The sequence below is a fragment of the Scyliorhinus torazame genome, chromosome 27 (assembly GCF_047496885.1).
Source record: "Scyliorhinus torazame isolate Kashiwa2021f chromosome 27, sScyTor2.1, whole genome shotgun sequence".
In the NCBI taxonomy this organism is placed as follows: Eukaryota; Metazoa; Chordata; class Chondrichthyes; order Carcharhiniformes; family Scyliorhinidae; genus Scyliorhinus; species Scyliorhinus torazame.
The window spans coordinates 31,411,460-32,393,400 of record NC_092733.1 but is presented as its reverse complement, the minus strand read 5'-3'; the positions used below and the strand labels follow the sequence as shown (position 1 = coordinate 32,393,400).

The 981,941-nt window shown below is 48.4% G+C and overlaps 4 protein-coding genes and 1 long non-coding RNA gene across 16 annotated transcripts; 2 read left to right on the top strand and 3 right to left on the bottom strand.

Annotated features, from left to right (window-relative positions):
- The first annotated feature begins 7,019 nt into the window (after positions 1 to 7,019).
- atp13a1 (ATPase 13A1) lies at positions 7,020 to 81,348 on the top strand. The gene is made up of 26 exons (XM_072491231.1): positions 7,020 to 7,139; positions 7,796 to 7,885; positions 9,647 to 9,834; positions 13,377 to 13,449; positions 16,400 to 16,555; positions 19,539 to 19,608; positions 21,020 to 21,126; positions 23,447 to 23,576; positions 24,570 to 24,625; positions 27,854 to 27,980; positions 32,328 to 32,465; positions 38,755 to 38,875; positions 46,317 to 46,474; positions 49,590 to 49,765; positions 50,299 to 50,409; positions 51,834 to 51,959; positions 55,796 to 55,904; positions 56,091 to 56,290; positions 57,095 to 57,191; positions 65,558 to 65,736; positions 67,085 to 67,199; positions 73,021 to 73,217; positions 76,678 to 76,820; positions 78,748 to 78,859; positions 79,717 to 79,860; positions 80,974 to 81,348. The coding sequence occupies exons 1-26, from the start codon at positions 7,035 to 7,037 to the stop codon at positions 81,082 to 81,084; spliced, it is 3,339 nt and encodes a 1,112-aa protein (XP_072347332.1). The 5' UTR covers positions 7,020 to 7,034; the 3' UTR covers positions 81,085 to 81,348.
- A 7,853-nt stretch (positions 81,349 to 89,201) lies between these two features.
- mvb12a (multivesicular body subunit 12A) lies at positions 89,202 to 209,529 on the bottom strand. Of its 3 annotated transcripts, none has more exons than XM_072491230.1 (10): positions 209,360 to 209,529; positions 176,360 to 176,455; positions 173,889 to 173,987; positions 170,979 to 171,075; positions 161,911 to 162,040; positions 160,940 to 161,062; positions 160,481 to 160,578; positions 104,288 to 104,340; positions 92,110 to 92,169; positions 89,202 to 90,214 (listed from the first exon to the last, which is right to left on the bottom strand). In XM_072491230.1, exons 2-10 carry the CDS (start codon positions 176,453 to 176,455, stop codon positions 90,152 to 90,154), a joined length of 819 nt encoding a protein of 272 aa, XP_072347331.1. In that variant the 5' UTR covers positions 209,360 to 209,529; the 3' UTR covers positions 89,202 to 90,151. The 3 variants fall into 3 exon arrangements, with proteins under 3 accessions (XP_072347331.1, XP_072347330.1, XP_072347329.1); XM_072491229.1 differs by having other exon boundaries at positions 176,360 to 176,518; positions 209,360 to 209,515; XM_072491228.1 differs by lacking the exon at positions 209,360 to 209,529 and adding an exon at positions 178,409 to 178,557.
- A 223-nt stretch (positions 209,530 to 209,752) lies between these two features.
- dsn1 (DSN1 component of MIS12 kinetochore complex) lies at positions 209,753 to 246,798 on the top strand. 3 transcript variants are annotated; one of them, XM_072491225.1, is made up of 12 exons: positions 209,753 to 209,856; positions 212,452 to 212,488; positions 214,227 to 214,278; positions 216,151 to 216,453; positions 232,525 to 232,598; positions 233,626 to 233,698; positions 236,879 to 236,966; positions 237,614 to 237,673; positions 242,643 to 242,711; positions 243,833 to 243,980; positions 245,023 to 245,110; positions 246,087 to 246,798. In XM_072491225.1, exons 1-12 carry the CDS (start codon positions 209,828 to 209,830, stop codon positions 246,152 to 246,154), a joined length of 1,089 nt encoding a protein of 362 aa, XP_072347326.1. In that variant the 5' UTR covers positions 209,753 to 209,827; the 3' UTR covers positions 246,155 to 246,798. The 3 variants fall into 3 exon arrangements, with proteins under 3 accessions (XP_072347326.1, XP_072347327.1, XP_072347325.1); XM_072491224.1 differs by having other exon boundaries at positions 209,762 to 209,856; positions 214,224 to 214,278; XM_072491226.1 differs by lacking the exon at positions 237,614 to 237,673 and having other exon boundaries at positions 214,224 to 214,278.
- A 5,012-nt stretch (positions 246,799 to 251,810) lies between these two features.
- pbx4 (pre-B-cell leukemia transcription factor 4) lies at positions 251,811 to 782,294 on the bottom strand. Of its 8 annotated transcripts, none has more exons than XM_072491215.1 (9): positions 781,848 to 782,294; positions 771,310 to 771,383; positions 366,365 to 366,609; positions 365,189 to 365,379; positions 348,932 to 349,178; positions 310,810 to 310,969; positions 269,919 to 270,031; positions 261,848 to 261,937; positions 251,811 to 253,192 (listed from the first exon to the last, which is right to left on the bottom strand). In XM_072491215.1, the coding sequence occupies exons 1-9, from the start codon at positions 782,024 to 782,026 to the stop codon at positions 253,100 to 253,102; spliced, it is 1,392 nt and encodes a 463-aa protein (XP_072347316.1). In that variant the 5' UTR covers positions 782,027 to 782,294; the 3' UTR covers positions 251,811 to 253,099. The 8 variants fall into 8 exon arrangements, with proteins under 8 accessions (XP_072347316.1, XP_072347318.1, XP_072347321.1 ...); XM_072491217.1 differs by having other exon boundaries at positions 349,043 to 349,178; positions 781,848 to 782,292; XM_072491220.1 differs by lacking the exon at positions 781,848 to 782,294 and adding an exon at positions 774,790 to 774,814.
- On the bottom strand, positions 750,440 to 762,882 carry LOC140403337 (uncharacterized). The gene is made up of 2 exons (XR_011938282.1): positions 760,135 to 762,882; positions 750,440 to 752,222 (listed from the first exon to the last, which is right to left on the bottom strand). It is a non-coding gene; the product is annotated as an uncharacterized lncRNA (long non-coding RNA).
- Positions 782,295 to 981,941: the final 199,647 nt, after the last annotated feature.

The window sequence follows — 981,941 nt, the reverse complement described above, 5'->3', positions numbered from 1 at the left end:
GGGGGAGAGGAGAGAGAAGGGGGGGAGAGGAGAGAGAGGGGGGGGGAGAGGAGAGAGAGGGGGGGGAGAGGAGAGAGAGGGGGGGGGAGGAGAGAGAGGGGGGGGGAGGAGAGAGAGGGGGGGGAGAGGAGAGAGAGGGGGGAGAGGAGAGAGAGGGGGGGAGAGGAGAGAGAGGGGGGGGAGAGGAGAGAGAGGGGGGGGGAGAGGAGAGAGAGGGGGGGGGAGAGGAGAGAGAGGGGGGGAGAGGAGGAGAGGAGAGGGGGGGGAGAGGAGAGAGAGAGGGGGGGAGAGGAGAGAGAGGGGGGGGAGAGGAGAGAGAGGGGGGGAGAGGAGAGAGAGGGGGGGGAGAGGGGGGAAGAGAGAGACTGGGGGGGGAAGAGGAAAGGGGGGAGAGAAGAGAGAGGAGGGGGGGAGAGACTGGGCGAACCTGGGGGAGGAGGAGGGGGGGGGAGAGAGGAGAGGGGAAGGGAGGGGGGGAAGAGACTCGGCGAACCTGGGGGGGAGGAGGAGGGGGGGGTTGGAGACTGGGAGAACCCGGGGTGGGGGCGGAGGAGACTGGAGAACCCGGGGGGGGGGGGGGCGGAGAGACTGGGCGAACCTGGGGGGGGGGGGAGACTGGGTGAACCTGGGGGGGGGGGGAAGAGAGACTGGCGAACCTGGAGGGGGGGGGGGGGAAGAGAGACTGGGCGAACCTGGAGGGGGGGGGAGAGGAGGAGGAGACTGGAGCAACCCGGAGGGGGGGTCTGGAGCAACCCTGAGGGGGGGGCAGTCTGGAGGAACCCGGGGGGGGGGGGGGGAGAGAAAGACTGGAGGAACCTGTGGGGGGGGGAGGGGAGAAAGACTGGAGGAACCTGTGGGGGGGGAGGGGAGAAAGACTGGAGGAACCCGGGGGGGGGGGGGGGGAGAAAGACTGGAGGAACCCGGGGGGGGGGGGGAAGACTGGAGGAACCCGGGGGGGGGGGGAAGACTGGAGGAACCCGGGGGGGGGGGGAGAAGACTGGAAGAACCCGGGGGGGGGGGGGAGACTGGAGGAACCCGGGGGGGGGGGGGGGGGAGAGAGACTGGAGGAACCCGGGGGGGGGGGAGAAAGACTGGAGGAACCCGGGGGGGAGGGGGAGAGAGACTGGAGGAACCGGGGGGGGGGGGGAGAAAGACTGGAGGAACCCGGGGGGGAGGGGAGAGAGACTGGAGGAACCCGGGGGGGGGGGAGAGACTGAAGGAACCCCGGGGGGGGGGGGGGGGGAGAAAGACTGGAGGAACCCGGGGGGGGGGGGGGAGACTGGAGGAACCTGGGGGGGGAGGAGAGAGAGACTGGAGGAACCCGGGGGGGGGGGGGGGAGAAAGACTGGAGGAACCCGGGGGAGGGGAGAGGGACTGGAGGAACCCGGGGGGGGGGGGGGGAAGAAAGACTGGAGGAACCCGGGGGGGAGAAAGACTGGAGGAACCCGGGGGGGAGGGGAGAGAGACTGGAGGAACCCGGGGGGGAGGGGAGAGAGACTGGAGGAACCCCGGGGGGGAGGGGGAGAGAGACTGGAGGAACCCCGGGGGGGGGGGGAGAGAGACTGGAGGAACCCGGGGGGGGGGGGGGGGGTGAGAGACTGGAGGAAACCTGGGGGGTGGGTGGGAGGAGGAGTGAAACTGGAGAAAGCGGGAGCTGGGGGGGGGGGTGAAACTGGAGGAACCTGGGGGGGCGCGGGAGAGTGAAACTGGAAGAACGGGGGGGGGGGGGGGGGGGGAAGAGAGTGAAACTGGAGAAAGGGGTGGGGTCAGGGCCCGGGTTCCTGGAGGGGGGGGGGTGGAGAATCAGGGACTGGGGGATCAGGCGGGGGGGGGGGGGGGCGCAGCAATTGGGAGTAGGTTTAGGGTTGGGTCAGGGGCTGGCAATGAGACTTAAGTTTGGACAGGGAATGAGACTCAGCCAGGGTGCCCAGGGGCAGGGTTTGGGGCTCGACAGTCCAGGTGCTCCTTGTGATGGTGATTCTGATCAGGACAACTGGGTACGGGTATTGAGAATAAACCAGCCTCTCTTGTCAAGTACAGGGGATTGAGACTAGACCAGCCCCTCTGTCCAGTACGGGAATTGCAATACATGTGCTGGGTATACCTGGGTACAGACACCGTGGATATATAGTCCCCGAAGAGAAAATGCTGGAAAATCTCAGCCGGTCTGGCAGCATCTGTAGGGAGAGAAAAGAGCTAACATTTCGAGTCCAGATGACACTTTATCCAGTGGATATATAGTAACTGGTTGCTGCTGCTTGTACCCACTACTACCATCAGGAGATTTTCTGCTATGGTATGCCACATGTATTTGTCTTGTGCCAAGTTCACACGTTCACTGCCTGTCTGCAGCTGCTCTGCAAAGATCATCATCGAACTATGCCGAGGGCGACTCTCTTTTCTGCTGCCCTCCAGTAGAGAGATCTCTCTAGCTTTCCCACTCTGGCCAAAATACTGACGTTTTCTTTTCTGGGTGTCACTTTCTAGAGTACTTTTTACACTCGCAATTTCATGTTTGTCTTCCGAACTGTATGTGGAGTTTTTAAGCATGCGTCTTAACATCCATACTCCAGAATCCTTTATTTTCTTCCACAGGTCTTTTCTGATTGTCCAGGTGGCATCTTTTCCTTGTTACGAGCTTCTCCCCTCCAATTGTCCAGTATTCTCTGAATATTTGTTCTCCTTGCGGATTGAGTAGTTTTGGCAACAGTACGCAACCTTGTCGTACTCCCCTCTTCATTTGAAGCGTGTCTGATTGTCCCGCTTCGAACCTGCTTCTCTCTATCTGGCCGCAATGTAGGCTTTGGATAAATCTCTCATCTTCGCTGTCGATGTCTATAATCGGTTACCGGGATTTTAATATTCATCATTGGTGGACATATGTACAGGACCCAGTATCAAGGATTTAAACAATCTTGCTCATTCACAGCAAAGTAAAATAGCACTGTAAGGATTTGTGCCACACAGGCTATTGCCAAAAGGAAGAATGTAAGTGAGCAGCTGTACATGGGGAATCTGTTGCTTCTATTCAGCAATGAAAGGCTTTTTGTTCCAATAATGCTCCAAGTTGTTGAAAAGCTTTAAACAAAACATAAGTGCCATTTTTTGCACAATTTCAGTTCAAATTGTCTGATCCTTTGAATTCAGCAGCTTGACAGGAGGGAAGTAGATTATTCTATCACCTACACCCAGGGCGAGTATGTAGGTTTGGACTGGTGACCACTATTCCTGTAATTGCAGTGTGTGTGCGCGCTCTGCCTACATCAGCTGACTAAATAGGGATGGTTAGTGAATGGTGTTTCATGTTTAGCATGTGAAATATTAAATGGCCCCTGGCCATGCTGAGATTTAAGTGTTACTCTCTGTACTTCTGCACACAGGTTTTTCTTTTAGCTGGATTACCCGATGAAAAGATGGCCTGCTTTTTTTGGCTTTTGTTCATTTGACTTCTCTCCTCTTCCTGAAACAGATATAGAACTTCCAATATGTAGTTTGACTGTACTCCAGAGTTCCCCTGCATCACAGATGCCGGCCTTCAGCCACTTCGATTCACCCCACTTGATATCAAGAAAGGGCTTACTGCACTGGGTACAGCAAAAGCTATGGGCCCTGCCTGTATCCTTGCCCCTAGCCAAGCTCTTCCAGTACAGCTACAACACTGGTATCCGCTTGGCAATGTTGAAAACTGCCCAGATGTGTCCTGTACACAAGAAGCAGGACAAATCCAACCCGGCCAATTAACACCCTATCGGTCTCTCAATCATCAGTAAAGTGCTGGAAGGGATCATCAATAGAGGGCTGGTTTAGCTCAGTGGGCTAGACAGCTGGTTTGTGATGCAGAACAAGGCCAGCAGCGCGGGTTCAATTCCTGTATCAGTTTAACCGAACAGGCGCCAGAATGTGGTGAATGGGGCTTTTCACAGTAACTTCCTACTTGTGACAATAAAAGGTTATTATTATCAAGCGGCACTTACTCAGCAATAACCTGCTCATAGACACTCAGTTTGGGTTCCGTCTGGATCATTCCGCTGCTCACCTCATTACAGCCATCGCTCAAACATGGACAGAAGAGCTGAATGCCAGAGGTGAGGGTGTGTACCCTTGACATCAAGACAGCATTTGATTGGGAATGGCATCAAGGATCCCTCGCAAAACTGGAGTCAATGGGAATCGGGGAAAACTCTCGGTGACTGGAATCATTTGTGACACAAAGGAACTTGGCTCTATTTGTTGGTGGCCAGTCATCTCAGTCCTGGGATATCACAGCAGGAGTTCCTCTGGATAGTGCCCTAGGCCCAACCATCTTCAGTGGCTTCATCAACGACCTTTCTTCCAGCGTAAGCTCAGGATGTTCAGCATTATTTGCGACTCAGACACTGAGACAGTCCACGTGCAAATGCGGCAATATCCAGGATTGGGCTGACAAGTGGCAAGTTACATTCATGCCACACAAGTGCCAGGCAATGGCCATCTCCAACAAGAGAGAATCAAGCCAACACCCCTTGACATTCAATGTCATTACCGGAGACGTAGGGGCTGGTTTAGCACACTGGGCTAAATCGCTGGCTTTTAAAGCAGGCCAGCAGCACGGTTCAATTCCCGTACCAGCCTCCCCGAACAGGCGCCGGAATGTGGCGACTAGGGGCTTTTCACAGTAACTTCATTGAAGCCTACTCGTGACAATAAGCAATTTTCATTTTCTTTTTTTTTCACTATTAACATCCTTGGGGTTACCATTGACCAGAAGCTGAACTGGACTAGTGATACATGCATAGAAGATAGGAGCACGAGGAGGCCTTTTGGCCCTTCGAGCCTGCTCCGCCATTCATCACGATCTTGGCTGATCATCTAACTATATATATAAATATAAATAAATAAATACTGGGACTATCAGAGCAGGTCAGAGGCCAGGAATCCTGCAGCGAGTAACTCCCGAATGTTTGTCCACCACCTACAAGTCAGGAGTGTGATGGAATACTCTCCACTTGCCTGGAGAGTATTTAGCTGGGGGGTGCAGTGAGGAGAATGCAGGACAGTGGGATTTGCTTTGAATTATTCTAGTAAAGTGCCAGCAAAACCCTGATGGCCTGAATAGGCTTTTCCTGTCCTGGAGACTTCTATGTTTCTATCATCGTTATTCTGGTCAGGATCTCCCAGCCCACTTGTCTGTGTTTTTATATCTGGTTCATGTTTGAACAATCTTGGTCCCTGTGTGTGGTGTTGTTTGAATCACTTTTGCAAGCAGTGGAGACGGTAGTGGCTAGGTTCTTGGATGAGTAATCCAGAGGCTTGGGTTAACACCCCGTAGACGTAGTTTCAAATCCCACCACAGCAGCTGGGGCAATTTAAATTTGATGAATAAAGTGCCAGTCTCATTGCTGCTGATCAAAAGACTGCCGGATTGCCGTGGAATCCCATCTGGTTCTCCAATGCCCCTCTAGAGAAAGAAGTCTCTCGTGCTTACCTGGTCGGAATCTACATGTGACTCCAGACCCCACAGCAATGTGGTTGACTCTTAGCTGCCTCTCTGAAAGTGGTCGTGCAAGCCCCTGCATTCAAGGGCCAGCACAGCCAGCGACGTCCACATCCCAAGACCACCTTAAGACAAAATAAAAAACACCTTGCGGCTGCAGTTTACTGCACGCCTGATCTTGTCTCAACAAATTCGGCATTCCCGTTCTTGACCTCGCGTCCACTCTGAAACTGTGATGTTGATCGCCTGATCCAAACAGTTACTGCCCTGGCCAAAATGGATACATATTGGCTTTGGGCATGAGATGTCGCACAGTTTTGTGTTCTGTTGCAGGCGCCTCATGGGAGGATGAGCTCCTGTGTTGCATCAGTCAGTGATATTGATGCAATAACTGGGTGTGGAGCCTGAGGTGATTTCATGTTTCTTAAATATGCTTGGTAGGGAGAGCGATCTATATCGGCAGATAATATTGACCATTTGTCATTAACCTAGCGGTCAATTACAAAAGGTGAAGACTATTTTGGTTCTTTGTGTTTCATAAGATCTGCTTATTTCTAGCAACATCGGGCCTTCAAGCCACTTCAGTGAGATGTAACTACATAGAAATATAAAATATACAGCACAGAAACAGGCCATTCAGCCCTAGTCTGTACCAGTGTTTATACTCCACCCCGATCATCTTCCAATTCATCTATCTCACCACCTTTCAGCGTGTCCGCCTATTCCCCTTTCTCTCCTATACTTGTCTCCTTTCCTTTTGTAAACATTCTCGCCTCAGTCGGTCCCTGTGGAAGAAAATCTCTCGGAAGTCTTTCGGGTCTCCTTTCTGACTCTTGCCTTTTTCTCGTGGGGGAGTCCAAATCTTTCCAGATAGCGGAAACGAGAGCTTGCAGCTATCGTCCTTGCCGTTCTCTTCTGCGCCTCCTCCCATGCTGTGTGTTCGTGGTGTGGAAATCCGATCTGTGCGGGATCATAGAGTCGTTACAGCACAGGAGGAGGCCATTCAGCCCATTGAGTCCGTGGGCAGTCCCTCAAGGGCTCATCCGAATTCCTTTTCAAATCATTGATTGTCTCTGCTTCCACCATGCCCAGAAACAGCCAGTTCCAGGCGTAAAAAGCAACCTTCCTTTATCACCCCTGCATTTCTGGCCCCAAAACTTTAAAACCATGTTCCTTATCCTTGTACACTTGGGTTTTCCTTGTCTAACTTATCGTATCTTGTCGTAATCTTGTACACTTCTATCAAAACTCCTTTGCTTCAATGTCAATGTTCCCAATCTAACCTTGTAGCTCAAATCTCTCATCGTAGTTCAAATCTCTCAGGCCTGAAACCATTCGGGTCCTATACCAGTTAACATCACTGCATTATGTTTGAATTCTACACCCTCAGCAATAAATCCAGTGCCTTGTTTGTATTTTGTCTTTTTGAATTATTTTGATGTTCTGCTTTCATTGATTTGGTGTTCTATCCTATTCCATTTTTAAATTATTTTCTCGGGTTTACATAATGTTTGTTTTCCCCAATAGGGTTGCTACAGCCTGTTATGGGTTTATCATCCCCATGCATAGTACAAGAATCAAATTAGCACGGTGTACCTGCTCCGTGGATAGGACTGTACAAAATTGTACAGTTAGCAGAAACGAGAGAGTGCAGCTATCGTCACAGGTGAGCTAGATGCCCAACTGGCTGAGCACTCCTCTACCCTGAGGAGTTTAATGCTGTCGTATAGGGCAGTCCTCTCTCGAGGGGATTGCCTGCTTCATAAAAGTTTCTTGGGTCCTGTGGTAGATCCAGTGGCGATGATGGGCCCAGCGCAGGAATAGCATGGCTTGACTTGGCGTCACTATGTGCGGTGTCCACAGTGCGATAACTCTCTGCTATACATTGACTTTGCAAGGGAATGGGTGCATTCTGTTTCCCCTACTCCTCTTTGTCCCAGTTTATCTTTCCATTGAGACTATGGACGATAGCTATTCCATCTCGTGCATCTGTAATGATCACTGCATCTCAATCTCCTGTGGCCATTTTGCATTGTGATAGGTGCAGACACAATGGGCCAAATGGCTGCTTCCTGCACCATAACAATTCTATGATGTTGTGGGTGTTATCAGGGTGGAGGGGACGGAATCAGCAGCTGGATGTGAGCGGAATGGGCAGATCCAAGATTGTAACAAAAATACTTCTTTTTTAGATTACTGTTCAGAACATGCGTGAATCCCTGAACTTTCCGTGGGATTTGTGGTGCCTCCCCAGACTTGTGAAAATGTGACCTTGCTCGCGTGTACCTGGATTATAACCTGTTTTGTTTCCATGTGCTGCAGGAGCCCAACCCTTTCAAAGCTGCCTGGGCCAAGGTTGTTCCCACGCCCAACAATGGGTCCCCCGAGCTCGTGGTGCTCCAGCATGACAAGGTACGCAGCAGGTCCCCGCCAGCGGGAGTGCTTCGATCACGCACAAGGCCGAAGGTGTTCTCGGTTTCCAGGAAACCCAACTTATTTATAAGTTGCGAAAGCAAAATGCCGCGGAGGCTGGAAATCTGAAGTAAAAACAGAAAATGCTGGAAACGCTCAGCAGGTTAGGCAGCACCTGTGCAGAGAGAAACATTTCGGGTCGCTGACCTTTCACCAGAGCTGGAAGATGTTGGAGCTGAACGGCTTTTTAGCAAATGGGTGGGGGGGAAAATGAAAGGAGATGGGATGAAGGGGAGGAGCGATTGAAGGACAAGTTGTTATGAGGGATGACAGCAGTGAGTGATCCTGGGCCAGTGAGGAGGAGTAGTAGTGTGTGTATGTGTGTGTATAATATATATATATATGGGCATCCCACAAATTCGCCATAAATCGGAGCACAAATAACGCATTAAAATGAAACCCGTGCAAAATATCGCAGATGCTGGAAATCTGAAATAAAAAGAAAGCGGCGGAAATGTTCGGCAGGTCTGGAAGCATCTGGATGAGAGAAACAGCTGTTTCAGGTTGTAGCCTTTCATCCGCACTCTCCACAAATGCTGCCGGATCGGCTGAGAATTTCCAGCATTTTATTTCCATTGAAACAAAAACATTTAGTTCAACAAAAATGGTTCAGGTTTTCTCATTCTGCTGATTAACTGATGATTCTAATGCCTGTACGCCTTGCAAGTAACTTTAAAACATGTTTAAATTGTGACGGTATCCATTTTAATAATTTAATCGAAGATTTGAAGATTAAGTATGCAAATGACTAGTGCAATATTATTCTACTGTGAACTACATCCCTTTTATGACCATTAAGCTCAATTGTTACTTGACCCGTAGGCTCGGTCAGTCGGTGCAATAGTTTGCATATCGACCAGGAATCTAAGCAGCAAAAAGGGTGGCACAGTGGTTAGCACAGCTGCCTCACAGCTCCAGGGGCCCGGGTTCAATTCCGGCCTTGGGTCACTGTCTGTAGGGAGTCTGCACGTCCTCCCCGTGTGTGCGTGGGTTTCCTCCGGGTGCTCCGGTGTCCTCCCACAGTCCAAAGATGTACAGGTTAGGTGGATTAACCATGCTAAATTGCCCTTTAGTGTCCAAGAAGGTTAGGTGGGGTTACGGGGATGGGGCTCAAGTAGGGTGCTCTTTCCAAGGGCCGGTGCAGACTCGATGGGCCAAATGGCCTCCTTCTGCACTGTAAATTCTATGAAAAAGAACATTGGGAAGAACGGTCTAGATGGGGAATCGAATGTAGAGGTTACACTGATGCTTTACGTTGCACTGTAGTCGTTGCTTACGTGCTGTTTTCTGTCAGGGTGCAGAGAGCAACACAAGATGCAAGGGTGTGAACTATGTGAGCATTTGGGGGGAGCTTCAGCTTTTGCAGCCAGTCAAGCAGGCACACAGTGTGAAAGGTGATTAATGGTACATAGCTACGATAAGGAGGCAAGCCAATGGGACAGCAGAGTCTTAACGAAAATTAGATGTTAAAGGATATTAAATGGAATAATCTACCAAGCAAAGTTGTTGAATCGAAGCACATTAGGGAATTTGTGTTAGGTTGGGGGTGGGTAGGTGCCAGTTAGGTTCCTGGTGGTTGGTTAGCATCCCAGCTCGACGGAATCGCCCTTTCTTCCCCCTGACATTCTGACCCTTGCTGCAGCTCTGTAATCCCATTAATCCATGACCTGGTGCTTTAAGCCGATTTCTCTCTCTCTGTAGGATGCCAACCTCCAGAAAACCATCTGTTTTGAGTTTCAGAAGATTAGATACTGGTTTGACGAAAATACAAAAGCGTTCCACCCAATTGCTTTCCCAGTGACTTACCGAATCCAGTTCTACCAGGCAGCTAAGGGGTTCCTGGATGAGAAGGAGGTAGAAGCTGCAGAAAGGAAATATGGCTCAAACAAGTATGTACTGCAGCTCGGGAACTCTTTTTAAAAACTTTTTTTTAATTCTCCTTTTTCACGTTTTCTCCCACATTTACACCCATAAACAATAATCAACAAGATATGTCAATCCCCATAATAACAACGATCCCATCCGCCCACCAACCCCCGAACCTCAACCCGCCTGACAAAAAGGAATCGGGGATTACACTTAGTCACCCTTAATCTACACGGCTCTCCACCCCAACCAACGCCATCCAGCCTCTAAGAGAGTACCGTACATGATACCCCAAAGTTGTACCCCCCCCGCCCCAAGTCTCCAGCTCCTCCCGTCCAATGCCTCTTGTAAAACTCCTCCTCCCAACCTCGGTTCCCTCCCCCAACTTTCCACCCCGGCTAGACCACTCGGACCCTGTTCTGCCAGGCTCCGATGGCCGCAGCCCCTCCCCCCAACTCACTCCCGTTCACTGGCCGGCTTAAACCGGCCAGCGTGGAGGCCCCCGCCCGGGTCCCTTTCCCCCTTGCCCGGCCCTAGGAAAGCCCAAAGATCCCCCTTTAGCACACAAACCCCGCATATCCACCTACACCCCAAAGAGCCCTCCTTTCGAGTGGAAGTCCCGTCCCTTCCCTTGTCCAAATATATGCAGCATTGGCTCCTTTAGCCTCTACGCCCTCGCGCAGTGAGACAAAAAAAAAGAAGAAAATACAGTCATGAGGTTACATCAGCACATGGCCATTCCTCAATTTGCCAGTTCTGCCACAGTCCTTCTGCCTTCGCAAACTCCTCCGCTGCTTCCGCCGTTCCAAAATAAAAGTCCTTGAGCTTGTAAGTCACCCTCAGCTTCGCTGGATATACAATGCCGCACTGCACCTTGCCAATGTACAGTGCCCTCTTCACCCGGTTGAACGCAGCCCGCCTCTTCGCCAGCTCCACCGTAAAGTCCTGGTATACACGTATACCAGCTCCAGCCCACTGCACCACCCGCTTCTGCTTGGCCCAGCTCAGGACCTTCTCCTTCACACTGTACCTACGGAAGCACAGAGTCACTGCCCTTGGCGGCTCACTCGCCTTTGGTACAGGCCTCCACGACCGATGAGCCTGATCCAGTTCATATCGGGAGGGGTCCTCCCCCTCCCCCAGTAGTTTTGCCAGCATCGCGGCAAAATACTCAGTCGGCTTCGGTCCTTCAACTCCTTCGGGCAGCCCCACGACCCTCCAATACTGTCGCCTGGATCTGTTTTCCAGATCTTCCATTTTTCCCCTCAGATTCTTGTTCGTGTCCATCACCTTCCGCATCTCCTTCCCCATCGAGGCAAGTTGATCACCGTGCTGCAATACCGTCTCCTCCACTTCCTTCAGCGCCTCCCCTTGCTCCCGCACCTCCGCCACTGCGCTCGCCACCTCCGTCCTCACCGGGGAAACCGCCTCCTCCACCAGCACATTCAAAACCTCCCTCATCTCCTTCCTCACCGTCTCCATACATTTCTCAATCTGCGCCAACTGCTTTTGGAATTCCGCAGCCATCACCTTAGTTAGTTCTTCAGCCGTAAGCAGTGCAGCCTTCCCTGGTGCTCCAGCCTCCGTTTTCCTTGGTGACCCCGCGGTGACCTTTCCACTCTCCAACGGACTTTCAGCCGCTTTTTTCACGGCCGTTTTTTTGGTGATTTACGACATCCTTCGTCTCCTTGCGCTATCCCCCGACTTTTACTGCCGTCGCTGGCCCTAGGTCCGGGCGTTACTCCGCGAAAATGCCGTTCCCGAACGGGAGCCCTCCAATGTGCGGCTGCCTCCCGCCCGCCGTCACCAGAAGTCCCCAGCTCGGGAACTCTTGAGGAAGGGTTGGTGCCATTCTTCTTGCGCCATCCCTGTAATCACCGGTACACATTCCCTCACCTCTAAAACAATAACTAACGATTTTGCCAGCTTGTGCGGGTTAATTTTACTTTCCACACCGGCATTTTTCTTATTGTGAACAGCATTGATGCTGGAAGGCAACGATACTGGAAATCAATTGAACAAAGACATGACTGAGCCAATTTTCTGATGGCATTTCCTTGCGTCGGATGCAGAATCGATACCACAAGACAAGTTATCTTCCTGATGATGAGACTTGTGAAGAGTCTTGTCATGGCACAGAAAGCTTTCGCTCGGCGTTGAATTTTACGGCACTAAGTTATTCACCCCATTGGGCTCTATCCAATTATCCCCACTCCCTTTAAAAGACATTCCAATTCCTTCTGTTCGACCCCCCTTCCCCAAACACCACCTAACCCTTGACTCCGTTGTCTATTAACAACCTGTCTATCTCGGTCTTAAATACATTCAAGTCACCCAGCCACCACTGCTCTCTGGAGAAGAAAGTTCCGCACACTCCAACGACCCATGAGAAAAATTTGTCCTCGTCTCCATCTTAAACAGGAGACCCCTTACTAAGATTTGTCGCCTTGTTCTAGTCTCTCCCAGAAGTGGAAACATCCTCCTGTTGTCCACCCTATTCATATTCCCTTCGGATCTTTTATGTTTCATTAAGATCGTCCCTCATTCTTCTAAACTCCAATGGGTGTCAGCCCAAGCTGAGCCCCTCAGCCCCAGGAATGAGTTAAGCAAGTCTTCTCTCTCAGCTGCTTCTAATGCAGTTATATCTTTTTGCTGTACATAATAACTCTCAGGTGTGGCCTCGCCAAGAGCCCTGTACAGCAGCAGTAAAACCTCCCTATTCCATTCCCCTTGTAATAAATGTCAACATTCTGTTTGCCTCCTGTACAGGGAGCAAACACCTGCATACCAACATTTTGTGACTCCTGTACAAGGACACCTGTAACCCAGTTCTGCAACCACCCTCTTTTTAAATAGTATAGTGCTTTTAAATAGTATAGTGCTTTTCTATTCTTCTGTCAAAGTGGACAAGTTCACATTTTCCCCACACTATACTCCCACCTGCCAATTTTTACCCACTCGCCTAACCTGTCCATATCCCTGCCCAGATTCTTGACAATTTACTTTTCTACTTATCTTGGGTGTCATTGGCCAATTTAGCTCCCATGCACCCGGCCCCTTTATCCAAATCGTTGATGTCGATTGTAAATGTTTGAGGGCCCAGTACTGATCCCTGTGAAAGTTACTACCCTGTCTTCCGCCACTCCATTTCAGTGCAATCCAGATCAACGTTCTGCAAAAGAATCCCGTCCCCTCCTTCCCTTGGATCCCCCTGGATTGCAGGTGTTTCGGAAAATTCGGGCAAGTGGCAACCTGTGGGATTTGTTAGAACAGCGATTCCCTTAACATACTTTCCTGCTGCTTCCAACCCGGCAGGGCAGCTTGGGCATGTTTCAAAGCTGCTAGGTGCCACTGGGTTAGTTTCCCAGTCCGCCTGGGAGTCTTTCAAATTGCCGAAAGGATGGTGGAGAATTTGCAACAGAGGGTTATTTAAAAATATTCTTGAAAAACCGATTACAAATAACTTGCCTCTCCGAATGTTAAAATGTTTAGTTTACATCCTTTGTATCTTGATGATGAAGCATCTCTGTCTCTAATGGGAGTGTGTTTTGCTTTTGTTTGTCAGGGCTGAAATGGTGGTTCCTGAATTCATGCAACTCTTCAAAGAGAGAGCCACTGCCCCTTTCTTTGTCTTTCAGGTAAGTGCCCTATCTCTCCCCACTCTTCTCTCCTCCTCCCCCTGCCCCCCACCCCCAAGCGTTTCAAGTGCAGTTACAAAAGCAAATTGCTGCAGATGCTGAAATCTGAATTAGAAACTGGAAATCACAGAATTGTTACATGCAGAAGGAGGCCATTCGGCCTGTCGTGTCGGCGCCGGCTCTGAGGATAGCACAGTGGTTAGCACTGTTGCTTCACAACACCAGGGTCCCAGGTTTGATTCCCACTTGGGTCACTGTCTGTGCGGAGCCTGCACGTTCTCCCCGTGTCTGCGTGGGTTTCCTCCGGGTGCTCCGGTTTCCTCCCACAAGTCCTGAAAGACGGGCTGTTAGGGTGAATTGGACATTCCGAATTCTCCCTCGGTGTACCCGAACAGGCGCCGGAGTGTGGCGACTAGGGGCTTTTCACAGTAACTTCATTGCAGTATTAATGTAAGCCTACTTGTGACACTAATAAAGATAAATAAGACCTGTCTTTTCCCCGTACCATAGCACATCTAATGCTCTCTTGAATGCCTCGATTGAACCTGCCTCTGTCACATTTGCAGTCAATTCCAGAAATTAAAAAAATGTTTTTCCTGACATCACATTTGCTTCTTTTGAAAATCACTTTTAAACCTGCACGCGCTCATTCTTGATCCTTTCACAAGTGGGGGCAGCTTCTCCCTAAATGCTCCGTCCAGCTCCCATGGTGATTTTGAACATCTCCATCAAATCTCCCCTCAGCCTTCGAGCCCATAGAATCCCTACAGTGCAGAAGGAGGGCATTTGGCCCATCCAGCCTGCGCCGACCCTACCTCGGCCCCGCCCTAATCCCATACCCCTACCTAGCCTGCACATCCCTGGACATTAAGGGGCAGCTCTAGCATGGCCAATCCACCTAATCTGCACACCTTTGGGCTGTGGGGGAGGGGGCAACAGACCCAACTGCTCCAATTTATCTTCTTAACTGAAGGTTCTCATTCCTGTAGCCATTTTTATAAACCTCTTCTACACTCTCCAATCTGAGGACAATAAGACTTATGGCAGCTATTTCTATTTCCGTCTCGATATCTACCATCCAGTGGTATCTGGTTTGGGATGTCCTTCCACCTCGTGTCTATTCTGAACCTGGACCATTTCCTCTTCAAAGTCCTCGCACTATTCAATGACTTTTTTGATTCCAATCCACCTGCGTCAACTCCTTGAAGTTGGCCCTGCTCCCGTTAGGTTCCTGTCTAATCTCTCCTCATTCTGAATGCTCGTGCTCTTTGTTGCTTTTGGTCCTCGGTGTGCACCTTGTTTCTCCTCACGAGTGTTTCGTCCTGCCTAACCCCCTGCCAAATTAGTTAAAACCCTCCCCCATAATATCAGCTAACTTGCTGCAGTGGTATTGAACCCAGCCCTGAGGTGCAATTCGTCCACCTTAATGTTGAATGATAATCTTTATTAGTATGACAAGTAGGCTTACATTAACACTGCGATGAAGTTACTGTGAAAATCCCCGAGTCGCCTGTTCGGGTACACAGAGGGAGAATTCAATGTCCAATTCACCCAACAGCTCGTCTTTTGGGACTTGTGGGAGGAAACCGGAGCACCCGGAGGAAACCCACGCAGACACGGGGAGAACGTGCAGACTCCACATAAACAATGACCCAATGGTCCCTGCCGCTGTGAAACAACAGTGCTAACCACTGCTACTGTGCAGGGAATATGTGCAGCGTTCAACTGTTATTGATAGGAATCATAGATGTGTCTCAATTGTCACTAATTTACCCAAAGCTAGCAACACTGCATGAATTCTGGTGTAAATCAGCCAGCGGTAGTTTATGCAGCATTTGGTTAAAATGCATGTTATTTATAGTGAAAGAAGCTTGATCTATACAGTGCACAGACAGCGCTGACATTCTGTCTGGGGGCATACATGTATGAAAGAGAAATGTCCCGATTGAAGCTGTGCACAGCGAACATATATCCTCAGCCTCAAGTGAAATCTGGAAGCAGTTAAAACGATTCTGTATCAGGAGGTGCGTAGCCCCCCTACAAAAAGACACTTTAATGTATGCGATTGATTTCTGGTCTGACGGTACCTGCCCCATCTGCACCAAGTTTCGAGTCCCATTGCACGGAGCAGAACGCCGAAAGGGAGACAGTCTATCCAAATTCTTGGGATGAGTCCAATAATCCTCCCCACTGCTGGCAACTGTTCCCCTCTCGTTCTGATAAAGTGGAATTTTGTTTGTGAAATAAATATGTACGAACCTTTTTGCTAACTCTTAAAGGAGCGTAAAGCATGATTTCTGTTCGACTACCTCCTACCGCTCTTGAGGGGCTTGACGGTAAATGCTGAGACGATGTTTCCTCTAGTGGGGGGAGTCGAGAACCAGAGGGCTCAGGATAAAGGGGTGCCAATTTCAGACTGGGATGAGGAGGAATTTCTTCCCTCGAGGGCTGTGAGTCTTTCGAACTCCTTGGCACACAGAGCTGTGGGGGCAGAGTCCTTGTGTATATTTAAGGCCGAGACAGATTCTTGATCAGTAAGGGAATCGAGGGTTGGGGGGGGGAAAGGGCAGGAACGTGGACGTGGGGAATGTGGGATCAGCCACGATCCGAATGAATGGCGGAGCAGGCTCAAGGGACCGACTCCTCTTCCTAGTTCTTCCGGCCTCGTGGGTTACCCAGGTGCGAGGGGGAAACCCGGAGGCCCCGCCACCGGCTAATGATTTGTGCTGAAAATCCCGCCCTTCCTCATGTTGGGCCGTGGAGATGTGTCCAGACGCATGTCTCTTTGAGTTTGGTGGGAGAGTGGTGATGGCAGAGGTGAATGTCTGACTCGACCTCTGTACTCGCTGCCACCCGTCTCCAGGGCACTTTGATTCCCTTTTAACGCACTGACATTTATTTCTTGAGTTTGCTTTGACTAGTATTAAACTGCACCCATCTGTTTTTGCAGGTGTTCTGCGTGGGTCTCTGGTGCCTGGATGAGTATTGGTATTACAGTGTCTTTACCCTCTTCATGCTGGTAGCCTTCGAGGCCTCCCTGGTGCAGCAGCAAATGAGAAACATGTCGGAGATTCGGAAAATGGGCAACAAACCCTACATGATCCAGGTAAGGAGTTTATAAAGGTAAATGTTGGTGGGCGCCCAACTCAATGATACAAGATCGGGAAGGTAGCCTGGGATGGAAGTCTTTTGCCTGTTTGCATTAAGGGTCTTGTGTAAAATGAGTTTGGACAGTGGCAGCCCAGCTGTTTTTGCTGTAATTTGGCACCAATTTAGCTCTTGGGATGCCTGGTGTAAGAATAATATTGGATTGGTATGCGTTTCTATTTTGTGATCCCCATGTCACCGTCAAATAGTTCCAGGGCAGGCACAGCACGGGTTATGTACAATGTTCCCTCTGCAGTATTTTGAAAGCATCACCGTTCCAATCTAACTACTTTGTACTGCAACACGCCTTTTTACAATGACACTCCTATTTCCTTTCAGCTGCCAATTGGTGTTGGGAACAAAGTGTGTTGGCCCATACCCAATGGGGACTATGTTTGGACACCCACTCGCATCGCAGAGGATTATTATAGCCAATTAACTGAGGAGCCCTTCATCCATTATGGGTAGACAAGCGGCAGATGACAGTTCATGTAGAGAGGTGCAAAGTTGATTGATTTTGGTTGGGAGAATAGGGGCAGGCAATATAAAATAAAGGGTCCAATTCTAGAAGGGACGCAGGAGCAGAGGTACTGGGGGGTATGTGCATAAACCATTGAAGGTGGCAGGGCAGGATGCGAGAGCAGTTACTAGATTTGTAGGCTTTATAAGGCCTAGTACAAAAACGAGGTTATGATTGCATCACTGTTTGGCCCTCAATCAGACGTCTGGAGCAACATACTATAGGAAAGATGTGGAGGCATGAGAGAGAGTGCAGAAATATTTCACGAGGATGGCTCCAGGGATGAGGAATTCCAGTTATTTGGGTACGCAGGAGAGGTTGGGGCTATTCTCCCTCAGAACAGAAGTTTGCGAGAAGGTCTTCGAGTCCAGCTCTGTCAAAATGAGCGTAACCCGATATACAATGGATTGGAGGTGTATCTTTCTGAAGGTCATGTACATACTTGCACTCCAGGAATTACCAAAGCAATTGGATACTGGACAGGCCTCGATTTTTAAAAGATTCTTTTTTTAAATCCTCGTGTACTGGATCCGTGGCTAATTGTGGATCAGCGCGTTTACTACCTTGAGCATTGTGTTCTAAACATCTGAGCTGTTTGTGTCCCCTGGTTGTATTCTGGAGATTGCATCTCCCCATGAAGCTGGCTGCAATGTTCCCTCCGATGTGCGATACAATCCACTCCCGTTACGGTCTCTCTGAGACAGCCACGGTGTAATCCAGACCCAGATTGTTTCATCTACCAAGTTAAATGTGCCTGCCCGTCAGTATAGCCTGTCCGATTAAGAACAAGTATTCCACGACTTGGTCGTTGAGCCTACGCTAATCCAGCATCTTGGAATTTTTGAAGATAATTGGGGAAGCTTTGAAAAGCTGCTCAGCGTCTACTCCCGATAGGGACATTCCCTGTTCTGATAACCCTCTGAGCGAAAGATTTCCTCTAACTCCCAGCCTGTTTATCAACTGATTAGTCCTCCGTCCGCGCTCTCTTATAACCGATGGACCAACCCGTGGAAATTATGTTTTATTTTTTTAACCCCCCCCCCCACCCGCCTCAAAATGCTTTGAAACATTCTAAATAACGTGCCCAATCTCGCATCGGAGTACAGCTGCCATGTCCAGAGTGAGACTCTAATTATGTTGCATGAACCGAGAGAGAAGAAAATTGATCTTTCAACAAGGAATCACCCTGCTGCGAGAGCACCCAGCAGCAACTTCATTAAACTACCTGCTGTAGTCCTATGTGCTGAGTTTAGCACCAGTCACCTTACAACTAAGGCAAGTGCTGCGGTTGATTAAACCCCTTGATCTATAGAATGATATATAGTGGGTTCTATTACACAGTTGCTGCTGATCCCCTGTAGGTTTGGACAGAATACTAAAGAACACCAGACCGCGAGATACGACAAGTTGGCACCTACGCGGCGGGTTTCATTCCGAATCGGGGCCTGCCTCTCTGGCACACTCCCCTTTCCTGGCCTCGTATCATAGAATTTTAGTGCAGAAGGAGGCAATTCGGCCCATTGAGTCTGCATCGGCCCTTGGAAAGAGCACCCCATGCAACCTTTTTGGAAACTCGGAGCAATTTAGCGTGGCCAATCCACCTAACCTGCACATCTTTGGACTGTGGGAAGAAGCCAGAGCACACCCGGAGGAAACCCACGCAGACACGGGGAGAACATGCAGACTCCGCACAGACAGTGGCCCAGCCGGAAACCGACCCTGGGACCCCGGAGCTATGAAGCAACTGTGCTAACTACTGTGCTGCCTCATGGTAGTAGTTTAACGCTCGTTGCTATTCGGGTTCTGATGCATTTTTTCAAAGCAAAATATGCAGAAACGCACGTTTTGCCCCGTTATATGGATAATGTGTCACTGACCAGCCATTTCTGCTCTCACGTGTGACTGACACAGCTATGAGGCCGGGACGTTGAGTGTCTTTAAGACAGAAGTTGATAAATTCTTGATTTCTCGAGGAATTAAGGGCTATGGAGAGAGAGCGGGTAAATGGAGTTGAAATCAGCCATGATTGAATGGTGGAGTGGACTCGATGGGCCGGATGGCCTTACGTCCGCTCCTATGTCTTATGGTCTTCTGGCTATCCAGAGCAATCATGTGGTGATCGAAGTGTGGTGTGGTTTAGGTATCAACAGAAGCACCTAATATTTAAAATAGCAATCTGCCACTTGATAGCGCAGGATATTGCAGAAACAATTGGAAACAGTCAGGGAGCAAATAAATAAGCTAAATAGTCAAAATGAAGGGTATTCTGGCAGGGCTGTTACAGCTTTACTGGGATGCAGCACAACAGCAGGTTAATATGTGGGTCTTCCTGCACATAGCCAGTGGAGTGAGTGTGTGTACATCATGCAGGGTGATTTGGTTGCCACTAAATGAGTTCTACTTTGCTCCTTGATTTTTCTAGGTCTTCAGGAACAGGAAGTGGAGGCAAATCTCAAGTGATGAGCTCCTCCCTGGTGACATAGTTTCAATAGGTAAATATTTATTTATGCCATTAAAGGAGGTGGCAGGTCTGTGTGGATGGTGGTTAGAGGGGGGGGTGGGGTGGAATGACTACTCTTAACACATTCTAAAGGGAAACTCATGTTTAAAATATTCCCACTTCTCCGCATTATTTCTGGTGTGACACAGACACTGTGTGTGGGGGCGCGTCCCTCCCAGTCACCTCAGTGATGTAGATTGTGGGGATTGACTTTGAGGACCAGTGGTTTGGGCTGTTCACAAGTGTCCCCTCCCAAAACTATTGAACATGTGATTGTTCAAATCATGTGCAGTATCTATTGAATGCCGACTAGCCATATGATTGAAGAACTCCCCCTCCCATATCTGGCTCTTTATAGTTCATGAAATGATGGAAAAGTGTGCTGGATCTTTGCAGTTGTACCATTTGGGCAATTAGCTTAATGTTATAGGGCAGCAATACATGTATTGGCTTAGCCAACAGCAACTTGCATTAGCTTAGAAAAGTCATCCCATAGTGCTTCTAAGAATGGAAACTCAATGCCAAGCTAAAAGCGATATTAGGAAAGAGGGCCTAAAATGACAGAGAGGCTTATTGAGACAACTGGAGAGGACCGGACCTAAACAGTTGAAGACATGTCCACCAATGGCCATGACAACCTAAACCAGAGGTCTTTCTCTCTATTCCATTGCATGTCGCAAGTTCTACACACACTTCTACACAACAGGCGAGCTCTTGTCAGTGTCCTGGCTAGAAATCGTCCCTCAGCCAACAGTATCACATTTCTGTTTGTGGGTCTTTTCATTGGCATTGCAGGCTGTGCCAGCATTTATTGTCCATCCCCAATTGCCCTTGTGGGGCAGTTAAGAGACAACCACATTGCTTTGGGTCTGGAGTCACATGTAGGCAAGACCAGGTAAGGACGGCAGATTTCCTTCCCTAAAGGACATTAATGAACCAGATGGGTTTTTACGACAATCATAGAACATAGAACAATACAGCGCAGTACAGGTCCTTCGGCCCACGATGTTGCACCGAAACAAAAGCCATCCAACCTACACTATGCCATTATCATCCATATGTTTATCCAATAAACTTTTAAATGCCCTCAACAATCAACAATGCGCTCGTGGTCACCTTTAGAATTTTAATTCTAGATTTTTATTGCATTCAAATTTCACCATCTGCCGTGGCGGGATTTGAACCCGGGTCCCCAGAACATTATTCTGGGTTTCTAATTAACTAGTCCTGTGACAATACCACTATGGCACTGTCTCCCCTGTGCTATGCATAATGGACTGCTAAGTTCTGACTTTGTGGACTTTTATGTCCTGGGTTGTGAAAGGCATTATATAAACACAAGTTTTTTTTTCTCTCGTGTTGAGTGCCGCGTGTCTTCATGTTCCTCCTTTGTTTCTGGCTAGGCCGGTCACCTCATGAGAATCTTGTTCCCTGTGATGTCCTGCTGCTCAGAGGGCGCTGCATTGTAGATGAAGCTATGCTGACTGGAGAGTCTGTCCCACAGATGAAGGTATGGCATAGTCACAGTGTTAGGAAGAGTAATTGTTTGGGAACAATATCTTGTTGTCTGGACACAAAAAAAGTATTTTAGACTTCCTGATATAAGCAGTAATTAATATTTTCAAATTACAAATTTTATATATTTAGCTTCTTGCTATTAGTTTCATTTCTCTGTATTTGTTTTTTTTTAAATAACCAAGCCATGTTTAATTTGTAATGTGGTAGCTGTCTACTGTACAACTTTATTCTATTTGAACCAAAGTTGAACTTCAAAACCAAAATCCGCTCCGTCACCTCCTTCGAACTACTTTGTCAAATGTCCTGCCTAAACTCCTCATCTACATTTATTGTCTCTATTGTTAAGGATTAAACCGAAAGAAAAAAAACATACAATGCGGCAAAGATTAGTGGTAAGCCAGAGGATTGGGATTTTTTTAAAAACCCAACAAAAGATGACCACATAAATAATGAGGGGAGAAGATAAGCTGTGGGTAAACTGTCATGTAACGTAAAAACCTAGTAAGAGCTTCTTTAAATATGTAAAAAGGAAGAGTGAGGCCAAAATGACCATAGACCCCTTAGCGAATGAGACTGGGGAAATAATGGGGAAACCAGGAAACGGCAAAGGAGTTAAACAAATACTTTGCATCTTCACAGTTGAAGACCCCAAAATTCCAAAAAATACTAAATAATCAAGGAGCAAAAGGAGGGGAGGAAATAAGTATAATAACTATCATTGGAGAAAAAGTACTCTGTGTAACTGGATATTAAAGGAAGTAGCTACAGAGATGGTGGATGCACTAATAGTAATCTTCCAAGAATCTTTAAATTCTGGAAAAGTCCTAGAGGATTGGAAACTTCCAATGTAACATCTTTATTCAAAAAATGAGGGAGACAAAAAATCAAGTAGCTAGAGGCCAGTTAGCATAATGTCTGTCATTAGGAAAATGTCAGGGTCCATTATGAAGGATGTAATAGCAGAGCATTTAGAAATACACAATATAATCAAGCAGAGTCCGCATGGTTCATGAACGGGAGATTATGCTTGACAAACATATTAGAATTCTGGCAGGAGGTAACAAGCAGGATAGATAAAGGGGAACCAGTAGTTGTAATATACTTGGATTTCCAAAAAGCATTTGATAAGTTATCCCACAAAAGGCTACTTAATAAGATAAGAGCCCATGGTGTTGGGGGTCGAATATTAGGATTAGTCAGGATCGGCTAACTGATCGAAGACAGGGTTGGGATATGAAGGGCATTTTCAGGATGGCAACCTAAGTGTCTCCGGGATCAGTGCTGGGGCCACAATATATATTAATGATTTGAACAAGGGAAGTGAATGTACTATTGCCAAATTTGCAGATAACACAAAAATGGGTGGGATGGTGTTGAGGATGACACAAAAGAGTTTATAGAGGGATCTAGACAGGTGAGGGCAAAACCTTGTCAGATGGAATATAATGTAGGAAAATGTGAAGTTGTGTGCTTTGGTAGGAAGAATAAATGAGCTGAATATTTTTTAAATAGAGAAAGTTGCAGCTCAGAGGCTCGTGCACTAATCACAAGTGAGTTGCGAGTTCAGGCCATGGGGAAGGCAAATGAAATGTTGGCCTTCATTTCAAAGGGAACAGAGTATAAAAATAGGGAAGTCTTGCTAAAACTATACAAGGCACTAGTTAGACCACACCTGGAATACTGGGAACAGATTTGGGCTCCTTGTCTAAGTAAAGATGTGCTGGCGTTGGAGGCAGTCCGGAGAAGATTAGTGAGGTTGATCCTGAGTATGGAGGAATGTTCTTACATAGAGGGGTTGAGTAGATTGGGCCTGTACTCTTTGGAATTTAGAAGAATGCGAGGTGACTTTATTAAGACATATAGGATTGACAGGGAGCTCGACAGGGTAGATGCTCAGAGGTTGTTTCCCCGATGCTCAGAGGTTGTTTCCCCTTGTGTGAGAAAGTCTCGGACCAGAGGGTGTGATCTCAGTAAGGGGTACTCCCATTTCAGCAGAGATGAGGAGGAATTTCTTTGAGGGTAGTGAATCTGTGGAATTCTTTACCGCAGAGAGCTGTAGAGGCTGGGTCATTAAGTATGTTCAAGGCTGAGAGAGACAGATTTTTAATCAGTGAGGGAATCGAGGGTTATGGGGATAAGGCGGGAAAGTGGAGTTGAGGATTATATCAGATTAGTCATGATCTCACTGAATGGCCGAGCAGACTCGAATACCGAATGGCCTTTTTTATGGGTCCCCCCCCCCATCTCCGTTTCCATTTTGGGAAGTCCAGGCTATTGACAAATTAATATTTTCACTGTGTTGGTTCTTGCAGGAGCCAGTAGAAGAAGTTAACCCAAAGCACGTACTAGACCTACAGGCAGATTCAAAGCTAAATGTAATATTTGGAGGAACCAAAGTCGTTCAACATACTCCGCCTCAAAAAACCAGTGCGGGACTCAAACGTAAGTAGAGAAAGGACATTGTACGGCCATTGAGGTCCCATTGTACGGCCATTGAGGTCCCATTGTACGGCCATTGAGGTCCCATTGTACGGCCATTGAGGTCCCATTGTACGGCCATTGAGGTCCCATTGTACGGCCGCGGAGGTCCCATTGTACGGCCATTGCGGTCCCATTGTCCGGCCGCGGAGGTCCCATTGTACGGCCATTGAGGTGCCATTGTACAGCCAAAACTGTCAGTAATTTTAATATGTTCTTGCCTTGGGTAGAATTAATGGAAATTTTGAGCTTGTAATAATCCCAAGCAAGTGATTTAGGGTGCCTCAAAGCATCGCCAGAATTGACAGGAAGCAGGGTGGCGCAGTGGTTAGCACTGCAGCCGCACGGCACCAAGGATCCGTGTTTGATCCCCGCCCGGGTCACTGTCTGGGATTCTCCCCGTGTCTGCGTGGGTCTCACCCTCACAACCCACATATGTGCAGGGTCGATGGATTGGCCACGCTAAGTTGCCCCTCATTTGGAAAAGAATAATTGGGTAATCTAAATTCATTTAAAAGCTGAAACTAAAGCCAACAGTACAGCCCTTTACAATGCATTTATGAAAGAGGGATGCAGCTTAATCTGCTGGTGTCTTTTAATGGGAAACCGACCCAGAACTCTAGCAGAGTAATCTGGAGGGAGAGCCAGGCAATGAGGTGGCGCTGAACCTGTTCACAATGTTGCAGTTCTCAATTTAGCCCAGTTAATTCCGAATTGTTGCATATAAAAATGCTTGTACCTATGTAGTCCGAATATGATGCAGTTTCAGCAATTGAGCAACTTAGAAAGCAGTTGTTGCCTGAAGAACTTCAATATTGTGTGTTGCACTTTGTGTGATAATTTATTCTTTTTTTATGTTTATCTTTTTGACTTTATATTTTAACTGCCTTGTGCTTACTGAACCCAAAATGCCATCCCCGCCACTAACATTGCTGCAATTCTAATTAATTTCCCCAGCTGTAGATAACGGTTGTGTTGCCTATGTCCTCAGAACTGGTTTCAACACTTCTCAGGTGAGTAGACCATCATGTACCGTGAGACATGAAAACTGGTTACCAGGGTAAGGGGTGAACATTATGGCTGAGAGTTGTAATGGACCAAATGTGCCAGACACACACCGCCAGTCTTTGGTGGGTGAAATCGCACCCAGGTTTCAGTGCAGACCCATCAGTATATGCCCCAGCTCCAAATGTCCCGTGAGTTAGCAATGTAATTGAAACTATATCCGGACTGATGGGATCGTCAGGATACTATAAAAGGGAATGAGGAAAATTATCCCCTTTCGAGTGAGACTCAAGACTATAAACATTTCTGTTTCAAAATTGATGTTAGCAGCAGGGCAGACCAGACCTATGGCTCCCATAGGCTGCTGGTCAATTGCTTAGCGCTAGATTACTAAGACACAGGCACCCGAGAATCTAAGTACATTTTAATGAGCCACCCCGATTGAGCGCAACGGGCAGAAACTTCTTTCTGCCATTTTGTGGGTGGGGACTAGCTTGGGCAAAGGCACTATTAGACTCGTGCAAAAGAGGCAGCGTGGTGGCACAGTGGTGAGCACTGCTGCCTCACATCTCCAGGGATCCGGGTTCAATTCTGATCTTGGGTGATTGTCTGTGGAGTTTGCACGTTCTCCCCGTGTCTGCGTGGGTTTCCTCCGGGTGCTCCAGTTTCCTCCTAGTCCAAAGATGTGCAGGTTAGGTCGATTGGCCATGAACAATTGCTCCTTAGTGTCCAAAAGGTTAGGTTAGGTGGGGTGACTGGGTTAAGGTGATAGGGTGATAGGATAGGGCCTGAGCCTAGGTAGGGTACCCTTTCAGAGGGTTGGCGCAGACTCGATGGGCCGAATGGTCTCCTTCTGCACTGTAGTAATGCTATGATTTCTAGTGATTCTAAAAGATCACATGCTTGATGGTGAAGTAGCTGTGGGTAAAACTCGCTTGCACGTAAAATTCCAAGATCGTTTGTCCTATTTGATTTGACGGGGATTGCACTGTTTTCTGGGAGGCAGATCCAGGCTTAAATTCCTTCAACGATAAAGCCTCCAATCGAACCCCATTGCAACGCAAAGTGAGGCACTACTTAATCATGCTGCTTCAATATGTTGATGGAAATGGAGCCACTGCCTTTAACCCCAGCAGAGAAAAATATCTGTAGCAACAGCGGTAAATTAATGCATGACGAGTGAGAGCGGGTTATTTTGTTGTTGAGTTATTTGTGTTTATTGAAATACTCGCCCTACCTTCTCTACATGCCTGCAAAGTGTTTGGAACAATATTATCTGGGTGTAGAGGTTGTGGATTCAAGTCGCACTCCAGCTTATTGGAGTGTCAACAATAATCCTGTACACTCCCGAGGGTGTCCATGTTTCCGACGGCATTTCAAAACTAGAGCCTCATCTGCTTGCCTGGGTGGATATAAAGGATCCCCAAGGTGAAGAAGACTGGGGTTTGCTTTAGCCAATAATTCCCTTAAAAAACGCCAAAATATCTCTCTTAATTCCTTCATGGGCTGTTCAGCGTGGTTGCCCGTGCTGAATTGCCCTCGAACTGAGGGGTTTGCTCGGCCGTTTCAGAGGGAAATTAAGAGTCGACCACGTTTCTGTGAGCCCCAGGAGGCAGATCCCCTTTAAAGGCATAAACGAACCAGGCAGGTTTTTACAACAAACGTCACGATTAGACTTTTAATTCCAGATTTTGCATTCAAACTCCACATCTGCCATGGTGAGATTTGAACCCAGAACCCTCGAGCAGTACCCAGGGTTGCTGGCTACTAGTTCAGTGGCAATACCACTACGCCACCTCCTCCCATTCATCTCGCTTCTATTTTGCAAGAGCCTATTCTATGCAAACCGGCTGCTGCATATACCTAACAAAAATAATGGATTGGATCTTAAGCGTCTTGAGATCCTAGATATGAAATGAAATGCAATGTCTGATCAGACATCCTTGCCTTTCTCCTCCGAGATACTTGCTTATTTTGTATTCCGTTCCCAATGTAGCACCAGCAGCCAACGGCCTTTCTGCACAAGTCTGAAAATTTACGTCCATTCCCTGTCACCATTTTGGTTATAAATTCTGTCTACGTTTGAAATGAAAAAAATGAAATGATAATCGCTTCTCGTCACAAGTAGGCTACAAATGAAGTTGCTGTGAAAAGCCCCTAGTTGCCAGGTTCCGACGCCTGTTCGGGGAGGCTGGTACGGGAATTGAACCGTGCTGCTGGCCTGCCTTGGTCTGCTTTCAAAGCCAGCGATTTAACCCTGTGCTAAACCAGCCCCTGCTTTATAATAGGAATTCCCAATGTTGGGATGTGATGCTCCAGTAGAGGAACACAGTGCCACCCACTGGTGGGAAGGTTTGATTACAGCGCAACACGTTTGCAGCCCAAATTCCCTACATACTATGGGGGTAGAAATTTTGAACATCAAAGTAGGGAGAGAATAAATTCTTTAAAATGAGAGCTGAATTGATCCAGTTATCCAATACACCCCCAAGCCTGATTCACCAGAATATTACACTTGCTTTGAGTCCTTGTGCACAGTCACCTGGGGAATTCATTATCATTATTAATGAATGTATCAACAACTGTAGGATTAGTTTTTCTAGTTTGTTATGCGCAAATAACTGGATATGCGTTGGAAATCTAACTCCGCTAGAATTCCATTCTCTGTCCCATTCCCTGGACGAAATGTTAAACCGAATCGCCTTCTGCCACATCCAGTGGTTCACCTGGATGTTGACGGGCAGGGACTTCTTTTAATAATAATAATCGTTATTGTCACAAGTAGGCTTACATTAACACTGCAACGAAGTTACTGTGAAAAGCCCCCAGTCGCAACATTCCGACGCCTGTTGGGGTTCACAGCGCCAGGGTCGCAGGTTCGATTCCCGGCTTCGGTCACTGCCTGTGCGGAGTCTGTACGTTCTCCCTGTGGCTGCGTGGGTTTCCACCGGGTGCTCCGGTTTCCTCCCACAAGTCCCGAAAGACGTGCTGTTGGGTAATTTGGACATTCTGAATTCTCCCTCCGTATACCCAAACAGGTGCCGGAATGTAGCGACTAGGGGCTTTTCACAGTAACTTCATTGCAGTGTTAATGTAACCCTACTTGTGACAATAAAGATTATTAATATAAGTAGGTTGCTAGCTCCATTAGCACAGGAAAGAGGAAGAGAATGTGAGGAAAAGATAAGACCATTCACACAAGTTGTATGAATTTTATTTTGCGTTCCAACTCCCAGGGCAAGTTGCTGCGAACAATCCTATTTGGAGTCAAACGAGTTACTGCCAACAACTTGGAGACATTTATCTTCATCCTCTTCCTTCTTGTCTTTGCTGTTGCTGCAGCTGTATATGTCTGGGTTGAAGGTAAGCCCCAAGTGAACTCCATTTGTTACCTTCAATATGTGTGTTTCAGCTTCAGGAAGGCATGAGTTCAACGCCAGGCTGCTGAGTTCACCGTTGCCATTCTTATTGGGGGCTGGGAACCAAATGCTGCTTCGATTTGTCGGGGGATGTTGTGGGGAGAAAACATCCCTCCGATAAAGGTGAAGGGGCAGAATGGACCTCAGCTGTATCCCATCACAGCCTTCAGGAGGAGGGGGAGGGCTTCTAGCGTGATCTAAAATAATCTCAATCACTGGATTGTTACAATGCAGGAGGCGGCCATTTGGCCCATCCTGTCTGCACTGGCTCTCCAAACGAACGCCATGACTTGGTGTCATTCCCCGGCACATCCTTTCTATTCAAATAATCATCAAAACCCTCTCGAATGCCTCTATTGAATCTGCCTCCACCTCGCTTCCAGACAGTGCCTTCCAGACCCCTGCTGGGTGAAAAGGTTTTTTCTCACATCACATTTATTTCTTTTGCAAATCACCTTGAATCTGTGCCCTCTCTTTCTCCATCCTTTTGTGAGCGGGAACAGTTTCTCCCTCTCTTTGAACATCTCTAGCAAATCGCCTCTTGGCCTTCTCATCTCCAAGGAGAACAGTCCCAACCTTGCCAATCTACCCTCATAACTGAAGTTTCTCATCCCTGGAGCCATTCTTGTAAACCTCTTCTGTGCTCTCTCCAATGCGTTCACATCCTCCCGACAGTATGGCGCCCAGAACCGTGTACACAATATTCCAGCTGAGGTCCTACTAGTGTCTTGTATAAGTTCAGCACAACCTCTGCGGAAAAAAATCCCAGATTACCGTGGGCTGAATTCTCCAATGGTGGGATCCTCCGCTTTGCCAGCAGCGCACCCGTGCCCGCGGATTTCCTGACGGCGTGGGAGTGCCCACAATGGGGAACCCCCATTAGCTGGCTGCCTGGACGGAGGATCCCGTTGCCGGCGGGGACGCGACGCACCAGAAAAAAGGGTGCGGCGGGACGGAGAATCCTGCCCTCTACGTTTTAGTAACTGCTCCCTCCACATGTCTTGCCACCTCCGTGATCTTATGCACATGTGCCCCCAGCTGTCTCTGCTCCTGCACCCGCTGAAGAATTTTAATCCTTATTTTATATTGTCTCCCATGTTCTCCTTGCCAAAATGCATTGAACTCCATCTGCCGCCTGTCTTCCCAAAGCACCAACTTGTTTTCTGCCTTTTTGAAGTTCCGCTCTGTCCTCTTCACAATTTACAATTTGTTTTGTATCATTCACAAACTTCGAAGTTGTCCCTTTTACACCGAGATCTAAATCATTAATATAGGGAAAGCAAGGTAAGGGTCTCACTAGCAAACCCTGGGGGAACACCACTACAAACCACCTGGGGAACACCACTACAAAGCCACTACACCAGCCACCAGACTAAAGATTATCCATTGACCGTTACTCTGCTCCCTATTATTCATCAAACGTTGTATCCACGTTGCTACTGTCTACTTTTTAATACCAATCGAATTCCTGCAATGCAGAAGAAGGCCATTCGGCCCATCGAGTCTGCGCCCATCCTCCGAATGAGCACCCTATCCAGGCCCCCTCCCCCGTCCTATCCCAGTAATCCCACTTAACCTATACCTCTTTGGACACTACGGGGCAATTTAGCACGGCCAACCCATCTAACTTGCACACCTTTGGACTGGCGGGGGGGGGGGGAGAAACCGGAGCACCCGGAGGGAACCCACACAGACACTGGGAGAACGTCCAAACTCCATGCAGACAGTCGCCCGAGGCCGGAATTGAGCCCGGGTCCCTGGCGCTGTGTGGCTAACCCACGTGCCACCCCTTGGAAGGGAAGGGCCACAGACCTCTTACTTGACAGAAACGTCCATGATTTGATGTTTGATTTGAGTGTGATGACACACTCATCCCACGAGCAAGATACAAGAATGTTGTTACTGGTGATTCTCTTGGGGCAAAAAAAATTTTTTTTTTAAATTAAATCGTTTTTAAAAACAAAAACATTCAAAATCCCAGTTGCCAGAACACGGGATCATATCAAATGTGTGACCTGGCAGTTGGGTTTCGACAGAATGGCTCCTTTGAATATAAATCTCCCACTTTTCATCATCTTGCCTGCAGACAATAATTAAAGCAATGGCTCGAGCTCCCTGCTTTCATTGTGAATGTGTTCCAGCCAGGGGCCATCCACAAGAGTTATTTTCTGAAGCAATTTAAGCTCTTTTTGTAAGCATTTTGCATATCGCCTTTGTTTCTCCTCTTGGCCATTCCTTCATTCAAATTGGAGCCAGAGTGGGAAAAGGTGGCTTTTCAAGCGCTCGTCGACCATTAGCCGGCTAAATGGTGTTTCGTAGTGGCCAGTGTCGGGTTATCTAACTAAATGTCTACTTGTCTTGCTGAGGAGCTGTGACCTGCAGACCTTTGGGCCAAGTGCGTCGAGGTGGGATTGATAGGCTCGGTAGCTCTTCGCCCCTCGCACACATTTGATGAGCTAGACCTCCTCCTGCGTCATAAATTTCAAATGATTTCTGTGAGATGGCGTGTTAGTGATGGTCAGCGGAGGGTTTTAATGTGTTTGGTTTTAGCCGATGTGTAGAGGAATATTGATGTAACATAATATGTAACTGCTTTAGCGTTTTCACCACTGTCCCTCTCTTGTGTATTCTGCAAAACCTGCACTCTTGATATGAGACAGGCTACCCATTCATCTGAATTGAGATGTGACGGGCATGTTAGTTCTGTGTTCTAATCTACTGCACCACACCGTCTCCTACGCATGCTGATGCAGTGTGTGTGTAAGAGGTTATTTATTGAACAGCCTCCTTTCTTCCTGTATTCTTGTCAATGGCAGTTATTTTGTGATGAATGTCTTGCCAGTCTGAGATGGGGTGACCCGGTATGGCAGAGGAGGTGATCATTGCCAGAGTTTTGTAACTCCAGGATGTACTGTGTGAAGATCAGGGGGGGTTATAAAGAAATAAAACAGTGGCAGCACGGTGGTGCAGTGGTTAGCACTGCTGTCTCATGGCGCCGAGGTCCCGGGTTCAATTCTGGGTCACTGTCCGTGTGGAGTTTGCACATTCTCCCCGTGTTTGTGTGCGTTTTGTCCCCACAACCCAAAGATGTGCAGGGTAGGTGGATTGGCCACGCTAAATTGCCCCTTAATTGGAAAACATGAATTGGGTGCTCTAAATTTATTTTAAAAAAATAAATAAAACTAGCTGCGAGGGATGTAAACCGCATTTTTTGTTGGGTGAGAGATGAATCAATACAAAATGATTTTTTTTCCCGAATTGACTGGACATTTGGATGTTTTTGAGACACGCAAATTCCACATTTGGGCCGCCTGTCCCATACATTAGGACCTCAAAAATATAAACACCTCGGTAAATGGTGTTCATGTGCGCCAAAACTTCACAGATGGCACAGTGACCCAGTCACTGTCACAGTCAGCACTGCTTTCTCACAGCTCCAAGGACCCAGGCTCCATTCTGACCTCGGGTGACTGTCTTAAGTGTAGTTTGCACATTCTCCCGTGTCTGCGAGGGGTCCCTCCGGCTTCCTCCCACAGTCCAAAGATGTGCAGCTTAGGTGGATTGGCCACGATAAATTGTCCCTTAGCGTCCAAAGATTAGTTTGGGGGGGGGGGTAAATGAGGTTACTGAGATAGGGCAGAGATTGGGCCTAGGTTGTGTTCTTCCGGAGGGTTGGTGCAGACTTGATGGGCTGAATGGCCTGTGTTATAGGCATTCTTTAATGGTGATATTGGGTGGGATCACACACACGCGCTGTGTAGCGTGGAAGCGACCCACCACTGTTGACTGGTTGTCCCATTCACACCCTCCTCCAGAGGACACGTAGAGAGTGGGGGGCCGCCATCGCGGAGCAGCATGAAAATCCCGTTGTTTATCTCTCTGGAATTCTGTGTAACAGAGTTGTGTTGCTAAGGAGCCGTGCCTGACAACAGTAAAATACAATCCTAATGGCCTACAAATGCACAATTCTGTTAGAACTTTGAGGGTATTGTAGCTCATCTTAATTAAGATGCTACATGTTCAGAAGCCTTTTCTCCAATTAGATCCATTATAATGTTCAATAATGCTTTTATTTTCTCCAGCAAAGAGCTCTAAGGGATGAAATGGTCTATGATAATTAATCAGTGCTGCTTATGTTAGAAGGATGCCGTTTAAAGGCCATTAAAAAGCTAATATGCTCCCTGGGTCTCAAACTAGCGATTGTAAAAGTCACTACATCTCATGGCTGGGCACAAGTCAAAAGCACATTCATTTCAAAGAATTGTAATCACTTTTTCTTTCCTGCTCGCAGGTACAAAGGACCCAGACAGAAACCGCTACAAGTTGTTTTTGGAGTGTACACTAATCCTAACGTCCGTCGTCCCTCCGGAGCTCCCGATTGAATTGTCACTGGCAGTCAACACTTCTCTTATTGCACTGGCTAAACTGCGTAAGTACTGTGTGGAGCCCTAAAATGTTCAAACTGTGGTGGGGCGGGGCGGGGGGGGGGGGGGGGGGGGGGGGGGGGTGGTGGTGGTGGTGGTGGTGCAGTGCATGTACTGCTAGAAGGTGTTTGACATTCTGCCAATTTGCTGAAAACATTGAATGCTGGAAATCGCTGCGACCACAGCTAAGCAAATTATGAAGAAAAATGTTGGTTTGAAATAGGCGATGGCCGTTTTATATCCAGACAGAATCTGGGCCGTTCCAGAGTGTGGCTTGAACCCACTGAGGTAGAGGCCAAAGTGCTACCAACTGAGCGATGGCTGGCTGGTTGTCTCAGAAGCCCTCTTGCCGGTTGATAACTAGCCTCTGCATACTTGATTGAGGGAATAGATGATTGTCCGCCCACCCACCCCCAGCACTCTTGCTCGCTAACAACAAGCATTGCTGGGAGTTTGGATGTTGGGGTACAGCATGATGAAGCTCCACTGTGATGACTAGTTACTTGTGCCAACCATCACTACCGAGTCACCGAGAGGGAAATAGTGGCAACTTGGTCAATGCGTGGAAGGGTATCTGACGCCTGATCAATCAAATGAAAACAGCGGGGAGTCGACAACGAGAAAGGGGTAATTAAAAAATGCGCTGAGGCGTAACAGTCGGCGGACAATTGATCTTAAAGCTGTGAGTATCCTCGTGTTTAAAATAAAGCTATCAGAGTCACAAAACACCGCACAGCCCACGTGGAATGATGTGTCTGATCTCGAGAACCTCTGAAGAGATGTCCAGGCCTCCCAGAGGGCAGAGGCGAGATTGGCAAAGACGATACCCGAGATGGGAGGTCTGTTCTGATTGAGGAAAGAAGAGAGGAGCTTGTTTTGCTTTTGTTGCAGTCAGGAAGGTGAGGAGATGAGATTGAATCTCTCAAAAACATGAGGGAGTTTGATAAGTAACTTAGAGGTAAACTATTTGTGCCAGCGGTCTGGTGAGTTAACGAAGCTGAGGAGGACATCATTGTGGAGGTTAGCTGAATGTTATTTCACACACTGTCTGGCTAGGTATGGTGGGCGAAACAGAATCTATAGTTTGTATTCGAGCGGGGAAGATTCCTAAAAGGACAGGAGAAGGGCTGAGTCCTTCAGGGAGCTGTCATAATGAACCAACTGCTGTAAAACTCCATAACTACTGAACAGACATCCGGTTTGTACCCCCAACGCATAAAAACATTATTACAAATTGAGTAGTGTCAGTGAGCTTGTCCCGGTTAACGGTTTAATTCGGTTAATGGGTAAATATTCTGGTTGTAGGGACTGATACCAAATTAAACCCAAACGTCCTCGGTGATGGGTATGTGGTGGAGAAATTAGTTTTCCAGCGTACCTCATTGTTGTCTTAATTATTTTACTTGGTAATATTGTCTGTAAGAATTTATATCCTAATAAAATTGAGGCTGGCAATGTGAATGTTTTTGGGATGTTCGGAGCTAGGCCAAGTCAGAAATACGGCTTGGCAAACCACACATTAGACTGAAAATGTAGAAAGTCACTGTGTTCTCTGTCTATATGCGAGTTCTGAGCCAGGAATGCTTGTTGCACGTCGCAACAGCCACCTGACCATCAGCAAACAGCGATTTGATCGACTGGAGATCCAAGGGCTGAATTTGCAATCACAGAAAAACACTTGCTCACGTTGGGGGTGGGAAGAGAAGGGACTGAAATTGGCTGCAACTAGCCTGCATGAATGTGGTGCACATTCGTGTTCTCCTGTCGCTGTGCAGGCCCTTGATATTTCCAAGAACATGAGGTTTAACAGCAAATGTACAAAGATACAACAAAGGAGAGAGAGACTACAGCGCCCAGGCCAAAGGGCAAACGCGCGTCAACCTACCACGGTGTGCATTTCTGTAACGTCTTTAATGAAATCGAATATTTCAGGGTGATTCACAGGTGAGCTATCGGACAAAATCTGTTATGGCGAATGCTTCCTCATGTACTTGCCTAGTTTCTCCTTGAATATATCTGCCATTTGTCTCAACTGCTCCGAGTGCTAGCAGGGTCCACCGCTCTGAGCAAAGTGTAAGGACAGGCGGGAGAGGTAGGTCTTTCAGAAACATTTTGGGGAAGCGAGAGGTGAGGTTCAGAGAGAGAATTCCCGGGATTAGAGACTTGGTACCTGGCGGCATGGCCACCAGCAGTGGGGCGATAGACGAGGAGCCAGAACCTGAAAAGGGGAGCCCGGGGAGGAGCGGTCTTACCCATTCACAATATACCACCCGTGCTGCCTTAGCCTCTTTGTAACGTGTTCAAAGAGCATTGCAGACTCCCATGTGCTCTCCTAAAATCCGCCTCGTTGCCATGGATTTGGTCACCTGTCCCAATATCCCAGTGTGTGGCTCCATGTCAAACTTTGGTGCACCTGTGAAGCACCTTGGGATGTTTAACCAAGTTAAGGGTGCTATATAAATGCAAACTGTTGTTGGAAGTAGGGTGCTTTAGTCTTGGGCAGTATTACAAAATGGTGCTGCACCTGTGTCAGCAGCAGATGTTGGCCCTATCACATCTATCGCTATTTGTGCTGTTAAATCGGCGAGTTTGTTTTGTCTCCCTGTGGGATGTCTCCTGCCGTGGTAGGCCATTGAAATTGCTTTGGGGGGGGGTTGAGTAGGAAGATAAATCATTTACTTCTACTCTGCCCACAAGCACCCCCAGAACAAGACCCTCTGTCTGATTTCCCCAGCAAATCCATCAAGTGAATCATACTAATCAGAAGGGGGGGTGATTGAAACCCCGGCTTTGTGTTATTTGCTGGTCCCGGACAGGCATCTTTTGCTTGACTTCAGCTCCGATTCCAGAGGATAAACATCACTTGGCGCTTCCTACTCCAGAATTGTTACCCAATGACTCCTGTTGTGTGCTGCTGCCAATGGTTGAATAGCATGCGCTGGTCAGCTGTGATGGCTCACACGTGAAGAGGGGTGGCGGAGTGCGCCCAGGGACTCTGAAGCCCTCCCCTGGCCAGCAACAGCGCTTTCGGTGGGCTGAGGACAAGAAAGTGGAAAGCATATTGCTGCTCTACAGGCATAATCCATTCCAATTCTGACTCTGTTTCCCGGGAGTTGGTCCACCCTTCTTTGTGACATTGAAGAGAGAAGTATAATGCAAGCTTTTTATTTAGTGCTGATATTATTTCTCAATGGGAATCAATCTTGTGTTAAGATTTGACATGGGGCGCACTCTATCAGATGAACAAGTCCTCTGATGTGCAAATGTGGTGCCTGTGTTTGTTTAAGGTTGGCTCTAGGTGACTGTGGTGTCTGTGAAATGCAATCCATCACCGAGGGAAGAGTCCTTGTCTTGTAGTGCATGACAGTTAAATAACTCACCTGCATTATTTAAACTGAATTGTGACTTGACTTGCGGACAAATAGAACTCACAAACGAGTCTGCACTGCAGAAGCGTTTGATGTTTCTTTGGATGCGGTGTTACTGAAAGTGAAATTCCTGTGTGTTTACTGGGGCCAGTGTGGGGAATATGCAAAAGGGCTGAGACAAACCTTGTGGAGAAACGTGGTTGTGATCCAGTATCTTTTTTAGATGGTTTGAAGCTGCGATTTTGAGATCGATTGAAAATTGTCCGCTCGGTGGGGAGGGTTGGTGATGGTGGAAAGGATGATGTGGAAAGTTCGCTGCACCTTGCGATTGCGTGCGAGTGTGTTTGGATGTGTGCGGAATTTTCAAATGACTACGGCACATGCAGTAAACGTTTTGGTGAATTTAAAAAAGGCCTTCAATAAGGTGCCGCCTAAGAGACGAACGGCTGAGGTCAGAGATTATTGAGTCAGGATCAGTGGCAGAATGGATTGCTCGCGGGCTTCGAGGCAGAAAGCGGAGTGGGAGTTCTTGCCAATTGTGTCCGGTCATGCACTGAATCCTGTACTTCATCAGGGCAGTCCCCACCCATTCCCCATCTCACAACCTCCGCACACACCACAACTTATCACCCTGTTTTACTCTTCTTCTGTTTCTGGTCTTCTATTTGACCCCTCCTCGCTCCCATTTCAATTGAAAGATTTGAAATAAATCGGTAGAGTTTAGTTGGACAGAGGCATCAATATGATGTGGGTCAACTCTGACCTGAATAAATGGCAGAAGAGGCTCGAGAGGCCGCCTCCTGTTCCTACAAATCAGTCCTATCCTACCCCCTTGAGGTCTCTTCCATGGCCTCTCCAACTTTTTCTTTCTCCAACCTCAACCCCTCATCAGTCTCATCGCTCAGGCCAAGCCGTCTACGTTGGTTTTTGTCAATCGGTGAAATACATTTTGTTAATATTGAACAGCACAAAGCATATCCACGTTCTTGTATTGACTACACTAATCATCTCCGCTACCTCAGCATATTTCAAACAGAACATTAATTTTGTTTTAAGCGGGGGTTGTGGGGGAGAAATCCATTTTCTCCTCGCCATTCACATTTCACCCCCCCCCCCCCCCCCCTTCCCGGGTGTGGTCGTTTCCTTCATGGGGAGTGGTTACATGGGAGCCAGCTGCTCTCCCCAAGGCGGGGGGGGGGGGGTCTGTTTCGGTTCTTCCATGGGATGTGTGTCGTTGGCTGGGCCAGCATTTCTTGCCCATCCCTAATTACCCTTGAACTGAGGGTTTTTAAGAGTTGCCCTCGTTTGCTGTAGGTCTGGAGTCACATGTCGGCCAGACCGGGTAAGGGCGGCAGATTTCCTTAAAGGACGTTCGTGAACCAGGTGTTTTTTTTTTTTTTTAGAACAATCGCTGATAGAATCATAGAATTTACAGTGCAGAAGGAGACCATTCGGCCCATCAAGTCTGCCCTTGGAAAGAGAACCCAACCAAGCCCACACCTCTACCCTATCCCCAGCTAACCTTTTTTGGACACTAAGGGCAATTTAACATAGCCAATCCACCTAACCTGCACATCTTTGGACTGTGGGAGGAAACCGGAGCACCCGGAGGAAACCCACGCACACACGGGGAGGATGTGCAGACTCCGCACAGACAGTGACCCAGTGGGGAATCGAACCTGGGACCCTGGAGCTGTGATGCAACTGTGCCAACCACTGTGCTACCGTGATTCCCGGTCGTTATTGCCGAGACTAACTTTCAGTTCCAGACTTTTAAAAAATTAAGTTAAGCTGCCAGGGTGGGATTTGAATCTGTGTTCATTGGCCTGGTCCCCTGGATTACAAGTCCGGGCATTGGCCTGGTCCCCTGGATTACAAGTCCGGGCATTGGCCTGGTCCCCTGGATTACAAGTCCGGGCATTGGCCTGGTCCCCTGGATTACAAGTCCGGGCATTGGCCTGGTCCCCTGGATTACAAGTCCGGGCATTGGCCTGGTCCCCTGGATTACAAGTCCGGGCATTGGCCTGGTCCCCTGGATTACAAGTCCGGGCATTGGCCTGGTCCCCTGGATTACAAGTCCGGGCATTGGCCTGGTCCCCTGGATTACAAGTCCGGGCATTTGCGATTACCACTGTGCCAACATCCCCCATTTTCATGTACAAGACTGAGAGCATGGAGGGGTCGGGCAACCAGCAAGGGCATCTTGGCTAAGCCTGATTAATGCCCTTCCTGAAAAGATCAGGGTCTAATGATTGGGAGCAGAAACCCAGGCGATTTCTCCCTCCCAAGTCAGGGGCACTGAAGTCAGGTGAGGTTGCTGCTGCTCTTGCAAACTTTTCCCAACTTGGCACAGATGGAGATGAAAACTGGGTGAAGAGCCATGATCTTGGGCCTCCTGCTCCTCGATACTGTTGGCCAGCGAAAGTCTCATCGTTCTCGGGTTTAAAGTGATGAATTGAGCTAGTGTCTACTGCTTCTTGACTGAAAAAATGTTTTCTAGCTTCACTCCCCAGTAACGTGGCTCTGATTTTAAGGTTGTGTCCTCTTGTTCTAGTCCCCCACGCCAACAGACCGTGATCATCTCCCCATCAAATGGCCCTTTTAACCGTCTAGATTCCTAATTTATCCATCATTGCCCTGGTAACATTCTGCTGGAACCTTGCTGCGTTCCTTCCCAGGCCAAGCCTTCGGTAAAAGAACAGAGCCAACTTTCATTTCCGTAGCGCCTTTCCTGGTCTCATGGTGTTGTAAACTGCTTTCCCGCCCGTGGTACCGTCGCTGCTGCGGTAATTTGGGAACGCAGCGCTTGTAAGGCCTTCGTGTGAGACACTTTTTTTTTGTGTGCGTGTGTGTTTGTATCACCATCACAACGGTAACTTCTGTCGAGTAGGAGCAATAATGTTCTACCTGCTGCTTCCTCTTTCAGACGTTTACTGCACAGAACCTTTCCGAATCCCCTTTGCTGGGAAAGTGGAATTCTGCTGCTTCGATAAAACTGGCACTCTGACGAGTGACAACCTGGTTGTCAGAGGGGTCGCCGGACTCAGGTGAGCTTTCCTTCCTGGGGCACAGTTGCATGGGTGCTGGCCAAGCTTCGCTACTTCCCCTTTTCTTTTCCCCCCCCCCCCCATTCCTGCACACACCTTTTCCTTAAACTTCCTTCCCACTGGTGGTTTCCATTCTCATACCGCTTGAGGAAGTGCAAGCAGCTTGAAGATCTGGAGATTCCCTCCCCGTGACTGCCCGCTGTCTCTCTCTCTCTCTCTCTCTCTCGCTCTCTCTCCTTTTAAATGCTGCTTAAAACCTACCTCTGACGTAGCTTTTGGCCACCTTTGACTCAATGTCACGTCCTGTCGGTGCTCCTCTGAAATCCCTTGCGGTGGCTCACCATCAGTGGTGCTATATAAATGAAAGTTGCTGTTGCTTTTATGCTGCAAGTCATTTGTTGTGCAGCCTGCCGAGAATGCCTATTTCCAAACCTGCCCCCCCCCCCCATATTACTGGGCATTGCTGCTTCCCTGTACATGCACAGCTTCGCTGCCTTCCAATTCCCCCCCCCCCCCCCCCCCCCCCCCCCCCCCCTTCAAGAAAAGCTGCTGCCCATGATGCCTCGCTGAGATTGGGAGCTTGCTGTGCGTGCACCGTCGGGTGGGAGAGCCACACCCTGCCCTGCGTACAGTGTCACCTAATCACAATGCCTCATCTCAACAGTCGGCCATCTTTATATTGACACCGTCCCCTTGCTAACAGCACCAGAGGTACCTCGTGGACGGAAACGGTCCAAGAATGCGGCTCACCTCCACCGGGGATGGGCAACAAATAGTCGTAGAACTCTACAGCACAGAAAAGGCCCTTCGGCCCATCGTGTTTGCGCTGGTCAAATACAATCACCTAACTATTCTAATCCCATTTTCCAGCACTTGGAAAATCCCATTTTCCACCATAGCTTTGTCTGTCCTGGCATCGCAAGTACACATCTAAATGCTTCTTAAATGTTATGAGGGTCTCTGCCTCCACCACCCTTTCAGGCAGCGAGTTCCAGGTTCCCACCGCCCTCTGGTAGAAATGTTTTTCCTCACATCCCCTCTAAACCTCCTGCCCCTTAAATCTATGCCCCCTGGTCATTGATCCTGCCATCAAGGGGAAAAGTTTCTTCCTGTCTACTCTATCTGGACCCCTCATAATTTGATACATCTCAATCATGTCCCCCCTCACCCGTCTCCTCTGCTCCAAGGAAAACGACCCCAGTCTATCCATCTTTCTTCATAACTAACGTTCTCCAGCCCAGGCAACATCCTGGTAAATCCCACCTGCACCCTTTCCAGCGCTGTCACATCCCTCCTGTAATGGGATTAATGTTAGTCTCGTCAGTGATGCTTGCGTGCCATTAAAGAATAAAAATAAAAGTTGAAACTCCTGTGTGGGCGGTGGAGCTGTGTAATTAGATGCAAAAGCTTGTGTTCCGTTTCATTATGGAGTCAAAGCCCATCTCTCACTCGAGGGGGGGTGGGTTGATAATTTTTTAAAAAACTTAATTCATTCGTTGTGGGCGTGGCCAGCGTTAATTAATTGCCTTTGCGATGTTGCCGGTGACGCCACCTTGACAACTGGTTTGCTGAGTCGAGAGAGATTCGGAGCGGAAATCCGCCGCATTTGTGCTTCCCTGTACATGCACAGCTTCGCTGGTTCTGGAGTCGGAAAGACACCAATCCAGTAGTTAGAGGCTGACCATTCCTGATGCTAGCTTTTATTCAAGATTATTTACTTGATTCATAGATTATCATAGAATTTACAGTGCAGAAGGAGGCCATTCAGCCCATCGAGTCTGCACCAGCTCTTGGAAAGAGCACCCTACCCACGGTCAACACCTCCACCCTATCCCCATAACCCAGTAACCCCACCCAACACAAAGGGCAATTTTGGACACTAAGGGCAATTTATCATGGCCAATCCACCTAACCTGCACATCTTTGGACTGTGGGAGGAAACCAGAGCACCCGGAGGAAACCCACGCACACACGGGGAGGATGTGCAGACTCCGCACAGACAGTGGCCCAAGCCGGAGTCGAACCTGGGATCCTGGAGCTGTGAAGCAATTGTGCTATCCACAATGCTACCGTGCTGCCCCAGTTTAAATTCGACACCTGCCACAAGTACTCCAGACCTCTGAATTACTTGTCCAGTAACAGAATTGCTGTGCTGCTGAGCCCGGTTGGGAAACAGTAGTAGTGGGGGGGACGAGGATGGCACAGTGGGTAATGTCACTGGACTGGTAATGCAGAGGCCCCGGGCTAAGGCGCTGGGGCACCACGGTAGCTGGTGGCATTTAAATTCAATTCCTAAAAACCCTGGAATATAAAACCGGTACGGTGACCGTGAAACTTTAAAAACCCCGTCTGGTTCACTAATGTCCCCTCAGGGAAGGAAATCTGCCTTCCTGACCCGGTCTGACCTACATGTGACTCCAAGACCCCAGAGCGATGCGGCCCCTCTGAAATGGCCGACCAAACCATTCCATCCGAGGCATAAATGCTGCCCTCGTCCACAGGCTGACGGTGGCCACATCCTGTGAAAGAATTCAAACTAAAGTAAAATCAAAGACATTTTTTTGAGGCCCATGACCTGTTCTAGCTGGAATGCAGTTTGTTGTGGTGTTATAATTGAAATCGGATCGCCGATTTGGCCAAAGTTAGTTCCATCAACAACAACAAAAATCGTCACTCCACCTCCAATGACCGTGGGCGCTCCCAATCACCAGCAAAATATCCAATCTTGACTAAAGTGAGACACTGATGAGCGAGTCGTGCTGCCTCCCAAATCGATGTGGAAAGAGCCATTATGTTGGTAGCCGAGCCGGCTGTTGTATCTGCCAGTCATAGTCCCGCGACTCTGGCAATCAGACAAACTATTGTTTCAAAGCGGACAATAGAATTTAGTCCCGATTAAATGCAGAATTCACCTCCAGGGTCTTTAGAATTAGGATTTTTATTCTCTCACCCCCAAAACTTTCGGGTGGAAAAATGTCGAAACCAGGTGACCTGGAGGAGCAGGTGAATACAAGACTGGGCCCATTGTTGAAAAGACGCGGGTGCAGACAGCCCTCTCTGCATTAGGTCAGCTTCATAAAGAGATGAGATGAGCGAAGTCTGTCCTAGATCTCGATCTACATGCTCACCCACCTGATTCTGGGGTAGGTCTGTGCCATGGTCATTGTACAGGGTTTGACCAGCCGCAGTGTGGACCATTTTAATTACAGCTGTGATTTCTCGCAGCCGTATTCTCTTTAAAGATTCTGGGTGTCCAGTGTGACGTGGCCATTGATGTCCTTGCATTGGCCTTTGCCAGCTCACACTATGTGCTTAGACTACGGCCAATGTCATTGAACACTGTCTGCTATTCGCAATAGTTTGGACTATTGCCAGAGATCGTAAACTCAAAAAGCCAGTGTCAGGATGACGAGATCTTTTTTTAATGTGAATTTTGTGCACTAGGTGAGGGATGTTGGTGCTAGGGAATGGAGAGCTGCCCGATTGCTATTCTCTGGTACCCCCCAAGGTATAGAGTAAATAAAGTAAAGCTCCCTCTACACCATGCCCACCAAGCACTCCCAGGACAGGTACAGCACAGGGTTAGATACAGAGTAAAGCTCCCTCTACACCATGCCAACCAAGCACTCCCAGGACAGGTACAGCACGGGGTTAGATACAGAGTAAAGCTCCCTCTACACCATGCCCACCAAGCACTCCCAGGACAGGTACAGCACGGGGTTAGATACAGAGTAAAGCTCCCTCTACACTGTCCCTATCAAACACTCCCAGGACAGGTACAGCACGGGATTAGGTACAGAGTAAAGCTCCCTCTACACCATGCCCACCAAGCACTCCCAGGACAGGTACGGCACGGGGTTAGATACAGAGTAAAGCTCCCTCAACACTGTCCCCATCAAACACTCCCAGGACAGGTACAGCACGGGGTTAGATACAGAGTAAAGCTCCCTCTACACTGTCTCCGTCAAACATTCCCAGGACAGGTACAGCACGGGGTAAGATACAGATTAAAGCTCTCTTGCATCATTCAATCAAAAGCATGCCTTAGTGGGAAGGAGGTTTGTTCTAATCCTGCTGAAATATTGATTATCACATTGCTGTAAATAGGAAAGACTTTAAACATTTGAAGTTATTGAACAGAAATGGGATTTGATACGAGGGTTTAATCGAGGGGGCTGATTTCTCAGAGGAGAGTCTGTGGAGTTCTCTTCAGGGTGCTGTTGGGCAGAATATCTTTAGGGCAGATATCGATCAATTCTTGACAAGCAAGGGGGTGCAATGTTATCATGGGTAGACAAGAGTGAGAGGTTGAGGTTAAAATTCGATTGGCTGTAGTCTTGGAGGGTGGCGGAGCAGGCTCAGGGCCCCGAGTGGTTTACTCGGCCCAATTTATATGCAACTTTCCTCTGGCCTGCGCAGATGGACTGGAAAATGCTGGCAATCGGGTAGCCCCAAGACTGGCTGCATTGCCAGCTCTCCTCTCCCCCCCCCCCCCCCCCCCCCCCCCATAGCAATGACTTTAAAACTGATCCCATAGGGATTCCCATCTTGTCCGGAATAACCATTGACAATAATAGTCTATTCTCAGTTTGCGTTGTTTGCTGTGGTCTATAGTGACCTCTGGAGAGCTTTGTCGAAATTGCAGGCTGCACAGAAATGAGGTTTAGTAAAAGCTTTTCAAACCGTTATCTTTAACCTGTAAATGGAGCTTCTGGTAATTTTTTGTTTTTCTTCTTAAATTTGCATTCACTTTTCAAAGACCTGGGTGCTCACTACATTGTTTCCTTCTTCCTGGCCAGTCTGTAGCTAATTGGCATGGTTGGCCAGTCCAGCCTCCTCCCATAACCCTCCATCTGGGTGGGGCTGCATTAACCTTGTTCCATTCTTATTATCTAATTGTAGCCAGTGTATTAACTATTGTGTCAGCCTTGGCTCAGGCCGTACAGCCACGGGCCAGGGGTCTCCCCATGGGTCAGTGGGAATGTTTGGCCTCTTCACAGATGCTTTGAGGACATCCCTACTTATCCCTCAATCGACCTCACATAAACAGGCGATCTGGTCATCGTCACGTTGCTGTTTGTTGGGGGAGTGTGTCGCTAACCGGCTGGGTTAAACCCCACATCAGTTTTCATGTGTACACTGACTACACCCAATTCTACTTTGCCTGCCCTGCTCAATCCCTCCACCGTCTTAAACTGATTGGACTGCTTGTCTGACATCCCATACTGGGTGAGCAGAAATGTTCTCCCAATTAAACACTGGGAAGACTGAAGTCATTGTTGTTTACCGTGGTGCGAAGCTCTGTTTCCTAGCTACTGACTCCATTCTCTCTCCCTGGCAACTATCGGGCGGAACCAGGCTGGTTGTGACCTTGGTATTATATTTGGCCCGTGAGATGAGCTTCAGGCTTCATACCCGGACCATGACTAAGACTTCCTGTTTCCACCTCCACAAAATTGTCTGCCTCTCCCTCGATTCACCTTGTTGCTGAAACCCTCAACCAGCACCCCTTTGCTGACTTACTTTGGCTCCCGGTATCCCGGATTTTAGAATTCTCAAAGCTCGTTTCCAAATCTCTCTGTGGCCTTGCCCGTCCCAACCCCTCTAACCTCCCTTCAGCCCCACAGCCCGCGAATCTCTACGGACGCCTCATTCTGGGGCTGTTTAGCACAGGGCTAAATCGCTGGCTTTGAAAGCAGACCAAGGCAGGCCAGCAGCACGGTTCAATTCCCGTATCTGCCTCCCCGAACAGGTGCCGGAATGTGGCGACTAGGGGCTTTTCACAGTAACTTCATTTGAAGCCTACTTGTGACAATAAACGATTTTCATTTTTCATTTCATTTCGGGTATCTCGAGCGATTTTAATTGGAACAGTATTGGCTGCCTTAGCTCTGGAATTCCCCTCTCCTTTTAAAATCCTTCTTGAAAATCTACACCGATCAAGCTTTTAGACAACTGTCCTAAAATCACCGTGTGGCTCGACCAGTGCTCTTTGATTTGCAATTAATGGATGTGTGTGGTAATAGCCTGAGGTATGGGGCCGTGGTGGCATAGTGGTAATGTCACTGGGCTAGTAACCCAGAGACCCAGGGTAATATGAGAGGACCCGGCTTCCAATCCCACCTGGCGAAAATTAAATCCAATACAAATCTAGAATTAAAAGTCTAAATGAGACCCTTAGCGTAAAAACCCAGCTGGTTCACTGATGTCCTTTTAGGGAAGGGAATCTGCCTTCCTTACCCGGTCTGGCCTACGCGTGACACAAGACCCACAGCAATGTGGTTGACCCTTAACTGCCCGTCTGAAATGGCCGAGCAAGCCGCTCCGTTCAAGGAATGAACAATAAACGCCTTGCCAGTGATGTCCACTTTCGGTGAATTTTTAAAAAATTGGTAATGCTCTCTTTAGCCTCTGGCAGAGTTTGGGAACTGTGGTTACGGAGAGAATGAACTCTGTGCTGCAATGCTGCGTGTTTCACTGTCTCTACAGTATGCTCCAGGTGTGGGTCCACTGTTTTTGTTTTGTTGCCGCCTGTCGATTTTTGAATTCTTGTATCAGCACAATTACTGGGCCAGTAATCTAAAGATCTGGACTTGTGATCCAAGGAAGCATGTGTTCCAATCCCATTGTTTGAGTAACTTGAGAGTTTAATTCAAAGATCTGGATGTAAAATGCTGGTGACCCATGAAACTATCTAATTGTCACTTTTGAAAACCGGGCAGATTCATGAACATCCGATATGGAACAAAACCTGTGCCCTTGCCCTGTCTGCCTTTGTGATCCGGTCCTACGTCAATGTGGTTGACTATTGCCCTTTTGAGACATAATAAGACACTCCGTTGTATTAAACTACTAGCCTATTCTTCAAGAAGGTGGTAAACCGTCCGACCTCGCAGCGTGACTGAAGATAAGTCATTAAATACCAGGCCGGCAGAGATGGTCGTGTCCTGAGAAGGAACACTTCTTAACTTTCTCATAGCCAAATGATGCAAACATTAAAGCTCCTCATTCTCTGCACTGTCCGCTGTGCTCTATCGATCAGAAACTGTGCTGTAGAATCTGACAGAACTCTGTCCAAATTTAAGAAATGTTTGGCAAGGCGGCAATGTAAAATACAAAGCTCCCCATTCTCAAAAATCAGAAAAAAGTGGCAAGGAAGAAATACACGTGTGCGCACGCACGCGCGGATGAGTTGTGAGACTCTTGTTCCAGTTTGGATACTCCTGCAAGGCCTCTGCTGACTAGCGATTTAGCTCTTTGTCTAAATAAACATAATTCCAGTCGGTCATTTGGCTGCGGGATTTCTTTTTTTCCAAATTGGGACGAGTGAGTTGTTAAAATGCCGGGCTGGAAATCCCGCAGCCAAGCTATTTGTGAAGTTGCTACATTTAGAATGAAGCTCAACCTTTCCTGAAATCATAACCACCTCCTGACATTGCAGGGAGGGGAACGAGCTGGTCCCGGTGTCGGAGATTCCCCTGCAGACACACCGGGTGGTGGCAACGTGTCATTCGCTGGTGCAGATGGACGATGGGACATTGGTTGGCGATCCTCTTGAGAAGGCAATGCTAACTGCAGTTGACTGGGCCCTCACGAAAGGTGAAAAGTCTGTTTTGGTATTTCTGTTAATACGGTGCTGTGAATAGGGGAGCATTCTCCATTTTACTGAGCTGTGAATTCAAACCAAAGGTTCCAGAAATATATATTTTTCCGAAACAAATCATAAACGATTTCACTAATTGTGCTTTGGTATGTATAATTGAAGTTATTAGCTGCTGACATTACTGTGTGCGTAGGACTTGCTTTCTAGATTTCCTCTAAAGTTCCCTCTAAAGCTGTGTTTGTGTGCACTCAGTTCTGTCCCCCCCCCCCCCCCCCCCCCATGTTTTTCTCTCTCCTGTCACACCACCTCCGCTCTGAACTTCCTCCTTTTGTCTCTCTTTACCTACTTGCGTTGAAATTGAGACTTTTGCACTGTGTCCTACTTCTAAATTATTCATGAACACCATGCCCTCCCCCTCATATTTACGTCCAGATTTAGTTGGGTGGTCCCTCGCTAAGTTGTGCCTTAACTTGAAGTCCAAATAGTTTTTGCAGGCATACCATTAACTCTTGCCTTGGTGATTATACTAATTTGTTCTTGACCCAACACTACCAACGAATTATTGATGGGTCCGGCCACCTCTCGTGCATCACATCAGCACCATAGAATGGTTGCAGCAGGAAAGGTGGCCATTCAGCCCATGATGGCCAGGGCTGGCTGTGTCCAAGAGGAGATCAGCTAGTCCCACTCCCCTGCTGTTTTCCCGTAGCCCTGCGACTTTATTTCTCTTCAGGTGCTTATCCAGTTCCTTTTCGGAAGCCGGATTTGGATCCTCAACACTCACTGCGAGGGCGGGATTCCCCAGACCTCCAGCCGCGGGTTTCTCGGCGGCACGCCGTCCGCTGGCGGCGGGATTCTCTCCGCTGCCCGTCAGTGGGATTTCCCGATGAAGCCGCCCCCACACTGCCGGGATCCCCGCGGGCGGGAAAAGGGAATCCCAGCAGGCGGAGAATTCTGGCCGATTTCAGATCCTGACCACGTGCCCCGTAAAAACCGTTTTGCCTCGTGCCGCCTCGGTGGGTTCTTTTTTTGCCAATCACCTTTCATCGGCACCTTCCGGTTCTCAACCCAAGTCAATCCTGACTCGTGATCTGGAAAAACTCTTATCAAATCTCCTCCACCTTCCCTCCTTGAGGAGCACCACTCACTGTTTCGCCACTCTATCCGTGCAACTGAGGTCCCTCGATCTTTTCCCCACACACACACACATTCACTCTAAGCTTTCACATTCATCCTGCAGTGCGGTGCCCAGAATTGGACACTACTCCGGTGGAGGCCAGACGAGTGTATTTTTAAATGAAGGTTCACAATAACGTAGCTGTGCCGTCTGTTTATAAAGCTAGGATCCCATATACCTTTATTGGCAGCTTTCTCAACTTGCTTTGCCACCTTCAACGATTTGCACATACATACCCCTCGTGTCCCTCTGTCCCTGCACTTCCTAGAGTTGCCTCCCCGATTATATACCCTCGCCAGCCTCTGTGGAAGCATGTAAAATCTGAGTAGTAAAACCAGAGGTCAGTTCAGGGTAGGCGTGCGTGAAAACCCCCCTCCACAGGCAATCACAATTAGCCCAGATTACAGTGACCTTGATTTATATTAATGCGGCCTCCTCATGCAAGGTGACCTCCATGCATTTGGAAACAGGCCCAGTTCTCCCTTTAAGGGACTCAGCAATCATCAGAGGAACATTGACCTGTACCTCGTCTCCACTGTAAGAATTACCAAACCTCAAAACTAATTCGGTCCCCCAATACCTATTCAGCTGAAACATTTGAAACATAAGCACCTGCCAGTCCCTTCATTTTTCTGTAAACTTTATTCAAGTCGCTGTTGGGTCAACACTTTTGTTTTCTCTAGAGAGATCCAGCTCATTGAGCTTATCTGGGTAACTGAGGTGCTTTAGACTGGGAATTAACCTTGTGGCCCTCCTCTGCACCCTTTCCAGAATCTCAGTATCACCCACCATTTGAGGAGACCAAAACTGGACACAAGTGTTCTAACTGAGGCCCAACCCGAGGCCTTGTACAAGACAAACTATGGTATGCTTTGTTTTCTAGTGAATTGTCCTAGAACCCTGTTCGCTTTAGTTATAGCTTCACCGCATTGATCATGATCCTTTAGAGAATGATGGACTAAAACACCTCCTTTCACCACTGGCTTGAATTCTTTTCACCATACGTGCGTTTAGCATTTGACCAACCCTCGCACGTAACACTGCACTTTTCCAAGGCCACGTCATTTGCCAAACACTGTCCTTGTACCCAAGCACACACTAGTTACTAATGTGTTAGTTGAGCGTGCTCCGTAGTCCTGACTATACCTCATCACCTGCAAAACTCCTGAATTATTGCCCTAACACCTACGTCTAGATCAGTAACGGAAACCGTAAACAGTAAAGGTCCTAACACTGCGGGATACCATTGGGAACTGGTCTCCAGTAAGTCTATATCCATCGACAAAATGCTTTCTGCCTACAGATTCTCAAATTGCTGTGGTGCTTTAGTTAAAAGCTCCGAGTTACCATGTACGCCAGCTTCCCCTTGCTGAGCTCGTCAGCCAGTTTCTAGAAACCAGGTTGGGTGTTCCAATGAGGCTGTCTCTGTCTAAGCGGGCGTGGGGTGCATGTGTAATGATTCCCTGGAGCTTCTTGCCCGTGACTGACCACACGGGCTAGTTACCCTCTGGGTTGTTACCCAGTTGTAACACTTATCTCCCTTTTTAAAAGCTTGGAATTGCAACTCTGCTGACGTTCAGTGAGCTGTTGGAGGAGTGGGCGAGGGGCTTCTGATGTACCTCTTTCCCATTCCCTTAAAGGACGCCTGAGCGAACATGCCGAAAATGTTTTAAGGTCCCTCACGATTTCTAAAGCATTTTCCCGGTTTACATTAACATTTAACAGTTTTATAGTTGACTACCTCACTTACTGCTTCACTGTGGAGTGTCGCAAAAGCATTTCCAAACGAGCGGCATTGTTCCGACAATCCAGTCGTAGATGTTAAATGTTTTCCAGTTGGTTATTTTGCAGAAAAGTTGATCAAATTCAGCTGAACGTTTTTTTACAAATGAAAGTCCTTGTGGCCTTACTGTTCGTTCGCCTTTACTCCTTAGACGAGAAGGTTTTCTCCAAAAGTATCAAATCACCAGGTCTGAAAATCCACCAGCGGTTCCACTTTGCCAGCGCACTGAAGCGCATGTCGGTCCTTGGCTCTTATGAAACGATGGGCTCCACGGATCTCCAGTACTTCAGCACCGTGAAGGGAGCGCCTGAGACACTGCGCAGCATGGTAAGGAGCCTGCTCAGGCTTGGAGCATAAACTGGATACGGAGGGAGGAATGTTTATTTCACTGCATCGCACAGTGACGTCTTCGCTACTTTCCCCTCCTAGTTGCTCGCAGCACCTCAACCGATAATTGTAAACCACAGCTGCCGCTTACTAAGTGAGAGTGCATGCAATTAAACAAATGGGCGAAAAAAAAGAATGTAAACCGTGAATTGTTGTGACCTGCACTGTGCTGATTGTGAAGATGATGGAGGGAGGTTCTGTAGTGATTTGCAATGGAGGGCTATGGGGAAAGATCAGTGCTGCTCCATAGTTGGTTCACAAAGAGGAGCTCAGCGTGGCTCACCTGACCTGTGAGGAACAGGGGGTGGGGGGGGCTAGGGGTGTCCTCCACTTGTTGCCGGTCTCTGAGATCTTGGCCATGCGAGGGAGTTAACACAAAGCCATCTGACGCTACGATGCTTCTGGAGTCTTGTAGCTGAATCTATCATCAGTTTGGTTTCATGCAATGTATTGTACATGTGATTGATTTGTAGTTTTCTGAGTGCCCCAGCCACTATGATGCTGTCCACACTGCGATGTCACGGGAGGGAGCCCGAGTACTAGCCCTGGGATACAAGGAGATGGGACACCTCTCTCATCAGCAGGTAAAGATTTGCTTGAATATCTTCCCTTGGCTCCCACGCCAGCGAGGTGTGCAGGTAACCACGCTGAATTGTACTCCAGCTACAGATTATCGTAGTCATTCCAGAACAGAAGGGGATCATTTAACCCATTGAGTTCATGCCAGGTCTCTAGAGCGATCCAGTTCAACCTAATCCCCTTGTCAGTTTATTTTCCTCAAGTGCTGATCCAATTTCCTTTTGAAATTGGCGATCATTGTTTACCAGGGCACCCAGATAGATCCCTCTGCACTGCAGAGTTTGTCAATCTCCATTTAAATAATTTGCTGATTTGCTATTCTTCCTGCCAAAGTGGACAAGTTCACGTTCTCCTCTACTCCACCTGCCAAATTCTTACTCAGTCGCTTAGTACCGTTGCATCCCTTTGCAATCTCCTTGTGTCTTCACAACTTGCTCTCCTCCCTAGCAGTATATCATCAGCAATTTTTGCAATCATTTCGTCCCTTCATCCAAGATGTTGACATAGATTGCAAATAATTGATGCCCCAGATCTGATTCCGGTGGCACTCCACTAGTTGCATCTTGCCAACACAAAAATGACCCATCTATCCCTACTGTTAGCTAGCCAATCCTCAGTCCATGTTGCCCCTTGCACCATGAGCTCTTATTTTGCGTAGTAACATTTATTTCTCGTTCTTCTCTCCCACATCTCTACACTTGACATGCCACGTTGGTCGCTGGGTGAAGATGATCAGTTCTGAACAATGAAAGATGTACATTTTTCCATATTCTCCAAACTGGCCCGTTTGTCAGAATTGGGAACCTTGTATTGCATCTCGGAATCATAGACTCCCTAGAGTGCAGAAAGAGGCCATTGGGCCCATTAGGTCTGCACTGACCCTTGATAGAGCAACCCACTTAGGCCCTTTCCCCTGCTCCCTATAACACCCCGAACCTACATATCTTGGACACTAAGGGGCAATTTAGCATGGCCAATCCACCTAACCTGCACATCTTTGGACTGTGGGAGGAATCCGGAGCACCCGGAGGAAACCCACACAGACAAGGGGAGAGAGTGCGAAATTCACACAGTCACCCATGGCCAGAATTGAACCCGGGTCCCTGGTGCTGTGAGGCAGCAGTGCTAACTGCTGTGCAACTGTGCTGCCCCTTGTGTTAATATTGTGGATTCTGTCTACTCTGGTAGCTCTAACATGGAGAATTACTACCTTTCGTTAACCTGTCACATTAGTGCCATACCTAAGCATTTGTTTTTAACAAGACGTGAATTTGCTTTCCAGTGTTCCCTCATTGTCGGCAGGAGTCTGCGTTTCGGGGCTTTTGCAGGAAAAGCCTTGTTCATCTGGGAGTTAAAGTGTTGGTGCTGCCTCAGTAAGATTTCTTTATTCGTTAACCATAAGAGTTGTCTCTCTCTCTCTCTCTGTCAGGTACGGACGTTAACCCGCGCGCACTTGGAGTCGAACCTGAAATTTGCTGGCTTCATGGTCGTTTCTTGTCCCCTCAAGACTGATTCGAAAGCGGTCATCAAAGAAATCCAGAACGCATCACACCAGGTAGATAGAGATACTTTCCAATTAGACGGCTTTTCCTGCAGTGACCTCTGCTCAGTTCGCTTGTTGGCCAGGTCGGCCTCCACTGTGAAGAGTTGGTCAGGCCTGTCAGCAGGCAGTCGCCTCGCTTCAGTTCTTGTGTTGGTGCACCTCCAGCGAGTTGCGGCTTTGTGAAATGGGCTCTCAGAGGATCAAGTGCCAAATGTAAACATCCACCATGTTAGAAGTTGTTACCAAGTGACTGTAGCAATTTACTGACAGACTAAGACTAACAGAGCTTTGCCGATTTTGACTCTTTTCATTGGAAACTTTCAAATGTTTATAGTCATACATTCGGCCCATGTGCCCATGCAGACACTGCCAGAGTAACTAGCTAGTCCCATGCCACTGCCCTCCCCCTCCTGTGTTTCCCTGTAATCCTGAATTTTTTTCCCCATTCAGATCATTGTCCAATTCCCTTTTCAAATCCGCAATTGTAATTGTATCTGCCTCCACCACACACTCGAGCCGTTCATTCCAAATCCTTCCCACTTGTAGTTTTTTCCTCATGTCTTCGGTGATCACTCGTCCACCCAGGAAACCTGGTGTCACTTGGCATGGGTTCTGAGAGTCGGAGAATTAGTCCGAGGTTTACAGCATGTAAACAGGCCCAGTTTTTATTCATTGTGTCCCTTCAATCCCTCCAAGTGAATCTCTCCTGGGCAAGGGTCTCCCAGGCGTTGACGTCTATGTTGAATTTCTTGCGATAAGCCTTCAGGGTGTCTTTGAAGCACTTGTTTTGTCGTCCTCTTGTTTGGGAGCCTTCCTTGCGCTGGGTGAAGAAGATTTGCTTTGGCAGTCGGGACTCTGCCATCCTAAGCACGTGGCCGGCCCAGCAGAGTTGGTTTTGGATGATCATGGCTTCGATGCTAGTGCTCTTGGCTCCCTCAAGGACGCTGATGTTGGTACTCCTGTCCTCCCAGTTGATGCGGAGAATCAGTCGCAATCAGTGTTGACATAGTTGAGCTTTCTGAGCTATATAGAAGAGTTGGGAGGACGGCTGGCTTGTGCACGAGAATCTTGGTGTCCGCACAAATGTCGCGGTCATCAAAGACTCATACTTAGGCATTCGAAGGAGGCACTTGTAGATTGGTTATGATGTTGGATCTCTGCATCAATTTCAGCCTTAGATGAGAGGTGGCTCCCCAGAGGGGAAATGTTTCAAGTTTGGTAGGGTTTCTCTATTGATCTTGATGGCGGAAGAGACTGGATCTTTCCCTGGGGCGGTTTGGTAAAGGGCTCGAGTCTTCTTGAGGTTGAGGCGGAGACCGATTCTTCGGTATGCTTCCGCGAAGGTGTCAAGCATGGCTTGGAGTTTCTCTTCTGAGAGAGTGGCGATGGTGATGTCATCCACACACTGAAGTTCCACGATAGATGTCAGTGTTGTTTTCTTCTTGGATTTCAGTCGGTTGAGGTTTAAAAGTTTTCCATCCATCCTGTAGACTATGATCACTCCACTGGGAAGCGGACCAGGTAAAGGATGGTGGCGATGGAGAAAAGGTTGGGGGTGATGACTCATCCCCGCTTCACCTTTAAGGTTTCGGTCTTCCGTCGGTGAGGATTGTCGCCGATATCTTGCCATGGACGAGTATGAGGATGCTGATTAATTTCTCTGGACAGCCAGCCTTTGACAGGGTCTTCCATAGCACTTCCTGATTGACTTAAGCCAAAAGCCTTGGTCAGATTGATGACGGTCATGTAGAGTGGCTGATGTTGCGCCTGGCATTTCTCTTGGCGTTGTCGAGCAGTGAAAATCATGTCCGCTGTTCCGAGCTTTGGTTCGTGAAATGAAATGAAAATCACTTATTGTCACAAGTAGGCTTCAAATGAAGTTACTGTGAAACTGGTTTCCTGGAAGGATTTCTTCAGAGACTGGGAGAAGGCGGCTAGCGAGGATTTGGGCGATGATCTTCCTGGTGATGGAGAGTAGGCACATTCCTCGGTAGTTCCCACAGTCAGCTTTGCCTCCTTTCATGAAGATGATGACAAGACTGCACCCCTGAGGTCAGCAGGGATTTCTTCTCTGTCCCAGATTTTCAGGAGCAACTGATGGAGATGACGGGCGATCTCTTCTATTCTTATCCGAGTTTGAAAATCTCCGCTGGAATCCCATCCGTTCCTGTGACTTTCCCATTCCTCGTGTTGAATGGCAGCTTTGTCCACACTTGGTGGGAGCCCAAGATCATCTTCGGTGGGGAGTTGGGGGATTTTCTCAAACACGTCCTCATTTATGATTCTATCACAGTTTAGGAGTTTGTTGAAGTGTTCTCACCATCTAAGCTGATGTTTTCACCGTGTCTCAAGAGGCTTCCATCCTTACTCCGCACCCAGTTTGAGGCCTAGGGCATTGGGTCCATATATTGCCTTGGTGGCACTGAAGAACTCCCTGTTGTCATGCTTGTCGGCGAGAAGTTGCAGCTCCTTGGCTTCCTCAGTCCACCATTGGTTCTTTCTTTCCCTAGTTCTTCTTTCTATCTCCACCATTGCTGTTTGAGGAGTTTTCCTCTTTGCCTTGCTGGCTATGTTGTTTTGCCAGGCATGGAGAGCTTTCCTCCTCTTGTTGATGAGATCTTGGATGGTCGTTCTCATTGCACCAGTCTTGGTGTTTCCTGGTCTTGTAGCTGATGACTGTGTTAAACTCTTTCCAGTTTTTCTCCACTCCACTAGAATGGACTCTGGAGGTTTTGGTGAAGACATTGTTGGAAGTTCACGAGCATGTTTGGCTCTTGACGTCGCTCAATGCTGATCTTTTTTCTGAGCTGTTACTTCTTCTGCTTCAGTTGGAGTTTGATGGACTTTGAGGAGTGGATGAGCCGTGGTCTGTCCAGCAGGCGTCTGCATTGGTCATCGCTTTGGTGATGGGGACATCTTTTGAGTCTCGGGGTTAGGTGATGAGGAAGTTGATCATGTGCCGGTGATTTGATTGTGGACGTCTGCAGAAAGTCTTGAACTTGTCTTTTTGGCGGAACAGTGTGTTAGCGATGACAAGCTGGTGTTCCGTGCATTTGGTGAGCAAGAGAACAGCCCGGCTTCACCGACCTATCCGCTTAACTGAAGTCTATCATCCCTGTATCCCTCCGACAATGTGGTGTCCGGAACTGAACGATCCTGTATTGAGGCTGAACCGGTGGTTTATAAAGGTTCATTGTAACTTACTTTGTCCTGATTCTAAAGCCCTGCATTCCATCTGACTTTTATGAACTGGGTTTCTCAACTTGGCCTGCTACCTTTTTAATGATTTGTGCATGTATAGCCCATGGTCCCCTTGCTCTTTGATCCCATTCCACATTCTATCCTTTATTTGATATTGCCCTTCTTCTTGCTGCAAAAATGTATTGCTTCGCCCTTCTCCGTGTCTGCCACCTTCCTGCCCATTCCAGCTGCCTGTCGATGTCCTCCTGAGGTCCAGTACCATCCACCTCACAGCCCAAGTTTTGCCATCCGCAAATTTTGAAATCTCTTCCAAACGTCCGTGACATTGGGACAATATTAATCTTCGGCCAGAGAAACCAGGCTATAGAGTAGTTTCCCTCTTTTACATTGCAAACATTTAATTACGTTGAGGAATTGTTTTTGAGAGTTTGTTTTTTCTCTTCCCCCTCTCCCTCTTCACTCCACTCCCCCTCCCTCCCCGCCTCTATTCTCCCCATCCCGTTTCTTCCCCCCCCCCCCCACCCCCCCCAAACCTTTGCCGCCACCTCTCCCCCTCACTCACCCTCTCTCCATTGCGCCTGCATCTTGCCATGTTCCTGCCTGTGATCCCCTTTCCCTGCTGATCCTGTTTCTCAATCTCTCTACAGGTAGTCATGATCACTGGTGACAACCCTCTTACGGCCTGCCATGTGGCCCGAGAACTCCACTTCATCCAGAAAGAACACACTCTTGTCCTCCAAGCACCTCACACTAAAGGTAAAGCCTGATGTACTTTAAATTGAGGCTTAAAAGCAGCTGATTAAAATAGTCCCATTCACTAATAGAAATGTGTGTACTTAAGTCTTAATGTGCAACTAGTGACTAGCATTTTGTAATGGGATGTATGGAGGACTGTCCCATGTTCATAAAGCCTAATAGAATGTTATGTGCTTGTTGCTTCAGATGCTCAGTGGCTGTGGGAGTCCATTGATGGCACAGTTACCAGCCCCGCGATCCCATCTACCCTGAGTGACATGACCAAACAGTACGACCTGTGCATGACGGGGGAAGGGATCAATTATTTAAACATGGTAGACCGGTCCTTCCTGATGAAGCTGATGCCTCATGTCCACGTGTTTGCACGGGTCGCACCCAAACAGAAGGTTAGACTTTATTGCGATAACGTTGCACTCGTGTAGTGCCTTTAACGTAACAGTTTTATGTAAGACAGCATTTGACATCACACCATGCAATGCAGTAAGTGACCAGTGGAATGGCTGGTTTTAACAAACGTTTTTTTTTTTTTTTTTTGTTGCAATTTTCAGATCCTTCACTTAGAACCATAGAAGTTACAGTGCAGAAGACGTGTTGAAGACAGAGGGGTGGAGAAGTTTGAGGCGGGGGGGTTGGTGGTAGTGGAGAGATGCAATTCTAGAACTTGGGGCAAAGGCAGGGTCACCAATGGTGGGGCAATGGAAACTGGGGGGGTGGTTTCAGCAGTGAATTGAAGCCATTTAACCAATGGGGTCTTGCAGCGCAATGAATTATTCTAGTCTTCTACCCCTGCCCCTTTGATTATTTCTGTTCATTTAATTGCACCCTAAATGCAGCAATCAACTTGGCTTCAATTGTAACTTGTGGTGATGGATTCCCTATTTCAATAACCCATTATGTGGAAATATTTCTCCTGTATCCCACTAACACCCAGAGTGTGGTTGGAATAAACTTCTTAAGAGGGGGTTGGAGGCTGGTTCAATCGAGATCTTCAGAGGGGAATTGGATTGATATCTGAGAAGAGAGAATGTGCAGGGTTAGGGGGCTAAGGCAGGGGGGGGAATGGGACTAGGTCGGATGCTCTTGTCAGGGAGCCAGTGCAGACTGGATGGGCCGAGTGGCCGCCTCGTGCACAATGAAGGTTGTGGGATCCTGTGCGTTGTGACTGAATGCTCACCATCCTCTGTTTGCAGGAGTTTGTAATCACCAGTTTCAAGAGCCTCGGTTACACCACATTGATGTGTGGTGATGGGACCAATGACGTTGGGGCCTTAAAACATGCTGATGTTGGTAAGCATTAAAGGAGTGAATGTGTGACTCTGAGTAACTGGCTGCAGGAATACAAACACCACTGCCTCTGGCTCCAGTATTTAATCCTGCACTTTAACCCAAAACCAGGGATTAAAAGACCAACAAAATTGTAAGATGAAATTTTACGCCTGTTCTTGGCATATATCTAATATATGGACTTGGACTAGATTTCAAGTCCAAGCTATAATCAAAGGATGGTTACAGCACAGGAGGAGGGTATTTGACCCATCATGTCCATATCCAGCTCTTTGCAAAAGGCAACTCGGCTGGTCTCGCTTCCAGCCTTTTAAATTCCCCCTCTTCAGGTGCTCATCCCGTCCCCGTTTGAGAGCTCAAACTGTACAGCAAGATGGCGCCCGGAGCGAAGCGACTCTCTGCGTGCTCTCCCTAACAGATCCTCCCTCCATTTATCTCATAATCGTTCTGATCTTTTAAAATTTAATTCGATGACTACCTATTATGTATTTTCTTTTATTTCCTTTTCTTTTCATGTACTTAATGATCTGTTGAGCTGCTCGCAGAAAAATACTTTTCACTGTACCTCGGTACACGTGACAATAAACAAATCCAATTCCAACTGCTCCTCTCCCCCCCCCCCCCCCCCCCCCAATCTCACTGTGCATTCCAGATCCTAACCACTCACTGTAAAAAGTATTTCTTCATGCCGCCATTGTTTCTTTTACCAGGTGCCTTAATTTGGTATTCTCTGTCCCTCGGCCCATCTGCCAAGAACAAGGATATAACGTGCAATTATCCAGTCCGCTGGCACCAGCCCTGTATCTAAAGGGGATTGCTGGATTATGGGCAGTACCTCTGCCGTTTCTACCCCTTACTTCCCCAAGGATCTTTAGATGCGCCTGCACCAGTCCGGGTGACTCATCAACCTCGCGTACAGCCAACCCTTTTAATGCCCCCTCTTTTACCGTCCGTCTGCCTCTCACTGCCGCCTCTTTCACAATGACTTTTTCAGCATCTTCCTTGGTACAGGCAGATGAAAGCTACTCATTTTAGTATCCATACCAATTCTTCTCTCTGCGGAGGTCTCTTAGCCCTACTCAGTTATTAATTATATGCTGATAGAAGACTTCTGGATTCCCTGTAATTTTAGTTGCCAGTCTTTGCTCACTCTCTGCTTGTCTGGTTTCCTTTTTCACTTTTCCCCCCCCCCCCCTCTGTACTTTCTATATTCAGTCTGGTTCTCACCTGATGTCTTTTTCTGCTTCAGCGATTTCTCCATCTCTTGCCATCTGGGGAGCTTTGGCTTTGTTTGTCCTACATTTACCCCTTGTAGGGATGTACCTCGACTCGACCTGAACTGTCTCGTTAAAGGCAGTCCGTTGTTCTATTGCAGATCTGCCTGTCTATGTATCCAAGACGGGCCCATTCTCACCCCACTGAAATTAGCAGTCCTCCAATTTAATAATTTTACCCTGGATTGCTCCTGGTCCTTTCCCACAGTGAGAGTAACCCCTATGACCCTTTGATCATTGATTCCTAAAGTTACCTCGATAGAGACTTCATCCATTTTACACACTTTGTTGCCCAAAGCCAGACCTAATAATGCCTCCTTTCTCGACTGGACCAGAATCCTATTGATCAGGAAAATTCTCCTGAAGACATTTGATAAACCCATCCCCCCTCTTTTCCACTGTTACGATCCCAGCCTATATTTGGACAATTGAAGCTCCCATCCTTTTTTAACGACTTTTGCACCTCTCCGTTCCCTGCAAATGTGCTCTTCCAAGCCTTTCCAGTAATTGGTGACCTATGGACTACACCCAGCTTTGCAATGGTGCGTCTATTGTGTCTTAACCAGATAGATTGTGACCTGATGCCCCCAGGATATCCTATCCCTCCATCACTAATATTCTCCTTGCTCAGTACTACCATATTGGATTTGGTACTGGGAAATGAACCTGGACAGGTGTTAGATTTGGAGGTAGGTGAACACTTTGGTGATGGTGACCACAATTCGATTACGTTTACTTTAGCGATGGAAAAGGATAGATATATACCGCAGGGCAAGAGTTATAGCTGGGGGAAAGGCAATTATGATGCGATGAGGCAAGACTTAGGATGCATAGGATGGGGAGGGAAACTGCAGGGGATGGGCACAATTGAAATGTGGAGATGGTTCAAGGAACAGCTACTGCGTATCCTTGATAAGTCTGTCCCTGTCAGGCAGGGTGGAAGTGGTCGAGCGAGGGAACCATGGTTTACTAAAGTAATTGAATCACTTGTTAACAGGAAGAAGGAGGCTTATGTAAAGATGAGACATGAAGGTTCAGCTAAGGCACTTGAGAGTTACAAGTTAGCCAGGAAGGACCTAAAGAGAGAGTTAAGAAGAGCCAGGAGGGGACATGAGAAGTCTTTGGCAGGTAGGATCAAGGATAACCCTAAAGCTTTCTTTAGATATGTCAGGAATAAAAGAATGACTAGGGTAAGAGTGGGGCTAGTCAAGGACAGCAGTGGGAAGTTGTGCATGGAGTCCGAGGAGATAGGAGAGGTGCTAAATGAATATTGTTCGTCAGTATTCACACAGGAAAAAGACAATGTTGTCGAGGAGAATACTGAGATACAGGCTACTGGACTAGAAGGGCTTGAGGTTCTTAAGGAGGAGGTGTTAGCAATTCTGGAAAGTGTGAAAATAGATAAGTCCCCTGGGCCGGATGGGATTTATCCTAGGATTCTATGGGAAGCTAGGGAGGAGATTGCTGAACCTTTGGCTTTGATCTTTATGTCATCTTTGTCTACAGGAATAGTGCCAGAAGACTGGAGGATAGCAAATGTTGTCCCCTTGTTCAAGAAGGAGTAGAGACAACCCCGGTAACTATAGACCAGTGAGCCTTACTTCTGTTGTGGGCAAAGTCTTGGAAAGGTTGATAAGAGATAGGATGTATAATCATCTGGAAAGGAATAATTTAATTAGAGATAGTCAACACGGTTTTGTGAAGGGTAGGTCGTGCCTCACAAACCTTATTGAGTTCTTTGAGAAGGTGACCAAACAGGTGGATGAGGGTAAAGCAGTTGATGTGGTGTATATGGATTTCGGTAAAGCCTTTGATAAGGTTCCCCACGGTAGGCTATTGCAGAAAATACAGGGATTCAGGGTGATTTAGCAGTTTGGATCAGAAATTGGCTAGCTGGAAGAAGGCAAAGGATGGTGGTTGATGGGAAATGTTCAGCCTGGAGTCCAGTTACTAGTGGTGTACCACAAGGATCTGTTTTGGGGCCACTGCTGTTTGTCATTTTTATAAATGACCTGGAGGATGGTGTAGAAGGATGGGTGAGTAAATTTGCCGATGATACTAAAGTCGGTGGAGTTGTGGACAGTGCGGAAGGATGTAACCCGTTACAGAGGGACATAGATAAGCTGCTGGGCTGAGAGGTGGCAAATGGAGTTTAATGCAGGAAAATGTGAGGTAATTCATTTTGGAAGGAATAACATGAAGACAGAGTACTGGGCAAATGGTAAGATTCTTGGTAGTGTGGATGAGCAGAGAGATCGTGGTGTCCATGTACATGGATTCCAGAAAGTTGCCACCCAGGTTGTGAGTGTTGTTAAGAAGGCATACGGTGTGTTAGCTTTTATTGGTAGAGGGATTGAGTTTCGGAGCCGTGAGGTCATGTTGCAGCTATACAAAACTCTGGTGCGGCCGCATTTGGAGTATTGCGTGCAGTTCTGGTCGCCGCATTATAGGAAGGGTGTGGAAGCATTGGAAGGGGTGCATAGGAGATTTACCAGGATGTTGCCTGGTCTGGAGGGAAGATCTTATGAGGAAAGGCTGAGGGACTTGAGGTTATTTTCTTTAGAAAGAAGAAGGTTAAGAGGTGACTTAATTGAGGCATACAAGATGATCAGAGGATTGGATAGGGTGGACAGTGAGAGCCTTTTTCCTCGGATGGTGATGTTGAGCAAGAGGGGACATAGCTTTAAATTGAGGGGAGATAGATATAGGATCTATATAGATATAGTCAGAGGTAGACTCTTTACAAAGAGTAGTAAGGGCGTGGAATGCCCTGCCTGCAACAGTAGTGGACTCGCCAACACTAAGGGCATTCAAATGGTCATTGGATAAACATATGGACGATAAGGGAATAGTGTAGATGGGCTTTAGAATGGTTTCACAGGTCGGCGCAACAATCGAGGGCCGAAGGGCCTGTACTGCGCTGTAATGTTCTATGTTCTACCACCTTCTCCATTCTTTCCTGAACACCTTGTCTCCGGGAATGTTTAGCACCCAGTCCTGCAACAACAACACTCCCATGTGGCTACTTGCACCTGCAGCTCACCAACCTTATTTACCATTGCTTTGTGTATTTGCATACGTGTGCTTAAAACCTAATTTAAACTTTACTGTATTACCTCTTAGTCTGAAACCACCTTTGTTATTTATTACTCCAGTGCTATCTGCTCAATGATTTTAACCGTGTGATTATGGTCTCTGATGGTACACCTTTGTTCCCATCTCCCTGTCAGGTTGGCTTAAACCACCCCTAATATCAACGCCAAACTGCACAACGCGGATATTGGTGCCAGCTCTAAGTGCAGCTTATTTTCCCTGTACAGGTCCCTGGTCTCGCTAAATTGCTCCTTGGTGTCCAGAAGGTTTGGTTGGGTTATTGGGTTACGGGGATAGGATGGAAGCCTGGGCTTAAGTAACGTGCTCTCTCCAAGGGCCGGTGCAGACCCAATTGGGCGAATGGCCTCCTTCGCTGTAAATGCGATGATACTCTCCCAAAACTGATCACGTTATATCCGGAATCAAAAACCCTCCCTCCTGCACCATCTCTCCGCTCACATCAGTTATCTGCTTTATCCTCTTATTTCTATACACGCGTGTGGCACCGTCAGGAATCTGCAAGTTACTATCTTTGAGTCCTGCTTGCTAGTCTCCTTCATAACTCCTTAAAATCTGCTGCAACAGGGTGGCACAGTGGCGCTTCTTCACGGAGCTGAGGACTTGTCATTGGCAAATAGGGTTAAGGAAAATCCCAAGGCTTTTTACACGTACATAAAAAGCAAGAGGGTAGCCAGGGAAAGGGTTGGCCCACTGAAGTATAGGCAAGGGAATCTATGTGTGGAGCCAGAGGAAATGGGCGAGGTACTAAATGAATACTTTGCATCAGTATTCACCAAAGAGAAGGAATTGGTAGATGTTGAGTCTGGAGAAGGGGGTGTAGATAGCCTGGGTCACATTGTGATCCAAAAAGACGAGGTGTTGGGTGTCTTAAAAAATATTAAGGTAGATAAGTCCCCAGGGCCTGATGGGATCTACCCCAGAATACTGAAGGAGGCTGGAGAGGAAATTGCTGAGGCCTTGACAGAAATCTTTGGATCCTCGCTGTCTTCAGGGGATGTCCCGGAGGACTGGAGAATAGCCAATGTTGTTCCTCTGTTTAAGAAGGGTAGCAAGGATAATCCCGGGAACTACAGGCCGGTGAGCCTTACTTCAGTGGTAGGGAAATTACTGGAGAGAATTCTTCGAGACAGGATCTACTCCCATTTGGAAGCAAATGGACGTATTAGTGAGAGGCAGCACGGTTTTGTGAAGGGGAGGTCGTGTCTCACTAACTTGATAGAGTTTTTCGAGGAGGTCACTAAGATGATTGATGCAGGTAGGGCAGTAGATGTTGTCTATATGGACTTCAGTAAGGCCTTTGACAAGGTCCCTCATGGTAGACTAGTACAAAAGGTGAAGTCACACGGGATCAGGGGTGAGCAGGCAAGGTGGATACAGAACTGGCTAGGCCATAGAAGGCAGAGAGTAGCAATGGAGGGATGCTTTTCTAATTGGAGGGCTGTGACCAGTGGTGTTCCACAGGGATCAGTGCTGGGACCTTTGCTCTTTGTAGTATATATAAATGATTTGGAGGAAAATTTAACTGGTCTGATTAGTAAGTTTGCAGACAGCACAAAGGTTGGTGGAATTGCGGATAGCGATGAGGACTGTCAGAGGATACAGCAGGATTTAGATTGTTTGGAGACTTGGGTGGAGAGATGGCAGATGGAGTTTAATCCAGACAAATGCATTTTGGAAGGTCTAATGCAGGTAGGGAATATACAGTGAATGGTAGAACCCTCGAGTATTGAAAGTCAAAGAGATCTAGGAGTACAGGTCCACAGGTCACTGAAAGGGGCAACACAGGTGGAGAAGGTAGTCAAGAAGGCATACGGCATGCTTGCCTTCATTGGCCGGGGCATTGAGTATAAGAATTGGCAAGTCATGTTGCAGCTGTATAGAACCTTAGTTAGGCCACACTTGGAGTATAGTGTTCAATTCTGGTCGCCACACTACCAGAAGGATGTGGAGGCTTTAGAGAGGGTGCAGAAGAGATTTACCAGAATGTTGCCTGCTATGGAGGGCATTAGCTATGAGGAGCGATTGAATAAACTCGCTTTGTTCTCACTGGAACGAAGGAGGTTGAGGGGAGACCTGATAGAGGTATACAAAATTATGAGGGGCATAGACAGAGTGGATAGTCAGAGGCTTTTCCCCAGGGTAGAGGGGTCAATTACTAGGGGGCATAGGTTTAAGGTGAGAGGGGCAAGGTTTAGAGTAGATGTACGAGGCAAATTTTTTACGCAGAGGGTAGTGGGTGCCTGGAACTCGCTACCGGAGGAGGTGGTGGAAGCAGGGACGATAGGGACATTTAAGGGGCATCTTGACAAATATATGAATAGGATGGGAATAGAAGGATACGGACCCAGGAAGTGTAGAAGATTGTAGTTTAGTCGAGCAGCATGGTCGGCACGGGCTTGGAGGGCCGAAGGGCCTGTTCCTGTGCTGTACATTTCTTTGTTCTTTGTTGACCCGGATTCAATTCCAGCCCCTGGGTCACTGTCCGTGTGGAGTTTGCACATTCTCCCCGTGCCTGCGTGGGTCTCACCCCCACAACCCAAAAAGATGTGCAGGTTCGGTTGATTGGCCACGCTACATTGCCCCTTAATTAGAAAAAAATGATTTGGGTACTCTAAATTTATAAAAAAGTAAATACAACCTTTGCTGCAGGACCTAATCCATCTTTCTGCTTATGTTGTTTGTGTTGATGTGGACTATGATCTCTGGCTGTTTACTCTTCCCTCTTCCAGCACTTTGCAGCCGTTCGCTGACATCCTCTGCACCGGGTAGACATTAGGCCATCGTGAACTCAGTCTGCAGCCACAGAAATGCTCGGCTGTTCCCCTAACTATAGAATATCCCTTCACTATTGCTTCCCCGATCATCTTTCACCCCCCTTCCCCCCCCCCCCCCCCTCCTTGTCAGCTGAGCCAGACGTGGTGCTGTGGGCTTGACTCTGGCCCCCAAGAGGGACCATCAAACTTGCCTGCATTCGGAACTGAATTCTGATCAGGGAGCGCGATGTGCTAGGGCCCCTTGGGCTACCTGCTTTTTTCCTCCTCCTCCTCGACTGCCTGCCAGTCATCCATTTCCCCCTCTGCCTCCACACCTGTGAGGTGGCCACATCCAGGAACGGCTCGCCCACCACCTTCTCGAAGGTAGTTGGGAATGGATAATAAATACTGGCCGAGCCAGCGATCCCCGCAGCCCATTGAAAGAATAAATTAGCGACTAGGAAAATGTGCTACCCTTGTAGGTCTCGATGAGCTTCCGCTGACCGTGCTTCCTGCACGTTTGGCTGTTCAGTGCACTAGAGTTCCCACGTGGAACTGATGTGTATTTTATGTGACTGGGGTGCCCTGTCGTGGTTCCATTTATTAGACTAACTTAACCTTAATATAAATAAACTAAAGGCTTATTAAAAATTTAGCTAAACAAAAAAAAACCTGAACAATCGTAACCTTCCCTCACTTTTTAAAATTTCTTTTTAACTTCACTCTCTGATGTTTGTGCTCGCTCTGCTCTGCCCCAAGGTCGTCCATGCTCCAGACCACTGGAGTTCTCTGTACAGCGGATCAGCTGCCTCTTGTCCTGTGATCACTGCTTGATTTCCTTTTGTTGTTGAAGTGCTGTCACTTAAAAAGAAAGAGGTGATGGATAACCTCATACAGGCCATTCAAACAATGGAAAAGTTTGAGAGGGTTAGTTCTAGAGAAGATGTTCCATTTTTGTAAGACACTAATCTTGGAGCCATAAATGTACTATAATGGCCAATAAATCCAACGAGTTTAGGAGCTGGTACTTTACCCAAATAATGGCTGGAATATAGAACTTGCTATCACAGCGATGCACCCCCCTCCCCGCCCCCAGGGTTATTCCGGCTCACTGCTGCCCCTGGCATTGCTTTTTGGAGATTTCCCCATCTGCCCTCAGCAACCTTGGGCTGCACCGTCGGTGCTTCCCCACCGTTCAAGCGTTTCAGCGAGTGTCCTGTTGTTTCAGGAGTGGCTTTGCTGGCCAACGCTCCCGAACGGATTCCGGAGAAGAAGAGGAAGTCAAAGGACGGGATAACCGACGGGAGACCTTTCACTTCCAACTCCAGCAGCAACCTGAAACCAACCTCTCGGGCAGCGAGGCACCGGTTAATGTCACAGCGGGAGGAGCAGCTGGCCGTACAAAGGGTGGGTAACACTCGGGCATTTACTGGGTCATCTCGACTGGTTAGCCTGGACTCGCTCTTCTTGATATGTAAATGTATTGTGTTTAAAGCTAATTTAATTAAAGCGAAACACATCTGTTAAATAGTGATCTAAAGTTTGTGATCTCCCAGTGGTTGCACGGGGAGTGAGTTGCAATGAAGCACAGGAGGATCTCGGGCGCAGTTCCCAATCTGTGCTCAAGTTAACTGGTTCACTGGACTAGAACTTAATCACCAAGGGGAGAGCGAAAACAAATCAGCCAGGGTCCCGATACCTGATCTCTCTCTTGATGTGCACCCTCCCTACCCTTAAAAAAAAAAAAAAGGTGTTGGGGTGATGATGTCTCCGCAGGTGAATACCCTATTGTACATCACTGTCAAAGTACACGCTAAGACCTGGGTACCACCACATGTGAGGCTGATACTGCCCAGAAACTGGGTGTTGTGGCCCTGAGGTGGCAGCTCCCTGGGGGTTTTCCTCCCTGTTGGGCAGGCTCAGCTGCTGCTTGGTGACTGAGCAGGAGCTGGGAATGTGGAAGCTCTGAGGAATGCCCCCCCCCCCCCCCCCCCCCCCCCCCCGGGGCCCCGAATATCACCGCGTGCGCCACACAGCTGTAAGCTGAAGCATTCCACTTCCACTCCAGCCGGTGACGAATGATATGGAATATTGTGCGGCTCAATCTCCTGAGAGCGTCAACTATTCATTGCATCTCAGCCAGAGCTTTGCTGCCTGGGATCTCCCCGGAAGAAATAGCCAGTCAGCAGTTGGGATTTCCGAATAATTGATGCAACATCGGCGATCGTTGGGAGCGAGGGCTGGCGGCTGCGGCAGCAAGAGTAGAATAAAGAGGTGTACAGATCAGAGTGAAGAGGCCTCGGGATAAAGGAGGCTGCAGGTGGAGGGTGGAGCAAGGCTGCGGACTCGGCAATGACCAGCCGACAAATGGGCAAGTGATTAATATGAGATGGGAGGAAGGAGCAGAGCTGGAGTTTGGCAAAAGATGGGTAGCCTGAGGGTGCTGAAGCTGCTGCCGGGTGGGATGGAGTGACCTCGGTAACGCGATACAAGTGGCATTCCAAGCTCGACCTATGTGGTAAGTAATTCCGCACCCTGACCAATTTTCAGATAAACCTGTCCCACCACCTCTGGGTAGTCGAAGCCACGTTGCAGTGATTGGAATGATTCACGGGCCGTGCCTTTCACAGGCTGCCTGCAGTTGGCTGCGGTTCCTGGGGTTAACCCACTTACATTATTCTAAGGCCCAGTGATATCAGCAGCCTGTGTTTGCTCCGATTCATTTCTCCGCCCACCATGTGTTCTCTCCCTACAGGAGCGTCTTAACCAGGTGCTGAAGGACCTTGAGGAGGATCAGATGCCTGTAATAAAACTGGGAGATGCCAGCATTGCAGCTCCATTTACTTCCAAACTATCATCCATCATGTGCAGTGAGTATCTGTACATAACCCGCCTCCTCTCTGGTGTTCCTTAACCTACATACTGTATATTGTCATTCTTCCACAAATTATCCTTGCCTCAATTAAATGCTACCCCTTTCTTGCTCAGTCTCCCAGTATTATACAAAGCAGGTTTCAATACTGGGAGCCCAAGACCTGGGACCCGCGTTCTAGATGCAGCCAGCCTCAATAGACTGCTTTCTGGTTGCATCGTCACTTTTCGCTTTCCCCGCAGCCCTCACGACACACGTGCCGAAAATTTGATTGCTTCATCAATACGACCCCCAGGACCTTCTCCACCTCGGGGGCGTTGAGTGGCAATGACCTGTGAGTAGGAGTGGATTCTCCCAGCTCCAAACCCACCCGCTGCACTGGTCAACTTTGAGACACACCGACCATTCTCCAAAAACTTCTAGACCCACTTACGGATTGTTAGTTTCATTTAATTCCTGTGTATAATGCTGATGAGTTGTAATGGCTCTAACACCGATTGCTGTGGAACTCCACTAGTGTTTGGGCCCCACCGATGGTATCCACTCGGCTTTCTGCTGGTGTGAATACAATATTCAGTCCAAGCTGAAATCTCCCTACTCGTCCCACAATTGTTCCAAGATGGCGCCGGAGCGAGGCGACTCTCTGCGAGCTCTCCCAAACAGATCCACTTTTTACTTAACCTATACTCGTTCTCCTATTATGTATTTTCTTTTATTCCCTTTTCTTCTCATGTACTTAACCTGTTGAGCTGCTCGCAGAAAAATACTTTTCACTGTACCTCGGTACACGTGACAATAAACAAATCCAATCCAACAAGACACACTGCCTTGCTTAGCAGTTTTTTGTGCGATATTCAATCGATCTCAAGTTAAGCCGCATGCTAGCTGTAGGACCTCCATTGCCCATCGGGGTGGGTGGTGGTTAAGGGGCTCTTTTCTCTCCTCTCTCTCTCTCTCTCTCTCTCTCTCTTCTCCCCCCTCTCCTCCTGGTCAGATTTTCCTCTCATCCCTGTAAGGTGGGGTAGGGTGTTGGAGGCATTGAGAATGATGGTGGGGTTGGATTCTGACGTTACAGCTCGGAACAGAAAAGGCTGGCGAGTGGATACTGCCAGACCTAAGAAGCTGACTCAGTGTGGTGTTAATGAAGGATTTGGAGCAAGGGCATTTGATACACAAGTCATTATGGCACTGAAGGAGACCTTTCAGCCCATCAAATCCATACTGGCTCTTTGGAGCAGTCCAATCAGTCCCACTCCCACACTCTATTCCCGTAAACCTGCATGTTTATTCCCATTGTGTGCCTCCAATTTCCCTTTGAAATCATTGATCCATCTTACCTTCCACTGCACTCGGAGGCAGCAAGTTCCAGATCGTTACCACTTATTGGGTTTAAAAGAAAGGTTTACCTCCTCCTGCATCTTTTACCCAAGACCTTTAATCTGCCCACCTTCCACCCCCCCCCACCCCACCCCTCGCTCTTGTACCATCAGCAGATTTTCTCTGCCACCTTATCTTAACCTGTCTTAATCTTGTCCAGCTCTATCAGATTTCCCCTCCACTCTCCTCGATCCAGCGAGATCAACCGCAGCTTCTCCAACCTAAACTTGTGGTGGAATTCCTTCATCCCGGAACCATTCCAGTAAATCTCCTCTGCCAAGGCCGTCACATCCTTCCCAAAGATTGCAAGCAATGCATGATTCCGAGCAGCAGGCGATCAAATAAAATGCCAAGTTGGGTAGGACCGTTTTCCGTTAATCAGCCAGGCTGGCCAAGTGGGCAGGCCCAAGGCAGATACAGTTCGATGTACAGAAATGTGAAGTGACACAAAGAACAAAGAAAAGTACAGCACAGGAACAGGCCCTTCGGCCCTCCAAGCCCGTGCCGACCATGCTGCCCATCTAAACTAAAATCTTCTACACTTCCTGGGTCCGTGTCCCTCTATTCCCATCCTATTCCTATATTTGTCAAGATGCCCCTTAAATGTCACTATCGTCCCTGCTTCCACCACCTCCTCCGGCAGCGAGTTCCAGGCACCCACTACCCTCTGTGTATAATAAAAAAAAAAAAAACTTGCCTCGTACATCTCCTACATCTCCTCTAAACCTTGCCCCCACACCTTACACCTATGCCCCCTAGTAATTGACCCCTCTACCCTGGGAAAAAGCCTCTGACTATCCATTCTGTCTATGCCCCTCATAATTTTGTATATCTCTTATCAGGTCGCCTCTCAACCTCCGTCATTCCAGTGAGAACAAACCGAGTTTATTCAACCGCTCCTCATAGCTAATGCCCTCCATACCACGCAACATCCTGGTAAATCTCTTCTGCACCCTCTCTAAAGCCTCCACATCCTTCTCGTAGTGTGGCGACCAGCATTGAACATTATACTCCCAAGTGTGGCCTAACTAAGGTTCCATACAGCCGCAACATGACTTGCCAATTTTTATACTCAATGCCCCGGCCAATGAAGGCAAGCATGCCGTATGCCTTCTTGACTACCTTCTCCAACCTGTGTTGCCACTTTCAGTGACCTGTGGACCTGTACACCTAGATCTCTCTGACTGTCAATACCCTTGAGGGTTCTACTATTCACTGTATATTCCCTACCTGCATTAGACCTTCCAAAATGCATTACCTCACATTTGTCCGGATTAAACTCCCATCTGCCATCTCTCCGCCCAAGTCTCCAAACAATCTAAATCCTGCTGTATCCTCTGACAGTCCTCATCGCTATTTGCAATTCCACCAACCTTTGTGTCGTCTGCAAACTTACTAATCAGGCCAGTTACATTTTCCTCAATCATTTATATATATATATATATATATATATATATATTTTATATATATATATATATATATATATATATATATATATATATATACTACGAACAGCAAAGGTCCCAGCAATGATCCCTGCGGAACACCACTAGTCACAGCCCTCCAATCAGAAAAGCACTCTTCCATTGCTACTCTCTGCCTTCTATGACCTAGCCAGTTCTGTATCCATCTTTCCAGCTCACCCCTGATCCCGTGTGACTTCACCTTTTGTACCAGTCTGCCGTAAGGGACCTTGTCAAAGGCCTTACTGAAGTCCATATAGACAACAGCCACTGCCCTACCTGCATCAATCATCTTTGTGACCTCTTCGAAAAACACGTATCAAGTTCGTGAGACACGACCTTCCCTTCGCAAAACCGTGCTGCCTCTCGCTAATCCGTCCATTAGCTTCCAAATGGGATTAGATCCTGTCTCGAAGAATTCTCTCCAGTAATTTCTCTACCACTGACGTATGGCTCACCGGCCTGTAGTTCCCTGGATTATCCTTGCTACCCTTCTTAAACAAAGGAACTGGCTATTCTCCAGTCCACCGGGACATCACCTGAAGACAGTGAGGATCCAAAGATTTCTGTCAAGGCCTCAGCAATTTCCTCTCCAGCCTCCTTCAGTATTCTGGGGTAGATCTCATTAGGCCCTGGGGACTTATCTACCTTAATATTTTTCAAGACGCCCAACACCTCGTCTTTTTGGATCTCAATGTGACCCAGGCTATCTACACACCCTTCTCCAGACTCAACATCCACCAATTCCTTCTCTTTGGTGAATACTGATGCAAAGTATTCATTTAGTACCTCGCCCATTTCCTCTGGCTCCACACATAGATTCCCTTGCCTATCCTTCAGTGGGCCAACCCTTTCCCTGGCTACCCGCTTGCTTTTTATGTACGTGTAAAAAGCCTTGGGATTTCCTGAACCCTATTTGCCAATGGCTTTTCGTGACCCCTTCTAGCCCTCCTGACTCCTTGCTTAAGTTCCTTGCTACTTTCCTTATATTCCACACAGGCTTCGTCTGTTCCCAGCCTCCTAGCCCTGACAAATGCCTCCTTTTCCTTTTTGATGAGGCCTACAATATCTCTCGTTATCCAAGGTACCTGAAATTTGCCATATTTATCCTCCTTCCGCACAGGAACATGCCGGTCCTGAATTTGAAAGCCTCCCACATGTCAGACGTTGATTTACCCTCAAACATCCGCCTCCAATCTAGGTTCTTCAGTCCCCGCCTAATATTGTTGTAATTAGCTTCAGTTTGGAAGAATGAGGACAAGCGACATAGAACAAAGAAACTTACAGCACAGGAACAGGCCCTTCAGCCCTCCCAGCCTGTGCCGATCCAGATCCTTTATCTAATCCTTTCACCTATTTTCCAAGGATCTACTTCCCTCTGTTCCTCGCCTGTTCATATATCTGTCTAGATGCATCTTAAATGATGCTATCGTGCCCGCCTCTACCACCTCCGCTGGCAAAGCATTCCAGGCACCCATCACCCTCTGCGTAAAACAACTTTCCATGCACATCTCCCTTAAACTTTCCCCCTCTCACCTTGAAATCGTTACCCCTTGTAATTGACACCCCCACTCTTGGAAAAAGCTTGTTGCTATCCACCCTGTCCATACCTCTCATAATTTTGTAGACCGCAATCAGGTCCCCCCTCAACCTCCGTCTTTCCAACGAAAACAATCCTAATCTACTCAACCTTTCTTAATAGCTAGCACCCTCCATGCCAGGCAACATCCTGGTGAACCTCCTCTGCACCCTCTCTAAAGCATCCACATCCTTCTGGTAATGTGGCGACCAGAACTGCACGCAGTATTCCAAATGTGGCCTAACCAAAGTCCTGCCGACTCTTGTACTCAATACCCCATCCGATGAAGGCAAGCATGCTGTATGCCTTCTTGACCACTCTATTGACCTGCATTGCCACCTTCAGGGTACAGTGGATCTGAACTCCAGATCTCTCTATGCATCAATTTTCCCCAGGACTCTTCCATTTACCGTATAGTCCGCTCTTGAATTAGATCTTCCAAAATGCATCACCTCGCATTTGCCTGGATTGAACTCCATCTGCCATTTCTCTGCCCAACTCTCCAATCTATCTATATTTTGCTGTATTCTCTGACAGTCCTCCTCACTATCTGCAACTCCACCAATCTTGGTATCATCTGCAAAGTTGCTAATCAGACCACCAATAAAGTTGCTAATCAGACGACCTATACCTTCGTCCAGATCATTTATGTATATGACAAACAACAGTGGTCCGAGCACGGATTCCTGTGGAACACCACTAGTCACCTTTCTCCATTTTGAGACACTCCCTTCCACCACTACTCTGTCTCCTGTTGCCCAGCCAGTTCTTTATCCATCTAGCTAGTACACCCTGAACCCCATACGACTTCACTTTTTCCATCAACCTGCCATGGGAAACTTTATCAAACGCAAACATGAACTAAATGGTCCAATTGTAATGATGCAGTGCGTGAAAAGAAAGACCCGATGGTTTAGGTACACAACCCCTCGGAAGGAAAGGTTGGGAGTGCCATTTAAAATTGCATTGGAATCCCGGGCTAGGAAGTAGTCGCAGAGTACAAAAAGAAGGAAGCTGTGTCAAACCTTTATAAATCACTGCCTGGCCTGAGCCTGTGGCATTGTGTCCAACTCTGGGCACTACACTTTAGGAGGGAGGAGATTGTTCAGAACAATATCAGGGATACAAAAAGTGCTGGAAAAGCTCAGCAGGACTGGCATGGCAACCCCTCAACCAATCAACTCGACAACCAATCAGTACCCTTACCTCATGCAGTATAGATTGCTGCTCTCTTTGAAATTTGGTATTTTTGCACCTGACCTGATGAGTGCAAGATGCAAAGCTTTGATAGTGTGTCTCTTTTTTCAGGAATACTCAATTCTGAACTGCCAAGCATCTATATATTTCAGACTTATGAAGATTCTTTCCTCTCTCTCCCTCCTCCCCCTCTCTCTCCACAGTATGTTACGTGATCAAACAAGGCCGTTGCACATTGGTAACCACGCTGCAGATGTTTAAGATCCTGGCCCTGAATGCGCTGATCCTTGCTTACAGCCAGAGCGTGTTGTACCTGGAGGGAGTTAAGTTCAGCGACTTCCAGGCCACGTTGCAGGGGTTACTTCTCGCTGGCTGCTTCCTCTTCATCTCTAGATCCAAGGTAAAATAATGTGTATTTAACATTCATGAATGTGTGCTTCAGCCATTGCCTTCTGCATGGGCTATCTCTTGTAGACTCAGGATCTGGGCAGCACGGTAGCACAGTGGTTAGCACAGTTGCTTCACAGCTCCAGGGTCCTGGGTTCGATTCCCGGCTTGGGTCACTGTCTGTGCGGAGTCTGCACGTTCTCCCCGTGTCTGCGAGGGTTTCCTCCGGGTGCTCCGGCTTCCTCCCACAGTCCAAAGATGTGCAGGTTAGGTGGATTGGCCAGGCTTAACTTTCCTTGGTGTCCAAAAAGGTTAGGTGGGGTTACTGGGTTACGGGGATAGGGTAGAGGTATGGGCTTGGGTAGGGTGCACTTTCCAAGGGCCGGTGCAGACTCGATGGGCCGAATGGCACTTTAAATTCTATGATTTATTTCAATGATAACTTAAATGTGACCAGTTGTGGTGGCCACATAGCAGCCACCGTTACGCTGTATAATCTAAACACAGTACCTCGCCTTTTCTGGTTTGACAGAGGGGCAAGAGGGAATATGAATCATTTCTATTCAACTAATCAAATGGAGGGAAGTTTGCCTCCGAATAACCTGATGGCAGCAGTGCCCGAGACTCACCATGGGCTAATCTGCAACAGCCGAGTAACCCAGGAGAGATTAAGAGGCAGTGATCGAATCAACCGCTCAACAGAGTTTTATATCAGACCAGTAGATCCACGTTCCTCAGCAACATGTGTGTGTACAGTCAGAGGGCTTCCCTGACCTGTTGGGCTTGGTGTGGGCACTGGAAGCACTTTATAAAAGGAGACTGGCAATTGGCCAAAGAGGTTTGGGGCCCGCGAAGCTTGAGGTCAGACTGAAGATGCTTGTCAAACTCTGTGCTTCCGGAATGGTCAGGAAGTGTTTACCACTTGTAACTCATCGATGGTTTGTGGGCATGTCAAAGAAATGGTCTGTGGTTTCCTCACTGGCCCCAGTCACATTGTCATTCAATGTGTCTCTATCTCCTTGGGTGATTTGTGCCTCTGCCTCTTTGTCAGCCTATCTGTTTCTCTCTCCTACATGGCTCTCTTCTCTACCCATTCCGCCACCCAGCATCCCCTCTCTAATTTCACCCCTCTCTTGCTTTCTCCTCACTCAGGCTCTCTCTGTAAGATGGTAGTGGAAATGTTCGCCTTTTTGTTTTTGCAACAGTCTCTTCCTCTGCTCTGTATTGCTGGTCGGGGAGCTCAGGCCTTGGCTTGGTCAGGCTGCCTTGGTGAGTAAAGGCAGTGAACCCACAGATGCGGCTCTCCCCACTTGCCTGGACGGGAGCAGCTCCGACATCACTCGAGACGCTCAACGCCATCCAGGACAAAGCAGCCAACTTGCTCAGCGCCCCATCCAGCACCTTCCAATTTCATTTCCTCCACCACCGATGCACAGTGCCATCTACAAGATGCACTGCAGCCCTTCCACAGCATCTTCCAAACTCGCAATCTCTACCACTGAGGACTAGGACAGCAAATGTATTAAGAGTGCCACCTCGTGCAATTCTCCCCTCAGCCGCACACCAGCCTGACTCAGAACTATAGGAGCGATTCTACGGTCGTGTTGTGCCCAGGGCAAATCCCGCTATGTCGGGAGAATTCTGGAAGAGGCCTGAACCGGGATTTGTGCCGAGTGCCAGCAGTTTGCTCCCGGCCTGCTCCGGTTCACACCCTCGCTGGCCGTGCACCAGATTAGCATATCTAAATCCTCGGTTAAATATGCAGGATCGGTTTTTATGCCGGATTTTCCCGGCTCCTGCAATTCTCCCACCCGAGAATCGCGCGATGATCGCACTGGGAGCCTCCCAGTGCCTTGGCAGAGCCTGGATGGCAGGGGCCTGAAAGGGGTAAAAGCATTTGGCGACCCCATTGTGGGGTGCCACACACCGAGGGCACACACGTCTGTCAGCCCACTGAGATCACGGCGCCCGGATTGCTGAGGAGCTCGACTGTCTGGCGTCTTCAGATCCCGCGCACCTCATTAACAGAGCAGATCACCCCAACTGTCGAGCGTGGGTGGATTGTGATCTCGATCACATCACACCACTCGGCAGAAGTCGCACCTCGTTTCCCACCGGCGACCACCAGGAAATCTGGGAGAATTGGGCCCTATATCTTTTATATATTTTCTTACTTTATTGGAGGGAAACAGTGGCGTAGAGGTGATGTCAGCGGATTAGTAATCCAGAGGCCCAGGCTCTGGGCTTCAAATCCCACCACGGCAGCTAGCGGAATTGGACAATGTGGTTGACTCTTAACTTCCGCTCAGAAATGTCCTAACAAGTCACTCAGTTCAAGGGATGGCAACAAATGAGGGCCACATCCCATGACAGCAATTTTTAAAAAATAGTCGTTCCTTCACTGTCGCTGGCTCAAACTCCTGGAACTCTGTCCTTAATGGCATATATAATCATGGTTTCACAGCACAGAGGCCCTTCGGCCCATTGCGCCTGCACTCCGGCCACCGAGCTTCTGTCCATTCTAATCTTATCTTCCAGCCCTTGGTCTGTGGCCTTGTCTGCTTTGGCGTTTCAAGTGCTCATCTAAATATTTAAATGTTGTGAGGGTTCCCGCCTCTACCACTCTCTCAGGCAGCGAGTTCCAGATTCCACCACACTCCGGGTGAAAATTCTATCCTCAAATCTCCTGCCCTCACCTTAAATCTATGCTCCCTGGTCATTGACCCCTCGACAAAGGGGAAATGCTCCTTCCTATCTACACTGGGTGTATCTACACCACATGGACTGCAGCAGTTGAAAAAGGCAGCTCGCCACCACCCTCTCGGGCCATTAGGGAATGGGCAACACATGCCGGCCCAGCCAGCGACATCCCATCAATGAATAAAAAGAAAGATTGTCGCCCCAAAAGGTGTCAAAGCTGAGCCACTGTCCCCACACAACACAGACGACCATGGGCAACACACTCCCTGTATGTGCCATCACCACGTCAGACCTGATGGGTTAGCAACGACCGCTGCAAGTTTATCAAGTGACAATCTAGTCCGTGACCCATAAATAAATGAGAATCTGTGCAGCAGTAGTGTACGATCTGCAATGGCTGTCATGGCCAAGCAAATGGTGTTATGTTGATCAGGAAAGTCCTGGCTTTAATCCATGGCCTTGGTGTCCATTGGTTTTGGTTGGAGGGGGTGTTGCTGTGGTAGGGATGTATTGCTCCCACGTTCCTGCCTCCTAACCATTATCAACTCTAATCAAAAGACTTTGATGTGTTTGCCCAGCGGATGTAGTGTTGGACCCGGCAGTTTCCCACTCTCCGGCCCAGTTCAGATAGGGTGAGCGGCCGTTTGGGTGAGTGAACCGAGGGTATCTGGATGCCGCGGATCCAAACCCATTGAGGGAGGAATGGGGCAGTATGACATCTGGTCTTGGTCTTTTGATAACCCAATCTCCTCGTTCTCTTGACTTTCCTCCAGCCACTGAAGACCCTGTCGAAGGTGCGCCCACTGCCAAACATATTCAACCTGTACACGATTCTCACCGTGCTGCTTCAGTTTGCTGTCCATTTCGTCAGCTTAGTTTACCTGTACAGGGCGGCACAGGAATATTCCTCTTCCAGGTGAGATCCTCATTGTGTTTCTTCTCGTCTCCTGGTTCTACCCGGGGAACGGTGCAGAGCCCTCGCACAAATGTACTTCTATCGTTCCCCCTTGTGTCTGTAAAAGTGGGACACATTTCCCGTGTTGGACGCCACAACAATTTAGTCATCCCATTTCAGTGTTGATTAAAGAAAAGGCCTGCATTTGTGTAGTGCCTTCCACGACCGCCGTTATGGAGTGTAGTTCCCTGTAATGTACAGATCTGGGTTGAGGCTGTCCCAGGCTTGTGGAAAAACTCTAACCTTTCTCAGCACCCAGTTCTCGATAAGCAGCATAATCTAATTGATTTGGCGTGTTCTGTCCTTGTAATCACCCAGTAACTGTGATACCGCTGGGGCCAAGGCGCATGTCTGCTCCGTCATTTAATGAGATTATGATTGAGATGAGGAGAAATTACTTCACTGAAAAGATTGTGAATCTTTGGAATTCTCCACCCCAGGGGTTGTGAATGCTCCATCGTTGAATATATTTAAAACTGGGATAGACAGATTGTTGGTCTCTTGGGGAACTCGGGGATGTGGGGAGAGGGTGGGGAAATGGAGTTGAAACCCAAATCAGCCATTTGTATCGATTGGCGGAGCAGGCTCAATGGGCTGTGTGGTTTATGCCTCCTCCTTAGGTTCTTGTATTCATATCCTCATGTCGACTAGCACAAACTCGCTGGGCTGGACTTGTAGAGGTGGGGGGGGGGGGCGGTCAGGGAAGGTTGTGGGCATTTACAACCCCTGGGCCACAGAGGAAAGGGTTGTTGGGGCTCCAATTCAGTCTTTCCTCTTTAACATTTGTCCAGGTGGATACTGGGATCGGGGTCAGTTGTGATGCCTTCCATTGTCAACTTGCTCAACAACACTCCATAAAACATTGGAGCAGAAGTCGGCCATTCGGCCCATTCTGCTCCGTCATTCAATGAGATCATGACTGATCTGATAATCCTCAACCCCACTTCTCCTCTTTTCCCCCCCCCCCCCCCATCCCCATAACCCTCGATTGCCTTATTAATCTGCCTCTCTCAGCCTTGAACATGCTTAATGGCCCAGCCTCTACAGCTCTCTGCGGTAAAGACTTCCACAGATTCACTCCCCTCTGAGAGAAGAAATTCCTCCTCATCTCTGTCTGAAATGGGCGACCCCTCACTGGGATCACACCCTCTGGTCCCAGACTCTCCCACAAGGGGAAACAACCTCTCAGCATCGACCCTGTCAAACCCCCTGAGAATCCGATATGTCTCAATCAGGTCGCCTCTCATTCTTCTAAACTCCAACCAGTGCAGACTCAACCTCTCCTCATAAGAAAATCCCTCCAGACCGGGATCGACCTGGTCAACCTTCTCTGGACTGCCTTCAACGCTAGCATATCTTTCCTTGGATAAGGAAAACTGTTCACAATATTCCAGGTGTGGCCTTGTATTGTTTTAGCAGGATTTCCCTATTTTTAGACTCCATTCCCTTTGAAATAAAGGCCAACATTCCATTTGCCTTCCCAATGACCTTCTGAACTTGCACGCTAGCTTGTGATTGATGCAAGAGGAACCCCCAAATCCCTCCGAGCTGAGACTTTCTGCAGTCTTTCTCCATTTAAACAATATTCCGCTCCCCTGACAGGAGGGCGTCCACCACCTTGGGTGACCGTCTGTGTGGAGTTTGCACGTTCTCCCGATGAGGGTTTGCAGCATCCGGAGAGGAAGGTGTAACGTTTTGACGTTGCTGAGTAAATGGCTCACTATTCAGTTACACTGGGTATGTACTTACAGAACCAACACAGGTTGCAGCCAGTAAGTTACCTGTGAGCTGCTGAGGCACAGGCGGTTCTGGAATGTGATATTGGGATATTACGGCTCCCCTGGTAACCGTGTTTTGATTTTACCGCCCGCCTTGTTTCCTTTTCCAGCACAGAGGAGTTTGTGGATTTGTACAAAGAGTTTGAGCCCAACCTGGTGAACAGCACTGTGTACATCATGTCCATGTCAATGCAGATGGCCACTTTCGCCATTAATTACAAGGTGAGAGGAACGATTAGTGTACAGCAGCTGGGAGCTGATCGACCGATCAGCTTTGATTATGGGCGGCACAGTGGTTAGCACTGCTGCCTTGCAGCGCCAGGTTACCTGGGGCCAATTCCTGCCTTGGGTGACCGTCTGTGTGAAGTTCGCACGTTCTCCCCTGTCTGCGTGGGTTTTCTCCGGGTGCTCCAGTTTCCTCCCACAGTCCAAAGATGTGCAGGTTAGATGGATTGGCCATGATAAATTGCCTCTTAGTGTCCAGGGATGTATGGGTTAGGTTACTGGGTAAGAGAAGGATGCGCTGGGGAGTGGGCTTGGCATAGTGCTCTTTCAGGAGGGTGGGTACAGACTCCTTCTGCACTGCAGAGGGATTGTATTTGTATGTATAGGGCAGCGCTGTGGTTAGCACTGCTGCCTCACGGCGCCGAGGTCCCAGGTTCGATCCCGGCTCTGGGTCACTGTCCGTGTGGAGTTTTCACATTCTCCCCGTGTTTGCGTGGGTTTCGCCCCCACAACCCAAAGATGTGTAGGGTAGGTGGATTGGCCACGCTAAATTGTCCCTAAAAAAATGAATTGGGTACTCTATTAAAAAGTATTTGTATGTATGAGCCGGGTGGCATCATCACTAGCCTTTAATCAGTGATTGCTGTGCTGGTCACTACACTGCCTCCTAGCTGTGGTGCCAGTAAAGGCCTTTGAGTTACTGACGCAGATTCAATTCTAGATTCATGTTGGATCGTGAGACAGTTTAATTGCCACTTTAATCTTTTCACCCTATGCAGACGGTTTGGAGGGTATGAAATGCTGTTTTGAAACACCCCCTGGTTTCTAAGCTGGGCCTTGTGTTATGTTTTCAGGGTCATCCGTTTATGGAGAGCCTGCGGGAGAACAAGCCCCTGCTGTGGAGTATTGTGATTTCAGGACTCGCTATTTTGGGATTGCTGACTGGCTCATCCGCAGAGTTCAACGAACAGTTTGGGCTGGTGGAAATCCCAACAGAGGTACGGACCGGAAGGCAGTCACACCCCTGAGCCCTCCCTCGAGCTGACTCCGAATCTCTCTGATTCGGGAATGGTATCAGTGGCCGGGGAGGCAGCACTGTTTGACCTTGAACGCGGGGAGGGGGGCGCTGGGCAGGAAAGCTGATTTCCCCCCCCCCCCCCCCCCCCCCCCGCTGATTCTGAGGATGGAATTGTGATAAAAAATGGGTGAAGAGGGGCTGGTTTTGACTGGGGCAGCGATGCTGGAACCAAGAGGATTAATTCTGACTGTGAGAAGAGGTAGTGTGAACTAAAGTGGACATCGAGGGAGGGAAGGGATTTTCGGAGATTTTGAGCAATCTGCAAATGGTGTTATTGAGTAACGAGAACAGGGGCTCATTGTGAGTTGAGAAATAAACGGGATTGTTTTTCCCAGAAGGAACAGAGAATGTTTTCCCACAAGGAAGAATTAGTCTGCAGCATCATTTAAAAGCGAATTGGGTCAATATTTGAAAGGGAAATATAGTGTCACGGAAGCTGGGCTCAGCAGCAGTTTAGCGGCAGCACAGCGAGGTGGTCTGTGTAACCCCCCCCCCCCCGTGCTGCAGTTTCCTGGGTTTCTAACCTGCTGTGTGTTTCCAGCCCTCTCTGCCTTTAGCTCAGTCGTCCAACTTCCACGTTTTCTCTCTAGCCCTGCCTGGGATCTGCAGCAGCTCCCTTCAGACATGCTTTGTGCTTGAAAACCTTACAGCAGTTGTCAAACACATTGCGTTCAGGCAAACGGCACCAGGGACAGCAGAGTGGTCAACATTGCATTTGACCCCGTGTTGTCTGCGACCCAGCAGTCCTCGGTTGTGGCACACTGCAGTGGGTGAGGGGTGTAAATCAGCCAGCATGAACATCAAGCGGTGGGTCCCTGTTGGAAAGTTGCCAATCGAAGTTGATTGTGGTGCACACTGTAGTCGAATACCTGCAGGCACCTTGCTGTGGCTGACTGTATTCTGTGAAAGTACCCACTGGGATGGACTAGAAGGGCGATCAGCACAAGGAGAGACGTATAACCTTTAAGCCAGAGCTGTTGGGAAACAGATTGGACGCAAAGAGCCAAGATTAATTCTTCTTTCTCTGCTGCAGCTGAAAGTGGTGATTGGCGAGGTGCTCGCGGCCGACTTCCTGGTAGCACTTGGGCTGGACCGAATGCTTCAGGCGTTGCTGGGGAGCAGCAGACTTCACGTGCCTTCCTGATGGCGGAGCTGGCAGGCTGACCAGTCCTTTCTCCGCACCGCGCTAGCCCACAGCTGGCTCATTGCCCCAGTGAGAGATTTCAGGGTGGGGGGGCTCAGTGCCAAACCACTCCCCCCTCCACCCCAGCACCGATGGACTTTTAACTCGCCAACCGTTTTCGTAGATGGTTTTTGATATAAAAACAAAATCAACTGGTATTTTCGTACCCCCCCAAAAAAAAAGAATTCTGGATGAGGAAAAAATGAAATAAATCCATGTACAGTTTGAGTGTTTGTGAATTCAGCCACTCGCCCCCCCCCCCCCCCCCCCCACCCCCTGTCTCTTTGCTTATTATGGAATATGAAATCTTCATCACCGCCGGCTGATTTAGTTTTGTAAACATACCATCAAGACTTGTGTCTGCAATTGATTTAATTACCTCAGAGGTGAAGGTTTTCCTCATGTACTTCATCTGTTGGCCAGTCTCTGCTCTGCAGCAGGTGGGGTGGGCGAATTCTTGTTACCTGCAGTTAGCTGTGTTTCTCCAACTCTGGCCATTTGGGCATTCCCCCCCCCCCCCCCCCCCCCCGCCTTCAGCTGTGGAATTCTCTCCTCACTTGCACTCCTGAAAACTTGCCCCTTGCATCAACAATGTTGTGATGTCCGTTCGACCCTGGCACATCCTCGTTCTCTTGCACTCCCGATTATCCCCCTCACTGGCCCTCTGCCGTTGCTCCTGTAACACGGACCAGTGAGCGCAATGAACCAAATCCTTTCACGGTGGAGCGACGTCACTCCTCAACTTGGAGGGCTACAACTGCTGATGTATATCCACCAGCTGTGAGTGAGATTCTTCAAAATCAGCTGGACTGAAAAGATCAGTTCCGCGCCCCCCCCCCCCCCCCAAACACACACATCTGGACTCAGTGAAATTGTGTCTTATTTACTTTTGCTGAACCATTTCCATAGTTTCTTTGCACCACTTCAGAACCATCCTGATGTAATACAGGAAACAGGACTGCCAAATTACACATGGCAAGATCCTACAGACTGCAATGTGCTACTTGACCCGTTTTACTGGATGTTGGTTAAGGGAATCTTGCAAATCAAGTTTCATTTACGACTCCTGCACTTAAATGTCTCTAATCAAAGTCTCAAATCATATCCTTTGTCCTTCTCCACATTACTGCAACCTTTTGACAATAGTTAATCAGGTCATCTTCCGCCCCGAATATCTCTGCTCTGTTGCCCAACTGGATGGGAGCGCCCTCACCTGCTTCCGCTCTTGTCTATTTGACGGTAACCAGAGAATCGGGTACCCGTATCCTCCTCTGCCTGCTGCTCCTTCGCATCGAAAGATATGGTGTCAGGTTCCACATGTATGCTGCCAACATCCAACACACCCTCACCATCAACTTCCCTTGACTCCCCAGCCAGATTATTCAGTTCTGGATGAGTAACAATTCCCTCTTGAAAGGTGCTATATAAATAAATGTGAGTTTTATCAGAGTTATGACTATTTCATTGCCCTCCTAGCTAGATTCCTGTCCTCCACCTTCCATAAGCTTCACCTCATCTAAATCTTCACTCTGCATCCTCACCCATTCACCACTGACCTTTCATGCCTCTTGGCCCCCACTGAAGCCTCAAATGCAAATCCCATCAAGACTGGGCCACTTTCTCTCTCTCTAACCTCCAGCCCTCCAAGAACTCTGCTCCTCTGACACTGGCTTTGCCTACAACCCACATACCCCCTTCACCCCACCATGGGCAGCAGTGTCTTCCATGTGGTCTTGCCTATAAGCCCTGGAATTCCCTCCCCTTCTCTTCAAATTAGGGAATTGAGTCTTGTGTCTTACACTTGGAAAGGTGAGAAATGTAAAGAAAATAAAGGCTATGGACAAAATGCTTGGAAGCTGGAGGAACAATTTGGTGCTGGCGCTGGGATTTATGCCCGCTGTCCAGCTGTGGGCACGTCCATGCTGGCCTGTTGGGATTGTCTGCCATGTGCCCAGAAACCTTGCAGCTGCCAGATGATGGACTGGGAGATTGTTTTGGGGGGTGGGGTGGGGGGGGGGTACAAATGACATCTGAGGGCTCGCAGCCAAATTTTCCTGGTTTGAATTTGATTGTCATGTTTATATATTAAAGAATTGTGAATGGGGTGCAAACTTGCTGTTTGTGTGGAAGATGAAGACTGGATTCAGTCAATCAGGAGTTTGTGGTGCTGAAAGCGCCGTGGGTCATCACTGGACCTGAACTGAACCACATCCAAATTTCACGCGTCCTCTATTTCTTCAAAAGGGTCAGGTTGCTCAATGGAACCATGAAGCACCCACATTGGCTCTCCTATTCCTCCCCCTTGCTCCTCCGTCTTAATGAAAAGGTTAAATGGAAATCTAAAATTAAAATACCAAAGAGGGGAGTGAAAATCAAGAGATGAGAAGAATCGTTTTCAGTTTCAAGTTCTTGATGGTGGGCTTATGCCAAAAAGGGTGACATTCTATTTTGAAAGTTTTGCATATTCTTTGGTGACAAGTGGTGGAGTTTTTTGTACCAGTAAACGAAAGCACGAGCCTTTAACTTGAATGAATGAGTGAAGCGCCCAGGAGCACCTTATCGGAGAATAACTCTGCAAACGAGAAGATCGAGAGTCCTGCAACATACTGTGCCACCCTTCTTACAGAGCAGCATATCGAGAGGTGTTGAATTGAGAATACACAGTCTCTCTCTCCTTGGAGTAACAGAGGATGACTGCGCCAAACGTCACCAGGAACAGAGGAGGTCTGAGCAGGTACCCCACTTCGGAATCCTATCAGGACACAGAGAGTGGAGCAAAATCCTCATCTGAGTGGGACTACCTGCCTCGGCCATAGATCCCCAGAGGTGACTTGCCAGTCACTACATCACCGAGTTATTGTTCCTTGAATCTATTGTAAAACCAGTTTTGTAGGAGCACATTTATGAGACGAAGCTTTCCACACCAGTGTGTTCAGATTATTTTATTGAAGCAGCTCACCTCTTCACTCGCCCTCTGAATGTTAAATATTGCACCTCAGATCTTCATTTAGGTTTAGCCAACCTTCCACACTTTGAAGATTAGTTTCCAGGACGCTGGCAAGTAACTTGGGAACATTTATAAAAAATAAAAAAAAGTCTTTGCTGTTTAATGAGGGAGAGCAAAGTTTCCCCCTCACTTCCAAATCCTACCTGGTTGCTATGCCCACTTTATTGTGTACTACACGATCAATGGGAGTGGACCATTTTAACCAGAAGGAAATATACCAGTGCCACAGAACCGTCCGGTGGCCCTGACATCTATAATGAAGTGCTACGAGAGGTTAGTCACGAGACGCATCAAATCCAAACTTCCAGAATGCCTTGATCCGCTGTAATTCGCCTACCGCCATAAGCGGTCCATAGCAGATGCTATCTCCCTGGCCCTACACATCCCTGAAGTATCTCAAGTTCACCTATGTCAGACTCCTGTTCATTGACTATAGCTCCACTTTAAAACACCATAGTCCCAGCCAAGCTCAGCCAAACTATAAAATCTAGGACTTGGCTTCCGTCTGCAACTGAATCCTCGACTTCCTGACCCATAGACCGTAATTCAGTAAGGATAAACAACATCTCCATGATAGTCCTGCAAGGCTGCATGTTTAGAACCTGACTAAACTCTAGAGCCACACACACGACTGGCAAAATTCAGCTTCAACTCCATCTACAAGTTTGCAGACGACACAACTGTACTGGTTCGGATCTCAAACAACGACGAGTCAGTACAGGAGGGAGATAGAGAACCTAGTGGCATAGTGCAACGACATCAATCTCTCAATGTCAGCAAAACTAGGGAGCTGTTCATCGACTTCAGGGAGCAAAGTGTTGTACACGCCCCTGTCTGTCAAAATGGTGCTGAGGTGGAGATGGTTGACTAGGGGTAAACATCGCCAACAATCTGTCCTGGTCCACCCACGTTGACCCTACGGCCAAGAAAGCACAACACCTTTATTTCCTCAGTAATTTAAGGAAATTTGGCACGTCCACAATGACTCATCAATTTTTATAGATGTACCATAGAAAGCATCCTATCTGGCTGCATCACAGTCTGGTTTGGCAACTACCCGGCCAAAGTCGTGAATACAGCCCAGTTCATCTCACACAACCTGCCTCCCATCCATTCACTCTGTCTACACCTCCCACTGTCATGGGAAAGTGGGCAGCAGAGTCAAAACCCCTCCCACCAGGGTTATTTTCGTCCAACCTCTTCCATTGGGCAGAAGGTACAACAGATTCAAAAACGGCTGCTTCCCCGCTGTTACCAGATTCCTGCATGACCCTCTTTAAGGATTGAACTGAACTTTCTACCGTCTTCTCTACAGTTGTCACTACACTCCATGTGCTTCACCCGATGCCTATGTATTTACATTGTGTATTTATTGTATGTTCTATGTTTTCATGTATGGAGCGATCTACCTGGACTGTACGCAGAACAATGCTTTTCACTGTACCTCGGTACACATGAAACTAAATCTGTCAAAAGGGACTTACTTGGGAATCTTTGGACTGCTAGGCCAGCCAGCTTTCAGCCAACAGTGTGGCTGAAAGTACTGAGAACTCCTAGCTCGATCTCAAAAGTGACCACCAGCCCAGCCTCTGCATTGTCCCGGGCGGCGATTTATAAAAAAAAAAAAAAAAAAATTTAGAGTACCCAATTCATTTTTCCAATTAAGGGGCAATTTAGCGTGGCCAATCCACCTAACTTGCACATCTTTGGGTTGTGGGGGTGAAACCCATGCAGACACGGGGAGAATGTGCAAACTCCACATGGACAGTGACCCAGGGCCGAGATTCGATCCCGGGTCCTCAGCGGCGCAGTCCCAGTGGCGGGCAGCGATTGTTGCTTATTTGGAATGGGGGGGGGGGGGGGGGGGGGTTGCAAACATCCGAGTGCCAAGTTGGGATTGTGCACAAAAGTTAAGGAGGGGGAGAAATGGGTTGGAGGAAGATAGACCCTGCTCCTTTGGGGACTGTCCCCCGCCAAAAGCAAACCATGCAGGTGAGGGAACCAAAGTCAAATATACAAACAGGGAGCAGGAGTTAGGCCATTCAGCCCCTCAAGCCTGCTCTGCCATTTAACAAAATCATGGCTGATCTAATAATAACCTCAAATCTACATCTCACCCCCATTGCTTTATCAAGAATCTATCTGCAGCTGCCTCAACAATATTCAAAGCCAATTTTCCACCTATCTTTGTGTCATCAGCAAAGGTAACCATTCCTTTGTGTTATATTCTATGTTCATCCAAGTCATTTACGTAAATTGTAAACCATTGAGGTCCCAGATCCCTGTGGAACACATGGAGATTTACAGCATAGCAACAGGCCCTTCGGCCCAGCTTGTCCATGCCGCCTAGTTTTTACCACTAAGCTAGTGCCAGTTGCCCGCATTTGGCCCACATCTCTATAACCATCTTACCCATGTAACTGTCTAAATGCTTTTTAAAAGACAGAATTGTACCCACGTCTACTACTGTCTCTGGCAGCTCGTTCCAGACACTCACCACCCTGTGTGTGGAAAACGTAGCACCTCTGGACCCTTTTGTATCTCTCTCCTCTCACCTTAAACCTATGCCCTTCCCTACCTTGGGAAAAGATGTTTACTATCTACCTTATCTATGCCCCTCATTTTATAGACCCCTACAAGATCACCCCTAAGCCTCCTACGCTCCAGGGAAAAAAGTCCCAGTCTATCCAGCCTCTCCTTATAACTCAAACCATCAAGTCTCAGTAGCATCCTAGTAAATCATTCTGCACTATTTCTACCGTGGGGCAGTACAGTAGCACAGTGGATAGCACAGTTACTTCACAGCTCCAGGGTCCCAGGTTCGATTCCCGGCTTGGAGTCTGCACGTTCTCCCCGTGTCTGCATGGGTTTCCTCCGGGTGCTCCTGTTTCCTCACACAGTCCAACGATGTGCAGATTAGGTGGATTGGCCATGCTAAATTGACCTTAGGTTAGGTGGGGTTGCTGAGTTACAGGGATAGGGTGGAGGTGTGGGCTTAATAGGGTGACCAGAATTGTACACAATATTCCAAGTGTGGCCTTACAACTTGTACAACTTCAACAAGACATCCCAACTCCTGTATTCAATGTTCTGACCAATGAAACCAAGCATGCCGAATGCCGCCTTCACCACCCTGTCCACCTGTGACTCCACTTTCAAGGAGCTATGAACTTGTACTCCAAGATCTCTCTTTGTTCTAGAACTCTCCCCAACACCCTACCATTAACTGAGTAGGTTCGGCCCCGATTCGATCCACCAAAATGCATCACCTCACATTATCTAAATTAAACTCCCATCTGCTATTCATCAGCCCACCGGCCCAATTTATGCCTACTCTCTGCTTCCTGTTAGCGAACCAATCTTCAATCCATACCAATATGTGACTTCCTATAACATGACTTTTTATTTTCTGCATTCACCTTTGATGTGGCAATTTATCAAATGCCTTCTGGAAATCTAACCCGTACATCCACTGGTCCCCCTTTATCCACAGCACATGTTACTTCCTCAAAGTACTCCAGTAAGTTGGTTAAACATTTCCCTTTCAGAAAATTACATTGACTCTGCCTGATTGCCATGAAATTATCCAAGTACCCCGCTGTAAGGCATGTAATAAAAGCTAACATTTTCCTTATGACAGATGTTACGCTAACTGGCCTGTAGTTTCCCTTTGTCTCCCTCCCATTTTGAATAATGGAGTTACATTGTTATCTTCCAATCTAATGGGACCGTCCCCAAATCGTGGAAATTTTGGAAAATTAAAACCAATGGTTCAACTATCTCGCCAGACACTTCTTTTAAGATCCTCGGACGAAGTCCATCAGGACCCGGGCTCGTCAGCCCGCAGCTCCCAACAGTTTAACTCGGTACCACTTCTCTGGTGAAGGTAATCTTCCTGCATATCTCCCTCCCTTCCATTTCCTGGTTTATGGCTGCTTCTGGGACGTTATTTGTATTCTCCATAGTGAGGACTGATGAGAAGCGTTTGCAATTCATCTGCCATGTCGTTACTTTCTATTCTTAATTGTGCAGAGTCGTTCTTTATAGGATCAGAGCTCATTTTCTTAACCCTTATTGTTACAATATCTATCAGGGCTCATCTGGTTTTATATTTCTGGCTTGCTTTTCGTACTCTAATTTTTCTCTCCATATTAATCTTTCAGTCACCCTTTGCTGTTCCTTATATTCTGTCCAATCTTCTGACCTGCCACCTGTCCTTGCACAATTTTATTCTTTTTCGTTTGGTACTATCTTTAACCTTTCTAGTTAAGCACGGAGGGTGGGTCCGCCTCTCGGACTTCTTACTCGTTGGAATGTAGCTATTCTGTGCGTTCTGATACATCACCGTAAATGTTTGCCACTGCATCTCTCTTGACCGATCCCTTGACCGGATTTGCCAATCCGATTACAGCCAGGTCTGTGATTCCGACCCATTCTTCCAGTCAGCGCGTGCTTTGATAAACCAGTTAAGTTACTTACACTGGTTAATATGGGGGCTAATCCGTTCTACAAGAATGGCATCAACTGAAATTTAAAGTTGTGCGGTAGATTTTAAATGTCCATTCTGCAGTTTAATGTGAACAAGGGGAGGGCACGTTTACCCATTATGCCAGCAACTTCTAAGGTGCAAAATCACCTCGGCAGCTTCGCAACGACACTCAAACAGTGTCTCATACCGTAGCTTAAAACCTTCCCTCTGTCCCCTCCCTTTCCTGCCGGCTCATGATTCCCACACAAGTGTCTAATCTGCATAAGTGAAAGGAGACAGGATCAGTGACCTATCTGAGCAGCGGAGCTCAATCTGCTCCCTCGGCTGGCACCCAGCTGCATCCATTTTCTGGCTGAATGCACCGGATACAAAGATTAGGAATGGGAGTCATGAGTTTTTTTCCCTGACCCACCCCAGGAGGGGTGAGCTCTAATTGTCATCTGCCTGTTATTAGCTGATCTCAACCAAGATAGCAGGGCACAGAACGGTGTAGTCCTTCTGGTGCAGCCCAGGAACACAGTGCCACGTCGTCCCCGAGTTAGTAAGTGCCTGAAGGGGGATAGAATACGACAGGACATCGACTATTTTCAAGAACTGTTTAATAATTGTTAAAAATTGGTTTGTAGAAACCACAGGATAACGTTTCGAAATCAGACACAAAGAATGTGGGTGGTGTTGACTCGGAGTACAGATATATATGTCGAAGATTCACAAGTGAATTCATCTCACTTGTCACCCAAGGTGAAACATTGACCCTTTAACAAATTATAATCATATGAACAGACTTTGTAATGTAGACCACCCCCATCCTGTCTCCTGATCGGCTACAACACCAAACCTGAGCCAAGGGGATCAACAAACCAGAACGAACGATTTAAAAGATAAAGCGTACCACACACACTGAAGGAAGGTCGATGGGGGTCTCACGAGCTAGCTGGTGAACCAAGGAGTTCATCCCCTGCTGCACTGTGTGTAGAATTAATTCACTGGATAACTATTTTGCTGCTAATTAGGAGGGTTGCACAGAATGTTCTTCATACTCATTCAACTACATAAAACCGCTTCACATCCTGCCTGGTTACACCAGCCGGCTGGCAGTGACAGCAAGGTTTCAGATATTAAACCTCCCCAATAATGCGACCATCACTTTCCTGTCTCTCGTAGGTCCCATCATTCACACTAATCTCTATAACTGGCTTCCGCATTATGCTAGGGGTCACTTTGATACGGAGATATATTTTATAAAGGAATGCATCTTTGTGCATGATGCAGTGGGCTCCACTTGAGTATAGTACCTGCAGTAACAAACCAAATCTCAGCAGCAAGGGAGTGAGTTGACTGCACAGGGACGATCTCAAACTGAGCCCAGGCTACTTCTATGAAAAGGGTTTTGTTATAGCTCACAGTGATGCCCATGCACAACATCATGGCTTTTAGCTTCAAGGAATCAGAGGTAAGAATCGGCTGCAAGCCCGACGGGGTGAGGAGGCTTCATCCTGAGGTTCTGTCAGACTCGCTCTGGGATCTGTACTCTAGGAGGCTGTTGGAGGAAGTCTGGCAGCTGCGGTTTTCTCCGTCATGAAGCTGTAGTTGTACTGAAATGACAATAGTTACACAGGTTAGTAGCAACGTTCTGCCTCTTTGTCCTCGTCAGCTAGGAGTTTGGCTCAATGTCTGTGAGTGAATAACCCACCCCCCTGTGCTAAGGAACCGTACTGGTCATAAAGACTCAGGCTGGTGTCTTGGGTTGTGCTCAGATAGCCTCATTAATACAGAGGCAGGAGTGTCTATTACTGGCCTCGCATTAGGGGAGGAAAGGTGAAGTAGGAGTATTCTCCACACATACATGTGCAGAGGGCAGGATCAAGCTCAGCTACCTGTCCTTCACAGGCCCAACATCCGGCAAAAACCATCTCTGCTCTCACTAACCCAGGGCCATTTTGGTGAGGGGGGAAATAAATGTGGGCATTTACTCACAAATTATTATTGTGGCGAAAACCGAAGAGTCTTCAATTTCTTCAGCGACCTCTGGCACTCAGAATCTTCAGCTGTGGGTTTTTTCAAGGCCTTTACAATAACCGTGCGCTTAGCGCGGTTCAATGCCATCCTAAACCACCCCTCCCACCTGCTATCCCTTCACTAACCGTTCTCAATCGAATCAACCTTACTCCCTGACCAACGTGCTCACTTTATCCTTCAGTCTGACCCACCTGCCAGCTCCATGCAAGCGCAGCACTCCTCACTTAAAACGCAAAATAGCCCACTAGAATCGGGGAAAAAACACCCCCTCGCCCTCTTCCAGTCCGCGGCTATGCCAAGCAGGACGGGCCCCGAGGTAAAGGGCAGCACGGTAGCATTGTGGAGAGCACAATTGCTTCACAGCTCCAGGGTCCCAGGTTCGATTCCCGGCTTGGGTCACTGTCTGTGCGGAGTCTGCACATCCTCCCCGTGTGTGCGTGGGTTTCCTCCGGGTGCTCTGGTTTCCTCCCACAGTCCAAAGATGTGCAGGTTAGGTGGATTGGCCATGATAAATTGCCCTTAGTGTCCAAAATTGCCCTTAGTGTTGGGTGGGGTTACTGGGTTATGGGGATAGGGTGGAGGTGTTGACCTTGGGTAGGGTGCTCTTTCCAAGAGCCGGTGCAGACTCGATGGGCCGAATGGCCTCCTTTTGCACTGTAAATTCTATGATAAAGAGGGAGAAACAGGGACAGCACCAACATAGCTTTAAATTGAGGGGCGATAGATATAGGACCGATGTCAGAGGTAGGTTCTTTACTCAGAGAGTAGTAAGGGCGTGGTATGCCCTGCCTGCAACAGTAGCGGACTCGCCAACATTAAGGGCATTTAAATGGTCATTGGATAAACAAATGGATGATAAGGGAAGAGTGTAAATGGGCTTTAGATTGGTTTCACAGGTCGGCGCAACATCGAGGGCCGAAGGGCTTGTATTGCGCTGTAACGTTCTATGCTGGACGATACAATCCAGGGCAAACGTCGGGAGCCCAACCAGGGCGGAAGGAGCCAGAGACATGTAAATACTCAGAAGGTTCCTTCCTTGAATATGTATATTTTTTCTTTCTGTTTGTATGTCGCGCCTGGTTTCTCTGAAGGAGCTCTGTAAATATGCAAGCATTAACCGGTCAGTGATTGCTGAACCATGCATCATAAAAATATGAGAATCAATAAAAACATTTAAAAAAAATTAATGAGCACCACTCCGATGTGGGGCTCCTTCCTGTACTTTATTTGACTCTGTGATGCAGACAGGTCACAAGGACAAAAGGAGCAATCTCAGAAACTGGTTTCGTTCCGCAGGCGAATTGGCAAGAGTTGGTGCCAGGAGCTTAATGTCTGAACAAGAGCCGGAGTCCCACGTCCAATCAACGTGTGGTAGGGGGACAGGAAACAAGTACGTCACGTAAAAATTGTGTAAGGCCAGCACACAGTTTACCAGTGTAAAAAACAAGCATTGCCGGCACTTTGGACTTACCTCATTCTCTATCTCGGCGTGGCTTTTAATTTGAAAATTTCTGATGTTAGCATTGGGTACCTGCAGAGAGATCCAACAATGAGTTACAGCACTCAATATCATTGCAATGCAGCACAACACACCAACGTTTGAGAATTGAATAGGGTGATAAGGGTCGCAATGGATTGGAGCTCCCAGTTTGCCTTATGTTTGTCCTGGTGAGGCTGGTTAAACCACTGTGCCTGTGTGTGGTCAATGTATAATTACTGATAATTCACCAGTGCACTGTATTATGTTATGTTATATTATTAACCTGTGGGCTCTACCTGTGGGCCATTGTGTGGCTTCACCCACGGGGATATGTTGGGGCATCTACGGGCTCCGCCCATGGCTCCTCCCCTTTATAGGAAGTATAAGAGCAGCTGACCTGTGGGGCCGCCTTCAGTGTTGTACCGGTCACAGGCAGGCACAGTTCTAAGCTGATTAAAACCACGGTTTACTTCTCCACGTGTCTCTGAGTGAATTGATGGTCGCATCAATTTAATCAGCTTAAAATACTACTATGGAATCAGCCCTCAAACCTGACAGACTGGAACTCGATCCACAGGCCGCAGAGGTGAAAGAAATTTTTTCGCATTGTCTTTGATGCTTCAAGGCCTATCTCGCCACGTCGTCCACGCCATCCGTCACTGATGAACAGAAGCTGAGCCTCCTCCACGCACGGGTGAGCCATCGCATTTCTGTCCAGCTCGACGAAGCCGCTTCCCATACAGAGGCCCTCGCACTATTCGAACGCCTCTATGTGCGGCCTGTGAATGAGGTAGACGTGCGACACGTCTTCACCACTTGCCGCCAGCGCCCCAGGGAGTCGCTAGATGATTACCTACGCGACCTCAAAACCCTCGCGCACAACTGTAACCACCAGACCGTTACGGCCACTCAGCACATGGAGCTCGCCGTCCGAGACGTTTACGTGGCGGCGGGTCCGATCGAACTATGTGAGACAGCGCCTGCTCGAAAAAGGGGCCCAGGACCTGGACAACACGGTAAAACTGGCTACCTCGCTGGAGGTCGCTTTTCAGAGTCTTACACGTTCCCAGCCGACCATGCGACCCCCTCGTGGGCCCCCGACCCGAGACTACCCCAGGCCTGTGCCGCGCGGCCGCCACCCATCATGGGGGGCTACCCTGCTATTTTTGCAGCCAGTCCCAACACCCCCGCCCGGCCCACAACGCGAACTGCAGCAGCTGTGTGCGAAAAGGACACTTCGCCAAGGTCTGCCTGGCCAGGTCTAAGAACTCGAACCCACAGACCCGATCCGCAGACTCACAGACCCGCAGACCCCGCAATGTGGCAGCGTGTCTGCCGACTCCACCTCCGCACAACACATGCGACTCATGGGGGCCGCCATCTTGGCCATCCTCCCCCACGCGGCCGGCCATGTGCGATCCATGGGGGCCGCCATCTTGGCCATCCTCCCCCACGCGGCCGGCCATGTGCGATCCATGGGGGCCGCCATCTTCCTCAGCACCTGCCACGCTCGACCATCTTGGCTGCCATCTGCTACGCCGCTCGACGTGTACGACCTACATGGACAGCCATCGCGGGGCCGTCCCAGCACCTCCGATCACGCCTACGCGACCACAAAGCCACCGCCGGCTACCCACAACTCAGCGCGGTCACCCTGGACCAGTCGCGACCTAAGCACTGTAGCCAGTTAAAATGGCTAACTCCCGATTTAAAATGGCGAACGGCAAAGGCTGATGGGAAAGTCAGCCAACAAGACACAAACAAGCAGCTGCGGGTTGGCTGTGTATTTACCTCTGGAAAGGCCAGACAAGATCGATACCAGCAACTATCAGCATAACAAAACAACAGCCATCTGCATATTAATGAGCAATCCCCAGGAACAATAAGCAACATTTAGACACACAAAGCAAAACCAGACTCTTCGGCGCCAGCAGAAGCCGACACAAAAGGAGGTGAACGACCACCTCAGCACCACCCATCGATCAGGGAACCGCTCTAGCCTTGGAGAAAATCGAACCAAGTGATTGAGACAAAGTCCAATCACTTGGGACCAGGTACAGGGTCCGCCCCGAAAGGCGGGAAGCCCCTGGGGACTACAAGAATAGAGGCCAAGTTCAAATCGACCCTCTGCTTCTCTTCTTGACCGGGTCACTCAGCAACGCGAACCGACCCTTGACAGTGACCGGTCCAGCCTCGCTGAAATCGAGTAAGTCTTACTTCAACGCTCGCTACGAGATAGGCGCTCCTAGCTACCAATCTGTACCAACTTCGAATCCCGCAGGCTCAGAACCCGAAAGAAAGGCCATTCGTTTCCCTAACCCGGTGGGCCAGTTCCAAGTTAAGTATTGACCTGTTAGTCGTAGAAGTAGCTTAGACGTAGAATTTATGCATGAGTAGTGATTACTGTGTATAATAAATGTGCTTTGATTTAAATCTTACTAAGCGGTGTATTGGATTATTGATCATTACTCGGACTTGAATCACGTGGCGGTATCAGAAAGATACCTGGCGACTCGAGAGCAAAGGTGATAAAACGGAACAATTAAACTAAGGCAAAAGTTAGCAACAGCACCTCCGGAGCTCCATGATGGCCGTCCGGGTTAACGGGTACGAGACACCTTGCCTTTTCGACTCAGGGTGCACAGAGAGCTTCATTCACCCGGACATGGTAAGACGCTGCTCGCTCCCAATATTCCCGACGCAACAAACCATCCCCCTCGCCTCTGGGTCGCACTCAGTGCAAATCGAAGGGTGCACTACTGCAATCCTAGCGATACGGGGCGCTGAGTACGCTAATTTTCAACTATATGTGCTCCCAGACCTCTGCGCTCCTTGCCTTTTGGGACTCGACTTCCAGTGCAACCTCAGGAGCCTAACTCTTAAGTTCGGGGGGCCCTGCCCCCACTCACCATGTGCAGCCTCGCGACCCTAAAAATCGCCCCCCCCCTCCCCTCTTCGCAAACCTCACCGCCGATTGCAAGCCAGTAGCCACCAGAAGCAGGCGGTATAGCATGCAGGACAGGACGTTCATTAGGTCTGAGGTCCAGCGTCTCTAGCGGGAGGGGGGTCATAGAGGCCAGCAATAGCCCCTGGAGAGCTCAGGTGGTGGTCGTCAAGACCGGGGAAAAGTTCCGGATGGTGGTTGATTACAGCCAGACCATTAACCGGTTTACGCAACTCGATGCGACCCCCCTTCCCCCGATTGCAGACATGGTCAATCAGATCGCTCACTACCGCGTGTTCTCCACGGTGGATCTGAAGTCTGCATACCACCAGCTCCCAATCCGCCTGGAGGACAGCCACTACACGGCGTTTGAGGCAGACGGCCGCCTTTTCCATTTCCTCCGGGTCCCCTTTGGCGTCACAAACGGGGTTTCGGTGTTCCAATGAGCGTTGGACCGATCTGCGGCCATGATCAGTAGGACCACGACGCCAACCTCCACCGATTTCTCCAAACCGCCCAAAAACTCAACCTCACCTACAACAAGGAGAAATGAGTTTTCCGCACAACCAGGTTAGACATCCTCGGCTATGTTTTGAAAAACGGGGTCCTAGGGCCCGACCCTGACCATATGCGCCCCCTTCCTACAACTCCCTCTCCCTCACTGTCCCAAGGCCCTGAAGAGTGCCTTGGGTTTTTCTCCTATTACGCCCAGTGGGTCCCGCAGTATGCGGACAAAGCCCACCCACTATTTAAGGCCACCCTTTTCCCTCTGGCAGCCGAGGCCCGCCAGGCCTCCAACTGCATCAAGGCGGACATCGGCAAAGCCGCGATGCGCACAGTGGACGAGTCCGTCCCCTTCCAGGTGGAGAGCGACGCCTCAGAGATCACTCTCGCCGCCACCCTCAACCAAGCAGGCAGACCGGTAGCGTTCTTTTCACGCACCCTCACTGTGGTGGTATGTATTCGGGGTCATGTGGGACTGTGAAGCAGTGATGCTATTGGCTGACAGATCCCGGGTCCTGGTTGGCTGCTGACTCCTGGCTCCGCCCTGAAGGCGGAGTATAAGAACCCGAGCTTCTCCCTGCCGCTTCATTCTGTTGCTGAACTGCTGGGGACAAGTCTCGCTTAATAAAGCCTGAATCGACTTCATCACTTCTCGTCTCTCTCGTAAGTCATTGTGCGCTACAATTTATTGAGCGAGCTTAAAAGACTATGGAGCTCCGGATCGCCCCGGAATGCCTGCGGATCAGCCCCCACGCAGCGAACTCGGCAGCAGTATTTAAACACTGGCAAGCATGTTTTGAAGGCTACCTCCGAACGGCCCCCGGCCGGATCACAGAAGACCAGAAAATGCAGGTCCTGCATTCGAGGGTAAGCCCGGAAATTTACCCTCTCATAGAAGACGCAGAGGATTTCCCGACGGTGCTCGCATTACTGAAGGGCATCTACGTTCGGCCCGTTAACCAGGTCTATGCGCGCCACCAACTCGCAACGAGACGGCAAAGTCCCGGAGAATCGCTAGAAGAATTCTACACCGCGCTGCTAATTTTGGGACGGGGCTGCAGCTGCCCGCCGGTGAACGCGATCGAACACACGGACATGCTAATTCGCGATGCTTTTGTGGCAGGTATGAACAGTCCCCAAATCCGCCAAAGACTTTTAGAAAGAGAGTCGCTAGACTCTCAGAGGCACGGGCCCTTGCAGCTTCCCTAGATGTGGCCTCGCAAAACGCCCGCGCCTATGGCCCCGACCGCGCAGCAGCCCCTTGGGCTCCGTGGACCCCCGTCGCGACAAACCCCCCCCCCTCGCAGGCTTGCGCGGTTAAAGCGCCAGACCATCCCGGGGGGGCCCGCTGCTATTTCTGCGGGCAAGTGAAACACCCCCTGCAGCGCTGCCCGGCCCGCGCAGCTATTTGTAAAAGCTGCGGCAAGAAGGGCCATTACGCGGTCCCGGGGGGTCGCCGCAATCCCCGGAGAAGAACGAGCCCAGCATATCCCAAACGCTCCCCAACTCCCCCAGCGCCCCATGTGTGACCCGCGGGTGCCGCCATTTTGGGTCCCGGGCACCACGAGGGGAGGATGGGCGCCGCCATCTTGTGACCCCCCAGCCACGTGCGATTCATGGGGCGGCCATTTTGTCCACCCCCCGGCCGCATGCGATTCATGGACGCCACTATCTTGGTTGACAACAAAGGACCCCAGCATCGACGGCTCCATGGGGTCCGAAGAAAACGCCGCGACACTACTACCACGACTGGCTTCGGTGACTCTGGATCAATCACGGCCCCGGACGCTCCAGACGACGACAACAACTGTGCTGATCAACGGACACGAGACACCATGCCTGATCGACTCCGGGAGCACTGAAAGTTTTATTCACCCAGACACGGTAAGACGCTGTTTTCTGACCATCCATCCAAGCACGCAAAAGATTTCCCTAGCTGCAGGATCCCACTCCGTAGAGATCAAAGGGTTCTGCATCGCGAACCTAACAGTGCAAGGGAGGGAGTTTAAGAACTACAGGCTCTACATCCTTCCACAACTCTGCGCGCCCACATTACTGGGATTAGATTTCCAGTGTAACCTGCAGAGCCTAACATTTCAATTCGGCGGCCCAATACCCCCACTCACTATCTGCGGCCTCGCAATTCTCAAGGTTGAACCGCCGTCATCACCCCGGATTGCAAACCCGTCGCCGCTAGTAGACGGTACAGCGCCCAGGACCGGATATTTATTCGGTCTGAAGTCCAGCGGTTGCTGAAGGAAGGCATAATCCAGGCCAGCAATAGTCCCTGGAGAGCCCAGGTGGTAGTAGTAAAGACCGGGGAGAAGCAAAGGATGGTCGTAGACTATAGTCAGACCATCAACAGGTACACACAGCTAGATGCGTACCCTCTCCCCCCCATATCCGACATGGTAAATCGGATTGCCCAGCATAAGGTTTTCTCCACCGTGGACCTCAAGTCCGCCTACCACCAGCTCCCCATCCGCCCAGGTGACCGCAAGTACACAGCCTTCGAGGCAGACGGGCGTCTATACCACTTCCTAAGGGTCCCATTTGGTGTCACAAACGGGGTCTCGGTCTTCCAACGGGAGATGGACCGAATGGTTGACCAGCACGGGTTGCAGGCCACGTTCCCGTATCTCGACAACGTAACCATCTGCGGCCACAATCAGCAGGACCACGACGCCAACCTCCAAAAATTCCTCCAGACCGCTAACGCCCTGAACCTCACATACAACGAGGAAAAGTGCGTTTTTAGCACAAACCGGTTGGCCATCCTGGGATACGTAGTGCGCAATGGGATAATAGTCGCCGACCCCGAACGCATGCGCCCCCTTATGGAATTTCCCCTCCCCCACTGCTCCAAAGCCCTGAAACGTTGCCTGGGTTTCTTTTCATATTACGCCCAGTGGGTCCCCCAGTATACAGACAAGGCCCGCCTACTAATACAGTCCACTACCTTCCCCTTGTCGACAGAGGCTCGCCAGGCCTTCAGCCGCATCAAAGCGGATATCGCAAAGGCCACGATGCGCGCCATCGACGAGTCCCTCCCCTTCCAGGTCGAGAGCGACGCATCCGACGTAGCTCTGGCGGCCACCCTTAACCAAGCGGGCAGACCCGTGGCCTTTTTCTCTCGGACCCTCCACACCTCAGAAATCCGCCACTCCTCAGTGGAAAAGGAAGCCCAAACCATAGTGGAAGCTGTGCGACATTGGAGGCATTACCTGGCCGGCAGGAGATTCACTCTCCTCACCGACCAACGGTCGGTAGCCTTCATGTTCGATAATGCACAGCGGGGCAAAATTAAAAATGACAAGATCTTAAGGTGGAGGATCGAGCTCTCCACCTTCAACTATGAGATCTTGTACCGTCCCGGAAAGCTGAACGAGCCATCCGATGCCCTATCCCGCGGATGTGCCAAAGCACAAATAGACCGCCTCCAAGCCCTCCACGAGGACCTCTGCCACCCGGGGGTCACTCGATTCTACCATTTCGTAAAGTCCCGCAACCTCCCCTACTCTGTGGAGGAGGTCCGTACAGTCACCAGGAACTGCCACATCTGCACAGAGCGCAAACCGCACTTTTTCAGGCCGGATAGAGCGCACCTGATCAAGGCTTCCCGCCCCTTTGAACGCCTCAGTTTGGATTTCAAAGGGCCCCTCCCCTCCACTGACCGCAACGCATACTTCCTGAACGTGGACGAGTACTCTTGTTTCCCATTCGCCATCCCCTGCCCCGACATGACAGCGGCCACAGTCATTAAAGCCCTTGGCACCATATTCACACTGTTCGGTTGCCCCGTGTATATCCATAGCGACAGGGGGTCCTCCTTCATGAGTGACGAGCTGCGCCAGTTCCTGCTCAGCAAGGGCATAGCCTCGAGCAGGACGACCAGCTACAACCCCCGGGGGAACGGGCAAGTAGAGAGGGAGAACGGCACGGTCTGGAAGACCGTCCTGCTGGCCCTACGGTCCAGGGATCTCCCAGTTTCCCGGTGGCAGGAGGTACTCCCGGATGCTCTCCACTCCATCCGGTCGCTGCTGTGTACCACCACTAACCAAACGCCTCATGAGCGCCTCCTTGTCTTCCCCAGGAAGTCCTCCTCCGGAACATCGCTGCCGACCTGGCTGGCGGCCCCAGGACCCATCTTGCTCCGGAAACATGTGCGGGCACACAAGTCGGACCCGTTGGTCGAGAGGGTTCACCTTCTCCACGCGAACCCGCAGTACGCTTACGTGGCGTACCCCGACGGCCGACAGGACACGGTCTCCCTGCGGGACCTGGCGCCCGCCGGCAACACACACAAACCCCCCCGACACCGATCATCCCCTCCCTGCCACCGACGCACCCCGCGACCGCCCCCTTCCCGGGGGGATCGGTCCTCCTCCCATGCCCGCCCAGGAGTGAAACAGGAACAAACACCGAAATGCTCCCGGAGACGACAACGCCTGAACAAGCACCTGCACCACCACCGGGGCTGAGGCGATCGACGAGGAAGACCAGACCGCCCGCTCGACTCGTGGCATCCGCGTGACACCAAGAATGTTGTTGTATTGTAACAAAAAAAAAGTTTCACAAACTTGTACATAGCCCAGTGTAGGGCTAAAACTGTAGTAACATGTCCGAAATTTTCCTTCCAGGGCCAGCCTTGTAAACCCCTACCACCATGCGAACCACCACCCCGCCGGGTTCCTTTTTAACAAGGGGTGAATGTGGTGGTATGTATTAGGGGTCATGTGGGACTGTGAAGCCGTGATGCTATTGGCTGACAGATCCTGACTCCGCCCTGAAGGCGGAGTATAAGAACCCGAGCTTCTCCCCGCCGCTCCATTCTGTTGCTGAACTGCTGGGGACAAGTCTCGCTTAATAAAGCCTGAATCAACTTCATCACTTCTCGTCTCTCTCGTAAGTCATTGTGCGCTACACTCACCACCTCTGAAATTCGACACTCCTCAGTCGAAAAAGAAGCCCAGGCCATCGTGGAAGCCGTACGGCACTGGAGGCACTACCTCACTGGTAGGAGGTTCACCCTCGTCACCGACCAACAATCGGTTGCCTTCATGTTTGACAATACGCAGCGGGCCAAGATCAAGAATTTTTTAAAATATAAATATAGAGTACCCAATTCATTTTTTCCAATTAAGGGGCAATTTAGCATGTTCAATCCACCTAACCAGCACATCTTTGGGTTGTGGGGGTGAAACCCACGCAAACACGGGGATAATGTGCAAACTCCACACGGACAGTGACCCAGAGCCAGGATCAAACCTGGGACCTCGGAGCCGTGAGACAGCAGTGCTAACCACTGTGCTCCTGTGCTGCCCTCCCGGCAAGATCAAGAATGAATAGATCTTGAGGTGGAGGATCAAACTCTCCACCTATAACTACGATATAGTATATCGTCCTGGGAAGCTCAACGAGCCCCCAGATGCCCTGTCCCGCGGCACATGCGCCAGCACGCAAGATGACCGACTGCGGGCTATCCACAATGACCTCTGCCACCCGGGGGTCACCCGGCTCGCCCATTACATCAAGGCCCGCAAACTGTCCTACTCCACCGAGGAGGTCAGAGCGATAACCAGAGACTGCCAAATCTGTGCGGAGTGTAAACCGCACTTCTATCGACCGGATAAGGCCCACCTGGTAAAGGCATCCCGGCCCTTTGAACGCCTCAGTTTCGATTTCAGAGGGCCCCTCCCCTCCAATAACCGCAACACATACTTCCTCAACATCATAGATGAGTTCTCCCGCTTCCTGTTTGCCGTACCCTGCCCCGATATGACCACTCCCACAGTCAAAGCCCTGCATAGTGTCTTCACCCGGTTTGGTTTCCCCAATTATGTCCACAGTGAACGGGGCTCGTCGTTCATGAGCGACGAACTGCGTCAGTACCTGCTCAGTAAGGGCATCGCCTCGAGCAGGACTACCAGTTATAACCCCAGGGGAAACAGGCAGGTGGAGAGGGAGAACGCGACGGTCTGGAAGACCGTCCTACCGACCCTGCGGTCCAGTAATCTCCCAGTTTCTCACTGGCAGGAGGTCCTCCCCGATGCGCTCCACTCTATCAGGTCCCTCCTTTGCACAGCCACAAACCAGACTCCTCATGACCGCTTGTTTGTTTTCCCGAAGGGAGCTACCTCAGGGGCCTCGCTTCCGCCCTGGCTGATGACACCGGGTCCAGTCCTCCTCCGAAAACACGTTCGGAGCCGTAAGACCGACCCCCTGGTAGAGAGGGTCCAGCTCCTGCACTCCAACCCACACTATGCATACGTCGAACACCCCAATGGCCGGCAAGATACCGTCTCCCTCCAGGACCTGGCGCCCGCAGGCTCCAACACCACTCCCACTACTGCATCCCCCACACTATGTCCCGTCCAACCTCCCATGTTCAGCGCCACTACCCCTATATGGTTCCCGCGCTCCCTCCCACCCGCCGCACCGGTCCACAGGAATGAAGCTCCGGAAGAGCCGCTCCCGGAGTCCACGCCTGTGCCTGCTCCGGACCCACTTCCACAGCCACCCGAAGCGGCTGCAACACCAGTGCTTTGGCGGTCGCAATGTACGATCCGGGCACCGGACCGACTGAATCTATGAGCCCATCACCCCCACCGGACTTCATTTTTAAACAGGGGGTGAATGTATAATTACTGATAATTCACCAGTGCACTGTATTATGTTCTGTTAGGTTATTAACCCGGTGGGCTCCACCTATGGGCCATTGTGTGGCTTCACCCACAGGGGGATATGTTGGGGCATGTACGGGCTCCGTCCATGGCTCCACCCCCTTCACAGGAAGTATAAGAGCAGCTGACCTGCGGGGCCGCCTTCAGTATTGTCCCGGTCGCAGGCAGGCTCAGTTCTAAGCTGATTAAAACCACGGTTTACTTCTCCACGTGTCTTCGAGTGAATTGATGGTCGCATCACTGTGAATAGGAGATCCATCCAGCCTCAACAACTAATACTTACCTTTGTGACTACGTTTGCTGCCACAGCAGCTGCCGGGGGTGAATTTGTTCGGTATGTGGACACAGTGCACATGACACCACTGCCAACCACAGGTAGCTGCTTGCATCAAGGAATAGGGCCAGCCATAACATTGAGCAATGTGAAGATACTTAAACAAGTGCAGCATCAATAGAATGGGTTTTTCTTCCGCCATGGTTCAGAGTTCACCGAATCCCAAATCACCTGCCTGTGATTGGGATTTACTTACCATCTTGCTCGATGCCTACTCATGACCCCTCACCACCTCCCGCCACCCTGAAGACCCATCGTCTACAGGCAGTGGGGGGGGGGGGGGGGGGGGGGCAGCATTTACCGGGCCCCCAGCGGTGACGTCAGCAGCACTGCGTCTACGCCTGGGGCGGAGTGGCAGCTTACCTCCTGTTCCAGGCTTATATTGATGATCTCGGCCACCAACTTCCTGTTCCAGTGTGGTGACAGGAGATAGTGTATATTAGATATTTCTTGAGCACCTTTAATGTAATAAGGTTTTCCAAAGCACCTCAAAGTATGACACCAGCCACGTAAGGAGATATTAGATCAAGTGCTTTGTCAAAGAGATGGGTTATTAAGGAGCTCTTAAAGGGCGAAGGCAAGGTGGAGAGATAGAGGGCGGTTTAGGGAGGGTATTGCAGAACTTCGGGTCTCGCAGCTCAGGCACGGCCACCAATGGTGGAGCGATTAAAATCGGAGATACACAATAGCAGAGGTGTTAATTTGCGCTCTCTTAGGAGTCTCTGAAATTCCCCTCCCTGCTCCCTTTGGGGAGTGGGTGTGATGGGACCCAGTCCAAACACTCCTCCAATTGCGGACAGGGCCTTGCGCGATAGTTTCCCGTTTCTCCCCACCCATTTTCACAACAATGAGATCAACCAATTAAATGGGGAGGTGGTGGCGTATTGTCATTGGACAAGTAATCCAGAGACTCCGGGTAATCCTCTGGATGCCACCACGTGGCAATTAGGGATGGGCAACAAATACTGGCCTGACCAGTGATGCCCACATTTATGAATGAATAACAAAAGTAACCAGATGTGCCGAGAACATTATAACTGGCACTGATGTAAATTCAAAGGTCATTTGTCAACTCTCATTTTGAAGGAGTTGCTGCGTTTCACTGTCCCAGAGTTAACCGCCCCCGATCTCCACACACACACACTCTAGTCCTGGGATAGCAACCAGTAGCAGAGGGCTGGTCCCTGGCCATGGGCGAGCAGTGGGGGAGTGGCGGCGGGGGGAGATCTCCCTCGACTGCAGTCAGCAGCGGAAGGCTGGAAACTGGGCAGTAGTTGGTAGCGGGGGAATCTGGACATGGTCAGTAACACGGGGTGAACTGTGGGCTCGGGAGAGCAGTCAGTAGCAGGAGCCAAGCCGCGGACACAGGTGGGCTTTCTGGTCTGAAAAGGCCGAGAACCAATTCACAGCAGGTTGACACTACCCACCCTCTCGATCTCTCCTGTAAAGAGCTGACAGAAACTGGTGGATTGTACTAAATGACAAGAAGAAAACTCTTCACTAATTTCTTATTCTGTTCTGCAACTCCTGCAAACGTATCATTGCTGCATCAGCTGATTGCCCAGCAGACAGTAAGGAGTGTGGAAATTAAACCAAGCTCTTTCTAATATACGATTCAACAAAAACCTGGAGGAGAGGCAGATTTAGAACTCACTGCTGCTTCATTAAGACAAAGGCTACTGCGCTGGTTTGGGCTGTACTCACATTCACGTTGCTTTCGAATCTGGGATGCAGAACAAATGGGACACCATCCATCGCTGCCAAATAAGAGAAAAGAAACAGGGTGGGTTGTGAACAGGTCCATTATTTTAACTTACCACAGCTAGTCAAAACTACACTGCCACCTTTAGAAGCCAACTCCGACTCATGGTATGAGCAAAGAACAAAGAAAAGTACAGCACAGGAACAGGCCCTTCGGCCCTCCAAGCCCGTGCCGACAATGCTGCCCGACTAAACTAAAATCTTCTACACTTCCTGGGTCCGTATCCCTCTATTCCCATCCTATTCATGTATCTGTCAAGATGCCCCTTAAATGTCACTATCGTCCCTGCTTCCACTGTATGGTCCACTGGTGTCAGCCTCGCCGATGCCGCATCAGAGTACAAGCCTACCCTTGAAAGTCAATAGGCTATTTGACTTTGAGGTGCATCAATGCCAAGCCCCTTCTTGTTCCCATCCCAGCATCTGTATAGTCGTGCACTTTCCAGCAGGTTAAATCCCCTGGGCAGCATTCCCCTCCCTTCCTCCTAGGTGGGTGGGTGATTAGTGTGGATCAAGGAGGGTGTGATGCAATGTTCTGAGAGGTAGCAAGATTCACAGAGCAGTCAGCAGGGAGGGTTCCCTCTTGTGAGAGAGAGAGATCCATGAGCACTGCAGCAATCGCTTCCTCATCAAGTATTGCAGAGGCTAGGCTTCCCAGGGATTGTCACCATGAGGGGAGGTGGTGTGAAATGAACTTTTACTTAAGAGAAGAACGACTACAGGGCTGGGAAGCTTGGAGAGACGCGGGAGGAGGGCTATACGGTTAAGAGTACGGTTCTCATTTTTAAATTTGTGCTGCACAGAGAGCTGCTGAGTACAACTCGATCCATCGCTCCCAACACTGGCTCCTCATCCCAAACTTTTTTTTTTCCAGATTTTGTTTAAAATTTAGAGTACCCTATTTTTTTTTCCAATTAAGGGGCAATTTAGCTCTGAAAACTGGGCTAGCTGTGTGAATGGACTTATGTCTAACAGTGAAGAGTTTTGTATTTCAGCGAGTTATAATGGTGAGCATACCAAGATAACTTTCTGCGTCCTGTCTGGAAAACCCACAGAATTTCAGGACTTTCAAAGTGTGTCCAGAGAAGTGTGGTTAAAAGAGTGGATGGTGGCAGCGGAGAGCGGGAGGGGGGGGGGATGGTGGCAGCGGAGAGCGGACGGCGGCGGAGGAGAGTGGACGGCGGGGGAGGAGAGCGGGAGAGTGGACGGCGGGGGAGGAGAGCGGGAGAGTGGACGGCGGGGGAGGAGAGCGGGAGAGTGGACGGCGGGGGAGGAGAGCGGGAGAGTGGACGGCGGGGGAGGAGAGCGGGAGAGTGGACGGCGGGGGAGGAGAGCGGGAGAGTGGACGGCGGGGGAGGAGAGCGGGAGAGTGGACGGCGGGGGAGGAGAGCGGGAGAGTGGACGGCGGGGGAGGAGAGCGGGAGAGTGGACGGCGGGGGAGGAGAGTGGACGGCGGGGGAGGAGAGCGGGAGAGTGGACGGCGGGGGAGGAGAGCGGGAGAGTGGACGGCGGGGGAGGAGAGCGGGAGAGTGGACGGCGGGGGAGGAGAGCGGGAGAGTGGACGGCGGGGGAGGAGAGCGGGAGAGTGGACGGCGGGGGAGGAGAGCGGGAGAGTGGACGGCGGGGAGGAGAGCGGGAGAGTGGACGGCGGGGGAGGAGAGCGGGAGAGTGGACGGCGGTGGAGGAGAGCGGGAGAGTGGACGGCGGTGGAGGAGAGCGGGAGAGTGGACGGCGGTGGAGGAGAGCGGGAGAGTGGACGGCGGTGGAGGAGAGCGGGAGAGTGGACGGCGGTGGAGGAGAGCGGGAGAGTGGACGGCGGTGGAGGAGAGCGGGAGAGTGGATGGCGGGGGAGGAGAGCGGGAGAGTGGATGGCGGGGGAGGGGAGCGGGAGAGTGGATGGCGGGGAGGGGAGTGGATGGCGGGAGAAGGAGAGCGGGAGTGGATGGCGGGAGAGGAGAGCGGGAGAGAGGGTGGTGGTGGAGGAGAGTGGATGGCAGGGGAGGAGAGCGGGAGAGTGGATGGCGGGGGAGGAGAGCGGGAGAGTGGATGGCGGCGGAGGAGAGTGGGAGAGTGGATGGTGGGGGAGGAGAACGGGAGAGTGGATGGCGGTGGAGGAGAGTGGATGGTGGTGGAGGAGAGTGGATGGTGGGGGAGGAAACTGGGAGAGTGGATGGCGGTGGGGGAGAGTGGATGGCGGCGGAGGAGAGTGGGAGAGTGGATGGCGGTGGAGGAGAGTGGGAGAGTGGATGGTGGTGGAGGAGAGTAGATGGTGGTGGAGGAGAGCGGGAGAGTGGATGGCGGTGGAGGAGAGTGGGTGGCGGAGAGTGGGAGAGTAAATGGCGGTGGAGGGGAGTGGGAGAGTGGATGGTGGCAGAGGAGAGCGGGAGAGTGGATGGTGGTGGCAGAGAGCGGGAGAGTGGATGGCGGTGGGGGAGAGTGGATGGCGGTGGAGGAAAGCGGGAGAGCGGACGTCGGGGGAGGAGAGCGGACGTCGGGGGAGGAGAGCGGACGTCGGGGGAGGAGAGCGGACGTCGGGGGAGGAGAGCGGACGTCGGGGGAGGAGAGCGGACGTCGGGGGAGGAGAGCGGACGTCGGGGGAGGAGAGCGGACGTCGGGGGAGGAGAGCGGACGTCGGGGGAGGAGAGCGGACGTCGGGGGAGGAGAGCGGACGTCGGGGGAGGAGAGCGGACGTCGGGGGAGGAGAGCGGACGTCGGGGGAGGAGAGCGGACGTCGGGGGAGGAGAGCGGACGTCGGGGGAGGAGAGCGGACGTCGGGGGAGGAGAGCGGACGTCGGGGGAGGAGAGCGGACGTCGGGGGAGGAGAGCGGACGTCGGGGGAGGAGAGCGGACGTCGGGGGAGGAGAGCGGACGTCGGGGGAGGAGAGCGGACGTCGGGGGAGGAGAGCGGACGTCGGGGGAGGAGAGCGGACGTCGGGGGAGGAGAGCGGACGTCGGGGGAGGAGAGCGGACGTCGGGGGAGGAGAGCGGACGTCGGGGGAGGAGAGCGGACGTCGGGGGAGGAGAGCGGACGTCGGGGGAGGAGAGCGGACGTCGGGGGAGGAGAGCGGACGTCGGGGGAGGAGAGCGGACGTCGGGGGAGGAGAGCGGACGTCGGGGGAGGAGAGCGGACGTCGGGGGAGGAGAGCGGACGTCGGGGGAGGAGAGCGGACGTCGGGGAGGAGAGCGGACGTCGGGGGAGGAGAGCGGACGTCGGGGGAGGAGAGCGGACGTCGGGGGAGGAGAGCGGACGTCGGGGGAGGAGAGCGGACGTCGGGGGAGGAGAGCGGACGTCGGGGGAGGAGAGCGGACGTCGGGGGAGGAGAGCGGACGTCGGGGGAGGAGAGCGGACGTCGGGGGAGGAGAGCGGACGTCGGGGAGGAGAGCGGACGTCGGGGAGGAGAGCGGACGTCGGGGGAGGAGAGCGGGCGTCGGGGGAGGAGAGCGGACGTCGGGGGAGGAGAGCGGACGTCGGGGAGGAGAGCGGACGTCGGGGGAGGAGAGCGGACGTCGGGGGAGGAGAGCGGACGTCGGGGGAGGAGAGCGGACGTCGGGGGAGGAGAGCGGACGTCGGGGGAGGAGAGCGGACGTCGGGGGAGGAGAGCGGACGTCGGGGGAGGAGAGCGGACGTCGGGGGAGGAGAGCGGACGTCGGGGGAGGAGAGCGGACGGCGGGGGTGGAGAGCGGACGGCGGGGAGGAGAGCGGACGGCGGGGGAGGAGAGCGGGCGGCGGGGGAGGAGAGCGGACGGCGGGGGAGGAGAGCGGGAGAGTGGATGGCGGGGGAGGAGAGCGGGAGAGTGGATGGCGGCGGAGGAGAGTGGGAGAGTGGATGGTGGGGGAGGAGAACGGGAGAGTGGATGGCGGTGGAGGAGAGTGGATGGTGGTGGAGGAGAGTGGATGGTGGGGGAGGAAACTGGGAGAGTGGATGGCGGTGGGGGAGAGTGGGAGAGTGGATGGCGGCGGAGGAGAGTGGGAGAGTGGATGGCGGTGGAGGAGAGTGGGAGAGTGGATGGCGGTGGAGGAGAGTGGGTGGCGGAGAGTGGGAGAGTAAATGGCGGTGGAGGGGAGTGGGAGAGTGGATGGTGGCAGAGGAGAGCGGGAGAGTGGATGGTGGTGGCAGAGAGCGGGAGAGTGGATGGCGGTGGGGAGAGTGGATGGCGGTGGAGGAAAGCGGGAGAGTGGATGGCGGTGGGGGAGAGCGGACGTCGGGGGGGGAGAGCGGACGTCGGGGGAGGAGAGCGGACGTCGGGGGAGGAGAGCGGACGTCGGGGGAGGAGAGCGGACGTCGGGGGAGGAGAGCGGACGTCGGGGGAGGAGAGCGGACGTCGGGGAGGAGAGCGGACGTCGGGGGAGGAGAGCGGACGTCGGGGGAGGAGAGCGGACGTCGGGGGAGGAGAGCGGACGTCGGGGGAGGAGAGCGGACGTCGGGGGAGGAGAGCGGACGTCGGGGAGGAGAGCGGACGTCGGGGGAGGAGAGCGGACGTCGGGGGAGGAGAGCGGACGTCGGGGGAGGAGAGCGGACGTCGGGGGAGGAGAGCGGACGTCGGGGGAGGAGAGCGGACGTCGGGGGAGGAGAGCGGACGTCGGGGGAGGAGAGCGGACGTCGGGGGAGGAGAGCGGACGTCGGGGGAGGAGAGCGGACGTCGGGGAGGAGAGCGGACGTCGGGGGAGGAGAGCGGACGTCGGGGGAGGAGAGCGGACGTCGGGGGAGGAGAGCGGACGTCGGGGGAGGAGAGCGGACGGCGGTGGAGGAGAGCGGGAGAGTGGACGGCGGTGGAGGAGAGCGGGAGAGTGGACGGCGGTGGAGGAGAGCGGGAGAGTGGACGGCGGTGGAGGAGAGCGGGAGAGTGGACGGCGGGGGAGGAGAGCGGGAGAGTGGACGGCGGTGGAGGAGAGCGGGAGAGTGGACGGCGGGGAGGAGAGCGGGAGAGCGGACGGCGGTGGAGGAGAGCGGGAGAGCGGACGGCGGTGGAGGAGATCGGGAGAGCGGACGTCGGGGGAGGAGAGCGGACGTCGGGGGAGGAGAGCGGACGTCGGGGGAGGAGAGCGGACGTCGGGGGAGGAGAGCGGACGTCGGGGGAGGAGAGCGGACGTCGGGGGAGGAGAGCGGACGTCGGGGGAGGAGAGCGGACGTCGGGGGAGGAGAGCGGACGTCGGGGGAGGAGAGCGGACGTCGGGGGAGGAGAGCGGACGTCGGGGGAGGAGAGCGGACGTCGGGGGAGGAGAGCGGACGGCGGGGGTGGAGAGCGGACGGCGGGGAGGAGAGCGGACGGCGGGGGAGGAGAGCGGACGGCGGGGGAGGAGAGCGGACGGCGGGGGAGGAGAGCGGACGGCGGGGGAGGAGAGCGGACGGCGGGGGAGGAGAGCGGACGGCGGGGGAGGAGAGCGGACGGCGGGGGAGGAGAGCGGACGGCGGGGGAGGAGAGCGGACGGCGGGGGAGGAGAGCGGACGGCGGGGGAGGAGAGCGGACGGCGGGGGAGGAGAGCGGACGGCGGGGGAGGAGAGCGGACGGCGGGGGAGGAGAGCGGACGGCGGGGGAGGAGAGCGGACGGCGGGGGAGGAGAGCGGACGGCGGTGGAGGAGAGCGGACGGCGGTGGAGGAGAGCGGACGGCGGTGGAGGAGAGCGGGAGAGTGGACGGCGGTGGAGGAGAGCAGGAGAGTGGACGGCGGTGGAGGAGAGCGGGAGAGTGGACGGCGGTGGAGGAGAGCGGGAGAGTGGACGGCGGTGGAGGAGAGCGGGAGAGTGGGCGGCGGTGGAGGAGAGTGGATTGCGGCGGAGGAGAGTGGGAGAGTGGATGGCGGCGGAGGAGAGTGGGAGAGTGGATGGCGGCGGAGGAGAGTGGATGATAGTGGCGGAGACTGGCAGAGCGGATAGTGGCGGAGGAGAGTGGGAGAGTGGATGGCGGCGGAGGAGAGTGGGAGAGTGGATGGCGGTGGAGAAGAGCGGACGGCGGGGAGGAGAGCGGACGGCGGGGGAGGAGAGCGGGAGAGTGGATGGCGGCGGAGGAGAGTGGATGATAGTGGCGGAGACTGGCAGAGCGGATAGTGGCGGAGGAGAGTGGGAGAGTGGATGGCGGCGGAGGAGAGTGGGAGAGTGGATGGCGGCGGAGGAGAGTGGGAGAGCGGACGGCGGGGGAGGAGAGCGGACGGCGGGGGAGGAGAGCGGACGGCGGGGGAGGAGAGCGGACGGCGGGGGAGGAGAGCGGACGGCGGGGGAGGAGAGCGGACGGCGGGGGAGGAGAGCGGACGGCGGGGGAGGAGAGCGGACGGCGGGGGAGGAGAGCGGGAGAGTGGATGGCGGGGGAGGAGAGCGGGAGAGTGGATGGCGGCGGAGGAGAGTGGGAGAGTGGATGGCGGTGGAGGAGAGTGGATGGTGGTGGAGGAGAGTGGATGGTGGGGGAGGAAACTGGGAGAGTGGATGGCGGTGGGGGAGAGTGGGAAAGTGGATGGCGGCGGAGGAGAGTGGGAGAGTGGATGGCGGTGGAGGAGAGTGGGAGAGTGGATGGTGGTGGAGGAGAGTAGATGGTGGTGGAGGAGACTGGCAGAGCGGATAGTGGCGGAGGAGAGCGGGAGAGTGGATGGCGGTGGAGGAGAGTGGGTGGCGGAGAGTGGGAGAGTAAATGGCGGTGGAGGGGAGTGGGAGAGTGGATGGTGGCAGAGGAGAGCGGGAGAGTGGATGGTGGTGGCAGAGAGCGGGAGAGTGGATGGCGGTGGGGGAGAGTGGATGGCGGTGGAGGAAAGCGGGAGAGTGGATGGCGGTGGGGGAGAGTGGATGGCGGTGGCAGAGAGCGGGAGAGCGGACGTCGGGGGAGGAGAGCGGACGTCCGGGGAGGAGAGCGGGAGAGTGGATGGTGGGGAGGAGAGCGGACGTCGGGGGAGGAGAGCGGACGTCGGGGGAGGAGAGCGGGAGAGCGGACGTCGGGGGAGGAGAGCGGACGTCGGGGGAGGAGAGCGGACGTCGGGGGAGGAGAGCGGACGTCGGGGGAGGAGAGCGGACGTCGGGGGAGGAGAGCGGACGTCGGGGGAGGAGAGCGGACGTCGGGGGAGGAGAGCGGACGTCGGGGGAGGAGAGCGGACGTCGGGGGAGGAGAGCGGACGTCGGGGGAGGAGAGCGGACGTCGGGGAGGAGAGCGGACGTCGGGGGAGGAGAGCGGACGTCGGGGGAGGAGAGCGGACGTCGGGGGAGGAGAGCGGACGTCGGGGAGGAGAGCGGACGTCGGGGGAGGAGAGCGGACGTCGGGGGAGGAGAGCGGACGTCGGGGGAGGAGAGCGGACGTCGGGGGAGGAGAGCGGACGTCGGGGAGGAGAGCGGACGTCGGGGGAGGAGAGCGGACGTCGGGGGAGGAGAGCGGACGTCGGGGGAGGAGAGCTGACGTCGGGGAGGAGAGCTGACGTCGGGGAGGAGAGCGGACGTCGGGGGAGGAGAGCGGACGTCGGGGGAGGAGAGCGGACGTCGGGGGAGGAGAGCGGACGTCGGGGGAGGAGAGCGGACGTCGGGGGAGGAGAGCGGACGTCGGGGGAGGAGAGCGGACGTCGGGGGAGGAGAGCGGACGGCGGTGGAGGAGAGCGGGAGAGTGGATGGCGGTGGAGGAGAGCGGACGGCGGTGGAGGAGAGCGGGAGAGTGGACGGCGGGGAGGAGAGCGGGAGAGTGGACGGCGGTGGTGGAGAGCGGGAGAGTGGACGGCGGTGGAGGAGAGCGGGAGAGGGGACGGCGGTGGAGGAGAGCGGGAGAGTGGACGGCGGTGGAGGAGAGCGGACGGCGGTGGAGGAGAGCGGGAGAGTGGACGGCGGTGGAGGAGAGCGGACGGCGGTGGAGGAGAGCGGGAGAGTGGACGGCGGGGAGTAGAGCGGGAGAGTGGACGGCGGTGGTGGAGAGCGGGAGAGTGGACGGCGGTGGAGGAGAGCGGGAGAGGGGACGGCGGTGGAGGAGAGCGGGAGAGTGGACGGCGGTGGAGGAGAGCGGGAGAGTGGACGGCGGTGGAGGAGAGCGGGAGAGTGGACGGCGGTGGAGGAGAGCGGGAGAGTGGACGGCGGTGGAGGAGAGCGGGAGAGTGGACGGCGGGGGAGGAGAGTGGACGGCGGTGGAGGAGAGCGGGAGAGTGGACGGCGGTGGAGGAGAGCGGGAGAGTGGACGGCGGTGGAGGAGAGCGGGAGAGTGGACGGCGGTGGAGGAGAGCGGGAGAGTGGACGGCGGTGGAGGAGAGCGGGAGAGTGGACGGCGGGGGAGGAGAGCGGGAGAGTGGACGGCGGGGGAGGAGAGTGGACGGCGGTGGAGGAGAGCGGGAGAGTGGACGGCGGTGGAGGAGAGCGGGAGAGTGGACGGCGGTGGAGGAGAGCGGGAGAGTGGACGGCGGTGGAGGAGAGCGGGAGAGTGGACGGCGGTGGAGGAGAGCGGGAGAGTGGACGGCGGTGGAGGAGAGCGGGAGAGTGGACGGCGGTGGAGGAGAGCGGGAGAGTGGACGGCGGTGGAGGAGAGCGGACGGCGGTGGAGGAGAGCGGGAGAGTGGACGGCGGGGGAGGAGAGCGGGAGAGTGGACGGCGGGGAGGAGAGCGGGAGAGTGGACGGCGGGGGAGGAGAGCGGGAGAGTGGACGGCGGGGAGGAGAGCGGGAGAGTGGACGGCGGGGGAGGAGAGCGGGAGAGTGGACGGCGGGGGAGGAGAGCGGGAGAGTGGACGGCGGGGAGGAGAGCGGGAGAGTGGACGGCGGGGGAGGAGAGCGGGAGAGTGGACGGCGGGGGAGGAGAGCGGGAGAGTGGACGGCGGGGGAGGAGAGCGGGAGAGTGGACGGCGGGGGAGGAGAGCGGGAGAGTGGACGGCGGGGGAGGAGAGCGGGAGAGTGGACGGCGGGGGAGGGGAGCGGGAGAGTGGATGGCGGGGGAGGGGAGCGGGAGAGTGGATGGCGGGGAGGGGAGTGGATGGCGGGAGAAGGAGAGCGGGAGTGGATGGCGGGAGAGGAGAGCGGGAGAGAGGGTGGTGGTGGAGGAGAGTGGATGGCAGGGGAGGAGAGCGGGAGAGTGGATGGTGGGGGAGGAGAACGGGAGAGTGGATGGCGGTGGAGGAGAGTGGATGGTGGTGGAGGAGAGTGGATGGTGGGGGAGGAAACTGGGAGAGTGGATGGCGGTGGGGGAGAGTGGGAGAGTGGATGGCGGCGGAGGAGAGCGGGAGAGTGGACGGCGGTGGAGGAGAGCGGACGGCGGTGGAGGAGAGCGGGAGAGTGGACGGCGGGGAGGAGAGCGGGAGAGTGGACGGCGGTGGTGGAGAGCGGGAGAGTGGACGGCGGTGGAGGAGAGCGGGAGAGGGGACGGCGGTGGAGGAGAGCGGGAGAGTGGACGGCGGTGGAGGAGAGCGGGAGAGTGGACGGCGGTGGAGGAGAGCGGGAGAGTGGACGGCGGTGGAGGAGAGCGGGAGAGTGGACGGCGGGGGAGGAGAGTGGACGGCGGTGGAGGAGAGCGGGAGAGTGGACGGCGGTGGAGGAGAGCGGGAGAGTGGACGGCGGTGGAGGAGAGCGGGAGAGTGGACGGCGGTGGAGGAGAGCGGGAGAGTGGACGGCGGGGGAGGAGAGCGGGAGAGTGGACGGCGGGGGAGGAGAGCGGGAGAGTGGACGGCGGGGGAGGAGAGCGGGAGAGTGGACGGCGGGGGAGGAGAGTGGACGGCGGTGGAGGAGAGCGGGAGAGTGGACGGCGGTGGAGGAGAGCGGGAGAGTGGACGGCGGTGGAGGAGAGCGGGAGAGTGGACGGCGGTGGAGGAGAGCGGGAGAGTGGACGGCGGTGGAGGAGAGCGGGAGAGTGGACGGCGGTGGAGGAGAGCGGGAGAGTGGACGGCGGTGGAGGAGAGCGGGAGAGTGGACGGCGGTGGAGGAGAGCGGGAGAGTGGACGGCGGGGGAGGAGAGCGGGAGAGTGGACGGCGGGGGAGGAGAGCGGGAGAGTGGACGGCGGGGGAGGAGAGCGGGAGAGTGGACGGCGGGGGAGGAGAGTGGACGGCGGTGGAGGAGAGCGGGAGAGTGGACGGCGGTGGAGGAGAGCGGGAGAGTGGACGGCGGTGGAGGAGAGCGGGAGAGTGGACGGCGGTGGAGGAGAGCGGGAGAGTGGACGGCGGTGGAGGAGAGCGGGAGAGTGGACGGCGGTGGAGGAGAGCGGGAGAGTGGACGGCGGTGGAGGAGAGCGGGAGAGTGGACGGCGGTGGAGGAGAGCGGGAGAGTGGACGGCGGGGGAGGAGAGCGGGAGAGTGGACGGCGGGGGAGGAGAGCGGGAGAGTGGACGGCGGGGGAGGAGAGCGGGAGAGTGGACGGCGGGGGAGGAGAGTGGACGGCGGTGGAGGAGAGCGGGAGAGTGGACGGCGGTGGAGGAGAGCGGGAGAGTGGACGGCGGTGGAGGAGAGCGGGAGAGTGGACGGCGGTGGAGGAGAGCGGGAGAGTGGACGGCGGTGGAGGAGAGCGGGAGAGTGGACGGCGGTGGAGGAGAGCGGGAGAGTGGACGGCGGTGGAGGAGAGCGGGAGAGTGGACGGCGGTGGAGGAGAGCGGGAGAGTGGACGGCGGGGGAGGAGAGCGGGAGAGTGGACGGCGGGGGAGGAGAGCGGGAGAGTGGACGGCGGGGGAGGAGAGCGGGAGAGTGGACGGCGGGGGAGGAGAGCGGGAGAGTGGACGGCGGGGGAGGAGAGTGGACGGCGGGGGAGGAGAGCGGGAGAGTGGACGGCGGTGGAGGAGAGCGGGAGAGTGGACGGCGGTGGAGGAGAGCGGGAGAGTGGACGGCGGTGGAGGAGAGCGGGAGAGTGGACGGCGGTGGAGGAGAGCGGGAGAGTGGACGGCGGTGGAGGAGAGCGGGAGAGTGGACGGCGGTGGAGGAGAGCGGGAGAGTGGACGGCGGTGGAGGAGAGCGGACGGCGGTGGAGGAGAGCGGGAGAGTGGACGGCGGTGGAGGAGAGCGGGAGAGCGGACGGCGGTGGAGGAGAGCGGGAGAGCGGACGGCGGTGGAGGAGAGCGGGAGAGCGGACGGCGGTGGAGGAGAGCGGGAGAGTGGACGGCGGGGGAGGAGAGCGGGAGAGTGGACGGCGGGGGAGGAGAGCGGGAGAGTGGACGGCGGGGGAGGAGAGCGGGAGAGTGGACGGCGGGGGAGGAGAGCGGGAGAGTGGACGGCGGGGGAGGAGAGCGGGAGAGTGGACGGCGGGGGAGGAGAGCGGGAGAGTGGACGGCGGGGGAGGAGAGCGGGAGAGTGGACGGCGGGGGAGGAGAGCGGGAGAGTGGACGGCGGGGGAGGAGAGCGGGAGAGTGGACGGCGGGGGAGGAGAGCGGGAGAGTGGACGGCGGGGGAGGAGAGCGGGAGAGTGGACGGCGGGGGAGGAGAGCGGGAGAGTGGACGGCGGGGGAGGAGAGCGGGAGAGTGGACGGCGGGGGAGGAGAGCGGGAGAGTGGACGGCGGGGGAGGAGAGCGGGAGAGTGGACGGCGGGGAGGAGAGCGGGAGAGTGGACGGCGGGGGAGGAGAGCGGGAGAGTGGACGGCGGGGGAGGAGAGCGGGAGAGTGGACGGCGGTGGAGGAGAGCGGGAGAGTGGACGGCGGTGGAGGAGAGCGGGAGAGTGGACGGCGGTGGAGGAGAGCGGGAGAGTGGACGGCGGTGGAGGAGAGCGGGAGAGTGGACGGCGGTGGAGGAGAGCGGGAGAGTGGACGGCGGTGGAGGAGAGCGGGAGAGTGGACGGCGGTGGAGGAGAGCGGGAGAGTGGACGGCGGTGGAGGAGAGCGGGAGAGTGGACGGCGGTGGAGGAGAGCGGGAGAGTGGACGGCGGTGGAGGAGAGCGGGAGAGTGGACGGCGGTGGAGGAGAGCGGGAGAGTGGATGGCGGGGGAGGAGAGCGGGAGAGTGGATGGCGGGGGAGGGGAGCGGGAGAGTGGATGGCGGGGAGGGGAGTGGATGGCGGGAGAAGGAGAGCGGGAGTGGATGGCGGGAGAGGAGAGCGGGAGAGAGGGTGGTGGTGGAGGAGAGTGGATGGCAGGGGAGGAGAGCGGGAGAGTGGATGGCGGGGGAGGAGAGCGGGAGAGTGGATGGCGGCGGAGGAGAGTGGGAGAGTGGATGGTGGGGGAGGAGAACGGGAGAGTGGTTGGCGGTGGAGGAGAGTGGATGGTGGTGGAGGAGAGTGGATGGTGGGGGAGGAAACTGGGAGAGTGGATGGCGGTGGGGGAGAGTGGGAGAGTGGATGGCGGCGGAGGAGAGTGGGAGAGTGGATGGCGGTGGAGGAGAGTGGGAGAGTGGATGGTGGTGGAGGAGAGTAGATGGTGGTGGAGGAGAGCGGGAGAGTGGATGGCGGTGGAGGAGAGTGGGTGGCGGAGAGTGGGAGAGTAAATGGCGGTGGAGGGGAGTGGGAGAGTGGATGGTGGCAGAGGAGAGCGGGAGAGTGGATGGTGGTGGCAGAGAGCGGGAGAGTGGATGGTGGTGGCAGAGAGCGGGAGAGTGGATGGCGGTGGGGGAGAGTGGATGGCGGTGGAGGAAAGCGGGAGAGTGGATGGCGGTGGGGGATAGTGGATGGCGGTGGCAGAGAGCGGGAGAGCGGACGTCGGGGGAGGAGAGCGGACGTCGGGGGAGGAGAGCGGACGTCGGGGGAGGAGAGCGGACGTCGGGGGAGGAGAGCGGACGTCGGGGGAGGAGAGCGGACGTCGGGGGAGGAGAGCGGACGTCGGGGGAGGAGAGCGGACGGCGGGGGTGGAGAGCGGACGGCGGGGAGGAGAGCGGACGGCGGGGGAGGAGAGCGGACGGCGGGGGAGGAGAGCGGACGGCGGGGGAGGAGAGCGGGAGAGTGGATGGCGGGGGAGGAGAGCGGGAGAGTGGATGGCGGCGGAGGAGAGTGGGAGAGTGGATGGTGGGGGAGGAGAACGGGAGAGTGGATGGCGGTGGAGGAGAGTGGATGGTGGTGGAGGAGAGTGGATGGTGGGGGAGGAAACTGGGAGAGTGGATGGCGGTGGGGGAGAGTGGGAGAGTGGATGGCGGCGGAGGAGAGTGGGAGAGTGGATGGCGGTGGAGGAGAGTGGGAGAGTGGATGGTGGTGGAGGAGAGTAGATGGTGGTGGAGGAGACTGGCAGAGCGGATATTGGCGGAGGAGAGCGGGAGAGTGGATGGCGGTGGAGGAGAGTGGGTGGCGGAGAGTGGGAGAGTAAATGGCGGTGGAGGGGAGTGGGAGAGTGGATGGTGGCAGAGGAGAGCGGGAGAGTGGATGGTGGTGGCAGAGAGCGGGAGAGTGGATGGCGGTGGGGGAAGAGTGGATGGCGGTGGAGGAAAGCGGGAGAGCGGACGTCGGGGGAGGAGAGCGGACGTCGGGGGAGGAGAGCGGACGTCGGGGGAGGAGAGCGGACGTCGGGGGAGGAGAGCGGACGTCGGGGGAGGAGAGCGGACGTCGGGGGAGGAGAGCGGACGTCGGGGGAGGAGAGCGGACGTCGGGGGAGGAGAGCGGACGTCGGGGGAGGAGAGCGGACGTCGGGGGAGGAGAGCGGACGTCGGGGGAGGAGAGCGGACGTCGGGGGAGGAGAGCGGACGTCGGGGGAGGAGAGCGGACGTCGGGGGAGGAGAGCGGACGTCGGGGGAGGAGAGCGGACGTCGGGGGAGGAGAGCGGACGTCGGGGGAGGAGAGCGGACGTCGGGGGAGGAGAGCGGACGTCGGGGGAGGAGAGCGGACGTCGGGGAGGAGAGCGGACGTCGGGGAGGAGAGCGGACGTCGGGGGAGGAGAGCGGACGTCGGGGGAGGAGAGCGGACGTCGGGGGAGGAGAGCGGACGTCGGGGAGGAGAGCGGACGTCGGGGGAGGAGAGCGGACGTCGGGGGAGGAGAGCGGACGTCGGGGGAGGAGAGCGGACGTCGGGGGAGGAGAGCGGACGTCGGGGGAGGAGAGCGGACGTCGGGGGAGGAGAGCGGACGTCGGGGAGGAGAGCGGACGGCGGGGGTGGAGAGCGGACGGCGGGGAGGAGAGCGGACGGCGGGGAGGAGAGCGGACGGCGGGGGAGGAGAGCGGACGGCGGGGGAGGAGAGCGGACGGCGGGGGAGGAGAGCGGAGGGCGGGGAGGAGAGCGGACGGCGGGGGAGGAGAGCGGACGGCGGGGGAGGAGAGCGGACGGCGGGGGAGGAGAGCGGACGGCGGGGGAGGAGAGCGGACGGCGGGGGAGGAGAGCGGGAGAGTGGACGGCGGTGGAGGAGAGCGGGAGAGTGGACGGCGGTGGAGGAGAGCGGGAGAGTGGACGGCGGTGGAGGGGAGCGGGAGAGTGGACGGCGGTGGAGGAGAGCGGGAGAGTGGACGGCGGTGGAGGAGAGCGGGAGAGTGGACGGCGGGGGAGGAGAGCGGGAGAGTGGACGGCGGTGGAGGAGAGCGGGAGAGTGGACGGCGGGGGAGGAGAGCGGGAGAGTGGACGGCGGTGGAGGAGATCGGGAGAGCGGTCGTCGGGGGAGGAGAGCGGACGTCGGGGGAGGAGAGCGGACGTCGGGGGAGGAGAGCGGACGTCGGGGGAGGAGAGCGGACGTCGGGGGAGGAGAGCGGACGTCGGGGGAGGAGAGCGGACGTCGGGGGAGGAGAGCGGACGTCGGGGGAGGAGAGCGGACGTCGGGGGAGGAGAGCGGACGTCGGGGGAGGAGAGCGGACGGCGGGGGTGGAGAGCGGACGGCGGGGAGGAGAGCGGACGGCGGGGAGGATAGCGGACGGCGGGGGAGGAGAGCGGACGGCGGGGAGGAGAGCGGACGGCGGGGGAGGAGAGCGGACGGCGGGGGAGGAGAGCGGGAGAGTGTACGGCGGTGGAGGAGAGCGGGAGAGTGGACGGCGGTGGAGGAGAGCGGGAGAGTGGACGGCGGTGGAGGAGAGCGGGAGAGTGGACGGCGGTGGAGGAGAGCGGGAGAGTGGACGGCGGTGGAGGAGAGCGGGAGAGTGGACGGCGGTGGAGGAGAGCGGGAGAGTGGACGGCGGTGGAGGAGAGCGGGAGAGTGGATGGCGGGGGAGGAGAGCGGGAGAGTGGATGGCGGGGGAGGGGAGCGGGAGAGTGGATGGCGGGGAGGGGAGTGGATGGCGGGAGAAGGAGAGCGGGAGTGGATGGCGGGAGAGGAGAGCGGGAGAGAGGGTGGTGGTGGAGGAGAGTGGATGGCAGGGGAGGAGAGCGGGAGAGTGGATGGCGGGGGAGGAGAGCGGGAGAGTGGATGGCGGCGGAGGAGAGTGGGAGAGTGGATGGTGGGGGAGGAGAACGGGAGAGTGGATGGCGGTGGAGGAGAGTGGATGGTGGTGGAGGAGAGTGGATGGTGGGGGAGGAAACTGGGAGAGTGGATGGCGGTGGGGGAGAGTGGGAGAGTGGATGGCGGCGGAGGAGAGTGGGAGAGTGGATGGCGGTGGAGGAGAGTGGGAGAGTGGATGGTGGTGGAGGAGAGTAGATGGTGGTGGAGGAGACTGGCAGAGCGGATAGTGGCGGAGGAGAGCGGGAGAGTGGATGGCGGTGGAGGAGAGTGGGTGGCGGAGAGTGGGAGAGTAAATGGCGGTGGAGGGGAGTGGGAGAGTGGATGGTGGCAGAGGAGAGCGGGAGAGTGGATGGTGGTGGCAGAGAGTGGGAGAGTGGATGGCGGTGGGGGAGAGTGGATGGCGGTGGAGGAAAGCGGGAGAGTGGATGGCGGTGAGGGAGAGTGGATGGCGGTGGCAGAGAGCGGGAGAGCGGACGTCGGGGGAGGAGAGCGGACGTCGGGGGAGGAGAGCGGACGTCGGGGGAGGAGAGCGGACGTCGGGGAGGAGAGCGGACGTCGGGGGAGGAGAGCGGACGGCGGGGGTGGAGAGCGGACGGCGGGGAGGAGAGCGGACGGCGGGGGAGGAGAGCGGACGGCGGGGGAGGAGAGCGGACGGCGGGGGAGGAGAGCGGGAGAGTGGATGGCGGGGGAGGAGAGCGGGAGAGTGGATGGCGGCGGAGGAGAGTGGGAGAGTGGATGGTGGGGGAGGAGAACGGGAGAGTGGATGGCGGTGGAGGAGAGTGGATGGTGGTGGAGGAGAGTGGATGGTGGGGGAGGAAACTGGGAGAGTGGATGGCGGTGGGGGAGAGTGGGAGAGTGGATGGCGGCGGAGGAGAGTGGGAGAGTGGATGGCGGTGGAGGAGAGTGGGAGAGTGGATGGTGGTGGAGGAGAGTAGATGGTGGTGGAGGAGACTGGCAGCGGATAGTGGCGGAGGAGAGCGGGAGAGTGGATGGCGGTGGAGGAGAGTGGGTGGCGGAGAGTGGGAGAGTAAATGGCGGTGGAGGGGAGTGGGAGAGTGGATGGTGGCAGAGGAGAGCGGGAGAGTGGATGGTGGTGGCAGAGAGCGGGAGAGTGGATGGCGGTGGGGGAGAGCGGACGTCGGGGGAGGAGAGCGGACGTCGGGGGAGGAGAGCGGACGTCGGGGGAGGAGAGCGGACGTCGGGGAGGAGAGCGGACGTCGGGGGAGGAGAGCGGACGTCGGGGAGGAGAGCGGACGTCGGGGGAGGAGAGCGGACGTCGGGGGAGGAGAGCGGACGTCGGGGGAGGAGAGCGGACGTCGGGGGAGGAGAGCGGACGTCGGGGGAGGAGAGCGGACGTCGGGGGAGGAGAGCGGACGTCGGGGAGGAGAGCGGACGTCGGGGGAGGAGAGCGGACGTCGGGGGAGGAGAGCGGACGTCGGGGGAGGAGAGCGGACGTCGGGGAGGAGAGCGGACGTCGGGGGAGGAGAGCGGACGTCGGGGAGGAGAGCGGACGTCGGGGGAGGAGAGCGGACGTCGGGGGAGGAGAGCGGACGTCGGGGGAGGAGAGCGGACGTCGGGGGAGGAGAGCGGACGTCGGGGGAGGAGAGCGGACGTCGGGGGAGGAGAGCGGACGTCGGGGGAGGAGAGCGGACGTCGGGGGAGGAGAGCGGACGTCGGGGGAGGAGAGCGGACGTCGGGGGAGGAGAGCGGACGTCGGGGGAGGAGAGCGGACGTCGGGGGAGGAGAGCGGACGTCGGGGGAGGAGAGCGGACGTCGGGGGAGGAGAGCGGACGTCGGGGGAGGAGAGCGGACGGCGGGGGTGGAGAGCGGACGGCGGGGAGGAGAGCGGACGGCGGGGGAGGAGAGCGGACGGCGGGGGAGGAGAGCGGACGGCGGGGAGGAGAGCGGACGGCGGGGGAGGAGAGCGGACGGCGGGGGAGGAGAGCGGACGGCGGGGAGGAGAGCGGACGGCGGTGGAGGAGAGCGGGAGAGTGGACGGCGGTGGAGGAGAGTGGACGGCGGTGGAGGAGAGCGGGAGAGTGGACGGCGGTGGAGGAGAGCGGGAGAGTGGACGGCGGTAGAGGAGAGCGGGAGAGTGGACGGCGGTGGAGGAGAGCGGGAGAGTGGACGGCGGTGGAGGAGAGCGGGAGAGTGGACGGCGGGGGAGGAGAGCGGGAGAGTGGACGGCGGTGGAGGAGAGCGGGAGAGTGGACGGCGGGGGAGGAGAGCGGGAGAGTGGACGGCGGTGGAGGAGAGCGGGAGAGTGGACGGCGGTGGAGGAGATCGGGAGAGCGGTCGTCGGGGGAGGAGAGCGGACGTCGGGGGAGGAGAGCGGACGTCGGGGAGGAGAGCGGACGTCGGGGGAGGAGAGCGGACGTCGGGGGAGGAGAGCGGACGTCGGGGGAGGAGAGCGGACGTCGGGGGAGGAGAGCGGACGTCGGGGGAGGAGAGCGGACGGCGGGGGTGGAGAGCGGACGGCGGGGAGGAGAGCGGACGGCGGGGGAGGAGAGCGGACGGCGGGGAGGAGAGCGGACGGCGGGGAGGAGAGCGGACGGCGGGGGAGGAGAGCGGACGGCGGGGGAGGAGAGCGGACGGCGGGGAGGAGAGCGGACGGCGGTGGAGGAGAGCGGGAGAGTGGATGGCGGTGGAGGAGAGCGTGAGAGTGGACGGCGGTGGAGGAGAGCGGGAGAGTGGACGGCGGTGGAGGAGAGCGGGAGAGTGGACGGCGGTGGAGGAGAGCGGGAGAGTGGACGGCGGTGGAGGAGAGCGGGAGAGTGGACGGCGGTGGAGGAGAGCGGGAGAGTGGACGGCGGTGGAGGAGACCGGGAGAGTGGACGGCGGTGGAGGAGAGTGGGAGAGTGGATTGCGGCGGAGGAGAGTGGGAGAGTGGATGGCGGCGGAGGAGAGTGGGAGAGTGGATGGCGGCGGAGGAGAGTGGATGATAGTGGCGGAGACTGGCAGAGCGGATAGTGGCGGAGGAGAGTGGGAGAGTGGATGGCGGCGGAGGAGAGTGGGAGAGTGGATGGCGGTGGAGAAGAGCGGACGGCGGGGAGGAGAGCGGACGGCGGGGGAGGAGAGCGGGAGAGTGGATGGCGGCGGAGGAGAGTGGATGATAGTGGCGGAGACTGGCAGAGCGGATAGTGGCGGAGGAGAGTGGGAGAGTGGATGGCGGCGGAGGAGAGTGGGAGAGTGGATGGCGGCGGAGGAGAGTGGGAGAGTGGATGGCGGCGGAGGAGAGTGGGAGAGCGGACGGCGGGGGAGGAGAGCGGACGGCGGGGAGGAGAGCGGACGGCGGGGGAGGAGAGCGGACGGCGGGGGAGGAGAGCGGACGGCGGGGGAGGAGAGCGGGAGAGTGGATGGCGGGGGAGGAGAGCGGGAGAGTGGATGGCGGCGGAGGAGAGTGGGAGAGTGGATGGCGGCGGAGGAGAGTGGGAGAGTGGATGGCGGTGGAGGAGAGTGGATGGTGGTGGAGGAGAGTGGATGGTGGGGGAGGAAACTGGGAGAGTGGATGGCGGTGGGGGAGAGTGGGAGAGTGGATGGCGGCGGAGGAGAGTGGGAGAGTGGATGGCGGTGGAGTAGAGTGGGAGAGTGGATGGTGGTGGAGGAGACTGGCAGAGCGGATAGTGGCGGAGGAGAGCGGGACAGTGGATGGCGGTGGAGGAGAGTGGGTGGCGGAGAGTGGGAGAGTAAATGGCGGTGGAGGGGAGTGGGAGAGTGGATGGTGGCAGAGGAGAGCGGGAGAGTGGATGGTGGTGGCAGAGAGCGGGAGAGTGGACGTCGGGGGAGGAGAGCGGACGTCGGGGGAGGAGAGCGGACGTCGGGGGAGGAGAGCGGACGTCGGGGAGGAGAGCGGACGTCGGGGGAGGAGAGCGGACGTCGGGGGAGGAGAGCGGACGTCGGGGGAGGAGAGCGGACGTCGGGGGAGGAGAGCGGACGTCGGGGGAGGAGAGCGGACGGCGGGGGAGGAGAGCGGACGGCGGGGAGGAGAGCGGACGGCGGGGAGGAGAGCGGACGGCGGGGGAGGAGAGCGGGAGAGTGGACGGCGGGGGAGGAGAGCGGGAGAGTGGACGGCGGGGGAGGAGAGCGGGAGAGTGGACGGCGGGGGAGGAGAGCGGGAGAGTGGACGGCGGGGAGGAGAGCGGGAGAGTGGACGGCGGTGGAGGAGAGCGGGAGAGTGGACGGCGGTGGAGGAGAGCGGGAGAGTGGACGGCGGTGGAGGAGAGCGGGAGAGTGGACGGCGGTGGAGGAGAGCGGGAGAGTGGACGGCGGTGGAGGAGAGCGGGAGAGTGGACGGCGGTGGAGGAGAGCGGGAGAGTGGACGGCGGTGGAGGAGAGCGGGAGAGTGGACGGCGGTGGAGGAGAGCGGGAGAGTGGACGGCGGTGGAGGAGAGCGGGAGAGTGGACGGCGGTGGAGGAGAGCGGGAGAGTGGACGGCGGTGGAGGAGAGCGGGAGAGTGGACGGCGGTGGAGGAGAGCGGGAGAGTGGACGGCGGTGGAGGAGAGCGGGAGAGTGGACGGCGGTGGAGGAGAGCGGGAGAGTGGACGGCGGTGGAGGAGAGCGGGAGAGTGGATGGCGGGGGAGGGGAGCAGGAGAGTGGATGGCGGGGAGGAGAGCGGGAGAGTGGGTGGCGGGGAGGAGAGCGGGAGAGTGGATGGCGGGGAGTAGAGCGGGAGAGTGGATGGCGGGAGAGTGGATGGCGGGAGAGGAGAGCGGGAGAGAGGATGGTGGTGGAGGAGAGTGGATGGCAGGGGAGGAGAACGGGAGAGTGGATGGCGGGGGAGGAGAGTGGATGGCAGTGGAGGAGAGTGGGAGAGTGGATGGTGGGGGAGGAAACTGGGAGAGTGGATGGCGGCGGAGGAGAGTGGGAGAGTGGATGGCGGCGGAGGAGAGCGGACGGCGGTGGAGGAGAGCGGGAGAATGGACGGCGGGGGAGGAGAGCGGGAGAGTGGACGGCGGGGAGGAGAGCGGGAGAGTGGACGGCGGGGGAGGAGAGCGGGAGAGTGGACGGCGGTGGAGGAGAGCGGGAGAGTGGACGGCGGGGGAGGAGAGCGGGAGAGTGGGTGGCGGGGAGGAGAGCGGGAGAGTGGATGGCGGGAGAAGGAGAGCGGGAGAGTGGATGGCGGGAGAGGAGAGCGGGAGAGAGGATGGTGGTGGAGGAGAGTGGATGGCAGGGGAGGAGAACGGGAGAGTGGATGGCGGGGGAGGAGAGTGGATGGCAGTGGAGGAGAGCGGGAGAGCGGACGGCGGGGGAGGAGAGCGGGAGATCGGACGGCGGCGGAGGAGAGCGGGAGAGCGGACGGCGGCGGAGGAGAGCGGGAGAGCGGACGGCGGCGGAGGAGAGCGGGAGAGCGGACGGCGGCGGAGGAGAGCGGGAGAGCGGACGGCGGCGGAGGAGAGCGGGAGAGCGGACGGCGGCGGAGGAGAGCGGGAGAGCGGACGGCGGCGGAGGAGAGCGGGAGAGCGGACGGCGGGGGAGGAGAGCGGACGGCGGCGGAGGAGAGCGGACGGCGGGGGAGGAGAGCGGACGGCGGGGGGGGAGAGCGGACGGCGGGGGGGGAGAGCGGACGGCGGGGGGGGAGAGCGGACGGCGGGGGGGGAGAGCGGACGGCGGGGGGGGAGAGCGGACGGCGGGGGGGGAGAGCGGACGGCGGGGGGGGAGAGCGGACGGCGGGGGGGGAGAGCGGACGGCGGGGGGGGGAGAGCGGACGGCGGGGGGGGAGAGCGGACGGCGGGGGGGGAGAGCGGACGGCGGGGGGGGGAGAGCGGACGGCGGGGGGGGAGAGCGGACGGCGGGGGGGGAGAGCGGACGGCGGGGGGGGAGAGCGGACGGCGGGGGGGGAGAGCGGACGGCGTGGGGGGAGAGCGGACGGCGGGGGGGGAGAGCGGACGGCGGGGGGGGAGAGCGGACGGCGGGGGGGGAGAGCGGACGGCGGGGGGGGGAGAGCGGACGGCGGGGGGGGAGAGCGGACGGCGGGGGGGGAGAGCGGACGGCGGGGGGGGAGAGCGGACGGCGGGGGGGGGAGAGCGGACGGCGGGGGGGGAGAGCGGACGGCGGGGGGGGAGAGCGGACGGCGGGGGGGGAGAGCGGACGGCGGGGGGGGAGAGCGGACGGCGGGGGGGGAGAGCGGACGGCGGGGGTGGAGAGCGGACGGCGGGGGAGGAGAGCGGACGGCGGGGGAGGAGAGCGGACGGCGGGGGAGGAGAGCGGACGGCGGGGGAGGAGAGCGGACGGCGGGGGAGGAGAGCGGACGGCGGGGGAGGAGAGCGGACGGCGGGGGAGGAGAGCGGACGGCGGGGGAGGAGAGCGGACGGCGGGGGAGGAGAGCGGACGGCGGGGGAGGAGAGCGGACGGCGGGGGAGGAGAGCGGACGGCGGGGGAGGAGAGCGGACGGCGGGGGAGAGCGGACGGCGGGGGAGGAGAGCGGACGGCGGGGGAGGAGAGCGGGAGAGCGGACGGCGGGGGAGGAGAGCGGGAGAGCGGACGGCGGGGGAGGAGAGCGCGAGAGTGGACGGCGGGGGAGGAGAGCGCGAGAGTGGACGACGGGGAGGAGAGCGGGAGAGTGGACGGCGGGGGAGGAGAGCGGGAGAGTGGACGGCGGTGGAGGAGAGCGGGAGAGTGGACGGCGGTGGAGGAGAGCGGGAGAGTGGACGGCGGTGGAGGAGAGCGGGAGAGTGGACGGCGGTGGAGGAGAGCGGAAGAGTGGACGGCGGTGGAGGAGAGCGGGAGAGTGGACGGCGGTGGAGGAGAGCGGGAGAGTGGACGGCGGTGGAGGAGAGCGGGAGAGTGGACGGCGGTGGAGGAGAGCGGGAGAGTGGACGGCGGTGGAGGAGAGCGGGAGAGTGGACGGCGGTGGAGGAGAGCGGGAGAGTGGACGGCGGTGGAGGAGAGCGGGAGAGTGGACGGCGGTGGAGGAGAGCGGGAGAGTGGACGGCGGTGGAGGAGAGCGGGAGAGTGGACGGCGGTGGAGGAGAGCGGGAGAGTGGACGGCGGTGGAGGAGAGCGGGAGAGTGGACGGCGGTGGAGGAGAGCGGGAGAGTGGACGGCGGTGGAGGAGAGCGGGAGAGTGGACGGCGGTGGAGGAGAGCGGGAGAGTGGACGGCGGTGGAGGAGAGCGGGAGAGTGGACGGCGGTGGAGGAGAGCGGGAGAGTGGACGGCGGTGGAGGAGAGCGGGAGAGTGGACGGCGGTGGAGGAGAGCGGGAGAGTGGACGGCGGTGGAGGAGAGCGGGAGAGTGGACGGCGGTGGAGGAGAGCGGGAGAGTGGACGGCGGTGGAGGAGAGCGGGAGAGTGGACGGCGGTGGAGGAGAGCGGGAGAGTGGACGGCGGTGGAGGAGAGCGGGAGAGTGGACGGCGGTGGAGGAGAGCGGGAGAGTGGACGGCGGTGGAGGAGAGCGGGAGAGTGGACGGCGGGGGAGGAGAGCGGGAGAGTGGACGGCGGTGGAGGAGAGCGGGAGAGTGGACGGCGGGGAGGAGAGCGGGAGAGAGGACGGCGGTGGAGGAGAGCGGGAGAGTGGACGGCGGTGGAGGAGAGCGGGAGAGTGGACGGCGGTGGAGGAGAGCGGGAGAGTGGACGGCGGTGGAGGAGAGCGGGAGGCGGGGAGGAGAGCGGGAGAGTGGACGGCGGTGGAGGAGAGCGGGAGAGTGGACGGCGGTGGAGGAGAGCGGGAGAGTGGACGGCGGTGGAGGAGAGCGGGAGAGTGGACGGCGGTGGAGGAGAGCGGGAGAGTGGACGGCGGTGGAAGAGAGCGGGAGAGTGGACGGCGGTGGAGGAGAGCAGGAGAGTGGACGGCGGTGGAGGAGAGCGGGCGAGTGGAAGGCCGTGGAGCAGAGCGGGCCAGTGGAAGGCGGTGGAGGAGAGCGGGAGAGTGGACGGCGGGCGAGGGGAGCGGGAGAGTGGACGGCGGGGAGGAGAGCGGGAGAGTGGACGGCGGGGAGGGGAGCGGGAGAGTGGACGGCGGGGAGGGGAGCGGGAGAGTGGATGGCGGGGAGGGGAGCGGGAGAGTGGATGGCGGGGAGGAGAGCGGGAGAGTGGACGGCGGTGGAGGAGAGCGGGAGAGTGGATGGCGGGGGAGGGGAGCGGGAGAGTGGATGGCGGGGAGGGGAGCGGGAGAGTGGATGGCGGGGAGGGGAGCGGGTGAGTGGATGGCTGGGAGGGGAGCGGGAGTGTGGATGGCGGGGAGGGGAGCGGGAGAGTGGATGGTGGGGAGGAGAGCGGGAGAGTGGATGGCTGGGAGGAGAGCTGGAGAGGGGATCGCGGGGGAGGAGAGCGGGAGAGTGGTTGGCGGGGGAGAAGAGCGGGAGAGTGGATGGCGGGGGAGGGGAGCGGGAGAGTGGATGGCGGGGAGTAGAGCGGGAGAGTGGATGGTGGGGAGGAGAGCGTGAGAGTGGATGGCGGGGAGGAGAGTGGATGGCGGGAGAAAGAGTGCGGGAGAGTGGATGGCGGGAGAGGAGAGCGGGAGAGAGGATGGTGGTGGAGGAGAGTGGATGGCAGTGGAGGAGAGTGGGAGAGCGGATGGTGGCGGAGGAGAGCGGGAGAGTGGATGGCGGTGGAGGAGAGTGGATGGCGGTGGAGGAGAGTGGGAGAGTGGATGGCGGTGGAGGAGAGTGGGAGAGTGGATGGTGGGGGAGGAAACTGGGAGAGTGCATGGCGGCGGAGGAGAGTGGGAGAGTGGATGGCGGTGGAGGAGAGTGGATGGCGGTGGAGGAGAGTGGGAGAGTGGACGGCGGCGGAGGAGAGTGGGAGAGTGGATGGCGGAGGAGGAGAGTGGAAGAGTGGATGGCGGCGGAGGAGAGTGGGAGAGTGGATGGCGGCGGAGGAAACTGGGAGAGTGGATGGCGGCGGAGGAGAGTGGGAGAGTGGATGGCGGTGGAGGAGAGTGGGAGAGTGGATGGTGGGGGAGGAAACTGGGAGAGTGGATGGCGGCGGAGGAGAGTGGGAGAGTGGATGGCGTCGGAGGAGAGTGGGAGAGTGGATGGCGGAGGAGGAGAGTGGGAGAGTGGATGGCGGCGGAGGAGAGTGGGTGGCGGAGAGTGGGAGAGTAAATGGCGGTGGAGGAGAGTGGATGGTGGTGGCGGAGACTGGCAGAGCGGATAGTGGCGGAGGAGAGCGGGAGAGTGGATGGCGGTGGGGGAGAGTGGATGGCGGTGGAGGAGAGCGGGAGAGTGGACGGCGGTGGAGGAGCGCGGGAGAGTGGACGGCGATGGAGGAGCGCGGGAGAGTGGACGGCGGTGGAGGAGAGCGGGAGAGTGGACGGCGGTGGAGGAGAGCGGGAGAGTGGACGGCGGTGGAGGAGAGCGGGAGAGTGGACGGCGGTGGAGGAGAGCGGGAGAGTGGACGGCGGTGGAGGAGAGCGGGAGAGTGGACGGCGGTGGAGGAGAGCGGGAGAGTGGACGGCGGTGGAGGAGAGCGGGACAGTGGACGGCGGTGGAGGAGAGCGGGAGAGTGGACGGCGGTGGAGGAGAGCGGGAGAGTGGAAGGCGGTGGAGGAGAGCGGGAGAGTGGAAGGCGGTGGAGGAGAGCGGGAGAGTGGAAGGCGGGGGAGGAGAGCGGGAGAGTGGACGGCGGGGAGGGGAGCGGGAGAGTGGACGGCGGGGAGGTTGCGGGAGAGTGGACGGCGGGGAGGGGAGCGGGAGAGTGGACGGCGGTGGAGGAGAGCGGGAGAGTGGACGGCGGTGGAGGAGAGCGGGAGAGTGGACGGCGGTGGAGGAGAGCGGGAGAGTGGACGGCGGTGGAGGAGAGCGGGAGAGTGGACGGCGGTGGAGGAGAGCGGGAGAGTGGACGGCGGTGGAGGAGAGCGGGAGAGTGGACGGCGGTGGAGGAGAGCGGGAGAGTGGACGGCGGTGGAGGAGAGCGGGAGAGTGGACGGCGGTGGAGGAGAGCGGGAGAGTGGACGGCGGTGGAGGAGAGCGGGAGAGTGGACGGCGGTGGAGGAGAGCGGGAGAGTGGACGGCGGTGGAGGAGAGCGGGAGAGTGGACGGCGGTGGAGGAGAGCGGGAGAGTGGACGGCGGTGGAGGAGAGCGGGAGAGTGGACGGCGGTGGAGGAGAGCGGGAGAGTGGACGGCGGTGGAGGAGAGCGGGAGAGTGGACGGCGGTGGAGGAGAGCGGGAGAGTGGACGGCGGTGGAGGAGAGCGGGAGAGTGGACGGCGGTGGAGGAGAGCGGGAGAGTGGACGGCGGTGGAGGAGAGCGGGAGAGTGGACGGCGGTGGAGGAGAGCGGGAGAGTGGACGGCGGTGGAGGAGAGCGGGAGAGTGGACGGCGGTGGAGGAGAGCGGGAGAGTGGACGGCGGTGGAGGAGAGCGGACGGCGGGGAGGAGAGCGGACGGCGGGGAGGAGAGCGGACGGCGGGGGAGGAGAGCGGGAGAGTGGATGGCGGCGGAGGAAACTGGGAGAGTGGATGGCGGCGGAGGAGAGTGGGAGAGTGGATGGCGGTGGAGGAGAGTGGGAGAGTGGATGGTGGGGGAGGAAACTGGGAGAGTGGATGGCGTCGGAGGAGAGTGGGAGAGTGGATGGCGGCGGAGGAGAGTGGGTGGCGGAGAGTGGGAGAGTAAATGGCGGTGGAGGGGAGTGGGAGAGTGGATGGTGGTGGAGGAGAGTGGATGGTGGTGGCGGAGACTGGCAGAGCGGATAGTGGCGGAGGAGAGCGGGAGAGTGGATGGCGGTGGGGGAGAGTGGATGGCGGTGGAGGAGAGTGGATGGTGGCGGAGGAAAGCGGGAGAGTGGATAGTGGGGAGGAGAGCGGGAGAGTGGACGGCGGTGGAGGAGCGCGGGAGAGTGGATGGCGGCGGAGGAAACTGGGAGAGTGGATGGCGGCGGAGGAGAGTGGGAGAGTGGATGGCGGTGGAGGAGAGTGGGAGAGTGGATGGTGGGGGAGGAAACTGGGAGAGTGGATGGCGGAGGAGGAGAGTGGGAGAGTGGGTGGCGTCGGAGGATAGTGGGAGAGTGGATGGCGGAGGAGGAGAGTGGGAGAGTGGGTGGCGGAGGAGGAGAGTGGGAGAGTGGGTGGCGGAGAGTGGGAGAGTAAATGGCGGTGGAGGAGAGTGGATGGTGGTGGCGGAGACTGGCAGAGCGGATAGTGGCGGAGGAGAGCGGGAGAGTGGATGGCGGTGGGGGAGAGTGGATGGCGGTGGAGGAGAGTGGATGGTGGCGGAGGAAAGCGGGAGAGTGGATAGTGGGGAGGAGAGCGGGAGAGTGGACGGCGGTGGAGGAGCGCGGGAGAGTGGACGGCGGTGGAGGAGAGCGGGAGAGTGGACGGCGGTGGAGGAGAGCGGGAGAGTGGACGGCGGTGGAGGAGAGCGGGAGAGTGGACGGCGGTGGAGGAGAGCGGGAAAGTGGACGCCGGTGGAGGAGAGCGGGAGAGTGGACGGCGGGGAGGAGAGCGGGAGAGTGGACGGCGGTGGAGGAGAGCGGGAGAGTGGACGGCGGTGGAGGACAGCAGGAGAGTGGACGGCTGTGGAGGAGAGCGGGAGAGTGGACGGCGGTGGAGGAGAGCGGGAGAGTGGAAGGTGGTGGAGGAGAGCGGGAGAGGGGACAGCGGGGGAGGAGAGCGGGACAGTGGACGGCGGTGGAGGAGAGCGGGACAGTGGAAGGTGGTGGAGGAGAGCGGGAGAGGGGACAGCGGGGGAGGAGAGCGGGAGAGTGGATGGCGGGGAGGAGAGCGGGAGAGTGGATGTCGGGGAGGAGAGCGGGAGAGTGGTTGGCGTGGAGGAAAGCTGGAGAGGGGATGGCGGGGGAGGAGAGCGGGAGAGTGGATGGCGGGAGAGGAGAGCGGGAGAGAGGATGGTGGTGGAGGAGAGTGGATGGCAGGGGAGGAGAGCGTGAGAGTGGATGGCGGGGGAGAGAGCGGGAGAGTGGATGGCGGCGGAGGAGAGTGGATGGCGGTGGAGGAGAGTGGGAGAGTGGACGGCGGTGGAGGAGAGCGGGAGAGTGGACGGCGGTGGAGGAGAGCGGGAGAGTGGACGGCGGTGGAGGAGAGCGGGAGAGTGGACGGCGGTGGAGGAGAGCAGGAGAGTGGACGGCGGTGGAGGAGAGCGGGAGAGTGGACGGCGGTGGAGGAGAGCGGGAGAGTGGACGGCGGTGGAGGAGAGCGGGAGAGTGGACGGCGGTGGAGGAGAGCGGGAGAGTGGACGGCGGTGGAGGAGAGCGGGAGAGTGGAACACGGTGGAGGAGAGCGGAACAGTGGAAGGTGGTGGAGGAGAGCGGGACAGTGGAAGGTGGTGGAGGAGAGCGGGAGAGGGGACAGCGGGGGAGGAGAGCGGGAGAGTGGATGGCGGGAGAGGAGAGCGGGAGAGTGGATGGCGGGGAGGAGAGCGGGAGAGTGGATGGCGGGGAGGAGAGCGGTTGGCGTGGAGGAGAGCTGGAGAGGGGATGGTGGGGAGGAGAGCGGGAGAGTGGATGGCGGGAGAAGAGAGCGGGAGAGAGGATGGTGGTGGAGGAGAGTGGATGGCAGGGGAGGAGAGCGGGAGAGTGGATGGCGGGGGAGAGAGCGGGAGAGTGGATGGCGGTGGAGGAGAGTGGGAGAGTGGATGGCGGCGGAGGAGAGTGGGAGAGTGGATGGCGGAGGAGGAGAGTGGGAGAGTGGATGGCGGTGGAGGAGAGTGGGAGAGTGGATGGCGGCGGAGGAAACTGGGAGAGTGGATGGCGGCGGCGGAGAGTGGGAGAGTAGATGGCGGTGGAGGAGAGTGGGAGAGTGGATGGTGGAGGAGGAGAGTGGGAGAGTGGATGGCGGCGGAAGAGAGTGGATGGTGGTGGCGGAGACTGGCAGAGCGGATGGTGGCGGAGGAGAGCGGGAGAGAGGATGGCGGTGGAGGAGAGTGGGTGGCGGAGAGTGGGAGAGTAAATGGCGGTGGAGGGGAGTGGGAGAGTGGATGGTGGTGGCGGAGAGCGGGAGAGTGGACGGCGGTGGAGGAGAGCGGGAGAGTGGAAGGCGGTGGAGGAGAGCGGGAGAGTGGAAGGCGGTGGAGGAGAGCGGGAGAGTGGAAGGCGGGGGAGGAGAGCGGGAGAGTGGACGGCGGGGAGGGGAGCGGGAGAGTGGACGGCGGGGAGGTTGCGGGAGAGTGGACGGCGGGGAGGGGAGCGGGAGAGTGGACGGCGGTGGAGGAGAGCGGGAGAGTGGACGGCGGTGGAGGAGAGCGGGAGAGTGGACGGCGGTGGAGGAGAGCGGGAGAGTGGACGGCGGTGGAGGAGAGCGGGAGAGTGGACGGCGGTGGAGGAGAGCGGGAGAGTGGACGGCGGTGGAGGAGAGCGGGAGAGTGGACGGCGGTGGAGGAGAGCGGGAGAGTGGACGGCGGTGGAGGAGAGCGGGAGAGTGGACGGCGGTGGAGGAGAGCGGGAGAGTGGACGGCGGTGGAGGAGAGCGGGAGAGTGGACGGCGGTGGAGGAGAGCGGGAGAGTGGACGGCGGTGGAGGAGAGCGGGAGAGTGGACGGCGGTGGAGGAGAGCGGGAGAGTGGACGGCGGTGGAGGAGAGCGGGAGAGTGGACGGAGGTGGAGGAGAGCGGGAGAGTGGACGGCGGTGGAGGAGAGCGGGAGAGTGGACGGCGGTGGAGGAGAGCGGGAGAGTGGACGGCGGTGGAGGAGAGCGGGAGAGTGGACGGCGGTGGAGGAGAGCGGACGGCGGGGAGGAGAGCGGACGGCGGGGAGGAGAGCGGACGGCGGGGGAGGAGAGCGGGAGAGTGGATGGCGGCGGAGGAAACTGGGAGAGTGGATGGCGGCGGAGGAGAGTGGGAGAGTGGATGGCGGTGGAGGAGAGTGGGAGAGTGGATGGTGGGGGAGGAAACTGGGAGAGTGGATGGCGTCGGAGGAGAGTGGGAGAGTGGATGGCGGCGGAGGAGAGTGGGTGGCGGAGAGTGGGAGAGTAAATGGCGGTGGAGGGGAGTGGGAGAGTGGATGGTGGTGGAGGAGAGTGGATGGTGGTGGCGGAGACTGGCAGAGCGGATAGTGGCGGAGGAGAGCGGGAGAGTGGATGGCGGTGGGGGAGAGTGGATGGCGGTGGAGGAGAGTGGATGGTGGCGGAGGAAAGCGGGAGAGTGGATAGTGGGGAGGAGAGCGGGAGAGTGGACGGCGGTGGAGGAGCGCGGGAGAGTGGATGGCGGCGGAGGAAACTGGGAGAGTGGATGGCGGCGGAGGAGAGTGGGAGAGTGGATGGCGGTGGAGGAGAGTGGGAGAGTGGATGGTGGGGGAGGAAACTGGGAGAGTGGATGGCGGAGGAGGAGAGTGGGAGAGTGGGTGGCGTCGGAGGATAGTGGGAGAGTGGATGGCGGAGGAGGAGAGTGGGAGAGTGGGTGGCGGAGGAGGAGAGTGGGAGAGTGGGTGGCGGAGAGTGGGAGAGTAAATGGCGGTGGAGGAGAGTGGATGGTGGTGGCGGAGACTGGCAGAGCGGATAGTGGCGGAGGAGAGCGGGAGAGTGGATGGCGGTGGGGGAGAGTGGATGGCGGTGGAGGAGAGTGGATGGTGGCGGAGGAAAGCGGGAGAGTGGATAGTGGGGAGGAGAGCGGGAGAGTGGACGGCGGTGGAGGAGCGCGGGAGAGTGGACGGCGGTGGAGGAGAGCGGGAGAGTGGACGGCGGTGGAGGAGAGCGGGAGAGTGGACGGCGGTGGAGGAGAGCGGGAGAGTGGACGGCGGTGGAGGAGAGCGGGAAAGTGGACGCCGGTGGAGGAGAGCGGGAGAGTGGACGGCGGGGAGGAGAGCGGGAGAGTGGACGGCGGTGGAGGAGAGCGGGAGAGTGGACGGCGGTGGAGGACAGCAGGAGAGTGGACGGCTGTGGAGGAGAGCGGGAGAGTGGACGGCGGTGGAGGAGAGCGGGAGAGTGGAAGGTGGTGGAGGAGAGCGGGAGAGGGGACAGCGGGGGAGGAGAGCGGGACAGTGGACGGCGGTGGAGGAGAGCGGGACAGTGGAAGGTGGTGGAGGAGAGCGGGAGAGGGGACAGCGGGGGAGGAGAGCGGGAGAGTGGATGGCGGGGAGGAGAGCGGGAGAGTGGATGTCGGGGAGGAGAGCGGGAGAGTGGTTGGCGTGGAGGAAAGCTGGAGAGGGGATGGCGGGGGAGGAGAGCGGGAGAGTGGATGGCGGGGGAGAGAGCGGGAGAGTGGATGGCGGCGGAGGAGAGTGGATGGCGGTGGAGGAGAGTGGGAGAGTGGACGGCGGTGGAGGAGAGCGGGAGAGTGGACGGCGGTGGAGGAGAGCGGGAGAGTGGACGGCGGTGGAGGAGAGCGGGAGAGTGGACGGCGGTGGAGGAGAGCGGGAGAGTGGACGGCGGTGGAGGAGAGCGGGAGAGTGGACGGCGGTGGAGGAGAGCGGGAGAGTGGACGGCGGTGGAGGAGAGCGGGAGAGTGGACGGCGGTGGAGGAGAGCGGGAGAGTGGACGGCGGTGGAGGAGAGCGGGAGAGTGGACGGCGGTGGAGGAGAGCGGGAGAGTGGAACACGGTGGAGGAGAGCGGAACAGTGGAAGGTGGTGGAGGAGAGCGGGACAGTGGAAGGTGGTGGAGGAGAGCGGGAGAGGGGACAGCGGGGGAGGAGAGCGGGAGAGTGGATGGCGGGAGAGGAGAGCGGGAGAGTGGATGGCGGGGAGGAGAGCGGGAGAGTGGATGGCGGGGAGGAGAGCGGTTGGCGTGGAGGAGAGCTGGAGAGGGGATGGTGGGGAGGAGAGCGGGAGAGTGGATGGCGGGAGAAGAGAGCGGGAGAGAGGATGGTGGTGGAGGAGAGTGGATGGCAGGGGAGGAGAGCGGGAGAGTGGACGGCGGTGGAGGAGAGCGGGAGAGTGGACGGCGGTGGAGGAGAGCGGGAGAGTGGACGGCGGTGGAGGAGAGCGGGAGAGTGGACGGCGGTGGAGGAGAGCGGGAGAGTGGACGGCGGTGGAGGAGAGCGGGAGAGTGGACGGCGGTGGAGGAGAGCGGGAGAGTGGACGGCGGTGGAGGAGAGCGGGAGAGTGGACGGCGGTGGAGGAGAGCGGGAGAGTGGACGGCGGTGGAGGAGAGCGGGAGAGTGGACGGCGGTGGAGGAGAGCGGGAGAGTGGACGGCGGTGGAGGAGAGCGGGAGAGTGGACGGCGGTGGAGGAGAGCGGGAGAGTGGACGGCGGTGGAGGAGAGCGGGAGAGTGGACGGAGGTGGAGGAGAGCGGGAGAGTGGACGGCGGTGGAGGAGAGCGGGAGAGTGGACGGCGGTGGAGGAGAGCGGGAGAGTGGACGGCGGTGGAGGAGAGCGGGAGAGTGGACGGCGGTGGAGGAGAGCGGACGGCGGGGAGGAGAGCGGACGGCGGGGAGGAGAGCGGACGGCGGGGGAGGAGAGCGGGAGAGTGGATGGCGGCGGAGGAAACTGGGAGAGTGGATGGCGGCGGAGGAGAGTGGGAGAGTGGATGGCGGTGGAGGAGAGTGGGAGAGTGGATGGTGGGGGAGGAAACTGGGAGAGTGGATGGCGTCGGAGGAGAGTGGGAGAGTGGATGGCGGCGGAGGAGAGTGGGTGGCGGAGAGTGGGAGAGTAAATGGCGGTGGAGGGGAGTGGGAGAGTGGATGGTGGTGGAGGAGAGTGGATGGTGGTGGCGGAGACTGGCAGAGCGGATAGTGGCGGAGGAGAGCGGGAGAGTGGATGGCGGTGGGGGAGAGTGGATGGCGGTGGAGGAGAGTGGATGGTGGCGGAGGAAAGCGGGAGAGTGGATAGTGGGGAGGAGAGCGGGAGAGTGGACGGCGGTGGAGGAGCGCGGGAGAGTGGATGGCGGCGGAGGAAACTGGGAGAGTGGATGGCGGCGGAGGAGAGTGGGAGAGTGGATGGCGGTGGAGGAGAGTGGGAGAGTGGATGGTGGGGGAGGAAACTGGGAGAGTGGATGGCGGAGGAGGAGAGTGGGAGAGTGGGTGGCGTCGGAGGATAGTGGGAGAGTGGATGGCGGAGGAGGAGAGTGGGAGAGTGGGTGGCGGAGGAGGAGAGTGGGAGAGTGGGTGGCGGAGAGTGGGAGAGTAAATGGCGGTGGAGGAGAGTGGATGGTGGTGGCGGAGACTGGCAGAGCGGATAGTGGCGGAGGAGAGCGGGAGAGTGGATGGCGGTGGGGGAGAGTGGATGGCGGTGGAGGAGAGTGGATGGTGGCGGAGGAAAGCGGGAGAGTGGATAGTGGGGAGGAGAGCGGGAGAGTGGACGGCGGTGGAGGAGCGCGGGAGAGTGGACGGCGGTGGAGGAGAGCGGGAGAGTGGACGGCGGTGGAGGAGAGCGGGAGAGTGGACGGCGGTGGAGGAGAGCGGGAGAGTGGACGGCGGTGGAGGAGAGCGGGAAAGTGGACGCCGGTGGAGGAGAGCGGGAGAGTGGACGGCGGGGAGGAGAGCGGGAGAGTGGACGGCGGTGGAGGAGAGCGGGAGAGTGGACGGCGGTGGAGGACAGCAGGAGAGTGGACGGCTGTGGAGGAGAGCGGGAGAGTGGACGGCGGTGGAGGAGAGCGGGAGAGTGGAAGGTGGTGGAGGAGAGCGGGAGAGGGGACAGCGGGGGAGGAGAGCGGGACAGTGGACGGCGGTGGAGGAGAGCGGGACAGTGGAAGGTGGTGGAGGAGAGCGGGAGAGGGGACAGCGGGGGAGGAGAGCGGGAGAGTGGATGGCGGGGAGGAGAGCGGGAGAGTGGATGTCGGGGAGGAGAGCGGGAGAGTGGTTGGCGTGGAGGAAAGCTGGAGAGGGGATGGCGGGGGAGGAGAGCGGGAGAGTGGATGGCGGGGGAGAGAGCGGGAGAGTGGATGGCGGCGGAGGAGAGTGGATGGCGGTGGAGGAGAGTGGGAGAGTGGACGGCGGTGGAGGAGAGCGGGAGAGTGGACGGCGGTGGAGGAGAGCGGGAGAGTGGACGGCGGTGGAGGAGAGCGGGAGAGTGGACGGCGGTGGAGGAGAGCGGGAGAGTGGACGGCGGTGGAGGAGAGCGGGAGAGTGGACGGCGGTGGAGGAGAGCGGGAGAGTGGACGGCGGTGGAGGAGAGCGGGAGAGTGGACGGCGGTGGAGGAGAGCGGGAGAGTGGACGGCGGTGGAGGAGAGCGGGAGAGTGGACGGCGGTGGAGGAGAGCGGGAGAGTGGAACACGGTGGAGGAGAGCGGAACAGTGGAAGGTGGTGGAGGAGAGCGGGACAGTGGAAGGTGGTGGAGGAGAGCGGGAGAGGGGACAGCGGGGGAGGAGAGCGGGAGAGTGGATGGCGGGAGAGGAGAGCGGGAGAGTGGATGGCGGGGAGGAGAGCGGGAGAGTGGATGGCGGGGAGGAGAGCGGTTGGCGTGGAGGAGAGCTGGAGAGGGGATGGTGGGGAGGAGAGCGGGAGAGTGGATGGCGGGAGAAGAGAGCGGGAGAGAGGATGGTGGTGGAGGAGAGTGGATGGCAGGGGAGGAGAGCGGGAGAGTGGATGGCGGGGGAGAGAGCGGGAGAGTGGATGGCGGTGGAGGAGAGTGGGAGAGTGGATGGCGGCGGAGGAGAGTGGGAGAGTGGATGGCGGAGGAGGAGAGTGGGAGAGTGGATGGCGGTGGAGGAGAGTGGGAGAGTGGATGGCGGCGGAGGAAACTGGGAGAGTGGATGGCGGCAGCGGAGAGTGGGAGAGTAGATGGCGGTGGAGGAGAGTGGGAGAGTGGATGGTGGAGGAGGAGAGTGGGAGAGTGGATGGCGGCGGAAGAGAGTGGATGGTGGTGGCGGAGACTGGCAGAGCGGATGGTGGCGGAGGAGAGCGGGAGAGAGGATGGCGGTGGAGGAGAGTGGGTGGCGGAGAGTGGGAGAGTAAATGGCGGTGGAGGGGAGTGGGAGAGTGGATGGTGGTGGCGGAGAGTGGGAGAGTGGATGGCGGCGGAGGAGAGTGGATGGCGGGGAGGAGAGTGGGAGAGTGGATTGTGGTGGAGGAGAGTGGGAGAGTGGATGGCGGCGGAGGAGAGTGGATGGCGGGGAGGAGAGTGGGAGAGTGGATGGTGGTGGAGGAGAGTGGGAGAGTGGATGGCGGGGAGTAGAGCGGGAGAGTGGATGGTGGGGAGGAGAGCGGGAGAGTGGATGGCGGGAGAGGAGAGCGGGAGAGAGGATGGTGGTGGAGGAGAGTGGATGGCAGGGGAGGAGAGCGGGAGAGTGGATGGCGGGGGAGGAGAGTGGATGGCAGTGGAGGAGAGTGGGAGAGCGGATGGTGGCGGAGGAGAGCGGGAGAGTGGATGGCGGCGGAGGAGAGTGGATGGCGGGGAGGAGAGTGGGAGAGTGGATTGTGGTGGAGGAGAGTGGGAGAGTGGATGGCGGCGGAGGAGAGTGGATGGCGGGGAGGAGAGTGGGAGAGTGGATGGCGGTGGAGGAGAGTGGGAGAGTGGATGGCGGAGGAGGAGAGTGGGAGAGTGGATGGCGGTGGAGGAGAGTGGATGGCGGGGGAGGAAACTGGGAGAGTGGATGGCGGCGGAGGAGAGTGGGAGAGTGGATGGCGGCGGAGGAGAGTGGGAGAGTGGATGGTGGGGAGGAGAGCGGACGTCGGGGGAGGAGAGCGGACGTCGGGGGAGGAGAGCGGACGTCGGGGGAGGAGAGCGGACGTCGGGGGAGGAGAGCGGACGTCGGGGGAGGAGAGCGGACGTCGGGGGAGGAGAGCGGACGTCGGGGGAGGAGAGCGGACGTCGGGGGAGGAGAGCGGACGTCGGGGAGGAGAGCGGACGTCGGGGGAGGAGAGCGGACGTCGGGGGAGGAGAGCGGACGTCGGGGGAGGAGAGCGGACGTCGGGGGAGGAGAGCGGACGTCGGGGGAGGAGAGCGGACGTCGGGGGAGGAGAGCGGACGTCGGGGGAGGAGAGCGGACGTCGGGGGAGGAGAGCGGACGTCGGGGGAGGAGAGCGGACGTCGGGGGAGGAGAGCGGACGTCGGGGGAGGAGAGCGGACGTCGGGGAGGAGAGCGGACGTCGGGGGAGGAGAGCGGACGTCGGGGAGGAGAGCGGACGTCTGGGAGGAGAGCGGACGTCGGGGGAGGAGAGCGGACGTCGGGGGAGGTGAGCGGACGTCGGGGGAGGAGAGCGGACGTCGGGGGAGGAGAGCGGACGTCGGGGGAGGAGAGCGGACGTCGGGGGTGGAGAGCGGACGGCGGGGGTGGAGAGCGGACGGCGGGGGTGGAGAGCGGACGGCGGGGGTGGAGAGCGGACGGCGGGGGAGGAGAGCGGACGGCGGGGGAGGAGAGCGGACGGCGGGGGAGGAGAGCGGACGGCGGGGGAGGAGAGCGGACGGCGGGGGAGGAGAGCGGACGGCGGGGGAGGAGAGCGGACGGCGGGGGAGGAGAGCGGACGGCGGGGGAGGAGAGCGGACGGCGGGGAGGAGAGCGGACGGCGGGGGAGGAGAGCGGACGGCGGGGGAGGAGAGCGGACGGCGGGGGAGGAGAGCGGACGGCGGGGGAGGAGAGCGGACGGCGGGGGAGGAGAGCGGACGGCGGGGGAGGAGAGCGGACGGCGGGGGAGGAGAGCGGACGGCGGGGGAGGAGAGCGGACGGCGGGGGAGGAGAGCGGACGGCGGGGGAGGAGAGCGGACGGCGGGGGAGGAGAGCGGACGGCGGGGAGGAGAGCGGACGGCGGGGGAGGAGAGCGGACGGCGGGGGAGGAGAGCGGACGGCGGGGAGGAGAGCGGACGGCGGGGGAGGAGAGCGGACGGCGGGGGAGGAGAGCGGACGGCGGGGGAGGAGAGCGGACGGCGGGGGAGGAGAGCGGACGGCGGGGGAGGAGAGCGGACGGCGGGGGAGGAGAGCGGACGGCGGGGAGGAGAGCGGACGGCGGGGAGGAGAGCGGACGGCGGGGAGGAGAGCGGACGGCGGGGAGGAGAGCGGATGGCGGGGAGGAGAGCGGACGGCGGGGGAGGAGAGCGGACGGCGGGGGAGGAGAGCGGACGGCGGGGGAGGACAGCGGACGGCGGGGAGGAGAGCGGACGGCGGGGAGGAGAGTGGACGGCGGTGGAGGAGAGCGGACGGCGGGGGAGGACAGCGGACGGCGGGGAGGAGAGTGGACGGCGGTGGAGGAGAGCGGGAGAGTGGACGGCGGGTAGGAGAGCGGACGGCGGGGGAGGACAGCGGACGGCGGGGAGGAGAGTGGACGGCGGTGGAGGAGAGCGGGAGAGTGGACGGCGGTGGAGGAGAGCGGGAGAGTGGACGGCGCTGGAGGAGAGCGGGAGAGTGGACGGCGCTGGAGGAGAGCGGGAGAGTGGACGCCGGTGGAGGAGAGCGGGAGAGTGGACGGCGGTCGAGGAGAGCGGGAGAGTGGACGGCGGTGGAGGAGAGCGGGAGAGTGGACGGCGGTGGAGGAGAGCGGGAGAGTGGACGGCGGTGGAGGAGAGCGGGAGAGTGGACGGCGGTGGAGGAGAGCGGGAGAGTGGAAGGCGGTGGAGGAGAGCGGGACAGTGGAAGGTGGTGGAGGAGAGCGGGAGAGGGGACGGCGGGGGAGGAGAGCGGGAGAGTGGATGGCGGGGGAGGAGAGCGGGAGAGTGGATGGCGGGGAGGAGAGCTGGAGAGGGGATGGCGGGGGAGGAGAGCGGGAGAGGGGATGGCGGGAGAGGAGAGCGGGAGAGAGGATGTTGGTGGAGGAGAGTGGATGGCAGGGGAGGAGAGCGGGAGAGTGGATGGCGGGGGAGGAGAGCGGGAGAGTGGAAGGCGGTGGAGGAGAGCGGGACAGTGGAAGGTGGTGGAGGAGAGCGGGAGAGGGGACGGCGGGGGAGGAGAGCGGGAGAGTGGATGGCGGGGGAGGAGAGCGGGAGAGAGGATGTTGGTGGAGGAGAGTGGATGGCAGGGGAGGAGAGCGGGATAGTGGATGCGGGGGGAGGAGAGCGGGAGAGTGGATGGCGGCGGAGGAGAGTGGATGGCGGGGAGGAGAGTGGGAGAGCGGATGGCGGCTGAGGAGAGTGAGAGAGTGGATGGCGGCGGAGGAGAGTGGGAGAGTGGATGGCGGCGGAGCAGAGTGGGAGAGTGGATGGCAGCGGAGTAGAGTGGGAGAGTGGATGGTGGGGGAGGAAACTGGGAGAGTGGATGGCGGCGGAGGAGAGTGGGAGAGTAGATGGCGGCGGAGGAGAGTGGGAGAGTGGATGGCGGCGGAGGAGAGTGGGAGAGTGGGAGGCGGCGGAGGAGAGTGGGAGAGTGGGAGGCGGCGGAGGAGAGTGGGAGGCGGCGGAGGAGAGTGGGAGAGTGGATGGCGGTGGAGGAGAGTGGGAGAGTGGATGGCGGTGGAGGAGAGTGGATGATAGTGGCGGAGACTGGCAGAGACTGGAGACTGGTTTGCTAGTGTCACACGGGAGGGTTTAAACTAGTATGGCAGGGGGGTGGGTACGGGAGCAATAGGTCAGAAGGTGAGAGCATTGAGGGAGAACTAGGGAATAGGGACAGTGTGGCTCTGAGGCAGAGCAGACGGGGAAAAGTTGCTGAACACAGCGGGTCTGGTGGCCTGAAGTGCCTATGTTTTAATGCAAGGAGCATTACGGGTAAGGCAGATGAACTTAGAGCTTGGATTACTACTTGGAACTATGATGTTATTGCCATTACAGAGACCTGGTTGAGGGAAGGGCAGGATTGGCAGCTAAACGTTCCAGGATTTAGATGTTTCAGGCGGGATAGAGGGGGATGTAAAAGGGGAGGCGGAGTTGCGCTACTTGTTCGGGAGAATATCACAGCTATACTGCGAGAGGACACCTCAGAGGGCAGTGAGGCTATATGGGTAGAGATCAGGAATAAGAAGGGTGCAGTCACAATGTTGGGGGTATACTACAGGCCTCCCAACAGCCAGCGGGAGATAGAGGAGCAGATAGGTAGACAGATTTTGGAAAAGAGTAAAAACAACAGGGTTGTGGTGATGGGAGACTTCAACTTCCCCAATATTGACTGGGACTCACTTAGTGCCAGGGGCTTAGACGGGGCGGAGTTTGTAAGGAGCATCCAGGAGGGCTTCTTAAAACAATATGTAGACAGTCCAACTAGGGAAGGGGCGGTACTGGACCTGGTATTGGGGAATGAGCCCGGCCAGGTGGTAGATGTTTCAGTAGGGGAGCATTTCGGTAACAGTGACCACAATTCAGTAAGTTTTAAAGTACTGGTGGACAAGGATAAGAGTGGTCCGAGGATGAATGTGCTAAATTGGGGGAAGGCTAATTATGACAATATTAGGTGGGAACTGAAGAACATAGATTGGGGGCGGATGTTTGAGGGCAAATCAACATCTGACATGTGGGAGGCTTTCAAGTGTCAGTTGAAGGGAATACAGGACAGGCATGTTCCTGTGAGGAAGAAAGATAAATACGGCAATTTTCGGGAACCTTGGATGACGAGTGATATTGTAGGCCTCGTCAAAAAGAAAAAGGAGGCATTTGTCAGGGCTAAAAGGCTGGGAACAGACGAAGCCTGTGTGGCATATAAGGAAAGTAGGAAGGAACTTAAGCAAGGAGTCAGGAGGGCTAGAAGGGGTCATGAAAAGTCATTGGCAAATAGGGTTAAGGAAAATCCCAAGGCTTTTTACACGTACATAAAAAGCAAGAGGGTAGCCAGGGAAAGGGTTGGCCCACTGAAGGATAGGCAAGGGAATCTATGTGTGGAGCCAGAGGAAATGGGCGAGGTACTAAATGAATACTTTGCATCAGTATTCACCAAAGAGAAGGAATTGGTAGATGTTGAGTCTGGAGAAGGGGGTGTAGATAGCCTGGGTCACATTGTGATCCAAAAAGACGAGGTGTTGGGTGTCTTAAAAAATATTAAGGTAGATAAGTCCCCAGGGCCTGATGGGATCTACCCCAGAATACTGAAGGAGGCTGGAGAGGAAATTGCTGAGGCCTTGACAGAAATCTTTGGATCCTCGCTGTCTTCAGGGGATGTCCCGGAGGACTGGAGAATAGCCAATGTTGTTCCTCTGTTTAAGAAGGGTAGCAAGGATAATCCCGGGAACTACAGGCCGGTGAGCCTTACTTCAGTGGTAGGGAAATTACTGGAGAGAATTCTTCGAGACAGGATCTACTCCCATTTGGAAGCAAATGGACGTATTAGTGAGAGGCAGCACGGTTTTGTGAAGGGGAGGTCGTGTCTCACTAACTTGATAGAGTTTTTCGAGGAGGTCACTAAGATGATTGATGCAGGTAGGGCAGTGGATGTTGTCTACATGGACTTCAGTAAGGCCTTTGACAAGGTCCCTCATGGTAGACTAGTACAAAAGGTGAAGTCACACGGGATCAGGGGTGAGCTGGCAAGGTGGATTCAGAACTGGCTAGGCCATAGAAGGCAGAGGGTAGCAATGGAGGGATGCTTTTCTAATTGGAGGGCTGTGACCAGTGGTGTTCCACAGGGATCAGTGCTGGGACCTTTGCTGTTTGTAGTATATATAAATGATTTGGAGGAAAATGTAACTGGTCTGATTAGTAAGTTTGCAGACGACACAAAGGTTGGTGGAATTGCGGATAGCGATGAGGACTGTCTGAGGATACAGCAGGATTTAGATTGTCTGGAGACTTGGGCGGAGAGATGGCAGATGGAGTTTAATCCGGACAAATGTGAGGTAATGCATTTTGGAAGGGCTAATGCAGGTAGGGAATATACAGTAAATGGTAGAACCCTCAAGAGTATTGAAAGTCAAAGAGATCTAGGAGTACAGGTCCACAGGTCATTGAAAGGGGCAACACAGGTGGAGAAGGTAGTCAAGAAGGCATACGGCATGCTTGCCTTCATTGGACGGGGCATTGAGTATAAGAATTGGCAAGTCATGTTGCAGCTGTATAGAACCTTAGTTAGGCCACACTTGGAGTATAGTGTTCAATTCTGGTCGCCACACTACCAGAAGGATGTGGAGGCTTTAGAGAGGGTGCAGAAGAGATTTACCAGAATGTTGCCTGGTATGGAGGGCATAAGCTATGAGGAGCGATTGAATAAACTCGGTTTGTTCTCTCTGGAACGAAGGAGGTTGAGGGGCGACCTGATAGAGGTCTACAAAATTATGAGGGGCATAGACAGAGTGGATAGTCAGAGGCTTTTCCCCAGGGTAGAGGGGTCAATTACTAGGGGGCATAGGTTTAAGGTGAGAGGGGCAAGGTTTAGAGTAGATGTACGAGGCAAGTTTTTTACGCAGAGGGTAGTGGGTGCCTGGAACTCGCTACCGGAGGAGGTAGTGGAAGCAGGGACGATAGGGACATTTAAGGGGCATCTTGACAAATATATGAATAGGATGGGAATAGAAGGATACGGACCCAGGAAGTGTAGAAGATTGTAGTTTAGTCGGGCAGTATGGTCGGCGCGGGCTTGGAGGGCCGAAGGGCCTGTTCCTGTGCTGTACATTTCTTTGTTCTTTGTTGTTCTTTGAGCGGATAGTGGATGGTGGCAGAGTAGAGCGGGAGAGCGGACGGCGGGGGAGGAGAGCAGACGGCGGGGAGGAGAGCGGACGGCGGGGGAGGAGAGCGGACGGCGGGGAGGAGAGCGGACGGCGGGGAGGAGAGCGGACGGCGGGGGAGGAGAGCGGACGGCGGGGGAGGAGAGCGGACGGCGGGGGAGGAGAGCGGACGGCGGGGGAGGAGAGCGGACGGCGGGGGGGGAGAGCGGACGGCGGGGGGGGAGAGCGGACGGCGGGGGGGGGAGAGCGGACGGCGGGGGAGGGAGAGCGGACGGCGGGGGGGGGAGAACGGACGGCGGGGAGGAGAGCGGACGGCGGGGAGGAGAGCGGACGGCGGGGAGGAGAGCGGACGGCGGGGAGGAGAGCGGACGGCGGGGAGGAGAGCGGACGGCGGGGAGGAGAGCGGACGGCGGGAGGAGAGCGGACGGCGGGGAGGAGAGCGGACGGCGGGGAGGAGAGCGGACGGCGGGGAGGAGAGCGGGAGAGTGGACGGCGGTGGAGGAGAGCGGGAGAGTGGACGCCGGTGGAGGAGAGCGGGAGAGTGGACGGCGGTGGAGGAGAGCGGGAGAGTGGACGGCGGTGGAGGAGAGCGGGAGAGTGGACGGCGGGGGAGGAGAGCGGGAGAGTGGACGGCGGGGGAGGAGAGTGGGAGAGTGGATGGCGGGGGAGGGGAGCGGGAGAGTGGATGGCGGGGGAGGGGAGCGGGAGAGTGGATGGTGGGGAGGGGAGCGGGAGAGTGGATGGCGGGGAGGAGAGCGGGAGAGTGGATGGCGGGGAGGGGAGCGGGAGAGTGGATGGCGGGGAGGAGAGTGGGAGAGTGGATGGCTGGGGAGGAGAGCTGGAGAGGGGTTGGCGGGGAGGAGAGTGGATGGCGGGGGAGGAGAGCGGGAGAGTGGATGGCGGGGAGGGGAGCGGGAGAGTGGATGTCGGGGAGGAGAGCGGGAGAGTGGATGGCGGGGAGGAGAGCGGGAGAGTGGATGGCGGGGAGGAGAGCGTGAGAGTGGATGGCGGGGAGGAGAGTGGATGGCGGGAGAAGGAGAGCGGGAGAGTGGATGGCGGGAGAGGAGAGCGGGAGAGAGGATGGTGGTGGTGGAGAGTGGATGGCAGGGGAGGAGAGCGAGAGAGTGGATGGCGGGGGAGGAGAGTGGATGGCAGTGGAGGAGAGTGGGAGAGCGGATGGTGGCGGAGGAGAGTGGGAGAGTGGATGGCGGTGGAGGAGAGTGGATGGCGGCGGAGGAAACTGGGAGAGTGGATGGCGGCGGAGGAGAGTGGATGGCGGCGGAGGAAACTGGGAGAGTGGATGGCGGCGGAGGAGAGTGGGAGAGTGGATGGCGGCGGAGGAGAGTGGGAGAGTGGATGGCGGCGGAGGAGAGTGGGAGAGTGGATGGCGGCGGAGGAGAGTGGGAGAGTGGATGGCGGCGGAGGAGAGAGGGAGAGAGGATGGCGGCGGAGGAGAGTGGGAGAGTGGATGGCGGCGGAGGAGAGTGGGAGAGCGGATGGCGGCGGAGGAGAGTGGGAGAGAGGATGGCGGCGGAGGAGAGTGGGAGAGTGGATGGCGGCGGAGGAGAGTGGGAGAGTGGATGGTGGGGGAGGAAACTGGGAGAGTGGATGGTGGCGGAGGAGAGTGGATGGCAGCGGAGGAGAGTGGGAGAGCGGATGGCGGCGGAGGAGAGTGGGAGAGTGGATGGCGGTGGAGGAGAGTGGATGGCGGGGAGGAGAGTGGGAGAGTGGATGGCGGCGGAGGAGAGTGGGAGAGTGGATGGCGGCGGAGGAGAGTGGGAGAGTGGATGGCGGTGGAGGAGAGTGGATGGTGGTGGAGGAGAGTGGGAGAGTGGATGGTGGGGGAGGATTCTGGGAGAGTGGATGGCGGCGGAGGAGAGTGGGATAGTGGATGGCGGCGGAGGAGAGTGGGAGAGTGGATGGCGGAGGAGGAGAGTGGGAGAGTGGATGGCGGTGGAGGAGAGTGGGAGAGTGGATGGCGGTGGAGGAGAGTGGGAGAGTGGATGGTGGGGGAGGACTCTGGGAGAGTGGATGGCGGCGGAGGAGAGTGGATGGCGGGGAGGAGAGTGGGAGAGTGGATGGCGGTGGAGGAGAGTGGGAGAGTGGATGGTGGTGGAGGAGAGTGGGAGAGTGGATGGTGGGGGAGGACTCTGGGAGAGTGGACGGCGGTGGAGGAGAGCGGGAGAGTGGACGGCGGTGGAGGAGAGCGGGAGAGTGGACGGCGGGGGAGGAGAGCGGGAGAGTGAACGGCGGGGGAGGAGAGTGGGAGAGTGGATGGCGGGGGAGGGGAGCGGGAGAGTGGATGGTGGGGAGGGGAGCGGGAGAGTGGATGGCGGGGAGGAGAGCGGGAGAGTGGATGGCGGGGAGGAGAGCGGGAGAGTGGATGGCGGGGAGGAGAGCGTGAGAGTGGATGGCGGGGAGGAGAGTGGATGGCGGGAGAAGGAGAGTAGATGGCGGGGGAGGAGAGTGGATGGCAGTGGAGGAGAGTGGGAGAGCGGATGGTGGCGGAGGAGAGTGGGAGAGTGGATGGCGGTGGAGGAGAATGGGAGTGTGGATGGCGGTGGAGGAGAGTGGGAGAGTGGATGGTGGTGGAGGAGAGTGGGAGAGTGGATGGCGGCGGAGGAAACTGGGAGAGTGGATGGCGGCGGAGGAGAGTGGATGGCGGTGGAGGAAACTGGGAGAGTGGATGGCGGCGGAGGAGAGTGGGAGAGTGGATGGCGGCGGAGGAGAGTGGGAGAGAGGATGGCGGCGGAGGAGAGTGGGAGAGTGGATGGCGGAGGAGGAGAGTGGATGGCGGTGGAGGAAACTGGGAGAGTGGATGGCGGCGGAGGAGAGTGGGAGAGTGGATGGCGGCGGAGGAGAGTGGGAGAGAGGATGGCGGCGGAGGAGAGTGGGAGAGTGGATGGTGGTGGAGGAGAGTGGGAGAGTGGATGGCGGCGGAGGAGAGTGGATGGCGGGGAGGAGAGTGGGAGAGTGGATGGCGGGGAGGAGAGTGGGAGAGTGGATGGCGGTGGAGGAGAGTGGGAGAGTGGATGGTGGTGGAGGAGAGTGGGAGAGTGGATGGCGGTGGAGGAGAGTGGGAGAGTGGATGGCGGTGGAGGAGAGTGGATGGCGGGGAGGAGAGTGGGAGAGTGGATGGCGGCGGAGGAGAGTGGATGGCGGGGAGGAGAGTGGGAGAGTGGATGGTGGTGGAGGACTCTGGGAGAGTGGATGGCGGCGGAGGAGAGTGGGAGAGTGGATGGCGGCGGAGGAGAGTGGGAGAGTGGATGGCGGAGGAGGAGAGTGGGAGAGTGGATGGCGGTGGAGGAGAGTGGGAGAGTGGATGGTGGGGGAGGACTCTGGGAGAGTGGATGGCGGCGGAGGAGAGCGGGAGAGAGGATCGTGGTGGAGGAGAGTGGATGGCAGGGGAGGAGAGCGGGAGAGTGGATGGCGGCGGAGGAGAGTGGATGGCAGTGGAGGAGAGTGGGAGAGCGGATGGTGGCGGAGGAGAGTGGGAGAGTGGATGGCGGTGGAGGAGAATGGGAGTGTGGATGGCGGTGGAGGAGAGTGGGAGAGTGGATGGTGGTGGAGGAGAGTGGGAGAGTGGATGGCGGCGGAGGAAACTGGGAGAGTGGATGGCGGCGGAGGAGAGTGGATGGCGGTGGAGGAAACTGGGAAAGTGGATGGCGGCGGAGGAGAGTGGGAGAGTGGATGGCGGCGGAGGAGAGTGGGAGAGAGGATGGCGGTGGAGGAAACTGGGAGAGTGGATGGCGGCGGAGGAGAGTGGGAGAGTGGATGGTGGGGGAGGAGAGTGGGAGAGTGGATGGTGGGGGAGGAGAGTGGGAGAGTGGATGGTGGGGGAGGAGAGTGGGAGAGTGGATGGCGGCGGAGGAGAGTGGATGGCGGGGAGGAGAGTGGGAGAGTGGATGGCGGTGGAGGAGAGTGGGAGAGTGGATGGCGGTGGAGGAGAGTGGGAGAGTGGATGGTGGCGGAGGAGAGTGGGAGAGTGGATGGCGGTGGAGGAGAGTGGGAGAGTGGATGGTGGGGGAGGAGAGTGGGAGAGTGGATGGCGGCGGAGGAGAGTGGATGGCGGGGAGGAGAGTGGGAGAGTGGATGGCGGTGGAGGAGAGTGGGAGAGTGGGAGAGTGGATGGTGGTGGAGGAGAGTGGGAGAGTGGATGGTGGGGGAGGAGAGTGGGAGAGTGGATGGTGGGGGAGGAGAGTGGGAGAGTGGATGGTGGGGGAGGAGAGTGGGAGAGTGGATGGTGGGGGAGGAGAGTGGGAGAGTGGATGGCGGCGGAGGAGAGTGGATGGCGGGGAGGAGAGTGGGAGAGTGGATGGCGGTGGAGGAGAGTGGGAGAGTGGATGGCGGTGGAGGAGAGTGGGAGAGTGGATGGTGGTGGAGGAGAGTGGGAGAGTGGATGGTGGGGGAGGAGAGTGGGAGAGTGGATGGTGGGGGAGGAGAGTGGGAGAGTGGATGGTGGTGGAGGAGAGTGGGAGAGTGGATGGTGGGGGAGGAGAGTGGGAGAGTGGATGGCGGCGGAGGAGAGTGGGAGAGTGGATGGCGGTGGAGGAGAGTGGGAGAGTGGATGGTGGGGGAGGAGAGTGGGAGAGTGGATGGCGGCAGAGGAGAGTGGATGGCGGTGGAGGAGAGTGGGAGAGTGGATGGCGGCGGAGGAGAGTGGGAGAGTGGATGGCGGTGGAGGAGAGTGGGAGAGTGGATGGTGGTGGAGGAGAGTGGGAGAGTGGATGGTGGGGGAGGAGAGTGGGAGAGTGGATGGCGGCGGAGGAGAGTGGATGGCGGCGGAGGAGAGTGGGAGAGTGGATGGCGGTGGAGGAGAGTGGGAGAGTGGATGGCGGTGGAGGAGAGTGGGAGAGTGGATGGTGGCGGAGGAGAGTGGGAGAGTGGATGGCGGTGGAGGAGAGTGGGAGAGTGGATGGTGGTGGAGGAGAGTGGGAGAGTGGATGGTGGGGGAGGAGAGTGGGAGAGTGGATGGCGGCGGAGGAGAGTGGATGGCGGCGGAGGAGAGTGGGAGAGTGGATGGCGGCGGAGGAGAGTGGGAGAGTGGATGGCGGCGGAGGAGAGTGGATGGCGGTGGAGGAGAGTGGGAGAGTGGATGGCGGCGGAGGAGAGTGGGAGAGTGGATGGCGGCGGAGGAGAGTGGGAGAGAGGATGGCGGGGGAGGAGAGTGGGAGAGTGGATGGCGGTGGAGGAGAGTGGGAGAGAGGATGGCGGCGGAGGAGAGTGGGAGAGTGGATGGCGGTGGAGGAGAGTGGATGGCGGCGGAGGAGAGTGGGAGAGTGGATGGCGGTGGAGGAGAGTGGGAGAGTGGATGGCGGCGGAGGAGAGTGGGAGAGTGGATGGCGGTGGAGGAGAGTGGATGGCGGCGGAGGAGAGTGGGAGAGTGGATGGCGGTGGAGGAGAGTGGATGGTGGTGGAGGAGAGTGGGAGAGTGGATGGCGGTGGAGGAGAGTGGGAGAGTGGATGGTGGCGGAGGAGAGTGGGAGAGTGGATGGCGGTGGAGGAGAGTGGGAGAGTGGATGGCGGTGGAGGAGAGTGGATGGTGGTGGAGAAGAGTGGGAGAGTGGATGGCGGTGGAGGAGAGCGGGAGTGTGGATGGTGGTGGAGGAGAGTGGGAGAGTGGATGGTGGTGGAGGAGAGTGGGAGAGTGGATGGCGGGGGAGGAGAGTGGGAGAGTGGATGGCGGCGGAGGAGAGTGGGAGAGTGGATGGTGGTGGAGGAGAGTGGGAGAGTGGATGGTGGGGGAGGAGAGTGGGAGAGTGGATGGTGGGGGAGGAGAGTGGGAGAGTGGATGGCGGCGGAGGAGAGTGGATGGCGGGGAGGAGAGTGGGAGAGTGGATGGCGGTGGAGGAGAGTGGGAGAGTGGATGGTGGTGGAGGAGAGTGGGAGAGTGGATGGTGGGGGAGGAGAGTGGATGGCGGCGGAGGAGAGTGGGAGAGTGGATGGCGGCGGAGGAGAGTGGATGGCGGCGGAGGAGAGTGGGAGAGTGGATGGCGGCGGAGGAGAGTGGGAGAGTGGATGGCGGAGGAGGAGAGTGGGAGAGTGGATGGCGGTGGAGGAGAGTGGGAGAGTGGATGGTGGGGGAGGACTCTGGGAGAGTGGATGGCGGCGGAGGAGAGCGGGAGAGAGGATGGTGGTGGAGGAGAGTGGATGGCAGGGGAGGAGAGCGGGAGAGTGGATGGCGGCGGAGGAGAGTGGATGGCAGTGGAGGAGAGTGGGAGAGCGGATGGTGGCGGAGGAGAGTGGGAGAGTGGATGGCGGTGGAGGAGAATGGGAGTGTGGATGGCGGTGGAGGAGAGTGGGAGAGTGGATGGTGGTGGAGGAGAGTGGGAGAGTGGATGGCGGCGGAGGAAACTGGGAGAGTGGATGGCGGCGGAGGAGAGTGGATGGCGGTGGAGGAAACTGGGAAAGTGGATGGCGGCGGAGGAGAGTGGGAGAGTGGATGGCGGCGGAGGAGAGTGGGAGAGAGGATGGCGGTGGAGGAAACTGGGAGAGTGGATGGCGGCGGAGGAGAGTGGGAGAGTGGATGGTGGGGGAGGAGAGTGGGAGAGTGGATGGTGGGGGAGGAGAGTGGGAGAGTGGATGGCGGCGGAGGAGAGTGGGAGAGTGGATGGCGGCGGAGGAGAGTGGATGGCGGGGAGGAGAGTGGCAGAGTGGATGGCGGTGGAGGAGAGTGGGAGAGTGGATGGCGGTGGAGGAGAGTGGGAGAGTGGATGGTGGCGGAGGAGAGTGGGAGAGTGGATGGCGGTGGAGGAGAGTGGGAGAGTGGATGGTGGGGGAGGAAAGTGGGAGAGTGGATGGCGGCGGAGGAGAGTGGATGGCGGGGAGGAGAGTGGGAGAGTGGATGGCGGTGGAGGAGAGTGGGAGAGTGGATGGCGGTGGAGGAGAGTGGGAGAGTGGATGGTGGGGGAGGAGAGTGGGAGAGTGGATGGCGGCGGAGGAGAGAGGATGGCGGGGAGGAGAGTGGGAGAGTGGATGGCGGTGGAGGAGAGTGGGAGAGTGGATGGCGGTGGAGGAGAGTGGGAGAGTGGATGGTGGTGGAGGAGAGTGGGAGAGTGGATGGTGGGGGAGGAGAGTGGGAGAGTGGATGGTGGGGGAGGAGAGTGGGAGAGTGGATGGTGGTGGAGGAGAGTGGGAGAGTGGATGGTGGGGGAGGAGAGTGGGAGAGTGGATGGCGGCGGAGGAGAGTGGGAGAGTGGATGGCGGTGGAGGAGAGTGGGAGAGTGGATGGTGGGGGAGGAGAGTGGGAGAGTGGATGGCGGCGGAGGAGAGTGGATGGCGGGGAGGAGAGTGGGAGAGTGGATGGCGGTGGAGGAGAGTGGGAGAGTGGATGGCGGTGGAGGAGAGTGGGAGAGTGGATGGTGGCGGAGGAGAGTGGGAGAGTGGATGGCGGTGGAGGAGAGTGGGAGAGTGGATGGTGGTGGAGGAGAGTGGGAGAGTGGATGGTGGTGGAGGAGAGTGGGAGAGTGGATGGTGGGGGAGGAGAGTGGGAGAGTGGATGGCGGCGGAGGAGAGTGGATGGCGGCGGAGGAGAGTGGGAGAGTGGATGGCGGCGGAGGAGAGTGGATGGCGGTGGACGAGAGTGGGAGAGTGGATGGCGGCGGAGGAGAGTGGGAGAGTGGATGGCGGCGGAGGAGAGTGGGAGAGAGGATGGCGGCGGAGGAGAGTGGGAGAGTGGATGGCGGTGGAGGAGAGTGGATGGCGGCGGAGGAGAGTGGGAGAGTGGATGGCGGTGGAGGAGAGTGGGAGAGTGGATGGCGGCGGAGGAGAGTGGGAGAGTGGATGGCGGTGGAGGAGAGTGGATGGCGGCGGAGGAGAGTGGGAGAGTGGATGGCGGTGGAGGAGAGTGGGAGAGTGGATGGCGGTGGAGGAGAGTGGATGGTGGTGGAGGAGAGTGGGAGAGTGGATGGCGGTGGAGGAGAGTGGGAGAGTGGATGGTGGCGGAGGAGAGTGGGAGAGTGGATGGCGGTGGAGGAGAGTGGGAGAGTGGATGGCGGTGGAGGAGAGTGGGAGAGTGGATGGCGGTGGAGGAGAGTGGATGGTGGTGGAGAAGAGTGGGAGAGTGGATGGCGGTGGAGGAGAGCGGGAGTGTGGATGGTGGTGGAGGAGAGTGGGAGAGTGGATGGTGGTGGAGGAGAGTGGGAGAGTGGATGGCGGGGGAGGAGAGTGGGAGAGTGGATGGCGGCGGAGGAGAGTGGGAGAGTGGATGGTGGTGGAGGAGAGTGGGAGAGTGGATGGTGGGGGAGGAGAGTGGGAGAGTGGATGGTGGGGGAGGAGAGTGGGAGAGTGGATGGCGGCGGAGGAGAGTGGATGGCGGGGAGGAGAGTGGGAGAGTGGATGGCGGTGGAGGAGAGTGGGAGAGTGGATGGTGGTGGAGGAGAGTGGGAGAGTGGATGGTGGGGGAGGAGAGTGGATGGCGGCGGAGGAGAGTGGGAGAGTGGATGGCGGCGGAGGAGAGTGGATGGCGGCGGAGGAGAGTGGGAGAGTGGATGGCGGCGGAGGAGAGTGGGAGAGTGGATGGCGGTGGAGGAGAGTGGATGGCGGCGGAGGAGAGTGGGAGAGTGGATGGCGGTGGAGGAGAGTGGGAGAGTGGATGGCGGTGGAGGAGAGTGGATGGCGGTGGAGGAGAGTGGATGGTGGTGGAGGAGAGTGGGAGAGTGGATGGCGGAGGAGGAGAGTGGGAGAGTGGATGGCGGTGGAGGAGAGTGGATGGCGGTGGAGGAGAGTGGGAGAGTGTATGGTGGTGGCGGAGACTGGCAGAGCGGATGGTGGCTGAGGAGAGTGGGAGAGTAAATGGCGGTGGAGGGGAGTGGGAGAGTGGATGGCGGTGGAGGAGAGTGGGAGAGTGGATGGCGGGGGAGGAGAGTGGATGCTGGTGGCGGAGAGTGGGTGGCGGAGAGTGGGAGAGTAAATGGCGGTGCAGGGGAGTGGGAGAGTGGATGGTGGCAGAGGAGAGCGGGAGAGTGGATGGTGGTGGAGGAGAGTGGATGGTGGTGGCGGAGACTGGCAGAGCGGATAGTGGCGGAGGAGAGCGGGAGAGTGGATGGCGGTGGAGGAGAGTGGATGGTGGCGGAGGAAAGCGGGAGAGTGGATGGCGGTGGGGGAGAGTGGATGACGGTGGAGGAGAGTGGATGGTGGCGGAGGAAAGCGGGAGAGTAGATGGCGGTGGGGGAGAGTGGATGGCGGTAGAAGAGAGCGGGAGAGTGGATGGTGGGGAGGAGAGCGGGAGAGTGGATGGTGGGGGAGGAGAGCGGGAGAGTGCATGGTGGGGGAGGAGAGCGGGAGAGTGGATGGTGGGGGAGGAGAGCGGGAGAGTGGATGGTGGGGGAGGAGAGCGGGAGAGTGGATGGTGGGGAGGAGAGCGGACGTCGGGGGAGGAGAGCGGACGTCGGGGGAGGAGAGCGGACGTCGGGGGAGGAGAGCGGACGTCGGGGGAGGAGAGCGGACGTCGGGGGAGGAGAGCGGACGTCGGGGGAGGAGAGCGGACGTCGGGGGAGGAGAGCGGACGTCGGGGGAGGAGAGCGGACGTCGGGGGAGGAGAGCGGACGTCGGGGGGAGGAGAGCGGACGTCGGGGGAGGAGAGCGGACGTCGGGGGAGGAGAGCGGACGTCGGGGGAGGAGAGCGGACGTCGGGGGCGGAGAGCGGACGTCGGGGGCGGAGAGCGGTCGTCGGGGAGGAGAGCGGACGTCGGGGAGGAGAGCGGACGTCGGGGGAGGAGAGCGGACGTCGGGGGAGGAGAGCGGACGTCGGGGGAGGAGAGCGGACGTCGGGGGAGGAGAGCGGACGTCGGGGGAGGAGAGCGGACGTCGGGGGAGGAGAGCGGACGTCGGGGGAGGAGAGCGGACGTCGGGGGAGGAGAGCGGACGTCGGGGGAGGAGAGCGGACGTCGGGGGAGGAGAGCGGACGTCGGGGGAGGAGAGCGGACGTCGGGGGAGGAGAGCGGACGTCGGGGGAGGAGAGCGGACGTCGGGGGTGGAGAGCGGACGGCGGGGGTGGAGAGCGGACGGCGGGGGTGGAGAGCGGACGGCGGGGGTGGAGAGCGGACGGCGGGGAGGAGAGCGGACGGCGGGGGAGGAGAGCGGACGGCGGGGGAGGAGAGCGGACGGCGGGGGAGGAGAGCGGACGGCGGGGGAGGAGAGCGGACGGCGGGGGAGGAGAGCGGACGGCGGGGAGGAGAGCGGACGGCGGGGGCGGAGAGCGGACGGCGGGGGAGGAGAGCGGACGGCGGGGAGGAGAGCGGACGGCGGGGAGGAGAGCGGACGGCGGGGAGGAGAGCGGACGGCGGGGGAGGAGAGCGGACGGCGGGGGAGGAGAGTGGACGGCGGTGGAGGAGAGCGGGAGAGTGGACGGCGGTGGAGGAGAGCGGGAGAGTGGACGGCGGTGGAGGAGAGCGGGAGAGTGGACGGCGGTGGAGGAGAGCGGGAGAGTGGACGGCGGTGGAGGAGAGCGGGAGAGTGGACGGCGGTGGAGGAGAGCGGGAGAGTGGACGGCGGGGGAGGAGAGCGGGAGAGTGGACGGCGGTGGAGGAGAGCGGGAGAGTGGACGGCGGTGGTGGAGAGCGGGAGAGTGGACGGCGGTGGAGGAGAGCGGGAGAGTGGACGGCGGTGGAGGAGAGCGGGAGAGTGGACGCCGGTGGAGGAGAGCGGGAGAGTGGACGGCGGTGGAGGAGAGCGGGAGAGTGGACGGCGGTGGAGGAGAGCGGGAGAGTGGACGGCGGTGGAGGAGAGCAGGAGAGTGGACCGCGGTGGAGGAGAGCGGGAGAGTGGACGGCGGTGGAGGAGAGCGGGAGAGTGGATGGCGGGGGAGGAGAGCGGGAGAGTGGATGGCGGGGGAGGAGAGCGGGAGAGTGGATGGCAGGGGAGGAGAGCGGGAGAGTGGTTGGCGGGGAGGAGAGCTGGAGAGGGGATGGCGGGGGAGGAGAGCGGGAGAGTGGATGGCGGTGGAGGAGAGTGGATGGTGGTGGCGGAGACTGGCAGAGCGGATAGTGGCGGAGGAGAGCGGGAGAGTGGATGGCGGTGGAGGAGAGTGGATGGTGGCGGAGGAAAGCGGGAGAGTGGATGGTGGTGGGGGAGAGTGGATGGTGGTGGCAGAGAGCGGGAGAGTGGATGGCGGTGGGGGAGAGTGGATGGCGGTAGCAGAGAGCGGGAGAGTGGATGGTGGGGGAGGAGAGCGGGAGAGTGGATGGTGGGGGAGGAGAGCGGGAGAGTGGATGGTGGGGGAGGAGAGCGGGAGAGTGGATGGTGGGGAGGAGAGTGGATGGTGGGGAGGAGAGCGGACGTCGGGGGAGGAGAGCGGACGTCGGGGAGGAGAGCGGACGTCGGGGGAGGAGAGCGGACGTCGGGGGAGGAGAGCGGACGTCGGGGGAGGAGAGCGGACGTCGGGGGAGGAGAGCGGACGTCGGGGGAGGAGAGCGGACGTCGGGGGAGGAGAGCGGACGTCGGGGGAGGAGAGCGGACGTCGGGGGAGGAGAGCGGACGTCGGGGGAGGAGAGCGGACGTCGGGGGAGGAGAGCGGACGTCGGGGGAGGAGAGCGGACGTCGGGGAGGAGAGCGGACGTCGGGGAGGAGAGCGGACGTCGGGGGAGGAGAGCGGACGTCGGGGGAGGAGAGCGGAAGAGTGGACGGCGGGGGAGGAGAGCGGGAGAGTGGACGGCGGGGGAGGAGAGCGGGAGAGTGGACGGCGGGGGAGGAGAGCGTGAGAGTGGCTGGCGGGGGAGGGGAGCGGGTGAGTGGATGGTGGGGAGGGGAGCGGGAGAGTGGATGGCGGGGAGGAGAGCGGGAGAGTGGATGGCGGGGAGGGGAGCGGGAGAGTGGATGGCGGGGAGGAGAGTGGGAGAGGGGATGGCGGGGGAGGAGAGTGGATGGCGGGGAGGAGAGCGGGAGAGTGGATGGCGGGGAGGGGAGCGGGAGAGTGGATGGCGGGGAGGAGAGTGGGAGAGGGGATGGCGGGGAGGAGAGTGGATGGCGGGGGAGGAGAGCGGGAGAGTGGATGGCGGGGAGGGGAGCGGGAGAGTGGATGGCGGGGAGGGGAGCGGGAGAGTGGATAGCGTGGAGGAGAGCGGGAGAGTGGACGGCGGTGGAGGAGAGCGGGAGAGTGGACGGCGCTGGAGGAGAGCGGGAGAGTGGACGGCGGTGGAGGAGAGCGGGAGAGTGGACGGCGGTGGTGGAGAGCGGGAGAGTGGACGGCGGTGGAGGAGAGCGGGAGAGTGGACGGCGGTGGAGGAGAGCGGGAGAGTGGACGGCGGTGGAGGAGAGCGGGAGAGTGGAAGGCGGTGGAGGAGAGCGGGAGATTGGACGGCGGGGGAGGAGAGCGGGAGAGTGGACGGCGGGGAGGAGAGCGGGAGAGTGGCTGGCGGGGGAGGGGAGCGGGTGAGTGGATGGTGGGAGGGGAGCGGGAGAGTGGATGGCGGGGAGGAGAGCGGGAGAGTGGATGGCGGGGAGGGGAGCGGGAGAGTGGATGGCGGGGAGGGGAGCGGGAGAGTGGATGGCGGGGAGGGGAGCGGGAGAGTGGATGGCGGAGAGGAGAGCGGGAGAGTGGATGGCGGGGAGGAGAGCGGGAGAGTGGAAGGCGGGGAGTAGAGCGGGAGAGTGGATGTCGGGGAGGAGAGCGTGAGAGTGGATGGCGGGGAGGAGAGTGGATGGCGGGAGAAGGAGAGCGGGAGAGTGGATGGCGGGAGAGGAGTGCGGGAGAGAGGATGGTGGTGGAGGAGAGTGGATGGCAGGGGAGGAGAGCGGGAGAGTGGATGGCGGGGGAGGAGAGTGGATGGCAGTGGAGGAGAGTGGTAGAGCGGATGGTGGCGGAGGAGAGCGGGAGAGTGGATGGCGGTGGAGGTGAATGGGAGAGTGGATGGCGGTGGAGGAGAGTGGGAGAGTGGATGGTGGTGGAGGAGAGTGGGAGATTGGATGGCGGCGGAGGAGAGTGGATGGCGGGGAGGAGAGTGGGAGAGTGGATGGCGGTGGAGGAGAGTGGGAGAGTGGATCGTGGTGGAGGAGAGTGGATGGTGGGGGAGGAAACTGGGAGAGTGGATGGCGGCGGAGGAGAGTGGATGGCGGTGGAGGAGAGTGGATGGCGGTGGAGGAGAGTGGGAGAGTGGATGGCGGCGGGGGAGAGTGGGAGAGTGGATGGTGGGGGAGGAAACTGGGAGAGTGGATGGCGGCGGAGGAGAGTGGGAGAGTGGATGGTGGGGGAGGAAACTGGGAGAGTGGATGGTTCGCGGAGGAGAGTGGGAGAGCGGATGGCGGTGGAGGAGAGTGGGAGAGCGGATGGCGGTGGAGGAGAGTGGATGGCGGTGGAGGAGAGTGGGAGAGTGGATGGCGGCGGAGGAGAGTGGGAGAGTGGATGGCGGTGGAGGAGAGTGGATGGCGGTGGAGGAGAGTGGATGGCGGGGAGGAGAGTGGATGGTGGTGGCGGAGACTGGCAGAGCGGTTGGTGGCGGACAAGAGTGGGAGAGTGGATGGCGGTGGAGGAGAGTGGATGGCGGTGGAGGAGAGTGGATGGCGGGGGAGGAGAGTGGATGGTGGTGGCGGAGAGTGGGAGAGTGGATGGCGGTGGAGGGGAGTGGGAGAGTGGATGGTGGCGGAGGAGAGTGGGAGAGTGGATGGCGGTGGAGGAGAGTGGGTGGCGGAGAGTGGGAGAGTAGATGGCGGTGGAGGGGAGTGGGAGAGTGGATGGTGGCGGAGGAGAGTGGGAGAGTGGATGGTGGCGGAGGAGAGTGGGAGAGTAGATGGCGGCGGAGGAGAGTGGATGGCAGTGGAGGGGAGTGGGAGAGTGGATGGTGGCGGAGGAGAGTGGGAGAGTGGATGGCGGGGAGGAGAGTGGATGGCGGTGGAGGATAGTGGGAGAGTGGATGGCGGCGGAGGAGAGTGGGAGAGTGGATGGCGGCGGAGGAGAGTGGGAGAGTGGATGGCGGGGAGGAGAGTGGATGGCGGTGGAGGAGAGTGGATGGCGGCGGAGAATGAGAGAGTGGATGGTGGCGGAGGAGAGTGGGAGAGTGGATGGTGGCAGAGGAGAGTGGGAGAGTGGATGGCGGCGGAGGAGAATGAGAGAGTGGATGGTGGCGGAGGAGAGTGGGAGAGTGGATGGTGGCGGAGGAGAGTGGATGGTGGTGGCGGAGGAGGGTGGATGGCGGCGGCGGAGAGTGGGAGAGTGGATGGTGGCGGAGGAGAGTGGATGGTGGTGGCGGAGGAGGGTGGATGGCGGCGGAGGAGATTGGGAGAATGGATGGCGGCGGAGGAGAGTGGGAGAGTGGATGGTGGCGGAGGAGAGTGGGAGAGTGGATGGTGGCGGAGGAGAGTGGGAGAGTGGATGGCGGGGAGGAGAGCGGGAGTGTGGATGGTCGCGGAGGAGAGTGGATGGCGGGGAGGAGAGTGGGAGAGTGGATGGACGTGGCGGAGAGTGGGAGAGTGGATGGTGGCGGAGGAGAGTGGATGGTGGCGGAGGAGAGTGGGAGAGTGGATGGTGAGTTGGGATAACTCCACAGGATGAACAAAGAACATTACAAAAGATCGGTCACATGCAATGCTAATGTTCTGCTTCAAGTGTTAGGTGTTAGGACTGTTGCACATCAGATAGCCGGTGCCAGGGACTTGATTTTACTCAAAGATTTTGTTGCTCCTGTATTCATTAGAGAGAACATTAATGACCAGGCGTAAAGTTCCCTCGCCAAGGGAGAAATAGATCCATTCTGGACTTAAGCGAATCAAAAGTAACCGGTGGTAGAAAGTGTGGATTTGAGAGCACAACCAGATCAGCCATGACTTTGGATTTGGATTGGTTTATTGTCACGTGTACCGAGGTACAGTGAAAAGTATTTTTCTGCGAGCAGCTCAACAGATCATTAAGTACATGGGAAGAAAAGGAAATAAAAGAAAATACATAATAGGGTAACACAAGGTACACAATGTAACTACATAAGCACCGGCATCGGATGAAGCATACAGGGGTGTAGTGTTAATGAGGTCAGTCCATAAGAGGGTCGTTTAGGAGTCTGGTAACAGCGGGGAAGAAGCTGTTTTTGAATCTGTTCGTGTGTGTTCTCAGGCTTTTGTATTTCCTGCCCGATGGAAGAAGTTGGAAGAGTGAGTAAGCCGGGTGGGAGGGGTCTTAGATTATGCTGCCCGCTTTCCCTAGGCAACGGGGGTGTAGATGGAGTCAATAGATGGGAGGCAGGTTTGTGTGATGGACTGGGCGGTGTTCACGACTCTCTGAAGTTTCTTGCGGTCCTGGGCCAAGCAGTTGCCATACCAGGCTGTGATACAGCCCGATAGGATGCTTTCTATGGTGCATCTGTAAAAGTTGATCAGAGTCAATGTGGACATGCCGAATTTCCTTTGTTTCCTGAGGAAGTATAGGAGCTGTTGTGCTTTCTTAGTGGGAGTGTCGACGTGGGTGGACCAGGACAGATTTTTGGAGATGTGCACCCCGAGGAATTTGAAACTGCTGACCATCTCCAGACCCCGTTGATGCTGACAGGAGTGTGTACCTTATTGAATAGTGGAGCAGGCTCGAGGGGCTGAATGGCCTACTCCTGCTCCTAATTCGTATGTCTGCATGCTCTCCCTTTTGCTGGTTCTGCCGGTGACTTTGACTCACTCGGGGGTTTACAAGCAGGGTGAGGAATGAGAGAGTTGACTATGAGTGAAATCGATGAATGATTTGGGGTTGTCCCCCCTTACCCGAGATCCCATAGATGTTTTCCGCGCTGTAAATGGAATCTTTGTGCTCCAGGTTTGTGCGCCTTTTACTGATTCGAACCAGGGGTTCTTCCTTTATCCTACAATAAATAAAAGAGGTTCAATTGAAGTTTTTACAATGTACTCGTGTGCTCTTTATGCCAATGAGACTTTCATCTCAGTCCTGCAGTGCTGGGCCTGAATTTGCTCTTCCCGCAGCATAAATCTTTCTGAAATTTAAAAGCTTTTATTACATCCAAAAAGCTGAACTTTATTGTCATATAAAACAGATGGACTTTTGTAAAAGCATCCAGCACAGTGTCAAAGATTGGAACAAAATATTCTTTCAGTTAATCCTTGTTCTGTTCCATTATATCTTCCATCCATCTGTTGCTATGTCAAAATCCAGAGCCAAAATTCACCATATATTCTGTGAAGCACATTTACATTCGAGATAAGCACCTTGAGCTCTCATTCTCCAGCGACAGGCCTCTCATATCAAAACTGATGCTTCTTGGCTTGGGCAGTGGTTTCGGCTTGGCCACTTTCCCTTTCCGACACCAGATGACAAAACCACTCAGCTCTCTGCAAAACAAAGGACGAAAGCGAATAAAGACACATTCACGCATGCCAAACAGTCAGACACACACTAAATAGGAACAGATGCACAGAGAATCAATACGCAGACATTTGATAAATGCAGGCACGCAGTAAATGCGTGACCATGTAAATGAAAATATACACTCCTGAAAAGTGAAGACAATATCAAAGGTCTCTAACTATCGAGAGTCTCTTCAAATCCTGCAGATTAAGTAAATCAGACCAGTCACAGTGACCAACAATGAGATAATCTAACAATCCCCATTAGGTAGCAAGCTAAAGGTATTTGTTTAAATACACTTCCTGGTGACAAGACTGATGTGAATCAAATGGAGAACACAGCCAGGGGATATTGTTAATATGAAACGACTACACAGAAGCTCCATTTTTACAGGGTGAAATCTCTCAGTCGCACATAAAGCTTCCACTGATTTCAAAAGTGAACGATATCAGTGCAGAAGTCATGAAAATGAATCCCAAGCATTGCTCCGCTTTGAGGAATTGGTGGTGTTGGCCCAGGCTGCACTCCCCAGCCTGCTGGCCCAATGCCTGATATTACCACAATGTTCCTCGAAGGGTGGGATTGCAAGGTGTGTTTGCAATTAGCTTGAATGCTTGTGTGTTGGCTGCTAATCAGGTGGGGTAGTAGCGTTAGTTTACACTGCGGACTGGCTCGGTCTTTCTGATCTCAACCCAATAAATAAATCACAGGTGCCCTACACACTGGGTGGAAATTTACTTCAACAGTGTGAAAAGTACACCTGGTGGGCTTTGTCTTTTGTTACTTGTAACATGGCACTAATGTATCAGAAATGATGGTGAGCATTACTTACCCTATGCACGTGTATAAAGGCACAATCTGCTTGCTTTTCCCGGTCAGTTTGACATCAAACACAGCAGTGTCCGCCTCACTGAACGGGACCCTCTTAATACAAAGTCGTTTCTTTTTAGACACATTGACCTCTGGAGAAACAGCAGGTTAATTGTTACTTGAGACGAAAATCAGCAGAGATAGTGGGCTGGTGCGTGTGTGTGGTGGGGGGGGGGACAGCCAGCCAGCCAGTCAAGTGTACAGGAATCCACTCTGATACCACTGGGGAGTTGGACTGCATGCTGTTAATCTCAAACCACTCAGTCATACTCCGACTGCGTGCCATTTCTGTGCAGTGAACATAGAACATTACAGCGCAGTACAGGCCCTTCAGCCCTCGATGTTGCACCAACCTGTGAAACCATTCTAAAGCCCATCTACACTATTCCTTTATCGTCCATATGTCTATCCAATGACCATTTGAATGCCCTTAGTGCTGGCGAGTCCACTACTGTTGCAGGCAGGGCATTCCACGCCCTTACTACTCTCTGAGTAAAGAACCTACCTCTGACATCTGTCCTATATCTATCTCCCCTCAATTTAAAGCTATGTCCCCTCGTGCTAGACATCACCATCCGAGGAAAAAGGCTCTCACTGTCCACCCTATCCAATCCTCTGATCATCTTGTATGCCTCAATTAAGTCTCCTCTTAACCTTCTTCTCTCTAACGAAAACAGCCTCAAGTCCCTCAGCCTTTCCTCATAAGATCTTCCCTCCATATCAGGCAACATTCTGGTAAATCTCCTCTGGACCCTTTCCAACGCTTCCACATCCTTCCTATAATGCGGCGACCAGAAATGACCCTTCATGTATCTGCGCAGTGCCAGAGGTTGCAGCCCGCTTGAATGTTTTCAAGATTCCGGTTGCGCTTCTTCTCAAAGTCCCAGGGTGGCACAGTGGCGTGGTTAGCACTGCTGCCTCACTCCACCGAGGACTCGGGTTCAATCCTGGCCTGGGGGTCACTGTCCATGTGGAGTTTGCACATTCTCCCAGTGTTTGCGTGGGTCCCACCCCCACAACCCAAAAGATGTGCAGGGTAGGTGGATTGGCCACGCTAAATTGCCCCTTAATTGGAAAAAAGTAATTGGAAAAAATGTTTTACATTTTTAAAAATTCTTCCCAAAGACCCTCATCTTTAGCCACCCGGATAGTGGAGAAACAAGTCACAGGATCACCCAGTCGCTCTGTTCCTGGGCTTGGCAAAAACCGGCGGGCTGCACAAAATTACGGTGAATACGGGGATCCTCCGATTAATGCGGGTAATCTTAGACTGGGATCCCTCGGTGCCCACCAGTTCTCCAAGCGCTTTCTGATTGGCGAGAAGCACTGCACTCAGCGGGTGACTGTCAGAATACAATATCTGAAACTTGCCCATGCTTTCAATTTGTTGCGAGTTGCTCGTTTTATCGGTGTCCATATTTGTAGAAGAGAATACTGGTCTGAAAGAGGATTATTTTGTGGCAAATTCCACTTATTTAGAGCAGGGGATGAAGCTTCACCGTTATGCAGCTTCCAGGCATTAAGCGAAAGACATCTGGCTAATTATAAATCGCTACTGCATCAAGCTTGGTGTTTGAGTAAAGGATCACACAAACAGTCCTTGTGCCTGACAATCCAACCCACAGCGCCAGAGCAGCAAAGACTATTTTCACCTATTAGTCTTCCTTACTGCTTTCTCCCATGTAGGTTTCACGAGGCTGGAGGTTTGCAAACTGCTACTTCCAGCCCATTTGCTTCATAGCTCCTAAGGGGGAGACAGTGTAGAGGTGATGTCACTGGACCAGTGATCCTAACGGTCTGGGGGCATAGGTTCAAATCCCACCACGGAGCTGGTGGAATTTAAATTCAATTTATAAGGACTTCCGGGTGCGGTGATGACCAGCTAAGCTGCACGTTTCGGCAGCTCCCATTTGGAACGGACTTTTGGGCTCTTGATAAGAACCCCAACGGCAATTTTAAACGGCCAAAATCACTGTGCGGTGAAATAGAAGGGAATCCCCCCGGACGTTGATGGAAAAAGGAGAGGATAGCGGCCGGATTGCAGTGGATCCTTCGGAGCAGCGGCAAGGAAGGGAAGCTCGAAGCAAGATGGCGTCGGAAGGTGGCAGTTCGATATGGGGCCTGGAGCAACAAGAGTTCCTGTGGCGCTGTGTGGAAGAGCTGAAGATGAGGTGTTGGCCCCGATGCCACAGGCGATTGAAGGGCTAAAGGAGGCGCAGACGACCCAGGAGCTGGAGCTTCGGGTCGTGAAGGCAAAAGCTGCTGAAAATGAAGATGAAATTCAGGGCCTGGTGGTGAAGACAGAGATGCACGAGGCGCAGCACAAGAGGTTTGTGGAGAGGGTGGAAGCCCTGGAGAATAATTCGAGGAGGAAGAGTCTAAGAGTCTTAGGTCTTCCCGAGGGCGCAGAGGGGGCGGACGTCGGGGCATATGTGAGCACGATGCTTCACTCGCTAATGGGATCGGAGGCCCCGACGGGCCCTTTGGAGGTGGAGGGAGCTTATCGAGTTATGGCGCGAAGACCAAGGGCAGGAGAAATACCTCGAGCCATAGTGGTGCGGTTTCACCGCTATAATGACAGAGAGATGGTCCTAAGATGGGCGAAGAAAACTCGGAGCTGCAGGTGGGAGAACGCGGCGATCCGCGTATACCAGGATTGGAGTGCGGAGGTGGCGAGAAGGAGGGCAAGTTTCAATCGGGCTAAGGCGGTGCTTCACAAAAAGGTGAAATTTGGAATGCTGCAACCAGCGAGACTGTGGGTTACATACCAAGGGAAGCACCACTACTTTGAGACGGCAGTAGAGGCGTGGACATTCATAGTGGACGAGAAGCTGGAATAGTCTGGCGAGAGAAAGAGCTTCTGGGGCAAAGTGGTGGGGTGACTATGTGGGACGAGGAAGGGGGGGGGGGGGGATGATTTTTCAATTGTTAACTCTTTAATCCTGTAAATTTTCTCTCTTCCCCTCGTTTGGGGGGGGGGGGGGGGGGGAGTATGAGGAACTGTGGGCGCCGGTGGGTAGGAAAGCGGGGCTGAGTGGGAAACGCGGGCCTCGTTCCCGTGCTATGGTAATTAAGGCAGGAACAGGGACGCAGGAAGGTGGGGGCCTCGCACAGTGAGAGGCTGAGGGCAAACGGGGAAGCCGAGGTCAGCCAGAGTTCGCTGACTTCTGGGAGCAACATGGGGGGTGTAATTACACTAGAGGGGGATCTAGCAGAGGAGGGGGGGGGGAGGGAGCTAACTGGGTTGCTGCTGCTAAGGGGAAGGGGGAGCTGTTATGGGGCGGGGTGGTCGAGGCGGGAGGGCACCGTTGGTGGGATATACGGGCACGTGGGAACCGGGTGAGGAGCTGGGGTAAAAAAGGGGATGGCTAGTCGTCAAGGGGGTGGGGGGGGGGGTAAAGAGCCCCCCAACCCGGTTGATCACGTGGAACGTGAGAGGGCTGAATGGGCCGATTAAAAGGGCGCGGGTACTCGCACACCTAAAGAAATTAAAGGCAGATGTGGTTATGTTGCAGGAGACGCACCTGAAATTGACAGATCAGGTCAGACTACGTAAAGGATGGGTGGGACAGGTGTTTCATTCGGGTTTGGATGCGAAGAATAGGGGTGTGGCTATTTTAGTGGGGAAACGGGTACTGTTTGAGGCAAAGACCATAGCGGCGGACAGTGGGGGTAGATACGTGATGGTGAGTGGCAGACTGCAAGGGGAGGCGGTGGTCCTGGTGAACGTATACGCCCCGGACTGGGATGATGCAAACTTCATGAGGCCTATGTTGGGGCGTATCCCGGACCTGGAGGCGGGAAAGTTGGTAATGGGGGGAGATTTCAAAACAGTGCTTGATCCAGGGCTGGACCGGTTGAGGTCCAGGACCGGGAGGAGGCCGGCAGCAGCCAAGGTGCTTCAGGACTTCATGGAGCAGATGGGAGGAGTAGATCCTTGGAGATTTATCAGACCGAGGAGTAAGGAGTTCTCATTCTTCTCCCATGTTCACAAGGTATATTCACGGATAGACTTTTTTGTCCTGGGAAGGGCACTGATTCCGAAGGTGACAGGGACAGAGTACACGGCCATAGCCATCTCGGACCACGCTCCACACTGGGTAGATCTGGAGGTAGGAGAGGAAAAGGAACAGCACCCACTCTGGAGAATGGATATGGGCCTGTTGGCGGATGAGGGGATATGTCTAAGGGTGAGGGGGTGTATCGAAAGGTACTTGGAGCTTAATGACAATGGAGAGGTTCAGGTGGGAGTGGTCTGGGAGGCGTTGAAGGCGGTGGTCAGAGGGGAATTGATATCCATAAGGGCACATAAAGGGAAGCAAGAGAGTAAAGAAAGGGAGCGATTGCTGAGAGAACTTCGGAGGGTGGACAGGCAATATGCAGAGGCACCGGAGGAGGGACTGTACAGGGAAAGACAAAGGTTACATGTGGAATTTGACCTGCTAACCATGGGTAAGGCAGAGGCACAGTGGAGGAGGGCACAGGGAGTGCAGTATGAGTATGGAGAGAAGGCGAGTCGGTTACTGGCCCAACAATTGAGGAAGAGGGGAGCGGCGAGGGAGATAGGTGGGGTGAGGGATGAGGAGGGAGAGATGGAACGGGGAGCGGAGAGAGTGAATGGGGTGTTTAAGACATTCTATGAGAGGTTGTATAAGGCTCAGCCCCCGGAAGGGAAGGAGGGAATGATGCATTTCCTGGATCAGCTGGAATTCCCGAAGGTGGAGGAACAGGAGAGGGCGGGACTGGGAGCACAGATGGATGTGGAGGAGGTGGTAAAGGGGATTGGGAGCATGCAGGCGGGGAAGGCCCCGGGACCGGATGGGTTCCTGGTGGAATTTTATAGGAAATATATAGACCTACTGGCCCCGCTCTTGACGAGAACCTTTAATGAGGCCAGGGAAAGGGGGAAGTTGCCCCCGACTATGTCGGAGGCGACAATATTGTTACTTTTGAAGAAGGATAAAGACCCGCTGCAGTGTGGGTCCTACAGGCCCATTTCCCTTTTGAATGTAGATGCTAAGCTCTTGGCCAAGGTAATGGCGACGAGGATAGAGGATTGTGTCCCGGGGGTGGTCCATGAGGTTCAAACTGGGTTCGTTAAGGGGAGACAGCTGAACACGAACATATGGAGGCTGCTAGGGGTGATAATGATGCCCCCACCAGAGGGGGAGGCGGAGATAGTGGTGGCGATGGATGCCGAGAAAGCATTTGACAGGGTGGAGTGGGACTACCTGTGGGAAGTGTTGAGGAGATTTGGTTTTGGTGAAGGGTTCATTGGATGGGTACAGCTGCTATATAGGGCCCCGGTGGCAAGTGTGATCACGAACAGGCAGAGGTCTAACTACTTCCGTCTTTATAGAGGGACGAGGCAGTGGTGTCCCCTGTCTCCGTTACTGTTTGCATTGGTAATTGAGCCCCTGGCCATAGCACTGAGGGGCTCCAGGAAGTGGAGGGGAGTACTCAGGGGAGGAGAAGAACACCGGGTATCATTGTATGCAGATGATTTACTGTTGTATGTTGCGGACCCGGTGGAGGGGATGCCGGAGATAATGCAGACGCTTGGGGAGTTTGGGGAATTCTCGGGGTACAAATTGAACATGGGGAAGAGTGAGTCGTTTGTGGTACATCCGGGGGAGCGGAGCAGGGGAATAGAGAATTTACCGCTGAGGAGGGTAACAAGGGATTTCCGTTACTTGGGGATCCAGATAGCCAGGAGTTGGGGAACCTTACATAGGCTTAATTTAACACGATTGGTGGAACAGATGGAGGAGGATTTTAAGAGATGGGACATGGTGCCCCTGTCACTGGTGGGGAGGGTGCAGGCGGTCAAAATGGTAGTCCTCCCGAGATTCCTTTTTGTGTTTCAGTGCCTCCCGGTGATGGTCACGAAGGCTTTTTTCAAGAAGATCGAGAAAAGCGTCATGAGTTTTGTGTGGGCTGGGAAGACCCCGAGAGTGAGGAGGGGGTTCTTGCAGCGTAGCAGGGAGAGGGGGGGACTGGCACTACTGAGCTTAAGTGAGTACAATTGGGCCGCCAATATTTCAATGGTGTGTAAGTGGATGGGAGAAGGGGAGGGAGCGGCGTGGAAGAGATTGGAGATGGCGTCCTGCAAAGGAACCAGCCTACAAGCACTGGTGACGGCACCGCTGCCGTTCTCCCCGAAGAAATACACCACAAGTCCAGTGGTGGTGGCAACACTGATAATTTTGGGGCAGTGGAGACAGCATAGGGGAATGACGGGAGCCTCGGTGCGGTCCCCGATAAGAAATAATCATAGGTTTGTCCCGGGGAGAATAGATGGGGGATTTGGTGCATGGCAGAGAGCTGGGATTGTGCAACTAAGGGGTCTGTTCCTGGATGGGACGTTTGCGAGTCTGGGAGCGCTGACGGAAAAATATGGGTTGCCCCAAGGGAATGAATTTCGATACATGCAACTGAGGGCTTTTGCGAGGCAACAGGTGAGGGAATTCCCGCAGCTCCCAACGCAGGAGATTCAGGATAGAGTGATCTCAGGGACATGGGTGGGGGATGGTAGGGTGTCAGATATATACAAGGAAATGAGAGATGAGGGGGAGAACATGGTGGATGAGCTGAAGGGAAAATGGGAGGAAGAGCTGGGGGAAGAGATTGAAGAGGGGCTGTGGGCAGATGCCCTACGTAGGGTAAACTCTTCGGCCTCGTGCGCCAGGCTTAGCCTGATACAATTTAAGGTTTTGCACAGGGCACATATGACCAGAGCAAGGCTCAGTAAATTTTTCGGAGTAGAGGATAGGTGTGGGAGATGCTCGAGAAGCCCAGCAAACCACACCCACATGTTTTGGTCATGCCCGGCACTGCAGGGGTTCTGGGTGGGGGTGGCGAAGGTGCTTTCAAAGGTGGTGGGGGTCCGGGTCGAGCCAGGCTGGGGGCTGGCTATATTCGGGGTTGCAGAAGAGCCGGGAGTGCAGGAGGCGAGAGAGGCTGATGTTTTGGCCTTTGCGTCCCTAGTAGCCCGGCGAAGGATACTGCTTATGTGGAAGGAAGCCAAGCCTCCGGGCGTGGAGACCTGGATAAACGACATGGCAGGGTTTATAAAACTGGAACGGATAAAGTTTGCACTAAGGGGTTCGGCTCAGGGGTTCACCAGGCGGTGGCAACCGTTCATTAACTACCTCGCAGAACGATAAAGGAAATGGGAAGGTAACAGCAGCAACCCGGGGGGGGAGGGCCCAGGTGGGTCCTCAGGGGCGTTTTTGTAAAGATATTGGTACTTGGTTATGTATATTGAATTGCTGATTTTATTATTTGGGAGAGCTATTATTTTTGTTATGGCAGTTGCCATTTAGTTTATATGTTATTTATTTATTTGTTAAAATACGGTCACGGTTATTTATATTGTTTTGCTGTTGTAAAAAGGGGAAAAACCTTTGTACTGTTTTGTTTGGCCGAAAAAGTTGAATAAAATATATTATAATAAAAAATTTAAAAAATTCAATTTATAAAATCTGGAACATAAAGCTAGTCTAAGTGATGGTGACCACAAAATTATCGATTGTTGCAAAAACCCATCTGGTTCGCTCATGTGCTTCAGGGAAGGAAATCTGCCGTCCTTACCCGGTCTGGCCTACATGTGACTCCAGACCCACAGCAATGTGGTTGACTCCTAATCGTCATCTGAAATGATGTGGAGATGCCGGCGTTGGACTGGGGTGAGCACAGTAAGAAGTCTTACAACACCAGGTTAAAGTCCAACAGTTGGACTTTAACCTGGTGTTGTAAGACTTCTTACTGTCATCTGAAATGGCTGAGCGAGACACTCACTTGCAGGGCAATTAGGGATGGGGAATAAATGCCTTTTCAGTAAAGCCCACATCCTATGGGCAATTTAAAAAAAAAAAAAAAAATCAGAATATTTTGATCATGTAACATCTACAGCTCGGGATACGAGAACTATCACTGTGATCTCTGGGCCATGGTACACAAGGCATATGGCAAGTGACCATATAAACAGAGAACTTGGACAACCTCACTAATGGATCACACACACTAAAGCAGACAGTACACTCAGCATGACACTATAGCACCTCTATCATAGCAAAGCATTTCAAGCCACTTCACTAGTGACAAAATTAGACAGAAGAGAATAGAGAACGCACCATTTGTTCGTGAGAGCTTGAGAAAGTATTTAAACATCAAGTCATAGGAAGTGGTGACATTAAAGCTGGGACTGAAAGCTCAGCGTATTATTGTTATTTAAATAAATTTAGAGTACCCAATTCTTTTTTTCCAATTAAGGGACAATTTAGCATGGCCAATCTATCTACCCTGCACATCCTTTTTGGTTGTGGGGGTGAGACCTACGCAGACACGGGGAGAATGTGCAAACTCCACACGGACAGTGACCCGGGGCCGGGATCGAACCCGGGTCCTCGAGTGAGGCAGCAGTGCTAACCCGTGCCGCCGTGCTGTCCCTAAAACTCAGCATCTTAAAGGAGGAGAGAGAGGAGTTGAGGGAATTCCAGAGCTCAGTGCCAACACAGCTGTAGGCATGGTTACCAGTGGTAGGGCAAAGGAGAGACATCGTTGCACAAGCCGCCAGAATTGAAGGGAGGGAAGAGTTCTCGGTGGACTGTAAGGCTGGTGGAGGCCACAGATAGTAAGTGGAGAGAATTTAAACATCGGGGGGTTTGCTGGATATAGGTCAGTGACCCAAGGGGACTTGATACGATTTAGGCGATAGGGGACCAGAGTTCTGGATGAGCTCAAGTTTATGGAGTGTTTATAGTTTCCACGGAATCAGAGCTCTCGAGTAGCTGCAGTGAACTGGAAATTAAAACAACTTCATGAGATGCATTCATGTTATTATCTCTGATCCCACATGTACCAGAGGTGAGTGCAGATATTTATAAAGAACAGCAGGTTTCATGCCTGAGGGCTATTGCATTTGAATCACTATAGCCAGTGAATTAAAAAACTCTTAGCTTTAGATGATAAAGGTTCTGAGATCCATGACACTCCATCACTCCTATGACAGTAATCAGAAGTACTCACTTGGATCCAGGAATTCAGCAATGAATGCATACCCTGATGGCAGAGGGTTCTTATCAGGAAGCAATTGGATATCTGACACAATGTCCCCTTGAGGATTCTGCAAACAGGGCACAGCAGCAGTGTTAAATCATCATTGCCTCACGAAGACTTGCACTGAAGGCATTTCAAAAGCTGCCGATTCATCGACACCCCCGGCATCTTAACCACGAGTTACAGACAAGCCCATGGCCCACAGAGACTGGCAGAGTTGTCGTCTTTAGTTTTTAGTCTCTCCCCTGTGCCAATCTTCCAATGGTGTACTCTCAGAACACATTACCCCTCCCCGCCCCATTCCCACTGCACCACCTATTCCCCACCCCGCCCAAAACAAAAACACCATCACCACAGTGTGACTGTTCCCCACACATACTGACCAGGCCACCATCAATTGCAGCGAGGTTGCAAGTGACCCCAAAGTGGTTTGGAGTCCGACAAGTAATGTACTTCCCAGAAAGGATCAAAAAATGGGAATCTAGAGAACTTCCCCCCTCCTTAGCCTGGGAATGCAGAGGGCATTCTGGGACTGCATCCAAGACCTGAGCAACTAATCAGTGAACTCAAACCAGAACTTGAATGACCACAGTTTATGATTCTCTGTCCTTTCGTGGTAAATGTTGCCGCAAAAGTGTCCAAATCTTTGTGATGTAGGGTGTGCAGCATGGTGGGGGTGAGAGAGAGAGAGAGAGAGAGAGAGAGAGAGAGAGAGAGAGAGAGAGAACAAGATCAATGAGATTGGCGTAAGAAGGTGCCCGTTTATAAACTAATTTGAACGAATTTCAACTCTTGTACCATTTATAATCTTCTGAAGTACAGCATCCCTGTCTTCCGGACCAGGGACTGCTGACAGGTACAGCTTAGAGTGTTTATGAATGCGTTGGAGGGGGTTCAGAGGGGGTTTACTAGATTGATGCCTGGAATGAGCAGTTGTTTTATGAGGAGAGGATGGACAGAACGGGGCTGGTTTCCAACTGGAGTTCAGAAGAGTGAGGGGTGACTTGATTGTGTTCGGTACCCCAGAAGAAGTAAATTATATTTGTGTTTGTGGGCATTAGGGAAAAGTTTTAGCTTTTAAGTTGAAGTTTAATTTGTACTCTTTATTCGTGGGTTGGAAGGTAGGCGACTCCTTGCTACTGCGAAGCAGTGGTGTTCTGCTGGTATGGTGAATACCTGAGAATGTGCATGAAAGGCAAAGCTTGACAGCATGTAGTGATTCAAAGGGGAGGAACATTAGGGGAGACTGGAACCCTGGAAGTGGATCCTTGTTGAAGATGTCCAAATGAAAGCATATTTTGGGAGGAAATTCCAAGATAAATTCTTTGAGACTGGAGATTAAAAACCCAAGTTAAAAGACCAGTTGGCTCAGTGTGCCAGGCATCTGGGGGGAGTTGTCGAGAGATCCACAGCATCAGTTTGGGTGACATCTGTCACTTGATTCTAGAGTGTGCGGTGTCTGGCCATAGGTCACCTATTGGTTTACATGGACTGCGTGCTGACTGTGAATACTGGAGTATAAGCTAGATTTTACAGATCTGTATATGTAACAGTATAGTTGTGGGTGAAGGAGTATTGTAATACAGTTAACTTTTACTTGTTTAATAAATGTTTTATTCTTCTGTTTAAAGTTCACCAGCTGACCTTTGTTCAGTAGCATCCCTCCACTTTTCTAAAGAAAAAAATAAAAGTTATATCAAGCCGGGTACCACCTTACGATCTCACTTTTCCAGTGTACTTAGCTGAGGTCATAACAATTCAATTTTAGATCCTAAACGGTCTTGACAAAAATGAATATGGAAAAGATGTTTGCTTGTGTGGGTGAGTCCAGAACTGTTTTAAAATTAGGGGTCATCCTTATCGGACAAAGCTGGGGAGAATTGTTTTCTGTTAGAGGGTTGTTAGAGGAACTCTGGGCAGGATTCTCCACTCCCGCGCCGAAGTGCCCGCGCCGTCGTGAACGCCGTCGAGGTTCACGACGGCGCGAAACAGCCCCGATCCCGACCGATTCAGGCCCCGACAATGGGCTAGGATCGGGGCCGCGTCATCTACACGCGCCAGGGCTTGTCGCCGCGTAAAGGCGGCGCCGCATAGATGACGCGGCCGGCGCCGCATAACTGGCGTCACCCGCGCATGCGTGATTGCCGTCCTCTCTGAGTCCGCCCCGCAAGAAGATGGCGGACGGATCTTGCAGGGCCGCGGAAGGAAGGAGGTCTTCCTTCAGAGAGGACGGCCCGACGATCGGTGGGCACCGATCGCGGGCCATGCCACATTTGAGGTACCCCCCCCCCCCCCTTTTCTTTTAAGGCCGAGGTAGATTGATTCCCTTGCCTAACAAGAATCTACGGTTATCCGGGTAGATGGAAGTGCAGAATTTGAAACACAAACAAATCAGCTGTGATCGTACTGAATGGCGGAGCCATCACGGGCTGAATGAACTATTCCTGATCATATGTTCGTATCACACATAGAAACATACACAGAAAATAAGAGGAGGCCATTCGGCCCTTCGAGCCTGCTCCTCCATTCATTATGATCATGGCTGATCATCAAGTTCAATACCCTGATCCCACCTTCCCCCCATATCCCTTGATCCTTTAGCCCCAAGAGCTGTATCTAATTCCTTCTTGAAATCTCACAACGTTTTGGCCTCAACTACTTTCTGTGGTAGTGAATTCCACAGATTCACCGCTCTCTGGGTGAAGAAATTTCTCCTCACCTCAGTCCTAAAAGGTTTACCCCTGACCCTCAAACTATGACTCCCTAGTTCTGTTCTCCCCCACCATCGGGAACATTCTTTCTGAATCCACCCTTCTAATCCTGTTAGAATGTTGTAGTTTTCTGTGTGATCCCCTCTCACTCTTCTAAACAGCAACCTACCTCTTTATTCAGCAGGGAGCTGACACACAGAAAACAGCTGGATTTCTGGCCAAAGCCCTTTGCAAAGTTAGCGGAGGATCCGTCTGCAGTTGTATTGATCTAGAGTACAAAAAATACAGGTCAGATAATGGGGTAGGAAGTGAGGGTCAGGGGATGTGAAGAAGGGGTAAAAATGTCTAAGAGTTTTCATAATTTTGAGACAAGCTGCCGTTCGCGTGACCTAGCAGGTCATGGCCGCTACCGGAAGTCCTCCAAAGAACTTCTAAGTGTAGGCAATGCAGCGGCCAATTTGAATATAGCAAGTAGTTTTGTTTTTGTGATGCTGATTGAGGAATAAATATTGGCCAGGTCATTGGGGAGGACTCCCTTGCTCTTCCTCAGAGGTGCGGCGGGGTCTTTTCTATTTATCGGAGAGGTGTCCTTGGTTTAACCTGACTTCCAAAAAGACAGCGCTTCCAACAGTGCCACACTCCCGCAGAACAGCAAATGGGTGTTGGCCTTGATTTTAGAGCTTGGTTTCTGGAGTAAGACTTGAAGCCATGACCTTCGGACTCAACAGGCGAGGGCACTTCCAACTGAGCCACAGCTGGAAATCTGACTCCGCTATAATTTCCTGAATTATCCTGCCCTCTTTTCCCTTTCCCTCGCCACAGAATTTTGTAAGAATGTTGCTCCAGACACTGGTAGAACTCGCTCAATGTATTTTCTTTTTTGAAGAGTGCAACAGCGTGCACAGAAACGTTGGGCCAATTATCCTCCACATCAACAATTGGTGCTGAACAGATTGCGACAGATTTTAACACCCGACTAAATCATTAGGATAAACAGACAGAACCTCCAGTTTAATGTCTCATCTAGAGATTGCTCCTCCAACAATGCAACAACCCCTCAATGTTGCACTGAACCATCAGTCCAGATTATATGCTCAAGACCCATCATGTGGGCTCAGAACAGACACAGCAATAAGTGGGTATTTTTCCTAGATTGTACACAGACTATAAAAATCCTACATATTCATTAGAACTTCCTCCTCCTTCAGGCACCATGCTCTAAGGGGGTGTTACGATCAGGGACATCCACTGGATTGGTCCACGGTTATACCCGGCAAAGTACTGCAATAGTTTGTCATTGCTTTCTGCAATACGACTGACCAGGAAACTCTCCCACTTTTACTTTTTTATTTAAAACAACCATTTTATTAAGGAATTTATGGTTTTATAACAACAAAAGATTCACTAGGTTGATCCCAGAGTTGAGGGGATTAGATTATGACGAGAGGTTGAGTAGACTGGGACTGTACTCGTTGGAATTTAGAAGGATGCGGGGGGATCTTATTGAGACATACAATTATGAAGGGAATAGATAGGATAGATGCGGGCAGATTGTTTCCACTGGTCAGGGAAAGCAGAACTAGGGGGCATAGCCTCAAAATAAGGATAAGTAGATTTAGGACCGAGTTTAGGAGGAACTTCTTCACCCAAAGGGTTGTGAATCTCTGGAATTCCTTGCCCAGTGAAGCAGTTGAGGCTCCTTCATTAAATGTTTTTAAGAAAAAGATAGATACCTTTCTGAAGAATAAAGGGATTCAGGGATATGGTGTACGGGCCGGAGAGTGGAGCTGAGTCCACAAAGATCAGCCATGATCTCATTGAATGGTGGAGCAGGCTCGAGGGGCCAGATGGCCTACTCCTGCTCCTAGTTCTTATGTTCTAAATATAAATGTAAACATAATTCAGTACGTAACACCCCCACCAACCAACAACCATACCCAGCCAACATCCCTCCATCCCCTCGCTGTTCCTGCCTAAACTAAACTAACTCCCCCTAACCCCCTCCTTCCCTAACCCTCCCCCCCCCCTTTATTGTATCTGCTAACAGTCTAGTTTTCCCTGATGGAGTCAATGAGGCTGCCACCTCCGGGTGAACCCTAACGTTGATCTTCTCAGGGCAAACTTAATTTTCTCAAGTCGGAGAAGCCCGGCCATGTCACTAACCCATACCCCTGATTTTGGGGGCTCTCGAGTCTCTCCACACTAATAAGATCCGTCTCCGGGCTACCAAGGAGGCAAAAGCCAAAACACCAGCCTCTCTCGCCCCCTGGACTCCCGGGTCTCTCCCACCTTTACTGCCCGCCATCAGGCGTACTGGAAGGATTTACAGGCTGATAATCAACCTGTTTGGCCACGTTATGGACGCACTTCCTCTGGCCATCAGGTCCAGAAATGGGACTCGAATCCGGAGCTTCTGACCCCGAGGTGGGGGCACTATCCACTGTGCCACAAGACCTCCCTTTTCATTAGTACATTGTATTGAAATCTCAGTGATGATCCCAAATTTGAATTCCAGCCCCATATTCGGATTTCACTTACAAAGGCTCAGGGACCATTTCCTATTTATTCCCTCTAAACAGAAATGCCAGCGGAAAGGAGCACCTCAGAATCACTGTAATCTAGCCAAACGTGCAGACATACCAGCTGATATTCCTTCGGACAAGTGCTTGGGTTTGAGGACCAGCCCATTCCTGTTAGAGGGTAGCAACTCGGATCATTGGTTTCAGGTGCAGCCATCTGGAACAAGGCACAAGGTATAGTCTACACGTCAGCCACTGTTGCATCAACTCCGTTCCGTCGCTAACACCAAAGGAAAACAAAAGAATTAAATAAATTGGGGGGGGGGGGGTTGAGGGCAGTGGGGAGTACATTGCAGGATTTTTTTTTGGGGGGGTCACAAACAGATGTAGAAGCTGTTGTGTTCTGCTTCTTCATGTAGCATAAGCTGCTTCCTTGATGTCTGCTCTGACAAAGGAAGGTTCAGACTTGGAGATAGGTTTAACACATTTTTGAACAGTTAACAATTCTCCTACTTGAATTCGACTCTCCTGCTGATCTTGCTATAGTAACTCAGTCTAACTAACCAGTTTGCTCTAATCCATGCGGTGGGTGTGATGCTCTAATCTGCCCCTGTCTCTCGGAGTGTCGCCTGTGGAAAGAGAAAGAGCACGTGTGCCCTGTCTTTTTATACAGGTTGCCCCCTTGTGGTAGTGTCACCTCTGGGTGTGTCTTGACTGCCCATTGGTCGTGTCCTATCTTACTGACCTACTGGTTGAATGTCTGTGTGTCATGATGTCTCTGGTGCTCCCTCTAGTGTATCTACATTAACCCCTTGTGTATTGACAGTGATGCACATCACCACAGAAGCAGAGTCCAAAAAGTTATTTTCAAAAGGGTTGGTCGCATTTAAATAGCAACTTATCACATTAGACCATTCCAAAGCTCTTTACCATGTTGTTTCTGCTGTGTAGGCAAATGCAGTCATCAGTTTACACAGAAAAAAGTCCCTCAAATAAAATATCACGATTGTTTATCAGATAATCTGTGTTTTGTTTGATGGGAGTGGTGAAAGAAGGCATGCGGAGCTAGCAAGAGAACAGAATGAGGCTAGGTACAGATAAACGTGGCCCATTAACCTATTTCTCTGTACTAGAACTAGACCAACAATTTTAGCTATCATAATACTTGGGCAGAGCAGCGGGGTATTAAAGGTTTACATTCAGGGATAATAAAACAGCAGAATGGGTTCGGTCTTCAACATGTTGCATGGTACAGTGAAAGCTCATTGAGAATTTCACCATTCGTAAGAGGAATGTCGCTCTGGCAGTACTTGGTATTGGAGGCGGGTGGGACAGAGGGCCTGGATGTGGAAAGAGAAGTGTCCTTTTGAAGTTCTTCATTCTAACACATAGAAAGTACAGCACAGAAACAGGGCATTCAGCCCAATTCTATAGCTTCACATGAGCCTCTGTCTACCCTTATTTATCTCACCCTATTAGCATAACCCTCCATTCCTTTCTTACTCATGTACCTATCGAGTTTCACCTTAAATACCACTGGCTCCAACTACTCCATGTTTAGAAAGTGCAACATTCTAATCTTTACCCATTTTTGGGGTAAAGAGGTTTCTCCCGAATTCCATATTGGATTTTATTTTATATAGTTTGGGCTCAGTATCGCATCGGGCAGGACACTGACCGATCAATACCTGCATTGAAAACAGATAACAACTATAATCTCAGCAACAGCCTACAAAATGGCCTTACTAAGGGTCATCTGTCAAAAAAGGGCAAGATTTTTTTTTAAAGTTCCATTTATTAAAAGGAATAGTTCTAGCCTTACGGCGCACACAGTATTTTGTCATGGAGATATGGCCACACAAGTTCAAACAAAATGAAGCAGGGCTGAACACTCTGGGGATATGGGGAGTAAACAGTCCAAAACATTTGAATTTGTCAGTACACCCTTTGGAAGTGATAAACAAGCAGCCTGCGCTACTTCACCTTCATGTGGCGATACTCAAAATAATCTCTGCAGACACAACAATAGGAAGGGACGTATCCACAATTGTAGTGTTTGCTGTTTTTCCTTGGGTTAAAAGGACACAATGTAAAAATGTCACTGGCAAATTCTTGAATATTCCATCACATTCCCCAAGGGCTCAAGTCAGGAATGCAATGGAACGCTCACCATTAGTCTGGAGGGAAGCGGGCACAACACAAGAGGCTTGGCACCAGGACTGATCCAGTTTGCTCGTCTCCTGCTGCAGAACCTGAACTCAATGCCCACTCCCTTCAGTGGCTCAGTTGGTAGCACACTCTCTTCTGGAATCGTAAGGTAGCGGTTCAAATGTAACTCCCATGCAGCATTGGGGGAGCTCCAACTGTTGGATGAAGCATCAAATCAGGGTGGGCCCACCACACCCACACACAATCTGTCTGCTTGCGTGGATGTAAAGGACCACATGACATTATTTTGAATATACACACAGGCTTCCATTAGTAATGCACTCTGGTTGCAGCAGGCATCCTCTACAGGATGTACTGCAGCAACTCACCAAGGTAACTTCGATAGGACTTAAGCATGCAATTTCCCGCTGTTGGGCCAACGGCTTGAAATTCCCTGCCCTGCAGTGTCATAAAGACACAGGCCCCTCCTGCCAGTAGGATCTACTGTCCCGCCAAAGTCAGTGGACATTTGAATGGGTCACCGTATCTGCCACTGGAGAACGTGGGGTGGGTTGGGGCCAGAAAATTCCAGCCAATGTTTTCAGGCTGCAGTGTCAAGTAAACAAGAAAATGTAATTTTTTTCCCCCAGTAATATCATTGTCATATTTCTTATGCACTGGAACGCAGGCTGTTGGGGTCGTAAGTATGGCAATTATATAATAATCTTTATTGTCACAAGTAGACTTACATTAACACTGCAATGAAGTTACTGTGAAAAGCCCCTAGATGCCACATTCTACCACCTGTTCGAGTAATTGGGAGTAAGAGACAGGGTGACTGCAAGAGTCTAAACCAACAACAAGAGTTATTTTGACATGTTAATAAACCCAGAGGAACTTAAATCAGAATTTTATACAAGACAATAACAGGAATAGTTTTAAAGTGGGTTGTTTTAGTTCAACAGGGACTATTTACAGGTTGTGAAAAGTGAAGTAAATGTAAGTTTATTTGTATTTCAAGCCGAAGAGCTAAAGTAAAGAAATAAATTTAGTCAATTCAGGGAAGAAAGCATTTCTGAGGGGACAGGTTGAAAACAATAAAGAGATCAAGGGAAAGAACAAATTGAAGGAAATACTGAAGCTATGCAAGGGGGTTAGCTGCTCAGATCTCCTAGAAGACAACAAGATAGCTGGCCAGAACTCCCAGAAGGCTGTGTGAACAAGGCCAGACAGGCGAACCAGTTGCCATTGTGAACCGGTTTGATGCTGCCAAGACACACTCACAGGTGATGGCCCGTTACACCCTATCTAATCTATGTCTGGATCTGCAGAATGTGAATTGGCCAAATGGTTGACTGAGTTGCTACAACCAGTTGAGTGAATATTCCACCTCTATGGTGATTGCGGAAACTATTGCAGCCTGCAAATCAATGCCAAATGCCGTCTGTGTGTGTGTTCATTCAACATTGCAGGCCCATTCACTAACCATGTATTAGGGGTCATGTGGGACTGTGAAGCCGTGATGTCATTGGCTGACCGATCCCGGGTCCTGGTTGGCTGTTGACCTCTAGCTCCGCCCTGAAGGCGGAGTATAAGAACCTGGAGTTCTCCCCCGCAGGCCAGTTAGCTACTGAACTGCGGGGAACAAGTCACGCTTAATAAAGCCTCATCGACTTCATCTCTATTCGTCTCTCCTGAGTCTTTGTGCGCTACAATTTATTAAGCGTGCTTAAAAGAACTATGGAGCTCAGGATCATCCCGGAATGCCTGAGGATCAGCCCCAACGCAGTGAACTCAGCAGCAGTTTTCAAACACTGGCAGACTTGTTTCGAGGCCTACCTCAGAACGGCCCCCGGCCGGGTCACAGAAGACCAGAAACTACAGGTCCTGCACTCGAGGGTAAGCCCGGAAATTTTCCCTCTCATCGAAGACGCAGAGGATTACCAGACGGCGTTCGCAGCACTAAAAAGCATCTATGTTCGCCCAGTGAACCAGATCTACGCACGCTACCAACTCGCAACGAGACGGCAAAGTCCCGGAGAATCGATAGATGATTTCTACGCCGCGCTACTAATTTTGGGACGGGCCTGCAGCTGCCCGCCGGTAAACGCGATGGAACACATGGACATGTTGATGCTTTTGTGGCTGGTATGAACTCTTCCCAAATCCGCCAAAGACTTTTAGAAAAAGAGTCGCTAGGACTCTCAGAGGCACGGGCCCTTGCAGCCTCACTAGACGTGGCCGCGCGAAACACCCTGCGCCTACGGCCCCAACCGCGCGGCAGCCCCTTGGGCTCCGTGGACCCCCGTCGCGACAAACCCCCCCCACCCCACAGGCTTGCGCGGTTCAGACGCCAAGTCGTCCCGGGGTGGCCCGCTGCTATTTCTGCGGCCAGGCGAAACACCCCCGGCAGCGCTGCCCGGCCCGCGCAGCGACTTGTAAGAGCTGTGGGAAAAAGGGCCATTTCGCGGCTGTGTGCCGGTCCCGGGAGGTCGCCGCGGTCCCCGGCGAACAAGGATTCCTGCGCGCTTCTAACGCTCCCCAACCCCCCCAGCGCCCCATGTACGACCCGCAGGCGCAACCAGTTTGGGTCCCAGCCACCGCTGTCCAGCGCTCCATGTACGACCCGCAGGCGCAACCAGTTTGGGTCCCGACTACCGCTGTCCCCGGAGAACAAGGCGATTTGCGCGTTTCTGACGCTCCCCAACCCCCCCAGCGCCCCATGTGCGACCCGCAGGCGCCGCCATTTTGGGTCCCGGCCACCACAAAGGGAGGAGGGGCGCCGCCATCTTGGGATCCCCCAGACCTGTGCGACGCATGGGGGCGGCCATTTTGTCCACCCCGCCGCCATCTTGTGACCCCCCAGCCATGTGCGATGCATGGGGGCGGCCATTTTGTTCACCCCCGCCACCATCTTGGACGGCAACAACGGACCCCAGTGTCGACGGCTCCACGGGGCTCGAGGAAGACGCTCAAACACTACGATCACGTCTGGCCTCAATGACGCTGGACCAAGCATGGCCCTGGACGCTCCAGACGACGACAACAACGGTGCTGATAAACGGGCACGAGACACCATGCCTGGTCGACTCCGGGAGCACGGAAAGCTTCATCCACCCCGACACGGTAAGACGCTGTTTTTTGACCATCCGTCCCAGTGCGCAAAAGATTTCCCTAGCTGCAGGATCCCACTCCGTACAGATTAAAGGCTTCTGCATAGTGACCCTAACGGTGCAAGGGAGGGAGTTTAAAAACTACAGGCTCTACGTCCTTCCCCAACTCTGCGCGCCCACATTACTGGGATTAGATTTCCAGTGCAACCTGCAGAGCCTAACGTTTCAATTCGGCGGCCCAATACCCCCACTCACTATCTGCGGCCTCGCAAGCCTCAAGGTTGAGCCCCCATCCTTGTTTGCAAACCTCACCCCGGATTGCAAACCCGTCGCCACTAGGAGCAGACGGTACAGCGCCCAGGACCGGACATTCATTCGGTCCGAAGTCCAGCGGCTACTGAAGGAAGGCATAATCCAGGCCAGCAACAGTCCCTGGAGAGCACAAGTAGTAGTAGTAAAGACAGGCGAGAAGCAAAGGATGGTCATAGACTATAGCCAGACCATCAACAGGTACACACAACTAGATGCGTACCCTCTCCCCCGCATATCCGACATGGTCAATCGGATTTCCCAATATAAGGTCTTCTCCACCGTGGACCTCAAGTCCGCCTACCATCAGCTCCCCATCCGCCCAAGTGACCGCAAGTACACAGCCTTCGAGGCAGACGGGCGATTATACCACTTCCTAAGGGTCCCATTTGGCGTCACAAACGGGGTCTCGGTCTTCCAACGAGAGATGGACCGAATGGTTGACCAGCACGGGTTGCAGGCCACGTTCCCGTACCTCGACAACGTGACCATCTGCGGCCACGATCAGCAGGACCACGACGCCAACCTCCAAAAATTCCTCCAGACCGCTAAAGCCTTGAACCTCACATACAACGAGGACAAGTGCGTGTTTAGCACAAACCGGCTAGCCATCTTGGGATATGTAGTGCGCAATGGGATAATAGGCCCCGACCCTGAACGCATGCGCCCCCTCATGGAATTTCCCCTCCCGCACTGCTCAAAAGCCCTAAAACGCTGCCTGGGTTTTTTTTCATATTACGCCCAGTGGGTCCCCCAGTACGCAGACAAGGCCCGCCCCCTAATACAGACCACGACCTTCCCCCTGTCGACAGAGGCTTGCCAGGCTTTCAGCCGCTTCAAAGCGGATATCGCAAAGGCCACGATGCGCGCCATCGACGAGTCCCTCCCCTTCCAGGTCGAGAGCGACGCCTCCGATGTAGCTCTAGCGGCCACCCTTAACCAAGCGGGCAGGCCCGTGGCCTTTTTCTCCCGAACCCTCCACGCTTCAGAAATCCGCCACTCCTCAGTGGAAAAGGAAGCCCAAGCCATAGTGGAAGCTGTGCGACATTGGAGGCATTACCTGGCCGGCAGGAGATTCACTCTCCTCACGGACCAACGGTCGGTAGCCTTCATGTTCGATAATGCACAGCAGGGCAAAATTAAGAACGACCTTAAGATCTTAAGGTGGAGGATCGAGCTCTCCACCTTCAACTATGAGATCATGTACCGTCCCGGAAAGCTGAACGAGCCGTCCGACGCCCTATCCCGCGGCACATGTGCCAACGCACAAATTAACCGCCTCCAAACCCTCCACGAGGACCTCTGCCACCCGGGGGTCACTCGGTTCTACCACTTTATAAAGTCCCGCAACCTTCCCTACTCTGGAGGAGGTCCGTACAGTCACAAGGAACTGCCACATCTGCGCACAGTGCAAACCGCACTTTTTCAGGCCGGATGGTGCGCACCTGATCAAGGCTTCCCGTCCCTTTGAATGCCTTGGTCTGGATTTCAAAGGGCCCCTCCCCTCCACCGACCGCAACGTATACTTTCTGAACGTGGTGGACGAGTACTCCCGTTTCCCCTTCGCCATCCCCTGCCCTGACATGACAGCGGCCACAGTCATTAAAGCCCTTAACACCATATTCACACTGTTCGGTTGCCCCGCATACGTCCACAGCGACAGGGGTCCTCCTTTATGAGTGACGAGCTGCGCCAGTTCCTGCTCAGCAACGGTATAGCCTCGAGCAGGACGACCAGCTACAACCCCCGGGGGAACGGGCAAGTAGAGAGGGAGAACGGCACGGTCTGGAAGACCGTCCTACTGGCCCTACGGTCCAGGGACCTCCCAGTTTCACGGTGGCAGGAGGTCCTCCCGGACGCTCTCCACTCCATCCGGTCGCTACTGTGTACTAGCACTAACCAAACGCCTCATGAGCGCCTCCTTGTCTTCCCCAGGAAGTCCTCCTCTGGAACGTCGCTGCCGACCTGGCTGGCGGTCCCAGGACCCATCCTGCTCCGAAAACATGTGCGGGCGCACAAGTCGGACCCGTTGGTCGAGAGGGTTCGCCTCCTCCACGCGAACCCGCAGCACGCTTACGTGGAGTACCCCGACGGCCGACAGGACACGGTCTCCCTGCGAGATCTGGCGCCCGCCGGCAACACGCACACCCCCCCGACACCAATCACCCCCTCCCTGCCACCGGCGCACCCCGCGAGCGCCCCCTTCCCGGGGGGATCGGTCCTCCTCCCAGGTCCGACCAGAAGTGAAGCGGAAGCAGAAACCGTAAGGCTCCCGGAGACGACAACACGGGAACAAGCACCACCACCGGGGCCGAGGCGATCGACGAGGACGACCAGACCGCCCGACCGACTTGTGGCATCAATGTAACACTACTATATTGTGGACTGTAACGAGAACGTTTTCCTTTTCCCCCTTTTACTGTAAATAGTTCAAAACAAAAAAAAACATCTGTACATGCAAACGTTTTCCTCCCAGGACCAGCCTTGTAAACCCTTACCACCATACGAAGCACCACCCCGCCGGGTTCATTTTTAACAAGGGGTGAATGTGGTAGTCTGCATTAAGGGTCATGTGGGACTGTGAAGCCGTGATGTCATTGGCTGACAGATCCCGGGTCCTGGTTGGCTGTTGACCTCTAGCTCCGCCCTGAAGGCGGAGTATAAGAACCTGGAGTTCTCCCCCGCAGGCCAGTCAGCTACTGAACTGCGGGGAACAAGTCACGCTTAATAAAGCCTCATCGACTTCATCTCTATTCGTCTCTCGTGAGTCTTTGTGCGCTACACCATGTTACTCAAGGAAGACAGAAATTTGCTAATATAGTGATCTAGACTGGTCATCATTGTCCATAGATTATATGTTTGCTATATTTGAATCTTCAGCAGCATATAAGAATTTCCTTGCAAGCCTTACTGCACTCCTTCTCCTGCTCAAATTACCTTTGAAATGGAGCAGCTAAATTAACTCCTGTTCCTCGATGTGCTGGTTGAGAATCTGATGGGTTCTCTACTACTGCCCAACGTAAACCTACCTTCACTCTACATTTTGGGATTTCTACAGCTCCATGCACTTGCTCGAAGATTGGCCTTATTAGCAATCTAGTAAATAGGGCCAGAGTCACTTGCTCACCATGCAAATAGGACACATCACAGCGATCTTGCACAATAATAGCTACCGCGATCAGATCATTGTTTGCGGTGTGTGACACATACTCACAACTTGGGCTTAAGGCTGCCACTTTCTGATCTGAAAAGCACCCAGTCTAATTATACAATGACTTTGGTCCCAATGTTTGGTTGGAGGAAATTTCTGTTTGTCCAGTACTGGATGTTGGTCGGAGAAGCAGTCTGTCAATTCAGAGACAGTGGAGGGGTCGAGAGAGGTAGAGCTGCTTCAATATTGCGGCAGGGCAGAAACCTGACTGGAGGAAGTTCCGGGAAATATCGGCATGGATTTCGATGGTAACTTCAAGAACATTAGAGGAAAGGTTGGTGGAATTGCGGATAGTGATGAGGACTGTCAGAGGATACAGCAGGATTTAGATTGTTTGGAGACTTGGGCGGAGAGATGGCAGATGGAGTTTAATCCGGACAAATGTGAGGTAATGCATTTTGGAAGGTCTAATGCAGGTAGGGAATATACAGTGAATGGTAGAACCCTCAAGAGTATTAAAAGTCAGAGAGATCTAGGAGTACAGGTCCACAGGTCACTGAAAGGGGCAACACAGGTGGAGAAGGTAGTCAAGAAGGCATACGGCATGCTTGCCTTCATTGGCCGGGGCATTGAGTATAAGAATTGGCAAGTCATGTTGCAGCTGTATTTCCCACTGGCATGCTGCCCCCTATGGTAACACCTTAGTTAGGCCACACTTGGAGCATAGTGTTCAATTCTGGTCGCCACACTACCAGGAGGATGTGGAGGCTTTAGAGAGGGTGCAGAAGAGATTTACCAGAATGTTGCCTGGTATGGAGGGCATTAGCTATGAGGAGCGGTTGAATAAACTCGGTTTGTTCTCACTGGAACAAAGGAGGTTGACGGGCGACCTGATAGAGGTCTACAAAATTATGAGGGGCATAGACAGAGTGGATAGTCAGAGGCTTTTCCCCGGGGTAGAGGGGTCAATTACTAGGGGGCATAGGTTTAAGGTGAGAGGGGCAAGGTTTAGAGTAGATGTACGAGGCAAGTTTTTTTACACAGAGGGTAGTGGGTGCCTGGAACTCGCTACCGGAGGAGGTGGTGGAAGCAGGGACGATAGTGACATTTAAGGGGCATCTTGACAAATACATGAATAGGATGGGAATAGAGGGATACGGACCCAGGAAGTGTAGAAGATTGTAGTTTAGTCGGGCAGCTTGGTCGGCACGGGCTTGGAGGGCCGAAGGCCTGTTCCTGTGCTGTACATTTCTTTGTTCTTTGTTGTTTGTTGAAAGGGTGGTTTAAAAGTGAGGCAGTAATGTGCGAGGATAGAGGAGCCAAGTGTTTTTTTTTGAGAGGGGTGATGATATAGAATTGTGGAAATATAGGAGCACAAATGTAGGCCATTTGGCCCATCACGCCTGTGCTGTCTCTTTTGTAGTACTAACAGGTTTGAAGGAGATGGGGACAGTATCTAAGGAGAGAACCGTTACCAATATCAGTTTACTTCGGGGCTAGGAAGGAAAGTTGAGCGGTCAGCAGTTTAATGGGAATAAGGTCCCATTAGGAAACAGGACTTGGTTATCAGACAAGATGAGCTTCAAGAGGGCATATGTGATTAAGGAGAGAAAAATGATAGTTCAGGGCTCAGGTTTTAGAAGAAGGTTATCCCAGTGGTCTAGGAGGAAGGGAGGGACATGGCAGAGGCAGTTGATCAGATGGTCTGAAGTTGTTTTGGAGATGTTTCAGAGGAAGAAGTGGAATGAGAAAGATTACAGCTACTGTGTAGAAATCCTGCACACAGCCTGTGCATTTCTGGGAATAATGCCTCTAGTGTGGCTGGCCTCGACATCACACCTTATAACAGCAAACGATGAATACTAGACCGTCAAGAAAGATTTTTCTTTGAGGTGGTGAGATTCTTTGGGAATTTTAAAACACGAGCCAATAGCAGTGAAGTCATTCCTCCCAGAACACACTGCGATTCAGTAACCACAAATAAACAAAAGGCACAGAGATTGCAGCAACCGAAATATACTTCTCTCTCAGCAATGGCCTGGCTTGTGTGAGAGACAGAAGCTAAGGTGAATGCGTACTGTTGATTGTACCTTCCATTACTTTTAATGAAGAATAGATGTATTCAAATTACTTAAAGAGATAGAGGAAGGGAAAAGTAGGGGAGGGAATATTCTGATTGGCAGAATTCAGCTTGTGCAACTCGGAGATCACCTGCCTTGGATCTGAAAGTCAAATTGGAATAATTTGCAATGGCTTTTCTTCCTGCTCACGCACCGTTACCTCTGGTGTCCTCCAAGGATCGGTTCTTGCCCCCCGCCCCCTCACTATTTCCCACTGGCATGCTGCCCCCTATGGTAACACCATCTGAAGACACAGTGTTCGTTTTCCCATGTACACTGATGACATCCAGCTCTACCCTACCACCACCTCTCTTGACTCCTCCACTGTGACTAAATGGGGAAGAGTGAAGCTATTGTTTTGGACCCCGTTTCAAACTCCCATTTCCTAGCTACTGACTCCATACCTCTTCCTGGCAATACTCAGTCTGTTCTCAAGTTTGGGGTCACATTTGATCCCAAGATCAGCTTCCAACCTCACAACAGCACCATCAGTAAGATCTCCTTATTTTCTTTTTTTTTGTATTTTATTACAAAAATGTATCAAAACAGGTTACAGTGACTAAACACCCTGGGAAACATACTTCCTATCAATCAACTATACAGTCTGTCAGATTTTCCCCCTTTTTCACTCCCCCTCTCCCACGACGAAAACCCCTTAAACACGGTCACTAACATCCCCCACCTTTCCTCAAACCCCCCTGAAGAGCCCCTTAACTCGTACTTTATCTTCTCTAATCACAGGAAGGCATACAGGTCACCCAACCAAGCCACTACCCCCAGTGGCGATGCCGACCGCCACTCCAGCAAAATTCCCCGCTGTGCAATCAGAGAGGCGAAGGCCAAGACATCAGCCTTCCTCCTCTCCATGAGCTCCGGCTTCTCTAAGAGCCCAAATATCACCACCACAGGGTCCGAGTCCACCTCCTTCTCCACTATCCTGGCTAAGACCGCAAACGCTCCTGCCCAAAATCTTCCCAATTTTTTGCAACCCCAAAGCATCTGCACGTGATTCGCTGGCCCCCGCCCACACCTCTCACACTCATCTGCTACCCCCTGAAACGATCTCCGTATTTTCACCTACATAGCACAACCTGACTTTGCCCCTGCTGCTGAAACCCTCCTTCATTCCTTTGTTAACTTTCGACCCAACAATTCCAATGCACTCCTGGCTGGTCTCCCATAAACTGAGGTCATCCATGTCTTGACATGCTGCCCATGCCTTGACATGTAGCAAGCCCCATTGCCCTATCATCACCCCCTGTACTCACAGATTTACACTGGCTCTCAGTCAAGCAATGTCTTGATTTTAAATTTGTAATATTCGAATCGCTCCTTGGGCTTTTGCCCTTGCCCTTCTCCGTAACCTCCTCTAACTCCATAATCCTCCAAAGTTATCAGTACTCCTCTAATTCTTGTGGAACTATTAAAATTGAAGGTACACCACTGGTGGCCATACCTCCAGTTGTTTAGGCCCCCAGCTTGAATGTTCTCCCTTCCCTCTCCACCTCACCTTCAGGACACTCCTTAGAACGTATCTCTGTGACCAAACTTTTGGTCAGTCAAGATCACAAGAATTAGAAGGGGTAGACCATTCATCCCCTCAGAATGCGCCATCATTTGATAAGATCATGGCTGATCTGATTGTGGCCTCAACTCCACTCACCTTTCTGTCTCATAACTCTCAAACTCCCTTGTTGATCAGAAATCTGTCTAACTCAGTCTGGAATATATTCAATGACTCAGCTTCTATTGCTCTCTGAGAAAGCGAATTCCACTGACTAACGACCCTTTGCGAAAAAAACCATTCTCCTCCTCCTCACAGTCTTAAATGGGTGATCCCTCATTTTAAAAACCGTGCCCCTGAGTTCTAGATTTCCCCACATGGAGGAACGTCCTCTCACCATCCATCAATCAGGTTTCTTTATGTGGCTCAGTGTCATACTTTGTCTGAGGATGCTCCAGTGAAGCATCTTTCAATGGCTCAGTACATTAGAGAGGACATGAAAACACAAGTTGTTGTTATTGCAATTTCTTAATGGCGAGAGACTGGGAAGCTGTGGAGGAACAATGTGATTTTGATATCCAGGCCCACAGGCCACCAAAATCACGCAAATAGGTACAAATTATAATCGGACAGAAGAGCAGAGTGTTAATCTTGATCTCAAAGGGCACTGGAATACTGAACTAAGGAAGCGATCTATCAGTTGTACAGATCCTTGATCAAACACCATTTGGAAAACTGAGCTTGGTTTTGGAGATCAAACAGAAATGGGATATTATGTCCCTGGAGGAAGTACAATGCAATTTCACCAGTACGACATCAGGGCTTAAAGTTGAGTTAGTAAAGGAATCCATCTTGTACAAAAAAGGATTTATTTATACCAATTCCAGTTTTATGTTCACCTCTGTGGTTGTAAACTCAAGTCTAGAATGCTGCAAATGGCTAACTGCACAATTACAGTATAGAGATCATGCGCAGGTCAGTGTTATTTCCAATTCTGGATTAAGTTAACTGTAACAAATAAGAATATATTCCATTCCTGCCTAACCCTCAGCACCACTTTTAATCTTGGGACTATGGGATAGAGAAAGATAGATATTTAGAATGCCAGCAATTATTGCTTAATAATGGTGGTGAAAACTGGTGCAACTTTAAATAAAGTAGTTAGCAAAGATACCAAGGTGACTAAGTGGTAGGGGAGTATTAGCGTTGACCGTTGAGCTCTACTGACTGCAATGCATTTACCTTCCATTGCAAAGCATTCTTTATATTTTCATTGTTGACTACGCGCATGTCAAGATTGTACTTTCGACATGAAAGTGTTCTGACTCAGTTTCCAAAAGCTCATTCTTAACACATAGGGAAAACATTACAAAATTTACATTTGGGACAGGTGTATGAGGACATGTTGCAGAAGTTAGCTTGCATTCCCTTAAGTTTGGAGACTTGAGGAATGATCTATCCAAGGGGTATAAAATGATATAGATGGATATGATATAATTTCCTCTGATGGGAGTCTCCAGAACAAGGAGGCACAACCCTAAACATAGAACATACAGTGCAGAAGGAGGCCACTCGGCCCATCGAGTCTGCACCGACCCACTTAAGTCCTCACTTCCACCCCATCCCCGCAACCCAATAACCCCTCCTACCCTTTTGGATATTATGGGCAATTTAGCATGGCCAATCCACCTAACTTGCACGTCTTTGGACTGTGGGAGGAAACCGGAGCACCCGGAGGAAACCCACGCTGGAGGGTTTCTAAAACTAGAGTTAGGCCATTTAATCCAGAAATCAGGAGGCACTTCACACAAAGGTAGTGGAAGTCTGAAATTCTATTTCTTAATACCTGTCGATGTTGGGGGATAATTTTACTGCAGCTTTTAACTACAACTACAATATTTTTATCACAATCTCCATGGATAGCAACTATAGAATGCTGAAAATGCAGAAGGGGGCTATTCGGCCCATCGAGTCCGCACCGACCCTCTGAAAGAGCACCCTAACCAGGTGACCCACCTAACCCAAACAACCCTGGACACTAAGGGGAAATTTAGTGTGGCCAATCCACCTAACCTGCACATCTTTGGACGGTGGGAGGAAACCAGAGCACCCGGAGGGAACCCACGCAGACACGGGGAGAAAGTGCAAAATGCACCCAGTCACCCAAGGCTGGAATTGAACCCGGGTCCCTGGCGCTGTGAGGCAGCAGTGCTGCCCTAAGCAATGCTGCTTATTAAACGATTACATACAGAAAATACATCTTTGGGTGTAGCAACTACCAAGGCTCCTTCGACAGCACTTTCCAAACCTGCGACCTAAAAGGGCAAGGGCAGCAACCGTACGGTAACACCACCACTTGCAAGTTCCCCTCCAAGCCACCCATCATCCCGACTTGGAGATATATTGCCATTCCTTCACTGTCACTGGCTCGAATCCTGAACTCCCTCCCTAACAGCACTGTGGGTGTACTACCTACACCATATGGCCTGCAGCGGTTCAAGACAGCTCACCAGCAATGTCTCAATGGCATTTATGGATGGCCAATAAAAATGCTGGCCTTGCCAGTGATACCCACCATCCAGTGGAAGAATTTTAAAAATCTTGTCCTAGCAATAATACAGGTGATAAAATCATGCTGAAATAAGACACACACAACTGCATTTCTATGGAGCCTTTAAAGGCTACAGAATGAGCCAAAGTGCCTTACCGTCAATGAAGTACTTGAAATGCTCATCCAATTTCAAAAGCGAGCTTCGACAAACAGCACTTCATAATTTGTGTGAGATGTTGATTGAGGGATACATATTGAACGGGACACGGAAAACTCGCCTGTTCTTCTTCAAAGTTGTACCATGGCATCTTTTACACCCCCGCTGAGGGGGCAGACGGGACCTCGGTTTCAAGTCCCATCAGCCCTCCCTTAGTATTGTGCTCGAGTTTCACCCTTTGAATTTTGTGTTCCCGTACCAGCCTCCCCGAACAGGCGCCGGAATGTGGTGACTAGGGGCTTTTAGTAACTTCATTGAAGCCTACTCATGACAATAAGCGATTTTCATTTCATTTAATTTCCTGTCCTGGAATGCGACTTGAACTCACAACCTTCTGAGTTGGGTGAAAATATATCTGCTGAGCTACAGCGGACGTCTTCAGCCTTGAAATGAATGATACCTCTCAATGTCTTGAGAAGTGTGCATATTACAGAGGAGGAGGTGCTGGAAGTCTTAAAGCGCATCAAGGTAGATAAATCCCCGGGACCTGATGAAATGTATCCCAGGATGTTGTGGGAGGCTAGGGAGGAAATTGCGGGTCCCCTAACCGAGATATTTGAATCATCGGCAGCCACAGGTGAGGTGCCTGAAGATTGGAGAGTGGCGAATGTTGTGCCCTTGTTTAAGAAGGGCAGCAGGGAAAAGCCTGGGAACTACAGACCGGTGAGCCTAACGTCTGTAGTAGGTAAGTTGCTAGAAGGTATTCTGAGAGACAGGATCTACAAGCATTTAGAGAGGCAAGGACTGATTCGGGGCAGTCAGCATGGCTTTGTGCGTGGAAAATCATGTCTCACAAATTTGATTGAGTTTTTTGAGGGAGTGACCAAGAAGGTAGATGAGGGTAGTGCAGTAGACGTTGTCTACATGGACTTTAGCAAAGCCTTTGACAAGGTACCGCATGGTAGGTTGTTGCAGAAGGTTAAAGCTCACGGGATCCAGGGTGAGGTTGCCAATTGGATTCAAAATTGGCTGGACGACAGAAGGCAGAGGGTGGTTGTAGAGGGTTGTTTTTCAAACTGGAGGCCTGTGACCAGTGGTGTGCCTCAGGGATCGGTGCTGGGTCCACTGTTATTTGTGATTTATATTAATGATTTGGATGAGAATTTAGGAGGCATGGTTAGTAAGTTTGCAGATGACACCAAGATTGGTGGCACAGTGGATAGTGAAGAAGGTTATCTAGGATTGCAACGGGATCTTGATCAATTAGGCCAGTGGGCCGACGAATGGCAGATGGAGTTTAATTTAGATAAATGTGAGGTGATGCATTTTGGCAGATCGAATCAGGCCAGGACCTACTCAGTTAATGGTATGGCGTTGGGGAGAGTTATAGAACAAAGAGATCTAGGAGTACAGGTTCATAGCTCCTTGAAGGTGGAGTCGCAGGTGGACAGGGTGGTGAAGAAGGCATTCGGCATGCTTGGTTTCATTGGTCAGAACATTGAATATAGGAGTTGGGACGTCTTGTTGAAGTTGTACAAGACATTGGTACGGCCACACTTGGAATACTGTGTGCAGTTCTGGTCACCCTATTATAGAAAGGATATTATTAAACTAGAAAGAGTGCAGAAAAGATTTACTAGGATGTTGCCGGGACTTGATGGTTTCAGTTATAAGGAGAGGCTGGATAGACTGGGACTTTTTTCCCTGGAGCGTAGGAGGCTTAGGGGTGATCTTATTGAGGTCTATAAAATAATGAGGGGCATAGATAAGGTAGATAGTCAACATCTTTTCCCAAAGGTAGGGGAGTCTAAAACTAGAGGGCATAGGTTTAAGGTGAGAGGGGAGAGATTCAGAAGGGCCCAGAGGGGCAATTTCTTCACTCAGAGGGTAGTGAGTGTCTGGAATGGGCTGCCAGAGGTAGTAGTAGAAGCGGGTACAATTGTGTCTTTCAAAAAGCATTTAGATGGTTACATGGGTAAGATGGGTATAGAGGGTTATGGGCCAAGTGCGGGCAACTGGGACTAGCTTAATGGTAAAAAAACTGGGCGGCATGGACTGGTTGGGCCGAAGGGCCTGTTTCCATGCTGTAAACTTCTATGATTCTATGATTCTATGTGAAAGTGAAAACATCAGGACTTCCATTGCTAACTGGAAAACTGCACCTGCAGCACAGGAGACAGCAGACGCAGAACTCTGCACTAAAAAAGCCTGGATTATGTGCAAATTATGTGCCACTTTCTCATTATTCTTTCAAATATTCAAAATATGTGGCTTCATTAAAAATTTAATCTGGTGCAACATTTCAGTACTAAAATATTATGACACAGCACTGATCGAAACTTCGTCACGCAAGATATGAACAAACCGCATGAACCACAAATGTCTTCCTCTGGTACCTCCAGGGACGAGACTGCAGTCGGCAACGGTGAAGCAAATCTGAGACACTTTCGTTTGCACAGTGCCTCAGAAAGAGCATTTAATCGCAGAGGGTTGACAAAGCTTGTGGGAACCCGAGTTCTGAAGTACAGAAACGGGTCAGCCATCATTTCAATTGGGCATTTCATTAGATTAGATATCAGACAGGGGTTTACCACTGGACAAAGCGACCCATCTCTTTAGGACAGAGGGGTTGCAGTGCTCAGCTAGGGAGCCTTGGCAACCCTAATTTTGAAGCTAAATCAATTCAATCCCATCAGCTCGCCCACATTTCCTGTTCGAATTTCACAGAACTAAAAGTTTGGAAAGGGTTGTCTTTAGTGCTGGAAAGATCCACATCAAAGCATTTAAGGGGATTAAATACCAGGAACCCACGCAATTTCATGGGAATACTGATATTAGCTTTATTTCTGGCCCGAACATGCTGTGGAGGTGCTGAAGCAACCCATCGAGGCATCCTCACTTTCCAGAACTAAACAAGGAGACTTAAATTAAACAATTAAGGAGCTAATTGTTTTAATCTCCAAAACAAAGACTCTATGCAACCAAAGATGTCCTGAGCATTCTGCAAATAACTTGCAAGTTCAAATGACGTTTATGAGAGAAGGGAAGTCACCTGAACCCTGACATTAAATGACTAACAATGCAGCTACACCCACCTAGTCTCTTGCATTGCACAGGCTTTGTCATTCATCTGTAACATGCAGTGAAATGAAATGCCAGGGTCATTGGCCATTCAATCATCAGCTACTGCACCACTTATGGCCAAAATTGATGAAATGAAGTGAAATAAACAGAAATGATAATACTGTGGGTGCACAATGCACACAGAGCAGCTGCAGCAGGCTGTGGTTTCCAAGGTAATGAAACATCTCACAGTTGTGGGAATGTTGACAAGTCTTCTGGGCTCAATCCACTGGTTTATTAGTCATCACGGCCTCGCAACGGATTACTGGCTTGATAAAGACAGCGCTGATCGCATGAAAAAACTCCCACTGTAATAAAAGCAGTCAGAACTTCCGGGTGCGGCGATGACCAGCTGAGTCGCACGTTTCGGCAGCTCCCGGTGAAACGGACTTTTGGGCTCTTGATAGGAGCCCCAACGGCAATTTTGACGGCTAAAAACACTGTGCGGTAAACCAGAAGGGAATCCCCCCTGGATACGGATGAAAAAAGGAGAAAGTGGCCGGATTGCAGTGGATCCTTTAGAACAGCGGCAAGGAAGGCAAGCAAAAACCAAGATGGCGTCGGAAGGTGCCAGTTTAACATGGGGCCCTGAACAACAAGAGTTCTTGAAATGCTGTGTGGAAGAGCTCAAAAAGGAAATGAAGAAAGAGCTGTTGGCCCCGATACTACAGGCGATCGAAGGGCTAAAGGAGGAACAAAAGACCCAGGAGCGGGAGCTTCGGGTCGTGAAGGCAAAGGCAGCCGAGAATGAGGACGACATACAGGGCCTGGTGGTGAAGACGGAGATGCATGAGGCACATCAGAAACGATGTGTGGAAAGGTTGGAGGCACTGGAGAACAACGCAAGGAGGAACAACCTGAGGATTCTTGGTCTTCCTGAAGGTGCGGAGGAAGCGGACGTCGGGGCATATGTGAGCACGATGCTGCACTCGTTAATGGGAGCGGAGGCCCCGGCGGGTCCGTTGGAGGTGGAGGGAGCATACAGAGTGATGGCGCGAGGACCGAGAGCAGGAGAAATTCCCAGAGCCATAGTGGTGAGATTCCTCCGTTTTAACGATAGAGAAATGGTCCTTAGATGGGCAAAGAAAACTCGGAGCAGTAAATGGGAGAACGCGGTGATCCGCGTTTATCAAGACTGGAGTGCGGAGGTGGCGAGAAGGAGGGCGAGCTTTAATCGGGCCAAGGCGGTGTTTCATAAAAAGAAGATAAAATTTGGAATGCTGCAACCGGCAAGACTATGGGTCACATATCGAGGGAGGCACCACTACTTTGAGACGGCGGATGAAGCGTGTACTTTTATTGTGGAAGAAAAACTGGAATGAGCGGGTTATTAAAAAGAACGTTTGAACAAAGTGGTGGGGCGAATGTGGGGGGCGAAGAGGGGGGTGAAAAAGGGGGGAAAGAGGAGTTTTATGTACTAATCCTGCGATGTGGTAACTTTTCTCTCTTCCACAGGTGGTGATGGGGGGGGAGGAGGGGAGGTGGAGGAGATGGGGCGTTGGCCATTGGGGGCGGGGCCAAGGGAGAAGCGCGGGCTTGGTTCCCGCGCTATGATAATCATGGCGGGAATAGAGAAGCAGGAAGGAGGGGGCGTCGCACGGTGCAAGCCGAGGTCACGGGGGGAAGCCGAGGTCGGCCAGTTTGCTGACTTCTGGGAGCAACATGGGGGGAGTAATTACGCTAGCGGGGGATCTAGCGGGGGGGGGGTGGGAGGGGGGAATTACTGGGTTGCTGCTGCTGGGGAGAGGGGGGAGCTGGTATGGGAGGGGATGGGCGGGGGGGCACCGCCTGGGGGAGATACAGCTGCGTGGGAACCGGGTGAGGAGCTGGAAAAAGGGGATGGCTAATTGACAAGGGGGGGGGGGGCGGTAGGAAGCCCCCCAACCCGGCTTATCACGTGGAACGTGAGAGGGCTGAACGGGCCGATAAAGAGGGCACGGGTACTCGCACACCTCAAGAAACTTAAGGCAGATGTGGTTATGTTACAGGAAACGCACCTGAAACTGATAGACCAGGTTAGGCTACGCAAAGGATGGGTGGGGCAGGTGTTCCATTCGGGGCTAGATGCGAAAAACAGGGGGGTGGCTATATTAGTGGGGAAGCGGGTAATGTTCGAGGCAAAGACTATAGTGGCGGATAACGGGGGCAGATACGTGATGGTGAGTGGCAAACTACAGGGGGAGACGGTGGTTTTGGTAAACGTATATGCCCCGAACTGGGATGATGCCAATTTTATGAGGCGGATGCTAGGACGCATTCCGGACCTAGAGATGGGAAAGCTGATAATGGGGGGAGATTTTAATACGGTGTTGGAACCAGGGCTGGATAGGTCGAAGTCCAGGACTGGAAGGAGGCCGGCAGCAGCCAAGGTACTTAAAGATTTTATGGAGCAGATGGGAGGTGTAGACCCGTGGAGATTTAGCAGACCTAGGAGTAAGGAGTTCTCGTTTTTCTCCTATGACCATAAAGTCTACTCGCGAATAGACTTTTTTGTGCTGGGAAGGGCGTTGATCCCGAAGGTGAGGGGAACGGAATATACGGCTATAGCCATTTCGGATCACGCTCCACACTGGGTGGACTTGGAGATAGGGGAGGAAACAGGGGGGCGCCCACCCTGGAGAATGGACATGGGACTAATGGCAGATGAGGGGGTGTGTCTAAGGGTGAGGGGGTGCATTGAAAAGTACTTGGAACTCAATGATAATGGGGAGGTCCAGGTGGGAGTGGTCTGGGAGGCGCTGAAGGCGGTGGTTAGAGGGGAGCTGATATCAATAAGGGCACATAAAGGGAAGCAGGAGAGTAAGGAACGGGAGCGGTTGCTGCAAGAACTTTTGAGGGTGGACAGACAATATGCGGAAGCACCGGAGGAGGGACTGTACAGGGAAAGGCAAAGGCTACATGTAGAATTTGACTTGCTGACTACGGGCACTGCAGAGGCACAATGGAGGAAGGCACAGGGTGTACAGTACGAATATGGGGAGAAGGCGAGCAGGTTGCTGGCACACCAATTGAGGAAAAGGGGAGCAGCGAGGGAAATAGGGGGAGTGAGGGATGAGGAAGGAGAGATGGAGTGGGGAGCGGAGAGAGTGAATGGAGTGTTCAAGACATTTTATAAAAAATTATATGAAGCTCAACCCCCGGATGGGAGGGAGAGAATGATGGGCTTCTTGGATCGGCTGGAATTTCCCAAGGTGGAAGAGCAGGAAAGGGTGGGACTGGGAGCACAGATCGAGGTAGAAGAAGTGGTGAAAGGAATTAGGAGCATGCAGGCGGGAAAGGCCCCGGGACCAGATGGATTCCCAGTCGAATTCTATAGAAAATATGTGGACTTGCTCGCCCCGGTATTGACGAGGACCTTTAATGAGGCAAAGGAAAGGGGACAACTGCCCCCGACTATGTCTGAAGCAACGATATCGCTTCTCTTAAAGAAGGAAAAGGACCCACTACAATGCGGGTGCTATAGACCTATTTCCCTCCTAAATGTAGATGCCAAGATCCTGGCCAAGGTAATGGCAATGAGAATAGAGGAATGTGTCCCGGGGGTGGTCCACGAGGACCAAACTGGGTTTGTGAAGGGGAGACAGCTGAACACGAATATACGGAGGCTGTTAGGGGTAATGATGATGGTCCCACCAGAGGGGGAAACGGAGATAGTAGTGGCGATGGATGCCGAGAAAGCATTTGATAGAGTGGAGTGGGATTATTTGTGGGAGGTGTTGAGGAGATTTGGTTTTGGAGAGGGGTATGTTAGATGGGTGCAGTTGTTGTATAGGGCCCCGATGGCGAGCGTGGTCACGAATGGACGGGGATCTGCATATTTTCGGCTCCATAGAGGGACAAGGCAGGGATGCCCTCTGTCCCCATTATTGTTTGCACTGGCGATTGAGCCCCTGGCGATAGCGTTGAGGGGTTCCAAGAAGTGGAGGGGAGTACTTAGAGGAGGAGAAGAACACCGGGTATCTTTGTATGCGGACGATTTGCTACTATACGTGGCAGACCCGGCGGAGGGGATGCCAGAAATAATGCGGATACTTGGGGAGTTTGGGGATTTTTCAGGGGATAAATTGAACATGGGGAAAAGTGAGTTGTTTGTGGTGCATCCAGGGGAGCAGAGTAGAGAAATAGAGGACCTACCGTTGAGAAAGGTAACAAGGGACGTTCGTTACCTGGGGATCCAGATAGCCAAGAATTGGGGCACATTGCATAGGTTAAATTTAACACGGTTGGTGGAACAAATGGAGGAGGATTTCAAGAGATGGGATATGGTATCCCTGTCACTGGCAGGGAGGGTGCAGGCGGTTGAGATGGTGGTCCTCCCGAGATTCCTCTTTGTGTTTCAGTGCCTCCCGGTGGTGATCACGAAGGCTTTTTTTAAAAGGATTGAAAAGAGCATCATGGGTTTTGTGTGGGCCGGGCAGACCCCGAGAGTGAGGAAGGGATTCTTACAGCGTAGCAAGGATAGGGGGGGGGCTGGCACTACCGAGCCTAAGTGAGTATTATTGGGCCGCTAATATTTCAATGGTGAGTAAGTGGATGGGAGAGGAGGAGGGAGCGGCGTGGAAGAGATTAGAGAGGGCGTCCTGTAGGGGGACTAGCCTACAGGCTATGGTGACAGCCCCATTGCCGTTCTCACCGAGGAACTACACCACAAGCCCGGTGGTGGTGGCTACACTGAAGATTTGGGGACAGTGGAGACGGCATAGGGGAAAGACTGGAGCCTTGGGGGGGGGGGGGGGGGGGTCCCCGATAAGAAACAACCATAGGTTTGCCCCGGGGGGAATGGATGGGGGATATGGAATGTGGCAAAGAGCAGGAATAACGCAACTGAAAGATCTGTTTGTGGATGGGAAGTTCGCGAGTCTGGGAGCGCTGACCGAGAAATATGGGTTGCCCCAAGGGAATGCATTCAGGTATATGCAACTGAGGGCTTTTGCGAGGCAACAGGTGAGGGAATTCCCGCAGCTCCCGACACAAGAGGTGCAGGACAGAGTGATCTCAAAGACATGGGTGGGGGATGGTAAGGTGTCAGATATATATAGGGAAATGAGGGACGAGGGGGAGACTATGGTAGATGAACTAAAAGGGAAATGGGAAGAAGAGCAGGGGGAGGAGATCGAGGAGGGGCTGTGGGCAGATGCCCTAAGCAGGGTAAACTCGTTGTCCTCGTGTGCCAGGCTAAGCCTGATTCAGTTTAAGGCATTACACAGGGCGCATATGACTGGAGCACGGCTCAGTAAATTTTTTGGGGTGGAGGATAGGTGTGCGAGGTGCTCGAGAAGCCCAGCAAATCATACCCATATGTTTTGGTCATGCCCGGCCACTACAGGGGTTTTGGATGGGGGTGACAAAGGTGCTTTCAAAAGTAGTGGGGGTCCGGGTCGAACCAAGCTGGGGGTTGGCTATATTCGGGGTTGCACAAGAGCCGGGAGTGCAGGAGGCGAGAGAGGCCGATGTTTTGGCCTTTGCGTCCCTAGTAGCCCGGCGCAGGATATTGTTAATGTAGAAAGAAGCCACCCCCGGGGGTGGAGACCTGGATAAATGACATGGCAGGGTTTATAAAGCTAGAGCGGATTAAGTTAGTTCTAAGGGGGTCGGCTCAAGGGTTCACCAGGCGGTGGCAACCGTTCGTCGAATACCTCGCAGAAAGATAGATGGAATGGAAAAAAAGAGGGCAGCAGCAGCAGCCCAGGATGGGGTGGGAGGGGGGGGGGGGGGGGAGGAGGAGGAGGAACCAGAAGGACTCTCAGGGTTGTTAATATATACTGTATAATATGTATAGGTCGTTGCGACAGATAATTATATATTGGACTGTTAAATTATATTTTTGGAGAGTGTTACTTGTGATAAGGCAGTTGCCAATTAGGGTTAGTTTTCACTTTTGTTATTTATTATTTATTCATTTTTTGTTTATAAAATAGGTCATTGTTATTTGTGTTGTTATAATATTGTGTAAAGGATGCACAATGTACTGTGTTGGTTGACCAAAAATTTTCAATAAAATATTTATAAAAAAATAAATAAAAGCAGTCAGCAGTGGTGTTACCTTTGCAATGAAGTCACCCACTGGTATGAAACAGTTGCAGACTCCTCACACACACGCACAACCTGAACTGTTGGGAAAAGACACACCTAACCGAATTCAATTGGGAAATGCACTGCCCAGGTACAAATGTTCCCGGATCAATATCAGATCTACCTTAAAGTAGCCGAAACCAACTGGGGTGCTGGGAACAAGGCGCTGCCCCATAAAATTGGGGCTGAAAGGGAGATGTGGAGGTAAGGGGATGAAATTCAGCCACAGCCCTCGGTCCTAATTGCCAGCCAACTATCTTGGTTGGAAAGCACTAACTTCCTTTGGCCACACAGCATGCTGTAACGAGGCATTTCAAGCCATTATCGGAAAGAAAGCAGGTGATCCAGTGTGCTGGAACAGAAGCTCGCTTAATTATTTTGGCACAAAAGGAGGTTCTGACACCTGTTTCCTGCTTTTACAAAAACAGCCGGCTGGGCAAATTAAAACAAAGTCTGGAAGCAATCCTTCAACCTTTTGTTCCTTTTCGTTATCAGCGCTGGGTGCCGGCTGCAGCTCCACATCCTTCTGATCTCTCTCGCTCATCGCAAACGTGCCTTTGGTTATAAGCGACCGACAGGATTGTCTTAGTATTAGAATATCTACACCCAGAAGTAACAAGAAGGGAACTGGGATCTACTTGGGAGACCAACCAGTGTCTCTAGACTATTAGATATAGGAGCAAAGTTCGGCCACTCAGCCCATCGAGTCTGCTCCGCCAGTCAATCACGGCTGATAGGTTTCTCGTCCCCATTCTCCTTCCTACTCCCCGCAACCCCTAATCCCCTTATTAATCAAGAACCTATCAATCTGTCTTGAAGACACTCAGTGACTTGGCCTCCACAGCCTTCTGCGGCAAAGAGTTCCATCGATTCACCACACTCTGGCTGAAGAAATTCCTCATTTCAGTGGGACCAAGGACTCAAACAAAGGAAAACAATTCACAGAAGGGCAATTCATTTGGTTTCCTCATCAATATTCATCACTCATCCAACACCAGCAAAACCAGATTAACCGGTCATTAATTTGCCATTTGTTGCATTAGTCTGCAAAATAGACTTCATTTCAAAGTAGTTATTTGCTTGTAAAGTGCTTGGAAATATCCCGATGATTTGAACATTTCTTTGATGTATATATGCTCCCTGCCTGAATCCTGTTATTCACCGCAGAGTGCCACGGGACAACGGGACACAGCGCAGGGCAATGTGCACCCAGGAAGTGACATCCTCCATACTGACACTTTAGCAACAGCCGTGCTCTCATTCTTTAAACATAGTCATGCTGTCATGCCTCAGGTTACAGCTTTCGCATCTTCTGACAGCAGCAACAAAACTGGACAGACCTCTCTATCTAAAGACAAAAGGTGGGAAATGGCATTCTTTGGAAGCCAGAGGCGGATATCACAAAGTCTCTGGCTGCAGCTATCTGGTCTCAGTACTTAAGAGGATCAAAAGCTGTAGCAAATTCTGAGTGCGACAGTATAGTGGGTAATGAATAAAGTGTGCATATCCGCTTGAATGAAAACAACACTGAGTGGCTTTAAGGTGACAACAGAGATATATAAATAGTAAGCCATTCAGTCCATCTTTGTTCTTCACTATAGATTACATTCTACTCGACAGTACATGCTCTCCGGCCCCCTCCCACTCTCATCTCTTGAATGAATATCTAAAATTTTAACCACCATTAGCCCCTACCTGAAAACCTTGTGCCGATCATTCTTTCTGTGATGACAGCTGTCCTGAACCTTCCTTTTAATCGTTTTAACCCAAGACCACTTAGAACATAGCACAGTACAGGCCCTTCAGTCCACGATGTTGTGCCAACCATTTATCCTAATCTAAGATCAACCTAACCTACACCCCTTCAATTTACTGCTGTCCATGTGCCTGTCTAAGAGTCGCTTAAATGTCCCGAATGACTCTGACTCCACCACCTCCGCTGGCAGTGCATTCCACACACACACCACTCTCTGTGTAAAGAACCTACCTCTGACATCTCCCCTATACCTTCCTCCAATCACCTTAAAATGATGTCCCCTCGTGACAGCCAGTTCCACCCTGGGGAAAAGTCTCTGGCTATCCACTCTATCTATGCCTCTCATCACTCTGTACACCTCTATCAAGTCACCTCTCTGCCTTCTTCGCTCCAGTGAGAAAAGCCCTAGCTTCCTCAACCTTTCTTCATAAGACATGTTCCGGAATCTTGGCAAACTTTTAAATAATGCTCTTGATTAACATCTTACCTCAGTTAGATCATATGAGGTACACTTCTGTAAAGAATCCTCTCATTTGTCATCTCTCAGAAAGTTTTTCCAGTCGTTCCACATAGCCAGTTAAAAAAAAATGACAACTTCTAATTCATCGTCAGAATATTTTCTTTAAAAAAAAAAGGATAAAAACACGCATGGAAAATGAAACGGCTGTTCAATCTTTCCATGGACTGTTTCCAACCTTGCCCCCAACTCAAAAGTCGGAGCAGAGGTTTATGAATTAATCTGTCATGAATTGAACTCGAAGAAAATTTACAAAACCCAAACATGCAGCCAAATGCTACCAAACCTGGCTTTATTGCTTTGCATAATGTTTCTACTGACTAACAACACAGAGTTTCATGTGATACTCTGTTAACCTGCCTTCAATCTAGTCTTTAAACCACACGATTATGCAGCTCCTGACAAAGGATTGAATTAACGCTGAACTAAGTGAAATTTATTTTCCCGCACATCCACCAAATGACTTGCAGGAGTGGAAAGAATGACTCAATTCGCAGACTGACTCGAAGTTGAACCATTTTACAAACATCATATCTATATTTGCTTTGTCACTCAACATTGGAGAGCAGGATTACATCACCTCTCAAATTGTCTGATGCCCAATTACCAGAATTTCAGTTCGCTGTCAGTGAAGTTGAATGTGAACTGTCCAAGCTATACCTTCCTGAATCAGCCTCACTTCTTTTTGACCCCAAATTAATTTATCTTCAGATTTACACAGTAACTTCATTGCAGCGTTAATGTAAGCTTACTTGTGACAATAATAAAGATTATTAGATGCATCACAAAACTCAAGCCAGCACGCCAAACCATAGCTTCATAATAAAAAAGCAAAACACTGCGGATGATGGAAATCTGAAATAAAATCAGAAAATGCTGGAAAAATTCAGGCGGTTTGGCAGCAGCTGTAGAGGAAAAAACAGATATATCATTTTGAATCCGCAAGACACTTAGACCATAAGACATAGGAGCAGAACTAGGCCACTCTGGGGCTGGTTTAGCACACTGCGCTAAATCGCTGGCTTTTAGACGACCAAGGCAGGCCAGCAGCATGGTTCAATTCCTGTACCAACCTTCCCGAACAGGCGCCGGAATGTGGCGACTAGGGGCTTTTCACAGTAACTTCATTGAAGCCTACTCGTGACAATAAGCGATTTTCATTTCATTTCATTCACTCGGCCCATCGAGTCTGCTCCGCCATTCAATCATGGCTGATATTTTTCTCATCCCCAGTCTCCTGCCTTCTCCCCATAACCCCTGATCCCCTTATTAATCAAGAACCTATTTATCTCAGTGAATTGGCCGTCACAGCCTTCTGTGGCAAATAGTTCCACAGATTCACCACCCTCTGGCTGAAGAAATTCCTCCTCATCTGTTTTAAAGGAACGTCCCTTTAGTCTGAGATTGTGTCGTCTGCTTCTAGTTTTTCCTACAAGTGGAAACATTCTCTCCACGTCCACTCTATCCAGGACTCGCAGGATCCTGAAAGTCTCAATAAGACCCCCCCACCCCCATCCTTCTAAATTCCAATGAGTACAGACCCAGAGCCCTCAACCGTTTCTCATACAAGTTCTTCATTCCAGGGATCATTCTTGTGAACCTCCTCTGGACCATTTCCAAGGCCAGCACATCCTCCCTTAGATACAGGGTCCAAAACTGCTCCTAATACTCCAAATGGGATCTGTCCAGAGCCTTATATAGCCTCAGAAGTGCATCCCTGGTCTTCCAGCCCTCTCGACATGAATGCTAACACTGCATTTGCCATTCTAACTGCCGACTAACCTGCGCATTAACCTTAAGAGAATTGTGAACAAGGACTCCCAAGTACCTTTATGCTTCTGATTTCCTAAGCATCTCCCCATTTAGAAAATAGTCTATGCCTTCATTTCTCCTTCCAAAGTGCATAACCCCACACTTTTCCACATTGTATTCAATCTGCCAGTTCTTTGCCCACTCTCCTAGCCTGTCCAAGTCCTTCTGCAGCCCCGCCATGCTTCCTCAATACTATCTGCCCCTCTACAGATCTTCGTATCATCTGCAAATTTAGCAACAGTGGCTTCAGTTCTTTCTTCCAGATCTTTAACGACTTCTTCCTAATGAGTGACTTTCTGGCCAATCACGCACTTCAATAAACAATTAGTTAAATAGTCTGTATGGGAGGGAATTAAATAACTTGACAAATTCTTCAGGTTCGAAGGCCTGACGCTGAAAGAGGCTGTATATCACCATATGGGAATTAGAAATGTTGGGGCAGTAAGCAGAAACAGAAATTAGGATTAATTTAAACTCGGTATGGAGGGTGGCTTTATGATGAACGAAATTCAAAGAAAATATTGGAATGCTGGATATTTGCGACCAGACAGGGGAAAAGAGTGTATTAATATTTTCTTTTTTTTAAAAATATATTTATTAAGTTTTTTAACACAATATTTCTCCCTTACAAACAATACCACCTCTACCTCGCCCCCCCCCCCCCCCCCCGTAACAACACAAAACGAGAAATCGCGCAGAGCAAGATATATACATGGCAAAATGATATATTTACACAGCTTTGTACACTGGCCCTCACCCGTACGTGCCAGTTTCCCCAACCCTTCATGTTATCTCTTGCTCAATCACCCTCCCAGGCATTCCCCCCCCCCCCCCCCCCCCCCTCCCCCTCCCCAAGGTTGCTGCTGCTGCTGACCGACCTTCCTCTAATGCTCCGCGAGATAGTCTAGGAACGGTTGCCACCGCCTGTAGAACCCCTCCGCAGACCCTCTCAAGACAAACTTAATCCTCTCCAACTTTATGAACCCAGCCATATCATTTATCCAGGCTGGGGGGCTTCGCCTCCTTCCACATTAGCAAGATCCTTCGCCGGGCTACTAGGGACGCAAAGGCCATAATGCCGGCCTCTTTCGCCTCCTGCACTCCCGGTTCGTCCACTACTCCAAATATTGCTAGCCCCCAGCTTGGCTTGACCCGGCCTTTCACCACCTGAGATATTGCTCCCGCCACTCCTCTCCAGAACCCCTCCAGTGCCGGGCATGACCAAAACATATGGACATGGTTCGCCAGGCTCCCTGAGCACCTTCCACATCTGTCCGCTACCCCAAAGAACCTACTCAACCTCGCGCCCGTCAAGTGTGCGTATTCATATTTTCTAAAGACTGCCAGAGTGATTTGTTAAGTGTTTGTACAAATCTAAACTTTACTTTAAAAAACAGTGGCCTGTAAACAATTTGAATTTTGGCTAAATGATCTGTAGCTCTCTTACCTGTTAAAAAAAGAAATCAAGTTTAGGTGGGATTTTCCAGCACCCCCCCCCCCCCCCGCCGGCCAGTGGAAGGGCCGGAAAATCACGCCCCATATTTTCTACCCCCTGTGCTATTTGCAGAGAAATGTTAAGGGCAGCACGGTAGCGCAGTGGGTAGCGCTGTTGCTTCATAGCTCGGGGGTCCCAGGTTCGATTCCCGACTTGGGTCACTGTCTGTGTTGAGTCTGCACGCTCTCCCCGTGTCTGCGTGGGTTTCCTGCGGGTGCTCCGGTTTCCTCCCACAAGTCCCGAAAGGTGAATTGGACATTCTGAATTCTCCCTCTGTGTACCCGAACAGGCGCCGTATTGTGGCGACTATGGGCTTTTTTGCTTCATTGCTGTGTTAATGTAAACCTGCTTGTGGCAATATAGGTTTTTATAACCCAAAAAGGCCATTCGGCCCAAATGGTCCATGCTGCTGGTTATGCTCCACATAAGCTTCTGTCAAACCTATTTTCTCTCAGCCTATCAGCATAACTTTCTATTCCTTTGTCCCCAATCTAGCTTTCCTTTAAACGTATCTGCTATTTGCCTCAATCAGTGTTTGAGATAATAAGTTCTCATCAAGCAATGCCCTGTAGTTTTGCTTATTTACTCCTTTCTTTCCAGATACAAACATGAATTTCAATCTGATTGTAATCGGGAGTTTCAGTTTGCCCAATACATGTGGTTTCTGACCTCTGTGTTCCCAGCCTCCTCAACTAACTTCAATTCACAATTTTTACAATCTTTTTTGTCTGCTCTAACAAATTAACACACTCACCATTTTACTTCCAACCCCCCACCCCCACACACCATGCTTAGTGCATAGGAACAATTTCTAAATTAGTCCAGGTACTTCCTGGAACAATTCCCGAGCAATGCAGGGGTTTAAAACAAGAACTTCCTTTCATTACTACCCACTGTCAGTTTAGCAGGTAGGATCATTGCGGGGTGGCCCAGATTGCCCATATTCTTTCAAGTAACCCACCCCCAAAAGATGTCCAAAGTAGATCTGAGATAGTCAAGGCAGCTTTTTCAGAACAAAGGAACTGAACCTGAATCTTAGGAAAAGAATGCGGAGGTGCTACATTTTGTCAGCTATGTTAGATGCCTTGCAAATATGGGCAAAACAAACAAAGCAAATTATCAACTAGCTGAATGCATTTGAGATGTGGACGTTTAGAAGGATGTTTTGCATACGATACAGACAGACGAATGAGGAAGTGCTGAAAATCATAGGATTGATGCAGTACAGGAGGCCATTTGGCCCACCCAGCATGTCTGCACTGGCTCTCCAATGAGCAGTTCCCCTCATTCTGGCACCTTCTTCCCATAACCCTAGCACATTTTTCCTTTTTAGATTGAACCTGCCTCCGTCGCTCACAGGCAGTGCATTCAGGTTTTAACCCCTCGCTGCGTGAAAAAGGAGGCACAGAGCAGTAAATCAAAGGCAATTCAGAGGAGGTTCACTAGATTGTTTCCAGAGATGACGGACTTGTCTTATGAAGAGAGATTGAGCAGTTTAAGCCTATGCTCTCTCGGTTTTAAGAGACCTAATCGAGGTATACATGATGATAAAAGGTATTGACAAAGAAGACGTGGAGCGGATGCTTGATCTTCTGGGGCAATCTAGAACGAGACATCATGGTTTTAGGATAAGAGGTAGCAGATTTAAAACAGAGATGAGGAGAAATTACTTCTCTCAAAGGATCGTGAATCTGTGGAATTCACTCCCCCAGAGTGCGGTGGGTGCTGGGACATTGAGTAAATTTGAGGAGATAGACGATTATTAATTAGTAATGGGTTGAAGGGTTATTATGGGGAATGGTTAGGAACGTTGAGGCAGAGATCAGCCATGATTGTATTGGAATGGCGGAGCGGGCTTGAGGGACTGAACTGCCTACTCCTAGTTCTTATGTTTGAAGTGTTTTTTTGCTTCTTTTATCTATTATTTTTAATCTGTCCTCAATCCTTTCACGAGTGACAACAGTTTCTCCCTACCACTCTGTCCAGACACCTCGCGATTCTGAACACCTCCATCAAATCTCCTCTCAAGTCTTCTTTTTGCCGAGGAAAGCAGACTGGAGAAGATAGGACTACCTTCGTACCTGAAGCTCCTCATTCTCTGGAACCTTCCTAGTGATTATTTTCTGCACTCTCTCTCAATGCCTCCACATCCTTCCTAAAACGCAGCGCCCGTACTCCAGCTGAGGCTGAACTAGTATCTTGCACACAAGTTCAACATAACCTCCTCGTCCCTGCGCTCTGTGAATGAAGCAGAGGGGACTGAAAGCTTAGTCAGCCACTCCCCTCAAAACGCTGGAGGAAAAGAGGAAATGAGTGCGTAGCATCAAAGAGAGGCGGCACAGTGGCTCGCACTGCTGCCTCACGGCGCATAGGACCTGGGTTCGATCCTGGCCCGGGTCACCGTCCGTGTGAAGTTTGCACATTCTCCCCGTGTTTGTGTGGGTCTCACCCTCACAACCCAAAAAGATGTGCGGGTAGGTGGATTGGCCACGCTGAATTACCTCTTCATAGAATTTTTTACAGTGCAGAAGGAGGCCATTCGGCCCATCAAGTCTGCACCGGCTCTTGGAAAGAGCGCCCTACCCAAGGTCAACACCTCCACCCTATCCCCATACCCCAGTAACCCCACCCAACACTATGGGCAATTTTGGACACTAAGGGCAATTTATCACGGCCAATCCACCTAACCTGCACATCTTTGGACTGTGGGTTGGAGACCGGAGCACCCGGGGGAAACCCACGCACACACGGGGAGAACGTGCAGACTCTGCACAGACAGTGACCCAAGCCGGAATCGAACCTGGGACCCTGGAGCTGTGAAGCAACAGTGCTAACCACCGTGCTGCCGTCTTAGTTGGAAAAAGAATGAATTGGATGCTCTAAAATTTATTTTGGAAAAAAAAACAAAGAGGGAAAGGTGCAACCGATGAAGACTTGGGGGTTGGGGAGAGGCAAGAGGGGGATTTTTTTCCCCTCAAAAATAGGCTTAAAATGTCACTAACCAAAATAAACACTGAATAAATTGGGGAGTGAATCAGGGCGGGTTATGGGGTTATTAAGGTTGTTATTAAAGTGTTTGCGATGCTGGGGGTTTGCAGGGAGCCGGGGGGGGGCCGCACTGACCTTTACCTGTTCACTCAGGTGTCAGCTCCAACCTGACTGACTCACCTGGGCGCTGCCTGTCCGCAGGTGAGGGAGGGCCTCTCCCTCTCCCCCTCCCCTCACACACACACGGTGTGTCCCCCACCCCCAAATCTCCACACACCGCCCTGGGCACCGCCGGGGTATCTCACCTGGAAAGCTGTCCGCCTCCTCCTCCTCCTCCTCCTCGACGACGATCTCGCCTCTCCGCCGCGCTCCGAACTTTCGCCCAGCTGCCGTTCGGGTTTGTTCGGCTCTTTCCGGAAATCTGCCAACTCCAGTCGCCACCTCGGCAGGAGAGCGGCCGTTACTGGCGGTTGGATGGGGGCGGGGCGAAGGGAGTGATTGGGGGGGGGGGGGGGGGGGGGAGGGGGGGGAGAGGGAGAGCGGTGGAGGCGGGGCGGATGCAAAAGTGGGGCTGGACAGGGGGCGGGGCCCCGAGGGGAAGGGAGGCGTTTGCCAGGGGGCGTTCCCAATCCACGCCCCCGCACTCCGGCGTGCCCATCCGGGCGCGCACGCGCGATGCCGGGCGCACTCCAGTGGCCGGCCGGCCGGCGCGCATGCGCAGGGGGCTCGCCCCATGATCCCTCGCGCGCCTTTGAGCGGGGCGGCGGCAGAAAATGGAGGAGGGCGGATCGGTGAAGAAACGGTCAGTACCGTCCCATAAACAAACAGAAAAGGCCGGAAAAACTCAGCGGATCGGGCAGCTCTGTGGAGAGAGAGAGAGAGTGTTAATAAGTTTAGAGTACCCAGTTTATTTTTTCCAATTAAGGGGCAATTTAGCGCGGCCGATCCACCTACCCTGCACATCTTTGGGCTGTGCGGGTGAGACCCACACGGACAGGGGGAGAATGTGCAAACTCCACACGGACAGTGACCCAGAGCCGGGATCGAACCCGGGACCTCGGCGCCGTGAGGCAGCAGTGCTAACCCGCTGTACGGCCCAGAGAAACCGAGTTAATGCCTCCAGTCCGTGTGGCCTCTTCGGTAAACTTGCGACGTAAGGGGGGGCAGGAGCGATGGACATCAAACAATGGGGCTGTTAATGGTATCGTGAGGGACTGAGGAGTTTTAATAGTGGCAAAGGTGAATGGGCAATGTGTGGTTTGGTGACCAGGACCGAACAACAGGGGGGGGGAGTTGTTGAACAAGCCAGGGGTGCTGAATAACAACAAACTGGGGGGGCAAGATGGAGGGGGAAAGTTCACGGTCTAAACTCGGCGCATTCCATGTTGAGTCCAGACGGCTGTAACGCAATTGGAAGATGAGCTGTTGCTCTTGCACTTTGCGCAGGGGGCATCATTGGGGTTTCGCGGCAGCATGAGAGCAAGATGCTGAGTTGAAATGACGAGTGACCAGAGTAATGCTGTGACTCCGCGGGATAAATTAAGTTTTTGGTTGCTTTAAACAAACCCCCCTCCCATCACTGACACCCCCCCCCCCCCTTCATGATCACCAACCGCTCAATCGCTTCTCCGCCAGTCCCGCAATTGAAATGTCCCTTATTTTCTTTTTAAGATTTGGTCACCTCGAGTGGAGCATAAATACTAACGTGGAGTGGTTCAGCTGAATAGCGTGTTTCTGTGCCATCTATCTTATGCCGACCATTCGTCGATGCCTCGGGTCCCCCATTCCAGGGAATTATATGCAACATGTTGGTTGACACTGCAGTGCGGTACTGAGGGAGTTGAACCGGAACAGGTTGATTGGAAACACATTTTGGTGGATGAAACAGTGGGTGAAAAATGGGAGACTTTCAAACAAGAGATGAATAGGGTGCAAGCTAGGTTTGTACCCATGAGAAGTAAAGGCAGAGTACCCTAAGCTAGAGTACCCTGGATGACAAAGGTTATTGAGGAGAAAATAAGGACGAAAAAGGCATATAAAACTGCTGTAAAATTCTATGAGTCATTGGAACATCGCAGCGGTAGGCCGAGGACAGAAAGGTCAGAGTGGGAGCAATGTGGCAAAGTAAAATGACAGGTGACTGGAAGCTTGGGGTTCTGTTTGCAGACTGAATGGAGATGTTTCACAAAGCAATCACCCATAGTTGGTCTCCCCAGCGTATAGAGACTGCGTTGTGAGCAGATGAGTCTGCTTTTTGAAAGAAAAAAGCAGCAAATTGAGTCATTGGTTGTTTGGTAATGGTGAGATTTTCATACCATATCGATATGAATTATGAAAAAGTCCCGAATTAGTCCAGTTAATTATTACATTTCCAATCATGCTGAAATATTTTCAGATACGTCCTGAAGGGTGAAGTACTGATTCTTGGGGAATTGAGAAAGCGATAGGAGGTGATAAATTAATTGTATCGGCAGAACCGTTATGAGGAAGCGAAGTGGTTCACGACACTTCCCGGCTGAGTTGTAATGTTTCTGGAGAAATTGGGGTGAGCACAGATTTTGGAAGCCAATGTCTGTTTTGAGGAAGACTGTGCTTGCCGTCCAGTCCCTTGACCTGGACTGCTATTCAGCTCGTTCATGGTTGACTCCTGGGATGGCGGGACCGACGCACGAGTCGGTTAGGATTGTATTCGCTGGAGTTCGGAAGAATGTTTTCAAGAAGCAGTTAAATATAGCACTTAGGGCGAAGGGGATGAAAGGTTATGTGGGGAAAGTGGGATTCAGCTATTGAGTTGGATGAGCAGCCATGATCATAATGAATGGGGGAGCAGGTTTGAAGGGCCGAATGGCCTCTTCCTGCTTCTATTTTCTATGTTCACTCAATTCTGTTTATCCACTTTTCGCTTCAGTGTGTTTCATGCAACACCCTCATTTTCTGGGGTGAGGGTGTTGTCCGATGAGGCGCGATTAAGTCGACTAGGCCGATGACCCCATAGTTGGAAAAATGAGAGGTGATGACTTTGTAACATAAAATTCTAAAGGGGGTCGATGCTCGGAGGTTATTTCCCATGACTGGGCGATAGTCTCAAAATATCTGGAGTGGGACTTGAACCCGCAAACAATTTCAGACTGAAATGAGGAGAATTGCATTCCAACAGTGACTGCACTTTAAATGCAATTCATTGGCTAGGAAGCACTTTAGGAATCGCATGGTTGGAAATGGCGCTATATAAATTCAAGTTCTCTTTCTCAAAGTGATCAGCCTGGGGGTGGGGGGGGGTGGAGTGTATCAAACTTGCTTTTGGGAAATGTTCACTGATTTTAATTTCCTACCAACATATTTGCTGAAGTTCCGTTCTCTCTCTCTCTCTGACTTATTCTGAACTGTTTTGTTCCAGACTCCGGAATTCCAATCAAAATACATCATTAAGTCAGGTCAGTAATGTGTTCTTTAAAAAAAAAAATCTTTGTGAGTTAAGCAATGACAACATTTCTCCACCCTTTGCTTTGGGTCAGGGTTATAAACAAGAAGGATTATCTGGGCAGTGAATGGCATGGAAAGATCAGGGAGCGATTAAAAAGGGCCTCCTCCGGTGGCTCAGCAAGTTTACCCAATCAGTAGCTGAGGCTCGAGAGTAGGACAATTCCGGGTTTAATACTTGGTCCTGTCCGGGATAGCTTATCTTGGACGACCGGTTGATGCTAAGACCGGCTTCTTTGTCCCGAGGCTAGAGGGAAGATCCCCCTCTGATGCCTGCTGGGGAGTAAGTAAGATGTGTATGTTATAAAAATCATACACACTGATCTGGTTCACCTTTGACACCCTTCTCCCCATTCTGCCCTGCACAATCCAGTTTCAAAATTCAGCTTCAGCCACACAATGTTTCAACAAACCACTTCATTATGCTACACCGTGCATTATGCAGTGTCTCAAATCAGGCAGTCTGAAAACCGGACATTTTGCGTACACCGCTGTTCATCAGTTTTAATTGTTATCGAACGAGTAAAATAACTTCCAAAATAATTAAACTAAGTGCTACATTGGCTCACCAGTTGTCCGATTCGCACACCAGCCTTTTCCTGAGCCCCGAGTGGTTCCAAGCAATCCTTGACCCCCATCCGACCTGGCTTGCTCTAGTCCGCCCAGCCTGCATAGAACCACCTAACTCAGCCTCGGAGTTTGGGACGTGTCCTCAGGAATGGCGTACAGTGGCTCGTATAGTGCTCCCTCAGTTTTATTGGCCATAGACACTTTGGGGGGGGGGGGGGAGAAAGAGAGAGGGAAAGAAATGTTTTACTCGCTGCGCTATGGGGTTTCCAAAGAACGTTCTTAGTTAATTTCTTAAGTTACGTTTTAGCTAACACATGACAGAGATAAACCAGGCCAAGGGTTCTCTGTTTGACTACTGGCCAATGAGATCTACTCCATGCACTGCGCTTGAAATTGTTTGAAGTAGCTGATGGGTCGCTTTTCCACAAACACAGGAAGCTGCAGTTCTCTGGTAGCTTCACCCATGCTTTGAATCCGCCAAAGCCTGTAAGTTAGCCTTCCCCTGGGCAGCACGGTGGCACAGTGGGTTAGCCCTGATTCCTCACGGCGCCGAGGTCCCAGGTTCGATCCCGGCTCTGGGTCACTGTCCGTGTGGAGTTTGCACCTTCTCCCCGTGCTTGCGTGGGTTTCGCCCCCACAACCCAAAGATGTGCAGGGTAGGTGGATTGGCTACACTAAATTGCCCCTTAATTGGAAAAAATGAATTGGGTACTCTAAATTTATTTTTAAAAAGTTAGCCTTACCTCAATTTCTTTTCAAGCCTTAATTTTCCACAGTTGATGTACTTTTTATTCAAATTTTAATAAGAATAAACTTATTTGCTTAATTTCATGACTTTAATGATTGGATTCAGATTCTCATTTTATTCCTCCGAAACCTGGTAGACTTTGGTCTGCCGGTTTTGAGGCACCGTACCTGTACTCATTCTTCAAACTTGACAATCCATCTTTGATTCCCCCCATTATAACCTTTTCAAAACTTGATTCAAAAGATCGAAGTAGATAAGATGGCACCACAAGTAGTTCCTAAAAATAGTGATGCTGCTTGTCGAACAGCAGGGCGACTTTCATCCTGAACAAACTGTAATAAGCACTAAAATAAAGCATTTTCTTTTCCCAGCAGAGTTCCTCACCTAAAAGGAAATGCATCAAACAGCAGAAGCCTGGGAACCCCGGTAAGAATCCATTTGCTGCGCACACAGTGATATTGACAAACGTCCTGTGGAGACAAGCGAGACAGGTACCGCTCCTATCCACGTGCTGTAAAAAGTCAAACAGTGTTCCTGAAGAGGTTCAAAGGGAAAATCAAAACGGGAGGCAAGAGCTTGTAGAGAGAAGGTGATGTTGGACAAAGTACAGGGTGACACACGCCGTTCCGGTGGAAGGATTGTACTGAGGCTCATTATTAGCGAGCAATGCTCAATGTGGGCAAATGTAAAGTACTAGCAAAGTAAAAAAAAAATAGGACTCGTGTGTACTCAATAGATGGACAGACCTTGCCCAAGGCAAGCTGAAAGAGATCCAGCAGTATTAGTTAACTCATTGCTCGCTAAAGCCAGATATTGTGAGGAAATAGCAAAGAGAGCTGCTAGGAAGCAAGGTAACGTTCCTATCCCGCGAGATCACTGCTTTGCTGCTATTGCTTCATCATCGATAATAACTGGCCTGTCTACGAATGGTATTTTTTTTAAAAAGAGAAAAGGCATGCCCAAATCTTCAGACAAATCAGTGTAAAAGAAGCTTGCTTTCCCTCCCTTCTATGGCTACATGTCTTCATCCTGGGAGGTACTGCCTGGCAGAGAAAATGTCGAGGGTCAATCTTAAACTGTTTTAAGTTAACGCTTTTAGTGTTCAATAGCCTGCCACATGCACAATTGAAAGCCTCTGCAATTCTCGTGGACTAAAGTGTATAACTGCAACCAACAAGAGAATCACGCTGCGATGAGGGTAGCGCTTTATGCTGTTGCCGGCTTCCATTCCTCTGCCTCCTGCTCACGTGGTTTGACTAACTTTCTGTTCATGTGCTGCATAAACGCTCGGGCAATCTAACTGGTGGAATGTTCTCTGTGCGTGCTGTACGTTCTATAAAATCTATTCCGTCTCCTTTTAGTTGGGCTTGCTGTAAAATTACCGTAATGGTATCTGTCTTCACTGCCATTTGCATGATCCCCTTGTAGCGTTGGCTACGTGTAACTTTGATGCAGAACTTTAGTCGACTGCTTCACTCGCATCGCCATCAGGAGCCTTCCGGCTGGTGGTTCTTTCTCTCTAGTTGCAGTCACGGTGCATCTTCAGTAGGGAGTGGAGTTTTAACCCTTTTCCTTCCTCACTTAACTAGCACTCTGTATTTGCTAATTTCACATCACCTTTTAGACAGCACTTGTCCTTTCCTAACATTTTCTTGTATTACTGCTGGCAAGCTGTTAGTATTGTTCAGTCCTTGCCGACCTAACAACAGTGATCGCACTTTGGAAGTAGTGTGTCGCTGTGAAGAGCTTTGCTGAGAAGGCAAACGGTGCTTTGTAAAGGCACAACTGTCCAGAACCGTCTTTCCATCACCAGGTGACATGGGCAAACTGTATGAACAGCTGACAAAAAATACATACTGTGGAATCTCAGTCTGCTTCAGGGGGGTTAGCTCCGCACAGTAGCTACTCCTTGTGCAGATAGGGAAACCAATGCACTGTTGTTAATCTTAAATCATAGTTAATGGTCAATACTTCAATCATCCGCACTGTAAAGTTGGAAGTTAACAGTGGTTCTGGAGCAAGAACAGTGCACATTGAACCAAGAAGCGGAGTCCAGTAATGCACTCTGATGACATGACACATTTAGTTTGCAATAATCCCAAATGCAGTGACCAGCTCGAGTGGTCATCTTGATGCCTTTAATTCTTTACCATCTGCTACAATGTGGAAGAGTCGAGCAAGGAAGCTGCCACTTTATGAAGTAACGTTCGTTCTGTCAGGTGCAGCCCACATGGCGGAAGATCTCCTCTTTTGATTGTTGCTGAATGCTTTCTCCATCCTTTAATTTTTTTTTTCTAGAACATGTCGCCAAGCAGGAGGAGACGCCACCAAGCAGCAGCCCCCTGACCCGGCGCAGTGCCAGGCTAAACCCTGGTCGGTGCGCCGACGCCAGCCTGACCCCTCAAGAGCACGACCATGCAAATCCAACCTGCCACACCAAGATGTCCCCTGCCAGCCCCTCCAAAGAGCCTGAGGTCAGTAAGGCGCCTTCTCCCAACAAGCAGGCCAAGAAAAGCCTGCTGTCGCAATCGTGGCGACGGTCCAGCTTGAAGGGCGGTAAAGGGCGGAAATCCCTCCCTCCAATCCACCAAGACTCAACAGGTGAGGAAGAGGGTTGTCTTTTTTTTATCAAACTGGGTACTGGTTTGAAAGCTTTACTCCGTTATATCTGCAGCGAGAAATGGGCTCGATTCCTGTCTTTTTGTTTTGGAGTGTGGAACAATCAACCTAGCACCCTGGAGGAGACAACGTTTCCACTTGTTCAAAGCTCCTGCTATTGCGCCCCAGAAGATTATTTCCACTGAATTATTTGAAATGAATGGATTGTGAGTAATCCATCTTCTGGCTGGTGTAGTTTCCCATTACCTATAGAGAATTTTCGTCCATGTATTCCAGAGGCCCATGTTCGCACTTGTAAAGTTAACCATTGGATGTGCAAAGATTGCAGAATGCTCAGCTGCAGGTTGATATTTGCTGTCCCTAGCTGTGTGAGAGATGCCTTATGAAGAAGCTGTTACCGAGTGTTGTTATTTAAATCCATTACTGATAGCATCAGGAAGTGCTGAGACATCATTAGATGTTGTTACCTCTGTACATTCGTTTTTAACTTCCATTAGTTCTGATTCTATTCTGTCACTCTCAGTTTGATGTTTAGCTCCCGTTTTTGAGTCCATACTGTTACTTTTATATATTAAAGATGATTTACTTTCACCACATCTTTTCAACTACCTCTTTGTGGTCAAGTTACCACAGAGGCCTAAACGGTTCCCTAGCTTTGTGGTGTAGGAAAGGAGAGAACTGCGGTGATTGGTGTTGTATTCCTGCCAGAGGCTGCAGAGCAGCTTTGGGAGTGTCCTGGAGGTAGCTCTGCCACCCCGTGTGTAGAAGCCATGCAGTGGAAAGAAAGGGAGAGCTTTACTACCTCAGGGTCAATTCGCCTGTGTATCCACAGCTTTAGCATTGAACAAGTCTGGTGAACAAACTGTTCTCACATTGTAAAAATGTTCTTTGACTCTCTGTACATACAAGAACTCAAGTACTATGAGCAGAAGTTGGCCACTTGGCCCCTCGAGCTTGCTCCGCCATTCGATAAGATCATGGCTGATCTGATTGTGGCTTCAGCTCCAGTATCCTCCTCATAATCCTTCACTAATGTCCTTTAGGGAAGGAAATTTGCCGTCCTTACCAGGTCTGACCTATATGGTGACTCCAGACCCACAGCAATGTGGCTGACTCTTCAATGCCCTCTGAAATGGCCGAGCAAGACACTCAGTTCAAGGGAAATTAGGGATGGGCAATAAATGCTGACCCAGCCAGCGATGCCCATGTCCCCTGAACTAATACAAAGAAAACCCTTAATAACTGTATTGCTGATGAACAATTTAACTCCAACCTTAAAATTGTTCAATGAATCAGCCTCCAATGCTTGCTGGGGGATAAAGGTACCATCGGCTAACCACTCTGAGAGAAATAAATTCCCCTTATCTCAGTCATAAATTGGATACCCCTAATTTTAAATGGTGTCCCTGGTTCTAGACTCCCCTTCTTCTTAATGGGTTGTTCATCGGAGGCCCTGGAGCTCTCACGAGCATTACCGGAAGTTACAAAATGGAGGAATCTCTCTTGCGCCCAGAGCACGTGACCTGCTGTCTGCCGCCGCTTCTGGAGAGAAGACCCCATCGATTTTTTTAAATAATCAGCTCTTGGGTCAGCGTGCTGACGTCAGGAGGAAGCGGTCTGCCTCGCTGGGCTCCGGGCCTGCGCACTGCTGAGGGGGCACGCATTAGCGGGATAGTCGGCATTCCGTTGGGCACTTCTGCAATGATCTTTTCGTCCTCACTGTCAACAGGGGTGGTACCAGGGGATTGGAGAGTGGCGAATGTCGTGCCCCTGTTCAAAAAAGGAACTAGGGATAACCCTGGGAATTACAGGCCAGTTAGTCTTACTTCGGTGGTAGGCAAAGTAATGGAAAGGGTACTGAAGGATAGGATTTCTGAGCATCTGGAAAGACACTGCTTGATTAGGGATAGTCAGCACGGATTTGTGAGGGGTAGGTCTTGCCTTACAAATCTTATTGAATTCTTTGAGGAGGTGACCAAGCATGTGGATGAAGGTAAAGCAGTGGATGTAGTGTACATGGATTTTAGTAAGGCATTTGATAAAGTTCCCCATGGTAGGCTTATGCAGAAAATAAGGAGGCATGGGGTAGTGGGAAATTTGGCCAGTTGGATAACGAACTGGCTAACCGATAGAAGTCAGAGAGTGGTGGTGGATGGCAAATATTCAGCCTGGATCCCAGTTACCAGTGGTGTACCGCAGGGATCAGTTCTGGGTCCTCTGCTGTTTGTGATTTTCATTAATGACTTGGATGAGGGAGTTGAAGGGTGGGTCAGTAAATTTGCAGACGATACGAAGATTGGTGGAGTTGTGGATAGTAAGGAGGGCTGTTGTCGGCTGCAAAGAGACATAGATAGGATGCAGAGCTGGGCTGAGAAGTTGCAGGTGGAGTTTAACCCTGAAAAGTGTGAGGTTGTCCATTTTGGAAGGACAAATATGAATGCGGAATACAGGGTTAACGGTAGAGTTCTTGGCAATGTGGAGGAGCAGAGAGATCTTGGGGTCTATGTTCATACATCTTTGAAAGTTGACACTCAAGTGGATAGAGCTGTGAAGAAGGCCTATGGTGTGCTCGCGTTCATTAACAGAGGGATTGAATTTAAGAGCCGTGAGGTGATGATGCAGCTGTACAAAACTTTGGTAAGGCCACATTTGGAGTATTGTGTACAGTTTTGGTCGCCTCATTTTAGGAAGGATGTGGAAGCTTTGGAAAAGGTGCAAAGGAGATTTACCAGGATGTTGCCTGGAATGGAGAGTAGGTCTTACGAGGAAAGGTTGAGGGTGCTAGGCCTTTTCTCATTAGAACGGAGAAGGATGAGGGGCGACTTGATAGAGGTTTATAAGATGATCAGGGGAATAGATAGAGTAGACAGTCAGAGACTTTTTCCCCGGGTGGAACAAACCATTACAAGGGGACTTAAATTTAAGGTGGAAGATATAGGAGGGATATCAGAGGTAGGTTCTTTACCCAGAGAGTAGCGGGGGTGTGGAATGCACTGCCTGTGGAAGTAGTTGAGTCGGGAACATTAGGGACCTTCAAGCAGCTATTGGATAGGTACATGGATTAAGGTAAAATGATATAGTGTAGATTTATTTGTTCTCAAGGGCAGCACGGTAGCATTGTGGATAGCACAATTGCTTCACAGCTCCAGGGTCCCAGGTTCGATTCCAGCTTGGGTCACTGTCTGTGCGGAGTCTGCACGTCCTCCCCGTGTCTGCATGGGTTTCCTCCGGGTGCTCCGGTTTCCTCCCACAGTCCAAAGATGTGCGGGTTAGGTGAATTGGCCAATGATAAATTGCCCTTAATGTCCAAATTGCCCTTGGTGTTGGGTGGAGGTGTTGAGTTTGGGTAGGGTGCTCTTTCCAAGAGCCGGTGCAGACTCAAAGGGCCGAGTGGCCTCCTTCTGCACTGTAAATTCAATGATAATCTATGATTAATCTAGGACAAAGCTTCGGCACAACATCGTGGGCCGAAGGGCCTGTTCTGTGCTGTATTTTCTATGTTCTATGTTCTACACCATTAGCTCTTATTTTATGCAGTAACTTTTGATGAGGCGCCTTGTTGAATGTTTTTTGGAAATTCAAGTACATCACATCTATAGGTTCCCTTTATCCACATTGCTTGGTATTTCCTCAAAGAATTCTGATAAATTCATCTCCCATTCATAAAATCATTTTGACTTTGTCTTTTGGCTTTCAGATTTTCTAAATGTCCAGCTAATGCCTTCTTGATAATGGACACACTTCTCATGTTCTAATCTTATTCAAGTTGTAACATTTAATGCTTATTTCTTTACTGTGATTCGGTTTCCCATTACCTCCTGGAACATCTTGGAACAAGACCTAAACTATCAAATTAATACCTTTCCCTGTTTTCTTCTCGATGGCAACTCAAATCTTCCTTTCTTCGCGAGGTACTCACAGCGAGAGGTGCAGGAAGTATGGTTTTAGTGGGGAGGCACATTGCTACATGTCCTTTCAGCTTCAATAAGTTACACGCTATTGTTTCGACCACAACTGATTCCACGGGCGCATTTCTCTCCGACTGGACCAGTTATGCTCGGGCCAGTGTCTGGAACAGGCCGGGATCAGTCACAGCTTCAAACATCAGTGTCTTTCACTAAGAAACAGCAGAGCTGCAAACCGGTAGCCCACAGGATACGGAACGGGCAAAGAATGCCTGGGCATTGTTGGTCAGAATACTCGAGCCAACTGCACATGTTAGCAGGGGCAAAGGTGACTAGGCAGCTCTGGTGGATGCGTTTTGCGTAGAGGTCAGAGGACATTTGAATTCTGCTGTCGTGGAAGGTGATCAAGGCAGAAAGCACCTTTTATTAGAGGGAGTTGGCCAGGGACGTGGCTAGGGCGCCAATTGATGGACTTGTGTTGGTGAATCTGGGGTTGGCCGCATGGACCAAAATGGTTGTTTCCAGCCTGTGCATTCCTCTGTTCCCCATGTTCCTGCGCTGTCACTTGTGTTCCTGAGCACAATCCAGTGTCCCCCAACTGGAAAATGTGTGCATGTGCGTAACTGCCTAAAAGGGGGTCGGGCTGAAATGTGACGCACTCCACAGTTGAAGAGCTGATAGCACTCTCCTGGGTCACAACATGAGGAATTTCAGCCTGGGCAAGTTGCAGGAAGGTGGAGCGAAGGACAGTGACATCCTTGCCTGGTTTGTGGAAATTATATTGATGCCTCACCTTCAGCAGGGTGGGTTGGAGCACACACTCTACGAGCCAGAAGGGCAATCGCGGCCACAGGCAAAGACAAAGCAATTCAGGGACTGTGCCTAAAAGCCATCAGGACCTTTGGGCTATTTGAGGCTCACTGGAAAAATTGGATTGCTTGGAATACATTCTGTGCTGGGCCAACTGCACTCGTGTGCCAGGAAATGATCATCTCCAACAAGAGGGAAACTAACCATCTTCCCCATGATATTCAAAGGCATCACTATTACTAAAATCCCCCACTGTCAACATCCTGTGGGGCGGGGGGTGGTGGTTACCAATGACCAAAAACTTAACTTGGCCAGCTTTGGAGGAATATCGGGAAAGTAGGACAAATCTCAAACGAAATAAAGAGGGCTAAAAGGGGTCATGAAATATCTTTGGCTAACAGGGTTAAGGAAAATCCCAAAGCCTTTTATTCGTATATAAGGAGCAAGAGGGTGACTAGAGAAAGGATTGGCCCACTCAAAGACAAAAGAGGGAATTTATGCGTGGAGTCAGAGGAAATGGGTGAGATTCTTAATGAGTACTTTGCATCGGTATTCACCAAGGAGAGGGACATGACGGATGTTGAGGCTAGGGATGGATGTTTAAATACTCGAGGTCAAGTCGGCATAAGGAAGGGGGAAGTTTTGGGTATTCTAAAAGGCATTAAGGTGGACAAGTTCCCAGGTCCGGATGGGATCTATCCCAGGTTACTGGGGGAAGTGAGGGACGAAATAGCTGGGGCCTTAACAGATATCTTTGCAGCATCCTTGAGCACGGGTGAGGTCCCGGAAGACTGGAGAATTGCTAATGTTGTCCCTTTGTTTAAGAAGGGTAGCAGGATAATCCAGGGAATTATAGACCTGTGAGCTTGACGTCAGTGGTAGGCAAACTTGGGGGAAGATACTGAGGGATAGGATCTATTCACATTTTGAAGAAAATAGACTTATCAGTGATAGGCAGCATGGTTTTGTGCAGGGAAGGTCATGTCTTACAAACCTAATAGAATTATTTGAGGAAGTGACAAGGTTAATTGATGAGGGAAGGGCTGTAGATGTCATATACATGGACTTCAGTAAGGCGTTTGATAAAGTTTCCCATGGCAGGTTGATGGAAAAAATGAAGTCGTATGGGGATCAGGGTGTACTAGCTAGATGGATAAAGAACTGGCTGGGCAACAGGAGACAGTAGTGGTGGAAGGGAGTGTCTCAAAATGGAGAAAGGTGACTAGTGGTGTTCCACAGGGATCCGTGCTCGGACCACTGTTGTTTGTGATATACATAAATGATCTGGACGACGGTATAGGTCGACTGATTAGCAACTTTGCAGATGATACTAAGATTGGTGGAGTTGCAGATAGCGAGGAGGACTCAGAGAATGCAGCAAAATATAAATAGATTGGAGAGTTGGGCAGAGAAATGGCAGATGGAGTTCAATCCAGGCAAATGCGAGGTGATGCATTTTGGAAGATCTAATTCAATCGCTGGCTTTGAAAGCAGACCATGGCAGGCCAGCATCACGGTTCAATTCCCGTACCAGCCTCCCCGAACAGGTGCCAGAATGTGGCGACTAGGGGCTTTTCACAGTAACTTCATTTGAAGCCTACTTGTGACAAGTGATTTTCATTTTCAAGAGCGGACTATACGGTCAATGGAAGAGTCCTGGGGAAAATTGATGTACAGAGAGATCTGGGAGTTCAAGTCCATTGTACCCTGAAGGTGGCAATGCAGGTCAATAGAGTGGTCAAGAAGGCATACAGCATGCTTTCCTTCATCGGACGGGGTATTGAGTACAAGAGTCGGCAGGTCATGTTTGAGTTGTATAGGACTTTGGTTAGGCCACATTTGGAATACTGCGTGCAGTTCTGGTCGCCACATTACCAGAAGGATGTGGATGCTTTAGAGAGGGTGCAGATGAGGTTCACCAGGATGTTGCCTGGTATGGATGGTGCTAGCTATGAAGAAAGGTTGAGTAGATTAGGATTGTTTTCGTTGGAAAGACTGAGGTTGAGGGGGGACCTGATTGAGGTCTACAAAATTGAGAGGTATGGACAGGGTGGATAGCAACAAGCTTTTTCCAAGAGTGGGGGTGTCAATTACAAGGGGTCACGATTTCAAGGTGAGAGGGGGAAAGTTTAAGGGAGATGTACGTGGAAAGTTTTTTACGCAGAGGGTGATGGGTGCCTGGAACACTTTGCCAGCGGAGGTGGTAGAGGCGGTCACGATAGCATCATTTAAGATACATCTAGACAGATATATGAACGGGCGGGGAACAGAGGGAAGTAGATCCTTGGAAAATAGGCGACAGGTTTAGATAAAGGATCTGGATCGGCGCAGGCTGGGAGGGCCGAAGGGCCTGTTCCTGTGCTGTCATTTTCTTTGTTCTTGTTCTATAAAGATGCTGAACAGGTCAGAGGCTGGGAATTCTGCAACAAGTAACTCATCTATGTCTCCCTTGCAAAGCCTGTGCCATCTACAGGGTACAACGGAATATTCTTTATTGCTACAGTCTTAAAACTCATGGAGTTTGACGTCACCCAGGGTAAAGCAGCTTGCTTGACTGCACCCCATCTACCACTTTCGATATTCAGTCCCTCCACCACCGATGTACAATAGCAGCCGTGTGTACCATCTTGAATACCATAGCATTCGGAATAAGGTAAATGAGTTGATGGCGCAAATCATCGTGAATGACTATGATTTAGTGGCCATTACTGAAACATGGTTAAAGGATGGTCACGACTGGGAGTTAAATATCCAAAGGTATCAAACTATTCGGAAGGACAGAGTGGATGGTAAAGGAGGTGGTGTAGCTCGTGTTATTTAAGGATGACATCCGGGCAATAGTAAGGGATGACATTGGTGCTATGAATCCATTTGGGTGGAAATCAGGAATAGTAAGGTGAAAAAGTCACTGATCGGAGTAGTCTATAGGACACCAAATAGTAACATTATGGTGGGGCAGGCAATAAACAAAGAAATAACTGATGCATGTAGAAATGGTACAGCAGTTATCATGGGGGATTTTAATCAACATGTCGATTGGTTTAACCAGGTCGGTCAAGGCAACCTTGAGGAGTTTATAGAATGTATCCGCGATAGTTTCCTAGAACAGTATGTAATGGAACCTACGAGGGAACAAGCGGTCCTAGGTCTGGTCCTGTGTAATGAGACAGGATTGATTAACGATCTCATAGTTGGGGATCCTTTCGGAAGGAGCGATCACAATATGGTGGAATTTAAAATACAGATGGAGGGTGAGAAGGTAAAATCAAGCACTAGTGTTTTGTGCTTAAACAAAGGAGATTACAATGGGATGAGAGAAGAGCTAGCTAAGGTAGACTGGGTGCAAAGACTTTATGGTGAAACAGTTGAGGAACAGTGGAGAACCTTCCAAGCGATTTTTCACAGTGCTCAGCAAAGGTTTATACCAACAAAAAGGAAGGACGGTAGAAAAAGGGAAAATCGACCTTGGGTATCTAAGGAAATAAGGGAGAGTATCAAATTGAAGGAAAAAGCATACAAAGTGGCGAAGATTAGTGGGAGACTAGAGGACTGGGAAATCTTTAGGGGGCAATAGAAAGCTACTAAAACAGCTATAAAGAAGAGTAAGATAGATTATGAGAGTAAACTTGCTCAGAATATAAAAACAGATAGTAAAAGTTTCTACAAATATATAAAACAAAAAAGAGTGGCTAAGGTAAATATTGGTCCTTTAGAGGATGAGAAGGGAGATTTAATAATGGGGGATGAGGAATTGGCTGAGGAACTGAACAGGTTTTTTGGGTCGGTCTTCACAGTGGAAGACACAAATAACATGCCAGTGACTGATGGAAATGAGGCTATGACAGGTGAGGACCTTGAGAGGATTGTTATCACTAAGGAGGTAGTGATGGGCAAGCTAATGGGGCTAAAGGTAGACAAGTCTCCTGGCCCTGATGGAATGCATCGCAGAGTGCTAAAAGAGATGGCTAGGGAAATTGCAAATGCACTAGTGATAATTTACCAAAATTCACTAGACTCTGGGGTGGTCCCGGCGGATTGGAAATCGGCAAACGTGACACCACTGTTTAAAAAAGGAGTCGGCAGAAAGCGGGTAATTATAGGCCAGTGAGCTTAACTTCGGTAGTAGGGAAGATGCTGGAATCTATCATCAAGGAAGAAATAGCGAGGCATCTGGATGGAAATTGTCCCATTGGGCAGACGCAGCATGGGTCCATAAGGGGCAGGTCGTGCCTTACTAATTTAGTGGAATTTTTTGAGGACATTACCAGTGCGGTAGATAACGGGGAGCTAATGGGTGTGGTATATCTGGATTTCCAGAAAGCTTTTGACAAGGTGCCACACAAAAGGTTGCTGCATAAGATAAAGATGCATGGCATTAAGGGCAACATAGTAGCATGGATAGAGGATTGGTTAATTAATAGAAAGCAAAGAGTGGGGATTAATGGGTGTTTCTCTGGTTGGCAATCAGTAGCTAGTGGTGTCCCTCAGGGATCAGTGTTGGGCCCACAATTGTTCACAATTTACATAGATGATTTGGAGTTGGGGACCAAGGGCAATGTGTCCAAGTTTGCAGACGACACTAAGATGAGTGGTAAAGCAAAAAGTGCAGAGGATACCGGACGTCTGCAGAGGGATTTGGATAGGTTTAATGAATGGGCTCGGGTCTGGCAGATGGAATACAATGTTGACAAATGTGAAGTTATCCATTTTGTTCGGAATAACAGCAAAAGGGATTATTATTTAAATTATAAAATATTAAAACATGCTGCTGTGCAGAGAGACTTGGGTGTGCTCGTGCATGAGTCGCAAAAAGTTGATTTGCAGGTGCAACGGGTGATTAAGAAGGCAAATGGAATTTTGTCCTTCATTGCTTGAGGGATGGAGTTTAAGACGAGGGAGGTTATGCTGCAATTGTATAAGGTGTTAGTGAGGCCACACCTGGAGTATTGTGTTCAGAAGCAGTTGAAGCTCCTTCATTAAATGTTTTAAAGATAAAGATAGATAGTTCTTTGAAGAATAAAGGGATTAAGGGTTATGGTGTTCGGGCTGGAAAGTGGAGCTGAGTCCACAAAAGATCACCCATGATCTCATTGAATGACGGAGCAGGCTCGAGGGGCCAGATGGCCTACTCCTGCTCCTAGCTCTTATGTTCTTATCTCCAAGATGCACTGCAGGAGCCCACCAAGGCTCCTTCGACAGCACCTTCCAAACCTGCGACCTCCAGCACCTGGAAGTGTTGCATGGGAACACCACCACCTGGATATTCCCCTCCAAGTCACATGCTATCCTGGTGTGGGTATGTATCGGCCGTCCCTTCACTATCGCTGGTTCAAAACCCTGAAACTCCCTCAATAACAGCATCATGGGTGTACCTACACCACATGGACTGCAGGGGTTCAAGAAGGCAGCTCTTCTCAAGGACAACTAGTGATGGGCAACAAATGTTGGCATTGCCAGAGATCCCTACATGCCATGAATGAATAAAAAGTAAAGGCTTTGTAACGGGTAAGTGATTTCTAATGAAGGTTGTTGAAGTTTTTGAAGAGTTCATAGAATGGAGCGAGGGCAGCACGGCGGCGCAGTGGCTAGCACTGCGGCCTCACGGCACCGAGGTCCCAGGTTCGATCCCGGCTCTGGGTCACTGTCTGTGTGAAGTTTGCACATTCTCCCTGTGTTTGCTTGGGTTTCGCCCCCACAACCCAAAGATGTGCAGGGGAGGTGGATTGGCCACGCTAAATTGCCCCTGAATTGGAAAAAAATGAATTGGGTACTCTAAATTTAAAACAAAAAGAGAAGGGAGTGGGGCAGTCTGGCAAGTTCCAATCACTGGGAAACTGAGTAAATTGTTGAGCTGCGGGTTGACAGAGTCCCAGGTCCTGATGGACCTAATAATAATCTTTTTATTGTCACAAATAGGCTTACATTAACACCGCAATGAAGTTACTGTGAAAAGCTCCTAGTCGCCACGTTCAGGTGCTTGTTTGGGTACACAGAGGGAGATTTCGGAATTCTTAGCTTGTACGGGAATTGGCCTGGCCCACTGAGCTAAACCAGCCCCCAGGGCCTCATCCTGGGTCTGAAAAGAAGTGGCTAGTGAAATAGTTGGTGTGTTGATATTAGTTCAAATGGGTGGCTGTGATTAGCACTGCTGTCTCTCAGCGCCAGAGACCGAGGTTCGATTCCGACCTCAGGTCTGTGGCATAGAATAGATTGCAAAAGCAAGGAAGTCATGTCCGAGTTATATAAAGAATTGGTGAGGCCACAGCTGGAGCACTGTGTGCGTTTCTGGTCACCACATTATAGGAAGGATGTGATTGCACTGGAGGGGGTGCAGAGGCGATTCACCCGGATGTTGCCTGGGATGGAATATTTAAGTTATGAAGAGAGGTTGGATAGGCTTGGGGTGTTTTCGCTGGAGCAGAGAAGACTGAGGGGCGACCTGATTGAGGTGGACAAGATTCTGAGGGTCATGGTCAGGGTGGAGAGGGAGCAGCTGCTCCCCTTCGTTGAAGGGTCGGTTACGAGGGGGGACACAAGTTCAAGGTCAGGAGCAGGCGCTTTAGGGGGAATTTGAGGGAAAACCTTTTTACCCAGAGGGTGGTGATGGCCTGGAATGCACTGCCTGGAGGGGGGTAGAGGCGGGTTGCCTCACATCCTTTAAAAAGTGGATGAGCACTTGGCACGTCTTAACATTCGAGGCTATGAGCCAAGTGCTGGCAAATGGGATTAGAATTGACAGATCAAGTACCTTTCATGCAGCGGTGCAGACTCGATGGGCCAAAGGGCCTTTTCCGCACAGTATTTCTCTGTGACTGTCGTTCTCCCCGTGTCTGCGTGGGTTTCTTTTGGGTGCACCGGTTTCCTCCCACAGTCCAAAGAGATGCTGGTTCGGTGGATTGGCCACGCTAAATTGCCCCTAGGTGCGGTTTATTATGGGCCAGGGTTTAGAGAACCCCAAAGTGTATCATGGAGTTCACCTGACCCACAACTTTAATAGATTTTGGTTATGGGGAGCACAAGGGCCCACTCTGCAGGTGTGATGCAACAGAGAGCTAAAAGTAATTTTAAACAAACAATGTTTATTCTATGAATCCAGTTAACATTTTATAACCTTACAGTAAACAGTTTATCAACTACCAACACGCGTAACTCCACAGATACAATATCTGTAGATAACCCTTAATAACTTCCCAAACAACATCCATAAGTTAAACCCTTTTTAAATAAAGACAGCAGGTTTAAATTCTCTACAGAAACAGGTATTACTTTGAAATCATCAATAAGCTGAAGACATTCTTTAGCTTGTAGAGAGAGATCATTACACACATCTGCTTGGTTCACATGCAGCTCTCCAACTCTGAAAACGAAACTAAGCACACTGCAGCTGCCAGCTCAAAACAAAAGTAAAAGCCAGACAGACAGCCCAGCTCAACCCACACACTGACATCACTGCATCTATTTGATAAACACCCATTTCTTAAAGGTACATTCACCTGACAGGTTTCATAGATTATCATAGAATTTACAGTGCAGAAGGAAGCCATTCGGCCCATCGAGTCTGCACCAGCCCTTGGAAAGAGCACCCTACTTAAGCCCATGCCTCCACCCTATCCCAGTAACCCCACCCAACCTTTTTGGACATTAAGGGCAATTTATCATGGCCAATCCACCTAACCTGCACATCTTTGGACTGTGGGAGGAAACCGGAGCACCCGGAGGAAACCCACGCAGACACTGGGGAGAACTTGCAGACTCCGCACAGACAGTGACCCACGCTGGGAACCAAACCGGGGCCCTGGAGCTGTGAAGAAAACTGTGCTAACCACTGTGCTACCGTGCTGCCCCTGTTATGAGGATAGGGTGGGGGGATTGGGCTTGGGTAGGGTGCTCTTTCGGAGGGTTGGTGCAGACTCGATGGGCCAAATGGCCTCTTTTGCACTGTAGGAATTCTATTCTTCTGTGATTAATATTCCAAAATTCCCTAGATTTGGGGATGCTTCCATTAGATTGGAAAATAGCGAATGTAATTCCTTTATTCAAAAAGAGAGGGGGACAAAGCAGGAAGCTATACACTAGTTAGCTTAATATCCATCATAGGGAAAATGTTAGAAACTATTAAAGATGCAGGGCACTTAGAAACAATTAAGATAATCTGGCAGAGTCATGGTTTTGTGCAAGGGAAATCATGTTTAACCTGTTTATTGTGCTGTGGTTAAAGGGGAACTGGTAGATGTACTGTACATAGATTTCCAGAAGGTATTTGATAAGGTGTCACATTATTATGAAAAATAAAAGCTCGCACTGTAGGAGGGTGATATGTTGGCACGGAGAGAAGATTGGCTCCCTAATGGGAAACAGAGTAGGTAGAAACGGGTCTTTTACTGGTTGGCAGGCTGCGATGAGTGGTGTCCCACAGGGATCCGTGCTGGGACCTCTACTTTCTACAATTTATATAAATGACTTGGATGATGGGACCGAAGGGATGGTTGCTGAATTAGCTGATGACCCAAAGAGAGGTGGGAAAGTCAATTGGAAAGAGATTGCAAAGGGACATGGCTGGGTTAGGTGAGTGGGCTAAGATCTGGCAAATGGAGCATAATGTGGTCAAATGAGAAATTGCCCATCTTGGCAGAAAGAATAAAAATGCTTATTATCTTAATGGTGAGAGATTGCAGAGCTCTGAGATGCAGAGGGATCTGGGTGTCCTAGTGCATGAATCACAAGGCAAGTATACAAATACAGCCAGTAATTAGGAAAGCTAATAGAATGTTATTGTGACGGGGATTGATTACAAAAGTAGGGAGGTTATGCTTCAGCTGTACAGAGCATTGCTGAGACCACATCTGGAGTATCGTGAGCAGTATTGGTCTCCTTAAGGAAACATGTAAATGTGTTAGAAGCAGTTCAGAGAAGGTTTACTAGTTAATACCTGGAATGGGTAGGTTATGGATCCGCACAGTTCATTGAGTCTGCACCAACTCTTGGAAAGAGCACCCCACCTAGGCCCACTCCCCGTAACCCAGCAACCACACCTAACCTTTTGGACACTAAGGGACAATTTAGCACGGCCAATCCACCTAACCTGCACAAGTTTGAACTGTGGAAGGAAACCGGAGCACCCGAAGGAAACTCACCCAGACACGGGGAAGAACGTGTGAACACCACGACAGTTACCCAAGGCTGAAATTGAACCTGGGACCCTGGCGCTGTGAGACAGCAGTGCTAACCACTGTCACCGCGTTGCCCTCTTACGGTTGTCTTAAGGGGAAAGGGTGTATAGGCTAGACTTGTATCTACTGGAGTTTGGAAGAGTAAGAGACGACCTGATTGAAGGTCCTGAGGGGTATTGACGGGATGGATGTGGAGAGGATGTTTCCTCTTGTGGGAGAATCTAGAACAAGGGGTCAAATGTTTAAAAATGAAAGGTCGCTCATTTAAGACCGAGATGAGAAACTATTTCTCTCGTGGAGTCTCGGGAACTCTCCCTCGAAGGGCAATGGGAGCAGAATCTTTAAATATTTTTAAGGCCGAGCGAGAGAGATTCTTGATAAGCCGGTGGGTGAAAATGTGGAGTTGGGGTTACAACCAGATCAACTATGATCTTATTGAATGGGTAACCGGCTCGAGGGGCCTCCTAATACGTATGTTCATGGGGATCGAACGTGAATAAGGGAGAGTCGGAAGATTTTATTTGTATGGGGTTTTGTAAGTCTTCACATAAGAGACTTTACTAAAATTAGACTGCATGAAATTGGGCGGCAGTCTATTTGCTTAAATAAGGAATTGGTTTGGAGTTGGGCGAGACTCAAATCAGCAACTTGTGACTAATGGTGTCTCCCAGGGATGAATACTTGGGTCTCATCTTTTCAGTATATTTAGAAATGAATTGGATGAAGGATAGAGAAGTCGCATATCTTAACGCTGACACTAAACGCCACTAAATTAGGCAGCGCAGTAAATAATACAGATGGAACAGAAAATCCCAGAGGAACATTGACAGATTGAGTGAGTGGATAAAACCGCGACCAGTAAAGTTCAGTGTGGGGCCACCAACTTTAGAGCCACGGGGATAGTTCACTGTGTTTTCTCAATGGTGTGAAGCTCAGACCTTCGGATGAGCTGAGAGATTTGGGGGTTAAAATACCGAAATCACTAAAAGCTAGTGGTCAGACAGGCACTATTTTAAAGACAATTGGAATATTGGTTAAATCTCACTAAGGCTGAAATCCAATGGGGTGAAAGTTGCAACTGTTTGAGAGTTCTGGACGGACCCAATCTAGAATACCAGATCAGTTCAGGTCACTGAATCTCAGGAAAGGTGTACAGGCCTCTGAAGGTTTGGAATGCAAGTTGACCAGGGTGATCTCACGCTGAAAGGTTTAATTTTTGAGGACGAATTGCATCAGCCTGGTGTCCTGAGTTTAGAAGATTATAGGGTGGTCTAATGTAATTGTTTAAGATGATCAAATGGAAACTGTTTCCTTTGATGGGGGTATCTAGAACAGGGAAGGGGGGACGACCTTACACTTAGAGGTGAGATGCTCAGGGAAGGAACTGGAAAACCCTTCTTCACACACAGGGAAATTAAAATCTCTCCCCAAAAAGCTGGGAGTCAATTGAAGATTTCATAAACAAATTGATAGATTTATCTTGGACTGAGGTATTAAGGCCGGTAGGTTGAGTAAAGGTGCAGATTAACTATCATCTTGTTGAAGGCAGTACAGAGTTGTATCATCTTCTTGTCCCACATTCCTAATATTCTTTGGTCAAGAACATTGCTAAAATAAAGTATCTGGTTATTATCACATTGTGGTTTTTGAAGGGGTGGGTGAGGAGGTCTTGGCTACGATGGGCTTTGGGATGTATTGAAAGGTGCTGCATAAAGACCAGTATTTCTTTATGCTGCCGTGCCCAGTGTAATGAGTTGCGTTCGAAGTGGTTTAACCTGCTTCATACTGAGCCACAATCCAGTCTTCGCTAGTCCGGTGTTCTCCGGCTCCATCTACCTCTCCCCGGCCCGGACCTCGTCCCCTCCCCTTTCACAATGCAATATTGCGGCGTTAGTAAATATATGCGTCATGGATTTATAGTCGCCTGGTGCTGCTCAGCGAGATCACAGTGCTATCCGGTGCATTGAAAGCTGCCCATGTCAATTCTAACCGGATGCCTGTTCTTGAAAATAATTGAGCCTGGAGGCTTTTTACAGATTGGAATACTATAATGCATTATTTCAAATGATTACAACAGGAGTGTAAATATTTTCTAAGATTGGAAACTCTGACTCCGTTTTCTAATGAACTTTTAACCCCTATCTTTTCAACCATCTCCGTTTATTCAGAGATCTGCGAGGGTATCAGGATGGATTTGCCGGAAGATGAAAGACTGGCACTGCTCCTTCAGGCCTGTTTGGAGGTATGAAACTTTGGGGATTCATTTTGTTTCATTTAAGGATTTCAGCTTAAAAAAAAAATACTGGCGGCCTGGGGAAATTGTCATTTGCCCAACATGGACTGTTTTATGTCCAATTGTAGCTTCCAAATTTAAAGGGGTAAATAAATTGGTGTGTTTTTTTTCCCCCCTGTCGCTCACCACCTGACGGGTCGTAACCAAAGGAGAAGATGTTCTTATTCTGGGGCTACAGCACTGGCAGGGAGGGGTGGCGTCTGAACCCGGGGCTAGTCCCGTTTTTCTCGTTTTTTTTGTTGTTGTGGGAAAGATTTTAACTCTTGTCAATTTCTAACGCTGTAGCAGCAGCCACCTGTTACTCTGGAAGTCAGGTATGTGATGACTTCCATGTTTTTTGGATTTTGTTGACTGTGTGTCTGAAATCCCTCGGGGAACACAGTTTTGAAGTGGGCGGGTTGCTGACAAACCTCAGGATCAGTCTCTTGTTGCTCTTTGTGGTGTTATCAGCTACAGTTTTCCTGCTAATTGGTGTTTACCTCATGTTAATTCTGGATGTTAAAGTATGAGATAGATACAATTGGCTGTTTGCTTTGTTAACTCGTGTATAGTAACATTTCTTCGGTTTGTTAAAAACTGGATCCTTGTGGATGAGATTTCCGATTTCATCTACTTTAAAGTTACTTGTTCCTATCCAGATTCTAACAAAATTTGGGGGTCCATTTAGGATCACATTAGAGCTGGGGATCTGGGTTCGGAATCATAAGCTTGTGGCAAGCCACAATTCACTGGTTAGCTATAATGGGCAGGCCAGCAGCACGGTTCAATTCCCGTACCAGCCTCCCCGAACAGGCGCCGGAATGTGGCGACTAGGGGCTTTGCGCAGTAACTTCATTTGAAGCCTACTTGTGACAATAAGCGATTTTCATTTCATGGACCTTAGCATCTGTACATATTTGTGAAGAAATTTTCCTTTAAATGCCAGCGTTTATTTTTTGGCTGAATAGATGTAAAGCAGGTATTGTTTCTGTCTCAGTATACTCTGCAGAAGCTGCAGCGCACCCTGAAGACACGGGAGGACTTCAGTCTGGAAGCTTTTCAAACACATGGTGAGTTGGAAATATCATCAGATTGCCATCTCTAAATTTATCCTCCGCGCAAAGTTTTTCCTTCTTGGCTAAGTTGAGAACGCACGGATGTAGTTCCACTTTGTCTTGCCGTGCGCAGTACCTCGTCTGCAAGTGTTTGACGCTCCAGTTGACCAGGTTTATGCTGTCGTTTTCTGTTAAGCCTCTCGGTGTGTTATGTACCTGCGTGTATTATAATGTAAAGGTGCTCGGCAGGACTGGAGAATGGCACCGCCCATGGCACAGTGTCACATGGTAAGAGGCTTTGAGAACAGTAAAAGCAAGAGCGCCGTGCAGGACCGTACCTCAGAACTGTAAATAGTTGAAACCTACCAATAAAACATGCAAGTCTCAAGATCTCATCACTGCAGCAGAAAGAACCCACATATTACCAGATTCTGGTCTCCGGCCGAAACTGCTGAGCGGGTGAAGGTTAAATAAGCGGCTGTTTCTCGCTGACCTTGTGACACCATTAGGACCTGTTGCTCGTTTTAGCCTTAGTTTAATTGCTCTTGTTCTATCACCTTTGCTCTTGAGTCGCCAGGTATCTTTCTGATACCGCCACATGGTTCAAGTCCGAGTAATGATCAATAATCCAATACACCGCTTAGTAAGAGTTAAATCAACGCACATTTATTATATACAGTAATCAACACTTATACATTAATTCTACTTCTGAGCTACTTCCTACAACTAACAGGCCAATACTTAACTTTGGAAATGGCCCACCAGGTCAAGGAAACGAATGGCCTTTCGTATGGGTTCTGAGCCTGCGGGATTCAAAGCGGGTACAGGTCGATAGCCAGGAGTGTCTATCTCGTAGCGAGCGTTGGAGTAAGACTTACGATTCTAACGGCTGTTGTAGAAGGTCAGCAGAAGGGTCACGAAGGGTGGAGAGAGAGAAGAAGGGTTGATTCGAACTTGGCCCCTATTCTTATAGTCCCCAGGGGCTTCCCGCCTCTCGGGGCGGACCTTGTACCTGGTTCCAAGTGATTGGACTTGGTCCCAATCACTTGGTTCAATATTCTCCAATGCTGGAGCGATTCCTTGATCGATGGGCGGTTTCGAGGTGGTCATTCACCTCTCTTTGTGTAAGCTCCTGCTGGCGCCGAAAAGTCTGGGTTGGCTTTGTGTCTAATTTGTAGCATATTGTTCCCGGGCATTGCTAATTTGTATTCAGATGGCTGGTGTGTTATGTAGATGGCTGCAGGTATCGATTCTGTCTGGCCTCCCCAGAGGCGACTACCCTGTTTTACGTTTGAGCCCTGTTGGCAGATTTTCCCATCAGCCTCTTCCGTCCGTCATTTTAAATAGTAGCCTTGTGGATAGCCTTGTACCTAGCACGGTAGCCTTGTGGATAGCACAATTGCTTCACAGCTCCAGGGTCCCAGGTTCGATTCCGGCTTGGGTCACTGTCTGTGCGGAGTCTGCACATCCTCCCCGTGTGTGCGTGGGTTTCCTCCGGGTGCTCCGGTTTCCTCCCACAGTCCAAAGATGTGCAGGTTAGGTGGATTGGCCATGATAAATTGCCCTTAGTGTCCAAAATTGCCCTTAGTGTTGGGTGGGGTTACTGGGTTATGGGGATAGAATGGAGGTGTTGACATTGGGTAGGGTGCTCTTTCCAAGAGCCGGTGCAGACTCGATGGGCCGAATGGCCTCCTTCTGCACTGTAAATTCTATGTAAATCGGGGTTTGGCCATTCTAATCGGGAGTTAGCCATTTTAACCGTCTACAGACCATGAAGAAAATATTCCACGGACCCGACCAAATTGCAGCTCTGCAGCCCATGTGATTGAAGCCTTGAGCTGGTTGGTAAATGGAGCGAGGAAATGGTCACCTTTACCGTCCCACAGAATCTAGATTGCTGAGTTATACCATCGCTTTTGTAGCTTCACGAAAACGTCAGTGCAGTTGCCCAGCAAAAAAGATTCAGTGATGTGCCCCGTTGCTGTTTTACAAAAGCTTTCCCTCCTCTTCTGCTCCTGCTGACCTGACCTGAACGGTGAGTTTTCTGGCTTAAGGTTGTGGGACGAGGGCTTGATCTTCTCTTGCAGAGCTGTGTGTGTCTCAATTGTGTCTGCTGTTTCCAAATCCCTCCGCGGCCTCGCTCTTTAGCTAAAGGTGCTCATTTGGCTTACTCGCGAGTGCTGTGTGTACAGGCACTTGATCTCTTACTTCCAAACTCCGTTTTCCGTGGACAGGAAGGATCCCGTGAGCTTGTGTGGGGAATGTAGCACCTGTTTGTGTCCTGGATGCGTCGTGACGTTCTCTATAAACAACCCGCAAGACCTACATTCACAGCACCTTTCGCAATCACCAGAGAGGACTAACTTGCAAAGAGCAGTGCGACGTGCGTTTCCTCCCACCTCGCCTCAATCTGTCTATTCCAATCGTTTCTCCCACATGTTTATCCAGCTCCCTTGAAATGCATCTGCGACACTCACCTCAACTACTGGTAGCGAAGTCCACATTATACCTACTCTCTGGGTCTGTTTAATGCTGTGACTCGGACACTACAATCGACCACGGCCCCGTTGTGATGCTTTCTGCAGCTGTCAGATGAACCATCTGAAGGTGGAGTCGATCCCGTCAGGGGCAGTCTCCCCAAGAGTTGTGTGCCAGTCATCTGCTGCGGCCAGTTGTCAACTACAGCACGGACCCCCCCCCCCCCCCCCCCCCACCGTGGAAAAACTGCTGCAAAGCAACATAACCTGGATCAAAATTCTCTTGTGTTTTGTTTATTTTCCCCTTGGTGTTTACCACACTTGTCTGGCTGGGAGCATAGATGATCTCTCTCCCACCTTCCCTGGCCGTACTGAAATCAGCCTCTACCTCTTTCCCGACTGAAATTGGGCTCTTTGTAACTGCCAAGCAAATCTATTACACAGTAAAGCGAGTGGAGCAGTCATCAGTAAGCTCAATGTGAAGTGGAAAATAATGACTAGCTCACAGCTGCTGCTTCGAAGTGGATCAAAGCTCTTTGGAAATAGCAGTTCCTATCTTTATCACTGTCGAGAGAATTTACCCAGAGAACCGCCGGTCCTTTGGCTGCCTCCCCTCAGTGATATGGCCAGGATTAGGATGGTGACGTACAGCCTGTTCGATGGTGCTGTGTGTTTTTTCCCTTGCGCCGTTTGATCTTTTTATCCTTTTGACCCGCAGTGTCTGGTATTTCCAATGATGTCAAGCGTGTTGTAGAGACAATGAAAATAGACGGGACTCTGAAGAAATGCACAGAGAAACCGGATGAGTAAGTAACCTAAAAAAAGAGGCAAGCTTGAACCTTTAACCATGTGTGCTGTAGAGGCCGCAGTAACCATGTGTGCTGTAGAGGCCGCACTAACCATGCGTGCTGTAGAGGTCCCACTAACCATGCATGCTGTACAATCACACTAACCATGCGTGCTGTACAAGCCGCACTAACCATGCGTGCTGTAGAGGTCACACTAACCATGCATGCTGGGCCACAGCCTCTGCTGCTCCGTGACGAGTCGCTAGGGAGATTCCAGCATGGAGTTACTGACTGACGATGTGATTTTCCCAACTTCTCGCTGCGGGTATACTTGGGAAGATCGTACCGCCAGTCTTCATGCACTGCCGGTGCCTGAGATAACTGTGTCTCAGCATTGTGGTCAGGGTGTATCCTACAACACAATGCCTTCACGCTTCAATAAATACCTGGAGAAGGACAATTATTTCCAGCACTCCTCCCCAAAGGCACCATCAGATATCACTGGGCTATAAAACTCCTGACACTGCAGTTACTTGTTCTGTCTGGTAGAGCCTGTGTTTGTTCAAGTGTGTGATTTCCATAGCCCACTGCTGAGTGTGTATTATCCACGTCAGGAGCCCCCCCTGGTGCCAGTATTTGTGACCTCAGCGATGTTTATTTTACAGTGTTCTTCCCGCGCCTGAAACCGAGATTATGATGAAGCAGTTGAAGGACGACATTGCGAGGTATGACATCCTGACCTCATGTTTCACCTTCAAGCACAAAGCTGTAGTGCCAGTTCTTTAAAGTGACATTTCTGACCAGTAAACTGCTTTACAGGCCCAGAAGTTTTTAACTGGTGTCAGCCAAGGCTCTGTCCGTAGCGGTCTTGCTGCCCGAGAGTCTGAAGCTTGTGGGTTCTGGACCCACTCTTGGACCCGAATGTAAATGTCCAGGCTGCCACCCCAGTGTCGTACCCGGGAGTGCCGCACTGTCAGAGATGCCGTCTTTCGGGCCCCGAGTTCTCCCCCTGGCGGATGTAAAAGATGCCATAGCACTTTGTGAAAGAAGTGCATCCTTTAAAGAGGGGCATTTTTGCCTGATTTAATCCAAGTCGCCTCTTGGCCAAATCCGCGCCCAGGTCCTGATAAATGTGCAGCCCACAATTCTCCCACTTGCTACTCCGTTCCTGCTTGACCCACAGCAGAACGTGTTCCTTGTCCAGGAATCGGTGAATGCGTATCACCATCGCCCTCGGCGGCTCGTTCGCTTGGGGCTTCTTCGCGAGGGCTCTGTGCGCTCTATCCACTTCCAGGGGCCGAGGGAACGCCTCAGCCCCCATCAACTTATCCAATATGTCCATCACATAAGTCCTCGCATCCGATCTCTCACTGCCTTCAGGGAGGCCGACAATTCTAAGATTCTGCCTCCTGGACCTGTTCTAGGAGAACAGGGATAGGAATGGTTGTTGGAAGTTCCGGGGTATAGATGTTTCAGTAAGAGTAGGGAAGGTGGTAAAAGAGGTGGAGGAGTAGCATTGTTAAGGATAGTTTAACGGCTGCAGAAATGCAGTTCGAGGGGGATCTGCCTACTGATCTAATATGGGCTGAAGTTAGAAATAGGAAAGGAGCGGTCACGTTGTTAGGAGTTTTCTATAGGCCCCCAAATAGTAATAGGGATGTGGAGGAAGAAATTGCAAAACAGATTATGGATAGGTGTGGAGGTCTCAGGGTAGTTGTCATGGGTGACTTTAACTTTCCAAATATTGATTGGAACCTCTACAGGTCGAACAGTTCGGACGGGGCAGTTTTTGTACAGTGTGTGCAGGAGGGTTTCCTGACACAATATGTGGATAGGCCGACAAGAGGTGGGGCCAGGTTGGGTTTGGTACTGGGTAATGAACCGGGCCAAGTGTTAGATTTGTTTGTGGGAGAGCACTTTGGAGATAGTGACCACAATTAGGTGTCTTTCACTATTGCAATGGAGAAGGATAGGGCCATACGGCAGGGCAAGGTTTATAATTGGAGGGGTAATTATGATGCGATTAGGCAAGAATTAGGGAGCATAAGATGGGAACAGAAACTGTCAGGGAAAGGCACAAATGAAAAGTGGAGCTTGTTCAAGGAACAAATACTGCGTGTCCTTGATAGGCATGTCCCTGTCAAGCAGGGAGGAAATTGCTGTGTGAAGGAACCATGGTTCACAAAAGAGGTTGAATGTCTTGTCAAGACGAAAAAGGAAGCATATGTAAGGATGAGAAAACAAGGTTCAGTTGGGTCGCTTGAGGGTTACAAGGTAGCAAAGAATGAGTTAAAAAAGGGCTTAGGAGAGCTAGGAGGGGGCATGAGAAGTCCTTGGCGGGTCGGATCAAGGAAAACCCCAAGGCCTTTTACTCTTATGTGAGAAATAAAAGAATGACCAGGATGAGGTTGGGGCCGGTCAAGGACAGTAGTGGGAACTTGTGCATGGAGTCAGAAGAGATAGGAGAGGTATTGAATGAATACTTTTCTTCAGTGTTCACCAAGGAGAGGGGCCATGTTTTTGAGGATGAGAGTGTGATACAGGCAGGTAGGCTGGAGGAGGTAGATGTTCTGAGGAAGGATGTATTAGCCATTTTAAAAAACCTCAGGGTCAACAAGTCCCCAGGGCCAGATGGGATATATCCTAGGATTCTTTGGGAGGCTAGGGATGAGATTGCAGAGCCTTTGGCTTTGATCTTTGGGTCCTCATTGTCCACGTGGATAGTGCCAGAGGACTGGAGAGTGGCGAATGTTGTATCTCTGTTCAGGAAAGGGAATAGGAATGACCCTGGTAATTATAGGCCGGTTAGTCTTACTTCGGTGGTCGGTAAGTTAATGGAAAAGATCCTGAAGGATGTGGTTTATGACCATTTGGAAAGATGCAGCTTAATCCGGGATAGTCAACACAAATTTGTGAAGAGTAAGTGGATAGAGCCGTGAAGAAGGCCTATAGTATGTTAGCGTTTATTAACAGGGGCTTGAGTTTAAGAGCCGCGGGGTTATGCTGCAACTGTCCATGACCCTGGTGAGACCACATTTGGAGTATTGTGTGCAGTTCTGGTCACCTCATTATAGGAAGGATGTGGAAGCGTTGGAAAGGGTGCAAAGGAGATTTACCAGGATGCTGCCTGGTTTGCAGGATACGTCTTGTGAGGAAAGATTGAGGGAGCTACGGTTTTTCTCTTTGGAGCGGAGGAGGATGAGAGGCGACTTAATAGAAGTTTATAAGATAATGAGGGGGATAGATAGAGTGGACGTTCAGAGACTATTTCCTCGGGTGGATGTAGCTGTTACAAGGGGGCATAACTATAAAGTTCAGGGTGGGAGATATAGGAGGGATGTCCGAGGTAGGTTCTTTACTCAGAGAGTGGTTAGGGTGTGGAATGGACTGCCTGCTGTGATAGTGGAGTCGGACACTTTAGGAACTTTCAAGCGGTTATTGGATAGGCACATGGAGCTCACCAAAATGACAGGGAGTGGGATAGCTTGATCTTGGTTTCGTACAATGCTCGGCACAACATCGAGGGCCGAAGGGCCTGTTCTGTTCTGTTCTATGTTCTTCCAGCTTCTGCATTCTTCTCAGGCAGTTATTCATCATCTCCACCTTGGTCTCCAGCACGGTTATGTACTCCTCGTGCTCAGACACCTCTTTCTCCACCTCCTGGATCGCTCTCCCGTGGGTCTCTTGATTCTGCACAACTTGATCAATCGAAGCCTCAAGCGTGTTCTTCTTCAGCTTGGCGAAGCAATCTTCAAAAAACTCCACCAGCTGCTCCGTCGACCACTGCCGTCTCCCTGCGGCCCTGCTTCTCCGCCATGCTTTCCCACGTTGCTGGCTCTGCTCGCGCCTTCCTTATAGGACTTTGTCTTCTCACACGGCCCCTTCTGGTCCAATTCTCCATACACCGGAGGGGGATTTCTCCTCACCGTCTCACTCTTCACCGATTTATCCCATAAAATCTGGGAAAAACCAGGGGGCAAAGGTCCAAAAGTCCGTCACAGGCGAGAACTATCAAATGTGTGACCTACTCCTCTATGGTCGCCACCGGATGTCTTGTGTTATAAATTTTAACAAATTCAGCAACTACACACCAAACCAACAACAAAATCCAGCCAACGTGGCTTACATAAACTGTCCAATCCCAATTCCCCCCCAACCCCCCACCCCCCTCCACCTTGCCCAACTCCCCATGCCTCCCCTTTTAATCCCCTGAGCTTCAGACATGCCCAAAACATACATGGTTCGCAGGCCCACCCGCACACCGTCCACACCTACCCTCCACCCCTTACAGAACCTGCTCATCTGGACCACAGTCCTGTAGCCTCGCCATTCTCAGCAGACCAATGTCACTCACTCTGCTCTGGCACCTCTCAATACTGAGGAACACAACTGAAGCAGAGCCCTGAATCTGACAGCGGCCAGGTCTGTGTGGCTCGATCCCAGAACACATTTAACCATCCTCCAGCAGCTTGGTGTCAGCATCAAAAGTGAATCAGAGTGGAGTCAGGGCCAAGCTATTTTAGATTTTTTGATTAAGCGGCAATTTAGCGCGGCCAATCCACTTAACCTGCAGATCTTTGGGTTGTGGGGGTGAAACCCACGCAGACACGGGGAGAATGTGCAAACTCCACACAGACAGTGACCCAAGGCCGGGATCGAACCCGGGTCCTCAGCACCACAGGCAGCAGTGCTAACCACTGTGCCGCCCACCCCAAGCTATTTTAGATGTAGAGTGTTAATATTGGCTGCGACTAGATTTGCATTAGGAAAATTGGACAGTTATGGCGTTTTTGAATGTGTCTATATTTATAATTATAAGACTTGTGCTCCCTGGGCGGTGATCCATGGCTACAACATCAATTAATATTAGATATTCCAAAAATGTGGAAATTTAACTTGTGCGAGCAGTTTGTTTAGTCCTTCAATTGTTTGTGGTGTAATAATTGTCAAGAATTTTAATCTGGAGTCCTCAGTAATTCGGTGAGTAGCTGAGTCACAGGGTAACTCACTGATCGCAGTTTGCTGATGCCAGGTTAATCAGAGTTTTACAGCACCAGTCAACTAACACTTATCTATTCTTTTGTTAAAATTTAGAGTACCCAATTCATTTTTTCCAATTAAGGGGCAATTTAGCGCGGCCAATCCACCTACCCTGCACATCTTTGGGTTGTGGGGGTGAGACCCACGCAAACACTGGGAGAATGTGCAAACTCCACACCGACAGTGACCGAGGGGCGGGATCGAACCCGGGACCTCGGCGCCATGATGCAGCAGTGCTAACCACTGCACCGGCATGCTGCCCCCTATACCTATCTATTCTAACCCCAGCCTTGTATAGTATGGCATCTCGAGAGCTCATCTAAATGCTTCTTAAATGTTGAGGGTTCGAGCCTCCACCACCCTCTGGGTAAGAAAGCTTTTCCTCACATCTCTAAATCTCCTGCCCCTTAACCTAAATCTATGCCCCCTGGTTATTGACCTCTCACCTAAAGGGAAAAGTTTCTTCCTATCCACGTACTAGGACAAGGGAGATGGTGGTGACACCAAAACAAGAGGGCAAGGTGCGGCTGAGTTGAACGTAGTCTGAGCTGGTCAAGCTGTCCCTGGATTATGGTCTTTTTGTGAGAGGTTGCTCAGGAAGAGAAACAAGCATCAAATACAATCCTCCACCCGGTGTTGCTGTTTGTATTGCAGATTAAATGCTGAGTGCAAGGCTTGGGACCGACTGCTGGATGTCTATCAGCAAAACATAAATGCAGCCAGGTAAGTTACACTGATACACTGGAGCCTCCTCAATACGAGTGGCTCTCACGTAAACCGGTCCGAGTCTTCACGTAGAAGGTACGTACCCTCCTGTAGAGAGACATCACATAAGACATCTCCAGGCACAGTGCCTATGTAGTGGTATTGTCGCTGGACTAGTAATTCAGAGATCCAGGGTAATCCGAGAACTAGGTTCAAATCCCATCTCGGCAGATGGTGAAATTTGAATTCAATAAAAATCCGGAATGAAAGGTTGATGATGACCATGAAAGGTTGTTGTAAGAACCCGGCTGCCACCCTTACCCGCTCCGGCCTACAAGTGACTCCAGACCACAGCAATTTTTAAAAACTCTTTTGAAAAGAAATGCCATCTGAAATGGCCGAGCAAGTCCCTGTGTTCAGGGCACACAAACGCCCACACCCCATGAACAAATATTTTAAAAGGCCAAGCCCCCCTCCCCCTCCCTGTGTTCTGCAGCTCAGTCTGCCTTCCTCTCTTTGTCGACTTTCCTGTGATGTGCACTGAAGCAGTGGGTGAGGGGAGTGCCTGTGGCCCACTTCTCTCGCTGTGTCTGTGCAGGATTGTGGTCATGTGGCGACTCTCACTTAATTCCAAACCGACTTGCAGCTAGTTTGGCTGGGGAGGGCCCGGTCAGGCTGACCAACCAATTGCAATTGAGTCCACTGGTCCCATGTGACTGAGTGAGATTCGGGAGTGGATTGATAACCTGACCAGTCAGATCGAATGGACAGAGCAGTGGCAAAGAGATCAGGGACCTGATAAACCAGGACTTCCGCCTGATAGCCAAACGCTTTCTCCAAAAACTTTGGCAGTCCCTGGGGGAGGGGGATGGAGGACGGCGAGGGATGGAGGACGGCGAGGGATGGGGGGACGGCGAGGGATGGGGGGACGGCGGGGGACGGCGGGGGATGGGGGGGACGGCGGGGGACGGCGGGGACGGCGGGGGATGGGGGGGACGGCGGGGGATGGGGGGGACGGCGGGGGATGGGGGGGACGGCGGGGGATGGGGGGGACGGAGCTGGCATTCTCTGGTTGCACATGTTGAAGTCCAGTTTCCTGTTGTCGTTTGTTAAACAATCTTCTAATTTTACTCATTCAGTGATTTGGGGAAAGTAGCAGTGGCTGGCGAGACCCTGGAACCAGTCATGATGATGGAGAACTCTCAAATAGATGTGATCAAGACAAAGCCAGATTATCGGTGCTATTTTGATGAGGATGTGACCATTCTCCAGAATATGGAATGTATAGTGAGTACATTGTGCAGGGAGGGGCGGGGGCGCAGCACGTTGGAAGACTTTGGTCCGAGAGTCACAGGTTACCTAAAGTCTTTGTTGATTCTAAGATACTTTATGAAGAAGCTGCAGTTTTGATATGATACACAATCTAAACAGGCAGCAAAGACGTTGCCCCGTACTGGGTGAGAACGGTTTACTGGTCCCAGATCAGGGCGACAGTTCCCTGCTGGATGATTCTGATCTCCTGGGCGAAGGGTTACAGTCTCCTCTTTACACATTGGAAAAGTGAATTGGGTAGAAAGCGAATGCAGAGGCTAAAGAATTGAAGGCCAGATGCCTCTAACCAACACACCCAGCAGAGTGAGTGAGCTGACTATAACTTCCAGCTGTCAGTACACTGTCCCATCGGGGGGTACCTTACAACTCAGCCCCACCTTGCTCTCTTGTTTTGGTGGCACCACCATCCCCCATAAGTGGACCCCTCATCCCTTCTGTTCAGATGGTCTTCGGTGTCCGATGTTCAATCATTGTGGACACTCGAACCACATCTGTACCCCTCCCATAACCTTCCCATACCCCCCCCCCCGTACCTCTCCCATTCCCCCCTTACCTTCCCGCACCCCTCCCATTCCCCCCTTACCTTCCTGCACCCCTCCCATCCCCCCTGATACCTTCCCATATCCCTCCCGCATCCCTCCCCTTCCTATTCCACCCCCCTCCTACCTTCCTGCACCCCTCCCATTCCCCCCACTTACCTTCCCATATCCCTCCCGTACCCCTCCCATACCTCCTCTCGGGAAGGACAATTGGACGAACATCTCGATCAACTGGAGGCCGCGCACTGCTTTACTTTATATATAAAACACACCAAGGAATGTAATCAGGGACTTCTGGGCGGATGTAAATTAAGCAGCCAAGGGTTTGAATCAGTTGCTGTAGACTGTGTTGCGTTTCTGATCTAAAGTCCAATGTACCTTGCTGTCTTTGATGTTTTTTGAGATTTTGGTATTTGGTCGTCCATGAAAAGCTGGAGCTGAAATGTGACTTCTTGTAGATGGACCAGCTGCAACTCACCATGAACCTGATCACCAGAGACCGGCAAGAATGGGACTCGAGTCTACAAAGTATATCTGAAGAACTGGGTGAGTTTCTCCGTTTCCTCCTGTCCTGCCCAGACGGTGGAATTGGTTGCATCTGAAACCTGCTCTGACGCACAGCAGCTTTCGCCCAGTCGCCCTTTCTCACTCTTATGTCCCCCGGATTCCCTGACCAGGGAGGACTCAGGGTTGAGGGAACAAAATCATCCAAACTGTTTCTAATCATCTTCTCGCAAAACAGCTTCAGAACACCACCCACCGTCTGGGCTTTGACTGGAGTGGAGTTCAGCTCGAATTGTCCTGGGCTGCCTGAGGCCTTCGGGTGTCTTTTTTTTTAATTTAGAGTGCCCAATTCATTTTCCCTGCACATCTTTTGGGTTGTGGGGGCGAAACCCAGGCAGACACGGGGAGAATGTGCAAGCTCCACACCGACAGTGACCCAGAGCCGGGATCGAACCTGGGACCTCGGCGCCGTGAGGCAACAGGGCTAACCCACTGCGCCACCGTGCTGCCCACCCTTCAGATTTCTTGTCAATAATTTATATCCATATTATGAATGGAGAATCTGGGGTGTTACACTGATCATATAAATAAGATGTCCCTGCTTTTAAAAAGACTTGACTATTGCAATCCATCGTGAAGATGGTGTCCGAGTGTCCCGGTGTTCAGGGGTTTTTGTAAGAGTCTGGAACACTGCCGTTTGCTAACTGTGTTGAAATCCACACTCTGAGATGCAGCTTGAAGTGAGAGCTACTCTATTCCTATTCCAGGCCCATTGTGATATTATCTGGAGAAGCCACTTCAATGAGAGAGTGTCTTGCTGCAGCAGAAGAGAATGAGCTGATTTAACTCCTGCCCTAAAGGGAGCAGGGCTTACTCATCAACTGCAGTGAGGCCTCGAGTGAGTGGAGGTGAAGTGGGCAGATAGTGTGGGTGCCAATCTTGTAGATTGTTTGGCACACTCTAGTTGGTGAAGCAAAACAACCAATAAATCCTGATTGAGTTTCTCCTTTGTTTGCAGCATCCAGAACATTCAAAGGGCTGGAGGAATGTCCGCTCCAGAAATTTCTAACGGTCATGAAGGAGTGATGAAGAGTGGAGGCGGCTGTGGAATTGGACGTTTAATGCCTGTGACGCACCGTGTAGGAACCTGGACTGTGCTCGAGAGCTTAGCTGAGACTTTACTGCTGTCACACTTTGTACTGAGGTTGAAGAATCTGGTGATGCTCCCCCTCATCCTCCCACCCATCCTTCCCCCAGCTTAGAGCCTTAGTGGAAGGAATGATAAGATGCTGAACACACTACGAAAGAGCTGTGGGGCCTGAGGGTCAATACTTTCAGGGCTCAAGGAGGTCAGAAACCTGAGGGAATCAGGCCTCCAAAAGCAATCATTTTTTAAAACAATCTTGTCATGAGATTAAGGTTTATTAACTCAATCTCATTTTGGACTGAAATATTCAGAGTCTTGGTTTGAGCTCACATTGTAAAATTAGGAATTAATGGATGAAGCTTGCGAAAATCAGTATCTGCAGCATAAGGAATGAGAGATTCCACCCTCAAGTATTTAAAAGCCATGAATGTGTTGGTGGTAGTAGCAACATTTCTGTTCCCCCATCTCTATTGACAGGAAATTGTTGACCTACCAGATTCCATATGTTGGTTCCTTAACTGCTGTTAGCTTTTTGTATGTGGTTTGTAAATTGTACATTAAATAAAGTGTGTGATTTCCACAATATTACTCCTGCCTGCTGTTTTATCCAGCCTCCTAAAATAGTGTGGTTATTCCAGGACTAATAATCCAGAGAATGCACATTCAGATATCACTGGTCATTTCTGAATTTGAATCTCCTTTAATTTAAAGAAAAATCTAAATAGTGAGCCTTTTATCAGTAAAACTGACTGACCCAAGTTCAGTTGTTCCCAACTGGATCACAAAATGTTGCTTGGGGAGGGGATGCATCGTGTAAGGTGGGTGACTTCAGGCTCAATCCTAAGCGAGTCAGTTATATGAAAGTTCTGTCTGCAGCAGTTCAAGGTGGTTTGACATTACCACCATCTTTTCTATTCTTACACAGGATGTGGGTGTTGCTGGCAATCCAGCATTTTGACCCAGCAACTGATATATTTCCAAGTCAGGATGGTGCATGGCTTGCAGGCAGTGGTGTTCCCACGTGTCTTGCTGGTAGAGGTCACCGGCTTGGAAGCTGCTATTGAAGCAGCCTTGGTGAGTTGTGGTGCAACTATGGACAAGGCCTAGAAACTCAGATCCCTATGTCCCAAGAATGATTTTTTTTAAAACATTGTTTGTTTGTACAAGAATAAAGTTTATTTCCACTGCTGGATGATTCGTGCCAGTGGGAGTTCCAATTTATTAGTTATCGCACACACTCTCACTGTTTAAATCAGCACTCGGTGTCCATCGTTCCTGAGAAACTCCTCATCGTCCCCCAAACAACCTCAGCAAGTATTTAAACATAATACTGCTGCCAGCTATCTTTCATGTTAGCCTTTTGGGGAGGAATCTTACACTTTTGCATTTTAATTTTTTAAAAATCTGTTAGTGAATGATTTTATTTCCATGATTTAAAATGTGCAACACCTTTTCCATTCCATGGCTGGATTCAGCATATCTATTTAGATTTGAATGCTGCGTTGCCGCCATTAGCTGGTGCTTGGGAATCTGATCCAGGTTTCTGTCTATCCCAGTAAGAAAGTGATGGTGAACTGACTTAAAACCTGCATATTATTAATTTGCAAGTGCCGCGATTCTAATGCAGTCTTGGGTACTAATTGCTGTTTTCCATCTCCCCAGGGAAGTCCCTCTCTCTGTGCTTAGTCAGCAACAGAGAATGTCCTAGTTTAAAATCAGTAAACCTGTTGGTGCGCTATTAATAGGGACCGGCGCACAACTTTGATAAATCTTGCTGTTACCAGCTTTCCTTTACTTTCTATTTTTGTTGGCGAGTAACAATGAATGTATTAACCTGTTCAGATACAACTGAATGTATAAGTTTATTTCAGCCACTTTCCCAATGCAGCAAGATATTACAACCCAGCCAAAAAGAGGAAGAGAAAGAAGCAGGACACAAAATGCAATATCCTGTGAAATGGTTAAACAGAAGAAACTATGACAATACAAAAGGAGACATGAGAGAACATACAAATTAGGAGTAGGCCACTCGGCCCCTCTAGCCTGCTCCACCAGTCAATAGAATCATGGCTGATCTGATTAACGTCAATCCCACATCCTGCCCCCAACAACCTTTCACCCACTTGTTAATGGAAAAAATCTATCTCACCCTCGTAAAAACATTCAAAGATTCTGCTTCCACTGCCGCTTGAGAAAGAGTTCAGCCCTTCGGAAAACATTTCTCCTGCTAGCTGTTCTAAATGAGCCACCCATTATTTTTAAACAGTGACCCGAGTTCTAGATTCTTCCACATCCACCCTGTCAATACCCCTCAGCATCTTAAAGGTTTCAATCAAGTTGCCTCTTACTCTTCTAAACTCCAGTAGATACAATTCCAACCTTTTCTCATCAGACAACCCACCCATTCCTGGTATTTGGCTAATAAAGCTGCTCTGAACTGTTTCCAATACTTTTATATCCTTGGAGAAGGAGACCAATACTGTACATAATACTCCAGATGTGGTCTTAGCAATGTCCTGTCTAACTGAAGAATAACCTCCCTACTCTTGGATCCAATTCCCCTCACAATAAATGATAACATTTCATTAGCTTTCTTGTGATTCACGAAATCAGACACACACATCCCTCCATCTCAGAGCTCTGCAATCTCACCATTTAGATAAGCTTTTTTATTTATTTTTTCTGCCAAGATGGTCAGTTTCACATTTGACTACATTATACTTCATTTTCCAGATCTTTTCCCACTCAATCTATCTGTCACTTTGTAGCCTCCTTATGTCTCTTCCTACCTATCTGTGTTGTCAGCGAATTTAGTCACCTTTGGTCCCTTCATCCAGCACCGATCCTGTGGCACACCACACGATACACCCTGCCAACCAGAAAAAGGCCTATTTATGCCTACTCTCTATTTCATGTTAGAAATAAAAGGTGTACGAAATATGAAAGGTGAATTGGCAGAAAGTGAAACATGGGCAAGAGGAGCAGGCTCCAGTGGTGTTTGTTCCAATGAGGCTCCACTCCCAAATACCAATTGCTCCTTCCCCCTACCCCTGGAAACATGGCCCAAGGTCCAGAGCATGTGAAGTAGGTGATAGATAAAAAATTCTGCTGCATAAATCCACAACAGATTTGGTTTGTGGCAAAAGAAATGTTTTATTCTGTTTTGTGTTAATCATACAAATAAAAACGCAATACACCTCTTCCTTAACATGTTTTTTCAAAACTGCTATTAAGTCGTTTACACAGTATCGCGTTTTGAAAGAAAAGGTTTGACAAGGCATGAATCCCTCCCAGTAACTGAGTATAGGCCCACCACACCCACAGTTACTAAAAGATTTAAAAGCAAATTTTATACATTTTTCTTTTTTAGAGTTTTCTCTTTTATCCAAAAAAAGTTTAATACAATAACTTCTATTTAAACAGATGTACGATCCTCCCCGTTTGCAACTGTTTTACTCCCATTGAAAACACACGGGGTTTACTGAGAGTTCATGGAGCCTGATTCTTATTTTTTCAACAATGCTACTTTATTTCCTGTTACCAGCTGCTACCTCGTTTTGTTTCTCAACTTTCTTTTAAAAGAAAGCTTAATTTTAAATACTGGGATACTATGTTTTGGTGTCTACTAACCATAAATATAATTCATGACTTGCCTTGCCAGCACACTGATTTCTATTAACAATTTTTAAAATGTGACTTTGTAAAATTAATTATTCATGATCGATAGCTTACAGTATATTTTTACTGCTGGTACAAGTACCTCTGAGACTCCATGCGGAGAAAAACTTTTTAAAAATGATTTCTGGAGGGAAAAATTGCCAATTCAATTTTCAAATGGATAATTTGAGAATATCGTTAAGATTGGTATATTTAGAACATCTCTGGAAATATTGTTAACTTCCTCACCCCACATATCAAAAATGCAACTTGTAAGTGCTGGACGAAGAGGGGCATTGTACAGGGGCTAGAAATCTTACATGTGAAGAAGAAACTTCGACTGGACCAAGTGGAGTTAGCCTTCTGCCTTTAGAAAATGCCCCCTGCTAATTATTCCCTGCACAAAATAGCTTCAGTTGCAACCTCAATTTCTTTTTTTGTATTTTGTTGGTAGAAAAATGTCAAAGATTAAATGGTAGGATTTAAATCATTTTCTTTTTAAAAAATGTGAATTTTAAGTTCCATCTGAATAAACAGAAATCTCTTGTATTTCTCTTGAATTGAACTTTGATTCAGATTATAGGGGATTTACACTGCTTCACTCTTCCAGGGTGAAATAAAATGATCAGCACTGTAGGACCCTTTCCTTAACCGGCAGACAGTTCAGAAAGACCACGACTGATAGAAACATTGTAAACGTTAGGGTGTGGAACACATCCAGAATGATTGTAAGTTCAACTGTTATTTGAGTCTCAGTCATTCACTGGTGGTGGCTCAAAGGGTTAATGCAGCATCTTATGCCAAGATCTAAACTGATCAATGCTGTGATGGGAATTCATCACTCGAGGCTATAGCAGCTGCAACAGCAGCCTGTCCAACGGCTAATACATTTCAGACTCATCGGATTCATACAACTCTTCCACTTGCTGAAAATTATACGGATGCCAACGAATATCTTGCAATTAAAGAAAAAAACATTCATGAGACTATTTTTGTTTAAAGCTGGATATTTTTCATGGGGCGACTGACTTGTTTGTGTTCCTGGATTTGCCGATTCTCACTCAGCTGTCCTGTAGTTTAAGTTTTCCCCCACAGTGTGATCTTCAGCAGCCTGCGCCATAACTCCCAAATCCAAAATCTGCACAGATCACCTTGGACCAATGCACAGAAATGGCAGCCGAAAGCTTCATGGGGACTGAATACATTCATAGCAAAAGACAGAACATTTAGGGGGCAGGAAGGGTCGTGCAGCAAATGAAAAGCTCAGCTTCCACATATTTTTTTTAAAAAAGATTGGGAATCTGTCTGGGACAGAGTCCAGTTGAAACTTCAATCAGTCATATCTTTACATTTACAGTATCCGAGTCTGCGCACACAGAGTAAAAATTACCTTTGGGATTTAGAATCTTTACAATGACATCAAATTTCAAAATTTCAAACACCACGACCATCGAGACAGAACGGCAGAAACGGAAGATTAAAAAAGTTAGTAAAGCTGAACCATGTGTACTTTTTGTGTGAGCGTCTGTGTGTTATGGAGATTTTTGGTACAGGCAGTGTAGATTTGGATATACATTAATTGCACACAGAAGGCAACTACAAAAAGGACTGATTTTCAGGAATGTCACAACTCCAATCTTGCCTTTCAATATAAAGTTACTTTTGACAGTCTGTTGAATGATTTATAAAATCCGAAATGGAATCATTGGGAAATGCCAGTCCTGGGTACAGGCCATTCCTGCAGTCCGACATCACTTTACTAAAGTAAACTTTCTCAGCATTTCAAACTCAATTGAATTTCTTGTTACCACACGGGAAGACTTCCCCATCTCTACGGGATGAAATGCTTCTGTCTCGTACCGTCCACTCCATTGATACCATGGACTGTTTTACTCTATACTGTGATTCCAAGAGTTGTCCAATAATTATTCTCCCTCCCCCCCCCCCCCCATTTAAATCAATCCAGTAACTTGGCAATTTTGAAACACAGAAGGAGTTTACACAAAAAGGCTGTTACTAACGGGCTCACCAGAAAAGCAGGTTTCTGGTGAAGGGTGACTAAGGGATGGAACTACAGAGTACATAAGGTCACAATAACTAACAAAAACCTATTATCCATTATTCCTATTTTCCTTTACATAGTGAATTTCCGTTTTAAGAAAAAGTTAATAAAGGGCTTTGGCCATTGTTAACATTCACACTGCAGAACAGTGCAGTAAAGGATCAGCTGTCCCCAGCCACAGTGCTACCTCACTGCTCCAACATCAAAATCATACAGGGAAGCGTAGAGCAGATCTGAGTCAGCCCATTCACCAACAGAGAGTTTCCACAAGGGCGACCGGGGTCCCATTATCCTCGCACAATGAGATTTGGATCTTACAAAGGGTGCTTCATATTAACCAAGTGTCTTCATATTTTCCTGAAACACATGGTGTAAACACAGTGGTGCCGATCTTGTCCACCTGCAACCATGCTTGAAGAGGAAGCATGGTTTAAAGTCAGCCCTGAGAAAAATGTTGTTTTGATTGCTGGCCAGATTCAGAGCTGCTCTGTACATCCATAAAACCAATACTAACTTCTAGTCAGACACTAAAGACTAACACGTCATTAGCAAAATAAAAAGTCAGTCTGCATTAGTTGAGTAGATCTGGATACCCTACAACAATCACATGGTCAGTGTAGGATTCAATGTCTGTTTGTGCAGTCACTTCAACCTACACAAAACACAAACGTCTGCTCACCGAGGAGCAGGCACTTTAAAAGCAGGAATAACTTTGAGTTTTATTTTCATGCATCAGTCTATTGAACAGTTTTGCTAATACAGCTGATCTGTGGAGCGGAATTAAAACTTGCACATTGCAACACTGATAGAGGGTGAAGGGATGGGATAAAACTCACAAACATAAGGTGATGGCTAAACTATGAGAGTAAGTCTAGTGTATATTGCTCAGAGGTAGAGTGTAAGCACTGTGACCTAAACGGGAAGCATTCCTCTATTGGTTTTAGAAGGGTTTTACAGTGAGGTAATTGGCTGCACTCAATTGTGTGAAAAATGTATAAATACCTTTACTTGTCCTACTATATTTACAAATAGGTGGCAGGGAGCTTCTACCCAAAAAAGAATCCCAATGATCCTTCCAATGAAATCAGGTTGGAATCAAATTCTTCTCCTCCTATGGGTTGAATGAAATGAAAGCCAGTGGGCAGTGGATGGTTGCTGGCAGCTCTCAGTTGGAAGTGTCGGAGTTGACACTGCCAGGTCCTCCAGTGGGTGAAGTCACAGAAGATGGGGTAGTAGCATCCTGCCAGCTGCCATTAGCCTGTGAAAAAGAAGAGCAGTCAGGGTCACACCTGTCCATCCTTGGAGCCTTCTCCCTCTGGGTTGACATCGTTACAACAGCTTGCAATGCTTCCCTTTCACATTTCACATAAACTCTCAAATAGAATCGGCATTCCATCCATCCATTCAACTGAAAGCTTTTCGGTTTGAAACAGTTCTGCCCCTCTCCACAGTTCACCCCGAGGTTTCTGTTATTGGCTATACACAGGTACCACGTTTCCCCAGGGCTGCCTGGCCAGAGATATGCCTCTGCCGCTGGGCCATGGTGTGGATAAGCTGTCACACCACACAGCACCAACAAATCCTTAAATTGAACCAACCACAGCATAAAAAAAGAAAAATGTAAAAGAGAATCCCTTAAGCCCTGATAGAAAGAATGGACTCTTATCTATGTCTGACAGTGAGATAAACTCAGTCTACCAGCAGGATAAGAGCCTGCTCTATTGATGTTGAATTCTCCAATCAATCAACTGCTATGACAGTTGATTGATTGAGTTATAGAGATGCGGTCACACCCAAGGTGCAGGCAGGCTGACCGCTAGAAAGGGCAGGCAGTCAACGTAGGAATTCCCTGTGGCTGTCCCCCTCTCTAACAGGTATACTGTTTTGGATACTGTTGAGGGGATAACAACAGCAGCCAGAACAGTGGCACCACAACTGGCTCTGTTGCTCAGCAGGGGAGGGCAAAGTGCAGGAGAGCGATAGTTTTCTTCTTAGAACTTAGAACATGCAGTGCAGTAGTAGGCCATTCGGCCCATTGAGTTTGCACCGACCCACTTAAGCCCTCACTTCCACCCTATCCCCGTAACTCAATAACCCCTCCTAACCTTTTTTGGTTACTAAGGGCAATTTATCATGGCCAATCCACCTCACCTGCACGTTTTTGGACTGTGGGAGGAAACCGGAGCACCCGGAGGAAACCCACGCAGACACGGGGCGAACGTGCAGACTCCACACAGACAGTGACCCAGCGGGGAATCGAACCTGGGACCCTGGCGCTGTGAAGCCACAGTGCTAATCATTTGTGCTACCGTGCTGCCCTCCGCACGGTAGCACAGAGTTATAGGGGACTCTATAATAAAGGGCACAGATAGGTGCTTCTGTGGATGCGAAAGAGACTCCAGGGTGGTATGTTGCCTCCCTGGTGCCAGGGTCAAGGATGTCTCTGAACAAACAGGACGTCCTGAAGGAGGAGCGTGAACAGCCAGAGGTCGTAGTACACATAGGTACTAATCTCATACGCAGGAAGAGTGATGAGGTTCTGCAGAAGGAGTTCAGGGAGTTAGGCAGTAAGCTAAAAAGCAGGACCTCTAGGGTTGTAATCTCAGGATTACTCCCTGTGGCACGTGCCAGTGAGGCTAGAAATAAGAGGATAGTGCAGCTAAACACGTGGCTCAACTGGTGGTATGGGAGGAAGGGTTTTAGATTTTTGGACCATTGGGATCTCTTCCGGGGCAGGTGGGACCTGTACAAGGACAGGTTACATCTAAACTGGAGAGGCACTGATGTCCTGGCTGGGCTGTTTGCTCAATTCACTCGGGAGGATTTAAACTAGTATGGCAGGGGGGTGGGAACCAGAATGTGAGCTTAGAAGGTGTAATACCTGAAGGAAATAGAGAACCAAAATAAAAGAACAACATCACCCTCAGGCAGAGCAAAAAAGGTGACAAGTGTGAAAAGGGAGGTGGCCAATGCAGGACTGAGGGTGTTGTACCTAAATGCGCGCAGTATACGGAACAAGGTAAATGAGCTTGTTGCGCACATTCAAATTGGCCGGTACAATGTAGTGGGCATCACAGAGACGTGGCTGCAAGGGGATCAGGGCTGGGATCTAAATATACAAGGATATGTGTCCTATCGAAAGGACAGGCAGATGGTTGCATTGTTAGTGAGGAATGAAGTTAAATCGATAGCAAGGAGCGATATAGGATCAGAAGGCATAGATTCTTCTCAAAGTCCCAGGGTGGCACGGTGGCGTGGTGAGCACTGCTGCCTCACTCCACCGAGGACTCGGGTTCAATCCTGGCCTGGGGTCACTGTCCATGTGGAGTCCGCACACCTTTCCCGCGTCTGCGTGGGTCCCACCCCCACAACCCAAAAGATGTGCAGGGTAGGTGGATTGGCCACGCTAAATTGCCCCTTCATTGGAAAAAAGTAATTGGGTACTTTAAATTTACATTTAAAAAAATTCTTCCCAAAGACCCTCATCTTTAGCCACCCGGATAGTGGAGAAACAAGTCACAGGATCACCCAGTCGCTCTGTTCCTGGGCTTGGCAAAAAACCGGCGGGCTGCACAAAATTACGGTGAATACGGGGATCCTCCGATTAATGCGGGTAATCTTAGACTGGGATCCCTCGGTGCCCACCAGTTCTCCAAGCGCTTTCTGATTGGCGAGAAGCACTGCACTCAGCGGGTGACTGTCAGAATACAATATCTGAAACTTGCCCATGCTTTCAATTTGTTGCGAGTTGCTCGTTTTATCGGTGTCCATATTTGTAGAAGAGAATACTGGTCTGAAAGAGGATTATTTTGTGGCAAATTCCACTTATTTAGAGCAGGGGATGAAGCTTCACCGTTATGCAGCTTCCAGGCATTAAGCGAAAGACATCTGGCTAATTAAAAATCGCTACTGCATCAAGCTTGGTGTTTGAGTAAAGGATCACACAAACAGTCCTTGTGCCTGACAATCCAAGCCACAGCGCCAGAGCAGCAAAGACTATTTTCACCTATTAGTCTTCCTTACTGCTTTCTCCCATGTAGGTTTCACGAGGCTGGAGGTTTGCAAACTGCTACTTCCAGCCCATTTGCTTCATACCTCCTAAGGGGGAGACGGTGTAGAGGTGATGTCACTGGACCAGTGATCCTAACGGTCTGGGGGCATAGGTTCAAATCCCACCACATGGGGGACTTCAATATGCGGGTGGACTGGGAAAATCAGGTTGGTAGTGGATCCCAGGAAAAGGAATTTGTGGAATGTCTAAGAGATGTTTTTTGGAGCAGCTTGTGACAGAGCCGACTAGGGAACAGGCAATTCTGGATTTGGTGATGTGTGATGAGGCAGACTTGATTAGGGAACTTAAGGTGAAGGAACCCTGAGGGAGCAGTGACCACAATATGATTGAATTTACCCTGCAGTTTGAGAGGGAGAAGCTGCAATCAGATGTAATGATATTGCATGCACTGAATAGAGGAAATGGTTCCACATTGGAGGAAGACGAGAGGGATTTTGTATGTGAAGATTGGGGAGGTGGGTTTTCACATGCAGGTTTTGAGTTTCATTAACATGTGCACGCACACACACACACACAGCGCGCACGCACACACAGCGCGCACGCACACACAGCGCGCACGCACACACACACACACACACACAGCGCGCACGCACGCACACACAGCGCGCGCGCGCGCACACACAGCACGCACGCACGCACACAGCACGCACGCACACACAGCGCGCACGCACACACAGCGCGCACGCACAAACAGCGCGCACGCACACACAGCACGCACGCGCAAACACAGCACGCGCGCGCACACACAGCACGCGCGCGCACAGAGCACGCACGCGCACAGAGCGCGCACGCGCACACAGCGCGCGCGCGCGTACACAGCGCGCGCGTGCACACAGCGCGCAGGCACACACAGCGCGCAGGCACACACAGCCCGCACACAGCACGCGCACACACAGCGCGCACACAGCGCGCACACAGCGCGCACACAGCGCGCACGCACACACAGCACGCACGCACGCACGCGCACACACAGCACGCGCGCGCACACACAGCACGCACGCGAACACACAGCGCTCACGCACACACAGCACGCACGCACACACAGCGCGCGCAGGCACAGCACGCACGCACACACAGCACGCACGCACACACAGCACGCACGCACAGCACGCGCTCGCACACACACAGCACGCACGCACACACAGCACGCACGCACACACAGCACGCACGCACAGCACGCGCTCGCACACAGCACGCACGCGCACACACGCGCACACAGCACGCACGCGCACACAGCACGCACGCGCACACACGCACACACAGCACGCACGCGCACACACACAGCACGCACGCGCACACACAGCACGCACGCGCACACAGCGCGCACGCGCACACAGCACGCGCGCACACACAGCACGCACGCACACACAGCACGCGCGCACACACAGCACGCGCGCACACACAGCACGCGCGCACACACAGCACGCGCGCACACACAGCGCGCACGGACACACACACAGCACGCACGCACACACAGCACGCACGCACACACACACAGCACGCACGCGCACACACACAGCACGCACGCGCGCACAGCACGCAGCACGCACGCGCGCACAGCACGCACGCGCACACAGCACGCACGCGCACACAGCGCGCACGCACAGCACGCGCGCACGCACAGCACGCGCGCACGCACGCACAGCACACACAGCATGCACGCACACACAGCGCGCACACACAGCACGCGCGCACACACAGCACGCGCGCACTCAGCACGCACGCACACACAGCGCACACGCACACACAGCGCGCACGCACACACAGCGCGCACACACAGCACGCGCGCACACAGCGCGCAGGCACACACAGCGCGCAGGCACACACAGCGCGCAGGCACACACAGCGCGCAGGCACACACAGCGCGCAGGCACACACAGCGCGCAGGCACACACAGCGCGCAGGCACACAGCGCGCAGGCACACACAGCGCGCAGGCACACAGCGCGCAGGCACACACAGCGCGCACACAGCGCGCACGCACACACAGCGCGCACGCACACAGCACGCGCGCACACACACAGCACGCACGCGCACACAGCGCGCACGCACACACACAGCACGCGCACACAGCGCGCACGCACACACACAGCACGCGCACACAGCGCGCACGCACACACAGCACGCACGCACACACAGCACGCGCGCACACACAGCGCGCACGGACACACACACAGCACGCACGCACACACACGCACACACACAGCACGCACGCGCGCACACACTGCACGCACGCGCACACAGCATGCACGCGCACACAGCGTGCACACACAGCACGCGCGCACACACAGCACGCGCGCACGCACAGCACGCACAGCATGCACGCACACACAGCGCGCACACACAGCACGCGCGCACACACAGCACGCGCGCACTCAGCGCGCACGCACACACAGCGCGCACGCACACACAGCGCGCACGCACACACAGCGCGCAGGCACACACAGCGCGCAGGCACACACAGCGCGCAGGCACACACAGCGCGCAGGCACACACAGCGCGCAGGCACACAGCGCGCAGGCACACACAGCGCGCAGGCACACACAGCCCGCACGCACACACAGCGCGCACGCACACAGCACGCGCGCACACACACAGCACGCACGCGCACACAGCGCGCACGCACACACACAGCACGCACGCACACAGCGAGCACGCGCACACAGCGCGCACGCGCACACAGCACGCACGCACACACAGCACGCACGCACGCACACACACACAGCGCGCGCAGGCACAGCACGCACGAACACACAGCACGCACGCACACAGCACGCGCTCGCGCACACACACACAGCACACACAGCGCGCACGCAGCACGCACGCACGCACACACAGCACGCACGCACACACAGCACGCACGCACACACAGAGCGCGCACACAGCACGCACGCACACAGCACGCACGCACACAGCGCGCACGCACACAGCGCGCACGCACACAGCGCGCACGCACACACAGCACGCACGCACACACAGCACGCACGCACACACAGCACGCGCGCGCACACACAGCGCGCACGCACACACAGCACGCACGCACACACAGCACGCACGCACACACAGCACGCACGCACACACAGCACGCACGCACACACAGCACGCACGCACACACAGCACGCACGCACACACAGCGCGCACGCGCACACAACACGCACACACAGCACGCACGCACACACAGCACGCACGCACACACAGCACGCACGCACACACAGCGCGCGCAGGCACAGCACGCACACACAGCACGCACGCACACAGCACGCGCTCGCACACACAGCACGCACATGCACACAGCGTGCACGCGCACACAGCGCTCACGCGCACACAGCACACGCGCACACACACAGCACGCACGCACAGCGCACGCGCACACACAGCGCGCACGCGCACACACACAGCACGCACGCACACACAGCACGCACGCACACACACAGCGCGCACAGCACGCACGCACACACAGCGCGCACTCACACACAGCGCGCACTCACACACAGCGCGCGCGCACACACAGCGCGCGCGCACACACAGCGCGCACGCACACACAGCGCGCACGCACACACAGCACGCGCGAACACAGCACGCGCGCGCACACACAGCACGCACGCGCACAGAGCACACACGCGCACACAGCCCGCAGGCACACACAGCCCGCACAGCACGCGCACACACACAGCGCGCACGCACACACAGCGCGCACGCGCACGCACAGCACGCACAGCGCGCACGCACGCACAGCGCGCACGCACACACAGCGCGCGCGCACACACAGCGCGCGCGCACACACAGCGCGCACTCACACACAGCGCGCACTCACACACAGCGCGCACGCGCACAGCACGCGCGCACACACAGCGCGCGCGCACACACAGCGCGCGCGCACACACAGCGCGCGCGCACACACACAGCGCGCACAGCACGCACACACAGCCCGCAGGCACACACAGCCCGCACAGCACGCGCACACACACAGCGCGCACGCACACACAGCGCGCACGCGCACGCACAGCACGCACAGCGCGCACGCACGCACAGCGCGCACGCACGCACAGCACGCACGCACGCACACACACACAGCGCGCGCAGGCACAGCACGCACGAACACACAGCACGCACGCACACAGCACGCGCTCGCGCACACACACACAGCACACACAGCGCGCACGCAGCACGCACGCACGCACACACAGCACGCACGCACACACAGCACGCACGCACACACAGAGCGCGCACACAGCACGCACGCACACAGCGCGCACGCACACACAGCGCGCACGCACACACAGCACGCACGCACACACAGCACGCACGCACACACAGCACGCGCGCGCACACACAGCGCGCACGCACACACAGCACGCACGCACACACAGCACGCACGCACACACAGCACGCACGCACACACAGCACGCACGCACACACAGCACGCACGCACACACAGCACGCACGCACACACAGCGCGCACGCGCACACAACACGCACACACAGCGCGCGCGCACACACAGCGCGCACTCACACACAGCGCGCACGCGCACAGCACGCGCGCACACACAGCGCGCACACAGCGCGCGCGCACACACAGCGCGCGCGCGCACACAGCGCGCACAGCACGCACACACAGCGCGCACACACACCGCGCGCGCACACACACCGCGCGCGCATACACAGCGCGCGCACGCACACACACAGCGCGCACAGCGCGCACAGCGCGCACGCACACACAGCGCGCACTCACACACAGCGCGCGCGCACACACAGCGCGCGCATGCACGCACACACAGCACGCGCGCACACACAGCGCGCGCGCACACACAGCGCGCGCGCACACACAGCGCGCGCGCACACACAGCGCGCGCGCACACACAGCGCGCGCGCACACACAGCGCGCGCACACACACAGCGCGCGCACACACAGCGCGCGCACACACACAGCGCGCGCACACACACAGCGCGCGCACACACAGCGCGCGCACACACAGCGCGCGCACACACAGCGCGCGCACACACAGCGCGCGCACACACAGCGCGCGCACACACAGCGCTCACACACACAGCGTGCACACACACACAGCGTGCACACACACACACAGCGTGCACACACACACACAGCGTGCACACACACAGCGTGCACACACACAGCGTGCACACACACAGCGTGCACACACACACAGCGTGCACACACACACAGCGTGCACACACACACAGCGTGCACACACACACAGCGTGCACACACACACAGCGTGCACACACACACAGCGTGCACACACACACAGCGTGCACACACACACACACACACACACAGCGCGCACGCACACACACATGCACACAAGCCAAGTCATTACTGACACCACTGACTTTCACTCAAGCTATATCTGCTTGAGTGAGCTTATGCTTATTAGGACTGAGTTTAGGAGGAACTTCTTCACCCAAAGGGTTGTGAATCTATGGAATTCCTTGCCCAGTGAAGCAGTTGAGGCTCCTTCATTAAATGTTTTTAAGATAAAGATAGATAGTTTTTTGAAGAATAAAGTGTTCGGGCCAGAAAGTGGAGCTGAATCCACAAAAGATCAGCCATGATCTCATTGAATGGTGGAGCAGGCTCGAGGGGCCTGGTGGCCTACTCCTGCTCCTAGTTCTTATGTTCTTAAAGCAAAGCACTGGTGGCTGCAAGCTTCTGTTAGGGACACCCTGGTCATTCTCAGAAACATGCAAACAGGGTGACATTGAGGACTGAGAGGAGTCAACCTTAACTAGAAATGACCAGAAATGAAAAATGACAAGCAACTTTCAATTCATAAAAGGGGTAAAGCAACTTGGGTTTAAAATAAGGAAAGCTGACCCGTACATCTATACGTCTCGGGGTGTACATCTGGCTTACTGCCATCTCATCACTGTATCCGCCTGTCTGGTGTATAACATGGCGCAGGGAATCCACCTAAAGAACAAAAAGAGGTCACTTTAGAAGTTCCTTCACAGATGGCAGAGGGAAGATGCTGAGTTATCAGTTTCAACACCTCATCCTCCAGCCCCCAGTTTCACGGTGATAGATGATGAAAGGTGAACATTTGGATTTTACTTGTTGGTGGAAGCTGCTCCCCAGGCAACACTGTGAGCATCTCAAACCCATGACAACAACCCTGACCTCAAAGCAAATTTCCAACTTGGATTCAACGTCCACTCGCAGCTTCCTTTTCAAGTCTCTCCCTGCAGTTAATCTTAATATTGGAACGGTAATGGACTGTGGCACATTTTTAATTTACCTGATGTTGAACATTTTATTTTGTTCTTTTAGAGGGGGCCATTATGTTTGCAGCTATGGGGTGGCACAGCCGCAGGGTGGCAACCTTCTGTCTTTTAAGACAATAGTTTGCACCATGCTGGTAAACATTGTGTTAAACATTGTCTGGTGTGGCACAGGAGCCCCCCCCCCCACCCAAAACCTCATTCACCTCCAGCATTACTACTGGATTTGAAGTCTACCTTAAAAGGAGGCAGTCTTGATATAGAAAAGGCACTTTTGTAGAGGAATTGAGCTTATGGGTTTAGCAGTAATCTCTTCCTTTTTCTGCTCACCCCGAGTTATAAAATCTACAGACACCAGAGTATTCCAACATGAAACTCTGAATGTCGATGTGTTTGAGAATAACACTGCTTAAGAGAGTTTCCGAGATTGCATTTCAAGGCAGCTTCTTGTGGAAGTTAATTTGTATAAATGGGCTCATTTCAGACTTTGCTTCTGTTCAGTCCTGTTTTGAATTAAAATGCAAGGGTAAGTTTGAACATTGCTCCTACTGAAGAATTGACACTTTGTCCTGAAACGACACCATGTGATAAACTGCAAATGTTTGTCTGAAATTCCCATCTGTTATTTTGTGGAGGCATTTTTATCAGGTCAAATTAAAACAACGCTACTCCGGGGAATGGGATTAGATAAAATACCCGAGGGAGCAAGAAATAGAAAGATGCCCTGATGGGGTTAGATGAAATAGGGGAGGAGGCTCAGGTGGAACATAAGCAGCATAGGGTTAAATTGCTGCTGCTGTGCTGCACACACCATGTAATATTCGATGTAAACAGGGCAGTGCGCACACTCAACAGTAGAGACAGAATTCATGAAGCATTGCATGGCCATTTTGTGATTATTACTCAGCCAGAACTTTGCAAACAAGAGATGGACAATGATGCATGCAGAGAATAATGCTCTTTCAAAAAGAAATTCTTAAAAGCTGCTGTAATGGTACATGCTGTTTTACAAAGAAGAACATGAGGGGTAGGTCATTGGGACCTCTGTGCAATGGCTCCACTTTCCATATCCCTTAATTGTCTCAATATCCAAACTCCTATCAGTCTCTGCCTTAAAATATGCTCAACAACTGTGCATCCACATTCCTCTGGATGTGAGAATTCCAAAGATCTACAACCGTTTCTCCTCATCTTCGTCCTAAATGGTCAACCCCCTACTCTGATACTGTGACCATCAAATCCTAGACTCCCCAGCCAAGGGGAAAACCCCCCACCATCTATCCTGTCAAGCCCCGTAGGAATTTCAGATGTTTCTATGAGATGATTGATCATTCTACTAAATCCCAGGGTATATAAACCCAGTCTACTCAATCTCCATAATGCTCTCATCGCAGGAATCATTCTCGTGAACCTTTGTTGCACTCCCTCCAATGATAAGGTGGCCAAAGCTGTACACGATGCTCCGGGTTTAGTCATACCAAGGCTTTAGATACTTGCAGAAAAAAGTATTCACTCCTAATCTCCAAGACATTTGAAATAAAGGCCAACGTAAGTTTCCATAATTCTTGTACAAACATTTCCAACTCTATTCCCATTTAAAGATATTCTGCTTTTCTATTTTTTTATTCCATTGTGGATAACTTCATATTTCTACACATTATATTCCGTCTATCAGAATCTCGCCCACTCTGTCAGTCTACATCCCTCTGCATCCTCTGCGCATTCTCTAATAGCTTACTTTGCTCCATAACTTTGGATTTCCAACAATCTTGGATACTTTGTCTAAGGCATTGTTCCAGGTTGTAAGTAGCCGAGGCCCAGGAACTAAATCTTCCAGTACTCTATTAATGACATCCTGCCCAACAAAAATTACCCATTTATTTTATTCACCATTTTCTGTCTGTTAACCAATCCGGGTGAAAGCAGAACTAGGGGGCATAGCCTCAAAATAAGGGGAAGTAGATTTAGGACTGAGTTTAGGAGTAACTTCTTCACCCAAAGAGTTGGGAATCTATGGAATTCCTTGCCCACTGAAGCAGTAGAGGCTCCTTCATTAAATGTTTTTAAGATAAAGATAGATAGTTTTTTGAATAATAAAGGGATTAAGGGTCATGGTGTTCGGGCCGGAAAGTGGAGCTGAGTCCACAAAAGATCAGCCATGATCTCATTAAATGGCGGAGCAGGCTCGAGGGGCCAGATGGCCTACTCCTGCTCCTAGTTCTTATGTTCTTAATCCATGCCAATATATTGCTCCCATTCCTATGAACCCCAAAATTGTGTGGCGCCTAAACAGATGCTTTCAAAAATCCAAATAAACTACATTTACTGGTTTCCTCTTTATTTAACCTGCTAGTGACAACTTCAAACAAATCTCGAACAGCTTTGCCAAACACAATTTCCCTCAACTCTGCCGAATGTTGTCATTTTCTGCGAACATGCCTTTAATAATATTCGAGCACATCTGGCCTATAGCTGCCTGTTTTTGATTTCCTCCCTTTCTTGAATAACGGGGAGTTAATAGAAACTACCTTCCAACTTGTTCTGGAATCGAGGGAATTTGCAAGATCAAAACCAATACATCCACCATCTCAATCTGACCCTTCCTCACTGACCCACGACCTCTTCCCCACTGACCTACGACCTCTTCCCCACTGACCCACGACCTCTTCCCCACTGACCCACGACCTCTTCCCCACTGACCCACGACCTCTTCCCCACTGACCCACGACCTCTTCCCCACTGACCCACGACCTCTTCCCCACTGACCCACGACCTCTTCCCCACTGACCCACGACCTCTTCCCCACTGACCCACGACCTCTTCCCCACTGACCCACGACCTCTTCTTCAGTTCAGGAGAAAGCCAACGCCACAGTTAAGGGTTACAAACTGTTTCAGACAGTCTACTGCAGTCAAACCAAGGCACATGGTATTCTGTATTTAAGGCGGTTCAGAGAGGGAATTATTGACCAGTTAGTCCAACATCTGAGCTTGGGAAATTTCTAGAGTCTGTTCTAAAGACAGAGTGATTGAACACATCGAAACATGGCTGGTCAGCATGGATGTGTAAAAGTTAGCTCAGCACCACAAACCTGATTAAAAGTTTTGAAGTGGTGACTATAGTATTGGATAGGGGAATATCCAGCAATATTATTTATATAGGCTTCCAGAAGGCATTTGCTAAGTGTCTCAGAAGGGACTGTGAAAGACATGGGCAAATGCTGGTTCATGGAGTTAGATCACAAATCAATCGCAATCTCATTGAATGAGGAAACAGGTCCCAGCAAGGATTAAACGGCGCACTCCTTTTTAAAAATCATTTATGGGACGTGGGCGTCGCTGTTCAGGCCAGCATTTATTGTCAATCCCTAGTTGCCCTTCAGAAGGTGGTGGTGAGCTGCCTCCTTGAGCCGCTGCAGTCCTGGAGGTGCAGGTACACCCACTGTGCTGTTAGGGAGGGAGTTCCAGGATTTTACGCCAGCAACAGTGAAGGAACGGTGATATATTTCAAATCAGGATGGTGAGTGACTTGGAGGGGAACATCCAGGTGGTGGAGTTCCCAGGTATCTGCTGCTCTTGTCCTTCTAGATGGCAGTGGTTGTGAATTTGGAAGGTGCTGCCAAAGGAACCTTGGTGAGTTCCTGCAGTGCATCTTGTAGATGGTACACACGGCTGCCACTGTTCGTCGGTGGTGAATGTTGTGGAAGGGGGAGCAATCAAGTTTTGAATGCATCGGTAACCTGGAGACACAAATGCTGCTTTTTTCGCTGAAGTATTGAAACATTCACCTGTTTGTCTTTGATCCATGTTAGGAACTGTGAAATCTGTCATTTCAAACCCCTCCATAAACTTCTCCTGCCTACCTTGGAGGCCTTCTCAAGCCTACGAGGTCCCTGAGCTCTCCAAATTCTAATCTGTTGTGCAGTCCCAACTGCCATCGCTACAACTGCTCAGGAATTCCCTTCCTTTTCCTCTCTGCCTCCTTAACCCATATCTGTGATGATGCCCTCAAAACTCAAAGGCTCAATGTCAAACTTTGTTTGATAACATTCCAGTGAAGCACTTTGAATTTTTTTTAAATGTTAAAGGCACCATGTAAATCTAGGTTGTATTGGATTGGTTTATTGTCACGAGTACAGAGGTACAGTGAAAAGTATTCTGCGTGTTTTCGTGTGCACATGTGTGAGAGAAAGAAATAGTGCATGTGTGTATTCCTTTTCAAGTTATATTCATCTGTAACATCTCCAGTTCTGATAAAGGATTTACACTGAGTACTTTAACTGTTCACAGATACGGACAGATCTGCTGAGGATTGGCAGCATTTTGATTTGGTGCAGTATAGCAGGATTGTTCAGGCCACACCATAGAGATACATGTTCGACTATAGAAGGCTGAGTTCGGAGTTCCATACGCTAGACTGCAAATTGACAATAAAGTTTTGTTCTGTGAATCGCCAACCCCACGAAATAAACTCTGCCACTGGGTGAAATGAAAAATTTACATTGGTAATTGGAATTATAAATTTGGAAATAGGAACTTATAATGGAAATATGAATATTCGTACAGCATGTACGCTTTTAAAATGAGGCCAGAATTACATCTGCATCCTGGTACAATTATCTATCCCACTTCAGCTGAACACGGAGTGTTAACTCCGTGTGTGCAATCCCAAGGTCAATCGATTGGTTGAAACCTCTCCGATATTACGTTTACCTGCAATCTGTTGCTGTCACACTTTCAATGCCATGTGCCAATAAACCCATCCATTCTCAAGTACACTTAAGTGGACACATTCAACAGAAGGCATTTCAGTGTGACCATCACTGGGTATCAAAGAGAGATGGATGTCCTCATGCACAATTGGGCTGCATCTGAATTAGAGTGAAGGGTTTAATCTGTATTTTAAACCAATGTTAAAAAAAACAAGTGCATCATTCAATGGATAAACAAGGCAACAAATGTCAGTTCTGGAAATGTCAGAAGTGAGGAGAAAATAGGATTGTGGGGATGAAAATTGACACACTGATTTAGATTAGAATGGATATGTTGGCCTGCTTAACCCTGTCCCTTTCCCTTAGTAATTTATCTCCACTAGTAGTGTCCATTATGTTCCTGACATTGTTAAAAGGCTATAAAGCCTCAATTATAACTGTGCGCTGTCTAACGGGTCATTTCCAATGAATGTCAGTATCGTAACCAGTTAATGCATCTGATGTTACAGAATGGCATGTATTGCAACTAGCAGAAACCTAATCTGAAGCACTAGCTCACAGTGAGGTGGAGGGCAACTCACAATAGAAAGTAAAAGGTATAATGTAAAGTCGCCAGTCCCAGATGCTTTCCCTTTCGAGGGGGGAGAGCTGATATAGTGTAGGTTAGATGGCTTTTTGTTTCGGTGCAACATCGTGGGCCGAAGGGCCTGTACTGCGCTGTATTGTTCTATGTTCTATGTTCTGACTGATGGTGATTTAACCCGAGGATCACCAAACCCAGAGAAGGGTTTCACGAATAACCTCGGCCAGTACGGGAATTGAATCCGCGCTGCTGGCTTCGCTCTGCATCACAAACCAGCTGTCCAGCCAAGTGAGCTAAAGTGGCCCCAATAGAGAGTACACAATCCGTGAGCTCCTCTTCTTTCCATTGAGCCCAAGTAGGAATTCCTATGCAGCCAATCACATGAAAATGAAGTGATCCACTGGAAGGGGCCACTCAGTTCTCCATGGCTCAAGCCAGTAGCCAAACCACAGGCCAACCACACTGTCCTCTCCATTCTCACCCTGCGAGATCATTCCAGCCCATCCAACAGTCTCAGCATGTGCAGACCCGATGGGCCGCGTGGCCTCTTTCCCTGCAGTAAACATTCTCTGAGTCTATGAGGAGAGGTTTCACAGAATTTCACTGAGACATCAAAAATACTAGAGGGGGGAAAGAGGAAAGAAAGAACTTGCCATTCTATAGTACCTCTCACAAATTAGGATACCCCAAAGTACTTTATAGTCACTGAAGTACTTTGAAGGGTAGATACCATTATAATATAGGCAGCCAAACTCCCACCAACAGCAATGAAATAAATGGCCAGGTAATCAGTTATTTTCAAGAGTTGATTGAGGGATAAATAATTGACCAGGAAACTGTGGAGAACACTACGGCTCTTCTCTGAATAGGCAGATATGGTTCAATGTTTCATCTGAAAGCCATCACCTCTGGCAGTGCAGCACTCCCTCAGGATTATACCGAGGAAGTATAATTTTGATTACACGCCGAGGGGCGGTTTCACTGGGTCACCAAAGATCAACCATCCCAATGGAAAAACTTACATGACAGCGTCTATACGGCAATTCTCTCTTTAAACTTTAAACACTCAAGACTTACACCGAGAGTATAATATCCTTTGATTTCTATCAAATCATTGTCTCTTAATTGATCCATATCCAATTTTGACTAATTTTCGAAAATGAGGAACCAAGTGTTGGGGAAACTGCAGGAAGTAAAACCCCAAAATGCAGCGCTGTATTAAATAGTGGGTATGATTCAAGCTGCAATGGACCATGCACACTTTTCACAGGTCAAACAGCCGCAGCAATACACCATAGCAAAAGTAACAGTCACGTAACTAGGAGATTTTGGATTTTAAATGTACTTCCCAAAGCGCTATAATCCCACTTTCAGCCCTACCCTTCCAGTTTGTGCCCTCATATTAGTATTTCCTCTCAAGTTAGACCAATGGCACCTCACAACCCAGGGAGATGGTCTGTGTGGGCGTCTTGGTTAACCCACTACTTTCACTCAGCAGCTTCCACCTCCTGCCGAGTTGGGGAAGCTCAGTTTCAAAACGTCCACACCACACTGCTGCACAAAGCCAAAGGCTCTGCTCAAGAACACAGCTACTTTCCTCCTCCACTATTATTATTATTCTGCGATAGTTCCAGGGCAGCCAGCAGAGGTTCCACTTTCTTGTCAAGAGTTTCATTGTAGTGTAAATGTAAGCCTACCTGTGACAATAAAGATTATTATTATTATAAGTCTTTGCTTGTGAGTCCAGACAATTCAATCTTGTCCTCACACACCACTAGCACACAAATGTTTTAGCAGGGGGTCACTGGTCAGTAAACTGATTGGTGTATCTCTCAACAGCTCAGCAGCACCGAGGCCAATTATAACACTTGATATGACCAGCACACACCAGCATCAAACCTAACGCCCTCAAACTCATGTGGATCATCTGCATACTGTTTGCCGTTGATACATTCAGGCGAGGGAGTGCAATTATTCAGGAAAATGGCTCTTGGGCAAGTTCACCTGGATGATAATCCCAGTTCAATCAATCATAGCAAGTGGTGGATGGAACTAAATAGATTTGGACCAGCTAATGCCAAATTCAAAAGCATCTCCAACTGGAAGTTCCTATAATAAAACTGAGCACCTTGGTTTCTCAACAAAAAGTGTGGAGACATTAGCAGGGCCACATACTCAAGGATCTTCTGCACTGTAAATTCTATGATAATTCTATGATCTGCTGGCAGCTGCCATTACTCAGTTGGGTATTTGTAGACATTGACCCAAGTTATCAGTTAAGCTCTGGCCATCTTTAAAGCTTTCGCTTTTGTGGGTGGGGATTTATTATTCTCATCTCTTTCAAAGGTCCGCACTCCAAACAAATCAGCCTAGGCCTACCTGTGACTGCACGTTAGCTCCAACTTGAGAACTCTGGTAAGAATCCCCATTCAGTGACTGCATGTTCATGAATAAGTCTCCAGAGTTTGGCATGTTAAAAGAACCAGAAGAACCTGGAAAGGAAAGAGTCAGGCACCTGAATCACGCACAGATCGCACACAGTACGCGCCCCCCCCCCCCTCTTGAGCCAAGCACAGAGTCAAGCTGAAAGTGCCAACAGGAAGGAGTTAGTTGAGACACAAAGCTGCATGCAGTCAAAATGACCAGATTTAAACTTTCTGCATGCTCACCATATCAGTTAAATAGTTACATGCAAGGGTTCACCTTGGTTCACTTATTCATTAACTTAATTGATAGGAGGAAAAACAACTTTTCAGTTGAGAGCAATTAGTTTTTATTATTTTGACAGCACCGCTCCTCGTTTGAGGTGTACCTTGAAAAACATTTTAAGAGTCGAGACATCATGCAGAATTAGTGACTGGAGGACAAGAATGAAGTGATCAGACAATGCCCCTGAACCATGCGCCTCAGCACAAGATTGGTTCGAGTCCTCCAATCCACTGCTATATGCAGGTTGTGGAGAATGTCACTGGGTTTGTGACAAGAAGCCTGATCCATGGAAAAACACCCAAACCTGGATCAGCACATTCCCACTCGTTACAGGAACCTTGCAGCAAGCTTTTATGGTCTGTACATTATGAATGGTGCGCTTACTTTAATTTTTATCAAAACTCCTGAATGTTTCATCCCAAAGGCTCACCCACTGAAGCTGGTGTACCCATACGCTTTTGCTTACAGTCTGTGCCCATAACTAAAAAGGAAGCAGGAATGGACCTTTCACCTCGGCTGTGAGCTATACTCAAAGTTAAGCATCTCAAATAGAACTGATAGCCAGCGAAGCAAAGCTCGCTGATTGTGCCCAAACTGTCCTATTTGAGATGCATTAACTGCGAAAGGCTGGTCTAGTTGATTTAAGCTATAAGTCTATCCTTCAAGAAATACACACTTACAATGACTGATGATCACTTTATTGTTCATGGTGCAGCAGATAGGGGAGGAGTTTACTAAACATCAATTAGGCCCCACAGGCCTAGACAATGATAACGCGCATGCAAGCTCCTGGTAAAAGATTGGTTTAGGGAGCTTTAGCAGTTAGGTACAGTTAGCTGTCAATGAAGCAGCAACACACGAGTATCTCCAATAAGTTCCCAAGAAGCAGATGTAGTACATCAGAAAAAATTACCAAAGTAGCATTATTGCCAATTCAAAGCCAACACCATTCTTGCATATTGGAGGAGATAAATGGCCTGCATCGGATTTGAACATCATGCACGAGCTCCACACACAATGGCAACAGGTGGGATTGATGAATGGAGCATTAAAGTGTAGGACAAGGTGGTTTGGAATTCCAAAACTGTTTGAACCCTAACCATGTACACCCGATCTTCTATATTGCATTGGTGGTAGCACTCATCGACATTTTCACCTTCCTGGTTAACCATCCAGGTGATCAAAATTAATGCGGCTTAAGGTTTCTATTTAATGAATGCTGCTTGAGGCCTCGAAGATATGGAAAACTGGTCTGGAGGTGTAAGGGAGTTGCCCTAATCAATCCAATAGTATATTTGATCATTCCAGTTGTGACATGGTGAATAAGCCCACAACACAATCGTGAAATGAAGCACACTTATTTCCTCCGCGGTGATAGCACAGTGGTTAGCACTGTTGCTTCACAGCACCAGGGACCCGGGTTCGATTCCCGGCTTGGGTCACTGTCTGTGCGGAGTCTGCACGTTCTCCCCGTGTCTGCGTGGGTGTTGGAAATACAAAGTAAACTATTGGAATGCTTAGGTATGGTCGTTTTTTAGAAAGTAGGATATTGATGTCATTGTATAGGAAATCAGCAGGAAACATGCGGATATTCTCATGTCGTCGGCACCCCCCCTCCCCGCCGCCCTTCACACATTGGTTTCCATATTAGTTCTTCGCTAAGTAGAGCTAAGCAATTCCACAATGAATGTCTCTCCCGATATACCCCTCCCCCAATGTGACATCAAGACCACTGAAACATAACACTATATATGGGTGGCATGGTAGCATAGTGGTTAGCACTGGTGCTTCTCAGTGCCAGGGTCCCAGGTTCGATTCCCGGCTTGAGTCACTGTCTGTGCAGAGTCTGCACATTCTCCAGTGTCCGCGTGGGTTTCCTCCGGGTGCTCCAGTTTCCTCCCACAAGTCCTGAAAGACGTGCTGTTAGGTAATTTGGACATTCTGAATTCTCCCTCATTGTCCCTGAACAGGCGCCGGAATGTGGTGACTAGGGGCTTTTCACAGTAACTACATTGCAGTGTTCATGAAATGTAAGCCTACTGTGACAATAAAGATTATTATTATAAATAGGAGGAGTGGGTCATTTGGGCCTCCAAGCTGTTCCACCATTCAAGAAGATCATTGCTGATCTTCAACCCCAATTCACTTTGCCTGCACTGTCCACATATTGCTTAATTCCCTGAGTATCCAAAAACGTATTTACCTCTGTCTTCAACACTCAGCAGTTGAGCAGCACACCTCTCTGAAAAGAAGTGGGAATACTCATTTTACTGAGCCTGATGATGTCCCTTTCTGCCCGCAATTGACATCTAATCCTCAGTGTCCTGCTTGTGAAAGAAGAAACATTTGCCACACCGGTGCTCTGTTTCGTCCATGCTTGGCACATGGACACAATGAGCTATTAGTCCTAAACCCATGGCACACGGAATATTATATCCAGGAGCCTGACTGGCTGGCCAGCGAGGGAATGCTAATGCCCCTCCATCTTGCTGCCATGAGTAAATGAGTAATATTGCAGGTATCCCCTGTGGCAGCCCAGAAGCAGTCAGTACCTCAAGAATAGAGGGCCAAGGTCACCTTGTCAGCCACCTGCAGTCACATCCCTATGTTTAGGGTTAGCTGTAAGCCTCCCTGAAGCATGGCTCTGCAGCTGCCTTCCTTATAAACCTCATTGCGAGAAGGAGTGTTTCTCAGTCATTGTCCAGATAGCTGTGCCCGGACCTTAAGATGTTATGTGAGAAATAGCAATGTGTGTATATCAAGAACACTCTAGCTGCCTTCTCTGCTTATGCCTACCCTGCCTCTACTGGAAGAAACAGCAATTTCCAGACCTCCGGTTGTTAAAAAGGAAAACAAGCTCAACTTGGTGTATAAAGTTACCAAGCACAATGAGAATGCAACAAAAGTACGGTCACGGGAGTGTCCCTTTAAGAAATGTTTTTGTCTTATCACATGGCTTCAGTGATGTCATTGTGTGGGTGGAGCTGGGCTGTGGCTCTGAGATTTTTACTTTCGCTTTGGCTTTGGACTGCTTTGAACAGCACAGGTTGAAAAAAGTGTTTTCTCTATCTTCATTTTAAAAGCTGTATGGTAACTTAAAAGAGATAATTGCTTTTTGGAAGGAATTCAAATCTGAAGTTTGAAAATGGGAACAGAATATCAATAACAAATCCAGTGAGATGCAGTATGTTGGGCCACGCCGTTGAAAAGGGGTTTCTGGTTTTACTTGGATTTTGTTATTGAATTAGAACAGTTGAGGGGTGGGGGGAATTCATTCAGGGTTACACATAGATTACTGCAGCTATGAGCGGTCTTTATGTTTGTAATTGATAAAAATTTTTGCTGTGTGTGTTTATACAAATGTTAACTAAGTTCTTAGAATAAAGCATTCCCCATCGTTATCTGGTACTGAAGAAGATGCATTCACCATCTCGCTATGAAGCTGTGAAGAAAGGTTGAGTAGATTGGGATTGTTTTCGTTGGAAAGACGGAGGTTGAGGGGGGACCTGATTAAGGTCTACAAAATTATGAGAGGTATGGACAGGGTGGATAGCAACAAGCTTTTTCCAAGAGTGGGGGTGTCAATTACAAGGGGTCACGATTTAAGGTGAGGGGGGGAAAGTTTAAGGGAGATGTGCGTGGAAGGTTTTTTACGCAGAGGGTGGTGGGTGCCTGGAACGCTTTGCCAGCGGAGGTGGTAGAGGCGGGCACGATAGCATCATTTAAGATGCATCTAGACAGATATATGAACGGGCAGTGAACAGAGGGAAGTAGATCCTTGGAAAATAGGCGCCAGGTTTAGATAAAGGATCTGGATCGGCGCAGGCTGGGAGGGCTGAAGGGCCTGTTCCTGTGCTGTAATTTTCTTTGTTCTCTTTGTTCTATCAATATCTGGTATTGAAGAAGATGCATTTCCCATCAATATCTGGTGTTGAAGAAGATGCATTCCCCATCAATATCTGGTGTTGAAGAAGATGCATTCCCCATAAATATCTGGTGTCGGGGAAGATGCATTCCCCATCAATATCTGGTGTTGAAGATGCATTCCCCATCAATATCTGGTGTTGAAGAAGATGCATTCCCCATAAATATCTGGTGTCGGGGAAGATGCATTCACCATCAATATCTGGTGTTGAAGAAAATGCATTCCCCATCAATATCTGGTGTCGGGGAAGATGCATTCCCCATCAATATCTGGTGTCGGGGAAGATGCATTCACCTTCAATATCTGGTGTTGAAGAAGATGCATTCCCCATCAATATCTGGTATTGAAGATGCATTCCACATCAATATCTGGTGTCGGGGAAGATGCATTCACCATCAATATCTGATTTTGAAGAAGATGCATTCCCCATCGATATCTGGTGTTGAAGAAAATGCATTCACCATCAATATCTGGTGTTGAAAAAGATGCTTTCCCCATCAATATCTGGTATTGAAGAAGGTGCATTCCCCATCAATATCTGGTATTTAAGAAGATGCATTCCCCATCAATATCTGGTATTGAAGATGATGCAATCCCCATTAATATCTGGTATTGAGAGGATGCATTCCCCGTCAATATCTGGTACTGAAGATGTGTTCCACATAAATATCTGGTGTTGAAGAGGATGCGTTCCCCATCAATATCTGGTATTGAAGATGATGCATTCACCATCGATATCTGGTGTTAAAGATGCATTCCCCACCATATCTGGTATTGAAGATGCATTTCCCATCAATATCTGGTGTTGGAGAAAATGCATTCCCCATCAATGTCTGGTATTGAAGAAGATGCATTCACCATCAATATCTGGTGTTGAAGAAGATGCATTCACCATCAATATCTGGTGTTGGAGATGATGCATTCCCCATCAATATCTGGTGTTGGAGAAGATGCATTCCCCATGAATATCTGGTATTGAAGAAAATGCATTCCCCATCAATATCTGGTATTGAAGAAGATGCATTCCCCATCAATATCTGGTGTTGGAGAAGATGCATTCCCCATCAATATCTGGTGTTGAAGAAGATGCATTCACATTCGATATCTGGTGTTGAAGATGCATTCCCCATCAATATCTGGTGTTGAAGATGCATTCACCATCGATATCTGGTGTTGAAGAAGATGCATTTCCCATCAATATCTGGTATTGAAGATGCATTTCCCATCAATATCTGGTATTGAAGATGCATTCGCCATCAATATCTGGTGTTGAAGAAGATGCATTCCCCATCAATATCTGGTGTTGGAGGTGATGCATTCCCCATCGATATCTGGTGTCGGAGAAGATGCATTCCCCATCAATATCTGGTGTTGAAGAATATGCATTCCCCATCAATATATGGTGTCGGGGAAGATGCATTCCCCATCAATATCTGGTGTCGGGGAAGATGCATTCCCCATCAATATCTGGTGTTGGGGAAGATGCATTCACCATCAATATCTGGTGTTGAAGAAGATGCATTCCCCATCAATATCTGGTATTGACGATGCATTCCCCATCAATATCTGGTGTCGGGGAAGATGCATTCACCATCAATATCTGATTTTGAAGAAGATGCATTCCCCATCGATATCTGGTGTTGAAGAAAATGCATTCACCATCGATATCTGGTGTTGAACAAGATGCATTCCCCATCAATATCAGGTGTTGAAGAAGATGAATTCCCCATCAATATCTGGTGTTGAAAAAGATGCATTCCCCATCAATATCTGGTATTGAAGAAGGTGCATTCCCCATCAATATCTGGTATTTAAGAAGATGCATTCCCCATCAATATCTGGTTTTGAAGATGATGCATTCCCCATCAATATCTGGTATTGAGAGGATGCATTCCCCGTCAATATCTGGTTTTGAAGATGATGCAATCCCCATTAATATCTGGTATTGAGAGGATGCATTCCCCGTCAATATCTGGTATTGAAGATGTGTTCCACATCAATATCTGGTGTTGAAGAGGATGCGTTCCCCATCAATATCTGGTATTGAAGATGATGCATTCACCATCGATATCTGGTGTTCAAGATGCATTCCCCACCATATCTGGTATTGAAGATGCATTTCCCATCAATATCTGGTGTTGGAGAAGATGCATTCCCCATCAATATCTGGTATTGAAGAAGATGCATTCCCCATCAATATCTGGTGTTGAAGAAGATGCATTCCCCATCAATATCTGGTGTTGGAGAAGATGCATTCCCCATGAATATCTGGTATTGAAGAAAATGCATTCCCCATCAATATCTGGTGTTGGAGATGATGCATTCCCCATCAATATCTGGTATTGAAGAAAATGCATTCCCCATCAATATCTGGTGTTGGAGATGATGCATTCTCCACCAATATCTGGTATTGAAGAAGATGCATTCCCCATCAATATCTGGTGTTGAAGAAGATGCATTCCCCATCAATATCTGGTGTTGAAGAAGATGCATTCCCCATCAATATCTGGTGTTGAAGATGCATTCCCCATCGATATCTGGTGTTGAAGATGCATTCCCCATCAATATCTGGTGTTGGAGATGATGCATTCCCCACCATATCTGGTATTGAAGATGCATTTCCCATCAATATCTGGTGTTGGAGATGATGCATTCCCCATCAATATCTGGTATTGAAGAAGATGCATTCCCCATCAATATCTGGTGTTGAAGAAGATGCATTCCCCATCAATATCTGGTGTTGAAGAAGATGCATTCCCCATCAATATCTGGTGTTGAAGATGCATTCCCCATCGATATCTGGTGTTGAAGATGCATTCCCCATCAATATCTGGTGTTGAAGAAGATGCATTCCCCATCAATATCTGGTGTTGAAGATGCATTCCCCATCGATATCTGGTGTTGAAGATGCATTCCCCATCGATATCTGGTGTTGAAGAAGATGCATTTCCCATCAATATCTGGTATTGAAGATGCATTCCCCATCAATATCTGGTGTCGGGGAAGATGCATTCACCATCAATATCTGGTGTTGAAGAAGATGCATTCCCCATCAATATCTGGTGTCGGGGAAGATGCATTCACCATCAATATCTGGTGTTGAAGAAGATGCATTCCCCGTCAATATCTGGTGTTGAAGAAGATGCATTCCCCATCAATATCTGGTGTCGGGGAAGATGCATTCACCATCAGTATCTGGTATTGAAGAAAATGCATTCCCCATCAATATCTGGTATTGAAGAAGATGCATTCCCCATCAATATCTGGTATTGAAGATGATGCATTCCCCATCAATATCTGGTGTTGAAGAAGATGCATTCCCCATCAATATCTGGTGTTGAAGATGCATTCCCCATCGATATCTGGTGTTGAAGATGCATTCCCCATCAATATCTGGTGTTGAAGAAGATGCATTCCCCATCAATATCTGGCGTTGAAGAAGATGCATTCCCCATCAATATCTGGTGTTGAAGATGCATTCCCCATCAATATCTGGTGTTGAAGATGCATTCCCCATCAATATCTGGTGTTGAAGAAGATGCATTCACCATCGATATCTGGTGTTGAAGAAGATGCATTTCCCATCAATATCTGGTATTGAAGATGCATTCCCCATCAATATTTGGTGTCGGGGAAGATGCATTCACCATCAATATCTGGTGTTGAAGATGCATTTCCCATCGATATCTGGTGTTGAAGATGCATTCCCCATCAATATCTGGTGTTGAAGAAGATGCATTCCCCATCAATATCTGGTGTTGAAGAAGATGCATTCACCATCAATATCTGGTGTTGAAGAAGATGCATTCCCCATCAATATCTGGTACTGAAGATGCATTTCACATCAATATCTGGTATTGAAGAAGATGCATTCACCATCAATATCTGGTGTTGGAGAAGATGCATTCCCCATCAATATCTGGTGTCGGAGAAGATGCATTCCCCATCAATATCTGGTGTTGAAGAAGATGCATTCACCATCAATATCTGGTATTGAAGATGCATTCCCCATCAATATCTGGTGTTGGGGAAGATGCATTCCCCATCAATATCTGGTATTGAAGATGCATTCCCCATCAATATCTGGTGTCGGGGAAGATGCTTTCACCATCGATATCTGGTATTGAAGAAGATGCATTCACCATCAATATCTGGTATTGAAGATGCATTCCCCATCAATATCTGGTATTGAAGAAGATGTATTCACCATCAATATCTGGTGTTGGGGAAGATGCATTCCCCATCAATATCTGGTATTGAAGATGCATTCCCCATCAATATCTGGTGTCGGGGAAGATGCTTTCACCATCGATATCTGGTATTGAAGAAGATGCATTCACCATCAATATCTGGTATTGAAGATGCATTCCCCATCAATATCTGGTATTGAAGAAGATGCATTCCCCATCAATATCTGGTATTGAAGATGCATTCCCCATCGATATCTGGTGTTGAAGAAAATGCATTCACCATCGATATCTGGTGTTGAAGATGTGTTCCACATCAATATCTGGTATTGAAGATGTGTTCCACATCAATATCTGGTGTTGAAGAAGATGAATTCCCCATCAATATCTGGTGTTGAAAAAGATGCATTCCCCATCAATATCTGGTATTGAAGAAGGTGCATTCCCCATCAATATCTGGTATTTAAGAAGATGCATTCCCCATCAATATCTGGTATTGAAGATGATGCAATCCCCATTAATATCTGGTATTGAGAGGATGCATTCCCCGTCAATATCTGGTATTGAAGATGTGTTCCACATCAATATCTGGTGTTGAAGAAGATGCGTTCCCCATCAATATCTGGTATTGAAGATGATGCATTCACCATCGATATCTGGTGTTGAAGATGCATTCCCCACCATATCTGGTATTGAAGGTGCATTTCCCATCAATATCTGGTGTTGGAGAAAATGCATTCACCATCAATATCTGGTGTTGAAGAAGATGCATTCACCATCAATATCTGGTGTTGGAGATGATGCATTCCCCATCAATATCTGGTGTTGGAGAAGATGCATTCCCCATGAATATCTGGTATTGAAGAAAATGCATTCCCCATCAATATCTGGTATTGAAGATGCATTCCCCATCAATATCTGGTGTTGAAGAAGATGCATTCACCATCGATATCTGGTGTTGGGGAAGATGCATTCCCCATCAATATCTGGTATTGAAGATGCATTCCCCATCAATATCTGGTGTCGGGGAAGATGCTTTCACCATCGATATCTGGTATTGAAGAAGATGCATTCACCATCAATATCTGGTATTGAAGATGCATTCCCCATCAATATCTGGTATTGAAGAAGATGTATTCACCATCAATATCTGGTGTTGGGGAAGATGCATTCCCCATCAATATCTGGTATTGAAGATGCATTCCCCATCAATATCTGGTGTCGGGGAAGATGCTTTCACCATCGATATCTGGTATTGAAGAAGATGCATTCACCATCAATATCTGGTATTGAAGATGCATTCCCCATCAATATCTGGTATTGAAGAAGATGCATTCCCCATCAATATCTGGTATTGAAGATGCATTCCCCATCGATATCTGGTGTTGAAGAAAATGCATTCACCATCGATATCTGGTGTTGAAGATGTGTTCCACATCAATATCTGGTATTGAAGATGTGTTCCACATCAATATCTGGTGTTGAAGAAGATGAATTCCCCATCAATATCTGGTGTTGAAAAAGATGCATTCCCCATCAATATCTGGTATTGAAGAAGGTGCATTCCCCATCAATATCTGGTATTTAAGAAGATGCATTCCCCATCAATATCTGGTATTGAAGATGATGCAATCCCCATTAATATCTGGTATTGAGAGGATGCATTCCCCGTCAATATCTGGTATTGAAGATGTGTTCCACATCAATATCTGGTGTTGAAGAAGATGCGTTCCCCATCAATATCTGGTATTGAAGATGATGCATTCACCATCGATATCTGGTGTTGAAGATGCATTCCCCACCATATCTGGTATTGAAGGTGCATTTCCCATCAATATCTGGTGTTGGAGAAAATGCATTCACCATCAATATCTGGTGTTGAAGAAGATGCATTCACCATCAATATCTGGTGTTGGAGATGATGCATTCCCCATCAATATCTGGTGTTGGAGAAGATGCATTCCCCATGAATATCTGGTATTGAAGAAAATGCATTCCCCATCAATATCTGGTATTGAAGATGCATTCCCCATCAATATCTGGTGTTGAAGAAGATGCATTCACCATCGATATCTGGTGTTGAAGATGCATTCCCCATCAATATCTGGTGTTGAAGAAGATGCATTCCCCATCAATATCTGGTGTTGAAGAAGATGCATTCACCATCAATATCTGGTGTTGAAGAAGATGCATTCCCCATCAATATCTGGCATTGAAGATGCATTTCCCATCAATATCTGGTATTGAAGAAGATGCATTCACCATCAATATCTGGTGTCGGAGAAGATGCATTCCCCATCAATATCTGGTGTTGGGGAAGATGCATTCCCCATCAATATCTGGTGTTGAAGATGCATTCACCATCAATATCTGGTATTGAAGATGCATTCCCCATCAATATCTGGTGTTGGGGAAGATGCATTCCCCATCAATATCTGGTATTGAAGATGCATTCCCCATCAATATCTGGTGTCGGGGAAGATGCATTCACCATCAATATCTGGTATTGAAGAAGATGCATTCCCCATCGATATCTGGTGTTGAAGAAAATGCATTCACCATCGATATCTGGTGTTGAAGATGTGTTCCACATCAATATCTGGTATTGAAGATGTGTTCCACATCAATATCTGGTGTTGAAGAAGATGAATTCCCCATCAATATCTGGTGTTGAAAAAGATGCATTCCCCATCAATATCTGGTATTGAAGAAGGTGCATTCCCCATCAATATCTGGTATTTAAGAAGATGCATTCCCTATCAATTTCTGGTATTGAAGATGATGCAATCCCCATTAATATCTGGTATTGAGAGGATGCATTCCCCGTCAATATCTGGTATTGAAGAAGATGCATTCACCATCAATATCTGGTGTTGAAGAAGATGCATTCCCCATCAATATCTGGTATTGAAGATGCATTTCCCATCAATATCTGGTGTTGGAGAAAATGCATTCACCATCAATATCTGGTGTTGAAGAAGATGCATTCACCATCAATATCTGGTGTTGGAGATGATGCATTCCCCATCAATATCTGGTGTTGGAGGAGATGCATTCCCCATGAATATCTGGTATTGAAGAAAATGCATTCCCCATCAATATCTGGTATTGAAGATGCATTCCCCATCAATATCTGGTGTTGAAGAAGATGCATTCCCCATCAATATCTGGTATTGAAGATGCATTCCCCATCAATATCTGGTGTTGAAGAAAATGCATTCCCCATCAATATCTGGTGTTGAAGAAGATGCATTCACCATCGATATCTGGTGTTGAAGATGCATTCCCCATCGATATCTGGTGTTGAAGATGCATTCCCCATCAATATCTGGTGTTGAAGAAGATGCATTCACCATCAATATCAGGTATTGAAGATGCATTCCCCATCGATATCTGGTGTTGAAGATGCATTCCCCATCAATATCTGGTATTGAAGATGCATTCCCCATCAATATCTGGTGTTGAAGATGCATTCCCCATCAATATCTGGTGTTGAAGATGCATTCCCCATCAATATCTGGTGTTGAAGGAGATGCATTCACCATCGATATCTGGTGTTGAACAAGATGCATTCCCCATCAATATCTGGTGTTGAAGAAGATGAATTCCCCATCAATATCTGGTGTTGAAAAAGATGCTTTCCCCATCAATATCTGGTATTGAAGAAGGTGCAATCCCCATCAATATCTGGTATTTAAGAAGATGCATTCCCCATCAATATCTGGTATTGAAGATGATGCAATCCCCATTAATATCTGGTATTGAGAGGATGCATTCCCCGTCAATATCTGGTATTGAAGATGTGTTCCACATCAATATCTGGTGTTGAAGAGGATGCGTTCCCCATCAATATCTGGTATTGAAGATGATGCATTCACCATCGATATCTGGTGTTGAAGATGCATTCCCCACCATATCTGGTATTGAAGATGCATTTCCCATCAGTATCTGGTGTTGGAGAAAATGCATTCACCATCAATATCTGGTGTTGAAGAAGATGCATTCACCATCAATATCTGGTGTTGGAGATGATGCATTCCCCATCAATATCTGGTGTTGGAGAAGATGCATTCCCCATGAATATCTGGTATTGAAGAAGATGCATTCACCATCAATATCTGGTGTTGAAGAAGATGCATTCCCCATCAATATCTGGTATTGAAGAAGATGCATTTCCCATCAATATCTGGTGTTGGAGAAGATGCATTCCCCATCAATATCTGGTGTCGGAGAAGATGCATTCCCCATCAATATCTGGTGTTGGGGAAGATGCATTCCCCATCAATATCTGGTGTTGAAGATGCATTCACCATCAATATCTGGTATTGAAGATGCATTCCCCATCAATATCTGGTGTGTGGGAAGATGCATTCACCATCGATATCAGGTATTGAAGATGCATTCCCCATCGATATCTGGTGTTGAAGATGCATCCCCATCAAATCTGGTCTTGAAGAAGATGCATTCACCATCAATATCTGGTATTGAAGATGCATTCCCCATCAATATCTGGTGTTGGGGAAGATGCATTCCCCATCAATATCTTGTATTGAAGATGCATTCGCCATCAATATCTGGTGTTGAAGAAGATGCATTTCCCATCAATATCTGGTATTGAAGATGCATTCCCCATCGATATCTGGTGACGGGGAAGATGCATTCACCATCAATATTTGGTGTTGAAGAAGATGCATTTCCCATCAATATCTGGTATTGAAGATGCATTCGCCATCAATATCTGGTGTTGAAGAAGATGCATTTCCCATCAATATCTGGTATTGAAGATGCATTCCCCATCAATATCTGGTGTCGGGGAAGATGCATTCACCATCAATATCTGGTGTTGAAGAAGATGCATTCCCCATCAATATCTGGTGTTGAAGAAGATGCATTCCCCATCAATATCTGGTATTGAAGATGCATTCCCCATCAATATCTGGTATTGAAGATGCATTCCCAATCAATATTTGGTGTCGGGGAAGATGCATTCACCATCAATATCTGGTGTTGAAGATGCATTCCCCATCAATATCTGGTGTTGAAGAAGATGCATTCCCCATCAATATCTGGTGTTGAAGAAGATGCATTCCCCATCAATATCTGGTATTGAAGATGATGCATTCCCCATCAATATCTGGTATTGAGAGGATGCATTCCCCATCAACATCTGGTGTTGAAGAAGATGCATTCCCCATCAATATCTGGTGTTGAAGAAGATGCATTCCCCATCAATATCTGGTATTGAAGATGCATTCCCCATCAATATCTGGTATTGAAGATGCATTCCCCATCAATATTTGGTGTCGGGGAAGATGCATTCCCCATCAATATCTGGTATTGAAGAAGATGCATTCACCATCAATATCTGGTGTTGGAAAAGATGCATTCCCCATGAATATCTGGTATTGAAGAAAATGCATACCCCATCAATATCTGGTGTTGGAGATGATGCATTCCCCATCAATATCTGGTGTTGAAGAAGATGCATTCCCCATCAATATCTGGTGTTGAAGAAGATGCATTCCCCATCGATATCTGGTGTTGAAGAAAATGCATTCACCATCGATATCTGGTGTTGAACAAGATGCATTCCCCATCAATATCTGGTGTTGAAGAAGATGAATTCCCCATCAATATCTGGTGTTGAAAAAGATGCAGTCCCCATCAATATCTGGTATTTAAGAAGATGCATTCCCCATCAATATCTGGTATTGAAGATGTGCTCCACATCAATATCTGGTGTTGAAGAGGATGCGTTCCCCATCAATACCTGGTATTGAAGATGATGCATTCACCATCGATATCTGGTGTTGAAGATGCATTCCCCATCAATATCTGGTGTTGAAGATGCATTCCCCACCATATCTGGTATTGAAGATGATGCATTCACCATCGATATCTGGTGTTGAAGATGCATTCCCCACCATATCTGGTATTGAAGATGCATTTCCCATCAATATCTGGTATTGAAGATGATGCATTCACCATCGATATCTGGTGTTGAAGATGCATTCCCCACCATATCTGGTATTGAAGATGCATTTCCCATCAATATCTGGCGTTGAAGAAGATGCATTCACCATCAATATCTGGTGTTGGAGAAGATGCATTCCCCATCAATATCTGGTGTTGAAGAAGATGCATTCACCATCGATATCAGGTATTGAAGATGCATTCCCCATCGATATCTGGTGTTGAAGATGCATTCCCCATCAATATCTGGTGTTGAAGAAGATGCTTTCACCATCGATATCTGGTGTTGAAGATGCATTCCCCATCAATATCTGGTATTGAAGAAGATGCATTCCCCATCGATATCTGGTGTTGAAGAAGATGCATTCCCCATCAATATCTGGTATTGAAGATGCATTTCCCATCAATATCTGGTGTTGGAGAAGATGCATTCACCATCAATATCTGGTGTTGAAGAAGATGCATTCACCATCAATATCTGGTGTTGAAGAAGATGCATTCCCCATCAATATCTGGTATTGAAGATGCATTTCCCATCAATATCTGGTATTGAAGATGATGCATTCACCATCAATATCTGGTGTTGAAGAAGATGCATTCCCCATCAATATCTGGTATTGAAGATGCATTTCCCATCAATATCTGGTGTTGGAGAAGATGCATTCCCCATCAATATCTGGTATTGAAGATGATGCATTCACCATCAATATCTGGTGTTGAAGAAGATGCATTCCCCATCAATATCTGGTATTGAAGATGCATTTCCCATCAATATCTGGTGTTGGAGAAGATGCATTCCCCATCAATATCTGGTATTGAAGATGCATTTCCCATCAATATCTGGTATTGAAGATGATGCATTCACCATCAATATCTGGTGTTGAAGAAGATGCATTCACCATCAATATCTGGTGTTGGAGATGATGCATTCCCCATGAATATCTGGTGTTGGAGAACATGCATTCCCCATGAATATGTGGTATTGAAGAAAATGCATACCCCATCAATATCTGGTGTTGGAGATGATGCATTCCCCATCAAAATCTGGTATTGCAGATGCATTCCCCATCAATATCTGGTGTTGGAGATGATGCATTCCCCATCAATATCTGGTGTTGAAGAAGATGCATTCCCCATTAATATCTGGTGTTGAAGAAGATGCATTCCCCATCAATATCTGGTATTGAAGATGATGCATTCCCCATCAATATCTGGTGTTGAAGAAGATGCATTCCCCATCAATATCTGGTATTGAAGAAGATGCATTCACCATCAATATCTGGTGTTGGAGATGATGCATTCCCCATCAATATCTGGTGTTGAAGAAGATGCATTCACCATCGATATGTGGTGTTGAAGATGCATTCCCCATCGATATCTGGTGTTGAAGATGCATTCCCCATCAATATCTGGTGTTGAAGAAGATGCATTCCCCATCGATATCTGGTGTTGAAGATGCATTCCCCATCAATATCTGGTATTGAAGAAGATGCATTCACCATCGATATCTGGTGTTGAAGATGCATTCCCCATCAATATCTGGTATTGAACAAGATGCATTCACCATCGATATCTGGTGTTGAACAAGATGCATTCCCCATCAATATCTGGTGTTGAAGAAGATGAATTCCCCATCAATATCTGGTGTTGAAAAAGATGCTTTCCCCATCAATATCTGGTATTGAAGAAGGTGCAATCCCCATCAATATCTGGTATTTAAGAAGATGCATTCCCCATCAATATCTGGTATTGAAGATGATGCAATCCCCATTAATATCTGGTATTGAGAGGATGCATTCCCCGTCAATATCTGGTATTGAAGATGTGTTCCACATCAATATCTGGTGTTGAAGAGGATGCGTTCCCCATCAATATCTGGTATTGAAGATGATGCATTCACCATCGATATCTGGTGTTGAAGATGCATTCCCCACCATATCTGGTATTGAAGATGCATTTCCCATCAGTATCTGGTGTTGGAGAAAATGCATTCACCATCAATATCTGGTGTTGAAGAAGATGCATTCACCATCAATATCTGGTGTTGGAGATGATGCATTCCCCATCAATATCTGGTGTTGGAGAAGATGCATTCCCCATGAATATCTGGTATTGAAGAAGATGCATTCACCATCAATATCTGGTGTTGAAGAAGATGCATTCCCCATCAATATCTGGTATTGAAGATGCATTTCCCATCAATATCTGGTGTTGGAGAAGATGCATTCCCCATCAATATCTGGTGTCGGATAAGATGCATTCCCCATCAATATCTGGTGTTGGGGAAGATGCATTCCCCATCAATATCTGGTGTTGAAGATGCATTCACCATCAATATCTGGTATTGAAGATGCATTCCCCATCAATATCTGGTGTGTGGGAAGATGCATTCCCCATCAATATCTGGTATTGAAGATGCATTCCCCATCAATATCTGGTGTCGGGGAAGATGCATTCACCATCAATATCTGGTATTGAAGATGCATTCCCCATCAATATCTGGTGTGTGGGAAGATGCATTCCCCATCGATATCTGGTATTGAAGAAGGTGCATTCCCCATCAATATCTGGTATTTAAGAAGATGCATTCCCTATCAATATCTGGTATTGAAGATGATGCAATCCCCATTAATATCTGGTATTGAGAGGATGCATTCCCCGTCAATATCTGGTACTGAAGATGTGTTCCACATCAATATCTGGTGTTGAAGAGGATGCGTTCCCCATCAATATCTGGTATTGAAGATGATGCATTCACCATCGATATCTGGTGTTGAAGATGCATTCCCCACCATATCTGGTATTGAAGATGCATTTCCCATCAATATCTGGTGTTGGAGAAGATGCATTCCCCATCAATATCTGGTATTGAAGATGCATTCCCCATCAATATCTGGTATTGAAGATGCATTTCCCATCAATATCTGGTATTGAAGATGATGCATTCACCATCAATATCTGGTATTGAAGATGATGCATTCACCATCAATATCTGGTGTTGAAGAAGATGCATTCCCCATCAATATCTGGTATTGAAGATGCATTTCCCATCAATATCTGGTGTTGGAGAAGATGCATTCCCCATCAATATCTGGTATTGAAGATGCATTTCCCATCAATATCTGGTATTGAAGATGATGCATTCACCATCAATATCTGGTGTTGAAGAAGATGCATTCACCATCAATATCTGGTGTTGGAGATGATGCATTCCCCATGAATATCTGGTGTTGGAGAACATGCATTCCCCATGAATATGTGGTATTGAAGAAAATGCATACCCCATCAATATCTGGTGTTGGAGATGATGCATTCCCCATCAAAATCTGGTATTGCAGATGCATTCCCCATCAATATCTGGTGTTGGAGATGATGCATTCCCCATCAATATCTGGTGTTGAAGAAGATGCATTCCCCATTAATATCTGGTGTTGAAGAAGATGCATTCCCCATCAATATCTGGTATTGAAGATGATGCATTCCCCATCAATATCTGGTGTTGAAGAAGATGCATTCCCCATCAATATCTGGTATTGAAGAAGATGCATTCACCATCAATATCTGGTGTTGGAGATGATGCATTCCCCATCAATATCTGGTGTTGAAGAAGATGCATTCACCATCGATATGTGGTGTTGAAGATGCATTCCCCATCGATATCTGGTGTTGAAGATGCATTCCCCATCAATATCTGGTGTTGAAGAAGATGCATTCCCCATCGATATCTGGTGTTGAAGATGCATTCCCCATCAATATCTGGTATTGAAGAAGATGCATTCACCATCGATATCTGGTGTTGAAGATGCATTCCCCATCAATATCTGGTATTGAACAAGATGCATTCACCATCGATATCTGGTGTTGAACAAGATGCATTCCCCATCAATATCTGGTGTTGAAGAAGATGAATTCCCCATCAATATCTGGTGTTGAAAAAGATGCTTTCCCCATCAATATCTGGTATTGAAGAAGGTGCAATCCCCATCAATATCTGGTATTTAAGAAGATGCATTCCCCATCAATATCTGGTATTGAAGATGATGCAATCCCCATTAATATCTGGTATTGAGAGGATGCATTCCCCGTCAATATCTGGTATTGAAGATGTGTTCCACATCAATATCTGGTGTTGAAGAGGATGCGTTCCCCATCAATATCTGGTATTGAAGATGATGCATTCACCATCGATATCTGGTGTTGAAGATGCATTCCCCACCATATCTGGTATTGAAGATGCATTTCCCATCAGTATCTGGTGTTGGAGAAAATGCATTCACCATCAATATCTGGTGTTGAAGAAGATGCATTCACCATCAATATCTGGTGTTGGAGATGATGCATTCCCCATCAATATCTGGTGTTGGAGAAGATGCATTCCCCATGAATATCTGGTATTGAAGAAGATGCATTCACCATCAATATCTGGTGTTGAAGAAGATGCATTCCCCATCAATATCTGGTATTGAAGATGCATTTCCCATCAATATCTGGTGTTGGAGAAGATGCATTCCCCATCAATATCTGGTGTCGGATAAGATGCATTCCCCATCAATATCTGGTGTTGGGGAAGATGCATTCCCCATCAATATCTGGTGTTGAAGATGCATTCACCATCAATATCTGGTATTGAAGATGCATTCCCCATCAATATCTGGTGTGTGGGAAGATGCATTCCCCATCAATATCTGGTATTGAAGATGCATTCCCCATCAATATCTGGTGTCGGGGAAGATGCATTCACCATCAATATCTGGTATTGAAGATGCATTCCCCATCAATATCTGGTGTGTGGGAAGATGCATTCCCCATCGATATCTGGTATTGAAGAAGGTGCATTCCCCATCAATATCTGGTATTTAAGAAGATGCATTCCCTATCAATATCTGGTATTGAAGATGATGCAATCCCCATTAATATCTGGTATTGAGAGGATGCATTCCCCGTCAATATCTGGTACTGAAGATGTGTTCCACATCAATATCTGGTGTTGAAGAGGATGCGTTCCCCATCAATATCTGGTATTGAAGATGATGCATTCACCATCGATATCTGGTGTTGAAGATGCATTCCCCACCATATCTGGTATTGAAGATGCATTTCCCATCAATATCTGGTGTTGGAGAAAATGCATTCACCATCAATATCTGGTGTTGAAGAAGATGCATTCACCATCAATATCTGGTGTTGGAGATGATGCATTCCCCATCAATATCTGGTGTTGGAGGAGATGCATTCCCCATGAATATCTGGTATTGAAGAAAATGCATTCCCCATCAATATCTGGTATTGAAGATGCATTCCCCATCAATATCTGGTGTTGTTGAAGATGCATTCCCCATCAATATCTGGTATTGAACAAGATGCATTCACCATCGATATCTGGTGTTGAACAAGATGCATTCCCCATCAATATCTGGTGTTGAAGAAGATGAATTCCCCATCAATATCTGGTGTTGAAAAAGATGCTTCCCCCATCAATATCTGGTATTGAAGAAGGTGCAATCCCCATCAATATCTGGTATTTAAGAAGATGCATTCCCCATCAATATCTGGTATTGAAGATGATGCAATCCCCATTAATATCTGGTATTGAGAGGATGCATTCCCCGTCAATATCTGGTATTGAAGATGTGTTCCACATCAATATCTGGTGTTGAAGAGGATGCGTTCCCCATCAATATCTGGTATTGAAGATGATGCATTCACCATCGATATCTGGTGTTGAAGAAGATGCATTCACCATCAATATCTGGTGTTGGAGATGATGCATTCCCCATCAATATCTGGTGTTGGAGAAGATGCATTCACCATCAATATCTGGTGTTGAAGAAGATGCATTCCCCATCAATATCTGGTATTGAAGATGCATTTCCCATCAATATCTGGTGTTGGAGAAGATGCATTCCCCATCAATATCTGGTGTCGGATAAGATGCATTCCCCATCAATATCTGGTGTTGGGGAAGATGCATTCCCCATCAATATCTGGTGTTGAAGATGCATTCACCATCAATATCTGGTATTGAAGATGCATTCCCCATCAATATCTGGTGTGTGGGAAGATGCATTCCCCATCAATATCTGGTATTGAAGATGCATTCCCCATCAATATCTGGTGTCGGGGAAGATGCATTCACCATCAATATCTGGTATTGAAGAAGATGCATTCCCCATCGATATCTGGTGTTGAAGAAAATGCATTCACCATCGATATCTGGTGTTGAAGATGTGTTCCACATCAATATGTGGTATTGAAGATGTGTTCCACATCAATATCTGGTGTTGAAGAAGATGAATTCCCCATCAATATCTGGTGTTGAAAAAGATGCATTCCCCATCGATATCTGGTATTGAAGAAGGTGCATTCCCCATCAATATCTGGTATTTAAGAAGATGCATTCCCTATCAATATCTGGTATTGAAGATGATGCAATCCCCATTAATATCTGGTATTGAGAGGATGCATTCCCCGTCAATATCTGGTACTGAAGATGTGTTCCACATCAATATCTGGTGTTGAAGAGGATGCGTTCCCCATCAATATCTGGTATTGAAGATGATGCATTCACCATCGATATCTGGTGTTGAAGATGCATTCCCCACCATATCTGGTATTGAAGATGCATTTCCCATCAATATCTGGTGTTGGAGAAAATGCATTCACCATCAATATCTGGTGTTGAAGAAGATGCATTCACCATCAATATCTGGTGTTGGAGATGATGCATTCCCCATCAATATCTGGTATTGAAGATGCATTCCCCATCAATATCTGGTGTTGAAGAAGATGCATTCCCCATCAATATCTGGTGTTGGAGGAGATGCATTACCCATGAATATCTGGTATTGAAGAAAATGCATTCCCCATCAATATCTGGTATTGAAGATGCATTCCCCATCAATATCTGGTGTTGAAGAAGATGCATTCCCCATCAATATCTGGTGTTGAAGAGGATGCATTCACCATCGATATCTGGTGTTGAAGATGCATTCCCAATCGATATCTGGTGTTGAAGATGCATTCCCCATCAATATCTGGTGTTGAAGAAGATGCATTCACCATCAATATCAGGTATTGAAGATGCATTCCCCATCAATATCTGGTGTTGAAGAAGATGCAATCCCCATCGATATCTGGTGTTGAAGATGCATTCCCCATCAATATCTGGTATTGAAGAAGATGCATTCACCATCGATATCTGGTGTTGAAGATGCATTCCCCATCAATATCTGGTATTGAAGAAGATGCATTCACCATCGATATCTGGTGTTGAACAAGATGCATTCCCCATCAATATCTGGTGTTGAAGAAGATGAATTCCCCATCAATATCTGGTGTTGAAAAAGATGCTTTCCCCATAATATCTGGTATTGAAGAAGGTGCAATCCCCATCAATATCTGGTATTTAAGAAGATGCATTCCCCATCAATATCTGGTATTGAAGATGATGCAATCCCCATTAATATCTGGTATTGAGAGGATGCATTCCCCGTCAATATCTGGTATTGAAGATGTGTTCCACATCAATATCTGGTGTTGAAGAGGATGCGTTCCCCATCAATATCTGGTATTGAAGATGATGCATTCACCATCGATATCTGGTGTTGAAGATGCATTCCCCACCATATCTGGTATTGAAGATGCATTTCCCATCAGTATCTGGTGTTGGAGAAAATGCATTCACCATCAACATCTGGTGTTGAAGAAGATGCATTCACCATCAATATCTGGTGTTGGAGATGATGCATTCCCCATCAATATCTGGTGTTGGAGAAGATGCATTCCCCATGAATATCTGGTATTGAAGAAAATGCATTCCCCATCAATATCTGGTATTGAAGAAGATGCATTTCCCATCAATATCTGGTGTTGAAGAAGATGCATTCCCCATCAATATCTGGTGTTCAAGAAGATGCATTCCCCATCAATATCTGGTATTGAAGATGATGCATTCCCCATCAATATCTGGTGTTGAAGAAGATGCATTCCCCATCAATATCTGGTGTTGAAGAAGATGCATTCCCCATCAATATCTGGTGTTGGAGAAGATGCATTCCCCATGAATATCTGGTATTGAAGAAAATGCATTCCCCATCAATATCTGGTATTGAAGAAGATGCATTCCCCATCAATATCTGGTGTTGAAGAAGATGCATTCCCCATCAATATCTGGTATTGAAGAAGATGCATTCCCCATCAATATCTGGTGTTGAAGATGCATTCACCATCGATATCTGGTGTTGAAGATGCATTCCCCATCGATATCTGGTGTTGAAGATGCATTCCCCATCAATATCTGGTGTTGAAGATGCATCCCCATCAATATCTGGTCTTGAAGAAGATGCATTCACCATCAATATCTGGTATTGAAGATGCATTCCCCATCAATATCTGGTGTTGGGGAAGATGCATTCCCCATCAATATCTGGTATTGAAGATGCATTCGCCATCAATATCTGGTGTTGAAGGAGATGCATTTCCCATCAATATCTGGTATTGAAGATGCATTCCCCATCAATATCTGGTGTCGGGGAAGATGCATTCACCATCAATATTTGGTGTTGAAGAAGATGCATTTCCCATCAATATCTGGTATTGAAGATGCATTCGCCATCAAAATCTGGTGTTGAAGAAGATGCATTTCCCATCAATATCTGGTATTGAAGATGCATTCCCCATCAATATCTGGTGTCGGGGAAGATGCATTCACCATCAATATCTGGTGTTGAAGAAGATGCATTCCCCATCAATATCTGGTGTTGAAGAAGATGCATTCCCCATCAATATCTGGTATTGAAGATGCATTCCCCATCAATATCTGGTATTGAAGATGCATTCCCCATCAATATTTGGTGTCGGGGAAGATGCATTCACCATCAATATCTGGTGTTGAAGATGCATTCCCCATCAATATCTGGTATTGAAGAAGATGCATTCCCCATCAATATCTGGTGTCGGGGAAGATGCATTCCCCATGAATATCTGGTATTGAAGAAAATGCATACCCCATCAATATCTGGTGTTGGAGATGATGCATTCCCCATGAATATCTGGTGTTGAAGAAGATGCATTCCCCATTAATATCTGGTGTTGAAGAAGATGCATTCCCCATCAATATCTAGTGTTGAAGATGATGCATTCCCCATCGATATCTGGTGTTGAAGAAAATGCATTCACCATCGATATCTGGTGTTGAAGAAGATGCATTCACCATCAATAACTGGTGTTGGAAAAGATACATTCCCCATGAATATCTGGTATTGAAGAAAATGCATACCCCATCAATATCTGGTGTTGGAGATGATGAATTCCCCATCAATATCTGGTGTTGAACAAGATGCATTCCCCATCAATATCTGGTGTTGAAGAAGATGAATTCCCCATCAATATCTGGTGTTGAAAAAGATGCATTCCCCATCAATATCTGGTATTGAAGAAGGTGCATTCCCCATCAATATCTGGTATTTAAGAAGATGCATTCCCCATCAATATCTGGTATTTAAGAAGATGCATTCCCCATCAATATCTGGTATTGAAGATGTGCTCCACATCAATATCTGGTGTTGAAGAGGATGCGTTCCCCATCAATATCTGGTATTGAAGATGCATTCACCATCAATATCTGGCGTTGAAGAAGATGCATTCCCCATCAATATCTGGCGTTGAAGATGATGCATTCACCATCAATATCTGGTGTTGGAGAAGATGCATTCCCCATCAATATCTGGTGTTGAAGAAGATGCATTCACCATCGATATCAGGTATTGAAGATGCATTCCCCATCGATATCTGGTGTTGAAGATGCATTCCCCATCAATATCTGGTGTTGAAGAAGATGCTTTCACCATCGATATCTGGTGTTGAAGATGCATTCCCCATCAATATCTGGTATTGAAGAAGATGCATTCACCATCAATATCTGGTGTTGAAGAAGATGCATTCCCCATCAATATCTGGTATTGAAGATGCATTTCCCATCAATATCTGGTGTTGGAGAAGATGCATTCACCATCAATATCTGGTGTTGAAGAAGATGCATTCACCATCAATATCTGGTGTTGGAGATGATGCATTCCCCATGAATATCTGGTGTTGGAGAACATGCATTCCCCATGAATATCTGGTGTTGAAGAAGATGCATTCCCCATCAATATCTGGTGTTGAAGAAGATGCATTCCCCATCAATATCTGGTATTGAAGATGCATTCCCCATCAATATCTGGTGTTGAAGAAGATGCATTCCCCATCAATATCTGGTGTTGAAGAAGATGCATTCTCCACCAATATCTGGTATTGAAGATGCATTCCCCATCAATATCTGGTATTGAAGATGCATTCCCCATCAATATTTGGTGTTGGAGATGATGCATTCCCCATCAGTATCTGGTGTTGGAGAAGATGCATTCCCCATCAATATCTGGTATTGAAGATGATGCATTCCCCATCAATATCTGGTGTTGAAGAAGATGCATTCTCCACCAATATCTGGTATTGAAGATGCATTCCCCATCGATATCTGGTGTTGAAGATGCATTCCCCATCAATATCTGGTATTGAAGATGCATTCCCCATCAATATCTGGTGTTGAAGAAGATGCATTCCCCATCAATATCTGGTGTTGAAGAAGATGCATTCTCCACCAATATCTGGTATTGAAGATGCATTCCCCATCAATATCTGGTGTTGAAGATGCATTCCCCATCAATATCTGGTATTGAAGATGCATTCCCCATCAATATTTGGTGTTGGAGATGATGCATTCCCCATCAATATCTGGTGTTGAAGAAGATGCATTCCCCATCAATATCTGGTATTGAAGATGCATTCCCCATCAATATCTGGTGTTGGAGATGATGCATTCCCTATCAATATCTGGTATTGAAGATGCATTCCCCATCAATATCTGGTATTGAAGATGCATTCCCCATCAATATCTGGTGTTGGAGATGATGCATTCCCCATCAATATCTGGTATTGAAGATGATGCATTCCCCATCAATATCTGGTATTGAAGATGATGCATTCCCCATCAATATCTGGTGTTGAAGAAGATGCATTCACCATCAATATCTGGTGTTGGAGATGATGCATTCCCCATCAATATCTGGTGTTGGAGAAGATGCATTCCCCATGAATATCTGGTATTGAAGATGATGCATTCCCCATCAATATCTGGTATTGAAGATGATGCATTCCCCATCAATATCTGGTGTTGAGGAAGGTGCATTCCCCATCAATATCTGGTATTGAAGATGCATTCCCCATCAATATCTGGTATTGAAGATGCATTCCCCATCAATATCTGGTGTTGGAGATGATGCATTCCCCATCAATATCTGGTATTGAAGATGCATTCCCCATCAATATCTGGTGTTGAAGATGCATTCCCCATCAATATCTGGTGTTGAAGAAGATGCATTCTCCATCAATATCTGGTATTGATGATGCATTCCCCATCAATATCTGGTGTTGGAGATGGTGCATTCCCCATCAATATCTGGTGTTGAAGAAGATGCATTCCCCATCAATATCTGGTGTTGAAGAAGATGCATTCCCCATCAATATCTGGTATTGAAGATGCATTCCCCATCAATATCTGGTGTTGAAGAAGATGCATTCCCCATCAACATCTGGTGTTGAAGAAGATGCATTCCCCATCAACATCTGGTGTTGGAGATGATGCATTCCCCAACAATATCTGGTGTTGAAGATGATGCATTCCCCATCAATATCTGGTATTGAAGATGCATTCACCATCAATATCTGGTGTTGAAGAAGATGCATTCCCCATCAATAACTGGTGTTGAAGAAGATGCATTCCCCATCAATATCTGGTATTGAAGATGCATTCCCCATCAACATCTGGTGTTGAAGAAGATGCATTCTCCACCAATATCTGGTATTGAAGATACATTCCCCATCAATATCTGGTGTTGGAGATGATGCATTCCCTGTCAATATCTGGTATTGAAGATGCATTTCCCATCAATATCTGGTATTGAAGATGCATTCCCCATCAATATCTGGTGTTGGAGATGATGCATTCCCCATCAATATCTGATATTGAAGATGATGCATTCCCCATCAATATCTGGTATTGAAGATGATGCATTCCCCATCAATATCAGGTGTTGAAGAAGATGCATTCCCCATCAATATCTGGTATTGAAGATGCATTCCCCATCAATATCTGGTATTGAAGATGATGCATTCCCCATCAATATCTGGTATTGAAGAAGATGCATTCCCCATCAATATCTGGTATTGAAGATGATGCATTCCCCATCAATATCTGGTATTGAAGAAGATGCATTCCCCATCAATATCTGGTGTTGGAGATGCATTCCCCATCAATATCTGGTATTGAAGATGCATTCCCCATCAATATTTTCTGTTGAAGAAGATGCATTCCCCATCAATATCTGGTGTTGAAGAAGATGCATTCCCCATCAATATCTGGTATTGAAGATGCATTCCCCATCAATATCTGGTGTTGAAGATGCATTCCCCATCAATATCTGGTGTTGAAGAAGATGCATTCCCCATCAATATCTGGTATTGAAGATGCATTCCCCATCAACATCTGGTGTTGAAGAAGATGCATTCCCCATCAATATCTGGTGTTGAAGAAGATGCATTCCCCATCAATATCTGGTATTGAAGATGCATTCCCCATCAATATCTGGTATTGAAGATGCATTCCCCATCAACATCTGGTGTTGAAGAAGATGCATTCCCCATCAATATCTGGTATTGAAGATGCATTCCCCATCAATATCTGGTGTTGAAGAAGATGCATTCCCCATCAATATCTTGTGTTGAAGAAGATGCATTCCCCATCAATATCTGGTATTGAAGATGCATTCCCCATCAATATCTGGTGTTGAAGAAGATGCATTCCCCATCAACATCTGGTGTTGAAGAAGATGCATTCTCCACCAATATCTGGTATTGAAGATACATTCCCCATCAATATCTGGTGTTGGAGATGATGCATTCACCATCGATATCTGGTATTGAAGATACATTCCCTATCAATATCTGGTATTGAAGATGCATTCCCCATCAATATCTGGTATTGAAGATGCATTCCCCATCAATATCTGGTGTTGGAGATGATGCATTCCCCATCAATATCTGATATTGAAGATGATGCATTCCCCATCAATATCTGGTATTGAAGAAGATGCATTCCCCATCAACATCTGGTGTTGAAGAAGATGCATTCTCCACCAATATCTGGTATTGAAGATACATTCCCTATCAATATCTGGTATTGAAGATGCATTCCCCATCAATATCTGGTATTGAAGATGCATTCCCCATCAATATCTGGTGTTGGAGATGATGCATTCCCCATCAATATCTGATATTGAAGATGATGCATTCCCCATCAATATCTGGTATTGAAGATGATGAATTCCCCATCAATATCTGGTGTTGAAGAAGATGCATTCACCATCAATATCTGGTATTGAAGATGCATTCCCCATCAATATCTGGTGTTGGAGATGATGCATTCCCCATCAATATCTGATATTGAAGATGATGCATTCCCCATCAATATCTGGTATTGAAGATGCATTCCCCATCAATATCTGGTATTGAAGATGCATTCCCCATCAATATCTGGTGTTGGAGATGATGCATTCCCCATCAATATCTGGTATTGAAGATGCATTCCCCATCAATATCTGGTGTTGAAGATGCATTCCCCATCAATATCTGGTGTTGAAGAAGATGCATTCTCCATCAATATCTGGTATTGATGATGCATTCCCCATCAATATCTGGTGTTGGAGATGGTGCATTCCCCATCAATATCTGGTGTTGAAGAAGATGCATTCCCCATCAATATCTGGTGTCGGGGAAGATGCATTCCCCATGAATATCTGGTGTTGAAGAAGATGCATTCCCCATCAATATCTGGTGTTGAAGAAGATGCATTCCCCATCAATATCTGGTACTGAAGATGCATTCCCCATCAATATCTGGTATTGAAGGTGATGCATTCCCCATCAATATCTGGTATTGAAGAAGATGCATTCCCCATCAATATCTGGTATTGAAGATGCATTCCCCATCAATATCTGGTGTTGAAGAAGATGCATTCCCCATCAATATCTGGTATTGAAGATGCATTCCCCATCAATATCTGGTGTTGAAGAAGATGCATTCCCCATCAATATCTGGTATTGAAGATGCATTCCCCATCAATATCTGGTATTGAAGATGCATTCCCCATCAATATCTGGTGTTGGAGATGATGCATTCCCCATCAATATCTGGTATTGAAGAAGATGCATTCCCCATCAACATCTGGTGTTGAAGAAGATGCATTCTCCACCAATATCTGGTATTGAAGATACATTCCCTATCAATATCTGGTATTGAAGATGCATTCCCCATCAATATCTGGTATTGAAGATGCATTCCCCATCAATATCTGGTGTTGGAGATGATGCATTCCCCATCAATATCTGGTATTGAAGATGATGCATTCCCCATCAATATCTGGTGTTGAAGAAGATGCATTCTCCACCAATATCTGGTGTTGAAGATGCATTCCCCATCAATATCTGGTGTTGGAGATGATGCATTCCCCATCAATATCTGATATTGAAGATGATGCATTCCCCATCAATATCTGGTATTGAAGATGCATTCCCCATCAATATCTGGTATTGAAGATGCATTCCCCATCAATATCTGGTGTTGGAGATGATGCATTCCCCATCAATATCTGGTATTGAAGATGCATTCCCCATCAATATCTGGTGTTGAAGATGCATTCCCCATCAATATCTGGTGTTGAAGAAGATGCATTCTCCATCAATATTTGGTATTGATGATGCATTCCCCATCAATATCTGGTGTTGGAGATGGTGCATTCCCCATCAATATCTGGTGTTGGAGATGGTGCATTCCCCATCAATATCTGGTGTTGAAGAAGATGCATTCCCCATCAATATCTGGTGTCGGGGAAGATGCATTCCCCATGAATATCTGGTGTTGAAGAAGATGCATTCCCCATCAATATCTGGTATTGAAGATGCATTCCCCACCAATATCTGGTGTTGAAGAAGATGCATTCCCCATCAATATCTGGTATTGAAGATGATGCATTCCCCATCAATATCTGGTATTGAAGATGATGCATTCCCCATCAATATCTGGTATTGAAGGTGATGCATTCCCCATCAATATCTGGTATTGAAGAAGATGCATTTCCCATCAATATCTGGTATTGAAGAAGATGCATTCCCCATCAATATCTGGTATTGAAGGTGATGCATTCCCCATCAATATCTGGTATTGAAGAAGATGCATTCCCCATCAATATCTGGTATTGAAGATGATGCATTCCCCATCAATATCTGGTATTGAAGGTGATGCATTCCCCATCAATATCTGGTATTGAAGGTGATGCATTCCCCATCAATATCTGGTATTGAAGGTGATGCATTCCCCATCAATATCTGGTATTGAAGATGATGCATTCCCCATCAATATCTGGTATTGAAGGTGATGCATTCCCCATCAATATCTGGTATTGAAGAAGATGCATTCCCCATCAATATCTGGTATTGAAGATGATGCATTCCCCATCAATATCTGGTATTGAAGGTGATGCATTCCCCATCAATATCTGGTATTGAAGAAGATGCATTTCCCATCAATATCTGGTATTGAAGAAGATGCATTCCCCATCAATATCTGGTATTGAAGATGATGCATTCCCCATCAATATCTGGTATTGAAGGTGATGCATTCCCCATCAATATCTGGTGTTGAAGATGCATTCCCCATCAATATCTGGTGTTGAAGAAGATGCATTCCCCATCAATATCTGGTATTGAAGATGCATTCCCCATCAATATCTGGTATTGAAGATGATGCATTCCCCATCAATATCTGGTGTTGAAGAAGATGCATTCCCCATCAATATCTGGTATTGAAGATGCATTCCCCATCGATATCTGGTATTGAAGATGATGCATTCCCCATCAATATCTGGTGTTGAAGAAGATGCATTCCCCATCAATATCTGGTGTTGAAGAAGATGCATTCCCCATCAATATCTGGTGTTGAAGAAGATGCATTCCCCATCAATATCTGGTGTTGAAGAAGATGCATTCCCCATCAATATCTGGTATTGAAGATGCATTCCCCATCAATATCTGGTGTTGAAGAAGATGCATTCCCCATCAATATCTGGTGTTGAAGAAGATGCATTCCCCATCAACATCTGGTGTTGAAGAAGATGCATTCTCCACCAATATCTGGTATTGAAGATACATTCCCCATCAATATCTGGTGTTGGAGATGATGCATTCCCCATCAATATCTGGTATTGAAGATACATTCCCCATCAATATCTGGTATTGAAGATGCATTCCCCATCAATATCTGGTATTGAAGATGCATTCCCCATCAATATCTGGTGTTGGAGAAGATGCATTCCCCATCAATATCTGGTATTGAAGATGCATTCCCCATCAATATCTGGTGTTGGAGATGATGCATTCCCCATCAATATCTGGTATTGAAGATGCATTCCCCATCAATATCTGGTGTTGAAGATGCATTCCCCATCAATATCTGGTGTTGAAGAAGATGCATTCTCCATCAATATTTGGTATTGATGATGCATTCCCCATCAATATCTGGTGTTGGAGATGGTGCATTCCCCATCAATATCTGGTGTTGGAGATGGTGCATTCCCCATCAATATCTGGTGTTGAAGAAGATGCATTCCCCATCAATATCTGGTGTCGGGGAAGATGCATTCCCCATGAATATCTGGTGTTGAAGAAGATGCATTCCCCATCAATATCTGGTATTGAAGATGCATTCCCCATCAATATCTGGTGTTGAAGAAGATGCATTCCCCACCAATATCTGGTGTTGAAGAAGATGCATTCCCCATCAATATCTGGTATTGAAGATGATGCATTCCCCATCAATATCTGGTATTGAAGATGATGCATTCCCCATCAATATCTGGTATTGAAGGTGATGCATTCCCCATCAATATCTGGTATTGAAGAAGATGCATTTCCCATCAATATCTGGTATTGAAGAAGATGCATTCCCCATCAATATCTGGTATTGAAGGTGATGCATTCCCCATCAATATCTGGTATTGAAGAAGATGCATTCCCCATCAATATCTGGTATTGAAGATGATGCATTCCCCATCAATATCTGGTATTGAAGGTGATGCATTCCCCATCAATATCTGGTATTGAAGGTGATGCATTCCCCATCAATATCTGGTATTGAAGGTGATGCATTCCCCATCAATATCTGGTATTGAAGATGATGCATTCCCCATCAATATCTGGTATTGAAGGTGATGCATTCCCCATCAATATCTGGTATTGAAGAAGATGCATTCCCCATCAATATCTGGTATTGAAGATGATGCATTCCCCATCAATATCTGGTATTGAAGATGATGCATTCCCCATCAATATCTGGTATTGAAGAAGATGCATTTCCCATCAATATCTGGTATTGAAGAAGATGCATTCCCCATCAATATCTGGTATTGAAGATGATGCATTCCCCATCAATATCTGGTATTGAAGGTGATGCATTCCCCATCAATATCTGGTGTTGAAGATGCATTCCCCATCAATATCTGGTGTTGAAGAAGATGCATTCCCCATCAATATCTGGTATTGAAGATGCATTCCCCATCAATATCTGGTATTGAAGATGATGCATTCCCCATCAATATCTGGTGTTGAAGAAGATGCATTCCCCATCAATATCTGGTATTGAAGATGCATTCCCCATCGATATCTGGTATTGAAGATGATGCATTCCCCATCAATATCTGGTGTTGAAGAAGATGCATTCCCCATCAATATCTGGTGTTGAAGAAGATGCATTCCCCATCAATATCTGGTGTTGAAGAAGATGCATTCCCCATCAATATCTGGTGTTGAAGAAGATGCATTCCCCATCAATATCTGGTATTGAAGATGCATTCCCCATCAATATCTGGTGTTGAAGAAGATGCATTCCCCATCAATATCTGGTGTTGAAGAAGATGCATTCCCCATCAACATCTGGTGTTGAAGAAGATGCATTCTCCACCAATATCTGGTATTGAAGATACATTCCCCATCAATATCTGGTGTTGGAGATGATGCATTCCCCATCAATATCTGGTATTGAAGATACATTCCCCATCAATATCTGGTATTGAAGATGCATTCCCCATCAATATCTGGTATTGAAGATGCATTCCCCATCAATATCTGGTGTTGGAGATGATGCATTCCCCATCAATATCTGATATTGAAGATGATGCATTCCCCATCAATATCTGGTGTTGAAGATGCATTCCCCATCAACATCTGGTGTTGAAGAAGATGCATTCTCCACCAATATCTGGTATTGAAGATACATTCCCTATCAATATCTGGTATTGAAGATGCATTCCCCATCAATATCTGGTATTGAAGATGCATTCCCCATCAATATCTGGTGTTGGAGATGATGCATTCCCCATCAATATCTGATATTGAAGATGATGCATTCCCCATCAATATCTGGTATTGAAGATGATGCATTCCCCATCAATATCTGGTGTTGAAGAAGATGCATTCCCCATCAATATCTGGTGTTGGAGATGATGCATTCCCCATCAATATCTGGTATTGAAGATGCATTCCCCATCAATATCTGGTGTTGGAGATGATGCATTCCCCATCAATATCTGATATTGAAGATGATGCATTCCCCATCAATATCTGGTATTGAAGATGATGCATTCCCCATCAATATCTGGTGTTGGAGATGATGCATTCCCCATCAATATCTGGTATTGAAGATACATTCCCTATCAATATCTGGTATTGAAGATGCATTCCCCATCAATATCTGGTATTGAAGATGCATTCCCCATCAATATCTGGTGTTGGAGATGATGCATTCCCCATCAATCTCTGATATTGAAGATGATGCATTCCCCATCAATATCTGGTATTGAAGATGATGCATTCCCCATCAATATCTGGTGTTGAAGAAGATGCATTCCCCATCAATATCTGGTGTTGGAGATGATGCATTCCCCATCAATATCTGGTATTGAAGATGCATTCCCCATCAATATCTGGTGTTGGAGATGATGCATTCCCCATCAATATCTGATATTGAAGATGATGCATTCCCCATCAATATCTGGTATTGAAGATGATGCATTCCCCATCAATATCTGGTGTTGAAGAAGATGCATTCCCCATCAATATCTGGTATTGAAGATGCATTCCCCATCAATATCTGGTGTTGGAGATGATGCATTCCCCATCAATATCTGGTATTGAAGATGCATTCCCCATCAATATCTGGTGTTGGAGATGATGCATTCCCCATCAATATCTGATATTGAAGATGATGCATTCCCCATCAATATCTGGTATTGAAGATGATGCATTCCCCATCAATATCTGGTATTGAAGGTGATGCATTCCCCATCAATATCTGGTATTGAAGATGCATTCCCCAGCAATATCTGGTGTTGGAGATGATGCATTCCCCATCAATATCTGGTATTGAAGATGCATTCCCCATCAATATCTGGTATTGAAGATGCATTCCCCATCAATATCTCGTGTTGAGGAAGGTGCATTCCCCATCAATATCTAGTATTGAAGATGCATTCTCCATCAATATCTGGTGTTGAAGATGCATTCCCGATCAATATCTGGTGTTGAAGATGCATTCTCCATCAATATCTGGTATTGAACATGCATTCCCCATCAATATCTGGTGTTGGAGATGGTGCATTCCCCATCAATATCTGGTGTTGGAGAAGATGCATTCCCCATCGATATCTGGTGTTGAAGAAAATGCATTCACCATCGATATCTGGTGTTGAACAAGATGCATTCCCCATCAATATCTGGTATTTAAGAAGATGCATTCCCCATCAATATCTGGTATTGAAGATGTGCTCCACATCAATATCTGGTGTTGAAGGGGATGCGTTCCCCACCAATATCTGGTATTGAAGATGATGCATTCACCATCGATATCTGGTGTTGAAGATGCATTCCCCACCATATCTGGTATTGAAGATGCATTTCCCATCAATATCTGGTGTTGGAGAAAATGCATTCACCATCAATATCTGGCGTTGAAGAAGATGCATTCACCATCAATATCTGGTGTTGGAGAAGATGCATTCCCCATCAATATCTGGTGTTGAAGAAGATGCATTCACCATCGATATCAGGTATTGAAGATGCATTCCCCATCGATATCTGGTGTTGAAGATGCATTCCCCATCAATATCTGGTGTTGAAGATGCTTTCACCATCGATATCTGGTGTTGAAGATGCATTCCCCATCAATATCTGGTATTGAAGAAGATGCATTCACCATCAATATCTGGTGTTGAAGATGCATTCCCCATCAATATCTGGTATTGAAGATGCATTTCCCATCAATATCTGGTGTTGGAGAAGATGCATTCACCATCAATATCTGGTGTTGAAGAAGATGCATTCACCATCAATATCTGGTGTTGGAGATGATGCATTCCCCATGAATATCTGGTGTTGGAGAACATGCATTCCCCATGAATATCTGGTATTGAAGAAAATGCATACCCCATCAATATCTGGTGTTGGAGATGATGCATTCCCCATCAAAATCTGGTATTGCAGATGCATTCCCCATCAATATCTGGTGTTGGAGATGATGCATTCCCCATCAAAATCTGGTATTGCAGATGCATTCCCCATCAATATCTGGTGTTGGAGATGATGCATTCCCCATCAATATCTGGTGTTGAAGAAGATGCATTCCCCATCAATATCTGGTATTGAAGAAGATGCATTCCCCATCAACATCTGGTATTGAAGATGCATTCCCCATCAATATCTGGTATTGAAGAAGATGCATTCCCCATCAACATCTGGTATTGAAGATGCATTCCCCATCAATATCTGGTATTGAAGAAGATGCATTCCCCATCAATATCTGGTATTGAAGATGCATTCCCCATCAATATCTGGTATTGAAGAAGATGCATTCTCCATCAATATCTGGTGTTGAAGAAGATGCATTCCTCATCAATATCTGGTGTTGAAGAAGATGCATTCCCCATCAATATCTGGTATTGAAGATGCATTCCCCATCAATATCTGGTGTTGAAGAAGATGCATTCTCCACCAATATCTGGTGTTGAAGAAGATGCATTCCCCATCAATATCTGGTATTGAAGATGCATTCCCCATCAATATCTGGTGTTGGAGATGATGCATTCCCCATCAATATCTGGTGTTGAAGAAGATGCATTCCCCATCAATATCTGGTATTGAAGATGCATTCCCCATCAATATCTGGTGTTGAAGAAGATGCATTCCCCATCAATATCTGGTGTTGAAGAAGATGCATTCCCCATCAATATCTGGTGTTGAAGAAGATGCATTCCCCATCAATATCTGGTGTTGAAGAAGATGCATTCTCCACCAATATCTGGTATTGAAGATGCATTCCCCATCAATATGTGGTATTGAAGATGCATTCCCCATCAATATTTGGTGTTGGAGATGATGCATTCCCCATCATTATTTGGTGTTAGAGAAGATGCATTCCCCATCAATATCTGGTGTTGAAGAAGATGCATTCCCCATCAATATCTGGTATTGAAGATGCATTCCCCATCAATATCTGGTGTTGGAGATGATGCATTCCCTATCAATATCTGGTATTGAAGATGCATTCCCCATCAATATCTGGTGTTGGAGATGATGCATTCCCTATCAATATCTGGTATTGAAGATGCATTCCCCATCAATATCTGGTATTGAAGATGCATTCCCCATCAATATCTGGTGTTGGAGATGATGCATTCCCTATCAATATCTGGTATTGAAGATGCATTCCCCATCAATATCTGGTATTGAAGATGCATTCCCCATCAATATCTGGTGTTGGAGATGATGCATTCCCTATCAATATCTGGTATTGAAGATGCATTCCCCATCAATATCTGGTATTGAAGATGCATTCCCCATCAATATCTGGTGTTGGTGATGATGCATTCCCCATCAGTATCTGGTATTGAAGATGATGCATTCCCCATCAATATCTGGTATTGAAGATGATGCATTCCCCATCAATATCTGGTATTGAAGATGCATTCCCCATCAATATCTGGTGTTGGAGATGATGCATTCCCCATCAATATCTGGTATTGAAGATGCATTCCCCATCAATATCTGGTGTTGAAGAAGGTACATTCCCCATCAATATCTGGTATTGAAGATGCATTCCCCATCAATATCTGGTGTTGGAGATGATGCATTCCCCATCAATATCTGGTATTGAAGATGCATTCCCCATCAATATCTGGTGTTGAAGATGCATTCCCCATCAATATCTGGTGTTGAAGAAGATGCATTCTCCATCAATATCTGGTATTGAAGATGCATTCCCCATCAATATCTGGTGTTGGAGATGGTGCATTCCCCATCAATATCTGGTGTTGAAGAAGATGCATTCCCCATCAATATCTGGTGTCGGGGAAGATGCATTCCCCATGAATATCTGGTGTTGAAGAAGATGCATTCCCCATCAATATCTGGTATTGAAGATGCATTCCCCATTAATATCTGGTATTGAAGATGCATTCACCATCAATATCTGGTGAAGAAGAAGATGCATTCCCCATCAATATCTGGTGTTGAAGAAGATGCATTCCCCATCAATATCTGGTATTGAAGATGCATTCCCCATCAATATCTGGTGTTGGAGATGATGCATTCCCCATCAGTATCTGGTGTTGGAGAAGATGCATTCCCCATCAATATCTGGTATTGAAGATGCATTCCCCATCAATATCTGGTATTGAAGATGATGCATTCCCCATCAATATCTGGTATTGAAGATGCATTCCCCATCAATATCTGGTGTTGGAGATGATGCATTCCCCATCAATATCTGGTATTGAAGATGCATTCCCCATCAATATCTGGTGTTGAGGAAGGTGCATTTTCCATCAATATCTGGTGTTGGGGAAGATGCATTCCCCATCAATATCTGGTATTGAAGATGATGCATTCCCCATCAATATCTGGTATTGAAGATGATGCATTCCCCATCAATATCTGGTATTGAAGATGCATTCCCCATCAATATCTGGTATTGAAGATGCATTCCCCATCAATATCTGGTGTTGGAGATGATGCATTCCCCATCAATATCTGGTATTGAAGATGCATTCCCCATCAATACCTGGTGTTGAGGAAGGTGCATTCCCCATCAATATCTGGTATTGAAGATGCATTCCCCATCAATATCTGGTGTTGAAGATGCATTCCCCATCAATATCTGGTATTGAAGATGCATTCCCCATCAATATCTGGTGTTGAAGAAGATGCATTCTCCATCAATATCTGGTATTGAAGATGCATTCCCCATCAATATCTGGTGTTGAAGAAGGTACATTCCCCATCAATATCTGGTATTGAAGATGCATTCCCCATCAATATCTGGTGTTGGAGATGATGCATTCCCCATCAATATCTGGTATTGAAGATGCATTCCCCATCAATACCTGGTGTTGAGGAAGGTGCATTCCCCATCAATATCTGGTATTGAAGATGCATTCCCCAACAATATCTGGTGTTGAAGATGCATTCCCCATCAATATCTGGTATTGAAGATGCATTCCCCATCAATATCTGGTGTTGAAGAAGATGCATTCTCCATCAATATCTGGTATTGAAGATGCATTCCCCATCAATATCTGGTGTTGAAGAAGGTACATTCCCCATCAATATCTGGTATTGAAGATGCATTCCCCATTAATATCTGGTGTTGGAGATGGTGCATTCCCCATCAATATCTGGTGTTGAAGAAGATGCATTCCCCATCAATATCTGGTGTCGGGGAAGATGCATTCCCCATGAATATCTGGTATTGAAGAAAATGCATTCCCCATCAATATCTGGTGTTGGGAAGATGCCTTCCCCATCAATATCTGGTGTTGGGAAGATGCATTCCCCATCAATATCTGGTGTTGGGGAAGATGCATTCCCCATCGATATCTGGTGTTGGGGAAGATGAATTCCCCATCAATATCTGGTGTTGGGGAAGATACATTCCCCATCAATGTCTGGTGTTTTAGAAGATGCATTCCTCATCAATATCTGGTATTAAAGATGATGCATTCCCCATCAATATCTGGTGTCACACCGTTTTTTATAAATTTAGAGTACCCAATTTATTTTTTCCAATTAAGGGGCAATTTAGCGTGGCCAATCCACCCATCCTGCACATTTTTGGGTTGTGGGGGCGAAATCCACGCAAACACGTGGAGAGTGCGCAAACTCCACACGGACAGTGACCCAGAGCCGTGATCTGATGTCACACTGACCAAATTAAACACTGTCCACTCAGTAAGAAACAAGAGTGAACATGAAATCCCAGTTGGACCAACGGCAAAAGGCAACTGTTCCGCATTCCTGTGAGGTGCATGGCTTTTTATTGCTGGGCAAAAATAAAAATATTGATGTGCTGAACAGTATATGAAGCGTTGTAGAGATGTCGTGCACTATATTGTAACTTCTGGCTGCATTCCTCAGGAGAGGCATTATCTGGTGCAGATGCACCAAAGAGTACACACAGCAAGGGCCAACTTGAGGGAACTAAAATATGTCCTGCCTCCACTGTCATGTCGTTAAGACATTATTTGAATTGTGTGATAAAATCTTGAATATAGTGCACGGCTGGGTAAACCTATATCCAATTCAACTATTTGGTACATTCTGGAAGTTTGTGGGGTAGGGGTGGTAGGGATGGTTTTATTTTCTGCTTCCTACTCCTCTCCGACATTACAAACAATTACCATATTACTTGTGATATCATAGCATTGATTTCACGGATTACAGAACTAAATTTTGTACTTCATTTTCCTTTCAAAGCCAATTCAGTCAGAAGTTTAAGAGATGATTACACTTGTTCCAAGGCAGTTCTCAGACAGAAAATCCCCTCAACGTTCCCTTGCACTGCCCAGCCCAATTACCTCCCTTCTACCAGTCACTGAGTCAGTGGGAAAGGCTTCAAGGTCACCTCTAAATTTGAGTTTCAAAGTGAAATCAGAAATAAAAACAAAACAAAAACGTACTCAGATTCAGAGGAATGCATACTTCACGTGCTTGACTTTACATGAACATATGGTGACTCTATTTTTATACTGACCAGGCTTGTTGGTGTACATGATCATTTGTGGTCACCAGGCAGTGTAATGAATATACTCATTTCATAACCAGAAATTAAGCTAATGGCTTAATTTATAACAACTTTATTTCTGTGCCTACTATTGTGTGGGATAAATATAGCACACCAATCAAATCGGGAGCTGTGGATTAAGCAAATATCATTTTTCTCTAAATAAATTTAAAGTGCCCAATTCGGGGTTTTTTTCAATTAAGAGGCAATTTAGCGTGGTCAATCCACCTACCCTGCACATCTTTGGGCTGTGGGGGTGAGACCCACGCAGACATGGGGAGAATGTGCAAACTCCACACGGACAGTGACCCGGGGCCAGGATCAAACCCGGATCCTCGGTGCCTTGAGGCAGCAGTGCTAATCACTGCACCACCGTAAGCAAGTATAAATGTACTCATGAGTTACATGTAGTACGAGCCCAAACATCTTCACAATACCACACAATAAGTTCTTCTTGTATGCTTCGATTGGAAAATATTATTTTAAATGTGTTTTTGGAGGGGGGGGGCGGGCAGTAGTAGCTCTCAAGGTAGCAGGTTAGGTTAGGTGGATTGGCCATGCTAAATTGCTGCTTAGTGTCCAAAGATGTGCAAATTAGTTGGATTGGCCATGATCAATGCACCAGGTTACGGGGATAGAGCAGGGGAGTGGGCCTAGATAAGAGTGTTCTTTTAGAGGGTCGGTGCAGATTCGATGGGCCCAATGGCCTCCTTCTGTACTGTCGGGATTCCATTTTCTGGATTGTCAAGAGCTTTAATGTGGGGTAAATATCGGCTATTCTGTGGACCATCTCAGCAGATACCCCGAGGAACATTGCTCTCATTTGTAATGGTGTGCCACTGGACAGATGAAGATCAGTCTGCAAATTCTGATGACACCAACATTACGACATGTTATGAGGTATACGACATGTTAAGAGAAGCCAACCAATCGCCGAATTTAACAAGCAAATAATTTCATTTAGATCATGAATAACGTAACTCAAAAAACGAACAGGATTTAATTAGAATTATGCACTGTAATTAATACTTACTTCCAAATATAACTGTCCTTCAACGACAAATAAGATCATTTGAAATCTGACACTCCGTTTGAATGACATTCTTTGAACAAATGGTGTTTTTTCTTGTAACTGAATGTTGGAATATTTCAGCAGCTGATTCCACAAATAGCACTCTGCCTCTCTGCGTGTATACATGCAAGACTCAGGGAGGCTTACCTGAATTGGGTGTGGACGGGGAATTTGCCTGACTCCCTTGGTGGGCCACCACAGTTGTGGCGTCTGCTGCCGTTTTGGCCGCATAAAGGTTGGCCTCTTCCTGGAATTTGCCGATGTTTTTCTTATACCTGATTCGCTTATTACCAAACCAATTCGACACCTGTTGTTTGAAAGATGAGGTAAATTAATGAAAGACATTCAATGAATCAAATTAAAGGCAGAGCAAATTAGCAGGTAGCGCAACCCCAGATCTTACAATGAAAAGGAGGAGCTCTCCAAGATGGGGACAAAAGGGCAGTCTTCACATGCTTTCACCCAGTCACAGATTTTTTTGTTTTTGTTTTGGTAACAGTAAGGATTGAATTTACGCAACTTCATTCCAAATTACACCTGCGTGGACAGAAGGAGATCAGATATAAAGAGCAGAGTGATGGAAGTGAAATTCTGAAGCCATTTTGGGAAGTAAGCAAAGGCCCAAATAAAAGGATATTGAGATTTGAGGGTGAAAACGAATGCGTAAAGTTTAGCTCCCAATAGGGGATCTGAAGTAGCTGTGGAGGGGTAAGGACAAGGTGCAGTGCAGAGAAATAATCAACATTGCAAGACCTGCTTAAATGCAATAAATGCGTAATTGTCGTGCAAGTAGGGTGGAGACATCCATCAAGTTTCTCATGGGACCCACTGTCCAACTTATATAGCATCAAATGAGGCTCAACTTGGTACTAGATTCAAATAGATATCCAAATTCAAAGAACAGAAAAACAAATCTTGCCGTTGTATAGCACTTTTGAATCAATAGGTTATGGGATCCAGAGATTTGAGTACAAAATCAAAGCTATCGCTGCAGTGTAGTTCTGTGGGAGTGCTACATAGTACAATGCTTCAGGTGAGACATAAACCAAGGTCCCATCTAACTATTACGAAAATCTGGGCCGTTTTCTTGGTGACCTCTTCAGTACTTATCCCTCAACCAATATCACTAAACTAAATATCTATTCATTTACCTAATTTCTGCTTGTGGGATATTCCTGCGTGCAAATTGGCTGTTGTATTTCCTTATGTTGCAGCAGGGACCACATTTCAGGAAAATAATTCATGGCTGTAAAATGTTTTAAGATATCTTGAGAACATCAAAGGCAGTTTTTATCAATACCAATTATATATTATGACTGTGAACTGAATTTAGGGGGTTTAATTTCAAAGGTTGCAGATGACACAAGGCTTGGAAATGTAATAATTTTTAATAATAATCTTTATTGTCACAAGTAGGCTTACAATAATACAGCAATGAAATTACTGGGAAAAGCACCTGGTTGCCACACTCAGGCGCCTGTTCGGGTACACAGAGGGAGAATTCAGAATGTCCAATTCACTGAAGAGCACATCTTTCAGGACTTGTGGGAGGAAACTGGAACATCCAGAGGAAACCCACGCAGACACGGGGAGAATGTGCAGACTCCGCGCAGACAATGAACCAAGCCGGGAATCGAACCTGGGACCCTGGTGCTGTGAAGCAATAATGCTAACCACTATGCTGCCCAGGTAGTCCACTGAAGAGGATAATAACAATTTTCAGCTGGTATTGACTGGTGAAATGAGCAGATGCATGACAGATAACATTTCACGCACTGTCGTGACATTTTAAGAGTTAAAATGATGAGATGTAATCTAAACCAAATGGTACAATCATGAAGTGGGTGCATGAAAAGAGACTTTGCACACACAAAAGTGACAGGACAAGTTGATAATGCTGTTGAAAAAGTATAAAGAATCTGCGATAACCAAAATATGCCAGGCTGTGCTATATCTTCAAAAATCTTAGGCCTCGGCTAGATTATTGTATTATATGCTGGACACCACACTTTAGAAACAATGTCAAGGCCTTGGAGAGAATGCAGAAGTGGTTCACCAGATAGGTGCCAGGCATGAGGAACATCGAATATATGGGAAGACTAGAGAAGCTGGGGTAATTGCCCTTAAAGCAGGGCGGTTTAAGAGATATTTAACTGAGGTGTTCCAAATTATACTGGGTTTTGATAAGTGTCGCGGCAGTGGAGAGGAGAATTGTTTGCACTCAGTGAACTGTTATCATAGGAAATGCACAGCCTGAATAAGCAGGGTAATAAGCAACAACTTTTTAAAAGGGAATTGGATCTGTAGCATAGAAGGAAAACATTGCAGAGGTATGGGGAAGGAGCTGGGACGTGTTTAAATGGTAATTAGAGAGTTGCACATGTACAATGGGCTGAATGGCCTTTTTCTGTGCCATGTGAATCCATCTGAATTCATATTCTTTCTTTCTTCCTTATTTAAGGAGGTGCAAACTCTTAAAATTATTTGTTTACCTGCCCTCCTGAAAAATGAGAGAAAAAGGAATTTGCATTTAGAAAGTGCCTTTTATAACCACAGGACACACCATTCACACCAATGAAGTACTTGCACCGTACATTTTGTACTAAGCCCAGTTTACAGTCTGTGCACTGTCGTTCAGCAAAGTCCAACCTTTATGGATGATGCTCCTGATTGTATCCAGTTCTCAACAATATCCAGATTAACTCCATCACCAATCCAGCTGCACACACATTGGCTGATCCTCCTGTCTCTCGCTGGACTTCATTTATAGTACTGTTTAATGCTACCTGTATCCCCTCTTATTGATAAACTCTACAGAAAAGTACAAGTAGATCCCACTGATCACGTTAGTCACTATTTGCAGTTTGCTCGTTCATTGTCATTGTCCACTCATTTCACTTAAACCATTACCAATAGCATGGCCCTCACCTTCTCTCCATTATAAAGGAGCTGTCTTCTAACAGATGGTACCGTACCTTAAGGTTTTTACAAGTGACATATCATAAAATTCTGAAATCTCTAACAACGTTTTTCCCAGATTCCTAGAGTAAATTTCAGTCGCAAAGCTGCAATAAAATGAATGTTGTTCTCAGCAGCTATCGATTTGCCAGTTTCCAAGAGTCTTTCTTTTGTATGGATTTAGACTGCAACAGCAGCGTGGAAGGTGAAATTTACAAAGATAGATGTTGTACTAATCTTTGTTCTCTGCAGTCATTATGTTTCATCCTATCGCCAAGTACGCTGATCTGGAAAATATAAACTTAAGCGTTTCTCCTTACAAGACACATGCAAAGGGCAGAGATGATTTTAACTTGACCAGTTAACATTCATTTTACTGACTAGTGAATGGAATCTGCCCTTCAGAACGAGGGCTTAAAAAATGGTTTCTTTCAATTGTCCATATTGTAAGCGAACAGGTTGCAATTTCATTCTTAGCAAATTTAATAGAACTACAGCTTTTAGTATGGAAGTAAACATAGTGATTTAGTATAGTGAAATTCCAAAAAAGATATTCAAATTTTATTTGATTTAAACAACTGGTTTTAAAGAAAATTATGTTGTGGACTTATACAGTAAATATGAATGTACTGTAGACTAAAGGGCATTTTAAACAGCTCACCATATTTCTGCCAATTTGTACATACATGGTATTAAACCCCAATTCCCATCTATAAACCTTTGTTCCTTTTGTCACAATTTTCTGTTAACCATTTTGCAATTGCTGTGTCAATATTTCCAAATTCATTTTTTCTATATCAACTGTCATGGTGTAGTGTGGGCTCTAGCTATGATTATGCACTTTCCAAGATGGATTTGAGGTCTCCCAGCTCTGTCATGGAATACTGGAGCTCAGGGGAAGACTGGTTCTATATTGCTTACAGTGTCATAGAATCATAGAATTTACAGTGCAGAAGGAGGCCATGAGTCTGACCGCCCCTTGGTAAGAGCACCCTACCCAAGCCCACACCTCCACCCTATCCCCGTAACCCCACCCAACTTTTTTGGACACGAAGGACAATTTAGTGTGGCCACTCCACCTAACCTGCACATCTTTAGACCTTGGGAGGAAACCGGAGCACCCGGAGGAAACCCACGCAGGCACCGGGAGAACGTGCAGACTCCGCACCGACAGTGGCCCAAGCTGGGAATCGAACGTGGGACCCTAATGCTGTGAAGCAACTGTGCTAACCACTATGCTCCGGGCTGCCCGTGTCATGGTCTTGCAAGTAAATAAAACCCAGGGTGGATCAATTGACTGCTGGCAATGCTATAGACAAATTGTAGACAGCACAAATTTTCTGAAACCATATTCCTTCTAAGGCACACACTTTGAAAAGATTCTTAAATCAGAGAATCTAAATAAAGATCTACCCTGCAGAGACCAGCGGCAAACCTATCAAGAGAAGAGGTCTCATATTATTTTCTATGATAAAAAAAATGTGTGCGCTAATAGAGGGAGGCAACCTTTGCGGCCCAATCTTTAATGTTAAGAAAACTTTCCTTGCTAGTGAAGGAAATACAAGGTGCAGCATTTCTACTCAGATGGTTGGTATCTATTCTGAAGCAGGATGGCAATTCTAAATTCTGTCTCATAGGCCCGAGTGCTAGTTTATTACAATCAAAATATTGTGCCCCACGTATCAAGACAGAGATATACTCTCCCCAAATGAGAATCTGAGAGGCAGATGTGTTAAAGTTGATTCAAAGTGAATTTCTGCTAAATTCTGTTCTCATGAAGGGACAAATCTGTTTTAGACCCTGTATCCTGCTCATTGAAAGGCCAAAGGAGCCACTCTTATTTTAGTTGTTAGCTGCCCTGGTGCAAATGGAAGGCATTCCCAGTTCTGTTTTTTTCTTAATTTTCCAATCCACAAAATCTGACTTCTGTGCAAATTACTGATAAAGAGATGCATCCACTAATCTAATATTGTTCCAAGTTAAGTACTTAGTTGAAAACAAATAAACGGTCATACTTGGCCCCCAATTAAAGAATTTTGTTAGTTGTCTGAATGCCAGCATTTTTTCATTCACACGATAACCTTCCTCCTGATTTACTTTACCTCCTCACATCCTCTTAGGTATCATACAAGTCTCGCTTTGTTGCCCTTAACTGGTCAAAACAGCCAGGTTTTTTTGAGCAAACCATAAAGATCCAAGCAGACCTGTCTCTTGACAACCCAAGAGGGCCGACCATATTAGTCATGTAATTTTGTTATTCAATCATGCAACAGATTGAAAAATGCTCCTTGGAGTCTGCAACATCTGGCACGGACTACCAGGCTATTGAACAATCCAGGCCCATTAGCCACTGTGTCATTCCATTACTTACTATGTCCTGTAAAATACAAAATTGAATGTTTTCACTATTTCTATTCCGAACAATCCAGTCACCGTGCCCAAGCTGGGCAATAATGGATCGTCGAACAGAGACTCCCAGGACCAACGTGTAATTTTCAGCTGTATGATAAGTGGAATGGAAACAAGAAACAAGAATAAAGAGAATGCAAAATTTACCACCAAGTTCAATATAGGAGTGATCCTGTTCTTTCGTACAAGACAGCCGAGCAGTCAAAAGCTGCTCAGAGCAATCCTAGACAACAAATAAGGTAAGAGGCAGAGGCAAACTAAAAGAAAGAGCATAAATGCAAGCGAAAGTGGGAATTCCGTGAACTGGGAAAGCCCCCGAAAAAGGGGTACAATGAGAATAACATCAGTCGGAAAAAGGGAATACAAAAAAAAACTTGGAGATATCAAACTAAAAGCAAATATTCTCATAACTCCCCTCCAAGTCACTCACCACCCTGACTTGGAAATATATCGGCCATTCCTTCATTATTACTAAGTCAAAATTCTGAAACTCCCTCCCTAACGGCACAGCAGGTGTACCTACACCACGCGGACTCCAGCGATTCAAGAAGGCAACTAACTCATCACCATCTTCACAAGGGTAATTAGGGATGGGCAATAAATGTTGGCCTAGCCAGCGACGCCCACATCCCAAAAGTGAATTTTAAACCAATTAAGAGGAAGAGTGAGGTAAATAAAATATAATAGATAACAGAAAATAGCAGACTTAATAAATAAATACTTTTTTTTTTTAAATGATCTACGGGACGTGAGCGTTGCTGGCTGGGCCAGCCGTTATCTCCACGATGGAGGAACAGGACAAAACACCAGAGGTACAAAGAAATCCTAAAATAAGTCAAGGAGAAGATTTAATATAAACTTAGAAAAAGGCAGTTGAGAAAACCATGACATTTATGATAGATCTTCAGGACCTGATAGCTTCCACTTTAGAATTTAAAGTAAGTGAGAGTGAGGAAGTTGTCTATTCATTAGTTGTAATTTTCCAAAGCCCTTCAAGTTTCAGGAATTTGGGCTGCAAAGTTAAAAATAACACTGGTTTATTTCATATGGGAGGGAGGCAGAATTCAGGTATCTACTGGTTTGCCACTATCATTTTTTATTGGAATCTACCATCAGGGACAACGTAACTGATAGAAATATCAATCATTTAAAGAAAGTCAGCATAGACTTTTTTCAGGTAGATCGAATACGAGTAATCACGTTGAATGTTTCGAGGACGGGGTTAGGGGTGCGTCTTTGGATATTGCCTTTATGGGCTTTCAATTGATAAGATTCGACACGAGAGATTAAGAGCAAAAACGAAAACGCATGGAATTGAAGGTAACTTTGTGGCATCTTTTGGCAATTGGTTAGGAGACAGAGGCTAGGGGATAAAGGGACTGTCCTCTCATTAGCAAAATGTGACATGTGGTTTGCTGCTGGGATCTATACTAGGGCCTCAGATTTCTGTCATGTCTGATGAAGAAACAGAGTGCACATGCACGTCTGCAGATGACATTTGTCATGTGAGAGTACCTTTAAGAAATGGGTGTTTATAAATGGGTATGTATATAAATATCTGTAGTGGGTGTACCTTTAAGAAATGGGTGTTTATTACTGCAGTGATGTCAGAGAGTGGGTGGAGCTGGGCTGTCTGTCAGCTTTTTACTTTCGTTTTTGAGCAGGCTGCAGTGTGTGTTTTAGTTTCGTTTTCAGAGCTGGATAGCTGCAGTCACAGCCAGAAGATGTATGAATCTCTCTCTGTAATCTAAAGACTGTAAATCGATCCTGGTGATTTAAAACGAATAACAGTAGTGACTTTAACCTGATGTGCTTCTGGTAAACCGTGTTTTAAGTCTTATGGATGTTAAAAGGAAAGCTTAAACGATTACTTAGTGTTGTATTCTTTGGGGGTTGTATTTGAATCAATGGTTGCTAAGATGTTCACTGTATGTTTTAAAAAGGTTAACTTGAGTTCATAGAATAAACATTGTTTTGCTTTAAAAAATACTTTTCCATTTCTGCTGTACCACACCTGTAGAGTGGGCCGTGTGCTCCCCATACCACAATCTATTAAAAGTTGTGGGTCAGGTGAACTCCATGATACACTTTGGGGTTCCTTAAACTCTGGCCCATAACAAATTGGGGGCTCGAGGGGGATAAAAGTCTATCGATTGGATTGGCTTTGTGAACTTAAAGACAGTGAGTGGTGAGCATATTGTGGTTGCTTATCAGGTGTGGTATTATAGTTTAAGTGGGGAGTGTGTTGTGGACAATGGCTCTTTCAGAGGCTCAGAAGTTTTTGGAGGTGGAGACGGTCACACGCAGTACCTTACGGACAGAGACTAAAAGCAGACTGTTAGATTTGGCAAAAACATTGCAATTAACATTACCTGACAAACTGCGAAAAGATGAGGTAATTATGGCGGCGGCTAAGCATTTAAAGTTGCCCGAGATAGAGTTTGACTCATTGGAAATGGCAAAACATTCAGTTACAACTTAAACAAATGGAACATGAGAAAGAATTAAAGCAGCTTGAATATGAAAGAGATAGAGAGGAAAAAGAATGAGAAAGGGAGATACAGATCAGGGAAAAAGATAAAGAGAGTGAGTTTGAACTTCAGAAAATGGCCATGAAACATGACAGTCAGTTAAAATTGGCAGGCATAAAGGGAAACGTACAGTTGGATGATAGTGGTGAGGACAGTGAGAAAGAGTGTCATAGTCGAAGGCTTGGTGGGGATCTATTTAAATATGTCCAAGCATTGCCAAGGGTTGACGAGAAGGAAATGGAAGCCTTTTTCATTTCATTTGAGAAGGTAGCTAAACAAATGAAATGGCGGGACTTCCGGTTGCAGCTGTGCAGAGCTAGGTCACACGTTCGGCAGCTCCTGCTAAAAACGGACTTTTGTGCTCTTTTTAGGGGCCGCAACAGCGCTTGTTCGATGTTTCCCGGTGTGGGAAGGGGACAGCAACATTCCCCCGATAGTGGATGGAGTGGACCAGGAGTGGGGCGATTAAAGCGGCGGTGAAGGTGGAGGCGCACGAGGCGCTCCACAAGAAATGGCAGGCGAGGTTTGAGGAGATGGAGAACTGGTCGAGGCGGAAAAACCTGCGGATCCTGGGTCTCCCGGAGGGGCTGGAGGGATCGGACGTGGGGGCCTACGTGGTCACCATGCTGAATTCGCTGATGGGAGCGGGGGCCTTTCAGGGGCCCTTGGAGCTGGAGGGAGCCCACCGAGTGCTGGTGAGGAGGCCCAAGCCCAGCGAGCCACCGCGGGCGGTGCTGGTGCGGTTCCACCGGTTCGCTGATCGGGAGTGTGTGCTAAGGTGGGCCAAGAAGGAGCGGAGCAGCAGGTGGGAGAAAAGGGAGGTTCTGATCTACCAAGATTGGAGCGCGGAGGTGGCGAAGAAGACGGCTGGTTACAACCGGATCGTGTTTTCCGGGTCCTTAAGAGGGAGGGGGAGAAGCCCCAAGTCGTGGTCCACATTGGCACAAACGACATAGGTAGGAAAGAGGACAAGGATGTCAGGCAGGCTTTCAGGGAGCTAGGATGGAAGCTCAGAACGAGAACAAACAGAGTTGTTATCTCTGGGTTGTTGCCCGTGCCACGTGATAATGAGATGAGGAATAGGGAGAGAGAGCAATTAAACACGTGGCTACAGGGATGGTGCAGGCGGGATGGATTCAGATTTCTGGATAACTGGGGCTCTTTCTGGAGAAGGTGGGACCTCTTCAAACAGGATGGTCTACATCTGAACCTGAGGGGCACAAATATCCTTGGGGGGGGGGGGGGCGGGGGGGGAGATTTGTTAGTGCTCTTTGGGGGGGTTTAAACTAATGCAGCAGGGGCATGGGAACCTGGATTGTAGTTTTAGGGTACGGGAGAATGAGAGTATAGAGGTCAGGAGCACAGATTTGACTTTGCAGGAGGGGGCCAGTGTTCAGGTAGGTGGTTTGAAGTGTGTCTACTTCAATGCCAGGAGTATACAAAATAAGGTAGGGGAACTGGCAGCATGGGTTGGTACCTGGGACTTCGATGTTGTGGCCATTTCGGAGACATGGAGAGAGCAGGGACAGGAATGGATGTTGCAGGTTCCGGGGTTTAGGTGTTTTAGTAAGCTCAGAGAAGGAGGCAAAAGAGGGGGAGGTGTGGCGCTGCTAGTCAAGAGCAGTATTACGGTGGCGGAGAGGATGCTAGATGGGGACTCTTCTTCCGAGGTAGTATGGGCTGAGGTTAGAAACAGGAAAGGAGAGGTCACCCTGTTGGGAGTTTTCTATAGGCCTCCAAATAGTTCTTGGGATGTAGAGGAAAGGATGGCGAAGATGATTCTGGATAAGAGCGAAAGTAACAGGGTAGTTATTATGGGAGACTTTAACTTTCCAAATATTGACTGGAAAAGATATAGTTCGAGTACATTAGATGGGTCGTTTTTTTACAATGTGTGCAGGAGGATTTCCTGACACAATATGTTGACAGGCCAACAAGAGGCGAGGCCACTTTGGATTTGGTTTTGGGTAATGAACCAGGCCAGGTGTTGGATTTGGAGGTAGGAGAGCACTTTGGGGACAGTGACCACAATTCGGTGACGTTTACGTTAGTGATGGAAAGGGATAAGTATACACCGCAGGGCAAGAGTTATAGCTGGGGGAAGGGCAATTATGATGCCATTAGACATGACTTGGGGGGGATAGGTTGGAGAAGTAGGCTGCAAGTGTTGGGCACACTTATAAGTGGAGCTTGTTCAAGGAACAGCTACGGCGTGTTCTTGATAAGTACGTACCGGTCAGGCAGGGAGGAAGGCGTCGAGCGAGGGAACCGTGGTTTACCAAAGAAGTGGAATCTCTTGCTAAGAGGAAGAAGGAGGCCTATGTGAAGATGAGGTGTGAAGTTTCAGTTGGGGCGATTGATAGTTACAAGGTAGCGAGGAAGGATCTAAAGAGAGAGCTAAGACGAGCAAGGAGGGTACATGAGAAGTTTTTGGCAGGTAGGATCAAGGAAAACCCAAAGGCTTTCTATAGGTATGTCAGGAATAAAAGAACGACTAGGGTAAGAGTAGGGGCAGTCAAGGACAGGGATGGGAAGTTGTGTGTGGAGTCTGAAGAGATAGGCGAGATACTAAATGAATATTTTTCGTCAGTATTCACTCAGGAAAAAGATAATGTTGTGGAGGAGAATGCTGACACCCAGGCTATTAGAATAGATGGCATTGTGGTACGTAGGGAAGAGGTGTTGGCAATTCTGGACAGGCTGAAAATAGATAAGTCCCCGGGTCCTGATGGGATTTATCCTAGGATTCTCTGGGAAGCCAGGGAAGAGATTGCTGGGCCTTTGGCTTTGATTTTTATGTCATAATTGGCTACAGGAATAGTGCCAGAGGACTGGAGGATAGCAAATGTGGTCCCTTTGTTCAAAAAGGGGAGTAGAGACAACCCCGGCAACTATAGACCGGTGAGCCTCACGTCTGTTGTGGGTAAAGTCTTGGAGGGGATTATAAGAGACAAGATTTATAATCATCTAGATAGGAATAATATGATCAGGGATAGTCAGCATGGCTTTGTCAAGGGTAGGTCATGCCTCACAAACCTTATCGAGTTCTTTGAGAAGGTGACTGAACAGGTAGACGAGGGTAGAGCAGTTGATGTGGTGTATATGGATTTCAGTAAAGTGTTTGATAAGGTTCCCCACGGTAGGCTATTGCAGAAAATACGGAGGCTGGGGGTTGAGGGTGATTTAGAGATGTGGATCAGAAATTGGCTAGCTGGAAGAAGACAAAGGGTGGTGGTTGATGGGAAATGTTCAGAATGGAGTTCAGTTACAAGTGGCGTACCACAAGGATCTGTTCTGGGTCCGTTGCTGTTTGTCATTTTTATCAATGACCTAGAGGAGGGCGCAGAAGGGTGGGTGAGTAAATTTGCAGACGACACTAAAGTCGGTGGTGTTGTCGACAGTGCGGAAGGATGTAGCAGGTTACAGAGGGACATAGATAAGCTGCAGAGCTGGGCTGAGAGGTGGCAAATGGAGTTTAATGTAGAGAAGTATGAGGTGATTCACTTTGGAAGGAATAACAGGAATGCGGAATATTTGGCTAATGGTAAAGTTCTTGGACGTGTGGATGAGCAGAGGGATCTAGGTGTCCATGTACATAGATCCCTGAAAGTTGCCACCCAGGTTGATAGGGTTGTGAAGAAGGCCTATGGAGTGTTGGCCTTTATTGGTAGAGGGATTGAGTTCCGGAGTCATGAGGTCATGTTGCAGCTGTACAAAACTCTGGTACGGCCGCATTTGGAGTATTGCGTACAGTTCTGGTCACCGCATTATCGGAAGGACGTGGAAGCTTTGGAGCGGGTGCAGAGGAGATTTACCAGGATGTTGCCTGGTATGGAGGGAAAATCTTATGAGGAAAGGCTGATGGACTTGAGGTTGTTTTCGTTAGAGAGAAGAAGGTTAAGAGGAGACTTAATAGAGGCATACAAAATGATCAGGGGGTTAGATAGGGTGGACAGTGAGAGCCTTCTCCCGCGGATGGAAATGGCTGGCACGAGGGGACATAGCTTTAAACTGAGGGGTAATAGATATAGGACAGAGGTCAGAGGTCGGTTCTTTACACAAACGGTGGTGAGGCCGTGGAATGCCCTACCTGCAAAAGTAGTGAACTCGCCAACATTGAGGGCATTTAAAAGTTTATTGGATAAGCATATGGATGAATGGCATAGTGTAGGTTAGATGGCTTTTGTTTCGGTGCAACATCGTGGGCCGAAGGGCCTGTACTGCGCTGTATCGTTCTATGTTCGATGTAACCGGGCGAAGGCAGTGTTGCGCAGGAAGGGGGTGAAGTTCGGTATGCTGCAGCCAGCACGTCTGTGGGTCACATATAAGGATCAACACCACTATTTTCAGTCCCCAGAGGAGGTGTGGGCCTTTGTTCAGGCCGAAAAACTGAACTCAGACTAAGGGTCGGGGATGAGGGGTCACGGTGGAGGGATTGTTGGGTTGTGTTTTGAGGGGGGGTTCTTTGTTTCTTGGGGGTTGGTTGGGCATTGTTTTAATTAGGTCCGCCAGGCGGGCTTGTGGGGGGGGGGGGTGGACTGCTTGGGGGGTCGATGGGGGAGATGGGGCCCCACGGGAGGGGAGGGGGCTGAGTTGGGGGGGGGGCCGAGTTGGGGGTAGTGGGACCGGGCCTGGAAAGGGAGCTGCGCCAGGGGAGGCGAGGACGGGCGAGTAGAAAGCGCGGGCTTATTCTCTCCCCCCCCCCCCCCCCCGCGTTTAGGGCTGAAGGGGCAGGGCCGGAGCTGGGAAGCGCGGGCTTTTTCTCCCACACTGGGAGTGGAATGGATGAGATCCCACTGGTGGACAAGGGGTGGGTGGGGGGGGGGGGGGGGAAGAGTTTCACACTGGGGGGGGGGTCGATGGAACGGCGGGAGTGGCCGGGGTCAGCAGACTTACGGGAGTGCAATGGGGGGAGCAATGCAGCTAGGGGGGGGGACCTAGCTGGGACCGGGTTGCTGCTGGAATGGCCGAGGGAGAGCTGGAGTTGGTAGAGGAAGTCGGGGCGGGGGTCTGCTGCTGTGGGGAACGGGTCGTGCGGGGGGCGCAGGCACGTGGCTGGCCGAGGAAGGGCTATGTCTAGTCGGCGGGGGAGGGGGGCGGGTAGCCCCCTGATCCGGCTGATAACCTGGAATGTAAGGGGACTGAATGGGCCGGTCAAGCGGGCCCAGGTGTTCACGCACCTGAAGGGGCTGAAGGCGGATGTGGTCATGCTTCAGGGGACGCACCGGAGGGTGGCGGATCAGGTAAGGTTGAGAAAGGGGTGGGTAGGGCAGGTGTTTCATTCGCGTTTGGATGCAAAAAATCGGTGGGTGGCGATCTTGGTGGGGAAGAGTGTGTCGTTCGAGGAGTCGAGCATTGTGGCAGACAAAGGCGGTAGGTATGTGATGGTAAGTGGCACGCTGCAGGGGGAGCGGGTGGTGTTGGTCAATGTATATGCCCCGAATTGGGACGATGCGGGGATCATGCGGCGTATGCTGGGCCGGATTCCGGACCTGGAGACAGGGGACCTGATAATTGGGGGGGGGGGGGGGGGGAGGATTTCAACACGGTGCTGGATCCGACATTGGATCACTCTAGGTCTAGGACGGGCAGGAGGCCGGCGGCGGCCAAGGTGCTGAGGGGGTTCATGGACCAAATGGAAGGGGTGGATCCATGGAGGTTTTTGAGGCCGGGGGCCAGGGAATTTTCATTCTTCTCCCACGTTCACAAGGCCTACTCCCGGATTGACATTTTTGTCATGAGCAGGGCGCTGATTTCGAGGATGGAGGATACGGAGTACTCGGCGATAGCCATTTCTGATCATGCTCCACACTGGGTGGACCTCGAGTTGGGGGAGGAGAGGCGCCTAGAGGTGCGGTTGCTGGCGGTCGAGGTGGTGAGCGGGCGGGTCCGGAAGTGTATAGAGAGGTGCCTGGAGGCTAATGACAATGGGGAGGTGCAAGTAGGGGTGGTCTGGGAGGCGCTGAAGGCAATGGTCAGAGGAGAGCTGATCTCCATTAGCGCACACAAGGAGAGGGGGGAAAAGAGAGAGAGGGAGAGGTTGGTGGGGGAGATGGTGATGGTGGATAGGAGGTACGCGGAGGCCACGGAAGAGGGATTGCTTAGGGACCGGCGTAGCCTCCAGGCGGAGTTCGATTTGTTGACCACCAGGAAGGCGGAGGCGCAGTGGAGGAAGGCGCAGGGGGCGGCATATGAATACGGAGAAAAGGCGAGCCGTATGCTGGCGCACCAGCTTCGGAAGCGGGAGACAGCTAGGGAGATCGGGGGAGTTAGGGATGGAGGAGGGAACACGGTGTGAAGTGCAGTGGGTATCAATGGGGTGTTCATGGACTTCTACGAGGAACTGTACTAGTCTGAGCCCCCACTGGAAGAGGGAGGGATGGGTCGCTTCCTGGACCGGCTGGGATTTCCGAGGGTGGAGGAGGGGCAGGTGGTGGGGTTGGGGGCGCCGGTTGGGTTGGAGGAGTTGGTCAAAGGGATAGGGAACATGCAGGTGGGGAAGGCACTGGGGCCGGATGGGTTCCCGGTTGAATTTTATAAGAAGTATGCGGACCTGCTGGGCCCGCTGTTGGTAAGGACCTTTAACGAGGCAAGGGAAGGGGGGCCCTGCCCCTGACGATGTCTAGAGCGCTGATTTCCCTGATCCTGAAGCGGGACAAGGATCCCCTACAGTGTGGGTCATACAGGCCGATCTTACTCTTAAATGTAGACGCAAAGTTGCTGGCAAAGATTTTGGCCATGAGGATAGAGGACTGTGTGCCGCAAGTCATCCATGAGGATCAGACGGGGTTCGTGAAAGGGAGGCAGTTGAATACCAATTTACGGAGGCTCTTGAATGTTATAATGATGCCGGCGATGGAAGGGGAGGCGGAGATAGGGGCGGCGATGGATGCGGAGAAGGCCTTTGAAAGGGTGGAGTGGGGGTACCTGTGGGAGGTGTTGGAAAGGTTCGGGTTGGGGGAGGGGTTCGTCAGGTGGGTGAGGCTGCTGTATGAGGCCCCGGTGGCGAGTGTGGCCACGAACAGAAGGAGGAACAGAAGGAGTATTTCCGGCTACACCGGGGGATGAGGCAGGGGTGTCCCCTGTCCCCCCTGCTCTTTGCACTGGCGATTGAACCCCTGGCCATGGCCTTGAGGGAGTCGAGGAACTGGAGGGGGCTGGTGCGGGGTGGGGAGGAGCACGGGTGTCGCTCTATGCAGATGATTTGCTGCTATATGTGGCGGACCCAGTGGGGGGAATGCCGGAGGTGATGCGGATCCTCAGGGAGTTTGGAGATTTCTCCGGGTACAAACTTAATATGGGGAAGAGAGAGTTGTTCGTAGTGCACCCCGGGGACCAGGAGAGGGGGATTGGTGAGCTCCCGCTAAAAAGGGCGGAGAGGAGTTTCAGGTACCTGGGGGTCCAGGTGGCTAGGAGCTGGGGGGGCCCTGCATAAGCTTAACTTTACGAGGCTGGTGGAGCAGATGGAGGAGGAGTTTAAAAGGTGGGACGTGCTGCCACTCTCCCTGGCGGGTAGAGTGCAGTCAGTTAAAATGACGGTGCTCCAGAGGCTTTTGTTCCTGTTCCAATGCCTCCCCATCCTGATCCCCAGGGCCTTCTTCAGGCGGGTTAACAGCAGCGTTATGGGGTTCGTATGGGTGCAGAAGACCCCGAGGGTGAGAAGGGTGTTCCTGGAGCGGTGCAGGGATTTGGTGGGGGTTGGCGCTGCCTAACCTCTGTGGGTATCATTGGGCCACCAACGTGGCAATGGTGCGTAAGTGGGTGATGGAGGGGGATGAGGCGGCATGGAAGAGGCTGGACATGGCGCCCTGTGTGGGCACGAGCCTGGAGGCGCTGGTGACGGCGCCGCTGCCGCTTCCTCCAACGAGGTATACCACGAGCCCGGTGGTGGCAGCTACCCTCAAAATTTGGGGGCAATGTTGACGTCACAGGGGGGAGGTGGGGGCCTCAGTGTGGTCCCCGATTCGGGGGAACCACCGGTTTGTCCCGGGGAGGATGGATGGAGAGTTTCTGAGCTGGCACAGGGTAGGCATTAGAAGGTTGGGGGACCTGTTTGTGGACGGGAAGTTCGCGAGCCTGGGTGAGCTGGAGGAGAAATTTGGGCTCCCCCCGGGGAACACCTTCAAATATATGCAGGTAAGAGCGATTGTTCGCCGGCAGGTGGTGGAGTTCCCACTTCTGCCGCCACGCAGGGTCCAGGACAGGGTGCTGTCGGGGGTGTGGGTTGGAGAGGGAAGGATTTCGGTAACTTATCAGGTGATGCAGGAGGAGGAGGAGGCCTCGGTGGAGGAGCTAAAGGGTAAGTGGGAGGAGGAGTTGGGTGAGGAGATTGATGAGGGGATGTGGGCAGATGCCCTGGGGAGGGTGAACTCTCCCTCCTCTTGCGCGAGGCTCAGCCTCATACAATTTAAGGTGCTGCATAGGGCTCACATGACCGGGGCAAGGATAAGCCGGTTCTTTGGGGGCAAGGACAGGTGTGTTAGGTGCTCAGGGAGCCTAGCAAATCACACCCACATGTTCTGAGCCTGCCCAGCGCTGGAGGACTTTTCTTTCTGTATTTTCTCGTTGATATTTTGTGAAAATTTGAATTAAATTTTTTTTCTTTTTTTTTTTTAAAACAAATGAAATAGCCACAGGACATGTGATTATTACTAATTCAAACAAAGTTGATCGGTAGGGCTAGTGAAGTGTTTGCATTGCAGGTATCTGGGTCGTATGGGGCTGTTTAGCACAGGGCTAAATCGCTGGCTTTGAAAGCAGACCAAGGTAGGCCAGCAGCACGGTTCAATTCCCGTAACAGCCTCCCCGAACAGGCGCCGGAATGTGGCGACTAGGGGCTTTTCACAGTAACTTCATTTGAAGCCTACTTGTGACAATAAGCGATTTTCATTTCATGAGGTGGTGAAAAAATCCATCTTGTGTGCATATGAGCTAGTGCCTGAAGCCTACAGACAAAGGTTTAGAAATTTAAGGAAAGAATTTGGTCAAACATACATGGAGTTTGAAAGGATCAAACTGAGTAATTTTGATAGGTGGATAAGGGCTTTGAAAATAGACAAAACGTATGAAGCTCCAAGAGAAATTATACTTTGAAAGAGTTTAAAAATTCAATTCCTGATATAGTGAGAACTCCTGTGGAAGAGCAGAGGGTTAAAACTGCGAGATTAGCAGCAGAAATGGCAGATGATTATGAATTAGTTCATAAATAAAAGCTTGGTTTCCGACATCCGTTTCAGCCTGTGAGGAATAGAAACTGCGGACATGAGAAATACTCAAGTGGTAAAGGTAAAGGTGATCTGATGGGAGATAATAAGGACTGTACTCAGATTAAAAAAGGAATCCAGGTGGTTGGAAGAGACATGAAAAGTTTCAAATGTTTTCACTGTAATAAACTAGGCCATGTAAAGTCACAGTGTTGGTGGTTGAAGAAAAGCACTGGGAAGGCTGATGTGGTAAAACAGGATAAGATAGTGGGGTTTGTTAAAGTGGTAAAGGAAGCGCAAGTGAAGCGAAGGAGGTGCAAAAGATTGATCAAGAGGTGATTGATAAGAAGGTGCCAGATCTCTTTAAAGAATGAAATGAAATGAAAATGAAAATCGCTTGTCACAAGTAGTAGGCTTCAATGAAGTGACTGTGAAAAGCCCCTAGTCGCCACATTCCGGCGCCCGTTCGGGGAGGCTGGTACGGGAATTGAACCGTGCTGCTGGCCTGCTTTAAAAGCCAGCGATTTAGCCCAGTGTGCTAAACCAGCCCCTATTACTTGAATTTACTTGCGTGGGTAAAGTTTACTCATGTGTATCAGGAGGAGCAGGTAAAGAAGTCACAATTTTAAGAGATACGGGAGCTAGTCAATCTTTAATGGTAAGAGATGAGGAGTTCTGTAGTTTGGGAAGAATGTTGCCAGAAAAGGTGGTGATATGTAGAATTCAGGGTGAGAGGAGTAGTGTTCCATTATATAAGGTTGGAAAGTCCAGTGAAGAGTGGTGAAGTGGTAGTAGGAGTAATATAGAAACTATCTTGTTCAGGAATACAGTTTATCTTGGGTAATGATATAGCTGGATCACAGGTGGCAGTGATGCCTACTGTGGTTGATAAGCCAGTGGAAAATCAGACAACTGAACGGTTGAAGGACGAAGATCCTGGGATTTTTCCGGATTGTGTAGTAACAAGGTCACAAAGTCACAGGTTAAGACAAGAGGAGAAATCAAAGAGTGAAGATGACGTTGAAGTGCAATTATCAGAAACGATTTTTGATCAGATGGTTGAAAAAGAACAAGAACAGGTGGAGGATGAGGCGGATATTTTTAGTTCAGGAAAATTGGTGGAGTTGCAACAAAAAGATATAGAAATAAAACGGCTGTATGAGAAAGCATACACGGAAGAGGAATCCGAGTGTATACCAGAGTGTTATTACCGTAAAAGCGATGTCTTGATGAGAAAATGGAGACCTTTACATATGCAGGTGGATGAAAAGTGGGCAGAAGTTCATCAAGCAGTATTGCCGGTAGGGTATAGAAAGGAGGTGTTGCGAGTTGCACATGAGGTACCAGTGGGAGGTCATTTGGGAATAAGGAAAACTCAAGCTAAAATACAAAAACATTTCTATTGGCCTGGACTACATAAAGATGTAGTTAAATTTTGTCAATCATGTCACACATGTCAAGTGATGGGGAAACCTCAAGCAGTGATAAAACCAGCGCCCTTAATACCCATTCCAGCATTTGGGGAACTTTTTACAAGGGTCCTAATTGATTGCTTAGGACCGCTTCCTAAAACGAAAAGTGGGAATCAATATCTTTTGACGATAATGGAAGTGTCTACTAGGTTTCCAGAGGCCATTCCAGTACATAATATTACAGCTAAAAAGATTGTGGAGGAATTACTTAAATTCTTTACTAGATATGGACTACCCACAGAAATACAATCGGATCAAGGATCAAATTTTATCTCCAGGTTATTCAAAGAAGTTATGGATAGCTTAGGAATAAAACAATTTAAATCAACTGCGTACCATCCAGAATCACAGGGAGCGTTAGAAAGGTGGCATCACACATTAAGGACAATGTTGAGGGCTTATTGTCACGATTATCCAGAGGATTGGGATAAAGGAATTCCATTCGTACTGTTTGCAATTAGGGATGCACCGAATGAATCAACCAAATTTAGTCCTTTTGAACTAATTTTTGATCATGAGGTAAAAGGACCACTTAAATGTATTTAAGTGAAATCGGAAATTACATTATTGGATTACGTGTCAAATTTTAGGGAACTATTAAATAGAGCAGGTGAATTGGCAAGACAACATTTAAACGTGGCACAAAATGTGATGAAACAGGTAGTGGACAAGAAATCCAAAGTTTGTAGTTTTGCCAGTAGAGATAACATTTTTATATTGTTACCAGTGGTAGGTGAACCTTTAAAAGATAGGTTTGTGGACCTTATCAGATTGAAAAGAAATTAAGTGAGGTGAATTATGTGGTAAAAACACCAGATAGAAGGAAGACTCACCGAGTGTGTCATGTAAATATGCTTAAAAGGTACTTTGAAAGGGAAAGAGAGAAAAAGGAGGAGGTTTTAATGCTTCTAACTCAAAGTGACGAACCAAATCCAGATGACTGTGAATTTGACATACTTCAAATTAAATTGGAAAATGAGGATGTTCTTAAAAATTGGGAAAAATTGTTGAGTTACCTTCCAGAGAAAAAACCGACTGACCTGAAAGAGTTATTTGGTATCACATGGGCAATTTTGTAGAGATAAATTGGCAAGTACTAAAACGGCTATACATGATGTAGATGTGGGAAATGCTGTTCTAATCAAACAACATCCATATAGACATAACCCTTTAAAATTGGGACAGGTTAACAAAGAGATTGAGAGTATGCTTAAAAATGGCATAATTGAAGTGGGTTGCAGCCAATGGAGCTCACCCATAGTGATGGTACCTAAACCAGACGGTACCCAACAGTTGTGTGTGGACTCTAGAAAGGTTAATGCAGTTACAAGAACGGACTCTTATCCTATCCCACGTTTGGAGGATTGCATTGAGAAAGTGGGACAATCAACTTTTATTTCCAAACTGGATATACTTGAAGGTTACTGGCAAGTACCTTTATCCGAAAGGGCGAAGGAAATTTCAGTTTTTGTGACTCCAGATGGTATATACCAATTCAAAGTTATGCCATTTGGCATGAAGAACACCCCAGCCACATTTCAACGATTACCTAACAAAGTTGTTTCAGGATTACCCAATTGTGCTGTATACATCGACGATCTGGTAATTTTCAGCCAGACATGGAAAGAACATTTAAAACATCTGATGGAGTTATTCAATCGACTTCAGGAGGCAGGTTTGGTGATAAACCTAGCCAAAAGTGAATTTGGAAAAGCCCAAGTCACTTTCCTTGAGGAGTTTCCGATACCCTCAAGACGAAGGGAAATAATGCGATTTCTTGGCATGAGTGGATTTGATCGAACATTTGTGCAAATGTTTTGCAGCGTGATTGCTCCACTGATGGACTTGCTGAAGAAACGTCAAAAATTTCAGTGGACAGCAGACTTTCGACAGGCATTTGATTGCCTGAAAGCTGTGATAACCAATGCTCCTGTGTTGGAGAATTGCTAGGGACTCTGTGATCCGATTGAACTGAAGTATCTAACTTTAAAGAGACATGCCGAGGCGTAGAGAAATGGACAGATCGAGAAGAGACCTTCTTGTTCAAAGAGACTGTCAATCGAGAAGGATTTCAGTTGGAGGAAGAACAGAAACAGACTATATTGTTATATCTGTTTGTGTGTTGTTTTTTGAAACAAAAAAGTATATTTCCTGTGTGCATTTCTTCAAGGATGGTGAAAAGGTGAAAAATGAAACCATCTTGAAGTTGATGGTTTATTTTTTTTTCTTGGGGGGAGGTGTCATGTGAGAGGACCTTTAAGAAATGGGTGTTTATAAATGGGTGTGTATATAAATATCTGTAGTGAGAGTACCTTTAAGAAATGGGTGTTTACCACTGAAGTGATGTCAGAGAGTGGGTGGAGCTGGGCTGTCTGTCAGCTTTTTACTTTAGTTTTTGAGCAGGCTGCGGTGTGTGTTTTAGTTTCGTTTTCAGAGCTGGATAGCTGCAGTCACAGCCAGAAGGTGTATCAATCTCTCTCTGTAATCTAAAGACTGTAAATCGATCCTGGTGATTTAAAACTAATAATAGTAGTGACTTTAACCTGATGTGTTTCTGGTAAATGGTGTTTTAATACTTATGGATGTTAAAAGGAAAGCTTAAACGATTACTTAGTGTTGTATTTTTTGGGGGTCGTATTTGAATTAATGGTTGCTAAGATGTTCACTGTATGTATCAAAAAGGTTAACTTGAGTTCATAGAATAAACATCGTTTTGCTTTAAAAAAAATACTTTTCCATTTCTGCTGTCCCACACCTGTAGAGTGGGCCGTGTGCTCCCCATACCACAATCTATTAAACGTTGTGGGTCAGGTGAACTCCATGATACACTTTGCGGTTCCTTCAACTCTGGCCCATAACACATTACATTATGGGGCACAGTAAGTTGTGTGGATGGGAGCAGCAGTTTGCAAAGGGGTAGCGACAGGCCAGGTTAATGGGCAAACGTATGGTAGGTGGGTTTTAATGGGGGGGGGGGGGCGAGTGAGGTCATGCACTTTGAGTCAAAGAACGATAAAGTGAAATATTGTATTGCTTAATGACGAGTGGCGAGGAAATGTGGGGAAGAAAGGGATGTGTGTCCAAACGCACAAGCACAAAATTAAAGTACAAAATCCCATCAGAAGAGCTAATAAATGTTGGCCTTTCCCTGAGGAGCTTGCCATCGGAGGTGAGGAAATGATATGTCAGTTGTACAGAATAAGGAGCACTGCACTCAGTTTTCAATACCAAATCTCATATACAGGCATTGGAGGAGTTACAGTTCAGATACACCAGAAATCACAACTTAAAAAAGATAAATTATGAGAACAGACACTGTAATTATATCCCGTTGAGTTCAGTAAGTTAAGCAACGATCAAGGTATTTAAAATGATTAAAGTGTTTGATAGATAGATTTGCATAATTTTAAAATTAGACCTAGGACATTCAGGAGTGAAATGACATTGAGAGCGGCAGAAATCTGGGACTCTCTCCTCCAGAAGTCTGAGGAGGGTCAAATTAAATTTTCAAGCTTGAAATCGACAGAATTTTGTTTGGGAAGATTATATGGAACATTGGTGGGCAAATGGAGTTGCGGTACAGATCAGTCGTTATACTTGATTCAATAGCGGAACAGGCTCAAGGGGATGAATGGCCGAATGAAAGACAAAATACTCAGACATCAGGCATCCTACTGAATGGGAATCATCAATAGTCCTTTCACAACCGTTACAAAACTTGCATTTCCTGGTTTGAGAAACACTGAGCGCACTCTCCCTTTTTTGTGCCAATGTACCAATTGTTTGCGCGGGCCCATAACAGCTGATTGCTGTTATAGTGCGGGACGCAGTGGTTGCTGGTTATGTGTTTTATTTTTACCTGTATTTAAGTTGGGCGGTTGCTGAACCCGAGACACTACACTTGTAGTGTCCCCCCCCCCCCTTCCACCTCCACTAACCTAAGGGGGTGAGTGAATATCAGGTAAGCTCTTTCTCTTTCTTTTTCTTGATTTATCCGCAAGTTATCTAGGCGGGATGGCAGGGAAGGTAGCGCAATGTTCCTCCTGCAGAATTTTTGAGGTGAGGGACGCCGTCAGTGTCCCTGCTGATTTCACTTATTGGAAGTGCACCCATCTCCAGCTCCTCAGAAACCGCATTAGGGAACTGGAGCCCGAGCTGGATGAACTTCGGACCATTCGGGAGGCAGAGGTGGTTATAGATAGAAGCTTCAGGGATGTAGTTACTCCGAAGAATGAAGATAGATGGGTGACAGTGAGAGGGGCTGGGAGGAAGCAGTCAGTACAGGGATCCCCTGTGATCATTCCCCTTAGTAACGTATCCCGCTTTGGATACTAGTGGGGGGAACGGTAAGCCACGGTGACCGGATCTCCAGCACTGAGTCCGTCCCTGTGGCTCAGAAGAGAAGGAGGGTGAGCAGGAGAGCAATAGTTATTGGGGACTCGATAGTTAGAGGGACAGATAGACGGTTCTGTGGCACCGAAAGAGACTCACGGTATGTTGCCTCCCGGGTGCCAGGGTCCATGACATCTCGGACTGTGTTTTCAGAATCCTTAAGGGAGAGGGGGAACAGTCACAAGTTGTGGTACACATCGGTACCAACGACATAGGTAAGAGTAGGGAAGGGGATTTAAAACAGGAATTTAGAGAGCTAGGGTGGAAGCTGAGAGCCAGGACAAACCATGTTGTCATCTCTGGTTTGTTGCCAGTACCATGTGCTAGCGAGTTGAGGAACTGGAAGAGAGTGCAGATAAACACGTGGCTGCAGGGATGGGGTAGGAGGGAGAGTTTCAGTTACGTGGATAATTGGAGCGCATTCTGGGGAAGGTGGGACCTGTACAAACAGGACGGTTTGCACCTGAACCAGAGGGACACCAATATCCTGGGAGGGAAATTTGCTACGGTTCTTCGTGGGGGGGGGGGGGGGGGGGGGGGTTTAAACTAATTTGTCAGGGAGATGGGAAAACGAGCTGTAGTCCAGAAGCCAGTGTTGAGAGTAGTGAGGTACTGAGGAGGGTATCAAGGTCGCAGGAGTGTACAACAGACAGGAAGGTGGGTTGAAGTGTACTTTAATGCAAGGAGCATCCGGAATAAGGTAGGTGAACTTGGAGCGTGGATTGGTACTAGGGACTACGATGTTGTGGCCATTACGGAGACATGGTTAGAACAGGGACAGGAATGGTTGTTGGAAGTTCCGGGGTATAGATGTTTCAGTAAGAGTAGGGAAGGTGGTAAAAGAGTGGAGGAGTAGCATTGTTAATCAAGGATAGTTTGACGACTGCAGAAAGGCAGTTCGAGGGGGATCTGCCTACTGAGGTAATATGGACTGAAGTTAGAAATAGGAAAGGAGCAGTCACGTTGTTGGGAGTTTTCTATAGACCCCCCAAATAGTAATAGAGATGCGGTGGAAGAAATTGCAAAGCAGATAATGGATAGGTGTGGAGGTCTCAGGGTAGTTGTCATGGGTGACTTTAACTTTCCAAATATTGATTGGAACCTCATTAGGTCAAACAGTTCGGATGGGACAGTTTTTGTACAGTGTGTGCAGGAGGGTTTCCTGACACAATATGTGGATAGGCCGACAAGAGGTGGGGCCAGGTTGGGTTTGGTACTGGGTAATGAACCGGGCCAAGTGTTAGATTTGTTTGTGGAAGAGCACTTTGGAGATAGTGACCACAATTTGGTGTCTTTCACTATTGCAATGGAGAGGGATAGGGCCATACGGCAGGGATAGTTTATAATTGGGGAGGGGTAAATATGATGCGATTAGGCAAGAATTAGGGAGCATAAGATGGGAACAGAAACTGTCAGGGAAAGGCACAAATGAAAAGTGGAGCTTGTTCAAGGAACAAATACTGCGTGTCCTTGATAGGTATGTCCCTGTCAGGCAGGGAGGAAATGGCCGTGTGAGGGAACCATGGTTCACAAAAGAGGTTGAATGTCTTGTCAAGACGAAAAAGGAAGCATATGTAAGGATGAGAAAACAAGGTTCAGTTGGGTCGCTTGAGGGTTACAAGGTAGCAAGGAATGAGCTTAAAAAAAAAAGGGGCTTAGGAGAGCAAGGAGGGGGCATGAGAAGTCCTTGGCGGATCGGATCCAGCGAAACCCCAAGGCTTTTTACTCTTATGTGAAAAATAAAAGAATGACCAGGGTGAGGTTGGGGCCGGTCAAGGACAGTAGTGGGAACTTGTGCATGGAGTCAGAAGAGATAGGAGAGGTATTGAATGAATACTTTTCTTCAGTGTTCACCAAGGAGAGGAGCTATGTTTTTGAGGATGAGAGTGTGATACAGGCAGGTAGGCTGGAGGAGGTAGATGTTCTGAGGGAAGATGTATTAGCAATTTTGAAAACCTGAGAGTCGACAAGTCCCCTGAGCCAGATGGGATATATCCTAGGATTCTTTGGGAGGCAAGGGATGAGATTGCAGAGCCTTTGGCTTTGATCTTTGGGTCCTCACTGTCCACAGGGATAGTGCCAGGGGACTGGAGAGTGGCGAATGTTGTTCCTCTGTTCAAGAAAGGGAATAGGAATGACCCTGATAATTATAGGCCGGTTGGTCTTACTTCGGTGGTCGCTAAATTAATGGAAAAGGTCCTGAGGGATAGGATTAATGACCATTTGGAAGGATGCAGCTTAATCCGGGATAATCAACACGGATTCGTGAAGGGTAAGTCTTGCCTCACAAATTTGATTGAATTTCTTGAGGAGGTAACTAAGTGTGTAGATGAAGGTAGAGCAGTTGATGTCGTATACATGGATTTCAGTAAGGCGTTTGATAAGGTTCCCCATGGTCGGCTCATGAAGTAAGTAAGGAGGTGTGGGATAGAGGGCAATTTGGCCAATTGGATAAGTAACTAGCTATCACATAGAAGACAGAGGGTGGTGGTGGATGGAACATTTTCAGACTGGAGACCAGTTACCAGCGGTGTACTGCAGGGATCAGTGCTGGGTCCTCTGCTATTTGTGATTTTTATAAATGACTTGGAGGAGGGGGCTGAAGGGTGGGTCAGTAAATTTGCTGATAACACCAAGATTGGTGGAGTAGTGGATGAGGTGGAGGGCTGTTGTAGGCTGCAAAGAGACATTGATAGGATGCAGAGCTGGGCCGGAAAATGGCAGATGCAGTTTAACCCCGATAAGTGTGAGATGATTCATTTTGGCAGGACAAATTTGAATGCGGATTACGGTGTCAACGGCAGAGTTCTGAGGAATGTGGAGGAACAGAGAGATCTTGGGGTTCATGTCCACTGATCTCTGAAGGTTTCCACTCAAGTGGATAGAGCTGTGTTAGCTTTTATTAACAGGGGCTTGTGTTGAAGAGCCGTGGGGTTATGCTGCAACTGTACAGGACCCTGGTGAGACCACATTTGGAGTATTGTGTGCAGTTCTGGTCACCTCACTATAGGAGGGATGTGGAAGCATTGGAAAGGGTGCAAAGGAGATTTACCAGGATGCTGCCTGGTTTGGAGAGTAGGTCTTATGAGGAAAGGTTGAGGGAGCTAGGGCTTTTCTCTTCGGAGTGGAGGAGGATGAGAGCTGACTTAATAGAGGTTTATTAGATGATGAGGGGGATAGAGTGGACGTTCATAGACTATTTCCTCAGGTGGATGCAGCTGTTACAAGAGGGCATAACTATAAGGTTCAGGGTGGGAGGAAAAGGGGGGATGTCCAAGGTAGGTTCTTTACTCAGAGAGTGGTTAGGGTGTGGAATGGACTGCCTGCTGTGATAGTGGAGTCGGACACTTTAGGAACTTTCAAGCGGCTATTGGATAAGCACATGGAGCACACCAGAATGACAGCTTGATCTTGGTTTCGGACAAAGCTCGGCACAACATCGAGGGCCGAACGGGCCTGTTCTGTGCTGTACTGTTCTATGTTCTATGAAGAATTAAACCAACCAAACAGGAATAACTTCTGGATAATTGTAAAGAACTACTGTGGAATTTCTGGGCCTTTGAAAGAACCACATGAAATTGTTTCAAATTTTACATTGGTTGTGTTGAACACAGCAGTTTCTCTCCTGCTTTTGTGAGTTTTGTCAGGGTTGAAACGTCAAGATAATAGATCAAAACTCACTGAACTTAAATAAGCATACTGCAGCAGCACATAAACGGTGATAGAATACTATTTGGCACATTTAAAATTATGTTCCTTCAAGTAAAATATGGACTAGCCATCTGCATTTACAGACTTAGTGAAACATACTAAATCACCACCAACCAACCTTTAACATCCCACATTTCAACAATATTACTATACCACACCAAATTATAATAAAAACTTCAACACCATGAGAGGCCATAGAGATCTCCATCTCCGTTACTTCACTCAAAACAATTATTCGTGCAATTAAGAATTAAAAGCAGGGTTTAAAAAAAATAAATTTAGAGTACTCAATTCATTTTTTCCAATTAAGGGGAAATTTAGCGTGACCAATCCACCTAGCCTGCACATCTTTGGGTTCTGGGGGTGAAACCCACGCAAACATGGGGAGAATGTGCAAACTCCACATGGACAGTGACCCAGAGCCGGGATCGAACCTGGGACCTCGGCGCCGTGAGGCATCAGGGCTAACCCACTGCGCCACCGTGCTGCCCTAAAAGCAGGGTTTGAAGTTGAATTTATTATTAGAATTTTACTATAGCCACTAACAGTCAATGGACAGTCAGACCCGCTGTCCCGAAAAACAGTTTGGAGATGGCCAAAGGGCCTGGTTAAAAGGGCCACTTGAATAATCTGGGATTTTTGTCCTAGTTATGTGGTTGAAAATTAGGCCCTTTAAACCTCACATCCCCTCACACACACCCCATAATCCAGCCATGCCAACCCGTACCCTCACCCAACCCACTTGTCCCTCACACCTTCCATGTCAACCTACACGCCTCCATCCACCCCCTCATACCCTTGATGCCAACCCATGTCCTCATACATCCCAAATCATGCCCCACTCGTCCCCATGGCCCTTTATTGCCACTATGCCAACTTAGTGCAACTCTGCCAACACAGGTCCCACCACCACCCTTTGCCCCCATGCCAACTCACCCAATATCAAATATGAAATGAAATGAAATGAAAATCGCTTATTGTCACAAGTAGTCTTCAAATGAAGTTACTGTGAAAAGCCCCTAGTCGCCACATTCCGGCGCCTGTTCGGGGAGGCTGGTATGGGAATTGAACCGTGCTGCTGGCCTGCCTTGGTCTGCTTTCAAAGCCAGCGATTTAGCCCTGTGCTGAACCAGCCCGGCAGACCTAAGGAGCCATTCCAAAATGAAATTAAATTCTAAGTATCTATTAGAGACTTCACTATATAACAAACATTCTCATTTATAAAATATATTTAAATTCCATCAAGTACCTAATCCCTTATTTAAAAAAACAAATATTTGTATTCAAAGCTCCACATCAAAGGCGTTAATCCTTTAATAACCCATTAGAGCTGTCAATCAAACTGAACTGTCAGTCTTCCACTGAGAGGATAAGAGTAGAAGCAATCAAACAATAATAATAATATAAGGATAACCCTCAGGCTAATGTTAACAAGACACTATTGAAACTATAAGCTGATTTTTTTCAAACTCAGAGACAAAACAGATTGTTTCAGTTCAAAGGGGATTTACATAACTCGACTGTTCCACAGACCTCATCCACCTTTTACGAGCATTCATTCTACTCTTAAAAATTATAAGTCATACACTGTGAGAAACGGACCTCAATCCAGCAAAAATGGGACCTGTTTGAGCTCAGCATTGAATTCAAATACCCGTTCTGGATTCAGGTTATTCCCGTGTGAATCAACTCCTGCCCCTTTCCCCTACCATTGTAAATAGAATCTGTCAGCAATGGGGACGGTACCTCCAGATCCAGGGGCCTGGCACCATTGCGAATATAGTGCAGAGTCTCCTCAGCTCCGTGGCAATCTGGGCTTAAGTCCACCTGAACACATTTAGCAATTCATTGACCACGTATGTGTTTCATTGATTAAACTCCTTAGCAATTCAGAGAGGGATTTCTGAAAGACTTGCACTGGCCTTGGGATTTTTTACAATTTCTCTCAGGAGACAATGAAGGATGGATGATACATAATGATTCAATACAGCACGTTTGATAGACCAAACAGTTTTCCTGATCTTTTTACATATTCATATAGGATTGGGTAAGTTTCCATGTTGCATTTTCAAACAAAACCTGTTGATGTCTTCTCACCTACTACAAACATTTGTTCATTGTCAACATAACCCGAGTGGCGCCGCTGGCATCATCTTGCTTCTTGGGTTTTCTTCAATCTGGCCTTAGGTTACATCATAATGCTCTCCACCCATATGATTTTTCTTCTTCCCCTTCTTTTTTTGCCCTCAATCTCTCCTTGTTGCTAGGACAATGCTGTTGGGTCTTTCTTTGCAATGTCCATTCTTGACGATCTTCCTCTCTCTCGCTGTACTTCGCAAATGTTTTGGATTCCTGAACTTCTATTCTCGATTTAACCCACTCATTGCTTTTCTGTTCATCCAGCTGATTGAGCATCCTCCACAGTTCTGAAGCAGTTCTCCTCTTTGCACCCTTTTCGTCAGAGTCCAGCTCTCACATTTACACAGTGCAACACTCCACATAGTGACTGTACTGGGTGTTTTTTATTAATAACATGTATGGTCATATTGTCCACCTGTGCAGTCTGACTCAGAATGGTTACTACTTCAAAAGTGGAACGAGTCTGATTATACCAATTTAAACTTAAATTAATATTTAACAGTTGGGTGAATGAGATTAGATTTATCAACAAGAGTTGTTTCATATGGGTTTGGTCTTGATTAACCATATGTGGTGATTACTCTGGTAGAATGAGAGCAATATATTTTGTACAATGAGTAACAGCAGCATCTGAATGCAAATAGTGGCTATCTTTTATTTAAGCTAAGGACAGTGGCATTGGTTTGTCTTCCAAATGTGGACAAGAAAGATCGGATTTATTTTCCAGGAACTATTTGAACACAACAAAACTTGCTTTTTAATTCATTTCCATGCAGACTGCACCACCTTTTTCATCTGCATTGCTAAGCTAAATGCTGAAAATTAGACCACTTTTTGAAAGGGTAGGGGTAAAGGATGGTCACTGAGGTTGGGAAAGGAAGTGATGTCCCACAAGGATTTGCTCTGGGGCCAGTGTTATTCTCAATTTACAGCATAGAGGATCGTTTCTAAGGACTGAATAGTGAGCTGACTTTTACGTGGGATTCCTCCCTCTTAGTTACAGCTCAACTGAACACACAACTCTGGTTGTGATAGCTTTATTTTTCCAAGCTTGGTCCAGGTACGTGGGAGATTTGGATAAATGCCAAAACCACTCTGCTTGACTGGTGCAGACGCCCCAATTATACAGTTTCCCAAAAAACAATAGCCCACCCCAGTTGGACTTGATCCAATCCTTGGAGCCGTCAACTCCATATTGACTAATGAAGGTTACCCCAAGCAACATGATGACAGCGATCAGCCCACGATCCAACTACATCCTGCCACCCGCCGCCTACCAGTTAACCCTATCTGTTATAAAGTTGTATTTCTTCCATTCCCATGCTACCCATGCATCCAGCTCCTGCCCACCTCACCGCTCATCTAGGGGCAGGATGCTAAAGTTGGTTCCTCCTTACACTGTGGACCCCCTGGACAGGATTTTGGGGGCACCGACAAGAACTGTTTACTGAGCTGACTGTGCTATTGCTGACCACACCATTTCGGTCTAATCCTGTCTGTCCCAAAAACATGGCTACATTAGCTAGCTTAAATCCCATCATGCATTGTGGCCACTGCTTCTAGCAAGAACTCGAATGCTTATCACTGCCACGTCCCAAAAACACATATTCAATGGCTAACAATGATCACTGGGTATACCCACCATGATCAATCCCAATCCCCAACAAACCAACCATTCCAGTGCATCCCAGCCATCCGGTTGCAAGGGGTATCATCGCAGGACACCCCGCTTCTCAGCAATGAGCAGGTTGTGGTTTTTTTTAAAAAAAGTTTGGTGAGATCCACGCAGACACGGGGAGTGTGCAAACTCCACATGGACAGTGACCCGGGGCCGGGATCGAACATGGGTGCTCAGCACCGTGAGGCAGCAGTGTGCCACCCTGTTGGGATTTTTTCTATAGAAGAGACTTCGAGGTAACCTGAGAGAGGTCTTTAAAATTATGAATTGCTCGGCGAGAGAGAAAGCATTTCTTCTCAAGGAGGAATCCACAAGGAAGGCCCATACGTACAAGATAGTGACTAATAAATGCAGACGGGAATCTTATTTAAAATAAATTTAGTGTATCCAATTCCTTTTTCCAATTAAGGGGCAATTTAGCGTGGCCAATTAACCTACTCTGCACAGCTTTGGGTTGTGGGGGTGAAACCCACGCAAACATGGGGAGAATGTGCAAATTCCACACGGACAGTGACCCAGAGCCGGGATCGAACCCGGGTCCTCGCCGCCATGAGGCATCAGTGCTAACCACTGGGCCACCCCGACCCCTGACCTGCCCCAAGCCTCAATGCACTATGGGAGGGTCCTTGGCTCCCTGGCATTTGTGGGGAACAGTATTGAATGGCACTCGCCCGAGGTGATGGGGATGGATCGTAAAGCCTCAGGTACCTTGGGAATCTGCACATTAAAGTGAGACTGGTTCGCTCTACTGTGCAGATTTGCTAAAACGAGAACCCCTCCCCACAATGGGTGGGATTTGCATCGCAACGCCTCCCGAGGCCGTGTGAGATCTCCCGAGGCGTTATGGGCCGGGTAGATCCCGGGAGCGGGTTCTCTCGGCTTTTATTAGCCATGCTGTGCCGTGGCGAACTGCTTTTGCCATTGGATCCTTAGTCATTTTTGTTACTGTTTGTATGAGATTTTTACATGCAAATGGATTTTAAAATGTATAAATACGGTTATTGCCTAGTAACGGCATGCTTGTAGGTGCTCAAGTGGAACCATGCCCATCAATGCATGGCGGGATATTCTGCTCATTGTACATGTTCAGAATTTGACATTCTGAGAATTGTGCAGAGGAGCAATGGCTCTCAGCTAACAGAGTAATAGGAGTGGAAAAATATCAACAATAAATTTAACAAAGAAAAACAAATCAGAGTGTTGTGCTGCATCCCTGCTAAACAAACAGGCCTTGACCTCGGAGGAGGGAAAGCAACACTAGCATTCCCTTTTCGAATGAAGATGACTGGGGGCAGGCAGTGGCAGTGAGGAAGGTGAGGAAGCAGCAGGAGAAAAAAGCCACCAGACTACGTTTAGACAAGAGATGGAACGGATGTGTTAATTGCTTCGCAATTCGGCTCATTACTCTGCCCTGAAAACCTATAGAAAATTCCTCTAAATCAACAGACATTACTCAATCCATTAGCGCCACTTCACCCTGTATTAAAGAACATTCAACACATTCAGACAGCTTCTATGTTTGTGACACAGTGTCAGTGTAAGATCAAGGGCGCGATCCTACGGCAATGTTGTGCTGCAGAAGCAACTCGGCGTGCGCGGTGCAGCTTGGCCGTTGAAAGCAGGGAGAACCCGCTCCTGGGATCTACCCGGCTTGCAACGCCAAATCTCGCGAGACGTTGCAATGTAAATCCTGCCCAATTGGGCAGGATCACTTTTTGGCAAATCTGCATATTATAACGAGACAGTTAGTCTCGATTCCTGAGATTTTGGGATTCAACCCTTTCCCCTCAGAGACCTCAGGCGAGCGCTGTTCAGCACTGGTCCCCAAAAACGGGGACCAGACAGAACGGCACTCGTGGGGGTCTCCCAGGGGATCGGAGGTACCCAGCTGCATGCCGTTTGGACAGGGTGGTGTCCTGCCACCCCTGGCGGTGCCACCTGGAGGGGGGGGGGGGGGGGGGGGGGTGGAGACCCACACATATTGCGTTCAGGCTGGGGGTGGGGTTAGGGATCGTTTCGGGGCCTCTCACTGCAATGGGGTGTTCTGGCGATGGGAGTTCCCCACTGTACAAAATGGGGCTGTGTGTTGCCACGGCTGCGTACTCCCCTTTCAGGCCACTTATTCAACGTGAGTCGCGTTGAATTGTTGTGTTTCTCAGCACTGCGAGTGCCAGAAACACACGGCTAAACGCACTTGCTAGGGGACATTGTTCCCTGTTGGGAGAATGACGCCCCAAATGCTGTATTGGCCTTTTTTTGCAAGGTTTCTTAACTCAACTTCTCTGTGAAGTGCTTTCATAGTGACCTGAGCAGGGCTGGTAGAACATGCTGTTCTTCATTAAGCTTCCCTTGGCTGGTGACTTCTGGGCAATGAGCCTGTGAGAGCACAGCCACAGACTGCAGTCTGACACATATAACCCACTGGCACCATGTGGGTACTAGTTGAGAAGGTCCCAAAGGATCAGACGTGCAGACATCCTGTAAGAGAATATTACACACCATGGCACTGGATCTCCACTGTTCTATAGGAGAGCAGATTGCTAAAGATGAGTGACTCCTATAAAGCACTGGAATAATAGTTTAACTAATCTGTCCAAGGGCTAACTGCCCCTCCAAGGTAACGCCCAGAGTCTGCAAGGCAACCGTTTAAACTTCCAGTGAAGCTGCAAAGACTAATGCCACTCACTTTGCTGTGAGATTGCAGTATTCCTATCAGTGGTCACTCTGCAAAGGAAGTGCAGAGTGCAGAGGTCACACAAGATGGCACCTCAGATTAGAAAGGAACACCCATACATTCTCAGCCAAAGTTCTGAAACTCCTTACGCGACCTGGTACAATAACTTTGGGAGAAGTAAGCAATTTCCTTTCTGCAGCTGGGACCTGAAGTCCTCAAATTGGTCCAATGTGCCGAGCTGGAAGAGGGCCTTTAACACTCCAGACAACAGCTTCCTGGAATCTCCCTATCAATCAACAATATCTGCTGCGGCGTTTCCACCACCTGCAGACCCCTCCTCGTATGCCACTTAACTACAAAGAATGCCAATATCTGTGCTGGTGTTTGGGAGTGATGGAACGCCTAATGTTGCATCTTCAGAATGGTCTTTCTCTGTGGTGTCATCTGAAGGCAGCTCTTGCCAGGCAAACCTAGAAGAAAGGGTAAAAGAAACAAGAGTGAGGGTGACACTGAACTTTTGCAGGTGACAATCTTCAGAATATAGCTGGAAGTTGTGAAACGTACTGAACATTTCCGGAGGTGAGTGATGAGTCACAAATATAAACAGCCTGGAAAGCTGCAAGCCTCGCCTTCCCCGATACTCCCGATTTTACCTGGACCAGTGACCTCCAGTGTTGTCCGCTCCACTTGGGTGAGAGTTACAATGTTAGCTATTCCTCCCCTGGTCCTGGTCCCCTCCCTGGCATTGCGTGCCATCTTGTTCTGCAGAAAGAACCGATATGAGGAGTTGAGTGTGGCTTGTAGCTGTGATGCATGTGCTGAGAGATGAAGAAGCAGCAAAATGGAATGAGGATGGGAGAGGGGATGAAGAATCGAAGATCAAGTAGATGGAATATTGAAACGAGTGAGGAATGCTGGGTGGAATTGCACGCCGCCAAGACGTGTAAAGAGAATGATATCGTGAAGAAAGCAAAGAAAGAGGCGAGTGAACTTGGTGTGGTTGCCAGATGTTGCTGAGAGAGATGATGAGCTGTACTCACCCTTACTGCTTGTGAGGTTTTTGAATCTCTTTCTACATTGAAACCAGGTCCAGGGGGGTGAAGCTGCTGGCACTGACTTGTTCAGCCTCTTCTATCCAGGCCTGCTGGGACATGGCCCTGGAAATAGTCGTGTGCGCGTTGGGGAACAGTACTTCCCTCCTTACATTTTTCACCAAGACGGCCTTCCCAGAGGTATCTGACAAACCTGTTGGCAGCCCTCATTACTGGGAAGCTTAGTCTCTCTCGACACAACTGCAAAGCAATCTGGCATTAAAAATGACAACTTTCTGGTCCCGCTGTGGCATTGACTTTCGGTGGTGAGCAGCGTCGGAAAATCCCACCCCAAGTCTTGGCAGGCCTATTGAAAATAATGCTGGGAAAATGGGTGCATTGCTTTCTTTTTGATACAGTCGCACAGGCAGCCCTTCAATCATACTAAAATATGGTGCTACAGTTCAAATCTCCTGGGTCTTACACAAATGGGGGCTATTGTTTGTAACCTGAACAAAAAGATAGCAGATGAAAAGTGTTTGTGAAAGCATCTTTAATATGAATAACCTTCCTGCATTATTCATCAGTGATGGTTTGATTTGTGAATGTTTCAGGTTGATGATGGAAGCTCTTCGACCTGAAACATTAACCGTCTTTCTCTCCACAGATAGTGAAATGAAATGATAGTGCGGAGCCTGCTGACTCTTGTCAGCTTTCCTGACTCAGTTTTTCTTTCAGATTTCCAGCGTCTGCCGCATTTTGCTTTTGTTCCGTTTTATTTGCACAGGTCACACTTCAGCCAATTAAAATGCGTGATGCCAAAACGTGACACTCGCCAAGTGCATTTGGATAAACTTCATTTTGCTGAGCTCTTCAGCAGTTCTGATTTCGAAATTAGACTTGCCCCATTCTCATGACCACGATGTCCCTGTCTACTTATGTAGAATTCATGTGACAAGAAGGCATGTTTTTATAAACACTACAATACTGAACTTTATGATGTAGTCAGGCAATGGATATTAAGGATTTCAGAAGATTAAAGGCAGATGGTTCTTGTACCTATTGCACCCATAAAATAAACAGTATAGTGGTTAACCTAGAGAAAATAGAATTCATTTGGAGTAAAACTGTTCATTTCTGTCACATTGAACCAAACTTCTTTCTTCAGGAGTTGTCCCTTTCTGATGTGTGATGCACAGTGCAACGTTGTCAATAATGAAAGGTACAACAATTGAATGACAAAGCTCACCAACATTTAAATTGATTTCTCTAGCCGAACATCTATATTAATATGCACAATATCCATTTTTTGATGGGCCATTTGCTATCATCCTGATCTCGAAGTCACTCCCTCTTCCCTATTTTTTTCCCTCTTTGACATCACTATTCATTGCATATTTTATCTTTCCATATTATCTGCTCATTAAGAAAAATGCTTTAGATCACGTCATGGATCGTTACTGATTGCCTCTCGGCCTTGATTGCACTCTGTAAAGAGCTACTAGGAGGCACTTAGGGGATTCTTGGGTTGAGCCAGCCATTATTTCCCCCGTCCTACATCAGGTCACCTTAAACTGCTACTTGAAGCAAAGCATTGCCAAAAAACGTACCTCCAGATTGCAAAGAGGACAAGTCTATTTTTCTTAAAATGGTACATGATTTTCAAAGTTGACTGAGAAATTCATCTTCTTTCAAATAACTGCTCTTATTGCTTCAAGTAGCAGTGAACATCTGCTTTTGAGCCTGCATGAATTATATATCAAACGCTCTGATAATTGGGTACACTGGGACGTAAAGTAAAGTATATTCATATTCATAAGAAAATTCATAGTAATATTTAATAGAAAAACATGTACCGCTCCAAAGCATAGACCTGATATGGCATTTGTGTTCTTTTAGAATTTGCCTCTTCAAACATTCTTACACCAGATATGTGGGTTTAAAGGAAAAGTCTATGTTTTCTAAAGGATGTCAAAAATTCTATACATCTTGGACCAATTTTAATATATTCTGCACTGTTAAAATTTTTAAAAGATCATTAAAATTTAAACATAATTATTAGTAGAGACTAGCTGGAAGCTGGTGCTTGCAACATCACAATAATAATGTACTCTAAAAGCAAACAGAAAAAGAAACATTCCCATTCCACTTCTTCAGGGTAAATGAATGACTTTGTTGAGATCTACTAAGCTGAAGACTTTACCATGTTTAGTAGAATGCCCTTCACCAGTGACGATACAGGATAAGTCCTGCATAGACACTTCGGTCTCCTTCCGTCACATATTACTAGGACAGTTGGTAAGCAGCTATGGTCTCTTTCCCAATGTATGTCCACTTGTGAGTTTGTGCAGTGGCTATTCAGGGAATATCAAACATTTTTCCAGAGAAACCCCCCCAGCAATGTCTCAGGTTTCAATCACTATCTGCCCAGAACAGGTTAATAACCACACTACAGTGAACCAGGGACTCAGTTACCACAGAAACAAGAATTTCAGCTCAAATTGAAGGCATGCATTTTATTTAGTTTACCTTTGCCTGATAACATACAGCGTTGTGTCATCATAATATTACAAGTAGAGCTGCAAACTGGAATAATCATGTCACAATATGGCAGCCTGCTCTATGTTAATCTGCACTGGTAAAGAACACCATTACTTAAATGATTAAATAATGCATAATGAAAACACGGGAGTGCCAGCACTTAGGGTTTAAACAGTAAATTTAATCGTTCTATTATCTTATTTCCGAAAACACAGATTTTTCCTTTAAAGCAGATATTTCCATGTGAGACTAATTTAAATATGGTGCAAGCTTGTTAATGAGAAAGTTAATGTAAAGAGCCTACTTCTTCACAGAAACATTCACTCCCCACACATTCAGCAGTGTTTTCCTAACAGCGGCTGTATAAAGGGGAATGCTTGCTCGCCAGACTGGTTTGCAACAAGAGGTTTGTACTGCAACATTTGTTAAACAAAAATGCCTTATCAGGTTTACTCTTTTCAACTTACTTTAATTTGGACATTACCAGTACAATTTATAAATCCCAAAATGGCCGACATTTCGCCAATAAACCACCGGAGTACAAAAAGATGTCATAAATGTCGTTAAAAAATGAGAGATTTTTGGCCAAAAACATACCTGCCAGCATTTCAAATTTACAGGGCATTTCATGAGCTGGGCAGCAAAAAATCTGGACATACGAGTTGAAGGGAGATGTACAAGTGGAGGAGGACACAAAAAAAAGTATTTATTCCAACCACACTGGGACCAAATTACAGATCCTGCATCGATCACTTTGAGTGACGGCATTTCTAACATATTGAACCTGCTATCTGGGGACCTTGGAGATGATGTGTAGACGATATAAATCTGGCTGGTACCTGTAGTAACTGACCAACCAGCAGCTGTTGTAGTTCTTCTGATGTTGCAAAAATAAAAAGGCTTGACCCAGCAAACGCATGCAGTTCGTATTTAGGTATGAGTGGACAGGAAAATCACTTGCCCAGCAGTGGCACTGGAAAAATTGGCAGGTATGCAGAAATATATGACGCATAATAAAGACCAGGGCATTCAAAGCAATCGAAAACTGGTAAAACAGGTTTATGTTTGTACCTTCCCTTGTTATCTCATGAATATATTTACATAGAGAAGGAGGAACAGTTTTATTATGACAGTGTAATGGCTGTAAACTATTTTTTAAATGTTCAGATTTAGCTACAAGAGGTAGTCGCCAGTCTCTGTACGAGATTGGCACTGTTCATTCACACGGTTACAATCCATTTAGGCTTCAAACTCAAAAAACCGGCATACTATACTATAATCACACCAGCTTTGTGTTTGGGGAAACAAATTCATTGGTAAAAAAAAATCTTACGAAAGTGTTTGGATCCTATCTCTATCTTGGGCTACAGCAAAAGTCTGAACTGCCGCGTTAAAAAAAAAAGCAGCCAGCAACCATTAATTTAATATTGTACAATATTTTGTAATATCTTATCCCAGAATCCCTGGCAGGTAGATCAAACATATGTACGGATATAAAAGCACAATTCACATATTAAGCTTTTCGCCTACATTTGTTGCTTTGCTTGTTTCTCCAAGCTGGCTTGAGGGAAATGTGTAGTGATATCTGTGGATGTGGACTGCAGGCGATTCCCAGGCTGAAGCTGGGAGAGTAGGCTGTACCTGTGACACTGTGATACCACATTTCTTTGCCAGTTCCTCTTTGGCTTCCTCACTAGGGTAGGGATTACTCAGGTGGGAGTAGAAATACTCGTTCAGGACTTCGGTGGCCTGTTTGCTGAAGTTGCGTCGTTTCCGCCTTTGAAGTGAAACAAACAAAAGTGAAGAGTTTGTTACGTGTGACTGGTTTAAAGTGGGTCTCCAACATTTAAACTTTCCCTTCCATATCAGACTAATTCTGTTCACCCCATCACACCGTACTCAGCCAGGTTGTTTTTTTTCACCCTGCATGCCATCCACGCAGAGTGAAAAAACAAAACTGCAAAACAAACAAATATTTCATCCTTAATTTTGTTGTACACAAACTCTGTGGCCGCAAATGAACTAAACGGGAACAAAGTCCCATAGCGAGCGCGCTTAGCCGCATGTTTCCCGGCGCAAGCAGGGTTAGATAGGGGCCTCAGTGGGGAACACGCGGACGAGGCCACACATAACTCTGTTTTGTGCACCGAGAAACTGCTTGCCGGAACTCTTGCAAGAGATTAGGATGCCCCCGAAGCAATCCACGACCACCCACCCCAACCTCAACACACTATGGGAGGGCCTCCAGTCAACCCCCAAATCAAGGCATGCCGAGCCGATCATCACCGCACACAAAATGCCAGCTTGGCACCTTGACAGTGCCAACCTAGCACCCTGGCAGTGCCCTGCCAGCTAGCAATGTCATCTTTGGCAGTGGCACTGCCAGGGTGTCCAGGTGGCACCAGCACTGCCAGGGCACCACCCTGCCTAAAGGGCATGTACCTGGGGGCCTATGTCCCCCAAAAGTGTTGTTCAATCTGGTCCCTGTTTGTGGAGACCAGTTTTTTTCTCTCCAAAAAATATACTTTCTTCATAACATCTCTAATAAACATCTCTAATAAACATTGCAGAACATTTTGAATTGTCGTGACTGTACATTTCCTCCAGAGTTACATATTCACTTCACTTTCTTGCATTCAATTGGGATGATATTCCACACATTTCCCGGTTTACTTTACAATTCTTTCGTAAGTATTTACATCGTCATGCTTCTTTCAATACTTTTGTACATTGGAGTGTTAATGACCCAGACCAAGGGGTTTTACACTGTTACCTGCCCCTCAGTGTACATCTGCTGGAGGACCTTACACAGTGGCCTTTCCCCATTGCGCATTGGCAGCAGCTGCCCCAAGCTTGAGTGCGTCCCTCAGCACGTAGTCCTGGACCTTGGAATGTGCCAGTCTGCAACACTCGGTCGAAGACAATTCTTTGCACTGGAAGATCAGCAAGTTTCGGGCAGATCAAAGAGTGTCTTTCACCGAGTTGATGACCTTCCAGCAGCAGTTGATGTTTGTCTCAGTGTGTGTCCCTGGAAACAGTCCGTAGAGCAGAGTCCTGTGTCACAGAGCTGCTCGGGATGAACCTTGACAAATACCACTGCATCTCTCGCCAGACCTTCTTTGCAAAGGCACATGTGGAGACCAGTTTTTTTTTTATTCAAAAAAATATACTTTATTCATAAAATTTATCATAAGCATTACAGAGCATTTTGAATTGTCTTGACTGTACATTTCCGTCAGAGCTACACATTGCCTTGACTTTCTTCCATTCAATTTTGATATTATTATATACATATCACTCTTTACATTACAATTCCTTCTTAAATATTTACATTGTCATGTTTGTTTTATACATTGGAGTGTTGGTGGCCCAGACCGAGGGGGGTTTACACTGTTACCCGCCCCTCGGTGTACATTTGCTGGAAAGACCTTACACAGTGGTCTTTCCCCATTGCGCCTTGGCGGCAGCTGCCCCAAGCTTGAGTGCGTCCCTCAGCACGTAGTCCTGGACCTTGGAATGTGGCAGTCTGCAACACTCGGTCGAGGACAATTCTTTGCACTGGAAGATCAGCAAGTTTCGGGCAGACCAAAGAGCGTCTTTCACCGAGTTGATGACCTTCCAGCAGCAGTTGATATTTGTCTCGGTGTGTCCCCCTGGAAACAGTCCGTAGAGCACAGAGTCCTGTGTCACAGATCTGTTCGGGATGAACCTTGACAAATACCACTGCATCTCTCTCCAGACCTTCTTTGTAAAGGCACATTCCACAAGGAGGTGTGTGACCGTCTCATTTCCCCCACAGCCACTCCGAGGGCAGCGTGCATTGGCGCAGAGCCTTCGGGTGTGCATGAAGAATCTGACAGGGAGGGCCCTTCTCACCACCAGCCAAGCTAGGTCTTGGTGCTTGTTTGAAAGTTCTGGTGATGAGGCGTTCTGCCAGATGACTCTGGCAGTCTGCTCAGGGACCCATCCAACATACTCCATGGTCTCCTTTTCCCTGAGGGCCTCGAGGTCATTACGTGCTGACCACTGCTTCATTGCCTTGTGGTCAAAGGTGTTTTTCTTCAAAAATTTTTCCACGGAGGACAGGTGATACGGTACGGTCCAACTACTTGGAGCGTTCCGCGGCAATGAGGCCAGGCCCATCCTTCGTAACACCGGGGACAGGTAGAACCTCAGTATGTAGTGACACTTGGTGTTTGCATACTGGGGGTCCACGCACAGCTTGATGCAGCTGGACACAAAGGTGGCCAACAGGATGAGGGAGGCGTTGGGTATGTTCCGCCCTCCCTTCTCCAGAGGTTTGTACATGGTGTCCCTTCGGACACGGTCCATCTTGGATCTCCAGATGAATTTGAAGATGGCTCGGGTGACTGCTGCGGCGTAGGGTCGGGTTATGGGCCAGACCTTCGCCACGTGCAGTAGCACCGAGAGTACCTCACACCTGATGACCAGGGTTTCGCCCGCAATGGAGAGGGAGCGTTGCTCCCACCAGCCCAGTTTCTGCCTTGCCTTTGCTATGCGCTCCTCCCAGGTTTTGGTGCACGCCCCAGCAGCTCCGAACCATATTCCCAGCACCTTCAGGTAATCTGACCTGACAGTGAAGGGGACAAAGGACCGGTCGGCCCAGTTCCCAAAGAACATGGCCTTGCTCTTGCCACGGTTTACCTTGGCTCCCAAGGCCAGTTCAAACTGGTCGCAGGTGGTCAAGAGCCTGCGTACTGACGCAGGATCCGAGCAGAAGACGGCAACGTCGTCCATGTACAGGGAGGCCTTGACTTGCGTGCCTCCACTGCCTGGGGTCGTCACTCCTCTTATACCCGGATCCTTCCTGATGGACTCGGCAAAAGGTTCTATGCAGCACACAAAAAGGCCAGAGGAGAGAGGGCAGCCCTGCCCGACTCCAGATTTGATCTGGAACTTTTCTGATCCCCACCCATTGATTGAGACTGCGCTATAGATATTTGTGTAGAGCAGTTTGATCCAATTGCGAATTCCCTCCCCAAACCCCATTTTGGAGAGCACATCCATCATGTAGGTGTGCGATATTCTGTCAAAAGCCTTCTCCTGGTCAAGGCTGATGAGGCAAGTGTCCACCCTCCTGTCCTGCACGTAGACGATCGTATCCCTGAGTAGCGCGAGGCTATCAGAGATCTTCCTGCCGGGTACAGCACAGGTCTGATCAGGGTGGATCACCGACTCCAGAGCAGACCTGACCCGATTGGCGATGACCTTGGCTAGAATTTTGTAATCCACATTCAACAGTGAAATGGGTCGCCAATTTCGAATTTCTTCCCTTTCCCCCTTCTGCTTGTAGATGAGGGTGATGATGCCTTTCCTCATGGACTCTGACATGCTGCCTTCCAGAAGCATACTCTCGTACACTTCCAGCAGGTCTGGGCCCATCCAGTCCCACAGAGCCGAATACAACTCAACCGGTAAGCCGTCGCTTCCGGGAGTTTTACTCGTCTCAAAGTACTTGACGGCCTTTGTCAGCTCATCCAGAGTTAGTGGTTTGTCCAGGTTTTCCAGCTCGCTGTCGCCCATGACCTCCGTGATAGTCGACAGGAAGGTCTGGGAAACAGTGCTATCTGTTGGCTTCAGGTCATACAGTCCGGCATAAAAGGATTGGCTGATCCTCAGGATGTCAGACTGCGATGACTTTACAGAGCCATCTTCTTCCTTCAGGCTGCTGATCAGAGAGGTCTCTCTGTGCACCTTTTGGAAGAAGAAGCGTGAGCACTTTTCGTCCTGCTCCACGGAGCGGACTCTGGAACGGAAGATAACCTTGGAGGCCTCCGAGGTGTAGAGCGAGGCATGCTGGCTCTTCACCTCTTGGAGATCCTCCTTGACATCCACCTCCATCAACTGCAGCTGGAGCAAATTCTGCATACTTTTCTGGAGCCTGGACATGACCCCTCGTCTCTCTCTCACCTTTTGAACGCCCTTCAGGATGAAAAACCTCTTGATATTCCCCTTGATTGCTTCCCACCAGAGATGTGGGGCCTCAAAGAGTGGTTTCACAGTTCTCCAACCCTTGTAATCCCTCCTGAGTTCCTCGAGGTTCTCAGGGGTCAGCAGTTTTGCATTTAGATTCCATGTCCCCCTGCCTACCCCCTGGTCTTCCTGCAGGTGGCAGTCGGCCAGTAGGAGGCAGTGGTCAGAGAAGAACACCAGCCTTACGTCGGTGGACCTGACCGTGAAAGCTCGGGACACAAAGAAGAAGTCTATCCTGGAGCGGACGGACACGTCTGGCCGTGACCACGTGTATCTATGCTGCGCTCCGTCTGCAGGTTTGCTGCAGACGTCGAGCAGCTTGGCGTCTTTTACCATTTCCATCAGGAGTCTGGACGTAGCGTCTAGTTTGCTGTCGGCTCTGCTGGATCTTTTTTGGTCACTAAGGGCAATTTAGCACGGCCAATCTGCCTCACCTGCACATCTTTGGACTGTGGGAGGAAACCGGAGCACCCGGAGGAAACCCACGCACACACGGGGAGAACGTGCAGACGCCGCACAGACAGTGACCCAGACCGGGAATCAAACCTGGGACCCTGGAGCTGTGAAGCAATTGTGCTAACAACCATGCTACCATACTGCCGTCTGTGTACTCTGGGATAACACAGGCTGCAACTGGATGCAGCTTTACCCAAAAGATACTCCAGACCTTGAAGTTAGTTCAATCTGATTTATTGAACCAGTAGCACAGTTCTCTATGAGTTCGACTCTCTGCTAACCTAAGTGTGGTTACTCTGTCTAACTGGACCAGCCTACCTCTTAGCCACGTGCTGGAGGTGTGATACTGTACATACACCCTGACTCACTCTGTAGATGTTCATCAGTGGAAAGAGGCGGAGTGTGAGTGTCTCATGCCTTTTATAGTGTGATACCACCCGAGTGTCCTGCCTGCTCATTGGTCATGTCCTGTTCTCTGTGTTCATTAGCTGCCTGTCTGTATGTCATTATCTGCATGTCTGCATATCATGACAGTGGCACTCCATCCAAGTTCTCAGGGCTTGACGCCTGTGGCATTAACCTCCACGGCTCTCTCATCCCACTGCCTTCTGAGTGTGTGTCTGGAAGGGCTCCTCGATTTCTCCTACACCAAGTTCTCCAATGCACTGTTCATAACCTTGGAGCCTGCTCCCTCTTCCCATGTTTCACAGGTCAGATTCACTTCTTACGCCATCACGGGGACATGCTTGATCCATTATGCATCTCCCTTTTAAGAGGTGCCGTGCAGACTAGGTTTAAGTGACACTAGCAATTTATGATACTGTTCCCGCTGCTCAGATATCCAGCCAAGCAGTAGCATGGTTAGTGCTGGATAAATACTGAAATTATTTATAACAGTGGGTAGACAAAGCTGATCTGCTAGCATTGGTCAATGGTGTGAGTTACCTGTACACCCTGATCCTGGCACCTGTTTCTAGGGGTATCAAATGTGCCTCCAGTTAAGATCTCCCATATACTGTATTGAACAAACCACTGAAAGCTCATCTAACGATGATACAAATTGCTACAGTCTTACAGCAAATATTAGTCTCCCTCACATCAGACATTAATCACACTTTGGACAAGATTTTAACTCGCTCACAACCCAGTCACCTACATATTGATTCCGATTCACAAAGTATTCCCCAGTGCAAGATAGAAACACAAAAATGAGAAATAAACTTGTCAGTTTATGGCCCCCCCACCCTCGCCCCACAGGTGTCAGGCTCAGACTGAAAATCGGTGAGTAGCGCTCCCGACCAGCTTCACTCCAGATCTGGAGCCATTCAGATAAAAAAACGTGTGTGGGGGTTTTCACCGTCACTCTGACAGGTCGGGGCCTGATAGAGCCGCAGCTCCACAGATATCGGGGGACCATCTTTAACAGGTGCCCCAATCAGCACAGAATCTGAATGGCCCGTTTCATATTCACATTAGGACACTGCTGATAAGCAAAGGGGGCTGCTCCCCCCCACCTCCCTCCCAGGATCGAACCCAGGTCTTTGGCGCCAAAGAGGCCGCAGGGCTAACCACTGCGCCACCGTGTCGCCCGATGCTCCACCCCTCTTAGGTGCAAGTCTCGTGGGCACAAATTAGTGCAAGTATTGACTAGCGGGGCCTGGACACTATGTGAAGGGGAGCAGGAGATTTAAAAAAACTCTGGAAAACCCTCAAATTATTGGACTTGCTAAGGGTCGGCCGGCCAGGCTGGGAGACAGGAACAGGTAGTGACTTTGTGCCGGGTCCGTGGATCCGGGGTGCCCCCCACAGGATCACGGTGGCCTGGCTCAGTCCGCCATGGTTGCAATCTGTCATTTAAATGCACCACTTTAGTGCTCCTTACAGACCCTAGCTGTTCATTCTGCTGAGCGCTGCCTGTGTCCCGGTATGCTCAGGGAGCCTCTGGTCACATGGGACCCACCCAGGCCACCCTTCTGGACATATTCATACCCCAGCTGTTGCATCCAGGAGATGGGTGTGGCCAGCCTCAAACAGGGACCCACCAGGTGTGGCACTCCTCAGAAGCGCTGCCCCACTGCAGAAGTAGGAGATCAACCAGTTCTCACCACAACCAGAGGACAGCTGAACCATGGCCTTGAGCCCTCCTTGGTTCTCTGTCTCACTCAAAGCAGAGGCCTCATCACTGTCGTCCCCCCCCCCCCCCCCCCCCCCCCCCCCCGGATCACCAGCTGGCTCCTCCTGGTGAGTCTGGCAGTGCTGACTGCCTCTGCCACCACCTCACACCACCTCTGCAGCCCACCTTGGGCAAGTGGGTATCCCTCCTCACTGGCATGGAGCTGTTTATCCACCTCAGACCCTCTGGGGAGGGGGGGGGGGGGGGGGTCAATGGTGCTTGTCTATCTCCACCACTTATCTCTCTGCTCAGTGGATATTATTCTCTATTTCTACCTGTCTGCCATCCCTTCTCTCAGTCAGTAATGAATGGTGGAGTTCTCCGATCCCACCTAAGGCAGATTTCTTGACGGGCGGAGTGGAGAATCCATAATCCCACACAGGACTCCTGGCGGCAGATTTCTGGGACGCCATCTTCGTCACCCCAATGTGTGTGCCAGCCTCTCAGGGGCACAGCTGTATCAGCCACAATGCAATGACGGCAGGAAAAGCCACAGAGCCTTACATTTCCCATAAGTTTCATATTCAGAGCATCACGTTCTCAACATTTCCTGAACCCTTTAATCATTCGCGTCTTCAATGTTTCATATAACAGAGGACAAAAGAACAAATGACTTCAGGGCTGAATATTGCCTTTGTCAGAGTCCCTAATGCACTGGAAGAGGTGAAGGAGGGAGAGTGCAGCTCCAGCAGGAGGCGCCACCTGAGGGATGGGGTCAAGGGGAACCAGAGCACAGCTTGGTGTGCAGGCCTGTCTCACAGTCGCTGTCCCGGAGGTTCAGGAGAGACCCAGATAACGGAGCCGACTGACACATGCACATTCTTTGTGAAGACTTGACGCCACATGGGACTGTCAGTGGTTTTGAACTTGACAGCAGGGCTCAATTTCATTGCCTCTGGGTCTTCCCAGGGATCAACAGGTGACCTGTGTGGCATCTCTCAGTCCACAGCACATTGTTGCATAAAGATGCCCTTTACAGGAAGGCCCATCATTATGTCAAGTTTGTTCTGGGTGAAGATAGCTAGGCCGCGAGATTCACTGGCTTCACTGCCATCTCAGGCTTCCCAAGAGTGCAGGGTGCTCATGTGGCAATACAGGCTCCATAGCAGCAGCCCCAAATGTTTATAAACCTCAAGGGCTACCATTCCATCACGAGGCAATGGGTGTGCGATCACTAGAAGCACATGATGCACATCTGTGCAAGGTACCATGACTCCTACACCCAGAGACCAGAAGCTTTTGAGGGGGCGACAGGTCGGCAGGGATGGCTGCTCGGGGATAAGGAGGAGGTACCGAGGCATGTCCACTAAAACACTGGCTGATGGCATTGGTGCGTCATCCTCAGAGTCATTCCAAGGATAGGTATAATGTTGCCCTGGCTCCACACACTCCCTTATAGAGCAGACTGTAATGCTTCTGAAAATGTGCTGCAGATGCTTGGATCTCTCAGGTGATTCACTAATACACTCCCAATAGGGGTCCCTGCCTCATCGCCAGTGTGTTGCACCCTTCACAATTTGGCAATGTAAAGAGAGGATTGCTTGCCAGGTGGGAGCTGGAGGAGGATGAGAGCTCATCGGAGGATGTCCATCCAGAGGACCAGGAACCTCAAAAGGTTGCTGAGTGTCAGTATGAGTGCAATGATGCCATGTAGGAAGATGTGGGCCATGTGCCCAAGATACTTTCATTGCTAACAGGTTCCAGGAAAATTAATGTTAAGTGGGGGCATCTGGCCAGATCCCTCCTCGCCCTCAGTGTCATTTCCCTTTCAATTCAGGGGCTGCCCAACCATGGGGCCATTATCTCCGCTTTGGTCTGCAATGTCCTGTGAATGTGAGAACTGAGAGTCCACTGAGGAACGAGAGTGATGCGAAAGAAGACTTGAAGCTTTTGCCGCCATCTAATGATGCAAAGAGCGCTGCAACGGAGATGAGGACATGCCTCGGTACCTCCTCCTCTTTGTTCTGCTACCACCATTGAGGAGACATAAATGTTGCTAGAATATCATTGCTGATAAGCTGTCCTCCCTCAGAGGTGTTGCTCGAGGAAGATGGGTTAGAGACGCTTACATCACACACACTCAAATAAAGATCTAAACACTGCAATAAAAGCAAAATACTGCAGATGCTGGAAATCTAAAATAAAATCAGGAAATGCTGGGCGAATGTAGCAGGTCTTGCAGCATCTGTGGAGAGAATTCAAGTTAATGTTTCGCAACCATATGACTATCCTACAGAACTGAAAAGGGATAGAATTGTAATCCTCGTCAATCTCTCCTTAGCTCCGACTTAACCGACCTTCCATTCTACTCTACCCTCCCCTCCAACTATATAATTCGTCAAATTTCCATCCCTCTTCAGTTCTGTAGAAGAGTCATATGGACGTTAACCCTGCTTCTATCTCCAAAGAGAGCGTCTCTCACCTGCCGAGTTCATCCAGCAGTTGCTATTTTAAATTAAATATTTAAACACATCTCCCTGGCATCACACTAGGGTGTGGAGACTGGTTCAAAGGAGGCCGGCATCACATGGAAGTTAATACCACAGTTGGACAATAGGGGATAGCTAAACATTGACATAAGAGGATCCCAATGTGCAAATTTGCAACTACTTCAATTGATCAAAACAGTCACATAGCCATCAAGGCTATGTGACATTAGGGGCAGCACAGTAGCATGGTGGATAGCACAATTGCTTCACAGCTCCAGGGTCCCAGGTTCGATTCCCCGCTGGGTCACTGTCTGTGTGGAGTTTGCACGTTCTCCCCGTGTGTGCGTGGGTTTCCTCCCAGTCCAAAGATGTGCAGGTTAGGTAGATTGGCCATGCTAAATTGCCCATAGTGTCCAAAATTGCCCTTAGTTCTGGGTGGAGTTACTGGGTTATGGGGATAGGGTGGAGGAGTGGACTTGGGTAGGGTGCTCTTTCCAAGAGCCAGTGCAGACTCGATGGGCCGAATGGCCTCCTCTGCACTGTTAATTCTATGTAATCAAATGTATTCACAAAAGTGCAATTTCTTTACAGTGATAGCACACCCGTGACCTAAAAATGACATTAAACGTTCCTAACTCTACTCTTAAGCCTGGATGCTGCCCCGGAGTGTCCAGCTGATGCTCAGCCTCCCTATGGGTGCCTCAGGGCCCGGCCTGACTCCTGCAGGACATTGTGTGTGCGAAGAGGGAGGTCAAGTCCTCGCCCATGTCACCTACACCTTGATGGTGCCCACCAGGAGGTGTGGCCATGGAGTCCAGGGCCGATCGCAGATCCAGCAAGACCTAGGTTTCCATGGTGATCACCAACCTTCCCATGGTGACCTCCAGATGTTCGCATGTCGGAGCCACGACAACAGACAGAACGTGCAAGGGGTCCTCCATCGTTCGCTCTAGTTTGCTGAGTGGCTGCGATCCGGCTCGATATTGACCTGTGCAAAACTAACGAGCATCCTAGGCGCAAGTTCCAGCCAGCGGGGTGAGTGCTGCTAAAACTACCTGCCACCGCACATTTTTCTCTCTCCCTGTCAGTCTCTTGATGGCTCTTCAAGACAGCCTCTCATTTACCGTGCTCTAGTTTCGCTAATGGATTCTCCCGAAACCAGCCTCACTAAGGCATTTACGCAGCAAGCCTTGTAAAAATTGCCTCGGATACTCTTTGCTCAATCTTGCAGTCGGCATTTGTTACTATTTCTCTTCAGTTACCAACTGATTGGCTGGCTACAATAAGTACTGTAGAGTCTCTTTGTGGGGGGTTAGGAGACATCTTTCTCCCAGGTCCACAGGACAGTAAGCAAAAATAAGTTCACTTACTCCACAGTGGTTAGCACTGCTACCTCACAGCGTCAGGGACCCTGGTTCAATTCCGGCCTCGGGTGACTGTCTGTGTGGAGTTTGCACTTTCGCCCCGTGTCTGGGTGGGTTTCCTCCGGGTGCTCCGGTTTCCTCCCACAGTCCAAAGATGTGCAGGTTGGGTAGATTGGCCATGATAAATTGCCCCTTAGTGTCCAATGATGTGCAGATTAGGTGGGGTTATGGGGATAAGGCGGAGGGATGATGTAGGTGGGGTGCTCTTTCAGAGGGACGGTGCTGAATCTATGGGCCAAATGGCCTCCTTCTGCACTGTAGGAATTCTATGGTTCTATTCTTATCCTTTCATCACCAGCTCCAGTGGTCCCTTTACTTTAAATAATTTTATGTGAATGGTGTACTCTTGTTTAATCTGGAGGAATTGGTTAAATGTTACAATACCCTTCCTTTAGGATTGTCAACATGCACTTTGGAAAAAATATTTTTTCCAAATGCAATATTGAGGTAAAATGTGAATTGATTGAGTCGCCACAAGCTGTATGATCACTCTATTCTCAACCAGAGGCAAGATAGAAGATATAGGAGTAGAATTAAGCCACTCGGCCCTTCGAGTCTGCTTCACCATTCTATCATGGTTTTGGAAGCTTCTCTGGGCGGCACGATGGCACACACTGCTGCCTCACAACGCTGAAGACCCGGGTTCGATCTCGGCTCTGGGTCACTGTCTGTGTGGAGTTTGCACATTCTCCCCGTGTCTGCATGGTCTCACCCCCACAACCCAAAGATGTACAGGGTAGATAGAATGGCCAGGCTAAATTGCCCCTTTATAAAAAAAGAACTTTGGAAGTTTCAGCTGATTTGTAGCTACATGTTAACAAGATAGGCAGTAAAATAAATCCCAGGTAGCTACAAACCCAGTAGTTTTGCATCAGATCAAAATAATGCAACTGATTCAGAGGAAAATTGAAAATTATCTACTTGAAAATCAATAGCAGCCAGTATGAACAGGATCTACTTGACTGACGTGAATTTGTATAGCACCTTAAACACAAAAATAGTTTCTCACCTTCACAGAAGCCAAATGCAAAATAGACACCAAGCCAGAAATGGACAAATTAGGTGGGGTGACAAAAAGACCGACATACTTTTCCATTTCTGCTGTACCACACCTGTAGGACCGTGTGCTCCCCATACCACAATCTAGTAAGAGTTGTGGGTCAGGTGAACTCCATGATCCACTTTGGGGTTCTCTAAACCCTGGCTCATAACACCAGTCAACACACAAGCCTGGCAGTGCACTGACTAGCTCCTCAATTTGGCTTAAATACATCCTGAGGACACACCTAGATGTAGCAGTAGACTACGAGGAGCACTGAGTGGGTACTGGGGAGTGACTATCTGTAGCTGGGGAGAATGGAAATGTCAAATGTTCACTAGTGAAACATGTTACCCCTGATACATGTGAAGCCTCTGTCACATTAATCAGAGAGGCTTTGTTGTTACGCCCCCCCCTCTCCACTCCCGGGTCCAAGCTCAAATGCCCTCGATGCAGATCCTGTTCAGAGGATGGGTGTGAGCGTGCTGTCAGCAGAACGATAGGAGTCAGGATTTGTCAGAAACTGAGGAGCACTAGCGATATCCTCACAGAGAGTTATCATCACTCTCCTGCCTTGCATACTGACCCACTGAGAGTGCCCACCCTAGAGGGATGCTACACAGGCCTTTGCAGGGTGGAACAGAGTGGCCGGAGAGGGGGCAGTATGATGGGGGAGGGGGGGTGAATTGGGGGGGAAGAGGGGTTGGAGGGAAATGGGAATCTGGTGAGGACCGGGGAGGTGTATGCAGGGCGACATGCGCGCCCTCAATTGCCCCTTGAGCCTGGTGCATCCCAGCGATGGCGGAGAATCCTGCAGCGCAGGCATCTTGGTGGGCCTGGTCCAGCTCAAAGTTGATTAAAGTCCACTGCCTGGGCATGCAGGACATCTGTGACTTCCTGGATGCGCCTGTGGGCTGTAGATTGTGAAATGCCACACAGATCCCCACTCAAGCCCTGGAGTGACCCGGTGGCATAGAGGTTGAGTGCTGCGGTGACCTTCACGGCCACCAGGAGCAGGTGTCCTCCTCCACAGCGTGGTCATCACAACTGGTTTTCATTTTCAAAAACCATAAGTGGAAGGTACCAGCGTGATGTCATACCGCCCGGGGCAGTACACTACGCATTTAATTATATTTAAATGCATTTAAATCAGGTTCATGCCCTGACCACGTCTTCGCGGGGTGGGGAAGGTCTCAAGGCAAGATCTCGCTGGCGCAAATCCTGTTATGGCCTCCTCATGAGATTTAGCAGCCATAACAGGATTTGTGCCCACGGATAGCTGACCTGAAAAGAACATAGAACATACAGTGCAGAAGGAGGCCATTCGGCCCATCGAGTATGCACCGACCCACTTAAGTCCTCACTTCCACCCTATCCCAGTAACCCAATAACCCCTCCTAACCTTTTTGGTCATTAAGGGCAATTTATTATGGCCAATCCACCTAACCTGCACGTCTTTGGATTGTGGGAGGAAACCGGAGAACCTGGAGGAAACCCACGCACACAGAGCGTGCAAACTCCGCACAGACAGTAACCCTGCGTTGAATTGAACCTTGGACCCTGGCGCTGTGAAGCCACAGTGCTATCCAATTCTGGTCGCCACACTACCAGAAGGATGTGGAGGCTTTAGAGAGGGTGCAGAAGAGATTTACCAGAATGTTGCCTGGTATGGAGGACATTAGCTATGAGGAGCGGTTGAATCAACTCGGTTTGTTCTCACTGGAATGACGGAGGTTGAGGGGCGACCTGATAGAGGTCTACAAAATTATGAGGGGCATAGACAGAGTGGATAGTCAGAGGCTTTTCCCCAGGGTAGAGGGGTCAATTACTAGGGGGCATAGGTTTAAGGTGAGAGGGGCAAGGTTTAGAGTAGATGTACGAGGCAAGTTTTTTTTACACAGAGGGTAGTGGGTGCCTGGAACTCGCTACCGGAGGCGGTGGTGGAAGCAGGGACGATAGTGACGTTTAAGGGGCATCTTGACAAATACATGTATAGGATGGGAATAGAAGGATACGGACCAAGGAAGTGTAGAAGATTGTAGTTTAGTCGGGCAGCATGGTCGGCACGGGCTTGGAGGGCCGAAGGGCCTGTTCCTGTGCTGTACATTTCTTTGTTCTTTTTGTTTGTTTTGCTACCGTGCTGCCCAAGAACCACGCCCAAAATGAACACAGGAAAGTTAGAGACGGGGCAGTATTTGTTGCTGGTGACAGGAGTACGGGTGGGAATTCGGGAAGTGGAATGATAACAGTGGTTTTAATTGAGAATGAAGGAGCCTGAGACTGACAGTATCAGTTACAAAGAAGTTTAGGAAAAAGAGTCGAATAGGAAGAGAGCTTAAAACAGGCTTCCTCGATGAAATGAACTGAGAGAGGACTGAGAAGGAAATGGACCAGACCCATTCAGGCCTCAAATGGGTGGAAAGTGAATACAGGTTATTAAGGGATTGGTTGATGCATTGGAAAGTTTTGATCTTTCTAACAAAGAAATCCATGAGTTTTGTGCACTTGCAAGTAGGAAGAGTTTAAGGAGGTGATTTACTAAAGAGAAAAACATCAAACCTAGGGTTACTCCTGCTCACCAGGAATTTCATTTATATAGCCCTTTTCATGGCCACCAGATGTCCCGATGCACTTTACAGCCAATACAATGCTTTTGAAGTGCAATCACTGCTGTAATGTTGGAAATGCAACAGCCAATTTGTGCACAGCAAGATCCCACACAGAGTAGTATGATAATAGTCAGATAATTCAACTGATGTGGCAAGCACCTCACTTTTCTTTAAAGTAGCACATTTACGGCCATCTCAGAGAGCAGACAGAGCATTGGTTTATTGTCTCATCCGAATGATAGATAATATCATTTTACAACTCCTTCGCTAAGCAAAAAATGGATCCTGGAAGATGTGGGACGGATGAACTAAATACTGTTCATATCTATCACCTGCAGGGTAGTAACCATCAATAATAAAAATAACCTTTATTGTCACAAGTAGGCTTACATTAACACTGCAATGAAGTTACTGTGAAAAGCCCCTAGTCGAGACATTCCGGCACCTGTACGGGTACACAGAGGGAGATTCAGAATGTCCAAATTACTTAATAGCACGTCTTTCGGGATTTGTGGGAGGAAACCGGAGCACCCAGAGGAAACCCACGCAGACATGGGGAGAACGTGCAGACTCCGCGCAGACAGTGACCCAAGCCGGGAATCGAACCTGGGACCCTGGTGCTGTGAAGCCATAGTGCTAACCACTATGCTACCCTGGACAAAGAGAGGGACTTTTCCAGCCCTTCCCACCAGTGGGATCTTCCGATCCCGCCAAAGATGCCTCCCCCACTCCATCCGCGGTGTGATAGTGAGCCACGCTGTAGACATCGGCGGGAGGGATTATCCTATTGGTGCACAGCACCACCTTACTGCTGGGAAATCTACTGAAGACAGTCTTTGATAAAAATGGCATTCATATCTTTTATAATGGGCAAGACCTAAATGGAAGATAGCTGAAGATACTACGAAGAGTCAAACGGACTCAAAACGTTAAATCCGTTTTCTCTCCTTACAGATGCTGCCAGACCTGCTGACTTTTCCCAGAATTCTCTGCTTCTGTTGTGGAAGGTACCTGATCCAGTTCAGACCAACAGCCATGTTATTGCCAAGCAAAATGTAATCTTTCTGCATAATTAATATTGACTTCTCAAACATACTAATAATGTTTACTTTGTTAAAGCATTATCAAGTATTAGCAATGTATTTTAAATGTACAATTAATGTGGAAAAACTAGCCAACAAATAGTTTGTTTCACAAGAACAAAATGAAATGAAATGAAATGTAAATCGCTTATTGTCACAAGTAGGCTTCAAATGAAGTTACAGTGGAAAGCCCATAGTCGCCACATTCTGGCGCCTGTTCGGGGAGGCTGTTACGGGAATCGAACCGTGCTGCTGGTCTGCCTTGGTCTGCTTTCAAAGCCAGCGATTTAGCCCAGTGCTAAAAGAACGGTGTGAAACGTCATCATCAGTGGTCGGGTTTCTGTGCCATTTGCATTGTGTGCTTGCACTTTACCTATAGTTTGCGCCTTCGTATTCGGTGAGGGAGTTACAAGGATTAATTTTAAATTATGTTTAAGTTTGACTTGGTACATTAAAAAAAAGAGTTTTGTTTTAATGTTTTTTTAAAAAAAGCTTAATTGATGACAATTACAAAGTTGTTCTATCGATTTGTGCAGCTTACAAGCAGATGCTTGTGGCCTGAATTCGACTGCCATCCCTACCTTGCATCAAGGAAACGAGAGCGTAGGATCATGACGGCTTCACACGTGCTCTGTTTTAGCTGCATCTGAATGGTGTTGAATTTCCGGTGGATTATAGAAACCATACGCTCTATCTCCTTCGGCGAGATAGGTCTGGTCCGACTCTGTTCACGGAGCAAGTTCATAACATGCGTGGTAAATTCACTACATGCCTGCAAACACAACACACCAGGGTCAGAATATGCATCAATAAGGGATTCGCAAGATGAAATGCACAGATGGGTGCTAGCTACAGCATTTTTCATTCTTTAGCATCTGTTAATTAGTTGGTGTGTAAAGCTCTGAGCACTTGGGGACCAGGAACTGTATGGATGACAGACAATGCTTCTGCTCGCACTTCAGAAGAAAATGTTGCACCAGACAGTGTTTATCCTCGAGGCTGAATCCCTCATTGGGTTGAGTTTATCCTGTATTGTTGCACAACATGGAAAGTTTTTCAAAGTTCTTTGTTCACTTATGCCATTAAGAAGTTCTTCAATGCTCACAATCAACTTCAAGTTGAAACATTCCTTTGAACCATTTGCTATCAAGTACCCAGCATTCTGCTAGGCATGTACCTCATCTAGAAAAGCTGCCCTCCAATATTTGATCTCCCTCCTTAATTGAAGGATTTTTGAACAGCTACGGTGGTCCAATAAAATAATTTGTAACAATCTTGGAACCAGTCTATAATATTAGAAAACTCTTCCAGATGAATTTACCTTTAGGCAATGGTGGCTGTTTATATGCTTTAAATAGTTCTCTATAAAAATAACAGTTCTACAATTTAGCTTTTGTTACGATTAAGATATACATCGGGTGCCATTTTACAGCGGTTAAGTAGGAACTGGTTGAAGGTCAATAGTTCACAGTTTGACAGTAAGTTAACTTAACATTTCTCTCAGTTCTGAAAAATCTACCTGAAACGTCAACTCTGTTCCTCCCTCCACAGATGCTGCCCGATCTGCTGAGTATTTCCAGCATGTTCTCTTTTTATTTTATATTGAGCATTTCATTCTTTGTTTAAATTGATTTTAATGATGTAGAATGGATTTGTTTAAGGAATAGAGGTATGAAATTGGAAATGGAATGCAATTGATGGACTGTGGATGCTGAGCGGTATAACCGTTCACATTATTTGGAAAAGGTGGCTCATACCTGCTCATATTTCTCCAGCTCGGAATGGTAAATCTGCCGGATTTGTGTGAGTTTGGCTCTGTAGTCGGAGTGCTCGATGGAGTGGTCATTCGGCGATCCCCCTGATGCTGCTGCCGCAGCTGCTGCTGCTGCTGACCCTCCGCCCTTCTCAGGCCCAGACACTCCTTCAGCCAAAAGCATGTTGTCCAGTCTCATCAACTGTGGGTCCGGGGGCTCCTCTTCTTGGACACCTCGAATGCTCAGCACTGTGTGGAACAGAAGGAGAATGTTACAGTCTCTGCAATGGAAACCTCCAACAAGGTACAGCGCTGAGGAACAAAATCAGTTACTTTTGCCTCTAGCAAAAGTTGCCAGAGCTTAACACAGCACATTGCTTTACAGTACATTCAGTACAACCCTCATCCAGGCCCCTGTTACATCTAGACTGGACCAATCTAACACACTCCTAGCTGGTCTCCGTAAGCCTGAGGTTAGCTGTCACCCATGTATTAACGCACTGCAAGTCCCATTCCCCTATCGCCCTGGTAACCGCCTCACTGACCTACAGTGGCACCTAGTCAAGCAACACCTTTCTTTTAAAATTCTCATCCTGGTTGTCAAATCCCTTTTCCTATCTCAGTAATCCCCTCCAACACCACAACCCTCCGAGACATCAACGATCCCCTAATTCCGACCTCTTGTGCATTCTCAATCATAACTGCGCCACCATTGGTGGCCGTGCCTTCAGTAGTCCAGGCCCCAAGCTCTGGAATTCCCTCCCTGGACATCTTAAAGCCTGCCCCTTTGACCAATCATTTAGTTTTCTGACCTAATATCTATTTGTGTGGCTCAGTGTCACATTTTCTTCCATAGTGCTCCTGGGAAATAACCTTGGAACCTTGGGATGCTTCATCACATTAGACAGCGATGCCCACATCCCGTGAATGAATAAAAAAAGGTGCCAAAGAAGTGCAAGTTATTCTTGTTGTTATTACTACAGTTTAAAGGGAGATTCAACTTATATTCTGAAGAAACATTTCATAGAATCATCGAATTTACAGTGCAAAAGGAGGCTATTTGGCCCATCGGGTCCGCACCAGCCCTTGAAAAAAATCACCCTACCCCAAGCCCATACCTCCACCCTATACCCATAACCCAGGAACCCCACCTAACCTTTTTGGACACAAAGGGGCAATTTATCACGGCCAATCCACCTAACCTGCACATCTTTGGACTGTGGGAAGAAACCGGAGCACCCGGAGGAAACCCATCCAGACACGGGGAGAACGTGCAGACTTTGCACAGACAGTGACCCAAGGCCGGAATTGACCTTGGGTCCCTGGAGCTGTGAGGCAGCAGTGCTAACCACTGTGCCGCCGCTTTGAAATGGTTCGAAATCGTGTTTTCGGGATCCTTAAGGGGGAGGGGCAGCAGCCCCAAGTCGTGGTCCACATAGGTACCACTGACATAGGTAGGGATAGGGATGTAAGGCAGGAGTTCCGGGAGCTAGGGTGGAAGCTTAGATCTAGGACAAACAAGAGTTATTATCTCTGGGTTGTTACCCGTGCCACGTGCTAGCGAGACGAGGAATAGGGAGAGAGAGCAGTTGAACACGTAGCTACAGGGATGGGTGCGCGAGGGAGGGTTTCAGATTTCTGGATAATTGGGGCTCATTCTGGGGTCGGTGGGACCTTTACAAACGGGATGGTCTACACCTGGACCAGAGGAGTACCAATATCCTGGGGGGAAATTTGCTAATGCTCTTCGGGAGGGTATAAACTAGTTTAACAGGGGCTTGGGAGCCTGAATTGTAGCTCCAGTATACAGGAGGTTGAGAGTAGTGAGGTCATGAGTAAGGTTTCAAAGTTGCAGGAGTGTACCGGCAGGCAGGAAGGTGGTTTAAAGTGTGTCTTCTTCAATGCCAGGAGCATCCGGAATAAGGTGGGTGAGCTTGCAGCATGATTTGGTGCCTGGGACTTCGATGTTGTGGCCATTTCGGAGACATGGATCGAGCAGGGACAGGAACGGTTGTTGCAGGTGCCGGGGTTTAGATATTTCAGTAAGCTCAGGGAAGGTGGTAAAAGAGGGGGAAGGGTGGCATTGTTAGTCAAGAACAGTATTACGGTGGCAGAAAGGACGTTTGATGAGGACTCGTCTACTGAGGTAGTATGGGCTGAGGTTAGAAACAGGAAAGGAGAGGTCACCCTGTTAGGGGTGTTCTATAGTCCTCCGAAAAGTTCCAGAGACTATCATAGAATTTACAGTGCAGAAGGAGGCCATTCGGCCCATAGAGTCTGCACCTGCTCTTGGAAAGAGCACCCTACCCAAGGTCAACACCTCCACCCAATCCCCATAACCCAGTAACCCCACCCAACACTAAGGGCAATTTTGGACACTAAGGGCAATTTATCATGGCCAATCCACCTAACCTGCACATCTTTGGACTGTGGGAGGAAACCGGAGCACCCGGAGGAAACCCACGCACACACGGGGAAGATGTGCAGACTTCGCACAGACAGTGACCCAAGCCGGGAATCGAACCTGGGACCCTGGAGCTGTGAAGCAGTTGTGCTATCCACAATGCTACCGTGCTGCCCTTGGAAAAAGCACCCTACCCCAAGCCCGTACCTCCACCCTATACCCATAACCCAGGAACCCCACCTAACCGTTTTGGACACAAAGGGGCAATTTATCATGGCCAAGCCACCTAAACTAGATGTAGAGGAAAGGATTGCAAAGATGATTCTGGATAGGAGCGAAAGCAACAGGGTAGTTGTTATGGGAGACTTTAACTTTCCAAATATTGACTGGAAACGCTATAGTTCGAGTACTTTAGATGGGTCCGTTTTTGTCCAATGTGTGCAGGAGGGTTTCCTGACACAGTATGTAGATAGGCCAACGAGAGGCGAGGCCATATTGGATGTGGTACTGGGTAATGAACCAGGACAGGTGTTAGATTTGGAGGTAGGTGAGAACTTTGGTGATAGTGACCACAATTCGATTAAGTTTACTTTAGTGATGGAAAGGGATAGGTATATATCGCAGGGCAAGAGTTATATCTGGGGGAAAGGCAATTATGATGCGATGAGGCAAGACTTAGGATGCATCGGGTGGAGAGGAAAACTACAGGGGATGGGCACAATGGAAATGTGGAGCTTGTTCAAGGAACAGCTACTGCATGTCCTTGATAAGTATGTACCTGTCAGGCAGGGAGGAAGTGGTCGAGCGAGGGAACCGTGGTTTACTAAAGCAGTCGAAACACTTGTCAAGAGGAAGGAGGCAGCTTATGTAAAGATGAGACATGAAGGTTCAGTTAGGGCGCTTACAAGTTAGCTAGGAAGGACTTAAAGAGAGAGCTAAGAAGAGCCAGGAGGGGACATGAGAAGTCTTTGGCAGGTAGGATCAAGGATAGCCCTAAAGCTTTCTATAGATATGTCAGGAATAAAAGAACGACTAGGGTAAGAGTAGGGCCAGTCAAGGACAGTAGTGGGAAGTTGTGCGTGGAGTCCGAGGAGATAGGAGAAGTGCTAAATGAATATTTTTCGTCAGTATTCACACAGGAAAAAGACAATGTTGTCGAGGAGAATACTGAGATTCAGGCTACTAGACTAGAAGGGCTTGAGGTTCATAAGGAGGAGGTGTTAGCAATACTGGAAAGTGTGAAAATAGATAAGTCCCCTGGGCCGAACGGGATTTATCCTAGGATTCTCTGGGAAGCTAGGGAGGAGATTGCTGAGCCTTTGGCTTTGATCTTTAAGTCATCTTTGTCTACAGGAATAGTGCTAGAAGACTGGAGGATAGCAAATGTTGTCCCCTTGTTCAAGAAGGGGAATAGAGACAACCCCGGTAACTATAGACCAGTGAGCCTTACTTCTGTTGTGGGCAAAGTCTTGGAAAGGTTTATAAGAGATAGGATGTATAATCATCTGGAAAGGAATAACTTGATTAGAGATAGTCAACACGGTTTTGTGAAGGGTAGGTCGTGCCTCACAAACCTTATTGAGTTCTCTGAGAAGGTGACCAAACAGGTGGATGAGGGTAAAGCAGTTGATGTGGTGTATATGGATTTCAGTAAAGCGTTTGATAAGGTTCCCCAAGGTAGGCTATTGCAGAAAATACAGAGGCATGGGATTCAGGGTGATTTAGCAGTTTGAATCAGAAATTGGCTAGCTGGAAGAAGACAAAGGGTGGTGGTTGATGGGAAATGTTCAGACTGGAGTCCAGTTACTAGTGGTGTACCACAAGGATCTGTTTTGGGGCCAACTGCTGTTTGTCAATTTTATAAATGACCTGGACGAGGGCGTAGAAGGATGGGTGAGTAAATTTGCAGATGACACTAAAGTCGGTGGAGTTGTGGACAGTGCGGAAGGACGTTACAAGTTACAGAGGGACATAGATAAGCTGCAGCGCTGGGCTGAGGGGTGGCAAATGGAGTTTAATGCAGAAAAGTGTGAGGTGATTCATTTTGGAAGGAACAACAGAAAGACAGAATACTGGGCTAATGGTAAGATTCTTGGCAGTATGGATGAGCAGAGAGATCTCGGTGTCCATGTGCATAGATCCCTGAAAGTTGCCACCCAGGTTGAGAGGGTTGTTAAGAAGACGTACGGTGTGTTAGCTTTTATTGGTAGAGGGATTGAGTTTCGGAGCCATGAGGTCATGTTGCAGCTGTACAAAACTCTGGTGCAGCTGCATTTGGAGTATTGCGTGCAATTCTGGTCGCAGCATTATAAGGAGGATGCGGAAGCATTGGAAAGGGTGCAGAGGAGATTTACCAGAATGTTGCCTGGTATGGAGGGAAGATCTTATGAGGGAAGGCTGAGGGACTTGAGGCTGTTTTCGTTAGAGAGAAGAAGGTTAAGAGATGACTTAATTGAGGCATACAAGATGATCAGAGGATTTGATAGGGTGGACAGTGAGCGTCTTTTTCCTCGGATGTTGATGGCTAGCACGAGGGGACACAGCTTTAAATTGAGGGGGATAGGTATAAGACAGATGTCAGAGGTAGGTTCTTTACTCGGAGAGTAGTAAGGACGTGGAATGCCCTGCCTTCAACAGTAGGGACTCGCAAACACTAAGGGTATTCAAATGGTCATTGGATAGACATATGGACGATAAGGGAATAGTGTAGATGGGCTTCAGAGTGGTTTCATAGGTCGGCACAACATCGAGGGCCGAAGGGCCTGTACTGCGCTGTAATGTTCTATGTAATAGATTTTTTTGTAAACTGGAACAGTGTACACAGTTCTGGGTGCCACATTATAGGAATGATGTGGAGATGCCGGCGTTGGACTGGGGTGAGCACAGTACGAAGTCTTACAACACCAGGTTAAAGTCCAACAGGTTTGTTTCGATGTCACTAGCTTTCGGAGCGCTGCTCCTTCCTCAGGTGAATGAAGAGGTATGTTCCAGAAACATATATAGACAAATTCAAAGATGCCAAACAATGCTTGGAATGCGAGCATTAGCAGGTGATTAAATCTTTACAGATCCAGAGATGGGGTAACCCCAGGTTAAAGGTGTGAATTGTATCAAGCCAGGGCAGTTGGTAGGATTTCGCAGGCCAGGTAGTGGGGGATGAATGTAATGCGACATGAATCCCAGGTCCCGGTTGAGGCCGCACTCATGTGCGCGGAACTTGGCTATAAGTTTCTGCTCGGCGATTCTGCCTTGTCGCGGGTCCTGAAGGCCGCCTTGGAGAACGCTTACCCGGAGATCAGAGGCTGAATGCCCTTGACTGCTGAAGTGTTCCCCGACTGGAAGGAGATTCCTACAGAAACTCAGCACCCATGGACCAGTTGAACCAGGAACATTCCTTGTCACTATGGACGTCTCGGCACTCTACACCAGCATCCCCCATGACGACGGCATTGCTGCAACAGCCTCAGTACTCAACACCGACAACTGCCAATCTCCAGACGCAATTCTGCAACTCATCCGCTTCATTCTGGATCACAACGTCTTCACCTTCGACAACAAGTTCTTCATCCAGACGCACGGAACAGCCATGGGGACAAAATTCGCACCCCAATACGCCAACATCTTCATGCACAAGTTTGAACAGGGCCTACTCACCGCACAGGACCTTCAACCGACGTTATACACCAGATACATCAATGACATTATTTTCCTTTGGACCCACGGCGAAGAATCACTGAAACGACTACAAGATGACATTAATAAGTTCCATCCAACCATCAGACTCACCATGGACTACTCCCCAAAATCAGTTGCATTCTTGGACACACTCATCTCCATCAAGGACGGCCACCTCAGCACTTCGCTTTACCGCAAACCCACGGATAACCTCACGATGCTCCACTTCTCCAGCTTCCACCCTAAACACATTAAAGAAGCCATCCCCTATGGACAAGCGCTCCGTATACACAGGATCTGCTCAGACGAGGAGGAGCGTAACAGACATCTACAGACGTTGAAAGATGCCCTTGTACGAACGGGATATGGCACTCGACTCATCGATCGACAGTTCCAACGCGCCACAGCGAAAAACCGCACCGACCTCCTCAGAAGACAAACATGGGACACAACCGACAGAATACCCTTCGTCGTCCAGTACTTCCCTGGAGCAGAGAAACTACGTCATCTTCTTCACAGCCTTCAACACATCATTGATGACAATGAACATCTTGCCAAGGTCATCCCCACACCCCCACTACTTGCCTTCAAACAACCGCGCAACCTCAAACAAACCATTGTTTGCAGCAAACTACCCAGTCTTCAGAACAGTGACCACGACACCACACAACCCTGCCATGGCAATCTCTGCAAGACGTGCCAGATCATCGACATGGATACCACTATTACACGTGAGAACACCACCCACCAGGTACGCGGTACATACTCATGCGACTTGGCCAACGTTGTCTACCTCATACGCTGCAGGAAAGGATGTCCCGAAGCGTGGTACATTGGTGAGACCATGCAGACGCTGCAACAACGAATGAATGGACATCGCGCAACAATCACCAGGCAGGCATGTTCCCTTCCAGTCGGGCAACACTTCAGCAGTCAAGGGCATTCAGCCTCTGATCTCCGGGTAAGCGTTCTCCAAGGCGGCCTTCAGGACGCGCGACAACGCAGAATCGCCGAGCAGAAACTTATACCCAAGTTCCGCACACATGAGTGCGGCCTCAACCGGGACCTGGGATTCATGTCGCATTACATTCATCCCCCACCATCTGGCCTGCGAAATCCTACCAACTGTCCTGGCTTGATACAATTCACACCTCTTTAACCTGGGGTTACCCCATCTCTGGATCTGTAAAGATTTAATCACCTGCTAATGCTCGCATTCCAAGCATTGTAAGGCATCTTTGAATTTGTCTATATATGTGTTTCTGGAACATACCTCTTCATTCACCTGAGGAAGGAGCAGCGCTCCGAAAGCTAGTGACATCGAAACAAATCTTTTGGACTTTAACCTGGTGTTGTAAGACTTCGTACATTATAGGAAGGAGGTGAACACATTGGAGAGGTTGACAAGAATGGTTCCAGGGATGAGAAACCTCAGCTATGAGGGTAGATTGGAGAGGTTGGGGCTGTTCTCCTTGGAGAATAGGCGGCTAAGGAGAGATTGGCTAAGAGATGTTCAAAATCATGAGAGAGCTGACTGAATAGATAGGGACAAACTGTTCCCGCTCGCAAAAGGATCGAGAACGAGACAGCACAGATGCAAAGTGCTTTGCAAAATGAGCAAATGTGATGCGAGAAAAAACCTTTGTCATTGTCATACAGCGAGCGGCTCAGGTCTGGAATGCACCATCTGCAAATGTGGTGCGGGCAGGGTCAATCGAGAAATTCAAGAGGGCATTGGATGATTATTTGAATAGAAACTGGGGTAAAAGGGAAGGGGAAAAGGCAGGAGAATAGCACAGTCATAATGCTCACTTAGAGAGCTAGTGCAGACATGATGGGTTAAATGGCCTCCTTTTGCACTGTAACAATTCTGTGCAAAATAAAGAAATTAATAAGCTCCTCGTAAATGACCCAGTCGGACTTGCCTGGTGCGTCCCCAGGTTTGGGTTCTGCTTGCCAGAAGCTTCCATGAATGCAATACTCCAGAGTTAAAACTTGCCATGGAGCTACTGTACAAGTCTACCATCTAAGGTTAGCAAATCATTTCAAAAGTCAATACCTAGCTTATCATTTAAAGTGTGATATTGACATTTACCATTTTTACTTCATTAAAATTTTATATTTCTTCAAAATCCATATCAAAATTAAACTGCGATATTGAATTTTGACAAATGCTTTTAAAATAATGAAGGTCAATTCTTCCAGCATCAATAATCAGTTAAAAGATCTCAACATTGATTCCTGATTGACTGATCCAGTATTAAAAGACTTCATTTTTTATAACAAAACACATCATTTTTCAGTTATGCAGCAAGTCAAATTGGCAATCAATGCTACAGATTAAAATTAGAAAAATATTACAGTACCATATATCATAAACATTCTTTTGCGCAGTATGCTGGTGTGTTACTGCAGTGCTCAATGTGTACACATATAAAGTCACTGATACTTGTTGGACGAAGATCATGGTGTGAAGTAAAAAATATTTCTTCCTGCAGCGTGCACGGTTTTCCCACATTTTCCAGCAGAGGGAGTATGCTGCTTTATCTATCTTTTAAATACACTCCGGTTTGGGCAGCTAAACAGAGTCTGGAATGATTTCCACATACAGCCACTTTACATGGGGCCCACAACAAACATACCACCAAATCATCAGAAATAACGACCGACTTCCCTCCATTATCTGCAATCAATTTTAAGCCATCAACAGGCTACAGTCCTTCTGTAATCACCTTCAAATACAGAAAGTACGCTACCAAATTTTGCACCATATAATATTGGAAGCTTTGGACTTTGGTACTAATCTAATTTTTTCATTGTTCCAGTAGCAACACAAAATGTTTTTTTTTAAATAAAGGTGGATAAAACAAAAATATGTTCCGTCATTTCAAGTAGCTTGAATTTGGAAATCCTGCATTTAAAGTAATTTTCCGTATGCGCCTCCCATACAGGGAATTGGAATACTTCTTTTTGCAGACAAAAGGCATTTTTGGCTCAATTTCAAAAACCAACTGCAGCAATGCTGGAAATATACACCAGGTTAGGATTTTCCTTTCCGAAAATAAGACCAGCTGGTGTGCAAGACCCTTCCTCCATCCCAGATTTTGAAGGGTTTTGAATCCCTTACAGAAGCTGGATTACCCATTGTGCATCCAGTGGCATTTGTTTTGATCACAGGTCTTCAACATTTGCAGTTTTATTTTCTTCTCATAGTTTATGCAAATAGTGCTACAAGCGAACAGTGTGACCTCGATACTCAGTGACATCTCATCACTCCAACAACAATTTTCTTGCTTGCTAAACAAAACGACAGGCTTTATGTAGGGCAGAGCAACATTCTGGGATTTGATCCACATACGTGAGAGACAGGCTCCTCATGTTACAGCTGTCCATAAAGTACAACCAGGCTACGAGGGTTCAATTCCCATACCAGCTGAGAATTCTGAATTCTCCCCGTGTACCCGAACAGGCGCCGGAATGTGGCGACAAGGGGCTTTTCACAGTAACTTCATTGCAATGTTAATATAGGCCTACTTGAGACAATAACGATTATTTATATTTAATATGAAAGCAAAATATTGTGGATGCTGAACCTCTGAATTAAAAATGGAAAAATGTTGGAATTGCACAGCAGGTCAGACAGTGGGGGAAGCAATAGCGCTAACATTTCAGGCCAATGACCGTTCATCAGAACTGGGAAATGTTAGGAATGTAATAAAGTGAATGGGGGAAGTGTGAAACAGAACAAGGAGGTCTGTGAAAGGGTGGGACATAGGTGAGATTAACTGACAAAAGAGTTGGTGATGAAAGGCCAAGTGACAATGGAAACAGAAGATGTTTCCAGAATCACTGGGATTGTTACAGTGTAGAAGGAGGCCTTTCGGCCCATCACGTCTGCACTGGCTCTCCAAATGAGCAATTCATTTGTCCAGAGGAGGGATGAGTGGCAGAATGGAAAGGGGCTCAATCGAACGGTGAGGTACTGTTCCTCAAGCAGCCATTAATGAGCTTCAGTGTAACACTGCAAGAAGCTATGGACAGACAGAAAGAGGGAGAATTATAATGACAGGAAATCATAAGATCGTGTGTGGACAAAATGGAGATTGGACATTTTTCCTTTCCATTTCCCTTGCTTCTATTTTCGGATGGCATCTGTTCATTACTCTGACATTCTCACCTCCTCTAGACACATATTTTCTTACTTCACGCCCATTACCATTTCCTTTGGGTCTTGTGCCACCAACTCTTAATTTCTCCCGCCTTTCACCCCATCTTAGACCTTCGCCTTTTGTCCTTTTCTCCCCACTCACCTCCCTTTCACCTCATTACATTTCTAAATTTTCACAGTTCTGAGGCAAGGCCAGTGACCTGAAACATTAATGGTTTCTCTCTCCACAGATGCTGCCTGACCCACTGAGTATTTCCAGCATCTTCTGTGATTGTTTTGCTTAGTCCATGCAAAGAACAAAAACACATCTGCAGAAAGAGGCAATGTGATTGCACAAACTTGGGACTAGGTTTTTATAGACACACTGCGACAGGAATCATTGCTCAGAACAACAAAAGCAGAGCCTGGAGAATTCCTGGAGCCCTGGGAACATCCGGAGCCCCTTAGCACCCCACCCCAATGAAATGGATCAAAAAATAGACGTCAATAATGTTAATACAATAAAAAGCAAATTATAATGCTTTAACTTACAACCTTCTGGTGGGCAGTTCAGCTTTAACTGGGACCCCCCAGGGCACAGGCCCCAAAGGACAGTGTTGTTTCACCCTTGTCGAGAACCTTACAACTAATTTGGATCCAATTTTCTCACACCGTTTCTCCTTCTTCACCGCTCAATCTTTCGGTTACATATTTATTTCGGCAGGCGTAACAATATAACAAGTTTTACATTTTGCACGTTTCCTGCCCTTCCAGGAACATTGTGTCACCTAAATTCTGTCACACTGACAGTTTGCTTTGAGCTGTTAGGTATGTATCCATGATTATACGATGCTTACCATTATAGTTCACTTTCAACCTCCCAAGGCTAGGTGTTGCTGTGACACTATTCCATTTGCACTTCATAGTCATAGCATTCTCTCATGTTACTTTCTCCCAGACAAACCCTACAAACATTTGTCCCTCACTTCTCACTGCTAACAACCCATTCCCAGCTGGGTTCCTACCTTTACAGTTTTTTGCTCCGGGGATTTTTATTCAGTGTTTTTTTTCCCGTTTCCCTGCTCTTTTTGTAAGCCCCAGTTTCTTTTTCTCGTTTACTAGCCGGTATCTTTTCAAAATCCCAATAGCTTCCCGCTGTTTCCTCGACCTTCGGTATTTTCCAGGTGCCAATCATCCTGCTACTCAGAGCCTTTCCAGACCCCAGGACACTCTCCTGGACCTCTGTCTCCAGTCATTCTTGCATAAATTATACAGAAAATGTGCAGCTTAAACAAAATGAGACTGCTGCTTTCCCAGCCCCGTGGCAGTTAAGCTCCAACAGACATGGGGGAGAGTGGATAACGGTGACAAATGAGATGTCAAATCATGCCGCTCTCTCAGATGGACAGAGAGGATCTTCTGGCAGTATTTCGAAGAAGAACAGGGGGGCTCTCCCCGTGTCTTAGCCAATATTTATCCCGATCCGTCAACATCCCAGAACAGATTATTTGGTCATTATCACATTGCTGTTTGTGGGAGTTTGCGATGCACAAATTAGCTGCTGTATTTGCCACATTACAACAGCGAGTACACTTCAAAAGAAACTTCCTCGACTTTAAAGCACTTTGGGGCATCTGGTGATCGTGAAAGCTACTATACAAATATAAGTCTTTTTCTTTTGTTTCCATAAAGTTTGCGTTTCTAAGTGATGGGATCAGCTAGCTTTTATATTCCAGATTTTTGATTAACTGTATTTAAATTGCTGCCATGGCAGGATCTGAACCCATGCTCCTACAGTATTATACTGGGTCTCTCAACTACTAGTTCAGTGACATTAAGCTACCACCTCCTTCTTTCTGCCTCTTTCTATTCTTTAACGTTCAGCACTCTGACTGGTCCTGTGATCCTCTTGTTGTGCTTTCTAGTTTCTGTCTGCCCTCGGCAAAGGGGGAAGAGGAGAGATGGGACGAGATGGCACTAAGATCGAGAGAGGGTGATGCAGCTGGGAAGAGATGTGATGGAGGGAATAGAGCGAGAGGGAATCCATGGGATGTGGGGCTGAGGAAGCAGATACAGGGCACGGAAATACAGCTCTCCGCCCCCCCCCCCCCCCCCCCCCCCAACGTTCTTTTCTTCTGTTGCCCTGCAATTAACTTATTGTCCCAAAGCATGTCAAAGATCCTGGCTAGATTCTATCCCTGACCCACTGACTACACCTTTACTTTCAAGCTGCACAATGAGTAAAAGAATGAATGGGAGTGAAATCAGAGTGAGAGAGAGAGAGACAGAGAGAGAGCGGGAGAGGAAATGAGAAAGTGAACGAGAAAAACAAAAAAGACAGTGAAATGGAGAAGGTGAGAGAAAGGTTAACAGAATAAACACAGAAGGTTAAAGAGAGATTGGACAGAAACCAAAAAATACAAAGAGAGGATCACAGGACAAGTTCAGAGTAATAAGCATTAAAAAATAGGGACAGGCAGAGAGAAGATGATGGTATAGTGGCAATGTCACTGAATTAGTAATCCAGAGGTCCTTCTTGGCAGAAGGAAATCTGCATCCTTACCTGGTCTGGCTGACATGTGACTCAAGACCCACAGCAATGTGGTTGACTCAACTGCCATCTGAAATTGCCGAGCAAGACATTTAGTTCAAGGGCAATTAGGAATGGGCAAAGTATGCTGGTCTCACCAGTAATGCCGACATCCAATAAATGTTGCATTTTAAATGGGACAGGAGAGCCAGCAGCTTGAAGACAACAGACAGACAGGACAAGAGCAACAGGAGGGCCATTTACGCAAACAAGTTTCCAGATGCATGCACCATACATCGCACGGGCAAATTTATATCTCGCAGTTTAATGGAGTATACAAAAAGAACAAAGGACAAATTGAGAAACCCTAGCAACAGAAAACACGCCTCCCAACTGGACTCTCAATTTACACCAAAATAAAACTGGGGAAAGAATGATAGAACCAACATAATGGAGGGCTTTACCTGTCTAAGTGATGGCCAGAGATCAGCTCCCATAAAGGACTTTGGTTATTTGGCTAAAGTTGAGGAACTGGTAAACTGCAGGGAATAACAGGAGTTAGCACAAATGTTGCCACTTCCAACACATCCCAATCTTTCATCTCAACCAAAACAGAAAATATTGGACAATCTCAGCAGGTCTGACAGCATCTGTGAAGAGAGAAGGGAGCTAACGCTTCGAGTCTGGATAACCACAGTAGTGTCAGTAAATGTACAGCCCCAGGTAGCCATTTCTTCAATAACTGCGGCATTTTTATTTGTAGGTTAATCTTCTCGCCCAGCAATGGAGATTGCGTCACCTCAATCCATTCAAGCGAACACTGAAACCTAGTAGCATACACTCACTTCATCTTTTTACTGGCTGAATATTTAGAAGGAGCACAAGGTTCGGAAGTAGAAATGACATCCCATACATTTTGGGCTAAAAGGAAGCACCAGGGCAGAACACATCAAGCGCCTTCATCATTCACTGTAAGGGATAGTGAAAGCTCCACTGATTGATACTTGGATGTGTCCTGAAAATTCAATTGTCGTGAGACAGATTCAGTCCGTTGGGGAGAAATGAGGTGGCGTTCATAAGATGCTGAAATGCACTGGGCCCAATGTGAGAAACTTGAGTGGGATTTAAGGTTATAAGTCCTGTCCGCATATACTGTGCACACGTTTCATGCAAACTAGGCACACGCTCGTTACATGACAGCACATTGGATGTATTGGGCATGGGAAAAGCCTCAGGCCTCCCTGCTCAATAATATGGGGAGCCAGTGCTCAATGTGCATCACAATTGGCATCAGCCAGCACATTATCAGTCCAATGTTTGCTGTAGCTGGAAGCGAAGTGCCAAATAAGCTGACAGAATCAAAACTGTAACATTTATCGTCATACCAAGTTGACATATCATAAAGTTGTAGTGAATACTAGTCTGGTGTAGATTGCTTTGCAGGAACACTTTCCATTTCATTTTCATTTACCTTAATGTATAAGACATCGAACTGCATGCCATAAAGAAGGGTGATACATCTATTGATAAATGGTTAAACTCTTAAACAAACTGGTTAGCTTGGTTAAACCTCACATTTTCCTCAGTTACATTTCCAAGAGTGATCGTCATTTAGTCAATAGAACATTTGAAAATGAGCAGTATATGTTAGAGCAAGGTGTCATGCAGAAGCAGAAGAAACTTTTATAAATCATAGAACGCCTACAGTGCAGAAAGCCATTCGACCCGTTGAGTCTGCACCAACCACTTAATCCCACCACCCTACCCAATAATCCCTTAACCTAACCTACACACTAAGGTAATTTAGCATGGCCAATCCACCCAAGCTGCACATCATTGGACTGTGGGGAGGAAACCCACGCAGACACAGGGAATATGTGCAAACTCCAGTGCCCAAAGGTGACAGTGTGGTGTTTGCACGTTCTCACTCTGTCTGCGTGGGTTTCCTCCGGGTGCTCCGGTTTCCTCCCCACAGTCCAAAGAGGTGCAGGTTAGGTGAATTGGCCTTGCTAAATTGCAAACACAGCGAGTAATCCAAAGCCGGAAATGAACCCAGGTCCCTGATGCTGTGAGGCAGTTGTGCGAACCACTGTGCCACCCCAATGTTCAAGTGTAAATTTTCAAGTTCCCAGGTGATGGAACGAAGGTCTCAAGCTTTCCCAGGCTACAGCTGCTCGAACTGCCTCTAAAGAGTGGCCTCCCACTTCTTGGCTTCAGTACGGTCATCAGCGAAAAGCCTTCTGAACTGTGCTACCACTTTTTATTCACTTCACTGTGAGCTGGGAAAGTTCCAAACTATCTAGTCAGGATGTGAAGCCCAAAGGCAGAATTTTACGTTACCCCCAAGGTGGGCTCTGAAGGGGAGGGAGGGGGGGATGGGAATCCCCCCAGGAACACACCCGCCCAAACGCAGACACAATTTCATGCTTGGGTGGGCAAGGCCTCAGGTAGAAAACTTGCCCATTCACGTATTAAGGCCCTTAAGTGGCCACCTATGGTGCTTTTCCCACCCAGCTTTAATATTTAGGCTGGTGTGAGCGGGAAGGGTGGGCAAGTGACATTAAACCTTCCGCCCCCCCCCCCCCCCCCCATCTCTGGTGTGAGGGGTGAGAGGGGGTCTCACTCCAAAGGTCCCCTCAGAGTTGGGGCGCCTTCCTCTCTGGGATGTTGGAGCATCGGGATATTTCTCCCCCGCCCCCCCTTCCTGGGACTTAGTACCAGGCAGAATGCTCCGTATCGCTGAACCGCTGTGCCTGGCCAGGTTGACGAGCTGTTGGCTGATAGCTCTCATGGGCGGTACTTCCTTCTAAAGGTGGATGGAAGTCCTGCCCATTAACATTCAACTCTGGAGTGAGTGTGAAATGGCAGTGAGAGCTCGCAAGTCGGCGGCTGTATGTTTGGCACTGACTCTCGGGATGGCAAGTACTAATCGCGCGCCATCCTTAAAATCTTACCCCAACTATTCTTTCACCCACCCCTCCCCAGTAATATATTCATATTCCATCTCTCTCCATCCCACTTTTCTCGCCACGACTGCCACACAGATTGTTTCAATCCAGTGCTCTCTCATGCAGTATATCCTATAGCTATTGTTTGCGATAGCTAGTCTCAGCTAATTGTACAAGGGGAGAGTTTCTCAATACCAGTGTCTGGAATGGAGCTGTTTGGGAAGCATGGACATGGACACGGTGGGAAGCAATCAACATGGACTCAGTAACGAGAAACAGAGCGCTAAGCATTGGATTGTGGAAGAAATTATGGGATGGGGCAGTCAGTGTGCAACCAGTGACATCAAACCTAACTGCAATCATTAATAAACAAATTAAAAGTTAGTTTAAATCATTCAAAATCTATTCCAGGTGCATGCAAATAAACTGTATAGAGTATCCTGAGGCATATCCCTAAATCTCCCAGACCAATAGTAAACAAAGCTTTCAAGCTGGTTCAAAAAATGGACTCAATCCGTTAATCTTTCAACTTCAGTTCTCTTTTCAGCCTACATTTTTGGTAATTATGTAGGCTCTCTGCCCAGGTCTGAAAAACACAATCTTCACGAAAAAGGAGCCCGTTTTGTACACGGTGATGAAACAGCACCATTTCACAATCAATTTCCAATAAGTTAACATTCTGCAGCTGTTGTGTGTGGAGTAGCAGACATACAGCACCAAGAGGTTCATACGCAGTGTGAAACTTGAAAACAAACCTACTGTTTAATACAAGAGCAGGGCTGGCTGATGAAAGGGCTGCAGTTCCAGTTTTCCCCATTAGCCTTACTTTAACACAGGGTGGTATGTAAAGCAAATGCTAATGGCAACATTAAGGTAACACTAACTGGCATGCCCCATCTTGCATTCATGTGTGAGAGGAGATTGGGTGGGCATAACTGTAGGAGCTAAGAATGGGCCTATGGAAATTCACAAGCAACTGATTTTCACGAGCGTTACACAGAAACATGGCTTCGTTCATATTTCCTTGCTCATCTGCATTCTCCCACATTACAACTACGGAACTTCATTAGTTCATTAACAAAGCTTTTTAAAGAGTTGTCTGCTATGTTTTTGAATCCTTTATGTTACAATTAAAAAGTAGAAGAAAAGCTTGCACAATTTAATTTTCTTAAACATGTACTAAAAAAACACAAATAATGCTTTGATGGTTTTGTACGAGCAGGAGGATAAAGAGGGGATGAAAGAAAGAACATGGTGCATAACTCTTGTGCTTTTGTTGGGTCCAACTGTTCTTGATTATTTCTGGTGGATTTTATATTCCAGTTTATTTTTTGGAAATGTTGCCATAAATTACCATCGGCAAGATTGGCATAAAATGTTGGCATTTCTTTTTCTTTCAAGGGATGTGGCGTCACTGGCTAGACAAGCATTTATTGCTCATCCCTAAATGCCCTCGAGAAGGTAATGGGTGAGCTTCCTTCTTGAACTCTTCAGGTACATCCACAGTGCCGGTAGAGACAGGGTTGCAGGATTTTGACCCAATGACAGTGAAGAAACAGGATGATGTGTTATAAACCCATCCTGCATTCCTATCAGACAAGTCACATCCCAGAGTAGAACCTGGCTTGATAGACCCCAATTCTTTCTTTAAGAAACTGATGAGGGCAGTTACTGAACAGATTCACAGGAGTTTGCTTACTAGCATTTAACAAAATAACACATTTATTAACCAAGACAAAAAGGTTGGAAAGATTTCAATGCAAACACCAATAAATGAGTCAAATTTCTTCACCCCAGCTATACCTGTACAGATGCACACATTTGTAAAGATAACATAATTTACAATATCTACCTTATACTCTAATATCCACAGTAAGAATGCAGTACATGTAACCCAATATGCTAACCATGGTTGTGTACACCAGGGTCCAAAACCAAGTGACCGATGCCATCCAAAGCAGATATTGTGAATTTCTTATCAAGCCCCCCTCCCCAGACACATGTCACACCGTGAGCCAACTGGCCTCACTAAAACTTTGTCCTTCTCATGAAGGTTTCCAATCTCCACTCTTGAAGAGCGCACCTCGGAATTCTCCCACAAACAAGGCTTTAACTTGGACATCTTCAACAAGGGTGCACTTCCAGGGTTTCAATCTCTCCTTCCAATGTTCCTTCCCCCTGACTCTCCGTGTACACTCCAACTTCCCCAACCACGCACACTCAGATATTCAGTTGTGCCAAGCAGAGTATCACTGCTCCAAAGGCCCACACAGTAAGCAGTCACCAACATTCAGGCGTCTCCTTGGATCTTCTGGCTTCTCTCAATTCTGTTGAGGCAGTTCTGTCTCGTTAATTCAGAGGGTTTTTTTCCCCTCTGCTCCTTACTTTTAACTTCACTTAACAGGACCTGTTTCAGATTGCCTGTCTTGTCCCCCAACTAGATGGTCTGCATGGGACCTCTTTTCTCCCTGGCTTGAGACCTTCTTTGTTTTGGGACTTGCTCCCTGTTCCCCTCCAGTGTCCTGCTCTTTCAGAATAGCACTGCTCTCTCAGCTCATCTGATCTTCTTTTCGCACTGTTTCACTTTGGGTTTTCTTTCCCTTCCGCACAGGCATGCAGAGCTAGATTCCTGGTTGAAGATATAAAAGGAACAACACCAAGTGTGCAGGGCCATTCACTGGCCTGAAGTCATTGAAATGGACCAACTGCGCATGTGCAGCCATTCTCTAGCCAGCACATGCGCAGACACTGTCAGGGCGTTCTGGGAATTCTAGTTTCTGAACTCCAATTTAAAAGGTAAGTAAGTTTCTTTCTTTTTTGTTTGGGTTGTCACAGGTGTGGGGTTTGGAGAGGAACTTGCAGGTGGTGGTGTTCCCATGCTTCTGCTTTCTAGGTGGTAGAGATTGCAGGTTTGGAAGGTGCTGTCAAAGGAGCCTTGGTGAGTTGCTGCAGTGCATTTTGCAGCTGGTACACACGGCTGCCACTGTGCGTCAATTGGTGGAGCAAGTGGATGTTTAAGGTGATAGATGGGGAGTTAATCAAGCAAGCTGCTTTGTCCTGGATGGTGTTGATCTTCTCAAATGTTGTTGGAGCTGCTGTGATATGGTACGAATTAAGTAATGGCATGATGGGAAAACTGGTCAATGGGAAGACTGGTCAAAATGTTTGATACAATGTAAGAAAGGCTGAACTACTCATTCCAGCTCACCAGGCCCATGTAAAGAATGCTCACAGTTCACCAGACCCCTGTAAGAAATGCTGCCCTAACCATTTCAGACTGTAAGACTGATGAGGCCAACTCTGCATAACTTGAAGTCTGAAAAGATCAGCAAAGGTCAAGCCATTCCAAAACACCAGACCTCGGCAACTCCTGATAAAACTAACTCGTCATAACCCAGGGCCGTAGGAATTAAACAAGATAAGTTCAGGAAGAAATAATTCTATTCCGACCTTTCAATGTTCCCTCCAAGGACAAGATAATTGTATGAGTGATGTGACCAAAAAAGGTCTGTTCTATGCTTCCGTTTGTGTTTCCGATCAAATTCCTGACTATACTGTTGTCACGCAATCTTGATAATGATAATGTATAAATATTGAGCTAATTCTCTGCGAAAGCGCAGAACTTGCGAAAGACTCAGCAGTTTTGTTGACTGCTCTCTGACTTCAAGTTTCAGCCAGTACTGCAGCAGTCGTTTTGAAAATAAAGCTTTGTTATTCTGTCTTAACGAGTGTGTTGAATCTTTCTACTACAGAAGTGGGAAAATATTGACTTTAGCACTGCAGTCTTCCAGGTAAATGGAGAGTATTTCATCTTGACTTGTGTTTTGTAGATAGTCCAAAGATGTGCAGGTTAGGTGGATTGGCCATGATAAATTTCCCTTGGTGTCCAAAAAGGTTAGGTGGGGTTACTGGGATAGGGTGGAGGCTTGGGCTTAAAGTGGATGCTCTTTCAAAGGGCTAGTGCAGACTCAATGGGCCAATTGGCCTCCTACTGCACTATAAAGTTTATGTTTCTATGATAGACAGGTTTTGGGGAGTCAGGAGGCGAGTTACTCACCATAGAATTTCAAGCTTCTCACCTGTTCTTAGCCATAGTATTTATATGTCCAGTTCAGTTTCTGGTCAATGATTGCCTACAAAATAGTGGGGGACTCAGCGATGGTAATGCCACTAAATGTCGTCAGACAGTGGTTAGATTCCATCTCTTCCATGGAGATGTTCATTGCCTGGAATTTGTGTGGCATTAATGTTGCTTGCCACTTGTCAGCCCAAGCCTAAATGTTGTGCAAGTCTTGCTGCATATGATCATGGATTGTTTTCAGTATCTGAGGAATCACAAATAGTAATGAACATTGTGCAACCATCAGCGAACATCCCCACTTCAGCCTTATGATGGAAGGAAAGTCAATGATGAAACAGCTGAAAATGGTTGGGTCTAGCACCCTACCCAACACAACTCCTGCAGCCCATGATCGGGGACTGAAATGATCAACTAAAAACCATAACCATCTTCCATTGTGCCATGTTGTATCACTCCAACCAGTGGAAAGTTTTTGTCAATTCCCATTGACTGCAGTTTAGCTCAGGCTTTTGATGCCACACTCTGTCAAATGCTGCCTTGATGTCAAGGGCAGACAATGTTGTCAGGGCCCATATCCTTTACAGCAACCAGTGCTTTCAGCCATGGAGTCAATCAAATTGGCTGAACGTTGGCATCTGTGATGCTGGGGACCTCAGGTGGAGGCTGAAATGGATCATCCAGGCGGCAGTTCTAGCTTCAGCCTGGTCGTTTGCACTGATGTGCAGGGCTTCCCATCACTGAGGATGGAGATATTTATGGAGCTTCCTCTTCTAGTTAGTTGTTTTATTGTCCAATCATGACTGGATGCGGCAGGACTGCAGAGCTTAAATCAGATGCATTGTCTGTGAGATCGCTTAGCTTTATCACATGCAGCACCTGCTATTTGGCGTAAAACTAGTCCTGTTTTATAGCTTCACCAGGTTAACACCTCCTAACATGCTCACCTGCACTCATCACAGATTCCCTATAGCGCAAGAGCAGGCCATTCGGCCCGTCTACTCTGCACCGATGCTTCGAAAGAGCACCCCATCTAGGCCCAATCCCCTGTGCTAACCCCACCTAACTGTTGGATACTAATGACCAATCCACCCAACCTGCACATAGAACATACAGTGCAGGAGGCCATTCGACCCATCGAGTCTGCACCGACCCACTTAAGCCCTCACTTCCACCCTATCCCCGTAACCCAATAACACCTCCTAAACTTTTTGGAAATTTAGCATGGCCAATCCACCTAACCTGCACGTCTTTGGACTGTGGGAGGAAACCCACGCAGACACGGGGAGAACGTGCAGACTCTGCACAGACAGTGACCCAGCAGGGAATCGAACATGGGACCCTGGTGCTGTGAAGCCACAGAGCTATCCACTTGTGCTACCATGCTGCCCTAAACACCAACTGTGGCAGGAAACCGGAACAACATGGAGGAGTACTGATTCGTCAGCGAGCGATATGTGATGATCAGCAGGAGGTTTCCTTGTCTAGGTTTGATCTGATGCCATGAAACCTCATGGGGTCTAGGGTCGAGGTGGAGGACTCCGAGGGCAGCTCCAACTCTACATTATCAACTGTGCTGCCACCATGGTGGGTATATCCGACAGACAGGACAGACCCAGGGATGGTGTTGGTGGTGTCTGAGGCAGTAAAGTATGATTTGGCATGACTAGGTCAGGCTGTTGCTCGATTAGTTTATGGGATAGCTCTCCCAATTTTGAGCCAAGCCCCCAAATGTTAGTAAGGAAGGATTTGCAGGGCCAACAGGGCTGACTTTGCCACTAGCAGTTTCTGTGCCTAGATTGATGCCAGGCGGTCGGAGCAGTTTCATTCCTTTTTGACTTTGTAGCGGATATTTTCAGTGTTAGGGTACCCAATTCATTTTTTTCCAATTAAGGAGCAATTTAGTGTGGCCAATCTACCTAGCTCGCACATCTTTGGGTTGTGGGGGCGAAACCCACGAAGACACGGGGAAAATGTGCAAACTCCACACAGACAGTGACCCAGAGCTGGGATCGAACCCGGGTCCTCGGCGCCGTGAGGCAGCAGGGCTAACCCTCTGCGCCATCGTGCTGCCCCGTTAGGTGCAAGTTAACTATGTTGCTTTTAATGAACAAAAGAAATTCACACATTTAAAATCTATTGATGTTGCTGGTAAGTGGAAAGGTTAAAATTTTCACGACGGAAAATGAATTTTTTGCCGATTAGCAGCAAAGTGAATCCAGCTGGTGCTACATTCAGTTCGTAGCCAGGAGGTACTCACATTTCGAGTTAATATTCCAGTAAAGTTTCCTATTTCTTTGTTTCAAAAAAAATAGCTGTAACAAAATAATTTGTTACCTTGTAATAACTTAGGTAGAATACAGACAGGCGATGCCAGGAATAGCCTTGTTGATTGCTGCCAAAGCTTCATTTGATGATGTCTCATTTATTTACCATTAATTACTCATTTCAAATTGATGGGAGAAGCAGCACGAAGGCACATTAATATTAAGTCTTTCATGATTAAAGGCAGCACAGGGTATCATTTACAAAACTGGGTCTCGGTTACTAAGCACACAGCAACAAGCACTGGGTTTCAACAACAGCTGACAGTGGAGGTGGTTTTGCTACTGTTATATCTAAAAATAAATAGCTGGCATTGATTAGAGGGGGGTGGGGAGGGAAATTAGAATAGGCTTCTGTCAACACAGACACTTGCACCACATCAGGAATGGCAGTGAGGCAAGTTAAACAACTTGCTTCAAACTGCAGCTGGTGTTTGGCAGAGACTTGGGAACAAAGCATGCAGCGGCAGGTGGGGACATTACCTAGCAGGCGCACACAGGCAGCACCACAGGCTTTTTCAGAAATAATTTGGCCCCAAGTATAATTTGCTAGGGTTTTGTGACCTCCTCGGGGTTTAACTAAAGGATTCTCGCATCCCCTACACCGTGTGTTAAGAATTTTCCAGTCATTCAAATAGCTTGTGGTTAGGAAAAATCAGCAAAGCGCAATAACTGAAAGTTTTCATGTCTGATTGCCCCTACCCTGGGTCAAGCGAAGGTCAACAGTTCAAGTGCCACTCTTGGGAACACCTATCTGCTTTAAAGCAACAATTTTCTCTCTGCAACTATACAAAACATTCCTATTTCAGCTCTTCCATGAGCATGGGGATTAGGAATTTTCTGTATGGAGAATCCTAGGTATAAACCTGCTGCACCATTTATCTTTGTCATACATCTTTCTTAGTCAATTCTCACTTGTGTGTGTATCTAGTTCCTTACAGCATGGAAGGGTCAGAAATACCCTATGTATTAATGCAGAGGTTTGCAAACTAGCTCTAATGCAATGTGGTGTTGTAGTTCTAATCAGTGACTCTGGGATCTGTGAGGTTGTCAGAATTCTGTTGCCTGGGGCCAGTCACAGTGAGTACAGTATTGCAAGAAATCTATATTTTCCCTCATTGTTACTGCTGTTGTACATTATTACATTTTCTTTGGAATGATAGCACTTGTTGGCACAAAGTTGCGACAGGAAGTCCCAGGCCTGTTTCAATACTTGCAAAAGGTCCCCCTGTACAAAATAATTTGAGAGACTGTAGCAAAGTATTAACCTCAGAAACTAATCTTCTGCAGGCTAGTGTTCCATTTATAGATCCAAGAAGTACAGAAGGGCTCCACGCTTTCACTTGCACGTCTTCTTGGCGACACTAGGGTGACTTTTTCCAACAGTTATCTACTAAAAACTGCATTTATGATTTCAGACCCTGGTGACAAAACATGATGGCAAAGTGACTGCCTTTGACACTAACCGCAGGCCATCTCGGAAAGTGGGTCAGGCTGCGGGGGCGGGGGCGAGGGGGGGGGGGGGGGGGGGGGGAGAACAGAGAGATATAGAAAAATCACAGCTGCAAAGTCCCAGCATTGGCACAGATCCAAGATGGCAGGTTTCACGGAGGCAAAGAAACATGTATCAGATGTGGCTTCCCTGGCAAAAAAAAGTCAATCTTCCTCAATCATTTACATTTAGTTTCGGCTGTAATAGCAATTTTCCACTGTCATGTTATTTTTTTTTAATATAGATTTATCATCAGATCAATAGTGTGCTGACACTGAACAGAGTGTATCAACCGTCAAAACGATGCTCTTCTGAATTTAAAAGCAACTCCAGGTTTGTGCCAATGTCAGTAATACCACTTCTGACAGTGAAAGCTGTGTCTGCAATACTGTCAGCAGTGTAGTTCTATCACCTTCAAGCACTATTCATTTCACACTGAGAGCTAGTTATTAGTTGGCTCAATGTTTGAGCCCTGATTACTCTTCACCTTATACAACATTTCAGATTACCAATTGGTCCATGGCAACACTATATAACTCCCTACATAAGAAGGTGAAAGATTTAGAATATAGAAAGCTTTCCTCCAACATTAATGAACCCACACTGCTCCATTTGCTTTTCTCTTGGGTGAGGAAGTATTAAATTGCTGACATTTTTTGAGCCTTATTGTTGCTGTAATACTGTAGTAGCAGTACAGCGTTACCTGATAACAATGCCCACTATGCTAAAATAATTTAATGACTTGTGTAGGAAGGAATAAGATTGACTGGTTCTACACTCAATAAAAAAAAGTTACTAACAAAGAGCTTTGCTGTATAATCGAGATATGTTTTATGCATAAGTAAAATATGTATAAAATATGCCAGGTATATAAAAAAAATCTCATTCTGCTCAGATCACACCAGCGCAAGGAAGCTGCCAAAATCAGAATAGAGCCAGCCTGTAATCTCCATGAGCACACTGCACATAGAGACTGCAGGATGTTCAAAGACACCAGAGCTTTTGGATTTGTAAGATATTAAGGCTTTCTCCCATGAAGACTTCAGTGCCCTTGCACCTGGCTACAGATTAGGTTATTCTTCATTTATGCACAGTTTTCATTTTCCAGAACAGAATTCCCTCAAATCAATGGTCCTTTCAGTCTCCAGTTGATGTTATCACATCTGCACCATGGCCGGCTGGGAAAAAGGTTCAGACACCAGGAGCTTACAAACGTAACTCCTTGGGATACTACAGATCCAAGCGGATGACCCTCACACAGGAGCAGAAATAATCTGAAGATTTTCTTCGTTTTATGGGGGGGGGGGGGGGGGGGGAATTGGATTCCATTCATTCTGACCCAAAGGCAATGACATCTGCAAATACAGCGCAGTGAGCAACGGTTGAACTTTTTTCAGGTGGCTCGTGTCAAATTTGTAAACAGACCTCCGTACGATCCTCATTAAGACATGTAACTGCATTATTTGTATTGGCATTTTATTCTTTGAAACTGACCCAACAGGCGGCACGGTGGCATAGTGTTGCCTCACAGCACCAGGGACCCGGGTTCGATTCTGACCTTGGGTGACTGACTGGGTGGAGTATGCACATTCTCCCCATGTCTGCGTGGGTTTCCTCCGGTTTCCTCCCACAAACCAAAGATGTGAAGGTTAGTTGGATTGGCCATGCTAAATTGCCCCTCAGTGTCCAAAGGTTAGGCTGGGTTACGGGGGTGAAGCGGGGTTGGTGGATCTGGGTGGGGTGCTCTTTCAGAGAGTCAGTGCAGACTCAATGGGCCAAATGGCCTCCTTCAGCACTGTAGGTGTTCTATGATTCTATCTTAAGTTACTATCTGCATTTTGACGACAAGACAAAGAAAATATCAATGTGTTTTTTTTAATTCTTCTACTTCCTGCCCTTGCTTTGATCACTATTCTCAAATTTAAATGGACGAGGTGCTGTAAACCAGTCTATGTGACGGAACTGTTCTATTAGATTTGCACAATGACAGTTTTGTACTCCGAAGAATGTTGTCCAATATTTCAAATAACACCAAAAGTTATTGATGTTAATTACTGAATTTGAAAAATCTATAGAACTCAACAGAAAAACAGTAATTATACTAATAAAAACATATAGTCATGCATTCGGATTCCAGCCCACTCCGTATGTATACAAATACCACGTACATACAGGCACAACTTCAACACGGATTAGAAGGTCCTATTAAAAAACTTGATCAAAAGCATACACGAGTCACAAAACATAGTTCACATTTTTTATAATGATGAAAAATGCATTTGTTTGCAATTGTGTTTCTCATCATCCATGGAAAGAAATCACCAGAATTTCCAGTACAAATCACTGCACCTCTCCCCCAGCAAGGGTGTAGACATTTGTGCAATAATAGAGCCAGCAGTTCCTGGATGTATAAAACCATTTCATTGAAGATGAAAAGTACAGATGAATTTCTGCTTTACTGCTTCTTTTGACTCCCTTACACTCTCTCTCCCCCTCTTTTGGTTGAATAGGATGACCTGTCCCTTCATGTAGCAACAACCGTTACAAAGGTTTTCACTGACTGGAAACCACATACAGCTGTGGTCAACCTCTGGGATCCCAGTCATTTGGGGGAGTGAAATGTGGGTTTGGTTCCTCAGAAACACTTCGAACAATAGCGACTCGTCAGTTGTGGGTGGCTCAGTTGCTAGCATCCTTACCTCTGAGTCACAAGGTTTGAGGTTCAAATCCTACTTCAGGGTGTGAGCACAAAATAAAATCAATTGAAGCTCTGCCGACTCAGCTGGGCGTAAAAGATCAACTAATTTTTTTAAAAAAGTCGGGATATTTTCCCCAGTGTCCTTCCACTAATCCGTCAGACAACATCAGGAAAGAAAAACAGATTATCTGGTCACGATCATGTTGTTGTTTGTGGAAGCTTGCTGTGCACAAATTGAGTTAAACAGTACACCGCACAAAAAATACTTAACTGGAAAGCGCTTTGAATACCTGGTCACTGAAAGGTCTGATCTCAATGCAAGTCTATCTTTCTTTTTTTGGTTTGCCTGTTTGAGCAGAAGGGTAACGCTGATGTGTGTAGCTGTATGTCGAACAGCTCTGTCACAAATAAAATACAGTACAGCAGAAATTACTGTGAAATGTAATCTGAAGTGTTCTCCAAATACATTTGCAGATTTTGCAAATAAAAATTGATAAATAAAGAACGGTCTGTGAGACACATTAATGATGCCAAGAATGCATCAATAGTCTTTTTAAAGGACACAAGAAAAGTGAAAGTCTGCGTTGGTGAGGTGGTAAATATTATTTTTCACGAACACACATCATCTGTCAGTGCACACGCCCCAGTTGCTCCTTTCAGGCACAATCACGGTTTTAAAAATGCTGTTATAGTAATATCTAACTGCTCACTGATGAGGCATGTCTTTATTTATGGACATGCACATTCCCAGATTGTGAGACTATGGCATACCGTTTTAAAAAGTTATTTGTGTGAAAAACATTTGCCCACAAATGGATGAACAGCACTGTAACATTTATTTCCCATCACCTCCACTGCGCTAGAGTATGAGTGGATGGGAAAAGGTTAAAAGTACACTTAAGGTGCACTAGTGTTTTGGAACTTTAGAAAGAGGTATGCTTTTCATAAAGGCTACAGAACTTTAACAATGTCCATGCTTCAAGCATTGGACATCAGGCAATTTGTACAACTTTTATTTTTGATTAGTGATCTGCCTGCAAGTTGGCTTTACTTTTGATCCATTCTATATTTTAAAAAAACTATTCTTCACAAGTATAGGTTAGATGTGAACTCTAAGAAAACGATACAGACATCAAAACAATCCTTTTATTTAAAATTTTCCTCATCAGTTGGAACATTCGACCAGAATCACTTTAAATTTGGAATGATATATTTAGCAAACAGACTATGAATGGGCAGAGTTTACCGTTCTTCACTGAATGGAATGGATTTCTTTTAAAATTTCAAACTTCATTGCTCTCTAATAGTTTCAGATTGGATTGAGTTCCCCAGCATCTGTTATTTGCTTATTTTGAATGGACAAAAATCTGATAATTAGCCTTGTGAGTGGGTTGATTTGAAATAACAAGAAGGCTGCAAGCCCTCAGTGAAGATTGAAAATGACTTCTGGTCCCTTATTTACACTGCATATAGTCTGCTACCAAACAATAATTAGGTGAAATCAAAACTGTGCTCTCAGAACATACTGTCACGCTCCGTTTATTTAAATAGTACTTCACAGTCTTCCCACAAGTACTGTTTTAGATAAATAAACTTTTCACTAGACCAGTTCCATCACAAAACTCCCTGCTGATGAATGAACTTTTGACCTATAATTCCCCTAAGAGAGCATCACAGACACACTCCCAAGAAGTAAACAGACTCCTGGCTGAAACATCATTCAGAATGCAGCCACACTGCAGAATGCTGCTGCTATATCGACTTTTTGTGCACTGCAATTCATTTGTACACAGCAGATCACAGACATTTTGTAAAGGGACCTAGAGGGAAGCCGATTTAGCAGCCCACTTACACCATATTGCTAAATCGATATTTTATTAGGTTTTCTGTTGCAATGCAGAATGACAGGAATGTGCCACGCTAAATTAGATAATGTGACATGTAATGTATCACCGCCAAAGTCAGCAATTTCTTATTGCCTTGCAATGTGCACAAATAATTTAATGCATTTTCCTCCCCAAATTTTAAGCCTCTCTCTCCTCCCCTCTCTAAACACCACGCATCGTTCTCACGTGCCAGAGGAGAGCTGGGCAAAACCCACTCTCGTATCTCTGCCAATGTTGTAATAGATTCAGCCACCAGGAGGCAGGCAACATCCACCAGTGGCCATTTCACCCTCAAGACTCTTGAACAGAGAAAACAGACCATGGTTTTAATCAGGACAAGAGTTCAGAGCCTACAGATAAAAAGCTCATCTTAGCACCACATGGCATAGCTTAGAGAAATTTCAAAATTCACACTACTTTAGTGTCATTTAATAAAAACAAGTATTTGCAGAGTAACAGAACCAGCGGTTGGTGCCTCATATTGTGAATGAAATGATAAATTGCAGCGATGTCACAGAAACTCTGTCAGATGCAGAGTCTTTAATCCTAAAGGATGAATTGGAATTGAAGTTAACACGACAGAACATATCACTTGTAAACCCTGCCACAAGCATCAAGAGACTTCGGCAACCAGATTTTGGCATTACTGTTATGATATTTCATTGGTCATTCTTGGCAGATTCAAGCGATTAACTTATGTTAAACTAATGCCACAGCTATAGTGTAAGCGCAGTTGAAATCCAGACTGACTCTGGAGCGAAGGGCAGCAAGATCTCCTCTTGGTCAGAGATTCACTCCATTTCCCTACAGATATCATCACCCAATTTACACACCATCAATTTAGTGTCTTATAGGGCTTTGTGTTAGCACCATGGAGAAACAATGAGGATAGTATTCATGTTGACAGTGAAGAGTATCTGAAGAATCTATACTCGAGTCTCAAAGCCATGCATATGTTTGATTAAGTTGTTAGCCTGAGTATTAATCTTAAAAAATAACGGTAGTTAGGCCAGGTGATGGGTTGGGTTAAATTCTGGAAAATGGTTTTCTGACCCAAATTCGCCTCTTCCAATTTTGGCTTTAATTAAGACAGGAAAATGGGCAGGTACCAATCCGATCCAAGAAGATGATTTGCATTTTTAACTATAATAATGAGCTGCCAAAGGAAATTCCCGAGTGCCAGGGAATCTGAAAGAGCACGATGGATTCAGGAGGCCAGTGCCTTCATACCTACCTCCTAAATCAGATACCTGCCAAAAAAGTATCCGCAATCAGAGCTGACCCAACGATCTTCTACCCAGCAATTCCACCACGAGGTTGCTGACCAACACTCCTCGCAAACATCACTAGGGACACACTCCCCCCGTCTCCGTCAGGCCCCACACCCCCTGCCTCGCCCCAATCCCCCCCCCCCCCCGCCTCGCCCCACTCCCCCCCGCCAGGCCCCAATCCCCCCGCCTCCGCCATGCTCCAATCCCCCCGCCAGGCCCCAATCCCCCCACCAAGCCCAAATCCCCCTCCTCTGCCTCCGCCAGGCTCCAATCCCCCTGCCAGGCCCCAATCCCCCCACCTCCGCAAGGCCCCACTCCCCCTGCCTCCGCCAGGCCCCCCCCCCCCCCCCACCGTCAGTCCCCACTCCCCCGCCTCTGCCAGACCCAATCTCCCCCCCCCCCCCCCCGCCAGTCCCCACTCCCCCCACCTCCTTCAGGCCACACTCTTCCCCCCCCCCCCCCCCCACCTCCACCAGGCCCCAATCCTCCCCCACCACTAGGCCCCTCTCCCCACGCCTCTGCCAGACCCAATCTCTCCTCCCCCCCCCCCGCCAGTCCCCACTCCCCCGCCTCCTTCAGGCCACACTCTCTTTCTTCCCCCCCCCCCACCTCTGCCAGGCCCCAATCCCCTCCCCCCCCCCCAACCCCAGGCCCCTCTCCCCCAGACCCAATTCCGCCCCCCCCCCCCCTGCCTTCGCCAGGCCCCAATCCCCCTCCCTCTGCCAGGCCCCAGTCCCCCCCGCCTTCACAGGCCCGAGTCTCCCCCCCGCCTTCGCCAGGCCCCAGTCCCCCCCGCCAGGCCCCACTCTGTAGGCCCACCCCCCCACCCCCACCATGCCCCAATCCCCACCCCCCCGGGCAGGCCCCAAGCCTCTCTCTCTTCCCCCCCCCCCCAAGGCCAGGCCCCAACCCCCCCCCCCCCCCTCTCAGCCAGGCCCCAGACCATTCTTGGAGTCAGCAGCCCACCCCAGTTTATAATCCCCTCCCTGCAAACCTGGTCGAGCCTCCTGCAGATCTTGGACTTGCAGCCTGCCTTCAATCATAGAATTTACAGTGCAGAAGGAGACCATTCGGCCCATCGAGTCTGCACCAGCTCTTGGAAAGAGCACCCTACCCAAGGTCAACACCTACACCCTATCCCCATAACTCAGTTACCCCCACCCAACACGAAGGGCAATTTTGGACACTAAGGGCAATTTATCATGGCCAATCCACCTAACCTGCACATCTTTGGACTGTGGGAGGAAACCGGAGCACCCGGAGGAAACCCACGCACACACAGGGAGGATGTGCAGACTCCGCACAGACAGTGACCCAAGCCGGAATCGAACCTGGGACCCTGGAGCTGTGAAGCAATTGTGCTATCCACAATGCTACCGTGCTGCCCATTAATCAGAATTGCCTCTGGGCGGGGAACCAATCAATGATGTCAGTGACTCTGTGTGGAGTCACAGCGCTTGTGGAGTGAACCCAAAATGCAGATTCTCCATGAATTTCTCACCAACCTGCTCCCTCCAGGTCAGATCAATAAATCGTCGATGCCGTATTTCTATTGCTATAATTCCCACAACAGCTAGGGACATACACAAAAAATCACTAGATTGTTAACTGTAAATCACTAGATTGTTAACTGTTTAAAAAGGTGAGATTGTTGAGTGTGATTCAGCAGCTCGGAGAGAAGAGTCGCAATATGTAGTAAAGTTAATTCAACAACTCAATCATTTGTATTAGGTTACATGAAGAGTCATAAACACAGAGGAAATTTGATGCTAAACAAACAAAATGATCAGATTGTTTGAAAGAGTCTGAGAATTAAGAGGAATAGACTGCAGTAAGTTTATACATTACAACTAACATTATTCATTTTCCTGACTATCCAGCAGAGTTTTCACAGAACCAATGCTTGCAAAGACGTTGCTTCACTGCACAGCACCTAACACCAATCTCCTCCTGTCCAAAATAATTCAACCACACATCCCAAGAAAGATTAAATTCAATCTACGTTATCAGAATTGGACTGGTGTTCAGGGTCCTGCTGCACTATAAGAGTGACAGAAACATTTTCAGACTCACAATATCCTCCACATTTTACTTTCCCTGCAATGGGCAGGGCGGGTGGGTGGTGGAGGGCTAGACATTCCCTTTGTTTACCTGGATACAGTGCATGCCCTGTACACAGATTGAAGTCACTCATGCTCTGATGTCAACCATGCATGTCATCTGGAACTCGCCAGACCTTCCACATTTTCTTTAATTTCTTCCAAACGACGAGCATTCCCGTTAAGTATAAAATGTTGTTTCTGCATTTTGCCCAATATGGTTTAATTGGAACAACAAATCGAGCTTGTTCCTGGCACCTGAGTTCTGCAAATATTTCAAGGACTTCTTAGAGCTGAGTTAAGGGAGATGGTAAGGGTCACCTTCCAATTGCTGAACTCCCCGAATGAAATGTAAATAGTACACAATGTACAGGGATAATAATTTCAAATGTTTTACCAGTCCAAAGATGTGCAGGTTAGGTGGATTGGCCATGATAAATTGCCCTTAGTGTCCAAAATTGCCCTTAGTGTTGGGTGGGGTTGCTGAGTTATGGGGATAGGGTGGAGGTGTTGACCTTGGGTAGGGTGCTCTTTCCTAGAGCGGTGCAGACTCGACGGGCCGAGTGGCCTCCTTCTGCACTGATAATTCTGTGATAATTCTATGATGATCTAAGCAGTTTGCCTAGCAACGATGTTAATAAACTTAGTCCTGAACATTTTCAGCAATGAACTAATCTCGAAACAACTTATGAGGAAGTCCAAAGATGTGCATGTTAGGTGGATTGACCATGGTAAAATTGCCCTTAGTGTCCAAAGATTAGGGGCAGCACAGCAGCCACAGTGGTTAGCACTGCTGTCTCGTGGCGCTGAGGACCTGGGTTAGATCCCGGCTCTGGGTCACTGTCCGCGTCGAGTTTGCACATTCTCCCCGTGTCTGCGTGGGTTTCGCCCCCACAAGCCAAAAATGTATAGGGTAGGTGGATTGGCCACACTAAACTGCCCCTTGATTGGAAAAAAATAATTGGGTACTCTAAATTAATTTTTTTAAAGTGTCAAAAGATTAGGTGGAGTTGAGGGGTTATGGGGATAGGGCCGGAGAGTAGGCCTAGGTAGGATGCTCTTTCAGAGGATTGGTACAGGACTCAATGGGCCGAATGGCCTCCTTCTGCATGGTAGGGATTCTATTAATTGCTTGCAGAGATTCTCCTGGAATTGTGCAAAACGACCAAAACCCAGAAGCTTCCAGTCACAACTCCAGTTTTCTGCTACTGCCTCTGTTAGTCAATTATCAATTTAAACCCTTCCAACACAGACTGCAATTAAACAGGTGGCCTGTCCAAAATGGGCCAAAGAGGAGCGGTGGCTAGTACTGTATTTCTTGTGTTTATTTAATGTAGCTTCATTCCTCAAAAGGGCTATATATTTTGAAATAATTAGGCAATTGATTCCCTAATCCTGCTGCTTTCTTACTCTGATCAGTTGTAGTGACAATTAATCCTGAATCTCTCTATCATATCGGACTCAGAACCCCACCTTGTGCTGCAGGTACAGTCTATTCACGGCCCCACAATCAGAAGCAATGGCCTGGTTGAGTGCCAGGTGCTGACTCTTAAGTTTTTTTTTTCAAAATGTAGGTATTTTCAAAAATTAGCAGACTATTGTTGATAGGATCAAAATAATACGGAATCTATCTGCAATAGTACCAATCAAAAGAACATCTTTAAATCTGAAGGTTTTGCTAGAAAAACTTGTGTTACTGACCTCCTGCCCATGCCCACTCCAAGGTGGTTTTGGGAGGAATATCTGCCATCCAGTTCTCCCAAAGTACACATCTTTGAAAGTTGGTGTGCACAGCTTCCACTATTAGTGCACCAGGAATCAAGCCTGTTCATCTCTTGAAATTAGCTCCTGAGCACTGCTCCTCATTGCATTGTGGGATTGGCTTTCCAGCATTATCATGATACCTATTCACCTTTCAAGGCACACAACAGTTTTTCTACCCCCCCCCCCGAACTCACCTTTTGTCTTGCATCTCACATTTCATCGCACAGGTTTGAGAAAAATTTCAATTTCTGAAAATCTGAATTAAGTGCAATACATATAGGACGTGCGTAGCAGGTCAATCAACAGCAGAAAGAAAGTATCAATGTTTTTGACCATGTCTCTCTATTTCACCCCCCCCCCCCCCCCCCCCCGGCACCCCCAGCACCCCATGAAACATTGCCCAAACCTTCTATTCAGGTGTTGATTGACCATCTCCCACATTTTCTGCTTCTAACAAAAGGAAATTGTGGGGAACAGATAATATCCTCTGTGTGGCTCCCTCCTGCTATAGGACTTCATTTAATTTCTCCATCCAAATGGACAGATTTAGAGAAAAGACTGCAGGATGAATCTGATTAGTAGAGAGACACATTGCACTCAATAGGTCTACGAGATGTGTTCAAAGGACTTTGGAAAAGCTCTTTAGCGGTAATCCATCTGTGGTTTTCAAACTGTAAGCACTATAACGATCACTGTTTACAGCATAATATTTTTATTTGTCTTTTTTGAATTTCAAGTGCCATTTTTGTTCATTCAATAAATATCACCAGAAGCCTGACAATAAACAACATTGAAAACATCTTCAGAATCTTGCTTTTGATTCACGGATATGAAAGGAATTTCTAAGACAGAAATATAGTTGGTATACATAAAGGTTACACGCAGAAATACAGGTAACAAATATTGCAGCCTGGAAGATCGAGGTGCATTAGTTACTTTACTGTGGGATGTTTCCTCATTAATGTTGGACACACCAAAAGCCTCCTGCATAAACATAAAATAGCTGATGTACAAACAAGGAGACGTCAGTCTAGATTCAGACTGCAGTGCCTCGACAGACCAATTCAAACGTATTTATGAGTGCATTTACAAAGCATTCTGCTTCAAACTGTCTGAACTGAAATCTCCACACAGACCAATATCAATTTGTATTGCTTCCTTTAGTGGTCAGTGTAAGTAACCACATAGATTTGTAACATCCTATTGTGATGGATTACAGGGCATTTTTTTTATTTTTCATTATGATATAGCAGAACATGAAATGGTCTCACCACTGACATTCTGGAAATGGTTGCAGTTAAGGAGGGAAATTGGGAAGACTGCAAGAAAGTAACACACTAGATCATGAAGCGCTGTCTTATTACCAACTATTCTGTAGTGTCGCTCATAAGAAAGAAAATCTTGTTTTAAAAGTACTTTGTGATCAATTCATGTCATAAAATTCCGACAAAACTGAGGATTATCAAACTATTTGATTTCCAATATCTGAGTTTTACGAGTTAAATACTTCACATTGGTTTTTAAATTAATTACACACCCATAAGCAGGGTCAAGTAAGATATTTGAAAAGTCCAATTCTTAACAGTGCAAATGGTAACATTAATTTGAGAACGGTAAATTGCGATGGATTCCAATCTATGATATTTGAAATATTTGAGAATAAAAGCATACACTGTTTATCAAGTGGCTTATCAAAGCAAAATATTTACCAAAACTGTTACAATCAATATTCCCTCCTAAATCTTTGTCACTGTAAGTGACCTGTTCAATTCAATGCGTGACACCTTTGGCTTTATTTGCAGGCATGTGAGATATCACCAATGGAGCAGCTTATGAGTTGCCTCCACAATACCTTTTGGGATAATGTGTTTGCAGTTTACAGGAAATACTGATCAAAACAGAGGTTACTATCCCAATGATGGACCAACAAACCACATTTATATGACACCTTTAACATACCGAATGTCAAGAGGAAAGGGAGAAGGCACCTATTGTTGTGAGACAGTTAGGAAGGCTGACCAAAGACTTGGTAGAGTATTTGAATGTTCCCTCTGCCTTCAACCCCCAATAGCAAGTGAGAGGAACTCAAGGATTTTTTTTGTCACTAACATGGAGACCATCCCGATCAGCTGCTGATGCCACTTCATCCCTTCTCCTAGTCCACCAGATCAAATTTTCCGAAGGTTTCCCCCCCACTACCCTAGCCTTGTAACTGTCTCTAATTCCTTTCCCATCTTCCATCTCTGAGCTCAAGTTGTCCATGACATCCATTTTCTAATCACTCGATCCTAATCCCACTAAACCACTGACCTCTCAAACTTCCATGTTAGCTGACATCCCTCTTCCTTCAAAGTCTCACACACACTATAGATATATACTCCTAAAATTAGGGTGCTGGATTCTCGGATTCTGGGGCTATGTCCCCATGCCAGCGAGGGTGGCGTTTTACGCCAGATAAAATGGCGCAAATCAGCCGATTCCCCATTTTGCTGGGGGCTAGCAGGACGGCAGCACAGAGCACCCGGCTCTAGCTGCCAATACACCCCGGAGAATTGCCGGGTCCATGGCGTCTGCAGCGGCTGCGCCATGCAACATGACGGCAGTCGCTCGCAGACCTGGCCTGCAAAATAGTCCCCCCCACCCCCAGCTTCAGCTGGCCCGCGCGCCCTGGAGCACCCCACCACCACAGTGCCCCAACCCTGAATAATGTCCCCCTCTGCACGCAGATCGCCCCTCCCCCAATTGTAGCATCACTAGACTGAGTCTGCAGCCGCCACGCCAGGTTCCCGATGGTGAGACCATGAGAGGACCCACGCCGTTGGGAACTCGGCCAGTCGGGGGCGGAGCATCGGGGGCGGACCTCAGGCAATGTCCTGAGGCCGTCGATACATGGCACGTTGTACTTGCAAAAGCGGTGCCGCCCCTGATTTGGTTGGTGTCATGATATGCACTCATGCATATAATGAGATACAGACAGGCAGTGACAGACACCCCAGTACAGCCAATCACCACACAGGATAGAACACAACCTATCATCAGGCAGAACACTAGAGGGGGGTTTCCCACTATAAAACACATGAGGCATCAGCACTCTGCCTCTTTCACTGGTGACAACTGTAGTGAAGTCAGGGTGTATATATCAGTTAGCACCTTCTACACGTGGATCAGAGCTAGTCTGGTCTAGTTAGTTATAGTTAGTACACTTAGATTAGTAGAATGTCAACCCACAGCAAGCTGTGTGCACTGCTCCAGAAGTTCAATAAAACGTATTGAACTAATGTCTAAGTTTGGAGTCTACTTCACAGTACAACTGCATCCAGTTGCAGTCCGTGTTACCCAGGTGAATAACACGACATGGTACCAGTAGTCTACTTTATCTAAGTGGTTTACCTCGAGTGACGGCCAGCGAGTGCCTTCCAGCGGCATGGAGAAGATCCAGGCCTCTCCACAGCTCCGGCAATCTCGGCGCCAAGCAGAGGTTCCTTCTCTTACATTGAGGCCTCGGCCTCGAGGATGCGTCCGATGCCAGAAAAATCACGCTGCTCCTATCAACTGCGGGGGACCAAGGCATCCAAATTTTCACTCGCTCACTTTTTGTCGAATTCAAGACCGTTTTAGCTAAATTCGACAGTCACTGTGAAGTCGAAACGAACAAGAGCTTTGAGCACTATGTTTTCCAGCAACGCCTTCAGGGTAAGGATGAACCTTTCCAATCCTTTATAATTCATCTCCGTATATTAGCGCAGTCCTGCAACTATGGTGACACAGCTGATTCCATCATCAGGGATCAGATCGTGTTTGGGGTCCATTCCGACTCTTTGGGGGAGCAACTCCTCAAAATTAAAAACATGACCCTGCCAGTCGCAATTGAGACGTGTAAAGTGCATGAACAGGCGACAAATCGGTACTCCCATTTCAAATCGGCACGAGGGACACCTCGGTGTCGAAAAGTGTAGACGCAGGGCCCGGCAGGCTGTCTTTTGGCCTGGAATCGACCAGGACATATCCAACATGGTCCTCAATTGTGCAACCTGCCAGCGCTTCCAGCCTGCTCAGGCGAAAGAAACACTCCAGCAACACGAGATCGTGACCTCTCCGTGGTCCAAGGTGGGAATCGACCTTTTTCACGCCAATGGGCGTGACTATGTGCTCATCATAGATTACTTCTCAAGTTACCCAGAAGTTGTGAAGCTGTCAGACCTCACATCAAGGGCAGTCATCAAGGCCTGCAAGGAAACATTTGCCAGGCATGGTATTCCACTCACTGTCATGAGTGACAATGGTCCCTGCTTCCACAGCCAAGAGTGGTCCAATTTCGCCAAGTCGTACCAATTCAAACACATTAACTCAAGCCCACACTACCCGCAGTCCAACGGGAAGGTCGAGAAAGGGGTCCATATAGTGAAGCAACTGCTCTGCAAGGCTGCGCACGTCTGCTTCTGACTTCAAACGTGCGCTGCTGGCGTACAGGGCAACCCCTCTGTCCACCGGTATGTCTCCGGCACAACTCCTCATGAATAGTGACCTGCAGACGACTGTTCCAGCCATACACTTACCAGACCTGGATCACTTCCCAGTGCTGCAAAAGGTGCGGCAACTCAGGAACCAGCAAAAGCTGACGTACGATGCTCATGCTACCAATTTGCCTGTGCTATCTCCGGAAGATGCTGTTCGCATCAAGCTACCGGATGGAGGCTGGTCAGCCCCAGCTGTTGTTGTTCGACAGGCTGCTCCCAGATTGTTTGTGGTTCGTATGGCTGATGGCTCCATTGTCAGGCGCAACAGAAGGGCACTACGCAAACTTGCCTGCCCACCACCAAATCACACCTTTCCAGATGTTATGCCTCCTCCGGATACCTCGCACCACGAGGCCACCAATCTGGCAGCAATCCCGCCTGGCAAGGCGCCGTCGTCCCTACCTCCACCTCTCAGGCGGTCAACAAGGATCCGTCGCCAGCCCCAAAGATTGGACTTATAGACATTTATCTTGTATTGTTCTGTATCGGCACACTAGACACCTTTCATGTACATATTCATTCACTCGCCATTTCATGTAAATCGTTATACATGTACATAGTTACATATGCTCTAAGCAACCGACAAATTTTTTTAATTAAAAGGGTGTCATGATATGCACTCATGCACATAATGAGATACAGACAGGCAGTGACTGATACCCAGTACAGCCAATCAACACACAGGAGAGAATACAACCAATCACCAGGCAGAACACTAGAGGGGGGTTTCCCACTATAAAACACACGAGGCATCAGCACTCTGCCTCTTTCCACTGGTGATCACACTTAGGGGTGATCTTATAGAGGTCTATAAAATAATGAGGGGCATAGATAAAGTAGATAGTCAACATCTTTTCCCAAAGGTGGGGGAGTCTAAAACTAGAGGGCATAGGTTTAAGGTGAGAGGGGAGAGATTCAGAAGGGCCCAGAGGGGCAATTTCTTCACTCAGAGGGTAGTGAGTGTCTGGAATGGGCTGCCAGAGGTAGTAGTAGAGGCGGGTACAATTGTGTCTTTTAAAAAACATTTAGATAGTTACATGGGTAAGATGGGTATAGAGGGTTATGGGCCAAGTGCGGGCAACTGGGACTAGCTTAATGGTAAAAACTGGGCGGCATGGACTGGTTGGGCCGAAGGGCCTGTTTCCATGCTGTAAACTTCTATGATTCTATGATTCTATGGTGACAACTGTAGTGACAGTCAGGGTGTATATATCAGTTAGCATCCTCTACACGTGGCTCAGAGCTAGTCTGGTCTAGTTAGTTATAGTTAGCACACTTAGCTTAGTAGAGTGTCAACCCACAGCAAGCTGTGTGCACTGCTCCAGAAGTTCAATAAAACGTATTGAACCAACGTCTAAGTTTGGTGTCTACTTTACAGTACAACTGCATCCAGTTGCAGTCCGTGTTACCCCAGGGTGAATAACACGACAGTTGGGAACTCGGATTCTCCGGCCATTCGCCAAACGCAATTTCGGCGCCGGCGACCGGAGAATCCAGCCCAGGGTTTTTAGAGGAGTTGCAATAGCAATGGGGATAAGGGCTGAAGTCAGGTGGAAGTTGTATGGAATTCTATGGAATATAAATGCTCTAGTTGGTGGATAGGATTTGGGATTTGAAACTAAGCTCTGGGTTAAACAGATAGGACAGGCTGACTCAGCCTAAGTGAGCAGCCAGAAGGATGGAATCAGTGGCAAGTGTGATGAGATTTTGGTACGGGCTGAAAATTATAGATCTGGCCCTCTTGATATTGAATTGAAGGAAATTCTAAGTCAATTTAATTCAAATATTAATATTTGTATTTCTTTATACTTAACTTCTCAAACTTGTAGAGTCACATTTTTCTCAAGATATTGAAGAGATGAATGTACAATCAGATATATTTAATGAAGTCAGTATATTATGATTAAGGGTACGGTCACACAAAGTGACATCATTCTAGGGGAATTCAATCAGACACATGACATGAGAACGAACATTCCCTTGTATAGTTTCTCAAGTCACTGCATATTCTAGCTGCATAGTGCTGGTAGGAAGTGTGCCTTGTCACCTTGCGTTGCCTAGATTGGGACAGTTGCAGGACCTGGAGTGGAAATAGCTTGTTTGGCCCTGTGCTTTGGGCGGGGGTCAGAGATGGTCACATGGTTTTTAAAAAAATAAATGTTTTATTGAGGTATTTTCTTTGGCAATTTAACAGCAACAAAATCAACAATATACATAACAAGAAAAATATATACATCGTGCAAATTCCACCTCCCTCTCCCACAGGTCTTGCCATTACTTACCCCCCTAACCTAGCTAACGTAACCCCCCCCCCCCTTCTGCTGACGATTAGTTCTCTGCGAGGAAGTCGACGAATGGATGCCACCGCCGGGTGAACCCCAGCAGAGACCGTCTCATGGCGAACATAATTTTCTTCAGGCAGAGGAAGCCTGCCATGTCTGAAAGCCAGGTCTCCGATTTCGGGGGATTTGAGTCCCTCCATGCTAGTCATATACGCCTCTGGGCTACCAGGGAAGCAAAGGCCAGAACATCCGCCTCTCTCTCCTCCTGGATTCCCGGATCCTGCGATACCCCAAAAAATCGCCACCTCCGGACTCATTGCCACCCTCATATTTAATACAGTGGACATGGTATCGGCAAACCCCTGCCAAAACCCCCTCAGCATTGGACATGCCCAGAACATGTGGACATGATTCGCTGCCCCCCCCCCCCCCCCCCGCACACGTCGCAATTCTATCCTCCACCCCAAAGAACCTGCTCATCAGGGCCACTGTCATGTGAGCCTGGTGAACAACCTTAAATTGGATCAGGCTGAGCCTGGCACAGGTTGCGATAGCATTGACTCTTCCTAACACGTCCGCCCAGAGGCCCTCCTCTATCTCTCCCCCCACCTCCTCCTCCCACTTTTGCTTCAGCTCCTCGGTCTGCATCTCCTCCGAACCCATAAGCTCTCTATATATGTCCGAGACGCTCCCCTCTCCTATCCATCCTCTAGAGACCACCCTATCCTGAATCCCCCTTAGCGGCAGGAGTGGGAAGGTTGGTACCTGCTTCCGTAAGAAGTCCCATACCTGTAAATATCGAAATTCATTTCCCCCAGCCAATGGAAACTTCTCCTCCAGTGCCCTCATACTCGGGAAGCTACCTTACAAGAATAAATTCCCCATCCTCTCAATCCTCGCTCTCCCCCAAAATTGGAACCCCCCGTCCATCCTCCCCAGGGCAAACCGATGGTTGTCGCAAATTGGGGACCACACCGACGCCCCCTCTGCTCCTACATGTCTCCTCCACTGCCCCCAGACTCCCAGGGCCGCCACCACCACTGGACTGGTGGAGTACCGCGCCACCTGAATACCCAAGTACCTAAAACTGTCCCCTACCACTCTGAACGGCAGTTCCCCCAATCGCCTCTCCTGACCTCTCGCCTGAACCACAAACAACTCGCTCTTCCCCACATTAAGGTTGTACCCCGAAAACTGGCCGAATTCCCCTAAGATTGCCATAATTTCCCCCATCCCCTCCATTGTGTCTGAGACATACAACAGTAAGTAATCCGCATACAGCGAGACTCTGTGCTCCGCCCCCCCCCCCCCCCCCCCAACCCCTTGAGGCCCTCAGAGCAATTGCCAGCGGCTCTATCGCCAGCGCAAACAGCAGTGGGGAGGGGACATCCCTGTCTCGTCCCCCGGTGTAGTCTGAAATATTCCGAAGTGGTCCTATTTGTCCGTACACAGTCCTCAATCCTAGAGGCCAGAATTTTGAATTGGCATCCACGTTCAACAAGGATATCGGCCTATAAGCTCCTGATCCTTGTCCCTTTTCAAAATGAGCGAGATCATGGCCTGTGACATCGTCTGGGGTAAAACCCCTCTTTCCTTGGCCTTGTTAAAGACCTTCAACAGTACCGGCCCCAATATTCCGGAGAACTTTTCATAGAACTCAATTGGATACCCGTCCGGTCCCGGGGCCTTACCCGACTGCATGGCCTTCAGACTCTCCACTATCTCCTCCAGCCAGATAGGGGCCCCCAGCCCTTCTCACAGCTCCCCATCCGCCTTCGGGAAAGTAAACCCATCCAGAAAGTGCCTCACCCCTCCGGCCCCGCAGGCGGTTCCGACCTGTACACCCTACTATAAAAGTCCCGAAATGTCTTGCTCACCCCCGCCGAGTCCCCAACTAAGTTCCCATCCCCGTCAACAACTTTCCCTATTTCCCTAGCTGCCTCCCTCTTTCTGAGCTGCTGTGCAAGCATCCTACTGGCCTTCTCCCTGTGCTCGTAAATCGTCCCCTTCACCTTTCTGAGCTGCTCCACTGCCCTTCCTGTAGTTAACAAACCAAATTCCACCTGCAGCCTCCGGCGTTCCCTTAACAGGCCTGCCTCTGGAGCCTCCGCATACCTCCTATCCATTCGTGGAATCTCTTTTACCAGTCGGTCCGTTTCTGCCCTATCCGTCCTGTCACTTTGAGCCTGGATCGAGATCAGCTCTCTTCTCACCACTGCCTTCAGCGCTTCCCACACCACCTCTGCTGAGACTTCCCCCGTGTCGTTTATCTGCAGGTAGTTCAGCATGCACTTCTTCAGCCACTCGCACACCACTTCGTCCGCCAACAGCCCCACATCCAACCTCCACTGCGGGCGCTGCTTACTATCCATACTGACCTGCAGATCCACCCAGTGCGGAGCATGGTCCGAGATCGTAATCGCCGAATACCCCGTGTCCAACACCCCCGCCAACAGGGCCCTGCCCACAACAAAGAAATCTATCCGGGAAAGCACCTTGTGAATGTGGGAGAAAAAATAAAATTCCTTGGCCCTCGGCTGCCTAAATCTCCATGGAACCCGCCTGTGCGAATCCGGGACCGGAATCTTCCCCAGCACCCTCTTTATAAAATCCCGATCGTCCCAATTTGGCACGTATACGTTGACCAGCACTACCTTCATCCTCTACAGCTTGCCACTAACCATGATATATCGACCTCCCACATCCGAGACTATCCTCCCCACCTCAAACGCCACCCACTTGTTAATAAAACTTCTTGTCTTGGAGTCCAGCCGAGTGGAAAACCTGACTAACCCAACCTTTCCTCAACCGGACCTGATCCACTACTTTAAGATGGGTTTCCTGCAGCATCACCATGTCCGCCATCATTCTCCTTAGGTGCACAAACACACGTGCCCTCTTTACTGGCCCATTTAGCCCCCAGACATTCCAGGTGACCAGCCTAGTTGGGGGGGGGGGCAAATCCCCCCCCCCCGCCAGTCAACCCCTTTCTTGGGCCCGCCTCCAGCCCATGCGCCGCAACTCCTCCGGCCCGCCCCAGGGCGGCCCCCAACCCCGACCGCCTCAGTGACCTTCCATCGAAGTCCCTCCCATGCCAGCAGAACCCATCCCCCTCCTCCTCCCCCCCAGCAACACTACTCTAAATCCCAACCCAACTAATAAACTAAGCATATACACACCCCCTACTGTGCTTCCGTAAGCTAGCTCACCCAGCAAGCTTGGTGACCCCTGCCTCCGGCGCCAAGAAGTCTCCCACCCACTGTTCCCTCATCCAACAAACCCCAAACAAACACCCCGCAGCAAGAAAACACAAAGGACAAAAGCACCACCCACCGAAACCCAGACAGGCGCGTCTCCATCCCAGCAAAGTGCACAACAGTATAAACACACAAGAACATTACCAACATCTACCCCGAAAAAGAAACAAAGACTAAACGGAAAATCGACTCTTCCCCCCTCCCCCCCCCCCCCCCCCCCCCACCACCACCACCACCCCCTTCCCTTTTCCCCTAAACAGGGCTCCAAAAAAGACTGATACAAAACAATACGAGAAGGCATAGCCAATTTTAACAACAAAAAGAAAAAAACAACCGAAACCCCACCAACAAACCAAGGGGGAGAAAAGAAAAACAAACAAAAACCCCCAGAGAAAAACAGAAAAGGAAAAAGTGCCCAATACAGGCCAACATATTATCACTTGAGTCCAAAAGTTCTCAAACTCCCACCAGTCCTATTCTTTTTGCAAAGTCCAACGCCTCGTCGGGCCACTCAAAATAATGATGTTGGTCTTCATGCGTAACCCACAGACGCGCCGGGTACAGTAGACCAAACTTCACCTGCTTCTTAAAGAAAATCGCCTTGACTTGATTAAAGTCTGCCCTCTTCCTCACCACCTCCACGCTCAGGTCCTGGTACACCCGCAGGATGCTGTTATCCCACTTGCAACTCCGCGTGTGCTTGGCCCACCGCAGAATACATTCCTTGTCCAGGAACCTGTGGAATCTCACCACCATCGCCCTCGGCCCATGGCTTCCTGGCAAGCGCCCGATACGCCCTGTCCACCTCCAGCGGTTGGGGGAATGCCCCCTCCCCCAGCAGCTTTTCGAACACACCCGCCGCGTATGCTCCAGCATCTGCTCCCACCGAGAGCCCGACAATTCTTAGGTTCTGTCGGCAGGACCGGTTCTCAAGGTCCTCCACCTTCGCTGTTCCCGAAGCATCCCACCTCCAGCTCCACTGCTGTTTGGTGCTCTTCTTGTTCCAGCAGCGCCTTCTCCACCTTCTGAATCGCCCGATCCTGGGCATCCAGTCTGCTCTCTTGGCGATCAATTGATTCTTTGATTGGGTCCAGGCATTCCCGCTTCTGTCTGGTGAAACCATCCTGAATGCCCTGCATCAATGTGTCTGTTGAACGCTGCGCTGCCACCCCAGGGGTCTATCCCTTGGCCATACTGTCTCCCGTTGCAGCTTCAATACAGCTCGCTACTGGCTTCTTGTTTCTGCCCTTTCGCACACTCCTGATCCTTTTTTCCATAAACCAATGCGAGGTAACAGTGCCCAGCTGCCTCAACCTACAAATTTTCCATTTAAAACCGGAAAAAAGTCCGGGGGAAAGGTCCAAAAGTCTGACCAGACCGGGAGCCACCAAATGTGTGACTTACTCCTCCATAGCCGCCACCGGAAGTAGATGGTCACATGGTTGTGATGGTTGGGGGTCAGTGTTCCTCTTGTCTGATGGATGGGTTGTGGTACTGAAGGGGTCATTTTAATATCAACTACTTTGATTTGCTAAGCAATTCGCTTGTGCTGCAACTTGGTAGCACTTGGCTGTTGGCATTGGTGACCTGTCCCTCCAACATAATACTCCATAAATAACATCAAAATAGCTTTGGGTTATGCAAAAAAAAAAGGAGACAGACCCATGAATCTTAGTTGATTTGACACACAGTATGTCCAATCAATGCAAAGCAGCAATCAACAAAGTTAATGGGAAGTTGAACCACAAAGGTCAACATAGTAGAGTGCAGGTCACAGCAGGCAAAGGTCACACTTCAGGGCTCCAATCAGACTGCACTCGGTGACAATGTCCAGTTGTGAAAACCAATAACGGAAAACATTCAATAGCTGGAGACAGAACAGAGCCACAAGGTCAGAGGTCAGGAGGTCAAAGTGGGGAACAATTAGATTAGAAAACAAGAGAGATGGCTAAAATATGATTTTATATTGGGAGAAGTTAACTCAGAATATTACTTTTGATGCAAATACCATGTCCCTGAGACTGTGTCCCCTGGGTCTAGATTCCCCAACCAGGGAAAACATCCTCCCTGCAAACAGGCTGTCCGGCCCTGTTAGAATGTTATACGTTTCAATCAGATCTCCTCTCATCCTTCTAAACTCTAGTGAATATATGCCCAGTCGAACCAATCTCTCCTCATCGGACAGTCCCACCAATTCCAGTATCAGTCTAGTGAACCTACGCTGCACTCCCTCTGTGGCAAATATATCCTTTCTTAGATAGGAAGACCAACACTGCATGCGATACTCCAGCTGCAATACTCACCAAAGCCCTGTCTAACTGGAATAAGACATCCCTACTACTGAACTCAAATCCTCTTGCAACGAAGGTTAGCATTCCATTTGCCTTCTGAATTTCTTGCTGCACCTGCTTCTCCACTTCCATTGGCTGGAGTACTGGAACAGCCAGTACTCTTTGTACATGCACACTTCCCAATATATCATCATTTAAATAATACCCTTCCTTTCTGCTTTTCACACCAAAGTGTATAACTTCACATTTTCCCACGTTGTACTGCACCTGTCATGGGTTTGCCAACTCACTCAACCACATCCACTCGTTCTCCCTTACCGATTCTACTAGTTACCATAAGACCATAAGACATAGGAGCGGAAGTAAGGCCATTCGGCCCATCGAGTCCACTCCGCCATTCAATCATGGCTGATTTCAACTCCATTTACCCGCTCTCTCTCCATAGCCCTTAATTCCTCGAGAAATCAAGAATTTATCAACTTCTGTCTTAAAGACACTCAACATCCCGGCCTCCACCGCCCTCTGTGGCAATGAATTCCACAGACCCACCACTCTCTGGCTGAAGAAATTTCTCCTCATCTCTGTTCTAAAGTGACTCCCTTTTATTCTAAGGCTGTGCCCCCGGGTCCTAGTCTCCCCTGCTAATGGAAACAACTTCCCTACATCCACCCTATCTAAGCCATTCATTATCTTGTAAGTTTCTATTAGATCTCCCCTCAACCTCCTAAACTCCAATGAATATAATCCCAGGATCCTCAGACGTTCATCGTATGTTAGGCCTACCATTCCTGGGATCATCCGTGTGAATCTCCGCTGGACCCGCTCCAGTGCCAGTATGTCCTTCCTGAGGTGTGGGGCCCAAAATTGCTCACAGTATTCTAAATGGGGCCTAACTAATGCTTTATAAAGCTTCAGAAGTACATCCCTGCTTTTATATTCCAAGCCTCTTGAGATGAATGACAACATTGCATTTGCTTTCTTAATTACGGACTCAACCTGCAAGTTTACCTTTAGAGAATCCTGGACTAGGACTCCCAAGTCCCTTTGCACTTCAGCATTATGAATTTTGTCACCGTTTAAAAAATAGTCCATGCCTCTATTCTTTTTTCCAAAGTGCAAGACCTCGCACTTGCCCACGTTGAATTTCATCAGCCATTTCTTGGACCACTCTCCTAAACTGTCTAAATCTTTCTGCAGCCTCCCCACCTCCTCCATACTACCTGCCCCTCCACCTATCTTTGTATCATCGGCAAACTTAGCCAGAATGCCCCCAGTCCCGTCATCTAGATCGTTAATATATAAAGAGAACAGCTGTGGCCCCAACACTGAACCCTGCGGGACACCACTCGTCACCGGTTGCCATTCCGAAAAAGAACCTTTTATCCCAACTCTCTGCCTTCTGCCTGACAGCCAATCGTCAATCCATGTTAGTACCTTGCCTCGAATACCATGGGCCCTTATTTTACTCAGCAGTCTCCCGTGAGGCACCTTATCAAAGGCCTTTTGGAAGTCAAGATAGATAATATCCATTGGCTCTCCTTGGTCTAACCTATTTGTTATCTCTTCAAAGAACTCGAACAGGTTTGTCAGGCACGACCTCCCCTTACTAAATCCATGCTGACTTGTCCTAATCTGACCCTGCACTTCCAAGAATTTAGAAATCTCATCCTTAACAATGGATTCTAGAATCTTGCCAACAACCGAGGTTAGGCCAATTGGCCTATAATTTTCCATCTTTTTCCTTGTTCCCTTCTTGAACATGGGGGTTACAACAGCGATTTTCCAATCCTCTGGGACTTTCCCGGACTCCAGTGACTTTTGAAAGATCATAACTAACGCCTCCACTATTTCTTCAGCTATCTCCTTTAGAACTCTAGGATGTAGTCCATCTGGGCCCAGAGATTTATCAATTTTTAGACCTCTTAGTTTCTCTAGCACTTTCTCCTTTGTGATGGCTACCATATTCAACGCTGCCCCCTGACTCTCCGGAATTGGTGGGATATTACTCATGTCTTCTACTGTGAAGACTGACGCAAAGTACTTATTTAGTTCCTCAGCTATTTCCTTGTCTCCCATCACAAAATTACCAGCGTCATTTTGGAGCGGCCCAATGTCAACTTCTGCCTCCCGTTTGTTTTTAATGTATTTAAAGAAACTTTTACTATCATTCCTAATGTTACTGGCTAGCCTACCTTCATATTTGATCCTCCCTTTCCTTATTTCTCACTTTGTTATCCTCTGTTTGTTTTTGTAGCCTTCACAATCTTCTGACTTCCCACTACTCTTTGCCACATTATAGGCTTTCTCTTTTGCTTTGATGCATTCCCTAACTTCCTTTGTCAGCCATGGCTGCCTAATCCCCCCTCTGATAACCTTTCTTTTCTTTGGGATGAACCTCTGCACTGTGTCCTCAATTACTCCCAGAAACTCCTGCCATTGCTGTTCTACTGTCTTTCCCACTAGGCTCTGCTCCCAGTCGATTTTCGTCAGTTCCTCCCTCATGCCCCTGTAGTTACCTTTATTTAACTGTAACACCTTTACATCTGATTCTACCTTCTTTCTTTCAAATTGGAGATTGAATTCTACCATATTATGATCACTGCCTCCTAAGTGCTCCCTTACTTTAAGATCTTTAATCAAGTCTGGCTCATTACATAACACTAAGTCCAGAATGGCCTGTTCCCTCGTGGGCTCCATCACAAGCTGTTCCAAAAAGCCCTCCTGTAAACATTCAATGAATTCCCTTTCCTTGGGTCCACTGGCAGTATTATTTACCCAGTCCACCTACATATTGAAGTCCCCCATGATCACTGTGCCCTTGCCTTTCTGACATGCACTTTCTATTTCGTGGTGCATTTTGTGCCCCTGGTCCTGATCACTGTTTGGAGGCCTGTACATAACTCCCATTATGGTTTTTTTGCCTTTGTGGTTCCTCAACTCTACCCACACAGACTCCACATCATCTGACCCTGTGTCATTTAGTGCTATTGATTTAATTTCATTCCTAATTAACAAGGCAACCCCGCCCCCTCTGCCCACCTCCCTGTCTTTTCGATAGGTTGTGAATCCCTGGATGTTTAAATGCCAGTCCTGAACCCCCTGCAACCATGTCTCTGTGATGCCTACCACATCATACCTGCCAGTCACAATCTGGGCCACAAGCTCATCTACCTTGTTCCGTACACTGCGCGCATTTAAATATAGCACCTTTAATTCTCTATTGACCGTCCCTTTTTGTTTTCTTAGTGTGGTGGACCTTGGTTTACTGAGCCTTTCCATACACTGTGTCATATTTTGTGGGATGGGGACTATCGTAACCTCTCCTGAGTTTTGTCTTTTTGTGCTTTTTTGTATTCCTAAGCAGCTACGCTTCCCACTGATTACTTCACCTCTTGGTTCCCTGACTTTCCCTTCCCCCCCAATCTTTAGTTTAAAGTCCTATTGACCACCCTATTTATTCTTTTCGCCAGAACACTGGTCCCAGCTCGGTTCAGGTGGAGACCATCCCAACGGTATAGGTCCCCCCTGTCCCAAAACTGATGCCAGTGTCCCATGAAAAGGAACCCCTCTTTCCCACACCACTCTTTCAGCCACGTGTTAACTTCCCTTATTCTTGCCTCCCTATGCCAATTTGCACGTGGCTCGGGCAGTAATCCGGAGATTATGACACTTGAGGACCTGTTTTTTTTAATTTGAATCCTAGCTCTTTATAATCTCTAAACAGGTCCTCTTTCCTAGACTTGCCTATGTTGTTGGTACCGACATGGACCACAACAACTGGATCCTCCCCCTCCCTCTCCAGTATCCTTTCAAGTCGGTCAGAGATGTCCCGCACCCAGCACCGGACAGGCAACATACCATGCGGGACTCTTTATCCTGCTCACAAAGGATACTATCTATCCCCCTGATAATAGAATCCCCTACAACTTGCCTATTTACTCCCTCCCCTTGAATGGCCTGCTGAACCATGGTGCCTTGGTCAGCTGACTCATCCTTCCTGCAGCCCTGTTCGCCATCCACACAGGGAGCAAGTGCCTCATACCTGTTGGACAGAATCAAGGGCTGAGGCTCCTGAGTTCCTGACTGCTGGTTCCCTTTACCTGCCTGACTTGCAGTCACACCCTGCTGTCCCTGGTCACTGGCAGGATTTAAACTACTTACTCTGACAGGTGTGACTGCCTCCTGAAACACAGTGTCCAGATAAGTCTCCCCCTCCCGGATGTGCCTCAGTGTTTGAAGCTCAGACTCCAGCTCATCAACTCTGAGCCGGAGCTCTTCGAGCAGCCAACACTTACTGCAGATGTGGTCGCTGCAGCTCGCAATGGCATCTGCCAGCTCCCACATCAAGCAGCTCAAGCACATCACCTGACCAGCCATCACTAATTAATTAATTAGTTTAATTTAAGTTTATGAGTTTAGCTGTGTTTTTTTTTTTTTAATTTGGGGCAGATTTGCTATCAACCACTCAGATCACAGCTTCCCTCTGACGTCACTTTTGGGAAAAAAACTGGAAAACAGGAAGTTTCCGTGAGGTTTTTATACTCACAGAGACTGCTCCCCCTCCTCCGAACGGCTCCCGAAATTAGGCCCAATGAAAGAGAGAGAACAAAACAGTAGGGAAAAAGCACCTTCTCCCACTCTTCACCGAATTACCTCACTGCACCAAATTACCAAATTCTCACTCGGTCTGTATCTCTCTCACTCAGGCTGTGTGTCCTTGACCTGCGCAATGCTTACTAATGTGCGCTTTCTGTCTGTCTTTTATACAGACTTTAGGATGACTCACACTAAAAAAGTTACATACTCAAAAAACATGTGGATCTGTTAAGCAATGTTGCCTTTCATGAACCCATGCAGCTTTGTCTAATCCTGTTAATGCTTTCCAAATGTTCTGTTATCACATCTTTTATAATAGACTCTTGCATCTTCTCCACTACTGATGTCAGGCTAATTGCTCTGTAATTCTCCCTTTTTGCTCTCCCTCTCTTTTTAAATACTGGGGTTATATTTGCCACCATCTAATCTGAGGAACTGATCCAGTTTATTTTGGATGACCACCAATGCATCCAATATATCCAGGGCCACTGCCTGTAATGCTATGGAATATAGATTAGCGAGCCCTAGTGATTTGTTAGCCTTTAAGACCATTAATTTCCCCAGCGCCATTTTCTTACTAATGCTGATTTCTTCCAACTCCTCTCACGAGACTCATGGTTCTCTAACATTTCTGGGAGGTTACTTGTGCTCTTTTTGTGAAGAACCAAAATATGTGTTCGATTCTTCTGCCATTTCTTTGTTCCCCAATATAGTTTCCCTGGCATCTGACTGTAAGGGACCCACATTTGGTCTTTACTAACCTCTTTATCTTCAAGTATTTATAGAAGCTTTTATGCTCAATTTCTATGTTCCCTGCAATTTTACTCTCAGATTCTATTTTCTCCCTCTTGATCAAATTTTTTGTCGTCTATATTGAATTCTAAAGTGCTCCCAATCCTCAAACAATTATATATGTCTCAGCTTTGGATTTATTATCCCTATTTTCTTTTGTAAGCCATGGTTGAGCTACCTTTCCTCTTCTATTTTTGTGCCAGACAGGAATGAATAGTTATTGCAATTCATGCACGTGTTCTTTAAATATGAACCATTGCCTATCCACCATCAACCCCTTTAGTGAGGTTCCGCTAAGTATCCTTGCCAATTCGCACTTCTTAGTTCCCTTTATTTAGAATGAAGACCCTAGTTTCAGATTTGACTACTTCACTTTCCATCTTAATGAAGAATTCTATCATATTATGGTCGCTCTTCCCCAAGGGACCCACACAAGATTGTTAATTAATCCTTTATCATTGCACAGTCCCCAGTCTAGAATAGCCTGTTCTCTGGTTGGTTCCTCAACATATGGGTCTAAATCACTTATCACATACACACTCCATTTTGTATTCTGGCCCCATTTGTTTTTCATCCTCGATTTCTCTGCCTTACACTTTTGCTTCTTACATTTCTGTCTTTTACTTCTAGCCTTGAATCGCCCTCCTCGGTCTCCTTGTTCAGGTTCCCATTCTAGTTTAAATCGTCCCCGACGGCACGAGCAAAACCCCTCCCTAACATTAGTCCTGGTCTTGCCCAAATGCAACCCGTCCTGCTTGTACCGGTCCTACCTTCCCAAGCACCAGTCTCAATATCCCAGGAATTTGAATCCCTTCCTCCTACACCATTTCTCTAGCCACGTATTCATCTGGTACTCTTGCTAGCACGTGGCACTTGTACTAATCCTGAGATTATGACCTTTGATGTCCTACTTTTTAAACTTACGCCATGCCCTAACTTCCTTTTTCTGTTTGTAGGACCTCAATTATTTTTTCACCTATGTTGTTGGTAAAGATAGCAGGACCACTGGCTGTTCGCCCTCCCCCTTCAGAATGCCCTGAAGTTGCTCCAAGCCAGCCTTGATCCTGACACCAGGGAGGCAACACAGCACCCTGGAGATTCCTTTGCGGCCACAGAATCCCCTTACTAATGAGTCCCCTATCACAATAGCCCCGACGTTCTTATTCCACCCCTCTTGTGCAGCAGAGCCACCTATGGTGTCATGGACTTGGCTTCCGCTGCAACCATGAAATCTTGTGGTGTAGTTCTGTCAGTTAATGTCTGCGTGTTTAGATTTCTTCTCTAAGCATTAACGGTTCCAAACTGGAAATGGGAGGGAGGAAACAGAGTCAAACAAGGTAGTTTGAGGACGGATTTCAGCAAATTCTTCTCTGCATAAACAGTGATCCACATGCAGAATAAACTTCTAGATATAATGGTGAATACGAAAATCCGACAATCATTTAATGAACTACAGAATGCTACAACAGAGAAAGATGTTAGGTTCTCTTGGGATCGATGGCCCTCTGCGCCAGTAATGCTTTTGTGAACACTAAGGTCTCACTGAGTACACATTCCATGTTACATTAACAGTGACTGACATTTGGCAAAAAAAGTATCAACATCAAAATGCATCTTGTATGACAGTACTATCCAGCACAGGGTCCTCAACCCAATTACTGAGGCACAACTGAATGAATATCATTAGGCCCATTCGGACAGGTACCTTGAAATTAATCAGGAGCCACACACTGAAATCACCATAAATGATCCTCTGAGGGTTTGGTTTAAGACTGAAGATGCAATTTATTTAAATAGTAAACCTGGAATGTTCCCTCTGTATTTCTAAAAACAGTTTTTTGATATGCATCTGCTTTTTTCATGGCGTTTGAAGCCTTTCATTATATCTGAGTTTAACCGAAAAGCTCCTGGCTTTGTGACATAGCTCATTACCTTCTGTGGAAAATGTTATTAAGGAACTTAATTTGCGACTATTGTCAATTTTGCAAATACATTCTCACACAAGAAAATGTTTTATGCTCCGGCAATAATCGCCCATGCAAATCTACAAATATCAAAATTGTTGCAAAGCAATACTGCATTTCTTTGAAGAAAAATTATTTAAAACATGTCACACAAATTCTATTAATTGTACAGACACCAATTTAGGGTGTGACTTTTTTTTGTGTGGATAAAGAACACCCTCTTTTGTGAATTTAATTATGCCTACCTCTTATCAGCAAGAGCACTATACATAAATCACATGACATGCTTGACATGATGTTTTAGCTGCCCATCTTAGTGGAGTGTTATAAATGTGGGGGTATAATTCAGCTGCAATTAGAAAACGTGTTGGAGATGCTATATGGGAGCTATGCCATGCTGTCAGAAATGCTCAACATAGTTAGGATACTGCAGCCTTCCTCTATGCCACAAACTACATCACTCCCAGCTGCAGCTTAATTTTCTGTGACTTGTCTAATTACTGTAATTAAACATTAATTACCATTAATTATTCACACATAAGCTAGTCGCAAGTCAAGTGGTAAAAGCCAGATGAAATCTGTCGTACAACTTACATGTGAACAGTGTGCTGTTCAATGTTGGCAGGTCATTGGGTTTGCCATGACGGAACACAAGCCGAGACCCCCGAAAATCCTTGGGGCTCTGATGTTGGCACGGCAATCTACAGTCACAGTCAGACATTGCAGAGGCCCACAATCACTAGCAGCTCTTCCAAATTCTGTCGACACTACCCACTAAGCCCAAAGCAACAGCCTTCGAAAGTCTATTGAAGTAATAAGCAATAATGAACAATAAAAAATAAAATAGAAACACTACAAATTAATAATTAGGGGGTGCACATTTATTATACTAAGACTACATTTGATTTTTTTTTAAAGTATGAATGCTGCCCCCCTGATAAAAAGACCCCAATTCACTCAGACATTTTTGGTTTCATTGCAGATTACATGTTCTTTGTGTCACCGTGACAGGAAACACAACTAGTTACGGAAAAATATACTGCATCTGAATGGAAACCACCAGACAAAGTATTAACGAGGAACAATTTTAAATCTCCACCAAAAGAAAAACACAGAAAGGAATATTTTGGGCTGCAAGCACAGGACCTTTTATGAAAAATGGTTTTGGCGTTAGAGGGAGCACTAACATAGCAGGCAGCATCTCGTCTACTTACGCCTGCACCCGACTGGATGCAAATTGAGGCAGCAGGCGGCCCAACTGACTTTAAGTGGTGCTGCTGTAGCAAAAAAAATTTGCGAAATAAAAACAGGAAATGTTGGAAGTGCTCAGGCCTGATGTTTCAAAGAAAAGGTTGAAATGTTAATCCTACGTTTCTCTCCACGGATGATGGTTATTATGCTTTTTCCAGAATTTTCTGTTTTTAATATCAATTTTCCACCGCATTTTGATTTTCATCTTTTACTAAACATTTGACTTGCAAACAAAATCTGACGAATCATAAGTAACGGGGTAATTAATTAAAGCTCTTTCAATTTTACTTGTATTGTAGTATTATTATGCATCTTCTTATTTAAATCATAGAATCCCTTCAGTGCAAAACGAGGCTATTCGGGCCCATCGCGTCTGCTCATCCATTCGACAGAGGACCCTATCTATGGAAATATCTAGGCCCACTCCCCTGCCCTATCCATGTAACCCACTGATAACAGCCAACCCACCTAACCGGCACACCTTTGGACACTAAGAGGCAATTTTATCATGGCTAATCCACCCAATTTGCCATCTTTGGACTGTGGGAGGAAATCGTAAGCTCCCAGAGAAAACCCACGCAGGCACGGGGAAAACGTGCAAACTCCACAGACAGCAATCCACTGCTGATGTCATTAAGTGCTGTGGCATCTTTAGTTGTTGTTACCTCTGCATATTTATTTTTATAGTTGTTAGTTTGAATTCTATTCTGTTACTGTTATTTCTATGTTTAGCTCGTTGTTCCTGTTTTTGAGTGCAGACTGTATTTTAAATTTAACTATTTTTATATATCAAGGAAGATTCACTTGCACCACATTGTTTCAAAGGCCTTTTTGTGGTCAAGTTGCCACATCTTTTAGACAATGGGAATAAAATAAAACAGGTTTTCAGCACATTCAACAGAAAGTTTTGCCAAGTTTACCAACAGTAGACAAGTTAGCAGCACCATGTTTATGTTTCGGCCTAACAACAAGTTTGTGGAAGAGAACGAGAAATGGACGCAATATGTGGAAAGGTTGGGACATTTTTTCTTAGCAAACTGGATCGCAGACAAGTTAAGAAAGTGCTCAATTCTGAGTGTGTGTGGGGTGAAGACTTACAAACTAGTGAGAAATTTAGTCACACCACTGAAACTGGGGGGGGGGGGGGGGGAAACGGACGGACATTACAGTCCTTTTGGAACGTTTCAAATTCCATAGTCATTTTTGGAAGACGGGACAGTCTGCAGTTAACTTTGTTGCGGAATTGCATCAGCAGCTCGCTGAACGCTGAGTGTTTGGGGCAGTTTTGGAAGACATGCTTCGGGACAGACTAGTTTGTTGCATTAAATGAGGATAGCATTCAGCAGCGTTTTCTCGGAGAAGCCACACTTACTTTTAAGAAGGCTCTAGAAATGACTCAGGGCATGGAAATGGCTGCCATAATAATGCAAAAGATATTCAGAAGACCAATGGCGGCACACAGGCAGGTGCACTGCATCAAGTAGAAAAAGAAGCTGCAAGTAAAAAGGTGATGATGGTGGAGTGTTTTAGGTGTGGGGAGGTCACATTATGCGAATCATTGTAAGTTTATGGATGCTGTTTGTCACCAGTGCAACAAGAAGGGTCATTTAGTGAAGAAGTGCCGGGTGCTCAGAGAAAGTCTAAGGCTGGGCAGTAAACTTCAAATGCAAGGAAGCCTCAGTCCACGGCACCTCGCTCAGAGAGCTCAGACCAGGGAGAGGACATGTATTACATGTTTAACATGACTGAGGGGCGTACAGAGCATATTTACGCTACAGTGGAGGTTGATGGGCAGAAAATCAAGGTGGCAGTGGACACCGGAGCCTCTGTGTCGGTAATCAGTGCAGAGGACTTCAGGAAGATTTGGGGCTCTAAGCAGACACCAGCCCTTTCTCAGGCAGGAGTCAACCTTCGGACGTACACCGGCGAGATTATATCATTGCTTGGAGCGTTAGAGGTAGACATTGCATATAACAGCCAAGAAGAGGACGGCTCCTGGTAGTAAAAGGGCCATGGGCCTAGTCTACTGGGGCATGACTGGCTCAGGAAAATTCAGCTGAACTGGGGTGAGATGAAGCACACAAAATTGACAAGAGGACATCATTCAGAAATATACTGAGGTTTCCAACGACGAACTGGATACATCGTAATGCAATACAGTTAAATTGTTCATAGATCCTCAGGCTACTCCTCACTTTCTCAAACCGAGGACAGCGCCCTAATAATAATAATCATTATTGTCACAAGTAGGCTTACACTAACACGGCAATGAAATTACTGTGAAAAGCCCCTAGTCACACATTCCTGTGTCCGTGTACAGAGAGGGAGAATTCAGAATGACCAAATGACCTAACAGCACGTCTTTCGGGACTTGTGGGAGGAAACAGGAGCACCGAGGAAACCCACGCGGACACGGGGAGAACGTGCAGACTCCGCACAGACAGTGACCCAAGCCGGGAATCAAACCTGGGACCCTGGAGCTGTGAAGCAACAGTGCTAACCATTGTGCTACCGTGCTGCGCTACGTGATCAAAGACAAGTGGAGAAGGAATTGGAGAGGGTGCAAAGGAAAGGAATCATTAATGCCATTCCATTTTCACATTGGGCAGTTCTGGTGGTTCCTGTTCTTAAAATTGATGGTACTGTGCATGTACATTAGGTTTACAAACTGACCATTAATCAGGTTTCCAAGCTGGATCCTTACCTGTTGCAGAGGGTAGATGATCTGTTTTCACCCATTGCAGGAGCAAGACATTTTCTAAGCTGGACATGAGCCAGGCCTAACAACATCTCTTGCTCTATGGTCGTTCATCCACCGTATGTACTGACCACAAGCCGTTGATGAGCCTTTTCAGTGCGTCAAAATATACTCCTCCCATGGCCTCAGCTAGAGCTGGGTGCTTACATTGCCAGCTTATCAGTACAGCATCATATACAGGACAGGTAAGGACAACCCCATTGTGGACACCTTAAGTCATCTCACTTTACCGGATTTGCCAATCCAGATATTGTGTCTTCCCGAGATGATTTTCTTACTAGAGAGACTTGCCCAATCACCAGTGAGTGCTAAACACATTAAGCAATGGACAGACAGAGATCCTATTTCTGTCACAATTTAAAGGGTTTCTGATGCAAGGATGGCCATCTATCGTAGAAGATGGTGGGTGAAGACTTGTGAGGCGCAAAGACAAGTTAAGTGTGCGGGATGGTTGCATATTGTGGGGGTGGAGAGTGGTTGTTTGCAAGTAATGGGTGAAATGCATGAGCTGTATTCAAGGGCATGGCAAATGAAAAGTCTAGCCAGGTCGTATGTTTGCTGGCCTAATGTGGACCAGGGTTAGGAGGACAAAGTGAAATTCTGTTCTGTATGCCAATCTAACCAGAAGATGGGGCCACTAGCACCATTACAGCCTTGGCAGTGGCCTGACCTTCCTCAGTCGAGACTAGTGTGAATTTTGCAGGTCCTTTCATGGGTCACAGTTTTTAGCTATCGTGGTGCACATTCTAAGTGGAAGATACATCATGAGAAATATTACAGCTCCCAGTACCATAGAGAAGCTACGCCAAATCTTTCTGACACATGGGTTATCGGATTCTCTCGTTTCTGATAATGGTACAACATTTACAAGCGATTTGTTTCAAGAGTTTATGCAAAGGAATGGAATACGCCATGTGCGTACCACGTCCTTTCATCCAGCTTTAAATGGTTTGGCAGTGAGCTGTTCAGATATTGAAGGAAGGATTGAAAAGGATGGCAGATCATACTTTAGGGACCATACTCTCGAGGTTCCTATTTCAATATCGTATCAAAACACAAACTACGGGGCACTCACAAGCTGAATTATTGATGGGTAGGAGGCCGAAGTCTTACCTGGATCTGCTACATCCAGATATCAAAGCAAAAGTGGGAAGGAGATAAGAAAAACAGGAGAAGATGATCATCATGCTGAGAGACGTTTTAACCCAAATGATTGTGTTACCTCAGGAATTTTGGTAGTAACCAGCATTGGCTATCTGGAGTTATCCTTAACCGAAGTGGTGCAGTATCTTTGGAAGTGAAATTGAACAATGGAAGAGTTGTTCACAGGCACCAAGATAATATTCATCTACACCATGACTGTGAGACAGCAAAAGTTCCAGATAACTCAATAGAAGGAAATGCGGCTGTGGAAATTCACCAGTGGTTCCTGTTGAACCAGGACTTCAAGTGGACTCTACTTCAGGAAAGGGACACTCATGCACAGATACTCAACCTACTCCTGCACCCACAAGTTCAGTTGGTCTAAGTCAAGCATCACCAGAGTTGACGGAGTCACCAGTGCTACTGCAAAGATCACAGCATTGTGGCAAAGCATTAGTTTAATTGTATTTCTGTCTTAAAATTTAAGCACAGTACGAAGTCTTACAACACCAGGTTAAAGTCCAACAGGTTTGTTTCGATGTCACTAGCTTTCGGAGCGCTGCTCCTTCCTCAGGTGAATGAAGAGGTCTGTTCCAGAAACACATATATAGACAAATTCAAAGATGCCAAACAATGCTTGGAATGCGAGCATTAGCAGGTGATTAAATCTTTACAGATCCAGAGATGGGGTAACCCCAGGTTAAAGAGGTGTGAATTGTTTTCACACCTCTTTAACCTGGGGTTACCCCATCTCTGGATCTGTAAAGATTTAATCACCTGCTAATGCTCGCATTCCAAGCATTGTTTGGCATCTTTGAATTTGTCTATATATGTGTTTCTGGAACAGACCTCTTCATTCACCTGAGGAAGGAGCAGCGCTCCGAAAGCTAGTGACATCGAAACAAACCTGTTGGACTTTAACCTGGTGTTGTAAGACTTCGTACTGTGCTCACCCCAGTCCAACGCCGGCATCTCCACATCATTAAAATTTAAGGGAAGGGAAATGTTATTAATACGCATCTTCTTATTTAAATCCATTGCTGATGTCATCAGTAAGTGCATGATGTCATTAATTGTTGTTACCCGTGTATATTTTTTTTCAACTGTCGATAGTTCTAATTCTGTTGTCACTATTATTTCGATCTTTAGCTAGTTGCTCCTGTTTTTTTTTGAGTCCATATTGTATTTTAAACTTTGTTATTTTTATATATTAAAGATCATCTTTCACCACATCAGTTCTTTGAGAAGGTGACTGAACAGGTAGATGAGGGTAGAGCAGTTGATGTGGTGTATATGGATTTCAGCAAAGCGTTTGATAAGGTTCCCCACGGTAGGCTATTGCAGAAAATACGGAGGCTGGGGATTGAGGGTGATTTAGAGATGTGGATCAGAAATTGGCTAGCTGAAAGAAGACTGAGGGTGGTGGTTGATGGGAAATGTTCAGAATGGAGTACAGTCACAAGTGGAGTACCACAAGGATCTGTTCTGGGGCCGTTGCTGTTCGTCATTTTTATCAATGACCTAGAGGAAGGCGCAGAAGGGTGGGTGAGTAAATTTGCAGACGATACTAAAGTCGGTGGTGTTGTCGATAGTGTGGAAGGATGTAGCATGTTACAGAGGGATATAGATAAGCTGCAGAGCTGGGCTGAGAGGTGGCAAATGGAGTTTAATGTAGAGAAGTGTGAGGTGATTCACTTTGGAAGGAATAACAGGAATGCGGAATATTTGGCTAATGGTAAAGTTCTTGAAAGTGTGGATGAGCAGAGGGATCTAGGTGTCCATGTACATAGATCCCTGAAAGTTGCCACCCAGGTTGATAGGGTTGTGAAGAAGGCCTATGGAGTGTTGGCCTTTATTGGTAGAGGGATTGAGTTCCGGAGTCGGGAGGTCATGTTGCAGCTGTACAGAACTCTGGTACGGCCGCATTTGGAGTATTGCGTACAGTTCTGGTCACCGCATTATAGGAAGGACGTGGAGGCTTTGGAGCGGGTGCAGAGGAGATTTACCAGGATGTTGCCTGGTATGGAGGGAAAATCTTATGAGGAAAGGCTGATGGACTTGAGGTTGTTTTCGTTGGAGAGAAGAAGGTTAAGAGGAGACTTAATAGAGGCATACAAAATGATCAGGGGGTTGGATAGGGTGGACAGTGAGAGCCTTCTCCCGCGGATGGAAATGGCTGGCACGAGGGGACATAACTTTAAACTGAGCGGTAATAGATATAGGACAGAGGTCAGAGGTAGGTTCTTTACGCAAAGAGTAGTGAGGCCGTGGAATGCCCTACCTGCTACAGTAGTGAACTCGCCAACATTGAGGGCATTTAAAAGTTTATTGGATAAACATATGGATGATAATGGCATAGTGTAGGTTAGATGGCTTTTGTTTCGGTGCAACATCGTGGGCCGAAGGGCCTGTACTGCGCTGTATTGTTCTATGTTCTATGTTCTATGTTCTATTTCAATGACCTTCCTGTGGTCAAGTTACTACAACCTGAATTTACCTTATAGGACATTACAGTGCAGTACAGGCCCTTCGGCCCTCGATGTTGCGCCGACCTGTGAAACCACTCTAAAGCCCATCTACACTATTCCCTTATCATCCATATGTCTATCCAATGACCATTTAAATGCCCTTAATGTTGGCAAGTCCACTACTGTTGCAGGCAGAGCATTCCACGCCCTTACTACTCTCTGAGTAAAGAACCTACCTCTGACATCTGTCCTTTATCTATCTCCCCTCAATTTAAAGCTATGTCCCCTCGTGCTAGCCATCACCATCCGAGGAAAAAGGCTCTCTCTGCCCACCCTATCAAATCCTCTGATCATCTTGTATGCCTCTATTACGTCACCTCTTAACCTTCTCTCTAACGAAAACTGCCTCAAGTCCCTCAGCCTTTCCTCATACGATCTTCCCTCCATACCAGGCAACATCCTGGCAAATCTCCTCTGCACCCTTTCCAATGCTTCCATATCTTTCCTATAATGCGGCGACCAGAACTGCACGCAATACTCCAAATGCAGCCGCACCAGAGTTTTGTACAGCTGCAACATGACCTCATGGCTCCGAAACTCAATCCCTCTACCAATAAAAGCGAACACACCGTACACCTTCATAACAACCCTATCAACCTGGGTGGCAACTTTCAGGGATCTATGTACATCGACACCGAGATCTCTCTGCTCATCCACACTGCCAAGAATCTTACCATTAGCCCAATACTCTGTATTCCTGTTACTCCTTCCAAAATGAATCACCTCACACTTTTCTGCATTGAACTCCATTTGCCACGTCTCAGCCCAGCTCTGCAGCTTATCTATGTCCCTCTGTAACCTGCAACATCCTTCTGCACTGTCCACAACTCCACCGACTTTAGTGTCATCCGCAAATTTATTCAACCTCCAGGTCATTTATAAAAATAACAAACAGCAGTGGCCCCAAAACAGATCCTTGTGGTACACCACTAGTAACTGAACTCCAGGCTGAACATTTCCCACCCTTTGTCTTCTTACAGCTAGCCAAAATCTGATCCAAACCGCTAAATCACCCTCAATCCCATGCCTCCGTATTTTCTGCAATAGCCTACCGTGCGGGACCTTATCAAACGCTTTACTGAAATCCATATACCCCACAGCAACTGCTTTACCCTCACCTACCTGTTTGTCACCTTCTCAAAGAACTCAATAAGGTTTGTGAGGCACAACCTACCCTTCACAAAACCGTGTTGACTATCCCTAATCAAATTATTCCTTTCTAGATGATTATAAATCCTATCTCTTATAATCCTTTCCAAGACTTTGCCCACAACAGAAGTAAGGCTCACTGGTCTATAGTTACCGGGGGTGTCTCTATTCCCCTTCTTGAACATTTGCTATCCTCCAGTCTTCTGGCTCTATTCCTGTAGACAATGACGACATAAAGGCCAAAGGCTCTGCAATCTCCTCCCTAGCTTTCCAGAGAATTCTAGGATAAATCCCATCCGGCCCAGGGGACTTATCTATTTTCACACTTTCCAGAATTGCTAACACCTCCTCCTTATGAACCTCAATCCCGCCTAGTCTAGTAGCCTGAATCTCAGTATTCTCTTCGACAACATTGTCTTTTTCCTGTGTGAATACTGATGAAAAATATTCATTTAGCACTTCTCCTATCTCCTCGGACTCCACGCACAACTTCCCACTACTGTCCTTGACTGGCCCTACTCTTACCCTAGTCATTCTTTTATTCCTGACATACCTATAGAAAGCTTTAGGGTTTTCCTTGATCCTACCTGCCAAGGATTTCTCATGTCCCCTCCTGGCTCTTCTTAGCTCTCTCTTTAAGTCCTCCCTGGCTAACTTGTAACTCTCAAGTGCCCTAACGAACCTTCACGTCTCATCTTTACATAATCCTCCTTCTTCCTCTTGACAAGTGATTCAACTACTTTAGTAAACCACGGTTTCCTCGCTCGACCACTTTCTCCCTGCCTGACAGGTACATACTTATCAAGAACACGCAGTAGTTGTTCCTCGAACAAGCTCCACATTTCAATTGTGCCCATCCCCTGCAGTTTCCTTCCCCATCCTATGCATCCTAAGTCTTGCCTAATCGCATCATGATTCCTTTCCCCCAGCTATAACTCTTGCCCTGCGGTATATACCTATCCCTTTGCATCGCTAAAGTAAACCTAACCGAATTGTGGTCACTATCACCAAAGTGCTCACCTACCTCCAAATCTAACACCTGCCCTGGTTCATTACCCAGTACCAAATCCAATGTGGCCTCGCCTCTTGTTGGCCTATCTACATACTGTGTCAGGAAACCCTGCACACATTGGACAAAAACTGACCCATCTAAAGTACTCGAACTATAGCGTTTCCAGTCAATATTTGGAAAGTTAAAGTCCCCCATAACAACTATCCTGTTACTTTCGCTCCTATCCAGAATCATCTTTGCAATCCTTTCCTCTACATCTCTGGAACTTTTCAGAGGCCTATAGAAAACTCCCAACAGGGAGTTTCTAACCTCAGCCTATACTACCTCAGTAGACGAGTCCTCATCAAACGTCCTTTCTGCCACCGTAATACTGTCCTTGACTAACAATGCCACACCTCCCCCTCTTTTACCACCTTCCTGAGCTTACTGAAACATCTAAACCCCGGAACCTGCAACAACCATTCCTGTCCCTGCTCTATCCATGTCTCCGAAATGGCCACAACATTGAAGTCCCAGGTACCAACCCATGCTGCAAGTTCACCCACCTTATTCCAGATGCTCCTGGCGTTGAAGTAGACACACTTTAAACCACCTTCCTACCTGCCAGTACACTCCTGCGACCTTGAAATCTTACTCATGACCTCACTGCTGTCAACCTCCTGTACATTGGAGCTACAATTCAGGTTCCCAACCCCCTGCTGAATTAGTTTAAACCCTCCTGAAGAGCACTGGCAATTATCCCCCCCAGGATATTGGTACCCCTCTGGTTCAGGTGTAGACCATCCCGTTTGTTAAGGTCCCACCTACCCCAGAATGAGCCCCAATTATCCAGGTATCTGAACCCCTCCGTCCTGCACCATTCCTGTAGCCACGTGTTCAACTGTTCTTTCTCCCTATTCCTCGTCTTGCTAGCACGTGGCACGGGTAACAATCCAGAGATAATAACTCTGTTTGTTCTAGCTCTAAGATTCCACCCTAGCTTCCTGAATACCTGCCTTACATCCCCATCCCTTTTCCTACCTATGTCGTTGGTGCATATGTGGACCACGACTTGGGGCTGCTCCCCCTCCCCCTTAAGGATTCCGAAAACACGATCCGAGACATCACGGAACCTGGCACCTGGGAGGCAACACACTAACCGCTAGTCTCCCTTCTGAGCAACAGGGGCAGACTCTGTGCCAGAGACCTGTACCCCATGGCTTACCCCTGGTAAGTCGTCCCCCCACCAGTATCCAAAACGGTATACTTGTTACTAAAGTTAACGACCACAGGGGATCCCTGTACTGACTGCTTCCACCCAGCCCCTCTCACCGTCACCCATCTATCTTCATACTTCAGAGTAACTACATCCCTGAAGCTTCTATCTATGACCATCTCTGCCTCCCGAATGATCCAAAATTCATCCAACTCCAGCTCCAGTTCCCTAACACGGTTTTTGAGGAGCTGGAGATGGGTGCACTTCCCACAGATGAAATCAGCAGGGACACTGACGGTATCCCTCACCTCAAACATTCTGCAGGAGGAACATTGCACTGCCTTCCCTGCCATCCCCTCTAGAAAACTTGCGGATAAAACAAGAAAAGGAAAGAAAGAGCTTACCTGATATTCACTCAACCCCTTAGGGTTAGAGGAGGTGGCTCCTCTCCCGCGCTTTTAAATCTCCGGCTCCTCTCCCGCTTTGAAATCTCCGGCTCCCCTCCCACTTTTAAATCTCCGGCTCCCCTCCCACTTTTAAATCTCCGGCTCCTCTCCTGCTTGTTTTCTTAATTTTTATTTAATCAGTTATGAAGCTACTACTTCAAATACAGTATTTACATTTAACTGCACCCTCAAGAACAGAAGGTCCGATGTCAGTTTTATAGACATAAACATGATTACTACAAGCAGGCCAACTCAAGTGTCCAAGACCCGTCAAGCAGCTGTTTAGTGAAAACCTGAAGCATGTCCTGAATAATACCGTGTTTGTAAAGCTTGCCAGGGATTCTTCTGCCTGAAACATCACTTCTGCATACTGTGGCACATGATGTGGCAAGTTTGAGGGGCAACCTTTCATTAATGCATGAAAGCTCTGTTGTAAAAATATTGTTCATAGGTCACTGTGCCAGATTCATATTGTAGTCATTGAAATGTTAAAACAGAATTTACTGTTCAAATAGGATAATAGGTCCATTAGTGGGTTCTCAAAATCTGCAAATTCCATCTTTTGTGGAAACAAGCGAAGCAGTGAAATGACTGTTTGAACTCAGAAAACTGTCCCATGTTCTACGGGTTGAAGTTCAGCAATAATTACAGATCAGGACTGTGTCAAATTTGGCAGATTCCTGCCGAGTGAGCCAGGACTAATGCCAAACATAGAAAATACAAAAAAACAGGACTGAAAAGGTTTGCAGCGTGTGGTTAGAACGAGTGGCTGATTTACTACAGGTGTAGTTAGTATTCTTGCAACGAACAACATAAACATTTCTCGAATGTAATGAACTAATTTCAGTGCGAATTGCAAATTGAAATATTTCACCTCGAGAAGTGGGGTTTTGAGACTGGGGCAATATCTTGTGAATGTGAAGAGGTAGTTGAACGAATAACAGAACAGAATGCGCAGAATGTGCAGGAATATATCATTGTGTTTGATTAAATGCCTGTGCTAGAACATGACATCAAATTACATTTTAGACAGATTTGAGCTTTTGTGTGATGAAAGGCTGTATTTTATGTAAACATTTATATAAAAGAGAGAGCATCGTGCTATTATAATAAACTCTATGAAGTATTGAATGTGCAAGAATACATCATGTTCCACCTAAGCAGTGCAGAATAAAGCATCAACTTTAGCTTCCATAAAGGGAACTTGTTACTCCCTTCATGTTAGAATAGTAATACTGAGTAATTAAAAGATAATAGGGGCGGCACTGTGGCGCAGTGGGTAGCACTGCTGCCCACAGCGCCGAAGACCCGGGTTCGATCCCGGCCCCGGGTCACCGTCCGTGTGGAGTTTGCACATTCTCCACGTGTCTGCGTGGGCCTCACCCCCACAACCCAAAGATGTATAGGGTAGGTGGATTGGCCACGCTAAATTTCCCCCTACTCGGAAAAAAAATTAATTGGGGTCTCAATTTTTTTTTTTTTTTTAAATAAATAAGTTGATAGGCTAAGTAGATATAAACTAATGTAAGCCTACTTGTGACAATAATAAAAAATAGATTATTAATTCCTCTGGTGGGAGGGCCCAGATCCAGGAGGTGTAACTTTAGAAATATGTTTTTCACAAAAAGGGTAATCAAAATCTAGAACCCTCTGAATGCTGTTGAGGCTGGGGGTCTACTGAAAAATGTCAAAACAGAGGTCAATAGATTAGTAGTGCTTTAGGAATTAAGGAGACTAAGATGGGCAACACCGGGCCGATCACATGCAAACAATGCCAGCTTGGCATCTTGGCAGTGCCAACCTGACACTGAGTGCTCCTGCCAGCTGGCAGTGCCATCTGGGCACCTTGATAATGCCAGACTGGCACTGCCAGGGTACCCAGGTGGCACCAGCAGTGGGCAGCACAGTAGCAAACACTGTTGTTTCACAGCGCCAGGGCCACAGGTTCGATTCCCGCTTGGGTCACTGTCTGTGCGGAGTCTGCATGTTATCCCCATGGTCTGCGTGGGTTTCTACCGGGTGTTCCGGTTTCCTCCCATAAGTCCCCAAAGATGGGCTGTTAGGTGAATTGGACATTCTGAATTCTCCCTGTGTACCCAAAAGGGGCTGGTTTAGCACATGGCTAAATCGCTGGCTTTTAAAGCAGACCAAGGCAGGCCAGCAGCACGGTTCAATTCCCATACCAGCCTCCCCGAACAGGCACCGGAATGTGGCGACTAGGGGCTTTTCACAGTAACTTCATTTGAAGCCTACTTGTGACAATAAGCGATTTTAATTTCATTTCATTTCAACAGGCGTCGGAGTGTGGTGACTAGGAGATTTTCACAGTAACTTCATTGCAGTGTTAATGTAAGCCTACTTGTGACAATAAAGATTGTAATTTAAAAAAAGATGGAGTTCAGATACAGATCAGCACTCATTTAATTGAATTGTGGAACAGGCTTGATGGCCTGTTTATTTGAGTGAAGTAATGCAGTTCATGGCATAAAGTTACATTTGAACTTTTAACTAATTTGGATCTGCATTGCGTAAAAGACGAGTGGTGCTGTAACTGTACATGGCATTGGTGAGACCGCACCTGGAGCATTGTCATAGATTATCATAGAATTTACAGTGTAGAAGGAGGCCATTCGGCCCATCGAGTCTGCACCGGCTCTTGGAAAGAGCACCCTACCCAAGGTCAACACCTCCACCCTATCCCCTTAACCCAGTAACCCCACCCAACACTAAGGGCAATTTTGGACACTAAGGGCAATTTATCATGGCCAATCCACCTAACCTGCACATCTTTGGACTGTGGGAGGAAACTGGAGCACCCGGAGGAAACCCACGCACACACGGGGAGGATGTGCAGACTCCGCACAGACAGTGACCAAAGCCGGAATCGAACCTGGGACCCTGGAGCTGTGAAGCAATTGTGCTATCCATAATGCTACCGTGCTGCCCCTACAATGCTACCCCGATCACAGTTGTGCACAGTTTTGGTCCCCTTATTTGAGAAGGGATGTAGTTTCATTAGAGGCAGTTCAGAGGAGGTTCATTAGGTTAATTCCAGAGAGGAATTTCGAAGAATTAGAGATCATCTAATTGAGGTATATAAGATGATAAAAGGTTTTGACAAAGTAGACGTAAAGCAGATGCTTCCTCTTGTGGGGTAATCAAGAACAAGAGGTCATGGTATTAGGAATAGGGGATAAGAGGATAAGAGGAATCAGATTTAAAACAGAGATGAGGATAAATTACTCCCCTCAAATGGTCGTGAATCTATGGAATTCACTAACCCAGAATGCGGTGGGTGCGGGACATTGAGTAAAGTTGAGGAGATAGACAGATTTTTAATTAGTAATGGGTTGAAGGGCTATGGAGAAGGGGCAGGAAGTGGAGTTAAGGCCAAGGGGCGATCAGCCATGATCGTACTGAATGTTGGAGCGGGCTTGAGGGGCTGAAATGCCGACTCCCGCTCCACGTTCTTAAATTCTTGAACCAACTACGCCCTTAAAAACCAACAAAACATGTTACCATAGAACCAAATTTCTATTTTTCCTGTGAATTTTTATAGTTCATTAAGATGAGGAACGGTAATGCTGAGGGGTAGAACACAATTTTAGTACCAGTGTCAATCAGTGAGTGCGATCTTCCCAAACGGGAACAAAGTCTCCCAGCAAGCGCGTTTGACCGCCTGTTTCCTGGCACTCGCAGTGCCGAGAAACACATGACAATTCCACGCAACTCATGTTGAATAAAGGGCCTGAACAGGGAAAGTGCGGTCGAGACCGCATATAGCCCCATTCTTTACAATGGGGAGCTCTGCTCATTGGAACTCCCCATTTGTAGCGAGAGATCGGAACGCCATTTTTTAATGGCGTCCCAATCTACGAGGCCCACAAAAGAATCCCTGACCTCCATTCCCCCAGCCCAAACGTAATATGGGAGGGTCCTCGCACCCCCCCCCCCCCTCGAATACCTATGCCAGGAAACCCCACCCCAATCGCGTGCCAAAAATGCCAGCTTGGCACCTTAGCAGTTCCAACCTGACACCTTGACAATGGCCCTGCCAGCTGCCAGTGTCACCTGGGCAATGCCAGGCTGGTACCCAAGTGGCACTGCCAGGGTGCCATGCTGGCAATGCAAGAGTGGCAGGTGGCACTGTTAGGGTACCCAGGTGGCACCAGCAGTACCAGGCCACCACCCTGCTCAAAGGGCATGCAGCTGGGGTCCTCTGATCCCTTTGGAGACCATCACGAGCGCCAATCTGAAACAGGGACCAGTACCAAATGGCGCTAGCCCGAGGTCTGAGGCGAAGGGATTGAATCCCAAAGTCTTAGGTACCTTGGGAATCTGCACATTAGAGTAAGGCTTACTGCCTCGCTCTAATATGCAGATTTCCCAAAAAGCAATCCCGCCCACACCTCAACGTCTCACGAAAGCGCGTTGCATCGCGTAAACTGGGAGCGGGGTCTCCCGGTTTCAACGGCCACACTGCGCCGTGGCGAGCTGCTTTTCCAGCACAGCGTGGTCGTAGGATCGCGCCTAGTATGAAGCACTCCTGGGTTATTGTCATCTTCAAAAGAGTGGTTGCACTCGCGCAGTGTGGATTCTTCCAGTTCCTGCAAAGGGATTGCCAGATTACGTCAAATTAAATGCAGTTTTGTGCTGTGGGTCAATGATTAGAAAATGAAATGACAGAAAGCAACCAAGTTTCAGCACTTGGTACTTTGACAAACAAAGGAAATTTAATTATTTCACTCTGGCTTAGATTAGAACTCAAGTTCCGAAGGTGAAACCCACTATCTCACTCAGTCCAGTAACAGATCTGTACACTTCCGATAAGCAATTGACCATTTATTTCAATTGTGTTTAAAAATCATGGGGTAGGAGTTCAGCATGGGCTGTGGTGCAAAAGCTGTGCTATTGGAATAGACGCCTGTTCAACACAGCATTTAATTCCATCAGCTGCAATGGAACCAAATATCAGATGCAGCGTGTAACCAGGTGACCCGAGACCGCCCACTTTGCACCACCTTCCAAGACAAATTTTTAATTCCTAAATTTCAACCTTAAGCTCATTTAGTATCACTCCTCTTATCACATGGGCGCCACAACAGAGGTCTTGTTCCAAATCTCAGCCATACTGTTCAACTTTACGCAGTACCAGAGGAGCAGCTCATGTGAAAAGTGTGCTATGATACAGGGGCCCAAAGAACAAAATGCAGCCGGAAGTGGATTAGAACCAATGACTGATATCAACTGAGCATGTCTCACATGCAGGTGGCTCGGGGGCATCACACTCAGAAATGGAAACCTGGATTGAAATTTCCCCTCTTTAGGCTACAGGAATTGGGGCTAAATGTGGTGCCCCTACTGCTGCTCCAGCTGAGATGGGCAGAGATATGAAGTCAACGTTGGAACTTCAATCAGTTTGATCCGACATCAGGCCCTGCTTTTATTCGCCAACCAATTAGGGGAGGGCAGTTTGAGTTTTAATTAACTATATATCGGAGGTATGTAAGGGGAACTGTTGAAAGTGACTCCCCGTGGAATATTTCCTCCCATTACCTCATAAACACTGTTGTGCAAGTATTAAGAACATAATTTCTTGTCGAGAGCAGACTAGTTATTTACAGAAGCATGGATATAACGTATCAAGTCTCAGAGGTGATGTTTCTCCGCTTAGAAGCAACGATTACTATCGTTCTTTGTTAAGGTTGTTAAATATTGCTACGTTCAAATCTATCTGGAAAAGATCAGAAACTCTTGTTAAAAATAAATCAAGTGCTAGTCTGTTTCCCCTTCCCTCTCCCCTTACAATATTGTACTCTTTGCAAGGCAGCTTTGTATTGGTTTTAAGCATTTCATAATTCTGAGGCTTTAATACCCGTTCTTGAACATGGAGGCATTTAACAAGTCTGCTTCGAGGCAAGAAGTAATATCTTTAATGCAGTCAGTGCGATGATGAGGATGACAGGGTTTCCGGTTGGGAAACACGCGGATTTGCTTCTTTGGCACACAGTCTTCTACACACTTTCTAATGAAGTCAGTTACTGTAGTGGCATACTCATTCAGGCTGGTCGCAGAGTTTTTAAATACTGACCAGTCCATTGCTTGCTGAAGTCTAGGTCTGAGGCGTTCAAGTCAGGCGACCCTGACCTCTACAAGAAAGCCAGATATGATCTAAAGAAATCCACCAAAAATGCCAAAAGACAGTACCAGACCAAGCTCGAGTCCCAGGCTCGCCACACAGATCCCTGCCCTCTGTGGCAAGGTCTGCAAGACATAACGGGCTATAAGATGAAGGCATGTAAAATCATCGGCTCCAACGCACCCCTCCCTGATGAGCTCAACACATTCTATGCCCGCTTTGAGCAAGAGGTCAGCGTGAACGAGCCCTCCACCCCAGAAGCCTCGGATGAACTTGTATCAGAGATCAACACTGCAGACGTCAGTGCAGCCTTCTCGAAGGTCAACCCACGGAAAGCCACTGGCCCGGATGGGGTACCCGGACAAGCACTCAGGTCTTGCACGGATCAGCTGGCGGGGGTATTCGCAGACATCTTCAACCTCTCTTTACAACAATCTGAGGTCCCTATCTGCTTCAAGAAGACGACCATCATCCCTGTACCAAAAAAAAGCCAAGCAGCGTGCCTTAATGACTATCGTCCAGAGGCTCTGACATCCATCATCATGAAGTGCTTTGAAAGATTAGTCATGTCACAAATAAACTCCAGCCTCCCAGATTGCCTTGATCCACTACAGTTCGCCTACCGCTGCAACAGGTCCACAGCAGACGCCATCTCCATGGCCCTACACTCTACCCTGGAACACCTAGATAACAAAGACACCTATGTCAGACTCCGATTTATCGACTACAGCTCAGCCTTCAACACCATCGTTCCTGCGAAACTCATCTCCAAACTCCGTGGGCTTGGCCTCGGCTCCTCCCTCTGCGACTGGATCCTGAACTTTCTAACCCACAGACCACAATCAGTAAAGATTAAAAACAAAACCTTCTCCACAATCATCCTCAAAGCCGGTGCCCCACAAGGCTGTGTCCTCAGCCTCCTACTATACTCCTTTTACACCCATGACTGTGTGGCCAAATTCCCCCCCAACTCGATTTTCAAATTTGCTGATGAGACCACCGTAATGGGTCGAATTTCAAACAATGACGAGACAGAGTACAGGAATGAGATAGAGAATCTGGTGAACTGGTGCGACGACAATAATCTCTCCCTCAATGTCAACAAAATGAAGGAGATTGTCATTGACTTTAGGAAGCGTAGTGGAGAACATGCCCCTGTCTACATCAATGGGAACGAAGTAGAAAGGGTCGAGAGCTTCAAGTTTTTAGGTGTACAGATCACCAACAGCCTGTCTTGGTCCCCCCATGCCGACACTATTGTTAAGAAAGCCCACCAACGACTCTACTTTCTCAGAAGACTGAGGAAATTTGGCATGTCAGCTACGACCCTCACAAACTTCTACAGATGCACCATAGAAAGCATTCTTTCTGGTTGTATCACAGCTTGGTATGGAGCCTGCTCTGCAGGAAACTACAAAAGGTCGTGAATGTATAACCAACCTCCCATCCATTGACTCTACCTATAATTCCCACTGCTTCAGAAAGGCAGCCAGCATAATTAAGGACCCCACGCACCCCGGACATACTCTCTTCCACCTTCTTCCGTCAGGAAAAAGATACCAAAGTTTGAGGTCACGTACCAACCGACTCAAGAACAGCTTCTTCCCTACTGCCATCAGACTTTTGAATGGACCTACCTCGTATTAAGTTGATCTTATCTCTACACCTTGCTATAACTGTAACATTATATTCTGCAGTCCATCCTTCACGTACCAGCCTCCCCGAACAGGCATCGGATATGTGGCGACGAGGGGCTTTTCACAGTAACTTCATTACTGTGAAGTTACTTGTGACAATAAGCGATTTTCATTTTTCATTTCCTTCCCCATGTACGGTATGCATTGTTTGTAGAGCATGCAAGAAACAATACTTTTCACTGTATACTAATACATGTGACAATAATAAATCAAATCAAAAGAAAAGACACACACAGGATGAAGTGGACATGCCTGCAGGTAATTACACAGAGCATGGCTGGTGAATCATCGCTCACTATTTCCATTATGGCAATTCATCTCTCTAGAAGCATCTCCATACCCAGAGCTGATACAGGGAGAAGTCTCAGTGGCTCAGAGGAGTGGGGGAGGATGGAAAAAAACCACACGTTCTAAGCTTTGAGCATGAATACGGAAAGGCTTTTACCATCATTTTCTTCAGTGTCTATGTGAACCTGATCTGTGCAAACTAAGCTTAGTATCAATATTAAGGCTGTTTCAAAAGGGTCAAATCTCACCTTTTAAAAGACATCCATCAATACAAATAATAAGACAGTACTTAAAAAGAAAAAAATAAATTTACTACTAGTCATCACAAACATGGCAGTGGATTAGCTGAAGCCCCTTTCAGAGTTCAGGTGGAACATTAATGAATGCAGCACCAAGTTTCGCATCTCTGATGGTGACATTGTCACAAGCCCAAAGGTTAAATGTAGTCAGCTTGTAAAGCTTGCACTCTGATATGAGCAGCGATGGTGTGGGGCAATTGTACTGGTAAAACTTAAAAGACAAGGTATATTCTATCAAACCACGCATAAACATAAACGGCCGAATTTTTAAATTTACCCCATTTTCTTTTGTCAATTATTGCCGCTATTTTCATACAAGACTGTCAGGCAGACGTGTAGTGAAGAGCATAATAATCAGCTGCTGTTGGCAAGTACTGCGGTAGGGACAGAGATTTAAGAAAGTCTTAATGTAAAAAATGTAATGTAAACATTGTTCAAATTTCTTCGGCCATTATATTAAAATTTCTTCTCAATTTACCTTGTGAACGATTTAAATCAGATGCATTATTCTCCAGTGAAAGAAGAGTGCAAGGTGGGAGAGAAAGGTCAGGCGGAAAGGTCAAAAGGAAGGTGGAGAGGAAGCGAGGAGATAGAGGGGGAAAAATAAACTTAGGCTGAAAACCAGACTCCTAAACGGCCCTCTTATGAACTAATGGACTGATCTGATCTCTTCACATACCTTCTCTACTGAGATGCCGGCGTTGGACTGGGGTGAGCACAGTAAGAAGTCTTACAGCACAGGTTAAAGTCCAACAGGTTTGTTTCGAATCACTAGCTTTCGGAGCGCAGCTCCTTCATCAGCTGAGTTACGCTTCGCAAGCTAGTGATTCGAAACAAACATGTTGGACTTTAACCTGGTGTTGTAAGACTTCTTACTTCTCTACTGAGTAGTACTACACTCCTGTATGCTTCACCCGATACCTGTGTCTATGTATTTACATTGTGTATTTTATGTTTGCCCAATGTATTTTCTTTTCATGTACGGAATGATCTGTCTGAGCTGCATGCAGAACAACAGTTTTCATTGTACCTCGGTACACATGAAAATAAACCAATCCAATCGGGAGTTTGCTATGAAAATTAGCTGGCAACATAATTTCATAGGTAATGTGGGTAGATTTTAAAATACAGGTCGAATCGTACAGTGATGCAATGATTTACAATAAATAGGAGGGTTGTTCATGGCTAGGATTATCTACACAATTTCAGTTGAGTCAAAGAGTGAATGAAGAGTTACGACAGAAATACTGGACTTGTATGGTGTTCTCTAAGGAGGGAGGTAGAAGAAAAATACTGGACTGAAAGTAATCACGATCCTTGCTCAGGCAGTTTGCAGTAGCTGTCTGAACAAAATCAGCAGAGAGGCCTAGAGACTATATAACCTGCCTGCCCTCTTGCCTGAAGAATGTGTGTTGTGTGAAAGATGAATGACATCTAAAAGGCATATTAAATAGCTTAAGAGGATCAGACCTTAACTGGACCAGGCATATAAGTGCAGTGACTACATAAGCAGGTCAGAAGATGGGGTATTCTTGACTACACGAAGCCTGTCCACCATCTACAAGGCACAGGTCAGTGAAGGGATACTCTCCACTTACCCCGGTGAGTATAGTTCCAATAGCAATCCAAATATTCAACAACATTCAGGCAAAAACAGTCCGCTTGATCAGCATCCACCACCATAAGCATTCACTCCTTCCACCAGAGATGCACAGTGTGTACTATTTGTAAGAGGCACTGTGGCAACTTGCCAAGGTTCCTTTGACGGCGCTTCCCAAACCAGTAACCTCTACCACCTCATCGGACAAAGGCAGCAGGGACATGTGAACACCAAGTTACCCTCCAAATCACACACCATCCCGGCTTGGAAATATACATTGTCCTTAATTGTTGCTTGGTCCTGCCTCACTGCCATCAGTCTGCTCGCTATATTGCTCATCATGAAACTGTGGAGCAAAATATTTCAGAATGTAAGAAACACTGCACCAACAGAAATGCTTATCCTCACCAACCCAGTCTGCACAATGCACTGTCTGTAGTCTAAAATTACAGCTCATGTTATCTGTTGAAGGGAAGGAGAAAAGATGGTATTAGGGTTTTAAAATAAAGAGGGAAAGGAAGCTGCAGAACTAAAATAAATCAAAGTAGGGTGACAATATTTTGTAAGAACCAGTACAAAGTATTGTATTCCAGGATGCATAACCCCTAAAAAAATGCTCTCAAATGGGTAGGACAGCACACTCCACAGCTGACAGTAGCCATGAGTGAATAATGACTCTCGTCAGATAACTAAGGTGCACACTCTGTTTCATGGTCTGGGATGGGTTGACATCCTCACCAAATAATTTAAGTAATAAACGACGGTGCCTGGGGAACACACAATGAAATAACCTACAGAACAGAACTTCAGTAGATAAACAGCAAGGTGAATCAGTTTATCTATCAGTTTCTTGAGGTGTTTCTCTCACACACAATGTAGTGTCAGAAACAATTGCATGTAACCATTCATGGCTGCCGTGTGCTGATAATTTGTAAAGTGCATTACTGGGGATCTTTTACTGCGCACTATTTTGTGTTTATTGGGAACTGCAAGGTAAGAGTTTCCCAATAAATAAAAGACAATGACAGAAATGCCAGAGAAAGACCATGTTCTGTAGAATGGCAGGTCAGAAGGAGGCCACGTTGGTGTTGGCCTTTTATTAGAGCATTCCAAAACGCGTCCTAATGCTCGTCCACCTATTTCAATTTTATCCAATTTCCCTTTAAAAGGTATAAAGGTCTGTCCTTGTACCAAATCATTCCATGTTCCAACAATCCTTTGCACATCATCACTCCTGATCTATCTTCTCACTTTCTCAGTAATAACTTAAAATTGTTAAATCCTTTCTAGAGGGGCTGGTTTAGCACAGTGGGCTAAACAGCTGGTTGTAATGCAGAACAATGCCAACAGCGCGGGTTCATAGAACATAGTGTGGAAGGAGGCCATTCAGCCCATCGAGTCTGCACCGACCCACTTAAGTCCTCACGTCCACCCTATCCCCGTAACCCAATAACCCCGCCTTACCTTTTTGGTCACCAAGGGCAATTTATCATGGCCAATCCACCTAACCTGCACATCTTTGGACTATGGAAGGAAACCGGAGCACCTGGAGGAAACCCACGCAGACACGGGGAGAACGTCCAGACTCAGCACAGACAGTGACCCAGCGGGGAATCGAACCTGGGACCCTGGCGCTGTGAAGCCACAGTGCTATCCACATGTGCTACCGTGCTGCCCAAATTCCCGTTCTGGCCTCCCTGAACAGGCGCCGGAAAGTGGCGACCAGAGGCTTTTCACAGTAACTTCATTGAAGCCAACTTGTCATAACAAGTGATAATAATTATTATTATTAATAGTCTTTCCCTATTCAGTCCACCAAAGCTCTTCATAATTTAAAACAAAAATTCAAGTTTTGCGTGGGCAGGATTTTCCATCCCTACCCCTCTCTGGCGGTAGGTTTTCCAGCGGCGGTGGAAGATCTTCCAGTCCAGACGATAGCTACACCATTTTGCATGTCTTGCCCTTCTCGCTCCGTCTTCCGCAGGATCAGAAGATCCCACCGGGGTTTGGGGGGGGGGGGGGGGGGGGGGGGGCGGAAAATCCTGCCTTCCATATTGAGAGGTAACATTTATTCAAGGCAACAATTCCCCATACAAGGTCCCAATCCTAGTTAGCCTGTAGTGGGTGAGGTTGTCCCAAACAGGAAGAGAGATGACACAGAGTGATGAGTAAATCCAGGGCATCTCCTGAAGCATTGCTGGATCTTTCCGTTTATGAGGTGGTCAGAAAGAAATGTAAATGGAGATGCAGCAGATGCAATTTTCCTTTACCATATTTATATACCAATCTTAGAATGGTCAGTACAAAGTAACATCCCCCAGGAGCCCAGTGAATGCTCACGTTTGACCTGACTTTCACTACCCACTCACAATTCAGTCACACATGGGTTAGGAGGTCAAGTCTGCCAGTAATTACATTTTGTATTAAAATCAGGACCAAGGGGATATCCTTTATATATTTCCTGTAAACTTCAGATGCAAGAATTATTTGACTCTCAATAAATCATCATTTCACTAGTTAAGTTGGCTCAGAAATAATTAAGTTCATAAATTAAAATAATTTCCTGCCTTGCTCCTTTTAACCAAACGTCAGCATTGCTAAATACGCCTTTGTATATAGATTACGGTTTCATAATTGCTTAATTCGATATAAAGCAAACTCCTGGATCACAATGAAGATCAGCACAAGGCTGTGGTTTGGGCCCAAATCATTTCATTACTCTATAACCTACATTGCATCTGCCCACTGAAACTAGCTGACGATAGTAATCATGATTAAACGGATGATGTGGAGTTCAGCCAAATGAAGCAGAGAGAGAGGCTTGGGGCACTACTGCCAAACTATTCCTGGGGGGCGATGCAAACGACCACCAGGCTTGGCTAGCAAAAAATGTATATTAGATGCTTCAAGCTCAGCCTGCCTGGCTGAGGAGGCATCATCGCTGATTCATTAATTGACATCCACTTTCACTTTTCATCTGGGAAGCCAAGTTTTTGCCTCTTTTTTTTCCACCCAGCCTGTCATTGCATTTTACAAGGGGTCATTCTGATGCGCTGCTCACTGTTCTCGTGCTGAGGCTGTGGTTAGGAAAGTGGTGTTAATTGGTCTGTGCAAATCGCAACTGATTTCATACACGATTCACCCAATAAAAAGCAGTCATAAAATTCAAATGATAATTAAAAGCACACTGATATCAACTGTAAATCACAGCTCCAACTAGCAGTCTCTGTTCATTAGCTGACTTCTGTAATGTCTAATGTAGCACAATGACGACCAAAACCAGCACTTTAAAAGTACAGAAGTGATTAAATGGTAGATTAATACTTACTGCAGTAATCTGTTCTTCAAAAAAAAAGGGGAGCCTACTCAGTATATGCTGTCAAATTCATGGTGGAATGAAAATGTGATATTTACAGCATAAGCTGCCTACAGTGACGGACTCAAAGCACAGGAAAAATGAAGACATTTCTCATTTGTTTTTCATTGCACAGCAGATTTAAGGTGTTGGAATCAGTATAATTCCCACAGCTATAGGATTTTTCTAAGTCCTGTAAAAAGAAAAGGAGAGAGGGAGAAGAAACCGATATAAATCATCTCCCCAGTGGAAATCCAGTGTTTTTGACAGTGCTATGAATAATCTATTTTTAATGCAACTTGCATACACTACATCAGAAGGTGTCAGATTACACAACACCAACTATGCTTGATCAGGGAGAATTGATCTTCATAATCTATCATTTATCTTCCAATAAACTATTTCACAGTTTATATGATGTCCCGAGACCTGGATGCCAGCCATTAAACCATTTTTCACAATTTTTTTCTATTGGTTATAGTTGCTCATAAAATTGGCAAAGTAATTAATAAACCACTCGTGTAGTGATATGGAATATTAAATAAATTTGTTGTTATTCATAGGTCTCTACTTTGCATAATTTACTCAAAAATGGAGCTGGGATGACTTTCATAGTTCACTCAGTTCCCAACACACCTCAGTCAATGTTCTGAATACAGTGCGCTTTAATAACTGGTCACAGAGCTATCTGAATTCTCTCTGGCTCATTAACAGTGAAAATATCAATATATTTCAGAACTACCGGGTCAGGGGAAAGATAGTGAAGTGGATTGTTTCCATTATAACGATTAGCGTTAAGACCACATGCCAGCACCAATCACATTTATTTACAGTGGCAGCTCTACATGCCACTGCTCACAATGGATTGGAGGATGTGACGGTTTATAAAGAGACAGGGGAAATTACACCATATAATGCACAATATATTCAGCTGCTGAAGGACAACAGGGTACAACTTGGTGTCCCTTTAACGCCACATGATGGAACTCTCCTTTCTTCTTCGGCTCCGCTATAGGCCAGCCCGGTTTTATTTTAATGCTTTTTCAAAAATAGTGCGCGACAAATGAGTAAACATGATCCTAAGTGTAACAGGCATAGAGTTTCAACTTCAGCAAAGATATGAAAACTGAAATCAATGAAAGGGAAAATTGGGTGAGGTAAGGGGTGGCCAATCTATTGGAAGTTCTGCCCTACGTGTCGTGTCGAGTGTCTAAGCCTTAGACCCTTGATGTGATACATAGGGTAGAACTTGCAATAGATTGGCTACCCTTAAGACTCTAATGGGTAACTGATCCATTGGAAGTTCTGCCCTATGTACCTAATCAATAATACCTTACTTCTTGTAACACGTTCCAGCAAGTTTCTGATCAGCTCAAAATAACAATGCAGGATCAGGAGGGAGAACATCAAGTGAGCAAAGAGCTGGAAAAATGTAAATCGGAAACCAAGGACTTATGAAACAATCGATCCTGAACGACCAGTCTTGAGAACTTAACAATACAAGCAGGAAAACCCACCAACACCTTCTCGAGCGACTAGGGATGGATGGGCAGTAAATGTGGCCTTACCAGTGTTATGTTTTAAATTTAGAGTACCCAATTCATTTTTTCCAATTAAGGGGCAATTTAGAGTGTTCAATCCACCTAGCCGGCACATCTTTGGGTTGTGTGGGCGGAACCCACGCAAACACGGGGAGAACGTGCAAACTTCACACGGGGCCTTACCAGTGTTGGCCACAAAGGACAGATTAAAACATTTGCCCCAGAGTTTCAACTCTGTTGGCTTAAGGTGGCTCTTGCAATTATCTATGTTGTCCACATCATTTCCCAAAATGCTGATGGAATTTAAATTCAATGATTAAATCTGGAGATATAAATCTCATTTCAGTAATGGTGACCATGACAATTATTATCGACTGTTGGTTCACTCACGTTCTAGAAGAAAGGAAATCTGCCATCTTTACCTGGACTGGCCTACATGGGATGCCAGACCCACAGCAATGTGGCTGACTCTTAACTACCCTCAGTTCAAGGGCAATCATGGGCGGGCAACAAATGCTGGCCTTGCCAGCGATGCCCACATCTCATGAAAGAATAAAGTAAAACAAATGCTTATGATTGGTAGTAAAACTGGCCATTCACAAGAGGACAAAAGAAAAATACTGCGGATACTGGAAATCTGAAATAAAAACAAAAAATGCTAGAAATACTCAGCAGGTCAGGCAGCATCTGTCGAGGGAAACAAAGTTAATTCTTAGGTTCATAACCTTTCAGAGGAATTAGGTTGAAATTCCCACCTACTTTCCAGAGAAACAAAAAAAAACAAATTTAAATCAAAACAACATGGGTGTGGTTTAACTAAATGGGAACAAAGTCCCATTGCATGCACGTTTATCCGCATGTTTCCTGGCACTCAGTGCCCAAGAAACACAAGGCTATAAAACGTGACTTGCATTTGATACGGGGCCTCAACGGGGAATGCACAGCCGAAGCTGCACATCAGCTCTGTGCACTGAGGAGCATAGCTCGCCAGAACTCCTCAGTGTGGCGAGAGATCGGGACGCAATTTTAAAATAGTGTTCTGATTTCCCGGAAGGGGACCTTTCCCCCAAACCCCAACGCACTGAGAGGATCCCTGCCTCCTCCTCCTCCCCCCCCCACACCCGCACTCTTCTCAACACAGGGCACCCCGACCTGATCGCGCCCGCTTAAAAAATGCCAGCTTGGCACCTTGGCAGTTCCAGGCTGGCACCCAGGTGTCACTGCCAGGGTTCCAAGCTGGCACTGCCAGGGTGGCATCAACAGTGCCAGGGTACCACCCTGCCCAAAGGGCATGCACCTGGGGACCTCCGATCCCCAAGGAGACCTCCCACGAGTGCCATTCCGTCTGGTCCCCGTTTGTGAACAGCGCTGGCCGAAGTCTCCGAGGCAAGAGAGATTGAGCCCATGCCTTGGGTAACTCATGAATCTGCACATTAAAGTGAGACTAGCTGTCTCGCTTTAATATGCAGATTTGCTTAAAAAAATGATCTCACGAGGCGTTGTGAGCCGAGTGGATCCCGGGAGCGGGGTCTCCTGGCTTCGAACGGCCACGCTGCGCCACGGTGAGCTACTTTTCGGGTGCAGCGCCGCCGTTAAGTCATACCCCTTGTTTTTATTTACTGCTCAGAAACCTTTCGCTATTTATGATGCTGTTGCATTTAGCAATGGAAAATAGTTTATTTTCCAGGAACCAATCACATTGAAGTCACTTACAGACCAGTGATATCAGACCGTAAATCCACTAAAGCTAGAGGTATCCAAGAATCCACAGCTAAGTTGGACACCATGTCACAGTCCCTAGTTTTGGCCAGCCCAGCTTCACTATCCATGGGCTACAAATCTCAGCATCCTACCAAACCTAGGATCATGCCCTCAGTTATAACAAAGCCCAGACCCCACAATGCCTGCCACTGTCAAATACCTCCCTTAACCGACCACATTTCGGCTGTCATCCTGCTGTGTAACCAAGGCCTAAGGTATAAATTATATACACAGATCACGGTCACTCATTCCAGGTTTTCACACTTGATGACATGTGCATTATTTCATCAAATTGGGATACTGATAGGTGCACAGGAAGTACACATACACTCTAATAGTCTTTCCATTGAGGATAGCTATTAGCCTATTTATCAATTAATTACTCATAACCAATTATTTTTTCATAGAATTACAGAGTGATACAGCACAGGCGCAAACAATTTGGCCCATTTGGCCTGCGTTGGCTCTTTGGTAGTTAGCCAATTAGGTCCACTCCCTCACTCCATCCCCTGGTCATGCAGACTTTCATTTTAAAGTTTATATCAAATCCTCGGCTGAAAGTTACTATTTCATCTGCTTCCATCACCCTTTCAGACAGCGCAATCCAAATCATAAACTTGCTGCTAAGATACTGTTGTTTCTCATCTCCCCGCTGACTTTTTTTGCCGATTATCCTTCAATCTGAGTCCTCAGATTCTTACCGCCTGGTCACCAGAAAGTTTCTCCCCATGTACTGCAGCAAAATCCCTCAATTTTCATCTATAAACTCTCCCCTTAAACATCTCTGCTCTAGGTAAAACAATCCCAGCCCCTCTAGTTTCTCCACATAACTTAAGTCCCTAATCCTTCATTTTTTACGATATTAAGTGGCACTGTCGGAAACATCAAACTAGAAATAACAATAATTTTCAACATCGCTCAATGCTACATTTTTATTTCCGTAAACTACATTTGGCACTGACTGAACTGTCACTTTTACTTCTCAAAAAAGTCTTTCTTTGATTTTGTTTTTAATTCTATAAATGATGTTAAACACAATATTGGGGAGTAAAATGTTGTCATCTTTCTGGTTATATAAACATAATTTTTCACATTAAATGATAAAGTAGCATATATTTTCTTCAAATAAATTATATGCAAGTCAATCTCAATGCAGAATCTGTTAAAATACCATATATTAAAGGTAGCTGTTTATCTGGAAATAGATGTTTTTACTGAGCCACATAAATAACCTTGGAGATGTAAGTAACAATTTTAAAGGTTTAAAAAAATATAATCAATGATATTAAAAGATTTACATGTAGCATGTTGGGATTATAGAATCTCATGTTATATTGCAATCACATCTGGGCGTCAGCCACAATGTCCTATTTGAGATGGTGGAACTGAAATATTCTACACACTCACACTGAGCTCAGTTCCTCCTAATGCCTAGATTTGCATCTCTGAAGTTAAGGGAACTGTGTCCCACATCCCCACCTCCTCAACACTCAGATTTTTTGCTCTGGTACAATCACCACCCATCATGAAATCTCCTCCCATTAACAGCTGCACCTCCCACTCACGAATGCGCCATGAAAGCCCCACCACCAAGCACGCAGTGTCAGAATGTCCAAAGCAATCCTCGATTCCTCCACTCTGCCTGGAAGATCTTTTGGCTGCCATCAGAGGAAGAACAGTGCCAGATCCTCAGCCTCCAGTTCGGTCTGGGGCAGAAAAAGGTCTGTATTCCTTCCATTTGTAGCTGCTGGCGTCTGCCCAGTAGCTCACATCAAGCTTAGCAGATAAGGAATCAGAAAAAACTAGAAAATAGAAAACAGAGACTTCCGGGTGCGGCGATGACCAGCTAAGTCGCATGTTTCGGCAGCTCCCGGTGGAACGGACTTTTGGGCTCTTGATAGGAGCCCCAACGGAAATTTTAACGGAAAAAAACACTGTGCTGTAATCCAGAAGGGAATCCCCCCTGGACACGGATGGAAAAAAGAGTGGAAGGTGGCCGGATTGCGGTGGATCCTCTAGAGCAGCGGCCAGGAAGGCAGGCACAAAGCAAGATGGCGTCGGAAGGAGGCAGTTTAATATGGGGCCCTGACCAACAAGAGTTCCTGCGGCGTTGCGTGGAAGAACTCAAAAAAGGGATGAAGAAGGAGCTGTTGGCCCCGATATTACAAGCGATTGAGGGGCTAAAGGAGGAGCAAAAGACCCAGGACCAGGAGTTTCGGGTCGTGAAAGCAAAGGCTGCTGAGAATGAGGACGACATACAGGGCCTGGTGGTGAAAACGGAGATGCACGAGGCACAACACAAAAGGTGCGTGGAAAGGCTGGAGGTGCTGGAGAATAATGCGAGGAGGAAGAATTTAAGGATTCTTGGTCTTCCCGAAGGTGTAGAAGGGGCAGACGTCGGGGCATATGTGAGCACGATGCTGCACTCGTTAATGGGATCGGAGGCCCCGACGGGTTCGCTGGAGGTGGAGGGAGCCTATCGAGTTATGGCGCGAAGACCGAGGGCTGGAGAAATTCCTCGAGCCATACTGGTGAGATTTCTCCGATATAAGGACAGAGAGATGGTCCTCAGATGGGCAAAGAAAACTCGGAGCAGTAGGTGGGAGAACGCGGTGATCCGCGTATATCAAAATTGGAGTGCGGAGGTGGCGAGAAGGAGGGCAAGCTTTAATCGGGCCAAGGCGGTGCTGCACAAACGGAAGATTAAATTTGGAATGCTGCAACCGGCAAGACTGTGGGTCACACATCAAGGGAAACACCACTACTTCGAAACGGCAGATGAGGCGTGGACATTTATTGTCGAGGAGAAACTGGAGTGAGCGGGCCATAAAAAGAACGTTTGGGACAAAGTGGGGGGGTGAATATGTGGGATGAAGGGGGGGAAAAGAGGGAAGAGATGACGTCCCAAGTTGTTAATCCTGCGACCCTGTAACTTTTCTCTCTTCCCCATGTCGTGGGGGAGGGAGGATGAGGAGCTGAGGGCGCCGGCCATTGGGGGCGGGGCCAAAAGGGAAGCGCGGGCTTTGCTCCCGTGCTATGGTAATCACGGCGCGAACAGGGAAGCAGGAAGGAGGGGGCCTTGCACAGTGTGAGCCGAGGTCACGGGGGGAAGCCGAGGTCGGCCAGAGTTTGCTGACTTCTGGGAGCAACATGGGTGGTGCAATTACGCTAGTTTGGGATCTAGCGGGGGGGGGGGGGGTTAACTGGGTTGCTGCTGCTGGGGAGAAGGGGGAGCTGGTCTGGGGGGGGGGGGGGTCGGGGCGGGGGGGCGCCGCTTGGGGGAGATACGGCTACGTGGGAACCGGGTGAGGAGCTGGATTGGAAAAGGAGATGGCTAGTCGTCAAGGGGGGGGGGGGGGTAAAGAACCCCCCAACCCGGTTGATCACGTGGAATGTGAGAGGGCTGAATGGGCCGATTAAGAGGGCACGGGTACTCGCACACCTAAAGAAACTTAAGGCAGATGTGGTTATGCTTCAGGAGACGCATCTGAAGCTGATAGACCAGGTCAGACTACGCAAAGGATGGGTGGGGCAGGTGTTTCATTCGGGGCTAGACGCAAAAAACAGGGGGGTGGCCATACTAGTGGGGAAGCGGGTAATGTTTGAGGCAAAGACTATAGTGGCGGATAGTGGGGGCAGATACGTGATGGTGAGTGGTAAATTGCAAGGGGAGGCGGTGGTATCAGTGAACGTGTATGCCCCGAACTGGGATGATGCCAACTTTATGAGGCGCATGCTAGGACGTATCCCGGACCTAGAGGCGGGGAAGCTGGTAATGGGTGGAAATTTTAACACTGTGCTGGACCCAGGGCTGGACAGATCGAGGTCCAGGACCGGAAGGAGGCCGGCTGCAGCTAGGGTGCTTAAGGACTTTATGGAGCAGATGGGAGGAGTAGACCCCTGGAGATTTAGTCGACCTAGGAGTAAGGAGTTTTCGTTTTTCTCCTATGTCCACAAAGTTTATTCACGGATAGACTTTTTTGTTCTGGGAAGGGCACTGATCCCAAAGGTGACGGGGACGGAGTACACGGCTATAGCCATTTCGGATCATGCTCCACATTGGGTGGACCTGGAGATAGGGGAAGAAAAACAACAGCGTCCACCCTGGAGAATGGACATGGGATTATTGGCAGATGAGGGGGTTTGCTTAAGGGTGAGGGGGTGTATTGAAAGGTACTTGGAACTCAATGATAATGGGGAGGTACAGGTGGGAGTGGTATGGGAGGCGCTGAAGGCAGTGGTTAGAGGGGAGCTGATATCTATTAGGGCACATAAAGGAAAGCAGGAGGGTAGGGAAAGGGAGCGGTTGATGAAAGAACTTCTGAGAGTGGACAGACAATATGCGGAGGCACCGGAGGAGGGACTGTACAGGGAAAGGCAAAGGCTACATGTAGAATTTGACTTGTTGACTACGGGTAATGCAGAGGCACAATGGAGGAAGGCACAGGGTGTACAGTACGAATATGGGGAGAAGGCGAGCAGGTTGCTGGCCCACCAACTGAGGAAAAGGGGAGCAGCGAGGGAGATGGGGGGGTGAGAGATGAGGAGGGAGAGATGGAGCGGGGAGCGGAGAGAGTGAATGGAGTGTTCAAGGCATTTTACGAAAGATTATATGAAGCTCAGCCCCCGGATGGGAAGGAGAGAATGATGTGCTTTCTGGATCAGCTGGAATTTCCCAAGGTGGAGGAGCAGGAGAGGGTGGGACTGGGAGCACAGATTGAGACAGAGGAAGTGGTGAAAGGGATTGGGAGTATGCAGGCGGGGAAGGCCCCGGGACCAGACGGATTCCCAGTTGGATTCTATATGAAATATATGGACTTGCTGGCCCCGCTACTGATGAGAACCTTTAACGAGGCGAGGGAAAGGGGGCAGCTGCGCCCGACTATGTCAGAGGCAACAATATCGCTCCTCCTAAAGAAGGAAAAAGACCCGCTGCAATGCGGGTCCTACAGGCCCATTTCCCTCCTGAATGTGGACGCTAAGATTCTGGCCAAGGTAATGGCAATGAGGATAGAGGATTGTGTCCCGGGGGTGGTTCATGAGGATCAAACTGGGTTTGTGAAGGGGAGACAGCTGAATACAAATATACGGAGGCTGCTAGGGGTAATGATGATGTCCCCACCAGGGGGGGAAGCGGAGATAGCGGTGGCGATGGATGCCGAGAAAGCATTTGATAGAGTGGAGTGGGATTATTTGTGGGAGGTGCTGAGGAGATTTGGTTTTGGGGATGGGTATATCAGGTGGGTACAGTTGCTGTATAGGGCCCCGGTGGCGAGTGTGGTCATGAATGGACGGGGGTCTGACTATTTTCGGCTCCATAGAGGGACGAGGCAGGGATGTCCTCTGTCCCAGTTATTGTTTGCACTGGCGATTGAACCCCTGGCCATAGCATTGAGGGGTTCCAGGAAGTGGAGGGGAGTACTCGGGGGGGGGGGAGAGAAGAACACCGGGTATCTCTGTATGCGGATGATTTGTTGCTATATGTGGCGGACCCGGCGGAGGGGATGCCAGAGATAATGCGGATACTTGGGGAGTTTGGGGATTTTTCAGGGTACAAACTGAACATGGGGAAAAGAGAGTTGTTTGTGGTGCATCCAGGGGAGCAGAGCAGAGAGATAGAGGATTTACCGTTGAGGAAGGTAACAAGGGACTTCCGGTACTTGGGGATCCAGATAGCCAAGAATTGGGGTACATTACACAGGCTTAATTTAACGCGGTTGGTGGAACAGATGGAGGAGGACTTTAAGAGATGGGACACGGTGTCCCTGTCATTGGCAGGTAGGGTGCAGGCGGTTAAAATGGTGGTCCTCCCGAGATTCCTTTTTGTGTTTCAGTGCCTCCCGGTGGTGATCACGAAGGCTTTTTTAAAAAGAATCGAGAAGAGTATTATGAGTTTTGTGTGGGCTGGGAAGACCCCGAGAGTGAGGAGGGGATTCTTGCAGCGTAGTAGGGACAGGAGGGGGCTGGCACTACCGAGCCTAAGTGAGTACTACTGGGCCGCCAATGTTTCAATGGTGTGTAAGTGGATGGGAGAAGGGGAGGGAGCGGCGTGGAAGAGATTGGAGAGGGCGTCCTGCAGGGGGACTAGCCTACAAGCAATGGTGACGGCGCCATTGCTGTTCTCACCAAAGAAATACACCACAAGCCCGGTGGTGGTGGTTACATTGAAAATTTGGGGGCAGTGGAGACGGCATAGGGGAAGGACGGGAGCTTCGGTGCGGTCCCCGATAAGAAACAATCATAGGTTCGTTCCGGGGAGAATGGATGGGGGATTTGGAGCATGGCAAAGAGCTGGGGTAGTACAACTGAGAGATCTGTTTGTAGATGGGACGTTTGCGAGTCTGGCAGCGCTGACGGAAAAATATGGGTTGCCCCAAGGGAATGCATTTCGGTACATGCAATTGAGGGCTTTCGCGAGGCCACAGGTGAGGGAATTCCCGCAGCTCCTGACGCAGGAGGTGCAGGATAGAGTGATCTCAGAGACATGGGTGGGGGATGGTAAGGTGTCGGACATATACAGGGAAATGAGGGACGAGGGGGAGATCATGGTGGATGAGCTGAAAGGGAAGTGGGAAGGGGAGCTGGGGGAGGAGATTGAGGAGGGGCTGTGGGCTGATGCCCTACGTAGGGTAAACTCATCGTCCTCGTGTGCCAGGCTAAGCCTGATACAATTTAAGGTGTTACACAGAGCGCATATGACTGGAGCACGGCTCAGTAAATTTTTTGGGGTAGAGGATAGGTGTGCGAGATGCTCGAGAGGCCCAGCGAATCACACCCACATGTTCTGGTCATGCCCGGCACTACAGGAGTTCTGGGTGGGGGTGGCAAAGGTGCTTTCGAAGGTGGTGGGGGTCCGGGTCGAACCAGGCTGGGGGTTGGCTATATTTGGGGTTGCAGAAGAGCCGGGAGTGCAGGAGGCGAGAGAGGCTGACTTGTTGGCCTTTGCGTCCCTAGTAGGATATTGTTAGTGTGGAAGGAAGCCAAACCCCCGGGTGTGGAGACCTGGATGAACGACATGGCAGGGTTTATAAAGTTAGGACAGATTAAGTTCGTGTTAAGGGGTCCGGCTCAGGGGTTCACCAGGCGGTGGCAACCGTTCGTCGATTACCTCACAGAAAGATAGAGGGAATGGAAAAGAAGTAGACAACAGCAGCAACCCAGGGGGGAGGGGGGGGGAAATCGAACGGACTCTCAAAGATGTTATTGTATATGTACAATATGTATAGGTAGTTGTTATAGGTAATTGTATATTGGATTGTTGGATTGTATTTTTGGAGAGTATTTATTTTGGACAAGGCAGTTACCATTCAGTTTTGTTTCTGTTTTTGTTTATATATTATTTATTTATTTGTTTAAAACTGGCCACTGTTATTTATATTGCTTTATTGTTGTGCAAAAGAAACACTACGTACTGTTATATTTGGCCAAAAATCTTGAATAAAATATATTTAAAAAAAAAAGAAAATAGAAAACAAAAGAAAACTCAAATGACAAAAAAAGAAAAAGGAGCGGGCAGAAGTCAGAGGATACAAAACAAAATTGGAAAAGGAGAAAAAGGAAAAAAATTGGGCACGAAGGGGCAATTTAGCATGGCCAATCCACCTAACCTGCACATCTTTGTTCCCAAACTTCTACTGTCCTTGGCCTCCTCAGGTGGTAGAGGTCACAGGTTTGGAAGATGCTGTTCAAGGGGACTTGGCAAGTTGCTACAGTGCATCTTGTAGATGCTGCACACTGCAGTAAGTGTGTCGCTGTGTGTCGCTGGTAGGAGTGAATATTTAAGGTGCTGGATTCCATGTGTTCATGAGGGTAGCTCACCGCACTTCTCAAGGGCAACAAATGCTTGCCTTGCCACATCTTAATAAGAAATAGAAATGCACACAATCAGACAGATAAAAGTTACAGAGAGAGAAAAAGAGATAACAAAGCAGAGAGAAGGAAGAGACGGAGGATAGAAACAGGAAGACATTAAATTTGACCATTCAGCTTAACAAGAGTTAAATGGCTGCTGGAATAAAAAAGGAACACTGCAGGTATGGGATATCTGGAAAAAAACAGGAAATGCTGGAAACACTCAGCAGGTCAGAAAGCATCTGTGGAGAGGAAACACTTGAACCATTCAGGTTGATGACCTTCCACTTGAACTAGAGAATGGTTGTGAGGTTGTAGAGTTAAAATAAGCACGGAGGAAGGAAAAGCCGGGGTGGGGGTTTCAAACAATAATAGAAAGTCCGTGCTGGGGTGGAGGACAGGAGAGGCGATAATTGAATCCTTGCCCACCATGCCCACCCTGCCTCGTGTTTCTCCCCTTTGTTTACAGGCCAGATGATTACACAAAGGAAAGGGGAATAATAGATATGTTTATTGTCGTGTGTACCGAAGTACAGTGAAAAGCATTTTACTGCGAGCAGCTCAAACAGATCATTTAGTACCTGAAAATAAAATAAAAAAAGAAAATACAGAATTGGGCAACACAAGGTACACAATGTAAATACATAGACACCGGCATCGGGTGAAGCATACAGGAGTGTAGTATTAATCAGGTCAGTCCATAAGAGGGTCGTTTAGGAGTCTGGTAACAGCGGGGATGCTGTTTTTGAGTCTGTTCGTGCGTGTTCTCAGACTTATGTATCTCCTGCCCAATGGAAGAAGTTGGAAGAGTGAGTAAGCCGGGTGTGAGGGGTCATTGATTATGCTGCCCACTTTCCCCAGGCAGCGGGAGGTGTCGATGGAGTCAATGGATGGGAGGCGGGTTTGTGTGATGGACTGGGCGGTGCTCACGACTCTCTGAAGTTTCTTGCGGTCTTGGGCCGAGCAGTTGCCATACCAGACTGTGATGCAGCCAGATAGGGTGCTTTCTATGGTGCATCTGCAAAAGTTGATCAGAGTCAATGTGGACATGCTGAATTTCCTTAGTTTCTTGAGGAGGTATAGGTGTTGTTGTTCCTTCTTGATGGTAGCATCGACATGGGTAGACCAGGACAGATTTCTTTGGTGATTTGCACCCCTAGGAATTTGAAGCTGTTAACCATCTCCACCTCGGCCCCGTTGATGCTGACAGGGGCGTGTATAGTATTTTGCTTCCTGAAGTCAATGACCAGCTCTTTAGTTTTGCTGACATTGAGGGATAAATTGTTGTCGCTGCACCACTCCACTAGGTTCTCTATCTCCCTCCTGTATTCTGACTTGTCGTTGTTTGAGATCCGACCCACTATGGTCATGTCGTCAGCAAACTTGTAGATGGAGTTGGAACAAAATTTTGCCATGCAGTCGTGTGTGTATAGGGAGTATAGTAGGGGACTAAGTACCCTTGCGGGACCCCCAGTATTGGGGACTATCGTGGATGTGGTGTTGTTTATTCTTATTGATTGTGGTCTGTGGGTCAGAAAGTCGAGGATCCAGTTGCAGGGTGAGGAGCCAAGTCCTAGGTTTTGGAGCTTTGATATGAGCTTGGCTGGGATTATGGTGTTGAAGGCGGAGCTGTAGTCAATAAATGACTACAGCGGATGTACATAGAACTATACAGCACAGTACAGGCCCTTCGGCCCACGATGTTGTGCCGAACTAGTCTGAAACTAAGATCAAATCAACCTACTCCCAATCATTCTAGTGCACTCCATATGCCTATCCAATAACAGTTTGAAAGTTCCTAAAGTGTCCCGACTCCACTACCATAGCTGGGAGTGCGTTCCACGCCCCAACCACTCTCTGAGTAAAGAACCTACCTCTGACATCCCTCCTATATCTTCCAACATGAACCTTATAGTTATGCCTCCTTGTAACAGCTACATCCACCCGAGGAAAAAGTCGCTAAATGTCCACTCTATCTGTCCCTCTCATCATGTTATATACATCAATTAAATCACCTCTCATCCTCCTTCGCTCCAATGAGAAACGCCCTAGCTCCCTCAACCTTTCCTCATAAGACCTACCCTCCAATCCAGGCAGCATCCTGGTAAATCTTCTTTGCACCCTTTCCAATGCTTCCACACCTTCCTATAATGAGGTGACCAGAACTGCACACAATATTCCAAATGTGGTCTAACCAAGGTCTTGTACAGTTGCAGCATAACCTCACGGCTCTTAAACTCAATCCTCCTATCTATCCAATTGGGTGGCAACTTTCAGAGATCTATGGACATGAACTCCGAGATCTCTCTGCTCCTCCACATTCTTCAGAACCCTGCCGTTAATCCTGTAATTCGCATTCAAATTTGTCCTACCAAAATGAATCACCTCACACTTATCAGGGTTAAACTCCATCTGCCACTTTTCAGCCCGGCTCTGCATCCTATCAATGTCTCTTTGCCGCCTACAACAGCCCTCCACATTATCTACTATTCCACCAATCTTGGTGTCATCAGCAAATTTACTAACCCAACCTTCAACTCCATCATCCAAGTCATTGATAAAAATCACAAATAGCAGACGACCCAGCACTGATCCCTGTGGTACACCACTGGTGACTCCAGGATGAAAATTTACCATCAACCACCACCCTCTGTCTTCTATGTGATAGCCAGTTACTGATCCAATCGGCCAAATTTCCCTCTATGCCATGCCTCCTTACTTTCTGCATGAGCCGATCATGGGGCACCTTATCAAACACCTTACTAAAATCCATGTATACGACATCAACTGCTCTACCTTCATCTATGTACTTAGTTACCTCCTCAAAGAATACAATCAAACTTATGAGGCAAGACTTACCCATGGTTCCCTCACTCGACCATTTCCTCCCTGCCTGACACGGACATACATATCAAGGACACGCAGTATTTGCTCCTTGAACAAGCTCCACATCTCAATGGTGCCTATCCCTGACAGTTCCTATTTCCATCTTATGCTCCCCAATTCTTTGCCTAATCGCATCGTAATTACCCTTCCCCCAGTTATAAACCTTGCCCTGCCGTATGTTCCGATCCCTCTCCATTTCTATAGTGAAAGTAGGAGTCCTTGTTGTCGAGATGCTCTAGGGATGAGTGTCGGGCCAGGGAGATGGCGTCTGCTGTGGACCGGTTGTGGCGGTATGTGAATCGCAGTGGATCAAGGCAGTCTGGGAGTATGGAGTTGGTGCGCTTCATGACCAACCTCTCGAGGCACTTCATTACGATTGACGTCAGGGCCACTGGACGGTAGTCATTGAGGCACGTTGCCTGGTTCTTCTTTGGCACCGTGTGATAGTGGTCTTCTTGAAGCAGGTGGGGACCTCAGAGCGGAGTAGGGACAGGTTGTAGATGTCCGCAAACACATCTGCCAGCTGGTCCGCACAGGCTCTGAGTACATGACCAGGGATCCCATCCGGATCCGTCTCCTTCCGAGGGTTCACTTTCAGGAAAGCCGATCTGACTTTGGAAGCTGTGACAGTGGGCATGGATGTGTATGGGCTGCTGGGCCACTCGATAGCGGATCGATGGTTTCCTGCTCGAACCCATCATAATTTAAAATCCAGGACTGATAGTTTCGCTAGCCATGGGTATTAAGGGATGTGGAACCAAGATGGCTAAGTCGAGGGAGCTAAGATTCAAATCAGCCACTATCTCGTTGAATGGGACAACTGGCTTGAGGGACTGATTGGCTTCCTCCTGATCCTATGTTCTTATTCAGCACAAAGGAGTGAATATAAATAAAATGCATTACATCTGGAAGAATTTGAATACAAATTAGATAGGTCAAATATAATTTGTTGATAAACCATTTGTTTCTGACTTATTTGTACAAAGTTCCATCCCCTTACTTCCCCCCAAACTGGTGTAATCATCTGCCGTGTTGTTTCCTGAAGTGAGTTTTTTTACTCTTTCCTGTAATGTGGACATTGCTGGCTGGACCACCATTTTTTGCCCAACGCTAAACTGCTGTTGAGAAGGTGGCGAGTCACCTTGAACCACTCTTGTCCATCGTGTGCAAGTACTTCCGCAGTGCTCTTAGGGAGGGAATTCCAGAATTTTGACCCAGCAACAGTGAAGGAATGGCAATATAGTTGCAAGTCAAGACGGCATGGGGTTTGGAGGGAAACTTCTTCCAAATTTAATCCACGCCAACTCTAGCAGATATCTAGAACAGACAGTCAGATGTTTTTGAATCTCTACTAACCTTTTCTCTTCCATCTTTTTTCCTACATTTTTATATATTTCGGAGTATATTTTTTTTTTTACAATTTGTGGGCTAGGTCAGCATTTATTGCCCATTCCTAGTTGCCCCCGAGAGTGTGGTGGCGAGCTGCCTTCTTGAACCGCTGCAGTCCCCGAGTTGAAGGTACACGCAGTGCTGTTAGGGAGTGAGTTCCAGGATTTTGACCCAGCGACAGTGAAGGAACGACCATATATTTCCAAGTGAGGATGTTGAGTGACTTGGAGGGGAACCTCCAGGTGGTGGGGTTCCCAGGTATCTGCTGCTCTTGTCCTTCTAGATGGTAGTGGTCATGGGTTTGGAAAGTGCTGTCTGAGGCGCCTTGGTGAGTTCCTGCAGTGCATCCTGCGGATGGTACACACGGCTGCCACTGTTCGTCGGTGGTGGAGAGAATGAATGTTTGTGGAATGGGGAGCAATCAAGTGGGTTTCTTTGTCCTGGATGGTGTTGAGCTTCTTGAGTGTTATTGGAGCTGCACTTATCCAGGCAAGTGGAGAGTATTCCATTGCACTCCTGACTTGTAGGTGTGGACAGGTTTGGGGCAGGGTCAGGAGGTGAGTTACTCACCATAGGATTCCTAAACTTCAGGCGGCCATGTGGCGCAGAGGTTAGCACTGCTGCCTCACCATCCTGGCCCCGGGTCACTGTGGAGTTTGCACATTCTCCCAGTGTCTGCATGTGTCTCACCCACCATAACCCAATGATGTGCAGGGTAGGTTGATTGGCCACGCTAAATATGCTCCTTAATTGGAAAAAAAAAATCATTGGATTCCTAGCCTTTGACTGTTCTGGTAGCCACAGTATTAATATGACTAGTTCAGTTCAGTTTCTGATCAATGGTAACCCCCAGGATGTTGATTGTGGGTGATTCAGCAATGGTATGAATGTTAAGGGGCGATGGTTAGATTCTCTCTTGCCACTTGTCAGCCCAAGCCTGGATATTGTTCAATTGCAACAAGGTCTGCATTTGGACATGGACTGCTTCATTATCTGAGGAGTCACGAATGATGCTGAACATTGTGCAGCCATCGACAAACATCCCCACTTCTGACCTTATGATGGAAAGGAGGTCATTGATGAAGCAGCTGAAGATGGTTGGGCCTAGGACACTACCCTGAAGAACTCCTGCAGTGATGTCCTGGAGCTGAGATGATTGATCTCCAATCACCACAACCATCTTCCTTTGTGCCAGGTATGACTCCAACCAGCGACGTGTTTTCCCCCAGATTCCCATTGACTCCAGTTCAGGTAGGGCTCCTTGATGCAACACTCGGTCAAATGCTGCCTTGATGAAGTGCAGTCACTCTCCCTCACCTTTGACATTCAGCTCTTTGTCCATGTTTGAATGAAGGCTGTAATGAGGTCAGGAGCTGAGTGACCCTGGTGGAACCCAATCTCAGCGTCCCTGAGCAGGTTTTTTCTTTTATTTTAAATTTTTCCAATTAAGGGGTAATTTAGTGCAGCCAATGCACCTATCCTGCACGTCTTTGGGTTGTGGGGGCGAGACCCACGGAGACACAGGGAGAATGTGCAAACTTCACACGGACAGTGACCCAGGGCTGGGATCGAACCCGGGTCCTCGGCGGCGTGAGGCAGCAGTGCTAACCACTGCACCACCGTACCTCCTTCGTAAGGTGGTTATTTCTGACTGAGTGTCTGTTGATAGCACTGTTGATGACCCTGTCCGTCACTTTTCGTATCCTGATAAAGATGTAAATTTTCAATATACAGCTTTGTGTAAAAATGTATTAAAAGGAAAATACTATGTATATTTCCCCAAGAGCCATACAGTAACAAAAATCAAGAAACCAGGAAAAACAAAGGAAAATTCCCTTCTGATGTCTACTTGTAACAAAATCTGTGAAAATCTGCTTACTCTGCATTTGCATGGCCTTAAGTCTCAGCCAACTAGAACATGCCACAACACAGTGTTGCCAAATTAAGAGCATCCGCATACGAGATATGCATCAAGTTAAGAGTCTTTGACAGGTCATTGAGAAATTTGAAAGAAATGCTCCTACATGAGGAATCGCCCAAGGCTTTGCTTCCTGCCACAGCGGACTACCCGTACCATTCATCAGAATGAAAAATTAAAGAATAAAACTAATACTCGTGAGCCTTATCTGACTACAAGCTCTCGAGTACACTCCCAGCATGTTCCTAACTGGCTGTCTCATTATACAGTGACCAAAACCAACAGATATTGTCTTTCCTAGGCAGCGATATTGTTTCTGCACAGCCCCAGGCATACCAAGAAAAGATCTCTTCATTTAATCAGTCCATCATACTCAGCTAAGAGATAAAACACCTCCTTAGTTTGAATCTTTGTCAAATATTATATTTACACAGTGGGAAGTACAAGTTACTACAGGAGCACAGAGAACTGCTCGGTTTCAAATCTGGTGTAAACTATCTCTGTGGTTGTATAATGAACAGCTTCTTTAACTTTTTTGGTTATGTATCTCTCGCACGCAGTATCTGCCTGGACAATCTGAATAAAAGGAATGCAATGAATAACTCAACTTTGATATCCATATACATTTATCAATTATTGTATATCTATTCATAAGCTATGTCGCTCTATCAGACAAATGCCCTACAACATTACTTATTTTATTAGGCAGGTTCTGTACAGCTTCGCAAAGTGCAGTCTTTAATCTAATATCCAATTTATCAGCTGAATATATTTTTATGATATTATGAGAGCCCACAGAAACAATGAAAGAAACAGCAACAAAAAAAAAGTGACGAGTGGATAGGTAGGTAGAAAGGATCAACTGTAGGAAGAAGAGAGTTATAGAGTCGCTGGAAAACAGTTGCTCAAATATCCACTGAAAATCTTTCAGCTTCCGAAATGGATATACCTTTTCTTTCTTATACTTTAATTAGATGCAGGCAAATGCAAAATTCAGAATATCTAGTGAATGGAAACCCAAAATGTCATAGGATATCAAGGGCAGAAAGAAGCCCCAAGCTGTCCATGCCAGTATTTAGGCTCCATTTGGGCCTCCTCCCACTTTTTCTCATCTGAATCTACATCATAACGTCTCCCACATATGCTTCCACAAAAGCAAAATATTGCAGGTGTTGGACATCTAAAATAAGAACAGCATTATGTGTGGAGGGAGAAACAGAGTTAATGTTTCAGACTGCGACCTTTCGTCAGAACCTAATGGAACAATGGTTAAGCCTGTTCATTTCAGGGTTTCTTCTTTTGTAAAATCAGCAAATATGTCCAAACTGCCAACATCCTAGGGATTACCCTTGACTAGTAACTGAATGGGACCAGTAATTGAACAGGACCAGACATATGAACAATGGCTACAAACTCAGGTCAGAGACAATTTTGTTGGAAGAAACTCAGCTCCTGACTCCCCAAAGAGTGTCCACCATCTACAAGGCATAATTAAGTCAGGAGTGTAATGTAATACTCTCCACTTGCCTGGATAAGTGCAGCTGCAACAACTCTCTAGAAACTTAACACCATCCAGGACAAAACAGCCCACTTGATTGGCACTCCACCCACCACCTTAGACATTCACTCTCGCCACCACCGACACAAGTGGCAACAGTGCGTACCATCTACAAGATGCACTGCAGCAACTCACCAAGGCCCCTTTGACAGCACCTTCAAAACCATGGCCTCTACCAGCTTGATCAACAAGGGCAGCAGTTGCATGGGAACACCACCATTTGCAAGTTCCTCTCAAAAGCACACATCATCCTGAGTGGGCGACACGGTAGCACAATGGTTAGCACTGTTGCTTAACACCTCCAGGGTCTCTATTTCAATTCCCGGCTTGGGTCACTGTCTGTGTAGGGTCGGCATGTTCTCCCAGTGTCCACGTGGGTTTCTTCCAGGTGCTCCGGTTTCCTCCCACAGTTCAAAGATGTGCATTAGGTGGATTGGCCATGCTAAATTGCCCTTAGTACCCAAAAAAGGATAGGTGGGGTTACTGTGTTACAAGGATAGCGTGGAGGTGTGGGCTTAAGTGGGGTGCACTTTCCGGGGGCCAGTGCAGACTCAATGGGCTGAATGGCCTCTTTCTACACTGTAGATTCTATGATTCTAAGATTCCAAGAAACTATTTTAAAAATGATTTGTTTATGGGATGTAGGCATCGCTGGCTCAGCCAGCATTACTGCCCATTCCTAACTGCCCTTGAGAAGGCGGTGGTGAGCCGCCTTGTAGAACCGCTGCAGCCATGTGGTGTAGATACACCCACAGTGCTGTGAGGAAGGGTCTTTCAGGGTTTTGACCCAGCGACAGTGAAGGAACGGTGACATATTTCCAAGTCAGGGTGGTGGATGGGAACTTGTAGGAGGTGGTGTTCCCATGTGTCTGCTGCCCTCATCTTCCAGGTCATAGAAGGGGTGGGTTTGGAAGGTGCTGCTTTTATTGCCGTTTCATCACTGTGGCTGAGTGGAACTCAGTAACAGCACGGTGGGTGTGCCTACACCACATTGTCTGCAACGGTTCAAGAAGGCAGCTCACCACCACCTTCTCAAGGGCAATAAATGCTGGCCTAATTAGACATGCCCACATCCAGTGAACAAGTAAATAAAACAAAAACAGGATCACAAAGCAACCCAAATGCTCGTAATCAAGAAACATGGGTGGAATAGGAAAATCACAGCAATTCAAATATCAGGGCAGTGAATGTTAGAGCCAGCTTTGGAATGAATCAGTGAGCAGGCATCAATTATTTTGCTGAGCAAAAGGGGATTCTGGGTGCCAAGAGTCATACAGCTTAGGAGGGACAGCACTTATCATTGAAGATATTAGTGCATTAGGGTTTTTGTTGGAGTCAACTCTGCTTTTGGAATTCTTCTGGAGCATAATTGAAACCTTAGTGTCAAAAGGGCTGACAATGACACATAGAAACCAATTAATGAGCCGCTGTAATGAGAAGTCGCATGGCCTTTGGGAGGGAACAAAATTATTCCACTCAGTGCTTGCAGGAACAGCCACTCTAATGTTACTGTCCTTGCCCAGTTCTCACTTTTGGTTCAGCCTCAGAGCTCTCACTTGCACTTCCTGTGTCTGGTAGCATTTATACAGATCCTAAGTGCAATGATTTAGGATTCTGCAACAAGCAGCTACTTTATGTAACATACCACAGTTTGAGTGGAAACTGCTGAAGCAGGAATGTCATCAAATGTGATTCTGACAATAGCATATTTGGGACTCCAGCGATTGAACTGAAAAGAGGGTCACAGCATGCTGTCCTGAGAAAGCAGGGCATGGGCTCCCACTAAATATCAAAGTAGAGTGCACATTTGCAATTAGGTGGATTTACATTTACATCAGCAATAAAGACGAGCCTTGCAGGCAGACACCATGTCCCCTTGAATGAATAAAAAAAGCTCACATGGCAAATCCCCAATCAGTCAGCACTCAAAACAGACAGAACCAATGATAGGCACTTCCACATAAACAAATGCAGTCTTATTAGAAACTGTAATGGAAAATACGAATTCAACAGATCAACTTGTAAAATGAAAAAAAGAAATGTGTTTAAGGCTGCGACTCAAGATTCAGATAGCAGTTTGAACATTTTACAACGTGATACAGCTGCTTCATTACACAAATAGTTTGAAGACTGCACAAAATGTCAAACACAACTGTGTCGTAACACCATGCAATTGAGATTTCAAACAAAAGAAAAATTCTATTTTATTTATTATTTGTACAACCCAATTTAGTGTTTAAAGATACAGAATGAGACTGACGCAGATTATTTGTAGAGATGTTTTAGTACGTTGCCCAGAAGTATACTCAGGTAAGGAATTCAGAAAGTTCTTTACCCCGGGGAGTGGTGAGAACGTGGAAGTCGCTACCATGGGGAGTGGTTGAAGTGAATCGCAGAGATACATTTAAGGAGGAGCTAGGTAAGTATTAGAGGGAGAAGGGTAAAGAGGATTCTGATGAGAGGTTTAAACAAGGGATTACGGAGGAGGTTCAAATGCAGCATAAAAGCTGGCATGTATTGGTCTAGGTGAATGGCCTGGTTCTGTGCTATATCCCATGTAGTGCTCGGTGATGATTATGGGCCTAGCTGAAAACGAGTACTGAATATTTAATCAATAGAAATCACTACACATTTAATTTCTAAAAATCTTACAAGCTCATGTCTGGTTACAAGCATGTCACAAAAGGAGCAACCTCAGGGGGTTATTCAAAGTCCCTCATCTTCTAATTAATTCCCTACATTTTTACTGTGCCACAAAGCCAGATTAGTGAAGACAGTTTGCAATTTGAATGGGGAAATTTGATCTGGCTTCCAAATCTAAAATAAATCTTGAAGATTGTTTTATTGTAAATTTCGAGCAAGGCATGGGCAGGCACAGGATAAACATTTCAATTATTCCTGATTAGAAAAATTAAGTTGCAGATAAAGCCAGACGCCAAATGGGCAAAGCTAAACTTTACACCACTGATTGAAACTTAAGTGGTATCCTTGGCACTATTCCAGTGATGGCACACATCTTAGCCCTGTATTTTCTGCTAGCCCTGTATTTTCCGCTAAGCAATACTTCTCCCCCTTTGTCAATTTGGAGGCGATATCTGACTGTCAAGTAAATGGACTTTTATATTGTTACAACACCCCGTGTGGGCGAGCAGTGAATTCCAGCCCCACAGGCCCCGGAGGCCCAAGTGAACTAACCAATAATTTGTTAATTTCCCTCAGATTTTTGACCCTTGGCTTCTCCAATGAGGTACAGACATCATATCTGTAAGTAAAACATTAAAAAACTGTTTATTATAATAGAGAAAAGATTGTTAATAAGGCCTGTACAACTTTAAATGACTCCCCAGAGAGAATTCTACAGCCTGGATGTTCTAATGGAAGTCAAACATTAGAAGTTCATAAGATATAGGAGCAGAATTAGGCCTTTTGGCCCATCGCGTCTGCTCCATTTGATTATGGCTGATATCATCCTGCAATCAACTCCACCATCCTGTCCGTTCTTCATACCATTACCAATTAGGTTCCAAAACAACCGATGATTGCAACACTTTGCTTCCTTGGAAGATTGCCAACGAAGTCTGTAACCTCAACAATAAATATCCATCCCTGTTATTTTGAACCTTTCCTATCCCCCCTCCCATCGTATTTCTGTCTTGTGTATATCGGAGTAGAGGGTGGGATGGGGTTAGGGGAATAATTAAGATTAGTAGACCATTGTTTTATTATTTCCAATGCGTGTTTATCTTTTCTCTTATTATAATAAAGTTTTTTAATGTTTTACTTACAAATCTGGTGCCTGCAATTCATTGGGGGCAGTCAAAGGTCAAAGATCACAGGGAAATACATAAATTATTGGTCAATTCACCTATGTTGGGACTCAGGGGTCTGTGGGGCTGGAATTGACCGTGCACTTGCCCAGGGTGTCGTAACGTAAATGGCAGGCAGATAACAGAATTGTAGTTAACGGAATTGCTGAAAGATTTAAACCTCACCTGTTGAAAGAGAAACTGGACTAGAAGGTCCTCTGCATCACACCACTGAAAACGTCTGTCCATGTGATCACAACTGAATGACAGAACAGCCGCGTATGTACTTCCCTAGCAACATTTTATAATTGTAGAATCATTTTTTAATTTGGCCTTTATTTCACAGTGGACTAACTAGATGATCCTCTGTTCTACTTTAATGCTGTAGTATTCAGTTTCATGAGTTCACACAGACGAACTCTATAATTATTGAAATGTTAAATGGGCTGCGGGTCAGTGGCAGGAACTTGCTCAATGTCACCAGCAGTGGGCAAAGTTTCAGCTATTCTACGGAATTCTCCGTCGACAGGATCCTCCGGCCCGCCGGCAGTGCACCCACGGCCACTGGTTTCCCGACGGCGTGAGGTAACCCCATTGGCCGGCTGTGGGAATGGAGTATCCCGCTGCCGGCGCGCCGTGCCAGAAAACGTGGCTGACAGACCGGAGAATCCTGTCCATTATGTTTAACACACGAGATATTTTCATTTAAAACTTTGTGATTAACATACTATAAAAGGTCTTGGTTTCCTCAAGTAGAAATAAAGATATTAGCATAACTGTCATGTCAAATCATCCTTTCTTTTCTCCAATATGAATCTACTTTAGATTCAACACAAGTACAGAGTAAACTGAACAATAGATTCAATAACTATAAATACTTGGCAGGACATTAATCCCCTTTTCAACTACCAACTATTCAGATCACAATGATTCCCAAATGAATCGGATCCAATATTTATGCTACACCTTTATCATGAACTTGGGGTCACAGTGGGGGAGAACTAATCATGCTTCACAGACTTGTGCTTCCTGTTGATTGATCACAGAGTGACACTGACAGCAACTATGGAGAAGTGCCTAGCCTACACTATGCTCTCTGTAAGAGTAAGTGCAGGAGCGGACAGGACTTAAAGGGCACTTTATTTGCGCGTGTGTGTGTTTGGGGGGGGGGGGGGGGGAGAGAGAGAGAGAGAAAGAGGGAAGGGAAGAGAATGCAAATAAAAAGCTGAATCAAAATTTCATCTCCCGAGTCGTCGTCAATACAGGGCATGAATGATCGTGGCCTTTGTTTTTCTCTTCAAACATCTTCTGCCTCCTTTCATAGCCCCAATGCACATTATTGTGCACACAGGCTTAGAAAGTGGCTACGGTCTCCATTACAATTCTGCCTGGCTTTTCATGTGCAATTCTTCACACTGTCAATCTGCACTCTCCGCGAAATACCTGAATTAGCATTTTAATTGATGTTGCTCTCTGGTGATTTTTCCTCAACGATGGATCTGAAACTGAATATGAAACTTATAATCGATGCCTTTATCAATCCACTGCAGCAGTCTTCAAAGAGGACGTTTTTAAATGAAAAGAAGGTAAAATATGCGCAATGTTTATTCCAATATGCAATAAAAAAAAGTGTGATAGATCATGTTTTTAAATTTTATGCATAGGTCAGAAATAGTCCTTTTGCTCAACCCTGATGAATTATAGCAACATTCAATTGTTTCCACATTTAGGAAATCAAACAGAATATAGAGGTTCATATTAAACCTATTAAAAATAAATTTGCAAAAACTTTTGGCTTTTGCATTGTTATCCAATAACTAATGTCAGATTTAAACTTGAAAATGAAATATTCTTTCTGCTCATTAACAGGAGAACATGCACGCCAAAAGAGAATCTAGTAATTTTAGCAAACATTCAATACCAATGCAAAAGAAAAAGACTACCGACGTGCTGGTTTTGGATCAAACCTACAGTAGTAGAAATACATTGTGAAATTGCCTTTTGATCACAACATAAATATCACAGTTTCAATGTGGAACACAACAGTTAATGTCATGACTTGACTGTCTAAATGCTAACTAAACTTGTTTTAAAAAAAAGTGATATCTGAACTCTCTAGTGGCTCAATAGCCAATGTCAAATCTAAACTTTACAATTAAATATTTACTCATGATCACAAATAAACGATCAGGCATTATACAGTCTGCCAGTTATACTAATGTTTCACATGTTCCAGTAGTGATCAAGGATTTTTTAACATTTAAAACAAAGCAATGGATGTATACTTAGTGTAAATGAATCTATCTGATATCCTGTGGCCTTAAGTAAAAGAGATTCTCCAACAGTGACTGTATCCTTAACTGAAGCACATCACCAAATATGCAAATTATTTAAAGTGATTCCCCGGCAGTGGGGGAAGCATGGCCAGATTCTGCTGTGGCACGGCAGCAGAGCTTCTGAATTTTCTTACACTTGTCCTCACATGTCTAGCCTTTTATATTTTTTGCATAAGTTGCTTAAAGTGTGAGCTGACAACGTCGCAGCAAGGGAAAGGAGACATCTGGAATAAAGTAATCAGGACAACCGCTGTATCATCTTAACCAATCAGATTAAAAGATTGGGAAATAAAAGCACAAGGACTGAGAAGGAAGGTGGAGTAAGCGAATTCAATGTCAAGTCAGGTCCAGAATAAAGCGAAAAAAGAAAAAATTAATTTCATTAATTCTGCAAGTTTTTAGTTATGCAACTAAATAAGCAGTGCCACCTATTTTGGAGATTCAACCACAAAGTAAAATTCATAGGTAAGTTTAATTGTATCAAGGCAGGGAAGAGATGGTCGAGTGAGGGAACCATGGTTGACAAGAGAGGTTGAATGTCTTGTTAAGAGGAAAAAGGTGACTTATGTAAGGCTGAGGAAACAAGGTTCAGACAGGGCATTGGAGGGATACAAGATAGCCAGGAGGGAACTGAAGAAAGGGATTAGGAGAGCTAAGAGAGGGCATGAACAATCTTTGGCGGGTAGGATCAAGGAAAACCCCAAGGCCTTTTACACATATGTGAGAAATATGAGAATGACTAGAGCAAGGGTAGGTCCGATCAAGGACGGTAGCGGGAGATTGTGTATTGAGTCTGAAGAGATAGGAGAGGTCTTGAACGAGTACTTTTCTTCTGTATTTACAAATGAGAGGGGCGATATTGTTGGAGAGGACAGTGTGAAACAGATTGGTAAGCTCGAGGAAATACTTGTTAGGAAGGAAGATGTGTTGGGCATTTTGAAAAACTTGAGGATAGACAAGTCCCCCGGGCCTGACGGGATATATCCAAGGATTCTATGGGAAGCAAGAGATGAAATTGCAGAGCCGTTGGCAATGATCTTTTCGTCCTCACTGTCAACAGGGGTGGTACCAGGGGATTGGAGAGTGGCAAATGTCGTGCCCCTGTTCAAAAAAGGGACTAGGGATAACCCTGGGAATTACAGGCCAGTTAGTCTTACTTCGGTGGTAGGCAAAGTAATGGAAAGGGTACTGAAGGATAGGATTTCTGAGCATCTGGAAAGACACTGCTTGATTAGGGATAGTCAGCACGGATTGTGAGGGGTAGGTCTTGCCTTACAAATCTTATTGAATTCTTTGAGGAGGTGACCAAGCATGTGGATGAAGGTAAAGCAGTGGATGTAGTGTACATGGATTTTAGTAAGGCATTTGATAAAGTTCCCCATGGTAGGCTTATGCAGAAAGTAAGGAGGCATGGGGTAGTGGGAAATTTGGCCAGTTGGATAACGAACTGGCTAACCGATAGAAGTCAGAGAGTGGTGGTGGATGGCAAATATTCAGCCTGGAGCCCAGTTACCAGTGGCGTACCGCAGGGATCAGTTCTGGGTCCTCTGCTGTTTGTGATTTTCATTAATGACTTGGATGAGGGAGTTGAAGGGTGGGTCAGTAAATTTGCAGACGATACGAAGATTGGTGGAGTTGTGGATAGTAAGGAGGGCTGTTGTCGGCTGCAAAGAGACATAGATAGGATGCAGAGCTGGGCTGAGAAGTGGCAGATGGAGTTTAACCCTGAAAAGTGTGAGGCTGTCCATTTTGGAAGGACAAATATGAATGCGGAATACAGGGTTAACGGTAGAGTTCTTGGCAATGTGGAGGAGCAGAGAGATCTTGGGGTCTATGTTCATACATCTTTGAAAGTTGCCACTCAAGTGGATAGAGCTGTGAAGAAGGCCTATGGTGTGCTCGCGTTCATTAACAGAGGGATTGAATTTAAGAGCCGTGAGGTGATGATGCAGCTGTACAAAACTTTGGTAAGGCCACATTTGGAGTATTGTGTACAGTTTTGGTCGCCTCATTTTAGGAAGGATGTGGAAGCTTTGGAAAAGGTGCAAAGAAGATTTACCAGGATGTTGCCTGGAATGGAGAGTAGGTCTTACGAGGAAAGGTTGAGGGTGCTAGGCCTTTTCTCATTAGAACGGAGAAGGATGAGGGGCAACTTGATAGAGGTTTATAAGATGATCAGGGGAATAGATAGAGTAGACAGTCAGAGACTTTTTCCCCGGGTGGAACAAACCATTACAAGGGGACATAAATTTAAGGTGAAAGGTGGAAGATATAGGAGGGATATCAGAGGTAGGTTCTTTACCCAGAGAGTAGTGGGGGCATGGAATGCACTGCCTGTGGAAGTAGTTGAGTCGGGAACATTAGGGACCTTCAAGCAGCTATTGGATAGGTACATGGATTAAGGTAAAATGATATAGTGTAGATTTATTTGTTCTCAAGGGCAGCACGGTAGCATTGTGGATAGCACAATTGCTTCACAGCTCCAGGGTCCCAGGTTCGATTCCGGCTTGGGTCGCTGTCTGTGCGGAGTCTGCACGTCCTCCCCGTGTCTGCGTGGGTTTCCTCCGGGTGCTCCGGTTTCCTCCCACAGTCCAAAGATGTGCGGGTTAGGTGAATTGGCCAATGATAAATTGCCCTTAATGTCCAAATTGCCCTTGGTGTTGGGTGGAGGTGTTGAGTTTGGGTAGGGTGCTCTTTCCAAGAGCCGGTGCAGACTCAAAGGGCCGAATGGCCTCCTTCTGCACTGTAAATTCAATGATAATCTATGATTAATCTAGGACAAAGGTTCGGCACAACATCGTGGGCCGAAGGGCCTGTTCTGTGCTGTATTTTCTATGTTCTATGTTCTATGTAAGATGCATGATGGGTAGGGGCAGTACAGTGGCTCAGTTAGCATTGCTGCCTCACGGCGCCGAAGTCCCGGGTTCGATCCCTCTGGGTCACTGTCCATGCGGAGTTTGTACATTCTCTCCGGGTTTCGTCCCCACAACCCAAAGATGTGCAGGGTAGGTGGATTGGTCATGCTAAATTGCCCCTTAATTAGAAAAAATGAATTGGATACAAGATACATGATGGGGGTGTCATGTGAGAGTACCTTTAAGAAATGGAGCTGATCATATTACTGAAGTGATGTCAGAGGGTGGGGGGAGCTGAGCTCGCTTCTGCTTTTTGAGTTTCAGTTTGAGAACGCAGCTGGAAGTGTCTGTTTTTTTTGCTGTAAGCTGCAGGAAGAAACACAGAGCTGGTCTGTTGATTTCTGCAATCCAAAGACTATAAATATATTGAATGTAACCTAAAGTGCTACTATTTCTGAAGGTTTGAAGTCTTTTGGATGTTTAAAGGAACAGTTTGAAGGATTATTTAGTGTTGTAGTCTTTTGGGGTTATCTTTGAAGTAATGGGTGTTAAGATATTCAATGTTTGTTTTAAAAGGTTAACTTGAGTTCATAGAATAAACATTGTTTTGTTTTAAAAGCCACTTGTCCATTTCTGCTGCATCACACCTGGAGAGTACGCGGTGTGCTTCCCACAGCACAATCTATTAAAAGTTGTGGGTCGGATGAACTCCATGAAACACTTTAGGGTTCTGTAAACCCGGACCCATAACAGGTGTGACAGGAAGTAAATAGCACTTCAAGCTTAAGGGAGCCACACAGTGCAACAAGCCAGCTAATAACAATAATAATAACCTTTTATTGTCACAAGTATGAAGTTACTGTGAAAAGCCCCTAGTCACCACATTCCGTCGCCTGTTCGGGTAAGCTGGTACGGGAATTGAACCCACGCTGCTGGTCTTGTTCTGCATCACAAACCAGCTGTCTAGCCTACTGAGCTAAACCAGCCGTTTTGAGCCCACTGAGCTAAACCAGCTACAACCAGCAAACAGAAAGTTATAGGGAACATCGCGCACAATTTCATTCATGTAACATCTTCAGCATTGTAAATTGACCCAAAGCAATTCACAGATCTGTCAGATAAAATCTGAAACTAAACCACAAAAGGAGACACTAGAAGTGTTAAAGTAGACTTTAAGGTGTGCCTTAGAGGAGGAAATAAGAGTACAGAGGTTGGAGATGTTCATGAGGGATTTCCACTGGTTAGGACCGAGGCAGTTGTAGGTAGATGTTCTATAGTTGGATTTCCAGAAAGCATTTGATAAAGAGCCACATCAATGATGCTGCAAAAAAAAAAAGAGCTCATGGTGCAGGGGGTTACATATTAGCCTGGATAGAAGATTGGCTAGTTGGCAGAAAAAAGAGAGTATGCATAAATGGATCTCTGTCTGATTGGCTGGATGTGACAGGTGGAGTCCCACAGGGGTCCAAGCTAAGACCTCATGTTTTTACAATTTATATCAATTCTTTAGATAAGGAGAGCGAAGGCAGAGTTGCGAAACTTACAGACGACACAAAGAGAGTGAGGAAAGTATGTTGCGAAGACATATGGATATAGATAGGTTTGAGTGGATTGGCTTTTTGTTTATCGTCACGCGAGGTACAGTGAAAAGTATTTTTCTGCGAGCAGCTCAACAGATCATTAAGTACATGAAAAGAAAAGAAAATACATAATAGGCAACACAAGGTACACAATGTAACTACATAAACACCGGCATCGGGTGAAGCCTACAGGGGTGTAGTGTTAATAAGGTCAGTCCATAAGCGGGTCATTTAGGAGCCTGGTAACAGCAGGGAAGAAGCTGTTTTTGAGTCTGTTCGTGCGTGTTCTCAGACTTCTGTATCTCCTGCCCGGTGAAAGAAGTTGGAAGAGTGGGTAAGCCGGGTGGGAGGGATCTTTGATTATGCTGCCCGTTTTCCCCAGGCAGCGGGAGGTGTAGATGGAGTCAATGGATGGGAGGCAGGTTTGTGTGATGGACTGGGCTGTGTTCACTGTAGTGATCTTTACATGGGTATGTACAGAAGGGGCTGATGGGAAACGGAAAGACCAGTAGGGGGCAGCACTGCTGGGTATAAAGGGGATAGCAAGCAGCCCTCAAGGGTCTTTGGCTGATTAGACTGTGAGGAGAACAGAGGCAGAGATTTAGCTCAGGGCTGCTAGTGTGGTCAGGCCTAGTTGCAGTGTATAGACAAGTTGTAACCTTTCTACTAGTACAGTTCTTAAAGTAAGAGCTCAAGCAGTTATTTAAGTTGTGTTACGCAATAAACTTTATGTAAAACTTCTGGCCGACTTCAAACCTTCTTCCGAAAGCCTTTGTTGTAACTGAATTGAGTAGCACATGTTACCTGCCATACAGGTAACAAAACATGGTACCAGGTTGTCTTTAATCGAACAGTACTAGAGACCAGAAAGAACCAAAATAAGAAGTAGTAACGGGTCGGCCACTCGACTATGGAAGACTTCGGAGCATTTGGATTCCAGACAACCAACCAAAGTGATGGACCACATGCCAATTCTAGAGCTGCTAAAAACTACCGGTAATTTAAATAGTAACTGGAAAATGTATAAACAGCAGCTTCAAATATACATGGCAGCTACTGCCTTAAATGCAGCCCCCGACAAGAGAAAGATTGGGATATTACTGTCAACGGTAGGCCGGCAAGCTGTAGACATTTATAACTCTTCTTTATGGTGACAATGAAGATAAAAATAGCTTTCAAGTGATAATGGTAAAATTTGATGAACACTGTAAATCACAGTCAAATGAAATCATGGAACGCTTTAACCTGCGTACCAGATTCCAACCAAATGGGGAAACTATCTCTAATTTTGTCACAGATCTCCGCTTGCTAGCACATGGTTGTAACTATGCTGATGTAACAGACTCCATCATCAGGGATCAATTAATCTGTGGTCTCTCAGATGAAAATTTAAGGGAATCATTAATGCAGCAAAATGATTTAACTTTTAACAACTACCATAGCAAAATGCTTGCAGCAAGAACCGAAAAAACAGCAGTACCTAGAATCTCTAGAAAAAAAAACGCGGAGAAAATCCTCCACGAGGTGGAAGGCGTTAAAATGGTGGCATCTACTCACAGGCATTCTATTCCAGCCACCGGCACCCATTCCAGCATGCGCAGTATGCAAAGTTCCGAACCCAGCCAGAAGAGCGAGTCACGCATGCACGATCACTGCCGACGCGTGACGACACGAACGTCATGACGTGTTACCGTTGTTGCAACGCCCACTTAAAAGGGAAATGTCCTGCACTAGGGAAAAGATGTTTAAAGTGCTCCATAATGAATCATTTTGCCTCCGAGTGTCAGTCCACAGCAAAATATTACTCTCCAACGCGAAGACATGGAAACTTCAAGGTTCGCACAGTAGATGCAATGGACACTCAAAGAAAATTTTTCCGACCATGAAGATTCCCACTCCTGGGAGAACACATATGGCGTTGGAATCATACATACCACAGAGGAACCGCACGAGCTGACCACACAGCCTCAATACGTGCAGACCATTGACTCCACAAGCGAATGGAGTGCCAGAGTGCAAGTGAACAACTCCCCAATTACGTTCAAGCTTGACACGGGAGCATCCGCGAACTTGATGACAAGCAAAGATCTCACATCCATCCCAGGGACACACGAGATGATACCTGCTGCATGCAAGTTAACAGACTACAATGGCAACCAGATCACCTCGAGGGGATCATGCCACCTACAAGTAGTCAATAAGAAAGTCACGAAAGGACTACGCTTTGAGATCGTGGACAACAAACTGTTAGGTGCTCAAGCCTGCAAGGATTTGCGGCTGATACAGAGGATTTTCATGAATACGATTGATTCATCACGACTGGCTGATGCCATCCAGCTGCTTCTCAGTGAGTATCCTGACGTCTTTTGTGGCATGGGTTCGTTACCCTACAAGTACAAAATCCTGCTCAAAGACGATGCAACACCAGTCATTCATGCACTAAGGAGGGTACCAGCTCCGGTGCGGGACAGGCTAAAAGCAGAACTCCAACTCCTCCAGTCTCAAGGCATCACATCACAGGTCACACAGCCGACTGACTGGGTCCGCTCGTTGGTGTGTGTCAAGAAGCCGTCCGGTGGGACTTCCGGTTGCGGCTATGCGGAGCTAAGTCGCACATTCAGCGGCTACCGCAAAAACGCATGTTTGGGCTCTTTTCAGGGCCCCCATCGGCACTTTTTCGACGTTTCCCGATGTGGGAAGGAGATTGTAACAGATCCTCGATAGTATATGGCTTCTACTAGGAGCGGGGCGACTAAAAAGGTGGTGGTGGACCCGAAGAAGGTGCGAGGGACGAAGAACAAAATGGCGGCAGGCGGAGACCAGGCAGCGTGGATGCAGTGGGCGGAGGAGCAGCAGGAGAGTATCCAGCGCTGCTTCAGAGAGATTAAAGCGGACCTGCTAAAGCCGATGAAGGCTTCTCTTGATAAGCTGCTGGAGACACAGACGGCCCAGGGGGTGGCGATCCGTGAGGTTCGACAAAAGATCTCCGACAACGAGGATGAGACCTTAGGCCTGGCGGTAAAGGTGGAGGCGCACGAGGCGCTCCACAAGAAATGGCAGGAGCGGTTCGAGGAGATGGAGAATCGGTCGAGGCGGTAGAATCTGCGGATTCTGGGCCTCCCGGAGGGGCCGGAAGTGGTCTATGTGGTCACCATGTTGAACTCGCTGATGGGAGAGGGGTCCTTCCAGGGGCCCCTGGAGCTGGAGGAGGCCCAGGGGCCCCTGGAGCTGGAGGAGGCCCAAGGCTAACGAGCCTCCGCGGGCGGTGCTAGTGAGGTTCCATCGGTTCGTTGATCGGGAGTGTGTGCTCAGGTGGGCCAAGAAGGAGAGGTGGGAGAACGCGGAGTTTCGAATATACCAGGACTGGAGTGCGGAGGTGGCGAAGAGGGGGGCCGGGTACAATCGAGCGAAGGGGGTGCTGCACAGGAAGGGGGTGAAGTTTGGCATGTTGCAGCCGGCGCGACTGTGGGTCACCTACAGGGACCGGCACTATTATTTTGAGTCTCCGGAGGAGGCGTGGGCCTTTGTTCAGGCCAACAAGTTGGACACAGGTTGGGGGTCGGGATGGGCGTTTGGGGACTGCGGCTGATATGGTTTTTTTTGAGGCGGGGGGGCCTTTGCTTTGCTCCTGGTTTCTTTGTCTCTGTGTTTTTCTCTTTCGGATCGGTGAGGGTGGTTGGGGCGGGTTGGGCACTGTTTTGGTTGGGTTGGTCGGGGGGCTCTTGGAGGGGGGTAGGTAAATGGAACAGGGGTAGTGGCCGGCGGTGAGATGGGGCCCCGCGGGGGAGGGGGAGGCCCGAGTCGGGGGTGAGGGGACTGGGCCTGTAAAAGGAGCTGCGTCAGAGGTGGCAGGGCCGGGTAGGTGGAAAGCACGGGTTTTTCCCCGCGCTGAAGACTGGAGGGGGCGGGGCTGGGGCGGGGAAGCGAGGGTTGTTTCCCGTGCTTAGAATGGAAGGGGGAGGGGGAGTGCCTATGGATGGGGAACGGGAGAGGAGGGTGTGTCACACAAGGGGAGGAGTCAAAGGAGAGCAGCACGGTAGCATTGTGGATGGCACAATTGCTTCACAGCTCCAGGGTCCCAGGTTCGATTCCTGACTTGGGTCACTGTCTGTGTGGAGTCTGCATATCCTCCCCCTGTGTGCGTGGGTTTCCTGCGGGTGCTCCGGTTTCCTCCCACAGTCCAAAGATGTGCGGGTTAGGTGGATTGGCCATACTAAATTGCCCATAGTGTCCAAAATTGCCCTTAGCGTTGGGTGGGGTTACTGGGTTATGGGGATAGGGTGGAGGTGTGGACCTTGGGTAGGGTGCTCTTTCCAAGAGCCGGTGCAGACTTGATGGGCCGCATGGCCTCCTTCTGTAAATTTATGATCTATGAGAGGCGGGAGTGGCCGGGGTCAGCAGGAGTCAGCTGACTTGCGGAAGTGCAATGGGGGGAGTCATTCGAGGCGTCGAGCATTGTGGCAGATAATGGCGGTAGGTACGTAATGGTAAGTGGTAAGTTGCAGGGAGAGAGGGTGGTACTGGTCAATGTGTATGCCCCGAATTGGGACGATGCGGGTTTTATGCGGCGTATGTTGGGTCGGATCCCAGACTTCGAAGTGGGGGGCCGGATAATGGGGGGAGACTTCAACACGGTGCTGGATCCGGCACTGGATCGCTCCAGATCTAGGACGGGTAGGAAGCCGGCGGCGCCTAGAGTGCTGAGGGGGTTTATGGACCAGATGGGAGGGGTGGACCCTTGGAGATTTGCAAGGCCGGGGGCTAGGGAATTTTCACTCTTCTCACATGTCCATAAGGCTTATTCCCGAATCGACTTTTTCATTTTGAGTAGGGCGCTGATAGCGAGAGTAGAGGATACTGAGTATTCAGCAATAGCCATTTCGGACCACGCCCCGCATTGGGCGGACTTGGAGATGGGGGAGGAGAGGGGCCAGCGCCCGTTGTGGCGCTTGGAGGTGGGGCTGTTGGCGGATGAGGAGGTGAGCGAGCGGGTCCGAGGAAGTATAGAGAGATACTTGGAGACCAACGACAACGGGGAGGTCCGAGTGGGGATGGTATGGGAGGCGCTGAAGGCGGTGGTGAGGGGAGAGCTGATCTCCATTAGGGCCCACAAGGAGCGGTGGGATCGGGGGGAGAGGGAGAGGCTGGTGGGGGAGATGGTATGGGTAGACAGGAGGTATGCGGAGGTGCCCAAGGAAGGATTGTTGAGGAAGAGGCGCAGCCTCCAGGCCGAATTCGACCTGGTGACCACCAGGAAGGCGGAGGTGCAGTGGAGGAAGGCCCAGGGGGCGATTTACGAGTATGGGGAAAAGGCAAGCCGGATGCTGGCACATCAGCTTCGGAAGCGGGACGCAGCTAGGGAGATCGGGGGAGTTAAGGTCAGGGGAGGGAGTGTGGTGCAGTGTGGGGTTGGCATCAATGGGATCTTCAGGGACTTTTACGAGGAATTGTACCGATCCGAGCCCCCACGGGAGGGAGGGATGGGCCGCTTCCTGGACTAATTGAGGTTTCCAAACATGGAAGAGGGACTGGTGGCGGGATTGGGGGCCCCGATTGGGCTGGAGGAGCTGACCAAAGGGATAGGAAGCATGCAGGCGGGGAAGGCACTGGGGCCGGACAGTTTCCCGGTCAAATTCTATAAAAAATATATGGACCTGTTGGGCCAGTTGCTAGTCAGGACCTTCAATGAGGCAAGGGAGGCCGGTTGCGGTGATGCCGAGCTAGCCGCACGTTTCGGCGGCTCCAACACCGACGGACCTTCGGGCTCTTTTAAGAGCCCCAACAGGGAATTTTTTGTCGACCCAGCCCGGTGTGGGGTGTGGGAGAAGGGAGTCCCCCCCCCAAACGAAGGAGGAAAAAACCGGCGGCGGCGGCTGCAGCCCGAGGAATCATCGACCAAAAGGTCAGAGGGAGAGAAGTTCAAGATGGCGGCGGAGAAAGCGCAGGCGACATGGGGGCCTGAGCAGGATGAAATCGTGAGACGGTGCGTGGAGCTGCTGAAGAGGGAGGTGCTGACCCCGATGCTACAGGCAATTGAGGGGCTCAAGGAGACATTAAAGACCCAGGAGACAGAGCTTCGCGTGGTGGAGCAGAAGGTGACAGATATTGAGGACGAGATCCTGGGCCTGGCGGTTAAGACTCAGACGCACGAGGCACTTCATAAAAAGTGCACTGAAAGGATCGAGGCCCTAGAAAACGGAGCGCGAAGGAAGAACCTTCGGATACTTGGTCTCCCTGAGGGTGTGGAAGGAGTGGACTGTAGAGCGTACGCAAGTACGATGCTGAGCTCACTGATGGGTGCTGAGGCCCCTACGGGCCCCATGGAGGTGGAGTGGGCAAATCGGATTCCGTCGAGAAGACCAAAAGCGGGAGAACCACCGAGGGCGATAATCGTGCGATTTTACCGCCTTAAGGACAGAGAAGAGGTCCTGAGATGGGCTAAAAAGGTGCGGAGTAGCAGATGGGAGAACGCTGTGGGACGGATATACCAGGGTTGGAGTGCGGAGGTGGCGAGAAGGAGGGCGAGCTTCAACCGAGCCAAAGAGGTGTTGCATAAAAGGAAGGTGAAGTTTGGGATGCTGCAGCCGGCAAGACTATGGGTCACGTATCAGGAGAGACACCATTATTTTGAGACGGCGGAGGAAGCATGGTCCTTCATCAAAGAAGAGAAATTGGATGGGAACTGAGGGACTGATGCTGCAGGAAATGTTATTGTTATTGATTTTGTTAATGTTACGGGTGAAGTTAATTGAGAAGCAAACTGGGAAGGGGGAAGACATTGGGGAAATGTGGGCGCCGGTGATGGGGGAAAGACGGGACACAGTCGGAGAAGGGGGAGGGGAGGGGGAGGGGAAAGGGAGCTGCGCCATAAGAGGCGGGTCAGGTAAACGGATGTTCCCGCGCCAGAAAGAATAAGGCGGGAAGACAGGCGCAAGGCAGATGGGAGTTCCCCCACACGGGGGGGGGGGGGGGTCGAGGAGTGAGCAGGAGTAGCCGGGGTCAGTTGAAGTCAGCTGACTTACGGAAGTGACATGGGGGGAGCAATCAAGCTAGATAGGGATCTAGCGGGGGGGGGGGGGGGGGGGCAACTGGGTTGCTGCTGCGGAAATCCAAAAGGAAATGGCTAAAGAGTGGGTGGGCGGGGATGGTGTGCGACGCTGGGGGAGCAAGCGGGAGCGCGGAGGCGGGATATGGGACTGGCCTAGAGAAGGTAATGGCTAGTCGACACGGGAGCGGGGCAGGTAGCCCCCTAGTGAGGCTGGTCACATGGAACGTGAGAGGCCTGAACGGACCGATAAAAAGGGCCCGAGTGCTCGCGCATTTGAAAGGACTAAGGGCAGAAGTGGTTATGCTCCAAGATACGCACCTAAAGGTGGCGGACCAAGTTAGGCTAAGGAAAGGATGAGTGGGACAGGTGTTCCACTCAGGACTGGACGCAAAGAACAGAGGGGTGGCCATTTTGGTGGGGAAACGGGTAGCATTTGAAGCAAAGAACATCGTAGCAGATAGCGGAGGTAGATATATAATGGTGAGTTGTAGGCTGGAGGGAATGGAGGTCGTGTTGGTTAATGTGTATGTCCCAAATTGGGACGATGCGGGATTTATGAGACGGATGCTGGGGCGTATACCGGACCTGGAGGTAGGAAACTTGATTCTAGGAGGGGACTTTAATACGGTGCTAGGCCCGGGGCTAGATAGATCCAGCTCAAGGACGGGAAGGAGGCCGGCAGGGGCCAAGGTACTAAAGGGGTTTATGGACCAAATGGGGGGAGTGGATCCATGGCGATTTCTTAGACCTAGGGCTAGGGAGTTTTCCTTCTTCTCCCATGTCCATAAAGCTTTGGGAAGGTCGTTGATCTCTAGGGTGGAAGAAGCTGAGTACTCAGCCATAGAGGTTTCGGATCATGCCCCACATTGGGTGGACCTGGAATTAGGAGAGGGCAGGGAGCAGAGAACACTGGCGATTAGGTGTGGGACTGATGGCGGATGAGGGAGTGTGTGCAAGAGTGCGGGGGTGTATTGAGAGATACCTGGAGGTCAATGACGGCAGCGAGGTCCCTGTGGGAGTGGTTTGGGAAGCACTAAAAGCGGTGGTCAGAGGAGAGCTGATCTCTATTGGGGCCCACAAAAGGAAAACAGAGGCCAAGAAAAGGGAAAGATTACTGGGGGAGATTTTAAGGGTGGACAGGGAATTTGCAGAGACCCCGGAGGAGGAATTGTACAGGGAGAGGAGACGACTCCAGACGGAGTTTGACCTTCTGACCACCAGAAAGGCGGAGGTACTGTGGAGGAAGGCACAGGGGAGGAGGTATGAATATGGGGAAAAGGCTAGTCGCCTGTTGGCTCATCAATTGCGAAAGAGGGCAGCAGCGAGGGAGATAGGAGGAATTAGAGACGAAAGGGGAGACACGGTGCGAAGGGCAGGAAAGATAAATGAGGTGTTCAAGACCTTTTATGAGGAACTGTATAGGTCTCAACCCCCAGAGGGAGAGGAGGGGATGCGGCAGTTCCTGGACCAATTGAGGTTCCCGAAAGTGGAGGAGCAGGAGGTGGTAGGCCTGGGAGCACCGATTGAGGTGGACGAGGTCATTAAGGGACTGGGAAGCATGCAAGCAGGGAAGGCCCCGGGGCCAGACGGGTTCCCGGTGGAATATTACAGAAAATATGTGGACTTGTTGGCCCCGTTGATGGCGAGGACGTTCAATGAGGCCAGGGAAGGGGGGACTCTACCCCCGACGATGTCGGAGGCGACGATATCGCTAATTTTGAAGAGGGACAAAGATCCGTTGCAGTGCGGGTCCTATAGACCTATTTCACTATTGAACGTGGACGCCAAATTGCTGGCAAAGGTACTGGCATCGAGGATAGAGGACTGTGTCCCGGGGGTGGTGCACGAAGACCAGACAGGGTTCGTAAAAGGGAGACAACTGAATGTTAACGTGCGACGACTATTAGGGGTGATAATGATGCCCCCAGTGGAGGGGGAGGCAGAGATAGTGGCGGCAATGGATGCAGAGAAGGCATTTGATAGGGTGGAGTGGGAGTATTTATGGGAAGTGTTAAGGAGGTTTGGGTTTGGGAACGGGTTTATTAGCTGGGTTAGACTTCTTTATGGGGCTCCAACGGCAAGCGTAGTTACAGGTCGACATAGATCGGAGTATTTCCGACTATATAGGGGAACAAGACAGGGATGCCCGCTGTCTCCATTATTGTTCGCGTTGGCAATTAAACCTCTGGCCATGGCGTTGAGAGACTCCAGGAAATGGAGAGGGGTGATTAGAGGGGGAGAAGAACACCGAGTCTCGTTATACGCGGATGACCTATTGTTATACGTGTCGGACCCAGCGGGGGGGATGATAGAGGTTATGCGAATTTTGAGGGGGTTCGGGGAATTCTCGGGGTATAGGCTAAACATGGGGAAGAGTGAATTATTTGTGATACATCCAGGGGACCAGAGTAGAGAGATAGAAGGCTTGCCGCTAAGGAAAGTGGAAAGAAACTTCCGATACCTGGGGATTCAGATCGCTAGGAGCTGGGAAACCTTGCACAGACTTAATCTGACACGGCTGGTAGAACAAATGGAGGAGGACTTCAAGAGGTGGGACATGCAGCCTCTATCGCTGGCGGGCAGGGTGCAAGCAATTAAGATGATGGTCCTCCCAAGGTTCTTATTTGTATTTCAATGTCTCCCTATATTAATCACCAAGACCTTCTTTAATAAAATAGACAGGAGCATCACGAGCTTCGTGTGGGCAGGGAAAGTCCCGAGAGTAAGGAGGGGGTTCCTTCAGCGTAGTAGGGACAGAGGAGGATTGGCACTACCGAACTTGGGCGATTACTATTGGGCCGCCAATGTGGCAATGATACGTAGATGGATGATGGAGGGTGAGGGAGCGGCGTGGAAAAGACTGGAGAGAAAGTCCTGTAAAGGGACGAGTTTAGAGGCGCTGAACTCACCTAAAAAGTTTACCACGAACCCGGTGGTGGCGGCAACACTGAATATCTGGGGACAGTGGAGGCGACAGAGAGGGGTACGGGGAGCCCTGGTGGGGTCCCTTATCAGGAACAACCATAGGTTCGCCCCAGGAAGAATGGATGGAGGATTTCAGAGCTGGTACCAGTTGGGAATTAGGAGGGTGGGAGATTTATTTATAGATGGGACTTTTGCGAGCTTGGGAGCATTGGAGGAAAAGTATAAGTTGCCCCGGGGAAATTTCTTGAGATATATGCAGGTGAGGGCGTTTACTAGACAACAGGTGAGGGAATTTCCGTTGCTCCCGACACAGGGGATACAGGACAGGGTGCTTTCAGGGGTGTGGGTCGGAGAGGGCAAGGTGTCAGAGATTTATCGAGAGATGAGGGAAGAGGGGGAGGAGTCGGTGGGCGAACTAAAAGGAAAGTGGGAAGAAGAATTAGGGGAGGAGATAGAGGAGGGTATGTGGGCTGATGCCCTAAGCAGGGTAAATTCCTCTTCCTCATGCGCCAGGCTTAGCCTGATTCAATTTAAGGTGCTACATAGAGCACACATAACGGGAGCAAGATTGAGCAGGTTCTTTGGAGTGGAGGACAAATGTGGGAGGTGTGGCGGGAGCCCGGCAAACCACGCACACATGTTTTGGGCGTGCCCGGCACTGGAAGGGTATTGGAAGGGAGTGACGGGAGTGATTTCGCAGGTGGTGAAGGCCCGGGTCAAACCAGGCTGGGGGTTAGCTCTATTTGGAGTTGCGGAAGAGCCGGGAGTGCAGGAGGCGAAAGAGGCCGACGTTGTGGCCTTTGCTTCCCTAGTAGCCCGGCGTAGGATCCTACTCATGTGGAAGGAGGCGAAACCCCCCGGACTGGAGGCCTGGGTAAACGATATGGCGGGGTTCATTAAACTGGAGCAGATAAAGTTTGCCCTGAGAGGATCGGCTCAAGGGTTCACCAGGCGGTGGCAGCCATTTCTCGACTACCTAGGGGAACGTTAGAGGGAAGACAGATGACCAGCAGCAGCAACCCAGGGGGAGGGGGGGGGGGGGGGGGGGGGGGGGGGGGCTTAGTTTAGTTTAGGTCAATAGATAAGGGGGTTTTGTTACTTGTGTATTGTTAAAAATTTCTGTATTGTTACTGTTGCGTTTGTTTTGTAAGAGGAAAAATTGTTGTTTGGGAAAAATATTTTCAATAAAATATATATTTTTTTAAAAATGAGGCAAGGGAGGGGGGGGGCTTTGCCCCCGACGATATCCCGGGCACTGATCTCCTTGATCCTGAAGCAGGACAAGGATCCCCTGCAGTGTGGGTCTTACAGACCAATTTTGTTGCTAAATGTAGATGCCAAGGTGCTGGCGAAGGTCTTAGCCACGAGGATTGAGGATTGTGTGCGCCGCAGATCATCCATGAAGAGCAGACAGGGTTTGTGAAGGGGAGGCAGTTGAACGCGAATGTGCGGAGGCTTTTGAACGTTATCATGATGCCGGCGAGGGAAGGGGAGGCGGAGATAGTGGTGGCGATGGACACTGAGAAAGCCTTCGATAGGGTAGAGTGAGGGCACCTGTAGGAGGTGCTGAAGAGGTTCGGGTTTGGGGAGGGGTTTGTCAGTTGGGTTAGGCTGTTGTATGAGGTCCGATGGCGAATGTGGCCACAAACAGGAGGAGGTCCGAGTACTTTCAGTTGCACCGAGGGACGAGGCAGGGGTGTCCCCTGTCCCCCCTGCTCTTCGCACTGGCGATTGAACCCCTGGCTATGGCACTGAGGGAGTCAAGGAACTGGAGGGGGTTGGTGCGGGGTGGGGAGGAGCATAGGGTGTCGCTCTATGCAGACGACCTGCTGCTATATGTGGCGGACCCGGTGGGGGGAATGCCGGAGGTAATGAGGATTCTTTGGGAATTCGGGGACTTTTCGGGGTACAAGCTCAACATGGGGAAGAGCGAGCTGTTCGTGGTTCACCCAGGGGACCAGGAGAGGGGGATTGGCGAGCTCCCACAAAAAAGGGCGGAGAGGAGCTTCAGGTATTTGGGGGTCCAGGTGGCCAGGAGCTGGGGGGCCCTGCATAGGCTTGATTTTACAAGGCTGGTGGAGCAAATGGAGGAGTTCAAGAGGTGGGACGCGTTGCCGCTGTCCTTGGCGGGTAGGGTGCAGTCAATCAAAATGACGGTGCTCCCAAGGTTTTTGTTCCTGTTCCAGTGCCTCCCCGTGTTTATCCCGAAGGATATTTTTAGGCAGGTTAACAGGAGTATAATGGGGTTTGTGTGGGCGCGAGGGACTCGGAGGGTGAGAAGGGTGTTCCTGGAGCGGAGTAGAGATAGGGGGGGGGGGGGGACTGGCGCTGCCCAACCTCTGTGGGTACTACTGGGCTGCCAATGCGACGATGGGGTGCAAGTGGGTGATGGCGGGGGAGGGGGCTGCATGGAAGAGGCTGGAGACGGCGTCTTGTGTGGGTACGAGTCTGGGGGCGCTGGCAACGGCGCCGCTGCCGCTCCCTCCAAGGAGGTATACCACGAGCCCGCTAGTGGTGGCTGCCCTCAAAATTGGGGGCAGTGGAGGCGGCACGGGGAAGTTGGGGCCTCGGCGTGCACCCCATTACGGGGGAACCACTGGTTCGCCCCAGGGAGAACAGGTGGAGGGTTTTCGGGGTGGCACAGGGCAGGGATACAAAAGTTAGGGGACCGGTTTGTGGACGGGGAGTTCGCGAGCCTGGGTGAGCTGGAGGAGAAGTACGGGCTCCCCCCGGGGAACACCTTCAGGTACTTACAGGTAAGGGCGTTTGCCAGATGGCAGGTGGTGGAATTCCCGAGGCTACTGCCACACACAGTACAGGACAGGGTGCTCTCGGGGGGGGGGGGGATCTCGAAAACTTACCAGGTGATGCAGGAGGAGGAGGCGGCCTCGGTGGTGGAGGTAAAAGGTAAGTGGGAGGAGGAGTTGGGAGAGGAGATTGAGGAAGGGACGTGGGCAGATGCCCTAGGGATGGTGAAATCATCCTCATCGTTCGCGAGGCTCAGCCTCATACAGTTTAAGGTGCTGCACAGGGCACACATGACCGGGACAAGGATGAGCCGGTTTTTTGGGGGTGAGGACAGGTGTGTTAGGTGCTCAGGGAGCCCAGCAAATCACACCCATATGTTCTGGGCATGCCCAGCGCTGGAGGAATTTTGGAAGGGCGTAGCGAGGACGGTGTCGAGGGTGGTAGGATCCAGGGTAAAACCGGGCTGGGGGCTCGCAATATTTGGGGTGGCAGAGGAGCCGGGAGTGCAGGAGGCGAAAGAGGCCGGTATTCTGGCCTTTGCGTCCCTGGTAGCCCGGCGGAGGATTCTTCTTCAGTGGAAGGATGCGAGGCCCCCAAGCGTGGAATCCTGGATCAACGATATGGCGGGGTTCATTAAATTGGAGGGGGTGAAATTCGCCTTGAGAGGGTCGGTACAAGGGTTCTTTTGGCGGTGGCAACTGTTCTTAGACTTCCTGGCAGAACGGTAGACATTGGTCAATGGCAGCAGCAACCCCCGGGGGGGGGCTTTACTTTACTTTATTTCTGTTTCTGTTATTTACACGGGAGGGTCCAGGGGGGTGTATATACCAGTTGTGTTAAGTCGGGGTGTTAATGTTAATTTATTATTTATGTGCTGGGGGGAGAGGGGTGGGGAGGGTTGCTTTTCTAGACCGTGTTTTGTACTTAACCCTGTTGGGTTCCTTTTTCATTTTGTTATTGATATTTTATGAAAACCTTAATAAAAATTTTTTTTTTTTTTTTTTTTAAAAGCCGTCCGGTGAACTCAGAATCTGTTTAGATCCCAAAGATTTGAACAAAAAGATTTGCAGGGAACACTACCCCATCCCCAAGCGAGAGTAGATAACGAGTGAAATGGCGAAGGCTCACATATTCACCAAACCTGATGCCTCACAAGGCTTCTGGCAGATGCAGCTCGATGATTCCAGCCGACTGTTGTGTACCTGTAACACACCGTTTGGACAATACTGCTATAATCGTATGCCATTCGGGATTACCTCTGCGTCCGAAATATTTCACAGAATTATGGAGCAGATGACGGAGGGCATTGACGGCAAACGAGGTTGAGAGTGTTGTTAAGAAGGCGTACGGTGTGTTAGCTTTTATTGGTAGAGGGATTGAGTTTCGGAGCCATGAGGTCATGTTGCAGCACACAAAACTCTGGTGCGGCCGCATTTGGAGTATTGCGTGCAATTCTGGTCGCCGCATTATAGGAAGGATGTGGAAGCATTGGAAAGGGTGCAGAGGAGATTTACCAGAATGTTGCCTAGTATAGAGGGAAGATCTTATGAGGAAAGGCTGAGGGACTTGAGGCTGTTTTCGTTAGAGAGAAGGTTAAGAGGTGACTTAATTGAGGCATACAAGATGATCAGAGGATTGGATAGGGTGGACAGTGAGAGCCTTTTTCCTCGGATGGCGATGTCTAGCATGAGGGGACATAGCTTTAAATTGAGGGGAGATAGATAGAAGACAGATGTCAGAGGTAGGTTCTTTACTCAGAGAGTAGTAAGGGCGTGGAATGCCATGCCTGCAACAGTAGTGGACTCGCCAACACTAAGGGCATTCAAATGGTCATTGGATAGACATATGGATGATAATGGAATAGCGTAGATGGGCTTTAAATTGGTTTCACAGGTCGGCGCAACATCGAGGGCCGAAGGGCCTGTACTGCGCTGTAATGTTCTATGTTCTATGAGTATATGTTGATGACATCATAATATGGTCAACGACAGAGGAAGACCACATTGCTCGGCTAAAGCAAGTCTTCAAAAGAATCCACCAATTTGGGCTGAAGCTCAACCAATCCAAGTGCACCTTTGCACGTTCATCTCTGACCTTCCTGGGTGACACGCTATCAGAGCACGGGGTGAAGCCGGACGCTGAGAAGATCGCGGCAATTCAGAACATACAGCGGGCACTTGACAAGAAAGCAGTGCTCAGGTTTCTTGGATTCATCAACTTCCTAGGCAAGTTCATATCGAACCTAGCAGCACGGACGACAGCATTCCGAAATGTGATAAGGAAGGACACAGAGTTTGACTGGACTCCACGCCACCAAGACGAGTGGGTGGATCTGAAGCACCAATTGATGGCAGCTCCAACGCTGGCATTCTTCGACCCTACAAAACCCACAAAGATCTCCACTGATGCCAGTCAACATGGAATTGGTGCGGTGCTACTTCAACAGAATGACCAATTGGACTGGGTCCCAGTGGCATACGCTTCTCGAGTGATGACCGCCACAGAATGCAGGTATGCACAGATAGAGAAGGAGTGCCTGGGATTGATCACGGGTATAACAAAATTCCACCACTATGTGTATGGCCTTCCCACATTTCTAGTGGAGACTGATCATAGGCCACTGGTCAACATTATCAACAAAAATCTCAATGACATGACGCCGCGCCTACAACGCATGATCATGAAGTTGAGGAGGTATGACTTCACGCTCGTCTACACTCCAGGGAAGGGCCTAATAATCGCTGACACCTTGTCCCGAGCCATTGATGCTCACAGCACATCTCCGGCATCCATTAACAATGTAGAAACTCATGCACAGTTGTGCAGAGAGACACTCCTGGAAACGGATGAGAGGCTGCAGTAAATTTGTCAGGCAACACGAGAAGATGTGACTCTGCTCCAGGTCATGCACAACCTTCAGCATGGCTGGCCAAGAGGGCAGTGCCCACAGTTCCAAAACGTCAAAACTGAACTGTCCGTGGTGGATGGCATCGTACTGCGAAATGACAGAATCGTCATTCCACTGGCGCTCCGGGCGGACATGCTCCGCAGGATTCATGAGGGGCACCTTGGTGTCGAGAAGTGCAAAAGAAGAGCACAGCAATCCGTGTACTGGCCTGGGATAAACGAGGACATAACAAACATGGTGCTCACATGTGACACATGTCAAAAACATCGACCGGCACAATGCAAGGAACCACTCCGACAACATGAGATGGCTACGTCACTGTGGGACAAAGTTGGCATTGACTTGTTTCATTCCATGGGTCGACGCTATGTTTCTTTATCCAGCACAGTAGCCTTGTGGATAGCACAATTGCTTCACAGCTCCAGGGTCCCAGGTTCGATTCTGACTTGGGTCACTGTCTGTGCGGAGTCTGCATATCCTCCCAGTGTCTGCGTGGGTTTCCTCTGGGTGCTCCGGTTTCCTCCCACAGTCCAAAGATGTGCGGGTTAGGTGGATTGGCCATGATAAATTGCCCTTAGTGTCCAAAATTGCCCTCAGTGTTGGGTGGGGTTACTGGGTTATGGGGATTGGGTGGAGGTGTTGACCGTGGGTAGGGTGCTCTTTCCAAGAGCCGGTGCAGACTCGTTGGGCTGAATGGCCTCCTTCTGCACTGCAAATTCTATGATAATCTATGATAATCTTTCTGGAAGTAATGAAACTCCCGGATCTCACATCGGCGTCAGTTATCAAAGCCTGCAAGGAAACCTTCTCGAGGCATGGCATCCCACAAACGGTCATGCTGACAATGGTCCTTGCTTTGCAAGCGGGGAGTGGATGGAATTCTCAAAAAAAATATAACTTCAAGCACGTGACATCAAGTCCACACTTTCCTCAATCGAACGGCAGGGTGGAGAAAGGTGTACACATTATTAAGCAACTATTATCATATCGTTCATCACCATTGAGCTCAGGGCTGTCACCGGCTCAAATGCTCTTCAATCGAGATGTGAAGACAACCCTACCGGCATTACACTTCACCGATCCAGATCACTCGCAAGTTCCGGGCAAGTTGTGTCACCAACGTCACACACAAAAGCAGCACTATGACCGACATGCAAAAGTGCTGCATCAGTCAGCGATCAATGACATGATTAGACTGCGACATCCTAGTGGAGGATGGTCTAACATGGCAATGGTGCTTCGTCAAGTATCGCCACGATCGTATATTGTGAAGTCTGATGATGGTATGCTGCTTCAACGCATTCAACGAGACCTGCTGAAGGTTCCACCTCATCAACCTGTATTTCCGACGTTGGATCTGCAGGACGCCATCATGCGACATCCCGGGACACCAGCAGTTGGTGCCCAGCTGGACGTAAAAACCTCGGTCTCCATGCCCACTCAGGAGGTCTACCCGAATCAGACGTGCATTCAACCGTCTGAAATTGTGAACATGGGACTGATACAATCATTGCTCTCTGTTCTGTATTTGTGCATAAAACTAACTGTTTGTTCCATTGTAGTTACAGCTCTGCAACTAAAAAAAAAGTAAAAAAGGGGGATGTAGTGATCTTTACATGAGTATGTACAGAAGGGGCTGATAGGAAATGGAAAGACCACTAGGGGGCAGCACTGCTGGGTACAAAGGGGGAAGCAAGCAGCCCTCAAGGGTCTTTGGCTGATTAGACTGTGAGGAGAACATAGGCAGAGATTTAGCTCAGGGCTGCTAGTGTGGTCAGGCCTAGTTGTAGTGTATAGAAAAGTTGTAACCTTTCTACTAGCACAGTTCTTAAAGTAAGAGCTCATGCAGTTATTTAAGTTGTGTTACTCAACAAACTTTATGTAAAACTTCTGGACGACTTAGAGCCTTCTTCCGAAAGCCTTTGCTGTAACTGAATTGAGTAGCACATGTTACCTGCCACACAGGTAACAAAACATTCAAGACCCTCTGAAGTTTCTTAAGGTCTTGGGCTGAGCAGTTGCAATACCAGGCCATGATGCAGCCAGATAGGATGCTTTCTATAGTGCACCTGTAAAAGTTGGTAAGAGTTAATGCGGTCATGCCGAATTTCCTTCGACAAAAATCTGGCAGATGGAGCATAATGTAGGAAAGTGTGAAGTTGTTCACTTTGGCAGGAAGAATAAAAAAGCACAGCATTACTTAAATGAAGAACAAATACAAAATGACAAGGGGCAGAGGGATTTAGGTGTTCTCGTGCACGAGTCACAATGTTAGTACGCAGGTGCAGCATGTAATCCAGAAGGCTAATGTAATGTTATCCTTTATCACGAGAGGAATTGAACATAAAAGTAAGGAATTTATGCTTCAGTTATACAAGACATAGGTGAGACCACATCTGTAATACTGCCTGCAGTTTGGGTCTCCTTATTTAAAGAAGGTTGTAAATGCATTGGAGGCAGTTCAGAGGAGGTTTACTATATTGATACGAAATGAACAGGTTGTCTTATGGAGAGAAGAGAAGAGTGTGGGGTAACTTGATTGAAGTATACAAGATTCTGAGCAGTATTAACAAGGTGGACGTAGAAAAGACACTTCCCCTTGTGGATAAATCCAGAACTAAGGGATACTTTTCAAATTAGGGGTCACCGTTATCGGACATAGAGGAGGAGAATTTGTTTTCTCTGAGGGTTGTGCAACTTTGGAACTCTCTGCCTCCGAAGGCAGTTGAAGCGGGGTCATTGAATATTTTAAAGGCGGAGGTAGATTAGCCCTGCAAATCTTTTCCATTTTGGGGAATGATCCAATTCCCTTTTGAAAGCCCAGTTGATCCTGCTGCGATGGCTTTCAGTACATTCCAGATTCTAGCCACTCATTGTGTCAAGAAGATTTTCCTCATGTCGCTATTGCTTCTTTTGCCAATTATCTTAACTCTCTGCCAACTGGTTCTCAATCCCTCCATCAATGGGAACAGTTTCTCCCTATCTACTCTGTCCAGGTTCCTCTTGGTTTTCAGTACCTCGAGTACCTCTATCAAGCCTTCTCTCAGCCTTCTCTTCTCCAAGAACAGTCCCAACCACTCCAATCTTTCCACGTAACCCAAGCACTTCATCCTTGAAACCATTCTCATGAATCTTGTCTGCATCCTCTCTAATGCCTTCATATCCTTCCTAAAGTGCGGTACTCAGAACCAGACATAATACTCCAGTTGAAGCCAAACAAGTGTTCTACACAGCTTTAACGTAAGAACAGTGAGCAGGAGAAGGCAATTCAGCCCCTTGAGCTGCTCTGCCTTTCACTACAATCATGGCTGATCCCATCTCAGCGTTAACTCTGCTTTCCTGCCCATTCTCCATCACCTTTCAACCCATTATTAATTAAAAATCTCTCTATCTCCCCCTTAACTTTCCTCAATGACCCGGCATCCACCGCACTGGAATAGAGAATTCCACAGATTCATGACTTAGGATGACTCTTTGAGAGAAGTCATTTCTACTCATCTCTGTTTTAAATCTGCTAACTCTTATCCTAAAACTGTGACCTCTCGTTCTAGATTGCCCTTGAAGAGGAAGCATCCACTCTATGTCTACTTTGTCAATACCTTTTATCATCTTATATACCTCAATTAGATCTCCTCTCATTCTTCGAAACTCAAGAGTATATATAAGCCTAAACTACTCAAGATATCTTAACAAGACTAACCCCTCATATCTGGAATCAATCTAGTGAACTGCCTCGAATGCAAGTACATCCCTCCTCAAATAAGGGGACAAAAACTGTACACAATACTCCAGGTGCGGTCTCACCAATGCCTTTCACAGTTACAGCAACACTCCCCTACTTTTATACTCGATTCCTTTAGCTATAAAGGCCAAAATTCCACTGCGTTCCTCATCTGCTGCGCCTGCTAGCTTTCTGCGATTCTTGCACAAGGACACCCAGATCTCTCTGCACTGAAGCACCCTGAAGTTTCTCTCCAGTTAGATAATAGGTTGCCTTTCCATTTTTCTGACCAAAATGGATGACCTCACACTTATCCACGCTAAACTGCATGAGCCAAATTTTGGCCACTTACCTAACCTATCGACATCCATTTGTAAATATTTTGTTTCCTCATTGCAACTTACTATCCCACCTATTTTAGTGTCATCTGCAAATCTGGCTACAGTGCCTTCTATCTCTGTATCCAAGTCATTGATAAATATTATAAATAGTTGGGGGCAGAGAACCGAACCCTGTGGTAACCCACTAGTTACATCTTGCCAACCAGAAAAAGACCCGTTTATCCCTTCTGTTGGTTAACCAGTCTTCTATCCAAGCGAATAAATTACCCCTAACCCCATGTGATCTTTCCTTGTGTATTCACCTTCTCTGCAGCACCTTACCAAATGACTTCTGGAAGTCCAGATATACTACATCTCCAGGATACCCATTTGACTGGTTACATCTTCGAAGAACTCGAGCAAATTAATCAAACACGATTTATCCTTCATAAAACCACGATGACTGATGGATTGCTTTTTGACTTTCCAAATGTCATGTTATTACTTCCTTAGTAACGGATTCCACAATTACCCAATGACAGATGTTAAACTAACTGGTCTATAGTTTCCTATTTTCTGCCTCCCTCCCTTTTTGAATAAGGGTGTTACGTTAGCATTTTTCCAATCCACTGGAACCTTTCCCGCATCCAGCGAATTTTGGAATATTATAACCAGTGGATCCACTATCTCCGCTACCACTTCCTTTAACACCCTAGGATATAGGCTACCAGGCCCTGGGGACTTGTCAGCCCTCAATCCCAATAGTTTGTTGAGTACCGTTTCCCTATTGATGCTGATTGTTCTAAGTTCCATCCTTTCTATTACCTCTGAATTACCCATTCCTATGGGATGGGATTACTATCCTCCACCGTGAAAACTGAGGCAAAACATTGATTTAACATCTTTGCCATTTCTGTTTTCCCCACCATTAACCCTCCGGTTTCACCTTCAAAGGGGTCAACATTCACTTTAGCGACTCTCTTCCCTTTTATATACTTATAGAAACTTTTCTTTTCCTTTTTGATATTTTGCACCATCTTTTACCTTGGATATTCAAGTCTCAGACCTGCCCTTCCTATAACTATGTCTCAGTAATTGCCACTAATTCATGCGTCTTTGTCTCTATTTGCACCGTTAACTCGTTAATTTTGTTATGATTGCACACAAAGCCTTGAAGTTGTTCTATTATCAAATTTCCCTACTCTTGTTTGATTTCTTGGTGCAATATGACATTAAACATTCATTTTATTTTCTGGTAACAATCCACCTCATCATTAACCAGCACACCTACCTTCTCCTTTAATTTGATTTTCTAATTTTCCATGCAACTCACCTTCCCCCCACACGTAACTTCCTTACTTTTGTACTGCCCTTATTGATAAAGCCCAGGATGCTGTGTGCTTTACTAACCACGAGACCATAAGGTATAAGGAGCAGGATTAGGCCATTTGGTCCATCGAGTCTGCTCTGCCATTCAATCATGGCTGATATGTTTCTCATCTCCATTCTCCTGCCCTCTCCCCATAACCCTGGCCCCCTATTAGTCAAGAATCTGTCCATCTCTGTCTTAAAGACACTCAGTGATTTAACCTGCCCTGTTACCTTCAATGGTTTATTCAGATATACATGTAGGTCCCCCGTCTCCAGCATCACTTTTAAAATTGCACCTTTTATTTTATATTGTCTGTGTTCTTCCAACTAAAATAAATCACTTCACACTTCTCTGCATTAAATTGTATCCATCTGTCCATTCCACCAGTTTGTTTATGTCCTTTTGAAGTTCTCCACTATCCTCCTCATGGTTCACGATACTTCCAAGTTTTGATATCATCCACAAATTTTGAAATTGTGGCCTGTACACCAAGGTCTATATCATCAATATATGTCAGGAACAGAAGGGGTCCTAACACCAATCCCTAGGGAACTCCACTATAAACGCCAGTCTGAAAAACAACCATTCACCATTACACTTTGTATCCTGTCCCTCAGGCAATTTCATATCTATGTTGCCACTGTTCCTTCTATTCCTTAGCTGTAACTTTCTCACAAGTCTTGCATGGCAGTGTATCAAATACCTTTTGGAAGTCCAAGTATATCCTCATCAACCCTCTGGGCTACCCTATCAAAAAACTCCTTAGGTGAACATGATTTGCCCTGAACAAATCATGAATTTCTTAAGCAAAGGTTAAAGCACAGATCTACAGTTAGTTGGAGCATTGGGTCTCATTGCGGTACTGGCTCAGGAGCTAGCAGCTGCAAAATTGAGGAAACATTTTTGAAATTTTCATAGCAGTGAGCCAGGAGGCGTCTAAGAAAGGGAAAATTTTCTCAAGCAATAAACCCAGAAACGAACCTCACAGTAACAGGACTACTTTCTTTTTTGAGAAACTCTGGCAGCAGGTATTTCCATATATATGTAAAGAAAGTCATTTTTGAGTCATGGGAAAGACAGGGAGAGAAAAGCAGGGCTGGACATGGTTTTTTTTTTAAAGATGTTAGAGTGGAGCAGGATCAGACAGTTTGATGTGGGCATCTAGAGACAGAGCAACTGGGACAAGATCCACCTGCAGTACACAGTCTAGTCAAAAGAGGAACAGGGCCAGCAAAATGTTTAAGAGAAAATAATTTTAAACCATTTAGAAGTTGGAACTAATAGTTTGAATAAGTAAATTGATACTAAATAAAAATTCAAGACCAGTTGCCATTTTTGAAATGAAGAACCTTGGTGTGATCAAGTCTGCGACTCAATTTGCGAATAAACTTCATCAAAGGTGTCAGCTGCCTAGAGCAACCACACTGGAGAGCAAACTAATCTGAAGTGATGAACCTAGTTAACTTCTGCATCACATCCACTGGTTGCAACTACAATCAGGTTGCTTCCTTTACATTTAAATTGAAAAGATCAGATGTGCTGTCGTCCCTTTCACAACCTCAGAACATACTACAGCATTTTACAATCAATGAAGCATTTTAAAGCATCAGAGATGGGATGTAGGAAAAATGGCAGCCAACTGAAGGATAGGGAGCTCTCACAAACAGTAAAGTCATAATGACCAGATAATCAATGTTTATGATGCTCTTTTGTCAGTGCCATGAAATCTTTACATTGACCCGAGAAAGCAAACCGGCTTCAGTTTAATGTCCCATTTCAAAGACAGCACCCCCCAATAGTGCATCACTGCACTGGGAATGCACCCTCCCCCCAATAGTGCATCACTACACCGGGAATGCCCACCCCCCAACAGTGCATCACTACACTGGGAATGCCCACCCCCAATATTGCATCACTGCACTCGGAATGCACCCTCCCCCCAATAGTGCATCACTGCACTGGGAATGCACCCTCCCCCCAATAGTGCATCACTACACTGGGAATGCCCACCCCCCCAATAGTGCATCACTACACTGGGAATGCCCACCCCCCAATAGTGCATCACTACACTGGGAATGCACCCTCCCCCCAATAGTGCATCACTACACCAGGAATGCCCACCCCCTCTATAGTGCATCACTACACCGGGAATGCCCACCCCCCAATAGTGCATCACTGCACTAGGAATGCACCCTCCCCCCAATAATGCATCACTGCACTGGGAATGCCCACCCCCCAATAGTGCATCACTACACTGGGAATGCCCCCCCACCCCAATAGTGCATCACTGCACTGGGAATGCACCCTCCCCCCAATAGTGCATCACTACATTGGGAATGCACACCCCCAAATAGTGCATCACTGCACTGGGAATGCACCCTCCCCCCAATAGTGCATCACTACACTGGGAATGCACCCTCCCCCCAATAGTGCATCATTACACTGGGAATGCACCCTCCCCCCAATAGTGCATCACTGCACTGGGAATGCACCCTCCCCCCAATAGTGCATCACTGCACTGGGAATGCACCCTCCCCCAATAGTGCATCACTGCACTGGGAATGCACCCTCCCCCCAATAGTGCATCACTGCACTGGGAATGCCCACCTCCCAATAGTGCATCACTACACTGGGAATGCCCACACCCCAATAGTGCATCACTACACTGGGAATGCACCCTCCCCCCAATAGTGCATCACTACACCGGGAATGCCCACCCCCCAATAGTGCAACACTACACCGGGAATGCCCACCCCCCAATAGAGCATCACTACACTGGGAATGCCCACCCCCCAATAGTGCATCACTACACCGGGAATGCCCACCCCCCCAATAGTGCATCACTACACCGGGAATGCCCACCCCCCAATAGTGCATCACTACACCGGGAATGCCCACCCCCCAATAGTGCATCACTACACCGGGAATTGCCCCCCCCCCCCCAATAGTGCATCACTACACCGGGAATGCCCACCCCCCCAATAGTGCATCACTACACCGGGAATGCCCACCCCCCAATAGAGCATCACTACACTGGGAATGCCCACCCCCCAATAGTGCATCACTACACCGGGAATGCCCACCCCCCCAATAGTGCATCACTACACTGGGAATGCCCACCCCCCAATAGTGCATCACTACACCGGGAATGCCCACCCCCCAATAGTGCATCACTACACCGGGAATGCCCCCCCCCCAATAGTGCATCACTACACCGGGAATGCCCACCCCCCAATAGTGCATCACTACACCGGGAATGCCCTCCCCCCCCAATAGTGCATCACTACACCGGGAATGCCCACCCCCCAATAGTGCATCACTACACCGGGAATGACAGCCTTGATTGTGTGCCATGTCTCTTGAGTGGGACTCGAATTCACAACCCTGTGACACAGATGACAGAGTGCTACTCACTGAGCCAAGGACATGACGACTGTTAACGTCGTTCGGAAAGTCTTTGCGAACATTATGATTTCACCAGCATTTCATCAGCTGCTATCCCCTTGATAGTTATGCAGTGTCAGCATTATAACTAAAAGCAGGCACTGCTCTTAAAAAACAGTACCTGAACCTTTACTGCAGCAATAACTCAATTCAACAAGCAGTCATTCATCCCCTTAGTTGACGGTAGAACTATCAAATAGACAGTTTTTTGTGCCGGCAATTTTATGTCCCTTGAATCGAAAATGTCCCTTGAATAAAAAACAAAGTAACAGTTTGTGCATTTCCAGCTTCAGATCGTCTGCTGCACCAGCGTTTTGAAGGGTGGTCCCATCATTGCATCAGCTTGGACACCACTGGATTTTATCTCACTCGGAACTCCATGGTTTCTTCTGACATCAGCATTTTAATAGCACAATCTGACCTTCTTTCCAAACTTTGCATGGTGCAGCACATTAAAGTGTGAGAGGTTAAGAAGTCAATCTCAAAGTTTCTTCAATGCAAATTAAGTTAATAATCACCATACTATCTGGTCCTTTCCACAATCTCTACAATTTATTCTCCCCGTTTTCTCTTCTTTCCTTTAAAGTACGGAACCACTGATACCTGGAAATTCTCGACATCATCGGTATTGTCTCCTTCATCACGCTGAAGGTATTCTCCAGTGGAAGCTCCATGTGTTGCCCCCACTGCAGAATGAAGTAATGCAGCATACAGCAGACCACCATCATATGGGATATTCCCTCTGGGCGGTGTTTCATGATGTCACCCAGGTAGTGAAAGTGTTGCCTGAGGATTTAGAGAGGGGTCTAATTGACCCATAGATCTGATTTTTGTGCAACTCTGCCAGTGAGCACCGTTATCCAAGAGGCCTCATGAACCACAGTTTGAAAAGAATAGGTCTTCTCCCTAGTCAGTAAGCCTTTCCCTTGCTGTGAAGGGGCAGAGAGTGGGGTGATGGAGAAATGTTGCAAGTTAAAAGCAACAAGGTAGCTGCCAGCGAAGCAGGCACGGACCTCTATGTATTGGCGATGGTCACAGAATAGCTGCACATTAATTCATTCAGCACTTGCGATTCATGAAGCAGCAGAGTTGTCTCAAGGGCTCCATGAGGCTGGACTTGGGGAAAGCCTACAAATCAGTGCACAACCCAGAGGCCTATCCTACAGCTTCCGGTTGTTCTTACGGAAAGTGAGAAAAGCTTTTGTATTAGCAAACTTGGCATCAATCAAACATGGCATTGCTCATGTCTAGTTCTGGCCTTGAAGTATAGTTTTTCATGCTTACCTTCTGTTGTTACTGCAAACGTTGTAAATTCGCTGAAGCAATATATCACATAACTGACAAGTTAAAAATATTCCAAACCTCACTGATGGCCTCAATAATAGTTATTACATTATTTACTTATCATTTCATAAAACCTGTTCAAGATTCTGTTACAGTTCCTCCCTAACCCTCCATTCTCAAATCCTTTTCCAGTTATTCATATTGTAATTCTTTGTTGTTCTATCCTCCACGATTTATGTGCTTAAGATGCAAATAGTTTAAATGTTTATTTTTCCTTCTTCAAAATTCCACTTCTCAAAGAAATGTTGAATTTCCCTCACCATTCCTCTTCCTGAGAATTTGTAATTATTGCTCAGGTTCCACAAGGTGAGAATACTTTCATCGTGTATCTCCCTCGATTTCTGTCATGCACACACACGCATTTACACCCACTTTCGCCACATGGAGTGCCGGGGGGGTCCGTCTCTGGGAAGCTCCCGGGGGGGGGGGGGATTGCCTGTGTGCATGTGAGAGGGGGGGGTCTCCGTGTGCATAGACACGCCTTTTAAAAAGGCATCCAATCTCAGGAAACCCAACGTTGCTGGCTTTTTCTGACCCCGGCCTGCCAGCGTGATGGCGTGGGCCAAGCTTCCAGACTTTATTTCTTCCAAGTATTGCAGAATATGTTGAAAAATGCCAGCTGTGCAGCTGACGAGCTGCAGGCGGCGTTTCTCACCTGAACCAGCATTTGTGAGAAAAAAAGGGAAAAATTGCACCACAACATCGAAACAATTCAGCACCTCGTCTCAGGCTGAATTTTCAACTCAAGCTTCAGGCAGAATTATCATAGATTATCATAGAATTTACAGTGCAGAAGGAGGCCATTTGGCCCATCGAGTCTGCACTGGCTCTTGGAAAGAGCACCCTACCCAAGGTCAACACCTCCACCCTATCCCCATAACCCAGTAACCCCACCCAACACTAAGGGCAATTTTGGACACTAAGGGCAATTTATCATGGCCAATCCACCTAACCTGCACATCTTTGGACTGTGGGAGGAAACCGGAGCATTAGTGAATGTAAGAACGTAACAAAGAGGAGCAGGCCATTCAATCCTTCGAGCATGCTTCACCATTCAACAATATCACTACAGATCGAATTGTGGCCTTAACTCCACAAATCGGGACGGGGGTCGTGGAGACATTCCGGCCGGGTTTCAGCTGCACCCCATTAGCATGATGTAAATCAGTTTATTGCCAGCCTGCACTGGCATGCAGGAACAGCCTGCACTGGCACGCTGGATCCGTCATAGCGGGCAGCATCGGAAGATTCTGCTGTAATTTCACACTGGCGTGAAACTGATTTTTGCATCTTCCACCGACTTCGACCCCACTTCTGACCATTGATCCTGCCCTTGGGGGCATGTGTGACTTCCACCCTTTGTATCCTCTGCACGTTGCTTTCCTAGTTTCTATAACGTCAAGAAATGTGGCTACAACACACTCTGTCCCTTCATCCAACCCTTTAATGTAGATTTTAAATAGTTGAGGTCCCAGCACTAATCCCTACCGCACATCACTAGTTATAGTTTGCCATCCTATAACCACCCACTTATCCTGACACTGTCTCATGTTAATTAGCCAGTCCTCTATTCCAACACCATAAGCTCTTATCTTATTGAGTAATATCCTTTTATGTGACACTTTATCAAACGCCTTTTGGAAATTCAAATACGCTACATTTACTGGTTCCCCTTCATCCACCATGTTGGTTACATTTTTAAAGAACTCTAATAAGTTTGTAAAACACGGTTTCCCTTTCACAGCAGCACCTAGAGGATAGTGTGAGAGGATAGTGAAAACAGCGTGGGAGTGACACATCTGAGTGCTTGTTTGGAACTCCTGAGTTGATATCAAGATTCAAAAGTAGCCCAGGGCAAGTAGAAGCAGCTGATTGGGTGAGCACGGTCAGGTAAGCATTTGCTACCTTCATCGCTTATAGTTTGTACAGTCTTTATTTTGTGGTTTCTAATTTGTACGGGCTATATTCTACAGCAACGAGGACCAGGAAAGAAGGGCACTAATGTAATTGATATTATTTGATTTATGAGTATCTTCCAAAACTTTAATTTAAACAGGTACGTCATGGCAGAAGAGCTCAAAGCCATGGTTCTATGTGGGAAGCCAACAATATTTCCAGTGCCCAGGTCCTGCATGCGTGCAGGAAGTGTGACCAGCTGCAGTTCCTTGAAGCCGAGGTTTCAGAGCTTGAACAGCAGCTGGCAAAACTGTGGAGTATCCACAAGGCTGAGAGTGTCATAGTTAGCATATATAAAGTGATGGTCACACCAGAGGCCACGACAAGTAGGAAGGGGATGGGTGACCACTAGGCAGCACAAGGGGACTAGGCAGGCTTTGCAGGAATATCCTGTGGCCATTCCCCAGAAAAATAGATGTACCGCTTTGGATACTGTTGGGGGGGAAATGTCCTCTCAGGGGAAAGCAACAGCTGCCACATTTGTTGCATCATGGTTGGCTCTGTTGCACGAGAGAGCAAAAAGTGTGGGAATGCCATAGTTATGGGGTATTCAATTGTAAGAGGAATAGATAGGTGTTTCTATGGCCACAAACAAAACTCCAGGGTGGTATATTGCCTCCCTGGGGTTAGGGTCAAGGATGCCTCAGAGTGGCTACAGGACATTCAGGAGGGGAAGGGTAAACAGCCAGTGGTCGTGGAGCACAAAGGTACAAATGACATGGGTTTTAAAAAAAAAAGGGATGAGTTACTAAAAGTCAAATATCGGAAGTTAGGAAGCAAGTTGAAAAGTAGGGCTCAAACAGTAATGATCTCAGGATTACTACCAGTTCCAAGTGCTAGTCAGAGCAGAAACAATAGGATGTATCAGATGAATACATGGCTGAAGTGATGGTAAGAGGGGGAGTGTTTCAGATTCATGGGACATTGGGACCAGTTCTGGCAGAGGTGAGACCACTACAAACTAGAGGGTTACACCAGGGCAGGACTGGGACTGATGTCCTAGGGGGAGTATTTGCTAAAGGGGTTGGGGCGGATTTAAACTAAAATGGCAGCGGGTATGAACCTGTGCAAGGAGGCAGAAGAGGGGGACAACAAGGCAAAGAACAAAAGACAGGAAGGGGATAAGAAAAGTGATAGGCTGAGAAGTCAAGGGTCAGAATCAAACAAGGCCACAGTGAAAAATAATGGGAATGGGACAAGGAATGTTAAAAAGAGAAGCCTTAAGGCTTTGTGCCTTAATGCATGGAGCATTCACATTAAAACAGATTAACTAATCACGCAAATAGATGTATAGAATATGATAGAATCAGGATTACGGAGACATAGCTGCAGGGTGAGGAGGGTTGGGAACTGAACATACAGGAGCACTCAGTATTTAGGAAGGACAGGCAAAAAGGAAAAGATGGAGGGGTTGCATTGCTAGTTAAAGAGGAAATTAACGCAATAGTGAGGAAGGATATTAGCTTCAACAATGTGGAATCTGTATGGGTAAAGCTGGAAAATAACAAGGGGCAAAAATATATTCGTGGAGTTTGCAATAGGCCCCTCAAACTGTAGGTGATGATGTTGGGAACGGCATCAAACAGGGAATTAGAGACACATGCAATAAAGGAACATCTGTAATTATGGGTAACTTTAATCTCCATATAGATTGGGCAAATCAAATTAGTAACAATACCTTAGAAGATGAATTCCTGGAGTGTGTACTGGATGGTTTTCTGAGGGCGGCATGTGGCGCAGTGGATAGCCCTGGGACTGCGGTGCTGAGGACCCGGGTTCGAATCCCGGCCCTGAGTCACTGTCCGTGTGGAGTTTGCACATTCTCCCCATGTCTGCGTGGGTTTCACCCCCACAACCCTAAAGATGTACAGGTTAGGTAAATTGGCCACGCTAAATTGCCCCTTAATTGGAAAAAAAAAAATTGGGTACTCTAAATTTATTTTTAAAAAGGGTGGTTTTCTGGACAAATACATTTAGAAACCAACTAGAGAACAGGCCACCCTAGACTGGGTTTTTATAATGGAGAAGGAATAATTGGCAATCTAATTGTGCGAGGCCCCTTGAGTATGAGCGACCATAAATGATAGAGAGTGACGTAGTTGATTCTGAGACAAGGATCTCGGATCGAAATAGAGGAAACTCTAATTAGATGAAACTCGAGATAAAACTGCGATGAAATGATGCGCAAGTTGGCTATGATGGATTGGGGAATGTTATTTAAAGTGATTATGGTGGATAGGCATTGGCAAACATTCAAAGATCGCATGGGTGACTTGCAACAATTGTTCATTCCTGTCTAGTGCTAAAATAAACCAGGAAAGATGATCAATCCATGGCTTACAAGGAAAATTAGAGATAGTATTAGATCCAAGGAAGAGGCATACAAATTGGCCAAGAAAAAAACAGCAGGCCTGAGGATTGGGTGCAATTTAGAATTCAGCAAAGAAGGACAAAAGGGTTGAGTAAGAAGGGGAAAACAGAATACAAGAGTAATTGTGCGGGGAACTGACTTTAAAGGTCTATTGCATTTTCTTGCTAACTTGTATGCCTCTTTTTTGAACCTAATGCTATCACTAATTTCCCTTTTAAGCCTTGGTTTGGCCACGGTTCCCTTTCTACTCTTGCGCTGATAATCACCTTTTGGCATTCACCTATTTGTTCCTTGAATACCTGCCATTGCCTGTCCACTGTCCTTCTTTTCAGTAATGTTTCCCAGTCCATCATAGACAACTCACGCCTCATATCATCATAGCTATCTTTATTGAGATTCAGGACCCTAATTTTAGAATCAACTACCTCATTCTGAACCTTGATAAAGAATCCTATCTTTTTATGGTCAATCATCCCCAAGGATTCTCTCCCAACTAGGTTGCCACCTAATCCTTTCACATTGCACAACACCAAGTCCCAAGATGGCCTGTTCCCTTATTGGTTCCTCAACGTTTTGGTCCAGAAAGCCATCCCATTGTGGAATTTTAATGTATTATGTTATTTCTAGCTACACACAAAAAATAGCAAATGGAAGCTGTCGTGAAGAAATTGTTTGGGGGGGGATTTGATTGGTTCACTTCTGCTTTTTCAACAAGATCGATACTTGGCTACTTCTGATTCCTTGTTGTTTGCACTCTGTTATTGGTGGTTTTCGAAACCGCTCGTGAAAGGTGCAATCCTGCCAGTTCAGTATGCTTTGTCACTGTTTTCTTATCAGGTATAAGGGTGATATGATATTCACACGATCAGCGTACAGAGTTTAATGGCCAAAATGAATGCAAGGTTTTTTACATTTAATGTTGAATTATTGTTTATATTAATTATACTTTTTATGGTGCATTGACAAAGGGCTGCTTAAAGCGACTCAAACTGTACTCAATAGGCATTCATAAGTGAGGACAATTGACTCACGGTAAGTAAGCATAGCAAAAACTATCCATGACGACACCTACTATAACATTCAGTGCAATCATAGAATTTACAGTGCAGAAGGAGGCCATTGGAAAGGGCACCCTAATGAAGCCCACACCTCCACCCTATCCCCATAACCCAGTAACCCCACCTGCGGAGTCTGAATGTAAATGCAAGCTGACTATGCCTCACTTGAAAAATCATGATGCCCAACCTGATAAACGTGGGATCCACTGTTCAATCTGTGGCCGCTCATTTGCAGCAGAAGCAGATATCATCACTCAAAGAACTGACTGAAGGAAATTAAATGATATTAAGACTGGTCTCCTTTGATATTGAAGGAACAGCGACGATATTCTATTATAATATACATCTCACTATGCTTAAGTCGTGAGACTGTTCCTTGAACTTAAAATTTGAACCAATCAGGTGAATATGAGAGAGAAACCCACAAATATTGGAATGACCAATGTGATAGACAAGATGGATGATAAATGTATCTCTTTTCTATAAACAGGGAGATATATTCGATGGATTTTCCTCAGCACTGGTGACACAAACGTTTTACCTGGAAGCTCACCAGTTTATTTCGAAGTGCCAACATTTTGCCTCTTTTAGTCTGCGCCCGGAGTAAAGGATACTTCCAGCTGCTCCCTGCAACAGGTGTGTGTACAGACAGAACGCAATCCACTTCACGGCAATTTAATGCAAACTCTCATTTTGAACAGCAAATTGAATCCTTGCTGACTGTATGGCCAGCTGTTATCGGAAAGCAGCTGGAAACTAACTTCAGCGTTAGGTGAGCTGAGTGATGAGCAACATGGGCATTTTAAAACAGGCTGATTAAAATTGAATTTGTTATCAACTCAAACTTTTCCTCGCCTGAACCTGCTGATGATTCGGTCTTCCTGCTGTTTTCCCCGTAGTTTCTATTTATTCACATATTTTTCTCTCTTTTCTGCACGTCTTTTTCTTTCTAGAAATACCACTTGAAAATTGTTTTTCCATCAAAATTTACCTCAGAAAGGTTGCAAAGTTTATGCTGCTCATGGAACCAGATTAAGCAGAATCTACAGTACAGAATGACATTCAGACCAATTGTCTATGCCAGTGGTAATGCTTCACACAAACTTCCTCCCACTCTGTTAACATCTTTCTACCCTGCTCCCATATCCTCTATTCTCTTCTCCCTCATGTATGCATCAAACCTTCCCTTAAAAGGGTCAATGCTCTCTGCTTTAACCACTCTATGTGGCAGAGTGCTTCATATTCTCACTATTCTCTACTGCATCTATTAGTCGGCATGTTCTATTTACACCCTCTTCTCTCAAATTTACCTATGTGGCAAGTTTCCCATGACCACATCCATCCTATGGAAGCTGCTAATAATTTTAAAGACTTCTATCAGGTCTTCTCTTAGTCTTTGCATGTCAGGAGAAATGGCCCTGCCAGGTCAAACTTTCCTGACAATTAGGTTATCTGAATTCTGCAAACATCCTTGTAAACCTTTTCCGTACTTCCTATTATTAAATCATTTACAGTTATGCTAAACACCAGCTTCAGTTCAGATCCCTATGGAACACCACTTCCCACTGTCTGTAAGTCCAAGCAACCTGCCTTAATTTTCATCCTCTGGTTTCTGTTTTGCATCCATTTTTCAATCCATTTTTCTACCTATCCTGTGATACCACAAACCTGGAACTGGTCATGAGTTTCTTGCATAGCATCATATCGAAGGCCTTCGGAAAGTCTACGTGTAGCAAATCCACTGAATTGCCCCCAACTGCTCCTTTCGTTACTTATTCAAAGATTTCAATAGAATTGGTTAAATAGACATTCTGTTTAGAAATCCATGCTACATTTTATTACATTATCTGACTTTAAATGTTTGCTGTCTAAATTAATCATTTTTGGCTTGGCAAGGTGTCAACTAGTGGAGTACCACAAGGATGCCACATGTGCTCAAGTTTCAGCTACTTCCAATCTACACCAATGACATAGTTGAGGGGACAGAGTGTAATATATCTACATTTGCTCATGATACACAGTGGGGTTACTGGATTACAGGGATAGGGTGGAGGTGTGGGCTTAAGTAGAATGCTCTTTCCAAGGGCCAGTGCAGACTCGAGGGGCTGAATGGCCTCCTTCTGTACTGTAAATTATGTAAAAGGATTTGCATTTTTCCACTTAGGTTTTGCCAGTCTGTCTAATATCACCTTTCTTTCTGTCTCAACAGTTAATACCCATTTGGACATCTTACCAGGGCAGACAGTGGTATTGTCATTGGGCTCGTAATCCAGAGACCCAGGGTAATTCTCTGGGGACCTGGGTTCGAATCCCACCACGGCAGATGGCAAAATTTGAATTCATAAAAAATTTTGAATTTTAAGTCTAATATGACCATTGAAACCTTTGCCAATTTATCTAACAGCCCATCTGGTTCACTAATGTCCTTTAGGGAAGAAAATCTGTCATATTTACCTGAAGGAAATCTGTCATCCTTGATTGCAGACCATCATATTGCTACATGCTGCAAACTTTACCAGATTCAGATAGAAAGCAGTTGCATAGAGGCACAGGTTCATGTCCAAATGTAGCAAGACCTGGACAATATCCAGGCTTGGGCTGACAGGTGGCAAATAAATTTGTGCCACACAAGTGCCAGGCAATGACCATCTCCAACAAGGGAGTATCTAAATATTGCCCCATGATATTCAATGGCATTACCATCGCTGAATCGCCCACTACCAACATCTTGGGAGCTACTGTTGACCAGAAACTGAACTGGACTAGCCATATAAAGCCTGTGGCTACGAAAGCAGGTCAAATTCTAGGATTCCTACAGTGAGTAACTCACCTCCTGACTCGACAAAGTCTGTCCACCATCTACAAGGCACAAGACAGGAGTGTGATGCAACACTCTAAACTAGCTTGGGTCACTGCCTGTGCGGAGTCTGCACATTCACCCGTGTCTGCGTGGGTTTCCTCCGGGTACTCCGGTTTCCTCCCACAAGTCCTGTAGGCGTGCTTGTTAGGTGAATCGGACATTCTGAATTCTCCCTCTGTGTACCTGAACAGGCGCCGGAATGTGGCGACTAGGGGATTTTCACAGTAACTTCATTGCAGTGTTAATGTAAGCCTGCTTGTGACAATAATAAAGATTATTAGTATTATTATTGTCTGGATGAGCACAGCTCCAACAATACAGAATCTCAACACCATCCAGGACAAAGCAGTCCGCTTGATTGCTACCCTTTCCACAAACATTCAAACCTTCCACCACTGTCAAACAGTGGAGGCCGTGTGTACCATCTACAAGATTGGAACTCAAAGGTTCCTCAGGCAGCACCTTCCAAACACACAGCCACGACCATCTTAGAAGGACAAGGTCAGCAGATACCTGGGAAGACCACCACCTGGAGATTCCCCTCCAAGATGGTCATCATCCTGACTCGGAAATATATCACTGTTCCTTCACTGTCGCTGGGTCAAAATCCTGAAATTCCCTCTTCAACAGCACAGTGGGTGTACTACACCTCTCAGACAGCAGCGGTTCAAGAAGGCAGCTCATCACTACTTCTGAAGGGTAACTAGGGGTGGGCAATAAATGTTGGCCTACCCAGCGATGCCCACAACCTGTAAATTATTGGGTTTTTTTTTTAAATGGTGTCTGCTCCCAGTTGCTTACATCTCTTCAGTTAACAGTAGTTGGATCTCTGAGAAGATCATGAACCACCCCAAGCTGTGGAAAGATGCACAGTGCTCCAATACAAAACTATTTGAATATCTTTTTAAATGAAACTATGGAAAGTTTAATCACGTTTGTGTAACTTTTCATCAACCTCACTTTCAGTACTATGTTAGTTGATAATTTAAGATGGTGGAAAATAGTTTTTTTTTTTAAATTAGTGATTTAATTGATTCCCAATACCTGATTAGTGACTGTTGCTAAAGGATTATTTTTGATCAATTGTTTTTTTTTAAACTTCATGGCTGGTGATTGTCACTGTTGCTTGTTACTTACTGATTGCTATTATTCCATACCTTGCTCAGCCACAGTCTGTATTATGAATGCAAAAATATAACCAGAATTCACATATTGGCAGTGCCATACCCAAAGTGCAGGCTTATTGAAATGTTTTTCTATAGATAGATGATATGCTCTGGTAGTATGTATGCTTTTTATTCTGGGTTAGATTAGTGCTTTCCAAACTATTTTCCAATGTGACCCTATTTTAACACTTGAAAATTAACAATCCCAGGAGCCAAAACAAACAAAGCAGCATTGGAACATTCAGTATATGATTATTAAAGTTTGCTAGTTATAGATTAACATATACTGCATCATATAAATATGAAAATCTGCGCTTTAAATTAATTGTTATTTCACGTAATTATGTAGATTTTAGTCAAGCTCTCCATGTTTCCCGATGACAGAAGATTCAATAAAGCCCCTCTCATCCTGCTTCCTCACCCAGAATGGTCCCGCATGACCCCTCCTGCACATTGCCCCCTATAAAGATGGTGGCCGCACATACACCTTGTTACACATTGCCCACTTTACAAATGACGGTTGTTAACCCAAGTCTGTCCCCAGGAGAAGCCCCATAGCTGTCACCCCACAGGACCCAGCTTCTCATTTGGGTTTACAGCCTACACAGAATATTTATGAAGACCCCTCCCTCCCCCTCACACACACCAACAGATCCACTGAATCAACACTCCTCTCCACCACACATCAGAAAGTCAGAGAGACAAGCAGCGCACGTGCAGGCTGCAGTATTGGAGGAAAGAGAGCTAGAGACCCCATTCACTGTCTGCAACACAAACAGGATGGCTACCCACAGTTTGGGAAGCTGTATGTCAGATATTAACACCATGTAACACAGGAGTGTAGCATTCTGCTGTTAAGATGAACCTTTGTCCATTAGGTTTCAAACAATTTATATCAATACCGAGCAAAGTCATTCAGAGTTTAATTGCTGTTCAGGTTACAGGTCCAATTTGTCATTGTTCATCTTTTTTCAATGATACAATTGTTAAGATAAATTACAGATTTTCTAACTGGCATTTCTGTTCCGAAACTGCCCCATACTTTGTAAATAACTGCATTTTTTACTGAGTCAACTATGAAGCTGCAGAGATTCAGATTCTTCCATATTACTTAAAGATCCAACGCTAAAGCTTCCAGAACATTCCACAATACAGCTAGTGGGTCACTGTGGACCAAGTATTTATCCTTTTGTTGGCATGGTTGAAGTTATACCAATGAATGTCCAATCCCATACTTCGCTTTCATTGCATTTCTTGGCCAAGTCTCCAATATTTGAACAAGGTGACAAGGGAGGTTGCGGGTCAGACTTGCAGCTGATCTGGAGATAGGAGAGACACTTCTGAATTGTCAAAACATCTTTCCTTCATAGGTCCAGGAGAAGGCGGATTGTTCTTTCGAGCTTGACAATGAAACTGCCAACTTTCCTTCCTGAAACCACACTCTGGAAGCTTGTGGGTGACCAAAGACTATCCTTTGCTTGCTGGCAACTGCTCCTCTTCACAACTCTGCTGGGTGGGACATTACTTTAAAGCAAACTTAAAAAATAAACGATAAATAATCTTGATCAGGTTATCATACGGGCTTGTAAATATTGGAACTACTGTCAGCCATTGTGCTTCTAGACTGGAAGGTTGTGCCTCTTGCGAAAACCTACTAATTAGATATGAGGTAAGCTCTGGAAGATTAGCTACCTGCTCTGACAGTATACAAGTTCAAATTTGATTTAGAGATCAGACTGGTGAGATACAGCTACAAAGAGTTTCTTTCTCAAGTAAGGAGACCAAAACTGAACACAATACTCCAGGTGTGGCCTCACTAACACCTTATACAATTGCAGCAGAACCTCCCTAGTCTTAAACTCCATCCCTCTAGCAATGAAGGACAAAATTCCATTTACCTTCTTAATCACCTGTTGCACCTGAAAACCAACTTTCTGCGACTCATGCACTAGCACACCCAGGTCTCTCTGCACAGCAGCATGTTTTAATATTTTATCATTTAAATAATAATCCCTTTTGCTGTTATTCCTACCAAAATGGATAACCTCACATTTGTCAACATTGTATTCCATCTGCCAGACCCTAGCCCATTCACTTAGCCTATCCAAATCCCTCTGCAGACTTCCAGTATCCTCTGCACTTTTTGCTTTACCACTTATCTTAGTGTCGTCTGCAAACTTGGACACATTGCCCTTGGTCCCCAACTCCAAATCATCTATGTAAATTGTGAACAGTTGTGGGCCCAACACTGATCCCTGAGGGACACCACTAGCTACTGATTGCCAACTAGAGAAACACCCATTAATCCCCACTCTTTGCTTTCTATTAATTAACCAATCCTTTATCCATGCTACTACTTTCCCCTTAATGCCATGAGAGACAGAGATAAGGAGGGGGTCAGCACTGGGGACTGTCCATCGCACAAGAACTGGAAGGGAGGTGTTAGGAAACACCTCTAAAGGTCTCCGAGATGTGTCCAGCAGCAATTAGTCACTTATTAGAATTCCATCCATCTACTCTTTCTTTAATTCTGTGCTTCAAGTCTACCTCTTTAACCTACCATCAGGCAACCCTAACAATATCCAATGAGTCGCTTATGGACAATAAAAAGGCACAGCAATGAAACCTTGTGGCCTCAAAGGTTACTCAGCCCATCTGAGTGGCAGAATAACTCATTATAGATTACATGGTCCTGTTCTTTAAGAGAACTTCCACGTATATAACTCCTTTTGCTCAAGACATCACAAAGTCATACATAAACTCTGGATTATTTGAAGTGTTGGCACATTATGTGGGCAAATGCTGCAGCCAATTTACACATAGCAAGGTCCCATAAACTGCTGCTGGCAGGAAGATGAATGTTGGATAGGTCGTGAGGAAGGATCCCTGTTCACCTTCAATAAAGGATGCAGGAGTTTATATCAACCTAATTAGGCAAAAGGGATCTCTGCTTGACATCTCATCTCTGACAATGCAGCACTCCCCAAGAATTGCACTGTAGAGACAGCATAGACTGTGAACTCAAGGGCTGGAGTGGGATTTGAATCCAAAGGCAAGATTCCTACCAACTGAACCAAGCTGCCACTGAACAAAACAATCTTGCAATTTCTGATAAACATCGCGAGAGGACATCTGCTAATAATAACAAACAGTAAGCTTGATATGGTGTAATAACACAAAATTATACAGCTCACATATGCAGAAGCAAATAGCCAAAAAAATATAGGGCTGAATTTCTGATTTTGTTTTCAAAGTGTTGACACGGATGGGAAAAGTAGAGAGCAGTTCGCCATCTGCCGTGCCGGCTATTCCCGCTAAATTTTCAAGCGCTATGGAAGGGGTGGGACCCATGATGTCATGCTTGGCAGATTGGGGAAAATTTTAAAAAAGGATTTCCCCCCCCCACCCCACAAAGGAAGTGGGTCTCTTCTCCCCGGGGAGGCCCACCCTAAACCTCCCCAACACAAGCCGGATAGTTTCCCCCTCCCCTCCCCTGCAAACAGGTACTGCTCCTACCTTTCCTTCCCCCTCCCCCCACCAGCAGGGACCATTCACCTTTGGTCCAAAGCTGTTGTAAACCACACCAACGTGATGTCATGGGCGGGCAGGCAGGTGGCGAGACGGTCCTTACATGGTGGGAATACATCTGGGATGCCTGCTAATGGGCAGTTCAGTAGCACAGTGGGTAGCACTGTTGCTTCATACCTCCAGGGTCCCAGGTTCAATCCCCGACTTGGGTCAGTGTCTGTGCGGAGTCTGCACCTTCTCCCCGTGTCTGCGAGGGGTTTCCTCCGGGTGCTCCGGTTTCCTCCCACAAGTCCCGAAACACGTGCTGTTAGGTGAATTGGACATTCTGAATTCTCCCTCCAAGGGGCTTTTCACAGTAACTTCATTGCAGTGTTAATGTAAGTCTACTTGTGACAATAAAGATTATTATTATTAAAATATTTGGTGATGGGGGTTCCTCACCTTTCATGGCGGGAACCACTTTACATCATTCTTTGGGGGGGGAGACGACAATGTGAGCGGGAAATTCCGCCAGCATAAAAGCAGTTTGGGGACAAGATTCTCCACCGAAAACATGGGCGGAAATCCCCCCCATCCCTTTGTTTGAATACTTCAGCCACACAAATATATATAAACTCCATTTATAGTCACTCCTCTGCACAGTCTCAAAGAATTTTTTGCAACATATAAAAGATTTAACAAGTAATTTCTCCGGTATCATACTGGTTGCAGTAGCAGAATCATGCAAAACAAATCATCAGAATCACAATCTTGAAATCCTAGAATATCCAACTCTCCAGATGGTAGATTTGCAAAGTTGCAAATTTGATCCGCTAAAAAAACAAAGGCACAAGATGGTACTGTCACTTACTTGCATGGACAGGAGGTTGGTCTACTTTCATGACCTCTGCAAACACTTGGCCGTCTGGCTCGTCTCAATATGTTTTTAATAATGCACAATAAGTGATGGCATAAACTGGAAACAGATTGTGGGTCACATTTTGTGCAATATATGGGATTTTGACGCGAAGAATCGAATTCATAAGAAAACAACTTCACTTTTTGTTTGAATACAAAATTCATCGCGTGATTTAAATATTGCCCTGTTAGCTATGCAACCAGATTAAAAACCTAAATATTAGTGCCAGAATTCAGAATTCTTAAAAGAAAAACAAGAAAAATGACACAAAAGAAAGTGTTGACTTTAATTAGGATTACTGAATTCCATCAGCTCTGGTATCAGAGATCTCAGTAAAATTAGAAACTAGCTTTATACATGATCTGCTTCCCTGGATACGAGACACTTTCGGTCAATCTTGACTGGGGAGGAGGCAGCTGGAGGAATATATAATCAACCTCATTTAAACTGTTCACCTTGTATCAGTATCACTCTCTCATTTAAATTGTTCACCCTGTAACCCTGCATCAATATCAAAGCCATAACATTATGAAGCAAATAATCTGTGCGCTAATAAACCAAAAGCAGTTATAGCCCCTTGGTACCCAAGCAATCATCGATTCTAAACTGCAATATAATTTGCGAAATAAAATGGAAGATGCCAACAGTTGGTTGTACGACAATGCATATTGTTACGACACCCTGGGCTAGTGCACAGTCAATTCCAGCCCCACATGCCCCGGAGTCACAACACAAGTAAATTAACCAACAATTCTTATAAAAATGCCCAACGTCTTTGGCCCTTGGCTGCCCAATAATGACAGTAACCAGGCTTTTAAGTTTAAACACAATTACTGTTTATTTATAACAGGGACTATCATGAAATATGCAGTAAACACAACTGGTTAACAAGCTAATACCTACTACCCACTTTAACTGTTCCACCCTCTGCCCACACACACAAGACAGACAAACAGAGGGATGGAAAGAGGTTAAAAAAAATACAGATGAAGGTCAAAATGTAAGAGTCTTTTCTTCAGATGGTGGTTCTTTAGCACATTTTCTTCACAGCAAGCTTGCTGATTAAAGTCTCTGGTTTACAGCCTGTAATGGTCTTCTTTGTAGAGTCATTCATTCAGGGTCCCTGTACTTTAGAATAACGCAGTACTCACAAGGAGGAGGTTTTCTGGAGAGACACATTATTTCTCACCAGTGGTTCGTATTCAGGCCCCATCTTTCTATAGCGAAGAGTTGGTCTGTTCTGGACTCTGCCTGTACAGAAATTCATCCAGGCTCTCTGCCAGTTCAGAAACACAACCTCTCTGGAGGAAAAAATGGAGAGGACAGGAGAGGATAGCAGGTCCCTTCCTGGGGCTATCAAGATCCAAACTCAACCCTTGGAGCTCTGAAAGCATTCCAATGGGATCAGATCCGATAACTACCTATAACCGGGCACAGCATAGCATTTGGGCCAATTCATTGGCCGCCAGCCAAATTATTCAAACCAATTCCAGTCAATATGATATTGGTGCTGGTCAGTCTACAACTCCAGGATGGACCAGCACAGAGATCTCTCCTGCTGTTGAAATCCTCTGCTTAAATTAATTAAAGGCACAGCCATTTGCCTTAAATACACAAGTCCATTAATCATCCATTAATCAAAAGTGTGACAGCAAAAATAAAAGGGGAGATAAGGGAATGTACAAGAAGGACCCTTACAATATAGACAACAGTGAATAGTGACAGATAGGAAAGGCCATGATGTGGAGATGCCGGCGTTGGACTGGGGTGAGCACAGTAAGAAGTCTTACAACAGCAGGTTAAAGTCCAACAGGTTTGTTTCGAATCACTAGCTTTCGGAGCACTGCTCCTCCCTCAGGTGAAGGACGAGGTAGGTTCCAGAAACATATATAGCCAAAGTCAAAGATGCAAGACGATACTTTAATGCGAGTCTTTGCAGGTAATTAAGTCTGTACAGGTCCAGACGGAGCAACTGGAGAGAGGGATAATCACAGGTTAAAGAGGTGTGAATCGTCTCAAGCCAGGACAGTTGGTAGGATTTCGCAAGCCCAGGCCATATGGTGGGGGTGAATGTAATGCGACATGGATCCAAGGTCCCGAAGATCAGAGGCTGAATGCCCTTGACTGCTGAAGTGTTCCCCGACTGTTAGGAAAGAACCACTGGCCCATCCAGTCTTTGCTATATGTAAAACATTTCAAAATGAATTTGACAGCCTAATGGGGTGCAAGCTGAGGTTACCTAGACGAACAGAGCAATCTGTGGGGGCGATTCTCCGATATTGAGGCCAAGTGTTCATGCCGTCGTGAACGCCATCGCATTTCACGACGGCGCAAACAGGGCCTGGACATGACCTATTCTGGCCCCCATAGGGGGCCAGCACGGCGCTGGAACAGTTCACGCCACTCCAGCGTCCTTACGCGGTGCCAAATGGGCGCGGCGCCAACCCACGCATGCACAGTTGGGGCAGCCCAATCCTGCGCATACGCAGTTGGGCCGCGCCATCCTGCGCATGCGAACATCTTACGCACGCCAGCCCCCCCTCCTCTCACACAGGCCCCCCCCCCCCCCCCCCCCCCAGCGTTCCCGCAGAATTCCCACCAGCAGCGACCAGGGGTGGACGGCGGCGGTGGGAACCTGTCGTGTTGTAGCGGCCGCTCGGCCCATCCAGGCCGGAGAATCGGCGCTCACCGGTTCTCCGAGTGGCCCGGTGCGAATCGCGCGCCGCTGGTTTCCGGGGGTGGGAGAATCGCGTGCGGTGGTCGGGGCGGCGTGGCGCGATTCGCACGGCGCCCCGGCGATTCTCCCACCCGGCGTGGGGAGGGAGAATAGCGCCCATGGTGTTTGAGGACTGGCCAACACAGAAGTATCTGCGACATGCGGGATCCTAATTAAAGACATTTTTTTCATACCACAAGAGTATCCTAATACGAAGAAGTTTGTCCTTTACTTAGCAGTGACATTTATTACATTGAGGTACCTGCCATATCTCACCAAAATGCTTCTGGTGCAGTATATGTATACTGAAAATGTCACGAGAAAGTGGCCTCAGAGCCGACCCTCGGAGCCATTAATTGAAGACAGCGATTCAGGGAATTTTGTTAACTTTACTAATTCTATCCTGACCTGGATATGTGGATAATATTACAGCAAGAAATCAGATGGTAAATGTTTAACCTTCGGATGTTTTAAAAAATAAAGATTCACTGCAACTGCCTTCCTCCATTAAACTCTTCATATCGCAAATAGTTTGTTGATTTGATTACACGTTTAAAAGCAGTTTAGTCAAACCATCCATTACCTTCAACTTCAGGCTAATTGATTTGATAAATTTGTGACTTGAGATTATCCTTCATAACTAGACTACTGTTAAGAGAATGGATTCTAAATGAGGACGACTCTCAAAGAACCCCTCACTCTCTTTTCCTCACACCTTACACAGATTAGGCTTAACAACTTAAACCCATGAGCATATTTTAATGAAATGCTACAAGTATCTTTAGGCAGCAGTTCTGCCAGACAGGATGAAGGCCGACACAATCTTCAATGCCTTCAAAAAAAAAAAAAGCGTGATTGATTTCCTAAATGGATATTGGGGTGTATTGGCTTAAAGTGCTTTTAAAATCAAACTGGCTCTTGATTGACCTCTCAGATCAAAAACAAAGTCTATCTCCATTCTGCCTGGCAGGCAATCTTGCAGAAGATCCTGGCAGCAGTTCATGCATGTAGAAAGATGAGTCTGACGCTCTAAAGCACCCTTTTCCCTAAAGATTCATATCTCTTTTAATAAGTTCCTCAACAAAGCTAATCTGCATGAGGCATTCTGCAATAAAAAAATACCTCCAGCATCACCCCTTTAATAGGAGGAAAGTAAAATCTACGTTTCGATCATTCTTAGTGCATGGTACAATGGAATCTAGTTCTAAACAAATGGGATTTGAAAAAGCTTTTCATCCGAGTTGCATATAAAGCAGAATATTAAGGAAATCTATATCATCCATCAAGTGAGCATTAAATAATCAGTCCTATAGACAATCAACTTGGCCTTCAACTTGGTTTAATTTTTTATGTGAATATCAGGTTGCAAACGGGAACACTTTCTGCAAATACGTTTTAAAGCTAAAATTGTAACTCTGCTTACAGCTCCTGCAAAACACATAGCCAGGAGACTGTGGCTCCTCTGATGAAGCAAATTTGTCAGTCACAACATTTAAGAAGTTAGACATCATTCATGTCAGAACAGTCCACCTGTTCTTCAAGCTGCCATACGTTTCAACATTGTGCCCGATCTCAGCCCTTATCTGCAGGGCGTTGTAGTTACTGTACATACAGCCGAAATCTAGCAACTCACAGGATCTCTCTTCCCTGCAACCTCTATCATTGAAGCGGCCAACAGCAGCAATGTGATGGGAACACCATCACCTCCAAGTCACAAACATCCAGGGCAGAACCTTGCCATATTTTTTCAAGGTGTCGGGGTTTTGGTGAGAAAGCCAGAGAGAACTCCACCAACGGGGAGAAAACCCGCTGAACATTCAACATTAACAACCGCCCCCCACCCCCCCCCCCCCCATGATTCAAACCACACTCGTGGAGGCTACCTCTGATTCGCTCGCCCTGGGAAAACCAGGACAAACCCGAACACAACTGGCGGGAGGGGGCACAGCCTGCCAGAGTCATGTCTGAGCTGAAACTCTAACCCCCTACGGAGAGAGCCCTCGAGCTGGCAGGCGAGGAGCAGGATTGCAACTGCACAGAGGGTGAAATGGGGACAGCAGATAAATGCGAGAACGGTTGAGACATGCAGTCATGGTGCAAGTTTCACATCAGTTAACTTTCTCCCATCATTTATCTCCCCTGATGCACTAATGCCATCTCGCTTCCCTTGCAGGTCAAACAGTCGACCGGCCTGGACTATTCTCACGCCCTTTGGAGACTACAAACCAAAGCAGCTCCGAAAGAGACAAGTCAGAGACAAGGGGAGTCATTCTCCGCCGGCGGGAGTCTCCGTTTTGCCGGCGCCGGGGGGGTTTCCCGACGGCGTGGGGCTGCCCCACAATGGGAAACCCCATTGACCGGCCGGTGTTACGGAGACTCCCGCCGGCCGGTCGGGGCAGAAATGTGGCGGGGCGGGTAGGAGAATTTCGCCCAAGCTTCGACAAGGAGCCACAGCTATCACCCACACCCTCCACCAGCACAGATACTCACACCTTGGTGGGATTAAGCAGTAGTCAGACTTCTGGGTCACTCAATGGTGAGCATCTCCCACCTGATGATCCTCAGCAGGCAGAGGCAGGTACATCTCAGCGATCCAGCACTCAGAGCGATGCCGGAGTCCAGGACTCTGTTGAACCCCAGGTCGATGATATGCTCCTGGGTACATTGGTCCCAGAGCTGCTGGTGCTGCAAAGGTAGAGTCACGAGCGTCGGAACGGGATGACAGCATACCCTCCTCGAACTACATGGCCAACTGGAGGAAGCCCATCGCCTTCTGTCCAAGGAGATGGTGCCGTCATTCTGACGCAACAACGCCAACACTGCGAGGGTGGCGTCCACAATGGAGATCTTGGCACACAACGTGCACTCCATGGTAGGGGATGTCTGCTCCATGGATCAGCTCATGACCTCTATGGCTGAGGGCATTTGTTCCATGGTGCAGGGCTTCAACAGCATGGTGCAGGCACTAATGAGTGTCACGCTAGAGGATGGCATGTCTTCTGGATCCCACTCCAGTTGCCCCTCTATCCTATGGAGGAGCCCAGGGGCCCCCGAAGGGGAGAAGACCAGCAGGAGCGTAGCCTGGAGCACTCCACCCAGGGGACCCTGCAGGTGTCCAGCCCATCCCCCACACCAAACAACACACCAGTCCCGCACACGGAGGAAGGTAGCACTGCAACACTCGTGCAGCCTGAAAGTAGGCACAAGCCCTCAGGACTCCCAGGTGACACCTGCCAAGGTAATCTCCGGAAACAGGGTGTGGAAAGCAGCAGGCTACCACAACTTCAACTGTGGATCCCAGCCCCAAGTTGCACTTATCTGGGTCCCCGTGTTCTCTCTGGCGCTCCTTCGGCAATTGACACCCCGCCCAGGGGGAGGGGGGGGGGGGGGGGAAGAGAAAGAGTCTGGAGGGAGGGCTCACTAATGATATTCTAATGTATTAAAGTGAGGTTCGCGGCCTTCAGCGGCAGATTACTCATCACGCCACCGGCAATGGGCCTGGAAATCAGAAATCACGGTGAAATGCCGGAAAGCATAGTGTTTTCTGAGAATGTCGCTGTCCTCACTGGCAAATGTGGGCTCAAAATTGCCAGAGTTTACCGTATATTTTTTCCATTGTTATTGGGTTCTGAAATGTTCTACCGACCATGATTGTAGGAACGCCATTAGTGTAGGAACTGCAACAAGTTAAAGGTGAGGGTCCATCACTAACCTTTATAGGCAACCAGGAATGAGCACTAAATGTAACCTTCCAAGAAAAATCCAAACGGTTCTCTACCCCGCCTCACTGAAGTACTGAGGAAGTGCCGCTTGGTTGGAGCTGCCATTAAACCGAGGCTTTGACTGCTGATGCTGATGGTTCAGATTGATGTTCAAATCCCACGGCAGTATTCAAAGAAGAGTAAGCAAGTTTTTCCGAGTCTTCCCTTAACCAGTATCACTAAATCCTGATTAAATGGTTATTTTATGGTTGTTTGCAGCATCTTGCTGCTCAAAAATGATTATTGTGGCTTATCCAACTGCAATTACTCAACTTCAAAATTATTTGATGCACTTTAGAATGATTCAGAATCTTAATAAAAACTATATGTAAACAGACATTCTTAATTTTGTGCATAAAAATAGAGCAGCTTTATCATTTCCCTTTCATTTAATTGTAAATAATTACATTAAACTGGACCAGTACAACTTAAATAAAGTCAGAAATTGTAACTTTTAAAGTTTACATAAATCTTTCTCTAACAAATGACAATTTGGCACAAAATTTTGCCCACTGAAGGTAACACACGTGCATAGCAGAGATACTGCCCATTGATTTCATTTCTAAACACACAAACTCTGTTACTATTGGATAGACCTTAATGTAGCAGAAAAGGACAAGCAGTTAAAGAACCACAATGTAGATTTCGAATGGCCTTGAACCAGGTACTTTAAATAGAAACGGTGATGGGCTCTTATATTCGCAGGCATAATATGCACTTTAGTCGAGATCAGGCAGAACACTACTTTTAATTACAGTTAGTTTTGAGCAGATCTGAAAAACCTTCTGAAAAATTACTATTCATACGAGGCGTCATTAATTTGCATACTTATGCAAATTAGGTGGCAATTAAGAACCAGCTCTTCATCGTATCTTCCATCTATAATTTGAAATCAGCTCAATTACAGCATTTTTTTGCTCCGACATATTTTAAAGGTGCATTGTTTAAAAACAAAGAGAGCTAGGCACAGCACAGACCACCGTAGATGGCACAAGGGACATGCGGATCCAGCTCTCTGTCTATCTTCATCTCCATTTGCTGCCACATTTACAGCAGACATTTAAATACTGATGCCTAATAAAACAATTCATTTGGGCTTTTCAAAGACAGCATAGATTTTCAGCCGGCGTCACAGCAAGCTGCAGGGGAGTTTGTTTCGTTCCAATTCATTTCAAGAACAGGTAGCAATTTTCAAGTCGGCATCCCATGGGGCAATGGTACCGCACAGAGATGTGCTTAAGTAGGCTTTCTTCTTTGAATTCTTTGCATTACAGACAAATTTCCCAATCTACAAAGCTATCAGGGAGTCTACTGGGAGTTGGCGTGTGCGTGCTTAGAAAGACAAGGAGGGCGACAGGTAGCATTCTCTTACCAACTGTTTTTTTTAGGTGAATATATATATATATATATATATATATATATATATATCAAATTAGTTTAGTCAGCTAAAATACAATGAAATGTTTTCCCAGTACATTTGTGGGTCTGTTGCACCTAATGCGCTATAATCTCCCGAATCTAGCTCTTACAGCTGTACCATCACTTAAAAAAAAAACAATTTCATAAATGATTCTAAAAGGCAATGCCACATCTCATTAACAGACATCTGTATTTCTAAACCAGTACAAAGAAGTACTTCCCAGAATATGTGATAGCAAAACCAGAGTAGCAGGATTTTCTAACGAAACACCAGAGAAGACCTTTCACCACGAATTGCAGATCCTTATCTTTTGTTAATATGAAATGGCCATTGAGGTTTTTCCCTCAAGTGATCAAAAATATCTGATATAAAGTAATTGGCGGGAAACATTAACTCGGTTTCTGTCTCTACAGGTACTGCCAATCCCGAGTCTTTCCAACGTCTGTTTCTTCCGTTTATTTCAGATTTTCAGAGTCCACGGTCCTTTTGGTGAAAAAGAAATTCTGATGCCCACAGTGGTTAGCAAGGAAGCCGCCCAGAATGAGGGGCTAAAGGGCCATGTTTCCTGATGCCCACTATTTGGGCAGCATGGTGGCATAGTGGTTAGCACAGTTGCTTCACAGCTCCAGGGTCCCAGGTTCGATTCCCGCTTGGGTCACTGTCTGTGCGGAGTCTGCACGTTCTCCCCGTGTCTGCGTGGGTTTCCTCCGGGTGCTCCGGTTTCCTCCCACAATCCAAAGATGTGCAGGTTAGCTGGATTGGCCATGATAAATTTCACTTAGTGTCCAAAAAGGTTAGGTGAGGTTACTGGGATACAGGGATAAAGGGGATAGGGTGGAGATGTGGGGCTTAAGTAGGGTGCTCTTTCCAAGGGCCTGTGCAGACTCAATGGGCCGAATGGCCTCCTTCTGCACTGTAAATTCTATGATTTCTACTATCGCATTTGCTAGGATTTCTCTCTCAATCGTTCTATTGAAATATTTCAGCATGCAGGACAAATTTCGCAAAAGCTAATTCCCACTCCAGATGCAATGCAAAAAAGCCGATAAGCATTTAAAAAAATTTTGGTTTGTATTTTTTAATTAAAAAGATTTTATTCGCTTTGTTTTATTTCTCATGCAGCTCTCATCCAAAAATAACCATTAAATCAGCACAGCAGTTTCCCTACTGGGCAACGTGAACATTTACATTTAATCAAAGAAACAACTGAATCTTGGACAGTAGAGGAAGATTGAAGAAACCCGTGGGTATAAAATGACATGTGTTAGCATGAGATTTGAGGCCAAGTTTATGCCAATCCCAGAGGAGAGTTAATAAAAGGATAACTTGGCACCACTTGGATTTTGCGATAGTTGACACGGAGCTCAATTCCAGAATGCTGTGAGAACATAGATACTGAAAATCATTTTACAGTTAAAAAAAAAATCAGCAGTCAGGTTCATATGCACACACTGCTGTGCCTTTACTAGTGCCAGCACTCCTACTGTATTCCTAATCCCCACTTGAATCCCTTGCCCTTTAATATCTTTTTCCAATTGTTTATGTAATTCCCTCTTTTATGGTACAAATGATGGGCTTTATGCTCATGCCTTTAATTTCCCACAGGAAACAAATTGACGATTTCAGCCACAGCCATTACTCCAAGTTTCTTTCATAGTTTGATATTAAAAAAGTGGGAAATGTAAGATTCCCTTGCATTCTTTGAATGTTTGAAGCAGTTGACGTTAGATTTGTTTTAGATTATGATATGCCATTTTTAAAGATGCAGCAATGGACTTAAAGTAGTGGAATATTCATCTGCATGTATAAGGGTACTCAAAGTTGCACAGCAGTTGCTTTTTTGATGTTACCACAACAGTTTAATAGTTCCAAAAATGTGATCATTCAATAAAATGACTAGTCCAGCAGTCTGCCCCTTTTAAACTTGAACATACAAAATAAAGAATTGAAACAATCCTGCACAGTTAGAAGCATGGCAGTCTCTGCTCACCCTCAGCCCGTTATATAATTGAACTTGCTATTGATCTCAGCAATATAGTCCAAGAATAAAGGAAAATAAACTACAACGCAAAAGAACCCGGCACGCTCCATTAGCCAGCTCGAGAGGCTTAGAGATGATGCGTTCAAGGTCATTTTCCAGCTCTGCAATGGAAATTTCTCTTCAAATGGAATGTTTTTTTAATGAAAAGCCAATGTCCTTACTCATGCCAAGTCCTGGTCAGTCATCACTCCAACGCTCAGTGACCTACATTCGCTCTTGGTCAAGCAATGCCATGATTTTAAAATTCTCATCCTTGCTTTCAAAACCCTTCCTATTGCTACAATCTCCTCCAGCCCCACATCCCTCAGAATAAGAATGTCCCTCTAACTCTGCCCTCTTCAGCCTCCTCGACAGTGCTCTACCATTGGTCGGCAAGCCTCCAGCTGCTTCGGCGCTGTGATTTTCTCCTGAAACCTCTCTGCTTCTCTACCTCTAATGTACATCTTTGAGCAAGCTATTGACCAGCTGTCGAAAATGACCTGAAAAAGCTCAGTATTTGGGATGTTCCTCAGATATTTTACTCAGTAAAATGTTCGATATAAATACAAATTTTGTTATAGCTGTCTTTGTTTTAACAAATTCACTAAACTGAGCAGCAAGGCAGTGCAGTGGTTAGCACTGCTGCCTACAGCGCTGAGGACCTGGGTTTGATCCCGGCCCCGGGTCACTGTCCATGTGGAGTTTGCACATTCTCCCCGTGTCTCCGTGGGTCTCACCCCCACAACCCAAAGATGTGCAGGATAGGTGGATTGGTCACACTAAATTGCCCCTTAATTGGATAAATATTATTGGTTACTCTACATTTTTTTTAAAATTCACTAAAACACTGCACTCTTATATGAAACAGAAGTCTTGAAGTCTGGCATTCCCACAACTCTGTTATTGGAAAAGTAATTATGGGGAAAGTTTATCATTCTCCGGTTTCTCCCATTTCTACATTAAAAGGAATTTTGGGTCCTTTGCACTGATGTATGCCACTACAGGAGAAGATAAGCTTTTTAAAAGTTTCAACATACTGTGCTTCTGTGGAATCCATCAGCCAATTAATACAAACATTATTTCTTTTAAATTGGAATTTACAGCATCTCGTCAATCAAAATATTGTTTATTCAAGCAGAATTGTACCATTTCCAGAACGTCCGATCAACCTTGTTGATAAAAGTGCACTCAGAATGTGGTAAATAAGAAAATCACTCACTAGAAAGCATTTATAGCAGAAAACCGGCCATTCAGCCCAACGTGTCCACGCCAGTGCTTATGTTCCACTCAAACCTTCACCAACAGCCCCCACCCCACCCGACCTTTCATCTAACCCCCATCAACACAACCTGCTATTCCTCCTCCCTTATTTGCTCGTTCAGTTTGCACTTCACTGCATCAATATTATTTGTCTCAACTATCCCCCAAGGTGTTCTCAGCATTTTCTGGGAAAGGTTCATTGCTCATTCCTAATTGCCCTCGAGGTGATGGCGGTTCACCACCTTCCTGAACCGCTGCGATGTGTGTGGGAAGGCACAACCAAGATGCTGTTAGATAGGGACTTCTAGGGATCAATTCCACAATGAAGAAATTACAATTTGTTTTCAAGTCAGGATGGCATGCATCTTGGGGAGGAACTTGCAAGTGGCAGTATTCCCAAGTGACTGCATCCCTTGTCCTTCGATGCAGTACAGCTCATGGGTTTGAGAAGTGCTGTCGAGAATGCATCTTGTATACAGTACACCTGCAACTGCGACGCACAAACGTGCGAGTGTTTAGGGCCACTGATGGGGTCCTAATCACGGGGGTTGCTTTGTGCTCAATGGTGTTGAGCTTCATGAGTGTCTGACATTGGTGCATTCTTACTGTTACTTACCACTTATCGGCCCAAACCTGAATGTTGTCCAGGTCTTGCTGCACAGGGACACGGACTATTTCATTTTCTAAGGAGTTGCAAATGAACACTTTGCAATCATCTGCAAATATCCCTTTTTCTGACCTTATGATGGAAGGAGGGTCACTGATAAAGGTGGCTGGGCCGAGGACACTGCCCTGAAGAGTGGCGTGTGGTAATATTACTGGACCAGTAATCCAGAGGAGCTGGGTTCAAATCCCACCATGGCAACTGGTGGAATTCAAATTCAATCAATTAACTCTAGAATAGAAAGTTGTCTCAATGATGGTGCCATGAAACTAGAATTGATTGTTGTAAAAACCCATCTGGTTCATGAGGGAAGGAAACTTACAATCTTTATCTGTTCTGGTCTACATGTGACTCCAGACCCATTGGTTGTCTCAACTGCCCTCCAAAATGATCCAGCAAGCCACTCAGTGCAAAGGTAACTAGGAATGGGCAACAAATGCTGGACTTACCAGTGACATTTCCCGGAAAGAATAAGAAGGAAAAAAATCTTATTCAATTCAATTTTGCTGGACCTTGATGCCACACTCGGCTAATTCCGGTCTTGATTCTCACTTCAATGCTGAAATTCAGCTGACTTCCTAGGAGCCAAGTGGTCCTGGCATCAGATGATTTGTAAGTGCTGCTTGATAGCACTGTTATCAACACTTTGTCCTTTTGTTGATGATGGATTGGGGGGGGGGGGGGGGGGGTAGGAGGATGCTGGGGGAATAATTGGACAGATTGGCTTTCTCCTGTTTTTTGGTGGGCAGGACATATCTAAGTAATTTTTCACACTGTCAGGCGAACAACAGTGTTCTAGCTGTACTGCAACAGCTTGCCGAGAAGCATGGCTACTTCTATAGTACAAGTCTTCAATACCACTGCCAGATGTTGTCGGGAGCCACAACCCCTGCTACATTAAGCACTCCTCGCCATGATCACATGGGAATTAATCAAATTGGCTGAAGACTGACTTCTGTGAAGGCTGGGACATTGGAAGGAGGCTGATGGTTGCAAATGCCTTATTGTTTGCACTCGGGTATGAAACTCTTATCACTGATCGCCAGTTCTGTGTATTTTATTTAATGGCCTTATTAACCTATGTTGTGACATTTAGTGATCCTTCTTTCCCCCAACATTATTTAGATACAAATACTGCAATTTTGCACCCAGATTCACCGTGAATGCAAACGGCAACATGGGCGCAAAATATCGCAAAACTGTAAACAAGAATCACAGCAGCAAGATCTTGGTTTTCGATTCTCCCGCCTCTCGCTGGTGACAGAACGGGAATTCTGCGCAGAAGGTCTGGAACCGCATTTCAATACATTTCCATATAATTAGCCGACTTCACTGCAAAATCATCTGCACTGTCTGTACGGAGTCTGCACGTTCTCCCAGTGTCTGTGGGGGTTTCCTCCGGGTGCTCTGGTTCCTCCCACTAGTCCCGAAAGACGTGCTGTTAGGTAATTTGGACATTCTGAATTCTCCCTCTGTGTACCCGACATGTGCCGGAATGTGACGACTAAGGGCTTTTCACAGTAACTTCATTTTGTTTTTAAATTTAGAGTACCCAATTCAATTTTTCCAATTAAGGGGCAATTTAGCGTGGCCAATCCACCTAGCCTGCACATCTTTAGGTTGTGGGGGCGAAACCCAAGCAAACACGGGGAGAATGTGCAAACTCCACACGGACAGTGACCCAGAGCCAGGATCGAACCTGGGACCTCGGCGCCATGAGGCAGCAGTGATCGAACCTGGGACCCTAGCGCTGTGAAGCAACAGTGCTAACCATTGTGCTACCGTGTAGTCAAATAACCTGCTGCACAGGTTCCTTCTGTGAATAAAGGAAGTCAAAGCAAATTGTGTACCTATGAAGAAACAAACAAAACTTCAGATACTGGAAATCTGAAACAAAATCAGAAAGTAATCAGGGCACTTAACTTAGCAGGGCAGTCAGTATCTGTATATGGAACAAATAAGTTAATGGGCTGGATTTTATGGGGTGCAGTGTGGGGTAGGCCTCCCTGCTGGTGTTAGTAGTGGGATGAGGCCCTTAAATGGCCATTAATGAGTCTCAACAAACCCAAGGGCTGGGGGTCTGCCCAACGCCTCCTCCAACTTGTGTAATCCATCAGACAGATCGGATGCTCATGTGTAGGCAGTGGGAAGGCCACCCACTGGATTTTAGGTGCCTCCCCACTCTCAAACCTGCTGGTGGGGGATGAGTAAAATCCAGCCTAATATTTCAATTCTGATCTAGTCACACCCATAAACATTAACTCTGGCTTTTCTCTCCACAGATACTGCCAGACTAGGACTTTGTTTTTTTTTCAGCATTTTGCTTTTGTGATGTTTCAGCTATGTCAACTTTATCCGACCCCAGCAAGTTTGGATTCTCTCCCTCTTAAAGGTAAATTCTTGGGCTCCACTAAATGAAAGTAAATAATTCTCCCTTTGTTGTGGAAATAAATGCATATCTGCAGCAATGATCTGGAGGAGGGCGTAGAAGGATGGGTGAGTAAATTTGCAGATGACACTAAAGTCGGTGGAGCTGTGGACAGTGCGGAACGATGTTACAAGTTACAGAGGGACATAGATAAGCTGCAGCGCTGGGCTGAGAGGTGGCAAATGGAGTTTAATGCAGAAAAGTGAGAGGTGATTCATTTTGGAAGGAATAACAGGAAGACAGAGTACTGGGCTAATGGTAAGATTCTTGGCAGTGTGGATGAGCAGAGAGATCTCGGTGTCCATGTACATAGATCCCTGAAAGTTGCCATCCAGGTTGAGAGGGTTGTTAAGAAGGCGTACGGTGTGTTAGCTTTTATTTTTGCAGTTTTGCACTGAGTGCTGAATTTGGTGCTTTTTGAGTGCGATAGTGAGAGTTTGGTGACCGAGGGAGTATAAGGTTTCATTTTTATCTAAAGTTTAGTCTTTCTTTTATTTAGTTAATTACCTTAAAAGTTGCTGTTTGGTTTAGAAGAAGGTGAATTTTCAATCAGCTTTAAACAGGCTTCTCCTTGTAGGCACTTGCAGCTGGAGCTTGTTAATTAGTTAATTGGATTAGGCCAGTTTTTCAGAGGCTAGATTCACAGTATAAAAGTGATCCCCTACAGTGCAGACTTTGTTTGCACTGAGTGCTGAATTTGGTGCTTTTTGAGTGCGATAGTGAGAGTTTGGTGACCAAGGGAGTGCTGAATTTGGTGCTTTTTGAGTGCGATAGTGAGTTTGGTGACCGAGGGAGTTAGGTGAGGAGGGAGTAAGGTGCTCCTTTCATTTTGTTTCCAACATTTCCGCAAAGAGTGCGAAGAGAGCCAGGAGTTTACAGGAAGTGTAGCTGACTGGGAGCAGAGTCGGAGGGCGGAGATCTAGTTAGTCCACACAGCAGCTATATTCTTTAAGGTAAGAGGGGATGGAGGCTAGGCCAGTTACATGCTCCTCCTGTAGGATGTGGGTGGTGAGGGATACCACCGGTGTCCACACTGACTATACCTGCGGGAAGTGCACCCAACTTCAGCTCCTCAAAGACCGTGTTAGGGAACTGGAGCTGAAGCTGGATGAACTTCGGATCATCCGGGAGGCAGAGGGGGTGATTGAGAAGAGTTACAGGGAGGTAACCACACCCAAGGTACAGGACAAGAATAGCTGGGTTACAGTCAGGGGGAAAAAAACAAACAGGCAGACAATGCAGGGATCCCTCGTGGCCGTTCCCCTTCAAAACAAGTATACCGTTTTGGATGCTGTTGGGGGGGATGACCTACCAGGGGAAGGCCCTAGCGGTCAGGTCTCTGGCACGAAGTCTGGCTCTGGGGCTCAGAAGGGAAGGGGGGAGAATAGAAAAGCAATAGTTGTAGGAGATTCAATGGTTAGGGGAATAGATAGGAGATTCTGTGGTCGCGAGCGAGACTCCCGGAAGGTATGTTGCCTCCCGGGTGCCAGGGCCAGGGATGTCTCGGACCGTGTCTTCAGGATCCTTAAGGGGGAGGGTGAGCAGCCAGAAGTCGTGGTGCACATTGGTACCAACGACATAGGTAGGAAAAGGGGTGTGGAGGTAATAAACAAGTTTAGGGAGTTAGGCTGGAAGTTGAAAGCCAGGACAGACAGAGTTGTCATCTCTGGTTTGTTGCCGGTGCCACGTGATAGCGAGGCTAGGAATAGGGAGAGAGTGCAGTTGAACACGTGGCTGCAGGAATGGTGTAGGAGGGAGGGCTTCAGGTATTTGGATAATTGGAGCGCATTCTGGGGAAGGTGGGACCTGTACAAGCAGGACGGGTTGCATCTGAACCAGAGGGGCACCAATATCCTGGGAGGGAGGTTTGCTAGTACTCTTCGGGAGGGTTTAAACTAATTTGGCAGGGGAATGGGAACCGGATTTGTAGTCCAGCAACTAAGGTAGCCGATATTCAGGACGCCAAAGCATGTAATGAGGCAGTGGGGAAGGGAACACTGACAAAGGAGAGTATTTGCAGGCACGGAGATGGGTTGAAGTGTGTATACTTCAACGCAAGAAGCATCAGGAATAAGGTGGGTGAACTTAAGGCATGGATCGGTACTTGGGACTACGATGTGGTGGCCATCACGGAAACTTGGATAGAAGAGGGGCAGAAATGGTTGTTGGAGGTCCCTGGTTATAGATGTTTCAATAAGATTAGGGAGGGTGGTAAAAGAGGTGGGGGGGTGGCATTATTAATTAGAGATAGTATAACAGCTGCAGAAAGGCAGTTCGAGGAGTATCACCCTATTGAGGTAGTATGGGTTGAAGTCAGAAATAGGAAAGGAGCAGTCACCTTGTTAGGAGTTTTCTATAGGCCCCCCAATAGTAACAGAGATGTGGAGGAACAGACTGGGAAACAGATTTTGGAAAGGTGCAGAAGTCATAGGGTAGTAGTCATGGGTGACTTTAACTTCCCAAATATTGAGTGGAAACTCTTTAGATCAAATAGTTTGGATGGGGTGGTGTTTGTGCAGTGTGTCCAGGAAGCTTTTCTAACACAGTATGTAGATTGTCCGACCAGAGGAGGGGCAATATTGGATTTAGGGCAAGTGATAGATTTGTTAGTGGGGGAGCATTTTGGAGATAGTGACCACAATTCTGTGACTTTCACTTTAGTAATGGAGAGGGATAGGTACGTGCAACAGGGCAAGGTTTACAATTGGGGGAAGGGTAAATACGATGTTGTCAGACAAGAATTGAAGTGCATAAGTTGGGAACATAGGCTGGCAGGGAAGGACACAAGTGAAATGTGGAACTTGTTCAAGGAACAGGTGCTACGTGTCCTTGATATGTATGTCCCTGTCAGGCAGGGAAGAGATGGTCGAGTGAGGGAACCATGGTTGACAAGAGAGGTTGGATGTCTTGTTAAGAGGGAAAAGGTGACTTATGTAAGGCTGAGGAAACAAGGTTCAGACAGGGCATTGGAGGGATACAAGATAGCCAGGAGGGAACTGAAGAAAGGGATTAGGAGAGCTAAGAGAGGGCATGAACAATCTTTGGCGGGTAGGATCAAGGAAAACCCCAAGGCCTTTTACACATATGTGAGAAATATGAGAATGACTAGAGCGAGGGTAGGTCCGATCAAGGACAGTAGCGGGAGATTGTGTATTGAGTCTGAAGAGATAGGAGAGGTCTTGAATGAGTATTTTTCTTCTGTATTTACAAATGAGAGGGGCGATATTGTTGGAGAGGACAGTGTAAAACAGATTGGTAAGCTCGAGGAAATACTTGTCAGGAAGGAAGATGTGTTGGGCATTTTGAAAAACTTGAGGATAGACAAGTCCCCCGGGCCTGACGGGATATATCCAAGGATTCTATGGGAAGCAAGAGATGAAATTGCAGAGCCGTTGGCAATGATCTTTTCGTCCTCACTGTCAACAGGGGTGGTACCAGGGGATTGGAGAGTGGCGAATGTCGTGCCCCTGTTCAAAAAAGGAACTAGGGATAACCCTGGGAATTACAGGCCAGTTAGTCTTACTTCGGTGGTAGGCAAAGTAATGGAAAGGGTACTGAAGGATAGGATTTTTGAGCATCTGGAAAGACACTGCTTGATTAGGGATAGTCAGCACGGATTTGTGAGGGGTAGGTCTTGCCTTACAAGTCTTATTGAATTCTTTGAGGAGGTGACCAAGCATGTGGATGAAGGTAAAGCAGTGGATGTAGTGTACATGGATTTTAGTAAGGCATTTGATAAAGTTCCCCATGGTAGGCTTATGCAGAAAGTAAGGAGGCATGGGATAGTGGGAAATTTGGCCAGTTGGATAACGAACTGGCTAACCGATAGAAGTCAGAGAGTGGTGGTGGATGGCAAATATTCAGCCTGGATCCCAGTTACCAGTGGCGTACCGCAGGGATCAGTTCTGGGTCCTCTGCTGTTTGTGATTTTCATTAATGACTTGGATGAGGGAGTTGAAGGGTGGGTCAGTAAATTTGCAGACGATACGAAGATTGGTGGAGTTGTGGATAGTAAGGAGGGCTGTTGTTGGCTGCAAAGAGACATAGATAGGATGCAGAGCTGGGCTGAGAAGTGGCAGATGGAGTTTAACCCTGAAAAGTGACAGGTTGTCCATTTTGGAAGGACAAATATGAATGCGGAATATAGGGTTAACGGTAGAGTTCTTGGCAATGTGGAGGAGCAGAGAGATCTTGGGGTCTATGTTCATACATCTTTGAAAGTTGCCACTCAAGTGGATAGAGCTGTGAAGAAGGCCTATGGTGTGCTCGCGTTCATTAACAGAGGGACTGAATTTAGGAGCCGTGAGGTGATGATGCAGCTGTACAAAACTTTGGTAAGGCCACATTTGGAGTACTGTGTACAGTTCTGGTCGCCTCATTTTAGGAAGGATGTGGAAGCTCTGGAAAAGGTGCAAAGAAGATTTACCAGGATGTTGCCTGGAATGGAGAGTAGGTCTTACGAGGAAAGGTTGAGGGTGCTAGGCCTTTTCTCATTAGAGCGGAGAAGGATGAGGGGCGACTTGATAGAGGTTTATAAGATGATCAGGGGAATAGATAGAGTAGACAGTCAGAGACTTTTTCCCCGGGTGGAACACACCATTACAAGGGGACATAAATTTAAGGTGGAAGGTGGAAGATATAGGAGGGATATCAGAGGTAGGTTCTTTACCCAGAGAGTAGTGGGGGCATGGAATGCACTGCCTGTGGAAGTAGTTGAGTCGGAAACATTAGGGACCTTCAAGCAGCTATTGGATAGGTACATGGATGACGGTAAAATGATATAGTGTAGATTTATTTGTTCTTAAGGGCAGCACGGTAGCATTGTGGATAGCGCAATTGCTTCACAGCTCCATGGTCCCAGGTTCGATTCCGGCTTGGGTCATTGTCTGTGCGGAGTCTGCATGGGTTTCCTCCGGGTCTCCGTGGGTTTCCTCCGGGTGCTCCGGTTTCCTCCCACAGTCCAAAGATGTGCGGGTTAGGTGAATTGGCCAATGATAAATTGCCCTTAATGTCCAAATTGCCCTTGGTGTTGGGTGGAGGTGTTGAGTTTGGGTATGGTGCTCTTTCCAAGAGCCGGTGCAGACTCAAAGGGCCGAATGGCCTCCTTCAGCACTGTAAATTCAATGATAATCTATGATTAATCTAGGACAAAGGTTCGGCACAACATCGTGGGCCGAAGGGCCTGTTCTGTGCTGTATTTTCTATGTTCTATGTTCTATGTTCTATTGGTAGAGGGATTGAGTTTCGGAGCCATGAGGTCATGTTGCAGCTGTACAAAACTCTGGTGCAGCCGCATTTGGAGTATTGCGTGCAATTCTGGTCGCCGCATTATAGGAAGGATGTGGAAGCACTGGAAAGGGTGCAGAGGAGATTTACCAGAATGTTGCCTGGTATGGAGGGAAGATCTTATGAGGAAAGGCTGAGGGACTTGAGGCAGTTTTCGTTAGAGAGAAGGTTAAGAGGTGACTTAATTGAGGCATACAAGATGATCAGAGGATTGGATAGGGTGGACAGTGAGCGCCTTCTTTCTCGGATGGTGATGTCTAGCATGAGGGGGACATAGCTTTAAATTGAGGGGAGATAGATATAGGACAGATGTCAGAGGTAGGTTCTTTACTCAGAGAGTAGTAAGGGCGTGGAATGCCATGCCTGCAACAGTAGTGGACTCGCCAACACTAAGGGCATTAAATGGTCATTGGATAGACATATGGACGATAAGGAAATAGTGTAGATGGGCTTTAGAGTGGTTTCACAGGTCGACGCAACATCGAGGGCCGAAGGGCCTGTACTGCGCTGTAATGTTCTATGTTCTAATGCAGCCTACGTCTGAACGGGACATCCTGAGTGCAACATCATTAATGACATGGGTATCCTTTCACGGTTTAATTTTTATTTATCTCTGTTTTGGTTGCACAAAATTATTTCCAGTTACAGAATGAATCTGAGGTCGCCTTTGAAAACTCAATGAGTGGCAGTATTAGCTGAAGATATCCCAAGCTGTGTAAGATCAGGAGCTTTAGATTTTAGACTCTGACGAGTGTTAGCAAGGAGCAAGTGCATACTCTACATGTTCTCTTATGAAGAATAATCTCTGAAAATATACGTAATTACTGCTATCCATGCTCCGAGAATGAAGAATGATCAAGAGTCTGCCCCTGGTGAGTGTTTGGGTCTGCACAATTTTCAATACCAAATGGAATTCCTCCTAATTTCAAACTGTAGACTGGAAAATCTCTGCATGGAAATTTCAAATAACGCTTGTACGACTTGGAGACATTCATTTCTTATTCAAAATAAAGTTCCCATTTAGGTCTTCATTTTCGAACACCTGCTTTTCTTCTTTCCTTCTCGCCTGGTTTTTCCCATCATTGGCGACTTGACATAAACAGTGAAATGTGCCCAACTTGTCATGCATTAAGGTTGGGGGGGGGGGGGTGGTGGAGAGAACTATAATTTAATGTTTCTAGCTTTTCATCCACTGGGCTTCTTAATGCTATAGTTGCCAGTTGCTGTGATGGGAGAAGGAAGAAAGAGGTGGGGTTGGGACTTGAGATTGGTTGCTATAGAAATGAGCATTTTTGGTTATGCCTGGAAGTTCCTCAAGACTGCAACAATAAAATGCTCATCTCTGTCTCACTGCACTGTTGCCAAAGCCCACCTCTGATCTCCATGTTCACATATCCCTCAGATGGACAGGCCTTCCTGTCTTTGGGGAGTTCCTCGGCATAGGGACACTTCCTCAAACTATGAGGCAGCAACTACAAGTCACCACACGGCATACATATCTTCAGTGCAATTTTAGTCTTACCAGGTGTAAAGCTTTTTCTCTTCAATAATTTGTCACAGTTTATAAAGTTGAGCTTCAGTTGCACCTTGCAGCTGGTTGAAGAACCCTATTTCCAGCAAAGGCAGATCATCCAGTTCAAGGGGGAGCAGCCATCCAAACAAAGCTGACCGTCAAAATCTCAGTGGTCTTTCTGTAGTACAATTAAACTCAACACGCAAAATTAATCAAAGCTTAGCAAACTTGTCTAATGAGTAATGCATTTTGGAAGGTCTAATACAGGTAGGGAATATACAGTGAATGGTAGAACCCTCAAGAGTATTGACAGTCAGAGAGATTGACAGTCAGAGAGATTGACAGTCAGAGAGATCTAGGTGTACAGGTCCACAGGTCAGTGAAAGGGGCAACACAGGTGGAGAAGGTAGTCAAGGCGGCTTACGGCATGCTTTCCTTCATTGGCCGGGGCAATGAGTATAAAAATTGGCAAGTCATGTTGCAGCTGTACAGAACCTTAGTTAGGCCACACTTGGAGTATAGTGTTCAATTCTGGTCGCCACACTACCAGAAGGATGTGGAGGCTTTAGAGAGGGTGCAGAAGAGATTTACCAGGATGTTGCCTGGTATGGAGGGCATAAGCTATGAGGAGAGATTGAATAAACTTGGTTTGTTCTCACTGGAATGAGGTTGAGGGGTGACCTGGAGGTCTACAAAATTATGAGGGGCATAGACAGAGTGGATGGTCAGAGACTTTTTCCCAGGGTAGAGGGGTCAATTACTAGGGGGCATAGGTTTAAGGTGCGAGGGGCAAGGTTTAGAGGAGATGTACGAGGCAAGTTTTTTTACACAGAGGGTAGTGGGTGCCTGGAACTCGCTGCCGGATGAGGTGGTGGAAGCAGGGACGATAGTGGTGTTTAAGGAGCATCTTGACAAATACATGAATAGAAATGAATGAAATGAAAATCGCTTGTCACAAGTAGGCTTCAAATGAAGTTACTGTGAAAAGCCCCGAGTCCCCACAATCCGCGCCTGTTCGGGGAGGCTGGCACAGGAATTGAACCGTACTGCTGGCCTGCCTTGGTCTGCTTTCAAAGCCAGCAATTTAGCCCTGTGCTGAACCAGCCCTTGCATAGGATGAATAGGATGGGAATAGAGGGATACGGACCCCGGAAGTGTAGAAGATTTTAGTTTAGACGGGCAGCATGGCCGGCACAGGCTTGGCGGGCATAAGGGCCTGTTCCTGTGCTGTAAGTTTCTTTGTTCTTTGTTTGTTCTGAGTAGTCGAGCGATTCTCGACACAAATAGTAGAAAGTGCAGATATGAGTGCTGCATTTGCCTTTGACAAGCCTGGCTTATGGTAGTGAAAGTCAGCTGGTCTCTCTCCTACCTGCTATCAAATAGTCCCTGCTGGAATTGCATGCATGGATGTCAGCTGAGGATTGTCTGGATGTCCTGATAGTTAAAGAGTCTGGCAAAACACATGATTAACAAACACTTGGGCAAGGCATTAGAAGGGAACTCACACTAGTGGAATCCTACCCATGCAAGGAAGCAGCACATTCATAAAAAGGATGACAATGAGAACAAAGGGGGTTTTGTTTCAAACCAAATATTTTAATTTTACACTTTTTTGATCAATTTTGGGCACTATTTACCGGCCGCATTACGTTCAAAAGGCAGCAAGGCGTTGCGCTGCTGGTAGATCCCTCTTCCGGGGTCTACCTGGCTCGCCATGCCTCGCGAGGCGTCACAATGTGAATCCGCCCACTGTGGGTGGATCACCTGTGAGCGAATCTGCATATTAGAGTAACTCAGCTATTCTCACTCTCATGTACTCCCATGATCTAACCAATGCGTTGGGATCTAACACCTTCACCTTGGAGATCTCAGGTAAGCGCCGTTCAGTGCTGGTCCCCACAAACAGGGATCAGAGGAATGGCACTCGCACAGTCTCCCAGATGTTTACCATCTGGGCAGGGTGGCATCCTGGCACTGCTGATGCCACCCAGGCACCTTTACACCATCAGCCTGGCACCCTGGCTGTGCCACCTGGCATGCCAAGGTCCCCAGGTGGCACTGGCAGGGGCATTGCCAGGGTGCCAGACTGGCAGTGCCAAGGTGCCACACCGGCATTTTACCCGCGATGGGGATCGTGCCTGGAGGTGCCCTGTGCAGTTGCAGGGGCCAAAGGACCCCCACAGGCGAGTTGAGGCTTGGAGGGTGGTTCAGGGGTCACATCTTGGGCAGGGTGAGTCGAGAGATCGGGACACCATTTTTAAATGGAGTCCTGATCTCCTTCTGCAGAGAGGAGTTGCGCCGAGCGGAGCTCCTCAGCGCAGTGCAGAAAATGGGACTGTGTGGCCTCGGCGGGGCGTTTCCCGCTGAGGCCCCGAATCTATCCGAATGGGAATAGAGTCATGTTCAATAGCGTGGGGTTTCCGGCGCATCGAGCACAGGGAAACACCCAGCTCAACACGCCCCTTTCCGGTAGATCGCGCCCCTCACTCAGTTTAGGTTAATGTTAGTTTGTATGAACAGAATATACAGCGGCTAATCCATGTTGCTCTTCTGGTGAATATCACTCATGGGTTATCAAGTCTCTTCCACTCACGTACATGTTAAAGTAATTACTACAAAATATGAATTCAATCAATAGCTGCATAATGCATGAGCTTAAAGCTCATGTTCACCAGCTGGATCTGGGTTCATCTCTCAAAATGTTATTATTAATAATGCAATGGTGGGCAGCAGGGTGGCGCAGTGGTTAGCACTGCGGCCTCACGGCGCCGAGGTCCCAGGTTCGATCCCAGCTCTGGGTCACTGTCCGTGTGGAGTTTGCACATTCTCCCCGTGTTTGCGTGGGTTTCGCCCCCACAACCCAAAGACGTGCAAGGTAGGTGGATTGGCCACGCTAAATTGCCCCTTAATTGGAAAAAATTAATTGGGTACTCTAAATTAAAAAAAAATAATAATGTAATGGTTAGTGAATTTCTCCATGTGAAATGTTTGTTTTTTATTTCATGGTGGTCAGTGTATTTTTGATAAGGTGCCACAGGTTCGGGTTTTTAGGATGTCATGATTAATGACCATTCTGCACTGCATATAAACAATAATTTGCATTTATTTAGCATCTTTAGTGTAGAAAAAAATCAGGAGAGTTTCAGTTTTTAAAAATTCTTCCATGGTAAGGCCCATCCCTAATTGCCCTTTCAGGAGGCAGTTAATAATCAACTAAATTGGATTGGGTGAAAATGACAGATTTCCTTCCCTAAAGGATATTAGTGTTTTTCACCACAATCGATGAAAGAGATACTGTTTCTCCCCTCAGCTGCTGCCAGATCTGCTGAGTTTAACCAACATTTTCTGTTTTTATTTCAAATTTCCAGCATCCGCAGTATTTTACTTTCTGGTGATAAGTTTCATGGTCACCATTACTGAGGTTAACTTTCAATTCTAGATTAATTAACCTGAAGTCAAGTTCCACCAGATACTGTGGTGGGACTTGAACCCACATCCCCAGATCATTAGGCTAGGTTTATGGATTATTAGTCTAGTGACATTGCCACTAATCCACCATCTCCCCAGTATGAGGGAATGGAAGAGATCACAGAGATAGGAGGTTAGGCCATGTAGAGTTGAAAGCCATAGGTGGCAATTGCACATTTTATTTTAATACCCATGATTTTGTACCTATGATAAATCAACAGGCAGGTTAATCTATTCACGTTTTAAATGCTACAACAGCACTTTGCATTCATCACTGTTGCAGCAGAAGAGGTAATTTGAGTTTAATTGTAGATAAGCAAAAATCAGCACCAGACAAATTATGATCACTATCCGGGGGAAATAAACAATTGATACAAATGTGACATGAAATTGTCGAATTATCAGAAAACTGGAATAATTAGGTGAAATACTTGTCAAAAAATGACGTTAATTAAACTTAAGAAATATCACAATTTTAATTTCACTGATGGTCTTAAGTAGTATTTTATATTATACATAAAAACAGCAGCATACATAGACTCCAGTGCAAAGTGTTTCTTTGAATTTCACATGTTGGAATTATGAACAGAAAATCTGGAAGTACATATCAGGTCAGATTACATCTCAAAATACAGGCTAAGATTTTAAGTGCACACAGGCCCTTTCTCAGAACAATTAAATGTTGTCTTGCCGTTTGCCTTTTCAGATGCTGATCAACCTGCCGTGCCTTATTTTCATTCTCTGTACCTCTCATATTAACAAATACTCCACATGCCACACCAGTAAAGTCACTCCGATATACTTAGCGGTAACGATCTGATTTTTAAAAAAATCAAACCTTAATGTGCTGAACTAGACAATGAGATTTTAAGAATGTAATGAAAATACTATTAGTAAAACCACAAAGCACATCAGTGTTTCTTATTATCATATTAATATAATGACAAATCATTCATCATATTTGATACAATTGTCATGACAGACAAACCGACTTTTACACATTTCCCCTAAAGATCCAGTGGAAGATGAAACTGTCATCTTACTATATAAAACCTCAAATGTAATCTATACTATTTATGGTGACATTGCAGAGAAATCATAATAAAGGCAATTATTTCTGATATCTTGTACAGCTTCCGAAGAGTTACAGACTAAGGGGTACACTATTTATGGAATTACACACTCTGCAATAAAACTTATCCGTTACTATTTCGGGTAGCTGGGGAAGAGGGAAAGCTCACTGAAGTCATACAGGCTTTTAATGTACACACACGTTTCAGCAATATAGGGCCTCTATCATTGTGAAATACAGGTGTGAAACTATTCTGGATAGCAACAAGAATATTTCAATTTTACCTGCTCACATTACTTCTAAAAAATCTGGAAGGTGGTATTTATCACAGCTAGTGTTGGAAATACAAAGTAAACTATTGGAATGCTTAGGTATGGTCATTTTTTTTAAAAGTAGGATACTGATGTCATTGTATAGGAAATCAGCAGGAAACATGTGGATATTCTCATGTCGTCCATGTAGGAATCCTCCTACATTCTGCATCATTCTCTCCAAGGTCAAAACACAGGAACCCTAGCCCTTTAAGAAATGAGTGTTTGAAGGCTCATCTCTCACTCTGCTCTATTATTTTAAGTGGATCATTAATAGTTTTATTAGCAAAATGCACAGGATCAACAGAAACACTTTAAATGTTGCAGTAAAAATAATTACTACAAAAGTACTTGCAATAAAATATTTACACAAGGGTGGGGGAAGAGGAAGAAAGCAGCATTTATTGTGATGGAATCGGAGAGAGTGTTTGATGTTACGATTTTCATTGCGACTGTACATGAGTTGGCATGGAGGGTGTACATGTCCCAGGCAGTGCCGCTGCCACCAGAAAAAACAAACAGGGGCCAAAAGAGATGCAAGAAAGCTCCTCCAAACACCAGAGGAAAACCTTAGGACTCACAAGCCCCAGCCCTCCCTCCCCACATATCTCACCTGCATGTGCCAGGACTCCCCAACACCTCACCTGCGTGCCCCAGGCCTTCCCACACACCTCCCCTGCGTGTGCCAGGACTCCCCAACACCTCACCTCCTCATCCAAGTGTCAGGTACTGTTCTCTCGCTGTTCAAAACCTCAGTCCCAACCGTCCTGGGTCGAATCTGTCTGTCTCACTCAGGCCAAGTTAAAATCTGTTGTATGATCAGTGAGGGGAAAGTAAGTGAACATTGTGAAAAGTAGGTTTTCCAAAGGTGCTTTGAATATTTAACTAATGGGACAAATCACAAAAGAGTGAAAAGCAGTAGCAAAGTGATGGAGAATAGTTTTCTAACTGACTGAGGGGTGCAAGTGCTGAATTTCCAGCTGCTTTGGCAAAAGCTTGGGAGCAGCAGCTCATTAATTCATTGCAGGAGGATGATGAAGAATTAAAAGACGAGAGGAGAAATTAACAAAATATTATTAAAACAATCTGAGATTAGAATTGGCTAAAAACTAAAAGCAACATTAACAACTGAATAAATCTCACTTTTTAAAAGGTATTAGGACTATTGATTACAAATTACATTCATAGACGTGTCTCACTTAACAACTAAACTATCAGGTCTCAGGAAAAAGAAACCCGAAGGAGATATTTAACGTCAAATAGAAAATTATCTCTGTAGTTTTTAAAAATGTATTAATTTACAGCATGTGGGAATCGCTGGTTAGACCAGCATTTATTGACCATCCCTAGTTGCCCATCAGGTGATGGTGGGGAGTTGCCTTCTTGAACCTTGGATTGGATTTGTTTATTGTCACGTGTACCGAGGTACAGTGAAAAGTATTTTTCTGCGAGCAGCTCAACAGATCATTCAATACATGAGAAGAAAAGGGAATAAAAGAAAATACATAATAGGGCAACACAACATATACAATGTAACTACATAACACCAGCATCGGATGAAGCATACAGGGTGTAGTGTTAATGAAGTCAGTCCATAAGAGGGTCATTTAGGAGTCTGGTGACAGTGGGGAAGAAGCTGTTTTTGAGTCTGTTCGTGCGTGCTCTCAGACTTCTGTATCTCCTGCCCGATGCCACCAGAATGGCAGGTTCATGCACTGCATTTGTCGATGGTACACACGGCTGCTGTGTGTCGGTGGTGGAGGGTTTGAATGTTTGTGGAAGGGGGAGCAATCAAGCAGGGCTGCCGTGTCCTGGATGGTGTTGAGCTTCTTGAGTGCTGTTGGAGTTACACCCTTCCAGGCAAGTGGAGAGTATTCCATTACACACCCAACCTGTGCCTTGTAGATGGTAAGAAGTCTTACAACACCAGGATAAAGTCCAACAGGTTTGTTTCCAACACTAGCTTTCAGAGCACTGCTTCTTCCTCAGGTGAGCAGTGCTCCGAAAGCTAGTGTTTGAAACAAACCTGTTGGACTTTAACCTGGTGTTGTAAGACTTCTTACTGTGCTCACCCCAGTCCAATGCCGGCATCTCCACATTGTAGATGGTGGGCAGGCTTTGTGTGTGTGTGGGGGGGTGGGTGTTGAGGAGGTAAAAGTTCCACGCCGTAGGATTCTTAGCCTTTGACCTGCTCTGGTGGCCGCAGTATTACTTTTTAAAAAGTAAATAAATTTACAGTACCCAATTATTTTTTTCCAATTAAGGGGCAATTTAGTGTGACCAATTCATCTACCCTGCACATCTTTGGGTTGTGGGGGTGGGACCCACGCAGATACGGGGAGACTCCACACTGACAGTGACCCGGGGTCAGGATCAGACCCGGGTCCTCGTTGCCATGAGACAGCAGTGCTAACCACTGTGCTGCCCCAGCCACAGTATTAATACAGCTATTCCAGTTCAGTTTCTGATCCGTGGTAACCCCAGGATGCTGGCTGGTGGGGATTCGGTGATAGTATTGCCATTGAATGTTAAGGGACGACCCTCTCTTGTAGGAGATGGTCATTGCCTGACACTTCTGTGGTGCGAATGTAGCTTGCCACTTGTCAGCCCAAGCCTGGATATTGTCCACGTCTTGCTGCATTTGGACATGAACTACTTCATAAGAGTCACAAATGGTGCTGAACATAGTGTGTGCAGTCATCTGCAAACAAGCCCATTTCTGGCCTCATGATGGAAGGGAGATCATTGATGAAGCAGCTGAAGACGCATGGGCCGAGGACACTAAGCTGAAGAACGCCTGCAGTGATGTCCTGGAGCTGAGATGATTGAACTCCAACCACCACAACCATCTTCCTTTGTGCCAGGAATGACTCCAACCAATGGAGTTTCCCCCGGATTCCCTTTGACTCCATTTTGCTAGGGCTCCTTCATGCTGCCTTGATGTCAAGGATAGTCACTCTCATCTCATCTCTGGCATTCAGCTCTTCCATGTTTGAACCATGGCTGTAATGAGGTCAGGAGCTGAGTGACCCTGGCGGAACCCCAACTAAGCGTCCATGAGCAGGTTATTGCTTAGTAAATGCTGCTCGATAGCACTGATGATGACTTCTTCCATCACTTTGCTGGTGGAGAGTGGACTGATAGGGCGGTAATTGACTGGGTTGAATTTGTCCTGTTTCTTGTGTACAGGACACAACTAGGAAATGTTCCACATTGCCGGGTTGATACCAGTGTTGTAGCTGTACCGGAACAGCTTGGCTAGGGGTACGGCATGTTCTGGAGCACAAGTCTTCAGTACTATTGCTGGAATATTGTCAGGGCCCATAGCCTTTGCAGTATCCAGTACCTTCAGCCGTTTCTTGATTATCATGAGGACTGAATCGTATTAGCTGAAGACTGACATTTATGATGCTGAAGACTTCCGAAAGGAGGCCGAGATAGATCATCCACTTGGCACTTCTGGCTGAAGATTGTTGCGAATGCTTCAGTCGTGTCTTTTGCACAGTTGTGCTGGGCTCCTCCATCTTTGAGGATGGGTTATTTGTGGAGCCTCCTCTTCCACCTCGGAGTTGTTTAATTGTTCACCACCATTGACGGCTGGATGTGACAGGGCTGTAGAGCTTAGATCTGATGCGTTTGTTGCGCAATCGCTTAACTCTGTCTATTACTTGCTGCTTATGCTGTTTGGTACACAAGTAGTCCTGTGCTGTAGCCTGACGAGGTTGACACCTAATTTTTCAGTATGCCTGATGTTGCTCCTGTCATGCTCGCCTGCACTCTTCATTGAACCAGAATTGATTCCTTGGCTTGATGGTAATGGGGGATATGCCAGGCCATGAGGATCCAGATTGTGGTTGAATACAATTCTGCTGCCTCATAGATGCCCAGTCTCAAGTTGCTAGATCTGTTCGAAGTCTACCCCATTTAGCATAGTGGTAGTGCAACACAACACGATGGAGAGTGTCCCCAATGTGAAATCGGGACTTTGTCTCCCCAAGGACTACAAGGTGGTCTCTACGGACAGGTTGGGGAGGAGGAAGTCAAGTATGTTTTTCCCTCTTGTTGGTTCCCTCACCATCTGCTGCAGTCCCAGTCTAGGAATCATGTCCTTTAGGACCTGGCCAGCTCGATCTGTGATGGTACTACCTGTCATGATATCCATATTAACATATCATGGTGCAATCACACACACACACTGATGGACAGGTAGATGGACCAACCAACACACACACAACATCACAGCCAATCACCAGTGAGAGCACACGCACTATAAAACAGGGAACACCACAGTTCCCGCTGATTCTACCAGGAGATAGCTCAGAGCACAGAGCTCACAGCGTGCCACTCAGACATACACCATGTGCTGACTGCCTCACAAAGATAGTGCTAGGGCTGGGTCCACAGGTTAGCTGGTGAAGTACGAACCACAGCCAGAAGTTATTATTATTGTACAGAATAATAAAACAGAGTTGCACCATCCACAACCGTGTTGGTTCGTTTGTGTATCGGAACACCCAACACGACACTACCAAGTCACGTTTAGTTATGAATATTGAAGTCCCCCCACCCAGAGTATATTCTGTGCCCTTGTCACCCTCAGTGCTTGCTCCAAGTGGTGTTCAACATGGAGGAGTATTAATTAATCAGCTGATGGTGGACAGTACGTGGTAAACAGCAGGAGGTTTCCTTGCCCATGTTTAACCTGAAGCCATGAGACTTCAGGGGCAGCACGGTTGCATAGTGATTAGCACTATGGCTTCACAGCGCCAGGGTCCCAGGTTCGATTCCCGCTTGGGTCACTGTCTGTGGGGAGTCTGCACGTTGTCCCCATGCCTGCGTGAGTTTCCTCCGGGTTCTCCCACAGTCCAAAGATGTGCAGGTTAGGTGGATTGGCCATGATAAATTGCCCTTAGATTAGATGGGGTTGCTGGGTTACGGGGACAGGGTGGTGTGGGCTTGGGTAGGGTGCACCGACAAGAGCCGGTGCAGACTCGATGGGCACTGTAAATTCTATGATTCTATAATAACTTCAGCCATGGGGTCCAGAGTCGATGTTGAGGATTCCCAAGGCAACTCCCTCCTGACTGTACCTCTGCTGGATCTGTATTGCCGGTGAGGCAGGACATACCCAGGAATGTTGATACTGGTGTCTGGGACATTGTCTGTAATCTATGACTCTGTGAGTATAATTTTGTCAGGCTGTTCCTTAAATATATACATACATCAGTATCTTCCTACAGAACAATTATGACAGTCTAACATCTATTTTATCAACTGCATCAGTTCCCAGTTCACTTAGATTGCACACAATTAGAAAGCATCTGATTTTCACATCTATTCGATCAGTTAAGATTTGAGTGTTATTGCATTAAATAGCCTTTAAATTTGTACTTTTCTTCAAAAGCAGTGAGATCATTGAATAATTTGCCACCACCACCTCCTTCTTCAAATACGCTGGTTATTACTTTGAATTGTTAACAGCATTACCTGTCAAACAGGTTCACTATTTGCATTTTTCTTCTGCGCAATTTGCAACACATATTTGATAAAACACAGAAAATCCAAAATATCACAGTGAGGCCACAAAATTGGACGTGGCCTGAACACAGGCACGTGCATTGCGATAAAGAATTGTTGTTTCCGATGAAGGCATAATGCAAACTCCATACTGCATACTAATTTAAATGACTGTAGCATGCAGTCAGTGCTAAGCGTGTTGCGGACTGCATGCCTGAGCAGGAATGCAAAATTGAGAGCAACTAGTGCGAGTTAAATCTAGCCTGCAATATTTAAAGCCAGCCTCCATTTTTTAAAGGAGGTACATTGTTACTGAAGAGGCAGATGGAAGTCATTCTCTAACTGACTGAGCTGGTCAAAATGTTTCTTGCTGGCAGTGATGGTGCTGCTTTCTGGGGCATCAGGAAGCATTGAGACAGGTTGTAAGGTGCCCATGGAAAGAGAGGAGCGTTTAGCTCAACTTCTTTCATTCCACCCCAACACTTACATATTAAACGGTCCAGTCTTGGCCAAGTTCGAATGGAACATCACTCGTGTAATTTCCAGACTCTTCTGTCTCTAAGGTCTCCTCCTGAATCTTCTGGCTTTGTAATGGTGTTCCTGTTGCAGCATCTCCTAATGGTGGGAACCCCACCATGAATACCGGATGATTTCCCCATCTAGAAATATTAGTTATGGCTGGAGTGGATGTGGAAAGATGGCTGGACATTCAGCCCCACTGAAACACTGCCTCAAAAGGTTCCAATCATCCCATTGGCTCGCCATTGTTGCTTTGATTGCTGTGTCGGAATTATGTCAAATGTTAGCACAACCAAGGTCAATGACGAATTGTATTAAGTTTTATTAAAAAGTTATGGGGAATCCTAATCACTCACTTTAACGCAGCATGTTCCAAAACAATTGTTACGGGAGAACTATCTAGGAATTACTTTCTCGTAAGACAGGAGCAGAAGTAGACCATTTAGCCCATCAAGTCTGACAAACTTTGACTCTGTAAACACCGTTCAAAAGTACCCCGGATATTCAGGCTTTCATTTCAGGAAGTGGATGCTAACTGGAGTCAGGCCCACCACCACAAGGAGTTTGGAGGCAGTCACAGGGGTGTGGAGGCAGGTTGTTATAAAGTCCAACAGTGCTCTGGGACTTGTCCCAGCTGTAAAACAATAAAACTAAAAACAGCTCTTTCGCTCTTGCCCCTCAATTCTCTAACACCCCCCCTGCCACGCCATACACTTTGCATTCCCCATCCTTTCCACCTAATGCTCCCTACCCCATGGTCCCTCATACTCTCCATGGCCACTCATACTCTCCACCAACCTATGGCAACTCTACACACCTCCATTGCTCTTTGTAGCCCCTATGCAAGCTTAGTGCCACCCATGCCAACGAGTGACCACTACACATCCCTATGGTCTTTTATAGCCCCTATGCCAACTTTGTGGAAACTCATGCCAACCACCGTCTCCCAATCACCACCCTTACACCCTCCATGCCAACTCATCCAGTATCCACTATGGGCAGATCGCAGGAGCTAGTTAGATGAAACAAATGAGTCTGTTGATGACTTCACTATTTAAAGATAGCATTCCCATTCATTTAAAAAAAACATTCAATACATTTAAATTCCTTCAAGTACTTGAACTTTTATAAATACGGCTGATTGTTTAAACAATATGTATTCATAGCCCACATCAAAGATGTTATTGCCACTTGGAGCTGTGAATCAAAACGCGAAGTTACAGGCCCCCACTGTGATAACAATAGGTTGTGGAATCAGTCATACAGCACTAATCTTATTATGATAACCTTCAGGTTTATGACAACAGACAGCTAGTGAATAAAAGCAAATTACTGTGGATGCTGGAATCTGAAACGAAAGAGAAAATGCTGGAAAATCTCAGCAGGTCTGGCAGCATCTGTAGGGAGATAAAGGAGCTAACGTTTTGAGTTCGATGACTCTTTGTCAAAGACAGCTAGTGAAATTGAAATCACTAATTCCTTTCAACTGCAGGTGGATTCTTTTCCACCCCAAAATTAAAGAGTTTGGGTATTTAAATGTCTCGACAGGTCCCCCGAGTTTATCCACCTTTTACACATCATGTCTACTTTTAACAATCCCAAATGACATTTAATCTCTCCCAAAGAGCTTTACCTCAACCAAAGGAGACCTAGATCTTTCCAAAAGGGTAACCTACCTCTCCAAATGCCTCTGGAAGATTAAGACCTTTTTTCAAATGGCTAAAGCCCATGAGTCATGTTTGGAACATTTTCTTAACAAAAATTGCTTCTGTCTGAAGGCAGCTGCACTTTTACATGTGCAGCTGTTTCTGTGAACCATAGATGTGTAAATTACAACCCCCCCCCCCCCCCCCAACAAAATAAATGATGGGTATCGGGTTTAGAGGCAGGACGTCTGGAAACAAGGTTTCAGTGCCATTTCAACTAAGGCATCAAACTCTTCTTAAGTAGCAAAGATTTTTGTCCTTGCAAGTTTCCAATCACAACCATATAATCAAGGAGAGCCCCCCGGGTCGTGTTTTAATAAAATAATATAAAAGAGAACCAGAAGTTATCATACTAGGCAACTGTTGTGCATGTTGTAATGCAGATAACATGGCTTTGATGGATGGAGGACAGTGTGTCGTGATGCTTAGTTGCAACATGGTTGCTTGGGGCAAGTTAGTCTTTCTCTGACCGCTAACATATTGTCTCGTGTGATCCAAGCACTTTCCAAGCTCTTTTATTATATAGGAAAAATCCTTACTGTATACTAACCCAGTGAAATCCCCAAGGAATGTTGTCAAATTATCTTGATATTGCAAACGGTGTTTGTTCCTGCTATGTGCACAACAATGCAGGCATCTCAGAGCCTGTGTGTTCTCCATTAAAAACTGCAAGATTATCTTGCAATGACTCGTCAGAATATATGCATATATTTTCTTTTGTTAAGTATAATGAAGAAAGAATTAAAAATGAACTACAGAGCTGTACTAGTGAATTACGAATGCAAATCACCAAAGATTATGCTGTCCGGGATCTCTTTTAGAGAGGAATAAAAACTTAGGCCAGGCCAGTCCCACATTAGGAGTTACTTAATATTGTGCTAGTCAATAAATGCACTTGGCACAGAGAATCCTAACAGAAGAAATAACACAATGCACAACTGTGTTCAACGACAAACTGAGAAAAACCTCCTAGCTATTCCACCCACACACAACCCTCCCCCCCACCCAAGAATAACTCAGTATCAACTAGTAGACAGTTATGGACTACTTTGAGCCCGAAAAGTAGTGATTGCCATTGTAATACTGATCCCCAATTAGCACAGTAACTTCATTATTGTGGTTTGTAGCTGATTTGTTGAACTATGTGCAGACCACAACTGATGCAACCTCTTATCGATCAACAATAGCAACATACGTTTGTGCCTTGTCACTTGCCTTTGACTGCTATAGAAATGTATTGATTTCTTTAGTTTCTGTATTTCAGACAGCAGCTGGAAAAAAGCAAGTCTATTCTTGTGGTCACATTTTTGTCAGTGATGTGATGCTGTGAAGTAGAGCCTGTTCACTTGACAATGGTTGTCACAATTCACTTATTCTTATACAACCTGTTTCCTACTGTTTCTGGCTATGGCAGCAACTCCATGGACCATCCTCCCTCTTGTATTTTTCAACTGGGCCCAGGCATGCTGCTTCTTCTGTTTGGGGTAACTGCCTTAGTGCATTTGTTAGACATGTGAAGAGACTCAAATATGGGGCTGCCCTAACCTTTTAAAGGAAAATTTCTTTCTAAATGCTGTCCCAGATAGCAATATCTTTGGTGATCTGCATTCATAATTCAGTAGCACAGGTCTTACTGCGCCAATAGCTCATTTAAAAAAAATATTTTTCTCTTTATTGTCCTGAACAAAAGTTAAAGTATACCCAGCTTCTGTAGTCATTTTTTTCCTTTATTATCCTTAAAGCAAATATATGCATGCATTCTGTCGATTTTCTTGGGGTTTTAATGGTAGACACAATGGCTCTGAGATGCCTGTATTGTTGTGCACATAACAGGAACATACACTGTTTGGATATCAGGATAATTTGAAGACAGCCCTTGGGAGTTCTACTGCGCCAGGGAATATTAAGGTTTTTTTTCTATATTATGAAGGGTCTTACAGCATGTGTGTAATATGAATACCCAATGCTTAACAGTGTAACCGCAAGATGCAGCACCCTTAATCCAATAGCATGTTCATTAATCCACATTACCAGGGGCCTACGATGTTGATAAGTTTCCTGAAACTTAAGATGCTTATCATCCTGCATGCCTGCTGTCAGTTAAACCCTTGAAATGTAACACCGTCTTTGGGAAACGGATAACTAACTGAAGCTGTTCATTCCAGCAGAGCATCCCGTTTACAGTTCAAAGACAGAAGAGCAATTGGTTATTTCAACTGCCGCCCTTCAGAAGAAAGTTACAATTAAAATGTTACAAAGTCATTCCAGGTTTATTTTCTTTACCAGTAACAGAAATCTGCCCATACCCATCAAGGAATGCTTCACATTCCACTCACTGGAATAAAACAAATAAAACGGCAAGCTTCTGACAGTCCAGTATTTCTTTTATTTGAATTTGCTGAAGGTTACAGAATGATATACACTGTAATAACAGTGTTCCACATTCTTCAAAGACAGTGAAAAATATTTGGCAACTTCATGGCATATCCCGTGCCAATTTTCTCTTTACAACTATCATTCGCTCTTCACTGTTTGGTTGCGCCTGCCTTGCAAAGTCCCAGCCAACAAGCAAGGCAGACAATCTGCTCTCTCTGCTCTGCCAACCCAACTAATTTTTGATTTGTACCAGTTTGGGTCACCAGCCAGGCTTTCCATAACTTTTACTGGATCCATGATTTTTGAAATTAAGCACCATAAAGATTTAACTACCAACCATTGAAACATTTTTATTGGGTCCTCTTACGATAGATCTGGGCAACCTTACCTTTTATGGCAGCTTTCAAATTAGCAGTGCAAGTGGTTAGGTCAGCTTCCAAAGAACAAGCATAATGGCACATTTACATCGTGGAGCTGTTGCCCCTGACAGCTCAGAAGTTGGTAGCAAATTGGAGACATAAACAAGGTGGTGTTTTGTGCCTCCAGAGGCATCACAACAATTTGTTTCTCTCCACAATTCTGATAGCTACACAAGTCCGGAAGCAGCCCTGCTTTTTGGTCACCATCCACGGGGCATTCAGAAATATTCTTTCCACTGAAACCTGACAGATCTCATTCCCAGTACTGTACTTTAAAACCACCAGTCTATTCTTCACTTAGTCCAGTTTTACAAGCATCCGTACATGAATCAATGTTACTGCATAGTAAATGTTACCGTAGAAACCCATAACAACTTTGCTTCAATTGCAAATCTGCAGATTTCTTTTGAAAACTTTTGGTAAAGAAATAACTTACCTGCCATAACACATCCACAGAACACCTCCAAGCCCTTCACAACCAATCGATTGTTTTTGAAGTCTTCTTACTCTCACATAAGCAAATGCAGTAACCAATTTTCAAGCACCAACATCCCAAAAACATAAAATTAGAATAATAGTTAATCTAGCCCGTCAGCGCGAGAGTTTTACGGAGGGAGCTCTCGGCCGCTGTGTAGTGAGCCAGCGAGAGACCCTCCTTTGGGGAAGGCCCACCAAGTTACAAGGCAATCGGGGTCAACCTTCCAGAGGATTGTAACCCTGGGGATGGGAAGTCCCAGCCATTGAGATCTGTCAGTCAATAAGAGACTGGCAGGTGGTTTTGCTCAGAGGCACCACCAGGTAGGCGGTGGTTGCTGCAGGAAACATAGCCACCCCACACGGAGCAACCCAGGGTGCGGGTCACACACTGCCACCCCACACGGAGCAACCCAGGGTGCGGGTCACACACTGCCACCCCACACGGAGCAACCCAGGGTGCGGGTCACACACTGCCACCCCCACACGGAGCAACCCAGGGTGCGGATCACTGAGAGGGGGAGGGAGGAGTCAACAGCAATAAGAAGTGGGTGGTTCTCAACAGCTCCCTTCCTGATGCCAGGTCCTTCAATCGGGCACCAAGTGTCTTTGAATGAAGGACCCCTCTGACCCTGGGAGACCACAAGCAACTCGCACTTGCTTGCTTGTCATGCTTACCGAGTGGTTCTGCCTTCCGCTGGTTTAATTGCAGCAGTGACAGAATAAGGCCCTTAAGTGGGCAACTGGCAGTGGGACAGGAGGGAAGGTGGCAGGACCTGTTACCATCTCACCTAATTAAATGCCCTCCTCGCCTCCAAATATGCCACAAGGAATGCATAAAATACAGATTAAGGAACAGGAAGGCGGAGACTTAGTTTGATATCAATATAGTATTATTTTGGTGCTGCAGTGAACCTGTGCTCAAGTTGAATACGAGTCGATCCTGAAAGCCGAACCTTCTGACTCGAGTCTAGTGCTTCTAACTTTCCTCTGACACATGAAAAGCAACAGTCCAGCTGTCTGCCCCGAGGACCTTCTTAGCAGTAACAAATACTATTAAAAAATATAACATTTATCAGAAATATCCAGCAGATATCAACTACACCTACAAATGTATTATTTGGATAGTCTGACAGTGAATTCAGAATATCATGAAAGAATGCATGAAACTTTGAATTTAGAGGATGGGAAGTCCAGAGGTCCACTGTTGGTTACCAAAGAATAAAAATGTAATGAGATTTTGATTGTCCTTTCAAAGGAATATAACAATGCTTTGATAGGTTCTGTACTCATCAGAAATTTTGTTTTGACTGAAAAAATACAACATTTGATGAAAATAATCCAATGTTATTCTACTGAGCAGCGGCACTATGGGCAGGGAGCGGAGGGGAGGTGAGGAAAGGGGCCAAACAGATTAAAGGCCAGATTAAATACTCGCTGCATCATTTCCAGTGGAGGGGCAAAGAACAAAACTCTTTTGTCTAATTTTCCATACTGTATAAATTCATTCCAAAGTAAAATAGGATTTTGAGTTTCTCTTATACCTAAACTGTGGTGGTTGCGAGAGATAATTTATCATCTTCTGTACAAGACATTGACTTTGTGCAGAAAATGAAGAATACTGTCCTCTTTTTGTTTCATACTCAGGTTAACACTCCACTACCCCATCAGACGATTACACTCAGTAGCCTTAGCATTAGCCAACTGACAACTCTAATTAATCTGTTTGGCTAAATCAATTCTAAATTCTTTTGTTATCAGATCCTGGGATGCCGAATGTTCTCCACTGACTTATATAAAATTGAAAATGAATATCGATAAAACATTTATCTGTGACCATTTATCTATTTTCTTTTTTTTTTTAATATTCTCCTTATTTTCTATTTCTATTACAGATCATTGAAAGGTGAAATTAGATTCTCATTCAATTGATGAACTGAACAGAACCACTTCATTGTATTGGTATTTTGATCAAAGTCAACAAGAATTAGAAAGAAAGAACTCTTTATAATACCAGGTTCTGATTTCAGTGCCTTTGTAAATGATGGATGCCTATTATGGAATATGATGCTTTTTAATTTTCTACCTGGTATTTAAATGCTTTGAAGTTTGTGTTTTCTCAGTGGTTGAACTATATAGTGTAGTTTGGTATGGAGCCAGGAGCTTCACAACTTGTCTGTGTCCCTGAGCTTAAGAAGGAAACAAATCCAGTTGGCACAGTGGTTTGCACTGCTGCCTCACGGCGCAGAGAGCCTGGGTTCGATCCCGGCCCCAGGTTACTGTCCGTGTGCAGTTTGCACATTCTCCCCGTGTCATGTGGGTCTCACCCCCACAATCCGAAGATGTGCAGGGCAGGTGGGTTGCACTTTAATTGAGAGAAAAAAAAGAATTGGGTACTTTAAATTTTTTTAAAAGGGAAAGAGAAAAATCAGCCATGTTTAATCAGTTTCAATGAATGACAGATGAGGTCAAGAATTGTCCAACATTTACCATCCAACAGACAAAAGAAAAGTCACCAGGAAGACCTACTCAAGAGCTGTTGGATCCAGTGCAGAACTCCACCGTTGTGTGAATCACTGCACACAGGAGTGAACTGCACGGGGAAGAAACCTGGGTTGGTATGAAGACCTGAAAGCTGACAGGAATATTGCTAACATGGGCCCTCTTAAACAAGACAGCCATTACCCCAAGAATAAATGAGGCCACTATGTGAAGATTTCAAGCCACTTCACCTCCATAAAAATAATAAAATATCAAATTAGTGATTTCACAATAAAACAGGAAAAAAGTATGATTAATAACCGTAACACCCAACTTCCATCATGTTTATTTTCATTATTCTACTCAAATAGTTTGTTAATAAAAGTGTTCACATGTAAAATACAGAAATTCTTCCACTTGTACTTATCTGCGGATGGTAATGACTGGCTGGCTACGATTAAAAGTACATTTTAGAGGTCAATAAAATTCAGTAGCAGATGGGCCAATTGCAAGTAGCATGAATTAATTTTTTTACTGTTTAATTCCCGTGTTTCATGACACCTCTTTAACCTTTCCTGTCAATACAGGCCAAAACAATCACTTGAACATAAAAAGCAAAGTAATTCAGTAATGCAATTGCATTGCACCAACTGGGGCAGCTGGAAAATCCCTACTCTATACTGCGGAATGGTAATCTTTTTAAGACTGAAAGAAAGCTTTAGTTGAACAGGGAATTTTCAATGATGGTATTTATAAAATTAGCGATGTGTATTGAAAACTTAATTTTATTCAGTGGAGAAATCTAAACTTGCTGAACAGACATTCTCAGATTAAAGGAATGATATGTCAACTGATAGGTGTTGAAATTAAACAATCCACATACATCTGTTGTGGCATTGCTCATTCATGAGTTTCCTGAACCATAGGGTGGAATTTTGTGGGGGAGGATCTTGCCAGTCTGCTGGAGATATGCACAGTGCAAATATGCACTGCCTCCTTTCTGGAAGACCCACCAAATCACAAGCCAATCAGGCAGTTGAGAGGCCACTGGTAGACCTTCCACAGGGTTAGGATCTCAGCAGCAGAAAGTCCTACCCACTAAAGAGTTGCCATTCAATCAGGGTTTACTCAGCTGTGTTACCTGGAAAGCATGGCTGCTGACGGAGCAACATCCACTGGAGGTCCAGGATCAAGGAACGATTTGGACCGGAGATATGTGATGGTGGGAGGGGTTTCACAAGTTGCAGGTCGTGTGTGCATGTGTGTGTGGAGGGAGAGAAAGAGAGATACGGCATAGGGGTAGGATCGGCAGAAAGGGAATGGGGTAGTCCTCAGTGAGCCCTGCCTTCCCAATGTCAGGTTCCCCTCAATTAGGCACTCGGGTGCTACGGATGAAGAACACCACCCCACCAGGAGACCACAAGCAGTGCCCATAGGTTTGTGTCCCACGTGGCAACAGATCTGCCGGCCGTTATTTATAATGGCAGCAGTAGGAAAAGGGATATTCTGTACATGCCACGAGGGAGGAGGATACTCCACCCGGAAGTTGGGGAACAGCCGATCAGGAATGGGCCATTGAAGGGGAGCAATCTACATTAGGGAGATTCCTGTAGATTGAAAACAGAATAACGATTTCGGAGTTCAGAAAACCATCATATGCAATGAAAGATTCATGAATCTTACTCAAAACATTTATCAGGGCTAACCTGGGAGGGCTATCTGTACAACCACCTGGTAAACAATAGCTGTAGACAGACAAGCTTTTGCATGATCAACTTTCTTGATTTATTTGAGGAAGTGACGACTCAAGTTTAACTATGGCAAACATTAACATTGTGTACGAAAGATTTCCAATTGGCATTTGATAATGATCCGAACAAATGTTATTAATTAAGCTCAAGGCTTTGAGGATGTAGGGCAAAACCTTGGGATGAATGAGAAATTGGCAAACGGGTAGATTGCAGGGTTATCAATGTTCCAAATTGTTCCTGCTGTTTCAAATCTATATCAATGTAATAGATATGGGGCTGGTATAGCACAGTGGGCTAAACAGCTGGCTTGTAATGCAGAACAATGCCAGCAGCGCGGGTTCAATTCCCGTACCAGCCTCCCCTAACAGGCGCCAGAATGTGACTAGGGGCTTTTCACAGTAACTTCACTGAAGCCTACTTGTGACAATTAGCGATTATTATTATATTATTATACTCAAACTCATTTGCAAATTTCACCAAATTACACAGACAAAACTAGATGGGATAGTGGAATCAAAGGCTGCAGTTCAGAAATTACATAATGCACTAAACCAAATACGTGAGTGAGCTGAAGGATGGCAAATGAAAATAAATGCTGCCGCATGTACTGTACTGGACACACTCCACTCCATGAATGGTGCTGAGATAGCTGCAAATAAGGCTGAAAGCAAACTAGAAGTCTGGTAAATTCAACATTTCACATTTCCAAACAATACAAAGTTAGAATTAAGAATCTAGTTGAATGTTGAAATACATAGTCAAAATGATAAAAGACAAATCAGAGAAAGCAATTATCAAACTTCAGTGTGTGTAATGTGCCCAGTTCTGGTTGCCAAGAAACAAGTGATACATTCAAGAGCCGGGGGCCATTCAGAGATAATTCTAGTTATCAAGGATTAGAGAAATTAAGAACTTGCACTCTTCCTGGAAAGGAGATGACTGAGATGTGACCTTAGATAGTTATTGAAGTTGGAAAATAGAATGGTACAGTTAACCTGGAGTACTACTTTAAATAGTGGGAATATTACTGAAGGATGCTGGTTCAAACTGGTAAATGAAAGCTTAAGGAGGGATTTCAAAAGATTCTTATTCAGCCACAGAATTATCAACACATGAAATAGAATCCTGGTTACAGCAGATGAAGGGAAAAGCCTGGAATTATCCAACAAATAAAAGCAGTAATGGGCAGAGAAGTCGAGTTGTTCTGGACGAATGAATTAAGATAGAACAGACCTTTAGAAGCTTGTGAGCAGTAAAGCTGGGTGAGGAATGGAACACTTGGTACTCGATCTCTAGTTGAATTGTTCTTTGGTCAGAAAACCCGACATGTGCAAGTTCTTCAATTTGATCACTGGAACAGGCATATTCAGTATCAAATAACTGCCTTTTTTTTTATTTTTTAATGTTGTCCATCTGTGTGCTGACAATTGTTTTATTTTTCCTTTTAGATGTTAAACCTGGTTCGTGGTGCAGGGTGAGGCCAACAGTGTGGGTTCAATTCCCGGACAGGCTGAGGTTATTCATGAAGGCCCCACTTTCTCAACCTTGCCCCTTGCCCGAGGTGTGGTGACCCTCATTCAAGTAAAATCACCACCAGTCAGCTCTCCCTTCAAAGGGAGCCCAAGGTCATCTGGGACTATGGTGACTTTATTTACTTAATGGGGTATATTTGTTCATAACTATTGTTTACATTGTTTGACTTTCTAATGCTTTATTGCAATTGATTTGAAAAACAGAACTTGATTCTAACAGTTGTATATATATATTTGTGAACACTCACCTTTAGGTCTTAGACTTACTGAAAAGAATACTTACAATATTTTGTGCTTGAGCTGAAGACATGCAACTGCAGAACAAACTTGGTTGAAACTTGGCTGTTCTGAAGTGTTATTCCTGCCCTGCCCACTTGATGACAGTGGTTGAAATCAGATGTTATTTTAGATGTACTCAGATCTCAGCCTTGTTGAACAGGCCAGACTAAAATTACAACTGGTCAACTTGGTGCTTAAGAAGAACCTCTCGGATTGTCAACAGCTTTGTTGTTGGTATTTTTTTGAAATGCTTTAATCAGCAATCATGCTTGCAACTTGGATTATTTTCTAATGGTCCGCTGTGGCAAAGAATTTACCTTGCCCAATAAAACGTTTTCACACAGATGAGCAAACACAAACGAATAAAAACAATTGAATGGCTGTCTCACAAAGTCAGCAGCATTCAAATGAAAACATGGGAACTGGAAAAACAATTCTGACTGAGGCAGTGTTTATTGTCCACTATTAAAGGATGGGGGGTTTCAGTAGTTAGTGCTCTTTTAACAATGATAACTACATTTGGGCTAATTATTTCAAATTCTCATTTATGTACAAGTCAATCTCAGGCATAATTCATTGTTGCCTATGGAGTAACAACACTAAATTAAGCTAATGACTAAGCAATAACCCTGACCCAAGATATGCCAATCAACAATTTCAGACAACTTCCTTTGTAGGAAAAGTGCCATTAAGCACACTAAATAGGGGTGATTAACATGGCCCCCCTCATTTACAGAAAGGCTAAATACCTTGCACACTATAAAATACAGAAGTGGAGGGAATCACAAAATTATTAAATGAATGTGATCCAATAAGATGTTGCAAACTATGTACAATTATTACAAACCTGGGTACATTCGGTATATTGGAAACTAGCAATATAAGAAAGAACCAATGTGAAAAGCTTACTGATCGCTGCACATCGAACTGCAAAGATAGAAATGGAACAACATGGAGCTCCAAAGTATACAATGAAGCCAGCTTTAGCCAATGGGTCAGATTCAGTTTCATCTTTGTTACAGTGTCGAGAAAGCATTGCCCCCCAGAGCGCACAGGGAGAGGTATGCATCAAGGAGTGGTCATTTTGGACCTCAAATCAGTCAATCTACTATACTTTGTATTTGGGTTGTTGAAGTTGTGACACAGAACAGAAAAGATAGAATGACAATAGAAGTCATTGTGGAGAAGGGACAGGAAGAGTGATAAGGAGTAGGCGGAATCACTAATTCACATTAAGTGTTGGCATTGAGTATTGCAAGGTTAGTGCAGTGTGGTGCTAATGTCACAAGATAAGCAATCCAGAGGTTTGGACTAACAATCCAAAACAACACAAGATCAAATCCCACTATTGCAGTTTAGGAGTTTGAATTCAGTTTTAAAAATCTGGAAATAATAGCGGTTACCAGAAATATGAAGTTGTCAAATTGTTGTACAAACGTAACTAGTTTACTCGTGCCCTTTGGGGAAGGAAGCCTGCCATCCTTGCGCAGTCTGGCCCATTTGTCACTCCAATCCAAATGTGATTGAGCTTAGCTACTCTGATATGGCTGAACACGCTCTTCAGCTGTATTAAGGATGGACAATAAATGATTGCCTCGTCAGTGGATACTGCTTCCTGAGAAAGAGTTAAGAGAAAAAATACTGGTGCAGATAATTAATTAGTGGCAACCTACGGTTGAATGTGGGATGGTGATTAAGATGGAGAAATAGCACACAATGCAGTGGATGGTTGCATGAGCAGTACTGTTATAAAATCCACAGTTCATTTTTAACCAGCTGAAATCAAAAAAGGTTTGGTGGAAAAGTGCAAACTAATTCACGTGATAGAAACTGAGGTTTCAAGGATTTGTAAGAGAATCGGTGAGGAATTCTCAAGAATGTTGAAGATGCGAGGAAAGAAAACGGATAGTGTAACTGAAAAGAGTCCAGCAAAGAGGTCATAGGTGATCGTTAACCATCACATCAAAGTCCAGACACGAGTATGCACACTGCTGCAGTCGTCCAGCAACACCTCAGCATGAAGCTGTAAATACCTGATGTCACAATCTTCTCAACAGGCTTGGAGGGCCGAAGGGCCTGTTCCTGTGCTGCATTGTTCTTCGTACTACATTCACAAAGTAGGCCTGAGGGATAAAGGCTCAGGCAAATTACCAAAAGGCTCCAGAATGGAAGTGCTCAACATACTCCAGCCTTCACCATATAAAATCAAAACCTGTTTTATCATAGAATGTACAGTGCAGGAGGCCATTCCAATGAAGTGTTGAAGAATATTTTATATTGAACAACTCTTCAATGAAAAGATGCCATTTCTGAAAAAAATACTCTTCACCGTCACTATATAATCTTTCAAGGATAAAAGACACTTCACTAAAACAGGCACCTGCAGGCTCTTCCTCTTCTCACTGGAGACTGTCCCAACAATCGCCTTTCGCAAAGGTGACTGGTGGCAGACATGCATAGTCATCACAGATTGGAAGAACTAAATCTCCTGACTAACTAGGCTGACTGATCATGTAGAATGTATCACAAAATTGTCGTCTGAAGCCAATGTCCACAACAGTGAAAATATCTGTAAAGATCTGAGCTGCAAGCTGCAGAGGGAGTAGGGTCGAGAGAGGATGCCCTGATATCAGTACTGGTATGTCCTTTCATATTTTCTGGCTTGATTTCTTCCCCTTCTGTGGTGACCATGTAGAGGATTTCTGAATGTGAGGTACCTTCCAGGAAGGCTTTCACTTTGCTATCTGTATGAGGCCAGTAGGTACCAGTGATATCCTCTCCTTCCACCTCAAACATAATGACAACACCTTCTTGCAAGTAATCAGCCATGTCTAGACATGTGGGTGAATAAACCGTGTAAATATATGAATATTAGACACCCGTGCATCTCTCATGTCCTTGATCACGGAATTTGTTTTTAAAGAATACAGTATATTGATGTTACATAGCATAAAGTCATAAAAACAAGCAATTTGGCCCAATTCATCCATGCCAGCATTTATTCTCCAATCAAGCCTGCTCCCTTCTTTCCTTACCTAAATCTATCTGTATAACCATCTTTCCCTTCTTCCTCCCTTGCTGTCTAACTCCCACTTAAATATAGTTCTATTATTCACCTCAACCACTCCCTGCGGTAGCAGGTTCCACATTCCTGATCGCTCTTTGGGTAAAGAAGCTCCTTCTGAATTCCCTGCCAAATATCTTTCGACTACATTACACAGATAACCTCCAGTTATGCTCTTCCCTACAGGAGGAAATATTTCTTCTGTATCCACTTTATCAAAACCTTTCATAAATTAAATTCCTCTATTGGGTCACCCCTTGCTTTCACCCAAGGGAACAGGAGACACACACTGTCAATCCTTTCCTATATGGGAGGTCTTGTGGTGCAGTGGTAGCGTCCCTAGCGTCTAGTGGACCAGAGGCTCCACGTTTAGTTGCCATGCTATTACTCGTTGGCCATAGAAGGAGCATGTGGTTCAACGGGCTCATACTATTTCCGCCACCTCGCAAAATCTTTCCAACATATTTCTGGTATCGTCCTTTTTCTGAAATCTCGTAAATGGCTCAATATCCTTTTTACAATATGACGACTAGAACTACATGAAGTTGAACAGCAGTTGACCATAGGATCTAGTCTGTGAAGACAGAGGATTTTCAGGTTGTTCCTAAAAGGGCCTCTCTTCAAAGGGACCAGCAAATAACCCTGATTGCTAACTTTATTTATGAGTGGATTTTGAACTATATTGGATTGCTTAGTTGGAAAATATGTAGTGACAGATGTAGATAGTGAGGTAAGTTTTTTTCTTTTATGCAAGAACTGTTTAATTGTTATGATGTGGAGATGCCGGCGTTGGACTGGGGTGAGCACAGTACGAAGTCTTACAACACCAGGTTAAAGTCCAACAGGTTTGTTTCAATGTCACTAGCTTTCGGAGCGCTGCTCCTTCCTCAGGTGAATGAAGAGGTCTGTTCCAGAAACACATATATAGACAAATTCAAAGATGCCAAACAATGCTTGGAATGCGAGCATTAGCAGGTGATTAAATCTTTACAGATCCAGAGATGGGGTAACCCCAGGTTAAAGAGGTGTGAATTGTGTCAAGCCAGGACAGTTGGTAGGATTTTGCAGGCCAGATGGTGGGGGATGAATGTAATGCGACATGAATCCCAGGTCCCGGTTGAGGCCGCACTCATGTGTGCGGAACCTGGCTATAAGTTTCTGCTCGGCGATTCTGCGTTGTCGCGGGTCCTGAAGGCCGCCTTGGAGAACGCTTACCCGGAGATCAGAGGCTGAATGCCCTTGACTGCTGAAGTGTTCCCCGACTGGAAGGGAACATTCCTGCCTGGTGATTGTTGCGCGATGTCCGTTCATTCGTTGTCGCAGCGTCTGCATGGTCTCGCCAATGTACCATGCTTCGGGACATCCTTTCCTGCAGCGTATGAGGTAGACAACGTTGGCCGAGTCGCACGAGTATGTACCGCGTACCTGGTGGGTGGTGTTCTCACGTGTAATAGTGGTATCCATGTCGATGATCTGGCACGTCTTGCAGAGATTGTTTAATTGTTAATTGTAAAGCTATTTCTTTGATATCCATGTGTTTAATTCTGTGTTTAAATTGAAGTTTGTTTGAACATAAAAGATAGCTATTGGTCAGAGTCATTACTCCTGGGGTGAAGTATTCTTTCCTCACCGTTTTACAAATTACAAATTGTTTGGGGTTTCTCGTCCAGTATCCTAACAAAAACTGGGGTCTGGTCCGGTATCCTAACAATTTGTTCCTCTACCCCAGCTTGACTTGCACTTTCCAAATAATAAATTAACTCCCTGCTCTTCCTAGCAATATACTATTTCACTTTTATCTGTGTTGAACTTCATTTGCCAATTATTTGTCCATTCTGCAAGTCTATTAATGTCCTCCTGTAATTGGTTGCAGTCCTCCTGAAATTTGTTGTCACCTACAAATTTGGAAATTATGGACAGAGTGGAGCAGTGGATGGGAAAAACAGGGTGGAGGCTGCTGGCCCCAAGAGCGGCTTTCTCCGCCATACTGAGAGCCTCGGTACAAGTAAAATTAAGGGGTGGGTACCACAATGTCATGATGGCTGGAACGCCCCTCACACATTTCCCAATCTCCTCCAACTTTTGCCAAGTCCTGCAAGAGCTGGCACCAACCACATGGCATGACAGGACACCAACTGCCAGTGGCCCTTAAAGTCACCATCACTTTGTGCCTCTATGCCAAAGGCTCATTTCAGGGCAGCACCAGTGATGTGTGTGGTATCTCCCAGTCAGTCACACACAAATGTATTAGGGGGGTTTCGGATGCCCTCTGTGAGAGTGTCCACATATATATAAACTGGGACCAGGACCAGGAGTGCCAAGATGCCAGGGGCATGGGCTTCACCTGTTTAGCTGGCATGCCCCGAGAGAAGGATTTGATAGACTACATCCACGTGGCCCTGCAGTCTTCCATGGCATCATGCAACACCATTTATGAACCATAAGGGGATACCCATTCCCAGATCGTCTGTTACTACACAATGAGAATCATGTTTGTGTGCTAATTTCCCAGGTAGCATCCATTACAGTTACATCTTGGGACACTCGCAGATCCCAGACGTCCAAGAACAGCATCTAGAAGGATGGCGCCTTGGGCACAAGGGATACCCAATAAGGAGGTGGCTGATGACACCAATGTAGGACTGAGTCACAGACTCGTTACAATGAGGCTCATGCTTCAATGCGCGTTCTGGTGGAGCAGGCAATCAGACAGTTGAAGATGTGGTTCTGATCCCTGGACCGGTCGCGCGCGCGTGCGGGGGGGGGGGGGGGGGGGGGGTGTCCCTCCAGTACAGCATAGTAGCATAGTGGTTAGCACAGTTGCTTCACAGCTCCAGGGTCCCAGATTCGATTCCGCCCTTGGGTCATTGTCTGTGCGGAGTCTTCACGTTCTCCCCGTGTCTGCGTGGGTTTCCTCCGGGTGCTCCGGTTTCCTCCCACAGTCCAAAGATGTGCGGGTTAGGTGGATTAGCCATGCTAAATTGCCCTTAGTGTACACAAAGGTTAGGTGGGGGTTGCGGATATAGGGTGGATATGTGGGCTTGAGTAGGGTGCTCTTTGTAAGGGGCGGTGCGAACTCGATGGGCCGAGTGGCCTCCTTCTGCACAGTAAATTCTGTGATTCTATAGCTCCCACAGGGTGTCCTACCTTATTGTGGTCTGCTGCACTCTCCACAAATTAGCACTGCAGAGGGGAAACAACCTGAAGGAGATGGAAGTGCGGCACATCTGAAGGTCGCTGAAGGTGCAGCAGGCGGTAAAGGCGGCTAATGGTATGAGTTCTCCCAATGAGCCAGAGAAGCCACAGCCAGGAGTGAGACACAGCTAAGAGTGAGTTTGGGAATTTGAATCTAGGTGGGAATTGAATTAAATCAGTAAGGCAGCTCTTTTTAAATTTCAGGAGTTTAAATTAATTTAAATTAAGCTAGAATTGTGCAGTGTAGGTTAACAAGGGCTGCCCCACCCACTCACATAACTGGTTGGTAGTTAAGTGTCAGTCACTTATATCTACCTTGATCTAAAAGCAGGTGGGGGAGGGGAGTCAATTCAGGACAGTTTAAGAAGAGCAACTTGTAAACTCACTCCGTGAGTTCTCCCAGTGAGCCAGAGAAGACACAGCCAGAGTGAGACACATCTAAGAGTGAGTTTTGGAATTTGAATCTAGGTGGGAATTCAAAGCTTGGGGGGAGGAGGTGCTTTTTATCCCTGGTAAGTAGTTTTTCTGTTTTCTGTTTCTTTTCATTGGTATATTTATTTATTTTGTTCTTCGTTGTTTATTTATTTATTTAATTTGGGGGGGGGGGGGAATTGTAATTGTTGAAGTTAACCGAAGGTTTAAGACATGGCAGGAGATCTCAGACCCGTGTCATGCTCCTCGTGTGCGATGTGGGAGCTCAGGGACACATCCACTGTCCCTGACTCCTTCACGTGCAAGAAGTGTGTTCAGTTGCAGCTCCTGTTAGACCGCTTGACGGCTCTGGAGCTGCGGATGGACTCACTTTGGAGCATCCGCGATGCTGAGGACGTCGTGGATAGCACGTTTAGCGAGTTCGTCACACCGCAGGTGAAAGGTACTGAGGGAGATAGAAAAAGTGTGACGAAAAGACAGAGCACGAGTAGGAAGGCAGTGCAGGTATCCTCTGCGGTCATCTCCCTGCAAAACAGATATACCGCTTTGGATACTGTTGAGGGAGATGGCTCACCAGGGGAAGGCAGCAGCAGCCAGGTTCATGGCACCGTGGCTGGCTCTGCTGCGCAGCTGGGCAGGAAGAAGAATGGCAGGGCTAAAGTGATAGGGGACTCAATTGTAAGGGGAATAAACAGGTGGTTCTGCGGACGCAATCGAGACTCCAGGATGGTATGTTGCCTCCCTGGTGCAAGGGTCAAGGATGTCTCGGAGCGGCTGCAGGACATTCTGGGGGCGGGGGGGGTGAACAGCCAGCTGTCGTGGTGCACATAGGCACCAACGATATAGGTAAAAAACGGGACGAGGTCCTACAAGCTGAATTTAGGGAGCGAGGAGTTAAACTAAGAAGTAGGACCTCAAAGGTAGTAATCTCAGGATTGCTACCAGTGCCACGTGCTAGTCAGAGTAGGAATGTCAGGATAGAGAGGATGAATGCGTGGCTCTAGAGATGGTGCAAGAGGGAGGGATTCAAATTCCTGGGACATTGGAACCGGTTCTGGGGGAGGTGGGACCAGTACAAACCGGACGGTCTGCACCTGGGCAGGACTGGAACCGATGTCCTGGGGGGGTGTTTGCTAGAGCTGTTGGGGAGAGTTTAAACTAATGTGGCAGGGGGATGGGAACCGATGCAGGAAGTTGGATGGTAGTAAAACAGGGACAGAAATAAAAGGCAGTAAGGGGGAAAGTGTAAGGCAGAGAAGCCATAGTCAAAAATCAAAAAGGGCGACAGTACAAGGTACAGTGACTGAGGGGAGCTCAGTGAATAGGACCAGGAATACTAAAAGAAATAAAACGGGAAGTGAAAACATTAATGGTAAGCAACGCGGCAGGTTGTTACATGAAGATATGGGTTCAACGACAAGGAAAATTAGGAGAAAGGTTAAGAGGAAATATAACTTAGGAGAGGTTACTGATCGAGGTGTTAAGATTCAGAACAGAGGTAAAAAAGCCAACATAAGTGTACTTTACCTGAATGCTCGTAGTATTCGGAATAAGGTAAATGAGTTGATGGCGCAAATCATCGTGAATGACTATGATTTAGTGGCCATTACTGAAACATGGTTAAAGGATGGTCACGACTGGGAGTTAAATATCCGAGGGTATCAAACTTTTCGGAAGGACAGAGTGGATGGTAAGGGAGGTGGTGTAGCTCTGTTATTTAAGGATGACATCCGGGCATCAGTAAGGGATGATATCGGTGCTATGGAGGATAAGGTTGAATCCATTTGGGTGGAAATCAGGAATAGTAAGGCGAAAAACTCGCTGATAGGAGTAATCTATAGGCCACCAAATAGTAACATTATGGTGGGGCAGGCAATAAACAAAGAAATAACTGATGCATGTAGAAATGGTACAGCAGTTATCATGGGGGATTTTAATCTACATGTTGATTGGTTCAACCAGGTCGGTCAAGGCAGCCTTGAGGAGGAGTTTATAGAATGTATCCACGATAGTTTCCTAGAACAGTATGTAATGGAACCTACGAGGGATCAAGCGGTCCTAGATCTGGTCCTGTGTAATGAGACAGGATTGATTCAGGATCTCATAGTTAGGGATCCTCTCGGAAGGAGCGATCACAATATGGTGGAATTTAAAATACAGATGGGGGGGTGAGAAGGTAAAATCAAGCACTAGTGTTTTGTGCTTAAACAAAGGAGATTACAATGGGATGAGAGAAGAACTAGCTAAGGTAGACTGCGAGCAAAGACTTTATGGTAAACAGTTGAGGAACAGTGGAGAACCTTCCAAGTGATTTTTCACAGTGCTCAGCAAAGATTTATACCAACAAAAAGGAAGGACGGTAAAAAGAGGGAAATAAGGGAGAGTATCAAATTGAAGGAAAAAACATACAAAGTAGCAAAGTGGGAGACTAGAGGACTGGGAAATCTTAAGGGGGCAACAGAAAGCTACTAAAAAAAGCTATAAAGAGGAGTAAATTAGATTATGAGAGTAAACTTGCTCAGAATATAAAAACAGATAGTAAAAGTTTCTACAAATACATAAAACAAAAAAGAGTGGTAAGGTAAATATTGGTCCTTTAGAGGATGAGAAGGGAGATTTAATAATGGGAGATGAGGAAATGGCTGAGGAACTGAACAGGTTTTTTGGGTCGGTCTTCACAGTGGAAGACACAAATAACATGCCAGTGACTGATGGAAATGAGGCTATGACAGGTGAGGACCTTGAGAGGATTGTTATCACCAAGGAGGTAGTGATGGGCAAGCTAATGGGGCTAAAGGTAGACAAATCTCCTGGACCTGATGGAATGCATCCCAGAGTGCTAAAAGAGATGGCTAGGGAAATTGCAAATGCACTAGTGATAATTTACCAAAATTCACTAGACTCTGGGGTGGTCCCGGCGGATTGGAAATTAGCAAACGTGACACCACTGTTTAAAAAAGGAGGTAGGCAGAAAGCAGGTAATTATCGGCCAGTGAGCTTAACTTCGGTAGTAGGGAAGATGCTGGAATCTATCATCAAGGAAGAAATAGCGAGACATCGGGATGGAAATTGTCCCATTGGGCAGACGCAGCATGGGTTCATAAAGGGCAGGTCGTGCCTAACTAATTTAGTGGAATTTAAAAAAAATATATATATTTTATTCAAATTTTTTGGCCAAACAAAACAATACAAAGGTTTTCCTTTTTACAACAATAAAACAGTATAAATAACAGTGGCCGTTTTTAACAAATAGATAAATAATATATAAACTAAATGGCAACTGCCATATCAAAAATAATAACTCTCCAAAAATAAAATCAAACCATCCAATATACATAGTCTAATACAAATATCTATACAAAAACACCCGAGGACCCGCCCGGGCTCTCTCCCCCCCCCCCCCCCCCCCCCCACCACCCCCGGGTTGCTGCTGTTATCTTCCCATTTCCTTTATCGTTCTGCGAGGTAGTCAATGAACGGTTGCCACCGCCTGGTGAACCCTTGAGCCGAACCCCTTAGTGCGAACTTTATATCCGTTCTAGTTTTATAAACCCTGCCATGTCATTTATCCAGGTCTCCATGCCCGGGGGTTTGGCTTCTTTCCACATAAGCAATATCCTTCGCCGGGATACTAGGGACGCAAAGGCCAAGATATCAGCCTCTTTCGCCTCCTGCACTCCCGGCTCTTCTGCAACCCCGAATATAGCCAACCCCCAGCCTGGCTCGGCCCGGATCCCCACCACCTTCGAAAGCACCTTTGCCACCCCCACCCAGAACCCCTGCAGTGCCGGACATGACCAAAACATGTGGGTGTGGTTTGCTGGGCTTCTCGAGCATCTCCCACACCTATCCTCTACCCCAAAAAATTTACTGAGCCTTGCTCCGGTCATATGTGCCCGGTGTAAAACCTTGAATTGTATCAGGCTTAGCCTGGCGCACAAGGACGACGAGTTTACCCTACGTAGGGCATCAGCCCACAGCCCCTCCTCAATCTCTTCCCCCAGCTCTTCTTCCCATTTCCCCTTCAGCTCATCCACCATGATCTCCCCCTCGTCCCCCATTTCCCTGTATATATCCGACACCCTACCATCCCCCACCCATGTCCCTGAGATCACTCTATCTTGAATCTCCTGCAACGGGAGCTGCGGGAATTCCCTCACCTGCTGCCTTGCAAAAGCCCTCAGTTGCATGTATCGAAATTCATTCCCTTGGGGCAACCCATATTTTTCCGTCAGCGCTCCCAGACTCGCAAACGTCCCGTCTACAAACAGATTTCTCAGTTGCACAGCCCCAGCTCTCTGCCATGCTCCAAATCCCCCATCCATTCTCCCCGGGACAAACCTATGGTTATTTCTTATCGGGGACCGCACCGAGGCTCCCGTCCTTCCCCTATGTCGTCTCCACTGCCCCCAAATTTTTAGTGTTGCCACCACCACTGGACTTGTGGTGTATTTCTTCGGAGAGAACGGCAACGGCGCCGTCACCATTGCTTGTAGGCTGGTTCCTTTGCAGGACGCCATCTCCAATCTCTTCCACGCTGCTCCCTCCCCTTCTCCCATCCACTTACACACCATTGAGATATTGGCAGCCCAGTAGTATTCACTTAGGCTCGATAGTGCCAGCCCCCCCCTATCCCTGCTACGCTGCAAGAACCCCCTCCTCACTCTCGGGGTCTTCCCGGCCCACACAAAACTCATGACACTTTTCTCAATTCTCTTGAAAAAAGACTTCGTGACCATCACCGGAAGGCACTGAAACACAAAAAGAAATCTCGGGAGGACTACCATTTTGACCGCCTGCACCCTACCCACCAGTGACAGAGGCACCATGTCCCATCTCTTAAAATCCTCCTCCATCTGTTCCACCAATCTTGTTAAATTAAGCCTATGTAAGGTTCCCAACTCCTGGCTATCTGAATCCCTAAGTACCGGAAATCTCTTGTCACCTTCCTCAGCGGTAAGTCATCTATTCCCCTGCTCTGCTCCCCCGGATGCACCACAAATAACTCACTCTTCCCCATATTCAATTTATACCCCGAAAATTCCCCAAACTCCCTGAGTGTCTGCATTATCTCAGGCATCCCCTCCACTGGGTCCGCAACATACAGCAATAAGTCATCTGCATACAAAGATATCCGGTGTTCTTCTCCTCCCCTGAGTACTCCCCTCCACTTCCTAGAGCCCCTCAGTGCTATGGCCAGGGGCTCAATCGCCAATGCAAACAGTAACGGAGACGGGGGACACCCCTGCCTCGTCCCTCTATGAAGACGGAAGTAGTCAGACCTCGGTCTGTTCGTGACCACACTCGCCACCGGGGCCCTATACAGCAGCTGTACCCATCCGATATACCCTTCTCCAAAACCAAATCTCCTCAGCACCTCCCACAGATAATCCCACTCCACTCTGTCAAATGCTTTCTCGGCGTCCATCGCCACAACTATCTCCGCCTCCCCCTCTGGTGGGGGCATCATCATTACCCCTAGCAACCTCCGTATGTTCGTGTTCAGCTGTCTCCCCTTAACAAACCCAGTTTGATCCTCGTGGACCACCCCCGGGACACAGTCCTCTATCCTCGTCGCCATCACCTTAGCCAGGAGCTGAGCACCTACATTCAAAAGGGAAATGGGCCTGTGGGACCCACACTGTAGCGGGTCTTTTACCTTCTTCAAAAGGAGCGATATCGTTGCCTCCGACATAGTCGGGGCAGCTGCCCCCTTTCCCTGGTCTCATTAAAGGTTCTCGTCAAAAGCGGGGCCAGTAGGTCCATACACTTCCTATAAAATTCCACCGGGAATCCGTCCGGTCCCGGGGCCTTCCCTGCCTGCATGCTCCCAATCCCTTTTACCACCTCCTCCATCTCAATCTGTGCTCCCAGTCCCGCCCTCTCCTGCTCCTCCACCTGAGGGAATTCCAGCTGATCCAGGAAATGCATCATTCCCTCCTTCCCTTCCGGGGGCTGAGCCTTATATAACCTCTTATAAAATGCCTTGAACACCCCGTTCACTCTCTCCGCTCCCTGTTCCATCTCTCCCTCCTCATCTTTCACCCCACCTATCTCCCTCACTGCTCCCCTCTTCCTCAATTGGTGGGCCAGTAGCCGACTCGCCTTCTCTCCAAACTCATACTGTACACCCTGTGCCCTCCTCCACTGTGCCTCTGCCTTACCCGTGGTCAGCAGGTCAAATTCCACATGTAGCCTTTGTCTTTCCCTGTACAGTCCCTCCTCCGGTGCCTCCGCATATTGCCTGTCCACCCTCAGAAGTTCTTTCAGCAATCGCTCCCTTTCTTTACCCTCTTGCTTCCCTTTATGTACCCTTATGGATATCAGTTCCCCTCTAACCACTGCCTTCAACGCCTCCCAGACCACTCCCACCTGAACCTCTCCATTGTCATTAAGCTCCAAGTACCTTTCGATGCACCCCCTCACCCTTAAGCATACCCCCTCATCCGCCAATAAGCCAATATCCATTCTCCAGAGTGGGTGCTGTTCTTTTTCCTCTCCTACCTCCAGGTCTACCCAATGTGGAGCGTGGTCCGAAATGGCTATGGCCGTATATTCCATCCCTGTCACCTTCGGAATCAGTGCCCTTCCCAAGACAAAAAAGTCTATCCGTGAGTATACTCTATGAACATGGGAGAAAAATGAGAACTCCTTACTCCTCAGCCTACTAAATCTCCAGGGGTCTACCCCTCCCATCTGTTCCATGAAGTCCTTGAGTACCCTGGCCGCTGCCGGCCTCCTTCCGGTCCTGGACCTCGACCGGTCCAGCCTTGGATCAAGCAGCGTATTGAAGTCTCCCCCCATTACCAACTTTCCCGCCTCCAGGTCCGGGATACGTCCCAACATACGCCTCATAAAATTTGCATCATCCCAGTTCGGGGCATATACGTTCACCAGAACCACCGCCTCCCCTTGCAATCTGCCACTCACCATCACATATCTACCCCCACTATCCACCACTATGGTCTTTGCCTCAAATAGTACCCGTTTCCCCACTAAGATAGCCACCCCCCTGTTCTTCGCATGCAAACCCGAATGAAACACCTGCCCCACCCATCCTTTACGTAGTCTGACCTGGTCTATCAGTTTCAGATGCATCTCCTGCAACATAACCACATCTGGCTTTAATTTCTGTAGGTGTGCGAGTACCCGTGCCCTTTTAAATCGGCCTGTTCAGACCTCTCACGTTCCACGTGATCAGCCGGGTTGGGGGGCTCTTTACCCCCCCCCCCCCCCCTTGTCGACTAGCCATCCCCTTTTTTAACCCAGCTCCTCACCCGGTTCCCACGTACCCGTATATCCCCCCCGACGGCGCCCTCCCGCCTCGACCACCCCATCCCATAACAGCTCCCCCTTCTCCTTAGCAGCAGCAACCCAGTTAACTCCCCCCCCCCCCCCTCCGCTAGATCCCCCTCTAGCGTAGTTGCACCCCCCATGTTGCTCCCAGAAGTCAGCGAACTCTGGCTGATCTCGGCTTCCCCCCCTTGTCCTCGGCCCCCACTGTGCGAGGCCCCCTCCTTCCTGCGTCCCTGTTCCCGCCATAATTACCATAGCGCGGGAACAAAGCCCGCGTTTCCCACTCGGTCCCACCGCTAATGGCCGGCGCCCACAGTTCCTCATACTTTCCTCCTCTTCTTCCCCCCCCCCCCCCCAACATGGGGAAGAGAGAAAAATTAACAAATTGAAGAAAAAAAACATCCCCCCCCTTTTTTTCCCCTCGCCCCACATAATCACACCACCACTTTGTCCCAAAATTTCTTTATCTTGCCCGACTATTCCAGCTTCTCGTCCACAATGAATGTCCACGCCTCTTCTGCCGTCTCAAAGTAGTGGTGCTTCCCTTGGTGTGTGACCCACAATCTCGTCGGTTGCAACATTCCAAACTGGATCTTCTTTTTGTGAAGCACCGCCTTAGCCCGATTAAAACTTGCCCTCCTTCTCGCCACCTCCGCACTCCAATCCTGGTATACGCGGATCACCGCGTTCTCCCACCTACAGCTCCAAGTTTTCTTCGTCCATCTGAGGACCGTCTCTCTGTCATTATAGCGGAGGAACCTCACCACTATAGCTCGGGGTATTTCTCCAGCCTTCGGTTTTCGCGCCAGAACTCGATAAGCTCCCTCCACCTCCAAGGGGCCCGTCGGGGCCTCCGATCCCATTAGCGAGTGGAGCATCGTGCTCACACATGTCCCGACGTCCGCCCCTTCTGCGCCTTCGGGAAGACCCAGAACTCTTAGATTCTTCCTCCTCGAGTTATTCTCCAGTACTTCCAACCTTTCCACACACCTTTTGTGCTGTGCCTCGTGCGTCTTTGTCTTCACCACCAGGCCCTGTATTTCGTCTTCATTTTCAGCAGCCTTTGCCTTCACGACCCGAAGCTCCAGCTCTTGTGTCCTTTGCTCCTCCTTTAGCCCTTTAATCGCCTGTAATATCGGGGCCAACAGCTCCTTCTTCAACTCCTTTTTCAACTCTTCCACACAGCGCCGCATGAACTCTTGTTGGTCCGGGCCCCATAACAAGCGGCCACCTTCCGACGCCATCTTGCTTTGAGCTTCCCTTCCTTGCCGCTGCTCCAGAGGAACCTCCGCAATCTGGCCGCTATCCTCTCCCTTATCCATGCGTGTCCGGGGGGGATTCCCTTCTGGTTTACCGCACAGTGTTTTTGGCCGTTTAAATTGCCGTTGGAGCTCCTATTAAGAGCCCAAAAGTCCGTTCCAACGGGAGCTGCCGAAACGTGCGACTTAGCTGGTCATCGCCGCACCCGGAAGTGTCTAGTGAAATTTTTTGAGGACATTAACAGTGCGGTAGATAACGGGGAGCCAATAGATGTGGTATATCTGGATTTCCAAAAAGCCTTTGACAAGGTGCCACACAAAAGGTTGCAGCATAAGATAAAGATGCATGGCATTAAGGGGAAAGTAGTAGCATGGATAGAGGATTGGTTAATTAATAGAAAGCAAAGAGTGGGGATTAATGGATGTTTCTCTGGTTGGCAATCAGTAGCTAGTGGTGTCCCTCAGCGATCAGTGTTGGGCCCACAACTGTTCACAATTTACATAGATGATTTGGAGTTGGGGACCAAGGGCAATGTGTCCAAGTTTGCAGACGACACTAAGATGAGTGGTAAAGCAAAAAGTGCAGAGGATACTGGAAGTCTGCAGAGGGATTTGGATAGGCTAAGTGAATGGGCTAGGGTCTGGCAGATGGAATACAATGTTGACAAATGCGAGGTTATCCATTTTGGTAGGAATAACAGCAAACGGGATTATTTAAATGATAAAATATTAAAACATGCTGCTGTGCAGAGAGACCTGGGTGTGCTAGTGCATGAGTCGCAAAAAGTTGGTTTTCAGGTGCAACGGGTGATTAAGAAGGCAAATGGAATTTTGTCCTTCATTGCTAGAGGGATGGAGTTTAAGACTAGGGAGGTTCTGCTGCAATTGTATAAGGTGTTAGTGAGGCCACACCTGGAGTATTGTGTTCAGTTTTGGTCTCCTTACTTGAGAAAGGACGTACTGGCACTGGCACTCCATACTGGGTGTGCAGAGGAGATTCACTAGGTTAATCCCAGAGCTGAAGGGGCTGGATTACGAGGAGAGGTTGAGTAGACTGGGACCGTACTCGTTGGAATTTAGAAGGATGAGGGGGGATCTTATAGAAACATATAAAATTATGAAGGGAATAGATAGGATAGATGCGGGCAGGTTGTTTCCACTGGCGGGTGAAAGCACAACTAAGGGGCATAGCCTCAAAATAAGGGGAAGTAGATTTAGTACTGAGTTTAGGAGGAACTTCTTCACCCAAAGGGTTGTGAATCTATGGAATTCCTTGCCCAGTGAAGCAGTAGAGGCTCCTTCATTAAATGTTTTAAAGATAAGGATAGATAGTTTTTTGAAGAATAAAGGGATTAAGGGTTATGGTGTTCGGGCCGGAAAGTGGAGCTGAGTCCACAAAAGATCAGCCATGATCTCATTGAATGGTGGAGCAGGCTCGAGGGGCCAGATGGCCTACTCCTGCTCCTAGCTCTTATGTTCTTATTATGAGAGGTTTAGAGTACAGAAGCAGGGATTTGTTGCAGAAATTATACTGGGCCTTGGTGAGGAAACACCTAGATGGAATATTGTGTGTAGTGTTGGTCTCCTTTTCTGAGGAAGGATGTTCTTGCTCTCGAGGAAGTGCAGCGAAGGTTTACCAGACTGATTCCAGGGATGGCGGGACTGTTATATGAGGAGAGATTGTCTAGGTTAGGATTGTTCTCGCTAGAATTCAGAAAAATGAGGGGGGATCTCAGAGACTTATAAAATTCTAACAGGACTAGACATGGTAGATGTTCCCAATGGTAGGTGTGTCCAGAACCAGGGGTCACAGTCTGAGGATTCAGGGTCAACCATTTCGGACAGAGATAAGGCGGCATTTCTTCACCCAAACAGCGGGGAGCCTGTGGAATTCATTATCACAGGAAGTAGTTGATGCTAAAACATTGAATATATTCAAGAGGCGGCGAGATATAGCACTTGGGGCGAATGGGATCAAAGATTATGGGGAGAAAGCAGGATTAAGCTTTTGAGTTGGATGATCAGCCATGATCGTGATGAATGGCAGAGCAGGCTCGAAGGGCCAAAAGGCCTCCTCCTATCTTCTATGTATCTCCTCATGGGAGGAGGTCAAGAAGGGTGGCAAGGGGCAAACTGCGGAGGAGGAAGGACCTTGGGCCATGGCCAGGACCTGCTTGAGCCGTCGGTCTAGAGATGCCTTCATAGCCTCTAGGTTTGGGGAAGAGCAGGACTAGAATTGAGGAAATCCCCATATTAGGGATTGTTACCTTAGTGTGGTGCCCGATTCCTTTGGCACCATTGGTTAAAGCCATTGGCCGGGCGCTGCAGAAGAATGATGATGACCTGCATTGAGGACAGAGGCATGCTCCCCTCATCCTCAACGATATGTCTGACTCCTGCCTGACAGAGCTGAACGCATCCTGCCAAGGAACGGGCTTATCGTGAGGTTCAGAGGCGCAGTTATGCTCTCATTGGCTTTTGACCCCTTTGATGTCAAGTGTCCAGATGTGTTCCTCCAACTAACCTCTGGAGTTGACAGACTCTCAGCACTTTGTCAGTCCATGGCATCCTCATCACCGGAGAAGAGTGGCTGCTTTAAGAGGCTTGAGCATTAGTGCAGGGGGGTTGCAGCAGCACATCTTCAATGAGTCATCAATGTGGGACAGACTTAGCGCTGCCACTTTCACACAACACAGGGATGACGTGCCTCGTGTGCGTTTGTGGATCTTGGGCCCATGAAATGTTAGGGTGATGAACAAAGTGAAATTTATTACAAGCGCTATATTAAAGAGGTGCCCTATCTTAACTAGTACCTGTGATCAACCGTGCCCACTAGATACCACAGTTTTCTACTCTACCTCATCCCCACAGTACATCTAGGTGTATGCCCAGGATCCACAGCTGAGGGAAAGGTCAGCTGCCTTCCACACCGTGTTGCCCGAGATGACTTCCCATCAGTGCTTGCACCATGCGGTTGAAGGCCTCAGCCATGGAGCAGACATCCACCACCATGGAATGCACATACTGCATCAAGATCTCCAATGCAGATGCTACCCTCGCAGAGTTTATTATTAATTATTATTGTCCTCGATGCATCAGAGTGATGACACCATCCGGTCAGACAGACGACAAGTTGGAACGTCCCTGCCTCTGCCTGCTGTGGGTCATCATCTGTGAAATGCTCACCAGTGAGTGACCCAAAGCCTACTAGTTAATCCCACTGAGGTCCGAGTACCTGCATTGGTGGAGACAGCTGTGATGCCTCTTTGAGGACGAGATCAGTGATGTCTCCCTCTGAGCTGCTCTGTTCTGGATCTTCCTGGGAGCACAAGATTGGTCCGGGGAGGATGGTCTGGGCTGGTTGACTATTTCCAGTCGATGGCAATAGTCCATCACTAATGGTGCAAGATTTTAGGTATGATTGTGTCCTGAGGATTCTTACTTTGCCTCCCTACCTCACTTCGCCATCAGCACAGGTGCAGTCATGCTCCTCCCCGACCAGTTCAAACACTTTCTCCAAATGCGGGGCTAGGTTTCTTAGCTCCCCCATGACTCCAGGTGGCTGCACCATCTCCCGCCAGTGTGCTCCAGTTTGTCCTGCGCAGACACAGATGGGGAGATTGTATGCAGCGTTCCTGCGAGTTCAAATCGTTGGAGAGTGTCATGGGTGGGACTGGAGTGGGAGTAGGTTATTCATGCGAAGTAAGTTATTCAATCTTCTTCCTGCACTGTTGACCCATCCTCTTTCGCAGAGTACTGACACTGACCAAGGCAGCTATTGCCTCCCAGACGGGGGTGGTGTCCCTGGATTGCGGGTCGGGTACACCCCACCTCTACTGCACACCATCCAGGAATCTGGTCAGGGCTCCTTCAGTAAAACGCTGGGCTTGCTTCTGTGCTGCTATTGCCCTCGAATGGATCTGGAACAAGTGCTGGGGAAGCGTTTATATGGAGCTCTCTCCAGAGGTCGCACTGATTAAGTTTTCCTGGGGAGAGAGAATAAGCGGGAGGGCACCCGGAGCGTTGCGTGACTCTCGTGGGGAGAAAAACTTTCCTTCAGGTGGAGTAAGATTCTGCGAAAAATCCCACCAGTTCATTCACCAGAACAGACACTTGGCTGTTTTTTTTATAAGATTCCACCCATAAATTTGGTTTCTTTCTCTCCACAGATGCTGCCAGACCGGCTGAGTATATCCGGCATTTTCTGCTTCTTTTTATGGTTTAATTCAAAATATGCCAAATATTTTTTTGGAGGATTGTGACTTAATCCCCATTTTGCATATTAAGAGATTCTTATGAAACCGCCTCAACGTGGTCAGTGACAGAAAATGTCTCAGAACCAATGTTTTGTGTGGAATACAAACCTTTGCCAAGGCAAGCCAATAAACCGAATACATTATTAAAAGATTCAATATCAAAGCCCTGACAATATCTCTATCTACTGACCTCAGCAGCTGCCACGGAAAGATAAGCCCTACCAACAGCCTGAAAATACACAAGATAATTTCCATTTTTATACCGCACTATATAATCCAACTACAGCAAATATTTCACATTGTATTATGTATCATCCTTGTCATTAGCAGAGAAGCATTTGACATTTCCCTCATCAATTGTTTTTGTAAGAAACACTGCAATCCAACCAATAAGCACAATTCCCAATAATCCTCCCACAAAAAGTGTTGATAGAGGTGGTGGCAAATCATTCAAAAAGCGTTTGACAGGCTGATAAAAAGGACATGAAAATGTTACCGAGGAATAATCTGAACTATTGCGATTTTTTAATCTTTTGAGTTTCAATCTAAATTTGTGTTTGGTTTTTTCTTTACATTTATTCTTTCCTGGGATGTGGCTGGCTAGGTCAGTATTTATTTCACATCCCAAAATGCCCTTGAGAAGGTGATATCAGGCCAACTTATTTTTTTTTTTTTAAATTTAAAGTGCCCAATTAATTAATTTGTTCCAATTAAGGGGCAATTTAGCGTCGCCAATCCATCTACCCTGCACATCTTTGGGCTGTGGGGGCGAAACCCACGCAGTCACAGGGAGAATGTGCAAACTCCACACGGATGGTGACCCAGAGCCGGGATCGAACCTGTGACCTTGGCGCCGTGAGACAGCAATGCTAACCACTCCGCCACCGTGCTGCCCTCGGCCACCTCATTAAACCGCTATAGTCCATGGTGTAGTATTACGGGCCAGGGTTTAGAGAACCTTGTTTATTGAAACGTACAAGATACTATGAGGCCTGGAAAGAGTGGACGTGGAGAGGATGTTTCCACTTGTAGGGAAAACTAGAACCAGAGGACACCATCTCAGATTAAAGGGACAATCCTTTAAAACAGAGATGAAGAGGATTTTTTTCAGCCAAAGGGTGGTGAATCTGTGGAACTCTTTGCCGCAGAAGGCTGTGGATGCCAATTTTCTGAGTGTCTTTAAGACAGAGATAGATAGGTTCTTGATTAATAAGGGGATCAGGGGTTATGGGGAGAATGCAGGAGGATGGGGATGAGAAAATATCAGCCATGATTGAATGGCGGAGCAGACTCGATGGGCCAAGTGGCCTAATTCTGCTCCTATGTCTTATGGTCATATAACCCCAAAGTATATCATGGAGTTCACCTGACCCACAACTTTTACTAGATTTTTGGTTATGGGAAGCACAAGGGCCCACTTTACAGGTGTGATGCAACAGAGATCTAAAGTATTTTTAAACAAAAACAATGTTTATTCTATGAATCCAGCTATCATTTTATAAACACAGTAAACAGTTTATCAACTACCAACGCTGACCATCCCCCAAAAGATACAGTACTCCAAAAGATAATCCTGAATAACTTCCCAAACAACATCCATAAGTTAGACCCTTTTTAAATAAAGACAGCAGGTTTAAATTCTCTACAGAGCCAGGTAATACTTTGATTCCTCAAGTGATTTGGAGTCAGTCTTTAGATTGCAGAGATTCTGGTTTGAATGCAGCTCTCCAACTCTGAAAACAAAACTAAACACACTGCAGCTGCCAGCTCAAAAAGAAAGTAAAAGCCAGACATACAGCCCAGCTCCACCCACACACTGACATCACTGCAGTTATTTGATAAACACCCATTTCTTAAAGGTACATCAACCTGACAGTAGGTACACCCACAGCGCTGGAGACGTGGAGAGATTTTAACCCAGTGACAGTGAAGGAATAGCTATTAGTTCCAAATCAGGATGGTGTGTGGCTCGCAAGTGGTGGTGTTCCCATGCATCTGCTGCCCTTGTCCTTCTAGGTGGTAGAGGTCACAGGTTTGGAAGGTGATGTCAAAAGAGAAAGGGTGCTATCAAAGGAATTGTCTATCAGATGCACAAAAATTGTATTTGGCTAACTGATCACTCATTCTCTTCAACAAAATGAAGAAAATGGTGCTGGTTGATGTAAATGCGACTCAATTTCTTCTCCCTTGCTTCCACCACATTTTTACTTATACAATTATATGGAGATGCTGAGAGTAAATTTGTACCGTATCATACCAAACAACAAATATCAGTTATTAGAATTATCCTGCAGAGCAAAACTAACCTTGAATTACTTTTCTCCACTAGGGATCATCTCTTTCAACTCCTCTCCTTTGCCTCCTCCACCCTCATCTCAAACAATATGTGCAAGAAGGTCACAGACTTGTCACGAAGATTGAGATTCAAAATCATTTCTTCTCAAACTGCCCCCTCCTTAAAAGAATTCGCAATCAGGTTTCTTCCCCCCCACGGCAGTCTTAATAGTCAAAACCGCCTTAAATAAAGTCACACTGACATCCTCTATGAATGGGTCCATTAGCCCCCTCTCTTCTCGACCTTTCGGCAGTATCCTTCTCCAGTGTTTTTAATTTGTTGTCAGAAACAGTACCTCAAGAATCCATTCTTTCTTATTGAATCATAGTCAGAGCACTCTTCACAAAGATATAGGAGCAAAATTAGACCATTCGGACCATCGAGTCTGCTCCGCCATTCAATCATGGCTGATATTTTTCTCATCTCCATTCTCCTGCCTTCTCGCCATAACCCCTGATCCCCTTATTAATCAAGAACCTATCTATCTCGGTCTTAAACACACTCAGTGATTTGGCCTCCACAGCCTTCTGTGGCAGAGTCCCACAGATTTAGCAGCCTCTCGCTAAAGAAATTCCTCCTCAGCTCGGTTATAAAGGATCATCCCTTCAGTCTGAGACTGTGGCCTCCTAGTCTCTCCCACTAGTGGATACATCCTCTCCACATCCACTCTATCTAGGCCTCGCAGTATCCTGTGTGTTTCAATGAGATCCTCACCTCATCCTTCTAAACTCCATAGAGTACAGATCCAGAGTCCTCAATCGCTCCCCCTATGACAAGTCCTTCATTCCAGGGGATCATTTCTGGTCAACCTACTCTGGACCCACTCCAAGGCCAGCACATCCTTCCTTAGATATGGGGCCCAAAACTGCTCACAATATTCCAAATGGGGTCTGACCAGCGCCTTATACAGCCTGTTCTTGTATTCTAGCCCTCTCGAAATGCATTTGCCTTCCTAAATGCCAACTGAACCTGCATGTTAACCTTAAGAGAATCTTGAACTAGAACTCCCATGTCCCTTTGTGCTTCAGATTCCTGAAGCATTTCCTATTTAGAAAATAGTCTATGCCTCTATTCTTTCTACCAAAGTGCATAACCTCACACTTTTCCACATTGTATTCCATCTGCCACTTCTTTGCTCACTCTCTTAGCTTGTCCAAGTCCTTCTGCATTCTCCACACTTCCTCAACAGTACTCGTCTCTCTATGTATCTTTGCATCATCTGCAAACTTAGCAACAATATCCTCAGTTCCTCCTTTCAGGTTGTTAATATATATATAGTTACCGCAGAGAGACCCCAGGAATTTATTCCTGGCACCCTCCTTTCTTCATCTATCCCTTGGGAACATCTTCTGAACACAAAGGATCAGCATCCATACATATGCTGAGAACATTCAACTTTACCACCTATCTCGGTCAGCCACTGCCTGTGCCAACATCCAGATTTAAAAGTCACCAGATTAGGATGACTGAAACTAACTCCATACCGCCAGTTCCAGCCCTGCTGGGCCAACAGCAAAACCAGACTGTTTGCAATTGTGGTTGACCACCTACTTATACCTCTATGTAATATCACCCTCCTCGAACCAGATCTCAGCCCTTCCACTGTCGAAACCCTCTTCCATATCTTGTCATTTCCAAACTCAGAATTTTGCAATGCTCTCTTGGCCTCTTATCCTTCACCGTCCACACACTTCAGCATATCCAAAGTCCGGCTGCCCATATTAATTCCGGTGCCAGATCCTCCTCACCAAAGCTCCTGTTCTCACAGACCTACACTGGTACCCCCAAAAATTGCAATTTCAAATTCTTACTTCATATAGGAATGCCTTCTTCGCCTCTCCGCGCTCTATCTCTGTAATTCCCAGTCGTACATTATCCATCCTGAACTCTTCCTTCATCTCTCAGCCTCTTGCGCATTCCTCTTCAATTTACTCACCAGTGTCCACCAAGCTTTTGTCCATGCCTACATCCCACATTCTGAAACTACCTCCCTCAACCACATCATCCCACTTTAAAAGCTTTGAAAAAAACTTTTAGTCAGTCCTCCATTATGGCTCTGTGAAGCACCTTGCAACATTTTTCTTATATTAAAGGGTCTAGACAGATACAAGTTATTATAATATTGGGCCATTGTTAAATCCAGTGTTGAAATGTTAAATCCAGTGTTGAAATGTAGTGTCCTCAAATTCTCAATAGATCTTCAAACTAGAGAACAGGTTAGAGATGGAAAATTATATAAAAAGGCAAGTCAAATGTATCTATTAGGAGTAAAATGCTATTGCTTGCTTTCCAATGTCTTTAACTGCCATCGGAACACTGAGGGTGCTGGAGTCACAGATACTGTTGCAGGGGCTGTTTAGCACAGGGCTAAACCGCTGGCTTTGAAAGCAGACCAAGGCAGGCCAGCAGCACGGTTCAATTCCCGTATCAGCCTCCCCGAACAGGCGCCGGAATGTGGCAACTAGGGGCTTTTCACAGTAACTTCATTTGAAGCCTACTTGTGACAATAAGCGATTTTCATTTCATTTCATTCATGTAGAGTAGGTTCTGTAGTCTAGTCAGCTGGAAATGCAGAATTGAAGGCTTTATTTGGGGATCGTCAACTATAATATTTAGCTTTTCAATATTAGAAATCGCATTTGTCACAGTCTCTTATCAATGCATTTCTGTACAGCAAGTGGGGCCTTGGACAGACATAAAAGTCTGAGAATTAAATAATTAAGTCAAGACAAGAATAAAGTATTAAAAAATGGAAAAAAGCTTCAAGGACAACAAATTTAAATGTAAAAATGATACAGATAAGTAAAGAAAAGACATTAAATGTTTGACATTCTCTGACGACATCCGTTCCTCTCCAGCGCATTCCATTTCACTAGTTCTATATTGGGGATCAGAGAGTTACTGTTGCATGTAGTTTTGTATTGCTGGTGGGATAGACCAGATTATTTCTTTTCATTTTCATTTAAATTAAATTGTGTCAACATGAGATTAGTTTTTTTAAAAAGATGATCAGTACATGTGCAAGCAAGAAAGGAAGAGAGACAAAACAAGTCAAAAGCACATTCATGCTCAGTGTCACTTTGATTTTTTTTCTCCTGCTGCTGGTGAAATCGAAGTGGAAACTGACATGGTTTCACTCATAGGGAAGAGAGAAACATTCTGGTAGTATCTAAGAAGCACAAGCACCCAGAGCCCATCTGCCATTCCTGTCTTTACTATTATATAAATTATTTCAACAGGACCTTGTGACATTTTTGTACTGTTCGAAAGGGGACAGGGAAAAATAGCAAAAAAGAAAAGCATTTAATATATTTTTTTTATAAATTAGAATTGCCATCAATACACATTTTGGGGTCATTTTTACTTATGTCAACCTGCTTTGCAATCTCCTGGGAACGTGTCATGTGAGAGTACCTTTAAGAAATGGATGTTTATAAATGGATGTGTATATAAGTATCTGTAGTGAGAATTCCTTTTAAGAAATGGGTGTTTGTTACTGCAGTGATGTCAGAGAATGGGTGGAGCTGGGCTCTGTCAACTTTTTACTTTTGTTTTAGGCTGTTTGCTGCAGGGTATGTTTTAGTTTCGTTTTCAGAGCTGGATAGCTGCAGACACAGCCAGAAGGTGTATTAGAGTCTCTCTCTGTAACCTAAAGACTGTAAATCGATCCTGGTGATTTAAAACTAATAACAGTAGTGACTTTAATCTGATGTGCTTCTGGTAAAAGGTGTTTTAAGTCTTATAGATGTTAAAAGGAAAGCTTAAAGGATTACTTAGTGTTGTATTCTTTGGGGGTTGTATTTGAATGAATGGTTGCTAAGATGTTCACTGTATGTTTTAAAAAGGTTAACTTGAGTTCATAGAATAAACATTGTTTTGCTTTAAAAAATACTTTTCCATTTCTGCTGTACCACACCTGTAGAGTGGGCCGTGTGCTCCCAATACCGCAATCTATTAAAAGTTGTGGGTCAGGTGAACTCCATGATACACTTTGGGGTTTTCTAAACCCTGGCCCATTACAAACGGCAAAATGAAAGAAACCCCTAGGCCAATTCAGGGAATAAAATCTGCAAATTTCCTCTCTGATCTCAGAGGTGATGATAATAATAATAATAATAATAATAATAATAATAATAATAATAATAGCTTATTGTCACAAGTAGGCTTCAATGAAATTACTGTGAAATGCCCCTAGTCGCCACATTCTGGCACCTGTCAAGCAAGTTCTAGGAGACCAACAACCAGGATTTTTTGAATCGGTACCAAACATGGTAGGTAAGGAATCGTCAGCCAAAGTTAATTATGTGAACTTCCAGAAGGTACTCGACAAAGTTCGATACAAGAGATTGTTAACAAAAATAGGAATTGGAAGCCACCTGTTTGCTTGAATAGACAATTGGTTGGAAGACAGAGAATAGATGTAATAGATAATTACTCAAATCACTAGGATGTGACTAATGGTGTCCATCAGGCATGTGTAATGTACTCGGTTTTTTACTTGGGCGGGATTCTCCAGCCTCCCAGCCACCTGTTTCTCAGCAGCAAGCCAGTCATTGGCGGCGGGATTCTCTGCTCCCGCCGCTGTCAATGGGAATTCCCATTGAAACCACCCCATGCCACTGGGAAACCCGCTGGTATGGGTGGGCTGCCAGCGGGACCAGAGATTCCCACTGCCAGTGAACGGTCGGAGAATTCCAGCCCATATTTATAAATGATGAAATAAAGAGAAGCATTTACTTAAGTTTTCTGCTGATACTTGATTAGGTGCCACACAGGATAGTGCAGTTGGAAGCAGGGCATTGATTGATGAAATGAGTGGGTAAAACTGTGCAGATGGAATTCAATGTGGGAAAGTGTGAAGCCATCTACTTTGGATCTAAAAGATGGATCACAGTATTCTCTCTAAATGATGGGAAGCAAAAACTGTGGATGAGCAGAGTTTAAGTCCAAGGGCAGCTATACCAAAACAATTAAAAAGGTTAATGGAATGTTAGCCCTTGCCTCAAGAGCTGGAATACAAAGAGATATAAGCCATGCTCCAGTTTTATAAAGCTTTGGTAAGACTCCATCTCGAGGACATTCAGTTCTGGGAACCATATCTCTGGACGGACATATTGCCCTGGGAGGAGTGGCAACACACATTCATTGGAATGATGCCAGGGTTAAAAATGTTAGGTTATGACTTCCGGTGGCGGCTATGAAGGAGTAAGTCGCACATTTGGTGGCTCCCGCTTGGGTCAGACTTTTGGACCTTTTCCCCTGATTTTCTACCGGACTTGAATTGAAAAATTGATGACAGAGGCAATTGTGTACTTAATTCCCATATCGGTGCATGGAGAGGAGGACTAGAAGTGCTCGCAAAGGCAGGAACAGAAAGACAGAGAAGGCTTGTGCTGAAGCTGCAGGCGGAGAAAGCATGGCGGAGGAACGGACCTCTGGCTCGGCGACCCAGCGGTCAATGGAGCAGCTGATGTAAGTTATTCAGGAAGGCTTCGCTCAGCAGAAACGGGACTGCTTGGACCCGATAAAAGAGTCAATTGAGCGGATGGAGCTTAGATTGGATGCCCAAGATCGGGCGATCCAGAAAGTAGAGAAGGCGTTGGCTGACAAGGAGGAACATCAAACCGCGGTGGAGTTGGAGGTGGGGATGCTGAGAGACCAGCAAAGAAAGCTCCTGGAGAAGGTGGAGGACCTAGAGAATAGGTCCTGCCGGCAGAGCTTGAGAATCGTTGGGCTCCCGGAGAGGTCCGAAGGAGCGGACGCTGGGGCATACATCGCGGACATGTTTGAGAAGCTGTTGGGGGATGGGGCATTCTCCCGACCCTTGGAGGTGGACAGAGCTCACATAGCACTCGCGAGGAAGCCGCGAGGAGACCCCCCCAAGGGCAATGGTGGTGAGATTCCATAGGTACTTGGATAAGGAGCGCATTCTACAGTGGGCCAAGCAGACACGGAGCTGCAAATGGGACAACAGTATCCTGCGGATATACCAAGACCTGAGTGCGGAGGTGGCCAGGAGAAGAGCAGGCTTTAACCAGATAAGGTCGACCCTTTTTAAGAAAAAGATGAAGTTTGGACTGTTGTATCCGGCCTGTCTCTGGGTCACGTGCAAGGAACAGCACTTTTATTTCGAGTCGCCTGAGAACGCGCTGGACTTCACGAAAAGGAAAGGACTGGTGGTGGACTGAGAACTTTTGAACTTTGCAGCAACGTTCATGTTTTTTTTTTAAAAAACGTTTTGCGTTTTGTGGATGCTGTCTGTAATGCCTTCTGCACTCATTTGGGGCCAGTGGCAGAGATGAGTAAGTTAAGGTTTACATTTGCACTGTTGGGGGATGGAGGTGTACTTGTTTAGATTTTGGATCTCTTACTTGATCTTTGTTAACGTTTTTTTTTCTTCCTGTTTTTTCTGTCGGGCAATTGGTTTGGGATTGTTTGTCATTGGAATATGTACGTATGAGCGGGGGAGGACGGGGGGGGGGGCAATAGGTGGGAGACTTTTCGGCGCCAGGGGTGGGGCCACCAAGCTAGCTGGTCGGGCTAGCTCACGGAAGTGTAGTGGGGGGTGTGCATATGTTAGGTTTATTAAAGGGGTTGAGTCATATTGTGTTGTTACTGAGGGGGGGAATGTTCTGCTGATGAGGGAGGTACTTGTGCTAAGGGACAGAGAGGAGGTTGGGGGTGGAGGCTGCCTGGGGGCGGGCCAGTGGAGGCGCGGAGCACGGGCTGGAGGCTGGCCCAAAAAAGGGGATGGCTGATCAGCGAGGGGAGGGGGGGGGGGGCAATGAGCCCCCCAAACTAGGCTGATCACCTGGAATGTACGAGGGCTAAATGGGCCGATCAAGAGTGCACGCGTGTTCGCGCATCTGAGGGGACTGAAGGTGGACGTGGTAATGTTGCAGGAGACGCACCTTATAGCTGACCAGATTAGATTGAGGAAAGGCTGGGTCAGTCAGGTCTTTCACTCGGGACTAGATTCAAAGACTAGAGGGGTCGCAATCCTGATCAATAAGCGGGTGATGTTTGAGGCGGGTAGAATAGTTTTGGACGTAGGAGGTCAGTACATTATGGGAAACTGGAGGGGGTGCAGGTGGTATTAGTAAATGTGTATGCGCCAAATTGGGACGATGTGGAGTTCATAAAGAGGATGCTGGGGAAGATACCGGACCTGGACTCGCACAGGTTGGTCATGGGAGGGGACTTTAACACAGTTATTGACCCTGGCTTAGACCGGTCAAGCTCAAATACGGGCAGGGTGTCAGCAATGGCTAAGGAACTAAAAGGGTTCATGGAGCAGATGGAGGGGGGTGGACTCATGGAGCTTTGGGCAGCCGAGGGTGAAGAAGTTCTCCTTCTACTCACATGTGCATAAAGTGTACTCCCGGATCGATTTCTTTATTCTGAACAGGGCTTTACTGATGGGGATAGTGGATACGGGGTACTTGGCGATCACAATCTCAGACCATGCTCTGCATTGGGTTGACTTGCAGGTTAATAAAGACAGTAACCAGCGCCCGCACTGGAGGTTAGATGTGAAACTTTTAGCTAACGAAGGGGTGTGCGAGCGGCTGAGGAAATGTATTCAGAACTACCTGCAGGTCAATGACAAATTTCAGCAGCGGTGCTCTGGGAAGCACTGACGGCGGTGGTTAGAGGGGAGCTGATCTCAATACGGGCCCACAGGGAGAAGGTAGACAGGGCAGAGATGGACTGACTGGTAAAGGAGATGCTACAGATCGACAAAGGTATGCGGATACTCCAGAGGCATGGCTTTTAAGGGGACGGCTGAGGCTACAGGCGGAGTTCGGTTTGTTAACCACAGCGAGGGCGGTGGAGCAGCTGAGAAAGGCGAGGGGGGCGATTTATGAGCATGGAGAGAAGGCCAGCAGAATGCTTGCACAGCAGCTTTGAAAGAGGGAGGCAGCCAGGGAGATAGGTAAAGTAAATGATGGAGATGGGAACATGGTTGGAGATTCAGCAGTGGTGAATAAAGCGTTTAAGGATTTTTACAGTAAGCTGTATGGGTCGGAACCCCCAACGGGGCTAGAGGGGGGTAAGGCACTTCTTAGGGGGGCTGAATTTCCCAAAGGTGGACGGGGAGCTGGTAGAAGGGCTGGGGGCCCCGATCGGGTTGGAAGAGATAGTGGAGGGTCTGAAGGCCCTGCAGTTGGGTAAAGCCCCGGGGCCAGGCGGGTACCCAGTGGAGTTCTCTAAAATGTTCTCAGGGATATTGGGACCATTATTGATGAGGACGTTCAATGAGGCAAGGGAGAGAGGGGTGCTGCCCCCGACGATGTCGCAGGCCACGATTTTGCTGATCCTTAAGCGGGACAAGAACCCGGAGCTGTGTGGGTCCTACAGGCCGATATCCCTGTTGAATGTGGACGCCAAACTGCTGTCCAAAATCTTGTCCTCCAGGATTGAGGATTGCGTTCCGGACGTTATTGGGGAGGACCAGACAGGGTTAATTAAGGGTAGGCAGTTGGTAGCCAATATAAGAAGGCTATTAAAAATGATAATGATGTCCCCGGAAGGTAGGGAGGTGGAGGTAATGGTCGCAAGGGACTGGTCGGAGGTACTGGGACGGTTCGGATTTGGGCAGGGCTTTATTGACTGGATCAGGTTGCTGTATCAGGCTCCTGTGGCGAGCGTACGGACGAATAGGACAACATCGGACTATTTTAGACTGTACCGGGGGACGAGGCAAGGATTTCCCCTCTCCCCACTGTTGTTCGCGCTAGCTATAGAGCCGCTGGCAATTGCTCTGAGAGCTTCAAGAGGCTGGTCCGGGGGATGAAGTACAGAGTCTCGCTTTATGCAGACGACCTGCTTCTGTACGTATCGGACCCAATAGAGCGGATGGAAGAAATCATGAGGACTCTAGGGGAATTTGGCCGGTTTTCGGGGTATGAGCTAAATATGGGGGAAAGTGAGATGTTTGCGGTCCAGGCAAGGGGACACGAGAGGCGATTGGGGGAGCTGCCGTTTAGATTAGTAGGGGGAAGCTTTAGGTATCTAGGCATCCAAGTGGCGCGGGAATGGGACCGGCTACATAAATTAAATCTGGCCCGGCTAGTAGACCAAATGAAGGACGATTTTCGGAGGTAGGACGCGCTCCCGTTGTCATTAGCTGGGAGGGTGCAAACGGTGAAGATGACAGTCCTCCCGAGATTCCTGTTTGTATTTCAGTGTCTCCACATCTTTATTCCGCGGTCCTTTTTTAAACAGGTCAACAAAGTGATCACTGGCTTTGTTTGGGCGGGCAAGAACCCGCGAGTAAGGAAGGTAATGCTTGAGCGGAGTCGGGGAGAGGGCGGGCGGGCTGGCGCTGCCAAATTTTAGTAACTATTACTGGGCGGCGAATGTAGCCATGATCAGGAAGTGGATGGTGGGGGGAGGGTCGGCATGGGAGCATGTGGAGGCGGCATCATGCAAGGGCACCAGTTTGGGGGCTTTGGCAACTGCGCCTCTGCCGTTCCCGCCGGCATGGTACTCCACCAGCCCCGTGGTGGTGGCGGCCCTGAGAGTCTGGGGGCGATGGAGGAGGCATGTGGGAGCAGATGGAGCATCGGTCTGGTCCCCAATCTATAATAATCACCGGTTTGCCCCGGGAAGTATGGATGGGGGTTCCGGAGATGGCGTACAGCAGGGATTGAGAGGATGGGGGATATGTTTATAGAGAGGAGCTTTCCAAGTTTGAGGGCGCTGGAGGAGAAGTTTGGATTGGTGAGGGGAAATGAATTCAGGTACCTGCAGGTGTGGGGCTTCCGACATAGACAGGTTTCAACCTTCCCGCTCCTACCACCTAGGGGGATTCAGGGCAGGGTAGTTTCCAGAGGGTGGGTAGGAGAAGGGAGCGTCTCTGATTTTTACAAGGAACTTATGGGGTCAGAGGAGACTAAGAGCGAGGAGCTGAAGCGCAAGTGGGAGGAGGAGCTGGGAGGAGAGATAGAGGATGGTCTATGGGCGGACGTATTGAGTAGAGTCAACGCATCCACAACATGTGACAGGCTCAGCCTGATACAATTCAAGGTCGTTCATCAGGCTCACATGACAGTGGCCCGGATAAGCAGATTCTTTGGGGTGGAAGACAGGTGTGCAAAGTATGCAGGAGGGCCAGCGAACCATGTCCACATGTTCTGGACATGTCCGAAGCTTAGGGAATTTTGGCAGGGGTTTGCAGATGTCATGTCCACGGTGTTAAAAACAAGGGTGGCACCGAGTTCAGAGGTGGTGATTTTCAGGGTGTCGGAAGATCTGGGAATCCAGGAGGACAAAGAGGCAGACGGTCTGGCCTTTGCTTCGCTGGCAGGCCGGAGACGGATACTACTAGCTTGGAGGGACTCAAAGCCCCCGAAGTCGGAGACCTGGCTATCTGACATGGCTAGCTTTCTCTGTCTGGAGAAAATTAAGTTCGCCATGAGAGGGTCAATGTTAGGGTTCGTCCGGAGGTGGCAACCGTTCGTCGTCTTCTTTGCAGAAAATTAATCGTCAGCAGAAGGGGGGGGGGGGTAGTTTTGCTAAGAATAGGGGGTTAATAAAGGTGGGACCTGTAAGGGAGGGAGACGGCTTTTGCATTAAGTTTATAGATTCATATACATTGTTTACTTTGTTGTTGTTGTAAAACCAACAATACCTCAATAAAGTGTTCACAAAAAATAACGTAGAGTTATGAAAATAGAATGCATCGGAAAGTTCTGTATTTCATTCAATGTAGAAGATGAAAGTGCGACATACGTGAGTCATTTAAGATGATGAAATGAGAGCGAAACTATTTCCTCCAGTGGGAGAATCCGGAACAAGTGGGCACAGCCTTCAATTTAGAATTAGTTCACACTTAAACAAAGTAGTGGAAATCTGGAGCTCCCCCCCAAAAAGTCATGGAGGTCAATTTAAAATTTCAAAAAGGTAATTGATAGATATTTGGGGGGGGGGGGGGTAAAGGTCAATGGAATTAAGATACCGCCACGATCAAACTAAATAGCACAACAAACTTCAGGGGCTGAATCATCGAAAGATACAGCAGAGAATGTTGCTTCACAGAGCTAGGGTCCCAGGTTCTATTCCCGGCTTGGGTCACCGTCTGTGCAGAGTCTGCACGTTTTCCCTGTGTCTGCGTGGGTTTCCTCCTGGTGCTCCGGTTTACTCCCACAAGTCCCAAAAGATGTGCTTTTAGGTGAATTGGATATTCTGAATTCTCCCTCTTTACGTTTTATCCTTCATGTATTGGCCTTCTGTGGATTATTTTAAACCGGTGTCTCTGGTTACTGACCCTTCTGCCATTCAAAACATTTTCTCCTAATTTACTCCATCAAAACCACTCATGATTTTGAACACCTCTATTAAATCCCCCCTTCAACGTCTCTGCTTCAAGGTGAGCCATGGCTTCTCTAGTCTCTCCTACTTGGCCTATTCTTGTTCATTGGCCTATTCTTGTTCCTAGATTTGTAAGGGGTATGTTGCCCCTAAACACTACCTACCTTTCATATGCTGAAATGTCAACACAATCTCATGCAAAGCCAAACAAAAGTTTGATCAACTGAATGGACAATGGTATCTGTATTCAGCTAACATTATACATCTGAATGAAGACCATTAATGCTCATATTGGCAGGAGTTAGATATTAAGAAAACATAGATCAAATAAAACTTTCCAAACAGTGGAATGCTAAATTGGCAATGCTCATCACTATCAACTCATCCATTGGCCATGTGCTAAAATAAACACACAAGAGTTTGGAAGAATTGGGCAAAATTCAGTGGAAAGAAAGAGGGAGTCAGCACAATCTGTCAAGAGTATTTCATTCATGTTCAATCAGCAAAAAACTTTAGACCCTTTAACACTGACAATACTGCCAGATGTATAAAAAAAGGGTTTCTAACTCTAGCAGGAGTATGCTGCGACTTCAATTTGCCCCGCTGGTGACAGTAAACTTCAAGCTGGCATAAAACATACCAACCTGCAGCTCTCCTGCTCCCACCATAATTGAAGTAGCAATTAAATAGGACGTGCCTGTACCACAGTGACATTTTAAGTTGGTGTAAAATGGCCCTCAAAAATATTTTAAAACAAACAAAATCCCTGATAGAGCAGCATGTTTAGTCAGTGATTGGCTGAACCAATCTCTCTTCCCTTTCCTATAACCTTTCTTGCCTTTCTCTGCTCTTTTTATAATAATCTTTATTAGTGTCACAAATAGGATTACATTAACACTGCTATGAAGTTACTGTGAAAAGCCCCTAGTCGCCACAGTCTGGCGCCTGTTCGAGGGAGAATTCAGAACAGAATGTCTAATTCACCAAACAAGCACGTCTTTTGGGACTTGTGGGAGGAAACCAGAGCACCCGGAGGAAACCCACGCAGATACGGGGAGAGCATGCAGACTCCGCACACAGTGACCCAAGCCGGGAATTGAACCCAGGTTCCTGGCGCTGTGTAGCCACAGTGCTAACCAACGTGCCACCCAGTTACAACTATAATTAAGACTGATGATTAATCACTACGACACCTTGGACGGCATTCTCCCTGGCCCGGTTCTCCGCGACGCCAGTGGGAAAGCACACTGGTCCCGGAAGAACAAAGAACAATACAGCACAGGAACAGGCCTTCGGCCCTCGAAGCCTGCACACATCTGGAACAACATAGCATGCAGCAGTCAGGACTTGCCTGAAGAATGTTTGGGACTGTCTTAGGCGTGGAGGCCACCGGTGAACCTGAAACATCACAGCAGTGGGCAGGGGAGCAGCTGTGAGGTGGATATTCCAGCTTCAGTGTCAACGAGTAGGGCCATCTTCCAACCTCAGAACATGGATCTCCTGGAACACTTTCCACTTTTAAAACTACCGCCTCCTTAAAAGCATGGATTGGAGGTTCATCTTCTATCTTCAACGGTGGGTCATGATGTTGGGCACCTTTTAAATATGACGTGCGCAATCAAGCCCGCCTCACCACTAAATACGGCGCTAAACCCCCATAAGTTGGGGTCAGAAGATACAAGTTTCCTGTCAGCCTCTGCAGCGGCAAACACTCCGCCTCGGTCCTCACCATGAGACTTCTCCCCAGATGGGAGAATTCTACCCCTCACCAGTTTTGCAGTTCATAGTGATGAGTATAATTCTCAGAGTAAATTTGACTTTACCAATTGGATATTTTTAAAGTTATTAATGGCAACAATTTTGTTCATTATGATATGCCTTCAAAATAATAAACATTAAATTTGAGTACCAGAACCAGTTTATGCACTATGTAGTATCAGGTATAGATATAGCATGGCATACTGGACCTGATCCAATTCAATGTTGTACACTATCACCTACAGCTATACTGCGAACAGCAGACATGGATACATTTGAAATTGTCACAGCATGGCACATACACATACTGCAGCTGATACTCGGACTCATCTCAGTGTGGAACTTTCCATTTTTACAAGAAAAAAGCATTCATCCTAAAAAGCACCATTGAACAAACAAAATTGCTGAAGGCAGCAGATTTAAAAGAAATAATATCCATCAGTCATGATGATAGCTTCTGCCAGCTTAGGAACTGAGTCAGCTATCCCAGAGATTTTGCCCTTGACTTTCCTGTGATTTGGGGGTAAATTTCCTATGATGACTGGAGTCAACGACAATCGATGCTACTCAAAGATTCTGAGCGCCGACGAGCTTGTACCAAATCACTTAAGTCCCAAATCTATCGAAATCAAGCAAGTGCTGCAACACCCTAATTTAACCTCCTTTAGAGGGCCATAAAATTGTAAAACTCTTATCCACCTTTTTCCCCAATCATAATCCTTAAGTTAGGCGACTATTTTCGGATTTATTTCGTCTTCAAACCCAGCATGAAAATCAAGCACAAACACTCAAACTGTTATCCAACTATTAAGGTACCAGGCAACCAATGACAGGACATGAGGTAGAGCAGTAGGTTGCAAATGATGAAACTGCCTGGAATACATATATAGAGTTGGTAATAATAATCTTTATTAGTGTCACAAGTAGGCTTACATTAACACCGCAATGAAGTTACATTCCGGTGCCTGTTCGGGTACACTGAGGGAGAATTCAGCATGTCCAATTCACCTTCTTGTGGGAGGAAACCCAAGCAGTCACGGGGAGAACGTGCAGAGTCCGCAGAAACAGAGACCCAAGCCGGGAATCGAACCTGGGACCCTGGCACTGTGAAGCAACAGTGCCAAGCACTGTGCTACCAATATTTATATTGCAAGTCTTTAAACTACTTTTTAAATATTTTACAGCCTCATAATCACAATTATATGCCAGAAGTGAAGGCTTTGAAGTTATGAAAAGTGTTTTCAAATTCACACTTACAATTTTTTGAGAGGAATTTCAACCCATGTATTTATGCACATTCCAAGTCACAGGCCGCTACAGAATTAAATAAATTCTCCAAAAAAGATGGATTATATAAAATTAATAGGTAAATTCTTTAGGGATACTCCTTCATTTTAGACATGAATGTCATAAGATATAACGATACCTCAAATTTAACGAATAAGTCAATGCCCCAAGTTTTTTAATGCAATGTTTGTTTACCTACAGCATTCTCTCTTGGGTTTCCATGCCACTGACTACCTGCATTCCGAAAATACCGGTACATACATACTTCTAAATGATTGATTCCACAAAGCAGTGGTATTGGTGTTCGGGCAGGAAAGTGGAGTTGAGTCCACAAATGATCAGCCATGATCTCATTGAATGGCGGAGCAGGTTCGAAGGGCCAGATGGCCTATTCCTGCTCCTAGTTCTTATGTTCTTATGACACAGCTTACAGATTGAATAAGCTGAACAGTATTTGCAAGTGGCCAATGGAAAGCCCAGCACACGTGAAGGAAAATTAGGTAATGAAAGGTACATATTCTTAGTGAACTCATTGCCTATCGATTTCAGTTAATAGAAAGCACTGGAGAAACATGGGCTCTTTAGCTTCGAAGGGGATGGTTAGAAGTCCGTAAATGATGTAGAAAAAGTACATTCGGAAAATTACTTGAAACAAAATAGTGCCAGGCATGGAGAGGCTGAACTGGCGATTATATATGGAGCCTCGTTGAAAGTGTGTCCAAAAATCAGAGTTTGTTTAAAACATAGAACATTACAGCGCAGTACAGGCCCTTCGGCCCTCGATGTTGCGCCGACCTGTGAAACCACTCTAAAGCCCATCTACACTGTTCCCTTATCGTCCATATGTCTATCCAATGACCATTTGAATGCCCTTAGTGTTGGCGAGTCCACTACTGTTGCAGGCAGGGCATTCCACGCCCTTTGGATTTTATACTAAGAATTTTGTGGAGCCACAAGTGCGAAAGTGGCTTTGATTACCATAAAAATCTTCTGACCCACTGCTCACCCTTTTCATGCCTTCACCGCCATCCAAACTAACCGTGCCAGCCAACTGATCGGAGGAGGGTCGCCCCCAGCCGGGGCTACACATGCTCCCTCCCACTGAAGGAGGAGGCTCCACAAATACCCCCAGGCATAGTGATCAGGGAGCCCAGGACATCAGCGCAAAAGGGAAGGCTGAAGCATTTGCACCAATCTCACGTCAGAAATGTTGAGTAGATTATCCATCGTAGTCTCCTCTGGAGGTCCCCAACATCACAGACGTCAAGTCTTCAGCCAATTCGATTCACTCCAGGTGATGTGAAGAAATAGCTGAAGACACCAGATACTGCAAAGGCTATGAGCCGTGACAACATTCCGGCAATAGTACTGAAGAACTCCTGTAGTACTGAAGAACTCCTGAAGTACTGATAGCTCCAGAACTTGCCACGCCCCTAGCCAAGCTGTTTAAGTACAGCTACAACAGTGGCATCAACCCGGCAATGTGAAAAATTGCCCAGGTGTGTCCTGTCCAAAAAGCAGGACAAATCCAACCCAGCCAATTACTGCCCCATCAATCTACTCTCATCAGTAAAGTGATGGAAGGGGTCATTAACAGAACTATCAAGTAGCACTTGCTCATCAATAATCTGCTCACTGACGCTCAGTTTGTTTTGTGCCAGGGTCAATCAACTCCTGACCTCATTACAGCTTTGGTGCAAACACAGACAAAAGGGCAGAACTCGAGAGGCAAGGTGACATCAAGGCAGCATTTGACTCCAACCCTCTGCTGGTTGGAGTCATGCCTAACGCAAAGTAAGATGGTTCTGGTTATTGGAGGTCAATCATTTCAGTTCCAGGACATCACTGCAGGAATTTCTCAGGATAGTGTCCTAGGCCCAACCATCCTCAGTTGCTTCATCAATGATCTTCCTTCCATTATAAGGTCAGAAGTAACATTTGCGTCACACAAGTGCCAGGCTATTACCAACTCGGAGGTGGTGGTGGAAGCAGGGACGATAGTGACATTTAAGGCGGGTAGCATGGTCGGAACAGGCTTGGAGGGCCGAAGGGCATGTTCCTGTGCTGTACTTTTCTTTGTTCTTTGTTCATTGCCACTACACATTCAATGGCATTACCATCGCTGAACCCCCACCATCAATATCCTTGGGGTTACCATTGACTAGAAACTGAACTGGACTAGCCATATAAATAAGGTGGCTACAGGAGCAGGTCAGAGGCTACATAGATACATAGAAGACAGGAGCAGGAGGCGGCCTTTTGGCCCTTCGAGCCTGCTCTGCCATTCATCACGATCATGGCTGATCAACCAACTCAACAGCCTAAACCTGCTTTCTCCCCATAGCCTTTGATCCCGTTCTCCCCAAGTGCGATATCCAGCCGCCTCTTGAATATATTCAAAGTTTTAGCATCAACTACTTCCTGTGATAATGAATTCCACAGGCTCACCACCGTTTGGGTGAAGAAATGTCTCCTCACTATGAATCCTCAGGCTGTGACCCCTGGTTCTGGACACACCCATCATTGGTAACATCTTCCTTGCATCCACCCTGTCTAGTCCTGTTAGAATTTTATACGTCTCTATGCGATTCCCCCTCATTGTTCTGAACTCCAGCGAGAACAATCCCAACCTAGTCAATCTCTCCTCATACGACAGTCCCGCCAACCCTGGAATCAGTCTGGTAAACCTTCGCTGCACCCCCTCGAGAGCAAGAACATACTTCCTCAGAGAAGGAGACCAAAACTGCACACAATACTCCAAGTGTGGCCTCACCAAGGCCCTGTACAATTGCAGCAACACATCCCTGCTTCTATACTCGAAACCTCTTGCAATGAAGGCCAACATATCATTAGCCTTCTTTACCACCTGCTGCACCTGCATGCTTACCTTCAGTGAATGGTGCACAGGGACGCCCAGGTCCCGCTGCACACTCCCTTCTCCCAATTTACAACCATTCAGGTAGTAATCTGCCTTCCTGTTTTTGCTTCCAAAATGAATAACCTCACACTTATCCAAATTATACTGCATCTGCCATTGGCTTGCCCACTCGCCCAACCTGTCCAGATCTTGCTGGAGGATCCCTGCATCCTTGTCACAATTCACCCTCCCGCTAGGATAGCTAGGAATGCTGCGTTGAGTAACTCACCTCCTGACTCCCAAAGCCGGGCCACCATTTAGTCAGGCATAAGTCAGGAGTGTGATGGAATTCTCGCCACACCTGGATGAGTGTAGCTCCAACAACACTCAAGGAATTTTATACCATCCTTGGCTGTAGAACCACTGGATACAATCTCAGAATAAGGGGAAGGCCATTTAGGATTGAGATAAGGTACGTTCAATACAGAGTACGTTCATTGGGTATGTTCAATACAGAGATCAACAGATTTCTAGATATTAAAGGCATCAAAGGATATTTGGATAATGCAAGAAAATGGCATTGAAGATCAGCCACAATCTCGTTGAATTACAGAGCAGGCTCGAAGAGCCAAAAGGTCTACTACTCCTGCTCCAATTTCCTATGTTGCAAAAAATGTTAATGAGGTTCATGCCCTTTCCCCAAATGTTGCATTGGTTTGGCACAGGGAACACCGCCAATATCACACCTATTTATCTCTAAACTGAAAGTCTTCTGTTAATCTTGCGAATTTGCTAAGTATGCAAAGAAGAATTTTTGAAGAGTGCTTTGAACACACTGCCAGGGGTTGTTAAAGAGCACTGTACTGTTAATTAAAAGATCTGGCTTCATAAGAGCTCAGGTTGCCAAAAAGCATAAATCTATTTTCAGTCCATTTGCACCAACTTTGAAAAATATTAAGCCAAACTTTATGTTGTGTTATGGGCCAGGGTTTAGAGAATCCCAAAGTGTATCATGGAGTTCACCTGACCCACAACTTTTAATAGATTGTGGTATGGGGAGCACACGGCCCACTCTACAGGTGTGGTACGGCAGAAATGGAAAAGTTTTTTTTTAAAAGCAAAACAATGTTTATTCTATTAATTCAAGTTAACCTTTTTGAAACATCTTAGCAACCATCAATTCAAATACAACCCCCTAAGACTAAAACACTAAGTAATCCTTTAAGCTTTCCTTTTTAACATCCATACGACTTAAAAACAAAACCTTTATCAGAAGCACATCAGGTTCAACTCACTACTGAAAACATTTATAATTCTTAATTCACCAAATGATCAAGAGATAGTCTTTTGATGGCAGAGAGATCAACAGTACAGCTGCTCTGTCTGGCTTCAGCTCCCACACTGAAAACGAAACCAAAAAGACACAGACACACCCAAGCTTTTCTCAAAGTGAAACTAAAAAACAGAGCCAGAGCTCAGCTCCACCCACACTCTGACATCACTACAGTAACATGAGCAGCCAAATATTTCTTAAAGCGACATTCTCATGACAGTTGGAGTTGAATGTAAGCAAAAAGGATGGCAGAGACAAGCAACACTGGCATTCTACACCAGTGAGATTTTGAAATCAGGCTACAATGTGTAGATTTTGTAAATTAATAGTAAAATTGGAAACCATTCCTTTCTAATAAACAATTGACTAGAATGAGTCTTAGCCATGATTTCTCTACAATGTTCAAATATACCTCCCTTTGAGTGGAATGATTGTGCACCTTTCATGTCCTGTGGCAGAAGGCTTTTACTAATGCAGTATTGCAGCAACTACATCTTCCTTTTAAAATAAAATGTAGTCATTTCCAGGTACAAACAAATATGACCAGCTTTCTAGACCACTTTTCACCTCTTGAATGAGGCCACAGCTGCCAAAAATCTTCAAATTACTCATACGACATACTAAGTGCAAGATTTGAACGGTGGTGATAATCCCAGATTACTCCTGGTGCTGCACACAAATTTGGGAGAAGAAAATTAGCAATGCTGAAAAGTGGAGTAGAAGGGAGAGTTTCCCATTCCAAGGAAATTAGAGCAAGTTCTGTGGCATGGGGAAGATTAACATAAGAACTAGGAGCAGGAGTAGGCCATCTGGCCCTTCGAGCTTGCCCCGCCATTCAATGAGATCATGGCGGATCTTTTGTTGACTCCTAAACTCAGTCCTAAATCTACTTCCCCTTATTTTGAGGCTATGCCCCCTAGTTCTGCTTTCACCCGCCAGTGGAGACAACCTGCCCGCATCTATCCTATCTATTCCCTTCATAATTTTATATGTTTCTATAAGATCCCCTCTCATCCTTCTAAATTCCAAAGAGTACAGTCCCAGTCTACTCAACCTCTCCTCGTAATCCAACCCCTTCAACTCTGGGATTAACCTAGTGAATCTCCTCTGCACACCCTCCAGTGCCAGTACATCCTTTCTCAAGTAAGGAGACCAAAACTGAACACAATACTCCAGGTGTGGCCTCACTAACGCCTTATACAATTGCAGCATAACCTCCCTAGTCTTAAACTCCATCCCTCTAGCAATGAAGGACAAAATTCCATTTGCCTTCTTAATCACCTGTTGCACCTGTAAACCAACTTTTTGCGACTCATGCACTAGCACACCCAGGTCTCTCTACACAGCAGCATGTTTTAATATTTTATCATTTAAATAATAATCCCTTTTGCTGTTATTCCTACCAGCTGTAACATGTGTTACAACAGAATCAGATGGTACCAAAGTCCTTGCAGAGACAGGAAGGACTGAAATTAATAAGACAAGTAATAGAGCACAGCTACAATGAAGGAAAATAAGTAATGATGGAGATAGAAAAATATAGGAGATGGATTTCACGATTGAGCACGGGAGCTGGTAAATGGTGAGCTGCAGACACCGATATACCAATTTGTTATGCAGAGTGTGATTATATATGACCACAGTGGAGCATAAATGACAAAACAAAAAACTATAGGGCAAATAGATGCCTCCAAGTTCTACATGTGAATGGTAGGAGTGTTTTCGAAGATGTGAGAACTGGAGGTCCTTGCTGCAGGAAGCTATGACATTCGCCTCACAAAGGCTTGATTCAATCATAAAGTTGGTTGGGTAACATGCAGGTTACTTTGACTATAATGATGACTGATTTATCTGGTTTGGATGCAGATAAAGTGAAAACTCAGTGATCAGGGATGAGACACATAATAAGAAGGAAACACAAACCATTAGGTCAAAAGGAAGGGTGTGTGTTAAATAAGAAACATATTGAGGGGCAAATACAATTGTAATGGTGAATTCAGTTTACTGTGGACAGATTTAAAAATCTACAATGGATGCATTAGGAATGAAAACATAATCCTAGAAACAATGCTGAATTGTAATATGCAACAGCTGGTTTCGCAATTCAAGGAATCAGGTCACTATTAGACCTGACATTGTAATATTCACGTGGTAGAGTCAGAGGACATCTTGGCAACAGTGGAATTTTTAAGGTTAGGCTGATGGTGACAAATAGAATGATTACTATAGATTTTAAGGGAGCGAGCGCTAAGCTAAGAAAACTGGAATGAATATACTGCTGAGAGGGAAAAAACAAAAGCAGATGATACCTAGAAATACTGAACACAGAATACAGAACAGGGAACAGGTCTATACGACGAGAGAAGAAAGGTAAGAGGGAAATGCCAATCTCTGCAAGACTGGAAATAATGAAGGTTGTTCCCGAAGTATAAAACTACAGGCAGAAAGAACACTGGGTCGAGATGAATCCAATATAAGATAAAGATTGTGATGCTCTGGGTTGGAGGCTCCACCTCTCGTGTACTTTCAGCCATCTCTAGGGTCCACTCTCCTCCACTTGTTTTTCTCATCAATGCAGTTTGCTTCCCTCAAACATTTCTTCTGCACATCATTAATCTCTAGCTTTCCTTCTCTCTTTCCTCCAAGGCTCAAGTTCCCCTGAATACGCTTGCAGTTTTCTCTTTGCACATCCCCAAGCATCTCTCTACATGCATCCAATCTTTGACCTCTTTAACCTACACTACTGCCGCCTTTTCCAACTCAAAACCTCATATCAAAGCTGCTCATCTATACATGCGATTCCATACTCAATTCTATACTCAACTTCTCCGTTTCTTGTGGCCTCCGTGCCTGGAGATCTTAATGACTTATTAAGTGATACTTGTTGCTGTGCCAACTAACTTGCCATCCCACTTTTGTTCTCAACTTCCCCAACTCATTTTTATATGATGGTGTACACCATTCTCCTTCATCACCTCTCCTTGGTTATGCAGTTATCAAAATATCCTTAATTAAAAACAGAAAAGACTGGAAACGTTCAGTAGCATCTGTGGAGAGAGAAACAGTTGATGTTTCTGGCCTGTGAGTGTTCATTAGAAATAGGAAAGTTGGAAATGAAATGAAAGGGGGGTGGGGGTGGAAAAAGAGTGGGGATAAAAAGGGTGGCAGGCAGGAGAGATTAAGTGATGTACAGTTTCATGCCACAAGTTCAAAAGTAGTAGTAATGGGACAAATAAAGAAACAAAAGAGGAGTCTAAGGGTGCAAATGGCCGGCCCTAGCGGCTGTCCAAAAACAAAGTTTAAAAAAAATAAATTTAGAGTACCCAATTCATTTTTTCCTATTAAGGGGCAATTTAGCGGACTTCCAGTGACGGCGGGCGGGAGGCGGCCGCACAATGGAGGGCTCCCGTTCGGGAACGGCATTTTCGGGGCTTTAAGCCCGGTCCCAGGGTCCGCGGAGGCGGCAGAAGCAGGGAGAAGGCACGGAGGAGGCACAGTGAAGACACAGGAGGAAAAAAAGAACAAAGAAAAATGTTGAGGGTGAGCAAGAAAATGGCCGGGAAAAAAACAGCTGAAGGTCCGTCGGGGAGTGGAAAGGTCACCGCAGGGCCACCAAGGAAAATGGAGGCTGGAGCACCAGGGAAGGCCCCACTGCTTACGGCTGAAGAAATAACTAAAGTGATGACTGCGGAATTTGAAAAGCAGTTGGCGCAGATTGCGAAATGCATGGAGACGGTGAGGAAGGAGATGAGGGTGGTTTTGAGTGTGCTGGTGGAGGCGGTTTCCCGGTGAGGACGGAGGTGGCGAGCGCAGTGGCGGAGGTGCGAGAGCAAAGGGAGGCGCTGAAGGAAGTGGAGGAGACGTTATAGCAGCACGGTGATCAACTTGCCTTGATGGGGAAAGAGATGCGGAAGGTGATGGATACTAACAAGGATCTGAGAGGAAAAATGGAAGACCTGGAAAACAGATCCAGGCGACAGAATTTGAGGATTGTGGGGCTGCCCGAAGGAGTTGAAGGACCGAAGCCGACTGAGTATTTTGCCGCGATGCTGGCAAAACTACTGGGGGAGGGGGAGGATCCCTCCCGATATGAACTGGATCAGGCTCATTGGTCGTGGAGGCCTGTACCAAAGGCGAGTGAGCCGCCAAGGGCTCTGTGCTTCCGTAGGTACAGTGTGAAGGAGAAGGTCCTGAGCTGGGCCAAGCAGAAGCGGGTGGTGCAGTGGGCTGGAGCTGGTATACGTGTATACCAGGACTTTACGGTGGAGCTGGCAAGGAGGCGGGCTGCCTTCAACCGGGTGAAGAGGGCACTGTACATTAGCAAGGTGCGGTGCGGCATTGTATATCCAGCGAAGCTGAGGGTGACTTACAAGCTCAGGGACTTTTATTTTGGAACGGCGGAAGCAGCGGAGGAGTTTGCGAAAGCAGAAGGACTGTGGCAGAACTGACAAATTGAGGAATGGCCATGTGCCGATGTAACCTCATGACTGTATTTTCTTCTTTTTTGTATCAGTGCGAGCGGGTGTAGAGACTAAAGGAGCCAATGTGGTATATATTTGGACAAGGGAAGGGACGGGACTTTCACTCGAAATGAGGTGTAGGTGGATATGCGGGGTTTGTGTGCTAAAAGGGGATCTTTGGGCTTTCCTAGGGCCGGGCAAGTGGGGAAGGGACCCGGGCGGGGGCCTCCACGCTGGCCGGTTTAAGCCAGCCAGTGAACGGGAGTGAGGTGGGGGGAGGGGCTACGGCCATCGGAGCCTGGCAGAACAGGGTCCGAGTGGTCTAGCCGGGGTGGAAAGTTGGGGGGAAGGAACCGAGGTTGGGAGGAGGAGTTTTACAAGAGGCAGTGGACGGGAGGAGCTGGAGACCTGTGGGGAGAGCTGTGTAAGATTAAGGGTGACTACGGGTAATCCCTGATTCCTTTTTGTCATTTGTTTATGTAAACATGCGGGTTGTGGTTTGGGGGTTGGTGGGTAGATGGGATCGTTGTTATTATGGGGACTGACATATCTTGCTGATTATCGTTTATTGTTGATGGATGTAAATGTGGGAGAAAACGTGAAAAAGGAGAATACATTTTTTTATTTTAAAAAGGGGGCAATTTAGCGTGGCCAATCCACCTACCCTGCGCATCTTTGGGTTGTGGGGGGCGAGACCCACGCAAACACTATAGTTATAGCTATAGTTCGAGTACTTTAGATGGGTCCGTTTTTGTCCAATGTGTGCAGGAGGGTTTCCTGACACAGTATGTAGATAGGCCAACGAGAGGCGAGGCCATTTTGGATTTGGTACTGGGTAATGAACCAGGACAGGTGTTAGATTTGGAGGTAGGTGAGCACTTTGGTGATAGTGACCACAATTCCATTGCGTTTACTTTAGTGATGGAAAGGGATAGGTATATACCGCAGGGCAAGATTTATATCTGGGGGAAAGGCAATTATGATGCAATGAGGCAAGACTTAGGATGCATCAGATGGAGAGGAAAACTGCAGGGGATGGGCACAATGGAAATGTGGAGCTTGTTCAAGGAACAGCTACTGTGTGTCCTTGATAAGTACGTACCTGTCTGGCAGGGAGGAAGTGGTCGATCAAGGGAACCGTGGTTTACTAAAGCAGTCAAAACACTTGTCAAGAGGAAGGAGGCGGCGTATGTAAAGATGAGACACGGAGGTTCACTTAGGGCGCTCGAGAGTTACAAGTTAGCTAGGAAGGACCTAAAGAGAGAGCTAAGAAGAGCCAGGAGGGGACATGAGACGTCTTTGGCAGGTAGGATCAAGGATAACCCTAAAGCTTTCTATAGCTATGTCAGGAATAAAAGAATGACTAGGGCCAGTCAAGGACAGTAGCGGGAAGTTGTGCTTGGAGTCCGAGGAGATAGGAGAGGTGCTAAATGAATATTTTTCATCAGTTTTCACACAGGAAAAAGACAATGTTGTCGAGGAGAATACTGAGATTCAGGCTACTAGACTAGAAGGGCTTGAGGTTCATAAGGAAGAGGTGTTGGCAATTCTGGAAAGTGTGAAAATAGATAAGTCCCCTGGGCCGGATGGGATTTATCCTAGGATTCTCTGGGAAGCTAGGGAGGAAATTGCTGAGCCTTTGGCTTTGATCTTTAAGTCATCTTTGTCTACAGGAATAGTGCCAGAAGATTGGAGGATAGCAAATGTTGTCCCCTTGTTCAAGAAGGGGAGTAAAGACGACCCCAACTATAGACCAGTGAGCCTTACTTTTGTTGTGAGCAAAATCTTGGAAAGGTTTATAAGAGATAGGATGTATAATCATCTGGAAAGGAATAATTTGATTAGAGATAGACAACACGGTTTTGTGAAGGGTAGGTCGTGCCTCACAAACCTTATTGAGTTCTTTGAGAAGGTGACCAAACAGGTGGATGAGGGTAAAGCAGTTGATGTGGTGTATATGGATTTCAGTAAAGCGTTTGATAAGGTTCCCCACGGTAGGCTACTGCAGAAAATACGGAGGCATGGGATTCAGGGTCATTTAGCAGTTTGGATCAGAAATTGGCTAGCTGGAAGAAGACACAGGGTGGTGGTTGATGGGAAATGTTCAGATTGGAGTCCAGTTACTAGTGGTGTACCACAAGGACACTTTTTGGGGCCACTGCTGTTTGTCATTTTTATAAATGACCTGGAGGAGGGTGTAGAAGGATGGGTGAGTAAATTTGCAGATGACACTAAAGTCGGTGGAGTTGTGGACAGTGCGGAAGGATGTTACAAGTTACAGAGGGACATAGATAAGCTGCAGAGCTGGGCTGAGAGGCGGCAAATGGAGTTTAATGCAGAAAAGTTTGAGGTGATTCATTTTGGAAGGAATAACAGGAAGACAGAGTACTGGGCTAAAGGTAAGATTCTTGGCAGTGTGGATGAGCAGAGAGACCTCGGTGTCCATGTACATAGATCCCTGAAAGTTGCCACCCAGGTTGAGAGGGTTGTTAAGAAGGCGTACGGTGTGTTAGCTTTTATTGGTAGAGGGATTGAGTTTCAGAGCCATGAGGTCATGTTGCAGCTGGACAAAACTCTGGTGCGGCCGCATTTGGAGTATTGCGTGCAATTCTGGTCGCCGCATTATAGGAAGGATGTGGAAGCATTGGAAAGGGTGCAGATGAGATTCACCAGAATGTTGCCTGGTATGGAGGGAAGATCTTATGAGGAAAGGCTGAGGGACTTGAGGCTGTTTTCGTTAGAGAGAAGGTTAAGAGGTGACTTAATTGAGGCATACAAGATGATCAGAGGATTGGATAGGGTGGACGGTGAGAGCCTTTTTCCTCGGATGGCGATGTCTAGCATGAGGGGACATAGCTTTAAATTGAGGGGAGATAGATAAAGGACAGATGTCAGAGGTAGGTTCTTTACTCAGAGAGGAGTAAGGGCGTGGAATGCCATGCCTGCAACAGTAGTGGACTCGCCAACACTAAGGGCATTCAAATGGTCATTGGATAGACATATGGATGATAAGGGAATAGTGTAGATGGGCTTTAGAGTGGTTTCACAGGTCGGCGTAACATCGAGGGCCAAAGGGCCTGTACTGCGCTGTAATGTGCTATGTTCTATGTTCTAACACGGATGGAATGTGCAAACTCCAGACAGACAGTGACCCAGAGCCGGGATCGAACCTGGGACCTCGGCGCCGTAATGCAGCAGTGCTAACCCCTGCGCCACCATGCTGCCTGTCCAAAAGCAAAGTTAAGGAAATGAGAGAGAAACAAAAAAAGAACAAAGAAAAAAAGGAAATGGGGCTGGTGATTGCCATCCAAAATTCTTGAAGAGTTAAATCCAGAAGGTTGTCAAGTGCCCAGTTGAAAGATGAAGTGCTGTTGCTCAAACTTGTATTCAGCTTTATTGAAAACCAAGATCGGAATGGGAGAATTAAAATGATAGGTGACTGGAAGCTCAAGGTCATGCTTGCACACTGATTGGAGATGTTCCAAAAAACGGTCACCCAGAGTGAAACTGGTCTTCCCATTGGAGAGAAAACTATATACTCAGCAGTGCACTAAATTGGAAGAAATACAAGTAAATTGCTGTTTCACTTACATTACGATCCCCATTGACATTCCTGCAATAAAAAGGTAGTGTATAACTGCACATTTTCTTGAAGAATCAGACGATAAGGCCCACCCAGACCTTCCACAATAAAGTTGCATTTTGCTGATCAAGTGTGCTTACTTTAAAATGAATAGGCTCAGAATTTGTTTTAAACAGATTATGGGTTTTACTCAGCATTCAGAAAAGAAAAATCAATAACCCATTTCCTATGACTCAATGGGAAACTGCAGAAAGCCACTCTGCTTTCTCCCATGTACAAATGGAGACAGAAAAGCAAAATATCTCAGACCTCTAATCTGTCTTGGTCAGTTCAGGCATAATAAAATATATATTTTAGGTCACATCATGTAATACTCTTGAGTAAATACCAGACAGAACAATGAATAGTACAAATCAAGGCACAAGTACACCTACTATAATATTTAGCACCAGTTCAACAACCAGATATTATTGATTAAAGAATGAAGGGAAACAAAAAATCATTGAAAATTGTATGTACAAAGGGATGTTTAACTGACTTCAGGGGGAAGTTAACTGGATCAAAAGACATTAGTTATACCAATTGTGCAGGTTTCCATGGATGAAGTCCTTTATGTCAAGAGGTCCTTTCACTCTCTTTTGACTTTCCTCCCTCTCCCACTCAGAATGGAACCCACTATTCTTACCTTAACAGCGAATGTTGGCAGGTTACAAGTCACTTTGTAGTGATCAAGAGGAATCTGATCTCCCGCAGATTCTTCCCCTCTTGAACCCAAAGATACAAAGGGCATTTTTGACACCCCAAACAGATGCCCCAGCTGTGGTCAACTGATTCCTGCCATCAGGGATTGATCCTAGGATGTACCCAGGTTTTATGACTCAATATCACTGGATAATGTCTTTGCTCAATGAACAATCATAGGAAGCTTGTACATTTTAGAAAGAAACAGGAGGAACTCTGATCGGATGTGTTCACTTATAGTAAAAATAATTAGAGCAACGTTTAACTTGTGTTGCGAATTACTGTAAAAAGGGCATAGCATGTCTGCATAGTCAGCTACACTAACAGCTTGCAACAACTCGATTTCCAGAAAGCCAAGTGACTAATGAAAGGAAGTCACTTTAAGTGTAATTTTTTTTGGTGAAAGTCCAAGTTTCAAAGTTACTAACCAACCACTTAAGGATTAACAACTCCAGTTATAGGGCACATGGATGGTCTTCAACCCACTAACAAAAAGCATGAAAAGTTAATTTCAAGTTTTGTTAAAAATCTGATACAGCACTTTAAAGGCGAGGTGAAAAGTACATTCGCAAATACCCTGTTAGTCCGAATATATATTGATATACATAGAAACATATAGGAGGCCATTCGGCCCTTCGAACCTGCTCCGTCATTCATTATGATCATGGCTAATCATGGGGCTGGTTAGCACAGCTAAATCGCTGGCTTGGAAAGCAGACCAAGGCAGGCCAGCAGCGCGGTTCAATTCCCGTACCAGCCTCCCTGAACAGGCGGCGGAATGTGGCGACTAGGGGCTTTTCACAGTAACTTCATTTGAAGCCTCCTTGTGACAATAAGCGATTTTCATTTCATATGATTCAATAGCCTGATCCCGCCTTCTCCTCATATGGAAAGAAAGTTAACTTGTATTAAGTTAGAATATAATTATCCCCAACCGTCAATGGCACCATTTTGGAAAGCACCACTGACCATATGTCTAATTGCCCAATTATTTTTTTCCAATTAAGGGGCAATTTAGTGTGGCTAAATCCACCAACCCTGCACATTTTTTTGTGTTATGGGGGGTGAGACCCACACAGCCACGGGAAGAATGTGCATACTCCACACGGACAGTGACATGAGGCCGGGATCGAACCCAGGTCCTCTGTGCCTTGAGGCAGAGTGCTAACCATTGTGCCAACGTATTGCCCTGACCAGCTACGCCAACATGTGGAGGTCAGAGGTTAGATACTCGGTGCTAAATGGTTTACATGCCGACTTCTCAAAATCTCTCCATCTACACAGTTCACCGGGAGTGGTATCTAGATGGCTGAAGCTGCAACAACACTCATGAAGCTCAATACCAACAAGTCAGAACCGTTTGTTTGAATGCATCCTGCCATTAGAGGCAATATCCTCCCGCCATCACCAGCACACTGTAGCTGCAGTATATATTATCAACAGAATGCACTGCAGCAATAACCCAGCCTAACTTCAGTAGCACCTCTCTTCTTCAACCACTGGGAAAGACAAGAAGAGAAGTACTGTGGGAACACCATCACTTCGAAATCTCTCCTCCAAGTCATGCAACACATCCTGATTGGACATATATTATTAGTCCCTCATTGCTGCTGGTTCAACTTTTGAATTTCCAGTCATGGGAGCAGCATCCTTATGAGAACCACAATGGCACTTTCCTCAGGCAGAGTAGCTTTGGGAAATAACCAGCATCATGCCAGCATTGTCCAAATCCAAGGATACGTCATTGTTTTTTTTTATATAAATATTTTATTGAAAATTTTTGGTCAACCAACACAGTACATTCTGCATCCTTTACACAATATTATAACAACACAAATAACAATGACCTATTTTATAAACAAAAAATGAATAATAAATAACAAAAATGAAAACTAACCCTAATTGGCAACTGCCTTATCACAAGTAACACTCTCCAAAAATATAATTTAACAGTCCAATATATAATTATCTGTCGCAACGACCTATACATGTTATACAGTATATATTAACAACCCTGAGAGTCCTTCTGGTTCCTCCCCCCCCCCCCCCCGCCCCCCGATCCTGGGCTGCTGCTGCTGCCTTCTTTTTTCCATTCCATCTATCTTTCTGCGAGGTATTCGACGAACGGTTGCCACCGCCTGGTGAACCCTTGAGCCGACCCCCTTAGAACGAACTTAATCCGCTCTAGCTTTATAAACCCTGCCATGTCATTTATCCAGGTCTCCACCCTCGGGGGCTTGGCTTCTTTCCACATTAACAATATCCTGCGCCGGGCTACTAGGGACGCAAAGGCCTAAACATCGGCCTCTCTCGCCTCCTGCACTCCCGGCTCTTGTGCAACCCCAAATATAGCCAACCCCCAGCTTGGTTCGACCCGGACCCCCACTACTTTTGAAAGCACCTTTGTCACCCCCATCCAAAACCCCTGTAGTGCCGGGCATGACCAAAACATATGGGTATGATTCGCTGGGCTTCTCGAGCACCTCGCACACCTATCCTCCACCCCAAAAAATTTACTGAGCCGTGCTCCAGTCATATGCGCCCTGTGTAATACCTTAAACTGAATCAGGCTTAGCCTGGCACACGAGGACGATGAGTTTACCCTGCTTAGGGCATCTGCCCACAGCCCCTCCTCGATCTCCTCCCCCAGCTCTTCTTCCCATTTCCCTTTTAGTTCATCTGCCATAGTCTCCCCTTCGTCCCTCATTTCCCTATATATATCTGACACCTTACCATCCCCCACCCATGTCTTCGAGATCACTCTGTCCTGCACCTCTTGTGTCGGGAGCTGCGGGAATTCCCTCACCTGTTGCCTCGCAAAAGCCCTCAGTTGCATATACCTGAATGCATTCCCTTGGGGCAACCCATATTTCTCGGTCAGCACTCCCAGACTCGCGAACTTCCCATCCACAAACAGATCTTTCAGTTGCGTTATTCCTGCTCTTTTGCCACATTCCATATCCCCCATCCATTCCCCCCGGGGCAAACCTATGGTTGTTTCTTATCGGGGACCCCCCCAAGGCTCCAGTCTTTCCCCTATGCCATCTCCACTGTCCCCAAATCTTCAGTGTAGCCACCACCACCACCGGGCTTGTGGTGTAGTTCCTCGGTGAGAACGGCAATGGGGCTGTCACCATAGCCTGTAGGCTAGTCCCCCTACAGGACGCCCTCTCTAATCTCTTCCACGCCGCTCCCTCCTCCTCTCCCATCCACTTACTCACCATTGAAATATTAGCGGCCCAATAATACTCACTTAGGCTCGGTAGTGCCAGCCCCCCCTATCCCTGCTACGCTGTAAGAATCCCTTCCTCACTCTCGGGGTCTTCCCGGCCCACACAAAACCCATGATGCTCTTTTCAATCCTTTTTAAAAAAGCCTTCGTGATCACCAACGGGAGGCACTGAAACACAAAGAGGAATCTCGGGAGGACCACCATCTTAACCGCCTGCACCCTCCCTGCCAGTGACAGGGATACCATATCCCATCTCTTGAAATCCTCCTCCATTTGTTCCACCAACCGCGTTAAATTTAACCTATGCAATGTGCCCCAATTCTTGGCTATCTGGATCCCCAGGTAACGAAAGTCCCTTGTTACCTTCCTCAACGGTAAGTCCTCTATTTCTCTACTCTGCTCCCCTGGATGCACCACAAACAACTCACTTTTCCCCATGTTCAATTTATACCCTGAAAAATCCCCAAACTCCCCAAGTATCCGCATTATTTCTGGCATCCCCTCCGCCGGGTCTGCCACGTATAGTAGCAAATCGTCCGCATACAAAGATACCCGGTGTTCTTCTCCTCCTCTAAGTACTCCCCTCCACTTCTTGGAACCCCTCAACGCTATCGCCAGGGGCTCAATCGCCAGTGCAAACAATAATGGGGACAGAGGGCATCCCTGCCTTGTCCCTCTATGGAGCCGAAAATATGCAGATCCCCGTCCATTCGTGACCACACTCGCCATCGGGGCCGTATACAACAGCTGCACCCATCTAACATACCCCTCTCCAAAACCAAATCTCCTCAACACCTCCCACAAATAATCCCACTCCACTCTATCAAATGCTTTCTCGGCATCCATCGCCACTACTATCTCCGTTTCCCCCTCTGGTGGGGCCATCATCATTACCCCTAACAGCCTCCGTATATTCGTGTTCAGCTGTCTCCCCTTCACAAATCCAGTTTGGTCCTCGTGGACCACCCCCGGGACACATTCCTCTATTCTCATTGCCATTACCTTGGCCAGGATCTTGGCATCTACATTTAGGAGGGAAATAGGTCTATAGGACCCGCATTGTAGCGGGTCCTTTTCCTTCTTTAAGAGAAGCGATATCGTTGCTTCAGACATAGTCGGGGGCAGTTGTCCCCTTTCCTTTGCCTCATTAAAAGTCCTCGTCAATACCGGGGCGAGCAAGTCCACATATTTTCTATAGAATTCGACTGGGAATCCATCCGGTCCCGGGGCCTTTCCCGCCTGCATGCTCCTAATTCCTTTCACCACTTCTTCTACCTCGATCTGTGCTCCCAGTCCCACCCTTTCCTGCTCTTCCACCTTGGGAAATTCCAGCCAATCCAAGAAGCCCATCATTCTCTCCCTCCCATCCGGGGGTTGAGCTTCATATAATTTTTTATAAAATGTCTTGAACACTCCATTCACTCTCTCCGCTCCCCGCTCCATCTCTCCTTCCTCATCCCTCACTCCCCCTATTTCCCTCGCTGCTCCCCTTTTCCTCAATTGGTGTGCCAGCAACCTGCTCGCCTTCTCCCCATATTCGTACTGTACACCCTGTGCCTTCCTCCATTGTGCCTCTGCAGTGCCCGTAGTCAGCAAGTCAAATTCTACATGTAGCCTTTGCCTTTCCCTGTACAGTCCCTCCTCCGGTGCTTCCGCATATTGTCTGTCCACCCTCAAAAGTTCTTGCAGCAACCGCTCCCGTTCCTTACTCTCCTGCTTCCCTTTATGTGCCCTTATTGATATCAGCTCCCCTCTAACCACCGCCTTCAACGCCTCCCAGACCACTCCCACTGGACCTCCCCATTATCATTGAGTTCCAAGTACTTTTCAATGCACCCCCTCACCCTTAGACACACCCCCTCATCTGCCATTAGTCCCATGTCCATTCTCCAGGGTGGGCGCCCTCCTGTTTCCTCCCCTATCTCCAAGTCTACCCAGTGTGGAGTGTGATCCGAAATGGCTATAGCCGTATACTCTGTTCCCCTCACCTTCGGGATCAACGCCCTTCCCAGCACAAAAAAGTCTATTCGCGAGTAGACTTTATGGACATAGGAGAAAAATGAGAACTCCTTACTCCTAGGTCTGCTAAATCTCCACGGGTCTACACCTCCCATCTGCTCCATAAAATCTTTAAGTACCTTGGCTGCTGCCGGCCTCCTTCCAGTCCTGGACTTCGACCTATCCAGCCCTGGTTCCAACACCGTATTAAAATCTCCCCCCATTATCAGCTTTCCCATCTCTAGGTCCGGAATGCGTCCTAGCATCCGCCTCATAAAATTGGCATCATCCCAGTTCGGGGCATATACATTTACCAAAACCACCGTCTCCCCCTGTAGTTTGCCACTCACCATCACGTATCTGCCCCCGTTATCCGCCACTATAGTCTTTGCCTCGAACATTACCCGCTTCCCCACTAATATAGCCACCCCCCTGTTTTTCGCATCTAGCCCAGAATGGAACACCTGCCCCACCCATCCTTTGCGTAGCCTAACCTGGTCTATCAGTTTCAGGTGCGTTTCCTGTAACATAACCACATCTGCCTTAAGTTTCTTAAGGTGTGCGAGTACCCGTGCCCTCTTTATCGGCCCGTTCAGCCCTCTCACGTTCCACGTGATCAGCCGGGTTGGGGGGCTTCCTACCCACCCCCCCCTTGTCGATTAGCCATCCCCTTTTTCCAGCTCCTCACCCGGTTCCCACGCAGCTGTATCTCCCCCAGGCGGTGCCCCCCCCGCCCATTCCCTCCCATACCAGCTTCCCCCCTCTCCCCAGCAGCAGCAACCCAGTAATTCCCATCTCCCACCCCCCCCCGCTAGATCCCCCGCTAGCGTAATTACTCTCCCCATGTTGCTCCCAGAAGTCAGCAAACTCTGGCCGACCTCGGCTTCCCCCCCGTGACCTCGGCTCGCACCGTGCGATGCCCCCTCCTTCCTGCTTCTCTATTCCCGCCATGATTATCATAGCGCGGGAACCAAGCCCGCGCTTCTCCCTTGGCCCCGCCCCCAAAAGTCTATTCGCGAGTAGACTTTATGGACATAGGAGAAAAACGAGAACTCCTTACTCCTAGGTCTGCTAAATCTCCACGGGTCTACACCTCCCATCTGCTCCATAAAATCTTTAAGTACCTTGGCTGCTGCCGGCCTCCTTCCAGTCCTGGACTTCGACCTATCCAGCCCTGGTTCCAACACCGTATTAAAATCTCCCCCCATTATCAGCTTTCCCATCTCTAGGTCCGGAATGCGTCCTAGCATCCGCCTCATAAAATTGGCATCATCCCAGTTCGGGGCATATACGTTTGCCAAAACCACCGTCTCCCCCTGTAGTATGAAGCACCGTCTCCCCCTTTTTATGAAGCACCGCCTTGGCCCGATTAAAGCTCGCCCTCCTTCTCGCCGCCTCCGCACTCCAGTCTTGATAAATGCGGATCACCGCGTTCTCCCATTTACTGCTCAGAGTTTTCTTTGCCCATCTAAGGACCATTTCTCTATCCTTAAAACGGAGGAATCTCACCACTATGGCTCTGGGAATTTCTCCTGCTCTCGGTCCTCGCGCCATCACTCGGTATGCTCCCTCCACCTCCAACGGACCCGCCGGGGCCTCCGCTCCCATTAACGAGTGCAGCATCGTGCTCACATATGCCCCGACGTCCGCTCCCTCCGCACCTTCAGGAAGACCAAGAATCCTCAGGTTGTTCCTCCTTGCGTTGTTCTCCAGTGCCTCCAACCTTTCCACACATCGTTTCTGATGTGCCTCATGCGTCTCCGTCTTCACCACCAGGCCCTGTATGTCGTCCTCATTCTCGGCTGCCTTTGCCTTCACGACCCGAAGCTCCTGCTCCTGGGTCTTTTGTTCCTCCTTTAGCCCTTCGATCGCCTGTAGTATCGGGGCCAACAGCTCTTTCTTCATTTCCTTTTTGAGCTCTTCCACACAGCATTTCAAGAACTCTTGTTGTTCAGGGCCCCATGTTAAACTGCCACCTTCCGACGCCATCTTGGTTTTTGCTTGCCTTCCTTGCCGCTGTTCTAAAGGATCCACTGCAATCCGGCCATTTTCTCCTCCTTTTTTCATCCGTATCCAGGGGGATTCCCTTCTGGTTTACCACACAGTGTTTTTAGCCGTCAAAATTGCCGTTGGGGCTCCTATCAAGAGCCCAAAAGTCCGTTTCACCGGGAGCTGCCGAAACGTGCGACTCAGCTGGTCATCGCCGCACCCGGAAGTCGGATACGTCATTGTTAAATCCATTGCACTGCATCTAGGAAAGATCAGTTAGTAGCAGATCAGAATGTCTTACTCGATTTGTTTCTATTTTTCTTATTTCATTGGTTGTAGGCATCACTGGCTAGGTCAGCATTTGTTGCCATCCCTAATTTTGCCTGAGAAGCTGGTGAACTGCCTTCTTGTCCATGTTGTGTAGGTACACTCAGTGTTGTCAGGGAGGAAGTTCTAGTAAAGTATCGACAATGTAGCTCCAAGTCAGGATGGTATGTGACCCGGGTCACTGTTCGCGTGCAGTTTGCACATTCTCCCGTGTCTGCGTGGGTCTCACCCCAACAACCCAAAGATGTGCAGATTAGGTGGATTGGCCATGCTAAATTGGCCCTTAATTGAAAAACTTTTTTAAAAAGTGGTGTGTGACTTTGAAGGGAACTTCCAGGTGGTGTTCCAATGCATCTGCTGCTCTTGACCTACTACGGTGGTAGAGGTCGAGGGTTTGGAAGGTGCTGTCGAAGGAGAATGGAGAGTTGCTGTCGTGCATCTTGTCGACGATACACACTGCTGCCACTGTGCGCCACTGTGAAGAAATTGAATGCTGGAAGGTGGTGGATGTGGTGTTAATCAAGTGGGTTGCTTTGTGCTGGATGGTGTCGAGTTTTTTGAGTGTTGTTGAAGCTGCACTCACCCAGGCAAGTGGCGTGTATTCCATCACACTCCTGACTGCCTTGTAGATGGTACACAGGCTTTCGGGGAATCAGGTTGTGAGTTACTCGCCACAGGATTCCCAGCCCCTGACCTGCGAACTTCAAATCATTTTATACTTCTGTTCACCACTGGCTTGTCTGCACTGGATTTGTTACTCCATGTGAGTTATAGACCAGTGATTCGGAACCTTGATGTCATATTTCACCCAAAGGTAAGCGACATCTGAATGATCACCAAAACAGTCTATTTTCACCTCCGTAACGATCAACTCGACCCATGCCTCAATTCATCTGTTGCCAGAACCTTCAATTACCTCTGGACCTCATTATTCCAGGGCAAAATACGAGGTGAAAGTGAAGAGTTATAAGGAGAATGCAAAGATGCTTTATGGGGAATTGGAGTAAGAGGCCAATAATTTGGCAGATCATAGAATCCCTCCAGTGCAGGAAACCATTCGGCTCAACAGGTCTGCACCGATCCTCCAAAAGAACACCCCACCCAGGCCCACTCCCCCGCCTTATCACCGTAACCCCATAACCCCACCTAATCTTTTGACACTAGCATGGCCAATCCACCTAACCTTTTGGACTGTGGGGGGAAACCGGATCACCCGGAGGAAACCCACAGAGACATGGGGAGAAAGTGCAAACTGCACACAGACGTCACCCGAGGCCGGAATTTATGTTCTATGTTCTATGAACTGGGGTCCCTTCGCTGTGAGGCAGCAATGCTAATTACTGTGCCGCCCATTGCGATGCAATACAATGTGGAGAAATGTGAAGTTATATAAAGCATTTCTAAAATGATGAGGCAGGGCAGTGTTGAATTTCAAAGGGACTTGGATGTCCTTGTTCATGAGTCACTGAAAGCCAACATGCAGGTACAGCAAGCAATTAGGACGGCAAGTGGCATGTTGGCCTTTACCAGAAGAAGATTTGCATATAGGAGTAAAGATGTCTTCCTGCAATTATACATTGCTTTGGTTGAGGCCACACTTGGGAGTATTGCGTGCAGTTTTGGCCTCCTTACCCAAGGAAAGATATACTTGCCATTGAAGGACTGCAATGAAGCTTAATGAATTCCTGGGTGGTGGGATATGAGACAAGATTAAATATACTGAACCTTTATTCTCTGGAGTTTAGAAGAATGAGCAGTGATCTCATTCCAAGATACAAAATTCTTACAGAGCTCGACAGGGTAGATGCAGGAAGGATGTTTCCCCTGGCTGTGGGGATCAAGAACCAGGGGACACAGTCTCAGAATAAGGGGCATGACATGTAGGACTGAGATGAGGATCCACTGACACACCTACATTGTGCTCCTTTACATTACGAGTGAAAAGTTTCATTTCCATTAAGACGAATGGTGACTCATGAAAATGAAACAAGTTGGTCTTAGGAATTGGATGTTTTCGTTGTAATGAGCTTGGGAATACACCCCTCAGCAGAGCTTAATAGTGCAATAATTGGCAATGTGCCATGCATCGTCTCTGGGGCCTAAATTATCGAAGCCATCACGAGTCAAAATAGTCGCAGATAAGATAGCATCAGAATTAATGTCAGGGCAGGCATTCTGAATGTTGCACTTTGTACCAAAAGTTGGTATTCCAAAGTAGTGGAAAGGGAGAAATCATATAGGACGGTGCTTCATTGCGGAAATATAATGATGGCTGAAAGTAGCTTGCCATATTAAACTTTTAAAAATTCATAGCCACAAGAAGTTATATATTAATAGTGATGTTCATTTCCTGGCTGGACATGTTAGTTCTCCCTACACTCTCTCTCTAGAAGTACGGAGGGTGCCAAAATGACAATTACGGACTAAAAAATAGAAATGTCCACTTTAAAATTAATTTATAAGTGGATATTTTCCAATATCCCCCTTCTCACAATCTCACCAAGTATATCTGCACTTCAACTGACTCTCAGAACGGACATTTTGGAGCATCAGGACTATAAAAACTAACTTATAAAAGAAGCAGGCCAACAAATCTTGGTTTTCTTTCTACTTAGAGCTCCATTAATTGTTACACTCAGCTCTCCAGCTGTGTTAACTCCTGGTTGAACAGGCAGAGTGCAGAATACATTAATGTTCCATATGAAACCAATCAGTCCTGCACTTTTGTCAGTTGCAGATTTCAAACAAATCCCTTTGGAATTTTCTGACACCAGCTGCAGGTTTATTGATGATAATAATATGGAAAGGAATCTGATCTGAGAATCAAAGGCTGTGGCAATTCTGTTATTTAAATCAGAAACATTCCCCCAAACCATTACAAGGTGAACTCTGATGTGGTAGTACCAAGAAAGATGGACTGTTTGTCTGGAACGATGCTGCTTGAATTAAATTTTGCAGCACTCTACTTATGTCCAGTGAAAGTTTTAAGTAACCAAATGATCTGGAAGTTCATCAAGAATATTCAGATCCATGCAGACATTGAGCCGGATTTTCATGGAGGCACCTTTAAAACTGGCAGACAAGACCCAGATGTGGAAGTCTCTCCTCCATTCCTAACAGATCAAATTTTTGCCAGCAGAGTGAAGGGAACAGCACAGGATTCACACAGGCAGGAAACCAAAATTCGGTTGGATAACTTGAGTTTAGTGCCAAGTTCAAATGAACCCCATTTTGGCTATTCCAAAGGTCTTAATCCATAGAGTGGGAGTCACAAATTTATGAGGTTTGACATAACTGCTCATAAAGGGCAAATGGGGCCCGTCTAAGTCTCAAAATCTGACGCTTATCTTTTAAGTCCCCTGCTCTGCAAACTTGAAAAGAAAATAGGCCAGTTGGAGTTAAAAATATTAATTGTTGGACTACTTTGATTGACAAGTCATCTGTTGTCGGTTAGAAATGAAGATTAAAAGCCACAAAAGCATTGTCACAGCAGGGGGTTCGGAGTTCACAGTTTGATTGACAGTTTAAAGATGCTGTTAAAGGATTAGCTATCTCTGATGCGGCTACTGAATAGAAGTTTGTTTTTATAACAGATTAAGAACTTCAAGAGATTTATAAGCTTTGAATGGGTTTTATGTTTGGGAGCTATTTTGCTATCAAATGTGTACAAGTGACAGCTGTATTAGATTGTGAGAAGTTTGTAGCAAAAATCCAGTCCATTGCATCAAGATCTTTCTACTCAGCCCACACAGGTGTTGATTGAATTACCCCCATCATATGATTATGATAATTATGATAAACCTTGGCTTTAGGATGTATGCTTACGATTCCAAGTAGAATTAGAACACATTTCAGCTGCAGTGTCATTAGCCTTAGTGCACTGACCCTAATATGTCAATGTTGCGTGCTACGCTCAATTCACCATTGTGAAACTATTTACACTATCACCATAATAAGACTTATAGCTTACATGTTGTATAGCTGAAAACACTCTCTCTAGACACAGCCTCAATCTTCACTGACAATATCTGTAATTGTACCATTACATACCTCTCAAAATTCAACTGGATATAATATCAAACTGCCGAACACCCACTGTTATAGTTACATAAATCCTAGTGGCAGCACTAAATTGTGTCAAATAGTAGTGAGGTGCTTGTCGCCAAGAGCAGCAAATGAAACAAAATTAAACGGCCAGGCGGCCAGGGTAATTTCTTAAGAATTACTTCTTACTTGGGAAATTCTGTCAACTGACAGAAAGAAATAAGAGCAAGGAAAAGTACAGCAATCTCAGAAGTACTACTACAGAAGTTGCTGAGCACAATGGTACCATCAGCATACTACAGCCATTTCAGTACTAAATAACTGCTGTGCTCATCGCCAGACCAGTTGTTACTTGCTGACACAGTAAAATCAGTTCATTTGTGAATATTAAATCATTGCTCATCTATATTCTGTAATTGTTCAAACACAAAACGGCAGTGGTTCTCAGTTAAATTTGGTGCGTCTTACAGTATCATATATCTCTTCATAATTAGTAGCAGCTTGAGATGTTAAGAAATTAAAAAGTGTAAGATCTGTCATATTCACTAACAAATTTCCATTCAAACATCTATCTATATTATGAAAATATAGGCTATTTAGCCAGTTCCCGAAGTGTGAAAGACTTAATTTTTCTCATAACTGAATACTCCTAGACCCTACCATTACCACAGAAATATTCGATTTTACAGGTTCAAAATGTTTGATAGAGTTTGAAGGGCTGTGGAAGGAGGAGATATTTTACTAATGAATAATATTTTCATTAATATGACCAGTGGAAAAAAAAATCACTCACAGAAGCACCATAACGATCTTAATTTTCGAAAGAATGTTTATTTTTTGAAACTCAGCCATTTTACTAATCGGCTAAAACCAGAATGAAGTTCAGAGCCCGAGCCCATTGACAAATAACCAGATCAACATAAAGGAGTCAAATCAAGCCAATATAGTGGAAAACCTCTAACAGAGAACCAATGTCCACCTCTTCCCTGCTTACATATTGCTCTGTAGGTATGAGAAACACAAGGTCAAAGGTTAACAGACGCCCATCTCCATAAAGGGACAAAGGAAAGCATCAACATATAGTGCGCTTAATTGGTGCTCATAGCTATAGAAATCTGGCTCTATTTGGTTGAGTAAAAAGTGAAACTTTAGGAACAAAACTATACCAAATGCTAAAACTTTTCTAAAACAAAACTAAAGTATTTTTGAATCGGTCTCCGAAATGTAGGCACAATGCCTGGCACTCAAATCTGAAAAATTGTATTTTTCTTCTTGCTCCTGAAAGCCAAAGAAGGAGAATTTCAACCCCACAGAATAGGTGGGTTTGAATTGTGCAGAATATAAAAGTGTTATAAAAAAAACTACAAACCACCCACTTCTATTTTAACAAAGTGTGATGGTATTGTGGGGAGGCACACATGAAATGAATATCGCTTGTCACAAGTAGGCTTCAAATGAAGTTACTGTGAAAAGCCCCTAGTCGCCACATTCCGTTCGGGGAGGCTGGTACGGGAATTAAACTGTGCTGCTGGCCTGTCTTGGTCTGCTTTCAAAGCCAGCGATTTAACCCTGCGCCCACTCCAAGTGGGCAGTTGCTAAGTGAAATATCATAAAGAGGCTGTAAGCCTCAGACTTAATTCTCCATTTTCAATTTGAAGCTGGCTGGCGGCATTTCCCAGCTTTCCTGCAGCCTGCGAGTTAATTGGAGCTGAGAACTCCCGGATCTTGCCTTCAACTTACTTATGCTCACTCTCTCTAGAAACTGAAGTCTATTCTTACATCCACCCAACCATTTTGATATCTCCTCCCAAACACCTCCAGTCTCCCACCACAAACCAGATTTCTCCACGTCGCCAACACCAGCAATTAAGGCCTTCCTGATGTGTCGCAGGCATTCTCACCCGACAGCCAAACCCCAGCCTCTCAATTTGGCTGGGGTGGCAAGAGACTGGGACAAAAATAGGTTAATAATGTCCTCCATTTAAATTCGGTAGGGCCCCAAGGGAAACCTATTTTTCAGAATTTCCCAAGCGCAAAGCAGCCAACCCCTAAACTCCACAGCCCCACCTCCTAGTTAATATCAGAGCCAAAATCTTTATTAGACTTTTAACTATGAGCTCAAAGAAAGGGAGAGTGCAGCAAGTCGATGGGAAGGAAAAAGAGAAATCGATGCCACTGGATCCAGCAGCAGTGATTTTAACTGCCGTGGTCACATTTTTCAAAACACACACACACACACACACACACACACACACACACACACACACCTTGTAAATTCAGGTTTTGAGCGTGTGCATGGTACTCTTTTGCATAACAGAGGAAAGGCTGGACAGCAAACTAGTTTCTTTGTTCTCATATCCAGACTCGGAACTACTTCACACAAAATTCATAAATATGTGAAAATAATGTGCAAAACAAAAAGCACCAGCTGATTCCACTCATGCATTTTACATTTTATGCAAAAGGCACAACATCGATTGTAGGTTTAAATTTATAACTCAAAATACATATTCCCATCTGAACAAGTTTTCACTGGGCTAGAAGCACACACAGGTTAGAAACAGTTCAGCTCCCAGAATGTAAATTTTGCTGAAAAATACAGCAAATGAAGAAATCTGGGAGTCAAATTCACAGATAAATATTAATTCTCTGATCACAGCTCTTATCTGCCCAGCAGCTCAGACAAAACCACAGGCTAATAGCATCCCATTAATGTAATTGCTGCATGGCTATCACACAGCGGCTAAAAACTATTAAAAAATTTCAAGCATGACTAAGATGACAACATATCACCCAATCGAATGCTAACGCCTTGCTTCCTCCATCCTTCATTTTTAATTACACTTTTACAAATATTGCGCAAGGGCAGGCACATTGTAAAATCAAAGCTGCAGTAAAACAGAGGGTTGTGTGTTCGCATTGCAATCTCCACTTGATGTTCATCAAAATTTAAAATAATTCTGCGAGGCCAAATGAAATTCCCATCATTTTTAATTAAACCTTAATTAGAATATATTACATCCTAAAGCGTTCAAATCTCTCTCGATATGCAAATCTAATCCATTTGAGGATATTTACATATCATTAATTAAAGATCTGCAGTCTTTTAATGAGCTGTGTGCGCCCAGTGATGCCAAAATGAGAATGATATGCAATTTGTTCAAACTCGTTTTCTCTCTACTTTGTCCAGAACACATCAGGAGATTTTAGAAAGAGCCATTCGGAGAGCTGGCAGATAAACAAAGCGAGTACACTGCACACTAAAACTCTGTTCAAGAGCGAGACTCAATCTCAAAGCTTGTGTGGAATGCAGATCAAAACTGGTGATATGTAATCCTCAAAACACACTCGCTCTAGCTCCTCACACACATTTAGAAAAGGACAGTGTAGCTCTGTCTGTAAGCTTGTAGCATTGTCAAGAAGTCCATTAATTTATAGTCAAAGTTCTTGCAGAACACATTTTGCACTGACAACATAAAAAGTACAAGCATCAAAAGAATTATTCCACTGGGTATTATCAGCATTGTTTTTATCAACGTCATTTCAATAACTATATTTCAGGAATAGTTTTAAAGCCTCGGTATATTTTTTAACTGAATTATTAGCTCAGTTTTCAGAGGGGAAGTTTACTTCAAGCCAATGAAAGAAGAAATTGGGGGGAGGGAAATTAATAAATTTGTCTAGTGTCAAGTTCTCAAGGTGTACTTAACATTGCTCCATTACTATCGAAATAAAAAGGGCAGCATGGTGGCACAGTGGTTAGCACTGCTGCCTCACGGCACCGAGGTCCCAGGTTCAAGCCTGGCTCTGGGTCACTGTACATGTGGAGTTTGCACATTATCCCCGTGTTTGTGTGGGTTTAGCCCCCACAACCCAAAGATGCGCAGGGTAGGTGTATTGGACACTCTAAATTGCCTGTTAATTGGGAAAAATGAATTGGGTACTCTAAATTTAAAAGAAAAGGGGGAAAAAACGATTGAAATAAAAATAGCTTGTTAAAAAATTACATGCATTTGAAATAAGTTTTAAGTAAGTTATATTTGTTTTGTGAGCATTAGGAATAAGTTTAGCTTTAAGTTTAATTTATATTTCTGCATTTGTGGGTTAAGAAAAAGAAAACCTGAGTTTTTGTTTCACTTTAAAAAGTTGCCGGTAAGTTTGAGGGATTTGTATGTATTACCCTTGAAGAGACGTTAGAAAAACTAAAAGTGGGGGAAAAGCTGTCCCGAGCTACAGGAGGCCCACAGACACAGGGACAAACAGAAATCAGCTTTAGTTCAGTTGGAACCAGATGCCAGCAGGAGCTGGACAGGGAGGAAATTACAGAAAGCAGAAATCCCAACAGAACCTGAGAAGGTTCCGTAAACTAGTGAGTGGTTAAAAAAAAGAAAGGCCCTGTAGTGATATGCATCACTGTATATACACAAGGGGTTAATGTAAATACACTACAACTAAGTAACCACCAGAGGGAGCACCAGAGATGTCATGACATGCAGACACGCAACCAATGGGTCATTAGAACAGGACACAACCAATGGGTAATCAGGACACCCAGAGATGGCATTACAAGGGGGCACTATACAACCCATATAAAAAGGACAAGGCACATAGGCTCTGCCTCTTCCACCGGCAGAAACCTAGAGAGTACGACAGGGTTGATTAACAGCAACATCACACCCTAGCACGTGGTCAAGAGCAAGCTTGTTTAGTTAGCAGAATAGACCGAGTTACTGGAGGCAGATTAGTAGAGTCTCAAACACATTTAGGAGCATTGTTAATCGCTCAATAAATACGTTAAACTTATCTCCAAGTCTGGAGCACCTTTCAGCAGAGCCTACATCAAGTGGCAGTTTATGTTACTAGCAATAACATAACACAACAGGCCCAGGAAGACAAGTTAAGCAATAAAAACAGGAATGTAAACCAGGAATGTAAACAAGGTCCTACTCAGTGAAGTTAAATTAAGGAGCAGAGCAAAAGGCTCCGAATTAAAGAGAGACAGCAGCAGGGAGCAGAATGGAAACAAATGGGCATGCAAGATAAGAAGACAGCCAAAAGTTTGAGACTCCTTATTTCGTGCTTGTGAAACAGTGGTGTTCTGTTGACGTGACTGAGCATCTGAGTGTGTGTGTGGAAGGCAAAGCCTGAATGCATGAGGCAATCCAGGAGAGAAGGAACATGGGAAGAGGAGATCAAAACCCAGAGGTGGGTCCTTGTTGAAGACTTCTATACAGGAAACCATCCTGGAAATTGACTTGTCCAGTAGCAACATCAGTTGGGATCATGACACAGGCTTGGCTTAAATTTTTGAAATAGTAAATAATGACAATTGATGTTTTGTGACTAGACTGTCTTAAAGAACTTTATTTTCCTGAAGACTGAGAATCAACTACAAAGCAAAGTACATGATGCAAGTAAATGGTGCAAGTAGAGTATTTGCATAGGTACTGGTGACATATAAAAAAGTTTATAATACCTTGCCCAATGTGTGAGCGAATCTATATTTTTAAAACTTAATTTATATGTTTGAGCTAGATTCTACCTCGAAAAGAAGTTGAACACTGGTTGGAGGATGTGGAAGGACACAGATCAGTATGGGACTTGGCCAATGGCTTACCTGCAAGAGGAGATGAAGTGGAAAAAATTCTTATGACCAGGTCTTGGTGCAGCATTTGGATCAGGTGGGAGGTTTTGCTAGGAGACAAGGCAGTGAACAGCAGCTGTTAGCTCAACACAGCTGGGGAGCTCGGACCGTGCCTATGAATAGATGCTGGAGTGCAGCTTGGCCAACAGTGAGACATCGTATTAGAAGAAGTGATTGAGCAGTGAGAAGATACTTGTCTTATGAAGAGAGATTGGGCAGTTTAGGCCTATACTCTCTGGAGTTTAGAAGAATGAGACATCATCTAATTGAGGTATGCAAGATGCTAAAGGGTAAAACACAGGTAGATGTAGAACGGATGTTTCTCCTTGTTGGATATTCTAACGAGAGGCCAGAGGTTTAGGCTAAGAGATGGCAGATTTAAAACAGAAATGAGGAGTTATTTCACTCAATAGGGTCATGAATCTGTGGCATTCTCAATCTGTGGCCGTCAGAACACTAAACAAAGTTGAGGAGATAGATAGGTATAAGTAGCGAAATGAAAGGTAATGGGGACTGGGCAGCAAAGTGGAATGAGATGAGATCATCCATGATCTTATTGAATGCCAGGACAAGCTCGAAGGACTGAATTGCCGACTGCTGTTCCTAGTTCTTACGTTATGTCGAGGCGGCACAGTGGTTACCACTGCTTACTCACAGCTCCAGCACCCTGGGTTCAATTCCGGCATCGAGTGACTGTGTGGTGTTTGCACTTTCTCCCCGTGTCTGCATGGGTTTCCTCCGGGTGATCCGGTTTCCTCCCACAGTCCAAAGATGTGCAGATAAGGTGGATTAGCCATCCTAAATTGCCCCTTAGGGAGGGCAGTACGGTGGCGCAGTGGTTAGAACTGCTGCCTCATGGCGCCAAAGTCCCAGGTTCGATCGCAGTTCTGGGTCACTGTCCGTGTGGAGTTTGCACATTATCCTCGTGCTTGTGTGGGTTTCACCCCCACAACCCAAAGATGTGCAGAGTAGGTGGATTGGCCACGCTAAATTGCCCCTTAATTCAGGGAAAATAAATTTGGTACTTTAAATTTATTTTTTTTTGGTTAAAAAAAAATATTAATAAATAAATTGTCCCTTAGTGTCCAGGGATGTGCATATTAGGTTATGGGGTTAGGGGGATAGGGCAGGGGAGTGGACATGGGTAGAGTTCGCATTCAAAGGGTTGGTGCAGACTAGATGGGCTGAATGGCCTTCTTCTGCACTGTTGGGATTCCATGATTCTGTCTAATGAAAATCAGAGGTTATCCTTGAAGGAGAGAAGCATAAATTCCTCATGAGGAAGACGGAAGGACTTGATTAGAAAAATGCTTCAGATCTATCTTAGTTGCATTTAAGATGAAATTTATAGTTTATACTTATCCACAATTTGCCTATTAATTCATGTTTAACTTGTATTAATTCTGGATGTTACAGTATAGGATAGATAGTATTTAGTGTTTGCTTCATTGACTCTTATATAGTAATATAGTAACAAGTCTTCAGTCTTAAACCATGATATGTTATGGTTTTATACTTTTAGCAAGTAACTGGGATTTTGAATTTTGTCTACTTTAAAAAAAAAGGTTACTGGTCTCTATCGAGGTCATAAACTCATTTTAATATGAAGCACAAATATTGTAAATTTGAATCAGAATTCATAATATTAAAAGACATGTATAATTTCTGCAGTTATACTGATGTCACTATTGAATATTTGCTCAAAACGTTAACTGTAATATTCTTCCTGCTTCTTGATCAGCCTCTTCAACATGTACAGTAATCCAGAGAGTGCCATGCACATTCAACTATTAAAAAATTAACACAAAGTGACATGATGAAAAGCTCATCCTCTCAACATTTTCAACTTGGCAAGTAGGAAGTGATCAATTTGGACATCTTCCTCAGCAAATGACGAGTCCCTGCTGGAGGCTGGCACTACTTACAGGAGCCAACTATGAAGATAATCAAACTAGAAGATGCTGAACACACTTATTCCACTTCAGATACCATTATAAAAATGCCTGGCAAAATAAACGCAATCCAATGGGATCTACAAGTTTAGTAATTGCACTACAATATTTGAAAATAAAATAATTTAACCAGAATTTAAGAGAAATGGCTTTAGCGGTTGCAATCATTTTTGTTCTTAAGGACGAGACATGTAAAAGCAGCTCTTCAGATAACCAAAATTGATGCTGAATAATGAAAAACATTAGTGAGGGGGTAGAACAATTCTTGCCTGCCTACAAGACCTGTCTACAGGACCTCAACAATGGTTAATCACCTGAGGAAAATAAAGTGCAACATCCTCTATCTAGCCATAGCTTGTGAATGGTGCAATCTCTGGCTATTCCTTTTTTTTTTTAAAGTTTAGAGTACCAAATTTTTTTTTTCCCCCAATTAAGGGCGATTTAGCGTGGCCAATCCACCTACCCTGCACATCTTTGGGTTGTGGGGGTGAAACCCATGCAGACACGGTGAGAATGTGCAAACTCCACATGGACAGTGACCCAGGGCCAGGATTCAAACCCGGGACCTCAGAGCCATAGGCAGCAGTGCTAACCACTGTGCCACGTGCCGCCCTTTACCTCTGGCTATTCTTATCGACTCCACCAAAAAAAAACTTTATGATGACATTCATAATACTTGGAATCTGAAAAGCCTCTCAGTTATCAAGGTAACAAGGAAGCCGAGCGTCACGTCATAACAGCAAAAACCTGCATTTGTTTGGCACCTTTAATGTAGGAAAACATTCCATGGATCATCATAGTGGCATAAACAGATGAAAATGGATTTACTATGAGGGTGACAAGTCGGTAAATGCAAAGAGGAAAATAAATAAGGAATGGGTTTTAGAAGAAAATTTCAGTTTAAGTCACAGGCGTCAACGGTGGAGCTTAACGAGAGAGAGATGTACCAAAGTGGTTGAAGAATTGAGAGGTTGCAAAGTATTTGAAACAAGAGACATTGGAGGACTAGGAGCTGTGCAGGTCATGGAGTGATGGGTGAGCAAAGTTAGGTGCAGGATAGCAGAGATTAGGCTAAGATTTACAGAGCTTGAAGGTTGGAAAATCTAGCATTGGAATCGTTGAGTCTGGAAGTGACAAAGGAATAGATTAGATGGAATTAGTAAGAGTAATTGTAGGCATGTAATATAAGTGAAAGTGGATGGTCTTGTGATGGAAATTATATAGGGTCAGAAGGGTTGAATAAAAATCTGGTTGAACAAAGTGGCTGGGGAGGTAGGTGCTAGATATGGTTCACTTGTGACAGGGGTCGATGATGTTGAATTCCGCCTTTCCAATGTTCAACTGGAGGAATTTGAGTTCATCCAAGACTGGGTTTCGAACAAAGAGTCAGGAAATCACGAGAGGTGGTGGAGAGGTAGAGCTGCGTGTCACCAACATGCATGTGAAAGCTGATCCCATGTCTTCCAATGATGTTGGCACGGGTCACATTTAGAGGAGGAAGCGGAGTGGTCCTTGATGGCATGAGCTCTTGATAAAATGATTTTATTTTGGGACTGTAGTAATTTAGGGGAAATGAAAGGGGTCATATGGGACGGTTTGGAGCCTACCTGACAGTAAGCCTGGGTAGACTGATCGCTAGAGATCAAAGTATGGCTCAGACTGTTTTGCTGAGGAGACGCAAGCTATTTACGCTTGCGGACAATGGCCGCAGTCTCTGAGTGTACCATGAGCAGACAAAGTCTCAGAAAGGTGTATAGGCATCAAGTTGTAAACAGTGTTGTTGTAAACTATCCATTTACTTCGAAGATGAAAGGGACTTGGAATCAAAGATAACTAATTAACACTTAGCACTTCTACTTAAATATAAAGTTAATGTATTTCCAGTTGCCACCGGAGAGGTAGAGAGCAAACAACAGAAGCAGCCAGGCCTGCACCTAAAGCCGAGGAAATGCTGACTCTGTCATTCACCACGTGGAACACACCTTGAAGACCGGGTTTGTGAGAATTTAAGAGAAGGCTGGAAGATTTGCCTGGTTTGGAGCTAGAGTAAGGGATCTACAGTGCAACCCTCAGAGAAAGTCAGTGCTGGGATTAAATACTACTAGCCTGGGAAAAGAAAAAAGAAAACAACCCACTGGAAGCAACTGTAAACCGTTACGATAAAAAACTAATTCAGAGGACAGTATGATGTATGATTGGCAAAAAAAAAAGGAACCATTTGTAGAAACTAGTACTTAGGCAAGTGTTTGGGGGACATTCCGGTGTGAATGAAACCAGTTATGTTTAAAACACAGGCTGGAGCTGGGGAGAAGGTGGGATCGAGAGTCTTAAGAATCAAACTGGCCTGAGGCTATTCCTTTGAGTGAAGGCCCAGGGTAATAAAAGTTAGTGACTCCCCCAGAGAAAACCCTACAGCCTGGAAGCACTGAATGATGCTCCTGCCAGAAGATCATCACTAACAATACATAGGAGGTGGCTTCGATCCCCAAGCATCCTGAGAGGACAGCCTGCTGCAACAACGTCAACATTAGAAGCAGGGACACGTGTTTAATTTAATTTTAAATCCTATTATTTTACCCCCATCCCAAGTTTGTGTCTGTCTCATGTGTGTTTGGGTAAAGGGTGGGACAGTAAAAGGGGGGGGGGGGGGGGAGTAGATTAGCTGGCCATTATTAAGTTATAATTACTGCATGTTGCAGCTTTGTTTCTGTTATAAATAAAGTTATTGTATTCAACTTACAAACCTGGTGCTATAACCTATTGAGCTGTCAAGGGGCCAATGATTCTGCAAATTTTATACAAATTATTGGTTAAATCACTTGTGTTGGGACCCCGAGTCTGTGCAGCTGGAGTCAACCACGTACTAGCACGGGATGTCATATAGTCAATAGTCTAATGTTTTAAAACACAATACAAAATATACTGACCCACAACTTGCATCGGCTTCAAGCAGTAAATTAGCACATCAGGAAATAACAATGATTACATTTTGTATAATTAAAAAGATCACAATGTCCATTTCATAGTTCATAAAAATGAAATATGACCTATACCCGGGACCCGATCTTCCATATACTACATGCAACCAATACAGTTCAAACTCTGGTAGAGGAATTTTTAGAACCATAGATCACACGGTGCAAAAAGGCCATTCAGCCACTGTTCCTGCTACATTATCCATCTGGTCTAATTAAACTTGCATTTAGATAGCACCTTTCATGACTTCTGGAAGTACCAAAGTGCGTTTTAGCCAATTAAGGAATTTTTGAGGTCTCTATTATGTCACAAAAACATAAATCAATCTGCACGCAGGAAACTGCCACAAACAGCAATGTGTTAATTTTAGTGAGGTTGACTGAGGGATAACTCGCCTCCCTTTCTTTGAATCCTACCATAAAAGCTTAATCTCCACGGAGTGGGATCCTGTTTAGGTTTGTATCGGAAAGACTCTCTTGCTCAATCCCATTCTCCTTAACATTCCATTTTTAAAAAAAATTACATACTCTGCTTCAATGGTACTTTGTGGCAGGTCATTTCAAATTCTAATAAAATGCAAAACTGTTTCGTGCTTTTTGTCTTAAATCTATCTTAAATTTGTGCCTTCTCAAATTGAGGAATTATTTCCCTAAATTTGATTGGGGAGAGAGCAATGAGAATATTTTTAAAAACACAGCTTTTTTTTATTCATTCATGGGCTGTGTCGTTACGATTAGGCCAGCATTTATTGTCCATCCAGAATTTCCCTTCAGAAGGTGATGGTGAGCTGCCTTCTTGAACCACTGCAGTCCCCGTGGTGTAGGTACACCCACAGTGCTGTTAGGGAGTGAATTCCAGGATTTTGACCCAGTGACATTTAAAGAATGGCGATATCGTTCCAAGTCACCGTCTTCATATGGCTAGTCCAGTTCAGTTTCTAGTCAATGGCAACCCCCAGGATGCTGATAGTCGGGGGGTTTGGTGATGGTACCGCCATTGAATGTCAAGTGGCAATGATTAGATTCTCTCTTGGAGATGACTATTGCCTGGCATTTATGTGGCACAGACGTAACACTCGACTTGTCAGCCCAAGCCTAGATATCACACAGGTCTTGCTGCATTTGGACAAGGACTGCTTCAGTATCTGATGCACCGCGAATGGTGAACATTGTGCAATCAGTGAACATCAACACTTCTGACCGTCATCAGTGAACATCAACACTTCTGACCACATGGTTCAAGGAAGGTCACTGATGAAGCAGCGAAGATGGTTGGACCTAGAACACTACCCGGAGAAATTCCTTCAGGCCACGTATGATTCCAACCAGCAGAGAATTTTCCCCAATTCCCATTGCCTCCAGTTTTTCTAGGGCTCCCTGATGCCACACTCAGTCAAATGCTGACTTGATATCAAGGGCAGTCACTCTCACTCCATGGTTGAACCAAGACTGGAATAAGGTCAGGAGCTGTTATCCTGGTCGAACCCAATCTGAGCAGCAGTGTGTAGGTTGTTGCTAAGCAATGCCACTTGATAACACTGTTGATAGCCCCTTCCATTACCTTACTGATGATCGAGAGTAGACTGATAATTGGCCAAGTTGGATTTATCCTGCTTTAAGTACAAGACGTACTGGGCAATTTTAAACACTTTCTAGTAGATTCCAGTGTTGCAGTTATATTGAACAGCTTTGCTAAGAGCACTGGAATATTTCCCAAATCCCATATAAGGTTTTAAATAAAAATGATTTTACACATGATCGCAACAGACTGAAATATTGAGGAGCTGAGAATGGAATTTCTCTATGTTACAGGTGGTTTTCCTAGCACTTTAATAATAATAATCTTTATTATTGTCACAAGTAGGCTTACTTAACACTGCAATGAAGTTACTGTGAAAATTCCCTCGTTGCCACACTCTGCCCAGAGCTGTCAATGGGTTTCCCATAGTTCGCATCCTCCACCACCAGAGAACCCAAGGCAGGAACGGACAATCCCACCAGCGGGAACAGCAGGAAAATCCCACCCATTGTTTTCATATGTTGGGTCTTCATATTTCTTTATTGTTGATCGTCATTGCACAGAACTTTTGACAATATTAATGACTAAAAACACATCAGAATCCACTTGAATATTTTGCTGCATTTATTTACTGATATTTCAATTAAGGAGACAGCACCGGTCCCTGTGAAAACAAGGAAAATGGTTCATCATAATACAATGGTGTTGAGATTTGCATGTACATAATGGGCTGTATTTTGCGACCAGAGGTGAAGCAATAGCACTTGATGACCTCATAGAACATACAGTAAGCAGAAGGAGGCAATTCGGTCCATCGAGTCTGCACCGACCCACTTAAGCCCTCACTTCCACCCTATCCCTGTAACCCAATAACCCCTCCTAACCTTTTTGGTCACTAAGGGCAATTTATCATGGCCAATCCACCTAACCTGCACGTCTTTGGACTGTGGGAGGAAACCGGAGCACCCGGAGGAAACCCACGCAAACACGGGGAGAACGTGCAGACTCCGCACAGCCAGTGACCCAACAGGGAATCGAACCTGGGACCCTGGCGCTGTGAAGCCACAGTGCTATTCACCTGTGCTACCATGCTACCTCGAAGGAAGCTTCCCACACAGGTGATCTCCATAGCATGGACCTCCTCACAGGGATCTCCAGACATCCAGCAACAGCGATATCATTAAGTTGGGTAAGCAGAGCCAATCATACTGTAAATAGTATAGTAAACCACAAAGTAAAAACCAAGTCCCTTCACTTTTAATTTTTTTAGATTTTACGGATAGCAAAATTAAAGATTGGGACATGCACCTAGGAAGCTATCAAATGTCTGAAAATAAATATTAAAATGTCTGGAATTTCTTATCGAAATAGAGAAACTTGACTTTCTGCAGAAATAAAATTACTCTTTCAGGGTCAATGAGGCTATTTTGCAGAAACTATGAATGCTGTTAAAACCCTAGTTATTTGAAAAACATTTTTTTTTCAGCGAGACGAACACAGAGTGGAAATTTTCATTAGTTCAGCGAGTTCTAATTGTTTGGAGTTGGGCAAACCTCCACGATGCATCCTTCATAGAGTGTATTATTTTACTCTTTGATAATATATCGTTACTCTTTGCTTCGTAATTCAGAATGGTTCGATGGTGTAATTATGAAGAAACCACTAATCTCTAACTTAAAGCAAAACTGATTTATTGAATAACGATTGATTAATATAGAGTTCGCACACTCCACAGAACTATAACTAGTAATCAAGTAATCTATATTTAAGTAATAACTAATTTAAACTACACATGCTGCTTCTATTTAATCTTAACTATGCTATGATCTATCTATCTCTGCTTACACTGTACTGGCTAGTACCCAACTGAAATTTGCAGCTGAGGAGAGATTGGGTAGGTTGCGGTTGTTTTCCTTAGAACAGAGACATCCAAGGAGTGACCTAATTTGAGGTGTATAATATTATGAGGGGCAGAGACAGGAAAGACTGGTTTCCCTGAGTTGAGGAGTTATTTACCAGGAGGCATTGTTTTAGGGTGATTGGTAGAAGGATTAGAGGGGAGACGAGGAAATCCTTTTCATCCAGAAGGTGGTGGGTACCCTGGAATTCACTGCTAAAGTTGGTGGTTGAGGCTGAAATGTTCAATTCATTTTAAAGGCATCTGGAATGAAATGAGCAGCTGGGTTTTTCCCCTCTTTTTGCCCAGCACAGATACGATGGGCTGAACGGCCTCTTTCTGCACCGTAGCTTTTCTATGGTTTTAACTTCTGGATTTCTGCGCTTAACTGCGTGTGTGTAACTCCTGGAATGGCTATCTGTTTCGGAGGAATAGTGACAGCAAATTTCACCATCATTATCATCACAGAATCCAGGTCAATGTCTTTGAAGTTAAAACATCTTCAAATACTCAAGTTTTTTGAACGGCACTGATATATAGATAGATAATATGTTGTCACATTTTGTGCATCATAAAATTGTGAAGCTGGTAAATGATGTACAGTAATCTCCATGAATATTTCTCTCCCTTTTCCATATGGATTAGATGCAGCTTCACTTACACTATCCTTTTCCCATCTGCCCTGGCACCACCCCTAGCTCCACCCAGCTCTGTGTCACCTGTCAGCTGAATAACCAGAGAGCCTGTAATTTATACCCTCATGTCCCTTACCTCTACAGCAGCTGATGTAGGTCACAAATCCTGTGGAAAACAGAATGGGCAAAGTGAAGCCCCAGTCCATTCCTACAGACATTGACTAATGTGTGCTATCTCCTCTTCATCAATCACTGTCGCAGACGTGCAAATCACTGCTGTAAATTCCCAGTCAGAAAGACTTTGCAGAATAATGAGGCAAACCTATCCTAATTGATTAATTAATTGAACCAAGCAGCTTCTCTTGCTTTAATTTAGAGCCCCAGATTGGTGTGATATCTCCAGAGTGTGAAACCACTTCCACTATTTTGCCACCTCACAAAAGCAGCAAAGATTAATGACCATTCCAATTCAAATTTTGGTTCATAAATTTTCCAACACCAAAATGTGTGACCTCAAGGTACACATTCTGAAATGGCTTTATTGGGCTCGGGTTCATTCAGGAGATAAACTCATTGCGCAATTAGTAAAGTGGAACCTTATCACCTTTTGCTGGCAGCCAAACAAAATGGCAATAGACAGGAATCACCACAATCTGGGCTTGGTCCAACAAGGATGGGGTTTTAATCTGGAAAATGATTGAAAAAAAACTTATAATGGGCTAGATATAGTTGAGCTGATAGGGGTCTTGGCCCACTGGTTGGAAAACGCATCTCAGTTCCATGGGGAGGTCTGGCAACATTAAGTACCCAGTGGCTGGGGACAGGCCTTCCCCAGTATTCAGCACCCTGGCAATAGTGATGGCAGCTCAGCTCCTCATTGCAGTCAGCTGGACATACCCAACCCCACAGTCAATGGAATCACTAGACTGACCACTGAAAGTTTCAGTAGAGGGCACAATATACTTGATCATAACCCCACATGCAGCATGTGCTGCTACAACCTAGTGCCAAATGAAAACCTTCTCCTGCTCACACTTTCTTTCAATCCTACCCCTCACGCAACGTGCTTTCTGGTTATCCTTCCATTTCAAGTGAGAATATGATATTAACAGAGATCTACTTTAAAAACAGGCAGGTCTGGATACTAAATATTCCTGGATACCAGGTGATCAGGAAAGATTCGGAAGGGAAGTCAATTGCAGTGTGACAGGGGCAGATCCAGACCAGGTAAATTGGAATTCAAAGGTTGGCAAACAAAGCTGTAATGGAACAATCGGCTGCCTCTGATGAGGAAATAATTTGGGGTACAGTGGAGGTACATTCCCATGAAGGGTAACGGTAGGACAAACAAAGCCAAAGCTTCCTTTAAGAAATGGGTAGAGAGTAAAATGAAGCAGAAATAGGGTGTGAATGCCTGATGTCAGGTTGATAATGAAAGAACCAAACCAGGCTGAATATGGAAAGCTCAGAGTGCAAGTGAAAAGGGAAAGAACAGAGGCAAAGTGTGAGAATAGATCAGCAACTAGCAGAAGTGGAAATCTAAAGGAGTATAGGTATTTAAATAATAAATGGGCAGTAAGAGGGTAAGACTAATTAGTAACATCAAAGGAACATAAAATGCCATAAAAACTCAGCAAGTCTGGCAGCATCTGTGGAGAGGGATATAAGTGTTTCAAGTCCATATGATTCTTCTTCAGATGCTATCCAGCATCCACAGTATTTTGCTTTTAATTTATTACTAAAAAGGAACCCTAAGCATGGAGATAGTGGGTATGGCTAAGGTACTAAATCTGTCTGCAGTAAGAGGATGCGTACAAAATCAACATAAAAGAGGAGGTAGTTGAGCTAAAAATCGATGGAGGCAACAGATATTAGAACGGCTAGTTACACTTAAAAATCACAAGTACCAAAAGGCAGAGGGAAGTAATAGTGGAACATGCAGAGGCTCTGACCATTGTTTCACACTGGGGGAAAGAGAACTGGAGAATTGGAAATGTTACACCCTTGTTCAAAAAATGGTGTGGGAATAAATCAGTAATCTCGATGGGGAAAACGTTTTGAAATGATAATCTGGGATTAATCTTTTTTTAAATTTAGAGTACCCAATTATTTTTTCCCCAATTAAGGGGCAATTTAGCATGACCAATCCACCTACCCTGCACATCTTTGGGCAGTGAACCCACGCAGACACGGGGAGTATGTGTAAACTCCACACGGACAGTGACCCAGAGCTGGGATTCGAACCCAGGTCCTCAGCGCCTTAGTCCCAGTGCTAACCACTGTGCCATCTGGGGTGAAATTAATGGTCACTTGCACAAGTGTAGGGGACAGGCCCAATGCGCATGCACAGAAACAAAATGGTGTGAAAACAGGGCCATGTCACCCAGGAGCAAAGCACCATAATCAAGAAAAGTCCCAGGCAGGAGGCAGGGAGAGGGGATAGGGAGAAGGTTCCAGTTAAGGAAAGAGGGGAGCAGAGAAAGAAGCTCCAAGCAGAAAGGGGGTTGCCGATGACAGAGTTTCTGTAATTTGGGCTCAGAAGAATTTCTGGCTATCGGTGGTGGTTCAGGAGAAGCCCTCGCGATTGAAGGAGGCTGAAGGTTGGTGACTCCTTGCTATGGACTGTTGGGTGAAAATAACCCTTTGGAGCAATGATGTTCTGCTCCGTAAGGCCAATGAGCTGAAGTTGCGAGTTGGTGCTAGAATGCAGTTTTGGGAATCCAGGGGAAAGGAGTCTCAGGAGAGGAGATTGAACCCCTGCGAGGTGGGCCGGCGTTGAGTCTGTCCAGGTTGGGATGGCTTGTGGAGAGAATTCCCAGGCAAGATCTTCAAAGGTGAAGACTGGAATCCCTCATGAGAGGGTCAGAGATTCAACGTGATTGGTTGAATGAGTGTGTTTAGGGATGTCTGGGTGGGTTGTTGAGAAATCTAATCTCTTGGTCGCATCTATCATTTATTGTGCAGTGTAGGTGTTTGATCACTGTTAATTCACATGTATCCCATATAAACCCTGAATGTTACAACATTAAATAAATATTGTAAATTGTTTTGTGATCTTGTAGAGAAAACTTTATTTTTTTTGTTCAGAACCTGTGGAATCTTGTGGTTTCATCCTCTGAGCGAGCACCTTGAATCTCAAACTCTGTCTAATTTAAACAAAACATTACTGGTTCCTAACCAGATCATACCAAACACTTGGGGGTCGTGTTCAGGATTATAACCATACAAAGTTAGCTGAGTGACAGAAAGCAGGGAGTAGTGGTGAATTGCTTTTCAGGCTGGAGGAAGTTTATAGAGTAGGGTTGTCTACTGGGTTGTTTATATTAATGACCTAAATTTAATTACCTGGACATAATTTCAAAATCTGAAGATGGCACTTGGAAAAATCATGAATTGTGACAAGGATAGTGATAGGCTTCAAGAGGATATAACAGAAGTGATGTAGTTTGTATAAAGAAAGGAGAGCGAGAATAAAGACCACAATTCTATTCTAAAGGGAGTGTTGTCCTTGGAGCAAAGGAAGTTGGCAAGAGATCTAATAAAAAGGTATCCAAAATCAAGAGAGGCCTAAGAAAAGAAGATAGGGAGACATTGTTCCCATTAGAGGAAGGGCTGAGAAGCAAGGCCCACCAATTTAGGGTGATTGGCAAAAAGGAGTATTTTGGTATAATGTAGCGAGTGATCAGGATCAGGAATGCACGGCCCGAGAGTGCAGCAGAGGCAGATCCAATTGTGACTTTCAAAAGCACTTGAAGAGAAACAAATTGCAGGACAATGAGGAATGGGTGCATCAGTCAGACTAGCCGAGTTGCTTTTGCAGAGAGCTGGCATGATATGATCGGCCGAATGATTCTTCATTCAGCGCTTGCACTTGAAGGCGTTAAAAACTTTCAAAATTGCTGGCCCTGCCAGCTTCAGTCGCAGCTCAGGAAAATTAATGTAACCCTTTGTCTTCATCCACTGTATATGGTGCCAGTCAAAGCAGGGTCTCGGTGCTCACAGGCCCATCATAGATGGCAGATCTGGTGCACCATCAATGTGCCCCACGTTCCATTGATTTTATTTACAAACTACATTATAATACAGAAACCACTACAAGAGCATTTTTCGATCATGTACATGCTATATGACCTGTGCAAAAGTTGTCAAATGCTTTTGTAGCGCATCCAGTTTTCAGCATGCATGTACAGTGAGGTATTTAATGCAGGCAGTCTGCACACCTTCTGGGGTGCTGCATGGCTGCACACGTGCATTGCTGAGTGGCTGCACGCGTGCATTGCTGAACAGGAATATTGACCAGTAGCCTTGTATATTTTAATTAAAATATATTTAAAAATCTCTTCCACAGAAATACAAAGGCCCAGTTATGTTTTTGATGGGTAAATAATCTGCAATACTAAGTATTGAGCATTGAGGTTTAGGAAAAAATATTGGAAAAAAAAAGTACAGTAAGTGTACTTTAGATGAGATCAAATATTAGGGGCTGTTTAGCACAAGGCTAAATCACTGGCTTTGAAAGCAGACCGAGGAGGGCCAGCAGCATGGTTCGATTCCCGTAACAGCCTCCCCGAACAGGCGCCGGAATGTGGCGACTAGGGGCTATTCACAGTAACTTCGTTTGAAGCCTACTTGTGACAATAAGTGATTTTCATTTTCATTTCATTTTCATAGATCAAAATTATGAAGTCCTTCAGTGAAAAGAATTTATAAAATTGAGTTATAAAAAAGTAAAACACAGGATCAAATGACCAAAACATGTGCGTGGCAGCTTCCACAATCTCTGCCTGTTAACCCATTCTCAGCGAAGCAAAATAACATTCTTCATTGAGCAGTTACACATCACAACCTCTTCTGCAACATCCAGATCCTGTAGCTATGAGCAGTCGATTTACTGTTGTTGCACAAGATTAGGAAATTATTAAATTCTTCAAACGACCATATTTAGCCATGTTAGCAAATCAAGCTGCATAAAACTAATGCCCGACCAGTAGGCAATCTTATTTCTCAAGTTGTTGCATCACAACAATTCTATCAGAATTCTTGGCCTCATCAAAATTACAGTTCATATTTTCACATTCTCCTCCAACAAAGAATATGACACAACTGGGCCAAAGTGCAAAAGTCAAGGGTAGCACTCCAGGGCAGTAATGTGGGAGTGCTGCGCTGTCGAAGTAGCCCTATTCTGTAAGAGACTGTCCTCTTAGGTGGACACAGAAGATTTCACAGCACTCTTTCAAAGAAGTTATGTCAAAGTATCCTGGCCAAGTGCTTTGGGGTGTCCTGTGGTCATGAAAGACACCATATAAATGCAAGTTTTTCATTTTTTAAATAAACTTTGCTAATAAATACCCTGTCATGTCATGGACTGGTTTTGTGAAGAATTATACTGAAGTGCAATATTCACATTCAAATTGTTGCTGCTCGTGATTAACCACAAGAATGTCCTTGTATAACTGGATATCTGTAAGAGTTATGGATTCCACGCATTTCTTATCCTAGTTTCAGATTCTGGTCCCGCTGACAATAGGATTAAGCTGCCCCCGCCCCCCCCCCCCCCACCACCACCACCAAACCCACCCCTAACTACAGAGGCTGATGAATACGGGTTCACTGATCACAGCAGAGCTGTAAACTATAATACACCTGTTTAAGCTGATGATCGACAGCATGTTTAACAGCTAGGTTCTGTTTTGAGGCACTCGCTTCTCCAGTCTGGGAGCTGCGACTGCCGTCGAGAACAATTGTGGATGATTCATTCCAGTATACAACAGGTCCTACCTACAGCTGGAATCATGAGCAGATCCAGGAGCAGTTGAGCCTGCATGTCAGCTGATTGATTAGCTTCTGTGGTGCCTGCTAACCTTACCAGCAGGATTAATATGGTGTAATTTAGGGACTAATTGTTATCCAGCAAGGGGAAATCCCCTCTATTATGTTGAATAATTGTGATTCCATTGTAGCATTGATTTTCCAATTACCTTAAGCCAACTGGAAACCAACAGTCATCATAGTGAAACAAGAATGCCTAACTTGCTAAGTATTACAAGCATTTGCTATTTTTATTTAAGAATACCAGTCCTCTGAATAACTACATAATACTGAAGATCTCTAATAGAAATAATACAATAAACCATAATCTAATTGACTATAAAGACCCAGGAAGCTGAACAGTGGGGTGAACGCTGGTTATTCACGATCAGAAGAATCTGCCTACGGCAGTAAATACATACAGAATAAGTCCTGTTGGGACAATCAACATTTTGGGCTGGCCTTTCTACGAGGTTATGAGCCCCAGCTATAAGACCATAAGACATAGGAGCAGAATTAGGCCACTCGGCCCATTCTCCTGCCTTCTTCCCATAACCCCTGATCCCCTTATTAATCAAGAACCTATCTGTGTCTGTCTTAAAGACACTCAGTGATTTGGCCTCCACAGCCTTCTGCAGCAAAGAGTTCCACAGACTCACCACCCTCTGGCTGAAGAAATTCCTCCTCATCTCGGTTTTAAAGGATCCTTTAGTCTGAGATTGTGTCCTCTGGTAGGTGGGCATCCTCCCACTTGCTGTGAAGCTCATATTCCACAAGTCCTATAGGGAGACCAAGTTCGAAGGTTCCCCTCTGGGGAGGTCTTTGCGGTTGTGTTTCTGCCAGCAGTGGGACTGGGTCGCATGGCATATTACGATTTGTTGATCTCCTTTCCTGAGACGACCGCGGAGAGACAATGCCAGGGGTTCGGCTCCGGATACAACGTAGTCTGTAAGCGTGGACGCTTTGGTGTTCATCTCCGAGCCAGAGTCATCATCTTGACGGTCTGGGCCTTGGACCATGATGGGTTGCCTTCCTTGGGTACGAGGTCCAATAGGTGATGGAGGTACCGACATCCCTGGTTCGGCTTCCTCGGAGTCAGGCTCTCTGCTTTTAAGGTGGTCCACATGTTTCCGCAACATCTTTCCTCGGGTTCTGACCTTGTACGATATGGGCCCCTTCTTCTCTAATACCACCCCTGGAGCCAATGGCCGTGGTCTGTGAAATTCCAGGCATAAACCGCGCCCTCTGGTTGGAAACTTCTCCCAGGCTTCCTGTGATCATGATATTTCTTCTGAATATCCTATTATAGTTCAACCTTTCTGCCCAAACTTGGGACGGTCAAACTTAAGGCAGTTCGGAGGCACCGGCTCATCAGCAGCTCCATCAGTGACATGCAGCATGTGGCAAGATTTGGAGTCCCAAAAACAATCTCAGCTCTGTCATGTTGTGTGAATTTGGGCTCCCTGGACCTTTTCCTCCACTGAGTCCAAGCCGTCTTTGTCCTGCAGTAACCCAAGTACGTAACACCTTTGCTTGAAAGACACATTTGCCTCTCTTCAGGTGGACGCACGCTCAGCAAAATAATCTGAGGACCTCTTCCAGATTGTCTACGTGCTTGTTCTTAGTGGCCTTGGTGACGAATACATCATTGCAGATATACTGGCACTTTGGGTAGCCCCTGGATGATACCTTCCACGACTCTCTGAAATATTGGGCAAATGGAAGAGACCCCGAAGGGAAGGCTAGTGTATTTGAACAGCCCCCTGTGGTCACATATCTCCACGATGCAGTATCCAATTCCAAAAAGATAAGCGTGGCTCATCTCCAACTGCGTGAACGAGAAGCCCCCAGCCAGTTTTGTGTACAAATCCTCCACGCATGACATGGGGTCACGGTCCAGGTGGGACGTCCTGTTTACAGTCAGTTTACAATTCCCTCAGAAGCAAAACTTACTTACCCGGCTTCATCACCGGGACAACAGGTGCAGCCCACTCTGCAAATTGCACTGTGCGTATGATGCCCAAATTCTCCAGGCGCTATAACTCAGTGTCCATCTTTGTCAGCAAGACGTATGGGCCCGATCGTCTTCTAAAGTCTTGACATAAATTCGCACCTAAGCTCCTTTTACTTTGCCCAGGCCCTCCTGGAATACATCCGGATACTTTCCGAGGACCTCGTGTAGTTTTTCAGTGCCCATCCAAAAAGATCTGCTGCCAATCAAAGCAAATTGTTTGCAGGCAATCACAGCCCAACAGATTGGTTCCTGGCTCCGTACCAATATCAGTGGCAGCCAGTTGTCTACTGCCTGTGGGTCACGGTGGTTCTCATAATGCAGTGGTTCCCCAGTAAATGTCGCCAATCTGGCCTTAGTATCGCATAGGTTTAATGGCAGGATTCCAGTGTGAAGCCAGCAATAAGTCTGCTGACCGATGGAGATGGCAGCCCCTATCTATCGCCATCACTAGGACAGTGTCCATTTTACCTGGTTTGATCCGAATCGGTGTCACTTTAGGGGCAGTGATGCAGTTGAACTGCATCATGTCTTCCCCCTCAGGGTGGGCCACGTGCAAGGCCCTGCCTCTAGGCCAGTGTTTTTCAAACTTTTTTCCCGGCGTCCCATTTTTCCAGAACGGCTAATTCTCGAGACCCACGCCACAAGATTCTCCATTGTTACTTTTAAAACGTCACACCTCATTGTTCGCACTTCTGTATTATTAACTGTAAAATTGTAAATTGAGCTGCTTTTTCACTTTGAACGACAGCTCCACCCTGACACCTTGCTAAAGGGTGTAACTCAGGATTATATGATTATTTTACATCTGCACACCCATTGTTAGCATTTGGAGAATTGTCGACAAGCACTGGAAAGATTAACAGGCTCAATATTTCAGTTTTCACAATGTCATGTTCACTCATTAAAACCTAACACGACCTCGGATAGGAAATTAAATTCAAAACTTCCACTTCAGAAACTGGAGCCATAATGGCTGAACAAAAAACTCTTGTCAGATAGAATGTCATTGGACTCGAGTCAGTACCGTTTCCCAAGAAAATATGTAACAGACTGAAAACATGCTACACAAAAAAACAATGCGGGGCACAATTCAGCTGACCAACATGGAAAACGTGCAAACTCATTCAATACACCTGCAACATTTTACCTGCTCCGGTATACACGAGCGTAGTTTCGTTGCTAGCTAATGCCATTCTTGACGAACAATTGAAGCCCCGATAAAGGTAGACGCAAAAGTACTTACAGTACAGGAACAAATTCAGCTGATAGAGTCCATGTAACCACACGGCAGAGACTGATGCTTGGGGTTGAGTACCTGAGAAGAGGGGGTGGATAGCGGCAGGGGAGGTGATGAAAAAACAAATCGTTCTTGAAGGACAAGAGCCCCGGTGTGGAGAAACAATTCGGAAGTGGAAGGAGTGGAAATTGGGGCTTGTAGGGGTGGAGGAGGCTCTATGTCCGTGTTAACTGAGAGAATGATGAAAGACGCAAGGGATTTGTTAGTGACACACTGAACTCAAGAAATAATACAGATCCTAACACTGAACACAGTAGCAGGATATGCCACCCAAAGAGAATTTTACAGCTCTCTGACTGCAAACTGTCCAACTACACTGTTGCCCAGAGAGGCAAGGAAGTCTACAGCACTGGCTTCTACATCAGCCTCATGTAGTCAGACACTGTACTGCAGTGAGAATTTACTGAGAGTAAACTGGAAAAAATGGCAATCTTTCAGGATCATTTTTGGTGACCGTTTGGTGACCCATTCTACACCATCCCACACCCCATCCGCAGGTCACAACCCCCACTTTGAAAACCACTGCTCTAAACGACTTTATCGTCTGTCCAGGGTAGCGTGTATGTTGCAGATTCTACATTTGGCAATGCTGCTAGTACTCCCCGTCATCCTCTGGGGAGGTGTCGCGCTGGTCTGTGGTGGCCCTTGACCGTTGAGTCTGGACGTGGCGTACAGCTGGTTACTGTTTTGGACGCAATCTGGTCAATCGAGCACTGTCCAGAGAGGATGCTGGATCCAGTACGGGGGTTGAGCAACACAATGGACACAATAGCCCTCTGAACCTTGGAGGTTGTCTCATATGAGAGTGCCTTTAAGAATTGGATGCTGAAGAAATGTACCTTTAACAGATGACGCTGATCATATTACTGAAGTGATGTCACAGGGGGGGGGAGCTGAGCTCACTTCTGCTTTTACTTCCAGTTTGAGAAAGCAGCTTGGGTGTGTTTGTGTGTTTAGCTGAGAGCTGCAGGAAGAAAAGCAAGGTGCTGGAGCTGAAGTCAACCAAGCTGATATATCTCTGCCATCCAACAGAAAATATATATTAACTGTGACCTGGTGTGTTACTGTTTTTTTGAAGGTGAAGTCTTGTGGATGTTTAAAGGGACAGTTTGAAGGATTGGGTAGTGTTGTATTATTTTCGGGGTTATCTTTGAAGTAAGGGGTGTTAAGAGATCCAATGTTTATTTAAAAGGTTAATTTAAGTTCATGGAATAAACATTGTTTTGTTTAAAAACCCACGTCTCCATAACTGTAATACCACACCTGGGGAACAAGCCGTGTGCTTCAAAAGCAGCAATCCATTAAAGGGGGAGGTTGGTTGAACTCCATGATACATTTTGAGGTTCTAAAAATACCTCTCCTATAACAGTTGTGAACCCCATTCTCACGGGACAACATTAGTTCAATGGCTCTCTTCAAATCAGGCGCAGGCTCCGCCAACCAGCTTCCTCGGAGTTGGCAGGTTATTAATTCCGCACACCAACCGGTCCCTTAACATCTCGGAAAGGGATGGACCAAACTCACAATGCTCAGCCAGCCTACAGAGTAGAGTTGAAAAGTCCGTATCTGACACCCTCAGAGTCCACACAGCAGTACTGAATTGGTACCATTGCAGAATCACAAGATAGTTTCAGGTCATAATAGTTAGGATACCAAATCCACCAATTAGTCAAAAGATTTGGAATCCGGAGCAGTCGGGTACATGAGACTTTTAATGATGTCGAAGGTTGGAGCCCAGCAGGCAGTCAGGAGGATTACCTTCTGCTGGTCCTCTCCACTGATGCCGTTAGCCTGGAGAAAGTGCCTAATTTGCTCAGCATACTGGGCCCAATCTTCCAGGTCTGCAACCAAGGCCTCAATTTCCCAAAGAGCAGCATTTTTCAAAGTCTGTCCAATACGTTGCTGCACGGCAATATCCAGGCGTGGATGGGCCTCCAGAATCGGAATTAGTTTATTTTACCTCGTCGGCAGAATTAAGACCCAGGGAGCTGAACAGTAGGGTTTATTCACGGCCATACGAATCTGCCTACATCTTTCCACAAGTACACATCAGCACCCGCCCCCTCTCATATTCCAGAAGTCCCACGGGGAGATCAATCTGGGTATCGCCGTGGACGTCATTACATTGACAAAGTTGTAACGTGGTGTCGCCACAATTGTGTAAAATTTGTAGTTCATTTCATTTGATCCAAAGAGCTCAAAAAGCTCCCTTTTAAAAAAAAAAAATTTGGAACGACCAAATATATTGTATTACTGGGTGTTGTCACAGTTTTAAATGGATAAAGGTTTGAAAATATATAGTTTAAGTAGGACACCTTTCTTTACAGTTGCTCTGTAAGAATAAGCAACATTGCAGGATGAATACAATGTTGTGCTGCTGTTTACTGCAGGATGGAACATGAAAAAAACTGCTTTACATAACACTGTTAAACTGCCACTATTAAGTTATACGGGTTATTGACTTGCGTAGATATACTTGCCAAGTGTCAGTGCAAGTGGATTGATTACTCATCCCATAAATAGATTGTGAACTTTCCAAAACCCACCTGATAACTACTTCACACATCACAAAATGCCCCTATAAACCCTTCACATGAAGCTAAAATTCTGACTCCACAATTGCTACACCCACTGCAGCCATTAAAACCAGACTGATATTGTACTTGCCTTGGAAATGTGGTCATTAAACCTGAAGTTTTTTTCCCCACATAAGATCTGCCACTGACTGATGTGCTTTCCCTCGGCCAGATAAGAAATCAATCGTGCCACAAGTACTTTTATAACATTCCTGACGAGCATGATCCAACTCCCAGGCCTGCACAGGCTCCCCCCACCCCCCAAAGGTTGGACTATATGAAGAGACATGAGAAAAACATCCAAGAAATCTGACATCTGTTATAAAAAAAAGAACTTCAGATGAATGTTAAGAGTAATTTTTCAATCACACAGAATCATAGAATTTTATAGCACACATCATTCAACCCATTGCATCTATGCTCTTCTTAGAAAGGATTCATCCCTTCATTCCATTCCTCTCCCATTCCCCCAATTTTGTTTTCTCCAAACTTTATCCACCTCCCTTCTAAAATTAATTATGAAATCTACTTCAAGCATTGTGGGGCAGCACGGTAGCAGTGGTTAGCAAGGTTGTTTCACAGCACCAGGTCCCAGGTTCGATTAAGCTGGGTCACTGTCTGTGTAGAGTCTGCACGTTCTCCCCGTGTCTGCGTGGGTTTCCTCCGGGTGCTCCAGTTACCTCCCACAAGTCCCGAAAGGCGTGCTGTTAGGTAATGTGGACATTCCGAATTCTCCCTGTGTACCTGAACAGGCACACGGAATGTGGTGACTAGGAGCTTTTCACAGTAACTTCATTGCAGTATTAATATAAGCTTACTTGTGACAATAAAGATTTTTTTTTTTTTTTTAATGATTGCAGGTACGGCAATCCTGCTACAATTTTTGCTTTGCATCGTCGCCAGTGCTTCTTTATCTTTTCTTAAATATTGTGATCAGATCTGGCGAAAATTCAAGCAACCCAAGTCCAGCATCATTTGGGGTTGGGTTACTGGGTGGCTAGGGTCCTTGGGAGCCTCAGTGTGGTGCAAGGCTTGGTCATGTTCTTTGTAGTAATTTTTGTTATGTATGTTTTGATTCTGAATATCAAATATATCTGCAAGAGAATGTCAAGAAGCCCTAAAATGGTGTTTCTGTACTGCTACAGGGTATGAACAGTTCTTAGTATTAGTCCAAAGTGCTTGTAACTGTTTCATGGATTGCCCATTCCAGTGTTGAAGGCTGTTCCGAAACAAAGTGACCATCAACAGCAACTGTTAATGTGTTCCTTTTAGCTTTCAATTAATTTTCCTTTTCGGATTACTTTAATTGTGATTCATTCTATTAGGTTTAGAAGAATCAAACGGGAGGGGGGGGACTGATAAGAGTATTGATTTATTCATAGATTTATCCATATAGGTGCTAGTCGAATGCATGTAGCTGAGAGGAAAAATAATTAAAAGTGTGTTGACTGTGGGAATCCAGTCATTGATCACATGAGGAATTAACCATTGTATTCCAGAGTATTCAGCACTAAGAATCTATTATTCTCATCTAATCAACAAATTGGTTGGGTTGGATTTGTTTATTGTCACATGTACCGAGGTACATTGAAAATTACTGTTCTGCATACAGTTCAGACAGATCATTCCATACATGAAAAGAAAATACATAGGGCAAACATAAAATACACAACGTAAATACATAGACACAGGCATCGGGTGAAATGAAATGAAAATCGCTTATTGTCACAAGTAGGCTTCAAATGAAGTTACTGCGAAAAGCCCCTAGTCGCCACATTCCGGCACCTGTTCGGGGAGGCTGGTACGGGAATTGAACCGTGCTGCTGGCCTGCCTTAGTCTGCTTTCAAAGCCAGCGATTTAGCCCTGTGCTAAACAGCCCCTGAAGCATACAGGAGTGTAGTACTACTCAGTAGAGAAGATGTGTGAAGAGATCAGATCTGTCCATAAGAGGGTGGTTTAGGAGTCTGATAATCAGTTACAGCAAGGTCTCCGCCGAGCTGTGTATCAAAGCAAAGCATGGGAAACATATCCAGTAATTTTCCAAAGACTGCGCACGCAGACGCTGAGCTAATTTTAATGGACACCAGTCAGCCTTAAGTAATGTGGACACCAGTCACTCTTAAGTAATGTTCAATGTTTAACAAATCATTCTCTAAGACAGAGATTCATTTGAACAAACCAGGAGGTATCAGCTGGGAATTGGAAACCAATGAGAGTAACTGAGAGGTTAAACCAGAGATAAGAATTCCCTTAAAAGTAAGACCTCTTGGCCGAGGTCTTTGTTCCTGCATTCGTGAATCATCTATCTGTTTGTTTGTGCTGAAGAGATTTCTTTTATGCTTTATGCCATGTGTTTGACCTTTTTATGCATTGTTTGATATTTTGTCTCGATGTTTTGATTCAGTTCAGTATCCCAAGCGTGACCTAAAGGTTCCACATAAATTTAATCTAGCTTCTCTTAGCTTTTCAACCTGATGCCTCTACAAGTAAATGCGTGTTTTGTTTGTATTTTTAATGGCCTCATTAACTGCACCACTCTTTTTAATGATTTGTGACACTGTATATGCCCCACCACCCACACTGCCCCCACCTATCCCTTTGCTCCTTTATCCCATTTAGGTTCTTATTTTTGAAGGAGTTTGTGGCCTCCTACCAAATAAAACACCACTCACTTATGTATATTGAAATTCATTCGCCACTGACATACACATTCAGCAAATTTATGAACATCTTCTTGTATTATTTAATTAAGTCAGTTTGAGTCCATTTTATTCCTCCTCCCAAAATGTACACCGACTCTCCCTTCATTAAATTTAATTTTGCATTTACCAAATAAATCAATCCCTTCTTGAAGTCGCTTTCAAAGTTAACCACATAAATACACACATGCATACACACATAAATGCACAAAATTTCAAACCTCCATTAAAAAATATCCATTAATAGATTTGGGGGTCCAGACACACAGTAGTTAAAAGCTAGCTCACTCCGCCAAAGAACTATTAAAAAATAGCTAATCCATTACTGAGCTTTATCACAAGTAGTATGAAATGTAAAAAGCAAAGTGCTTGGGAGGCGCTAGGTAGGTTTGGGTTTGGTGAGGACTTTATTCGGTGGGTGCGATTGCTGTACCAGGCACCGGTGGCAAGCGTGCGTACGAACCGGCTTAGGTCGGGGTATTTTAAATTGCACCGTGGGACGAGGCAAGGGTGTCCCCTGTCCCCGTTATTATTTGCTCTAGCCATTGAGCCGCTGGCCATGGCATTGAGAGCTCCAAGGAACTGGCAGGGGCTGGTTCGGGTCTCGCTCTACGCGGATGATCTCCTCCTGTATATTTCGGACCCACTGGAGGGGATTGGGGGGGGGGGGGGGGGGGGGGGGTGTCATGCGGATCTTGAGGGAATTTGGCAGTTTTTTGGGATATAAACTGAACGTGGGGAAAAGCGAGTTGTTTGTGATCCAGGCTAAAGGGCAGGAGAAGAGACTGAGTGAGCTGCCGCTGAGGAGGGTAGAGAAGAGCTTTCGCTACCTGGGAATACAGGCGGCTTGGAAGTGGGATTTGTTGCACAAGCTTAATTTGACCCGGCTGGTGGAACAAATGGAAGGGGACTTCAAAAGATGGGACATGCTCCCGCTGTCACTGGCGGGGAGGGTAGACCATGAAAATGACGGTCCTCACCAGATTTCTATTTGTATTCCAGAGCCTTCCCATCTTTATCCCCAAGGCCTTTTTCAAGCGGGTAAACAAGATCATCTTGGGATTTGTGTGGGCGAATAAGACCCCGCGAGTAAAGAGTGCTGCTGGAACGCAGTCGGGGGGAGGGTGGGCTGGTGTTGCCGAACCTTTGCAACTATTACTGGGCGGCCAACATAGCCATGGTTAGGAAGTGGGTATGGGGGGGGGGGGGGGGTCAGCATGGGAGCAGCTGGAGGCGGCGTCATGTAAAGGCACCAGTCTGGGAGCGCTGATAATGGCGCCTCTGCTGTTCTCGCCAGCCCGTTACTCCACAAGTCCGATGGCGGCACTGAAGATCTGGGGGTAGTGGAGGAGACACAAGAGGGTGGAAGGCGCGTCGGTCTGGTGTAATAAGATGTAATAACCACATCTTTCTACCGAGCAGGATGGATGGCGGGTTCCAGAGCTGGCAGAGGGCAGGTATCAAAAGGATGGGTGACCTGTTTATAGATGGGAGCTTACCCAGCCTGCAGGTGCTGGAGGACAAATTTGAACTGCAGCCAGGGAACGGCTTTAGATATTTACAAGTGCGGGCCATCCTGAGAAAACAGGTGGTGGCCTTCCCGCTTCTGCCGCCACAGGGGATACAGGATAGAGTAGTTTCCGGTACCTGGGTGGGGGAGGGGAAGGTGTCGGACATCCACCAGGAACTGCTGGAAGCAGAGAAAACCTCGGTGGAGGAACTTAAGGACAAATGGGAGGAGTTAGGAGGAGCGTTAGAGCCGGGTCTGTGGGCGGAAGCCCTAAGTAGGGTCAATTCCTCCTCATCATGTGCTAGGTTAATCCAGTTTAAAGTGGCCCTCCGGGCACACATGACGGTGGCGAGGATGAGTATGTTTTTCGGGGTAGAAGACAGATGTGCGGGAAGCCCAGCAAACTATGTCCATATGTTTTGGGCATGCCCGAAGCTTGGAGGTTTCTGGCAGGTGTTTGTCAAGGCAATGTCCACGGTGCTAGGTACGCGGGTTGTGCCGGGTCCAGAGCTGGCGATCTTTGGAGTGTCAGAAGACCCGAGAGTTCAGGGCGTGAAAGAGGCTGACGTTCTGGTCTTTGTCTCCCTGGCAGCCCGGAGACAGATTCTTTTGATGTGGAGGGACCCTAAACCCACGAGTGTAGAGACTTGGGTCAATGGCATGGCTGGGTTTCTCAGCCTCGAGAAAATAAAGTTTGCCTTAAGAGGATCAATGCTAGGGTTCTCCCAGAGGTGGCATGACTTTCATGGAGAAATGTAAAATGTCGATATTTAATTTCCTGCCATTGTTAGAAAATTTAACAAATACTTCAATTAAAATATTTTATTTAAAAAAAGCAAAGTGCTACCGCATGACATTGCTACTCAGATCTCTTCAGGAAACGTTTTCAGATTTGCGTATCCATCATGAGACTAATGGACCTGCAGGCCTGGAAATGAGAAGTGACACATTTTCAGGCCCAAAACAGGTTTCACACTTGGAAAATTCACCAGAAGCTTGTCCTAGTCTGGGCCTTTGGTTTTTCGCATAATTCTGGCAACTACGGATACTATCCGGGCACCCACAGGGTGATTACCAATTTGTTTCCCAACCAACTTAGGCCACCGTGACACGAGCAGCGACCCCAAGTTTCACTCAGCTCTGATCAATTTCCGAAAGGGATCCCAAGCAGGCAGTAGACCCTGCAATGATATAGATAGAAGAAGCCTAACAGCAGGAATATCGTCTCAGCCAAACTGGTGTGGGACATAATTGAAGGGTCCCTGTATCTGAAATACAACCTACACCCTGGGAGATTGGACCTTTGGCTGTCAATAAATTACTCACCATTGATAACAGATTTAAGGACTTTGCTGTGATGAAAATGTAGATACTATTCCCTAGAAATGATCAGGTTAAAATGTAGTTTAAACAATGAAAGAAATTATCAATGGAGATCGGGAAAGATCACCCATCTGGTAGGAAAACTTAAAATCTAAGCTAGAAAAACAAATCCAAGAAAACTACCTTCACATAAAAGGTTGTGCTAATAATGCCCTGACCCAGAAGGCAATAGATATGAAATCAAATTAAGGTGTTTGAAAGTGAGATAGATACATCATTAGAAAGCAACAGTAACTGCTGAATACAAAGAAACAGCAGGAAATGGGGATTAACATGGTGGAAAATGTGATGAATCAGATTTCTCAAGCCAAAGGGCCAATCGCCGTTGTATATACACACGAGATACACCCCCAGCATACCAGCATTCTTTATAACTGGCACTGCACATCATGGAAACAATCAGGACTGTTGTTCTCTTGAGATTGTGAGATATTGTTTTTAAATTTTTCCAGAATTACCCCAGGTTTCAGATCAATTGCGTCTCCCAGGAATGCACAAGGACGACTCCCCCAGTCTCTCTCCGACCTGTGGGAAAGTCTCTAATCTACCATAGATAAGCAATGATCTACCTGAATTTGCACTGTCAAGATCAAATGTCATCCGCGCTCAAGACCAACCGCAGCATCGTCATCAAACCAGCAGACAAAGGAGCGGCCACCGTCATACTGAACAGGACGGACTACTGCAAAGAAGTATACCGACAACTGAACAACTAAGAACACTACAGACAGTTACCCGCAGATCCGTCCAAGCAACACATCCGCCAACTTAACAGACTGATCAAGACCTTGGATCCAGATCTTCAGAGCACCCTACGTGCTCTCATCCCACATACTCCCCGCATTGGAGATCTCTACTGCCTCCGAAAAAAAACAAGGCCAACACACCAGGCCGTCCTATCGTTTCAGGCAATGGGACCCTGTGAGAGAACCTCTCTGGCTACATCGAGGGCATCTTGAAACCCATTGTACAAGGTACGCCCAGCTTCTGTCGCGACACGACAGACTTCCTACAGAAACTCAGCACCCATGGACCAGTTGAACCAGGAACATTCCTCATCACAATGGACGTCTCGGCACTCTACACCAGCATCCCCCATGACGACGGCATTGCTGCAACAGCCTCAGTACTCAACACCGACAACTGCCAATCTCCAGACGCAATTCTGCAACTCATCCGCTTCATTCTGGATCACAACGTCTTCACCTTCGACAACAAGTTCTTCATCCAGGTGCACGGAACAGCCATGGGGACCAAATTCACACCCCAATACGCCAACATCTTCATGCACAAGTTTGAACAAGACCTACTCACCACACAGGACCTTCAACCGACGTTCTGCACCAGATACATTGATGACATTTTTTTCCTTTGGACCCACGGCGAAGAATAACTGAAACGACTACACGATGACATCAATAAATTCCATCCAACCATCAGACTCACCATGGACTATTCTCCAAAATCAGTTGCATTCTTGGACACATTCATCTCCATCAAGGACGGTCACCTCAGCACTTCAGTTTACCGCAAGCCCACGGATAACCTCACGATGCTCCACTTCTCCAGCTTCCACCCTAAACACATTAAAGAAGCCATCCCCTATGGACAAGCTCCCCGTATACACAGGATCTGCTCAGACGAGGAGGAGGGTAACAGACATCTACAGACGTTGAAAGAGGCCCTCGTACGAACGGGATATGGCGCTCGACTCATCGATCGACAGCTCCAACGCGCCACAGCAAAAAACCGCAGCGACATCCTAAGACAAACATGGGACGCAACCGACAGAATACCCTTCGTCGTCCAGTACTTTCTCGGAGCGGAGAAACTACGACATCTTCTTCACAGCCTTCAACAAGTCATCGATGAAGATGAACATCTTGCCAAGGTCATCCCCACACCCCCACTACTTGCCTTCAAACAACCGCGCAACCTCAAACAAACCATTGTTTGCAGCAAACTACCCAGCCTTCAGAACAGTGACCACGACACCGCACAACCCTGCCATGGCAATCTCTGCAAGACGTGCCAGATCATCAACATGGATACCACCATTACACGTGAGAACACCACCCACCAGGTACGCGGTACATACTTGTGCGACTCGGCAAACGTTGTCTACCTCATACGCTGCATGAAAGGATGTCCCGCAGCGTGGTACATTGGTGAGACCATGCAGACGCTGCGACAACGAATGAACAGACATCGCGCGACAATCACCAGTCGGGGAACACTTCAGCAGTCAAGGGCATTCAGCCTCTGATCTCCGGGTAAGCGTTCTCCAAGGCGGCCTTCAGGATGCGCGACAACGCAGAATCACCGAGCAGAAACTTATAGCCAAGTTCCGCACACGAGTGCGGCCTCAACCGGGACCTGGGATTAATGTCGCATTACATTCATCCCCCACCATCTGGCCTGCGAAATCCTACCAACTGTCCTGGCTTGACACAATTCACACTTCTTTAACCTGGGGTTACCCCATCTCTGGAACTGTAAAGATTTAATCACCTGCTAATGCTCGTATTCCAAGCATTGTCTGGTATCTTTGAATCTGTCTGTCTATATATGTTTCTGGAACATACCTCTTCATTCACCTGAGGAAGGAGCAGCGCTCCGAAAGCTAGTGATATCGAAACAAACCTGTTGGACTTTAACCTGGTGTTGTAAGACTTCTTACTGTGCTCACCCCAGTCCAACGCCGGCATCTCCACATCAAGATCAAATGTGTCACACCATTGCATTGTCTTCATCAAACAAATACCATATATTGGTCTTGTTCAGAAGTGTTTTAACACAACATTTTCATGGAGTTGACAAGTCATTTTAAAAGCAACTGATAAATTACACTTTGAGTCATAGATTATCATAGAATTTACAGTGCAGAAGGAGGCCATTCGGCCCATCGAGTCTGCACCGGCACTTGGAAAGAGCACCCTACCCAAGGTCAACACCTCCACCCAATCCCCATAACCCAGTAACCCCACCCAATACTAAGGGCAATTTTGGACACTAAGGGCAATTTAGCATGGCCAATCCACCTAACCTGCACATCTTTGGACTGTGGGAGGAAACCGGAGCACCCGGAGGAAACCCACGCACACACTGGGAGGATGTGCAGACTCCGCACAGACAGTGATCCAAGCCAGAATCGAACCTGGGACCCTGGAGCTGTGAAGCAATTGTGCTATCCACAATGCTACCGTGCTGCCCGAAATCATTTCCAATAGAGTAGAAACAGGCTTAGAAGATTCATATCGAATAGAAACATTAATTCTGTTTCTCTCTCCAAGATATTGGTAACAAACTCAGATTCACATTTTAAGCTCATTCCATACCTGTAAAGTAATTCCACCTTCAAGAGCAAAGTCCTCAGAGACAGGAAGCTTCACATAATACTCTCACTACAAGCCTCAGACTCACATTTGGCAACATGCACAAACTGCCAGCTATCTAACCGTGACAGCCAGATCATCCTAACATATTGCGCCACGCTCACTGAAAGCAGATTTGTACTCCATGAATCTCTTGTAGGACAAAGTGGTGCATTGTGGAGGCAGCAGGACCTAGAACTGGCAGGGCACAGGAATGATTGCATGTCCTTATCCCAATGGTGGAGATGGCGCTTGCCATTGTTCAAGCAGCCATTGATGAGGCTATGGCCAGAAATGGTGCTGAAACCATACACGATCCTCAATACAGAACCCTCCTTCTCCTTCCTACCCATTGCAATCTTTCTTTACAAGGATGCAGATGGTGTAACTATGCATCTTCTGCTTTCTTCTCAATTTCCCTCACCACATGCAGTTCTTACATTCCCACTGCTCCTTACCACAACCATACCCTTTGTGCCTTTCTTCATTTGGCTTTGAAAGCAGACCAAGGCAGGCCAGCAGCACGGTTCAATTCCCGTACCAGCCTCCCCGAACAGGCACCGGAATGTGGCAGCTAGGGGCTTTTCACAGTAACTTCATTTGAAGCCTACTTGTGACAATAAGCAATTTTCATTTCAGTTCATTCATTGTGGTGCCCAAGAACTGCCACTTAAGCCAGGCAGTGGTGGAATAGGTGGAAGAAAAAAAATGATGAATAAGAAACACCAGCGTACTTGATTTCACAATTCAGCTAACAACTCAAATACACACCCTGCATGTCATTTAGAGGACAGCACAGAGGCAAGATCTGCACATGGTAAAATTGCACCTGGAACACAAGTCAGGCACCAACTCCACACAGGGCTTTATGTTGAACTTAGAGACCATCTTTTCCAGCACCAACACCATGGGGGGTTGGTTTAGCACAGGGCTAAATCGCTGGCTTTGAAGCAGACCAAGGCAGGCCAGCAGCACGGTTCAATTCCTGTACCAGCCTCCCCGAACAGGCGCCGGAATGTGGCGACTAGGGGCTTTTCACAGTAACTTCATTTGAAGCCTACTTGTGACAATAAGCTGTTTTCAATTTTTCAATCAGCACACTTACAAACCCAACCATGATGCAACTTGACAATGTCTCAGTTCCACTGCAACAGAAGCAGAAGCCACAACATCTGTGTGATGTAACAGAAGGTATTTTCAGAAAGGCCGTTTTTCTCTCACGCAAGCTCAGACAGCTCGGACTGCAGATACCAGTGTTCAAAATGTGCAGGATGTCACTGCAGTCCAAAATCTATTCTGTAACAGATTAATAGCACTGCTGAGGCATCACTCCAGGGAGTGGCGGATGGATCACAAATCTGCTGTCCTCTTTCAGGATGACTGCAGTTGTCGTCCTGCCACTCTGCCAGTGCCCTTGCTGTTGTCTTTTATTGGTAACGTGCACCAAGGGGTGTGGTGTTGGGCGTTCTGACACACAGATGAGCCAACACAGTTGTATATGGTACAACGCTATTTTATTTAAACTTTCTATGTACAGTTTTGTCTTGATACTCTGCACGTGGGGATTCCCTGTTTGTGATGTTAAAACAGGTCGTGTCCGTGTCCTTGTCCCCAGACCTACTGTCCACCAGGTGTCGTGTTCGTGCTTTTATATGGTTCCTGTCTTTGTGTGTGATTGGTTGTGGTGTTGTGTGTTCTGATTTGTCTGTTGGTGTGTCCATCATGATGTGTGTGTTTGAATATCATGACAAGGGGAAGCTTGCAAACCTCATGAAACTGTGCCCACTTCGCCTACTGCTGTCTGGAAGGAGAGAGTGAGATGTGGTTAGCTAACATGGAATGCCGAGAATCAATGCTCTCCTATGTAACAGTGGACAGCACACTGGGAGATGTTGCAAATATTGCCTGCTCCAGGCTGGAAAGAGCCAAATGTATAAAAGCTCTTGGCCACGGTCACCTTCATAACAACTTGCAAAACTACCCTTGCCCTGCTCAGAGGTTGAAGTTATAGTGGCAGTAGATGGTAGATTTCAATGAGAATGTTGTTGGTGAACAGGAGATCTTTGACAGTTCCTTGTGGTCTAGGTAGAAGAATTGCTCCTTGACTACATGGGCAGATACAGCCTCCTGCTGGGATTCCTTTAAAAAAACGTGTTTATCATTCCCCACAGACATCACCATCTTATCAGCCAGAATTCCCTGCCACCTGTCTGACCTCACTCCATCAATTCCCTTTCTTTAAATTACACCTTTCAAATCCCCTGACTACTCTGTGCTATTGTAAATCCTCAAAGATCCCTTATCCAAATCCACAAAGGTCTCAACTGTTGATAAACCTCTCTGACTACTTCAGAATCGCTACACTCCTCTTCATTAACCCCAAACCTGTCCACCATCACATTCTGCCCCACAAAGATCTTTCCCATCTGGGGCAGTCTCGGTAAGCAGAACAACAATCAGTCTGAGTATCACTGGGAAGGTACCACTCGGCAAAGCCTTTGAAGCTTCACTGAGGGCAAACTGACATTGGTACGTGGGAGGCACTTGCCACAAACCGTACCATGCGGCGGCAGCCTTATCCAACAAGCCTATCATGACAGGAAATGAATAAACTCAGTCGTGGAGAAGCAACCCTGGCTTGAGAAACAGACTTCCTCAAGGAAACTTTTATCCTCTCTGTGCCTACAGGAGCAGCCTGCTGAGTCATCTGGAGACACGCAAATCACTAAAGCTGACAGGCTTCATCCTCATTTCCAGTGACTGATGACGACAATGATCATAGTGAAATCTGATATTAAACTGTATCTCTTTATAATTGAAATAATTAATTAACCTCATTATAATTGGGGGGGGGGAGGAAGAGAAAGAAAAACATTTTAATTCAGTTCAGGACAAAAGATTGATGCCCTAGGGTTTAATCAATCAATTCCACAAACAATATAAATGCCAATACAACATGGGACTTAAGACTAGCCTGACCAGTTATGGAGGAGCTACCAGGAATCATCAATTGCATCAAGTTTCAGCAGGATGTGACAAACTAGCCAAGACACCATAAATAAAGTTCCATGACCCACACCATTGTTTAAGCCTTACAAGGACTGACTGGGGAGAACTGGGAAGTGTAGAAGATGAATATCAATGGATGAGGAGCGACAGGTTCAGCATGTTTTTCATTTCAGCAGCGTGGAAGTTTTATAAATATGCACATAGCATCCAGTGAAACAGTGGCTCCCCTTAAGAACTCCAAAGGAATGGTCACAACTCAAACCCCAGGCGGCCTTTCCAATACTTGTTGTAGGATCTCATCATCTTACCCTCGAGATTCTAAGAAAAAGATAGAGCAAATAAGGGGATCACGGACAGGCTGAAGAAACAAAGCAACGGTCCTGGACCAAGAGGGAGTACCCAAGAGACATAGGGAAGTAGCTGATCAACCTTTCCTGCTCTTTTCTCCAATGGATACCCATTCTCTATTTCCAGGTTCAAGAAAAGGGGATCTAAACACCCCCCCCCCCCCCACCCCCACCCCCCCCCCCCCCACCCCCACCCCCACCCATTACATTTTCCTCTGATTTCCATAGTTTTCATACAATGGGCACAAACAAGCGAGATACAGATGCTGGAACGTCATGGGATGTAGGTGACTACACAAAACACCACCACTTACATCATTACAGTGGCATTCTGTCTGCATGCTACGCAAATGATTACTCAGAAACCAAAGAAGACGGAACTCCAACAGTGTATGGAAGGAAGGTTAAATATAGCAGAATTTAAAATTTCACAATCCTTAGAGCTGAAAAACTGCCACACTATTTTGTAGTCCTCACAAATGTTCAGAGTCATGTTATGGGAGGAGAATAGTCAGCAATTCAACCAATTGCAGGTATAAATCTAGGCTTCAGAGATCAGCTGCGGACTGGCTGTCCAACTTTTTTCTTGGGGGGGGCACCAACCAGGATACAGGGAAGGCAAAGCAGAGTCGTCAGGGGTATGAAGGGCAAGGAAATTCATGGGTACGATCACGACAATAGCAACAAGGTAGGCCCAGGCAGCACCAAACACGCCCCTGGTATACTCTAATACCAGGAGGCAACATGTATAAAGTTATGGCGGTTCTGGCAACCAATCACTGGTGGCCCAAAGTGAGGGCCCCCGCATCTGTGCACACGTTGCGTTTGTACACATACCTGTTTATATTCCTAATTTTTTTCTTTTCTTTCTGTCTCATATGCCCACTAGGTAAATATCTCGTTGTTACTGTGTGATGTTCCTTGCAATATTATATGATAAATGCAAAACCAATAAAAAATACTTTATTAAAAAAAAATCTAGGCTTCCAACAGACTTTGTATCCTTTTGGTCATTTCACACCCTTTATCATTAATAGGAAATAAAAAGTACAAGCTCCATTTTCAGTAGCAGTGTATTGTTTTCCTCACTTCATGCTCAATCCACTGCAGGGGAGTTGTCATGCATTCATGAATCATATTCTCCTGCAGTTCACAGCTCTCGTTTGACTGAAACAGATATAAATTGATAGAGAAAAACTGCCATGTAATGTAATGTAGCTTGAAAACAAAATGCACAGGATTCATAAAGCACGACTGCCTCAGAAGCAGTGATGTATGGAACAAGCAGATGAAAAGAGAAAAGTGTGGTAATCGAAGGGGGAGCTAGAGGACCCATTGCTACCTACAACCAGCCAAAGGAATGCAATATGTGCTGCATATATTTTTTATTCTATCCTACTCCAGCCTTAGGACTGACAGTCAGACTATGTTTGCAAACACACAAGCTATTAATCACAGGCTGCTTGGGGTAGAGCCCATTCATTTATGTCACTCTGTTAAACTCTCTCTGACTGGCTTGTTAGAACTGGGTTTTTCTTGGTTTTGTGGGTCAGCTTTCCCCATACTAGTGCGCTGAGTACATTAAACCACAGTCACATCCTCTGGGGTAAGACTGGATATCACTCAGAAAATACATAGAAAAAGCACATATGTGTGTTAATTCTAGTCATTCAAAACATGATTTTAGAGGCACGTCTATTTGATGTTTACTGCATGATATGTCTACTGTTCCGCACAACAACAATATGAAAGAATTCCAAGAAGGCATAATGATTAATTCTGTAATTCTTCCAATTTCACATTATGGTGATATGATATGCTTCATCAGTAACAATGCAATTAGAATTTATTTTACAGAATTAAAGTGGTACACTTGGCCTTTCATATCGGCAGTTGATAAATATGCACCCTTCTCATTTGCCATGCATGGTTTCACCAGCATTTTCGCACACTTGAGCCTGGTGCACAGTAACACACAAAAGACATTCATTGTTTACCTAGGAGTTATTAGATCTTTTCAAAGGGAGAACAAGTGTTTCAGTGTTGTTGCAACCTTGTTGTGCACATCAATTGATAATTTGGGAAAAAATCAATAGGTATCTCTTCATGACAGCTCAAACATGGTCAGCCCTCCAAAGTCGACAAAGAACAGAAGCAATGAGTAGGATCAGTAAAATAAAATAAAACCTATATCTGGAGAGAGAGAAAATGAATGTTCCAGTTTGGCGAGGGAAGGGAGGCAGTGGAGAAGAGAGTTTACACAGCCATAATCACTGTGCACATTAATATTCCTTTACCCTTTAACAAATACTTTACACACACACCTTTTAGTTGATGAACTGCTCAGTTATGTGAAGACATCAGACCCTAAAAGATTGAAAATCATTTTATTAAGAGAAACCGAAGAATAACAGGGGGAAAAGAGGGGGGATTAATTCCTGTTGCTTTCAACCCCATAAAGATGAAAAGCAACACATTGGCCAGGCAGCAAGCAGAGATTGATCAGAATGTGCATGGATACATGTTCGAGCCAGTCCCAATGACATCATGGTGGGTCATTGTGCACCACTTCGCACCATTTACTGCTCTAGTTGCAGCAGGTTGAAGGGATGAAAATTCAGTCCATGGAATCTTGTACAAAACCTTACTTAGGCTGCAGTCAGAGTCCTGTGCACAGTTTTGGGCAGACATAGTAAGAAGGATAATAAAAATGGTAGAGATCCAACATAGCTTCACAAAAGAGTTACAGAGGAAATGGGGTTAGAGAGGCACGGTGGTTCTCTTTGCTGCCTCACGGCGCTGAGGTCCCAAGTTTAATCTTGCTCTGGGTCACTGTCCATGTGGAGTTTGCACATTCTCCGTGTCGGTGTGGGTTTCACCCCCACAATCCAAAGATGTGCAGGATAGGTGAATTGGCCATGCTAAATTGCCCCTTAATTGGAAAAAACAATTGAGTACTCTAAATTTTGGTTTTTTTTTCAAGAATTGTGAAGCAAGACTTCAGAAGTTTGAGCATCTTTCCATTACAACAGATTTGATTGAGGGATGACCAAGGAAAGAGATGAAAAAAGCAAGTTATTTTCATTGGTTGGCAAGAGGTTACAGAACAATTATAAAAGCAGCTGGATGTGTGTGGTGGTGGTGGTGGGGGAGGGGGTGGGGTGCACAAACACTGACATGGACTGGTTGGGCCAAATGCCCTGCTTCTGCTCCAAATATCTGGCACGCAATCCTGTGTGGGGATTAGACTAGGTGGAACCATGTTTCAAAAATAGATATTCCTCCCACAGTCCAAAGACATGCAGGTTAGGTCGATTGGTCATGACAAATTGCCCTTGGTGACCAAAAACAGGTTGGGAGCGGTTATTGGGTTACGGGGATAGGGTGGAAGTGAGGGCTTAAGTGGGTCGGTGCAGACTCGATGGGCCCAATGGCCTCCTTCTGCACTGTATGTTCTATGTTCTATTACAGCTTATATGCAATTTAAATCAGAGGGGACAAATCACAGAAATCTTTCTCATACTACCCTTGCCTGTGACTTTAGCACATACATCTTGCAATATTTTGCTGTGTAGGCTTCATTAAACCTTGCACTTGCAACGAGCTCGATAACCAGTGCACAGTCCATTAGTGCCAGCAGTATCTGCCATAGCCACCGTCGTAGCACAGTGACGTCTCAGAGCACAGGAACAAAAACAAAAAGTGGGGGAGGGGGAGAGAAGACTAGCTAAAGGTACAGGGGAAAAATGACTTTAAAAAATGCATACTCACAAGAATTCTACTCAGAAATGTTTGAAGGGAAAGAAAACCAACAACAAATTGTACCTATTGTGAGTATCTCTAATTTACCAGATTAAACAATTGTACAGTTAATATTTTTCATTTAAAAATACATGTTCAAAAACAACTCTTTGAAATTGCAATTACTCATAATTATATTTTACAATGAAAGCTGCTCACATTTTTCACCAGTAATTAACTGTAGATTAATTTGAAGTGTAGGACATCAAAGTGCTGATATTAAATCTAAGGTCATGTAGGAGTGCAAAGTGAATAATGCTACTGAATTATAGATTACTGCTTACCCTTTTCTTAATAATGAATGTTTCGTTCATTATTAACAAAGCAGATCTGAGCATTTAAGTTTCAACACAAAATGCCACAAAAAAGAATTTTGACCAGTGGCCTTTGACATTTTCAGGGTAGGAGTCTACATCAAGAATACTTAGGCAATTCCTTGTGTGCCTTTTTCTGGAGGGCAGGGGACTGTGTACTTACCAACCTCATACAATATGCAGGAATAAACATGATCCTCATCATTTCTGTGCACAATTTCTACACACTAATGCGTTGTGCACCTCTGCATTTATTATTAGTCTGTGACAGGAACAACGTATATACATTATGTGTATATAGCATCATTGTAATGAACTGATCCAGTCAGATATATAGGAAAATGTTCAGATATTCCATGTAAATGAGACAGTGTTGTACATGCTAAAGGCATTAGTTCTTGGCCAATCCCCAAGAGTGCAGTATAACATATTAGCGAGAAAGAGAATGGTGAGTATTTCAAAAGCTCAGTGAAATTATACAGCTAGCTTGTAACATAGACAAAAGGAACAGTAGTATTAAGGTTGAATATTTGAGTGCAGTATTTACAAAAGTCTTCTAACCTATAAAAGGTCAAATGATCAAAGCTCAATATACTTTAAGATTAAACCATAGTCACATTATTTCTCATTTTTAAAATTCCTACTGTATCAAAGATAAGTTTTTTAAAGACTGAATCACAACGATGATATGACAGACTACTGATTCTAACAGCACAAGTCCTGTAAATGTGAGTGTTTCAATAATGATAATTTAAAAAATATTATTGATTTTTATATTTTATAGTACATCATTCGGTCATCACTGAAAGTTGAAGTTTGCACATTAGGGTGGGGGAGGAAGTCAACACCTAAAACTTTCTGGCTGTCTACCTGTTCCTTTCCCCACCTCCCCTGTGGCTGTGACCCTTATCTGGCCGTTCCGCCCTGTTTGCACCCTTTTTTGTGTTGTCCCTGGCGTGTTGCCCAGCATGCTGTTTTTGACTCTGCTCCCTCTCTCGTTTTCAGGCCCCTCCTCTGCAGCTCTGCCGCCTGTCCCACAGGTTTTGTGCCCCCCCACTATGTTTCTGTGGCCCGTCTGTACCTCCCCCCTCTCTCTCTCCTATTTCCTCTCTCTCTCTCCTCCCCCCCCCCCCCCCCCCCCCCCCGTTCTATTGGCTGCTGGCTATGAAAAGGTCTTGGAACAAGTTGGTGAATGTCCTCCACATCTTGTAGAAGCCCTATTCCGACCTACAGACGGCAAATTTTATTTTCTCTAGTTGGAGGAATTCTGACAGGTCGGACAACCAGTCTTTGGCTTTGGGTGGTGCTGCAGATCACCAGCTGAGCAGGATTCCCCAGCGTGCGATTAGGGAGATTAAGGCTAGGGTGTTGGCACCCCTCCCCATGAAGAGTTCTGAATGGTCGGAGAGCCCGAAACTTTCACTTTTGGGTATGCCTCCACCCTCACTCCCACAACCCTGAACATTGTCTCAATGAAAGTTGTTCAGAACCTGACAAGTGGCAGGCCCAAAACAAGTGGGATGTGGTTGGTCGAGCCTCCCTGGCATTGTTCACATTTGTCCTCCACCTCCTTGAAGAACCTGTTCACTCAGGTTCTCGTTAGGTGCGCTCTGTACCACTTTAGTTGCATTAAGCTTAGCCTTGTGGAGGTGAAGTTTGCCCTGTTCAGTGCTTCGATCCAAAGTCCCTCCCCCCTACCACTATCCCTCGTTCATCCTCCCATTTTCCTCTCATCTCATCTAGGGGGGAGGGTACCTCCTCCAAGAGTCACCCATACAGGTCCCTGCAGTTCCCTTTCCCTGAGTCGTCCATCAGTTCCTCTACCAGTGAGTGTCTCAGCATGGAGGGCAAGACCGCCCCGTTCTGGTAATTGATAATATATCCATTTATGGCCTGTGATATTGTTTCGCAAAAGGCCTCATCGGCGAGGGGGGGTGTCCAGCCTCCATGGGGGGCGCTGGGCACGGCCCGTCTCCAACCTCACATCTATGTAATGTGGAGCGTGGTTGGCGATTACAATTGCAGAGTATTCCGCTCTTCTGGAAGCACCAATTTCCCCACTACAAAGAATTCAATCCGGGCATATACTTTGTGTACCTGGGAGAAGGAGAACTCCTTGTTCCTTGGGTGTGTGAACCTTCATGGGTCGTAACCCCATCTGTTTCATGAAGGTGTCCAGCTCCTTCGCCATGTTTGATTTTTTTCCCCCCGATTTAGGGTTCATAGAATTTACAGTGCAGAAGGAGGCCATTCGGCCCATCGAGTCTGCACTGGCTCTTGGAAAGAGCACCCTACCCAAGGTTAACAGCTCCACCCTATTCCCATAACCCAGTAACCCCACCCAACACTAAGAGCAATTTTGGACACTAAGGGCAATTTATCACGGCCAATCCACCTAACCTGCACATCTTTGGACTGTGGGAGGAAACCTGAGCACCCGGAGGAAACCCACGCACACACGGGGAGGATGTGCAGACTCCGCATAGACAGTGACCCAAGCCGGAATCGAACCTGGGACCCTGGAGCTGTGAAGCAATTGTGCTATCCACAATGCTACCGTGCTGCCCAACATTGGTTCAATCGGTCTGTCTGACTGGGGTCCTGTACGCAGTTAAGTGGAAGTGTAGACTTGATGGGCCGAATGGCCTCCTTCTGCACTGTAAATTCTATGAAACAGTGCAGAGTTCTCAAAGTATCAAACCAGAAATCTTTGTGCAAGCTGCCGCACATTCATATGCTAGCTATTCTCTTGTTTGCATTAGAAACATTACCCGGGAAAGATGATAGGAGTGAGTGAGGATGAAGTGACATAAAAAGATTTGCATTTATAAAACACATTTCTTGACCACCAGATGTCTCAAAGTATGTTACAGTCAGTGAAGTACTGGTATAATTTTGGAAATGTGGCATCCAATATGCAAACAGTAAAATCCCACTCCAACAATATGATAATGACGATATAATGTCCCATCACTTCCAAAACAACCAAATACTGGAATATGTTAAATCATAAAAATGCTGCAACCTTAGTTCAATGCGGGCTTGATAACTCTTACAGTAATGCTTTTGTGTCAAGATGAACCAACTCCAGTTTGTACCAACTGTTTTGACCAAATTAGCCAGCTACTTATTTGTTTCATTAATGTAAAGGCATCAGCTGTCCACTCTTGGACGGAATCTGAATGATTGGTTCAATTATGCATACAATACAGGCTCAATGACATGTAGGTTCATTTCATTTAGTTTTGAATAGGGGCTGAAGGAAGACATTCTGCTTTTTGGCTCAGAGCCCTGAACTGTACTAATATAACTATTCTACACCAACATCAGAACTTTGCCGTTTCAGACAAGCGCTTTATTCTTTACAGTAACAAACAGTAAGATAAATACACTAAAAATGGAAACAGTCCGAGGAAGGACACTGCTCACAAAGTTTAACAAAAATTCCTATTGTATGTTGTCACCTCAAGGCCATATTCATCAGTTGTCTCAGAACTACTAATTATCATCATTGGAAGGTAATCAGGTTTTCCAGCAAGTCAACTCCACTCCAAAGTGACATGCCTGGTGATAGTTATTATAATCAAGTCAATTCTTTATGGCAGATTGAATACCTAAACCAAAGAGGCTTGAAATCTTGATGATTAAAATGGCAACTCATTAATAAAGCCTGGGATTGTACTTTTTTTTTTAAAAAAGTACCTGGGAATTGGGAGGGGTAAGGCTGTTACTCAATAGGGCAGCACAGTGGCGCAGTGGTTAGCACTGCTGCCTCACGGCACCAAGGTCACAGGAACAATCCCAGCTCTGGGTCACTGTCCGTGTGGAGTTCTCCCCATGTCTGCATGGGTCTCACCCCCACAACCCAAAGATGTGCAGCGTAGGTGGATTGGCCACGCTAAATTGGCCCTTAATTGGAAAAACCGATTAGGTACTCTAAATTTATTTAAATAAAAGACTGTTACTAGAGATTGCAACTTTCCCCATTAAGCCCCAGATAAAGAACCAAAGTTCCAATAGCTCAAGTGATCAAATATCCAAAATCATAATAATTGTCCATGATGGTAAATTACATAGTTTTAGCTAGGATGGCTATGCAGTACCTCATCCAACATACCTCATCCATCATCCAACAACTTTTTTTCATTTTTCTTCAGAGTGCTCAATTCATTTTTCTCCAATGATGGGGCACTGCGCTACTGTGCTGCCCCTCATTGGAGCAACACGGTAGCACAGTGGTTAGCACAATAGCTTCACAGCGCCAGGGTCCCAGTTTCAATTCCCTGCTGGATCACTGGCTGTGTAGAGTCTGCACGTTCTCCCAGTGTCTGCGTGGGTTTCCTCCGGGTGCTCCGGTTTCCTCCCAAGGTCCAAAGATGTTCAGGTGAGGTGGATTGGCCATGATAAATTGCCCTTAGTGTCCAAAAAGGTTATGAGTGGTTATTGGGTTACAGGGATAGGGTGGAAGTGAAGGCTTAAGTGGGTCGGTGCAGACTCGATGAGTCCAATGGCCTCCTTCTGTACTGTATGTTCTATGATCCAACAACTTAAACATCCAGTCCCTCTCCATTCTACCATATCTGTAACAACTCACTAAATCCAATCGCCAATGCAATTGATTTTTGTTGGAAAATATTTTTATTGGATTTTTAGCATTTTATATCAAAAGTTACAGAGTAAGACAAAACCAACATGTATCAACACAAATTACAACTGTGATTTTGATTATCCTACATAGAGAACTTACTTTACAAGGTGTGTTTATTTGTTTTTTTTAATAAATTTAAGAGTACCTAATTCACTTTTTCCAATTAAGGGGCAATTTAGCGTGGCCAATCCACCTACCCTGCACATCTTTGGGTTGAGGGGGTGAAACCCACGCAAACACGGGGAGAATGTGCAAACTCCACATGGACAGTGACCCAGTGCCGGGACCTTGGCGCCGTGACGCAACAGGGCTAACTCACTGCGCCACCGTGCTGCCCCAGGGCGTGTTTATTGAAGCCAAAAACTAGTCAAGAGAGATACAAAAGGAAAAGATTTACAGACAAAGCTGCAGCTGATTACCAGCTGGCCATACGGGTTCCCGCAGTATGCCCCCTGGGCCACAAGCTGGCTGTGCTCCCGAGAGGCAGCTTTTATCTCCCCCCCCCCCCCCCCCATTTGTAGATCCGTGTCCAGTCGTGGGCTATTTCGATCCCCATGTATCGGAATTTGGTCTGGGCCAGCTTCAACAGCAGCCTCCCCACCTCTGGCATGCAACTCTCCAGTCACCTCGCCTGGGCCTTCGCCACTTAAGGAGTGAGATGTATGCCCCGCACACTATCAGGTCTTTATCCTTTTTAGGAATCAACGATATCAAGGCCTTTGCCAGCGTTGGTGGCATGGTTTCCCTGGATCAAGAATCAACAAGCATCTCCTGCAGGTACATGGCCAGTGCTGGCACAACATTTGTAGAAGTCTGCAGGAATCCATCTGGCCCCGGCGCCTTCCCCAGCTGCATGGAGTTAATACTCTCCATGAATTCCCCCAGTTCTACTGGTGCTTCCAGGCCCTGTCTTATTTCATCCCCCATGACTGGCATGTCCAGTCCGTCAAGGGACCGCTTCATCTTCGAGTCCCCCTCCGGGAGCTCAGAGGTGTACAGCTCTCGGTAGAAAGTTGCAATGGTCTCATTAATCTCGTCCTGCGCTGCAACGAGTTTGCCATTCCTTTACCTGCAGCATCTCCCTTGTGGCTGCCTGTTTTCTCAGCTGGTGAGCCAGCAGGCAGCTGGTCTTGTTTCCATGCTCATATAAGGTCCCCTGTGTCTGGCAGAGCTGGTTCCATGCTTTCCCAGTGGAGAGCAGGTCAAACTCCATTTGGGGGGGGGGGGGGGGGATTGTTGTTTTTATATGCATGTCTTCCACACTATTGAAGTAAATCCCTGTTTGCAACAGCGACATAAAAAACTGTTCTCATAATGGTGCTTGCAAGCAGGACCATAGGGTCTCCCAATCCCTCATCCTGTGAAGCATGAAAACCTGACCCATTTCAGTACATCATCTTCGAATGAAATTAAACGGAATTCTAACTAATTGGGCAATACCTTAGCATTAACATGAAGGAGCTATATATATATATAAAAATATATACATACACACACACACACACATACATACAGGTGCTATTATAATGGTTATCATTCAAATAAATCAAGGTACCTAATCATTAGGCTTCATTAAGTAACCTTCCCTAACTTTAAAAGTATACCAAGTACTGAATTTCTAATGGAAAAGACCCCACAGAAAGACATCATTCTAGATGCTAACACAAATTTGCCAAAGCCCTAATAGTATCATGCATAACAATTGAATATGGTCCCCGCCCTTGAACACAAATACAAGAAAAGCATTTCTACAGGGATATGATAGATCTTTCCTTAGCACCCTGTAATCCTAAATATTTCTTGAACCACTTCCATGCATTAGTGTGAATCATGTGATGCTAGAGTCTTTATTGCTTTAGCCAAGAGTTGAACCAAGAGTATTGCCATGTAATAATGGTGACTTCAGAGAGTCAGATGAGAGTGAGCGAGTCCCTTCCTATCTGTTGGCATAGCAGAATACGGTTTATATTGTACATGGAAAAACTCCTATACATAGGTCTCAAAATACTCCAGTCAACCTCGTCACCTCTCTCTGTTCCAAGTTCTTGATATGTCAGATGACATGTTAATCGTACATTTACCATGACTCATTTCCCCTGCAACCGTGCTGAGGAGAATGTAGTTTATATGTTGAGGAGAATGGCACAATCTATAAAACATTACACTCGTGACAGGGACAGTTGCAAAGCTGAAGCCTATTCAACCATTACCAGCTAAGAAAGTGATGCTCTGTGACTGAGTTAAGGTGATGGCATGTAAAGGTGAGTGAGCATTGGGAACATTAAGGAAAGCAATGCCATCTTGCCAAGTATCTATACATATCTTTTCACAAAGAAAGTCACTATAAGGGGTTTATAGGGCTCCAAAACTATTAATATAAGATTAGAAAGCCAGATTTAACATTATATGTGCTACCTCACATACCTGTGCCCATGTGCTTAATATTTATGAATGCAAACAGCAGATTAACAAGAATGCATCTTTATAACACCACTCGTCACGATCCACAAGCCAGAGCTTGTTTAATTAGTCTCCTCTTATTGCCAATCTGGTTTTCAAACTGGATATTTAATTTGTCAATAAGTCCGCAAAACTTGAAAGTGTTAAATATTAGGCAGTTTTTCATCTCAACCGTTTAGGCGGGGTGGCACGGTAGCGCAGTGGCTAGCACTGCTGCCTCACGACACCGGGGACCCAGGTTCGATCCTGGCCCCGGGTCACTGTCCATGTGGAGTTTGTACATTTTCCCAGTGTCTGCACGGGTCTCACCCACACAACCCAAAGATGTGCAGGGTAGGTAGATTGGCCACGTTAAATTGCCCCTTAATTGGAAAGAAAGGATTGGGTACTCTAAATGTTTTTAAAAATCTTAACCATTTGGGCAGTGAATCAACAGGCCAGATCAGCCTCCATTATAAGGCACTTTCCGCTTTAATTTGTATCAATCTCAATGGAACTGAAAATTGGGCATGTTCTATAACAGGAATGCAATGTACTCCTCCAGCTTTCTGTCCAAACGATGAAGGATATAATTACTCCCAAAAATCTTTGTCAATTATATTGACTGGATGGCCTTTGTCTGCCAGTTTAATTACCTCATCAAAATATTCCAATAGGCAAATAAAAAAGGATTTACTTTTGCTTCTAAATCCACATCGACTACTCCTTATGAACACTTCATCCATAATGATGATCAATAGTATATTTTGGGTTGTAGTGTCAAGCATTATCCTCTACTGCAGACATTAAAGACTATTTTCATGCTTTGTTCCTTCTTTCAGTCTTTATTATTCAATCCTCAAAAATAGGCTCTGGGTACATGAAGCTCCTAAAACATAACCAGTATATTTTCTTTTTTCTCTAAATTTATAAAATGGATCGACATTAAATGTAATACATGATTTACAGATTCTTGCGCCAAAATGACTAGACACAGGATTTCAGCTTTCTCCATCACCGCTGATTAGTTAACATGCACAAGGCTCCCTTGGTGAAGCCTGCTTGACCCAGTCTATTTCTTGTCTTTATCAATGATCTGGTGCATGTCATCCAAAGTGACATTGCCTTTGCTGATGACACTACTGTTTAAATTGTGGTTAACTCTCCGATAATAAGTCACTGAGTCGCAACCTGTAATAAGACATAGCTAAGACATAACAAATCAGTAACTCTGTGATAGAGTCTAGTTTTATCATATAGGTGCTAGTTGAATGCATGTAGCTAAAAGGTAAAAAAAATTAAAAGTGCCTTGACTGTGGGAACACATTCATTGTCTCACAAAATGTATTCCAGTGTATTCAGCACTAAGAATGTATTGTTCTCTGTTTAATCAACAGTTCTAGCAAGGTCTTTGCCAAGCTGTGTAACATGGAAAATGTGAGAAACATATCCAGTAATTTTCCGAAGACTGCGCACACATACGCTGAGCTAGATTTGATAGGCACTAGTCAATCTTAAGTAATATCCAATGTTTGATTAACAAATCATCTTCTAAGTAACAGACATTCATTTAAACAAACCAGGAGGTCGAAGCTGAGAATTAGAAGCCAATGAAAGTAAATGAGTGCTTAAACTAGAGATAAGAATTCCCTTAAAAGTAGGACCTCGTGGTCAAGGTCTTTGGTCCTGAATTCTTGAATCATCTATCTATTTCTTTGTGTTTAAAGTGATTTTTTTTTTTTGCTTTATGATTTTTGCCATGTGCTTGACATTTTAATGTATTTTTTGATATTTTGTTTCTACGTTTTTATTCAGTTCTTATTCAAGTGTATTCAAGTGAATAATTAACAATAATAAAGTTGAATTTTTGACACTTCCCACCAACCGGACTACCGATTCTTATTCAAAGGTAAAATAAGAGTCCCACAGTCTGCTATTAAAAACTGATGTTGCCCTTTTCTGCATTGAATGATGTAAAATATGTTTATATACAATCATTCAGTGACTGGCCTTAATGACAAAAGCCACACGCCATCCTGACTTGGAAATATATTGCCGTCGCTAGATCAAAATCCTGGAGCTCTCTCCCTAACGGCACTGTGGGTGTACGTACACCACATGGACTGCAGCGGTCCAAGAAGGCAACTCACCATCACCAAGGGTAACTAGGAATGGGGCAATGAATGCTGGCCTAACCACCAAAGCCCATATCCTGTGAACGAGGAAGTAAAGCAAATTCTATGCTCTGGGAAAGATAAAGATAAAGGTATCTAGAAAAAGGACACAAAGTCCTCAACAAAAAAAAAAACTCAGTCCAAGTCATGATTACTAGAACCTGATCTGACAGTTGAGGAAATAATTCCCTTCTTATCCTTTAGTCAACAATCCAAAAGATCCACTGACTTCACTGATTCCACGTCAGAGTCCACTTACTACAGAACTGCAGAGATATGGTCAGACTATTAGATCTCTATGACGTGAGCAGATCATTGGAGTTGTTCAACCAGAATAAAAGTGAATCCTTAATGAAGCACCTTTGTGACTCTCCCTTATCTCACCATTTAGGAATGGATAACCCTTGATATTATTCTGTCCTTTCACGGTGAACGCAAATAAATTGGAACACAATGGACAACCCTCAGAAAATAAATATGGAGGAAAACGCAACCTGTAACCATATAGATGAAGTTACCAAAAGGCTGTGACTGACCAGACATGTTAATGCTGTGAGTTTGCATTCCAAATACACAAGAGCTCTCAAGCACTAGTCTGTGCGGTGTTGTTGGCCCTGGCCATACCAACCAGGAAGGTGCCACGGTTTCTTTATGTTCTATTAACTAGTGGTGGTGAGGACAGGGTATAACAACTGGCAGCAACCTGTCTGGGTTAGAGTTTGGGGGGTGGGCGGAATTCGGTCATCGACTGGTTTATTTTCGACAATGAGCAGGTTGGCTGAACGATCTATACTATTCCCAAAAGCTCAGATGGGCTGCTGCCACTTACTACCCAGATTCAAATATTTGGTGAGAAAGTATGTGTCTAGAACCAGCAGAACTATGCCCCAGGCCAACTGACCGCTTTCAGAAAAGATGGAAGCAAAGACATGGGTAGGGAAGAGGAAAATCCAAAGAGAGATTTGCAATTTTTAATTATGTTAAGTGGATCTTTTACTTGCACACATTTATTTCTCACAAGCATCTTTAAAAATAATGGACTCTCAGAAAACTAAATCCAATTAACTTTGAATAATTATTAACACCATGTTAATTCAGCATCAAACTTTACAAAAACAGATGACCTGCCCCAAAGCATTTTAAAATGTCACAATGCAATGGAGATCATAAACCATATCAAGTATAGTGTACCTTGGCAATCAAGAAAAAGGAGCAGTAGTAAACAGAATAGCACAGAACGGAACAGAGATCTGCATGTCAGAATTAATGGACTTGGATACCTAAAGGGACATTGCGAATCTGCAGATTAGATTTTCATCAATATTTATTGCAATATTTATAACAAAGAATAAGATTGCAAGTCGTCTTTCACAATGAATGTCAAAGCAAATACATGCAATAGAGGGGAAACTGTCAGCAAGTAGAAAGACAAAGCAACATCACAGCATAGCTATCCCCAACCGCAAATCATCCCTTCTTACACTAAAGTAGATCTCTGAACTGAGATCATAGCTTGATAAACTAACAGAAGACCCGCATTAAAACCAGCTTTTTAAAATGATGTACTGTATTTGAATATCAAGTCTATGATGACCTTTGACCCGGATGCAGTATTGCTTTAAGATGTACATGGGGTCATTGTAACATTTGTAAATTGTGCACCAAAGCAAATAAGCAGCAAACTAGTTTAAGTGAAGGCTCCTTACCTTTTGAAGGTCATAGCCAGACTGGTTCAATCTCTCTGGCTCATACTCGGGTCAGGCTCATCTCTGTGTCATACTTGAAGGGGGAAGAACTATTTGTTTGTTTCGAACTGCAATCACTTTAACTGATTTAAGCCGAGAAGGCTACCCTGACTCTCTCTTCCTACCTTGCCTAAAGTGGTGTGCGCAATTATCCACTTGAAGCCAGAGAATCCTCATCCGAGTGTAACTTATCCCCATTTAGAAAACCGAAAAGCTGAGACAAGAATTGATCCAGTTCTATATTTACCATGTCAAAACTCGGTGGTGAAAACCTCCAGAGCTCTATAGGGACCAGCCAGGAACTCCAAATGATGATAATAATAATGATGATCTTTACTGTTACAAGTAGGCTTACATTTTTTTTTTTTAATTTAGAGAACCTAATTCATATTTTCCAATTAAGAGGCAATTTAGCGTGACCAATCCACCTAGCCTGCACATCTTTGGGTTGTGGGGGCGAAACCCACGCAAACACGGGGAGAATGTGCAAACTCCACATAGACAGTGACCCGGGGCCGGAATCGAACCTGGGACTTCAGCGGCGACAAGTAGGCTTACATTAACACTGCAATGAAGTTACTGTGAAAATCCCCCAGTCGCCACACTCCGGCGCCTGTTCGGGTACACCGAGGGAGAATTCAGAATGTCCAATTCATCTAACAAGCACGTCTTTCGGGACTTGTGGGAGGAAACCAGAGCACCCGGAGGAAACTCACGCAGACACAGACCGACATCATCGAACCTCTAAAAACTATAACATTTTCTTGCACTCACCTCTGCAGAGACTAGCTGTGTGTCCTTTGTTTGTGTGCGCGCATGTGTACACGTGTGCATGCTGGAGAATTAAGAGATAGATAGTTATACTTGCAGTGTTAACCAGTTCTTGCAACTTGCATTATAATAAATCAATTGCTGAGTTTATTGAAAGAAACCTGGTTACAGTCTCTTTTATCCTGGGTACCAGAAGTGGATGTAACCAATTGGCCATTTTAATGAGTTAATTAAACTTTTAAACTAATGGTATGACCTCCCTGAGGAGTAGTGGGGCTCGACAATCTGTGCACTCCTACCATTCCGATTGTAACACCTTATTTAAGTACCAGTTAGATTTGATACATTTGAGCTGCACAGAGCCAGCATGACATGGGCCAAATAGTCTTTTTCCGTGCAATAACTATTCTATGATTCTACCTTAACTTGTTGCCCACTAGAGTGGTGGAAGCAGAAACAATCACTGATTTCAAAAGGAAATTGGATAGGCACTTGAACGAAACAAACTTCCTGGGATAATGGGGGATCAAATGAAGGAATGGAATTGGCCAGATTGTTCTGCAGGGAGCTGGCAAGACTCGATTTAATAAATGGCCTCTTTGGCCTGAAGCAGAACCTCCCTATTCAATTCTCCTCACAATAAATAACATTCTATTCACTTTGCTAATTACTTGCTGTACCTGTATACTAACCTTTGCAATTTATGCACAAGGATACTCAGATCCCTCTGCACCCAGAGCTCTGCAATCTCTCATCATTTAGATAATAAGCTTCATTTTTATTCTTCCAGCCAAGATGGATAATTTCACACTATACTCCATTTGCCAGATCTTTGTCCACTCACTTAACCTATCTACATCTTTTAGCCCCCTTATGTCTTCACAATTTACTTCATTGCCCACTTTGTGTCATCAGTAAATTTGGCAACCACCCCTTCAATCCCTTCATCCAAGTCAATGATGTAAATTGTCAACAGTTGAGGTCCCAGCACCAATCCCTGTCGCGCACCATTTGTTACATCTTATCACATTGAAAAAGACCCATTTATGGTTATTCTTTGCTTCCTGTTAGCCAGCCAGTATCCATGTCAATATGTCATTCTCTACAACATGAGATTCGTATTCCGCAATAACTTTGATGTGCCACTTTATCAAATGCCTTCTGGAAATCTAAGTACAGTACATCCACCGGTTCCCCTTCATCCACAGCACAGGTAGCTTCTAAACCTTTCCTGACAACAGGTGTTAAAATAACTGGCCTGTAGTTTCCCACTGACTCCCTCCCTTTTTGAAACAAACACTTGCTATCTTCCAATCTAATAGGATCTTTCTTGAATCCAAGAGGTTTGGGAAAATTAAAACCAATGCATCAACTATCTCACTAGATACTTCTTTTAAGACCCTAGGATGAAGTCCATGAGAACCCGAGCTCTTGTCAGCCTGCAGCTCCAACAATTTACTTAGTACCACTTCTCTGGTGACTGTAATTTTCCTGAGTTCCACCCTCCCATTTCCAGATGTATTTATAGCTGGCTCGGGGATGTTACTTGCATCCTCTATAGGTGAAGACTGATGAAAAATACCTCTTTAACTCTCTATCATCTCATTTTCCATTATCAATTCTCCTGGCTCACTTTCCATAGGATCAACGCTCACTTTGTTCATTTTCTTTTTAAACTTTTTATTAAACCAATCGGTCTTTATATTTCTGGCTAGCTTTCTCTTGTACCCTATTTTTTCCGTCCTTAGTAATCTTTTTGTTATCCTTTGTTATTCCAATCTTTTGTCCAATTTTCTGACTTACCCACTGTGTTTGCACAATTATATGCTTTATCTTTAAGTTTGATACTATCTTTAACCTTTCTAGTTAACCATAGGTGGTAGGTGAGTCTCTTGGGACTTTTTCTTACTTGTTGGAATGTATATATTGTGTACATTCTGAAACATCCCTTTAAATATTTGCCACTGATCTCTATTGACCTATCCCTTAACCTGATTTGCCAATTCACTTTAACCAGCTCAGCTCTCATGCCCTTATAACTGTCCCAGGTTTTAAAACATAGTCTTACACCCACTGCTCTCTCCCTCAAGCTGAATGATAAATTCAATCATATTATGGTCACTGCTATCTAGGGGCGCCTTCACTAGGAGGTAACTAATTACTCTCATCTCGTTGGACAATACCAGGTCCAGTATATCCTGCTGTTTGATTGGCTGAAAAACGTGCTGTTTTGAGAAACTGTCCCAAAAACATTCAATGAACTCACCTAGACTACCTTTGCCCATCTAACATTCCCAGTCTATATGTAAATTAAATTATTCCGTGATTATCGCCTTGCATTTCTGACAAGCTTCATTTATTTCTGCCTTTATCCTCCACCCTACATGTGGTTACCGTTAGAGTGCCTGTACACAACTCCCACAAGTGATTTCTTGCCTTTACTATTTCTCATCTCTACTCAAACCGGTTTCCTGAACTTAGATCATCCTCTTCCATTGTGCTAATACCACCATTATCTAACAGGGCCACTCCTCCACCTTTTCTGCGCTTTATGTTCTTCTGAAATATCCTATACCCTTCAATATTCAGGTCCCATTCCATGTAATCCTGCATCCATGTCTCTGTAATGGCCATCAGATCGTACTTATTTATTTCTACATGCACTCTCAGTTCATCTGTTTTGTTTTGAATGCTACGTGCATTCAGATACAAAGCCTTTAGTTTTATCCTTTTTTGATAACCTCTAGTCTCATCTGTTCATAGAAACATAGAAAATAAGAGGAGGAGGCTATTCGGCCCATTGAGCCTGTTCCACCATTTATTATGATCATGGCTGATCATCCAATTCGATAGCCTAATCGCGCTCCCCCCCCCCCCCCCCCAAAATCCTTTGATCCCCTTCATCCTAAGAGCTATATCGAACTGCTTCTTGAAAACATACAATGTTTTGGCCTCAACTACTTCCTATTGGAATGAATTCCACAGGCTCACCACTCTCTGGGTGAAGAAATCTCTCCTCATCTCTGACCTAAATAGTTTAATCCGTATCCTTAGACCTGTGACCCCTAGTTCTGGACACACCCTCCATTAGGAACATCCTTCCTGCATCTATCCTGTCTAGTCCTGTTAGAATTCTATAGGTATCTGAGATCCTCCCTCATTCTTCTGAACTCCAGTGAATACAATCCTAACCGATTCAATCTCTCCCCATTGGTCAGTCCCGCCATCCCAGTAATCAGTCTGGTAAACCTTCGTTACACTCTCTCTAGAGCAAGAACATCCTTCCTCAGATAAGGAGACCAAAACTGCACACAATATTCCAGGCATAGCCACACCAAAGCCCTGTATAATTGCAGCAAGACATCCCTGCTCCTGCACGCGAATCCTCTTGCTAGGAAGGGCAGCATACCACTTGCCATCTTTACTGCCTGCTCTACCTGCATGCTTACCTTCAATGGCTGGTATATGAGGACACCTAGGTCTTTAGAACATACATAGAACATACAGTGCAGAAGGAGGCCATTCGGCCCATCAAATCGCTGCATCCCCCTCACCGACCCACGCAAGCCCTCACTTCCACCCTATCCCCGTAGCACAATAACCCCTCCTAATCTTTTTTGGGCACTAAGGGCAATTTAGCATGGCCAATCCACCTAACCTACGTGTCTTTGGACTGTGGGAGGAAACCGGAGCACCCGGAGGAAACCCACGCAGACACGCGGAGAACGTGCAGACTCCGCACAGGCAGTGACCCAGCAGGAAATCGAACGTGGGACCCTGGCGCTGTGAAGCCACAGTGCTATCCACTTGTGCTACCATGCTGCCCAGCACCGACCCGAATATAACCATGTGTGTTAAATATATAGTTTTACAAAAAGTACCCAAAAGAAAGATGGATTATTCCCCTCCCCCGACCTACTGCAAACTCTATATCCAAGATTAAATTAAAGATTATACACACAGACAGACACATAATACAGACAGACAGACACACACATACATGTCTTGTTACACATTCCCCCCTAATTTATGACCATTCAACTAAGTCTGCCTTCTCGTTTTTGCTACCAAAGTGAACATGGTATTTATCCAAATTATATTGCATCTGCCATTCATTCGCCCACTCAGTCAACTTGCCCAAATCACACTGAAGGATCTCTGCATCCTCCTCGCAGCTCTCCCCCCTCCACCCAATTTGGTATCATCTGAAAATTTGGAAATATAAATTTTGTTCCCTCATCTAAATTAATATATATATATATAATGAATAGCTGGGGTCCTAACAGCGATCCCTCTAGTACCCCACTGGTCATTGCCTGCCAATTTGAAAAAGACCTGTTTATTCCTACTCTTCGTTTCCTATTGAGATGGATAAAAAAGGTTTTTTTGTCCATCTCAATACACTATCCCCAATCTCATGCGCTTTAATTTTACACGCTAATCTCTTATGCAGGACTTTGTCAAAAGCCTTCACAAAGTCAAAGTATACCACATCCACTGACTCCCCTTCATCAACTCTAATAGTTAGATCCTCGAAGAACTCCAGTAGATTTGTCAAGCAGGATTTCCCTTCATAAATCCATGCTGACTGTGTCCGATCCAGCCACTGTTTTTTTTTAATAAAATATATTTATTAAAGTTTTTTAACACAATTTTTCTCCCTTACAAACAAACCCACCCCCCCCCCCCCTCGTAACATAAAAAAAACGAGAAATCGCGCAGAGCAAGATATATACATGGCAAAATGATATATTTACACAGCTTTGTACACTGGCCCTCACCCGTACGTGCCAGTTTCCCCAACCCTTCATGTTATCTCTTGCTCATCCACCCTCCCAGGCAGTCCCCCCTTTCCCCCCCCCCCCCTCCCAGGACATCCCCTCCACACCCCCCCCCCCTCCCCCCCAAAGGTTGCTGCTGCTGCTGACCGACCTTCCTCTAACGCTCCGCGAGATAGTCTAGGAACGGTTGCCACCGCCTGTAGAACCCCTGCGCAGACCCTCTCAAGGCAAACTTAATCCTCTCCAACTTTATGAACCCAGCCATATCATTTATCCAGGCCTCCAGGCTGGGGGGCTTCGCCTCCTTCCACATTAGCAAGATCCTTCGCCGGGCTACTAGGGACGCAAAGGCCAGAATGCCGGCCTCTTTCGCCTCCTGCACTCCCGGTTCGTCCACTACTCCAAATATTGCTAGCCCCCAGCTTGGCTTGACCCGGACTTTCACCACCTGAGATATTGCTCCCGCCACTCCTCTCCAGAACCCCTCCAGTGCCGGGCATGATCAAAACATATGGACATGGTTCGCCGGGCTCCCTGGGCACCATCCACATCTGTCCTCTACCCCAAAGAACCTACTCACCCTCGCCCCCATCAAGTGCGCTCTGTGGACCACCTTAAATTGTATCAGGCTGAGCCTGGCACACGAGGAGGAGGAATTAACCCTACCTAGGGCATCAACCCACAGACCTTCCTCGATCTCCTCCCCCAGCTCCTCCTCCCACTTACCCTTCAACTCTTCTACCTGCGCTTCCCCCTCTTCTTTCAAGTCCTGGTGTATTTCCGACACCTTGCCCTCCCCAACCCATACACCCGAGATCACCCTATCTTGAACTTCTTGTGCCGGGAGCAACGGGAATTCCCTCACCTGTCGCCTCACAAAAGCCCTCACCTGCATATATCTAAAGGCATTTCCCGGGGGTAACTCGAACTTCTCCTCCAGTGCCCCTAGGCTCGCAAACATCCCGTCGATGAACAGGTCCGCCATTCTTCCAATCCCCGCCCGATGCCAGCTCTGGAACCCCCCGTCCATCTTCCCCGGGACAAACCGGTGGTTACCCCTGATCGGGGACCACACCGATGCTCCCATTGCACCCCGGTGCCGTCTCCACTGGCCCCAGATCCTTAGCGTTGCCGCCACCACCGGGCTCGTGGTATACTTTGTCGGCGAGAGCGGCAGCGGTGCCGTCACCAACGCCCCCAGGCTCGTTCCTTTACAGGACGCCATCTCCAGCCTCTTCCATGCCGCCCCCTCTCCCTCCATAACCCACTTGCGGATCATCGCCACATTTGCTGCCCAGTAGTAGCTCCCCAGGTTTGGCAGCGCCAGCCCTCCTCGGTCCCTACTGCGTTCCAGGAACCCTCTCCTTACTCTCGGGGTCTTATTCGCCCACACAAACCCCATAATACTCCTGCCCACTCTCTTAAAAAAGGCCTTAGTGATCACGATGGGCAGGCACTGAAACACAAACAGAAACCTCGGAAGGGCCACCATTTTGACCGACTGCACTCTACCCGCCAGCGAGAGCGGTAACATGTCCCATCTTTTGAAATCCTCCTCGGCCATTGTTTTCTAAGTGCTCTGCTATAAAATCTTTGATAATGGATTCTACAATTTTCCCCACTACCGACGTCAGGCTTACTAGCCTATAATTCTCTGTTTTCTCTCTACCTCCCTTTTTAAATAATGGAATTACATTAGCCAGTCTCCAATCTGCAGGAACTGGTCAGGTGCTATAGAATCTTGGAAGATGACCACCAATGCATCCACTATTTCAAGAGCCACTTCCTTAAGTACTCTGGGATATAAATCATCAAACCCAGGGGATTTATCAGCCTTCAATCCCATGAATTTTCCCACTTACTGTTAGATTTGTATTCTTTCTCCCTTCCCAGCATGGACTGATTTTCATTTCCCGTAATAATACTTTTCTCTGTCTCGTCTCTGCTCTTTGATTTACCACATCTTCCCATATTTGATTCCTTGCCCTTGCTATTTAGATTAAAACCCTCTCTACTTCTAGTTATGCAGCTCTCAGGAACACCAGTCCCGGCACAGTTTGTGTGCAGACTGTCCCAAAGGTATAGATCCCACTTGCCCTAATGAGAGTGCCATGAATCGGAATCCACTTTTCTCACACCAGTCTTTGAGCCACACGTTCATCTCTTGATTCTGATTTGCCCTGTGCCAATTTGCACCTGGCAAAATTGAGGTTGGGCAGGAAAAGGCCATTAAGTGGCTACTTAGGGCAAAGGGTAAGTGCAGGGATTATGATGTGAGCAATTTTACTGCTGCTGCTTCAGGTTTACCAAAGCCGACCAGACTGTTTAATTGAGTTTATTAAAGGGACAAATAAAGGAGTGTCTGTGGAATCTATGCCATCAAGACACTCATGAACCTAGCTAAAGGGGTGGCATAATGGTTAGCTCCAATGCATCACGGCGCCAGGGACCCGGGTTCAATTCCAGCCTTGCGTGACTGACTCTGTGGAGTTTGCACGTTCTCCCAGTGTCTGCGTGGGTTTCCTCCGGGTGCTCCGGTTTCCTCCCACAGTCCAAAGACATGCGTGTTAGGTGGATTGGCCATGTTAAATTGCCGCTTAGTCCAGGCAGGGATGTGCGGGTTTGGTTACAAGGACAGGCCGGGAGCCTGGTTTGGACGGTCTTTTCAGAGGGTCGGTGCAGACTTGATGGGCCAAATGGCCTCCTTCTGCACTGTAGTGGTTCTATGGTTCTAAGGGGTTCTGCAGGAGCATGCTAATTTTATGACAACAGTCTCCAGGGCCCTTGGGAAAGAATACAGGTGTTGGTGAATGCGGCTCAAAGGCCGAATTGATTGAGTGGCAAAGTGAGAAAAACCTATGTACCAGAGACCATGTTTAAAAAAACTTTGGAACTGCATGGTACATGTCTCAGATGTACACTCGTGGTCATAGAAAAGACATATCTCTGTTATAGCGATGATTTAAAGTGAAATTTATCTCATCAATATATGCCTGTTAATTCATGATCAACTTACATTGGTTCAAGTTACAAAAAGTGCAATCTCGTTTGCAATTTCTTCATTTGGGGAGCGTTTGGCAAATTTGGTTGTTCTGGTTCACCTCATGGGGACATGGTAACAATTTATTACTGAAATGATTTTGGTTTACTTTTATTTGAATCATTGCAATCATGCCACAATGTCCAACAGGAACATGGCTGAGATGCAACCAATAAGTTTGAAAATTAATTCACCTATGTATCGGTCACATGACAGACACATGTTTGGCATATTTAATGTTAATATGTTTCTTCTACCTACTACTTAGACTCCTACTTCCCACCACATTTATTAAAAATTCATGTTGAACTATTTCTTACAGTTGTTTGGGAGAAATACATATTTGTTCCACCTCAACAAAATTTCAAGTTAATTGGTTACAGTAAAATGATTCAGAAGATGCACTAATTTGATAGAAAGATAGTGAAACAAAACATTTATGAAAAGAATTCCAAGTTTTTGCACTATTGTTCCCTCAAAACATTTATAATATTCAAAATAAAGTTTTTAACCGAAACAAAAATATATATTTTATGCTATAATTGAGGTTCCCAGGATTCATCTCTGTATCTTTTCATAATTTTATTAAGGTTTAACCCAAGCTTCATCCTATTTGAAAACCCTGAATTTGAATTAGCTATTTTGACCGAAAGCTATCACTGTTCAAGTACATGTTGCAGTGGCGTGCACAATTTCCCACTATGCATCAGTAGAGGATTTTGCAACTGTAAATGAAAGGCTGATGGTCCCGAGAGAATTTCAGGCATTTTCATCCAAATAATTCCAAAATACACCGGAGGATAAATTTTCAATTCTTTTCCTGAAGTAATGTTTACATTTCTGAGTACTCACTGTTGAATTAAACTGTTTAAATATCACCTTGGTGAGAGGAAAAAGCAGTTGTCTTTTAAGTTATACTGAAAGCCTAGCCAAACAATGAATTTATTAAGAGACACACACATCACTGAGACCTATATAATTCATTTTCATCCCTGACCAATTTTAAAGTTGAGAATACACAGCAAAATGGTATTCATAAAAATACCAGTTAGATAGCTGATATTCAGCAGTGACGGGTAACAAGGTTTTGTCCTGTACTTTGGAATATCCTGGGAAATGGTTCTGCTTTGAAAGGGTGACAGAAACAGATTGAATAGCAACTTTCCAAAGGAAATTGATCATATGCTTAAGACATAAGTTGCAACGTTAAGGGGCAAGAGAGAGAATGGAGACTAATTGGGTTCCTCCTTTCAAAAAGCTTGAATAGGCATGGGCAGAATGGCTTCCTTCTGCCCTCTATAATTCCATCTTTGTACGGCATTTTAAAAAAAATGATCTATTGAATAGGAACTAGCATAAATAATATGAGTTCTATCAATATGATAAGTGTGATGATATAAATGTATAACAAAAGCCTATTCACATACTGGAGTGACTGCAGGTCATAGAATCCCTAGTGCAGAACGAGGCCATTTGGCCCATCGAGTCTGCACTGACCCTCTAAACGAGTACTTCACCCAAGCTCACTCACCCACCCCATCCCATCAATCCCTTAATCTAATCTACACATCTTTTTGGACACGACGGGAAGAATATGCAAACTCCACACAGTCACCCAAGGCCAGAATTGAACCTGGCTCCCTGGCACTGTGAGGCTAATCCACCTAACCTGCACATCTTTGGACTGTGGGAGGAAGCCGAAGCACCCGGAGGAAACCCATGCAGACACGGGGAGAATATGCAAACCCCACACAGTCACCCAAGGCTGGAATTGAACCTGGCTCCCTGGCACTGTGAGGCAGCAGTGCTAACCACTGTGCCACCCATAATATATCTGCTACAAGATCCAAGCTGCAGAACTGTAGAGGGCCAATATTAGTCATTGCATTTGACTTGAGTTTGCTTTTCTATTGCCACATTGTAGCCTTTGTGTAACTTGCTCACCATCCCTGGTACCTTTAAGTAAGTTTTCTTCAAAAAATGAAGCAGATACCTGTTGCACTTGAAGAAAAAGCTGTTCTTCAATTTATTACTGATCCTTCAAGAAGTCAAATTAACATTAAAGTAGACAGTGTATTCATAATGTAGACATATTCAACTTTAGTGATGACATCACTTCTAAATGTTAGGAAGTTCGGTGCACAAAAATCATTGAGCGCATTTACCCGAACCCGCACACACCTTTTCCAAAAGCTTCTGTACGAACTGCATTAGGTGTGTATCAAGCAGATTGTTGAGGAAACATCTATCGCATGCTCAACAATAAGTATAACATGGGGGACTTTCACTAACCCAACTTCTTAAAAGCGTCTGCTAGGAACACAGCTGTGTTAAAGGCATGAGATGTCTGTACATCAAAAACAAGCCCATGGGAATTCTTGCCAGCTGTGCATGTAAATATTCCAACAATTAATCAGTAATATTATTGGAGGTGCGTTATTACATTGCCTGCCTACAACATAGGCCTCATTTATTGAATTTATGAGCTCTTCTCATTAAGCAGGGGATTAGCAGGGTTTTATTAACCAAATATTCATGACTAAATAATACGCAAGCCGTTGTGTTTAAACTATAAAAACCACCAACAAGAAATGTCTTGCTCATACAGGAATTCTTGTGACCTGTTAATAAATAAACAGGTTGCTCCCAAATCATGAATTGTCTATAAAGTTTGGACCATGCTAGGAATTCCTAGAATTCACTGAAGACATTTCATAAATCTTGCAGACTCTTTTCTAGTTACCAAAGAAACATATTTTATTGGATTTGGTAAATGTTACCTAAAAATTAAATTTTTAGTTTAGTACATTCTTGGAGTAAACCCCAGCTAGCTATTGAACAGTGTGATAGTCCAGAATAGTACAACAAACTGCTTAAAAAAAAAAATCAGAACTCTCGTAACTCTTCTTAGAAATGGAATTTGATCTTGATATGGTTGCATAGCATATCAACAATGTATCAGATTATGAAGTCCCTTTCAGATTATTTTACTCCAAGAATAATTAGATTTATAGTAATCGCTAAAAGTATTTTAAAAATTGATTCCCAATAGCATACTCTCTTGTACTTTGCAATGAAGAAACAAGCTGTTTGCAAAATTTCACCAACTCTTTTGCAGATGCAAAGTTGTACTAAGATAGAGAAGGGGTCAATGCGAGACCAGGAGCAGTTTGGTTTCTAAGCTCTGAGGATCAGCTTGTATTCCCCACTTGGCCAAATATTCATTGCTTGCAATGCAGAATGGTCACTTGGTGCAGCCATAGGATAATAATGGTAGGGGACCACAAGAAAACACTTGGGAGTCCTAGTTCAAAATTCTCTTAAGTTTAACATGCAGGTTCAATCGGCAGTCAGGAAGGCAAATGTTCGCATTCAGATCGACGGCTAGAATACAAGAGCAGGGATGTACTTATGCAGCTGAATAAAGCTCTGGCCAGACCCCATTTGGAGTATTGTGAGCAGTTTTGGGCCTCGTATCTAAGGAAGGATGTGCTGGCCTTGAAGAGGGTCCAGAGGAGGTTCGCAAGAATGATCCCTGGAATGAAGAGCTTGTCATATGAGGAGTCGTCGAGGAATCTGGGTCTGTACTTGTAATTTAGAAGGCATGAAGGGGATCTTATTCAAACTTATAGGATACTGAGAGGCCTAGATAGAGTGGACGTGGAGAGGATGTTTCCACTAGTAGGAAAAACTAGGACCAGAGGGCTCAGCCTCAGACTGGAGGGTCAATCCATTAAAACTGAGATGAGGAGGAATTTCTTCAGCCATAGGGTGGTGAATCTGTGGAACTCATTGTCACAGAAGGCTGTGGAGGCCAAATCTTTAAGACAGAGATAGATAGGTTCTTGATTAATAAGGGAATTAGGGTTATTGGGGGAGAAAGCATAACAGACTCGATGGGCTGAATGGCCTAATTCTGCTTCCATGTCTTATGGGCTTATTTCAACTTCCCCAATATTATTTTTTTAAATATAAATTTAAGAGTACCCAAGGGCAGCACGGTGGCGCAATGGATTAGCCCTGCTACCTCACGGCGCCAAGGTCCCAGGTTCGATCCCGGCCCTGGGTCACTGTCCGTGTGGAGTTTGCACATTCTTCCCATGTCTGCGTGGGTTTCACCCCCACAACCCAAAGATGTGCCGGCTAGGTGGATTGGCCACGCTAAATTGCCCCTTAATTGCAAAAAAAGAATTGGGTACTCTAAATTTTTTTTCCAATAAGGGGCAATTTAGCATGGCCAATCCACCTAACCTGCACATCTTTGGGTTGTGGGGGTGAAACCCGCGCAGACATGGGGAGAATGTGCAAACTCCACACGGACAGTGACCCAGGGCTGTGATTCGTACCCGGGTCCTCAGTGCCGCAGTCCCAGTGCTATCCACTGCACCACATGCCACCCTAACTTCCCCAATATTAACTAGGATAGTCAAAATGTGAAAGGCATAGAGGGGGCGGAATTCTTAAAATGCATCCAGGACAGCTTTTCATTCCAATGCGTAGAAAGGCTAGTTTTAGGGAATAGATCATAGATAATAGAATTTACAGTGCAGAAAGAGGCTATCAGGCCCATCGACTCTGCACCGGCACTTGGAAAGAGCTCTCTGCTTAAGTCTATGCCTCCACCTTATCCATATAACCCAATAACCCGACTTAACCTTTTGGACTCTAGGGGCAATTTAGCATGGCCAATCCACCTAACCTGTACATCTTTGAACTGTGGGAGGAAACCGGAACACCTGAAGGAAACTCACGCAGACACGGGGAGAACGTGCAAACTCCACACAGACAGTGACCCAAGTCGGGAATCGAACCTGGGTCCCTGGCGCTGTGAAGCAATAGTGGCAACAACTGTGCTACTGTGTTAAGTGTTTTTGACCGGCGCAGGCTCGATGTGCTGAAGGGCCTTTTCTGTGCTGTATGATTCTATGATTCACAGGAGAGGTGCCAGAGGATTGGAGGACAGCGAATGAGGTGCCATTATTCAAAAAGGGAATTACAGGCCAGTAAATCTATCTTCAGTGGTAGGGAAACAACTGGAAGAAATTCTGAGGGCCAGAATTAAGCTCCACTTGGGAGAGGCGGATTAATCAAGGATAGTCAGCATGGTTTTATCAAAGGGAGATCATGTCAGAGGTGACCTATGTGTGTAGATGAGGGTAGTGTGGTTGATGCAGTCTACATGGACTTTAGTAAGGCTTTTGACAAGGTCCCACAAGGGAGGCTGAAGGTGGTAAGAGCCCATGGGATCCAGAGCAATTTGGCTAACTGGATCCAAACCTGGCTTAGTGGTAGGAGGAAGGTGGTGATGGTTGAAGGTTGTTTTGGTGACTGAAAGCCTGTGTCCAGTGGTGTTCCGCAGGGATCGGTGCTGGGTACTTTACTGTTTGTAGTGTACATTAATGACTGGACGTGAATGTAGGATGTACGATAAGTTCGCAGATGACACACAAATTAGTGGAGTGGTAAATAGCCAAGTGCAAGGCCTTAGATTACAGGATGATACAGTCGGGCTGGTTATCATAGAATTTACAGTGCAGAAGGAGGCCATTCGGCCCATCGGGTCTGCACCGGCTCTTGGAAAGAGCACCCCACCCAAGGTCAACACCTCCACCCTATCCCCACAACCCAGTAACCCCACCCAACACTAAGGGCAATTTTGAACACTAAGGGCAATTTATCATGGCCAATCCACCTAACCCGCACATCTTTGGACTGTGGGAGGAAACCGGAGCACCCGGAGGAAACCCACGCACACACGGGGAGGATGTGCAGACTCCGCACAGACAGTGACCCAAGCCGGAATCGAACCTGGGACCTTGGTGCTGTGAAGCAATTGTGCTATCCACAAGGCTACCGCGCTGCCCTGTTAGATTCACTACCGTGTTAGATTCTAGAAGAGGGGCAAATGGAATTTAACCATGAAAAGTGGGAGGTGATGTATTTTGGGAGGACCAACAAGGCAAGGGCATAAACAATGAATGGTGAGACCCCAGGAAATAGAGGGTCAAAGGTATCTTGGTGTTCATGCCCACAGATCTCTGAAGACAGCAGGATAGGCAGGATCGGTAGATAAGGGGCTAAGAAGGTTTATGGAATTCTTGCCTTTACTAACCGAGGCATTGAATACAAGGGAGGTTATGTTAAAGCTGTATAAAATGCTGGTTAGGCCCCAGCCAGAGTAGCGTGGGCAGTTCTGGTCACCGCACTATAGGAAGTTGATTGCACTGGAGAGGGTGCAGAGGAGATTCATCAGGATTTTGCCTGGGCTGGAGTATTTCAGCTATGAAGAGAGACTGGATAGGCTGGAGTTCTTTTCCCTGGAGCAGAGAAGGCTCAGGGGGACCTGGTTTAGGTGAATAAAATTATGAAGGACATAGATAGGGTGGATAGGGAGGTACTTTTCTCCTTAGAGGAAGAGTCAATAAACAGGGGGCATAGATTTAAATTATCGGGCAGGGCAGGAGGTTTAGAGGAGATACGAGGGGGGACCTTTTCACCCAGGGAGTGGTTGGAATCTGGAACTCGCTGCCTAAAAGGGCCGTAGAGGCAGGAACCCTCACAACTTTTAAGTATTTAGATGAGCACTTGAAATGCAAACGCATACAAGGTTACGGATCAAGTGTTGGAAAATGGGATTAGAATAGTACGGTGCTTGATGGCCGGTGCAGGTGGGATGGGCAGAAGAGCCCTTTCCATGCTGTAAACTCTTATGACTCTATGAAATCAGGGACATTATTGGCAAAACATGCATAAAGCAAGATCTAATTACCCTAATCATATTACATATAGCAGCTTAGGAACATATGACTCAGGAGCAGGAGTAGGCCATTCAGCCCTTCAAGCTTGTTCAAATAAGATCATAGCTTATCTGGTTGTAGTCTCAAATCCACTTTGCTGTCTCCCCTCCCCCCCCCCTCCCCATAATACTGGACTCCTGTATCCATCAAAAAAGTAAGTTTAATTTTGTGATTATACAACACTATTCCTAATACACTTCTTTGAAATATCTTCAAAAGGATTAATTCACAATAAACTTTTCAGGTTAGAATGGGTGACACCAGTTGGTAAACGAGGCAAACACCTCAATATATGATTCATGATTTACTGCAACATCCCGTGTGATTCATATTCCTTTCAAAATCATGACCAGATGTACTGGCATGGAGCAGCAGTACATAAAAGCGACACGAGTAACTGTAGTCAAAGATAAATGATGTACTTGGGATTGGGGCCTTCACTGGGTCAGTGACATTTTCATGGTCACCAGAGCACCCACGGGGAGGCAATGGCTCTGGTCCAGTAGCAGTATGTTTTGTCTCAGCTGAATGTAATGTGGATGAGGGAGATGTACGCTTCCCTTGCATTTGTGTCAATGGCTGCAGTCACCAATGCCTGCTGTGCATGGACATTAGCTGCTTGGTCGAGCTCCAAATCCCTCTCATTGGAGGAATGCTCAATTGAATTATCCGGCATCAGTTTAACTGTTCTTTGCCATGCAGGTTATGCAAAGTGCGCATACCGCCATAATACAGTAGACGGAGGGACCGCATTGGAACCCCTTATTGACAAAAACATCTGGGTTCCTCAAAGGGAGCACTGATGGTCGCATGCATATAGTTAATGACCCCCTATATCCAAGGCAATCCTATCCTTCTGCCATGGGAAAGTGGGCAACATAATCAAAGACCCCTCCCACCTTCTCTTCCAACTTCTTCCATCGGGCAGGAGATACAAAAGTCTGAAAACACGCACTAACAGATTCAAAAGCAGCTTCTTCCCCACTGTTACCAGATTCCTGAATGACTTATGGACTGAACGGATCTCTCCACATATCTTCTCTACTGAGTAGCACTACACTCCATATGCTTCACCCGATGTCTATGTACTTACATCGTATGTCCTATGATTTTCATGTATGGAATGACCTGCCTGGACTGGACACAGAACAATACTTTTTTCACTGTACCTCAGTACACCTGATAATAAATCCAAATCGAAGTCAAATGCTCTCTTGAACGGACTTGTATTACCGGTGAGGAACCTAGCAATCCTTCCACATTGCACTCGTTTAGTACACTCCTTTCAATGGTAGCTACGTGTCTTCCTGCTTAGAAACTGTGCAAACTTTAATTGCCATCGGTTACACCTCCTGCTAAGCTATCACCTCATTTGAGCTGGCAAGCCACTGAAGTTCAACTAATTAATTGTTCCAGATATTTGCTCCTTCTACAAAATTCAGATCACTGTACACAATTGCCATTAATGATTTGTTTAACAGCCTCAAAACAGATGCCCGGCACTAGCCAGGGGCTCACTCCCACTCTTCTTCCCCAGCCACCAGTGGAAAATTAGCCCACAAGCAGAAAGATGTCAAGGAGCCACCTGCTCTCCCCCTAGTTTCCAACTGGCTGGGAAAAGTCAAACCAAGGGTCACCGTTTCAGAATGAGGGACTGACATGAGGAAAAACTTACTTCATTCAATGGGATGAGAATCTCTGACACTGTGAATGCTCAGTACAGGGATTGAAAATTTCTGGATCCTAAGGAAATCAAAGGATATGAGAATAGTGCAGAAAATTGAAGCTGAGTTAGAAGATGAGCCATGATCTTCAATGGTTGGGCATGCTCGTGAGGCCAGGTGGCCTACTCTTGCTTCTAGTTCTTCAGTTATGTTCTTGGTATTCTATTATCATAACTCAGAGAATAAGAATCTTATAGTTTCAACCAATAGAACAAATATATTTCAATTTAAACACTTACAAGTATTCTTAAATGGTCTAGATATGAAAAAAAACTACACGTATAATGTTCCCATATTGAAATGATACTGGTCTATATATCGGTCACGCTGAGGACATCAAATTACCCAGAAACTACAGATAAACACCAGTCATGTTTTAAAAAATGGAAGTTGGTATTTATTAGAGCGTTTGCCACCTCTAAGACTCTAATAAACTATGCAGCAAATTGGATTAACAACACAAAGGAAATTGTTATGGTTACATTTTGTGCTTTGTGGCCATGTGGCGTTCCACAAAATATATTGCTGTGCTGGAGCATTGGGCTAACTCTATCTCCTTGCTCCATTTTATACCCAGTAAATAGTCGGCAAGAAATTCAATTCAGCGCCACTCAGCTTAAGACCATAAATGTGCTGCTCCCAACAGCACCAGAAAGAAGTACATCAGACAACATATCAACTCCAGCAACTTTGTTGCCCAGGACGCCCACTTGAAACAGGCCCTTAAACGTGAAATCGGAATCCTACATCAGTTGTAGCTGATATAAATTCAGGTACAATGGACAGAGTTTACAATGTCTATGTTAGATGAAGTGTTAAAGAAGCTGTTGGGAGCTGCTAAAAAAAAAGGCCAAGAAATGTTCAGTTTTTATTTTTGTGGCCCCAGGATTGCTCCCAAGAGATGGATTAGTCATTCCAGATATTGGAGGAAACAGCAGCACAGTGGGATTGTCAATGAACTAATAATCCAGAGAAGCAGATTCAAACTCCACCACAGCAGATGGTGAAATCTGAATTCAATAAAAATATGGAATGACCAGGAAACCAATGTTGATTATTGTAAAAACCCATTGGGTTCACTAATGTCCTTTAGGGAAGGAAATTGGTCGTCCTTACCTGGTCAGTCCCATATAAGATTCCAAATCCATCGCAAATATGGTTGACTCTGAACTGCCCACTGAAATGGCCAAGCAAGCCGCTCAGTTCAAGGGCAATTAGGAATGGGCAATAAATGCTAGCCTAGTCAGCATGAATGAAGAAAAAAACGTACCCTACAATAGTTCCTGTGGAGTTTCTCACACTTGGATTCTAGTGACAAACTATTATGCATTGTTCTGCAAAAATGTCTAATTTCATGATTCATACGTTTCAGAAATACAACTTATAGTTTGGGGCAATTAAGTTTTTTTTTTAAAAATACGGTAAGGGAAGCACATGAGAAACAGACCTGAATAATTTCCATTCAAAGGGTGGCAGCTGTTTATTTAATAGGGTCAGGGTTACAAGGAGGAAATTATTAAGCAATGAATGGGCCCCTTCGGAGTCCCTGTTGGAAACAAGATGTTTACAGTTGTCTTCATAAGGAGTTTAAATTATTAATGTAGTGCTCCACATCAAAGAAAGGTAGGAAAGCAACTGGTAGAAGATCTTAAAGAACCATATACTTTACAGATTAAAGAACATGTTTGGAAGGTGAAATTAATTGTGACATCCCGGGGTGCCATAGTGCCATGGGGATAGGTACCCATTTGGTTTGGGTTTGTCGGTGTAATTTTTCACAGAAAAGGGTAATTTTTGTCTGGATTTGGAACAGCTTGGAAGCAGGTTGAGAGAGAAAGTTGCCACGAGCTGTAGACCACCAAGCAAGACGTAATGAAGCCCATGCTTGAGCTGGAGTGTCCACACCATCAGGTCCTTAGAGAGTTGGAGGGCTGCCTAGCCGAATGCTCGTGGATGGACCCAAAGAAATCTCATACCTCAGATGAACACGGAGGAGAATCGAGCTGTGACACCATTTGGGTTGGTCCCAGGAATAGTGAAGGAAGCCTCAAGGTCCTGGAAATTACAAGGGAACTCTTGGATGGAAATGGGAATAAAACAAAGTGATCCATTGAGATTTTTGGGATAAAGAATAAGGGTGCGTGTTAAATGAGTAACATTGGCTTGATTTAATTCAGTAAAAATGTGAAACCTTGCGGCATAATTCTCTCAGTTAATCAAGGAGTTCCAATTTATTTTAAAAAGTTAATGGCCTCCTTGAAGATAACAAAGGGAAATACAATGTATGCAGCTAAAGCATAGGCAAGTCCCTTTAAAATTGGCTAAGTAAAGAGGATGTTCATGCACCAGTCAATTAAATGCTCATAGATATAATTCCAGTTGCCAGGTGTGGCAGTACACCGGGAACAAATTCATTTGTTTCTTAGTGCACAAATTTGTGTGACATGGGCACAGAAATAGGCCATTTGAACCAACCAGCCCAGGTCAGCATTTATGCCTTTATTCATCTTTTCTCATCTAACCCGACCATCATAACCATCTATTCCCTTCTCCTTCACCTAGATCACCCTTGTAGGATTCATTTCAACTACTCCCTATGGTAACGAGTTCCACATTCTCACTACTCTCAGGGTAAAGAAGTTTCTTCTGAATTCCCCGATTGGATTTCTTGGTGACTATCTTATATTGATGGCCTCTATGCTCTTCCCCACAAGAAGAACCATTCTCTTTGTCCCCACTCAATCAAAACCTTTCAGAAGTTTAAAGACTTTTTTCAAGAGAAGAGATCCAGCCCATCAATTATTTCCTGATACCTACATTTTTTCCTAGATTTTTGCAAATGTTCCCCGAATCATCTCCAGTGCTTCTATGTACTTTATATAACGTGACAACCAGAACTACATGTAGTACTGCAAATATGGTCTAACCAAAGTTCGATACAGGTTTAGTACCTAGGCGGTATGCATGGTAGCACAGTGGCTAGCGCTGCTGCTTCACAGCGCCAGGGCCCCAGGTTCGATTCCCGGCTTGGGTCACTGTCTGTGCGGAGTCTGCACATTCACCCGTGTCTGCGTGGGTTTCCTCCGGGTGCTCCGGTTTCCTCCCAGAAGTCCTGAAAGACATGCTTGTTAAGTGAATTGGACATTCTGAATTCTCCCTCTGTGTACCCGAACAGGCGCCGGAGTGTGGCGATTAGGGGCTTTTCACAGTAACTTCATTCCAGTGTTAATGTAAGCCTACTTGTGATAATAAAGATTGTTATTCGTATAACCTCCCTAGTTTTCAATTCTAATCCTCTAGAAATAAAACAATTAGATTTTTTAAATGGCATTGCTAACCTGTGGCAGTATTTAGTGATTGAAGTATTTGTAGTCTAAATTTGTTCCTCTACCCCACCTAGACTGGCACCTTCCAAGAAATAAGAGACCTTCCCCTATTCTTCGTATCAAAGTGTTCTACTTCATTTCTCAATAAACGTCATTTGCCAATTCTGCAAGTTTATTAATGCTCTCCTGTCCAGCAGTTCTGTTCAGTATTGATTATGCAGCTCCCTCCCAATTTTGTGTCAGTCGCAAATTTAGAAATTGTATTTTTCAATCCAAAGTCCAAATCATTAATACAAATGCACTAGTGATAATTTACCAAAATTCACTAGACTCTGGGGTGGTCCCGGCGGATTGGAAATTAGCAAACGTGACACCACTGTTTAAAAAAGGAGGTAGGCAGAAAGTGGGTAATTATAGGCCAGTGAGCTTAACTTCGGTAGTAGGGAAGATGCTGGAATCTATCATCAAGGAAGAAATAGCGAGGCATCTGGATGGAAATTGTCCCATTGGACAGACGCAGCATGGGTTCATAAAGGGCAGGTCGTGCTAACTAATTTAGTGGAATTATTTGAGGACATTAACAGTGCGGTAGATAACGGGGAGCCAATGGATGTGGTATATCTGGATTTCCAGAAAGCCTTTGACAAGGTGCCACACAAAAGGTTGTTGCATAAGATAAAGATGCATGGCATTAAGGGGAAAGTAGGAGCATGGATAGAGGATTGGTTAATTAATAGAAAGCAAAGAGTGGGGATTAATGGGTGTTTCTCTGGTTGGCAATCAGTAGCTAGTGGTGTCCCTCAGGGATCAGTGTTGGGCCCACAACTGTTCACAATTTACATAGATGATTTGGAGTTGGGGACCAAGGGCAATGTGTCCAAGTTTGCAGACGACACGAAGATAAGTGGTAAAGCAAAAAGTGCAGAGGATACTGGAAGTCTGCAGAGGGATTTGGACAGGCTAAGTGAATGGGCTAGGGTCTGGCAGATGGAATACAATGTTGACAAATGTGAGGTTGTCCATTTTGGTAAGAATAACGGCAAAAGGGATTATTATTTAAATGATAAAATATTAAAACATGCTGCTGTGCAGAGACCTGGGTGTGCTAGTGCATGAGTCGCAGAAAGTTGGTTTTCAGGTGCAACAGGTGATTAAGAAGGCAAATGGAATTTTGTCCTTCATTGCTAGAGGGATGGAGTTTAAGACTAGGGAGGTTATGCTGCAATTGTATAAGGTGTTAGTGAGGCCACACCTGGAGTATTGTGTTCAGTTTTGGTCTCCTTACTTGAGAAATGACGTACTGGCACTGGAGGGTGTGCAGAGGAGATTCACTAGGTTAATCCCAGAGCTGAAGGGGTTGGATTACGAGGAGAGGTTGAGTAGACTGGGACTGTACTCGTTGGAATTTAGAAGGATGAGGGGGGATCTTATAGAAACATATAAGATTATGAAGGGAATAGATAGGATAGATGCGGGCAGGTTGTTTCCACTGGCAGGTGAAAGCAGAACTAGGGGGCATAGCCTCAAAATAAGGGGAAGTAGATTTAGGACTGAGTTTAGGAGGAACTTCTTCACCCAAAGGGTTGTGAATCTATGGAATTCCTTGCCCAGTGAAGCAGTAGAGGCTCCTTCATTAAATGTTTTTAAGATAAAGATAGATAGTTTTTTGAAGAATAAAGGGATTAAGGGTTATGGTGTTCGGGCTGGAAAGTGGAGCTGAGTCCACAAAAGATCAGCCATGATCTCATTGAATGGCGGAGCAGGCTCGAGGGGCCAGATGGCCTACTCCTGCTCCTAGTTCTTATGTTCTTATGATCTTCGTGGAACACCACCTTCCAGCAAATTGAATGACTGCCCTTGATTTTCACTCCGTTTCCTATCTTAAAGCCAGCTCGCAATCCATTTGGACACTTGTCCCTTGATGCCACATTCCTTATTCATTAGTCTATAACGGGATACCTTATTCAGGGCCTTTTGAAAATACCCAAAATACAACTACTGCATTAACATTACCTACTCTCTCCCTCTTATCGCCTCAAAATATGAGATGGACGAGCAAGATTTTCCTTTTTGTAATCTCTGCTGATAATTCTTCATCATATTTCACATTTCTAGGTGCCTTTCTATTCTTTCCTTAGTAAAGAATCCATTATTTTTCCTTCATCTAATGCTAATCTGCCCGGTCTATAATTCCCTGGGCATGTTCTGTCCCCTGTACTATAGGAATTACATTAGCACCCACCAGTCCTCTGGCACCACACCCTTTTCCTTCAATTATTAAGTAGTCTTACAACATCAGGTTAAAGTCCAACAGGTTTGTTTCACTAGCTTTCGGAGCACTGCTCCTTCCTCAGGTGAATTCATCTGAGGAAGGAATAGTGCACGAAAGCTAGTGATTCGAAACAAACCTGTTGGACTTTAACCTGGTGTTGTAAGACTTCTCACTGTGCTCACCCCAGTCCAACGCCGGCATCTCCACATTCAATTGTTAAATACAAGTAGTATTACCAATGCCATCACTTTCCTAGAATTTTTCAGAATATATGGATGCAATCCATCCAGGTTTTGAATTTCAGCCCGCTGATATAAAACCAGAAAATGCTGGAAATACTCAAACAAGTCAGGCAGCATCTGTGGAGAGAAACAGAGTTAATTTTTGAGCTATTTTAACGAGGTGTTAGCATCAACCTGAAATGCGAACGCTGTGTCTCTCTCTAGAGATGGTGCCTAACCTGCTGAGTAATTCCAGCACTTTGTTTTTATATCAGATTTCCAGCACTGATGGAAATAAAGATATGATAGGTGAGGACCTTGAGGTGATTGTAATCACTAAGGAGGCAGTATTGGGCAAGCTAATGGGGCTAAAGGTAGACAGGTCTCCTGGCCCTGATGGGATACATCCCAGAGTGTTAAAAGAGATGGCTAGGGAAATTGTAAATGCACTAGTGATAATTTATCAAAATTCACTAGACTCTGGGGTGGTCCCAGAGGATTGGAAAGTAGCAAACGTGACACCACTGTTTAAAAAAGGAGGTTGGCAGAAAGCAGGTAATTATAGGCCGGTAAGCTTAACTTCGGTTGTAGGGAAAATGCTGGAATCTATCATTAAGGAGGAAATAGCGGGGCACCTGGAGGGAAATTGTCCCATTGGGCAGACGCAGCATGGGTTCACAAAGGGTAGGTCATGTCGGACTAATTTGATAGAATTTTTTGACGACGTTACCAGTGCAGTAGATAACGGGGAGCCAATGGATGTGGTATATTTGGATTTCCAGAAAGTTTTTGACAAGGTGCCACACAAAAGGTTGCTGCATAAACTAAAGATGCATGGCATTGAGTGTAAAGTGGTAGCATGGGTAGAGGATTGGTTAACTAACAGAAAGCAGAGAGTTGGGATAAATGGGTGTTTCTCTGGTTGGCAACCTGTAACTAGTGGGGTCCCTCAAGGATCAGTGTTGGGCCCGCAGTTGTTCACAATTTACATAGACGATTTGGAGTTGGGGACCAAGTGCAATGTGTCAAAGTTTGCAGACGACACTAAGATGAGTGGTAAAGCAAAAAGTGCAGAGGATACCGGAAGTCTGCAGAAGGATTTGGATAGGTTAGGTGAATGGGCTAGGGTCTGGCAGATGGAATTCAATGTTGCCAAGTGTGAGGCTATCCATTTTGGGAGGAATAACAGCAGAATGGATTATTATTTAAACGGTAAGATGTTAAAACATGCTGCTGTGCAGAGGAACCTGGTTGTGCTGGTGCACGAGTCGCAAAACGTTGGTGTGCAGGTGCAACAGGTGATTAAGAAGGCTAATCGAGTTTTGTCTTTCATTGCTAGAGGGATGGAGTTCAAGACTAGGGAGGTTATGCTGCAATTGTACAGGGTGTTGGTGAGGCCGCATCTGGAGTAGTGTGTTCAGTTTTGGTCTCCTTACCTGAGAAAGGACATATTGGCACTGGAGGGAGTGCAGAGGAGATTCACTAGGTTGATCCTTGAGTTGAGGGGATTAGATTATGACGAGAGGTTGAGTAGACTGGGACTGTACTCGTTGGAGTTTAGAAGGATGCGGGGGGATCTTATTGAGACATACAATTATGAAGGGAATAGATAGGATAGATGCAGGCAGGTTGTTTCCACTGGTCGGGGAAAGCAGAACCAGGGGGCATAGCCTCAAAATAAGGGGAGGTAGATTTAGGACGGAGTGTAGGAGGAACTTCTTCACCCAAAGGGTTGTGAATCTCTGGAGACCCACGCAGATTCGGGAAGAATGTGCAAACTCCACACGGACAGTGACCCGGGGCCGGGATCAAACCTGGGGCCGGGATCAAACCTGGGTCCTTGGCGCTGTGAGGCAGCAGGGCTAACCACTGCACTACCACGCCGCCCATCTTGAGAACCATCTTAAATGTTTCCCATTGCCTTTTGCAAATATAGGTGTCCATTTTATTCACCTCAATTCTATTCTCGGCCCCTCAAAATCAGCTTTTCTCCAATCTAATAATCTGGTTTTCATCATGCTTCAGTCCTTCTCTATCACCATCAAAAGCCACTTTTACCAAGATGTTTCTCTACGTTTATTTCTCTTTTCATCTGCTCTGGGTCATTCCCGACTATCAAATAGCAGAATCTTCCCTTGTTGGGCTTTTCATATAATGAGTTCAAAAGGAGTCTTGTGCACATTGTAGAATTCCATTTCTTTATTCCTTTTACCTATCTCTTCTGTCCAATTCATATCAGGGTAGTTGAAATCCCCCAGTGTTTTTTTGTTAAAAAACAGAATCACATAATCGTTATAGCATAGGAGGCCATTCAGCCATTGTCTCAGTCAGATCTCGGAAGGAGTAATTTACCTAGTGCACACCGCTGCCTTCTCCCCGTAGTCCTGTGCATCTTCCTTTTCAGATGATAATTTAATTCCCTCTTGAATGTCTCAATTGAACCCAGCTCCACCACAATTTCCGGCAGCGTTTTCCAGATCTTAACCACTTGCTGTGAGAAAAAGTTGATCTCCTGGTCCATTGTTTCTTTTTTGAACAAGGCTGTAACATTTGCCATTCTCCAGTCCCCCAGCACCACCCCCAAGTCTAAGGAAGACTGGAAAATTATGGCCAGTGCGTCTATAATTTCCATGCTCAATTCCCTCAGTATGTGTGGAAGCATCTAATCAGTCTTATCAACAGACAACCCAGCCATAACTCCTTGGGGAGGCGGTGACGTAGTGGTATTGTCATTCAACTAGTAATCCAGAGACCCTGGGTAATGCTCAAATCCTACACTGTAAATGATGGAAATTTGAATTCAATAAAAATCTGGAATTAAATGTCTTATGATGGGCATGAAACCATTGTCGGTTGTCGTAAAAATCTATCTGGTTCATTAATGCCCTTTAGCGAAGGAAATCTGCCATCCTGGTCTGGCATAAAACTCCAGACAGCAATGTGGTTGACAGTTAAATGCCCCTCTGAGATGGCCTAGCAAACCACTCAGTTCAAGGGCATTAGGGATGGGCAATAAATGCTGGCCCAGCCAGCGATGCCCACATCCCCTGAATGAATAAAAATAAAGTTTAAATCTTTGAAGTGTATGATTTACCTCCTCCTTCACCATGGTAAAGATAGATGCAAAGTATTAATTTAATACCGCAGCTATGCTTCTGCCTCTCCATGCATAAATCCCCTTTGTTGGCCTAATCAGTCCCACCCCTCCTTTTACCACCCTCTTACTATTTAATAATGTCGATAGAATACTTTTGGATTCAATTTTATATTCGCCACCAGTCTCTTTTTCATGCTCCCTCTTTGCTTGTTACTTGGCTTATCCCAGCAAGAAGTCTTACAACACCAGGTTAAAGTCCAACAGGTTTGTTTCAAAAAACACTGTGGGTATACCTACACCACATGGACTGGAGCTGTTGTAAGACTTCTTACTGTGCTCACCCCAGTCCAACGCCGGCATCTCCACATCATTGCTTTATCCCTTCGACTCAACCTTCTATATTCACCCAGGTTTGCAGTTGCATTTTCCACCTTCAGCTGTCACAAGCACACTTTCTCTTATTCATCTTCATCTCTATCCCTTTTGTCATCCAAAGAACTCTGGATGTGTTTGCTTTACCTATGGATTTGTTTGCCCTACCTATCCACTTTGTGGGTTTATATCTTGCCTATGCCTGAGCTTCTTTTATGGGCAGCACTGTAGTACAATGGTTAGCACTTTGGCTTCACAGAGCCAGGGTCCCAGGTTCAATTCCCGGCTAGCGTCACTGTCTGCGTAGAGTTGCACATTCTCCCCGTGTCTGCGTGGGTTTCCTCCGGGTACTCTGGTTTCCTCCCACTAGTCCCCGAAAGACGTGCTGTTAAGTAATTTGGACATTCGGAATTCTCCCTCTGTGTAGCCGTACAGGCGCCGGAATGTGGCAACTACGGATTTTTCACAGTAACTTCATTGCAAGGCAAGCCCACTTGTGACAATACGGCACAGTAGCACAGTGGTCAGCATAGTTGCTTCACAGCTCCAGGGTCCCAGGTTCAATTCCTGCCTTCGGTCACTGCCTGTGCGGAGTCTGCACGTTCTCTCTGCGTGGGTTTCCTCTGGGTGCTCGGGTTTCCTCCCACAGTCTAAAGATGTGCAGGTTAGGTAGATTGGCCATGATAAATTGGCCTTAGTATCCAAAAAGGTGTGAGGTTACTGGGAATGGGTGGAGATGTCGTCTTAGGGAGGGTTGTCTTTCAAGAGCAGGTGCTCCTTCTGCACTGTAGATTCTATTCTATGATTATTAAAGGCTGCCCATTCTTCAGCTACCATTTTGTCTACCGGCCTTTGATCCTAATTTATCTAGCCCAGATCTCCTCTTAACCCATGGACGTTGGTTTTCCCTCCAGCTAATTATTCTTAATCTGGATTAGGGTTTTTTTAAATATTGGGTTTTGGGATAGGTGTACCGGTGGTAAGGCCATTAATTACTGCCCACCTCTAACCGCTCTCGGGTTGGTGGTGGTGAACTACCCTCTTGAATTGCTGCAGTTTATGTGGTGTGGGTTTCCCCAGAAGTGCTTTTATTTCTATATTAATTTGATAGACCATTTCAGAGTCAACATTACTACGGATCCAGAATAACATGTAGACCAGACCAGATAATGACATTAGTGAACCAAATGGGTTTTGACAACAATCCATTGTTTCATGCTCATTGTCAACGAGACTAGCTTTTATTCCAGATTTATTAATTGAAATTAATTTCTCCCAGCTGCCGTGGTGAGATTTAAGACCATCTCTCTAGAGCATTAGTCCAGGCCTCTGGATTACTAGTTCAGTAATATTAAAACAATGTTACCATTCCCCTGAAGGTGTGCAAAATCTGAGGTAGAAGATAGAAGATACATGCATGCGCATGCCCAGATTTCACCTGAAGTGCAAATTTTGATGTTTACCATGGTCTTGCAAAGCCTAAACGCAACAGTGGTAAATGTATCATGTTACGTAACTGGACAGATTTGCACACAAACAGGTTTGCCACGGTTAAGACTGGCCAATTCGGATGACACAATCCAAGGTCAAAGGGCATCCTAAACATCTCTCTGCCCCAGTGCAAACATCAGTTCATAGACATAGAACAATACAGCACAGAACAGGCCCTTCGGCCCTCGATGTTGTGCCGAGCATTGTCCGAAACCAAGATCAAGTTATCCCACTCCCTGTCATTCTGGTGTGCTCCATGTGCCTATCCAATAACCACTTGAAAGTTCCTAAAGTGTCCAACTCCACTATCACAGCAGGCAGTCCATTCCACACCCTAACCACTCTCTGAGTAAAGAACCTACCTTGGACATCCCCCCTTTTCCTCCCACCCTGAACCTTATAGTTATGCCCTCTTGTAACAGCTGCATCCACCTGAGGAAATAGTCTATGAGCGCCCACTCTATCCCCCTCATCATCTTATAAACCTCTATTAAGTCGCCTCTCATCCTCCTCTGCGCCAAAGAGAAAAGTCCTAGCTCCCTCAACCTTTCCTCATAAGACCTATCCTGAAAACCAGTCTGCATCCTGGAAAATCTCCTTTGCACCCTTTCCAATGCTTCCACATCCTTCCTATAGTGAGGTGACCAGAACTGCACACAATACTCCGAATGTGGTCTCACCAGGGTCAAGTACAGTTGCAGCATAACCCCGCGGCTCTTAAACTCAAGCCCCCTGTTAAATCATTCATCTTAAAAGCCATTAGTTCAAAATATTTAATAACCTTAATCTATAAAATTAAATTGAATTTCAATTTACACTTAGCCACATGCTGCCCAGTTATTTCGAATTATTTTTGCCATCCTTGTCACAGCACACCAAGTACTGTAGCTTCACAGAATCAAACTAAAACCAACATGATTCATCTCTCCACAAGCTGGAATTCCTGGTTGTTGGGTGATGTGGATGTCATGGTGACTCTCAAGTTTGTACTTTCACAGGGCAGCATGTGGCGCAGTGGCTCGCACTGGGACTGCACAGATGAAGACCCGGGTTCGAATCCTGGCCCTAGGTCACTGTCCGTGTGGAGTTTACATATTCTCCCGTATCTGCATGGGTTTCATCCCCACAACCCAAAGATGTGCAGGTTAGCTGGATTGGCCACGCTAAATAGCCCCTTAATTGGAAAAAAAAATTGGATACTCTAAATTTTTGTTTTTTCAAAGTTTGTACTTTCACACAAGCAAGATGTAAATCTTGCCGCTGGAAATCCAGCTCACTCACACAAGCAAATGTTCAACTGAGTATTAAGTAACTAGGTTTATCGGTATAGTTTGTAACTTTTTCACAATGCAGCAATATTTGTGTCTATTAAATGTTGTGAAATGAAAATGGATGATTGTTCGGTTTTCTCAAGATGTTCATATTTTTAATTCAATCTTGGTTAGTCAATTAGCGATTTATTAACTAATAGGTAAATAATGCTCTGAGCCCACCATCATTTTCATGCTGTGGCTCTGTGAGACGACAAGATAACTAGAACTGACATTTTGGATATTTAGGACTTGATGGCTGTTTTTTTTTTAAAGTGTGACACAGGTTACACGTTAGAATCAAAGCCTTTTGTTTACAGATAGGCAGATAGATAATTAATATTATGGTGTCCTAAATATCCCTGACTTTTGGACCCAGGGCTAAGCGGATCCTGGTTTACTTCCCTGGTATTCTGGTGTCACAGATCACAGGCGAGGTCCTTTACTGACCTGATCAAACAAAGCATGTCCTTTTTGACAAACAGTCTATCATCAAGCAGAAATGTATTTATTTAAAATGCAATGTTTGTGTGTTCTTGCATTTAAACAATCCTATGTAAGATATAGAATTTATAAATGGTAAAAACAATTGTCATAAAAATAGGATATAGGGTCTGCGAAAGCAGCAAGCTGCAGTGTCTTTCTTATAGAGACTATATTCATCAAGAATATCAAATAGTTTCAAGCCCAAATAATGCTTGCTCTGAAATTCCAGGCATTATGCCCATGGAAGGGAAAAACGGGGCATTTCTAGATCACTTTCTGTTTGGTGTATGTGCAGGTATCCTAAAATATAAATCAGTACAACATAAATATGGAATGTTCCATAGTTGGGAGTACTTAAAAGGGCAGAATAATCAATAATAGGTCTACGTTTCCTCATTAAGAAATGGGAGAACAGAGACTGCATTTAGCTTGGGGAAATTCTGTTCATTTCCCATTGTACCCAAGGGAAATCATAGCACACAAATTAGCACAGGATCCAAAACAGGAGGAAGTATAGAGCAACCACGAGTCTCATATCAAGAAAAATGCTTGTAGCTTTAAAGTTACATAACTCCCCAATTTGTATTTACTTAAGAAATACTCATTACAATAAGTAGCAATGTTTCAAAAATGCCTTGCATCTACAAGCACCATGAAACAGTCCCAGTGTGGCTGCATGTTAATTGAGAAGCTGTGGAGACTTTGGGCTTTGAATGAGAAAGTTACTTTCTCATTCAGCTCCAGCAATTCCACAGGCCCCTTGCAATCCTACAGCCCCAACTGCTGACAATAAATCATAGTTTTAGGAACTATGCAGAACAAATTTCTGCAATTGCAAGTGACACTAGAGTTACAACAGAAGAAAGGAAATATTGCTCATGTTGAAAAGAAAGCCCTTTGCCTCAATCAGCCATTATCCATACTATTCTTCCCTACAGGCTGGGTAAACATCATGAATCACTGAGTCAACAAATCAAACACTTTTGAAAATAATTCTCCACCACCTAATTTCTCCCCCTTCTCTGGAAAATGGCGATTCATTCGGAGGTTCAGATTTACCTTCCGCAAGAGTTGCCACGCCATTGAGGCTCTCAGTCTCAGCTTGCTTATGCCATTAGTTACCCCCTGATAATATTGTTCCTGAAAAGACCCAGAGCCCAAAAAAGGATAAAACATTTGGAGAAGTTTTTTTTAAGATTCATTCCAAAGATAAGCACTTAACACACTTAGTAGTAGATATTGCTCATCTGGATCAAACAAGTTGTGAAAATGTAATAAAAAGAGACACTCCCCTGCTGTTTGTGACACCTGTTGACAAAAATATTTCCATTCACCATAATTGAGTTCAACAAAAGTGTTTGAAAGAGAGAAACACAACAGTTACTAAGAATCTAGATTTGGGTACAGTCTATTTCAACAGGATGGGAACGTAAACGGGATATGGGGCGAGGGAACCAAATTTGCGGATGATATAAAGTTGGGTGGGAGGGCGAGCTGTGAGGAGAATGCAGAGATGCTTCAGCAGGATTTGGACAGGCTTTGGAGTGATTTGTGATTTGGAGTGAGTGGGTATATGCAGTATAATGTGGATAAATGTGAGGTTATCCACTTCGGAATGCAATGTAGATTTACAAAAATAGGGCAGAATGTTACCATATTTTTCAATGTCTGGCTCAGGCTGAAAACCAGTGTGTAGCTCTCCAGCTGCACAGACCAGACCGGCTTTCATTCCAGATCGAGTTTAGAGTTTTAAAAAAATGAATGGGCATGGTTTATGCCATCACTCAAGTGGAGAGAGAGAGAGAGAGAGAGAGAGAGAGAGAGAGAGTCGGTTTAGCAACCTTGGCCTGTTATGTATTTCATGAAGGCTCAGCCTTCTCAATCTCGCCCCTTGCCTGAGGTGTGGTGCTCTTCAGGTTAAATCAACACGTCCGCTCATACCCTCAAAGGGGAAAGCAGCCTTTGGTCATCTGGGAATATGGGGGCTTTACTTTTACCTCTGGCAGGGCGCGGTTATGGCCAGCTCCAGAGAGATCGGGGCACCATCTTTAAAAGTTTAGTAATGGCATCTTGGGTGGCAAGGCTGTTCACAGACCTTAGTGGCCCTTCATGTCAGTGAGCCCGTGTCCTACTTGCTGGGATTGTGGAGGTACAGCTGCTGAGGGATTGCCCTTCGAGGGTGGCAGATGAATCCATAGGGTCAGCACTGGGAGCGACGGTGAGGTTCTTGGATGGGGTCCCCTGAATGGGCAGCGTGGGGTACTCTGACGAGGGGGTTTCATGAGGCCTGAAGACCCTCACACTAGGGAGGACTACTGCAGTGAGAATGAACCCCCACACAGCACTATGAAGCCAGAGGGAAAGTGCCACATGGAAGCTCAAGGGCACAGTTATGGAGGCCAAGCTGTCAGGGATTAGAGCCTGGATGTCGTCTGTTCAAGTTTGAAGGCTTGCTTAATTCACAGCCCATGATGATATTTTGAGTTTATTAACAACTCCGTAATACAAAAGATCACAGCCGAATACAAAACAATCAACAATACGCCAAAAACATCCACAGTACACCAAAAAATAGAAACCAATGAAATTCAACAAGAAAACAAAACCACCAGCTTTCAAACCAGCACAAGAAGAACACCCCTCCCCTCTCTACAGGTATTTCTCACAGAGGGGACACAGTTCAACCCAAAATCAGTTCCATTAAACAAAACCACCAGCTTTCAAACCACCATACTGCCACCTCCACCCTTTCAAGTGAAATTAGAGGACACTTCTACACAAAAAAGGTAAAAGCTTGGAACTCTGTTCCACAAATGGCAGTTGAGGCTTGGTCAATTGTTAATTTTAAAACGGAGATTGACATGGTTTGGTTCACCAGTAGTATTCAAGGATATGGAATTAGATCACAGATTAGCCAATTATCTCACTAAATGGTAGAACAGACTCGATGAGCCTGCTCCTCTATATTCAGGGGAGAACCTTTCAAGGTAAAGATGTTCACTGAAGCTTCTCAAGTCATCAACATGACAGAGCTCTTGCTCCTCTGAGTTGACCCTTTCTAGAGTGTCACCATTAGTTAGAAGATCTGGAGTCACTGCCACATCTGCCCATTCATCTGGGTCTTTGTACACATTCCTAGTCAGCTGTTAATCCCCAAAGCCAAACGATATGAAAATAAAGTCATCCGAACTTTCTTTAGATAATACTTCTTTATCCAAAGAAGTTATATCATATTTAAAATGCCAATCTGCAACTTGCTATAAACATGTTCATCTAAATCAATGTATTAAGGAACTGTACACATGCAGATTAGTTCAATCTCTGTTTTCATACGGATAACAGTTCATCTGGTAAAGTCAGTGTAGTCCAGGTTCAATTCCCACTTATCTCAGCTACTCTGGCAATTAGGTGCAGAAACCACTGATCCACTGGAATGTGAACGTGTGCATGTCTGTCCCTCATGGAAACAATTAGGTTTGCCTATGCTGGCTTCATAATTAGACAAATCACTAAAACTTTCTATCTAGGCGCACTTAGGTCATGGATTACCAGTAAGTACAGTGTCCATCGAACAAGGAGTTATAATCCTACACAATCAAGAGATAGTAAATTGGGGAAGGATCACACTTTAAATTAAATTCACAATCCAACTACTAGTATCACGAAAATGAAAACCAGTCCCCATTCTATATTCTTCCCTTTTAATTTGTTATGTAACCAGAAGATCAAACAGCCATTACTAGTACAAAGCTTCTCAACTGCTGATAACCAACCAAAATTTAACTTTTTACACATCAATTTTTACACATCTAATTACAAGACCATGGCACTGTCAATTTCCAGCAGGAAGTCAAATAATAAAGTTAGCTGAAAGTTTCATAAAATTTGTAATAACTTTTTCATTTTTGTGGGAAGTCTTACATTTAAGATTAAGGGGGCAGCATGGTAGCACAGTGGTTAGCACTGTTGCTTTCACAGCGCCAGGGTCCCGAGTTAGATTCCCGCTTGGGTCACTGTTTGCGAGGAGTCTGCACGTTCTTCCCGTGTCTGCCTAGATTTTCTCTGGGTGCTCCAGATTCCTCCCACAAGTCCCAAAGGAAGTGCTTGTTAGGTGAATTGGACATTCTGAATTCTCCCAGTGCACCCGAACAGGCGCTCCGCGGAGTGTGGCCACTAGTAACTTCATTGTTGTGTTAATGTGAGCCTACTTGTGACAATAAGAACATAAGAACTAGGAGCAGGAGTAGGCCATCTGGCCCCTCGAGCCTGCTCCACCATTCAATGAGATCATGGCTGATCTTTTGTGGACTCAGCTCCACTTTCCGGCCCGAACACCATAACCCTTAATCCCTTTATTAGTCAAAAAGCTATCTATAGTATAATAATAAAGATTATTTTAAATTAAATATAACAAAACATTTTCCAAAGTCTGAAATTAAAAATCTGGTGCCTTGCCATTTTTATATTATAAAATGTTGAGCTGGGTGCTGAGTGGAAATTACTCCTAGCTCATGGCAAATTATAGAGTGTTATAGCAGATAGCAAATCATCGGAATATTTTGCTCGGAATTTTAACTGATTTGACACTTTTTGATGATTGGAGCTCAAATATTAACCACAGAAATACAAGAAAAATCAGCTTTATTTATATTAAAATCAGTATGATTGCCATGTGCTTTATTGAAAAGTTTTATTTCAGTATCTTTTTCCCATGGACTTTCGCATATCACACCTGTTGTGCTCGTCTACCTGGTCTGCAGGTGGCGCTTGGGTTTCCAATATAACCTGATCACTGATATGGAATGCCAGACCTAGCAGGGAAAATTATGGAGTCAGATTTTGCTGTTATATACAATCATATAAATTAGGAGCAGGCGATGGCCACTTGGGTCCCTCAAACCTGCCCCACCTTTCAATAGGATCATGGTCCATCCGATTGTAACCTCAACTGCAAATTCCATTTACCCCTGATAAATTCTTGATCAGCAAGTGGGTGGAAGTTTATCTAGCGTGATCTTCAAAATATTAAAACACTCTTTGATAAGAACATTCCAAAGACGCACAACCCTCAGAGGAATCATTTCTCATTGGTCTTAAATTGATGACCCCTTATTTTTAAACAGTGACCCCTAGCTCTAGATGCTCCCACAAGATGAAACATCCTTTCCCCATCCACCCTGTCAAAACCCCTTAGGAATTTAGATGTTTTGATCAAGTCGCCTCATACTCTTCTAAACTCCACAGGTAGCCAGCCCAGTCTTTCCTCAAAACACAACCATCCCATTTCAGGTATTAGTCTAGCGAACTGCTTTCAATGCCTTTACATCCTTCCTTAAATAAGACGAAAAACTGTAAACAGTGCTCCAGATGTGGTCTCACCAATGCCCTGTATAACTAAATCATAATTCCCCTCGCAATGGGCGATTCTAACTTTTTGCATTCATGCACTTGGACACCCAGAGCCGTCAGCACATCAAAGCTCTGCAATCTCTCACCATTTAGATAATATGTTTTTTTATTCTGCCTGCCAAAATGAACAATCACATTTTACCCACATTACACTCCCATTTGCCAGATTTCTGCCCACTCAGTTAACCTACCCATATCCCTTTGTAGCCTCCTTATGTCCTTTTCATAACTTACTTCCCTGCTTACCTTTATATCAGCAAATTTAGTTACTATACCTACAGTACTTCATCCAAATAATGTAAATAAATTGTAAAAAGTTGAGGCCCCAGCATTGATCCATGTGGCACAGCACTCTTTACATCTCATCAATTATTCCTCCTCTGTTTCCGGTTATCTAGCCAATCTTCCATCTATGTCAATGTGACACCCTACAATCGAAAACGATAAAGTCTTCCTCATAAATTTTACAGAAATTGTATTAGAAGTTTACAAAAGTTGTATTAGAAGTTTACAAAAGACAAACTGCACTTTAAAGCAATCAGATTCCCTTTCATTTTGCCTATGTTATGCATATAGTTCAAAAATTCTTTCATCTTCTTAGTTTTGTTGATAGTAATGAGCATGTTTAGATTTTCAAATTGCTGTCTGAGATGGAGGGATAAAGAATGACACAGAATAGGAGTCTCTCCAGCACTGATGGAGCAGAAGCTCCAAGTACAAGAGCGGATGCTGTAATTTTAAGGTGTCCTCTGACCAACTTTTTTAGCTTTTAAAATAAAGAAAGCCTTTTAAGATAAAGGGAACCTTTCCACAGGGCAATCTGCAACTGTAGCTAAAGCCCTGGAGGGCATCTAAGCCCCTTTGGAGCACTGCCCTCACATCCCACCCACCCCTTCTGGGCAGCTGGAGGTAAAATGGAAATATTCCAGTGGTTTCCCACAATGGACTTTAAGTGACCACTTATCATAGAATCTAAGAATTTACAGTGCACAAGAAGGCCATTTGGCCCATCGAGTCTGCACCGGCTCTTGGAAAGAGCACTCTACCCAAGCCCACATTTCTACCCTAGCCCAGTAACCCCACCCAACCTTTTTGGACACTAAGGGCAATTTTTCCTAACCTGCACATCTTTGGACTGTGGGAGGAGACCGGAGTACTGGGAGGAAACCCACGCAGACACAGTGAGAACGTGCAGGCTCCACACAGTGACCCAAGCCGGGATTCGAACCAGTGACCCTGGAGCTGTAAAGCAACTGTGCTATCGTGCCACTTGCAGGTAGCAGCCCCGCCACTGCCTCCCCCTCCACCCTCTAAACCAGCCTCCAATAAAACAGCCTGTAGGCAAGATGGAGGGTCAACCGACATGCCTCCAGTGGCACCAAATTCCACATATGCCCACTTCTGCGCCCAAACACCCAGCAGGTCCTAACAATTCTGTCCCAGAAATCTAGCAGTGAGCCAATCTTTTATGTTCCATCCAGAGTTCTTCAAACCTCAGATTCCCATTCAAATGGACATTCATTGTCTGATCCAAACTCCAGTGGCCCCACTACAATACAATTAAATAGCTGTATCCCAACACATTTCTTCCAAAATTAAAACCATGCCCATGCCATCAAAATACAGAACTGTCCTCAATGCAGTGATTGCCTGTTGCCATCCCGGTACGGCTAAATATCAGGTATCTACTCCCAATTGGGGCAACGTGCACTCCAAATGGTGGTATTTTCACCGCTTTAAAAGTGGAGCACACAGGTAAAGGGCTATATAAAAATTAATTTACCATTTTCACAGCATAATAGTAAAGATGTGGAGAATTCAATCCCAACGTACCAGTAAAAATCTCCAAATTCCCTCAAGTTAAATTAATTTCTTGATAAGTGGTCATCACTCAGTAGCTTTGACGTTATATCCTGTAGCACAATCAATCACTCACGAGACGAGATGAGATGGAGTCAATCGATGGCTTTATTACGCAGACTTGTTCCCCAGCAGCACAGTTACAGAATGTGGCTGCTGGGAGAACCCGGGCTCTTACTCCGTCTTACTGGGTGGAGCCAGTAGGCGGCTGATCCAATCGGGACCCGGCGTCTATTCACCAATAGCCTCTCGGCATCACAGGGTACCATAATACCCCTAATGCATACCACCACATATTCCACAAGGCAAAAACGGCCACATAAAACAGCAAGTCTTCTAACTCACTATTAACATCACCATGGGAAATCTACCAGTGAATCACTAAAAAACACATAGGGCAATCACTATTGAAAACAACCCACGCTCTTGGAGCTTTATTAAAATATTGTATAACTAAGAAAGACTAAAAGACAACAATTTTCAGTCTGCTGCCAAGATCTTACTAAAAAATAATGTAGTGTATGGGGAAGTGTGACACCAGGGTTTTATTTATGCAAGTCAATTACCACCCTAATTTCAACTATAAAGTACTTTAAATCTCTTGCTTGTTTTTCTCTTGCAATGAAATGAAATGAAAATCACTTGTCACAAGTAGGCTTCAATTGAAGTTACTGTGAAAAGCCCCTAGTCGCCACATTCCGGCGCCAGTTCGGGGAGGCTGGTACGGGAATTGAACCGTGCTGCTGGCCTGCCTTGGTCTGCTTTAAAAGCCAGCGATTTAGCCCAGTGTGCTAAACCAGCCCCTATCTGTCATTTTATGAGCCTCCAGCTAATTCAGTCTTACCAGGTTAACATCCATTGTTTGGGCTACAAGTGCAGGTTGGGGCCTAAATGATGCACACACACACACTTATGGCGAGTCACAGCAGGCGCCTTACTGCTCAAGGCAAGCATGAATAGGTGAACAGAAACAGTATGCAGAGTACACAATTCACGATGTCAATCGGGAGCAAAATGCTGATCTGACACCAGCGGAGCCAATACTCTCGAAGCCTCACACGACTAATACATGTTCAACTGTAGGAAGGATCTCTTGCCAAAACCGGATAATGGAATTGTCAACTGCTTACAGATTATTTGTTAGTTGATTTCTTCTGGGTGTTGCTTTGATTTAAAGTTTCAAAACAGTCCTGATAAAGAGAAAGAAAGTAGAATGTGAGAGTAAATTAATTTTGACAAATCTGTTGATGTTTGGAAGGTTGTAATTAGCAAGGTACATCAGAGCAGAACCACTGAGCGTAGTATTTGTATTTTCAAGTTGCATTTGATAAAGCTGCCAGACAGAAGAGATCACATTAAGATAGGGTATTAGGGTAAAATATTAACATAGACTGAAAAGCAGTTAACAGACAAGGTAGAGATTAAGAATAAACAGGTTATTTTGGGATTGACAGGCTGCTGATAGTGGGGCATTGCAAAGATCTTTGCATAGGCCTCAGCTATTTATAATCTATAATCAATTACTTAGATGAATGCACTGAGTAACGTGCATCCAAGTTTACTGTTGATACAAAGTGAGATGGGAAGTTAAGCAGCGAGGAGTGTTATGGGCGAGGCGTTTTCAGAACCCCAAAATGTATCATGGAGTTCAACCAACCTCTCCCTTTAATGGATTTGTTGCTTTTCCTAGCACACGGCTTTTTCCCTAAGTGTGGGATTACAATTATGGACACGTGGGTTTTTAAACATAAAACACTGCTTATTCCATGAACTCAACTTAACATCTTAAATAAACATTGGATCTCTTAACACCCCTTACTTCAAAGATAACTCAAAATATTGCAACAGTAAATAATTCCTTAAAATGTTCCTTTAAACTTCCAAGAGACTTAACACCTTTAAACAAAATCATATCAGGTTAAAGGTTTTACTATTATGAGTTTAAATCACCCAAATGATCCAGATAGTCTTTTATGGCAGAGATCCAGCTCACTGCAAAACACAGACACACACCCATCTCTTTTCCTCCAAACTGCAAAACTAAACTGCAAAATGGCTGACCTGACCTCAGCTCCACCCACTGTGACATCACTGTTTTCTTAAAGGTACATTGCTTAAACATCCATATCTTAAAGGTACTCTCACATGACAGGAGAAAAAAGTTGGATTTATTTTCTTAAAAGAGGTGAGAGACTGGTAAATGCAGAATTGACCTGCTTGTTCTTGGACACAAATCACAGAACATTTATATCTATTTACTACAAGCAATTAGGAAATGCTAAATTAAGTCTTTATTAGAAAGGGATTGAGTACAATGGATGCATTTTTGCCATGGAAGTGGGAAGCTCCAGTCAGGAAATCTCGCAATTCCACAGATGCATCTCCATGGAAATGCACAAGGGCGGCGAGGATGAGGGCTTCAGTCAGGCCTGCTGCCTTGAAGGCAGTTAGGAGCCAATAACCAAAGTGGGCAAGAGCCAAGGCAGGCTGATTAGAAGGCCAACCTCAGTTCTGAGATTAGGGCCCAGTTTTATAAAAGAACGTTAGGGGTTGCACTGAGTTAAGTGCTTTAGGAGCTTTTGAAATTCCGACAGCTTCGAAAAAATACATTGACATTTGTATTTGTCAATGCAAAATGGGCACAGCTATAACACCAGCCGTTACAAATACATAATTTTATGATTCATATGTTTCAAGAATATTACTTTTAATTTGGGGATTGACATTTTTGATAAGCTGGTAAACAGAGTGATTGCTATTCAAAGAATGGCATATGTTTATTTAATAAGGTAAGTATTGGAAGTGGGAAAACACTAAAAGAAATGGTTATACCTCCCTGGACTTTGTGATGGAAATGGAGAGTCTGTAGAGAGTCTCTGGAAATAGATCATGCAGGGATGTACCCTTTTCTTTTGGGTTTCCCATATAATGTTTCAGCTGGCACTTGGAAGACACTGGAACCAATAACGGTGGGTTACCACGAGCCAAAGTTGTTTTCGGAAATTGAATCACAATCATGAGGTGCTGCAAGGGAATGTGAGGGTTCACCTACCTGATGCAAATGGAGGGCCCCCCAAAAAATCCCGCAGCTCAGAATAGCGGGATCACAGAGGAGAATTGAAGTGAATGCCTGAGAGCTGTGGCATATCTTGGTTTGGTCCCAGGAGAAATGAATGAATCCTCAAGATCCTGTAAAGTAAAGAACTATTCAAAGTTCAAATTTTGTTTTAAGTTACTGGCCTCTTCCATGATCGGAACACTACCTTTGATGAGTCTATTGAAAAATCAGGAACAGGTGTCAATGTATTTTTTCGAAACTGCATTGATGACCCATCAGTCAATGCACTTCAGCAAGTATTTGTTCATGCAGCTGGTTTAATTTTTTAATTTTTTATTTTTTTTTTTAAAAAGGACTGGGGTTTGAAATAACTTGATTCTGACAATAAATAAGACCTTGTCCGCATTTACACCTCCTCCCCCAATTAGTGACCCCCACCAAGTAGGTTAAGAACTTTGGAACAGCCAAAATGAGGTGTGTTTGAACTCAGCACTAATTTCAAATGGCCCTGCTGAGATCGGGTTGATCGCCCATGTGATTCACACACCCACCCTCCTCCCCCCAAAAGCAAAAATGGAAACTGCCGGAAACGGGGGCAAGACTTTCAAAATGGTTTCCACCCGCCATTTGTAAAAGACCATAATATGTCGGAGCAGAGGTAGGCCTTTCAGCGATGGAGTTTTCTCCACCATTCAATGAGATCATGGCTGAGCTGATGTGATAATCCTTAACTCAAGTTAGTCCAATTCCAGGAAAATATAGCCCCAACAGTAAAATAAATCCTGCTGCAATTATATTGGGCCTTAATGAGACCATAACTGGAATACGGTGTACAGTTGTCTCCTTACCAAGAGGGCGTGCAACAAAGGCTCACTCACAGGACGGATTCCTGGAATAAGGCAACAAACCTGAGAAGAGATAGAGTGGAATGGGCCTGTATTCCCGAGAGTTTAAAAGAACGAAAGGGAAAATCATTGAGATATATAATGTTCTTAGGGGGCTTGAGAAGATAGATGCAAAGAGGATGTTTCACATGGCTGGGGAGTCCAGAACTTGATGTCACAATCCCCGAATAAAGGGTCAGCCATTTAGGACGAAGGTAAGGAGAAATTTCTTCACTCAAAGTTGTGAATACTTTTAATTCTCTATTCCAGAAAAGTGCAGATATTTGGTCGTTGACTTTATTCAAGACGGAGATTGATAAGGTTTTTGGATACAAGGAAATCAAGTGAAATGGGTTAGTGCAGGAAGGTAGCATTGTGCCGGAAGATCAGCCTTGATCTTATTCAATACAGAGAACCTGGAACTGGAGGGCCAAAATGGAGAAAATACCATCAACTGCTCATGATTGAAGTGCAAGATAAAATACAATATTTTGTTCATCATGATTAAGATTACATTTTGAAGGCAGCATGGTGGCGTAGTGGTTAGCATTGCTGCCTCATGGCACCACGGTCTCAGGTTCACTCCCGGCTCTAGGTCACTGTCCGTGCGGAGTTTGCACATTCTCGCCGTGTTTGCGTGGGTTTCGCCCCCACAACCCAAAGATGTGCATGATAGGTGGATTGGCCACGCTGAATTGCCCCTTAATTGGAAAAAATTAATTGGGTACTCAATTTATTTTTAAAAAGATTACATTTTGATAATTACAACCTTTTTATATAATCCTGGGGTAAAAGTCCTCCAAAACATAAATTTATTACATAGAATAGAATTCGTACAGTGCAGGAGGCCATTCAGCCTATCGTGTTGGCACTGATCCTCTAAAAGAACACCCTACCTCTGCCCACTCTCTCCCCCCCCCCCCCCCCACCCTAATCCCGCAAGCCCACCTAACCTGCACATCTTCGCAATTTGGGAGGAAACCGGAGCACCCGGAGGAAACCCACGCATACAGACGGAGAACGTGCAAACTCCACACAGACAGTCACCCAAGCCCGGAAATGAATCTGTGTCCCTGGCGCGGTGAGGTAGCCGTGCTAACCACTGTGCCATTGTGCCGCCCCCCAAAAAATAAATCAATCCAGCTAGAGCCGCATACATGCCTATATATATTTTTTTAAAATTAGTTTTTATTCAGTAACTTTTTATAGTATATGGTTGGAATCATACCAGCACAAACAAAGGTGGTTATGATCATTGGAGGTCAATCATCCAAGACAAGGACATCACTGCAGGAGTTTCTTGGGATAGTATCCTCGACCCAACCATCTTCAGCTGATTTATCAATGATCCTCTCTCCATCCAAGTGGGAATGTTCGCTGAAAAGTGCAGTGCTCAGTTACATTCTCAATTCCCTAGATGACAAAGTAGTCCATGCAACAAAATTTGCCATTTATCAGCCTGAATAAAGTCCAAGTAACACTCACAGCACAGAAGTGCCAGGAAATAACCATCTCCAACGAGGGAGCCTACCATCTCCACTTGACATTCAATGTCTTCACCATCACGATATCCCCCACTATCACCGTCCTGGAGGATTACAATTGACCAGAAACTGAACTGGGTCAACCATAACTGTGGCTACAAGAGCAGGTCAAAGGCTGGGAAATCCACAGCAAATAATTCACCTCATGACTCACAAAAGCCTGTACAGCCTCTACAAGACAAGTCAGGAGTGCGATAGCATGCTCTCCATTTGTCTGGATGAGTGCAGCTCCAACCACACAAGAAGCTTGACACCCCCAAGACAAAGATACCCACTTGAGATGTGACACCCCATCCACACCTCAAACATTCTATCCCTCCATCTACAGCACAGTGGCAGCAATATGATGTTCTGCAGCCCCTTCAAAATTAGTGACATCTACCTCCTGAAAGAACAAAAGGCAGCAGACCATGGGAATACCACTACACAAAGCTACCCTCCAAGTCACACTCCACCCAGACTTAGAACTACATTGCCTGTTCGTCACTATCACTAGGTCAAACTCCTGGTGCTCCCTCCGCAACAGCACTGTTCGGAAGTTGGGATGAAATGAAAAGAATTGGATTAAAAATGGAGACGGAAAGAGGTTTAGCTGCATGGAGAACTTGAGATGAAGATTAGCCTAGTAGCAGGCTGAAATATACTTTGTTAAGCTAAGTGGAGACTAGTATTCTAGGGACCGAGATCATAGTCACACATGGTTGCAAAGCAGAGCTCCCCGGGAATCAAGCCGTTGTGCAAAATGTCTGCCTGTGAGAGACCCCAGAAATTCTACTCTGAACTAGAAGAAAGACTTCCCAAAAGAAAGCCACACATCCTGTGTGTTAATTATTTGCTGGATTGGCACAGTGTTAAAACCAATGGGTGTTGTTTTTGGGAAGGTGTATTCTAATCATAAAATCCCTACAGTGCAGAAGGCGGCCATTTGGCCCATCGGGTCTGCACCCACCCTCTGAAAGAGCACTCCACCCAAACCCACCCCCTAAACTATCCCAATAACTCCTTCACCGAACCTACACATCCCTGGACACTAAGAGGCAATTTAACATAGCCAATCCACCTAACCTGCACATCCTGGAGTTTAGGAAAGTTGTTGTAGTTTTTGTTCTTTACTTTTCTTGGGTGTTTTAAAGTTTAATAAACATTTTGTTGTTTGAATAATATACAACTAGAGTGACCACTTTCCTCACTGGGTTTCATCACTTTGCTCACACTTAATTTTTGCAAATCACAAAAATAAATAGTTAAGAATCCCTTCTGGATTTGGGATACCCTCACACTGAACATTAGCAGGGTCCATAACAGTAACTACACATCGATTGCAGTGGTAAAAGGCATCTCATCACCACCTTCTCAAGGGCTTGGGTCATTGTGCGGTGTCTGAACGTTACCCAGTGTCTGCGTGGGTTTCCTCCGGGTGCTCCGGTTTCTTCCCACAAGTCCCGAAAGACGTGCTTGTTAGGTGAATTGGACATTCTGAATTTTCCCCCTTGTGTACCCAAACGGACGCTGGAGTGTGGCGACTAGAGGATTTTCCCAGTAACTTCATTACAGTGTTAATGTCAGCCTACTTGTAACAATAATAAAGATTATGAATTGTGAAATGGTTATTTTAACCATAGTATGCGTAAATTATTTATTATTATTATTTTTTTTTTTTTTTTAAATTGTTCTTGAATTGAGTGTTGATGACAAAGCCAGCATTTATTGCCCATCTCCAAGCGGGAATCGAACCTGGGACCCTAGCGCTTTGAAGCAACAGTGCTGACCACTGTGCTATCGTGCCGCCAATTCTGTGGTAGTTTAAGGTTAAAATAGTTCCCATGAATGTGCACATTTCATGCACTGCCGATTATTCAACTGTAGAGTTAATTCCTCACTTTAATACCTTGATTGTAACTTAACCCACCTGATGGAAACAAAGTGGGGAAGTATGTTTTGCATAAAGCCCAATTTTACACTGCATTGGGGATTAAAAAGGAGCATCTAGCTTGAAACAACTTCTATCCCAATTAGAGCTCTCAAGAGATCTAATCTGCATTGCCCCTCCACCTGGCAGCTGTAACAGACACTGTGAAATCAATTCGGAGAAACATATTGCGGGTCTGTCGAATTCTGACACTAAGGACTGCCAAAGAGATAGGTGATCTTGGCTTCTCTCCCTGCCCGAGCACCGTTACTGCCACCTTCTCTTCCTGTTCCCTCACCGTTACCGCCGGCTTCTCTTCCTGTTCTAGCATCATTACTGCTGGCTTCTCTTCCTGTTCCCTCACCATTACCGCTGGCTTCTCTTCCAGTTCCCGCACAATTACCGCTGGCTTCTCTTCCTGTTCCTGCACCATTACCGCTGGCTTCTCTTCCTGTTCCCGCACAATTACCGCTGGCTTCTCTTCCTATTCCCGCACCATTATCGCCGGCTTCTCTTCCTATTCCCGCACCATTACCGCTGGCTTCTCTTCCTATTCCCGCACCATTACCGCTGGCTTCTCTTCCTGTTCCCGCACAATTACCGCTGGCTTCTCTTCCTGTTCCATCACCATTACCACTGGCTTCTCTTCCTGTTCCTGCACCATTACCGCTGGCTTCTCTTCCTGTTCCCGCACCGTTACCGCTGGCTTCTCTTCCTGTTCCCTCACCGTTACCGCCGGCTTCTCCCTGTTTCCGCACCAATACCGCCAGCTTCTCTTCCTGTTCCCTCACCGTTACCGCCGGCTTCTCCCTGTTTCCACACCGTTACCGCCGGCATCTCTTCCTGTTTCCGCACCGTTGCCGCCGGCTTCTCTTCCTGTTTCCGCACCGTTACCGCCGGCTTCTCTTCCTGTTCCCTCACCGTTACCGCCGGCTTCTCTTCCTGTTCCCACACCATTACCACTGGCTTCTCTTCCTATTCCCGCACCATTACCGCTGGCTTCTCTCCCTGCCCGAGCACCGTTACCGCTGGCTTCTCTTCCTGTTCCCTCATCGTTACCGCTGGCTTCTCTTCCTGTTCCTGCACCATTACCGCCGGCTTCTATTCCTGTTCCCTCACCGTTACCGCTGGCTTCTCTTCCTGTTCCTTCACCATTACCATTACCACTGGCTTCTCTTCCTGTTCCTGCACCATTACCACTGGCTTCTCTTCCTGTTTCCGCACCGTTACATCTGGCTTCTCTTCCTGGTCCTGCACCGTTACCGCCGGCCTCTCTTCCTGTTCCTGCACCAATACCGCTGGCTTCTCTTCCTGTTCCCTCACCATTACCGCCGGCTTCTCTTCTTGTTCCCTCACCGTTACCGCTGGCTTCTCTTACTGTTCCTTCGCCATTACCGCCGGCTTCTCTTCCTGTTCCCTCACCGTTACAGCTGGCTTCTCTTCCTGTTCCCTCACCAACACCGCCAGCTTCTCTTCTTGTTCCCTCACCATTACCGCTGGCTTCTCTTCCTGTTCCCTCACCATTACCACAGGCTTCTCTCCCTGCCCGAGCACCGTTACATCTGGCTTCTCTTCCTGTACCTGCACCGTTACCGCCGGCTTCTCTTCCTGTTCCCTCACCGTTACAGCTGGCATCTCTTCCTGTTCCCTCACCGTTACAGCTGGCTTCTCTTCCTGTTCCCTCACCGTTACCGCTGGCTTCTCTTCCTGTTCCCTCACCATTACCGCTAGCTTTTCTTCTTGTTCCCTCACCGTTACCGCTGGCTTCTCTTCCTTCGCCATTACCGCCGGCCTCTCTTCCTATTCCTGCACCATTACCGCTGGCTTCTCTTCCTGTTCCCGCACCATTACCGCCGGCTTCTCTTCTTGTTCCCTCACCGTTACCGCTGGCTTCTCTTCCTGTTCCTTCGCCATTACCGCCGGCTTCTCTTCCTGTTCCTGCACCGTTACAGCTGGCTTCTCTTCCTGTTCCTGCACCGTTACAGCTGGCTTCTCTTCCCGTTCCCTCACCATTACTGCTGGCTTCTCTTCCTGTTCCCTCACCATTACCGCTGGCTTCTCTTCCTGTTCCTGCACCATTACCGCTGGCCTCTCTTTCTGTTCCCTCACCATTACCGCCGGCTTCTCTTCTTGTTCCCTCACCGTTATCGCTGGCTTCTCTTCCTGTTCCCTCACCATTACCGCCAGCTTCTCTTCTTGTTCCCTCACCGTTACCGCTGGCTTCTCTTCCTGTTCCTTCGCCATTACCGCTGGCTTCTCTTCCTGTTCCTGCACCGTTACAGCTGGCTTCGCTTCCTGTTCCTGCACCGTTACAGCTGGCTTCTCTTCTCGTTCCCTCACCATTACCGCTGGCTTCTCTTCCTGTTCCTGCACCATTACCGCTGGCCTCTCTTTCTGTTCCCTCACCATTACCGCTGGCTTCTCTTCCTGTCCCCTCACCATTGCCGCTGGCTTCTCTTCCTGCACCATTATCGCTGGCTTCATTTCCTGTTCCCTCACCATTACCGCTGGCTTCTCTTCCTGTTCCCTCACCATTACCGCTGGCTTCTCTTCCTGTTCCTGCACCATTACCGCTGGCTTCTCTTCCTGTTCCTGCACCATTACCGCTGGCTTCTCTTCCTGCACCATTACCGCTGGCTTCTCTTCCCGTTCCCTCACCATTACCGCTGGCTTCTCCTCCTGTTCCCTCACCATTACTGCTGGCTTCTCCTCCTGTTCCCTCACCATTACCGCTGGCTTCTCTTCCTGTTCCTGCACCGTTACAGCTGGCTTCTCTTCCTGTTCCTGCACCGTTTCAGCTGGCTTCTCTTCCCGTTCCCTCACCATTACCGCTGGCTTCTCTTCCTGTTCCCTCACCGTTACCGCTGGCTTCTCTTCCTGTTCCCTCACCATTACCGCCAGCTTTTCTTCTTGTTCCCTCACCGTTACCGCTGGCTTCTCTTCCTGTTCCCTTACCATTACTGCTGGCTTCTCTTCCTGTTCCCTCACCGTTACCGCTGGCTTCTCTTCCTGTTTCCTCACTATCACCGCCAGCTTTTCTTCTAGTTCCCTCACCATTACCGCTGGCTTCTCTTCCTGTTCCTTCGCCATTACCGCCGGCTTCTCTTCCTGTTCCCTCACCGTTACAGCTGGCTTCTCTTCCTGTTCCCTCACCAACACCGCCAGCTTCTCTTCTTGTTCCCTCACCATTACCGCTGGCTTCTCTTCCTGTTCCCTCACCATTACCACTGGCTTCTCTCCCTGCCCGAGCACCGTTACATCTGGCTTCTCTTCCTGTACCTGCACCGTTACCGCCGGCTTCTCTTCCTGTTCCCTCACCGTTACAGCTGGCATCTCTTCCTGTTCCCTCACCGTTACAGCTGGCTTCTCTTCCTGTTCCCTCACCGTTACCGCTGGCTTCTCTTCCTGTTCCCTCACCATTACTGCCAGCTTTTCTTCTTGTTCCCTCACCGTTACCGCTGGCTTCTCTTCCTTCGCCATTACCGCCGGCCTCTCTTCCTGTTCCTGCACCATTACCGCTGGCTTCTCTTCCTGTTCCCGCACCATTACCGCCGGCTTCTCTTCCTGTTCCCGCACCGTTACCGCCGGCTTCTCTTCCTGTTCCTGCACCGTTACAGCTGGCTTCTCTTCCTATTCCCGCACCATTACCGCTGGCTTCTCTTCCTGTTCCCGCACAATTACCGCTGGCTTCTCTTCCTGTTCCATCACCATTACCACTGGCTTCTCTTCCTGTTCCCTCACCGTTACCGCCGGCTTCTCCCTGTTTCCACACCGTTACCGCCAGCTTCTCTTCCTGTTTCCGCACCGTTGCCGCCGGCTTCTCTTCCTGTTTCCGCACCGTTACCGCCGGCTTCTCTTCCTGTTCCCTCACAGTTACCGCCGGCTTCTCTTCCTGTTCCCACACCATTACCACTGGCTTCTCTTCCTATTCCCGCACCATTACCGCTGGCTTCTCTCCCTGCCCGAGCACCGTTACCGCTGGCTTCTCTTCCTGTTCCCTCATCGTTACCGCTGGCTTCTCTTCCTGTTCCTGCACCATTACCGCCGGCTTCTATTCCTGTTCCCTCACCGTTACCGCTGGCTTCTCTTCCTGTTCCTTCACCATTACCATTACCACTGGCTTCTCTTCCTGTTCCTGCACCATTACCACTGGCTTCTCTTCCTGTTTCCGCACCGTTACATCTGGCTTCTCTTCCTGGTCCTGCACCGTTACCGCCGGCTTCTCTTCCTGTTCCCTCACCATTACCGCCGGCCTCTCTTCCTGTTCCTGCACCGTTACAGCTGGCTTCTCTTCCCGTTCCCTCACCATTACCGCTGGCTTCTCTTCCTGTTCCCTCACCATTACTGCTGGCTTCTCTTCCTGTTCCTTCACCATTACCATTACCACTGGCTTCTCTTCCTGTTCCTGCACCATTACCACTGGCTTCTCTTCCTGTTTCTGCACCGTTACATCAGGCTTCTCTTCCTGGTCCTGCACCGTTACCGCCGGCTTCTCTTCCTGTTCCCTCACCGTTACAGCTGGCTTCTCTTCCTGTTCCCTTACCATTACTGCTGGCTTCTCTTCCTGTTCCCTCACCGTTACCGCTGGCTTCTCTTCCTGTTCCCTCACTATTACCGCCAGCTTTTCTTCCTGTTCCCTCACCATTACCACTGGCTTCTCTCCCTGCCCGAGCACCGTTACATCTGGCTTCTCTTCCTGTACCTGCACCGTTACCGCCGGCTTCTCTTCCTGTTCCCTCACCGTTACAGCTGGCATCTCTTCCTGTTCCCTCACCGTTACAGCTGGCTTCTCTTCCTGTTCCCTCACCGTTACCGCTGGCTTCTCTTCCTGTTCCCTCACGATTACCGCCAGCTTTTCTTCTTGTTCCCTCACCGTTACCGCTGGCTTCTCTTCCTTCGCCATTACCGCCGTCCTCTTCCTGTTCCTGCACCATTACCGCTGGCTTCTCTTCCTGTTCCCGCACCATTACCGCCGGCTTCTCTTCTTGTTCCCTCACCGTTACCGCTGGCTTCTCTTCCTGTTCCCTCACCATTACTGCTGGCTTCTCTTCCTGTTCCCTCACCATTACCGCTGGCTTCTCTTCCTGTTCCCTCACCGTTACCGCTGGCTTCTCTTCCTGTTCCCTCACCATTACCGCCAGCTTCTCTTCTTGTTCCCGCACCGTTACCGCTGGCTTCTCTTCCTGTTCCTTCGCCATTACCTCCGGCTTCTCTTCCTGTTCCTGCACCGTTACAGCTGGCTTCGCTTCCTGTTCCTGCACCGTTACAGCTGGCTTCTCTTCCCGTTCCCTCACCATTACTGCTGGCTTCTCTTCCTGTTCCCTCACCATTACCGCTGGCTTCTCTTCCTGTTCCTGCACCATTACCGCTGGCCTCTCTTTCTGTTCCCTCACCATTACCGCTGGCTTCTCTTCCTGTCCCCTCACCATTGCCGCTGGCTTCTCTTCCTCTTCCTGCACCATTACCGCTGGCTTCTCTTCCTGTTCCCTCACCATTACCGCTGGCTTCTCTTCCTGTTCCTGCACCATTACCGCTGGCTTCTCTTCCTGTTCCTGCACCATTACCGCTGGCTTCACTTCCTGTTCCCTCACCATTACCGCTGGCTTCTCTTCCTGTTCCCTCACCATTACCGCTGGCTTCTCTTCCTGTTCCCTCACCATTACCACTGGCTTCTCTTCCTGTTCCTGCACCATTAACGCTGGCTTCTCTTCCTGTTCCCTCACCATTACCGCTGGCATCTCTTTCTGTTCCCTCACCATTACCGCTGGCATCTCTTCCTGTCCCCTCACCATTGCCGCTGGCTTCTCTTCCTCTTCCTGCACCATTACCGCTGGCTTCACTTCCTGTTCCCTCACCATTACCGCTGGCTTCTCTTCCTGTTCCCTCACCATTACCGCTGGCTTCTCTTCCTGTTCCCTCACCATTACTGCTGGCTTCTCTTCCTGTTCCCTCACCATTACCGCTGGCTTCTCTTCCTGTTCCTGCACCGTTACAGCTGGCTTCTCTTCCTGTTCCTGCACCGTTACAGCTGGCTTCTCTTCCCGTTCCCTCACCATTACCGCTGGCTTCTCTTCCTGTTCCCTCACCGTTACCGCTGGCTTCTCTTCCTGTTCCCTCACCATTACCGCCAGCTTTTCTTCTTGTTCCCTCACCGTTACCGCTGGCTTCTCTTCCTGTTCCCTTACCATTACTGCTGGCTTCTCTTCCTGTTCCCTCACCGTTACCGCTGGCTTCTCTTCCTGTTCCCTCACTATTACCGCCAGCTTTTCTTCTAGTTCCCTCACCGTTACCGCTGGCTTCTCTTCCTGTTGCTTCGCCATTACCGCCGGCTTCTCTTCCTGTTCCCTCACCGTGACAGCTGGCTTCTCTTCCTGTTCCCTCACCAACACCGCCAGCTTCTCTTCTTGTTCCCTCACCATTACCGCTGGCTTCTCTTCCTGTTCCCTCACCATTACCGCTGGCTTCTCTTCCTGTTCCCTCACCATTACCACTGGCTTCTCTCCCTGCCCGAGCACCGTTACATCTGGCCTCTCTTCCTGTACCTGCACCGTTACCGCCGGCTTCTCTTCCTGTTCCCTCACCGTTACAGCTGGCATCTCTTCCTGTTCCCTCACCGTTACAGCTGGCTTCTCTTCCTGTTCCCTCACCGTTACCGCTGGCTTCTCTTCCTGTTCCCTCACCGTTACCGCCAGCTTTTCTTCTTGTTCCCTCACCGTTACCGCTGGCTTCTCTTCCTTCGCCATTACCGCCGGCCTCTCTTCCTGTTCCTGCACCATTACCGCTGGCTTCTCTTCCTGTTCCCGCACCATTACCGCCGGCTTCTCTTCCTGTTCCCGCACCGTTACCGCTGGCTTCTCTTCCTGTTCCTTCGCCATTACCGCCGGCTTCTCTTCCTGTTCCTGCACCGTTACAGCTGGCTTCTCTTCCTGTTCCTGCACCATTACCGCCGGCTTCTCTTCCTGTTCCCTCACCGTTACCGCTGGCTTCTCTTCCTGTTCCCTCACCATTACCGCCAGCTTTTCTTCTTGTTCCCTCACCGTTACCGCTGGCTTCTCTTCCTTCGCCATTACCGCCGGCCTCTCTTCCTGTTCCTGCACCATTACCGCTGGCTTCTCTTCCTGTTCCCTCACCATTACCGCCGGCTTCTCTTCTTGTTCCCTCACCGTTACCGCTGGCTTCTCTTCCTGTTCCTTCGCCATTACCGCCGGCTCCTCTTCCTGTTCCTGCACCGTTACAGCTGGCTTCTCTTCCTCTTCCTGCACCGTTACAGCTGGCTTCTCTTCCCGTTCCCGCACCATTACCGCTGGCTTCTCTTCCTGTTCCCTCACCATTACTGCTGGCTTCTCTTCCTGTTCACTCACCATTACCGCTGGCTTCTCTTCCTGTTCCTGCACCATTACCGCTGGCCTCTCTTTCTGTTCCCTCACCATTACCGCTGGCTTCTCTTCCTGTTCCCTCACCATTACCGCTGGCTTCTCTTCCTGTTCCCTCACCGTTACCGCTGGCTTCTCTTCCTGTTCCCTCACCATTACCGCCAGCTTCTCTTCTTGTTCCCTCACCGTTACCGCTGGCTTCTCTTCCTGTTCCTTCGCCATTACCTCCGGCTTCTCTTCCTGTTCCTGCACCGTTACAGCTGGCTTCTCTTCCTGTTCCTGCACCGTTACAGCTGGCTTCTCTTCTCGTTCCCTCACCATTACTGCTGGCTTCTCTTCCTGTTCCCTCACCATTACCGCTGGCTTCTCTTCCTGTTCCTGCACCGTTACAGCTGGCTTCTCTTCCCGTTCCCTCACCATTACTGCTGGCTTCTCTTCCTGTTCCCTCACCATTACCGCTGGCTTCTCTTCCTGTTCCTGCACCATTACCGCTGGCCTCTCTTTCTGTTCCCTCACCATTACCGCTGGCTTCTCTTCCTGTCCCCTCACCATTGCCGCTGGCTTCTCTTCCTCTTCCTGCACCATTATCGCTGGCTTCTCTTCCTGTTCCCTCACCATTACCGCTGGCTTCACTTCCTGTTCCCTCACCATTACCGCTGGCTTCTCTTCCTGTTCCCTCACCATTACCGCTGGCTTCTCTTCCTGTTCCCTCACCATTACCGCTGGCTTCTCTTCCTGTTCCCTCACCATTACCGCTGGCTTCTCTTCCTGTTCCTGCACCATTACCGCTGGCTTCATTTCCTGTTCCCTCACCATTACCGCTGGCTTCTCTTCCTGTTCCCTCACCATTACCGCTGGCTTCTCTTCCTGTTCCTGCACCATTACCGCTGGCTTCTCTTCCTGCACCATTACCGCTGGCTTCTCTTCCCGTTCCCTCACCATTACCGCTGGCTTCTCTTCCTGTTCCCTCACCATTACTGCTGGCTTCTCTTCCTGTTCCCTCACCATTACCGCTGGCTTCTCTTCCTGTTCCTGCACCGTTACAGCTGGCTTCTCTTCCTGTTCCTGCACCGTTACAGCTGGCTTCTCTTCCCATTCCCTCACCATTACCGCTGGCTTCTCTTCCTGTTCCCTCACCGTTACCGCTGGCTTCTCTTCCTGTTCCTTCGCCGTTACCGCCGGCTTCTCTTCCTGTTCCTGCACCGTTACAGCTGGCTTCTCTTCCTGTTCCCTTACCATTACTGCTGGCTTCTCTTCCTGTTCCCTCACCGTTACCGCTGGCTTCTCTTCCTGTTCCCTCACTATTACCGCCAGCTTTTCTTCTAGTTCCCTCACCGTTACCGCTGGCTTCTCTTCCTGTTCCTTCGCCATTACCGCCGGCTTCTCCCTGTTCCCTCACCGTTACAGCTGGCTTCTCTTCCTGTTCCCTCACCAACACCGCCAGCTTCTCTTCTTGTTCCCTCACCATTACCGCTGGCTTCTCTTCCCGTTCCCTCACCATTACCGCTGGCTTCTCTTCCTGTTCCCTCACCATTACCACTGGCTTCTCTCCCTGCCCGAGCACCGTTACATCTGGCTTCTCTTCCTGTACCTGCACCGTTACCGCCGGCTTCTCTTCCTGTTCCCTCACCGTTACAGCTGGCATCTCTTCCTGTTCCCTCACCGTTACAGCTGGCTTCTCTTCCTGTTCCCTCACCGTTACCGCTGGCTTCTCTTCCTGTTCCCTCACCATTACCGCCAGCTTTTCTTCTTGTTCCCTCACCGTTACCGCTGGCTTCTCTTCCTTCGCCATTACCGCCGGCCTCTCTTCTGTTCCTGCACCATTACCGCTGGCTTCTCTTCCTGTTCCCGCACCATTACCGCCGGCTTCTCTTCCTGTTCCCGCACCGTTACCGCTGGCTTCTCTTCCTGTTCCTTCGCCATTACCGCCGGCTTCTCTTCCTGTTCCTGCACCGTTACAGCTGGCTTCTCTTCCTGTTCCTGCACCATTACCGCTGGCTTCTCTTCCTGTTCCTGCACCATTACCGCTGGCCTCTCTTTCTGTTCCCTCACCATTACCGCTGGCTTCTCTTCCTGTTCCCTCACCATTACCGCCGGTTTCTCTTCCTGTTCCCTCACCGTTACCGCTGGCTTCTCTTCCTGTTCCCTCACCATTACAGCCAGCTTTTCTTCTTGTTCCCTCACCGTTACCGCTGGCTTCTCTTCCTTCGCCATTACCGCCGGCCTCTCTTCCTGTTCCTGCACCATTACCGCTGGCTTCTCTTCCTGTTCCCTCACCATTACCGCCGGCTTCTCTTCTTGTTCCCTCACCGTTACCGCTGGCTTCTCTTCCTGTTCCTTCGCCATTACCGCCGGCTTCTCTTCCTGTTCCTGCACCGTTACAGCTGGCTTCTCTTCCTGTTCCTGCACCGTTACAGCTGGCTTCTCTTCCCGTTCCCTCACCATTACCGCTGGCTTCTCTTCCTGTTCCCTCACCATTACTGCTGGCTTCTCTTCCTGTTCCCTCACTATTACCGCTGGCTTCTCTTCCTGTTCCTGCACCATTACCGCTGGCCTCTCTTTCTGTTCCCTCACCATTACCGCTGGCTTCTCTTCCTGTTCCCTCACCATTACCGCTGGCTTCTCTTCCTGTTCCCTCACCGTTACCGCTGGCTTCTCTTCCTGTTCCCTCACCATTACCGCCAGCTTTTCTTCTTGTTCCCTCACCGTTACCGCTGGCTTCTGTTCCTGTTCCTTCGCCATTACCGCCGGCTTCTCTTCCTGTTCCTGCACCGTTACAGCTGGCTTCTCTTCCCGTTCCCTCACCATTACCGCTGGCTTCTCTTCCTGTTCCCTCACCATTACTGCTGGCTTCTCTTCCTGTTCCTTCACCATTACCATTACTGCTGGCTTCTCTTCCTGTTCCCTCACCATTACCGCTGGCTTCTCTTCCTGTACCGTTACAGCTGGCTTCTCTTCCCGTTCCCTCACCATTACTGCTGGCTTCTCTTCCTGTTCCCTCACCATTACCGCTGGCTTCTCTTCCTGTTCCTGCACCATTACCGCTGGCCTCTCTTTCTGTTCCCTCACCATTACCGCTGGCTTCTCTTCCTGTCCTCTCACCATTACCGCTGGCTTCTCTTCCTCTTCCTGCACCATTACCGCTGGCTTCTCTTCCTGTTCCTGCACCATTACCGCTGGCTTCTCTTCCTGTTCCTGCACCATTACCGCTGGCTTCTCTTCCTGTTCCCTCACCATTACCGCTAGCTTCTCTTCCTGCTCCCACACCCTTTAAGATATTTATTTGTACTTGTGTCAATTCTGGCCTCTTCCGTATTCTCAATTTTAATTACAGTTAGAAGTCTTACAACACCAGAATAGCCCAACAGGTTTCTTTGGAATCACTAGCTTTTGGGGCATAGCTCCTTCATCAGGTGAGGAAATTTTAATTCTTCAACCATGGGAGGCCATGCCTTCAGTTGCCTGCGCCCCACACTCTGAAATTCCCTCCCCACACCTCTCTACTGCATTTTCCTCTGATGTTCCCCAAGATCTATTTCACGAACTAAAGCTGGTCAAATTATCTCCTCACGAGGCTCAATGTCATACTTTATTTATAATGCTCCTATGAAGTGCCGTAGTGTGTTTCATTACATTAAAGGCACTGTATAATACAAATTGCTGCTGATGGATAACAGTGGAATCCAAGTCTACACTGAAACCATAGATCCAAAAATGCTTGTTGCTGGAATGGAAGACAAACTGTAAGATGTTGCAAATAATGCTTGTTTCAGTCTAGAAGGAACCTGACACATTAAGTTCATGGGCTCAGTTATTCACAGACACTGGCAAAGCCATCTCAGCCCTGCTCGGAGTTGGCAGCTGCAGTAGGTGGCATATTTCAGTGAGAACATTCATACTGAAGTGCAGATATCAGATCATCTCGGAGAAATGTTCCCGGAATATTGAGCATGTGTGGCCTACTGCTCCTGCTTCTTCTTTCAGCTTGATCTGCTCAGTATCACCTTGCTCCTTCTACATCATGCTGTAGTGCAAGTGCATCCTTGTTTGAGAGAAAGTGATTTCTAAAGAATCCTTGAAATCAGGAGAGAGTCCTTCATCACGAACCACATCACTCCCTTTAGACTTGAGGAACTTTAAAGAACTGTAGAAACCAAACACTTCTACAATTGTTAGCAAAAGTTAGTGAATCAATCAGCAACAATCTGTAGTTGAGGATCCTTTTAAATAACATTGGTAGAGGGGTCCTTCCTGCTGCTGAATTCATGCACAGCTGTGCATGTTTAAGAGACAGCATTAATTGGAACATTGAGCTCCAAAATAATAGCATGGGCTTCAAATCGGCATTACACAAAGATGAATGTCACGATCTGCCTATTCAATCACTTCTTGGTCTTTTGGCTAAGATCAAGCATGATCACCTCTGCTCCTTCTCCATCATGCTAGATCAAGCCCAAGATGAGGTGCAATGTCTTTTCCTGTCAGCTTATATATCTCTCTTGGTGGCACGGTCGCACAGTGGTTTTCACTGTTGCTTCACAACGCCAGGGTCCCAGGTTTGATTCCGGACTTGGGTCACTGTCTGTGCGGAGTCTGCACATTCTCCGTGTCTGCATGGGTTTCCTCCGGGTGCTCCGGTTTCCTCCCACAAGTCCCGAAAGACGTGCTTGTTAGGTGAATCGGACATTCTGAATTCTCCCTCAGTGTACCCAAACAGGCGCCGGAATGTGGTGACTAGGGGCTTTTCACAGTAACGTCATTACAGTGTTAATGTTAGCCTACTTGTGACAATAAAGATTATTATTGTGGAGATCGTGGAGCTTCAATTTGAATTGGAATTGGTTTTTGGAGCAAGCAATGACATGGATTAAGGATTTGCTCTTTCGGGGCAGCACGGTGGCGCAGTGGGTTAGCCCTGCTGCCTCACGGCGCCGTGGTCCCAGGTTCGATCCCGGCTCTGGGTCACTGTCCATGTGGAGTTTGCACATTCTCCCCATGTTTGCGTGGGTTTCGCCCCCACAACCCAAAGATGTGCTGGCTAGGTGGATTGGTCACACTAGATTGCCCCTTAATTGGAAAAAATGAATTGGGTACTCTAAATTTATTTTAAAAAAGAAAAAGGATTTGCTCTGTCCACTTTGTAACTTTAAGGGTGAGATTAAAAACATTTTAAAATGTAATGATCTGCCTATTCCACAGATTTTACCAAAATGGCATCCAGCACTACTCACACAAGTCTGCATATTTGAGTCAAAATGGCATTCATAAGAGGCAATTGTCAGATTTTGCAGTCAAATATTTCTCTGTTTTAAATGGCTTAGTAGTAAAAAGGCAAAGTTAGGAATAGCTACTGTTGTACTGATATTTTCTGCATTGCATTACACTTATTTATTTTTCAAGTAGAATAAAAAAAATGATTCTCAATGTTATTTACATTTTTCATAATGTAACAGGAAGTTTGAATGACCTAGCTGATTAGAAACAAAAATACATTTTACAGTACTTCAAGACTTCAAATTATCTGAGCCACAGAACTACTATTCTCTTTCCCATTGAAAAGACTCCAACTTATGTCAGGACTATGCGATCAAATACAAATTACAAATACAAAACTGTCTTTCAAGCCACGTTCTGAAGTCCAACTATTCACAAGCATTGTATAAAAATTGCCAAAAGATACCTACCAGTCATTTCTATTCAAAAACACACTGCATTGAATACAACTGTGATGGGCAACCAAAGCTAGTGAATGTTGAAATTGGGCATGTGCATAACCATGACCCCATGAACAAGATTAAATAAATGTAATACATGCTGAATATTTCATAATGAATCACAGAAAATGCTAAATCATTCATATATTATCAGAATGATCAACTTCAAATGGGAAAAAAAGAAATATTTACGATTAGCTGACATGTATTACAATTTACTCTGCTAATCAAAGCTAATACCAGCTGGGGGGAGCTGATATCAATAAGGACCCATAAAGGGAAGCAGGAGAGTAAGGAACGGGAGCGGTTGTTGCAAGAACTTTTGAGGGTGGACAGACAGTATGCGGAAGCACCGGAGGAGGGACTGTATAGGGAAAGGCAAAGGCTGCATGTGGAATTTGACTTGCTGACCACAGGCACTGCAGAGGCACAATGGAGGAAGGCGCAGGGTGTACAGTATGAATATGGAGAGAAGGCGAGCAGATTGCTGGCACACCAATTGAGGAAAAGGGGAGCAGCGAGGGAAATAGGGGGGGTGAGAGACGAAGATGGAGAGACGGAGCGGGGAGCGGAGAGAGTGAATGAAGTGTTTAAGACATTTTATAAAAAATTGTATGAAGCTCAACCCCCGGATGGGAGGGAGAGAATGATGGAGTTTTTGGATCGGCTGGAAATTCCCAAGGTGGAAGAGCAGGAAAGGATGGGATTGGGAGCACAGATCACGGTAGAAGAAGTGGTGAAAGGAATTAGGAACATGCAGACGGGAAAGGCCCCGGGACCGGACGGATTCCCAGTTGAATTTTACAGAAAATATTTGGACTTGCTCGCCCCGCTACTGACAAGGGCCTTCAACGAGGCAAAGGAAAGGGGACAACTGCCCCCGACTATGTCAGAAGCAACGATATCGCTTCTTTTAAAGAAGGAAAAGGATCCGCTACAATGCGGGTCCTACAGACCAATCTCCCTCCTCAATGTAGATGCCAAGGTCTTGGCCAAGGTAATGGCAATGAGAATAGAGGAATGTGTCCCGGGGGTGGTTCATGAGGACCAAACTGGGTTTGTGAAGGGGAGACAGCTGAACACGAACATACGGAGGTTGTTAGGGGTAATGATGATGGCCCCACCAGAGGGTGAAACGGAGATAGTAGTGGCGATGGATGCCGAGAAAGCATTTGATAGAGTGGAGTGGGATTATCTGTGGGAGGTGTTGAGGAGATTTGGGTTCGGAGAGGGGTATGTTAGATGGGTGCAGCTGTTGTATAGGGCCCCAGTGGCGAGTGTGGTCACGAATGGACGGGGATCGGCATATTTTCGGCTCCATAGAGGGACAAGGCAGGGATGTCCTCTGTCCCCATTACTGTTTGCACTGGCGATTGAGCCCCTGGCGATAGCGCTGAGAGGTTCCAAGGGATGGAGGGGAATACTTAGGGGAGGAGAAGAACACCGGGTATCTTTATATGCGGATGATCTGCTACTATATGTGGCGGATCCAGCGGAGGGGATGCCAGAAATAATGCGGATACTTGGGGAGTTTGGGGATTTTTCAGGGTATAAATTGAACATGGGAAAGAGTGAGCTGTTTGTGGTGCATCCAGGGGAGCAGAGTAGAGAAATAGAAGACCTACCGTTGAGGAAGGTAACAAGAGACTTTCGTTACCTGGGGATCCAGATAGCTAAGAATTGGGGCACATTGCACAGGCTAAATTTGACGCGGTTGGTGGAACAGATGGAGGGAGATTTCAAGAGATGGGATATGGTAGCATTGTCAATGGCAGGGAGGGTGCAGGCGGTTAAGATGGTGGTCCTCCCGAGATTCCTTTTTGTGTTTCAGTGTCTCCCGGTGGTGATCACGAAGGCTTTTTTCAAAAGGATAGAAAAGAGTATCATGGGTTTTGTTTGGGCCGGGAAGACTCCGAGAGTGAGGAAGGGATTCTTACAGCGTAGTAGGGATAGGGGGGGGCTGGCACTACCGAGCCTAAGTGAGTATTATTGGGCCGCTAATATTTCAATGGTGAGTAAGTGGATGGGAGAGGAGGAAGGAGCGGCGTGGAAGAGATTAGAGAGGGCGTCCTGTAGGGGGACCAGCCTGCAGGCTATGGTGACAGCCCCATTGCAGTTCTCACCAAGGAACTATACCACGAGTCCGGTGGTGGTAGCTACACTGAAGATTTGGGGACAGTGGAGACGACATAGGGGAAAGACCGGAGCACTGGGGGGGTCCCCGATAAGAAACAACCATAGGTTTGCCCCGGGGGGAATGGATGGGGGATATGGAATGTGGCAAAGAGCAGGTATAACGCAATTGAAAGATCTATTTGTGGATGGGAAGTTTGCGAGTCTGGGAGCGCTGACCGAGAAATATGGGTTGCCCCAAGGGAATGCATTCAGGTACATGCAATTGAGGGCTTTTGCGAGGCAGCAGGTGAGGGAATTCCCGCAGCTCCCGACACAAGAGGTGCAGGACAGAGTCATCTCAAAGAAATGGGTGGGGGACGGTAAGGTGTCGGATATATATAGGGAAATGAGAGACGAAGGGGAGACTATGATGGACGAACTAAAAGGGAAATGGGAAGAAGAGCTAGGGGAGGAGATTGAGGAGGGGATGTGGGCAGGTGCCCTAAACAGGGTAAACTCGTCGTCCTCGTGCGCCAGGCTAAGCCTGATTCAGTTTAAGGTATTACACAGGGCACATATGACTGGAACACGGCTCAGTAAATTTTTTGGGGTGGAGGATAGGTGTGCGAGGTGCTCGAGAAGCCCAGCGAATCATACCCATATGTTTTGGTCATGCCCGGCACTACAGGGGTTTTGGATGGGGGTGACAAAGGTGCTTTCGAAAGTAGTAGGAGTCCGGGTCGAACCAAGCTGGGGGTTGGCTATATTTGGGGTTGCACAAGAGCCGGGAGTGCAGGAGGCGAAAGAGGCCGATGTTTTGGCCTTTGCGTCCCTAGTAGCCCGGCGCAGAATATTGCTAATGTGGAAAGAAGCCAAGCCCCCAGGGGTGGAGACCTGGATAAATGATATGGCGGGGTTCATAAAGTTAGAGCGGATTAAGTTCGTCCTTAGGGGGTCGGCTCAAGGGTTTACTAGGCGGTGGCAACCGTTCGTCGAATATCTTGCGGAAAGATAAATAGGGGAGAACAAAGAAGGCAGCAGCAGCGGCCCAGGACTTGGGGGGGGGGGGGGGGGGGGGGGATGGGGGGGGGGGGTGTGGCCTGAGACAAGGCAGTTGCCAATTAGGGCTAGTTTTTATTTTTTGTTATTTAATATTTATTTATTTGTTGTTGTTTTTGTTTAAATTTAAAAAAGGTCATTATTATCTGTATTGTTACAATGTTGTGTAAAGGATGCACAATGTACTGTGTTGGTTGACCAAAAATTTTCAATAAAATATTATTTAAAAAAAAAAGCTAATACCAGCTACAACTAAAAGTTATACATTTTTAAATTACACAGTTATGCACTTTAGATACTTTATCTTTATTTATGTTAATTAATAAACCCTACTGCGCCTCATAAGCTTCACTACTGCGTTTTAAAAAGATGAAAATTTTACAGTTACCAATATATTGTACAAGTATTTAAAGATAAATGAGGAAAACCAACCAATTGCACAGCTTTCGGTCTCGCTTTCTCGCATTCTTTTATCTCTCGGCTCTGCTCTCATTCTCTCAGACAGTTGTGCTACCGTGGGCAGCAGGGTGAGCACAATGGTTAGCACAGTTGTGTCAGAGCTCCAGGGTCCTAGTTTCGACTCCCGGCTTGGGTCACTGTGTGCAGATTCTGCATGTTCCTCCAGTGTCTATGTGGGTTTCTTCCGGTAGTCCGGTTTCCTCCCACAGTCCAAAGATGTGCAGGTTAGGTGGATCGGCCATGATAAATTGCCCTTAGTGTCCAAAAAAAGTTAGGTTGGTTATGGGGATAAGGTGGAGGCATGGGCTTAAATTGGGTGCTCTTTCCAAGGGCCGGTGCAGACCCGATGGGCCGAATGGCCTCCTTCTGCTCTGTAAATTCTATGATAAATGTCTTGTGGACTGCAGTCAGAACCCGGATGGGCCACATGCGGCCTGTGGGTCGCAGGTTCCCCACCTCTGACATAATGCCCTTACTGTAGCAAACGTCCCCAGACACTTCACAGCAGCATTACTGAACAAAATTTCACATTTGTCCTACTATCGCTTTAAGGTACAATGACCAAAAGCAAAAACAAAGATAGGTTTTAAGGAGCATTTTAAAAAGGAGGGGAGGGAGGTAGAAAAGCAGAACTGTTTAGGGAGGGAATTCCACAACGTCAGGCCTAGGATGTTGAAGGCACAGTCACGAATGGTGAAGCAAATAAATCAGGGGATACTCAAGAATGCAGGATTGGAGAAGCACAGAGAACTTGATAGCCTTTCGTGCTGGAGGAGGCTACAGAAATTAAATGGAGCAAGGTCATGGGAAATATTGAAATCAAGGATGAGGATTTTAAAATCCACAGTGAAGTATCCTGAAATCTCAAAGTGAATGCCTTCCGGTCAATAACATCTGTTAGCAACAATAAGCAGGACTCTGCAAAAGATCTGTACTTTAACATCTACACATGAGTTATGCACAATACCAGGTTTTGGTAAAATGTGCTGACAGGTGTATAAAATTTTTAGCACTCACTGATCTCTCACTGATCGCACTGCCATCAATCTGCAGACTGCAGCTCAACTCGGGCAATTAGCTGCTAAACTGGCATGTCCTTTTAAGGCCACTACACTAAATAGGCAATCCAGGTAATTGTGGTTAGTTATAAACTGGAAGTCTCAAGGGCAGTTACAATTGCTTGTAAATTTCAATGTATAAGATTGTTTTGCATCTATAAACTAAATATGGCATCCTGAAGTGCAATACGTGTTGTGTACAGATACATACTAGATTCAAAGCTTTTACATATAGATTAGCTCTCCCAGGCACTGCTCACAGCAAGTCAAAGGTTACTCGTTTTCAAGCACTTCAAGGCTGTAATTATATAACTACTTTTATTCAGCAAGCGAGGTAGCTTCATCAAGGTCAGTCCATCAGTGCCAGGCACATCTAAATGACATCAAAAATCAGATCTAACAAAGTCTACCTGCATTTCATAAACTGTGGAACTAAAACAAGGTTACAGCTTTCCAGATGAAGAATTTTTCTAAATGCTTTTTAAAATTAGAATATAGAAACTATAGCGCAGGAGGATGACATTCAGCCCATCAAGACTGCACTGACCTTCTTAAAGAGCACCCTAACCAGGTCCACTCCCCTGCCCTATCCCCCGGAACCCCACCTAGCCTTTGGACACCAAGGGGCAATTTAGCATGGCCAATCCACCTAACCTGCACATTTTTGGACTGTGGGAGGAAATCCACGCAGACACGGGGAGAAAATAAAAACTCCACACAGTCACCAGAGGCCGTAACCGAACCTGGGTCCCTGACGTTGTGAGGCAGCAGTGCTGCCCACTATGTCACCATGCCATACGGTAATATATTTGCAATTAGAGGTATAATACTTTCTCAGGAAACTAAGGAAATTCGGCATGTCTACTTTGACTCTCAACAACTTTTTTTTTAAATTTAGAGTACCCAATTCATTTTTTTCCCCCAATTAAGGGGCAATTTAGCATGGCCAATCCATCTACCCTGCACATCTTTGGGTTGTGGGGGCGAAACCCAGAGCCAGGATTGAACCTGGGACCTCAGCGCCGGGAGGCAGCCAACTCTTACCAACTTTTACAGATGGACCATAGAAAGCATCCTATCGGGCTGCATCACAGCCTGGTATGGCAACTGCTCGGCCCAAGACCGTAAGAAACTAGAGAGAGTCGTGAGCACAGCCCAGTCCATCACACAAACGCGCCTCCCATCCACTGACTCTGTCTACACCTCCCACTGCCTTGGGAAAGCAGGCAGCATAATCAAAGACCCTTCCCACCCGGCTTGCTCACTCTTTCAGCTTCTTCCATCGGGAAGGAGATAGGAACAGATTAAAAAACAGCTTCTTCCCCGCTGTTACCAGACTCCTAAATGACCCTCGGTACATGTGACAATAAACAAATCCAATCCAATATTTGGATTAAATTACTACAAATATTTGTTTTCTCAAACAATGTGCAATATTTCTTCCTTCTCATAACTCTGGTACTAGGCTCAAGTTATGAAAATCAGTGCCAATTATACAAGTCTGGATTCAGACCCCCAATCCCAGTCAAGAGCCAAAGTTGAATACATCCCTAGAAGCAGATATTCTACCTGCTGCTGATCTTTTGAGTCCTCTTGGAAACAAATAAAATGAATGATTCTTCTACCAATGTTGAAAAGATTTTAAAATCAATTTTAATTGCAGCACAGGCAACATTTTCTAGTAATTCTACAAGTACCTGGAAAGGCAAGCACTTGTTGCACATCTCTAATTACCTTTTAAATAAATGATGGCTCTGAGTATTCATGGAACTAAATTCACAGTTCTCAAACATTGTTAAAGGCATTTTGAACACCATTATTATATACAGGCATTGTATGAGAATGATTAAAGGGTGTAATTATGAATGTAGTCCTGAGCTGGCATAGTTTAGGCTTTGGAAATTAAAAACACAAACTGAAACGGTAAATTACAGTGAAGTCCCACCATTCACAGGGGTTATGTTCCCGCGGAACCTCGCAAATGAATAAAATAGAAATGACAAACATACCTTTTTTTTTTAAATTTACCTATCGAACTCATCTTTGGCTTGTGGGGGTGAAACCCACGCAGACACGGGGAGAATGTGCAAACTCCATACAGACAGTGACCCAGGGCCGGGATACGAACCCGGGACCTCAGCGCCATAGTCCCAGTGATAGTCACTGCGCCACATGCTGCCACATGACAAACATAACTCAATTATGGGAGCCAATTAGAAGGTTTCAGCCCATCATTGTAAAATTTCACTTATGTAAATGATCAACAGCAATAAAAACTATATTTACAATACATTTAGGGAAACTTACTGGAGATGTTTTTTTTTTTAATTTAGAGTACCCAATTATTTTTTTTCCAATTAAGGGGCAATTTAGCATGGCCCAAGGGCGGCATGTGGTGCAATGGATAGCACTGGGACTGCGGCGCTGAGGACCCGGGTTCAAATCCCGGCCCCGGGTCGTTGTCCATGTGGAGTTTGCACAGTCTCCCCATGTGGGTTTCACTCCCACAACCCAAAGATGTGGTTAGGTGGATTGGCCACGCTAAATTGCCCCTTAATTGGAAAAAATTTTTTTTTTTTTTTTTTTTTTAATATAAATATGGCCAATCAACCTAGCCTGCACATCTTTGGGTTGTGGGGGTGGAACCCACGCAGACACGGGGAGAACGTGCAAACTCCACACGGTCAGTGATCCAGAGCCGGGATCAAACCAGAGTCCTCAGCGCCGCAGTCCCAGTGCTAACCACTGTGCCACCTGCCGCCCTGAATTTTTTTAAATAAAACAAGTAAAATTTAGAACTTGTCAAACTGAGTGACTGTGATCAAGAATTAAATCACAAGTACAAGGAAACCCCCCTCAAGTGCAAAAAACAGCAGACAACGCATGTGCAGTGCGCAGGAAATACATCAGAGACATTTCCTTTTTAGAAATTTTATTTGGGAGATTTTCTTTTCTTTTTGTTATTTTTTTTTAAAATGGTATTTTACATTTTTTTTTAAACCACAGGCGAATGAACATCAGGGCCCGCAATGGATGAGCTGGTGTACAAAAAAGGCTGCACAGTAAGTGAAATCATGAAAGTCGTTGTCGTGAAGGACAAGACTTGACTGTATTTAAATTGAGAAACAAGATGTAATTATATAAAAGCATTTATATTGCCTTTCACAACCCCAGGCTTTCCCGAAGCACCTTTAGTTCAGAAAAAACAACAAAGTTATTTCATAAGAGCTTTGCAGCCAATTAAGTACTTAATATATAATGCATATCTAGCGAGAGTTTTGTGTATATACTTGTGCGCACATGTATGGAAAATTTTGCACAACTACTAACAAAATGATTTGTGGAATTTATATCAGAGTGGTGGGTTATGGGCTGGGGCAAAGGCTATGTTTATTTACATTGTTGAGTGTTTGATAGTGGATGTGCCGCAAGGAAAGAAATTGGAGCTCAAGGGATAATTTCGCAGCAAGCACTTTCCATCCATTAAAACTAAGACTGGTTGGAAAAGTTTCATTGGTGTATGTAGCTTCTCCCATTTAATAATGATGAGCATTGCAATACAGAAACTCCTTCAGAAAATCCATGTAATCTGTTGGGAGAAGCGAAGAAAAGATAAAATCCCAGCTCAATTGCTTTCTGATTCCTTTATACCATTAAAAGTAGTCTGGGGGATCCTACTGCAGATGCAAATAATAATAATCTTTATTATTGTCACAAGTAGGTTTCCATTAACACTGCAACGAAGTTACTGTGAAAATCCCCTAGTCGCCACTGTTCGGGTACACGGAGGGAGAATTCAGAATGTCCAATTCACCTAACAAGCATGTCTTTCGGGACTTGTGGGAGGAAACCGGAGTACCTGGAGGAAACACACGCAGACAGAGGGAGAACGTGCAGACTCCGCACAGACAGTGACCCAAGCCGGGAATCGAACCTGGGATCCTGGCACTGAAGCAACTGTGCTAACCACTGCGCTGTGAATGACGGCAAAGGGAAACAGAATGAGAGTGTGTCAAGATATCAGAGGTTATGCAAATGGAAGCCACTTGCAGGATGCAGAATTAGTGGGATTCAAGTTCTGGGATTTTGAGAAAAATTGAGTACTGTTGCTGTAAGGGGATCACAGCATCCGAAGTGAGATCCCAGGACATGGGAGCACTATGATCCCATTGTAGGTAATCGGAATAACGGGTGTAGGTTTTGAGGTCTGAGAATAAATTGAACCGGGGGGGGGGGGGGGGGGGGGGGGGGGGTTCTGAATGAGGCAGGGTGACGTTGGGCTCTGTAACCTTTGGCTGACCTTACCTATCACAAAGAAAAATACATCTACAATTCAAGCCTGTCACCTGAAAAGCAATTAAACTGACTTCAGCTAACTTAGTTTCACACCTACCTCCAACACCAGCGATCCATTACTAAAATATACAGGTCTACCAAATCAATTAATTTGGAGCCTTTCTATCCTTAAAATATTTAATTCTCATCCTTGGAGTAATTTTTGGTGCTTCAGTTTTAGTGCAAATATCAAACGATTCAAATGAAGCAACTAAATGGAGAGTTAAAGAAGAACAATTTTGAACTGTAGAAAGTTTGATTTCTTAAGCCAATTTGTAGCACTGCCTATACCCCTGGAATTTCACTTCGCAAGCTCACAAGTTAACATACCCATTAAATCTCTCCCCCCACCACCTCCTGAAAATAAAAACATTCCCAGGAAATTCCACATTCAAAAGGGTCAATATAAATGTTACATAATAATGGAGTAGTTGAAATTTTAGCCAGGTTCAGACTTTGCAAAGATCTGGTTATATTTTTCATTATATGGTGTCAATTGGGATTTGTTGTTTGATGCGCTAACAAAATATTTCTCTTACATATCATGTGTAAAGCAGTTGGAATAAGAAAGCACAGAAAGAATTAGCTTTTCTTAAACTCTCAAATTAGACAACAGATCGGTATGACCAGAATGTGGATTAGCAGCCTTCCACACCATGGTAAAATGATACTACATGAAGAGTCTATTAAGTTTTATTAACCTAACTGTTCAAAACACCCACAGCTCCCCAGAGATAAAGTTTAAAGAGGTCTTCTTCTAACCATATGTGGTTTAGTGCAGGCCTTGATCCTGATTGCCTTGAGTTCTGCACATCAAGCCCACGCTACTGCAAGTATATCAGGGTACAATTGCTAGTTTCTAACATGGATCAATATTAGTTCTTTACCTAAACCTTATCCAAACATATATATGTTGAAGCAAATCAAAAAGTGCGTGGAATTGAGCATTTCAACAATACTTCAGCCAATCAATGTTGCTAATTTACAGCCAACAGCGATACCAATAGATACTTGAAGAACAATGCAGCAAATAATTAAAATATCAATTAAAACTTCACACCATAATTTAGGATTAAGAACATGGTTTAATTTTCTCAAATAGTGCTGATATTTATCCTATAGCTCTCTAGCTAATCCTCTGAGCACACAGACATGTTTAGTAATTGGCAACACCCGACCAAAATCAGTCATAAAAATGTACACTGAGCAGTGGCTCAATCATTCCAATGAAGGGTCTGGATACGGATTCAGGAAACGCCAACTTAAATCCCACCATGGCACAATTAGAATTAAAAATGATTTGCCAAAATAAAATCAGTAAAAGTAACTGCGACACTGTTGGTTTGTCAAAAAAACATCAACCGTTCATCCATGTCATTTTGGGAAGAAACCTGCTGTAATACCAACTTGGCCGACATGAAGTTCCACATGAACATGGGTGACTGTCAGCTTCCCTCTAAAATAGCCAAGCAAGCCAACCAGTTGGATCAAATACTACAAAGAATAGCAATTCAAGAAGTCAACCTTTTCAAGGTAAGCTACGTATGGATAATAAATGCTGACCCAACACCAATGTCCACATTCGAAAATTAATTTTAATAGGGGTATCTTTTTGCTGGAAAGCTGACACTTAAAATCCATTTTCAGCCACACTAAGTTTTTTTCTAAAAAGCTGAAAAAATTGCTTGCACTTCCCAGCTTCAGTGTAGTGAGAAACAGATCTTCAAAATCACTTAAAAAGAAAAAAGGGCTAAAAAAAAAATATTAGATCGAAAAGGAACATGGAACTGCAATGCAAGCAGGATAAAAGAGCTCCAATTGATTTTAGTTAAAGTTTATATTTTGGTACTTCAGTAATGTTTGAAATCTTATTACTGCAACAGCAGAAGTGCAAAAGTTATACAACTGTATAGTCCAAGGAGATCGAGAAGCTTCATCAAATAAAACAGCAGTCTAAGAGGTAATTAATGAAGCATCATGCAACATTATTATTAACGTGAACCCAAGCGGGTCAGTTTCCACGATAGTCGCAAACTTATTTGTCTTCTTTTAGTTGGGTAAAATCTAGCCTATCATTTGTCCTGCCTTAATGATCTCATACTATTTGGGGAAACCATTAACATAGCTATAATTAAACCCGGCTAAGATGAGCTCAGAATAACCTTCTTAAACTAATAAACCAAAACGAACTCTGTGTGAACCCTGGCCAGCACCAGGAAACCTCTTAACAATAGCTTGCTTTTCTTCTGGTAGTAAGGGATTAGCATACCTCTGTCATTCTTGGAGGTAACTCTAGAAACTGGTTGAGTGAGTTCTCTGCTTTTTAATGCAGCCAGATGCCTTTGCAACATGATGAACAGCCATTTTAGGTGAGGCCATGAAAAACAACTCGCCAATACAATGCTGCCTGGGAAGAATATACTCAACCCAATGCTCTCAAAATACATATAATGGGAAAGTTGAGAAAACCATTACTCAGATAGATCTTAAATAATAAAGCTTAAATAGTACTTTTCTGCTCTACGTGCAAAAATAGCATCCATAACAATGTTTTCAAACAATACAAACATTTTCACCCACCAGGAGACTATAATTCACTTACAGTAGCTGGTGTTAATTAGACACTTACCAACAAGCCTGGAAGTTTTTTTCCAAACAATCTTTCCTTCATCTTCATTCCCCACACCATCCCATCCCATCCTACCCTACCCTCCTCCCCACCCCCCCCCCCCCCCCATCCCCCCGACCCCCACAAAGGCACAAAATCATTATCAACAGCTAATGTGCAGATTTTCTTACACCAATCTACATTCATGATATTTAAATGAACTATCAAGCATGAGAAATGTTTTCCTTAATCTGACATTATTAGTAGCAGAAATGCAACACACAGATTTTTTTAATTTAAATTTCAATGCTATCAACTTTCTAAATTCAGAGATTGACACTGCTCACTTCAGCAACGAGTGTAGCAGTGTGGAAGAAAACCCATATGGAGTGGACATTGCGACAGTAATTAAAAATGATTGGCAGAGAAACAGCCAATTAAAGGAGGGGTTCTGCAGGTAAACTCAGTTGGGAAGAGCGCATATTGTTTGGGTTGGGGGAAAAGAGGGGTGGCGGAACGACGACCCCCCAAAACATGCATAGCAAGGGTGACAATGTACAGCTGAGGAGAAACACCATATTCGCAACTCAAGGTTAAATTGGGAATCCCCCCCAAAACAGGCCCAGGGATCACAATAGATTTTAACCAGCACCTGTTCAGTGGTTAGCACTGCTGCCTCACACAGCCAGGGACCGGGGTTAGAATCCCAGCTTGGGTTACTGTCTGTGCGGAGTCTGCACATTCTCCCAGTGTCTGCGTGGGTTTCTTCCGGGTGTTCCGGTTTCCTCCCAAAAGATGTGCTGGTTGGGTGAATTGGACATTCTGAATTCTCCCTCAGTGTACCCGATCAGTGGCAACTAGGCGATTTTCACAGTACCTCATTGCACTGTTAATGTAAGGCTACTTGTGACACTAATAAAGATTATTATAAACTTCATACTGCCTGTTTGGTATAATTGTTTCTGCAGGCAGCCAAGACTAACACCATTGCTCACTGGCTGGCAATGGGCCCCAATATAACTTCATCCTAGCACCCTTTGAATGTGCATTATTCCAGCTGGAAATGCTGAGATCATTGGAGATGCTGGAATCATTTGGAATACTGTGTTGACCATGCTTTTGGGTGCTACACTGGAGGGTCTTTGTGGAGGAGGTGGAAAGTTGCGACGAGCAGTCGTTATAGGGGCAGAATCTCCTCCAGACAGGCTATGAATAAGACAGTGGAAGACATAACCACAGATATCAATGCAAGTTTAGCCCCATGGATCTGGATACAGCACTGCAAGAAGTTCAATGGTCTCACAAGAGTGATCAAGGTCAGTGAATGCATCCTCGAATGACATATCCTACTAACTGCACTACCAGCCTCAGATACGGTTCAAGTCATTCACATGCCTATCAATTCAAGCTTATACCTAGCATTCATTTGCTTCACCTCATACAGTTGCAAGAGTCGCAAGCCTTACACCATCATCTCATGTTTAAGACAGCCACATAGAATTCTTACACTGCGGAAGGAGGCCATTCGGCCCATCGAGTCTGCACCAACCCTCTGAAAGAGCAGTCTACCTGTCTTCCAGTTGCAGCTACTATGCTGAGCTAAGTCACACGTTCGGCAGCTCCCGCCAGAAACAGACTTTTGGGCTCTTTTGAAGGGCCCCAGTGGCATTTGTTCGACGGTTCCCAGTATGGGAAGGTGACAGTACGATTTCCCCGGCCTTGTATGGATTGGACCAGGAGTGGAGCGGTGAAAAAAGTAATTCTGGTGCAGCGAAAAGTGCGAGGGAGGAAAGCCAAGATGGCGGCGGGTGGAGACCAGGCAGCGTGGGCGCAAGAGCAGCAGGAGTTTCTCAAGCGCTGCTTCACGGAACCGAAAGCAGAGCTGCTGGAGCCGATGAAGGCTTCGATCGACAAGCTGGTCGAGACCCAAAAGGCCCAAGGGGCGGCGATCCAGGAGGTGCGGCAGAAGGCCTCGGAGAATGAGGACGAGATATTGGGCCTGGCGGTGAAGGTGGAGGCGCTGCATAAGAAATGGCAGGAGAAGTTCGAGGACATGGAGAATCGGTCGAGGAGGAAGAATCGGCAGAGCATATGTGGTCACGATGCTGAACACGTTGATGGGCGTGGGTGCCTTCCCAAGGCCCCTGGAGCTGGATGGGGCCCACCGAGTCCTGACGAGGAGGCCCAAGTCTAACTAGCCGCCGCGGGCGGTATTGGTGCGGTTCCACCGCTTGGTGGACAGGGAGTGTGTCCCAAGATGGGCAAAAAAGGAGCGGAGCAGCAGAGGTCCGTATATACCAGGACTGGAGTGCGGAGGTGGCCAAGAAGAGGGCCGGGTACAATCGGGCTAAGGCGGTTCTGCATCGGAAGGGGGTGAAATTAGGGACGCTGCAGCCGGCGCGACTGTGGGTCACGTTTAAGGACCGGCACCATTACTTTGAGACGCCGGAGAAGGCGTGGACCTTGATTCAGGCCGAAAAGTTGGACACGGACTGAGGGTCGGTTGTGAGCGGAGGTCGAGGGGGGCTACTGGTTACTGAGCTTTGGGGGATGTTCTATTCTGTTCTGTATTGTTTCCTTGGGTGCTGGGTGGGGTAGGGTGAATTGGTTCGAAGCGGGGGTTTTGAGAGAGTGTGGGCGTCGGTGGTTGGAAGGACGGGGCCCCATTTTGGGGGGGGGGGGGGGGGGAAAGAGAGAGATGGGAGGCCCGAGGTGGGGGAGCTGGGATTAGGCTGCAAAAGGGAGATGCGCCAGAGAGGGCAGGGCCGGTCTGATGGAAAGCACGGGCTTTTTCCCGCACTAGGGAAGGAAGGGGGCACGGCCGGGGTGGGGGGCAGTGTTGGAGAGGAGCGCCCGCTGATGGACAGGATGGGGGGAGAGACTACCACACTGGGGGGTTGATGGAGTGGCGTGAGTGGCTGGGGTCAGCAGAAGTCAGCTGACTAACGGGAATGCTATGGGGGGAGCAACACAGCTGGGGGGGGGGGCGAGGGGAGGGTTGGGGGGGGGGGGGGGGGACTGGGTTGCTGCTGCATTGGCCAAAGGTGAGCTGGAGCTCGGAGATAGAGTCGGGGCGGGGGTCTGCCGCTGGGGGGAATGGAGAGTGCGGGAGGTGCTGGCACTTGGCTGGCCTAGAAAAGGGGATGGCTAATCGGCGGCGGGGGGGTGGGGGCAGGAAACCCCCGATCCGGTTGATAACTTGGAATGTGAGGGGCCTGAACGGGCCGTCAAGAGGGCCCATGTGTTCGCGCACCCGAGTGGGTAGGGCAGGTTTTCCACTCGGGGTTGGACGCAAAGAATAGAGGGGTGGCGATTTTGGTGGGGAAGCGGGTGTCGTTTGAGGCGCTGAACATCGTGGCAGACAATGGAGGTAGGTATGTGATGGTGAGTGGTAAGCTGCAGTGGGTGCGGGTGGTATTAGTCAATATATATGCCCCGAATTGGGACAATGCCAGATTTATGCGGCGCATGTTGGGCCAGATTCCGGACCTGGAAGCAGGGAGCTTGATAATGGAGGGGGGGCTTCAACACGGTACTGGATCCAGCATTGGACCGCTCCAGGGCGGGTAAGAGGCCGGCGGCAGCCAAGGTGCTGAGGGGGTTTATGGACCAGATGGGAGGAGTGGACCCATGGAGGTTCGTCAGGCCGGGGGCCAGGGAATTTTCTTTTTTTTCCCACGTCCATGAAGCCTACTCCCGGATAGACTTCTTCGTTATGAGCAGGGCACTAATTCCGAGGGTGGAGGGCACGAAGTATTCGGCCGTCTCAGACCATGCCCCACATTGGGTGGAGCTGGAGCTAGGGGAGGAGAGGGACCAGCGCCCACTGTGGCGCCTGGATGTGGGCTTGCTGGCGGATGAGGTGGTGAGCGGGCGGATCCGGGGGTGCATTGAAAGCTATCTAGAGGCTAACGATAATGGGGAGGTGCAGGTGGGGGTGGTCTAATCTCCACTAGGGCCCACAAGGAGAAGGAGAGAGAGAGGGAGAGATTGGTGGGGGAGATTTTAAGGGTGGATAGGAGGTATGCAGAGGTCCCCGAGGAGGGACTACTCAAGGAGCGACGAAGCCTCCAGGCCGAGTTTGACCTGTTGACCACCAAGAAGGCAGAGGTGCAGTGGAGGAAAGCGCATGGGGCGGTGTATGAGTACGGGGAGAAGGCTAGCCGGATGTTGGCACACCAGCTTCGGAAGTGGGAGGCAGCGAGGGAGATTGGGGGAGTTAGGGATAAAGGGGGGAACATGGTGCGGAGTGCGGTGGGAATAAATGGGGTATTTAGAGACTTTTATGAGGGGCTGTATAGGTCTGAGCCCCCGACGGAGGAGGGGGGGATGCGTCGATTTTTGGATCGACTGAGGTTCCAGAGGGTGGAGGAGGAGCAGGTGGCTGGGCTTGGGGCACCGGTAGGGCTGGAGGAGCTGACTAAGGGGCTGGGGAGTATGCAGGCAGGGAAGGAACCGGGGCCAGATGGGTTCCCGGTGGAATTTTACCAGAAGTACATGGACCTGCCGGGCCCTATATTAGTGAGGACTTTCAATGAGGCGAGGGAGCAGGGGGCCTACCCCCGACGATGTCCAGGGCACTGATCTCGAAGCGGGACAAGGACCCATTACAGTGTGGGCCGTATAGGCCAATCTCTCTCCTCAACGTGGACGCGAAACTGTTAGCGAAGGTGTTGGCTACCAGAATTGAGGACTGTGTCCCGGGGGCGATTCACGAGGACCAGACGGGGTTTTGTTAAGGGAAGGCAGCTGAATACCAATGTGCGGAGGCTCCTTAACATAACCATGATGCCTACAGTGGAGGGGGAGGTGGAGATAGTGGCGGAGATGGACGCGAAGGCCTTTGATAGGGTGGAGTGGGGGTACCTCTGGGAAGTGTTGAGGAGGTTTGGGTTCGGGGAGGGGTTCATTAGTTGGGTTAGGCTACTTTACGAAGCCCCGGTGGCGAGTGTGGCCACGAATCGGAGGAGGTCGGAGTTTCAGCTGTACCGGGGGACGAGGCAGGGGTGCCCCCTATCCCCCTTGCTATTTGCATTGGCAATTGAGCCTTTGGCTATGGCTCTAAGGGAGTCCAGGAACTGGAGGGGACTGGTCCGTGGGGGGGTGGGGGGGGGGGGGACGACACCGGGTTGTTGTAGTATGCCGATGACCTGTTACTGTATGTGGCGGACCCAGTGGGGGGGATGCCGAAGGTGATGCGGATCCTCAGGGAGTTTGGGGACTTTTTGGGGTATAAGCTCAACGTGGGGAAGTGTGAGCTCTTCGTGGTACACCCAGGGGACCAGGGAAGGGGGATAGACGAGCTTCCACTGAAGAGGGCGGAAAGTACTTTTCGGTATCTGGGGATCCAGGTGGCCAGGAGCTGGGGGGCTCTACACAAGCTCAACTTGACGAGGCTGGTGGAGCAGATGGAGGAGGAGTTTAAAAGGTGGGATATGCTGCCACTCTTCTTGACGGGTAGGGTACAGTCGGTGAAGATGACGGTGCTCCCGAGATTCCTTTTTATATTCCAGTGCCTCCCCATCCTGATCCCCAAGGCCTTTTTTAAGCGGGTCAGTAGGAGCATCATGGGATTCGTGTGGGCGAAAAAGACCCCAAGGGTGAGATGGGTGTTTCTGGAGCGGAGTAGGGACAGAGGAGGGTTAGCGTTACCTAATCTGTGTGGGTATTCCGAAGCTGCCAATGTGGCGATGATACGCAAGTGGGTAATGGAGGGGGAGGGGGCAGCGTGGAAGAGGCTGGAGATGGCGTCCTGTGTGGGCACGAGACTGGGAGCGCTGGTGACAGCACCGCTGCCGCTGACTAGGTACACCACGAGTCCGGTGGTGGCGGCAACTTTGAAAATTTGGGGGCAGTGGAGGCGCCACAGGGGTGAGGTAGAGGCTTCGGTTTGGTCCCCGATCCGGGAGAACCATCGGTTCGTCCCGGGGAGAATGGATTGAGGGTTCCTGCGCTAGCACAGGGCAGGAATTAGAAGGATGGGGGACCTGTTTTTAGATGGAACGTTTGCGAGCCTTGGGGCGCTGGAGGAAAAATTTGGGCTTCAGGTACATGCAGGTAAGGGCATTTGTAAGACAGCAGGTGAGGGAGTTCCCGCTGCTTCCAGCACTCAGGATCCAGGATAGGCTGCTCTCGGGGTGTGGGTTGGAGAGGGCAGGGTCTCGGCGATCTAACAGGAAATGCAGGAGGAGGAGGAGACCTTGGTGGAGGAGCTAAAGGGTAAATGGGAGGAGCAGCTTGGGGAGGAGATAGACGAGGGTACGTGGGCGGACGCCCTGGGTAGGGTTAATTCTTCCTCCTCTTGCGCCAGGCTTAGCCTGATACAATTTAAGGTTCTTCACAGAGCGCATATGACAGGGGCGAGGCTGAACAGGTTCCTTGGGGTGGAAGACAGGTGTGGGAGGTGCTCGGTGAGCCCATATGTTCTGGGCGTGCCCGGCACTGGATGGGTTCTGGAGGGGTATTGAGAGGACGATGTCTAAGGTGGTGAACACCCAGGTTAAGCCGAGCTGGGGGTTAGCACTATTTGGGGTATCGGACGAGCCGGGAGTGCAGGAGGCGAAAGAGACCAATGTTCTGGCCTTTGCGTCCCTGGTAGCCCAGCGGAGGATTCTGCTACAGTGGAAGAATGAGAGGCCCCCGAGCATGGAAGCCTGGATCAGCGACATGGCAGGGTTCATTAAATTGGAGGGGGTAAAATTTGCCTTGAGAGGGTCTGTGCAAGGGTTCTTCAGGCGGTGGCAACCATTCCTAGACTTTCTAGCGGGGCGTTAAGAGGTGGTCAGCAGCAGCAGCAATCCAAAGGGGGGTGGGGGGGGGGGGGGGGGGGTGTACTTTGTGTTTTCTACTGTGTTTATTATTGCTTAATGGGGGGTTTGTATATTGGGGGAATTCGTGATGTAGTTGTAAGATGTTTATTTATGTGTTCTTTGTTTTTCTTTTTTCTGTAAGGGGGGTGGGGTTTGTTGAAAATATGTAAAAATTTGAATAAAAATATTTCTTAAAAAAAAAGAGCAGTCTACCAAAGCCTACTCCCCTGTAACCCCACCTAACCTTTGGAGATTAAGACACTAATGAGCAATTTAACATGGACAATTCATCTAACGCACATATTTGGGCCTTGGGAGGAAACCCGAGCACCCAGTTGAAACCCACGCAGACACTGGGAGAAAGTGAAAACTTCACACAGCCACCCAAGATCAGAATCAAACCCGGGTCCCTGGCGCTGCGAGGCAGCAGTACTAACCACTGTACCGCCCAACCAAAGATGTTACATGGCTCATGACTACATTACACTCTCTCATGCAGGACATGGTACCATTCTTATGGAGGCCGCAGGAACTATCAGAGATGGGTGTCTGCATGTTTTAACCTCAGTGAAGGTGATAATGCTGACCATTATGGGAAAGGTCACTGTTGTAACTGAATCCATTGAAGAGGATGGTATACTCAAACCTAATCATCCTTCTCACACCCACTTCCCTCACCGTACAATCTATTTTCTCGGATTTACAAGCCACAGATACACGCACCTTTTGCTAACCGCCCCTGCCCACACCACAACCATACCATTTGTGCCTTTCTCCTTTTAGATACCCATGAACTGCAACTTTCCCAGGCAGTGGTGGTCAACCAAGAAAGCAGCAAAGGAGAAGTGCTATCACTTGACTTCACACACTCCACCCAGCTGAGATACTGACACTACACCTAACTTACAGAAGAGCAGAGGAAAAATCAGCACACGATCAAGCACCTACAAGTGTACTGCAACCAGGGTACGGGTAAAGATAGCACAAGTGGCAGTTCGCCAAAGATGCTAATGAACCCTTTGATGAGCAAGGTTGCTAATAAAGGCTGGTGGATATGCAGAATTAAATGCTTGGTGCATTAGGGAGCATGCCAGAAAACCTGCCTGCAATGTCATAGAGCATAAAGGAGTATACCTCCAACTTGTCAAAAGTCTTTGCACAGAGCAGAGACTATCCTTTCTAGCATTGAACGATGGTCAATAACTACATGCTTGTGGAACCAAACATGATGTAGCTCCTGAATAGCAATGTCTCCATTCCTTTTGCAGCACAAACAGCAGCCACGCAAATTCAGACAGATGCAGTAGAAGGGCACACTGCTGGCTCTGAATGCCTCATCAGTTTGCTATTGTCCATCAACCAGCAAGTCCAGAACTCTGCTGTATATACCAAGATGGTGCATCTGAAGCTGAACCTTTTCAGCAAAGAGCTGAGGTTATCCTCAAAGGCCATCTGCAGTATCCTCCACTGAAAGTTAGCAGCTTTTCCAATAGCGGCGTGGCTCTCATTGTATGCATTTTGCACACTTGTGGGTAGGTTACAAACTGGTGCATGAACCAGTGTCCTTGGATAGCCCCTGTCGCCACAGTGATTGCCAGTGGCTGGCAATGCAGCTGGCAGAGGATTGCTGCAGAATAAACGCTTCATGACTTTAGCCAGGATAAACCTGCATGATGCACTCACTTTGGTCACTCACCAGCTGCACGTGTTGGGTATGGTGGAGGAGTGGACTAGATTATCTCAGAGGGAACGGTCTCTGCAGAATGCTGACAGAGGGAGAGAAGGTAAGATGTGTTTGGTGGTGGCAGCACGCTGGAGTTGCTGAAAATGGCAGAGGTTGGTGGGGTGAAATGTGAGAACAAGGGGAACTCTGTCCTTATTCTGGGAGGGAGCAAGGGTAAATGGACCGCATGCTGTTGAGGGCCCCGTCAACAACTATAGGTGGGAAATCATGGTTGATGAAGGAGGAACACAAACCACCACTTGGAAAGTGGCATCATCGGAACAAATGCGACGGAGGTGAAGGAGCTGAGAGAAAGGGATGGAGTCCTTACAGGGTGTAGGGTGCGAAGAGCTGTAGTCCAAATAGCTGTGGGAGTCAGTGGGCTTGTAATGGATGTTAGTAGATAGTCTGTTGCCGGAAATGGAGACAGAAAGATCAAGGAAGGGAAGTGTCTGAGATGGACCAGGTGAAAGTGGAGGGGTGGAAACTGGAAGCGAAGTTGATGAATTTTCCCAGGTCCAGATGAGAGCATGAAGCAGCACCAAAATAGTCAACAATGTATCGGTAAAGGACTTGTGGGAGGGGACCTTGGTAGGCCTGCAACAAGGAACGTTCCACATACCCCATAAAAAGGCATGCGGGTACCCATTGCTACACCTTTGATTTGGAGAAAGTGGGATGAGTTAAAGGAAACGTTGTTGAGAGAATGAGTTCAGCCTGGCAGAGGAGAGTGGTGGTGGATGGGAATTGTCCAGGCCTCTTTTCGAGAAAGAAGCAAAGAGCTCTCAGGCCATCCTATTCGCTGGAGTTTAGAAGAATGGGTGGGGGTAATCATAGAAACCTATAAAATTCTAACAGGACTAGATACAGGAATGATATTCCCAATGGCAGGGGAGTCTAGGACCAGGGTCAGAGTCTAAGGATACGGGGTAAACCATTTAGGACTGAGACAAAAGAAATTTCTTCACCGAGAAAGCGGTCAGTCGGCCTGTGGAATTTGCTATCACAAAGTAGTTGTGGCCAAAAATGTTTTCAAGAAAGAGTTAGAAATAGCTCTTGCGGCTAAAGGGATCCAAGGGGGGGGGGAAAGCGGGGACAGGTTACGGAGTTGGATGATCAGCCATTATCATAGTGAATGGCTGATCAGGCTGAATGGTCTTTGCCTGTGCACTTAGAAGATTAGCCAGTTGCCAGAGGGGATAAAAACCGCCTTTATGATCCAGGTCTCAATTCCCCCCCCTATTTTTAAAAATAAATTTAAAGTATCCAAGTATTTTTTCCAATTTAGGGGCAATTTTAGCGTCGTCAATCACCTAACTTGCACATCTTTTTGGGTTGTGGGGGTGAAACCCACGCAGACACGGGTAGAACGTGCAAACTCCAGACAGTGACCCAGGGCCGGGATTCGAACCTGGGTCCTCAGTGCCGTAGGCAGCAATGCTAACCACTGTACCACCGTGCTGCCCATATTCCCCCCCTATTTTAAATGGAGTCAGATTGAAAATTTTAAAATGCTATTTACTGTAATTACAATATACACCTATATAAACGGGTCACAGGTGCCTCCTCTTTCACAGTCTTAATTTTTTTCTTCTACAAATAATTAAGTAGACAGTAAGTAATTTTAACAGTTTCTAATACATCCCTTATGATGTTTCTCATGGTACCCAAAAGTGTAATCCAGTTGAAGAACATATTCAATGTAAAAAATGAGGAGGAAAGTTGAAGGAGATAAATGCGACAAATAGTGGTTCTAGCAATTACAAACTTTCTGGAACTTATGATGATGCAGCAGGACAGGAGATTTAAAGATATCAGCAATAAAACCCAAGTTGCTGCAATGCCACCTACTGAATGCAGGTTTGAATTGTGATAGCCCATAGTAAGAAATAGAATCAATAGAAATATTGGCAGAAATATATACAGTATTAATCAAAAGCCATGACAACAGGAAATTTGTGAAGACAGAAGGTACACTTACAGATTTTTATTATTTAGGTAGTGAAAGTACATTCCAACAGCCCTGATGCATACATGAAACACATGAGAAGGCATACCAACCCACAAAATATGCACAAATCTATAATATTACCATGATTTTCAGTTAGTGTATCAATATTTTCCATGAAAAGTGCTGAAATCGGGGGGGTCAAACAAATGAAGAAAAATTAACAATTTTTCTAAACAGCCAAACAGGCTTTTCTGAATGAAATGTGCAACAGCATAGTGGGTGCAGGGGACAGTGCTGACTTTTGCTTAAGGAAGATATCAAAGGGGCAGCACGGTGGCACAGTGGGTTAGCCCTGCAGCCTCACGGCGCCGAGGTCCCAGGTTCGATCCCGGCTCTGGGTCACTGCCCGTGTGGAGTTTGCACATTCTCCCCCGTGATTGCGTGGGTTTCGCCCCCACAACGCAAAGATGTGCAGGGTAGGTGGATTGGCCACGCTAAATTGCCCCTTAATTGGAAAAAATGAATTGGGACATACTAAATGTTTTTAAAAAAAGGAAGATATCAAAGAAATATTCCAAAGCAAAAAAACTCCAAAATAAAATTCAGCATTCAAAAACCGGAGCTGAAATTATGCTGTGGGGTGCTGGCGCATAAGCAAATATTCAGTAAAATGTTTAGTTGATGTGGATTTCTCTGCTATTTTTGTGTTAAATCCTTTCTTAAAGCAAATTAATGTTTCTGGTGAGGTAACGGAAAGGAATTTCATACAAGGAGGTTATCACAGAGTATAATTTCAGCACCCATACAATTTGGTGCTCACGTATTATTAAACAAGACTGCAATTTCCAATTTTTTTTTTTTTTTAAAAAGCAGAGCTCAACATTAAATATAACAATTGAGTTCCTAGACACACTGCAATAAATTTTCAAAATATATATATGAGAATAATGCATAGCAGTAACAACCAAAATAGTCACATGCAAGTTTTCACCTAGAACATAGAACATACAGTGCGAAAGGAGGCCATTTGGCCCATCAAGTCTGCACCGACCCACTTTAAGCCCTCACTTTCACCTTACCCCTGTAACCCAATAACCCCTCCTAACCTTTTTGGACACCAAGGGCAATTTAGCATGTTCAATCCATCTAACCTGCACGTCTTTGGACTGTGGGAGGAAACCGGAGTACCCGGTGGAAACCCACACAGACACGGGGAGAACGTGCAGACTCCGCACAGACAGCGACCCAAGCTGGGAATTGAACCTGGGACCCTGGTGCTGTGAAGCCACAGTGCTTACCACTCTGCTATGCAAGTACCATTCCATTCCATAAATATGTCTATCATGTAGACCAAGTAACTGTCCTACATTCTGCTAGATTTTATTGACACATATTTACAGTCCACTGATCGATAAAAGCACTGTCCATATTTACCTCAGCTTGCTAATTAACTAAGTTTTCATCTGAAATTATCAAATGTAATTCTGTGAATCTCCAGTATCTGCAAAAGTCCATCAAATTTCCATAACAGTTGCATCCAAATCATTACTGTCCTTGTGACTCCACAGGTGGGTTTTCTTCTTCAATCGCCAATTCATCCCTCCCGGAGTTTATAACCATTTCAAAGGAAAATGACGAGCTACAGGAGGATGCCGCATCCTCAGGCGAGAGAACACCAACTTCAGCCACAGAAGATGTGCCTTCAGGGAAGTGAGTCCACACTGTTACTAAGCAGCGATGAGACCCTTCAACTACCATCAGATCCTCCTCAGGTCTTTCTTAAGAGTCTGCAACAGACCAGGAGAAAAATCAGCTACAAGATATAAATGCCAACCCTTCCACACACCCACAGTTCATCCAGAGCTGCAGAAACACAATAGACAACTTCTTCAACAGGCTATTGTTAACAATATCCATGGCAATGCCACACACTCTGCAAGTAAACAGATGTGCACTAATATGGTGAATTGGGTAATTGTGGCAAACACTATTGGAGGAAGCTTTCTGCCTCTCTAAGCAATCTGCTTACCACAACGACCCTCCTTCACTTTTTTCTGGGATACTGCTTTTCCGGGTTCTTTCGAACTGCTTAAACATCTTACAAAATTTTTCAGGATTTCAGGAGGATTTTCAGGTCAGTGCCCCACCCTTTAGCGTGCACATTGAACTAGAGGATCATTCTGAAACTCAGCACCCAGTGCTTTGCAAATCAGAACAAAATGTGACAATTCTAGTACACAAATTCAGAGTATTTGTAATCTTTTTTGAAAGCTTTACTATGACAGACTGACAATGAATTATTCTGGTGTTGCAAACATTTTTTTAAATTTAATATCTCTCAAGGTCATGAGTCTGGTATTATAATATGAATATTTCATTTACCTGTAATATTTTTCTAGTTGCTTGTTTTCCCCCTCCATTCCAGTCTTTTAAAACCATCTCAAGGGCAGCACGGTGGCGCAATGGGTTAGCCCTGCTGCCTCACGGCGCCGAGGTCCCAGGTTCGATCCCGGCTCTGGGTCACTGTCCGTGTGGAGTTTGCACATTCTCCCAGTGTTTGCGTGGGTTTTGCCCCCACAACCCAAAAAGATGTGCAGGCTTGGTGGATTGGCCATGCTAAATTGCCCAATTGGATAAAATGAATTGGGTACTCTAAATTTTTTTTTTTAATTAAACCATCTCATGGTCTTCATTCACCCTTCTGGGTTAACTAACTCTGTACATCTGCAGTGTGCTTTTATCCTTTGGGTCCTGCTGTCAATATATGCACGTCGGGAGTTTCTCATCTTGGGCCATTTTCAACAGATTAAATTATTCCCTCCATGTAGCATGCACCTGCATCCATGCCCAATATGTGTATTCAAAATAATGCATTAATACAATATGATGCAAAGCATGACTGCTGCACACACTGAAGTCTTGATTCATTTTATAAAATTAAATATTCATCAGAAATATACACTAAACATTCTGAAAGATATTAACATTTGTAGTAATATGTACAGATAGTTTGATGCCACTTATAAATATACAGCTTTTGCAATAACCCCTACTACCCCAAATTGTTTGTCTAATTTATATTTTTTGTGCCAAAACAAAAATTGTTTATTTCTGCGTTAAGTGTATGTCCAAACCTACATCATCTGATTTATAATACTTTTTATTGTTTCCTGCAATCAAAGAGCAAAACTGAGTTGAGTTACCATAGTGACATGTAGCTACTGCACAATGCGAAAGCTTTAACAGCATCATAAAGTAGCCTGTTTTGTGCATATCAGCGCCACTTGCATACAAACATTGTGCAAACTTAGAGATTTGCGACTCCATCAGTGAAGTGCCATTCATTTTCCAGAACAAACTCAGGCCAGTTAACAGTACGGTATATATACTTATATGACTGAATTCTCTGTCACGCACCCTAATACGTGCCTTTGGATTCCCAGGCAGAGGCTTCCAGTGGGAAACACTGATAATGAAACTTTAATACACAAAATACCACTGTGTGGGTAGGTTTATTCTATTTTTGGTAAATTGAGCTTCTTATATTTTTATATTAGAAAAGGTTTCTCTATTTAATAAAAAATTGGCAGCTGAAAGCATTTTCAGAAGTATTTAGAGATATTCCATTGATTCCCCTTGGAATTCTTTGCCGCAGAGAGCTGTAGAGGCTGGTTAAGTATATGGTTAAGTATATTCAACGCGGAGATAACAGATTTTTATTCAGTGAGGGAATCAAGGGTTACGGGTTAAAGGGGGGGGGGGGGGGGGGGGGGGGAGGAGAAAAGAGTGGAGTTGAGGATATCAGATCAGCCATGATCGTATTGAAGGGCAGAACAGGCTCGATGGACCGAGTGACCTTCTTCTGCTCTTTATAATGGATTACTCATTTATTCCATTAGATGCTTTCCAATATTACTTACTGGCACATTTCATTCCAATTTGATAAAATATCTATTCATTTGTGTCTTGTTCCTGTTTTGCAAATGTAGAATTTCAGTCAATCGTGTATGAATTTTAAAACTTTGTGGAACATGTTTTGCCCATAACACTTTTTTACCTTACTAAACCACAGATCTCCAAAATAAAATTTGGGGTTTTAAAAAAAAGTTGAAAGAACCCAAATCATCTACATGGAAACAATCCCAGCAACAAAAAATTCTCAATTGTTTTTGAACCTCGAAGCAATTTGGAAGAGTGACCTGCAATTTTTCTTTTGAATGAAAACAAACCAGCCTCATTTCTGATATTTCCCGAGAGCAATCAGTATGAATTGAATTCAGGAATGCAAAGTAATTATAATATGTAACCTATGGAGACAACCACCTGCATTTTAGCAGCATAATATTATGAAGTGTATTGTGTGGTATAATGCTCCAGTCGTTATAACCCAGTGTATCTCATTTCTTACCAAGCAGAACCCCAGGAATTCAACAAAATGTAGATTTTAGTTATAGTAATGAAATCAACACTAACAACCACAAGACATTTATCTATCGAATTCCTTGCCCAGTGAAGCAGTTGAGGCTCCTTCATTAAATGTTTTTAAGATAAAGATAGTAGTTTTTGAAGAAAAAAGGTTCACAGTATTCCAGGTGTGGTTTAACTGCCTTGTATAGTTTTAGAAAGACTTCCCTATTTTAATACTCCATTCCCATTGAAACAAAGGCCTTCCCCATTACCTGCTAGCTTGTGATTTATGCACGAGGACCCCCAAATCCCTCAGAGCTGAAGCTTTAAAATATTCAGCTCCTTTATACCAAGTGCATAACTTCCCATTTACATGCACTATGTCCCATCTGCCAAATTTTTGCCCACTCACCTAACCTGTCTATATCCCTCTGTATAGTCATCCTCACCACTTGCCTTTTAAAATAAATTTAGAATACCCAATTCATTTTTTCCAATTAAGGGGCAATTTAGCGTGCCAATCCACCTACCCTGCACATCTTTTGGGTTGTGGGGACGAAACCCACACAAACACGGGGAGAATGTGCAAACTCCACACGCACAGTGTCCCAGAGCCAGGATCGAACCTGGGACCTCGGCGCCGTGAAGCAGCAATGCTAACCACTGCGCCACCATGCTGCCCTGTCTTGTTAGTTAGCCAATCCTCTATCCATGCTAATATTCTACTCCCAACACCGTAGGCTCTTATCTTAAGTAGCCTTTTGTGTGATACCTTATCAAACACACTTTTTGGAAATCCAAGTATATTACATCTATTGGTTCCCCTTTATCTATCCTGCTTGCTTCCACCTCAAAGAATTCTAATTAATTTGTCCTGCATGATTTCCCTTTCATGAAGTCATGCTGACTATGCCTGATTATATTATTCATTTACATTTCTAAATGCTCTGCTATTGCAACTCAAGTAACTTTACTACTGTAATATTAGGGTTTGTTCCAACTGCACAATGAGATAGTCAAATATTATTAAATTAACCAGCGCAGGAAGACTGACATTCCACGGTTAGACAGGACTTGCTGTACAATTCCAAGTGCCCTCTGAATTACACCAAAATGAAATTTAAGATTATCAGTTGGGCTCAAAATGTGACTCACTTATGCGTGCTAGAAGCTACATATATTTACAAATAGGGATCTGTCCTCCACAGGCAAAAGGAACTTGTGCTTTTTTGGATTAAACAAAAATCTAAGGAAAGCCCCAGAGTCAACTTTCTAACCAATCAGCACACTTTTCTCAGACAGAATAAATATTTCTCACTTTAAAATTTGGCATTCTTCATTGATAAATGAAAAATAAAGCTTCGACAACACGTCTTTTTTTAAGCAATACAAAGCAAAACTCATCGTGGAATGTTGACATATTGGTCAACATTTAACACTTTACCTAAGAAACATGACTAATAATAACAGTAACAGAAGTACGGTTTCTGAAAATAGATATGACATTCATTATAGAGTAAACTTTGCTAAATGGGTTGCAAAAACTGCATTTCAAATTTGATTGAGAAGTCTAATTTCAGGCTTTATCAATGGCAAAAGCATTTACACTTATTCCCAGTGCCAGTTGTACTGCAGATTGCACTTTATAAAAAAAAAATTTAAGAGTACCCAATTCTTTTTTTCCCCCAATTAAGGGGCAATTTAATGTGGCCAATTCCCCTACCCTGCACATCTTTGGGTTGTGGGAGTGAGAGCCGCGCAGACACAGGGAGAATGTGCAAACTCCACAGAGACAGTAACCAGAGGCCGGGATCTAACCCGGGTCCTCGGCGGCGTGAGGCACCACCATGCCACCTCTGCAGATTTCACTTTAATCATAGAATTTACAGTGCAGAAGGAGGCCAATCGGCCCATCGAGTCTGCATTGGCCCCTGGAAAGAGCACCCTACCCAAGCCCACACCTCCACCCTATCCCCTCAACCCAGCAACCCCACCTAACCTTTTTGGACACCAAGGGCAATTTAGCATGGCCAATCCACCTAAACTGCACATCTTTGGACTGTGGGAGGAAACCAGAGCACCCGGAGGAAACCCACGCAGACACGGGTAGAACGTGCTGACTCCACACAGACAGTGACCCAAGCCAGAAATCGAACCTGGGAACCTGGAGCTGTGAAGCAACAGTGCTTACCACTGTGCTAGGACATTTACATTGTATACCTGTATGGTATTATTGTGAGGAAATGTTTCATCTTTCATCCTGCTCAGAGTGAAAGATCCATGACATAATGAAGTGTAAGGCACAAGAATAGGTACTGGCTGAGGTTCCTTTATAAATATGCAATATTCTCAGGAACCCAAGCAAAGCTCCTCTTGACTGCTGAAAGCCAAGTAAGGTCTGTTGTCCTGGCACCGACAACTCCAATGCACCTCAACTGCAACACAAACTTTTTTGAACAACCTTTCAGCTACCTTTCCCTCTCAAACAGCTAATGAGGTGGCCGTGCGACCGAATCCTCCCACCCCCAACTGTTATCAGTTCATTAAAAATCAGGAGGCAGAATTAATATTTTTAATCATGAACCCTCCTCCATTCCAACCGTGACATGGGGTTAGGGAAGCACAGTCCCCAATTCACCACAGCAATCTCCCACTCCACCTCAGATGAAATATCTGACTCACCACTCCTTGATGAAGTAGTTTATGTGCCTTTTCCACCCCACCACCGCACCCCTACCCTGCCTGCCCAATCGCCAACCCTCATTCTGCTCTTTCCCAGTCAGGTTCTAATTATCCACTCACTCTCAAAACTGCTTGGGCAGAATACTTCACAAAAGATCAACTAAAAAATGTTGGGATAAATTATAAATATCTTGCACATATATTGTATATTTTATCCTTAAATATATAAAAAGCAAGAGCGCATAAAGGACTAAGCAAAAACACATTTTCTACAAAAATATGCATAAATAGTATAAAAATAGGTCAGTTCAGGATTAGAAGTTCCCTGAATGACAGACACAAAGTACATGATGAATAGCTGCTTTCAGAAGATTTTATACTTCCAAACAGCAATAGCCATTCATAGGTTTGACACTCTGTCTAATGTGAATGCCTATTGCATTTAATAACTACCAGTATCAAATAATTACACTTGTGAACAGAAGAAAAATACTATTATAGTCTATAAGATAGGCCAATTATTCCAATTATCAGTTATTCTACAAGATTTCTAAAATTAGATACCAAAACCAACTATTACTTGAGCATAGTCAGAATCAACCATGAATACCAATTTTCTTACATACATCTTAAAAAATTTTTTTTGCAGACTATATATGAAAACATTTAATAAATACTCTTATGGTATTGCGAACTTAAGAGCACCAGCAAGGGCTTAATTGAAAAGCTTCTTCTTACCCAAAATAATCATAATCATAGTGTGACAATTTGCAGTTTTTTCACCTCACAACTGAAAAAGACTATTCACCATGTACTTTTATTAATAGCATACAAATTGCTGACATCAAGCTACTTTGTTCAAAATGGGAAACCTGGAGACATGCTTATTTATGTCAACCCAATCCGATGACCTCCCTTAGATTGGGATAACACAACAAATTATAAAGCCAAGGTAGTCCTGCCAAATTAGAAATTTAGGATTGAATGATTGTGTCTCAAAACAACAAAATTTGGTTCAACAAAACTGTAGAGGTCAAATGTCCGCTAATGTTGTGGAAAGCATCCTGTGAATTGATACATCCTACAGAGATTGCCTGGTAGAGAGTTTAAATTTTGTTATAAAAAAGGGTAGTTGATATCAATGTTGAGCAACTGAATTTACATTTAATTTGACCCAACAATTGTTAGCATCAAAGGATTGATCAATCCAAAGAAATGCATCAAATTCCTATTCATAGCTGGCTTTCCTCTCATCTTAAAACAATACTTATAACTGCACTCAGGCAAAAGGGAAAAAACAATTGAAACGACCAAAACCATACATTACCATAAGGAAATATTATATTCAAAGTTATTGAAAATCTATCCCAAAACCCTAAAGTTTATCACGTTAAATGTGATGTGCAAGACAAGACAAAAATCTTAAATCTGGTATTCCTTAGGAATGTCAAAAATACTTGGCTATCGATAAGTGATCTGTGGAAACAGCAGCTGTGATTTGCCAGAAAAACAGCCTATTTTCATTGCTTACAATTTTCTTCCCCAGGTTTCTCTCTGCTGAAGGCAATGACTCATGCTGGGATAATTATTATTCATTATTCTACACAGATTATGGACAGTTGTTGCAAACTATTACCTCAGGAGACAAAATGGACATATGTGGCTTAGCTCCAGGCAGAGGCAAACAGTTCAGGATGTACAGTTATGTTTAAACAAGGTTCGCAGCCACTTTACAAAGACGATTAAATGTCCTGCAAATTTATTCCATTACAAGATCCAGCTCAGTTGGATCCATAGAAACCCTACAGTATAGGAGACCATTCGGCCCATACAGTCTGCACCAACCCTCCAAAAGAGCACTCTACCTAGGTCCACTCCCCCGCCCTAACCCCGTATATTGATCATGGCCAATCCACCTAACCTGCACATCATACACTGACAACTGGCAGTGACATAAGATGGTCTCTACCAACCAAGAAGTCATAACTCACTTGGCACTTTGTTCCAGGTCTACTTAAATGTTCAGAAAATTTCATAACTGTACTTGATTGACAGAACGAGAGAAGTGTCAAGTAAACGTTCAACAGCAAGAAACTTCTGAACTATATTTTGTGACAGTAGCAAAATACTACATTGAGCTAAACACTGACAGAATTACCTTCTAAGCCTAGGTGAACAAACTTTGCAGGACCCTTTGGTTTTAAAGATATTCAGTAAACAGCATATGAGCCCAATCATAATACTATTGCAAGTAGGCTCCAACAGAAACTGTATGACTCAGATGTTGATGGTCAAATAATCGCCTGACATTATTAGTGCATAAAAAGAAACAACAATTTGTGACGGAAAGAGATGCACCAAAGTTGCAAATCAATGTGTGCCTCACAAGAACTGGAGCTCATCATCAACCACCCCATGACGGTCATGAATTTGCTGGATTTGTGTCATAAATATGAATTGAAAGCTGACATTTCTTGTTGCAAGGATACTGTTAATAACATGATTTTAATATGATCTTTTAATCCTAGAGTTCCAGAAGGAAATAATCAAAAACGTGGATAGCAAATTTTTCTGAGAGGTTTGAAAAATTAATTCTTTTTTTTTTCTTACTTTCCCTTCTGGTCCCTGAATCCAATCTTTCTTTCTGTTGATTTCTCTTTCTCTATCCGATTTCACTCTCATTTGCACTCCAAGGTAGACCAGACTCTCAAGAGATCTCAGGTGAGGCCACTTTTGATGTCACTGCACCATTATTATTTTGCATATCCCACAATTTCCAGTACAAAAATAACAAGATCTGAAGGATGAGGGAAGAAATTCAGATCAATGTGTTCACTACCAGATACGTTGCCCCAGCAATTTTTGGAGCCACATAATTTTGCACACTAGCTATAAAAATTGGCAACAGCGTTATATAATCACAAAACAATATTAAAGATAATTTACATGAGAAGATGTAGATTTTTGCTTGCTTTGCTTTTAGAAGTGTGGAGAATTTAATGGTTGAAACGACATCTTATAAATTTCAGTCAGTCATAACCAGGATGACCAATACCACAACACTGCACCATTCTGTTATCCTCTATCAAATCCTACATTGTGCGTCAATTCAAATTTCCAGCGCAGTCCGATTCATTCAGCTTTGATCTTCCATATGGCCCTTTCCTTGTTGAATCCTAGCTGCACCACCTTTGCATGGTACTAACCTTCTAGAATAAGGCATACATGCCCTATTTATCAGTCTCCTGGCTGTAACCTTATTGCTGCACACAATTCACTGCTCCTCATTCAGGCTTCACTACAACAAACATAAGCTGCAACTTGTAACATAATCATATAGTATAGAATCATGGAGTACAGAAGCAGACTATTCAGTCCATCATGCCTTGCCAGCTGTCTGAAAGAGCTACCCAATTAATTCCACTCCCCTGTTCTTTTGCCATAGCCTCCTGTTGTTTCCCCTTTTAAGTATTTATCCAATTTCCTTCAGAAAGTTACTATTGAAGCATCTTCCATCACCCTTTCAGGCAGTATATTCCAACATGTCCCATGAGCAAACAGGAACATGCAATGAAGTAACAAGAAAAAATTGTTAAGGCCACTATAGTATTCCCTCCTGTGCCCACACTCGAATGACCAATTTCAATCCTATCCCTACACCCCCAAGACTTGTTTCAAATGCATCAATACTTGCTGTAACTTTTCACAAACTATCAAATTGGTTATTTCTGTATTTGTATTCTCATTTAATTTTTAACCTTATGCAAAAAAGTTTTCACTCTATTGTCCTTACTCTCACGCACAGAGAATCTAGTTTTTTTTAATAGAAACTATCCCAAAAATAAAAAGCCCAAAAATAAAAAGCAGTGTCTGATGAAAGGTCATTGCCCGGAAATGTTAATTGCTATTTTCTCCACAGGTGCTGCTGGAATATTTCCTGCATTTTCTGATTTAATTTAAGATTTCCAGCATTAGCAGTATTTTGCTTTTGTATTAATGCTTTAATTCTTGTTCAACAGCTAAATTAGTTCTCCAGGTATGTCCATAGCTGGCTTATTGTGGAATTCCGTAATTAGGTTTAACTGTTTATTGACACAAACCACCCACAGATAGCAAAGTTTAAAATTATTTAGTAATTATGGACATCGAGATCTTTAAAGGCAGTGCACAAACTTCTGCTCAACTGTTTTGAGCAGTTTTAAATTTTTCATTGACCACCATGAACTGTTTACAAAAACTGCCCATCAAATCTGTGTGGTTATCTATGCTAGTCCTGATCCAGTTATAACTCAATAACAGTCAACTGTTTGTTTTATAAAATTTATTGAATTTGTTCAAATAGGGTAAAATTAGTCTTATGTACAGAAGATGATCCAAAAGCAGACTGTGTTTGCTGAATTGAAACTTTCATAGATTATCATAGAATTTACAGTGCAGACAGTATACAATCTTACAATGGGCAATTTTATTTTTAATCAGCAAGCAATTCCACTAATCATTTAATCTTTCCAAAGGAAAGAATATAGTGCAGAAGGAGGCCATTCGGCCCATCGAGTCTGCACCAACCCACTAAAGCCCTCACTTCCACCCTATCCCCGTAACCCAATAACCCCATCTAACCTTTATTTTGGACACCAAGGACAATTTACCTTGGCCAATCCACCTAACCTGCACATCTTTGGATTGTAGGAGGAACGGAGCACCCCGAGGAAACCCACGCAGACAGAGGGAGAACATACAGACTCGGCACAGACAGTGACCCAGCGGGGAATTGAACCTGGGACCCTGGCGCTGTGAAGCCACAGTGCTGGCCACTTGTGCTACCATTACAAATGATCATAATGTAAAGAGAGGAGTCAGGAAGACAAATCACAAAATATTGAAAAGACTCAACAGATCTGGCAGCATCTGTGGAGAGAGAAACAGTTAACGTTTCAAGTCCATAGGACCAGAGCTCAAATCACATGTTCGGTAAACCAGAGGCAGACATTGGGGGATTCTAACTTTAACAGCACCTGGTAATCTTCAGTAACCAATTGCCATTTCAAAGAAATTATCAGTATTTGACCAGAACTCCTCAATTATTTCTCCCTTCAAAAAAATAAACTCTAAGCTAGTATACAGAAAGAGCTTGCTGAGTGGATTTATACAATTCCAAAATGTACTAATATTACACCCACATTCTCTATCAATATATCAACCCTATTTTAACAAGTCAGCTAACTGAAATCTCACATGTACAAGCCAAAGCCAAATGTCAAATGCTTGAAATTGCAAGCTACAACAGTGATAAAAATCAATAAATTGGGTGGCACAGTGGCGCAGTGATTAGCACTGCTGCCTCACGGCGCCGAGGACCCGGGTTGGATTCCATCCCAGGGTCACTGTCCGTGAGGAATTTGCACATTTTCCACATTCTTCCAGTGTCTGCGTCTGTCTCAACCCCACAGCCCAAATATGTTCAGTGTAGGTGGATAAGCCACACTAAATTGCCCCTTAAATTGAAAAAAAAATTGTTTAAATCAATAAATTTAAACTTTCTATCCAGAAGATATCTCTACTCCGGAGATATCCAAACTTCGCCATCCACCTCAAGAAATGCCACTGAATTATATGAAAAGTTACCCAACATTCTTGGTGTTCTGAATTATGATTGATCCACTAATGAGGCAACAGCCCTTCAAGAAATGCAAGCAGATATTTATAGAACTGCCTCAGCCTCAATGGTGATGACCGAGTCTTAGGACACAGTTTGGACACCCGTATTCCAATGCCTTAAAAGCAAATTTAATCATGAAGTCTAATGTACTGTCAACAAGAGATACACATCTATGCAAGAAATCAAATATAGGATCTGTTCCTGCATTCTCACTCAACACCTCAATATGCTGCATCTATTCCAGAAGCTACACATTTTCTTGTGAACGTATGTTTGTGCCCTTAAGTTCCTGCTATGTCACTCTTACCATACTAATTTTCAAATGATATTAGCTCATCTGCCAATTTCCAAAATAAGAATATACACAGCATATTCTGAAAACCCTTGTATGCCATCCCTAATCTAGTCTCCCTTTGTCCAACAGATTATGATTCACTCCAACACCCATGGCCTCTCCAGTTTACTGAAGACAACTGCAAACCTGTTCCACGTTACACAACTCAATCCACTCCAGCATGGCACAAATGTTACCATCTTTTTTGTTTAAATAATCTTTATTGTCACAAGTAGGCTTACATTAACACTGCAAAAGTACTGTGAAAAGCCCCCAGTCGCCACATTCCGGCACCTGCGGTACAGAGGAAGAATTCAGAATGTCAAAATGATCTAACTACACATCTTTCGGGACTTGTGGGAGGAAATCGGAGCACCCGGAGGAAACCCACGCAGACACGGGGAGAACGTGCAGACTCCGCACAGACAGTGACCCAAGCCGGAAATCAAACCTGGAACCCTGGCGCTGTGAAGCAACAGTGCTAAACCAGTGCTACCGTGCTGCCCATCTTAAATAAATCAACACAAAATTACCAATCAATTTGAACTGACTCACATGGCACCAGTATCATGTCACAAGTGCATCTTAAGAGCCACAAATGCCACAGTTGGAAAATACTTTCAATGCAAGTTACCATTCAGATACACCAAGAAACCAAAATTAATTTGAAATCCTGCTCAGTAGGATATTTAAAAACTCCCTTGTATCTATAGGAACACACAATCCTGGGTTACCACATTCAATGTAATAGAACATAGAACAGTAAGGCCCACGATGTTGTGCCGACCATTTATCCTAATCTAAGATCAACCTAACCTACACCCCTTCAATTTACTGCTGTCCACGTGCCTGTCCAAGAGTCGCTTAAATGTCCCGAATGGCTCCAAGACTCCACCACCTCCGCAGGCAGTGCATTCCACGCACCACCACTCGGTGTAAAGAACCTACCTCGGACATCTCCCCTAAACCTTCTTCCAATCACCTTAAAATTATGTCCCCTTGTGACAGCCATTTCTGCCTTGGGGAAAAGTCTCTGGCTATCCACTCTCCCCATGCCTCTCATCGCCTTGTACACCTCTAACATGTCACCTCTCTTCCTTCTTCGCTACAGTGAGAAAAGCCCTAGCTCCCTCAATCTTTCTTCTTCTTTTTATAAATTTAGAATACCCACTTCATTTTTTCCAATAAAGGGGCAATTTAGCGTGGCCAATCCACCTAACCCTGCACATCTTTGGGTTGTGGGGCCGAAATCCTCGCAAACACGGGGAGAATGTGCAAACTCCACACGGACAGTGGCCCAGAGCTGGGATCGAACCTGGGACCTCGGCGCCATGAGGCAGCAATGCTAACCACTGAGCCACCGTGCTGCCCTCCCTCAACCTTTCTTCATAAGGCATGCCCTCCAGTCCAGGCAACATCCTGGTATATCTCCTCTGCACCCTCTCCAAAGCAGCCACATCCTTCCTATAATGAGGTGACCAGAACTGGACACAATATTCCAAGTGTGGTCTAACCAGGGTTTTATAAAGCTGCAGCAAAGCCTCGCAGCTCTTAAACTCAATCTCCCTGTTAATGAAAGCCAACACACCATACGCCTTCTTAACAGCCCTATCAACCTGGGTGGCAACTTTGAGGAACCTATGTATGGGGACCCCAAGATCCCTGTTCCCCCACACTTCCTAGAATCCTGCCTTTAATCCTGTATTCCACATTCAAATTCGACCTTCCAAAATGAATCACCACATTTATCTAGGTTGAACTCCATCTGCCACTTCTCAGCCCAGCTCTGCATCCTGTCAATGTCCTGTTGTAACCTGCAAAAGCCCTCGACACTATCTACAACTCTACCAACCTTCGTGTCATCGGCAATCTTACTAACCCAACCTTCCACTTCCTCATCCAAGTCATTTATAAAAACCACAAAGTGTAGAGTTCCCAGAACAGATCCCTGTGGGACACCACTGGTCACCGACCACCAGGCGGAATACTTTCCATCCGCCAGCACTCGCTGTCTTCTCTCGGCCAGCCAATTCTGTATCCAGATAGCCAAATGTCCCTGTATCCCATGCCCCCTAACTTTCTAAATGAGCCTACCATGGGGAACCTTATCAAATGCCTTACTGAAATCCATATACACCACATCCACTGCCCGACCTTCATCAATGTGTCTCGTCACATCCTCAAAGAATTCAATGAGGCTTTTGAGGCATGACCTGCCCCTCAAAAAGCTTTGCTGGGTATCTTTAATCAAACTATGTTTTTCTAAATAATCATAAATCCTATTTCTCAGAATTCTTTCCAATATTTTGCTCACCACAGACACAAGACTGACTGGTCTGTAATTCCCAGGATTTCCCTATTCCCTTTCTTGGACAGGGGAACAACATTCGCCTCCCTCCAATTATCCGGTACTACTCCAGTGGAGTGTGAGGACGCAAAGATCGCCGCCAACGGCTGAGCAATCTCCTCCCTCGCTTCCCGTAGTAACCTTGGGCATATCCCGTCAGGCCCAGGGGACATATCTATCCTGATACATTTCAAAATTTCCAGCACATCCTCTTTACTAATATCAACCTATTAAGCTGGTTCACACTGTTCTAACTAGCAACAAGGTCTTCTCACAAAATTATGTTCCAGTGTATAGCAACATGTTGCCCTTGAAATCCAAGCAACTCAAGTCCTATTTGCATTTCTTACTTAGTTTGTCCTATAACATAAGAACATAAGAACTAGGAGCAGGAGTAGGCCATCTGGTCCCTCGAGCCTTCTCCGCCATTCAATGAGATCATGGCTGATCTTTTGTGCACTCAGCTCCACTTTCCGGCCCGAACACCATAACCCTTAATCCCTTTATTCTTCAAAAAACTATCTATCTTTATCTTTAAAACATTTAATGAAGGAGCCTCTACTGCTTCACTGGGCAAGGAATTCCATAGATTCACAACCCTTTGGGTGAAGAAGTTCATCCTAAACTCAGTCCTAAATCTACTTCCCCTTATTTTGAGGCTATGTCCACTAGTTCTGCTTTCACCCACCAGTGGAAACAACCTGCCCGCATCTATCCTATCTATTCCCTTCATAATTTTATATGTTTCTATAAGATCCCCCCTCATCCCTGTAAATTCCAACGAGTACAGTCCCAGTCTACTTAACCTCTCCTCGTAATCCAACCACTTCAGTTCTGGGATTAATCTAGTGAATCTCCTCTGCACACCCTCCAGCGCCAGTACGTCCTTTCTCAGGTAAGGAGACCAAAATTGAATACAATACTCCAGGTGTGGCCTCACTAACACCTCACTAACAATTGCAGCATAACCTCCCTCGTCTTAAACTCCATCCCTCAAGCAATGAAGGACAAAATTCCATTTGCCTTCTTAATCACCTGTTGCACCTGAAAACCAACTTTTTGCGACTCATGCACTAGCACACCCAGGTCTCTCTGCACAGCAGCATGTTTTAATATTTTATCATTTAAATAATAATCCCTTTTGCTGTTATTCCTACCAAAATGGATAACCTCGCATTTGTCAACATTGTATTCCATCTGCCAGACCCTAGCCCATTCACTTAACCTATCCAAATCCCTCTGCAGACTTCCAGTATCCTCTGCACTTTTTGCTTTACCACTCATCTTAGTGTTGTCTGCAAACTTGGACACATTGCCCTTGGTCCCCAACTCCAAATCATCTATGTAAATTGTGAACAATTGTGGGTCCAACACTGATCGCTGAGGGACACCACTAGCTACTGATTTCTAACCAGAGAAACACCCATTAATCCCCACTCTTTGCTTTCTATTAATTAACCAATCCTCTATCCATGCTACTACTTTCCCCTTAATGCCATGTATCTTTATCTTATGCAACAACCTTTTGTGTGGCACCTTGTCAAAGGCTTTCTGGAAATCCAGATATACCACATCCATTGGCTCCCGTTATCTACCGCACTGGTAATGTCCTCAAAAAATTCCACTAAATTAGTTAGGCACGACCTGCCCTTTATGAACCCATGCTGCGTCTGCCCAATGGGACAGTTTCCATCCAGATGCCTCGCTATTTCTTCCTTGATGATAGATTCCAGCATCTTCCCCCCTACTACCGAAGTTAAGCTCACTGGTCTATAATTACCCGCTTTCGGCCTACCTCCTTTTTTAAACAGTGGTGTCACGTTTGCTAATTCCCAATCTGCCGGGACCACCCCAGAGTCTAGTGAATTTTGGTAAATTATCACTAGTGCATTTGCAATTTCTTGATCAAATTCATGAGCCCAGAGATTTAAAAAGAGCTGTACTTAGAAGCGCATTGGTGGATAAATGCCAAATCAGGGTCCATTCTCAGTAGCTTGATGCATGTAAATATTATATGGTTCCTGAAACTCCATAAGACACTCAATGCGTTCCACAAGTTGATTCCCAAGGTTTAGCTGAGATCACCAAGGCAGTCACATTCAAAATAAAATGCATCAATACAATTTCACATTCCAAATACAAAACAGGGAAGAGTTAAGAGTGAGGTTTTACTCCTTCATGTGTCCAGTTAGTGGTTCCCTGTTCCAGAAACCTGAAATGAGGGGTCTTCTTTGAAAAAATGTTTTAGAAGTTTACCTAGAAGCCAGCCCTTTTCTCTTTAATCATACACTGTCCTTTGCACCTTTGTTAGGCTGTATGATTGAGCACAAAATCAATGTTCAAAAACACAAGTTTGACTTAAAACGCTACACAGCATTTTTATGATTAAGTAAAATATTCTCCTCTCCTGAAGGCTGAGGGTCACATTCCAGTACATTGCCAACAGCTCTAGCATCCTTCTAAAACATTTTCCAAATGGCCATTCTGCATAAGAGCCTAGATAATGGCTAGTGGACATTCTACCAGACAGGACAACAGAATCAGGTCTGGCACTAAATACATGTGCGCCCAGGGTTGTGTGTTTTTTTGGGGGGTGGGGGAAGAGTCCACAGTCAAAACTCAGCAGCTGAAAGCCTATTAGCCCCATTATATTGGCCCAACCCGTTGATGCCCCACATACAATTTGGTCTAAAATTGCACATATATCAGAGCCAAATCTGGGATTATTTTGGCTTCAATGGCTCAATCCCACAGTATTGCAAGAAGTCTATGATTCTATGAATCTATGATTCCAAGTCTGGGTAGATCTGTCAGCATTCAAGAAAACAAAAAATAGATTATTCATTATTTATTTTGAACAGAGATCCTCTCTCCAACCAGTTCTGAAAAACCTTCTGCATAATTCCAACTTTTTCTGTTTTTGTTTCAGATTTCTAGAATCTATTTTACTTCTAATCTTGGATACCTACTCCTAGACCCATAACTACCTTGTGACTTACTGTGGGACTATTTTGAAATTTGTATGTGAATTTTGAGCCCAATAAATAGTGGATACTAGTGCTGGGATGTGGAAGGCATTTTCTCTTCCACCCACTGTCATCAAGCATCCTCGATGTCTTAAGACACTGAGACCCTTTAATTTGCTTGAACGGTGTGCCTCAGTTACTCATTAATGCATCAGAGAGATTTTCCAATTCTCATACCAGGTTTGACATCCCTCAGAGCAAGATTGCCAACTTATACCAATTAGTGCAAAATTAGGGTGATTGTTTTCTATAGATTCCTGCTCATCAGGAACTAGATTCAAAACTATCCAAAACCCATTTCACATCAAATTGGTGCAGCTCAGAGAGGCAACATTAATTGCAGCAATCTGGGAGAGAGTTGAACTTGGGTCACAAGAGGTGAAAGGCCAGCGTATTAACCCATTGCATGAGAGACCTTCCACTGTATGAAATCTCATATTTCCTTTTCATGTGGAGAATATCTGTTGAATACTTAGCAGCAGACCAAAGAGATGATTTGGTTTTAGTGAAGGCATCAAGTACAAAAATATTCCTCCCGCAAAAAAAAAAGCTGTGTATTGTTGTGGCCGGCTGTGGGATGACTGCACTCAGGCTGACCACAACCTACTTTCAAGTTAGCCTAGTAGGCTGAATAAAGAGAGACATGGATCAGATCACATTGCAGGTGAACATCTATTCCATATGTATGGAGGTTGGATTTTCATAAAGACATGTACAATATCAGTAAAACATACTACATAACACTAGAACTGAAAGACTATAATAAAACTCTCATCAGTGAGATTTCCATTCCTTCTACTAGAATTCTGAAAAATTTAGGATGTTTTGGTGAGATTGTCAGATGTGCAACAAGCCCAGAACCAGACTTCCTGCAGTCTGACAACTCCAGTTGCCAAAATTGAATGTGATGTAACATTTCAGTGAATCTTTCAGCTTTTTTCAACATTACTGTTGAAGATGCAGAAAAATAAAGCATTAGCAATCACTCTGATCTAGAATAGCTATACTTTCGGCAGCAGAAATGCAAGGTATTATTGCATAGCTTTATTCATTGGATGATTTAGCTTCAAGACATCCAGAAGCATTTTGCACTGTACAAGTTTACGCCACATTGTAAATTGAGGCTGATCATTTCTAAATGCGGCTATTTGAAAAAAATAAAACAGTGGGCAGTATTGATCTAAAACTATTACAACACAAGAATACAAAAGCTAAATACAGATTCAAAAAGGCATATCCATGTTGTTTTCAAAACAAATAATTAGTGTGATACAGTTACACATATAGTAGTCAAAGAAATGCATTAGAAACCACAAACTTCCAGTCAATTCTACAGTATTCCTTGAAAATCCCCAATTACAATTTATGATGCAACAGAATCTAAATTAATTTTCTGAACCTATGATAAACAAATCTCAGCTAAATTTGCAACTCTGTTTACATTATCCTTCTTGAAGTATGTTTAAAATGCATATATTAGATTAGATATCATTTAGGTTCCAATTAGATCAGCTGCGACCAAAAGATGCCACATCGTCAATTTTTTTTGGTCAGGATTAATAATAAACATGATTGATTCTTATATTTTAGCAGCATAGTTGATCAAACAAATATGGTCTTAAAAGATCAAACACAGCAAGGTGAGATAAATATTTCCCTCTTGTAAGGTCTAGCGTGTATTCTCCTTTTACCATCTTTTGAAAAACCTTAGATCTTTTAAACTGTTTAAATAATGCCCGAGAATAGTAATTCAATCGCCTTTATTTTGGCTCGTTCCCCAAACTAATAAAAAAAGACTTCTCCATAGGCTCATTAACAATCTTTAGAACAGACAAAAGGTCCAAACTTTGTGAAGTGATTGCTAATCGCCGGATAATAAAAGGAAACGGGGATGCCTTTGTCCTGAGATTTCTGCTGCTATTGTGCTTGTACAAAGCTTCCGAGATCTGCCATTTCCAGCCCACCGGTTCTTTTCTAGGTTCCTACTTTCACACATTATGATTTTTTGGTAATCTTCGTATTTCCTAAATATATACACATTTACACCTAACGCACTTGCAAATTCTTTACACCACTCTCGTTTTTATGTAAATCACCGAAAATGGGTGCAACTAATTTCAACACAATTAAATTCAGCAGGTAACAATCTGAAAGTCGCGCTTTCACTTTTTGCTCAAATCATTATTTTCGCCGATTTCGTCCAAATCACCATTTTTTAAAAACTTAAATTACACCAAGCGACGGAAATACAAACCAGGAAAACCAGCAAAAACCGCCAATGATCAGCTAAAGAAACGATAAGCAGTTGGTCCGGTCTGCTCGGTACTGGCAAGTAACCGGCGCGGGTTCTGATCGCACTAACATGTCTGTCTAACTCCACATTGGGAAAGGTCTTGCAAGCGGATTTGCTAAACAGTACCTGTTTTTTCTTTGATTTCGCATAACACGCTGAAGAGAGCCGGTTTCATCCTGTGACAGTTTAACGCGTGTTTTCTGCAAAGTAATTAAAAACACGTTAGGATCGCTTTCCACAAAGTGCGAGAATGGCAATCGCTGAGTTCAGCAGGCAGAACACATCTGCAGAATGCGCAGTATTCAGAAAATCAACAATATAAACAAACATTAGGCTAACGAGCAATCTTTCCCAGAACAGCGGCTGGACCTGAAAATACTCAACAAGGGCTGGAAATGGCTCCCGAACTCGAATTTCGCTTTGATATCTAAACACGTTAAACACCTTGGATTATAGGTGGAATTATTTAAAAATATTTAAATCTCTACACACGATCGTATTAGAAAAATCCATAAATTTCAACAAGCACTGTAGCGTGCGCACAAAGAAGTGTTTAACTGCCCAAATGGTTATTGTTGTTCGGTGACAACCTATTAGAGACGCTGAAAACACACGGTATTGCCACAGAGTTGTTCCCTGCTAAAGCACTCAGACACTATTCCGTACTGTCTACCCTAGATTCCCGAGGATGTCCGCCTCCTTTAAACTGCAAACATTTCACAACATTTCATCTTTTCGGTTACAGAATTGTAAATTAAATAATGAAGTGGCAGTAAAGCTATCGCTTATTTTATATATTATGTGCTCATCCTGAAGATTGCTACACGCGGTTACTTCCGAGCTCAATTATTTGTACACTAAATGTCACAAAACCTTAGATGCGGTTTTAAAAGTTTAACGCCTCGCAATCCAAGTTTTTATTTCGCCATAAGTCTTTAAAAAGGTAAATATTTCATTTGGTGTAATTTGTCTTAAATTCTATACTGTGAATCACCGGATGACTGGGCTTAGCGCTCTTGAAGTACTTTTAAACAAACAAATGTGATCTTTAAAATTAAAGAAACCTCTTAACATGCAAGAGGCCGATTTCGGAAAGCATACCCAAACCCAGTCACGGTACGTTTATAATCATTTACCCTGTTATTTATTTCACCCTGTCCTTTACTTATTTACATTTAAAAAAAATAAAATTATACATTAACCGCAAATATTAATTATGGGAAAATGTTAAATTCCAATCCACCCCCTCCAAACCACTGCAGTATCGATGTTAGAAAACCCCACAGCTTCTGCTCATTCCCTGAGTACACCAATCACTTACAGTATACAATGCGGGGGCACATTTTAAGTGGGTAGTAGAAAGCTTTATAACTGCTTACCGAGATATTAACTATAAAAGATTAGATAACCAAACAGAAAAGCGCGCAAGGTATATTTAGCACCAGGTCAATAAAATTTCACAAAAGCAAAACTATTTCCAGCTCATTATTGCCAATTAAGTTTAATTAAATGCTTAAAGTACCATTCATTAGGAAGCATTCTTCCTCCACCTAAGGCAGTCCTATTCCTTAACCACTGGGACAGTACATCAAAGAATGAGGAATTCCAGCATTTTAACCAAAGCAAATGTAATAACTTAATTTGGTGTAATTTACATTTACCATGTAGCAAAAGCAATTACTGGTGGGTTTGAAAAGCTGCCAACAATAGTATCAATGTTTCTTTTTGTATTTTATAAATAATTTCGAAATACTGCAATTTTACTTTATAAAGTGGAAGGGGCCAAAGTGCTTCATGCTGTTTGCTGGAAATTATGCATAGAAACAAAAAAAAACTAAACAACCCAATATCCACATTTGACTGTCGAGCACAAATAGACACTGCAACTAACCAGAAAAAAACCTTTAAATTAGACAAGTTCCAAATCTAACTATTTTTAATGGGCCAAATACAAATAACTAAAAGGAAAAAATACGAGCATACTCAGAACATCTTCCATTGCAACCTCTTGTATTCTGCAGCTAAATGTGCCTGAGTATATTATCATTTTGCAAAACCAATCACCAAAAGCTCAGTGCCGCCTCTAACATTGATACATAAACACAGCCTCTGACAATGAAGAAATCCAACAATAAAAACACACTCATCACACATGGCAAAATGCAAAGAATGGCAGTGCAAGTAAATATGATATATATTAATGAAATTATAAACCCGGCACCAAGGAAGTGACAAAGAAAGCCAGCTAGGAATCGCAACATGTTTAATTCAGTTTTGGTCGAAGGAAAGCTCTAGTTGTCAGCCACAGAAACTGCCTGTTGCAAAGCCTAGTCTTTACTCATTAATTTTGCTTTAGGTAACTGGTTTGACTTGCACGTCACAATGTTAGCCATCAGAAAACATCTGCAGTATTAATGTGACGGTGCTGAAAATAAAAACCAGACTAGCTGCTGGTAATTATATAGAAATAGAATGGTCAATAATAAATTTCTAGGTGAATTCAGTATGAAACACAGGACTCGGCAAATAAACACAGTAAAATTACAATGCTCAAGTAAAAGCAAACATCAAGCCTACTCTTTCTTATAAAATTCAGATTTCCAGTAATTTACGATAAATGGCGACAATTTCTTCAGTACCTTTCAGTTCAGTACCAGTTTAGCAGCCAAAATCTTTAAATAATGTGTAGTTAGTAATCCTGGGTATAAATATTTAACTAGTGTGGTAAAATCTCTTTAAACAACAATTTTATTCCTGGCTTTCAGGAAGGGATAAAAATATTATGAGAAGTAAAGGATCAACATGCCTAAACAGAAGAAGCTGGTGCCAAATTTCTTTTAAGATCGTCTCACTATCTCAATGCAGAGTACAAAATAATTTTCAACACAATGTAATCAGATCAAGACACAAGAACATGTTTCCCACCTATACATAAACACACAAGATAAAACATGTATGTCAAGTCACCCCGATATATACCAAGTTTAGCTTAGCCGATTAAGATAGCACAACTAACAACTTATGGCAAGCAATTAAACATCTCATTTAAACATAGCAAACACATCCAGAAGACATTAAATGATTGTTAATGAAGTCCAAATTAAAGATTTAAACATGTTCCTTTTTTTCTCCAGACATGCACCCTTTTTGTTCAACTGATTTTTTTTGCTTAAGTGTCTTGAAATGAAGCAGGTCATTAAAGGAAGGCGACATGAAACGTGACATGCTGTGTTTAAATATAAACCAATTTAAAGCTAAATTATACAATCTAACAGTACACTAGATAAAACAAAATAAATTCAGTCTGTGTCTTCCAAAAGCAAATATGAAACTACAGTCAATAAGTACTTTGGCTTGCATCATTTGCCAATGATTTCTTTTTTAAAATCGCCATTTCAAAGTGGAAATCCTTTACTTTACAACTTGTAACATTTTTAATTAACCACATATCCATATCCATAGCTGTAGACTTACAATCTTATACAAACATTTTGCTAATTTTTCAATTTGAAATACTTCTGGTTAAATGTGAACTAAATGCCTTGGACAAAAACATGTTAATATCACGTTAAATTAATTAGCTTTTTTATAAAAGCCGCTGTATACTTTGGCGTGGTAATGGAACTATGTCACCAATTTCTATGGAGCAGAATCAGAACCTGCAGGTATATGCAAGTTATAAAGCCTCAAAGCTCCAGTCATTTCACTTTGAAGCAAGCAAATCCTGGCCCCATTTCACTTCCCTTTCTCTAATCTCATAACCCATCCTCGTCACAATGCCAAAGCTGACTGGCTTGATGACAAGTTGATGAATAGATTAATTATCTGTTGATTAAAAATTGTAATCAATTAGTCTTTAATCCTTTGGACTATGTACTTTAAAGTGCAAAAAGAGTTTATGGATTTTATTTGGTATCATTGTGCTCATCTACATCATTGCACGAAGTACACTCCAATGTAAGCATAGATATAAATAGTGCTTTACTACCACAATAGCCTAGTAGTATCGAACTATACTGAAAAGCTTACTGGCAACTTTGTCTCCATCAATTTAAGTGACTGTTTCACCACTTTAAATCTATCTAACTCAATTTGAAATGACCGGTAGTGACAGCACCAAATTTGGCATTTCGGGCAACCTGCAATTTTGATGCACAACTCCACATTTTGCCAAAAACCTAGAAACATAACCTCTTAATTCTTCACTATTTTCTTTTCTCTACTGCTAGTAATTGTAAAAAGAATGCAGGGCACAATTCAAGAATGTGTGGAAAAATATGCAGCAGCAAGCTTATTTTTAATGTATACATAAATAATATACACTAATAGGCTGGCAGGTATTTTTTTTTAAATATTCCAACATTTGTATATGGCCACAATTCTGTTTCTCTAAAGCACAAAATGCTTCATGCGATCCAAGCCGTGTTTTTTTTAATGATCGAGGAATCAAGCTTTTTTTAGTCAGGTGATCCTAGTTTCTTACATATTCACATTAGTTCTCACAAATAATTTGGCACTTGGCTCAAAATGAAGCGGCACTATCAAAAGTAAAGGTGTAACGCACCGGTTCTTGGTGGAAAAATAAAAAATTAATTTTAAAATAAAAGTAAAACCGATATAGATGGAATTTTTTAAGCAAATTAATTTGCTCCTAGTTGTTTGCAATAATCAGTATGACAGTTTTAATCTAACCTGTAGAATGCATCAAAAAGAGGCTTCTCACTGCATTAAATCTTGATCTCATTTTGCAATGAGAACACAATTACAAGAAAATTCACCACAAAATTCTCAAGGAGTCAAAAAAAACTTCTGCAAAACTATCACAAAACCTTTCAATTTAACCAATGTAATCAGCTTAGTGGTATAAATAACTTATTCAGCTTGTTCAAACTCCAGACAAATTGCAGTGGAAAGTGCGGGTTTTGAAGAAACTTTTTACTTTTTGTTTTTCTTCAATCCCTTGGGAAGTTTGCACAAACTACATTTCATCCACCAGTCCATTCACTTGCAGCTCAAGATAACTTTTCTACATTACAAAATGTTGCTGGAGATGTTCCTTGCCTGCTGCTATCCTCATTCTCACAAACCCATTAACCAATTTGATTAAAAGGTCAAAAGGCACATTAGTCAAATAGAAATTTAATTAGCATTTGGCTAAACATTTTAGTTCTGGACCCAAATGTACCAAGAACCTCCCCCTATCTGCATGGCAGCATGAACATTTTAGGTGCACCTATTTGGTCAAAGATCTGTAATCACAAGAGCCCACATCACCCTTCCCACTCATGTACTGCAAAACATGACTGGGATTTCTCTGCTATTTTTTCCCACTTCTGATTATTTGAACTGAACTTGGACGGTGCAGAAGGCAAAATCAGCCTCCAACAATAAATACATTGAAGGGATATGGGGGGTGGGGGAGATCTACAACACTATGTACAGACATATGGGGCTGGATTCTCCGATTTTCAGGCTATGTTCTGACGCCGGCGGTGCATTATGACCGAAGCCTCGGCGCAAAACGGCCACAGATTCTCAGTTTGGTGGGGGGCTAGCAGGCAGTCAGCAGAGAGCACCCGGCTCTAGCTGCTGATACGGCCGGAGAATTGCCGGGTCCGTGGCCGCAGCGTGCAACGTGGCGCCAGCCCCGCGCGGACCCGGCCTGCCAAATAGTGTCCCCCTTGACCAGCCCCTGCCAAATTCCCTTTGCCCGCGGATTGGCTCCCATCCGACAAAAAATAGCATGAGTGACCCACACTGTCGGGGGCGAAGCATTGTGGGCAGGGCCTCGGGTAACATCCTGAGGCCATCGATATGGCATACCCCTAGAGTACATCGCATTGGAGGGAGCGGAGCATCATGAAAGTGGCACCGCCCCCAATTTTGTCGCAAACGCGGATTCTCCGGCCGATCGGCGAACACAATTTTGGCGTCGGAGACAGGAGAATCCCGCCCAAATGCTGTTAGCTTTTAAGTATATATCTTAAGACACATTTTTAGCTATAACTGCATGCATCATCTACCTTTTAGCTAAAACTGCATATATCAGATACCTTTCAGCTAAAACTGCATGTATCAGACACTTTTTAGCTGAAACTGCACGTATCGGATACTGTTCAACTATAACTGCATGTCTCAGGCACGGTTTAGCGATAACTGCATGTATCAGACACTGTTTAGCTATAACTGCATGTATCAGACACTGTTTAGCTATAACTGCATGTATCAGACACTGTTTAGTTATAACTGCACGTCTCAGAAACTATTTAGCTTTAACTGCATATATCGTAGACATATTAGATATAACTGTAGATATCTTAGACACTGATATAACTGCACATTTATTTAGATTTTGTAAATAGAGCATTAATTTTGACATTTTAGATCTGAATGCCTACATTTATTTGCACGCATATTCGAACTGCGAACGTGTATCTATCTCGCAATGCGAAGAGTAAAAAGTTGGTGGGGGCTGGGAGTGTTGTCCCCAGGGTTGTAGGGGGGTGCTGTTCTCGGGATGGCAGAATGTTGTTCCGGGGTGGGAGGGAGTGAACTCCTGAGCCCTAGGTGGGGGCTGGGGGGGGAAGTCTTACACACAAGGTTGGGGATTAAGTCATCATTCCGGGATTTGGGGGGCGAAGTCTTGATCCCGGGATTCGGGGGGCGAAGTCTTGATCCCGGGATTCGGGGGGGGCGAAGTCTTGATCCCGGGATTCGGGGGGGGCGAAGTCTTGATCCCGGGATTCGGGGGGGGCGAAGTCTTGATCCCGGGATTCGGGGGGCGAAGTCTTGATCCTGGGATTCGGGGGGCGAAGTCTTGTTCCCGGGATTCGGGGGGCAAAGTCTTGATCCCGGGATTCGGGGGAGCGAAGTCTTGATCCCGGGATTCGGGGGGGCGAAGTCTTGATCCCGGGATTTGGGGGGGGCGAAGTCTTGATCCCGGGATTTGGGGGGCGAAGTCTTGATCCCGGGATTTGGGAGTGAAGTCCTGATGCCGGGGTTGGGGGTGAAGCCGTGATGCCGGGGTTGAAGTCTTGATCCCGGGATTCGGGGGTGAAGTCTTGATCCCGGGGTTGGGGGTGAAGTCTTGATGCCGGGGTTGGGGGTGAAGTCTTGATGCCGGGGTTGGGGGTGAAGTCTTGATGCCGGGGTTGGGGGTGAAGTCTTGATGCCGGGGTTGGGGGTGAAGTCTTGATGCCGGGGTTGGGGGTGAAGTCTTGATGCCGGGGTTGGGGGTGAAGTCTTGATGCCGGGGTTGGGGGTGAAGCCCTGATGCCGGGGTTGGGGGTGAAGCCCTGATGCCGGGGTTGGGGGTGAAGCCCTGATGCCGGGGTTGGGGGTGAAGCCCTGATGCCGGGGTTGGGGGTGAAGCCCTGATGCCGGGGTTGGGGGTGAAGCCCTGATGCCGGGGTTGGGGGTGAAGCCCTGATGCCGGGGTTGGGGGTGAAGCCCTGATGCCGGGGTTGGGGGTGAAGCCCTGATGCCGGGGTTGGGGGTGAAGCCCTGATGCCGGGGTTGGGGGTGAAGCCCTGATGCCGGGGTTGGGGGTGAAGCCCTGATGCCGGGGTTGGGGGTGAAGCCCTGATGCCGGGGTTGGGGGTGAAGCCCTGATGCCGGGGTTGGGGGTGAAGCCCTGATGCCGGGGTTGGGGGTGAAGCCCTGATGCCGGGGTTGGGGGTGAAGCCCTGATGCCGGGGTTGGGGGTGAAGCCCTGATGCCGGGGTTGGGGGTGAAGCCCTGATGCCGGGGTTGGGGGTGAAGCCCTGATGCCGGGGTTGGGGGTGAAGCCCTGATGCCGGGGTTGGGGGTGAAGCCCTGATGCCGGGGTTGGGGGTGAAGCCCTGATGCCGGGGTTGGGGGTGAAGCCCTGATGCCGGGGTTGGGGGTGAAGCCCTGATGCCGGGGTTGGGGGTGAAGCCCTGATGCCGGGGTTGGGGGTGAAGCCCTGATGCCGGGGTTGGGGGTGAAGCCCTGATGCCGGGGTTGGGGGTGAAGCCCTGATGCCGGGGTTGGGGGTGAAGCCCTGATGCCGGGGTTGGGGGTGAAGACTTGATGCCGGGGTTGGGGGTGAAACCGTGATGCCTGAGTTGGGAGTGAAGCCGTGATGCCTGAGTTGGGAGTGAAGCCGTGATGCCGGAGTTGGGGGTGTTGTCTTGATGCCGGGGTTGGGGGTGAAGTCGTGATGCCGGGATTCGGGGGGGTGAAGTCTTGATCCCGGGATTCGGGGGGTGAAGTCTTGATCCCGGGATTCGAGGGGGGGGGGGTGAAGTCTTGATCCCGGGATTCGGGGGGGTGAAGTCTTGATCCCGGGATTCGGGGGGGGGTGAAGACTTGATCCCAGGATTCAGGGGGGGGGGGGTGAAGACTTGTTCCCAGGATTCAGGGGGGGGTGAAGACTTGTTCCCAGGATTCGGGGGGGGGGGGTGAAGACTTGATCCCGGGATTCGGGGGGGATAGAAGACTTGATCCCGGGATTCGGGGGGGATAGAAGACTTGATCCCGGGATTCGGGGGGGATAGAAGACTTGATCCCGGGATTCGGGGGAGGGGTGAAGACTTGATCCCGGGATTCGGGGGAGGGGTGAAGACTTGATCCCGGGATTCGGGGGGGGGGGGGTGAAGACTTGATCCCGGGATTCGGGGGGGGGGGGTGTGAAGACTTGATCCCGGGATTCGGGGGGGGGGGGGGTGAAGACTTGATCTCGGGATTCGGGGGGGGGGGGGGGTGAAGACTTGATCCCGGGATTCGGGGGGGGGGGGGTGAAGACTTGATCCCGGGATTCGGGGGGGGGGGGGGTGAAGACTTGACCCCGGGATTCGGGGGGGGGGGGGTGAAGACTTGACCCCGGGATTCGGGGGGGGGGGGGTGAAGACTTGACCCCGGGATTCGGGGGGGGGGGGTGAAGACTTGACCCCGGGATTCGTTGGGGGGGGGGGGGGGTGAAGACTTGATCCCGGGATTCGGGGGGGGGGGGTGAAGACTTGATCCCGGGATTCGGGGGGGGGGGGGGTGAAGACTTGATCCCGGGATTCGGGGGGGGGGGGGTGAAGACTTGATCCCGGGATTCGGGGGGGGGGGGTGAAGACTTGATCCCGGGATTCGGGGGGGGGTGAAGACTTGATCCCGGGATTCGGGGGGGGGGGGGGTGAAGACTTGATCCCGGGATTCGGGGGGGGGGGGGTGAAGACTTGATCCCAGGATTCGGGGGGGTGAAGACTTGATCCCGGGATTCGGGGCGGTGAAGTCTGGTTCCCAGGATTTGGGGGGGGGGGGGTAAGTCATTTTTTAAAAAAAATAAGAGTACCCAATTCATTTTTTCCAATTAAGGGATAATTTAGCGCGGCCGATCCACCTAGCCGGCACATCTTTGGGTTGTGCGGGCGAGACCCACACGGACAGGGGGAGAATGTGCAAACTCCACACGGACAGTGACCCAGAGCCGGGATCGAACCCGGGACTTTGGCACCGTGAGGCAGCAGTGCTAACCCACCGTGCTGCCCTGGGGGGGGGGGGGGGGGGGGTAGGGAAATCTTGTCCCAGGGTTGGGGGGCGATGATGTTGTTCCTGGAGTGGGGGGTGGTTGTGTGTGTGTGGGGGGGGTGGTTGTGTGTGTGTGGGGGGGGTGGTTGTGTGTGTGTGGGGGGGGTGGTTGTGTGTGTGTGGGGTGGTTGTGTGTGTGTGGGGGGGGTGGTTGTGTGTGTGTGGGGGGGTGGTTGTGTGTGTGTGGGGGGGTGGTTGTGTGTGTGTGGGGGGGGGGTTGTGTGTGTGGGGGGGGGGGGTTGTGTGTGTGGGGGGGGGGGTTGTGTGTGTGGGGGGGGGGTTGTGTGTGTGGGGGGGGGGGTGGTTGTGTGTGTGGGGGGGGGGGTGGTTGTGTGTGTGTGGGGGTGGTTGTGTGTGTGGGGGGTGGTTGTGTGTGTGGGGGGTGGTTGTGTGTGTGGGGGGTGGTTGTGTGTGTGGGGGGTGGTTGTGTGTGTGGGGGGTGGTTGTGTGTGTGGGGGGTGGTTGTGTGTGTGGGGGGTGGTTGTGTGTGTGGGGGGGGGTTGTGTGTGTGGGGGGGGTTGTGTGTGTGTGGGGGGGGTGGGGGGTGTGGGGGTGGGGGGGGGTTGTGTGTGTGTGGGGGGTGGGGGGGTTGTGTGTGTGTGTGGGGGGGGTTGTGTGTGTGTGTGGGGGGGTGTGGGGGGTTGTGTGTGTGTGTGTGGGGTGTGTGTGTGGGGGGGGGGTTGTGTGTGTGTGTGGGGGGGTGTGGGGGGTTGTGTGTGTGGGGTGTGTGTGTGGGGGGGGGGTGTGGGGGGGTTGTGTGTGTGTGGGGGGGTTGTGTGTGTGTGTGTGGGGTGTGTGTGTGTGGGGGGGGGTTGTGTGTGTGGGGGGGGGTTGTGTGTGTGTGTGTGGGGGGGTGTGTGGGGGTGGGGGGGGGGGGTGTGTGTGTGGGGGGGGTTGTGTGTGGGGGGGGTTGTGTGTGTGGGGGGGGGGGTTGTGTGTGTGTGTGTGGGGTGTGTGTGTGTGGGGGGGGGGTTGTGTGTGTGGGGGGGTTGTGTGTGTGTGTGTGGGGGGGTGTGTGGGGGTGGGGGGGGGTGTGTGTGTGGGGGGGGTGGGGGGGGGTTGTGTGTGTGTGTGTGGGGGGGGGGGGGGTGTGCGGGGGAGAGGGGGGGGGGGGTTGTACTGACCTGGCCTGAGCCTCGTCCAGGCTCTGGTCAGTGATGGTCATGATCTGCTGCAGGATGTCGCCGATGTCCTGTTTCCGTCCGTCGGGGTCGCCTCCGTCCGCCTGGGAGTGAGGAGGGAGCGAGTGCACGGCCAGAGCCACCCCGGGGTGAGGCTGCAGCAGCCGGGACTGGTCCTCCATCACACGGCGGCGGCCACTACACCAAATAATAATAATAAACGGCGCGCGTGTGTGAGGGGAGGAATCTTAAAATCACCCCCCCCCCCCCCGGGGAATGTCACTGGTTTTCTCGGGGCTGGGACTGTGTCTGAGGTCGGCCGCCCCTCACTGACTGACTTGTCCGCCCGCCGCCCCCCCTCCGAACGTTGGAGCGATTTGAATTTTAACCGCCGCCACCACCAGCACCGCCGCTCGCGCTCAGCCGCCTCGCCCGCGACTGTTTTGACGGCGCGAGCGAGAGTCGGAGAGGAGGGAGGGAGGGAGGGAGGGGGGGGGGAGGGAGCTACGGCGCCGCCCCCTTTCCCTCCCCATTGGCTAGGAACGGAGAGGAGGCGTGGGTGACGGGGAGGAACGTGGCTCCAGCACCGCCCCCCCCTCGACCCGCCCCCTCTTCTTCCCCATTGGCTGAGAACTGTGAGGAGCGAGAAGGAGGGGGGGGGGGGGAGACGGCTCCAGCACCGCCCCGCAACCTTTCCTCTTGGCTAAGAGCGAGCGGAGGCGGGGCAAGAGGCAGCAGAAGCAGCCTTGGCTGGGAGGGCGGGCTCACCTCCGACTCCGATTGGCCGATCCGCTCTGATGGACGGCCCGCCGCCCGTCCCGATTGGCTTGCGATGGGAAGGGGGCGGACCCTCGCCCGCCCCGCCCCCTCCTCCATTCTCTCCACGCGCGCCGCTGTGACGGACAGCCGGCCCCGCCCCTCCCCTCCTCCCGCGCGCGCCGCTGTGACTGGCAGACGACCCCGCCCCCCCCCCCCCGCGCGCGCGCCGCTGTGACGGACAGCCGGTCCCCGCTGCTCGGAGACGGGCCCGCCAGGGTCGCCGCCCTGATTGGCAGTGGGCTCGTCGCCCCGCTGATTGGCAACTCTGGCTGCTAGGCAACGGCTGTTGCAAATTGAGGCTCCCCCTCCCCTCGCCCTCATGCCTGCTGCTGACTCTATTCATTCCGAAACCCAGTGACTGGCAGGTCGCACCACGTCTGAGTGATGGCTGACCAAAAAATAAGCCATTGAGTGACGGTGTGCACGCTTTAAGTCTCAGGCACACCTCGTCGCAAGTGTGCCCCGGCAATTTCCATCCTCTTTTGAATTCTTTTCCCTCGCAGCTGTCCCCCTTTTCAGTTGCAAGCCTGCAAAAGGTCCTAATGGATGACAATGCAAACCTATTTAACTGGGACATCATCCTGCCTCTCAGGGCAGGAATCATTGGCCCAGGTCACTCAGATATGGCTGCAATGTTTTGAGAGGTGACAGCAGAGTCTCAGTGTGGCAGCAGTTGCAGATGTAAAACCACTGCCAGAATATACATACACCTAAACAATGGATACATGTCAGGGACTGGTGCTTTACAGAAACTAATCCAGTGAGTTGCTCTCGCTGTAGACTTCTTACTGTGCCCATCACAAGTGACATATGTCAGTCACCGTGCAAGTGGGTTACTTACAATAAATCACCTGTCACACATCGACATTCTGTTTATATCACAGCACTGCATCAGGGAGGAAAAGAACACAAACACAAAAAGAATAGTGCCGTATACTAGGTTTTCCCCTTCAGTCCGGGTGCATGGATGTCTGAGAGTGAAAACTTTCTTTTACGTTTTGTTCGACCTCCCCTACTACCTCAACTCAAGTGGCCTATTTTAATTATCATAATGTTGGTGCAGTAAGTAGGTTGCAAAAGGACGCGCTGGAATCAAATGCGCAGGCACGAAGAATTGGCGAAGAGCATATTTACCAGACTGTCAAGGAAAGAAAGACTTTCATTTATGAAGCATTTATAAATGCGAGGTTATCCACTTTGGTAGCCAAAACGAGAAGGCAGGTCATTATCTGAATGGCCATAAATTAGGAAGGGGGAATGTGCAACAAGGCCTGGGTGCCCTCGTACACCTGTCACTGAAGGTAAGCATGCAGGTACAGCAGGCAGTGAAGAAGGCAAATGTTGGCCTTTTTTTTTTAATTCGTTCATGGGAGGTGGGCATCGCTGGCTGGGCCAGCATTTATTGCCCATCACTGAGGGCATTTAAAAATCAGCCACATTGATGTGGATCTAGAATCACATGTAGGCCAGACCAGGTAAGGACGGCAGATTTCCTTCCCTAAAGACATTAGTGAACCAGATGGGTTTTTCCAACAATAGACAATGGTTTCATGGTCGCCTTTTTAGACTTTTAATTCCAGACTTTTATTGAGTTCAAATTTCACCATCTGCCATGGCAGGATTCGAACCCTTTCCCCAGGGCATGATTCTGGGTCTCCGGAGTCCAGCAATAATACTACTACGCCACTGCCTCCCCGCATCATTGAGAGGATTTGAGTACAGGAGCAGGGATGTCTTGCTGCAATTATTGGTGAGACCACACCTGGAATATTGTGTGTAGTTTTGGTCTCTTTATCTGAGGAAGGATGTTCTTGGTGTAGAGGGAGTGCAGCGAAGGTTTACCAGACTGATTCCTGGGATGGCAGAAATGATGTTTGAAGAGAAATTGAGTCAGGATTGTGTTCCCTGGAGTTCAGAACAATGAGGGGGGATCTCATTGATGGAGATCGCAGCACTTCATTCAAGGAAGCAAAGAAGAGGAAATCTGTGAGTTATAGGTGGTCTTCTGAAGTTGCGGCAGAGTATGGTACCTTTGCCCATGCCCAACATCGTTGCCCTCTCTCCTCTGGGCCAGAAGTTACCATTCAAAAGTTCTTAAAAACGAAACAATTTTAGTGTGGCACGCCGCTGGAGAAGATATTGAAAGAGCAAATGAGTAAGATGCCATCAAAAATAGAATTAAAATCCATTAATGGATGGGCAAAGTATAAGTGGAAAACCAACATTTCTAAATAATGTACTTTTGAGGAGAAATTCTGACATCTTGCTCAGTTTTCATAAAGATCAGTGTGGGTTTGGGAATTGGGCTATTTGAATTTGGCAGCCCTACAGATGTGTAACTAGGACAAATGTAGAGGCAAGAGGTATGGAGCAATATTTCTACTGCTGCCACATTGTTTCCCAAATTCATTGGTTGCTTATTCATCTCAGATCATGATATCAACTGCTCTGGGATTTTGTTCTCTCTGACAGGAAATAAATCAATATTTTGTTCAGGTTTATTGTGAAATTAAAGAAAATGCATTAATTTATATCAATGCCTTCATGCCATCAAAACACCCCAAAGCACTTGGAAAGCACGTTCACTGCTGTTATATAGCCGAGTCTTGAGGTCAGTTTGCGCACAGCAAGGTTTTACAAACAGCAGTGAGTGGAATGACCCAGATAATCTGCTTTTGGAGCGATTGATTGAGAGGTAAATGTTGGCCAGGTTACGCGACAAACTCCTAGTACCATGGGATCTTTGTTGCCAACTTTACAGGTAGACAGGACCATGGCGTAACACCTCATCTGACAGCGAAACTGATGCCATATTTTTATCATGTCTTAGAATCCACATCACCCAAGAACATAACTTGGCCACTTGTGCATGCACCAATGCTCATTTTAATAATTACAGGTTGAAAATCCCTTAGCTGAAATGCTCGGGTCGAGTGTGTATCGGATTTCGAAATTTTTCAGATTTCAGAATACACTGCGCATGTGCGGCGCGTTGGGAACTGCACATGTGCAGAACATTGGGAACAGCGCATGTGCGACGTGCGTTGTGAACTGCGCATCGCCCAGGAGCCTTGTGGGACTGCCCCCTCGAGACGTCACGTCAGCGCTCGAAAAAAAAAATGTGGAATTCGGAATTTCGGATAAGTGATGCTCAACCTGTATTCAACTTGAACTGGTTTCCCCTTTGCTCTATATGGACGCTCCTTTTTTCAGTCAATCTGTGCAAATCCAAAGCAATCAATGTAGCCATGCATTTTGTTGTGGAGGTCTTATGGTGCATTGGTGGTGTCCCTACCTCTGGGTCAGAAGCTCTGGGTTCAAGTTCTACTTCAGGACCTGCCGGCAACAGAATGTGTGTCCATTCAGTGTCCAGCGACAACAATCTATCCCTCAATGCCAGTCAAACTAAAGAGCTTGTCATTGACTTCAGGAAGCAAAGTACTGTACACACCCCTGTCAGCATCAACGGGGCCAAGGTGGAGATGGTTGAGAGCTTCAAATTCCTAGGGGTGCACATCTCCAAAAATCTGTCCTGGTCCACCCACGTCGACGCTACCACCAAGAAAGCGCAACAACGCCTATACCTCCTCAGGAAATTCGGCATGTCCACATGAACTCTCACCAACGTTTACAGATGCACCATAGAAAGCATCCTATCGGGCTGCATCGCAGGCTGGTATGGCAACTACTCGGCCCAGGACCGCAAGAAACTTCAGAGAGTCGTGAACACCGCCCAGTCCATCACACAAACCTGCCTCCCATCCATTGACCCTGTCTACACCTCCCGTTGCCTGGGGAAAGCGGGCAGCATAATCAAAGACCCCTCCCACCTGGCTTACGCACTCTTCCAACTTCTTCCATTGGGCAGGAGATACAAAAGTCTGAGAACACGCACGAAAAGACTTAAAAACAGCTTCTTCCTCGCTGTTACCAGACTCCTAAACGACCCTCTTATGGACTGACCTCATTAACACTACACCCTGTATGCTTCACCCGATGCCGGTGTTATGTAGTTACAGTGTGTACCTTGTGTTGCCCTATTATGTATTTTCTTTTATTTCCTTTTCTTTTCATGTACTTAATGATCTGTTGAGCTGCTCGCAGAAAAATACTTTTCACTGTACCTCGGTGCACGTGACAATAAACAAATCCAATCCAATCCATAACTTGGCCAAATAAGGGGTTATCAGCCTGTAAGTCCTTCCAATCTGCCGCAGGAGATTTTCCTCATCAGCCAACCTGTAGAAGGCAACAGCAAACCGTTGCAGTATTTGGCCAAGCATAATCATGGGCCGATCAAAAGGAAGGCCAATGCCTTCTTAGGGCCTGAAGGAGGAGGAGGAGTACTTTGTCCAGCATTCTTAGAAGTAGCAGGTGTCCGAGGCATGGACCTGCAGAACATCCTCGGTTAAGTTGGCCAATTGGAGACCAGCTGTTTCACCACCTTACGCCTGGGAGAGGTACCTCAGCCCAACACCACTGCGCGGTGAGCTCAATGAGCTCAGCCATCCTTCACTGTCAAGATGTACACGTGAAGACTGCACATTTGGATGAACGTGAACAGCGAACATTGGTCGGTGAGGACATTGCATCCAATCCTAAACCAACACTTCCACGCAAGGCTACGCCCCTGCAGGAGTCAGCGCCTTTGGGAAAGGAAGAGGGTAAGTGGGTGGTGGGAGAGGAGGGTTGTGACATATTATAGGTTAGCTAGATTACTGATCATCTTGCGATTCAGTTTGGCTGTGCTACAATATTTGTGGTCTCCAGTTACCTCTGCTACTGGAGGTGGATGGGGATGATGTTTTTGCCCATTTGTTAGTTTGTAAACAATATATCTCAAAAACAAATTGGTGGGTTTGAATTTGGCACATGGATAGAGTAAGGCCCAAAGAAGAACTGATTTTAGTGAAAATGCAAATCAGGGTCCTGTAATGTTTTAAAGGACCCATTTATATAGAGGGGATTGACTTTTTTCTACAATGTTGTGGATTGTTTTATTTATTTAATAAATTTAGAGTACCCAAATTTTTTCCTCCCAATTAAGGGGCAATTTAGCGTGGCCAATCCACCTACCCTGAACATCTTTGTGTTGTGGTGGTGAGACCCACGCAGACACAGGGAGAATGTAAAAACTCCACATGGACAATGACCCAGGGCCTCGGTGTCGTGAGGTAGCAGTGCTAACCACTGCGCCACCGTGCCACCCATGGGATGTTTTATTTAGAATGTTGTGGATTGTTTTAGAATGTTGTGGATTATCTCTGCTGCTGTGGGGAGTTTGTCACAGTTGTCAAAATGCGAGCAGAGTTTTCAGAGCAGATTGTTGGGCGCAGAGTGCTCTAAAACCCCCTCAGTGAGATGGGAGCACTTAATAAAAAATATTTCTTTTGTCAACTTTGTAGAAACAGAGCATCAACCAAATGGGAAAAGCCTCAGGGAAGAGCTGCATAATCGAAAAAAAGTTGAGTGAACACAGTGTAGCTGAGGTGTGCGCTCTGCTGAGTGCCCTCGTTGCTGTCCAATCTGAATTCAGCCAATGCACCCAAAACTCATTACTGCAAAGTTCAGCTCAACAATGCAAGGGGTAGACAAAATAAAGGGGTAGACAGAAAAGCATGTGGCTCAATGGTACCAAGTTTGAATTAAGGGAGACTGAAGGAAAGAATATGCCTGGTGACTCCTGGTAAGAATGGACACACGCCAATGTTAACTTGCATTATATAGAGCCTTTAACATAGTTAAATTACCCGAAGCACTTCACAGAAAACTTTAACATTGGGTGCAAGATATATGTGATGAGATTTGATATGAATTCAGTAAGGATACAGGATGGGGTGTAGGTAGGATCAGCTGTTTTTGAACCTCACGGTAAATAAAGTAAAATGGATTAATAACTCTGGTAGTATATATATAAAACAACCATCTTGAATATATAAACATTGTGTGTATTACATATTTTTTATGGGCATCATGTTCAGTTCTGTCACAGTTTCAACTATTTCACATATGAGGTGTCACACTTTATCAAATTCTCAGAGTCATGGTGAGAAGATCGATGGAAAATCTGCTGATAACTATATTATATTGAAATTCATGCACATTGTGTTCCGTTATTGTAACTGGTGGATGTAGAATCCACCTCCACCATCATTTGTTGATCGCACCTCTGTTGTTACAAAACAGCTTATCAGCTGGCTCACCATGGGCAATGCCACAAGAGATCCCCTCACCATGAACAATGCCACAGAAGAGCTCTTTACCATGAGCAATGCCACAGATGATCGCCTTGTCATGAGCAATGTCACAGGGGATCTCCTCACCATGAGCAATGCCACAGAAGATCTCACCTGGAGCAATGCCACAGGAGATCTCCTCACCATGGGCAATGCCACAGAAGATCTCACCTGGAGCAATGCCACAGGAGATCTCTTCATCATGAGGAATGCCACAGACAATCTCCTCGTCATGAGCAATGCCACAGGAGAGTTCTTTACCATGAGCAATGCCACAGATGACCGCCTTGTCATGAGCAATGTCACAGGGGATCTCCTCACCATGAGCAATGTCACAGGAGATCTCCTCACCATGAGCAATGCCACATGATTTTTCTCTTCACCGTGAGCAATGCCATAGGAGATCTCCTCACCATGAGCAATGCCTCACCATGGACAATGACACGAGAGGTGTGTTGGTTTATATATACATAAAACAGAATGATTGGAAGTTGTGTTAATCCACAGCACTATCCTATACCCTAATATTTTTTGCAAGTATAATTTTAGGCACTGGGACACTACTTTCCTTACAACAAGAATTAGGATGGTGTGTTGATTTGAGAAGACAGAGGATTTACTGGAGCAAATATTTAACCACAGTATCAATAATGAGGAATCATATTACTGTCAGGTATATTCTGCGGTGAGAGGGAAATGAAGAAATCTAAATCCGATGGGTACTATAAGGTGAGGAAAATTTATTGCCAGATAAAGATAGATTTACAAATTCCAAAGGCTTTGCATTAGAGAAAAAGGTCACTTGACCCAACAGGATATGGCAGCATTTATGCTGTAGAGGAGATGCCCTCCATCCTTTTTCATCTCACCCCATCAGCATATCATCCTATTTCTGAATCCCTCATCCCACCTCCTCTTAAATGTATCTATACTATTAGCTTCAGCTAATCCCTGTGGTAGCGAGTTCCACATTCCAACCACTCTCTGGGCAGAGAAGTGTCTCAAACATATCTTATTTATCTCTGTGACTATTTCATACCTATGGGTCGCTAGTTCTGGTCTTGCTCACAAATGGAAACATTCTCTCCACATCGGCCCCATTAAAGCGTCCATAATCTTTTAGATCTCTGCCAGGCCACCCCTTTGGCTTCTGTTTTCCAGAGGGACGAGCTGTTATCATCTTTTGAACTTGGATCCAAGTTATTTTCATGTTTATTTGCCTCCCCCCTGCTAGGTTTACACATTTGTCGATCAAAAACTAATTAGAAAGTTAATTTTTGCATTCCTTCTATTTTCTTGCGCCCCCTCCTCATAAAGTGGTGACTTGTACAGTTGAACAGCAGCCTTCAGATACCTCAGCCAAGTGTGTGAGACTGGGCAGCGGGTGAGCTGTTCCAGCCAAACCGGAGTCTTCCTTGATCTTACCTGATGCAGGGAGAGACGGAGAGGTGGAAGGAGGGACCGAGAGAGAGGGTGGGACAGAGAGAGGGGGACAGAAAGGTGGAGGGGGGACATCAGAGAGAGAGAGATGGAAAGAGAGGTGGAGGGAGGGACAAAGAGAGAAGGTCAGAAAGGTGGAGGGGGGGGGGGGGGGGAGACAGAGAGAGAGGGAAAGGGAGGTGGAGGTAGGGACAGAGAGAGAGGGACAGAGAGGTGGAGGTAGGGACAGAGAGAGAGGGACAGAGAGGTGGAGGTAGGGACAGAGAGAGAGGGACAGAGAGGTGGAGGTAGGGACAGAGAGAGGGGCAGAAACGTCGAAGGAGGGGCCGAGAGAGAGGAGCAGAGAGAGGGAAAGAGTGGTGGAGGTAGAGACCGAGAGAGAGGGACAGAAAAGTGGAAGGACGGACAGAGAGAGAGAGTCAGACAGAGAGGTGGAAGCCCGAGAGAGAGGGACAAGAGGTGGAAGGAGGAACAGAGAGAGAGGGACAGAGAGGTGGAGGGAGGGACAGAGAGTGGAGGGAGGGACAGAGAGATGGAGGGAGGGACAGAGAGTGGAGGGAGGGACAGAGAAATGGAGGGAGGGACAGAAAATGGAGGGAGGGACAGAGAGGTGGAGGAAGGGGGCCATAAATGAAGAGATGGAGGGAAGGATGAAGGTTGGAACACCGAGCAAAGGGAAGGATGGAGCGGAGTGAAGGGGACGAGGCATCTGGAGAAGGGAAAAGAAGAGGAGTGGAAGAGAGGAAGAGGAGGAGGAGAGGACAGAAGGGAGGATGAGAGAGGAGAAGAGGTCAGGTAAGAAAGAGTAAAGGAGATGAAGGAAAAGTATTAGTTCAAATAATCAAAGATCTCACGTCTTTTTGAAAAATATATTTTTAATCTCCTCATTTTCCACTTTTTCATCAAATATACACCCAACAAAAGATAAGCAACAATAACAAATACAATAACAATCCCCCAAGCAGTATCCCCTTCAACGGACAAAGCCTAGTTGAGGCGTTTACCCTCCGGAGCATCTCACACCACAGACCGACCTCCAGAGCCTCCCCCAACTCTTTCCAGAAATCACCGACACCACCCCCTTCTCCATTCCCCCTGTCGTCAATACCTCTTCCAACAATGTGGAGGCCGGCACCATCAGGAAGCTCTGAACCTCCATCCTGGCAAAATCCCAGAGCTGCAGATATCGAAACACTTCCCCTTGTCCCAATCCATATTTCCCCCCCAACTCCTCCAGCCTCAGAAACCGACCTCCCAGGAACAGGTCCTTTAATACCCTAACTCCCTCTCCTCCCATCTCCGAAACCTCCCATCCCACTTCTCTGGCTCACACCTATGGTTCCCCCGAATCAGCATCACCCTTGACCCCGCCCATCGGCATCTCCCTTGACCCCGCCCATCGGCATCACCCTTGACCCCGCCCATCGGCAGCTCCCTTGACCCCGCCCATCGGCAGCTCCCTTGGCCCCGCCCATTGGCAGCTCCCTTGGCCCCGCCCATCGGCAGCTCCCTTGGCCCCGCCCATCGGCAGCTCCCTTGACCCCGCCCACACCTTAAAGTGCTGCCTCAACTGCCTCCAAATCCTTAGCGTTGCCACCACCACCGCCATCCCAGAATATTAACCCGGGGCCATCAGGAGCGGCGTTGTTGCCAACGCCCTCAGATCCAATCCCCTGCACAGACTCTCCTCCATTCTAACCCACTGGGAGTCCCCCCCCACCCCCACCACTCTGACCCAGCTCCTCCCCTTCTCAACATTCGCCGCCCAGTAATAATTTAATAGATTCGGGAGGCCCAAACCTCCCTGCCTGGCATCCTATCAACTCACGGCTTGAACAAAGTTTCCAAACCCTTATCACTTGTGACTTGGGGAATAACAGCACAACTTGGCCTATTTTCTGAATCAAAGGCACTTTCTGTTGATCCCGCAACAGAACTCCATTAGATATTAAAATCCATTACTCAGTGTTAGTCACCACTCACTGAACGAGTTATGCTGAAAAGTCACCTCACTCTCCTGCTGTTTTCCACTGTGGGGTCTTCAGCTTTACATGGCCTTCCCTTTGCCATTTTTAAACAGTCCTGTGGCAGCTGGTTTGTTGATTTCACTCCGCAGGAAGCCACCCCCTCTTTCCCCCCGCGCCACCCCCCCCCCCCCCCCCCCCTCCGCCTCCCCGCCCCCCACCAACCCCTCAAAAGGTTCCAATCCTTGCAACCTGAACTTGATCCCAGCTTTAGGGTGAAAGGTGAGAGGCCGTCAATCATGCCTGTCAATGAATCTGACCTCCAGCGAGCTCAGGGCACAATAGGAGACAGGAGTTGAGGGGGGCCCTCCGACTATTGCTTTTTCAGGCATGCTGTGCTCCGGAAAAGAGACATTAAAAAAAAAAATGAACCAAGGAAGATTAATTTGCACATGTGACGTTGTGAGCTTAGCGTATGGAAACCATTTGATTGTTGGTCAATGTTCTCTGTTAGTTTGGGCTCTATATTAGCCTTTTTAAATCACCCTACTCTTTCCTCAGATACTCTTGTCATTTGCTTTGTGTTTTCGCTGCCCTCTAGCACCTTAGTTTTCATGTCTGGGCCTGCACAGGGTGTGTTTTTTTTAATGACAATGGTTTCATACCACCATTAGACTTATAATTCCATATTTTTGTTGAATTCAAATTTCACCATCTGCAGTGGTGGGATTTGAACCCGTGTCCCCAGAGCGTTACTCTTGACTGTTGTCGCCACATCTTCCGTGGGGTGATGAGAGAGGGGAAGGGAGTGGTCCCTGGAGTCCCAGGGATTCCAAGTGAGCCCGTCGGTCAACTGAAGCAACACGGAAGACCTGCTTTTCCTGACCTCACTGGGAAAGGGGAACAGCTCAGACATTGTTTCAACTCACCGTTTGGGATGGGTGTGAATAACGTGCAGAGTGACCCTCAGCGCTCCCCACTGCACGAATTGGGACATCTAGTGCCAGCTGTGATGCCACACCCAGTCGAACGTCATCCAGCCACCGTGAACCAGGTTCACCTGCGGCAGGCGTCCATTATGGAACAGCCTGCCGACACTGGCTGCCCAGGCCCACACATTTGGAGGAATGGCAGAGATCCAAGACCCAACCAGAGTGCTTGCTTTCGGAAGAAGAGGCAGCAGTGACTGAGAGAGAGCGAGAGAGAGAGAGAGAGAGAGGGGGAAGAAAACATGGATAACAAATTGTGTTCTACCTCGACCCGAACTGGAAGGAAAAGGGAAACTATCACATTCCTTCCTTCAGTTTTTTAAAACGCTGCAGGACATTCCAGGTACAGATCAAACAGGAATTTAACATCAAACACTGAACAGAGAGCCATGTGTTTCCTGCTATATATATTACCTGTCTGTGTGTGAGAAAGAGAGCGCGAGAGAGGGAAAAGGTGAGAGAGAGTGTCTATGTTTGAACAGAGTGTGTGTGAGTATATGTTTGTGAGATTGTATATGCGAGCAAGCGTAAATCCTTTGAGAGTGTGAGACTGTGTGTGAGAGAGAGTGTATGTATGTGAGAGAAAGTGAGGGAGCGTATGTAATTCTGTGCGAGAAAATGTGTCTGTGTGGGAGACTGTGTGTGTGTGTGTGTGTGTGTGTGAAAGAGAGTGCGTGAGTATTGTGGTAGTATCAGGTATTGCGGTACCCGAGACGCTGTAGACCATTGGGTAAGCCTAGCAGCTTACCATTGGCTGTTTGGTATGTGGCTCCGCCCTGACAGGCGGGGTATAAGAACAGATGCCGCCCCAGCAGCCCTCATTCTGTACCGAGACAGCTGGGGAACAGATCTAGTCGATTAAAGCTTTCAGTTACGATACAACCTCGTCTTCGAGTCTAATTGATCGTGCATCAATTATGAGATTGTATATGAAAGGGACGGCACGGTGGCGCAGTGGTTAGCACTGCTGCCTCACGGCGCCGAGGTCCCAATTTCGATCCCGGCCCCAGCTCACTGTCCGTGTGGAGTTTGCACATTCTCCCCGTGTCTGCGTGGGTCTCACCCCCACAACCCAAAGATGTGCAAGGTAGGTGGATTGGCCACGCTAAATTGCCCCTTCGTTGGAAAAGTATTAAAGAAAGAGATTGTGGGCGGGATTCTTCGGCCACGTCCACCCGACAAGTGGAAATTCCCACCCAAGGTCAACATCCTTTTACATGGTATCTGTCCCGTCTGTGGCAATCTTGCTGCGGGCGCGGTCGAAGAACCCAGCCCGGTATACGAGAGTGAATGTGAGTGCACATGGGAATGTGTGTGAGAGAGAGCATGTGATTCTGTGTGTGTTTATGCGAGCGACAGTGCATGTGTATGAGATTGTACCTGAGTGTGAGCACATGTGAAAATGTAACCGAGTGTGTGTGAGAGTGAGTGTAATTATGCATGTGGGAGTGTGTGAGAGCTAGAGAACTTTGTATATGTAGAGAGTGTATGAGGGCTTGTATGTCAGCGTGATAGAGCGTAAGAGTGAGTGTAAGAGTGATTGTGACAGTGAGTGGGTATAAGTGTGAGTGAGACGCTGTGGTGTGTGTGAGAGTGTGGCCCGAATCTTTGCCAAAATGCCTCCGAATCTGCCAGACCTGCCTGAGTATCCAGCATCCACCATTCTTGCGAGGGGAGAAATGGGGAGCAGACTCATTTTGCATATGTGCTGTTAATGGAGGCAGTGGAACATTTTAAAATGCAGCTGCCTTCTCTCAGAAGCAATTTTCGTCACCGAGGCTTCTGAAACACAACTCGGGGGATTTACAAATTTGAGGAAAAGTTCTAAACCTACAGGAGTGCTTTGAAAAGGTCACATACCCTTTTGGGCTTGCTAAGAGTAGAAGTGAATGTGGGTAAGGTCTGTGGCACTATCAAGCTGTCAACATGGGGATTAGGAGCAGAAGTCAGCAATTCAGCCCTTCGAGCCTGCTCCGTCATTCAATCAGATCATAGCTGATCTCTTCCTGGTCTCAAAGCCACCTCAATGCCTGTTCCCCATATCCCTCAAACCTGTTTTGTAAATCAGAAATCTATCTATCTCCTTCTTGAAACCATTTAATGACTCAGATTCCACCGTACTGTGGGGCTGTGAGTTCCACAAATTCACCACCCTCTGCGAGAAGTAGTTCCTCCTCATCTCAGTTCCAAATTTACCGCCTCTCAACCTATATTTGTAACCTCTCATTCTAGATTGCCTCACAAGGGACAATCTCTTCAGCAATCTCTTTTAGTATTTTATGTACCTCGATCAGATCCCCTGTCATCCTTATAAACTCCAGCGAGTATGATCCCAAACTGTTTAATCTCTCCTCGTATATCAACCCTTTCATCCCTGGAATCAATCTGGTGACCCTCCTCTGAACTGCCTCCAATGTCACCACATCCTTCCTCAAATAAGGAGACCAAAACTGGACACAATACTCCAGATGTGGTCTCACCAACACCCTATACAATTGCAACAACACTTCTCCAATTTTACACTCCAGTCCTTTTGCAATAAACACTAACATTCCGTTTGCCTTTTTAATTACATGCTGGATCCACAGACCAAATTTCTGTGATTCATGAACAAAGACACCCAGATCCCTCTGCCCTGATGCATTTTGAATCTGTTTTCCACTTAGATAATAATTTGCCTTTCAATTTTTTCAGCCAAAATGGGTAACCTAACAGTTATCCACAATAAACTCCATCTGCAAAATTGCCATCCCAACCTCCTAGCCTATCTATAAAATCTTAATCTCCTCTTCACTGCCTGCTTTCCCATCTATTTTAGTATCACCTGCAAATTTTGCTATGTTACACAGTACTGTCAATTCTCTTAAATCCCCAGCCCTTTAAATTTTGAACAAAACCAGTCTGCTGTGATTCTCAGTTGAAAAGAAACAGTCCTTGCAAATTCAATAGTTATTTGTTGATATAAACCCAAGAGTTAGTTATCATTATAGAATTAGTGCTGCTTGACCGCTCCCACAACCTATCATTATTACAGTGGGTGTTCTGTAAGTTCACATTTCATTGGCAATGCCAAGGTGTGATGAATGTAGGAATTTCAGATATATTGGCATTACAGCAGTTACTGCTGTAAGGGTTAAAAGTCTGGGTTAGAATGTGACTGCTGCAGTCATGTTTTTCAAAGTTCTGGTTTGAAAGGAGGCTGGACATTTTGGAGACAAAGGTACAATTAAAGCATCATAAAAGTAAGATCATAATTCATTCCAGCCATGAATATTTTTGCTGAAGTTGGACTAATGGACTTTTGTTTATATTAAGAGGGTTCCCTAGTGAGTAGATAATTAGAGACATTATGTTTGGTTTTAGTAAGATGATGTAGTTAATGGGAGGAGCCAGGGGCTGAAGCAGTCAGGTGTTATTTTTTCAGTTTTGGTTTTAGATTAGGATGTGAACAGACAAGAAGCTGTGCTATCAATACAGTTCAGTTAAAGATCTGTCTGTGAATAGAACAGCAGTTTCTGGAAAGGCTGGCATAGGCAAGAATCTGCAGCTGGTTCCTGAAGGATCTCTCTTTCTCAAAGTGGTTGATCCAAGATATCCCCTTACGGCAAGTATTCCTGGGCCTACTAACTATATTTAAAAGTGGATTTGACTTGACATGGATGTTGTTTGAGTGGCGATAAAGATAGCAGTTAGAGGTTAGTGTTTCATTGTACTGATAAGCATTGTTTAACTGAAACCTATTTGACTCTATGAGGTTAAAGTTAGTAAAACTGTGTTGGTAATAAAGTTTGTTTTAATATACCATATCCTTATTTGTGCATGACATCACTCCTGGAGCAAAGTATCCTTTCCTCACAGACTTATAAACTAAATTAAATATTGGGGTTTCTGTCCGGTATCCTAGCAACTGTTGGGGACTGCTTCGGGATCGTAATAAAGTGGTTATTAAAAAATTAGCTGTTTGTGATAAAGGGTTATGAACATATTTTTTTCAACTATGGATTACATACTTGAAGGGATTTAAATGTATTGAATGAGCTTTAATCAATTAGATTTTTAAAATATAGTGAAGTCATAGAGTCACGGAGATCTACAGCACAGAAAAGGTCCTTCTTCCCATTGTGTCTGTGCTGGTCAAAAACAACCAGCTAACTACTCTAATCCCATTTTCCAGCATTTGGCTTACAGCCTTGTATGCCCTAGGATCACAAGTACACATCTAAATACTTCTTAAATGTTATGAGGGTTTCTTCCTCCACTACCCTTTCAGGCAGCGAGTTCCAGACTCCCACCACCCTCTGGGTAAAAAGGTTTTCCCTCACATCCCTGCTAAGCCTCCTGCCCCTTACCTTAAATCTCTGCCCCCTGGTCATTGATGCCCCCCACCAAGAGGAAATGTTTCTTCCTGTCTACTCCATTTATGGTCCCCATATTTTAATGCATCTCCATCATGTCCCCCCCTCAGTCTCCTCTGCTCCAAGGAACAAAATCCAAGTCTATCCAAGTTCTCCTCATAACTAAAACTCTCCAGTCCAGGTAACATCCTGGTAAATCTCCTCTGCACCCTTTCCAGTGCTATCACATCCCTCCTATAATGTGGATTCCATAACTGCGCACAATACTCTAGCTGGGGCCTAACCAACGTTTTATACAGTTCCAGCATAACCTCCTTGCTCCTAAACTCGCTGCCTCGGCTAATAAAGGCAAGAATACCATTGGCCTTCTTAACCACTGTATCCACCTGCTCTGCTACCTTAAAGGACCGATGTACATGCACACCAAGGTCCCTCTGATCCTTGGTGCTCCCCAGAGTCCTGCCGTTTATCATGTATTCCCTCGCCTTGTTTGTCCTGCCCAAGTGCATCACCTCGTACATATCCGGATTGAATTCCATTTGCCACTGATCACCAATCTCACCAGCCCGTCAGTATCCTTTTGTAATCCCAAGCTACCCTCCTCACTATTTATCGCACCACCAATTTTCATATCATTCGCAAACTTACTGATCAACTCTCTTACATTCAAGTCGAAGGGTGCGATCTATCGCCGCGTCCCTCCGGAATCGGATTGCGACGCGGCCGGTAAAGGAATTCCCCCGGGCTTCCTGACGGCTGTTGCGCCTCGTGAGATTGAACCAAATGTCTCGCCACGAGGCGTCGTGATCTGGCTCCCGCCCAGCATGGCTATGCGGGTTTAAAAACCCGCTTAAGCGTGCTGACGCCGGATCTAACCGGCTCCCGGCATCCATCGGTCTGCCCTGGGAGACCCCAGCCGGGCACCGATTTAGTATTGGTCCACGCAAATGTCTATGTACTATGTGCTGTATCCTCATTCATGTTAAAGGAGGTTTGAGGTGCTGTCTCCAACCAGGAACTCATCTAGATTGAATTGCGCCACACAGCAAATGCCCCCTGGACTTTGACTTTTGGTCTCTGGAAATTATGTGAACTAATGTCTAATATTCATTTCTGTCGTTCTTTTACGATTGTTATCCATAGTTGTAAAATCTCCCTCTTTTCTAATCCCCTTACTGTATATGTGTGTGTGTGTATGTGTATGTGTGTGCGAGGTTGCGGACATCCCTCTCCCAAGGTTTGAATGTGAAATAAACTAAACGTGAGTTAATCATAAAAGAGTTTGCTGCCCGTTACTGATGAAAAAGAACAACGCAAACGGAGAGTTTGTGGATGATGTAGCCTGCTTTAAAAATAGTTCAAGAATATCTCTGCTATGGACTGACGGTAAAAGGATAAAGAAGTTTTGTTTTCCGGTCTCCTGTCCATAACACCAGGCTACATAATACACCCTGCTGAGAAAACTCCTTCCGCTGCCTTCCTTGTATCAGCCAACAGGGGTTCATCTGGCTTTCATAGGCTCTCCTCTCACACCCACGGAACAATATATTCCCATTTGATATCGACACAGCAATCAAAGCTGAAGGAGGGGCTCTCTGCATCTCCAGTCTCCCTGGGAGCATAAGATCATAAGACACAGGAGCAGAATTAGGCCACAAAGAGGGAGAGCGTGGGGCCCCAAAAGTGAGTCCACCTCTTCCCCGGGACTGTCTGGATGTCCAGTCTCCCCCCCACCCCCCCGGGAATGTCTGGATGTCCAGTCTCCCCCCCCCCCCCCCCCCCTGGGAATGTCTGAAGGTCCAGTCTCCCCCCTGGGAATGTCTGGATGTCCACTCTCCCCCCCTCAGGGGCTGTCCAGGTTCGGAGCTCCAGGCGTTTCTAGGGAATCCATGTGGGATTACCAACCTGTGCCTCTGCCTTTCAGTGAAATATTTTCTGAGTCAGAGGTATGCTTTGCAGGCAGGAAATTACTTTCTATAACTCATACCAGGAAGCACTGGCTTCAATTGGAAAATAGAAGATTTTGAAATGACACAATCTTTATGATGTTGAAAGCACCGATAATTTACAAGCAGGATATTTAATTTAAATAGTTATTGCCAAACGAGTGGAGACAAGTACAAAATGTTATATATCTCAAGGAAGATTGGTGATTGGATTAATTTATTTCTCCTCAAGGGAATAAGAGATTGAGGAGTAGACTTCCCCAAAAAAACAACAAAGGAAAGAACTTTCATTTCTACAAGACTTAGGATGCATCAGATGGAGAGGAAAACTGCAGGGGATGGGCACAATGGAAATGTGGAGCTTGTTCAAGGAACAGCTACTGCGTGTCCTTGATAAGTACGTACCTGTCTGGCAGGGAGGAAGTGGTCGAGCAAGGGAACCGTGGTTTACTAAAGCAGTCGAAACACTTGTCAAGAGGAAGAAGGAGGCTTATGTAAAGATGAGACATGAAGGTTCAGTTAGGGCACTCGAGAGTTACAAGTTAGCTAGGAAGGACCTAAAGAGAGAGCTAAGAAGAGCCAGGAGGGGACATGAGAAGTTTTTGGCAGGTAGGATCAAGGATAACCCTAAAGCTTTCTATAGATATGTCAAGAATAAACGAATGACTAGGGTAAGAGTAGGGCCAGTCAAGGACAGTAGTGGGAAGTTGTGCTTGGAGTCTGAGGAGATAGGAGAGGTGCTAAATGAATATTTTTCATCAGTATTCACACAGGAAAAAGACAATGTTGTCGAGGAGAATACTGAGATTCAGGCTACTAGACTCGAAGGGCTTGAGGTTCATAAGGAGGAGGTGTTAGAAATTCTGGAAAGTATGAAAATAGATAAGTCCCCTGGGCCGGATGGGATTTATCCTAGGATTCTCTGGGAAGCTAGGGAGGAGATTGCTGAGCCTTTGGCTTTGATCTTTAAGTCATCTTTGTCTACAGGAATAGTGCCAGAAGACTGGAGGATAGCAAATGTTGTCCCATTGTTCAAGAAGGGGAGTAGAGACAACCCCGGTAACTATAGACCAGTGAGCCTTACTTCTGTTGTGGGCAAAATCTTGGAAAGGTTTATAAGAGATAGGATGAATAATCATCTGGAAAGGAATAATTTGATTAGAGATAGTCAACACGGTTTTGTGAAGGGTAGGTCGTGCCTCACAAATCTTATTGAGTTCTTTGAGAAGGTGACCAAACAAGTGGAGGAGGGTAAAGCAGTTGATGTGGTGTATATGGATTTCAGTAAAGCATTTGATAAGTTTCCCCACGATAGGCTACTACAGAAAATACGGAGGCATGGGATTCAGGGAGATTTAGCAGTTTGGATCAGAAATTGGCTAGCTGGAAGAAGACAAAGAGTGGTGGTTGATGGGAAATGTTCAGACTGGAGTCCAGTTACTCGTGGTGTACCACAAGGATCTGTTTTGGGGCCACTGTTGTTTGTCATTTTTATAAATGACCTGGAGGAGGGCGTAGAAGGATGGGTGAGTAAATTTGCAGATAACACTAAAGTCGGTGGAGTTGTGGACAGTGCAGAAGGATGTTACAAATTACAGAGGGACATAGATAAGCTGCAGCGCTGGGCTGAGAGGTGGCAAATGGAGTTTAATGCAGAAAAGTGTGAGGTGATTCATTTTGGAAGGAATAACAGGAAGACAGAGTACTGGGCTAATGGTAAGATTCTTGGCAGTGTGGATGAGCAGAGAGATCTCAGTGTCCATGTACATAGATCTCTGAAAGTTGCCACCCAGGTTGAGAGGGTTGTTAAGAAGGCGTACGGTGTGTTAGCTTTTATTGGTAGAGGGATTGAGTTTCGGAGCCATGAGGTCATGTTGCAGCTGTACAAAACTCTGGTGCGGCCGCATTTGGAGTATTGCGTGCAATTCTGGTCGCCGCATTATAGGAAGGATGTGGAAGCATTGGAAAGGGTGCAGAGGAGATTTACCAGAATGTTGCCTGGTATGGAGGGAAGATCTTATGAGGAAAGGCTGAGGGACTTGAGGCTGTTTTCGTTAGAGAGAAGAAGGTTAAGTGGTGACTTAATTGTGGCATACAAGATGATCAGAGGATTGGGTACAATGGACAGTGAGAGCCTTTTTCCTCGGATGGTGATGTCTAGCACACGGGGGCATAGCTTTAAATTGAGGGGAGATAGATATAAGACAGATGTCAGAGGTAGGTTCTTTACGCAGAGAGTAGTAAGGGCGTGGAATGCCCTGCCTGCAACAGTAGTGGACTCGCCAACACTAAGGGTATTCAAATGGTCATTGGATAGACATATGGACGATAAGGGAATAGTGTAGATGGGCTTTAGAGTGGTTTCACAGGTCGGGGCAACATCGAGGGCCGAAGGGCCTGTACTGCGCTGTAATGTCCTATGTTCTATGTTTTCAGGACATCCCAAAGCACGTTGCAGCCAATGAATGACTTTTGAATTGTAGTCATTGTTGAAAAGCCAGCAGAAAGCAAGGGGCAATGTGCCCTATCAGCAGGATACTTGCAACACCGTGTCCAGGCTTCTTTGACAGGTCCTCCCAAACTAGTGACCCATTAGTGACCCAGAAGTACAAATGGTTGGGACCACCACCAACTCGGTACGGCGGCACAGTGGTTAGCACTGCTGTCTCACATCGCTAGGGACCCGGGTTCAATTCCAGCCTTGGATGACTGTGTGGAGTCTGCACGTTCTCCCCGTGTCTGCGTGGGTTTCCTCCGGGTGCTCCGGTTTCCTCCCAAAGTCCAAAGATGTAGGTTAGGTGGATTGACCACACTAAAAATTGCACCATAGTATCCAGGGATGTGCAGGTTAGGTGGGGTTACGTGGATAGGGCGGGGGAGTGGGTCTAGGTAGGGGGCAGACTCGATGGACCAAATGGCCTCCTTCCGGACTATAGGGATTCTATGGTTCTAAGGATCCCGTCCTGGTCACAAACCATTCCCGAGTAGGAATCATAACACTCTTTCTTGGTTGTTGACGGAATCCAAGAACTTCCTATCGGTCAATGGACCGACACCACGTGGACTACATCAGTTGACTGAGGCTCACCACCACTTTCTCTCAGGGAATTAGACATGGCCGACTTGTCCACAGCCCGAGAATGAATTCCAAGTCCCGCCTCACACGCTTCAGGAATTCCCAAACGGGCTAGATGAATATTTTGTGAAATGCCTTCACAATTTCTATGTTCGGTTTTCTACTTAACTGGCCCCCCAGAGCAAGGCAGGACGTGGTCATTGTATCTGAGTAAAACCTTGGCCTACATTTGACTCCAGGCCCACTGCAATGTCAGGCCTGCCCTTCGCAATAGGCGAGCAAACCACCCAGTTACATCAAACTGCTCCAGAGAAGCAAACTGACATTGATAGAGGCTCCCCAAAGTCTTTCAAAGCTAATGAAATTCAGAGCGCCCTCACTATTGTAAAGTAGGCAGCTAATTGCCGCACAGCAAGATCCCACACAAAGCACTGTGATAGCAATCTGTTTTTAGCGATGTTGATTGAGGGATAAATATCGGCGCCCCCCCCCCCACCCCACCCCCCTCCCCCCACCCCCAGCTCTTCTTTCTAAACAGTCCCGGGGGAACCTGTTACACCCACCGGAGTGGGGGCAGTCAGGGTCTCGGGTTAATGTCTCACCCACAAGACAAACCAGAGACAGTGCAGTGCTCCCCCACCCTCTGCTCGAGTCTTTGGAGCGGGATCTGATCTTTGATCCCGGGCCAGTGGGCTGGAAATTCTTACCCAGAGGAATGTACGCAGTCTCTTGCAGCATCGAGTGAGCGGGTCTGGAGAATATAACCGCAGGTGTCAGGATGAGGTCATCCTTGGCTGAGTAATATCCCAGTGATCACGGCACAGACTCACATGCGAGAGAATGGAGATTTTGTCAACTTGATGGAGGGTCTCTGAACGTCAAAGTCCACGGTGAGCAGAGTTCACAGCCGCTCTGTGCCCATTGCACAGAGTGGTGACCAGCCCCTGTACAGACAGTGTGATGGGAGTACCATCAGGCAGCAATAGTTCATGGTCAGGGCACTCCACCATCTTCTCCAGCAAACCCGGACCAAAGAGTAACTATCTGTCTTGTCATCGACGCCCACTTCCTTGAGGTGATTGAAAAAGCCTTTCCAGTCACATTTTGTGTGACTTTGATGGAAGTGAGCAGCAATATCTCACACACTGAGGCAGGCCCTCTGCACAAGCACAACGCCTGGGTGTCTGTGTGAGGCTGTGTGTGTGTAAGTGTGGTTGTGTTTGAGTGTGAGTCTGTAGCAGTGTATGCTTTCTGACTGAGTGCGTCGGTATGTATGTGCCTGTGTGTGCATTTGTGTCTGTGTGTACACTTTAGTGAGTGAGTGTATGGGTGGCACGGTAGCACAGTGGTTAGCACTGTGGCTTCACAGCTCCAGGGTCCCAGGTTCGATTCCGGCTTGGGTCACTGTCTGTGCGGAGTCTGCACGTTCTCCCCGTGTGTGCGTGGGTTTCCTCCGGGTGCTCCGGTTTCCTCCCACAGTCCCAAAAATGCGCAGGTTATGTGGATTGGCCATGCTAAATTGCCCATCAGTGTCCAAAAAAGGGTAGGTGGGTTACGGGGACAGGGTGGAAGTGAGGGTTAAGTGTGTTGGTGTGGGCTCGATGGGCCGAATGGCCTCCGTCTGCACTGTATGTTCTGTGGTAGTCTGAGTAGAGGTATTACGGTACCTGGTAATGCTGGAACACCATTGGTAAATATTGTATGCTTCCTATTGGTCAAGCTGTATGGTAGCTCCGCCCTGCAAGGCGGGGTATAAGAGCCCGTGCCGCCCCAGCAGCCTTCATTCTGTACCTGAGCTGCTGGGGGAAACATCTAGCTTATTAAAACCTTCAGTTGGACTACAACCTCGCTTTAGTGGTCATTGATCGTGCATCAATTTAATAAGCTAGATTTAAAAGGATGGAGCTCCGAATGAAGCCGGAGTGTCTGCAACTCAGCCCCCAAGTGGCGAACTCAGCGGCAATCTTCAAGCACTGGCTGGCGTGTTTTAAAGGATACCTTGGAACGGCCGAAAACACACCCAGGGGAGAACAGAAATTGCAAGTCCTGCACTCAAGAGTGAGCCCGGAAATTTACACCCTCATCGAGGACGCGGATGACTTCGTGCAGCAATGGAGCTGCTAAAAGGACATTATATTCTCCCGGTAAACCAGGTCTATGCCCGACATCTGCTAGCAACGAGGCGACAAATCCCGGGGGAATCGCTGGAAGAATTCTACCGTGCGCTCCTGGTGTTGGGGAGAAACTGCAGCTGCCCGCAAGTTTCGGCGCGCGACCACACAGAACTCTTGATCCGGGACGCTTTCGTGGCAGGTATGCTGTCCTTCCAAATCCGCCAGCGATTGCTGGAAAAAGACACCATAGGCCTCGAGGAGGCACGGGCCCTTGCAGGCTCCCTGGATGTGGCCTCCAGAAACGCCCGCGCTTATGTTCCAAGGCGGTCTGGCAACCCCGGGGGGCCGGACTGCTACTTTTGCGGGCAGGCCAAGCACCCCCAGCAGCGCTGCCCGGCCCGCACATCCACCTGCAAGGGATGCGGTAAAAAGGGCCACTTTGTGGTGGTATGCCAGGCCCGGGCGGTCGCCGCGGTCCCTGGCGGCGAATGCGGACCGCCACCACAAACCTCTCCACGGTCCCCATGCGGCCTGCGGTCGCCGCCATCTTCCTCCTCCAGGGCCACGTGCGGCCTCCGGGCGCCGCCATCTTGTCCCGCGAACACCACGTTTGACAGATGGGCGCCGCCATTTTGTGCACCCCCAGCCATGTGCGACCAATGGGAGCCACCATCTTGGATGGACTCCCAAGACCCCAGCTCGGCTGACCGCACACCGCCCGAAGAGAACCCTTGGCCTTCTTCTCATGTACCCTCCATGCTTCCGAAATCCGCCACTTCTCAGTCGAAAAGGAGGCCCAGGCCATAGTAGAAGCTGTGCGACATTGGAGTCATTGCCTGGCCGGCAGGAGATTCACTCTCCTCACTGACCAATGGTCGGTTGCTTTCATGTTCGATAATGCACAGCGGGGCAAGATAAAAAACAATAAGATTTTGCGGTGGAAGATCGAACTCTCCATCTACAACTACGAGATCTTGTATCGTCCCGGGAAGCTAAACGAGCCTCCTGATGCCCTGTCCCGCGGCACATGTGTCAACGCACAAGTGGACCGCCTCCGAGCCCTCCACGAGGACCTCTGCCACCCGGGGGTCACTCGCTTTTTCCACTTTATCAAGACCCGCAACCTGCCCTACTCCATCGAGGAGGTCAGGACAGCCACCAGAGAAAGCGCACCTGATAAAGGCTTCCCGTCCCTTTGAACGCCTCAGCATGGACTTCAAAGGCCCCCTCCCCTCCACCAACCGCAACACGTACTTCCTGAACGTGATTGACGAGTACTCCCGGTTCCCATTCGCCATCCCCTGCCCAGACATGACCGCAACCATCGTCATCAAGGCCCTCCATAGCATCTTTGCACCGTCCTACTGGCCCTACGGTCCAGGAATCTCCCAGTCTCCCGCTGGCAGGAAGCTCTCCCGGATGCCCTCCACTCCATCCAGTCACTGCTTTGTACCACAACCAACCAAACACCTCACGAACGTCTCCTTGTCTTCCCCAGGAAGTCCTCCTCTGGGACCTCGCTCCCGACCTGGCTGGCAGCTCCCGGACCCATCCTGCTCCGAAAACATGTGCGGGCGCACAAGTCGGACCCGTTGGTCGAGAGGGTCCATCTTCCCCACGCTAACCCCCAGTATGCCTACGTGGCGTACCCCGACGGCCGACAAGATACGGTCTCCCTACGAAACCTGCCGACCGCCGGAGCCCCTCGCACACCCCAGCCACCAGTCCCACCCTCCCTCCCACCAGTGCACCTTACAGGGGGTCGGTCCTTCCGCCGGCCCTGTCAAGGTCCCCCCCTCCCACCGACGCACCCCGCAGACACTCCCTTCCCAGGTCAACCGATTTCCCCACCAGCGCCGTCTAGGGGTGTTGAATCTGCCACAGAGATCGAGGCCACGCTCCCGGAGTCACAGACGTCTGAGCCTCCACCGGAGTCACCACCGAAGCTTCGACGGTCACAGAGGACGACCAGGGCCCCCGATCATCTGATTGCTTCATTTTAAAGTGTATAGTTAATGATGAATCATAAATTGTAAATAGTAATTAGAATTGTAAATAGTTACAAAACGCTGTATGGAGGTATTCCGGTACCTCCATAACTATAATTTCTACCACGTTGCCATGTTGTAATGTCAGGCCACCACCCCCGCCGGACTCTTTTTTAACAGGGGGTGAATGTGGTAGTCTGTGTAGAGGTATTACGGTACCTGGTAATGCTGGAACACCATTGGTAGATATTGTATGCTTCCTATTGGTCAAGCTGTATGGTAGCTCCGCCCTGCAAGGCGGGGTATAAGAGCACATGCCACCCCAGCAGCCTTCATTCTGTAACTGATGGAAATGAGGCTATGACAGGTGAGGACCTTGAGAGGATTGTTATCACTAAGGAGGTAGTGATGGGCAAGCTAATGGGGCTAAAGGTAAACAAGTCTCCTGGCCTTGATGGAATGCATCCCAGAGTGCTAAAAGAGATGGCTAGGGAAATTGCAAATGCAGTAGTGATAATTTACCAAAATTCACTAGACTCTGGGGTGGTCCCGGCGGATTGGAAATTAGCAAACGTGACACCACTGTTTAAAAAAGGAGGTAGGCAGAAAGCGGGTAATTATAGGCCAGTGAGCTTAACTTCGGTAGTAGGGAAGATGCTGGAATCTATCATCAAGGAAGAAATAGCGAGGCATCTGGATGGAAATTGTCCCATTGGGCAGACGCAGCATGGGTTCATAAAGGGCAGGTCGTGCCTAACTAATTTAGTGGAATTTTTTGAGGACAATACCAGTGCGGTAGATAACGGGGAGCCAATGGATGTGATATATCTGGATTTCCAGAAAGCCTTTGACAAGGTGCCACACAAAAGATTGCTGCATAAGATAAAGATGCATGGCATTAAGGGTAAAGTAGTAGCATGGATAGAGGATTGGTTAATTAATAGAAAGCAAAGAGTGGGGATTAATGGGTGTTTCTCTGGTTGGCAATCAGTAGCTAATGGTGTCCCTCAGGGATCAGTGTTGGGCCCACAATTGTTCACAATTTACATAGATGATTTGGAGTTCGGGACCAAGGGCAATGTGTCCAAGTTTGCAGATGACACTAAGATGAGTGGTAAAGCAAAAAGTGCAGAGGATACTGGAAGTCTGCAGAGGGATATGGATAGGCTAACTGAATGGGCTAGGGTCTGACAGATGGAATACAATGTTGACAAATGTGAGGTTATCCATTTTGGTAGGATTAACAGCAAAAGGGATTATTATTTAAATGATAAAATATTAAAACATGCTGCTGCGCAGAGAGACCTGGGTGTGCTAGTGCATGAGTCGCAAAAAGTTGGTTTACAGGTGCAACAGGTGATTAAGAAGGCAAATGGAATTTTGCCCTTCATTGCTAGAGTTTAAGACTAGGGAGGTTATGCTGCAATTGTATAATGTGTTAGTGAGGCCACACCTGGAGTATTGTGTTCAGTTTTGGTCTCCTTACTTGAGAAAGGATGTACTGGCACTGGAGGGTGCGCAGAGGAGATTCACTAGGTTAATCCCAGAGCTGAAGGGGTTGGATTACGAGGAGAAGTTGAGTAGACTGGGACTGTACTCGTTGGAATTTAAGAAGGATGAGGGGGGATCTTATAGAAACATATAAAATTATGAAGGGAATAGACAGGATAGATGCGGGCAGGTTGTTTCCACTGGCGGGTGAAAGCAGAACTAGGGGGCATAGCCTCAAAATAAGGGGAAGTAGATTTAGGACTGAGTTTAGGAGGAACGTCTTCACCCAAAGGGTTGTGAATCAATGGAATTTCTTGCCCAGTGAAGCAGTAGAGGCTCCTTCATTAAATGTGTTTAAGATAAAGATAGATAGTTTTTTGAAGAATAAAGGGATTAAGGGTTATGGTGTTCGGGCCGGAAAGTGGAGCTGAGTCCACAAAAGATCAGCCATGATCTCATTGAATGGCGGAGCAGGCTTGAGGGGCCAGATGGCCTACTCCTGCTCCTAGTTCTTATGTTCTTAACATGTTCTATGTCTATGTCTATGTTCTCCCCGTGTCTGTGTGGGTTTCCTCCGGATGCTCCGGTTTCCTCCCACAAGTCCCGAAAGACGTGCTTGTTAGATGAATTGGACATTTTGAATTCTCCATCTGTGTACCTGAACAGGTACCGGAATGTGGCGACTAGGGGCTTTTCACAGTAACTTCATTGCAGTGTTAATGTAAGCCCACTGGTGACACTAATAAAGATTATTATTTAGCATGTGCCTGTGTGTATGTTTTAGTTTATATCCGTGTGTGTACCTGTGTGTTTTAGTGTATTAGTGCATGTATTTGTGTGCATTTTAGTGTATCTGTGTGTGTTTTAGTATGCATCTGTATGCGTATATCTGTATGTATCTGTGTGTGTTTTAATGTGTATATATGTGTGTGTTTTAATATGTATCTGTGTGTGGCTATCTGTGTGTTATAGTATGTATCTGTGTGTGTATATCTGTGTGTGTTTTAGTGTATTTGTGCATGCGTCTGTGTATGTGTGTTTTAGTGTATGTATCTGCGTGTGTTTTAGTATGTATTTGTGTGTTTATATCTGTGTGTATTTTATTATGTATCTGTGTGTGTATAACTGTATGCATCCGTGTGTATATCTCTGTGTGTTTGTGTATTGTTGCATGCATCTGTGTATGTGTGTATATCTGTGTGTATTTTAGTATGTATCTGTGTGCGTATATCTGTGTGTATTTTAGCGTGTTTCTGTGAGTGTATCTGTGTGTTTAAGCATGTATCTGTGTTTATATCTGTATGTATTGGTGTGTATATCTCTGAGTTTTAGTGTATTTGTGCACGCATTGTGTATGTGTGTTTCAGTGAGTATATCTGCATGTATTTTAATTTGTATGTGTGTGTGTTTTAGCATGTATCTGTGTATATCTGTGTGTATATATCTGTGTGTGTTTTAGTATATGTTTGTGTGTGTACATCGGTGTGTGTTTTAGTATGTATATATGTGTGTTTTAGCATGTATCTGTGCGTGTTTTGGTATGTATCTGTGTGTATATTTGTGTGTATTTTAGTGTGTATCTATCTGTGTGTGTATATCTGCATGTATATAACTGTGCAGTTTAGTGTTGTTATAACCTGCCTACTTACCATTGGCTGGGGACTAATGACAATCCCACAATCCTGTGGGAGTTTGAGCTTCCCCAATGAGGGGGGGGCGGAGAAACCATTAGTAAACTCCTAGTATAAATAAAGCTGGCCAGTTTGGAACCAGCAGGAAGGAGTGTGCAGCAAGGGAAGTTGCTGCTGCTGTTATATATATATATGTTATTGTAAATAAATGTTATTACTTTGTATGCTTAAAACTCGTCCTGGATTCTTCGTGGCCCTCACAAAAAGTGTGTATGTGTATTTTCAGTGTAACCAACTGTATTTGTGTATATCTGTGTGTGGTTTAGTGTGTCTGTGTATTTCCAGTGTATCTGTGTGTGTGGTTTGTCGTTTAGTACGCATGGTCTCCCCGAGGTGCTGGTCACGGATAATAGCACTCCATTCACGAGTGAGGAGTTTGCGAGGTTCACGAAGATGAACGGCATACGCCATATCCGCACTGCCCCTTACCACCCGGCTTCAAATGGGTTGGCAGAGCGCGCAGTGCAGACATTCAAAAGAGGCCTAAAGAAGCAGTCTTCCGGATCAATGGACACCAGACCGGCTCGCTTTTTGTTTATGTATAGGACCACCCCATGCGGTAACTGGAGTAGCTCCCGCAGAACTCCTAATGGGCCGGAGACTTCGCACCCGCCTTAGTATGGTTTTCCCGGACATTGGCGCAAAAGTACGCCGCACACAAGAACGACAGGGACAGGGATTTTCTCGGCATCGGCCGATTCGGCAGTTTGCACCCGGTGACCCAGTGTTCGTTCGGAATTTTGCTGGTGGTGCCCAGTGGGTTCCTGGTGTAATCCTTCGCCAAACGGGCCATATATCTTACCAGGTGCAAGCCCAGGGTTGTCTCCAGCGCAAACATGTAGACCATGTTCGGTCCAGAAGACTATCCCCTCAAAAGATTCCCCGCCCCCCGGAGCTCATTTCTACAGCCGCAGAGACCAGAGACAAGGGAAGGTAGTCCTCACAACCTTCCACTGGTGCCTCACTCGAAGCCTGCGCAGGTCGTTACGGAACCGCATGGAGATAGAGACGCTGACATGACGGAGGCAGCAGACTCTGACTCCGAGATGGAGACACAGGATGCATCAGAGGGGGAATCCTCGGGTCCACGGGCCGTGGATGTGCAACCGTTGCACCGTTCATCACGGAAACGCCGGTCTCCGTCTCGTTACACGCTGCCTGATCCAGCGCCGCGTGCAAATGGTGTCTGGGCTGCGGCAAAACGAGTCCTACGCACTCCTTCGCCAGGGTCTACGGTGGATTCCTTGGACTTTGGGGGGGAGGGATGTTATAACCTGCCTGCTTACCATTGGCTGGGGGCTAATGACAATCCCACAATCCTGTGGGAGTATGAGCTTCCCCAATGAGGGAGGCGGAGAAACCATTAGTAAACTCCAAGTATAAATAAAGCTGGCCAGTATTGGAACCAGCAGGAAGGAGTGTGCAGCAAGGGAAGTTGCTGCTGCTGTTATATATAATATATATATATATATATATATATATATATATATATATATATATGTTATTGTAAATAAATGTTATTACTTTGTATCCTTAAAACTTGTCCTGGATTCTTCGTGGCCCTCACAAAAAGTGTGTATGTGTATTTTCAATGTAACCAACTGTATTTGTGTATATCTGTGTGTGGTTTAGTGTGTATGTGTATTTCCAGTGTATCTGTGTCTGTGGTTTAGTGTGTATGTGTATTTTCACTGTATCTGTGTGTGTGATTTTGTGTGTATGTGTATTTTCAGTGTATCTGTGTGTGTGGTTTAGTGTATACGTGTATTTCCAGTGTATCTGTGTCTGTGGTTTAGTGTGTATGTGTATTTTCAGTGTATCTGTGTGTGTGGTTTAGTGTGTATGTGTATTTTCAGTATATCTGTGTGTGTGGTTTAGTGTGTATGTGTATTTTCAGTATATCTGTGTGTGTGGTTTTGTGTGTATGTGTATTTTCAGTGTATCTCTGTGTGGTTTAGTGTGTATGTGTATTTTCAGTGTACCTCTGTGTGGTTTAGTGTATATGTGCATTTTCAGTGTATCTGTGTCTGTGGTTTAGTGTGTGTGTATTTTCAGTGTATCTGTGTGTGTGGTTTAGTGTGTATGTGTATTTTCAGTGTACCTCTGTGTGGTTTAGTGTATATGTGCATTTTCAGTGTATCTGTGTCTGTGGTTTAGTGTATACGTGTATTTTCAGTGTATCTGTGTGTGTGGTTTAGTGCGTATGTGTATTTTCAGTGTATCTGTGTGTGTGGTTTAGTGTGTATGTGTATTTTCAGTGTATCTGTGTCTGTGGTTTAGTGTATACGTGTATTTTCAGTGTATCTGTGTGTGGTTTAGTGTGTATGTGTATTTTCAGTGTATCTGTGTGTGTGGTTTAGTGTATATGTGTATTTTCAGTGTATCTGTGTGTGTGGTTTAGTGTGTATGTGTATTTTCAGTGTATCTCCGTGTGGTTTAGTGTGTATGTGTATTTTCAGTGTATCTGTGTCTGTGGTTTAGTGTATACGTGTATTTTCAGTGTATCTGTGTGTGGTTTAGTGTGTATGTGTATTTTCAGTGTATCTGTGTGTGTGGTTTAGTGTATATGTGTATTTTCAGTGTATCTGTGTGTGTGGTTTAGTGTGTATGTGTATTTTCAGTGTATCTGTGTGTGTGGTTTAGTGTATATGTGTATTTTCAGTGTATCTGTGTGTGTGGTTTAGTGTGTATGTGTATTTTCAGTGTATCTCCGTGTGGTTTAGTGTGTATGTGTATTTTCAGTGTATCTGTGTCTGTGGTTTAGTGTATATGTGTATTTTCAGTGTATCTGTGTGAGTGGTTTAGTGTGTGTGTATTTTCAGTGTATCTGTGTGTGTGGTTTAGTGTATACGTGTATTTTCAGTATATCTGTGTCTGTGGTTTAGTGTATATGTGTATTTTCAGTGTATCTGTGTGTGTGGTTTAGTGCGTATGTGTATTTTCAGTGTATCTGTGTGTGTGGTTTAGTGTGTATGTGTATTTTCACTGTATCTGTGTCTGTGGTTTAGTGCGTATGTGTATTTTCAGTGTATCTGTGTGTGTGGTTTAGTGTGTATGTGTATTTTCAGTGTATCTGTGTCTGTGGTTTAGTGTATACGTGTATTTTCAGTGTATCTCTGTGTGGTTTAGTGTGTATGTGTATTTTCAGTGTATCTGTGTGTGTGGTTTAGTGTATACGTGTATTTTCAGTATATCTGTGTCTGTGGTTTAGTGTATATGTGTATTTTCAGTGTATCTGTGTGTGTGGTTTAGTGCGTATGTGTATTTTCAGTGTATCTGTGTGTGTGGTTTAGTGTGTATGTGTATTTTCACTGTATCTGTGTCTGTGGTTTAGTGTATATGTGTATTTTCAGTGTATCTGTGTGTGTGGTTTAGTGTGTATGTGTATTTTCAGTGTATCTCCGTGTGGTTTAGTGTGTATGTGTATTTTCAGTGTATCTGTGTCTGTGGTTTAGTGTATACGTGTATTTTCAGTGTATCTGTGTGAGTGGTTTAGTGTGTGTGTAATTTCAGTGTATCTGTGTGTGTGGTTTAGTGTATATGTGTATTTTCAGTATATCTGTGTCTGTGGTTTAGTGTATATGTGTATTTTCAGTGTATCTGTGTGTGTGGTTTAGTGCGTATGTGTATTTTCAGTGTATCTGTGTGTGTGTGGTTTTGTGTGTATGTGTATTTTCACTGTATCTGTGTCTGTGGTTTAGTGTGTATGTGTATTTTCAGTGTATCTGTGTGTGTGGTTTTGTGTGTATGTGTATTTTCAGTGTATCTGTGTGTGTGGTTTAGTGTTTGTGTATTTTCAGTGTATGTGTATGTGTGGTTTAGTGTGTATGTGTATTTTCAGTGTATCTGTGTGTGTGGTTTTGTATGTATGTATGTATATTTTCAGTGTATCTGTGTGTGTGGTTTAGTGTGTATGTGTATTTTCAGTGTATCTGTGTGTGTGGTTTTGTATGTATGTGTATTTTCAGTGTATCTGTGTGTGTGGTTTAGTGTGTATGTGTATTTTCAGTGTATCTGTGTGTGTGGTTTAGTGTGTGTGTATTTTCAGTGTATCTCCATGTGGTTTAGTGTGTATGTGTATTTTCAGTGTATCTGTGTCTGTGGTTTAGTGTATACGTGTATTTTCAGTGTATCTGTGTGAGTGGTTTAGTGTGTATGTATTTTCAGTGTATCTGTTTGTGTGGTTTAGTGTATACGTGTATTTTCAGTATATCTGTGTCTGTGGTTTAGTGTATATGTGTATTTTCAGTGTATCTGTGTGCGTGGTTTAGTGTGTATGTGTATTTTCAGTGTATCTGTGTGTGTGGTTTAGTGTGTATGTGTATTTTCAGTGTATCTGTGTGTGTGGTTTAGTGTGTATGTGTATTTTCAGTGTATCTGTGTGTGTGGTTTAGTGTGTGTGTATTTTCAGTGTATCTCCATGTGGTTTAGTGTGTATGTGTATTTTCAGTGTATCTGTGTCTGTGGTTTAGTGTATACGTGTATTTTCAGTGTATCTGTGTGAGTGGTTTAGTGTGTATGTATTTTCAGTGTATCTGTGTGTGTGGTTTAGTGTATACGTGTATTTTCAGTATATCTGTGTCTGTGGTTTAGTGTATATGTGTATTTTCAGTGTATCTGTGTGCGTGGTTTAGTGTGTATGTGTATTTTCAGTGTATCTGTGTGTGTGGTTTAGTGTGTATGTGTATTTTCAGTGTATCTGTGTGTGTGGTTTAGTGTGTATGTGTATTTTTAGTGTATCTGTGTGTGTGGTTTAGTGTGTATGTGTATTTTCAGTATATCTGTGTGTGTGGTTTAGTGTGTATATGTATTTTCAGTGTATCTGTGTGTGTGTATATCTGTCTGTGGTTTAGTGTGTATACTTATTTTCAGTGTATCTGTGTGTGTGTATATATCTGTCTGTGGTTCAGTGTGTTTGTGTATTTTTAGTGTATGTGTGTGTGTGGTTTAGTGTGTATGTGCATTTTCAGTGTATATGTGTGTGTGTATATATCTCTGTGGTTCAGTGTGTTTGTGTATTTTCAGTATATCTGTGTGTGTGGTTTAGTGTGTACGTGTATTTTCAGTGTATCTGTGTGTGTGTGTGTATGTCGGTGTGTGGTTTAGTGTGTATGTGTATTTTCAGTGTATGTGTGAGTGTGTTCTAAATGTGTTCCAAGTGTTCAGTAACTGGATTGTTGCTGTTTCAAAAATTACATTGATGTGCCGATTTTTATATTGTAATGTAAAATGAAAAGAGTCCAAATTTAGTTGCCGAGAATGTTTTTTGATGGGTGCAATTAACAACAGTTTGCTTGTAAAAAGCACATTTGTACATTCCACCTCAGCAGTTGCCACAGCAACAGCCCCGTCTTCTTAAAAAACTGACAAGCAACTTAGCAAAGTATTACTGACATTTTTAAAAGGTGTCTGAAAGTGTGTATTAATTAGCAGACGTTCTAATTGCAGAATTAATTCCCTGTTCAGTATTTTGCCAAACTATTTCAGCAGCTTAATTATTTTGTTTTTGAAGAAATTGAATCCTGTAATTTTTTTAAATGCCATTTGATTAATGGATATTAAACATCGCCTGCTACTGTACAATTATATCTACATTTACAAATGAGTCAATCTGCTCAGGAAGGCTTCTGCTCGATTAGCCTTTTCAACACATCAACCAGGCAGCTTTATAATGTTCTGTCTGGTCTGCAGTTCAATTCAATAATCTGCACTGTTATTGTCATGGTGAAATAATGAGTGTAGTTACCCAGTTGTATATCCGACTGCTGTCTGCTCACTATCTCTGTAGCCCCCTCCAGCCCTACTGTGGTAAACCACTGTTAGTGTATTATGTGTATTGTGGTAAACATGTATTGTGGTAAACCACTGCCTGATGGCTCCGCCTCCCCTCGGGCTCGGTATAAAGGTGGCTGACCTCCGGCCCTGCCCCAGTTCGGGATCAGAGGCCAGGAGGCTTTCTGTTTAGCTTATTAAAACAGTTTCGTTCACTACTCGTCTTATTAAATTGATGTGCCATCAATTAACACAAGCTAAACTTTTAAGATGAATTCATCACTCAAGCCTGTTCGCCTGGAGCTGGACCCACAAGCAGCCGACGCCACTGCGACATTTGAGCACTGGCTAAGCTGCTTCGACGTTTACCTCGGATCCTCCACCGACGACGTCACCGACCTCCAAATGCAGCAAATACTCAATGCACGGGTGAGCCCGCAAGTTTTCCTTCTTATCAGAGATGCCGCCTCGTATTCGGAGGCGATAATGCTGCTGAAGGGACAGTACGTAAAGGCAGTAAACGTGGTGTACGCCAGGCACCTCCTTGCCACGAATTCCTGCGCGCCTTGCGGGTAACCGGCAGGAACTGTGCTTGCTACGCGGTATTGGCTATCCAGCAGACGGAGCTACTGATCAGGGACGCCTATGTCGCGGGCATTAAGTCCAATTACATCCGCCAGCGCCTGCTCGAAGGGGGTACACTCGGCCTCCCAGAGACAGTGCAACTCTCAAACCCGCTGGAAGTGGTTTTCCAGAACATGGAGGCCTACACCTCCGAACACGCGGCACCCTCGTGGACGCCGTGGGCGCCGCCATCACCCGACTCGAGTGCGGCGCAAGCCTGTGCCACGCAGCAGCCCGCCAACGCCGGAAGCCCAAAATGCTACTTTTGCGGCCAGGGTAAGCACCCAAGACAACGCTGCCCTGCACGGAACGCGATTTGCAACGGGTGTGGGAGGAAGGGCCACTTCGCCAAAGTCTGCCAGGCCCGACTTGTCCCTAAAGTTCCTAGGCCCAGCAGCGCTGCCTGTTGTCTGCCGGGACCTCCCCCATCTGCCGCGCCACTCGCCTTGTGCGACCCGTGGGCGCCGCCATCTTGGCCGCCACCTTGTACTCCACCCGCCACGTGCGACCCATGGGGGCCGCCATTTTGGAACCACTCCGCCACCCTCGGGACCCCTGCTCACCCGGTTGTACGCTGGCCACCGCTACCTCCGACTTGCCCACCCACCACCTTCCGAAGCTCGCCTCCATCACACTCGACCAGTCTCGACCTCATCATCTCACGAAATCCGCGATGACCGTCCGGATCAACGGGCATGAGACGGTCTGCCTCTTCGACTGCGGGAGCACAGACAGCTTCATACACCCAGATACGGTAAGGCGCTGCTCCCTCCCAATCTTACCCGTGACCCAGAAAATTTCCCTGGCTTCTGGATCACATTCCATAGAAATCTGGGGGTACTGTGTCGCGACCCTTTCAGTACAAGACGTAGAGTACACTAACTTTAAGCTCTACGTCCTCCCCCATCTCTGCGTTGCCCTATCACTGGGGCTCGACTTTCAGTGCCACCTCCAAAGTCTTACCTTAAAGTTCGGTGGACCCCGGCCACTCCTCACCGTCTGTAGCCTCGCGACCCTTAAGGTCGCCCCACCCTCGCTCTTCGCTAACCTCACCCCGGACTGCAAGCCCGTCGCCACTAGGAGCCGACGATACAGTGCTCGGGACAGGGCCTTTATCAGGTCGGAGGTCCAGCGACTCCTGCGAGAGGGGATCATTGAGGCCAGTACCAGCCCCTGGAGAGCCCAAGTGGTGGTCGTCAAGACTGGGGAGAAGCACCGGATGGTCATCGACTATAGTCAGACCATCAACCGGTACAGGAAGCTCGATGCGTGCCCCCTCCCCCGCATATCTGACATGGTCAACCACATTGCGCAGTATCGCGTCCTCTCCACAGTTGACTTGAAGTCCGCATACCACCAGCTCCCTAGCCGCCCGGAGGACCGCCAATACACTGCCTTCGAGGCAGATAGTCGCCTCTACCACTTCCTCAGGGTTCCCTTCGGCGTCACCAATGGGGTCTCGGTCTTCCAGCGAGAAATGGACCGGCTGGTTGACCAATACGGGCTGCGGGGCACGTTCCCGTACCTAGATAATGTCACCATCTGCGGCCATGACCAGTAGGTCCATGACGCAAACCTCCGGCATTTCCTCCACACCGCTAAACTCCTTAACCTGACATACAATAAGGAGAAATGTGTTTTCCGCACAACCCGCCTAGCCATCCTTGGCTACGTTGTGGAAAACGGAGTCCTAGGGCCCGACCCCGACCACATCCCCCTCCCCCACTGCCCCAAGGCCCTGAAGAGATGCCTGGGGTTCTTCTCTTATTATGCCCAGTGGGTCCCCAATTATGCGGACAAGGCCCATCCACTCATTAAATCCACCATTGGTCCCCTGACGGCTGAAGCCCGCCTGGCCTTCAACCGCATCAAGGCAGATATTGTAAAAGCCCCGATGCACGCTGTGGACGAGTCCAGTCCGTTCCAGGTGGAGAGCGATGCATCGGGCTTTTCCCTGGCCGCTACCCTCAACCAGGCGGGCAGGCCCGTGGCTTTCTCCTCCCGCACCCTCCATGCCTCCGAAAGTCGACACCCCTCAGTGGAAAAGGAGGCCCAGGCCATTGTAGAAACTGTGCAACATTGGAGGCATTACCTGGCCGGCAGGCGATTCACTCTCCTCGCTGACCAACGGTCGGTTGCCTTCATGTTTAATAACACACAGCGGGGCAAAATCCAGAACGACAAGGTTCTGAGGTGGAGGATCGAACTCTCCACCTACAACTATGATATCTTGTACCGACCTGGGAAGCTCAACGAGCCCCCAGATGCCCTATCCCGCGGTACATGTGCCAGCGCACAAGTAGACCGACTTTGGGCCCTCCACAATGACCTCTGTCACCGGGGGTCACCCGTATTTTTTCATTTTATCAAGACTCGCAACCTGCCTTGCTCCATCGAGGAGGTCAGGACCGTGACCAGGGACTGCCAGGTCTGCGCGGAGTGCAAACCGCATCTCGATCGGCCCGATAGAGCACACCTGGTAAAGGCCTCCCGCCCCTTTGAGCGCCTCAGCAACGACTTCAAAGGGCCCCTCGCTTCCACTGATCGTAACGTGTACTTCCTCAACGTTATTGATGAGTACTCACGATTCCCCTTTCACCATCCCGTGCCCTGACATGACCTCTGCCACCGTCACCAAGGCTCTGCACAGTCTCTTCACATTGTTCGGTTTCCCCACCTACATCCATAGCAATCGGGGTTCCTCCTTCATGAGCGACGAGTTGCGTCAGTTCCTGCTTAGCAAGGGCATCGCCTCGAGCAGGACGACCAGCTACAACCCCCGGGGCAACGGACAGGTGGAGAGGGAGAACGCGACGGTCAGGAAGGCCGTCCTTCTGGCCCTACGGTCTAGACGTCTCCCAGTCTCCCGCTGGCAGGTGGTCCTTCCCGATGCGCTCCACTCCATCCGGTCGCTCCTGTGCACTGCCACCAACGAGACTCCTCACGAACGTATGTTTGCCTTCCCGAGGAGGTCCACCTCCGGGGTCTCGCTCCCGTCCTGGCTGACAGTCCCAGGGCCCGTCCTCCTCCGGAAGCATGCGAGGAGTCATGAATCAGATCCCCTCGTCGAGAAGGTCCTGCCCCTCCGTGCCCACCCACAATATGCCTACGTGGCACATCAGGACGGGCGGCAGGACGCAGTCTCCCTCCGGGATTTGGCACCTGCAGGTTCCCCAGTGACCATCACCACCACCCCTGCCCCTACACCGCTCCCCCCCCCCCACCCCACCCCACCCCCCCACCGACTCGACTACTGGCCGAAGAAGAGGCCAACACACTCCCAGACGCGCAGGTCTCAACACCGGTGCCCACACCACAGCCGAGACTGAGGCGATCACGGAGGAAGGTCAAAGTGCCTGACAGACTCGACCTTTAAGTCCACTTCACCCCCGCTGGACTCTTTTTTTTAACAGGGGGTGAATGTGGTAAACCACCGTTAGTGTATTATATGTATTGTGGTAAAAAGGGTGATGCTCTGGGGACCAGGGTTCGAATCCCACCACGGGGATTTGAATTCTATAAATATCTGGAATTAGAAATCTAATGACAACCATGATTGTCGTAAAGGCCCATCTGGTTCACTAATGTCCTTTAGGGAAGGAAATCTGCCGTCCTTACCCGGTCTGGCTTACAGACCCGCAGCAATGTGCCCTCTGATATGGGCCTCGCAAGCCACTCAGTTCAAGGACATTTAGGGATGGGCTATAAATGCTGGGCCAGTCAGAGACACTCACATCCCATGGTTATCATAGAATTTACAGTGCAGGAGGAGGCCATTCGGCCCATCGAGTCTGCACCGGCTCTTGGAAAGAGCACCCTACCCAAGGTCAACACCTCCACCCTATCCCCATAACCCAGTAACCCCACCCAACACTAAGGGCAATTTTGGACACTAAGGGCAATTTATCATGGCCAATCCACCTAACCTGCACATCTTTGGACTGGGTGAATCTAAAAATATATTGTCCGTTCCTAACTGTGTAACTGGGTGTACAGTGGGACCACAGCGGTTCAAGAAGACAGCTCACCTTCTCAAGGGCAATTAGGGATGGGGTGCTGGCCTAACCAATGACGTCCACATCCCACAGCACAGAAACTGGCCACTTGGCCCATTGGATCTCTGCTGGTATATTTATGCTCCACATGAGCCTCTTCCCACCTTTCTTTAACTCACCCAACAGCCTATCGTTCAATTCTTCTCTCTCTCTCTGTCTGGCCTATCTAGCTTCCTCCTGAACACAGCTATACTTTTCACCCTCCCCGTGATAGCGAGTTCCACATTCCAACCACTCCCTGGGTGAAGGGGTTTCTCTGGAATATTCTGCTGGACTTTTTAGCGACTAAATGATGTTATTGATGGCCCCTGCTTCTCCCCCGCTGGTGGAAACATCTTTTCAGCACCTGGATTGTAACTGCCGTGATGTGCATTAAACAGCTCAGGCACGAATCGGTGGCACTCGCCTCTGATGCAACAGAAACGACATCTGCTGAAAACTAAACGCTTCCAGATGTGCAACATGCGGAGTGGCTGGAGCACATACTTGGAACCAACGGCTGCACATAGGGAGCTGGCTGAGAAATTCCCTAATTCAGCAAAAATGTTCCTTTTTAGACGAATCCAGGAAGCAGGTATTCCCTGATGTGTCAGTCGATGAGGGCACATTTGCTCCATCTGATGCTAAGAAATGCAGCCAGCAAGGTCCCAGTTTGCAAGCCCCGATTGAGCTGATCAAAACAGAAGAGCAAGAGTTGGCCACTCGGCCCCTCGAGGCTGCTCTGCCATTCTGTCAGATCACGGCTGATTCCTGGTCTCCAGCCCAGCTCCCTGCCTGGCCACCACATCCCAAGATCCTTCATAGTCCAAAAATCAATCAATCCTAGTAATAACCCTCACGAGACCCACAGGGACGACCCGTGATCTGCCTTGGGCCACGTGACTACAAGCTCCTCCACTGAGGAGCAGAGGACGAGCAGCAGGGGCCTGGAACCAGGTACTTAAAAGCCCTGCCTGGATTGGGATCGGCATGGTCGGTAGGCCTGGCTGCGGCCTTATGTGCTGGATGCTTATTGTCACATGAAGTTAGTGTGAAAAGCCCCTAGTCGCCACATTCCGGCACCTGATCGGGGAGGCTGTTACGGGAATTGAACCGTGCTGCTGGCCTGCCTTGGTCTGCTTTCAAAGCCAGCGATTTAGCCCTGGGCTAAACAGCCCCTGCTTAGGACAGATTTTGTCCTACCCTACCTCATTGGCTGCCTTAGAACAGTCAACAGGACATAGGTTAGGGCTCCACGAGTCTGGATGAGGAATGGGAGCAGACCAGGATCAGTTAGAACAACATCAGCTGTTCCAGGATGGAGAGGGCGAGGAGGGGTGCTTAGCAAGCAACATGGTTGGTTTCTTCTTGTTCATTTAGGGCCGGATGTTATTGTTAGGGACAATAGAGGCCAATGATTGACCCCCATATTACATATTACATACATAGAATTTACAGTGCAGAAGGAGGCCATTCGGCCCATCGAGTCTGCACCGTCTCTTGGAAAGAGCACCCGACCCAAGGTCAACACCTCCACCCTATCCCCATAACCCAGTAACCCCACCCAACCCCACCCAACACTAAGGGCAATTTATTCAGACCCACTTTAGCACAACTCAGTATTGTGTGGCATCAACTCGTCACACCCCTATGGCCAACTTGCCAACTTGCTGCCTTGGAGGCCGCAGCGGGTAGGAAGCTCCTGGGGGCAGTTAGTGAGTTGGACTATCAGACGGAGGATGCCCACATGCTTGAGCTTTAGGGTGATAGGTGTGGAAGGAAGGGTAGTCGAGCCAGCGTTTTCGAGGGAAGAAGGGACAAGGGCATAATCAACACTCTTGCCCTTCAGTCAGAAGCTGTGGGTTCATCGTCCAGAGATGTGAGCGCAAAAACCTAGCTGACATTCCTGAGCAGTGCTGAGGGAGTGCCGCATTATCAGAGGTGCTCTGGATTAGGGGTTAAGACATCTCAAAGGTGGACCTCGGAGATCCCATGGTACTATTGAAGAAGAGCTGGGGAGTTCTCCCTGGTGGACTAGTCAATATTTACATCTCAACAAACATCAGTAAAATAGATAAAAATCTATTAACCTTTGTCTTTACTGTGCTCCATGATTGAGTTATACATTGAGCATATAATGCTCCCACGGGCAAAGAATTCAGACGATTCACAACCTTTTGAGCGAAGGAATTTCTTCCCATCTCAGTCCCCGGTGGCTGGGCCATTAGTCTGACACTGTGACCCCTGACATACCAGCCAGGAGAAATATCTTCCCAGCATCCCACCTGTCAAGCCCCTTATACATTTTTTTTTCATTATTCATTTTTACAGGATTTAGGCTTCGCTGACGAGACCAGAGTTTATTGCCCATCCCTTAGTGCTCTTGAGCTGGCTCCTTGAACTGCTGCATTCCATAATAATAATCTTTATTAGTGTCACCAGTAGGCTTACATTAACACTGCAATGAAGGTACTCCGGTTTCCTCCCACAAGTCCCGAAAGACGTGCTGTTCGGTGAATTGGACATTCTGAATTCTCCCTGTGTACCCGAACAGGCGCCGGAGTGTGGCGACTAGGGGCTTTTCACAGGAACTTCATTGCAGTGTTAATGTAAGCCCACTTGTGACAATAAAGATTCTTATATTACCCGATCTATTACTTGCTGCTTCTGCTGTTTAGTACACAAGTAGTCCTGTGTTGCAGCTTCACCAGGTTAACACCTCATTTTTCGGTATGCCTGGTGTTGCTCCTGGCACGCTCTCCTACACTCTTCATTGGCTCGATTCCCTGGCTTGGTGGTAATGGCAGAGTGGGGAATACGCCGGGCCATGAGGTTGCAGATTGTGGTTGAGTACAATTCTGCTGCTGCTGGTGGTACACAGCGCCTCGTGGATGCCCAGTCTGGAGTTGCTAGATCTGTACTGAATCTATCCCATTTAGCACGGTGGTAGTGCCACACAACACGATGGAGGGTACCTCAATATGAAGAATATGTCTCCACAAGGATTGTGTGGTGGTCACTCCTAATGATACTCTCATGGACAGATGTATCTGCGGCATGCAGGTCGATGAGGATGAGGTCTTGTTGGTTCCCTCACCACCTGTCAGAGACCCAGTCTAGGATCTGTGGCCTTCAGGACCCGGCCTGCTCGGTCAGTAGTGGAGTTACCGAGCCACTCTCTTGGTGATCGACATTGAAGCTCCCTACCCAGAGTACATTTTGTCCTTGCCACCCTCAGTGCTTCCTCCAAGTGGTGTTCAACATGGAGAAGCACTGATTCATCAGCTGATCGTGGCCGGTACGTGGTGATCAGCAGGAGGCTTCCTTGCCCATGTTTAACCTGAAGACATGAGACTTCATGGGGTCCAGAGTTGATGTTGAGGACTCCCAGAGAAACTCCCCCCTGACTCTAGACATTTCTGTCACTACCTCTGCTGGGTTTTTATATGTTTTGTGATGAATGGAGGAAATTCTTATATATCATATTTTATATTCTTTTACTGTAATGTTATGAAAAACCCTGGGTTCAAAAACATACAGGCAGTATGTCTGCTAAAGATGTGATTAAAACATGAGGCAATCATTGATTCGAACCATTTACTTTAGAGAGGGATTACTAATGGAATATTGTTTATAGAATGGAGGTTCCATGGGGTGTAGTTAATTAATGAGAGATGGTGTTTATTCCTAGCTAAGCAGATCATGGGACATCTTACTGGGATACAGATGATGTCATTAATTGGAGGAGCCAGGTCTGTCTGTAGGGTTTGGCCATTTTGCTATATGAATTGAGTTGACAAGATAGAAGGATTTTCAGGTTGTTCCTGAAAGGGTCACCCGCCAAAGATCAGCACAGAGAACATCAAGTAAACCTAATTGTTAACTTTATTTGTGAGTGGATTTTGAACAGTATTGGGTTGCTTAGTTGGATTATACATAGTTGCATGTTGTATATAGTGAGTTAAGGTTTTTCCTTTTATTTAAGAACTGTTTAAATGGTAATTGTCAAGCTAATTCTTTGATGTTAATGTGATTGATTCTGTTTAAATTAAAGTTTGTTTGAACATAAAAGATACCTACTGTGGTTGAGTACTGGGCTGGTTTAGCACAGTGGGCTAAACAGCTGGCTTGTAATGCAGAACAACACCAGCAGCGCGGGTTCAAGTCCTGTTCCAGCCTCCCTGAACAGGTGCCGGAATGTGGCGACTAGGGGCTTTTCACAGTAACTTCATTGAAGCCTACTTGTGACAATAAGCGATTATTATTATTGGTCAGAGTTATTACTCCTGGGGTGAAGTATCCTTTTCTCACCGTTTTACAAATTGCAAATTGTTAGGGCTTTCGCATCTGGTATCTTAACAAAAATTGGGGTCCGGTCCAGTATCCTAATACTTTCAAACACATCACCTCATATTCCTCTAAAGTTTATGGAATATGGGGACCAGTCTGAATCGCTCCTCACAGGGCAATCCCCTCACCACAGGAATTTAAGAATAACTCAGAGTTCAAATTACATTGCCAAGGGAGAAGAAATAGTTAAAAATGCCTTCCTCAAGGTTAATGGGCATTTCATACCAAGTCGTAGCCAATTTAATTATGTTTTAACTTGTAGCCAAGTTCATGGTGTCACTGAAGTCTTTTGTACCAACCTCTCACTCTGGCTGTTGGCACCGATGGGTTAATAGTGCTGAAGGACTCAACTAGCAGGAAAGTGATCCCACAAATCAACTTTGACACACAAAGGGGCTGGCAACTGTGTAGAACCCCTTGGCTGTACGTTTGACAAGGAAGGTGTGTTGTAAATGTCAAGAATATTGAAATTGAATTGAGGGACCTCAGAGTGGAACATGCTACATGGGGACACAGTGAATCTTATTGCGCTGTCAGTAATCTTAAATTTGAAATGTTTTGTCTGTATGCCTGACATGGAATTGTTAAGGACAAACCTGTGCTCCTGTGTTGGAGCTCAATCCACTGCACCGTTGGTGGGTGTGTCGTCGGTCACGTTGGCCATCTTTCGTGCATGTCCTGCTTCGCTCCTCCTGTCCGCAGTCCTCGTGCTTCTTCCCTGCCTCCGCTCTTGCTGGCCTTTCTGCTTCTTGGGGTTTGAGGGCATGTCCTCCGGTGGTTCTTTGTTTTGGAGGAGGGTCAGGAGGGTTTGTTTGTGTGTATACTGGTTGATTTCCAGGTTTAATGGGCCAAAGTTAACGTTTCTGGAGGAGAGCCACCTTTCGAGGGACTGTTCAGCACATCGCCGCCACATTGGGCTGACATTTATCTGGGGGGGGGGGATTACTGAGCCTGCAGTTGGGCCTCCGTCCCTCAAGGGGGGGGGCTCGTACTCCACGAGCCCCACGGGGAGATCAAACGGGTCGTCGCCCTGGATCTCATGAAGGTTATGACAACATCTCAATCCTAAACACCCAACAGCAAAAGAATGACAGCTCGTCATCGGAACCATGAAGTCCATTTGACCTCCATTTTGGTGCTGCTACTGTGGACAGGTGGACGAGAGAGAGGGGGGGGTGCTTGGAGCAGGAGTGGAGGGCCCACTCATTCCTCCATTAGAGGGAGGGATCCTTCAGGGCAGCCAGCTCCTCCTCCATAAAGGCCCCAAACAGTCAACTTGTTGAAGACTTTGGATCTTCCTCGTGAAACAGTCACAGGTCATTTGGGATGATTACGCCCGGTCATGTCCTGGATCTCGCTGTCCATGAGGATGGTGGGAGTGGAGGCAGTCGATGATTTAAAAAGGAATTTCAGCAGGCACTTGAGGGAAATAAAACTTGTTGGAGTTCAAGAATGGAGGCGGGGTGCGGGGGGGGGGGGGGGGGGGGGGGGGGGTGAGGAGAAGGGGGGGCGGAAATGGGGCTGACTAGATTAACTCTGCAGAGAGCTGGCAGAGACCGGATAGGCCGAATGGCTCCCCCCCCCACCCCCCGCGATGCTGACTCTGTAAGTGCTGATGGCTCCGAGGGAAAATGGCCCTCCCTGGACCAAGCAGATCAACCCCTTTCCTGGGCCCTCGCTGATTTTGCTGACCTCAACCGGGGCAATCGTGGGGCAACTGCGGCCAGTCACGCAACCCCCACCCCCCCCCCCCCCCCCCCCACCTTCCCCCCTCTGCTGCCCCCATCCCAGTTTTGGGAAGGTTAACCAGGCAAGGGTTCTTGCGTCCCTTCTCCCTTTCCAGTTAGACAGAAGCCTGCGGCCCACTCACGGGTAGTGGCGTCTGGGCGCAAGATACCAGAGCAGTGACCGTGAAATGAGAGTGAAGAGAGAACAAGGAGACAGCAAGGCAGAACAAAAAAAAGGAAGGTGCTTTTCGCTGAGGATTATCTCCACGCTTGGACATTGCTGTATTTATGTATCACACAGGCCTATTCACTCCACCCCTGCTGACTGCTGGAGCTGCTCATCATTAATGCAGCATAGACACTGAAGAGGAATTTGATATATTGCCTTGTAATAAACACACTATAAAACTATCAAGTAGGAACAAATAGAATGTAAAAGATAAGCTCCTTTGTTTTTATGACCTTCTTAGAGTTCAGAGAGCCCTGCTGAAGTAAGTTCTGATGGCAACGCTGTTCTTCCTGCTGATTGGCCGTGTGTCTGGAAAGAATTCAGAGACGTTACAGTTAGGAATACTTTAGATTCTCCTCATTCTTCGTGTGTAGGTAAACATGGGGGAAGACAACTGAACCATTTTACAAAGCTCGAGAGGTGCAGAACCTTGTAAAAGGGGGGGATCTATCCCAGCATATTCTTTAATCAAGCGAGCTTCAGTGACTGCCAAATGTCATTCCAACCCCCCCCCCCCCCCCCCCCCATTTCGCAGGACTCGGGACACGGTCACTTTACATCATTTGAGAAGTCTGGGGGAGGGTGAGGGCATTGTGTGCCGGGTTCTGAGCAATAAATGGCACGGTAGCACAGTGGTTAGCACTGTTGCTTCACAGCGCCAGGGTCCCAGGTTCGATTCCCGGCTTGGGTCACTGTCTGTGCGGAGTCTGCACGTTCTCCCCGTGTCTGCGTGGGTTTCCTCCGGGTGCTCCGGTTTCCTCCCCCAAGTCCCGAAAGACGTGCTTGTTAGGTGAATTGGACATTCTGAATTCTCCCTCCGTGTACCCGAACAGGCGCCGGAATGTGGCGACTGGGGGATTTTCACAGTAACCTCATTGCAGTGTAAATGTAAGCCTAATTGTGACAATAATAAAGATTATTATTAAATGTTGGCCTAGCCACTGCAGCCCACGTCCTGCGAAAGAATATTAAAAAGACCTACAACCTATTGGGGGAGGAGATGTTAAGAGGAGAGGTTACATAAATTTGGCCTGTATTCCCTTGAGTTTCGAAGATTAAAGGGGGGGGGTTGACCAGGTCAATGTGTAAAATAAGAAACAAATTTGCTGGGCTAGATACTCGGGTGAAGGACTCCAGGTGAGGCGGCGTAATCCCGAAATCCGAACTAGGCCGCACAGGAGTCTCTTTTCCGGAAGTTCTTTTGCAGAAACTCGGAACTCTCTCCCCACATGGTTGTAGATGCCAGGGAACAATTGGAGCTTCCCGGGATGAAACTGATGGACCGTTGTTGAGTCAGGAGGTACGGATCAAACGCGGATATTCGGGGCTGAGGTACAGATCAGCCATTATCCAATGTGTCCTTTGTGTCCAACCCTCAGCAATTGAATCAGCCCTTCAAATCGTCCCATCTGCCATTCCCAATTCCCTCAGCAAAAGACACCTCACCCGGAAAACCGTTCAAGGATTCCAAAGAGTCCAACAAACCCCTCTAGGGTTTTCAGATGATAATGCGAATTAGCTTTCCCCTTTCCTGCCTCTCCCAGACGATTACGAGGCCGATGGGAGCCTAGGTGTGTCTGGTCATAATATCGGTGTGGATCAGGTGGGATCCCTTCTCCTGCCTTTCATCTCCACATGTTCTAATATACGATGAGGTGATTGAAAGGTGGACAAGCAAATGATGAGCTTGACAAATCATCAGGCCCATCGGCATTGGGAGAACGGGCATTCAATGCACCGTTTCCACCCCTGCCCTTTCCCCATTATCCAATCACACAGGCTTTGGGAAAGTCTACACTTGTCTGTCACTGTCCCAGATATAAAGAGTGGCTCAGAGATCGCGACTCGGTGCTGCTACTGATCCAGCCCATCGGTGGGCAACCTGAGGCCTGGGGGCCACATGCGGTCCATCTGTGTTCCGTGTGCGGCCTACTAGACATTTGTCTTGGGGGGGGTGGAGGCAGACATGGGGGGCAGGGATCAGTCACTCTGGAATTTGAATGAGGGGTCTGCTCAATTGGCGTGGAGACAGGTTCCCTGTCCAATTAAGGGTGACAGGTGGGCACTTGAAGCTGGAGGGCCTACCAGAGGCTTTCCACCTTGAGAGGAGCAACCTCTCAAGGGTAAGTAACTAAGAGGGTGCTTCAACGTGGAGTTACCCCTTCCGTGATGTTAGCACACTGTCAGGCCGCCACTGTGGGGGGAGGGGAGAGATGCCCCTCTACAGGGTGACCTTTGTCTGTACCCCAACCCAGGCAGGCAGGAAGGGCCCCCCCTGGGCTGGGCAGCCTTGCCAGCTCCGAACCCGCCTCCCTTACAATGGCGCCAGTGGTCGAGTCCGGACACCAAAATAGCGGCTGGTGCTTCTCTGTCTGCCTCCGTCGCTAGCCTTGGCAGGGCCTGAACATTCTGTCGCCCTTAACATCCTTACCGGATAAAAATCTGTCCACCTATTTTAAAACTTTCAGCTGAACTAGTCACATTTTTGGGCAGGGTGGGTGGGGTAGGGAGTGTTCCTGGTCTCCAGTATCCTTTGTGTGAAATCCTTCTGGACACACGGGGCGGCCCCGTGGTTAGCACTGCTGCCTCACAGCGGCGGAGGCCCGGGTTCGATTCTGACCTCGGGAACCTGTGTGGAGTATTGCACGTCCTCCCCGTGACTGCGTGGGTTTCCTCCGGGTGCTCCGGTTTCCTCCCACAGTCCAAAGATGTGCAGGTTAGGTGGATTGGCCGCGATAAATTGCCCCTTAGTGTCCAAAAGGGTAGGAGGGGTTATTGGGTTACGGGGATAGGGTGGAAGTGAGGGTTTAAGTGGGTCGGTGCAGACTCGATGGGCTGAATGGCCTCCTTCTGCACTGTATGTTCTATGTTCTAGTCCAAATAGATGTTAGGTGGATTGGCCAAAATTGCCTCTTGGTGTCCAAAAGGGGTTGCGGGGATAGGGTGGGGGTGGGGTTGGGAGGGGGGGGGGCGGTGTGGAGTGGGCCTAGAGGGGCGGCGCAGACCCGATGGGCCGAATGGCCTCCTTCTGCACTGTAGGGATTCTGTGATTCCAACATCACCTCCGAACGGCCTGACCCTGACTCACAGAGCGGGGCATGGAGTGGGTCTAATTTGTTCGCAGAGTTCATAACAACGTTGTCCTCTTCCCAGTGACTCGAACACGGGAAGATCACCCTAATAGCTCCTTTATTGACACCTTCTTTCAAAACGCAGATGCCCAATTAAAACAATCACTTGTCTTTCAAGCAGCAGATTTGTCTCCAGCCCTGTTAATGTTCTGTATAATTCGTCTGGCAGGAATATACAATGGATTGTAAGTTCATGTCTCGCTGTCATCAAAAAGCAATTAGAAGTGGATCAACTCTGAGCCTGGAGCTGCCTGCAGCAAAGGCAGGTTTTTTTTTTAAAGGTCATTATTACTGCATAATGGTATTTTTTTACGAGAGAATGCAGACAGCTCTCAATTCAGCCTCTCCTGTAAAGCATCTGAACGTGGTTTTCACATCTTATTTAACAGCGAGTATGGATGTTTGCGCCGTTTTGTGTTTGGACGCTAGCCTCGGGCATTTCAGGGAGAACCCGGATTCGATCCCTGGTCCGAGCTGTTCCGGCTGATCCCCAAAGGCTGTGGTCCTTCCGGGCCTCGGGAGAGGCGTACACCAGCCGGGAGTGGGGGACCCCAAAAGCACCCTTCCCCAAACGCTGTCCTCCAACCTTGGAAGGTGTAGATTGGTGGAGGTTACCTGAGAAAGGAGAATGGAGTTCTGTGCTGCTCACTCCGGTGGAATAGCCCCGCTGCACAGGAATACAAATGGAGGGCGGTCAGTACAGAGAGGCCCCAGAGGATGACCGGCATCTACAGATCATCATTTCCAGGCGAGAAATTATTTTCCGGGTGTGGGGGAAAGGAGAAAAAGAGGTGAAATTTAAAACCAATTTCAAACTTGCCAAAGCTGCAGAATTAAATGAAGGCATCTCTCCTTCACGGAGTAATTTCCAGGAGGCGAGACTGTCAGATCTGAGCACATGCACAGCAATAACCAATTCGCGCATCCTCATTTTGCGCATCATCGGGACCACTCGGATTCAGAACACATTACAGCCTTGGTGGAAAACGGGAAAAAGAGCTGAATTCCGGACCCGGGATGAGAGTGACCGCCCTTGACAACAAGGGCAACATTTGACTTGAGTGTGGCATCGAGGAGCTCTAAGCGAAATGGGATTCAATAGGGCACATGCAACAACCTGCTCTGAAAACTCTGCACACTTCCACAGCTGAGACAAGTTGCAGCTGAACAGTTGAGAGAAATCACCCACATTCTAATTAATACAACCCACAAGATTCTGTAAAAAAAAAAGGTCAATTTGTACTTTAGCCCAGTGTTAATGGATCCTTAAAAAAAATTCCAGGATCTGGATATGGATCCACACCTTTGCCAATAACTAATCAGTTCTTCCAGTCCATACCCTCTCTACGTATCAGGTTTTGCTGCAATGCATCCATTAGGTTTTTGAGATGTATTGTTTACATTCAAACAGATTAACAAGGGGCAAAAGCATTACCTCCGCCGATGGTCAGTAGGGAGAAAGGGGGAGGAGTCTCCGCTGCTTAGCGTCATGAATAGTACAAAGGAAGATGGTTGTGTTGGTTGGAGATCAATCATCTCAGCTCCTGGACATCACTGCAGGAGTTCATCAGGGCCAACCATCTTCAGCTGCTTCACCAATGTCCTTTTCTCCATCATGACGTCAGAAGTGGGGATGTCCGTTGGTGACTGCACAATGTTCAGCACCATTCGCGATTCTGAAGCAGTTCATGGCCAACTGCAGCAAGACCCGGACAATATCCAGGCTTGGGCTGGCAAGTGGCAAGCTACATTCGCGACACACAAGTGGCAGGCAATGCCCATCTCGAACTAGACAGAATCTAACCATCTCCCCATGACATTTAATGCCATCACCATTACTGAATCCACCATTATCAATATCCTAAAAGTTACCAATGATCAGGAGCTGACCTGGAACAGTCATATAAATATTGTGGCTGTACTCAGGGGGCTGTGACCCGATACCTAGCCACCCCCGCTGCGCCGCACAGCGTCAGCTTAGCGCATTGCTTCCCACACATGTTGCCCCCTCCTCTAGTTACTACTCCTGTGCCTTGCGTTCCAGCTCCTTCCCACTGGGCCGCCTGCCCTCAGAATAGGTGGCACCCAGGACTCTGTGGGAACATCAGGTGTACAGTGCCTCTGCCGCCACTGAGCGGGCAGGCTCCTCTCATCATTGCCTCTCTCCATAATCCAGCAGCAACAGTGTCACCGACCTGCTCCCTGATAAGCCTCTTCTATTGGCCGGCTTCAACCTTGCCACTTTCCCCTCCGCTCAAACTCTCACAATGACACACACACACTCAAACTCTCACAATGACACACACTCAAACTCTCACATTGACACACACTCAAACTCTCACATTGACACACACTCAAACTCTCACAATGACACACCCTCAAGCTCTCACATTGGCACACACACACTCAAACTCTCACACTGACACACACTCAAACTCTCACATTGACACACACACACTCAAACTCTCACACTGACACACACTCAAACTCTCACACTGACACACACACTCAAACCCTCACAATGACACACACACTCAAACTCTCACATTGACACACACACACTCAAACTCTCACACTGACACACACTCAAACTCTCACATTGACACACACACACTCAAACTCTCACACTGACACACACTCAAACTCTCACACTGACACACACACTCAAACTCTCACAATGACACACCCTCAAACTCTCACATTGACACACACACACTCAAACTCTCACACTGACACACACTCAAACTCTCACACTGACACACACACTCAAACCCTCACAATGACACACACACACTCAAACTCTCACAATCACACACACACACTCAAACTCTCACACTGACACACACACTCAAACTCTCACACTGACACACACACTCAAACTCTCACAATCACACACACACTCAAACTCTCACAATGACACACACACCCTCAAACTCTCACAATCACACACTCAAACTCTCACAATGACACACACACTCAAACTCTCACATTGACACACACACCCTCAAACTCTCACATTGACACACACACACTCAAACTCTCACACTGACACACACTCAAACTCTCACAATGACACACACACACTCAAACTCTCACATTGACACACACACACTCAAACTCTCACAATGACACACACTCAAACTCTCACAATGACACACACTCAAACTCTCACATTGACACACACACACTCAAACCCTCACACTGACACACACTCAAACTCTCACAATGACACAAACACACTCAAACTCTCACATTGACACACACACACTCAAACTCTCACACTGACACACACACACTCAAACTCTCACACTGACACACACATTCAAACTCTCACAATGACACACACGCTCAAACTCTCACAATCACACATGCTCAAACTCTCACAATCACACACACACTCAAACTCTCACAATGACACACACACTCAAACTCTCACAATGACACACACACACTCAAACCCTCACAATGACACACCCTCAAACTCTCACAATGACACACCCTCAAACTCTCACATTAACACACACACACTCAAAATCTCACACTGACACACACTCAAACTCTCACAATGACACACACACACTCAAACTCTCACAATGACACACACACACTCAAACTCTCACATTGACACACACACACTCAAACTCTCACAATGACACACACACTCAAACTCTCACACTGACACACACACACTCAAACTCTCACACTGACACACACACTCAAACTCTCACAATGACACACACCCTCAAACTCTCACAATCACACATGCTCAAACTCTCACACTGACACACACACACTCAAACTCTCACAATGACACACACACTCAAACTCTCACACTGACACACACACTCAAACTCTCACATTGACACACACACTCAAACTCTCACATTGACACACACACACTCAAACTCTCACACTGACACATACACACTCAAACTCTCACACTGACACACACACTCACACTCTCACATTGACACACACACTCAAACTCTCACATTGACACACACACTCAAACTCTCACACTGACACACACACTCAAACTCTCACATTGACACACACACACTCAAACTCTCACATTGACACACATGCTCAAACTCTCACATTGACACACACACTCAAACTCTCACAATGACACACACACTCAAACTCTCACACTGACACACACTCAAACTCTCACACTGACACATACACTCAAACTCTCACACTGACACACACACTCAAACTCTCACATTGACACACACACTCAAACTCTCACACTGACACGCACACTCAAACTCTCACATTGACACACACACTCAAACTCTCACACTGACACACACACACTCAAACTCTCACATTGACACACACACTTAAATTCTCACAATGACACATGCTCAAACTCTCACATTGACACACACACTCAAACTCTCACATTGACACACACACACTCAAACTCTCACACTGACACATACACACTCAAACTCTCACACTGACACACACACTCAAACTCTCACATTGACACACACACTCAAACTCTCACATTGACACACACTCAAACTCTCACATTGACACACACTCAAACTCTCACATTGACACACGCTCAAACTCTCACATTGACACACACACACTCAAACTCTCACACTGACACATACACACTCAAACTCTCACACTGACACACACACTCAAACTCTCACACTGACACACACACTCAAACTCTCACACTGACACACACACTCAAACTCTCACAATGACACACACTCAAGCTCTCACATTGACACAAACACACTCAAACCCTCACACTGACACAAACACACACTCAAACCCTCACATTGACACACACACACACTCAAACTCTCACACTGACACACACACGCTCAAACTCTCACACTGACACATACACACTCAAACTCTCACAGTGACACACACACTCAAACTCTCACACTGACACACACACTCAAACTCTCACACTGACACACACTCAAACTCTCACAATGACACACACACTCAAACTCTCACACTGACACACACACTCAAACTCTCACACTGACACACACACTCAAACTCTCACACTGACACACACACTCAAACTCTCACACTGACACACACTCAAGCTCTCACATTGACACAAACACAATCAAACCCTCACACTGAGACACACACACACTCAAACCCTCACATTGACACACACACACACTCAAACTCTCACACTGACACACATGCTCAAACTCTCACATTGACACACACACACTCAAACTCTCACACTGACACATACACACTCAAACTCTCACACTGACACACACACTCAAACTCTCACATTGACACACACACGCAAACTCTCACATTGACACACACACTCAAACTCTCACACTGACACACACACTCAAACTCTCACAATGACACACACACTCAAACTCTCACACTGACACACACTCAAGCTCTCACATTGACACAAACACACTCAAACCCTCACACTGACACACACTCAAACCCTCACATTGACACACACACACACTCAAACTCTCACACTGACACGCACACGCTCAAACTCTCACATTGACACACACACACTCAAACTCTCACACTGACACACTCTCAAACTCTCACATTGACACACACACACTCAAACTCTCACATTGACACACACACACTCAAACTCTCACACTGACACACACTCAAACTCTCACATTGACACACACACACACTGAAACTCTCACACTGACACACACACACTCAAACTCTCACACTGACACACACTCAAACTCTCACATTGACACACACTCAAACTCTCACACTGACACACACAGGCTCAAACTCTCACATTGACACACACACTCAAACTCTCACAATGACACATGCTCAAACTCTCACATTGACACACACACTCAAACTCTCACATTGACACACACACACTCAAACTCTCACACTGACACATACACACTCAAACTCTCACACTGACACACACACTCAAACTCTCACATTGACACACACACTCAAACTCTCACATTGACACAAACTCAAACTCTCACATTGACACACACTCAAACTCTCACATTGACACACGCTCAAACTCTCACATTGACACACACACACTCAAACTCTCACACTGACACATACACACTCAAACTCTCACACTGACACACACACTCAAACTCTCACACTGACACACACACTCAAACTCTCACAATGACACACACTCAAGCTCTCACATTGACACAAACACACTCAAACCCTCACACTGACACACACACACACTCAAACCCTCACATTGACACACACACACACTCAAACTCTCACACTGACACACACACGCTCAAACTCTCACACTGACACATACACACTCAAACTCTCACACTGACACACACTCTCAAACTCTCACACTGGCACACACACTCAAACTCTCACACTGACACACACTCAAACTCTCACAATGACACACACACTCAAACTCTCACACTGACACACACACTCAAACTCTCACACTGACACACACACTCAAACTCTCACAATGACACACACACTCAAATTCTCACACTGACACACACTCAAGCTCTCACATTGACACAAACACAATCAAACCCTCACACTGAGACACACACACACTCAAACCCTCACATTGACACACACACACACTCAAACTCTCACACTGACACACATGCTCAAACTCTCACATTGACACACACACACTCAAACTCTCACACTGACACATACACACTCAAACTCTCACATTGACACACACACGCAAACTCTCACATTGACACACACACTCAAACTCTCACACTGACACACACACTCAAACTCTCACAATGACACACACACTCAAACCCTCACACTGACATACACTCAAACCCTCACATTGACACACACACACACTCAAACTCTCACACTGACACGCACACGCTCAAACTCTCACATTGACACACACACACTCAAACTCTCACACTGACACACTCTCAAACTCTCACATTGACACACACACACTCAAACTCTCACATTGACACACACACACTCAAACTCTCACACTGACACACACTCAAACTCTCACATTGACACACACACACACTGAAACTCTCACACTGACACACACACACTCAAACTCTCACACTGAAACACACTCAAACTCTCACATTGACACACACTCAAACTCTCACACTGACACACACAGGCTCAAACTCTCACATTGACACACACACACTCAAACTCTCACACTGACACACACTCACTCAAACTCTCACACTGACACACACACTCAAACTCTCACACTGACACACACTCACTCAAACTCTCACACTGACACACACACTCAAACTCTCACACTGACACACACTCAAACTCTCACACTGACACACACACTCAAACTCTCACACTGACACACACACACTCAAACTCTCACATTGACACACACACTCAAACTCTCACATTGACACACACACTCAAACTCTCACACTGACACACACACTCAAACTCTCACATTGACACACACACTCAAACTCTCACATTGACACACATGCTCAAACTCTCACATTGACACACACACACTCAAACTCTCACACTGACACATACACACTCAAACTCTCACACTGACACACACACTCAAACTCTCACATTGACACACACACTCAAACTCTCACATTGACACACACACTCAAACTCTCACACTGACACACACACTCAAACTCTCACATTGACACACACACTCAAACTCTCACACTGACACACACACACTCAAACTCTCACATTGACACACATGCCTAAACTCTCACATTGACACACACACACTCAAACTCTCACACTGACACATACACACTCAAACTCTCACATTGACACACACACTCAAACTCTCACACTGACACACACACTCAAACTCTCACACTGACACACACACTCAAACTCTCACATTGACACACACACACTCAAACTCTCACACTGACACACACACACTCAAACTCTCACACTGACACACACACTCAAACTCTCACACTGACACACACACTCAAACTCTCACACTGATACACACTCTCAAACTCTCACTTTGACACACACACACTCAAACTCTCACATTGACACACACACTCAAACTCTCACATTGACACACACACTCAAACTCCCACACTGACACACACACACTCAAACTCTCACATTGACACACACACTCAAACTCTCACACTGACACACACTCAAACTCTCACACTGACACACACACTCAAACTCTCACATTGACACACACACACTCAAACTCTCACACTGACACACACACTCAAACTCTCACATTGACACACACACACTCAAACTCTCACACTGACACACACACACTCAAACTCTCACATTGACACACACACACTCAAACTCTCACACTGACACACACTCAAACTCTCACACTGACACACACACTCAAACTCTCACACTGACACACACACTCAAACTCTCACATTGACACACACACACTCAAACTCTCACACTGACACACACTCAAACTCTCACACTGACACACATTCAAACTCTCACATTGACACACACACACTCAAACTCTCACATTGACACACACACTCAAACTCTCACACTGACACACACACTCAAACTCTCACATTGACACACACACTCAAACTCTCACATTGACACACATGCTCAAACTCTCACATTGACACACACTCAAACTCTCACATTGACACACACTCAAACTCTCACATTGACACACACACACTCAAACTCTCACATTGACACACATGCTCAAACTCTCACATTGACACACACTCAAACTCTCACATTGACACACACACACTCAAACTCTCACATTGACACACACTCAAACTCTCACATTGACACACACACACTCAAACTCTCACATTGACACACACTCAAACTCTCACATTGACACACACACACTCAAACTCTCACATTGACACACATGCTCAAACTCTCACATTGACACACACTCAAACTCTCACATTGACACACACACACTCAAACTCTCACACTGACACACACACTCAAACTCTCACATTGACACACACACACTCAAACTCTCACACTGACACACACACACTCAAACTCTCACACTGACACACACACTCAAACTCTCACACTGACACACACACTCAAACTCTCACACTGACACACACTCTCAAACTCTCACATTGACACACACACACTCAAACTCTCACATTGACACACACACTCAAACTCTCACATTGACACATACACTCAAACTCTCACACTGACACACACACACTCAAACTCTCACATTGACACACACACACTCAAACTCTCACACTGACACACACTCAAACTCTCACACTGACACACACACTCAAACTCTCACATTGACACACACACACTCAAACTCTCACACTGACACACACACTCAAACTCTCACATTGACACACACACACTCAAACTCTCACACTGACACACACACACTCAAACTCTCACATTGACACACACACACTCAAACTCTCACACTGACACACACTCAAACTCTCACACTGACACACACACTCAAACTCTCACACTGACACACACACTCAAACTCTCACATTGACACACACACACTCAAACTCTCACACTGACACACACTCAAACTCTCACACTGACACACACTCAAACTCTCACATTGACACACACACACTCAAACTCTCACATTGACACACACACTAAAACTCTCACACTGACACACACACTCAAACTCTCACATTGACACACACACTCAAACTCTCACATTGACACACATGCTCAAACTCTCACATTGACACACACTCAAACTCTCACATTGACACACACTCAAACTCTCACATTGACACACACACACTCAAACTCTCACATTGACACACGTGCTCAAACTCTCACATTGACACACACTCAAACTCTCACATTGACACACACACACTCAAACTCTCACATTGACACACACACACTCAAACTCTCACACTGACACACACACTCAAACTCTCACACTGGCACACACTCAAATTCTCACACTGACACACACTCAAACTCTCACATTGACACACACACACTCAAACTCTCACATTGACACACACACACTCAAAATCTCACATTGACACACACTCAAACTCTCACATTGACACACACACACTCAAACTCTCACATTGACACACACACACTCAAACTCTCACACTGACACACACACACTCAAACTCTCACATTGACACACACACTCAAACTCTCACAATCACACATGCTCAAACTCTCACATTGACACACACACTCAAACTCTCACACTGACACACACACTCAAACTCTCACACTGACACACACACTCAAACTCTCACATTGACACACACACACTCAAACTCTCACACTGACACACACACTCAAACTCTCACACTGACACACACACACTCAAACTCTCACACTGACACACACACTCAAACTCTCACACTGACACACACACACTCAAACTCTCACATTGACACACACACTCAAACTCTCACATTGACACACAAACTCAAACTCTCACATTGACACACACACACTCAAACTCTCACATTGACACACATGCTCAAACTCTCACATTGACACACACACCCTCAAACTCTCACACTGACATATACACACTCAAACTCTCACACTGACACATACACACTCAAACTCTCACACTGACACACACACTCAAACACTCACATTGACACACACACTCAAACTCTCACACTGACACATACACACTCAAACTCTCACACTGACACACACACTCAAACTCTCACATTGACACACACTCAAACTCTCACATTGACACACACACTCAAACTCTCACATTGACACACACACACTCAAACTCTCACACTGACACACACTCAAACTCTCACACTGACACACACACTCAAACTCTCACACTGACACACACACACTCAAACTCTCACACTGACACATACACACTCAAACTCTCACACTGACACACACTCAAACTCTCACACTGACACACACACTCAAACTCTCACACTGACACACACACTCAAACTCTCACACTGACACATACACACTCAAACTCTCACACTGACACACACACTCAAACTCTCACATTGACACACACTCAAACTCTCACATTGACACACACACTCAAACTCTCACATTGACACACCCACACTCAAACTCTCACACTGACACACACTCAAACTCTTACACTGACACACACACTCAAACTCTCACACTGACACACACACTCAAACTCTCACATTGACACACACACACTCAAACTCTCACACTGACACACACACTCAAACTCTCACATTGACACACACTCAAACTCTCACACTGACACACACACTCAAACTCTCACAATGACACACACCCTCAAACTCTCACACTGACACACACACCCTCAAACTCTCACAATCACACACACGCTCAAACTCTCACAATCACACACACTCAAACTCTCACATTGACACACACACACTCAAACTCTCACATTGACACACACACACTCAAACTCTCACACTGACACACACTCAAACTCTCACACTGACACACACACACTCAAACTCTCACACTGACACACACTCAAACTCTCACACTGACACACACACACTCAAACTCTCACACTGACACACACTCAAACTCTCACATTGACACACACTCAAACTCTCACACTGACACACACACCCTCAAACTCTCACAATCACACACACTCAAACTCTCACATTGACACACACACACTCAAACTCTCACACTGACACACACTCAAACTCTCACATTGACACACACTCAAACTCTCACACTGACACACACACACTCAAACTCTCACACTGACACACACCCACTCAAGCTCTCACAATGACACACCCTCAAGCTCTCACATTGACACACACACACTCAAACTCTCACATTGACACACACTCAAACTCTCACACTGACACACCCTCAAACTCTCACAATCACACACACTCAAACTCTCACACTGACACACACACACTCAAACTCTCACATTGACACACACTCAAACTCTCACATTGACACACACATACTCAAACTCTCACACTGACACACACACACTCAAACTCTCACATTGACACACACTCAAACTCTCACATTGACACACACACACTCAAACTCTCACACTGACACACACACACTCAAACTCTCACACTGACACACACACACTCAAACTCTCACATTGACACACACTCAAACTCTCACATTGACACACACACACTCAAACTCTCACACTGACACACACACACTCAAACTCTCACACGGACACACACGCACTCAAACTCTCACACTGGCACACACACACTCAAACTCTCACATTGACACACACACACTCAAACTCTCACATTGACACACACTCAAACTCTCACACTGACACACACTCAAACTCTCACACTGACACACACACTCAAACTCTCACAATGACACACACACACTCAAACTCTCACACTGACACACACACACTCAAACTCTCACACTGACACACACACACTCAAACTCTCACATTGACACACATATACTCAAACTCTCACACTGACACACACTCAAACCCTCACACTGACACACACACTCAAACTCTCACACTGACACACACACTCAAACTCTCACACTGACACACACTCAAACTCTCACATTGACACACATGCTCAAACTCTCACATTGACACACACACTCAAACTCTCACATTGACACACACACTCAAACTCTCACAATGACACATACAAACTCAAACTCTCACACTGACACACACACTCAAACTCTCACACTGACACACACACACTCAAACCCTCACATTGACACACACACACACTCAAACTCTCACACTGACACACACACGCTCAAACTCTCACACTGACACACACACACTCAAACTCACACTGACACACATGCTCAATCTCTCACACTGACACACACACACTCAAACTCACACTGACACACATGCTCAAACTCTCACACTGACACACACTCAAACTCTCACTGACACACTCTCAAACTCTCACACTGACACACACTCAAACTCTCACACTGACACACACATGCTCAAACTCTCACACTGACGCACTCTCAAACTCTCACACTGACACACACATGCTCAAACTCTCACACTGACACACACACCCAAACTCTCACATTGACACACACACGCTCAAACTCTCACACTGACACACACACTCAAACTCTCACTGACACACACACTCAAAATCATACACACTCACTCAAACTCTCACACTGACACACACACACACACTCAAACTCTCACACTGACACACTCTCAAACTCTCACACTGACACTCTCACTCAAACTCTCACACTAACACACACACACACTCAAAATCATACACACACACACACTCAAAATCAGACACATACTTAAACACTCACATTGACACACACACACTCAGACTCTCACATTGACACACACACTCAAACTCTCACAATCACACATGCTCAAACTCTCACATTGACACACACACACTCAGACTCTCACATTGACACACACACTCAAACTCTCACATTGACACACACACTCAAACTCTCACATTGACACACATGCTCAAACTCTCACATTGACACACACACCCTCAAACTCTCACACTGACACATACACACTCAAACTCTCACACTGACACATACACACTCAAACTCTCACACTGACACACACTCAAACTCTCACACTGACACACACACTCAAACTCTCACATTGACACATACACACTCAAACTCTCACACTGACACACACTCAAACTCTCACACTGACACACACACTCAAACTCTCACACTGACACACACACACTCAAACTCTCACACTGACACATACACACTCAAACTCTCACACTGACACACACTCAAACTCTCACACTGACACACACACTCAAACTCTCACACTGACACACACACTCAAACTCTCACACTGACACACACACTCAAACTCTCACATTGACACACACACTCAAACTCTCACACTGACACATACACACTCAAACTCTCACGCTGACACACACATTCAAACTCTCACATTGACACACACTCAAACTCTCACATTGACACACACACTCAAACTCTCACATTGACACACACACACTCAAACTCTCACACTGACACACACTCAAACTCTCACACTGACACACACACTCAAACTCTCACACTGACACACACACTCAAACTCTCACATTGACACACACACACTCAAACTCTCACACTGACACACACACTCAAACTCTCACATTGACACACACTCAAACTCTCACACTGACACACACACTCAAACTCTCACAATGACACACACCCTCAAACTCTCACACTGACACACACACCCTCAAACTCTCACAATCACACACACGCTCAAACTCTCACAATCACACACACTCAAACTCTCACATTGACACACACACACTCAAACTCTCACATTGACACACACACACTCAAACTCTCACACTGACACACACTCAAACTCTCACACTGACACACACACACTCAAACTCTCACACTGACACACACTCAAACTCTCACACTGACACACACACACTCAAACTCTCACACTGACACACACTCAAACTCTCACATTGACACACACTCAAACTCTCACACTGACACACACACCCTCAAACTCTCACAATCAGACACACTCAAACTCTCACATTGACACACACACACTCAAACTCTCACACTGACACACACCCACTCAAACTCTCACAATGACACACCTTCAAGCTCTCACATTGACACACACACACGCAAACTCTCACTCTGACACACCCTCAAACTCTCACAATCACACACACTCAAACTCTCACACTGACACACACACACTCAAACTCTCACATTGACACACACTCACACTCTCACATTGACACACACACACTCAAACTCTCACAATCACACACACTCAAACTCTCACACTGACACACACACACTCAAACTCTCACATTGACACACACTCAAACTCTCACACTGACACACCCTCAAACTCTCACAATCACACACACTCAAACTCTCACACTGACACACACACACTCAAACTCTCACATTGACACACACTCAAACTCTCACATTGACACACACATACTCAAACTCTCACACTGACACACACACACTCAAACTCTCACATTGACACACACTCAAACTCTCACATTGACACACACACACTCAAACTCTCACACTGACACACACACACACACTCAAACTCTCACACTGACACACTCTCAAACTCTCACACTGACACTCTCACTCAAACTCTCACACTAACACACACACACACTCAAAATCATACACACACACACACTCAAAATCAGACACATACTTAAACTCTCACATTGACACACACACACTCAGACTCTCACATTGACACACACACTCAAACTCTCACAATCACACATGCTCAAACTCTCACATTGACACACACACACTCAGACTCTCACATTGACACACACACTCAAACTCTCACATTGACACACACACACTCAAACTCTCACATTGACACACATGCTCAAACTATCACATTGACACACACACCCTCAAACTCTCACACTGACACATACACACTCAAACTCTCACACTGACACATACACACTCAAACTCTCACACTGACACACACTCAAACTCTCACATTGACACACACACTCAAACTCTCACACTGACACATACACACTCAAACTCTCACACTGACACACACACTCAAACTCTCACATTGACACACACTCAAACTCTCACATTGACACACACACTCAAACTCTCACATTGACACACACACACTCAAACTCTCACACTGACACACACTCAAACTCTCACACTGACACACACACTCAAACTCTCACACTGACACACACACACTCAAACTCTCACACTGACACATACACACTCAAACTCTCACACTGACACACACTCAAACTCTCACACTGACACACACACTCAAACTCTCACACTGACACACACACTCAAACTCTCACACTGACACACACACTCAAACTCTCACATTGACACACACACTCAAACTCTCACACTGACACATACACACTCAAACTCTCACGCTGACACACACATTCAAACTCTCACATTGACACACACTCAAACTCTCACATTGACACACACACTCAAACTCTCACATTGACACACACACACTCAAACTCTCACACTGACACACACTCAAACTCTCACACTGACACACACTCAAACTCTCACACTGACACACACACTCAAACTCTCACATTGACACACACACACTCAAACTCTCACACTGACACACACACTCAAACTCTCACATTGACACACACTCAAACTCTCACACTGACACACACACTCAAACTCTCACAATGACACACACCCTCAAACTCTCACACTGACACACACACCCTCAAACTCTCACTATCACACACACGCTCAAACTCTCACAATCACACACACTCAAACTCTCACATTGACACACACACACTCAAACTCTCACATTGACACACACACACTCAAAATCTCACACTGACACACACTCAAACTCTCACACTGACACACACACACTCAAACTCTCACACTGACACACACTCAAACTCTCACACTGACACACACACACTCACTCTCACACTGACACACACTCAAACTCTCACATTGACACACACTCAAACTCTCACACTGACACACACACCCTCAAACTCTCACAATCACACACACTCAAACTCTCACATTGACACACACACACTCAAACTCTCACATTGACACACACACACTCAAACTCTCACACTGACACACACACTCAAACTCTCACAATGACACACACCCTCAAACTCTCACACTGACACACACACCCTCAAACTCTCACAATCACACACACGCTCAAACTCTCACAATCACACACACTCAAACTCTCACATTGACACACACACACTCAAACTCTCACATTGACACACACACACTCAAAATCTCACACTGACACACACTCAAACTCTCACACTGACACACACTCAAACACTCACACTGACACACACACACTCAAACTCTCACACTGACACACACTCAAACTCTCACATTGACACACACTCAAACTCTCACACTGACACACACCCACTCAAACTCTCACAATGACACACCTTCAAGCTCTCACATTGACACACACACACTCAAACTCTCACACTGACACACCCTCAAACTCTCACAATCACACACACTCAAACTCTCACACTGACACACACACACTCAAACTCTCACATTGACACACACTCACACTCTCACATTGACACACACACACTCAAACTCTCACAATCACACACACTCAAACTCTCACACTGACACACACACACTCCAACTCTCACATTGACACACACTCAAACTCTCACACTGACACACCCTCAAACTCTCACAATCACACACACTCAAACTCTCACACTGACACACACACACTCAAACTCTCACATTGACACACACTCAAACTCTCACATTGACACACACATACTCAAACTCTCACACTGACACACACACACTCAAACTCTCACATTGACACACACTCAAACTCTCACATTGACACACACACACTCAAACTCTCACACTGACACACACACACTCAAACTCTCACACTGACACACACACACTCAAACTCTCACATTGACACACACTCAAACTCTCACATTGACACACACACACTCAAACTCTCACACTGACACACACACACTCAAACTCTCACACTGACACACACACACTCAAACTCTCACTCTGACACACCCTCAAACTCTCACAATCACACACACTCAAACTCTCACACTGACACACACACACTCAAACTCTCACATTGACACACACTCACACTCTCACATTGACACACACACACTCAAACTCTCACAATCACACACACTCAAACTCTCACACTGACACACACACACTCAAACTCTCACATTGACACACACTCAAACTCTCACACTGACACACCCTCAAACTCTCACAATCACACACACTCAAACTCTCACACTGACACACACACACTCAAACTCTCACATTGACACACACTCAAACTCTCACATTGACACCCACATACTCAAACTCTCACACTGACACACACACACTCAAACTCTCACATTGACACACACTCAAACTCTCACATTGACACACACACACTCAAACTCTCACACTGACACACACACACACACTCAAACTCTCACACTGACACACTCTCAAACTCTCACACTGACACTCTCACTCAAACTCTCACACTAACACACACACACACTCAAAATCATACACACACACACACTCAAAATCAGACACATACTTAAACTCTCACATTGACACACACACTCAAACTCTCACAATCACACATGCTCAAACTCTCACATTGACACACACACACTCAGACTCTCACATTGACACACACACTCAAACTCTCACATTGACACACACACACTCAAACTCTCACATTGACACACATGCTCAAACTCTCACATTGACACACACACCCTCAAACTCTCACACTGACACATACACACTCAAACTCTCACACTGACACATACACACTCAAACTCTCACACTGACACACACTCAAACTCTCACATTGACACACACACTCAAACTCTCACACTGACACATACACACTCAAACTCTCACACTGACACACACACTCAAACTCTCACATTGACACACACTCAAACTCTCACATTGACACACACACTCAAACTCTCACATTGACACACACACACTCAAACTCTCACACTGACACACACTCAAACTCTCACACTGACACACACACTCAAACTCTCACACTGACACACACACACTCAAACTCTCACACTGACACACACACTCAAACTCTCACACTGACACACACACTCAAACTCTCACACTGACACACACACTCAAACTCTCACATTGACACACACACTCAAACTCTCACACTGACACATACACACTCAAACTCTCACGCTGACACACACATTCAAACTCTCACATTGACACACACTCAAACTCTCACATTGACACACACACTCAAACTCTCACATTGACACACACACACTCAAACTCTCACACTGACACACACTCAAACTCTCACACTGACACACACTCAAACTCTCACACTGACACACACACTCAAACTCTCACATTGACACACACACACTCAAACTCTCACACTGACACACACACTCAAACTCTCACATTGACACACACTCAAACTCTCACACTAACACACACACTCAAACTCTCACAATGACACACACCCTCAAACTCTCACACTGACACACACACCCTCAAACTCTCACAATCACACACACGCTCAAACTCTCACAATCACACACACTCAAACTCTCACATTGACACACACACACTCAAACTCTCACATTGACACACACACACTCAAAATCTCACACTGACACACACTCAAACTCTCACACTGACACACACACACTCAAACTCTCACACTGACACACACTCAAACTCTCACACTGACACACACACACTCACTCTCACACTGACACACACTCAAACTCTCACATTGACACACACTCAAACTCTCACACTGACACACACACCCTCAAACTCTCACAATCACACACACTCAAACTCTCACATTGACACACACACACTCAAACTCTCACATTGACACACACACACTCAAACTCTCACACTGACACACACACTCAAACTCTCACAATGACACACACCCTCAAACTCTCACACTGACACACACACCCTCAAACTCTCACAATCACACACACGCTCAAACTCTCACAATCACACACACTCAAACTCTCACATTGACACACACACACTCAAACTCTCACATTGACACACACACACTCAAAATCTCACACTGACACACACTCAAACTCTCACACTGACACACACACACTCAAACTCTCACACTGACACACACTCAAACACTCACACTGACACACACACACTCAAACTCTCACACTGACACACACTCAAACTCTCACATTGACACACACTCAAACTCTCACACTGACACACACACACTCAAACTCTCACACTGACACACACCCACTCAAACTCTCACAATGACACACCTTCAAGCTCTCACATTGACACACACACACTCAAACTCTCACACTGACACACCCTCAAACTCTCACAATCACACACACTCAAACTCTCACACTGACACACACACACTCAAACTCTCACATTGACACACACTCACACTCTCACATTGACACACACACACTCAAACTCTCACAATCACACACACTCAAACTCTCACACTGACACACACACACTCCAACTCTCACATTGACACACACTCAAACTCTCACACTGACACACCCTCAAACTCTCACAATCACACACACTCAAACTCTCACACTGACACACACACACTCAAACTCTCACATTGACACACACTCAAACTCTCACATTGACACACACATACTCAAACTCTCACACTGACACACACACACTCAAACTCTCACATTGACACACACTCAAACTCTCACATTGACACACACACACTCAAACTCTCACACTGACACACACACACTCAAACTCTCACACTGACACACACACACTCAAACTCTCACATTGACACACACTCAAACTCTCACATTGACACACACACACTCAAACTCTCACACTGACACACACACACTCAAACTCTCACACGGACACACACACACTCAAACTCTCACACTGACACACACACACTCAAACTCTCACATTGACACACACACACTCAAACTCTCACATTGACACACACTCAAACTCTCACACTGACACACACTCAAACTCTCACACTGACACACACACTCAAACTCTCACAATGACACACACACACTCAAACTCTCACACTGACACACACACACTCAAACTCTCACACTGACACACACACACTCAAACTCTCACATTGACACACACATACTCAAACTCTCACACTGACACACACTCAAACTCTCACACTGACACACACACTCAAACTCTCACACTGACACACACACTCAAACTCTCACACTGACACACACACTCAAACTCTCACATTGACACACATGCTCAAACTCTCACATTGACACACACGCTCAAACTCTCACATTGACACACACACTCAAACTCTCACAATGACACATACACACTCAAACTCTCACACTGACACACACACTCAAACCCTCACACTGACACACACACACTCAAACCCTCACATTGACACACACACACACTCAAACTCTCACATTGACACAAACACACTCAGACCCTCACACTTACACACACACACACACTCAAACCCTCACATTGACACACACACACACTCAAACTCTCACACTGACACACACACGCTCAAACTCTCACATTGACACACACACACTCAAACTCTCACAATGACACATACACACTCAAACTCTCACACTGACACACACACTCAAACCCTCACACTGACACACACACACTCAAACCCTCACATTGACACACACACACACACTCAAACTCTCACATTGACACAAACACACTCAAACCCTCACACTGACACACACACACTCAAACCCTCACATTGACACACACACACACTCAAACTCTCACACTGACACACACACGCTCAAACTCTCACACTGACACACACACACTCAAACTCACACTGACACACATGCTGAAACTCTCACACTGACACACACACACTCAAACTCACACTGACACACATGCTCAAACTCTCACACTGACACACACTCAAACTCTCACTGACACACTCTCAAACTCTCACACTGACACACACTCAAACTCTCACACTGACACACACATGCTCAAACTCTCACACTGACGCACTCTCAAACTCTCACACTGACACACACATGCTCAAACTCTCACACTGACACACACACCCAAACTCTCACATTGACACACACACGCTCAAACTCTCACACTGACACACACACTCAAACTCTCACTGACACACACACTCAAAATCATACACACTCACTCAAACTCTCACACTGACACACACACACACACTCAAACTCTCACACTGACACACTCTCAAACTCTCACACTGACACTCTCACTCAAACTCTCACACTAACACACACACACACTCAAAATCATACACACACACACACTCAAAATCAGACACATACTTAAACTCTCACATTGACACACACACACTCAGACTCTCACATTGACACACACACTCAAACTCTCACAATCACACATGCTCAAACTCTCACATTGACACACACACACTCAAACTCTCACACTGACACACACACACTCAAAATCATACACACACACTCAAACTCTCACACTGACACTTACACACTGAAACTCTCACACTGACGCACACACTCAGACTCTCACACTGACACACATTCACTCAAAATCATATACACACACACTTAAAATTATACACTGTCATACGAGAGTGCCTTTAAGAAACTGATGTGTAAGCAATGTACCTTTAAGAAAACAGTGATGTCAGAGAGTGGGTGGAACTCAGCTCAGTTCAGCCACTTTGAAGTTTCAGTTTTGAAAAGTGCCTGGCTGGCTTTGCTGAGAGCAGTTTAAAAGTGCCTGGCTGTTTTGCTGTGAGCTGATTAAAAGTGCCTGGCTGTTTTGCTGTGAGCTGATTAAAAGGAGAGAGCCAGTGAGACAGCAGCTTGAGGTGTTTCAGTTTTGAAAAGAGCTGGGTGAGTGTCTGTGTTTTGCAGTGAGCAGGATCTCTGCCATGAAAGACTATCTCTGGATCATTTGGGTGATTTAAACTTATAGCAGTTAAGCCTTTAACCTGATGTGATTTTGTTTAAAGGTGTTAAGTCTCTTGGAAGTTTGAAGGCACATTTTAAGGAGTTATTTACTGTTGCAATATTTTGAGTTATCTTTAAAGTAAGGGGTTTTAAGAGATCCAATGTTTATTTTAAGATGTTAAGTTGAGTTCATGGAATAAACAGTGTTTTATGTTTAAAAACCCACGTGTCCATAATTGTAATCCCACACCTAGGGAAAAGCCGTGTGCTAGGAAAAGCAACAAATCCATTAAAGGGGGAGGTTGGTTGAACTCTATGATACATTTTGGGGTTCTGAAAACGTCTCCCATAACAACACCCACTCAAACTCTCACACTGGCACACACACTCAAAATCATACACGCACACACTCAAACTCTCACATTGACACATACCCATTCAAACTCACACTGACACACACACTCAAACTCTCACACTGACACACACACTCAAAATCATACACGCACACACTCAAACTCTCACATTGACACATACCCATTCAAACTCACACTGACACACACACTCAAACTCTCACACTGACACACACACTCAAAATCATACACGCACACACTCAAACTCTCACATTGACACATACCCATTCAAACTCACACTGACACACACACTCAAACTCTCACACTGACACACACACTCAAAATCATACACGCACACACTCAAACTCTCACATTGACACATACCCATTCAAACTCACACTGACACACACACTCAAACTCTCACACTGACACACACACTCAAAATCATACACGCACACACTCAAACTCTCACATTGACACATACCCATTCAAACTCACACTGACACACACACTCAAACTCTCACACTGACACACACACTCAAACTCTCACATTGACACATACCCATTCAAACTCACACTGACACACACACTCAAACTCTCACACTGACACACACATACTCAAACTCTCACACTGACACACACACTTAAACTCTCACACTAACATACTCAAAATCATACACTTACACTCAAACTCTCACACTGACACACACACAAACTCTCACACTGACACACACTCAAAATCATACACACATACACTCAAACTCTCACACTGACACACACTCAAAATCATACACGCACACACTCAAACTCTCACATTGACACATACCCATTCAAACTCACACTGACACACACACTCAAACTCTCACACTGACACACACACACTTAAACTCTCACACTGACACACACACTTAAACTCTCACACTAACGCACACACTCAAACTCTCACACTAACACACTCAAAATCATACACTTACACTCAAACTCTCACACTGACACACACACCCTCAAACCCTCACACTGACACACACACAAACTCTCACACTGACACACACTCAAAATCATACACACATACACTCAAAATGATACAAACACTCAGACCCTCACACTGACACACACACTCAAAATCATACACACACACTCAAACTCTCACATTGACACACACATTCAAACTCTCACACTGACACACACACACAAAATCTGACACACACACTCAAACTCTCACACTGACACACACTCAAAATCATACACACATACACTCAAAATGATACAAACACTCAGACCCTCACACTGACACACACACACTCAAAATCATACACACACACTCAAACTCTCACATTGACACACACATTCAAACTCTCACATTGACACACACATTCATTCAAACTCTCACACTGACACACATTCAAACTCTCACATTGACACACACATTCATTCAAACTCTCACACTGACACACACATTCAAACTCTCACACACACACTGAAACTCTCACGCTGATACACACATTCAAGCTCAAAGGACCTATTCAGTTAATGGTAGGGAGTTGGGGAGAGATACAGAACAAAGAGATCTAGGAATACAGGTTCATAGCTCCTTGAAGGTGGAGTCGCAGGTGGACAGGGTGGTGAAGAAGGCATTCAGCTTGTTAGGTTTCATTGGTCAGAACATTGAATACATGAGTTGGGACGTCTTGTTGAAGTTGTACAAGACATTAGTACGGCCACACTTGGAATACTGTGTTCAGTTCTGCTCACCCTATTATAGGTAGTATGTTTAGCACACTGGGCTAAATCGCTGGCTTTTAAAGCAGACCAAGGCAGGCCAGCAGCACGGTTCAATTCCTGTCCCGGCCTCCCTGAACAGGCGCCGGAATGTGGTGACTAGGGGCTTTTCACAGTAACTTCATTGAAGCCTACTTGTGACAATAAGCGATGTTCATTTCATATTGTTAAACTAGAAAAAGTGCAGAATAGATTTACTAGGATGCTGCCAGGACTTGATGGTTTGAGTTATAAGGAGAGGCTGGATAGACTGGGACTTTTTTCGCTGGAGCGAGGAGGCTTCGGGGTGAACTTATAGAGGTCTGTAAAATAATGAGGGGCATAGATAAGATAGATAGTCAACATCTTTTCCCAAAGGTAGGGGAGTCTAGAACTAGAGGGCAAAGGTTTAAGGTGAGAGATACAAGAGAGACCAGAGGGGAAATGTCTTCACACAGAGGGTGGTGAGCATCTGGAACGAGCTACCAGAGGCAGTGGTAGCGGTGGATACAATTATTTTCCTTTAAAAAACAGTTAGACAGTTGCGTGGGCAGGGTGGGTATAGAGGGATATGGGCCAAATGCGGGCAAGTGGGACTAGCTTAGTGGTAGAAACTGGGCAGCATGGACAAGCTGGGCCGAAGGGCCTGTTTCCATGCTGTAAACATCTCTGACTCTATACACACTGGGCTGGATTCCCCGCAGCCCTGCGCTGAACTCACATTCGGCATGGGGGCGGAGAATCCAATTTGGACCGAAATCGGGCCTGCCGCCAGTCCGGCGATTCTCCGGGCCCTGGAAATCGGCGTGTTCACGCAGTGCTCCATGTGGCTTGGGGGCCATTGGCAGAGACCCGCCCAGCGACCCGCCCAGCGACCCGCCGAGCGACCCGCCCAGCGACCCACCCAGCGACCCGCCCAGCGACCCGCCCAGCGACCCGCCCAGCGACCCGCCCTGCGACCCGCCCAGCGACCCGCCCAGCGACCCGCCCAGCGACCCGCCGCTCCCGACTGGCCAAGTTCCCGACGGCGTGGAACTAATATGGCATTGCCGGCCAGCCCACTGATTCTCTCTCACACACACACACACTCACTCTCGGTCTCTGTCTCTGTTTCTCTCTCTCTCTTTCTCTCTCTCTTTCACACACAATTTATCACGGCCAATCCACCTAACCTGCACACCTTTCGACTGTGGGAGGAAACCGGAGCACCCGGAGGAAACCCATGGGAGAGCGTGCAGACTCCGCACAGACAGTGACCCAAGGTTGGGAATTGAACCCGGGTCCCTGGCGCTGTGAGGCAGCAGTGCTAACCACTGTGCTACCGTGCCTAAATCATTAATATCATTCTGGAGTCGACAGCTATCCTCTTCGCTATCAACAACCCAGCCAATTTCTGTGTCAGCGGCAAAGTTCCCAACCATGGCTCTCACATTTCAGTCTAAATCACTAACAGATACGACAAACAGTAAGGGCCGCATCACCGCCCTTATTTACACTATGTAGAGTAAGGCAGTCCTTCCCTAGGTAAGGAGACCAAAACTGGATACAATTCGCCAGGTGTGTCCTCACCAATGTCCTGTGTAATTGTAATGAGGTTTCTTGATTCTTGTACTCTACCCCTCTGTTACTGAGGCTCGGATACCTTTTGCCTTCCAAATTGCTCAGGGAAGGTGGTAAAAGAGGGGGAGGGGTGGCATTGTTAGTCAAGGACAGTATTACGGTGGCAGGAAGGACATTTGATGAGGACTCGTCTACTGAGGTAGAAACAGGAAAGGAGAGGTCACCCTGTTAGGGGTTTTCTATAGGCCTCCGAAAAGTTCCAGAGATGTAGAGGAAAGGATTGCAAAGATGATTCTGGATAGGAGCAAAAGCAACAGGGTAGTTGTTATGGGGGACTTTAACTTTCCAAATAGTAACTGGAAACGCTATAGTTCGAGAACTTTAGATCGGTCTGTTTTTGTCCAATGTGTGCAGGAGGGTTTCCTAACACAGTATGTAGATAGGCCAACAAGAGGCGAGGCCACATTGGATTTGGTACTGGGTAATGAAACAGGACAGGCGTTAGATTTGGAGGTAGGTGAGCACTTTGGTGATCGTGACCACAATTCGATTACGTTTACTTTACTGATGGAAAGGGATAGGTATATACCGCAGGGCAAGAGTTATATCTGGGGGAAAGGCAATTATGATGCGATGAGGCAAGACTTGGGATGTATCGGATGGAGAGGAAAACTGCAGGGGATGGGCACAATGGAAATGTGGAGCTTGTTCAAGGAACAGCTACTGCGTGTCCTTGATAAGTATGTACCTGTCAGGCAGGGAGGAAGTGGTTGAGCAAGGGAACCGTGGTTTACTAAGGCAGTCGAAACACTTGTCAAGAGGAAGAAGGAGGCGTATGTAAAGATGAGACATGAACGTTCAGTTAGGGCGCTTGAGAGTTACAAGTTAGCTAGGAAGGACCGAAAGAGAGAGCTAAGAAGAGCCAGGAGGGGACATGAGAAGTCTTTGGCAGGTAGGATCAAGGATAACCCTAAAGCTTTCTATAGATATGTCAGGAATAAAAGAATGACTAGGGTAAGAGTAGGGCCAGTCAAGGACAGTAGTGGGAAGTTGCGTGGAGTCCGAGGACATAGGAGAGGTGCTGAACGAATATTTTTCATCAGTATTCACACCGGAAAAAGACAATGTTGTCGAGGAGAATACTGAGATTCGGGCTACTAGACTAGAAGGGCTTGAGGTTCATAAGGAGGAAGTGTTAGCAATTCTGGAAAGTGTGAAAATCGATAAATTCCCTGGGCCGGATGGGATTAATCCTAGGATTCTCTGGGAAGCTACGGAGGAGATTGCTGAGCCTTTGGCTTTGATCTTTAAGTCATCTTTGCCTACAGGAATAGTGCCAGAAGACTGGAGGATAGCAAATGTTGTCCCCTTGTTCAAGAAGGGGAGTAGAGACAACCCCGGTAACTATAGACCAGTGAGCCTTACTTCTATTGTGGGCAAAATCTTGGAAAGGTTTCTAAGAGATAGGGTGTATAATCATCTGGAAAGGAATAATTTGATTAGAGATAGTCAACACGGTTTTGTGAAGGGTAGGTCGTGCCTCACAAACCTTATTGAGTTCTTTGAGAAGGTGACCAAACAGGCGGATGAGGGTCAAGCAGTTGATGTGGTGTATATGGATTTCAGTAAAGCGTTTGATAAGTTTCCCCACGATAGGCTACTGCAGAAAATACGGAGGCATAGGATTCAGGGAGATTTAGCAATTTGGATCAGAAATTGGCTAGCTGGAAGAAGACCAAGGGTGGTGGTTGATGGGAAGTGTTCAGACTGGAGTCCAGTTACTAGTGGTGTACCACAAGGATCTGTTTTGGGGCCACTGCTGTTTGTCATTTTTATAAATGACCTGGAGGAGGGCGTAGAAGGATGGGTGAGTAAATTTGCAGATGACACTCAAGTCGGTGGAGTTGTGGACATTGCGGAAGGATGTTACAAGTTACAGAGGGACATAGATAAGCTGCAGCGCTGGGCTGAGAGGTGGCAAATGGAGTTTAATGCAGAAAAGTGTGAGGTGATTCATTTTGGAAGGAATAACAGGAAGACAGAGTACTGGGCTAATGGTAAGATTCTTGGCAGTGTGGATGAGCAGAGAGATCTCGGTCCATGTACATAGATCCCTTAAAGTTGCCATCCAGGTTGAGAGGGTTGTTAAGAAGGCATACGATGTGTTAGCTTTTATTGGTAGAGGGATTGAGTTTCGGAGCCATGGGGTCATGTTTCAGCTGTACAAAACTCTGGTGCGGCCGCATTTGGAGTATTGCGTGCAATTCTGGTCGCTGCATTATGGGAAGGATGTGGAAGCATTGGAAAGGGTGCAGAGGAGATTTACCAGAATGTTGCCTGGTATGGAGGGAAGATCTTATGAGGAAAGGCTGAGGGACTTGAGGCTGTTTCCTTTAAAGAGAAGGAGGTTAAGAGGTGACTGAATTGAGGCATACAAATGAAATGAAAATCGCTTATTGTCACAAGTAGGCTTTAAATGAAGTTACTGTGAAAAGCCCCTAGTCGCCACATTCCGGCGCCTGTTCGGGGAGGCTGGTACGGGAATTGAACCATGCTGCTGGCCTGCCTTGGTCTGCTTTCAAAGCCAGCGATTTAGCCCTAAGCTAAACAGATCAGAGGATTTGATAGGGTGGACAGTGAGAGCCTTTTTCCTCGGATGATGATGTCCAGCATGAGGGGACATAGCTTTAAATTGAGGGGAGACAGATATAAGACAGATGTCAGAGGTAGGTTCTTTACTCAGAGAGGAGTAAGGGCGTGGAATGCCCTGCCTGCAACAGTAGTGGACTCGCCAACACTAAGGGCATTCAAATGGTCATTGGATAGACATATAGACGATAAGGGAATAGTGTAGATGGGCTTTAGAGTGGTTTCACAGGTCAGCGCAACATCGAGGGCCGAAGGGCCTGTACTGCGCTGTAATGGTCTATGTTCTATGTTCTAATTGCTGGCTGTATCTACATGTATATTTTCTGTGTTTCATGTCCAAGGATGCCCAAAGCCCTCTGACCACAAACATCTCCCGGTTTCCCGCCAATCTAAAAATATTCCGCCTTTTTCCCTACCAAAGTGGGTAACTCCAACCCACTGCCCCTCCTGCCTAGATCACTCCGTAGTCTCTTTGTATCCTCCTCACTGCTTCTTTTCCCAGCTAACTCTGTGTTGTTCTCTGCCTTTGCTCTATCGAGATGGCTTCGATGTGTGGCGTTGATCAGAGAACAAGCAGTCTTGTAAACCAACAAAACTATTTTATCAAAACTACTAACTGAATTCGACACTCACCCCGAAGAAACAACCAGTTGATTGATCACACATAAACTATGCTCACTGCTGCGGAAGGGGCTGCCACGCATGAGTCATGGCACAGATGGCATAAACCCTGGGCACAGTCCATCATCTCCTGAGACAGACGGATGTCAGCAGAAAACCCACAAAGGTAGATACAAATGTTTGCTCAAAGCCTCTGCCATTTCCTCGTTCCCATTATAACTTGACCTGTCTATTCCTCAATGGGCCAATGTTCATTTTCTGTTTACGTGCCGATAGAAACACTTACAATGGGCGGAATTGTCCAGTAATGGGGCTCTGTCCCCACGCCCGCGGAAAAACCCGCGCGAATCACTCTGGACTTACCTGGAGAAAGTCCAAAGTGATTCCCCCACCTGGAGGCGGTTCGCAGGGCCTCGGAGTAGTCCTTGTAGCTCCGGCTTCTGCAGCCGCCACGCCGATTCCCCGACGGGTGGAACCATGAGAGACCCACACCGGCGGGATCTCGGCCAGCTGCACTCGGTGAATCGCCCGTGGGGGCCTTTTTCAATAGAATGCCTATAGAAACATAGCCCCATTCAATAGACCGGCGCCGCATCGACCACACGCGCCAGATTGGGGGCGATTCTCCGGGGACCCGGCAGCGGACCCGATCTCAGGTTTGACGCCCATGCTGCGCCCCCACGCCGATGGCGATTCCGACAGGGAGGCCCGGAGAATCCCGCCCAATATCTTTTTATGCCCACAGCTGGTCTATTCTGGTGGAGGCGGTGGCGTAGAGGTATTGCTGCTGGACTAGTAAACCAGAGTCCCAGGGGTAATGCTCCCGGGACCCGGGTTCGAATCTCACCAGGGCAGACGGTGGAATTTGGAATTAGAAGTCCAATGGTGACCATGAAACCATTGCCGATTGTTGTAAAAACCCCGTCTGGTTCACTAACACCCTTCAGGGAGAGGAAATCTGCCGTCCTTACCCGGTCTGGCCTACATGTGACTCCCGACCTGCAGCAATGTGGGTGACGCTTAACTACCCCCTAAAGGGCAATTAAGGATGGGCAATAAATGCTCCCATGAATGAATTTTTTAAAATTCCATATTGTCTTTTCATTTTATTTATCCATTTCCTGGTCTTCCTCTTACTGAATTCTAAAATATCTCCAATATTCAGGCTTACCACTCTTTTTGGCAACATTATAACCTTTGACCCAATGCGATCTTAACACCTCTTGTTAGCCATGGTTCGGCCACGTTTCTGTGTCTTAAGGGAATGTATGTTTGTTGTACCTTTATTAAGTCTCTAAATGCTAGACATTGCTTTGCTACCATCATATCTTTAAATGTAATTTCCCAATCTGTCTTAGCAAACTCACCCCTCATACCCACATATAGGGGAGGTGGTGGCATATTGGCGATATCTCTGCGCTCATCTTTCGGAGGCCCAGGTGAAATCCCTGGGGGGACATGGGTTCAAATCCACCCCCCCCCCCTCCCCCCCCCCCCCCACCCTCCCCCATGGTAGCTTGTGGAATTTAAATTGAATCAATAAATCCAGAATTAAAAGCTAGTCTCGGTAAAGGTAATCACTCATTGTCATAAAACCCCCATCTGGTTCACTACAGCCTTACGTTTCGGGAAGGAAATCTGCCGTCCTTACCCGGTCTGGCTTATATGTGACTCCAGACCCACAGCAATGTGGCTGATACTCAAACACCCCTCTGAAATATCCAGAGCAAACCACTGAATTCAGGAGCAATTAGGGATGGGCATCAAATGCTGGCCCCGCCCAGTGATGCTGACATCCCGAGAAAGAATAAATAAGTACGGCTTGAATTGAAACCCTAATTTTGAACGTAAAGGAATCATTTTCAAAATCACTGTTGAATTCTATCGTGTTACGTTTATTGTTTTCTCGAAGCCCCTCTTCGACAAGGTTACTAATTAACCCTCTCTCATAAGAACATAAGAACTAGGAGCAGGAGTAGGCCATCTGGCCCCTCGAGCCTGCTCCACCATTCAATGAGATCATGGCTGATCTTTTGTGGACTCAGCTCCACTTTCCGGCCCGAACACCATAACCCTTAATCCCTTTACTCTTCAAAAAACTATCTATCTTTATCTTAAAAACATTTAATGAAGGAGCCTCAACTGCTTCACTGGGCAAGGAATTCCACAGATTCACAACCCTTTGGGTGAAGAAGTTCCTCCTAAACTCAGTCCTAAATCTACTTCCCCTTATTTTGAGGCTATGCCCCCTAGTTCTGCTTTCACCCGCCAGTGGAAACAACCTGCCCGCATCTATCCTATCTATTCCCTTCGTAATTTTATTTGTTTCCATAAGATCCTCCCTCATCCTTCTAAATTCCAACGAGTACAGTCCCAGTCTACTCAACCTCTCATTACACAATACTCAAAATGACGCGTTGTCTAGTTGGTTCCTCAATATGCTCAGCTAGGAAACTGTCTTTTTACATTCCGGAACCTTCTCGTCCACTGGATTATTGCAAACTTGATTTGCCTGGTCTTTGTCAAGATTCAAATCCTTCACGATCACTGCCTTGCCCTTATTGCATGTGCCTCTAGGTTCTTGATTTATCCTATGCTCTATACAATCACCAATTTTTGTATCATTTGCAAACTTCTTAATCATTTAAGTCTACATCACTGTTATATGCCACAAATAGATTCATGGTAAGTGGCAGAGGGTGTGGAAGGGACATGATGAAAAACCTTTTTCCGCAGAGGGTATTGGGAGTCTGGAATCACTGCCCGAGTTGGTAGTGGAGGCAGGGACTCGAAACTCTTTTTAAAAAGCCCCCGGATCTGCATGTTAAGCACTCTAAGCTGCAGGGCTATGGATCAGGTGCAGGAAGGTGGGATTGGAACGGGCACCTTGGTATCCTTGGGCTGGCATGGACAAGATGGGCCGAATGGCCTCCTTCTGTAACTATCCTATGACTCTACGAAAAAGCAAGGGACCTAGTATTGAGCCCTGCGGATGACTCCAATCGAAGCAACCTTCCAGTCACAAAAACGCCCGTTCAGCATTTCCCTTGGCCTCTTGCCACTGGGCCAATTTTGGATCCAATTTCCTGACCAGTCTGCCAGTTTTTATGCTCCATCCCCAGGATGTGGACATTGTTGGCAAGGTCAACATTTATTACCCATTCCTAGTTGTCACTGACTGCGTGGCTTCCTAGGTCACGTCAGAGTGGGAGATATGAATCACCAGGAATGTCACCGTGTATAGGCCCAGACCGGGTAAGGGTGGCACATGTTCTTCCCCGGAGGGCATCGGTGAAACAGTTGATTTTACTGCCTCCAACTAACTGCCTTCAACTGCGGTCAAATTCTCAAACTGACATGGCACCATTTACATGACTGGTGAAGGCCTCTGGATTACAAGTCCACTTGTATAACCGCAGCACTGTCGTTGTATTTTACCGATCCATTTCCACCATTGTGCCCATTTCTGTGCAAGATGTCGGAAGTGGTGAGGGGAGAGGGGAGCCAGCAGTCTCCCTGGCAAAGAGGTTCCCACATGGCATTTCCTGGGAGCTCCAACAGCACCTTGGGGAGCCCGAATTGCAGATCGATGGATCTGACCAGGGCACGAAGAGGCAGGGGCCGCTGCGTGCAAGCCCGCCGGCCTTTTCTGGGGGCGCAGCTCCGCCCATGATCCACCTTTTAAAGGAACCAGGCTTTGAGAGGAGCTTCACAATTGCGAGGTTCATCAAAGGGCCTCTGATGTGAATGTTGAGCCTTTGAAGTTGTGGAATGACATTTTTGTAGTGTGGATCGCGGCAGGCTCGCCTGCTTCAGCTGTCTGAGATTGTGAAGCCAGTGCAATCACCATGGCAACAGCCTGTGTGCACTGCGCTCCTCTGCTCTCAGAATCCATCGGCCTCCCGTAGGAGAACAAACGGCCTTTTTATGTCTGCAAGTCACAAATTCCAACTTTCAAAGCCCTGTCTCAGGGAGCAGCTGTCAAGAGTTCACAGAATCTCCGTGTCGCAGACCGAGGCCATTCGGCCTCTCGGGTCTGCACTGGCCCTCTGAGAGAGCTGCCTACCCTAGGCCCACTCCCCCGCAACCTTGTAACCCCACCTAACCGCTGGACACGAAGGGGCAATTGATCACGGCCAAACCACCTGACCTGTACGCCTTTGGACCGTGGGAGGAAACCGGAGCACCCGGAGGAAACCCACGCAGACACGGGGGGAACGAGCAAACCCCACACAGTCACCCGAGGCCGGAATCGAACCCGGGTCCCTGCCGCTGTGAGGCAGCAGTGCTAACCACTGTGTCACTGTGCCGCTCTCTGGTCACCTCCGTACATCTAGGGCAGTCCCACATCCGGGTGCACAGATTGACTGACCACACCGCCCCTCAGTCACGAGAGGTCCTGTGTGGGACATCCTGTCAGATCAACAAACTAAATCTGCCTTGAGTGTGGAGAAAACCCTGGACACGCGGCCGACTGGTGAGATTCGGACTCGATGACGAAAACACTCCAGCGTATTCCGAACTCCTTCGGAAATTGAGGTTCTGCTGCGGCCGCAAAGCCAGGAAAATTCTTCCACATTCCGGGACAAGTTAAAGGTTACACAGGTGAGAGTTAGATTACGTGTCAGAGAACAGACTGGCTTTCAATTGCAACCTTTGCTCATGGGCGGATGGTGGGTGGCACAGTGGTTAGCACTGCTGCCTCACAGCGCCAGAGACCCGGGTTAATTCCAAACCACGCGTTTTGTGATTGAGGAACTGGAAAAAAATAGTGTTTAGTTAATGAAGTTAGAGTTAGGGGGTGAAAGCCATTAGAGAGACAGGTGGCCTTCACGTAGCTGGGAAACTGCAGCCGGTAGGTTGGTCTGAGAAAGATTGCCTGACTTGATTGGAAATATACATTTTTTATGTATACCTCAGGGTCCGATGTTGAAGCTAAAAGTTAATTGATTTAAAAATCTACCGAACCGCTCAACATGACCTCTGTTGCCATAGAGATAAGCGATCCAGGGTGGAGCTTTGGTTAGAACTTTAAGACCTTCTGGATTCTTCCTGAAGGTCTTTGAGGTTGGAGCGAGGCGCAGTCTGCAGGCAAAGAAAGAAAATGGCGGAATTTCCCCACTGGGATTTGTGGCAGGCAAAATGGTGGAAAAGCGCCAGCGGAAAAAAGTTGTTTGCGATTCTCCTGATTGGGGTTGAGGGCGGGTCGCGTGTCTGGCTGGGTAGAGGCGTGGATTCCATTTGCGTTCATTACCATCCTGTGAATGCACGTTAAAATCAGCTTCCCGCTGGAATCCCGCGGCACTTTCCGGAATCGGGTCACGCCAGCGGGACATGGGCGTCGGTCTGAATCGCATTTGGAAAAAAGGGTGGCACGCAATGGTCATACCTCACATCGCTCGGGGCTTTGAGGTGAGTGCAACAGGTGTAGCCTACCTTCTTCAGTGCCGCGCCAGTCTTGTTGCGATGCCAATGGAACGCTACACTGCTGGGGCTGTAGGGGTGGCCTCTGCCCAATGCTTGCCTCCAGAGTCATGAGGTCACCACTGGGCAATGGTACTCAGGTAAGGCTCAACTTACAGACAGCGAGCATTAATGCGATTGGCAGGGGTTGGGATGGGTGGGGGTTGGTTTTGGGATGCTCTGCTCACAATGGGCGCCACCTTTGTCGAGACCAGTGGTTCCCAAATCTTTATATGTCATGGCACACCTCTACACGATAAATATATTTTGAGGCACATCTCCTATTTTCCCTGTCTTCTTCCCTTGCTGGGAACTTCTCCCTGTCCTCGCTGCCGTTTTGTTTGTACCTCGCACCTCTCCAAGGGTTTTTTTGCGCCCGTTTTGTGCAGGCGCGCGGGACCTTTCTCTTCAGCTCCGCGTCCCGTTGGTCATGCGCACGGGTCTGACCAACAGTGAAAAAAATCTAAACCAAGCAGATGAGGCCCTTTCCCGGCTGGAGCATGTGCAGGAGGCCCAAGGCTCGCCACGTCGTGGAGATGCCAAACACGGAGCTGAAGACCAGGGTTCGTTTGAGTTTAATGACGTGAATTTTGAAGCCTGTTTTGCGGCACGTGTGGGGGTGTCTACGACCCACTGGTTGGTAACCGCGCGTCTAGGTGGACACCACTGTGCCGTGGTACTCAGGCAGGGCTCAGTATTCAGAAACCAGCATCTCGACTGGGGCACTGGGTAGGGAGGGTGGGCCTTATTGTGAGCCTTTCCCAGAAGGATGGAGAGTGAGGTAGGTAGGTCTGAGGATAGATGATGTGATGTTAAAGTCTCCGTGTGAGAACGAGTGTTGGGAGGTGACTCCCGGCTAATGGATGTGAGGGGTCCCTGGAGATCGCAGCCCTTTGAGTACACGGTGCCATGATGGGAGGGAGTTGAAAGATGGCTTACCCTGGTGGAGCAGAGGGGATCATTCACCCTCTTCCTGCACGGGATGGCGTTTCAGGCGCTGTTGCCAGCCAGCTTTGCGACAGCCTCTCAGGCTGGGGACGTGAGGTTGCTGAGCTTCCTGGAGTTACCCGAGTGTGCAGGACACCCCTGCGCACTCACACTCCTCTGATCAAGGACTCAAGGGCCTGGTGGGTAAAGTGGGATGCAGCCTTCATGTTTTTGTTTGTAGACATCTCAACCAGTCTCCTGGAAAGGTGGAGGCAAGAATGCAGTGAATTCCACACAGGGGGGCAGAAGGAGGCCATTCGGCCTATCGAGACTGCACCATCTCTCTGAAAGAACATCCAATCGACGCCCACACCCCCATCCTATCCGCATAACCCTACCTAACCTGCTCACCTTTGGACACTAAGAGGCGATTTTTTTAATTTATTATGGCCAATCCACCTAATCTGTGCATCTTTGAACTGTGGGGACAAACAGGAGCACCCAGAGTAAACCCACGCAGACACAGACAGTCACCCACGGCTGGAACTTACCCCGGGTCCCTGGCGCTGTGAGACAGCAGTGCTAATCACTGTGCCACCGTGCCGCCTATATGTTGGAGGATCATTTAGCAAGGACCCCCATGAAATCTCATACCTCAGAGTATAGCTGGAGCACTGAGGAGGAATCAAAGTGAATTCCTGAGAACTGTGGCACTTTGTTTTGGTCCGAGACCAAAGTAACCTTCAAGAGCCTGATAAGTAGCCAAAGACTTTCTAGTGGGAAGTCAAAATGTGAAAGGGGAGTTTCAGTTGAGAACTTTCGACTAAATTATAAGCAATTACATTTCAAAGTCCAAAGGTGTGCAGGTTAGGTTGATTGACCTTGCAAAATTGTCCCTTCGTGTGCAAAGGTTATGTGGGGTTATGGGATTGCAGGAGGGCCTAGGTAGAGTGCTCTTTCAGAGGTTTGGTGGAGGCTCGATGGGCCAAAAGGCCCCCTTCTGCACTGTAGGGATTCTATGATTCTATGAATTATGTTTTATTATGCTTTTTTAAAATATAAATTTAGAATATCCAATTATTTTTTTTCCAATTAAGGGGCAATTTAGCGTGGCCAATCCACCTAACCAGCACATCTTTTTGGGTTGTGGGGGTGAAACCCACGCAGACATGGGGAGAACGTGCAAACTCCACACGGACAGTGTTTCATTATAGTTTTGATGTAAAGTATAATTCTTTATTTGGTAATGTTTGCTTTGTTGGTTCTTGTACAGTGAAATTAATTTTTTTTAAACCCTAGAATCTTGCGACATAATTTCTGATCACTGGGTGTTCGAATTTCTCTTTAAACCTCAACACGATCGTAGCAAAATAACCACCACATTCACTTTGACCTCCAGATCACCCATTGATCGCCACATCCCGTAGTGATGGGCAGTCACTGACCCATAGAGGTCGATGGATCCCAGATGGTTTTGTTGCTCCTGATTTTCCCAGTTGTTGTAGAGATGCTGGCCGGGGTTACCTTTTACTGGATCTGTCTCCACCACTGCCTGGCCCAGAGCTTTCTGACACTTGCATCAACCTGGCACATGCACGCTTTGAAATATCTCAAAGCGCTGGGCACTTGTTGTGTCGCTTGCCAATCAGATAAAACCTCAATTGTTCTGCACCAGTGGCATTCCTCAAAGCAACAAGATGCATGGCCAGTCAATATGGTTTCGGCGATACTGGTTGCAGAAGTTGACTGAAAGTCCAGGCGAGTTTTGTGCTCTTTTTTAAGTAATGCTGCGGGATGGACAGCGAAAGTCAACTGATTCGCTAGCTGTTTGGTGTCATTAATACTCCCCCCCGCACTCAACAGCTGTTTCCTTCACTTTTCTTCTGCATGGCACAGTGGCACAGCGGTTAGCATGGCAGCCTCACAGCGCCAGGGTCCCAGGGTTAAATTCCAGCCCTGTCTTTGCGGAGTTTGCACGTTCTCCCCGTGTCTGCGTGGGTTTCCTCCGGGTGCTCCGGTTTCCTCCCGCAGTCCAAAGATGTGCAGGTTAGGTGGATTGGCCGTGATAAATTGCCTCTTAGTGTCCAGAGATGTGCAGGTTAAGTTATGGGGTGACGGGGATAGGACGGGGTGGCCAGGGGAGTTGGCCGAGATAGGATTGCTCTTTCAGAGGGTCGGTGCAGACTCGATGGGCTGAATGGCCTCCTTCTGCACTGTAGGGATTCTATGATTATCATAGAATTTACAGTGCAGAAGGAGGCTATTCGGCCCATCGAGTCTGCACCGGCTCTTGGAAAGAGCACCCTACCCAAGGTCAACACCTCCACCATATCCCCATAACCCAGGAACCCCACCCAACACTAAGGGCAATTTTGGACACTAAGGGCAATTTATCATGGCCAATCCACCTAACCTGCACATCTTTGGACTGTGGGAGGAAACCGGAGCACCCGGAGGAAACCCACGCACACACAGGGAGGATGTGCAGACTCCGCACAGACAGTGACCCAAGCCGGAATCGAACCTGGGACCCTGGAGCTGTTAAGCAATTGTGCTATCCACAATTCTACCGTGCTGCCCCAAAGAGATTCTTTGCTCTCTCCCCTTCCTTTCATTTCACTGCACTACCATAACTCCCGCCTTTATACCATTTCAGAACAGAAGGAGGCCATTCGGCCCATCAAACCCATTTTAGCTCTCTGTCGAGCAATCCCGTCAGAGCTAGTCGGTCAATCCAGTCCATTTCCCCGCTCAATCCTCTGCAACTCTGCCAGTTTATTTCCCTCAAGGGCCATTCAATTTTGCTTTCGAAACCATCGATTGCCGTCCCCTTCCACCTCCCGAGTGGATAGCGAGCTCCAGTTTCACGCCTCCCTCTGCACCCTCTCAGGACCAGAACATTCCGGCGCCACCCGTTCTCTTCCCCCACCTTCCCTTTCTCTATGTGCCGTCAGGAGTGAGCGAGTTAATGTTCCTCCAGCAGCTGGAGAAGAGAGAAACTCGATTGAAGAAGGTGCTGTAAAACCCGAACATTATTAATCATCTGATAGTGCTCATTTTCCAGAAGTTTCCATGTCAGCAGTTCTCGAGAAATTGGTGTGAACTCTCCATGGCCCTGTCTGAACCATTTACTGAATGTACAGCACTGTGATATTCTCTATTCTCAGGCAAAACTCTGTGTCCTGTCCATTGCCCAGTATTTACTGGACCTCAGGAGCTCGACTTCCTCAGCGTTTGCGCTGGAGGGGCAGAAATCTGCTTGAACTTGACCTGGGCATCGGGATTCCCTCCTTCCTTTCTCTGGGAAAGCCCCTTGGGAACAGACCACGGGAAACTTAAACATGTAACGAGGCATTTCCGTCCATTATATTTAACAATAATAATAGAACATAGAACATACAGTGCAGAAGGAGGCCATTCGGCCCATCGAGTCTGCACCGACCCACTCAAGCCCTCACTTCCACCCTATCCCCGTAACACAATGACCCCCCCCCCCCTCTAACATTTTTGGACACTTAGGGCAATTTAGCGTGGCCAGTCCACCTAACCTGCACGTCTTTGGACTGTGGGAGGAAACCGGAGCACCCGGAGGAAACCCACGCGCACAAGGGGAGAACGTGCAGACTCCGCACAGACAGTGACCCAAGCCGGAATCGAACCTGGGACCCTGGCGCTCTGAAGCAACAGTGCTAACCTCTGTGGTACCGTGTGACGTTTGACTATCATATGAAGCCCCCTCCCACAATACTCTCCCCCCCACAATTTTTCCCATTTGACACTGTACCCCACTCCCACAGGAGTCCCACTCCCACATTGCCCCCTGTTCGCACACTGTTCCCCGCTCCCACACACTTGTCCGCTAAGGAACTAAGGAAATTTGGCATGTCCACATTGACTCTTACCAACTTTTACAGATGCACCAAAGAAAGCATCCTAGCTGGCTGCATCACAGCCTGGTATGGCAACTGCTCGGCCCAGGACCGCAAGAAACTTCAGAGAGTCGTGAACACCGCCCAGTCCATCACACAAACCTGCCTCCCATCCATTGACCCCATCTACAACCACACTGCCCCTCCCCACCCTGCCCACCCCGCACACGGCCCCTCCCACACACTGCCCCTCCCCACACTGCCCCTTCCCACACACTGCCCCTCCCCACACTGCCCCTTCCCCACACTGCCCCTTCCCCACACTGCCCCTCCCCACACTGCCCCTTCCCCACACTGCCCCTTCCCCACACTGCCCCTCCCCACACTGCCCCTCCCCACACTGCCCCTTCCCCACACTGCCCCTTCCCCACACTGACCCTTCCCCACACTGCCCCTCCCCACACTGCCCCTCCCCTACACTGCCCCTCCCCACACTGCCCCTTCCCCACACTGCCCCTCCCCACACTGCCCTTCCCCCACACTGCCCCTCCCACACACTGCCCCTCCCCCACACTGCCCTTCCCCCACACTGCACCTCCCACACTGCCCTTCCCCCACAATGCCCCTCCCACACACTGCCCCTCCCCACACTGCCCCTCCCCCGCACTGCCCCTTCCCTACACTGTCCTGCCCCCACATTGCCGCGCCCTCACACTGCCCTGCCCTCACAATGCCCCTCCCACACAATGCCCATCCCCACCCTGCACCCCCGCACACTGCCCCCCCGCACACTGCCCCCCCGCACACTGCCCCTCCCCCACATTGCCCCCCCCGCACACTGCCCACCCGCACACTGCCCACCCCGCACACTGCCCCCCGCACACTGCCCCTCACCCACACTGCCCCCCCGCACACTGCCCCTCCCCTGCACTACCCCACCCCCACACTGCCCCTCCCCACACTGCCCTTCCCCCACACTGCCCCTCCCACACAATGCCCCTCGCCCAAATTGCCCCGCCCAAACGCTGCCCTGCCCCCACACTGCCCGCCCCACACAATGCCCCTCACTCACACTGCCCCCCCCGCACACTGCCCCCCCACACGCTGCCACCCCGCACACAGCCCTTCCCCAACACTGCCCTTCCCCCACACTGTCCCCCCGCACACAGCCCTTCCCCCACACTGCCCCCCCGCACTATACCTCCCCACACTGCCCCTCCCCCACACTGCCCCTCCCCCAAACTGTCCCCCCCGCACACTGCCCTGCCCCCACACTGCCCCTTCCCCCTCACTGCCCCTCCCCACACTGCCCCTCCCCCACACTGCCCCTCCCCACACTGCCCTTCCCCCACACTGCCCCTCCCACACAATGCCCCTCACCCACATTGCCCCGCCCCCACGCTGCCCTGCCCCCACACTGCCCCTTCCCCACACTGCCCCTCACCCACTCTGCCCCTCCCCTACATTGCCCCTCCCCACACGGCCCCTCCCCATCACTGCCCCTCCCCCGCACTGCCCCGTCCCCACACTGCCCCTCCCCGCACACTGCTCCTTCCCCACACTGCCCCTTCCCCACACTGCCCCTCCCCACACTGCTCACCCCCACACTGCCCCTCCCCCACACTGCCCCTCCCCCGCACTGCCCCTCCCCCGCACTGCCCCGTCCACACACTGCCCCGTCCTCACACTGCCCCTCCCCACACTGCCCCTCCCCTACACTGCCCCTCACCCTCACTGCCCCTCCCCCACACTGCCCCTCCCCTACATTGCCCCTCCCCCACACGGCCCCTCCCCATCACTGCCCCTCACCCTCACTACCCCTCCCCCATACTGCCCCTCCCTCACACTGCCCCTCCCCACACTGCCCCTCCCCACACTGCCCCTCCCCTACACTGCCCCTCCGCCACACTGCCCTTCCCCCACACTGCCCCTCCCACACACTGCCCCTCCCCCACACTGCCCTTCCCCCACACTGCACCTCCCACACACTGCCCCTCCCCACACTGCCCTTCCCCCACAATGCCCCTCCCACACACTGCCCCTCCCCACACTGCCCCTCCCCCGCACTGCCCCTTCCCTACACTGCCCTGCCCCCACATTGCCCTTCCCACACAATGCCCCCCCCCGCACACTGCCCCCCCGCACACTGCCCCCCCCGCACACTGCCCCTCCCCCACATTGCCCCCCCCGCACACTGCCCACCCGCACACTGCCCACCCCGCACACTGCCCCCCGCACACTGCCCCCCCGCACACTGCCCCCCCCGCACACTGCCCCCCCGCACACTGCCCCCCCCGCACACTGCCCCCCCGCACACTGCCATGCCCTCACAATGCCCCTCCCACACAATGCCCCCCGCACACTGCCCCCCCGCACACTGCCCCCCCGCACACTGCCCCTACCCCACATTGCCCCCCCGCACACTGCCCACCCGCACACTGCCCACCCCGCACACTGCCCCCCGCACACTGCCCCCCCGCACACTGCCCCTCCCACACAATGCCCCTCGCCCAAATTGCCCCGCCCAAACGCTGCCCTGCCCCCACACTGCCCGCCCCACACAATGCCCCTCACTCACACTGCCCCCCCCGCACACTGCCCCCCCACACGCTGCCACCCCGCACACAGCCCTTCCCCAACACTGCCCTTCCCCCACACTGTCCCCCCGCACACAGCCCTTCCCCCACACTGCCCCCCCGCACTATACCTCCCCACACTGCCCCTCCCCCACACTGCCCCTCCCCCAAACTGTCCCCCCCGCACACTGCCCTGCCCCCACACTGCCCCTTCCCCCTCACTGCCCCTCCCCACACTGCCCCTCCCCCACACTGCCCCTCCCCACACTGCCCTTCCCCCACACTGCCCCTCCCACACAATGCCCCTCACCCACATTGCCCCGCCCCCACGCTGCCCTGCCCCCACACTGCCCGTCCCACACAATGCCCCTCACTCACACTGCCCCGCCCCCACACTGCCCCTTCCCCCTCACTGCCCCTCCCCACACTGCCCCTTCCCCACACTGCCCCTCACCCACTCTGCCCCTCCCCTACATTGCCCCTCCCCACACGGCCCCTCCCCATCACTGCCCCTCCCCCGCACTGCCCCGTCCCCACACTGCCCCTCCCCGCACACTGCTCCTTCCCCACACTGCCCCTTCCCCACACTGCCCCTCCCCACACTGCTCACCCCCACACTGCCCCTCCCCCACACTGCCCCTCCCCCGCACTGCCCCTCCCCCGCACTGCCCCGTCCACACACTGCCCCGTCCTCACACTGCCCCTCCCCACACTGCCCCTCCCCTACACTGCCCCTCACCCTCACTGCCCCTCCCCCACACTGCCCCTCCCCTACATTGCCCCTCCCCCACACGGCCCCTCCCCATCACTGCCCCTCACCCTCACTACCCCTCCCCCATACTGCCCCTCCCTCACACTGCCCCTCCCCACACTGCCCCTCCCCACACTGCCCCTCCCCTACACTGCCCCTCCGCCACACTGCCCTTCCCCCACACTGCCCCTCCCACACACTGCCCCTCCCCCACACTGCCCTTCCCCCACACTGCACCTCCCACACACTGCCCCTCCCCACACTGCCCTTCCCCCACAATGCCCCTCCCACACACTGCCCCTCCCCACACTGCCCCTCCCCCGCACTGCCCCTTCCCTACACTGCCCTGCCCCCACATTGCCCTTCCCACACAATGCCCCCCCCCGCACACTGCCCCCCGCACACTGCCCCCCCCGCACACTGCCCCTCCCCCACATTGCCCCCCCCGCACACTGCCCACCCGCACACTGCCCACCCCGCACACTGCCCCCCGCACACTGCCCCCCGCACACTGCCCCCCGCACACTGCCCCCCCGCACACTGCCCCCCCCGCACACTGCCCCCCCGCACACTGCCATGCCCTCACAATGCCCCTCCCACACAATGCCCCCCGCACACTGCCCCCCCGCACACTGCCCCCCCGCACACTGCCCCTCCCCCACATTGCCCCCCCGCACACTGCCCACCCGCACACTGCCCACCCCGCACACTGCCCCCCGCACACTGCCCCCCCGCACACAGCCCCCCCGCACACTGCCCCCCGCACACTGCCCCCCGCACACTGCCCCCCCGCACACTGCCCCCCGCACATTGCCCCCGCACACTGCCCCCCGCACACTGCCCCCGCACACTGCCCCCGCACACTGCCCCCGCACACTGCCCCCCGCACACTGCCCACCCCGCACACTGCCCCCGCACTCTGCCCCCCGCACACTGCCCCCCGCACACTGCCCACCCCGCACACTGCCCCCGCACACTGCCCCCCCGTACACTGCCCACCCGCACACTGCCCCCCGCACACTGCCCCCCCCGCACACTACCCACCCGCACACTGCCCCCGCACACTGCCCACCCCGCACACTGCCCACCCGCACACTGCCCCCCGCACACTGCCCCTCCCCCAAACTGCGCCCCCACACACTGCCCCCCCTGCACACAGTCCTTCCCCTGCACTGCCCACCCACACTGCCCCCCTGCCCACTGCCCCGCCCCCAAACTGCCCCCCCGCACTGTCCCTCCCCCACACTGCCCCTTCCCCACACCGCCCCTCCCCCTGCAATGCCCCCCCTGCACTGCCCCTTCCCCATACTGCCCCTACCCCTGCACTGCCCCTTCCCCATACTGTCCCTCACCCACACTGCCCCCCCCGCACACTGCCCCTCCCCTGCACTACCCCGCCCCCACACTGCCCCTCCCCACACTGCCCTTCCCCCACACTGCCCCTCCCACACAATGCCCCTCACACACTGCCCCATCCCCACACTGCCCCTTCCCCCTCACTGCCCCTCCCCACACTGCTCCTTCCCCACACTGCCCCTCACCCACACTGCCTCTCCCCCACACTGCGCCTCCCCACTCTGCCCCTCCCCTACATTGCCCCTCCCACACGGCCCCTCCCCATCACTGCCCCTCCCCCGCACAGCCCCGACCCCACACTGCCCCTCCCCGCACACTGCCCCTTCCCCACACTGCCCCTTCCCCACACTGCCCCTCCCACACTGCTCACCCCCACACTGCCCCTCCCCACACTGTCCCTCCCCGCACTGCCCCTCCCCCGCACTGCCCCGTCCACACACTGCCCCGTCCTCACACTGCCCCTCCCACACACTGCCCCTTCCCCACACTGCCCCTCCCCACACTGCCCTTCCCCACATTGCCCCTCCCCACACTGCCCCGCGCCCACACTGCCCCTCCCGCACACTGCCCCTCACCCTCACTGCCCCTCCCCCACACTGCCCCTCTCCTACATTGCCCCTCCCCCACACGGCCCCTCCCTGCCCCTCACCCTCACTACCCCTCCCACACACTGCCCCTCCCTCACACTACCCCTCCCCACACTGCCCCTCCCCACACTGCCCCTCCCCTACACTGCCCCTCCCCACACTGCCCCTTCCCCACACTGCCCCTCCCCACACTGCCCTTCCCCCACACTGCCCCTCCCACACACTGCCCCTCCCCCACACTGCCCTTCCCCCACACTGCACCTCCCACACACTGCCCCTCCCCACACTGCCCTTCCCCCACAATGCCCCTCCCACACACTGCCCCTCCCCACACTGCCCCTCCCCCGCACTGCCCCTTCCCTACACTGCCCTGCCCCCACATTGCCGCGCCCTCACACTGCCCTGCCCTCACAATGCCCCTCCCACACAATGCCCATCCCCACCCTGCACCCCCGCACACTGCCCCCCCCGCACACTGCCCCCCCCCGCACACTGCCCCCCCCGCACACTGCCCCTCCCCCACATTGCCCACCCGCACACTGCCCACCCGCACACTGCCCACCCCGCACACTGCCCCCCGCACACTGCCCCTCCCCCACACTGCCCCCCCGCACACTGCCCCCCCGCACACTGCCCCCCGCACACTGCCCCCCCCCCACTGCCCCCCCGCACACTGCCTCCCGCACACTGCCCCCCGCACACTGCCCCCCGCACACTGCCCCCGCACACTGCCCCCCGCACGCTGCCCCCCGCACACTGCCCCCCGCACACTGCCCACCCGCACACTGCCCCCCGCACACTGCCCCCCCGCACACTGCCCACCCGCACACTGCCCCCCGCACACTGCCCCCCCCGCACACTGCCCACCCGCACACTGCCCCCCGCACACTGCCCACCCCGCACACTGCCCACCCGCACACTGCCCCCCGCACACTGCCCACCCGCACGCTGCCCCACGCACACTGCCCCCCCCACACACTGCCCCCCCGCACACTGCCCCCCCGCACACTGTCCCCGCACACTGCCCCCCGCACACTGCCCCCGCACACTGCCCCCCGCACACTGCCCCCCGCACACTGCCCACCCGCACACTGCCCCCCGCACACTGCCCCCCGCACACTGCCCCCCGCACACTGCCCCCCGCACACTGCCCACCCCGCACACTGCCCCCCGCACACTGCCCACCCCGCACACTGCCCACCCCGCACACTGCCCCCCCCGCACACTGCCCACCCCGCACACTGCCCCCCCGCACACTGCCCCTCCCCCACACTGCCCCCCGCACACTGCCCACCCCGCACACTGCCCATCCCGCACACTGCCCCCCCGCACACTGCCGCCCGCACACTGCCCCTACCCCACACTGCCCCCCCCGCACACTGCCCCCTGCACACTGCCCCCTGCACACTGCCCCTTCCCCACACTGCCCCCTGCACACTGCCCCTTCCCCACACTGCCCCCCGCACACTGCCCCAGCCCGCACACTGCCCCCTGCACACTGCCCCCTGCACACTGCCCCTTCCCCACACTGCCCCCTGCACACTGCCCCTTCCCCACACTGCCCCTCCCTCACACTGCCCCTCCCCACATTGCCCCTCCCCCACACTGCATCTCCCCTACACTGTCCCTCCCCCACACTGCCCTTCCCCCACACTGCCCCTCCCCACGCAGCCCCTCCACTCCATTGCTCCTCCCCAACACTGCCCCTCCCCCACTGCCCCTCCCCCAGATTGCCCCTCCCGTCCATTGCCGCTCCCCCGCACTTCCCCTCTCCCGCACTTCCCCTCTCCCACACTGTCCCACCCCCACACAGCCCGTCCCCCACACTGACCCCCCCACACACAGCCCCTCCCCCACATTGCTCCGCCCCCAAACTGCCCCACCCCCACATTGGCCCCCCTGCACACTGCCCCTCCCCCACCCTCCCCCGCACACTGCCCCCCTGCACACTGCCCCTCCCACACCCTGCCCCCCTGCACGCAGCCCCTCCTCCACACTGCCCTCACCACACTGCCCCTCCCCCACATTGGCCCCCCTGCACACTGCCCCTCCCCCACCCTCCCCCGCACACTGCCCTCACCACACTGCCCCTCCCCACATTGCCCCTCCCACACTGTCCCCCCCCTGCACACAGCCCTACCCCACACGGCCCCCCCCGCTCACTGCCCCCCCCGCACACTGCCCCTCCCACACCCTGCCCCCCGCACGCAGCCCCTCCCCACACTGCCCTCCCCACACTGCCCCTCCCCACACTGCCCCTCCCCACACTGCCCCCCCGCACAGCCCCTCGCCCGCACTGCCCCTCCCCCACCCTGTCCCCCCCTGCACACAGCCCTTCCCCCACCCTGCCCCACCGCACACTGCCCCCCCCGCACACTGCCCCTCCCCCACCCTGCCCCCTGCACATGGCCCCCCGCATGAAGCCCCTCCCCCACACTGCCACTCCTCACACTGCCCCTCCACCACATTGCCCCTCCCCACACTGCCCCCCCGCACACAGCCCATCCCCGCACTGCCCCCCCGCACTGCCCCTCCCCACACTGCCCCTCCCCTACACTGCCCCTCCCCTCCATCGCCCCTCCCCCACACTGCCCCTCCCCCGTACTGCCCCTCCCCCACACAGCCCCTTCCCTACATTGCCCCTCCCCACACAGCCCCCCCACTCTGCCCCCGCACTGCCCCTCCCCCACACTGCCCCTCCCCTCCATCGCCTCTCACCCTCACTGCCCCTCCCCTGCACTGCCCTGCCCCCACACTGACCCTCCCCGCACACTGCCCCTTCCCCACACTGCCCTTCCCCACACTGCCCCTCCCCACACTGCCCCTCCCTCACACTGCCCCTCCCCACACAGCCCCCCCACTCTGCCCCCACACTGCCCCTCCCCCACACTGTCCCTCCCCACACTGCCCCTCCCCTACACTGCCCCTCCCCGCACTGCCCCTCCCACACTGCCCCTCCCTCACACTGCCCCTCCACCACACTGCCCTTCCCCCACACTGCCCCTCCCCCTCACTGCCCCTCCCTCACACTGCCCCTCCCCCACACTACCCCTCCCCACACTACCCCTCCCCCACACTGCCCCTCCCCCACACTACCCCTCCCCACACTACCCCTCCCCCACACTGCCCCTCCCTCACACTGCCCCTCCACCACACTGCCATTCCCCCACACTGCCCCTCCCACACACTGCCCACACCGCACACTGCCCCCCGCACACTGCCCCTCCCCCACACTGCCCCCCGCACACTGCCCCTTCCCCACACTGCCCCCCCGCACACTGCCCACTTCGCACACTGCCCCTTCCCCACACTGCCCCTCCGCACATTGCCCACCCCGCATACTGCCCCCGCACAGTGCCCCTTCCCCACACTGCCCCCCGCACACTGCCCCCCCCGCACACTGCCCCTCCCCCACCCTGCACCCCCCCACACTCTGCCCTCGCCCAAACTGCCCCCCCCACACACTGCCCCCCCCGCACACAGCCCTTCCCCCGCACTGCCCCCCCCACACTGCCCCCCCGCCCACTGCCCCGCCCCCAAACTGCCCCCCCGCACTGTCCCTCCCACACACGGCCCCTCGCCCACACTGCGCCTTCCCCACAGTGCCCCTCCCCACACTGCCCCTTCTCCACACCGCCCCTCCCCCTGCAATGACCCCCACTGCACTGCCCCTTCCCCATACTGCCCCTCCCCCTGCACTGCCCCTTCCCCATACTACCCCTCCCCACGCTGACCCCCCTGCACTGCCCCTCACCCACACTGCCCCCCCCGCACACTGCCCCTCCCCTGCACTACCCCACCCCCACACTGCCCCTCCCCACACTGCCCTTCCCCCACTGCCCCTCCCACACAATGCCCCTCGCCCTCATTGCCCCGCCCATACGCTGCCCTGCCCCCACACTGCCCGTCCAACACAATGCCCCTCACTCACACTGCCCCCCCCCCGCACACTGCCCCCCCACACGCTGCCACCCCGCACACAGCCCTTCCCCAACACTGCCCTTCCCCCACACTGTCCCCCCGCACACAGCCCTTCCCCCACACTGCCCCCCCGCACATTGCCCCCCCCGCACTATACCTCCCACACTGCCCCTCCCCCACACTGCCCCTCCCCCAAACTGTCCCCCCCGCACACTGCCCTGCCCCCACACTGCCCCTTCCCCCTTACTGCCCCTCCCCACACTGCCCCTCCCCCACACTGCCCCTTCCCCCTCACTACCCCTCCCCCACACTGCCCCTCCCCACACTGCCCTTCCCCCACACTGCCCCTCCCACACAATGCCCCTCACCCACATTGCCCCGCCCCCACGTTGCCCTGCCCCCACACTGCCCGTCCCACACAATGCCCCTCACTCACACTGCCCCGCCCCCACACTGCCCCTTCCCCCTCACTGCCCCTCCCCACACTGCCCCTTCCCCACACTGCCCCTCACCCACTCTGCCCCTCCCCTACATTGCCCCTCCCCACACGGCCCCTCCCCATCACTGCCCCTCCCCCGCACTGCCCCGTCCCCACACTGCCCCTCCCCGCACACTGCTCCTTCCCCACACTGCCCCTTCCCCACACTGCCCCTCCCCACACTGCTCACCCCCACACTGCCCCTTCCCCACACTGCCCCTCCCCCGCACTGCCCCTCCCCCGCACTGCCCCTCCCCGCACTGCCCCGTCCACACACTGCCCCGTCCTCACACTGCCCCTCCCCACACTGCCCCTCCCCCACACTGCCCCTCACCCTCACTGCCCCTCCCCCACACTGCCCCTCCCCCACATGGCCCCTCCCCATCACTGCCCCTCACCCTCACTACCCCTCCCCCACTGCCCCTCCCTCACACTGCCCCGCCCCACACTGCCCCTCCCCACACTGCCCCTCCCCTACACTGCCCCTCCGCCACACTGCCCTTCCCCCACACTGCCCCTCCCACACACTGCCCCTCCCCCACACTGCCCTTCCCCCACACTGCACCTCCCACACACTGCCCCTCCCCACACTGCCCTTCCCCCACAATGCCCCTCCCACACACTGCCCCTCCCCACACTGCCCCTCCCCCGCACTGCCCCTTCCCTACACTGCCCTGTCCCCACATTGCCCTTCCCACACAATGCCCCCCCCGCACACTGCCCCCCCGCACACTGCCCCCCCGCACACTGCCCCTCCCCCACATTGCCCCCCTGCACACTGCCCACCCGCACACTGCCCACCCCGCACACTGCCCCCCCGCACACTGCCCCCCCCGCACACTGTCCCCCCCGCACACTGCCCTGCCCTCACAATGCCCCTCCCACACAATGCCCCCCGCACACTGCCCCCCCCGCACACTGCCCCCCCGCACACTGCCCCTCCCCCACATTGCCCCCCCGCACACTGCCCACCCGCACACTGCCCACCCCGCACACTGCCCCCCGCACACTGCCCCCCCGCACACAGCCCCCCCCCGCACACTGCCCCCCGCACACTGCCCCCCCGCACACTGCCCCCCGCACATTGCCCCCGCACACTGCCCCCCGCACACTGCCCCCGCACACTGCCCCCGCACACTGCCCCTGCACACTGCCCACCCCGCACACTGCCCCCCGCACACTGCCCCCCGCACACTGCCCACCCCGCACACTGCCCCCCGCACACTGCCCACCCGCACACTGCCCCCCGCACACTGCCCCCCCGCACACTGCCCACCCGCACACTGCCCCCCGCACACTGCCCCCCCGCACACTGCCCACCCGCACACTGCCCCCGCACACTGCCCCTCCCCTGCACTACCCCGCCCCCACACTGCCCCTCCCCACACTGCCCTTCCCCCACACTGCCCCTCCCACACAATGCCCCTCACTCACACTGCCCCGCCCCCACACTGCCCCTTCCCCCTCACTGCCCCTCCCCACACTGCCCCTTCCCCACACTGCCCCTCACTCACACTGCCTCTCCCCCACACTGCGCCTCCCCACTCTGCCCATCCCCTACATTGCCCCTCCCCACACGGCCCCTCCCCATCACTGCCCCTCCCCGCACAGTCCCGTCCCCACACTGCCCCTCCCCGCACACTGCCCCTTCCCCACACTGCCCCTTCCCCACACTGCCCCTCCCCACACTGCTCACCCCCACACTGCCCCTCCCCACACTGCCCCTCCCCCGCACTGCCCCTCCCCCGCACTGCCCCGTCCACACACTGCCCCGTCCTCACACTGCCCCCCCACACACTGCCCCTTCCCCACACTGCCCCTCCCCACACTGCCCTTCCCCACATTGCCCCTCCCCACACTGCCCCGCGCCCACACTGCCCGTCCCGCACACTGCCCCTCACCCTCACTGCCCCTCCCCCACACTGCCCCTCTCCTACATTGCCCCTCCCCCACACGGCCCCTCCCTGCCCCTCACCCTCACTACCCCTCCCACACACTGCCCCTCCCTCACACTACCCCTCCCCACACTGCCCCTCCCCACACTGCCCCTCCCCTACACTGCCCCTCCCCACACTGCCCCTTCCCCACACTGCCCCTCCCCACACTGCCCTTCCCCCACACTGCCCCTCCCACACACTGCCCCTCCCCCACACTGCCCTTCCCCCACACTGCACCTCCCACACTGCCCTTCCCCCACAATGCCCCTCCCACACACTGCCCCTCCCCACACTGCCCCTCCCCCGCACTGCCCCTTCCCTACACTGCCCTGCCCCCACATTGCCGCGCCCTCACACTGCCCTGCCCTCACAATGCCCCTCCCACACAATGCCCATCCCCACCCTGCACCCCCGCACACTGCCCCCCCGCACACTGCCCCCCCGCACACTGCCCCTCCCCCACATTGCCCCCCCCGCACACTGCCCACCCGCACACTGCCCACCCCGCACACTGCCCCCCGCACACTGCCCCTCACCCACACTGCCCCCCCGCACACTGCCCCTCCCCTGCACTACCCCACCCCCACACTGCCCCTCCCCACACTGCCCTTCCCCCACACTGCCCCTCCCACACAATGCCCCTCGCCCAAATTGCCCCGCCCAAACGCTGCCCTGCCCCCACACTGCCCGCCCCACACAATGCCCCTCACTCACACTGCCCCCCCCGCACACTGCCCCCCCACACGCTGCCACCCCGCACACAGCCCTTCCCCAACACTGCCCTTCCCCCACACTGTCCCCCCGCACACAGCCCTTCCCCCACACTGCCCCCCCGCACTATACCTCCCCACACTGCCCCTCCCCCACACTGCCCCTCCCCCAAACTGTCCCCCCCGCACACTGCCCTGCCCCCACACTGCCCCTTCCCCCTCACTGCCGCTCCCCACACTGCCCCTCCCCCACACTGCCCCTCCCCACACTGCCCTTCCCCCACACTGCCCCTCCCACACAATGCCCCTCACCCACATTGCCCCGCCCCCACGCTGCCCTGCCCCCACACTGCCCGTCCCACACAATGCCCCTCACTCACACTGCCCCGCCCCCAAACTGCCCCTTCCCCCTCACTGCCCCTCCCCACACTGCCCCTTCCCCACACTGCCCCTCACCCACTCTGCCCCTCCCCTACATTGCCCCTCCCCACACGGCCCCTCCCCATCACTGCCCCTCCCCCGCACTGCCCCGTCCCCACACTGCCCCTCCCCGCACACTGCTCCTTCCCCACACTGCCCCTCCCCACACTGCTCACCCCCACACTGCCCCTCCCCCACACTGCCCCTCCCCCGCACTGCCCCTCCCCCGCACTGCCCCGTCCACACACTGCCCCGTCCTCACACTGCCCCTCCCCACACTGCCCCTCCCCTACACTGCCCCTCACCCTCACTGCCCCTCCCCCACACTGCCCCTCCCCTACATTGCCCCTCCCCCACAAGGCCCCTCCCCATCACTGCCCCTCACCCTCACTACCCCTCCCCCATACTGCCCCTCCCTCACACTGCCCCTCCCCACACTGCCCCTCCCCACACTGCCCCTCCCCTACACTGCCCCTCCGCCACACTGCCCTTCCCCCACACTGCCCCTCCCACACACTGCCCCTCCCCCACACTGCCCTTCCCCCACACTGCACCTCCCACACACTGCCCCTCCCCACACTGCCCTTCCCCCACAATGCCCCTCCCACACACTGCCCCTCCCCACACTGCCCCTCCCCCGCACTGCCCCTTCCCTACACTGCCCTGCCCCCACATTGCCCTTCCCACACAATGCCCCCCCCCGCACACTGCCCCCCCGCACACTGCCCCCCCCGCACACTGCCCCTCCCCCACATTGCCCCCCCGCACACTGCCCACCCGCACACTGCCCACCCCGCACACTGCCCCCCGCACACTGCCCCCCCGCACACTGCCCCCCCGCACACTGCCCCCCCGCACACTGCCCCCCCCGCACACTGCCCCCCCGCACACTGCCATGCCCTCACAATGCCCCTCCCACACAATGCCCCCCGCACACTGCCCCCCGCACACTGCCCCCCCGCACACTGCCCCTCCCCCACATTGCCCCCCCGCACACTGCCCACCCGCACACTGCCCACCCCGCACACTGCCCCCCGCACACTGCCCCCCCGCACACAGCCCCCCCCGCACACTGCCCCCCGCACACTGCCCCCCGCACACTGCCCCCCCGCACACTGCCCCCCGCACATTGCCCCCGCACACTGCCCCCCGCACACTGCCCCCGCACACTGCCCCCGCACACTGCCCCCGCACACTGCCCCCGCACACTGCCCCCCGCACACTGCCCACCCCGCACACTGCCCCCGCACTCTGCCCCCCGCACACTGCCCCCCGCACACTGCCCACCCCGCACACTGCCCCCGCACACTGCCCCCCCGTACACTACCCACCCGCACACTGCCCCCCGCACACTGCCCCCCCCGCACACTACCCACCCGCACACTGCCCCCGCACACTGCCCACCCCGCACACTGCCCACCCGCACACTGCCCCCCGCACACTGCCCCTCCCCCAATCTGCGCCCCCACACACTGCCCCCCCTGCACACAGTCCTTCCCCTGCACTGCCCACCCACACTGCCCCCCTGCCCACTGCCCCGCCCCCAAACTGCCCCCCCGCACTGTCCCTCCCCCACACTGCCCCTTCCCCACACCGCCCCTCCCCCTGCAATGCCCCCCCTGCACTGCCCCTTCCCCATACTGCCCCTACCCCTGCACTGCCCCTTCCCCATACTGTCCCTCACCCACACTGCCCCCCCCGCACACTGCCCCTCCCCTGCACTACCCCGCCCCCACACTGCCCCTCCCCACACTGCCCTTCCCCCACACTGCCCCTCCCACACAATGCCCCTCACACACTGCCCCACCCCCACACTGCCCCTTCCCCCTCACTGCCCCTCCCCACACTGCTCCTTCCCCACACTGCCCCTCACCCACACTGCCTCTCCCCCACACTGCGCCTCCCCACTCTGCCCCTCCCCTACATTGCCCCTCCCACACGGCCCCTCCCCATCACTGCCCCTCCCCCGCACAGCCCCGACCCCACACTGCCCCTCCCCGCACACTGCCCCTTCCCCACACTGCCCCTTCCCCACACTGCCCCTCCCCACACTGCTCACCCCCACACTGCCCCTCCCCACACTGTCCCTCCCCGCACTGCCCCTCCCCCGCACTGCCCCGTCCACACACTGCCCCGTCCTCACACTGCCCCTCCCACACACTGCCCCTTCCCCACACTGCCCCTCCCCACACTGCCCTTCCCCACATTGCCCCTCCCCACACTGCCCCGCGCCCACACTGCCCCTCCCGCACACTGCCCCTCACCCTCACTGCCCCTCCCCCACACTGCCCCTCTCCTACATTGCCCCTCCCCCACACGGCCCCTCCCTGCCCCTCACCCTCACTACCCCTCCCACACACTGCCCCTCCCTCACACTACCCCTCCCCACACTGCCCCTCCCCACACTGCCCCTCCCCTACACTGCCCCTCCCCACACTGCCCCTTCCCCACACTGCCCCTCCCCACACTGCCCTTCCCCCACACTGCCCCTCCCACACACTGCCCCTCCCCCACACTGCCCTTCCCCCACACTGCACCTCCCACACACTGCCCCTCCCCACACTGCCCTTCCCCCACAATGCCCCTCCCACACACTGCCCCTCCCCACACTGCCCCTCCCCCGCACTGCCCCTTCCCTACACTGCCCTGCCCCCACATTGCCGCGCCCTCACACTGCCCTGCCCTCACAATGCCCCTCCCACACAATGCCCATCCCCACCCTGCACCCCCGCACACTGCCCCCCCCGCACACTGCCCCCCCCCGCACACTGCCCCTCCCCCACATTGCCCACCCGCACACTGCCCACCCGCACACTGCCCACCCCGCACACTGCCCCCCGCACACTGCCCCTCCCCCACACTGCCCCCCCGCACACTGCCCCCCCGCACACTGCCCCCCGCACACTGCCCCCCCCCCACTGCCCCCCCGCACACTGCCTCCCGCACACTGCCCCCCGCACACTGCCCCCCGCACACTGCCCCCGCACACTGCCCCCCGCACGCTGCCCCCCGCACACTGCCCCCCGCACACTGCCCACCCGCACACTGCCCCCCGCACACTGCCCCCCCCGCACACTGCCCACCCGCACACTGCCCCCCGCACACTGCCCCCCCCGCACACTGCCCACCCGCACACTGCCCCCCGCACACTGCCCACCCCGCACACTGCCCACCCGCACACTGCCCCCCGCACACTGCCCACCCGCACGCTGCCCCACGCACACTGCCCCCCCCGCACACTGCCCCCCCGCACACTGCCCCCCCGCACACTGTCCCCGCACACTGCCCCCCGCACACTGCCCCCGCACACTGCCCCCCGCACACTGCCCCCCGCACACTGCCCACCCGCACACTGCCCCCCGCACACTGCCCCCCGCACACTGCCCCCCGCACACTGCCCCCCGCACACTGCCCACCCCGCACACTGCCCCCCGCACACTGCCCACCCCGCACACTGCCCACCCCGCACACTGCCCCCCCGCACACTGCCCACCCCGCACACTGCCCCCCCGCACACTGCCCCTCCCCCACACTGCCCCCCGCACACTGCCCACCCCGCACACTGCCTATCCCGCACACTGCCCCCCCGCACACTGCCGCCCGCACACTGCCCCTACCCCACACTGCCCCCCCCGCACACTGCCCCCTGCACACTGCCCCCTGCACACTGCCCCTTCCCCACACTGCCCCCTGCACACTGCCCCTTCCCCACACTGCCCCCCGCACACTGCCCCCCGCACACTGCCCCCCGCACACAGCCCCCCCGCACACTGCCCCAGCCCGCACACTGCCCCCTGCACACTGCCCCCTGCACACTGCCCCTTCCCCACACTGCCCCCTGCACACTGCCCCTTCCCCACACTGCCCCTCCCTCACACTGCCCCTCCCCACATTGCCCCTCCCCCACACTGCATCTCCCCTACACTGTCCCTCCCCCACACTGCACTTCCCCCACACTGCCCCTCCCCACGCAGCCCCTCCACTCCATTGCTCCTCCCCAACACTGCCCCTCCCCCACTGCCCCTCCCCCAGATTGCCCCTCCCGTCCATTGCCGCTCCCCCGCACTTCCCCTCTCCCGCACTTCCCCTCTCCCACACTGTCCCACCCCCACACAGCCCGTCCCCCACACTGACCCCCCCACACACAGCCCCTCCCCCACATTGCTCCGCCCCCAAACTGCCCCACCCCCACATTGGCCCCCCTGCACACTGCCCCTCCCCCACCCTCCCCCGCACACTGCCCCCCTGCACACTGCCCCTCCCACACCCTGCCCCCCTGCACGCAGCCCCTCCTCCACACTGCCCTCACCACACTGCCCCTCCCCCACATTGGCCCCCCTGCACACTGCCCCTCCCCCACCCTCCCCCGCACACTGCCCTCACCACACTGCCCCTCCCCACATTGCCCCTCCCACACTGTCCCCCCCCCGCACACAGCCCTACCCCACACGGCCCCCCCCGCTCACTGCCCCCCCCGCACACTGCCCCTCCCACACCCTGCCCCCCGCACGCAGCCCCTCCCCACACTGCCCTCCCCACACTGCCCCTCCCCACACTGCCCCTCCCCACACTGCCCCCCCGCACAGCCCCTCGCCCGCACTGCCCCCCCGCACAGCCCCTCGCCCGCACTGCCCCTCCCCCACCCTGTCCCCCCCTGCACACAGCCCTTCCCCCACCCTGCCCCACCGCACACTGCCCCCCCCGCACACTGCCCCTCCCCCACCCTGCCCCCTGCACATGGCCCCCCGCATGAAGCCCCTCCCCCACACTGCCACTCCTCACACTGCCCCTCCACCACATTGCCCCTCCCCACACTGCCCCCCCCGCACACAGCCCATCCCCGCACTGCCCCCCCGCACTGCCCCTCCCCACACTGCCCCTCCCCTACACTGCCCCTCCCCTCCATCGCCCCTCCCCCACACTGCCCCTCCCCCGTACTGCCCCTCCCCCACACAGCCCCTTCCCTACATTGCCCCTCCCCACACAGCCCCCCCACTCTGCCCCCGCACTGCCCCTCCCCCACACTGCCCCTCCCCTCCATCGCCTCTCACCCTCACTGCCCCTCCCCTGCACTGCCCTGCCCCCACACTGACCCTCCCCGCACACTGCCCCTTCCCCACACTGCCCTTCCCCACACTGGCCCTCCCCACACTGCCCCTCCCTCACACTGCCCCTCCCCACACTGCCCCTCCCCCGCACTGTCCCTCCCCACACTGCCCCTCCCCACACTGCCACCCCGCACACTGCCCCTCCCCACACTGCCCCTCCCCACACTGCCCCTCCCCTACACTGCCCCTCCCCGCACTGCCCCTCCCCACACTGCCACCCCGCACACTGCCCCTCCCCCACACTGCCCCTCCCCACCCTGCCCCCCGCACGCAGCCCCTCCCCCACACTGCCCCCCCTGCATTGCCCCTCCCCCACACTGTACCTCCCTCACACTGACCCTTCCCCAGAGTGCCCCTCCCCACCCTGCCCCCCGCTAACTGCCCCCCTACACTGCCCCTCCCACACACTGCCCCTCCCCACACTGCCCCTCCCACACACTGCCCCTCCCACACACTGCCCCTCCCCCACACTGCCGCTCCCACGCTCCCACACACTGCCCCTCCCACACACTGCCCCTCCACCACACTGCCCTGCCCCCACACTGCCCCTGCCCACACTCCCCCCCCCCCGCACTGCCCCCTCACACTGCCCCCCCTGCACTGCCCCTCCCACACACTGCTCCTCCCCACACTGCCCCTCCCCCACACTGCCCCACCCCCACACTGCCCCGCCCCCACACTGCCCCTCCCCCACACTGCCCACCCCCACACTGCCCTGCCCTCACACTGCCCCTCCCCCACACTGCCCCCCCGCACGCAACCCTTCCCCCACACTGCCCCTTCCCCACACTGCCCCTCCTGCACTGTCCCTCCCCACACTGCCCCTCTTCCACACTGCACCTTCCCCACACTGCCCCTTCCCCACACTGCCCCCCCCCGCACGCAGCCCTTACCACACATTGCCCCTTCCCCACACTGACCCTACTGCACTGTCCATCCCTGACACTGCCCCTCCCCCACACTGCCCCCCCCCCCCCGCACACTGCCCCCACGCATGCAGCCCTTCCCCCACATTGCCCCTTCACCACACTGTCCCTCCCCCACACTGCCCCCCCCGCACACTGCCCCCCCCCCACACACTGCCCCCCCGCACGCAGCCCTTCACTCATACTGCCCCTCCCCCACACGGCCCCTTCACACACTGCCCCCCACACTGCCCCTTACCCACACTGCCCCCCCCGCACTGTCCCACGCCACACTGCCCCTCCCCCACACTGCCCCGCCCCCACACTGCCCCTCCCCCACACTGCCCACCCCCACACTGCCCTGCCCTCACACTGCCCCTCCCCCACACTGCCCCCCCGCACGCAACCCTTCCCCCACACTGCCCCTTCCCCACACTGTCCCTCCTGCACTGTCCCTCCCCACACTGCCCCTCTTCCACACTGCACCTTCCCCACACTGCCCCTTCCCCACACTGCCCCCCCCCGCACGCAGCCCTTACCACACATTGCCCCTTCCCCACACTGACCCTACTGCACTGTCCCTCCCTGACACTGCCCCTCCCCCACACTGCCCCCCCCCCGCACACTGCCCCCACGCATGCAGCCCTTCCCCCACATTGCCCCTTCACCACACTGTCCCTCCCCCACACTGCCCCCCCCGCACACTGCCCCCCCCCACACACTGCCCCCCCGCACGCAGCCCTTCACTCATACTGCCCCTCCCCCACATGGCCCTTTCACACACTGCCCCCCACACTGCCCCTTACCCACACTGCCCCCCGCACTGTCCCTCCCCCACACTGCCCCCTCGCACACTGCCCCCCCCCACACACTGCCCCCCCGCACGCAGCCCTTCACTCATACTGCCCCTCCCCCACACGGCCCCTTCACACACTGCCCAGCACACTGCCCCTTGCCCACACTGCCCCTTCCCCACACTGCCCACCCCCACACTGCCCCTCCCCACCCTGCCCCTCCCCCACACTGCCCCTCCCCACACTGCCCACCTGCACTGTCCCTCCCGCGCACTGCCCCTCCCTCACACTGCCCCACCCGCACTATCCCTCCCCACAATGCCCCTCCCCGCACTGCCCCTCCCTCACACTGCCCCACCCGCACTGTCCCTCCCCCGCACTGTCCCTCCCCCGCACTGCCCCTCCCTCACACTGCCCCACCCACACTGTCCCTGCCCCGCACTGTCCCTCCCCGCACTGCCCCTTCCCCACACTGCCCCCCACACTGCCCCTTACCCACACTGCCCCCCCTGCACTGTCCCACGCCACACTGCCCCTCCCCCACACTGCCCCTCCCCCACACTGCCCCTTCCCCACACTGCCCATCCCCACACTGCCCCTTCCCCACACTGCCCCCCCCGCACTGCCCCTCCCCCACACTGCTCCACCCCACACTGCCCCTCCCCCACACTGCTCCTCCCCCGCACTGCCCCTCCCACACTGCCCCCCGCACTGTCCCTCCCCGCACTGTCCCTCCCCCACACTGCTCCTCCCCACACTGCCCCTCCCCACACTGCCCCCCCGCACTGTCCCTCCCCCGCACTGCCCCTCCCTCACACTGCCCCTCCCCACACTGCCCCTCCCCACACTGCCCCTCCCCACACTGCCCCCCCACACTGCCCCTCCCTCACACTGCCCCTCCCTCACACTGCCCCACCCGCACTGTCCCTCCCCCGCACTGTCCCTCCCCGCACTGCCCCTCCCTCACACTGCCCCTCCCTCACACTGCCCCTCCCCACACTGCCCCTCCCCATACTGCCCCTCCCTCACACTGCCCCTCCCCACACTGCCCCTCCCCATACTGCCCCACCCCGACACTGCCCCCCCCGCACTGCCCCGCCCCCACACTGCCCCTGCCCCACACTGCCTCCCCACCCTGTCCCTCCCCCACACTGCCCCTCTTCCACACTGCACCTTCCCCACACTGCCCCTTCCCCACACTGCCCCCCCCCGCACGCAGCCCTTACCCCACATTGCCCCTTCCCCACACTGCCCCTACTGCACTGTCCCTCCCTGACACTGCCCCTCCCCCACACTGCCCCGCCCCCACACTGCCCCTCCCCACACTGCCCCTCCCCACACTGCCCCTCCCCACACTGCCCCTCCCTCACACTGCCCCTCCCCACACTGCCCCTCCCCACACTGCCCCTCCCCACACTGCCCCCCCCGCACTGTCCCTCCCCCGCACTGCCCCTCCCTCACACTGCCCCTCCCTCACACTGCCCCACCCGCACTGTCCCTCCCCCGCACTGCCCCTCCCTCACACTGCCCCTCCCCACACTGCCCCTCCCCATACTGCCCCTCCCCGACACTGCCCCCCCCGCACTGCCCCGCCCCCACACTGCCCCTGCCCCACACTGCCTCCCCACCCTGTCCCTCCCCCACACTGCCCCTCTTCCACACTGCACCTTCCCCACACTGCCCCTCCCCCACACTGCCCCCCCCGCACGCAGCCCTTACCCCACACTGCCCCTTCCCCACACTGCCCCTACTGCACTGTCCCTCCCTGACACTGCCCCTCCCCGACACTGCCCCTCCCCCACACTGCCCCGCCCCCACACTGCCCCCCCCCGCACACTGCCCCCACGCATGCAGCCCTTCCCCCACATTGCCCCTTCACCACACTGTCCCTCCCCCACACTGCACCCCGCACACTGCCCCCCCCCACACACTGCCCCCCCCGCACGCAGCCCTTCCCTCATACTGCCCCTCCCCCACACGGCCCCTTCACACACTGCCCCCCACACTGCCCCTTACCCACACTGCCCCCCCCGCACTGTCCCTCCCCCACACTGCCCCCTCGCACACTGCCCCCCCACACACTGCCCCCCCGCACGCAGCCCTTCCCTCATACTGCCCCTTCCCCACACGGCCCCTTCACACACTGCCCACCACACTGCCCCTTACCCACACTGCCCCCCCGCACTGTCCCACGCCACACTGCCCCTCCCCACACTGCCCCATCCCCACACTGCCCCTTGCCCACACTGCCCCTTCCCCACACTGCCTCTTCCCCACACTGCCTACCCCCACACTGCCCCTCCCCACCCTGCCCCTCCCCCACACTGCCCCTCCCCACACTGCCCACCCGCACTGTCCCTCCCGCGCACTGCCCCTCCCTCACACTGCCCCACCCGCACTGTCCCTCCCCCGCACTGTCCCTCCCCCGCACTGCCCCTCCCTCACACTGCCCCACCCGCACTGTCCCTGCCCCGCACTGTCCCTCCCCGCACTGCCCCTTCCCCACACTGCCCCCCACACTGCCCCTTACCCACACTGCCCCCCCTGCACTGTCCCACGCCACACTGCCCCTCCCCCACACTGCCCCTCCCCCACACTGCCCCTTCCCCACACTGCCCATCCCCACACTGCCCCTTCCCCACACTGCCCCCCCGCACTGCCCCTCCCCCACACTGCTCCTCCCCACACTGCCCCTCCCCCACACTGCTCCTCCCCACACTGCCCCTCCCCCACACTGCCCCCCGCACTGTCCCTCCCCGCACTGTCCCTCCCCCACACTGCTCCTCCCCACACTGCCCCTCCCCACACTGCCCCCCCCGCACTGTCCCTCCCCCGCACTGTCCCTCCCCCGCACTGCCCCTCCCCCGCACTGCCCCTCCCTCACACTGCCCCTCCCCCGCACTGCCCCTCCCCCGCACTGCCCCTCCCCACACAATGCCCCTCACTCACACTGCCCCTCCCCCGCACTGCCCCTCCCTCACACTGCCCCTCCCCACACTGCCCCTCCCCACACTGGCCCCCGCACTGTCCCTCCCCCGCACTGCCCCCCTCACACTGCCCCTCCCCACACTGCCCCTCCCCACACTGCCCCTCCCCACTCTGCCCCCCGCACTGTCCCTCCCCCGCACTGCCCCTCCCTCACACTGCCCCTCCCTCACACTGCCCCACCCGCACTGTCCCTCCCCCGCACTGTCCCTCCCCCGCACTGCCCCTCCCTCACACTGCCCCTCCCCACACTGCCCCTCCCCACACTGCCCCTCCCCGACACTGCCCCCCCCGCACTGCCCCGCCCCCACACTGCCCCGCCCCCACACTGCCCCTGCCCCACACTGCCTCCCCACCCTGCCCCTTCCCCACACTGCCCCTTCCACACACTGCCCCACCCGCACTGTCCCTCCCCCGCACTGTCCCTCGGCCGCACTGTCCCTCCCCACACTGCCCCACACGCACTGTCCCTCCCCCGCATCGCCCCTCCCCCGCACTGTCCCTCGGCCGCACTGTCCCTCCCCGCACTGTCCCTCCCCCACACTGCCCCACACGCACTGACCCTCCCCCGCACTGCCCCTCCCCCGCACTGTCCCTCCCCACACTGCCCCCGCACTGTCCCTCCCCCACACTGCCCCTCCCCACACTGCCCCTCCCCGACACTGCATCCCCCGCACTGTTCCTCCCCCACACTGCCCCCCCGCACTGTCCCTCCCCCACACTGCCCCTCCCACACTGCCCCTTCCCCACACTTCCCCCCCGCACTGTCCCTCCCCCACACTGCCCCTCCCCCGCACTGCCCCTCCCCCACACTGCCCTTCCCCCACACTGCCCCTCACCCACATTGCCCCGCCCCCACACTGCCTCTCCCCCACACTGCCCCCCCCCGCACACTGCCCCCCCCCGCACACTGCCCCCCCGCACGCAGCCCTTCCCCCACATTGCCCCTCCCCACAATGCCCCGCCCCCACACTGCCCCTGCCCCACACTGCCTCCCCACCCTGTCCCTCCCCCACACTGCCCCTCTTCCACACTGCACCTTCCCCACACTGCCCCTTCCCCACACTGCCCCCCCCCGCACGCAGCCCTTACCCCACATTGCCCCTTCCCCACACTGCCCCTACTGCACTGTCCCTCCCTGACACTGCCCCTCCCCCACACTGCCCCGCCCCCACACTGCCCCTCCCCACACTGCCCCTCCCCACACTGCCCCTCCCCACACTGCCCCTCCCTCACACTGCCCCTCCCCACACTGCCCCTCCCCACACTGCCCCTCCCCACACTGCCCCCCCCGCACTGTCCCTCCCCCGCACTGCCCCTCCCTCACCCTGCCCCTCCCCCACACTGCCCCTTCCCCCACACTGCCCCTTCCCTACACTGCCCCCGCGCACTGTCCCTCCCCACACTGTCCCTCCCCCACACTGCCCCTTCCCCACACTGCCCCGCCCCCACACTGCCCCCCCACCCTGCCCCTTCCCCACACTGCCCCCCACACTGCCCCTTACCCACACTGCCCCCCACACTGCCTCTCCCCCACACTGCCCCCCCCACACTGCCCACCCCCACACTGCCCCTTCCCCACACTGCCCCTCCCCACACTGCCCCTCCCCCACACTGCCCCTCCCCCACACTGCTCCTCCCCCACACTGCCCACCCCCACACTGCCCCTTCCCCACACTGCCCCCCCCGCACTGTCCCTCCCCCACACTGCTCCTCCCCCACATTGCCCCTCCCCCACACTGCCCCTCCCCCACACTGCTCCTCCCCACACTGCCTCTCCCTCACACTGCCCCTCCCTCACACTGCCCCTCCCCCGCACTGCCCCTCCCCCACACTGCTCCTCCCCCACACTGCCCCTCCCCACACTGCCCCCTGCAATGTCCCTCCCCCGCACTGTCCCTCCACCGCATTGCCCCTCCCTCACACTGCCCCTCCCCCGTACTGCCCCCCCGCACTGTCCCTCCCCCACACTGCCCCGCCCCCACACTGCACCCCCCCCACGCACTGCCCCTCCCCCACACTGCCCTTCCCCACAATGCCCCCCCCCCCCCTACACTCTGCCTCTCCCCTCGTGTCTGCAGTGGCGACCCAGAAATGTGGACTGGAATGGATTTGGGCACCATATCTCCTGTATCCCCGCCCTGTGACCTCCACATGATCACTTCCTGTGTGGTTGCCCTGGTATTCGGGAGTGATAACGGGATTCTGGTGGGGAAATCCCAGGGCACAACACACGACACTGACAGTAACGATTCGTGACAAATGACCTGACCTTTATCGTATCACGTCGTTTTCAGACGGGAAGCCCGTCCGTTATTAATTCTGCTCGACACCCCGAAAACAGTACAAAAAGCTGCCCGGTCCCATCCCATTAACTTTGGGCACAGGAGCTCAGGTGCCCGAGTGAAGTTGACAATTGATGATCCCTTTGACGACACAAAGGTTGGTGGAATTGCGGATAGCGATGAGGACTGTCTGAGGATACAGCAGGATTTAGATTGTCTGGAGACTTGGGCGGAGAGATGGCAGATGGAGTTTAATCCGGACAAATGTGAGGTAATGCATTTTGGAAGGGCTAATGCAGGGAGGGAATATACAGTGAATGGTAGAACCCTCAAGAGTATTGAAAGTCAAAGAGATCTAGGAGTACAGGTCCACAGGTCATTGAAAGGGGCAACACAGGTGGAGAAGGTAGTCAAGAAGGCATACGGCATGCTTGCCTTCATTGGCCGGGGCATTGAGTATAAGAATTGGCAAGTCATGTTGCAGCTGTATAGAACCTTAGTTAGGCCACACTTGGAGTATAGTGTTCAATTCTGGTCGCCACACTACCAGAAGGATGTGGAGGCTTTAGAGAGGGTGTAGAAGAGATTTACCAGAATGTTGCCTGGTATGGAGGGCATTAGCTATGAGGAGCGATTGAATAAACTCGGTTTGTTCTCACTGGAACGAAGGAGGTTGAGGGGCGACCTGATAGAGGTATACAAAATTATGAGGGGCATAGACAGAGTGGATAGTCAGAGGCTTTTCCCCAGGGTAGAGGGGTAAATTACTAGGGGGCATAGGTTTAAGGTGAGAGGGGCAAGGTTTAGAGTAGATGTACGAGGCAAGTTTTTTACGCAGAGGGTAGTGGGTGCCTGGAACTCGCTACCGGAGGAGGTAGTGGAAGCAGGGACGATAGTGACATTTAAGGGGCATCTTGACAAATATATAAATAAGATGGGAATAGAAGGATACGGACCCAGGAAGTGTAGAAGATTGTAGTTTAGTCGGGCAGTATGGTCGGCACGGGCTTGGAGGGCCGAAGGGCCTGCTCCTGTGCTGTACATTTCTTTGTTCTTTGTTTGTTCTTTGTATCCCATTGCTGCATCAACCCAAACGGGAATATTAAGCTGCCCCAAGCACTTTGCCGTCTCCCGGCATGAAGATGTTGATAGAGCAGTGATAGCCGTATCTGATGAAGCGACTGAGGGTCTGGCCCTGATTCGGTGACAGGGCGAGGACGGAGGCTGCTGAGTGGGCAGAGAGCCCATTCAATTGAGCCGCAGTGTTGCACACAAATGACATTTCATGCAAGCTCGGTCAATGCAAGCAGGTCACAGGATGGATGTGAACAATGAAGGCCCTCCAGCTCGCTCAATCAGAAAGGCCCTCTCAAGACCTCGTCACACAGCCCAACTGTTTTCTGATATATTTCAAAGACTTTGGCCCCAATTCTCCTGTCGAATTCTCCTGGGACTCTCAGCCTGTGAAGAATGGTCTGGCTCCCATTTTGACCCTCTGTTCCACCATCAACTCACCTGAATTGTGTAGTGTATTGCCGCGGAGGTTCCATTCAGCCCATCGAGCTTCACTTGGCTCATGACCCATCCATGTCTCACCGTCAGCTCCTACTCCTTTGCCCCTTAACCCTGAAACCCTCACTCAGCCAATGTCTATCGACCCCACGCTTGAAAAATTCAATTGCCCCCCCCCCCCCCTCCGGCCAAAGCTTGTTTTCACCACAGCCCTCCCCCCCCCACCCAGGTCAGAAGGTTCTTCCTGAGTTCACTCCGAGATCAGCGAACGATTGCACCCTGGATATTTCCCTGACCGAGGAAGGAGCTCCTTTTTGTTGAATCCCATTACCGTTTGCAAATATCTGAATGATTGGGGCTGACTTGGGGGGGGGGGTACAGGTTGGGGGCTGGCGTAGGTGGGGGGGGGGGGGGTTAGGGGGGGCATTCTAACCCGGAGGAGTGATTTGGGTGTGGGTGGGGAGGGTGTTAAAACTTGCAACAACAAAAAATGTTCCGAATCGCCAACCTTCTTGGCTACCCGTGGTGGCACGGTAGCACAGTGGTTAGCTCTGTTGCTTCACAGCGCCAGAGTCCCAGGTTCGATTCCCGGCTTGGGCCACTGTCTGCGGAGTCTGCACGTTCTCCCCGTGTCTGCGTGAGTTTCCTCCGGGTGCTCCGGTTCCCTCCCACAAGTCCCGAAAGACGTGCTGTTAGGTGAATTGGGCATTCTGAATTCTCTCACTGTACCCGAACTTGCGCCGGAGTGTGGCGACTAGGGGCTTTTCACAGGAACTTCATTGCAGTGTTAATGTAAGTCTACTTGTGACACTAATAAAGATTATTATTATATTACCCGCTCCAGCGGAATGGACTGCCTTGCCCACAACACCGCTCAAGCATTAGCGGGTTCGTCAATTTCCATGTGCCAATCAGCCAATTAGAGCGATGTTGTCGTGGGTTTCCCGAACTAACCTTGGGTCCCCGGATATGAGCGAATCACAGTATGTTCCCCGTGCACAAGGTGGCCATCAGGCCCATCGAGTCTGTGCTGGCTCGCTGATGGAGCTTCCTACCCGAGCCCCACACCCTTGCCTTATCAACCTTGCACGTTCCATTTTTCCAGCTAGCATTCCCAATTCCCTTTTCAATGCCTCGGTCTGACCTACCTCTGCAACCCTCACATCGCATCCCAGGATTCCTGGAATTGCCAATGAACGGGAGGCGATCACAGTGAAGATTGAGGAGGCTGAAGGGAAATCGAGGAAATTTATCAAGAAATCCTCAATAATGACGACTGATTTCTTAGCTGCTCGTGGGACTGACTTTGGGGTCGAGAGGTGACATTGATAACATACAGTCTAGGTTCAGAGGTTTTATCTGTACTTTAAAGCTCTCACTCATTGGGTAAGTAAGGAACCTATTTACACTGTAAATAGTGCAAGTTCTTTTTTAATGTTTGTTCGTGGGATGTGGGCTTTGCTGGCTAGACCAGCAATTATTGCCCATCCCTGAGGGCATTTTTAAGAGTTAACCGCATTGCTGTGGGTCTGGAGTCACGTGTAGGCCAGACCGAGTAAGGACGGCAGATTTCCTTCCCGAAAGGACATTAGTGAACCAGATGTTTTTTTATGACAATGATTGATTGACACGCTCACCTTTAGACTTTTAATTTCAGATTTCTATTGAATTCAAATTTCACCATCTGCCCTGGTGGGATTTGAACCCAGGTCCCCAGAGCATTACCCTGGGTCCCTGGATTCCTAGTCCAGTGACGGTATCACGACGCCACCGCCTCCCCCTAGATGATAGTCGCACCACATAAGGGCCAGGCAATCACCAGCAAGAGAGATTCTAACCATCTACTGATGACATTCAATGGCATTATCATCACTGAATACTCCCACTATCCCACATTGATCAGAAACTGAACTTGACTAGCCATATTAATACTGTGGCTACCAGAGGGCAGCACAGTAGCATAGTGGTTAGCACTGTGGCTTCACAGTGCCAGGGTCCCATTTTCGATTCCCCGCTGGGTCACTGTCTGTGCGGAGTCTGCACATTCTCCCCGTGTGTGCGTGGGTTTCCTCCGGGTGCTCCAGTTTCCAACCCACAGTCCAAAGAGGTACAGGTTAGGTGGATTGGCACAAGTCAGGACTGTGATGGAATACTCTCCACTTGCCTGGGTGAGTGCAGCTCCAACAGCGCTCCAGAGGTTTGACACCATCCAGGACAAAGCAGCCCCGCTCGATTGGCACCCCACCCAGCACCTTCAACCTTCACTCCCTCCACCATGTGTACCATCTACAAGATGCACTGCAGCAACTCAGCAAGGCTCCTTCGGCAGCACCTTCCACACCTCGTCATCAAATATGGGCCTCAGCCCCTCCTCCCAACTAGTCTTAACCCCCTCTACCGACACCGAATCCTCCAACACAACCCATCCATAAATACCGGAAGTGCTTCCCTCCCCCGAGCCTGTGAGCGAAAGAACCCTCTCCATTAGAGATGTCAGCGCGTCACCGGGAATGTTGGGAAAATCTGCTTCGCAAACTTGCGAACTTGAAGATTGAATGAATGTGAATCCGAGTGCCCAAACGTTTCCTTTGGTTCCTCTAGATTGGCAAAACACCCCTCCAGGAACAGATTACCCACTCCCTTCACCGTACCCCCCCCCCCCTTCACCACACCCCGCCCCCCCACCCCCTCTCCAACATAGCATCTAATCATTAATCATACCGGCCCGAACAATTGGTTGGAGATATGGGGCGGGATTCTCCGACCCCCCGCCGGGTCGGATAATCACCGGGGGCTGGCGTGAATCCCGCCCCCACCGGTTGGTGAATTGTCCGGCACCGGCTATTCGGCAGGGGCGGGAAGCGCGCCACGCCGGTCGGCGGGCTTCCCCCCGGTGATTCTCCGGCCCGCGATGGGCTGAAGTCCCGCTGCTTCTATGCCTGTCCCGCCGGCGAAAATCAAACCACCTACCTTACTGGTGGGACTGGCGGCGTGGGCAGGCTCCGGGGTCCTGGGGGGGGGGGGGGGGGGGCGCGGGGCGATCTGGCCCCGGGGGGGTGCCCCCATGGAGACCTGGCCCACGATCGGGGCCCGCCGATCCGCGGGCGGGCCTGTGCCGTGGGGGCACTCTTTTCCTTCCGCCTCGCTCACAGTCTTCACCATGGCCGATGCGGAAGTGACCCCCCCCCCTGCGCATGCGTGGGGATGACGTCAGCAGCCGCTAACGCTCCCGCGCATGCGCGGACTTCCGCCGATCTGAGAAGTCCTTTCGGCCCCGACTGGCGTGGTGCCAAAGGCCTTTCCCGCCGACTGGCGGTGCGCCAACCACTCCGGCGCGGGCCTAGCCCCTCAAGGTGGGGGCTTGGCCCCTAAAGGTGTGGAGAAATCCGCAACTTTGGGGCGGCACGACGCCGGAGTGGTTCCCGCCACTCCATCCCGCCGGGACCCCCCGCCTCGCTGGGTAGGGGAGAATCCGCCCGTGGAGTCAACTTCGATACTGACCCTAAAACGGTCAGCCTTCACGAGCCTTCTCAACCTCGCCCCTCCTTGCCTGAGGGGTGGTGACCCTCAGGTTAAATCACCACCAGTCAGCTCTCCCCCCTCGAACGGGAAAGCAGCCTCTGGTCATCTGGGACTAGGACGGCTTGACTTCTACTTGACTGGGCAAAGCACTCAGTAGTGAACCTGTCAACAAAGCTCCCTTACTCACTCTCACACATGGATTTCAGATATGGTGCGTTTGGTTGGATTATAGTGAAGATTGAAATGTGAACTAGGCATTGGGTCTGCACCGTCCCTCTGAAAGAGCACTCTCCCTGGGCCCACTCCCCCGTCCCTCTGACAGAGCACTCTCCCTGGGCCCACTCCCCCGTCCCTCTGACAGAGCACTCTCCCTGGGCCCACTCCCCCGTCCCTCTGACAGAGCACTCTCCCTGGGCCCACTCCCCCGTCCCTCTGACAGAGCACTCTCCCTGGGCCCACTCCCCCGTCCCTCTGACAGAGCACTCTCCCTGGGCCCACTCCCCCGTCCCTCCCACCCTATCCCCGTAACCTAACCTGCACACCCTAGGGGCAATTGATCATGGCCAATCCATCTAACCCATACATCTTTGGACTGTGGGAGTAAGCCGGAGCACCCGGAGGAAACCCACGCAGACATGGGGAGAACGTGCAAACTCCGCACAGACAGTGACCCAAGAGCAGAATTGAACCCAGGTCCCTGGCGCTGTGAGGCAGCCGTGCTAACCACTGCGCCAGCGTGCCACCCTACCCATGGTAATGCCTTGCTAGCCAGTATTTGGCTGTGTGGAAAAGAGTTCCTTATGCATTGTGATGATAAATATGAATCGTGATAACACAGCATTGTTATGACACAGGAGGCCATTCGGTCCATCATGTTTGCACTGCCTCTCCAAATGAGCAATCCACCTCATTCCGTTCCACCACTTTCTCTCCCTAACCCAACACATTCTTCCTTTTCAGATAACGGTTTGATTACCTTTTGAGTGCTTCCATTGAACCTGCCTCCACCACACTCTCAGCCAGAGCACTCCTGGACCTAACCACTCGTTCATATTACTGAAAAGAGTTGCTGAATCTTTAATCGCGCACTTCAGGACAAACACAAGAATACCAAATTTCAAATAACCACAACAATTTATACCACAGGAGAAAACAATGCTGATTGGTTGACAAGTCGACTCTGATTGGCTGAGAACGAGGCGTTGTTATGGAGAAAACATGAATCTAAATTGCGTTCCGTATTTATTAAATGCACGTGTTGTGACCAAAATGCTCGGCTGAAATAAAACTGCTTCAAAATTTACGACTTCCCTTCTGAACCTCTCTCTCTCCGAACCTGAATGTGGCACTTTCCCTCCATTTCTATCGGTGTCGATCATTTTCAGAGCGGCATTAGATAAACCAGGCTGCAATAAATGTGACTGAGGAACATTACCAGATATAAAGACTTTCCCCTGAATCTTTAAAATCATTCTTCCACGGGATGTGGGTGTGGGACTGGGCCAGCATTTGTTGCCCATCTCTAATTGCCCTTGAACTGAGGGGCTTTCTTGGCCATTTCCATAGGGTAGTTAAAGAGTCAACCCCATTGCTGTGGGATCTGGAGTCCCGTGTAGGCCAGACCGGGTAAGGGCGGCAGATTTCCTTCTCATTCAGCCGTTAGTGAACTAGATGGTTTTCGCAAACAATTGCTAATGGTTTCACGGTCTCCATTGCTGAGACTAGCTTTCAATACTGGAGTTTCTTTTTATTTCGCCATTTACGCTCCACCATGTGCCGGGGTGGGAATTTGAACCCGTGTTTCCAGGGCAGTGGCCTGAGGCTCTGGATTACGAGTCCGGTGATATTACCGCTACCCCCAGTCGTCCCATTTCCAACTGTGCTTCTCTCTCCTCATCACTTTTCTCCTCGTTCTACCTGTGCCCATTGCTCTTGCGGTAATCGCCAACTCTTAGCTTCAGAAAATTAGCATTCAAATTAAAAAGAACATAGAATTCCTACAGTGCAGAAGGCGGCCATTCGGCCCATCGAGGCAGCACCAGCCCTCTGAAAGCGCGCCCGACCTAGGCTGCATCTCCCGCCAAACTTTTTTAAAATTCATTTACGGGATGGGTGTGTCGCTAGTTAGGCCCAGCATTTATTGCCCATCCCTAGTTGCCCTTGAGAAGGTGGTGGTGAGCTGCCTTCTTAAACCGCTGCAGTCCTGGAGGTGTAGGTACACCCACTGTGCTGTCAGGGAGGGAGTTCCAGGATGTTGACCCAGGTCAGGGCGGTGAGTGACTTGGAGGGGAACCTCCAGGCTGTGGCCACTGCTGGGACTGCAGGACGTCCCCAAGCAGCAGATTCCGGTGCAGTCGGATTTGCAGGCACGCCCCGGGCTTCACCAGGTTGGCTGGGATCCCTTGAGGAGGCTGAGGGCCGACTTTGTCAGGGAGGGAAGTGGGAAAATGTTGCTCCAGAGGTGTCAAGGAGGGGGGAAATACAACACGGGGGACCTCTGTTGAGCACACGGTGCCCGAACAGGGGACAACCCTTTCTCCACCCAGCTGGCAATCAGGCTTACCTGGAGGCCTTGACACTTAGCTCTGGTGTCTGTTAACAAGCGTAAAATTACAACGGCAAGAAGTGACCGTTCAGGGCCTCAGTTGACCCAAAGACAAATGTGCCTCAGTTCCCAATTGTATGTCCCCCCCTCCTCCCCGTCTGCTTACTGGTGTGTTGGGTGCTCTGGATCCGTGGAACACATACAGGCCACCAACACTTAAAATAGTGCAACACTATTTTATTAAGTTAGAATACTTTCACTGTGGGTTAACACGATGTTAGATTAAACTAAAGACCTATGCCTGTCCTAACCAGTCTATGCACTCAGCACATGGTGAGGATCTGTGCTGTAAGCTGTAAGCTCTGTCCTTGCAGGAGGCTGCATCCCGAATGAGCGGGAACTCTGATGCCCCCTGTCTTTATAGTGAGTGTGCTCTAACTGGTGATTGGCTGCGGTGTTGTGTGTGTTGATTGGTCTTCCTGTGTGTCCATCAGTGTGTGTGTCTGCACCATGATATACTGGTGTATATTATGACAACCCTCCTTTTATAAAAGAATGTATGTGTGTGGCAATAAATAATGTGCGGTGAGAATGTTCCGAACTACGTGTGGGGTGAAAAGACATATTTACAGGACTACGTACATGAGAACTAAGCTATTTACATGGGAAGGTGCCTGGTGCAGAGAAGCAGTATGCAACAAGAGTAACAAGATCAACACTATATACAAACCAGGGAAACGATCAAACAAAGCAACAAAACAATTCAGAGAGTCCATAAGTCCGCAAAGTTCAGAGATTAAGTCTCTGAGGTGGGCGACGAATTCTGGTTGACCGTCAGGGTGGCACACCACTCATCGTCTGGATCGATGCTGTATACCGATAGAGGCTGGATTCTTTGCTTCGGGGACACACTGTTTTTTGAAACGATACCGACTCGAAAAGGCGCCTTCAGGTCCTCAGTGTCAATATCGGGTAGTAGGTCCGCATCGGACTCGGTGACCGTGGGTTGAATGGCCCGGACATTCCTGCGAGGCTGGCTGGAGCGATATGAGTTGGCAGACTGAGCTGATCTGCATAAAGCAGCATAGTGGCCAAGTTTGCCACATCTCAGGCATCGTCGGGATTTGGCAGGGCACTGCCGCTTTAAGTGAGTGGAGCCCCAGTTGCCGCACGTTGTAGAGTCAGTACGTTCGCTGCGCCACCGCGCATGCGTGGTGCGGCCGTACGTGGTGCGTGCCTGCGCGGTACGTTCGTCGACATCGCCGTCCCCTCGTTTGGTGCGCACAAGCGCGGGAGTCCGCGAAAAGCGTGCAAAGTGGCCGCCCTCATCCAGGCTGAGGACCTGGAGTTGCTCGATTGCTTGGACCCGTTCTGCCTCATTGGGGACCTTGCCGCGCCGTTTCAGCCGCTTGGATGTGGCAATACCGACTCGTGGCATGTTCGTGTAGCACGCAGGTCTCGATGGTGGTCGCTAGGGTGAGCTGCTTTACCTCGAGGAGCTGCTGGCGTAGGGGGTCCGACTGAACACCGAAAACGATCTGGTCGCGTATCTTGGAGTCGGAGGTGGGCCCGTAATTATAGGACTGCGCAAGGATGCGGAGGTGGGTGAGAAAGGACTGGAAAGTTTCATCCTTACCCTGCAAACGCTGTTGGAATACAGAACGCTCGAAAATTTCATTCACCTCTATGTTGCAGTGAGTGTCAAACTTGAGGAGGACTGTCCTGAATTTTGATTTATCTTCACCATCAGCAACGGTGAGAGAATTGAAAATGTGGACGGCATGTTCCCCGGCCGTGGATAGGAAGAGAGCGATCTTCCTGGTGTCCGAGGCATCTTCCTGGTCTGTGGCTTCAAGATAGAGCTGGAAGCGTTGTTTGAATATCTTCCAGTTGGCCCCCAGGTTACCTGCGATGCGGAGCGGCGGCGGCGGGCGGACGCTGTCCATTTTGCAAGATGGCTGTATGCTGGTGGAAGGCAGATCACTTGCAGGTAGGTCTAAGAAGTTCTAATATCCCTCAACTCCTGGTACCATGATGTGTTGGGTGCTCTGGATCCATGGAAGTTAGAAACTGTTGAACATACTTTCACGGTGGGTTAACACGATGTTAGATTAAACTAAAGACCTATGCCTGTCCTAACCAGTCTATGCACTCAGTACATGGTGAAGATCTGTGCTGTAAGCTGTAAGCTCTGTCCTTCTAGGAGGCTGCATCCCGAATGAGCGGGAACTCTGATGCCCTCTGTCTTTATAGTGAGTGTGCGCTAACTGGTGATTGGCTGCGGTGTTGTGTGTGTTGATTGGTCTTCCTGTGTGGCTATCAGTCTGTGTGTGTCTGCACCATGATATACTGGTGGATATTATGACACTTACTTGCTTCTAACTTCTAAATCATAGAATCCCTGCAGTGCAGGAGGAGGCCATTCGGTCCATCGAGTCTGTACGACCCTCTGAAAGAGAACGTTACCTCGGCCCACTCCCTTGCCCTATGCCCGTAACCTTTGGACACACTAAGGGGCAATTTAGCACGGTCAATCCACCTGACCTGCACGTCTTTAGACAGTGGGAGGAAACCGGAGCACCCGGAGGAAACCCACTCACACATGGGGAGAACGTGCAGACTCCGCAGAGACAGTGACCCAAGCCGGGAATCGAACCTGGGACCCTGGCGCGGTGAGGAGGCAGTGCTGACCACTGTGACACATGCCGTCCCAATTTGTGCAGGTGGGGGTGGGTGGGGGCAGTGGCCAATGAAGAGTTGATTGATTGTGAATGATACATTGGCCATTAATAGCAAGGTACAGTGAACCATTGTACGGATAGAAGAGAGGGGTTCTCATGACTTTGTTAAAGGTACAGATTGAAGACATGAGACGGTGCTTTTCACGTATAGCTTAAAACTTCCTAAATATTTTGTATATTCATCTTTTTGCTAACTTTGCCTTAGTTTAATTGCTCTGAGTGTAATAGTTCCAGGAGTTCGGACAGAAGCTCAATGTGCTCTTCCTTGGTGTCTGTCTGCAGTAGTAGGTCGTCTACATACTGAACCAGACATTCGGGGCGAGAGAATTTGGCTAACCATTTGCCAGCTGTCGGTGGAAAATGGAGGGGGAGTTGTGGAATCCTTGTGGCAGGCATGTCCACGTGTACTGCTGTGCTTTAAAGGTGAAGGCAAATTTGTCCTGGCACGCCTTTGCCAATGGAATGGACCAGAATCCATTACTGACGTCCAAAACCGTAAAGAATCGGGAATTGAGTTCCTGCTTGAGCATGGTCTCGGGACTTGTTGCTACGGTGGGGGCTGCTGCGGGGGTGACTTTGTTGAGTTCCCGGTAATCGATGCTCAGTTGCCATGATCCATCGGGCTTTCTCACTGGCCAAATCGGGGCATTATTAGTGGAGGCTACTGATCTAAGTACGCCCTGCTTTCCATTACCTTTGCGATTTCTCCTTCTGCCTCTTGGGGAAATCCGTACTGTTTTGGGGGTCTCGGGTCAGGTCCTGTTATTTGTACGGAGCCAGTCATCCGTCCACAGTCGTGCTTGTGGGTCGCGAATGCTGCCGTGTTCTTTTGCAGAACTGCCCTAACCTGCTTGTCCGTACTAAGCGTGGTCGGGTTGAACCAAAATTCGCCTACTGCGCTAATTTTGTTTGCGTGCTCTCCTATGTTGAGCGTTGCGGGGGCTCTTGCGGATTTTGCCATCTTCCAGACACACTGGTTGACTGGATCGAATGAAAGATTATGGGAATTCATGAAATCGATTCCCAGAATGTGTTCTGCTATGTGGGGCAGGTCAACTAAAACTACGGGGTGCTTGGTGGTGATGGTACGGGTTTGAATGGGTACAGGGGCTGTGATGTGTCCCTGCTGTGAGTGGCCTGTAAAGCCGCTGAGGGTGATAGTGGCTGTAGTGGGCCACGTGTCTTTTTGGAACATGGTGGAGGAATTTATTGTGGTGCGGGACCCTCCTGTGTCCCAGAGAAATTCGATGGGCTGTCCCCGAATTTTCGCTGCAACTACCGGTCATCCGGACCTATCCCAAAGGGTGTCGCAGACCCAACTGGGGGAGCCCGTACACCGTCAGTCCGTTCCGGTCAAGTCCGTCTGATCTGAACGGGCGCTAACGCTATGAATGGGCTCTGTCTTTTTCTTACTCAGAGTGCCCGTCTGCTGGGCTCTCTGTGGCTTTCTAGGGGCATTGCACTCTCTTGCGAAGTGTCCCAACTGTCCGCAGTTGTAACACTCCTGTGACTTGGGTGGGGGGGGCTGTTCTTTCCCTCATTCACCCATGCGGGGTTGTGGTGCGTTTTTACTGCCTGCATATCTGCGACGGCCTGCTTTTCCTCGGTATTCTTAACTGCGGGTTTGCTTTGTATAGATTGCGCCCAAGCGCGGGACAATCTTTTCACTACCCACTTCTCGTTATGGGCCTCCTCTGAGGGATCATAACTCGTGCAAGCTTTCTATCCTGTTTCTGTGGCATGGGAGATAAGGGTGCGGGTCCATTTGGCCATGTTGTCTGGGGACAAATGGGCACGGTCTAAGTCTCCAAAGACTGCTGCAAAGTGAATCCACAGGCATCCAGCAAACGCTGTGGGGTGCTCGGATTTCTTTTGCTACATTTGTTGAGGCCATCTACGGGGTCACCCCGGTTATACCCGATCGCATCCAGGATCGCGGTATGCATTTCTGCAAGGGTGCCTCCTCCTACATTCTGTGGGTCGGGAAGGGCTGCTGCTACTGAAGGGTCTAAACTTAAAACGGTGAGCTTTACATGCTCTCGCTCATCCAGGCCGTACGTGGTCGCCTGATGTTTAACTGTGGCAAAGAAATGGTGGGGGTCTGAGGTGGGGAGGAACGGTGTGATCTTATCGCACGCGTCCCGTAATTGGGTCACTGTTAAGGGGGTGGAATATAGAAATTCCACATCATCCGATGTGGCTGTGTGGTGGGTGGTTACAAGGTTCATTGGAGCGTGAACTATCTGCTGTGTGGGGGGTTGGGGCGCTTTTCTCTTTTGTGGCTTTCCCTGCGCACATATTCCCTGAACATATCTCCGCGCTGTTTCATTCAATTCTTCCCAATCAGGGCCGTCTTCCTGATCTAATTTTTCTCCAAAGGTTTCCTGAAAACCTTTCTGAACTGAAAGCAGCGATTGCAGTTCTGCAATCTGCTTCCGGCACTTTGCGTGATCTAGCGTGCTTTGTCTTTGTTCTGTGGTGGCAGCATGGAGTGCTCTTAATGCTGCCTTTAGATCGCTACACTGTCTCTGTAACGCTTCTACCTGCTTTTCTGTTTCTTCACGTACCAGGACTGCACGTTGCGTGTCCTGATAGGCCTTTTCGTATTGAGACTGGAAGCTGCTTAAGTGCGCCAGACAAGACTGGTGCGCCCTTTTGGCATCCTCCACCTCTACATCTTTTGCTGCCAACTTCCTTCTCAATTCCAACTTCTCCTTTTCTACCTCGCTTACATCGACCTTACTCATTCGATGTATGCTCTCAACTTCTTTCCGGAGCGTCCTAACGACCTCCTCTGTGCCTCGCAATTGTGCCAAGCAGGACACGATTGCCATCAGCTTGCGAGCTTTCCATAAGCTCTTTTTGTGGATCTCGCTCAGGTCCTCCCACCAAGTATGTCCTATACTCCTGGGACCTGATTCCTCGTTGTCACATAAATCATTCCAAAGGGGCCTTCCTTTCCCTTTGAGATATTTATTGATCTCTTCCTCCCAAATGGGACATTGTCCCACCCTACTGCTGCTGGTCGCTGCGACCGCAAATTCCTCGGGGTTCATTAGGCGCTGCATTGCCTGCATTGCCATCTTTCCTATCCGAATGCTGCTCTTCAAATTTTGGGACAGGGGTTTTAATCCGAATGCTGCTCTTCAAATTTGGGACAGGGGTATTAAGGCGGTGCTGTAAAAACGGGTATGTCTTTCGCTACTTTCCGATATACAAACTTCCGACAGTTTTGTCGCAACAAAAAATCTATCAGTTTTACCTTATCGCCCTGTTAGTTACGCATGCATTCACACACTTCCGAATTATGAGTATTGATCAGAACTGCTTGAACACTTGTGGTTTTCTGTTTCCAATTGGATCTCTAATTCAAATTCTGGGTTCTCCCGGAGTGGTTTTCCACTTCTAGATCGGGTCCCACCAGAGTCGCCAAATAATGTTGCTAACTTTGCCTTAGTTTAATTGCTCTGTTTTATCACCTTTGCTCTTGAGTCGCCAGGTATCCTTATGATACCGCCACGTGGTTCAAGTCAGAGTAATGATCAATAATCCAATACACCGCTTAGTAAGATTTAAATCAAATCACATTTATTATACACAGTAATCACTACTCATGTACAAATTCTATGTCTAAGCTACGTCTACAACTAACAGGCCAATACTTAACTTGGAACTGGCCCACCAGGTCAGGGAAACAAATGGCCTTTCGTTCGGGTTCTGAGCCTGCGGGATTCGAAGTTGGTACAGATTGGTAGCTAGGAGCGCCTATCTCGTAGCGAGCGTTGAAGTAAGACTTACAGTTTTGAGCGGCTGTTGAAGAGTGAAGAGCGAGTGAAGAGAGCTTCAAGCGGTGGAAGAGAGAGCGCCTTGAACTTGGGGCTCAATTCTTATAGTCCCCAGGGGCTTCCCGCCTTTCGGGGCGGACCCTGTACCTGGTCCCAAGTGATTGGACTTTGTCCCAATCACTTGATTCGATTTTCTCCAATGCTGGAGCGATGCCTTGATCGATGGGCGGTCTTGAGGTGGTCGTTCACCTCCTTTTGTGTTGGCTCCTGCTGGCACCGAAGAGTCTGGTTTTGCTTTGTGTGTCTAAATGTTGCTTATTGTTCCTGGGGATTGCTCATTAATATGCAGATGGCTGTTGTTTTGTTATGCTGATGGTTGCTGGTATCGATCTTGTCTGGCCTTTCCAGAGGTAAATACACAGTCAACCTGCAGCTGCTTGTTTTTGTCCTGTTGGCTGACTTTCCCATCAGCCTTTGCCGTTCGCCATTTTGAATCGGGAGTTGGCCATTTTAAGTGGCTACAATCTCCAACATTTATCAATTGTAACCACACGGCACTACGATTCTTGCCATTAAACATTCCCCGAGCCATTGTACCTAACCCCCCCACCCTGCCCCAACTGTGTGCCAGATAATACTTACTCTCTAAAATGTTAAATAAATATTTATCGACCATTTGTCTGTCATTCTTCATCATGTATTGATTCGTTAACAATGAGTTATTAAAAGATATCCAATAATTGATAGCTTGTTATTACAGACCAACATCAATCCGCTTCTGGGGAAAACTCCTGGGTTGTTGAGATATTTAATCAGTTTTCAAAGTGATTTATTCCATCTTGTTCTTTTTTGGGTCTGTCAATTACTAAGATTTCATTGTTGTATAGTTCCACTGCTGACGTCCTTGAACCAGGGTTGCCAGCTTGCCACATGACAACCTTCGCTGAATTTCAAAGCCCTGCATTGTACAGAAACACTTTGAGGTATTTTCGAGAGGATTGGCAGGCTGCTGTGAAAAACGCAACCGCTTTAATGATCGACTTGCACAATTCCAGGATGCCTGGCCATTGACAAGATTTTAAAAATCCCCCACTCCGCGCATTAAGCTGCAGAGGCACAGCAGAGTGCAGGAGCAACTGAAACAGAAAGAGGTATCGACTGGCTGGATGTACCTCCATATTATCCACCTATTGTACCGATTGTATGACCTGTTCTTCATTAACTATACCACCTGTTTCTTCCCTAATTATTGTACCTCCTGTATCTTCTCTACTTACTGTACCACCTCGATCTTCTCTAATTACTGTACCACCTGTATCATCTCTGCTTACTGTACCACCTGTATATTCTCTAATTACTGTACCACCTGTATCATCTCTGCTTACTGTACCACCTGTATCTTCTCTAATTACTGTACCACCTGTATCTTCTCTACTTACTGTACCACCTGTATCTTCTCTAATTACTGTACCACCTGTATCTTCTCTAATTACTGTACCACCTCTATCATCTCTATTTACTGTACCACCTGTACCATCTGTAATTACTATACCACCTGTATCATCTCTACTTACTGTACAACCTGTATCATCTCTAATTACTATACCACCTGTATCTTCTCTAATTACTGTACCACCTGTATCTTCTCTACTTACTGTACCACCTGTATCTTCTCTAATTACTGTACCACCTGTATCTTCTCTAATTACTGTACCACCTCTATCATCTCTATTTACTGTACCACCTGTACCATCTGTAATTACTATACCACCTGTATCATCTCTACTTACTGTACAACCTGTATCATCTCTAATTACTATACCACCTGTATCATCTCTGCTTACTGAAACACCTGTATGATCTCTACTTACTAAACCGCCTGTATCATCACTACTTCCTGTACCACCTGTATCTTCTCTAATTACTGTACCACCTGTATCTTCTCTATGTACTGGACCACCTGTACCATCTCTAATTACAATACCACCTTTATCTCTTCTAACTAATATTCCACGTGTGTCTTCTCTAATTACTGTACCAACTGTATAATCTCTAATTACTGTACCATCTGCACCTTCTCGAATTACTGTACCATCTATATCATCTTTACTTTCTGTACCACCTGTATCATCTCTACTTACTGTTCCACCTGTATAATCTCTACTTACTGTACCACCTGTATCATCTCTACATTATGTAACACCTGTATCATCTCTACTTGCTGTACCACCTGTATCATCGCTACTTACTGTACCACCTGTATCTTCTCTACTTACTATATCACCTGTATCATCTCTAATGACTGTACCACCTGTATCATCTCTATTTTCTGTACCACCTGTATCATCTCTACTTACTCTCCCACCTGTATCATCCATACTTCCTGTACAACCTGTATCATCTCTACTTACTGTACCACCTGTATCATCTCTAATTACTGTACCACATGTATCATCTCTACTTACTGTACCACCTGTATCTTCTCTAATTACTGTACCACCTGCATCTTCTCTAATTACTGTACCACCTGCACCTTCTCTAATTATTGTACCAATTGTATCTTCTCTAAATACTGAACCACCTGTATCTTCTCTACTTACTGTACCACCTGCATCTCCTCTATCTACTGTTCCACGTGTATCTTCTCTAATTACTGTACCACCTGTATCATCTCTACTTCCTGTACCACCAGTATCTTATCTAATTACTGTACCACCTGTAACCTCTCTACTTACTCTACCACCAGTAGGTCCTCTTCATACTGTACCACCTGTATCTATCTAATTACCGTACCATCTGTATCTTCTCTAATGACTGTTACACCTGCATCTTCTCTAATTACTGTACCACCTGTATCTTCTGTAATTACTGCACCAACTGTATATTTTCTACTTACTGTACCAGCTGTATCTTCTCCACTTACTGTACCACCTGTATCATCTCTAATTACTATACCACCTGTATCTCCTCTAACTACTGTTCCACATGTATATTCTCTAATTACTGTACCACCTATATCTTCTCTACTTCCTGTACCACCTGTATCTATCTAATTACCGTACCATCTGTATCTTCTCTAATGACTGTTACACCTGCATCTTCTCTAATTACTGTACCACCTGTATCTTCTGTAATTACTGTACCAACTGTATATTTTCTACTTACTGTACCAGCTGTATCTTCTCCACTTACTGTACCACCTGTATCATCTCTAATTACTATACCACCTGTATCTCCTCTAACTACTGTTCCACATGTATATTCTCTAATTACTGTACCACCTATATCTTCTCTACTTCCTGTACCACCTGTATCTTATCTAATTACTGTACCACCTGTATCATCTCTACGTACTGTACCACCTGTATTTTATCTAATTACTGTACCACCTGTATCATCTCTATGTACTGTACGACCTAGAACAAAGAAAATTACAGCACAGGAACAGGTCCTTCAGCCCTCCCAGCCTGCGCCGATCCAGATTCTTTATCAAAACCTCTCACCTATTTTCCAAGGATCTACTTCCCTCTGTTCCCCGCCCGTTCATATATCTGTCTAGATGCATCTTAAATGATGCTATTGTGCCCGCCTCTACCACCTCCGCTGGCAAAGCGTTCCAGGCACCCACCACCCTCTGCGTAAAAAACTTTCCACGCACATCTTCCTTAAACTTTCCCCCCCTCACCTTGAAATCGTGACCCCTTGTAATTGACACCCCCACTCTTGGAAAAAGCTTGTTGCTATCCACCCTGTCCATACCTCTCATACTTTTGTAGACCTCAATCAGGTCCCCCCCTCAACCCCCGTCTTTCCAACGAAAACAATCCTAATCTACTCAACCTTTCTTCATAGCTAGCACCCTCCATACCAGGCAACATCCTGATGAACCTCCTCTGCACCCTCTCTAAAGCATCCACATCCTTCTGGTAATGCGGCGACCAGAACTGCACGCAGTATTCCAAATGTGGCCTAACCAAAGTCCTATACAACTGTAACATGACCTGCCGACTCTTGTACTCAATACCCTGTCCGATGAAGGCAAGCATGCTGTATGCCTTCTTGACCACTCTATCGACTTGCGTTGCCACCTTCAGGGTACAATGGACCTGAACTCCCAGATCTCTCTGTACATCAATTTTCCCCAGGACTCCTGCATTGACCGTTTTGTCCACTCTTGAATTAGATCTTCCAAAATGCATCGCCTCGCATTTGCCTGGATTGAACTCCATCTGCCACTTCTCTGCCCAACTCGCCAATCTATTTATATTTTGCTGTATTCTCTGACAGTCCTCCTCGCTATCTGCAACTCCACCAATCTTAGTATCATCTGCAAAGTTGCTAATCAGACCACCTATACCTTCGTCCAGATCATTTATGTATATCACAAACAACAGTGGTCCCAGCACGGATCCCTGTGGAACACCACTAGTTACCTTTCTCCATTTTGAGACACTCCCTTCCACCACTACTCTCTGTCTCCTGTTGCCTAGCCAGTTCTTTATCCATCTAGCTAGTATACCCTGAACCCCAGACGACTTCACTTTTTCCATCAACCTGCCATGGGAAACTTTATCAAACGCATTACTGAAGTCCATGTATATGACATCTACAGCGCTTCTCTCATCAATTAACGTTGTCACTTCCTCAAAGAATTCTATTAGGTTTGTAAGATCTCTACTTACTATGCCACCTGTATGATCTCTATTTACTGTATCACCTGTACCTTCTCTAATTGCTGCACCACCTGTATCATCTCTAATTCCTGTACCACCTGTATCATCTCTGGGTACTATACCACTTGTACCTTCGCTAAATACTGTACCCCCTGTATCATCTCTACTTACTGTACCATCTGTAACATCTCTAATCACTGCACCACCTGTATCATCTTCATTTACTGTATCACCTGTATCACCTTTAATTACTGCACCACCTGCACCTTCTCTAATCACTGTACCACCGTTAGCATCTCTGCTTACTGAACCACCTGTGTCATCTCTACGTACATTACCACCTGTAACATCTCTAATTACTATACCACCTGTATCATCTCTACTTACTATACCACCTGTGCCATCTCTAATTACTGTACCACCTGTGCCATCTCTAATTACTGTACCACCTGTATGGTCTCTAATTACTGTACCACCTCTATCATCTCTAATTACTATACCACCTGTATCATCTCTACTTACTATACCACCTGTGTCATCTCTAATTACTATACAACCTGTATCATCCCTACTTACTATACCACCTGTATCATCTCTACTTACTATACCACCTATATCTTCTCTACTTGCTGTACCACCTGTACCTTCTCTAATTACTGTACCTCCTGTGTCATCTCTAATTACTGTACCTCCTGTATCATCTCTACTAACTGTACAATCTGTATCATCTCTACTTCTGTACCACCTGTATCATCTCTAATTACCGTGTCTTCAGGATCCTTAAGGGGGAGGGGGAGCAGCCAGAAGTCGTGGTGCACATTGGTACCAACGACATAGGTAGGAAAAGGGGTGTGGAGGTAATAAACAAGTTTAGGGAGTTAGGCTGGAAGTTGAAAGCCAGGACAGACAGAGTTGTCATCTCTGGTTTGTTGCTGGTGCCACGTGATAGCGAGGCTAGGAATAGGGAGAGAGTGCAGTTGAACACGTGGCTGCAGGAATGGTGTAGGAGGGAGGGCTTCAGGTATTTGGATAATTGGAGCGCATTCTGGGGAAGGTGGGACCTGTACAAGCAGGACGGGTTGCATCTGAACCAGAGGGGCACCAATATCCTGGGAGGGAGGTTTGCTAGCACTCTTCGGGAGGGTTTAAACTAATTTGGCAGGGGAATGGGAACCGGATTTGTAGTCCAGCAACTAAGGTAGCCGATATTCAGGACGCCAAAGCTTGTAATGAGGCAGTAGGGAAGGGAATACTGACAAAGGAGAGTATTTGCAGGCACGGAGATGGATTGAAGTGTGTATACTTCAACGCAAGAAGCATCAGGAATAAGGTGGGTGAACTTAAGGCATGGATCGGTACTTGGGACTACGATGTGGTGGCCATCACGGAAACTTGGATAGAAGAGGGGCAGAAATGGTTGTTGGAGGTCCCTGGTTATAGATGTTTCAATAAGATTAGGGAGGGTGGTAAAAGAGGTGGGGGGTGGCATTATTAATTAGAGATAGTATAACAGCTGCAGAAAGGCAGTTTGAGGAGTATCACCCTATTGAGGTAGTATGGGTTGAAGTCAGAAATAGGAAAGGAGCAGTCACCTTGTTAGGAGTTTTCTATAGGCCCCCCAATAGTAGCAGAGATGTGGAGGAACAGATTGGGAAACAGATTTTGGAAAGGTGCAGAAGTCATAGGGTAGTAGTCATGGGCGACTTTAACTTCCCAAATATTGAGTGGAAACTCTTTAGATCAAATAGTTTGGATGGGGTGGTGTTTGTGCAGTGTGTCCAGGAAGCTTTTCTAACACAGTATGTAGATTGTCCAACCAGAGGAGGGGCAATATTGGATTTAGTACTGGGTAATGAACCAGGGCAAGTGATAGATTTGTTAGTGGGGGAGCATTTTGGAGATAGTGACCACAATTCTGTGACTTTCACTTTAGTAATGGAGAGGGATAGGTACGTGCAACAGGGCAAGGTTTACAATTGGGGGAAGGGTAAATACGATGTTGTCAGACAAGAATTGAAGTGCATAAGTTGGGAACATAGGCTGGCAGGGAAGGACACAAGTGAAATGTGGAACTTGTTCAAGGAACAGGTGCTACGTGTCCTTGATATGTATGTCCCTGTCAGGCAGGGAAGAGATGGTCGAGTGAGGGAACCATGGTTGACAAGAGAGGTTGAATGTCTTGTTAAGAGGAAAAAGGTGACTTATGTAAGGCTGAGGAAACAAGGTTCAGACAGGGCATTGGAGGGATACAAGATAGCCAGGAGGGAACTGAAGAAAGGGATTAGGAGAGCTAAGAGAGGGCATGAACAATCTTTGGCGGGTAGGATCAAGGAAAACCCCAAGGCCTTTTACACATATGTGAGAAATATGAGAATGACTAGAGCGAGGATAGGTCCGATCAAGGACAGTAGCGGGAGATTGTGTATTGAGTCTGAAGAGATAGGAGAGGTCTTGAATGAGTACTTTTCTTCTGTATTTACAAATGAGAGGGGCGATATTGTTGGAGAGGACAGTGTGAAACAGATTGGTAAGCTCGAGGAAATACTTGTTAGGAAGGAAGATGTGTTGGGCATTTTGAAAAACTTGAGGATAGACAAGTCCCCCGGGCCTGACGGGATATATCCAAGGATTCTATGGGAAGCAAGAGATGAAATTGCAGAGCCGTTGGCAATTATCTTTTCGTCCTCACTGTCAACAGGGGTGGTACCAGGGGATTGGAGAGTGGCGAATGTCGTGCCCCTGTTCAAAAAAGGAACTAGGGATAACCCTGGGAATTACAGGCCAGTTAGTCTTACTTCGGTGGTAGGCAAAGTAATGGAAAGGGTACTGAAGGATAGGATTTCTGAGCATCTGGAAAGACACTGCTTGATTAGGGATAGTCAGCACGGATTTGTGAGGGGTAGGTCTTGCCTTACAAATCTTATTGAATTCTTTGAGGAGGTGACCAAGCATGTGGATGAAGGTAAAGCAGTGGATGTAGTGTACATGGATTTTAGTAAGGCATTTGATAAAGTTCCCCATGGTAGGCTTCTGCACAAAGTAAGGAGGCATGGGATAGTGGGAAATTTGGCCAGTTGGATAACGAACTGGCTAACCGATAGAAGTCAGAGAGTGGTGGTGGATGGCAAATATTCAGCCTGGATCCCAGTTACCAGTGGTGTACCGCAGGGATCAGTTCTGGGTCCTCTGCTGTTTGTGATTTTCATTAATGACTTGGATGAGGGAGTTGAAGGGTGGGTCAGTAAATTTGCAGACGATACGAAGATTGGTGGAGTTGTGGATAGTAAGGAGGGCTGTTGTCGGCTGCAAAGAGACATAGATAGGATGCAGAGCTGGGCTGAGAAGTGGCAGATGGAGTTTAACCCTGAAAAGTGTGAGGTTGTCCATTTTGGAAGGACAAATATGAATGCGGAATACAGGGTTAACGGTAGAGTTCTTGGCATTGTGGAGGAGCAGAGAGACCTTGGGGTCTATGTTCATACATCTTTGAAAGTTGCCACTCAAGTGGATAGAGCTGTGAAGAAGGCCTATGGTGTGCTCGCGTTCATTAACAGAGGGATTGAATTTAAGAGCCATGAGGTAATGATGCAGCTGTACAAAACTTTGGTAAGGCCACATTTGGAGTACTGTGTACAGTTCTAGTCGCCTCATTTTAGGAAGGATGTGGAAGCTCTGGAAAAGGTGCAAAGAAGATTTACCAGGATGTTGCCTGGAATGGAGAGTAGGTCTTACGAGGAAAGGTTGAGGGTGCTAGGCCTTTTCTCATTAGAGCGGAGAAGGATGAGGGGCGACTTGATAGAGGTTTATAAGATGATCAGGGGAATAGATAGAGTAGACAGTCAGAGACTTTTTCCCCGGGTGGAACACACCATTACAAGGGGACATAAATTTAAGGTGAAAGGTGGAAGATATAGGAGGGATATCAGAGGTAGGTTCTTTACCCAGAGAGTAGTGGGGGCATGGAATGCACTGCCTGTGGAAGTAGTTGAGTCGGAAACATTAGGGACCTTCAAGCAGCTGTTGGATAGGTACATGGATTACGGGAAAATGATATAGTGTAGATTTATTTGTTCTTAAGGGCAGCACGGTAGCATTGTGGATAGCACAATTGCTTCACAGATCCATGGTCCCAGGTTCGATTCCAGCTTGGGTCATTGTCTGTGCGGAGTCTGCACGTCCTCCCCGTGTCTGCGTGGGTTTCCTCCGGGTGCTCCGGTTTCCTCCCACAGTCCAAAGATGTGCAGGTTAGATGAATTGGCCAATGATAAATTGCCCTTAATGTCCAAATTGCCCTTGGTGTTGGGTGGAGGTGTTGAGTTTGGGTAGGGTGCTCTTTCCAAGAGCTGGTGCAGGCTCAAAGGGCCGAATGGCCTCCTTCTGCACTGTAAATTCAATGATAATCTATGATAAATCTAGGACAAAGGTTCGGCACAACATCGTGGGCCGAAGGGCCTGTTCTGTGCTGTATTTTCTATGTTCTATGTTCTATGTACTGTACCACTTTTATCATCTCTAATTACTATATCACCTGTATCATCTCTACTTACTAAACCGCCGGTATCATCACTACGTCCTGTACCACCTGTATCTTCTCTATGTACTGTACCACCTGTACCATCTCAAATTACTGTACCACTTGTATCATCTCTAATTACTCTACCACCTGTATCATCTCTACTTACTAAACCGCCTGTATCATCACTACTTTCTGTACCACCTGTATCTTCTCTTTGTACTGTACCACCTGTACCATCTCTAATTACAATACCACCTTTATCTCTTCTAACTACTGTTCCACGTGTGTCTTCTCTAATTACTGTACCAACTGTATAATCTCTAATTACTGTACCATCTGCACCTTCTCAAATTACTGTACAACCTGTATCATCTCTACTTAATGTACCACCTGTATCATCTCTAATTACTGTACCACATGTATCATCTCTACTTACTGTACCACTGGTAACTTCTCTAATTACTGTACCACCTGTATCATGTCTACTTACTGTACCACCTGTATCATCTCTACTTACTGTACCACTGGTAACTTCTCTAATTACGGTACCACCTGTATTATCTCTAATTACTGTACCACCTGTATCTTCTCTAATTACTGTACCACCTGCATCTTCTCTAATTACTGTACCACCTGCACCTTCTCTAATTACTGTACCACCTGCATCATCTCTAATTACTATACCACCTGTATCTCCTCTAACTACTGTTCCACGTGTATCTTCTCTAATTACTGTACCACCTGTATCATCTCTAATTACTGTACCACCTGTGTCATCTCTAATTACTGTACCACCTGTATGGTCTCTAATTACTGTACCACCTCTATCATCTCCAATTACTATACCACCTGTATCATCTCTACTTACTATACCACCTGTGTCATCTCTAATTACTATACAACCTGTATCATCTCTACTTACCATACCACCTGTATCATCTCTACTTACTATACCACCTGTATCATCTCTACTTACTATACCACCTGTGTCATCTCTAATTACTGTACCACCTGTATCATCTCTAATTACTGTACCACCTGTATCATCTCTACTTACTGTACCATCTGTATCTTCCCTACATACTGTACCACCTGTATCATCTCTACATACTGTACCACCTGCATCATCTCTAATTACGATACCACCTTAATCTCCTCTAACTCCTGTTCCACGTGTATCTTCTCTAATTACTGTACCATTGGCACCTTCTCGAATTACTGTACCACCTGTATCATCTCTACTTTCTGTACCACCTGTATCATCTCCACTTTCTGTACCACCTGTATCATCTCTACTTTCTGTCCCACCTGTATCATCTCTAATTACTCTACCAACTGTATCATCTCTACTTACTGTACAGCATGTATCGTCTCTACTTACTATACCACCTGTATGATCTCTAATTACTGTGCCACCTGTATCATCTCGACATACTGTACAACCGGTATTATCTCTACTTACTGTACCACGTGCATGATCTCTACTTACTATACCACCTGAATCATCTCTAATTACTATCCCACCTGTATCATCTCTAATGACTGTACCTCCTGTATCATCTCTAATTACTGTACCACCTGTATCATGTCTATTTACTGTAGCACCTGTATCATCTCCAATTATTATAACTCCCGTATCATCTCTATTTACTGTACCACCTGTATCATCTCTAATTATTCTACCTCCTGTATCATCTCTAATTACCGTACCACCTGTACAATCTCTAATTATTGTACCACCTGTATCATCTCTAATTATTATACCACCTGTATCATCTCTAATTGCTGTACCACCTGTATCATCTCTGATTACTCTACCACCTGTATCATCTCTAATTACTGTCCCACCTGTATCATCGGCAGCACGGTAGCATGGTGGTTAGCACAATTGCTTCACAGCTCCAGGGTCCCAGGTTCGATTCCGGCTTGGGTCACTGTCTGTGCAAAGTTTGCACGTTCTCCCCGTGTGTGCGTGGGTTTCCTCCGGGTTCTCCGGTTTCCTCCCACAGTCCAAAGATGTGCGGGTTAGGTGGATTGGCCATGCTAAATTGCCCATAGTGTCCAAAATTGCCCGTAGGGTGGGGTTACTGGGTTATGGGGATTAGGTGGGGTTACTGGGTTATGGGGATAGGGTGGAGGTTTGGACCTTCGGTAGAGTGCTCTTTCCAATGGCCTCCTTCTGCACTGTAAATTCTATGTCTATGTCTATCTCTAATTACTGTCCCACCTGTATCATCTCTAATTACTGTCCCACCTGTATCATCTCTAATTACTGTATCTTCTGTATCATCTCTAATTACTGTACCCCCTGTAGCATCTCCACTTACTGTACCCCGTGTATCATCTCTAATTGCTGCACCAACTGTATAATCTCTAATTGCTCTTCCACCTGTATCATTCCTATATACTGTCCCACCTGTATCATCTCTTTTGCTGTACCACCTGTATGATCTCTAATTGCTGTTCCACCTGTATCATCTCTATTTACTGTACCACCTGTATGATCTCTAATTGCTGTACCACCTGTATCATCTCTATTTACTGTACCACCTGTATCATCTCTAATTACTGTACCACCTGTAACATTTCTAATTACTGCACCACCTGTATCATCTCTAATTACTGTATCACCTGCAACATTTCTAATTACTGTACCACCTCTATCATCTCTAATTACTGTACCACCTGTGTCATCTCTACTTACTGTACCACCTGTATCATCTCTAATTACTGTACCACCTGTGTCATCTCTAATTACTGTACCACCTGTATCATCTCTACTTTCTGTACCACCTGTACCATCTCTATTTACTGTACCACCTGTGTCATCTCTAATTACTGCACCACCTATATCATCTCTAATTACTGTACCACCTGTATCATCTCTATTTACTGTACCACCTGTGTCATCTCTAATTACTGCACCACCTGTATCATCTCTAATTACTGTACCACCTGTATCATCTCTAATTACTGTACCACCTGTGTCATCTCTAATTACTGCACCACCTATATCATCTCTAATTACTGTACCACCTGTATCATCTTTATTTACTGTACCACCCGTGTCATCTCTAATTGCTGTTCCACCTGTATCATCTCTATTTACTGTCCCACCTGTATCATCTCATTTGCTGTACCACCTGTATGATCTCTAATTGCTGTTCCACCTGCATCATCTCTATTTACTGTACCACCTGTATGATCTCTAATTGCTGTACCACCTGTATCATCTCTATTTACTGTACCACCTGTATCATCTCTAATTACTGTACCACCTGTAACATCTCTAATTACTGTACCACCTGTGTCATCTCTAATTACTGTACCACCTGTATCATCTCTAATTACTGTACCACCTGTATCACCTCTAATTACTCTACCCCCTGTATCATCTCTAATTACTGTCTCACCTGTATCATCTCTAATTACTCTACCCCCTGTATCATCTCTAATTACTGTCCCACCTGTATCATCTCTAATTACTGCACCACCTGTATCATCTCTAATTACTCTACCACCTGTATAATCTCTAATTACTGTACCACCTGTATCATCTCTAATTACTGTACCACCTGTATCATCTCTAATTACTGTACCACCTGTATCATCTCTACTTACTGTACCCCCTGTATCATCTCTATGTTCTGTACCTTCTGTATCATCTCTAATTACTGTACCTTCTGTATCATCTCTAATTACTGTACCCCCTGTAGCATCTCCACTTACTGTACCCCGTGTATCGTCTCTAATTGCTGCACCACCTGTATAATCTCTAATTGCTGTTCCACCTGTGTCATCTCTATTTACTGTCCCACCTGTATCATCTCTTTTGCTGTACCACCTGTATGATCGCTAATTGCTGTTCCACCTGTATCATCTCTATTTACTGTACCACCTGTATGATCTCTAATTGCTGTACCACCTGTATCATCTCTATTTACTGTACCACCTGTATCATCTCTAATTACTGCACCACCTGTATCATCTCTAATTACTGTACCACCTGTATCATCTCTAATTACTGTACCACCTGTCTCATCTCTACTTTCTGTACCACCTGTACCATCTCTATTAACTGTACCACCTGTGTCATCTCTAATTACTGCACCACCTATATCGTCTCTAATTACTGTACCACCTGTATCATCTCTATTTACTGTACCACCTGTGTCATCTCTAATTACTGGACCACCTGTGTCATCTCTAATTACTGTACCACCTGTATCATCTCTAATTATTGTACCACCTGTATCGTCTCTAATTATTATACCACCTGTATAATCTCTACTTTCTGTACCACCTGTATCATCTCTAATTGCTGCACCACCTGTATCATCTCTAATCACTGTACCACCTGTATCATCTCTAATTACTGTCCCACCTGTATCATCTCTACTTACTGTACCACATGTATCATCTCTAATTACTCTACCACCTGTATCATCTCTAATTCCTGTCCCACCTGCATCATCTCTAATTATTGCACCACCTGTATCATCTCTAATTACTCTACCACCTGTATCATCTCTAATTTCTGTCCCACCTGTATCATCTCTAATTACTGCACCACCTGTATCATCTCTAATTACTCTACCACCAGTACCATCTCTAATTACTTTCCCACCTGTATCATCTCTAATTATTGCACCACCTGTATCACCTCTAATTACTCTACCCCCTGTATCATTTCTAATTACTGTCCCACCTGTATCATCTCTAATTACTCTACCCCCTGTATCATCTCTAATTACTGTCCCACCTGTATCATCTCTAATTACGGCACCACCTGTATCATCTCTAATTACTCTACCACCTGTACCATCTCTAATTACTGTCCCACCTGTATCATCTCTAATTACTGCACCACCTGTATCATCTCTAATTGCTCTACCCCCTGTATCATCTCTTATTACTGTCCCACCTGTATCATCTCTAATTACTGCACCACCTGTATCATCTCTAATTACTCTACCACCTGTGTCATCTCTAATTACTGCACCACCTGTATCAACTCTAATTACTATACCACCTGTATCATCTCTACTTTCTGTACCACCTGTATCATCTCTATTTACTGTACCACCTGTGTCATCTCTAATTACTGTACCACCTGTATCATTTCTAATTACTGTGCCACCTGTAGCATCTCTAATTACTATACCACCTGTAACATCTCTACTTTCTGTACCACCTGTACCATCTCTATTTACTGTACCATCTGTACCATCTCTATTTACTGTACCACCTGTATCATCTCTAATTACTATACCACCTGTATCATCTCTACTTTCTGTACCACCTGTATCATCTCTAATTACTGTACCACCTGTATCCTCTCTACTTACCGTCCCACCTGTATCGTCTCTACTTCCTGTACCACCTGTATCATCTCTAATTACTGTACCACCTGTATCATCTCTAATTACTATACCACCTGTATCATCTCTACCTACTGTACCACCTGTATCATCTCTAATTACTATACCACCTGTATCATCTCTACTTTCTGTACCACCTGAATCATCTCTATTTACTGTACCACCTGTGTCATCTCTAATTACTGTACCACCTGTATCATCTCTAATTACTGTACCACCTGTATCATCTCTATTTACTGTATCGCCTGTGTCATCTCTAATTACTGTACCACCTGTATCATCTCTAATTACTGTATCATCTGTATCATCTCTAATTACTGTACCACCTGTATCATCTCTAATTACTGTGCCACCTGTAACATCTCTATTTTCTGTACCACCTGTATCATCTCTAATTACTGTACCTCCTGTATCATCTGTAATTACTGCACCACCTGTAACATCTCTAATTACCTTACCACCTGTATCATCTCTAATTATTGTACCACCTGTACCTTCTCTAATTACTGTGCCTCCTGTACATTTTCATTTCATTTTTATTTCATTTCATTTCCTGTATCATCTCTACTTACTATACCATCTATATCATCTCTAATTACTGTACCACCTGTATCATCTCTAATTACTATACCACCTGGATCATCTCTAATTACTGTACCACCTGTGCAATCTCTAATTATTTTACCACCTGTACCTTCTCTAATTACTGTACCTCCTGTATCATCTCTACTTACTGTACCACCTGTATCATCTCTAATAACTGCAACACCTGTATCATCTCTAATTACTGTCCCACCTGTATCATCTCTACTTACTGTACCACATGTATCATCTCTAATTGCTGTACCACCTGTATCATCTCTAATTGCTGTACCACCTGTATCATCTCTAATTACTCTACCACCTGTATCATCTCTAATTCCTGTCCCACCTGCATCATCTCTAATTATTGCACCACCTGTATCATCTCTAATTACTCTACCACCTGTATCATCTCTAATTTCTGTCCCACCTGTATCGTCTCTAATTACTGCACCACCTGTATCATCTCTAATTACTCTACCACCAGTACCATCTCTAATTACTTTCCCACCTGTATCATCTCTAATTACTGCACCACCTGTATCACCTCTAATTACTCTACCCCCTGTATCATTTCTAATTACTGTCCCACCTGTATCATCTCTAATTACTCTACTCCCTGTATCATCTCTAATTACTGTCCCACCTGTATCATCTCTAATTACGGCACCACCTGTATCATCTCTAATTACTCTACCACCTGTACCATCTCTAATTACTGTCCCACCTTTATCATCTCTAATTACTGCACCACCTGTATCATCTCAAATTGCTCTACCCCCTGTGTCATCTCTTATTACTGTCCCACCTGTATCATCTCTAATTACTGCACCACCTGTATCATCTCTAATTACTCTAGCACCTGTGTCATCTCTAATTACTGCACCACCTGTATCATCTCTAATTGCTCTACCCCCTGTGTCATCTCTTATTACTGTCCCACCTGTATCATCTCTAATTACTGCACCACCTGTATCATCTCTAATTACTCTAGCACCTGTGTCATCTCTAATTACTGCACCACCTGTATCAACTCTAATTACTATACCACCTGTATCATCTCTACTTTCTGTACCACCTCTATCATCTCTATTTACTGTACCACCTGTGTCATCTCTAATTACTGCACCACCTGTATCATTTCTAATTACTGTACCACCTGTAGCATCTCTAATTACTATACCACCTGTAACATCTCTACTTTCTGTACCACCTGTACCATCTCTATTTACTGTACCATCTGTACCATCTCTATTTACTGTACCACCTGTATCATCTCTAATTACTGTACCACCTGTATCCTCTCTACTTACCGTCCCACCTGTATCGTCTCTACTTCCTGTACCACCTGTATCATCTCTAATTACTGTACCACCTGTATCATCTCTAATTACTATACCACCTGTATCATCTCTACCTACTGTACCACCTGTATCATCTCTAATTACTGCACCACCTGTATCATCTCTAATTACTCTACCACCTGTAGAATCTCTAATTACTCTACCACCTGTATCATCTCTAATTACTGTACCATCTGTATCATCTCTAATTACTGTACCACCTGTATCATCTCTAATTACTATACCACCTGTATCATCTCTACTTTCTGTACCACCTGAATCATCTCTATTTACTGTACCACCTGTGTCATCTCTAATTACTGTACCACCTGTATCATCTCTAATTACTGTACCACCTGTATCATCTCTATTTACTGTATCACCTGTGTCATCTCTAATTACTGTACCACCTGTATCATCTCTAATTACTGTACCACCTGTATCATCTCTAATTACTGTACCACCTGTATCATCTCTAATTACTGTACCACCTGTAACATCTCTATTTTCTGTACCACCTGTATCATCTCTAATTACTGTACCTCCTGTATCATCTGTAATTACTGCACCACCTGTAACATCTCTAATTACCGTACCACCTGTATCATCTCTAATTATTGTACCACCTGTACCTTCTCTAATTACTGTGCCTCCTGTACATTTTCATTTCATTTTTATTTCATTTCATTTCATTTCCTGTATCATCTCTACTTACTACACCATCTATATCATCTCTAATTACTGTACCACCTGTATCATCTCTAATTACTATACCACCTGGATCATCTCTAATTACTGTACCACCTGTACAATCTCTAATTATTTTACCACCTGTACCTTCTCTAATTACTGTACCTCCTGTATCATCTCTACTTACTGTACCACCTGTATCATCTCTAATTTTTGTACCTCCTGTTTCGTCTCTAATTACTGCACCACCTGTATATCTCTACTAACTGTACCATCTGTATCATCTCTACTTCTGTACCACCTGTATCATGTTTAATTACTATACCACCTGTATCATCTCTAATTATTGTACCACCTGTACTTTCTCTAATTACTGTACCACCTGTATCATATCCAGTTACTGTACCACCTGTATCATCTCTACTTACTGTACCACCTGTACTTTCTCTAATTACTGTACCACCTGTATCATATCCAGTTACTGTACCACCTGTATCATCTCTACCTACTGTACCACCTGTATCTTCTCTAATTACTGTACCACCAGTATCTTCTCTAATTACTGTACCACCTGTATCACCTCTAATTACTGTACCACCTGATTCTTCTCTACGTACTGTACCTCCAGTATCTACATCATGAACCTATTGTTCATGATGTAGGATCAGGACATTTAGGAAATCAGAACACAATCAGGCAGAGTCAACATGGTTTTGTGAAAGGGAAATTGTGCTTGACTAATTTATTACAGCCCTTTGAGGAGGCAAGAAGCAGGTAATGTGTTGCATTTAAATTTCCACTCGGCATTTGATAAGATGCTACATGAAAGTTTATTATCCAGGATAAGAGTTTATGGGTTGAGGTTATCAGTATGGATAGAGAATTGGTTAACCGACAGGAAACAGTGAGTTGCGATAAATTTATCATTTCTTGGTCGGCAAACTGTAACCAGTGGAGTGTCAAATTTATCAGTACTATTTAAAATCTACATTATTGAATTGGATGTAAGGGGCTGCCTGTTGTAGCCAAATTTTCTGAAGATACAAAAGTATCTAATAGTTCTATGTTCACCTTTACAGATTTATTCCCATATTATTCTGTATTAATTGAATTTAAATTCCACCAGCTGCCAAGGTGGGATTTGAACCTGCGGGGCACAGCATTAAGCTCATGCTCTTGTCCAGTGATATTACCAATAAGTCACCATCTCCCATTCCCACACCGAATACCCACTGAAACAGTGAGAAAAAAAACCCTCAAAATGTGTGAAGAGAATAATTGGGGAAAATTCGAGCGGAATTTTGTGCTCCCACCACTGGTGGGAATCGTGACGGGCAGAGGCACAGAATTTGGGATATGATTGGTGGAGGGGGGTGGATGGGTTTAAGAAAGGGAGCAGGAAGGAAGGAGGGGGAGTGGGCCTTTACCAGGGCAGTGGGAGTGGTTTTGATCATCAGCAATGGGAGGGTGAGCTTGACTATGAGCAGTGGGGGGTGGGTTTGACTTTGGACAGTGGGGGTGGGTTGGCCATGAGGGGGGGTGGGGGTATACCAAGAAGAGCAAATCTTTTCTTCCTTCCTCACCTCTAAACTGTAAAGTTATAAAATCAGGCTTCCCATCCCGGGCCAACTGCCCATATCACACGTTTTATCGGGGATTAGTTGACTTGATAACAAGCCTAATCTTGATTATTCATTTCAATATGGCGGACGGGCTGCTGATTTCGGAGCCCACCTGCCCTCTTGTATTACGGGGGGGGGGGGGGGGGGGGGTGGCGGAGGGGCGAGCTCGGGGGGGTGGTGGGAAGGGTATAGAGTACGCGCCTGACCCATTTTAGGTGCCCTCCCCCACCCCGTGGGAAAGATGTCTGCCGAGGGCATGTAAACGCAGCCTTAAAGACTTTGACAAAGAATAAAATTGGGTCGGTTAAAACGAGCTTTCATGTCTTTGTGATCTCCGATAGTGAACACCCCTTGGATCCCTGAGCGGTTTTATGGACAATGTCTGCTATTGGTTCGGACAGGGTGAGTTTTGGGGCAATTAAGTTCCACTATCTAAGTCATCTACTCCCACCCCCGAGTACTGGGCCCTCTACTGTCTGCTTCAGACTACAACAACAACATATATTTAAATAGCGCCCTGAACGTGTTCAACCATCCTAAGGTGTTTCACAGGAGCACTATAAAACAAAGTATGTCACTGCGCATTGTAAGGAGATAGTGGGTCAGGTGACCAGGACCTTGGTCAATGAGGTAGGCGTAAAGAATGTCAGAAAGACGGAAAGTGAGGTAGAGATGTCCAGGGAGGAAATTGCAGAGGTTGGGATCCAAGCAAATGAAGAGACGGCCATCAATGGCGAAGCAATTAAATTGGGGAAAGGCATTCAGAAGGCCAGAGATTGGTGGAGTGCAGGCGTCCCTGAGGATTGTGGGGCCTGACCACCTGTCACCCTTGGCCCTCTCGCCTTGCAGGCCGAAGGCCCAGGCTTCAGAGACATGAGCTCAAACGCCAGGCTGACCATAGGCAAGGCCTAGTTTGATGCCTCACCCAGCAGACGGCACCTCTGGCAGCACATCACGCCTCCAGTACTGCACTGCAAGTGAGACCTTACCTACCTTCTCGAGGGTGGGGTGTAAAAGATCCCATGGCACCATATGTAGGTGAGTAGGAGAGCTTTAGCCAAAGACCAGGCCAACATTTGTCGCTCGGCCGACATCACTGAGAGAGAAAAACAAACAGAATACATTGACGTGGCGGATTGATGAAGACTGCCCACTGCGCGTGGTGTGACGGCGGGCAGTGTAATCTCCCACTCCGGCTGTGAGGGAGGGTAATTGCCAGTGTCGGCTCCCTCTCCAGCGATGCCAGTTCCTTCGTGTCTGTCAGAGAGATCAGGCGTTCCTTTACTTTCCATATCACCAGTCGAGGGATGGATCAGAGCTGCCCTCGACTGCCTTCATCCTTTCCCTATTAAACTGTAGCCCCAGGGCAGCGGGACGGCGAGGCTCGATTCCTCTCCAACTCCAGGCCCATCATTCAGCCCGGAATTGAGCACATCTCCACTTCAATTTGCAAATCAAAGGGCAGCGCCTGTCAGCAGCTCATGAAACAATTCATGAAGCAAATCCTTTTCCCCGGCTGGGCAATGTTTAGCATGTTGCCGATTATTAGATGTGAATGTATTGAATCAGGCTGGTGTGACTCCTCATGTGTTGTAGCGTTTCACTTTATATTTGCAAAACTGAAGATCCCCAACGTGTTACCTCAGTCCTTGCAATCCTCTCCTCTACTGTTTTCTACACAAACCAACCGCAGGAAGGGAGCAAACCTCGCTCCCCCCGAACAGAAAAGGCCATTCAGTCCAACTGGTCTATACTAGCTGCACCTCGTCCTACAACTGCCGCCCCCGTCATTCCTTTCTGTAGGGATTCAGCCTCGCCTTAACTCACCTCTGCCCCTCTGAATTGGCCCCTGGAGCCACCCAGTTCAAGAGCAATTAGGGATGGGCAGCAAATGCTGGGCCCAGCCGGCGAGGCCCACATCCCAGGCAGGAATCCCCCTTGATTTGAAAATTCCTGCCCTGGTTTTCAAACCCTTCTGCGGCCTTTCATCCCCACAGCCCTCCGAGATCTCCGCGCTCCTCCAATTCTTCCTCCACCTCTTCCACATTCCCGAGTTGCACGCCGAGGGGTTAATGGGGGTGAGGGCTCCCTGACTGGGGCGGGCACTTAACGGGACCACTCGGAAGGTCTGCTCCGTCAGTTCGAGGGCCCTCAACCAGCCGGCCTGCACCAATCAGAGTTGCTCAGTGCTCCACCAGGTGTGTGCCCTGTTCCTGTGTCGTCGTCCCCCCCCCCCCCTCATCCCTCATTCCCGTCCCTTCTCCACGCCTCCCTCCCACCCTCACCTTCCCACAGCCCCTCATTCACATCCTCTCCCCTGACCTGCAAACCCCATCCCCCCACTCAGCCCATCCCCTCCCCCTATCCCCTCACCTACTCCCCCTGCCACATCCCCCACCCCTCCCACCCAACCACACCCCCTTTCCCTTCAACCTCCGGTGAATACCACACCTTCTTCGGTCCTTTTTATAACAGAAGCCCGGAACCGCGGAGAACCGTTTGACTATATTCCTCAGCTGCGTGGCGATTCTGAGGATTTGCTTGAGTGGGAAGGGGGGGGTGCTTTCCTCGCCTCGGCCGAGCCCCCGTGTGTCCTCTCGCTGATACGGAGTGCCACAGGCAGTGCTGAGCTCAGAATGGTTTTCATCTGCCTGCGCCTTGCAAAGAGCTTTCATTAAGCTGATAGACATCAATGCAAAATAGGTCAAAGCGAGCCGGCTGATTGACAGGCCGATGTGATAGAGTCAGTCTGACCGAGACTCCTGTTCATTATAATCACAATTCATGAAGTTTAAACTAATCCGCATATTCGCCTCTCATGAGGTAGAACTTGCTCCGGTGCAATGAACTCGAATCTCTTATCACCCGCTTCTTCAGGGGTGGGGGTGGGGGTTGTGAGGGGGGGGGGGGGGGATTTGGTCGCAGGTGGAGTGTTTTAAACCGCTGCGAACGTCATTAAACCTTGCGTGGAAAGCAATCGAGGTGAAAGTAGAGCGCTTGGCGTTTTCGTCAATGTTCCGTGTCAGTGCCATGTTGCTGTCATTCACTGTGCATTTGGGACAATAATAATGATCATTATTAGTGTCACAAGTAGGCTTACATTAACACCGCAATGAAGTTACTGTGAAAAGCCCCCAGTCGCCACTCTCTGGCGCCTGTTCGGGTACACAGAGGGAGAATTCAGAATGTCCAATTCACCCAACAAGCACGTCTTTCGGGACTTGTGGGAGGAAACCGGAGCGCCCGGAGGAAACCCACGCAGACACGGGGAGAACGTGCAGACTCCGCGCAGACAGTGTCCCCAGCTGGGAACCGAACCCGGGTCCCTGGCGCTGCGAAGCAACAGTGCTAACCACTGTGCTACCGTGGTTAGGTGGATTGGCCATGCTGAATTGCCCCTTTTAATAATTTTGCAGTGTTGGGATTCTATCGGTGCTTTATTGGCTGAGAGAGGCTTTCGGGGTACCATGCGCTTGATGTGAGGCGCTACACAAATGCAAGCCATCCTTTCTTTTCCAGCTGAATTGTGCCGGGTGGAAATCAGCAGTGTAATATCACAGTGAAATAGACATCAGTCATCCATTGACAATAATCATCTCCCCAGCACAATGTAATCAATACTAACCCAATCATATCAAAGCACACCGAGGTGAACTTCCTCAGAGCCGTGATTTATGGAAAAATAAACCACGTTGACATTTAATAAGTGCACAAGATAGTTATTTCCTTCTTGCTCGATTGCTAAACAGAAATTATTGCTTAATTGTACAATCGACACCCAATCGAGGGACAGCTGTGGGCTCACATGACCAGGGGAGAATTGAAACTTGACAACAGCGGCGTCACTGCCCAATTACAATCCTGGCCTCGTGTCACATGACATTAGGGCCCACTAGCGTAATAAATAGCACTGACAGAATTTCATTTTCAACTCATTGGGTGCTTCAGTTTGCTGTGATAATCCTTGACAGGGGCAAATTATCACTCAATTAGCCGGAAGTGAGTGAAGCGAGCACGCAGATAACTGGATTGCGAGTGGTCCAGAGGGGAGACCATGGACGGGCGGACGTGAATCGAGGCCCTGCCCATTCCGGGAGCTCCCCCCAAACGGTGACGCGGTAACGCGGGCGAACTAGTCCACGGAATAGTAGTGGAAGTTGCCCGTTAGGCCCCTGGAGCCTGGTCCACCATTCAATACCTCATCCAATTGTCTTTTGAGGTCCACATCCCCCCCCGCCCCATTATCTTCCACTCCCCTGCCCATGACATATTTTTGCAGATGTGTTGTCACCTCTAAACCACAGGAATGCGCTACATTTTGCACAGCACGATCTCACAAACAGGAACAAACTCAATCCTCCCATTCCCTGTTTCGGTGATGTTTGGTTGTCGGGCGTCTGGGGAAAATGCCTGTCCTTCTTCGCAAACTGCTGGTACAGCTTATATATTACAGACAGGCAATCTGGTTCTGCTACTGATTTACCACAGTTCTGGCCCCTTAGGCTCTCTAAATCCTTCTGTTACTTCAGTAAGTTGGTAAGTCTGGTCGGTGGAACGTCAGGAACCGATGGTTCCAGTTGCCCGAATCCTGTTGCCCTGCACCAAGCCAGTTCTATTCCAATTCTCAACCTGGTGGGGAGTTACACTTCCGCCTGATGTTGTCCCTTGTCCCTGGTTGACTTGCTGCAGGCAGTTTACCTCCTGGGCACTCGCCTGCTCCAAGAGGCCCTCTCGAGGCCTTCGAGTGTCTCCAACCCTCAGCTCAGTAAAGTGGATGTGTAAAGGTGTCCAGCTCACCCCATTGGGCGAGTGCTCCAACTTCTCTAATCACTAAGCATTGCTGGAAAAAGAGACATGCTGTCAAAGCTTTTCATCTTGCACTCAACAGGACAAATGCAAGAATTCCAAATTTGAAACCATCACGATTTACGCTTCAGGGGAAAAGGGTGCTCAATGGGCAAAGTCAACCGTGATTGGCCAACGCTTTGCCTTGGCGAATGTAACACGGGGTTTCCAAGCCTACAAGTAATTCAAAGAAGGCTTCAACATATTATTTTGTTTGCAGAGAACGGGTCGCTGTGTATGAATAGTCGCTCCTGGCTGGCGTAAATGAACCACACCAGGGCGGCATGGTGGTACTGTGACTGGGGTCACTGCCCGTGTGGAGTTTGCACATTCTCCCCGTGTCTGCGTGAGTCTCACTCCCACAACTAAAAAAGATATGCAGGGTAGGTGAATTGGCCACGCTAAATTGCTCTTTAATTGGAAAAAAAGAATTGAATACTCTAAAATTAAAGAGAAAGTAAATGAGCCAGTTAATGAGCTTGACTGATTATCATAAATTGTTAGCGTAGCTGTTAGTGCACTCAGGATTTTCCAGTGAGTGCTGCCCTATTGCCGAATCCCATGAAACAGCACATGTTTGGGGTTTTGCTGGTTGAGTATTGTCGGTATTTTTCCTAATACCAATAACCAAGGCACGCAGTGGGTACGATCAGCCAATCACTTGGAGGTACGGCCTAAGGACCTGGCATCGCACTGGCAGTGAAATGCGTACGCGGGGTTGTTCAGTTGATTCGGTGATTGGGCAGCACTTACTGAACAACCCTGAGTAGCTACCCTAGCAGCCAATTTAAGGTAATCATAACATAGAACATACAGTGCAGAACGAGGCCAATCGGCCCATCGAGTCTGCACCGACCCACTTAAGCCCTCGCTTCCACCCTATCCCAATAACCCTTCCTAACCTTTTTGGACACTAAGGGACAATTTAGCATGGCCAATCCACCTAACCTGCACGTCTTTGGACTGTGGGAGGAAACCGGAGCACCCGGAGGAAACCCACGCAGACACGGGGAGAACAAAATCAGTCGAGCTGGCAACATTTATGTTCTCTGGAACCGACATAGATTCATACACAATCTGTTGTGGATTCAGTCGGGAGTTAGTGACCTGTGTCTGATTCAGCAAGCACTCTGTATCCCACTCACTGGGCACTGGGCAAAGACCCCCTCTCCGTAAGGAGGAACAGCCAAATCCAGTTCAAGACCACGTTGTTCCCAGATATTCCCAAATTTATTGGAAGCAACGTTCGGGAACAAAAAGGACAATAAGAAAAAAACTGAACATAAAATGCAGGCAAATGAAAGGACACTCTTGTTAACCCTTAGAGTGCCAACCTGCTCCTTCTCTTATTTATGCTCTGCCTTTCTCAAAGCACAACTCTCCTTAATAACCTCTCCTTCTCCACCCTCTAATACCCCCTCTTCTTTATACCTTCCCCTTCCTTAATACACTCCCTCCCTCTGTACCCTTCTTTGTAATCTCCCTTTCAACCCAGGGTTTGAAATCCCCTTTTAATCATGGATTTAAATCTCAGTTTCCCTTTCCAATTCCTGCACCCATCAAACGGCCAGTACTGACGGGCATAATTTAATGGAACCGTTTCTAAGTGTCGTCACTGGTACCAAACGCTAATTGGTCCATTTACCGAGGCCCCACGGGCTTCACGTCGCTAAATGATGTTCCTGCCGGCTGATTGGCCGGGGCCGGGCCTGACAGTGTCCCGCCAACACGGGGGAGCAGCACTTAAACCGATCCCGCAGAGCGAACTCTGCACAGCCTGGTGCCATGTCACCGAGGAGCCTGAGCCCCACGATTCGGTGTTGCCGACCTGGTCAGATTGCTGGACGCGGTCAAATGCAGACGGGATGCCCTGCTCCCCCAAGGGGCTCGGAGGGTCAGCCACAGGGCAGCCACCCGTCCCACCATCTTCCCCCCAACCCACCCTCCCGCGATGAACGAAGCACTCGGCTAACGATGCCCCCTCTGTGTCCCCGCAGGAGAAGTTGGCCCAGGACAGGCCTGAGAGGGCCCAGGTGGGGGTGGCGGGGTCCGGACATCAGAGTCCTCACCCCCTGCGAGGAACGGGCCCTGGAGGTCGCGGGGTGGCCGAGGGCAGATTGGTCACCGACATTGAGATTGGCGTACGGTGCAGAGGGGAGAATCCACCTGCCCCCACCCTGGTGACCTGCCACATGTGAGCTCTGATTGCCATACAGGCTGACCCATCCCTCCCACTGACCACATGTCCATTCTCCCGCAGGATCTCCATCCGATGGCGCTCGTCCACCCGGGATGTCTCCACCCCCCCCCCTCCCCACGCCTCCCAAGAGAACACCTTGGAGGGGAGCGGGGAATGTCAGCGACAGTCCAGCAGGTCCACAGCTGATTGGAGGAGTCGCAGCGTCTAAGGGCGCGGGAGAAGTTGCCGGCTATGCGTGGCACCGGGGCCCGCACTGCGAGTGTGGAGAGCCTGAGGCACAATGTCACAGCAGGAGTGGGGGTGTCCACGTTGTGGCTCGGTCAGTGGCTGAGGGTCTCGGTGGACTGTCCGAGTCGCTGGAGGACGTGACCCAGTCGCAGGTGGGCCGTGATGAAGCACTGTGGGGCATGTCCCTGGCTCAGGTGGGCATTGCCGAGGTGCTGCAGAGCATGTCCCCGTCACTGAGGGGCATCACCTGGGCGGGGGGTTTGTCGACACTGTGCTGCAGACATTGGGGAGCCACCAGGATTGGCCAAGCCAGATGATGCAGGGGCAGCTGGGGCTCGATCCAGCTGCCTCTCCGCCCAGGGCCCTATGGGCACCGACCGGGAGGCTGGGTGCCAACGCGGAGTCACCCTACGGAGTGGCAATGGTGGCCACCCGCTCCCCCGAGACCCACCCCACTGACAAAGGCACGTCCCGGAATCAGCAACCGGAATAGGGTGGCACGGCGGGGCATCGGAGTCCCCAGAGCCCTCCGAGGACACCCACCAGGGGCATCGAAGCCATGGGGAGCGCCACGGGATGCGGTAGGAAGCAGGCTGCCTCCACGTCTGATGTGCATCCTGGGGGCACACCAAGACATAGCAGTAGAGGACGGAACGGTAGCACAGTGGTTAGCACTGTGGCTTCACAGCACCAGGGTCCCAGGTTCGATTCCCCGTTGGTTCACTGTCTGCGCGGAGTCTGCACGTTCTCCCCGTGTCTGCGCGGGTTTCCTCCGGGTGCTCCGGTTTCCTCCCACAAGTCCCAAAAGACGTGCTGTTCGGTGAATTGGACATTCTGAATTCTCCCTCTGTGTACCCGAACAGGCGCCGGAGTGTGGCGACTAGGGGCTTTTCACAGTAACTTCATTGCAATGTTAATGTCAGCCTACTTGTGACAATAAAGATTATTATTATCATTATATACAAACGGCTAAGCAGTCGAGGGTCACTGAGAGGGCACGGGCGGGGGGGTTGGGTAAGGGGGGAAGGGGGGTGTGGTGTGGCACCATTGGGGGATTGGGGCAGTTGAGTGATGTCGTGTTGGGTGTTCCGATACACAAACGAACCAACACGGTTGAAGATGGCACAACTCTGTTTTATTATTCTGTACAATAATAACGATTAACTTCTGGCTGTGGTTCGTGCTTCACCAGCTAACCTGTGGACCCAGCCCCAGCACTATCTTAGTGAGGCACTCAGCACATGGTGTATGTCTGAGTGGCGCGCTGTGAGCTCTGTGCTATCTCCTGGTAGAATGAGCGGGAACTGGTGTTCCCTGTTTTATAGTGCGTGTGCTCTCACTGGTGATTGGCTGTGATGTGTGTGTGTTGGTTGGTCCATCTACCTGTCCATCAGTGTGTGTGTGTGATTGCACCATGATATGTTAATGTGGATATCATGACATCCCCCCTTTTCACAAGGATATGTGCCTACATGGTAATAAATATTGGTGTGTACTGAGTGCGGCTGAGTATGTGTGTGCAATAGTTACAACATGTACATGAGGCTAAACTATATACAGAGGAAGGTGTCAGGTGCAACAGAGCAACGAGGTTGTACCACAAACAAAACAAGTGCACTCATCAAACATCGAAAGAGAACTGGAACGACAAGAAAGAAACACGTTAACATTATTGCACAACAATTCAGTGAGTCCAATGTGCAAACAGGCTCCTAAATCCAGTCTGTCAGGTGGGTGACGAATTCGGGTTGACCGTTAGGGTGGCACACCATTCATCGCCCGGATTAATGCTGTGCACTGGCATCGGCTGGTGGGTCCTACTTGGGGACATCCGGTTCTTGTTCATTACCACAACGCGGAAGGGTTCCCGGTCGTCGGTATCACCGGTCTGCACGTCGTCAGGGTAGACTCTGTGTATGGGGGCTGAATGGTCCTCACGTCCCTGCGAGGCTGGCGGAATTGCGGAGAGTTGGCAGGTTGAGCTGCTCGACAGCAGGCAGCGTAGTGGCCCATCCTGCCACAGCGGAGGCATTGTCGCGTTTTGGCCGGACATTGCCGCTTTAAGTGTGCGGATCCACAGTTGCCACACGTCGTGACGTCATGGCGTTCGTTGCACCACCGCGCATGCGCGGTGCGGTCCTGCATAGAGCGCGCCTGCGCATCCCGTCCCTCTGCGTCGACGTCCCCTCTTTTGGCGCATACAAGCGCGGGGAGGCCTCGGAAAGTGCGCAAAATGGCTGCCCTCGTCCGGGCTGTGGGCCGTGAGGAACGCGATCGACTGGACCCGCTCGGGCTCGTAAGACCCCTGCCGTGCCGATTCGGCCGCCTGGAATTGGGAGTACCGGCTGGTCGCGTTTTCGAGGAGGACGCAGGTTTCGATGGCGGTGGCTAGGGTGAGGCTCTTTATTTTGAGGAGCTGCTGGCGTAGGGTGCCCGAGGTGACCCCAAAAACTATCTGGTCCCGAATCATGGAATCGGAGGTGGCCTCATAGACGCAGGACTGCGTGAGGATACGGAGGTGTGTCAAAAAGGATTGAAAAGGCCCATCCTTACCCTGCAGGCGCTGCTGGAAGAGGTACCTCTCGAATCTCTCATTCACCTCGACGCTGAAGTGTTCCTCAAATTTTAGAAAGACCGTCTTGTACTTCGTCTTGTCCTCGCCTTCCGCGAATGCCAGGGAGTTGTAGATGTGGATGGCGTGTTGCCCCGCCGTGGAGAGGAGGAGGGCGATCTTCCTGGTGTCGGATGCATTCTCCCTGTCTGTGGCTTCTAGGAAGAGTTGGAAGCGCTGTTTAAACAGCTTCCAGTTGACGCCGAGGTTTCCAGCGATTCGGAGCGGCTGCGGCGGGCTGATGGTGTCCATGGTGCAGGATGGCGGTCCTCTGAAGAGGTGCAGGTAGGTCTCACAGTCGCTGGCGAGTTTCCAGTCCTGGTATCATGTCGTGTTGGGTGTTCCGATACACAAACGAACCAACACGGTTGTAGATGGTACAACTCTGTTTTATTATTCTGTACAATAATAACTATTCACTTCTGGCTGTGGTTCGTACTTCACCAGCTAACCTGTGGACCCAGCCCTAGCACTATCTTAGTGAGGCACTCAGCACATGGTGTATGTCTGAGTGGCACGCTGTGAGCTCTGTGCTCTGAGCTATCTCCTGTTAGAATGAACAGGAACTGTGGTGTTCCCTGTTTTATAGTGTGCGTGTTCTCACTGGTGATTGGCTGTGATGTGTGTGTGTGTGATTGCACCGTGATATGTTAATGTGGATATCATGACAGGGGACACATGCAAATTATTAAAAATCGTGGACCTCGCCCAATATGACACCTCTGGCACTTCCGTAATGTAGGCCGAGCACCAATCCCATGTCCAATATCCCTGTCATGGAGATCCCAGATGCCTCTTTGCCTACCCCTCACCCCGGCATACCGCGTACAGGCGATGGGTGTGAGCGAGCGCTCAGCATACAGGCAGGGGTCAGACTGGGGCACAGATTGAGAAGCAGCATCACTCAGCTCTCTGCTGAGTTATCATCACTCCCCAGCCTCGGCAGGCACCCGCGGACGGTGCTGACACAGTCCCAGCACCCTGGAGTGATGTCACACAGACCCTGGGAGGGTGGAACGGGGTTGGGAGGGGGGGGGGGGGGAGGGGAGGGGGGTAAGGCTGAGGGATGGGGCGATGGGGGCGTTGAGGACAGGGGCAATGACGGGCGAGGCACTCTCACACACTCACTCACACACAAACACAGTAAACACGCACACACACAAGCACACACGCATTCTCTCACACACAAACGCCAGCCCACACTCACACACACACGGACACACACACACACACTCTCTCACACACAAACGCCAGCCCACACTCACACACACACCGTACACGCACAGAAAGGACTCTCACGCAGACACAAACACACACATGCTCACACATAAACACAAAAAACACACACGCATACAAGCACACATACAACAAAAAGCACACACACATTCTCTCAAACACACTCACACAAACACCCACCCACATCACACACACACAAACAACTCACACACACACATACTCTCACACGCACATACGCAAACACAAACACACTCACACATAAACACAAAAAACACTCACACACACACGCGCACACACACAGAAACAACTCTCACACGTGCACACACACTCACACATAAACACAAAAAGCACTCACACACAAGCACACACACATTCTCTCCAACACAAACACCACCCACATCACACACATGCACAAACAACTCACACTGAAACACACATACTCTCACACGCACATACACAAACACAAACACATACACAAACACAAACTCACTCTCTCAAACACACACAAACAGCTTCTCACACACAAACATGTACACACTCACTCACACACAAACACACTCTCACATACACACACTCTCATACACAAACACACACTCAAGCACACACACGCTTTCTTTCACAAACACAGACACAAAAAAACCACACTCTCTCACACAAATACACACACTCTCAAACAAATGAACGCACACACCCTCAGACACACACAAATCACACACTCCCTCACACTCGCTGTCCATACTCACATACTCTCTCACACACTCTGTCACACACACTCACAGACTCTCACACAAATTCTCTCACACACAAACATGCACACTCTCTCTCACAAACACTCAAACACACTTACTATCGCATGCATTCTCACACACACTCACACACATACACACTCACACACACATACACACACACTCACACACATACACACGCACACACTCTTAGTCTCTCTCTCTCAAGCATATACAAAAACTCTCACATACAAACACACACTGTACTGTTATTATATACCGTTGTCTTTACTGCTAATTAATACTGTTACCCTGTACTGTTGTTCTCTACTGCAGGCCCTTCATATCTATACTACACTGTTACCCTGCACAGGTACATTGTGCGGTTAGTCTGTTTTGTATCTTACTCTGTACTGTAGGGTCATGGATCTGATTTCTCCCAGAATAACACTTCACAACCTCAGTTCGACTATGCAACATCTATCCTGCGCTTAAAAGCAGGCCCGACTTCAGCATTTACAATTCTATTGCCTTCCTGCCAGACCCCAGTGCTGCTGGGCCTGGGATGGGGTGTGATTAAGCCACCACGAAACCACTTAGCCTCTGACAGAATGCAGACTTATGCGCCTGGTAAAGATGACAAAAATAGATTGGGCGGAGTTGTGATGCCTCTCTGGGCGAATATCCTTCAGAAACCCACTGCTGAGGGCCCTGCGTTAGAAAAGGGGACAGGCGTGATGAGGTGCGGACCCCAATTCAAAAATAAACCTGGAAGCGAGGCCACTGTGTCGGGAATGTTGGGGTACTCCGCGTAAATGGACATAGAGTAGAGCAGCAATGGGCAACGTGGGCCAGTGAGTGGGCCGCATGAGTGGGCCTCCTTCATCCCAGTGGGCTGAGAGATTGAAATCGGGGCTGGTTCACTAACCGTGTCCCTATGAACAAGATTAAATATGTTTAATGCACGTCGAATATTTCCCAATGAGTTATGGGAAATCCTTAATCATTCATATGTTAATAGAACTGTCATCAACTTCAAATGGTAAAACCAAAATAAATAATCACGCTTTGATTTGATTCAGGGCCCTCATAGTTGACGCGTATGGTCAGCAAGCGCCCTCGTTTTGGATGCGAATCACTTCAGTCAGACCAGTAGAGAAAAACGGGCGGAAATCAGTGAGATGACCCCGGTGACCCCGCCCGCGGACAGCAGTGGACAAAATGCCGCTTGGGCCGCACTCAAAGGCCAGATGGGCCGCATGTGACCCCCGGGTGGCAGGTTGCCTAGCGCTGGGATGGCAGACAGCTTTGACCGGTCAACTCAGTGAGTAACGGCGGAGAGTTACTCCCCACCGGAGACAGCGCCGGATTTGGTGGCTTCTCCCTCGGAAAGCTGCAGAGCTGACTTTCGACCGGCCGCCGACGTTATCGCCGACCTCCGGGTGGAGAAAGCTGGGCAGCGTAGGCCGCAGCAGTCTCCATGGAAACCAGGGCCCACGTGTGCCAAAGGAAACCCCCCCTGAGAACTCATTCACAAGGAGCCGTGAGGAGGGGAACACTTCTTTCATATCTGTGGCATTGCTCTGAGGAACCAGAGGAGGTCAACCTCTCAAATCTGTTCGGCCTTTCAAAGCGATTATATGGCCTCAGTGGTCAGCATGGCCACCTCACAGCGCCAGGGTCCCGGGTTCAATTCCAGCCTCGGGTAACCGTCTATATGGAGTTTGCACGCTCTCCCCGTGCGTGGGTTTCCTCCGGGTGCTCCGGTTCCCTCCCGGATGCGACCACCAATTCACACGAGGCGCAGAGTTGAAGTGAACAGTGGTTTTAAGCAGCCAGATCTGTGCCTGCCTGCGACTGCTCTGTACTGAGTGCCGCCTACAGGCTGCAGATCTATATACCTCCCCCGAGGGGGCGGAGACATAGGCGGAACCCACAAGGGCATCAACATAAAACAATGCAATACAATGGGGAACGGTGGCAGTAATACATTCACCACACTCACGCAGTCCAAAGATGTGCCGGTTAGGTGGATTGGCCGTGCTAAAACTGCCCTTGAATGTTCAAAGATGTGTAGGTTAGGCGGGGTTACGGGGATGGGGTGAGGTAGTGGGCCTAGATAGGGCGCTCTTTCAGGGGGTTGGTGCAGACTCGATGGGCAGAATGGCCTCCTTCTGCACTGTAGGGATTCTCTGGATGGATTGTAGTCTAACTCACCCTTGCTCCATATCCCTTAAGAAACAGAAGAAGAAGAAGAAATCGCTTATTGTCACAAGGAGGCTTCAAATGAAGTTACTGCGAAAAGCCCCTAGTCGCCACATTCTGCCGCCTGTTCGGGGAGGCCGGTACGGGAAAATCACATCTGGTTTAGCAAAAATATGTAAATCTCAGATTTAGAGTTAACAATTCATCAGTTGACATTTGCGAAAGTGAGTTCCAAACGTCCTTTGGGTGGGAGGTGGGTTTGCGAATGACCGGCTCTAATGTTTAAACCATGCGCCCCCTGGTCCTCGCCTCCCCTGGCGACAGTGTTTTTGCCTTTCCACCTGTCTCTATGGGATGTGGCTAGGCCAGCATTCGGTGCCCGTTCCTAATTGCCCTGCCTCCCGCGTCAGAACGTGGGTTCGAACGCCACGTCTGAGACAAGCGAGGTCCAGTCTGCAGTCCAGCTCCGAGGCAGCGCTGAACTGTCTGGGACGCTGTTTTTTTTGGGGGGAGACGACAGACTGCGGCCCTTGTCCTCCCCTCTCGGGTGAACGAGGAAGATCCCGCAGCACAATTTGAAGAATGGTTTGCGACACCGTGAAAGGCGCAACCCAAATGCGAGTCTTTCTTATTTTCCTCTGCCTTTTACTTGAGGGGCGGACAAGTTTTCGGTGCCGAAGGGGTTAACGCTGTATGAGTGAAGATGGAAATACTAACCTTTCAGTGTAATGTACTACAGGCCCATCAGGGTTAATCACCAGTGGCCCCTTTCCAGGCGGCCTCGGGTAAGATTTATTAGCTCCTCTGTCAGGCAGTCTCGATTTGTCATACAGCTAACATTCACCCCCCCCCCCCCCCCCCCCTCTCCAACTCTCGCCTGGAGTCTGAGGCCCTGCCCTGACCCGAGAATGGCAGGAATCTTGGGGGCCCTCTCAGTCTTCAAACTCTTCACCGCTGATGTCAAGCACCAGATCGTAACCCCCCCCCAACAACCCCCTCCCCCTCAAAAACCAAAAGCGTGATTCACGATGCTCAGAGCTTTGAAGCATTTCTTCAGATAAAGAAAATTCACACCCCTCTCTCTCTCTCACCCTCTCTCTTCTTCCTCATGCCAATCAGCCATGAGGTGGAACTGCTCGGTCAGGGTGTCCAGGGGCCTCACATTTCCCGCCACGCAGCTTGGCGGCATCTCTCCATAGAATGCCTACAGTGCAGAGGCAGGCCATTTGGCCCGTCAGGCCTGCACCGACCCTCCGAAAGAGCCCTCTACCTAGGCCCAGTCTCCTGCCCTAGCCCTGTAACCCCATAATGCCAACTAAACCTGCACCTCTTTCGACACTAAGGGGCAATTTAGCGCGGCCAACCCACCTAACCTGCACATCTTTGGACTGTGGGAGGAAACCGGAGCACCCGGAGGAAACCCACGCACACACGGGGAGCATTGTGGATAGCACAATTGCTTCACAGCTCCAGGGTCCCGGGTTCGATTCCCGGCTTGGGTCACTGTCTGTGCGGAGTCTGCACGTTCTCCCCGTGTCTGCGTGGGTTTCCTCCGGGTGCTCCGGTTTCCTCCCACAGTCCAAAGATGTGCAGGTTAGGTGGATTGGCCGCGCTAAATTGCCCTTAGTGTCCAAAATTGCCCTTAGTGTTGGGTGGGGTTACTGGGTTATGGGGATAGGGTGGAGGTGTGGACCTTGGGGTAGGGTGCTCTTTCCAAGAGCCGGTGCAGGCTCTATGGGCCGAATGGCCTCCGTCTGCGCTGTAAATTCTATGACTCTATGATAACGTGCAGACTCCGCACAGACAGTGACCCAGCCGGGAATCGAACCCGGGACCCTGGCGGCGTGAAGCAGCCGTGCTGACCACTGTGCTGCCCTTAACCACTGCGACACTGTGCCGTCTCGTCAGCTGGACTCCATCCGTCCCCGCCCAGTCAACCAGCCTTTCTCTGTTTTGCCTCAAATCGAACACGATTTAGAATTTAGATTTCGAGAAAGCCGCGGCAGACGCGGCACTGATGGGCCGAAGGGTCTCCTCCTGCACTGTAACTCTGTGAATTACGCCTGGCTTTTCAGACCTCGCCAACCGCCTCACAGCCAGTGAGGTATTTTTTTTGAAGTGCTGTAACCAAAGAAGCAACTGTGTTCAAAGAATATCTTACACAAGGCATTTCTTTAAATGCCTCTCGGGGTCCTCTCCGTCTTTTGGTCAGGGAAACGTCCTGGAGGTTAATGTTTAATTTCCGCAGACTCCAAAATAATCCTGGATGGTTGGCAGTCCTAACCAGTGATTAGTCGCTTACTATACAACCTGTCCAGAGCTGGTATTTCAATGCAGCAAACCACATCCCCCTATTGTCCCGAACTCCTGAAGCAAGGAGAGTATGTGGATTCAGATTCCTCATCGGGCCTACTGCCCCCCCCCGCCCCCGCCCCTCGCCCTGCCTGGCCGCAGCTAATCCACTGCTGAACTGCACTTCGATATCGACCGTTAAAAAAATAACTCCCTCGTCTCCGCTCAGCCAGGGGCATCGGGGTGGGTTCAAGCCCCTCTCCAGAGTCCCGAGCACCTGGATAATGCCGGAGCGGTACTGAGGGGGTGCAGCACTGCCAGGGGCATTTCAGCCGATACTGTTGATAGAAGAGCTGGGGGAAGGTGGGGGGGCACGTGTGGTGTGGTGGGGGGGGGGGCGCTTGTGGTGTGGTTGGGGGGCGGGGGGGGCGGGAGGTGACAGGTTATCTCCGGCGCCCAGGAAAATATTTTCACTTCAACCGACGTCACGGGGACAAATTGCCTCGCTCTTAGCACGCTGCGGGATCCTGCTGTGAGCACTGAGCTGGCTGCAAAGTGCTTCGGGACATCCCGGGGTTGAGAACGGTACCATGTAAATGCAAGTCTTCCTTTCTCCTCCAAGGCAAGGTGCGGGGGGGGGAGGGGGGGGGGGGGGGCGTGCAAATCTGTGCAGCGTTTAGACCGATTGTAACTTCAGTCTACATAACATTAACTCTGGCAAGCTGTTTCTGAGCCTCTTGACCGTGACTTCCATTCAGACAGCCTGACCTTAAGGTGACAGCCCCTCTTCATCAAAGGCTGAGCCCCCCACCCCCCCTGCCCGCGATCGCCCTGCATGCCAGCCAGGGCAACCGAGGCTGGGAAAGGTAATTGCTCACTCCCTGAACACTCGCTGAATAAACATCACCTCAGGCCTGTGGATACACAAACAATCCGAGTGTCCCTTAGCAGCCAATCCATCCAGAGTAAGGGGCGGCCTGGAGCAAGGCCGAGTCCAGGCTCCAGGCCTAACAGTAACAGAAAGGGGGCTCCAAATGGACCGCACATAATTAATCACCAGGGAGTGAGATCCCAAATCTGATTTCAACATTTCAATCAATAAAAGCTGAAAGGAAATACTTAACCCTTAACTTCTCATTGACGTCCAGCCGCTCATACATCATTTGGTCACCCTCTGGCATTTGACCCATAGAGTCGGGATCATGCTGTAACATTCCCTGAAATAAATGAGAGAAAGGCCCCTTACGAACATTCGGTGTGAGGATTCGACTCTTAACGCCATTTGTCTCCCAAATGTTTTGTGTTGGCAACTCAAGCAGCTCAACCCCATTGAACCATACAGTGCAGGAGGAGGCTTTTCGGCCCATCAGCCGGCACCGACCCTCTGGAAGAGCACCACCCCCCCATGCTCCCTCCCCCTCCCGCTCGCTGCAACCCCCCCAGCCAACCTGCAAATCTTTCGGAACCTGAGGGGCAATTTATCATGGCCAATCCACCTAACCTGCACATCTTTGGACTGTGGGAGGAAACCGGAGCACCCGGAGGAAACCCACGCACACACGGGGAGAACGTGCAAACTCCGCGCAGACAGTCGCTCAAGGTCGGAATCGAACCTGGGTCCCTGGCTCTGTGAGGCACCAGTGCTAACCACTGTGCCTTCCAGTCCCCTCAGAAGCCTTACCACTCGTCTCATTATCCACTCCCTTCTCCACCTTGGCTGCCATAATGTTATATTGGTCCAAAATAATTGAGGAACTAGATGTTTATGTATATACAAGTGTGCAGAATTCCACGTCACTCACTGCCTCATGACATTCGGGGTATGAGCAGCGCATGGTGTGACCCATGAGTCAAATTCAATGAAGATTCAGTGTTTGAGACCCAAAGTGTGTTTATTACGAACTGCTGCGATCCCCAGGTAATGATGGGGGCTGCAGTGTAGGGGGCGACGCTGGCGCGGTGGTAATCGTACCGGTCTAGTCCCCCAAAGAACATACAGTGCAGAAGGAGGCCCTTCGGCCCATCGAGTCTGCACCGACCCACTTAAGCCCTCACTTCCACCCTATCCCCGTAACCCAATAACCCCTCCCAATCATGGCCAATCCACCTAACCTGCACGTCGTTGGACTGTGGGAGGAAACCGGAGCACCCGGAGGAAACCCACGCACACACGGGGAGGACGTGCAGACTCCGCACAGACAGTGACCCAGCGGGGAATCGAACCTGGGACCCTGGCGCTGTGAAGCCACAGTGCTAGCCACTCGTGCTACTGTGCTGCCCTGGCTAATCCTTTCAATGGCCCAGGCTAATCCTTTCAAATCCCACCAGTACAGCCGGTAAATATAATCTGGGATTATAAAGGTCGTCTCAGTAATGGCGACTATCATCGATTGTTGCAAAAACCCGTCTGGTTCACTAATGTCTCTTTGGGGAAGGAAATCTGCCGTCCTTACCCGGTCTGGCCTACAGGTGACTCCAGACCCACAGCAATGTGGTCAACTCTTAACTCCCCCTCACTGAAATGGTCTAGTGAACCCCTCAGTCCAAGGGCAATTAGGGATGGGCAATAAATGCTGGGCCCGCCAGCGAGGCCCACATCCAATGGAATAGAAAAAACTGTCCAATTACACGCTGTGTGTCAAAATGTTATTCCCATTGACCAGCGGGTTGGACAGAGGCAACGTTGTGGGGATGCCACCTTCTCCATTCTCTGCCCTCAGTCACACACCACCTTGACTTGGGTCGACATCACTGGCCCTTCAACATCACTGGATGGATTTGCTGGCAAACTATGTGGAAAGCAGCTTCCACAGGCTTCAGTGGATCAAGAACATTGGGCAGATGTTGCAGTCCACGGCAGTCTGGTGCTGGGCATGTCTCTTAATCCCTGGGACCCTGCTTCACCTTTTATTGTCAAATAGGAGGGGAACCCATTGGATTGTTTTTGAACCTTAGTAGCCAATCAGGATGAGGGACACGGGGGGTAGGTGGGGTTGAGGGATAAGGGGGTAGGTGAGGTTGAGGGACATGGGGAGTAGGTGGGGTTGAGGGATAAGGGGGTAGGTGGGGTTGAGGGATAAGGGGGTAGGTGAGGTTGAGGGACTTGGGGAGTAGGTGGGGTTGAGGGATAAGGGGGTAGGTGAGGTTGAGGGACAAGGGGAGTAGGTGGGGTTGAGGGACATGGGGAGTAGGTGAGATTGAGGGATAAGGGGGCAGGCGAGGTTGAGGGACTAGGGGAGTAGGTGGGATTGAGGGATAAGGGGGTAGGTGAGGTTGAGGGACATGGGGAGTAGGTGGGGTTGAGGGAAAAGGGGGTAGGTGAGGTTGAGGGACATGGGGAGTAGGTGGGGTTGAGGGATAAGGGGGCAGGTGAGGTTGAGGGACTAGGGGAGTAGGTGGGGTTGAGGGACATGGGGAGTAGGTGAGGTTGAGGGATAAGGGGGTAGGTGAGGTTGAGGGACTAGGGGAGTAGGTGGGGTTGAGGGATACGGGGGTAGGTGAGGTTGAGGGATAAGGGGGTAGGTGGGGTTGAGGGACATGGGGAGTAGGTGGGGTTGAGGGAAAAGGGGGTAGGTGAGGTTTAGGGAATAGGGGAGTAGGTGGGGTTGAGGGATACGGGGTAGGTGAGGTTGAGGGATAAGGGGGTAGGTGAGGTTGAGGGACATGGGGAGTAGGTGGGGTTGAGGGATAAGGGGGTAGGTGGGGTTGAGGGACATGGGGTAGGTGAGGTTGAGGGACATGGGGAATAGGTGAGGTTGAGGGATACGGGTGGTAGGTGAGGTTGAGGGACGTGGGGGGTAGGTGGGGTTGAGGGACATGGGGAGTAGGTGGGGTTGAGGGATAAGGGGGTAGGTGGGGTTGAGGGATAAGGGGGTAGGTGAGGTTGAGGGACATGGGGAGTAGGTGGGGTTGAGGGAAAAGGGGGTAGGTGAGGTTGAGGGAATAGGGGAGTAGGTGGGGTTGAGGGATAAGGGGATAGGTGGGGTTGAGGGACATGGGGAGTAGGTGGGGTTGAGGGAAAAGGGGAGTAGGTGGGGTTGAGGGATACGCGGGTAGGTGAGGTTGAGGGATAAGGGGGTAGGTGAGGTTGAGGGACATGGGGAGTAGGTGGGGTTGAGGGATAAGGGGGTAGGTGAGGTTGAGGGACATGGGGAGTAGGTGAGGTTGAGGGATACGGGTGGTAGGTGAGGTTGAGGGACGTGGGGGGTAGGTGGGGTTGAGGGACATGGGGAATAGGTGAGGTTGAGGGATATGGGGAGTAGGTGAGGTTGAGGGACATGGGGAGGAGGTGAGGTTGAGGGACATGGGGAGTAGGTGGGGTTGAGGGACACGGGGGGTAGGTGAGGTTGAGGGACATGGGGAGTAGGTGGGGTTGAGGGATACGGGTGGTAGGTGGGGTTGAGGGACATGAGGTAGGTGAGGTTGAGGGACATGGGGGGTATGTGAGGTTGAGGGACATGGGGAATAGGTAAGGTTGAGGGATACGGGTGGTAGGTGGGGTTGAGGGACATGGGGAGTAGGTGAGGTTGAGGGATACGGGGAGTGTAGCGCACAATGACTTACGGGAGAGACGAGAAGTGATGAAGTCGATTCAGGCTTTATTAAGCGAGACTTGTCCCCAGCAGTTCAGCAACAGAATGAAGCGGCGGGGTGAAGCTCGGGTTCTTATACTCCGCCTTCAGGACGGAGCCAGGAGTCAGCAGCCAACCAGGACCCGGGATCTGTCAGCCAATAGCATCACGGCTTCACAGTCCCACATGAACCCTAATACATACCACCACATTCACCCCTTGTTAAAAAGGAACCCGGCAGGGTGGTGGTTCGCATGGTGGTAGGGGTTTACAAGGCTGGCCCTGGAAGGAAAATTTCGGACATGTTACTACAGTTTTAGCCCTAAACTGGGCTATGTACAAGGTTTGCGAACTATTTACAATATGAGCAAGAGAAAAATTTTTTTTTGTTACAATACAACAACATTCTTGGTGTCCCGCGGATGCCACGAGTCGAGCGGGCGGTCTGGTCTTACTCGTCGATCGCCTCAGCCCCGGTGGTGGTGCAGGTGCTTGTTCCCGCGTTGTCGTCTCCGGTAGCGTTTCGGTGTTTGTTCCTGTTTCACTCCTGGGCGGGCACGGGAGGAGGACCGATCCTCCCGGGAAGGGGGCGGTCGCGGGGTGCGCCGGTGGTAGGGAGGGGATGATCGGTGTCGGGGGTGTGTGTGTGTTGCCGGCGGGCGCCAGGTCCCGCAGGGAGACCATGTCCTGTCGGCCGTCGGGGTACGCCACGTAGGCGTACTGCGGGTTCGCGTGGAGAAGGTGAACCCTCTCGACCAACGGGTCCGATTTGTGCGCCCGCACATGTTTCCGGAGCAAGATGGGTCCTGGGGATACCAGCCAGGTCGGCAGCGACGTTCCGGAGGAGGACTTCCTGGGGAAGACAAGGAGGCACTCATGAGGCGTTTGATTAGTGGTGGTACACAGCAGCGACCGGATGGAGTGGAGAGCATCCGGGAGTACCTCCTGCCACCGGGAAACTGGGAGATCCCTGGACCGTAGGGCCAGCAGGACGGTCTTCCATACCGTGCCGTTCTCCCTCTCTACTTGCCCGTTCCCCCGGGGGTTGTAGCTGGTCGTCCTGCTCGAGGCTATGCCCTTGCTGAGCAGGAACTGGCGCAGCTCGTCATTCATGAAGGAGGACCCCCTGTCGCTATGGATATACGCGGGGCAACCGAACAGTGTGAATATGGTGCCAAGGGCTTTAATGACTGTGGCCACTGTCATGTCGGGGCAGGGGATGGCGAATGGGAAACGAGAGCACTCGTCCACCACGTTCAGGAAGTATGCGTTGTGGTCAGTGGAGGGGAGGGGCCCTTTGAAATCCAAACTGAGGCGTTCAAAGGGGCGGGAAGCCTTGATCAGGTGCGCTCTATCCGGCCTGAAAAAGTGCGGTTTGCACTCTGCGCAGATGTGGCAGTTCCTGGTGACTGTACGGACCTCCACCACAGAGTAGGGGAGGTTGCGGAACTTTATGAAATGGTAGAATCGAGTGACCCCCGGGTGGCAGAGGTCCCAGTTGAAGGTGGAGAGCTCGATCCTCCACCTTAAGATCTTGTCATTTTTAATTTTGCCCCGCTGTGCATTATCGAACATGAAGGCTACCGACCGTTGGTCGGTGAGGAGAGTGAATCTCCTGCCGGCCAGGTAATGCCTCCAATGTCGCACAGCTTCCACTATGGCTTGGGCTTCCTTTTCCACTGAGGAGTGGCGGATTTCTGAGGCGTGGAGAGTCCGGGAGAAAAAGGCCATGGGTCTGCCCGCTTGGTTAAGGGTGGCCGCCAGAGCTACGTCGGATGCGTCGCTCTCGACCTGGAAGGGGAGGGACTCGTCGATGGCGCGCATCGTGGCCTTTGCGATATCCGCTTTGATGCGGCTGAAGGCCTGGCAAGCCTCTGTCGACAGAGGGAAGGTCGTGGTCTGTATTAGGGGGCGGGCCTTGTCTGCATACTGGGGGACCCACTGGGCGTAATATGAAAAGAAACCCAGGCAACGTTTCAGGGCTTTGGAGCAGTGGGGGAGGGGAAATTCCAGAAGGGGGCGCATGCGTTCGGGGTCGGGGACTATTATCCCATTGCGCACTACGTATCCCAGGATGGCCAACCGGTTTGTGCTAAAAACGCACTTTTCCTCGTTGTATGTGAGGTTCAGGGCGTTAGCGGTCTGGAGGAATTTTTGGAGGTTGGCGTCGTGGTCCTGCTGATCGTGGCCGCAGATGGTTACGTTGTCGAGATACGGGAACGTGGCCTGCAACCCATGCTGGTCAACCATTCGGTCCATCTCCCGTTGGAAAACCGAGACCCCGTTTGTGACACCAAATGGGACCCTTAGGAAGTGGTATAGACGCCCGTCTGCCTCGAAGGCTGTGTACTTGCGGTCACCTGGGCGGATGGGGAGCTGGTGGTAGGCGGACTTGAGGTCCACGGTGGAGAAAACCTTATACTGGGCAATCCGATTTACCATGTCGGATATGCGGGGGAGAGGGTACGCATCTAGCTGTGTGTACCTGTTGATGGTCTGGCTACAGTCTATGACCATCCTTTGCTTCTCCCCGGTCTTTACTACTACCACCTAGGCTCTCCAGGGACTATTGCTGGCCTGGATTATGCCTTCCTTCAGCAACCGCTGGACTTCAGACCGAATAAATATCCGGTCCTGGGCGCTGTACCGTCTGCTCCTAGTGGCGACGGGTTTGCAATCCGGGGTGAGGTTTGCAAACAAGGACGGCGGTTCAACCTTGAGAGTTGCGAGGCCGCAGATAGTGAGTGGGGGTATTGGGCCGCCGAATTGAAATGTTAGGCTCTGCAGGTTACACTGGAAATCTAATCCCAGTAATGTGGGCGCACAGAGTTGGGGAAGGGCGTAGAGCCTGTAGTTCTTAAACTCCCTCCCTTGCACTGTTAGGTTCGCGATGCAGAACCCTTTGATCTCTACGGAGTGGGATCCTGCAGCTAGGGAAATCTTTTGCGTACTTGGATGGATGGTCAGAAAACAGCATCTTACCGTGTCTGGGTGAATAAAACATTCAGTGCTCCCGGAGTCGATCAAGCATGATGTCTCGTGTCCGTTGATCAGCACAGTTGTTGTCGTCGTCTGGAGCGTCCGGGGCCGTGATTGATCCAGAGTCACCAAAGCCAGTCGTGGTAGTAGTGTCACGGCGTCTTCTTCGGACCCCATGGAGCCGTCGATGCTGGGGTCCTTTGTTGTCAACCAAGATGGTGGCGTCCATGAATCGCACGCGGTCGGGGGTGGACAAAATGGCCGCCCCCATGGATCGCACGTGGTCGGGGGTGGACAAAATGGCCGCCCCCATGAATCACACGTGGCTGGGGGGTCACAAGATGGCGGCGCCCATCCTCCCCTCGTGGTGCCCGGGACCCAAAATGGCGGCACCCGCGGGTCGCACATGGGGCGCTGGGGGGGTTGGGGAGCGTTTGGGCTATGCTGGGCTCGTTCTTCTCCGGGGATTGCGGCAACCCCCCCGGGACCGGCACACTGCCGCGTAATGGCCCCTCTTGCTGCAGCTTTTACAAGTAGCTGCGTGGGCCGGGCAGCGCTGCCGGGGGTGTTTCGCTTGCCCGCAGAAATAGCAGCGGGCCCCCCCGGGATGGTCTGGCGCTTTAACCGCGCAAGCCTGCGAGGGGGGGGGTTTGTTGCGACGGGGGTCCACGGAACCCAAGGGGCTGCTGCGCGGTCGGGGCCGTAGGCGCGGGCGTTTTGCGAGGCCACATCTAGGGAAGCTGCAAGGGCCCGTGCCTCTGAGAGTCCTAGCGACTCTCTTTCTAAAAGTCTTTGGCGGATTTGGGGAGAGTTCATACCTGTCACAAACGCATCACGAATTAGCATGTCCGTGTGTTTGATCGCGTTCACCGACGGGCAGCTGCAGCCCCGTCCCAAAATTAGCAGCGCGGCGTAGAATTCTTCTTGCGATTCTCCGGGACTTTGCCGTCTCGTCGCGAGTTGGTGGCGCGCGTAGACCTGGTTAACGGGCCGAACGTAGATGCCCTTCAGTAATGCGAGCGCCGTCGGGAAATCCTTTGCGTCTTCTATGAGAGGGTAAATTTCCGGCCTTACCCTCGAATGCAGGACCTGCATTTTCTGGTCTTCTGTGATCCGGCCGGGGGCCGTTCGGAGGTAGCCTTCAAAACATGCTTGCCAGTGTTTAAATACTGCTGCCGAGTTCGCTGCGTGGGGGCTGATCCGCAGGCATTCAGGGGCGATCCGGAGCTCCATAGTCTTTTAAGCTCGCTTAATAAATTGTAGCGCACAATGACTTACGAGAGAGACGAGAAGTGATGAAGTCGATTCAGGCTTTATTAAGCGAGACTTGTCCCCAGCAGTTCAGCAACAGAATGAAGCGGCGGGGAGAAGCTCGGGTTCTTATACTCCGCCTTCAGGGCGGAGCCAGGAGTCAGCAGCCAACCAGGACCCGGGATCTGTCAGCCAATAGCATCACGGCTTCACAGTCCCACATGACCCCTAGTACATACCACCACAGTGGGGTTGAGGGACAGGGGTGGTAGGTGGGGTTGAGGGACATGAGGTAGGTGAGGTTGAGGCACATGGGGAATAGGTGAGGTTGAGGGATACGGGTGGTAGGTGGGGTTAAGGGACATGGGGAGTAGGTGAGGTTGAGGGGTACGGGGAGTAGGTGGGGTTAAGGGACATGGGGAGTAGGTGAGGTTGAGGGGTACGGGGAGTAGGTGGGGTTGAGGGACATGGGGAGTAGGTGGGGTTGAGGGACATGGGGAGTAGGTGAGGTTGAGGGATACGGGGAGTAGGTGAGGTTGAGGGATACGGGGAGTAGGTGGGGTTGAGGGACCTGGGGAGTAGGTGGGGTTGAGGGACATGGGGAGTAGGTGAGGTTGAGGGATACGGGGAGTAGGTGAGGTTGAGGGATACGGGGAGTAGGTGAGGTTGAGGGATTCGGGGTTAGGTGAGGTTGAGGGACATGGGGAGTAGGTGGGGTTGAGGCACATGGGGGTAGGTGGGGTTGAGGGACATGGGGAGTAGGTGAGGTTGAGGGACATGGGGAGTACGTGGGGTTGAGGGACATGGGGAGTAGGCGAGGTTGAGGGATACGGGGAGTAGGTGAGGTTGAGGGATACGGGGAGTAGGTGAGGTTGAGGGATACGGGGAGTAGGTGGGGTTGAGGGACATGGGGAGTAGGCGAGGTTGAGGGATACGGGGAGTAGGTTGGGTTGAGGGACACGGGGAGTAGGTGGGGTTGAGGGACATGGGGAATAGGTGAGGTTGAGGGACATGTGGAGTAGGTGGGGTTGAGGGATACGGGGAGTAGGTGAGGTTGAGGGACATGGGAGTAGGTGGGGTTGAGGGATACGGGGAGTAGGTGAGGTTGAGGGATACGGGGAGTAGGTGGGGTTGAGGGACATGGGGAATAGGTGAGGTTGAGGGACATGTGGAGTAGGTGGGGTTGAGGGACACGGGGAGCAGGTGAGGTTGAGGGATACGGGGAGTAGGTGGGGTTGAGGGACATGGGGAATAGGTGAGGTTGAGGGACATGGGGAGTAGGTGAGGTTGAGGGACATGGGGAATAGGTGAGGTTGAGGGACATGGGGAGTAGGTGGGGTTGAGGGACATGGGGAATAGGTGAGGTTGAGGGACATGGGGAGTAGGTGAGGTTGAGGGATACGGGGAGTAGGTGGGGTTGAGGGACATGGGGAATAGGTGAGGTTGAGGGACATGGGGAGGAGGTGAGGTTGAGGGACATGGGGAGTAGGTGGGGTTGAGGGACATGGGGAGTAGGTGGGGTTGAGGGACATGGGGAGTAGGTGAGGTTGAGGGACATGGGGAGTAGGTGAGGTTGAGGGACATGGGGAGTAGGTGGGGTTGAGGGACATGGGGAGTAGGTGAGGTTGAGGGACATGGGGAGTAGGTGGGGTTGAGGGACATGGGGAGTAGGTGGGGTTGAGGGACACGGGGAGTAGGTGGGGTTGAGGGACATGGGGAGTAGGTGAGGTTGAGGGACATGGGGAGTAGGTGAGGTTGAGGGACATGGGGAGTAGGTGAGGTTGAGGGACATGGGGAGTAGGTGGGGTTGAGGGACATGGGGAGTAGGTGAGGTTGAGGGACATGGGGAGTAGGTGGGGTTGAGGGACATGGGGAGGAGGTGAGGTTGAGGGACATGGGGAGTAGGTGGGGTTGAGGGACACGGGGAGTAGGTGGGGTTGAGGGATACGGGGAGTAGGTGGGGTTGAGGGACATGGGGAGTAGGTGAGGTTGAGGGACATGGGGAGTAGGTGAGGTTGAGGGACATGGGGAGTAGGTGGGGTTGAGGGACACGGGGAGTAGGTGGGGTTGAGGGACATGGGGAGTAGGTGAGGTTGAGGGACATGGGGAGTAGGTGGGGTTGAGGGATACGGGTGGTAGGTGGGGTTGAGGGACATGAGGTAGGTGAGGTTGAGGGACATGGGGAGTAGGTGGGGTTGAGGGATACGGGGAGTAGGTGGGGTTGAGGGATACGGGGAGTAGGTGAGGTTGAGGGATACGGGGAGTAGGCGAGGTTGAGGGATACGGGGAGTAGGTGGGGTTGAGGGATACGGGGAGTAGGTGAGTTTGAGGGATACGGGGAGTAGGTGGGGTTGAGGGACATGGGGAGTAGGTGAGGTTGAGGGACATGTGGAGTAGGTGGGGTTGAGGGACATGTGGAGTAGGTGAGGTTGAGGGATACGGGGAGTAGGTGAGGTTGAGGGACATGGGGAGCAGGTGAGGTTGAGGGATACGGGGAGTAGGTGGGGTTGAGGGACATGGGGAGTAGGTGAGGTTGAGGGACATGTGGAGTAGGTGGGGTTGAGGGACACGGGGAGTAGGTGGGGTTGAGGGACATGGGGAGTAGGTGGGGTTAAGGGACACGGGGAGTAGGTGAGGTTGAGGGACATGGGGAGGAGGTGAGGTTGAGGGATACGGGGAGTAGGTGGGGTTGAGGGACATGGGGAGTAGGTGAGGTTGAGGGACATGGGGAGTAGGTGAGGTTGAGGGACATGGGGAGTAGGTGGGGTTGAGGGACACGGGGAGTCGGTGGGGTTGAGGGACATGGGGAGTAGGTGAGGTTGAGGGACATGGGGAGTAGGTGGGGTTGAGGGATACGGGTGGTAGGTGGGGTTGAGGGACATGAGGTAGGTGAGGTTGAGGGACATGGGGAGTAGGTGGGGTTGAGGGATACGGGGAGTAGGTGGGGTTGAGGGATACGGGGAGTAGGTGAGGTTGAGGGATACGGGGAGTAGGCGAGGTTGAGGGATACGGGGAGTAGGTGGGGTTGAGGGATACGGGGAGTAGGTGAGTTTGAGGGATACGGGGAGTAGGTGGGGTTGAGGGACATGGGGAGTAGGTGAGGTTGAGGGACATATGGAGTAGGTGGGGTTGAGGGACATGTGGAGTAGGTGAGGTTGAGGGATACGGGGAGTAGGTGAGGTTGAGGGACATGGGGAGCAGGTGAGGTTGAGGGATACGGGGAGTAGGTGGGGTTGAGGGACATGGGGAGTAGGTGAGGTTGAGGGACATGTGGAGTAGGTGGGGTTGAGGGACACGGGGAGTAGGTGGGGTTGAGGGACATGGGGAGTAGGTGGGGTTAAGGGACACGGGGAGTAGGTGAGGTTGAGGGACATGGGGAGGAGGTGAGGTTGAGGGACATGGGGAGTAGGTGGGGTTGAGGGACATGGGGAATAGGTGAGGTTGAGGGATATGGGGTGTCGGTGAGGTTGAGGGACATGGGGAGTAGGTGAGGTTGAGGGACATGGGGAGGAGGTGAGGTTGAGGGACATGGGGAGTAGGTGGGGTTGAGGGACATGGGGAATAGGTGAGGTTGAGGGATACGGGGAGTAGGTTGGGTTGAGGGATATGGGGTGTCGGTGAGGTTGAGGGACATGGGGAGTAGGTGAGGTTGAGGGACATGGGGAGGAGGTGAGGTTGAGGGACATGGGGAGTAGGTGGGGTTGAGGGACATGGGGAGGAGGTGATGTTGAGGGACATGGGGAGTAGGTGGGGTTGAGGGACATGGGGAGTAGGTGAGGTTGAGGGACATGGGGAATAGGTGAGGTTGAGGGATATGGGGAGTAGCTGAGGTTGAGGGACATGGGGAGGATGTGAGGTTGAGGGACATGGGGAGTAGGTGGGGTTGAGGGATACGGGGAGTAGGTGGGGTTGAGGGATACGGGGAGTAGGTGGGGTTGAGGGATACGGGGAGTAGGTGAGGTTGAGGGACATGGGGAATAGGTGAGGTTGAGGGATACGGGGAGTAGGTGAGGTTGAGGGACATGGGGAGGAGGTGAGGTTGAGGGACATGGGGAGTAGGTGGGGTTGAGGGATACGGGGAGTAGGTGAGGTTGAGGGACATGGGGAATAGGTGAGGTTGAGGGATACGGGGAGTAGGTGAGGTTGAGGGACATGGGGAGGAGGTGAGGTTGAGGGACATGGGGGGTAGGTGGGGTTGAGGGATACGGGGAGTAGGTGGGGTTGAGGGACACGGGGAGTAGGTGGGGTTGAGGGATACGGGTGGTAGGTGGGGTTGAGGGACATGAGGTAGGTGAGGTTGAGGGACATGGGGGGTAGGTGGGGTTGAGGGACACGGGGAGTAGGTGGGGTTGAGGGATACGGGGAGTAGGTGGGGTTGAGGGATACGGGGAGTAGGTGGGGTTGAGGGATACGGGGAGTAGGTGGGGTTGAGGGACATGGGGAGTAGGCGAGGTTGAGGGATACGGGGAGTAGGTTGGGTTGAGGGACATGGGGAGTAGGTGGGGTTGAGGGACATGGGGAATAGGTGGGGTTGAGGGATACGGGGAGTAGGTGGGGTTGAGGGATACGGGGAGTAGGTGAGGTTGAGGGATACGGGGAGTAGGTGGGGTTGAGGGACATGGGGAATAGGTGAGGTTGACGGATACGGGGAGTAGGTTGGGTTGAGGGACATGGGGAGTAGGCGAGGTTGAGGGACATGGGGAGTAGGTGAGGTTGAGGGATACGGGGAGTAGGTGAGGTTGAGGGATACGGGGAGTAGGCGAGGTTGACGGATACGGGGAGTAGGTGGGGTTGACGGATACGGGGAGTAGGTGGGGTTGAGGGACATGGGGAGTAGGTGAGGTTGAGGGATACGGGGAGTAGGTGGGGTTGAGGGATATGGGGAGTAGGTGAGGTTGAGGGACATGGAGGGTATGTGAGGTTGAGGGATACGGGGAGTAGGTGAGGTTGAGGGATACGGGGAATAGGCGAGGTTGACGGATACGGGGAGTAGGTGGGGTTGTGGGATATGGGGAGTAGGTGAGGTTGAGGGACATGGGGAGTAGGTGGGGTTGAGGGACATGGGGAATAGGTGAGGTTGAGGGACATTGGGAGTAGGTGGGGTTGAGGGACACGGGGGGTAGGTGGGGTTGAGGGACGTGGGGGGTAGGTGGGGTTGCGGGACATGGGGAGTAGGTGGGGTTGAGGGACATGGGGGTAGGTGAGGTTGAGGGACATGGGGAGTAGGTGAGGTTGAGGGACACGGGGAGTAGGTGGGGTTGAGGGACATGGGGAGTAGGTGGGGTTGAGGGGCGTGGGGAGTAGGTGGGGTTGAGGGACATGGGGAGTAGGTTTGGTTGAGGGACATGGGGAGTAGGTGAGGTTGAGGGACACGGGGAGTAGGTGGGGTTGAGGGACATGGGGAATAGGTGAGGTTGAGGGACATGGGGAGTAGGTGGGGTTGAGGGACATGGGGAGTAGGTGAGGTTGAGGGATACGGGCAGTAGGTGGGGTTGAGGGACATGGGGAGTAGGTGGGGTTGAGGGATACGGAGAGTAGGTTGGGTCGAGGGATATGGGGAGTAGGTGAAGTTGAGGGACATGGGGAGTATGTGAGGTTGAGGGATATGGGGAGTAGGTGAGGTTGAGGGACATGGGGAGTAGGCGAGGTTGAGGGACATGGGGAGATGGTAGGGTTGAGGGACGTGGGGAGTATGTGGGTGGCTATGTGGGGAGGGTGGCTATGTGGGGAGGGGTGGCTATGTGGGGTGGGTGGCTGTGTGGGGAGGGGTGACTATGTGGGGGAGGGTGGCTGTGTGGGGAGGGTGGCTATGTGGGGAGGGTGGCTGTGTGGGGAGGGGTGGCTGTGTGGGGGAGGGACGGCTATGTGGGGGAATGGTGGCTATGTGGGGGAGGGGTGACTATGTGGGGGAGTGTGGCTGTGTGGGGTGGCTATGTGGGAGGGGTGGCTATGTGGGGAGGGCGGCTGTGTGGGGGAGGGGTGGCTATGTGGGGAGGGGTGGCTATGTGGGGAGGGGTGGCTGTGTGGGGGAGGGGTGGTTGTGTGGGGGAGGGGCGGTTGTGTGGGGGAGGGGTGGCTGTGTGGGGAGGGGTGGCTATGTGGGGAGGGGTGGCTATGTGGGGAGGGGCGGCTGTGTGGGGAGGGGTGGCTGCGTGGGGAGGGGTGGCTATGTGGGGAGGGGTGGCTATGTGGGGAGGGGTGGCTATGTGGGGAGGGGCGGCTGTGTGGGGAGGGGTGGCTGTGTGGGGAGGGGTGGCTATGTGGGGAGGGGTGGCTATGTGGGGAGGGGTGGCTATGTGGGGGGGGGGGTGGCTATGTGGGGAGTGGTGGCTGTGTGGGGGAGGGGCGGCTGTGTGGGGAGTGGTGGCTGAGTGGGGAGGGGCGGCTATGTGGGGACGGTGGCTGTGTGGGGGAGGGGTGGTTGTGTGGGGAAGGGTGGCTGTTTGGGGAGGGGTGGTTGTGTGGGAGGGGTGGCTGTGTGGGGGAGGGGCGGCTGTGTGGGGGAGGGGTGGCTGTGTGGGGGAGGGGCGGCTGTGTGGGGCATGCTGGGGAGCTGGAAATACAATGGATCACAAAGTATAAATAAGAGGATGAGGTGAAGATGGAGGGGGAAGTTGACAGTCTAAAATTGTCAAACAAATGTTATTACTTGTCATTAATTTTATGGGGGGCACGGTAGCACAGTGGTTAGCACAGTTGCTCCACAGCTCCAGGGTCCTAGGTTCGATTCCCGGCTTGGGTCACTGTCTGTGCGGAGTCTGCACGTTCTCCCCGTGTCTGCGTGAGTTTCCTCCGGTGTCATGATATCCAGATCAGCATACCATGGTGCAATCACACACACACTGATGGACAGGCATTTGGACCAACCAGCACACACGCAACATCGCAGCCAATCACTAGTGAGAGCACACGCACTGTAAACGGGGAACACGAGAGTTCCCGCTCATTCTGGTAGGAGACAGCTCGGGACACAGAGCCTGCAGCGTGACACTCAGACATAGTGTCTGAGCAGCAACCCAGGGGGGAGGGGGGGGAGGGGGACGGGGGAGGAATCGGACGGACTCTCAGGGATGTTATTGGATATGTATAGGCACTTGTTTTAGGTAATGTATATTGGATTGTTGGATTGTATCTTTGGAGAGTATTTATTTTGGACAAGGCAGTTGCCATTTAGTTTGGTTTTTGTTTCTGTTCATATATTATTTATTTATTTGTTTAAAACTGGCCACTCTTATTTATATTGCTTTATTGTTGTGTAAAAGAAACACTACGTACTGTTATGTTTGGCCAAAAAATCTTGAATAAAATATATATTTTTTTAAAACACACCGTCGACCCCGAGGGGTTCGTGTGCCAGGTCGAGGCACAGGTAGCCTTCACATCGGCCAATCTGCCGGCCACTGATGCACGTCTGGCCCACATTCGACGTGAGAATGCGGCTGACCCCCTGCTACAACGTGTGATTCGCCACATGACAGAAGGGTGGCTAAAGGGGCAGTGCCCACAATTTTACAATGTCCGGGACGACCTGGCCATTGTTGATGGCATCCTCTTAAAATTGGATCGGATTGTGATCCCACACAGTATGCACCAGCTTGTCCTCGAACAACTCCACAAAGGCCATCTCGGAGTCGACAAGTGCAGACGGAGGGCCCGAGAGGCTGTGTACTGGCCGGGCATCAGCGACGACATCGCCAACATGGTGCTCAACTGCCCCACCTGCCAGAGGTTTCAGCCGGCGCAACCCCGTGAGACCCTTCAGCCTCACGGGTTGGTCAGTTCCCCTGGTCGAAGGTCGGTGTCGACCTCTTCCACGCGCTCGGCAGGGACTACGTTATTATCATTGACTATTTCTCGAGTTACCCGGAGGTCATACGCCTGCACGACACTTCTTCATCTGCTGTCATCCGGGCGTGCAAGGAGACCTTCGCTCGCCATGGCATTCTGCTCACCATCATGTCTGACAACGGACCTTGCTTTGCGAGTCAGGAATGGTCTTCCTTTGCCACTGCCTACAGCTTCACGCATGTGACGTCCAGTCCGTTGCATTCTCAATCGAATGGCAAGGCGGAGAAGGGCGTCCATATTGTGAAGAGGCTTCTCTGCAAGGCTGCTGATGCCGGGTCTGACTTCTGTCTAGCCTTGCTGGCTTATCGCTCGGCCCCACTGTCCACGGGCCTGTCGCCGGCTCAGCTGTTGATGGGTCGCACCCTCAGGACAACTGTTCCGTCCATTCACGTTCCTGACCTCGATCATTCCCCCGGTCTTGCGGAAGATGCAGCAACAGCGTGATCAGCAGAAGGTGGCACATGATGCTCGGGCGACTGATATTCCTGCCCTGGAGCCTGGCGACAATGTCTGCATACACCTTCCGGACGGTGGCTGGTCAGCAACGGCTGAGATTCTCCGCCAGATAGCTCCCCGATCATTCGTTGTTCGCATGCCTGACGGCTCTGTTCGCCGCCGCAATCGGCGGGCCCTTCGTTTGACCCCACGCTCGCTACGACACTCTGCACCGGTGCCACGCCCTCCTGTTGCCCCTGATGTCAACTTTGTTGAGCTTCCTGCCACGATGCATTTTCCTCTCTCACCCGTCGATAGGCCCATTCCTCAGCCGGTGGCTCCTGACCCACCCCTGAGGCGGTCAACCCAAATTCGTCACCCACCTGAGAGACTGAACTTATGAGCCTGTTTTGGTTTCCTTTGTTCCTTTGGACTTACTGAACTGGTTTACAGTACTGTTGACATGTTTCTATTATCGTTCTGTGTTCGAGAGTTTGCATTTGTTCCGTTCTTGGTACACTTTTGTTCTTATGTTGCACCTGACATCTTCCTCTGTATATAGTTAGCCTCCTGTACATTTTGTAGTTAATCTCACACACACATATTTAGTTGCACCCAGTACACAATCTTATTTATTATCATGCAGGCACATATTTCTTGTGAAAAGGGGGGGATGTCATGATATCCAGATCAGCATATCATGGTGCAGTCACACACACACTGATGGACAGGCATTTGGACCAACCATAACACACAACATCGCAGCCAATCACCAGTGAGAGCACACGCACTATAAAAGGGGGAACACGAGAGTTCCCGCTCATTCTGGTAGGAGACAGCTCGGGACACAGAGCTTACAGCGTGACACTCAGACATAGACCATGTGCTGAGAGCCTCACCAACATTAGTGATAGGGCTGGGTCCATAGGTTAGCTGTTAGCAAACGTACCCAGTCTATAGTTAGTTGCATCTGTTAGTTAACATAATAAAATCAAGTTGTACCATCTACAGCCATGTTGGCTCATTTGTATCAGGACACCCAACACGACATCCGGGTGCTCCGGTTTCCTCCCACAGTCCAAAGATATGCAGGTTAGGTGGATTGGCCATGGTAAATTGCCCCTTAGTGTCCAAAAAAAAAGGTTGGGTGAGGTTACTGGGTTATGGGGATAGGGTGGTGGTGTGGGCATAGGTAGGGTGCTCTTTCCAAGAGCCGGTGCAGACCCGATGGGCCGAATGGCCTCCTTCTGCACTGTAAATTCTATGATTCTATGAAACTCAATGTTGAATCCAGAAGGCTGTAATATGCCTAATCAGATGGTCAGATGTTCTTCTTCCAGTTTGTGTTGGGCGTTGTAGCAGGCCGAGAATGGACACGTAGGCCTGGGAGCAAGGTGCTGAGTTAAAATGGCATGTGGGAAGGCTGGCGTGTTGTGTGGATTGAGTGAAGGTGTTCTGCAAAGCGATCAACAAAAGTCAACAAAACGAAGGAGATTGTCATCGACTTCAGGAAGCGTAGTGGAGAACATGCCCCTGTCTACATCAATGGGAACGAAGTAGAAAGGGTCGAGAGCTTCAAGTTTTTAGGTGTACAGATCACCAACAGCCTGTCCTGGTCCCCCCATGCCGACACTATAGTTAAGAAAGCCCACCAACGACTCTACTTTCTGAAAAATGAAATGAAAATCGCTTATTGTCACAAGTCGGCTTCAAATGAAGTTACTGTGAAAAGCCCCTAGTCGCCACATTCCGGCGTCTGTTCGGGGAGGCTGGTACGGGAATTGGACCGTGCTGCTGGCCTGCCTTGGTCGTCTTTCAAAGCCAGCGATTTAGCCCTGTGCTAAACCAGCCCAGAAACTGGTAGCTGAACCCCTACTTTCTCAGAAGACTAAGGAAATTTGGCATGTCATCTACGACTCTCACCAACTTTTACAGATGCAGCATAGAAAGCGTTCTTTCTGGTTGTATCACAGCTTGGTATGGAGCCTGCTCTGCCCAAGACCACAGGAAACTACAGAAGGTGGTGAATGTAGCCCAGTCCATCACGCAAACCAGCCTCCCATCCATTGACTCTGTCTATAATTCCCGCTGCCTCGGAAAGGCAGCCAGCATAATTAAGGACCCCACACACCCCGGACATTCTCTCTTCCACCTTCTTCCGTTAGGAAAAAGATACCAAAGTTTGAGGTCACGTACCAACCGACTCAAGAACAGCTTCTTCCCTACTGCCATCAGACTTTTGAATGGACCTACCTCGTATTAAGTTGATCTTTTCTCTACACCTTGCTATAACTGTAACATTATATTCTGCAGCCTCTCCTTCCTTCCCTATGTACGGTATGCATTGTCTGTACAGCATGCAAGAAACAATACTCTTCACTGTATACTAATACATGTGACAATAATAAATCAAATCAAATCAAAGATCACCCAGTCCGCCTTGAATTTCCCCAATATAGGGGAGACCCGCATTGGGAGCAGCAAATACAAGAGACCAAATTGAACGAGGCGCAAGTGAAATGCTGCTTCACCGGAAAGGTCTTTGGCCAGTGAGGAGGGAGGGAGGTAAAGGGGCAGGTGTTGGAAGAGACTCATGTGGCAGCACCAATTGCAGTGATGGTGGAGGGATTGTCGATGACTGGAAAGCTGCAATGGAGCAGTTGAGGAGATTCATCAAGGACCAATTTCTGCAGCAGCGTAAAGCAATCCAGAGTGACTGGTCGAAGGCGATTGAGGGGGACAAGTGGAGAAGAGCCTGGATGTGCAGGGCCCAACGATCCAGGAGGTGGGGAAGGTGGTGTCTGTCCAGGGTGGCCAGGTTGTGTTGCTGGAAGCGGAGATGGCGGTCCTGGTGGGCGTGGCTCAGATGCTGCGAACAAAGGTGGAGGACCAGGAAAACAGTCCACCCAGACAGAAAAATCTGTGGATTATGGGCCTGCCGGAGTGAGTGCAATGGGCCAGGTTGATGGACAGGAAGGAAATAAAAACAGGAAATACTGGAAAAACTCACCAAGCCCAGAGGCATCTGTGGAGAAACAGAATTAGCGTTTTGAGTCGAAATGATCCTGAAGCGAGGTAGAAATGTAGCGAATTATACAATTGGAAAGGGGGTGGGCAAGGTCCCGGAGATGGATCGGGCCTGCAGGTCCCTGAGGCACAGGCCAAGATCGGGGGAGCTGCCGCGCACGGTGATTGTGCACGTGCACGGGAATCGGGACAAGGAAAGATTCCGAGGTGGGTCAGGGCGGAGGCGGGATTGCGATTGGGAAGGAAACTGACTCCGGATTTTTCAGGACATTGGGGCAGAGTTGGCCAAGAGAGGGGCGAGGTTCAACAGGGCCAAGGCGGCGTTGTACCTGCCAGACTTTGGGTCACTTTCGAGGGCCAGGAGTGTTACTTTGGGACACCGGCAGAGGCGAATGACTTTACTAAGGAACATAAACCGGGGGAGGACTGACGAGGGAACGTGGGTGGAAGTTCTGTCTGTTGCCTGTTTTTTTTGTATTGAAGTTAAATTGTTGTGTTTTTCAAAGGGGGGCCCTTCGGTGTTGGGGGTATAATGTCTAATTGTATTGCACCCTGTTGGTTCGGCTCTGTGCAGTGCAAGAGGGGGGGGAATGGGTCGGGGTGGGTCATAGTGGGGTGGCTCGAGAATGCTCTGTATGGGGTACGTTTTGGGGTGATGTTTCTCACATTGGGTTGGGCGGGGGATGAGGGGGAAAGGGCCAGAGTGGAGGTCTGGGGAGAAGCAACTGGGGGCGGGGGGTGCAGGTGGGATGGGTAGAGGGGGTGGGGATAGTGGTTTTTTTGGGCGGGCCTTCAGGTGGAAGTCGCCACACCAGCAAGGAATGCTAGTGAATGGGAGTGAAGGGGGGGCAGCAGTGGATAGCCAGTGTGGGAGGTGGGGGGAGGAGGTGGAGGGAGGTGATGGGGCGAGCGGTCAGGGGGCCATTGGGGGAGGGTGCCCATCGAGCCTGTGCTAGGCCCACATCCTTGCCCTACCCCAGCAACCCCATTTAACCCTTTTAGACACTAAGGAGCAATTTATCACGGCCGATCCACCTAACCTGCACATCTTTGGACTGTGGGAGGAAACCGGAGCACCCGGAGGAAACCCACGCACACACAGGGAGAGCGTGCAAACTCTGCACAGTCACCAAAGGCAGGTATCGAATCCAGTTCTCTGACGCTGTGAGGCAGCAGTGCTAACCACTGTGCCACCCAGCTGCCCTCATGTCCTCTCAGAATCTTATGTGTTTTCAATAAGATCACCTCTCAATCTTCTGAATGTAGGTCCAACCTGCTCAGCCTCCCCTAATAAGACAACCCCTTCATCCTACGAATCAATCCAGTTAACCTTCTCTGAACTGCTTCCAATGCGAGCATATCCCTCCTTAAGTATGGAGACCAGAACCGCGCCCAGTACTCCAGGTGGTGGTTTAGCTCAGTTGGCTGGACGGCTGGTTTGTGGAGCAGAGTCAAGGCCAGCAGCGTGGGTTCAAATCCTGGACCAGTGGAGGTTATTCATGAAGGCCCCACCTGAGGTGTGATGACCCTCAGGTTAAACCACCACCGACCGGTCAGCTCTCAAAGGGGAAAACAGACTATGGTGACTATTCTCCCTGTGCAGATTCACCACAGCCCAGCTGAAGTAAGACTAGAACATACAGTGCAGAAGGAGGCCATTCAGCCCATCGAGTCTGCACCGACCCACTTAAGCCCTCACTTCCAACCTATCCCAATAACCCCTTCCAGCCTTTTTCTTTTGGTCTAGCTGATGGATGTTTTATATTCCATCCCCGTCACAATGAAGACATTTAATTTGCCTTCCTCATTACTTGCTCTATCTGCATGTTAAGTTTTTGTGATTCATGTACAAGGACGGCCAGATCCTTGTGAGATGCAGGATTCTAAACTTCTCTCAACTTCAATCACAATCTGGGGCGGGATTCTCCGCAATCGGCGCGATGTCTGCCGACCGGCGCCAAATACGGCGCGAATCAGTCGGGCATCGCGCTGCCCCAAAGGTGCGGAATCCTCCACATCTTGAGGGGCTGAGCCCTCACCTTGAGGGGCTAGGTCGGCGCCGGACTGATTTCCGCCCCGCCAGCTGGCAGGAAAGGCCTTTGGTGCCCCGCCAGCTGGCGCGGAAATGACTTTGCCGTGCGGCGCATGCGCGGGAGCGTCAGCGGCTGCTCACGGCATCCCCGCGCATGCGCAGTGGAGGGTGTCTCTTCTGCCTCCGCCATAGCGGAGACCATGGCGAAGGCGGAAGGACAAGAGTGCCCCCCATGGCACAGGCCCGCCCATGGATCGGTGGGCCCCGATCGCGGGCCAGGCCACCGTGGGGGCACCCCCCAAGGCCAGATCGCCCCGCACCCCCCCCCAGGACCCCGGAGCCCGCCCGCGCCGCCTTGTCCCGCCGGTAAGAGAGGTGGTTTGATTCTCGCTGGCGGGACAGGCATTCCAGCAGCGGGACTTCTCCGTGTATCCTCCTCACAGCCTTCCTTCCTCCCTGTCTCTGGATCATCCGCGAAGGTGGCTACAACACAGTTGGTCCCTTCATTCAACTCACGAATCCAGCATTGATTCTTTTGGAACTCCACTAGTTACAGCTTGCCAACCTGAAAATGATCCATTTAACCCAATTCTCTGATTCCCATTATTAGCCAATCCTCTGTCCATGGCAATAAATAAATAAATACATCCATATATACATACATAAATACATACATAAATAAATAAATAATGTATCCCCCCTACCCCAAAACCACAATCCCTTATCCCTGTAATGTGCACCTTCTTGAATGCCTTTTGACAATCCAAATAAATTACATCTACTGGTTACCTTTATCTACCCTGCTTGCTACATCCTTAAAGGACTCCAATAAGCTGTCAAACACTATTTTCCTTTTGCTAAACCATTAGTGTCACAAGTAGGCTTACATTAACACTGCAATGGAGTTACTGTGAAAAGCCCCCAGCCGCCACACTCCGGCGACTGTTCGGGTACACCGAGGGCGAATTCAGAATGTCCAATTCACCTAACCAGCACGTCTTTTGGGACTTGTGGGAGGAAACCGGAGCACCCGGAGGAAACCCACGCAGATACGGGGAGGACGTGCAGACTCCGCACAGACAGTGACCCAAGCCGGGAATCGAACCTGGGACCCTGGAGCTGTGAAACAACAGTGCTAATCACTGTGCTAAGAATGGATTCTAGCATTTCCCCAATCACAGATGTTAGGCTAACTGGCCTATAATCTCCAACTTTCTGTCTCCCTCCTTATTTGAACAGCGGTGTTACATTTTCAGTTTTCCAATGTGCTCGGTCCAATCCAACATATCATGAATTTTGGAAGATTACAATCAATGCATCTATTACCTCTATAGTCACTTCCTTTAAGACCCCAGGGTGAAGGCCGTCAGGTCCCGGGAACTTGTCGACCTTTATTCCCATTAATTTTTGACATGACAATGAATCATAGCCCCAAATTACTTCCGGACGTATTGAACACTTAAGTCAGACATGTGTTTTTTAAAAAGAACATAGCTGAGAATGTAAATTCTGAGTATGTAATTTTGTGATTGTCTGCAAAGTTCTTGTGTGTGTTATACTCAATCCTGAGAAAGAGAGACCTTGGAATGTCTTACCTGGAGGGTGTCAAAGGACTTCAGACAGAGACACTTCAAAGGGAGAGATATAATGCAAACACTGAACTGTAATCTCCTATGGTTGCAGACATAAATGAGATTCATTACCATCTCAGCAGAAACCATCTCCTGGGAGATATATCCCAGACTGTGGACATGATGGAAGTTGAAAGAAAGCAGTTCTGGACGAAAGCCAATCGTAACCCTGGTCTCTGTGTGATATTCTGGTGTTTTAGTGCTCCTGTTCTATTGTATGCTGTGCAGGTCGCAGTTGAAGGTCGATTAGACATCCTTGCATTTTCAGGAAAAAATGTCTCTTTCTCTCTCTGATTGCTAGAAGAAAGCCACAAGTCAGCAAAGCCACAGTCGAAATGGAAACAGGATAATTCCTTTCAGCTAACCTGCAGAACAAAGAATCTCCAAGCCAACTGTTCAAGTGCCAAACTCAGCATTCCCGGAATCACCCAACTTGACGACCACAACGTTTAACCATCTACTCCTCATGGACAAACCAAAGGCTGATTCTTATATCTTTTTTAACTTTTATTTTTGGAATCACTTCTCATTTCTAATGTGGGTGTGCGTGTGTTGCATTCGATTATTTTTTTCTTGCATGTTTTAGTAATGAATAATCTCACTCCTCCTTTAACTCCTTTAACTGGTTATATTGGCTCCTTTCTGAGACATAAATACATTTGGACTTGGAAAAGGTATCCACGAGGGAAGGGATCTCCTTTAAATTAATCTTGTTGCGACCAACATAAAGAAAGAAGGGGAGGAGACTTCCGGGTGCGGCGATGACCAGCTGAGTCGCACGTTTCGGCACCTCCCGTTGGAACGGACTTTTGGGCTCTTATTAGGAGCCCCAACGGCAGTTTTTGACGGCTAAAACCATTGTGCGGTGAAATAGAAGGGAATCCCACCGGATATATATGGAGAAAGGAGAGAGTAGTGGCTGGATTGCAGAGGATCCTCAGGAGCAGCGGCAAGGAAGGGAAGCTCGAAGCAAGGTGGCGGCGGAAGGTGGCCGTTCGGTTTGGGGCCCGGAGCAACAAGAGTTCCTGCGGGGCTGTGTGGAAGAGCTGAAGAAGGAGGTGTTGGCCCCGATGCTACAGGCGATTGAAGGGCTAAAGGAGGCGCAGAGGACCCAGGAGCTGGAGCTTCGGGTCGTGAAGGCAAAGGCTGCTGAGAATGAGGATGAAATACAGGGCCTGGTGGTGAAGACAGAGACGCACGAGGAACTGCGTAAAAGGTGTGTAGAGAGGCTGGAAGCCCTGGAGAATAACTCGAGGAGGAAAAACTTAAGAGTTTTGGGTCTTCCCGAAGGTGCAGAGGGGGCGGACGTCGGGGCATATGTGAGCACGATGCTTCACTCGTTAATGGGACCGGAGGCCCCGACGGGCCCCTTGGAAGTGGAGGGAGCTTATCGAGTCCTTGCGCGAAGACCAAAGGCAGGAGAAATACCTCGAGCCATAGTGGTGAGGTTTCACCGCTATAAGGACAGGGAGATGGTCCTGAGATGGGCGAAAAAGACACGGAGCTGCAGGTGGGAGAATGCGGTGATCCGCGTGTACCAGGATTGGAGTGCGGAGGTGGCGAGAAGGAGGGTGAGTTTCAATCGGGCCAAGGCGGTGCTACATAGAAAGAAAGTTAAATTTGGAATGCTGCAGCCAGCGAGACTGTGGGTTACACACTGTTATAACCTGCCTACTTACCATTGGCTGGGGACTAATGACTATCCCACAATCCTGTGGGAGTATGAGCTTCCCCAATGAGGGGGGCGGAGAAACCACTAGTAAACTCCTAGTATAAATAAAGCTGGCCAGTTCAGGAACCAGCAGGAAGGAGTATGTAGCAAGGGAAGTTACTGCTACTGTTATGTATATATATGTTATAGTAAATAAATGTTATTACTTTGTATCCTTAAAACTCGTGCTGGATTCTTCGTGGCCCTTACAAAACACACCAAGGGAAACATCACTACTTCTAGACGGCAGAAGAGGCGTGGACATTTATTGTGGAGGAGAAGTTGGACTAGACTGGAGAGAGAAAGAGTTTCTGTAATAAAGTAGTGGGGTGATTGTATGGGACGGGGAAGGGGGGTACATTTTCTCTATTCCCCTCGTTGGGGGGGGGGGGTATGGTGAACTGTGGGCGCCGGTGGGGAAGGAGAGGGGGAAGGAGAGAGGGAGCTGCGCCATTAGGGGCGGGGCCGAGTGGGAAACGCGGGCTTTGTTCCCGCGCTATGGTAATTGCGGCGGGAAAGGGAGTGCAGGAAGGAGGGGGCCTTACACAATGGGGGGCCAAGGATAAACGGGGGAAGCCGAGGTCAGCCAGAGTTTGCTGACTTCTGGGAGTAACATGGGGGGAGCAATTACGCTAGAAAGGGATCTAGCGGAAGGGGGGGGGTTAACTGGGTTGCTGCTGCTAAGGGAAAGGGGGAGCTGTTATGGGGCGGGGTGGTCGGGATGGGAGGACACCGTCGGGGGGACAAACGGGAGCATGGGAACCGGGTGAGGAGCTGGTCTAAAAAAGGGGATGGCTAGTCGACATGGGGGGGGGGGGGGTAAAGAGCCCCCCCGACCCGGTTGATCACGTGGAATGTGAGAGGGCTGAATGGGCCGATTAAGAGGGCAAGGGTACTCGCGCACCTAAAGAAATTAAAGGCAGATGTGGTCATGCTACAGGAGACGCATCTGAAACTGGCGGATCTGGTCAGATTACGTAAAGGATGGGTGGGACAGGTATTTCACTCGGGCTTGGATGCGAAAAATAGAGGGGTGGCTATATTAGTGGGGAAACGGGTAGTGTTTGAGGCGAGGACCATAGTAGCGGACAGTGGGGGTAGATACATGATGGTGAGTGGCAGATTACAAGGGGAAGCGGTGGTTCTGGTGAACGTATATGCCCCGAACTGGGATGATGCAAACTTCATGAAGCGTATCTGTTGGCGGATGAGGGTGTGTGTGTAAGGGTGTGGGGATGTATCGCAAGGTACCTGGTGATTAACGATGATGGAGAGGTTCAGGTGGGAGTGGTCTGGGAGGCACTGAAGGCGGTGGTCAGAGGGGAACTGATTTCCATAAAGGCCCATAAGGGGAAACAAGAGAGTAAAGAGAGGGAGCGATTGTTGAGAGAAATTTTGAGGGTGGATAGGCAATATGCAGAGGCCCCGGATGAGGGACTGTACAGGGAAAGACGAAGGTTGCATACGGAATTTGACTTGCTGACCACGGGCAGGGCAGAGGCACAATGGAGGAAGGCACAGGGAGTACAGTATGAGTACGGAGAGAAGGCGAGCCAGTTACTGGCCCAACAATTGAAGAAGAGGGGGGCGGCGAGGGAGATAGGTGGGGTGAGGGACGAGGAGGGTGAGATGGAACGGGGAGCAGAGAGGGTGAACGGGGTGTTTAAGGTATTTTATGAGAGGCTGTATAAGGCTCAACCCCCGGAGGGGAAGGAGGGAATGATGCACTTCCTGGATCAGCTGGAATTCCCGAAGGTGGAGGAGCAGGAGAGGACAGGATTGGGAGCACAGATTGAGGTGGAGGAGGTGGTAAAAGGGATTGGGAGCATGCAGGCAGGGAAGGCCCCGGGACCAGATGGGTTCCCGGTGGAATTTTATAGGAAATACATGGACCTACGCGCCCCGCTTCTGACGAGAACCTTTAACGAGGCCAGGGAAGGGGGGACGTTGCCCCCGACGATGTCGGAGGCGGCGATATCGTTGCTCCTGAAGAGGGACAAAGACCCGCTGCAGTGCGGGTCTTACAGGCCTATCTCCCTTCTGAATGTAGATGCCAAGCTCTTGGCCAAGGTGATGGCGACGAGGATCGAGGATTATGTTCCAGGGGTGGTTCACGAGGATCAAACTGGGTTTGTTAAGGGGAGACAGTTGAACACTAATATACGGAGGCTGCTAGGTGTGATGATGATGTCCCCGCCGGAGGGAGAGGCGGAGATAGTGGTGGCGATGGACGCTGAGAAAGCATTTGATAGAGTGGAGTGGGATTACCTGTGGGAAGTGTTGAGGAGATTTGGATTTGGAGAGGGGTTTATTGGGTGGGTTCAGCTTTTATATAGGGTCCCGGTGGCAAGTGTGATCACAAACAGGCAGAGATCTGACTACTTCCGTCTATATAGAGAGACAAGACAGGGGTGTCCCCTGTCCCCGATACTGTTTGCGTTGGCAATTGAGCCACTGGCCATAGCGCTGAGGGGCTCTAGGAAGTGGAGGGGAGTACTTAGGGGAGGAGAAGAGCACCGGGTGTCATTATACGCGGATGATTTGTTGTTGTATGTCGCGGACCCAGTGGAGGGGATGCCCGAGATAATGCAGACACTCAGGGAGTTTGGGGAATTTTTGGGATATGAACTGAATATGGGGAAGAGTGAGCTGTTTGTGATGCACCCTGGGGAACAGAGCAGGGGATTAGATGATTTGCCGCTGAGGAGAGTAACAAGGGATTTTCGGTACCTAGGGATCCAGATAGCCAGGAACTGGGGAACCTTGCATAAGCTTAATTTAGGAAGATTGGTGGAGCAGATGGAAGAGGATTTTAGGAGATGGGACATGGTGCCCCTGTCACTGGCGGGCAGGGTGCAGGCGGTCAAAATGGTGGTCCTTCCGCGATTTTTTTTTGTGTTCCAGTGCCTCCCTGTGATGATTACCAAGGCTTTTTTCAAAAAAGTGGATAAGAGCGTTATGAGCTTTGTGTGGGCTGGGAAGACCCCAAGAGTGAAGAGGGGGTTTCAGCAGGGTAGCAGGGATAGGGGGGGACTGGCACTGCCGAGCTTAAGTGACTATTATTGGGCCGCCAATATATCAATGGTATGCAAGTGGATGGGGGAAGGGGAGGGAGCGGCGTGGAAAAGACTAGAGATGGCGTCCTGTAGGGGAACCTGCCTGCAGGCATTAGCGATGGCACCTTTACCGTTCTCCCCGAAAAAGTACACCACAAGTCCAGTGGTGGTGGCAACACTGAAAATTTGGGGGCAGTGGAGACGACATAAGGGAGTGACGGGTGCCTCAGTGTGGTCCCTGATAAGGAACAACCATAGGTTCGTCCCGGGAAGGATAGATGGGGGATTTAAATCTTGGCAGCGAGCAGGAATTGCGAAATTGAAGGACTTGTTCTTAGACGGGACGTTCGCGAGTCTGGGAGCACTGACAGAAAAATATGGGTTGCCACCTGGGAATGCATTTCGCTATATGCAAGTGAGGGCATTTGTGAGGCAACAGGTGAGGGAATTTCCGCAGCTCCCGGCGCAAGAGATCCAGGACAGAGTGATTTTGGGGGCATGGGTGGGTGATGGTAGGGTGTCAGATATATATAGGGAAATGAGAGATGAGGGGGAGACGATGGTAGAGGAGCTGAAAGGAAAATGGGAGGAGGAGCTGGGGGAAGAGATTGAGGAGGGGCTGTGGGCAGATGCCCTAAGTAGGGTAAACTCTTCGTCCTCGTGTGCCAGGCTCAGCCTGATCCAATTCAAGGTTCTACACAGGGCGCATATGACGGGAGCAAGGCTGAGTAGATTTTTTGGAGTGGAGGATAGGTGCGTGAGTTGCACGGGAAGCCCGGCGAACCACACCCACATGTTTTGGTCATGTCCGGTATTGCATGGGTTCTGGGTGGGTGTGGCAAAAGTGATTTCAAAGGTGGTGGGGGTCCGGGTCGAACCAGGCTGGGGGTTGGCTATATCTGGGGTTGCAGATGAGCCGGGAGTGCAGGAGGCGAGAGAGGCCGATGTTTTGGCCTAGTAGCCCGGCGAAGGATTCTATTTATGTGGAAAGAAACTAAGCCACCGGGCGTGGAGACCTGGATAAACGACATGGCAGGGTTTATAAAACTAGAACGGATAAAGTTTGCACTAAGAGGTTCGGCTCAAGGGTTCACCAGCCGGTGGCAACCGTTCATTGACTACCTCGCAGAACGATAAGGGAAATGGAGAAGGTAGCAGCAGCAACCCGGGGGGGGGGGGGGGGGGGTTAGGGGGAGGGGGGGAGGAGGGGGGGGGAGGAGGGGAGGAGGGGGGGGGAGGAGGGGAGGAGGGGGGGGGGGGAGGGGGGAGGGGGGAGGAGGGGGGAGGGGGAGGGGAGTGCCCACGCGGGCCCTCAGGGGTTTCCTATAGTTGTTTGTATATTAGTTATTTATACTGGCGTGTGGTACTTTATTGTCTTGGAGAGTTATTATTTTGTTGTTGGCAGTTGCCGTTTAGTTAATATATTATTTATTTGTTAAAAAAAAAACGGTCATTATTATTTATATTGTTTTAACGTTGTAAAAAGGGGAAAATCCTGTACTGTTCTTGTTTGACTGAAAAAAATTTGAATAAAATATATATATTTTTTAATTTAAAAAAAGAAAGAAGGGGAGCCAGTTCATCCTTCCTCACCCGGGAGCATAACAAATTGGGAGCATATGGTTTGGAATCGTAACAAATTGGGGGATCTCGCCCAGAACTGGGCGGTAACACTTTTCATCGTACTTGGTCTAGTGATTGTGAGCGTTTTAAGATCCTCCCTTTTGCTTTTTGCCATTATTCCATTGAATGGTGGAGCAGTCTCAAGGGGCCGAGTGGCCTACCCCTGTTCCCAATACATTTGTTCATATTACTTTCTACTATTCCTGGGCTATTTTCGTCTACTCCAAAACAAGATGCAAAATACTTGATTAAAGCTTCTGTTGTTTCTTTAACTCCCACTATGGATTTCCCAGTTCCACCCACTAGGAGACCAACATTTACTTCAGCTATTCTCTCCCTTTATATGCTCATAACATTTTTTACTGTCTGCTTTAATATTTCTTGCCGCTTTTCACTCACACTCCATTTTCTCCCTCTTTATTATTCTTTTAATCATACTTTATAAATCTTTCCCAATCTTCTGGCCAACTCTAATCTTTGCAGCATCGTATATCCATTCTTTCAATTTGATACCATCCTTACTGTCCTGAATTAACCATTGATTGTGCAACCTACTCCTGAAGTCTGTCTTTCTCAGTGTCATGTCTGTCTGCTGAGAGTTATGAAACATCTCCTCAAAGTCTGCCTGTCTCCATAAGGGGTTAATGATAAATGGTAAATGGGCCAAAGTACTCTCGTACGAGAGAACGATGGTCCCTTGCCGTGCGACGGCGCATCGTCCTCCTCATCCTGTGGAGCCTGGAGAATTGATCCTGAGGAAAGTAGTCCTCCGGCCCAAATCCTTCACCTTTCTTCCTTTAACCTTTGGCTCTCTGCCTGAATAAGGAGGTTATTCTTTCAGCTCGATTAGGCTCCTAGGACATTCCCTGAACTAGAATAGGCCTGGAGAGAACAATAGGCCTCTGCTTAAAATTAAGGGGTCGCCCAATTAAGACAGAGAGGTGGAGTCATTCTTTCTCTCAGAGGGTGGTGAGTCTCTGGAACTCTCTTCCTCATAGCGCAGTGGAAGCAGAGTATTTGAATATGTTTAAGGCTAAGCTAGATAGATTCTTGATTAACAAGGGCTAAGGGGTGAAAGGTCCTCGGGGTCGGCAGAAATGTGGGGTTGAGGTTACAATCAGATCAGCCAATGATCTTATTGAACGGCGGAACGTGAGAAGTACTGAAGGCGTTACGGGGATGCAACGTTCCGTAAGACTCGCTGGAAAATCGTCTGTAATATTTTTCCAGCGAGGAGGAGGTTGGCTACCTGGAGGAGGGTGCTCGCTCCCCTCATCTCCAGCGCAGTCACATGAGGGAATAACACTCTGTGGGCCCTATCTCTCTTTAGTCCTATCTGGCTGCTACCATAGAGTTAACAGTGCAGAGGCCATTCGACCCATTGAGTCTGCACCGGCCCTTGGAAAGAGCACCCTACCCAAGCCCACACCTCCACCCTATCCCCATAACCCCAACTAACCTTTTTTTGGACACTAAGGGCAATTTATCATGGTCAATCCACCTAACCTGCGCATCTTTGGACTGTGGGAGGAAACCGGAGCACCCGGAGGAAACCCACACAGGCACGGGGAGGACGTGCAGAGTCCGCACAGACAGTGTCCCAAGCCGGGAATCGAACCTGGGACCCTGGTGCTGTGAAGCAACAGTGCTAACCACTGTGCTACCGTGCATTTTCTACATACACAGGGGCATCCTGTGAAAGGCACTATAGAAATGCAAGTCGACCTGGTGCCTAACTATGGCTGGAAATGGGGTTTCCACACTGCCTGTGTCTACACTGGGTCACCAGTGTTATTGACTCGTCCCCAGGTGCCATAAGTAATGACTTACAGGCCACACTGTCAACCTTTAACATATTCATCATCTGTAATTTATAGGAGCATGATGGCAATGCAAGGAACACATTTATAAGGATAATTGTCCCCTTCTATCTGCATTGAGTAACGTTTTGTAAGTGAACTCATTAACCTAGAAATAATTGTTCGCAGTATTAGCAGAAGAACACTTAATGCATCTGTGTAACATTCAAAGACTTTTAACCATTAAAAACTGTCATAAAAAGCGGACTAATGAATCCCACCCATCCGTGTTAAATGTACATTAATATCAGTGGCAGCAATCCGGGCGGTTACCATTGACCAGAAACTGAACTGGACCAGCCATACAAGAGCAGGTCAAAAGCAAGGAATTCTGCAGCGGGTAACACACCTCCGGGTCTCCCCACAGCCTGTCCGCTGTCTACAAGGCACAAGTCAGGAGTGTGAGGGAATACTCCCCACTTGCCTGGATGAGTGCGGCTCCAACAACACTCAAGAAGCTCGACACCATCCGGGACAAAGCAACCTCGCTTGATTAGGGAAGGGCAATAAATGATGGTCTAGCCTCATCCACAAACATTCACTCCCTCCACCACTGATGAACAGCAGCAGCCGTGTGCACCATCTACAAGATGCACTGTAGCAACTCACTCAGACTCTTTCCTCAGGGCCTTGTAAACCCACGGTCTCTACCATCTAGAAGGACAAGGGCAGCAGACTTATGGGAACCCCACCACCTGGAGGTTCCCCTCCAAGTCACTCACCACCCAGACTTGGGAATATATCGGCCATCCCTTCGCTGTCGCTGGGCCAAAATCCTGGAACTCCCTCCCTAACAGCACAGTGGGTGTACCACCTCCTCAAGAGGCAATTAGGGATAGGCAATAAATGCTGGCCTAGCCAACGATACCTGCGAAAGAATACAAAATAAGTAAAAAATGTTGGGTTTTAATTTGAACCATCAATAGGTGACCAAAAGTTTGGAATCGTATGTTTCTCACGTAATGTTTGTTGTTGATGAATAATGTCACTATCAATGATTTTTGGCCGGATCGACTGAACGGGGATTCAGGTTAATTGATAGAATTTCTGTCAATTTACATTTAGAGAAGAAAGAATTAATCTCTGGGAATGTACACGGGGTGTGAACGAGGTTTGAGACCTGTGCTGATTCACACTGTCAAAACAATTTGAGGCATTGGAAGGGTCTGTCAACGCAATACGTAGTAACAGAATTATAGAATGTAGACAGCGTAGGAGGCAGCCATTAGATTCACCTTGTCTGGGCCAGCTCCTGGCAAGAACAACTCACTGATTGCTATTTCCGCATCTGTGGTCAGTTAATTATCCAATTCTCTTTGGAAACTTCAATTGAATCTTCTTCGATTCTCTTCTTCTTGGTAGGGAGACCGGTTTCAAATATAAGAACTGTAGTCTTCTTCCATGTGCACTGAGTGAGAGCTCTCCATTTACTTGTGCTCTTGTGATGTCTGCCTCCAGTTGCTGCCTCATGGCATAGTAACATGACTAGGGCAAGCCAGTTCGACAGGCAACGCCGGATTGCATTTCCAAAACCCAAACAGACTGCTTCAGATTGAGGATGGCCTGTTTCCTCTCCAGTTCGATGGGTTCTGCAGACTGATCAGTCCAACGTGCGGTCTGCAGAGTCTGCCAGGTGCGAAGCATTTGGTGCCCCGAAAGATCGGGTAGATGGGTCGTTTGGAGGTTCGGAGTCACGCTCCCTCTGATGCCTCGATGTCACCTCAACGTGTGCCTGATGAGGTCTCTCGCTGGCTTTCACCCCCTTCTCAAATGAATGAACCTTCTCCATTTCTAGTCGGTCACTGGTTCCACGAGTCTTTGGGAATGTTTGATTTCTTCAGGAATGCTTTGAGGGCATCCCTAAAAATGTTTACTCTGTCCTCCTGGGAGTCTCCAACCGTGACTAAGTGCTGAATGGAGCAGTTGCTTCTGAAGCCTGGTGTCAGGCGGATATGTCCTGTTCCGTGGAGCTGGGTTTGAGTGGCTAACAACTTAATCCTGGGCAAGTTGATTTGGGGGAAAGCGTTGCTGTTAAGTTGCTTTTCTGGCCAGTGGATACGGAGGATCTTGCAACAGCACCACTGGAGACTGCTGTGTGCCACCCCGGACAAAATAAACCATTGGGGCATTTAAAAAGATTGCTTTAAAAAATATTTCTTTTGACATTTCTCTTTGCCGGATATCAGCATGGATTTACGAAAGGGAAATCATACTTGGCAAATTTACTGGAATTGTTTAAAGATGTAATTCATAGAATTGACCAGGGAGAACCAGTGGATGTGGTTTATTTAGACATTAAGAAGGCCTTCGGCAAGCAGGTTATTAAGTAAAATTACAATACATGGGATTGCGAGTAGTGTCTTGAGATGGATAAAAAGCTGGTTAGCAAACAGGAAGCAAAGAGTTGGAATAAATGGGTCTTTTTCCAAATGTCAGGCCATGAACAGTGGGGTACGGCAGGGATCTATGCTTTCGGACCCCATAAGCTCACATTACATTTATGAGTTGGATGAGGGAGCTAAGCGTATTATCTCCAAATTTGCAGATACACAAAGCTGGGTGGGAGGGTGAGCTGTGAGGAGGATGCAGAGTTCCTTCAGTGCGATTTAGACAAGTTGAGTGACTGGGCGAGTGAATGGCAAATGCAGTATAATGTGGTTGCAAAAACAGGAATGCAGATTATTATCTGGAATGGCTATAGATTGAGGGAGGGGAATGTGAAATGAGACCTGGGTGTCCTTGTACACCTGTCGTTCAAGGTAAGCATGCAGGTGCAGCAGGCGGTAAAGAAGGCAAACGGTATGTTGGCAGCATGCTGGCACAGTGGTTAGCACTGCTGCCTCACAGCGCCAAGGACCCGGGTTCAATTCCAACCTTGGGTGACTGTCTGTGCGGAGTCTGCACGTTCTCCCCGTGTGGGCGTGGGTTTCCTCCGGGTGCTCCGGTTTCCTCCCACTGTCCAAAGATGTGTAGGTTAGGTGGATTGGCCATGATAAATTGCCCCTTAGTGTCCAAAGGTGCATAGACTTGGATTGCAGGGATAGGGCAGGGGAGTGGGATCAGGTAGGGTGCTCTTTTGGATGGGCCGAATGGTCCTTTTCTGCACTGTAGAGGTTCTATGGCTCTTTTTAATGGTTCCTTCATAACAAGAAAACTAGAGTAGAGGAGCAGGGATGCATTACTGAAATTATACACGGCCTTGTAATATCTCCAAATTTGCAGATGATACAAAGTTGGGTGGGAGGGTGAGCTGTGAGGAGGATACAGAGATGTTTCAGCGGGATTTGGACAGGCTGAGTGAGTGGGTAAATGAATGGCAGATGCGGTATAACGTGGATAAATGTGTGGTCATCCACTTCGGTAGCAAAAATAGGAAGGCAGATTATTACTTGAATGGGTGTAAATTGAGAGAGGCGGATACTCAGCGAGACCTTGGTGTCCTCGTGCATCAGTCGCTGAAAGTAAGCGCGCAGGTACAGCAGGCAGTAAAAAGGTATGTTGGCCCTCATAGCGAGAGGAACAGAGATGTTTTACTACAATTGTATAGGCATTGGTGAGGAATATTGTGGGCAGTTTTGGTCTCCTTATCTGAGGAAGGATGTTCTTGCTGTGGAGGGAGTGCAGCGAAGGTTCACCAGGCTGATTCCTGGGATGGCGGGACTGTCAAAAGAGGAGAGACTAAATGGGTTAGGATTATATTCAAGGCGTTTAGAAGAGTGAGAGGGGATCTCGTAGACACTTGCAAAATTCTAATGAAAGAATATTCCAGATGGTTGGGGAATCCAGAAGTAGAGGTCTTAGTTTGAGGATAAGCCTTTTAGGACTGAGGTGAGGAGAAATTCCTTCACCTGGAGAGCGGTGAATCTGTGGAATTCATTACCACAGATAGTAGTTGAGGCCAAAACATTGTGTGATTTCAAGAACAGTACGAAGTCTTACAACACCAGGTTAAAGTCCAACAGGTTTGTTTTGAATCACTAGCTTTCGGAGCGCAGCTCCTTCCTCAGGTGAATGAAGAGGTGGGTTCCAGAAATATATATATAGATAAAGTCAAAGATGCAGTACGATACTTTGAATGCGAGTCTTTGCAGGTTATTAAGTCTACAGGTCCAGACGGAGCAACTGGAGAGAGGGATAATCACAGGTTAAAGAGGTGTGAATTGTCTCAACCCAGGACAGTTGGTAAGATTTCGCAAGCCCAGGCCAGATGGTGGGGGGTGAATGTAATGCGACATGAATCCAAGGTCCTGGTTGAGGCCATACTCATGTGTGCGGAACTTGGCTATAAGCTTCTGCTCGGCGATTCTGCGTTGTCGTGTGTCCTGAAGGCCGCCTTGGAGAACGCTTACCCGGAGATCAGAGGCTGAATGCCCTTGACTGCTGAAGTGTTCCCCGACTGGAAGGGAACATTCCTGCCTGGTGATTGTCGCGCGATGTCCGTTCATTCGTTGTCGCAGCGTCTGCATGGTCTCGCCAATGTACCACGCTTCGGGACATCCTTTCCTGCAGCATATGAGGTAGACAACGTTGGCCGAGTCGCACAAGTATGTACCGCGTACCTGGTGGGTGGTGTTCTCACATGTAATGGTGGTATCCATGTCGATGATCTGGCACGTCTTGCAGAGATTGCCATGGCAGGGTTGTGTGGTGTCGTGGTCGCTGTTCTGAAGACTGGGTAGTTTGCTGCAAACAATGGTACTTTCCCGGAGCGGAGAAACTACGACATCTTCTTTGCAGCCTTCAACACGTCATCGATGAAGACGAACACCTTGCTAAGGTCATACTTGCCTTCAAACAACCGCACAACCTCAAACAAACCATTGTTTGCAGCAAACTACCCAGTCTTCAGAACAGCGACCACGACAACAACACTCAAGAAGCCCAACACTATCCAGGGCAAAGCAGCCCACTTGATTTCTCCGCCTCCCATAAATATTCAAACCCTCCACCACCGGCAGTGACAGCCGTGTGTACCATCTACAGGATGCACTGCAGTAACTCACCAATGCTCCAAACCCACGACCACTCCCCATCTAGAAGGACAAGAGCAGCAGATACCTGGGAATCCCACCACCTGGAGGTTCCCCTCCAAGTCACTCGCCACCCCGACTGGGAAATATATCGGCCGTTCCTTCACTGTCGCTGGGTCAAAATCCTGGAACTTCCTCCCTAACAGCACAGTGGGTGCACCTACACCTGAAGGACTGCAGCGTCTCAAGAAGGAAGCTCACCGCCACCTTCTTCTCAAGGGCAACTAGGGATGGGCGATAAATGCTGACCTAGCCAGTGACGCCCACATCCCGGAAATGAATTTTTTAAAAAATGGTAAACCCCACCCCCCCCATTCCCCGGATATTCTTCCCAATGTGCAGTGCTCAGAATTGGACACGGAACTTAAGCTGAGCCCTAACCACTGATGGATAAAGATTTTAAAAGTCACTCGGTGAGAGAACGCGGAAAAAAAGGAATGTTGTCTCAGCATTCCATCTGTCAGTCGTCAGGACAAAGGCAAGAATGCCAAATTTCAAACAATCACGACAATTTACCCCCCCCCCCCCCCCCCCCCCCCCGGAAAAGAGGATGCTGATTGGCTGGCAAATTGACACCGACTGGCTGAGGCATTGCCGCAGCAAAGGGTCTGATTGTCCATTGCTTTCTGCGTGCCCAACGGTGGAGGTCGGACTGAGCTCGGCGGCGCCACCTCCTGGGCGGCTGGTCAGACACGGAGGAGCAGCCACCGTCCCCGACGAAGGAACCTTAGCCAAGCCGCGCGGTTGGACACCTCGGGAGATATGAGGTGAAAATCGGAGGGAGACAAAAGATTGATCGGTGAGGGGTAATGATGTCAGACCAGTCCCATAAATCAAAGGCACTTGCACACGTTGCAGAGTACGGATATGGCAGATTTGTGGGCTAGTGTTTCAATTTCAGACAGAGCTGGTTCAAATGGGCCTTAATAGTGCATGTTAACAGCCTGGATTATTCATTAAATTCATTACTAGATTACTCTGCTCTTTGCTATTCATATTTATTGGTTTAATTGCCGATCAGTACCCAAGGTTGCAATGCTTCACGCCAGCAAATGATTCACAGCGCGAGTGTGTGACGGAACTGGCAGGAATAGCACAGGTAGCCGGTGATGGGGGCTGGGCGCGGTGGGCGGGGGGGGGGGGAGAATTAGGAAGGTCAACCAGAGTCCCGAGCTTGGCCCAGGTGCTGCACTGACCATTATCTTTATTGCTGATCTATATACCCGTCATCCCTGA

Excerpts from the sequence above, each read along its gene's own strand:
- mvb12a (XM_072491228.1), bottom strand. Across the intron at positions 162,041-170,978 it reads TGCTGAATTCCTGGATCCAA|AGGTCAATGTGTCTAAAAAG; the intron begins GTGAGTACTTCT and ends CTGTTTCTCCAG. Across the intron at positions 160,579-160,939 it reads CTGGAGAATGAGAGCTCAAG|GATAAAGGAAGAACCCCTGG; the intron begins GTGCTTATCTCG and ends TATTTATTGTAG.
- atp13a1 (XM_072491231.1), top strand. The coding sequence starts at position 7,035 with ATGCATAGTACAAGAATCAAATTAGCACGGTGTACCTGCTCCGTGGAT. Across the intron at positions 21,127-23,446 it reads AGTCTGTCCCACAGATGAAG|GAGCCAGTAGAAGAAGTTAA; the intron begins GTATGGCATAGT and ends TGGTTCTTGCAG. Across the intron at positions 46,475-49,589 it reads TGACTGGGCCCTCACGAAAG|ACGAGAAGGTTTTCTCCAAA; the intron begins GTGAAAAGTCTG and ends TTTACTCCTTAG.
- pbx4 (XM_072491215.1), bottom strand. The coding sequence starts at position 782,026 with ATGGAGGACCAGTCCCGGCTGCTGCAGCCTCACCCCGGGGTGGCTCTG. Across the intron at positions 366,610-771,309 it reads CGAAATCAAAGAAAAAACAG|TGCTGAGCATTCGAGGTGTC; the intron begins GTACTGTTTAGC and ends TGTTCCACACAG. Across the intron at positions 270,032-310,809 it reads CCCGTCCACACCCAATTCAG|GTTCTTCTGGTTCTTTTAAC; the intron begins GTAAGCCTCCCT and ends TTTCCTTTCCAG.
- dsn1 (XM_072491224.1), top strand. The coding sequence starts at position 209,828 with ATGGAGGAGGGCGGATCGGTGAAGAAACG. Across the intron at positions 216,454-232,524 it reads AATCCACCAAGACTCAACAG|AGATCTGCGAGGGTATCAGG; the intron begins GTGAGGAAGAGG and ends CCGTTTATTCAG. Across the intron at positions 233,699-236,878 it reads GGAAGCTTTTCAAACACATG|TGTCTGGTATTTCCAATGAT; the intron begins GTGAGTTGGAAA and ends TTTGACCCGCAG.